Raw genomic sequence first — 825,519 nt, forward strand, 5'->3', positions numbered from 1 at the left:
AAAAAAAAAAAAAAAAAAAAAACTACAACGCAAGCCGTTCGCTCTGGCTTGTTTGACCACTTTGGCTAACCCGGAACTAGGTTGGTGCTCGGATCGAAGCTCTACTGTGTTACAAATTATATCCAATATACTGACACAAATATTGTCTAGAACCGAGAGAAAATGCATACAGTAAAATTGAGTATTTTACAGTTGATATTGTAATATATTATTATTTCCCAGACCCATTGAGGAAAATACTGGGACATTAAATAAGCATCTAAATGTATACAAAACAAATTGATGCTGTCTGTTACAGTATTACAGAAAAGAAACGTCAGTATTCATTTTATTAGAAATCTAGGTTGCCACATATTTTCAAGAAGTAGCGGAACAGAGGCAAATGAAGATTGGAATGCTCTTTTTCGTTTTCATCTCTCTTGGTTTAAGGTGATGTTTAGCATCGGCAGTGGAAATCTTTTCGAAAAACATAAGCAATTTTCTTTTAAAGGCAGGACCGGGCAGATTGAAGCCTTACGGTTGCACAAGAGGGCTTGTTCTCTATACAGGTCTCTCATTTTTCCCTGGCCTGGATTCGCACAAATAGCAGCCGTCGAATACACGACGTGCTCGTGTACCCGAAATGTTGACACTTAAAACAACGAAGAGGATTAGGAATGTAGGGTCGAGCTTTCTGACAGTAATTTTCAAGATGCTGGAGCGTAGGCAAATTGAAAGTAAAAATTAAGGACTAAGCATTTCACTTGATTTTTTTACTTCTCATCTTATCCGCTTTTATCACAAGTTGGTCCGGTAGATTCAAATGTAATCTCCTCATCCATGGCGTTCAGGAGATCCAACTCGAATTAGCCCATAGCTAACATTCAGTAGACAATGGGATTCTGCTGTAACGGAAAATGATCCAATTCTGTTTAACTTCAATAGCTTCTCTGCTTTTTACTCCCGTTTCCACTAACAATGTACCATTTTTAGTCTCCTAATGCCTTTAACCTGTCCGACACTGTATGTATTTACTTGGTTAATTTCCAAAAGGGGATAAGCTCTGAGACTTGCTATTGGATTCTCAGATTCGGATTCTTAGACTTGCTATTGGTACTTTCACCCGTATCTTTATCTTAAACCCTTTCGAGATAGGTGTGTCATACAAATACATAAATCCGTAATGTGTCACTTAAGCCGTTTCTAAAGGGTTAATTACTAGGTAACGAACCATTGGAACCGTAATAATTATATTTTTCATTATAACTTTATAAAAGGGAGACCTGTTGCTCTTATGTTTGGACTTTTTTTTTTTTTTTTATCCGCCCTCTAGGTATTTAATGAAGATTTACCCATAAATCGAGTTTTAGAATATTTAATAAATTGAAAAAAATGTGTAATCGTCTCAACAGCACATCGAGATGTTCACAGGGAGAACTAATGCTGCTCCCGTAGCAATCCCTAGGATTAGTGTGAAGCCTAGTAGTCAATAAGAATGAGAGATGCTTCAAACCACCATTCTCGTCAACAGAAGCACATGGCTTCGAAGCAAGAAGCGAAAACGACAATGATAAACTCCAGAATTAACAAAACACACTTTTCACCAACACTAAGCACTAAGAACAAACGAAACTGGGCAGATTGTTTAACATTTTATATTTTATTCATTTTTCTCTTTTGAAGTTTATATATATAATCGCGAGTCCTGCAGCGCCATTCACAACTGAGAGGGTAGGCAAAAAGCATGGGAATGACCGAGTAATAAATGAGAGAGAATGAAACAGCCCTTCTAGTCCCGTCCCCTTCTAGTGACCGCTGTATGAAAGTGGTCCCACGATTTTGCTCGTAGGCTAACGGAGAAGGTGATGATAATGAACGAAATGGTAGAATCTAACAAAGGAAGTGAAAGGAAAACGGGAAAACCCACCCATACATGATGTATAAGAGAGTCCACTTGGCAAGGGCTGGGACCGAACATCCTACTTCCATGGGGAGAAAATTAACCACGTCTTCCACATATGCAAAATTAAAACGTGAAAATTATGTCTATACTTGCGAAGAGACTAAATAAATCGTATTTTTTGCCGTTAATATGGATAAATATATAACGACTTGTTTATACACGGTAGTATTAATGTCTTTTGTAATTCAGCAATACAAGCCTGAATATTCCTTGTGCGTATGCGTAAAATTAATTAAAAAGGGATGTTTAATTTAGATTCTAAGATATGATTATTTGCGTTACATGCAAATAATCAAGTATACATGCATGCGAGCAAATTACATGCAAGTTATCAAGAACAGCCTACCAGTACTTGTGGCGCAGAAAACTTCAGTGTTCACCCAGACTTGTGAAGGTTTCGAGTAAGCAGCTTCTTGAATGTAGAAATAACGAATTCCGGTTTCAGAGTCAGAAATAATGGCTTTGAGAGTCAATGCGCAGACAGTGTATCACCCGGTTAAATATTTATTGTTGGTCATAGCCTATCGTGGCCGGCCGCATTATTAATAAATAACGGTAACTCTGTAAAGACAATAAAGAGAATATCGCCAAACTTAAATTCATGAATACGCTGGTGGTTGAAGTGATCCATATTTCTGTTTCATGTGTGCAATGTATTCGTATAGCCACCGTTACCCGTAATTGACTCCATTAACAAACTTGACCAAGATAATTGCTCAAGCTATCTATTGCAAAACAGAGAATTATAAAATTCGCTTTCGTTCTAAAATTATTGTGTGGAGTAACGGAGGGAATGACGTGCTAATGTTACAATCTCTAAGGCGCATTTACATGATTCTAATAACCAGAGACTCATACATCATATTCTTGAAGAAAGTGAAATAAACAATTCGATAATTACTTCATTATATAGTGAGCCAAAATGTATAATTTTATTTTTCCTGTTGACCATCAGAGTATTTAGTTTTGACTGAATATATGCAGCTTGGATATCTGTAATAACTTGCACTAAGGTGATACGAATTACTGGTTACGAATGCATTACTGATTCTGCTTATATTTACAGATGACAAATTTCAAGTGAAATTTCTTATTTTGTACTGATATTTTCTTATAGGTGTTAGACAACATTCAATATGGCAACCAGGTTGAGGAGTGTAATAGCGGGAGGTTTTGCAGTTGGGGCTGGAGCTTATTTCACAGCTTGGTTGTTGGATAGTGAAGATGGAAAGGTAAGATTTTGGATGAGTTATGAATAAATCAGTTCTGCAAGTAAATTAAGTAGAAATTCAAATTACTGTTTATGTTCAGTATTTATATTGAGTCTAATTCAATGTGCAACTGTACGGCGCCTGCGCAATCCATCGCCGAGAGATTGCCACTAGGCAAGCAACATTATCTCATTAGTCACGCAGTAGAGCAGTATGGTCAAACGTAGACTGATGCCACCGAAACTGAGCAGTTTCTGGGAGGGGTTCATTGTGGCCCTTATTCATATGGCTGAGCGAAAAAGAACTACAGGAAGCTGTCTGAACGTCATCTCATAGGTGATCGGTGGAAGTTGATGAGGCGTAGATGTACCGTACAGACTGTAGTAAAGTTTGTGCCATTACAGACAAGGCTTGTTGACCCCAAGAGCTAAAGCACGCTTTCGGCAGTGCACAGAGTGTTTCCCGAAAGGGTTCGTGATTGTGTTCGTTTCTCGTAGATAGGCAAAAGGTGGAGCGAAACGTCAAAATCAATGCTGCGTGCTACCAGGTTCATGTCCTGACTGAAATGTACCAGAGTGAAAACCCACCATTGTGGAGACAAGACGCGAACCAGATTGAACGACACCAAGATGAGGCATCCAGCCACACGGCGAAAAATCGCTGGAATTCCATCGCCGTCTGAAACGGGAAACTGGAATTTCGGCAATTCCATTCTCTGACATCCTTGTCAAGAGTCCAGATACCGCCCAATGGACTATTGTGCTTTTGGACTCCTCAAACGACGACTGTCCCATCTTCGAGTCCGCACCGTCTTCGATCTGTGAAAAACCTGTCAAAAGGAGTGGAATGCAATATCCATGTTCCAGCTGCAACATAATCTCCTCCAATGGAAACTCCAATGCCAAGCACAGTGGTAGAGCGTTCACCTCTGGTGCTTGGGGTCCCGGGTTCGATCCCAGCCCCCACCAAGTGAACTTTGTGGTGGACAAACACCGTGCTCGTGGGTTTTCTCGGGGTTCTCCCGTTTCCTCCTACTTTCTTCATTCCACCATTTCACTCATCTCTCATAATCACCGTCTCCTTTAGCCTAACCGGCATAAACGTGGGACGTAAAACTTAAAGATTTCATTTCATTTCATTTTTCCAATGCCAAGCAAATAGTCAGTAGAGGTGGCCTACAGATCGAATACAACACCTGGTGGAAACACGGCATATCTTAGGTAAGTGGCACATTCAAATTTGGCTCAATATAAATAAATTAACCTCTGTATATGTATAAAAATCTCAAAAATAATATTTCCGAAATTCGTGTAAGTGCATGACATGTTTGTAACCTGCGCGTCGAAAAGTTTTATATATCAATTGCCGTGTATATATATTTAGACTTCTTAAAAAAAAATTGTCCCCACTTCTTTTTGATAATTCTGTGTTCTTATACTTGGAATTACATCAAATTTGAATCTTTTTTTGGCTAATTGAATTTTTTTTAAGGCCAAAATATTTTTTTAAAAATGGTGCCATTGCGAGAATATGGGCTTTAGAAGAGAAATGGGTGCTCATTATTTTGAAAACAAGACTACATTTAGTGATTCATAAATATCTCTCTTCTATCCCCTATTAAACCAGATTAAGATTATACCAATACTACGCAATCTTGATTTCACGTAGTATAGTGCACATTGAATGATGTGAAATGCAACAAAATCTAATAACCATAATTGAATTCTCCTTTTCCACGTATCAGTTTTTAGCCAAAGTTGTTTCTCAACTAAACCTTAAATATATATATATATATATATAGGGAGAATTCTTGCTGGATGATTTTCTCAAACATCGATTTTGTTCATACCTCATAATTGAATGCTTTATTAATATCCTGAGAATATAGCGTAACTCATTTATACTGAAAAATACACAAGGGTAGTTTATTCGCGGGGTGAGTTGTTTTTTGGACAATTTCTCGAAAATGACTGTGGCGATAATGTTCATATTTCATCAGCGTGGGTTGATTTAAATCACAATTACAATCAAGATTTAAGTCACTTGATCTTTTAAATAAAAATCGTTCATTTACATCAAATTCCGAAATGAATTAATTTAAAGTGGAAAAAAGTAAATCCCGTTTCTGTTCTGTTATTGCGATTATGGAAAGTAATAATCATAATACAATAAGACTCAAATATATGTACAGCACAGTATGAAAACGAGTGTCATGCAGAGAATGATTAGGGAAAATCCCGTTTCGAACGGGTGACGGGGGAATCATGCTTTCTTCTCTTCGTAACACAGGGTTAAATCGTTAACTATTCCAACGGGAAATCACCATGAACATTTAAAACGAAAATTCTTTTGTGTGCGCATCTGTTTGTTTGTTCCCAGATAATAAATGCGTATTTAGAGGGGTCTGATTCCCTCTGCGAACTTAAACATTTTTTTAGATTGTATAATTTTAGGCGAAATTTATGTATTTTGTATGTATTTCGTGTCGGAAGCTAGTTCCGATTTTTTTTTTAAAAATATGCCCCTGCCAAATATCGGTAACTTTTCTGAAAAAAGTTTCATGTTGATAAACGTTGCTGTACTTGTTTTCTTAATGCTTAAGAAACATTGATTGGCATTGAAATAGGTTAATGATTGGAGATTAATTCAAAATTCAACCCTAATACTTTTACTTAAACGGCATAATTACATTTAATACCAATTCCTAGTGGTTTTTCTTTAGTTCGCGACTTGTATTGTAGGAGGAGAAAGATTTGATTTAAATAAAAAAAAATCGATTTAAATAAAAAAAATCAACCAAAATTATTATTTTTAAAAATCATTATTTTTTCGCCCTGTATTTCATTAATAATCCTATAATACTGGGTAAGTCATTTCTCATGAAATAGTCCACAAGGAATAGCTTATTGTTGAAGAATTGCTTTTTAAACAATTTCCTATCAGCATAACTATTACAGAAAATATGCTAATTTAAAACAATATGGTTTTGTGAATAATTGAAGCGAAAAATAATACAGTTTCGTGCATAATTAAAGCGAATAGTAGAAGTAGTGAAGCTTCTAGTATTCGATTCGATTGACATTTGTATGTCTGTCCGTCCGTCTGTTTCACGATAACTCTCATAAAAATCCGATTGTGATGAAACTTGGAATGTGCCTTCAACCACCTACAGAAATAAACTTATTATGTAGGGTTGCAATTCATCAAGTATAAGGGAAGTAAAATCAACCCCATACTGCAAGTTTATACATGGAAGACAGTTTTCCAATATACACAAAGCATGAAAATATTTCTCGATTATAACAAAACTTAGCGTATATTTTCTGTGTGGCATTGTGAATATCCTGAGCTTAGGATTAAAATCTACCAAGAATGAAAGTTTGAATTATCCCGCTTATTTATTTTTTTCTTTTCTTTTTTTTCTTTTTTTTTTCTTTCTTTAAGTTCTCTGATAATTTCCATGTAAAAACATTTTCGATTTTGGTGTAATATGTCGTAGAGTTTCATGAGGCTTTTTAATCAGTAAGTGGAGAATGTAAAAATAAGTAAATAATAAAGTAGTGATTTACCTTCCTAGCCCCTCCTTCCACTTGATTCCTTTTAGTTCCAGGGTAAATTTTCTAAAATTCATTCAGTTCTGATACAATGTAATGAACATTTTCTTTAACACTTTTCTTGGGGTTGAACTCGATCAAGAATTAGTGGTGAATTCTTTCCCCTCGTGTGGTATGGATTACTCATCCCCTGCTTCCCAATTTATAAAATATATATTCCAAGATAATTTCCGTACAACTGTTCGATTGTAGTGTAATATGTCGTGCATTTTCTTTAAGGGTTTGCAATCATACACTCCACGTAGATCACGAATCAGTAGAGGATAACATAGTGTAAAGAATAACCTTTCCCTTCTTTTTTGTTTTGTTTTGTTTGAATTTCACGATAACTCCTATAAGTGCCATTCAATTTTGATACAATATTGTTTATATTTTGTTAGATTCTTTTCCGTAACTCCCATACTTGAAACTAAAATCAGTCAAGAATGAGCGGTGAATTTAGCCCCATAATGTGGTATGAATTTAGTCCTCTCGCTCCCCTTAGATTAAAAAATATGCCTTAAGATGTCTTTCGTGAAAATATTAGATTTTCAGGAAATATGGGGTATACATTTTGATGCTTCACAATCTTTCCCACTACTTAAATTTATAAAGGTAACCAAGAAAGTTCTGTCGATTTTTCTCCTACCACCTTCGAACATCGATATGTCACCTAAGACGTATCTGGAAGATCACAAATAGTCCCCATCAACATCGACGACCTTCTACAAACGTTCTTTCAGGACATAGATTCCATCGTGATAGAATTTGGTGAGCCGTAAGTCGAAGAAGGTATCAAGTGCATTTTGCACCTCTTCTATGAATTTGAACTGGTGTCCTCTAAGATGATTGTCCAAGGAATCTAACAGATGATAATCGGACGTTGCAATGTCCAGGGAATATGGGGGATGCAATAGCGTTTCCCATCCAAGGCGTAGAATAGTGTCCCGGGTCATCCTAGCCACGTGGGGGTTAGCGTTGTCTTGTAACAGGAAAACCCTTTGCGATTCAGAAGTGCTGGTTCCAGAGTTTTCAGTTTTTCTTGATCACGGCTCAACTGTTGACAGTACACAGTTACGTTGATGCTCTGACCAACTAGTAGCAGTTCCCGATACATAGTGCCTGAGCAGTCCACCAAATACACAAGAGGACCTTCTTCTGGTACAGTGCTAGTTTCTGCTGTTTTAGAACCGATTCATTGGATGCTAACCAATGATGACGGCGCCGTAGAACGTCGTACAGGACCCACTTCTCATCACATGTCAACACCCTGTCTAAAAATGGCTCCTTCCTCAGACGAGACAGCAAAGAAACATAGGTATCTACTCACGTTCTGGCATGGAGTCAAATCACGTGGGATCCATCGACCCAACTTATAGTGCTTCCCAAGTTTATTCAGGTGCTGCCGAATGTTTTTTTCACTCACACTGAATTGTAATCCCAGTGTCTCACAAGTCTGGGCACTGTTCGCCTCAATTGCTGCCTGAAGATCTTCATTTTGTACATGTGTTGGTCTTTCGGCACGTGGTGCGTCTTCGAGTGTTTCGTCACCGTCCACCGCTGCACTGTCCACGTAGTCACGACACTCTCACCAAAGGCCTGGCATATCTTTCGCGCCGCTGCAGCGGCGTGTGGCCTCGTGGAGAACCCATGTTCACTCTGACCTTACGAAAGTTCTTGGTGTAATTGAACTGTTACAACTAGGTAGTATGTTGGATATACCCACACCAACAACCGACCTTCGCCTTCATTCGCATTCAACTCACGGTGTGAGGGCCAATGGAACACAGAATTCTACAAAAAGCGACAGAACTTTCTTGTTTACCTTTATAGTAAGATCACAAAAAGAAATGTACGTATTTGTGCCCAGTGCACCTTAGAAGATAAACGTAAATCAAAAACAGCGACAGATATAATCCTAAACAAAAGTATATGGTCAAAATAGAATAATTTAATTGTGCATTGAAAGTTTTGTTTTAAAATCTCACAAACCTTTCCCTTAGGTTCTAGCGAGTTAAATATTAACTATTTCAGTTCAGAGGCGATTTCTCTGTTATTAGTTTACCGCCAGTTTACAACCAGAACTTTGTTGGTTACCTTTATAAAATCAGTCAAGAACTAGAGTAAACTTCATCCTCACAGTATGACGTATGTGTATTGAGGTTTTAACACAAATCCCATTTTTGCTTTTGAAATCAATCAAATATCAGGACTTAATTAATCCCTCCTCTTAAACATTTAAATAAAAATTATGTGATAATTTGCGTAAAATATACAATTCTGTTTGAATATGTCTTTATTTATACTTTTTCTGAGAATTTTTCGATCTTTTCAATTGGTTGCAGTTGAAATGAGGGAGTACGTTCTCCTCAGTTTTATATAACATATTTCCAGAGCATTTCTTAAGCACACAAATTTTTATAGAACATTGTGTTTGTGTCGGAAATTAGACTTACTCCAATAGTTTGGAGTTGTAATTAGTGAGAGGGGGGGATCGCTAGCTTCAAAAGCGGCATCACTAGTTTATAGACATTCTTTCTGACTCTTTACGCAATAATGTTGTTACATATTAAAAGTTATCGCCAATCTACTAACACCTTCTCGTGTTATTATTTTAAAATCAGTTCTAACTCTTACACTTACCATTAAGGAATGGTACAACGTAATAACGCTTTCCTAGATCCAGCAGGTAAAAATATGATTATTTCGTTATTAACCATAACTCTTCATTGCTAGAACAGTTGAAAGTGGTACTATCACACTAGGATTGAAAACGCTGAATTCCAAAAGCCAGGCCCCCGAACACAGAAATTGTGATTTGCTGATCCCTGTCCTAGTAATACTGAGGGAATACGTGCAGTCCCCATTTAGGATCACTACCTCTGGTTTCAAACTCAGAACTTCCTCATTTTGAAACTAAAAAATCTGACCACTCACCTACTTTTTACGGTATTGGTCAGTACCATGTTGTCAGAGCGGTAGATTTTTTTTTTTTTTTAATAGAGATTATTTCAAGTAAGCACCTAAACTTCATATCTTCCGAAATCTTTTGTGTATGACCGGCCAGAGTAGCGTAACTAGAGCTCTCTCTGAGCTCCAGGGCAGACTCGGTCGTGATTAAAATTTTAGCATCTCGCCTTTGATATGGAAGATCAGATTTCGATTGTCGGCGGGAGTTCAAATGTTTCGGATTTCATAGTAAGCTGTACGTTCATATATAAAGTTCGTTCGGAAAGTAAGTTCCGTTTAGTAATAAAAAAGAAATCGAGTACAGATAAAGAAAGCAATGTATTACACAAAAATCAGTAATACTTACACTACTTTTCCACACAGCTCCCGTAATTTTCCAGGCATTTTTTATGGCGTGGTATAAGTTTATGTATTCTGCGTCATAGAATGTTGCCGCTTGTGTTGTCAACCATATAGTAAGATGTTCTTTTAACTCTTCATCGTTGTTGAAGCGCTTACCACCAAGGAAAACTTCAGATGCAAAAAGAGATGGAAGTCGCTAGCAGCGAGCTCGGGACTGAACGGAGGATGGCCAAAAAAGTCCTAGGCAAAGCTTTTAAGGAGTTGTTTGGTCACATTCGCAATGTGTGGTCGGGAGTTGTCATGAATGAAAACCACACCTTTTGAGAGCATTCCTCTGCGCTTGTTCTGTATTGCCTTCTCGCGACCTTAACCTTCTCGCGATAAACATCTTTATTGATTGTTGCACCTCGTGGTAAAAATTCAATCAGTAAAGTGCCTTGTCTGTCCCAAAACACTGTGCACATGACTTTTCGTGGTGTCAGGAATTGCTTTGGTTTAACCTTTGTTGGGGACAAAGTGTGCCTCCATTGCATGGATTGCCGTTTCTTTTCAGAGGTGTCATAAGCAATCCGTTTCACTTCCCGTGACTATCTGCGGTAAAAAGTTCTCGCCATCATCATGATAACGTGTCAGAAAATCAAGTGCGCTGCCCATTTGTTGTTTTTTGTGTTCTTCAGTAAGAAATTTAGGTGCCCAACGTGGCTAAAGTTTACGAAAACCCAGTTTTTCACTAACAATTTCGTCAAGTATTGTTTGTAAAATTTGTAGAAATTCAAGACTAAGAGCATTAATCGTAAACGTACGGTTGTTCTTAATCCTTTCTTCGACTGCACTGACCAGTTCATCAGAAACCACAGATGGACGCCTACATCGTTCTTCGTCATGCACTTGATCACGCCTTTCCTTAAATTGTCGGACTCATCTTCTCACCATTGAATCACTCATTGCATTTTTCTCCGTAAACCTCGCAGATTTTTCGATGAATGTCATTTGGTTTTACGTTCTTCGCATTCAGAAAACGAATCACAGATCTAATTTGACAAACGGTGGTATTTTTGATCAACACAGTCAATATTAAACAATCACTACGAACGACACACAGCTATCTCAAAATAGCGTCATTTCTTTTTCCTTCGATCAGAATAACTGCGCATGAACGGAACTGTGATCGGAGCGTTGCCACGGAGAAAAATCAAAACGGAGCTTATTTTACGAACTTCCTATCGTAAAACAAACTCTTACTTGGCATCACGAATACCGTTCCTGTTTAAGATTATGTTTACACTATATTTCCGTCATCTCTGTCCCATATATGTACGATGTGAGCTAAGACTACCATTATAATTTTATTCAAATAATAGCGATATCTTGTCCTTTAAAGAGAAAATAGTCGCTGAGTATTCCAGAAACCACTCTCATTGTAAGTTAAATTCAGCACTTGTAATTCTTAATCCAATCAGTTCCTTGAACTAAGCTCTTATCCATGAATGTTACAGTAAAGTATTTCGATATTACTTACAGACAAGTCCCCTGTGAACTAATTACGTATTTTTTTATGGGGGTTAATTCCTGGCGTGATATCAGTATTTCCGAGAGCCTATATACAATGTGGGTGGAAAATTAAACTGTTACAAATATTGTGAGATTGATTCTTATTTATTAGAAAAAAACATGTATATGTCCTTCGTTAGATAAGAAAACAACAGAATATGTTAAATCCCACCATAGGCACATGCGTTTTTAACTAGCTTCCTCAAAGACTAGGGATACAATTGATATTTCTCTGGAAGATATTGGCAGTGACCTCTTTAAATCCGTGCCTCGAGTTCCTCCATTGTGCAAGGTTTGGACTTGTATACTTCCTGTACACTTCCTCCTTAATGTAGCCCCACAAGAAAGAAAGAAAAAAAAAAAAGAAAAGAAAGAAACACGGACTGAGATTTGGACTTGCTGGCCATTCGCGAAGTCCAGCTCAGCAATCTGCGCTCGCTCATAAACAGGTAAGCAATCCGCCATGTTAATTTACATTACGCGTGCTGCTTCCAGCAGTCAACCCTTGAACTAAGTGAACCAATCACTATGGAATCTTAATAAATAGTTTATATTATGGCACTGTTTGTAACATGAAATCAGTAATATTATAATTTTTATAGAGTATAAAAAAATTTAATTATTTTTCACCCATTCAGTTGACATGTATATGCCACAAAGAATTATGAATAATCACTAACACTACCACTATAGTAGTTTTTACTTCAGTTCAGTGTCATTATGTGTCCTTTAAGACTAATTGTATTGTTTTATGAACTTATCTTTACAGAGTACATCTTCGCAAACCGAGGACTAAAAAAAGACTGTTCATTAATTATTTCGATAATCGTAAATCTATATCTTGTATAGTCTCAGGGCTGAAAGGGACGCTAAATTACAAACTAGCTAATCAATGTACCTCGGTACGGGGAGGTTTTATATCTATATTGATAATAAATGCTCCTTAATGTAACATTCATAAGCTTTCTGATTCTGCAAGAGCGTAGGTGAACGGTTAGCTTTCTCCTTCTCAGTCTGGGGTCCTGGACTCGAATCGCGCTACTGTGGTCATTATGATTGAAGTTTTTCCTTAATCCCATCACGCTAATGTTGGAATAATACCATTAAAAGAGTACTTTACCAAATTTCTCGCAAGACGATTCGCTAATTTTATTCTTACTTCCAATGTACAATTGCTTCACGGCTGCGTCTGAAACCATTTTAATAAGTAGACAGTTTACCTTATATTCTATTTCGAACCCTTGTATACATAGTGTAGTAGCCAAGTTATAATTTCTCTCTTTTTTTAACAATTTTTGCAATAATTTGTAAATTCTAATTTTCTATACTTTTTCGGTAAATATCCTCTAAAGTACTGAAAGAGAAAGTGAAAAAAATAAATTAAGCAAATTAGAAAGACGGAGAAAGTGCCACTATTAATTTGTATGTGTTTGTGCGAAGTTGTTTTAAAAGATTGTCTTGAGATAATTTTGCTGACACACTACTAAAATGCTAATACAAATGAGAAAAAGAAGAATAAAACGTATGTGAAAGTTAAAACATACATATAATTATAGGAATTCGCTCGGGACAAAGGATATAAAGCATTTGTGCAGTTCATGTGCTCGTATTATCATGAATCAAACCCTAATCCGTCAAATTTTGAAAAATTCTTGAAATAATTTGCATGTTCTAAATTTTCTTTATTAAATTCAACGTTCCGAATGTAACTTCCGTATAAACACGCTCTTTCTATATCAGAACAATTAATTGTAACAATTTTGTGATTATTATTCGTAATTTTGTTTTTTGAATTGATCCACCGTGATGCTCTTTCCTTTAGATGACAGTGATAGTAATGAATATACTGGATAAGGTCCTTGATCAAGGTTGTGACAGTCTCTTCGTCAAAAGAAATCAAACTGTTTAAAATCGCTTTCATTTTTAATTGAGCAGTACTCATTTTGTGTACTAAAACTTTAACTTATGTTTAATTTTTCTTTTAATACAATATGATGTATTTTCATTCTGGTTTCCCACAATTCCAACTGTTTGGAGCTGGAATCGGTCCATGAATTTCGCAATATATATATATAATTGTTGCTAATTTTTTTGAACAAATAGAATAACATTTATTTTACATTTAAAATTTAACAATGAAATATTGTTATAACCTACGACCTCATTCAAATTTATATTTATCTTCTTCTTCATCATCATCATACTATTATTATTATTAATATTCATTGAAAATTATATCCGGAATAGATCATAAATTGCCTACAAGAGGAAGATCTCTGCTAAATCTTCTGTTTAAATTTATAATTATTCTTATTTTCGGGAAAGGAGATACTGTGATTTGTTCAGAAATTTATTTTGTAATTTTTAGAATTTGAGTAAATGTATATTGTCACACACTCAATATTTTATATACAATTAATTAGCTAGTGTGGTGTTTATTCCCCATTTAAGATACGTATGAAGTTCATCAAAGTTAAATGGCCAGGATTATGATCAATAATTTGTGAGTTCTTTTCATGAAGCTAGTACTTTATATTTTTGGATTATTTTCATTCGATAGATAATTTCAAGAGTGTCAGTATTTTTAGATTTCTATTTTATTAGAGTAATGGAAGAACTCTGAACATTAATTTTATTTTAAATTCGCTTATAAATGATCACGTGTTACTCACGAATACAGTGATACTTATATGAACTTTTATTGATATTTAATTGTTACAGTCTGTGAGGTACCTTTTACTAGAGAAAGTTAACTCCTTAAAAGAAGACATCTTACCTACCTTCAAAACAACTTTCCAAACCTCTTCTCCCAATTCAAATGTTTTGGTAAGTAAATATTATCCCTGTGAATGTTGGTAACGTAATCCTCAGAATGAATGGTTTTATTCCTAGCTTGACAAGTGATGCATGAACCAAGCTCAAATTCTATACTGTAACCAATAGATGCCTTAATTCAACTTGAGCATTAACTTCTTTCACCTACCCTTTCCTCTGTTTTTGCATCGTATTTTTTGATGAAACTTCGCACAGTCACCAGCAAAAGTTCATACTTCTTCCGAAGGAGCCGGTTGGCTCAGAGGTAGAGCGTTCACCTCTGGTGCATGGGGTTCTTAGTTCGATCTCTGCTCGCGCCAATTGAGCTTTATGGTGGATAAACACCGTGTGCGTGTTTTTTTCGGGGTTCTCCCGTTCTCTACCACTTTTTTGATTCCACCATTTTATTCATTTCTCATCATCTTCGTCTCCTTTAGCCTAGCCGGCACCAAAGATTTCATTTCATTTCACTTACTTCTTCCGAAGTCTCCTATCAATAACTAGGGAATGGAGGACAAATTTGATTAGTTTTCTTTGGCGTAAAGAGACTGTAACTTCCTTTGATTGAGCGAAGACCGTACTTAAATTAGTGCAGTCCTTCCGAAACTACTGCCAAGAGAACATTTAGGAGAGGTAATCAGGTGGGGCTGTTAAAATTATTTGAATATTCGTTATTCGAATATCCGAATATTTGTTTTCAATATTCGAACAATTATTCAAATTTGAATATTCGTTATTCGAATATCCGAATATTTTTGTTTATTATTCAAAAATTTTTTCAAATGAAGAATGAACGAAAATAATGCACCTATATTTTTCTAAATCATTTATATGTAGACAATTTTATCTAAGTAAGAATTATTGTCTATCGGAAGAAATTGTGTAATGAAAACTATTTTATCAGCCTTTTTTTCCTACACGTATGAGCTTCATATTTTGTTTTTATAGCTCTCAGCTTAGAAGTTGCTTGCAGCAGTTTGTACTTGCTATGCATTTTTATATTTAACGTGTGAGAAATCACAGTATGAAATTGTTTTTATCAAGTATAAGTACAGTATTTTTTATTAGTCATTGTTCTTCCATAGTAATCTTGTTAAATATTAATTTGATCCGCACTTCATCTATCTTGTTGTACTCTTTCATGTATTATCCCTCTCTTTGTGATGTATTTTATTTATTCACGACTGTCACGGCCTTGTTCATTCAAAGACTGTACTCATCTTTTCATGTAATAGAGCTTGACAACTGTTTTTTGGTGCAAATAAGTGTTGTGGCTGCTTAAAAAAATGGAACAATTTTTTGTTGGTTTTTGATTTTTTTTTTTTTTTGAAACGTAAATATTATTGAGAGAGATGAGCTAACATAAATTTACATGCTTCTTGAAATTAATGAAGCGTGGCGAATTTTGTAGTGTTGAAGTAGCCATGTCTTGAAAGCCACTTTCGAAGTAGACTTAATAACGTGTCGTTATAGATTCAGGTGAAACTGAAAACCCCCTTCTAGTTGGTCACTGAAGAATAAGTATTATAAAAGTTAAAATTGTACTTACTTAATGTAAGCATCCAGATTGTTACAATGGCAGTTCGACTACGTTTCAAAGACCAGTTGTCATCATCTTCATGTTTTTCTTCTTCTTCTTCTTCTTCTTCTTCTTCTTATTATTATTATTATTATTATTATTATTATTATTATTATTATTATTATTATTATTATTATTATTATTAATGAAATACGCTGCTTGTGGAATTACATATTATTGGTTTCTTTCATTGTAGAAATATGTTTCCTCCATAGTTCTACAAGAGAATACAGTAAAAATGAAATGAAATCTCGAAGTTTAATGTCCCACGATTATGCCTGTTAGATACAATGATTAAAGCAAGTGAATGATGATGGAAGAATTTGTGGAATGAGAAAGTGGGAGGAAACGGCAGTACCTCGAGAAAACCTACGGGCACAAAGTCCACCACAAACTTACCGGGCTGGGGATTGAACCAGGGACCCCACGCACCAGAAGTAAGTGCTCTACCATTGATCCACGGTGCTCCCAAGAGCATACAGTAATTTCGTAGTAAATAATAAGCATGAAGAAGATGACAAGTGCTCAACAAAACGTATCGTCGAATTGCCATTTTATCATTTGGATGTTTAGCTAAATACAATTTTAATTTTTGTTATTAATATTCATGCTATTATGTCATTAAGTAATAAATATTATAATTTATAAATGTTAAGTTTGTTTAATATTTTTAATTTTCGTTATTATGAAATATACTTATTTGCAAAACATTACACCTAAGTCCTATCAAGTGTCTAGAATAGGTTATTCCGATACATCTTTCAGCATATAAATTATTTTGTTATTTCTCATTTATATTAACTGGCAATTTTGCGTATAAAGCTGTTATGTGGTTTGAATAACGCATTTTTTAAAAGAAAGAACGATAACTTTTTCCCTGTAGATACGAATGCGGAGCTAATAATAATATTTAATATGCTTACTTTACCTACTTGTAATTATGATTTCTGAAAATACTTTGTACTTCCTAGCTTTCGACTCTTCCCTATAGCCTAGTTTACGGAGAATAAAAAAAAGAGGAAGGAAAGATAATACAAACATTGGGAAAAATAAAAAAAAAAAAAAAGAACGAACTCATCAGCAAGGGTGTATAAAGCATTTTCAGAACTCATAATTACAAGTAAGTTAAAATGATTATTAAAATTTCTGAGCGTGTTAACATATTGTTTTAGTGTACTTGTTTGTATAAGGTGGCTAAGAAGAAGAAGTGAGAGTGGATTCACTGCTTTTGAACTTAATAGCACCAATAATACGAGGGTCACTACGACAGTTTTGAGATACGCATTGTTGTGGCACGGTATTTGAATTCCAACAATTGCATTCGGTAGTGCTATCCAGAGCGAAGGAGCGAAGCAAGTTTCAACTCGCCTCGCTTATCGGCGTCGCCGTATCGCCTTCACTTGTTTGTTGATGTGAACAATATTCGGCTGTCTAGAATGGAGCTCGAAAGGGTACATTTTCGGACAATGATCCTTTACGATTTCAAAAGTGGTTTGAACGAGGCACAAAGCTTTAACCGTTTGCAGGGGGCATTTGGGGACCTTGCTTCTTCCTGTGCTACAATTTTTCGGTGGTTTGGTGAATTCAGAAGATCCCGGACATCGCTTAAAGATGAAGAAAGAGAGCTGGACGTCCGGCAACAGCTGTGTCAGATGAAAACATTGCCGCTGTGGAACAAATGATTCGAGAAAATACCCGAACAACTTTCAAGGACATTGAATCTACAGTGAACATTGGATTGCCAGCAGTAACAAAAATTCTTCGTGATCATCTTCGGCTCAAGAAGGTTTCAACTCGTTGGGTGCCTCACACTTTGACTGAACAGCAGAAGCGCATGCGCGTGGAATGGTGTGAAGAAATGCTTGCAAGATTTGATGGAGACAATTTTCGACGCGACTCTGACATTGTTACTAGTGATGAGACTTGAATCTATCAATTTGACCCTGAAAATAAACGCCAGTCTACAGTTTGGATCTTTCCAGACGAAAATCCACCCACGAAAGTGAAGCGACCGCGAAGTGTGGGGAAGAAGATGGTCGCAACTTTCTTCTCCAAATCTGGCCATGTTGCAACTATTCCAGTTGAAGAACAAAGGACTGTTACTGCTCAGTGGTACACCACTGTTTGTCTAACAAAAGTGTTCCAGAAGCTTCGGGAACGGCGTCCAAGAACTGGATTGCGTGGAATGCTGCTTCATCATGACAACGCGTCCGCACACACGGCCAACATCACAATTCAGTTTTTAGAACCTACGGAGGTCAAACTTATGACTCACCGCCGTATAGCCCTGACCAGGCCCGGTGTGATTTTTTTCTGTTCCCAGGATCAAAGATCGGAAGCGTGGGAAGAGATTTTGCAGCCCTGAAGAAGCTGTAGTGGCTTACGAGAATGAACTTTCAACACTTGAAGAAAATAACTGGCAACACTGCTTCCAAAGGTGGTTTTCGAGGATGCAAAAGTGTGTACAGTGTAATGGTGAATACTTTGAGAAAATGTAAGTGTTAAATTGATTTTAACTATGTAATTTATTTCACATCTCAAAACTTTCGTAGTCACCCTCGTATCATGTGAGCTTCGTAGCGTTTACTTGGATAAAACTAGAAAACAAAGTATCCAATGCGTTTGAAGTATGTTATCACGGCGCAGTTTGAGCGACTACCAATTACTTCGTCATGTAACAGTGGGGGTGTCAAATTTACACAATTTTATTGTTCTGACAAAAGAAAATTACCATACAAAGAAATCATAAGTAAGTACTCATCCAGAATTACGGATGTTGTGTATTTCATGACATCCACTTTATACAAATGCAAACTATGAATAACTATAATTGCCTTATTGCTTCTTTTTACAAAGTCTTTACCCAGTTGGGCATAAAATCAATCAGTTCTGCCGTACTGACTTACGGAAATTGGCCGCTTGGCATACGAACAAAATCTAACAGATTTCCGTGGAAAGTAGGTTTTCCGAAACATTATCTCAGTATATAATTAAACGTTATCAAGACGTGTTCTGTGTACTTTATCAGGCTACTCTCAGGCCTCTTTGGTACCTATTTTGCCAGTCAATGTTGAATCTTTTTAACAGTATTACTTCACAGAGAAGGAAATTGGTTTGTACAGCAGCTCACCTGAGAATGTTGGAAAGATACCTCTGCAAAGTGGCAGAGTGTATTTTTAACAACTGCTCACGCACGAAACCTTATCTTTCCGTACACTAAATGGTATCCCATACCATAGCTTGCGGAAGATCAACTATGCTCTACTGTTTTATTGATCCGTTCCTGCTGATTGTATTCTTTAATTTTTATATACATACAGGGTGTCTCAAAAGTCCTCTGACATAGGGTAACTCTGTCATTATCAGAGTTACCTATGTAACTATGTCAACAAAATGTAACAGGAAAAACCATCTCCAGATACGATGTTTTCAAATTGAAGTGAAGTTTTTTTTTCTTTTTTCTTTTAAATCGGACAAGCCGTTCGGGCTGTTCACTCTTTATGCGCCCAATGTTAAATGAAAATGCAACGTTGCCATTTACCTGAACCCACAATATAAGTGAATGAAGTTACTATTTGAAATGGAGGCTGGCCATCGACATGTTAGCGTAAAAGACTGTAACTTCATTCACTTATGTTGTGGTCCAGGTAAATTGCAACGTTGCATTTTCATAACATTGGGCGCGTAAAGAATCTACAGCCCAAACAGCTCGTCCGATTTAAAAAATTCATTCACTTTAGATTGAAAACATCATATTTGGAGATGGTTTTTTCTGTTACATTTTGTTGTAACTCTAATAATAACAGAGTTACCCTATGTCAGGTGACTTTCGAGACACCCTGTATATACCTGTGTACGACTACAATATGAATGATTTGAGAAGGCAATTCGATGACGATAGCTCAAAAGGATCGACTACCTTCATTATTTAGTTACTCCGTTTTGCAGTTGTACTGTGATGAAAAGTAATTTGTGCATAATAGCAAGTTAGCTGGTGAAGGCACGTGAAAATTCTGGCACAGATCATTTAGAAGTGTCCTGCCAAATCTGTATGCTTGCGCAACAATGTTTTCTTTGCATCGCCTGTTTTGCAGACTTTACTTGTTGTGTTGTTGGTCCAGGTTGACCTAAACCTGAACTCATTTTCAGTTTTCGCAGTTTTGAACTGTCCCATTATTTAATGAGCGACAATTGAACCTTCCGTTTGTGAAAGCAGTTTGCCTCTAGCTTACACTATTATTGGATATTCCAGCGATAGGCCCTCTTAGATGTTTACTCAATTTGGTGGCACCAAGGGTTCGAGGCAGACTGTTGAACTTGTGAAAATACTACTGCATATAAACCAGCAGTGAAATGTAAATTAGCATGAAACGCAATACGTAGATGTAAAATTGTTCAAATTGAAAGGTTTAATTGGTATTAGTGTTTTTACAGCAATATTATAATATCAGATGCACTGAAATATTGACTTCTTATAAATTAGCTTGCAGTTCAATTAGTATATAGCTTTCATAAGGGAACTGTTTATTGTTTTCATAGTGGGGCCATGTATCTGCAGCTGATGTGGCAAAAGTGAAAGGAAAATTACGTCCATCTAAACCATTACCAACGAGGGAAGAACAGCTAAAAGCCTTGCAGACGGAGCCATTTGACGTTTTAGTCATTGGCGGTGGAGCCACTGGTTCTGGTTGCGCTTTGGATGCAACAACTCGAGGTAACGGAACGGTTTCATTCATTGTTTTCTTGAATCCGGTGATACTGGTTGGCTTTACATTTGTCGTTTGATCTCAATGTTAAATTTTTAAATAGTATACTTTTGTTCTATTGTTCTTTCTGTTTAGTATTGTATTTTGCAGTTAATTACATTGGTGCAAGAAAGATGTTATATATAAACACATTGTGTCTATGACTGACTTGGTTTAAAATAATTTTCTAACTGTTATATGGAAAATATTTTTTCTGTTCATTTAATTTCCCAGGGTGCCCACCCAACCTTGAAAACCGTGAATGAGCCGTGGATTTTATATACTTTGAAAAAACTTGGAATAAGCCGCGAATTTTGAAAGCCGTTTTTTTTTTTTTTTTTTTTTTGTTTGTTTGTTCTTGTTGACCCGTTTTTATTGTTACAGTGTGGTCAAAAAAGGTTATTTTTATAAAATTTTTGACCGTGAAAAAGACGTGAATTTGATTATTTAGTTTTGATTAGGATTAGGAATTGGATTTCTGGGCTTTCGGCAGCTATGGCCACGTTAGTTCGTCATTCATGACGGATGACATTCTTCAGTGATCACACTACGGGGGGAATTGGGGAAGAAGCGGCCCGGGGCCATTATGTTAAATACCATCCTAGAATTTACCTGTGTGAATGAGGACAACCCAGGAAAACCTCACTCAGTATGGCTGGCTTTAAAAAGTTTGTAAACTTTTCCGACCGACTGTTCCTACCGGGAATCGAACCTAGGACCGCTTGCACCAAAGGTGAGAGCGTTAGTAACTGTGCTACGCGGGGCACGTTATCTAGTTTGAGTGGGAACCCTGTCTACGTTTGTATTCTTCTGTGTGTGTGTGTTAGTTGTTTATTTTGTATTTAATTCATATGTTTCTTCGAGTATGATTTTTAAACTTTACACTTACTGTTAGTTGTGCTACTTCGTGTATAATAGCATTTTCTAAACAGGCTATTTTTCCTGCAAAATATTTGTATAATTTTCAGTTGTATTCTTGTGTTTGTATCGTGGATATTTGAAGATTAATATTAAATTCGGTATTAGCATATATGGAAAGAGACATATAAAGGAAAATGGATTTTGTTTTCTAAATATCTAACTCTTTATAACGTAAAATTATAATAAAATATTTTAAGAATGAAATATGTGCGATTAGGAGTGCAATCAAGGTCTCTGTTTTAGTTGAAAATAATGCATAACAATGGAGAATATTAATTTCGTGAAACGCTTTCGTGCTGTTTGAAATTCGAAGCTTATTAGAATTAAATTGGCATAAGAAACCATCGTTATAAAAGCAATAACGAAGTCCCATCTCATTCTCCTTCTGCCTTTCAATATACATGAGCAACCAAATTTTCGAAACTGTATGTGCTTTATCTTCAGGGAAAATAGATTAAAATTATTGATTGAACGTATAGAATACATATCAATTATAACACAATACTAACCTGAATTTGTTCCTGTGAACAGTTTTTTTCTTCAAACACCATTGATATTTCAGCCATTCCGTTATTTTTAATTACTGGAGCACACAGATTCTTATAAACAACTAATTACCACTGAAATACGATAACTTAGTATGTAAATGGCTAAAAAATAAATAAAATAAAATAAAATACCTGAAATATCGGGGATGAGGAGTTGATGAAAAATTGATCATCATAAAAACCATTGTGTTAAAACAGAGAGATAAAAAAGGTTAGTAGCCAAAGGAATAATGTGCATGAGTTTGCTTGGTATTAGCTGAGTCACAAACAAAAACTGCAGTGCTAACAAAATTTAAAATAGAAGAATATCCAACTTATATTACTTCCAGAAAACAAAGTAATATAAGTATGAAGATCGTGATGCCACGTATGTTGATATTTTTCAATTTGTCACATCCTAAAATGGTAAAGCAGAAGAAACGTGTTTTGTCCAGTTTAATTGAAATTTGGTTTAAGTTTACATCATTACGAAAAAAGTGACTCGAATACTATTATAAATTTCTGATTACCTCTTTCCAGTGACTAATCATTTTAGTGTAATGTTCCAAGAGCACAAAATGTGTGAAAAAGTAAGTCCTTAAATTTTAGTTTTCAAATAACTCCTTCCAATAACATGTGGCAAGTTCTAATTTTTTTTCTATGTATGATTTTTGCACTTACAAATTGTTGCGTTAACACGTGATGAGTCTGTGATTTTCTTTTCTTAAGAACTCTATAATATGTAACTTATTTAAATACTCTCCTTTTATTAGTTACTCTTACAAATAAGGGGATATCAAACCATCAAGAATATAAATAAAACAAAGTAGTCAAGTTATTGTTACGTAACTTAGTTTGTAATGAAGAAAAGGAGAAATCTAGATGTGTAATCTTCATTCTTCTATTACTTGTATGTTAATGAAACAGTACAGATTCGCCGAGATGCGTTCATCTATTCTTTACCTCTTTTTTACCTATTCATATCTTAATGTATCCTCATATAACTTAATTGTTGAACATGGATTTTATTCCTCATTTCATGTAAGGTAAAATAGGTAAGTATTATTCAAAAAATTCTGATATTTATCTCTCTCTAAGAAACCCTTTTCTCGTATCCACAGTCGAATGTCAGTGCTTATCGGCTGTGTAGTCTCTCCTAAGTCAAAACATTATAGTGTTGCTTAGTTGTAAAAATGTGCAGAGTATGGTCTTTTAAAGAGAAGTGGGTTATGTATTTTTAATTTTATTACATACATGTATAAAACGGTAATTAAATGCCTGTTGTACTGTACGGTTGCGAAACATAGTCGCTTACATTAAGAGAAGAACGCAGACTGAAAGTACTTGAAAATAAAATAATAAGGCGAATATTCGGACCGTAGACGGATAGGAATGGGAAGTAGCGGAAACTTCATAACGAGGAACTGCATAATTTATACGGTTTACCTAACTTGTTCGGGTTATTAAGTCTAGGAGGCTCAAGTGGACAGGTCATGGAGCCAGAATGAAAGAAAGTAGAAACGCTTTCGAAATTTTAACTGGAAACCCAATCGAAAAAAGGCCATTATGAAGACCTAAGCGCAGATGGAGGGACAATATTAAGATGGATCTCGCAGAAATAGAAATACAAAGTAGAAACTGGTTCCATTTGGGTAAGAACAGAAGGCATTGGAGAGCTTTCGTAAATGCGGCACTGAAGCTTCCACCGCAGTTCATGGAGTCTAGTTTCAAACCAACTTTGATTGGTTTTCCAGAACTGTGGGTGGAGTTCGTGAAACCCACAAGCAGCAGTTAGGGATCGATTTTTTGACCCTGCGTTCCAAAGGCATTTTCTTCGCCTTATGTATTTCCAAAGTAAATTTAGAACCGAAAAATATCTGAACCGTCCCCAAAGATTACCAAGAGAAAGTGACCGCGCAAGCTAAAATGCACATCAGTTAGCAGTTTGTAGGAAAAAGGAAAATTATAAAGAAGAAAAAGCTTCCTCTCATGCACAGTCATGATGATATATTCATTTTATGTGATAATTATTTTCTTTGTAAGCTTTTTTTTTCTGTGTGTGTTTCTTGTACGCTTTATGTGTTCAGTCCTAGAAATGTTTCGTTTTCTCTAAATCGTTGTACATAATAGTTAAACATAGTTGTAACTTATCGGTAAAGCAGCCTATTAAGCCAGTAATCCAGCTTATGACTAATGTATTTACTTTTAACTACAATACCCTCCACATAATCGGAAGAGTCTACGGTTGATTTCTTTTCACTGCAGCTTTAAGCAGGCATAATATGTATAGGTAACTGCAGAAACAGTTTATCAAGGTGTATTCCTGTATTCTTTGTAATTTCCAATTCAGTGGTTAGTATAGAATTCGTTATTGAACAGTGCATTTAATCTCACAGCAGTCATGTAGTATTCGTCGCGGTATATGTTTTACCCCTCGCCAAAAATAAAATAAGCTAGCCCCTTCCACATACTAATTTCTTATTTAATCTATATATATATTCTCCAGAAAACTAAAGATGACCCACTGAGGTACGTGGGCAATTAGATGTCTAGCTACCTTCTTGTGATTCCTAAGAAATACTTAAAGAGGAGAAAACCTGTTTTTCAGCCTGTATACACATATTATCGAATCAGTTTCCCCGTGGTTAAGTTAGAAAACCGCTTATGTATGGTATTAAGATGGAATAGAACATCATCAGATAATCTCTACGTAGCATCTGAACCACGCTGAAGACATATGGGAATGATGTGAGCGGAAGTAATAGACTAAATATCCCTTAACTGCATTATAGCAATCTCATATTTATGGCGTAATCTTTTAGTTTGAATTAAAACTATTATACAGAAGTTGTAATCTGTTTAACTTTTATTTCCCTAATAATATCGATAATATTTTACTTCGTTTAGGAAAATATTTTACCTCATTTAGGAACAGTGCTAGTGACAACGGCAGAAGAGAATAAAATATTCATATAGAAGCAAAGTACAAAGTATTTCCAGCACTCTTATCTTCCAATCTCCTTTCTAGAATCCACCGTAAGCAAATTCTCAAGATATCTCAATGTAGCGGAACGAATTGCGAATCTCAGTGTACAATTCAAATAATTATATACAAATAGCAGCTAAATTAAGGTTATATTCCTTTGTTAACAAGGTGAACGATACTGAGTTATTGGCTATACTAATCAAAATTACTTTCCATAATAGTTGTAGATGAAGGAAAAAATCTACAATATTTCAATATTATCGAAGTTACTAAACATCTTTGGGTTGGCTTAATCTCAGTTTATGTATGCAGACCGGCATGAGCAATGAGGATCGAAAGAGTTTACAGATTCATTATATCAAATACTTCCTACCGTCACTAAAACGTGTGTATTAAACCATAGATTTGCAAAATAGGAACCACTTTTCCAAATTACTTCAGTCCAGGAAAACAAAGTGTCCTCGGATTACGTAAATTCTGAGTCTTATTAAGTTTTGTAATCATCTTTAAAACTGTAAAAACAGTTGATCTGTATTTTATTCTATAAGAAACTTTCCATCACAGGAGCGATATTAGAAATAAACAAAGTATAAGTTGTAAGGTCTATGTTGTCATGCTGTTGCTAGTAAATTTGAAGATCACAGATTATAAGAAAATACGTTAATACATTAATAAATTAAAAATAGGAATATTTACAGTAACAAGAAAAATATATATTTTCATCTGTTACGACACACAAAAATGTGCTTTACAATTTCTTCCATTTATCAGCAGTTACTACTTTTTATTGATTGTACTAAGTTAATACTAGAACGGAATTTTCATTGAGGGGACTACACTCCTCAAAGAAAGTTTTGCGTATTTTGATTATCGGTATGTATGAATGCAATATGCTTCATAAGGCGATCCGTTGTGATCGTGTATCCAAACCGGAAACAAACAACTCATACAACAGACAAAAGCGCAGGTACTCGCATCTCAACGGATTTGGATATAAGGCGCACATGCGCAACCTTCGAAGAGTTACACAGCAAGCAATGAATATCCTTATTACAGCAAGTAATGAAACAAGTGGACGTAGTGCAAGTTTACGCTGTAATCAGAAGATTTGTGTAGAGTGTGGAAGAGATTCCAGGAGAGACAATCAGCAGCATATAGGCCGAAAATAGAGCGTTCACGCAAAACTGCTGGTCCAAGGACCCGGTATATCCGTATTGCTGCATGGCGATGTCCTGCATCTACAGCAACCTAGCTGCATAGGGAGCTCCATGTGATCTCAGGAATTTAAGTGTTAACCCAAACGATTAGAAATCGACAGCAGCTCTAGAGGGCCTCTGACAGTGCCTCGACGAAATGCACGACATTGAGCTATAACATGCAAATTGCACACGGGACCCACACAATGTTTACAGTACAGTTGAAGTACGAATTGAGCTGCATTCCGATTATAGCACTATTCGCATTGATCTGGGAAACACCCGGTCGGCATTTCCGTACTGACAGCACCTGATCATGATTGAACGCGACTAGCAACAGGATGGAGCAGCATTGTTCTGGGCGGGAATTATGTTTCACCGGACACATTAGTTTACATAAAGAATACTATGCAACACAGGCATACATGAGTACTGTTCTTAGACCCGCCGTTCTTGAACTTGCTTACAAATGTTGTGTAAGATTCCTCTTTATGTATGATAATGCTCGTCGTGACGGTTTTGTGGACCATTTCTTCAACCGACATGGGATTTGTCGGATGAACTGGTTATAACAGCTTCTCGCGATATGAATTGTATCGAACATGCCTTGCGCCGGTTCAAAAGGGTAGTTTCGTGGAGGCTACACATTATTGGTTGGACAAAGAAATTACATTTTTTTTTTTTTTTTGGGGGGGGGGTGAATTTCATGGCTTATGTTTCCTTTATTTTGTTCAAATTCCGAACATTACGGACAAAGCGGTTTCTTTATGTTGTGTTCCATACTATCATCTTTGTCGTTTTACTGTATATATTTTCCTTAAACTCTTCGCAGATATTAGGACTCCTATTTTTGTTCGATCGAAAATATTAAATTTCACATTATGAAATACTAAATTTCCACATTGTTTCAAAACTATTCACTGTGTCTGTTAGAAGGAAAATCAGAAAATTAATAGATCAAACACTGTATTGTTTAGCTTACTTTGTTTTTCATTTTTTTAATTGGGGTAATGCATACTTCCACTGTAGTACACTTATTTTCCTTTTGAATCCTACAAATTTGTTCTCTAGTACAATACATGGTTTTGATCATGTCTCAGGTTTTATTTCAGATAGGGATAGATCAAAATTGTCATCATCTCTTTCAGTACAGTCTTTCAGCAGCCTTTGAGTCCTCTTGACGACATATCACGCTCTCGTAATAGGAACCACTGTTGTAGTAGAATAACAATATATATATATATATATATATATATGGTTTCACTTGGTTTATGTGTGAAGTATCAATGTTTAATTACATCTGTTTTTCATTACAATACTAAGCGATGAAAAGATTAGTAGAAACTTTCTTCTAAAGAATTGTTGAGCTCTGAATGAATTTTTGAAATTGCTTGAAGGTGAAGTAAATGGAAATGAGACTTTTCTCATTCTGCATTTTGTTCTTAGTGACAACACCTAATTCTGGTAATAAATTCCGGGCTTAGACATGTTCAAAAGAAGTAAAATTAGTTTGTAATAAATCCTAAGTTAAATATTCATTAAACAAATTTCTCTTTGTATATGTTTTCGCTGTATAGTCGTTTGCACTAGCTTTCCAAACATGTGCACTGTAAGAAACAACTTTGTTCTATAGGACTGAAAACAGCACTAGTAGAACTTGATGACTTTTCGTCAGGAACAAGCAGTAGAAGTACAAAGCTCATTCACGGAGGAGTTCGCTACCTTCAAAAAGCTATAATGAATTTTGATTATGAGCAATATAGAATGGTTAAGGAAGCGCTGAATGAACGAGCAAATCTTCTGTCCATTGCTCCTCATCTATCGCATCCACTTCCTATCATGCTGCCAGTTTACACGTGAGTTGCATAATTCTTTGTTGTACATATTTCCTTTAGTACTAACTTGCCCAAAGGATTCTTGTAAATATTTTCTAGTCATTTCTCATGTACGTCACTTTTAAAGTAACCTAAAGGATTGGGTAGAATGCATAATTGGATTGAATGGGAATGGCATGTCGTAAAGAAATGTGAGAATTGAAAAATTAAAAAGAGCACATAAACAAGTACTGTACGGGCATTAAATTTAATTTCTGATAATAATTTCGGTTAAGTGTTCAGTATTACGGGAAATGTCCCTTCAAGTTTACATCTAATGAAAGTATATATGAGACGTTTCGACTTATCCAAGGAGATCTATCCGATTCTTGGTCAGCCATTGATAGAAGTTCTGTGGTAAATATTGATTTGGTGCGATTGAAATATTTGATTTTCGTTTGATGGAAATCGCTCTCTGTAAGGCAGCCAATGGGTGAGCCCTGGTCCAGCGTACGTCACAAACTCCTTAAATGATTAGAATTCAGGTGGGGGCAGTTACATCTGGAGGAAGTATGTTGTTGAACAGTGTCATGTGAATATGTATCATGAAGAACACACAATTGCGAGTGATCTTCCTTTAGAATTTCAAATAGACATTCTACAGATCTAGCCATCAAAAACTTCAATGCACTTGGGCCGGGAGTGATGAAAGAAAGAACCATACGCCATGGTTTATGAAATTTCATGTTGGTGAGACATTGAAAACTGAGCCCCGCGGCAATCGACTGACGACATGTCTCAAGAACTGTGTCAATATTGTAGAAATTGACCCTTCAGAAAGTGTTTGTGGAATTGCAGACGACTTACACATGTCCAATACCATTGTTCTGCAACTCAGCGCAATCGATAAGGTGAAAAAGTTCGAATTGGAGTCATAGGTGCCACATAACTTGATTCGGTACCCCTTTTCCGCTAGTCTCGTGGCTAGCCCACGCACCTTGTTGCATGGGGTCCCGAGTTTGTTTCCTGGTGGGGAAGTATTGAAATTTGAACACATTATGGTGATTCGGATTCCTGCTTAAATTACAGATCTACGTCTCCACGGACATTAAATTCCAACCATCCAAATGAGATTACTCTGGCCAACAAGGATCGCCATCTGAAAGTGTGTCTTTCTCTGAATGCACGAATTAACCGTGAAGGTTTCCTGCATCGAATTGTCACTTTTGATGAGTCTGCTACGATAATCGTAACTTGTTAGAACATGATCAACGTCAGGAGTGGTTTCTGAAACCACCCCTCCATCGGCAGAAGGTGTTCTTGCTGATGACCTTTGGTTGGGTGATCCATCGTGTCTTTCTCCATGGAGACGAAACTATCACTGCGGATCGTTATAGTATTGAATTCCATGAAGTAAATCACAAACTTGTCTGCGAGTATCCAGCAGTGGTCAGTAGACATGGCTTCACGATACTGCCTAACAATCCACACCGAGGTGTCGCTTGATGAACGACATAGACTCTCTGAGAGTTCACAATATAAAACCATTCCTGACCCACAATATTCTCAGATGTCTCTCCCAACGACTTTCTTGGTTCCACCGTTTCATTCATTGTCATCATTAGCATTTCCTGTAGCTTCGTCTGCGGGATGTTAAACTCTCCCTCCCACACACAAAATACCCCGAGAAGATTAATTTTTCCTTCTGCTTTATGATGTGGCACTAATGCCTACTTATTTATTCTAAAGTCTTAACCCGAGGTGGTGACAAAATATCTTTTACTTAATAAAAAACCAACTCAAAATTTTTCGAAATAAGGCTCCATTTGCGTGGCTTCTTCCTAACGGGATGCCATGATTATTAAAGGCGCTCTTTTCCCACCTGTATTTTTGTCTCGCATGTGTACAGACAATGTTCGTGCATCAAATCTTAGTTATGCATTCTATCCAACCATACAATTATAAACATTAAAAGTTATAATATGCACATGTAATTTAAATATTGTGCACTAGAAATAGTTTAAATCAAGCATGTAATTCTAATAAAATTAAAACATTATAAAATAAATATAATAACTATCATAACTTTAATATCCATGGTTGTCTTTCCATTTAGAATGTAATATAATTTCATCGCATCTTTTTATATGTGAATGTTACTATTCGAGTAATCTGTTTTCAGGTAAACTCTTTCTTTTGTTACAATTTAGTTTCTTATATTAGTGTATTAGTGTATTGTTCTTTTGCAAAGTTTCTTTTCAAACAATTTGAATCACAATATAGATTTTTGTGTTTGTTGAAATTAACAGCTTTTGAAATATGTGAGATGACTCTTTGTCTAACGTTTAACCCTTTAGAGATCATGGCTTTTTGGGCTATTTTTTAGACTTTCAGTCAAGCAGCTACTGCATCGTCACTATTTATCCTAGGATCATGGTTCATACCTCATTCTTTTCAGAATAGAGCTGGCTTTCAAATTGTACCACTTGCATGCTCATACCATATACCAGAAGCGGGAAAAAATGTCAAAGTGAAAATTTCGGAGGGAAAAATTTTTTCCTCGAACTTTGGCCCCCCTGAACCCCCCCCCTGTGTGAACGTAGCCATCTAAAAAAAAAAAAAAAAAAATCTGATAAATAGTACTTGGTATACTGAATGTGTGTGCCAAATTTCAAGTTTCTATCTTGAATAGTAAGGGCGGGAGAAATTTTATCAAAAATTCCCACATTCAGTATACCAGAAGTAAACTCGATATTATTTTTTTTTTTCGGAGGCCAGCAAATATTACGTGTATGTATTACATGTTGTATATGTTCTAATTTAATATATTAATAATCTGTTTTCATGTTAACATGTTTGTTTCTAAATAATACTTCGAGTTAATTTTATAATGTAATTAAACCTTGCAAACAGAATGTAATAACGCATTGGTTAGTCTCAGAAAGAGTTGTATGTTTGAGTCTAGAGAGGTGAAAAATGCTTTTGCTAAATAAACTTAACAACCAATTAGTCATACGAAACAACATAAAAAAATATACTGGAGCATTACATACTATGTTGGTAATCTTTAATTGCTGGTATCGGTTATTTTGTTTGCTTTCTAATGGTGAGATTGTTTTTCAGAAAAGCTGTTTGGTACTTTGTATGTTAGAGATTTCAGTTATAAGTTTCAGGTACACTGTTCGCTATTGAAAATGCAGTACCAAAAACGAGACAGGATAACAGCGCTAAAGGTGCTGGAAGAAATCTCATAGTTCAAGTAGTAAATGATAAAAATTATATTACAATGAAGGATTTTAGTTTAACGTCCCACAATTATGCCCGTTAGGCTAAAGGAGTCCATGGTTAAGGCAAGCGAATGATGATGGAAGAATTGGTGGAATGAGAAAGTGGGGAAAAAAGGAGAGTACCCCGAGAAATCCACGGACACGATGTTGTCCTCCAGAAACTTACTTGACCAGGGATCGAACCAGGGACCCCCAAACACCAGAGGTAAGCGCTCTACCACTGAGCCATCGTGCCACGGTCAGTATCCTATGAGTGGTCAGGATGGCTGCAAGACGGCGAGGCATCAACAGGATAGGCTCTTGGATGTCTTCCTTGGATATGGTAAGCCATGCATATTCGACTCGGTGCCACGGCTCATCAGCTATAGCTGGTCCTAGGTGTGAGAGGCGTTGTTCAACCATCGACCTAGAGGTCAGGGGAACACTTGGGCCAAGGAAGGATAGAAAAATTGTGTCCAGCTAGGAGTGTAGGACAGTATGTGCAATATGAGGGCGTGCTTTATCGTACTGGAATGTAGTCCCCGGTAGGTCCTGTACTAATTACCACAATCGGGCCTAACACCTCGCCAATGCATAGGAGACACGAACAGGCACAGAATCCAATAGCGTCTCACATCATAACACCTGGTGCTGGACCTGTGTGGCGGTGTGAAAAGCATACGTCGCCAAGCCTAATGTCACGAGCGCGATAGATACGGATGCGGCCATCATGGAGGCAGAAGAGGGATTCGTCTGAAAAGAGGATGTTCTGCCATTATTTGTCATACGCGGCGTTTGCGAAACCGTTGTAATCTTCCGTACGTACTGTACAATCAACAGAAATCACAGCAATAGACGGCGTGGAAATATGCCCCGCTCTGTCAAACGATGTAGAACTGTTAGTGGGGATACTGGACACTGTGCAACAGCCTCCAGTGCTTGCACCAATATGCGGGACATCGCTGTCCGATCCGACAGAGCCCTACGCACAAGCCATCTGTACTTGTAGCCCGTGGTATGAAGCGGTCATGGGATCCAGCATGTTCCTGTGTAGTGCCTTCGTGGACCTCTGGAGTTCTATGCGCTGCACTATGACCGCATTCTGTCCAAGAAGCAGCAAAGGGACCAATATCACGGAAAGATAAACCACCTTCGAGATACGCCACTATTCGCCTGCAATCAAAGGCCGAAATCTGCTGGAAGGACTGGCACATTCAAAATAGAGGCATCTTTTGACAATGTGCACATACATCACACCTACTTTCGTCTACTACTGGAATGTGGTTCTCTGGCCAATCTCCGTTTGCTATCACCAGATGGCATAACTGGCGCCTTTGCTGATTCGCTACATTGTCGTGCTAATGAATTGTTTAGACTTCCATGATCTGCAAATTTTGACTTTCTACGATTTCTCCTTGGTGTCGCATTTTAATACCAGCAGTGTACATACCTGTACATTAAAAAAAAATGTGAAAAGAAATAAATCTTTAATATAACCTCTCATGTGTATACTCTAAGCCAGTGATTCCTAATCTTCTTAGAATGACGACACTACTGAACGCCCAAGGCATCGCGACACGCTTGTTTGATTTTTTATTAATGATGATATAATAGTGTAAGACTGTAAGTTTCTATGAAGAAGTAGTAGTGACTATATAAGTGCTGAGCATCGTTGCTGCCCGTGGGAGCTCGAATTGGTAGTCTGTTTCAAATTGTGATTAATTATTAACTGCTTCATAATTTTTAAATCCTTATATTTCGCGATACACTGATTAGGTATCACTTTCCTAAGCTAAAGGAGAAAACTAAGAAATTAAAGTGAATGGTTAAAAGGTATGGTGAAATGAAGATAATGGGAGAAGCCCCCGAAAGTCTGCGAATAAAATACCATCAATAAATTAATAAAATAAAACTGACTAAAGCACTAAATATTGTAATGTCTTTTGGTAGAGTCAATAATAGTCCAGGATTTAAATCCTTCATCAAATTTATTTATAAAAATATTGCATAACTTCTTTGTAAGTACAAAGATAATAAATTAGAGTCTATCCTTATCTATTCCTATTGAAGGAAGGAAATACTTTTGCACGGGAACCCTTTAACTCATGGCAGCCTCTAGAGGGTTAGGTTGTAGTTAGGAATCTCCTTAGTTCATGGCAGCCTCCAGGGATTTGGATATCGTCCAGGGCGACCTCAGAAGCAGATGTAGATTATGCGATCAGTGGTCAACTGATAATTTGGTCCTCTTCTGGCCTTCTTTTATAGGTGATTTCTGGGTGGCTCGTTCCTCCTCAGTTTTGCCGTGCTGGCTTCGTATCTTCCTGTTTATTCTGTGTATCGTCTGCTTGAATTAATGATTATAAACAGTAGCATTTGTTTTATGGATGTAACATGTGCCTGATGAAATAATATGCACAGCAAGGTGGGATTCTTACAATATATTAACGCTTGTGTACAGGCAATGTAATACAGTCGCTGTACGAAGCCACATATATTATTACATAACTAATTGATTGACGAATAGTTTCGAAAGTCCTAAGTATTGCATAGAGTTGTACAGTTATGTTTTGCAAAACCTTCAACTTCGTCTTTTCTAAGGCATAGCTTGTTTATGTCTTAATGGTTCGTATTTGATAAAAGAAAGAAAAAAAGTGTATCCCTCAACATATGTTAAAAATTGGTTGTAGTTATTCTAATTTTCAATTCACCTCGAACACAATGTTAGAGCTTGAATATGCATTCTAATTGCAGAAAAACGTTAAAATTTCCTAGTATAGTCGAGTAGTTTTGTGTTTATAACTCAACTTCCAGAATTGATTTCCTTTTTCCAGTTTTGTCTCTGCTGCATGTGGTTTCGGTATCTGTTCCGGAAACGTTATTTAATACGGAAACAAGTGTATGTAGATCAAATAACATCCCGAATTCCAGTTTTGGAATGTCGTGATAACTAAAATAGGAGCGTGTGCTGGATACGTAATTTAAAAGAAATTTGAAAGTACATTGTAAGTTTATTGTTGTTAACGGTATGAGTGTTTTCACTGGATAGTTTAGTCGTTTTTGTTGCTTTATTGTTTCGCAATGTGTTCCCTTTTTTCAGATGGTGGCAAATTCCATATTACTGGGTAGGAATTAAAGTGTACGACTTAGTAGCAGGATCAAAATGTGTCAAGAGTTCATATTTTCTTTCTAAAAATAGTGCTTTGGAATTATTTCCAATGTTAAGAAAAGATAAACTTTGTGGTGCACTAGTGTATTATGACGGTAAGTTTTATTATTATTATTATTAATATTGTCATTTGATGCTTAGAATTATCTGAACGTACAAGTGGTATGAGATCGGAAAAATAACCTAGTTCATTTTAGTTTCAGCATTGCGAATTTGATGACATAGTTTTCGCTAACATTTAAGCACCAATTATATGTTTAAAAAAATATATTTATCAAAGAATGCGTCTTTCTGTATTAAGATTCCGAAATGATTTCGGTAGAAACTTCCTCAATTTCGTGTATCAACATGATCATTTCGGTTGTTGATCAAGGTCACTCATTTCTGTAAGTCCATTTTCTTTATTCAAGAGCATGAATCAGTTTAACATATTATTGACTATATACATAGTTAGCTGGATAGAGATTACGTAAATGTTGTAACTATTTTTAGCGAGTTAACATTATTTTCGTACGAATAGCAACTTAAAACTTTAATAAAATTTGAACTAATATTTTCCAGTGGTCATTGTAAGTTTCTTTCAGATTATTAGAATAAATGATAATAATAATATATATCTTCAGTGATCATTGGTATAATACAAATTTAGGATTCTCATATATTGTGTTTGTAGTATCTTACTTCAATTGTAGTTTCTTCTTTGTCTTCTTCATTAAAAGAAAAAAATGGCGAAGCTCCGAAAAGCTTAAGCCGACCAAAGTGTTGCTCTGTACCCCAGTATTGTTTATTTATTTATTTATTTATTTATTTATTTATTTATTTATTTATTTATTTATTTATTTATTTATTTGTAATAACGTAGGTCATAAGAGAATTGACAGCTGCCAGGATCAATTCTCAAAATGATTTTACAAATGCTATAATCTTCAGTTGAAATCTAAATTTTCCTTTCGTACATCCCTTCACGTCATTTTTAAGTAGAAGTTTCTTATTAGACATAATATGTAAAATTCAAAAATACTACAGTTTCTTGTAGATAGATATTAGATGTATTAAATAATTGTAAAAAGTTCATAATTTTGAACAATAATACAATCGAATTTGGTCTCTGAATATGAAATAGCAATCTTAGTTGGTTAATCTTGAATCTCCACCAGAATCTTATTTGCAGATGTCTGTAAAATCTTCAGGGGAGTGAATAGTACAGAAGACTCCGACCTACTTCAAAACAACACAGATAATTTTTCCTCTTGGTGTAAAACGTGGCTCTTAAAAGTAAATCCTGATAAGAGTAGATCCATAACATTTTTCCTAAAGAAAAATATTGTACACACTTCACATAACATAAATGGTTCATCCATCACGAGGGTGAATAGTCATAAAAATGTTAGAGTTACTTTTGACACAAAACTAACTTTTACAGAATATATAAACGCTATCACTAAACAATCGATGCATCTTCTAGAACTTTTGTACAGATTAACAGAGATACGGAACCTCTCTTTCTTAGCAACGTTCTACAAGGCAATAATTTCTCCTAAATTGAAATATTGTTCACCTATCTGGACAATGACAACTCCTACAAGCCCATCCTGGCTAAATTCAGTTCTAAATTTCTTCCTGGCAATAGTATATTTCAGAGTACGGCGCAGACGTGCTATGACAAAGCACGAACTGTTACGAACACTAAATATTCAGCTACCTGACACTCATCATAAAATCAGTGATTTCAAATATCTCGACAAACTCACACATGGCCACTTCAGATCCGAAACATTACTCTCAGAATTGTATTTCCGAATTCCATTCAGACAAACTCGTAACACACATTTTCTTCATTTAGTACGACCTAGACTGTCAGTAGTTCAACGCTCTCTGTTCTACAGGCTTCCTAAGTTATACAATGAAATATCACATACACTCATAGATTTATTTAATTCTGAAATTCTATATAACTCTGCACTAAGACGTCATTTTAGTGGATAAATTCTAGTCAGCTATTGTCAACCTTTCTTGTTATTGTTATTATTATTATTATTATTATTATTATTATTATTATTATTATTATTATTATTATTATTATTATTATTATTATTTGATTCTTATTTTGATTTGATATTTTCTTCAGTAATGAGTACAGAATAAAAATTATTATTGAAAAAAATTGTAATTTAAATCAGTATATCAAAGTATTACACACATTTTTCTTCTCTTTGGACAATTTTTTGCAAGTACAGTATATTATTGTTAAAATTTATATAAATTTTGTTTCGTGTAGAATATTTTATGTTGTCTTTTACATGTTTTAAATCTTTTTGTGAAATGCTTATGACTTGTTTATTTATCTAGTTTTTTTTTCTTTTATGTGACAATGAAAGGATTTGGTTGTGGTGTCACTTTGATCAATCAATCAATCAATAAATATTATTAAGAAAGGAAGGAAATAATCAGTCTTCCTTTCGGAAAGTGCTTGGGTATCTGCACATATATAAACGAATAATTTTAGAATTACTTATTTTGTGTTCCAGGTGAATATTTCATTCGATAATAGTATTGTTTCTGATTGTTATAGGTCAACATAATGATGCCAGGATGAATTTAGCAATAGCCTTAACAGCAACAAGACATGGGGCAGCAATTGCAAACCACGTGAAGGCATTGAGTTTGTTGAAAGAAAGAGATGAAACGGGCAAGGTAGTTGTGAAAGGCGCTCGTGTTAGAGATGAGTTGACGGGAAAGGAATGGAACATTAGAGCAAAGTGTGTAATCAATGCTACAGGCCCTTTCACTGACTCTATTCGTCAAATGGATGATCCTGATACTAAGGCAATATGCTGTCCGAGTTCAGGAGTTCACGTAGTTTTACCTGGTTATTACAGGTAAGATGTTAACTTAATAGAACATAATTTTATGTTGGTTTACTAAATAGGAGCTCAGAGTAATATTTGACTGCTTTCATAAAATGAGGATGGCTTTTCATTCATGCAGAATGCGAAAGAAAATTACATTGTACTAAAGTGTTGATTAGTACAGTGATACCTTCTTCAACGAATACTTCCATTATACGAACAAACTCTCTTTGTTCCGACAATATTATTGTGGGTGAGAACCCTACGTTTTGCAAACACACTGAGATACGGATAGTCTTTTACCTCCAACATATGAGGAACCTCTTCAGAATGAACATGAAACCTGCAATTTGAAGGTAAATCTTGGTTTGATTCCTTTAACTGATTCAGCAGTTATAAGCAGATTTCAATCGGAAACAGTCTGTAGGATTGCACACGGCAGACAACAGTTGCGGACTTTTCCCCAAGAAATTAACAAACCGTCTTGATTGGTTGCCTCAATGGTGCACATTCTTGTTGGGTTACTTCTACTTTTGATAGATAGTAGGTGAATTAAGGTACTTTTATGAAAGTATGACTTGTAGTTGAGAAGAAAATTACCGGACATACTATATTTTATTTTACAGTACACACCCATATAAACACGCAATACTTTTCTGTCATTAATACGACTCCCTCTCATTCCCTTAGTTCTGCGTGTTACACGAAAATATTTGTACTGAGAAAGGTTAACTGCAGTTAACAGTGATGAATGTATTCGGTCTTTCAGATGAAGATATTGCTTAAATGACATAAAGACTACAGATACACGTTTGAAGAAAATTGTGTACTTCTGTAATTGTGCTTTAGAACAATATCAATAACAACAGAGCTTTACAGATGACAAAATTCTTATATAAAATAAATTTTAATACTCCCAGAAATCTTGTATTCACTAATACTTCAAGAACACTCTCTTTATTTACAGCTTTAACTAGCATAAAGCAATATTAAATGAATAGTTAAACATATGGTATACGTGATTACTAGGGCAACCCAAAAGCATAAAAAGCATAACAGCAATTTACACATATGGTTGGTATCTTGAACATGGTTGTGGTTGTCTAAGGGTCCAGAAGAAACTAAGTTTAAGAGCATAATAAAGCATCATAGAAAATAAAACATAATTTAAAATATATGGCACAATTCTTGGAAAATTCTATTAGAACAATTCTTGGAAAATTCTGTTAACTGCAAGTTTAACATACTGTATTAATATATATTTTTTTAGACCAATATTTACAATGCAAAATTTTTGAGAACATAACAATGCAACAATGTAAAGCTTATTTTTATTTCTATTGTTATGTGTACCTCTTGCACTGAGCACTTTCTGTAATTTTAGGTGGCATCTTTTACTTTCCCTTTCTGTAAATATGCACCTCTAAGGCGTACAGAAGTGATAGAAAAAACTGACTCGAGTAAAGCATATATACTATATATATACATCTCTTTGCAGTGCGTTGAGCAGAAAGCTCATTAAATATGAAAGAAACTGGTTGCATAAAATATTAATAAATAGATCAAGATTTTTAGAATATTTAATGTGTAGTAAATATTATACATTATACACGATTAATGTGAAACAATGATTAACAATAAAGCATAATTTGGAAAAAAATAAAGAATAATTGAACAAAAAATAAAGCATAATGTGGGTTGCTCTAGTGATTACTTAACGACAAATAGGTGCGTATTTTAATTACGAAGAAACATTTTCCTACCTAAAGCGTCCAGTGAAATGTATTCCTGGATACCATTTCGGAGCAGAGCACCAACTCAGTCCTTCGCACCTTAAGAAGACTCACTGCTACATGAAGAGTAAGTTGTTTAGAATTCCTTCCATATCCAATGAACCATGTGGCAATAATTATTTGTTATTACTTCTTGTGAAAACAAAAAGCACTTAAGTGTGCTCGAGCTCATTTGACAGTTGTTGGTTAAGGAGGAAATAGGAAATATCTGTCAGAACATGGGAAAGTAACATAAAGATGACAAAATGAAAAGATAAATCATTCAAAAAAGACACCTTGGCTAGAGTCGGGCACATGCGGCACGCATCACCTCCGGAAGGAGAGAGAGTTAAATGTCGCCCAGAGCCTATCGATTGGCGTAGTCTTGGTGTTACAAATAATGTGGTCGGTTATTAGCTGAACCACGCCCCACACATAATAATCTATACTTTTATAATCAGGCGATTTATGGGGGCTAAATCTTGCTTGCATACGTGGGATCCTCCGACAGTCACACTCTCTTCACTCAAGGTTTGATCACAGTGTTCAGAACTCCACATAGCTGTTCGAATTGAGTTTTAGTCCCTGTTAGGAGACCTGTGGTGCCATCACATCACATCACATTCACTGAAGACACATCCAGACACCATCACATTTTGGGAAATTTAGTGTGCATGACACGAGAGACGTAACATGGCTGATGTAGGCAAGCCATCTGTTGTTCTGAGAGTTGTATACCTGGTCCTTTTTTAATTCAGCGGGACATTCCACTTTGTTAAAGAGTTCCGTTGGTTGATCAGTCCGTGTGTTGTAACAGGAGTTAACTTCTACACCTCATGTATGAGAGATAACGGGGGTCCTTGGTCACAGCCAGTTGCATGGTATACGTTGCAACGCCCATTTGCTGTGCTAGTATTCGAGTCCCCTTGCCGAGTATTTCCATTACTTTCTTCTGCATTTGTTGGATGAATTCTGTTGTTCTGTGGTAATCAGATCTGTGTGTTTTCCTACCAGTGACGGCATCGTACTCCCGTTCCACGACTGCATTTCATGCAGCATTGAGGATCGTACTTGATTTCATAATTTGAATGCTCAACACGAATCATCATTGCTTCCACTGTCCATTGCAGTTCCTTTCAACATCACAGATGTATCTGAAATGCTAAAGTAAAAATGCATTTAGAATTGGGTAAATACATCGCTAAACCATATACAGTATTTATGTGCATCAATCAAAATGCCAAAGTTAGCTCGAACACCCTATACCTACTACTAAAGTATATATTTACTATTAAATTTCTCTCGAAAAGCAGCAATCACTAAACTTTGAGTTTTCTACAATACACAGCTGTTTATACTTTACCTCTGCGTAGAGAGGAGCTTTGGTGAAAGAGTTTTTAACTTAAATGTTTGTATATATGTAGTAAAAATCTTCCGTAACGACCCTTTAGGTATGAAAAAAGTTTAATCATAAATACTGTATAATTTTTTAAGAACGAGAAAGAGAAGAAGAAGATGATAAAGCTACATATACATAACATTCCATCATTGATATTATAATAACTTACACACGATTTAAGTCTCAATGATAATTTTCATATGCCTGTTGTACTTAGATCGTACTGCCATAAGTTTTTGTCACGATTGTAGTACTTTGCCCGACAGAGATGTTGGATATTAAAGTTTGCTTGTTTTCAGTTTCACGCCATGCTCTAATGCCTTCTCGATTTTTTAACTCCATGGAAATTGCAGTTTCTTACTGCACATGCGATTTGGGCTTAAATTACAATAACTAGAAATGTTTTTATGGATTTACAGGGTTCCTACTGGTCAGGAAAGTCAGGGGAAACTCAGGAAAAATGGTACAGGTCAGTGAAACTCAGGAAAAATGGTACAGGTCAGTGAAACTCAGGGAAAAAGACTGGAAATCAGGGAAAGTCAGGGAAATTTTATAAAATATATTTTTTTTTAACATTATTTGTACACCAATTTCAGCTTGGCCAACCATTAATGATCACAGTATGGAACGTTGCTCAGATTTTTATAAATGGTGGTAAATGGAATATACACTCATGTCCAAAATTATTGTCGCATGTCTATAAATATGTTGTTGTAGAAATATAATTTGATAATGAATTCGACCGGTATTTCTTATAATGTTAGTTTGTATATAATCGGCAGACATGTATGTGGCAAATTTCAGGTCTAAAGAACAGTACATAAGAACAATAAAACGAAAATAAAACTTTCTTGCCCATTTAGCAACATTTTATTCTACTCATTCTAATTTTCTTATTTATAATTCTGTTTCTATGAAATTTACCACAAATATACATTTCACGATTATACACACATAGTATCGGTATTAAAAGTACCCTGCAAAATCATTATCAAATTATATTCTTACAAGAAGACAGTTATAGATATGCTACAATCATTTTGGACATGAGTGTACGTTTGTCTCTATGGAATAAATGTTCTTATATATAAATATTCACCGTTATTTATTCCTATTTATATGTCAACGTCATCCGACACCTGTCATGAAAGTCAGGGAATTTCCTGCCAAAGGTCATGGAAGGTCAGAGAGAAGTTAAGGAAATAGAATTCTCCAAATCAATAGGAGCCCTGATTTATCAATTGCAATGAGATGCGGAATTCAATCAGAGCAGTGTAGTCACTTACATGAGAAGGGTTAAATACTTCGCTCAATTTAGTTTCAAAACTTTCCGTTTTTCGTTGTTGATTGATTGATTATTTATAGAAGTAAATAACTTCACTGTCTATTATCTAGGGAAATTTATGAAATAAGTGTGGTTGTTAAACCAACAACAGTTTAACATAGTAACGAATGGAAGTATATTATTTTTTGTGTGAATTCAGACAAAATATTAAAGAGAGCACTATAAAAGTTAATTGCTTCTTGTGTTACACATTAACGACATTTATTAACGAATATTCATTTGAACTGTTAGCCCAGATCAGATGGGTCTTCTTGATCCGGCAACATCAGATGGGCGAGTGATCTTTTTCTTACCATGGGAGAAGCAGACGATCGCTGGCACAACAGATTCTCCCTGTGAAGTAACACATCATCCTTCACCAACTGAAGATGAAATTCAGTTCATTTTGGAAGAAGTTAAGAACTACTTAAGTAAAGATGTTGAAGGTAAATCTTTTGTTTAACTTTGTCTTTAAATAATGCATTAAGAAGACATACATTTTATTTTAATAGTATATCTCAGCATTTCTCGAACTGTAATCCTCCTAGATTGAACATTAGTCCAAAAGAGACAGTAAAAATAAAATTAAAGTGAATTGTGTATCACACAGTATAGGGTGAAGTATACACTCTTAGACAGGTGTAAATTATATAAGGTGCGTTGCAAAATGAACACTGCAATATTTCGTAATAGTTACAAATGGAAAGTAATCGGGAATTGAAAGTTATACTAATTGATATACGAGGGGAAGTCAAAAAGTTCCCGGAATTTCGTCCTAACTTTTATTACCATAATATAGGCACACATTCACTTTAATCATCTTCAAAATAAGCTCCTTGAAAATACACACTTGTTCTACCGCCTCTGCCATTGCTAGAAACAACGCTGAAACTCTTGTTTTGGTATGTTCCGAAGTTCAGCCGTTGCGTTGGTTTGGATGTCTTCTACGGTGACAAAACGGTTACCTTTGAGGATCTTTTGATCTTGGAGAACAGCCAGAAATCCACTGCTGCTAAATCCGGTAAGTAGGGAGGCTGGTAGAGGAAGATTTCTGGCTCCACGGGAACATCAAAACAGGACTTTGAGCGTTGTTTCCAGCAATGGAGGTATGAAGCTTCTTTTTAACTCTCTCTTAATTTAAGGTTAGTGTAAAGGGACAGGTTTTGCCGATAGATGTCACTACAGTCTTCGTATCTCTCCCATGTATTTTTTACCTTTCACGAAAATTTACAATTTCTTTTACAATTCAGCCTAGAGACTTCAACAATCCGTGCCGATTTTTTATTTAGAATTTTCTTCATTGTTGAAACAGTTCCATTGTTAAAGGTTTGGATATCCATTTCAACAACCAAGTCTTTTCAACAATGAAGAAAATTCTAAATAAAAAATCGGCACGGATTATTGCCTTCGATAGATTATGAAGTTACTTTTCTAAAAATTTGAAGTCTGTAGGTTGAAATTTGTAACAGAAATCGTGAATTTTTGTGAAAGGTAAAAAGTACATGGAGGAGATACGAAGATTGTACTGCCATCTATCGACAAAACTTGTCCCTTTAAACCAACCTTAAGTGTATTAAATTGAGGCAGGAGCGGTGGAACAAACGTGTGTGTTTTTGAGAAGCCTATTAGGAAGGCGATTAAGTGAATATGGATCTATATCGTGGAAATAAATACTGTAGTTACAATGAAATTCCTTGAACTTTTTGACTGTTCCCCGTAGACATATGGCCATTGAATGTTACTAGATATCTTGGAGATATAATTGTGTAGACTAATAGCACACGAAAATGAGAAAACACATCAAAATAGTTAACAAAATTATAACAGTGTGTCTACTAACTTGGAAAACCTCAAAAAAGCCTGAAATTTACCCAGAAACCTGGACTTTTCTTAAAGTTACCATTATATGTAACTACTTTCGGTAAATTTCAAAGAAATTGTACTAAGAAAATTAATTTTACGTTAATAAGAAACATAAAAAATGTTGTCTTTAAAAGCTACAATCTTAAATACATTATGTTTGTTACTTACACTATTATTGTATAAGTGCAAAGTAAAAAAGTAACCTGGGTAGCTAGGATTGCTTCCTTGCAGTTCAAGAACTTCTGAATATTACCTTTAGACCAGACTAGCCAGGTTGTACTAAAACATTTGATTGTGAATTCAAAATATTTGTGTTCTGTAATTCGTAACCTCTGTATTTCTGTTTTGCTAGTCACTCCTTCTTTGTATCATATAATGAAAGGACAAATATATAGTAATAATCCTGCTTGTAAAAGCTTATCATTGCCAGGTTTTTTTATGAGTTAGAAATTACCCTTTTTCCCAGTAACTTTCCAATGTTGCTGAATCAGTGTGAAAATTATCAACATATTCTGTTAATTGAAGAGTATGATTTTTAACAGCTGTCTATAGAATCACTTATTTGAAGTAATTCTATTTTCAGTGCGTAGAGGTGATGTGCTATCAGCGTGGAGTGGAATTCGACCATTGGTGTCAGATCCGAACAAAAGTGATACCCAGTCCTTAGCTAGAAATCACATCATCCATGTAAGTGATAGTAACCTTGTAACAATTGCTGGTGGCAAGTGGACAACATACAGAGCTATGGCTGCAGAAACCATTGATGCTGCTATTAAAGGTAAACGAAAGATTGTAATGAAATGTAGTTGTTTTTTTTTTTTCTTTCTCCATATAATTGTATTTCGTTGTAATGTTTAATATGAAGAAACGCATTATGTGCGCACCTAACACTTTGTAGTTTCATTGCATTATTAAGATCTAAATATGGGGCAAGTTATTGGAGAGACTTAATTTGTACCTTATTTTTCTACCGGACCAGGGAGGGAAAGGGAATTGTGGTGTTTAGTTTTACTTTTGTCAACATTTGTTATGATTGTCTGAATCCATTTTGATCAGCCAGTCAGCGTTCAGATCCATTTTCCGGGATCCTGTTATATTCAGATGTAACTTTCTCTTGTTTTTACAGTGTCTGATGAAGCCAATATGTTCAGGTAGTTGGCGAAACTGTCACAGTTATTATTTTAGAATAAACGTTTGCTTTATTCAGTGATTTGATTTTTTAGTTCAACTTGTTTAAGATAGCAAAGCTGATATGTATCAGTTAGATCTAAATGATTAAAATTTTGCACCTAAAGATTCAATTTGTGCTTGTTTGTAAACTAGGACTTCTTATACGTATATAGAGAACTTCTTCGTGGGTAAGCGCCTTTGGGGTGGGAGACCCGGGTTCGACTTCCGGCGGGAGCTCATGTTCTGATTCCACGTTAATCAGTTGGTTCCGTCTCATATAACCTCGCTGCTGAAAGGGACGTTAAAAACAACCCAACATTCATATTGTGGAAGAACTCGATTTTCGAGAATAATAATTTGTATATTTTAGATTTATTGTTATGTTTATGTCTCGAAATCGTTAAGTAAGGTTATGGGAATTTAATGTTGAATATGTAAAGTTAATGCAAGCTGCACAATCTCGCTAATAGTTGTGTCAGCAATTCATTGTAAACAGTTGTGTATAAGAATGTCATCGTAACGTGTCTGGCAATGTAGGAAGGAAATGTTGACAATGTGTCTTTCCTCACATTAGCCAGATTCTAGAAATTGTACAAAACGTGAATTTGTGGGATTTTATGAATTTCATGAGATTACGGATGTACGGAGAATTGCTTAGAATCGGGAAGTCAGAACGTGTCGAGGATTGCAGTTTTGAGTTTTGACACATGGAAGGAATTTGTCTCTCCATGTGAAAACGGTGTCGCACGTGCCACAGCAGACGGAAAAGCAGACGATGGTAGTTGGACCCCTCCAAACAAAACCACAGGACGAGAAGGTTTTGGGAGAGTCCTAGAGAGTCCTGGAGAGTTCGAGAGGAGAGTTCGAGAGGATCAGTTCCTAAGTCTTGATGATTAGTTCTGAGAGTTCCGAGATTGTTATTCGACTTTGAAGATACTTGGGTTCGAGTCTGGAGAACCAAGTTCCATTTAATTATCAACCAGATGATAGGAGAAAACAGTACGTTGTACTTCAACATATTCTAACGACGCAGAACGTCGAGGGAGATTTACATTGAGAGGCCCATTCCTCAATGCCCACTTTCATCGTCCAACAACAAGGAGTGTTAGCTTAAGGAGCAGAGTTCAACACCAGAACGACGTGGGACAGCAACAGATTTATCCAGGTATGTGTGACTCCGAGTCAGAATTCAAAGCTCAATACTTGATCGTACTATACCTTACTGGCAAATGACTCCGAATATCCGTTGTAGCAAACATTCAGAAATCTCACAGTTCATTCATCAGATTTCAGAAATACATTGTTTTTATGTTAAATGAAGTGGACGTATATTTATTTGTTTAATCCCCATATGAAAACCTCTTGCAAGTTAAGTTATAATTTACCCACTCATTCTAGATGGTGAGTGGAAGGCGCCTAGTAGCACTCATCTTTGCATCCCCAAATAGACACTGAGTGGCTAGGTTGTCATAGTGGAGATGCTGTGAGGCTTAGGCCATTTTGTAGCGTTCCCAGTAGACATACTAAGTCCCTAACTTCATTCATCAGATTCCAAAATTACAGTATTGTATATTAAATGAAGTGTACCGTTTATTTATTTAAATTATCTCCATGGTCGAGAAGCTTCGGGTTCGGTTTCCAGTGCAATATATAGGTTGTCACATGGACAAAAGTAATAAGGTTAACATGGTGCAGATGCGTTGGGTTAGTTTCCCAGTTAAAAGTTTAAGTATTTGTAAATTTAAAAAATAGTAAATTTAAATCCCTCCCTTCCCACCCATGGTGAATTATGTGCGTTTAGTAAATTTAAACAGTAGTAAATTTAAAAACCCTCCCGACCCGCCCATTTATGGGGAATAATGTTAAAATTAGTAACTAATATAATTGTTAATGAAACCCACCCATCCCACCCTCGCTTTGATTCAGCTTAACTGTAAAACAAGTGCGTCGACTGAGTTCGATTCTTGACCGAATAACAGAAATGTGTATCAGTTATATTAAACAACGAATTACGTTTACTAAACATAGTAATTAAATGCTAGTTTGGGCTATAATATTAAGGTTAATAAAAGTAACAAATACAGTAATAATATTGCGAGTTTACAACAATAATATTAAGAGAAAAGAAAGTGAAATAATTTCGTTGTATTTATGTTCTGGACACACAGAACAGATGCATGTATCAGGCAGGTTGTGTTGAACGGAGGACGAGAGTCGCTCAAGCGATTAGGCACGAGTGTAGCCGAGTTGACACGAAGGTACAAGGTTACGTTGAGAGCCGCACGGAAAATTTGCTCCGTGTTGAAGCAGGCAGAATAACAGAGACGAAACAGTTGTTGTACAATACATTAAATATAACTTTCATTAATCCTAGGATTAGACTATTGATTATTCAATTAGTAGTAAATAGTAATAAGCTATTACAATGTTGTCCCTAAAGAACAATCACAGGGTGCACTATCCTGTTCTTAAAGACAATGGAAAACCTGCGACGATGTTTAGTAAATCTAGGTACTATTCATTAGATTTAGGAGTTTTAAGACACTTTGCGGAATATTTTCCGACATATAACGTAACGAAAGAACAGACGTTTAGAGAGAACGTTCTGGGTCGCAGATACAAAAACTATTATATGATTGAATTCTCTGAGAAGAATTTCAGCGTTGATGATTTAGTAGAATTGGGATTCAGGAGACATTTCTTGTCCGTAATTACTGGTATTTCAGAGACAAACACATTAATACGCAACGCTATATTTTTCGCAATTAAAGAAGAGCAACTAAAATACAAAGTATGTGCGTTATTTACGAGCGGTGCTAGTCAAGAGCTAGTGAATACATGGCTTGATCGTTTTAGAAATAGATTTGACTGCACTCAGGCAGTAAAAATTTCAGAGTTTGTTAGTACTATAGCGTTATACGAGGAAAAAGCAAAGATCATAGTGGCAAGCGATAAATCGTTGCTTGATTTAGTAGCTTTTGCGTTGTTCTTCACACAACGAACACCTTGGTTATTAGCCTAGAGATGGTCATGAAAGTAGAAGAATTTTTTCATAGATATTAGTATTATTATTGGTTAGTATAGGTATTATTATTGGTTAGATATATGTACAGGATAAGGATATTATTAGTAAATTATTATGATTTAGTATTTAGTAACGATAGTAATTTGATTATAAGATATTTTGTGTTAGTAATATAGGACGTAAATATATGGGTAGTTATAGTATTATTATTATTATTGGAAGAAAATCTGACTATCAATTGGTTTTATTGTAGTATGTCTTTATGGCATATAGTTTTAATATAATTTAAATAGTGACGTAGAATAAAAATAAGAAAAGGCTATGGAGAAGAAAAGCAAAACAAAGGAAAATGAAACATGAATGATTTTATGTGATTAGTTTTGCATTAGGATTTTAGATGTAAGAGAAGGCGAGAATGAAAAAAAAAAAAAACAAAAATGAATGATGCAATTGATGTAGAGTTAGTCTAGACGTAAGTTAAAATTAAGAAACCCTGTTAATTAGGCAAAACCTTTCATTAGGGGAAACTCTAATCAGGAAGGAAATCCCATTCTCTTCGAGTTAAAGTGGGTGCTTACCACACTTCGATGAGAATATTTATTTATAATGCAACATAAGTCTTCCGTGATTGTTGAAAAGAGACACAGGAGTTGACTCGTACATCACGTGAAAGCCGTGCAAATTTTTTTTTGGTGGAGATATCCTTCATTTTTAGCTAATCCCTTAGCGTAAGTTTAAAATTAAGGTAGAAATAATTAGTTAATAAATCATTTGATATTCTAGGGAATTCTAGGATAGTCAGAAGAGAGAGAGAGAGATGTTAGTAGAGCATCTAATAGTAGAAATAGAATATAATTATATTCTTTTAGTATAAAAGTAAAAATAGTCTAGATTAATCGATTCAGTTGTATTAGTCAGGAAGAAAGAGGAAAAGAGAGTTGGATTTAGGAATGCGAGTATTGAGAAGAAGGAAATTTTAGTGAAGATAGATTTAGAATGTAAGTAATTATAGACGTAAGACGTAAAAGAAATAACCATCAGTAGATCTATAACATAGACTATAAGTAATAATAAAATGTGGAGAGAGAGAAGAAGATAGAAATAATAATTAATAGTAAATAATGTTAATTAAATAAATAAGAGTAATAAGAGAAAAGTAAATATTGAAGTTTATAGATTTAAGCATGCATCGACGAGTAGATATATAGATAATTATGTATGCATATATGAGCGCTGGGAGTACTCCATGAGAATTTAAGAAATAGTTATATAGATATAGTATATGAATAAAGCGCAAGAAAAGAAAAAATGGAGAAATATTATCGGGGACATGCAGAGGATTTTTCCTGCAGACGAGAAGCCCTGAACAGATATAGAACTTTTGGAGTTGGAAATAAGAAGTAGTTTTAGACTTTCTTCGATAGTAGTCCTTCTCACACGCTATAGGCCCTGTCGGCAAGTGTTAAAATAATGTAATAATTTAATAATTTAATATAGAGATAAGTATAGTATAATAAGTTAAGAAGATTAATAATAATAATAATAAAATAAGATGAAGTTAACCTAGTGTAATTGTTGCGGAATGGCCATCCTAGACAATGAAAGTAGGTAAATAAATAAAGAAAGAAATAATAATTAAATAAATAGTCTATGGTTATAATCTAAGAATAATAGTCATGTCTTTGATAATGAAAAAAAAAAGAGAGAGAATCACGTCACGTTAATTTTATTAAATTTAGGTATGGAGAAGAATTAAATGTTTAAATTTTTGAAAACACGTCAGATTTTGCAAAACCATGTATAGATAGTTGTAAATATGCTAACTGTAGCCAATTGTTGATTGAGATGATACGGCAAGTCAGGCTGCCGTATTTAACGACCAAAGCCTTCAGGATTTTTAGGAAATGGAAAATCCATCATTTTTCTTAATCGCAATCAATTTTTGTATGCAGTTAACAAGTGTTAGGTTAATAATAATTATAGGTTAAGGACAAGTAAATAGTTATAGTATTTAAATAAATATATATATTCGCGTGTAAATTTTGTACTTACCCATATAGATAATCCAGTAAATAGTCCATTGTAATGTCCATAAAGTTTGTATATCCATTAGAGTAAAGATCACATATTAATCAATAAATTTTTCACTTGTAAATATTTAATCACTTTATAATATTTTAATTTTTAATATATCACATTTTGAATATTTTAATCATGAACGGATATGCCAGATTGGTAGAGTAATGGTCGAGTACTAGCATGAATTTTGAATGTCGGTAACACTACTGTAGTGCAAGAGATCCCGCACGCAATCCCACGATTAGAGGTCACGAATTGGAACATTTTAGTGAATTCCAATAAACATTCGACGTAGATAAAACATTCACGTACATCGTGTGACATAGTGGTTTTGTAAAATAAAGTGTTTTAAAACTAATAGTGTAATAATTGCGACGCAATATTGGAACTTGATGTTATCCAGTCAACGGTGACGCGTGAATAGAAGGCAGGAAGTTGAATTAACCTTGACAAAGCTTGATTGAAAAACTGTTGAGCTTGCAGTTACTAGGCTGAATGTAGAGTCAGGATTTCCAATGCCCTGCTACAGGATTTTCTTTCTGTTCAGATTAAATATCAGTGAATAAAATTTTTCATGAAAATAAAACATTAATATTTTCAAGTTTTATAGTGCAAATGTGAATATGTTAATTACATATGTTTTAAAAACTATGTTACAAGTTTTGATTTTTACAGTTCCATCCACAGAGAGGTGGAAAGAGACGAAGTTAAAACATTACTGATACGGCCAATAACTTCATTGGTTGGCAAGTATGGACATTCAGAGTAATGGAAGTTTTTGGTTATTTGATACTGTAAAAGCGTTGTCGCTAAGAGGAGATAACTCAAGAGTACTTGCAAATGTATGTATGATCACTCTTGACAAAATGTGATGTGCAAGTGTTTCAGTAAAAACTCGCTAGATGTCGCGAGGATATACTTTGCGACATTACATTTTGAAATGTCGTATTTTATAATGTTAGAAAGTAATACAAAGATTAAAATTCGAATATATATTTTTAAATAAATGTTATTTGAAGGAAGATTAATTAATATTTATATAATTATGTTGAATAATAATACATATCTTATTTCGTTTCAAGTTGATATTTATCTTTAATATGGTGTCAGTATATATTATGTACAGGGTGTTTATAGAAAATCGCCCTCTTACGATGTCGAATTTGGTTTGCGGAGCAACCAAGTTTTTAAGGGGGGACATGTGGAAGAACTCGATTTTCGAGAATAATAATTTGTATATTTTAGATTTATTGTTATGTTTATGTCTCGAAATCGTTAAGTAAGGTTATGGGAATTTAATGTTGAATATGTAAAGTTAATGCAAGCTGCACAATCTCGCTAATAGTTGTGTCAGCAATTCATTGTAAACAGTTGTGTATAAGAATGTCATCGTAACGTGTCTGGCAATGTAGGAAGGAAATGTTGACAATGTGTCTTTCCTCACATTAGCCAGATTCTAGAAATTGTACAAAACGTGAATTTGTGGGATTTTATGAATTTCATGAGATTACGGATGTACGGAGAATTGCTTAGAATCGGGAAGTCAGAACGTGTCGAGGATTGCAGTTTTGAGTTTTGACACATGGAAGGAATTTGTCTCTCCATGTGAAAACGGTGTCGCACGTGCCACAGCAGACGGAAAAGCAGACGATGGTAGTTGGACCCCGCCAAACAAAACCACAGGACGAGAAGGTTTTGGGAGAGTCCTAGAGAGTCCTGGAGAGTTCGAGAGGAGAGTTCGAGAGGATCAGTTCCTAAGTCTTGATGATTAGTTCTGAGAGTTCCGAGATTGTTATTCGACTTTGAAGATACTTGGGTTCGAGTCTGGAGAACCAAGTTCCATTTAATTATCAACCAGATGATAGGAGAAAACAGTACGTTGTACTTCAACATATTCTAACGACGCAGAACGTCGAGGGAGATTTACATTGAGAGGCCCATTCCTCAATGCCCACTTTCATCGTCCAACAACAAGGAGTGTTAGCTTAAGGAGCAGAGTTCAACACCAGAACGACGTGGGACAGCAACAGATTTATCCAGGTATGTGTGACTCCGAGTCAGAATTCAAAGCTCAATACTTGATCGTACTATACCTTACTGGCAAATGACTCCGAATATCCGTTGTAGCAAACATTCAGAAATCTCACAGTTCATTCATCAGATTTCAGAAATACATTGTTTTTATGTTAAATGAAGTGGACGTATATTTATTTGTTTAATCCCCATATGAAAACCTCTTGCAAGTTAAGTTATAATTTACCCACTCATTCTAGATGGTGAGTGGAAGGCGCCTAGTAGCACTCATCTTTGCATCCCCAAATAGACACTGAGTGGCTAGGTTGTCAATATATATATATATATATATATATATATATATATATAATATGTATACGAGGGTATTAATGAATTATACCAACGAACTGAACGAGGCCATTTCTCACTTCAAAATAAGAAACAAGGAAAAAAAGTTCATATTGACCTGTGGGGGGAAAAATGCATAGTTTCAGAGTTACGTCCGTCCAAAATGGTGGAAAAGCTTAATTCCAACACGCGTTATTCAGCTCGAGAAACCATGGAGTAGCAGTTCATATCAGGGTAAATGAAGTCACACATACCACATACAAAAATGCATTTTTGAGCAATGTGTGCTCAAAGAATTCCTTACAGGGCATAATTCCCAGACATACTCCCAACAGAATTCTCAGATATGTTCTAATTTCAAGATGGGGCCAAAAGTAAGCCTTGACAACAGTGGACACGGAATGCTTCGGCGGGAAGTTGGAAGTGTTAGGGACCGCCAGCTCCACGGTTCCTTATGTTCGGAATAACGCGTGCTGAAATGTATTTTGGCACGGTATATTTCAAGATTTATTTATTTATTTTTATCTTTTTTAACGTATATACGTGAAACAAAACATCAGCACACGTCATTCTGAACATGAAGGACCGTGGTGTTGGCAGTCTTTAATACTTTCGACTTTCCGTCGAAGCCTTTCGTATCCACTGCTGTCAAGGCTTACCTTTTGACTACTTTAGATCCACCTTAAAATCAGAACATATCTGAGAATTCTGTTGATAGCATGTCTAGGAATTACACCCCGTACAAAGTCCCTTTAGCACCTATTGCACATTACTGAAATATGCGTTTTTGGATGGTGTATGTGGATTTCCTTACGGTGACATGGACCGCCACTCCACGGTTTCTCGAATTCGAAATAGCACGAGTTGAAATTGAGCTTTTCGACAATTTTGGACAGCCCTAGCTCTGAAACGATGCACTTTTCCCCACGGATCCATACGAACTTTTATTTTGATGGAGGAATTATCTCATAGTTTTTGGCATAGTTCATTAACACCCTGTATGCATGCTTTTTTTTTTTTTTATTACGGTGGCACTAATCAAGTGTATTTTTTTCAAATTCAACAGAAATAGATGAGATTTCCGAAAACTATGTGGTTAACAATTGTGTGCTGTCTTAAGTATGTTGTTTCTGTATTTTTATGGGAAGTGAAATTGCGCTTTTATTTTAAAATATTCACGAAAAGAGCAAGTATATTGAAATTGGGAGCGTGCATTTTAAATAGTAATATAATATGGTGGTCTGATTATTTGTTTCGGAGAAATTGTTAAATTCCTTGTCGGTGATGATAAGTCCTGATAGAGAGATACTTTTTTATACAAACTATGCAAGAAATTGCAATTATCATAGTTTTCAAAATTACCATATTTATACTCTTTGAGCTGCAATAATGGATTTTTCTTCAATAGCTTGTGACCTGAAGCCAGTGTTTCCTGAATCTCAAACGAACGGCCTTTTACTGGAAGGAGCTCATGAATGGAGTCCAACAATGTATATTCGCCTTGTACAAGACTTCGGCTTGGAATGTGAAGTAGCTCAGCATTTAGCTAATACATATGGGGATAGAGCATTCAAAGTAGCCAAATTGGCGTCCATGACGGGAAAAAGATGGCCCATTATAGGAAAGAAGCTTCATCAGGAATTTCCATACATCGATGCAGAGGTGACTAAAATTCAGTGAGTCTTGTTTGTTGCAGAAACTAGAAGGAATAATTTTGAGCAGAAACTTCGTAGATGGCTGTTTTTTTCTGAATACTAGTGTGACAACAGTATGAGGATCTAAAACATCAAATTAAATGAGGTAGTTATTAAAAAAGCCGAATTCAATAATTTAAAATACAGGTATTCATATCATTTCTTACTGAATATGAAAGTAAAAAAAAAAAATTAAACCAGGATTCGGACCTATTAGACAAAACATTTTTTATTTTTCACATCTTCAATACTTGGACGGAAGAAAGTAGGTGTATCTAGTGTTACAGATTTTATTCCACAGTATATGGTACAGTTTAGGATGAAGAGAAACATTCTCACCCTCGTCCATAGTTTTTGTTTCATTCTATATTCTCATGCTTGCATAACGTAATATCTTCAAGTCTTCTTTCGAAAATACAGTCCATTCGCCTTGGCACTATTTTTACTGTCGTGCCGATGAGGTCTCTAAACCCCAGCAAGAAGAGAAATAGTTCATTGGATATATTTAGTAAATTTTCGAAAGAATTTCTTCAATGAACATAATAATTCTACAGAAATTCTTTCAAACAAAACCCTTGAATTCATTTTTTTTAATTGCACAAATATTCTCATATTATACAGGGTGTCTCAAAAGTCCCTGACATAGGATAACTCTGTTATTATCAGAGTTACAACAAAATGTAAGAGGGGAAACCGTCTCCATATATGATATTTTAAATTTAAAGTGAAGGAATCCTTTAAATCGAACAAGTCATATGGGCTATACACTCTTTATGCGCCCAATGTTAAATTAAAATGCAACGTTGCCATTTACGTGGACCCACAACATAAAGTAAATGAAGGCATATTTGAAACAGGGGCAGGACATTGTCACGTTAGAGTAAAAGGCAGCAGTAACTTCATTCACTTATGTTATGGGTCAAGGTAAATGGCAACGTTGCATTTTTATTTAACATTAGGCGCATAAAGAGTGTACAGCCCAAACAGCTCTTCTGATTTAAAATATTCCTTCACTTTCGGTTGAAAATATCATATTTGGAGCCTGTTTCCCCTCTTACATTTTGTTGTAACTCGGATAATAACAGTGTTACCCAATGTCAGGGGACCTTTGAAAAACTCTATATAATGATTCTCCTGTTATGTACTTACTTAAAAGTGCTTAATATTCTACTAGAATAAATTTACGTATTTTAAAGTTTGTATATGTAAAAAAAAAAAATAAATATATATATATATATATATATATATATATATATATATATATATATATATATATATATATATATATATATATTACATAAAGCAGGGAATGCTGGGATAATAGCTGATCTGTGACCTTTTCTAAATCCATACATTAGAAAAATAACACATTAGATTAATTCGTTCCAAAAAGTAATTCAGATTTATTTTCAATCATAAATTGTAGCATGCTAAGTAGGAGTACAATAATTCACTGCCTAAAAGTTGTGTTTAGGGTACCAGGAAAATTAGTGCAAGGAAAATGAAATGAAATGACAAGTAAACAGAAACGATAAAGCATAAAAATTAAGAAACAAGAGCAAAGCAAGATCAATGGAAAACCACACATTGATTCAAAAAATTCTTATGCTCATTTCAAAACAGCGCTCCCTCAATACGTATATATAACGCTAGAGAAAAGAAATTAAAATAAATTTATAAAGTTAGATTTTCAACTTCATCTCACTTTTTTGTCACACTTTACACGTGAGCTTTGTATCTATATTGCTTTAATATTCTGTGGTGATCATTACTTTCTCCTTATAGGTGCGGTATGCTGTGAGAGAGTACGCATGCACCGCTGTTGATGTTTTAGCACGGAGACTGCGACTTGCCTTTCTTAATGTACAGGCAGCACAAGAAGCTCTTCCTATGGTGATAGACATTTTGGCAGAGGAACTGTCGTGGAGCAAAAGTGAAAAAAAGGTTAGCCGTAGAACATTTTTTTAATTATTATTATTTAGTATTAATGTTAATGAAGACAGTGGACTGGCAAGAAGTTCTATAGTATTGAATACTTTCAAAAAGTAATCACTAAGGCGAACTTTTTTTCTATCTCCTCACGAAATAATACACCAATAAAATTAATTTTATACCAATAGGGTTTAAGGAATGCATTTTGAAGTAAGTACATTTTTCTTGCTGAAGGTTAAATGCTTTTATAACAAAATACTGTTGTTTACAATATGCACAACTTGAATTATGTATACTTCTGTGCACAGAGGAATAACCCATGGTTTGACCAGGAATGCATGAAACTAGCAGAGAAGAGAAAACAAGCAAAACTGCGTTGACTACAAAATCCGAACGATATAACTACGTAAAATTTCGTTGACATCAGGTGGGAAATTTCTAAAACTTTTGGAACAAAAAAACGCGATTTTCTTAAAGTTAAAATTAATGTACTTGAAAATAACACTAAAAACAAAAACAAAAACAAAAAAAAAAAAAAAAAAATCGTTACATGTATAAGGACATTAACGAATTTAAGAAAGGCTATATATATTATTCAACTTCGTTCTTATACAGTATATTAAAGATAGCCGACGGAACAATTCCCACTAAATACAGATAGCGTTTTGAATAGATGGAAAAAATTCTTTGACGATTTGCTTAACACACAGCCGAAAACTAATGTTCGTGGAGAAAGGGAAATGCACACAACAGAACCGTATATTTCAGAGCCTAACCGAATAGAAATAGAATTTTTTGTAAAGAAATGAAAGAAATGCAAACCTCCGAGTGTAGATGAAATTCCGGTTCAGTCAATTTTAGCTGGAGGAGAAAAATTCTGGAACAGAATACACGTACTCATTCCCCTTATCTGGAATAACCACAAGAATGGAAAAAATTAGTAATTGTTTCAGTTCAAAAGAAAGGCGACAAAACTGATTGTAATAATTATCGAGGCTCTTTCCGTCAATATCCTATAAAATCCTCTCAAACATTTTGTTAGCAAGATTGACTTCATACGCAGGTGAAATTGTTGGAGATTATCAATGTAGATTTAGGCGAAATCGAACAACTATCGACAAGATATTTACCGTTCGACAAATACTCGAAAAGAAATGGAAATACAGTATCCCGATATATCAATTATTTATTGATTTTTAGATTAGGTTAAGAAGGGAACTTTGTCCAATATTCTTACAGAATTCGGAATATCAAAATAGCTAGTTAAATTAATTAAAATGTGTTTAAATGAATCCCAAAGTAGTCTAATAAGAAAATACTTGTCTACGAGCTTTCATGTCGAGAAGGCATGAAACAAGGAAAGGTCACCATTATTATTCAGCTTTGTTCTGGAGTACGCTATAAGGAAAATCAAATATAGCAACCAGGACCTAGAGCTAAATGTTATTCACCAGGTTATGATGTGTGTTGATGAGGTAAATCTGATAGATGATAGGAGAACAATAGGAAGAAATGCCGAGGTTATACTAAACGCGTGCGGGAATATGGGTTTAGAAGTAAATGCAGAGAAAACTAAATACATGGAAATTCGTCGGGATTGTAATACTGCAAGTTATTGATACGTCAAAATATGAAATAATACTTTCCACAAAGTGGATACTTTCAAATGACCAAGATCAGTATTAACAGACCAAAACTATATTCACGAAGAAATTAAATTCGACTGAGAGCAAGGAATTCGTGTTATTATTCAGTTCAATCTTTTGTCTTCGCGAATTCTGTTGAGGAATTCGAAGCTTAAAATATACGGTATAAAACTATAATCATGGCTGTTGTTTGTATTGTTGCGAAGCAGGTCGTTTAATCTGAAGGAAAACTATAGACTGAAAGTATTTGAGAGTACCATGCTGAGACGAATATTTGGACCCAAGAAGAACATGAATAAGGAATAGCGGAAATTTCGTAAGCAAGAACTGCATTTTTTATACCGTTTACCAAATATTGTTACAAACATTAAGTCTTAGGAGGCTCAGATGGGCAAGTCAGTAGCCAGAATGGAAGAAAGTGACAACGAAAAGATCATTAGTAAATGTTTAGTTTCGCTCGTCGTGTCGTTGATATTCCTGGAGACTTCGGAACACTTCCCTAACACAGACAGTGCTGTCATCGGTACAAGCTGCTCTTGAACTCAGATCGGGGAGGTCGGTGGTTGTCCCGTATTGAACAATGCGATTTGATAAAGCATAAGAGGTTTTCTTATCACGTACGAGTTGACCACAATATTTTATCCGATATTTCCATTGCATTCGGAGGTAGTAGTACACTCCTTAAGAAAATTCCTTTTCGATTACGTTATATTATTCATCCAGTCATTTTGTAAGCGTCTATGCAATGATTAACCCTTATCCGGGCAACCGGGGCCTCCTAGGCCCAGTAGCTTCATATTTTTCTTCGAATTTCTTAATAACCATAAATATTTCGATGACATAAATTTCTGAAATATTCTATCTTTAGTCGAAGGTAAAGTCATGAACATATCGAGTTGGTAAGGCTCCAGTTGCAGTCTACGTTACAAAAATAGCTTGCCCGGATAAGGGTTAAATTAAGACTTGCGATGTAGATATTGGCATGTCGATATAATTATTGGTTCCATTTCAGGCTCAGTATGAAAAGGCTGTAGAATTTCTCCAGCAGGAGATGGGACAGAATGTGAACAGAGCAAGTCGTGAACGAATTCCTATTAACCTTACTAAACAAGAAATTCAGACTTACATCAAACGTTTCCAGGCCATCGATAAGGATAGGAAAGGCTATGTTTCTATCAATGACATCAGACAAGGTCTTAAGGTATGTATAAAAGAGACTGTTGAAACTCTTAATGTAATTTGTGTGGTGCACAGAATTTATGCTTAGAATCAAAAGGACTTCTGTTTATAGATTCTGTCGATTTGATTTCGTTGAAATGTTCAACTTAGTCTACCGCCAAGGACCTATTTATTATTATTATTATTATTATTATTATTATTATTATTATTATTATTATTATTATTATTATTATTATTATTATTATTATTATTATTATTTAATAACTAGGAAAGAATAAAAAGGATTTGAGGTATAAATAATTTTTAGTGCTGTTTAAATATACAATTTTCATGCTTGCAAAACATCCACAGATGAAAGATATTACCTTTCTACTTCTAATTCTTTTTATTTTTCATATGAAATCCAAACACTCTCCAGTGATGGGCTGATTGCAATTTCAACGAAGTCTGTATACAATTACAAGGCTGCGTGTGCAATTAGATGTACTTTTGATATTAGAATTCTTTTCCTATATAATACTTTTTTTGCGAGTAAGTTCAGTTCTATAATTTCATAACGAGCAAGAAATATTAACTTATGTGAATATCTTTGTAACTTGTAGTTATATGTATTTTAAGACTTATAGTGAAGCCGTGTCTTTATGTGTGTGTGGGTTTGGATGTAATTATTGATATTACTTCGTTTTTATGAAGATATAACTTTATTGATTATATTGTATGTGAGCTATTTAGGAACACAGCTGAAGTAGAGTGAAATTTATTTTGTAACACGTGATCATGGGCGGAGAAGGAATTGTCTCCAGGGAGGCAGACCTTTTATCTGCTGGAGGGGCACGGTAAATACAAATGGGAATTGAAGGATCTTATAGGTGGCATTTTTATTCTTTGTCAAAAAGTTGGGAGGAGGCAGTGCCCCCTATGCTCTATGCTCCCCCATAGCTCCGCCTATGCACGTGATTATTGTTGTAAGCTAAAACAGAGATTGGATTCCATACAGGAATTAACTCGGAACCATACACACTAAAGATGAGCGTGCTATTATTTGGTTATTCGAAAGCCTTAGGATAATTGTTAGACGTAAACCTTTTTCAGTGTTTCAGTTCATTACTACAATTAACGTTGATCGTTCAAAAGTCTAATAGTCATATTTTTAACTGGTGCTTAACTGTTGTATCTTTAACCTGGGCTGTTTTTCGACCATTTGACTGTTCACAGCGGAAAGAAAAAAAAAATAACTAAGTGAATGGTGAGTTGACATTTATTTGTTGTCACATACAATGTTAATTGTGTAACAATTATAAAATGTTCGCAATTTATTAAGTGAAGCATATAGCCTCGTGAACAATTTTGATTTAATTATGTCTTTATTTCAGAAGATTCTTTCTGAGGGAATAATAATCGAAATCAAATAGAAATGTACTAAATCTTTTAGTTTCGGTAAATATTGTGAAATGAGTGTTTTGCAAAGACATATTATGATGTGTTAGCTCAAATTACGTTCTGCATGAGTTAGCTTTCAGCCGTTGCTATAACATATTTTGGATTCAAATCTAGCTTTACAGGTAATTACTGTTTTTCTTTGAGGTTTCAAATGAGATTTTAATTGTAGATTATTTTAGTATTTGTAAAATTAGGTCATACTGTATAGATAGTGCAAATATTAAAAAAAAAAAAAAAATAGTGTTGAGTAGACCCATACGATCAGAATATGTGTATTAGTTTCGTTAGATTCGTAATAGTGTTTGTAAATTCTGAAATTGTAAAAGTAAAGGCGTATAGTATTTGTAGTACCGTATTTGAATTAACAATTAGTCTGTAACCGTTTGTTTGCTGTCTGATATTAAGTTGGGAAACATAATGTTCTGTTCGTTTTTATTGTATTTACTAGCTACAATATTTAAGCTCTGTCGTAAATTGTTTCGTGTTTTTAACATGGCTTCTTTCTTTGAGATGGAATTTGATTTAAATTTTCTCTTGTGCTTTACTTCAATTAATTCTTCTTTTAAGGTTTATATTTCCTTTGGTGAGGGATACAGAAGAAAAGCGGATTGGAAAATAGTTTTTGCATACAGGGTGTCCCAGGAGGAAGGGGCAATATTTTGGGAAATGGTAGTAGTATGGGTGATTCTAAGCAAAAAGGTTCCTAATCTTAACAGTTTGAGAGCTACAGGTTGTGAACCATTTTTAACATTATGTTGCATATTGCTCAACCTCTATTTATTCTATAGAGGTGAAACATAGCCGATTTGAAAGGTGATGGAATTGCCTTTCCAACAATGTGCAATATGTGGCAGTGTTGTCTTTGGAAGAGAAGCTATTGAGGGAAATTTGGGAAGGTTAAGGTTTTAAAGAAATTGGATGCAACACTGATTCCCAAATATTCCTCAATAACTTATCTTCCAAAGACATCACTGCTAAATATTGTATACTGTTGGAAAGGCCATTCCATCACCTTTCAAATCCACTAGGTCTGACCTCTGTAAAAAAACAGGGTGAGCAATATGCAATATAAAGTCAAAAGTGGTTCACAACTTGTAGTTCTCGAACCGTTGAGATTAGGACCCATGTTCATATGAACTTTTTTGCGTAGAATCATCCATACTACCATTTTCCAAAGTACGAGTATTCCCCTTCCTCCTGGAACATCCTGTATATAATATGGGAAGACTTTTTTTTTTTTTTTTTGTCAATTTTTACTTAGGTAGTGGTAGTTTGTATTGTAGACGGTAGAAATGGTTATATTTTTTATTCTTTTTAACAGAAAGATCAAGTTTTTGTGTCAGAGCTTGAGCTCCATTCCATTCTGAGTGAAGTGGATTTGGCATCTCATGGTCAAATTGAATTGTCAGATTACCTGCAGGTAATGTATTGACTTCTGCATATAATCTCATTTATCTCAAAATAATTAGTTCTCAATGACGTTTGTTTTCTTGCAGCGTTTTGGTGAGGAAGTTCCAGGGGAGGAATTGCATGAAATTCTCAGAGAATTGGACACAAATATGAATGGTCAGGTTGAGTTGGATGAGTACTTGCAGGTAGAAACATCAAAATTAAAAGTTTGAAATTGGTGTGGCATGCTTGGTAGACTCAGTGCACTTTGTTTTGGAAAATTTTGTGTTCATTTTTTTCTAGACATTTTCAAGTTGTACATTATACATGCGATTATTTTCTAGTTATTTAACAAGAGGCATGGGTGAATTGGACGAAAGTTTCTGTGTAAATATTATCACACAATCTCTATGTTCCATGAAAGCAGATATGAATAATTAACTGGTCAATTAAGCTTAGGAATGCGTCTAAATATTTAGTAACGCCGAAATCAGATTATTAAATATTTAGATAAATTCCTTCAGTATTTATTAGGAATAAACTTGCAATATAGTAAGCTCTCACTAATGTCAGACTAGGGTAGGGTCGGATTGTCGAAATCGTTGGATTAGGCGAAGGTTGTCGAAGAAAATATGTTTAAACAACATAAATTACTGCATTATATTTTTATTACATAATTGCATATAAAGCACGCAGTAGTTTCAAATATGAACATAAAAGAATGAAAAACGAAAATTACAATTTTTGAGCTAGTTTTAAAGTTACATATTTTTGTTTACACTTTGAGATCTTCTATCTGCAGAAATGAGGTTTCATCGAATGTTGTCATTATAGAAAACACCATTTCAAGTCATTTGCCAGTTACAGTTGCACTATGGGTAAAAAATCCATTTCAAGTACTAAGGGCCACTATGGAACAGTGCTTGCGCTTTATACGTAGCTTTGTATATAAACAAAACTTCAAGAGGCAATTCTTATACATATATGTACATATAACATTTAGTATTTTATAATACTAACTTCCAAATTGCAAATCCGTGTTACGTGCTATGTGTGTGTTTCTGTAAATTGTGAAAATTTCTACATGAAAAACTAACAGTAAATAGATTTTATAGATATGTTCATGTATCAGTTGTTGTGCATGTATTACTTTCGTTATAACAGTAGGTTCTAGACATAATATAAATATTCAGTGTGTGTTCTTAGTTCTTTTGTTTTATTTTAATAACCATATTTGAATGACTAGCGCAACTAATATTTGCGAAAAAAGAAGCATGAAAACTAAAGTAAAGTAAAATTAATGTAAGTATTTCTACTAGTAAAGATTGTATGTATAATGTATCGTGCATGCATGTTTGCTTAGTTTAACTTTCGGGCGAAAATAGTCAAGGAAGGATCGGTGTTGGTGAAGGTGTTAGATTCATTGAAGGAAACTGTAGGATAGAAAAGCTCATATTTTGTCATTAAGTCAGGGATCTGAAATAAGGGTGTTTGATCACATTCCGAGGGAGAAAAATAAATTGTACTGAATAATTCATACTGTGATATTTATGATTTGGCATGAATCTTCATATCTGGAGTTCTGAATACTCAAGTACTGACTTATTGGAAAAAATACTACGTAAAACATTACTTCATATCTAAAAGGGTTTGTTTGTGTGTCTGTTTGTCTGTCTGTGTGCGGCCTGGGGACCAGATGAGAAGACCGATCGTTACCAAATTTTGGTCACGGGTACCTTGGTCCAGGCCCCAGACCAAGACGAAGCACTTTTTTTCAAAATTCGAACCAGGGTGCCTCAGGGATGGGGGGCGTTTACTGGAACATGTAAAAGTAGTAGAAAATGGCCGATGTTAGTGTTAAATTCATAGTTTTCGCGATAGCTGAGATGAATGGTGATTCTCCCACGTGCGTTGACTTCCAAATACAGCCCCATTGGCTGGGGGCGAGAGGCATTTTCAAAATTCGAACCAGGGGAATATAATTTGATAATGATTTTGCAGAGTACTTTTAATACTGAGATTATGTGTATAATCGGGAAATGTATAGACCCTGTTTGTGGTAAATTTCATAGGAAAAGAATTATAAATACGAAAATTAGAGTGAGTAAAACGAAATGTTGCTAAATGAACAAGAAAGTTTTATTGTTCTTATTTACTGCTCTTTTGGCAAAATTTGCCACTTACATGTCTTTGCCGATTATATACATACTAACATTATAAGAAATACCGGGCGAATTCGTTATCAAATTATATTCCTACAACAACATATTTATAGACATGCGACAATAATTTTGGACATGAGTGTACAAACTCAATAATGTCTTGTAAAAGATTTTACAATATCTGCGTTCCTTTGTCTGTTGAATCAAATGTTAACAGAACTTTCTTTTCCCATAAATTTTTGTTTTTATTATTCCTTCAACTACTGTCTGTTCCAAATGACAGGTGGAATGAAGAAAGTGGGAGGAAACGGGAGAACCCCGAGAAAACCCACGCACACGGTGTTTGTCCACCACAAAGTTCACTTGGCGGGGTCCCGGGTTCGATCCCAGCCCCCGCCAAGTGAACTTTGTGGTGGACAAACACCGTGTGCGTGGGTTTTCTCGGGGTTCTCCCGTTTCCTCCCACTTTCTTCATTCCACAATTTCATTCATTTCTCATCATCACCGTCTCCTTTAGCCTAACCGGCATAACCGTGGGACGTAAAACTTGAAGATTTCATTTCATTTCATTTTTTTTCCAAATGACAGGTTAAAGGAGTAGTAGAAAATTGTTTTTGAAATAACGTGTTTGATACTGCAAGATTGCGATGACGAAAAATTATAATCAAAAATCTCCACGCTGTTACACAACCGGCATTATGCTTTCAGAAGCTTGAAATCTCCCTGACAATAGCAGAAATTCTAAGAATTGCGTAACTTCCGGAAATTTCAAATTCCCTGGCTCTTCCCGGATATCCCACTCACCTCACTACCATGTATTGGAAGTAATACAAATCTCCTCATAAGAAAGAGTAACCAAAAGCTTTCTGTAGTTTTTTTTTTTTTTTAAATTTTTAACGCCGATTATTCTTTTTCTCATTTCGTTTTATCCTTCCTTAATTTTTTTTCATTTCTGGTCTCGAAGGGGGGGGGGGGTCCGGACCCCCCTTAGCAACGTGCCTGGTGTATGGACTATTCTCTGGAAGGTGAAATTCCCAGACATGCCTTTAAGCGAATTTTGAGATATGCTCTGACTTTAAGAGTGATCCAAAGTAGGCAAAAATAATAAGTCTTGATAGCAGTGAACACGGAATTCTTTGGCACGATGTCGGAAGTGTTAATGATCGTCAGCAGCACAATCTCTCGTACTCAGGAAAACGCATGCTGTAATGTTTTCTTTCAATGTCTGCTTCACAATTTAAATCATGAAATTGTACGTCAATGATAATTTCTTACGTCTTTTTCCTGGCAATATACACTTCAATGAATGTAATACCATGGCTATGAGAGAAGTTTTAGGGTCAAAGCAGGACAGTAAATTATGTAAATAAATAAAAATAACTCAGAAAAATTTACAACTGTTTTACTGTGTATAAATACCAATTTTCTGCATCTTTTACGTACGTCCCACATGTAGCTTGCATCTGGAAAACTATGAAATATAATCCTTATCAATATTTATAGGAATTCCAGCATGGGCAAAGGGAAATCAGAATATGAGATGGTTTCTCTCTTGACTAATCTGTTATAGTTTTCATATTTAGTGTGGGGGGACCTGGTTCGATGTTCGATAGAAGTAAATGGTTTGAATATTGTTAAGCTGCAGGTCCATGTCTCATGTAACCTCCATGGTGTAAAGGGGCACTAAACTCAAAGCAGAAACATTATGTATATGGATATTTTGATCATATAATGAGGGGTCTTTACCATATGGCCCGCGGGCCACAGACCTCTTTATCGTAGACTGCCCATTTCAAAAATTAAGTAATGAAAATCCAGTTAAAAGCAGTTCTAAATACCGTAGTGGCCCGAGAAGTCACTTAAATTATCAATGTGACCCGCACTGTTTGGCAGGTTGAAGATCCCGTGATATAGCCTTTTAAAACGCCACTTATGTATCATCATCGTAGCGTAGGAAAATTAAAAGAGCAAAGTTAGGAAATGTTAGACATACCAGACTGGCATATGAGGCAGAATAAATAAACTCAACATCGTGATGCTGCGACTGATGAAATGCTATAGCTAGACAAATTACGTACGTTCAACTAAGTACTTCGTTGTCAGCACGTCGGCCACTAACCCCATTATTTCTGTTTTTTTGGACTGAATTCTTTATTCAACTAGTTCCCAAATCGACTAACGATGCTGGGTCAACACCGAAAAGGACTTCACACTTTTCCTTATGAAAAACAACTTTTTCCTGGGAAATTCAATTCTTCACATCTTACTGAATGAAAGCCATAATGGGTACAACCTCCGGAAAAATCTTCTAAGCCCTCTAATCGAGCCCTCAATTAGATCGCAAGTGAGACTTACAAAATTGTGTTAGTAGTACATTACCCAACACGATAACTCGTGAGCAAAACCGAATTTTTGAACTCGGCAATAAATAGCTGGAGCAATTATCTCTGGTGAATTCGTTAATATACTCAAGCCCGTGCAGATTAAGAATATCGGGGCCCACTTTTTACATCCATTACTTCACGTCATAATCCCTGAACGACAGCGAATTTTTTCATTCTCTTAATACATAGCTAGACCAATTGTCTCGACCGTATTTGAAAATGGAGTCGAACCTGTTCAGATTAAGAATATAGAGGACGCTTCTTTACGTGTTAGTCCGCACGATAACTCTTGAAGGAAACCGAATTTTTCAATTCTGCTTTCTTGCAGTAGATAGTTCAGTTGCTGAGTTCGTTAGTGGAGTTTAAAAATAAAGACCACGTCTTTATTTCTGTTACTTCACACGATAACGTGAAAGCGAATTTTTGAATTTGCGTTTTGCAGTAGATATCCAGATCAATTATATCAATCGAATTCGTTAAAGAACTCAAATAAGTAGCTCTCATATTCTTAATCTGCACATGGTTAAGTTTCGCGTAATTGTTCTTACTGTCTTTATAATAGTTTAGTTTTTTTCCTGTTATTTTGTTAATATGAAGTGAAAAGAAGTTATAATCGCCCCGCGTAGTGTAGTGTTAATGCTCTCGAGTTCGGTGCGAGCGGTCCTGGGTTCGCTTCCCGTTAGGGACACTCGGTCGGAAGGATGTAAAATCCTTTTCATGTCATTCTGGATTTCCCTCATTCATACCACACAAATGCCAGGATAACCATGTAAAGGCTAACACAAAGGTCTCCGCCTTTTTCCCCCCACTTCCCCGGCTAGTGTGAATGCCGAGGGTCATAATATTTCATACGTGACGAAGTAAAATGCAGAAAGCCCAGAAATACAACTTCTAATCTTAATCCCCTTAAAGAGGTTATAAAAGCACATTTAAGCTTTTTTTTTTCTACTTTCTTATTTTTAGAAGAAAGAGAAAGTGTCTTTTCGTAAAGAACCATAATAAATTGAGGGATAGCTTGAATTAATTGATTTAACAAATAGGTGATTGAATTATGTATAACAGGATGATGGAATAGTGGATTGTTGGAAAATCGGATAACGAATAATGCGTTAATCAGACGGTGGATACCGAGATAATCGGGTGGTAGACCATTGCATGGCAAATGATGAGTGATCGGGTGTCTATGAGTGGATTCGCATTGATGAGTCGTAGATGATTGGATGCTAATTGGATGATAGATGCTAAATGGATGGTAAATGATTTTGTGGTCGAAAAGTGGATGTTTCATTCAGTCGTTTATTTGTTAAATCAATTAATCCGAGTTAACCTTTAATTTATTGTGGCTCTTTACGACGTACACTTTTCTCTTCTGAAAAGAATATGAAAAAACAAAAAATATTCAATTCTTTAACATTATTTCATAATAGCAAAAAACAACAAGCTTATATATTCCTGTAACTGCCTTTCACTTTATGTTAAAATAGTAGGTAACTTTGATAAAGACAGTACACAGAATCACGCTAAACGAAAACAAGTAGCCCTCCATATTTTTAATCTGCACAGAATTGACTCCATTAACGAAATCGATCGAAATAATCGCTCTAGCTAGCTACTGAAAAAAACAACATTCAGAAATTCGTTTTCGATGAAGAGTTATCATACAGAGTATTCGTAATCTGCACGGGACTGACTCTATTACCGAACTTGGCAGAGATAATTGCCTTTGTTATCTATTGCAAAAATCAAAATTCAAAAAGTCGGTTTCCGTTCAAGAGTTATCGTGGAGAATAGTATACTAATAGCACAATCTTAAATTGTGTGATACTAATAATTGAGGCTTGATTACAGGGCTTAGAAGGCCTTTCCGGCGGTTGTGCCCATTATGACTTAGGTTTAGTAAGATGTGAAGAACTGAAATGATAGTCACAAATTTAAGAAAATAACCGAAGCTTTCTTTTTTCATCATAAAAAAAGTAATAGGTTGTTTGTGCACTACCGGGAACAGACTGACTGAACAATCGATATTCCTTATTTTCTATTGATGACCTGAGAACAGTTTATGTACGGTAATTTAAAGTAACTTTGTATTATATATTTATTTATATGGGTCTGGATTAGAAGTAGAAATAGGAAACGAGAAAAGAGTAAGGGTACACAAACAGTGTTTAAAGGGAAGTACTAATACAGCATCGCTTTTTTCCTTTTTATTTCTTTCTTTGTGAGGAAAAAAAAATACTATCACTTTCCTCAATGTGTCGGTGTTGCATGTCGATAGATTTTAGTTCAGCTTGTATAGATAGAAATTATCATGTTATATATATTTCGTATTGTTTGTACCAGTGTCAAATGAAAATGTGTTTTATCCTCCTCCACCAGATGATGTCTGCCATTAAATCCGGAGCCGTTGTGAATTCTCGCTTTGCCCGAATGGCTGAGATGGAAGAAGAACACCAGGAGCGTGAACGCTTGAGGAAGCAGAAACTTTCGGTAGAAAGAAGTGGAGGTGGCCTTTGAAGTGCATTCGCCATACATTTTTTTTTCATTCTGTAGGCATTTTTAGTTGTAAAATGGTCTTGTCCTCATCATAACAACCCAAATCCGAGTACAATGTTACAAGTTACGATGAACAAGGTCATGATGTACCAGTTCGTGCCCATTTTAAAGAATGTTGTTCACGTAGATTAACATCCTCTTTAGATAGAGGGTGAAAGAAAAGTTGACTGAACTCGACCTCACAATTTTGACATACTATCAATATGTACCTTTTTTTGCTGAAGGTTTGACCTGATCTTAGCTACAGGTAAACAGGTTCAGATCTTTATAGCGCAATATAGAATCCGTTGCCGTAACAATGTGTGTACGAAGAAAATGCGTTTAGCTTATCACAATTGTGTATGCATAAATTTTTAATGTGTCCCAACAATGTGTACAATACTGCTTAATGTAAACATTGTTACTGCATCCGGATCGTATTGATTGAGACAGTATAACTAAATATTGATATATTAGTCAACTATGAAATTTGTCAACAATGAAAATGCTAGTCACTGATCGAGATCTTTGTGAGGAACAATGGCGGCAAGTGTCAGAAAACAGTTGAACAAATCCTCAAAGAAGAGAAACATTTTTCACTTATCATTTGGGTGGTACTCCTTACACGATTTTCAGTAAATAACAAATGCATCGACAGTGACATAATTTTGTACTCAGGGTAATTGATGATCGTTTCTTTTATTGGTTGCAATACATAAATGTAAAACATTATCCAAAAATGAGTATAAAATGTATGAATTCCCAGTGTAATAATCATGTATTGATATTATGTAATGAAATGTCGATTTATTTTATGGATAAAACGCCTAACTATATAGTATTTTAAGTTATATCCAAATATATTTTTATCTGGCGCGATTTACTTAGTATTTTCTGTTACGCTTTTTTCCCTTTGCGTTGCAAAATCAAAGAGCTTTACAACTTTGTTTATATTGATGACTTATATTCTCATGTGTTCTTTATATTACTGTTATTTCGACGTTATATATGTAACATGTAAAATTTTTGTTACTATTTATATTGTATATAGAAAGAAGATTGGTCGAATTCTGTGATTTTGTAAAGCTTTTATTGGAGCAGTTTATTCTGGATAGTTGACTATTTTCTTGATGTATTTTTTTCAAGTATTAGCCATGATCTATGAGATCGTGGAGTGATATACTAGTCTTGTGATTAGTGAAAATAAATGTTATTTTTGTTGTTTTGCTATAAGCGTTTTGTTTTGCTATAGCGTATCACTTGCATCTCAATAAAACGGTAAGTTTTATGTATACAGTAAACTTCCGATTATCCTTGGAATTGGGCTGATGCGGCAACCGCGGATAATAAGCAGAATGACCAAAGAATGACAAAGAATGACAAGAATGAAAGAATGACGAATGACACGAAAATGCTTCTGCTGATGTTGTTGAACTTCTACTTTTATATACAAACACGATTTAATAAATAGTGGTTTTCTATACTTACAAGATTGTTGGTTTACTTTCTCACCAAAATTTCTATGAACAGTTTTTGTTTCTTCGTGTGAAAACAACTCTTCTTTATCTGATTTTGACGTTTTTATACCATATTGTAATTTATCGTTACAAAAAAGGAGAGAAAAAGGAAAAGAAAATTGCAAATAATCGAAAGTTTACTGTATATTTTAATATCGTACTGCTTTCCAAGTTGATTTGAAGGTCGTATATTGTGTATTTTTACAAAGTACAATGGGCAGTAAAAGTACATAGTATTCGGCCAATACAGGTCCTTTATGGGTTTAACGTCCTACAATTATCCTCCGAGGCTAAGGGAGACATTGATGAATAAAATGATGGAATTAAGAAAGTGGGAGAACTCCGAGAAACTCCTTTTCGTTCGTTTTGTATTTTTCTTTTTCATCATTAAAGGCTATGTGAGATACGGAGATACAATTTAACAAGATATTTGGATCATATATACTGTCATCTGGAAATTGAACCTGGATTTTCTTTACGAACATGTTCGTATGTAGACTTCGGAACATGAGTGGTTCTCGGTAAGTAGAAAAGTATGTTCTCTTACACTTAATGTCAGAGAAAACTGTGATGTAGTTGGACAAACGAACATATACGTATTTTGGCTGGTGACTGTCAAAACTCCTTTACAAATACTTAACATGTACAACATGGAAATAATTTTACAACTGTAAGCAGAGTTGTTTGATAAGCATAAGGCAAAGAAATTATATGCGTTAGGAAGTTTTGCGTATAACAGATTTGTGAGCATTGTCTGAAGTTTAGTCCTGTTCGATTAATAATAGTTCCTATTGAATTTAATCGTTCTAGAGTGACATCTGCGTTTATGCCGTACGTAGGCATAGCTCATATATATAATACATCAGCTACAGTTAATTAGATGTCGGATATTAGTATTAATAGCTAGAATAATCTAATATCCAGAGCTAGAAAACGGAAAGAATTATTGTCTATTTTACTAAGCGGTGCCGTACAAGAATCAAAAAGTCGGAAAACGCATATCTTAAATATCATTTGATGTCCAATAGCCCTTATAGGCTGGTTGATAAATTTCACTAAGTATAGAAGTCGAAAAGGAGGGAGGATATTAAAGCTTAAAATAAAATGAATACCTGGTAGGTGAGATTGGCTTCTAGTAGATTTTGATCGTTAATAATCTCACTACAGAAGATGTTTTATCTTGAAGTCCTAACTGGTTTCATGTAACCATTTCTAAAGAAGATATTTACTTATGTTTGGGACTTAAGCCCAATGCACTTACCCGCCATTTTAGAAATTTGTTAGTAATGGAAATTCAACATAAAATTGGTCGAGAACTAGCAAAAGCTTCTCACAATGAATACGAATCGTAGTACGACTGCAAATAAGAGAAATATTCTACTTTTAAAAACGGTATTTCAAAAAGGTATAAGCATATGCGTAATCTGAATAGCGTCAATGTAGACTTTTTAGTTCTAAGAAATGTGGAATTTGAATTTTCAGTCAGGTTGGATTTATATTAGTGCGTCTAAATAAAGGGAGTAACTGAATTATACCTCCTATAATAGCTAATACAGCTCCTATTAACAATACATAATGAAAATGTGCTGTACATAGTATCATCAAGTACGATATATAAGAATGAATTGAATAGTAATCTTTAGTTAACCAACGTACTGTAAAAAGCAAGTTAGCCCTAAAGCCCATAAAATCAAAAGTGAATAATAGTTTAACATCCATTGAGAGTTGCAGTTCATCTAAATACCTTAGTTCCCGTAGGAACAGTAGTCAAGTATGCGCAGATATCGACGTTTGTGCCAGTTGTAATATATGAACTCAATACGGGCAAGTAACAGCACAAGAAGCGACATCTATTAGCGTGATTGTTTATTATTAGGATTGTATATCAAAATAAAGTACTGGGCAGCTAACTGAAATGATATTTTTTATGTGAAAATCTGCTGGTGCCGTCTTCTGCTGATAATCATCAGCCACTAGATATACTGTCGACCCGCGATTCCTATTGTAAAACTTCAGCCAGAAAAATAATGGACGCTGGTTACATCTCCCGAGATTTATCCGTCGGTGCAACTCCATGTTCTAAAGGATTAAGGTCAGAAGACTAAGTGCCGGTAAACTCTAGTGTTCAAGATTGTTTCCTACACATCATCGTATAGAAGAAGCGGCGACACGGCACCTAACGTTGTTATCTTGGAAGTAACAGAGGTAAATTCTGTACAAATATTACAATATTGGGAGCATTTGACTAACTATAGAACTTTTCAGTACGACTGTGACTATTATAAACACACCTGCCTTACGATTATATTTCCTGGTAGATACAATGCCACACTTTTACACATCCATCGGATCGAAATCATGTGAACCTAGACTCATAACTTACACAACCGATTTCCACTCTTCAGTATTCATTTTGATAGTCCAAACACTACTTAACCTTCCAAGCTTTATTAGTAAGGCTCGGATTTCTATGTCATATTATTGTTCTGACATCTTTTTACATGTCTACTTAACCCTTTAGCACACAGTGTCTCTTAAAAGGTACACTTACGTTTTTGTTTGTGGGATGCTTCATAGATGCCTTTATATATTATAATCTTGCACACACGAGTCTTATAATTCGGGCATTAAGTTGAGCTATTGAAGATTCTTTTCCCTTGTATAACTTCAAAATAATGCTGTATTGATATCTGCCAAGTTTAGCTCATCTTTTCAACCTATTTTACACAATTCCTCTAACACGCTTTATTGAGAGTTTTCCTGATACAATATATAACATACATTGTAAATGAAGCATTGGTGAAATTGGATGTATTTCCAAATTACTTACATGTGTTTAGCTTGATTGTGGTTTTGAAGAATATTGATTCATCTCAGAAGAAACACTGGTCGCTAACGAGAGCAGATTTTGCTATTCACACTTTTTTTTTAGAATGTTTTATAAACACAACAGACAAGTACGACACAAAAGAGGCGACGCTAGAGGAGTAATGGGGGCGGGCCTCCACAGTGTCATTGTCCCCCGACTGTCTCTCCAGATCCGTTGTAGTATGTGTTGAAATAATATAACTGATTCATTTAATTTTAGCGTTCCTTTCAGCAGCGAGGCTATATGAGACGTGGGCCTACAGCTTAACGTAGGATCCGAACCCATGAGCTCCCACTGGAAATCGAATCCGTGTCTTCCACGCCACAGGCGCGTACAAAATAGATAAAATAAAAAATAAATAGCTTCTGCCCAAAAACGTCAAGAAATTCAAACGTCACTTGGGGCACACAAAGTTTGCAATAACTAGCACTAGTAAACCCTTGGACAGTGATTGCAATGAAATTGTCATTGGTTTATTCCATCTTCTCGAGATGCACTTGCAAACGAACTTTGTGATCTTTATCCAAGTTGCCCAGAGATAGTTCGTGGCAGGTGAAATTCTTGATGCAGATAATGAAGCCTAATATTGTTAGGGTTCCTCAGAACCAGGCCCGTATTCATGGGGGCCGCCCCCCTAAATTTTTGCTGCCCGCCCTAAAATTTTCACGGTAGGCTTGCAAATGAACTATAATGTGGTTGGATCGCCCCCTCCTCCTACATTTTTGGGGTGGCTACCGGCCTGCCCAGAACAGGATAGTTTTGAAAAGGAGTAACGTGAATCTATCAAAATGGAAGCAAGTAGATCGTGGTGATTATTCGTGTGGTTTGGAGGTGAATACGCAAAGGAAGCTGACGAAACAAAGGTTCAAAAGAAGAAGAAAAAAAACGATATTCACATTCTTTCACTGTACAATTTATTTTGTTCCATAATATCCGAAGATATGATTAAACATATTCCAGAATAGGAACATATTTACGCTTGGACGAGAACAATTCGTGAATTTAGTATTTCCCTTGGACTTAGAAGTGATTTCAGTCTTGTCGGGATACTATAGATTCAAACGAGAGAAAATCAGTATTAGTGTCCCTGCATGCAGACTGTTTCCCAAGAGCTAGACAGGGAATAAGGAAGATCGTAGTGTTCACGTTTCGATCGTTTTATATATATATATATATATATATATATATATATATATATATATATATATATATATATATAATATACTACAGAGACATTTTCTCATATTTGGCGTGTTTGATTGTCATGAATAGACGGTGAAGTATTTCAGTCATCCGTGAAGAGTGATTTATCCATTGCAAACCGATTCGCTTTAGTTTCAAAGTTTGAGCACTTTGCAGCTCATTAGGGCATTGTTACAACTTCGAACAATATACAAGTGAGAAGTGTCTGGAAATGTAAAAAATGTGACGTATATATCCGCTAGAAAGTAACTGTTTTGTACATTTTTATACATCGTAAAATAACCCTTATGTATATAGGTAATCAAGAAAGTTCTGTCGCTTTTTCACCCACCACCTTCGAACATTGATATGTCACATAAGACGTACTGGTAGATCAAAAATAGTCCCCATCAGCATCGAGGACCTTCTGCCAACGTTCTGGAAGGCCATGATTCCATCACGATAGAATTTGGTGGGCCGTAAAGCGAAGAAGATGTCAAGTGCATTTTGCACATCAACTAGGGATCTGAACTGGCATCATCTAAGGTGATTGTCCAAGGAATAAAACAGGTGACGAACGGTGCAATGTCCGGGGAGTATGGCGGATACAATAGCGTTTCCCATCAAGGCGTAGAATGGTGTCCCGGGTCATCCTAGCCACGTGGGGCTTAGCGTTGTCATGTAACAGGAGGACCCCTTTGCGATTCAGAAGTACTGGCTCTGGAGTATTTCTTAAATACGCTCAACTGCTGACTACACAGTTGCATTGATACTCTGACCAGCTGGTAGCAGTTCCCGATTCACGATGCCGCGAGCATCCACCCAAACACAAAGGCGAGCTTTTTCTGGTGCAGTGCTGGTTTCGGCTGTTTTGGAACCGGTTCATAGGACTCTAACCAATGATAACTGCGCCGTGGAGCTTCGTACAGGGCACACTTATCATATGTCAACATCCTATCCAGAAATGGCTCCTTTCCTCAAACGAGACAGCAAAGAAACACAGGTGTCTGCTCGCGTTGCCTTCTGGCTTGGAGTCAAATCATGTGGGACCCATTGACCCAACCTGTAGTGCTTCCTAAGTTGATGGAGGTGCTGCCGAATGGTTTCTCCACTCACACTGCATTGTAGTCCCAGTTCCTCACATGTCTGGCCAATGTTCGCATCAATTGCCGCCTGAAGATCTTCATTCTGTACATATGTTGGTCGAGGTGCGTCTTCGAGTGTATCGTCACCGTCCTAAAACTTGTTAAACCACCTCAGCACTGTCCGCGTGGTCACGACATCCTCACCAAAGGCCTCGCATATCTTCCGCCCCGCTGCAGTGGCGTTTGACCCCCGTTTGAACTCGTATAACATACATGCCCATATGATGCTTCGTGGAGATCCCATGTTCACTCTGCCCTTACGCAAGTTCACGGTGTTATTGAACTGCCACAACCAAGTAATATGTTGGATATACCACACCAATAACTGATCTTCGTCTTATCTCCTCCATTCGCATTCATTTCACGGTGTGAGGACCAATGGAACACAGAACTCCACAAAAGCGACAGAACTTTCTTGTTTACCTTTATAGTAAGATCACAAAAAGAAATGTATTATCTGTCAGAAAAGTAAATGTACACCTATTTTTCGAGTCTGGCATTCCTGCGCTCCATCCGTGGAGAGTATGAGAATTAAATCAATCAAATATTTACTGAGGGGCAAAAAGAAAAGTTTAATCTGAATAAGATATGGCAAGGGCCACAAGCAAGGAATACGAATAGTGCATAGTGTAAATAAAGGACGACACCGAAAGAGAAAGCCAGAAACAGCTCTTTAAACTTAGAAAAAAGAGTAAAAATTGTAGAAGTGGGAACATAAAACACAAATACAACAAATACGCCGACAACTAAACGTTCACCATGCCATGATCTTGGTGTAGTGGTTAAGGTGCTGGCTTACAAATGCAAAGGTCGTCAATTCGGATCCCCGTCAAGGACATTTTTAAAAATTTTTGTTGATAATACATACAGCTCATGAGAGGGTAAAAGAGGTCGTATTTAGTTTTTCGTAGCAATTATTATTGGTAATGTTTAGTACTGATAATACTTTTTGTCTTTGCGTATTGCTTTTATTCTTTTCTTCATTTCGAAAGAGAAGAATATCCGAACAAATGCCACCAAAATTTCTCTTATTTTGAATGTAAACGCCGTTTGCAATTAGTGAAGAATAAAAATTGAACGTTAAGAAGTAGCTGCAAAAAGTAAAATGAAAAACATGGAAGTGGACCATACTCATGGTTACAAAAAATACAATTTCTACATGCTTACACCTCCCGACCACGTTTCTACGTTAGCAAGTAAGAGGCTTGTGTTTAGGTTAGGCTGGTCAATACGTTTTGCAAAGGGGCCCGGTTTAGCTCTGAAGCACCACAGGTGCGAGAAGGGAGCAAAACACGTTTTCTCTCTCCCTCTGTGTGTCTATTTATCTATCTATCTGTATATATATAACGCTAATTGTGAATGCCATAACCACCCTAATTTTCATTGGATTGAGACGAAACTTGGCACAAACATTAATTGTTGAAATATCTTGATGAGTTCGTTAACCAGAATAATAAGATGAAAATGTTCAAAATGGCGGCCCTTCAAACTCTTAAAAAGTTCCAAGGGAACCAAATTTCGCCCGCAAATAGGTATTCAGAAAGTTTGAATAACTTTTCCTCTTTTAGTGAAATATTTGTGTGCAGGGACTTATCCTCTTTTATTGAAATATTGGACCCGATTAATCGCCTAAAGAAGGTTCACGCCCTTTCGCTACGGTCAGGAATTTTTTTTTTTCAGGAGGGGGTTATTTTCGTACCGGAACAAGATGATTGTTAGTGATGATATGAAAGTAAACATTGAAAGTGAAGTAACTTGTGAAACGTGGTATTTGAAAGAATAATATACTAAATGGGCTTTTCTCTAACACAGAGAACTGTAAATCATGTATTTCGAATTGAGTTGAGTTGATTTTGAGTTTAACGTCCCGTTCAGCAGCGAGGCTATATGAGACGTGGACCTACTGATTAATGTGGAATCCGAACCACATGAGCTCCCGCCGGGAATCGAAGCCGGGCCTCATATATTTCGAGTTCAGGAGCGTGAATGGCGAGGAGTGGTATTTGATTTGCTTTTTAGTAACACATTGCAAAGCAAATAAAGTTAGGCAACATTAGTGGTAAGTAAAACAATAATAATAATAATAATAATAGTAATAATAATAATAATAATAATAATAATAATAATAATAATAATAAGTGTTGTTTGTGGCAAGGCAATATCTTCCTCAATTCTTCTTCAAACGTAATGATTGTAACGCCATATCTCCATTACAAACAAAATATTAGCAATTTATATCGAGAGAACGGGAAATTGTAGTAGGAGCAACGTTGGACAGTATGCACTCATAGTACTCAGAAAAATAAGCGATTTCAATGCAAAATGAACGAAGAGTCATTGTCATGGGTAGTCATGGGGCCACGGCAGAGCTCTCTTTAGGCAAAATGTCGATAACTTATATCGAGAGAACAGGAGGTGATAGTGGGATGGGACCAACGTTGGACACCGTGGACCCATAAGGCGCATCGAAAAAATTAGGGGGGCGGACGCCAGCCAGCCTTACTTATTTCCACATAATAATATAAAATTATATTGTCGAAATGCACACACGAGTTAGCTAGTAATATTTCATATTATTATTATTATTATTATCGACAGCGTCTTTTCATTACGTGAGCATGTTTGACATGAAGCCAAAGAGAAGATCCATCATTCGTAGAAAGAATAAGAATAGTCAGTTACTTTAACTGTGAGCGACAGCGGAAAATACGAAAAGAGTGATTACCTGTAGCGAAAAGGAACAATACTTTCTCTCAAATGGATAAAAAAATCATGCCGAGATAGATTCGAACTCGCATAGACGGCGCGAAAAGCCAGTGCTTTGCCCACTTTTTTTTCTGACTCACCGAACGTGTTTCGGTAACTTACTTATTGCTAATTTTACTTGGTTCACTCTTTTAACTTGCTTTTTCTAATAACTTATAACGAAAGGGACACGAACACAGAAACATCGAGAACAGTTAAAAATCATAGATACTCTCCCGCCGGGAATCGAACCCGGTACACCATACACCAAAGGCGCACGTGCTAGCCACTTTTTTTTTTAAGTCAACTGACTCACCGAACGTGTTCCAGTAACTTACTTAAACTACTTAATATCTAATTTTACTTGCTTTACTCATTTTTAACTTGCTTTCTCCAATTACCTAGAACGACAGGGACACGAACACAGAAATATCGAGGACAGTTAAAATCACAAAGGCTCTCCCATCGGGAATCGAACCCGGAACCCCGTACACCAAAGGCGCACGTGCTAGCCACTAGACCAGCAGGGAGGGCTTCCACTAGACCAGCGGTGAGGGCATAGCGCACTCTCTGTGTCGTTAGGGATTACTACCACTGTATTGCCAGCTATCACTTCTGTGGGTTGTATACTATGATCACATGTTTCTTCTTTGCTGGAAAAGTTAAACCTACATTCTATGTAAGACATGAGGTATTTAGACCTACATGCTCTTCATATAATGTAATAAAAGGGTCATGCTGGGAATAAGAAAAAGAACATTCCTTGGACAAAACGGAAACTATTGGCATCAGAAATATTTATCTAGGAGGCATGTGCAGTAGTATATTTCAGAATAGTTACTGTTTAGTTCAGTAAACAAAGAAAGGGGTATAAAAAAGTAAATATGTCGCGTCAACGAGATCGACTAGAGTTGACAGAGGCGGAAGCAGATGTGTAGTAATACAACAACTTGGTTAAATTGATAATTGGTTCTTTATTCTGTAGTAGATCGTATCACAACTTTACTGGAGAGCAGAGAGAGACTTACTGACGCTATCATATAGTAAGCTTTAGTGACACGATCATATAGACACAAATGGATGTAACTGTGAGTACTACAACTTGGATTTAACGAAAGCCGTTTAGATATTCAGTGGTTTGCAGGGTTGTATAAGACACAATACAATTCTTCATAGCTCAGCTTACAGTAGCTAGAGACATGCAATTTCCGGTTAGATACTGAAACTGCTGTCGGATTTTAATACATGACGTATTGCAGGATACAAAATGCTTTGCATTACTTGTTTGTTTGTAGACAGCTACTAGCTTAGTGTTCTGAAAGGTTGTGTATAAACTAAGAATAGCCAATTCCGGAATTATTACTTTTCGGACTCCCGAAAGTAAAACCGGACAAATTCCGGAATTCGGAAAATTCCGATTTTGGAATAATTCCAGAATTCGGAAAAATCCGGAATTTAGAAATTTCTGCTTTGGTTAACATTCCGGAATTCGAAAAAATCCGGATTTTTTCGAAATCCGGAGTTTTTTCAAATCCGGAATTTTAGTTGTTTCTAAAATAAATAAAATAACATGAGAATTAACATTTTACATTCGAGACAGGTCAAGGCTAACTCAAAATTTTCGTCTCTCCTTGGAGATGAGAATCGAGACGAGACGAAAAGCGTCGTAAACATTTCCCGTCTTGTCTCGATTCTCGAAATAGTGTATGTCCATTCTTTAACTAACAATTGCTCTGTATACTGAACGTCATAGGCTATTTCGTTACATTGTATTTCAGAGCTCATTGAATTATGCTCTGTGTAGATGTTTTGTAGCAAAGCTTTTATATTTACCTCTGCATATCCTAAAAATTAGTTTATCATATGCCTTACTGTTGCGTGATATTCAGTTATATTTATTACAGTTATTTTCCTTAAAACATACAGTAGAATACTTCCTACATGAAACTTCAATTGAACGTTCTAGTTTAAAATGTTAGGAGTTGCAGAGGTGTGTCTTGAAGGTACAGAATCCTTTCGCCGAAATCTCTACTTTTAAGTAAGTTTTGCCAAATTTCAGGGCGTTTAAAACTTTTATTATTATTATTATTATTATTATTATTATTATTATTATTATTATTATTATTATTATTATTATTATTATTATTATTATTATATCAACATCGTGTATAATCTTTGAAATAATGGCCTGATTAGACTGGAAAGCGAAAACCATGAGAAATGTAAGCAGTAATGTGGAATACTTTTAGTGCGTCTCCTCTCGTAATTTTAGTGCATCTCGTGGAGCAATTTTAGTGTATCTCGTCTCGTCTAGATAACGAGAAGACAAGAGTTTTTTTTTTTTATCATTACGAGATAGCCTCAAATGTCGTAATCACCAATATAAGTATATACTATAGTTCTTAAAATCAAGGCTGAGACCTGCACGGTCGAATTCTTGAGCCCAAGCAGAAGACCAACCCTGGTTGTAATATCAACCGGCTCGTCTCGTATCAACTGAGCGAACAGCTCGAGTCGGTTCGGTTGGGATAAGCCGATGACCCGAGCCGGCTCAGTTGGAACGAGCCATCGACTCAGCTCAATTGAGCCGATGGGTCGAGCTTTCTCGGTTGGGATGGGTCACCTACTCGGCTCATGTGAACCGGTTCGAGCCAGCTAAGTTGAAACTAGTCCATCGGCACGTTTCGACTCAGCTCAACTAAGCCGATGGCTCAAATAGGCTCGCTTGGGTGAGCTGTTGGCTTGGCTCACTTCTCGGTTCGGTTCGATAGTGAATGAGCTCTAAGCCGAGCCGCTCGAGCCGTTGAAAAGCCTAAACCCGGTCCCAGCTGTTTTGAACATGTTTGGCTGAAGCCTATAACTTTTAACAATTTTTGGCTCAAGCCCGAATACTTGCCCCTTCGGAACTCAAACCCAGAACGTGACCGATGTCCTTGCCTCCTGAAGACTTCTCGACGACCGAGATCGACAGTCCATTAGCTTTTACTATTCAGATACAAACCGTATCTTTTAAAGATTATACACGGTGTTGATATAATAATAATAATAATAATAATAATAATAATAATAATAATAATAATAATAATAATAATAAAAGTTTTAAACTTGCCCTGAAATTTGGCAAAACTTACTTAAAAGTAGAGATTTCGGCGAAAGGATTCCGTACTTTCAAGACACACCTCTGCAACTCCTAACATTTTAAACTAGAACGTTCAATTGAAGTTTCATGTAGGAAGTATTCTACTGTATGTTTTAAGGAAAATAACTGTAATAAATATAACTGAATATCACGCAACAGTAAGGCATATGATAAACTAATTTTTAGGATATGCAGAGGTAAATATAAAAGCTTTGCTACAAAATACCTACACAGAGCATAAGGGTGAAAGCAACGTGACGTACGTAACATGTTGACTTCCTTTTCTGACTTTCTTTGAGTGTAGCGGCCTTCATATTGAAGATATCGCTTTACTTCTTTTTTTATTGGACAGATAGGAAATGCAGCTTTAAGGTGGTATAAAATACACATCAATCAATTACCAAAAACAAATTGCATAAATGTGTAAAACGTCGTGACGTACGCACAATGAAATGGACATTGAAGTCAGACATCGAGAAGAAAACGATAAATTCTGCTCTGCTGTTGCATGTGTATGCTCGAAGAAAATTGCGTGTATAGGTGACTACTGCTATGCTATTTCTGCATTGTAACCGAAGTTTTCGATGCATCGGTATCTTAGCAAAAAAATAATAACTAGCGTGACGTACGCACATATTTCGTGACGTACGTAACAGCGTGCACTTTGACTAGAAGAAACAATTGTGGAGTGGAGACTCAAAATTAAAAGTCTCGAAGAGAGATCGATTGGAAAGCCACAGAACAAATATAAGTTACTGATATTTGGTGATGATAACGCACAGTCGTTTGGAAGTAGCAGACATCGCAAAATTCAACATAGTATGAAAAATATAAAAATGTGCATACAAATGTACAGTGTGCATTTTAATTAGTAATGTTCAAGTCCTTCAGATACTCGTGGGCAAAAGTGTAGCGATCTCGTTTCTCACGGGGTTTTGGAAGAACTTTCTGGATGCGATTTCGTTCCACAGAATCAGTCATCTACACGTGGATGACAAAAGAATGTGTCTTTTCCCTGATCACTTTCACGCATGTATTTCACTCGGTGCATTCCATCACTTTCGACAACTGTTACGAGTGTTCCACATGCTTTAAGTCTCGGTCCGATTTTGATGTCAACATTTTGTGAGGGAAGCAATTTGTTTCTGACATTTTGCGAAATATTTTTCTCAGGTTCATCTCGATCTGAAAATGTATCACTTCCACTGGTGCTGTAAATTGCAATGTGCAGTTGGTACGAGTTTTTCAAGATCGGCACTTGTGTTTCATATATCACAGCAACAAACCTTTTAGCAGGAACAACGTATCTTGCGGACTTGATTGCTTTTAGTTGCTGTAAGTTCACGTCCATGAAGTGTATAACAAAGGGAAAGTCGTAGTTGGCTGTGTCTTGATGCAATTTGCTTGGTATTTTTGAGAGCGACGGAATGGAAATCACTAGCGGTTTTCATTACTATTTTACCTTAAAGAACACGGAACCAAACTTCTCTTTTCATCTTTGCTCCAACTCCATCATGTGCCCATCTTCCTTGATAGCTTTCGTGAAAGTTCCACTCCGTTGGTACAATTTCATTTAGTAGCTTTAGATAGACAATGGATTTCCGGTTTTTAAAATGTTGGCTCGCTCTGTCTGTCAACTGGTGTATTTTTAATGGGCAATTCCAGCAAAATCTTAAATCATTGAAGACGGCTACTTGGAAAGCACCATGGGTTTTCGTGTCAGATATTACTCCATAACTTCGCTCTCCATTGGTGAAGTATGCTACTGTGATGTAAATAGTGACAGTAGGATCGGCTGCGTTTGACCAGTGGGCGGCCATAACTTCGTATTGATGCTTAATTGCGCAATTTTCTGCGAAGTCTGTCTTCGAAACCATTTCATCTATATTTTCATTTCTTCTTTGAAGGTACTCAGCTCCTGGTTTTGTCTTCTTATGTTGTATATGTGACACCGATACACTAGTAACTGTTTCTCCAGTGAAAATGAACAATTTCTAGGGTTCCTCTCTTCCACTGATAAACTTCAACCAATTCCTCACGATCTTCTGGTTCACACAACAGACCTTCGATGTATGTTTTACGTTCGTACATGTCATGCACTTATTCTTCATACATATCTCACTCTCTGTATCGCATACACTTCCATCAACAAGCACGTTCTTTGTCATTGGTAGCTGGTTCTATTTCACTTTGGCGCCAATCATTTTTTGAATGTTCTCACAGTATGGACAAGCAAGACAAGTGATCCACTTAGATACAGTAATGCATTCTTTGGGGCGAGATTTAGGAAACTAGTTTAACTAATAGGTATATTTTTGCAAATTCGGTAATGAAGAGCTGATGTGTCTCGCTGATGTAAAACATCATGAGTCTCTTTTGCATCTTTCCTTTTCCCCATCATTGCTGTACATGAAAACGGTATCCTTTTCCCAGGGAGCATTCGGAATATATTGTCACTCTTGTAGAAATTAATTACGGTTGCTTTTACCTTGCTTCTTAGTAAGATGCTTTTACATTGTTGTCTTTTCTTTTGTGCCACGCCAAACTGCTCCACTATTTTTTAACCACTCTGAGTTTTCTTCTAGGGCTATGCTAACGCTGCAGCATTCTGATAGCTCAAATTCGATCCAGATAGGACAGATTCTTCTCGGTTCCTTTCGCTGCGGACTTCTGCATGCGTACTTTTGTCTGTCGACGCAGTTTTTGCCTTCGATGCTGACATTGCCTTTGGGTACTGCTGCATTATATGCTTCTCTTTCTCACGATTTGCTGCTTTTTCTTCTGCACTTAACTTCTCTAGCGTTCCGTTGTGGACTTCTGGGGCTAACTGGTGCCATATTTATATATGGAAGCTGCAGAAAAGAAATGACAATGGTGCACTTTAACACACACCATAACTGAAATCAACGCTAAGACAATCCTGTCTCTAATGAACACGCAGCAGTTGATGCATTGCTGCCATTTGTACTAACAATACTACTCGATTCAGGAACAATTAATATATATTGTTTCCACTGCAAAAGATGGCTAGTATCAGGCATGACTAGACATTATTTGCCGTGACGTACGTAACAAATACCGTTATGTTACGTACGTCACGCATTCAGTTCGTTGGTCACGTACTTTATTGGCTAACCAGATGTCACAAACGTTTGCGGTAAATTCCTGCTGTCAGAAGGTATGACCTATTTGAATAATTTAACGAATGAAAGTTGACCATGCGCTTTTCATTGTACAGGATAAACTTAACCCCCTTTTCCGTGACGTACGTAACATAACACCACGGGTCTTCTCGATTTCACTGCTACTAGCGATGCCTACCCACATAGAGCTGAAAATTTCTGTTTTGGCCTGGAAGGTAACGTTCCATAGACGACATTTCTATGAAGAATGGTGAAAGTATTGCACAGATGCTCAGTGGAACAATAACTAAACTATGCACTTCCCTTTCATTTCAATACAGCATATTAGTACACTTTCTGTTACAAAGAAGCTGATTACTTTACAATAAACAACAATTTCATAACAAATTCTGCAAACCATGTAACTACATTTCATTCTCTTTCGATTGATGTATAGCATGTTACCGTGGAAGCATTATGGTTTTTGCCCTTCAATGTCCTGAATTGTTTGCTTTTACCCATAATTCAATGAGCTCTGAAATACAATGTAACGAAATAGCCTATGAGATTCAGTATCCAGAGCAATTGTTAGTTAAAGAATGGACATACACTATTTCGAGAATCGAGACAAGACGGGAAATGTTTACGATACTTTTCGTCTCGTCTCGATTCTCATTTCCAAAGAGAGACGAAAATTTTGAGTTAGCCTTGACCCGTCTCGAATGTAAAATGTTAATTCTCATGTTATTTTATTTATTTTAGAAACAAGATGAGAAATTCCTCTTCTCGTGAGCAACATTAAACCAAACCGAAATATTCTTTCCAAATGTCACGTTTCTGCTTGTAATGTATGGCCTGAGCGATAATTAGCTCCTAGCTTTTAATCTTCTTTGAGATAATAATAACTATTATTAGTTTATTATTATTACTATTATTATTCCTGAAGATTTGACAGTTCAAGTATTGAAACATCCGAGTACTCAAATATCTGAATATAATAAAACGTATGTTGTCGCGGATCAATCGCCATTAAAAAAAAATTACAACGTGCATTCGCACGAGCACCTCAAACACTGAACCGCGATCGCTACGCGGTAAACGATTCGTTTTTAGTCTGGTTACGTTAGGTTTCTTTGTCTCCGCTTGCAAACTTGTATGTTATATTTCTTAGATTCATAATGTCTTTCGTATTTCTTTTATGAAGTCGGCAAAGTTTGCATTAATAACTTGAGTTGTTCCTAAACCGTTGGTTCACAAGTTTGTTTCTTCTCCACACGAAACTACAAATATGACAGATTGAATTCTCATACTCTCCTTTTCTTTCAAAGCAGTCGCCATTACCTGGTCAAAGATTTATTTCCGCCACGATTCATATTAACCAAAATAAATTTATTTTTCGGAAGCGGAACTTTCACTTTCCGGATTTCGGAAAATTATGGAATTCAGTTAAACTCCGGAATTCAGAATAATTTTGGAACTCGGAAAGAATCCGGAATTTAGAAAATTCCGGAATTGAAAAAACTCCGGATTTCGAAAAAATCCGGATTTTTTCGAATTTCGGAATGTTAACGAAATCAGAAATTTTTAAATTCCGGATTTTTCCGAATTCCGGAATTATTCCAAAATCGGAATTTTCCGAATTCCGGAATTTGTCCGGTTTTACTTTCGGGAGTCCGAAAAGTAATAATTCCGGAATTGGCTATTCCTAGTTTATACACAACCTTTCAGAACACTAAGCTAGTAGCTGACTATAAACAAACAAGTAATGCAAAGCATTTTGTATCCTGCAATACGTCATGTATTAAAATCCGACAGCAGTTTCAGTATCTAACCGGAAATTGCATGTCTCTAGCTACTGTAAGCTGAGCTATGAAGAATTGTATTGTGTCTTATACAACCCTGCAAACCACTGAATATCTAAACGGCTTTCGTTAAATCCAAGTTGTCGTACTCACAGTTACATCCATTTGTGTCTATATGATCGTGTTACTAAAGCTTATTATATGATAGAGGCAGTAAGTCTCTCTCTGCTCTCCCGTAAAGTTGTGATACGATCTACTACAGAATAAAGAACCAATTATCAATTTAAAAGTTGTTGTATTACTACACATCTGCTTCCGCTTCTGTCAACACTGGTCGATCTCGTTGACGCGACATATTTACTTTTTTATACCCCTTTCTTTGTTTACTGAACTAAACAGTAACTATTCTGAAATATACTACTGCGCATGCCTCGTAGATAAATATTTCTGATGCCAATAGTTTCCGTTTTGTCCAAGGAATGTTCTTTTTCTTATTTCCAGCATGACCCTTTTATTACATTATATGAAGAGCATGTAGGTCTAAATACCTCATGTCTTACATAGAATGTAGGTTTAACTTTTCCAGCAAAGAAGAAACATGTGATCATAGTATACAACCCACAGAAGTGATAGCTGGCAATACAGTGATCGTAATCCCTAACGACACAGAGAGTGCGCTATGCCCTCACCGCTGGTCTAGTGGCTAGCACGTGAGCCTTTGGTGTATGGTGTACCGGGTTCGATTCCCGGCGGGAGAGTATCTATGATTTTTAACTGTTCTCGATGTTTCTGTGTTCTTGTCCCTTTCGTTATAAGTTATTAGAAAAAGCAAGTTAAAAGAGTGAACCAAGTAAAATTAGCAATAAGTAAGTTACCGAAACACGTTCGGTGAGTCAGAAAAAAAAGTGGGCAAAGCACTGGCTTTTCGCGCCGTCCATGCGAGTTCGAATCTATCTCGGCTTGATTTTTTATCCATTTGAGAGAAAGTATTGTTCCTTTTCGCTACAGGTAATCACTCTTTTCGTATTTTTCGCTGTCGCTCACAGTTAAAGTAACTGACTATTCTTATTCTTTCTACGAATGATGGATCTTCTCTTTGGCTTCATGTCAAACATGCTCACGTAATGAAAAGACGCTGTCGATAATAATAATAATAATAATATGAAATATTACTAGCTAACTCGTGTGTGCATTTCGACAATATAATTTTATATTATTATGTGGAAATAAGTAAGGCTGGCTGGCGTCCGCCCCCCTAATTTTTTCGATGCGCCTTATGGGTCCACGGTGTCCAACGTTGGTCCCATCCCACTATCACCTCCTGTTCTCTCGATATAAGTTATCGACATTTTGCCTAAAGAGAGCTCTGCCGTGGCCCCATGACTACCCATGACAATGACTCTTCGTTCATTTTGCATTGAAATCGCTTATTTTTCTGAGTACTATGAGTGCATACTGTCCAACGTTGCTCCCACTACTACAATTTCCCGTTCTCTCGATATAAATTGCTAATATTTTGTTTGTAATGGAGATATGGCGTTACAATCATTACGTTTGAAGAAGAATTGAGGAAGATATTGCCTTGCCACAAACAACACTTATTATTATTATTATTATTATTATTATTATTATTATTATTATTATTATTATTATTATTATTATTATTGTTGTTGTTGTTTTACTTACCACTAATGTTGCCTAACTTTATTTGCTTTGCAATGTGTTACTAAAAAGCAAATCAAATACCACTCCTCGCCATTCACGCTCCCGAACTCGAAATATATGAGGCCCGGGTTCGATTCCCGGCGGGAGCTCATGTGGTTCGGATTCCACGTTAATCAGTAGGTCCACGTCTCATATAGCCTCGCTGCTGAACGGGACGTTAAACTCAAAATCAACTCAACTCAATTCGAAATACATGATTTACGGTTCTCTGTGTTAGAGGAAAGCCCATTTAGTATATTATTCTTTCAAATACCACGTTTCACAAGTTACTTCACTTTCAATGTTTACTTTCATATCATCACTAACAATCATCTTGTTCCGGTACGAAAATAACCCCCTCCTGAAAAAAAAAATTCCTGACCGTAGCGAAAGGGCGTGAACCTTCTTTAGGCGATTAATCGGGTCCAATATTTCAATAAAAGAGGATAAGTCCCTGCACACAAATATTTCACTAAAAGAGGAAAAGTTATTCAAACTTTCTGAATACCTATTTGCGGGCGAAATTTGGTTCCCTTGGAACTTTTTAAGAGTTTGAAGGGCCGCCATTTTGAACATTTTCATCTTATTATTCTGGTTAACGAACTCATCAAGATATTTCAACAATTAATGTTTGTGCCAAGTTTCGTCTCAATCCAATGAAAATTAGGGTGGTTATGGCATTCACAATTAGTGTTATATATATACAGATAGATAGATAAATAGACACACAGAGGGAGAGAGAAAACGTGTTTTGCTCCCTTCTCGCACCTGTGGTGCTTCAGAGCTAAACCGGGCCCCTTTGCAAAACGTATTGACCAGCCTAACCTAAACACAAGCCTCTTACTTGCTAACGTAAAAACGTGGTCGGGAGGTGTAAGCATGTAGAAATTGTATTTTTTGTAACCATGAGTATGGTCCACTTCCATGTTTTTCATTTTACTTTTTGCAGCTACTTCTTAACGTTCAATTTTTATTCTTCACTAATTGCAAACGGCGTTTACATTCAAAATAAGAGAAATTTTGGTGGCATTTGTTCGGATATTCTTCTCTTTCGAAATGAAGAAAAGAATAAAAGCAATACGCAAAGACAAAAAGTATTATCAGTACTAAACATTACCAATAATAATTGCTACGAAAAATAAATAGACCTCTTTTACCCTCTCATGAGCTGTATGTATTATCAACAAAAATTTTTAAAAATGTCCTTGACGGGGATCCGAACTGACGACCTTCGCATTAGTAAGCCAGTACTTTAACCACTACACCAAGATCATGACATGGTGAACGTTTAGTTGTCGGCGTATTTGTTGTATTTGTGTTTTATGTTCCCACTTCTATAATTTTTACTCTTTTTTCTAAGTTTAAAGAGCTGTTTCTGGCTTTCTCTTTCGGTGTCGTCCTTTATTTACACTATGCACTATTCGTATTCCTTGCTTGTGGCCCTTGCAATGTCTTATTCAGATTAAACTTTTCTTTTTGCCCCTCAGTAAATATTTGATTGATTTAATTCTCATACTCTCCACGGATGGAGCGCAGGAATGCCAGACTCGAAAAATAGGTGTACATTTACTTTCCTGACAGATAATACATATATGTGCCCAGTGCACCTTACAAGATACACGTATATATATATATATATATATATATATATATATATATATATATATATATATATATATATATATATATATATATATATATATATATATATAATGGCGACAGATATAATCCTAAACAAAAGTATATGGTCAAAATAGAATATTTTAATTGTGTATTGAAGGTTTTGTTTTAAAATCTCACAAACTTTTCCCTTGGGTTTTAGCGAGTTAAATATTAACTATTTCAGATCAAAGGCAATTTCTCTGTTATCATGTTTACCGCCAGTAAACAAACAAAGCATAGTTTATTGTGAAAATTCCTCAAATACTCCTCGTACTTTTACGATGTCCTCTTGCTTCAAAGACAAAAAGCACTAGCATCTAGCGGATAAAAATGAAATCCAAGTATATCGCTACAGCACGGCGAACAACCATCCTGTTGATACGAGTCATGGAAGAACGTTGAGAAGATGCAACATGTACCAAATAGCAGGCAAGTTGACAGTTAAGTATCTGCGACAACCTCCAACATTTCTACTCAATCATGTAGAGGGGGAAGCGGTTTTGGTGGTCAACTGGAAAACATCTGAAACTGTAAGGAGACGACCTCATCAATCTATTGTTTCTGTCAACACAAAAGTAACTGTACTTAGTATATTTTCTGTTATTCAGTAGTTACATTTTCCCAATACGTTTTCAATATGTTGTCAATATTATTGTTATATAATAATAATAATAATAATAATAATAATAATAATAATAATAATAATAATAATAATAATAATAGACACATCTATTCGGAATTTATTTTCTGAGTTTGATAGTTTCAGATGCTTAATTTACAATTTGTAGTAGACAGAATCAGGGCCAAATCTTGAATCCTGAGAACTACGCGTTTGCAGGAGGCGCTACATGAAGAGAGCGCGAAATTGGGAGATGAATTTTGTTTTAAATATGAATATTTATGAGAAAATATTATGATGAAAAATTTTCCAAATAGCTTCAAATAAATATTGTAGAGACTGAGATACAGATAAAATACATCAAGAGGACAATAAAGACGAATCTTTGAGTGGTTAGTTGTAAAACACCTCTTTACAATTGAAATGGACTCGTACATCAGTTGGCGCCAATGCCATACTCACAAATGATGCTAGTTTGTGGAAAATTTCCCGTGGCGCAAGGCTATTAGGAAAGATTTTCTTAAAGAGGGGGAAAAGGGCGTTCTTACGAATATGAGATAAAATGTAGGGAAATTTAGCTCTTCAATAGATGTTATTTAAGGACTACGGCAGTTCGACTAAAGACTGAGGCATTCTTTTCACAATCCCACCATATGCACAAAATAAAAATAAAAGGCCCGCTATACACTATGAGATAAATCCTAGGAAATATCACGATTTTTCCTAGAGTCAAAATCTCAACGTGTATAGCATCAGATCGCATGTCATTTCCTATGTTCTGAACGATCATATGAGATTTCTCTTGTTTAGAGCACGCTCTATTTTTTGATTTAAGCGACGCACGTAAGATTTTGATTTAAGCGACATCAGTTAAGAGAAAGTGAAAACATATTTTTCTCCCCACCAGCAAAGATGCTATTTGGACACTTATAAGTGCATACGAGGAGCATATACTTTTATACAAAATCAACGCTCTATCACAACAGACATGCAAGGCAGAAGGCACTGAAAAACATTGCTGGCCGAGTACGCGTTGGGAGACCTAGCATCTCGTCGGGGGGGGGGGGGGGGGATGAAACCGGAAAAATCTTCACGTGTATGGCACAAAAGGATAGAATTTCCTAGGATTTATATCATAGTGTATAGCCGGCTAAACAGAATCTCCATTTCTCACCCAACAACCTTTCCGCGACCTTGCTAGAGAATACCATTGCCAAATATCTCTTTGAAATGAGAATTGATCAACGAACAAAAGGAAGTCAACTGCACGTGTTGTTTATGAATTGGGTGTCAGTATCACAGTAGAAAGAAATGTCTTCAGAAGTGCTCCGCCTTGTCATAAACAGTATCCCCGCATAGTGCTTCGATTCACTGACCACAGTCAAGGGTTCAGAAAGGTCAGCGTACAGTGTGTCTACTGATACTGGAAATACTGGAATTTAATTTTGATACTGGAAATATACTGGAACTTTGGTCCACATACTGGAAAAATCATGAAATGTAATTTGTCAACAATACTTTTTTGTAATAGTTTTAATAGTTTAATAGAATTTTAATAGTTTTAATAGTTTTAGAAACAATTTTATATCCATTGAGATTGTAACTTTTTCCAAAGCAAGAGTTGTATACATTTTGTAATTAGACATTTAAAGCAATGGGTGGAGTGGAGGGCTGTGAGGGGAGTTGGGAAGCCTTTAAAAAATGTTTAAAAATAATTGTATTTTAAAAAATCAAGGTTTATTAACTAAATTTATTAAAAATAAAATATTCTTTTGGTGGTAAAACCATTACAAACCTGAAATGAACAAGAGTGTGATTATTCCTCAAAAACTTTTTTAAAAAATCATTGTATTAGGTACAGGAATTTTGCTGAGAGTTACACTGAATATACTGGAATTTTGAAAATGAAACTCAGTAGACACCCTAGCGTAAATGAAATACACACTATCGAAGTTCAAGCGACTAGGCTTTTTCATCCATTGGTCCAGGGAAGGAAGGGGACGAATACTAAGAAAAGATGAACGATGCAAATGGAGTTTTTGATCAAGTGGCTCACAATCGCTGCCCACTCCTTAATGTTCACTTTGTTAATCTCTATTAATCCATTTGTCATCATTCGTGAACATTTTCATTTCTATCCGGAGTCATTTCGTTTTATTTATTTATTTATTTATAATGATGTGTTTTTTCAGTTTTCAATAGTACTTTGTTTTTCGTGTAATAATAATGGCCGACAAAAGAAGAAAAAAAAACGAAGCATTTTATCGGAAAAGAAAGCTACGAAACTTGAAAGAAGATGAGAGCTAGAAAAGCTGTAAAAAGTCTCTTTTTTTATTTCTGGACAAAATTTCGAAAGTGATAATCATACAAAGGTTGAAGTGGCGGAGTTGTTCATATCAGTTACTGTTAACGAAACATTTGCAAGTCGACAAACTGTTGAAACTGAAAGTTTATTTTACTTAACCCTAGAAAGGCCGTGCTCGCATCTGCTACGTGAAGGACCAAGGGGGATGGGGGGGGGTCAAATTTGCCCGCGTTGGTTTTAAGTAGCTTTCAGAGTATATTTGTTCAGTTTTAGTTGTGTTGAACTAAATTTCAAAAAAGAGCTTTTTAAGGAATTGTACTTTTTATTTGTAAAAAACGGGCTAAATACAGTGCATAAAACTGCTTACATATTATACCGAATTTCTTATAATACTATGCAGAAGACCAGTATTATACCTAACACTCGACAAGTTGTATGAAAACCTAAGTGTTTATGTAAAGGAGAAAACTAACATTTTTAACAAGTAATACAAATTTTAGATATCAAAAAACAATTGAAAGGAATTTTGTTGATAACAAAGATGGGTAGCACCTATGACCAAGAGGGGTCAAATCCGTCCGCACAACATAAATTATCTTTTTTACAAAAACAAAAAAATGCAGTATATTTCAGTTGAAAATAAAAGCAAAAATGAACGTTTCATCAAAAGAAACAGTAACAAAAAAAAAAACCAGAATCCTGAGTACATATTAATCCATATAAACTAAACAAAAAAGAACTCGCGGGCAAAACTGATTCCTCCTTGGTCTTTCTAGGGTTAATTGCAGTAATTTAATTCTTAAATTAAAATGGAATAGATGCGGGGTCTTCGGTTACGGGTCTGAGTTAAATTTCAAAATGTTTGACTACAATTAGTTGTCATGCAGTATATGCGCATGCGTACATAATTCGGCTAACTATAATCGAAATCGAAACTGATCGAAAGGTCAATAGGATCATAAATAACACTCACTGTCAATCACAGCAGCGTATACATATGCTCGTTGTAGTAATTTAGATGGAGCGATATTTTGAAACATTTGGTAATAGTCCAAATGCAAAGTAGATTTTTCATTGTGTTCAGGGATGCACTAACGGAGATAATCCGAGAGTCCGGATCCCCCAGAACTTTTGATTTTTAAGAAAATTGGCACAATTTCAGTGGGCAAATACACAAAATTATTTGCATTTTGTAGGCTACTCCGCAAAATCATCGGACCCAGAAGAGATATCTTGGGTGCGCCACTGCTTCAATTTACATTGTGTTACTCATTGCCTGATTTTGAATGTCTATGTTGGAAAGATACATGAAAGGATTGAATTGTTTTTATAGGCCTAAGGGGTCCTGAAAATAACTTTTGCGGAGGACCTGATTTTGAAGTTCCGCCACTGGATCAAAGAAATTAAATATAGTTTAAGGCACACACTATTGTCATTTGTTGTGTATTAAACAGGTTCAGCTAAAATCAATAGAATAATATTTGAGATCAACTATATCTCAATAACGATTAAATGGTCTAGCTTCGATGGCCATCAAAAATGACATACTCAATGAAATGGATACGGATGCAATATTAGGAAATTTTGCCAAAGTGAAAGCCATAAAAGTGTCTATAACATGTCAGTAACAAAGAAAGCGAGAAACTAAGCTAATTACCATAATCATATTAGCTGAAAATATGTAAATATGCTTTTAATGAAGCATAAGATCATATCTCTTTGTCAAAATCGAACCTGTGTTAATTTTAGACTTCAAGCTCATGAGTTGTTTCAATTGTACTTGTCAAAATACAATAGGAAGCGAGGGAAAAAATCAAAGAGCAACCACCGTTTATAAAATTTCGTGGTTCGTAAACATTCACGTTGTTACCCCTGGCGCCTCCTAATTGTCACAGAGGTATGATCGACACCTTGTTGGAAAAGTAATAGAACAGGGAATCCAACGAATATATGTTTGGTAACCCTGGCTCCCGTTCGTAGAAGAAAAGAAAGAGTCAAAAAAGTTGTAAAATATGTGAATTTTTTTGAATTCCCGGCCACGCTGGCAACACTGTTAGTAATCCTACGCTGGTAAAAAAAAAAAAAAAAAAAAGTACTTACCCAGCATGAACTTAATTTGGTTTGTGACCTTAATTTACCTAAAGACGCAGCAGAATTGTTAGGATCGCGACTTCATGAAAACAATTTATTGGGTCCCAATACGAGATTCTCCTGGTACAGACACCGAGAGACAGGTATATTTCCGCTTTTTGCAGAGGAAAATGGTTTGGTATATTGTCGAGACATTCCGGCAGTCATGAAATTCTACATCAATTGCAATTCAAGAGAATGGAGGCTGTTCATAGGTTCCAGCAAATCCAGCTTAAAAGGAGTTTTATTACACAACACTAACGTCCATCCGTCCATTCCAATAGCACATTCCGTGACTATGAAAGAGGCATACGAAATCCTTCAATTTCTGCTGGAAAAGGTACATTACAAATGTTATGAGTGGTGTGTGTGTGGGGGGATTTCAAACTGATTGGAATGTTGCTAGGCCAACAAGCAGGCTACACAAAATATCCTTGCTTTTTGTGTGAGTGGGACTCCAGAGGAAGAACTAAACATTGGGTTCGAAAGCAGTGGCAATTCAGAAGTACTTTCATACCTGGCAGAAACAACATTGTTTCACTTCCATTGGTTGATCCCTCTAAAATACTGTTGCCACCGTTACATATAAAACTAGGTTTAATAAAACAATTCGTGACAGCTTTAAGCATAGTAAAAGCCTTCTGTACCTTGCCAGTAAATTTCCATCTATCACGTCAGAAAAAATCAAAGCTGGAATTTTCACAGGCCCACAAATCCGAAAATTGATGGCGGACAAAACATATGAGGAAAGTATGAGTGAGATAGAATTACAAGCAGGAGCTGCGTTCAGAAATGTGGTACAAAACTTTTTGGGGAACAAGAAGGCTGCAAATTACAGCGTTTTAATCGACGAGATATTGGAATCTTTTAAATTGCTTGGCTGCAACATGAGCGTCAAAGTTCACTTTCTTCATGGTCATCTCAATTACTTTCCTGACGATCTTGGTGATTTTACGGAAGAACATGGCAAGCGTTTCCATCAGGACATTAAAGTGATGGAAAAGAGATACCAAGGAAGCTGGACTGTCCATATGATGCCGACTATTATTGGATGTTAAAAAGAGAGAGTACGGAAGAACAACGAAAATCCAAAAAGAGGAAGTTTCAAGGGAAGCCCGGTGACGAATGTTAAGTATGTATGTTTTAAACTATGCATTTACGTTTATCTTCTTTTTTCTCTTTCTTCTTACCGTGCTTCTATGACTATTAGACTAGGGGTGCGAAGCATACCTCGTTGCATTCCCCGTTTCATGAGCTTTCCAACCAAGATGGCATTCATATCTCTGTGACAATTAGAAGTGGGGGAGACGCCAGGGTTGCCAATGTGAATGCATACAAACCAAATTATAAATTTTATACATGTGATTGCACTTCGTTTTGTTTCTTCCTTTTGTAGCTACGGCTTTCATTTTCTATATGGTTGGTATTACTATGTAAGGCACTTGTACTAATATTTTGATCAGCGTGGGATTACTAACAGTGTAGTCAGCGGACCGTTTTTTTTTTTTTTTTTTTTTTCAATTATTTCTTCTTCTACAAATGGGAGCTCAGGGGCACCAAACACCTCGTTAGATTTCCTGCTCTATTACCTTTCCAACAAGGTTTCGATCATATGTCTGTGACAATTAGGAGGCGCCAGGGGTAACAACGTGAAGTTTACGAACCACAAAATTACGGTGGTTTCACTTCGATTTTTTTTTCCTCGCTTCCTATTGTAGCTACGGCTTTCAGTTTTCTACATGATGTGACTATGGAAGGAACTCTCATTAATTTTTTTTACCAACGTAAAAAAGCGTTGCCAGCGTGGCCGGAAATTCACAAAAAACTATTTTTTTTTTTTAATACAAATATTTCGAATTTTTTCTTCTTCTACGAATGGGAACTCAGATGCACCAAACATAGCTTGTTGCATTACTTGTTCTATTAGCTTTACAAGGTGCTGTTCATGTCTCTGCAGCGACTAGGAGGCACCAGGGATGACAACGTCAAGATATGAATTCCCTGGCAGGCGTCTACAGGTTATTTTTTATTTTTTTTTTCAAATTTTGACATTTTCGTGATTTGTGAAAAAACCTAACGTGATACACAATTTTGAAGGTCATTTTCGTAATCTGCAGAAAAAACCGATTCCGATACACCTCTCCACTTGAAAACAAAACCTTGCATATCAATGTAATACACCGTGAGCATAAAGTCCTGCCCTAATTATAAAAATTTATTACGGAATAACCGTTGGACAGAATAATGTAAATTCTGGTCCGTTACATAGGTCAGTATTACAATTTTTTTTTTTTTTTTTTTTTTTTTTTAAAGACCAATAGATGACACTAGTGCTACTCAAGTGACGCAGTACGTTACTTGGCGCGCACGGGTTAGTTGGCGAAATGGCATCGAAGCAGGAGAAAGCGCAATGCATGGTGTAGTATCACGAAAGCAAATCGCCCATCAGTGTTCAGCGTAAGTTTGTGACTTCGTATGGCCGCAGCCCTCCGGATGTGAAGTCAATAAAGCGATGGTATGAAAGATTTAAAGCAACAGGCAGCGTTGAAGATCTTTCGAGAAGTGGCAGGCCTAGTGTGAGTGAGGCAACTGTTGATTGTGTTCGACAAGCGTTTCTGCTACCAAGGGGGCACACCTTGAAGTAGTCTAACGTAAGTGGTCTTAAAAAAAACTAGTAATACTAACCTATTTAACTGACCAGTATTTACATTATTATGTCAAACGGTTCTTCTGTAATAAATTTTTGTAATCAAGGCAAGACTATGCTCATCCTGTATATTCAGGTTATATCATCATGTGCTTCTTTATGGCTATTTTCTTCCCCTCACACCCAGAGTTTTCCAAGTTATGTTCATATCGGGTTGTGATTATTCATTATATCTTACCTATAATACTTGTACATGTTAAAGTACTTTGCAAATTACGTTATCAACTCATTACCTCAGTTTATCATCAAAGTAAGTGTTGGAATTTAATTATAACAACGATTACAACTTTTGAATATAATCCACTAATTTGGCAGTTACAAGGGCTAAATAAAAAGTAAAGCCAACATTGGTATCAGGCTTTATGCACAGAATAATACCGGTTGCGTTCCTTCAATATAATCGCCTCCCATCTCGATCGCCTTCTACCACACGTGTGCAATGCGTCGTACACCGTCAGCGCCTCAATCTTTGTCGATGTCCTTCAGGAACCGTCCGAACCGCCATACGGCAAGGACGATGATTTTTCTTTTGCCGTACTGCTTTCTGCGAAGTGGTTCCTTCATTTTGGCGAAACGGTCGCCACGAAGCCGGAACTCTATTTATTCACGAAGCCATCCTGTTTTCTCCAATACTTCACAGCACTACTGGTTTTAACTGAATAACACAGTCGTTACCACTCGCCACGCTTCATCGACTCGCATTTCTTTAACATTTACGGAACTATTGTAGTACTGAGACAGCCCTCTGACAGAGCATGTTCAACGTTTTAGCCAACCCATGTACAGTCAGAAACAATATTAAGTATAGATTGGAGCTATCATTTCTTATACCTCCAACCTATACATAATATTGTTTCTAATCGTACATATAACTATTTTGGTATGCTTCCATCAATCTGCCGGGCAAAATTACTAGGAATTATTAGAATACTTCAAAAGTTTAAAACAACATTTTTTTTAATTATTTTTTTTCAAGTAATATTTTTACATCGAACAAAACTATTGTACAGTAATTACATGTCTTCAGTTGTTGCAGGAAACATTTTTAATGAAAAATTCAAATAATCTTTCTATAAATACGTTGAATCTAGTAAATGTCAGTTCTGCACAATCACATAACCTCATAATACTTTAACCTACAACAAGACTTCCTTCTTCTGGAAATTCATACGGCGGGACTTCCAAATTAAGAGGTGCAGGACCCTTTCTAATTCTTCCTGAAGCATCATAATGAGAACCATGACATGGACAATAATAACCTCCGAAGTCCCCTGTAAAATAATTGAACGCTATACAAATTTATTGCACACACATATACACAGTATAGACAATACGCACGAATTCACACATTTTCATACTTAAAAAGCTTCTATACAAGTACTTCTCACATAAAAATCGCTAATTTCATAAGCCGTACCTTCAAATATTAGGTTGTAATATTTATAATTTGCAACCAATTATTTCGATCAACTATAGGAAACCTGCTGTCAATTCTTTGTGTTTACGGTAGTTGACAGCAACTGATTTTTCTACCTGAAGAGAATTACTTGCTGTAAAATCATTTCAAACAATTAATGCAGTATTCTGTGCTTTGAATACACACTTCACTTCCATCTACCCTGACGAAAACATACATTTTAACCTTGTCCGAATAGAAGAAAGGGGAGCAGTACATACATATTTAATTGAACATGTATATGGTGGACCTTTATCTTCATATGCCCTTCTAATTTTTAAACTAAGGACAAAAATTGCTGAAATTTAGTTCCATGCAAATATCAGCAGGGAAACAATGTTTGATATACCATATGATATCACCAAATTAACAGTGTTTCCAGCCAAATTTACACTAACATTTTTAGTGTTGCAAACTAAGGACGCAACAGTATCGTAAACATCCAAATTTTGGTCTCTTCTATAGCAGTAATAACGCAAGTAAGGCAGACACGGCAATTTACATCCAAAGTACCTTAATGCTAATACTATGGTCATATCACCCATTTCGAATGAATAGGAATAAAGATACAAGTGACTGATTTTTTTTTTTATATATCAGCAAAATATCAAATTGCCATAAACTGCTTCATGATCTTTATGTCTATTGAAAACCCATCTACGTAACTGGATGATACTTATCCAAACACGTTTTCGAAACAAAGTACTTAAAATATATATCAAATTTTCAATGTCTTCTATTTTCCTACTTATTCGAAATAAGCCATATGATGACCGGAGTATTCGACACTACAGTACATTGGATGTGTGCAGTACCCCGTCCGTATCACTTTCATTACTGTTGTAGAACCTTTCAAAATTTGATTGTTTTTCAATGTTTGTGATACTATAGTATCTTTAGTTTGCAACACTTCATAACAAGTAAGGAGACAAGGAATTTATCCCACACATATATCAGATAGTCTCAAAAGTACTAAGCCTTTTGTGTACGAGATGGCGTTAGTGTCATAAATTAGTGGCAGCGGGTCAGGCTTATGTTATTTGATAGCTGAAGCTAATAGATGTTGTCAAAAAAATGGTGGAATTCTTATGATCAGATCATAAGGTATTGTGCCTGAAGATGAATGACCTTTCCGCAAAACCTCTACATTTTACAGTTTTATTTCAATAAAGGCACAATCCCATGAAATTTGTGTTGTTTACGAGCAAGATGCATGATCAAAAGCAACAGATAAAAGAAAGTTCAGTTGCTTTTGTTCTGGAAATTTCGATGTTCAAGATGCTCCTTGCAGTCGGTGGCCAATCACAGCCGAAGTAGATGAAATTCTGACAAAAGCTGAGTAATTAGTCATGACAATCAACAAACATCCATCACCAAACAGCGTTAAACCATTTAGAAAAGTTGGATACAGAAAGAAGCTCGACATTTAGGTGCCACACATCTGACTCAAAAACATTTACTCGATCGAATTTCTCACACATCTGACTCAAAAGCATTTACTCGATCGAATTTCTATCTCCAAATCTCTACCGAAACGTAACGAACTCGAGCTATTTTTGAAACGGATGATCACAGATGATAGTAACTGGATAACCTACAACAACAATATGCGAAAAAGATCGTGGTCGAAGCGAGAAGACGCTCCACAGTCTGTGGCAAAGATTACTGACGCCCATTAAGGTTATGTTGTGTGTTTTGTGGGATTTAAAAGGCATCGTGCATCACAAGCTAGTGCCGCTGGACAGAACAAGACTCACTAGTAGCGCCACTTCGTGCGAAGTGAATGATATTAGTTACCCTATAGATAAATTGGATCTCGTGGCAGGTATGATGAACGTTCGTGTTGAAATATGCCATCGAAGATTGACTCCTAATGGAAATACTACATAACGGCTCTTTCCTATCCCAAATACAGCTACAGTATCGTAAATGTGCGGGGAACGTGATTCACCACCGTGTTAAAGAATTACATCACGTGAGTTAAAAGAGGCACGAAAGCCGAGATGTGGGCTGATTTCTGTAGGTCAGAAGCAAGTCAAACTTCATCCTGCTGCGAACATTACCTCAGTATCTCAGCTGCTATTCAGAAAGTGCAGGTTCTCATCACAACGAAGAACCCAGATACACTGAGATGTTGTAAACCGTCCTAGAACATCTCTCAAGACATTTCACACCGGAACTTAACTAAGGTTGTATAATATCGTACCAGTTGTAAACGGCTCGAACAGTACCATCTATTGGGAGACAGGTGGAAATACATTATCACACTGGACGAAAGAAAGAAAAAAAAAAAAAAAAAAAAGACCGCGTGCAACTTTTGACAGAAAACGTGGTATTAAGAAGTAGGGAATGTAAAGTACCTCCTAAGATGTGGGGAATGTACCGTAAATATAGGGGAGTTTTATGATCACTGTTGATTTCTATTGCAATAGGTACTTAAAACATACCCCGTGTTGCCAAAAGTGCCAAGGTGAATTTCCATCATTATCAGACTAACACACTGACAATTTTATCGCCACAACATTCCTTCTTTGTACGCAAAAGAGAGAAATCCGGTATGGCTGCAACAAGACAAGGCGTCTACCCATAACTGGTTCTTTCAAGTCTCATCCTGAACTGGATATCCATGCTATTTTCTTCACAAACATATCCAGTGAAATCAACCCGAATACTTCCCGATGAACCTTCAGTTTCCTCAAACAGGCTTCCACTGCCATTTGTATGAGGTATCAACTATCTTTACAACAATTACAGCATATTCTATAAATATTTAGTAAATGATGTCGAGTTTTAAATGAGCAAGAGTTAACTACAATAGATCTGATTTTAGAGTTGAGCATCCCTTTCAGCAGCGAGGTTGTATGAGACGTGGACCTACAGCTTAACGTATGATATAAATCACAAGCTCCCTCCGGGAATAGAATCCCAAGAGTCAACTACATCTTACGCGAAATTCAAATAGAGAATAATTCTTAAACAAAAATACAGAAATTGATGCACAAATTAACAAAAACAATGAATAAATAATCATAAAATGAAAAGCGATGCAGAATTAAAAAAAAAAAAAAAAAATTAAATTAAAAAATGGCAAAGTTAAAGTAGAAATGTATTGGAAACTGAGAAAGTGGAGAATAGTAGTATATTATTTATTTTCACTGAACCATACTCCTCTATATTCTTACGTGTTATTAAGGTATTACGCTTTATCAATTCTCTTTAAGAAGCACAGCACCTACCACGCGGGTGATTTTGCGATATTTCTCCTGCTCTAGTTTAAGGTGACCAGACGTACTGATTTTCGCAGTATAGTACTCTTCTTAAGGAGCTGTCCTGCTTGTTGCGAAGACGCTTAGTAAAATGAGAAATGTCCTTTTTTTAAATGTCCTGAGTTAACTTATTTGTAATATTTTAACGTTTCATTCTTTATTCACAACATTTTGAACAACAGGGACTCCTTTTCTGAATGATGAACCTTTGTGTTTTTCAATATTCCTCAAAAGATTATTTTAGAAAAGGAGAACAGTAAACGAACCATAGTTTTGGAATACCTATACTGTTTTTACTGAGAATATCTTGTTGAGATATCAATAAGGCAAGTACGAGACTTAACTCAGTAATTGAATGGGATAATGTCCACATCAGCTTGAAGTACATTAATAGTCAGGAAAGAGGCAAAGGATTCCCATTTGTTTGATTAAATCGCAAATGTAAAGAAGTACGCTACTTCTGAAAGAAATTAAAGAATAGAACATTGCTCAAATGAGGGTAGATTTAAGCTGGAGTGAATTATTCAAGCATTTTGAAGAAAATTCTATTCAATATTCCCAAGTATATGGCAATGTGGAGTTCAGTATGTGTTTCCCTGCCACAAATGCTCCAACTGAGAGGGTATTTTCTATAATGAATAAATCGTGACTTATGAGAAATCTCTGTTAAAAACTTAAACTCTTAAACAGCTAATGATATCCTATTGTTACAATAATTTTACCTGTAATGAATTCCTTGACATGATTTTGCGAAACAGCAAGTTACTCGCGTTTTACATTCAAACGAAAAGTATGTCACCAAGCACTGTACTGATGTTTAGTTGGTAAGCAGATGTCACATGTTAATGGAAAGAATTTGTTAAAGTTTGCAAGGCAATTGATACATTACCGTTAAGACGAACCACATTTTTATGTTTTATCAAAATATGCTTGTACGTATTAAATTTTCTTTTTCATTAAGTGACTCCTTCATGTTACTATATCAAATTGTTTCATCAATCTTGTATTTGCCATTCATGAAAGTATTTGGAGTTGTGTCGGATTCCTTCAATACTTTTGTTGAGTATTTTAAAGAAATAAACAATTAACTTAAGGTTAACGATAGATGAAATAAGAATATGTGTATTGCCGACGCAATAAGCTACCATATACTACTATAATATCTGTGTCCTACTTTTCGCTTGGCACAATCTGGTCACCCTACTTTAGTAGCTTTTTCCCCTTTGCTGCTGAAGCCTTAGTTTAGAAAGGTACAAAATGCGTCCTCCTACATTTTCAAACGCTTTCTGTACTCTCTTAATAGACATTTAAGATAAATTATGTAACATAAATGCATCATAAGCAGTAATTTGTCAAACTACAGTTCATATATACTTGGTACATACAAACATATTGTATCTTCTACTAACACTAGCAACTATTACGAGGCACTACTACAAATCTTCCATCTATCTTACTCTGTACAACAATTACTCCAAATTACAAATACTGTTGTTTTAAGTAACATCTTTGTAAGTGTGCATTTGACATGATTGCTACCTCTTGTCTTACGCAGAATCAACAGGAAGTTCAAGTAAAGCACTCCTCCAGGTGCAAAAAATACTGAATTCTCTGTCCCTTTAGCAGCCGTGATTCGAACATTTAACAGACATATTCAGATTCTTGAGATATCCTTTTGTGTTAACACATATCCGTATGTGTTAAGATTCTTGAGATATCCTTTTGATGAAAATCAAATCATCCAAAATTTGATTATTTAGTCAACTGTCATATTTAAGAACTAGAAGGAAACTTAATTGCCCGTTGCAATAACAGAAAAAATAACTATCTTCGAATTCGCACATTATAACTGAAATATTCCAGATATCCAGATGGATAGAAATATATTTCTCTAATTTCCTTTTTGGATCCTACTTTTTTCTCTGCTAGTAACCCTACTCAATGGTATTTTCCATTCAACTTTCCAGTACAAAAATCTAACTACTCCAAAAATCAGCATACTACATCTGACATTATAATGTTATTACGTTTTAACCAACGAGAACTGTATCATCATCTGGAAAAATGTAAGGAGGAATTGCCAAATTAGTAGGCGCAGGGCCCTTTCGTACTCTTCCCGATCCATCAAAATGGGATCCATGACAAGGGCAATAATAGCCAAAAAAATCTCCTGTAAAAAAAGAACTACAACTTTACAAATCATTAAAAAAGAAATCATTTCTAATATATTGGCTACACTGCGATGCTCTTGCAAGAAGAGCATCATACAGGCAATTACGTTATAAAATACAGATTTAATATTTAATTCATTTGTACTAAACCAAAATTAAACTTCCTGGTCCGAAAGCCCAAGAAGGGCCATATTCACGCCACTTCAATCAGGTTATGCGTGGTCAGCGTATAGATTCCCAATGCAATTATTTGTCACTCTCTAGATTATAGTACATTACCTCGAATTTAACTACTCTGTCCATCGCCTCTCGATGCTAGATTGACAATTTTCTGCCTCGAGAAATTTCTCACAGCGCCATATTTCTACGAAATACAGTAAACTAATCCATGTCTGTGTAGATAAATTCGGTGATGTACTCTTCGCATTCATTGGATTTTTTGCCACGATTATATCCTGACAACAATGAACTGTAGAGGTACGCTTTAATGTAACGTATTCTATAATCGAATCTGAGAATTCATAAGGAATTCTGCTAAAAAGCAGCAAATTACATTTTCTTATTCCGTTATCCAATATTTCATTGAGTATGCATTCACTTTTTCTGAGAACGTCATTAGATTTAGTATTTATCAAAAAAGGGGTTGAATGTATACTTTAGAATATATTGGATTACGTAATAAGGTAGTACAATTTGCTGTTTTTAGTATTCTACATCATCATCTTAATATTACTAAGAAAATCTGAAAATTGTTTATCACGAGGTCCTGCCTATATAAGACTCAAACTGATTTTCAATTACCAGACTTTGAGGCTACCACACCCTAAAAACACGTGCCTGTGTTGGTTATGTTCTTAAAAATCACGATCACACCATGAGTACTTTAGTGACTTAAAATTCTTTCATAAAATCCCTACCAATAAAAGTTTTGTGGAAACAGAGACGATGCTTTATTCCCACTTATCCCGGACATTCTGTTAAGAAAATCAGTGAGCATAATCATGCAAATAATAGGAACTGACGCAACACACCTGCATCAGGAATGGGAACGCAACCAAGATGCGTGCATACACCAATCAACACCAACCACTCTGGTCTCTGTACTCTGTCGTTATCATGCTGTGGATCACGTAAACTAGCAACGTCGACGCCTCTTTCCCTCTCAATTTCTTGCGCTGATCTGTACAAAAACAAAATTACATAAAAACTTAGTACTAGAACTTATTTTGTAATAAAAATCACTTATACATGGTTCTCACTTGAATTTCCCGACTTTTGCCGGGTCTATGTACAATGTAAAAAATTAAATATTTTTTTTTTTCTATCAAGGGGGTTCCTCATCTACTTTGCATGTACAATCAGCGACAAAAGTTCTTTCTGATTGGTAAATTCATTTTAAGAATAATGGTGGTATGGCTAGAATGTACAGAAAATTACATTCCATTTAATTTACTGAAAAATATACTCAAATTGTCCTTCCATTCTGAAGTTATTTACGAAACTAATTTTACCAAACGGAGAGAACTTTTGTCGCTGACTACATGTATATAGTGTAGTGTGTATGTAGGTACAGAAATTTTGCAAAACGAACTACCTTGTTTTATAAAATATCCTCTATCAAGCAGCCGGGGAGCTATTGCTGTAGCAAAATAGAGATTTAAAACAATGCATTCGGAGACATAAATATCCATACTTAACATTTCCTGATTTTTCCAGAACTTTTTATGAGTAAGTTGATTTTCCTGGTTCTTCTCTGTCGTTGAAAATCTTGTTATATTAGTTTCAAGAACACATACCACGTTTACTGCGTAATAGTCGCAATTTTTGCATCAATTTTTTAATGCGAAAATCCAACTGCGACTACTACGCGACGAAAGCTGCCGTTCAATTGTCACTATGATCAAAATAAATTCGATTTTTATACATACAGTATCGTGTCAACATAAAATGGAGGGTGGAAATAGGTTAACTGATCTCTATTGACAGATGAGTCATGATATTACGTACCTGTAAACACGAAAAGTTCTTTTGCTCGGATCCGCGCAAAATAAACAATTTCGAATGAAGTCTCGTTCACAAACACAAAATCCCGTACACTACGACTTTTATGCGTGGAAATTTTTGAAGAATATTTTTACTTCAAACTTAAGATGCGACTATTACGCCAGTAAACACGGTATATTATTTCTAAGTGTGAGTGCTTCATTATTATTATTATTATTATTATTATTATTATTATTATTATTATTATTATTATTATTATTATTATTATTATACCAGGGATATTAAATTTCTTAATACCAATTCTTCTCACACAATAATTTCAAGTGCCAAGAACAGCGAATTGAATAACAAATATATAATCTGATTACGTTAATAAATCCTAAAATAGCAAATAGAAGAACTACTGACAAGACTGAAAAATACAAATGCAAATAAAATCTTTTATACCTTTTGTGAATTCCAAACTTGTTTACAATTTGGGCAGGAAAAAACCATAATCCTTATTTTTTTCTAAAAAAAAAAATAAAATAAAAATAAAAAATAAAAAAATAAATACGTACACGTTTTATTTTCACTGTCTCTTTTCTTTAGAAGGCATCATGTAACAACGTGTAATTTCAAGTTCAATTTTGTACAAACACATGGAAAGTTAAGTTTTCACGGTATTAATCTAAGAAAAAAGTCTAGCGCAATTTCCTTACAACAGACACAAGGAACATTGAATATTGAGGATAGTGACTAACCTGTGTTTCACAAAAAGAGGCTTTCCACGCCACTTGAAGGTAACATTCTTTCCTTCCGGAATATCTCCAAGTTTGATTTCGATCTTTGCCAAAGCCAATACATCGGCAGCAGCGCTCATACTACTGACAAAGTGGATAACAAGCGATTTGGCTCCATATGCAGCACCAACCGATCCAGCTACAACAAAAATCATACAAGTGGAAGACTGACCAAATAACACAATATTTCTGTGACATTTGACACTCTACGAGGTGCATTCAAGTCATAAAACCTTCATCCCCCTCCCCCTCAGGGCTGGTAACAAACAGATAGAAACATGCTGTTTGTTTTAAAATACGAGAGCACTCGTGAATGCATAACAGAAATGGCAACACCATATGGCACACAGAACTATAGCGGCAGTACTGAAAGTGATTACTATCTCTGATAATTACGATACTTGTTTTCTCTATTTACGTGCTGTGACACCATTTGAAATTCATCGTCAGTTGAGTGAGACATGTGACGATGGTGTCATGGATATGTCTATTGTGCGTTCGTGGATGGGACAGTTCAAAGAAAGCAGAACGTCGTGTAACAGCAAACCACAACAATCTCTGTCTTCCACAAGCCGGTCTGATGACATGATCGAACGAGTGGAGAAATTTGTTTTGGAAGATCGTCAAATGTTTGGAACACATCGCCTCTAAAGTTGGCATTTCCGTGGGATCTGTGTATACTGTCGTCAGACCAGCTTGTTCGAGGCCGATATTGTCTTAGGTTGGTGTCACACAACGTTCTGCCTTCTCTGAACTGTTGCACCCACGAACGCACATTAGACACGTCCATGACACCATCATCACATGTCTCACTCAAGTGAAGATGCATTTCAAGCGATGTTACAGCACGAAAATGAAGAAAACTAATATTGCACGTTATTCTTGTGCAATTTTACGAGTTTCGTAAGTATTAAAAACAGTCATCACTCTTACCGCTGCCGCTCCTTATGTAACACGGAGATGATGATCAACAGGACCTGTTATTAATATAGATCCGAGAATCCGACGCAGTTTGTGGGTGCGCAGACCATAATATATGATCAATCCTTATAGTATAGGCTATTCTCCACCATACAATATATCCTCCAGGAGAGCCAGATTACATGATCATTCCATCTTTCCCGGGTATTAATGTTAAAAAAAAAAAAAAAAAAAAAAAAAAAAAAAAAAAAAGTAAGATTATTCATGGCATTTTTACACTATCATCAAATGATAAACAAATTGACTGTAACAATTATCAGCAGTTGAAATTATTTCGTTGGTAGTGTTATTCAGCAGCGAAATAACACGTGGGTCGAAATGAAGGTTTCTAACTTTAACTCCCTTCGCACTGTAACATGAAAATATGATAAGCCGTAGGCTTATCTTTACGGTAGCAGCAGTAGCAGGAATTTCGTAAATTTTGTGAATGGCAGTTTATTTGCAACTACGTAAGCTACAAGCTTTAAAAAATATCCAACATAATGCTGTTATTTAAAAACTGAGAAGTTTTATTGAATTAATAAATAAATGCAGTCTGATTTCAGGATCATGATGTCAGTGAAGAGTATGATAATCAAGGAAGTTGTATTGAACATTCAATCCATGAGTGAAACAGACCATTACTGTCCCATCACCTTGAGAACTCTAGAGTCTTTCGTGGTACTTCTTTAATTCAGAATTGTTTTAGTATGAGTTTCTTCATTGCTATATGGTTAGGGTATGCGCCTTTGACACAGAAGGCTCGAGTTCCAATTCCTGGTGGGAGCACATATGGTTCGAATTCCATGATGATCCATGTCTCATACAGCCTTGGTGCAGAAAGGGACGCTAAACCTTAATCTACGCAATCACTAATGATTTGAAAACAAAAGTTCTACATTAGTATCCTTAACTACTGTTTGTTCATTACTACGGATACTTTCTTTTATTATTATTAATGATTATAAACGTTCATTGGTAGACCAAATTATTAAACCAATATACGCTAGTGCTGCAATTTATAACAAGTGTACAATAACTCACCACCTGCAAGGAGATATGTAAAAGCTTTGCGTTCATCCTCACTATCTCTGGATCTCACATTACTATTTTGAACACCTTTTCTTCTGTAATCGGAGAAGTCGGGAACTTGAATGTCAGTATGAGCGAAGCGAGTTTGTGTAGATACTGAAACAAACAAGTAAAAAATACGAATTACTTTCAAATAGCACATTCACAACTGAAAATTAAAATAAACATGTACATAGAAATTGAAATGAAATGAAATCTGAGTTTTACGTCCCACGGATATGCCGGTTAGGCTAAAGGAGACGGTGATGATTAGTAATGAATGAAATGGTGGAATGAAGAAAGTGGGAGGAAACGGGAAAACCCCGAGAAAACACACGCACACGGTGTTTGTCCACCACAAAGTTCACTTGGCGGGAGCTGGGATTCAACCCGGGACCCCAAGCACGAGGTGAACGCTCTATACCACAGAGCCACCGCGTACATAGAAATTGAAGGGGTCAGTAGAAGAAGGGCCTATTCCACAATTTTGATTTGGAAAGAAATGCGGTTAAGTAGTTTTGATGTAGAAAAAATCTAAGTAACGTGGGTACTTTGGTTTGTAGAAGTAGATACAGAACACTACTGTATATCCCACAATAAATCTGGTTCAATGATTAACACTAGATGACACTAGCTTTCACTTCAGCTACAAAACTCATTTTTCATGGAGGTGGAATTGGCCCTTCTTGCACCAAGCCCTTCAATTTAAGCAGCATACATATGCCAATATTCATCTATTAGTATTCCTCAGACAATATTTCTTCCAATATTTCAATTTAGAATTTAGGAATTAGATTTCTGGGCTTTCGGCGTCTATGGCCATGTTAACCCGTCACGTATGAGGGATAACGTCTCTTGGCGATCACACTATCCGAGGAAAGGGAAGAAAGCGGCCTGGGACCTGTATGTTAAGTACCATCCCTGCATTTGCTTGATGAATGAGGAAAATCTCTCAGGATGGTTGGCATGAAAAATCTTTTACACTTTTTCGGCCGAGTGTCCCCACCGGGATCCAATATTTCGAGCAGTACCCTTGGGCACGCCTCCTCAGCGACAAACAGGCCCAAATCCTTTTTCACAGTAAAATCTACATATTTTGTATCAACAGTGACTTTTTACTCCCAAGAATTATCTCCAAAATATAATCAATATTTGTGGCCATTTGTCAGTCAGTAAAACGGACCTATCACTGCATACAGCAATTTGAATATACAACGTTAGTGCTCTACTCTACCAATATTCTTTTTATATATTCCAGGATTAACAGTAAATGGATTCTTCTATATTTCAACCGTAGTTCTAATCACTCTATATCTGAATCGAGTGCGCTCAATGTAGTCAAATCACGCTATTATTTTTTTGCATAAATACCTACACCACTTATATATATATATATATATATATATAAAAGTTAATGGCTATATATTACTAAGAATGACTTATAATTATCAAAACATATACTATGAATAAACCTTTTAAAGTTAATATTTGCTCTGTTTTTAGTGATGAATTAGTTTTCAGGCCTTCCCAATCTCCACTCATATTTTCTTTATTGGTATTTAATTTTGGAAAGTTTGTCCTAATGTAATTTGTCTCAAAAATTTCTTTCAATATTAGAGGAAGAGTGGTGAAGAATGTACCGCCTGGTTGGTCGCTTGATAATTAATCCTGAAATTTCTTCTGAGATAGCCTCTTTTATCCTTTCCCAACTTCCTTGTGTTAATTTATCCTACTGCTAATATCTCGTTGTGTCTCTTCCATACACTCGACAAATATCGATGATCTTAACATGAAGAATACAACATTTTCTGCAAAATGAAACAATTCAACTAAAATATATTCCGTGACGGAAACTAAGAGCCTCTGTTAATGTCCCCATTAAACCCCAACCAATTAACTGATCTCTTCTTAAGAGAGAGTGATCAACATTTGGAAATTATCCTTTAAAATACAACAAAATTACAAAACATAATACTCTACATAAACTTGAGTTTTCTTGGCTGCATTTTTAAAACCTACCCTATATACAGGTTGCGGAATAATAACCCCACTACACTTCAGTAGGTGATTTTATTTTATATTAAACAAAAGAAATAAGCTCTAATGAGTGGTAAAATGTCTCCCTTCCGAGTTAAAGCTATCAACATCGCAGTTGATCACTTTTGAAGTGCTCTAGATATATATCTCAATTGTTTTCAGAAATTATACGCAAAGTAGCAGGTGCGGTTACGTGTTCAGTTGCGCAACAGCTTATTTTCACATCCCGGAAATGCTTTTGGAATAAAACTAGTGTTTGAGGAAAATAGTAGCTTTGCTAAAGATCTTATTTTGTATAAAACACATGTACCAATAAAGATAAATAATGGACGTGATATTATCCCTAAGTATTGTATAAAATACGCTGAAAGAAGCACTCTCTACACGTAAATCGGCACGATGTTTGTCCACCACAAAGTTCACTTGGCGGAGGCTGGGATCGAACCCGGGACCCCAAGCACCAGAGGTGAACGCTCTACCACTGAGCCACCGCGCCCCCTTATAAAAATGAAAAAGAAAGGCAAACCGTTCCGGTGGCAACCAACCTAACTTAACGTTTAAGAAGTATTCTGGTTTATGTATTATAATGACTTTATTAAACATGCAAGCGAGATTAATGGCAAGTTTCGGTGGAAACAAGGAAGAGAACGTGAGAGGTGAGCCAAATATTTGGTGCTAATCGTTTTAAGGAACGTACACTGTAATGTACACAAACTTCAAAAAAGCATATCCACCCTTATTTTGTGTATCCCTTAAGATTAGACAACCAGCCAAACTTAGACTATTAAAAGTTTGAGCATTACAAAAATGTACAAGCCAACTTTGTAATCTGAAATCTTCGAACCATCCATGTATAGGTGGTTGCCTAATGTTAAGAGATCTGCAGGATGAAGGTGCATATGCTCTTTTGGAGTCGTAAGATTAGTGTCCGTGGTAAGATTAGTTATTGGTTTAATGTCGCACGGTTACGATTCGAGGCTAAAAGTGACGGTTACACTAACACAGAAGTGGCTTTAGTTCAGTCGATAGAGCCTTGATTTTTGGTGCGAAAGTACTTTTGTTCGATTCCAAAACAGACCAAGTATGTCTCGCGGTAGACATGTAGCTACCGCGTGCGTTTGTTTTCAACGAGATAACCCAGTTTCCTCCCGCTTTCTCATACCACCCAAATAATTTATTCCATCAACATTTATCATTTCTGTTGTCGCGTTTAGCCTGAAAACTACCGTGAGACAAATCCATTGTTAGGTCGTGTCTCATGCACGTTTGTTCGTACCATTTAAATACAATATTGCCTAAATGCCATATTTTTAATCAGTGCAAAGAACTCTGATTCACTTTAAGAAGATTTATTTATGCAACGAAGTCCGTTTTTTAACTTACAGTAACCTTGGACTCTTAAAGTGCATGGTTATCCGTACATGGTTAATAAATAGCCTCCTATACTCAAACTAACATAGCTGCACCTCAATAGGTTAGATAATATTAAGGTTTAAATCAGTTGTGTTTAATTACGAATCGGGTTTAACAAATATTTAAGTTTATAAGCAAAAAAATAAATATTTTTTCGTACTATTAAGTAATTATTTGATGTTGGTCAATTACTGGTACTCATATGGTCAATAAATGGAAACCATTGGTCAACTACTGGTGATAATTTACTTTTTACTATATAATGACCTCTTACATGTGTTTAGTAAATATGCAACTAATTTTTTTAGTTTTCAAGCATTGTGGAGAACCTCCTGAATCATTAGGTAAAAAAGATTCGTATAAGAATGTGATGAGACATGCTCAAAAATGTCTCATTAGTGGTCAACTGCACTAATTGGTCCATTATTGGTACAGTAACCCTACTCAGCTAGTGGAAATTAGTACCGTACGTTACACTCATTCATTCTAACCTTACAATAGCTCTTGTAATGATTTCACACTTGTAATCATGAAATACTGGTTTTGTATACTGTGCAAAATTTATCTAACCAGTGAAATTTAGTATCCTACACAATCCGTTTCCATTTTAATCGTAAAATTACAATATCTATGACGGACTGTTCCTATTCAGTACCGCTATTAATATAATAACACAGCCAAAATAATTATAAACTCTCTCGTAATACAAAACTTCGAGCAATTAATATGAACTGTTCATGTTCCTTTATTGTGTATATAGTATTGTCACTACGCCAAAATTCTCCTTAAAAATCAAAATACGACAAAACAATCATGATTATCATCTCAAGTATAGTATTTTAATTTAAATTATTCGTGCAATATCATAATACAAACCTCCAGGTCCCGAAGTCACCCACATACCTCTTCGAGGTAATGAGTGGCTCATCGTATAGTTGGTTAATTTTTCATGGACAGGTTCCACTACTACTTTTGCCGATGTTGCTACTGGAGGACACAAAGGTCTTAGTGAAGAACCTACAACTTGACTAGTAGCCTTAAAGCAGGCAGGTAATGTCCCCGGCCTACAAACATTTATCATTGTCCCCAAATGTATAACAACTTCTTACTCAAGCTTGCCTGATTTTCGCTAACTGAGGTGAAGGAGTTCGCACAGCTTGTGACGTAATATTAATGCACTACTTTGGCCACCAGAGGGACGGTATGAAAATTTTATACTCCAACATAAGCAATTACGATCTTACTGATTACGTAATGTTTTTATAATACTACAATGTTATGCTTTCCTCAAGCCCTATGTTTTGGATAAAATTTATTCTCACACATTTTTACATAATCAGAAGTGAAAAGACCAAAGGAGATTTGAAGTTTGCCAATGATTTTGACTGCAATATTGTCATAGCCTATCAAATTGTGCTTCCGGCTGTACACCAACATTTTCTTTTTATGCACGGGTTAGAGATTTTAAGTTATTTATAATTATCATTTGGACATATCTCAGGTGATATTTTGCATTTTGAATTTGTGTTGTTGCACTAGCAATGCTTGCAGGTATTTGGATTTTATTTGATTGAGCACAAGAATATTGCAAAGTGTGATTTTTCAGAAATTTCGCAAGCTACCTTTTTTCGTATTATGGTGGTGAATTCGCGGTTGGTGACTCGTGTCAAGATGGTTGCATGAACGTTTGATGCAGTTTAAGAATATGGGTAATTTGATATGAGGTGGTGTTATTTATAATCTTCGTTGAAGTTATTTGTGCATTTAGTTACGTTTTCGCATAAAATTGCGCAGAAAGAATTATTGTGAATATGTCGCGCATTAAAAGTAACTGATTGATGTTTTTTTTCTGTGTGAGAAACATTTCATGGAAGACATGAAGGAGCTTTATGTGGAAAACTCTCTCCCGTGTGTCCTTGTAGAATTTATGAAATAATTTGTTCGGAATGCCAATAATTTCCATTTCTGCAATTATTTTGCGATCTTGTTTGTAAGATTTACTTAAAATATTTGCATTTAATGGCCATTGGATGACTATATATGATTTTTTTGGGTGGGCTATTCTTGTTTATATTACTACAATGAGCAGATGCACTTTTTTATTAGGCTGCATTTGCTAATTAGGACAAATTGTATATATATGGAATTGCAATTCGTGTCTTCTCGTAATTGGAATTCAGTTTATATATCCATATGGCGTACACTATATAGATCATTTTGAAAATTTTATCCATAAATGCCATTTGCAATTATAATCGGTCGAATAATAATAGGCCTATACACCAGAATACAAAGGAAGCCTAATATTTTTTCCTTACGGTTTTTGTATTTTTTTCAGCCTTACTAACCCAATGGAAAGCAATAGATTCGTAAAGAGCTTAAGTTTCTATGAGTCGTGCATTATTTACAGCAAGTGATCGATCATAAATGTGAAATATATAAATAGGCTAGGCGATTTAATTCAGAAGCATGTTAGTGTATGTTTTCCATTTGTTTATAAACATGAGTTTGAATTTAAATTCCCGTTTTAGCCTTTACAATTAATAACTTCGTACCAAAAATGTTAATGTAGACTTCCTTTAGTATTCAGTCTTGCTTGGAAATTATTTATCATAATTCATGTGCAGCACTTGACAGATCTATTTATTTTTTTTCACTTTGTTTTCTTTTTGTAATGGAAAAATAAGTCTTGGTATACGAACCAATTTAAATAACGGGACCAGTGATGTAATTCTGCACTCCAGAATGCGAGATTTGATATTGGGAACGGCATTTCCTATGAGATTTAGGGGAGGGCATAGTGGCTTAGTCGTAGAGCGTTTACCTATGGAGCGTGGGATCCCTGGTTCGATCACCGCCAAGAAAGTTTGTGGTGGACAACATTGTGTCCGTGGGATTTCCTGGCATACTCTCGTTTCCTCCAACATTCTCATTTCACTAATTCTTTCATCATTTATTTGCCTTAATCGTCCGTCTCCTTTAGCCAAAAGGGTATATTCGTGGGACGTTAAACTGAAAGATTTCAAACCTAAAAATCACTCATTTGATACGAAGAACGCACAAATTATAACCGGAATTTCTTCAATTAATGTTCTCTTTCAAGGTATTCCCCATATACATGTACACACTTGTCTTATCGGTGTGGAAGTGCCCGTATCCCTACGGCATAGCATTCTTTGGAACGATCTTCCAGCATTTTCAGCACACACGTTTTGACTTCGCCGTTGGTATGGAATTTTTGTCCTCCCAAGTACAGTACTCCTTGAGGGGACCGGAAAAGATGGAAGTCCCAAGGCGACAGATCAGGGCTATGGGGAATGGTCTGGATATTCCAACTAAGTTTGGTGATAGCTGTGGCCGTACGAGGACGCGCGTTGTCATGCATGGTGATGACGCCACCCTTCACCGTCTGTGGCTGTTTTATTCTCAGAGCTTGTTTGACTTTGGTCCGGAAGAGATTGCTGTAGTTTGCCGCATTGATTGTGGCCCCATGTGCCAGGAAATCAGTGCATCACGCCTTGTTTGTCTCAGAATACCGTCAGCATCATTTTGCCAGCGACGCTTATGCCTGGAATTTTTTCAGCGGCGGCGAGTCTGGATGCCTCCATTTTGTACCGAAGCATCCAGCTCCGTGTGACCATGATGCACCCAGCTCTCATCGCAGGTGATTATCTTTGCAAGGAAATCCTCGCCTTCTCTCTGAAATCACTGTTAATGCTGAAACAAGACGTTTCTCCTACACTGCTTCTGGTCGAACGTTAGCATCTTTGGGACCCATCTGTCTGTGATTTTTCAGAAGTGCATATGTTCGTGGATGATCGTTTCCACACTTCCCGAGCTGATATTAGTATTCGCACGCAAATCTCTTACACTGATGTGTCGATGCTGGTGCGAATGAGCCGCTCCACCCGGCGGTAGCTCGGTAGGTGTAGTACGATCCACGTTGAAAACAGATTCTCTTCCTGCCTGGAATTTTGGACACCACTCGCACACTTCCGACTGAGATTCTTAGCCTTGTACACTTCAGCAGGTTTCACGCTTTCCTCCAGGAGGAACTTAATGATGCAGCCCTGGTAGTGATGGGCACTTTCGAATTATTCGATAGTTTTGTACTATCGGATGTATTTGATAGGCCCAGCAGACTGTCGAATGTTTTTTTCTTTGTAGAGACAAACACGCTAACACTTAAGCGTAACTATCTGACAGACTGCTTTCGTTCTCCAGGCCAGACTATCGATAGTTCACCGTTTCAGCGGTCCTGCCACCTTGCTGAATGTTAAAAGGGAGAAACCAGCAGTGTTATTACGCCCTCTTCCGGGCCTAGTAGAACGAGTGAATTCAAACCTGTTGAAATGTTTGGTACTATCGGTAATTATATTAAGGAGCCATAGTGTCTTTGTATGAGACCCTAAAGAAGGCTTAATATAACTACAAGTTTTTCGCTACCGAATGAATTTCAACCAATGGTGAACTGTTAAAAGTTATCGAATGAATTTCAGCCAATGGTAGGCAATGGAGAATTGAGGAAAGAAGTGACTGCATACGTATGCTCATGTCGCAACGTTATCGTGTTACCAGAAGAGAGAGGGGAGGATATAATTCCCCTTCAAGTTCCATTTCGAGGTATATTGTATCCCGAAAAGAGATGCCCCAGTCTAAGGTGGGACTTTATTTACCCTACATGGATAACTGTCAGCAATTTCAAGCACGCACCAGTTATGATAAAATATATGTAGTATATGCTGCGAAAAGGAAGATCTTGTGATTTTACGTAGAGACCAATTCCATTTCAAATCGTCCAGGCAAACCACAATTGGTCCCCATCATAGTCTCAGATTTCATTTATTTTTTTTTATATGGGATCTACATGCAATATTATTAGACCCATATTTTTTCTTTTTGCTGAAAAAAAAATTTCCTTCGATATACAGCCTTCCAAAATGGCCGCCCTCCTCTCGGATTGCTCGAAAAACTGAAAAACATGTCAAATTAAAAGTTTTGTTGTAGAGAAACGAGTGTACTTAGTAACGTAATCGCAATAGCAGGAAGAGTATAAAGTTGTATGTTTCATTGGAGGGCCAAAATTCGTCTATTGGTCCAATAGGAATCGCGCAATTCACTCGCAATGTTGCCAACTTTGATGAAATTTTTGCTAACTTCAAACCTTTTTTTTTCTATCCTCACGAGCAATATCAACCATCTGCTTCTAGCATCGAAATCTACTTCATAAGGTCTCTTGAAAATGTAAAGGACTTACGTTTCTGATTATTACATCCCACGTTATAGCATGATGAAAAGCTGAAAATTGCATTAAGACGCCATGTTTGGACGCCATTTTCTCAAAAACCCCACCTTTTAAAAATCTGAATTTTTTACATGTATTGGAGAAGTACCTAAGTATTTAAAATCCGTTAACCGTTCATGCGGCTGCAGCCCCTAACATTCGCAATTAATTATTGAAATTTCGATTTTTGTACTTGCAATGTAAATATTTCCTGTGGGTATTTAGGTCCTATACACAAGGCGATTTGAAAGGGAGTATGAAAATTTTGAGAGTAGAATCCTGACATCAAATCCAGTAGAAAAGTTCCTATAAACATGAGTCGAATTCCGCTTCGTTTTCGAGTTACAGGGTTTCCAACTCGGGATCCAAAATCGGTTCGGGACAATAGAAAATGAAATATATATTTCGCGTTAAATCAGAAACTGTGTGTTAAAGCTTTGATAAAGTTGACTTGTATCAATATGATGATTTTTACGTGCGTTGCAATTCAGTTGACAGTGCTGCCAACTTGCTAGAACTTTTATTTGTTTCCAAAAGACACTACGTGGATTTTATTTGATATTTGGTATTCATTAGTGATTGCCAGCATCACATGAAGCATAATTTTCCCCACATTACCACAGTTTTCGAAAACTTACATGTATTTCATTAAAAGGTTTATCTCATGCGTTATTGATAGTTTGCAACATTACGTGTGAATTTCAATTGATGTATGCCATTATTAGTAAAACCAAAATGTCGAATAAAAACTACGTCTGTGTAAGTTGTAATAATAATAATAATAATAATAATAATAAAGATGAAGAAAAAAATATTTTTTATTATCGCTAAACCTCTCGTAACTCCACGCATCAAGTTCGAACTTAATCAAGAAGTTCTGCTGCAACCACGAAACAGTTTATTACGAGATTCGGTGTCGTAAACATCGTCCTAGTGTTCTCTGGAACCATGAAAATTGTTTTCACTGGTAACATGACATTGTAGTGCACTAGTTACAGTGTTTGTGTGAATAACAATGGGGAAGTCCTACACAGAGAAAAATCCGTTCTCCGTACAGCGGTATATTGTACAAATATACGGTATCCTCTTGCTTACTATAGAAATCAGTACGGAGTATACGTTATCCGTATGCTACATAGGCACTGCCCTTAGATGTTACATCATGCTGTTGCAGGATGTCTGACATCTAACAGCTTTCCGTATATCACATGTATATACTTATGTTACCTTCGCCAGCTATATGTTATATACGTCCATTTGTAACTGAGATCCTAACCGCCTACATTGTTTCATACAGAAAGTACGTATAGATGGAACACTTATACAGAAAGTATTATAAAACATGCATTTTCAGTTATACGTCTGCTGTGCGTTGTCCAAAAAATACAGGAATTACGCATGTAACCTATCTTTTTAAGTTACCACCTACAATTTTTTTTCTCAGTGTATTACAGTAAGGACCGTATTAAATGTGTTGATGATTCTAAAAGGCATAAGATAATTGTGAACAGAAAGAATTCTTGACAAACATTTTATCTTGCGGTAAAATATATGTATTGCGTACAGCGCGTCTGCCAAAACGTAATATTAGGAGAGGATGATTATTCGTGTAAAGGGTGCTTTGACTATTTACCGTGAACAACGTGAATGTGTGTGATATATTGGTGATCACGAAAGAAGATGTAAATATGAAATTATGCACCAGCAAGATAAAGAATTTGTTCCTCTGAATGTAGATTTGGAAACTATTAACCAGATAGTTAACATGCTAAACATGAATGTGTCCCCAATAAAACGGCCGTTATCGGTGAAACCTAGACTACGGTGAAGGATTCACATCTCAAAATTTTTCATACTGCCTTTCAAATCGCTTTGTGTACAAGACACAAATAATCATCCTCCCCTAATAGTACGTTTGGGCTGACACGCTGTACGCAATCCATATATTTTACCGCAAGATAATTTTTTTTTGTCTAGAATTCTCTCTGTGCACAATCACCTTACGGCCTTTAGCATAAGCAACACATTTAATACGGTCCTTACTGTAATAGGACTTCCCCATTGTTATTCACACAAACACTTAACTAGTGCACTACAATGTCATGCTACCAGTGTAAACAATTTTTCATGGTTTCAGAGAACACTAGGACGATGTTCACGATACCGAATCACACAAACTATCAATAACGCACGAGATAAAACCTTTTAACCCGGCACCGGGCGCGTGGTTACTAGTAACGCAAGTGGGCGCGTGGTGAGATTTTCTCTCACCTATGAAAGTAATGGGAAAATCCCTCTTATTAACACAGTTTAAGATTTAATTGTGAATTTTATTGTAAATTTACAACTTTAGAATATTTTAGTCATATATGCAGGGTATTTTACATTGTTTATTGATATCACTACACAATAAAAAAATCAATAATTTTCCAACACTAAATAATACAGTAAAGCTACAGAATCACAAGAAACAAACAAATGAACAAAATGATAAACAGTTTATTCAAACCGAGGAAAATCCTTTCGGAATGTGGCAGTTATCACTCACTGTCTTCATGTTGTTCACGCCCTCGGCACCTGCAACAGAGAACAGCTAGTGCGTGCTCCTTGCACACTGGGACAAGACAGTCTGCACAACATGTTTTGGTGTATCGATTTTTCTTCCTGGGACAGAAGCCACATTTCCTTTTATCACTATTTCCTGCTGGTGCCTCGGAGTGCACAGGTGCTGGAGAGTCACCCAGGATCCTTCTTATCTGTGATCGCAAAAGTGTAGGCAAGCATGGTATTGTTGCTCTTCTAGTGAGGTATGGCTTGCAGAGTTCCATTGCTAACTTTTTCTGATAGAGTCTCCTTGCGTCAGCATTTTCACAGTTAAATCTATATATGATGTAGTTGTTTAGAGCACCAATATCAAGGAGTGTGTAGAAGATACGTAACGGCCACCTGTTGGTTTTCCTTGCAACTGTGTAGAGACTCTTCAGCCCATCCACACAGTCTACACCACTCTTCGTCATATTATAAAATGTAATGATTTCCGGTTTAGCCTGCTCCTTTGTTGCTTCATCAATGTGTTCTCCTTCATGCATTGTGGAGAGTAATAGCACATTTTTTCTTCTGTTTGACACATATGAACAAAGTAACATATCTTCTCCATGAGCGAACATGCTTGAAAATGGCGGTCTTCCCTTTGTACTCAGGAACTCAACCGGAATCTGAGGTTTGTTACTTCTTAGAGTTCCAACCAGTGTTAATCCGTGATTCTTTAGAAGATCTAGCGCTAAAGGAACTGATGTGAAGAAATTGTCTGTTGTCACATTTCTGCCAGATTTAGTAATGGGTTCGATGAGACGTTTGACAACTGCTTGCGCACTGTTGTCCTGAACATATGGTCCTCGCGGCTGTTGTGTTCCCGGATAAATCTCCATTTTCATTGTGTAGTAGACATGTGCGTCCACTAAGGAATATATTTTAATGCCATATTTTGCCGGTTTATTTGGCATGTAACATCGAAAAGAGCATCTTCCCCTGAAAGATTCAAGCATTTCATCAATAGTTACATGTTCATGTGGTGTCCAGTAGGCCGCACATTTCAATACGAATTCTTCAAATAATGCCCGTATTGGAGCTAAATTGTCTTCTTTTCTCTGCTGTCTGGTGTTGATGTCATCAAAACGCAGGGCGCGTAGAAGCATACGAAACCGTTTCTGAGACATGACTAAACGAAACAATTCTGGAGCTGTTCCGTCAGTTGCCCATAAGTCCTCTAGATTTAAACGAGAACTCTTCATCATACCCGATAAATACAGCAAACCTAATAGAGCTAACATTTCTTCATAATCAGTATTACGAATATCTCTTTCACGTGTTATTCCTATACGAATTTCTGCTAATTTTAGATTCGTATATTCCACAATTTGTTTTATAGTGTCTTCAGGGAAAAATAAATGCCATGATTCCATTGGCGATTTTACATTTCGTGCTTGCCCTCTGACACCTGGTAAATGTCTCACGAGATTTCTATGCCTTGTTTTATGTGTCGTGTTTCTGGAGTGAACATTCCACGTTGTAACTCCATCTTTAGCTGTATATATAGGTCTATCTCTCACAACTTGGTCAGAATTTACAACATCGAGTTCTGTTTCTATTCCCGAAAACTCACTTTCACTACTTTGTTCAACTTGCTCAACGTTATCCCCTTCATTGTCACTGCAACTGTCCATTATTTCACTTCCACTTTCATCTGCGTCTTCCCTTATGTTCATCTCCCTTTCCACCTCATCCATCCATTGTAACACTTTTTGTGCAGTTTTGTCATCCATAGTTTAATATATTTACCTACAGTCAATGTATTTGTAGTATTCAACACTGCCAGAAATAATAACGTAACAGGGCGCAAGGTGAGATAAAATCTCACTGAATTGCAAAGCTTCTAACAATGCACTGCTAACAAAAACAACGATTCTTCATCAACAAGCTGTAGTTGCAGATTGAAGCTAAAAATAGTGAACTTGGAATACATAGAAGGATATACACGTGCGCATAACCATTGCGCAGTAGTACATGGGGAAAGCAAGGAGTGAGGGATTGCCTCACCACGCGCCCTGTGCCGGGTTAATGAAATACATGTAAGTTTTCGAAAACTGTGGTGATGTGAGGGAAAATTGTGCTTCGTGTGATGTTGGCAATCACTAATGAATACCAAATATCAAATAAAATCCACGTAGTGTCTTTTGGAAACAAATAAAAGTTCTAGCAAGTTGGCAGCACTGTCAACTGAATTGCAACGCACGTAAAAATCATCATATTGATACAAGTCAACTTTATCAAAGCTTTAACACACAGTTTCTGATTTAACGCGAAATATATATTTCATTTTCTATTGTCCCGAACCGATTTTGGATCCCGAGTTGGAAACCCTGTAACTCGAAAACGAAGCGGAATTCGACTCATGTTTATAGGAACTTTTCTACTGGATTTGATGTCAGGATTCTACTCTCAAAATTTTCATACTCCCTTTCAAATCGCCTTGTGTATAGGACCTAAATACCCACAGGAAATATTTACATTGCAAGTACAAAAATCGAAATTTCAATAATTAATTGCGAATGTTAGGGGCTGCAGCCGCATGAACGGTTAACGGATTTTAAATACTTAGGTACTTCTCCAATACATGTAAAAAATTCAGATTTTTAAAAGGTGGGGTTTTTGAGAAAATGGCGTCCAAACATGGCGTCTTAATGCAATTTTCAGCTTTTCATCATGCTATAACGTGGGATGTAATAATCAGAAACGTAAGTCCTTTACATTTTCAAGAGACCTTATGGAGTAGATTTCGATGCTAGAAGCAGATGGTTGATATTGCTCGTGAGGACAGAAAAAAAAAAAAGGTTGAAGTTAGCAAAAATTTCATCAAAGTTGGCAATATTGCGAGTGAATTGCGCGATTCTTATTGGACCAATAGACAAATTTTGGCCCTCCAACGAAACATACAACTTTATACTCTTCCTGCTATTGCGATTACGTTACTAAGTACACTCGTTTCTCTACAATAAAATTTTTAATTTGACATGTTTTTCAGTTTTTCGAGCAATCTGAGAGGAGAGCGGCCATTTTGGAAGTCTGTATGTCGAAGAAAAAATTTTTTTCAGCAAAAAGAAAAAATATGGGTCTAATAATTTTGTATGTAGTTTCTTATTTTAAAAAATGAACTAAATCTGAGACAGTCGTGTGGACCACCCTGGACGATTTGAAATGGAATCACTCTAGAGTAACTGAGATATTTAAAAAAAAAAAAATTCTTCTGGCAATATTATAATTTCATACTTGGACTGAAATCATTTAAGGGTTCTTAATGATGTTTAAAACAGGTTTCTTAGGAAATTTAAAGTAGAAATTAAATCTAATTTAATGCTCAACAGTTATGCTTTTAAGTGGAAATTCGGATTTGTTTTTCATGCTATTATGAGATAAGGGAATGGTGGTTAGCGCAGGAACATTATGATACCAGTGGCTTGAGGACACTTTCTGACTACATGCACACTCATCATATTAGTAATTTTAGGCACTGCTGCAAATCCTCGGGGTTGAGGGGGACATGCCCCCGAATAATCCGATTTGAATTTTTTTTCTCTGGAGAGAAATATGATGATTTGTGCCTGACTTCCTTCCAATGTTGAAGACAACTCTGCTCGAGTGATTCTTAAAACTATCATTATAGTACAATTATTGAAGCTCTGAGATGTCTTTCAAAAAACTACAAAATGGAAAACATTATTATTATTGCTACTTTTACAATATTCTTGAACACTAAGTAAAGACACACTTTAGAGAAAAAAAAATCGCCAAGCAACCTTTGCATTCTCGAAATGTATTTTTTGTCTCACTTTTACTGTTATCAATAATGTGATATAACATGAGCATCATAAAATAAATGAATAAAATAACCAAGAAATTGGGATGAATAGTAGCTGAGAAAAAAAAATCTGTCATAAACATTGCAAAGGAAAATCGAATTTCTTTTGCCGCCGACCTTTCATTTGAGCGACGCGGTAGCGCGCTTCTGCTTCTACTTGTAAACAACGTTCTTCCCCCCCCGCCCCCCATCCGCCTTGTTAACCTGTGGACCTCTCCCTTGAGACTCCAGGGAGCCTAATCCAGTGTAGACTTGTCAGTCACACTATCGAATGAACGTTTAGGTAACAGACAAGCACGTAGGAAAACAATATTTGAATGAATAAAAGAACTGTTGGACTACCGTATCGGTAGTTCAAAACAACTATCGAATGATCATTCGATAAGAAAAAGTATTCGATAGTGCTCATCACTAAGCGCTGCTCCACTGCGACCGCCAACCCCACATCGCCCTCCGAGACAATATCTATTGAACTGCCTGTTGTAGAGAAGTGTCAGGACTGCCATATCACAGCATGGGACACGGACGCTAAGCTGCGCACAGAACCTTTTGGTAGAAAAGAAATTCCGGTTACAAATTGAACGTTACTCTTATTTTAGTGATCTGAGTGTAGAGAAGGGGTAAGTGATTCTTATTCTGCAACTTTGCAAATCATTAAAAGGGTTTAATCAACTAACAAGAATTGGGCATACAGAAGTTGCCAAGGAAGTGAAGACAATAAATTTATTTGCATTACAACTCAGAAATGACGAAGAAAATTGAGAGGAATGTACCGTTTAATACCCGGTGCCGATTTTTTCTAATTAGATATTTTGAGAGACACACTAATGTAATCAAAAATAATATAATTTATCTGTCTGCAGGGTTGACTGGTTTAAACCAAAAAACGAAAGATGTTCGTAAAAGTGTAAGTGTCTGTAAAATCTTGATGAAAACACATTTGTGGGTTATCACGTTCAACTCCCGTATATTATTCATATTAGATTCATACCTAAATTCCCCGTTTATTACTCAAAGAGATTATACTACAAAAGCAACTTTTTTCTTTTCAGTTTATAAATGTTTATTTTGTGATTTTTTTATAGTTTGTTATTATTGTTATGCAATTGCAATCAAGGAAAAATTCTAAATATTGTTTCGTTTTAATAATGTTTACTGTTAATAAAATACATCGAAATGGCGTACTTTTTTGTGGGGGGGGGTCATACAAACCCCACGAGAGGCATTTATTGAAACCAGAAGTATCTTTGGTATCTCTGTATGTATAAATGGGTCAGAGCCAAAGTAGACTCAAATTAATTCTTATCTTTATTCACTTTTCTTACTGATATGCAAATTAAGTCGTGCATTTCTTTAACTTAGTTTTTTTGTACTCTGCACTACTTTGAAATTGTCCATATGCAATTCTGTATAATGGTTTCACTTGTGCAACTGTTTATTTTTTGTCCTTCTGAAATGACTCTTGACAAGTATGTAAAGATAAGTACAACTTTATATATATATATGGATTCAAACGGAGGACAATTTCTCTCTGATGTAAGCCGAGAAGCGGTTTTGATTCCGCGTTAAGCTTATGTAACCCCTTCCATAATAACACCAATTCGAAACAAGCTTATTTCTGTCCATATGTGATGTAAATACACAGAGCAAATTATTTAAACCCCCAAAAAAAATTTTTTCAATAAAAACCCTGTTTTTTGCCAACCCTGTCTGTCTGGAATAGGAATTCGGATATTTGGGGATGAATTTTTAGATTTCTTATAATTGAAAATTAAAAAGAATCCTCTGCTATTGGCCGAGAAGACCTACTAATTAATACGGAAGGCAAAGCACGTAACGCGTAGAAGTTTTATGATCGCACATTACCAGTTCCTAATTAAAATATGTGTACGATTTGCCTTTGCTGTTCTTTCGAATGCATTCACGGTGTAATTTCCAATCTAACGTCTATGCGACCGTTCTACAGTGTGTGTGTCATTGTTAGTCAAGGGTTGAGTTGAGTTCGAGTTTAACGCCACTTTCAGCAGCGAGGGTATATGAGACATGGACCTACTATTTAACGCAAAATTTGAACCACATGAGCTCCCGCCGGGTATGGAACCTGGGTCTCCTATGTAAAAGGCGCGTACGCTAACCGCTTACCCACGAAGGAGCTCTGTTAGTCAAGGTTATGCATTTGATTATTGTAATGTTGAAATCCTACCTTAAATGGACGGTTTCTCGATTACAGCAGGAATGATTTTCTTTCTTTTTTTAATTGTGATAGGAAGTAACTTCGTGTTTCATTTGCAAGGAGAGATTTGTTACGTCGCTTTAAGTTAACGTTGTTCGGTACCGACTTTAGTGGGTTTACAGTTTTGCTCAATTCTACAGCACTTGCCGATACGTATTACGTCACGCTTTCGTCCATTCACGATAAAGAAAATAGTTAATTCTTGAATAACTGCTTTTCAAGTTATATTTTCATGAATACAATAATCGGGTCAGTTGTGATCAAAGTGGGAGAAATTTATGTTTGCTGACAGCTTTACGAGAGAAATGTGTGCTATCATAAGTAAAAATTTATCCGAATTTATAAGGGCCGTGGTGGCTCAGCGGTAGAGCGTTTACCTCCGGTGCGTGGGTTTTCTCGGGATTCTCCTGTTTCCTCCCATTCCATTCATTTCTCATCACTGTTTTCATCAGCCTAACCAATATAATAGTGGGACGTAAAACTGAAATATTTCATTTTCTTCTGAATTTATAGCCCCTTACCGCCTGTCTAGTAGCTAGCGCGTGCACCTTTAGTGCACGTAGTACCGGTTTCCTCCCGGTGGGAGAGCACAAAAATTTTAATTTTATAATTTTTCACTTTGATCAATTATTCGTCTCCTTTAGCCTAAAAGGCATAAATATAGTAGCTATTTGACTGACTTTATTGAAACATAGTAGCTATGCTATAAAAAGATAGGCCATTTTCAATTTTGAAAACCTAATATTACATTATCAAATCTGTTAACAACACTTAAGACCTTCATTTAAAATACCATGCCACTTCAACCAATAAAAAAGTATCTGATAAACAATTTTCACCAAAAAAGAACTCTTTTCGTGCTGGAAAGGTTCACAAACACAACACGAAAAAGGGATAATTCTTTCTGTCACAAAAGTCTCTACACGAACAAGAACAAGAAAGTAAATTTCTTCTAGCAAGCACAGATACACACTTCACAATGAATAGTTCCTTATCAGTGTAGTAAAATCTTTTCTCACTAATCAAAGTCAACATAAGCCTAGGAAGGGATAAAGGGGGAGGAGAAAAGAGCGATAACATGTTCATGGTTTCTATGTTTTTGGACCCATGTAATCATAGAATTCCGCCACTGCCTTTTACATCCACTGTTTTCAAAGCCACTTATATAACCTGTCGCTCTGAAACATGCACACTATGCAGTCAATTTAAGTCAGTGGGTTTTAAGTATAACGCGAACTTTTTTTTAACAACATTCCTTTAGGCAGTAGAGTAGAGAGAAACAAGTTTGAGTAAAGTAGATAGCTGATGTGGGCTGTCACTTGAAAGTGTTACAAAAGGGTTAATGTAATGCGTGGTTGGAAGAAAAATAATAAGAAACAGATTTAGTAGAAGCAAATGTATAAGAAGTTTCATTACTCTTCCAACCGATACCAGTAAAAGATGAAACCATAATAATCTATAGTCTGTTTTCATTCTAATAATCTATAGTCTGTTTCCGTTCTGATATTCCGTTCCTCTTTAATTGTTGTCATTTTTAGTGTCATTTCACTAACCCTTAGACACATACGTGCGCCATTATGTAAGATCTCGCATGTTTGTGCCTCTGATGTGGGAAGCTGTGCTGTGGAAAGTGTCCTTTACCGGTATGTTTTTGTCAAACTAAGGTCAAAATATAAATCTGAATGGTAGTTTAATATCCCTTAAAAGATGAGAGGAAGAACGGTAAAGTAAAGCATACTTTTTTGTTGTTGTTGTTATTGTAATGGTAAGTTATAAGTGTGCGTTCTGCTGTTATGTTTTGAACAAGGCACGGCTTGTTTCAATACAGCAGTTTAAAAGCTATGCATATTCACATAAAAGAGAAGACAACATTTTGTATTTTATTCTCATTTAAGTTCCTACATGGTTGAAGTTAATATTCTTCCGTTGGCTGCGTCAAGAAAGATGTACTTCTGGTATTGTTTCCGGTAGAGTTCAAATAAATGTACGACTGGAAGTTAAATATAGAATCAAGCCGTATACAAAGGCGAGAGATGTCCTTAAATGAAATATCGGTTTTAAGAAGTGGTTAGGAGTGCTCAGACATACGGAATGAAGTTCGATTGAAAGGACATGTACAAATGCTAGAGCAACATACAAAATTCATTGCTAGTACTTTCAAATCATTGCAATCAAGTAATCAGTTTATTATTATTTATGTTAATTTGTAGTTTAATCTTAACCTTTGAAGTGTTGTAGAATACTGAATTTTGAATGTACTGTTTCCTTGTGTAAAGAAAGCTATGTTTCTGCTGAAACTTGGTTAGAACATTACTGTAAGAATTTCAGTGAAGTGTATACTACTACAAATATTAGTTATTTCTTTACTAAACTGTTACTTCTGAGCGTATTTTCACTGCCACGTGGTAATTTATTTTACTTTGTAACTTTAAAACTAGGAAAATGAAATAGAGAAGCGTGAGTCGTTGGGTAATTTTTTGCGTTCTTTTCCACATGGCTTCACCGCGTCATAATGTTAATAATGTTTTTTTTTAAGCTATACTTAAATGATGTCCCTTTGGTATCATTGAAAGTATTCCATAGTAATTATAAATTGATATTCATTCTGGTTTTAAAATTCTGGATACGAAATCATAAGTAAAAAAAGGCGAAGTTCCTAATTCTGTGTATAATTACTTCACTTTAGGCCTACAAATTTCAGTACCGGTAGCGTGTGTAAATTAGATATTTAATTTCCTATAACATGGCAGACATATAGCTTTTAGGTAACTTATCCTTATAATAAAAACAGAAATAAACCTTTTAAACTTTGGTTGCGTTACTGCTTTAATTGAACTTTGTTTCGTCCATCTGTTTTTCCTGTGGACTTCTTCGGAGGCGTCAGCTTGGTTTTGCAGGTAAGTGCGTTTCCTACGTCTGTGTTATTTATGTCATCTTTCCAATTTAAGCCCAGAATTTATAATGTTAAATTTGTTGTTAAAACCCTGAAAAGTCTTGATTACCAACACTACGATTTCAAGAAACTTGTATTATTTCATGTCCCTTATGACTGTTGTTGCCAGATACTATATGGACAGACTCAGGGTAAAAGGTAACAAGTCACTTTTTTACAATTTTCGGTTTTTAACACAGAGTTGTAGTATTTTAAATGACGCTTTTTTGTATGAAAAGCCCTATGAAAAAAACGTGACCAAAAACAAGTACAAGGGACGTGCAAAAGGGAATAATTAAGCTACAATGCAATCCACACTGGGTAAAAGGGAATAAGATGACTCTCCTGAAAAATGAATAAAAATCACTTGTACCTTTTACCCTGAGTCCGTCCATATATGCTATGTTTGCATTTCTTAACAATACGTACGTAGTGTATAGATTTCTTAGAAACACTCCATAAACTTGTTAATGAGTCAAATCTGACGTGAACAAGTTGGCATGTGTGTAATCGGGAGTGCTAGTGACATGTGAATGAATTTTGAATATCTACACATTCTTGGCATTTGTTACCAAAGTTCTAATTTAATCACAGAAGGATAATTAATCTGTAACTAATGAGCGACCTATTCAAACATAAATCTAGAACAATTCTACATTTCAATAAACAAATGAAAGTACAAGGTGACAAAAAAAAAAAAAATCTTGTTGTAGGGCAGTGATAAACGAAGAGCAGTACAGTGGACGGTACGTACCTTTAGATTTCCAAGTAACCTCGTTAGCATGCAACATCTTTTGCCAACATTCCTGGAGCTGCACAATACCTGGGCATAAAATTCGGCTGTCGTGGTTGCAGAGAAATTCGTGAGTGCGTTCCGCAAGTCTCCCTCATTTGCGAGGGATCACCCACGAAGGTGGTTGTCGAGGAATGAAACATCTGCAAGGTCCGGTGAATATGATACATAGCATTGTCTCCCAGCCAAGTTACTGAAGGGTCTCCCGGGTCGTCTTTGCTACATGTATCGTAGCATTATCGTGCAAGATCAGCACAACCTTGCGTTTCACCAATGCCTACTCCTTCTACCGCAATGCACGGTGCACCTTTTGCAGCTGCTGAGAGTAGAGGTCAGCAATGATGGTGTGACCGGGTGAAAGGAGCTCGTAATGTATTACTTGCCGGCAGTTCCACCATACAGAAAGCATAACATGTTGTGGGTACAGATGTGGTCTTGAGGTAGGAGGATCAGGGTCACGTGGCAACGACCAATGTCTGGTATTTCTTGGGAGTGTCAGAGGACCCACTTTTTGTCACTAGTGAGCAACCGATCAAAGTTGAGTGTCTTCAGGTGCCGAGTAAACAAGGACAAACTGTCACTCGTTGTTTCTTGCTGTCTACCCACAGTGTATGGGGAATCCAGTTGCCTAATTTGTATGACTTCCCATCCTGTATACAGGTGCAGTCTGACTGTTTCAGCGGGAATATGGAACCTTTTAGACCACTGTCCTCGATGGCTGCTTTCAGGGCTTCGTCATCCAACACTGTGATCAGCCACTGCGAGATTCATTCGAAAGGCTCACATCTTCCAAACGGAATTTCTGGAATCAGTGCCTGGCGGTGCGTTCGTTCACAGCATTCTCAAATGCCTGGCATGTGCGGCAACTTGATATAGCATCTGGCACACCCACTTTAAAGTAATACAATAAAGACATGTGAACAAGCTGCTTCGATACCTCTTTCTCTTGCACACTGACGAGCTATGACTCGTATCTGCGCAATGTGCCTGTATTACTGAAGGTCAGTGTGCAGACTAACTCCCGATCGCTTAAATGCACGTTCGTCATTTCGTTTGTCCTCTGTAAGTGCGTGATTAATTGGATGGCAAAAACGGCAAGAACTTTTTGTTACCTTGTAAATTGACTCTTAATATGTATTAATTTAATTTTAATGTTCGATTAATTCTTCTGTACAGGAAAATTTTGGCTTTGAGCACGTGCCATTATTATATAAACAACTTGTCACTTAGTATTTTACTATCTTGTGATCAAAACCTCTAATACAGGTAATGAAGAACCCACTCATACAAAATGTACTAGGAAAGTTTTGCAATACGTCGCAACCATGTGTCGCAGGAATCTGCTTCGTGGTGCATGCTGAAACATGTTCATATTTGCCCAGTAACCGCTGCGCCAAGTCGATGGGCTAAGTTATTCATTAGCATTAATTGCCTAAAGTACTTGCTTTGGCATCTTGGTCACGAAATGAGATACGAGCAGTTTTGCGGTGTAATTTCGCGCGTGGTTTAAACGTAGACCAGTGCTCAGAAGAATTGACTCTTGACTAGGTTATATCTGTCCACATCGTATATGACTATATTTAGGTGATACAGATAATTCCAAAGGGGAAATTTCCCTCTCGGGAATGCTGAGCGGGCGGGAAGGCCACGAACGACAGGTACGAGGGAAAACATTACTGCTGTTAGAAAAATGCTTGACGAAGACAGGCGAGTCACTTACCTGCAGATTGAGGATACCTTAGGCCTAAATGCATCAGCAGTTCAATTCTGCATGATCATTTGCACGTGAAGAAATTTATTGTCTCTGAGTGCCCCTTAGTCTGAAGAGCAAATGATACAACGTGTGACATGGTGCCGGGAAATGCTGCAAATGTTTGATAAGGAACAATCTCGATATGTGAACAATATCGTGACAGGTGACGAGACTTGGTTGTATATTATGATGCGCCGACCAAGACTCAGAACAAAGTCTGGGTCTTTGATGATGACTATACACCTGAGAACAAAGTCTGGGTCTTTGATGATGACTATACACCTGTAGCTATCAGTAAAGAAGAAAATGATAGCTGATTTTTCAAATCTAGTGGAATTATGTAGCGTGTCGTTTTGGTCACAAAAGACAGTCACAGCTAAATAGTACACTGAACAGTGCCTCCGTAAAGCCATGGAATCTATGAAGAACCTATGACCAAATTCAAGAATGAACACAGTAGGGCGCAAAATTTCCGGTCGCCATTGGCGAGTAGAAATTTAGACCTAGCGACCAGTGTTTAGTAGGAATGGTTTCTGTCAAACTTACAGGGCTGCACAGTTTCTGTTTCGCACGAAAGTAACTGTCACTGAGTTTGAGAAAACACGGAATATAAAGTCTTCACAACGGACATGGAGAGTGAAGTCTTCACAATGTAGTAATTCGCTCCTCGTTACTGGATGATTTGCTGACAATTTCCATCAATGGCCCTTCACTTAAGGACTGTGATCCGAAAACTGCAATCGACAACTGGTACTTCAGTGCAGAGAGAGAGCGTTACACAAATGTAAGATATTTTTAACGTGTATATGAATTGTCCACTTCAAAATTGATATCCTGAATCTAATTGTCTGGTTTTGAAATTTTATGCCCTGATGTAATCTCTTCTTTGTCAAACTAAAAGTCATGGGGAGGAGGGCTCTCATAATTTGTACGTGAGAGATACTGGCGACCATCATTTTTGATTGGCGAGTTAGTCTGACTTGGAAATCTTGTGCCCTGAACAAATGGTTCCTCCATCATGACAATGCTCCAGCTGACCGCGCGAAAGCGTGCCCGAATATTTATCCGCCACAGATCTAAAACCTGTTGAGCATCCTCCTTACAGTCCAGGTCGTGCTTCCTGTGCCTTTGCACCGTTCCCGCATGTGAAAATCAAGCTGAAAGGAATGCAGTTTTCCATTGATGAGGATCTTCTGAGGGTTTCGGACAACAAGTGTGCCTTACTTACTAGTGAAACTGGCAGATCTGGTTTAACGATTGGTTTTGGAGGATGGAGAGGTGTATTAAGTGTGGTGGGACTTATTTTGAAAACATTAAATAAGTAAAACTGTATTGCAAAGTTTTCGTAGTATCCTTAGTGTTACACTAACATTCATTCATTATTATATTGTACAAAACGTTTAAACCAATTATATTAATTCACTGTGGCTGTGAATAAGATAACGTGCTCTAATAAAAATTAAAAAAAAAAAAAACATTCAAAATAATAACATACGGTAAATAAGAAACATATATAGATATGTATGTATGTATAACAAACTCTTTGATCTAGTCGAGTAAGCTTATAATGCAGCGAAATAATACCTCGTTTATGAGGTGAGAAGAAAAGTCAAACCTGGTGGACATTGAGTTAACTTTCATTCAACTTCGAGGCTTCTTTCAAATACATAGCAAACATAGCTTTAACCGGTACTAGGCACACTGGAAATATGTATTTTCCCAACAAATTTACAGTATAAAGTATGGGTTTACATTGGAAAGACGATGTAGAAAACGCACTTAACCTGCAACGACAAGCTAAAACCTTCAAAGATTTTTACAGAAATACAAGGTTTAATTAAAGCAGTAATACAATAAATGATATTAAAAAAAAAAAAAAAAAAAAACTTCAGTTTTAATTAATTTTCTGTTTGAATGGCAGTGAAATCTTGTTGGAACAAACCGAAGAAATTAAGAAAAAATATTATCAGTAAACAATTGTATCTTAAATAAAGAGAGACAAGAAGTAATTAACATGATAGTTTTGAACACGCACTAAAGATATTAAATGTAGATATTTAGTTTTTAAACTGTGGACGATATTAAGAGAGAGATTCGATCGAGTAACAGTTGTATTCATGAACGATAAAAGAAATTCAATTCCTACAACACAGATAAGATTAATAGTATATTTATTGTTGGTACCGTATAAGAAATACATATATATCGAAAGCCTTTATTTCCTAGGTATTCTGTAATACATTCCATTCAACACCAGAATGGAATCACAGCAGCAGTTCTGTCTAAAGTGGAACAGTTTTGGTAGTAATTTGGCAACGGCGTTTGGAAATTTATTCAAGTCAGAAAGTTTAACAGATGTCACGTTATTTTGTGAAGGTAAGAAAAAAATTTATAACTTTCTTCTTTGTACATAGTAATAATATTGCAATATAGTGCTGGTAAAATTCGAATAATTTTAACACAACTACTGCAAATAATCATATGCTTATATCATACCTATTCTGTCATTATTGGCAGGTCATTTGCCGCAGCTGAGAAGCTTCCATGGTCTTCTGCTAATCTCTTCGTTTTCATTTACGATTTTTCTATTTTGATATCGTCCATTAATTGTAGTTTCCACCCCTATCTCTCTTTCCTGCCACCATACCCTCTAGCGTCTTCCTCATGATACGGTTTCTTCTTATCCAATATTCCAACCAGTTTCTTTTCCTAATATCTAAAATTGTTCTTTTCTTCTCCACACCCACATTTCTAAGCTTCCAGTCGTTTTCTGTTATTTTTACGTAATATCCATGTTTCTGACCCACACAGTTGAATACTCGCACGAAACATTTTATGAGTCTTTTTCTCAACTCTTCTTCAAGGTCCCACAAAAAAGACTTTTCTTCCTCCTAAATGCTTCTTGCGCCATTCTTACCTATCCTTGCTTTTTTCACCTTCACACTTCAAATCATCACCAATAATACTACCCAGGTATCGAAAACCAGACACTTGTAGTTTCTCCCCTCCTGCTTCCATATTTGACAACGACCGATTCGTTCCAGTCACCATAGCTTTTGTCTTTTTTACATTTCTTTTCATCCCATATTCTTCATAGCCCTTCTCAAATTTTCTAATATATTATTGATTTTCTCTTCAGATTCCGCAACAAGCACCATATTATCTGCAAACCGTACACATCTACTTATTCTGCCTCCTACTGAAACACCGTCTTCATTATGTAGGCTCTTTATCACTCTTCTACATAGATATTAAATATTGTTGGCAAGAGACAGCATCCTTGTGAACTCCCCTTCCAATTGCACTCTTCTGTCATTTCCTCCCGTATTCTAACACTTGGGGGGCGCGGTGGCTCAGTGGTAGAGCGTTCACCTCCGGTGCGTTCGGTCTCAGCTCGCGCCGTGTGGACTTTGCAGTGGACAAATACCGTGCTCGTGGGTTTTCTCGGGGTTCTCCCGTTTCCTCCCACTTCATTCCACCATTTCACTCATCATTACCGTCTCCTTTAGCCTAACCGGCATAACGTGGAACGTAAAACTTGAAGATTTCACTTCATTTATTTTCCCTATTCTAACACTTAACTTGTTGGTTCATATATAAGTTTCTTATAAGACTTCGATCTTTCCATTCTAACCCAACCTTGAGAACTTCCAACAACAAGTCCCAAATCACGCGGTCAAAAGCCTTTTCTAAATCAATAAATAGCACATACACCTCTTTCCCTTTTCCATAAACCTTTCTCCGATCTCCCTTAGTAATTCAGTTGCATCTTTTGTGCCATTACCTCTCCTGAACTCGAATTGTTCCTTCTCAACTTTTTCATTTCTTCCATACAACCTTCTGTTAAGAATTCAAAGCAAAATTTTTGCTATGTGAGGTATGAAATTAATAGTTCTATAATCCTCACGTCTCTCTAGATTCGATTTCTTAGCCATTGGTATGATGATCGTCTGTGGGAAGTCTTTGGCCCCTCTCTTGTTTCATATATTTCATTACAAAATCAGAACAATTTTTTTTTTCTCTCTCTCTTCCTAATTCCGGATATAGCCTTTTCAAACTCATCCTGATGAATACTAAAACCTTTATCATCCTCTCCTACTTAATGTTCTACTTCAACATTATAACGCTATAGTTTTTCTTTCTTTTTTTTAATGGATGAATAAAGGAATGAAATTTGCTTACGCAACACATTTTAGAATACTATTACTAATATACCAATAATAATAATAATGAATATAATTATACGGTCGCCAAAAAAATCTTTTTTTAATATGACGTAAAACCTAAATAAATGAAATGAGATGAACATATGATCATAACAACAGGGACTGTAGTTTCAAAATATTGTTGATTAAATTTTAACTACTACAAGTCCATAAAGGTAAGGACAAGACAAAAACAAACACAGAAAAAAAAATCGTAGAAGTATTAATTTATAATTTCGAATTCAATCCCTATCGCTATGACAACATGTCCATAAATGTTTAGAAATTTCACAGGTTCTTCTGTTTCATCGGCGTCCGAGCCATTCCGAAGAGCGAAAATGGAAGAAATCTTTTATACTAAAATTTCATTAACAATTACATCTATCTACATAGATACCTTACCTCTAAGATTCAAACATGAATTAATTATAGGATATTTTGGAACATGATTTTTAAAATACAACTACAAGGGAAACATAGGGTTAACATTTTATTCCTCTAGAGAATAACAAAAAACAAAACTCAACAACTAAAATAAATAATTGGATAAGTAAATATTTAAACATGCCATGAATAAATTTGGAAATAGTTTAGGTTACAAAGAAAGAAAAAAAAGCATATAGACATGATATGTTCGCGAATAATCAATACAAGTTACTAATTAGTATTCAATTGCCAATATGTCACCGTTGAACTGATACAATCTTTCTTTATGAGCATTACAATTACTGATGACAAATAAACGAATGACAGAAGAATTATTAAAGAACAGATGATGAATACAAATGGCTGATTATTGGACTGAATCGACAAAGATTATATTAATTATCAAATGAAAGAGAAAGTCCGCAGCCCAATAAACATTAAGTACATATATTAGATGTTTCCATTACATTAGAGGCGCAAGCTAACCATTTGGCACAACTGCATGGAAATCAATCACAAACCTACTACTTTATATTAGACTAGCAGCGTTCACCCCGCTTCGCTGCGGTCACCCCGGAACGCAATAAACTTTGTTACTTAGATAATTTTTACTTTTTCGCTTTCAAGTGATATGATAAAAACCATAGAAGATTGCAGTAAATGTTAACATTATATCGCCTGTCATTTATGTTAACCCGCCCCGCTTCGCTGCGGTCACCCCGGAAGTTTTCGCTTTCAAGTGATATGATAAAAACCATAGTAGATTGCAGTAAATGTTAACATTATATCGCCTGTCATTTATGTTAACCCGCCGAGTGACACGGTCATGCGGGTTGCATATAAATACGTTTATTTTTACCTATGATGAACTAACAAAGGATTTGTACGTTATGGACACTTGAATGGTCAATTATCTCAAGACACTGGTAATTAAAAATTAAAGTGATATGATAAAAACCATCTAGGGTCCAAATCCTAATAACCCCCCAAAAATAAAAGAAATTGGTTCAGCCGTATTAGCGTGATGAGGTAACAAAGGATTTGTGCGTTCTCTTTTATATATAAGATGAAAGTCCACAATAGTTTTTAATTTAGATAATTGTTAGTTTAGGTTTCGAATTCGGAGAAAGGTGGGTATGATTTCCCAATTAGTTATTCAATATTTATAGTCCCAAACAAATAAACAAATTTCAGTTTATTAATTGAGGTTAGAAAGTTCGAAACCAATTGTGACTGGCAACGCTGACTCACTATAAATTTTAAGCGGCTGACTTAGATCTTTATTATCCAACTGATAATGAATTTTATGTAGGCGTTCGAAAGATAGGAATTTCCTCTTTCGCATCACGTAATAACGTCAAAGTTATTAATCAAACATATTCTTCAGATACTATAACCAAACAAAATATAGGTAAAGTCCAAACTCCGGGTTAAAATTTTCAATAGGTCCAATGAGAGAAAGGAACGGTGTATAATTTCAGGTTCAAATTCAAAATATACAAGTGTTAATAATCCATAATTTCTGTCAATCCAAACGAAGAAAAGGTCCACTCCAATTAAGAAAATATTCAAACAATAATAAAATTCAAATTCCATAAGTTCTTAACTAGGCTTAATCAATTAGCTTGAGAATTTCCACTGTTCCCGAAAAATCATCGTTTGTAGATCGAAACTATGCATTGTATTCCATCTGATAATGACATTATAGGTATTGTGCATAAAGGGTCTCACAACTTCAAACAATTTCGATTTGACTAAATTAATTTCTCGGGTATTATTATTTACGTTAATAGAAACACTCGCACAATGGGTAGTAGCGGGAAGTAAGCTCTTAAGCTGGGAAACTTTTTCGGCTCCGTTACAATTTAAAAATATATATATAAGGCCACTCGCTGCCACCATTGATTATCTACTGGATGCCCAGTACTGTGGACTACCGTCTGACATTGGAGCAACTCGGTCTTATTCCTAACTGCAAGCCTTCCAGAAATCAGTCAAGACATCTTCTCAGCAGACTAAAGCCGCAGAAACCTATTGGACACTGGCATTAAGGCTCTTCGTAGGAATGTATTGAAACGGAATGAGACAAATTTATAATTTTCGTTCCATTGGAATCTCCATTTTCTTCTAAAAACTCAAGAGATGTTCTGGTGGTATGATTTGAAGTTTTGTTTATATGGATCGTCATTTGGTTGATTTCTGCATCATACAATTGTAGGATGTCGATCCGAAAGATAAGTATCATCATGGATTTCTGGAAGTATCTTGCATTCACTTCTATGTTTTTATCAACCTACACTTCCCCACATAACTGAAAATCGTGACAATAATAAACCCACGCGGAAAACTTTCCCGACAGTGGCCAACAAAGTTACAGCGGTCTTTGGCATCGTTCTCAAAATATGTCAACGCCCGCACGTAAAGATAGGTGAGCAATTTCCATAGTAATACTGTCCAGTGCGAATTTACTTCTATTTCGTTTTATGTATTAACCCATTAACGCCGGAAATATTTTTTGATTTCAGTTTTGGTGAAATTGGTGATTTTGGCTTATTTAGGTGTGAAGACCACGTGTGACAAATTGAGAGTTCGCGACGTAAGCGGTTTCGTTGGGGTACCCCGTGATCATATGAACACGCTAGGCGTTTAAGTAAATACTTTCGGGTAGCAAACACTCTGTTAAATTATTCACACATATGTAAAAGAAAAGAAAAAAACATTTATTGTCCTAGAAACTGTTACAATCTAAAAGACAAAATAATCACAGTATTTGGATTATGGAGTTGTATGTTATGAAGCCCATTATCAATTGAACTTTATCAGGGCGCCCGAAAAAAAATTAGGGGGTTTTCCATGGTTGTTATATTACGTCTGATATTTAATATAAGTGTGTTGCTGTATTATGTATATATTTTTGTGAGCCACGAGGGGTCCGGCCCCCACTCTGCCCCACCTTCGGGCACCCATGGACTTCATGGAAATTTAAAAAATGTCTGTGTGCGTGCAAGCTCTCATTGCATTTGAAACATTTCGTAAGAACTGTGCTTAAACGTAGGGTACCTGCACAACGTTTACGATTAGGGTGAACCTCTTAAATGGTCTCTCCCATCAAAATGAACGTAACCACTTACATGGTATTATTCACTGCTCAACTTAGAAATAGCCGGACATCCTGCACCTAATGGAATGACTTTATATTTTTAAAAATAATTTCGAAATTATAAGTGTAAGATGTGTATCCTATTTTTGATCAGCAGTAGCCATGTATTTCGCACCGGTACATCAATCATCCAAGAGAAAAGTGCCCACCACCACTATTTGAGCCTGATCCCAATGCGATGAAATATTCTGGTCTATTTGATTAGTATCTTTCATGTACTTGTGTTCTGGTAATATAGACGAGTTATTCGTGTTTTCTTCTTTTAACTCGGAGAATATCGCTGAACAATACAAATAGGCTGAGCCCCGTGACATATAGACGCAGTTGTGAGTACATTCTTGTCACATCATCTTCACTAAGTCGAGTATTATTTGTAAAAACAACTTCAGCGTGATTGGTAAATTGGCGCCCTGTAGGGTTGCCCATTCTCGTGAATATTCCTTCTGAATTACTGCAATCCTCTTCTGAATCTTCATCCGAAAAGATGTTAGATTTCGGGGTTCAAGATATATGACTTGTATGTCTTGCACGTCATTCGATTCCGATATGTCAAGGATTTGTTGAAGTGAAAGACCTCTCTAATGAAAGCAAAAAAATAAATAAATAAAATAAAATTAAAATAAAAATTAACAGTAGTAGCAAAAGTCATATAATAATAATAATAAAATATTATAAACGATAATAATGAAGTGATAAGAATAAAACAAGTGAAATGAAATCATGTACAAACTGTTCTAAATTAGTTTATCAGCAAAAGTTTACTGTACTATTGACATCTTTTCGTACGTACGTAAGAGAGAAAAAACTACTTAAACGCCTTGCGTGTTCATATGATCACACTGATGAAAAACTTGAATAAGCCTGCCCCAAATGTTTTCAAATGAGTGAAATGTAATCTGATACAACCTTTGACATCTCTAAAATATAACCAAGCACAAAATAATTTGAAAGGATAAAGTATAAGAATATTTTTAATAGCTACTGTGAGGACAGTGCCGTTTTTATTCTAGTTTTCATGCATTTTCGGTAACTGTGCCTCCAGATTGCATTGAAACCTCAATATGGAACTTGTTTTGTTTGACTAGTGTTACCAAAACCTTCTACTAGTGAACGCATATAATATAAAGAAACTACTGACAGAAAGTTACATAAACCATGTTTTGATAAATAATAACCGCTGTGATCATATGATCACGCACGGCGGGGTTTGTGGACTGTAGTGTGACTAAACAACCTTTAGTGCAAGGGATTTTCCGTAATGTCTTTCTGTATTTCCTTTTATATATTATGATCAGGAGTTAAGTTAAGTTTAGGGTTTAGCGTCCCGTTCAAGAGCAAGACTGTATGAGACTTGGACTTACAGCTTAATGTGGGATACGAACCACATAAGCTCCCGCCGAAAATTGAAGACACATACGCTAAACATATAGCCATGAGGGAGCTCGTATTATGTGTACTTAACCACTTTTGCAAAGGGTTTTTAAATAAAAAAAAATGTCTATTTCGGCTTTCAGGTCATCATTGACAATATAAGTTCGATTGCTTTTCAAGAATTTTCCCTGCTCTTCTGAGGAAAAAAGAAAATCACCCAAATGTTGGCTTTTACCTGGAAGAAGTATATTGAAGTAACATGTGTCGTGGGAAACAAATATATAAGCCTTAAAATTGAAAAATGATTAGAAATGAGTTGATATAGTAACATTCAACTCGTGTGTGCGTAAAATAGAGTTCCTTTGATGCATAAAGATCTAAATATAGCATCAGCTATGCGTGTTTCGTGTAATACTGTGGCTGTTAATTTACATGTTCTGTTATTGTTTTTCAGGTGTGTCATTTAAAGTGCACAAAGTTATCCTTGCGGCGTGCAGTAAGCATTTTCAGGATCTCTTTGAAAAAGCTCCATTGCCACCCAGTGCGCTGGTTATCCTTGATGGAACATCAGCAGCCAATCTAGGTGCTCTTCTGGAATTTATGTACAAAGGCGAAGTCCATGTGTCTCAGGAAAGTTTATCAAGTTTTTTGAAAGCAGCGGAAGGCTTACAGGTAAGCGGGCTGTTAGTAGTAGCAACATATTTTTTTTTCTTCCAACGAACTTACTGTTTAAATGATTATTTCCAATTTAATTATGCTTTATTCTGTGATACAGCTGGAGTTTATATTTTTATTTATTTATTTATTTATTTTTGATAAAAATGAATTCATAATTTTGAATGGATACCAGCGGTGTTTTATACATAAGTATGTTGTCAAGGAAAGAAAATGATCTTTTTAACGACTAGTCTTCTAAGTTTTAAATTTTTACGAATAGACAGAATGATTTATGAAAGACCCAAATAACTGAAAACTGTTAGTTCAGAGTGAGTTTAATTAAAATATTAAGGAGATACATTCAGTAGTCATAGATCAACAACTGTTAGAAAAAAATGAATGGTTGGTGAATTGACTGGCACTTTAGACAAAATGCCGAAAAATGTGGACTAAATCAAGAGTTCAATAATAATTGAACCATAATTAGGTATTTGGTTTAATTTTTTTTATTTTTAGCGAGTGTATAAAATTTAATAACTAATGGTTTTAGAGATAAAAGTGGACGATTGTATAATTTCAGATTTAATAGATTACGAAACACATAATTGCTCTTCTTGATTCATGTCACATCTAGCGGATTCTAATTATTAATTCCGTGTTAATTATATGTTAGGGGATTCATTCTTATGTCGGATTTGGGGTTCGTTTTTTATCCTGTTAAGAATTTCTTGTATTCGCTTTATTTTATAAACAAATTACTTGCTTTGGACAAAACACTTCCTTTAGTAGTATGGAATAAAGTTTTCAGATTTCCACTAATTGCATTTTACGTAAATTGTGCAAGGAATTGTTCATTTTTGCAAGAGAGCTATCAAAGGGAAGTGTGTTTCTTTCTAGTCTGATCATTTCCTGCGAAGACCAAATTTATATTTGTTCCCTATTACTTTTTATTTGTTAATATATATATATATATATATTCATAAGACCAAAGTGAATATTTCATGTGGAGTTATTTAATGTAACAATTCCTCATTTTCCACAGGTCAAAGGTTTGTCAATAGAACACGAGGCTCTGACAACTCAGGAACACTTCAGTCGCGAAAACCAGTTGGAATCTCCATGTAACAGTAAACGGCCCAAGCTCATCACTCAAAGTACAAAGGACTCAGTGGATCCTTCAGATTCTCACCTCATGCATGGAACCTCCCATGCAGCATCTACCTCATATTCTCCCAGTTTGTCCGTGATATCTCCTTATATACCTCACTATCGAACCTTTGACAGGGCAGCCTTTCCCATACCTCCTGCCTCAGGATATGATCGGCATGAGGTCTCACGGAAAAGATACGGAGTACGAGTAACTCAAGCAAGTCCTTCACAAGAAGAGGAAACAAATATACAAAATGTACAAGATAATGTAAGAGCGTCGGTTTTGCGGGAAACGTCTGTTCTGCGCGATGGCAAAACTGAGTCGGAGATGTTGCCACCTGCTCACCCACTGCCTTACCGTCCATCCCTCTCTATAGAGCCTAGCATGGAAAGTGAGCAAAAGGAAGAGGCTTTTACTCATTCTGATCAAAGATTCGAAGACCAGAGGTCGGACAGAAGGGAAACTGTCACTTTCGACAGAACTGCTGCTGTTGATGACAACAATGAAGGGCATCGTTCAAGTGGAGATGCAGGAAGCATTTCCCCTGAAGGTAAATTATTTTCTGTATTTATAATTAGGGTCAGAACTTTGTTTTTCGTCTGTCCACGAGAGACTTTTAAAGTATCAGCTACTAATAATTCACTAGGATTCAGTTAGACATTTCTGTTAGTTGGATAAGTGTTCCTATAGTCAATTCTGTTTTTGCTGACTACGTATAGTAAAAACCTTGGGAAAGAAAACTGTAATCCATTTTCACCCTGTATTCTAATACGTGTGCAAGATTGCATGACTAAATATTTTGACCTTCACTCCAAGACCATATTCAAACTACCTTACTTTGAATAAGATTCGTGAAATAAAATTTGATGGTTACTTTAAAATTATTTTATAGTGGGATTATAATTGGTATATAGATATGTATCCTATAGCGTCCATTAATATGTATGTCGTTTGGTTTGCGTTAGGCGTTAACGATTGGACGGTTGTAGTCTACTACAGTGGTTTCCAACCGGTGTGGCGCACAATCCCATAGAGTGTTACAAGATTTAAAAAACAAAAAAAAAAAAAAAAAAAAAAAAAACGAAGTCTTGAATAATTAGTTAAAATCAAGTTTGACGCAGGCTGTATGAGTCAGCCTTCAAGCTGTAGCTACAATGTTCAGTACTACTTAGTCATCACTTTATAGAAACAGCCTTACACTATTATTACAGGGCTTCTAGCGGGTCACATCTTTAACTAAAAGTTACTTTTTCTTAAGTTGGTCACTAAAAGCTACTTTTTTCAAGTTTGTCACTAGAAGTTACTTTTTAGGGGGTAAAGTGATATTTTCGTGTGATTTATATTTGTATTGGCAGTTTTCTAAGAAAAATATAAAAATAAATGGAAAAAGGCAGAAACTTGTTTTTTTTTTTTTTTTCCCATTTCACATTAACATGCTCTTTTCCATTTCACATAGACTGTGTGAAAATATGAATATGTGTTAGTATACGTTCTTGTTATTGCTTTTTATTTCATTTTTTTATGCAACTGAATTTTTAATTAACATTTGTAATTTATTTTAAAAGGTCATAATAAGGGTGTGAAGATAATGCACATTATTTGCTTTGACAGGATGTCTGTCGGTCACGAATGTCACGAAATCAGAAAACGGTTATGAAAGTCACGAAATTTAGCTTTTGGGTCACAATTGTTTTAAACTGTGCAAATGTAAGTACAGATTGGAAAATTTTGTTCTATAAAACATCAAAATTCAACACCAAAAATGTCTATGGTCGGCTTTAGACGCTACCAAATCGCAAGCAAAGTACGTTTGTATCGCATGGATGAAAATTCGGCCTAATTGGCACCCAAATTCGCTCATGAAAATGTTAGGAAATTTTATGATTTGGTGAAGAAAAGGTCACGAAATTTGTGGAATTTTAGTAGACACCCTATTTGATCTTATTGTGCTAAAGGAGAATGGCATATATTACCTGTTTACAGTTTACTTTTCATTGTATGTGGAATGTTGGTAGAAGCCATACTTATGTTTACCGATCGTGTGGTATCAAGACAAAATTTGGGACAAACCAATTGTGCAAGACAATTTTATTACCAATTAATGGTAATGAAAATATAGAAATTTGGCCAAACCCTATCCAAATCAAAGAATTAATCTCATTGAAAATCTTTAAAAATATTGCACAATTACCATACTGATAATTCTTTACGTGAATAAGGTGATATTTTCACTATCTGGTCTTCTTAATTTACAGATTTACGGGTGAAAATGGAACCGTCTGTGAGAGTTGAGGAACATACAAACACTTTGTACAATGAGAAAAGTAGCTCAAATATTGAGAAAGGTGCAGAAGTGCCCTCACAAATGTGGAATTCAGATGCTAAACAGTTTGCCCAGAAGAGTGGAGGCACCACGCCAGGTGACGGTAAGCAACAATTTTATATCTAATCTTTCATGGAGGTAAATACTGAGTATATATAAATAGAACTGAAGTAATAAATAGTCTGTTTCCATGGTAATATTTCACTGATGGTGGTGTTAATTTGTGGTAATACAATATGTAAACTTAAAATTTAAAAATTCTTGAAACGCCATGATTGTGCAGTTGATGGAATCAAAGAGAAGAGATTAAATTTGTTGAACCGGCATTGATCGAATATTGTACGCGATCACAATATCTGCCATCAAGAATAGAATCGTAGTCTCCCATGCCGAGTGCCGACCGTATAACTGGTGGAGATCTCTTATCCATTGTGTCAGAGAAGCATTAATGATAATTCTAAAAATTCACTCAGTTTTTTCTCTGCCTTGTAGATTACATAAACCTTCTAGGTAAGGAATAATGTGTAAGATAGAGGAAGAGTGCTTTGTCAATTTCATTTTTTCTCGTTTTGATAGTACACAACACACTCTACAGGGCGTCTACCGGTCACGAAAGTCAAGAATGTCACGAAAAAGTCAGGAAATCATAAAACGGTCATGAAAGTCACGAAAAAGTCACGAAATTTAACTTTTGGATCACGATTTTTAAAACTGTACAAATGTAAATACAGATTGGACGTCAAAATTCACCACCAAAAATGTCTATGGTCGGCTTTAGACGCTACCAAATCGCAAGCAAAGTATGTTTCTATCGCGTGGATGAAAATTCGGCCTAATTCGCTCTTGAAAATGTTAGTAAATTTTATGATTTGGTAAAGAAAAAGTCACGAAATTTCATTTTGGAATTTTAGTAGACACCCTGCTCTAGGTATATTTATTTATTTATATTAAAAAAAAAAATGCTGTCACTTTGTAAAATAATCATCATATTGAATTGTCCTGTTAAACAATATTTAACTAATATTTAAAGTATATACATGTACTAACCTGTGTTTTGTACTCCTGTAACAAAAGTTGCATTTCTTAATCCAATTTTATATTTCAGTTAATCGAAGGTAATGTATGATCTGTAGTAAAAATGTGTTCATTGCGTTCGATATTTAGTGTTTTAACTGTTTACATAAACTCTCCTATCATTCGTCAGGAAAAGCTTCTTCGGATGTAATCCTTTCGTCATTCTACAAAATTAGAATGGCCTTTTGGGTGAAGAGACTCTTTCATGGAAAGTGTAAGATTTGAAGAGCAGCGCAGTCTCAGAAAATTTTCTGTGTAATTGAGTTTGAGAACAAGTCATATTAACTTGTAAAATTTCGACAGCTCTCTTTGGGTAATAGCTATACAAGTCCATTACTTACAAGAAAAGAGGCGAGATTTGAAATTAGCCACGAAATAAATTTTATGTATTTACGAATACGATAAAATAGGGGTTTGTACTTCTGGTATTTGAATTTGATAAATTTTCTCCAGCAGAAGAATAGTTTCTTGATTAACTTTGCCTTCTTCAAATTTTCCATACAGCTGATTAGGTTCCATAAACACACGCAAGTATACGGCCCTTGCACAACTTCAGCCAATATTCTCTATATACGTCGTGTTAGCAGTTATACAATCTCCATGATTACAACCTAAATTGCACGCGAAGCAACCGCAGTAATTTATTAAAAGCTCTCCGTCACTGTTCTTAGATGCAGTTGTTTCCTTAATTTTTAGTATCGTCATAAGTGTAGCTACATTTAAAGGTACATCATATGATTCCCGTTTTATCGTCAACACCTATGTATTGATCTGAACATTCTTTAGTGTGCTTGAACAGTCCATAAAGAGTCTACTATTATCTGATCTGAGTCTCAACTCATTTTTACTTTCAAGCGACGATAGGCAAGAAGAAAGGATGGTGATAGTGGAAAAAAAAAAATGAATTCGATATTCCAAGCGATTTACACGTTTCATGGTCCATACATGCCGAAAAACGGATTTTGTGATATATGTCCGTCAGACCGTTCGGGTTCCTTGTATGTATACGCTCTATGTATGTATGTATATGTATGTACTTTTATACAGACTGCAAATGATAATCAATGTTATTGCTCAAATCCACTATCTTGGGCATTAGGGCGTGTCGATTTTTTCAATTTTCAAATTCCTAAAATGAGGGGTTCTAAAAAGTTGAGACCTAGTATTGTATTTCGAAGCATATATTTACGAATTCGATAAAATGTTGTTTTGCTAATCGCTTTTTCACGAAGCTTTGCAGCCCTTGTAAACAATGTAGACGACAGTGTGTAAATGTTGCCAACTAACAGACTAAAAAGTTTATAGAAAACCTCGAGCTAACAAGTTAAGAAACAAACCGAAGAGCGGGAGATTGAAAATGAAATGGCATGGACTTCTGATATATTACCAAGATGCATTTTCTTTCTCCTGAATCTTTGAAGTAGCATATAAATATAGACACAGAACACTAGGAAGCATGGCTGCACGCAGCGGGGAAGGGGTAAAGGGGATGTTGCCTCCCTGGGTTTTAAAAGGTGTTTGGAAGTTAATGTCAGGACATACTAATTTGCTTACTTAAATGTTGTAACACTTAATATATTCATATAAAATACTATAATATCTGGTATTATATATTATTTACTGTAGTTAAAAAGCATACGCGCGTAAATAACTGTTGTTTTACTTGATGTATTATGTGCCTTCGTGTGTCAAAATATTGTGTATTCGCGACTGAGTTTGTGTGTCGGTCTTTTGTCCTCCCCTGGAATCGGTATTTTACCCCCTTGAAAAAGTCCTGCGGATGTCCATGCCTGGAAGCCGGGCTGAACAATCTCTTAAATTTTCCCTGTAACTGCAAATCATGGCTAATCGTGGTTGACCATAAATCCTCGTCTTTTGATATCAGGCAGTTCGCATTAATGGTTCAAAATATTCAATCTATCACCACTAAATTTTATTTAGCCTGCCCATAGCGTCAAGGGATAACATGGAAAATTAGAATCAGAGCTATTGGATCTTACTATGTTCTCTAGTCTCTGTTGTCTTACTATGTTTATTAGCTTGACTAGCAGATCTACTAAAACATATGCTCTTTACTCCTGTCCATTTCAAGACTGTTTTGGATCACTACGTGACTCTCAAGTAGAGGCAAGAGAACATGTGGATCAAATAATTGTTCATTAAAAAAAAAAAAAAAAAAAAAAAAAACACGAAAGAGTTTATTTATTGAATATATTACAATTTTAGTATTCCTTGAAGATTTTTTCAGTTATTTTGTTACTCCTGAGGACGGACAATCATTCTTGCGACTCTTAAATGTTCATTTAACCCTTAACGTACCAAGCCTAACTCGTCAACGTTGTTTACCAAGCTGGGGTCTTCTGGCGATCCCAAGTATTATTTTAATTTCTCAACATAGTATTGCAACTCAAATTATTATTATTATTATTATTATTATTATTATTTTATTTTTTTATGTCTAAAAGCTTACCTAAGTTAAATGAGCATTGTTGACATCAAATATTATGTTTACTTTAACAATATTCAGTTTTTCGTACAATTTTATACTTTTGTGTTCGTAAATCTGAAATACAAGTTTAACAATGGAGCTTTTACATTTTCAAGTATGTTTTTATTTTTTGTATTTTTTTTTTTTTTAACGAACGCATCGTTGATCTAATTATGTAATAGATAGTATATCCCAAACGGATGCAGGACACACACAAAAATCGAGAATAAATTGATTCTTATAGTTGCAGCAGTATCACCAAATATCACTCTGTGGGGTCCCTAGAGGGTATGTTAAGGGTTAAACCCGATCGTTTCTTTTAATCGATATGCGAATTATAACCAGGGGTAAAAGTGTGGGGGAACGCGGAAGAACGCCATCCCCGACCTCTAAAAAATATGTACGGCGTCCCCCAGTTCCTAAAAAATTAAAATGGGCAAGGATAGGCGGGGGGACGGCGTGACGTCATGCCGCTTGCTACCGTCCCCCTACCTTTTCAGATCCACTTTTACCCCTGATTATAACATACAGAATTAACATCAGACGTTACGCTACTTCAAATCGGTGAAATAGCTTTTATCTTTCTTCCTTACTTATCTTTAAAATAATAGGCCTACAACCTTTTATATCCAATTATCCGAAGTATAATGCATTTAATATATTAAATAGAAATTTAGTACAAGGGCTTAGTTTTTCTTTTGGGTAACATAATGGACATTTACAACAGTAGCGTAGCTAGAGTTTTTTTCAGGGGGGGCCAATGAAGGGCCCAAGAGGATTTTGAGGGAGCCATCTCCAATATATATATATATATATATATTCAAGGTGAATGTTTCCATCTTTGTTAGGGGCCGCGGTGGCTCAGTGGTAGAGCGTTCACCTCTGGTGCTAGGGGTCTCGGGTTCAAACCCTGCTCCCGCCAAGTGAACTTTGTGGTGGACAAACACCGTGTGCGTGGGTTTTCTCGGGGTTCTCCCGTTTCCTCCCACTTTCTTCATTCCACCATTTCATTCATTACTCATCATCACCGTCTCCTTTAGCCTAATCGTGTACAGATCACACTAATTTTCCGGATGGAATGATGGAGGTAAATAAATATCAGAAGTTCCAGATTTGTTTTAATACCGCATAATAATATAATGTGTTGAAAGCAGATTTTATGAAGAAAAAAAAAGTAATAAATGGATATGATAATTTGTAAAAAAAAAAGTGATACTGCTTAAGTGAATTATAAGAAAAAGTCTTCAAAAGTAATCAAGAGGAACCATTAATATGTTTTTCCTTTGTTATAATAACTTGTCCTAAGGGACAACGGTGATAGAAACCAATGAGACTTTATAATTGAAAAAAATCATAAAGCACTTGATTTGAAATTAAAGATTGATGACATTTGGTAATATAATGGGGATTCAGGCTGGCAGAGGGGGAGAGTGAAAACGGAGGCAACAGAGTTTTATATATATATATATATATATAGCCATGTGCAAAGAGATTAACCTTGGACTTCGGGTGAGAGGTTACCATATACTCATGTGAGTTTCAATTGCTACCACTTGTAAAAGCTAGCTAAGGAAGACAGTCTGAGTATGGTTTTAGTTTCCTAGCGTAATTAGTTTTTGTGACAAGTAACTCGTAGTATATGCAAATAGCATCGTTAATATCATCTTGTATGTTAGAATTGTCTTTGTGTAAATAGTAATTAAGCATTTCGAGGTAAAACAGGTTCTTTTACTTAACTTCTACAAAGAAAAGATTAGAACTTACCTCTTATGCACAGATACGACAGCGTGGGATACTGTCGGTCAGTAAATAATATAATCTGAAGTCATCTACCATACGCAACTAAATATAATTGATTAATCATTTTTATTAATCAATAAATAGTTGTTTGGTAGATAATTTCATAATAATAATAATAATAATACCAAATTATTTAATGGATGCTATGCATTTGTTCTATGTCGCCATAATCAATGGAAATCAATTACTTAGTGTACGAAGACTTTTTTCGTCCAACACAAGTGTAATGTTTTACTGCAGTGCATGTTATTTGTAAGTATGCATATCATATTTTAGTATGACTTTCAACATTGAAGCGAATGAGAATGCCGACTGATATTCTATTTTTCTGGTTGTTTGTCAAAAACAAAGGAGATAACTAGATAATGGACGGAGGTTAAAATGAATGTCCAGGTGGCGAGGTCAATGCAAGCATCCCACAGATTTCCGTGAATTAGATCTTCCCGTACTACAAACTAAAACGAGTGGAGCTATTTTATTTGGAACGCAACGGTATTCTGCAGTTCGTAACTTTGTTGTCGAGAGATGTTTTGGAAGTAGTTTCACTTGTAGCCACTGGCAACTCACCGTTTGTCGACCTATAATAGCATCATCTGTTTGGGGGGGGGGGGCACTAAGGGGGCCAAGAATTTGAGCAAGGGGGCCTGCCCCCCCTTGGCTCCGCCACTGATTTGCAGCCCAGTTCTCTGAAACTGTCTAAACAGTCTGACTACGATTAAAAAAAAAAAAAAAAAACGAAATATAACTGGAAGTGAGCAACACTGACAATGAGTCAAATGACTATTATTCTTCCATAAGAAAATAGTCCCCAAGAAATTCCACTTGTTCAACCTAGGTAGCAATTATTGTATTTTTAAATCACACTAAGAACATTTTAGTTTCAATGAAAAGCACATCTCCACATGTGGATTGATATCTTACACAAAAGTATTAAATTTAACAAGAAAACAGCCATAACCACTGGCAAATACGCAGAGTGCGCGCTATAGTTGATGATGGTCATGCAGGCAGGAAGGTTACCAGTGAAGGAGTACATGCACGTGCAGAAGCAGAAATATTGCGGGAAACAGACGAAGCATTTTCTCTTGCACCAATCTTTGAATCTCGTGCGCGGAGTGATACAAATTGAGTTACGCGGTTTGTTTTTGAAGAGTGCAAAGGTACGTGAAAAAGCGAGTAGGTAAATATCAATCCAAACTTTTTTTCATTTTAGTGCTTTTCTTTTCAAATTTGCTTTTATTGTTCATAGGGAGCCAGCGTTGTATTTCCATTATTGAGCAGAAATACATGCTTGTTAAGATTAGTTTTATCTATTTACACCTTTCTAAATTACAGCTTTAATATTATGTCAAATTTATATTCTAGCATTATTAGATTAGATATGTTTTCAATTTTCTCAAACGGGTGCGGAAGTTCTCACAGCTATTATATAGTAGTTCCTAGGGTATAAAGTCGAGAGCTTCAAAAGTAGAAGTTTTTAGACAGTGTTTCAGATCTATTTTGTGTTAGTGATTGTGGATTGAGTATCTTTTTCAACTAGTCTTAATGTTAACATCGTTGCTTCTTGATGTTTCTTTACGATGATTTATAACACGAAAACAAAACTAATACATTTACGCATATGAGTAATTTTATTGAAACCAGCAGAGAATTGTTACCCTCTGAACTTCCAACATTAGGCGATGTGCTCAGGTGTGTTTTACTGTTAAGAGAGCAAAGTGTTAAAGACAACCGAAACAAATGGGCATAGTCACAATAAAAGTTGAAACACATAATCAACTGAATATCAGCAAAGATGTAATTACTTGTTTTGACCTTCGAAAGTTGCCTGAAACTGACGTAAAGGATGAATTCCTTGAGCAGCATGTTGTGGGATTGAAGCGAATCCACATACGCAAGAGTAGTGTGCTACAACTGACAGATTCATACATCATTACGTTGACATACCTGTCAATTTTAGCATAGCATATTATTACTCAGGGATGAGACTATGCATTCTTGCCTAATGCTGTAAATACCTGCATTTCAGCCATTCATTAGTCATACAGTGCCTCTACCAATTGGTTTGATGCAGCACATAGTCCACCACATTGCACAGCCCCGCCTAAATGTAAAGCAGCACATCCAGCTTAGTGTCGAGGATGCCCGATACTCAAAAACAAAAACTAATGTGTGAATTCTTGATTACTGAAAAGATTTCCGATGCGTCAAACCAGCGCATACTTTTGCCTCTATCTTTTCATCTACCGTAAAATTGAACAAAACGCAGACCGTTGATGTACGTACTCAGACATATGACTCTGTTGCACCGGCAGTGAACACTGCATAGGAGCCAACAACACCTATTGCTGCCCAAACTACTACTACTTCTGGCGAAAATCATGAGAATCATAGTTAACAATCTTTGAATGTACAATCCTTAAAAAAGTATACCACCTTCTACGTCGAAACTATCTAAGAAAGTCTAGTATTAGAAGAATCAAATTCCCGATCAAACCATTCAGTGGAGCAGTTGGTTAAATTTCAAACTGTTGGTCCAACCACATCTACTGTGAAACAGAAACCTGCACGTCAGCAGTTTTTGAGTCTTCTGGATAAGAAAAAAGCAGAAACACTCACCAGTCCCGCACAGAGTGATACCTCTATGCTAGAAGCTATGGTGGAGGACGATCTTGATAATTTTCTTTTTGAAGGTAAGAATTAAAAGGACAAACATAGCTCAACTTAACCTATATTGGTTCTTCTACAATGAAATGCAAATGGTTGTTCTACCGCTTCGAAAAATGTAAATACCTTGTGTTATTCAGGTTGTAATTTTCTATCTACAAGAAACTTACCTTACTGCACTCAGTCTTTTGTTGTTTCAAACTACACCGTATCGCCATGACAAGGTCGTGCATCTGGCGGAGTAGCAGTTGGAGTAAAAGACAAATATAATTTACTTCTTGCAGATGAGCAACAATTTCAGGTTCTAGCTCTTAGTTTTTTTTTCTTTTTTCTTTCCTTGAACATCTAATCAATTTGTGCAATATCTACATCACGTAGCGTTACATCGGCAGATCTAAATGACATATATCGTGAACTCCCACATCAAATTATTCTGGTGGGGGCTCTGAGGTTCTCGTACCGAGCCTAACTTTTCTCGACACTTCCCACCTTACCTTATTCACATCTGAATCTGTTTGCAGCCCACGACTTGTAGTTAATCTTCGGTGGCGTATCTACCGTGATATATTGGAGTGATCACTTTCTGATCATTCTCACTGGGTTCCTTGGTTTCCACTTTAATCATTTGCCTCGTTACAGTCTCTACCGTGCAGAAAGGGGGCAGGTTTCTGGTAACTTTGACTTTGTATCAGACCCCTAATTTTCTGTTGATTACCTTGAGGCCTTTCACGCAAATTTGCTAGCCGCTGCTATTGCCTTGATTCCATTGTTAAATGGGACTCCTCGAAAATGTACTGTTTCTTGGTCGTCGGAAGAATTACGTCAAGGTATTCTTGCACAATGCCGAGCGTTTCTTCGCTTTAATCGTACTTCTACTGCTGACAGTTTGATACAGTTTCGTCCCTTCGTGCGGGAGCACACTACTTGATTAGACAAGGGAAACAACATAGTTGCTCCTACTGTTTCCAGTTTGAGTGCAGATAGATCAATGAGTGCTCTTTGGTCCAAAGTTCGTAGTCTTCAGGGCTATTCAATATCCGTCGACGTTTCTACACTCCTTGTGTAAAACGAACTAATCTCTAACCAGAAGCGGATTGCCAATGAATTGGGCCAGCATTTTACTGCAGTTACTAATTCGCCTCATTATTCGCCTGACTTCCTATAAGTTAAAGCACAAGCAGAATGTAGACCCTTACATTTTACATTATCAAATCCAAATAATGAAGATTACAACTTGCCTTTTATTGCTGCTCTTACTAGCATTAAAAATACCGCACCTTGACCGGTCTCCATACATTGTTCTATGCTTCGCAATCTTCCTGCTACTAGCAAACATCGTCTAAACCTTTATAATCGTATCTGGGTTGAAGTTTATATTATTATTATTATTATCTACTGCGTGGCTTATATTCTTATCCTGAAACCTGGGAAATTGGCTGCATCCAGTTCCAGTTATAAGCCAATTGTCTTTAACTGGTTACTTGTGCAAGTTGTAGGAGAAAATGATCACAGCACGCTTAGCGTGGTATTTGAAATTTACTCCTTGCTTTTAAATATCCAATGTGGTTTCGCGAACTTCCGTTTCACTACTACTAATCTTGTTTATCTTGAGAGTGCAATCCAGGATTCTTTTCGCCATCGCCTGTGAAATTCTGAACGCATATGTCATCACGTGACGTTATGGAATTTTACGTCAGCTGCTGCTTTGGTGAGTACGAGGGCGTATGGGCTTCTATTCGCATCAGTTTCTTGGAGATCAGTACTTTCGAGTCCTATTAAAATCCACCCACTTCGACTGCTTATTGCAAGAAAATGTCGTTCCACAAGGTAGTGTCTTAAATATATCTCTTTGCTGTGACGGTGAATGGTGCTGACACAGATAGTAGCTCCCGTTCATAGAATGTTGTATGTGAACGATCTTGCAATTACCAGTCTCGTGTGATCGTGTTGCTGCTAGATAGTTACAGCTTACTCTGAACATTGGCTTTCACGTTGGTCCACGACCTTTGAGTTTACTTTCTTCATCGGCAGTATTAACTGTGTGTGTCCACTTTTGTCGCTTACACAACTGGGCATGTCACCCAGATCTTTATCTGGGTCATACACGTTGTCTTTTGTTGACTACATCCGATTCCTGGGCCTTCAGTTTGATCATCGGCTATCTGGGCAATTCCTCTACGAGAGCTAAAATACCTCTGAGAGCACTCAATCTTCTGAAAATGTTGTCCCAGTGGTGATCGCATTGTTCTTCTACGACTATATCGTACCTTTATCTGCCTCAAGTTGGACTATGGATGCATGGTTTATGCATCCGCCAGACTTACCAATGTTAGGCTAACTGACCACTGTTCATTATCTTGGCATACGTTTGGCGACTGGTGCATTCCGTACCAGTCCTAGTCCCAGCTTGTATGTTGAAACACACGAGCCATCTTTAACTCAGCACCATCATCGGCTGATGTTCCACTATTTTGCTAATCTAAAATGAATGCCTCACCATCCTTCTTCTTTTGCACTGGAATCTGGAGAGCACTACGAACATCATCGGTACTCATGCCTTTTTGCGGGTGGGAGAGGATGGGTGTTTCCATATTTTGCTCATTTCCTTTGTTTCTGGATCATAAATATAAACCAACTTTAATCCATTGCCACTAATCTGCCGAAAAAGTCCGCTTCATCCACCTCACAGCGTCCTCACGATTTCTCTTCTGAAAAAGCGTGAGCAGTAGTGGCATCCACCGTGTTGACACTTTCTGAAGATGTAGCTGGTTGTGACTGATATTCCAGGCAAATCCATAAATCATATCTATTGCTTACATGATACTTTCAGTGATTATTCTCCTGTCTTCCATTATGATCTTGAGATTCTCCGTCAAGTCGGCATCATCAGTGAAAGATGGTCTTCCGAATCTACTTTATAGAGGGGTCCGCGATGGTCATCTGTCCAGTTTGGAATTGCTATTTTCACTTGGATCCATCTCATAGGATGGGCTTTCATTCCCATAGTCTTCTTTCATCTCTTCATGGATCTGCTTTGCTAATCTCCCCTGAAGATAAAGAAACTTATGACGCTCCATGCCTCAAGCTTGTCAATCATCGCACCTTTAGTAATTTACCTTTAAAAGAAGAAGAAGAAGAGTTGTTTTAACGAGTCCAGAATTTACATGGTTAACATGCAAGGACCTAGCTATAAAATACCCGAGGGAGTTCGTAATTTGTCACCTTCTAGATGATTGAACAAACTTTTTCATACCTCCTCGCACATGTCCAGTCTGCACTTCATGTCTGAACCACGAGCGCAAGCTTCTCAACAGTAGGAACAAATTCTAACTTGATTTCGCATTGGACATTCACACTTACCACACAGGGATTTTTACTTCGTGGTGAAGACCCACCATTGTGTGTTGCCTGAGAGCCATATAAAGTATTCAATATCTGCTTGTGGATTGTCTTCATCATGCTCAGATTCAATATGGCTTTGCCCTAGCAGCAGACTTACCAACACTGCTCGGAAATGACCACCGAACGATCTCTCAAATTTTTGTTTTTTCGTCACCTCTATGTCCTACTCACTTCGTAATCATCTAGTGTTTATATTTCTCATTTCGTGCTTTCTCCTATGTGTTCGTCCCCTATCTATTGTCACTAAACACATTTTTCGTTTTCAGTTGAATTGACAGTCCAAACAAATATTTGACTTCTTTTATCTTTCATATTAATTTGAGCCTTTCTCAGCCTTTGCCGCGCAGCCACACTACAAAATAATAATAATAGTAATAATATGGCACCGTGTTACTAATTTTGCTTTATTTTTGTATCACTGTTTGCATGTTCTCTGTTTTCTTTCATGACAGACTTCTTATTGACTTTAAACATTAACGGGTACTAAAAGACTTTTGTAGTATAACGTACCCACTCTCAATCTCTTATTCGGGCTCTTGAGGGGGCGCGGGGGCTCAGTTGTAGAGCGTTCATCTCCGGTGCTTGGGGGTCCCTGGTTCGATCCCAGCTCGCACCGTGTGGACTTTGTGGTGGATAAACACAGTGCTCGTGGGTTTTCTCGGGGTTCTCCCGTTTCCTCCCACTTTCTTCATTCCACCATTTCATTCATTTCTCATAATCACCGTCTCCGTTAGCCTAACCGGCATAACCGTGGGATATAAAACTCAAAGATTTCATTTTTTTCTTGGACTCTTAGGTAACCAAAATCATGTTCAGGATAGCAACCATATGTCTGAAGGTTTTTTGTTTTGTTTGTGAGCTGGGTTACTCATTAGTGATCTGCCGTTAATTTGCAGAAATAGTTAAACGATAGCTGATATTTCTGTTGAGAGAGCACTGATGTACTTCAGTATGTACAGTTATTTAAATTATTTTTCTATGCAGTAAGTACCCGTACCACAAAACAATGATAGAATAACAGAAGAATATGGCCGCTGGACTGGCGGGAAGTGATTCGGATCCCACTTACACCTAGGTCCGCATCTCATATAGCCTCGGTACTCACAGGATCGCTAAACTCCAATCCAGTCAATGAACCTCCAGTCCAGAGGACAGAGTTCCAGCCATTCTACCACCAGGTTCGTCCATACTATTCGATCGTTGTTCTGTGGCTACTGGTATTCAAAGTAAGTCCTCCCAAACTGTATGAAGATTTCGAAAGTCTTGAGGAAAATCCTATTTAATAGATACATTGAACGTATGATCTTTTCGGAAGTAGTAGCTGCTAAAGCTAATGCCTATGAAAAACAAGTTACAGCATAATCAAAATTTGAGAATTGTGAATTCATACGTTATTTTATATACCTATGTATAAGTTATAGTACGCAGTCAAAGAGAAGTTATCGAATATGCTGTATTATTATACAGGATATCCACAAGGGTTTTTGCTGCTATGATGTCTAGTTCAGTATGATCAACTTAGTAGAAACCTAGGTTTTCAAACGGCTGTGCGTTAAGATAGTACGTCGTCGAAATGCCTACGTAACGGAAATAAAATGTACTTATACATTAAGCAGCATTGCAACTTCGAGAACAACATGAGATATCCTGTACGGGTAGGTACAAAGCAGAAAATATAGAAAATATTAGTGTCTTCCACTTTTATTTTCCCTTTCGGGCCTGATAGTGCGATAATTACTTCTTGATTTTCTCTAGTTCACTGCCTTAGGGGCTCAGCGGTAGAGCGCTCACATCTGGTGCGAAGAGTACGTGGTTCGATCCCGGGCATGTTTGTTTGTGGTGTTTGCTCAGGATTCTCCCGTTTCCTCAAATATTCTCTTTCCAGTATTTATTTCGTAATTATTCACGTTCATTAATCATCCGTCTTCTTAACCTAAATGGCATAACAGTGGACTGAGTTTACTTACAAAGTTAATGGAAATTTTACAGGGTGGGTGAAAAATAACGATCTTTAAAAGACTGTAATAAATTTTGTATTATTGATTCTTATTTATTAAAGAAACAAGTACATGTCCATCGTTAAATAAGAAAACAAAAAAAAAAAATGTTAAATCTCAACTTATTCACCTTTGTCAAACGCTCAGGTATGCACTTGCTACTTTTCTGAAAGAAGTCAATTACAATGTTGGCAATAATCTCTTGAACCCGTGCCTCCATGAATTTCCATGAGCGATTTTTTTTTTAATTAAAAAAAAAATGTAAAACCACACTATTGTATGCCTTTATAATCCACGTTCACGAGCTGCCTTTTTTTCCGGACTGCGATCTGAGCGCATAAACAGATAAGTGGTCCACCGTGTTAGTTTACATTGCGCTCGTGCTGCTTCCAGGATCAACGAGTGAAATCGTAATAAATATATTATCGTACTGTTTTCAACATGAAATCAATAATATAATTTTTATTTTTAAAATATCTAGTTATTTTTCACCCACCCTCTTATGTATTTAGTCAGTGATGTTAATGTAATTCTCTCCGAAACTACTTTCATTAAGATAATTAGCTTTTCTCATATATATTTCAATCATGGTCCGGCTTGAACGATTGTTCTTTTCCCTTTTCTTCCAAAGTTCATTAACATTGCTTCATGAAAGAGATGTACATTTGGTTCACTATTACGTACGCATTCTGAATTGGCAATAACTTGACATCAGTCAAGAGAGTAGCAACAATGTCAATAGTATTTATGATGTGCTGATAATACATTTTCCAACTTAAAATCCATGATTGATCTGCTTAAATCCTTCAAGGTTTCGTGTAAGGAAATTCTTTGTTGTATTTTTAATACCGTTAGGAAATACTACCGCGTTGGCAACACTGCATTGCATTGATCATAACTAGAGACTGGATCCTAAGGCACTATAAACGTGGAAAATAGACAGTAAGATGTAATTTGAAATTATTAAGATAAAATTCAACGACATACCGTAGTACTCAATCATTAACAGCTTACTGACGTAGAAGTCGTATGTTGAAGGACTCTGCTAAATTCGCTCCTGAGATACCTATAATGTCATTAATGAGCGGACATCTCAAGAATTTGTTCCTTGCGCTCATAAGAAGTTTGTATACCGTATGTCCACTATTCCCCATGGTAACAACCCTCCCAAGGAAGAATTTCTATTAAGTTTCGGTAGACGTTGGCAGGTATTGTCCTTCATTCGTCATGCAAAATGGCAAACAGTGGGGTTGTGCTTTTGAGGAATTGTGGCCGGGCCTTCAATCAGTGCTGGAACTAATCCCAAAGCTGTTAAGTAGGGTTGAGATCGGCATCCTTTTAGAAGGTAATCTACCATCCCTACCCCGCTCCCCCCGCAAAATTCTAAAAAGATAAAGAAAATAATAGCTATCACATTTGACGCTGAGGGTACTGATTTACTCCTCATAATTCCCACCTCGAAAGAAGGCTGTTTTCACCGCTTGGAACTTTGTTTTGACTGTGATTCTTTTAGTTGCGGACCCACGTCTTATCTGCTGTCATGAATCTAGTCACAAATGTGGATTGTCCAGGGAAACTGTAAATTATTACTTGAAATATTGGGTCTGCCTAGTCATCTTGTGGGCAGAGGTTAAAAGTTTAGATACCCATTTCGCTAAGCTCATTTCCAGATACGTGGTGACAATTCTGTGAAGTTGACAAGCCCAGTGTCTCAGCAGTCTGCTTGATGGGTTAATTAGCGATCATTAATTACACTTTCATGGACTTCGTAATGTTTTCCTGGGTTAATGCTTCAACGGGCTTTTCAGGCTGAGGATCATTTTCAATTGTTCTTTCTCTTCTAATTCAGCTCCCCATTTCTTCATTGGCTTAAGAAGAAGAACTATTGCCTAATGTGGCAACCATTTTGGTGTGGATATCCTGCGACGTTAACCTATCTACGCCCGTCAGGTATTTGAACGAAATAGTAGACTCTCACGTTGGGAGCCCTGGTGACCTCTCTAATTATCACAAAGTCGTGGTTGAGACATCGCTGAAAGCTTACGGGACGCAGATTCTAACGAGATAACATTTGTCCAATTCCCACCCTATTCGTAGAGGAAGAAACAAAAATCCTTAAAAGAAAAATAGAATTAGGGGGGATGGCAACCCTCACAGTGTTGACAAATTTATGCTAATGTGTAGGCAACACACTTGTGACAATAATATTAAAAAATGATAGCCACTGCGGCAATACAAAGCGAGATAAAAATTCAGGACAGAATTCCTATGAGAAGTGCCCTGTATATCATTTTCGAAGTGCTATTGCAGAGCTTCGCGCTGGCAGACCTGTTGACCCTCCTAATTATCACAGTGTCATTGAAAAGCTTATATCGTTAGAAAGCTTATGGAACGCAGATTCCAGCGATGTAACATTTGTGCAATTCCCGCCCTATTCGTAGAAGAAGAAGAAGAAGAAGAAACAAAACGTCCTAAAAATATGAAAAATTAGAATACTGTGACTCAAAAAATTGCCCAACTTTGCCCCCTCCTCCCCGTATAAGCAACAAGTACACATACAAGGTATTACCATGTAGTGGACTGCTTCATTTCTTCACATACAAATTTTTATGAGTGTACCCCCAAGTGGTAATGTCACCAAATCTAGATGTAATCGAATGGGTTTTACGAAGCGAAGTAGCGAGTATATACTCAATGTGATCTCGTTTCTATACACATTCACAAAGTGGATGCATAAGAAGCATTATGTATTTTTTCCACATCGTTATGCAATCTTAACGGTACATTTAACATATTGCGCGTTTACTTACATGTAACACTGACAGCCATATTTCAAGTTAATCATCAATGCGTACTACCACTGGAGATTTTGATGTCTGTTTTTGCTTCGGCTTAAGCATACGGAAGCTTATAGTTTCACTGCAATATATATATATATATATATATATATATATGAGATACTTATTTCTCTAATTACTGGGCGGATCTGAACCAAATTTGGTGTGCAAATAGCCCATGGTCTAAGAAATAAAAAACTGCTATATTTGTTGGTCGGGCTCGATCAGGAGCAAACTAGGCCCGGTTCGCCTTGTATTTGGTATTTTATTTTGCAACAACTGCTGCCTCTGGATCTGAAAGAAATTTGGTGGGCAAGTAGCTCATTGTCTAGAGAATAAAGCTCGCTGTATTTGGTGCCCGAGCTCGAAAAGAGACAGGCTCGACTCGACAGCAGCTCCACAGCTTTGCACACCAGAAGCTTCCGCATTGTCGAATTGCAAATGGTAAACGATGTTCAGTGTGAACTCTTTAATAAAATCACTTAGTAAAAATAAAAAGAGGAAAGTATAATATGTACTATGTATCTGATGAGTTGCTTCATTTTGTAGTATCGCTGCTACTGTTTCTCTTTAATATAGGAAGAAGGAATGTTGGAAAGGAAGATACGAGTGGTCTTTTGTATTACTTTACAGGAATGCCAGAATATAATAACAGTGAAAAGCAGTAGATATGGTCAATTTCTTGTTTTGTTTTATTGTGTACGATTGTTGAAGTTATTGTTGTGATTTGAAGGAAAAATGGAAACGTCAAAAAGAAAAGAAAAAAAAGTCCACGTAGAGTAATTCAGTCATACTGAAAAATCTATTTACATATTCTTTGCACTGCAATGAAGTTAAGCTTGTGTTATAGACGTATTAGTATTGATGCATTTTCAAGATTCTTTAAAATAGCAGTTACATATAAAGTAACTAAATTGACATCATTTAGATGGTTTAATGTTTGGTCTTATGTTGGCTTTAGATATTCTGCGCAAAACTACTTAAAATATTTACATGCTGCTGTCGACAAATTTAATTAGATGACTTTTATCTTTTATTTTTTCGTAAAAAAAACATGCAAGAAATATCATGTAAAAGTAGTTCGTCAGAAACATTGCCATACGTGTCACTTTGTAATCAAAAGAAATTAGCTGGTGATCTTGGCGTCTAAAGAAATATATCATGCAAAAAATAATACAGTAATATTATAAATGTTAATACATACAGCGCAAGATAAATAAAAGGTGCAGGAAATATTGATGATACAAGGGTTAAACTCATAAATGTAAATAAGTTTAAAACAATTGAAGTCCCATAACATTTAAAGCCAAGGACAGAAGGAATTTCAAACTAGGTCGTTCTGCTCTTAACCGAAAATCATTTTTATTTTAATTTTCAAAGTACGGTAACAGTTTTCGAAAAACTATTCTGGAATTTTTATCTGAAGGTATCAAGAAGGCAGGGCCGACCTTAAGTCGATTGGACCGATTGCTCCCAATCGGGTCCCGCGCTAGTGCCGTCTACTATACTCTCCAGTGCCGTTTTAACAGTATATTAGGCCCCAAAGCAAACAAGTATGTTGTGATCCCTATAACTAAATTTTGCTCCTAATACATGTAATTAATACATGCCATTCTGCTCGCAGGGTCTCTGGCCAAGTGGCTATGGTTTCGTTACGATGGCTCTGCTACTCTCGGTTGTCAAGTACACACAACAACAAATTGCAATACAAGTACATCCATGGACTCCACAAAGGGGGATATGGCCTCTCCCTAACAAATAAATCAATAGTTCGTGATAAATTTCCGGACATAAGCAAATATTTTCTGAATTTAATGCTGCAGTAGTTTTTTTTAAAACGTGTACAGCTTCTGTCGTAGAACTAGATATTATATCCAGGAAGTATTCTGCATACCCCTAACACTCACCCAAATTTCCTTATACACACCCTTGTGCGTAAAATATTGTTTTCTTTGAGTTTGTGTAAAAATGTATATCATTATTCTGGGTGCACACCCTCTTTTATTTTGAACACTCCACTAAGTAAAAGTCCCTGGCGTTCTTACTGATTATGTCATGTGATACTATCTTGAATACCGAGATGATATCAAATAAATCAGCCTCAGTGCGACTTCTTTGCATATTCTTTCTCTATTAAAAATACAAAAACCAGAGGACAAATTTTGCCCTCTCCTGCAAACTTTTTTTTTTTAATCAAGTCAGGAAAATCGAATGTATACTAGCGCGTACTGAATAGGTGGCTGCTTATGACAGTTTGGCCTCTAACTCGAATAATTCAATGGAAAATATGTCATCTTCCATCAGTTCCTTGAGGTCTGTGATCGTCTCATCACCATTTCATTTTGTCTGCAGTCGATAACGATTTCAGACTGACTATACTTTTCATAAGTAGCTATTATAGGGAGCTAGCTTGTTTACCAGCGGGGGCTGAGGTAAAAGGGGAAAATTTTCAACAATCTTTCTGCCTGACTCTTGCAATACTCCCTTACCCTCCTTCTATATGTCAGCGTTGCCAGGGTTAAAAATTTGTCACATGAATGTCATTCTGAAGAGAGTGTGAGTTGGTTATTTGTTGTGTGCTGTTGTGGTTGCGGTTTTGTTGCTTATTATTCACTTGACAATGGCTTCACGGCGTAAGAGAGGGCAAACTATACACAGCGAAGCTAAAGAAGTAAGAAGTAAGATCATAGTGCAGTGCGACGAAGAAGCGAGGGAGAAAAAACTGAAGCATTTGTTATCACAGCCTAATTTGCGTGTGTCCACGTATACAGAGATCTTCCATAGGGATTGCATAATTGCATAAACTCTTTGAATTAAGTGAGTATTAGCTGATTTTTTTTACAACACACTGGCAGCCTTGCCCAGGACCGTCGAGTGACCGTTTCTTGGCGACGGGGTGGGGAACTTGCCAATCAACTCTGAATTCCTCAGCCTCGCATTAAAGCTAGCTCCCTATAATACCTATAATGTCTCACTAGTGTACATTAGGTTTTCCTGATTTGAATTCTTTTCAGAAAGTTACAGCTGTTAAGAAATCTTTGAACCAACGAATTCATATCAGTGTGCATTCCATTATGTCTTAAAAGTATAAACTTATGGAAAGAGACCTCACCATTGTATTTCTCGAAAATTCTAGCCCAATTTGATATATGACCCCTTTTCTATTTAAAAAAGTCGAGCGAGGTACAAGATGGCGGCCATGATAAGCATATTTTCAAATAGATGTCTACTTCCTCCCGGTGTCAGTTCATGCGTTCTTGTTTTTCATCTCTTTACGCGTTTTACAAATAAAATGAAATTTTCAAACTTGAAATATATTCTATGGCCTATTCTGATTAATCACATTTTTGGCCACTGCGGCCGTCTTTATGGACGGAAGAACTTTAAATTTTGCGTACGTTCGTTTCTTTATATTCCACACTTCTCTGCCAAATTTAGTCAAGAAACTAGATTTCGACATCGATAGGTTTACTTGTAAGAGAAGAAAATTATGAAATACTGATACAGAACCTTCTTGAAAAATTGCGTGGCACAAGGATGAAATATCTACATTAAAATTAATTCACTGTCTGCATTTCCATTTGAGTTATTTCTCTGAAAAATTAGCTGCTATAAGCAATGAACAGGATGAGCGTTTTCACCAAAACATTTTGCAGATGGAAAAACATTATAAAGGGAAATGGAACCCGTCCATGAGGAGAGATTACTGTTAATTCCTCCTGAAAGAGGACTCCACAACATAGAAACGGGAAATGTTTTCAAACTGTCTTTACCGTTGATCATTTTTCTTAATCAAGCTTATAAGTAAACATGTAGGGTGTTCCGGGATAAACTGACAAACTTACCATACGTGTTCAGCATCTCAATACAAGAAAAAATGTTTTTCTGCAACTTTGTCGGGAACGCTTAATTACGGAGAGAGAGCTAATTAAAAGCAATTATTGGAATTAGTCATTCCTTTTATCCTTTTATTATACCTATCTCCGTAACTAAGCGTTTTCGATCAAAGTTGCAGATTTTTTCGTATATTGAAGTTTTGAACTCACATGCGAAGTTTGTCGGCTTTTCCCGGAACATCCTGTATAGAAATACGTAAACGATATACACATAAGTTTGTAAATGATGTGCTTGCAATGTTTGGTATCACATACATGTGTTTCTTTCATTAAAACAGAATTAACTTTCTTAAACACCTTTTGTTTTATATCTCAAATTACATACTCGTATCAGCAATTAATCATCGTCATTATCACAGCAGAAAATCTGAGGGTGATACGAAAAAAGTGACTGCATTTTCGTTTTCCGGACGTTTGATTTAGTAAGGATTGCATTGTTTTATCTCTGCATATTTTCGACAGTTGAAATCTGTAGATATGTGCTATCAGTGCTACAAAGTTTATTACTAAAACTATATGTAAAAAAAAAAAAAAAAAAAAAAAAAAAAAAAAAATGTAAATAAACATATAAATAAATTTAAGCTGTGCTTGCTATTTGTTATGTTATCAATAGTTTTAAATTAAGGTGCAGTAGATTTCTTGCCTTTTCACTAACCTTACTAACCAACAAAAATAATCGAAAGAAGGTGCTACTGTAACCTATGTGCGGGAGAATACTGAAGTGCATCCGTCGCGTCACCAGATTTACGTTTGTTTCACAGAATAAATGAGTGTCTCGTGTGTGTTTTCGTGCTGTGAACACAGTTGATTGGGATTTACAATTATTATATCATTGAACTATAATTGAATCAGGTTTTAGGGATCAATATATGAACAATGTATCTCAATTATGAAGTCACTGATTTTTGAAAGAATAGCATAAAGAGCAGTGGGAAATGTCAAGAAAACGTCAGACAATAGATTATCATATATCATTGAGTGTGACAAACAATGAAGATGAATTCATTTTCTCATTCAATCATTCTCAAGTATGCCTTTAGTAACGGGCTCGAGACTATGTACACCACAGGCGCACCACTAGACCAGCAGAGAGAGCGCAATATATATATATAAGTTCCACAGACCTTGGTGCAAGTTAGTTGTAAAAACCTGGGGCCCAGCAAAATGTTTCCAATCGGGCCCCGCACCACCTAAGGCCGGCCCTGCAAGAAGGAAATCAGTGTTTTTTTTTTCTTTCTTTATAACAAGATTAAATCCGTTAGATCATTCTGTAAGTCTACTTTTTATGTTCAAAATTTGTTACTGAGTTAGAATATTTTAGACAAGCAGTATAACAATAAAATTATCTCTCCACTCTTTAAAAATCCTCAGGTTTTTCCTTATAAAATATGGTTGAACAGTGTAAAACCCAAATTGTAAATTATTTATGCATCATATCTCTAATTTTCCTCTCATTTCTCCCGTAGGAAAGAAACTGCAATGTCCATTTTGTGAGAGACTTTACGGGTATGAAACAAACCTGCGTGCTCACATAAGACAACGCCACCAAGGAATACGTGTGCCCTGCCCCTTCTGCAGCCGGACCTTCACACGAAATAATACTGTCCGTCGCCATATTGCTCGCGAGCACAAGACAGAAATCAGCCTCAAAATGATACAATCTCAGGTGTCAAATCATAACCAGTAATTATTCTCATGTCTTTTAGCCTTGTGCTGGGAGACCAAAAATCTACTGTTACACAAATTCATCAGGATAACAGAAATACCTCAGTTGATCTTATTTGCATTATATATAAACGTACATAATATATATATAAATAAATATATATAAATATATATATATATAAATATATAAATATAAATATATTACATTGTTAGAGGGCAAATAAGAGTATGTGTAAGGTTAATGTCGTTCTTTCTTCCAGCACGTTTTCTGAATGTCCGTATAAGAACAAAAGTGTTGTAGCTCTCTCGTGTTTGAAGATTAGTGCTGACTCTGTATGTGGGAAGTGGGTTATACTGTACATATGAATTTTAATGAAAAAAGATAGTTTTAAGATTTTAAACTATTTACATAGAAATCAGGTTATGTATTTTGAAGAACACAGAGCACTTTCATCTAAATTAAAAATACACTTCATCAGGTGCCCTTGGGGTACTGGTGCATGGTGCCTCACAGAATTGTGTTAGGCTGCATTACTGATGACAGAGATTCACTCTTGAAAAGGTGAATTGGGAGGGTTATAGAACGATAGAACGTATGTGTGTCTACCTCTTTGTGTGTTTAAAAAAAAATGATTATGAAGTGTGCTAAGTTTTAATGTTTGTTATGGAAAGGACTTGTCATCAGGCATGCAGATGTGTAGTTACTTGTGAATCCTTTGTGTAATTTCCTTTCTCAGGTTGTTCCGACTAAATTAAAGAGAGGACTTTAAATAAATATATAGAAGTCTTATTTAATAAGGCTTTACTTGAAGGAATTTACACAAAGAATAGAAGAAAATATACACTATTTTGTTATATGTCCTCATTTGAAGGCAAATATCAGCATTCATTCATCATTCTCCTGTTAGAAAACTAGTCATGAAAGTGCAACAGATTACATCTCTAAATCTCAGGAAGACACTTGCAAATGATCATCTATTTGTTTAACTTCTCTCCTGTGGGGAGAATCAGGGACAGTTATTAAATAAAGACTCTAGTGCCAAATAGCAGTTAGATCCAAGCATACGATGTTCTTTTGTTTTTTGAAAGAACCATTTATGCCCAGTGAATTCATCGCTTTGTAAATTTATTTTTTCTTTTGTGTAAGTGAACTTCAGTTTTAAGGCAGAATTCTGGTACTAATGCATTACTTACATATTAAATTTATCTTCCTTTTGAATATCTTCGTTCGTTTGTTTGTTTGTTTGTTTGTATGCTGAACACGGTTTTTATGTCTATAGTTGGAAGTGACCAATATCAACAATTGGTATCTGCTCCTAGTCAGTTATTCTCCTGGTTTTGATTTTGCCAGTAAATAATTACATTACCATTATTTACACATAAGTTACAGTATTTTCTGTACATTGGTTTGTACATACATATATATATATATTATTATTATTATTTTCATGCCTATAGTTTTCAGATCTGAGATAGTAAATTAATGACAGCTCTCGTTGACAATTCTCTATATAATATTTTAAAAAAATATATATTGTTTTGTACAGCCATTTTAAAACTGTTTTCTATGAGGACTTTGTACAGGTTTTCATAATGTTGGAAATAACCACATTGATACAGTCAGGACACTGGTGTATATTTCTCTCCAGCCAGTCTCAGGTAATTATATATAGATATATATATATATATGTATATGTATATGTATATTCAAAATATGTGACATTATCACTATTTAAGTACAGTGTGTTTGAGATATATTATTGAATGTTACTTTTAATTTTTAAATTGTTCAACAAATTTTGTTTTCTGGTTTGTCTAAACAAAAAATTACAATGTTGTACAAACGATATTTCAGCATTCATCTACTTTATTAATGTTAATTGTGGACACCAAAATTAAACAAGAAAACGTAATGTTCATTTTTAAAATGTCGAAGAAATAGAAATACCGTTTTCAGGTTATAATTATGTGTCCATTTTTCCATGTTATTATTTGTAACTGTGTTGTTCACTTCATGTATTTTGTATGTTTGTGCGCGCGCGTGTGTGTGTGTGTATGTATGCGAGAAAGATGATTTATATTATTAACCTTTTGATTTTATATTGTTGAGCGGGGCTCTAATTTGATGCATGCATTGTTAGATGGACTAAAGCCCCATTGTGAGTGAGAAAAAGCCGTTATGGGTTTGAAAGGTGATTATGTCATCATGTGCTATGCATGCTCAGAATGTGATTTTTTTTTCTTTGATATGGTGGGAGGTTATTAACTTTTTATTTGTGTTGAACCTGTTGTTATAAAAGCGTGCACAATGTACAGGTAAGTTATTTTTCCCTTCTATATCCGTTTTGATCGTCTTCATTGCTTATTGTACCAGATTTGTTTCCTTTATGGAGTATCCATGATTTGTCGTTGCCCGTGTTTTACTGAATGCTGATTCAAGAACAACACAATTTTTCATCTTCTATATATAAATATATGTTTTGTTGCTTATGTTGTTTGTGTAGTTAGGTATTATTAGAATAATTGTAGCCTCATACAGTATTAGGCATGATTTATTCTTTCTATTTATTCAAAAAAAGAAATTTGTTTGCTATCACAAAGACAAATGTCTCTAAATGTATTAATATTTACTATGATGATTTTTTTTTTTACTTGATATTGTTGCAGGTTGTTCAAAGATGCAAATTATTGGAACATTTCAGATAACTTTGTTCATTATTCTTGTCGTGATTGTACTCTGTTAGTCTTCACTGCTTTGTTGTTGTTACAGTTGAGATGCTCAAGAGAGTGAGAGAAAAAAAAATATACAGATATATATATATATATCAGCGAAAAAGGTGAGTAACTGTTCTCTTGGGGTTCCATTAGTGCACATGTTGCCATAATTCACCAGCGTTACAGGAGTAATTATATTGGTACCTATCACAGTCCATTTGCTCTTTTCCCCATTCACTTTGTACCTTTTTTTAAAAAAAAGGATCATTTCCGGGTCCCTACTGGTTGAATTGTGGTGAAATACAGAAAACCAGTTCCTTGTTTGACCGCAAGAAATAATGAAACAAAATCGTATTTAGCGCCTGTTCGTTTATTTGCATTCATATACATCTTTTTTCAAATGAAAAGTATGTTTTTCAAGCAACTTCTTACATGTCAACAAAATAGTAATAGGTGATGAATGTATTTTAGTTGACAGTCTGAAAATGTGTTGGAGCAAAAGATTTCGTTTGGTGTAAATTTTATTCATAGTGCTGGTATAGAGTTAGTAGATATTTTTTTAAACGAGAAAAAGTGGAGATAACAGAGTAAATAAAATGTGTTCTTGGTTAAAATGAACAGAAGAATTTTCTGATAATAAAATTATTTGCATAATAAAATTACAGTTACAGATAATAATTGGTAATTAACGACAGAGATAAGACTGAGTGGTTTTATATCAATTGATTTACTAAAAGAAATATGAACATTTAAAGCATTAAGAAAGTGTTCAGTAAACTTTTACATTAGTACATGGTAGCACTTTTGTGTTATTATGTAATTAAAACGTCCCCCTTTCTACAATCAAGTTTTGTAACCATTTCAGTATAGCATTGCATAATGTCAGAAAATAAAAGAAATCCTTTTCGGTCTTGTCTCTGTCAGTGTCCAGCATTGTTTTTGTTGAATATTTTTGAGCTGCATCTTCAGTTGAACAAACATTAAAAAAAAAAATTGTAAATTATATTTATTAGTTTTTAAGTATGCATATTCAAATGTAAAAGGGAAAGGGCTTTTGATTATTTTTATTTTTTACTTTTAGTTAATTGCTTATAATTCCTATTCATAGTGAGTGGGAAACTGCACGAACATTCTTTTTAGTTCATCTCAAAAAGTGAGATAAAAGACAAGTTTTTACATATTGGTATTCGTATATAAAAACGCGTATGTATGTATGTAAGCACACTTAGATGTTTGAATACAAATAGAAACTTAAAAAGGAAAGTTTGAATTCTGTTTCGATAAGCATAGATTTTAGCAAAAGGAAATGTTTTGGATTTGATTGCTATTTAAGCCACGAGAGAAAACGAACACTACAGTATTCTAGACATGTCTTATATTGTGTATAGGGTACAGTTAATGCGTGTGTTTTTATTTTTACAGATGGTCTCCTATTTCGTGAACAGTAAGGCTATATAAACATTTCTTCAATCATTTCTTTTTTTCATAGTTACTCAGGAATGTTAATCACATGGAGGTTAACTTTATTATTTCCATTTATCTCCATTCAAATACAATCTACTCAGGAATATTCAGGGAAAGTTATTACTGCATTTTTTTTAAATTTGCTTTACATAAATACTATTAGTTTATTCAAAAACAACAACTGGTTGACTATCTTCATGCGTATTTAACTTATAAAAACAAATATACAAAGATTTAATTCATGGAAATAATGTCATGACAGTTGCATTATAAGTACAAATTTCTCTCCTTTTTGTGCAGTTTTCCTCTACAAGTTGTTATTGTACTAATCTAGATTTAAAAAAAAAAAAAAAAAAATACTTTCACAGTTAACATTGAGACTAAGAGTGCATGCGAGAGTCAGAGTGTATGTGAGCGTGAGCGTGTATTGACTTACGTTAAAGAAAAACGTTGAATTCTACTTTTCAGGGGGAAAGTAATAATTTAAAAAATCCATTTCTTTGTCATAAAAATCTAAGAAAGATGTACATGATACGTTAAATAGCAAATGTATACCAGTGACACAACAACAGTGTGTGTGTGTGTATGAATGTGCGTGATGTGTGTTTGTGTATATATACATAGATATGAAATCCTTCAAGTGTGTATCAGATTTCCAGATAAGAAAACACACTTAATGAATTGAAGTTAATTATTTTCGTCGTTTTCGTTGCTTACCAGAATGAGAGAACAGATGTGAATGAATGATTTTTTTCTTGTCAAAGTGTGCTAATAAGTGTGTATTTTTTTTTTTTTTTCGATTTTAACTGCCATGTCTCAGGTATAATGAAACCTTGTTCTAAAGGTATCTTAAACGGGTTTTAAAAAGAAATTGCAAGCGTTTATATATATATAAATAAATATAGATAGATATAAATTACGTGGAATACAAAACAAGTAAAATATAGTAGAAAATGCGAAAAAAAAATAAAACCATACGTACGTTTTTTTAGATGTATTTTTTCTTTTGTGTAGTTGCAGCTGTTTCTTTTGTTCATCGTTTTCTACAAATTTACTGTAAACTGTATACCTCATATACACTATAAATTCTATAGAGTATGCGTAATTCACGCATACTGACTTTACTACCTCATAGTAAATATTTGTTAGTATTAAGTAGTATTTAATATTATTTGCTCAAGATGAGGATACATTAACTTGCTGGTCAGGAATATATTTGTTTATTGATTTTTAAAAAAGAAATTGCTTGGAATGATTTAAGATCAGGGACAGCAATGTGAGGTGTTAAATTGTGAGCATACTTCCAAAAATTATAGCTGGGTAACGAGCGTTCCGTGGAAAAGAGGTTTTTCTTTCAATCCCTTTAGGGAAAAGAGTGATTCAGCTTGCCGGCGTTGAGTTATCTTTGTTGATAATTCTTTGGATATCGGAAGACTCTCCCAACTTGTTTTCTGCGCTATATATATATTCTAATTTGCTTTATTGCTGGATCAGAATCGTTGGTAGCCTTTCCCCAGAGTGAAGTGTCACATAGTGGCTGAGATTCTATTGATAACATATTTTTCAGATAGTTGCTCGGAAGAGAACGTATTGGTGTCGAAGTGTCTTCAACATTGAGAAGAATGTATTGAAAGGAAAGTGGTAACTCAGATAATATTTTTCTGCCTCATCTGTGCTACTGATTCGTGTACGTAATGGCTGCAAAAATAGTTGCGTTTTTTTCATGAACGAAAAGAAAGGGGAGGGGGGAGAACATGGCATTTAGGATAAAATCGATTTACATTGAACATCATTGGCACGAAACTTTCAAATGTGGTTACTGTCACAACAGTTTGAAAGTTACGACGAACTGTCTTGACTATTACGTGTAAATTTTTTATTAGACCAATTTTTTTGTAATGTGTTTTCGAGAGAGAGATTTAAAATTCAATGTTGTATATAATTTTATGTAACGGTAAATGCAACCGGTCTACCATGTAGGTGTTGGAATATGTTTCTAGTTATTTGTTGCATCTTTTGAACACTACTCGTAGATTTCGATACAGTCTTTGTTAATGTCAAGATCATTATATTGTTAACTAAAAAGATGGTGAGGTACATTCGTTGCGAATCTTGAAAATATAGCTGCAAAGGTACAGTACGCGTGATACTGCCATTACTTGCTTTTTCCTTTAGGTAATGCAAAAGTATTTGCACTTAAGATATTCTAGTAAATGATATAGGCTGAGTTTAAACTGAGTTCATCTGTCATCGTTTCACTTAAACCTGTGCATCTTGGTTACTTCTCATCGTATCTCATTCTTGGCTAATTAACTTTTTATTTGGTGTTAGTTCGATGCTTGTAGCTTCTTCATAATGTTTTTTGGTCGTTATTCTTAATGTGAGAAAAGCGAATAGATTTGATTGAATGTGTCTTTAAACTGCAATAATTAACGTTCCATATATTTGGTCTTAAAATCGGAAAAGAAATTTAAGATACTAATCACCTAAGAAGTAATTTGGTACGGATCTAGAAGAATGTTGTTCTCACGAAATGATATTGAAACTGATTTATGATCTTTTTGGTATATTGCATATGCACTTGGAAAATGGCTTTAATATTTTCAGAAAAGCATTCCGATTTCGCAATGACATTTTCCACTTGTTCTTCCGCGAACTACTAAATCTCAATGCGAATCAAACTTCGACATATAATTGAAATTCACATACTAAATATTTCGAGTTGTCTCAAGACTTGTTTAGTTCCTGATTGTGTCTGATTGGTAATTCTGAACTATTTTGCACTCGTTTGGTAATTTTCATGTTCTTGGTATAGTATGTTTGGATTTCCGTTCTTCTTCTTCTTTTTCTCAGTTATCTGTTTGGCTTTTTGATTAAATCTTATGTTAGATGCATAATAATACTTCTTAGTACTTCATGATGACGTTTACGCATGTGCAACTGAAAGGCTATAATGGCTTGTTTTATTATTAAAATCATATTCAATATGTCAAGTGCGACTGCTTTTGCATTTTGCTTTTATTGTCCATTGTAATTTCAGTGAATATATTTTTTAAAGCATATTCGTTTAGTTCGTATCGTTTATATCGATCATCATGTAAATATGAAATTAATTAAAGTAATAATTACTCTTGAAGTACTTCATAATTTGGTTATTTGACAAGCATTTCATAGTGTTTTTGGTTTTTGCGTTAAATAATGATTTGTTTTGTGTGATTAGCATAATAAAATAGAAAATAACATTATTTAATTCACTGATGTAGTGTAATTAATAATAAGTATGTGTATGTCAGCATATTTTTTCTTGACATTATAGTGTTATTGTTTCGTCGAACGTTTTTGTCAACATAATCCTCATAATTTATGTCATTGTTCCGCATCTTGAAAAAATCGAGTTTTGTTTGAAGAAATTTGTGTATATGTATAATGCTATTTAGCTTTTCGTTTTATTTTGCTTGCGTAGAAGTAAACCAAAATTTGGAGTGGAGTAAGATCACAACTGAAATTAATTACAATGTACGATGAATTCTATGTGCCGTGTAAATCCCCCGAGCTCTTTTTTTTTCTGTTTTGTATGTAATTTATCATTTGTGAAACTAATTGTTTGATTGAAATAAAAGTTTTTTGAAAGCTTGTAGGTCGAGGTAAGTAAAGACAAAGAACACACACTGAGTCACCACAATTTGGCTAAGTAGGTCCAGTTGCTTGTGACATACTTTGTATCTGGGGAAAAGGGTTTGTCCTCTGCGCGTAGTTTTGATTTTATTTATTCATCATTTTAAATGAAATGAACGTAAAGAAATTGGGTATAGAAAGGAGAAGGTGTAGATTCTTTCTTTTAAAATTCGAATTTTTTGTTGGTTTGTTTTGTAAAGTTAATGCATTTTTGTGATTATAGAGGTGGTTAGAAATCGAAATGTATTTACTCTGCCTGTTTTATAACGGCAGACAGAAGTTGCACCCTGATATTCATGCTGGCTTTATTATGGATTGGCTTGAAGGGAGTACTTTGATTGTGCATTAAATGTAAATAAACTGCAAAAAGAGATATGCACTTTTTTATGCTTAGCTTTGGTTAATATAGTGTATGTAATATATTTAAAGATTCAGTTCTCCTGTGTTATGATGTGATGCTATATAATTCATATTAAATGATTATGAATGAAATTTTTGGATTAGTGTGAATATCTTGTGTAATTTCTAAATAATAATATTACTTGGTGTGTTGACTTTTCGTACATCGTATCTCCTGATTAAATGTATCTCCTGATTTTTTCGTTTTATTTCTGGTAGCCAGTATTGTATTTTTTATTTTATTTTTTTTTTATTAAAGAAAAATGTGATTATCGAAATTCAATATAAACATCTTTTAAGTATGTTAATGTAAAATTAGAAATTTCTATTTTGAGTAGTTAATAGATATGATAGTATATATACACACAAGGGCTTGAAAAGGCATTTTTTTCTTCCAAAAAATATAAGTTGTTTGGTGCATTTCTCTGTTTTGCAGGTAATCAGAAAAAAACATGTTTTGTTGTCTTTAAGCGCAGAATGTATCTTGTGATTTTTATACCGATATAGTTCAGTTGTACAGTTCTGTATATGTGCATGTACCGTTTGCGTGGTGCGTGTGTGTGTGTGAGTGTGTAATGGATGGATGTGCTTATGTATGTGAATGCCGCATGCATATGTCTATATAAATGAAATAATTAATGTACGTGTGTACATATAAATCTAAAACACAAGTCATTTGGTGAGTAGATGCATTAAAATCCATGTAGTAAGATGAGTGCTTGGGTTTCTTTTTTCTGTTCTATGAGTTGTACTGTACAGTGACAGAATAGTTACTTTGTATAATTTTAGGATATAACAAATATGGATGTATGTATAATCTTGTTAATTTTTATTCTGTTAGTGAAACATGAATCACACGTAAGAAAAAAGACAGCCTTCATACGACCAATGTCTAAGTGTACTAATTAAACTTTTATTTTAGAGATGTCTATTAGAGATTTCGTTATAATTATTAGTAGAATTATTGTTTATTTTTAAGATCTAATATTATGTAATTCGGTTTCATTATATCTATCGGACCTAATCACTTTAATATATTATTATATTCATGAGATAAATACTAATTATTTTTGCTATCTTTTAATAACAATTGATGCTCCTGTTAAAATGTCAAAATTTGACCCAATGTCAATATGTACATATATGTTGAAAGGAGTAAGACTAACATTGACAAAGATCATCAATGTTTTTAAACCTAGTGATGATGAATTCCGTAGCTGCGACTATAATATTGCGTATGGAAGAATTACGTGGCTACGACTAGAATTTAAGCAGCTTTTGTTATGTGATTTTATTTCCAATTGTCGTTCTACAAGAAAGCTTGCATGGATTCAGGATTATATAATGATAATTGTTTTATTTTCAGTAATCCAGTGTCATGTCAAAATTTGGTTTTAGTTTAAATTACGTCGCGTATAAAAGAATTACATCATTAAAAGACTCGCATAATAACATTCATACTTATTGGAAAAGCACTGAAAGAAACTAGTGGTAATTATATATTTAGTATGTTGATCCATAATGTGAGGTTAAAAGTTTTTTAAACATCGTGTTGAAGATACTAAGGAAAGGAAAGTTAGGGTACCAATCGTGTAGCAGATGAGTTTGTAAAGATTATAGGATCGTGTAGAATCGTAGGTGCTTCCGTGCAATTCATATTGCCAGTTTCCATGCATGTGTGCGCAGATTAGGGTCTGTAGAGAGATTTTTATAGTCAGTAGGATCGCTAAAAGCGAATGCGACAAAACAAAATTTCCATGTTTATATTTTTATCATTAATGTTCTGCAATACCTCTTTATTATTCTATTTTATGTAGAAGTTTATTAATTACTTCTTTATTCAAATGAAATTTAAATGCGCAAATTAACTTGACATTAACAACACAAGAAAATGCCATGGTAATGTATACTGTTATTTAAGCAATTACTGTTACGTGGGCTTTGAAAATAATAACAATAGGAATTTTGTCTGACCATTAATAATATATTTCCAAGTTACAGCTCCGTCAGAGCTGTTTTCAGCTTTCTAAGCCAGATTACACTGTTTCGTGATGCAGTACCACCCTCCAAAACTTCTTGTGTCTACAGACTATAGAATGCAGAATCATGCATACTAAAGTCCTTCTAATACTTTAGACTGCGTAAATCATTTATTGGAATGAAATCACCATTATTTGAGAAAAAATATTCGTAATAGTAACTGATGATGTTCACAACGGTAATTTGTTACTTATTACAATTATTAATCAGAAACTGATACATGGCGTCACTTGTCTGTTTAGCTATACATGGAATCGTCATTGAAGATTCGCAATAAATCTTTGAAAGAGGGAGTTATAAGACGGGATACGGTGTGCTGAATGTTCTGTAGGAAATTATAAAATTCTCTTTTTGCATGTTATGATGTTTTGTTGACTCCTTACACGTTAAGCATTAACCCATTGCGTTCCAGGTGTCATTTTCCTATATGCGTGCTATAATACCGGTTTCATTTACTGTTAAAAGACTGTCTAGAACGTTATATAGGGTATAGTTCTTGTGCGCATGTGAGAAGAGCATTCACATTACTGGTAAAAACAATTATTTGCGTTGTGGAACATTTGGACTAAAAAAGGGAAATTCTTATGTCCTGGAGGGATTTTATGCTGCTTTCGGTTGGCAACACTTCCTGGAGATCAGAGACAAAGGTTTTCCTTCTCCGATCTCGAAGTTGCTCATTGTTTATCGTCAAAACAAACACATGTGTATTGTAATTAAATGCTCTCTTAGGCCTGTCAGTAAGGTGCTGTCACCTAAGGAGAAATAGTAGAACTAAATCTTGTCTTGCATTCACTAATAAATTTCTCATCATCTCCAGGATTAATACGACCCTTAATAAGGGGCACGTTTTCATTACATCCACATGGATGTCATTGGTACGCAAAGGGTTAATTGGGGAATTGTAATTCACAGATTCAGAAAACGAATTAATCGTCTTTGACGTGACGTTGCACTTCCCTTGTAGTGACAAGTGACACTGGAGTGTCTATGCTATATTTAATATTCCTATTTCGCGTTATTTATGACAGTGCTTACAACTAGAAAAAAACACTTCGCCTGCAAGTTAACTATGGGGATAAAGATACGTTTTCTAGTTTCCAGCGTGAATTGTTAACATTTTCAATATGTAAAATTATTTTTTTTTAAATGTGTATTGCGTAATAAAGTGACATATTCGATTTCTTTGTGAATTTGAATTTAAAACTTTTTTTTTTTATACAGGATGCGATTATAATAAATATCTGCATTCTTTAGAATTCATAGCTTTAATTTACATTCATGTTTAATTAACATGAATTATTTTGTCTCCTGATTCATCTCCTGATCCATATACCAGTTGATATTTTTCTTTTTAACTAATAATTTATTCTGTATGGCTGTCTTGTGTGGTGCATGTTTCATTGTCAAATATAAATATATATATCTATCTATATATAGAAAATATAAAAAAATATGTGTAAACACACACAAATGCATACTCTTATGTACTTATGCCTATCTGTCACAGCAGTGTGTTGTTTGATTTGTATTCTGCTGTTTCTGCTGCTGCAGCTTTAAATTTGTATGTTTACAAAGCAAAAAATTAAACATTTCAGTTAAAAGATGTTTTTATGCTGTTTAATCACGAAAAGCGCATATAGTACAGATATTCATGCTAAAAAAGAATGGTTAATTCAAAACTTCGACTAGTTGCCTAATTTTAAGTCTAGATATTTTCGTTTTTTAACTATTTCTTTTTCTAAAAAAAAGAGAATTCTCCACATTAAATTTCTTGCTAAACTCAGCAGCAGTAGTTTGTGAGTAAAATGAGTAATGAATTGAGAATTGTATTTCAGCTTCAGTTTCTAGAAATAAAAAAATCTTTACTATCACTATTGCTGTTCAACATCTTTTAAATTGCTTTTTAATGATAAGTATTTAGTATACAAAATGATGTATTACGTACAACGAAGTGAAGTTCGTAGTGTTTTTTTTTTTTTTTTAAGCATATTATTGAATCATTTCCGCAGAGTATACACAGCAAAAAATGAGGTGTTGAAGTAACACAAAATGACTACCACTTTAATGTGTTACTTCTGTGTTAATTCTACACCAAGGACATCGCTTTCCGAGCATATCAGACATATCTAGTTACTGACTGAGTATTTGCATTGGCCTTTATTGTTTGGTATGATAAAAGCTATACGCAGTATATTTGACATTTATACCAAACACCAAATAACGTTCTATGTTTTCTGCAGTCGGTTACAATTATAGTTTTGTAAACTTGTGAATTATCTGACAGCATTTACATGAGGAGGAGTTCTGCCATCTTCTGTTCTTATGTGCTAAGACACAAGGAAAGCAGATGGCAGCACGACTATTCATGTGGCTGTTTTCAGACAGTTCACAGATTTACAAAACTATTATTGTGACTGCGAAAAGCTTTGCTCATACCAAACAATAAAAACCAACGCAAATACTCACAGACAGTAACTTGTTATTTCTGATGTGCTTGAAAGGCGATATCCTTGGTGTTATATTAACACAGATGTAACACGCTAAAGTTGTAGTCATTTTGTGTTGTTTCTACATCTCATTTTTTGTTGTATAGGGTGCCACCATTTAAGAATTCTTTATTAGGCTTTCTTGTAATACCGTTGTAGCTTGTGGTGGTCGGGATCACAGGTTAATTTTCTATTGAGTATACAGTTATTTAGATACGCACCTGACCAATGGTTCGAAACCCCCCCCCCCTTTAATAGTAGTCACTTTGTTCGCAATCTCATTGTTGCGTAAGACCATAGACATAAACCACAATCGCTTTTATTATTATTATTTCGCCAGTGTCTTAAATATTTTGAATTTAGTAAATAATTCGCAAGGTATATTTGATAAATTTCGAAAACCTTTAATAATTTTCACGAATTATTTGTGATTATTTTCTTGCCAACTTAAATACGGGTAAAATGTAATACTGTGTTTGCTTAATTCTTGTGACGAGAATAAATTAAGACTAATTCGGCAACATGAATATCGAATCCTCGAATATTTATGACTCCATCCTTAGCATGAACATCTGTACTTGATGGACTGAAAAAGTTTAAATTTACTTGTAACGTAAATGTGCTTTGTATCACAAGTTTTTAATTTTCGTTGAGAATCATCCAGTCTTAAATGAGTTGTTAGTATAATATATTCTTTATTGTATGTGAACTCATTTAAGCAGGGTTGGAGTATGTTGTTAAATGTAGATATCGCATGTTGCAGTACATGTGTATCTTGTTTTTATGTATTTTTTTTTTCTTCTTACTCCTGCAAAAAAGAAAAAGTTTTTTCAACACTTCCCTTTAGCTGGTATTATACACTTTTTTTCGTTTTATAATATTGTGATGATGTGGATTATGGAAAAGGGTGAGTATTACTTGATACAAAGTAGCACATTAAAAATGGTTGTTCTCGCTCTTCACTTCATATTTGATGTGTGCACCAGACAATTGTGTTCAGTTAATACCAAAATGTTGATTCATAATGGGCCTCATAATGATTATGCCTTATATTTTGTGTAAGTTTATTTTGTAACAGCTGTACCCAAGATATGAAATTCAGTTTGAACACATACATACTATATTAAATTTGTTGCTACTAGATTTATGGTTTTATTTTTATTGTCCTGTCAAAAAATAAAAGTGCGAACCTCCAAATAAACTCGAAATGAGTTCAACCAAAATTTTTAACGAAAATGAACATAATTTATTTCGTATGAGTGATAACAGAGGTAAATATGCTAATTCAGCTGAGCAAAACACATCAGTAGGTCGGAGCAAAGAACCAATTTGGCCTGTTCATCGGATTCTTTTTTTAATGCTTCCAAATATGCGATTGGCTTTGACTTTTAACCCCAAGGTTCAAAGAATGTTTTATCCACTGAGTCAATTGTTACTTGTTGAAGGACAGTTTTTGTTGAAAGCGTTCCTTAATGTTCTTCAGGTTTTCGAGGAATGGTTTCCCTCCAATCTCAATTTCCGGTCTTGGTTTTTGTCGTTTTTTTTCAAGAGTTCGACCAAGTGAAGTACTAACTATTCCCACTTCGGAAGTAATAACCACGTTAGTTTCCCCTCGTTCACGGACAAAGACATTTTTCCGTATTTCTGAACCTGCTTTCTTATTTGTACGTCTCCATTTGGGTTGTCTACAATTTCAATTTCCACTAAACATGTACGACACACCCCATCACCACTTTTCGCTTTAATTCAAGTTCTAGTTGTGACATTTTTATACAGTTTACATGGACAGACTAAATTCCTTCCGCGCTCACAGTACACATGATCTACTCAAGGTCATTAACATCAAAAAGGAACTAACATAACACTAGCCAACAATGAAAGTGTAACTGGAATGAAATAAATGTTTGTTTACTGTATCGACCACTCTAATAACTAAAACCACAATGAACAACTAATTAGCTCTCGTTTCCAAGTTAAAGGGGGGGGGGGATGCATTTAATTATGATTATTATATTTAATTAGCATTCATTGTCAATCCCTTTCCATATAGGTTTCGAAATCCCGCGGATGGTAAACAAGAGTGATTAAGTTTTCTGCAAGCAACAGTAACTGTGTATTTTGTCGTCGTCTTTTTTTTTAAGCCCTGGCTCGTAGTAACAAAGGGAGAGAAGAGGAGAAAGGGAGAAGTGGAGCATGTTTTATTTAAGCATAGTTTCAGTCTATTACAAACTGTTCTGTTCGTGTGCTGGAAGAACGTGTTACTGAAATGTAGTTAGTGCGTGTGGTCCTCGCAAATGCGTAATGCAGACAAGACTACATTAAAATCGCAAAGGCCAATAACGCCATTTAGGAAGGCGCACAGACTACTTTGGCTGTGAAGTCGGGGACCAGGACAAGCCTGGGCTCATGTATGTTTCGTATCTTGTGCCTCGAGTCTTCATTCGTGGTTGAATCGTTAAAAAAAAACTGCTATACTTATGATCTGGCAAGATCCATCAAACCATGTGAATGATTTTTACTTTTGTATGACAATTCCATTAACACATGGTATTTCCAAGAACAAAAAGTCTTTCTCGACGTATCCTAACATACGACCAGTTCCTCACGGAGACGGACTGCCTGTTCCTGTTCCATTCTTACCTGATTATGATAGTGACGGAGGACAGTGAAACTAGTGCTGCACCATCACCTTCAAAACCAGTTCTTCGAAAGATCATGTTTTTATGTGTATTGATGATTGTACAGAGAATCACAAAGTAACACAGTGAACTTAATGACCTACTGAGAGATCTGGAATTGTCTTGATAAGACGGTAAATGTGACTGCGTTCCGTAACCGCCATATGCCATTCCTTCCACTTTTCGAAAGTGAAAAGAATTTGGTAATTTGTAGTGATGCACTAATGGGAGCTATGGGCATTGACTATAAAAGTAATGAGTGGAGGTTTTCATCGACTCCTTCGAAATAAGTCTCAAGTGTGTCCTACTGCATAGTGGCAACGGGTTACTATCGATTCCGATTGGGTATGACCTTAGATGAAAGAAAAATAACATGAAACAATTGTTGTTTTGATTGAACTATGACAAGTTTAAATGGCATATTTCCGAGGATCTGAAAATCATAGACATATTGCTTGGGCTACAACAGGATTATACCAAAGGACCTCGCATTTTTCTTATGGAAAGTGGCTTTCGGCTAATGTTGTTGAAACTTCGCTGGTTGATAGTTCTTAACATGTGGATCAAAAGTCTCAATGGGCACAAAGACCGAAATCCACTCCTTCCCCCCAAAATACCGCCTCCAAGTAGCTGGGGGGGGGGGATTGAACTGATTTCAGCATGTAAAACAATTTGTTGTTTTAATCAACTCAACAAGGACCCCAAACAACCACATGTTAGACTATCAAACTATCCCACTTGACACCGCTCTTTGCCCCCCACATATCCCCCCCGCGAATTACCTTACGGATGTTCCATATTACTGTAGTTTATAGTTGCGCGTATGTGTTGAAATACCTACAGTTTTGGTCTCTCCGACGATATAATGGATTTCAAGTATCGCTGATTACGAATCTGAGGTGAGAGTTCTAGAATTCAAGATGGAGGATCAATATGGCGGATCAAAAACATGAAACTCCTGAATGTAGCCACAAATAGCTGTTTACTAGGGTATTTTGGGTCGTTGGTTACGAATCTGAGGTCAAAATTCTTAAATTCAAGATTGCAGATCCAATATGGTGGATAAAAACGTCGAAGCCACAAATCGTAGTAGACTAGAGTGTTTTTAGATCGCTGTTTAAGTACGCAACATTCCTTGATACTTCAGCCACCTTGTAGAATTATTCTGCACCCTTGCCCTTTACCAAAACCCACTACGGATATCTTAATGCTGAACGGTGTAAAAATAATTCATCAATTATCTGTTCATTATTTTCATCATTTCGGTTTTCAGCATCTAATGTGGTACTTAGCAATGAGTTATCGGGATATCTAATATTCTGTAAATGTCGTGCATGGCCCAAATACTACAAGACACTTGCAACGTGCGCACATGTACCTAATGTACGAGCACCGCTTTAACATGTACAGTAGTGACCTTGAATAACATTTTGATCATAATCCTGGTCATCTTCATCATTGGCTACATATGCTATGAAAACTTGATGCTTAGTTGCATTGCGGAACCTTGAGTAGAGACGTATGCGCAGGAATCCCGGTTCAGTTACGTTTTCGTCAAGCTGGAATTGCTCATCGTTATCTCGTATTAGTTTATCTTGGACGTAAGAGGATGAGAGATCTACTTGATACGTACCAATAGTCAAATCTCGTAAGTAGTTTAAGTTAAGTACAGGGAAATCAATTAGGCCTTGATCATTCAGCGGTACCCATTGACCGTTCCTTCTAATAAGATTACCTACCTCCACTCTTGCTTTAACAACGTTCGGCATGATTGACCTATTTCTCATTTCTCTAGCTAATTCAATGGTTGCATCTTGCATGAAAATAACGGGATGGCATCTGTTCAAAATAGCTCCAGCTATGCGATAGAAACTATTCAGTTTCTTTGCATATTGCAGATTGAACGTTTGTGCTAGAAACTTAAAAACAGATCTTAGATGCCCGTTTTTTGCCTCGACTATCCATCGACTTTTAGTAACTAGAGAAGTATTCGCATCTTCTGTTGATAGTTGTGTTTCACGTGGTGGTAGGAGTGCGGGCATTCTATGATCAGTTCCTAAATATTCCAGTAAAGGAATTGCATCGCGGTACCCTCTGTCTACTAACACAATGACCAGGATTATGATCAAAATGTTATTCAAGGTTACTGCTGTACATGTTAAAGCGGTGCTCGTACATTAGGTACATGTGCGCACGTTGCAAGTGTATTGTGGTATTTGGGCCATGCATGACATTTACAGAATATTAGATATCCCGATGACTCATTGCTAAGTACCACATTAGATGCTGAAAACCGAAATGATGAAAATAATGAACAGATAATTGATGAATTATTTTTACACCGTTCAGCATTAAGATATCCGTAGTGGGTTTTGGTAAAGGGCAAGGGTGCAGAATAATTCTACAAGGTGGCTGAAGTATCAAGGAATGTTGCGTACTTAAACAGCGATCTAAAAACACTCTAGTCTACTACGATTTGTGGCTTCGACGTTTTTATCCACCATATTGGATCTGCAATCTTGAATTCAAGAAATTTGACCTCAGATTCGTAACCAACGACCCAAAATACCCTAGTAAACAGCTATTTGTGGCTACATTCAGGAGTTTCGTGTTTTTGATCCGCCATATTGATCCTCCATCTTGAATTCTAGAACTCTCACCTCAGATTCGTAATCAGCGATACTTGAAACCCATTATATCGTCGGTGAGACCAAAACTGTAGGTATTTCAACACATACACGCAACTATAAACTACAGTAATATGGAACATCCGTAAGGTAATTCGCGGGGGGGATATGTGGGGGGCAAAGAGCGGTGTCAAGTGGGATAGTTTGATAGTCTAACATGTGGTTGTTTGGGGTCCTTGTTGAGTTGATTAAAACAACAAATTGTTTTACATGCTGAAATCAGTTCAATCCCCCCCCCCCAGCTACTTGGAGGCGGTATTTTGGGGGGAAGGAGTGGATTTCGGTCTTTGTGCCCATTGAGACTTTTGATCCACATGTTAAGAACTATCAACCAGCGAAGTTTCAACAACATTAGCCGAAAGCCACTTTCCATAAGAAAAGTGCAAGGTCCTTTTGTTGCTACCTGTGCCTCTGGGATAGCCGCGCCAAAGCACTTTATTATAAAAAGAAAGATTGGCCTAAGCGTCAATCACTTGAACCAGGACCTTCCAGTGTTATGCACGAATCCAAGAACATTATAATTATCCCTATTCTTCATGTAGAATTGAGCCTAATGAAAAACTTCGTTAAGGCCATGGACAAAACTGGAGAAGCATTTCTCTATTTGCGCGAGGAATTTCCACGTTTTAGGCGAAAATAAAAGGGGATCTTGGTGGGTACCCAGATACGCAAACTACATAAGATAAACATTTCAACATCTTCCTGGCAGATGATGGAAAGTTAGCTTAGGATGCTTTTGTTAAATTTTGTAGGAAATAAGAGGGTAGAAAACTGTAAGGATCTTGTGACAATGATAGAATGGAGTGGAACATGTCCTTAAAGTTACATTTCTTAGATTCCCACTTTGATTTCTTTTCTGATAACTGTGGTACTGTAAGCGACGAGCACGGGGAACGCTTCCACCAGCAAATTTCGGACAGAGAAAGTGGAGTGCATCAATGTTAGCCGATTACTGCTAAACACAAAGCAGAAAATCACCAACAGAAAACAATACACCAGGCAAAGCGGTTGTGCCCTCAGTAACCCTCCGAGGATAACAAGGTAAACACGAATAAGCTTATATAGGCAATAACGTAAATTTATCATAACTTCAAAACTAGAGCTAATCTTGCATTTTCATTAACAATTTGGTTATCGCCACACCCGAAAACAAAGATTAGCTGTTTTCATGCCAGTTACAGAAAAAATAAAATTTTGTTGGCTATTATCATAGGAATTCACCCTTGTCACACACATTCAGAAAAATAAGGGAAAGAAGAAAAGACAGTTCAGTCATCAACCCTCATTTGTTTTCCGTACGGTCAAAAGTTTCGTGCCAGAGATGTACACCCCACAATGAAAAACAGCTTTGGTGCATGGGGTCCCTGGTTCGACCCCAACTCGCGCCAAGTGAACTGTGGTGCGAGGACAAACACCGTGGGATCGCGAGGACGAACGCCGTGTGCTTTTTCCTCTGGGTTCTCCCGTTTCCTCCCACTCTTCATTCCATTCATTTCTCAACATCTCCGTCTCCTTTAGCCTAGCCAGCATAACCGTGTTTAGCAAACAATTCATGAATGCGTAAGAGTCATCCTTAGAGCCTAGTATGATTCATAAATGTGTCTGAAACGATATCGTTTCCTAGCAATTGTTCCGAACTTCTTCCACTATTACTCCTGCTGCTAGAAATAATAATGCCCATATATCCGTTCAACCAAAATTTGTAAATAGGAACTATTTCTTTTTATAAGAAAACGCTTAACCTTTTTGAAACAAGGTGAACCATTAAATTCACAAAACTTCAGTAGTAATAATAATGGTATTAAAATTTTTTAAGTTGCCCTAAAATTAGGCAAACTTTACAGATAAGTCGGGACTTCGGGAGGGTGTCCGGACCTCCAGGATACACCTCTGCAACTACCAAAATTTTAAACGAAAGCGTTCTATTAAAGTTTCATGTAGAAAGTATTCTACTGTACGTTTTAAGAAAAATAACTGTAATAAAAATAACTAAATATCACTGAACAGTAAGACATACATAGACCATAATAAATTTAATGAGCTCCGAAATACAAGGTAACAAAAATAGCATATAAGATTCAGTCTACAAAGCAATTATTACTTAAAGAATGGACGTACACTATTTCGAGAATCGAGATAAGACGAGAAATGTTTACGATACTTTTCGTCTCGTCTCGACTTGACTTTGTTTTAGAAACGAGATGAGAAATTCCTCTTCTCGTGGGCAACACTAACAAAAACGGAAATATTCTTGCCAAATGTTACGTTTCTGCTTGTAATGGTATGACCTGAGCGATAATAAGCTCCTAACTTTTAAGTCTACGAGATAGTAATTATTATTATTAGTTTAGTATTATTAGGCCTACTATTATTATTCCTGAAGATGTGATAGTTCAAGTATTGTAACATCCGAGTATTCAGATATCTTAAGGTAATAAAACGTGTTATCGCCGATCAATCACCACCAAAAATTCTAAAGTAAAAAAAAATGCCCTTCGTGGATCTGATTCGAGTAACTTCAGATTACTGGTCGAGTGCCTTGACAACTGAACTACGATGACAACGTGGTAATTGATTCGTCTTTAGTTTGTTTACGAGTATATTCAAAATAAAGGAGGTTTGTATTTTGTTTTTAAAAAATCTGTAATGTTGATAATTTAGTGAATACAATGAAATAATGCCATCCAAGTCCTCAATTACAAATTCCTGAGTTTTGGCAATCAATTTGACTTCACAAGCTAGTGTTTCGAGCGAACAGAAAAGGCTCTTTCTCTAGGCGAGCCTGAATAAATAACGCTTTAGATGAGGAGTTAGCGTTGTGGTTTCCTAATTCCGCGGTCGATTCCCTCCCTCGCCCTTTACGCTTTTTAAAATGTTTCATTTACAAGGTTGAGCTCCAGTTGGATGCTGCTAAATGAAAGATAATCTCCAGTGGAGAAATTCAGTGATGATATAATCCTGAAAATAAAGGAAGAAAAATGAATGGAGAAAACGAGTTACAGAGTTACTTCTGTTAATGGTTCTATATTTGATATTAACCGTTAATTTCGTGCATTTTTAAACCATTGTTTATTGACACTATATTCTTCCCTTTTCTCCTTGTTTCTCAATGTGTAAATTTTTACAAATATTATACAAATCAGGAACCCTGAGTTATATTTGCAACCCAAGGGAAAATACGTTTAGTACGGATAAGTTCTCCAACTCGTTTGTGTGTTATCGAATTTTGCATTTTTTTAATATTTACAAATAAATTACTGCATACCAATATTTAGCATTTTTAAAAGTCACTTAACGAATAATGAAATCGAACAAGTTCTTTCGAAGTAGTATTACGTATCAATCAGTGGCGCCGGAACCTAGGAGCTTAGGCCCTGCTAGACCCCCAAAATTTTCATTGGGAGCTGGGTTCTTCACCCGAATGATCCATCCATACTTTTTATTGGTTTGCAGGTAGGATTCCTGTTAATAATTTCAAAACTTAGCGCAAAGCATTGAGTTTGTTAAAAAATAATCTACTACATATGCTGCATAATCTATCCGTATATTATTTGATACACATATATGTATAGTCATTTGAAGTAAATTAACTTGTTTACATAATCCCTCATTTGAGTTAATTATAAGATTATTTAAGTCCCGCGATTGTTATCTTCTCATCTGCGCCCTGGTGTCCGTATATTTTTTCTGGTACTGTCAGCACAAGTATCCAATTTTGTCATTTCGTCAGCTAGTGTTTTGCCTCACTCCTAGGGATGGGCACGAGCGAGTTTTCATTGAAACTCGACTCGACTCGAAACAGACATCTTTGAGCTCGACTCGAGACCTCGGCTCGAAAAATTTCCTCCAGTTCGACTTGAGTTTCGAGTCGAGTCGAGCTAAAACGAGCCAAATGCTGTGTGTAGTTCCAAGTCCAATGCTATGTGTGTTATTCAAGTATCCTACAGGGACAATACAATTATTATCAATGATATTGTTACTACTACAGTGAAACCTCTCAATAGCGAACACCAATGGGACATGAAGTTTTGTCCGTTACTGAGAGGTGTCCGTTATAGAGAGGTTACAGAAATTTAATTTCTCATAAGGGTAATTGTATGCAGTAATATACAGTAAATACATTATGTATGGGCGTAATACGTAAAATTCAATATGAAAATTGTCTTATTTAGTACAATTTGAATTACTGGGAGGGATGAAGGAGAAATTCATTTCTATTAAATCATAGCCTATTATTGCTGGGCAATGTTTAACGAAAAAGGCATGCTTTTTCCTCTACAACGGTAATAAAACTCATTAGCAAGTGTTCTCTAAAAATCCTCAGTACGATTGCAGAAGAAACATGTGTGTGTGTGTTTGTGTACTGGCGCGGCATCTTCGTTGACAGGATGGATGAAAAGGCAAGTTATTGGGCGGGGGGGGGTGCATATTTATTGACCCAGGCCCAATCACAAAGAATATCCTTTTAGAGAAATAAAAAAGGAAGCCGGGAAAACTCCATCCTAGACTTGTTCCAGTATCATGAGTAAAAGAAAAATGTTTCTTTTCCAAAAAAGTAAGAGAGGTAGCATTGCTCGTTGAAAATATTATTGTAAAACAAACAATGTTTGTTTTGTTATCTATGAAATTGTCGGTAAAGATGCAAGGTCCAGACGAAAAGGATTAAATTTGTTAGGGAAGAGAAGATCTTTCGTATAGAATTCCTGGCCTTACGACTAACCCTGCAAGAGTGTTATTGCTTATTGGAAATTTTCTAGGATTTCCGCCAGAAAGCAGTTTATTATGGAAAAAATTTCAAGTTCAGCTGTTCTGTTTGATGGTTCACCAGGTCTGGACTCACGAAAGATACACTTATGGGGAAAAGACTTTTCTGTATACTGTAATATATCGCAAAACCGAGAACAATTCCTGTCCGTTATGAAGAGGTTATTCAAACGTTTGGGGGGAAAAGGACTGTCCGCGTCCGTATCTGAGAGTGTCCGTAAAGGGAGGGTTTTGTTCGTAAGAGAACATATATTTTTGCCGGGTCAAAAAAATCTGTCCGTATTATAGAGGTGTCCGTTATTGAGAGGTGTCCGTTAAGGGAGGTTTCACTGTATTACTACAACCTCTTCATCATATTATTATTATTAACACCGTGTATAAATATGAAAGGTGGTTTGTATCAGAATACTAAAAACTAGTTGACTGCTGACCTCGGTAGTCCTGAAGTATAGGAGGCAAGGACATGTTCACGAGGTTCTGGGTTTAAGTTCCGGAGGAGCAAGTATTCGGGATCGAGCTAAAATTTTTAAAAGTTGTAGGACGCCGACCAAACATGTTCAAAACTGTTCGGCCCGGGTTTAGGGTTGTCAACGACTCGAGCGGTTTAGATCACAGCTCATTCACTATCGAGCCGAGCCAACAGCTCACCCCAGCGAGCTAGCGCGAGCCGATGGCTAACCTAAACCGAGCCAGTGGCTCATCCTAAGCGAGCCAACTCGAGCTGTTCGCTCAGCTGAACCGAACTGAGCCGGTTGACATTACCCGAGTTGGGCTTCTGCTTCGGCTCAAAACTTCGACCGTGCAGGTCTCAGCCTTGATGATAACTATATACTTACATTGTTGCTGACGACATTTGAGGTTGCCTCATAAAAATCCATTGTCGTCTCGTTAATCGAGACGAGATTAGATGCAAGCAACACTAAAAATATAATCTCGTAAGCAACACTAAAAGTATTCCACATTACTGCTTACATTTCTCATGGTTTTCGCTTTCCAGTCTAATCAGGTAATAATTTCAAAATGAGCTGAACGAGCGAATCATTAATCAAACTCAACTCGACCTCAAAGCAGTGACTCGACTCGAGAAGGTTACCTTTGACTCGACTCGAATTCACTTCGGGTTTCGGGTCGAGTCGAGTTTTAGCTCGACTCGTGTCCATCTCTACTGACTCCTGTACAAAGGCACTCTTCACGATTTGTTCTTTTAACAGGTGGGGCAACTTCATGCTGCTGTTCTAGCTACTCTACCAAGCGTAATTAATCTTGGAATGGGCGTTAGTTGGGTTCCCTAACTCACGGATTTTGTATCTCGAGAATTTATGTGGCCCACTGTACAGTCTTTATGCGCCCAATGTTAAATGAAAATGCAACTTTGCCATTTACCTAGACTCACAACATAAGTGAATAAAGTGACTGTCTTACACAAACCTAAAACCCTCCATTTCAAACCTACCCCCACTAACTTACGTTATGGATCCAGGTAAATGGCAACGTTGCAATTTAATTTAACATTGGGCGCATTAAGAGTGTACAGCCCAAACGGCTCATCCGATTTTAAAAATTCTTTCACTTTAGATTGAAAACATATTTGGAGAAGGTTTCCCCTCTTACATTTTGTTGTAACTCTGGTATAACAACAGAGTTACCCTGCCAGGGAGCTTTTGAGCCCCCCTTGACGCTCAGGTATACACTGGATAAAATGGGCTTCAATCCTGCTTTACACTGGGTAAAGCTGCAAACTATGGTTTAGCCTCTCCCTTGATCATATCCTGGATCCGCGACTATATATACATATATATATATATATATATATATATATATATATATATATATATATATATATATATATATATATATATATATATATATATATATATTAGGGTGTATCGAAAAAAACTTTTTTTCGAAATCCGGCTACGGCTAGTGCGGATTTTTGGCCAAATGGCATCAATAAAACGTATAAAAAATTTCAACTCGATCAGACAACTCCTTCTGCTGCCGAGTAGAGTCCAAATATTAGAAAAATCAACGAAAGATTCACTTTTCAACTGATTTTCCAAAAAATATTTTTTAAAATATTTCCTATTCTTTTCGGTCTTTTAAATTTTTGAAATAGCATTGGAAAGGAGAAATAAATACATAAAACAAATTTATTACGGTTATTTCTGTACGTCACAAGCATAAGAACCTAGTTAATTATTTGTAAAAATGCACTGATTTTCTGGCCTTTCGTACAATTAAATTTTAATATAAAATTATTGAAGTCTCTTGAATAACGAAGAAAACACTTTAGTGCTAAATTCTAAGAGCAGTAATAGTATAAATAATTTGCTCTCAATGCCGTGTGCATCTGCTTATCACACTAGATCACCTGCCGCCCACCTCTCCCCGAACGCCTCTTCTCTTGTACTTGCCCAGCTGAAAGGATCTGTCTTATCAGTCGCCAGTAATCAACCAGCTGTGTCGAACGTGATTGTCGCTGCTTGAGTTATTTATTAGTGCTGTAGGAAATTTTAACTACATAATTTGTTTTCGTGTGGCGTGCAGTATGTAGAAGTGAGAACAGTGTTTCAGTTATGTTAAGTACTTTTTATTAGGAAGAGAGTGACAGATACGCTGACGTTACGGCATCGACAAGTTTGTTACGGTCTGACGTTAGGAATAGCATTATTGGGACACCCAAGGAATTGGGTAGAACACAGCTACCAACCGTTGAAATGTATTGAGACAATACCTATGGGAAAGAGCCCCCAACAAAGGATTTATCTTCTATCGTCGCCAGGAAGATTGTAGAAAATGAAATTACGCCACAGTCAGCGGCGAAGCAATATTCAGTGTCAGAAGGATTGTTGCAATGATATTGAAGTACCATAATATTGTCCGTGACTTGCAAAACTCAGCAAAGTCCGGTTTGCAAACTTCTGCGAAACGAATTGCTGATTTTCAACAGTCTGCCAAAAATATTTCATTTGATATAGCCTTTTGTAAATGTTCCGGTCCTCTTGCCTGCAACTGCGAAAAAGGAAGAAAAGTGCCAGTGCTAGAGGTGCCTTTTCTTCTAGATCAAAGAACCACAAGATTGAGGCGTAATCTCAATTTTCTACAATCTTCCTGGCGACGATAGAAGATAAATCCTTTGTTGAAGGCTCTTTCCGGGATCCCGAAATTCTCATGTTTTCTTCTCGCCCCCATAGGTATTGTCTCAATACATTTCAACGGTTGGTAGCTGTGTTCTACCCAATTCCTTGGGTGTCCCAATAATGCTATTCCTAACGTCAGACCGTAACAAACTTGTCGATGCCGTAACGTCAGCGTATTTGTCACTCTCTTCCTAATAAAAAGTACTTAACATAACTGAAACACTGTTCTCACTTCTACATACTGCACGCCACACGAAAACAAATTATGTAGTTAAAATTTCCTACAGCACTAATAAATAACTCAAGCAGCGACAATCACGTTCGACACAGCTGGTTGGTTACTGGCGACTGATAAGACAGATCCTTTCAGCTGGGCAAGTACAAGAGAAGAGGCGTTCGGGGAGAGGTGGGCGGCAGGTGATCTAGTGTGATAAGCAGATGCACACGGCATTGAGAGCAAATTATTTATACTATTACTGCTCTTAGAATTTAGCACTAAAGTGTTTTTTTCGTTATTCAAGAGACTTCAATAATTTTATATTAAAATTTAATTGTACGATAGGCCAGAAAATCAGTGCATTTTTACAAATAATTAACTAGGTTTTTATGCTTGTGATGTACAGAAGTAACCGTAATAAATTTGTTTTATGTATTTATTTCTCCTTTCCAATGCTATTTCAATAATTTAAAAGACCGAAAAATACAGGAAATATTTAAAAAATATTTTTTGGAAAATCAGTTGAAAAGTGAATCTTTTGTTGATTTTCTAATATTTGGGCCCTACTCGGCAGCAGAAGGAGTTGTCTGATCGAGTTGAGATTTTTTATACGTTTTATTGATGCCATTTGGCCAAAAATCTGCACTAGCCGTAACCGGATTTCGAAAAAAAGTTTTTTTCGATACACCCTATATATATATATATATATATATATATATATATATATATATATATATATATATATATATATATATATATATATATATATATATATATATATATATTCAAAAAACAAGGAAGACATATTAAGAAGGAGAAAAGAAAGAGAAAAATTAGATAGAAATGAAAACTTGGATTCTTTTTAATAGGAAGGGAACATGTGAGATAGTTTTGGGGTATCTTTTATATATATATATATATATATATATATATATATATATATATATATATATATATATATATATATATATATATATATATATATATATATATATAGATAGATAGATAGATAGATAGATAGATAGATAGATAGATAGATAGATATAGATATAGATATAGATATAACAAATACATCTGACATTATTTCCAATCTTTCTCCAAGCACTTAATAGTCCTTATCTACACAATATTTGTAATTTTACAGTTTTCTTTCCAATCTTACAAAGTACCTTTATCTCACTGTTTACTGTTTGCTGTAAATGCATTCAAATTTGTGGTTGCTTTGAGGGCACCATTTGTTATTATTAAATTGAGCTAATTGGAGTTGAAAGATTCACGTGTTGTTTATTGTCTAGAAGGGACAGTAAACGAAAGAACGTGTAAATCTTCCAACAATGCATGGTTATGTCTTGAGAAATACTAACTAAAAATTACTTTTATCATATTAGTACCAGCCATTACCATACAGTTTGTGTTCATGTCGACTTATTATTATTATTATTATTATTATTATTATTATTATTATTATTATTATTATTATTATTATTATTATTATTATTATTATTATTATTATTTTATTGCAATGTGTGTCAAAACACGAACGGACCCCCTTAATATTTTTAGTGGTCTTCTCACTGTCCTCTTTGAAAGATTTTGGCTATACTACTGATTTATACATATCCTATATGCTTTAAGTATCGCATGTCTCATTTTTTTAAACATTTCTGGGATGTACCACTGCAACGCATTTCTCGGAATTTGAGATAAGACTATAGACTCTAGTAATAAAATTTCCTCTTACTTAACCTACCTTTCCAAGTAAGAGTCAACTCGTCAGTACCATTCACGGAGAGAGAGAAATTGGGTGAGATGGAGGCGTCGTCACTGGAATTTCCAGACTCGTTGAGAAAGCAAGGAAGGAGATAGAGAGACGATAATCCTAAAAGCGGGATTCCAGTTTTGATGTAACGTGTATACGTCAACCCCATAAATTGGTGACAATGAACGTGAAACTCATGTAGAATGCGAAATAGATTTTCTTTCCTCCACTCTCTGTTCGCGTAACACTCGTCAAGCAATATTTGGAAGATGCATTGGAAAATCAATAATCCAGCTTGTTTGTCCAGTACAAAAGGAAACAGATTTTCAATGCTTCAAACAATCGTTCCATGTTTTGTAAGGAAATAAATTCCATAACATCCTTAGCATGTAATGAGGGAAGAAAGAGGGGAAATGTCAGAGGATGAGAGATAGATCCCATTGACCTAAAGAGAGTATCCAAATTCTTATGCATAATTTTCGATAAAATGGAGAAGTAGAAAATCATACAATTTCATTACTATTGATTTCAATAGAGGGATAAAGGTGTAGATATAACTTATTCCTAGGACTCCAAAAAAAAATCATTTTTGTGTTCTATGCACATGAATACTAAAACAGGATATGATTGACTTCACCCACGTACAGTTTGAATACAAGATTAACGGAAGAGATTATATATATTCTTTGGAAATTGAACCGATTCTAGAAATCATTTCACGTTCTCTCTTACTGTCTTTGTTCTATGAAGATCGATATTGAAACCAGAAGTACCACTTGCGGCTGTAGTAGAGTGTTACGAGTATAAAAGATACCTACCTTTTCGTCAGGATTTGAAGTTCTATTGCAAGAAACGTTGAAACTGGAAGTACTAGCAAATTTTTACCACTACTGGTTTTAGTAGAGTAATATAGGTAGAGTATATGTCTTCTCTTATGAAGCTGGATAGATTGAAAAAAAAAAAAAAAAAGTTGTTGCTATCTCTTGCCGTTTTGTTCAAGTCGATCAACATTGAAACAAGGAACGGTTAATTTCAACCACTTCCGGTTTGAATAGAGGGTTCTCGGAGAACCGCTTCTTGATACCTTTTACCGATTTTCTTGTATGAATATCAATATTGAAATTGGGAGTATTACAGACGTCCTGGTTTTCCGGGACAGTGCCGGTTTTCAATGAAAGAATTAACTGTTCCGAAAAAGGCTTTCGAGACGCCTGTCTGTCTCGGTTTTCGTTCTTCGGATTGAAAACAAAAAATCAACCCGCAAGAACCAGTATGTCTCACCTAAAAACGGAAGGTAGTATTTCTGACTCAGATGATGACGCAGCAAAAAAAAAAAAAAGTATGTCTTCAATCATAAATTGAAGAATGTGTCATAATTGACACAACATTTAGGACCTGTTAAACACAAAATATCGGGATTCGGAATAAGATCCAGGCAGCTCTTCTTACATTACCTTTTCACATTCTGTATACATCCCTTGTGGGGCTTCATTTATGTTAACTGTGTATACAATGAACTAGAAAAGTGTGAGTAGTCACCGGGAAAAAGACAGGTAATTAATTGATTTTGATCAAATAAATACGAACCCCTACCTTATATATAGCCTGAGATTGGTGTTCCGGCTTTTCGCTTACAAAATCTGGTAATCCTAAGTACTACAGTACTAAATTTCTACCTAACCAAACCAACCACTGATATAACAACCGTTCAGGGCCTGAGGCGCTCCAACGCCATCTGTTAGCGACCGGTTGAACTACGTCTAGCCTAGAAGGAACACGTGGTCAGCGCACTGCGTCCTCCTGTCTCTTACAGGTGTATCAGGAACTTTGCAGATCCGGCCGTCACGTCTTTTATTCAAGTGTCTCACGAAAATTGGGAAACACCGTCCAGAAATCGAACACTGGACCACACCGACACGAGTCCAACGCTCTAACCACTAAACTACGGTGTTCTCTAACTAAATTTCTACCACTTCCGTTTTTAGTAGAATGTTATGGGTGTAGATGGTAACAATTCTTAAGACAATCGATTCAAATAAGAAGCGCTTGAACTCTTTGTTAACGTTTTTTTTTTTCTATGGCAATCACGTCAAAGCCAGAAAATGTAGATTTCTACTACTTCTGGTCGGGGCGGAACCAGGACCGACTTCTGGGGGGGGGGCGGTGGGTTGTCATACTGCTACTTTTAAAGGCTTCAAACTTTGGGATAGGTTTTATTTATATATTTGGTCTAGGAATTAATTCGTGCGGTTGGTACGCACACATTGAAGCTGTAGTACAAACACAAAATACATAAATACCTTAAGAAAAATATTGTCCATCGCTAGCCACCACTTTCGCCCATCTGTCAGGCAATGTACGGATTCCGTGGCGAAAGAAGTCCTCATCCTTGGAAGTGATCCAGTCAGAGACCCATGTTTCGATATCTTCTGAAGAAGTAAACCGCTGTCCAATCAAATCGTTGTTCATGCAATCGAACAAGTAGTAGTCCGAAGGAGCAACGTCTGGTGAATACGGCGGGTGGGGTAAAACTTCCCATCCGACATTTTCTAAATAGGTTTTGACCGGTTTTGCGACATGTGGGCGAGCGTTATCATGTTGAACAATAAGTTTATCATGTCTGTTCTCCCATTCTGGTCGTGTTCTGGCCAGAGCTTGCTTCAAACGCATTAATTGTCGTCGATAACGTTCTCCATTCATAGTTTCACCCAGTTGCAGCAGCTCATAGTACACCACACCTTTCATATCCCACCATATGCACAGCATAACCTTTGCACAGTGAATATCTCGTTTTGGTTGTGATGGACCTGGTTCACCTGGTTTCACCCAGACCTTTTTTCGTTTAGGGTTCTCGTAATGGATCCACTTCTCATCACCCGTAATAATTCGATGCAGAAACCCCTTTCTGCTCTGTCGTTGAAGCAGCAATTCGCAAATGGTTTTTCGTCTTTCAACGTCTCTGTCTTTCAATTCATGTGGAACCCAATGTGACATCTTTTGAATCATTCCCATGGCTTTCAAGCGTTTGGAGACTGTTGTTTGATCAACGCCTAATGCTGCTGCAAGTTGTTCCTGCGTTTGACACGAATCCTGCTCGAGCAATGCTGTCAATTCTTCGTCTTGAAATTTTTTTGGCTGTCCAGCTCGCTCTTGGTCTGCCAAGCCGAAATCACCACTTCTAAACCGTGCAAACCACTTCTGACACGTTCGCTCAGCTAGAGCATGGTCACCATACACTTCCACCAAAATACGATGACTTTCAGTCGCACTTTTCTGCATGTTAAAGTAATGCAGCAGGACACCCCGCAAAAACACTTTATCAGGCACAAATTGCGCCATGTTCACTTAACTACAAACTGGTGTTGTTGACGCTTTAATCCACTGCCCTATACTACGAACGATACGCGATGACAGGGGTTTGCAACACATGTGCGGATACACGGAACTGTGGGACGCTCCGTTCGTTGCGCCATCTCTTCTCCACCCGCACGAATTAATTCCTAGACCAAATATAAAAAAAATAAAATTTCCTCTGGGGAGGGGCGATCGCCCCCCTGGATCCACCCCTGCTTCTGGTTTGAATAGAGTTAACGGAGGAGATGAAATCTATTTTTGGGGCGTTGAATCGCTTCTCGATATCTCTTCCCGTTTCTGCACTGATAACTGTTGATAGACGGACGGACATTGTCATACCATAAGACTACCAATACTTATGCATAGGATGTGCATGAAATTGTGGAAGCGAATTACAAGAAAAGACCAAGATTTGCAAACGAACTGAAATGGGACACGGAAGTTCAGTGGTAGAGCGGTTAACTCTAGTGCATGGGGTCCCTGATTCGTTCCTCGGCCAAGTCAGTCTGTGGTGGACAAAATCGTGTCCGTGGGTTTTCTCTGGATTACTCCCGTTTCCTACCACATTCTCATTCCATCAATTTTTCCATCATCGTTCACTTGCCTTAATTATCCGTCTAGTTTAGCGTTAAGGGCCTAATCGTGGGACGTTAAACTGAAAGATTTCAGTCGATTTCATGCAAACTAACTGAACATCAGTAACTGTCGGCTGCGAGTAAATATCCAAACGCCTAATACGTCAACAACCCGCACAGCTAATGATCGTGAGGGATTGCATAACCTCAAGGCATATCATCCCCTAGAACTAGAGATGCAAGGGCTCGGAAAAAACCCGGCTTTTTTGAAAAAAAAACTCGGTTTTTTCTGCTTCGCTTTTTTGCTTGGGAAATTTTGGGCTTTTTTCAAATCGCTTCTCTATAACACAAAAAGTCATTTAATTAGTGGTTGATGCCGATAATAATATAAAACCTCGAAAATAAACCATGAATTTCGAAAAGATGTTTCAAACAATTTTACTTCTCAACATATTTACATTATGAATTCCAAAGGATTAACCAATGTATATAAGATTTTTTTAACTTCCTATATACAAAAGTAAGCAGGGTTGGGAAGAACCATGGTTTTTTGTTGAAAATGCCAAAAACCCGCTTTTTTGGGGGGGAGTTTAAACTAGGCTTTTTTGGCTTTAACCAGGTTTTTTTGGTTTAGATATTTTGCTTTATGTATTTATATTACATATTGACAGAAATAAGTTTGTTTCGCCTTGGTGTTATTATGCAACAACGGGGTTATGCTGGAAGAGGTCACATAAGCTTAAATAAATCCGGTCAGTAAATTTCTTAAATTGGGAAACTCCCGCCCTAGCCATCGGGAAAATCCCGTTATTACTCTTAATGTAAAACAATAACGGAAAAATCCTGTTATTGCTTTGCATGCAAAATTTAAAGGTCAACATATCATAATCAGTACGCTAAAACTGAGGTATTAAATTACAAATTTAGTAAGTATATATCATTGAAAGTCCAATCCAAGCTAATATTGGAAGTTACGTAGGCAATCGATAAATTATGCCAATTTCTATCAATATATTTAAGCAACCTTGGCTTCTTTATAAAACAACAGGCATTCAGGCATGCAGAAATATACAATTTGGTTTCGTTTCGTAGTTTAGGCTTAACATCCTTACGTAATACTGAGGTTATCAAGGAGAAGACTTTCGCTTAAAGTTACATCCGAACCGCTACTTTGTTTACGCATGAAAGAAGGGTTGTGGTTCGACCGAGAATTGAACATGGGACACCTTGATTAAAAGGTGAAAAGGAAATAAAACTAATGCAGATTGTTTGATGTGTGGAAACGTCACCATGAAGTTCACACGATTCGCATTTTTTCGTTTTTTTTTTTTTTTTTTTTTTTTTACTTTTGGTTTAAACCGTTTGTTTATTTAAAAAAAAGAAAAAGCAGCTGGTGTAAACCAGCCAACACTAAAAGTAAATACTTCTTTTAAAAAATACACAAATAACTAGCAAAATTCTATGTAGTATGTTTACTTCAAAATATTCCATGCCCTCTTAATTAAAATAAAACATAAGAGAAATACTTAGATTTATATGATACACTTATTAAAGGCTGCACATCTAGAGCTTTTGGTTCTGTATATTCTTGAAATTCTATAGTTTTATATAACCATCATCACAGTTTACTCAGTCCTCAAGTTTTCTGAATTTTTAACAAGAGGGATTCAACATATGAAGGGCGTGAGGCAAGAACATGGTAACCCACACTTTTACTATTTTAAGAAATTAGAGATTTTCTGCTGCACAATTCATTTTGAAAGTCGGAAAGCTGATTTATCACATAAGACTATACATGAAGGATTAAACGAAGCGGTATGCGTTGCTGTCTATCTGGTGCTGCATAACTCAGCAATTGAAAATTTGTTGGTTACCATGTTCTTGGCTCACACACTTTATATCATTACGGAACCTTCCCCACCCCACCACCACCAAAAAAAGAAAAAGAACTACGGAATATATTTAAGTTAAGATAAATACAACTGCACAACAAACATAACTGAGAGGAGCTTTTGCGCTTCTATCGGGAAGTTCGGATTCAACCCAGCATTCGACCATTCTGACAAAGCTTTTCTTCATTCCATCTGTGAAGTAGAAATACTGCGTGTACTGTGAGTTGGCCGACTTCCTTTCTTATTGTTTTTAAATCGTTATTATTACTAATCACCAGCAGTGACAGCTTGGCGAAGGTTAGAGGGGCGGTCTTTCGGGCTGAAGCAACACCACCTGTGTTGGCTGAAGCCTGTTCCCCAAAATTACGGAATGTCTAAAGCAAAGGAAATATCTATTAGTTACGCCTTTACTCATAAACTTTAAGCTCCCGTCAAATAAAAATTACGAATGTTTAGAAAAACTAAACATTAGTAAGAAAAACCCCTCCCAAAATACTCTTTTAAATCCGCCACTGATTCTCAGAATAAAATGATCTTGAAGGTTGTATTCGGAAGATTATCGCTAAATATATAAACGAAACGAAATATTATGCCTGTACTCATAAGCATCAAGCTCCTCCCAAATAAAATTAGGCCATTTTAGAAAATGAAACAATCAGAGAAACCCGTCCCAAAGTACTTTTCTCAATCCGCTACTGATTATTTGTATAAATTAGTATTCAAGATTGTACCCGGAAAATTATTGCTAAATTGTTGCACAGCTACAGCATAACAGAAATGTGGAAGTACGGATTGACGCAATATTAAAAAACGTACGCTTTGACGGAATATTAAAAAACGTACGCTTTGACGGATATATAGAAAAACATAAGTTTAACTTTTGCGCTAGAAGCTAGAGTACTAAGCTCTTAGAAATGAAACACGGATGACAAACTATAATGATCTAGAGAAGAAAAAAATGGTGATAACTCAAAAGTTAAATGGCCTCTAAAATTGCCCTCAAATACTACATTCTTCATGTTAGCTTTAATTCGTAAAACATGTGCTCCATCCATCTTAATGGTGAATTTCAGAGAAAAATATGGCATTTAGGTCTTGGAATTCTTATCTAACTATAGAATATACTATAAGAAAGCTATTTAGATAGAAAAATCATGAAAATGAAAAAAGCCAAAATTTCCAAAATTCTCGTTTTTTTATGGCCGGCTTTTTATGTGAAAAAAACATGAAAAAAATAAAACTGGTAAACCTACTTATAATTTGGAATTGACAAGCGAAACGGCTTGTGGTTTCTGACATCTCGTTGTCGAAAGGATTCCCACAAACATAGAAACGGAATTGCTCGCAAATATAGAAACGTAGTATTTTAATATAGATGAAGCAAGTTGGAAATTATTAAAAAAAAAAAAAAAAAAGATACAAATTCTTGAATGTCATGCCTTCCGAATTGCTTATCTTATGCAAACCTTTGCCAAAAGCGCAACACTTGCGGTATCGACATTTGCGGTACTTCGAATATCGACATTTGTGGTACTGGAACATTTGCGGTACTATTCAAAATACTGTAACTTCTTATTCCCCAAGCTAATAGAGGATATTTTCGGGTGTTCAGTTAGAGGATAAGCACACAGTATCAACTGCTACACAAAGACCAAATTTTATAACATTAGTGTAGTAAGCAAGTTGTTCTAGGGGAGAATGATGACATTTTCAGAGGCCTCGGGCTTTTTGCATATTAAAAGCAGACGAAAAAGCATCTTCGAGAATAGAAACTATTATTAACTCACCATACATACATATATACAAACCTTCCTCAGAACACTAAGAACATGTCAACCCAAATATAAGGATCAATTATAGACACATCCGAAAGATGTAAACAAATGCTTGCTTGTGATTGGCCAAAATTGAAAAATGTAAACAAGTCCTTATCTCTGATTGGTTAAACGTCTGTCCATAATACTTAAAGGGAACGTCTAGAAATATATATATATATATATATATATATATTATATAGCTTTCATTAACAATTTTCCAATAACGATTTGCCAGTGTGTACTCAAAGTTGAAATATAATATTTTTTATTCGTTTCTAAAATATTGAGCTATTTGTTATTATGAGAAAGTATTGCGGAATTATCCAAAGAGCAACTTGCCAGCAGAGTGATTTACCACAAGTCACTCATTTTGCACATTATTGTCCATTGTGATGAGCATATTTAGGGATTTTTGGCCAGATCTAGCTCGGAATAAGTATAAGAAAAACAAAGTCAAAATTAATGTTCAATGAATTTGTAATTTAGTTTCATGATTTATAATAGAGTTCAATTAGTACATTAGCGATAAACCCATAACCGCGTAAGTTTTGGAACAAATGTAATGTATAAAATTTAGATACAGTACTACATATAGTTACTAATGAATACAATATAATAATAATAATAATAATAATAATAATAATAATAATAATAATAATAATAATAATAATAATAATAATAATAATAATAATAATAATAATAATAATAATAATAATAAACACAACAGATAAATACAACGGACAGATAAAGACAATTTAATTTTACAATAATCAAAATAACAAATAACACAGTTTGAACACAGTACAATAATCATTATAAATAATAATAATACAGAAGGTTCTTTACAAAAAATATTCCAATGATACAAATGGTAAGAGGCCTAAGATCAAAAAGGAAATATTTCTTTAGTCCAAGTTATGTTCCCGTTCTTGAAATTTCGATACTAAAAACTCTAATAAAAAGTACATGATTTCTTCTTAGAGGTTTCGATTACTGTGATAGTTTCCATTAGATGACCTACGTGAACTCCTGTTAAATATCCAATCTACCAAAATCAGTAAATCAGAATGAATCACATAATATTATGCTATTCCATCTCCATTCTTACCCCTTTATTATTATATTCATTCTAATTTAGATTAACAGCGGGTGGTGGAAATTGGTGCTTTTGGTGCACGTTCCACGGTATGTACCGCAAATGTACCACTGTCTCAGAGAAAGTTTTTGAACAGTACCGCAAATGTCCCAGAGAAATTGGTGTTCTGGTTATACCGCAAATGTCCAATACCGCAAGTGTCCTGATACCCGTTGCCCTGCCGATCTCCTTTGTATTACTTCTCCCACTCTTCTTGCTTACATAAAATCTCTCTGCTTGAAATATATCACTCACGGGCTGACTACAAATCATCCACTACTCATATACACCGTCCAAACTACAGCCGACTTCGTCACTCTCCCACCTTTATGCCTTCCCCCTCTTTCTTTGCTCTTTACTCTTTATTGTTTCACAATACCCCCCCTGATCATCCCGATATAAAGTATCCTCTTCTCGATACCTTTTAACCCCATTTCTATTCACATTTCATCTTCCCATCATAGTATGCACAATAATCCTAGTGTACTAACAGACCTCCCTCTGTCTCACATCAATGCCCCGGGCGTTACTCCGGGGCGAGAAGGTAACATCACTCGTCTCTTTAACAATGCCTATGTATTTACATCACTTATTCATACTTTCATATCTTACATTCATTACACCCAACCTTATTTTTATGATCTAAAGATCATAAAATCTTCAAATAAATTATGAAAAGAGTCAGCAATTAATAAATTAATAAAGAGCACCTATCCCAACCACAGTAAGCCTTCCCTATTTTTACATAATACCTCTTTCCAAGTCGAGGACATAATCATTGGGTTGGGCTAGCTTGCACTGGCAAATAATTAATATATATATATATATATATATATATATTAGTTCTTTCAAGCATGGTAGTAAGAAGCATAGCTCACTAAATATTCAACAGGGGCCCACATAAGTAAGGTTCTTAATCTTAAATAAGTGTTTGATTGAAATTTTAGGCCGAGAACTGACAAGAAATAGTTCGAATCCTTTAAAACTAGTTAGCAAACTGAAAGTTATCTTTAAAATGTAGAAAAATAACACATATTAATCAATGCCGTTTCCTATGTCTATGGGTATAGAGAAAAAGCGTTGTTGCTTTCTGGAAGGAGTGGACATGTCAGGATAATTTAGTGGTGAACGTGTCATTGAGCTATGAGGTGGTAGGTTTAGTGCATTTTAATTCAGACTACACTTACCTCTTCCTGGGAAAAATGCTGAACTCTCACCAGGCGCCTCCTCGGTTGACGAATAGAGGATATAACAAGTACTGCGGGAACCCAGTTCGGGCCAAATCAGTATTACTGCCTTGTCAGGGATGCAATCGGTACCCAGGGATGCACGAAGGCTAAAGGAAGAAAACCCCTATGGAAAAATTACCTGGTCCTCCAAGATAGGACTTATATGTGAAGTCCATGACCTCACTTGGATACTAATAATTGTTCGAAAATTCTAACGAATGCCTGGAAGAAGATAGAGAACAAGGAAGATGAGCCGGCAAAATATAAGAAGGCATTATTATGGCCATATGGAATGAAAAAGATATCCTGGTCTTGTCCAAATAATAAAGAGGAGCAGAATGCCGAGAAGAGTAATACATGAGAAGATATACTGCACAAGGACATCTTTGAAATGAAGACTAAATGAGGCGGATATTTAAGACAAGTGAATGATGATGGAAGAATTGATGGAATGAGAATGTGGAAGGAAACAGGAGTACCCAGACAAGATCCAAGAACACGATGTTGTCCACCACAAACTTTGGCCGAGAATGGAACCACGGACTCTATGCACTAGAAGTAAGTGCTCAACCACTGAGCCATCGTGCCGTGATATACTGCACAAGGGAAGAGCAATAACTGGATAAAGGATTGGATAGATGATGTAACTAACGAGATGCGGAAACTAAAAGTGAGATGCTGATGGGATGATGGGAGATCGCTGAAGACAGGAAACCAGGGAGATAAATTGCTTGGGAGGCTAAAACCCACAAGTTGTAATACCACATAGTACATGGTACGCTTACCATTTTTCTTGAAAGAGTTAAGAGGGCGTCACGATTAAAGACATAAGAATTTACGTATAAAATAAGTAACTAGATACAATTTTATTATACGCATTGAGAAACAAAAGTACTTTCGACATAGGTCAAGCTGTCTACTGACCGCCAGGAGCATCGCTCAAAACTTTCAAAAATATATTTCACAACTCTCATCAGTTGATCAGTACAGTCTAATATACTTGGAGTTAGAAGTATGAACTTTGATTCATTATACTCTCAGCTTGAAGGAAATCGTCCATTAAAGCTATCATATAATTAAATTGTTATATTTATCTGATCAAAGCTACATTTCACACTTTTATCTCTGATTCATACCTAGAATTTAATATTAACTTTTAATATATGAGTTATTGCCTTGTCAACTAACGAATTCTTTTCTTTCAGTGAATGACCAACTCTCTTTTTTGAGTACTGCAATTTTGCAACTTTATTACATAATGAATGCTCCCTTGAGGAGAAAAAAAATCGTTCTCTGTTTCCGTAGATTACAAATGAAATTATTGTCGTCGTGATTAGAGTATGCACAATAAACATGGGCAGCGATTAAGGGGGACAAAGGGGGTCAATTGCCCCTCACTTTTTTGAAGTAACCCATCAATGTATATAGTTTCATTTGGAAATGTAAAATTATTGTATGTAGTACTGATTCATAGAAAAATGATGCCATGTAATACATATATTATTTGCCATTACGTGAGTACGTATTGGTTGTCTTCCCGTGGAGTTAAGAAAGTAGCAGGAATATCCTTTTAATTGCCACGGAAAATAGCCCAAAAATTAACCTATTGGAGCGCAATAATTCTAGCGTGCTTTCATTTCTTACAAGGGCTCGATATGTTAGTCAGCCGCTTTGAAACTAATTGAGATAATATTTCTGGGGTGGGTGGGTGGGGGTGGAAATGATTTTTCACAAGTTATTCTTTAATTTGCACAAAAATCAACAGTTCTTAAAGTGTCTATTCTTCTTTCTAATTGTAAGGAATATTGATTGAAAAGAGAGTAATAAGAAAACTTCTACCTTTTCCACTGTTTTGCAGTGTAACATATGAGTGAAGTGGTGTGTTTAGGGGTGAATGAGTGTAAGTAAATTCAACATAATTCTAGATTTTAGGATTATTTTGTATAAGTGCAGTGTGGAATGATTCTAACAAGGAAGGTTCCCCCTGTGTAACACACCAATTAGCGACATGTATTTTATATATATATATCGGCCAACAAGCGCATTGAAAGGGTCAAATAGGAGCATAAAAATGGGATCAAAATGAGATTATGTGGAATATACCGAGAACGAGGAGAGATATCGGAAAAGGTTAAATGTACGAAATACTACCCATAGTCGATGCAAGGCAATGAGGTAGAACAGACCCATGCGAAGAAAGGAGAACATCCGGAAATGGACTAATCACGTGTACAACATTGTCACAATGTCTTACGGAAATGAGTGAAGAGGTTGGCAATGAGAAGGAAGAAAGAAGAAACTAAAACAGACAGTACATGTTTTTGCTTTGGGTGCATACGTCGCCCTTATGGGAAAGAAATGCAGATTCATCTCAATGTACGAAGATGGGAGAACACGCAGGAATAATGCAAACGCCGTTCGTGTAGAGAGCGAGCGAGACAGTACTGCGCAGTGGGTTGCATATATCGCGTAATGGAACAAAAATGCATAGGACAGTAGAAAATTAAATGAAATCTTTGAGTTTTACGTCCCACGCTTATGCCGGTTAGGCTAAAGGAGACGGTGATAATGAGTGATGAATGAAATGGTGGAATGAAGAAAGTGGGAGGAAACGGGAGAACCCCGAGAAAACCCACGCACACGGTGTTTGTCCACCACAAAGTTCACTTGGCGGGAGCTGGGATCGAACCCGGGACCCCAAGCATCAGAGGTGAACGCTCTACCACTGAGCCACCGCGGCCCCTGCGTAGGACAGTAGAATGTAATAGCAGGTAGTCCACATACGTAAGAAAAACATCAACAGTAGTACCAGTACCACGCATGAGTATCAACATTATATCACTACGAAAATACGCGTACAACATAACAGTAACAGTAAAGCGTAACATTTTTGTTTTTGTGTTACCACTGCCTACACGCATTTTCGTTTTCAACATCCATCTCATCGTTGTTCCCATTAGCAATATATTCAACCCACTGCGCAGTACTGTATCGCTGGCTGTCTATATGAACGGCGTTTGCATCCTTCCTTCTTTACCGCACACAAACACGGCCAATGGTTTGAAATAAGATGAACAATGACCCATCTGAGCATATCCCACAATCCAGTCATCAGCGGTCTATCTTGCATTGTCGCGGCACCATTGGCGTTGTGCTAAAGCGTTATGGTCCTGTATCAGCGATTTCACGCGTACGATCCAACCCCGCATGTCCATATAATGTAACTTTCGGTAGATTGAGTTTGTCGCCACGAGGTGTTACTTGAGTTTCATTGTTTCCACAGCAGTCGTATGATGGTTCCGAGTGTCAATCCGCTTTAATGCTCGGTGAGACCTGGTACTGAAGGCTTTTATTTTTATTTTTTTTCGACCGCTGTTTCTTTTCGCCGATATTGTTTTGGCGTGAGTTTTGTAGACAGTCATCACTTTTGACACTGTCCCTCGCAACGCACCGAAACATTTGCAACACTAACACGCTCGCACCAAGTAACTAAGCATTAACTATTTTTTTCTCTTTGGAAATGAGAGATGTCGCCCATTTTACATTATCACCATATTCTCAGTTCACTATCCACTGTCATTCTACTAGGGTAGTACGAGGTGCCCTAGCAAATCACTACCAACAGCCCGGTGTTGCAGTCGCCGCCTAGCAGTTGCTAATCTAGACATCTGAAATGTTTTCAACTTCAAGTATTCCTATTAAACTGATAACGATTGATAAGAAATTATTGTTAAAAATTTCTTAATATGATATAGAAATTTTTAGAATGTGCAGATCCTTCAAACGGATAAGTAATTTATACCTCTAGATAGTTTTCCTATTGTTCAAGTAATAGTGTAATTGAAGATCACCTCTCCCAATAAATACTCGAGGTACCGGAAGACAGTAGTTGGTGGCAGAGACGACAAGAGAATTTGGTTGGCGGGAAAAAGTTTCATACTGCAACTATACGCGCCTTTGGCGTGGGAGACCCGGGTTCGATTCCCGGCGGGAGCTCATGTGGTTCGGATTCCACGTTAATCAGTAGGTCCACGTCTCATATAGCCTCGCTGCTGAACGGGACGTTAAACTCAAATTCAATTCAATTCAATTCATACTGCAACTAGTGGTTTGCAACGTCCTTTGAGCGACATTTGGGGCATTCAGAGCATAAGGGATATACTCCCGATTACCAAAGTTGCGAGAACAGGAGACATAAAGTTTGGACTTTCCGATTAAATGCACGGGAAAATGAACGCTGTTTACATATATACAGCGTTTTATTGTAAAAATAAAGGTGCTGGTACGCTGGACGTCAAGTTCATAACATTGCCCAACATGATTTTTACCTCCGGGAAAATAATAGGTGATCCTGAATGATTTTGGTGCGTAGAAAACGAAAATGATAACAATTTTTGCACATCGCGTCACAGTTATGAGATATTGCATGATACATATTTCGCTCATACATTCAATTTATTATTGAAATAAAGAACATAAAGGAAGCCCAGATAGCCATCAAGAATCGAAGAATGGAAGTTTAAAATACTTTGCCATAGGGACATTGTGCTCCCCAAAGCCCTATTCTTTTTCAAATATATAATTATCAGCAGTGTTGCCAACGACATTAACAATAATGTCACTAAACGTACTGCGAAAAGTCGTTAGAAACCTTAATTGTAATGAAAATAATGCTAATTAATTCGCTGTACGACATTTCAAAAGTACAACAATGGTAAACAATGGTAAACGAAACAAATCTTGTCTCTAAAATATATTATCGAATCGTATATTATCGAATCGCTAGATTTAGAGACAAAATACATAGTTAGCAACACTTATTGTAAGCCCTTTGGGTTATAAACATTTGATTTATTCGGTCACTCGCGCCGCATATCATTGTTTTTTTTTTTTTTTTCGTTTCTATATCCGATCGATGATTTAAAGTGAGAAAACCTATGTACCATCGTCTTCAGCTTACCTTGCAAAAAAAAAAAAAAAAAAATCCTGTGGGAGGTGTCAGAATTCAGAGTTGTTGACAAGATCTCTTCGCGCGTGTATGGTTCCTCATCATAAAATTCTTCTTCCACCCGTGTATATAAAACTTAGGTAGATGAAGAACCTTGTGAAGGAACTCAACAATGATGGTGACGTTTTTACGTGCCTGAAAAATGTTTCCTGAGATCATGTATGTCAAATTGAAGGAAGGAATTTTTATTGGGATCCAAATTAGAAAAGTCATTTTGGACGAAATGTTTGAAAATCTTCTACAAGGAGCTGAGTTAGCAGCTTGGGAGTCCTTTAAAAGCGTCGTACGCGGGTTTCTTGGAAACAGAAAAGAAGAAAATTACGAAACATTGGTCAGTAATTTTTAGAATGCTACAAAAACATGGGTTGCAGTATGTCCTTGAAAATTCACTTCCTTCATTCACATCCTTCATTCATATATATATATAACGCAGCGTTTCCCAACCTTTTTCAACTTGCGGCACACTACGGGTCTAACTTGAATTCTCGCGGCACACTCATATGTATTATTATTATTATTATTATTATTATTATTATTATTATTATTATTATTATTATTATTATTATTATTATTATTATTATTATTATTATTATTATTATTATTTGTAAATTGAAAATACCGTCGTATTTGTTTTCTTTTATTACTGGCCTCCTTCTCACAAAGAAGAAAGCTCGATCACTGCTTTTCCTCCATCGTAAATCATTATACTTACTTTTCATTCAAATTAAAAAATAGAAAACAATTCCAATGAAATATAGAACTCAGTCTTTTAAAAAAATACACTTTCTTTTTCGAAGAATGTATCCAACCTTTCACAAGGAAGATAACTAAATTACGAACGAACAAACAAATCTCTTGTACTTTTAAAACATAATTGCAGTAATTTGTATGAGTGTTAGTTTTGTCGAAAGGATAGAATGAGATTTTAAAATTTCAAATTACGAAATAATCTGTAACAATAAAGAAACAATAATGGTCATAACAATGATAATACTTTTTTCAACATTAAAAATGAACAGATAAGTAACACAGTGTGAAACTTATAATTTATTAACATGGTTAATATAAGTCACAATTTTAAATATTAATAAAATTCTGTTTTCTAAATACAATCTATGTAGTAGTAATGTATGTACAATAATATATTACAATTACAGTATTTTTTCATTGTAGAGGTTCATAGTAATGTGAAACTTAGATACACATATTTCCTGTTTTGCAGTTAGGTTCCTATAAGTTAAAGCGCCTGAATTCGACAGGTACCCGAATTCGACATACCTGTGCTTAAATGTTGTGAAACAAGCGTAAGATGTCATCCCTGCGATCGTGAATAGAAGTGGCAACATTATGGGAGTGTCTTTTCTCGTGTCAAAAGTACGGTTACAGTAGATGAGTCATACGCATGGAGAAAAGAAGTATATTGTTGTGTGTGTGATACACTCTTCGAGAAAGAACACATAATCTTAAGAAAATCATAAGACGGCAGGTTATTTTCGTAAGACTTTTATTAAAGTTAGGTTTGCTTCAAGCAAATAGTGGTATTTTAATGTTGTAAAGGAGTTTCAATCAGTGCGTTTTGTGTTCTTCTGTGAGAACAAAGGTTGTGATGTAACATGAACAGGGGGTTGTCGAAAACACGAGCCTTTATTTGTAACGTGAACCGGATTTCGACAAGGTTGTCGAATTCATGCTCAGTAGTGCAAATATAATTTTAACTGAATATCTAAACGTACAAGTATGTTCAAATCTTTCATAAAGCTATTTGTTGCATAATTCTCCGATAGTTGTAACCTCAGTTCGACACGGAATGTCGAAATCAGGTTCCTGCATGTCGAATTGAGGATCATCGAAGTAACTACTCAATTCAGAAAATTTAAGTTGTGTTCTTTTGCCTTTCTGATAATTTCTGCATAATAATAAAACAATATTTGAAGCTGAGAAGAGATTACTACTAATAATAATGCCGACTTAATGTTTTACATGGATATAATTAAAGGTGTCGAATTCAGATACCGCAACTGTCGAAACCAGGTGAAGTGTGTCGAATTCGGGTTCCAGTGGCGAGTTCCAGTTTCATCAAAAATTTTAACATTAGCATTTGAGACTTGAAGTGACTTTTAGTATTATTAGAGACTGTACATTTCAAGGGAAAAAATGAGCCAACAGCGACCAATATTACGGCCACAATAGGCAATTGATTTTGAAAATGGTCCTTAACCTGTCGAAATCCGGTGCGTTTACCTTATAATTAAGAATTTTGTTTTCATTTCCTCGCGGCACACCAGCGGTCCATTCGCGGCACACCAGTGTGCCGCGGCACACCAGTTGGGAAACGCTGATATAACGTAACAGTTTATAGTTACAAGACTGCAGTGATATGCTACTGGACATTATTATTATTATTATTATTATTATTATTATTATTATTATTATTATTATTATTATTATTATTATTATGTTAATAATAATAACAATAATAACCTAACAGGTACGCAAATTTTTAAACCATATATATATATATATATATATATATATATATATATATATATATATATATATATATATATATATATATATATATATACAGTGGCGGATCCAGGATATGATCAAGGGAGGGGCTAAACCATAGTGTGCCGTTTTATCCAGTGTAAAGCAGGATTGAAGCCCATTTTATTCAGTGTATATCTGAACGTCAAGGGTCCTTGGATCCGCTCTTGTATATATATATATATATATATATATATATATATATATATATATATATATATATATATATATATATATATATATATATATATATATATATATATAAGTAGTAATTGCGTGACCCTATCGAACTCTTCATTATCCAATTTGGGGCCCCATGGACCATAGCGTTAATGCGAATGAATCAGGGATGCTTTGGCCCATGATTGCGTCACCTATTGAAATTTTGCTTATGCTTATTCAGGGGCCATGCACGCTGGTGCGAATGAGTCAGAGGTATACCTTGGTCCGGCTAATGCTTTTGTTTGAATTGGGATTTTTGGATTAGAGGTTATGATGGTTCTTTTATGGATATAAAATTATTAAAAACATATTCTTAATGGTTTATTACGTTATGAATTAGTACAGGTTTATGAATGCTTTTTATTTTCGTTCCCTTTTATGCAGGGCCGGCGCTAGCAGTTTTGCCGCCCTGGGCGGTACTTTCACATGCCGCCCCTTTAAGCCGCAACCTTATTTTGACAAAAAACGTTCAAGTGTCACGAAAAAGTAGGATGCCCCGTTTAAAAACATGTATGAAATGGAAAAGTAACCAAAAAATTGAACTACCTCTCTCGAATGATTACGTAATATTTAAATGACTCCATATATAACACAATATTCAGTATACTTGAATCGCTGTATACCTGTAATATACAGCAGCGCATACAGACAATATTTTTTTAAAAGTGATTTAGTCACAACTAAGAATTTTAATTTTTAAACTTATTTTATATCAAAAGGTGTTTCCAATAGAGTTGATTGATTAAGTTGGATTTTTAGTTTAGCGTCCCTTTCGCCAGTGAGGCTATATGAGACCTGGACCTACTGATTAACGTGGAATCCGAACCACATGAACTCCCGCCGGGAATCGAACCCGGGTCTCCCACGCCAAAGATGTTACCAATAGAGTATGAAGCATAAAAATAATAGTGAATCAGCTATTACGGCAAAACTAAGTGATTGGCCTAAGCCTTATGATGTACTAGAACACAATAGTGATACATGAATTTAACATACTTTAATTGAAAGAAACTTTTCTTGCTTTGATATGAGCAAATTTCTGTATAACATTCGCGTAGTCCAATGTTTCAGCCAATTCGTGTTTTATTGATATCATCGCTAGGCCACTCAAGCGTGTTTCAGACATGGAAGACGTAGATAGTTTTTAATAAGCTTAAGTTTCGAAAACTTTCTTTCTCCACTTGCCACGGTTACCGGTAAGGTTAGCAAAATCCTAAGTGCAGCACTAACATTGGGAGTAAAGTCATGTTCCTTAATTAATTTTAAAGTTTCTTTTGTTAAACTTTTAAGCTTAACTATAGCGGATAACACTTTTAGTTCGTCTTTCAAATCACTGGGGTTAATATCTTTCGATTCTTCGTGTGTTAAAATGCCGGCAATTTCAATACTTTTAAGACAAAAGTCCAAGTGACATATCTTTAAAATTACTTATATCGTAATGAAAATCGAAATACTCGATGTGATGTTTAAGTTGCTAAAACTTTTCTCTTAAAGCTAACACAGTCACGTATAGAACTTTGTAATAAAAATCGCTCTTGTATCTTGTTTGTGGATCTTCAATACCTTCATCCTCTGCCTCGTACTGAATTTTCTCATCCTCTTTCGACTTCGAGCTTGCACTGTATTACCTATCCGTGGGTCATGCATGTCTAATGCTGATGACAACTCCATCATATCAACTAAGTAAGATTGAAACTTTGCATCATTTCTGCTCCTCTCAAAGTATTCAGATATATTGTCAAGAAACCCCAACTGCATCCAACACACGAGATTCAATGCTTTGGAGACTTTTAAATACTATGTTTATGTGGAGTAAAAAAACATACCTAATAACTAGTGAGTAAAGGAAAGGAAAGTTATGTAGCTGGTTTGCTATACGCAAAGCATCGATGGCGACCATTCTATCTGTTCTATTGCCATTACTTATTTGAAGTAAGGCATCATAAACTTTCCCTGTTTGATACGAGGGACTCGTATCTGAATGGAGTCAGAGCATCAATTTGGCTCTCGCATCTTGTGGTACTCAATGGTTTTAAAGTGAGACTGCTAATATGTTCCTTTAGTATGGCCCAATGTTGAACCGATGCAGAAAAAATTCCAACTTTTTTAGCTATACAAAAATGGAACGGCGTACTGAAATGTTGTGGCTGCATCATTAACGACAAGGTTTAGTGAATGACTATTGCAAAGAACATAGAAGACTCGAGAATTTATTTCTAAAATTCTCTTCTGAATACCTGAATGTTTGCTTTTCATATTGGAAACATTGTCATATCCTTGACCCCTTATGTCTTCGATAGGAATGTTAATTTCCTTTATATGTTTAATTATTACTTCTGTCAGTCCTAGACTAGTGGTGTCTGTTACCGCTACGAAACCAAGAAAGTGTTCTCAAATTTTTACAGGGCATTCTCCATTACTGTATGTAATTTGTACATGAACGGTTATTGTCATTTGCTCGGTACCAGAAATATCTGGCGTACAGTCTAGTATTACCTTATAATATGTTGCAACTCTCAACAAAGGCAGCATTTTGCTTTCTATTTGTTCACTAAGAATCTGAATGATTCCAGTTTGGACTTTCCTAAGTAATGGTGGTATTTATTTGGTCTTCCCATGGGTCTCAAGTGGGAGTGTACCTTTTGCATACTTGGAGTGGAGCGTTAGAACATTGTTGAATAGAAAAACATATAAAATATACCTTGATAATCTTATCCACCCTAGCTGAAAATCTTATCTACGTCACTGCAAGGGAAATATTGAACGATATCTGTTGGATAATTGAAAATGAGGAAAAATGCTCCCAATTTCCTGAGTGAGTATTTTCTTAAATGTGAGTGAAGTAAGTTCAATTATATTCTCAGATAACACAATTTTATTTTTCCATGTGGACCCATTACGAAGCATTATATTTTGATAGTATTCTTTTCCTTTTCAATTTTTGACGCCCATTAGTCTTGCCGCCCTGGGCGGTGGCACGGCTCGACCCCCCCTCGCGCCGGCTCTGCTTTTATGGCATAAAATTTGGAGATTGTTATCCCTTTGATGAGATGGTATATACTTAGACTAAGTGCGTTTGCACACGGCAACGATAATATCGGTGGAAGCCCCGATAATATCGGTGTCGGAGTCGGCGTACTTTGCACATAGTGATGTGAGGTGGAATTTTCCGGTATATTTTTCCGGAAAATTTTCCGTTCTAAAAAATATCAGAAATCAAGTAAGATTTTCTCAGCAATCATGAAATTGATTGAATTCATGTATAGAAATGTTGAAAAGTGAAAGATCGTTTAAAGAATTTGAAAATTTTCGTGGCTCAGACAATTTTCAGTACTATGTAGGAACAAGTTAAACCATTTTTCATGAATCGACATATTTTCTGCCTTATATGGAAAAATTAAAAAACTTTTTATGAGTCGGAAAGTTTTCATCATTTTGAAGCAAAAAGTAAAACAACTTTTTTGTGAATCGGAAAGTTTTATTGCTCTGTAGAAACAAATGAAAGGAATTTTCATAGATCGGAAAGTTTTCATCACGATGTAGAAACAAGTGGAAAACACTTTTCATAGGCCGGACAATTTTGGATATTATGTATAGTGATGTTAGGTGGAAAATTTTCCACTATATTTAACTGCACATTCAGCTACGAAATTGAATTTCAGTAGAGGAAAGTTAGTCAGCAACAAATTATAATTTTCCAATTAGCTTTCGGGAACCGGAAAATTTTCTAATATTTCAAGTTGAGAAATAAAAATTTTACACAGTGTTTCTCTCTCTCTCTTATTCTGCGAGTTCCTTCGTTGCTAAGCGGTTAGCATACGCGCCTTTGGCATGGAAAACCTGGCTTCGATTCCCAGCGGGAGCTCATGTAGTTCGGATACCATGTTAATCAGTTGGTCCCGTTTTATATAGTCTCACTGCTGAAAAGGACGTTAAACTCAAAATCAACTCAATTCAACTCCTCTCTTTCTCTTTCTCTGTGTATGTGTGTGTGTGTGTGTATGTGTGTGTATGCAAAGTGCAGAGAACACACATCCAGTTCGTAGAGTACAAATATCCCATCCTATTATTTAAAATTTCAATTTATTAAAAGTCATGAATATTCTCCGATTCAGAAAAACATACTCCACTTATTCATTCGATTCCATGAAAAATTATTCCACTTGTTCCTACATAGTACTGAAAATTGTCTAAGCTATGAAAATTTTCACATTCTTTAAACCACGGGCGGCGATTAGGGGGGCAAAGGGGGGCAGTTGCCCCTCCACTTTTTGAAATGACCCATTAATGTATATAGTTTCATTTGGAAATATAAAGTTTTGTATGTATTATTGGTTCATAGAATACAAATGGTGCCATAAAATATTTGCCGTTCCATGAGTACGTATTGGTTATCTTTCCGTGAAGTTAAGAAAGCTACAGAAATTGCGTTTTAAAAATGCCACTAAAAATGGCCCAAAAATTAAGCTGTTGGAGCGAGACATTTCGAGCGTACTTTCATTTCATCTTACAAGGGCTCGATATGTTAGTAAGCCGCTTTGGATCTAATTGAGATATCATTTCGCAAGAAAAGAAGTCCTTCACAAGTTATTCTTTAATTGCACAAAAATTGACAGTTCCTAAAACAGTTCTTTTCTTGAAAAATTGACAGTTCTTTTCTTCTTTCTTATAGTAAGGAATATTTTGATTTGATTTTTTTCAGTTTAACATCCTGTTCAGCAGCGAAGCTATATAAGACATGAACTTAATGATTAACGTAGAGTCCGAACCACGTGAGCTCCCTCCGGGAATTGAACCCAGGTCTCCCACGTCAAAGGTGCGTACGTTAACCGCTTAGCCACGAAGGAGCTTAGTAAGGAATATATAATTTTGCAGTGTAATATACGAGTTTAGGGGTGTACATATACAGTTTTGTTATACAATTAAATTTAGTAAATTCAACATAATTCTAGGTTTTAGGATTATTTTGTATAACTGGAATGTGGAGTGACTAAGTATTTGTTGAGTTTTGATGTATTCCAAGAAAATGAAAACTGTATCTAATGACAACGAACATGTTTCGGGAAGCTGCAAAAGTATTTCTTTGAATGTCGTAGCATATGCTTGTAGTATTCACTGTCTTTCTAAGAGTAATAACACATATAATAACATGCGTGGAATTAAAAATATAAGTTGTTCATTAATTTCCAGTTTCAATATAACTTTTGCAGAACAAGCCTTATTTTCCATTACTATGATTATTTGATTAATATTATCCTTTGTATTTATTTGGTTTGCAAATTTGTTATTAAATAGGTCCCTAATCTGATCACACAATTTTCCAGACAGAATTTTAAGATGCATGATTTTATGATTTTTTGATTTCATGAGCAAGGAATCAGATCTCTTCTTACACCTTCGTTGTATAAGAGTACAAAGAGTTAGTATCTTGTGTTGCTCTTGTCAATTTACGTAACAAAATATGAAACAAGATATACGGTATTTTAACTGAAAAAGATAGTTATACAGCCTTTAGTCTATATAACAGCCTCCTAATAGTTACACAGCCTTTAGTCTAACAAAGTGTTACAAGCAACCAGGAAAAGTAACATTGACATACAAATAATATATTCAGCTCATGTCTTGCCTCCCCACTTTTAACGTCCAACCGCCGCCACTGCTTTAAACGATATTTCACTTTTTAACATATCTATATATGATTTCAATCAATTTTATGATTACTGAGGAATTGTTACTTGATTACTGATATTATTTAGAACGGAAAATTTTCAGGAAAAATGTAGAATAAAATTTTCCACCTCACATCACGGCTAAACAAAGATGTAGGAATAAGTGGAGTGTTTTTACAAATCGGAAAATTTTCCGTTTCAAAGTTTCCCGGAAAATTTTCATCACTGTACATGAGAGAGAATTTTTCGATTCATGAAAAATTGTTCCACTTGTTCCTACATAGTACTGAAAATTGTCTAAGCTATGAAAATTTTTACATTCTTTAAACGATATTTCACTTTTTAACATATCTATATATGATTTCAATCAATTTTATGAATACTGACGAATTGTTACTTGATCACTGATATTTGTTAAGAACGGAAAACTTTCCGGAAAAATATAGAGGAAAATTTTCCACCTCACATCACGGCTAAACAACGATGTAGGAATAAGTGGAGCATGTTTTTATGAATCGGAAAATTTTCCAGAAAAATATAGAAGAAAATTTTCCACCTCACATCTCGACTAAACAACGATGTAGGAATAAGTGGAGTATGTTTTTATGAATCGGAAAATTTTCCGGAAAAGTTTCATCACTGTTTGCACACGTCGCCGACAATATCGGTGGAAGCCCCGACAATATCGTTGCCGGTGATGAGCGAAGTAAGCGACACACACACACAAAAAAAATCTTCTCCATATATGAAAATAAATAAAAAAAATAATAATTGGGAAAATTATTTTTTAAAACAAGGACTACAAAAACTGTTCTGAAGAGGTGTGGAGGACGGTACAAAACTTAAAAAAATAGCCCTATGCCTAAACATGTTTAGATTTAACAGTGCCGTTTTAAACATACTATTTTCGTTTCGATGAGAATTGATGCTGATGTATATTTCAAATATTTTAGTTTTAATTTTTGTTGGAACACTGTTGCATATTGTATGTATGTTATTTTGTTTTCCACGCAATTAACATTAATGTCATAGATTAAATGATAAGATTCGAATTAGTAATTCTGTTTTACATTGCTCCATACATACACTGGCGCAAATCCCGGGGAGATGAAGGGGACATGTCCCCTCCAATCTTGGAACTGGGGAGATTGTCCCCCCCAATAATCCGATTTGAAATGTGTTTTTTGGGAAAGAAATTTGATTGTGTCCGATCGCCAGAAAGGAAACTGAGATGAAATTAATGTCCACTCAGAATAAGCCTCAAATCTGCCCGCCTCCCAATGCTGAAGACAACTCTGTTCCCCTGATCCTCCACAGCATTGTTTCTCGACTACAGAAATAGTTTGAACATCGCTATATATATAATATGGGAACGATCTTTACACGCCCCCCCCCCCCCAATGTTGAAGACAGATTTGCGCTGTTGCATACATACCTGTCGTTTCTCGTTTCTTTCTGTCCAATCCTGGGCAAGGCTTGCATAAACTTTTCGCCATGCTTTTTGCTTTTCAATTCTGTCCTTGAAAGAGTCTGTTATCTTATCCCATATGCAAGGTCTATATTCCACAAGTTCAATAAGGGTTAAAATATCGAATGGAAAAATTCCTGCCATCTCTAAAAATCTAAGCAAAACTAGAAATATACGAATGCAATAATACACAACCTTATCATTCAGTCACTGTAGCTAAACTGCAGAACTCTATCAGGGGGTCGATCCCGGTACAAAGGGGAGAGGGAATACTTGGATACATAGCTTTGGTCTCTGTTTTCAATTGCCATTACACAATTTATTTTTAAAAAGGGGGGATTTGGGATAGTTTTGGAAATGAGAGAAAAAATCTGCAACAAGTGAAGCATGATGTCACATCCCTATTGTTGAGATCACAATCAAGAAAATGCCAAATGAGTAACTTGTACTTGGAGCTTTGGAAAGAGTGTTTGATTGTGCTGGTTTCGTTTCAAAATAATAATAATTCTACTTTGACTTATCAACAAATATTCTTTTCAATCATTGCTTATTGAGTGGAACCGGGAAAAGTGATCTGCACACAATTCTCATTAAAATAAAAGAAAGTAATAATAATCAGGATTTTTTCCATATGCTTATGTTCACAGTGTATCAAACTTTGAAAATTACGCTTAAATTAATTTCCAGAATGTATTAAAATTTAAAAGCATTAATAAATTAAAAAATATACCATCAAAGAGTGTGTGTGTGAGAGAGAGAGAAAAAGAACAAAAATTTAAAAAAAAGAGTGGAAAATAATAAAGAAATTGGTTATCTAAATTTCCTATATTCTATTTGGTAATAGCTATTTAGAGGGAAACCAGTACTCTTCAGACTTCCCACATTTTATATTTATTTAATAAAGGGAATTAGCTACTCCAAAACAGAGACTGTAAAATAATAATCTGTTCCGAAGTTGTTTATAAGACAAGATAATAATAATAATATTATACAATTGTAATAGAAAAAATGGAAACAACGAAATTCCAAAGACAAAAAACGAAACAAAAATACACAGCGCCTTGTTACTCACTCTCTTCATCTAACCCGCTAGCCGGTCGACATTATCGGTGGCGTGTGCATCCAATCATTAGAAAACATTGCCCCCAACAAAATCCGTGTCGGCGATACCGCCGACAGTATCGGGGGCTTGGCCGACAGCATCTGCGTGTCGGAGGATCGGCCGATAATATCGGTGGCGTGTGCAAGCTACGATTTGGATACATTGAAGTCGATTTCACCGCCGACATTATCGGTGCTTCCACCGATATTATCGTTGCCGTGTGCAAACGCAGTAACACTGGTGCAAATGAAATCTTTAGTTTTACGTCCCACGATTATGCCGGTTAGGCTAAAGAAGAGAGTGACGATGAGAAATGAATGAATTGGTGGAATGAAAGTGTGGGAGAACGTTGGAGTAACCTGAGCATAATGTTGCCCACCACAAAACTACTTTGGCGGGGTTTGAACCAGGGACCCCATACAGCAGAGGTGAACGCTCTACCACTGAGCCACCGCGCCCCCTACTGGTGCGAATGAAGTAGAGGTATTTGGTTCGAGCTAATGTGTTTGACGTCACTGAACTGGGGGTTTTAGCTTGGAGGTTATGATGGTTTGTTTCGTTTTCTTTTATGGGTATAAAATTACTAAAACAAGGTCTTTGATCTCTTTCTTGATGATCTATTGCATTATGAATTAGTAGACCCCAGTAATAGTATGAATTAGTATTAGTATTAATATGAAAATTCGAAAACTTTGGAGCTCCTCCGTGGCTAAGCGGTTAGCGTATGCGCCTTTAGGAGCTCATGTGGTTCGGATTCCACGTTAATTAGTAGGTTCTATTCTTGCTGCTGAACGGGACGTTAAACTCAAAATCAACTCAACTCGAAAACTTTGGAAGGAATACTTAACTTTTGGTTAAGGTTTAGTTTTTATTCATGGAACTTATGGGACTCGAACCACGATATTCAATTGTCAAAAAGTGTGTCTGGGAAAGCATACATTTATTTGAGACGCATAAAAGAGGAGGAGGGGCGATCCCGAACCTTGGTAGTACCTCTTAAATAACAACAATAATTTATATTGTATTCGTTTGTGGATTAAATAAAACTGCTGGAAAGATTTAAAAAGCTTCTTTGTCCATTGACTTATAATCATATGTTGAAAAGGAAACATCAACTATATCGTGTTACATATGCTTACGTATTCGTTGTCACAGTATTGTTGGCATTGTTTGTTCAAACAAGTACGGTGTTTAATTGTCAAATAGTGTGTAATGGTTTACTTTGAAAAGATATATTCATTCTTTGAGAAGGAGAATTCATTCACTACACTATAACCTTTTATCACTGTTATATATACAAATGGTGATCAGAAAAATGGAAACACCTGTAGTTGGCAACACGTCAGATGTATGGGTTGGCAGTGGTGTCGTGGCGTCCGCAGCGCCGGACCGCTGGTGGTGGTGTGTTAGGTTGGTCTCCATACTACGTCAAGCGCAGTGGAACAGCAGTGTTCAGTGGCTGCAGCAGACGAAGGTAGTGTAAAATGGGAGACCTCTCAGATTTTCAAAGAGGGCAAATTGTTGGTGCGCGGTTATGTGTAGTGAGTGTGACGGCAGTGGCTACTGTGTTAGGTGTGTCACGTGGGACAGTGTCGAAGGTGATGACGGCCTACACAACACACGGGAAAACCACATCGGGGAAGCAGAACACTGGGCGGAATAAAATCATAAGTGACAGGTCACGCCGGGTATTAAAGCGCATTGTCACGCAGAACCGTCGTGCCACTGCGGAGCAAGTGGCGAAGGAACTCAATCAGCACCTCCCCCACCCTGTTTCGACAATCACAGACCGCCGCGAATTACATGACATGAACTTACGGAGTCGTATTGCACGTGCCAAACCGTTCATCAGGGACCATAACGCTTTCGCACACCGCAAATGGTGCCGCGACCATGAAACTTGGACCGTTGAGGACTGGAAACGTGTGATATGGTCGGATGAGTCATCCTTCACCCTATTCCCAACAACGGGCCATGTTTATGTGTGGAGAACGCCCAAAGAAGCTTATGATCTGCAGTGTCTCCGCCCAACTGTGAAACATGGCGGCGGCTCGGTGATGCTGTGGGCCGCCATATCATTGTTTTCATTGGGTCCTGTGGTCACACTTAGAGGACGAATCACTGCCAACGATTATGTCGCAATTTTAGGAGACCACTTCCATCCTATGGTCCGGATGTTGTTCCCGGACAATGACGCCATCTTCCAGGATGATAATGCACCCATTCACACACAGCTGGCGTTGTTGCAGCGAGGTTTGAGGAACATCGGGATGAAGTTCAACACCTCCCCTGGCCCGCCCAATCCCCAGATGTCAACATAATTGAACACCTGTGGTCCGTCTTGGAAACACGACTCCGGCGACAATTTCCACCTCCATCCTCTCTCACAGAACTGGCCGACGCCCTGCACGAGGAATGGTGTAAAATTCCACTTGCTAGCATTCACGACCTCTATGCCTCCATCCCACGTCGCATCAAGGTTGTTCTGAAGGCGAAAGGTGGCCCGACACCATATTAATCTGGTACATTGCACTTTCGTTCAGGTGTTTCCATCTTTGTGATCACTATCTGTATATGGAAGCTTATAAATGGGGTTTCACTACAGATACTTTTCACACACCATTAATGCACTTGGGGAATTAGAACTGTGGTATTAATATCGGAGTGATTCTACAAAGTAATATGGTTGCTGCTGCAAAAAGTCCTTGGAGGTCGACGTTAGTCTTCAGCATAAGTATATAGACAGTCACCAAAAATGGAATGGAAATATTGGAGGGCGCGTTTACAACTAAGACGCACTAGGTATGTGAACCTGGGATTTCACTGATAGGGGCTAGCCATAACTAGGTCAGTAGTAGAAAATGGATCGATTTGGAACAGTATTGGCCAGCATTGGCCAACTCAGGAGCCCCTGGGAAATTGAACACCTTACACCGTGAACCCACGGTCTTTTACTACCTTCATTTTAGGGGTGAATTTTTTCCCTTTTATGAGCACTTTTTAGGGGGTGTACTCGTTCTCTTTTATGAGCATATTTTAAGGGGTGAACTCGTTCCCTTTTATGAGCATATTTTCCAACCCCTATTTTAATTACGAACACATAGCAGAGCAGATAATATATAAGATTACGAACACACAGCAGAGCAGATAACACATAAGAGTACGTAACATAACAAGGGTGTACTCGTTCTCTTTTATGAGCATATTTTCCAACCCCTATTTTAATTACGAACACATAGCAGAGCAGATAATATATAAGACTACGTAACACACAGCAGAGCAGATAACACATAAGAGTACGTAACATAACAAGGGTGTATTCGTTCTCTTTTATGAGCATATTTTTCAACCCCTATTTTAACATAGCAGAAAACACATAAGACTACGTAACACACAGCAGAGCAGATAACACATAAGAGTACGTAACATAACAAGGGTGTACTCGTTTCCTTTTACGACCTCCATTTTAAGGGTATACTCGTTTCCTTTTATAAGCATATTTTCCATCCCCTATTTTAACATAGCAGAAACTACGAACACATAGAAGAGTAGATAACACAAGGGTGTATTCGTTCTCTTTTATGATCACTTTTTCAACCCCTATTTAAACATAGCAGAGCTAATACAAGAGTATGGCTTATTTTCCAACCCCTATTTTAACATAGCAGAGCTAATACAAGAGTATGGCTTATTTTCCAACCCCTATTTTAACATAGCAGAGAATACATAATATTCATTCCCCTACGAACACATATAAGAGCATAAGACTATGTAACATAGCAAGGGTGTATTCATTCCCTTTTATGATCTCTTTTTCAACCCCTATTTGAACATAGCAGATAGTACATAAGACTATTTAACATAGCAGGGCTGTACTCAGTTCAACCCCTATTTTAACATAGCAGAAATTACGAACACATAGCAGAGCAGATAATACATAAGATTCATTCCCTTTTATGAGCATTTTTAGGGGTGTATTTGTTCTCTTTTATAACCATTTTTTCCACCCCTTATTTTACCATAGCAGAAATTACACTGAGACTACGAGCACACAGCAGAGCAGAGAATACATGATTCATTCCCTTTTAAGGGGTGTACTCGTTCTCTTTTATGATCACTTTTTCAACCCTTATTTTACCATAGCAGATAAAACATAGCAGGGATGTATTCATTCCCTTTTATGAGCATATTTTTAGGGGTGGACTCGTTCCCTTTTATGAGCATATTTTCCAACCCCTATTCTAACACAGCAACAAACTAGAGAATAATGGGGATGTACTTGTTCCCTTTTTTAACCCCTATTTCCCACAGAGGCTACGGACATAGGAGATTACATAGCAAAGAATTCTTTTTACCTGGGTCTTATAGTTTATGTGGGATACGCCCTTTCTATGATAATTTTAACCGATTTGGATGAAACTCGGCATATGGGGGTTTTCGGACATGCTAATTACGAATAACATATTTATTTTTACCTGGGTCTTATAGTTTATGTGGGATACGCCCTTTCTATGACAATTTTAACTGATTTGGATGAAACTCGCCATATGGGGGTTTTCGACCATGCTGATTACGAATATCATATTTATTTTTACCTAGATTTTATAGTTTATGTAGGATACGCCCTTTGTATGACACTTAAAACCCAATAACTCGAAAACGGAGCCACATATTGAGGTGCTGTTTCCAAATCTAGTAATTGGTCATCAACCAGTGCAAGTTCCAAAATAATGATCATCGAGGTCAAAGGTCAACATACTTAAAACCTAATAACTCGAAAATGGATCCACATACTGAGGTGGTGTTTCCACATTTAGTAATTGGTCATCAACTACTACAAGTTTCAAAAATAATGACCATCGAGGTCAAAGGTCAAAATACTTAAAACCTAATAACTCGAAAACGAAGCTAAATATTGAGATGCTGTTTCCACATTTAGTAATTGGTCATCAACTACTACAAGTTCCAAAAATAATTACCATCGAGGTCAAAGATCAAAATACTTAAAACCCAATAACTCGAAAACGGAGTCACATACTGAGGTGCTGTTTCCAAATCTAGTAATACGTCATTAACTACTACATGTTCCAAAAGTACTGACGGTCGAGGTCAAAGGTTAAATATTTAAGCCTTAATAACGTTAAACAAAGCCTTGGATAAATTTGTGTAACCTATTCAGTTTTGTACCAAGCAGAGAGAAGTGAAGAATGAATAAATATGACTGGCTTACTTCGAGAAAGAAAGCAAAGATATGCCATTTTAACTATTTAAATTCAATTTGTACCAACGAGAAATGCCATTTTAACTAGCTCAGAATTTACATAACTTTTGAACTACTGAAATGTTCTATTTTTGTATCAATCAGAAAAAAACAAAGAAGGATCATTTTAACAAGTTCATAATTTCTGTAACGAAAGAATAATTTCGATGTTCTCCTTTTTTATACCAACGAGAAAAAATGAACTAGCTGAATATACGAAAGAATAAATTTAAGTGACCTATTCAATTTTATACCAATGATAAATGCCATTTTAACTAGCTCAGAATTTTACTACTCAAATAAACAATGGAGTATTTAGTTTTATACCACCGAGAAAAAACAAAGAATATTGTACCATTTTGGAGTATTCAAATTAACAAAGGACTTATAATTTGTGTCAACTCTAAAAAGAACCATTTTAACTAGCTGAGTATTTTATACCATTTTGTATTATTTCAACAAACAAAAGGAAAAAGCAAAAAAGGATCATTTTAACTAGTCTAATAAACGAAGGCATAAATATGAGTGTACTACTCAAATAAACAAAAGAACAAAATTGTACTAACCAGAAAAAAAGCGAAGAAGGCCCATTTTAACTAACTGAGAATTTCTGTACCTTTTTGTACTATTTAAACAAACGATGGAATAAATTTGAGTGGCCTGTTTTTTGTACTAAACAGAAAAATCGAAGAAGGTACCTTTGCACTAGTCCAATGAACGAAAGAACAAATTTGAGTGTTCTACTTTTTATACCAAACATAGAACCATTTTAGCTAACTGAGTATTTTATACCATTTTGTACTACTCAAATAAACGAAAGAATAAAATTGTAATAACCATTTTAACTAGCTCAAACACAATTTTAACTAGCGCAGAATTTCTGTACCTTTTTGGGTTATTCAAATAAATGCAAAAATTAATTTGAATGGACTAACAAGAAAGAAAGCAAAGATATGCCATATTAACTATTTAAATAAACAAAGAGATAATTTAAGTGATCTATTCCATTTTGTACCCATGCTCATAAAAGGGAACGAGTCCACCCCTAAAAATATGCTCATAAAAGGGAATGAATACATCCCTGCTATGTTTTATCTGCTATGGTAAAATAAGGGTTGAAAAAGTGATCATAAAAGAGAACGAGTACACCCTTGTTATGTTACGTACTCTTATGTGTTATCTGCTCTGCTGTGTGTTCGTAATCTTATATATTATCTGCTCTGCTATGTGTTCGTAATTAAAATAGGGGTTGGAAAATATGCTCATAAAAGGGAACGAGTTCACCCCTTAAAATATGCTCATAAAAGAGAACGAGTACACCCCCTAAAAAGTGCTCATAAAAGGGAAAAAATTCACCCCTAAAATGAAGGTCGTAAAAGACCGTGGGTTCACGGTGTAAGGTGTTCAATTTTCCAGGGGCTCCTGAGTTGGCCAATGCTGGCCAATACTGTTCCAGATCGATCCATTTTCTACTACTTAGGTCCTTGACTGGCTAACAACGTATGCCCCTTAGCACAACATTTTACTTGATGCCCGATGCAACGTACGTGGTTGGTGCTCACAGTTACGGAGTAAGACTCCTCGAACTTAGAGGTTCGAGATACGAGCTGCATTGATCGCCTGATCAATGTTGGCAGTTCATTCTCAAAAGCACTCAGATTAAATCACCTGTATGTACATGTAAATCGAATAAAAAAATAATTAACGTTAGTTTTACTCCACTGGCCACGACACACTAGACATTGCGATAACTTGATTGTGGGAACATTCAGATAACGAACTGGTAAAGAGATGTGGCTGGCGTCGTTCTGGCGCTCAAACACCTGGTGTGCTCTGGATCGCAGTATTTCCATAAATGATAGGAAGATATACTTAATTCAGTTCCAAATAACTATAGAACAGGGGGAAATACTGAGAACTTTCGTCGCTCACTAAAATGTTCTCATCACAAAGCAACTTTATATATATATATATATATATATATATATATATATATATATATATATATATATATATATGAATAAACGATAAAGACTTCTTTGTTCTGTTGCGTTGGAAGAAAAACAGTTCCTATCGAAGAAAGAACTTATTGCGTCGCAGAGTAAAGTATAAATCGAAAAATAATTACTGTCTTTACGAAATATACATAGCGTCCACAAAAAATACTTCTATAACCTTGTCACGGCTATACTGGTAGCCAGTTTGATAGCCAGTTTGACAGTCACACACACACACACACACACACACACACACATATATATATATATATATATATATATATATATATATATATATATATATATATATATATATATATATATATATCGCTTTATTTTGACTTGTAGAATATGCCCTATGGTTCGTGGGCGCCATTTTTAGAACATCCTATATATAATAAGATTTATTTACAATATCTGGACATAAATCTTTTAAGCACTGAGTGCGTAGAGATTTTAAATACGAAATATGTCGAAAATGACCAAAAATGGAGTTAAATCCCCTGTATACTAAGCGCCCCATTTGTGCATCCAGTGTCGTCTAACATGAAGACATATCTTCTCTAGATGCCTACAGGCAAAGATGTGGTGCATTTTATGTAATTCACCACTGTAACCACCCCCAGTGATGGTTTCGCCTCGATCAAGAAAGGCATGATGGATGAACCCCACCTTAGGTTACCCTACCAGCGACAGCTTCCAGAGATTTCAGAACCCGCACTCGACTTTGATCAAGATCCGACCACTGTCTTGACCATTTGTAATTATTGCAGTGGATCCATTTCTCATGGAATCCGATGCAGGAAACTGTCCCGGGTATTCCTTACTTTACTGAATAGAGAAGGACATACCTCCAGACGGCGATTCTTGTAGTGCGATGTAAACTCATGTAGCACCCATGAATCCAACTTTTTCACTTTACTGATTGCATAGAGCCGCCAAACAGTAGTACGTTGTATGTCTAACTCGTCTGCAATAGCACTAATACATTTCCATGAATCCGCTTCCACAGTGTTCTTAAGGAGCTCACCTAAACATGATGTTGAGCGAGCTCCTTCGTGGCAAAGTGGTTAGCGTACGCGTCTTTAGCGTGGGAGACTTGGGTTCGATTCCCGGCGGAAGCTCATGTTGTACGGATTACACTTTAATCAAGTAGGTCCACCTCTCATATAGCCTTGGTGCTGAACAGGACGTTAAACTCAAAATCAACTCAACAAATGATGTTGATCGGTGCCCATAGGGCTCGTTTTGCAATGCTGTCACCGGGACGGAATAAGGCAAACCATCAGCGGATAATTCGTTCAAAAATTCGCCATTCCTGACTCAAATGTACAAACTGTTAACGCTTTTTGCAACTTACTGTGCAGAGTGTTCCAGTTTGAAATCGTAGAGAAAACTCACTCGCAATTGTATGTTAGTCATAGTCCACTTTCACGCGACCCCGTTCAACAATGCATTATCGCCAGGTTATCTAGGTACCCAAGCCTCTTTACTGGGCATATAGAGTTTGTAATGTTAGGCGTGTGAACTTAGTTCATCCCTGCGTTGTGTTGCTAAGGTGTGTTTCCCATCAGACGTCAGTTGGGCATTTCATTCGCACCAAATTAATATATTTTATTTTTTTAATTTTTTATGTACATTCATCCCTCGTTTTAATGACTAAAAGGGGGCACTAGCGATCCGATGTTGCCGATTTTCCGTTAAGTTCTTGCACTAAGTCTGCAGTGGTTAATATCCAGAATTACATTACGAAAGAAAGAGGAATGATACAATACTGTACTTTTAATCAGACACACGATCTCATTTGACAGTTTTAAATACATATAGTAGTAGGCTAGACTGTAAATGACGGGGCCACGGTGGCTAAGTGGTAGAGCGCTTACCTCTGGTGCATGGGGTCCCTAGTTCGATTCCTGACCAAGTAAGTTTGTGGTGGACAACATCGTGTCTGTGGGTTTTCTCGAGATACTCCTTCCACTTTCTGATTCTACCAATTACATCCATCATCTATCATTTGCCTTAATCATTGTCTCCCTTAGCCTAAAAGGCATAATGGTGGAATGTTAAGCTGAAAGATTTAGGCTATAAAGATACATTAATACAATGAATTCAACATTTTTAGTTTTAAAAAATCAAGACCCAAACTGAATCGGTTGCTTCAGATTTTGTCGGTTGCTTCTGAAATCCATTAAATCGAGGTTAGTAAAACCAGGGGATGAGTGTAATAAAACACTCGTGTGTGTATCTATATCTATCTATCTACATATCTGTATCTATCTATCAATATCTATATCTATATCTATCTATCTATCTATCTATCTATCTATCTATCTATCTATCTAGATATAGATATAGATTTATAGATATAGATATAGATATAGATATAGATATAGATATAGATATAGATATAGATACAACTACCAAGCCCTCTTTTATATTTTTAGAGTAACACATTTGAAAACTGGCGTAATAACTCATCTACACTCTGCACCTCTTTTATTAATGCTTTTCAAGAGAGAAATAATTTGTACACTACAGCATGGATACCGTTTCTTCCCCTCGCCGTATTTCAAGTTTTACCGACTTTACGAAAGCAACGACCTTAACCTATATGAACTGGAAAAATAATGCAGAAAAAATAGCGCTTGAAGAAAATTGTCGCTTGTTGCATTGCTGTAATGAATTTTCCATCAAGTCAACTAACTAGATGTAAAGAAGGGTGCGCATAAAAGGGAAACGCTGTTACCTAATTTGATACATTTTTTTAAAAAACAAAAATAAAAGTCTAGTTTTTCTGTTTTCTCCTGAAAGCGAAATGAAATGAAAACCAAAATGGTATAAACTTGATCATAAGCAAATGGTATGCAAATGAGATCATTGGTGAAAGGAAACCGGCCTAGTCTTGAGAGATAATGAACTGCAGTAAATTGGAGGGAATAAATAGCCTCCAGTGTTCAACATGGAAAAGGTGTTATATATATTACATAACTATATACATTGCGTCTTTTTTTATATGCTCTTTTATTTACTTTATTGTTTTTCGTCAGGATGAGGTAATTTGTGTTCATAAAAATGGAGAAAGATATATTTTCAGTCAGATAAATCTAAAAGCAAAACCATAAGCGATATAAGTGGCGCTGCGATTCTTTTTTTTAGGTCGGCGTACAGCAAAACCAGAATATTTACGTCAAATGCCGCTAGTACTAATATCACATTTCCCCACCCACTAAGTTATTTTTTCCTTACGTTCTAATTGAGCTACTTTCTGAATACGATAACCAATGGATTTTGTTGATTGTTCTTGAACTAGTGTTTCGTGCAGCCGTCGAGGTTTCTTGTTCATGAGCTACATTCGTGGTGGTATCTCTGATCGATTGTCATTAAGAAGTGTATAGAGTGTGGATATTGTCTTAATTTAAAAAAAAAATGTCATTTCGGAAGAAGCTAAAGGCTAGTTTTAAGAGGTAAGTTATGTTGCATTATATGTTTTCTTTTCTGTGTAACTCATGCCGTTTCTCCTATATTTGGATCACTAATAAGAGAGACTCAAGCTTTATACATTTTTAGTTTGTCGGTTTTTGCTTACCCTGCAAAACGTTATCTAGTACTAAACGGATATACATATATTTCATGTATATAGTATTGATTAAATTGGTTTGATTTGATTTTAACATTATTTTTCACCACCAAGGCTATATGTGATGGGATCCGAACCATATGTGAGTGTGTATTCGAAATAGTGTCCACTAAAAATCGTACCAGGGACAATGGGCACAGAATGGACACGTGTTAGCCATTCAGCCACGAACAGGTGCTATAAAGCTTTCAGTATTGGCTACACGTTTATACTTATTAAGGTGGATCACTAGGTGTTCTCGGTGCTATGCTAAATGCTGCTTGATTAGTGCGGCGTTGCCAGATAGTGTCGAGTGTTTACAGATGCCAGATAATAAAGGGAATAATCATGGAATTCTGCTTGGATACTTACTGGAGAAATTATTTTTCGACCCTACCGCGATTCCTCTTCTCTAACTGCAACGCTAGAATCAAGGAATTTTCTTATTGTACTACTACAGTAAACGTATAAATTTGGTGACAATGCATTATGGCATTCTGCGCAAGTTTCGTCTCAAAATCTATTTCCTTAAATGTAAATTCATATTTAAATAAAATATGAAACATAACACGAGAAACGGTCCAACAATACATCTATTTCGTGATAAGATTGTTACTTTAAAATGCTTTACACACGCAAATAAACATTTCATGAAACGGAGCACTTGTAGTAAGATCTAACAGCAAGTGCCATCTTGTGTGCTGATTGTAAAATGAACCAAATATTTTCTTTTATTTGTTATATTTTTCGATATCAGGAGATATAACCAAATGAATCAGTGTCTTGTGCTGTAGCTGGAACAATACTCTATCTTATAGTACAATATGTCTCGTATGTAAAGTTTCATTGCGCAGTAGTTAAGGGAATGAGCTCAAATATGTACTGATTTCCGGGTGGTGATCCACCTTAAGATGACGCCGTGGGAGTTACAGACTGTCAGGACCGGATTAAGGTGGGGGCTTAGTTGGGTTGTAGCCTCGGGCCTCCACGTATACAGGGGCCTCTACTCAGTGGCGGATCTAGCCCGGGGCCGGGGCGGCTTAGGCTCCCCAGTTTTCTGAGTGACAAAAATAATTTATTTTTTGAAGTTTATAGTAAACTCATGATATACCTATCACAGACTGGATTCTGACAGCCCCCCCCCCCCAGTTTTTACCTTCTAGATCCGCCTCTGCCTCTACTGTGATCAAAATCTCAACTGGCTATCTAAAAGGAATTATAAAATACAATCATATTCCGTTAACTTTCCTACTGTACTTTCACAGGAAAGTATTAGGTGAAGTTAGTAGGGAGCACATATTTTTTTCTAGCTCCGGGTCTCCAGATGGGTTAATCCAATCCTGCAGACTGTACTCTGCTGGTACGTCCGTCCGTCACTCCAAGATGTCACACTTGAACGACAGCGATTTTTTTAAAATTCTGTTTTTAGCAATAGACAACCAAAGGGATTATCTCAGCCGAGTTCGTTAATGGAATCAATCCATTAACATCTTTAAGAGTAAAAGTGACGTTAAAAAATTATGTATATCCATATCCCGTTTAAAATCTATAATATTCCCTGGCCTTTATGTAACCTGCAGAGTAGCAAAAAATGTGTTGGTTGCCTATAACAAAAGGAGGTGGAATCACCTGATTCTCTTTACTGTTCTCAGCAGCGTTTATATTCACTCAAATGAAGATTTGCTGGTAGTTACAGAGTTATTCATATTTATTGTTCCTTTACCGTACCAAAGCGGCAACTATAACGAAATAATAATAATAATAATAATAATAATAATAATAATAATAATAATAATAATTATTATTATTATTATTATTATTATTATTATTATTATTATTATTATTATTATTATTATTATTATTAATTGAAGTTTAGAACTTCCTTAAGTATCATTTGCAAGCTAGATATTTTCCCATTAGGTCGTCAATGTCGGGGTAGATTTTAAGAGAGTATTGTCGTTTCCTGAGATTTTAGACTCTACAACATGCAATTTTATAATTAGAAAACTAGATCAGTTTAATTGTAAAAAGTAAAGAAGAAAATAAAAATACCGTACCAGTAACAAACAAAAACTTTCTGAATTACTTTCTTGTCTTAAAAAAAAAAAAACTTGTCACATCTTAATCAGCCGTTTAAATTATACGTGACCATTTTTTTGCTATGCCACGATAGTGAAAATCAGTTTTGCTCTTTGTCACGTTTCCGGGTAGTTCTTTGTAAAGTTGTTACACAAGGGTAATTCAAGCCGTGAAGCAAAGAATCGGTGTTTCTAGTTATGTATCATCATATTTAACTATTACACTGGTGGATGAAGATCTCTTCAACTTATAACCAGGTTACTAGCTTATAACTATCTTTCTTTTGGGATTTCCCATTTTCTCCGTAGCGCTTTTTAATTTCGCCAACCAATTTGTTTTATGGTGCTTCCTAGGTCGTTCTTACTCCTTTGTATCCAATCAGGTTAGGTTGTTTTTTTCTCGCCGATCATAATTTGTTTTGGCAAGTCCGGCTTATTGTAATTTCAGTACCTCTATTTTCTAGATAGTCTTCATATCTGTCTCTTCGTACATATTATTGATGGATGTACTTTTTTTCTGTCGTGTGAGTTCGTGCTTAAGACGGTGAATGTCTTATTTATTTAGTTCTTCCATTACTTTTGCTTCAGCTAAATGTCATTTTGCTTTTTAATGAGACAATTCCTTCCGAATACACTCGATTGCCGTTCATAAAATGTTTTTGTTCCATGTATACATAAAGATATTCATCAACTTTTTTTTCCTTCACCTTCTTGCGAATTTGTTGAGTACCAACTTCCACTTCCACAAGTATGCCTTATGTTTCAAATTTAACTCTTCTACAGGGTGATCGAAAAGTCACGCACGTCAAAGCACAAACTACAAGATATACGTACAGTCAGGACCAGGGACGTACGCAGGGGATGAGTCCCGGAGGTCTTGATCCCCTGACGCTCCTAAACCCCGACTTTTCTGTAATTTTAGTCACTTTTCGGGGGCAATTTTACAAATTTGAATATAGTTTACCCTCATATTGAATTTGGATACCCCGAAAAACTTTGGATTCCCGAAAAGAGAATTCTGCGTATATCCAGGGTCAGGACAATATTTAACATTCTTATTGCCCCTCAATAAATACCGGTATGGAAAATAAAAGACAGTGAATGAATAATCAATATTTATGCACAAAGTGGATAACTTTCAGTTAACAAAATAATTAGTTGATTTCATTACTTGCCAATATGGTGTCACTGCTGAAGAAAAGTATAAAGAAAACTGTCCCGAGAGATTTTGACGCCTCGGATTATGGCTCATGTTGGTCCATACGTAAATACGACGTACGCACAATACTGTTTCGGATGAGTTACTGCATTTGTTTTGCAAAGTCTCTGGTGTTATGTCTACATGGTATTAAATGGCAAATGGGATGTTCGGAGCAGAGACATGAGTGGTTTTTTGGTCACTTTACAAAGTTGACAGAATAGTAGGCCTATAAATCAGTAGATGTAGTTCATTTGCCGTTTTGTTTTGTTACTGTATACAATTTTTGTGAGGAAATTGAAACTTCAGAAAAATGCCATACAAAGTGCAGTAATTTGGTCCGACTCAATCATGACCACACTCTCAACGTCAGAGAGAAATGCAAATTTTCAGATGATTCAAGCAGCCACGACATCGACTACTCCATCGATTGCTTCATCAGATTTCACCCTGCAAACGATCTCTCGTCAAACTGGAATTTTTCCCTACCAGAATTCGGAGGAAGACGACCACCAGTCCAATGCTGACGATGATTCATCACTCTAGTTAACCAAGAGAACCAAACGGAAGGCTTAAAAAAAGTTAATTCCTACGTATGTCAAGTTTGGACGACAAACAAGACCAAATAGAAACTCATTCAACTCCAAAGATACCAGAACAGCAGATTGCTTCTACTTGGATCTATATTTACGACTGTCTACATTTAGTTGAGGATATGCACTTACTCAATTAAATTGCACTAAATGTAAAGAGACTTTCATTTATTTCTTCTATTTATGAAGGGGTACCTTAAAATATAATATAAACTAACAGAGGACTTTGCAGCAATTCAAGACATCTGCAGTACGAACAAACTGCAATTTGCTACAGAAGTGAATAAATATGCTGAAATATTAAAGGTAGTAATCATGAACTTGCCTGTAAGTACCTCTGTTAAGAATATTTTTTCCAAGTTTCAAACTCTAGATTGTCTAGTACAGAAAGTAGTGCAAATCACAAGAATGGTAAGGAAGCAGAGAAAGATCGGAATCATCTCTCACTATGCTAGGTTACATTAGACAAATCCTTACAAACTGCCTTAATTCACTTGCACTGTAAAACTCATATTGAGCCTTATCAGAAAAAACAATATCTAGGTATAGTGTTACAAGTGTCAGCGCCAGGGTCAGTCCCAGGCAACATGCCAGGCTAGCACTCGATGCATTAAATGAAGACCCACTGGTTGTATGAATACGGAAAGGTGATAAGGAAAATCCATCTCACTATGTCAATTGCAAGTGGAACTACCCGGGAAACTATACTGAGTACCCGCGCATACAACAGATGATTACTATCAAAGAACAGAGGAAAAAAACAAACTTCCAGCTTAGTGGAAGATCAACGTAACACCTCATTTTAATCAACGCAAAAAGTTGTCTCTACATCATCATATACAAAGGAGGCCATAGCTTCACACCAGAAGCAGTCTCCACTTTTGCTAAATCATAATGCCGAACCCATCCTCAATCTCTTCAAGGAATTTATTTAGATGCTAAAAACCTTTTCCATGGGCGTGCCAGCCGGGGGGGATGAGGGGGACGCGTCCCCCCCAGAAATTTTCTAGGAGGGGATCGTTCCCCCCAGAAAATTGTATAGCAGGAATGGGAACGTCGATTGTCAATGAATAATTCCTGGAATTGAAAGGAATTACAGTTTCATTGAAGAAAACTCTGTAACAATTACCAGGGAATATAAATGAAGTGTAGAAAGTAGCGACACTGTAGGTATTAGCTACGTCGAAAACTACCACAAAGCGTGCACACATTCATTTGCAGCAAAAAGAAAATTTTGAAATATCTATATATTAAAATGCTACGTTTATATGTTTGTAGTCAAGAAACGTTTATATGTTTGTGGCAAATTCTTTTAACAATCATATCTCGGAAACTACAAGCTCTGGAAAGATGCCGTTTTCATTGGTCGATTGCAAATTTTGTGAAGATTGTTGAGTTATAATTGAATACTTTTTTAAATGGACGTTATTTCTTTATTACATTTTTTAGGAGTACGCGGAAGTATTGAAAATTTAAAAAGTAAAGCATAATATCTCAACAAGTTATACATCCCAACACCGCACATTTGTATACGAGGTTAGTATATCTCTCCGACATTTGTTTCATGGTCAAATGATAATGAAAAATGAAGCATAACTATTTCTCCAGTATAAGATGAATCTTTATTGTTTGGAGTGTTTGGCCCAATGAACACCATATAGCCTAACACTGATATAATAATTAATTGTGTGTGTGAGGTAGTATCTTTATGAAAATAGATTCTAATTGAAAGTACGCAATTCTTAGTGTGTGTTTTCATTTTGAACAGCTACAGCTTTGTGAAAGATTTACAACTTGGTTCCAAGGCAAAAATATTTCGAATTTGACTTAGTACTTATCAAAAGTTTCACGCTCAGTTTCAAATATTTCTGCCTTGAGATTTTATCTTTAGTCTTCCAAGAAAGCGGTAGCGGCAAGAAAAAAAAAGTCGCTTTCTAAGGATCTAAAAAGATTCCTTTCCCTCTAGACTTATAGCATTACAAAGAGAAAAGAGAAAATGTGGAATGATTTTTTTTTTTTTTAATTTAATATACCGACGACTCTTGCTGTATTGGCTTCGTGGAAAAATACCACCATTATTGTGCCAACCTCGACAATCGATGGAAGACTTACAACACTGTTTAGCTTCGGAAATATAACTCAAAACCTGCTTAAAAAGATCTTTTTCTTCGTGTGCGGGTAGCGTAGCTCTCTTTGCGTGTTCTTTCTAATGTATTGTTGAACTTGGTCAACTGGGCTATGCGCAAGTGCGCCACTGTTTTTGAACGGACATGTTTTGCAGCGTGTTTCCTCCAACAGTAACGTTATTTAGACAGCTGTTTGTGTGTGTTACTGTGAATATAATGTTGATATGAAGTTTTTCATTTCTTGTTTCTGTTTAGTGTTGTTTTATTGTTTGAAATGGATCAATTTGTCATAAGAAAAAGGAAAGAAGACAGCACGTGGGCCAAAGCAGTACCATTGTTGAAGAAAAGAAGAGAAAAATTAATTCAAATAATAGTTCAGCTGATGGACAACATCCTGAAACTGACAATGGAAATTCAAATCTTGTATTGGTCACCATCACCATTAGTGTCTATAGAAAAAAACCTCTCAATCTCCACGTCTAGCAAGTGGTTCAGATTTTCCCCACCCTTCGAACCTTTCAAAGCCCAATTAGACTTTAGTGTTACCTACAAATTTTGCACAACAGTCCCTTAAAAGTTCGAACATTGAAATTTGTGCCAACTTGGTTACTTCCGTGGCTGCACGTCGATCCAAACAAAATTAACGTCATTTTCTGTTTTTACTGTGCGGTCATCTTGATTTTTTTTTTTTTAACTTCTTACTAAAACCATGGAAGACGATTTCTCTACTGTAGGATTTTGCAACTGGAAGAAGGCTAAAGAGAAATTAAGTATACACGAAACTTCAGAATGCCATAAACTGGCTGTACTGAGCTACACGCAGAGAAAAAAATCCAATAGAAAACCAATTAAACAAATTTTAGATGAACAACTGAAAGCCAGGAAATTCCTGGGGGAAAATGTAATCTCAAGTATACGTTATCTTGCAAGACAAGGACTCGCATTTAGAGAACATGACTCCCGGTTCAGGAATTTATTTCAGTTGATGAGCCTTTGCTCTGAAGATTTTCCACAATTGAAGAGCCGGATAAAGGGAAACATGAAGAGATGTAATTTCATGGATGTTAAAATCCAGAACGAAATCTCGAAACCATGGGCCAAGAAATTTTTTTCATATATGTAACAAAATCAAATTTCAAAACCCTCCTCTGTTCTCTATCGTGTCTGATGGTTCCCGTGATGTGAATGGCGAAGAACAATTAAGTATTTGTGCCAGGTGAGTTGATGAAGATCTCTGTTCTCATGAAAGTTTTCTTGTGTTCTACAGTATATCAAAAAACTACTGGTGAGTTTATAGCTTCAATTATTCTGGATGAGATGGTGAGACTCCAGCTTTCAATTGTTCAACTCAGTGGATAAGTTTATGATGGCTCTGGAAATACGAGTGATGGCTCTGGAATTATTGGCCCACCTATTATATGTAAACAGCAACTTCTTGCTTTGTATGTACATTGTGGAGCTCACAGTGCTAATCTTGTGATTAAGGGTGTCTGTAGTGCATCAGAAGTAGTGAGAAACTCTTTGCAGTGGGTGCACGAACTATGAGTACTGTTTTTGCAGTAACTGAAGTCAAGATTTTCTGCTCTAATCGAGGCTCATGCTTGTGGTCTCGTCTTAAACATTGTAAACATTAAATCCTTGTGTCCCACTAGGTGAATTTGTAGACTTAGTCTAATAACGGGAGTTGTTTAACATTATGAAGAAATTCTCTCTACGTTGCAAAAGATGAAGACTGATGGAATTGTCAACACATCTTCAGGATCAGCAGCTGGGGTTTTGTGGCTTTTTGAAGAAGGATCTACGTTTCTTGGGCTCATATGGCTAGAAATATTATTAGAGGTTGGAGCTTTTTAACAGGACACTTAAAGACCCAATTTCAGTGTCAAAATAGGAAACAATACAAATCATAAATGAAAATATGAACTTGAATAATATGCTTAGTCACTGATCATAAGTTCATTGTACTGTCATGAAACCTACAAATTAATATAATCACCCTGGAAATCCCATTAATTATAATATTGTCAACAGTACCATAAATAGGATTGTTTGTGTCGCTGGAATAGAACCTGATAGGATTTATCTATCCTAAATTGCAGCACTTTAATTCATGTTATGTGACATTTTGAAAATTAAGGGGGTGGGGTGCAATGACATCCGCCTTTCTTTAAATTTGGTCCACAATGTTGAGTGAAAGGTACTGTTCCCTCCAGAAAATTTTAGGTGGGCACGCCTATGCCTTTTCTATACCTTATACGCTTCAAAAAATAACAATACGCGTTCCACGGATCAAGGAGAAAAATACATTCATGAAATTTTCCATTTTCAGGAACTTCTTGTCGACATAATGAGCAATTCTAAAAGACCAAATCAAGCTTTTTAAAAAGTTAAACGTTGTCTTGACAGAACCAATCCAGTATAAGTGATATCAAGACAATTCCACACGACGCAACATCATTGGCTACCGTATCCAGTTATTCAGCAATCTAGAGTTACTCATATATGCGACAAGCAGCAGTTTGCTATTCTCTCATCTCATCCATCGTTGGGAAGCTGCTGTGATCAGAAGTTGTTTAACGCAGTCTAAGAAAAATGGGTAATAACAAGCAATCCTCCATAAATAAAATTTAAAAAAACTCAAAAGATAGACCTATTATCGACTTTCAACACTAGAAGATGCGATGAACGCAGAATTGAAACGAAATAAGAAGACTAAAATAGGTTCCTGACAAACGACAGCTTCGCCTATAGCTAATACTGGGAAGAGTAAACAAAAGATTTGCAAAATCCTTTCTTTTAGTAACTTCTCACTGATACGGATAGCATATTAAATAGATGGAAAAATTTCTTTGACGATTTGCTGAACACGTAGCCACAAACTAAAGTGCGTGAAGAAAAGGAGGTACACACCGCAGAACCGTATGTACCAAAACCCAACCGAATAGAAGTAGAAGCCGCTATAAAGAAATTAAAGAAACACAAATCTCCGGGTGTAGACGAAATTTCAGCTGAGTTAATTTTAGCTGGAGGCGAAAAATTGTGGAACAAGATACACAAACTCATTCTCCTTATCTGGAAAAAGGAAGAATTCACAAGAATAGAAAAAAATCAATCATTGTTCCAATTCACAAGAAAGGCTACAAAATTGACTGTAATAATTATCGCGGCATTTCTCTTCTGTCAACATCCTATAAAATCCTTTAAAACATTCTATTATCAAGATTGACCCCATACGCAGATGAAATTATTGGAGATGATTAGTGCGGCGATTTAGACGAAATCGATCAACTATCGACCAAATAATTACCATTCGCCAAATACTCGAAAAGAAGTGGAAATACAATACCTCGGTACATCAACTATTTATTGATTTTAGAAAAGCTTACGACTCGGTTAGGAGATAAACATTATACAACGTTGTTACAGAACTTGAAATACCGAGAAAGCTAATTGGATTAATTAAGATATGTTTAAATGAATCCCAAAGTAAAGTCCGGGTAGGAAAATTTTTGTCCACGAGCTTTCACGTCGAAAATGGCCTGAAACAAAGAGATGCGTTGCCGCCATTATTGTTCAACTTCGTTCTGGAATACGCTATAAGGAAAATCAAAGATAGCAACCAGGGCCTAGAGTTGAACGGTATTCACCAGGTTATGGCATATGCGGATGATGTAAATTTAATAGGGGATGACAGGAGAACAATAGAAAGTCTCTGGTGTTATGTCTACATGGTATTAAATGGCAAATGGGATGTTCGGAGCAGAGACATGAGTGGTTTTTTGGTCACTTTACAAAGTTGACAGAATAGTAGGCCTATAAATCAGTAGATGTAGTTCATTTGCCGTTTTGTTTTGTTACTGTATACAATTTTTGTGAGGAAATTGAAACTTCAGAAAAATGCCATACAAAGTACAGTAATTTGGTCCGACTCAATCATGACCACACTCTCGACGTCAGAGAGAAATGCAAATTTTCAGATGATTCAAGCAGCCACGACATCGACTACTCCATCGATTGCTTCATCAGATTTCACCCTGCAAACGATCTCTCGTCAAACTGGAATTTTTCCCTACCAGAATTCGGAGGAAGACGACCACCAGTCCAATGCTGACGATGATTCATCACTCTAGTTAACCAAGAGAACCAAACGGAAGGCTTAAAAAAAGTTAATTCCTACGTATGTCAAGTTTGGACGACAAACAAGACCAAATAGAAACTCATTCAACTCCAAAGATACCAGAACAGCAGATTGCTTCTACTTGGATCTATATTTACGACTGTCTACATTTAGTTGAGGATATGCACTTACTCAATTAAATTGCACTAAATGTAAAGAGACTTTCATTTATTTCTTCTATTTATGAAGGGGTACCTTAAAATATAATATAAACTAACAGAGGACTTTGCAGCAATTCAAGACATCTGCAGTACGAACAAACTGCAATTTGCTACAGAAGTGAATAAATATGCTGAAATATTAAAGGTAGTAATCATGAACTTGCCTGTAAGTACCTCTGTTAAGAATATTTTTTCCAAGTTTCAAACTCTAGATTGTCTAGTACAGAAAGTAGTGCAAATCACAAGAATGGTAAGGAAGCAGAGAAAGATCGGAATCATCTCTCACTATGCTAGGTTACATTAGACAAATCCTTACAAACTGCCTTAATTCACTTGCACTGTAAAACTCATATTGAGCCTTATCAGAAAAAACAATATCTAGGTATAGTGTTACAAGTGTCAGCGCCAGGGTCAGTCCCAGGCAACATGCCAGGCTAGCACTCGATGCATTAAATGAAGACCCACTGGTTGTATGAATACGGAAAGGTGATAAGGAAAATCCATCTCACTATGTCAATTGCAAGTGGAACTACCCGGGAAACTATACTGAGTACCCGCGCATACAACAGATGATTACTATCAAAGAACAGAGGAAAAAAACAAACTTCCAGCTTAGTGGAAGATCAACGTAACACCTCATTTTAATCAACGCAAAAAGTTGTCTCTACATCATCATATACAAAGGAGGCCATAGCTTCACACCAGAAGCAGTCTCCACTTTTGCTAAATCATAATGCCGAACCCATCCTCAATCTCTTCAAGGAATTTATTTAGATGCTAAAAACCTTTTCCATGGGCGTGCCAGCCGGGGGGGATGAGGGGGACGCGTCCCCCCAGAAATTTTCTAGGAGGGGATTGTCCCCCCCCCAGAAAATTGTATAGCAGGAATGGGAACGTCGATTGTCAATGAATAATTCCTGGAATTGAAAGGAATTACAGTTTCATTGAAGAAAACTCTGTAACAATTACCAGGGAATATAAATGAAGTGTAGAAAGTAGCGACACTGTAGGTATTAGCTACGTCGAAAACTACCACAAAGCGTGCACACATTCATTTGCAGCAAAAAGAAAATTTTGAAATATCTATATATTAAAATGCTACGTTTATATGTTTGTAGTCAAGAAACGTTTATATGTTTGTGGCAAATTCTTTTAACAATCATATCTCGGAAACTACAAGCTCTGGAAAGATGCCGTTTTCATTGGTCGATTGCAAATTTTGTGAAGATTGTTGAGTTATAATTGAATACTTTTTTAAATGGACGTTATTTCTTTATTACATTTTTTAGGAGTACGCGGAAGTATTGAAAATTTAAAAAGTAAAGCATAATATCTCAACAAGTTATACATCCCAACACCGCACATTTGTATACGAGGTTAGTATATCTCTCCGACATTTGTTTCATGGTCAAATGATAATGAAAAATGAAGCATAACTATTTCTCCAGTATAAGATGAATCTTTATTGTTTGGAGTGTTTGGCCCAATGAACACCATATAGCCTAACACTGATATTATAATTAATTGTGTGTGTGAGGTAGTATCTTTATGAAAATAGATTCTAATTGAAAGTACGCAATTCTTAGTGTGTGTTTTCATTTTGAACAGCTACAACTTTGTGAAAGATTTACAACTTGGTTCCAAGGCAAAAATATTTCGAATTTGACTTAGTACTTATCAAAAGTTTCACGCTCAGTTTCAAATATTTCTGCCTTGAGATTTTATCTTTAGTCTTCCAAGAAAGCGGTAGCGGCAAGAAAAAAAAAAGTCGCTTTCTAAGGATCTAAAAAGATTCCTTTCCCTCTAGACTTATAGCATTACAAAGAGAAAAGAGAAAATGTGGAATGATTTTTTTTTTTTTTTTTTTTAATTTAATATACCGACGACTCTTGCTGTATTGGCTTCGTGGAAAAATACCACCATTATTGTGCCAACCTCGACAATCGATGGAAGACTTACAACACTGTTTAGCTTCGGAAATATAACTCAAAACCTGCTTAAAAAGATCTTTTTCTTCGTGTGCGGGTAGCGTAGCTCTCTTTGCGTGTTCTTTCTAATGTATTGTTGAACTTGGTCAACTGGGCTATGCGCAAGTGCGCCACTGTTTTTGAACGGACATGTTTTGCAGCGTGTTTCCTCCAACAGTAACGTTATTTAGACAGCTGTTTGTGTGTGTTACTGTGAATATAATGTTGATATGAAGTTTTTCATTTCTTGTTTCTGTTTAGTGTTGTTTTATTGTTTGAAATGGATCAATTTGTCATAAGAAAAAGGAAAGAAGACAGCACGTGGGCCAAAGCAGTACCATTGTTGAAGAAAAGAAGAGAAAAATTAATTCAAATAATAGTTCAGCTGATGGACAACATCCTGAAACTGACAATGGAAATTCAAATCTTGTATTGGTCACCATCACCATTAGTGTCTATAGAAAAAAACCTCTCAATCTCCACGTCTAGCAAGTGGTTCAGATTTTCCCCACCCTTCGAACCTTTCAAAGCCCAATTAGACTTTAGTGTTACCTACAAATTTTGCACAACAGTCCCTTAAAAGTTCGAACATTGAAATTTGTGCCAACTTGGTTACTTCCGTGGCTGCACGTCGATCCAAACAAAATTAACGTCATTTTCTGTTTTTACTGTGCGGTCATCTTGATTTTTTTTTTTTTTTTTTTTAACTTCTTACTAAAACCATGGAAGACGATTTCTCTACTGTAGGATTTTGCAACTGGAAGAAGGCTAAAGAGAAATTAAGTATACACGAAACTTCAGAATGCCATAAACTGGCTGTACTGAGCTACACGCAGAGAAAAAAATCCAATAGAAAACCAATTAAACAAATTTTAGATGAACAACTGAAAGCCAGGAAATTCCTGGGGGAAAATGTAATCTCAAGTATACGTTATCTTGCAAGACAAGGACTCGCATTTAGAGAACATGACTCCCGGTTCAGGAATTTATTTCAGTTGATGAGCCTTTGCTCTGAAGATTTTCCACAATTGAAGAGCCGGATAAAGGGAAACATGAAGAGATGTAATTTCATGGATGTTAAAATCCAGAACGAAATCTCGAAACCATGGGCCAAGAAATTTTTTTCATATATGTAACAAAATCAAATTTCAAAACCCTCCTCTGTTCTCTATCGTGTCTGATGGTTCCCGTGATGTGAATGGCGAAGAACAATTAAGTATTTGTGCCAGGTGAGTTGATGAAGATCTCTGTTCTCATGAAAGTTTTCTTGTGTTCTACAGTATATCAAAAAACTACTGGTGAGTTTATAGCTTCAATTATTCTGGATGAGATGGTGAGACTCCAGCTTTCAATTGTTCAACTCAGTGGATAAGTTTATGATGGCTCTGGAAATACGAGTGATGGCTCTGGAATTATTGGCCCACCTATTATATGTAAACAGCAACTTCTTGCTTTGTATGTACATTGTGGAGCTCACAGTGCTAATCTTGTGATTAAGGGTGTCTGTAGTGCATCAGAAGTAGTGAGAAACTCTTTGCAGTGGGTGCACGAACTATGAGTACTGTTTTTGCAGTAACTGAAGTCAAGATTTTCTGCTCTAATCGAGGCTCATGCTTGTGGTCTCGTCTTAAACATTGTAAACATTAAATCCTTGTGTCCCACTAGGTGAATTTGTAGACTTAGTCTAATAACGGGAGTTGTTTAACATTATGAAGAAATTCTCTCTACGTTGCAAAAGATGAAGACTGATGGAATTGTCAACACATCTTCAGGATCAGCAGCTGGGGTTTTGTGGCTTTTTGAAGAAGGATCTACGTTTCTTGGGCTCATATGGCTAGAAATATTATTAGAGGTTGGAGCTTTTTAACAGGACACTTAAAGACCCAATTTCAGTGTCAAAATAGGAAACAATACAAATCATAAATGAAAATATGAACTTGAATAATATGCTTAGTCACTGATCATAAGTTCATTGTACTGTCATGAAACCTACAAATTAATATAATCGCCCTGGAAATCCCATTAATTATATTGTCAACAGTACCATAAATAGGATTGTTTGTGTCGCTGGAATAGAACCTGATAGGATTTATCTATCCTAAATTGCAGCACTTTAATTCATGTTATGTGACATTTTGAAAATTAAGGGGGTGGGGTGCAATGACATCCGCCTTTCTTTAAATTTGGTCCACAATGTTGAGTGAAAGGTACTGTTCCCTCCAGAAAATTTTAGGTGGGCACGCCTATGCCTTTTCTATACCTTATACGCTTCAAAAAATAACAATACGCGTTCCACGGATCAAGGAGAAGAATACATTCATGAAATTTTCCATTTTCAGGAACTTCTTGTCGACATAATGAGCAATTCTAAAAGACCAAATCAAGCTTTTTAAAAAGTTAAACGTTGTCTTGACAGAACCAATCCAGTATAAGTGATATCAAGACAATTCCACACGACGCAACATCATTGGCTACCGTATCCAGTTATTCAGCAATCTAGAGTTACTCATATATGCGACAAGCAGCAGTTTGCTATTCTCTCATCTCATCCATCGTTGGGAAGCTGCTGTGATCAGAAGTTGTTTAACGCAGTCTAAGAAAAATGGGTAATAACAAGCTATCCTCCATAAATAAAATTTAAAAAAACTCAAAAGATAGACCTATTATCGACTTTCAACACTAGAAGATGCGACGAACGCAGAATTGAAACGAAATAAGAAGACTAAAATAGGTTCCTGACAAACGACAGCTTCGCCTATAGCTAATACTGGGAAGAGTAAACAAAAGATTTGCAAAATCCTTTCTTTTAGTAACTTCTCACTGATACGGATAGCATATTAAATAGATGGAAAAATTTCTTTGACGATTTGCTGAACACGTAGCCACAAACTAAAGTGCGTGAAGAAAAGGAGGTACACACCGCAGAACCGTATGTACCAAAACCCAACCGAATAGAAGTAGAAGCCGCTATAAAGAAATTAAAGAAACACAAATCTCCGGGTGTAGACGAAATTTCAGCTGAGTTAATTTTAGCTGGAGGCGAAAAATTGTGGAACAAGATACACAAACTCATTCTCCTTATCTGGAAAAAGGAAGAATTCACAAGAATAGAAAAAAATCAATCATTGTTCCAATTCACAAGAAAGGCTACAAAATTGACTGTAATAATTATCGCGGCATTTCTCTTCTGTCAACATCCTATAAAATCCTTTAAAACATTCTATTATCAAGATTGACCCCATACGCAGATGAAATTATTGGAGATGATTAGTGCGGCGATTTAGACGAAATCGATCAACTATCGACCAAATAATTACCATTCGCCAAATACTCGAAAAGAAGTGGAAATACAATACCTCGGTACATCAACTATTTATTGATTTTAGAAAAGCTTACGACTCGGTTAGGAGATAAACATTATACAACGTTGTTACAGAACTTGAAATACCGAGAAAGCTAATTGGATTAATTAAGATATGTTTAAATGAATCCCAAAGTAAAGTCCGGGTAGGAAAATTTTTGTCCACGAGCTTTCACGTCGAAAATGGCCTGAAACAAAGAGATGCGTTGCCGCCATTATTGTTCAACTTCGTTCTGGAATACGCTATAAGGAAAATCAAAGATAGCAACCAGGGCCTAGAGTTGAACGGTATTCACCAGGTTATGGCATATGCGGATGATGTAAATTTAATAGGGGATGACAGGAGAACAATAGAAAAAAATGCAGAGATCTTATTAAACGCTTGCAGAGACATGGGTTTAGAAGTAAATGTAGAGAAAACTAAATACATGGAAGTGCGTCGGGACCGGAATACAGCAAATAATAGATGCGTTAAAATAAGAAATAGTACTTTTGATATGGATACTTTCAAATATCTAGGATCAATATTAATAGATGAAAATCATATTCACGAAAAAATTAAATGTCGACTAAAAGCAGGAAATTCGTGCTATTATTCCGTTCAAAATCTCTTGTCGTCGCGAATTCTGTCGAGGAATTTAAAACTTAAAATATACAAAACGATAGTCATTCCTGTAGTTCTGTATGGTTGCGAAACATGGTCGCTTACTCTGAGGGAAGAACATAGACTGAAAATATTTGGGAACAAGATCCTGAGACGAATATTCGGACCCAAGAGAAACGGAATTACGGAATGGCGGAAACTTCATAACGAAGAACTATATAATTTCTACGGTTTACCAAACATTGTTAGGATCATCAAGTCTAGGAGGCTTAGGTGGGCAGGTCATGTTGCTAAGATGGAAGAAAGTAGAAGCGCTTTCAAGGTCTTGACTGGAAAGCCAATCGGAAAATGACCATTAGGAAGACCTAGGCACAGATGGGAGAACAATATTAAAATGAATCTCGCAGATATAGGAATACAAAGTAGAAACTGGATCCAGTTGGCTAAGGATAGAAGTGAGTGGGGAGCTTTTGTGAACGCGGCATTGAACCTCCGGGTTCCATAGGCCTTAGAGTTAGTTATACACAACGCAAAAACCAAACTCTAATTCAGAAGAATTGGTACAACAGAGGTCAAACACCACAGGAGGCTTAACGACAAATCAAGAGAAGCTCTACACCAATAATAAAAAACAACAACTTAAGTTTGAGTATCGGAAGAAAAGTAGAAACCTACACTTGCGTCATACGAGGAGTACAACCGTGGAATAATTCATTAGTTCGTGCCGTTTGAAAGCAATGGATATATATTTCTTGCTTGAGGGTTGAACTAACCATACAACGGATCATTGATGTATTCTCTCTTATCCTCACAATTTGTTTCTAACGTTCGGGTAGTTGCTGGATGCCTTTATGAAAAATTCTGTTGCTTGGATGCATATAAGTCATCAATGAAATTTTGCAGCTATTCATCGTTCACAAAGGATGTGCGGAATGCATTCGACAGCGCCTGGAAAAGACGGTACCTTCTAGGAGCCACATTTTGAAATTTCACCGGATGAGGAACAACTTCCCATTAGAGGTGCTGAAAGCCAACGGTTACTACTTGTGCCACATGTGATCTAGCGTTGCCCATGTAGACGATGGTGCCATGTCGTTTATTTGGCACTTTTCTTGAAAAGCTGCATGAACACATTGGAGTTGATCACAGTATACACCAGTAGTGATGATACAATTACAGGGCAGAAGTTATCAAGATAATCCTTTTCATGTCAAAACATACACTAACATTGTCTTCTTAGGATGCTGTTTGAGATGTTTTGTTTGGGCTGACCCATTTCATACCATTTCTTGGGACATCACTCAAGTCAAAATTCCCACTTCGAAACCTGTTAAACCATTGCCCTTTCACCAATGCGTTCCCTCCATAGATTTGTCTGGATGTCTTTATAGCCTAGAACCTTTGATAAACTCGCACAGGAGAACATGCCGAAAATGATCCTTCTTTTCAACTTGATATTCCATACTTCAGACTCTGAAAAACAAAAATTGATTAGCCCCAGCAAACTCACAAATAATGCTATACATTACTGATAATATCACTATCATTTAAGGTATATTTCACAGTTGCTATAATCATTGATGTCTAGCAAAAACTCCCTGAGTATGAACGGCATGAATTAATGGATCAACCCAATAGTAGTAGTGGTTGAAGCCAGTTGATTCCCGCAAAGCCAGGGAAAGGGCGTCTAGCCATGGATAATTTGCCCAGTATCTCTAAAAATGATAATTTTGTCATGGTGAGAAGTTTGTAGTATATTTCTTCATTTGTTTCTTTATATATATCCCACTCTCTCGTTCGAAAAATTCTTTGAAAATCCGATTTGGTTTGAAGTTCACCAATGTTCTGGTGTTCAGTTTACTTCTGTGTAGGATCAATGTGTGTAGTCTTCTCCTCTCTTCGTGCTGAACGTGTCCAAGTCTTCAAACCCGGAGGTGTGCAAAAAATGTTATAGATAACTTCTTTTAAGTGTTGTTCAATGATGTGAAGATGCTTCTACTGGCAGCTATAAGAATATTGAGCTTCTTTTGAAAGATCTTGTGCGTAGGTTAACGAAGAGCTTTTTGAGTTTCGGGAAGTTGTTCTAGGAGTGTAAAGACTGAAGTCATCCATGTGATGATTTGATATCGGGAGATCTTCCATGGCTGTCTTGATGAGATGATAAATATTTGTGGCGGCATTTTCATTGATGATGTGGATGATATCTTTGAATTTTTCTTTGTTTAGACCTCACTGTGTATTGTTCTTGCCACTGATGGAAATATGAGTCGAATCTGTTTTTCTGCTTGCAGATTGTCGTTTGGTGTCTTTATGGTATCCTCGAGATGGGTCTCAAAAGGACCGATTTTATTTTGCTGATTTTAATTCCTCTAAGTTGAGTTTCCTGGCTTTTTGATGTGATATATGGGACGCTCGTTGAGGGCATGTACTCATCCCAGTGTGAATGGCCCATAATTTTGCAAGTAGTGCAATTTTCTTTTTACTGACTGAATAACGATACTTCTTTTTGTATGATTCTCGGAATCTGTAGTAGACTGCTGTTCTTGTGCACTGGTGACAAAAATTTCCGTATTGGCAACAGTTCCAACATAGATTTGGCCTTGGACCGCTCCTTGATTCCACTACTTTATGTGTTCCTTCCTTGGAAAGTTGTGCCTTGGCTAAGTAACTTCGAAATTTCTGCTGTACGATATGAGAATAAACGGGTATATTGATCCTTGAGATGTTCCGAAGCTGGTAGCGTTTTGAATATTTCTATGTTACTTTTGGAGTTCTTTTGATCCATTCTTCTCTCAGGTTACTTGCCACACTAGTAATAACGCATGGAATTGTGTTCTTCTTTGGTGGTGTATTTTGTTATGATTGATTACTTTGTTCTGTGAGTGATTGGTTGTAAGTGTTCTTCTCTGTTGCGATGATATTTTTCTTTGTCTGATTCATCATTGATGCGGTAATGGTTGTGTTCTTTGTGATTTTGTACTTTGATTTTTGCTATGATGTTTCTGATATACGGAGACTTCTTCGTTTGTGTTGCTCCTAATCTCTTTGAGTATTTCATTGATTTTTTTTTTTTTTTTTTTTTGTATTTTTGGTGAATGTGTTGACGGAAAGCTTCCATAAATACAAATAGCTCTTTTGATTATGGTCATTCCTTCTTGTTATGATTTTCCTTTCCCATAGTCGCTTTCTTATTTCTTCTGCAATATGTTAATTGTGTAACAATCAAATCCTCTATAAGAGTCCATATGAATTAGACTTCTCTCTTATGTTGATTCCTTTAGGCTTTTACTTCCGACACACGTATTCAAGTGTGTTCGTAAAACGATTTGGGGAAAAATACGATCATTCTGTTGTTGAATATTTACACTGGCTTGTTTTTAGATGTTGTCTTTAGCTTCGGTGCAATCTTAGATTTAGATCTTAACATAATCATTTTTTAAGAGAATTCATAACAGCTCACCTAAATGCTTTTTTGTAGTTAATAAACATAGTATAAAAGTGTAATTCGCACTCTTTGAACTTTCCATGACTTTTCTTGCTGCCTAATTCCCAGTGGAGGCATTCGGTCGAAAAAGTTTCAAACACTTTTTTCAGGCCAGCCACCCTGAATGAGGTTTTCCTGGGTTTTCCTCATTCACATCAGGCAAATGCCGGGGTGGTACCTAACTTATAGGTCCCAGGCCGCTTCCTTCCTTCCCTTTCCCCGGATAGTGTCCTCGCCGAGGGACATCATCCCTCAAAAATGTGACGGGCTAAATGGCCTTAGATGCCGAAAGTCCAGAAATCTAAATCCTAAATTTCTTTCGCTGCCTAAACATGATTATTTTTGCTGTGTATACTTGTAGTTCAATATGCAGTCCATTATCTTGATTGGTCAAGACTTAGGCTACTCAATGAGCCAGTACTTTGGTAAACACTTGATACACAGCAGAGATAACATCTGGAGCATTCAGACACACGGGATTACAAAGGTTGAGAGAAAACCAGACATGATGTGTACGTTATTCACGGAAAAGTGAAAACTGATTTTTCAATGTATGAACATGAATCTTTTAAGTACTCTATATGTCCAAATTGACCAAAAGTGAACTTGAATCCCCTGAGCACTAAACTCCCATTTATAGGTCAGTAATTGTGTGGATGTTTTCTGCATCCTTCTCTCGTGCTGAAGTATTATGTTGACATGTCTCAGGAAATTAAGTATAAAGCTCTACCACACCAGCGTCTTTTCCACTTCTTTGCCAGTTTTCTTTAATTCTTGTATGTGTAATATATAAGTAACTCTATTGCTTCCTGTTGCTTTCCCTTATTTCATTTACTTAAACAGTAGGTAATCTCTTCTTGTAACACACAGTGTACGTACCTCTGTATTTTTTTTTCATCATCTTTACTTTATTTTACTTCTAGTCTGTCGCTTGAATGTAACTTGCTATAAAATCTCTGTGAATTCCCAGTGGTGTATATTTGAACTCTTTAGTGCTTGTTATATTTTCACCTCACATTTTATCTCCTCGCTCTGTTTTCCTTCCACTACTTAGGTTCTGTCGTCTTCAATTGTACTTATCTTAAGATCACTGTTGAATTTCCTTACATCTTCTGTTATGAATTTTTACTATCTGACCAAGTTCTAGATACTTCTTCTTTCAGACATTGAATTGCCAATATTAATCTTAATTTCTCTTCTCTTCTTCAAACAGATAATATATTTCTTCTCATTCTACTTACTTTGTATGTGGAGCACATGATCGATCATAGCAGCAACTCGTATCTCCTCTGTTTAAATCAATTCATATTTCTGTATCCTTGTTATGTTCTGAAATGTTCATATCCTCCGTTGGTGCGGCGAGATGGTTCTTCTGTACTAGTCGAAGTATATTATGCTTCTCTTGCAGACTATTTCATAGCCGTTGCTGTCGTTCTACATACTTTCTACTCCCCTGTCTGGTTCTCAGTTGCAGTTTACACCTTGTCGTTTTATGGTTATATTTTTGTGTTGAACTTGCTTACGAGATTTTAGTCTTCAACCACATATGTTCTACTTAACATAATGAAATCAAGTGACAAATCGAAAATGTGAAGCTGAGGAGGAAATAGATACGTTGTGTGCTGCAAGAAGAACTATTACATACGCTTAAAGAGAAAGAATGAGGATAACAATGGAGTTACTCATATATTACACATATTAGAGGAAATTGGTTAAGATATGGAAAAGATGCTGATGTGGTGTAGCTTTATACTCAATCTTTACGTAAAGATTGAGTTCTCGAAGTGGGGGTAAGTGCCATCAGCTATAAGGGGGCAATGTCTGGAGGCCTGTGAAAAATATATTGTTTTTAAAATGTTCTTATTCAACTGTATGTTTTTCAAGTTCGAAAGTCCCGCCGAGCTGCCTATATGCATGGTCATATGTACAGCTCACAGATGACGAGAAGAACCCTAGCAGAAGTAGTATGACGTAGATATGGGCTCGCCCACTTTTCGCACGGGGGTTTCAAATGGCACCACGGAATAGCACACGGATACTATACCCGGAGTAGCATATGACATTTAAGTATAGACCACACCTCAAAAACCGAAAATGGACTTGACCGTGTCGTTGACCTTTCCCCACTACCCTTGTTTTAGGGTTCTTCTCGTCATCTGTGACCTGTACCGGCAATTTTGCCCAAGATACTTTTCTACACGAGTGATTTAACCTTTTATGAAAAATAAACCGAAGAAACAAAGAGACTGGAATCTTATAAATTTATAACTCTCAACATAAACATGTAGATTTATATGTGTAATATATATATATATATATATATATATATATATATATATATATATATATATATATATATATATATATATATATATATACTTATGTTGGTTGACTGTGATGACGGACCACCACTATCACTAAGTTCAACGATAAATCGGCATATCTAGCGTTACTGACAGATTGCCACATTTGTCAGCGACAGAACAATTTGTCCAGAGCTCCTGAATATATGGACAGCTCTGGTGCTATGACGATACTTCTGCACGGAAAAGAATACAGAAAACATCTGCACTTAGAGACCTGTAATCTTCTTTCTGCCATTTATCAAGTGTTTTTACGGACTCATAGAGTAGCGTACGTCTCGCCCAAATAATAGAACACACTATATATAGAAGTGAATACAGCAAAATTGACCACGTTTAGGTAAGGTAGTGAGAGAACTCATAAAAAGTTCAACGAGTATTGTGTGCTGCATCCATTACCTACCAAAAATCATTCATTTCGGGTGAATACTTTGGCACTTGTTTACGCATTTAAATCTGTCGATGCCGGAGAAGATTGCGACAAAGTTACTGATAACATCTGCAAACAAACTAGCTGTGAATGTCCAACTATCTATATTTGGGTGCATAACAACAGTAAGAATCAAGAAAGAAGTACAGGATGATAATATTTCTCCCAAAATTTTTGCAAAAGTGATATGGGATATTTACTACACAAGGGAATCAAGTCTACTTTTGGTCATTTTGAAAATGTTTCGTCTTTAAGAGCTCAATCTGAAGATTCTTTTAGAACCTGAAAATTACATATCCAAATACTGTAAATAACTCGCAAGATGAAGCAGTGTAAACTTTTTCCCTATAATTATTTCATACAAACTGTTATGTGTATTTTTCTCACAAGTTTGTTAATGTGACTGAATTCCGTCTGAACGCCCCATATATGGTTCTGTTTCTGAATGAAGAGACGAAATAGATCAATACAAACAGAGAACATCTCATACAGCCGTAATTCCTTGATGACATTCTTCTTTTTGCAAACCATTATCACCAAAGTATAAAATACGATAAGATGCGATAAAATTGTTTAATTTGAAGCGCAAGGAATTCTGTTTTAAATAAATATGGAAGAGGTGAAAAGAAACGTGGAAAAAGAAAATAAACATGGATATTGGAAGTGATGTGCAACAAATCTGTAGTAATTGAAAATATGGCGTTGGAAGTTGAATATTTGTATTTACATTTGACAGAATCTTTCTATGGTAGTATAAAAGAATAAATAAATAGATCTATTAAACTAGAATGGAATGTTATGAAAGAATAGTCTCTCATTAAAAAGTAAAATGGTGAAATATAAGAAAGCATTGCTCTCTTACAAGCTCATTAAATACAAGAGCACATCGCAGTGTAATTAATACATTGTTTGGATGCTGCTTCATTTCGTCGCGCTTCATTTCATCTACAGGATGTCGGTTTTTACGACACCTTTAAAGTAAACATAGGTATATTGTTACAATTTTATTTTACATTCTGTGATAACTAGATTTCGACCATTGTTTTCATTATCATGCAACTAAAGAAGTACTCCCACATTTCAAGACTAAAAAACGGGATGGGGCCGCGGTGGCTCAGTGGTAGAGCGTTCATCTCTGGTGCTTGCGGTCCCGGGTTCGATCCCAGCGCCCGCCAAGTGAACTTTGTGGTGGACAAACACCGTGTGCGTGGGTTTCCTCGGGGTTCTCCCGTTTCCTCCCACTTTCTTCATTCCACCATTTCATTCATTACTCATCATCACCGTCTCCTTTAGCCTAACCGGCATAATCGTGGGACGTAAAACTGAAAGATTTCATTTCATTTTAAAAACCGGGATACAAAGTTATGCACTTGCTTCTTGCTGAAATATCAGAATTAATTAAATAATAAGTCTCACAGTGGCGGATCTTGAAGGTAAAAACGGAAGGGAGCAGCAAGAACCCAGACTATTATGAGCTTCTTATAAACTTTCAAAAATGTATAAATAATAGTTTAAATTATTTTAGTAACTCAAAAAACAAGAGAGCCTAGGCTCTCCCGACCCCGGGCTAAGTCCGCCACTGAAGTTTCACCAAACATATGTGACAGAGAGTCAATTATGCCTAACCTTTAAGTATCGATGACTGGTAAAAGCGGGTATGTTTTGGAGGGAAGCCGGTATATTTTTAGTTTCAAACAATTCCAGAGGGGCAGACAATTAAATGTGGATCCGAAACCCAGAACTGTTCCGGCTAATTAACAGAGACATCTGGAAGCACTAGAGTAACTAAATGAAATGAACTGTATTATCATAGCAGTAATTACAGGCAAGAAATGTATCTTGGCGCAATTCACTCACAACATGCCATATTTTGACAACCTGACACTCTCAGTTCTGCTTGTATTTAAAGCTTGATTTGTTTCTCGTCTTGTCTCGAATTTGAAAATGTACTTCTTGTCTCGTGGGTAACGCTATTCGAAACTATAACAAAGGGCGCATTTCGGGTTCAACCAGGGGCACACCCACGGGGGTCCACCGAGACCGGACCCCTTCTCAAAAAATTACACTTTCTTAATAAAACTATAATTGTTAAATAGGGAAATGATGGATGTAGTATGAATATTTGATTTTACACTTCGTCTGTACTCTTTCTATTATAAAAACAATCAACTTATATAATTTGTTTTCTGAAAATATAGGTGGAAGTATTTTACAATTACTTATCGGGCACACCATAATACCCGTTCAATACTACATAAACGTAGTGGCTGGTAGTATTGTATCCTCCCCCAACAAAAATTTCTGGGTGCGTGCCTAGGTTCGACCTTTTACAAAAACTATGCCACCTACGTGTAGCAACATAGAGAACGAAGAAAGCAGAAAAACAATACACGGAGTACGACAAGCACAGTGTTATGTTGAATAACTCGGCCATCCTTGTTTTGCCATCTTTGTTTATTTATATATGGAAGTATTGTTCTATTTTCTTTGAAACGAAACAATATTTTATCGGTTTGATTTTACGGATATCTTGTTCAGATCCATTTAAATGTTCTTTTACTTTGTGGAAATTAAATCCTTGGTTAAACATTTTTAATATTTACTAGCTGAACTTGTGCTATTTACACAGCGCACAGTTCTAATATGAGGGTGAATCTCCTTCCCACTTCTCACTATATCTGTGCAAGTCCCTTTACGAACATAAGTAAAGGACAGGAAAACTCTCAAAGGGAGTAAATTGCTATAGACAAACATATCAATGCAGTATTTTAATATATGAAATGTTGGGGGGAGTTTGTGGCAAACTTGGATAAGTAATAGATGATACCAAATGCAAATTTTTTTTTTTCGTATAATTCCATATCCGAGTACGCCTCATTGTGAGTCCAGAAGCCTTCGAAGTTGCCAGCTTGCAATAGGTTTTCTCATTCAGATTAAAGCAAAGCGCCTGAAATGTCCATCAACCCGCTATACATAGCTCCTCTACTGGTTGCCTTTCACAAGGGTATTAACCTTATCGTCCTAGTGGCAATATTAAACATAATAGGGCCAAAACGGCGCCTAAAATGTGGAATTAAATAAAAGATAAGTTATCTGAAAATTTCAATGAGAACTGACAAATCTACACAAAATTTGGAATCGTCCAGCTAAAAAGGCACATTTCTAGCACTTGTGGTTTTCGAGATCTCATTGTCGAATAGATTAGCCATAAACATACAAAGTTTTCTAACATTTTAATATATAGATAAGTGGAAGTATTTTACAATTAGTTATCGGGTACACAATAATATCCGAGCAACACTACATAGACGCACAGTAGTAGCTTGTAGTACACTACCCCCCAATAAAAGTTATGTGCGCGCCTAGGTTCGACTTTTCATTAAAACTGTGCCACCTTCGTGTAGCAATATAGAGAACGAAGAAAGAAGACCCGGTTTGATTTTACTGATATTTTTAAGATCCTTTTAAATGTTATTTTACTTTGTGGAGATTAAATCCTTGGTTAAATAATTTTTAATTTATAAATAAAACCTAATTTAAGAAGTACTGTATCTAATATATAAAAACGAAAACTATGTTGTTGCTGGTCGAATCACGGGTAAACGGCTGAACCGTTTGAAATGAATTTTTAAATATAATTATCAATTATTTCGAACTAGTTTTTGTTTTCTTTTTTCTTTACGTTGATTAAAGTGGTAATCCTAAGGGGGAGAAAGCGGGTCATAATTTATAAGAAAAATTGAGTTTCTAACGAGTTTGTTACAGTGATCGCGAGGAGTCGTGAAGCTTGACCTATATCTACCAATTTCATCACCACTCAATAGAACACGAGGGTGTGTTCCAGTCGTCAACCCCACCAGTGAAATTTTGGCAGTGTCGTCTCGCGCGCTATATGGAGAGCATGTCCTGAGGATGCATTGTTGTCAGTTCGCCGCTAAGTTTCGTTTCGTTGTTATTCTTGTTGTAGTTATTTTATATTTCTGCTATTATTATTATTGTTATCCTTTAATTCGAACAATTGTTTCCTAAGTTTGGCAACGTTGTTGGTACACTTCTGCTGTTTCGTATGCGTTCGGAACACAGCTCCACGAATCGTACCGAATTCTTCCGATGCATCACACGTGAGGGAACATTCTTTTTATCATTCGTGTATCGCCCAGAGTTCACGAATCGTCGCGGTCACTCTAATTTAGGAAGATGCTCACAAGTAAAGGGTTCAAATGGATGAATCGAGTTGCGGGATGAGACATAGTGCGCTTGACAGAGGATGTGAAAATATGCGTATGTGCAAAGTTATAGCGGCCGAGCACCATAAGAAACGGAGGGGTCAAAGTTGATGGGAGGAGGGCCATGCTATGTTATTGAAATATATCAAATAAACTTTTGAATCTTGAAAATAGTGAAAGGTAGACCATGAAAACGGTGGTAGTTTACACATATTGGCAAACTAAGAATGGGTAGAATAGATCACGAACCTCCGCCGCCATCTTGAAATCCGCCATTTTGAAGTATGTGATATTTTTTGAAACGGAAAGGTAGTCATGTGATATATCAATTAGGGTCAGAATGTTCTCAAAAAGTCAATTATGAACTTTAGTGATCATTATCTGCACTTATTTGGAAGATTGAATATCATCTTTATAGTTATTTATGAAAATCTAAGAGACTGATACTCGTATGTTGAAAGTTTGGTTCGCGATTGATTTGATACACATATTTTCACATCCTCTATCGGGCGCACAATGTCTCATCCTGCAACTCGATTCATCCATTTGGACCCTTTACTTGATCCTTTACTTGTCAGTGTGTAGGCCTAAACTCTTCATTAACACTAAACGGTTCAGTGTCCCAGTGATTTTGAATTTCTTTCTTCACGTTGAAAGCGATGTTGGCTGTTGCTTATGATCGCATAACGCGTAAATGACAGAACAGTTTGCAATGAATTTTGGAATATAGTTACTACCTACCCCAATTGGATTTTTGTCATGTCATTTTGATTAAAGGGCGGAAGGTTTAAAAAATGTATGTGAAAAGTAGATTATCTTTTTTTTTTAATCCTTAGTTGCTCTTTCACTGAAATATATATCCTAAAGGAGGAAGGAGTTGAAATACTCTTCACAAACCTATTCTCCCCGTACGAAGAGCGGTCATTTCAGCTACAAACAGAGGTAAAAGTAAGAGTGAACGCGGCTGGACGTCGTTTCCAAAAAATATGTATGGCGTCCATCCACTTCCTAAAAAATTACAATTTGCAAAGATAGGCACGTGGGACGGCGTGACAATATGTGTCCCTCTACCTTCTCAGTTCCACTTTTACCTCTGGTTACAAGTATAGTGAATAAAATCACATTATTAAAATACCCATTGATTTCAAAGAAAATAGAATGTCCTAAAACAGAAGATGACGTGAGTGTTAAAGCACTGTCAAACATTGTAGCTAAACAAATTATGCAACAAAATCACTTTTGGAATATTTTTCATCTTCGCATATACAGGGTGTTTCAAAACAACACCAACAACGTTTGGGAGGTGATTCCTGACATCAAAATAAAACAAAAAGTATAGACCATCCTGGGTGCACAAATGCTTCTTTTCGGAGTTATAGGCTACCGAAAACTTGAAAAAATGAACTTTAAAGGTCTATAGCTCCAAAGTTATGGGACCTAGCGTAGTCGAGTCAAGACTTCACTTAGGAATTAATATGTGCACTATCCAAAAATACATGTTTCAGAATCCTAAGGCACTCACGAAGCAATTTATATAGAGGGAGTTTAGCTACAGGCATATAATTTGAAGTACTCTCCAACTACCTCTATAAAAATTGTTTCGGAAGTATCACAGGATTCTAAAACTTGGATATTTGGATAGGGCACATATTAGTTCCTAAATGAAGTCTTGACCCGACTACGGTAGGTCCCATAGTTTTGGAACTATGGACCTTTAAAATTCATTTCTTGATGTTTACGGCAGTCTATAATTCCGAAAGGAGTGCACCAAGGGTGATATATACTTTTTGTCTTATTTTGGTGTCAGGAATCACCTCCCAAACGTTGTCGGTGTTGTTTAGAAACGCCCTGTATAGTTCTTTGAAATATCTTTCAGCAGGGATGTACACAGGGAGTGTGTCCTGACGATCAGGGCTTTTCCTCCTGTCCACAAAAATCCTGACTTTTCTGTCAATTTAGTATGATTTTAGTGGTGACTTCACAAGTTTTAATATAATTTACGCTCATATTGAATTTGAACTCCCCCTCAAATTCTTTGGAACTGAAATGAAAAGTAATGAAATCTTTCAGTACCTTATTATGTCCCATGTTTATGCACGTTAGGCTAAGGGAGACGATAACTAAGGCAAATGAATGATTGTAGAAGAATTACTGAAATGGGAATGTGGGAGAAAATGGGAGTACTCCGAGAAAACCCATGGACACGATGTTGTCCACCAAAAAACTTTACTTGGCAGGGAATCGAACCAGGAACCCTAGCACTATAGATAAGCGCTCTACCACTGAGCCACCGTGCCCTCTTAACAAAATCAATCCCTATGTGGGTGTCTGTTTCTCAGTATCATCTATAGATATATAGATGATATGACATAAACAAACTTTCAAGTTACGGCAAAGAGTGCGTCTTGTATCCGCCCACACCTAAGCTCAGTGGACTGGTGTCTAGGACAACATGCAGCTAAGTGGTGGCATCAGGCTCGTATTCAGGGGTCTAGGGGGACCGCCCCCAAAATTTTTGCTGCCGCCCCAAAATTTTCACGGTAATGGGGCGTTTACACTTAGTCGATTTAGTCGCACGACTAAATCGACTTGCTGCATTTGCAACTAAATCGAAGCAACTAGGCCGAATCAGATTGATGGATGTGTTCAATTATTTCAACCACAGAAAATAGAACGTCTTTTAATTCAGTTGCCAGTCGATTAGTCGCCTTCGATCAACAAGCGATTAAGTTGAAGTCCCGTTTACACGGTCGATTAAGTTGAAAGTGACGTCAATTCAACTGAATCGAACGCAAATCGACTAAGTGTAAACGCCCCATAAGCTTGCAAATGAACTATAATATGGTGATGATCTATAATATGGTTGAATCGGACCCCCCTAACTTCAGCCGGTCCCCCCTACATTTTTGTGCTGGCTACCGGCCTGGGCGGCATTTTTGGCTCCCTTTTTTCTTCCTTGTAGATTATAGAATAAATTAATTTACTATTCTGGAAATTTCCTATGCGAGTGTTTTTGTATTATGTTCTATATTTCTTCTCCTTTCTTCCTTTTTGAGTGATCCTATATTGCATGTATCGTGCATTCAACAATGAGTTATTGTATAAACATGACTGTTGGATTGAGATGACAATTTGGTCATTGCAATTTACATCACAAGAACTACATTTGAAGATAGGAGCAGTTTTGAATATGTAGTCTACGGCGCCAGAGTATGTTAATTCAACCCTGTGTTCACCCCTTCTCAAGAGTTGCAGTATCATATCGAAGACAGGAGTTTCATGGGACTAGATCTCTTCAATGACAATTTTAGATATTTTAGAACTAATACTAATTAAAATTTAAAATATATATATTAAAATCAATATTTATCTGTGAGCATGAACTCAACAACTCACAATATTGGAAAAAATCGAATATAGTAAGCATAGGCCTACATTTGTTCGATTTTAACTTTTCTTCTAGCAGCTTTGGTGTATGTACGTGCATTTAGTTCCATCAGACTCCGTTAGATGTCAGTACACTCAAATTGGTGTTCGTAAGTGTACGCTCCGGCTCCGCGTAAAATGCAGCAAAACTGAAAGTAGAACGCATCTGGGCTATTCAGTGAGTTCACCCATTGCGAATTTTGGATAAATATTGTTTTTCTACGTATTTGCTCGAAATAACGCTATTTATTGTAGTTTAATTAAGATTCGAAGCCGCAGCGAAGGATGTGCATTGTATTCAATCTTTCATGTGTATCTATAAAACTCAACCATTATCAATACACTACTGGATGAAGGTCTCTCCCGCTCTTCTCCAACATTACCTATTTTGTTTAATTCTCTTCCAAGTTGATCTGTAGTAGCGATGATTTTTAGGAGTGGCTCAGGAAGAATTACCCCTGGAGCAAAGAATTCGCTCCTCGGGGCATTTCCCCGATTGTCTTCTACATGGGTTACCAGTATTTTACAGTACCACTATTACCTCTATTTATTCTTAGTCCCTCGGGGGATCTTCTGAAATCGTCACTATTCTGCAGTGCTTCTTGGTTGAATCATTCAACACTGCATGATATCATTCCGTGGCTCCTTTCTTGCCTTATTTTGTGCAGTCCTCGAGCACATATTACGTTGTAAACTGATGACAGCGAAGATGCGTAGATGACAGGAACCCACGTTACATGGACTGTTATACTGGGACTAATGAGGATTTTTTATTTTTATTTTTTCAATTTTGAGATTTGGGCCTGGAAATGTTTCTTCCACTTGTCTCGATCTTCAGCTTCTTCTTTTAACTCCCAATATTTTCTAATATATATATATATATATATATATATATATATATATAGTGGCGGATCCAGGATATGATCAAGGGAGGGGCTAAACCATAGTTTGCCGTTTTATCCAGTGTAAACCTGAGCGTCAAGGGGCTATAGCCCCTTAGCCCCCTTGGATCCGCCCTTGTATATATATATATATATATATATATATATATATATATATATATATATATATATATATATATATATATATATATATATATATAGAGGAGTCTCTTTAATTCGAAGTCCCAGGAAACAAGAAAAATTTCGAATTATCCAAAATTCGAATTAACCAAAAATCTCATTTTAAAGTAAAATGAAGGGAACAAAATAACTGTACTGTATATGAAAAACTAATTAACATGCAATACACCTTACGTATAAATCACCACATTTCCGTAAGGAATTAGAATAGGCGCCGTGATTCGACATTGTGCATAATGCACGCCAATAGATCACAAACGAATCTGCTTACCTTTTTGTCACTGTTTTAGTTCAGTTAAAAAGAATTGCACAAATATCTCGTTCTTGCAAGTCATTTGGTAGTGGAGGACAGGGTTCAAGGTCATTGACATTTCTACAAAAGGAATGGACACTTCTAGGTTATTGAGGAGGTGGAGAGATGCGTACCAACCATCTTCTACCGGATCCTCTATAACGAGAGGAAGTCCAAATGAGGTGGTATAAACAAAATTTCTTTCCCATGGTCGCTTCTGGATAAGATAACAGATAAATAAAAACCAATTGAAATTACATTGTTTTATTTGCAATTTGTCGAACAGTGCAAGTTTTTCCACTGTAAATACTTCGAATTATCCAAATAGGACTTTCAAATGTTCGAATTACCCATGATTTTTTACCATTGTTTTTAATACAGTTTTCAAGGGGAATAAGCTTTTGTTCGAATTATCCAAGTTCGAATTAAAAAGAGTCCGCTGTATATGCTTCAGAAGAGAACAAAATCTAGTGGCAAGGAGAAAAGAAGCAGGGATTAGAATTATTGTAATATGATTGCCATATCTCGGAATCCCTTAAAGTTAGAGACGTGAAATTTAGGATTATTGGATTTTCATTAAAGTCATTTCCTGTTCAATGTAACTACGAACAGGGATAAAAGTGGATCTGAAAAGATTGGGGGACAGTCCGCCATCCCCCTGCCTATCTTTATCCATTGTCATTTTTTTAGGAACTGGGGGAACGCAGTACATATTTTTTGGAGGTGAGAGGACGGTGTCCCCCGCATTCCCCCCTCACGTTTACCTCTGACTACGATGCGGTGCCTCAAGCTCTCCAAGTGTGATTTCAGATTTTGCGAGGGACAAGGCGAGATTTTCCATTGACATATAAGATTTACGTTTCTTGTTAGTATATTAGTATACAATATAGTGTATATATATATATATATATATATATATATATATATATATATATATATATATATATATATATATATACACAGGAGAGGATCCAGGATATGATCAAGGGAGGGGCTAAACCATATTTTGACGTTTTATCTAGTGTAAAGCAGGATTGAAGCCCATTTTATCCAGTGTGTACCTCAGCGTCAAGGGGGCTATAGCCCCCCTTGGATCCGCCACTATATATGTGTTTCTCAAATATATATAAACATGTATTTCTCAAACTCGGAGGGGGGAGTATTGCCCCCTTCTTGTCCTCCCCAAATGATGTCCTACTTCAAGCACTCGTTTATATATTTTCTTCCAACTTTGGTCAGCTTTGCACGATTAGATGAACACTCAAATCGTAGAAAAAATGTCATTCAACTATCTTTAATTTCATTTTTTTTAAAAATCCTTTGTCTCCTTGTCCTTATTTACCCTGGCTAAGCATGTACTCTAGTTAATCACATCTTATATACATTCGAAAGTGATGTAATGTGATACGTATATATTAACCCTCCTCCACACACATATAGGCCTATTGTTGCAGTTCCAAGATTGAGGAATATTGAAATCTTTTCCATTTCAGTAGTATATGAAAGACTCAATGGTAGGGGTTGCAATCTGCCACCAATCCCCTTTCAATATACCACTGGCTAGCAATCTCTTCGTGGTCAAGTGGCTAATACGCTTGCTGTCTGTGCGTGTAGTTCCCGGTTCAGTACTCGCTGCGGGTGCTTACCTCAGATATAAATCCGAGTAGTGGTTCGGATCCCACTTTAAGAAGCAGTAGGAACAGGAGAGCTTTTGTGAGAAGCACTGAACCTCCGAGTTCCATAGGCCATAGAGTTAGTTAGTTAGATGCCACCTCGTACAGCTTCGAAAAAAGCAGCTAGGACATATTAATTTATCAAACAATCAATTAATTCAATGAATGGTACGGCTGCTGTAATACGTGTTCAATATTGAGCGCTACTATAACTCTGAGCCACTGTACTAACATATTTTTATATTTAAAAAAAAATGAAAAAGAAACTCGGTTTGCTACGGTAATCTTTTCGAAAGTGTCCTACGTCCTTTGAAAGTACGCTGGAGTTCTAAGAAAAGGTTAGTTCATAGCAATTTTATGTGAACATCAAATGAGAAAGTGCAAACACGACTCACATTCAAATGGCAACACAGTAAATTTCTGTGAACAGCAATTTGCAAAAAAAGTCACGCTTAGGAAAAGAAATGAAGAGTTGAGTTTATGAATAATTTCTGGAGAACAAAAGATTTCGTGAAGTTCTCCAGTTCTGCTAGCTGGAATTATTTCGTCGAAAGAAATATGCTGCTGGCTGTGCTGGCCTGGCCTGGAAGGGATATTCCTGAGCCGACTTTCTAGAGGGTTGGATACACACACAAGGAATACGAAGCGGTGGATGGCAACGCGAAATCTTGTGCGGGGGCTGTTGAACGCGTCATATGTGTTCCCCGCTGAAGCGGCGATTGGCTCTCGTGGTTGACCTAGCGCTGCGTTCGAGGCTTCGCGGGAACGTGTATGTAGCTTAGCTTTGGGCAACCACGTGGTGCAGCCAGCTGACAGCTCCGAGCGGGTGCGGAGGGAGTCGGTTCGTCGGTCGGTGGTGAATCAGTCATCATCTGGTTTCTGTACGGCGGCGTCTGCTTCTTTGTTCTCTCTCTTTTTCCTCTCTCGTGTCAATCTCGGAGCTGAAATGGTGATGCACATTGTTGTGTTGTGAAGATTTGTGTGCATGTGTGTGTTTGTTCTTAATGAAAACCTTATAATATTTTTTACCCTCAATAATACTCCCTTTGAGCTTGCTTAATTTTTGTTTTTGAACAAAACAATAATATTCGAACCATCTCTCATCGCTATTAAATCACGCGTGGTGCTTCACAGATGGCTCCGACAGTCGGACTTACAAACAGCTGTGCGGCCAAATCTAGGTACGTACATTTTTTTTAAACTTTCCTTTTTTGTTTGCAACTTTTATTTGGAATTTGTCTCCATGGATAATATAATCAAGCTCTTCTAAATTTTTAAAATGGAAATTATCAACGGTAGAAGCAGAAAAAACGAGTAATAATAATAAATAAGCCTAACTTAAAAAAAAAATCCCTAAGGGAGGAAGACTTTGGATTCGGCATTCTTGGCATTTCCGTTTTGTACTTATAAGACTTATGGTAGGTTTTCTGCTGGTGATTTTAGAATAGAATTTCTATTAAGTGAAGGGGCCACCGTGGCTCAGTGGTAGAGCGTTTATCTTTGGTAAGTGGGGTCCTGGGTTCAGGGGCGGATCCAGGACCGACTTCTGGGGGGGCGGTGGGTTGTCATACTGCTACTTTTAAGGGCTCCAAACTTTGGGATGGGTTTTATTTATATATATAAAATAAGAAAGTTTCCTCTTCTGGGGGGGGGCGATCGCCCCCCTGGATCCGCCCCTGCCTGGGTTCGATTCCCGGTCATTTCAGTTTGTGGAGCACAATATTGTGTCCGTTGGATTTCTCGAAGATTCTCCGTGTCCTTCCACAATTTCATTCCACCAATTCTTCCATCCTGATCTCCTTGCCTTAATCATCCGAGCTTCAAGTGTATAATCGTAGGACGTTAAAGATTTCATTTTTAAAAAAAAAAAAATAAGTGAAGTCTCTATAAAATAGCCACTAGTTGAATTAAACGTACGTTTATTTATTTATTTTACTACAATAGAAGTTGGAAACATGTTAAATTACGAACTGATAAAAGGAAGAACTATTTATATTCACCAATTTTTTATTCTAGAAAGGAAACAAACTTTAGATTTCCTTCTTTGTTCTCGCTTCCTTCCGAGTTAACGCTAATCATTAGTGTTAATAGAATTTCCTGTGTTCAGCATATTAGCATATTTACGTTTCCAAGTACAAGTATGCAAAATACAAGTGTAAATATTCAAAATAGACGAATTCATTTGCTTTTATTTATAGATCAAAGATCCGAGATTCCTAATGTAGCATTTTTTTTTAAAATTTATTTACTTGCTTTACCGTGCGAGCAGTATAGGTGAAAAAGATCATGTTCTCATACTATTTCGGAAGATACCATATTCAAATCCCACGTTCCGTCTTCCAATACGTTATAGGATTTTATTACTTTTTCGCCTTGTTATCTTTGGTTAGTGTATTGTGTTTTAATTACCATTTGCAATTTAAAATTATGTTCGAAAAAAAAACTGCAATAAATAGATAAATGGAGAATGATTACTTTACTTTTAGAAGATGTATACAGAATGAAATGAGATTCTGTTTGTACGTCCCACGTATATGCCCTGTAAACTAGAGAAGATAGATAGTTGTGAAAAAATGGTGGAATGAGAATGTGGTCGAAAACAGGAGAACTCTTATAGTCTGCGGGATCGAACCAGGGACCCATCATACCAGAGTTAAGCGATATAAAACTGAGCCACCGTTCCTCCTGACGTCCTATAGCCAGAGTATATATATATATATATATATATATATATATATATATATATATATATATATATATATATATATATATATATATATATATATATATATATACAGGCGCGGATCCAAGGGGAGGGCTATAGAGGCTATAGCCCCTTGACTCTCAGGTATACACTGGATAAAATGGACTTCAATCATGGGCACCCGAAGAAAATTTTCTACTGGCGGGGGGGAGGCTCAAATCCCTGGATGCTTCATTACGTTTGGTATTTTCTATTTGTATTAAGAAAATCTTAAGAAATTTAATACATTTTCGTGAGCCAGGGGTTGGGGGCTCGGGCACCACCCTGCTCTCCCCTTCGGGTGCTTATGGCTTCAATCCTACTTTCACATTGGATAAAGCGGAAAACTGTGGTTTAACTCTTCCCTTGATCATACCCTGGATCCATGGTTGTATATATATATATATATATATATATGAGTAAAAGTGAACCAGAGAAGGTAGGGCAAGGTGGCGGCGTAATTTTTTAGAAACTGGGGAAGATGCCGTACGTATTTTTTCGAGATGGGAGAACATCATCCTCAGCGTTTCCCCTCACTTTTACCCCTGTATATATATATATATATATATATATATATATATATATATATATAGGCCTATGATTTTCGTTTTTTTTATCCTCCTTTACAAATTTATAGTTCAAATTAAGCTATCTCTGACGATGGTTATAGAAAACTTTCAAAAAGTATCATGTTCAGGTTCCTTTGAACATATTGTAAAATGACCTTGTCTATCTTTAGCTGTATCCGGAACTTTGCTAATTAATAAATGATTAATAAGATGCTATATATATATATTTATATAGTTAAATAAATATACATGTATGTAATTTCAGTTACGTATTAACACAGTTTTGGCACGAGGCAATCAGATCTTATCGCTCAGTGACTCATGTCAAGTTTGTAGCTCTGCTGATTATTTTGTCTTCACTGAGAGTTGGACATTGTGTATCTAACGATGTTACGCTATCAGGAGCTGAGCATTTCACTCGCCGGTCCCTAATAGTAGAGGATCTGAGTTTGAATTCCGGTTACAAATCTGTAACAAGAAGTTCAGTTAATAGTTCAGCACTAGGCAGCACAAAAATCGTAATTGGAATTAAATATACTGAGAGAAAAGCAATAAGGGAAAAAGAAGAAAGTTTGTACTTTTCAGAAAGTGGAAGCTTAAAATTGCAATAAACTAACTTCTTGTTAAAAGTTGTGCTTATATCTTGTACTAATGATTTCACTTGCCCTTAAAATAATACGTAGAACGAATTTTAATTGCAAGTGTCTTAAAATATTCAATTAATATTTTGAGTTGATTATCGTAAAATTTCGGCGAAGGCAAACTGTAGTCCGTTAACCTAAAAAATCTCTGTTGAACGTCTCATCCAGTGATGTACCTAATTTCATAGTTTACGGTTGCTTAGGAGAGACAGGGTAGTGTTCTACATGGAATCGAACTGCGGATAAGAAGATAAGAGTGCTAACCCGCGGGCTACTTATTCGCGTTTCTTTGAGTTTATATTGTAGGGAAATTAGACCCCATTTTAGAAATTTCAACTTAGTACAGTATACATATTTTTATAGACATTCTACTCAAAGTACCCCTGAAATGTATCTAAAATAACGCTTGAGATATCTTGTTATAAGTACGAATCATTATAGGAATTTCTCTACAAATGAAGCTTCTTCTCTTCGTTGGTAAAGTGTTAATTAGCAATGCCATAGGGAAACACGAGTAGAATATAGCGACCTATATTTCAGAGTGTGACCAAGGTATTATGTAAAAGTTAATACAGTATACTCATGTTTCCCAATACAATACAAACACCTGAAATTATACGAACCTTAGTGTTTGAACACCCTTAACAAACTTCTGTATATGTCACTATAGCTGCCCTCCTCACTAGTCTAGTGGCTAGCGCTTGCGCCTTTGGTGGATGTTGTCCCAGGTTGGATTCCGGTGGAAAATACAGGAAATTTAATTTCACAATAATTTACTTTCATTACGCTTCCGTTTCCTTTAGCCTAACGGGCATATTCGTGGAATATTAAACTTTTTTTTTATTTGTTTTTACTGTAGCTAGTATCCTTGTATCGCTTTTTTCAAGCAATAATTATTTTATCACTGTATACCTAGGTATAAATTGTAATGATCATTCCTCATCAATCTTGAAAAAGTACCGAAATGTTTCGTGCCAAAATTTCCTTTCGATACCAGTATATTATTGTCACAGCTCCGCAGATCATATTATACTTGACCTCGTTTAAGACTATTGTATATCTTTCAGAGTAAAATATTTAGTATGATATATTTTTTGTTTATTTATTTATTAACGAAGCTTCTTATAGAGTCAAATGACAATTCACATTACAAAAATCATATAATATATACATTTTATATACATTATGTATATTAAAAAATTCTACTCCCGTTTGTTTCGTAAAGTTGAGTTGATGTTTTCGTGGGAAAAGTTCGTTAGGATGGTTGCATGTTGGATTCGTACCCAAGACTTTACAATTAGTAGGTGATCATTCGTTTGAACTCGCCCAATAAAAATAATTTTCGTCTAACAAGATTCACCTATGTGGATAGCAAGCATTCCACCACTGAAATATTTTTTGATTGATTGGCATTTTCAGGGCTGAGATAGTTGATTGGTTGGTACTTAACAATCATTTTCAGTGCTGAAATAGTTGATTGATTGGTACTTGACAATCATTTTCAGCGCTGTGATAGTTGATTGATTGGTAGTTAACAATCATTTTCAGCGCTGAGATAGTTGATTGATTGGTACTTAACAATCATTTTCATCGCTAAGATAGTATGAAACTGTAAATAGGATCTACTGCTTCACAGCTTCAATCGGGATTGGAAGAAACTCAGGATGTCATTCTCAACCAATCCACCAGAAAAAAGAATGAAAACAGAACGATTACTGTGTATCGTCCTCCTTCGGGTAACTTCGCGTTATAACGAGAAGCCTCCGATGATAGTAGTCTGGCGCGAACTTGAAGTAGTTACTCATGTTGCCAAATCTAATATTTTTGAAGAAACTAGAAACAACCCTGGAACCCAACATAGAGAGTCAGTTATATCATAGCTCTGGGACCTATTTCCAATGGAGCACGTGCAAACAACTTAAAAAGAATTTGAAATACAGTATATGAGTAATTTTCTTTTGTTTGTCTATACCACGTGGATACAAAGTGACGCTCACATTATGCTATAATATGCACTAAAATAAGGAAAGAATTATCCTAACCAAGATGAGTTTTTTTATGCTTAGGAGCGTATCTTTTCTATTCCGGCGAGTGCCTTAGGACAGAGTGTCTCAAACTGTGGTTCTCAGGATTTCGCTCTTACATTGAACATTAGTCCAAAAGAGACCAAAACAAAAAAAAAATAACAAAATTCAAGTGAATTGCATATCACCCATTGTAGCTGAAGATCTTAAACAAGATTTGGAAATTATATATGTAAACGTCTTTCATTTTCCATTTCAACCTTTAACTATAATTAAGAAAAATACTAATTACTTTCTTCTATTAGGGTCTACCAATATAAAATTAATGGAATTTTGGTAGTACTGTTATTAAAATATAGTATCACTAGTGTTAACATACGCATAGAGCAGAGCTCCCTGGTGGTTATGTAGTTAGGATAAACGCCTTCGGTGAGGAAGAAGCGGGCTCGGTTCCCGGTAGGAATCTTTCTTTATATTTGAAATTTTATTCACCTGTATAACTGAATTAGATTAGTTTTTCTCCTTGCAAGTCATATCAGAAATCAAATATTTCTTATTACGGTTTTAATAATTTGAAGATACTATTAGTTTGTTCGAGGTCAATATCCGAAGCTTCGGAGTCACTAACTTCATTTACTATTGTCGAAGAAATTGAATGGTTTTCTTCATTATTTTCTACAGTTGAAATCTTTTCTTGAAGTACCAGTTGATTACAGACTGATATATATATATATATATATATATATATATATATATATATATATATATATATATATATATATTTCTTCTACCTTTTCTTCTTGATACTCTCTCCACGATTACAAATTTTCTTTGCTTCCTGTATTTGACTATTCAAGGTCACTGCCTAATATAACTTTTTTTGGACCTCCACCATCTATATTAATTGAATTACTATTAACATTGCAGGTTTCTACTCATTCAGTCTCTACATCTGGGACCACTGAAGCCAAACCATGATGTAAAACATTTGTCGAGACTATACAAGCACTCAAGTTTATCTCAGGATCATCTTCTAGAGAATCGTGAATAGTTCGGTTTAAATTCATCTTATCTTCTCATGCAGGATGTTCAGGATGTTGAGAATATAAAACTGAAGTATTAACTTCCATCCCATGTACGAGATCCCACCATTCTCTTAATTGAATATCACTTTGAGCGTTGGTCTATAATAAATTATTTTCAAAGTCACACTGTACTAATACATTTCAAAAGTGGTTGAAATGATTTTCAGGTCATAGAAATAAAGATACCATTGAATTATCTGAATCAGGAAAACTATACCGATTCAGAGAAATGTTACTTGTTATTAATCATCATAAGGCCATCACAATCACCCGACGTAAATCACCCAACACTGCTACTAACATTCCCAGATTTCATCACCAATGAAATTGTTCATCTATTCGATGGTCGATGTGATTCGAAAACCGTTGTATGTCCACGTCTCATAGCCCCACTGCTCAGAGGGACGCTAAACTCCAATACAACCACTAACGATATGTTCAAATCATTATGTACGTTCGTATGTTCTGGTTAATAGGAGTCCCCACTTGAAAAAAAATGAGAAACACCGCTTTAAGCCACCATAGCATCGCACACTTGAGCAGTTGTCCGTTTTCGTCGAAACAGGAATTCCTTAATTGTTGGTTGAATTGAAGTTCAGCGTCTCTTCCAGCACCGAGACCATATGAGACATGGAGAATCCGAACCACTGGAATACGCTCAAATTACAATGCTCTCGCACCATGAGTCGAATACAAGTAGGGATGCCCCCGAGATGAGTCGAGACAGGATTTTCCTGACAAAATTCGAGTCGAGACACGGCTCTTCCAATAGAGAAATATACATTTTTCGAGTCGAGACATCACTTTTACAGCACATTTTCGAGACAAGACAGCCACAAATCTTGTCTCGTGTGCATCAGTAAATACAAGACGTCGTGTGCCAAAGGCGTGTGCTAGTCACTAGATCTACAGAAAAAGTAGGAATTCCTTTTCCACCGAAAACAGATAGATTGATCTGTTCAGGGTTGCCAGTTTTCACCGACCGCTATGCTGCGTCGCCGCTGTACAGACAGTTTTGTTCTTCCTTCAACCAAAGTCGTTTGAAAAGGTTAGAATGGTTACTAAACATGTTCTCAAAATATATTGTCTGATGAAAATTGTACGTAGACGACAAACTTAAGAGAAATTGATTCTAATATAGCCTTCATGAGAATCACACACGATGTGCTAATCAGGGTGATAACTGCAAGGGCTGTGAGATTGGGTAAATTCTTTCCTTGGGATATATTACGGTTATAAACTAAGATATAGGCCTATATATATATTTTTTTTTTTTGCGTCTATCAAAATACTGTAATTACTTAAGAAGCATGTAATTCTTCTTGTAGCTTGAAATGTAATAAGTGCTACACTGATTAATGCATACTGTATTCTCGAAAACATCATCCTACTATGGCCTAAAGTTGCAAAATTCTGTGGAAAGAAATTTTGTGGTCAACTACTACTTTTCTATATACTTATATAAGACTGTTTTTTTTTTTTCTATTGGAGAAAATGGCGGCGTAGGTATTTAATTATAAGTGACGCTCAACACAAGGGAAAGTAAATTAAGAACAGGACATAAATCCAAACAATAACGTAAGGTTATGACTCATCTTGGCTCATTATATAAGAAATATGATAATTAATTTGTTCTCGTTCATACCATAGATTTTATTGATTTTTACCAGGAAATATTAAAACTTTTCACTTGAATGACAATAAAATTACTTTGTTGAAGTAAAAGCGAATACTAGGTATAATTTCACATTCTATATTAAAATCTTTGTTTTACGGAAGCCAACAGTACGCAGCTTATTTCTGTTGATGACAGGTTTCCAGCATTATCTTCGGAACAGAAAAGCTGATAACCAGTAGAGTGATATTGGTCACAATAAACATTAAAAATTTACAGCAGTAATTTATTAGCACTGAATAGAAGTCTGACATGCATTTTGGAAAGTGTAATTTTAAAGCAGGATACCAATAAAATATTAGAGAAAATCACTGCACAACAAAAATAAAAATTTTTGTAGATGAAAAAAGGAAAGAAAGCAGAAAACTTAATCATAAAGAACCCTGAAAGTTATGTTAAGGGTTGTTAATACGAATTATTAAATCAAAAAGTCTCAGAGGTGCGAGGTATACTGCTTTTACAGAAAATTCGTGGGAGTTTATGTTAGTTTTTTTTATTATTATTATTGAAGAGACCTCTGGGTATGCCTAAAAGATGATTAAAAGTAATATATCATAAAATAGAATCTTTGGAAGTGGGATGTATCCCAATTGGAAAGCCTTTGGATAAACGATCTTTGAAATAATCTTACATTATTATTTCTTCTCTGAGAATGCCTAGATGAAGATTAAAAACTTACATAAAACAGGATTTTAGGAAAATAGGAAGTAAGAGTTTCTACTAGCCAGAAGAATGAATTCATTGGCGTTCTTTGATTTGCGGGGATATACTCATGAAATCCTTAAATCATAAAGTTAGATATTGGGTTACGACTTGAAATGTCCAACTGACGTGTTCGATTTCAAAAGTGACAAAAATGAAAGTTGCAGTTCCTGGTTAATCAAGGTAGTGTCCAACTAAAGCTGCAGGCATGTACTATTGCTGTGGCTCATCCAAGATTAGATTCTATGAAAAGGAAATCTCGAGCCTAGAATACAAAGTCCTTCAACTCACTCGGTCCTTCTGGTCATAGGGAATGTTTCCTCTGTCAAGAAGTGATCAAGATGCCAGAAACAGAGTAGTCGATTGGAGAGACAGCAGTAGAATGCAATGGATAAAGCAGGGTGTTAGGATATTTCAATCGCACCAAACCAATAGTTAGTTACGGTGTGTTAAATTAGTTTTTTAAAAAGCTGACTTCAGAGTCAGAGAATGGAGCTATGTATGAAAACCACTGAAGCTGATTTAGTATTGGCATCTTGTGTTGAAAATATGGACTACTTTAGTAAAAAAAAAAAAAAAAAAAGTACTTAACTAATGAACGAAACATTGTCTTGAAATAGGAGATAAATACATATGTATATTTAAAACAAATCGCATTCTGTGAAAATTTGTCCAAAACACTCAAAAACACATGGAAAAGGCAAGTTGAATAAAACCATCTAAAGATAAACTAGTCTATTCATAGAAATGAAGTACATCATTTAAATTTTACATTGACGTATATATACCATGTGTTGTTTGTTTCTGTAAGTAGAACACAACTTTACGTTCACGTCAAAAGTAGAATTATAATTTTAAAAATTGAGAACATGAACTGTGCGCAAACAAACAAATGTGAATGTATATGTTATTATCCAACTGATTATTCACATGTTTACTTCGAAATTTGATGGTTTCGTCATAAAATTCTTTTAGTAAACATAGTCCATGTATTTTGCTTGTATCTTTCCTGTCAGTTCTGCAGAAGTCTAACCAAGACCTCACACTACAAATTAGTGTGTTGACAATTCGGCTATTAAGATACTTTATTGTAATTAGTGCATATCATGAAGTTCTTCTTTATGAGTTCTTCTTCTTCTTCTATTATTATTATTATTATTATTATTATTATTATTATTATTATTATTAGTAGTAGTAGTAGTAGTAGTAGTAGTAGTAGTAGTAGTAGTAGTAGGGGTCCCCGTATGCGCGAATGACTCATCCTCACTCTTGTGACGTCATAGGTCAAAGGTCAATGACCTTGGCCCGGGGTCAATGACCTAGGGGTACCTAGGACCACCCCCTCTAAATTTTGGCAGGGGTACCTTGGCCCACCCCCTAAATTTTGGCAGGGGTACATAGGACCACCCCCCTTAAATTTTGGAAATTGCCAAATCTAAAAATTTGGTATGGTAGCCTAGGACCATAGTATGTACCTCTATCAGTATTGGGTGTCTATGTCGTTCCCTTTCATGGGTAAAAAATTGCCAAAAATTCAAATTTCGGAGGTTTTTGACCTAATTTATCCTCTTGGATGAGGTATTATTACCTTATATAGTTATATGGGCGTATACAGGGGTCCATTACCTTTCATAAGACATGGGTACATTAATGTACCCCTTGAAATTTTTGGGAGGGGTACCTTGGCCCACCCCTTAAATTTTGGAAATTGCCCAATTTAAACATTGGGTATTATAGTACAGGACCCTAATATGTATTATGATAAATTTGGGTGGTCCACCTCGTTTCCTTCTAGGGGTACACAATTGCCAAAATATAAACGTAAGCAATACGTTATACCACGTGTTTGGTTTTTGGTCGATTTTATCCCCTTTGATGAGGTGTTATTACCCTATATGGTTATATGGGCGTATACAGGAGTCCATTACCTTTCATAAGACATGGGAATATTAATGCACCCCTTTAAAAATTTGGGAGGGGTACCTTGGCCCACCCCTTCAATTTTGGAAATTGCCCAATTTAAACATTTGGTATTATAGTATAGGACGCTAATATGGATCACTATAAATTTGGGTGGTCCACCTCGTTCCCTTTTAGGGGTACAAAATTGCCAAAATATAAACGTAAGCAATACGTTATACCACGTGTTTTGTTTCGACCTAAGTTATCCTTTTGATGAGGTGTTATTACCCTATATGGTTATATGGGAGTATACAGGGGTCCATTACCTTTCATAAGACATGGGTATATTAATGCACCCCGGGAGGGGTACCTTGGCCCACCCCTTCATTTTTAGAAATTGCCCAATTTAAACATTTGGTATTATAGTATAGGACGCTAATATGGATCACTATAAATTTGGGTGGTCCACCTCGTTCCCTTTCATGGGTACGAAATTGCCAAATTTAGGTACAACCACGTGTTTGGTTTTTGATTTAATTTATTCCCTTGGATGAGGTCCTATTACCTTATATGGTTATATGGTCATGTATAGGGGATCCATTATCTATTATAAGACATGGGTACATTGGTGCACCCCGGGAGGGGGTACCTTGGCCCACCCCTTAAATTTTGGAAATTGCCCAATTTCAACATTTGGTATTATAGTACAGGACCTGATAAATTTGGATGGTCCACATCGTTCCCTTTTAGGGGTACAAAAATTGCCAAAATATAAACGTTGTACCACGTGTTTGTTTTTTTGGTCCATTTTATCCCCTTTGATGAGATTCTATGATTACAGGGGTTCATTTCTTATCATAAGACATGGGCACCCTTCTTAAAATTTGGCAATGGGGGTCCACTGAAATTGTCCAATTGAAGCATAGTACAGGACCTCAATATGTTTCGGTGGTCCTATTACCAAATTTGTTTAGTACAACCACGTGTTCGGTTACTGACTCAATTAAGGTTATAAGGTATGGATGGGTATCCCCTTTCAATTTGGTAGGACCCTTCGGGTGTAGTACAGTCACGTGATCGATGATTTGGTTTTAATGCGCGACGAGGTCCCTGGTCAATGTTCTCTAGGAAAGATTCTTGGCATTTAAAACTTTTTTTTTCAACTTTTCAAACTAAAAAAAATGAAAACAAAAATTGAAACGAAAAAATTTCGAAACAAAAATGTTCAAACAAAATATTTTAAACAAAAAATTCGAACATTTTTTAAACTTAAATTTCAAACAAAAAGTTTTTTAGTTTGAAACAAAAAAATTTTAAACAAAAAAAAAATTGGAAACGAAAAATTTCAAAACAAAAATTTCGAACAAAAAAATTTAAACAAAAAATTTTGCAACAAAAAAAATTAAAAATTTTCAAACGAAAAAATTTCAAACAAATTTTTGAAAACAAAAATTTCAAAACAAAAATTTTCAACAAAAAAAATTTCAAACGAAAAAATTTTTAAACAAAATTTGAAACAAAAATTTTGAAACAAAAAAAATTTAAACAAAATTTTTGAAACAAAAATTACAAAACAAATTTCAAACGAAAAATTTTCAAATAGAATTTAAATCAAACAGTGATCAGCTTTCACGGTTAACCGTTAAACTTTATCCGGTTTTTAACTATTCGATTAACAAATAAACGGTTTTCAACTATTCGATTAACAAATAAACGGTTTTCAACTACTCGATAAACAGATGAACGGTTTTAACCTTTTCACACCAGTGAGTGCAAGAATTGTTGTACTCGCTTTAAATACGCATCATTTTTGAAACAAGGTGTTAGTGTTCATCATGGATACACAGTGGAAACATCCATTTACCTGTATTCTCGCAGGGCCTAGTGGGTGTGGAAAAACGTATTTTGTGAAGCGATTACTGTCACATCTCCCAACCATGATCAATGCAAAATTTCGTAAGATATACTGGTATTATGCAGAATGGCAAGACGTGTATGCAACAATGCCAGTTCCAGTAGAATTTCACGAAGGACTTCCACGAATGAAAGATTTTCAGCCTCAAGATGGACCACATTTGATTATTATTGATGACCATATGCGAGAAGTGAATAGTGATATTGTTGATATGTTCACAAAAGGATCACATCATCGAAATATTAGTGTGATTTTTATAACACAAAATGTATTTCATCAAAGTAAAGCAAATAGAAATATGAGTTTAAATTGTTCGTATTTGGTGTTGTTTAAAAATCCACGTGACAAGTCACAAATCAAGCATATGAGTTATCAAATCATGCCTGAGCATCCACTGTTTCTACAAGAAAGTTATGCAGACGCAACAAGAAATCCACATGGTTATTTACTGATGGATCTTAAACAAGATACACCCGAAGAAATGCGATTTCGTACAAATATTTTTCCCGACGATTTGCATCATTATGTTTACGTACCAACAAAACATGTTTAAATTATTGTGCATGTGAAAAGAATGACTTAGTCTGTCACGATGTCTCCTACAGTGAAACACGCTGATCTGCTACGTGCTCTGCACAAAGCTAAACCAAGATTGCGTAAAGCTATTATTGCCAATGCAGACGCTTCATTAATTCATAGTATTTGTGAATGTTGTTATAATGTCTTAAAAGGCAATGTTCCACTGACAAGTGCGCAGAAGTCAAGATTAAAGCGTTACAAGAACACGCTCCGGTATCTTGTAGACAATACAAAATCATTGGATAAAAAGAAGAAACATTTAGCCGTACAACAAGGAGGATTCTTACCTGCATTACTTGCACCTATTGTAGGAAGTGTGTTATCCAGTATTTTGTTTAAACAATAAACATCATGGAACATAGCAAGAAGATGGTTTTAGTGCCACCAGAAATGCTTCAACGAATGCATGCATCATCATCCCGTGTGAGTGAAAATCGAGAATCTAATTTCGATCGTGAAATGCAATCTATATTGAATACATCGTATCCAAGTGATGAAGAAAAATGGAATCAGTACAATAGAATATTACAGAAATATCTTTATGTGATACGTAAACAAGAAGAACCAATACCACTTACAATTACATCAATGAAACCTGATGGTGACGTCCCGAATGTTGACGATAGCACGAAACAAGAAATTTTAGCCGCAATACCACAAATGTATCGTAAGAAAGCCGAACTACTATTCCGTCGTTTAAAACAAGATGACGCAATTACGTGGGATCATAAAGGAACAGTGTACATCAACGATAATAAACTACAAGGATCCAATATTGTAGATTTAATGTGCGATGTGACTCGACCGAGGAAACATTCTAATCCTCAAGGCTGGGAATTGTTTTGCAACTACCTTGCATCGTCAAACACACCTCAAGAATTGATTGGTAATCCACGGAGATTAAACTATATTGTCAAGCATAATAGTACAACAGCATCTGAAGGATCTGCACCACCAAAACCGGCACCTGAATTATTTTCTTCCGGAGAAGAAGAAGAAGAAGATGATGATGATGATGTTTTAGAAGTCCGACCAAAAAGAAAACGTATCATTCCACAATGGTCAACGTACAAACCATGAACAAAAAGTTGAAATCCATTTATTACAATCCAGCACATCCTGCATCATTTTCTACTGCAAAGAAATTATGGCAAGCCACAGGAAAATCTATACCTCTAGCCAAAATAAAACTTTGGTTAAACAAACAACCTACCTACACGTTACATCGTCCTGTACGTCGTCGTTTCCGTAGAGATTTTTATCTTGTCAACAATATTGATGATCAATGGGAATGTGATTTAAATGATTTACAATCACTTCAAAACTATAATGACAATTACCGCTATATTCTTACAGTGATTGATGTGTTTAGTCGGTACGGATGGGCTGTACCACTAAAATCAAAAAGTGCCGAGGATATAGTGAATGCATTTGAAATGATTTTCCAGGACAGGAAACCAATTGTGCTACGTAGTGATCAAGGAACTGAATTTACCAACAAGACAGTACAAAAGTTTTTCAGGAAACACAACGTGCAACATGTTACAACAAAGGATCCAGATATTAAAGCCAGCATCGCAGAAAGATTTAATCAGACATTGAAACATCGTATGTGGAAATACTTTACCAAATATCAAACATACAATTACATCAAAGTGTTGCCTTTACTTGTAAAAGCATACAATGAAAGTCGGCATTCCAGTATTAAAATGGCACCTGCAAACGTTTCTCAGGACAATTTACTGGAGGTGTGGCACAACTTATACGACAAAAAGCTACAACGTTCAAAACAAGATACGGATTTATCTGTTGGTGATACTGTTCGTATAAGTAAAACAAAACGTATCTTTGACAAGGGTTACCTCGAGAACTGGACTTGGGAAATATTCAGAGTAAAAGCCATTGTACCAAGAAACCCACCAGTGTATCGACTAGAGGATTTAAATCATCAACTTATCGATGGTGTTTTCTACAGAGAAGAATTACAACCAGTACCGCTCCCTTCGACGTTCCTCATCGATAAAATATTACGTACAAGAACAAAAGGTCGCAGAAAGGAGTATCTCGTCCAGTGGAAAGGATATCCTTCCTCATTCAATTCGTGGATCCCTGCAACTTCGTTGAAGAAGAAGAAGAAGAATGGAACCTGATCAAGATTTTTACGTTACACTTCCCAGTAATAGTTCCATGGATTATTTTCCAGAAAATACATTGACTTCATATATTACGAAATTACAACGACGTGTAGAGTTTCGCCAGAAATGGGATGTGGCAATTGTAGAGATTCATTATCCACATTCTTTGCTGAACATTAACAGTAAAAACAATAAAATATATTACAAATCATCAAGTAGTAATGATCAGGAACCGTGGAAGGTTGTAACGATCCCTGTACGCTATTATAACAATATACGGGATCTTATTCATGCAATTAATATACATCATAAAGAAACCAATTTATTTATATCTCATGACGCAACTAATAATATATGCCTCATAAGACATCCCAAAAAGGAAATCCATACTTCTGTACAATTGTCACCAAGTGTTAGTTTAATGCTTGGATTTGACCCGAAAAGTGATTTAAAAGATATGGAAAAGGGACAATATACACCGGATGTACGATTAGGCTTACCATCACAAATGTACGTCTATTGTGACATTATTGAATCTGTCATTGTTGGAGATACAATGGTACCCTTGCTACGAATTGTCAACATGGATCCTGTGAATCATACTTTTGGAAGTCATGCAGTACAAATCTTTAATCCTGCACATTATGTTCCGGTGGAAAAAATGAATTTTGAGCAAATACAAATCGATATAAGGGATAGCACAGGTCATCCTATGCCATTCACCTTTGGAACGGTGTGTACAAAACTACATTTCCGTCGTCGTCGTCATGACTGATCCGTATTTGCAATACTACCAAAAACAAGCGTTGTCTGGTATCGGTAACGTCTATGTGGGAAGTCCCTATCAAGCAGGACATGGCATTGGAAGTTTCCTTGGTGGCTTATTTCGTTCAGTGTTACCACTTGTGAAGCAAGGCGCTAAAACTGTGGGAAAAGAATTATTAAAATCAGGTGCCAATATGATTAATGATGTTGTGATCTCGAATCAACCGCTGGAAGAATCGTTTCATCAACGTATGCAAGAGGCAAAATCAAATTTACAAGAAAAAGCTAAAAACAAGTTGAAAACTATGCTGGGAAGTGGATATCATAAACGAAAATGGGATGACTGCTCTCAGTTTGAGGTTGACCTTCCAACGATCAACAACACCATCAATCCTACAAAGAGACGTAAATTATCACATAAGAAGAAGAAGAAATCATTGGCATCGTCACCAGATATTTTTGATTAATTCAACGATGGCTTTCTTACATCATCAATCCTGTGAATGTGTAAAAAGTGAATTGGACATTTTTTCAACGTTGCCCACGCAAACCAGTGTTCTGGACAATCGTATTATAGGCTACAAACCAATTAGTTCAATAGCTGAAAATTCACCAATAGAATTTGTAGTGAGTGGTAGCAGTGATGAATATATTGATTTGCCACAAACCTTATTATACATCCAAGCACAAATTGTGAAACCAGATGGTTCCTCCTTCATCAATACGGATAAAGCAATTGCACCTGTCAATGATTTTCTAAATGCTATGTTTAGTGAAGTACAAATCTACTTGAACAATAAACTAATTTCATTTCCGTCACATAATCATCCATATCGTTCGTACCTGGAAAAACTACTCAATTATAGTGATGGAGCTAAAAATACACATTTACAAACAGCAATGTGGTTTCAAGATACGGCTGGTCATATGAACGCAACCACAAGTGAGAACAAAGGATTTCAACAACGCTATGAACTGACAAAACAAAGTATGAAATTCGATATGATTGGACATCTTCATTGTGACATTTTTAATCAAGATAAATTTTTAATTCATGGAGTGGAATTACGTGTGAAACTTATTCCTGCAAAGCCAAACTTTTGTCTCATGGCCGGTGAAAGTGGTGTCAATGCAAAAATCAATATTCTAGATGCATCGTTGCAGGTGAAAAAAGTCAGCATCAGCCCTAGTGTCAAATTGGCACACAATAAAATTTTACAATCTACACCGGCAAAGTATCCTCTGACAAGGGTTCAAATGAAATCATTTACCATCCCGAAGGATATACAATCCAAAACTATTGATAACCTGTTTATGGGAACATTGCCAAATCGTATTATTGTAGGATTTACATCGAATGAAGCATCCAGTGGAACTATTACCACCAATCCATTTGAATTTCAACATCTAAACATTAATTTCTTTACACTGTACGTTGATGGAAAAGCTGTACCTTCAAAACCGTTGCAACCCAACTTTGAAGAAAATCTCTACATTTCATCGTACCACACATTGTTCTCAGGCTCTGGCATACATTTTACCAATACTGGAAATACAATTTCAAGAGCCGACTACAAGAATGGATATACACTGTTTGTATTTGACCTAACTCCCGATTCTTCTGCTGGAGATTGTCACTATTGGAATTTACAACGACATGGAGCCATCCGATTGGAAGTTCATTTCCAAGAGAAATTAGCAGCACCTGCAAACTGTATTGTGTATGGAGAGTTTTCCTCACTCCTAGAGATAGACCACCAGCGCAACATTATCCTGGACTTTTAAATTACAAGGTACGTATACGTTATGTATCATTTCCATTCACGATGTTGAATACATTACAATTAGCTAGTGCTTTAAACGGTAGTCCATTATTCAGAAATCATTTTACCGGGGTATTTGCAAGCGATGAGTTGCCCTCACGGATTTCTCTTCCTCTGGCAATGATTGTAAATACAGATCCATCCACAAAACTAGGAAGTCATTGGATTGCAATTTATATTGATCATCGCGGTGTTGGAGAATATTTTGACAGCTATGGCCTTCCTCCTTATGTACCACAACATGTTGCATTCTTAAAACTTCATTGTATATACTATAAATATAATAATAGCCAAATGCAAAGTCTTGGTTCATCCGTATGTGGCTATTATGCTTATTTTTATTTGTGCTGTAAAGCCCAAGGAAAATCTCTGCGTGAAATTCAATATTTGTTCACAACAGTACCCACGGTTAATGATCGTAGACTGTTGCAATATACCTTCCAGGTAATTTTATCATATTTATCATTGTAAGTGTATTTGTTTTATCATCATCTATTTCTATACTAAGCATCTTTTTCCTCGTTCTTTTTTACAGAATTCACAATACGAAGCTTTGCAAACGGGTGCTATGCTGCAAAACATGGAAACAAATCATTACAATCAAGAAGAGGAGGCAGTCTAATGAAGAAACCCAGCTCAATATACAAACATTGTCAATAAGAAAGAAAAAGAAGAAACCAGAAAAAATGAATAAAATACAATTTATACTTATTTATGTGTTTTTATTGTCCATTCCACATACAACGTTATCAGATTCTCCTAAAGAACTGTGCGATATAAGACGAGAACCCTGTGCAAAGTTTACACCTAATTCCTAGAGAACATTGACCAGGGACCTCGTCGCGCATTAAAACCAAATCATCGATCACGTGACTGTACTACACCCGAAGGGTCCTACCAAATTGAAAGGGGATACCCATCCATACCTTATAACCTTAATTGAGTCAGTAACCGAACACGTGGTTGTACTAAACAAATTTGGTAATAGGACCACCGAAACATATTGAGGTCCTGTACTATGCTTCAATTGGACAATTTCAGTGGACCCCCCCCCCATTGCCAAAATTTAAGAAGGGTGCCCATGTCTTATGATAAGAAATGAACCCCTGTAATCATAGAATCTCATCAAAGGGGATAAAATGGACCAAAAAAACAAACACGTGGTACAACGTTTATATTTTGGCAATTTTTGTACCCCTAAAAGGGAACGATGTGGACCATCCAAATTTATCAGGTCCTGTACTATAATACCAAATGTTGAAATTGGGCAATTTCCAAAATTTAAGGGGTGGGCCAAGGTACCCCCTCCCGGGGTGCACCAATGTACCCATGTCTTATAATAGATAATGGATCCCCTATACATGACCATATAACCATATAAGGTAATAGGACCTCATCCAAGGGAATAAATTAAATCAAAAACCAAACACGTGGTTGTACCTAAATTTGGCAATTTCGTACCCATGAAAGGGAACGAGGTGGACCACCCAAATTTATAGTGATCCATATTAGCGTCCTATACTATAATACCAAATGTTTAAATTGGGCAATTTTTAAAAATGAAGGGGTGGGCCAAGGTACCCCTCCCGGGGTGCATTAATATACCCATGTCTTATGAAAGGTAATGGACCCCTGTATACTCCCATATAACCATATAGGGTAATAACACCTCATCAAAAGGATAACTTAGGTCGAAACAAAACACGTGGTATAACGTATTGCTTACGTTTATATTTTGGCAATTTTGTACCCCTAAAAGGGAACGAGGTGGACCACCCAAATTTATAGTGATCCATATTAGCGTCCTATACTATAATACCAAATGTTTAAATTGGGCAATTTCCAAAATTGAAGGGGTGGGCCAAGGTACCCCTCCCAAATTTTTAAAGGGGTGCATTAATATTCCCATGTCTTATGAAAGGTAATGGACTCCTGTATACGCCCATATAACCATATAGGGTAATAACACCTCATCAAAGGGGATAAAATCGACCAAAAACCAAACACGTGGTATAACGTATTGCTTACGTTTATATTTTGGCAATTGTGTACCCCTAGAAGGAAACGAGGTGGACCACCCAAATTTATCATAATACATATTAGGGTCCTGTACTATAATACCCAATGTTTAAATTGGGCAATTTCCAAAATTTAAGGGGTGGGCCAAGGTACCCCTCCCAAAAATTTCAAGGGGTACATTAATGTACCCATGTCTTATGAAAGGTAATGGACCCCTGTATACGCCCATATAACTATATAAGGTAATAATACCTCATCCAAGAGGATAAATTAGGTCAAAAACCTCCGAAATTTGAATTTTTGGCAATTTTTTACCCATGAAAGGGAACGACATAGACACCCAATACTGATAGAGGTACATACTATGGTCCTAGGCTACCATACCAAATTTTTAGATTTGGCAATTTCCAAAATTTAAGGGGGGTGGTCCTATGTACCCCTGCCAAAATTTAGGGGGTGGGCCAAGGTACCCCTGCCAAAATTTAGAGGGGGTGGTCCTAGGTACCCCTAGGTCATTGACCCCGGGCCAAGGTCATTGACCTTTGACCTATGACGTCACAAGAGTGAGGATGAGTCATTCGCGCATACGGGGACCCCTACTACTGTAGTAGTAGTAATAGTAGTAGTAGTAGTAGTAGTAGTAGGGCCTAGTTGTTGTTGTTGTTATAGCAGTACGACAAAAGCACTCGGATTATTCTCCAATTATTGATTCAATGTCTCTGAACAAACTTTGAATATCCATTTCTTGAATTTGGTAGAATTATTTTGTATATTGTCGCTCCATACAAAATACACGGAAAAAATAGAGTAAATGTGCTGACAACTATTGATGAGTAGCAGTGGCGGCGATTGGACGTTAAAAGTGAGGGGACAAGATATGATCTGAATATTTGTATATTAGTATTAGTGTTCCTGGTTGCTTCTAACACTTTGTTTGACAAAGGGTTGCATAACTAATAGGATACTATCTTTTTCAGTTACAGTACCATATATCGTATTTCATATTTAATTAAGTAAGTTGACAAGAGTAACGCAAGTAGGTACTTCCCCTTTGTACTCTATAACAACGAAAGTGTAAGAAGAAATTTGATTCCTTGCTCATGAACATCTTGAATTCTGTCTGGAAAATTGAGTGATCAGATTATTTAATAACAAACTTGCAAAACAAATAAATAGAAAGGATAAAATCAATCATAGTAATGAATAATGAGGCTTATTTTGGAAAAGTTATCTTGAAACTGGGGCTTAATGAACAACTTATATTTTTAATTCCTCTCATACTATTAAATGTATGTTATTACTCTTAGAAAATGAAAGACAGTAAATACTACAAGCATATGCTACGACATTTAAAGAAATATACAATTGCAATATTAATTACTTTGAATTGCAATTAAAACGCAATTCCTGTAGCTGTTTTAACTCCTGTGGAAGATAAATAACCAATACGTACTCACGCAACGGCAAATATTATATGAATCAGTAATACATACAAAACGTTTACATTTCGAAATGAAACTATATATTAAGGAGTTTCTTTAAAAAAGTGGGGGGAACTGTCCCCCTAATCACCGCCCCTGGTGAGTAGAACTTCTTTAAATACACCTTAATATGGAATGTTTTATTATATATATATATATATATATATATATATATATATATCCTATATATAATGTTTTATTTTTCCATATCTTTTCCTGTAAATATTGTTTCAACAGTTGACGTCAGAAAGCCCTCATCACCTCAACTGATATTAGTAAAATGATATTATTAAACATAAAAAATGTTTAATGGACCACTTCTTTCTTCTATCATTGCGAGAAAGAATTTCAACTTCTAAATTATGATGTTTGATTTTGGCAATATTTTCACGGTCATTGAGGATTCTTACAACCCAATAGTTATTGTAAAACACAAAAGTTGTTATAGTCATCCAAGGAACATGAAAAGAAAAAAAAAGAAAAAGAAAAAACTCAAATGTCTCATGACATTAGTGAAAATACGTATGCTAATCGCTGTTAAAAGCTTATAAATAAGATGTGATTTTTAATATGCACTTTAGAAAGAATAAGATGGTCACGGCTTTTATACGAAAGCCGTTGAAGTCAACATGGTACTTTTGCAATTATAAAAGTAAAGGACAAATTTCCAAGGAGTTAGAAACTAATTAGTACAGTTATTTTTTTGATATGCTCTCCTTGCTATAATATACTTACACATTTATCCCATCGTATATCTAATCCCAAGAGAAAGATTTTATAGTACGCCTTGAATCATTTTAGAACAGCATACTTTACTTCGTGACCAGGATATATAATGATATGATTTTTTTAAAAATCCTGGCTTTCCCGAGGCGAACTCCTCGAACTGAATGGATAGAATAGAATAGAATAGAATAGAATATTTTATTGTTCCGTCTCCTTTAGCCTAACCGGCATAACCGTGGGACGTAAAACTTACAGATTTCATTTCATTTCATTTCAATATTTTATTGTCATTGAGCTTTGCAAGCAATAGATAACGTCCGAATGAGATATAGATACAGATATAAGGTATAAGAACAACTTAATAATATTTGAAATAAAGTGCCACTGCAAATTACGACACAGTTTCTTGACATTCACTAAAATCTTGAATCGAGTAAAATGGATTCGCTATTAACCAATCGTATAACTTTTTCTTATAAACCTTTAACTGCAGCTCCTGTATGGAGGATGTTAGTTTATTAAACAGCTTCGGTTCTATAATTAAATAACTATTATTTCTCTTCGATAATCTAGTAAAAGGTATATCAATTTTCTTATACCATCTAGTATTATATGTATGTACTTCGTCCCTAAGTGTCGTATTTGCAAAATTTTGCTTAGTGTAGCACTTGATAAATATATACATTAACTATTGTCATTATCTCAAGCCTAATAAATAGTGGTTTACAGTGTTCTTGATCATGTGTTCCAATAATAATCCTGATGGCTTTCTTTTGCAAAACTACATCATTTGCTTGGTTTCGGTTACCCCAATGCAAAATCCCATATCCAATCATGCTCTGAAAAAAAAATGCAAAATATGAATTCCTCATATACTCATAGGGAACTGTATATTTCAGTTTTCTTAATAAAAAGAGTACTCGGAAGACCATATTTCAACTCTTCTGTCAGTCAAAAACGGAAGGATGTTTTGATAGTCAGCGTGCACTAACTTCGGAAAATGCAATTGATCATGAATATGTTAATTGTTTCCAGAGAAAGATTCGTTCATGTTCCGTTACTTCTTAATTGAAACACTTTCCCAGTTGTTTCACGACGCAGGGGCAACATTGATAGTTTTGCATTCTACCGAAAATGGAACCTGGGTCAACGAGTGATAGCTATTTCACAGTTGTATCAGCATCAAACTAAATATTCTCTCTTTTAGAATTTCATTTTATTTCATTTCACAATATTAATCCCGAGAAATTTTATAGAATCTTTGCAAGAAGAACAACCAATTATGTTGGATATATGAATATCATCCAGTAATTGTTTTTGTCATTTACTGACAGTAAAAGCTTGTTAAGAGTCTTCATCCCGGCGAAATTAAAATACCGCTAATTTTACAGTAATTATGTGATATGTTCAAATAGATAAAAGATAATTGAAATATGGAACAAGAGCGCCCTAGACAATATTATTTTGCGTGAGGTACCGTTATCACAAGTCACCTAGTGGCTTTCCGTTTTCAGCTGTTTAGAAACGCGAAAATAAATGTCGAATTTCAAACTGGCTCGAAATCGAAAGCAGATAAGAGAGTCGTGATAACGGTTTCTCATGTAAAATAATATTGTCTAGGGAGCTCTTGTTCCACATTTCGATTATCTTTTATCCGTTTGAAGATATCACATAATTACTGTAAAATTAGCGGTATTTTAATTTCGACGGGATGAAGACTCTTAATTCTGACTGAGTAGTTTGGGAATGAATTAACTTATACAAAGACGCACTATATGTAAAGTAATTCTGGCAGCACAATTGGTTAGTAAAAGATGAAACGAAATCTTCAATTTGACATACCATGGTTATGTCCTATATTCTGAAGGATTGGTTCTGAAGGAAGGTGATTTATAAATGAATGATTGTCAGATATGGTGAAATGATAATTTGAGAGAAAACGGTAAAAACCTCGAGAAAGCTCACGGACACGGGATTGAACCAGGGACCCTCGCACCAGAGGTGAACGCTCTAGCACTGAACCAATCGTGACCCATAAGTGATTAGTGAAGTAAAGAATACTGCAAATGAAGTATCGCGCCCATTCAGTGTATAGGTTGCTATGAGTGCAGGATGGGTTATATATCGCTGCTCGCTTCACAGAGTTACAGCCTCGTCTACTGAAGAGTACCGGATGAATCCAGCAGCCTTTTGAAAGTACGTTGAGTAAATGTAAACTGACAGCGTGGTTTTTCGAGATACAGTTAGGCAACAAATGTGCCACTCTTTATTGCAATATCCTGTTTGGTTACGCAAACTAGCAACACGTTATTAAGAAAAGGAAGAAAAACTTATACTGTGTAGTATTTCCTAGGGTCAGCGTTATAGTTTTGAAAATTCATTAAGGTCATTGACATTCATTTAATGACATAGATATATCATACAGGTGGATGCAACTACTGGGGACAGATTTTGGTAAAGATACTTCCAAAGTTATCGTTTGCCAATAGTAGGCTGTTTATTTTAGTAGTACAACTTACCTTAGGATTATGTACTATTTATTTAACTTTGTGTCATCATTTTCACTGAAATTTGTTTCGGATTCCCCTTGGGTCACTGACAAATACTGAAACGGCACATTTAATCACGATCAGAGTTAACCTTGATTGTTACACAATAGTCACAATATTGTTGCAAAAATCACATCATATTTGTAATGCTTTTACAACCATTAGCATACATATTTTCACACAAATGTCGTGAGAATTACGAGGGTTTTTTTTTTTTTGTATAAAATACCTAACAATTTTAGTATTTTACGTTAGTTATTGGATTGTACGAAACCTTAATGACCGTGGAAATATTGCCAAAACCAAATGTCATGGTTTAGAAGTCGCAATTCTAAGTGTGTTAGGATAAATCTAAGATACCACATACATCCACAAACTAAAATAATAATAATAAAACAAAGGATGGAAGAGTGTTTTCGTGTCTCAAAATGCTTCTTTTGTCATTGTTCATCATCCCTGAATGTTGTACTCAAGGTCATGGTGCCTTCAAGATATGCCTTCTTTTCCAGTTCGACATTTTTTATCAATTCTAGCCCACGATGTTGCACATGTTTCCACTTGAAACAAGTACAGTGATTGCAGAGTTTGCTTTCTCGCCGTAATTTTCTGTAAGACTGGCAAAATAACATACTTTTCTTTCGGACTATCCTTGTGCCGCCCCTCAGTCATTTTTGCATTAATCATTAATGGATTAATGGAATCTATTGTGTACAGGTCTAACAACGAAATATTATCTTTGACCATTGCTTGATCCGGCAATTATTCTGCAGTTATGTCATTTTTGTATCATTCCGAAAAGTTTTTGGCTCGCTATAGCTCAGAACTGCTGCATTTCCGGACAGTGATTTAATATATCAAATTGCTTCGTTTGTTATTTTTCATGACCCCTTCAAGTTTTATCCAAGATCACGGAAACACCCTGTATATATTTAAAGTTAATATATATATATATATATATATATATATATATATATATATATATATATATATATATATATATATATATATATATATATATATATATATATATATATATATATATATATATATATCTTGATGGTTCCAGCGCACCGGCCACCGTACCCGACAGGCTGATCTTACCGGTTGTAGAAAACATTCTGTTAGTAAATTGATGGTTTCTGAACACAGAGCGTATAATTACGTGTGCGAAATCATGGTCTGCAATATCACAATGACGCCGGTGAACACCTATTGTACAGTCCGAAGCAAAAAACCTGCAACATGAGCATGTAGGTTTATTGTGAAACTACGCCTAACAGCGCAAGGAATCAACATAACGCTAAGTGACACGAATCACGCCAGGAGAAACCTCAGCGTCCACAACTGCACACTTATTTTGGAACAAAAGACTTTGTCGTTTCACAATAAACTTACATGTTCATGTTGCAGGTTTTTTGCTGTGGATTGTACAATTGAATTCGAGCGTAGCCCTACAGTGGGTCTGCGAGAAGCCGGATAGTCATTCATAAATTGCCATTCGTAGTACGTACATGTAAGTTGTGACATGTCAGTGGTCTATGGTTGGTGTATATGATGAAGCAGAGTTCGCACAGAGACGCTGTCCCTCCTGACGCATAGAAAGAAGAGGGGGCGACTACTAGTGCAATATAAGAGTCACCGTGGCCCTCACATGTATGAAAAAAGTTAAGTGCACGAAAAAGCAGGGCCACGTTTCTGTGTTCCTGTAACTCAATCACTTCTGAGGTCTGCCTGTGAGAAGTGTCAATCATTTCCGAAAGTGATACGATATTTGTGTGATGCAATTGACACGATAATTTAATTATGTTTAATCATGATTTCATTCAAAACGCATATTATTTGATGCACATTGGTGCGTGAAACTCTTGATTTGATGCACTTCGTGCTCTGTATATATACGAAACATTAAACATAATTTATGTTTATCATTTCGGCTTACGTAGGCACGTGTCCGTTATTTTTTCTTTCTCTGTATGTTTCCTAACTATGCTACATGTTGGTTTTGTGTTTAAGGAGACATTGATAGACATTGGCGTGTGTACATACATGTAGACGTTCACACTGAACACCCACGCACTTGCTTAACAGTATTTCCTTATGTTGTGAGTGAAAACCCAATGATTCGCCCACCTATCGGAAATAACCTAACTAGCCACGTGAGAGTAAGATGACATTAGATAGATTTTTTCTTTTTATATATACAGAAAGAGAACAAGCGTATAAGTAGAATACTCGGCCATGGTAATTAAGAACGTCTCTCGTCATCGTTTTCATTATATGACAGCCTACATAGGTTTTTAGTTCAATGTATGAGACACCTGTTTCAGGCTTTGCACATCTGATGAAATACTGTATGCATTATGACGTTTCCTGTGAAAAGCCATTGAAATATCCATTTTATTTTATTTATTTTTCAGTTTATTTTTAATGTGAGTCAAGTGAATTTCCAGAACATTGTTTGTTGTTTCTTATTGTGTATATTTTTTCGACATGAGCTCTAAGTGCATTGAAAGGAAATTTGCAGTACTGATATATCATGTAAATAGGTATATCTACAATATACTTTTCTGTATAGAATAGTGCGTTTATTCTCCTTTTAGTTTTAATCATTGAATTGTTAAAGCACTTGCTTTCTATGATTCCCTTTCCGAGCTCGATTCCTGGGGAGGTACGGAATTTTTGGTCAGCCCACCATATTTTGAGATAATTGCAGAATTGCTCTGACTAAGAGACAGCAGATTCCACTGTAGAAAACCAGAAATATTGGTGTGGTGAGAGTCCACAAGCTGAACAGTTATCACTAAGGGTTCGGATTTCTATGAATGTCAATTTTTGTTTTATCCCGACATCCTTTTACACTTCTAATTAAAATATATATAAATACATTTTTGACTCTTGGGAAAATGAAATTATGTTTTTATTGGCTACATGAGTGCATATATGAATCATATTTTAGCTTTAGGTAAAAATCTGTTCTCCATGGGTGCTCCCCTGTTCTGTGCTGTCGTCTTTTCTAAATATCACCATGAAAAACCTAATGAGAGTGTACTTCAGTTCCACTCTCATCTTAAGAGTCTTCATCCCGGCGAAATTAAAATACCGCTAATTTTACAGTAATTTTGTGATATCTTCAAATAGATAAAAGATAATTGAAATATGGAACAAGACCACCCTAGACAATATTATTTTGCGTGAGATATACAAGTCACCTAGTGGCTTTCCGTTTTCAGCTGTTTAGAAACGCGAAAATAAATGCCGATTTTCAAAATGGCTCGAAATCGAAAGCAGATAAGTGAGTCGTGATAACGGTTTCACATGTAAAATAATATTGTCTAGGGCGCTCTTGTTCCACATTTCGATTATCTTTTATCTATTTGAAGATATCACATAATTACTGTAAAATTAGCGGTATTTTAATTTCGCCGGGATGAAGACTCTTAATAGATGGCGTAGTTTCGAAAGTTTTTAGTTTACAAAAAAATCTCGATTTTTTTCTCGAATATTAACCATGAAGATTTATACTCACTATATCATTTTGTTTACCCCAATAACATTTAACGATTGGTATATATGACTCATCTTCCAACATTTTTTTCTGCTACTACTGCAGAATATGACATTTGTTTAAGAATTTAAGCCTAACCAGTACTGCTGTACTCTTCTTCCCAATATTTCAAATTACAGTGCCTATATGTACAACAATATAGTATTTTGATTTAATGTTTCTATGGTTAATACATGGAATACAATCTGATTTATAAAAGTAAACTGTGAGAATGTAAGATAATTTTGTAGTTTGTGATTTTAATAATGATTAAAAGATGTTTTCCGACTAGTTATGATTACTTCCAATTATATGGCTTGGTTATAAAGACCATTATTATTAAAATCATCAGCACTTATTGGTTTGTTTTTCACTTCTCACGATCTCTTAACAAACGTTGACAAATCAAAACATTTCACCTCGTTTTGCTTGTCTCATCCAAACACCTGAATTAATTGACCTTAAGTGGTTCAACTCAGCGTCTACTTATTAATTCTATCCATACTGCGAAACATGATATACTGTGAACATCTTACCTGAAATTGCTTAACAAGATTTTTTCTTGTTTTTTCAAGTTTCAAGCTTCGTATTTGGCCAAAACAGCATGTTTCATTACGTTCCCCACCACATGTGAGGATGAAAATGAGGATTTCATCCGTTTCTTGTACGTAGAAAGCAAGATAATATTTTTCAGGTGAAATTATTTTCAAAATAAAGAGTTGATTCAAAATATAAATACAGGGTGCCCCAAAGTAGCTATATACCCCTGCATTGATCAAGTATGACATTCTAGTTTATGAGTTTATTTGCTTCGGCTCTTCCAAGCTTAAGATGTAAGTGTAAACACATTAAGAGCAAATAATAAAGAAACTAAGTCTACCTGATGGATAACAATAAGAAATAATATAAAATGCAGTACGGTACTGTATATATACACTTTTGGGCGACCCTGTATATTTGCGGAAATTTAAGAACTTCAGGGAGATTGTAACTCCACAATAACCTCTTCCGATACGATCATATCTATCGATGTAAAGCTGGTTTTACACATTCGAAGTTTCATTTCCTACTTTTAATTGTCTCTATATATTGTTCTCTTTTTTCCCTAGATTTCTGCATTTCTTTTTACTTTCAGATTTCAGAGCCCACTAATTCGTCCCCGCCCCGCCCTTTTGCTTTCCTTTGTACTATTCTAACTGTTTTCCATTGCTGTTTTGTACAAATTTTCATCACTTATACGAGGGTTGTTCAAGTCAATCCCGGATATTTTTAAAAAAATAGAAGAACAAATTTCAAAGTATGGAAAGTGGATTTATGTTTTCACATTACTTCACGCACTTTCACGACAGGTTATGCGACGATTGTCCAGGATCAGCTGCTCCACGCGCTGAATGTTCTCTGGAATGACTACCGTGAGCTGTGATCCACTACGACCGGGATCGTCAGTAATAGTGATACGGCCATCTTTGAAGCGCTTACACCATTTAAATGTCTTACTGCGACTGAGTGTCTCATCACCGTACTGAGCCTGAAGTCTTCTGTAAATTTCAGCAGGTTTTATGCCCTCGTTCAATAAAGACTTCATCACAACACGCTGTTCCACGTGGACGTTCACACTGTTGTCCGCCATCTTGAAGAACGGTCTATCCAGAAGCGCGGGAAATGAGCGCCGTCTACCAGTAACAAGACACACATGCTAGTTTCTACTGCATACAAAAACTCCAGCCTAGGCATCCATTTAAACTTGAAAAGAAAAAAGTCCCAGATTGAGTTAAACGACCCATGTGCATAGGATGCTGTATATATTCAGTATCATATCCAACGATATAAGAACACTTTAATTTCTCATGGTGTGAAGAAAGCTAGATAGTTGACAAAGGAAGCAGATGTAGTAGAAGGGAAAAGCTGAAAATGGAAAAGAGGATTAAAGACGACCCGAAAACATTAGTAGGAGACGTACAACACGGTGCACCTCTACATGGTATTCCAAGAATATTATCGTTGAGCTGTAATCAAATAGGCGCGGCTGCTGCGTTAGGTTGCATGGCTCCACGACCGCCTATTTTTTTATCCTTAAAAGTATGTTTTTGAAGGTTAGAATAATGCTTGAATAAAAATAAAACTTTGTTCTTCAGCGCAAAGTAATACTGATACATCTCTCAAAGTATTTGTGTTAAAAGTTGAAAATAAGAGGACAGTTTATGTTTGTAGTTGCATAACATCAAGTATATGGCAAGAAGTTTATATTTTTTGTCGATAAGTGGTTCCCCTAATTGTCTATAAGTGGTTGCAGTCACTTCACAACTGCCAATAGTGAATTAATAGTTACAAATTTCTTCTCTTAGCAGCACTTGACTATTACTTTTTTTAATCCCTTGTAGGCAAGCGATGGAGGAATAGGAGAAAAGAGGAGAATGAGTTGGTTGACAAAAAACAAACAAATATGAGCGTGGTAGTGGTGCCTACAATTCAATTTGAGCTATTTTCACTATGGCAGAGAGCGTGTTATTTCAACTGTTGTGAGTCTGTTTTTAATCCTCCTGCAAAAAATTAACAAGTTCAGGTCCCTAAGGAGAGAATTATTTTTGGTGCTATTTAGGCTAAAGCTGACAAATAGATTCCAAATATCACCATCGCATTGATTCCAAATAGCGATTACCTAGTCGTGGTCTGGGACAGATATGTTCCTATGGTCAAGAATGGATTTAAAATAAAACAAAATAAGCATAAGCAGTTTTATTTCTATACATTTTTAAAAGTTTTTTTTTCTTATTCCTCTGAACAGCGTTATCAATTATAATGTTTCTGTATGCCAACATAGTATATACTTCATAAATTTATAAGGAGTTAATAAAAGTTATACAAAAACAGAGCCTGATTTAAAAGAATTATAATACAATTCACATTTATATTCAAGCTGTAAAGGTAATTCCTGTACCTTTAACATCCAACACACGAAAATTGAAGCATTTTAAATGATCTAGTACAGTTTTAGGACAGTTTAAAGCAGTGGCGTATCTAGAAGGTAAAAACTGAGGGGCGCAGCTAGAACCAATATATATCATGAGTTTACTATAAACTTTCAAAAATACGTAAATAATAGCTTAATTTTTCTTTGTCACTCAAAAACTGGAGGGTCTAGGCCCCTGACCCCGGGCTAAATCCGCCACTGTTTATAAAGAGATGGGACGCATACATCCCTTTGATGCGAAGAGGTTGTTGTCTTATTTTATTAGAAGTGTCACTGGAGAGTATACTAATTGTTTTTAATTCTGTAAATGAAATGAAACAGAGGTTATAGGCCTACATGGAAAATGGGACATAATTATTAAAGTACACTTTATGCCTTACATTACATGCTGTATTTCATACAGTATAACTAGCGTTTAATAGGACCGATGTGGACGTTTCGTACAGAGACAATTGCTGTATTAAACTTACGCGAAACAATTATTGAAAGTACTTACGATGTGTTTGAGAGTGAATAGGAACTGAATAATATATATATGTACGTAGTAATAGGTGCGAATGTAAGTTTGTATGAATAAATGTGAAAATATGAAAATAAAGAAGATATTTTCCGTATTTTTAAAGTATTTCCAATATAAGTTCCACTGTGTTCATTAGACCTTTCTGTACACATACTACAATGTCGTTGCGCAATGCAAAAAGTGTCCTTGAGTCATCGTAGCCAACGATTTTTTTTTCTTGTCATTTTATAACCTTTTCCGAAATCACTAAGTGACGTATATCCTTCCTGCTTCCTGTTCGCAGATGGGGAAAAAAAAAGTGCCCTCGTTCTCGGCTAAATCCTTAGACATATGTCGGTGTGCGTCACAGGAATTGTGTCACACTGCTCCGATTTTACTGAAGATGGAGAGTAACATGCGAAATTTATAGTGCTATTTGTGGACAGTTGATTTCAGTGGCGGAAATAGGTTAAGAAAACTGGAAGACGGACTAAAAAAAGAAAAAAAAAACAGCTTGATGCTTCGAGCAAAATAATTTAGGATGCCTCGCGTTCATAAGGGTAAAAAGAGACAATTGCCTCTCTTTTCTTCAAAAATCTTAGTAATATTCTTAAAAGAAATTAATAAACAAGAACTTCCTTGCCACAGGCAGATCCAGTAAATAACGTTGCAAATTGATTGAAGAATTAGACAAATTTGTACAAATAATAAGATATTTTGATGGAGGATAAATCAAACGGGCTGAAGAAACAAACAAATATGTATATTTTAAAAAATCAATTACTCGAAATCGGATTGTCTTTGTTTAGAGAAAAAAAAAACTTCGCTACTGAGTTAGAATGAATTGATCTGAATTGCTCTAATATATTCTGATTGATAACACATGAAATATTGCATATCGGATGTTTTAAAAATGGCGTGCAAGGATCACAAAGCACTATTCTACAAATCAAAACAAAGCAAGAAATATATATTTTTTATACCTTCCGGGTCCTCGTCTGGAGACATAAATTTGCACTATATTTGCACTATATGGCAACGCCGCAGATAAAGAACCATAGAGTATATCTACCAATTCATCCAATGGTAACATCGATTCTTTCCAGATGACAGCTATAGTTCATATAAATTGAAACTAGCATAACTTGTTAGTGTAGAAATCGATGTAACTGATTAATGGATTCGTAGAGTAATGCTAATGGTTCTAAATTAATCTGCGACATTTCCACTTAGTGAAATTTTGAATTTCCGTAGCAGCTGAAGGAGACCCTGGAGAATATACCATTATATAACATTTTCGCTATATTTTGACGTGTGGTCCGTTGGCGCCATTTGTACAACACCCGATATATGTAATAATTTACATACAGTAATATAATATTGATTTTGTCTGCTTGAGCTTTTCGAGGCTTTTCGTCACAGAATTATTATTATCATTATGACATTATTATTAGTTCATCTTTAAATAAGTTTCTACAAACATCCCTAAATTATTCACAAAAACTGCATCAAATTGCCGTTGGAGCATAGAAAGTCTTAATTTTATGCCTTTTACATTTTTTATAATGCATCCTTACGCAACATCAATGTTATGAGAACGGAACTACTATAACTTGGGCTATGATCCATGAACGGAGTTTGAATCCGGTACAGATCACCATTTAAGATCACAGTCTTTCCTCTTCACGATATCTCGCTTCCAAAAGAGCTGAAATATAGGACCACTGCTCTTAAGCGTTTGTATTCCGTGTATAAACCTTGTGTTCACATTTGAATTGTTTTTCACTTCATACAACCGATCGATCTATTCCGTAAGTTGTAATTTGTAGTAAAATCTGGTTTGTCCTCTCAATGATGGAAAACTAAATCTATATTTGAATGCAGTGGTGCCTTAGTTGGTCAGAAGGAAGCTTAAATCCAGACAAGACATACATACATATATATATATATATATATATATATATATATATATATATATATATATATATATACACAATCAGAAGTTGTAATTACGCCATATTAAAGTCTGTATCAAACTCTGATAAGGCCTCGATGAGTAAAAATGTTATTGAATTGGCCTACATATTTACATCCAAGCCAGAAACTTATTAAACTTCCTCGTATAATGAACGCTCAGGCGTCAATTATAAATATTGACTGAAACAAATAAGGTGTATCAGGATATGGGATATATATATATATATATATATATATATATATATATATATATATATATATATATATATATATATATATATATATAGTGCGTTCCACGACGGCCCGTCTCCTGAAGAAATTAAGGCAGAAAAAACATGAAATCTTTTGTAACCTTCAAGGGACATAAAAGACAACATTTTGCTGATATGGAGAACCCCCCATTAGGTGCGCTCAAGGGGGGTTACGGGGAAAACTACAAAATTTTAAATAGCAACCCCCACCGTGTGGTATCTCGTTTGAAGGGTAATCACGTGTAGAGACCAATTTTGGAAACTACATGTCGCTACCCAGATAGCACGTAAGCTTAAATCAAGGGTTGCTTTCCCTTGATTTTGGCTTAGCAATGTACAGTTGATGCGACAAGCGACAATCAACGTTTATTTTAGCTTGTTTTTAACTTGAAAAGAAGCTTGAATTTATCAACTTTCTACTAAGCCTATTTCAAGCTTGGTTCAAAGCGCTTGACGTTTGTCGATTGTTTAGAAATTGGAGCCATCTGTAGGATTGGTGAATAGTCTCAGAGATTTGGCGCTTCATTTCTCGCGAAAGGCACGTTTCAGGACCAGGCCGATACAGATTTTATCTGGGCCTCTTTGACTATTACTTCATGTTTCACAGGCAAATTCAAATCATAAGATTTGGGTCATAGTGTCTATTACAATTTAATTCTTTTGCCTTACAGTGTCTATTACAATTTATCATTTCAAGCTTTCCATTTCAAGTGTAGCACATGCCTGATATGTCTTGTTTATTACAAGCTTCTCAGTAAAGCTTGACACAAATTTATTTCTGCACGTGAGAAAATGATTCAACTGGTTGGCGTCATATATAATGTTTGATATGAAGGTTAGTATAATGTTCAATGTGTAAGTTACATAAATGATTGTGTGTATTCTTTTGCCATCTGAGGGTGTTTGGATATTGTCACCACTTTATTGGGATTCTTTTAAATATATATTGGGGAAACCATACCATACTTACTATTAATAGTAAACATAGTAGTAAGCTATGGTTAGGGGAAACCATACCATACTTACTATTAATAGTAAACATAGGTAGTAAGCTATGGTTTCTGCAATATTTTTAAAAGAATGCCAATAAAGTGGTGGCAATATCCAAACACCCTCAGATGGCAAAAGAATACACACAATCATTTATGTAACTTACACATTGAACATTATACTAACCTTCATATCAAACATTATATATGACGCCAACCAGTTGAATCATTTTCTCACGTGCAGAAATAAATTTGTGTCAAGCTTTACTGAGAAGCTTGCAATAAACAAGACATATCAGGCATGTGCTACACTTGAAATGGAAAGCTTGAAATAAGCTCGAGGTGACAAGCCTGTAGCAAGCATTATGTACCAAGTTTGAAATAGACTTGAGATCACAAGCCTGTAACATGCTTTATGTAACAAGTTTGAAATAAGCTTGAGGTGACAAGCTTGAAACAATCTTACAGTATAAGCCTACAATATGCTTGTCGCCTGTCAACTTCGTCGCTTGAATCAGCTTTGATATACGCTTACAGACTTGTCATAACAAGCTTGGAACAAACTTACATCCTTGTCACGACAACCTTATATCATGCTTGTGACAAGCTGTTTCTGCTATCTGGGTAGCGTGTCCCTATCCAACATGGCGACCATCCGTATGTACGATCGAAGTACATTCCATGCATAATACTAAGGCTCATCTCCTGAAAAAACCAAGGCAGATACAAACATGAAATATTTTGTATCCTTCAAGGCACATAAAAGACAACATTATGCTGATAAGTAGAATCCCCCAAGAGGAGGACCTAAGAGAGTTACGGGGGGTAGCTATAAAATTTTAAATAGCAACTCCCCACTGTGTTGTATCTCATTTGAAAGCTAATGACGTGTAGAGACCAATTTTGGAAACTGCTTGTCGCTATAATGTCTCTATCCATCATGGCTGCCATCCGTAAGTATGGTCGAAGTACTCGTAGTTACCCCTTGTAATTCCCTCAGGTCTCCCTCATGCGGGTTTTTCCTTATCAGCATAATGTTGTCTTTTATGTCCCATCAAGGTTACAAAAGGTTTCATGCTTCTATTTGCCTTGGTTTCTTCAGGAGACTGGCCTTAGGCCTCTTTCACATTATCCGGCGATTTGCCGGATCCGGTTCCGGCTGTTTGTCGGATCCGGTTTCGGCCCCTTTCATATTATCCGGCGTTTTGCCGTGGATGAAAAATATGCGATCGGGGCTGCTGTGCAACTGAAGAAACAAAACTCAGTGACTCTTGTCGTGTTGTGGTGGTTGTAATGGACAGACACAAAATGTGTTTTCTACTCGCCTTGTTAAGACACAGGCAGAAAAAAAAAAACGTCAGAGACACATATAGGTTCACTCTTTTTTAGAGAAGCGGTATCTTAGGGGGGCAACCAAAGTTTAGGGGGCCTGGCCCCCCTAGTCCCCCGTGGATACGGGCCTGTTTGTTACCGAATGAAAGAACCTGCCACATACAGAAAAGATGTGAACTTTTTATTAGAGAGTGGTATTTTGGAAGACATTTTTCTATACTGTTTCCACAATTGATAAACTTGGGCAAAATAGCGGCCCGGTTCTGGATATTTAAAATACCGTTCCGGTATTCAACTGTTGTGACTGAGAAAACCAGGCTAAAGTCCTCTCGGGATAGTCAACCGTTGAGGTCTATCCGAGAATCTCAAGCCAACATTCAGCCACTGACCCCAAGACTGGTCTGTAGGCATTATTATTGTTATTACTAGCTGTTATGCCCGTTCTTCGCACGGGTCAGGTAAAATATCAATGTAAACAAACTGAACAATGAGAGAAGAATTAAGAAACATTTCTAAAATTAGATACATTTTGTGTGAATATATATCCAAAAACGTACGTGTTTTCATTGGGAACACCGATGGGGGCTGAATTTGAACGTAAACACCATCGGGAGTATCAATATACATCTGAGCGACCTCGATAAATATGAATTCGACACAAATATTGGTCATTTTCTACTACTTTTACATGTCCCGGTAAACGTCCCCTGAGACCCCTCCCTGGTTCGAATTGTGAAAAAATCGCCTCTGGTCTTCAGCCGATACCGCAAAAACTATGAATGTGACACTAACATCTGTCATTTTCTACTAATTTTACATAGAAAGTAAACGCCTCTGTGATCCTCTGGTTCCAATTTTGGAAAAACAACGCCTCTGGCTCCCAGTCGACGGGGGCTGTATTTGGAAGTCAACGCCTTGGAAGAATCACCATTCATCTCAGCGACAGCGAAAACTATTGATTTGACACTAATATTGGTCATTTTCGATTATTTTTATATGTCTCGCAATTCTCCAGCCCGGTGACTCCCGGCCCGCATACAATGGTGGCTAAATTTGAAAATCATCGCTAATGAAAGTATCACCATTTATCTCAGCTGATGGGGACTAAATGTGAAAGTAAACGCTATCTTGAGTTTCACCATTGAGCTCAGTGACCCCGAAAGCTATGGATTTGACATTAATATCGGTCATTTTCGATTATTTTTACATGTCTCGAAATTCCTCCCCCCCCTCTGGTGATCCCCGGCCCGCATACAAATGGTGGCTGAAGTCATCGCTAATGGTAGGGTTACCATTGATCTCAGCGACCGCGAAAACTATGGATTTGACACTAATATCGGTCATTTTCTACTACTTTTACATGTCCTGGTAAACGCCCCCCTGAGACCTCCTGGTTCGAATTTTGAAAAAAAAAAAAAAAAACGCATCGGTTTGGTCTGGAGCCTGGACCAAGGTACCCGTGACCAAATTTTGGTAACTTTCGGTCCACTCGTATGGTCCCTTGGCCGCACAAAGACAGATAGACACAAACTCTTTATTTTTTATATTAGATTATTATTATTATTATTATTATTATTATTATTATTATTATTAGTAGTAGTAGTATTAGTATTAGTATTGTACTGTTTCGGGTTTATTCTTTTGTTTTAAGCGTTCCGACTCTTGACTCAAGTCTCTTTAAAGCACTGCTCTAGTCTCAGAGGACTATTCAAGAAATTACAGCCAGATAATTATAAAATATATAAACTACGTTATATTTATCAAATATCACATCAAGAATTCTCTCTTGCTTTGCGTAACAAAATAGTACATAAATATGTAGCAAAAGACTGTATTGCTGAAATATTTGATAGTGTATATTTCAATTTTGGGTCACCACAAATTTATAGAAGATCATTTGTCCAGTGCTACACGGACATCTCCCAATCTTCTATTACATAGAAAAATAATAATTTATATTGATTTCGACACTTCGGTAGTATTGGTCGTTTTCAATTAATTTTACGTCATCTTTCCCCATATATTGTATATACAGGTTTGGTTAATTACTCCAGATATACTGGGCTAGAACATAACCACATACACAAACATACTCCACATAACACACAAAACCACACGCTCCCATACTATAGCAGCCACTTTCTGCTCTTTCCTGGCAACACTTGCTTCCTCCCCCAACACCCATCCGGTAGTTTGCCGCGTATATGTGAAGAGCGTCATTGCTTGTAATGTCCCGCTTGACTATACACGGCGATTTGCCGCGCCGGATTCTAGCAGGGAGATCCGGCTGTTTTTGCTCGCCGGATGAATGTCCGGCGACCGCCGCACATATGTGAAGAGCTTCATTGCTTGCAATGTCTTTCTACCTCGTCCGGCAATTCGCCGGAACCGGATCCGGCAAATCGCCGGATAATGTGAAAGGGACATTAGTGTTATACGTGGAACGTACTTCGACCGTACTTTACGGATGGCCGCCATGTTGGATAGAGATACGCAAGCGACAAGTAGTTTTCAAAACTGGTCTCTACACGTGATTACCTTTCAAACGAGGTACCAGATGGTGGGGATTGTTATTTAAAATTTCGTAGTTAACCCCCGTAACTCTCTTAGGCTCCCCTCTTGGGGCATTCTCCTTATCAGCATAATGTTGTCTTTTGTATCCCTTGAAGGTTACAAAAGGTTTCATGTTTGTATCTGCCTTGGTTTCTTCAGGAGACGGGACTTAGTGTTATTCGTAGAACACACTATGATTATTTCTCTTAATTTAAAGTAGTTGTACTAGTAAACTACTGATACATTTTTCGATAATCCACACTTAATTTACTCAACATATTAACCGGAACTGTAAAGTGGTGATTACATTAATAGAATGCTAGTTTAGAGAGTTTTATAAAGAACTTTAGAACCATAATTAGTTTGTCGCCAGTAACAATTTGCTGAAGAATCATCTTTCATAATTGTACAGCAAGCTGTATCGATGTAAAGACAATCGATATACAAGCCTGGTAACAGATTTCGCCAACTCACGCCTTTCTCATCTATTATGAATAGTTTTTGCTTTTTATTTAAAGTACATTCGGACAAAGTACAGTAACATACTCATAAAGATAATGGCGACGTTTATTTAGTTCTTTACAGAAATAAGGTTTTATATAGTGGATATGTTCGAAAAAAAAAATTGCACGACGGAAATCTCTTCTTGAAGGTGGATATGGACCATTAAGGAGTTCAGTTTCATTGCACGTAGTGTGAAAAGCTTGTTTAGTATTTTTTTTTTAAATGTACATTTTGTGATTGATGAGTTCAAAATCATGGATTGCTATGCAGGAATAATTTCTTGAATTTTGTGAAAACAAAGAAATCAGTTACTGAAATACATCTTCCCTTTGAAAGCGTTTATATTCCGTTTGAAATTACATACCTAAATAAATTTGTGACTGCATGAAATGTTCCTTCAGCTATTAGGCTTGTGGAGGTGATAGCCTTGTCAGAACATAATGACGAAATTGTGTTATCCCTATCAGAAGTGTACACAGAATTTCGACAAAGGGAAGATTTCAAAGTCCAAAATTCATATCATTTCATGCATTTTATACATATCTTAATGTTGTAAATGTTTACTTTTGTATATCTTTCTCAAGGAGGGTTAAAATACGGAACCCCCCCTTGTGTACACCTCTGATTCTAATGTTAATTGCACGTGGTGACCTACTCTGCCTCTCAGCGGAGGCTAGAGATGCGCACGAGACAAGATTTGTGGCTGTCTCGTCTCGAAAATGTGCTGTAAAAGTTATGTCTCGACTCGAAATATACATATATATTTCTATTGGAAGAGTCGTGTCTCGACTCGAATTTTGTCTGGAAAATCCTGTCTCGACTCGTCTCGTGCGCATCCCTAGCGGAGGCACGATGACTCATTGATGCTGGTGTAATGTAGTGTGGTCGAGCCGTCAGAGGCGTTACACGACTATTGGACGTTAAATTTTACATCTCTCTCTCGATATATATATATATATATATATATATATAGTATATATAAAGGCGCGGATCCAAAGGGAGGGCTATAGGGGCTATAGCTTCCCCCTTGATGCTCAAGTATACACTGGATAATATGGGCTTGAATCCTACTTTCTTCACCTAGATAAAGCGGCAACCTATGGTTTAGCCCCTCCCTTGACCATATCCTGGATTCGCGGAGAGAGAGAATAGGTATATATATATATATATATATATATATATATATATATATATATATATATATATATATATAGAGAGAGAGAGAGAGAGAGAGAGGTATATATCTATAACTTTTTTTCTGGTTGGCAGCCTTGAATACAGTTATGTGGAATTTCATCTTATTTTATATTGAGAGAATCAGTTCGTTCTTCCAAAACAAATTCCAATATCAAAACTTGGACTGCGTTGCTGTCCAACGCTTACAGAGTAACAAAGTGTCAATGCCTTTGAGATGTTGTTTTTCACCGATGGTTTGACCACATCTTGTATGACGTAATGATTTGATGAGTGATTAAGTTCTTCAGCTTCAAACAAAATCTTCATCTTGTTTCATGGTACTATCCGTGCTACAAGAGCTGGCCTCTAACATATCAATATTCCAAGTACTATTATCGTTGTTATTTGGAAACCATACTCTCCTGTTATATTTTACTATCATAAAATTATGACTTGGTAAATGTTCTAATTTGTCGCCAGAGCTGCTGTGTCTGTTGCAGAGCCTTTGGCAACAGCGTCACAACTACTTCGCGTTCTCTACCCAACTGTCAGAAGCGAGCTCTTATTGCACGGATTATATATCTGTGCAAGTTCCTTTATGGACATAAATAAAGGACAGCAAGACTCTAAAGTGAGTGAATTGCTAGAATGTTGGGATGAGTTTGTGGCAAACTTGGGTAAATGATGGATGATACTAGATGCAAATATTTCTTTTCTTATAGTTCCATATGCGAGTACGCCTTATTGTGGGTCCACAAACGTTCGAAGTTTCCAGCTTGCAATAGGTTTTGTCATTCAGATTAGAGCAAAGCGCCTGAAATGTCCATCAACCCGCTATACGTAGCTCCTCTACTGGTTGCCTTTCACAAGGGTATCAACGTTAACGTCCTAGCGGCAATATTAAACTATAATAGGGTCAAAACGACACCTAAAATGTGGAATAGAAAAATATACTTTTTTTTTTTTTGAAAATTTGAATAAGAACTGACAAATCTACACAAAATTTGGAATCGATCTGCGAAAACGGCACGTTTGTAGCACTTTGAATTTCGAGATCTCATTGTCAAAAGGATTGGCCACAAACGTATAAACTTTTCTTGACCACAAACATATAAACCCAGCATTTTAATATATATAGATTGTAAGTTTACAGTACAGAAGGGGGTTGTGACCACAGTTCTCCTAATCTTCTCTGTCGCTATAAAGCTTGGTTTACATTGGTAGAGTAAATGAACAAGTAATGCTCGCCAATCTCCCCGGCTAATGTACACAGTCGGGGGAGTACGTTGACAGCCGAGTACGATTTTCGATCGAGTGTCAGGTCGCGTTGAATGATTTAGGCTGAGATCCAGTGACTCGGTCACTCGCCTTCCCTTTTCACTGATTTTGTGCATCGCAATCAACTTGGTAACATACTAAGGCCTGTGTAAATAGTCAGTCGAGTGCACCAGTCAAAGAAGAAAGACAATCAAGGCAGGAAATACCATTGAATTTTGTAAAAGATCATAAAAATTCTCTGAAGTCATTCTCAAAACGGTCATATATTCCTTAACGTCTTCAGTAGCTAACTCTCTCAACAAGAATGCTGATGCATCACAAGTGTTGCTCCTACTTATTCAATCCTGTATTCACACATACTTTTCCCTATTCAACTCTGTCTCAATGTATTCTTTAACTTAATTTAATAACACATCATACACTCTTTTTAAGAACATCTTAAGAATACTTTGACATCTGTGCTCAGCCATGACGGAGATACAACTAAAAACCACTGCTGTTCTTCCTGATTACTCATTCGCTTTACTGTGCAAGTGTGCATGTGTAAACGCTCCCTTCCATATTGGGCCGAATAATATTCTGGAACCAATACTAGGCCGAGTATACTCGTTCATTTACTCCAATGTAAAACCAGGCTTAAAGCAATGCTGTCCAATGATCTGTGCTGGTGGGGCACACCTGACTGATTCCTATGAATGTCCGGGCGTGATCTGACGATTTCTCCACCATCACCATAAAACAATAACTACAATTAATATTAATATTAACAATACAGTGAACTTATTTGCTTCAACTTCTGACGTTATAATTAATTACCAGAGGCGCCCATAGGAGGGCTTTATCTGTGCCCATGAGAATATTCGGGAGGATATAATCTTTCATTGAAAATGGTACAATCAAATTGGAGGATGATAAATTCCAGGAGAAGAATAGTTAATTTTTTAGACGTAAGAGATAATTTGCATTTGAATCAAATACGCAAAATTCAATATTTGATTTACAAACAGTTTACGTTTCGAGATTATTTTTGTTTTACCTTTTTAAAAAGACCGAATGAAAATTTCGGTAAAGTTACTTGATTTCGGTAAAATGAGGAATGACTGAGAAAGTACTTAACTTAGCTACATATTTAAAAATGTATGTGAATAATATCAGCAAAACTAAATTTGATTTCAGAGGACTTGAGAAAAGCATGCCATAGCCGCCGCGTTAAACAGGGCTGCTGTGAAGTATAATGAATTATGGTTTTAAAAACAAGTAGCAGTGTTACCGTGTATACCACGTAAAGAAGTTTGGTTTGGTTTTGAAACTAAATTTTACTAAGCCTAGGCTTAAATATAACATTATGTATTTGAAAGTAGAAAATACCAAACCTACCAAGTAGATTTGTGAAGTAGTAAATGATTCGGTTTCTTTTTTAGCGTTCTATTTCACGAAGATATTAGTATTTTGCATCCTGAGCATTATAATATTCCTCTAATCTCATCAATACTGCGGGTAGTATATCAAGCAAGGATAATATATACGAGGTGCAATCATAAAGTTCCCGGTATGTTGTTCTAGTTTTGACATTTATGATACAATCACAATGCATCTTGTACAGTATAGTCCTTAGGTTGCTTAATTATGAAATTGACAAGTGTAAACAGGTCATAACAGGCAGTGTACGAGTAGTGTAGCTGGACGGAGAAGTGTGTAGTGAGTGATCAGTCGGTGCAATTTCACAGATCGAGCAACGCGCAAACAGCAAGTTCATGTGCAAATTGGGAAAAATCTGCTTCAGAGACTTTGATAGCTTTAAAAACAGTTTAGCACCATCGGATGTTTGTCTCTTTCCAAAACAGGAAAAGTGGGCCTTTTCCATTTCGCAAATGCAGAAGAAATCAAAACTAATACGACTCCTGAAGTTCGGAAAATATCAAAACAGGACTTTCATCGGTGTTTCCACCAATCACAGGAGCGGTGGAGCAATGTGTGTATGTGTGTGTGTGTGTGTTCCGAACAAGGATGTTATAAATAGAGGATCTGACCATATGTATCGTCATCCTATTAAATCGATGAAGCCAAAAAAACAACCGAGCGTCGGCACGTCTGATTGGCTACTCTCGTTTCCGCCATGATTGTTGGCTCAAAACATTGCGATCCTATTGGGTGGAGTGGGCAGAGTAGGTGTGGCGAAACTGTGACGTATGGCTTCAAGATTTTGTTGTAAAGGCAGATCCTCTATTTTATAAGATCCTTGGTTCCGAAGGTGCCAACTTCGAAGGCTATTAAGTAAATGTGTACTTATGTTGTGGTAATAAAGAGCTACAACAGAATTCCGGGAAGTTTTTGACTGAATATTCCCATAGGAACATATGGGCTTTCTGATTACCTATATCTTGGGATCACTGAATGCATCATGTCCGTCAACAAACTTGATCCTAACCTTTGACAATCTGCATCCTGTCCAAAATTGATGAAAATTGCTTAAGAGTCTTCATCCCGGCGAAATTAAAATACCGCTAATTTTACAGTAATTATGTGATATCTTCAAATAGATAAACGATAATTGAAATATGGAACAAGAGCGCCCTAGACAATATTATTTTGCATGAGATACCGTTATCACAAGTCACCTAGTGGCTTTCCGTTTTCAGCTGTTTAGAAACGCGAAAATAAATGCCGATTTTCAAAATGGCTCGAAATCGAAAGCAGATAAGTGAGTCGTGATAACGGTTTCTCATGTAAAATAATATTGTCTAGGGCGCTCTTGTTCCACATTTCGATTATCTTTTATCTTTTTGAAGATATCACATAATTACTGTAAAATTAGAGGTATTTTAATTTCGCCGGGATGAGGATTCTAAAAAGAGGTTTCTACAGCTTAATTTAATGTAGAAAAGTACTATTCAAGTACCTACAAAATTTTAACATTTAATTAACTAATGGTAACGTATTTATCTATACAAGTTTTGTGTGCAAATGCAATATTTTTAGACTTGAAAGTAGAACAAATAGATTTCAAGATTGTCTTTCTTTCTTTTTTCTTTTTCTTTTTAATGTTATGGTTTGTTGAAGTTTAGCGTTTCTTTTGAACAATGACGGTATAACGAGACGTGGAGAAACCGAATCACTGTAATGCATTCAATGCTCCCCACCAGGAAATTGAACCCGACTTCTTGCGCACCAAAGTCGTGCGTGCTAGCCACTAGACCAGCAGAGAGGGCATTTTTCAAATGCTTTGATGGTGTTACCTACTAAACAAAATTTTAGTATTACCATTATCTGATGCGAGAACTTTAACGATGATGTAAGCCAAAAGCTTGTTATCAATAATTTTTCCTCATATGACCCAATGACTATAGATGAAAAATGAAGCAATCCTTCTGTTTTATGTTTTTCTGTGTGTGAGCAAGCAGACACCTGATTCAGTAGCCACTTCTTGCACTCACTCCCAAAGGAGCTGTCTTGCTGTTGTAATGTGTTGAAGAGGAGGTAACGGTGCAGTTGAGTAGGCGGAGACGAGAACCGAAAGCAAGTCGGTCGATCTTCCGCCTGAAGTGCCAGGATTTACCTGTTGCTAAGAATACAAGACAGTTGATCACTCACTACAAGAAAAAGTAGTCAGTCACGCATGGATGGATTTCTTTCTTTTTCTTTTTCCTTTCCTTTACCTTCTTTTTTTATTTTTTTTTCATTTCTTGTAACGTGCTGTCTACATTGATTATACTTGGCTACTGGAAGCAAGTGGAATATTCCTTCCTCCGCTCTGGAAATTCACTTAACAATGCATTAGAGAATTGTGGACTAGGCAGTTATAGGTAAAAAAAAAAAGAAAGAAAAAAAAGAAATTTATCTATCAGTTACATTTACGATACAGTAGCGTCATTTCAGATTTGGCTTGGGGAGGCAAGACCCCTTGATATATGTAAAATTTCGCGTTTTTCACTGACTTATTACTATTCTATTGATAAAATCTATATAAATCTCAAATTCAGGGGGGCAAATGCCCCTCCCTGCCCCCTAAATGACGCCCCTGTTACGATAGCAATGCATAAAGAATATTTATAATTCCACGAACTCAATAATAATTAAAATCAAGTAATCATAATCATCAACACCAGATGTGTTGTATTCTGCTATCATTAACGTACGAAACTTTAAAGCAAGAATTTACCATTATCATAAATATTGTACACTGCCATTATTAGCACAAGATAGTTAAATTCAAGAAATAGTAATAATCCTAAGTTATCTTTTATAATTAGCATAAAAAATTTAATAAAGAAATTGTCATCATAAGTATTGTATTCTGCCATCATCAGCATAAATAGTTAAAATCAGCAAATCATCATCATCATCATCATCAAGTTTTGTATTCTTCCCCTTTTAGCACAAGATACCTAAAATCAAAAAATAATAATAAGTATTGTATTCTTGCATAATTAGGATAAGAAAATTTAAATCAAGAAACCATGATCATCATAATAAGTATTGTATTTTATCATAGTGAAGATAAAAAAAAAATAAAATCATGAAATCATCAACATCATAAAGTATTGTATTGTGTCACCATTAGCACAATATAATTAAAATAAAGAAATTATGATCATCATTATTGTCATAGATATTATATTCTGTCATCATTAGCATAATAAAACTAGAAATCAAGAAATTAGCATTCCTCATCATAAGTTTTGTATTCTGCCTTAATTAGCATAAGATAATTCAAATTAAGAATATTTATGATAAATCATAACTTAAACATTGTATTTTGCCATTATTAGGGTAAGATTATTAAAAACAAAAAATCATTATGACAAGCATTTTATTATGCCATCATTACCGTAAGTTGGATGAAGAAATCGTTATCGTCATCATAAATATTTTATTCTGCAACCATTAATAGAAGATAATTAAAATTTAGAAATTTTCATAAATATTGTATTTTGCAGTAATTGAGATAAGAAAATTTAAATCAAGAGATAATTATCGTAAGTATTGTATTCTGCCACCATTAGCATAAGATAATTAAAATCAAGAAATTATTATAATCATAAATCGTAATCGTAGTAGTACCATCATTAGCATAACAGTTAAATCAAGAAATCATCATTGTGTTCTGTCACAATTAGAATAAGGATATTTAGCCTAAATCAAGAAATTGTTCTCATAAGTATTGTATTCTGCCATCGTTAGTGTAATATAATTAAAATCAAGAAATTATCATAATCATAAGCATTGTATTTACCATCATAAAATAATTAAAATAAACAAATTATCATCATCATAAGATGTCATAATTATCATAAGAAACTTAAATCAAGAAATCATCATTCTATATATTGTATTTTTCCATCATTAGTGGGTAACTTGCCAGAAGTTATACATGTCTTCGCAGCGCCTAGGCTATGTGAGAAAGATGGGGGATTGTCAATTTGCCAATTTCACTCCAGCCCGCATTAAACTTATGGCCTATGGACTCCGGTAGAGACCTGCACGGGCCGAATTTTTCGGCCCGAGCCCAATCCAGCCCGAACGCACCTAGGCCCGGCCCGGCCCGGGCCCGAAACGTTTTGGAGATTTTCGGCCCGAGCCCGGCCCGGCCCGATAAGTTTTTCAAAATTCTTGGCCCAAGCCCGGCCCGGGCCCGATAAATTTTAAAAGTTTTTGGCCCGACCCCGGCCTGATAATTTTTTTAAAAAATTAGCTCGAGCCCCAATCTTTCTCAATATTTAGCACTAAATTTGACCTAACCCTCAGAAACATTTTCCAAACTTTGGTTCACAACCTGACGCTTGCCTTCCTAATGGTACCATTGCCTCCTAGAACTTTGCCTGTCATCGAGAGAACGAAAACTCCATTCCCTGTAACAAAAATCTAACCTTATTGATTTTTAGCATAAAGTGAAGACGGCAATATTGTTTAGCGACAGGCAAAACATTCCCACCCCTTCTTTTTATATTTTGAGTTCAGTGAAGATCAAGGCCATAGCTCAATTTACCGCATAATGCCTGCAATCCTCGATAGTGAAAGTGGAACCGCTGAGCAAGCATTAAGTGTAAATAGCTATTGCATTCTTTGTAACATTTTTCACGGACACACTTCTTCAACGTTTGGCTTTATTCCAATTATCGTTTAACGAAAGTCAATAATTATTAAAGAGTTGCAATTGATCGGCCCCAGCCCGGCCCGACCTCAAGAGAAATCAGCGTCGGCCAGCCCAAGCCCGGCCCGGCCCAAAGAAATAACAGTATCGGCCCGCCCAAGCCCGGCCCGGTCTAAAGAAATAACAGAGTCGGCCCGCCCAAGCCCGGCCCGCGGGCCGGGCCGGGCTTCGGGTCTCGGGCCAGGCCCGGCCCATGCAGGTCTCTAGACTCCGGAATGCCGCGTTTACAAATGCTCTCCACCGAACTCTAATCCTTAGCCAACTGGATCCAGTTTCGTGAGGGAAATCACACTTGTAAAAATTAAAGTTTTAACAGTTGAAACTAGAAGAAGACTTTCTTTAGTGTACTAATAGTTCTGTACAACAATTAATACATTATAGGTAGCCTTTATTCACTTAGTTTCAAGGAAAATAATTTTAATTTCTACCGTTGTGACTTCTTCGCCTCTGCTGTTGCCACATTTTTGTTCAGTAACGTTCAGAGCTCAACTTAGCATGCGATACCTACGAAACTATTCAAAATTATATATATTTACAATTTTATTCCTTTCTATCTCTCTTTCTATGTCTCCGTGTATATGATTAAACGAACTTGGCGTAAATAATCTAATTTCTTTCTTTTGGTGACTACGTAATGTACTACACGTGGACATTCAACACGTAAAATTAATCTATGTATAGACATACATAAGCAAGAATTGTACGTTTCCTTCCTCATGGAACGCAGAAGTTTTTTTCTTTCCCTTCTGTAGAAAAAGAATCCATGTCAATTACCGCTTTGTAGCTGGGAGTAAGAAGAGCTTTATCCAAAGCGTCCTTCATCTGGTATTTTTACGATCTGGAGATTGGTTGTTGTTTCGCAGGGGGCGCGAGGTTTTTCATTCAAATGGGAAAAGAAACCTTGAGGGGTTGATGTTTCTCATGGATTGTAATCAGGGTAACAATAGCGAAAAGCAGGCTAGTAGCAATGGGAGAAAAATACCAAAAGCAGGTATTGAGGAACAAGAGGTAACAAGGTACGTAGGTAGAGTGGTAGGTAAGTCACCTCGAGGTCCCTTTCCTTTTCTGTTTGTGTTTTTTGATGGTTCAGTCTGCGTCCCAGAATTGTAGTTGCTAGGCCAATCGAGACCTTGAAACTTACAGAAAAAAATCCTATTCCTTTATCATCTCTTGAAATAAATAAAGTGTATATAAAAATCCAGTATGAACATAGTTGCCAGAACTTCAGTTCCCTGTATGGCACAAAAGAATCACTGCATTACACCCTTTCTCCATTTCTTCTTTGATTTTTTATTATTCCCTAACAATAAATAAAGCATCACATTCTATATTTTATTTTATTTTGTCGTTATGCTCAAATTCTAAACATTTATGGGTATTTTTGAAAGTCGTGATTTGCTTTCAAGAAAACATATATTTCACTTTTTTAAATAAAAAAGACAACTCAAAAATAACCCTTATTTGACATATGATGTTAAAGATGGTCCTAAAGGCTAACAGAGTTTTATGTAGAACCATCGCAGGTGAAGGTACCTTCCTCCAGAGTGGTAATTATATCATTTGTCCGTTCATGTTAACCTGCAGAAGTGTCAACTTTCAAATCATTCTCCTGAACCCTTGTATCACTGGTTAGTGCTGTTAAAATTCGAATAAATTATTGTTCGAATTTGGATAATGAATTCTTCGAATATTGGAACAAAATTATTCGAATGTTGAAACAAAATTTATTATCCGAATATTTGAACAAAATTCATTATTCAAATATTCGAACAAAATTAATTATTCAAATATTCGAACAATATTCGCTATTCGAATATTCAAACAAAATTCGTTATTTGAAACTTCGAACAGAATTCGTTAATCGAATATTGGAACAAAATTCGCTACTTGGATAATCATTCGACAATTTGTTCGAATAACGAATAACTATTCGAATATTGAAAACCAATATTTGGATATTCGAATGAGAGAAGAAAACCTATTGGAGAAGTTATTCGATTGACGGATTTTCGAATAATTTTAGCATCACTAGTGTCACTTTTCTATTAAAGATACAAATCTTTAACTATAGACTGCCTGTATTTATGAAGTTATATGGAAATATAACCTCAGCAAGAATATTTTACGCAAAAAACATATACAAAGAAAAGTTTGAAGGACAGGAGGGTTAATTTCCACCGACTTTTTCCTGAAGGTTCCATTCCAACAAGTAAACCAAACGTGAAGTTAACTTTCTTCTTAGCGATAAGTAGCATTGCACTTATGCAGACAAGAAATCGAACTGATGAGAATCTAAAATTAAGCAAAGTTAAATACCTCAGGAAGTTCAGAAATTTTCAAACAATGTAATATTTCTTTGGAAATAATGATAATAATAATAATTTTCTGGCTAAATAGTGAACAGTCATATCGTGTTAGCTTACACAAAGTGCTTTTTATTTTATTGATTAAATCACATTATATTGCTACAGCTATATTATACTAAAAGAACTATTCTTCCTTCTGAAATTTCACAGTAAGAAATTATGTTCTCTCACACACACACACACATTTCTTGTTATCTTATTTGGAAGTTAAACACAATTTCCTTCAGAGCGAAACAATCGTCATCTGCAAAATGTATCGAGTTGTGGCCTTGAGTGCAAATTATTTTGCAATTTTTCGTCTGAAATTTGCTAAAATTACTTTTTTTTTATTTTTTTTGCGTGGCCTAATGATAGCGTCCTTTCCGGTGGACGGCGCGCCTAACGTCCGTTGCAAAGCAGGACATTGACGTCAGAACAAGAAGTCTTGGAGGGGTGAATAGCGTGTGTTAAACGTTAGGGGCAGGTGGTGGAGATAGGCCATTGCTCCATCAAGGTCACACCTGTTCTCCAATGAATTGCATAATAAACTAAGGTAACAGGGTACATATGACTGACTGACTGACTTTTGAGTTTCTTGAAAAGTTTTATTTTAATTTTACAACGAGACAGTTTTCAATTGTACCTTCAAGACTATTTAATTAATCACATAACTGATTTATTCTCGGTCACTAGGTGTTGATGCCTATTAAATCATTTCTGGTTTTGAATTGCAGTTACCAACTATATAAAAATTAGCTTCCAGCGAGGTTGGATTTTAGATCATTAAGAGAGGAATTCAGTGGCGTTTCGAAGGGGTGGTGTAATCCCTACCATTGAGTCTTCCATATACTATTGAAATGGAAATGATTTCAGTCTTTTTGAAATCTTGGAACTGAACAATCTGTGTGTGTGTAAGAGCTTCTTCTTCTTCTTCTTCTTTAAGTATGACATTACTTCCGAAAGTTTAGATGTGAATAAAATAGAGTACATACTTATCGAGGGAAGGGAAGGAGAAAAAAGGATTTTTTTTTGTTTTGTTTAAATTAAAGGTGGTCGAATGCCATTTTTTAGCGATTTGAGCATTCATCTAATCGTGCAATGCCAACGGACACTGGAAGAAAATGTGTAAACGATTGCTTGAAGTATCTCGCCATATAATTGCACTGGATGGGAGACCCGGATAAGATTCCCAATTCTAATACAAACTACGCTTCAATATTTTTTAAGAATATGGGAGGAGGTTAACAGTCCAGATACTTTATTATTTTTACGTAAAGAAGGAAAACTACAGTCAAACTGGCACATTACAAAGAAATAAACAAGTAATGCGGAGGGGGAAATATAGGGATCTTATATTGGTTTGCAACATGCAATTTGCGTTGTGCAAAATCCTGTTTTCGATCCTAACTACTATCATATGATTATTGTGGTCATGACCATCCAAAGACCATAACCGTAGCTTAACTTTTCAAGTTTTCCTTTGCTTTTGTGCTTTTAATTGAAAAGTTTCTTGAACTTAATTGTAATTGACAGTTCTCAATCTTTTTGAGTCTAGCGCCCCCTTGAATGAGTGCGATTGTCTTGAGTACTCCCTGTCATATTATTCCAATTCACCCATGTACGTACAAAGGTGCACATAAGACTTGGACGAAGTAGTCGAACACCCAGAAAAAGGCTTCAATTCTTACAATCAGCCTTGAAGAATATATTCTACCCTATATATAAACTAAAGGGAAATGTTTCCGGAATTTGTCTTACATTAGCCATCCGTCTAAACTTTTGATCATTTATAAAATACATAATGGCTTCCGAACAATTATAAGGAACAAGTCTAACAGGTCATAAAATCTCAAACTTCTCCTAAATAGTATGTTGCTCCCCAATCGCCCCTTTCTGTTCCAGCGCCTCTTTCGGATACGAAAACGCCCCCTGAGATGCATTGACGCCCACGTCGAGAACCATCGCAATAGATGATGAAGATAATTTATTCTCGCATAATTAACTTGAAAATATTACCTATTTAAATCACTGAAAACTCTGATTGGATATATATATATATATATATATATATATATATATATATATATATATATATATATATATGAGGGTGGTTCAATAATTATTGTCCCTGACCTATAAGCAGTATTATTTTTCCAAAAAGTCTTCTTTCATAGAAATGCATTTCTTCCACCTATGCCGTAAAGCCACTATGCCAGCTTCAAAGAAAGTCTCTGGCTGAGGCGTGAGCCATTCCTCCACAGCTTCAATAACAGTTGCATTTGAGTGAAACTTCTTCTTCCCCTTGAGGTGCTCCTTCAACTTTGGGTACAAATGAAAGTCACTAGGGGCGAGGTCGGGTGAGTAGGGAGGATGTTCCAACACATCAAAACCAGCAGCATGGATTTCGACACCAGTAAGATGGCTTTTGTGGGCCGAAGCATTATCTTGGTGGAACAGCACTGTGCGCTGCAACATCCCGCGCCGTTTTTCCTTGATTGTTTCACGTAACTTAGGGATTAGGGGTGCATAATAGGCTCCCTTTATAGTGTGTCCAACCTCCAGGCAGTCAATAACGAGCACACCCTTCGCATCCCAAAAAATTGTGGCCATAACCTTGCGTGCTGATCCTTGCACCTTGAACTTGCGTGGGGGAGGCGAACTGCTGTGCCGCCACTCCATGCTTCGTCGTTTGGACTCGAGATCATAGTGGTGGAGCCATGTCTCATCCACTGTCACAAATCTATCACAGAACTGTCTCAGGTCTGCCCCCATAACCTCTAAATCAGCCCTTGAACATCGAACTCTTGTCTTTCTGATTTTCACGAGATAACATTTTGGGTACCCATCGCGCTGACACCTTTCTGAATCCCAAGTGTTCATGCACAATGTTTTCCACTGAGCCTACAGAGATGTGAATGACGTCTGCTAACTGTTGTACCGTGATTCGTCTGTCTGGTATAATCGTATCATGCACAGCATCAATGTTTTCTGGGGTGCATGCTGTTGTTGGAGGACCATCACCAGGGGCCTGTTGACAGCTTTCCAGCAGTTCTTTACCGCATTTTAGGAAGGAGCCCCATTAACCAACACACTGATCTTGTCCTCATGAATCTCCTTTGGGCTTAACCCCTTTTTCTGGAGGTACTTGATGACAATTCGTTGTGCGGTTTTCTCCATTTTTCAAGCTAGGTGCCAACTCTCACACCTGAAACGACAAAAAGGAATATTAATATAGCAGCTATGGTTCTGAAATTTAGCATACGCGTATATGCATGTAAGACATTGGGCTACAATATCTCCCATCAGCCATCCCAGCTCAAGTATTTTAAATATGCCGGGGATAATAATATTGAATCTTCCTCGTATATATATATATATATAAGGTGGCCCAAAAGTAGGTACACAGTACCGTACTGCATTTTATATCATTTTTATATTGTTATCCATCAGGTAGACATAGTTTCTTTATTATTTGTTCTTAATGTGTTTTTACTTACATCTTAAGCTCGGAAGAGCCGAAGCAAATAAACTCATAAACTAGAATGTTATACTTGATCAATGCATGGGTGTATACCTACTTTTGGGTCACGATCGATCTCGATCAAATTTTCAACATAGATGGAGTTCGGGCCTGGGATGGTTTTTATTATCTCACTTTGACGGTACAACGTAGGGGAGGAGGAGGGGAGATATTTGAAAATGATCGAAAATTACCAATATTAGTGTCGAACCATAGTTTTTGGGGTAGCTGAGATGAATAGTGACACTTTCTACACCGTTTAAATCTAAATTAAGACCCGCAACTTGGGGCAGGTGGATATATATATATATATATATATATATATATATATATATATATATATATATATATATATATATTGAAAATGACCGATATTAGTGCCGAATCCATATTTTTTGGGTTCGCTGAGATGAAGTGTTTGATGCCGTTTAAATCCAAATTCAGCCCCGCAACTTGGAGGAGGGGAGAGGGATATAAAAATGACCGATATTAGTGTCGAATCCATAGTTTTCAGGATCACTGAGACGAACAGTGACACTTCCGATGCCGTTTAAATCCAAATTCAGCCCTTTATGTCCAAAATGGAACGTATTCTCCCCGTGCGAATAACGGACATTCTGTTAGCAAATAATATGATATAAATCACTACTTCATTCAGTAGAGACCTCCATGAGGTTTCCAGTCTTAGCTTATCTTAAATGGGCCTCGCATGTCCTATGTGGTTTTGTCCAAAATGAAATAACTATTTCAAAAGAGGATTGTATTGAACGATGCAAATGTGCAGCATGAATGAATGAATGAAACGACGAGCATGTTTTTCAAGGTCAGTAGTAAATATCTGCAATGGTCGGTGACGTATTTCAACGTATTCACTAGACTAGAACACTGTATTTGTTTATGTGCTTTTTTTTTTTTTTTCATCAATAATAGTTTGTATTGCGTGGCATGTGACATCAACTGACTCCTCAGAATACAAAGCTTATAGAAGATTACTTTCATTAGGCTGCCGTGATCTGGAGTTTGAATGCATTGCATTTTTTTCCTTGTAAGTATTTGGGTCAAACTGGTGGCATTTAATTGGCAGTAGCTTTGATTCCTTTTGAGGAGAAAAGAGCATTGTGTACTCAAATACAACTACTAAATTGTATACTAAATGAAGCATTCAATCCAGTGCAGCATTAATCAAGAGAAGCCAGAGTTGGTAATAATGCATCACAAATAACAGTACAGCCATAATGGGGATTGGAGTCTTTGTGCAGGTATATCTATGCATAGAACATAGACATGTATTTTTTCATCATAATTATGAATATCACAAACTACAAAAAGATAGATCGAACGCATTAATTCATATTTGATTATCCATAGATGAAACAGCTGAGAAAAAGCGTAATTCATGTTTTGTGGTAGAAAGTTCTTCGGAACTTCATGGTTCTGATGTTATAATTGACACATGGTATGTTTCAGCTTCTTTGTTGGCCAATTCAATTCTTCGCAAGGAATAATGGGGCTGTCGCTACTTGAAACACGTCAAATTGTGTATTTTAGCATATTTGAAGAGGATGGCCCGAAGTTTGGTAAAATTGGACATACTAACGTCAATGTCTATTTTATGTTTATACTGCTCGTCAAAATTTAAGGATCACATTGACTCAAGGCAGAAATGAAAATCAAATGCTGGTACACAAATGTGACGTGTGACTACAAATTTCATGTACGCCATACTGTATATTAATGGAACGAAAAATCAAGACATTTGAGAGTTTTTTTTTTTTTTTAATGCCTGTGACACTACATGATCCATCTTAAAGAGACACAAAAATCTACCGTCAGGCACAACGTAGGAATGTAGTCACCGAGGAAAACACAATATATCACTCAATGCCTGCGTAAGTTGTTAATAATAAGGGTGTGAATTAACTCCATTAGTATTTGAATCTATTGTTAGCGGAGACCCTTTGAGGATTTTTAGCCTTCGTGAAGAAGAAACAAGCTAATCATGTGTCTACGCAGGGCACATAGGTTTGATACTATTACGGACTGGCCTGCCACTCCACTCTTCGGATATGGCATTCTCTGGGTATTGATCGGCTAGATAAAACTCTCAAAACTGGCAATGTCTTCCTACAAAATTAGTTCCTCTCTTTCATGTGTATGGCGATACAAAATGTAATTCCTATAATGTATCACTTAGCTGTCGTAGTCCTACGCTGGAGCATATAAAGTTGTGTGTATGTTTTTCAACAGATATGCCACCGTTTAAGATTCTCTCTCCATCCATGACGGTAGATGGGTGGCAATAGATCTCGATTTCTCACCAAACTAGTATGCGTTGAATATCATCCTTCCCCTTCACAGAAAATTGGAGCTCATCAGCAAGAGTATTGATTGCCATTGTACGTGAATTTAATTCACATGTATATGTGCTTCTGGTCCCGTAGCATACAGTCTATCTTCATGTTGTCGTTTGCGAAACGTATTTCTTGATCCGAAGGCAGCAACAATATCTGCAGACAGATGGATTGACGTTGCGAATTTATGTCTTGTATCAGACTAGTGGATATACCGTCATCAATGAGCAGTGAGCAATGTTATATTCGGGGTTTCCTCTACTGTAACCCCGCTAATATTTTCTTCCACCATTAGCTTGTAGATATATTGAATACATCGTAGCAGTCTAGTCTCTGTAATATATTGTAGAAGAATAAAGTTTGATGCCAACACGAAAAGAATAAAACTTATTGCTTATGAAAACAGAAATTTAAATAGGCTATTGTTAGAAGTTTCCCCTTTAGATTCGGAATGTATGAAAACATTGAAACAAATTTTCCCTTATTTCTAATTAAAAGTTCGTCCACAGAATTTAACACCTATAACTTAAACTAATCTTTACTTTGGGCTATCTCTGAATAAAGAGTCAGAAATGTGGATGTTACAGAAATTGATCCTTTTTCTCTCTCTCTCTCTCTCTAAGAGTGGAATTTTCGACAACATTGCAATGTGTGCAGTCGAATTAATTTTAATGAGAAGTTTATACGAGGAGCATTCAAAAAGTTCCCGGAATTTTGTTGTAGTTCTATATTACCACAATATACTGTAAGTACACAATTACTTCATTGCCTTCAAAGTAGGTACCTTCGGAACACGCACACCGTTTCCGTCGCTCCTGCCATCGCTAGAAACACCAACGAAAGTCTTCTTTTGGTATCTTGCGAAGTTCGCCGTCGCGTTGGTTTTGATCTCTTCTATGGTGGTACTACTGGTGTTAACTTAAAAGCACCGTAAACTGTTTTTTAAAGCTATCGAAGTAGGTCTATGAAGAAGATTTTCCCCATTTTGTATATGAATTTGATGTTTGCGCATTGCTCGAACTGTGAGATGACTCCAACTGATCACCACCACACACTCCTCTGTTCAACTACGCTACTCAAATGCTGTCTCTCATGATCTGCTCACATTTGTCAAATTCATAATTAGGCAACCTAAGGACTACACTGTACAAGATTCATTAAGATTGTATCACTAATACCGAGATTAACAACACTCCACTTCTCGTATATGCTGATTTTCATGTCCCTAACATCAGGGATTTGTGAGATAGTCTGTTCTTGGCAGAAAACGAAAAAGTTAACCCCCCACTCCTAAGGGTATCGTTTCAAGAAATCCTTCATAACCCCTTGATTTCTTGACAAAAATAATTGTCTAAAAATTTCACGTTTCTAACTACAGTACTATGTCCTGGGCGTTCATGAGTGAGCCGTCTTTACTCTTTTATATAATAGTACAGATAAAATATTTTGACACCTGCACAACTGCATATATATATATATATATATATATATATATATATATATATATATATATATATATATATATATATATATATATATATATATATATATATATATATATATATATATATATATATATATATATATATATCTGTTACTCCATTCACTATTTATTTATTTATTTATTTATTTGTACGATATTTAAGGATATGTAAGTTTTAGGTTTCACTTTTGTACAAGATTTGCTAATTCACAGAAAGGAAGCTTTTTCAACTGGGAGCAGGGTTAAATGAATATGGTTTACATCGATTATAACTGTAATTATTAGTTCCTGTTGCTTGTCCTTTGCAATTTTCCCATTCGCCTACATGATCCGTTTCAACATTGAAGTGGTCCGGAAAGCCTTTGTTCAAGGGCAATTGGAAGGCATTTTCCGTGTCCTCCAAGTACGCAATTCGTGTTTTGAGGCTTTCCAGTAGTCATTTGGGGTCATAAAGCATTGTTAGCAATAGTTGTGCAATTGCAATTTGACAAGTAATTAGTTGGTGTATTAAATTTCCGGAATCTAGTTTCCCAACTAAAACTATACAATACTATTTCTTAAACTGTGATTCGTCTAATGATCATACAGGAAACGCAGAAAAGACTTTGTTGTCCGTTACGTGAAAAAAAAAGAAAAGAAAAGAAAAGGAAAGGAAAAAGAAATGTCAATTTTACAACCATACCAGTTTTCTAACTAAAGTTCTAAGATGTTAGGTTATAGAAAAATAAATAGATGTTTCTTTCATTTATTTCTAAGACGATATTTCTTGTTTTTATTTGTAATATTGATTAATTTCATGTAATCCATACTTACAGAAATACATACAATATTGTTTTTGTTTGTTGGTTGGATTGGGATTTAGTGTCCCTTTCAACACCGAGGCTATGTGAAATGTGAACCTACAGTGTAATGTGGGATCTGAACCACACGAGCTTCCACCGGGAAATCGAACCTGGGTCTCCCGCGCCGCACACGCATACGCTAACCATATAGCTACGAGGGAGTTGTGTAATCTTGTCTGTGATTGCAATACATACGAACGGGTGAACAGATTTGGAATGAATATTTTTTTTACTTAGTTGATACCTCGAATTGAGTTTTTATCATGTCACTTTGATTCATATGCATACAGTAAAGAGGGAGGGGCAAGGATTCAAAATTTTTATGGCGCGACAATGGATTTATAACTAACTATAATACATTTAAATATTATCCGTTCTACAACATTACATGTCATAAAATTTCTCCCTCTTTTTTTTAAACCTATAAACCACACAATACCTGCGAGGAAACGAATAAACTTAAGTCTCTTTGCTAACCTAACTTCCGGTTATTTGAATTGTAATGGATAATTGAAAGACAATGATCATGATCATCATCATAGTTATTCTGCCATTATTGGCATGCCACTTGCTGCAACTGAGAAGCTTCCATGCTTCACGGTCTTCCACTAACCTCTTTGTCTTCACGCACGACTATCTGTTGTGATATACATTCATTGTAGTCTTCTTCGTCCTCTCCTCCTCTTTCTTGCCATCATATCTTCTATCACGTCCCTCACGATACAGTTTCTTCTTAGCCAATGTCCCAATCAGATTTTCTTTCTCTTCTTAATAATATCTAAAATTCCTTCACCCTCCCTTGCCTCCCTCACCATTTCTAACATTCATTCGTTTCCCGCTCGACCCAACTAATTCTTTCCATTCTCCTCCACACCCACATTTCGAAAGTCTAATCGGTCCTTCATCATTTTTTGCGTAGTGTCCATGTTTTTGATCCATACATCACAATAGTCCCCTAGAAGCGTTTATTGAGTCTTTTTCTCAACTCTTTATTCATAATTTTTGAGTTTTTTTTGGAATTGATTTGGGTTCCATATAATTACATTTTTAATGAGCATAATTTAATATTTTTGGACAAGAAAGTATTGTTAAGGGGAATTTATACAACGAAACTTTACTTTGCGTCAAAATATACTTTCTTTTTCATTAAAAAACGAAAAGAACTGGCCATTCACATGTTTTTGAAAAATCCTTACTCTTACTCACAATAAGAGTTAAATCCTGTATTAATTAAATACCACTCTACACATTCTGTATATCCTATTTGTATATATGAATCTTTTATAACAACTACAGGCTTGATAAATTGGTTAGAATATAAAATAATAGTCGTAATGTCAATTTCATGCAGATATTTGATTTGTCCAGTACACGGTTACTAAATTATAAAAGATTTTTTTGGTATGTATAGATAAAAATGTTGAAAAATATATTTTATTGTTTTCACGTTATGAATACAATTGTTCGTTGTATATGAATTGACTGTGTTCGTACGAGTTCTGCGACAAAACTACGTTGCACACGGTTCTCTATTTTTAACATCTTATTGCTTAAAATAACAGAATATTTATTGCTATTTATTGAGTGAACTCCTTCGTGATTAAGCGGTTAGCGTACACACCTTTGGCGTAGGAGACCCGGGTTCGATTCCTGACAGGAGATCATGTGGTCTGGATTCCACGTTAATCAGTAGGTCCACGTCTCAAATAACCTCACTGCTGAACGGAACGTTAAACTAAACTCGACTATTTATTGAGTAAAGTTGTAGGAGTACTTGTAGTGAGAGAGAGAGAGAGAAAAGAATAAATGTCAAGAAGCACTAAAATGTTGTCACAATAGACTATTCGAACATTACATGATTTCACATCACCTTTTGCAACTTCTTTGTAAAACAATGAATTGAAAGTTTGATTTATTTTTTTACATGTAATAGAAAAAGTCAGTACAATAAAATGATATCTAGCTAATGCCAAATAGTGTGTACACCTACCTACAATAACTAGTTTTTTTTTTCCTTTTCTACACATGTGTGTAAAGTAAGAAACAGAAACGACTACCATGTAACGTTATTGCTATTTCATAACAAGCTTCCTGTGTTATAAAAGAAAAGACAATGAAAAGATAATTAAAACGAGTTAATTAGATATATAATTTAGGATTTTTTTTCTTTTCTAATTGAAAATATTGTCTTCTAATTGTGTGTTAGTATGGTAGTTGGCCAAATACATTTCACACACAAATCTAGATTTTTGTTCTGGAGAAACAGTGGTATAATTTCCGCACCACAATTCAAGTGAAAATCATATTTTTTTAATTCTAATGACAGACAGAGTCTTCTTCTTGTAATTAAAACTATTTAATACGACTACTTCATTTGGGCCAAGGTTAATGAGAAAGTAAAATTGAATTAGTTTCGGAAACAGAATTTATTTGATATTGAAAACTCCATAATAAGTGCAGTTTCCCGTTGTTTATAATAATGTTGCAAAATTCACACACTTTAACATTGTAAACTTTGCTAATTGAACTTGACTTTTTCTCCTTGATGAAAATTACTCTTTATTTCTCTTCCTTTTATGTGTGTTTTAGAAACTCGATGAAAGAGAGGATAAATAATCAGTTTCACAAAAGGTACTATAGTAACATAAAACTATATATATATAGGCGCAGACCCAAGGGGGCTTATAGGGCTGTAGTCACCCCCATTGACGCTCAGGTATACACTGGATAAAATGAGCTTCAAAATTGCTTTACACTGGACAAAGCTGCAAACTATGGTTTAGCCCCTCCCTTGATCATATTCTGGATCCGCCACTGTATATACATAGTGACGTATTTAAGGGAGGTTTCCGGACCTAAACTCCCCCCGAAATTTTATTTACTGTTGTAAAGTAAATTAAATATATTGCAGAATTTTCACATTTCCAGGAATAAAGTTACCAAAGCCCCCCGAAACAAAATCGTAAATACGCTACGGCACTATATATATATATATATATATATACAGTGGCGGATCCAAGGGGAGGGCTATAGGGGCTATAGCCCCCCCCTTGACGCTCAGGTATACACTGCATAAAATGGGCTTCAATCCTGCTTTACACTGGATAAAACGGCAAAATACGGTTTAGCCCCTCCCTTGAACATATCCTGGATCCGCCACTGTATATATATATATATATATATATATATATATATATATATATATATATATATATGGTAACCATGTGTATCGTTTTGAATAGGAGGACAGTTCAATTTTCATCTCATTTGCCGTCAGTTCCGTCGTTTTAACACAAATGTCAGTTTCCTCTCTTTTTAATATTTGTCAATAGTAAATTATTCAAAAGTCATGAATGATATTTATTCGTGCATCAATAACAACAAATACAAGTAATTTGTATAACCATGTAGTCTCATTGTACGATACTACTAAGTATCGATATCTACAGTCATTTATTCAGAGAATTTAGGTTTAATTTCGTTTCCTAATAATTGACAACTTGTAATAGTAATAACAACAATGAAAACACTTGTGAACTTGTAAGTTTTGTCCCATTCATACTAAATTCTGGTGTTTTGCTAAAATACCAAAACATATTGCAAAAATAACAAAACTGTCAGTTATTTGGGAATATGATATGGTATTTTTGCAATATCATAGGATATAGCTTGAACAATAAAATGATTTCATCCAACGTCTGTAAAATGAGTACTTGGAGGTACAGCTGTGCGATATCCGGAATTGAATATCGAAAATCGATATCGATCGTTTGATCTATATTTCGAAAAAATATCTAATATTAAAGCATCAAAATATTGAAAAATATTTAAAAAATGGAATAATATAAAAAAAAATTCGAAATATCAAAAGAATTGAGTAATATCGAAAAATATAAAAATATCGATCGTTATATCAAAATATCGCATAACTGTACCTGGGAGTAAAAGCTGTAGAAGCGCTAAGGTAGTTGTTGACAGCACCATACTTTCTTGGTTTCGGCATGTAATAGAAGTGACAGCAATTCTATTACGTTCCGAAGTCAATAAAATATGGAACAATCATTTCCAACTCGCGATTGCATGACGAAAAAGCGCGGTTTCAGATTCTGACAAAAGCAGAGAGAAATACAATGAGAAATAAAAATGGGAATGACGTAGGAGAGTCAGTTTGGCAGTGTACCTATAGTCATAGTCCGCAAGTAGTATATATACAGGGTGTTTCAAAACAACACTGACACTAAGATAAGACAAAAAGTATAGACCAACCTGGATGCACAAATGCTTCCTTTCGAAGTTGTAGACTGCCGAAAACATGAAAAAAATGAACTTCAAAGGTCCATAGCTCCAAAACTAATAGGACTTACCGTAGTCGCGTCAATACTTCACTTAGGAACTAATATGTGCCTTATCCAAATATCCAAGTTTCAGAATCCTGCGGCACTTACGCAACAAACCATCTAGTACGTTGTCGATGTTCTTATTTGTCTGTCGCTAATATCTCTTAATAAACGTTAGGCTATCCGCCAGCTCCTCCCGCTCAAACAGAGAAGAACAGAGCATTCAGTTGGAAATGAGCTCTTTTTCCACATCGCTCGCGGACTACTTTAGTCTACCTGAATGGAAGACACCCTGTACTTTTATCGTAAGAATATGCATTATGCATTATAAAATACTGTTAAAACAGGGAATGTTTTACATTCATTTTCAAACCTGAATATGAATCTACGGTTGAGGGCACGGTGGCTCAGTGGTATAGTGCTTACCTCTGGTATGTGGGGTCCCTGGTTCAATCCCCAGACAAATAAGTTTGTAGCGGACAACGTTGTATCCGTGGGTTTTCTGGGATACTCCCGTTTACTCCCACTTTCCCATTCCACCAATTCTTTCATCATCATTCATTTCCTTTAAATTTGTCTCCCTTAGCCTAAAGGTGATAACGTGGGACGTTAAACTGAAAGATTTCATTCTTGAATCTACGGCTTTTGGATTTTTATTGACAATTTGAGTAATGGGTTAAATAATGTTAATAGTGCAAATCAACGTATTGTTAGAACTACAAATGCTATAAGAATTGTACTAGGAAACTGTGAATTTAGAACATAACACTCATTGAACGTTCGCATGCTCAAAATATTACAATAATAATATTAGTCAAATGAAACTATTCTTAAAGGGATCTAGTTATGGTGAAAGTATAGGCCTATTTCTTTGCTGGCAACTAGATGAAATCAGATCCTTTTATTGTAAAGGCGTAAAACGTTTTCTATAATATATTTTTCCTGACAACCATTGCTCACTAAACTCAATATGGTAATTTTCAACAAACGAAAACTTTGAAGAAAAATTCTTGCACTCCATGAAATTCCTGAAAACATATCAGACATTGTTTCCGTTCACATGTCAGGTGCTTCCATCCAGACAGCTAAATCCATCGTCTTTCGGACAGTTTGCCCAGCTTATCATGACAGGTACCTTCTATTCGAGGAAAAGAAAGAAAGAAAAATAAGAAAAAAAAGGCGTCTAGAGTTTCAGGGGCAGCTGGAGGGAACGTCCTTGGTATAAAAAAGATTTTGTGCACGTGAAAAAAAAAAAACTACAGAAAACTAACTGGAAAGGAAAAGAAATATTCCATTCAAAGACTGGATTTGAATATAGCTTTAGGAATTAAAACGCTGTAAGTCTGCTTCTTTCTGTATCTTTTCTCTTTCTAAATACCTTATCCTACAACGTTTCTGATGGATAGTGGAACTGCCAGCTTTCAAATTTATTACTATCACCTAGTAGATTTTGCAGTGGACAAACACCGTGTGCATAGGTTTTCTCGGTGTTCTCGTCTCCCTTAGCCTCGGAGTATGATCGTCAGACTGCAAACTAAAAATTATTATTACAATTATTGTTATTATTAAATATTTCCTTCATATTGTAGTAATAGTTCAGTTTGTCTGAAGTAATTTACTGTTATCATGTGTCTTGTTTTGCTTTAGAGATAAAATTGTCTTATACGAATTGTTCTTCGTTGTCTAAATTACTCAGTATTTTTTTAAAGTGCGAGTGAGCTTAAAAAATATGCTTGATCTTTCTTCAAACTGACACATATAAATGAATATTTTTATTACCAATCCTATTTATAATACACAAAAATGTCAGTCTGCGAGCTTGCAACCTTCAAAACTTCGAAGAGTTACGGATTGCATAAACATCAGGCGAAAATATTCAAATGCTTTTAATCCTTATAATAAATACAAGACCTTTCAGTAACGCTAGTTTTATCGGTTCACATACAGGCTAGTTGTCACTATCTGCGCTGACTCTTTCCTGAGATGCCAAGAGATGTCGTTAATGTAGAGGAAATTTGCAGATGAATATCTTTCTTTCAGTTTGACGTCCCACGATTATGCCCTTTAAGCTAAAGGAGACGATGATTAAAACAAATGAATGATGATGGGAGAACTGGTGGAATGAAAAAGTGGGAGGAAACAGAAGTACCCCGAGAAAACCCATGGATACGATGTTGCTTACCACAGACTTACTTGTCCGGGGATCGAACCATGGGCCCCACGCACTAGAGGTAAGTACCCTCTCACTGAACCATCGTGCTCCCGAATTTCTAGACTAGTCGAAGGTTTGATTCGGAAAACTAAAAAGATTAACGCAAGAAAGCCACTGCACAGTTAAAAAAAAAAAAGTCACCCCATTTAGCACAAAGAAAGAATACATTTTTTCGGTTTGACATTTATTCTCATCGTATACTGGAAACGTTTCACGAAGAAAAAAAATGAAAATACTCTTGACAGTGAATAGTGAGTCAAATAATTTTAACGCATTTTCGTTAGTGCATACTAGTTTATATACTAATAGCGCCTTTGAGACAAATCATGTTTCCTGTAGATAAGTTTAATTTCACTTTATGAAGCTTGTTTCTTATCCTTAAATTCTTTTTTTTTTTTCCTTGATATCTCTTCATGTAACTGTGCCAGCTGAGGAAAATGTACCAGGTTTTAACCAGCGATTAATACTATATGATGCATTTCGATATTTGAAATTTATGTTTCATCTATTGTGTTTAGTCACCTTCTTTCTTAATTTATCACAGATATTATTGTTATTTCGCATGGTGGACATGGTTATTTCGCATGGTGTATACTTAATACAACTGTTAAATGTCATGTAGACTACTTACTCAACCTGTTGAAAAGTTACTGTGCTGTACATACTTCTGTGTAAGTACGGTAATGTCTGTATGTATGTGTGTGTGTTTCTTGAATTCCCTCCCCTTGCTTCCAACGCGTGTGTAATATGTTCTGCAAGCACGCAACGTGGTTTGGTTTGAGTGAGTCAAACGTGTGGTTTGTTAGAAGTGAATGACCTCGAAAGGGGGTGAGTATATGAGGAAAATACCCTCTTTTGCAAAAGAAATCGAATGACTGATAGCTAAGCTGGCGGAATGATATTTGCCAACACATATTTATCATTTGTATATATATTTTATGTGGAGAATATATAGCCTAAATCTGCTAAAACTTATGTTTAGTTTAGTTTTATGTTACTTGTAAGATGTTATGTCTATAGATTTTCATTTTCATCATATAAATGTCTTCTGTCACTTCCATTGACTTTCTGTACGCATATATGTACAAGATGAATCAATATCTTTTTACTAGTAGGTAAAATGGAGCGAAGAGGGATTGGCGAAAACTGAAGTTTACAAGAACTTTGGTACTTATACCGTAAAACGGGGCTACTTTGACATTTAGGGTTACTTTGACATAGAGCGGGGCTACTTTGACAGATGAGCAATTCGTGCTTCCTGTAAGAATTGTTGCATATACTTTCATAGATAAAGGCTGATATGGTGTCCACGGTGCAAATTGCCGGAGGGGATGAGAGATTTCTCCCATTGTATTTCTACCCCCTCTCAATATCCTTCCTGTCCCCCAATATATAATATAAGGACTTCTAGATCCGCCACTGTTTATTCCCCCCAAAATGAATAATCTAATTCGCACTCTGACGATATATATCAACGTGTCGTGGAAGGGTGGAAGAAAGTGGATTCCATGTGACCTGTGCAAAAAATGGGTGTGTGGGTTTTGTAATGGTGGATCAAAAAATCCTCAGTATGCTTGTTACGACTGTAATGTTGACGACTAAGATTTTTCTTTCTATTGTTACATGTAAAGATAACATACCAGTACATATATAATTATGTTATAAGTAAAGTAAAAAATAAAGTAACAATGTAAGGTAAAGCACCGTGTATGTTCAAAGTAAAAGATGTTAAAAGTAAAGCTTTAGAAAAACTTGTATAGTGGTGTATAATGATGTACCACAACAAAATAAAGATTTCGTTCTTATCAAGTATACAGAATACCGTACCTTACACATGACCAAAACAGTATTTTATACACTTTACATAAATTCCATGTCAAAATAACTCCATACGTTGAGTAACTTTGACCTTATGCAGCAAATACATAAGATGTCAAAGTAGCCCCACCCCCGGGGCTACTTTGACCGGTATTTCTTAATTTCTTCCCGCCAAAACTTGCTTGTAGAGACTTAGGTTCAGTAGTGGATGTGATAGCCTAGATACCTATTGTTATGATGAGAATAGTATCATTCATTGGTTGCAGAAAGTGTCCCGTGTACACATCTAAACTAGTCCAAAACGTGTCAAAGTAGCCCCGTTTTACGGTATCTCTTTCAAATAGGTGTAGGAAGGTATTACTTTTCACGTATTGTACACTCTTCAGTAAAAATGAAGGTTCATTTAGAAAAAAAAAACAAGATTATTTTTTAATCTTTATTAATATAAGGCGTGTATCCTACAGACGGTTATTCTTCTTTGGCTAAAAGGTAATGCATAGTTGTCTGATGGATTTTTATCTTCATGTAAAACTCAGTAGCAATGGACGAAAATTTTAATTTCTTGAAAAACTTCCAATTTCACTAGTATTACTGCTTGTCATGTCAAAAACGAAGCGCCGCAAGATTCCTAGTACCTGGACAGTGGAGATTAGAAGTATATGTAATTTTGATTACATGTAATTTTGGTTACAAGTATAATGGAATACATCTCGCGGCCATGATAATTTGAACTTGGAGCAGAATAATTGACATTTTGGTATCAAATCATAAACCACATTGATCGATTTTACATCATATTCATTTTATTCCACCTTTTGATTGAGGTTATTCTTAAAGAATTTTTAGGTTAAAAGACATAATATAGTAAGAATATTTCTCATAGAAAATACATAAAAGATAACTCATGAAACAAGATGCTGCCAACTGACAGGTATGATTAACATATTTTCGTGTATGGATGCGTTTCATTGCATCTGTTAGTTCTACAAATTTACATATCAGTTGAGTGGCCTTTCCCTCCTCCTCTCCTTATGTATGTGTGTTGTGTATAAAGACTTGTATCATTCATGAAGGATCACGCACTTACTGCACGTTTTTTTTCTTTTCGAGAAAAAAGCAAAGAAAAAAATATGATTACTTTGCAATGGCCTCTAATTTGAAGCTTCCAATGACAGCTAGGTAATAAAGATTTGTCATGATTTGTGTGTAATAGGAAATGCAAAGATAGTGCATATTCAATGTTTTTAATCGGTTATTATAGATAGGTTCCAGAGAGAAGGATGAGAACAAATCATTCAATCAACGCTGATTACTTAATCTTTCAGATATCGACATTATTCATATGAGGTTGCTTTCCTTTAAACATAAAGGGATTTCCATTAAGGATCCAGTTTCACCTTTTTTTCGCGTTTCTTTTTCAATCACATAGGGACATAATCTGGCTACTCTACTTCAGTTGTACTAGCTTATTGACATTTCGTTTAGTTTTGCCAGGTAAATGGACTAGAATCTGTTTTCGAAGAAACCACTTCAGCTCCCTCATGGCTCTCCTTGAGTAAAATCAGCGTGGTTCCGATTCCACTTTGAGTACAGGTCCCATTTTTTATAGTGTTGGAGCTGAAAAGGGGAGTTAAACTTCAATCAGTCAATAGAAGTACGGTAGCCAGTTTTTTTTTTTTTTCCCTGGTATATGTGGTTACATGGAAACCGGATATTAGAAAGATGTACTAAAGGAATAAGTTGAAAGTTTTGAAGGTAGGATTTCCATGTATATAAGAAGTATGTAATTGTATCAGCGGCGGTTCTTGAGGGAAGTCATATCTGGGGAAAAAAATTCTCGCTACAAACTACGGGAAGAAAACTTAACCTGCATTAGACAAGCTTCAAGTTAAAAAGAAAAAAAAATCTCTTAAGAGCCGCCAATGAATTGTAGCTTCATTATATGGATATGCGCGCATACACATACATTAATAATCCTCCTATATTGAAATATCCATAAGAATCACTCTTTCTTTTTGGTATCGAGAAGGCAAATGATACACTATATATAGAGTAACATAACAATGCTAGGAAACTGCCTATTGCAATGCTTTGTTCCTCTTGGAATGTGAGAAACTTTTCTTTTTTAAAGAAATCAATTAATTTGTCTTCAGCTATTCGGAAGAGTATTCTTTTTAATTGATACTTTAGTTTTTCCTTTCTTTTTTCTCGAACTCGCAAAGTCATTATTAGCTAATATGAACGTAACTTCCAAAGATAAAGAATGGACGAAAGTGCAAGTTATATAATTTATCATCTGCTAATGTTTTTAACGTATGGCTACGGTTGTAAAGAAAGTAATACCTTTTTCTTTTGTCGTTTTTTCCCCTTCTGTCTGAGATTGATTAATTACGGTATTAATTGGATTAATACGACCCTGAAAAATTAGATAAATTCTTCATTAATCGATCGTTTTTTCGTTTCTTCTTCTTTCTGTTACACGTAACGATAAACAGGCGGATTAGGTTTATGAATGCAAAACAATATACGACGTCTTTTAATACATCATTTTTCCGTGGCAGTGAACCAGTTAAGCAGCTTGTGATTTGTTTGACCTTAGTTTTACACATTTGATTCTTTATACAATATCATATAAAGGTAGGTACTGTACCATATACTGTACCATATTGTTTCAACTTTTAATTAATGCTCTTATTTACATACACATAAAAGCTTTATGTCTGGAATTTATGTGTGATACATTTTATAATTTCAATATTTAACATCATACATCATAGGGTAATTATTCAAATCACTAATGCCCTGTAGCTTATTTATAATTAGTCCATTTAACAAGAGTTTCGTGTTTAGGGGACAAATATTGACTAGAAATTGTATATTTAGCACATGTCGCGTCGGTGTCAGGCACGTACGCAGGAATTTACTTCGGGAAGGATCTAAAGTTTTGAAAATGGGTCTAAATTCAATATGAGAATAAATTATGTTGAAATTTATATAATTATCCCTAAAATTATACTAAATTTACAGAAAAGTCCATATTTTTGGGGGTCCAGACCTCCAGAACCCACCCCTGCCACATTCCTGACAAGTGTAATAATAATGTTAATATGTATTTATCTATGTATGTGTATTTTAATATTTATATAGCATAGTGAGTTTTAATACTTTCATATTCTAAAGAAGAAGAATTTTTGTTTGCTTTAGTATATAGAAGTCCAGCCTCCATGGAAAAGTCAATACCCCCTCCCCTTCTCTTACAAAAACTTTCTGTTACACCGCTGCGCTTATTTACTACTCGCTTCTTCCTTATTTTGAGAGAGCACACATTACTCCCGTGAAGCAAAAGCAACTGTTCTCACCATTCAGTTAAATGAAAGGGAATGACAAGTTGAGACCTATATAATGATACAGAAACTCGTTCCATTCCATTGTACCTTGATGCAATCCGCGAAATTTCAGACTGGACTCCAGCTGAGACTCGATAGAGCTGAACAACAGATGTTATTGCGAGATTTAGCAGAATGATCGGCTTGCTGCTAACGGTACTACCAAAACAGCTGACTGAAGAAAACGAAAGAAAGAAAACACAAAGAGAAATTATTATTTTTTATTTGTATAAGCAATAAAAAGTACGTATTTGCCCTTACTTGTTTTTCTCAATAACTGCTGCATTAAAAAAAAAAAAAACTTGTTAAACGTTGTTTCTGCCACTTTTCTGTAATGCAATATTATCCACCTACACGAAACCGTTATGTTAAAAAAAAAAAATGTGATCAATAAAAGTGAACATATTTAAATACGTAAATGTAGTTGTAACATAAATAACAGTAAGTTAAAACAATCTCAAATTCAGCATCTATAAGACCACAGTATTGCCTGTGATACTGTGTGGAAATGAAAGTTGATCATTAACATGACTGGATAAACACAGTTTTGGGGAAATTTTGGGACTGAAAGATATGAGAAAACATGTGAATGGTCCATATTACGAGGATATTTCCAAAAGTTTCAGGCCTGACGGTGAAATATCACGCCGTCCATGCTATATAGTGCCATCTTTATGGAATAAATCATGTATCAGGTTCAACTGTCTGCGATAACGCAGGGCACTAAAGAGCAGGACCGTGCCTTGGAAAATCAGCGCCCGGGGCGAGAGTATATGACGGCGCCCCTATACATATATTCCAAGCAATTTTCCTATCTTTCTTCCTTTTTTCTCCCGAATTTTTCGCCCCCTTACTTTGGCGCCCGGGGCCGTCGCCCCACTCGCCTCACGGTATGGCCCTGCTAAAGAGAAAAGTAAGAATTCTACAATACCAATCGATATATCGTTTTTGAGTTGAATAAAATGATACGCTATCCTCGTGTGTAAAAAGTCATGCGTAGATTTCGAGAAAATGAAGAAAAAAACTAATTCATTTGTAAGCCTAAAAATTAATGCTATACGAGAACTATGTTACTTTTTGAAACGAAACGAGTACTGAAATTTAGTTTCATAAGGCTCCTCATTATGACATTATAAGATGACAGTACATAATATAGTTAATGGGATATAGCTTACATTGTTCTCATTAGCTCTTAAATTTTAATTTCCATTCAATTGTCCAAGTATAAAACCTTGTATATCAGCCGATAGATCCCATCGGCCATAACAAAATATCTGGGTAAATTCTCATGTATATATATAAGAATTTTTGTGGCGCTATAAGGTATGTCGTTAGTTGCCAATAATAATTGACAGTTTTTATGTTGGACGAAAGTAAACCGGGCGGGTGAAAAATAACTAGATATTTAAGAAATACTGATTTCACGTTGAAAATAGTACCGTAATATATTTATTACAATTACATATTGCCTGCTTTACTTAGTCCAATCATTGAACGTTGGAAGCAGCACGCGCAAGGTAAAGAAACATAACGGGCCGCTTATCTGTTTGTGAGCGAGCTCAGATCGCTGCACTGAACCTCACGAATGGCCAGCAAGTAATATAGATCTCACTCCAGGTGATTTTAAAGAAATTTGGTTTATCAAAACTCTTTTTTTTTTTTTTTTTTTTTTTTTTTTTGTATTTACTACATCCGTCCATCCGGGAGACAAATAATCTCGAGAACTACGTGATCAATCAGAATGTAGAGAGTCAAATATCAGGAATCGATTTCGTTTTTGGAGTCGCTACTCAAACCGAAAATCGTATAAATTAACCATTTCCAGTTTTAACGTCGATCGCTGTAGAGTAAAAACGGTAATAGAGAGATGCGGTTGTCTGTAATCGATCAACCCATACCAAAAATTCATTACGTCTTCACCCGTAACTTTCTACTAAAACCGGAAGTGGTTGAAATCTACTACAACTTTCGATTTCAATATTGTTCTACATAAAGCGAAAACGATAACAGATAGCAAGAAGCGGTTTTCTGGAATCGATTTAATGTTCGAAGGATAGGTACCATCCTCTCTCTTAACGCTCTCTTCAAACACAAAGTGGCACAAATCAGACTCTTCCGGTTTTAACATTGGTCGCCATTGAATAAAACTCGTAACAGCTAGTAAGAAGCGGTTTTCTGTAACCAATTATTACTCCCACTAATATTCTCCATTTCCACTCTTAAGAGTCTTCATCCCGGCGAAATTAAAATACCGCTAATTTTACAGTAATTATGTGATATCTTCAAATAAATAAAAGATAATCGAAATGTGGAACAAGAGCACCCTAGACAATATTATTTTACATGAGAAACTGTTATCATGACTCACTTATCTGCTTCCGACTTCGAGCCATTTTGAAAATCGGCATTTATTTTCGCGTTTCTAAACAGCTGAAAACGGAAAGCCACTAGGTGACTTGTGATAACGGTACCTCACTTCAAATCACTTCACTTCCGGTTCAATAATTGACCATTATAGACTCTAAATAGTAACAGATAGCGAGAAGCGGTTTAGTGCAACCAATTAAGCGTACCAAGAATATATTACATATCTTCTCTAATCTCTCTAATAAATATACTATCACTTTCAGTTTCAATAATAATTGAGAAAATTTCACACTATAAACAACAAACTCCTTCACGCGGTGTACACGTCATATCCTTATTTATTTTCTTGTGGAACTATACAAAGAAGGAAGTGTACAAGTCCAAGCTGTGCACAGTGTAGAGGTCTACGCGGGTTAGGCTCGGGCCTGGAGAGCATATATCACTTTGGGCCTGGGCCGGGCTCGGGCCGTAAATGTTTAGGTATACAGCTATATTTCTAGGCCCTATTCGGACCTAACCTGGTAAATATACTGTACAACGATATATATTGCACCGTTCTTTCTGGAGAACTTTTAAAGCAGAACCTGCAAAATTAAACCTCTAATTGCTGTAAATAAAAATACAATTTTGCGTTAATTATTAAGTTTCTGTAATTCGGGGTCATTTCGGGCTCATTTGATTATCACAAGATCTCGGGCCGGGCTCGGGCCTAAATACTAAAAATATTTTGGACTCGTATCGCGCTTCACATTGTAAATTCACGGGCCGGGCCGGGCCCGGGCTCAAAATTTCGGAATGTGCTGGCCTTTAGCACAGTGGTGGAATTGGAGACACTAGTTCAAGAAGTGGTAAGATCCCGATTGACTTCCTTCAGAAAAGTTATCAATTATATCCCTTGCCGTTTGAGGAAGCTGGTTAAGAACATAGGTGCCTATGCTAAAATTTAACATGTTCTTTGTTTTCTTACCTAACGAAGGACATGTACGTATTTTTCTAATAAATAGTTATCAATTTATAACAGTTTTTATTTAATAACAATTTATAACAATTTATACTTTTGATAAAGTGGATACTTTCAAATATTTAGGATCAATATTAACAGACGAAAATCATATTCACGAAGAAATTAAATGTCGACTAAAAGCAGGGAATTCGTGTTACTATTCGGTTCAAAATCTCTTGTCGTCGCGAATTCTGTCGAGGAATTTGAAGCTTAAAATATATAAAACGATAATCATGCCTGTTGTTCTGTATGGTTGCGAAACATGGTCGCTTACTCTGAGGGAAGAACATAGACTGAAAGTATTTGAGAACAGGATCCTGAGAAGAATATTCGGACCCAAGAGGAACGAGAATGGGGAATGGCGGAAGCTTCATAACGAGGAACTACATAGTTTATACGGTTTACCCAACATTGTTAGGATCGTCAAGTCTAGGAGGCTTAGGTGGGCAGGTCATGTAGCTAGAATGGAAGAAAGTAAAAACGCTTTCAAAGTCTTGACTGGTAGACCCATAGGAAAACGACCATTAGGAAGACCTAGGTGCAGATGGGAGGATAATATTAAGATGGATCTCGCAGAGATAGGAATACAAAGTAGAAACTGGATCCAATTGGCTAAGGATAGAAGTCAGTGGAGAGCTTTTGTGAACGCGGCACTGAGCCTCCGGGTTCCATAGGCCATAGAGTTAGTTAGTTATAACAATTTATAACAGTGGGACCTTGAATAAAGAGTTGAGAAAAATATTCATAAAATGCTTCGTGTGGAGTGTTGTACTGTATGGGGCGGAAACGTGGACATTACGTAAATGTGACGAAAATCGACTGGAAGCCTTCGAAATGTGGGTGTGAAGAAGAATAGAAAGAATTAGTTGGTTCGAGCGGAAAACGAATGAGAGAGTGTTAGAAATGGTGGGTGAGAAAAGAACACTTTTAGATATTATTAGGAAGAGGAAGAGAAACTGGTTGAGACATTGCCTAAGAAGAGATTGTATCATGAGGGACGTCCTAGAAGGTATGGTGACGGGAAAGAGAGGGAGGGGGCGAAGGAGACTACAATTAATGGATGATATTAAAATAGAAAGATCATACGCGAAGACGAAAAGGTTAGCGGAGGACCGTGGAGCTTGGAAGCTTCACAGCTGCGGCAAGTGACCTGCCAATAAAAACAGAATACCTATGATGATGATGATTATTTAAATGCATAGTTATTTTTTACCCACCTGCATATAGCAAAATACACTGCTAACCAGCAGATTGTTGATTGTCTTTTACTGATAATGATACACCTATTATTTACACACATACTACTCGTAATGCAGAACGACTTTGTTGGTACAAGATTCAAAAGTTTTGTTTCGACGGCGATTAACTTTCACATTCCATGGAATTGCTTAGCTAATACATAGTTCTCTACGCATGTATGTTTTTGAGTTTATTAAGAACAGTGAAAAAATGAAAATAAGGTCGTATAAAATTTATCAACGGATGTGGAATTTAATACAGTCACTACCGGTTTTACTAACGTCTGTTATCGCTTATCTAATAAGATTAACGAGCCTGTGAATTTTATAAATCTGTTAGCTAAGCTTTGTAACAGATGTTAGTCAAACTGGGATAATTTCCTTATATATTATTATTTATTTTAAGCTATGGTTTTCATCCGATGTGTCGCACAGTCTCAGTCGACGTACCACAAGGAAGTGTATTTGGACCACTCGTATTAAAATGATGACCGTAAGAAACAACTTTTAAAAACAATTCTTTTATAAAATTCACTAAAAATGAGGAGACACTTTCTTTGGTGAGGCAAAATAAAGAAACTGCACTAAAACTAAAAGAATTGGTCACGATTTAATGTTCAAGTGACCTGTCTAGTATGCATGAAAACTAGTCCTTCGTGCCCAATACTTTTAATCTTTCTGCCATTTCTTCATATAAACCCAGTAAAGAAATAATCTTTTTTCTTTAGTTCATATTATAAAAGCATTATTTTCTTAAATTATTAAAATTCAGAATATACGAAATACACTATGACTTAATGTAGATTATGAACAATTATAAAATATTAAATTACGCTCAGATGGGAGACGACTGTGAGAATTCTGCGGCGCCAGCGCTAATCTCTAAGAGATTAAACTTGCATGGACATTTCAATATTGCAGGAGCGTAATTTCCTTTTACCGAAATGGACGAATGGTTAATGGCAATGACTCCTAGCAGCTAGTGCCAAAGAAAAGGAAATATTCCGACGTCATTTCGTCCTCATTTCGCACTACTGCTAGTTTGAAGGGCAACAACCTGCTGGGCATTGACGAATATTGTAATGCAGATTACCACCAAGAAAACAACTTACAAAAGCTACAAGCTGAAGTATATTAGAGTCCTTTTTTATTTCTTTCTTTTTTATTCATTTTTCTCTTTTCGCTGTGCTGCAAAAATTTCCTCCTTTGCTCGTTAGATGGCAGGAGAGTATTCGCGTGGCTGATGGTTTTGCTTTCTATAGAAAGTTTTGAAAGAAACGGCTTTTTGCTACATGGCTATAGTGCTCGTGCCATTCTATTTATCCGTAAAGACGGATGTTCTAAAACTGCATCATTGATTATTTGAGCGAAAGAGGAGGAAGGGAGGCGGAAAAATGATTAACTCAAACTAGTTAATAATATAAAATTTAAATAAAAAATGTAGTACAACATCCCATGATTATGCCCTAAACCAGGAAGAAAGTGTGAATCATTGTTGATCAGAAACACTAAGAATGTTTAACAAATATATTGTTTTTGTGGCGTGACAGGCAGTACATATTATTCACCCGGTTCGCACCGGTTCACTAGAACCGGTTGTTAAATTACACGTACCGGTATTTCCAGTTCGCAGACCCGTTTGTTAACCCAGATATAACAGTAAATTTTACACTGATATACTCATGAACAGTAAATTCTAGTTTGTCTTTGTTTTTAGAAATTCGTACAGCTATAGGGTTAAACATATAATCTCTCAGAACAAGATATAAGTGTTTATTTCTTAATTTCAAATGCTCAAGTGCGTAGTTTTTTTTTCGGGGCTCTCCCGTTTCCTTCCACTTTCTTTATTCCACCATTTCATTCATTTCTCATCATCACCGTCCCCTTTAGCCTTGCCGGCATAACCGTAGGACGTAAAACTCAAAGATTTCATTTCATTTCAAATGCTCAGATATCAAGGTTTCAAGAATTAGAACTGGGATTACATGAGTGTAGTGCTGAGGGTTATTTATACTTAGTTATATTTGAAACGCATACATACCATACAGTGGTGTAATGCTCGAATTTTTGGTAGATATACGTTCGATCGTTTTCAAAAGTATAGCGTAGGCCTATACGCAAGACTACTTGGCGTATACGCACCCCAATATACGCTCATTCTTTCATAAATTTAAGGTGAGTATACGCTGGACTATAAAAATTTCAGGTGGATATACGCCGTATATGCCCCATTACATCCCTGATACCATATCAACAATTGTCGACCCATTACTGGATGAAGGTCTTTCTAGTAGTTTTTGACAACCATTTATTTTGGATAATTCGTTTCCAAGGTAATCGCAATGCTACTTAATTTCGTCACACCACCTTGTATTAGGATGCTGTGTAGGTCTCTAGTTGTCACTTGCATTCAATAAGAAAAAATTGATTTTCTGGCCTCGTCTCGAAAATTTTCTCATTTCATTTTGTAAATTGATGTACAAAATTTATAACTTGATTTTTTTAAAATCTCATCTAGAAGTTATCAGAATCTTTTTAAGTCACGAGAGGTCCACAAAGACCGCTAAAACAACATTTAAACCATATTTATTACTGTAGTATATTGTGTAATGAGTTGCGTATCTTCAAAAATTGATAAATGCTCTTTTTTTTATGTACTGTTCAATCATTTTATTAATTTAAGTCGAGAAATTTCTTGTCTCGTGACAACATTACTCACAATCAGTGGCGTATGTAGGGGGGTGGCTTCCGGGCTTAAGCCCCCCCCCCCGAAATTTTACTTAGTATAGTAAAGTAAATGAAATATCTTGCAGAATTTTCACATTTCCAGGCAAAGCCCTCCCCGAAAGTTAGCAAAGCCCCTCCCGAAACAAAATCGTAAATACGCCACTGCTCACAATACTGATCGCCTGGCTTTCACTTACTTACTTACTTACTGGTCGGCGCTACAGCCCTTGAAGGGCATTGGCCTCCCTAACCACTCTCCTCCGTTCTTCTCGATTCTCTGCCTTTCTTCTCCAGCCTCTAATTCCTAATTTCTTTACATCCTCTTCTATGTCGTCTATCCATCTTTTTTCTGGGCCTGCCTCTTCTCTTTCGACCGTCTGGTTTCCCTACAAACACTTTCTTAGCAGTTCTACTTTCCTGCATGCGCTGTACATGTCCTGCCCATCTTAGTCTTCCTTGTTTGATTCGCGCAATTATATTAGGTTGGTCGTTATATAATAAAGTCAGTTGATCTTTACTATAATGTTACTATTTCTAATTTTAAATTTACCGGAAACAGAAAATTGTGTACAGTCAAACCTATCTAAATATTTTTACTAGTACAAGTAATAATAATAATAATAATAATAATAATAATAATAATAATAATAATAATAATAATAATAATAATAATAATAATAATAATAATAATAATGAAATCTTTCAATTTTATGTTCAACGATCAAGTGGTTAATGGAATTGATCATTATGAAATGAATTTATGAAATGATAGTGTTTGAGGAAATAGGAAGAATGGGGAATATGGTAGATATTTATCAATATAAACATAATTTTCAATGGAAACTATAGATTACTGGGGCGCGATGGCTCAGTGGTTGAGCTTTTATCTCGAGCGCGTGGGGTCCCTGGTTCGATCCCAGCTCGCGCCAAGTAGACTTTGTGGTGGATAAACACCGTGTGCGTGCGTTTTCTCGGGGTTCTTCCGTTTCCTCCCACTTTCTTCATTCCACCATTGCCATCATTTCTCATCATCACCGCCTGTCTCCTTTAGCCTAGCCGGCATAATCGTGGGACGTAAAACTGAAAGATTTCATTTTATTTCATTTTATAGATTACTGGTTGGAGAGTTTGTGTTATTATTATTATTATTATTATTATTATTATTATTATTATTATTATTATTATTATTATTATTATTACTATTATTATTATACGTTTAGACATATTTCATTCTCACATTATAAGGCAATAGATAATTTGTAATTTATTATATAAAGTACTTTATTATTCTCGAAGAATATGAAACTTCTCTAATTAGTATCGGCGAATTTTTTTTCTCTCTCTCTCTCTCTAACAAAGTTTTTACTTGACTTCAATTATGATTATTATTTTTTTTAATAAGTAGCTCTATCTTATGTATAATAAAAAGTTCCTTTTTTGAGAGGAAAAGTCTTATTAACAGAAGAAAAGCAAATGACAGTTGTTAAGTAAATTTGACTTCTATTTTTTTTTAAGTATCCTAATGAACAAACAAATATTTTAATTATGTGAGAGGAAAATAAAGGTTATTGCTTTGTATGATGTCATCTCTGCATTAATTAACTGTTTCTATATTTATTTCGTTTCCACGTTAGAAACCGATTCTTTGCGTATTTTAGCCGTCTACAAGGGAGAATAGAATGTTAAAGGCGATTGTTTGGTAATTATTAAATGAAAGTATTCAGCATAAGAATGTTCTTTATATCTTTTATTTTTCAGTTTTATGTTGTATGGTTACGCCTTTTAAATCTAAAGGAAATGAATGATTAATGGAAGTCAGTGAATAGAATCTAAAAATTGGCGTAATGAGAATGTGGGAGGAAAAATGAGAAGTTTAAGAAAACCCACGGACACGATGTCATCCATCACAAACTCACATAGTCAGGGATCGAACCAGGGCCTTCTCGCACCGGAGATAGCATGCTACTACTGAGTCGCTGTGCTTTTTTGTATGAGTATGGAAACTTAAGTGTTCCTTTTGGTTAGTAAGATCCAATACGGGGGGCAGAGGGACGACAGTTTCCCCAAAAAGCTACCTTTTGCTTCTAATTTAAGCTATTTAGTATTATATTACAAGCATATATAGTTATTTTCTTCTGTTTTGATGTAAAACTCATTGTTTCAAACCTACGTTCGTTGTCCAACAGGCAGTTCTCCCTCTTTTAAACGACCCTTCTGGAACCGATACTGCTTCTGATCACCATCGATTTTACCTGAAGATGACCACTTAAGAGTACGAAATGTTTAAAGCGAGGATCAAACTGTAAGTCAAACGAGACGGAATATATATATAGTGAACGAATTAGTGTAATGACAACTGGAAGGAAACGGAAAACACCGAGAAAACTCACCAACACGATGTTGTATACCATACACATACACACACACACACACACACACACATATATATATATATATATATATATATATATATATATATATATATATATATATATATATATATATATATATATATATATATATATATATATATATATATATCCTTATATACCTGTTCACTCTGACCTCTGGCTCTGATTATGAGCCTGTTCTTACGTCATACATCGACCAGTTGGAAATAATTAATTTCAATGTGTTGTTTGCGAGACGAGAATTTTCACCTGTTTCGCGGACAACACCACTTCACCCAAATCTTAAATCTCAAGAACTGTTTTAGTCTTACATGATTCATAGTATAAAATTATGAATTAGTAAATTGTTTGTACGAACATAATGAAAAGCATTTATCGTCGTTTAAAGATACTTGAGTAATTATGAACATATTCTAGTAATGCATTTCGTTTAAATGTTGTTATATCATACCTTTCATGAACCTCTCGTGGGGCGGAAAGGATTTTGGTGAAATTAACAAAGAGAACAAAAAAGGTATAAAATTTGTACATAAATTTACAAAGCAAGAAGAGAAAAGAAAAACTTTTCGACCATCGAGACGAGATAAAACTTCTACAAATTGAAGGAGACGAGACTAGAGAACCTTATTTGTCATCTCTTCTCGTAGGCTACAGTACCGAGAAACATTCATCTCTAATCTTTCGGACAATTTCCCTTTGTGTCTGGATGTTCGTGTTTATATTCTGTAGTGTGTGTGTGTGTGCTTCACAGACTTCCTAATCCGAAACAATAAATAAGATTGAAGTGTACGAGTATTAGTTTGTGTTTTTGTACTGTACTAAAATCCTCAATCATAAAATATTTCGTAGGTTCTTCGTGTAAACATAGTTAAGTCTTCATCCCGGCGAAATTAAAATACCGGTAATGTTACAGTAATTATGCGATATCTTCAAATAGATAAAAGATAACTGAAATATGGAACAAGAGCGCCCTAGACAATATTGTTTTGCGTGAGGTACCGTTATCACAAGTCACCTAGTGGCTTTATGTTTTCAGCTGTTTAGAAACGCGAAAATAAATGCCGATTTTCAAAATGGCTCGAAATCGAAAGCAGATAAGTGAGTCGTGATAACGGTTTCTCATGTAAAATGATATTGTCTAGGACGCTCTTGTTCCACATTTCGATTATCTTTTATCTATTTGAAGATATCACATAATTAATGTAAAATTAGCGGTATTTTAATTTCGCCGAGATGAAGACTCTTAAAAGAGACGCTTATTATGTTAGTGCAACTAAGAGCATGGATACAAATAGTATATACAATATGTGTGTGGGATGGGAACAGCCGCTCCATGTGCTTGACAATAAACACGAGAGCCTGTGTGACTCTTCCAAGGCTATGCAACGATGGAAGATGTTTATTCAACGGTCAACGGCGCATGAATTGTCTTTACAACACCATGCAAGATTACATTTTGACTTTTCAAGACTTGTTACTTTACACATGCAAATCACTCTGCCGCTAAGAGCTTATATAAGTTATTTTCTTCCTCGTCGAAAATAGAAAAAAAAGGAAATAAATCAAATTTCCCTGTACTGTACTGTACTGAGAAATTTTAACTACCGTTAAATTTTTAACTGGATATTCGTTCTAGAAGAAACCAAAAAAAAAAAAAGAAGAAGAAGAAGAAGAAGAAGAAGAAGAAAAACACTATAATTTTTGAATACTTTTAAATCGGTTACTAAATAAACTAATTGCTCACTTATCAAAATCTTTTATAAGGTGTAGGAATTTGAGTGTTCGACAAATATGGCGTTTTAAACCTACCTCTCCGGATTTCTGAGCTATGAGTACAATATATATTTCATAGAATTTCTTGTAAATAGACTATTTACACCCTTAAAAATGTACTCTCTTTAAGTAGTGGTGTGCAAGCAAGCATCTTTCAAGTTCTCAGTCATATCAATGATGTATTTGATGATAATAAATAAATAAGTAAATACCGGTAAACAATTGGTACTCTTGCCATTGTGCTTTCGAAAGTTGAAACACAAATTGTTCTTGACCAGAACATGCGCGTTTGTCCATAATATCTTCTAGGGAGTGGTTAAAAGGCAGTAAAACGCCCTTTAAATGAAATGAAATGAAAATTTTCAGCTTACCATCCCACGATCATGTCCTTCAGGCTAAGATAATTAAGACAAGTGAATATAATGTTGACAGAATTGATGGAATGATAATGTGGGAGGAAACGGAAGTACCCAGAGAAAACCCTAGGATACGATGTTGTCCACTACAAACTTACTTGACCCGGGGATCGAACCAGGATCCCCACGCAACAGAGGTAAGCGTTTCTACCAATGATCCACCGTGCCTAGTAAGATTCCTTTACATACGCTAATGTTCTTAAAAAAAAAAAAAGTTTTCCTTTAGCTGCCTCGCCACTTTTATTAACTTAAATGGATTCTACAATGTTATTAGCGTTTAACGAACAAAAACATATCCAAAGATAACACCAGTATACCAATTGATAAATCTCATTCAGCTGATCAAAATGATATATCGTGAGAGTAAATCCTCATGAGTAGGTTTCGAGAAAATAATGCAAAACTATTTTTTTGTAAACCTAAAAATTGATGCTGTACGATATTAAGATGTTACTGATACTGAAGTATACTTTATTCAAGCTTTTCGTTCTGACACTCAAAAGAATGGCAACATACGGTGTGGTTGAGTTATAGCCTAAAATTATTCTTAAATTTTAGTTTTTGTTTTACGTACTATAATATTATCCAAATATGATACATACCAACAGAAATGCTTGAGAATGAATTCTTATGCGTAGTTTTTGGGAAAAAAGAAGAAAACCTAATTTTAATGGTCGTTCGTTATCAAAATAATAGATAATTTTTATTACATACAGATGATTGTTTGTTTATTTAATCTTTTGTACTGTGTATATATACAGGGTGTTTCAGATAAAACGTCCAGTGCTTATAAATCCGAAACGGCTGAGAATAAAAAGATGAAACAAAAACTGACATAGGAAAATGTCATAGGGCGCATCACATGGTGTTGTTGTGGTGACTCCCAGGGCCCTCCTTCAAGGGGGCCCAGGGGCCAACTTCAAATTTTCAAATGGGAACACGTACCGAATCATACTTCATTCAATAGTACTTGAAAAACGAAACAACTTTTGTAGGAAACAATTTTCGATTTGGGCCACCGTTTTTAAATGGCCGCAAAAAGTGGGTCCTATATCAGATAAAACGTCCAGTGCTTATAAATCCGAAATGGCTGAGAATAAAAAGATGAAACAAAAACTGACATAGGAAAATGTCATAGGGCACATCACATGGTGTTGTTGTGGAGACCCCCAGGGCCCTCCTTCAAGGGGGCCCAGGGGCCAACTTCAAATTTTCAAATGGGAACACGTACCGAATCATACTTCATTCAATAGTACTTGAAAAACGAAACAACTTTTGTAGGAAACCATTTTCGATTTGGGCCACCGTTTTCAAAATGGCCGCAAAAAGTGGGTTCTGTATCAGATAAAACGTCCAGTGCTTATAGGCCTAAATGAGAAACGGCTGATAATAGAGAGATGAAACAAAAACTGAGATAGAAAGGATGATAAAGCATATCAAGTGGTGTTGTTGTGGTGAACCTCAGGAAACTCAGTGAAGGGGGCCTAGGTGCCAACTTCAAACGGATACAGGACTTTTTGCGGCCATTTTGAAAACGGTGGCCCAAATCGAAAATTGTTTCCTACAAAAGTTGTTTCGTATTTCAAGGACTATTGAATGAGGTATGATTCAATACATGTTCCCATTTGAAAATTTGAAGTTGGCCCCTGGACCCCCTTGAAGGAGGGCCCTGTGGATCACCACGACAACACCATGTCATGCGCCCTATGACACTTTCCTATCTCAGTTTTTGTTTTATCTTTTTATTCTCAGCCATTTCGGATTTATAAACACTGGACGTTTTATCTGATATAGGACCCACTTTTTGCGGCCATTTAAAAACGGTGGCCCAAATCGAAAATTGTTTCCTACAAAAGTTGTTTCGTTTTTCAAGTACTATTGAATGGGGTATGAATCAGTTCATGTTCCTATTTGAAAATTTGAAGTTGGGCCCTGGGCCCCCTTGAAGGAGGGCCCTGGGAGTCACCACAACAACACCATGTGATGCGCCTTATGACATTTTCCTATCTCAGTTTTGTTTCATCTTTTTATTCTCAGCCGTTTCGGATTTATAAGCACTGGACGTTTTATCTGAAACACCCTATATATATAAAGGGCAATCAAAATGATGGACTCCATTTCAAAAATTTATTCTGTGAAATCTAATAAACATATGCTATTTATTGCTATTTGTGAGACATGGCTTTGAAAGGTTGACTTTCAAATTTTAGTTTCCACTTTCTACCGCTAAGAGTCAGCAACTGGCATGAAATGAATTGCTGAATATTTACCGCTGCAACATGCTACAAATGGTTTTTGGCAGGATACAGACTATCGGTTTGATGTGTGCCGTGTTGTGTGGTGTGTTCACATAGAATGTTTTGAAGAAAACTTCGGCAGTTTACCTTTTTTTTTTTTTTTTTTTTTTTTTTAGGTACATGTCTCACAATAATATATGTTTATTTGATTTCACGGAATAAATATCTGAAATCAAGTCCATCATTTTGACTTATTCTGTACAGTGTTATGTAGCGGATTGTATCTACTGCCGTTTGTGTCCTCTCAACTGTGACACGCATAGTAGTTGTAACATAAAGTTAATTAAAAAAAAAAAAAACATCAATCGAGTAAGTAAGCTACAAAATTAATATCATATTAAGTGAACCACGTTTACTCATATTTTATACTATATATTTTTTCTCTCATATTTGAGGGAGATTTTTCAATATTAAAACTTCAAATAATAATATATTTTACAACGAGAAAAATCTCATAAATATTTGGTGAATGCTGTTTTGTCTGAACTAACAGAGATAACCAGTGGCGTATTTAGGAGGGTGGCTATCGGGCCCAAGCTCCCTCCTCCCCGAAATAAATTTGTTATATGCACGACTTCATTAAAATTTGCCGGCACCCAAAGGGAAAAATATAAATGGTTATTTATGTGCTGTGCACAGTCCACCCGGAACGAAATTCTAAATACGCCACTGGGGATAACATTGCTCTTTGGATGCATATGTGTATGTGTAGGTATTCTCGAAGATAAGCTCTAACCCTTGAAGATCTACCTAGAAGAGCTAGACGAGGCCAGTAAGAGAGTAGATTGGTTAAGGTTGAATTGGAGTCTAGCTTCCCTTTCAGTACCAGTGCTACAGGTGTGAAACATGAGCCTACAGCGTAAAGTGGGATCCTAACTACGTGAGCTTCTACTGGGAATCGAACTTGGATCTCCCGCGCTAAAGGTTAAGACAACCAATTCTCTTCCTGAAAAACTTATAGAACTGAAGCGAAGAGACATTGAAAATTGGGATTAAGGGTATCACACAGACAAGAGCTGAGAAATTATGTGTTGCCATTTACTCAGATATGCAGCTGTACATGTTTATTAATATTCCTTCGGTGTAAGGGTTTCTGATATCCGATAGTAAAGGTGCAAGATGCTAGAGATGTTGAGCACGATTTTCGAAGAAATAGCTTACGAAAGAAAAAAAAATCTTTTGACAGTACAATTTTGTCATAATTCATCAGATGATACAATAAAAACCTTAAGATCAGAATAGAAAGACAGTGTTACCTGGTCAGTAGGATTTGAATTCATGTATTGTCTTTGTCGCCATTCTTACAGGCATTATTCTTGTCACTAAGATGTTCGTGCTTCATTGGCACTTTTTGCATTTTACTTCTTGTTCGAGTGGGTTTGGATTAGGGATGGGCAAAACCGGTTTTTATAAAAACCGAAAACCAGTTTCTATAAAAACCGAAACCCGAAAAACCGACATTTCGGTTTTCTCCAAAACCGGTTCGGTTTTCTCCAGAACCGGTTCGGTTTTTCACCGAAACCGGTTTCGGTTTTCTCCAAAACCGGTTCGGTTTTCACCGAAACTGGTTTCGATGAAAACTTTTCGAAAACACATAAGATCAGGTGAAAAACCGAACCGGTTTTGGAGAAAACCGATAACCGGTTTTGAAGAAAACCGAAACCGGTTTCGGTGAAAAACCAAAACCGGTTTTTTGGAAATTTTCAAAAACCGGTTTCGGTTTTTCTAAAAACCAAAACCGAAAAACCGGTTTTTGTGCCCACCACTAGTTTGGATTCCGTAAGTTACTGCTATAGGTGATCTACTGATAGTAAATTTGAAAATTTATTAAACGAAGGAGGTAGCAAATATAAAAAAGTATTAGCAAGGACGACTCGTTGCTAAACTCGATACCTTCTAAACACACATATACATAAACATTCATGGTCGGTCAGTGTCTTGTTAATGAACTAGTTTTGTCTCCAAGCTATAACGACTCCTTTCTCCTTAAGAGCAAGGCATTATATATTTTCTATTCCCGGTTTGAATGGTGTAATGGGGGGGAAAATGTGAAGCGGATGCGAAGAATCTTCCAATCGTGTCGTCCAACAAACCCAGAAACACATGAAATTTTGCGTACTTTCAATACATTCCACATCTTTCGCAACTGTGATTTCTGATATTCGGAATTCCAATGCTTGAAAACAAAATCAGACTTCTGAACATTCTTTATTATAATTGTGCTTGTTTATTTAATATTCTATTTCAACACGGAAGACTATTGGACTATATGACAATAGTTTATTTGAAATTGAAAAGCGAATTACATGAGCTTCTACTGAGAATCTGCTATAGTGAAAGCTTGAGCGTAAACTACTTTTCACGAGAGACACAATACGTTCTAATGGATAAAAATGGAAATGCCTGTTTATTGAGGACAAGAAATTTGGAGACCACTTAATTCATTATAAGTAAGGTTGTTATACGTCCAGTAATCTCCAGGATCGTACTGGAATTGACTCTGCGTCCCAAAAATAAATTTCTGGACGCATAAATGTCCCGATTTTTGGCGCACAAGAGAAAAGTTTTTCCCCATCTTTTTTTTTTTAACTTTCTTCAGTTTATAGATATAGCAGCTCAAAGCGTTAAACATAAATTGACAAATTCATAACAACACTTAGTGTAATATTGTCTATATTTCTCTTTATATTCGTCTTGAAATCAGAAGCAGCCGCAGTGAGTCAGTGGTAGAGCATTCACTTTTGGTGCATAGGGTCCTTGGTTCGATCCCAGCTCGCGCCAAGTGAACTTTGAGGTGGACAAACACCGTGTCCGTGGGTTTTCTCGGCCGTTTCCTCCCACTTTCTTCGTTGCACCATTTCATTCATCTCCTTTAGCCTAGCCGGCATAATCGCGGGACGTAAAACTTATTCATTTTTGGGATGAAAAGTTGATATTTAAATTTTTGTTTTATGTTATAATATTGCCTTCCACTAATTTCCTTTGTACTTCTGGAGCCTCTGTGCCCAACACTGCAATGCTAAGAGAAAGTTTTTGCTAGAAGATTCAAATAACAAACCTTGATTAGTAGATTTTCAATAAATATCGGAATGATGTAAATTATATCAATGTATTTATTTTTTTCTTTTACTAAATACTTTGAGGTTTCTATATTTACTGTGACAATGCAAGAAAGTTAATGGAATTTTTCTCGTTTTGTTTCTCGCATTTTAAGGATGAGAGCATAGTGTATTCCGGATTTTCACTTTTGAAACATAAGCATGCTTAATTATAACACTTTCGTTCAATTCATTGGTTGCGTGGTATTCCAGAAAGCTATACCAAAGAGAACTTATTTTTCTTTCATGATACATACTTTTCTTTTACTTTTCTTTTGAACATATGATAGTGTATCTGCAGAATGTTTCCTGAATCGAATTTTTTCCCCCTAAGTGTCATTCTCTCGACAGAATATTGTCTTCGGACAGGAAAGGATTTTTAATATTTCTAATAGTGTCCATCGCATAGAAATAAAATGCTTCGTGTGGAATATTGTACTGTATGGGTCAGAAACATGGGCATTGTGCAAAAATAATTAGAAACGACTGCAAGCTTTCGACATGTGGGCGTGGAGGAGAATGAAGAGAATTAGCTGGGTCGACCGGAAAACGAATCAGATTATCTTAGAAATGGCCCGGGAGGAAAGAAACATTTTAGATATTATTGTTAAGAAGAAGAGAAACTGATTGGGACTTTGGCTAAGAAGGAATTGTATCATGAGGGTCGTGCCAGAGGGTATGGTGGCAGGAAAGGGAGGGAGAGGGCGAAGGAGACAATAAATAATGGACACTATCAGAACAGAGAAATAGTACGTGAAGACGAAGAGAGTGCGAAACTGTGAAGCATGGAAGCTTCTCAGTTGTGTCAAGTGACCTGCCAATAATGGCAGAATACATATGATGATGATGAACTTGAACTCGTGCTGTAAATATTGTTAGCAAGGACGTACGCAGGGGGTGGGTCCTGGGGGTCCGGACCCCCCGAAATCCCGACTCTTTTGTAAATGTAGTCTACTTTTAGGGGCAATTTTAGAAATGTTCATATAATTTAGCCTCAAATTGTATTTGGACCCCCCGAAACGCTTTAGACCCCTCCCAAAATAAATACCTGCGTACGTCCCTGATTGTTAGCAGTTCTTAACTGTAGAAACCAAGTTAAGAAATGAGAATTACTGTCTCAAGGCAGTGGAGAAGCATTCGATCTGTAGAGACTTATTCGTACCTTGAAATTCTTTCTATTAATCAAGTGAATCGTTGAATTCGAAAACCGGTCATCTCCATCGAAGCTAATTTGAGAGGAGGGACAAACAAAACTAAATTTCGCAATACGCATATGACATATAGGACTGTTTTCATTTCTGGACCATAGAAAAATGTTAGTTCTACGGTCTGAAAATGAAAACAGCTATATAAGTCAGATGCGTATTGAGTAATTTTGTTTTGTTTGTCCAATTTCTCAAATTAGCCTCGATGGAGATGACCGGTTTTCGAACTCAACGATTCAATTGTACGGAATGATATTAATACTACACTCTTCACCTCATTTATCTTCTAACATTCCTATTGATTCTCAGCCATCAAAGAACAAGCCTTTTTGGTACTTTATTGTGGTTATTCGTATTCAAATAAGAGACAGAATGTCGGAAAGTTCTGAAGTCGAAGAAGTAAATATATAGTTTGAGAGACAGGCGTCGCGTTGCCAATGATTCATAATGCTGTCTATGGGATTTAACCTCTGTTAAGATGTCACGTATAAAGGGTTGGTGTTTACTTCTGCAGCTGTCGAGGCCAGCAAAAGTTCATCAGTCGCGAGTGGAAAGCAGCCTCGTTTATTTTGTTTTCATTCCATTACATGCCAATGCTTCTTTATGATCAGATGTGCCATCTTCTTGTTATATACTCGTAAAAAAAGAAGAAGAAAAAATTATGAGACTTCCATTCACTCGCTTCCCATGTTCACAACAGAAACTGTTGTTCTGGTTGGCTTTTAAAAAAATCATGATTCTTCTGCTTTAAATGACACATTATGACACCTGCAAGTTTAATCACGTATTAACCATGTGTTAATCACGTGAATTTCTTCCTGCAGAGTACAGATAAGCAAAGTAATCGCTTAGATACTGCAACACACGAAACGCGTTTTTTTAATTTTTATTTTTAACAGTATACGTGTATCAAACGTCATCAGATAGAATTTGTAACTATTTGTCAAATGTAGATTCTACCCTTCTAATTTAATATATATATATATATATATACAGGGTCGGATCCAGAATTTTCTGCCGGGGTGCACCAATAACTACCAGTACATTTGAATTAAATTTGATTCTTTTTTTAAAAAAATCCCTTTAGGCATCTGTGGTTGAATGAGGAATTGCCCTGGAAATGCTTTGTGTCTGGTCTCGGGAATCGAACCCACGAGTTTCCGAATGCAAAATCAACGCTTTACCAACTGAGCCACGGCTGCTTTGTATCGGTATAATTTTCAGTATATAATAATTAGCTTGCTACTTTAGATCAGGGATTTCTTCAATCATGAACACTTGGAATATGATAGATATTTGAATCGTACAGAATCCTTATGAACGTGTTGCTATTTTCACTGCTAGCTTCTCATTTTAGGTAGTGTATATTTAAAACGAAGGGGGGGGGTGCACGTGCACCCCCTAAATCCGATCATATATCTATACCTATATCTATATATCTGTATATAAACAACACCGACAACATTTGGGAGGTGATTCCTTACAGCAAAATAAGACAAAAAGTATGGACCTACCTGGATGCACAAATGCTTCCTTTCGGAGTTATAGGCTGCCAAAAACATAAAAAATTAACTTGAAAGGTTCATAGCTCCAATAGTGTGGGACCTACCGTATTTGGGTCAAGGCTTCACTTAGGAACTAGTATGTGCCCTATCGAAAAATGTTTCAAAATCCTAAGGTGCTTCCGCAACAATTTTTATAGAGATAGTTGGTGATTACTTCAAATTATATGTTCGTAGCCAAACTCCCTCTATAAAACTTGTTGCGTGAGTACCTTAGGGTTTTAAAACATGTATTTTTGGATAGGGTACATATGAACGCCTAAAGTTCATTTTTTTCGTGTTTTCAGCAGCCTATAATTCCGAAAGGAAGCATTTGTGCACCCAGGTTGCTCTATACTTTTTGTCTTATTTTGCTGTAAGGAATCACCTCCCAAATGTTGTCGGTGTTGTTTATATATACAGACAGATATAGATATAGATAGAAGTTTTCAAACACCCCGTATAGGCCTATATATAATCTTTATTTAATTTATCGTCTCGCGTTTAACAGTGCTACGCAACCAGAGCGGGGCCAGAGATGACCAGACTTCCTACATCACTGTTCCTCCCTAGAATATCGTTGGACAACAGGCTGAAACTGAAAGGTCCTTTAAATTCTCAGAAATAAGGGCAGTAGTTCCTCTTAGCAAAGTATCCTAGTTACACCAACGTATCTACATTTTTTCTTTGGCCTCATACATAATTTATTTTGGCCTATTGATTTAAATGGGAAACTATTTTTCGTGTTTTCTTTAAAACGAAATGATGTGATTTTACTAACTTCTTGAAGCCTAGTGAAGTATACGTTGGTTTTTCAAAATAAATTTGCATTATGTACTCATTTAATGATGCTTAAACTAAGTGTTAAAATCATATGTAACAAAATTTTATTTTCACGAAGTAAGGAACACTTAAAATAGATTTGAAGGGAAAAAATCAGTTAAACAAAACCATTTTAAATTACCGTTCATTTCAAAGAAAACAAGAATAATAATTTCTCATAAATCAACGGGCGAAAACAAAAATGGCGTAGATACTCTATATCGTTCAGTTCTCTAGACTAAAGAAGACGAAGAGTTATTGAAAATGAATGATTATAAAAAGAACTGGCGGAGATAATTTGTGGGAAAACCTGACGACCCTGAGAAAATCCACGATCGACATACATAAGTGTCTGTTTTGTTCATTTTATTCAGATTAGCGTTTCACTAAGAAACTAAACTCAATAAGTAAATATTACATAATAATAATAATAATAATAATAATAATAATAATAATAATAATAATAATAATAATAATAATAATAATAATAATAATAATAATAATAATAATAATAATAACGTTTTACAGAACCCAAGGTTTCTTGAGAATCTGCTGAACATAAGTGTTACTACTTAGCACATTAATAAAACTAAAAGTACAGTTGCATCCAAGAGCCGTGCAAAGATCTTTTTGGTATTTTGCACTTTTTCAAGCTGGAAGAATCTGCATGGAGAATGATCCTGTCCGTGAGTAGCAATGGGAGAAAATTTCATCAGGTCGTTGTACTCATGAGATCCGATCGTCGACTGATTGTCCGGTGTCCGAGAAATTCTGGCGGAATTAAACATTTCGATCGGATCATGTCATGAATTCCATCTACGACATAGGCGACACGAAGATCTAGGGATATGTTGTCTATCGAGAAAATCCGTGCCAAGGATTCTCACACAGGACCTGAATGACACACATGTCGTCATCACCAGGACATTGGAGGAAACAGTTCCCAACGATCTGATACTCCTGACCAGTATCATCACAGAGGATGAATCGTGAGTGTACGTGTACGACCCTGAAACTACTTGTCCCAATGGAAGTCGCCTGGGTTTCCGAGACCCAAAATGGCCAGACAAGGTCGATCTCTTGATCTATTGGTTCTTTTTTTAAGCATGTTCAGGGTTGTGCATCACTGATTTGTTCCACGTGACCAAACTGTTAATAAGGACGTTTATACTGCTGTGCCACAATGATTACACGATTCCGTTCGTCGTAAACAACCAGACAAATGGGTATCCGAACAGCAGCGTTTGTATCGTGATAATGTTCTTGTTACTTTTCAGGAATAGTGTCCAACTTCTCGGCCAAAACATTTCCGTCGTACACTATCCCCCGTTCTCGCCGGAGTTAACTCCAAAGAGGATAATACTCATAAATGTATATTTCCAAAGAAGTACTGATTGTAATTATAACTACAAAAAGATATTATCGATCCTATACACTTATGATTATCTTTGAATTATTGAAAACATGTGCGAATTATTGAAAACATGTGCGAATTATTGAAAACATGTACAGTTAATTACTTTGCTACCATGGAAAAGTATGAACAGTATCTGGTAGCATTGAATGATGTCACAACGAGTCACGTGCTGCAGACGCAGTAACAACGCAGTGTGAGCTGTGATTGCGAAAACTGTGTTGTCGTATGTTTTATTGTGTCTAGCCGTGCCGTTTGATGTTTCGTTAAAATGGAACGTAGATGCCGGAACAATCCTGACATTTTCTACTATATCGGTGATAGTTATTTAGTGTCGAAACAGAGACGCAAAATAACATCGTTTATGAAACATAAAATCGCATCTATTTCGGAATGAAGTTATAGGATCAAGACAAATCATTTGCGCCATACAGTGTGTAAAGTATGTGTCCAAGATTTACAAAACTGCACCTAAGTGTTCTGTTAGATTAGACGGTAGAGAAGAAGAAACTGAACCCAAGTTATTTACACAATCGGAGTTAAACGATTTAGTGAGACACTTGAATCTGTCTAACCAGGCTTCGAAGCTTTTAAGCTTTTGACTTAATGAAAATAATGTATTAGCTTTAGGATCATTATCTTCATTTTTTAAGACACCATGAACAAGAATTTGTGTAATACTTTTCTGCTGACTTTATAGTAAGAATGTCAGAATATCATGATAAAACTAAAAGGGAATAACATGGAATTGAGGCTATTCATTGATTCCAACAAAAGAAGTTTGAAAAGTATAGCTACTTCTTCAAACCAGCGACAAACGACCCCTGTATCTATTGCACATTCTGTACATGTAACCCTTTTAAATTCTTGCCTTTTACGGCGTTTTTCTTGAGTCTCAGATAAGCAGCGGCAGTGTCATCCCGATTTACCCTAGGATCATGGTTCATACCTCGTTTTTCTCAGAATGGAACAGCTTTTCAAACGTTGCCACTTACATGTCCCCATGATGTACCAGAAGGGAATTACTTGAGGGAAAATCGGGATATTTTTGCCAAAAAAAAAAACTTCAAAGTTTGGGGCCGCCTGATTCTCTACCGGATCTGCGCACAAACCTCCAAAAATTTGGAAAAATACTACATAGTGTACTAATTACTTGTGACAAATTCGAATTTCCTGTCTTGAATAGTAAGGGCGGGAAAATTTTTTACCCATGTTGAGAGAGCATAAAAAAACGCCCAAAAATTCCCTAAAATGCACCCTACAAATTAAAAAAAAAAAAAATTCTGACATGTCCCTAATGATCTAAAATTATGGTTCATACGTCATTTTGTTCAGAATGGAGTAGCCTTTCAGATGATATCACCCGCATGTCCCTCGAACATCCCGAAGGAGGGAAAAATTGAGGAAAATAGGGATTTTTGCTGAAAATCCCTTTTTCCCGGTTTGGAGCCCTCTGGAGCAGCCCTGGGTAAACATAGAGATCTAGAAATCACTTTCAAAAATACTACGTAGTGTACTAATTGCTTGTGCCAAATACCAATCTCCTATCTTCAACATTAAGGACGGGAAAAATATTTTCCTCTTCTGCGAATATTCCCAGAATGTCCCAGAATACCCTATATAAATCTCAAAAATTTCTTGACACATCTCTAATTATCGTAGGATCACGATTCATACACCATTCTCTTCAGAATAGAGCAGGCTTCCAGATTGTATTACCCTCAAGTCCCTCGGACGTTCCTAAGGAGGAAAAATTGAGTAACATAGGGATTTTTGCTGAAAAATCCCTTTTTTCCCGTTTTGGGGCCCTCTGGTGCGGCCCTGGGTAAACATAGAGATCTGGAAATCACTTTCAAAAATACTACGTAGAGTATTAATTACTTGTGACAAATACCAATTTCCTATCTTCAATACTAAGGACGGGAAAAATATTTTCCTCTTCTGAGAATATTTCCGGAATTTCCCAAGGATACTATACAAACTTCAAAAATTTCCTGACACGTCCCTAATTATCGTAGGATGATGATACATACGTCGTTGTCTTTAGAATAGAGTAGGCTTTTAGATGGTATCACCCGCATGTCCCTAGGACGTTACTAAGGAGGTTACAAGTGAGGAAAAAAGGTATTTTTGCAGAAAAAATACCTTTCCCCCCGTTTTGGGGCCCTCTGGCTCGGCCCTGGGTTAACATAGATATCTGGAAATCAGTTTAAAAATATTACTTATGGTACTAATTACTTGTGCCAAATACCAATCTCCTATCTTCAATACTAAGGGCGAGAAAAATATTTTCCTCTTCTGCGAATATTTCCGAAATTTCCCAAGGATATTATACAAACTTCAAAAATTTCCTGACACGTCCCTAATTATCGTAGGATGATGATTCATATGTCGTTCTCTTCATTATCGAGTAGGCTTTCAGAAAGTACTACTCAAATGTATCACGTAGCCGAGCGAAGCAAGAATCGCGAAAGTTGGATTTTTGGTCAAATATCCCTTTTTTACCATTGTGTCCCTCTGAACCTCCCTTCTATGTTGACGAAGAGATCCGAAAAAAAATCTCATAAAAACTAATGGCTACACTAATTGTTTTTGGAAAATGTTAGGATTCTAGGATTAAAGAGAAGCTTACCAAAAAATGTTGAAGTTAGACCTCAGTTAAAAAAAAAAAAAAAAAAAAAAAAAAATTGTAAATTGATGACGTAATACCCCCCTATGTTCTGACGCTCGGAAGCGTATAGACCCTTTCAAGGCTTTCTTGAATGCCTCCTCTCTTGGAAAATTAAAAAAAAGAAAAGGACTAAATAGCATTCTTAGTTCTCTTTTAATCGAATCTTTAAGACACTACAATATCGGTCGAAAACGACCGAAAAAACTTAAAAGGGTTAAATGAAACTTACAGGAAAATGGAGATGCTTTTTAAAAAATTAAATTAGAGGTTTACCCGTTGTTATTATGCGGTAATATAACAATAACATCTGTGCTTCCTGGACAACAGCAAGAATAGACAAAATATCCTTGCTCCATTTGCGAGTAAGACAGTACGCGACAGAACGCGATAAATACTAGACTCAAATAGATTGGCTTATCAAGAGCAGCCGCAATGTAGGAGGTAAAAGTATAAAATATATTAGCCTCGTAGAACCATCAAAAATCATATTAACACTTTTGCATATTAAACTGGTCAAAATGAAACAACTTGTCAAAACTTTAGATAAAAATGAATAAGCTTTCAGTATCTAGTGACAAAATTCCCGAACCTTCAAGCGTTAAATTAAAAGAAGGAATATTCAATAGTCATCAGATCAGAAAGATGTTTAAGGACTCCGACTTTGAACATCGTATTAGAAGTGTTAAAAAGGAAGTATGGAGTGAATTCAGAGAGGAATGTCATAATTTCCTCGGAACAACAAACATGAAAATTGCAAGTACATTGCGTTTAGCATACTGCTGAAATTTAAAACTTTAGGGTGCAAAATGAGCCTTAAGATTCATTTCGTGTATTCACATTTAAACATTTTTCCTCCTGACTTGGGTGATTTAAGTGAATGATATCATGAAAGATTTCACCAGGACATATAGGAAGAATACCGATATCAGGAACGTTGGAGTACAGCAGTGCTGGAGGATTACTGCTGGATGTTGGTACGGAAAAATTCACGAACAACACACGAAAGGAAGTTTAATTTCAGGAATTCACAAGTGAAAAGAAAGGTGGTGAGTTGTATAGCAACGCCGTTTCTAGTTTAGAATTTCAATGTTAAGGTTGCTTATCCTCCGTTGTGCACTATCGGATGATAACATGGGATTACTGATAACCTCAACACTGTTTTTTTTTTTTTTTTTTTTTTTTTTTAATACATGAACCTTCTTTTAATGCAAAGCATATGTCCAATAATGCGAATAGATGTTCTTGTCTTTCTTGGTGAACTAATGTAAGTATATCAGTCTTTAGCTTTCAACGATATTGTCTGAATGATCACTTCAACCTCTGAATCCGATATCTTTATATCCATACTGACTCAAACGTTATCCTGGGGGCGCGGTGGCTCAGTGGTAGAGCGTTCACCTCTGGTGCTTGGGGTCCCTGGTTCGATCCCAGCTCGCGCCGTGTGGACTTTGTGGTGAACAAACACCGTGCTCGTGTGTTTTCTCGAGGTTCTCCCGTTTCCTCCTACTTTCTTCATTCCACCATTTCACTCATCTCTCACCGTCTCCTTTAGCCTAACCGGCATAACCGTGGGAAGTAAAACTTAAAGATTTCATTTCATTTTTTTCGAACGTTATTCTATTCGTTACCACCAGTACTGCGCTCAGAATCTTCTTCCAATTCAGAAGAAATATATTCCTGAAAACTAAGATCAAATACGCTTATATGTGCAATTATACATAAAAGTGTTCAAGGATTATATTAAAGAAATAAACGAACGTGAATTGTAAAAAGGGGTAGCCAATCATCCCAATACTCCCATAATTCACTAAAGAAAGGTGATATGAACAAAGAACTCATAGACGCTAACAAACACGGTCGTTCCCGAAATTCATATGAACACGCGAAAATCTGAGAATAGTATTTCTAGTATTAAATAATAAAAAAATAACCCTAGACAGAGTTACGCGTGACCCCTGTTGCCAGCAGAGAGTTAAGCAATGTAATGTTCTTTTGTAAGCAAACTATACTCATAATCTTATTATAGTTAGGAGCGTTGCTACGTAAATAGCAACATTTACAAAATCTTGTTTCCGAAAATGTTTTAAAAAAATGACGTGATAGAGGAAAACATAATTACCATCCTCAAATTATATAAAATCATGTGTCAAATCAAAAACAATTTTCAGCAAAGTGTAATTAGCGATTTTTTTTCTCATTAGTCAGTAAAGTTCAAGGATCCATCTCTTGAATTTGAACTGTTACCAAAAAAAAGTAATTTGCAGCATTCTGAGAATTCTTAATTACGTAGATTAAACCTAAATAACTTCATACACTCTGCTATAAAAATAACTTCTCTTCACACTCAAAAAAAGAAATTGTGTTAAACGTCTTTGATGTTAAATAATACTCCTACTCGCCTATCCAGATTAGTTGTTTAGTCTTTTGATTTCTGCGAACCGTTTATTAAAACAAAAAAAAAAAAAAAAAAAAAGTACGGTCAAGTTTGTTCTTTTACGGCAGTAACAAAAATAATATCGCCTGTAGCATATTCCTTGATATTCAGTTTTTTTTTTTTAATTTTAAAACGAAAATTAAAAGAATTAAAATTAATACATAAATTATTATACAAAAAAACCGCGCATGCATATTTTTTTTCTCTAAAATAGATTGTCTATTAAAAAGCAATCACTTTACAAATATACTTTTACTTTATAGTTAAAAACTTCACACTTGTAAAGATCAAGTTGAAAACCCACATTGAATGAAAATCATTTCAGATTCTTGTTAACAAGGCCGTGATTTAACGAGAAAAAGAGATACTTTTTATACATTTTTTCCTTACAGAGTTAATTGCACTTGTTCCAGGAATTGGCACAGCAGTCTTTTAGGTTGCTCATGCAACAGATGGTACAATTACCGTCAAGGCCAATAAGCAGGGAGAGTAGAATGCTCTTTTTGCAAGGGAAGGGTAGAAGAAATTGCATGTTCCACGCTACTTGTTGTTTGCCAATATGTATATGTGTGTGTGTGTTCTTCAACCACTAGTTCGTGGATTTGTCTATTCTTGAAATTATATTTATAACATTTAATCTGGCTACATGCTGATTGAAGACGTAAATGTAATAAAGATCTGATTCAAAAATTCTAAATCTATATTATTATACAGTATATGTAAATGAAAGTGACTATCTTTGTGACTTAATAACTCTTGAACCAGCCGAGCGATCTCGATCAAATTTTCAACATAGATGAGGTTTGAGCCTGGGATGTTTTTTTTATCATTTCACTTTGACAGTACAAATTAGGGGAGGAGGAGGAAAATATATATTTTTTTAAAAAATGATCGAAAATGACCGATATTAGTGTCGAATCCATAGTTTTCGTGGTCGCTGAGATGAACAGTGACACTTCCGATGTCATGTAAATCCAAATTCAGACCCGCAATTTGGGGGAGAAGGAGGGGGGATATACATGGAAGTGCGTCGGGACCGTAATATGGCAAATTGTGTGTGCGTTAAAATATTAAATAATACTTTTGATAAAGTGGATACTTTCAAATATCTAGGATCGATATTAACAGACGAAAATCATATTCACGAAGAAATTAAATGTCGACTAAAAGCAGGGAATTCGTGTTACTATTCGGTTCAAAATCTCTTGTCGTCGCGAATTCTGTCGAGAAATTTGAAGCTTAAAATATGCAAAACGATACTCATGCCTGTTGTTCTGTATGGTTGCGAAACATGGTCGCTTTCTCTGAGGGAAGAATATAGACTGAAAGTGTTTGAGACCAAGATCCTTAGACGAATATTCGGACCAAAGAGGAACGGGAATGGGGAATGGCGGAATCTTCATAACGAGGAACTACATAGTTTATATGGTTTACCCAATATTGTTAGGGTCGTCAAGTCTAGGAGGCTTAGGTGGGCAGGTCATGTAGCTAGAATGGAAGAAAGTAGAAACGCTTTTAAAGTCTTGACTGGAAGATCAATCGGAAAACGACCATTAGAAAGACCTAGGCGCAGATGGGAGGACAATATTAAGATGGATCTCGCAGAGATAGGAATACAAAGTAGAAACTGGATCCAATTGGCTAAAGATAGAAGTCAATGGAGAGCTTTTGTGAACGCGGCATTGAACCTCCGGGTTCCATAGGCCATAGAATTAGTTAGTTAGTTAGTTAGGAGGGGGGTATATAAAAATGATTGAATATGACCGATATTAGTATTGAATCCATGGTTTTCGGGGTCGCTGAGATGAACAATGACATTTCCTGTGCCTTTTAAATCCAAATTTAGCCCCTATTAGTACTCCTGAGGGGGATGATAACATGTAAAAATAATTAAAAAGACCGATATTAGTGTCGAATTCATAGTTTTTGGGGTCCCTAAGTTATTTAGTGACAGTTTTGGTGCCCTTTATATCCAAAATGAAACATATTCTTCCCTGCGAACAACGGGAATTCTGCTAGTGTTTAATAATTTGTACTTTAAGAAAGATTAATACTGCAAACTTGATAACCTTTTATTGATTTCACATTTCGCAAAATTTTTCCTGTCTTCTACTGGTCCTCAATTTAAGTGTACCACAATTTATTTCAGTGTAAGGAAGTGAAATTATTTAAAACGAAAAACAGAAAGAATGTATTTTTCTGCTGTGACCTAATAGTGTGCATAACTGTGATTATAAAAGGAAAGATAGGGTAAGATAAAGCATTTAACTAACTTTTGTATCCATTTGTTGCGTTTGAGTTTTTATATTTTGCTTCCTTATATAATACTTGTAAGATTACAAAGGACGGGATCTTCTGTTAACGTAGATTCCGAATCACGACCAGGGGCCTATTTCTTTAAAACTACTAGTCTTGTAATACCAGTGTAATTTTTTTTCAAAATCAAATATTTTACAATTGTATATATCATAAATCATGACAAATTAGAAATATCAGCATTAAAAAAAAGTCTTTCAGTTTTACGTCCCACGATTTTGCTGTCTAGACTAAAAGAGATGGTGATAATGAGAACTGAATGCAATGGTGCAATGAATAAAATGGGAGGAAATGGGAAAATCACGAGAAACACCCATGAACACGATGTTTGTTCACCATAAAGTTCATTTGGCGCTGGCTTGAATCGAACCAAGGACCCCACGCACCAGAGGTGAACCCTCTACCACTGAGCCACCATGCCTTCATGTATCAGCCAGCATTAATATTTAGAAATGACTTGTATTATTATTCTACAGTAGTATTTCTACTACGGAATATTTTGAAATGAAATAAAATTAAATATTAGAGCTTAACATTCCACGATTGTGCCCGTTAGGACAAGGAAAACGACGATTAAAGCAGGTGAATACTTATGGAAGAATTGGTGGAATGAGAAAGTGGGAAGAAACGGGAAAACCAAAGAAAACTCATGGACACGAAGTTGTCCACCCAAACTTACTTCGCCGGGGATCAAACCAAGAACTTCACGCACCAGATGTGAGCGCTCTGCTACTGAGTCGCCGTGCCCTCCTACAGAATATTTTAGGACTTATAAAAATATATTAAAAGACTAATAGTTCTGAAAAATAGGCCCCTGAGCTAGATACCAGTGCAGTTCGCTAATACTTATAACATTATGTAAGATTAAATCTCACAATATAGGTCATTTCTCACTGCAATAATTATCTCGTCTTCAAGAGTGATGAATAGAGACCGGATGTTAGGCAAAATGCCTATTCTTTAATATTAAAGATATGATCAAAAATAAAGTTTTAAAGTTTATATGGGGGATTATAATTTCGATTTAAGCCAATTTTATTTTGCCTATTTTGACCTTTACTGCCTAAATAATTGTTTTAGTGCCTAATGTTGCCTATTCTATGCATTTTCTTCAAAATAATCCTTCATTGCGAAAATATATAATTTATATTAATTTATATAAAATAAATAATACACAAATACATACGTGTATTATGTGTTTATAAACACAGGCACGTGGTACGTTACAATATATATATATATAAGGTGAACTTCAAAGATATATGCATACTTCGGATTAATTATATCAAAAGAAGACAAAAGTCCTTTTGTATTTTGTCGAATTCCGTGTTGTGTACGAGTGGCAGTAGTGCCAACTTGGAATTGAAAATCGAATCTTGACAATTGGGACGGAACAGATAGATGTGCACATACTTTGGGAGGTGATTCGTAACATGGAAAGAAGACAAAACGTCCTCTTGAATGTCAAGAATCACCTCCCGAAGTATATGCACAATTTTATGTCTCGTTCCAATTGTCAGGATTCGATTTTCGATTCCAAATTGGTCCACCTGTCACTCGTTCACGACGCGGAATTCCACAACATGCAAAAGGACTTTTTGTCTTCTTTTCATGTCACGAATTACCTCCTGAAGTATGTGCACATCTTTCAGGTTCACCCAGTATATATGGAATTCATAACAAGCTTCGTTTTTATATATACAATAAAAGAAATTAATAACAAACAAGTATATTTCTATATTCTTTAAACATTATATATGACTTGAATCTATTTTTTAATGGTATTGAGTATTTATCTTCATTATTTCGAGTTACATTTTAGTGCCTATTTTACTGCCTATTTTTTAAATTTTTAGTGCCTATTTGCCTGCCTATTTTCCAGGTTTTTAATGCCTAAACATCCGGTCTCTAGTGATGAATTATAGGACAACTGCCACCAACCCTGGCTTATCTGTTCGTTGCATGTGATTATGCTTTCAAATACGAACCTTCACTTATCAGAAATCTACAATTGTACTAGGAAATATAATCAATGTTAATTTCGAAAAGGAACCAGATTAATTAGGGAGCATAGTGTCGTGGTTGGTACGGCGTTTATTTTCGAAGTGGGCAGCCCGGGTTTGATCTGTCGAGGTGGGAATTATTTTATTGTTGTATCCTATCGTTCCAGTCAGGACCGTACTGGCCAGGTGGGAAACTGGGAAATTTCCCGGTGGGTTTTGAACAATGAATTTATTAGTAGGCCCTCCGTCTCGTGTAGCAAGTACGAAAAGGCACACGTCACGTAATCCTTGCATATGGGAGTAACGGAACGGAGGACGATTGCCGGCAGTACAATCCGTTAATCCCATACCAGAGTTGCCAGCCCATGATGTTGCGAAATAATCTTTCACATATTTTGTAATTCAACCCTTGAAAGGTTTCTGATTTCCCACTCTGTTTTATAATTTTACTAATACTGAAATATTCAGCTAAATTGAAATCTCAGATGATGCCATAACTTGAAACTAAATAATAATTTACATTTTTCTGCACCTTGTTTTTCGGATAGAAAATATGCAGGGCCGGAGTATGACCATTGGGGGCCCTGGAGGGGGAGGCGAAACTACAAGGGGCCCCCACCGAAAACGTGTATGGCCCTCTCTCAATATGTCCAAAAGAGTGACAATGTTTCAGTAACTTTTAAAATTTTGAGGGGCCCCCTTGGTTATGGAGTCCTGGCTAAAAAAATGAAAACTCGGTCGGAGTGACACTCCCGGACTCCCTTTTATTCTTAGATGAGGGGGCAGTACGTACGTGCACTGAGAAAAAAATGTAGGTGGCGTACTTAAAAAGGTAGGTTACATGCGTATTTCCTGTAGTTTTTGGACTTAACGTACAGTAAACGTATAACTGAAAATGCATGTTTTATAATACTTTCCGTATAAGTGTTCCATCTATACGTACTTTCCGTATGAAACAATATAGGCGGTCAGGATCTCACATACAAATGGACGTATATAACATATAGCTGACGAAGGTTAACATAAGTATATGCATGTGATATACGGAAAACTGTTAGATTCAGACATCCTGCAACGGCATGATGTAACATCTAAGGGCAATGTGTATGTAACATATGGATAACGTATGCTCCATACTGATTTCTGTAGTAAGCAAGAGGATTCCGTATATTTGTAGAATTAACCGCTGTCCGGAGAACGAATTTTTCTGTGTTTGAGTGGGGCCCCTAGAAAGTACCTTCCTGGATTGCAGTACAGCCCTAGTTCCAGTGTAGCCCACAGTTCACCCAAGCTCTATAAAGTGAGAACCTGGGAGAAAGGCGGGCGTAGCGTGGCGCTGGCTGACGACGTCACTCCCTGTATGCGCAATGGTCTAAGAAGTGAGGGACCACCGTCACAAGTTTTGTTTCTGTGTAACTGTGTAAAATATTGTGAGGACTATTATAATTAAGTGTATAAGAATTATTCAAACTACTATGACTATCTTCGTGGATTAGGATAGCACATGAAGGATTATAGCCGGTCAGATGGAGCACATTGACTAGTTAATTTTCCAAAATAATAATAATAATAATAATAATAATAATAATAATAATAATAATAATAATAATAATAATAATAATAATAATAATAATAATAATACATCAAAATATTAATATTTTTGTCAGTTGTATTTGACACCGAATGTCAATAAGATATTTTACCTACTGGAAGACCTTATTCCATCTCTTACGTATTAAAATGTAGCCATGAAAATTGTCTGTAACTAATTTTAACATTGTACATGACATGAATGCAAAAGCTATAGTGTTATTTCAAGCATTTCAGTTCAATGACGACACGTATATTCTGCACCGGTAAACTGAACAAATTGATTTACTCCTCGTTGCACATAATGCACAAGCTATCACGTTTAATGAATTTTTGAACTGTGTAGTTAGTTGTGGACAAGCTAAATCAATGACTCGTTGTGTGACACAATAGACTGTATATTTTTACACGTGATTTCTTACTATCATAAAAACACTTCCACGGTACATACATAAATTTTGTGTTAATTGGACTGTTTTACAACATGAATATGGAACCTAAAATTATTTTAATTATCCATATGAGAACTATCTAATTTCATTTTTTTTTACTTTCGTTATATATTAATCAGCTTTTTTACAGTTTTAAGTTTTAATAATGAGATCATTTTAGATGGAAAGAGAGAAAAATTAATGATTGCTGAACTAAATCTTCAGTCTTTGCGCATCTGTTCCATGAAGACGTATTTCTCGTTATATACACAGTATGTTCAAAAATGGAGTGCCCAAATTCTGGGAGGTGGTTCCTCATATTATCAAATGAAAGAAAAAAGTTCTAATAAACATGTGTCGAAAAACGTTTCCTTCTAGAGTTTATAAGCTGCCGAAAATGACTCTAAATAAATATTAAAGCTCCATAGCTCGAAAACTATAGGACTTATTTTAATCGGACCAAAACATTACATAGGAACAAGTACTCCCTCTATCTAATTATCCATGTTTAACAATCCTAGGGTACTGGAGCAACATTTTCCCGTTCCTTCAAAGCTTTAAACCTTTGAAGATAAAAATAATACTGTGTGTGGTTGCATAACTTTTAAAAATAATATTGGCTGTTACATGAAAGAGAGAAGTGATATTAATCATTTTCGATTACTAACGGAGAAATGATAAATTGAATTTATTTGATTATTATCATTTATCCTTAATCAGTACTTAAAAGCGTTTCCCGGTACCCCAACATCCTCTATACAATTCGTTGCGCCGGTACCCGAGGATTGTGGAACATAAACATTTAAATAGAGAGTATACTAGTTCCTATGTAACATGTATAAGGTTAAGAGTACATAGACATACATACATTAATGGATAGAAGAATGTTCAAAGTTATAAACCCTCACCTATTAGTTCCACTCAGTGCCTACAGGGCGCTGTGGTTTGTTTACGAGAAAATAGCCACACCCAAGGAAAGTAATTTTTTTGTGCTGCAGTGTGCATTAACTGAATCCATTGTTGCAGTGCAGCGTGCATTTCGTTGTAAGTTCAGCAAAGATTCGTTCTGTCGTAAACATATTTATAATTGCTGCAAGAAATTCGTAGAAGATGGTTGCATATGCAAACGAAATAACTACTTGTCGTTATCGCACGTCAGATGAAAATGTTCAGCATATCCGAATTGCTTTCGAACGCTTTGAAGAATTTCGAACTATGATGCTCATGTTGAACTCATAAAATAAAATTCCGAACTTTCTTCTTTTCGGTGATATATCGTATGTCTTTCTACATGTGTTTCTATTGTCCTTCATTAGAAATGAATATTTTAAATCTGCCCCTAGTTTTTGAATAACGCTATATGTGTGTGTGAGTGTGTGTAATAGCGTACGCAGAAATTCATTAACATCATAAGTTCATATAATTTCAGGTATTTGTATGCATATTTTAATATGCTAAATATTTATTAATACATAATACCTTGTTCAAGGGGACAATTAAACCCTGAAATCCCCGAAACCTCCTTACGTACGCCATTGGACGCGTTAAAGTTACAGTGATACATATCCTTTATAAAAAAGAAAGCCTTAAGGTTAGTTTAAAGAGACAAGTTTCGCCGATGGGTGTCACTACAGTCTTTGTATTTCTTTCATGTATTTTTCACCTTTCACGAAACCTCATAATTTCTCTTACAAATTTCAACCTACATACTTTAAATTTCTAGAGAAGGAACTGTATAATCTATCGAAGTCAACAATCAGTGCTGATTTTTATTTAGAATTTTCTTCATTGTTGAAATAGCTTGATTGTTGAAATTGATATCCAAACTTTTAACAATGGAACTGTTTCAAAATTAAGAAAGTTCTAAATAAAAAATCGGCACGGATTGTTGCCTTCGATAGGTTATGCAGTTCCTTCTCTAAAAATTGAAGTCTCTGGGTTGAAATTTGTAAGAAAAATTGTATATTTTCATGAAAGGTAAAAAATACATGTGTGTGTGTGTGAGAGAGAGAGGCCAAGACTGTAGCAAACATACAGTCGGCAAAACTTGTCCGTTTACAAACCAACGTTAAATACAGAAATCAGATCTAGATAAGTCAATCTGTTAACAGAAAACTTTACGTGAGAGTTTTATTCAACTGATAACAGGTGGCAGCGGAAGTTCTAGTGATAAAGTAAAGAGCTGTTTTGTGTCGGAATTTATTGAGGTACATTTTGCATTAATTTATGGAATAAAAAGAAAATATGACTTACACCACTACATCTTTAACCCGCCCATATATTGAAGACCTTTGACCCAATAATATCAATTTTACTTCATCAACAAGTTAAACTTCCAAACTCGCTGTTCGTAGCTAAATAATCGGTGATTTATTGTTGATATTCGAATAGAGCGCTACAACGATTCCCAGAAAATTGTTCTAATCGTCATTCGAAAAGTGAAAGAGAGAGAGGAAGATGTTTCACGCGTTTACCTACACTATTATTGTTCAGTACATACATTAGAATCCAGTCTACAATATTGTCCGGGTTTTCTAGAGTTCTTGTCTCGATATGGTAACACCAGAATTCATGACTTATCTAATTTTCCCTCAGAATTCACAGTAGATGGGGACCCATAAGTTAAAAATGATCTCCCTTTTTTACTTTACTACCCAATAAGCAATTTGATTATTTCCTAGATGATAGGCAACTTAACAAAGATTAATATATCGTTGGTTGCATAATCCTTAGGCGTTTCATTATTACTTAACTGATTAAGTACAGGGTGTTTCAAAACAACACCGACAACGTTTGGGAGGTGATTCCTGACACGAAGATAAGACAAAAAGTATAGGCCAACCTGGGTGCATAAATACTTCCTTTCGGAGTTATAGGCTGCCGAAAACATGAAAAATGAACTTTAAAGGTTCATAGTTCCAAAACTATGGGACCTACCGTAGCCGGGTCAAGACCTCACTTAGGAACTAATATATGCCCTATCCAAAAATTCATGTTTCAGAATCCTAAGGTACTCACGCGTCAATTTTTGTAGAGGGAGTTTGGCTATAGGCATATAATTTGAAGTACTCGCCAACTACTTACATAAAAATTGTTGCGGAAGTAGCGTAGAATTCTGAAACATGGAGTTTTGGATAGAGCACATATTAGTTTCTAAGAGAAGTTTTGACTCGACTAAGATAGATCTCATAGTTTTGGAGCTATGAACCTTTAACTTTTTTTAATGTTTTCGGCAGCCTATAACTCCGAAAGGAAGCATTTGTGCACCCGGGTTGGCTTATACTTTTTGTCTTATCTTGGTGTCAGGAATCGCCTCCCAAAGGTTGTCGGTGTTGAAATACCCTGTATATGCTATTGATATTACTCCAATAGTTACTTCTTGTTAAAAGTAGAAAGCAATGTGATTGGGCCAGAAAAAGATTGGTACCTTGGGTTCAAACTTAATCTATTTCATAACGTTGTTAATGAACCGAAATGTTCGCGAACCGAAACCATTGAAATCAATGGAAATTCAATGTATTATTGGAACAGTTAATCGATTGTAGGAAAGCACCTCTCGCTGTTTATTGACATTTTGCTCTATGTTAATCGACGTTAAAACCGGAATTGATTCATTTCTACCACTTCCGGTGGATGAATCATCTCCGTCAACGAACTCGATTTCTAACGTTTGGTCCACTACATCCTGGCCAAAATTGATGTTCATCCATTAATGTAGTTCTTGAGATTTTTCTCTCTCTCGGATGAACGTTCACACGGACAGACAGAGAGTAAATATATAAAAGTTTTTTTTTTTTTTTTTTTACGGAACTCTCTGTTATGTTTATTTATTTAAATATGTAATGCTAATATTGACAAACTATTATATCTGGACATATTTTTATATTTTCTTGTAGACATAATATGAATTGTATGGCGACGTAGGTATTCTATTTAAGGTAAATGGACACACTTTGTAGATTCTTTGCAAGATAATTTAAGACGCGAAAGAATTTTTATACTATAAAGTATTTAGTAAGAATGCCAAGGTGGAAATTGAATGATTACAACAGATCTTAATTACATAAAAATACATGGTGTTTCAAAACAACACCGACAACGTTTAGGAGGTGATTGCTGACACCAAGTCAAGAGAAAAAGTATAGACCAACCTGTATGCTCAAATACTTCATTTCGGAGTTACAGGCTGCCGAAATCATGAAGAAATGAACTTTAAAGGTCCATAGCTCCAATACTATGGAACCTAGCGTAGTTGGGTCAAGACTTCACTTAGGAACTAGTATGTACCCTCTCCAAATATCCATGTTTCAGAATCCTGCGGCACTTCTACAACAATTTTTAAAAAAGTAGTTGTTGAGTACTTCAAATTATATACCCGTAGCCAAACTCTCTATATAAAAATTGTTGTGCGAGTACCTTAGAATTTTGAAACGGGTTTTTGTATAGGGCACCTAGTAGTTGCTAAGTGAAATCTTGACCCGGCTACGGTAGGTCCCATGGAACTTTATGGACCTTTTGGAGCTATTGACCTTTAAAGTTCATTTTTTCATGTTTTCGGATGCCTATAACTCCAAAAGGAAGCATTTGTGCACCCAGATTGGTGTCTTGTTTTGGTATCAGGGATCATCTTTCAAACGTTGTCGGTGTTGTTTTGAAGCACCCTGTTATTGTGCATATATTATTAAACTGTTTTAAACATTTTTGATTCGGAGTATGTTTTGTACGTATTCTATTTAATTTCTATAACACTTTGAATATTTTAATTGAAATAAAATCATCCTAGTGGCTTTTATAAAATGCAATTAGGAAGGAATACTTTTCTTAACAACTCTAATTGCGATGCATTTATTAACTTAAAACAGATATAACGGTTTTTCTACTAAGACAGTTAAGTCACGAAAACATTTCCAAGAACAAAGTACTTCCTTTGAAGCTAATTGTCTAACGAAATTACCCATTTTTTTTTTCATAACAGTATATCGTAGGTATATAGTACATTAACTCGAACCATCTCTGTTAATTCTTAATTACAAGATACACTTGTCTTTATATATCTAGCCAGCAGCAACGAGATTTAAAATGTTTAATTAGGGCATGCTACTTAGGTCGACTAATTTATTTGGTCTGACATGATGGATAAATCTATTGTGTACTAGGTAAATAAATTAGAATCAGACCCATTGAGTCATTATTTGGCCAATTCACAAGGAAGGTAGTTGCAAAGGTGAGTCTTCGAGTTTCTGTCCCCTGCCCCTTGCATGTGGCTGTTGACTTGGAATGAATATGATTTTGCGCAAAAGATTTAAACTAAACATTTAGACTAACAATAAACGAAGTTCACATATAAGTCTTTTTATGTAAAAGCCTTTGGATATCATGCCGTTGGACAGACCGAAAGCAAATTTTAAATTTGTGGTTTTTTTATATTTCTCAAGAGGATTTTCTATTTTGTTACTGATATTTCGTACGTTGTATTTAGTTTGTTAAGGAAGGAAAATCATGCAATAACTTTTGAAATCTCTTTATTTTGAAAATCAGTATTTTAAATATCCTAATAAATGCCGTTATTAACTTGTGTGTTAAAAAAAAAAAAAAAATCTGGCAGACGTAGTAGTTTTCTGATGCGAGAAGGTTGGAAGAAACTTAATGCGAGGTCCCGAATTCGTCGTTCTATTCTAACCCTATTTTCAGATGACTTCAGAACCATATAACACTCTAAACATATTCTTTGGATTATTTTTGTAGTATACATTTGAAGATAATGTTATTATTTTAATCAAAGCAATAAATGATAATAATTCATTCTTTATTTTTATTGTAACGTCATTCTGATCGAGTAATTTTTTGCATTTTGTGGGATCAAAGTCACCAGATGTGTTAATATAATATGGTAATAATATTTCCTTTTATTTTGAGATAAAAAGTATAAATATTTAATTCAATGATTTATTGTATTTATTTCTTTATTTTCAGGTGAGTTAATATGCTTGTGGCTGATTTTTGCCTGGCCCAATCTTAGTTAATAGCAATGTAAGTATTAATTATTCCTAAAATGTTTTGGTAAGTTGGTTTGATTTTCACAATATTTTTTTTAAAAGAAAAAACTAAATTCCTACTTCAAATCTGTTTTTGGTATGTTTGAAACTTTTACAAAATAATGCTTTATGATTTATTGATTAACCTCGTTTCGAATGAAAATAACAAAAACAACACTAATTTTGTATACCTCTCTGTTTATGCTGTACAGTGTACACTGAAATACGAGACGTACAGTAGGAATAGAAAACCCGAACTAATTTGGACCACGAGTAGTTCGGATTTTCAAATCGTTCGGATTTTCGAAAATGACCAAGAAAATGCCATTTAGGCTAAAATATACTGTACGGTATGCTCTTTTATCGATACAGTGGCTATACAATACATACAGTAATTACAATACCGTACGTAAGGCTACTTAGACCTTACATTTAATGTTTCTGAAGAACCTGCTCGTACATTAAATTACACTGTCCTTGTAACTCACACAACTTGTATAGGCCTAATGGAAAATAAGGACACACCAAGGTCATTGCCTCGGACAGGGACAACCCTATAGTTTGTTTACCGTAAGACAACCCTAAGACAAAATGTAAAAAGCTTCTAGGGACCGCGTTCGGATTTTTGACGTTTGGATTATCGATGTCCTACTTTATTTCTGATATTAGGCGGAATGCACCGTTCTGTATTCCTACAGAAGTTTATTACGGTTATCACGCACAATACGAGGTATGTGATTATGCCTATGTTTTTTAACATTACTGTCATACTTCTTTTGTGTCCCACGCAACAACGTAAAAATTTATTATTATTATTATTATTATTATTATTATTATTATTATTATTATTATTATTATTATTATTATTTTAGTTTAACGTTTAACGGTTATTCTCTTTACGCTAAAGAAGGGTTAAGCAAGAACATATAAATGGAAGGAGGCATACGAGGGTTGCTGGAAAAGTTTTAGCAGACTATTACTTACAGTAACGTTAGTGGTCTGAGCAATTTAAAGAAGTACCTCAGAAATCTCTGTTGGGAATGCATGAACAGTTGCTTCAGCCGACGCAAATTGCTCACTTTGTATCTTGTTTTATGTGTGGGAACAAAAAGAAGTCACTAGGTCTTAAAGCAAGCGAGTGCGGACAATGTATCGTTAATTCGACATTTTTACTTTTAAAAAATCAACAATTTGGTATGTGGAGTGGAAACGCGTTATGGTGGTGAAGAATGATGCAGCGATTTGTGTTAGTTTCACACAAATCACTGATGACCTCTAGCAAACAAGTTATCTATCAATCATCATTCGATCTTGATTCTAAAGCTATGATTGCCACATGTCCGGTGTAACCGAAGAAAAAAGCAATCCTCGGCATTTACTTGATGGTAGCACTCCTAGAACAACGCCGTAACTTAGATTTTTATGGGGAGTCTGTAGGACCTCCCGCACGCCCCTGGGCCCGTTCCATACATGACAAATTAATTAAGGGGACAATATCGACATATCTCAAAGTCATACCAATACATATTATTTCTAGGGCACCTAATAGTAGACATTTTTTTTACTGAAATGGGCTCACGACTCATTTTTGTTTTATTTATCTTTTGTGTGCTGTTTTGTTTATGTAATGTAGTGAACCGGTTTGATGCTTCATTTATAATTTCATGTTCGTATCGTATATGAAGTAAGAAAATTTTGTCTTGAAGTGGGCCCCCTCGAACGGCGAGGAGCTTCCCTGGGGGGCAGTTTCCCCCTGCCCCCCCCCCACACACACACAATTTACGGTCCTGTCCTAGAATGAACAACTTTTGACGGTTTCAGCTCATTTTGAAACGTGGAAAACTGGATTTTCTTTTTAATTTCGTATTCGTGTGGGTAGATCCCAGTTTTGTGCTACAACAATTTTGAGTTGCCTTGAATTTCTTGAGCATTTCTTTACACTAATTAACACGAGTTTGTTTTCGGGTTTTGTTCAAGTTGTATAAGATCTAATGGCTTGAAAGTTTCCGTACATTCAGGCGACCATGGAAAATGGAATGTGTTGCTGTCTCAATTATTTGACGCATAACATCAATATTACTATCTACAACAGATGTGGATAGACGACCTTCACGAAATTCATTATTGAGAATATGCAACCACGCTGGAATTTGGAAAACCAAGTGGATGGTGTTTCGTCCCAAAAGCGGAATAAAGTAGCCCAATGCAGTGTTTCGGTGTAATCTGAAATCATTAAAAAAAAAAAATCACTTACTTTAAAGTGTCTATGAGAAATTTTTATTTCTGACACAAAACAACTTCCTCAAATTGCTGTGAAAATAAATGAAACGACTTTAGCAAACAATCAAGGATAAGTCTATTTTTCAAATTTTATAATAGTGGAACACTAGCGCCATTGTAAGTAGTAGTTTCCAAAAACTTTTCTAACAGCCCTCGTACATAGGATTCTAGTATTGTTTTATTTTTCTTAAATCTGTCCATCAAAATCCTAATTTTTTTCAATACTTTTAAAATATTGCAAAGAATAAGAGAGTAATAAAGTGGCTCGGTGGAAGACAATAGTAAGTCACATTTTCTAACATTCGAGCAAAGTAGAAAAGAAAGTTCAACATTCCCATTCAATGCAATGTAGTGACACATGCCGAACAAGGTCCTCCTGCCATCTACAGGTACATTTCCGAAATTAAACTACTTACATACACTTCTGTGGTCCGATCTCAACCCACTCCACCTAATGGCTCAATGACGGAAGTAGTGCTTACCATTGTCTTCTCCCGAGCCGCTCAAATGTTCTTGAGGAACGAAAGAAGTCGCAGAAAGTAGAGTGTTAAAGAACTGGCAACCCTGAAACTGTCTTGGAAAATCACTCTTTGGAAATATACCGTATCTGGTTCCACAAGAAATAAATAAAATAAAATTGAAATGAAATCTTTCAGTTTAGTGTCCCACGTTTATGCCTTGTAGGCTAAGGGAGAGGTTAAAGTAAGTTAATGACAGTGGAATAATTGGTAGAATGAGAATGTGGAAGGAAACGGGAGTAGTTTGATAAAATCCACAGACACGATCACAAGGTTGAAAGAATAAAAGTGTTTGTCATTATGATTTATTGGAGGGTAGATTTTGGCTGGGTATTTCGTATCCCACGATAATTCTTGAGCCCATAAATTCTGGGCAGCAGATTTGATTTCGTTAGCTTTTAATTTCGCTAACTCCCTAATTGTCCCCCTAACCCAGGCTCACACCCAGAAATTTTTGTTGGGAGGGTTCCAAGATTTGAGGAGAGGGTTCCAATACTACTAGCTACTATTGTATGGGTATTATTCTGCATCCGAAAAGACTGTAAGTAATTGTAAAATACTTCCATCTTTATTTTCAGAAAAAGCGATAGAGTTAGATTGTTTTTATAAGAGAAAGACTACAGATCAGGGGCGGATCCAGGACGGACTTCTGGGGGGGGGCGGTGGGTTGTAATACTGCTACTTAGAGCTACTTTTAAGAGCTCCAAGCTCTGGGATGGGTTTTATTTATATATAAAATAAAAAAAGTTTTCTCTTCTGGGGGGGGCAATTGCCCCGATCACCCCCTGGATCCGCCACTGCTACAGATGACGTGTAAGATCAAATTTTCATGCTACATCAATCATTTCCCTGTTAAACAAGGATAGTTTTATTGAGAAAGTGCACAAATTTATATTGAGTTAGGAAGTTTGGGGTGTCCGGCCCCGATGGACTGCCGTGGGTGCACCCTTGTTCCAACTCATTGCCAATAACCCTGGTTTCATTTTCATCGCGTAATCGAAACCAGGACCTCGGGCACAGTATAGCAATCTGTTTATCATCATTACGTTAGCATATTATTATTATTCCTCCGCCTTTCAAAAGAGAATTTTCGGGAACAGTAAGAAGTACAGAATAATTCTATTCGATGGAAATATACTGTTCCCTATATCCGATTGAAATTACACATTTAAAAAAATCAATAAACCTCTACATGTAAATAGACCTTTCGTTCGAGAGATAAATGACGTGAGTAAATTGATGGGTGACGCATACATATTTATACGATAGAAAATCAGGCTTTCCCGAAAGCATTTGCTTTCCGTATCCTGTTCGTTTGTGTTCACATTTTAAGACAGAAATCGAGGTCACAGTAACTGACCTTTCTCAAACGACCTTGAGCTGAAGTATCAGCAACGTTTTTTACTTTTAAATTTTCTTATGACATTTTTAATGGATTTTTTTTTTACATACAATATGGTATTTCTTAGTTATTAATTTTTTTGACACGAGAAGGGGTGGAGAAGATGATGCAGCGTGGCACCATTTCCCCTCCCTCTCTCTCTCTCCTCCTCATTTCCAATAACTTGAGGTAATTGCTTGGAAACACTGACTGTGTGTTTGAACCTTTGCCGCAGTGACTTTGGCGCCGCCTACTTTGCGAATGTTGCCCGCCAACTAAAAAAGAAAAGCCCCAGTTTTGTGATAGTGGATTCTGTGAGGCATGTCGGGAGGGCGCGTGGTGGAGCACGCCGGTCAGTCCACTCTTAGCAGTTTCACCTGACGTACACGTGAAGATATGTTTGGGATTGGATGCGAAGCAAGGACGTCATTCTCGGCGGTTATCCCCCTTATGTGTATTTGTGTATGAGAGTGCGTGAGTTCGCTTTTTTCCCGTGAGTGTGTATGTGTGTGTTAATAAGTGTATGTTATGTGAAAGTGTGTAATTGAACAGTCGTGCGAAATAAAATATAGTCTCTAACCTACCACTATATAAGTTTCCTTATTCATTACTAGTTTTAAAATATTTTCTTTTTGAAAAAATTGTGCCGTGTGATGAATCCAGTTGTGTTCTCTGAGGCGTGAATTTGATTAAATGACGTTTGTTTGTGTTTCCAAGAACCCGAATGAAAGACATGGAGAGACGGGTACGATTCCAAGACCTGGACAATATTCTTAGAAGCACATTTTTGTAAGTAATTGTCGTTATTTTTCAAACGGAGTTTGGAAGTAAGAAGGTGCAATTAAAAAAAAAAATCTTCAGCTGTAAAATTGAATTTCCCTATAAATACAAATCGAATTTTCTCAGAATAATGTCACAGGATATTGTCTACAGAAGAATATTCATTTAAAAAAATCAAAGATGAGAATCTTTTACCGAAAATATTAAGTAATAGTGTAAAATAAATCACTGCTGGCGTACAGCACCAGTTAGTGTTTCATATGTTAACTGTAGGAAATGTGCCACTACAAACTGCACCTTCTTATAAATAAATGCTTTTGTTATCGCTTTTTAAAAGATTTTTTTTTTCTTTTGAAGTGTTGCCAATTTAATCTCTTGAGTATGTCCTTGTTTGCTAGTAGACAAACTTACTAGCTTTCTTTACTTATCACTTTTGTAAATACTCGTTTCCACTTAATATTTGAGTGTTTTTTTTAACTCTCAATTAAAGATTATTCTTTTAATGTAGCACAAGTTAAAATTTTAACATGCTCAATATAAATGTATAGTATATTCTTAAATATATATTATATAATATTACAGATATTAGTTCTAAAGTACTTACTCCGCTACTTCAGAAAAGAAATATTCACAGTAAAAATTGTGTCCAGTAAATTTACAACGAATAATTAACAAACAGCCTGTCGTGAACCCTTCTACAATTACAGTGAATCTTGGCAGAGATGTTGACACTGAGATACGGATTACCACACTAAACTTTCTCGCTCGCATTTCTTAAATTAAATAATGTTATACTGCTTTTAAAAATCAGATCATTGTCCCCAGGATCGATTCCCAGTGGGGTCACTTAATCGAAAAAAGTTTTAAAGCTTTTTCAGGCGAGTCATCCTGATTGAGGTTTTCCTGGGTTTTCTTCATTCACACCAGGCAAATGCCCGAATGGTACTTAACATACAGGTTTCAGGCCACGTCCTTCTATCCCCAATCCTTTCTTCCTTCCCTTTTTCCGGACAGTGCGATCACCGAGGGACATCATCCCTCAAACGTGACGGGCTAATACGACCATACAAGTTCTAATCCTAATCTTAAATTAGCTCATGTCATACTGCAGTTATTACTTAAAAATATACCTATTAAATATTAATATAATCACCAGATTCGTTTTTAAGGAAACTTTCCGAAAAAGGATACTCCCTCTCTCCAAGAGTAAACTATCTCTGTTAATTTTTTTCCGGGAGAAATTACTTGTACCATGTTTTAGGTTGTTAATGAAATATGAAAAAGAAAAATTACATGACTCGTTTGTAAGAAAATTACCCGGAAAAACAACGTACCCACAAGGGTAAACTGCTCCCCTTCTGATTTTTGTTTTCAGAAAAATTACTTACGATTGTTAATTAAATGTTTGTTTTTGAAATATAAACAAAATCGCTAGAGAGTTATTGAGAAATTAGCTTCTTTAAAATTTTTCACCCTCCAGTAAACTAACAATTTGGAGAGTAGGAAAACAAATCGAAAAATAGGGATGCTCACGAGACAAGATTTGTGGCTGTCTCGTCTCGAAATGGTGCTGTAAAAGTGATGTCTCGACTCGAAGAATGTATATTTTTCTATTGGAAGAGCCGTGTCTCTACTCGAATTTTTTCAGGAAAATCCTGTCTCGACTCGTCTCGTGCGCATCCCTAATCGAAAAACTCTACTAATCCTGGAGGATCTTCTGAAAGCCTTAGTAGCTCAAGTGGTAGAGCGTTGGCGTTGCATTCGAGAGGTTGTGGGTTTGATTCCCGCTGCCGACCGTCCTGACTGGGGTTTCCAGGGTCTTCCTCAGTCCTACCAGGCAGATGCCACGATGGTACCTACTAAACAGGCCATGTTCGATACCTTCCTAAATCCTTTCCATTATTATTGTTGTTGTTAGATATCTAGTATAAAATTGGCCTCTGAGCTGTATCTAGTGATTGTTAAACAAATAAATAAAAAAAATTAAAATTTGGTTCGAATACGTTGAACACTGTGACTTTAGGCGAGTGTACATTGGGAAAGGCGAACAGAAATAGAAAGAAAATTACTTGATACAGGAGCTATGAAACACGTGAATTCGTTGAAATATCGAATTCATTTTCTTTCCCCTCGGAAACTATACTTCCTTTACTCATGACGTCGATCGAAAGTAATAAAAACGAAAAATTATTGAAATGAAGTATTGATTGAGTCCATCATCCTATAATTAAATTCTCTAGTTTATGTAAGTTTATGACAGTGGATAATAATGGTTGGAATTATGATGAAATACGAGAAAACAAGAAGACTCCGAAAAACCAATAAACATTAATGCTGGTCAAAATCTCACATGACCGAGGATCGAACCATTCTGGAAACAACCGTGCTCCCGAAAGAGCATATTTTGTTAAGCATTGGGATATTGATTCACATGCAATGCAAGGTAACCTTGCTATTATTAACCTGATTCTATTGTAGTTATCGTGAAGTTTCGCAAGGTTTCATAGAAGATGACCTGGTTTCATTCCCTCAATAAGCACACTAATAAAAAAGAATTAGATAAAACGATAATTTATTGTATATACATTAATATTGAAGTCGTTATTTGTTCATTGATCGGAATGATATTGGTTTATCGGTGTTTTCGTATTTTTAATTATTATTTTAATTTCAACCGTATTCCTTTTTCACACATTTCAATATAACGTAGTGTGAGGTGATGCCAGCATATTTTTACAGTGAATTACAGTAATTTAACTATAAAGTTTTACAATAGAGTATAAAATTAAATGAAATCTTTAAGTTTTATGTCTCACAGCTAGGCTAAAGGAGGATAAGAAATGAGCGAAATGGTGGAATGAAGAAAGTAGGAGGAAACGTGAGAAGGCCCAAGAAAACCCACGCACATGGTATTTGTGCACCACAAAACTAGCTTGGCGCGAGCTGGGATCGAACCAAGAACCTCATGCACCAGAGGTGAACTCTCTACCACTGATCCATCGCGGCCCTACAATAGACTATAGTCATTGAATATTAGATCTGACATAATTTTAAGTTGCGAACAATTGTAACGGACCATTTTGGCACATGGTCCTTGCAGTATATGCATGTTTTAATGTAAATTCGATTTTGTCAATTCCTGAATTAGCTACTTATCTGAAAGTTTTAAATAGTTTGTTTATTTAATCGATTTTATCATTGAGCCAAAGATTATTTATTTCTAGATGTGCAGATTTGGAATAATGAATTATATAGTAAAATTAAATTTTCTATTTAAATATTTAACGAAATTATGTAACAAAATAACATGATACATTTTTCGGTAATAGTATACATGAGAACGCCATGATCTGCGTTTCTTCTGTGTTCTATTACCACTTCTACATGAAATACCATAAATTTTCTACGTAGTGCAATAGTAAGAAGTATCCATGTGCACAAGACATGCGATATGCGTTAACCCCCCCCACACACACACATAGTCATAGATAAAGTACAAGGGCACTACACATGCATATATAAAGCACAGGTACGTTCTTTTTTATTTTCGTATAGTCGATAAGTAAATCAAAGTCGCTTTGTTACCCCCTTGGTAAGTTCGTAGATACTCAATGAATAATCCCTAAAAGTATGAGCGTCCAGCTCCTTCGGGAACTGACGCGGCTTTACGTATACTATATCCCATTTTTCTTTCTAATCTATTGTAAATTTAATCTAGAACTCTTTCTCATACATGAAATCTTAAATTTGTTTATAAAAATATGTTAAAACAAATATGTAAGAAGAAGAAGAAAAGTAGTAGATACAGAATGTACTAAAATAATAGATTATTGATGTATTAAGTTCCTGTCATGAAAATTGTTATTGATGCTTTATAATTGAAACAAGGTGAAAAGAATACATAATATTATTACAGTAATAGTGTTAAATCATTTGGAGCACTGTACTGTGAAATTTTATATAATAATATTTATATTTTACTGCAGGTGATATAAATATGAACATGTATGAGTAAATAGTTAGGATCCCTGACAATATTTCATCACCTGAATACGTCGTACTTCTCTGTCGTAGGTGAAAATAGGTATCGTAGTTGTTCTTGGCAGATGATCTATAGTTATGAAGCGTACTGATGGTGGATATGGCCGGGTACCATAGTAACACAACATTAGTCGCTAATGCATATTCGTCAGGAAACTGTAATGAGTAATGATCACGGTGAAGCTAAATACTTGAGGCAATGCTGCAATAGTTAGCCACATGGTGCCAATAGAGCCCTATCTAGTTTGCATGTAGCGTATTGCCCTCTTTGAAGACTTCACGTCTGTGGCAAATAATTAATTGTAAGACCTGATTGAGACATGTATTATGAGGCGCTATAGTCATACGCACTTCATTCCCATCCATCATCCTAATGTTCTTTTCTGTGATATTGATCAACTGTTAACTGCCATTTCAGCTATATCTAATAGTCATCAGTATTTCAGAAGACCATCCGAATAGTACCAATCACTTCCATATTGCTGAGCACCACGACCGGGGGACTTGGCAGCGTACCTTTCGATATCCAGGCCAACATAAAATTTTAATCTATTTGGAACCGTCTCGTGTTGCCTTGGTGATGCTAATAGTCGTGACCCGGCAATGTGAAGGGGCGGCTACAGTAGAGAATGGCGACCCAGCCAGGATGTCGCTAGAGGGCGTTAGTGTCTCTGTTTGACATCCTAGTTGTGATTGCGAGAGCCTGTGGAGGTGTTTTGTGGAGAGAAGTTATCCAACATCAATCGACGAAGGTGTAGAAATTGTTGGGGAACCGTTGTGTGAAAATATGACGAAATCAAAGAACAAAAGAAATGTTACGGGAAATACAGACTCCCAAGTGAAATATGGATGTGGTTGTGAGCCAAAGGAGGGTGAAAGTGAACCCACAGTGAAATGCGAAGAGCGTGAGACCGTGTTCCACGTTGAGTGTTTGAACCTTGAACCGGAACAATATGAAGCGATTTGTAGTCCTGAAAATAAGTGGACATGCAAGAAATGTTTAGAAAAAGAGACGGAAGTAGAAATGAATGGTTTTGGAACATCATCGACTCTGGACTGTGCCGGAAGTGTCGACAGTCGAACTGAAGTGCCTCAAATGTCTCCGGAAATGCAATTTATGCTGAGAGAGTTTCGAGACCTGTTGCAGCGGGACAAAGAGGATAGGAAGAAGGAAATGACAGATCTCAAGACAACCATGGTTCTGTTGAATAGGGACTTGAGGAAAGAGGTGCCTAGCAATATTATTCATATTACGGAAATCCAGGCGACGGAGACCCAACAGAAAGATGAAGAGCAATATAAAATTTCCGAACGAAACATCACTGAGGAGAAATTTAAAGAAGACAGACAGATCGCTGATTTGAAAGAGTCCACGTTAACCATGAAAACGGAATGGAAGAAGCCAGTGCATTTAGGGAAGATTTTGCCGTGTGAAGAAACGTTGGAAGCAGAAAATGTGAAGAAGGAAGGTGATTGCCGTTTAATCTGTGAACAGAAAGAAAGTAATTGTTGTCCAATATGTGAAAAGAAGGAAGATTATTACTGCCAGACGTATAGCCAGAAAGAATGTGGGTGTTTAAATTCAAATACAAGAAAAAGACTAAATAAACTGTATGATGTGTTACCCTGCCCTAAATTTGTGAGGAAAAGAACATTGGATAAGAAAATCAGAGTGAGATTACGGAAAAGAAGGAGAAAGGAATGTGTTGAGACGTACCTTAAGAGTCCGGATAGGAAGAAGATGAGGAGACATGTCAGAAAGTTGAAAATGAGAAGTGAGACGTTAACAGCTAACATATGTAATCGGGGAATTAGAAAATCGGAAAGAAGATACGAAAAGTGGAAAGGAAAAAGTTTGAAAGAAGAACGCGTAACCAAGAGGACTACTGAGCATACGTCAGAAAAGAGTGCAAGTACGTCTAATAAAAAAGTGAAAAGAATAAGTGATGAGTATCGAAAAAGAAAATATAAATTTGAAAAATTTAAACAATTAGTTATATGAAAAAAGGAACAAGGAATAAAAGACTGTTATGAAAATCGAAAGAAGAAAAATGACAATGATCGTATAAACTATCACAGGAAGAAAAGAAACAAACTGCGGAACAGCATGCAATGCGCAGGGGTATGGCGAAAAAGAAAGAAACATTCGTTCTTAACCGAATGTAACTGTTCGGTGGATGCAGTGCAGAAACATTTGTTCATAATCGAATGTGAATATTCGCTTGATGTTGCACACGTGAACATTAGTGGAAAAAAATGTTAATGTTTTCTTCACATGAGAAAAGTGTGTTTTTTCTTAATATGTGTTAAAATTTTATTTTAGACTCAGTATATAAATATATATAAATAATACTAAACCTTTTAATCAAAGGTAAACCCATTAAGTTTACTGACGATTCACTATCAAGAAGAGTGTTATTTATTGTTTTAATTGGTTAATTTTAATGTTAACCCTTTGTTGCAATATTAACCCTTTGTTGTCCAATGTTAGTAAAGTATACATTTTGTGAAAAATTTTAAAACTACCATTTAAATTTTTTTTTGATGGGCCGGCAAAACTGTAACGGACCATTTTGGCACATGGTCCTTACAGTATATGCATGCTTTAATGTAAATTCGATTTTGTCAATTCCTGAATTAGCTACTTATCTGAAAGTTTTAAATAGTTTGTTTATTTAATCGATTTTATCATTGAGCCAAAGATTATTTATTTCTAGATGTGCAGATTTGGAATAATGAATTATATAGTAAAATTAAATTTTCTATTTAAAATTTAACGAAATTATGTAACAAAATAACATGATACATTTTTCTTTCTAATCTATTGTAAATTTAATCTAGAACTCTTTCTCATACATGAAATCTTAAATTTGTTTATAAAAATATGTTAAAACAAATATGTAAGAAGAAGAAGAAAAGTAGTAGATACAGAATGTACTAAAATAATAGATTATTGATGTATTAAGTTCCTGTCATGAAAATTGTTATTGATGCTTTATAATTGAAACAAGGTGAAAAGAATACATAATATTATTACAGTAATAGTGTTAAATCATTTGGAGCACTGTACTGTGAAATTTTATATAATAATATTTATATTTTACTGCAGGTGATATAAATATGAACATGTATGAGTAAATAGTTAGGATCCCTGACAATATTTCATCACCTGAATACGTCGTACTTCTCTGTCGTAGGTGAAAATAAGTATCGTAGTTGTTCTTGGCAGATGATCTATAGTTATGAAGCGTACTGATGGTGGATATGGCCGGGTACCATAGTAACACAACATTAGTCGCTAATGCATATTCGTCAGGAAACTGTAATGAGTAATGATCACGGTGAAGCTAAATACTTGAGGCAATGCTGCAATATATAAATGCATGGTGCCAATAGAGCCCTGTTTAGTTTGCATGTAGTGTATTGCCCTCTTTGAAGACTTCACGTCTGTGTTATTTAAATAAGTTTACAGCCTGATTGAGACATGTAACATTAAGCGGCGTTATAGTGAAATGTACGTACTTCCTTCCCATACCATCATCTGGTGTTTCCTTCCTACAAGTTACACTGATAAATCTGCTAACTGCCAATCCAGCTATATTTAATAATTATCATTATGCCACGAAGACCATCTGGAGATTCCCAAACCCGACCACATTGCTACGCACCACGACCAGGGGACTTGGCAGCGTACCTTTCGATATCCAGGCCAACATAAATTCTAAATCTATTTGGAACCGTCTCGTGTTGCCTTGGTGATGCTAATAGTCGTGACCCGGCAATGTGAAGGGGCGGCTACACAATGTTGTTGTAGTTGGTGTCCTACGAATATTTGCTGACCTATCAGTTGATGGCTATCAATTATCTAAATTAATCTAACATTTAAATTACTAAAAATCTTGGTAATGTTGGAGGAAAACGGCAGAACCCAGAGAAAACCCACGATAACCCTGAAATAAATCCAGGAAGCCTTATATTAAAGGTGAGCGCTCTACCACTGAGCCGAGAGGATTAATTTAGAGCAGTGATATGGGACATAATACTCCAAATTAGTGATGGGGAAACTTTTTTGGGAGGAAGGTGCCAAAGAAAAATCAACAGTGGTACATTTTACAAAATTCTTGTAATACTATTAAAGCCCTATTAATAATTGGAAGCTTATGAAAGTAAATGTTGCGAATGTTTTTCTAAAAGTTTCTCATAGTCTGGTTCGAACTGATGTGTAGTCATTCTCAGGAGTGAAGTTAAATTCGGCAAATTTGGAATCATGTCGCAAGCCGGACAGAACCTTTCAGGGAGCCCCGTCAGGCCCGTGGGACGTAGTTTTCCCATCGCTGCTCTAAATTAATCATCTGGGCTCGGTGGCTTAGTGGTAGAGCGTTCACCTTTAATATAAAGCTAAATGCAATAATCCTTTGGTTCGATTTCAGGCCATCTGAATTTACGGTGTTGTGGGTTTTCTTTGGGTTCTGCCGTATTTCTCCCGCATTCTCATTCCATCAGTTACTTGAGTCTACAGGGCATACCATGGGACGTAAAACTAGAAATTTAGTTTATTTCAGTTTAACATGCCACGATTATGCACTGAGGCTAAGGGAGACTGTGATGATTATATGGATGATAATCATGGAAACGGGAGAATCCCAAGAAAACCCACATATACAGTCTTTGTTCACTACAAAGCCCACTTAGCAGGAGCTGGAATCGATCTAAAGACCCTACGTGCCAGAGGTGAAAATTTCCTTTCATTTCTAAATCTATATAGGCCCTCGCGTACAAATGAAAGTCATTATGTTTGTGACTTTATAATTCTTCAACCATCCGACCGATCTCGATCAAATTTTCAAAATAGTTGAGGTTCAGGCCTGAAATAGTTTTTATCATTTCACTTTGATTGTGCAACTTAGGAGAGGAGGAGGGGGACATATTTAAAATGATCGAAAATGACCAATATTAGTGTCGAATCCATAGTTTTCAGTGTCACTGAGATGAACAGTGACACTTCCGATGCCGTTTAAATCCAAATTCAGACACAAAACTTGGGGCGGGGAGGGGGAAGATTTATAAAAGTGATCGAAAATGACCGATACCAGAGAGCGCTTCAGTAATAAGTGACTGACTAACGAAACATATTAGTAATGTTTCTTATTTTAACGCAGCAAAGCGGGTAATTGATGCTAATTAATGTATAATTGCGATTACGGAGTCTCAAAGGGTACAGAACTAGAAAAAATGTAGACATATTTCCAACTAACGGATTACTTTGCGAAATTCCAGAATGTGGGGCATTGGGAAGGCTAAAAATCATCTTAAATGAAGTAATAAAATAGATCTATTATGTTTGTTATATATGTTCAATGTTCATTTTAGTTAGCAATTATTATTATTATTATTATTATTATTTACAAATTCGCAATCATAATTTTACTGCAAAATTTCTTTTTGTTGAAAGACTTAATTCAGCATGCATGATTATTCGTTCATAGTGATGACTTTATTAACAGCTCTTATTTGCAATTTAAGAACTTAATTATATTACTTCCGTATGACACACTTTTCCCTTATATGTGTGGCTCTTTATGTATATTGGTATTACTGGAAGACATAACAAACGTATCTGTTAAATAATAATAATAATAATATACTTCTCTTTCGTAATTAGTTTATTATTAAAATATTTGAGTATTTGGAGTGCTTGTATTGAAAAATTTTACATTACTTCACCTTAAATTACTTACGGTACTTCTTGAATTATATTACTTCCCAGACCTAATTGGACCATCAGTTTATACTGAATTAAGATACATACTCTCATAATAAGAGATACTTATGTAAATTGTCCAAAGTAATGCTTCAAAAATGTAACAGACAGATAACTTCTTATTTTGATTGAAGGTTCTCCGCAGGTTCAGTTAGTTCTCTTGCTAGATTTTTTTTTTTTTTTTTTTTTTTTTGTACTTCAGCAATATTTCGGACAAGATTTTTCTTCCTAAACTGTTAATTTACTGTCGTACTTAAATGTTTCTTCCGTTGTGTGGCATTTGTATAAAAAAGAATCATAATCAGTAGAAAATCTTTGAGTTTTACGCCCCACGTTATGCCGTCTAGACTAAAGGAGACGGTGATGGTGAAATGAATGGAATGGTTGAATGAATAAAATGGGAGGAAACGGGAGAACTTCAAGAAAACCCACGAGCACGGTGTTTGTCCACCACAAAGTTCACTTGACGGGGGCTGGGATCGAACCCGGGACCCCAGGCACCAGAGGTGAACGTTCTACCACTGAGTCACCACGGCTTCATAATCAGCAAAACAGTAGCTAGAAGCAGTTGGAAATTTTAACTTCAGTTTCCAATGTTTCATGTGTTAAAATTTAACGAGTTAAATGTCAGAATAAAATTACTAGTATTATTTAATCTTAATGTATTAAAAACGACAAATAATAATCTTAATTGCGAAGTTAGATTTGATGTAAGCTTCACTTACCGCAGATCGAATATGGAACCTTCCTTAGAACAGTTGTAACTTACTTAATGACGTATTACTTACCCTGAGTAAAGAATCGATAATAGATAGCAATGAAAATTTTATTTAATACACTTTGTAAAGGCAATTTCCGCCATTCCGATAGTATATAATACACGTGCCCTTCTTGTATTCCTATTTCGCTTTCCCGTAGAGGCACTACTAATTTTACAGTGTTGATCAGGGATCTTGAGACAATTGGGCCGTTGCCTCAATTAAGAGGTTGTGAACTCTTCTCTAGAAAACAAGAAAAAAAATATGCTGAGAATTGATGCGTTGACCATGCGTAATTCAGGTAAATGCGTTTTATGTGGCTGGCCATAGTCTTTGTATACTGTAGGTCCAGGGAGTTTTAGGCAATGTTACCTCCAGGTATAGTTCCAAGAGGCGAAGCTACCGGAGATAATCAACTTCTTCTCCCTCCCAACGCTAACACTAAGACAAATTATTACGATTACACAGTGCAGGGCATGTTCTTTAGCAAATAATGTCTTAGTGCATCCCCATCACATTTTGATTTTGCCCTCCTTCCCGGACAAATTTTCCTGGAACAAAACCTGGTTGTAGCAGTGGTTCGGCCGTAGCTTTCCCTTCCACTTATAGGTTTAGATACAATATTTTATCGTGACCTCTTAACACAAAATGGTAAAGAACTTTTTTTTCTTGTTTCTATGTCTATTTCTGGCCTTATGCAATATTAGAAGTAAAAAAAAATTAAAAAAATTAACGTTTCCTGTTAGCTGGAGATGAACACGGCACCAGATATTTAAAATGTTTGTTGAGCACTGTCTTATCTAATCCAGAGATATATCTTTCATTTTCCTTCCTCAACGTCAGTCTGACTCCAGCCAATATAGAATACCACTCTATGCTTGCTTTCTCAATGTAACTTTTCATTTTTGTTATGACGACCATTTTTTTCATTTTCTTTCTTTTTTTTCGTATGTGCCCCGGGGCATGTCTCATTCTATTTCTTGTTATCTCTTTTGCTTTCCTTCTTATAGATTCTACGCGACATGTCAACCTACAACGTCATTCGCTTCTGATTTTGTGAAGACGGTTGCTGTAAGATTTTCCATTTTGAAAGGAAATACGTATATACATGCAAGTCTCTGCAAATACGGAAGAGGCTTTTTTTTTTTTTTTTTCATGTATATAAAGTTGTACTTGCAGATGAATATTAATAATGTATTTCTCTTGATCTCCATTCAAGCTAGAATTCTTCCCATTGTTACAGTGAAATTCGAGCTCGAATGTAGCCTAATCAATTATTAAAAAGTAAAATGCGTCTGTTTTTGAATTTCTCTGCTGTTGTACAGAACTCAATATCTGAACAAATTCTTCGTGAGTTAATAATGAAAGATGACACACTGATTCAGTGGTAAAAGCTCTCAGTTGTTATCTGATGTGACAGAACCACAGGCTCTTCCATCCCAGATAATTTGAACTTTGTAATACACGAATACCGAACCCTTGGCCTTCTGGGATATTTTCGTTCCCCCCAGTTCTCATATTATTTCATCAAATTTCTTAAATAACAGGACATTACATTTTGTTTAATAACTATTATAAAACTAACTAGCAAATGATATAGCTTATAAAGGGAAGGTGGCTCAGTGGTAGAGCGCTATCCCTGGCCAAGTAAGTTTGTAATGGACAACATCGTGCTTATTAGTTTTCTCGGGGTACTTTCTTTTCCTCGCACTTTCTCATTCCACCAATTCTTTTATTATCATTCATTTATCTTAATGATTGTCTCCCTTAGCCTAGAAGTGCATAATCGTAGGACGTTAAACTGAAAGATTTTATTTCATTTTTCTTAGATCTCAAACACTATTTTAGTGGTACATGATTCGTAATACAAGACTATAAATTGATAACATGATTGTACGAACACAATGAAGAGGATTTATCAATGTTTAAAGATACGGAAGCCATCAAACAATATATTCCACTAATAAATATGGTTTAAATTTTGTATCGCTACCCTCGTAAACCTTTCGTGAGATGGAGGGATCCTGATAACTTCTAAATGAAATTAAGAAAAAAAAAACAGGACGTTAATTTTTGTACATAAATTTACAAAACGAGACAAGGAAAATTTCGAGACGAGACAAGACAATAAAGAATTCTTCGAGAATCGAGAGGAGACGAGAAAGTCTCGTCTCGTTAGCAACATTACTAACAGACTCAGATTTCTGTTTTCTTGGGGGGGGGCGGTCGTTCAGTTATGACTGATTCTTTGTCTGATAGTCTATAAAGCAAAGATATCCAGATCCTGAGGACTCCAAGGATATTTTAAGAGTGGCGAGTGGATGTTACAATTACCCTCGTGCCAGCTAGGATCGGAATGAAATCTTTCAATTTTACGTCCCACGTTTATGCCGGCTAGGCTAAAGGAGACGGTGATGATGAGAAATGAATGAAAATGGTGGAATAAAGAAAGTGGGAGGAAACGGGAGAACCCTGAGAGAACCCACGCGCACCGTGTTTCTCCACCACAAAGTTCACTTGACGCAAGCTAGGATTGAACCAGGGATCTACCACTGAGCCATTCCAACCCCCAGCCAGGATCGCGTCCGTGTACACCAATACTATTGCAGAATTTGACGTCAGTTACGTCAACTTACGTCATTGACTGTATTCAACTGTGTAATAGTAGTCTAAAGTGAAACTGGATAGAAAGGCATCGGTCGTGCATCAAGCTTCTTTAGTCTTTCTATATTAATTAGCCTATGTTGAAAAAGTCACGGCCAACTTATTACTCTTTAGTTGCTGTGACATTCGAATATTGTTTTTCTAGAAGAAAAAAGAAAGAAAGAAGTCATCTTGTATATCTTGGAATGTATTATTTGTATGGCCAACGCTGTCCGTGTTGACCATGTTCCTGGTATAGATGGAAGGTATGAATGACCTTGGTTCTGCAGACTGCACGAGGTAAACGAACTTTTCTTCTCCATTCATTCAGCAAGCCTAGAAGATTCGTTTGGAGGCCTTCGTTTCGTTTGCGACAGACGGAAGGGAATAACCTCTTAATAGCCGCCAGTGGGCTGCTACCACGACAATTAGGAGATACTACGTACTAAAAGAACCTACATGTACACAAATTTACCTGAAGTATGTTAAAATTTATTCACACTTACAATTTTTAAATAATTTTCTTGTTCTTATACCCTTATTTGCGTAACAAGTTTTCTGGTAACTTAACTACGGCGTCTAACCGTGTCTTCGACCATCACTATACCAATAATAATTTGATTTATCGATTAACTAGAGTTAATCCTTTTTCGACACTGATGTTATGTGTGAAGCAGGCGTAAAGTGAATCGTGGCACTACTCCAAATTTTGTCTGCAGGCTTGTGATCCACCAGAGATCGAACTCAGGGCAACGCGTATAAAAACCAGACCCTTTAACTACTTGGGTATAAAGGGGCCTGTATCAATATGAAACTTGTTTGACTAAAGCAAATCGGAAGAAGTCTCAGAGCTGAAAATTGAAAGCTTTTACGATACTAGTATCACATTGCTTAGTTATGTCATTTGTCTAAGTGCGTTTGCACACGGCAACGATAATATCGGAGGAACCACCGATAATGTCGGCGGTGAAATCGACTTCAATGTATTCAAATCGTAGCTTGCACACGCCACCGATATTATCGGCCGATCCTCCGACACGCAGATGCTGTCGGCCAAGCCCCCGATACTGTCGGCGGTACCGCCGACACCGATTTTGTCGGGGGCAATGTTTTCTTATGATTGGATGCACACGCCACCGATAATGTCGGCCGATCAGCGGGTTAGATGAAGAGAGTGAGGGACAAGGCGCTGTGTATTTTTGTTTCGTTTCTTGTCTTTGGAATTTTGTTGTTTCCATTTTTTCTATTACAATTGTATATTATTATTTTGTCCTATAAACAACTTCGGAACAGCTTATTATTTTTTTTACAGTCTCTGTTTTGGAATAGCTAATTCCCTTTATTAAATAAATATAAAATGTGGAAAGTCTGAAGAGTACTGGTTTCCCTCTAAATAGCTATTAAGCGTAATTTTCAAAGTTTGATACACTGTGAACATAAACATATGGAAAAAATCCTGATTATTATTACTTTCTTTTATTTTCATCAGAATTGTGTGCAAATCGCTTTCCCGGTTCCACTCAATAAGCAATGATTGAATAGAATATTTGTTGACAAGTCAAAGTAGAATTATTATTATTTTGAAACGAAACCAGCACAATCACTCTTTCCAAAGTTCCAAGGACAAGTTACTCATTTGACATTTTCTTAGCAATAGGGATGTGACTTCATGCTTCACTTGTTGCAGATTTTTTTTCTCTCATTTCCAAAACTATCCCAAATCCCCCTTTTTAAAAATAATTTGTGAAATGGCAATTGAAAACAAAGACCAAAGCCATGTATCCAAGTTTTCCCTCTCCCCTTTGTACCCTCGACCCCCTGATAGAGTTCTGCAGTTTAGCTACAGTGACTGAATGAAAAGATTGCGTATTATTGCATTCGTATCATTCTAGTTTTGCTTAGATTTTTAGAGATGGCAGGAATTTTTCCATTCGATATTTTTACCCTTATTGAATTTGTGGAATGTAGACCTTGCATATGGGATAAGATAACAGACTCTTTCAAGGACAGAATTGAAAAGCAAAAAGCATGGCGAAAAGTTTATGCAAGCCTTGCCCAAGATTTTGAGTTCATGGACAAAAAGAAACGAGAAACGACAGGTATGTATGCAAAGCGCAAATCTGTCTTCAACATTGAAGGAGGGGGGGGGGGGTAAGATCGTTTCCATATTATATATATAGCGATGTTCAAACTATTTCTGTAGTCGAGAAACAATGCTGTGGAGGATCAGGGGAGCAGAGTTGTCTTCAATATTGGGAGGCGGACAGATTTGAGGCTTATTCTGAGTGGACATTATTTTATCTCACTTTCCTTTCTGGCGATCGGACACTATCAAATTTCTCTTCCAAAAAACACATTTCAAATCGGATTATTGGGAGGGGAACAATCTCCCCAGTTCCAAGATTGGAGGGGACATGTCCCCTTCATCGCCCGGGATTTGCGCCAGTGTATGTATGGAGCAATGTAAAACAGAATTACTAATTCGAATCTTATCATTTAATCTACTATGACATTAATGTTAATTGCATGGAAAACAAAATAATATACATACAATATGTAACAGTGTTCCAACAAAAATAAAAAACTAATATAGTTTGCAATGTACATCAGCATCAATTCTCATCGAAACGAAAATAATATGTTTACAGCATCTATTTAAAACGGCGCTGTTAAATCTAAACATGTTAAGGCATAGGGCTGTTTTTTCTAAGTTTTGTACCGTCCTCCACACCTCTTCAAAACAATTTTTGTAGTCCTCGTTTTAAAAAATAATTTTCCCAATTATTATTTTTTTTATTTGTTTTCATATATGGAGAAGATTTTTTTGTGTGTGTCGCTTACTTCGCTCACCACCGGCAACGATATTGTCGGGGCTTCCACCGATATTGTCGGCGACGTGTGCAAAGTACGCCGACACCGACACCGATATTATCGTTGCCGTGTGCAAACGCACTAAAGCAGGAATGCAAATAAGCAACAAAATATTACTAGCCCAAGAAAAAATCTACCCACATCCCACAATAGAAATCATTTACTACCTTCGATATTATATTAAATACTCGCCCGAACCGATGAACCACTTGCCCGGGCGAGTGGTTATTTGTTTTGCATCCGTGGTCTAAAAATATATTCCGCCTTATGCAGAGTCGTTTTGAAGTATTATTAGCGTCATACTAAAGACCTGACTACTACAGGAAACATATGTTAGTCGAACTCTTTAGGAAGGCACTAGTCACGCGTTAGAACGACTATGCATAAGGCCCATTGTGTTCAGCAATGAAAGAAGAATTACAAAACATTCTCTTTTTCTAATGTTCATAGAACAAAAAATTAGTTTAATTATACGTAGGCGAGCTTCTATCCTTTAACATGACGTAACGATTGGCGCGTCTGTATCTGTTCCCCGATAATTCACATAAAATTTTTGTAATTTTTATGAAACTTGATGTGAGGCTTGTTTAAGACTTCGGAAACACTTTTTTTTTTTTACTTGGGGTTGAAGTTGGCCAAGAATAAAGGGATAAATTCACCCCAAATTTGAAGTTTGAGTATATACATAATGTAACGAAACAATTTACCATTAGAGTTGTCTTATACGGGGTGTTCCAAAACAACACCGACAACGTTTGGAAGGTGATTCCTGACACCATGATAAGACAAAAAGTACAGACGAACCTGGGTGCACAAATGCTTCCCTTTGGAGTTATAGGCTGCCGAAAACATGACAAAATGAATCTTAAAGGTCGATGGATCCTAAACTATTGGCCCTACCGTAGTCGGGTCAAGACTTCACTCAGGAACTAGTATCTGCTCTATCCAAATATACATGTTTCAGAATCCTGCAATACTTCCGCAACAACTTTTATGGAGGTAGTTGATGAGTACTTCAAACTATATGCCCATAGTCAATCTTCCTCTATAAAAGTTATTACGTGAGTACCTTAGGATTCTGAAACATGGATATTTGGATAGAGCACATACTAGTTCCTAAGTGAAGTCTTGGCCCGACTACGGTAGGTCCCATAGTTTTGGATCCATGGACCGTTAAAGTTCATTTTTTCGTGTTTTCGGCAGGCTGTAACTCCGGAAGGAAGCATTTGTGCACCGAGGTTGGTCTATACTTTTTGTCTTATCTTGGTGTCGGGAATCACCTCCCAAACGTTGTTGGTGTTGTTTTTTTGAAACACTCTGTACATACATATGTATAAGGAGAGATCAAATAAAACCCGTTTGGCACCCCTAGTAAGAACAGTTGATGACATAGGATTGTGTTGTTGTAGTAGAATGTAGTGGCACATATACTTATGTCATTAGTGTAATAATAATTGTGAAAAGTTTCATGACTTTACAAGAATAAGGTTTGATCATGACATTCATCACTCTAAATCCGTCCAAATCAGATCACTGAGTAGTCATCTAGATTTTGAGTGCTGAATGATGTCAACTAGCTGAGAAATTCCGTCGGATGAAGGACTTCTATGCAGATGTGCAGTATATGCATGGAGAATGACCATAGTGGATTAAGCAAGAATGTTTCTCACAGGTCGAATAACAAACAATCTTTCCCTTCCCGGCCGGGCGCATGTTGTTGTCACAGCGTGAATATTCGAGCGTTAGCGACGAAACTGAATATGAGCTATGAAACATCACATACAATAGTTAAGGAACTGGAGTACCTCAAAGTGTGTGTGCCACAGGTCTTCACAGGGACACAAAAGCAAGATTTGGTGCGTTACTACACATAAGAAGATGACTTTCTTTTGCGGATTGTGGTAGCAGATAAATCACGATGAACTACTTCGAACTGAATTCCAAATCCGCCACATGTAGTAGAACCACCCATTGTCACCATACCCCAAGAAGTTCAAGTTCCAGATGTCAGCTGCCAAAGTCATGATGTCCGTCATTTTTGACTGCAGGTGACCATTATTGCCCGATTTCAAGCCACTAGGGGAGTTCATCAATGCAACACATTACTGTGCTACGTTGATTCGCCTTTAGGATGCCATTTAACAAAAACACCTGATTGCCTAACTTAAGGTGTTATCGTGTTACACGATAACGAATGTCCTCATGTTGCCGGACAGAGGTATAACTTGTTCCGACGGTTCAATTAAAAGATACCGCGTCATCCACCGTATAACCCGGACCTGTCACCATACGATTTTAACGTGTTCGGAACTCTGAAGAAGCCACTAAAGGGTGGTCGATTCCACAGTTATGCTGCGGTTCAGAATGCAGTCAGTGACTTGTTCGCCCAACAACGAACCGATTTCTACCTGAACAAAATTCGTCAGCTAGTGATACAATAGGCAAGTGTATGAACACCTACAGGGACTTCTGAACCGCAAATACCATGAATGACCATGTATGCATATTTCTCCTATACACGTTTTGTAACATTAAATCTACTGACAATGGATGTATGAGCTTCGAACGGGTTTCATTTGAGCCCCCTTATACAGTTTTATATAATTGGAAATATATGCGTATATATGATGATGGGGATGAAATCCACTATGAATGAGGGGTGAATTTACTGCCTCCCCAGAAAAGAAATCTATTGTACATAAATTTCGTAAATATTCTCTAATTTTCATGAAACATAACTTGAGTTTCTTCGAGACATACTGAATTTTCTCTATGGTTCTCTCTCGTTCCACGTACAAGAAAATATCTTACATGAATTAAATATTATGGTAACACAGGAAAGATCAGGAAATTTCGAGCAGAAATGATATTGAGATTATTAAGCAGTAAGACTTAAGGTATTCTAGAAGGTAATACTTAAAGTCAACATTTAATGCTGGAAAAGATAATAAGGCGTATATAACCTTTGTACATCAAAATAAAGTTGATGTAGACCCTATATCAGATGATTAGGGCTATTAACATAAGTAGTAACTTATTTCATTAGACTTAAAATTCTTGTATACCAGATAGTAAATTAAGATTAGAAAAAGGAATGAAGAATATATAGTTCTCACTTCCAAATTTTTTCTCTATAAACGTATAATGGTTGTAACTATGAAAAATGATCATCAAACATTTACTTCATATTTTTTTTTAAAAAAAAGAGAAGTCGTAGTCATTTGCAAACTACTCGAAGCTACAATTATTATTATATTGTAATGTATTTATAATAAGCATAATGCGTACTTTCCGTGATAAAGTAACCAGTTTTCAAATGTTTACAAGACATTTCTCTTTTGTCATTTGCACATAATAACATAGTTTTAGCTGGCAATTCACCAAAACCTGTTTTTTATTTTCTGCACCAGACACAATTAACCTACATTGCCTCTCCATCTTGGAAAAAGAGTCCAGAAACACCAGAACACTATGTTGTGAGAAGGAGTGCCTTTATATCCTACGTTTTCGTTTGTTAATAAGTTGCGAATGAATTTAACCAAGAATTTCAATGTGGTTTTCGGTTACATATACCATGTGCAATTATATTATTTCTGCATGAAGAACAACGCATTTATATTATATTAATTGGACAGTTTCTAAAAAGATATTAAGAAACAAACATTTAGAGGAGTGGATTTGCACAATTGACGCCATCCGAGAAAAACCTAAACCATATTCACTCTCTCTCTAAATGTCAGTGATAATAAACATTTATTCAGCCATTGAGCTAAATTATTTTTTATCCTTTTTTGGATCAAAATATTCAACATATTTCAATCAAAAATTTTCTTGTAGGCCTTATATCTGGAGAATTACATATAGTGTAGACAAACCCAAACTATCACTTAACTCAATATGATGTGCTTATATTCCGTAGAAAATACCAAAACTCGATTTAGGGGCCGTTCAAAAATTTTGTGGCCCTTGATTCAAAAGCTAATTATTGGCCAAGATCTCAATCTTTACATCCATCTTTTGGTTAATTAAAATTCTTTATTTCTAAATTTTTCATTTATCTTTTATTTTTACTAACACTTTAACAGGTTGTTAGAAAAACTTGATAATAGTTGTAAAGAATGTGGTATAAAAAATAATAATGATCGGAATGAAGGGGGAAAAAACCTATATCAACTAGAGAAATTGAAAGTGAGCAAGTAAAGCAATGATGAAGACCTTAGGTTATGAAGACCTGACAGATGAACGAGAAATAATCGAAAACGTGAATGGGAAAGCTAGTCATTAAAGTGCAAAGGAATTCTGATTTCCGGCGAAATCTCCGAAGTAGGTCTTATTCTTAGTAGGTAGTTAAGTTTGTTTCGCGTATATATTTTGATTTTTTTTTTAACCATTGTATTCTAATTGGCCAAATACTTTTCACAAGCTATACTGACTAAAGCAGCGTTTCTCAAACTATGACCACAGTCTGCCCTTGTAGTCTTCTAGTTTAAACATTATTATTATTATTATTATTATTATTATTATTTTTAAATACAATTCAAGTGATCATACTCAATAATTGAGAATCTCAGAATTTGGAAGTGTCATTAGCGAACCTATTTCTCCTTCTGTCACAGGACTGACATTTTACGAAGTTTATTATCCTATCTATTCTATAAAATATTCTTGATAGATATAAATTATTTTATTATTATTTATTTATTTTAAAAAATGTGCCTGTTTATTTCAAGTGATATAACTCAAAATTTCTAATTTTTCAGGAAAAATGTTTGAAAGTTTCGAAACGCGGTGGAAACAACTTGGCTTAAGAACGACACAAAGTGCTCTCTAGCGCCAAGTTTTGGAAGCACACCTGTGAATTTTTTACCAGAGATAGACATCAAGATTAGCTTTCAATTTCTGCCCATAAGTCAATAAGGGCGATTTTTTGGTTATGTCACTCTTGAAATAAACAGACGATGTATTTTCTTCTAACACCATTAATATATCTTCTTAAACATAAGTGCAGGGTGGCCCAAAAGTAGGTATACACCCTTGCATTGATCTAGTATGACATTCTAGGGTATGGGGTTATTTGTTTCGTCTGTTCCGAGTTTAAGGTATAAGTAAAAAGACATTAAGAACAAATAACAAAGAAACGAAGTCTATCTGATGGATAACAATAAGAAATGATATAAAATGCAATAAGCTGATCGGTACGGTAGTGTATACCTACTTTTGGGCCACCGTGTGTATTGGTATTAATATATGCTCAAAAGATAAGAAGAAAACTATAAATTTGTTTTCGAAGGGGACACGAATAGTGTGGCCCGTAAAACATTCTAATTAACTATATTGATCCTCGATGCAAAAAGATTGCAAAAAACTGGACTTTCAAGAAAAAAAAAAAAAACATAAGGGAAAATTAACTTTTAATTCAGTTTTCTTTTCTGTGTTTCAACAATAAAGTTTTGTTATCTGTTACGTAGCAGCTAGCATTCTTTGTAGCATTCAAAGAATTTGATGAAGCATGTTTTTCTTAAAAAGTAATAGACAACGGTAAACACTGCATCGAAACAGCTAGATTTGTAATTCTTTCTTTTGCTGCTTGCAACGAGGAATGCAAACGTCGTCCTTTTATGCTTTCTTTCCTTTTCTACGTCACAAGATCTGTTGGAGAAGTCAATGACTAGAGCTGCTCCCTCGGTGCAGCCCATTGTCGAGGCCTGTCCATCCACCGATGTGATCTCAACATCTTCTGTCATGATGTGTATGGCGTAAGAAGGAATTTATTTTTTTGCTGAAGGTGATGAGAGCGATGGCATTTTCGAAAAGGTGGTTGTTCTTCGTTCTCCGATCTGCTGTCGACGCAAGAGAACGTGGGAATCATTACTAACTTTTGCCAGCAGAACTAATAATCGCTCTCAACTTGTAAAGTTGCTGAGACACTTTTTTCTTTGAGATGGCCAAAATACCTGGAAGGTGATTATCAAATATCATGTTACAAATAATATCCTGGTAATTGATAATACGTACAATAAATTAGTCGCCCTTAGTTCCACAGACAAATGTACGAGGAGTGATCAGATTGTAAGTGGAACGTGTATATTATTTAATACAATCAATATAGCCAATAGAACGTACATATAAAACAGGATTATTTTTCGGTATAATTTCCATATCAGTCGAGGCATTTGTCGCATCGTGGGATGTTTGAAGATTCCCTCTTGGTTAAAAAAAAAAAAAAAAAAAAAAAAAAAAAACTCTGCTTGTGTGTTCAGGCATGTTGTCACGAAATGTTTCACCTCCTCGTCTGAAGCGAAGTGACGACGGCCTCTTAGGTGATCCTTCAAGTGCGAAGACAGGTGAAAGTCGCTTGGAGCGAGGTCCAGGCTGTAGGGAGAGTGATTGATGATGTCTCAGCTGTGTCCAAATCTGTTGATGCCGTGCCGAGTCGGCCACTGCACTCCTCGTCGGTGACGTTTTCTCTACCAGCCGCAAACTTTCGACACCATTCTGCGACATGCTGACGAGAAATTACAGTCTCTCTGTAAACATCTACCAGCTGCCAATGAATTTCAGCCGCGGTTATATATTTCGCCCACAGAAATCGAATGAGTGAACGGACTTCTTCCCGAGAGCAGTTTTCCAAACGAGTCACCATTCGTGTTTACGTACAACTAGCGCTGTAGGTGGTGGGTGGCTTAAACTCTAGACAGTTGCTAACTACATGTATTAAAATTACTGCACATTCTTCATTCCTCTTTAACAGACGAAACTCCAGAAATGTCCGCCTTGTAAGCTTAGTTTCTGATCCTTCCTCGTAGAACTGATACAAGTGGGTAAATGCAAATTAATAAATAAAATAATTGATGAAGGTGGGAAGAAATAGAAATCCTTAGCACTACTCAGTGGCGGCTTCAGAGTTCTACAAGAGGGAAGTCACATCGGCAGTGACGGCGAAACGAGGTCTTCATCCTGTCCCCGGCTTTGGAATTTCCAGCAGTTTTTCGCTTTGATGACATTCATTAAATTCAGATGTGAGGTACAAATATTATGGAAGAAGTAACAACAAATTTGCCTCGGCATATTCATATACCCAGATTATATCTTACATATAGGATTATTAAACTTAATTTTAAATACCTTTAATCAGCATCAAGAATTCAAGTTGTTCGAGAAGTAAAACTGCCGGATTTAGTGGGAAACAACCGATGCCAATACAACTCTCGTCAATTTGAATTTCTCAATCGATTCTGTAAAAATCATGTTTACGTACTCACTAACATACAATATATTCAGAGTCAGATCCAGGATTTTCTGAGGGGGGTGCACCATAACTACCAGAATAACCAGTCTTATTGAAACTCTTCAAAATGACATATGACGGAGGGGGGGGGGGATTTTAAAGAGGGTCGCAATCCCAAGTGACGTGCAGGAAAAATTGATCTTCTCTTCCCGGCTTCTGTTTTTTTTTTCTTTCTTTCTTTCCTACTTGACAAATGTTACTTTGCTTTGCTTGTTCAATCCTTTTCCTTCAACCTTCAGAAAATTGACTTAAACTATTGGTTTTGTAAAACTCCTCTTTCTTTTAAGCCCCAAATGGAAGCATGACGGCAGAAAATTTCGGAAAATGTTGCTATTTTCACTGCTAGCTTCTAATTTTAGTGTATATTTACAACGAAGGGGGGCGGGGTTGCACGTGCACCGGTGCACCCCCTAAATCCGGCCCTGAATATATATATATATATATATATATATATATATATATATATATATATATATATATATATATATATATATATATATATATATATATATATATAGGTGCGGATTCAAGGGGAGCTATAGGGGCTATAGCCCCCCTTGACGCTCAGATATACACTGGATAAAATGGGCTTTAATCTTGCTGTACACTGGATAAAGCTGCAAACTATGGATTAGCCCTTCCCTTGATCATATCCTGGATCCACCACTGTATATTTAAACTTGGGCAAGGCCGTCCCATAGAAAGTTTGTTCTTCCTTCAACACAAAACTGTAGTCATTTCAGGTTTGTGAATAAACTAGGGCTCCCGGAGTGCCCCGGTTTATGCAGTACAGTCCCGAATTTACAGCATCTGTTCCCCCTCCTCCCAAGAGAAAAGTTTAAAACTCCAAATGTCTCTTCATTTTTTTTTTTTTTTTTTTTTTTTTTTAAGAAATCCAAAACATAAGTTAATATCATTGGTATGATACTGTATTTATTAAATCTCGCTTTTATTAGTCATTGATGTTCAACTGACAGGGATAATATGATCTTTATTATTCCTTTTTGGTAAGTGTTTATTAATTTTGATGTTTTAACAGTAAACAATTTTTAATAACTTTGAATAGAGTCTATTAGGCCGGTAGCCAGCCCCAAAATGTAGGGAGGGCGGTAGAATTTAGGAGTGCCCGATCCAACCATCTTATAGTTCATTTGCAAGCTACTTACCGTGAAAAATTTAGGGTGGGACTAGGCCACCCCTGGATACGGACCTGGAGTCTATACTATGTATTTTCATGTGGTGTCCCGGATAAATTTTCGTATGTTGTCTCGGTTTATTATCCTCAAAATCTGAGAGCCGTAGACCAAACACACTCTCAAAAGGTATTGGTTGGTGAGACTACGAAGCAATTAATGGTACGAGACAACTAGATTCTGATATAATAGAACAATAAAGTACTTTGACGGGAAATGATTTAGGATAAACTTCAGAACATCTCTATTTGTATGTATATCGATAGAAAGATTAAGCGAAACAAAGATTCGTTTGTAGTGTAAGGTTTATAGTATAAATATCTTCTCTACAAAGACGTTGGTTTGTTTTTGCACGTAATATCGGGTAATCTTTGTCAGTCGCTACGTGCACGTAAGCAACTCAACACCACGAAACGTCAAAACCAGAGAGTATTTATAGATGGAGATGTGTATAATCGACTTTCAGTGTAATTTCACAAAAAGTAACCTTCTTTGTGTGATAAAGAAAGGAAACTCTTCTTCGCGTTCAAGGACAGCTCATTTGTTGTCATGGTAACGACATGTTACATTATTTGCCGGCTGTTAAATACTGCATGAAAAGAGCAGCAAGCATTGTTGTATAGAAAAAAAAAAGAATATTCTGTATGCGTCACATAATAGCAGGGCAGGTACTAGACCAATGGCGTTGCCATTGCTTTGGGAGAGGCTGCGAATAGAGGTGTGTCTAAATCTAGGTGCTGGTTATCTTTCAGGGTTTTTGTGTAATGTAATTAATAACTAGATTTTTAACTTGTTATTTGTGTCTGTCTAGACAGTACTATAAACTGACGCGTTGACAATGAATCACTCAGTTGAACATTCAAATGCACCAATGGGTCAACCTTTCTCAGGCGCGCACCCAAGGGGCCCAAACTTTGGGAGGGCAATAATACAAGACACAACGCTTGTATAGTATCGAACGAGTGTTATTCTATAGCCGAGAAAGAAGATAAGCAATTTTTAGTACTGCTACCTATATTCACACGAAAAAAGATAAAATTTAATTCTTTTTTATGAGAAAAGAAATAGTACACATGCAGAGACGTACGCAGGAATTTATTTCGGGAGGTGTCTAAAGCGTTTCGGGGGGTCCAAATACAATTTGAGGCTAAATTATATGAAAATTTCTAAAATTGCCCCTAAAAGTAGACTACATTTACAAAAAAGTCGGGATTTCGGGGAGGGTCCGGACCCCCAGGACTCACCCCCTGCGTACGCCCCTGTACACATGATAAGTAAGGTCAAATCTTTAATGTACATCAGTCATTCCTTTAATAAACAAGTATAGTTTTACTAAGAAAATGTACAAATGTATGTCGAATTACGAAAATTTTGGGGGCAGAGTCCGGACCCAGTCGACCCCCACGTGGGTGCACCCCCTGATCTCTCTTCTGTCTACTGTAATTGTAAGGTGTTATTAAGAGCTACAGTAATCTGATCGGTAGTGCGTCTAGATCTCAATTGGGCGGCTTCGGTTCAATCCAGGTGGAGGAAGGAGGGAATATTTTCTTGTTCTATTCTCGTCCCAATAAAGCTCTGAGCTTTATTGGGACAGCCACACAGCCCCTTTAGAATGGGTATCTAGGGCAACCTGATACTTGAAACATCATAAAATCCCATCTCGAGAGACTGGAAGTTCCATTTTGCTGTTGAGTTTCCCACGTTACACTAATTACCGGTACAATAAATTATAAAGTAAAAAAATGAAACTATTACCCGTTAATCATTTTTTAAATGCCCGAATGAGTAAATATGGTATCAGTAAATTTTGACTTCCATATTTATAAAATATTTTACTCGTAATGTGTTCCTCACTCGAAAACGATATATTTTATTATCAGAAATGCATCACCGTAGCTGAGCATAACGATACGTTAAAAAAAAAAAAAAAAAGTTATTTTCCAGAAATTTTGTGTGAAAATTTTTGGAAGTTGATTATTCCTTGTTTGGTGTTCTACTTTCTATCCTTCATTCGTTTGTTTTACATTATTTTTTTCTTTTCTTAAATATGAGAATTCAATTTGTGCTCTTTAGCGCTTGATTTTCGAGAATTATATATGATTAACTCACTCTATAAACCACTTGCGCACTAGCATGCAATTTCTCGGTAACAAGGAAAGGACTTCAAGCCAAAATTTGACAGTCAACACTGATTTCACTGTTATTAATGACTCATTATGTCTAGTTCCCGTTCCCAAAGCATTTTCTTAGTGTGTATTATTGGATCAGAAATCCAGATTTATATTGCCAAAAAAATCCCTTTATTCCTTTTCGAAATATTTATGTAAAACACACACACACAAAATAGAATTTTTTCTGCAGGTTGGCAACATTATCTGGAGAAGCACACCTTCAGTTGAAATCGGACAAACAACGAGACAAGCGCCAAATTGAGCAAAGCAGGGATTGTCTGTGGAACATCGAGATCTTGGTGAAGAAAAACGATTCTCTGCAATTACTAGTAACCTTTCTGTTTGTTCGAAGTTGAATTGAACAACAGGGCATATGTATAGACCATCCTATGTGGCTGCAAAATGATCTGAATATCTTTAAATTGCCTCTACTGCTGTCTTAGGTGGATGCAAAATGAGTTGAACCCTTTTAAATTGCCTCTCCTGGCGTTCTATATAGGTGCAAAACTAACTGGAGCCTTTTAAATTGCATCTCTTGTCGTTCCAGATGTGTGCAAAATGAGCTGAAGCCTTTTAAATTGCATCTCTTGTCGTTCCAGATGGGTGCAAAATGAGCTGAAGCCTTTTAAATTGCATCTCTTGTCGTTCCAGATGGGTGCAAAATGAGCTGAAGCCTTTTAAATTGCATCTCTTATCATTCCAGATGGGTGCAAAATGAGCTGAAGCCTTTTAAATTGCATTTCTTGTCATTCCAGATGAGTGCAAAATGGGCTGAACCTTTTAAATTGCATCTCTTACAAAATTTGCTCAATGGCATTTGTTTCGTTGGTCGTTTATAGGCATCAATTTTTCCGCTGTCCGCTAAATAAAATAGATATATTCAAAACCAAACTTCTCATTTCTGTTGTTTCTTTCAAATGTAAAATAAATAAGCGAAAGCAAGTTAAATGGACGGAATTTCTAGTTATGCCCTTTTGTAATCTTGATTTGACCTTATTATTTTTATTATGATATGCATAAGAAATACAATCACTTAGTAGAATGTGTTTACATATTTTGTATATTTTCTAATTATAATATATAATAATGAAGTATACATATATCACTATTTATATACATAATGAATCGGTCTTTCTCTCCCTCACACACACACAAAACTAACTCGAACGTTATTGTTAACCAACATTTACAATTTCAGTTTACTGAAATTTCAAAAATAGTAGAAACTGACATAAGGTAGAATCGAACCAGAGATCCCACGCACCGAAGCTGAGGGCTCTACTGTGGCCCATGTTTTCTGTTTTGAGATATTATTTGCATATCATTATCAAATAAGACAAAATGATATTATCTGTCCTTTGGATGAAATGTAAGTTCACCATTTATAATATTGCGTATACAATAAATAGTACACATTTTGATAAATTGAGGAAAGGAAATAAAAATCGACAAGAAATTATATATTTGTTCCATCCAGGGAATTATTTATTTCTCTTTTTAAACTTTACTTACATGGAAAACAGTCTTCGAGTATTTTCAATATTATTTATCCATGTATGTCGATACATTTCTTTTAACTATGAGAAAAGGAACTGGCCACCCTACCCTGTTTTTCTAGCTTAGTGGTTTCACCTAACTATCTTAGAGTAAATAGGCTAAAACCTATCAACAGGAATATAATTAAAAAAAAAAAAGGCAAGACAATGTAAGAAATTAGCAAAGTCAATTGTCGCATGTCTGGTACAGCTTATAGTAGGAATACGTAAATAGAATATGTACATTCGTCGTTATAAACTTTACACTTTCGAAATTAGCAATAATTGGCCGTGGCGCTGATCGCACAGATGGCAACATCAATCATGACAATGCAAAGGGAAGGAAGGTGGGGTGTAGTGGAGGAAGCCTGAATCGTGGCAAATTGAGAACAGTCTTAGTGTTGATTGGTAGACAATATTTGCATCTGTTCAAGTAACATGTGTGTGGTTAAGTGTGTTTATGTGTATGAGCTGAACATAGGCAATGAGTGAAAACTGTGGAAATTAAGGGAGTAACATTACTTGCTGGTTTATCATGGACGGCACCGAAACAACGTTGCTTTGGGTTCGAAGAAGAAGGCGATCATCTTTGCCGTAAGTTCTCTTAATTTTACAATGCTATGCTGTCAGTTTATGGTGTTATTTGTATAGTTTATGTATTCTGCAATCTGTGGCGTGGCATCGAGGATTAGGGTACTAAAGTTGTTCCCTTTCCAATCTTCTATACTGGTATCTATATACTAAAATGCTAGGTTTATATGTTTGTGGACGTTTATATCTTCGTGGCTAAATCTTTTGATAATAATATCTTGGAAACCACAAGCTTTAGAAAGATGCCGTTTTCACGATCGAGTGCAAATTCTGTGTAGATTGTTCAGTTCTAATTGAATATTTAAAAAATGACCGTTATTTTTTGTTACATTTTTAGGGGTACCCTGGAAGTATTGAAATTTTCAAAGTATAGCATTTTCTCCTACGAGCTATGCATTCCAAGAGCATATATTTGTATACAGAGTTAGTATGTCTCTCCGGCGCTTGTTTCATGATAAGAAAAATAAGGATAACCATTTATTCAGTCTAAGATAAATATTTGTTTGAGTGTTTTGCGCAATGAACACCATATATCTCTGATATTATAATTAATTGTGTTTGTATCAATGAAATGCTAAATTAATTTTTTTTCCGAGTTTTTGGATGACAAATGGGCCGGGGAGAAATTTTTGAAATATGTGAATTTTACTTCAATTTCACTTTTTTGGCACTCAGCATCATGGATCTAAATTACCATAACTTCCTTATTTTTGAAGTTATTGGGCTCATCCAGGTGTCAAATGAAAGCTTAATTTCCGCTCTTTCAGTAGATCTTAAGTAACCTTACAAAAGGTTACACTGTCAAACATTAAGGGGCATACAAACAAATTTTAGGGTTTTTTCCAAATTGTGCCGTTGCTCGAAAGTTACAACTATGAAACTTTTGAAACTTTTTTGTACATTCATCTTAACACGTACTTGGTATGGTTAAAAAATAAAGAGGGTGTATTTTGTATTTTTGTAATTATTATATTTTATGTACGGAAATATAAAGTTTTAAGTTTTGTTTCAAATTGTGTCATTGCTCGCAAATTACAACTGTGAAACTCTTGAAACCTTTTTTATAGGATCATCTTAGCACATACATGATATGGTTAAAAACAATACAGAAAACAATTCTGTAAAAAGGGTGTTTTTGGTATTTTTGTAATTATTATTTTTGTACGTCAGAGTGCAATTCATGAATCGCTGTGGGCCTTCTATTTTCTACTGGCCGGAAACTGAAGAGTTTTGTTGCATAGCTTTTAAAAATATCATCTGGGAAGTTCCTGTTCCATCTCTTACAAGCCAATCAGCCCGGACTTACGGAACTGAAAGCAAAATTAAAAGAAGACATCACATCATCAATGAAAAGAATGAGCTGTGAAATATGGGACACAATATTTTGTACGTAAATCTATGTAATTCTAAGTATTACTAGTATGTATGTTTATTGTTTTCATCTATGTACATTAGTCTATTATTTCTTATTTCTGTTGATAGGGTTTGTAATATTCACTCAACCCCTTACATTGCTAGGTCTATATTTTCCATTCACAAAACCGCAAAATCATTACAAAAAAGGTATCCCTTTTTGTCATTTAATCGTACCTAGTAAATGCAAACTAATCCTATAAAAAGTTACAAAAGTTTGATAGTTGTAAGCGATGGTACAATTGGGAAAAAAGTTGAAAGTCATAGATAAAGTACAAAAATATAACATTATGGTAATACCAAAACTACACATTACACCAATTCTATTGTTAAGCATATTTTACACCTAATATTTACTAAGATGATTGTGTGACAGTTGTCACTTCACAGTAGGGATGACCAAAATTTTCCGGAATCGGAAATTACACTTTCCGGAATTTTTCCGAACTCCAGATTTTTCCGAAATCGGAATTTTTCCGAATTCTGACATTTTTCCGATTTTACTTTCCGGATTCCGGAAAGTAAAAATTCCGGAATTGGCCATCACTACTTCAGAGGAAAGGCATAATCTGTTGACAACAGTAAAACTATATATTTCTGTACATTTAAAACACAAATAATAATAATAATAATAATAATAATAATAATAATAATAATAATAATAATAATAATAATAATAATAATAATAATAATAATAATAGTTACAAAAATACCAAAAGCACCTTTTTTCAATTTTTTAACCATATCATGTATGTGATAAAATGATTCTATAACAAGGAACTTCAAAAGTGTCATAGTTGTAACTTACGAGCAATGACACAATTTGTAACAAAACTTAAAACTATATATTTTCGTACATAAAAAATAATAATTACAAAAATACAAAAAAACACCCTCTTTATTTTTTAACCATACCATGTACGTGTTAACATGAATGTACAAAAAAGTTTCAAAAGTTTCATAGTTGTAATTTTTGAGCAACGGCACAATTTTTAAAAACCCTAAAATTTGTTTGTATGCCCTTTAATGTTTGACAGTGTAACCTTTTGCAATGCTACTTAAGATCTACTGAAAGAGCGAAAATTAAGCTTTCATTTGACACCTGGATGAGCCCAATAACTTCAAAAATAAGGAAGTTATGGTAATTTAGATCCATGATGCTGAGTGCCAAAAAGTGAAATTGAAGCAAACTTCACATATTTCAAAAATTTCTCCCCGGCTCATTTGTCATCCGAAAAATCGGGAAAATTAATTTAGCATAATTTCATTGGTATTTATGTATGAAAAATTTTTGAAGAGAATCCGAGACATTGAAGCACAGTGCTCTAGGTGATTTTACATGGAATGACCCATAGGAATTACTATGGATATCATCTTTGCTTAATAGACTACCCGTAGTGCTGTTGAGATTAACGGGTTTGCATAATAAGGTTCAGCTAGTAAATTATAATTGTTCCAAATGTTCATTTTTTGCAGCCCTATGTATCTTGCAACCCTCGTCAGTTTGCCTTGTTTGCTTAGTCCGAAGCTGAAGCCCCAGATTTTCTCAAAAAATGAAGTCACCTAGAGTCACTAAATTTTGTACACAGTTAGATCTTCACTGGATCAATCATGTACAAATCCATCTCTTTTTTTCTATTTTCGACTCCATTTAATTTGATTTTGAGTTCAGCGTCCCCGTCAGCAGGAGACTATATGATACGTGGACCTACAGCTTAATGTAGTAGGATCCGAGTCCAGGAATCGAACCCGAGTCTCCCACACAAAATACACGTACACTAACCACTTAGCCACAAGGGAGCTCGATTTTCTACTCGAGAGGGGATTGGGAGGGTTTCAAAATTCTTACAAAAAATCACGTACAGTGAGAAAAACCGATGTAAGTTAATACAAAGATCATATTCCATATTTACAGTGGGCCCGCGTAGCGTAGTTGCTATAATAACACCCTCACCTTCAGTGCGAGCCGGTCCCCTCAGTCGAAAAAGTGTGAAACGCTTTTGCAGGCCAGCCACCCTGAATGAGGTTTTCCTCATTCCCACCTGGCAAATGACGAGGTGGTATCTAACTTAAAGGTCCCAGGGCGTTTCCGTCCTTCTCCACCCGTTTCTTCTTTTCCTTTCCCCGGATTGTGTGCTCGCCGGGGGACGTCATCCCTAAAACGTGACGGGCTAAATGTCATTAGATGCCGGAAACCCAGAAATCTAAATTCTAAATCCTCATATTCCATATTTACCTTGCGTGAATATCTAAAGCAGCGTTTCCCAACCGGTATGCCGTGAATGGGCCGTTGGTGTGCCGCGAGTAAATCGAAACAAAATTATTAATTCTATAGCAATTAAATTGCAGGACATAGGGGAAAATGTATATTTGTATTTCACATTACTATGAACCTCTAATATGAATCTACAATATTAAGTTTCATACCGCGTTACTTTCCTGTACATTTTTAATATTGAAAAAGGTATTTATCATTGTTATGATGTTATGACCATTATTGCTTCTTTACTGTTGCAGATTATTTCGTAACTTCAAATTTTAAAATATACAATCCTTTCGACCAAAAAAAAAAAAAAAAAAAAAAATGCATACGAATTACTTACATTTGTGTTTTAAAAGTAAAAGACATTTGTTTGTTCGTTCGTTATTTAGTGATCTTCCTTGTTAGTGAAAGTTTGGATGCAGTTTTCGAAAAAGAAAGCGTAATTTTAAAAACTTAAGTCCAATATTTCATTGAATTGTTTTCTATTTTTAAATTAGAATGAAAAATAAGCATAATGATTTACCATGGCGGAAAATCAGTGATCGAGCTTTCTTCTCTGTGAGGAGATCGGTAATCTTAGAAAAAGATACCATGGTATTTTATATTTAAATATAATAAAATCTATGAGTGTGCTGCGAGAATTCAAGTTACACCCATAGTGTGCCGCAAGTTGAAAAAGGTTGGGAAACGCTGATCTAAAGTGAACGAGAAAGAGATTTTCTGTAATGAAAACCAAAGGGGTAAATAAATTCCATTTGTACTTCCCATTTCTATTCAATGAAAACACACTAAAGTTACTTTAAAGACCCTGTAACCTTCTTGGATGTAGTGTACTATATATGTAGATATTGGTTTGTTTGCCAGGAATGTATGTTTGCCGAGGGATTAGCAAGACGTTGCAGGAAGTATATAGAACGAATGCATGGAACTTTCTTCTGCACAACTTGTTCCTACAAAAATAACTTATTTGATGTACTAATCTGCACGTTCCATTCACCATAATACGTTGGTTGAGTGTCACGTACGTTTATTATTCTGTACTGTAAAACTCCTACGCACTACTTATTAGTGCAAAGGAAGACAATAGATCTTCGTATAACTGTGAATGCTCTGTGTAATATAAGTAATAGTTGTACTACAGACCACTTGATAACAACTACTTGGACTAACGTGTGACTTCATGTATTTTGTAGAATTGTCCTATAGATTATATTAGTATTGCACATCACTGGCGTCTCTGGCATGTAAAATTTGGGGGGACATCGAAGAAAGTGATTAAAATGGTGCTACCTAGCCCAACCTATTGATTATCTTCGATTCCATTTGTTACCTTTCTGCTTACCTTCACGGATCCCCTAAGGTATATCAAGAACTCTGATATAATCGTTCCACAGCCTGAATAATACATTCCAAATAAATATGATTATTATTATCATTTATTTGTTTGTTATTCTGTCGTTAGTAAATAAATTCAATTAGAATGAAATATTTAATATTTTGTACTTCAAAATATTGGGGGGGACGCGACCCCCTCGTCCCCCCGCCAGAGACGCCTATGTTGCACATGAGGCGAGACGAGACGAGAAATGAGGGTTTTTAGTCTCCTATCTTACATTTTGTAGAAGTCTTATGTCGTATCGATTCTCCAAAAATTCCTTTATACAAAATATTTCTATTATACAAAAAAAGAAGAAAAAAAGTGACATGCATCCGCCCACATCGAAGATAAAGGTACTGGGAATACTTCGATCGATATTTTTAAAATAAGTCTCGAGAAATTTACTTGCAGATCTTCCTGGATATGTATGTAATGAAAAAATAAACAAATAAATAATAAAATGCTCAGTCGCGCAAATATTCCTAGAAGAAATTTATTCTACTGGAAAATTGCTCGTAAAAGCTAAAAGACTTTCGAAAGTTACAAGAAAGCTCCTAGCCAGGGATTTCACTGAAGGAACAATCAAGAAAAACATAGAATCAATATGTCAGATACAGACTTGCTTTTATTTCTGACAGAAATGGGTATCTTGTGCACCCACTTCCGTAACTTGTGTCTTTCATCTTTAATTGAATTTCACTTTCAGTAATGTCGGACTTAATTTAGAAATTGGGGGAAAGATTTTCACAATATTAGTTCTAGAATTTCGAAGCCGTATTTTTATTTTTGTATTTATTATTTATGTATATACAAATACTTCTGTACATTACTCAAGACTATGCTAATAGAGTGCAAAACAAACAACTTCAGTAGTGTAAAACTACATACAGGAAAAGAAACGTATTTGATGTACGTAAAAACGTAGGTTACATGCGTAAATCCTGTAGATTTTGAACTTAATATATAGATATACCTAACATCCTGCAGCAAACGTATATTTTATAATATTTTCCGTATAAGTGTTCCGTCTTTACGTACTTTCTATGTAAGACGAAGAAATACATATAGACGGTCACAGTGGCGGCGATTGGACGTTAAAAGTGAGGGGGCAAGACATGATTTGAATATTTGTATATCAATGTTAGTTTCCCTGGTTGCTTCTAACACTTTGTTTAACGAAAGGTTGTATAACTAATAGGATACTATCTTTTTCAGTTAAAATACCGTATATCGTATTTCATATTTTATTAAGTAAATTGACAAGAACATCGCAAGTAGGTACTAGTCCTTTATAATCTTAAACAACGAAACTGTAAGAAGGGTAAGGGGAAAAACAAGGAATGTCACAAAACTGCATTTTCAAGAAAACGACCTTTTAATATTGAAAACCGCGTAAAAAGAATAGGGTTTTCAAATCTTTTGCCTCTTTTTACATGGACATTTCTACATCTACGCATGCATGGCATATACAGTCAAATAGTACCAAGAGTCACCAATAGATAGGACAAAGCACACGATAAAGCACATATATGGACATTCCTTGTTTTTTCCCCTTACCCTTCATTTGATTTCTTACTCATGAACATCTTAAAATTCTGTCTGGAAAATTTTGTGATCAGATTATTTAATGACAAATTTTGCAAAACAAATAAATAGAAAGGATTATATTAAATCATAGTAATTAATAATGAGGCCTGTTTTGTAGAAGTTATATTGGAACTGGGGATTAATGAACACTTATATTTGTAATTCCACACATACCATTAAATGTGTATTATTACCCTTAGAAAATGAAAGACAGCAAATACTACAAGCATATGCTACGACACTTAAAGAAATATTTACTTTTGCAACTTCCCGAAACGTGCTCGTAGTCATTAGGTACAGTTTTCACTTTCTTGGAACGCATCAAAACACAACAATACTTAGGATCACTCCACACTTCTGTTATACAAAATACAGAGGTTGTTCAGCCTACGTTTGGCCGATTTCGTTCTTTCCTCCTCCCGGGCAGAATGGACTCACCCGACCTGGTTCGTAGCGTCCTGCAGTGTTATGCAGTGGCTTCCTGGGAACGGAGCTATTTTTCCGCGCGGACGACAATAACGCACAAAACAGAACCATTGTTGTGAGTGTTGTGTTAAATTTGTTTCCAAGTGTGTGGGTTTCCGCTCTGTGACCAAAATGCCGCCCAAACTAAGCCGGTTTTGGGACGGCTGTATTGCAGCTCTTTATGACGCCCACTTTAGTGTTTCTGTCATTAGAAAACAGTGCAAGAAGAATAGTTGCAACATCAGTTTAACTGGAATAAAAAATGTTATTAAAAAGTACAAGGGCAACGAAGATCCACCATTTGGATCACGAACGAAGTTGCCTAGGAAGCGGAAATGCACCAAGGCCACCTCCACCATGCAGAGGAAACTTCGCAAACTAGCAATGCAAGAAAATCCGCCAAGACAAAGGTGTATGGCTAATCTACTTGACGTGTCTTTGAAGACTGTGGATGTACGTCGTAACGCTCGATGAAGCATGGATTTACCTTTCCAACTGTGACAAACCGAGAGCCATCATGTACTGAGAGAAAGGCGCCAAGAACTTCAGAAGGTGGGTCCGTGTCTGTAAAGAATCCTTCCCAAAAGGGTTCATGGTTGGTACTGGCTATTGTTACCGAGGTAAACTGAAGATTCGTAGGGTGGCGAAGAACTGCAAAATAAATTCGCAGTATTTTCAGGAGCAGATCACGCGACCGATCTACGAGCATGAGATTCCAACAATGTACGGAAATGACGCAAATCTGCTGCGCATTCACATGGACAAGGCCTCATCATATACCTCACGATCGTACGTCGCATTCTACAGGGAGATGGAAAAGGCAAGTAGTATACAGGTGATACCTTTCAATGAGGTACCTGTTAAATCTGCAGATGCAAGTCCTATGGACTATTGTGGATTTGGATTGCTGAAGTTGGCTTTGGGAAAACGGTGTGTGACAACTGTGGAAGGAATTTGGAAAGCTGTGCAAAGGGAATGGGACAAGATTTCCCTCCCACATCTTCAGAGAAGCCTATTACAGTGGAAATTACGCTGTCGGGCTATTGTTAGGAACCAAGGGAAATACATAGAGCACTTACAGACCTAGCGCCATGGATTCTTCTAAATTTTTAGATAAGTCGAAATTGGCCAAATGTAGACTGAACAACCTCTGTAATCCCAAAACCTAAAATTATATTGAAGTCACTAGATTTAATTGTATATACATTGGCACACTCCTAAACACACCACTTCACTCGCATATTACACAGCATAACAATGGAAAAGGTAGAGGTTCTTATTACTGTCCTTTTAATTAATATTCCTTACTGAGATCTTTCGTGGCTAAGCGGTTAGTGTACGCGCCTTTGGCGTGGTAGACCCGGGTTCTATTCCGGCGGGAGCTCATGTGGTTTGGACTCTGCGTTGATCAGTAGACTAACGTCTCATATAGCTTCGCTGCTGAACGGGATGTTAAACTCAAAGAAATCAAATCAGATCAAAATATTCCTTAGTATTAGAAAGAAGAAAAGACATTTTAGGAACTCAATTATTGGGCAATTAAAAACTTGTGAAAGATTTTTTTTTTTTTTTTTTTTTTTTTGCGAAATGTTATATTAATAAGTTTCAAATTGGCTAATTAACATATCGAGCCCTTGTATGAAGAAATGAAAGTACGCTGGAATAGTTGCGCTCCAATAGGTTAATTTTTGGGTCATTTTTCGTGGCAATTAAAATGCAATTCCTGTAGCTCGCTTAACTCCACGGGAAGACAACCAATACGTACTCACGCAAAATCAAATATTATATGGTACATTTTTTCTATGAACCACTAATAAATACAAAAGCTTTATATTTGCAAATGAAACTATATACATTAATGAATCGTTTCAAAAAAGTGGGGGGGCAACTGCCCCCCTTTGCCCCCCCTAATCGCCGCCCATGGACGGTCAGGATCTCACATACGTACGTAACATAGCGGACGTATGTAATATACGTACATGTATACGATATGCGGAAGACTATTATATGTCAAATATCCTGCAGCTGCATGATGTAACATCTGAGCAGGAAAAGGCAGTAAGCATGTAGCATATGGATAACGAATGCTCCGTACAAATTTCCGTTGTAAAGCTATGGATTCCTTATATTTGCACAATATACCGCTGTCTGGGTAACGAATTTTTCTGAGTGTAAACTGGCAACGTTGCTTTTTCATTTAACGTTGCCTAGGCAGTCCAGTTTTTTGAGTGACAAAAGTAATTGAAGCTATTATTTATACAGAGTGGCCCAAAAGTAAGTATAACATTGATCAAGTATAACATTCTAGCTTATGGTTTTAATTTATTTCGGCTGTTCCGAGCTTAAAGTATAAGTAAAAGGGCTTGAAGAACAAATAATAAAGAAACTGATGGATAACAATAAGAAATGTATAAAATACAGTGAGTTGATCCATACGGGACAGTATACCTACTTTTGGGCCACCCTGTATATTTTTTAAAGTTTATAGTAAACTCATGATATACGAATCACAGTCTGGTTCTGGCTTCTCCTCCCCCAGTTTATACCTTCTAGATCCGCCACTGGTCTCAAATCAACGTTTAACACATTTGTTCCCACATTCTTGTTCTAAATAATAATAAGAGAAATATATCTATAGAAAATTTGACTACTGGTATCACTGTTGCTCATGAGATGAGAAATAAAAGTTTTCTTGTTTTGTCTTCTCGTAAATTTTGGAGAAGTGTCGTCTCGATTTCTCATTAAGAATTTCACGTCTCATCTCGTTCTGCAAATTAATGTAAAAAATTAATAAATCCTGATTTTTTCTTTTAATGTTATCTAGAAGATTATCCTTATTTCTCCTCTCGTCTCGTCTCGTCTCATAAGCAACACTAGAAAGAAGGAATTGTACAAGGAAGATTGCCTTCTTAATTTGCGACAAGTAATCTGCTATTTATGACGATTCTCTTGACTCTGTTGATTACTTAGAAAGCAGTGTTTAGTTTAATGTCTGAAACTGAACTATTTTGAGTTACATTGGAATCCGCGCATCCTTTCGAAAGTTACGAAAACGAAATTTATTAGGTGGAGAGAATGTGTGTGCTGTACATAATGGTCATGGGCTTCTTAAGAAACCGTTCAATTTTGAAAGAAGTGCAGGTCAGCTTTCGTGAGGTTGAATATATCTGGCCTTGAATATTCCATGATTACCACCGGAAACAGAATTAAGTTAAGAGCTCCTTTTTAATATTATTATTCTTTCGTGGTTATGAACTTTGCCGCGTGTTTCGAAGCAATGCGTGTAAAATATTTCGCGCAGTATATATATATATATATATATATATATATATATATATATATATATATATATATATATATATATATATATATATATATAAAGGTTTTAAAAAAATGGGAAACAGAGAATGTCCGCAGCAGCCGCGATCGTCCTTCAGAAAAAAGTGCAATGCGAACTACGGAGAGCTACCCCCCAATCTCCCACCACGTTTTGCAGGGGAAGAAATAAAGAAGATGAAGGCTAGATTGCGAAACGAGTTTCGACGTCACCTGCAGCAGCACTGGCTTTCGTTGACGACCCTGGCACTCTGCCACATGGAACTATCATCACGTGTTCACTTGGGATGCAGTGTGATAACATGCTTTTGAAGATACTCTATCGTGTAATTTCCTATAGGTTGATTTCGTTAAGAAAAAATAAATACTGTTTAATATTGGCTGCAAAAGTTGTGTGTGTGTATATATAAGGCATGATTTATTAGTACCCAGTCTGTCTCCATTTCCAATTGCAAGTGTCCTCAATTCGTGCATTGCGTACAATGCATCCACTAAGGTCACTTTCATGCTTACAACTACAGTATCAAAGGTGTAGAGGATGCAGAAGGACTTTCCGACTAACTTTTTTAGAACAATAAAATTCAATTTTTTTTTTTTTTTTTTTTTTTTTTTTTTGTAAATACGACTTTATTTTTAAGTACAATTGGCATTTATCATTTGAGAATACATTCGTGATAACCATGGTGATATTTCCAGAAAAATAATGAAAGGAGAAAGTGTAAAGTAAAATTTTAAAATGTTATTTAATTATTTACTTCTCACGAATTCAATAAACGAAAGTGGTACAAGAGTACTTAATGGGATAAAGGCACCTGCCTCCATTTTTCATGAAACTGTAAGCAAATGCATTATGTTTCGAATACAGCACTATAGAGAATAAGATGTGCACGTCCATAGCATTAACAACTATGGCAATATCTTCCATAATATTAAAAGTCCTATTTCATTTTATCCGATAGGTATTTACTTTATTTATCACGTATTACTTCAGGCTGTTGTTATATTGATCCTTCTACCCGCAAAATATGAATCGTATAGATTTGAGTTCCTTTTCAATTCTAAGGCTATACGTTATAGGATTCTAATCATTGCTCGGATTTGCATCCTACGCAAGTGCCTCCATCGGAAATCAAACCTGGGACCATGCACACGGAAATCATGCACGCTAGCTGCTCGATCACAAGGAGGCAACCAGTAATGGAAGAGTTGGTTAATTGTAGATTAACATACCTTGTCAGATTATATGAAACGTGGCCCTACAACTTCACATGGAATTCGATCCGAACCTCAAGAGTTCCTACTGCAAATCAAACCCAAGTCTCCCACACCAATGACACCAATACTAGCCGTACAGCCATAAGGAGTAATGGTATAGTATTTACGTGCAACATATGCATTAATATTTTCCGTAACTGACACATTTCAGAGTAACTTATTGTATAATAAGTTCTCTTACCTTGATTATATATAATGAACTGATTACAAAATACACTAAACATTTTGGTAAAGGTGAAATTTTTACCTTAAATTTTCAAAATATTTCCAGCAAAAATTATTATTTAAAAAATGTCTTCTATGACTTTTGTGGTTGCGATACCTCAGGTTCCCACTAGATGCAGTTTGAGCTCAGTATCCTGAGGGTTACACTCACAAAAGGTTCAGGCTTAATATCTTCAATGGGCACGCACTCGCTTTTATACTTAACGGCCACTAACCTCATTGGGGGGGGGGGGACGCTCTCTCTCAGGCTCTGGCACTCAATTAAAGATTGAGACTCTCGCGTTCGATTGACCCTCTCGAGTTCGATTGAGCCTCTCGAGAACGACTGAGCCTCTTGAGTTCGATTGACCCTCTCGAGAACGATTGAGCCTCTCGAGTTCGATTGACCCTCTCGAGAACGATTGAGCCTCTCGAGTTCGATTGACCCTCTCGAGAACGATTGAGCCTCTCGAGTTCGATTGACCCTCTCGAGAACGATTGGGCCTCTCGAGTTCGATTGACCCTCTCGAGAACGATTGGGCCTCTCGAGTTCGATTGAGCCTCTCGCGTTCGATTGACTCTCTCGAGAACGACTGAGTCTCTCGCGTCCAATTGACCCTCTCGACTGATTGAGACGGGATCGCTAGTTTAAATATCTGTAGAATCTTGTAGAAGTGAAATCTTCAAGACTTTGTGTATGTGCGTAATATTTCTTTAAAGACGTTACCGCAAATTTGTGAGAATTATATAATGATTTTATAAAAAGAAATATATCTAAACCATTTTAACTGACCACTAATGTTGCCAATGAGACGAGAAATTTCTCGAATGTCGTGGACAACAGTAGTTCATCTAAGTCTTAGCTTTCAAATACTGTTTTAGTACAACATAATTGCATATTACATTAAAACTACAAATTGATAAAATGATGGTACGAATATAATGAGCATTTATCAATATTTAAAGATACGCAAGTGATTACACGATATATTCCAATAATAAATATGGTTTAAATTATGTTATATTACACCCTTCATGGACCTGTCCTGACGGATCGATTCTAATAACTTCTAGATGAAATTAAGAAAAAAGATTAGAGTATACATTTTTGTACATTTTTTAAAAAAATAAGAAGAATAGAAAATATTTCTGAGAATCGAAACGAAACGGAATTTCTATTAAATTTAGGAGACGAGACAAGAAAACCTCATTTTGTCGTCTCATCTCTTGGTCAACAATAGTGAAGACCTGTCGTTTCCTGCCACTAGTGGCATGCACAAGTTTCCGGGGGGTTACCCCTCCCCTCTCCCTTATGAAAAATGTATACAAATATCACGCATGTCTAGGGATGCGCACGAGACAAGATTTGTGGCAGTCTCGTCTCGAAAATGTGGTGTAAAAATGATGTCTCGACTCGAAAATGTATATTTTTCTATTGGAAGAGCCGTGTCTCGACTCGAATTTTGTCAGGAAAATCCTGTCTCGACTTGTCTCGTGCGCATCCCTACGCATGTCCTAAAACCGTATGAGCTTGTGTGTTTGAACCGTTAATGAATTTATCTGTACGTTACTGCATACCACTCTCTTCACTACATCAATTCTTTCATCACCATTTGCTTAAATTTACATATCCGTATCCTTTGACCTACAAGATATAACCGAGGGACGTCAACCTACAGATTTCAGTTTTATGTGATCCTCAATGCCTGAATGCTTACTTAAATTAAATGTTCTTTTGCGCACTTTAATCACTAGCCTGCCATTTGGATTGTTATTTCTATTCTTGGCTTTTTATCGCAGTATTTTAAGTCAATAATTAACCATCACTAGACCATTTTGTTACATATATATATATATATATATATATATATATATATATATATATATATATATATATATATATATATATATATATATATATATATATATATAAAAGTCGTCGGATTTCTTTACAAATTGCTATGGACGTAATCGTTAAGAATGTTTACAAAAATTCAGATACAAACTTGGAGATAAATTGTAATTAGTAATGCAGATTTTAGTGGCAGATGTCAGAGGTTTTTCATGCTTATAGATCGTGGAATTATTTTTAGTTTCTATAGAGGTTAACTATATAAAAGAAGCACGCAAATATAATTAAGAATGAAATCAAATTGTCTTAATGTAGAATTCTCAAAATAACTTCTAGATCAAAGAGCTTTTTCTTTAATTCAAAGTTCACGTCACGTGACTGTAATATAAAATTAAGTGAATAAGCGTAAATGAAGAAAATAAAGTAATGCATGTATCTGTTCCAAATAGAGGATGAAACTCTTTAATGACTGGGCCAGGACTGGATAATGCTCAATAAACAAAAATCTTATTAAATAGCGAATAAATAAGAATATGAAAATAGTAATCAGTCTCAGTGAGTTCTTCACTGTGTCTCCTTATCTCCATACAAAGTTAAAATTGAACAGAGCTAAGATTTTTTCCTTTTAAAAAAATCGGATATTTACTATATTATTTAGACATGTTTACTTGATTATTTCCCATAAAACAGATAAAGTAGTCACCGTTGCTTTTTCAAAAATGATCTTATTTCTACCATTATTAAATTTAAAAAGAAACGAATGTTGAAGCTATTGAAATTCTTAAGAGTAATCTAAATTGTTTTTTGGAGAGGTGGGGTGGGGATGATATGTGATCATGACACACACGAACTTTTATTTATATAACTGTAAACTAGGACTTCCAAGTTCGAATGATTACAGTAAAAATTGAAAATTTAATCTATATATTAAAATGCTACGTTGATATATTTGTGGCCAATTTCTTTTGACAATACGATCTCGGAAACTACAAGCTTTAGTTACGTGCCGTTTGCGCTGGCCAGTTCCAAAGAACATTTAATCATGGTACTAGTGAAGAGTGCCCATGCTTATTTACATTTCTAATTGTGGCTGTTATACTGATTTGATGACGCGGAATCTAACGTTATCCGTTTATGTCGTCACGAGAAAAATAACTTCAAAGTTGGGATATACATCTTTTCCTTATTGATCATAAAGAAATTCATTTGAGTATATCACACTATAAATTATACACATACTAAAAATACATATCGTATCATTACTTAATCATATATAATACACTTTTCCTTAATAGAAAGTATTTTTAAAAAATAATATAAAAGTCGCAATTAGAAATGTATCCAAGGGTGAGCACTTTTACTATTGACATAAGCAGGGGTGCCCACAGAGGGGGGCTATGACGCAAACTGCGTCATTGAAATATTTGGGGGGGTTAAAAATCTATATAAATATGTTTGAGGGATGTAAAAATTAATCGAAAAGAAGATTTTTTCATGGAAGAACACCTACGGATAGACAATTGGGGGGGGGGGTGCGTCATGGACATGAGGGGGGGTGGGCACCACTGACATAAGTGGTATTTCAAAGACTCAAACTTTGAGGTCAATTTTCTCGTGACCCCATGGACGGATACATTTAAAAGTAATTCGATTAGATTCACCGTTGTCAAATTAGTATAAAAAGCACAATTAGTAATTTATTATTAGCCGTATGAGCCTTTTTTTTTTTTTTTTTTTTTTTTTTTTTTACTAGTGCCGTAATCGGATTCCTTTTGTGCAGATTTGCCAGTTCTCATTAGAAACAATTTTTTAAAAACATTTCATAGGTACTTTTGAGCCCGAAAGTTTAGCACTGTCATTAAAAATTCTTGCAACCCGATCTTTCTAATTACTGTTTACATGTTACAACTTTCTGAAAGCAAGAAAGATATCTGCACCCATGCAGCACTACACTCTAGTGGACAAATAGTGAACCTCGTCATTAAAAACGTGTATTTTGGCGCGCTTCCACTCCCCTTCCAAAAAGAATCTGTCGTTTCGGAAGCGGCGAAATTGTTTTTTTCTTTATGTCAGTGGGAAGTCGATAGCAGGTAGCAATCAAGACGAGCCAGAAAGTTGCACATGGTTTGACTCCTTGCAAGATGAAAAAAACAAAATGTTGTATGTCCCTTTCAAGACTATGTCTACATGGAGAAATATAGCAAGGTTGCAAGATTCTTTTTTAATAACAGCTACAAGATTCTTGTAAAATAACAACCTGGCTTGAGAAACAGAGATACAGTGTAGACATTATGACCCCGCAAATGCGGTCAAAAGGACAGAGGAAGGAAGGAATACTGTTGTAAAAATCCAGCAGAGGAAGTTAAACAACTTGCCGAACTGCACATCTATTGAAGAAATGAACTATACAGTAATATAAAGATGGAGAATTACATCAAAATCCGTTTTGCTCTGGCAATTGTTTGTCCCAGAAAGGTAACCAGACTTTAATGCAAGACATTCATAATTACTAGTGTATAGAAGAATGATGCCGAAAATTCTTGACTTTCGACGAACATCCACAAAGAGAATTTAAAATTTAAAAAAAAAAAAAAAAAAAAAAAAACGCTAAAAGCTATATTAATGCATATATCCGCATCCGTACAGACTTCTACCAGTAACCTTGGGCTTGCTGTTCAGAAATCCCTACTGCAAGCTAAATAACATTAACAAGAAGGAAATTGAGATGAGTTGGCCACGCGCGAAGAAAAGAGATAGAGCCATAGGAAAACAGGTTTCCTATTGAAATCCCCCGAAGAAAAGCCGACGATAAGGAAAACAGAGACTAATACAGTGGAGAAAGGAGACCCATGAAAGAGGAATGCAGAAGAAGTAATGAAACGTTTGTGGTCAAGAAAGCCAACCAGAGGTGCTTTGAAGATGCCTTGTCTTCCAGTGAGAACAACAGGATCTAAAATAAAGTAAGTCGAGATAGCCAAGATGGCTTAGACATAGAATGCGAATCTTTTTTCGCTTAATTTTGAGATTTTCTGTGGCGAAAGCGAGAAAGTGGTTAGTAATAAATGTAATAATAAATCAAACAGTATGTTCTTACTTAATAGTTTCGTCGTGAACTCATCGTCCCAATAAGAATTATTGTATTATAATCCAAATCCTTAAGTAGAAGGTTTTTCACTAGTCTCAAGTACGTCATTGAAAAAAAAAAAAAAAAAAATCTTGGACAAGACTGTCTTTCATGTACTTGTCAAGTATTTTAAAGTGTTCTTGATAACTTTTTTCTTCTCTTTACCTCCCGCTAGCACACAGTTCTAGATAAACTTCTTATTGCACAAGCACTTATAAAGTGTTCTTCGATAAAGAAGTGTAACGATTGACAATAAGAAGGAAAATGCATATTTTGTAGACAAAAGTGAAACTGAACGAACTCATATTGTTCAGAACATGTGTTTGCCGCGAGAAGTTCCTTATTACATAACACAATAAATCTCCGTCACGTCGACTTGGTTAGCTGTATGGCCTTTGTTGCGTTAGATCCGAGTTCTTTTCTCAATGAGAAAATTTGTGATTCGAATCTTACGTTCAAACCTGTTTAGGTTCTTATCTCATTAGGACTGCTGTTAAAAAAGGGTCGTGACATTACAAATATATGGAAACGAAAACGAATCATTTTGTTTTACGGTCTTAGGTGGTACTACGATAGAATCTCATTAATACCTTTTCCTTAAACGCTATAACCTTAAAAGAATAAACGAAAAGGTGATCCTACGTTAGGAGGTTATGAATGTGTTATTGAAAATTAGGGAAGGGGCGAGAGTGTTAATTACAAGTAATGAGAAACTTTAACATTAACAGGTATCGTAAATATTAATGAAATTTCAACCAACAAAAGGTGCTCTCAATGTATGGACACTGGATTGTCCAAGCACAGCAGCTAGGTTGTGGTATGATCTATGTGGCTTGAGTGAAGAGCACCGACTTCAGGAGTGAGAAAGTGTGTGGTTGTTCTAGGAAATAGACTGGGTAGCGGAGTGGATAAAGCATCGCCACGGTTATGCCGAAGATCCAGATTCGAGTCTTGGTTCAGTTATTCACTTTTTCACTCTGTGTTATTAACAGGCAGTGGCGTATTTAGGGGGGCTCAACCGCTCGAGCCCCCATTGAGTGCAAAGGTTATGTACTTGCAGCGATAAGAGAAAAAACTCACGAAATTGTCGCCTAACGTCTCTTGTCGAAATGCAAAACAAAAGGGCAACATATCTGCAACAGAATGACTCACCCCTCTTCACCTCCCCCATCACCACACACACATACCTAGAAACACTTTTAACAAGGGAACATGTTATTGCAGCGGAACGCTTTAAAGCCTCACTCCAATGCGGTTCTCTCTGTTCTTGGCACTTTCTCCTGCACATGTTTGTTAATGTATAAATACAGTATATATATATTGTCGATGTGTGTAATAGCCATACCTGCATATCTGGATTCATGTTCAACACAAAATAAACCTACGTTGTATTCAGTTTTACCCCAAAATTTTCAGCTCCCCCATTGAAAATTTCTGGATACGCGCCTGTTAACAGGTATCATTTATACAAGAGTTTTTGGCAACACTGGAGTTTTAATAGACAGGATCTGCTATTAAAATAGACTCCGACCCACAACCGGGACTTGAAACGGGATCCGTTGGTGAGTGTATAGACCATCATGCAAGATCAGCTCTCAGATTGTATAGGTCGTTCCCCGACCACTGTCTCGTCTCCAGGACCTTTTAGATTGCACCGGCAGTTTATAAAAGAATAACACGCTTTAGTCAAGGCCATATTCAGGGTTGATGATGAAGAGATTTGAGGTAAGAACCAGTGAGTACGTCTATAAGCAGGTAATATTTTTTGTAAGGAACTTGTGAGATGAAATCTTAGGCGAGGTGCGTCATTACACTGAGGGATGGGCACAATTGATTAAGGAGGCGCCGAACAGATAAAATGAAAGTGATCCTGATGTATTGACAGTCACACAGTGTATGTACAGTAACACAGTTCTAAGTGCTGTTAACGTTTAAGTAATATCTGATAACAGCATGCAAAATCAAATTAGGTCTCTGTCGTTTTGAGCAAAACAGTTCGGTGGGAAATAGTTTGTTGACATACATACCCAAATCTCTTCAAGTTATCTATATATACAGCGTAAGCTTTTTAAATTAAAATTACAACAGTTCACTAAAACGTAGAATATAGATTATATTTAAATGATATTGGTTTGTATATTGAAATAACGACCATAGCTGATTATTTTAACAACAGCTGTACTTGTTATGATAACATTCCTGTAATTTAAGAATTACGGACGTGACAGGACATTTGCCAGTATTTTGCTGTAATTTGATTGAGAAATTTACAAGTTTAATAAGAGACTTCTAAGTGCTGTTAGTGCTTAGATAATGTCTGGTAAGAGCATGCAAAATCAAATTAGACTTCTGTCGTTTTGTGAAGAACCGTTCTATTGGATGCCCACATCCCTTCAAGTGATGAGTGCCTACAGCGTAAGCTTTTTTGATTAAAATTACAACAGTTCATTAAAACGTGGAATATAGTTTCTATTTAAATAATAATAGGTTGTATTAAAATAACGACCATAGCTCGTTATTTTAACATTAACAGTACTTGTTATTATGAATGTTCTTGTAATTTAACAATGACGCAAGTAGCAGAACATTTGCCAGTATTTCGCTGCAATTTCATTGAGAACTTTAAAATATAGGTAGTGTTGTTCTGTAGATTATCAGAATTCTTGTAATTTATAACTGCACACCAAAATGTAGTAACAGCGTATGCAGAATAGGATAACTATGGCTGACACATTGCAAATTAAATCAGACGAACTTTCAGCACTTAATTTGATTGGTATTTTCATAATTAACACTTAGTGGTACGCTTATCATGTTTTCTGAAGTAGGCGTGATTAATAAATCGCAAAATAGTTACGGCTTTACTATAATTCGGAAACGAAGGTTTTTCGTACCCCGTATTTATTAAGATTTATTATTATTATTATTTATCCGACTTACCGCTTCCTGTGTATACATATAATTGAATAAGTGATTGCTTTTGAAGAAGGATATCTTATTTCATTGCATCCATTGCATCATCTGTGATGACGAGTATAGGTCAGGGGTAAGCACGTTATCTATACTGCAGCTTCTGATAAAAGAAACAAATCGACTTTGTAATTGAAAAAAGGAAAAAAGGAAAAAGGAAAAATCATTTTCAGTCTGTAACACTGACCTTGAAAAACTGATGTAGGAAAACAGATGATAAGAGAGAAATTTATGGAAATAGTAGCCTACTATGTGTGAATAGAACTTCCGCTCTGTGACAATGTTTAAGAGTAGTAGAAATAGTGTGTTTTTTCTTTAAAATTATGAATGTCATCATGTGAATGTCTAGAATCTTATCTTCGTGCTACGGATACAAATATTAATGAATGGTTCCTCTATATGCCATTGTATGACCGACATTCGTGGTGAACGTACCTTATAACACTTTACATGCATGAACGATTCATTTCCAAAGAAGAGGGAGTGCTCTTGGAAATAAAACTCTTAATGTCACCTTAATGTTCAACATCATGAATCATTATTGGAAGAATCTCATTGTTACTCTGGGATAAGAGTTGCCAATTTATGATGTTAATTTATGCGAGGATCAGCACTGCAAAGAATATTTTCTCTGCCTACTATGTGAGCGTAGTGATACTAATGATCAAGATTTGTTACCCATCAAAATGCAGATATTTAGTAAAATTCTTCTAAAGTTTGTGAATTTGTATTATTTTAGTATTGTCTTATTCTAAATATTTCCAGGCGGCCGCGGTAGCTCAGTGGCCAAGCGTTCACTTCTGGTGTTGGGGACCCTGGTTCAATCCCATCTCGCGGCAAGTGAACTTTGTGGTGGACAAACACTGTGTACGTGTGTTTCCTCGGGGTTCTTCCGTTTCCTCCCACTTTCTTCATTCCAACATTTCATTTATTTCTCATCCTCACCGTTTCCTTTAGCCTAGCCGGCATAAGCGCGGTACGTAAAAGTCAAAGATTTCATTTCATTTTTCTAAATATTTCCAAATTATTTACTCAGAAACTTCGATGATTATTAAAAATAATAGAATCATATTCATAATCTTGTATATGTTTACATTCCCATATGTTTTAATGTAACGATGCCATGCAAATAGGCTTGCAAACCCCTGATTTGCTGAACGTGTGGGGTTGAGACTAGGAGTTGATGGTGATTGTAAATGGAAGCCAGTTGTAGATAATTTCTGCTTCTGCACATACTTTGTTATTTTTATGCTATTAACAGATGTAAGGTATGTTATACAACTGCAGAGTAATTACTTAAGTTCAAAAGTAAGAATTGAACTGAAATTGTGGAAGCAGATCTACTAAATAAAACAACAGAAAAAAAAATCAGCGACATAATTTTGCTTCCTGACTAGTAAATTTTGGGCAGGACAGTACACTAAGCTGAAACTTTTTTTTTTTTTTTTGGTTAAAAGATTCATGAAAATTTGGAGGTTTTGGAGGTTTTAATACTGCAGTTCAAATTACTTTACTAGGCAGAAATTAATTTTGAAAGCATGGGAAAGGCAACGAACATGATTCTGGGCTAATTTATTTTAGTCCTCCTCTTTCACAGAGTAAAATGGCTGTGTTTCCGATCATTGTAAAATATTTTACTACATATCTAGAGTATTAATATTTTGGCAGAATGGTCTTGGTGAATAAAAAATGTATTTTTTTTTTCAATTCAAAGGCCTAAATATATAGTAATGATAAAATTCTTCACACCAGTTTGATTCCGTATAGAATAATACTTATTATTGCACATATACAGTATTCACAATAGATAAATATCAATGGAACAAGTATAGTTTTATAGATACTTTTATTTTATTTGGAACTGTTCTTTGCCGGTTTTCACAAACCCACTTCCCACAAATATTTAGATTTGATTACCTCACTGTTTTGGTTCTATTACAGATGCATGCTTACTGGTCCAGGAATGATGGTTAGATTGTGGTTTGATAATATCTGCGTTTAATTATAAATAGTCAAAGGTGAATTATAGAATATGAACCGTACACGAGATTTTTATTTATGTATGGGTCAATATTAGAGCAGTGACGGCTTTAGCGGGTAGGCCGGTAGGCACGGGCCTACCCAAACATTTTGAAAAAATATGTAAAGGCTAAAAGATACAATAATGAGTAAATATATTTCCCACTATTTATATTAATGGTAGATAATTATTTAACAAATAGCATCAACCATTACTGTAAAAGTATTTCCTACTGTCATTAATCAATCAAATGTGTATTTGTATCCATAGGCGAGGGAGCGGGCCTACCCAAAATTAAAATTCTAAAGCCGCCCCTGTATTAAAGTTGTGATATATATATGATATTATAATATGTGTAGAAAGCATCCAAGATGGTTACTATATTTTTGATTTGATACGTATTTTGACATTGCAAGTACAGGAAATAACTTAATATTTCAGAACCTTGTAAACACCTAAGCACAATGTTGTATGCAAGTGTAAAATTTATTTTGTTTAAAATTTGAGAATTACATGACTTTTGAAAACCAATCATAGTTGTGCTAATAATCGTTTTCAATAGTCACGTAATTTTCAAATTTTAAACAAAATAAATTTTACAATTACATATTGTAAGTTTGTGCTTAGGTATTTACACGCATATTTTATGAAATATTAAAGTGTTCTAACAACTCCTAAAAAATTATAAATTAATTAGGCCTATATCAGTTGTCGCTTAAAGTTTATTGCAAACTTTCTTTTTCTTTCAAAATTCTCATATGTAATTTGCTGTGAATAAAAGTTAAGCTAATCTCTGCACAATGTTTATTTCCGTATTTAGCTAGAACATTTCTTTGCCATTTTGGTAGATATTTCATAAGAATTCTTCAATGTATTTTCAATTATAATGTCTTCCTGAAGAATGCTTGATCGTATTCTGCATCGTCAGTTTGTAAAACTAATTCCCGGAAACGAAGCCCAGAATAACTTAACTCATTTTTAAATATTTGGAAAACTGAATATGGGTGTACGACAGAAGAAAAGTACAAAATAAGTGCACATGTAGTATTGTATTGTGATTATTTCAGAAGGAAGAAATATATTGTCAACTTTATAGTCTTAATGTCAACATGAAGCATACCAAATAACAATTCTGTGTATGTCCCATTTAGAAGAAAACACGATTTTTCGTGACATTGTAGGCTCAGGTCTTGAAGCGGATGTGGCAGCGGTATCTTGAAGATGTGCTGAACGTGAGATCGCCCCACACGAAACATACAAATACAATAAAATAATAGTAATGAAATATATCAAATGAAACTTTTTTAAAAATGCATCTTCTCATAAACTGTAATGTTTCAACTATATTGTGCAAATACACTGAGAAAAAAATCCGTTAACTAGACAGCGGTATATTAAATATACGGAATTCCATATGTTTATTACGGAAATCTGTACAGAGGATACGTTATCCATATGCTACATACGTACTGCATTTTCTCTCTTAGATATTAGGGTAGTTTCGGTGGAATAGGGCCACCGGATGAATAGGGCCACTCGTATTACAAGTTTATTGTGCAGTTAGATTGAGTGAATGCTGGACGCTGATTGTATTACAGAGCAACTTTCATAATCAATTGAAGGCAAGTGTTAAGAAAAATAACGTATTTTTAATACTTCTGTCATGTATTCTTTCTTGTTACGCTATGTAGTTTTGTTGGAAGTGCAGAAATTTCATTTTCTTATCTTCAACAAGGTTGACTCAAGTTGTTATGACTAGCATGATAATCGTGAAGAAACTTAAACAGGGTTGCCAACTTATTTTTCTATATATTACCAATTAGGGTGAATAGGACCATATCCAGTTAGGGTGAACAGGGCCATACTTTTTGATTAGGGAGCTGCGATGGCTTAATGGCAGAACGTTCACCTCCGGTGTGTGGGGTCCCTGCATGGATCCTAGCTCGCGCCAAGGGGTGGACAAACACCGTGTAGAAGGTTTTCTCGGGATTTTCTCGTTTACTCCCACTTTTTTCATTCCACCATTTCATTCATTCTCATCATCACCGTCTCCTTTAGCCTACCTAACATAACCTTGGGAAGTAAAAGATTTTTCCCCACTTTACTTTTGTACGAATGCATGCATCAACCACACCCCACTCATTCATCGTATCTATCGTCTTATACATAATGGTGATATAAGAATTCGATATTTTTTGTCTCTCTTTCTTATTTCAGATGGGAAAATATAAGCGTTAAACACAGATGACGTACAAGAAGCAGTACAAGTTTTTGTCCTGTTGCACAATTGAAATATCTAATAAGGAAGCAGAAATTAACGCTAATAACTCAAGGTCAGCATCAGCAGAGTAAGAAACATCATAAACTACATCTGTGATTAAAAAAAAAAAAAAAAAGAGTTGAGTGTATGCCTATGTCCAAGAAGGCAAGCATTTCTTTCCATGATTTAATACCAACTCCCAAAAAGATTGTTAAAAATATATCCAGTAAATCTAGAGCTAAGCAGCGTGATGAGCTACTAACATCTGCAGAATCTGTTCGAAAAGCATTATTTAAAAGGGATCGGCAACATAGAACGTCAGTAGTATGTTAAGAAGGCCTGACAGAAGAAAAAGAATATGATGAAGATGAAGTAACAAAAAATACAAATAAAAATGAAATGATCGTGTGTTGGTTTCGCAGCATTTCCTATTACTACCCTTTGTTTTCTTCCTTTGGGTACTGGATATGTTGCTACAAATGCAAAGCGTGGTATCATACGCGATGTATCGAAGGAGAACAAAAGAAAATGTTTACTTGTGGACGTTGTCTCAACAATCCAGCAACAGAACGAAATAAAAGTTAAAAATGAAAAGTTGACTGTTTTTGCAAGCAAACTGAAGTTTTATTTTTGTGTACTCTTTTCTATATGATAGACTAGGCCTATAGATACGAGTTAATTAACGATTTTTTGCTGATTAGAAAAAAGAGATCGTTCGTCTTATTATTAACACACTGTACAAGAATTTTTAGTTGTAATGTGATTATTGTGATACAAAAAGAAGGTATTAGAGACCACTTATTTGTGTTGTGTTTTCTTAAAATACATTGGAGAGAAACTTGTTCCCACTCAAATATAAATATATGACTTTATGAGCACGTAAATCTACCGCTTACATCTTCTATTATTCTAAAATATTATGTATACGAATTCTACTCTATGTTTTAGTACGACTTTACAATTGTGTGTGGTTTCAATCCACTTAATACATGTGGCCCTATTCACCTTACGAATGGCCCTATTCACCCAGATATGTTAGGATGAATAGGGCCATTCGAGGCGAGTATATATATACATTTTTATAGTATTATACAATTTTTGAAGAACATTATTTTTTGTGAATTTTGTAGTAGAGATATGGCATATTATAATTCTGTAAAAAGTTCTTTAATAAAGCACTAATTATAGCAGTACAAGTAATTTTCGTGAAAGTGGCCCTATTCACCCCAATCTGCTAAACATCGTGCCGGTGCAGGATGTCTGACATCTAACAGTCTTCCATATATTACATACGTTAGCTACATGTCACATACGTCCATCTGTATGTGAGATCCATACCGCCTGTATACAGTTCTTTGTTTTACACGGGAAGTACTCATAGATCAAACACTTATACGAAAAGTATTATAATACATACATTTTCAGTTATACGTTTGCTGCACGTTAAGTCCCTAAACTACAGGATTTACACCTGTAATGTACGTTTTTACATACGCCAGATACGGTTCTTTTTCCTCTGGGTACGCGGTTTTTGTGATTATCTAATATTCTTTTTTGCAATATATTAGTGTTCTTCGACAGTCTATCGTGATCATAACGGGGATCTATAAGTGGATTGTAACATAACGTTTAGGAACCGTAAAATCCCAAGTACATTTCCTAAATGGTACAATGTACGATAATCTCTTTTGGCCACAGTAGACAAGAACGTATCACTTCAAGAAAAATGGGAAGATTATAGAAATGGCGTATCTGGGCAATGTAAATAAGAGATGATTGTATGTATACTTGGTGAGAAAAAAACTACCACTTAAAAGAACAGAGAATTGAATTCTTCCATGTTATCCACGAACCTTCGGAAAAGGAGAAAATAAAAACAATTTCGTATTAGTTTTATTTGAAGCATTTCAGATTCATCGTTTAGTCATAACCGGCGTATCATTACATCATCTTCTTTGTCGTATATTTAATGGTTCAGCTAACCAAAATGGCTAACACACAGATGGAGCCACATTGTCCATAAGGAAGTTCCGTTTAACATGATTTTCTTTTTTATAGTATGGTTCACGAGTCGTAATTTCCTCTTCGACAAAATCAAGACAGTTTATTTCGAAACATGATGCAATCTCTTTTCGATGAAACTGAGATTGAGGAAGCATTGCTGAACACACGATGGTTGTATCTTAAGATCCAAACAATTAAGACAACGTACCTAATGCACTTTATTAGTGGAACACATTCACGTAAATAGTTCGGATTTCTGGCATGGGACTCCATCCAACTCTCTTGCAACTAAAATAGTGGGAAGTTCCTGTTGTGTGCAAGGTGATATTGATGGTGGTTTATACTAGTTCGAAGCCCCTTTTTCGTAACTCATGTTTTGTATAAGGACATAAACCAAAACTCAAACTACTGATCACTCGTTCATATTCATGCTTTAAAAAAAATGGTTTTGAACATTCATAGGGTAAATCCCATCCCATCTATCTATTAAAATGCTACAATAGCAACAAAAGCGCCTGAGCTCCAACCTATAACTTTGGATTTCAAAGCTTTGATTTACGGTTATTTGTGATTTCACGTTTAACAAAGACAAATATTTTGAAGTGTGTGTAGTTAAATATATTATTTAAATAGAGCTTTTCTTAAAATTAATTTTAAAAAATATTGTTCAAAGCCTTTGTATTTTAATAAGCCTATTCCAAAATCAATGCAAATGAATTGTGCTGCCATCTTTGGAGTTTTTTAAAACTATACGTTTGTGGACGTTTATATGTTTGTGGCCAATCCTTTCGACAATGAGATCTTGGAAACTACAGGCTCTAGAAAGATGACGTTTTCACTGATCGATTACAAATTTTATGCAGATTGTTCAGTTCTAATTGAATATATTTTAAAAAAACATGGCCATTATTTCTTTATTACATTTTACGGGATACATTAGAGGTATTGAAATTTAAAAAAAATAAAGCATCATATCCTACGCATTACACATTCCAATACACATGATTGTATATGGGGGTTGCATACCTCTCAGGCGTTTGTCTCATGGCCAAATGATAAACGAAGGATAACCATTTCTCCACTCCTAGCTGAATCTTTATTGTTTGGAGTGTTTTGCCCAAAGAACACCATATATCACTGACATTATAATTAATTGTGTGTGTAATGTATTTGGTTATTACATACTGCATGCAAGAAGAAAGAAAACACTGATCATACATGAATTAAAAACTCCAACCGGAAGTAGGCTCAAATCTTGCAAGCAGTGCAAGATATTGAAAAAAATAATCGAAAAAATCTCCCGTTTATGGTATATCTTGCCAATTTTTATCAATACGTCTTTCACTTTTGTCTGTAAAGGGACATGACAAGATGTGAGAAATAACAAGGAGATTCCTGCTCATATGTGAATGATGTGCTGTGTAGAAAGCACATTGTGTTGAAATTTTTAAAAAGCAAAGCATCATATCCTATGAGTTATACATTCCAACACCACATAGTTGTATGGAGGGGTTTTATATCTCTCATGCGTTTGTTTTATGGCCAAATTATAATGAAAAACGAATGATAACCATTTCTCCAGTCTAAGATGAATCTTTATTGTTTGGAGTGTTTTACCCAATGAATACCATATGTCACTGATATTATAATTAATTGTGTATGTAATATATTTGCTTATTACATACTGCATGCAAAAAGGAAGAAAACATTGAGCACACATGAATTAGAAACTCCAACTGGAAATTGGCTCAATCTTGCAAACGGTGAGAGATATTGAAAAAATAATCGAAAAAAAAATCTCCCCTTTATGGTACCCCTTGCCAATTTTTATCAAGACGTCTTTCACTTGTGTCTGTAAAGGGATATGTACAGACAAGGCCGGATCCAGGGTTTTCTGACGGAGGGTGCACCAATTACTACCAGCACATTTGAATTAAATTTAAATTGTTTTAAATGCCTTTAGGTATCTGTAGTGTGAATAAAGAATTTCCATGAAAATGCTAAGTGTCTGTTCTCTGTAAATCCTTTTCCTTCAAGCTTCAGAAAATTGACTTAAACTATAGTTTTTCAAAACTCCGCTTTCTTTTAAGTCCGAAACGGAAACATGACATGACATTTTCGGAAAGTATTGCTATTTTCACTGTTAGCTTCTCACCTTAGATAGTTTGTATTCACAACAGAGAGGGGATGCACGTGCTCCGGTGCACCCCCCGTAAATCCAGCCCTGTGTACAGATATTGTGAGGAATGACAAGTAGATTATTTAAAAAAATATTGAGAACAGAATATTAAAAAAGTTCCACCGATGAGACAGTATAACTGCTCTGAAAACAAACAAAGTCCAGATTTAAGAAGAAAATGAGGATAATATGCTTTCTGTTGTGAACATCATGATAAGATGGTGGTTTGAATCGTAATACTGGGCACAACACCCTTATTTACTGTGGAAACAGTAAGCACCTCTCACACTTACTGACGTACCTCGCCACAGAAAATAAGGTTGTTTCACCCAGTATTACGATTGACACCACCGTCTTGTCATGGTGTTCACAACAGCAAGCGTATTATCCTCGTTTCTTCCTTAATCCTAGAATTCATTTTTTTTCAGTGTGTCAGCGGCAAACAAGAAAAAAGCTGATCTACATAACTGAAAAGTCATAACCAATATGATGATAGGCATAATTTATAGGAAGATAATACATATTTGGTGATTATTTAATATCGTATATACGTCGAATGGAAGTCTATAATAATGTTATTGATTTTGGGTAGTGATGAGCAAATGAAAGACCAAGACCAAGACCGGGGTGGTCTTGGTCTTGCACATCCAATCTTGGTCTTGGTCTTGCACACCCAGTCTTGGCCTTGGTCTTGGTCTTGCATGCAAGAGTCTTGCAAGTCTTGCATTTAAGAAATCTCAAGCTTTTCATAGGTAAATTTTACTATGGATATAAGGGATAATAAACACTACAATGCGCCAATAGTAACGGAAATACAACGCATGTTTCTAAATGTAATATAGTTTAACTTTGTGTACAACATAGGTGATGACCTTTCCATTTTTTTTATTGGGTGCCCACGCTTCACTACTTGTAAGATATGACTAAATCACAACGTTTCGTAACCTGTTTATATTTTTTAACAGATCCAACACTCCACTGGTTCGCAAAATTATTTTTACACTCTAAAGGCGTCAGATTTTTCTTTTCAACCACGATTAGCTAATTCATGTACTGGTATTAATCAAACTTCCAATTAAATATTGAGAGTTTGTTTTACAGTTTCCAATATGTACGATATGGGGCAGAAACATTGACATTACGGAAAAGTGATAAAAAATTGCAGGCTTTCGATACATGGACATGGAGAAAAAAGCAGAGAATTAGCTGTGTTGAACGGACAGCGAATGAGATGGTATTAAAAATTAGCAGTAGGAAAAAAATTAGATATTGTTAAGAGGAGGAAGAGGAACTGGTTAGGATATTGACTGAGGAGGAACTGTATTATAAGCGACGTGCTGGAGGGCATTGTGGAAGGAAAGAGAGGGAGAAAGCGAAGGAAACTAGTTGAAGTAAGGTATTAAAACAGAAAATTGCTACGTCAAGACGAGGAGACTAGCTGAGGACCACCGAACGTCGAAGCTTCTCAGTTGCAAGTAACCTGCCAATAGTGGCAGAGTAGCTATTATTAAGATGATAATATATTTAGCAATATTGACTGAAAAAAAGAGAGAGAAAATTATAATAATTATTATTACAATCAAATCTCTTAATATTTTAGAATAATTTGAGTAAAAACTGAAAAAGTTTCAACTGTTTGTGTAAATTCAATCTATATAAATACTTCTGACCTGTATTGGAAATACAAAATTACGGCATAGAACTCCAACTTATTTGAAGTCTCACTTGTGAATATGGATTACTATCATCAATTACCTACTTCGTTGGGTTAAACTTAAAAAAATAAAAATAAAATATTTCGTTAGTCCGCCATTTTTTACTATTAGTAAAGCGCTCTCTGATATTAGTCATTTTCGATTATTTTTATATTTTTCTTCTCCTCCTCCCCAAGCTGCGGGGCTGAATTTGAATTTAGACGGCATCAGAAGTGTCACTGTTCGTCTCAGAGACCCCAAAAACTAAAGATTCGGCATTAATATCGGTCATTTTCAATAAACTTATATATCTCCTCCCTCATGTTGCGAGGTACGGCATCGGAAGTGTCATTGTTCATCTCAATGACCTCGGAAACCATGAGTTCGACATTGATAATGGTATTTTTTGATAATTTTATATATCTTGTTCCTTCCCTAAGTTGCGGTGCTGAATTTGCATTTAAACGGGATCGGAAGTATCACTGTTCACCTTAGCGACGCCGAAAACTATGGATTCGACACTAATATTTGGTCATTTTTGATCATTATTATGTATCTCCCTCTCCCCAAGTTACGAGGCTGAATTTGGTCTTAAACAGTATCGAAAGTGTTAGTATTCAACTTAGCGAACTGGAAAACTATGGATTCGACAATAATATTTGTCATTTTCAATCGTTTTTATGTCTTCTCCTCCCTCCGCCAAGATACGGGGCTGAACTTGGATTTAAATAGCAACGGAAGTGTCACTGTGCATCTCAGCGACCCCTAAAACTATAGAATCCATTTTAATATCGGTCATTTTCGATCATTTTTAAATATCTTTCATTCCCCATCCTCTAAACTGCACCGTCAAAATAATATGACAGAAACCATCTCAGGTCCGAACCTCATATCCTCCTCCCCTAGGTTCTACCATCAAAGTGAAACAAACTCTAAAAAAAAACTTTCCGGGACCGAACCTCATAATGTTAAAAATTTGATTGAGATCAGTTCAAGAGTTATTAAATCACAGACTTAATGGAATGAAATGAAGTATCTAGTTTAACGTCCAACGTTTATGCACCAAGGCTAAGAGAAACAGTGATGATGAGAAATGACTGAAATGGTGGAATGAAGAAAGTAGGAGGAAACGAAAAAATACCAAGAAAACCCGCGCACACGGTGTTTGTCCACCAAAAAACTCACATGGTACGAGATGACACCTGTGTGGCTGAAAACGAGTAATATCTATAGAAAACGCAAATAACCAATTCAGAAAACGACATACTGTTGCTATAAGCTACAGGGGCAGATCGACTCACATGGATTGCATAAGCTACTGGGAACACATTCACTAAAGCAGCATTTTTACTGAAGTCAAGAACTTCATCTCCTTCTTTTTTACATTATATAAAAAAATTCAAGTAGTGTCAGTATTTGTGCAAGACTCTTGCGCAAGAGTCTTGGTCTTGGTCTTGGTCTTGCAGGTATGGTCTTGGTCTTGGTCTTGGTCTTGCACCCCTTGGTCTTGGTCTTGGTCTTGCATCGAGATTCCTGGTCTTGGTCTTGCATGCAAGACTCTTGCAAAAACTGCAAGACCAAGACTCTTGCGCTCATCACTAATTTTGGGAAGCGTTATTTAAATTCAGTATGCCAACAGAATGTTACAGAAGATAGATTTTTCTAGACGTAAATAAAGACACTAATCATAAGACATGCCAGAAACTTGATCAACAAGTGTTAAAGAAGGCGGACCCACTGTCGTCTTTCTTCGAATCGTTTTCGTGAAACCAAGATCAGAGATAAAGTCTGTGAAAACACAATGGTCATATGGTCTGTCTATTCCGTTCGAAGTTTTCCATCTTTCGCTCTGCACATCTGTTTGTGTGGGTAGGTATCTTTACAGATGTTATGCAATGCCTAAAATATTCTCAAGCGCGAATCCAAAGGGGGGCTATAGGGGCTATAGTCCCCCCCTTGACGTTCAGGTATACACTGGATAAAATGGGCTTCAATCCTGCTTTACTCTGGATAAAGCTGCAAACTATGATTTAGCCCCTCTGTTGATCATATTCTGGATCCGCCACTGGTCAAGGGTAAATTCTTATGTGTAGTTTTCGAGAAAATGGAGAAAAATGAATTTCCCAATAGGTGATATTATCAAGATGCCAGTACATAATACAGTTAATAAGATAGAGTTTAAAGTTATTACTAACTCTTAAATTAGAGCTTAAAATTATCATTAACTCTTAAATTAGGCTTAAAATTATCATTGATTCTTAAATTAGAGCTTAAAATTATCATTAGCTCTTAAATTAGAGCTTATAATTATTATTAACACTTAAATTAGAGCTTAAAATTATCACTAACTCTTAAATTAGAGCTTAAATTACCATTAACTCTTAAATTTTAACGTATGTTTGAATAAATTATTGTCCAAATATAACACATATATATCATTAGATAGATCACATCTGTCTGAACAAAATAACATACTTGAAAGTGAATTCTTATGCGTAGTTTTAGAGAAAATTTTCAAAATCTAACTTTCGGGGTGCTTAAAAGTATGTTGTTCATTGTTAATAACAACTGACAGATTTTACTTTGCTGGAAGATTTATGTGGTGCATATGTAGCAAAGTACGCTATTAACTGTTGTATTTTCCTAACAGAGACACACACACTACTTGTACACTTCAAGAAACTGAAGTATTACCTTATAGGCACGAATTTTTTTAACCTTCTCTTATTCGGAATCGGAAATGTTTCACTGAACATATTTTGTTACTTGGAATTAAAAGAAAAAATCATGGAAAGCACTTGTTCGTTTATTTCTAACAAGCAGAATACCCATTCTTCGCACAGAGAGAATGCGTTTCATTTTGAACACAAAACAGTGAATTTGGATTTAAACGGCATCGGAAGTTTCACTGTTCATCTCAACTACCCAGAGAACTATGGACTCGGCACTAATGTCGGTTATTTTCGATCATTTTTAAATATCTCTCCTTCCCCAAATTGCGGGGCTGAATTTGGATTTAAACGGCATCAGAAGTGTCGCTATTCATCTCAGCGACGTAGAAAACTATGGATTCAACACTAATATCGGTCATTTTCGATCATTTTAAAATATCTTCCCCCTCTTCCTGCCCTAAGTTGCACCATCAAAGTGAAATGATATATATATATATATATATATATATATATATATATATATATATATATATATATATATATATATATATATATATATATATATAAAAACATCCCAGGCCCGAACCTCATATGTGACAAATGTGATCGAGATCAGTCTCGTGGTTCAAGAATTATTTTTATGTATCTCTCCCTCCGCCACATTGTACCGTCAAAGTGAAATGATGAAAACACTCCCAGGCCCGAGCCTCATCAATGGTGAAAATTTGATCGAGATCGTCGAGTGGTTCAAGAGTTATTAAGAGACAAACATAGTGACTTTCATTTTTATATGTATCGATAAACATAGATTATTCCGAGGGCAGGGTCCGTTAAGTACAAGTTTTACTGTATTATTTAAAAATTCATATAAATGTTTATTGTTGATGATTTTGAATGGCGATACATGCGTTCGTTGACTTTACTCTCTTTTCAATTCTTGATTTGTTTCCCTCGATAATATATATACGAAGCAATTACCTCTACTACGGGGTATTATTATTACATTTTCAAAGATTTGAATCTGGAAGCAAGTAAAACGCTATCACGCGAAGCAATTTGCGTGCAGAGTTAAATAAACATATGCCCATGAGCGGCTGTTTGGAAAGTGTCCCCATACTTGATTCTCGTCTCCCGAATAATGTGATGGATTTTGATTGCCATGATTGGGCTGAGGGGAGGATTATGAATATGAACAGAGATCTTGAATATATTCTTTTGCTCTCTACATTTCATAGGGTGAAGTGGAAGCAGTCCTAAATTTTTCTTCCTCTTTTGTGATAAAGTTCAAAAGAAAATTGTATCTGCTGTGATTTTTATTTGCGTTTTTGCAGAAATGCGAAAAGTTTCATTCTGCTTATTTGCAACGAAAAATTGTGAATATGAATTTGTCTAATAATAATAATAATGTGTCCTCTCGTTATCTCGTGGATAGCGCGCGCACTTTTAGGGCACAGGGTTCTATGGTTCGATTCCTGGTGAGCATTAAAATTTGAAGGCATTGCGATTTTACCGTCAACTGCAGATCCATGTCTCACATAGGTTCGGTACTGAAGATACACCCTAAACTTCAACAAATAATAATAGTTTAATTTTGAAAATGATATTTTAGGCCCTAATTATTATTTTCGCTGAATAGCTAAATATTTTATAACACCAACTTTAGTTCTGTTTTAGGGTAATGGAAATAAAGCAGCCCTTGCCTGAATATATTGGGTGGGTGCATAAGTTCGTGCCGTTTAGTACCAGTTTGCTTCCAACAAACATACATAATTTTTGAGTGTATGTAGCATCCTTCGCACGGGGTGTTACTTTTATCAATCGGCTCAGCCATTCTTTCCTCTTCTTGAAGTTCAGATACAGACACCATTTCTCGTCACCTATAACAATGTTCCCAAGGAATGGTTTGTACTTATCACAAGCCAAACAGTATCGGGCCAGCAAAGACGAACATATGGTTATTCGCTGATTTTTGTTGCTGTCATTTAACACATGTGGTACCAATTGTGGGCGTTACACAATGTACACAATTGCTGCACCTTATCCACTGAGTGCAAATGGCGCACAATGATTGTATGATCACATTCCATAATTTTGTCCCAATTCCCGCGTTGTGTGGCAAGGGTTATCGTGAATCAACTGATTGAGGTGGTTTTCATAGAAATGAATAAGTCTTTCAGAACGTAGTTCATCACACAAGTCAAATTTACCTTCACGGAAACGAGTAAATTATTTCCCTAGCATCCTCTCAGCAAGTGCTTCATTCCCGTATACACCACAAATTCTTCTCGTATCTTCTGCAGAAAGCACTTGTTTTTCTCTACTTGACACTCCATTCTGATTAGGCTTGAAAAGGTCAAATCGAGCTGTTAACAACATACAATCTCTTGTTCGCAACAGTGAAACTCCAAACTGAAGAAAAAACAATTGAATAACGAGAAAGGAAGATGTCACAATGCAGTGTTGCCAAACCAATGAAGAATAGCATGAACTTTTGCACCGACCCAATATCAAGGCAAAATACTGACTCGAAGTATTGAAGTCCGTGACATAAGAAACGGTTATTAGTTTACTTCATAGAATCTTGTAGATACTACGTGGCCCACTTTCTACATTAAAAAAAAAAAAAAAAAAAAAAAAAAAAAAAAAAAAAACTTCATTGTCTTTAAGTTAATCCTCAAATAAAATTTAAAAAAAGTAGAAGTGACATTAACGAAGAGCCTTAAGCGTGAAGTTCTCTGCTAAGTTTTGTCTTCTTCAATGGGCTAACAGTGTACCAGTTGTAATCTTCTTCTTCCTATATCTCTTTTTCCTTCAACACTTCTAAATAGGCCTATAGTGTGCCACGAGTTGGGAAAGATGAAAAATCACCAATAAGAATGCAGTTTGTTTAAGTTTAGCGTCCGTTTTCAGTATGGATGCTATATAAGATGTGGACTTCTATTTTAAGAGTGGAATCTGAATCATTGTAATAATTCTAATTTCGTAATACTCTTTCACCGGGAATCGAATCTGGGTCCACTTGCGCTAACCACAGTGATACGGTTACAAACGGTGATGATCTCAGATTTCCTCCGGGGGAGATTTTCAATACACTGGGGGGGGGTGAAAAGTAATACGAGGAAAATACTGGAAACCCTCATTCAGCATAGGAGATATGGCCCTAAAGGAAATTGTAGCTCGGGTGGAAGGAATTTCCTCCTGGTGCATCCCCTGAAATTACTTCTGGTTACAAGTACCGGTGCCATGGTGGCTTAGTGGTAAAGCGCTCACCTCTGGTGCATGGATCTCTTGGTCGATCCTAGCTCCCAGCAGTTGAATTTTGTGATGGACGATGACCGAGTACCACGGTTTCCTCAGGGTTCTCCAGTTTCGTCCTACTTTCTTTATTCCACCATTTTGTACGTTTTCATCACCTTTTCCCGTAGCCTCGGAGTACAACCGCAGGACGTTCAACTTACACACACACACACACAAAAAAAAAAAAAATATCGCTAGAGAGACTGCATTAAAATCCTTTATTTTCAGGTACAATAAAAATATCCAGGGGTGCCCACAAGGGGGGGCTATGACGCAAAGTGCGTCATTGAAATATTTGGGGGGTTAAAAAATCTGTATAAATATCTTTGAGGGAGTGTAAAAATTAATCGAAAAGAAGATGTTTTCATGGAAGAACACCTACGGGTAGACAATTGGGGGGATGCGTCATGGACATAAGGGGGGTGGGCACCACTGAAAATATCTACTAGTTCCAGACCTATGATGGTCAAAACAAGGGAGGTAACCTATATTTAGAACACCACGCAAAATGATATTAGGTTGAAAACAATAAATGTGGTTATGTACGTACATTCATTGAAAGGATGACATTCAACATGCGCAAATGTAAATCACAGTATACGCAAAACATTCATCTGTTTCCATATTACTCAAGTGTATTTTTTTTTAAATATATGGATCCACGTCAGTTGTGACGTATATCGCTGAATCCTCTGGCGCTGCAGTAGCCCTCTAGCGGTTAGCTGCGGAAGTACGTAAGATAACATGAAGCTCAACATGTTTTATGAATGAATGACACTGCTACTAGCAAACAATAACAGGTAAAAATCACTTGAGGGAGATGTATTATTGATTCTAAATTAAAAAAAGAAAAAGAAGAAGAAGAAGAAGAAGAAGAAACTACGAACGGAAGTAGCATTATACATTGTATTAGGGATTAGTGTGAAATACTCATTCATCGAACAAGTTCAGTGTTCGTTTACTGGCATTTATAAAGTAAAATAAAAACCGGATCGTAAGTTCATTACCCAACCAAATGCATATGGATGGCAGTGCAGGGGATCTTGAGTAGAATTCGAAGAAAGAAGTAGACCCATCTGGGGTCCACAGACTTTACATTGAAAGGCACAAGGTAACCGTGTGAAATCCGCAATCGCGATTCAACTTTTTATTTTCACGCATTTGTAACCGACCTCTAAACATGCATTAACAGACATAATGTTGTGGTGTTACTGTTAACCTCTTCGGGCAATACGATGATAACTTGTTCATTCATTTGTAGTAAATTGTGGTAACGAAACAAGTGAGGAAAGTACTTCACAGTGATGACCATCCTTGTCTCCTTTCATATTAGATTTGTAAGGTATATTTGGAGGCTTAATCATTATATTTGGAGGGTTAATGGTATACTAATACCATTCTTTACCCAAGGAAATATTAGTTTATCGAGAAACATGGAAATACAGTGCTGGGAGTGCGGAGATTTCTTGTTGAACTGTTAAAACTTATGAGAAAACAAAATTTTAGGTCTAATTTCCTCGAAAGTATGAACGTGACACATAGGCTACCTGGCACGCAGCCCTCCATTTTATGTACAGGATGTTTGAAACCAACACCGACAAAGTTTGGGAAGCGACTTCTTACACAATATATACTGTGATGTTCAAAATTTAAGTATAATGCGAAAAACAACATTAACAGTCGCAAAGAGTGTCGGCGCACGGCTCGTATTGCGCATTATACTGGCGTGACAAGCGCCAGCCTGGTCTTTTATACGAAAAAATTGAACACGCGTACATTCTGTGTAAGTCTATTCCTGTTGTAATGGTCGGAGGGTACTTCCGAGTTGAATGTGGTAATAGAATGAAGGAATATGGCACAAAGACGTCATTTCGACGCATTTATGAAGGGTCGCATCATTGGGTGCTTGGAACGAGATGACACAAAAAGCAGCAGCACGATCCATGAATATGCCACAAAGTGTAGTGTCAACGTTGTGGAAATAGTTTATCGACACACGAGACGTCAGCCATAGACCCAATGGAGGTCGTTCACGTTTGACAACCCCTCAACAGGACCGATATTGGACCATAACTGCGCGTCTCAACTGGACCATGTCTGAAAATATACTTGTAACCGCTTCAGAGTGATATTGTAGTGCCAAACAGGGCACCGAAGACCAGGTGCCAATGATTTGTCTGCCGATGGCGAATAACATGTGTCCGACTGACTCCAGAGTCCAAAACGCCCATTTACAGTGACGTCGGAAACATAATCCTAATACAATTACCAGAGCAACTCACACCGCGCGCTGATCTGGCGTGAACAGCGAACATCTTCCGTCCTATGAATACTGTGAAAGTGAACGGTATGGTGGTAAGTGGCGCATTGGTCTGAGCAGGCATTATGATAAATAGTCGTATTTACCTACACGCCTTCGATGCTGGATACATCACTATCCAGAGGTACAGGAACAAGTTTCTACATGCCTGTGTGCTGCTTTTTAGGGTCGCAGTCGGCCCACAGTTTCTCCTCATCATTACAATGCCCATCCTCGTCGAGACAACTCGGTGGACACCTACCTTACGATGGAAGATATCCAGTCCAAGGGGGGCTAATTCTGGGTTGCGTGAGGAAGCAATTCGTACTTTTAATCATTGATTTTGGCCATCACGGTAAGCGATGTATGAACTGGTGCAATCTTCGCAACACAACACTTTCTTTTCATCAAATGCGGCCGTTTCTTCTTTATTTCATCACTCAGGCCTCCAATAAGTTTGTATAATACTCGCCGTTGATTATTTTTCCTTTTGAAGATAATCAATGAAACTTGTCCAACGCGCTTCCCCCCCCCCCCAAAAAAAAAAAAAACTGATACCATAACCTTGCCAGCATATACAATTGTCTTTGCCTTTCTTGGAGCTGATATTCCCTTTCAGTCCATTGTTTTGGTTTTCTTAGTCGTCTTAGTTGTGAAATGATGGACCATGTTTATAAATCGACGCAAAAAACTGGGCTGTATTGCTATGAAACATCGCCAAACACTCGATTGAAACAGCCTCACTATGCTATTTTTGTTCTATTGTGAGTAAACTCATCTCGCACATAACTTGCTCATGTCAAAATTTTCAGTCAATATACGATGTACAGTATTTCTTGAAATGCCTGCTACGTCTGCTAGCTCACGCACTTTCAGTCGACCGTCATCCAATACCATTTTGTGGATTTTCTTCGCCATATTTGCTGAGATCATCTCATTTGTAGACCACTGCGATGTTCGTCTTTGCAGCTCGTATAACCTCGTTTAAACTCTGCCTCCCAATATTTTACTGTTGTAAGTGAAAGAGCATTTTTCTCAGAAGAGAATCTAGCTTAGCTTTGATATTGGTTGGAGTGAGACCTTTCAAATGAAAGTATTTATTACATAAGGATAACCTACCTAACCTACCTGACAACTGTCTTCGACTTGTTTCGTCACCGTCCTTGAACTTGTTAAACCACCGCTGCACTGTCCACGTAGTCACGACACCCTCTCCAAAATTTGGCATATTTTCCTCTCGCTGCAGCGTCGTTTTACCTCAGTTTGAACTCGTACAGCATACACGCCCTTATGACGCTCTATGGAGGTCCCATGTTCACTCTGTCCTTACGCAAGTCCACGGTGTAACTGAACTGCCACAACCAGCTGATATGTTGGATATACCCACACCAACAACTGACCTTCGCCTTATCTCCATTCTCATTCAACTCACGGTATGAAGGCCAATTGAACAGAGAGCTTCACAAAAAGGGACAGAACTTTCTTGGTTACCTTTATAGAAGTGTGGTACCAACTCAACTTTGAACATTTATTACTTTTGGCATCATATGTATTCTAAAAAATAAAAATGTCCTTCATATAATCATTTGATAAAACTTCAATATTCTGTGAAAGCATTCGTAGAGTATTTGATTACGCAGATAGTTTCAGTGCTATTTAAAACATGTAATTTATAGAATGACTTGCTTATCTTAATAGCAGATACTAACAGAACTGTGCCAAATTGAAAGTTTCCTTAATGACCTAATGAATTCAACAAAGTTTAAGGTCGTGTTACAGAGATAATTGTAAATACATTGATAGTAATTCAACTCATTTCCAGTTGGAGAGATACTAAGTACATACTACGTCAATTTCAAGTTATAAATACGTCAATTTCAAGTTTATGTCTCTTGTTGTAATTGTTTCTGATTACAGCCACAACCACCGTTAAAAATTGTTTAGGGTTTTAGAAACCTGAATATAAATTATACAATATTGTTAGTGTTTAACGGGAAAATAACTTGACATGAGACATACACATGGGTGATTCAGAAAGTAATGCTTCCAAGCTCACTGCTTGGCCAATAGTACTGCAAATACTCTGAATTGTTTATCATTAATGAACTGATGTTTAAGCTATAGAATGTCACTTGTTTCACTTTTGTATATCTTCTCGTTCCAAAGTAATAGAACAATCCATGGTATCTAGTGGTGACGTTTATGTTGAAACAGCGGACTGTCATTGAATTTCTGACTGCGGAAGATTTTGCGCCCAGGAACATTCATTGCCAGCGACGAGTCATGGATACACCATTATGACCCGGAAACGAAGCGTCAGTCGATAGAATACTGCCATACATCCTCTCTCCTCCACCCCCCAAAAAAAAATCAAAGTTGTTCCATTTGCTGGTAAAATGTTGTTGCCATTCTGCGTCATCCTGTCTATAATCCGGATCTTGCGCCCTGCGACTTTTGGCTCTTCCCTAAACTTAAAAATCATCTTAAGAGTCTTCATCCCGGCGAAATTAAAATACCGCTAACTTTACAGTAATTATGTGATATATTCAAATAGATAAAAAGATAATTGAAATGTGGAACAAGAGCGCCCTAGACAATATTATTTTACATGAGAAACCGTTATCACGACTCACTTATCTGCTTTCGATGTCGAGCCATTTTGAAAATCGGCATTTATTTTCGCGTTTCTAAACAGCTAAAAACGGAAAGCCACTAGGTGACTTGTGATAACGGTACCTCACGCAAAATAATATTGTCTAGGGCGCTCTTGTTCCATATTTCAATTATATTTTATCTATTTGAAGATATCACATAATTGCTGTAAAATTAGCGGTATTTTAATTTCGCCGGGATGAAGACTCTTAAGAGCCAACACTACAGTTCTGACGCGGAGGTGAAAGCATCAGTTCGGCAATAATGTCGCCAACAGCCACCACAATTCTTCGCCAATGGCATGAAAAACCTTGTTTCGCGTTGGCGCAAGTGTGTTGCCCGTAATGGGAACTATTTCGAAAAATAATACCACCATTTGTAGCTGACATTGCAATCTTTCCATTGATACTTATGACGGTACTATCTGTCAAACACAAATAAAGGTATCACTTCGAGGCATTACTTTCTAAATCACCCTCGTACAAATCAATTGGCCTCATTAAGGTGAATAAAATAATATTTGTGAGTGCAAAGATCATGCATAAGTTTAGAGAAAATTTTTAGAATAGGGCGAACAGATTCTGACAAGCGAAAAGTAGGACACAAATATAATAGTATCTGATATATAGTATCTATATAGTATATAGTGATGTATAGTATCTGATATATAAATATAATAGTATCTAATAGTTTACTGCGTCGGCTATTCACTTGACGTTCTTATTTCACTTGACGTTAACCTTAAATTAGTCATTCATTTTTGTTAATAAGAAAAGAACTGAACAAAAATATTGAAGGAATTCAACACAAATCCAAATACTGGTACTTTGATGAATGACAAAGTGGTTTATTTTTATGAACGTACAGCGAAACTTCGTGTTGGGCTAAAGATTTTTTTATAAATCGATTTTCGGAGCGTAGTATTATTTTAATCAATGAGAGAAAATTTAGACCGGCACGAAAGAACTTCCACTAAACTTGGTTAGTATCATTGGCATAACTTCAAGTAAAAATCTTTTCTAGCTTACCGATATCTCAACAAACCCTTCTCAGTAAAAAGAATGTATTGTAAAACAACAGTTTGTTGATTTTTCTCCCTTCCTAATCTTTTGAGGTTTGTTATAAAATACACTGGTTCATCATTCAGAAAAAGCGTCATAATGTTGTGTGCAACATTAAAATATTGCAAATAAGTTAACTCAGGACATTTCGCAGGACATTTTAAAAAAGAAGGACATTTCTCGATTTTTTAAGGCGTCTTCGTAACACGTAGGACAGCAGTTTAAAAAAAACAGTACTGTACTGCGAAAATCAGTACGTCTGGTCACCCTAATTTAGAAAGATATGTATTTGTTTGAGAAACCTAAACATTTGTGCTCTACGGGAACCAGGCTACTGATTATAACATTAAACTGACACTAAATTTACTGAAAACTACTGAAATTGTCCTTCCATTCTAAAGTTATTTACGAAATCAATTTCAGCAAACATAAAAAACTTTTGTCGCTGACTGTACATGAGATGACTAACATCTTGTGTTAATAATGATATGTATTTCGTAATATGGTAAAGCGAAAAAAAAACTGCTTTAAAACAAGAAAAGCAGGTGTATCATTCGACATTTCCTAAGAAGATGTTAGGAGAAAAAAAAAAAAAAAAGCTGCAAATACGGAAAGGAAGATGCGATGATGAGTTGTTTAGTTCCTGGAAGTCCACGACTTTTATTTTCTTAAAATGGCACCTGAACTGTTATTTAGTAACTAAAAAACTACAATTTTCTTCGATTATGTAACCACATACACAAGGTTAGAGGCCCAACAAAGGGCAGATGATACTACATGTATTACTTTTTCAGTTAAATCATTTTATAGTCTAACAGTTCCTATACGTGACTGTATCAAAATAACAGTCACTTGTTCCTGTGTTACTAATGGATTTTGACTCTCAAATTCTCGGAACTATGACTGAAGGAAGTGGTCTGATTCTTTAGGGTATATTGAATTTCTACCAAATGGGTAAATTGCAGTGCAAATTGTGATGAACTGATTAGTACAGTAAATGTTTGTATAAAATTTAGCCATATAATATCTGTCATTCTGATTTAGCTTCTCCCTGGCTTTTCCTCGAGTTTCACCGGACGAACACTGAGATGGTAATGTTTCTAAATTTCCTTTACGTTTCCATCGTTTCGCCTCATCCCGGCGAAATTAAAATACCGCTAATTTTACAGTAATTATGTGATATACTCAAATAGATAAAAGATAATTGAAATGCGGAACAAGAGCGCCCTAGACAATATTATTTTGTGTGAGGTGCCGTTATCACAAGTCGCCTAGTGGCTTTCCGTTTCCAGCCGTTTAGAAACGCGAAAATAAATGCCGATTTTCAAAATGGCCAGAAATCGAAAGCAGATAAGTGGGTCGTAAAACGACATCTCATGTACAAAATATTGTCTAGGGCGCTCTTGTTCCACATTTCGATTATCTTTTATCTATTTAAAGATATCACATAATTACTGTAAAATTAGCGGTATTTTAATTTCGCTGGGATGAAGCCTCTTAATTTTTGTAAAATGACCTCATAAATTGCTGTATCTGGGACTTTTTAAAATATTTATACATGCTATGCGAAACGACACAGACAAACATTTAGAAATAATTATTCACGTGAAAACGAGACACATACGAGATTCTTTGATGTTGCAAAGTTTTTTGGTTGCATATACGAGGTGCAAACGAGACATATACGACGTACCATTTTGTTGTAAAGTGCACATTTTTGGTCGTTTCAGGAAAGCAACTATGGCGCCAGAGACCTCCATTCGTCAGCTCTGAGCAGTGTAGGTTTTGTTTATTAAGTGGCAATAATTGAGTTGCAGTACCTGAACGAGTTTCTGATACTGCCCGGGGACATGGAATTTTCGGTTGGAGAGCAACGGTTAATTGTGAAATTCGTCGCCGCAGCTGGACGTTGTGAAGCCGATATTCATCGCCAATTGTAGAATGTGTGTAGTGATAATGCTCTTGTAGAGAATACTATTAGAGAGTGGCCACGTGAGTTTAAAGCAGGGCGAACAAGTGTCAAAGATGACCAGAGGTCTGGACGTCCAAAAACAACATCAAGTGTTTCAACAAACATTCTCCGTGTTGAAAGTTTCATCATGAAAGATAGGCGTGTCACCATGCAGGAGATTTGTGATACACTGGGGCTAACAATGGGAATAATGGGAACATAGTAGTAGAACAAATAATTACAAACGAACTTGGCCTAAGGAAAGTTTCTTCTCGCTGGGTTCCACGAATGCTTAAGGATGATCAAAAAGAGGCAACGATTCGATCAAGTGTTGCAAATTTGACACGCTCCAGAAGAGAGGGACGCAATTTCTCGGAAACGGTCGTGACAATGGATGAATTACAAATTCCATTATTCAACCCAGAAACAAAAAGACAGCCGATGCAGTGAAAACACACAAATTCACCATCCCAAAAAGAAATTCGTCAGATGGGGTCAATGAGAAGGTTCTGTACGCTATCTTCTGGGATTTCCATGGAGTAGTATTGTCCAATGGAGGAATAAGATCAACAGTTACGGACGAGTATTCTTCGCACGCTTTTGGATACAGAATTTTTGACAAAATTGATTTAGGAACGACCACAAATGGCAATTTCATCCTGTACATGGACAATGCACTGCTACACCGTGCTAATGTTGTGACCTCATTCTTGACTGATCACGGTATTGAACTTCTACCACACCCATCCTACTCGCCACATTTTGCCCCGAGTGACTTTTGATTTTTCCCAGACCTCAAGGATTCTCTTTGTGGACGCCATTTTGCCAGCAGATCATCCCTGGGAAATGCTATTTTCCAGTATCTGAAATATACCTCCAAAGATGAATATGCCACATGCTACACAAAATGGACAGAGCTGTGGCAACTACATATCAATAAACAAGGAGAGTTGGTTGAGAAATAGACACAGGTTAGTTCCCTGTATTTCCTTGTTCTAAATTAGAACGAAACAGCACGTACTTTTGGTGTGCACCTTGTATATAGACCACCAAGAGTCATTTCGGAGCTATAGCCGACAGACCATTTCGGATAAAAAGATATAATGATTATTTTGGGTCGTATATTCCAATACTTTTACTATTGAATTTGAAATGTGTACCAGGTTTACAGTTCCTGATTTTATCATGGTTTGTTCATATAGAACATAATGAATTTTCTATTATACTTCTAAGCTACTTATCGCCAGCTCATGTTTCCATCCACTCGTACGTACATTAATAGCATTTACAACTTAAGAAAACACTTTTTTTTTTAACCAATGTTGATCCAACATTCTTCTCGTATAGCTCTTTATTTTACCGTTACGACAAATATTCGGCAGGGTGGTTTTTCCAACTTTGTCGCTCAAACATTATTTAATTGTTATTCATTTAATGTATTTATACTAGCCCTTATAGTGTTTGTTAGAAATTTTTGTGTATTATAAATCGTGTTTTGATATAGTGCTATAATTTTAATGTTAATTTGTGTATTTCTTTGCAGGTAAGTGTTTCCAACTTTATTGCCTTTGATAATGCAATTGCTCGCTACTAGAAAAATATTACGTATAGCACATAACGTAAGTAGAAGCCAAACTAAATATTTTATTCCATTAATTGCTTTCAGTTTATTGTTTTTCCGTTCTTGTGTTGTACAAGAAATCTGTACAACTCTGAAACATCAATTGAAATATGAGTTGATGATAGTTTTTGGTTGCTGTATCTCATTAACTATGTATATACTGTCATCTTGATAATGTTATTGTGCGAGGTTTAATGGGGGTATGTTTAGTATCTTGTTCAATCATTTAATGTTATGTTATGGTATGACATTGAAATGCGTGATGAAAAACTTATGATAGTTTATGTGTTCAAAGTGTTGGCCATTAGCATTAATAAGCTGGCGATGCTTCCGAAATGCAACACGAAGCACTTACTGCATTTTGCCAAGTTTTTTTTATCTGCACAAGAACGTTCGATAACAGCTCGTAGGTCATGCAATGTACGAGGTTTTGCCCATAAACAGCGTTCTTGACAGTCCTCCATAATGAAAATCTACAGGAGTGAGATCTTCGGAACGTGGGGGATACTTGACAAACCGTCTTGGACTTATCCATCGTTCGGGTAAATTTCCATTGAGAAACTGCCCGAAAAGATTACGGTAGTGAGGTGAGGCACCATCTTTTTCGAGATAAAACCTTCCGTTTCCATGGAGACTTGCGCCGGGCACACTGTCTCACAGACTTCTGTAGGGGAGCGAGTGAATTGTTCCAACACAGTACTAGAGTTAGCAATACTTGTTGCTATGAGGTCATCCAGAACGGTTTTTGTGCACGGCTATAACTAGAGACCGGATGTTTAGGCACTAAAAACCTAGAAAATAGGCAGGCAAATAGGCACTAAAAATTTTAAAAATAGGCAGTAAAATAGGCACTAAAATGTAGCTCGAAATAATGAAGATAAATACTCATTACCATTAAAACATAGATTCAACTCATAAATAATGCTCAAAAAATATAGAAACATACTTCTTTGTCAATATATTCTTTTATTGCATATATAAAAACGAAGCTTGCTATGCATTCCATTTATACTGGGTGAACCTGGAAGATGTGCACATACTTCGGGAAATGATTCGTGACATCAAAAGCATACAAAACGTCCTGTTGCATGTTGTGGAATTCCGCGTCGTATACGAGTGACAGGGGGGCCAACTTGGAATCGAAAATCGAATTCTGACAATTGGAGCGAGACATAAAAGTGCGTACACACTTTGGGAGGTGATTCGTGACATTCAAGAGGACTTTCTGTGTTCTTTTCATGTCACGAATTACCTCCCAACGCATGTGCACATCTATCTGTTCCGTTCCGATTGTTAGGATTCGATTTTCGATTCCAAGTTGGCACCCCTGTCAATCGTACACGACGCGGAATTCCACATGCAACAGGATTTTTTGCCTTCTTTTCATGTCACGAATCACCTCGCAACGTATGTGCACATCTATCTGTTCCAGTCCAATTGTCAATATTCGATTTTCGATTCCAAGTTGGCATCATTATCACTCACACACGACACGGAATTCGACAAACTACAACATAACTTTTTGTCTTCTTTTGATATCATTAATCACCTCGGAAGTATGTGCACATCTTTGAAGTTCACCCTGTGTATATATTGTAACGTACCACGTGCTTGTGTTTACAAACACCTAATATACGTATATATGTATGTATTATTTATGTTATATAAATTATATATTTTCCCAATGAAGGCTTATTTTGAAGAAAATGCATAGAATAGGCAACATTAGGCACTAAAGCAATTATTTAGGCAGTAAAGGTCGAAATAGGCAAAATAGGCAAAATAAAATTGGCTTAAATCGAAACTATAACCCCCTATATAAACTTTAAAACGTTATTTTTGATCATATCTTTAATATTAAAGAATAGGCATTTTGCCTAACATCCGGTCTCTAGCTATAACACAACCGTCGGGTTCAAATTTATCACGAATTTTGGCAATTGTTAAACGTGTCTGTGGTTGTGTTCCAAATTCATTCGGCCATTATCGTTGTACCTCATTGTTAGTTTCGTTCTTCGCGTACCACTTTCCTTTCTTCAAATGTCAGCCTTGCAGCCATGTTGCTACACTCATGGCATCTGTACAAGAGAAGAAAACGAAAACGTTATTGGGATGCAAATTAATAACAAAGTATTAAACTATCATACTACCAAAAATAAGACGTTTCCATCAATCCATTTGAGAGTTATTCACAATAAAATAGTGTATACATTCTTTGGGATTTGTGGGCCAATGGTAGTAAACGCCTTGTCTCATGGTACTGTGACTTCTCGTCCGTCGTTCACATTAAATTTGTGGTTATTAATGAATACACTATGATTATGAAAGTAAGACGAGAAATGGTGGTTCATATTATTTTCATAAAACAAGGTTCTCCATATATCAACATTGTTCTCAACACTCTGAAGCACTCCATCATTTATTTTTGCGTTCTATTCAACCTGTGTGGATCCAGAGCACCTAGTATGCTTGGTTATCATCCGCATGTCCATATCATTCTTGACACATCGAAGTGTTCCACCATGTTCCTTTCTTTGCGTTCCATTCAACCTGTGCGGATCCGAACAACCTATTGCATTGTGCTACCCTCTCCAAGAGATAGTCCAGAGGTCACACATACGTACTTCAAAACTCCTCATATAGCAAAATTTGTTAGGTTGAAGTCAGATAACTGTAATATTCATTCTATAGTCTCTCTTCTCCCAATACAGGATCTAAAAGGAGTCATTCAACCACTAACAGTGTAATATGAAATTGTCATTTAGTTCTCGTAAGCTTATAGTATTCAATTGTATATGGAAGTATACAGTGAGATTCTTAAAAAATCCAAGCAAACCAAAGAATTTACGATTCGTTTCATCGTCAGTCTGGGTTACCAGTCACCCGCACATCTACAGACATGTTATGCGTGTCAGGAAACTCATTTAACCTACACTGAAATCACTTCACATTATGGATGCTCAACAGTGCTGCTTCCTTTTTTTCATTATTATTATTATTATTATTATTATTATTATTATTATTATTATTATTATTATTATTATTATTATTATTATTATTATTATTATTTTAATGTTAGACCAAAGCCCACCCAGAGCTGTAGCGCCAAGTGGTAAGAGAAGTAAGGTAAGGTAATTCATGAATACCAGAAGTTTTTCTACAATGAATATGCAATACTTAGCAAAAGTTACTCAATTAAATGCTTTGTGTTGTTGATACATCGCAAAGTATATATTGCAAGTTACTCGTAATTATATATTAAGGGAAAGTTGATTATGCCGACGAACTCGGCAAGAATATATTGATTCGGCGACCAAACAATATATTGATTAGAACTGTCTACCTTTTGGAAGATTATGTAACCTAGCGTTAACATTATTCTTTATGATTTACAGTATTTTGAAAAAAAGACAAATGTTCTAACGGCACTGCTGAATATTATGAAACTGTAACGAGTAACAGTATTGCAAGAATTAAAGGGAGAGAAGCGTGCGACATTTTGCAATTATGTATTGATTGCAATCATAGATGAACGTTTGGATTCCTGCACTACGTCATATTAAATGAAGCATGATTTTACCTCTACGAATATGTAAATGCCCAGAAAATTTGCATTTGCGCACCAACAGCCTTTTCATGGTCCCCAAAAATGGGGTTGGTTGTGTGATTCTGGGTACGTAGATTGTGGCTGTATATTATTTTTCTTTGAAGTCAACGGGGATACTGATATGTACATTGGAATTTTGAAACAAATTTCTTTAACAGCTAACTGGCCATGATCGCAAATATTGTTTCTTTTAGTGTGATGGACACATTCATAATTTATTCACTGTGGGACGTACAATAAACAAAATTATGGCCTCTGCGGTCACCGGATTTACTGAGGTGTGTCTGTTAACCTGAGTTTACCCTATGGTAAGTGTAAGTGAGTGATTTGCATTTACGTCCTTTGTCAGCAGAGAGGTAATTAACAGGAAGAGGCCTAGAGAAAAATTGGGATTTGAATCAATGCAGTGAGTTCTATGGTCCTCCGCCGCACCTGAACTTCGTGCAGCCAAGGCACGCGTGGTAGCGAATGGATCAGCGAAGAGGGCAAAGTTTACGGTGCGAATTCAAAGAGCAAGCTGAAACTCGTGTCTGGAGTGTAAGATATGCTTTTAAGAAAGTACGTCCGTACTTGACATGTGCTCAACGTTGCATTGACACTGGCCAACAATTTCCAGCCGTAATGTAATGAATAATTTCGTGGTAAAGCTATTCTTTCTGGCAATAAAAAACTTTCTGGAAGGAATATTAGGAGTTGGTTCGGATGGGTTCGATTGTTCATGGGTGGTCCTCGACTATTTATAGAATAACCATCTGGAATTTTCGAATAATACTGGAATTCTGAATAATAATAATAATAATAATAATAATAATAATAATAATAATAATAATAATAATAATAATAATAAAATGTGGAATCTGCGGCTTTTTAGTTGTTCGTGAACTTTTTACGCTGGAGAAAATAGACTTGGTTCTTGAGAGCTAAAGTTGATTGCACGCGTTGTGTAGTAGCTGAGAAAGAGAGATTTTGTGTGTGTGTGTGTGTGTGTGTGTGTGGTGTAAAAGTGCGGCGACCCAAAATATCCGACAATTCCAAAATTAGTTCGGCGCGGGCGGGAAGAAGGGTGTCGTAGCATTCGTTGTGTATGTAGTAGCAAAAGCAAAGCAAAGGAAAATGTATTCTTTACATATAGAGAGAACCCACAGCGTATTACTAACTATAACGGGACTCTGTCTGGTAAGTGTCGACAGCATGCGGATTTTCCTGACACTCTTTCCTCAGCCCAGAAGCCCGAAACCAAAATCGTTCGTTTGAATGATGTCAAAATCATGGAATGGAATTTAGTTTGTGTTGCAACCGAGATGATAATAGCCAAGATGCTTGTTAATAATAATAATCCGTATTATGTAGATATTGGAGTGATTCTTGCCACATTCTCTGTATATTTAATGTTGCAGCACGGCAAAATATCTGCGTTCAAGCATCAAAATGTGTGTTCATATAAATATCCACGTGACCGCGTGTCAAGGTCCACGAACCCGGGCCTCTCGGTCACAATGATAATCACGACCGGATGGTGAACCCAGCTGGAGTAGTGACGTCATAGCTTCCTTTCGTGAGTTTTCTCGGAGACGGCAAAGAGAGGGGGGGAAAGAGGGAAAGAAAAAAAGTCGTCCGTCACCGGTGGAAAAAAAGATTTTTTTTAAAAAAAAAAGAAAGAAAGAAAGAAAAATAGTGGTTCGCTGTTGTGAAATAAGCAGTGATGTTGTGAATCTTACAGTTTGAGATATTTAACGCTCAGTACAGTGAATCTCATAGTGCGTATTTAGTGTCGTTGTCGTGTGTGCTAAAATATGTATTATGTGTGAAAGAAAAAAGTGCTTTCTTTTTGCTACTTGTGGAACGAAATTATGGAAATTTTGGTTTATAAATGTTCTTTTTCCATTAGCATAATGAAAATCAGCTGATTTGACTTAACCGTAAGACCAAATTAGGCTTCCGTTACGTTGGTCTTTCTTTTTTTATTATTATAATTTTTATTTTATGTAGCTGTCCCTTAGGGTGGAGAGAAACAGGATTCCATCACCGGAAATGAATACAGATTTCAGGTGAGTGAATTCGCTATAACATTATATTGTTTAATTACTCATTTCGGTTGCGTTTTCTTTATTTTATTAAAAAAAAAAAAAACTCATTCATTCACATGCTTACATTATGCATACGGAAAAAAAGAAGTCATGTATATATTCATGTTCTTCCTTGAAATATTCGGATCTGTTCCTAACTCTAATATTCACCCCTTTCCCCTCGTCAACATGTATAACACACATAGTAACAAATTTCCTCACATGTCATTACTTTAGTTCTGTTTTCAGAAACTTGAGCATTAAATAATAATAATAATAATAATAATAATAATAATAATAATAATAATAATAATAATAATAATAATAATAATAATAATAATAATAATGGTACATGTAAGCAAATACGGGACTTGCAATCAATCCTTATATCCGTATAGCAGAAATGGGCATACGTACCCAACCTCTTTCTTTCTTTTTTCCTAAAAAGAACTGGATTGATTCGAGCTACTCCGTGGACAGAACATTTTTTTTTTTAAAGAAAAATAATGGCAAAGAACCTGTAGGTGTATACAGGGTGTTACAAAAAAAAGTGTCACAATATTTTGGGAATAGTTTCCTCAAACCAAAATAAAAAAAAAAGTTCATATGGACCTATGGACGAAATATTGTGATGTATTTTTGTAACACCCAGTATACAGGGTTACCACAGCTTTTTTTTTTTTTTAATTATGCACTGAGACTAAGGAAGACGGTGAGAATATGATTAGTAATAACGGTAGAATGAATTAATGCAAACAATTAGTGAGAGACAAACACATCAGCTACTTAAATCATAAAGTATTGGACCACTTCGTACGTTATTACTGTCTACTGAATCTTAATTGCAGAGTAATTTCATGTTGGGGTCGTAATGACATCGAAGATTAACCCTTTAATGCACCATTTTTTTCGATCAAACTGATTTTTTTTTTTTTTTTAATTTGGAGTGGTTTTTGTGTAGGAAACAAGTTTAAAAAACAATCAATGCAAACAATATGTGGTCTATGGGATATTTTATGGTGTTTGCATATAGGGTTTATGCAGAGTTGCGCGTTGACATCTGCAAAGTCCACTAAAACCAGATACAACCTATAAAACACGACGAAAGTCAGCGTACTTGCACTTTTGCATTCATTACACTTCTGTCTAACATAGAAAAAAATCAACAGTTCTGTCCACCTAAACGAGCAAAGAAAGCTCAAAAAATGGCAAGATAACTCCGCGTGCAGTAAGTAATAAAAACAGACCAACGCTGGCATACTATGACATCTAGCGGGAAATTCAGAACTTAATTAGTGAAAGGGCATCTTAGGTGATACGAAAAGCTGATTTTCTATGTCCGAACTAGAAACTACATGGTGTAATACAATTTGAAAGTAAACTTTGCATATATGCAAAGCTGCGCGCTAAAGGGTTAAGGACTTTATTCTGTACCAGTCTTCGCAAAGTGAGAGGAAACGGGACCCCTCCCCCCCCAAAAAAAAACAACACACACGGTGTTGTCCACTACAAAGTCCACTTGACGGGAACTTGAGTTGAACCAGAGATCCTACGCACCAGCGCCAAGCGCTCTATCATTGAGCAGGCGAGTTTTAGGGCACAGGTTGCATCCATAAGTTTCCTTTATTGGGGGGGGGGGGAGGAGAGGACATAACTTTACATTGAAAATGGCACAATCAAACTTTAATTTTACCATAGTAATGCTTTCATAAGTAACTAGCGTTGACTACCCGTTTCTCTGGGTTAAAACAAAAATTTTAAATGCACAACTTATGTGTTTGGTGCTCGTGGAATATACTATTTTTATTTTTAGCGGCATGGATTTAAACGGTATCGAAAGTCTCAGCAACCACGAAAACCATGGATTCAAGACTAATATCGGTCATTTTCGATGATTTTGTATTCCCCTCCCCATGTTGCGAGGCATGGCATCGGAAGTGTCACTATTCATCTCAGCGACCACGAATTCGGTACTGATATTGGTCATTTTCGATCATTTTTATATATCTTCTCCCTCCCCTCCCCCAAGTTGCGGGGCTGAAGTTAGATTTGAACGGATCGGAAGTGTCACTGTTCATCTCAGTGACTCCGAAAAGTATGATTCGACACTAATATTGGTCATTTTGGATCATTTTTATATCTCCCCCTCCGCCCAGTTGCGGGTATGAATTTGGATGTAAATAGGATTTGAAGTGTCATTGTTCAATTCTGCGACCGAAGATGAAAAGTATAGACCAATCTGGGTGCACAAGTGCTTCCTTTAGGAGTTATAGGCTGCCGAAAACATGAAAGAAATGAACTTTATAAAGATCTATCGCTCCAGAACTGTGGGACCTACCGTAGTCGGGTCAAGACTTCACTTAGTAACTAGTATGTGCCCTATTCAAACATACATGTTTCAGAACCCTAAGAACGATTTTTATAGAGATAGTTGGTGAGTACTTCAAATTACATGCCCGTTGCATAACTGCCTCTATAAAAATTGTTGCGTGAGTATCTTAGGGTTCTGAAACATGTATTTTTGTAGAGCGTACATATTACTTTCTAAGTGAAGTCTTGACCCAACTACGGTAGGACCCAACTGCTTTTGTCCTTTGGAGCGATGGACCTTTAAACTTCATTTTTTTTTCACGTTTTCGGCAGCCTATAACGCCAAAAGGAAGCATTTGTGCACCCAGATTGGTCTATACTTCGTCTTATCTTTGTCAGGAATCACCTCCCAAACGTTGTCGGTGTTGTTTTGAAACACCCTATATATATATATTATCCCCTTCCCCTTTCCGTAAGTGTACCGAAATGATAGCGATCAGGTTAATAGAATTATGAATCACTGAACCTGTCAAAGAATAACATCATTAGCAGTGATTTACTGCTGCTAACACGAGATATGTTAGCTATGGAACCATATCGATAACTCGACAGTCATATAGGTCAAAATTTACAAATTTCACTAAGAATTTCTGTCGCATTAGTAAGGGTTTTGGGTACCTGTAATTCAACGCCCTCCCCCATAATGCGTCCTTTTCAACCACGTGTTCTGTCCAACTATTAAGCGCCAGCTTTCTTTAATTACACATTAGTTTCCTTAGCAATACATGACAATATTCTAACAGTACCACTGAAATATCACACCTGTAGGTATGGAAGATTGGTGTATAGTGATTAATAACGTGCAGTTGTGAAAGAGCGGTGATTAGCTTACATATATAAGTATTACACAAAAAGAAGTTCGGGGATTCAAATCTGGTGATCTTGGAGACCATAAAATTCAAGAATTATCTACTCACCTGATCAACGGTACGTGACACCACCCTGTTAAAAGTAGACCATTGGCATGGCTCTCTATTATCTAGCTGTTGAACATAGTATTCACTCAGATACTTTTCATAATCTTATTTCTTATGTATCTCTGGAATCTAAACAAGACAGACTGTTTTAAACAGCAAAGCGTATCATATGATGGAATTCTAAGTGTATGAAGTCTTAGTTTCAATTCGCCTTTGGTTTATGTGTGTTTAGTGCTTATTTCATATGTTTTCAATGTTATGACTGCCGCATGATTTCAATAATGTCTACATCACGTTCAAAGTAAAGCATACACAACTATCAAAAATGTTATTTTAGTGGGGAAATTATTAGTTCAGAAAGTATTTTAATTTTTTTTTCAGTTGTAAAGTTGAAGAAAGTTTTCCTAATCAGACGTGTCTTAGAGCATGGGCCCAATGGGCATTTACCTCATTAGCATACTAGGATAGGGACACCATGCCAATTTATGTATGTCAAGTAACTTGCTATAAATAAATACTACTACACAGTCTACAATATCTTTGTGTTGCGATCTATCCCTGGTTTAGTATCCCTGGATGAGAATTCTAGTCACCTCTACCATAGTGGCATGCTGGCATCACACATACATTTATGCCCATTTACATTTTATTCCTGTGAATCATTGTCGTAAGGGTTTCAAGACATTAGTTTGCCTAGGAACCCATAATGTTCTTAAGACGACACTGTTTCTAATTACGTTGGTATCGTTGTCACTGAGAGGCTAGTACATGCCAATGAGAATATGAGATAGTGATGAGTTTTGTAAAACTAGTGTCGTTGGTTCTAACGATTTTATTATTAATAATATGCTGTTTTCGGCTCCGAATAACCCATTCAGCTTGCTTTGTTGAAATTAATTTAGACGTGACTTCGATAGTTGGTGTAAATGGGCATGAATTTTATATCTAAAACGGGACTATCAAATTTTACCTGTTTTCTGCTCCGAGAGAGCAATTTAGCTAGATCTAAGTTTCAGAAAAATTATTTAAAAATGGCCTTGGAAGTTTACATAGCATGAAGTTGACGAGTGTTGATACATCTTTCAGCTCGATTTCACATCTCAAATAAAATACCTAGTCAAGCGAATTCTTCTTTGCATGAATCTATTATTAATGAATGCCTTCTTAGCATCACTCTGAATTAAAGATAAGCGACCATGATTATAATTATCCATGTGATATTCTTCTATGCGTTCAACCATTTTAGATAATAAATAATACAGTATAGATCACGCATTAAAGGCATTGAATTACGCATATAAAGATTTTTTAATATACGAATCGCCTTCCTCTTCATCTGCTTTGCATCGGGTATGTAGCATAATTCGATATGTTTGAGTATTCTAGATCATGAAGCTTTAGATCACACGAAGTATTAAATTAAAAACTCACGTGGTTTGATTCACATTCATATTCTTCCTCTCTTTTTAATCAAGGTCAGGGACAAAAGAGAGAGATTAAAAATAAGGAGATAAAGTTATGTGGACGAGATTAACTCGTTTCCATGGAGACATGAGATTATAGTTCTGGAAATCGTTAGCAAGTAAGATAATTATAACATTTCAAAATACAGTATATACAATAAATATGCGTGTAGGCAGAGTCGAACTTAAGCTGATTAGACAGATTGCTTCCAATCTGGCCCGACGCCTAAGGTGGTCCACGCTATTCGCTGCTTGTCAAATACACACAAGGATACATAATAATTTTTTTTTTTTTTTTTTTACAATTCCAATGACTGCAGGATCTGGAAAAAGAAGTTTTTCCAACCTGAAACTGATCAAAATTTAGTTGAGATCATCAATTCATCAAGAACGTTTGAACAATTTGGCAAATTTTGACCATTGAATCTGAAATTAGCAGGCTTTTGAACTTAGACAAAATTCTAAAAGATTTTGCAGAGAAAAAGGCACGAAAAATAATTTTCTCATAATTAAAAGGAATAACAAAATGACTCATTGTAAGTGTTAAGTGATTTTTAGAAGTTCAAAATATATACAGTAATTTATTTCTAACAATGCAGTTTATTTTTCATTTTTTCTGAACAAAAATATTTTTTAAAAAAAGTCCACAGTCATTAAGACAAACGGCACAAAACTATGTATTTTTCAGAAACGATATTCAAATATTCCTTATAAGTTGGAATTTTCACAACTGTCACAACCAGTTGGATGATAGCGCTATTATTAATCAATACCACTCATTCGTATTGTCAACGTCCGGACATGGAGTTTCTATTGTATTTGATGGATATGATTCTCCAAGTACGAAGAATTATGAACACGAAAAACGTAATTGCTATAGTTATGCACCAGATGTGTTTTTCTTTGACTCGTCCACAGACATCTGCATCAGCCAGGAAATATTTTTTATCCTATACCACAAACAAACGCAAATTTCTCTCTCTTTCTCAGACACTTACGGTCATGATATTGCCCAATCCACTGAAGATGCTGCTGACTGCCTAATTGTCCAAACGACTTGCAACATACTGCCTCGGATAATTTTGATATTGCCATTGGTTGCCGATGACACAAATATTTTGATTCTGCTAGTATACCACTTCAGACCTGAAACGTGTGATATATTTGTTCAAAAAAAAAAAAAAAAAGTAAAACCAAGAGCAATGAACGCACACATGCGAGTATTCGTGAAATATTTGGTAATAACACTGGCTCTTACATCACATCTACTGACGATTCATGTCATCAATGGATGTGATATCGTGTCTGCGCCTTTTGATATTGGAAAATTTTGTACATTTAACAAATTCCAAAAAGAGAGTTTAAATAGCTCATTCCTGACTTGAACAGAAAACCTTGCAGGTGTAACTGGAATCGTCATACCATTTTATCTATTCTCTATAGTGGAGATCCTGACACATCTTAAAGCAAAATTTGGTAGGTACTTGCGAGCTATCGCTGTATCAAAGAACCTAATTATTCCGAAAATACTGCCTTCTACGGAGAATGTTGCGCATTTCCATATTTTACCAACATATCTGCAAATAGTAAGTCTGAAAGCACTTACCTGCAACGCCCCCCGATCCAACTAAGTGGAGCTGAATGTTTGACAATAACACTTACATCCCAATTCAAACCGATCTAGCATCAACGAAAGAGGCTCTCCTAAAGGTGATCCGCTGGAAATACAAATGTTCATCCAGGAATCTGTGCAGCAGAAAGATCTGCTCATGTGGGAAGCGCGGACTGAAGTATGTGTCATTATGTGCTCTATGTCACAGTGGATCATGTTGCAATGTTGATATTCTCGATTTGTGTGACAGCGATGATGATCTTTGACAACCAAATGTAAATGTATACATTACGTTCAGTATGTAATAAGGTTTATTTGAAATGAACGTTGTGCCCAATTTAAATTTCAATTCAGACATCCTACTTATTTATAAAGGATCAGATATTAGTTCCTTGTTACTATTTACGTTTTACCTTATTTAATTCGTTTGGTAGTAGCTCTCACGTATAATTATACATTGAGAAGCGTGCATTTGTTTTATACTGCAAAATATTTTAAACATGATACTTCATTTTCCGAAAATATAATGTTTAGTATCGTTTTATATCTTCAGCAGAATGTGTTTTGTTACACCTTTGCTTGAATTACATAAAGGGATGATAACACTCTGTACCACCCTGTAAATGCGCGTAGACTTGTGACTTCAAGAAGATATATGTATGTAAAATTGTGCAGTCTTCAACTTTGAAGGGATTAAAGCCTTCATGTGAGTCATTTTTTTTACTACATAAGATTGTTCTATACAATATTATTTTATGCACTTTGTATGCTAATTTCAGTAACTTTGGACCACCCTGTATATATTATTCCAACTTGGATAGCGACGGGCTTTTAATGTGTCAATCTTGAATGGATCTTGCATCAAATGAGACCAAAGTCAGCTTTATTCCAATTACTTCTAGGTTGACCCTAATTTTCAGGTGGAGCGCCCACACTATCTGGTGCATGAGGTCCCTACTTTGATCCCCAGCCAAGTCATTTTGTAAGTAGTGGACAGCATCGTGTCCATGGATTTACTTGTGCATTCTCATTCCACTGAGTCTTCCATCATCATTCACTTACCTTAATCATTCATCTCCCTTAGCCTAAGGGAATAATTGTGGGGATATAAGATATGATATGATATGATATGATATGATATGATATGATATGATATGATATGATATGAAAGATAGAAAAATAGAAAGATCGATAGATAGAAGATAGATAGAAAGATATGAAAGATCTAGTCCTAGGTATACGCTTATAGTAAAATAGGTCTGCTTTGTGATGTATTGAGTCTTAACACTGTATTTGCGCGAAAAGACTCGCTTCTTCAATTGATGAAAAATTCTCAATTAAATGCATTATAGAAGTACCGAATAGTGGATGTGCCTGGATTTGTTTTCGCCGAGCTTCTCTCACGTGTCGCGACGCTCTTTCGTGACGTAACCGCTCCCACTAAGTCACGGGTATCAAGCAGTGGCTGTCGCATTCGCAGCATCCTTGTTTCCTGGTAGGTGTAGCAGCTGTTGAAATTATCCAGCGACAGTTCCATCCAAGGGTGACATCGAGCGCAACAGGTGCGTTTGCTATTGTAGTACATGTAATAAGATCTACCTTCACTAACCTAACAACAAAACTCATTGACACTTTATAATATTTTTAATAGATTTTTTCAGAACTCTATTGTTTTAGTGCAAAATTATTATTAAAAAATGGGGCTTATTAAAAGTAAACACATTTTTGTATTATTATTATTGTTATTAGTCTACTCTGTCCTAACCGTCTTCTCTGCCAAAAAAAAAAAAAAAAAAAAAGTTATTTTCGTTTTCAGTAATGTCGGTGCTTTACAACAGTATACAACTTTACATATCACATACTTTTTAAAGGTGGATTTTTATATTTTTAAGCCCAAATGTATTTTCCCTCGTTTAGTAAATGTGTTTATAAAATACAATACTGTAGTTCTTTCAGTATCGTAGGCTCAATTATACTTTTTTTTCCACTTTTGTGTTTTTTCTCTCTTCAATACACATACACGTGTGTTGTTTGTGTGATGGTCTACTGTTCTTTATTCAGCAGTATTTCTTTCAGCTATGTATCACTGAAGTAGCTTGTGGTCGAAACATCTGGATTTGAACTATAACTATATTGCTATAATACTGTAAACTTGTTTAAGCATTATGGTGATCCTATACAATTTAAAAGCTATGAAATAGCAATCTTCGTTTTAACCGACTTTTTAGTTATTCGACCAGGGTCCGGTTCTGTGGTTGTCAGTTATCAGGGAGTCTACTGTGTTTATGATTATTATTATTGGCTAAGTTATTGGGGAATCTAAACCAAACTCTCTTTAAAAAATGAAATGATTCAAATGGTTTTAGCATTAAATACTATATCAAACATTGTTTAGAAACTATACATATAAAAAGTACTAAATTATGAGGTAAGAAATCAATCAGCATTGGTCTCAAATGTGAAATAATTCAAACTAAGCATAGCTATATTAAAAAAAAAAAAAAAAAAAAAAAAAAAAAAAAAAAAGACAGAACGATAGTCACATATAGTAATGAATGTATTATGCATATTGACTTTATGACAAGGAATTATCTGTCAATCTTTGGTATTATTTTTATATTTATCTCCTGTATATTTTAACCTGTGTAGCAACAAATATATTGGGACCACATACGTATATTAGTTTGGTGGGCGTGAAACTAGGAAGTTCTACACATTTCTTTTAAATGAATGGTATTTTAGAACATTTACTATTATCAGCCATGTAACTTGAGCATTTATTATTATTATTATTATTATTATTATTATTATTATTATTATTATTATTATTATTATTATTATTATTATTATTATTATTATTATTATCGAAAGTTTTCTATCTCAAATCTTCTCGAATATGATTGTATTCTATAAAAATAACATTTTTGTTTTTTTATTTTTGCGGTGGAACTGGAATATATCATCACCCTAATGATGATCTCACAACATAAAAAATCGGAAGCCGAACTACTATTCTACATTACAAATATTATACATCAATAGACATTAAAATGCTTTGTTTTTACAAGTATTACGAGCTACAAGTCTCTTGGTAATTTACCACTATGTGGCCGGTAATGCCAACTGAAAGTTTAGTCTGCTAACACATTTGAGGCATGATTGAAGTTCATTTGGGAGGCCTCGCCTGTTCTCTGTCTATATAATTTACCTCTGATTCATTGAGTAAGAAGTGGAACAAGGTAGCTCAATGGTAAAGTGCTTAGCTCTGATACAAGGAATCATTGGTTCGATTCTGCTAACGAAAGTTTATATGCTAGACAATATCCTCACTGTAGTTTCCTCGGTGTTCTCTCATTCCATCAACAGACTAAAATGGTGATGTCATTTCACCTTCGTTATATATATATATATATATATATATATATATATATATATATATATATATATATATATATACTGACAGTATAAAAAATTAATTATAAAAAGTTCACAGAGATTTTAAACAGTAATTCTGTTCACGTTTATAATTTTAAATGTGATACCGATATTCGATATTACTTTTTTTAAAAAAAAATCTGGGATTATTTAAATTTAATATCCGCCAATGAACAAGAAGAGTAGGTTTTAAAATCTAAGTGCAATGTGAATCTGCTCATTTTACTTAAAATGTTTGTCACATATGTAATCATATTTAACTTATTATTTGTAGAATTGCTTTTTCTATCCTTTTTCAGCTTCATACATAGGAAATCTTTTTTAAAAATACAAATTCTCTTTTTTTTTTTTTTCCTAATGTTTCCAGGTCGGAAATTAATGCATCATTATTTTCGTTTTGTATTTAGATTCTTAGAAAATTGGCGTGAGAAATATGTGACGTTATATTGTTCTAGTCCATTATCTCTTGATCATTCACTCCCATTAATTACCCGTCTCCTTTAGCCTTAAAGAGTATAAACGTGGGACGTAAAAGTGGAAATTTCATTAACTTCATTGATTAAGAGATAATGAATTTTGTACTAGAAAGCAAGGAGGTAGAGATGGCGGGAACCACACATTGTTTACCTAAATGTCTTGTAGTTGGTTGTAGATATTTGGTGAACTTTAATGTTAGGAACTACGTTTAGCTATTTTTTTTTTTTTTTTTTTTAAGAAGTTGTGTAAGTGCAAAATTGAATTATCTGGCTCCGACAGTCCTGTTCAGTATTTAGAAGTCAATCAATACGCAGTTGTAGTAGGCGTTTCAATATTGCATTATTTTCTACGTAACTAAGTATAGAACTGTAAGAAACGTATTCGCAATTCTCAAATGCATTTTCAGTTTTCAGTGAGCGTAGGTTGACAATTGAATTCACTTTCCCCAAGAGAAATGTCTTTTTCTTGTTTTACAACGATTTCATTCTACACGCTTATATATATATATTCAAATGTTAATATACATGTAGTTAACGTGTTCAAAATTAGAACAAAATGTAATTTTAGTTACTTTTAAGGAAAATCTATTTACAAAACCAATGTTATTTATTTGCGTGATTGTTCGTTTTTTTATTGTGTAATTGAATTTTGTGGGATTGAATTAATTTTGTAGTCCCTTAGGACAAAATACTAAATTAGTTTTCCGTTATCTAAATAAAACAATTATTTGTACGAGTATAGGAGTACGTGTATATCTCATGTTTATTTTGATGTTCGTAAACGTGTAGGATTTAAAACAGGCTACTACTGAGAAAGGTCAAATATGTTGGAGAGAAACGAGAGACGGTTAAAAAAAAAATCAATTATACAATTAGTTTGGCAGTCTTGTGGAAATTATATTTGATCTAGAATGAAAACATTAGTCGCATAAAGCAAACATTTGACATGTCAATATGTGTCAAATGATACTATTCTTTAAAAGAAACAAAATTGATTGGAGTGACACTGTGTAAAATTAAAAGAAAACGCACTGAAGTATTTGTAATTAAAGTAAAAATTAATGAATTAAATTAAACAGTTATATTAACGGAGGAAAAAAAATTAAAAAGATTATGTTTCATGTATTAACTTTTTTTTTTTTTTTTTTTTTTTTTTTTTTTTGTCCTGTGAAACGAATAAATTATTCCAGTGTAACTAACTAACTCTATGGCCTATAGGTTCAATGCCGCGTTCACAAAAGCTCTCCATTGATTTCTGCCCTTACCCAACTAGATCCAGTTTCTTGTTTGTATTCTTATTTCTGCGAGATCTATCGTAATGTTGTCCTCCCGTCTGCTCCTAAGTGTTCTTAAAGGTCGTTTTCCGCTTTAACTTCCAGTTAAAACTTTGAAAACGTTCCTACTTTCTTCCATTCTGGGGGTACAAGACCTGTCCACCCAGTGGCGTAACAGCTGCCCCCGCAACCCCCGCAGTGCGGGGGGGGGGCCGAGGTATAGGGGGCCCCGAAGTCTTACGATGAATAAAGATTTAAAGAAGTAGAACTTCAATCTTACTTCTATCGGCTTTACAACTAGGGCCCCTTCTCTATACTTTGCGGGGGGGCCCGCAAAAGTGTGCTACGCCACTGTGTCCACCTGAGCCTCCTAGACTTGATGATCCTAACAGTGTTCAGGGGGCACGGTGGCTCAGTGGTAGAGCGTTCACCTCTGGTGCTTAGGGTCCAGGGTTCGATCCCAGCCCCCGCCAAGTGAACTTTGTGGTGGACAAACACCGTACTCGTGGGTTTTCTCGGCGTTCTCCCGTTTCCTCCCACTTTCCTCATTCCACCATTTTCACTCATCTATCATCATCACCGTCTCCTTTAGCCTAACCGGCATAACCGTGGGACGTAAAACTCAAAGATTTCATTTCATTTTTTTTTAACAGTGTTCAGTACACCGTTTAATTTATGTAGTTCCTCGTTATGAAGTTTTTGCCATTTCCCATTCCCGTCCCTCTTGGGTTCGAATATTCGTCTCAGGATCTTGTTTTCAAATACTTTCAGCCTATGTTCTTTCCTCAGAGTAAGCGGCCATGTTTCGCAACCATACAGGACAACAGGCATGATTATCGTTTTATATATTTTAAGCTTCAAATTCCTCGACAGAATTCACGACGACAAAAAGATCTTGAACTGAATAATAACACGAATTCCAGTGTATGCGAATTAATTAATTTAGTCGACCTTAAAACAAAGGAGGATGTGTTAGAAATAATAGGAGAAAAAGGAGCCAAATGAGAGGAAATTAAGAATAGGGAAAGCAACTGGTTTGAACATAGCTTGAGCAGAAAGTGTAAAATCTGAGAGGCGTGATAGATGGCACGTTGGAAAGAAAAGGAATGAGAAAAACCAAGATTATAATTTATCAATATTAAAGGAATAACTGCTACGTGAAGGGAGAGATGGCTGATGACCATAGTGTATGCAGGTTTCTCAATTTGCAACTAGTGATGGTTAAATGCTAGTAATAATGAATGATGTGAACGATTGAAATTAGAAATATATCTCGTGTAAGGTTACCAGTCCCGAGAGAATTTTCTTGATGGTATAGAGCTCTTCCGATAGAAACATATAGGGCCTACATTTTCTGAGATGAAACACCCTCAAAACTTGTCTGATAAATATAGATTGTCGTGACATTTGCTTTGGATTATAAAAGAGAGATCTTTCTTCAATCACATTTCGTACGGTTCTAAACTGATCTCCAAGAAAAATTGTCTTAGTATAGATTACAAATGGCATGTTGAACACATTACTTGGTGTCACCAATCCTCTCAGTGTTACCAAATATTGACGACCATAACGGATAACAAAATACAGGAAAATTGCCACTGTCTGATGTATTGCACTTCGTTCAACTTACAAAAGTTTAGGAATCGTTCCAAATTTATTTCCACCGTTTTCCATTCTTTCTGAAAAGCGTCTAAGTATTCCATAAGTCGTCTGACCTCTCGTCGTCAATTGGTACATCTTTAAATTATCGTCTTTTATTATATAGATGTAATTTGCGATATCTATTATACTAATTTTTGGTTGGGAATTCTTCTTCAAACATCTTGACTATTAACATCAACATTTCGCTGGTATATATTCCAAATCATTCATTTACCTTATTGTATATTTCGATATATTTTTATAATTAAATTGCATGTCACTATTTATACTCTTTTCCATTTCTTAGGTGTTATCAATTGTTCATATCATTATTGTAATGTTAATTTCTTTCGTCAGCTGCGTTACATATTCTCTGATTCTAAATGTTTATACAGTTCACAAGATTATCTAGAATAAATCAACACAGTTATGCACTTCAAATATGTATTATTACCTTTCAACTTATATCTCGTTCGCCGCATTAAAATATTATACATTCAGAGTACACAAGATGGTTCTTCGTTACATCTATATTTATTCAGTCCCTATAGCAACGACATTAAACGGATAAACAAATCGTCATAGCAACCAACTTAAGAAAATCTCTCGATAGGATAAATATTTAAATTATTTCGTTCTATTTTCTTCTTCTTCTTCTTAAGTGCTTGTGCCTTCAAAATAGCACTTTTGCCCGTAACTATAAACAATACTCAGAAAGTATTTACAAAGATAGACAATATAGTTGTATAGTCATCTGTTAGTTTTTCATCTTCATAACTCAGGACCTAACCATTCATATATCTTATGAGTCCAGTGTGTCTGTGCCATCCCTCACGGCTGCATAATATAATGCGACACCATGTTCTATGAGGAATTTTTTTCCAAGATAACAGGGATTATTGTTTGAAATGTTTCACACCTATCCTCAACTCATCATTGGAATTATAACGTTGTTTTGTCAGTACCCTTTATGTATTCCCAAAGAGAGTTATCATATGTTGTCAAGTCCGGAACCATTTCATGAATGTCTGGATGTTCCAGAGCCATAATCTGTCCATGTGTTAGAAGTGTCATTGAAATAATTGCGCACACAGATGATGCAATGAGCCGAAGCTCCATCTTGGCATAATTGACTAACATATTTATGAGAAAACGTGTATGTTGAACAAATGGCGTCACATAATGTATTTATGGATGAGAACACACAACAGCACAGAGATATACACAATACATAAGATATATGAATGGGTATCTTAAGAGCCATTCTGTGTATGCCAAATCTAACTAACTACTTCGTATATCTGTGAATATCCCAGTAATTACTTAATAGTGTTATCTGCGCAGTAGTGTTATCTGCGTAATCTCAGCAGCAATATTTATCTCGTGTTTTCATACCATGTAAATATAGCAAAAATTAAAAGGCAAAAGCAGACCTATTATTTTGGTCACTTCTACATTACGTAGATAACACTATGTATTATTATCACTTCAAAATTGGCCACTTACTTGCGTATCCTAAGGAGAGGGTTTATTTATTTATTACTTTCCGTTTCAGCACCGCCATATATAAAAATGTTGCTCTATGTTTTACAGTTGAATCTGAACTACATGTATTGTCGTCGTCGGATGTCGAATCTAGTTCTTCCACAACAAATATTATTTACACTGCAAAAAATACAGAAACTACTTTTAGACACTGTACAGATTGCCTACACTCTTTGAACACCTCCAGATGACACATATTTCACCTCATGTAGATACTGTGTTGTCCAAGTGTCCCACACCTATGTACAAAATATGCAAAATGTATCACTTTGTTTTCTACCTATTTGCCGAGAAGAAGTGTTTTAAATATCAGGACCTAGGAAAAGAAAGGGCGAACCCGAAAAATCGATTTTTTTCTCGCATCGGACAGGTCTGGACAAAACATAGATACCGCGTTTTGCCCTGCTTCGCCCTTAGTTTTCTCACAGTTTCAAGATAACACAAAGAGTCGCCCATGCTGTTTTAATGTACTTGCAAAACTTTGAGCTTGATTTCCCAACACCTCGTTTTGGACACAGGAAGCACACTGTAAAAACACACACTTGATACATTTCCCCCTCAATATCTGTACTGAAAGTGTTTAAATGCAGTTTTATTTTTTACAGTGTACTCTTAACTATTTAATACTGAGGGAGTTCTATGCATGCAGATTGGTAGAATAAATTTATAGGGATATTCGAAAGAAATGCTACGCAACAACTTCAATAAACAACTTTATTAAATAGAACAGCTGCAATTTCCGCTATTTTCTCTAGTTCTGTCATTTCCTGTGGTGATTGCATTTTGTTGGGAATGTTTATGAGGAAGTTACAAACATTATTGTTGATTCTCCTTGTTCTTGTGACTTATTTTTTCTTTAACTACGAATAAGTTATTTAACAAGACATTTGTAGAGGTGTTCATGTTGAAAGGAGATTACTAAAAAAATAAATAAATAAATAAATAAATAAATAAATAAAAATTTTTTTTTATTAACAGTGTTTAAATATTAATGCTGTTAAAATTATTCGAATATTTTTTCTACAGTTACTCAAGTACTAGTGCTGTTATAATTGTGTAATTTTACTTATTTCTTAGAAAAATCTAATTAAATGTCCCCTTACTTTACAAAATGAATTTACATTAAATATAATTTCACTGTATCTTAAATGAAATTTCATTATTAAAGGTTGAAATTTGTGGGCGCCAGCTCATTTAATTAAAAAGGATTATAAACTGACATCCTAAATTAAATGATCCGGGCACGAAAGAAACACCCACAACAAGTGAAAATTTCACCCTGTTGTCGTCCAAGGTATATAGCAACATCAGGAATGCGCTTGCTTCCTCGTGACCTGCTCAGAAACACAGATAAACCACGTGCAAGGAAATTAACAGCCAGAGGCATGCGATAGTCAACTAAGTGAAAAAACAGAAAACTACTGAAAGTTTAAAACACAATATTTATTTGGCTGAGGCCCAATAACTAGTAAATATTTGAGGTGCCTAGAATCAAAATCCTCCACATCCATTTCGCTTATAGTACTCGCGCCGAGTCGTGAAGCTTGGGCTCTAAACCAATCATAGAAATATTTTGATTGAGCTCCAACACATCGGAAAACTTCGGTACAATTCGTGGAGCCGCTTCCCGAGCGCACACTTGGGGAAACGTCGAACAGCTGAAATTCACCAACAATGTTGCCAAACTTTGAAGACATAGTAAACGAGTATATATAAAAAAAAAGGCATTTAAATATTACCAATAATAACACTGCACAACATTAATTACAGTAACAACTATTCTAAAATGATAACAATAGCACAAATAGTAATAACGAAAATATAACGCAATTAAAAGGAAATAACAAAACAGAACTTGACGCCAATCCGACAACACTGTACTCTCGGGAGATGTTTTCCGTGTAGCGCGAGAGAAGACACTGACAAAATTTGATGGGTGACGACTGGAACACACCCTCACGTTCTATTGGCTGGTGAAATCGATAGATCTAGGTCAAGCTTCACGACTCGGCGCGAGTACTATAGTTTCAAATAATCTCACAAAACGTGCAGTGAAGCTCCTATACACGGGTACAAAGTCTCATATTTGAATTAGTTTTTTAGTATGAAATATTAGTCTTTTAAGCAAAATCCTGTTTTCATGGAATTCCTTTAGATCAAACATATATAACAAGCGATATATAACTCAATTTCGGTAAAGAATGGATTTGGCGGCTTTTGATACTAGGCGCCTCATTTACAATAACAAGTATATTACTGTATAAAGATCGATTAAATATTCGTCCACAATTCTTTCAAAATAAAGATACTTATATCAAGCAACTAAGCACGTGTATTTCCTTTCTTCACGTTGGAAGCCCATTACGTGCTCCGTCCAGCCGTAAGTTCCATTCCAAGTGGACGAGTCGCTCCCGCCCGCTCCTCGTAGATTATAGCTTCTTGGCAGGCTCGTCGACTGGATAACAACGTTGCCAGTCTGTTGTGTGACGTCATTCGGGGGACTGAGTGTACGTCACCCGGAGAGTTCTCTGGAGATGACTTTTACAAATTATAGATAACACAATTTATTTTTGTTTACGAAGTAAGAGGCATTTAAATAGATTTGGGGCAGTAACCAGTAATATGAAACCATTAAATTTCCATTTCATTTCCAAGAAACCAGAAAATGTAATATTTTGAAACGAAAGTGTGAATTTCGTCAGTAATGACATTCCATTGTATAAAAGCGGTCGTATAAGTATAACCCACTTTTTCTTGTAATCTTCTACTAAATCTATTCAATATTTCACCGATGGACATCGTGCCATGCATGTACTGACATAGTAATCTCTATATGTAAACACAAAAAGAAGTCCTGAGTGTCACATCAACACCCAGACCAAACTGTTAACCTGAAAACTTGAAATTTTGACAGTGCATAGGATTTGTGACGTAAGGTACTACTAACGAAAGATTTTTCAAAATTCGACGGGGAAAGAAGATGGCAGTTATTATAGTAAAATGCCCGTATCTCTAAATTTTTGGAAGACAGAGATACGAAATTTGGTATATGAACTTCTAATTTAACATTACACAAGTATATGAACGATTTTTAACATTTTCCTTAGAAGGGAAGAAAAAAGGCAGATTTTTTTTTTTTTTAATGGGGTTACAATTGTCATAACAAGGTGACCATATTTCGAAATTCTTTAAGATTGGAGGCATGAAATTTGGTATCTAAATACCTTTTTTTTTTATTATTATTTTAAATAATTAAAGGCGTATTTCAACGTTTATTTTTGGTATTTTCTCCAGAAGGAAAGAAAAAAAGGAGAGCAAATAAAAGAGCAAGGTTGAAATTGGCCATGTTTCGTTTCGAATAAAGCCTGACAAGAGTGACTTGATCGCGCAGTAATAGCTAAATATGCCGTCCCGTAAAACCATCACATTGCTACATGAGGAGGGCAAAAGCAAGAATATTCATTCTCTATCATTCATTGTAACTAGTTACCATCAAGGGCGCCCATGTAGTGGTTTCCAAGGGGGGCAAGAAAAAGCGACATTTCAAATATAGTTTCAAATTTTGCTATAACTATTTTAAAAATTCTATTGGGTTTTTGATATTCTGAAGTACAATTTCCTCTAGGGGGCGAGCGCCCCACTTGCCCCCCCTAATGGGCGCCCTTGGTTACCATTACCAATACAGTGTTGTGTTTGTAATTTCAGAATCTCAGACATCAAGTAATTTTTGTCGAACTACATACGTATATCATAATTTGCGGAAATGAAGAATGTCTCAGATTATGTCAACTTGTAAAGTTTGTGCTCATAGTTAAAGAATTTACGATGTCTTTTAGCGTACTGTTGAGTAAAAATTTTGAAATCACGAGACAGCTGGTCGTTTAGCAATATTATTTCAGTGTTAATTGTAGTGGTGGATTGCGAACACTTTGCAGTTGTGTTTGAAACAATACGTACCGAAACATCAACGTGTAGTAAAGAAGTGCTAAGAACTTGATAAACGGAACCGCGTTGTAACCTTTACATTTAATCTGGTGTAAATAATTCCAACATTATAGACGATATTTAATTGTGTGACAGTGGCTTTCTTTAGGTATATGTGTTAAAAGTGTTTGATAAGGAAGGTAAGGTTTAAAACAATCGTTAAATAGTGTTAGAAAGTTCTGTTTTATATTTCATCAATAGTGATGTAGTTTATGAATTTCCTATTTTCTTCGAAATTTACAAACTAGTTCACATTACAGTTGCTTCTTACTCATTACATTTTTTTCAAGCACTAATTTAGCATTTTGTTCCAGGAATAAAGTTTAAACTGTTACTGATGCATATCAAGGGATTATAAAATGATGATTTGGTATTCCCATCGTTAATGTTTGTAAAATACCTTAATTCTAATTTCAAAGAAAAATGTAGCACCAATGCATTTTATATATTATCTAGCAGCAATTGCGTGAGTGGTGAGAGGAGGGTGATTATAGAAGGAAGATTTCGTGCAATGCTTTTCCCGGGGGAAGCGTTCCTAGCATCGCTGCTACGTTCCCTCTTTGCACAGCTATACTTATTCTTTGTATAAGAAAGGCTGAAGCTCGAGTGTCACTTGTGTTGAGAGTTATTTTAACCTATTTTGTCAATTATATTTTTAACCGAGATTATTAAATTAATTCTTTTCTTTATTTCTAAGAGAATGAGACGACTTTACTCCGGGTAATACAATTCACTGGAATATTATTTATTGATCGGAAGCATAATTCATTGCTCATTTTTTTTTGGGGGGGGGGGGAATGAGCATAGTTTAAAGCGATATTATTTATTTACTGGTTAAGGAATATCTGACGTAATTGGTGTTGTGATGAAATTTTGAATATACATTTTTTATTACGTATTAAGATTCACTTACGTAAGTAACCGTATTTGAGAAATTTATCGGAATCAAACGTTCAGTAAGTATCAGGCTGTTACTGTCTTGTTATAATATTGTTTAATTAAGAGTGAAACAGTGTAAAACGTTGCCCATGTACTCTATTTTATATGACATCATAAATTCATTAGTCAATGCTATGTTTTTATGTTTGTAATTAAATGGGAAAGGGTTATGACAGGAATTATTCAATGGGAGTTAGGTATGAAAGTTGAGAACATTTCTTTGGAGATGATTTTGCATTTCTTATTAGTCTTGATGTAAAATATATTCTTCTTAATAGAGTTAGTCATTGGCAGCCTTCTTTTTTTCCCTTCATTTTGCTTCCACTCTCACATCATAGTTTTTTTTTTTTTTTTTTGTCCTCAACGGTTGTGGCTAAATAGATAGCTCTCTTACCTTGCATTTGGGAGACTAGAGTTCAACCCTTGATTTATATACAACATTCGGACCTGGCATTAAATTGTGGATCTATTTTCACATCTTACAAAACCAAAATGCATAAGAAAATGAACATGTAAACTCTCGATCAACCAACCATCTACTCAAAACCTTTCTATCGGTAGTCTGTTCCATCTAGCGAATTTTGCCTGTTCTTCTCCGTACTTACAATTAAAAGTTTTTTTTTTTTTTTAAATAATAATAAACATTTGAGACATATCTTTTCCAAAAGTCTCTGGAATGTAGTACATGTGTACAACCCTATAGTTTTATTCAGATAAAGGCAAAATTTTCAAAGTAATAGCACGATCTTAAATTAGTTCAACATACGAGGTGCATACGTTGAATGTTACACAACATTATTGAGGTATAATAATAGATTTAGGTGGGTCGGTAGAAAATGGTTAAATATGAATAATGTTAATATGGTAGTATGTTTCTGGTGAATTGGCGATAAAGCATGTTTAATATTGCATTGTCCTAAATGTCAAAAGAAACTCACCTTTATATTTTGTGCTCGAATTGCTTAGTGATAAATTATACCTGAAACGAATAAAATAATTGTAGATTTATAAAAACTATTGACATAATATCGGTTTATTTAATAGTGGCGCAGTTCTAAAACGTGTCTACGCTTAAATAGATCTCTTTTTAAGGATGAAGAACCAGTGGCGGCTTTTGAGGAAAGTCACGTCGGTAAAATTATAACTTTTATTAACCCTTTCACTGTGGAAGGCGACGGAAAAAAAATTCCCTAACCTGCGAATGTCGATTATAGTCGACGTGTTAAAATTTGTCTCTATCTTGGGTTTGTCGATTGTAGTCGCCAAAGGTTTTCTGTGTGATTTCTATTGTTTATCGAAAACAATAGAACACAAACAAAAATGAACGGTACAACTTTGACGACTACTCTCGACAAAGCCAAGGTACGGACAAACAAATTTTAACACGTCGACTATAGTCGACATTCGCATGTTAAGGAAATTTGGTTCTGTCGACAAAAGTCGACTTCCTCTGTGAAAGGGTTAATACTACCTAATACCCAAATTCTTATTTACAGCAATTAGGGCATAAGTAAGTTTTCTTTCGTTAGCTTGTAGCAATAGAAGTTTATATGACTTCCGCCAATAAGGCATGTCCTGTCCTCGAGTAATATTTTGTTTAATGACTCATTTTGTATTGATGTTCAATTTCCTTTTGTCTTTATTTTAGCTACTGTTAGTTTTCTTTTAAGTAATTATAGTACAGGGGTATTTTTCTATTTCCTAGAAACGATTCCATTACCCTTCCTTCTTTGCATGTTCAAAACATTTAATACAAGTATGTTATCGAGTACAATTTCCCAATTGTAAATTACAAAAATACCATTAAAATAATAACTTCTTGACTTAACCTTGCAACACTGAAGGAAGGTCTCTCCCCCCCCCCCTCTCTCTCTCTCTCTCTCTCTCTGAAACTTTTAACTGAATGTGTATTCTCTGTTCAACTATTAACTGGGCAGAGATCCAAGGTCGTCAACATGTCCATATGTTTATATGTCTAGGGTTCACATACAAGATAATATTGTTATTATTATATTACTTCGTCCACCTAGTAATTCACTCTTAAGACACACATTAGATGTAGGTCAGCGGAAAAATGAAATAGTAAAGTGCACAGTAAGTACATCCATGATATGCCATATTAGCAGATCCTGGAATCAAGTTTCTAAACTATACGAGTTTACATACATGATAATTTTTTTTTTTCGAAATGGTCCTTTCAGATCTGCATAAAGCAAATAAAATAAAAATTAAAAATAAAATATTTCCGTTTTATGTCCCTTAAGCTAAAGGAGACGGATGATTTATGAAAGAGAATAGTTACAAAATAATTGGTAGAATGAGAATTAGGAGAAGACGGGAGAATCTCGAAAAAGTCCGCGGATACAATGATGTCCACCACAAATTCTCTTGGCGTGGGATCGAAACCAGAGACTCCTCCTACTAAAGAAGAGCGCTCTACCACTGAGCCACTTTGCTCCTGAGAATATACTTGTTAAAATGGTTACGAAAATACAGTGTTAATAATAAAACATATTAAGAAATTCGACATACTATGTAAGACACGAGGATCTTAATAACATACCTATGCCTTCAAAGGAAAGTGTAATTACCGAAATTTGGGGGGAAAAGGATTTTATATATATAAGCTATTTCTATCAAATATTTAAATAATTTCGAAATTCTTCGAATATTTAAACAAAATATTAATATGAATAGTTGTTTAAACAATTCACTTTCCATAAACTAATACAAGTTTTATAATTGTTCAAAAATTGAACAACCGTTCAGTTATTCTAATAACAAACAGCTGTTTGAGTAAACTATTATGAAAACGAATATTCAAACAATGTAAGTGCCTCTCAGTGATCAGCTGGTTAATGTGTGTGGTCTCGGGATCGGTTCTCGACGATGGAGATACTAAATCTGAGATAAGAAGCTAAGTAGTAGTTTGGATCTTATATTAAGAAGTAGATTCCGTCTAAATAGCCTCTTGTTGAAAAAACGATGTTAAACTCAAAACAATCAACGGAATTATGAAAAAATAGAGCAATTGTCTCAATAATTATAACAGACTAGCAGTAGTGCCAGTTCATAGCATGAACTGAATAGTATGCAAAGTAAAACACAGTACAAAATGTGGGTTATCTAACTTGAAGGATTACTGAGACATTGATACTTGTTGAGCGTGCAGAATGTGTTTTCACCCAATTTTCCCTCTCCTCGAGGTGAAGATCGAAAAACGGCTTCGTACACGATTAGATATGGTGAAGATCTATCTGTGTACAAAAAAGTTGGGTGTAGGTGGCTCTTTTTATGCGAAAGTTTAATCAAACATACAGAGACCACACCAGAAATCTACTGTGAGTAAGTTTTAACATCTAATTTATAGATTTAAGCCAATTTCTGAAAGTAATTCAATAAAGACCAAAATTTTATACACCTCGTATGTGCTTTTTTTTCCGAATCCCTTATACTACCCAATTATCACACTCATAGACAGTTGGCGAAATAGGAATTCCTATTTCACCAAAAACTGGTGAAGAGAAATGTGTGTTCATAAAGAGATTTTACGCATCTAAGTTGCTTTTTCTTTCTATTTATTTATTTATTTGTTTATTTGTTTTTGAAGTTTGATTTGTGTAGTTTTCCCAATATGCATTTAGTACTTTGCTCATTATCGAACAACATACTCTACTTAGAGTGTGTTAAGTACTTGATGTATATTAAAAATCATTACCTTTTCATTGATTATCACTGTTTATTAACTTTTGAACAGTTAATTAGATGTTTAATGTCTATTTTTGTTTCCCCTACTTTTGCATTCCAAAATAATATGTGTGATATAATTACACTTCACACCACAAAAGATAGAGGCGAAATTCACGTACACTAGAATTCATTTAGTTCCTACAGTTAGACAGCGATACGTAGAAAGGAAGTGACAACGACCCCATTACTAGGTACTATCACAGTAGTCCCTTTTCTTTTGTTATTATTTATCATATTTTAGTACTGGTTCGTACTAAATACAGTAGAACTTGCCCCAGTCGACGGCGTTTACTTTCAAGGCCTCCCAGCTTGTCTAGTGGCTAGCATGCGACTCTTTGGTGCACGGAATGCTAGGTCTGATTCCCATTTGTACACCTTATAATCAATCAATCAATTTTAAACTGTTTCATGCAGTGGCGGATCTAGCCCGGGGCCGTGGGGCTGCCATCCAGTTTTTTGAGTCACAAAAATAATTTAAGCTATTATTTATATACTTTTGAAAGTTCATTTAAATTCATGATATACCTATCATAGTATTTTTTTGGCTGCCCCCCCCCCCAATTTTTACCTTCTAGATTCCCCACTGGCTCCATTTACTGCTTTAGAAAATGGCCAAATGTTAAACTAACAATAATATATGCTACTATATTTAGCAGGCTTAACAGACTCATGGTTAAATTAAGCAGTTGACCCAGTTATAAGGGGGTAAGTAATCATTTTAATATTTTATTGTGTTTTAATTGGTAACCGCGTGGTAAAGAGACGTTAATAAAGAAAGAAAGGATAAAAATAAAAGTCTTATTTAATTTTCCAAATTCTAAACACACACATACACAGAAGTACCGTTTACGAAAGTGCTATAAATAAGAAGAAATTGAAAACGTAAAGTCTAACAGTAGTCAGGTGCAAGATATTGTCTGTGTCCTCAGTAAAGAAGCTCTAATTTCTGAGTACGCAAAAAAACAGTTAATAATAGTCGTATATCATAGAACCAGTTAGAGCTGCCTTCCTTGACAACGTAATCCAGCATAATCCCACGTACAGGCAAACAAACATTGCCGTCTGCGTTTGCGACAATATTCTATTCAGCTCGCGAAGACAGAAAAAGGAAACGTTAACTATGATATATGTCCTACTACACATACACGATCTTCCATGGTACTTCGAACAGAGTAATGCGTACTACTTGACATACGTATTTCGCTTTGGTTTGTTTCTCGAAAATTATTTTAAAGACTAAGATATTAATATTAATATTCTGTCATCAGTGACAGAGCTTCCATAGATGTTTCTGCTCACTGTGATCTTCCATTGATCTTCTTGTCTCGAAAGAACTATCCACATTAACATTTCCCAAATTAGTATGCATTTCTAATAAACGCCGAGGTTTTACTTTCTACGGTTATATTCTGTAGGCAGTGTTTGCTTACAAGATTGGATTTGAAGCTGTCTTTTTTGAAAAGTAAATCCGCTTCCATTGTCTCGTCTCTACGTCGTCATGAAAGTTTTGTCTCGTCCCGTCCCGTCTCGTTAGCATCATTACTACCTGTAGGCTTAAAAAAAACACGGAGGATTAGTAAATGTAAATAATTATTAAATATTTAGTGGAATGATAATGTGGGAGGAAACGGGAGAACTCTTAGAAAACTCACGGATATGATGTTGTCCATCACAAACTTACAGGGACTACGATCGAACCAGAGGTGAGCACTTTATCACTGAGCCATCGTTCTCCCTTCTCTTGGAGGAGGCACGGTGGCTTAGTGATATAGCGTTCACCTGTGGTACATGGGGTGCCTGGTTCGATCCCAGCTCGCACCAAATGAGCTTTGTGGTGGACAAATACCATGTGCGTGAGTTTCTTGGACATTCTCCCGTTTCCTCCTACTTTCTTCATTCCACCATTTCATTCAGTTCTCATCATCACCGTCTCCTTTAGCCTAGCCGGCATAACCGTGGAGCGTAAAACTCAAAGATTTCATTTCATCTTTCCCCTTCTCTTGGAGGCGAGATATTGGGTAATACCCATACTATAAGGATTGATCTTTGAAGTGGGCTTCCATGATAAGTATCGGCCCACGTTCATTATAGTTTCCCCTCTTCATAACCTCGGTATTACATAAACACGTAAACCGCTAACATCAAACTCATTTCAACTAAACATTTTTGCGTTTAACCTTGTATTTATTTGGAAGTTTAAAACCTAACCATGAATTGACGTACTTGAAATACCTTCATATTGAGAGACTTCAGTTCATTCTATAATGCTATCACCGATTGCTCAATCATTGAGTTTATAAATTAATAAGCCAATAGTATTCTTAGTTCTTATTATCTTTCCTAAACCCAAACTGTTTATCCTCCACTTTATTTGCTTTGCCATATAAATGATGTGTTCAATATTCGGAGCCTGATTTCAGTTGTATTCGATATGAGATGAATGCTTCTGTAGTTCTCATCTCTGTCTGTAGTTCTCATATATATATATATATAGTTTCATATATTTAATTACGATGTCAGAACAGCTAATTCTTTCCTTTTTCCCGTACGTTCTGAGTACCTAAGGTATATAAGTTGAGTTGATATATTATGTACTGTTGTCTTCCTGTATATATTATTTATATTTCTAAAAGTTTTCTTACACTCGACCAGATATCTCAAATAAATTTTATGATTGAAAACCTGCATCTATATATTAGTAGGAGGGAAAGATCAAGCTCCTTTCTTCATCCTCTACGTGTGATGGATGTCCAAAAAAAATTTATTCTCCGAACTGCATCGTCCCTATATGAAATATAGCGGTGACTCTGTGACGCTATGGTTTGCAGTTTCCTGGTATTTCGTATACCGTAATTATGCTCACAGAACTCATTACTATCAGTGATTATGAGGACAGTTTAACCCTTTTCGAATTTCCACTTTTTGAGGTAAATTTTAGACTTTCACTGAAACAGCTATGCTTTTCCTTACTATTTATCGTAGGATCATCGTTCATACCTTTTTTTTTTTTTTCGGGATAGAGCATACTTTCCAAAGGTACCACTCGCTTGTCCGTATTATACACTAGAAATGGGAAAATCTGGTAAAAACCGGGATTTTTCGAAAGAGAAATTTTTTCGAAGTTTTTGCGCCCCTCTAGCCCGGGCCTAGGTTCACATAGGGATCTGATTTTTTTTTTAATAATACGTTGCTATGTACATAATACGTGTGCAAAATTTTAATCTATCTTGAAAACTAAGGTCGGAAGAAATTTTTAAAAGTCTCAAGGTGACCCATTTTTTCATATAAATGTATACATAAATAAAAATACTTCAAATGTTTTGCGTCATTACTATTTGACCTAGAGTCATGGTTCAGACGCCATTTTGTTCAGTGTAACGAGCCCTTTCCAACGGTACCACTCACATGTTCGTATCATACACCTAAACCGAAACAATCGACAAAAATCGGAAATTTTTCTAAAAAATATAACCCCCTCGGAACACTTGTGCCCCTCGGGCCTGGCCCTGGTTTCGCGTAGGAATCTAAAAAAAAAAAAAAAAAAAAAAAATGAGAAATACCCAAAAGTGCACACAATCCGTATGCAAAGTTTCAATCTGATGTCTTGAAAACAAAAGCCGTGAAAAATTTTTGAAAATTTTTAAGAGAAAAATAAAAGTCATGCCCCTCGGTCCCCACTTGGAGCCGCCAAGTTGACCATCCAGTTCCAAAACGCATCTGGAGTGTTCTTTGCTCCACCCTTGACTTGACCAAGAAAGAAAGAAATCTTCCGTACCTGTTATACGGAAAGTAGAACCTAAATAAGCGGTAAAAGACGATACTACGCCATAGTGATAAAAGTTACCAAAAATCCTGAAAGGGTTAAGTCACTATGTGCATTTTATGGTCCAAATATTATTTCCGGTCAGTGACAAAATTTTCTAAGATGACAGTGCGCCAATTCGCACTGATGGAGCTGTTGAGTCACGAGCTGCAACATCTCCAATTGCCGGCCTAATCTCCCAATCTCAATATTATTGTGAACGCCTGTAGTCAGCTCTGGAAAAGGTTGTAAAACGATACAGAATTTCTACAAGACAAGGTCTTTCACGCCGCCTTTTCGAGACGAGACAGCCTCAATTCTTGTCTCGTACGCACAGCACGTTCTGGAGCTCAAGTTACGGGAACAAATATCCTTCTCTTTCATCCTTGCTGACAGTACTGAGTGCTACATTCAATGGGGAATAGTACACAATTTTGGAAACCATTTATAACTTCTGGGAAGCTCCATTTTACTACGAAGCTCCATTTTACTACAGTTGTTCTGGAGCCTAAGGCCGGCTGTATATTGACCAACGCAATAATGCCCCGCAATGCATCCTCAGTTGAGTACACGCTAGACAAACGCTTCTCATGGTCAGTGCACCCAGGTCTCTCTCTCCGCCACTTCTTGCACCTAGTTGGCCTTTCTGCGTGCGAAGTTGGCCTTTCTCTGGACTATATGTAGCCGGCCCTATAGTGGTCTCACGCCGTATTAAGGAAATAAGTTGCAGATATTTTCGTTATTTTGTAACTATCTGTATGTTATTTACTAATGGGACCCCTTTGTAAACAGTGCTTTCTATTTTAATATTACTAGTATGAAAAAAAAAACTAGTTTATTCCTGTGTTAAAAATTGATCCTTGACTGTTCCAATTAGGTCAAAGATGTTGTTGACTCTTAATTTTGGTTAGAATCATATTTAGTCCATAATATTTCTTTATAACGATCTTGGCCTACACGGAAGGAACTATAATAAAACAATGAAATAAATAAAGATTCGCAAGGAATGCAGAAAGTAGCACAGTCGCATAGGGAGGGAAAGGATTGGGTTGGTGTAGGTAAGTGCGGAAGCCATATATGTGTGTGGCGTGCGTGTGTGGGTGGAAATTTGTTATTTTATCCCAGCACGCATTTTCAGTGCGTCGTTGCCACATTTAGTAACAGGAAAGGGAGTTGCTGGACTCTCCAGAAATAGATCTTGATGAATTTCCTGAATGGAGAACACGAAGCAATCAGCCATAGTTAAGTTAGTCTCGATTTTTCCTCATTTTTTTTTAAATATGTCGTCTTCTCAGCATGTTTGTTTTCTGTGAACAGTATTAACAAACAAAATATTTTGTTTTACTATCTGATTGGAATTAAATGTCTCTCCTGATATGTTATACAAAATAGGCTGGAAGTGCTCGATGTTCTCTTGAGATCAATCATTTGCAATTTTATCTTTTAGGAGTTTTAGTTTCTCTCACTTAGTCTTGCTGTTAATTACGCATTTTCTGTCTGTAACATATTGACATGTAACAATTTGTTCCTTCTTTTCGACATGCAACGTCCCATGATTATTTTCCGAGTTGTAACGACGATAATGAATAAAATGGGAGACGAGGGAAAGCTGAGAAAACAGACAAATACAGTGTTTGTGCACCACAGAACCCACTTGGTGCTTTAAACATACGACATTTACTTGACACCCAGTCTTCCGTTTCAGGCGCTGCTATCGGCTGAAGGAATTCCATTCTCTTTCGCTAAGGCTCTCTCGCTTAGCAGCTGCTTAACCCTTATCGGCTCAACGCGTGGGTGTGTCGGGGTTTGTGAGCTTTAGTTCGCATTTTTGCCACGGCTCAAGACATTTTGGCAGCACAATAGCTGTGATCGGAACAGAGTCGATAAGGGTGGAGCCTGTGGTCGCTGTGTGTTACAACGCTTCACGTACATATATATTTCTTACCTTTTTGCCCCTCTGGACCCCCTATATTAACGCAGAGATCTGACAAAATCTTAAAAATATTAAGAGGTGCACAGAATGTGTGCGCAAAATTTTAAAAGTAAGCCCGCAAAAAATAATAAAAATAGTCCTAACAGAAAATTATATTTTAAGGTTGGTTTAAAGGGACAAGTTTTGTCGATAGATGACAGTACAATCTTCGTATCTCTTCCATATATTTTTTACCTTTCACGAAAATCTGCACTTTCTTTTACAAATTTCAACGTAGAGACTTCAAATTTTTAGAGAAGGAACTTCATAACCTATTAAAGGGAACAATCCGTGCCGATTTTTTTATTTAGAATTTTGTTCATTGTTGAAATGGCTTGATTGTTGAAATGGATATCCAAACCTTTAACAATGGAACTGTGTTGCTGATAGATGTCACGAAGACTGTAGTGACATCTATCGGCAAAACGTGTCCCTTTACACTAACCTTAAAAGTTATGAACGTCGACGTAGAGAAGCGTGAAACTAGGGTGACCAGATTTTTTAAAATCCAAAAGAGTATATCGAAAAAAATTGACAGTAAGCATGAAGACAAGATGAATTACAGTATTTTATCCAATGCGCATGAAAATGAGTTAAATACTTAAAACAGTTTTACTTACCATCATTCATACTTATGCAATGATCTTACTTTCTGGAAGCTAATGTCATACTTTATTGCCAGTCTGAACTCTTCACAGGTCATGCTTACATTGAACTTCACTTTCATCACTTGTAGTGTCGCTCGACACTGTGAGTTGACTTTTTTCCTCCCTCCAGTAAGTGTTAATAGCATTGAAGAGCCTGTCACAATCAACATTAGTACCCGGTAAAGTAAACAAGAGTTGCATGAGTGGCACAATCACTCTTAAATTTGACCCAACCCGCGCTAAATCTTTGTACACTATTTTCCATTTGCCCATCATTGTCTCTCTTTTCTCTCTCCATTGTTCAAGGTGTTCTTTAACACATCTGGATATTGCACAGCAAGTGTCAAAAATATCATTATCACTGAATTCCAACGAACTGTCTACATGTTTTACCTGCTCATAGAAATATGCAAACGACTCCTGAAATTCTTCATAGGTGACTGCTGTGTCAAGTAGTAAATGTTTCATCTTGTTTACTTCTCCGAAAAAACGTTGTTACCACATCTATGTCATCACTTCAAAGTAAAACCTTCTTGACACTGAGTAGGCATATTCCTCTTTTATATTCCCTTCTTTTACAAGTTTCGTAAGTAAATTTCTAGCCGAAAACGGAAAAAGTTTTGTTCAATTCTATCTTTGTATTTCCTCAGAAGTTCAAAATATTCAACAGAAACTTCAGTCGTTGTTATATCCGCCAGGGACGGCACTAAGGGTGGGCGGGGGTGGGCGACCGCCCACCCAATGAATGGCCTTGCCCACCCATCCGCCCACCCCAACAGAAGTAGAATAATGAAGGTGACATCCTGTACTTCAAAAACAATCGGTATTACTATTGATTGTAATGTAGTAGGTTCTAGGACCCTGTTTAACTCTGCAATGAACAATGATTTTATTTACAAACATAATTCCAGATACAGCTGAACGCCAATTTACACTGGAATAAGCAGTCTTCACCCTAAAAGTGAACATTTCCTCTCATTTGAGAAAATTCAACCACTTGCATGTCATTATGGATGTGATGTCGACAGTGTAGAGTAGTGATGAGCTCAAGAGTCTTGGTCTTATAGTTTTTGCAAGAGTCTTGCATGCAAGACCAAGACCAAGACCAAAACCAGGAATCCCGATGCAAGACCAAGACCAAGACCAAGGGATACAAGAGCAAGACCAAAACCAAGACTACACCTGCAAGACCAAGACCAAAATCAGGACTCTTGCGCAAGAGTCTTACACAAGTACTGGTACTACTTTATTTTTTTTATAGAATTTAAAAAAGAAGGGGGAAAATCATTACATCTTCTATTTGAATTTATTGGCTTCAGTAAAAAATGCCGCTGGAGTGAATGTGGTCCCAGTAGTTTATGCAAGCCGTGTGAGTCGATCTGCCCCTGTAGCATATAGCTACAGTATGTCGTTTTCTGCATTGGTTTTTCGCATTTTCTGTATACATTACTTGTTTTCAAGCCACACATGTGTCATATTGAGCCATGTGAGCTGTTTTGGTAGACAACACCGTGTGCATGGGTTTTCTCGGGGTTTTCCGTTTCCTCCTACTTTTTTCATTCCACCATTTCAGTTATTTCTCATCATCAGCTACTCTACCATTATTGGCAGGTTGCTTTCTGCAGCTGAGAAGCTTCGATGTACTCGTCTTGACGTAGCAATTTTCTGTTTTAGTACCTTCCTTCAACTACAATCTCCTTCGCTCTCTCCCTCTCTTTCCTTCCACCATACCCTCTAGCACGTTCCTCAAATATAGTTCCTCCTCATCCAATATCCCAACCAGTTCTTCTTCCTCCTCTTAACAATATCTAAAATTCTTCTTTTCTTCCCCTACTGCTAATATTTCTAACACCTCATTCGCTTTCCATTCAACCCAGCTAATTCTTCCCCCTTTTTTCTACATGCCCATGTTTCGAAAAGCTGCAATTTTTTAATCGCTCTTGCGTAATGCCAATGCTTCTGCCCCATAGAGTACATATTGGAATCAGTAAAACAAAATCTCGATATTTAAATGGAAGTTTGTTTAATACAAAGATTAGCTAATCGTGGTTGAAAAGAAAAAAAATCTGACGCCTTTAGAGTGTAAAAATAATTTTGCAATTCATGGTATTTAAATAATCTGTGCAGTCTTGATCTTCTTTCATGCGTTTCAGGGCTAGACTCTCCAGTTTGGGAACCAGTGGAGTATTAGATCTGTTTTTTTAAAAAAATTAAAAATTACGAAACGTTGTAATTTATCTTATAAGTAGTGAGGCGTGGGGACCCATTGAAAAAAAAAATAAAGGTTATCGCCTATGTTGTACACTATCATCATACACGAATGTAAACTATATTACATTTAGAAACATACATTGTATTTTTGTTACTATTGGCGTATTGTAGAGTTTATCCAGAATAAAATTTACCTTCGAAAAGCATAAGATTTCTTAAAAGCAAGACTTGCAAGACTCTTGCAGCAAGACCAAGACCAAGGCCAAGACTGGGTGTGCAAGTCCAAGACCAAGACCAAGACCAAGGGTTCCAGCGCAAGACCAAGACCAAGACTGGATGTGCAAGACCAAGACCAAGACCAAGACCACCCCGGTCTTGGTCTTGGTCTTGCCTTTGCTCATCACTAGTCTAGAGGTGGAAATGAAACTTCTTCCGATTGTTGTTTCTGTGGATCGTGATGAAGTTGCTATTTACTTCTTTATCCAATTTATAATTTTTATTTTTTTCAACTTGAGTTTCAATTTCAAAGATTTCTGTCTAAGGTATTATCAAACAATTATGCTGTCGAATTTCCCTATTCTTTTAGTAACATAGATCTTTGCTGTTGCATATAGAGATCAAATCAAAAAATTAATGTGCACAAGTTAAGGATATACGAGAGAAAATATAAATTATTTATATTTTTTTCTCTTGCTTTTTGTAATCAATGCTTCAAAGATAAAAATGTTTGCAATAGCCTATTTTATTATTGTTTTACTTTACTTACTTATTGTGTATTTTATGATATTAACGAAAGGTAGAGTATTATCTGTTAGTCTGTGTTGTTTGAACCTTCTTTTATTTCTATACATTTATGTGCATTCTTGGAGGGAATGAAATGAAATGAAATTTTGAGTTTTACGTTCCACGGTTATGCCGGTTAGGCTAAAGGAGACGGTGATAATGAGTAATGAATGAAATGGTGGAAGGAAGAAAGTGGGAGGAAACGGGAGAACCCCGAGAAAACCCACGCACACGGTGTTTGTCCACCACAAAGTTCACTTGGCGGGAGCAGGGTTTGAACCCGAGACCCCTAGCACCAGAGGTGAACGCTCTACCACTGAGCCACCGCGGCCCTGCATTCTTGGAGGGAGAGAAAGTAAAGTTGTTTTGAACTTCATCGAACACACAGTAAACACCGTTATTATTGTTTTAAAAAACTGGAAGTAGAGGTATTGTGTCTGCCACGCTGAATTCGGTAAGTCGACAGTATAGCCACGAACTCCCGCAGCTCATCCTAAGTCCTGCATTTCTTCAGACCCACCAGGCGAATGTCGAAATTGTACCTTTTATAAGGCCAAGACTACTTCCACATACTCCACATCCTTGTCTCTCCTCTATTTCGGTCTAAGCCTTAGCTAACTGAAGAGTTTAAAGATTGAAAATTATTGTCCAAAAATGTCTACATTGCCCAGTTCTTATTTTCATTGACCGCCCACCCAGCAACTAGGTCCGCCTCTATCCGCCCACCCCATCAAACGTTTCTGGCGCCGTTCCTGATATCCGCCCTTTCAATTTTTGTAATTGTTTCAGTGAACAAGATTAGCAGAGCATGCAGGAAATACAGCCACAACTCACTTGTTTCGTCTCGAAAGAAATTGACTATAGCTATTGGAGCATTTTCATCACTCAAAAAGTACCCCTTAAGTGGTTCATACTGACGTATATTTTTTTCTACACACGGAAGCAGAGACAAGAATCTCGTCTTTGAGTGATACAAAAGACCCTCATAATGACAGCCAATGAACTCACAAAAGTTTTTTTCAAATTTTCTGTCCTTACAGTAAAAAATACTGAAATGGTTGTATATTTTAAAAACCAAATTCTCAACATCGATCGGTATTACTCTCGAACACGCCACAGAAATTCCATTGTGAAGGATATGAGCCCCACACCCGATAGGAAAAACATTTTTCTTCAACCTGCACTCTAGTTCGTTATGCACGTTTCCTGTTGTTTTATTTTTTATGCTTCCAAAATTTACTGGTGCATTATCAGCTACAAAACCGATTACCTTATTTTCCAAACAAAACTGACATAAAGTACCCATTAATACGTTCGACACAGTTTCCGAGGTTTCATTTGATATACTAGGAATTTTTAGAAGACATGTTTTTACATTAATATCAGTACCTACTTCACAGTGTCGCACTAAAACAGGCATGAGTTTGGTTGCTTTACGATTGGAAGCATCACAAGCAACAACAACGAAAGGAGCCTTTTTAACACTATTACTTAAAATATTTTCTGACCACACTCTCACCGCATTTGTTAACAAAGCCTTCGTTTTCGTTCTCGCACATTCAAATTTTTTATTCACTTTTGATTTCAAAAGTTTGCTAGTGCAGTCCATGCTTCTAAAAGAGTGGTTATGTTTAACATTATGGTAGGACCACACAAGTTCTAGTCGAATTAAATTTAGCTCTTCTGAAGATTGTGTGGTGAAAAAACTATCCAACTTATCTGCTTCGGAAGTAGATGAGCATTGAGTGTGCGACTTAGATTTTATATGTTGTTCTATATCATATTTCCCTTTATTTTTATAGAGAACTCCTTTTTACATACCGTGCACCATCCTTTGTAAACATAGTTACTGCGGGCCCTCTTAATGCAAGGATAGTTTATTTCAAACGCTTGATTATACTGACATTTTCCTCGCGACATTGTTAATAAAATAAATCCTTCAAATCCTCGAATAATTCATTGAATGTACGTACGCACGTTAATTAGAATAATAATCCCTGCGCGATTCCCACTACCAAGAACTGACTCACTTTGAAGGGAAAACAAAACCCCGTGCCACGAACTCAGGCCCGCAACTAGGGTTTCTGTCACCCGGGGCAAACACACAATTCGGCGCCCTCCCCAGGTTTAGTCGAAAAGTATCACTTACTTATGGATTGCAACTGTAAATAACATTCTTAATGAAACCAGTTATATCGATTTTTAAGTACTTTAATCAAACTTACTTTAACCACAAGAATATATTACATTCGTTATGTGCTCACAAGTTTTAAGAATAATTTTGTACATACATTTTGTTTTAATGTTGTATGAAGAAATCAAAACAAAATGAACTAGAAAATATCTGCCACATTATACAGTTATTAATTGAAATAACACATTTAGTTTTAATAACCCGAAGAATAATTATGAACATACGCTTTCATATTAAAATAAGAAACTAATACAAAATAAACTAGAAAATTTCTAGTACATCATAAAGTTATAATTGAAATAACATTTAGTTCTAATAAACCCAAAAATAATTTTGTACATAAGCTTTCATTTAAAAATATAAAAACAATACAAAATAAACTTGAAAATATCTGGTATATTATAAATAGAGCAACCCAAAAGCATAAAAAGCATAATAGCAATTTAGACATATGGTTGGTACCTTGAACATGGGTGTGGTTGTCTAAGGGTCCAGAAGAAACTAATTTTAAAGAATAATAAAGCATAATTTTAGAAAATAAAGCATAATTTAAAATATATAGCATAATTCTTGGAAATTCTATTTAACTGCAAGTTTAACATATACTATATTAATATTTTTTAAAAAAATATTTATAATGCAAAATCATTGAGAACATAACAACAACGCAACAATAAAAAGCTTATTTTTATTTCTGTAAATTTTTCGGTTTAATCCTTTGATGTGGAGAAAAGAAGAAAACTTTCCATCAACAATGAAGCACAAAAGAACTCCACACTATATTGTTATGTGTGCCTCTCGAACTTGAGCACTTTCTGTACTTTTTGTGCACCTTTCTGTATACTTTCTCTTTCTGTATATATGCACCTCTAAGGTGCACACAAGTGATAGAAAAAACTGATTCGAGCAAAGCATATCTCTTTACAGTGCATTAACTAGAAAGTTCATTAAATATGAAAAAAATTGCTTTATAAAATATTAATAAATAGATCAAGATATTTAGATTATTTAATGTATAGTAAATATTATACATTATACACGATTAATGTAAAACAATGATTGAAATTAACAATAAAGCATAAGTTGGACTGATAGATAACAATTCAAAATGCCTCGAAAAGCTCTCAAGCAAAACTAATAGATAAAACTTCATACAGCCTTCACTCGCAAAATCCCTTGGTAAGCGTACAAGAAACAATTAAATACACCGAGGCGTGTAACTTATCTTTTCCGCCACAAAACTGCCCTCTAACTTAAAAACATTACAGCAATTGCGTAACATTACAGGGGCGCGTCTGAGCTAAACTCTTCAACCACCAGCAAGCAACAAAAATCGGTAACTTTTCGCCCCCGCCCCTATTGATAACAGCGTTTTAAACTTAGAGCTTCTTCGTGGCTAAGCGGTTAGCGTACGCGCCTTTGGCGTGGGAGACCCGGGTTCGATTCCTGGCGGGAGCTCATGTGGTTCGAATTCCACGTTAATCAGTAGGTCCATGTCTCATATAGCCTTGCTGCTGAAAGGGACGTTAAACTTAAAATCAACTCAACTCAATGGAATTATACAGACAAACAGCTCCTTGTGGTAGGAAAAGGAAAGGGGGGCGGATTCTCTGTGGTCGCCCAAGGGAACAAATGCATGCAATATTAGGTTTTTAATGTATGACATTACACCTATTTAGATGAGACTCTCTCTCTCTCTCTCTAAAAGAGGTCCCATGGAAAAGGCCAAGTAAACTTTTGATTTCTTTTATCCTCTAGAATAAGTTTCTCAAGGGAAAGGGTGCGGTTTTTAAAACAATTGATATACTATCTTCTTTCTGGCGCCCCCTCCAACCACGCGCCCGGGGCACGTGCCCCCTCTGCCCCCCCTTAGTTGCGGCCCTGCACGAACTGGAGGAATACCAGATATAAATTCCGAAAATATATATCATTCCTTCCAGGTACTCAATCAATTTAATTAACAATTTAATGATTAAAACATTGAAAGTTTGGATAAATCTATCACTTTAATTTTGCCGTCTCTACTATAGTTTTAGTACTAACTAATAAAAACAGTGTAGGTATATATATATATATATATATATATATATATATATATATATATATATATATATATATATATATATATTGCAAAATGAAAATCTGGCAACCCTACAATGCAACGAGGATGAGAAACGCAGTACAACGCAGCGGGTCTGCTACTACGAAGTACTAAACAGTGTTGTCTACGTCCAAGTTTCTACAGGAAAACATGCGATTTTCAATGGGAAAATGCATTAAACGTTAAATGAAATTGAAAATACCACAAAAGAGTATAATTCGATATTTTTGGGAAGAAAAAAGAGTATAGAGTATATGAACCTCGAAAAGAGTATAATACTCTTAAAAAGAGTATGTCTGGTCACCCTAGTGAAACCATAGGTAACGTGTTCTACAATCCCTCGATACTTTAAATAAATAAATAAAAATAAAAAAAATAAAAATGATTAGTACTTTTTAATCGAATAATGAAGATACTACCCTACCGTATAAACATATACGATGTAATCTAGAAGGGCTAATATATCAAAAAACAACAATGTTACATTTTTAAAAAGCCTTGAAACATTAATCCCTATTTAATAATTGTATTTTCGTGGAATCTCTTGAATTAGGATGCACTTATTCCCAGAAATGAAGTAAAATGCTCATCTGTCTATCGTTTTGTAATGCAGCTTATTCAAATCAACTCTAACCTCTTCTTTTCATTCATCAGATTAGGAATCATGTCGCGGGCCGGATAGAACCTTTCATGGAACTGCATTTGGCCCACGGTCCGGAGTTTGCTCATCACTGGATTAAACAAATTTTTGATTTGCAGGAAGATGGTTAAGATCCCTCCTCTCTTCTGGAAAATTGATATACAGAAAGATATTCATTAATTATACGATTATTAATTAATTAATGATTAATTGTCGTACTCTTTTTAATAATTTTAGTGTTCAAATTATTTTTACATAAAGAGCATATATTAGCACTGATATTTATGGGAAACGTTAAAACAGTCCAACTAAATTGACAGCGTCATATAATAACTTGTCACCTACCGCGTCGAATTACTTTGTTTTACACACACACACACATACATATATTACTATTACTACTATTGTAATTATTATCCCGTCAATGTGACTTTTGGATAGACAACAACTTATCCACGGCTTTTCTGTTTTTCCCACATTCTCATACTATCAATTCTCTATTATCTATCCGTCTTCCTTAGCCTAAATGACATACTACTACTACTACTACTACTACTACTACTACTACTACTACTACTACTACTACTACTACTACTAATAATAATAATAATAATAATAATAATAATAATAATAATAATAATAATAATAATAATAATAATTGAAGTGTTGTAGTGAGCACATATACCTTAGATTCGGTCCTCGGTTAAAATTCACAATTTTTACAGTTAGCTCAGCTACTTGAAGCAACGAATTTCGATCTAGAAAGCCAATATTAATGGCTAGGAGTGGACCAATGTGCTGACAACACATCATTGAACAAATAATAATTAATTGTAGCTCTGACTGATTCATGTTCATAGCTCTTCGTGTGTTGCAATGCCAGGGAGTTTGATTTTCAACGAACTTAATAAATTTGTTACTGAATTCTCTCTGTGTGTGTGTCTGTCTGTTGTTTGCGATTTTTATATTAGAAAAAAAAAGTATGATTTCCGAAGGTTTAAGGAGTCATATCTCGGGAACCATAAGTTATAGAGAGATGATATTGGTGCTGATCAACACCTAAGAGAATGGTGAACATTTTGGTACCAAATAGTAATCGGTGACCACTGGCCAATTGGCCACCGTTCCCCAGAGATTGGCCAAAAAATGTTCGAATTTCGCGAGATTTAAGGAGCCATATCTCGGGAACCGTAAATCATAAAGAGATGGTATTTTGCGAGAAACAGAAGAAAGTGCGGAAAAAATATTTATATGTAGGAACAATCCAGGGGCGGATCCAGGACGGACTTCTGGGGGGGCGGTGGGTTGTAATAGTGCTACTTAGAGCTACTTTTAAGAGCTAAAAAACCTAGGATGAGTTATATTTATATATAAAATAAGAAAGTTTGCTCTTCTGGGGAAGGAGACAATCGCCCCGATCGCCCCCTTGGATCCGCCTCTGGAACAATCACAGTTATCATTCCGCTTCATCTCTCCATTCTTTTTAAGTTCGGGGGCCGCGGTGGCTCAGAGGTAGAGCGTTCACCTTTGGTGCATGGAGTCCCGGGTTCGAACACTGCTCCCGCCAAGTGAATATTGTGGTGGACAAACACCGTGTGCTTGGGTTTCCTCGGGTTCTCCCATTTCCTCCCACTTTCTTCATTCCCCATTTCATTCATTTCTTATCATCACCGTCTCCTTTAAGCATAATCGGTATAAACGTGGGACGTAAAACTAAAAAAAAATTCATTTCATTTTCTTTTTAAGTTCGTTCTGGCAATGCTCTTGGAGCATTCTCAACTGGTTAGTTCTTAAGTTTAAATCGTGTCAATAAATATTTTGCGAATTTACTTCATGTTCTATCCATAAAATTCCATTCTGATTGCTCATATGTCTACAATCTGACACGTACGTGGGTGGGAAATCTTTGTAGTCACGAAAAGAAAAAAAGTCGACGTGAGTCAAATGCGTTTGGACCGTTCGACGTGTTCTGTTAATGACGTAAAGCTGTACACTGTGCAGAATACTGGAACGACGATTTTATGTTACTTTTCTCAGTGTTGCTAGCTATCTCTATTCCAAGTTTCTGACAGGTGTTTTAGATATATCGGTTAATATTTAAGATTGTAAGCACACACTTATTATGAAGCAAATTCGTGGTTTATTTTCAAAATGATTCAAAACCTTGACGTGCTCTACTTTAGTGTTACAATCTGGAGATGTTCTGTCTGTTGAAGTAGGAACCGAGGGCACAGGCTACTAAAGCATTGTATTGTGTATTTTAAAGGAGAGAGGGATAAGTAAGTAAACTAGTCCATTCGCATTTAAAATTGAACTTGGGATCAGATTCATGAAAGACCACAATATTAACGAGCAATAGTCATTTCTGGGGGCCAGAGAAGCAACCATTCCTCCCCCTCATTTAAGCTCCCCATCGTTCGAGGGGATCTACTTCAAGATAAACCTTTGTTACTTCATATGATACGATACGAACATGAATGCATAAATGAAGCGTGGAATAGATTCACCACATCCACATCCCCGAAAAAAAATCTCTTAAGTGAAAAAAAATGTGATTTTTTTACCCATTTTAGTAAAATGTCTACTATTAAGGTCCCCAGAAATAATATATATATATATATATATATATATATATATATATATATATATATATATATATATATATATATATATATATATATATATATATATATATATATATATTAAAGCTTTAAGTTGTGTCAAATATCGTCCCCTCAATTTAACTTGTGAAGTAAGGAGTGGTACCGCTGTATCATTTCCAAAAGGACTGAAAATAATTTAAGGCGCTGGTGCTGCCCATCATTTGAACAAACTATATTTCCCTAAGTTGAAGCATGCATATAATCTCAGCTCTACATCAGTAAAGTGCCAACTAATTAGAGCCCTTACGAGTAATAAAAGCAGTATTAAGATTTTTAAATTCTAGATAAGGGGGGAGAACTTCATATTTAATATTTTTCTCGGAGCCCACATATTAATGTTTCGTCCCAGGAAAAGTTCCAAGTTACAGCATTGCCAGTGACGGCGCTTCGAATTTGTGGAAAGGAAGAAAAAATGAAATCTTTCAGGTTAATGTCCCACGATTATGCCCTTTAGGCTGAGGGAGAAGATTAAAGCAAGTGAATGATGATGGAAGAAATGGTGAAATGAGAAAGTGGGAGGAAAACGATGTTGTCTACCACAAACTTGGCCGGAGATCGAACCAGCGACCCCACGCACCAGAAGCAAGCGCTGTACCACTGACCCACCATACCCCCAAGTAGAAAGGGGGCATTAGGTTAAAAAAAATAAAGAAGTTTGGGTAATTATATTCATCCGCGAATGGATTGCAGTAAATATAGACGTTATTTCTACGTACTTTCCCAAATATAACTTAGGTGTGAAGACCTACTACAGTAAATTATTGAATTCCATAGTTTTCTTAAGAAAATAAAGTTTTCAAATTCTTTAATACGACTAATCCATCAAAATGCACTAGAATACAAGTTACATTTGAACATATGCCAGAAAGATAGTTATTTCCTGCATTTTTAAACTACACTAAACCCTATTAAATTCACCACTTCTTGAAATTTACCAACTGCTTGGTGACACCGATTATCTGACGAATCATATATACAATGTGTATACGATCTAAAAGCAATCCGCTATACCATGATGTAGAAATCATGCCATACTAGTTGGATTACATGCTTCCCAAACGGTACATTTCTAAAACGGATGTTTGTACATTGGACAGCACGGTCGCTTGACTTCAATTCCAGTATTTTTACCATATAACGAGAAGCTTTGAAATTCGAGTCGTCTGGCCTGCCATAGGCTTTCATATCCAATCAAGCAATAAAATTTACTTTAGAAATGTATGATATGAAAAAACCTGGTTCTCGATCATCTCCAGGCAACGATATCCAGTACAACGGCTGCTCTAGGACCTCACAGAAGCCTAGTAAAACGTTTGATGAATTGTGTTCAGAATCTTGGCAAACATGTGGCGGAATACGTTGCACATTAAAGTAGTATTCTTCTGTTGATTCCAGATTTTACGGCTACCCTATAGAGTAGTAAGCTTTATTATTAGTGGCTCCGCGCTCCGTGCAAGGTAGAGGCGTAAAGAATGTCATTTCTTAATATACAATGGAGGATTCATCCTATTAGTTTTGACCAATTTTAAACCCAACTTATAGGGACAATTCTTAAACCTCAAAGAAAACATGGTATACTTCACGAATATCTAAAAATATTTTCCGGAAGTTGCACTGAAATATGTTCTTCCTCCATGGTGGTTTCAACAAGAAAAAAATAACATACTATCACATTTATTGAAAATTGATCGTTTTTCTTTATTTTTTTTAAAAAAGGAAATTTATCTCAAAACATATTTTCAGCAAAGAAAGGTGAATTTATGAAATCTTTGAGTTTTACGTCCCACGTTTATGCCGGTTAGGCTAAAGGAGACGGTGATGATGAGTAATGAATGAAATTGTGGAATGAAGAAAGTGGGAGGAAACGGAAGAACCCAAGGAAACCCACGCACACGGTGTTTGTCCACCACAAAGTTCATTTGGCGGGGGCAGGGATCGAACCCGAGACCCCAAGCACCAGAGGTGAACGCTCTACCACTGAGCCACCGCAGCCCCAAAGGTGAATTTATCACGTTAATCTTTACCAATTTCAACTTCAAGCAATGGGAATGAATGAGCAGTCTCGGAGAAAAAAAATATATGGAGATTTAATTATAGTTCGATAAATTTTACGAAAGCTATCATGGGAGAGTGATTTATTATCACAATACTTGAACTCCACGCATTAGATGTATTTGGGAAACATTAAAGAAAACGTGCATGAAGTTCCATAAAATCCAATTACTTATACGAAAATTATCTTGTTACCACAAATGCATGTCATGCGAAGTAGTGAAACTTACGATTGTTTCAGTTATTCTCCGAGTCAATGGTCAAAAACTAAAAAGCCTAGTGTGAAGTGCCTTTCGCGGGCTTGAGCCTGCTCCAACGCCATCTGTTGACGACCAGCAGAACTACGTCCTGCCTACCGACGAACACATGATCAACGCGTCTCGTCGTTCTGCCTCTAGCGGACGTATCAAGAGGTTTCTGAACTTAGTGGCCGTTACTTCTTTTGTTGACGTAACTCCTTAGTTTGCCCCACGATGCTGGGTGGACGTAGAACATTTTGGTGCACCGGTCGGAAATCGAACCCGGGACCACATTGGTGTGAATTCAAATACTCTAACTACGAAGACCTCCCTATCTCGACACAAAGCTGGATATTTTTTGCAGACGCAACTCTGACCAACTATGAGAAGTTTCGTTATACATAAGCTACTATTATATGTTTAAAAAAATATACAGGGTGGCCCAGAAGTAGGTATACAGACCAGGTAAATTAATTATGATATTTTAATTTATTAAGATAATGCATTTATTTGCTTCGGTCTGTTCCGAGCTTCAGGTATAAGTGAAAATAAATTAAGAACAAATAATGAAGAAACAAAGTTAACCTGTATGGATAATAATAAGTAAATGACATAAAAAGTCATGAGCCGATCAGTACCGTACGCTGCGCCACCCTATGTTGGTCATTGATAGTTCTATTCTGGCAAACCATGGTAACGGAATCAAAACTGAAAGGTTTTTTTTTTTTTTTTTTTTTTTAAGTAAAATGCATCAATTGATGCACATCAGTGTTTGTCTGATACATTTTATGTTCTGTATATTTCCGCTTGTGAGATTATTTTGAGGTCAATTCTCTTGAATGTAAACATAACAATGCAAAATAAATTAATGAGGTTTGAAATAAGTTTAGAAAGCTAAAAGAAAAACCTTCGCATGCCGTAAAACAATAGTTGTAAACCTTCACATAGTTCGGTCGTTCAAAGGAAAGAGAAATACACACTCAAGGCACTTCATTGCAACTGTATTATAATAGCTAAAAACATCTACTTTACTTATAGATACGTTTTAGGTATGATAGTAGTTGGTACAGCGTGTTTTTAAATGATTGCATTCATCAGGAAGAAAATGTGCAAGTTTACTTTGTTTTAGTATTTTACGGATTATACGAACGAGTAAGTAAATATATATTCATTTTTATATAAGATATACTGTATATATTTTTTTCTTAAATTGTAAAAGAAATATGGCTGGTAATTTAAAGAGTTATTCAACGTAAAGTGCTCACTCTCTTGTATTTAACAGAACAACTGTAAAACAAAAGAAATATTAAAACTTTTACAATTTAGCTTAAATTATTTTAGCGTATTCTTGCGAGTCTTCCGTTTATAATTCTGGATTACAGTTTAAAAGTCCGAAACTGGATATCAGTGATCAAATGAGAAATAAACTACTAGCGATCTGCTCGTATGCATACGTAGACCTGTTTTAGATATATAGTTGTAGTATTGTCCACGAGAGAAGTGCAGTTTTAAATTCGATACAAAACGGGAAATATCACGAGTCCAGAGGGCAGTACTAGTCATGGGCGGCGACTACGTGGGTGCTCAGGGGCTCCAGCACCCACACAAATAATCTTGTGGGTGAGGCGCACCCACAAGATTTTTAGTTTGATAGAAACGAAATAAAATAAATACTTCTCACTTGTTTAAACATTGAGATGGAAGTTAAAATTTCTAACCTCTATAACACAATTGTTTGTTTCAAATGTGTTTGCGCAAAGGCAAGCAAGTAACACACTGCCCCTTTCTTTGCCTGTATCTGGCCTAGTCAAAGGTAGTTCCCACAATAATAATAACTTTGAAAAATGGAACTAATATTGCGAATGGAATCGAGCACAGTCCTATATGATACTGTTCATAAAAGGTTTCAACTCAAAGAAATCAATCAAAAAATATCGACACTCCCCTGAATACATATAACACGTCCCATCATTGATATTGCACCCACACAAATTTTGGAAAGTTGGCGCCGTTGGTACTTGTTCACTCAGGTCTTAGATCTCAAGCACTGATCTAGTATTACATGAGTCATAGTATAAGAACTATGAATTCATGAAGTAATTGCACGAACATAATACAGAACATTGATCAATGTTTAAAGATGCGCAAGTCATTAGACAATATACTGTAATGTAGGGTCTAAATATGATTTAAATGTTCTTATATTACACTCATCGTGCACCTTTTTTGACATGGAAGAATTATGATAACTTTTAGCTGAAATTAAGAAAAAAAATCAAAGCATAAATTATGTTCACAAATTTACAAAAGGAGACGAGAAATTTTCGAGACGAGGTGAGTAAACCTTATTTATCGTCTCATATCGTCTCGTGAGTAACACCAGCTGTTTGAGAAGTTGTTAAACAGGTTAATCGCCTTAGTTTTTATCAAAATTAATCAACTCTCCTTTTTTGTTTATTTTCCATGTGCACAAACTGTAAAAAATTGAATGTGGCATCGTTACGTCACGGTACAAGTCTAAAAAACGGTGCATAACATTATTGACGTGTCGAGAATTACATTTTCTTTAATATTAAAAGGCAGACGAACTGGTGTATTTGAAACGAACAAAAAAGAAAGAAAAATGAAAGAGAGACGAGGAATAACAAAATGAGTGAGTGTGCAGTTAGTACGGTAGGGGTCTGCACGGGCTCGGCCGGACTCGTGCCTGTAAAGCATATAATATATTACTTAATGCCCGAACCGGGCTCTGGCCGTAAATTTTCATATATACAACCATATTTTTCGTGCCTTTTCGGGCTTAACTTTGTACCTGTTACTGTACAACAATGTTTATTGGACTGTTCTTTCTGGAGAACTTTTAAAGCACAACTGCAAAATTAAACCTCTAATTGCTGTCAATAAAAATACAATTTTGCGTTATTAAGTTTCTGTATTTCGGGCTTATTTTGGGCTCATTTAATTATCATTTGAGCTTGGCCCGGGGTTCGGCCTAGATGCTAAAACATATTTTTCGGACTCGGGTTGGGACTCGTTAAAACTTCACATTATAACTTCACGGGCCGGACTCGGGCTAAAAATTCCGGCCCGTGTAGACTTCTAGCAATTAGTCATAACTTCAATGAAGTAGAGCTTATTTTAATTTTTTGCACCTGGTATGGTTTTTAGCATCTTATTTTACTCCCAATATGTAATATGTTCTCACCGGCCTAATTCCTCCACTGCCGGACTTGCAATTAGATGAACATAATAATAAACTATCTTATACAATATATATGAAAATAGGGCCTAACGTTCCTTTTCTTCTTGTTGAAGTGATCGATAAATCTATACATATCCTTTTTTATAAGAATGCTTGTTTATACGACACGTGGTATCCCTAATTCCAATTCTCAATCTTAATTTCCAGCTTGCCATATCCCTTTTTGAACCACAGGGAAAACGAGCTGTCCACCCCACCACTGCTCTACCGGTTTGATGGCCCCATCCCATTGTGCATAAGATGAGATAGAATATACATACAGTTTCAAGATGAATCAGAGCTTTTTCAGTGGAAACATATGTGCTTTTCATGATGAGATATCACTTTGAAGAACACATTTTCGAAACGAGAATTTTTGTCTTGTGCGCATCCCTACGTCTAGCTATGTTAAGGTAACTGGGCTAGAACCTTCCTTCAAGTGGAACACTTATATATAAAGATAGACTTTCATTTCTGCTTGTGAAATGAACCTTTGGATCTAAGATGACAACCTTGATGACATTCATATAAGCTTTATAATAGAATAAAATTTGCAGATGACTTATATTACATCATTAGGATATATCGACCAACGTATTTGCTTGCAAAAGTTTTAAAAAAAATAATAATAAAGAAATAAAAAGGAGTTGAAAATTGAAAGTGAATCGCAATCTAAAATACGAGGTTCCGATAAGATAATAATATGACAGATGGATCATCTCAATTAATTACGGGAAACCCCACGTCACTTATATATATTGATGAATCTATAAATATCATCAGTCAATTTCACAGCTTGAAGTAGGTGTTAAAAACCATACACTTAAAGTAAGAGGTAAAAACCAGGATATGTATGGTATTATTCATGGAAATTTCAATCAATATTTCTTACCAAGATGATGAAGCAATTTTGCTTTAAATCATTAATTCAATTCGACACCTGTTATAAGCGTAATCTTAATAGGGTACAGCGGGGTAATTTGAATAATTTCAGACATTTTCTCATATATCTTGGAAACTGTAATTGGTATTCAAATATAAAATTGTGAACAAAACCTTTGAACCTTACTATTACTTAACAATTTTTCTTAAGATAGTATCTGAGATACATCATTGTGAAATTTGGGTATTCAATTTCCCCGCCGAAATTTGGAAAAACGTAAAAGTGACGGGCAATTTGAATAACGAGTGGGGTAATATGAATAACCAACAAAATAAACAAGTCTTATAGAAATAATGTGTAAACTATTTAATAGTTAGATTGCAATTTCTACGGTAGTTGAAATATGCTAGTTTTGAATGAAAAAAGTAGGCCTACATAAATTGTAAATATGCGTCACCTATAGCTATCTTTTTGAAGTAGTCCTACACTAAAAAGAAATGTTCAGAACACTGTCTAAGGCAAAGAACCGTAATTGGTTAATTCATCTTCCATCGTTCGTATTTAACGACAACGACAACAGATAAACTGTTTTCGACCTTCTGCACCGACACAGATTTCGTAGAACTATGTCTTCCAACGCTGGCAACGAATCCAGTCTCCCTTTCTAGCAGAACGTTCTGAATAGTAATTAAGAAGGCAAAAACAGCAATTCCTTGTTTGACTTTCATTGCCTGCAGCCATCTTTAGACTTAGGCCTACATTTTCGTCACTGGAAGGGGTAGAGGATATCAGTTTCTTTCGAGCATTCATTTGTTTTTTTCTTGGCAGGTTCTGTATTAGCACTCTTCTTTCTTGTAGTGTCATTGGATTTTTTTTGCACCCGATGCTTGCGTCTTTCCTCGGAGGTGTTTTATTCTCATTGCCCGAATATTTTCAGAAGTTGAGTGGCATGATTTTCCTGCGACACGACGTCTCTTCTGCACACAAACTTTTTTCTGGGCTGGGGAGCACTTGTTGTATGGGTTGGTCTAATTTCACTGCTATTCAAATTGCCCCGTTTTGAATTATCCAAATTGCCCCGCAGTCGACGAATACTCCATTCAGAACGTGGTATGAAAACTGCTGATTAGTTGACGCCAGTGTACAGTATATCAATGCCCCACATGCTACTGATACTATTATAACCCAGAGCGGTTTCATTTTATCCAGTTAATAAGAAGGAAAGCTTAAGGAAACAAGGTTGAAAACTATAACGACCTAAAAATACACACATTTGTACTTACCTTGCAGCAAACAAAAAATCGTATAAGCCTTCAGAACCGAAGGAATAGTTTGTATTTCTGAGAGCGACTTCTGCAAACCACCACCTACAAATCCACCGCAGGTTCACTAACATGGTGAGCCGCGTTTCTACTCCAGCTGGCAAAATGCTTAACATTATTCAAATTCCCCGCCTATTCGAATTACCCCGCTGTACCCTATACTAAGGAATGCAATAGTTTGTAAAATCATCGTTTAGGGCACAAAATGAATAATTAGTTAAAAAAAAAAACTTTTGGTATTCACGATAAATAGCTTTGTCCCTGCTTTTCCGCCTTCTTTTTCTCAAGAAGCTAAAGAAATCAAAGAACAATAAAAAATTCCTCAATATTAGGGAAAAAAGTCAAAGATGACACAATATCATTTAGTTTAATAAAATAATATTGGTGAGTGTCATCCTCATGTATAATTTTCGAAAAATCGAGGGAAATTATTATTATTATTATTATTATTATTATTATTATTATTATTATTATTATTATTATTATTATTATTATTATTTTGTAAAATCTAAAAATTGATTCTGCACGAGAACCGTACCTCCCATTACGAGGAAGCTGATACTAACCATGCCACCTATTACGAGGAAACTGATATTAACCATGTCACCTATTATGAGGAAACTGGTAGGCCTACTAACCATGCCACCTATTACGAGGAAACTAATTCTAACCATGCCTCCCATTACGAGGAAACTGATACTAACCGTGTCACCTATTACGAGGAAACTGATACTAACCATGACATTTGTTACGAGGAAACTGATATTAACCATATCACCTATTACGAGGAAACTGATACTAACCATGTCACCTATTAAGAGGAAATTGATACTAACCATGCCTCCCATTACGAGGAAACTGATATTACCCATGACACCTATTAGGAAGAAAATGATACTAACCATGTCACCTATTAAGAGGAAACTGATACTAACCATTCCTCCCATTACGAGGAAACTGATACTAACCATGTCACCTATTACCAGGAAACTGATACTACCCATGACACCTATTACGAGGAAACTGATACTAAACTATGCACTAATCATTATTATATTAACAATAAGCAGTACACGGTACGATTAATGAGATATAATCCAGAATTATGATTAACTTTTAAACATTAATCTTTGTTTTAGCTTGGTCGAAGATGAGTGGGCAGAGTGTATCTCTACTAAGTCAACTTAAGTATCTTTGTATCCTAAGAGAATGAAACATTAATTAACACTAATAATTTATTTAATGCATAAAACATACCTAAAATTATTACTAGCAAATTGCCCGTTCTTCACACAGGGAGAATACGTTTCATTTTGGACATAAAGAACAAATGGGGGCTGGAATTGGATTTAAACGGCATCGGAAGCGTATCGGTTCGGGGTCATCTCAGCGACCCCGAAAATTATAGATTCGACACTAATATCGGTCATTTTCGATCATTTTTAAATATGTCCCCTTCCTCCTCCTCTCCTAAGTTGCACCATCAAAGTGAAATGATAAAAACTACCTCAAGCCCGAACCTCATCTATGTTGAAAATTTGATCGAGATTGGTCGGGTGGTTCAAGAGATATGAAATCACAAATGTAGTTATTTTCAATTTTATATATCAGGTTATCGAAAGTTGCAGGGAATTTTACAAAAGATGATTTTAGAAGAGAAGCAATGGTTTTCGTAGGATAGAAATATGGTATTGAATGTAAAGCCAAGGAATGAAGAGTTTAAAAGTATGAAAAGTTGTTTTTTTTTTTTTTTTTTTTTTTTTTTTTTTTTTTTTTTTTTTTTTTTTTTACTTCTATAGAGATTAAATTCAGTGGAAGCACGAGGTGTAATTACCCACCGTAGCGATATTATACGAGGAAAATTGGCCTACCAACAAATCGTCGTTGATTTCAAGTATTTATGTATAAAAATTAGTATTTTGTAGTAATATTTTAAACAGCATTCTACACCTATGAGATGTGAGTCATTTTTATGTGTTATTTCCTGACTTCTCTCTGTCTCACTTATTAATGTTCCATCTTTTACAATATTCATTTAATATGTAATTCATTAAGGTCCATTACTGGGATTAGATTAGTGTTTCCCATGAAGTCAGAAATAAAGTTTTCTAGTCTCATCTCGATTGTATAAAAGTGTTTGTAGTGTCGTTTTGTAAATTTGTGTATACAATTTATGCCCGATGTTTTTATTTTTCCTTAATTTCACCTAGAAGATACCAAAATATCTAAGCATCATGAAAAGTCCACGAAGGATACGATATAACAACATTTAAACCATATTTATTATTAGAGTATATTGTGTAATGGCTTGCATATCTTTAAACGTTGACAAATGCTCTTCATAGTGTTTGTACAATCACTTTATCAATTTATAGTTTCTGTACTATGAATCAAGTAACACTAAAACAGTGTTTGAGATCGAACACTTAGCTAAACTAGTGCTACCCACGACATTAGTGTAATTGCTCGACTTGTCTGGAATTTAAAAAGGTACTTCTCGTTTAGTCTCTTGTCTTGTTTTTGGAGTGCGGGGAGGGGGGGGGTGGAGACAAGAAATTCTTCGGCTTGTGGGTAATACTGTTTGAGATACATGATTCAAGCTACCCTCTCGCGTCAAGATAACTTCAGTCTTGTGGTACCCATTGATCATACTAGAAATGCTTGCTTCCTCTAACAGTTAAATTTCTGGTCTTCATCGGGAATTGAATCTCAGACTATACTTAGCAAAGGAATGCATGGTACCATTCTGCTAAATGGAAGCTCATGGTATTCTTTAAAATATGAATCCTTGTATGACTGTCGAATTGAGACTTGGGTTTCAAAAGTATCGTACCTATCATTTCTTTGAGACATCATATATTTGCGTATGTTAAACAAGCTATGAAAGCACCTATAAGAAGATGTCTACATGTTACCAAGGGATATACGCGTAGGTATGTACGAGATTAGGTTTCATGTGAAAGGAAATTAAATGAAGTGAAAAGAGTATCCACTTGTGTTGATATTACTCTCATTTACCGGTTTAGAACAATCAGGTTGCAGCAACATGCACACTGTTTTGTATGTCTTTGGAACTTTGCCTTCACGTGTCCAGAGGATGGATGGAAACTGGAGAAAGGAGTAGTTAGTCATGGACTGGGTGGCGCCTTGTGTTGTCAATTATTATCAATTCCAAATGCATAATAACGTTGGAATTTGTGTCATTTCTTGTAAGATGAAGGGTGTCTTGATCAACATTACTGATCTTTTTAAGACCTGATACAACGCGAGAGCGATAAGACTGTAAAATACGTGTCTTATAATCGTGAAATTCATGTGATCATGGCGAACCTCTGTTTTAAACTACAGCTCTATGTTTGACTTAGACATAGAACAATATCTAATCCAGTCCCTGATTATCCAACTTTTCTATAGTTTCCCTATATTGCTAGAGTACTCCCTCTATTATATAAAATGAAAAGGATCTTATTTGTGATCGCATCACAGGAAAGCGGCTAAACTGTTTGTAGTGAATTTTTGGATATAGCGTATTATTAAGTCACCAGGTTTCGAAACATAATAAAAAAGGGATAATATCGAGACTGACATATGTAAATCGAGACGAGACCGAAACTCAACATGCCAAGGTTTACTCGCGACGAGACTGAGGTCAAGACGGATACTTATAACCCGAGACGAGACTAAGCCCACTCTCGAAAATCAGGGTCTCATTTCGAATATTGACAAGAAATTACTCGAATTATCTTTACTAAAAAATTGTGCACTGTTACATTACTTATAAGATGGTGGATCCATTATCTTTGAATAACCGTTAATTATAGCATATACACAGAAGAAAGGGAGGGGGAGCAAATGCCACCCCTGATCACAAGATACATCGAAAATGTTTTAAACTGTACACAATTTTGAGTTTGGATTCAATATATATAATTTTTTTTTCAGTCATTTCAAGTACTCAAAGAGCATGTTGCTAACATATTTCAAAACCAAATTTTGTAAAGCAAACAAATTAGATTTTAACCGCCTAACATTATTTTTTCCATACAGTTCAGGAAGTCTCTAGGGAAAGATATGTTAAAAATCTTTTGTTTTTGTAATGAAATTATAAATTAAAAATATTATTTTTATTTATAAAAATTATAATGTCAATTTGGTAGATGAAAATAAAACAAAGTTTTATGTAATATTTTAATTGTTAAATATGTGTATAACATTAGTTTTAAAAATTACAAAAATAATATTTGTAATTAAAAATTATTAAAAGCAAAAGCAAAAGTCAAAAATCATCTGTAGTTAAATAACAATGCTTAAATAAAATCACAAAAAAAACTTAAAATAAATTAAAATTCAAAAATATATTACTTATTTTAATCTTTCTTTCTTTCTTTCTTTCTTTATTATTATTATTATTATTATTATTATTATTATTATTATTATTATTATTATTATTATTATTATTATTATTATTATTATTATTATTATTATTATTTTTAACTTTCGGTACATTTTAGTGCATCTGGTAATATAAGTAACGATACCGACTTTCCTTTCAAACTGAGGGTAAAAGCTTCAAGCTTCACAGCTAAACATAGCATTTCAATGTCTGTATATGTTAAGGTGAGTTAGTGAGAAACTTGGAGAAGTGTAGATGATGCCAAATGAATTTATTTTTCTTATACAAATTCATATCCGAGTACCTCATTTAGGTTCTACAGGCCTTTTGAAGTTGCCAGCACGGAGTAGGTTTTGCCATTCAGATTAAAGCAAAGCGCCTGCCATGTGCATCAACCTGCTGTATGAAGCTCTGCTACTGGTTGCCTAATACAAGGACATCAACCTTAGAAACGCCTTAGCGACAATGTTAATTAATCTTATGGGCTCAAAGTGACCCCGAGAACGTTGAATAGAAAAATAACTGTACTTTCTTTTTAAATAAATGAGACTCAAATCTACACAGAATTTGGACTCGACTAGAAAAAATGACACTTTTCTAGACTTTGTGGTTTTCGAGATTTCATTGTCGAGAGAAATTTTCGAGATTTCATTGTCGAGATAAATTGGCCACATTTATAAACATATCATTTTAATGTATAGATCATTCGATTTTGAACAGATTTTCGGGCACTTTTTGATTTTGAACACCTTTTAGGGCAGTGGTGGCCAATGTAGTTGATTTGATTGATTTGATTTTTAGTTTAGAATCCCTTTGAGAGCGAGGCTGTATGAGACGTGGACCTATACCTTAACGTTGAATCCGAACCACACGTTGAGCTCTCGCTGGGAGTTGAACACGGGTCTCCAATGCCTGAGGCGCGTACGCTAACCGCTTAGCCACAAGAGAGCACTTTCCAATTTATAATACACTGGGAACCAACACAATTCATTCACTAAGTATATTTATTGTGGAGAATCCCAATATTGGTTTACCAATTCTGTTACCTCCACAAAATAGCTTATCGACGTGAGCGTGGTATTTGTTAGTCTTTTGATCTTAAAAGCAGTTTTAAAGTTAATGGAAAAAACTGGAAACAGTATTGATGCAAACTTTTTTCAGGAGTGTATCTGACAACATGGCAAAACAGGTAATATTGCGTCACCAGGGAATGGGGGCACTTCCAGCACAGTTTGTAACTGTAAATTATTTCCCCAGCGATATTCTCTTATTTATACTTGGGTATGTTAAAAACATGAAATTAAATATTTGAGTTTAACGTCCACGATTATACTTGTTAGGCTAAGGGAGACGTTGATTAAAGCAAGTGAATGAAGATGGAAGAATTTGTTGAGTGAGAAAGTGGGAGGAAACGGAAGTACCGCGAGAAGACCCGAGCACGATGTTGTCCATCAGAAGTTTACTTGTTCAGGGATCGAACCAGGAACCCCACGCACCAGAGGTAAACACTGTACCACTGAGCGACCGTGACCACCCCATGGTATGTTAATACCTTGTTATTCGTTTCAATAATACACTTATTAAATAGTACATTCCATGAAAACACCCTGTATTACTACTACTACTACTACTAATAATAATAATAATATGTATCATCTGGTTCTTAATTTATTGCTGAATCACATTTTCTTTGCTATAACAAAAATTTCTTGCTTATATAATATAATATTCAATGATCAACTAAATTCAATTTTTCTCTCTGTGACGAAATATAAATAATAGAAAAGTATGTCATTAAAGGCAATTGCAAGACTATTGAATGATTTATGATTTAGCTCTTCTGCAGTTAAGGTATTATATAATTCATTTTTCCTTCCGCATCCCATCACAATCATAACTTCTGTGCCTGTGTCACTTATTGAAGAAAGGAGGCATGAATACAGACTGTGTCTTTTCAGGGATGAAGGCATCCCATTAGTGGTAAATGGCATTGAAAGGTGTGCAGTTCAAGGAATCACACAACGTTATCATTAAATACTTCATTCGTATAGGGGAAATCATAATGTCTCCTGCTTTCTTCCCTTAACTTCTGGACGATAAAGTGCTATTCATTTTTTGCCTTTAAGGTTTCCACGTATTTTACAGAACAATCGTACAGATGGTACTGCGTAAAACTGATGGTTATTCTGAGAAAGTGTTATACGCTGTAACTGTCGTTTTTTGTAAACACTTTATTGAAATATTGGCATAATTAAGATTTCCAAAATAAATAAATTTAAAAGTCAGTCCATAACCACAATTAGTATAGCTTACAGATGACGAGAAGAACCCTAAAACAGGGTAAGCGGGGAACGGTCAACGACACGGTCAAGTCCATTTTCGGTTTTTGAGGTGTGGTCTATACTTAGATGTCGTCTGCTACTCTGGGTAGTTATCTGTGTGCTATTCCATGGTGTCATTTGAAAACCCCGTGCGAAAAGTGGGCGAGCCCATACCTACGTCACACTACTTCTGCTAGGGTTCTTCTCGTCATCTGTGATCTGTAGTCATTATTGCTTTACTTCTACGCTAACGCCATCTATGTGACAGTTCTGTAAACTATTTGACGCTTGTATCAGCCTGCCCAAACAGCCGTTATTCACTTGAATTATCAGTGGTAATAAAAACCTGTTACAAGACTTTGAGAATCACGGTGGCTCAGTGGTAGACTGTTCACCTCTGCTGAGAAGGGTCCTTGGTTCGATCTCAAGACAGTGTGATTTCATGGTGCACAACATCGTGACCATTGGTTTTCTTGGAGTTTTTTTTTTTTTTTTTCATTTCCGCCCACATTGTTAATTTAACAGTCATTCGCTTTCATTAACCACCCGTCTTTAGCATATAAGAGATATATGTGGAACGTTAAACTAAAAAAAAAAAAAAAAAAAAATGCATTCTGTGTGTGATAGGACTTAATTCATTCAACCAGAACTACTATAATATTTTACTGCATCTCGCCTCGCCCCATTTTACTCTACTCTTGTTAGCATAATCTACTCTTTGCAAACACGCATTCTTTTCTTTTTGAGAGAAAGATACTTCACTTATTGCCATTATGTGTATGCAGCCTTGTTCTACATCTGCAGGAATGATGATACAAAATTATTTAGGAAAGCGGTCTTTGTTATATTCTATTTACAGTTTCTTAACAGTGAAAAATCTCGATAATATTTTGGAGTGTAGTTCTAATAAGTCTTTTGACCCAGTAGTGGCGATAAAAACCCTGCATTATGGCACGGTGTGGGCATTCCCCAAACTTTAGGCACCAAGTTTAAATTATAAGACTCGACCCGCACAAAGTTTGTATTTTAGTTCTGCAAGGGCGGTTTTGCCGCCATTGTTTTGACTTTTGAAATAGTTTAAAAAATGAAATGGTGACTATTCTTACATCATAAAAAAAATCCCCGGCGCTGCTTCTGATTTATTGATGGCTATGAGTGGATGAATCTATCACCTCACCAGCGACGTTCGCAAGGAGGAGTCTTGGGGGTTCGGACCTTCCCCGAAACACCGATTTTTCTGTAAATTTAGTGTAATTTTAAGGGTAATTTTACAAATTTTAATATAATTTATCTTCGTATTGATTTCGGATCTCCTGAAATAAATTCTTGCGTACATGGTTGACACTCACTGTCAGCACGTGTTCATCTTTGAATTAATTTACAGATACTACATATAGGGCCTATTAATTTCGGGGCCTATATTTTAAAAAGGAAATTTTAACATTGAAACTGTGTCTAAACAAGTAAGAAAACAATAGTCTTTGTTAGTTATTTTGGTTTGCGATGTGTTTATAAAAATCTTTGTAGCCTGTAACAAAGAATTTCAGAGATCATGAGCTATAAAAACCGTCAATTCGACACGAATGAAAACATCTTTTAGAATTAAAATGCAATATTTTTTAATGCTTTTGGCAACGAGGTATGCAAGATGTGGATAATCTTGTAATTGCAGCTGTGGTTTGGCTACTCTGTTTTGTTCTGAAGCTTCCATCGCGCACGCGTATGTGTGAGATCCTGTGTGTGGCGGGCGGCCAGTTGTAGCCTGGCAGCTCTCAATAGCAGGCAATGCAAACTGCATTTTGTTGCAATTTTTGAAAAATGATGGAAATCCCAACGGACGATGATGAGCCCATGGAAATGCCAATCATCAGGGGCCGTGGAGGGCCCCGCAGAATGCCAGAGCATGTCTCCTTCTTCATCGGGTGAGCCTCTATGTGTGACAAAGCTAAAAACACACGCTCTTGAATATTTTGTGTTGTGGTGTGTGCCCTTTTCTTCCATTTTGTCCTTGTACTGTTCTGCGCTTCGCCGTGCTTATTGTGTTTTATGGCATTAACACATCAATGCATGCCAAGTTGTTAAACACTAGTTGTACTGACTAACAAAGTGAGTCACTACCAGTGATGGATATCGGCAGTCCGTTTCTTTCTTTTTTTTAATTTCTTTCTTCTCATAAAGAAATTTCAAATCAAGTTTCGGCGCATTCAGATTTTTTTTTTAAAGAAGGCGATTTAATTGTTGTTAATATCGTTTTCTTCTGTGACTGTTTTGTATCAGTACTATTTTTTTTTTCCTGTTGAATATTTAATCAGTTTTGAAGACATCCTCTAGTTTCGTAGATAGGAGTTCGCTCTGCAGCCCCATTTGTTGTCATGAAAACTAATCCGTAATTCTGTATTAGAACAGGTTGAGTATTGTTAAAATGTATTTGTCGGTCCTTCTATACTTTTCCAGTGTAGCCCTATAACATTCATTGTAGTTCTGCGTCAGTCAGTACATAATGCGAGTGAAAGAATAAGTGAAATTATCATGAATACAAGCGTAAACTCTTTATGTCTTTCCAACATGTTTTAATCGGCAGCAAACGGTCGGCATCAAGAGTAAGTATAGAGTAATCTTGGAGGTCGGGATGACCTCAGTGCGCCTCACCAAAAGGACAACGTCGGTGCGCAGTTTGAGATCCCGTATGAAAAAAAAAAAAAAAAAAAAAAAAAAGTTCATTTGAACTACTCTTTCCCGGAGAAAGACACTTCGGGAATTGCGAAAAATGTGTATTTTCAAATTCCATATATGTAGTTGAAGAAAGTACTGGGCAATGTTTGATATCTACTCAAACCAAGACTCGAGCTGGCTTGTTCCTTCCTTCTATTTCGAGTATTACACACGTCAGTCAGGCACAACAAGCATCGAAATATTATATATAATCGAATTACTGGTAGTAGGAGGGCGAAATCATCATCCTCTGTGAAGAAATGGTACTGTATGTGTGAGAATTTTACTGTCAAGTACGTGCCATTAATCTGTAAAAAGCCGTTAATGCACATATTTTGACTGTGAACTTAAGGCAAAAAAAAAAAAAAAAATGCAACACTATTATCAAATACTGAAAATGTAGATAGAACTTACCAATCATGATGAACTATGAATTTTTTGAAAAATATCGGCCGTATACATTCTGCGGACACTAGTGTTTTTTTTTTTTTTTTTTGTTTTTCTGAAAGGTTTACTTGTAACTCATGGATTAATTAAAGGGCTTCATTGTCACAGTAATTCCTCCTCCCATCCCGAAAGGAAACTGTCCATATTATGGTGTCCGATAAGGGAGGTTTTACTGTATTTATCTTTAACTACGGTAGAAATTACGAAATGTTCTTATGCAAGTATTATAGGTAAATGTTACCGTGTTGAAATTTTGCATTATTCTCAATATGTTAATATTGTTAATCGTGACAAGACCTTGATGACGTTCATGAATTATATACCTGATTGACAAATGTCAAATAATGTCTTCCATACTCTTTCGCCATTGACACAATCATTGCTTATATTACAGCATAGTAAGCAAAGTGAAGTCAAGAATGAAACTTGAACGTTAAGTTGAGGTTTGGTTAGCATTCATTCCATATGTATGAAAATATGACAATAGATGTCACCGCAAGCAAGTTCCTAATGTGAGTAATATACCTAGATATTTATAAATTTATGAGTGTCGACGACAATAGCTTCTAGAATCAAAAGAATAAATTTTATTATTATTATTATTTTAAGTTCGATCATTATGAAGGTGTTTGAAAGAATTTTTGAATTCAAGTTTGATTTTTCCTGGACTGTAAGATTATTATTATTATTATTATTATTATTATTATTATTATTATTATTATTATTATTATTATTATTATTATTATTATTATTATTATTATTATTGAGACCAGAGTGTTGTTAGCTTCTGTGAGTACATAACATATGGCTTACCGATAATCTAATGAGAATGAAAGTATTTCATTTTTCTGGCGTATTTACTTTATACTTTTCTTACTAAGAGATAACTGACTCAATACTTTTCTATCAAGGTTATTATTTTACAGTGGCGGCTTTGAGGAAAGTCACATCGGTAAAAGGTTAGAATTTTACTGCAACACAACTAATGCTTTAATTGTTGTGCGCAGTGACGTATTTAAGGGAGTCTCTGAGCTTAAGACCCCGAAATTTTATTTACTATTTTAAAATAAGTGAAATATCTTGTAGAATATCACATTTCCAGGAATAAAGTAACAAATCCCCTGAAACAAAATCGTAAATGCGCCACTGGTTGTATGGAAGAACTAGGGCACCAGTTGCTATTTTTTTCCCTTGCAATGATAAAATTTTATTATTATTATTATTATTATTATTATTATTATTATTATTATTATTATTATTATTATTATTATACAAATTTAATTTTCCTCAAAAGTTGCAATGTTGATTTGATAATTTACCGTAAATGAAGTTCCAAATTTTAATGCACACACAAGAGCAGTGTAGTACAGTGTGTCCATAAAGTTGCGCAACCCAAACTTAGATTGCGTATATCTTTTGATCTAAGAATGATAAAAACCTGAGACTTGAAACAAATGTAAATATATTCTATGTAGATATTTGTGATATAATGACCAGGAACTTGTAACGTTTTTGTGTAGTAACGAAAGAAATTACCATAAAAAAATGTGCAAAATGAAGAAACTCAATATTCAGTTGCGGAAAATTGATTTCCTGTGGTGAATTCCTGTGTATATGAACAGTATGCATCAACATTTATCCATTAGTGCGAAAATGTGACAAGGTTGATGCCGTGTTGCCACATAAAAAGTCTGTTTAATGCAAGACTGTAAAATGGATTTTTTTTTTTGACAGAAACGCGGCCCCTGGCAACCTTGTTGTAAAATTACTGCAACAGCTATGTTTTAGGTTAATGATAAGCAGGGCCCGGATCTTGTTGACCTAAAATTTTGTAGAAAGTGACCTGTAAAATGACACTAAAATTCCTGTAAAATACCCCTAAAATTCACAAAAATTGACCTTAAAACTTGCGTTTTCTTAAATGTTTATTTCATAAAACATTGACATTTTTTAAATATCCATTGGATTTTAATTAACGTTTGTAACTCATATTCAAAAAGTTTTGTTTCAGTTAATTGCAGTCCATTGATCATTTATGTCCGTTTATCAGTCCATTGTACGGCATTGTACGTACTGAAAGCGTCAATTCACTCCCGAGTTGAAACTAGGAAGCACTCTTAAACAATAAAAGTTCGCAAGTGTAGACTATATGAGAATAATAGATAAAAATCCTGTTTAAAATCCTTGTACGCCTTCTAATGCATTTTTAGTTATTCATATGATCACATCTTTTGTGGTCAACAACCCAAAACTATCCGTTCGACCACCTATCAACCTCCACCTTTCGTCAACCAGCTACAGCTTAGTTTTCATTAGCTTGTTAAGAATGCAGTTTTTCCACCCCAATGGTCAGGAACCATGAAAAGAGATTTATTTATCTTCTTCTTTTTCACATCCGTAAACAGTGTTCATTTTAAGATTTCCTTATGTAGAAGAAAAAGAATAAAAAGAGCATAAGTGACCTAAAAGTTACCTTAAAATATTAAAAAATGACATGATACTTCAAAACGGCAAAAAGTGACCAAAAGTTGACCCTAAAAATATATATTTTTAGAACCTAGAGTTGATGGATAACGTTTTTATTAGAATTTGCCTTGTCTTATGCGTAACAGAAAAAAGTTGACTTGTCAACAAAATCCGGGCCCTGATGATAAGCAATGAGAATTTGCACATAATTGATAAAATGAATTTTTTATACAAAAATTTATGATGTTCGAAACTTTGTCCCAAAACAAATTAAATCAAATATCAGAGATTAATCCATGCATTTTTTCTTTCTTTCTTCTTTATTTATTTTGCTTTTTTCATTGTTGAGAGAGTTTCATTATTAGGAGCTTATTTCTGAAAATAAAATTTAAGTGCGTTCAACAATGGGTAAGACAAAATGTCAAAATTAATTGCACGGATTATTCTTTGATCATTGATTCAATTTGTTTTGGGGCAAAATTTCGAACACAATCTCTTCGATTTGACTGAATTATTATGAATATTCTCGCTCACTACAAAATATTTTGGAAAGATGGAAAACCGTGCTACCATTTATTGGTGATTATAGTGATTGCAAGGACTCGTGAAGCTTGACCTAGATCTCTTAATTTGAATACTGAATAGAACGTGAGGGTGTGTTCCTGTTGCCAACCTCCATCCATGAAATTTTGCGAGTGTCATCTCTCGCATTATAAGAAGTGCATCTCCCGAGGGCACAGTGTTGTCAGATTTCTGACAAGTTTCGTTTTATTATTATTGTTGTTCTCATTTTATATTTTTGCTATCATTATTGTTAACATTTAATTCGAATAATTGTTAGTATTCGTGTTATTGTTCTTTAAGTGCTGTTTTTTTGTCCGCATTCTCGGTGCACTTCTACTGTTTCACGTTTTTTTCCCCTTGGTATGCATTCGGAAGGCAGCTCCACGAATCGTGCCGAATTCTTCCGATGCATCACACATGATGCAAAGCAGTTCTATGATAGGTGTAGAGCCTAGGCTTCAAGAGTCTTCGCAGTCACTATAGTATTCCTTTAAACGCATTTTAATGCATTTTGTTTCGTTCAGTTTTTGAAGTTTTATGTAAAAAAGTTATAAAATATTGCTAATTTGGTGTGTTTGACATAGAATCAAAAAGATCGTTGACTGTGTGCTTTTTTTTTCTTAGTTGTACTTAATTTAGTGAAAAAAAAAATCATCATTTACGTTTAGTCAATCCTACAATATCGTTCACAAATCGAGTTTGAAAATGAAAATGAAATCTTTGAGTTTAAGAACCCACGATTACGTCCTCGAGGCTAAGGAAGACGATGATTAATGCAAGTGAATGATGATGGAAGAATTGGTGAAATGAGAAAAAGGGAGGAAACGGGAATACCCCGAGAAAACCTACAAACACGATGTTGTCCATCACAAACTACTTGGCTGGGATTCGAACCAAGAACCCCAGGCACCAGAGGTAAGTGCTCTACCACTGATTCACTCTGCACCCCCCCCCCAAATCGAGTTTGAGTTTTGTGTTTAGCATTCTTACGATGCAACATTGAAGATATAAAGTACGAGTCTGCTTTAACGTAGACTGCAACTGCAATCGGGATTTCAAGCCGGTGGAGTTGCCGGGTGCGCAGACCATCATGCAAAAGCAATCATGACACTATGAGCCGTTCCCCACCACACTTATCTCGCTTCCAGTAGAGCTGTATTACAGCACTGGCCTCGGCAATTTAGTAATGGAATTACTGTCATAATAACAACATGACATTCAAATCACTACTTTGCCTTCGGTGCAAGCGGTCCCGGGTTCGATTCCCGATGGGGACACTCAGTTGAAAAGTGTGAAAAAAAGCTTTTTCAGGCCAGCCATTCTGAATGAGGTTTTCCTGTGTTTTCCTCATTAACGCCAGGTAAATGCCAGGGCGGTACCTAACTTATAGGTTCCAGGCCACCTCCTTCCTTCCCCCAATCCTTTCTTCTTTCCCTTTCCCCGGATAGTGTGAACGCCAAGAAACGTCATCCCTCGCACGTGATGGGCTAAATGGGCATAGATGCCGAAAGCCCAGAAATTTTAAATCGTAAATCCTAAAATCCTAATCAAATCACTAACATTGCTAACACTCGAATCAACTATTTTTGTTGCGTGTATTATTTCTTTTTTTGTTGTTGTCGTCGTTGTGTTTCGTGGTTGTGAAAGAACAATGACGGATGGAAAGCAATGAAGGTGAATAGTTCAACTTTATCTGCATTGTTAAAAGTCTCTGAACTCTTCTTTACTACATTCTTTTTTTGGAGCAAACGCGTGTGTTGCCAACTTTCCGTGTAATTACTGCAATGCAGTGATCGCTTGATATGCAATTGCCCCCCTGAAATCCAGTGTTCACTCGTGTGTATTTTTCTTAGTCGTTGAGGTTATGCAATGGCATTATTAATGATCTTTTCCCCTGAGAAGGAAAAGTTTTACATATATATATATATATATATATATATATATATATATATATATATATATATATATATATATATATATATATATATATATATATATCCTTTCAGAACGTGTTATACATGTTAGAAAGTGCATCAAATACTTTCGGTAATTCGAATTACCTCCTGCATTTCTCTTAGTGAGGCTTATATGTAGTAGAAATGCTCATCCGATTAATTTAACTATCAACGTGTTTCAGTCTTATTTCTTGGTTTTATCAGCTGGGTTGATTGAAACTAAAACAATGAACCTTGTTTTACCTATTATGTTTTTATTAATTTTGCCCCAAAATTTTCGATTGGCGTAATTGACCAGTAGTATGCGTTTCTTGTCATTAATCTAAGCATTATGTACCTCCATGTGTTTCATTAAGACTGTTATTACTTATTACGACTACTTCAACGTATTTTTGTTTACATTCTTTGCATTATCATTACAGATTACTGTATTTCCGATACTTTTTTGATTTTAGTTTGGACGTTTGGACGTCTGGTTTTAGTCAGATTCCCCTTCATCTTACCTACATTATTTCAATCCCAATTTGTAACAATGTGAATTGCAGTTACAATGGGATACATTTATTTTGTCTCTCATTTGAAAGTGTATTAATACTTTTTTTTTGCGTATTTCTATTTTTTCTTTCGTACATTACACTCTGATAAAAAAAAAAACTGGTAACAATTATCATCATAGGTATTCTGAAGTCATTAGAATGTAATCTGCTGCTGCATGATAAACTTAATGAATTCTGGTCTTCAGCTAACCCTTTCGTCTTGACCCATCTCATCGTCTCCTTTCGTCTTGATTCGCTACGCGTAACTCAGGATGATTTGTAACGTATGATTTCAAAATAACAAAAATGATAGTACTTTGTAAGATTCGACAGAATATTCAACATTCAAGTACCAGCAATAGTACGGCTAATGACCTTTATTGCCAAGAAACAGCGTACTGGAGTGATTGAGCAACAAATTTTCCATTCGTTTTATTTACAGCATGTACAGCTGTCAGACGCCAGCATTCTTTAACCGCACAATACAATAAAGATACTACAACGTGGCCTTATAAGTTTATTCAATAGCGTTTTGTAGATATTCTGCAGCTCACTTTCTAATTTTTTTTTAATGTTCTTCCATTGTTTTTAAGTTATTGATTAAAAATTTTAATAAAAGTTAGAGAAAAGTAGTGAAAATCCTTAAAACCGTAGTCTGTTTTTCATTTTCTCTCTCTTTCTTTTTTTTCTTTCTTTCCATGTCGTTGAAGATGCAGTTCCTTTCAGATAATGTCCCAGTCAGCGTCTATTCCCAACATTTTTATACTGATTTTCCGTTCGAACCAAATATTTTTCTTCATTCTTCCCCACAAATACATTTTGAAAACTTTTAATCGTTTGTCATTGATGTTGCGTAGTGTACATGTTTATATTCTGTAAATACAATACTCCATGTGGTACATTTAACTCTCTATTCACGGACCCATAAAGCATATAATTTTGTTCTTTCTAAACATCTTTTTCGACATTTCTGTCCTTGCTTTCGATAGACAGCACCTCGACGAAGTCAGATGTTTTGAGTTGGAAGAGAGTAAACGGAATACATATTATGATCAGTTTTAGAGCCGTGTGGCCAGTAATTCACTACCAGAAAGAACATCTCTGTTTCATTACTCTAAATTCACTTATCAGTCGAAGAATGTCTTGGGAGAAAACAACAGTTCTTCTAGTTGACAGGTTGGCGGAAATCATAGTGTAACAATGGCCTTGAAAATATTCAATACATAGTGGTGTTAATAAATGTTCTAACTGATGTTTTCTGTATTCAGCCAGAGTAAGTCGTTTTAACTAAGTAATACCTTCTTCTACATGTAAAACTTTTCAGTGAAATTACTAAGAATGACTGAGAAATATGTTGATAACACGAAGAATACGGTTTACGTTTTCAGTATATAATAATAGATTGTATTAAAATAGCGCAATTCATTTTAATGCCAACAATATTCCTAATGGATTGATCTATACTTTGATTTCGGTCGCCTCCTAGACGAGAATTAAGTTTCTCTTGTCCTTCTTCTTCTTCTTCTTCTTTTTTATATAATTTAACGTCCAACGATTATGCGCCGAGGCTAACAGAGAGTGATGATAATGAACGAAATCGTCTAATGAAGAAAGTGGGAAGAAACGGGAGAATTTCGAGAAAAACTATACGCATGGTGTTAAGTACATTTTGTGAGGACTGGGATTGAACCAGGGACCCCATAGATCACTAAAATCAGAGCTTTCTGTCGTCTCGTCTCGTTAAAGCAATATCTGGACAGTGAAAGTGTATAGACCATATGCGTTTAGCGGGAGAATTGTGTCGTGTCGTATTCTGTCCCGAAAATTCTGCGTCTCGTCTGGACTCGTGGACAATAGTAAACTTGAAGCACACTTGTCAGTATTTTGTGTAATTTTACTTGATTACATTGCTACCGTGTTTAATTCATACGTATTGATCAAAAACACAAGGCGTATGACTTAAAATAGTTTCTTAACATTAAAAGAAGAAAGAAAAGAAGCAATAAGCAATGCGTTACGTTCAACAACACTAAGATCTATATTGTGTTATTGTGTTTGATTATGCTGTACACATTTAAATTATATTTCTATTTATGACTGAAAAGTGACCAATGTGGGCGATTAGCAGGTTCAAACCCACGTCTGCCGCTCAGAATTTTTCGATTGTGATAGCATTATCTTCATCTAAGCCACTTGTTCCTAATCTTTGGTACCCAAACCGTTCATGGATACACGGACGTATCCGCTCTCCGCACGGGAGGAATAGGTTTTCTTGAAAGATGTACATGAACACCTTTCTTCCCCTCTTAAGATGCGTATTTTAAGTAGAAATGAAATGATAAGAACCCGGCTCATCTCAAGTGATAATTATGTTCAAAAATCCGTTTCATGCACTGCACTCGTTATTCTTTGTGAAAAATTTAAACATCCTTTCTTCCCGTATTTCAAAGTATAATTTCGTCATTTTATGATTACGAAATGGAAAATTTATATATTAAAGGAATTGTTCTCTTTCCCTCTTTTAGAAGCGGAGTTTTCAGAAATACGTGGACATGTTTCAACCTATTGTTAATAACAAAATTATATTCCATGTTTCATCTTCCTAACTTGAAGGTCTTCTGAGATACTCTATTTTTGTATTTTTTTAAAAAAAGCCCTTTTCTCCTCTTAGAATACACATTTTTACGAAAGTAACATTATAAAATCTAGGATCGAGCCAGGTGTCATGCTTCTTCTAGAATTCATTTCAAACTGAGACATTTTATACAAACACACATTCAGCTTTATATTTAAAATGAGGATAAGGCATCCTAATTTTTTCTTATGCTGTAAACAACGTGTGATTACTCTATTCTGATATAACGTTCCTTTTCAGCGTCGAGGTTATGTGAGACAATACAAAGCAATCAGAACTGAAACATTTACAGCAACTTCCATTGTGGCTTCATCTCAACCAACCTTCGTACTCAATTCCATATGCCAAAAATTAATATATATATATATACAGTTAAAACGGATAGGAGAGAAGAGGACGCTTTTATACAGAGTCCTTCTTGGTAAGACCAATTAGATTGCAAACATCTTGCGAAGAAATTGTCTTTTTCATACCGCCACAGGAGGAAAGATGAAAGGAAAGCGATTAATAGGAAGAAAAAGAACACAACTCATTGTTCTATATATTATTTGAAGAATAGAAGTGAATATTGGTTTTTAAATGAGGAAACTGAAGATCCAGAACCATGGAAGAAACATTTCCATTCCCAAAATTAAATAATAATAATAATAATAATAATAATAATAATAATAATAATAATAATAATAATAATAATAATAATAATAATAAGTCCCAGGATCTGCCAAAAGGCAGAATTTTATATATATACTTCCAGACATCACTGCTGATGTCTCATCGGTAGATGATGTCACATAACTCTTACGTTGGAGTTTATGAGTCATAACTATTGAGATTCCATTCCCATTGTTTCTGATGGTTTTTAAAGAATTGAAATCTTTAATTCTCATTTGAAAGTGCCTCGTGATGATAGATTTACGCGTGTTTTTATTTATGATTGTTTGGAATTTTATCTGAAATCACCTTGTACACGTTTTACTAGATAGAGAAGTATTTTTTTTTTTTTTTGCATAACATACATATTTTTTTTTTTTTTAAAAAAGTTTGGTTTACTAAAAACTCTTTTCTATATTTACTTTTGTCTGTTCAAGAGACTCAAAATTTGAAGTATTCGACGGATCACCATCAACTTTGGCCATAACATAGAGGATAAAATGTAACCAATCCAGTTCGTTGATGCAAGTGATCCATTCAGTTGATCTCAAGATATGGACAATCAAAAATTAGTTCCCCATGTATTACTTATAGGGGTCATTCCATGTCAAATCAGCTAATTTTAAAACATGACCGTGCTTCAATGTCTCAGATTCTCTTCAAAATATTTTCATACCAATGAAATTATGCTAAATTAATTTTTTCCGATTTTTGGATGAGAAATGGGCCGGAGAGAAATTTTTGAAAAATGTGAGGTTTGCTTCAATTTCAATATTTGGCACGCAGCATCATGGATCTAAATTACCATAACTTCCTTATTTTTGAAGTTGTTGGGCTTATCCAGGTGTCAAATGAAAGCTTAATTTTCACTCTTTCAATTGATCTTAAGTAACATTGCAAAAGGCTACACTGTCAAATATTAATGGGCATATAAACAAATTTTAGGGATTTTTGCAAATTGTGCCATTGCTCAAAAGTTACAACTATGAATGCCAAAAACACCCTTTTTATTTTTTAACCATATCATGTATGTGCTAACGTAAGATGATTCTATTTAAAAAGTTTCATAGTTATAACTTACGAGCAATGACACAATTTGTAACAAAACTTAAAACTATATTTCCGTACATAAAAAATAATAATTACAAAATTACAAAAACGCCTTCTTTATTTTTTAACCATATCATGTACGTGTTAAGATGAATGTACAAAAAAAGTTTCAAAATTTTCTTAGTTGTAACTTTTGAGCAACGGCACAATTTGTAAAAACCGTAAAATTTGTTTGTATGACCATTTATGTTTGACAGTGTAACCTTTTGCAAGGTTACTTAAGATCTACTGAAAGAGCAAGAATAAAGCTTTCATTTGACACCTGGATGAGCCCAATAACTTTAAAAATAAGGAAGTTATGGTAATTTAGATCCATGATGCTGAGTGCCGGAAAGTGAAATTGAAGCAAAATTCACATATTTCAAAAATGTCTCCCCGGCCCATTTCTCATTCAAAAAATCGGAGAAAATTAATTTAGCATAATTTCATTGGTATTTATGTATGAAAAAATTTTGAAGAGAATTCGAGACATTGAAGCACAGTGCTCTAGGTGATTTCACATGGAATGACCCATAGGAATTACTATGGATATCATCTTTGCTTAATAGACTACCCGTAGTGCTGTTGAGAGTAACGGGTTTGCATAATACTCAGGATATAAAATACTAATCCTGTCGTTGAATACAACTCTTAAATGAAACTAAATGACTTTCTATTTTCTACTTTCAAATACCTATTTTATCTTAAGAGGACCCATCACAGCGAAATTCTAATACCGCTAATTTTACAGTAATTCTATGATATCTTCAAATAGATAAAAGATAATCAAAAAGTGGTACAAGACCTCCCTAGACAGTATTATTTTACATGAGATACCGTTATCACCACTCACTTATCTACTTTCGTTTTCCAACCATTTAGAAATCCGGTATTTATTTTCGCGTTTCTAAATGACTGCAAACGGAAAGCTACTAGGTGACTCGTAATAACGATACCTCACGCAAAAAATATTGTCTAGGGCGCTCTTGTTCCACATTTCGATTATATTTTATCTATTTGAAGATATCACGGAATTACTGTAAAATTAGCGGTATTTTAATTTCGCAATGATAAGACCTTTTAAAGTGTAGGTTAGTTAATTTGATGTAAAAATCCTTTAAGTGGGCAATGAAAGATGAGCGGAAATTTAAAAATGAAAACTTTTGTGATGTAGCTGCGATGCTCTTACTTGTTACATTATTGTGCTATACATACATGCAGTATATCTCCATAATAAAGTGAAATGCATTTTTTAAAAAAACAGATGGAAAAGTTCTTGTCCACAATTAGCATTAAAATGCCATTTTATCCAGTGTAAGCGTGAGGATTTCTGAGGAGAAAGGAGCTTTTAATCCTTCTCTCAGTAGCTTTATTTGTTACAGGCTTTGCTTCGGAAACCAGTAGTCTCTACTTGGTCTAGAAAAACTCCTTACGAATACCCACGACTAGATTTACCCTTGAAATTGGCAGACCTCATTTACTTATTTTATATATAAAACAAACTATTGTTTTAATAAAATTATTCGTGACCCGAAGACTCTCTGAGAGCAGGTCTATTAGATCAGGATAACTCAGTCAAAATGCGAGATAATGCTACACTTTGAGCTTGTTCGGTTCGCCAATATGTAAATTCCACACATCTCAACACGATTTTCATAAAGCTATGCTTCTGAAAAGTATCGGAGTTTTTATGCATCATAAATTTTCGTCGTTCATTTTATTTTTCTTATTTAGGAGTTTAATGTACCAAAATTCTTTTATGTAGTTATATATCTTCCTGTCTGTCTGTGTACCCGTTCGTCCGGGAGACAAAATCTCAGTAAGTAATGGATTATCACCAATTTTGGCCACGATGTTAAAAGTTAGGAATCAAGTTCGCTGGTATTGTGCTGCGAAAATGACTTGAGCCGTGGCAAAAATGCGAACTAAACTCACACCCCGACACACCCACGCTTTGAGCCAATAAGGGTTCAGCAGCTGCCAAGCGAGAGAGCCTTAGCGAAAGAGAGTGGAATTCCTTCAGCCGATAGCAGCGCCTGAAACTGAAGACTGGGTGTCAAGTCAATGTGGCATATTTATAGAAGTGATTTGAAACTGCAAGTGGTAGAAATAAGCAATTTCCGGTTTTAACTTTGATTACTAAGGTGCAAAAACGGTAACAGATAACGAGAAGCAATTGTCTACAATCGATTAAGCTTCCCAAAAATGCATTTCATCTCCATCCTTTAACTACCTACTGAAACTGGAAATGATAAAAAAAAAAAAATCACTACAACTTCCGGTTTCAAAATTGAACTACATAGAGCAACAATGATAAGTAATTTTCTCATATAGAACAATTAACTTACTAATCATCTGAATGGTTTAATGTTCCATCTCATGTTAAATAGTTTTACATATTCAACACGAAACGATTTCAAATATGTCACCACAAAACGTCTGCTCTCACACAAATTTAATTAGGTTTATGTGTCCTTTTCTTCGTTAAAAAAAAAAAAACGCACAAGGAAGAAATTTCACATAAAACTACTGCATCTGACATCACTGCCATATATCTGACGTCATTTATATACAACGGAGTATCAAGCTAGTTTGCAAACTTACCATTTGCACAAATATAGCAAACACATAATAATTATCTCCTACATATTATTATTTATGTAGATACAGATAGTTCTGTCGATTTGCTTTGGGTTTGTCTTTCTGTACATTCACTTTAGAAACCAATTTTCTTACATCATTTGAATCTTGCTATTTGTAAGAAATTTACTAATTAGTAAAACGATAAATTTAAATCAGTAACTGTGTTCCAGATTTTATTTAAAGCGTGAACACACTACTACTGTATTGTCTCCATGTTGTTCTGAATAATCTCAACCTTCTGTTTGATGCTCCGAAACTAATTGTAAGCGAAGATGTCTTTTGATTGTAATCCATCCAGCAATGCTACCACGTCACCTTGTATCATTTTAACAGCGCCTCTGATGCAATGTGAATTATTTATGTTCATTTGTTTGTTACAACAACATGAAGCGTGTACGCTTACACGTGTATAGGTGCATAGATTTCTGCTTAAGACTTTCTATAGGTGGTAACTTGGATTGATAATCAGCATGTATGGATTTACAACATAATACATCTTGTCACAAAGGTATGTGAAGCCGTTACGTTATTTCAGTTTGAAGCATTCTTCTTCATTCATTTTTTTATTCAGTAACTCTTTTGTATAATTTATAAAAGAGCTATCGTGAAAGTGAGAAGTGTTGATTTGTGCTGAAGAAGTTTGTCAACATATTTCCCGCACGAGGCGAAGAGAGACCTGTACTATACGGTATATATAACAATATGTGGAAACGTTAATTCAACCTTACTTATGATTTAGTTTTTAGAATTTCTAAATAAATTAAATGGGGCGCGGAAAAATATTTCACTTCTTATTCGAGAAATTTCGGACTCGATTCCCGTTGTTGGAATAATCTGGAGAAGAGCTGTCAGTGGTTCCCAACCTGGGGGGCGTGAAGAGCGAGCAAGGTGGTCGGGCAGAAGCTACTGATAGAAATACATTGTAAAACGAATGTTCTAACAAAGAGGCGTTAATTTAAATACCACACAAACACAAAATAACTATTGGGTATGAACTGTGATTTCATTAAGAACAAAGATGGCAAAAAAATAATACTGCATTACAATGCAAAAGTATTGCTCGAAATAATTATGCGTAGGGTGCCAATTTCGGTCCTAGCCTGCACTAAGTGAACGTTTTTCGAACAAACACCGTGTGTAGGGATTTCCTCGTGGTGTTGCCTGCTCTGTCCCAAATTCATGATTTTCGTGAATATCTTGCCTTCATGTGGAGGCTATTTACCATGAATTTAAAAGTATTCTTTCATTATGGCCCTCGTGTCCTACTTTCTCCGAATAGTTGATTTTGAGTTTAACGTCCCGTTCAGCAGCGAGGTTATATGAGACGGGGACCTACTCATTAACGTGGAATCCGAACCACATGAGCTCCCGCCAGGAATCGAACCCGGGTCTCCCACGCCAAAGGCGCGTACGCTAACCGCTTAGCCACGAGGGAGCTCTACTTTCTCCGAAGAATTGCTCTCTTTAATAAAATTATTATTTAATAATTACAATTTTCTTCCTCTTTCATCTTTTACCATACCTTATATCATACTTATATATACAGTCGCGTTGCATTTTTAGGGACAAACATTTCCCCACACTCCGCATGCATGGGTAAGCAATCGGAGTTTTTACGAGAGAATTATTGTTATCGGTTTATCTGTCATGTTACAACGTAATGCTTAAAACGGATAACTATTAAGGTATTTTATTGTCAAATAATAAAACCAAACCACATGGCGTAATAGCCCGATATGTGGGCCTGAGCCGCTCGACGCCATCTCTTAGTGATTGGTGGAAATACGTCCATCCTAGCGACGAATGTGTGAGTGGTCACCGCACTGCTATCGCTACCAGCGTGTCGGGAGCTTTTTAGACCTAATAGCCATCATGTATTTCATTAACTTGAGACTTCCCAGTTTGCCTCACAACGCTGGGTGGACGCCGAAAATTGAGGAAGCACCGGCCGGGAATCGAACATGGGACCACGCGGATATAAATCCAATGCTTGAACCATTAGGCTACGGCGTCTCCATTCTTAAATAATGGCTTAATCATTTCTTTTACTCTTTTTTAAAACAATCTTTCTTTATTGTCACGATCTGTATAAACTTTAACATTAATCTTTTCATTACGATAAATTTTAATTTTTAACGGAATATTTGTCGATCAAAATGATTCTTTGAAACTTGTCGTGCGTCAACGGAAATATGCAATATTTGAACTTTACGAGATTATGTTCGCAGAAATATATTTTAAATTATTACTTGTACTGATAGCAATATTGATGAAGCAAAGACTTTGTAATTAATAGGAAACCTTGAATTATATAAGATTGTCAATCAAACTGACTCTGATAAAAATTTAGGTATATTAAAAAGGGATTACGAATGATAAAATATCAAGTAGTGATAATAAAAAAAGGAAATCTCATAAATATGTGATCAGAATCTGGTCCACGCAATTCATTTACCGCTTTAGCTCTCTGACTTTTAAAATTGGTGATTCGAGGTGACAATTTTTAATTCTCCTAACACGTAGTTTGTCTCTTGTAGTTGTTCCTACTTGGTTCATTCACTGCATATAGCTAGACGAACATGTTGCCTGCCAAATCCTAAGATATATTATGGCACTGTTTAATGTCTCTAAATATACAGTTAATTAGTGTAAGAAGGTGTTTATATGCACAAATTCTAATGTCCTAAGTATCATCTCATTTCGCATAATATCAGTCACTTTGCATAAATTCTTCAAGAATAACAGCAATAAAACTAACTATAATTTTTAGACTTCTAAATCATGCTTTGCATTATTACAGGAAGTTCTTTAGAACATCTATGTCCGTCCGTTCGTCTCCGTTGTTCAGACAGCAATATATTGTACAAATATACGGAATCCATAAATTTACTACGGAAATTTGTACGGAGCGTACGTTATCCATGTGCTACATACGTATTGCACTTTTCCCGCTTAGATATTACATCATGCCGCTGAAGGATGTCTGACATCTAACAGTCTTCCATATATTACATACGTATACGTATGTTGCATACGTCAGCTATATGTTATACGTCCATCTTGTATCTGAGATACTGACTGCCTATATACGTTTCTTTTTTCATACGGAAAGTACGTATAATGGAACACTTATACAGAAAGTATTAAAAAACATACATTTTCAGTTATACGTTTACTGCAACACGTTACCTATAGTCGTACGTTAAGAGTCTTCATCCCGGCGAAATTAAAATACCGCTAATTTTACAGTAATTATGTGATATCTTCAAATAGATAAAAGATAATTGAAATGTGGAACAAGAGCGCCCTAGACAATATTATTTTGCGTGAGGTACCGTTATCACAAGTCACCTAGTGGCTTTCCGTTTTCAGCCGTTTAGAAACGCGAAAATAAATGTCGATTTTCAAAATGGCACTAAATCGAAATCAGATAAGTGAGTCGTGATAACGGTTTCACATGTAAAATAATATTGTCTAGCGCGCTCTTGTTCCACATTTCAATTATCTTTTATCTATTTGAAGATATCGCGTAATTACTGTAAAATTAGCGGTATTTTAATTTCGCCGGGATGAAGAGACTAAGTCCAAAAACTACAGCATTTACACGTGTAGCCTACGTTTTTATCTACATACCACACATACGTTTTTCTTCCTCTGTGTAGTACTGAATGTACATGATTTAAGATTTCATATTTAAAAATCTATTAGCTTTCACAGCACTTCATCTGTGGGTGTTCCAATTGAGTAGCAGCTTGGGGATAACAGAAATAAACACCTTTCATTTTAAACAGGGGGAGAACGTAAAATAGCCTTTGCTTGAAGATAACTTTTTTTTCTGCTGTTACCATGATACTAAAGCTAAAGGCTGTGGAATTTAAACCCACAAAAGACTATACCGGTCGGACGTGTCTTAAGTTCAGTGATGTGTGGTCGCTTACATTTCTGGCTTTCTAAGGGGCCGCGGTGGCTCAGTGGTAGAGCGTTTACGTCTGGTGTACGGGGTCCTTGGTTCGATCCCAGCTCCTTCCAAGTGAACTTTGTAGTGAGCACACACCGTGGGTTTTTCTCGGGGTCCTCTCGTTTCCTCCCATTTTGTTCATTCTACCATTTAATTCATATCTCATCATCACCGTCTCCTGTAGCCTCACTAGCATAACCATGGGGCGTAAATCTTAAAAATTTCATTTCAATTCTGGCTTTCTACACCAGAGTTTTCTTTCTCGTAATTCAAGTGGTTATCCATGATGTAGACTCAACCAAAACTTACTTGTAATCGCAGTCAGGGTCATGCACGCCGGGATACATAATAGCCCTGTAATAATAATAATAATAATAATAATAATAATAATAATAATAATAATAATAATAATAATAATAATAATAATAATAATAATAATAATAATAATAATAATAATAATAATAATAATCTTTATTATAATACTGCAAATAACTTTGAGCAAAAATACAACACTTTGTGTAGTACCGTAATATAAACATGTACAGTACCATTATAAAGGGTAAAAAAAGAAAAAAGAGAAAACCACAAACATTTAATGGAAAATGAAAGTCAACTAAAGCAGAATAAGTTCCTGGTCACATTGTTACAACACTCAAACTTTCTTAGATTCAATAGGCTTAAGAATGAACAGACAAGTAAAGAATAAACTAAAAGAAGCCGTTTTAAAATTACATCTAATGGACTGTTGCTAGTCAACACAATAAAACAATCAGTCAGATCACTTAAAATAATGAGTCAGCCTTCTTAAAATTTCACATTTCCAGTATACCAGGACTAAAGTCGTACTACTTCTTATACTGCGGCTTGGAATTTTGAAGCCAATGTTATGTAAACAATATTTACTGTAAAATATATTTTCAAGTACTTTTTCTCTGAAAAACCTTTATCATAAACTTTTCGTCTGTTTGTAAGTTTCTTGTTTAGTTTAGACCCAATAGTTATTCCAGTGCTCATAAGTATTGGCATAGTAGTTCATTTCACATAAAACATAACATAATAATAATAAACAATAATGAAACTCCTTGCTTATTAAACACTTGTAGGGATATGGGTTTACAAGTAAATGCAAAGAAAACTAAATACATGGAAGTTCGGCAGGATCGTAATACGACAAATTATGGATGCGTTAAAATCTCGAATAATACCTTTGATAAAGTGGATACTTTTAAATATCTAGGATCAATATTAACAGACGAAAACCATATTTACGAAGAAATTAAATGTTGACTAAACGCATGGAATTCTTTTTATTATTCAGTTCCAAATCTCTTGTCGCGAATTCTGTCGAGGAACTTGAAACTTAAAATATATAAAACGATAATCATGCCTGTTGTTCTGTATGGTTGCGAAAAATAGTCACTTACTCTCAGGAAAGAAAGTAGACTGAAAGTATTTGAGAACAAGATCCTGAGACGAATATTCGAACCCAAGAGGAACGGAAATGGGGAATGGCAGAAACTTCATAACGAGGAAATGCATAATTTGTACCATGCACCAAACATTGTTAGGGTCATCAAATCTAGGAGGCTTAGGTGGTCAGATCATGTAGCCAGAATGGAAGAAAGTAGGAACGCTTTCAAAGAATTAACTGGAAGACCAATCGGAAAACGACCATTAGGAAGACCTAGGCGCAGATGGGAGGACAATATTAAGATGGATCTCGCAGAGATAGGAATACAAAGTAGAAACTGTTCCCAGTTGGCTAAGGATACAAGTCAGTGGAGAGCTTTTGTGAACTCGTCATTGAACCTTCGGGTTCCATAGCCCATAGAGTTAGTTAGTTAAGACTCCTTGGCGAACATTCAGTTAGGTGCTGATCAGTACATCTGTTCAAAACACCGTAATTTCTATACGCATTTGTAAACCGAAATTTGTTTAATAATATTTTCCCAGTTTCTGAGAATGCAAGATCTACATCATTTTTTAAAACTTTATTTTTTCTTTTCTACACTAAAAATCAAATGTACGATCACGTAAACCAAAGACAAGCAATCTAGACATGTGAGTACATTGAATAGTAATAGTTTAAATTTAGTTTCGATTTTCAAGTAAATTACAAAATTGTATATGCAAAGGCCGACATATTTTAGCTAAACGATATAAAATTCAAATATACTTCGAAAAGCAAATAATGAAAATAAGTCATTTAGTTCTTTTTGCTGAAACGAAGGTTCCGACTGTCATTAGTTAAAGTACCTAGGTATAATAAAACTGTGTGATACAGTAAATTCTTCTAGAGATACTTTATTTTATAATTATCATAATGCCAGACAACATGATAATAGCAGAACAACTTATCTTGTTGTTATTTTTGATTCTATTGTCGGGCTTAGTCGATGTTTCCATATTACTTTAACCAAGTATCTGCTTTATTTGTGAGTGAGAATCTCACGAGTTCCTAGTGGTAGTTTATATATATATCAGTGATGTGATGAGCTGATGAAAGTGATTTTTCGTGCTCTACGTAAATATCAAGTTGTGCAACGTTTGCTAGTACCATTTTTTCGTTAAATATAGTTATTAAAATTTATAGTTTTAAAAATAATTTTAACATTCTAATAACCAAGGGAGAAAGGAAGGGAAAAAACATTAGGGTGTGTTACGTAAGTGGCATGGTTTATATTTTCGTCATAGAATAAGTATAAATTCAATGCTCTATCCTTTATTAATGTTATCTAAGAAGAAAGATTTAGTATTTTCTTTTTTATTGGAAATTGTTTTTGAGTAATAAAATTTTACAGATGCGTACGGGTACATTTGTACATCTTAACATAAATAAATAAATAAATAAATAAATAGAAATGCAACTATAAGAAGTACTGTAGATTGAAATGTCGTCTACACTTAAATTAGAACAAAATGGTTGACTCAACGGAACACAAATTGTTAAATGCAGAAACTTAGTGCCAGAGCGGTAAGTTACATTACAACGTTCAGCCTTTAGTTTAACAATATTTATCGTTAAGGGAAACATTAGACAATTTTAGAGATTTTTTTCAGTTAAAGTTGACCATATCGGATATCACTCAATCAAGCAGTGGCGGCTTGTAAGGGAGTTCACAGAAATCAATGCAATTTTATCGTTACAGTCTACGGAAATTCTCACCTAATAACCTAATTCTTTTTACCGATTTGATTTCCCTCAGGAGCCCAAGCTATACAATAAAATTAGCTGTTCAATCTGACTTACACCCCCATGGCTATGCGGTTAGCATAGAGGCATATGACACTGAAGACCCGAGTTCATTCTCGTTGGGAGTTCGACTTAAACATCGCCCAGTAGATGTACGTCTCGTAGGGCCATGTTGCTAAAAATTATAAAATTTCCAACTCTAATAGTCAATGGACGTCAGTCAAACTATAAAACAACCAATTAACCATTGTCTTAACGCTGGAACTACAGTGCGCAACTGGGTGTTATCGTGACAGGGGCAAATAATCTCGCAGCTGACGCTCCCCACTAAACTATAATTATTGATTCATTCTTATATTTCGCAGCTATGCCTAATATTCAGTGTACATTTTCCTTTGGTAAATATTGGACCAATCAACTAGACACAATCAGTAAATGTTCAGACAGTACTATTGTGAAAATTTGCCTAATGCTTTTGCATTTTAATTAGTGATTTCGGATAATTGGTATATACAATAATACTGTGTGAATATTTGCTGACTTTACTTACTTTACTGACTATTTGATCAGGCCCCTCTTTTTTTTTTTTTTTTTTTCAGTTTAAGAATGTATTCTCCTTTGCAATCAGTAAGAGGTAAAAATAAAAAGTGAGTCAGGAAATGAGTTAAAAAAATACATTTTACTTTCCTGGCGAGATAGAAGAGAAATTTAAATAATATTTGTAGATAAAGGGAAAGTCTCCATTAGAACTTTGTAAACTGTAGTAAAGTTTACTCAGAAATGTTAGACTAGATAGACAGTTCTGAATAATTTTCCTGCGTAATAAAGTTCCTGAACAAAATGATTTTGGAAGGAACTAGCTGCAGAAGTTATACATAGTTGCAGTTGAAGGAGAGAAGACTGGAGCCAGAAATAACGAAAGATGAAGGAAGACCTGGCATCTGCGTCAAAAGGTATAGACTTCCTTTTTTTCTTTTTTAATTACCGAGATAAGAGTAGAGCAGAGCCCTCTTGACGCACGCGAAATATGTATTTCATTCGTGTAACTGGCGTTACACTAGCCACCCACACTCAGTAGTTCCATTTTTCGACACCTGGAGTCGACAGTGTCGTTGTCATATCATTGTTGCCAGATACTTCACGCATATATTGCAAAATCTTGATGAAAGGCCAACACGGAAGGAGAAAAATACAGATAAGAGGTACAGGTTGCATACCATCCAGTCGAGAATATTTAGATATTCATAATTATTCTTACTAAAAAAAAAAAAAAACATCTCAGTCTGTTAGTCACAATAATTCGTAATAGTTCACAATTAGGCGAATAGTTGTCGCACCCTACACTGCCTCCTATGCCAAGAAATGTCGCTAACGTGCTAGCAATTTGCAGATGAGCCGAAGATTCGAAGGGGAGGGGGGAGCAATTACTTTTTGCAAACTTTCCCACTCCTGTAGTCTACAGAGCATAACAGAACGAACTAAAAGTTTAATTTCATAATATGCAGTAGTACCTAGGATTGAGCACAAAACGAGACAAGATAGAGCTCTTTCAATACAAACATATACGTTTTTGGAGACGAAATAGCCATTACTTTTGACTCTTGTGTATCCCTAATGTGAAGTAAAGAAGTACGCATGCTATGAAAATAGTTTAGTGTACGTATATTAGTTCGTTAATTTAGTTTGTTTAAATGTCAAGTTGAAGAATTTGGAGGATTTAGGGACTTAAAACCTCTAGAACATAGATTTCCTTTCTTTTAGTTATTATTATTATTATTATTATTATTATTATTATTATTATTATTTAACTTGGCTTTTTTTTTTTTTTTTTTTTTTGTAAACTTGCAAACTTCATGACACGTAAGAAACATGATTATTGCGCGCTCACCTTCTAGTCACAAGTAGAGTCACTGCTAAGGCACAGAAACTTGGATAAAACTCAAGAGTAGTGTTTCAGGTATCAACTAATAAAGAATAAGATCTGTCTTGTATATTTCTGAGTTAAAAAGAAATGTTAAATTTCAATTGTCCAAAAAAGACCCCTAATGCTAATCTAATAGGGCCCCAGGTTGAACTTCAGGTGGGGAAGTATTTAAGAAAATACTTCTTATATCATCAAAGATATACATTATCTTATATCTTGTTATGACATCAAAAAGACATATTGTCCTTGAAATAACCAATGGGACGTGTCTTACAAAATTTGCGTTTTGAAGTTAACACCGATACCTTATATGATTTTACGAAATCTATCTGTAAGAATTATAAGTGACGGAGGCTTCATTCTGAAATATCGGATTATTAGAAGATAGCGGTACAGCTCGTGAATTCATGTAAAGTACCTGTGTTAACTCAAAATAGTATATTTTGAGATACGTTGGTTATTCCAACGAAAATATGCCTTTTGATGCCCTATATAAGCACATTGTTTCAGCAGCACAATGCACTCTGCTTGGTGACTTCTTAGACTTTCCGGTTCCCTAGGACAGTGATACCCAATTTATAATGTAATGCGAACCAGAAGAAAATAAGAACTTTAGGAGCCATTTTCCATTTTCTTTGCTCTCCCTGAAGTGCTGGTTCGTTAAATGTGCGTTACTCATATCTTCTTTGGATCTTTATGTTATTTTGCGTATTCTGCATCTTTTTTCACGTGTCTAGAGCCTAAGCCACGAACATAGGAAACTAACGGGTATGAAATACGATTCTGTTCTTAAATTCATCCCACTTTGAATGATCTTAGCTTGGAAATGGACTGGTAATCAAAATGTTAAAGAAATTACTTTCACAGCTAACAGTCAAATCTTGACTCAGATTATGCTACACTCTTCCTATCGTGTGTACTTGTTTTTAATCAAACACTTTTCCCTTTATTCCGTGGAACGCCATTTCATCATTACCTTAGAACAATCTCTTTACTATTTTTTTAATGTTAAAAAAAGTCACTGAAGGACTCAAAATTAATAACGTACTCTATCTAGCTTTCTAGTCTGATCTACAATACAAAAATAACCAAACAATTACAGTGCAGTACTTCGTACTCCTTTCCCATTGTAATTCGCAGTTTTTCAATTTAAAAAATGAATGGAATCTTTGAGTTTTACGTCCCACGCATATGCCGGTTGGGCTAAAGGAGACGGTGATGGTGAGAAATGAATGAAATGATGGAATGAAGAAAGTGGGAGGTAATGGAATAACCCCTAGAAAACCCACGCACACAGTGTATCTCCACCACAAAGTTCACTTGGCACTAGTTGGGATCAAACCAAGCACCCCATGCACCAGAGGTGAACGCTCTACCACTGAGCCACCACGGCCCTTTTTCTATTAAGCATATGCAGTTAAAGTTACATATACTTTTTCATTTACCTTGGTATAATAAGCTAAGAACTTGTCTTTTCTCTCTATTTTTTTTAACATTTTAACTTTATGTTCCTTTAACCGTTAATTTCGAAATTGTGATGAATATCCATAAATTAGTGCAATTATTCTTGTTTTGTTGAAGATGCCGCAATCTCAGTGATGGAACGCGTACCTCTGGTGCGAAAGGTCTCTGGTTCAATTGCAGGTTGTGACCATGAGCTTTTTCGGGAGTTCTTTATTTCTTCCCAGCGCCACAATCCATAATTGTTTGATTACATTTGTCCTCTGTCTCCTTGAGCCTAAATGGCATAACGTTGTTGCATTAAAGTAAAGATTTCATACATACACTTCTGGTTTCATTCTTGATATACTGTCTTATGTTTTTTTTTTTTTTTTTTTATTTTTTCGAGAATATTGTGACAAATTCATCTGTTGCGTTGCATGATCACCAAGAAAGAAAGAAAAGGAAAGAAAATATCACATTTCTTTCTACTTCCTAGTAGAAAATAAAAAGAACAAAGAATAAGTGTTACGCTTAGTTATATTGGAGAATTTCAATTCATTCATATTTAGCAGCTTTTATGGAGATTCATCTGGCAATCTTGATTCTCCGCGCAGCATGATCAGTTTTGCTAACTAGGTAGTTTATGTCTCAAAGTTAGACAAATTAACTTTACCATTATAATAGTGAAAACATATATATCTTTCATATAACAAACTTTATGCTTTTAAGAAACTTATGGTCCATCACAGTAGAAACTAAAGTTCAACATTAGATTGCACCCTGTGCCGTCCAATCGAGATTTTGTAATCCATCCCCTCTAAGAGCCTGCTTTTCATATTGTTCTATCACCTTCTTGTTTATCTCGACTAGATAACAATACACCTTCTCCGATAATACTGGCTTCCTAAACTGGAATTCGCCAGTTCTTTCTTTCAAGTATATCCCCATTTTCCCTCACAGCTGGGTGGACGCCACAATACCAACACCATCTGATGAGTACGAACGGCTACCCAGTTTTCCTTAGACCAAACCCGGCACTGCTTGATTTCGCTTATTTCACGGGAAGCGGTACTCCAGTACGGGAAAGGTCATTGGCAATAAAATAGTTAAAGAATGGGATTAATTGTGCTAAATGAAAATTTGATTTGAGAATATTAGCGTCCCGTTCAGCAGCGAAGCTATATGAGACGTGGATCTACAGTTTGACATGGAATCCGAACCACATGAGCTCCCTCTGGGAATCGAACCTGACTCTCCCACGCCAAAGGCGTGTACGCTTACTGCTTGGCTACGTGGGAGCTCTAAATGAAGATTTAATCAGGATTCTTGTAGTATAGTTGATAAAGCGTCTGCCTACTGACTGGGCGGTTCCAGTTTGATCACAAGTGGACAGTGAGAATTTTTCTAGTAGTACCCAATTCGTCTCTGGGATTCATCCAGCCTCTGCAAAATAGTATACGGGGAAAACCGCGGGGTTATGGGTCGAAGCGTGGTGCTATGTTCCGAAATCATTATTATGTTCGAGAATCTTACCTATACGGTTGCACAAGAGATAAAACGAGGCAGAGTTTTTCCAATAGAAAGAAATACATTTGTCGAGAGGAGACATCACCTTTCCGGCACATTTTCGAGACGACATAGCCTCAAAGCTCATCTCATGCGCATCACTGCTTACGTCACCCAGTCTTTGAGCCTCTTGTTTACTGGGAGAAAGTTTCTTTAAGTTATCTCATCAGTTCTTAAACTTCATATATTTAAGGATCCCTTTGCTATGATGTGCATTTTGCCGCACCCCTAACCATTTCTTTAATAGAAGATAGATACATATTTTTTTTATATATACGATCCATCAATTTTTCAGTATACAAATTGTTACACATTCAAGTTTAGTGCTTAACTTACATTACAAAGATATCCAAAAACCAGCTTCACTAATTTAAAAAAAAAAAAATGTAACATAATTATATTCCACAACATGATGATTATAGTCATCTTTTTAGTAAAAATAATAATAGAATTTGACTTGTTTACCCATATCTATGCACTCAAGGACCCCAAAATGTGCGCGGATCACAGTTTAAGAATCTTAAATAAAGTTTTAAAACTCTTAAATAATATATATATATATAGAGAGAGAGAAAGAAAGAGAGAACTGATTAGTACTCCTGGTCTCCCGTTCGATTCTCAGAAAGAACATGAACTTTTTGATGTGTGGACCGAATGTAGGAGATAATTGAGAACTTACTTGCTTTAAGAGGTGGGAGACTTAGGTCTAGTAAGCTAGAAGTAGCGGCGATAGAAAAGTAACGTGCGACCCACATGTTACCTAACTAAGAAACTTCTGGCTGTCCATAACCCATTTGTGCCATCCATTAAAAAGAAGTTTTCTGACTTTCGAAGAAAATATGATTGAACTTTGTATAGCCAATATTTTATTCCTAAAGTCACAAATAGTCTGTGCCTACAGAGTAGAATGCGTGTATCTCCTTTAGGAAAATACAAACAATAATACATATAATATGCTAACTATACCATATTTTATTATACATAGTGTACAGTACGAGTTCATAAATAAATAAATAACAACTTCTTCTAGCAAATTAAAAACTGTTAAATTATTATTTGACAACGAATGGCGTACTTTATTGTGCCACAAAAGTTCGTTTTTCTCAAAAACCACTAACTAGCTAACTCTATGGTCTATGAAACCCGGAAGTTCAATGCCGCGTTCAAAAGAGCTCTCCATTTATTTCTATCCTTAGCCAACTAAGTCCAGTCTCCACTTTGTATTCCTTATTCCTCCGACATCCATCTTAATATTGTCCTCCCATCTGCGCCTACGTCTTCCTAATGGACGTTTTCCGCTTGGATTTCTAGTCAAAACTTTGAAAGAGTTCCTACTTTCTTCCATTCTGGCTACATGACCTGTCCACCTAAACCTCCTAGATTTGATGGCTCTAACAATATTTGGTAAACGGTATAAATTATGCAGTTCTTCGTTATGAAGTTTCTGCCATTCGCCATTCCCGTTTCTCTGGGTCCGAATATTCGTCTCGGGGTCTTGTTCTCAAATACTGTCAGTCTACAGTCTACAACCTTCCCTCAGAGTGAGTGACCACATTTCACAACCATACAGCAGCTATTCCTTGTCGTCTGTCTGCGACTGCTTATTCAGTATATTTGCCTCTTAACCTCTATATCTACTATCTAGAAGCCTTCTCCTCAATGTGCAACCTGAGGACGTTCCATGTTGTGCTTTCAGAAACTCACATTACACATGTTCCTCGAAAACTACACATGAGAATTTATCCTTAAGCATGTTATTTTAATCAGCTCAGGGGCGGATCCAGGATGGACTTCTGAGGGGGGAAGCAGTGGGTGGTAATACTGCTACTTTTAAGAGCTCCGAACTCTGAGATGGGTTTCATTTATATATAAAATAAGAGTTTCCTCTTCGGGGGAGCGATCGGGGCGATTGCCCCCTGGATCAGCTCAACGTGATCTACCGGCTGATATATCACATAATTGATCATATTTTGGCAATATTTTAGTTAAACAGAAATCAAAATTTTTGTCATCTTGCTATTCATAAAGAAGAGCTTAATATGAGATTTTGTTTCAAAATCCTCAGTTCACCTCAATAGGTAGCATGGTTTTTGTACAGTGTCAATTTTTAGGTTTACAAAGTAATTTATATTTCTTCATTTTCTCGAAATCTACCCATTAGAAAGTTTACACTCAATTATTCATTTTGATCAGCTTAATAAAAATCTATCAATAGATATGTCTCAGCTTTCGACACTTTTCTCCCCCGTTAAACACTAATAATATTTCACAATATGTTTTTGTCGTTTTCAGTTAATACAAATGTCAAATAAACTTCATTCATTCTACAAGTTACAAAAAAAAAAAAAAAACTATCACCTAGAAGGATATTCGATACTAATTATTTTAAATGTGTGAAGTGGATACCTGTAAAACCTGTTCCTAATGTTCTACTGACCGAGTTTAAAAAAAAGAACTTGTCTGGTACTATTTCCGGCAGGCGACAGGGCGATGTAATACGCGTGTAAAATGTCACACAAACATCGGTGTGAAGCCAAATTATTCACTTCCGGGCTAACGCTATCGGGTAAATGTAGAAGTATTCGAACTTAGTCCAATGGAATAAGTGAAGCGAATACGTATTGAATTTTTTAAATTTTGTTTTATGTAAAAGTGCTATGAGAAGGAAGGAACAAGCGAATTTGATGATTTGCTATACCAAACGAAACCTTTCTTATAGTACAGAGCAAATCCGTACCCAATGGATATATTGGGGTCCCACCTTCCCCGAAATTGTAAGCTTACACTACAGAGAATGGCACTTTATGATTTGCAACTTTCTCTTCAGCAAGAAATTACGGTGGTTCAGTGGCGTAGCACTTACCTCAGATGCGAAGGGTTTCTAACTCGATTCCAGGCTATTGAGTTTGTAGTGGACAACACTGGATTCGTGGGTTTTCTCGGAGCTCTCCCACATCACCATTCCACCAATTTGTTCGTAATAATTCACTCGTTTCGTTAATCATTCGTCTCATTTAGTCTACAGGGGGGGGGGCACGGTGGCTCAGTGGTAGAGCGCTTACCTCTGGTAAGTGGGGGACCTGGTTCAATCCTCCTCCAAGCAAGTTTGTGGTGGACAACATCGTGTCCGTGGGTTTTCTCGGAGTGCTTCAGTTTCCTTCAACTTTCTCATCCCACCAATTCTTCCATTATCATTCACTTGCATTAATTATCGTCTCCATTACCCTAAAGGGCATAATCGTGGGACGTTAAACTGAAATGTTTCTTCTTTTTTTCATTAAGCTATATGACATAATTGTGCAACTTAAACACTTTAAGTTTTTTTTAACGTACTGATCTTGAGTGACTCGACTGAGAGTCTCGACCCGACTGAGCCCCCTCCCCCTCCGAAGTTACCTTGGTCACCCCAGGAACTGGATATATTTACTTGGATATGTAACAACGAAATATACATACCTGAGCGCCCTCCCCTTAAAAAAAAAGTATACAGACATCGGTGCTGCTGAGCATATATTAAGATGATTTCCGAAGAGAATACTTTATAATACCTTCAATTATGGGGAAACCACAGAAAATCTATTAATTCCAATTTAATCTAAATATTGGTCCACCGTCAAGCCTGAATTATCTTAGATGGAACAGCAATTTAAATGATCTAATTGATTTGTTTTTATTTTGAAGTAGTAATATTGTGAAATTAAACAACAAAAAGCTCTAAATTTACGCCGGATTTACACATAAGAAACAGAAAGATTAATAAAGGGAGGCACCAATATGAACCAGATGATACACTTAATGAGCAAAATGGCTATGTTGGTTTCTCATTTTGTGTGCCATGGTTTATCTGGTCTGTATGAAACAAACTCATATATCCATTAAAGGGCGTCCGTCTTTCGATTCATTTTCACATTATTTTACTTTTATGATAAAATATTCTGTGTCCGTTTCACCTCAAGATAGGTTTCCTGGGTGGGATTCTAGTCCACGTACTGATACCACGCTAATTTTGGTTCCATTACATGCATTTATTCACTTCCACCCATAAATAAATATTTCTCCAATATGAAGACTGTATGATACTTTATATTCATAAAAGTCAAGTCAAACACAAATATGACACCCTGGTTCGAATCCCGGTGGGAGAGCATCGAATTGGTTCAGATTACATTTTAAAAACTGTACATCCATGACAGATATAGTCATGGAAACTCCAGGAACACTAAACTCCAGTTGTTTTGTTTAGTTGTAAGATACATTGGATTTAGATATAATGTATTCAATAATAATAATGGATTATAGGTACCATCCATTACGTGGAAAGGAATAAGTATACCCTGATCTATCTAATGTTGCATCTGATGGCGTTATGGAAAAATATTTTGATAACAAACGTCCGACCCGATTAAGATATTGGTCTGTGGTCATATGTTAAATTTAGATTAATGTAAACATTATCCCATTTGTGGTGGCGTCTAGGAATGTGTAAAAACTTCCTTTATCTTTCTTTCTTTCTTTCTTCCGTTCACGTCTCGGCTCTGAAGAGATCTATATTGGCGAAGTGAAGGCTTTCGAATGTGATTCATGGCCTCGTTCCAGGTCTCGGTTTTCCACTAAATGTCTTCAGACATTGTAACTAGTGTTGCCAGATATTACCCCAGCTCTCATTCTCTAGTTTATTTCTAGAAATTATTTGTATTAAGAAGAATACTAAACTATAAGTCACATTTCTTATTTTTGAAGACCACAATGGCTCAGAGGTAGAGTGCTTACCTTTCGTGCGAGGAATCCCTGGTTCGATTCCTGGCCATATGGGCGTTTGATGGACAATATCGTGTCCATGGGTTTGTTTTAGTTGTCCAGTTTTCTCACCCATTTTCATTCCACGAAATTATTTTATAATCTATCACTTTCATTAATCATCTATCTTCTTCAGCCGAAAGAGTGTAATCGTGAAAAGTAAAGCTAGAAATTTCGTTTCCTTGTTTTTGAAACTAGTACTTATTATTATTATTATTATTATTATTATTATTATTATTATTATTATTATTATTATTATTATTATTATTATTATTATTATTATTATTATTATTATTATTATTGGCGATGTAAAATAAATGTATAGCAAAGTGTAAAACGAACTTGTAAATAGACAAGTATTGTCAATAAACAAATTAATAAATAAACATAATAATAATAATAAATAAATAAGTTCTATCAAACGCGCACTTAAAATCAGATAAAATGTTATGGGCCACAATGGTGCTTCTCCGAGGTAGCATCAGGGATTAAATTGACGCGTGCCGAAGCTGTTGAACCCTCACATCAATTTTACAGGGGAAAGCGCGGCCTTCCATCAAATCTTTCAATTAAAACCAATCGTCATCGGTCTCAAATATTTATACATAAAAGCATTTTTTTTTTAATGTGGAACTTCATTCTCATCCGAAGATGAGCGGACCGTAGAAGGTAACGCTTTTTCTGCGGCCATGAGCATTCATTTATTGGTAGTATCTTTGAAAGATGAGTATCAGGATTTATTTATTTGATTGATCTATTTATCTAGTTAGGCATACAGAAGAAGGTGACCTGAGCATGATATGTAATTTACATGATGAAATGAATTGCAGTAACAGAACACAAGGATATAGATTAAACGAATTGCTGTAACAGAACACAAGGATATAGATGAAACTAATTGCTGTAACAGAACACATGGATATAGATGAAACGAATTGCTGTAACAGAACACAAGGATATAGATGAAACGAATTGCTGTAACAGAACACAAGGATATAGATGAAACGAATTGCTGTAACAGAACACAAGGATATAGATGAAACGAATTGCTGTAACAGAACACAAGGATATATTATATTAGTTCTGACGATAGTGTTAATCTTCTGCTCTGGGACTACTCAGAGCGGGTTCAAACACTTGGAGCCCTGTTAATTAGAAAACAAAGGAATTCATTGAAGAAATTATGTGTAATGGATGAATGGATGGTGACTATATACCTAGGTATACGATGATGGGGAGTATAGTGTATGAGTGTATATATGTATTTTATACCAATGTTTAAGAACATTAATATGTATTTTATAGCAATGTTTTTAACCAGTATCATATTTCTATGAAATGTGAGTTATTTTGTTAGTTTTGGTTTCTCACTTCTGTTTGCCTTCTTCCGTATGTTTTATATATATAATGTATTAATTTAATATGTAATACATTGAAGTCAATTACTAGGATATACATTTATATGATTTAAGTTCCCTCTCACTTCAAGACATCAAAATAAGTTAGCCAAGCTGGCCTCCCCTCAATACCGATAATATTAGAATTTAATCCAGGTATGTGTAAGTTGGAACAGGGGATAGGCCAAGCACAGAGGACCTACTGATGTCGAGGGCCTATGAAATAATGTAGAACATTTTCATGACCTTCGAATTGCCATATTTAATGGAAAGACTTATTCATCATACACTGACATCACAGGAACACAAAAACTATTATAACGGTAACCAAAATATGAGTATTTATTTACTAAACAAACTATTTACCATTTTAGTGGGGAATTTGATTTTTCATTTTCTGAACTAGGCTCTCAATGTTTCGTGGTACACTGGATGTTCCAACGTGGATGGTATTTTCCGAAGGTGGACATCAGTTATCCAGGAAGTATTTTCAATTCAGTTTAAGATTATGTAAGAAGTATATTTTAAATAAGGGGTCAGGCGGGCTGGATGAAAGAGTTCAGTGGGCCGGAACTGGCCCGAGGGCGGCTGTTGCACGCGGCTGATTTAATCCATGGGTAGCATAACACAGTAACGTATGAAAAAGTAAATTGTGCATTATTTACTTACAGCCTTCAGATTAAATTCGTGTGGATGATGATGGTGGAAAATTGGTGGAATAAAGTGAAATGAAATGAAATTTTTGAGTTTTACGTCCCACGGTTATGCCGGTTAGGCTAAAGGAGAAGGTGATGATGAGTAATGAATGAAATGGTGGAATGAAGAAAGTGGGAGGAAACGGGAGAACGCCGAGGAAACCGCACGCACACGGTGTTTGTCCACCACAAAGTTCACTTGGCTTGGTGGAATAAAGAAAGTGATAGAAAATGGGAAAATCTCGAGAATAGCTACAAATGTTTTATTTTTTGTCTATAGTGCAACACCAAGGTTATGAGAAACAGGACCTAATATTAACATAGGCGTCGAGTCGTCACTGGGCCTAAAATCTGAAGCAACTGGCGGATACAAGATCAAGGGTCATGTCCCTCCCTACTACCGTAATATCAAATCTTCAAGAAAGCTAACAAGATCACGTCACCAGTCACTACTCAGACTTAACTCGAACACAAACCACGGACCCTTTTACAACAAAGCGATGTATAACAATAGAATTATGAAAGAACTAGAGAAAATTTATTTGTAAAGAATTTTGTATGCCTGATCATTATTTTTTTAAAGTTATTATTACTAGGCACATTCAGTTCCATTGACAAATCTCAAACAGAAAGCAAGTAACAATTTCACTTATATTGTTCTACTACTGTAAAAGAAATAATCCAAGGAAATTTAATGTTCGAGTGTGCTGTTTACAAATGTAAATACATATAACTACTTGTGTGGTAATTGAATCCTGATATTGAAGCAGTTCTTTCATTTGTCTGTTAATTAAACTCAATTAATTAAAAACAATGCGTAGGTTGTTTAATTAAGTAGCAGTAGTAGAGAAATTACCATTATTTAATTACAAAATGAAATTTGAGGAATCTTTTGTTTGTTCGTGTTTCATATATTAATAATGTTCGGAATATAGAATGGTTGATTTTTATGTTATCCAATTTTGTCGCTGAAACGTGATTTACCTTAATTGTGATTGATTTAATATATTTCTACCCACTCGTATTCTTATCGTGTTTGTTAGAATTTTTAATGTTATGAAATGTATTTGATTTAATATTCTAATTTTAAAATTAATTTATTTTCTTTTGTAGGTAAGTGCTGCCAACTTTACTGTTTTTCATAAATCGACTGGTCACAGAAAAAAACCCTGCGTGTTGCACGTACTGTAAGTAGGAACCACAGTAAAATATTTGATTCTGTTAGTTGTTTTTATTAGTTCCTTAATTTTCCATCTGAACTGAAAAAAAGAATTCTGAAATTCTGAGAGATGAGATCTTTGAGTTTTACGTTCCACGATTATGCCGGTTAGGCTAAAGGAGACGGTGATGATGAGTAATGAAAGGATTGGTGGAATGAAGAAAGTGGGAGGAAACGGGAGAACCCCGAGAGAACCCACGCACACGGTGTTTGTCCACCACAAAGTTCACTTGGCGGGGGCTGGAATCGAACCCGGGATCCCAAGCGCCAGAGGTGAACGCTCTACCACTAAAAATTCTGCAAGATATTTCATATACTTTACTATAGTAAGTAAGATTTCGAGGGGGGCTTAAGCCCAGAAGCTCCCCTAAATACGCCACTGATTATTATTATTATTATTATTATTATTATTATTATTATTATTATTATTATTATTATTATTATTATTATTATTATTATTATTATTATTATTATTATTATTATTATACGCTTATGCTTTTGTATAATTTAGTAATACTTCTATACTGAAATTACATATTCTATCTTTGAATTGAAAGCTAAATATTATGCTATTGCTCTACTTGTGTAAATGAGAAAATTGCCATTCAGTTCCTATTAACTCTTATCATTACTTGTAATTGGGAATACCTTAAAGTTAACTTATCATTGCTTTTGAATTATTGTTAGTTCCGTGAAGACTAATTCTTGAGAGCGTGATGAAGCTTCCGTAGGCTATATTAAAAAAAAAAAAAAAAGCTATCTCGTAAAGAAAAAAGTGCGCTAGTCTTACTTTGAATCCAATTAACGGTTAATAGATTATTACTTTCCTTGGTATGACCTTTTTTACGCTAGTCTGTGTGAAGCGTATACTATATTATTTTATGTATTGTCTGGCAACCATGATTTTAGTTGCAAGTTAACTAAAGTGTGCCGATAGATGACGGGAAAACGCGACCGACTTATCGATTCACCAACTTCAGATTTCTTTTCTTTTCGTTCTTTTTTTTCCCCGAAGGAATATCTACCACCGTATTTAAAGTATTTTTGAGTGTGTTGCAGGGGCGTAGCTGGAGGGTGGCCAAGGGGCTCAGCCAACGGCGCCGATTTCTCTGTAACTTTGGGAGGGCCCTTCATAAAAAAATACATACAACAATACCTATAACAATAAAAATACATATAAAAATACATATTCATAAAAATGCATGGGGGCCCAGGCCCCCGGCACCCCAGATCGCGTCCTTGGGCTCAGCCCAAGAGCCCATCTGCGATCACCTTCAACCCACCTGAAAAAAATGAAATATTTCAGTTTAAAGCCCCACGGTTATTCCGGCAAGGCTAAAGAAGACGGTGATGTTAAGAAATGAATTCAGTGGTGGAATGAAGAAAGTGAGAGGAAATGGGAGAACTCTGAGAAAACCCATGCACGTCCACTTGCTGTGAGCTGGGGTCGAAGCAGGGACTCGACGCACCAGAGATGAACGCTCTACCACTGAGCCATCGGAGATCAACTCACCTGAAATTTACAGTTGTTTATTGGTATGTGCGCATCTTAATTAAAAAAAGCAAAACGGCCACGGTAGCTCAGTGGCAGAGCGTTCACCGTGTGGGATCCCTGGTTTAATCCCAGCTTGCGCTAAGTGGTCTTCTTGGTGGACAAACATTGTGTGGGTGGTTTTTTTCAGGGTTCTCCCGCTTCTTCCCACAACGCATCCTTTTGCCTACACGGCATAACCGTGAGACTTAAAACTGAAATGTTTCATTTTTATAAAAGGAAACATGCCAATTTGTTGCACTATCCTGGAATGTTATGCAACCTTGCCTAATAGATTTGTAATGTTGGTTGTGAAAATACAAGGGGCATAATAAATTTCTTATAGTAAACGAAAACGTCTCGGGTATCGCATTAATTCCTAATAGTAAACGATCATGGTAATAGATGTCGCTACATGTGCTATCACTTTCCTGTCTAACGCTAATAGATATCGCTGCCTGTTAGCTTGTTGTATGTAACGAAGTCCTTGGATAATTGGATAAAAATATGGTATGTAGCATGGAGTGGTTGGTGGGCAAACAAAAATAAATAAATAAATGTAAACAATTAACGCTTTCAAGTAAGCACGATTTTAATCTATAATCTACAGCGGGGCAAAGGCTTTGGTGTAAATGTAAACTAAAATTAATCCCCCCCCCAAAAAAAATAACTTCGGCTCCCTTGTCTTAGTGTTCTGACTAGTGCCTGGGGTATTGAACACCCTTTAAATTCCTGAGTGTGGTATTTATCTAAAACCATGAGTGTAGTTATTTTTATGAAATATACGAAAGAAAGGGTGTAACGCTATCATTATTTTGTGTACAGTCTTTTTAAAAAGATGGCCACCCATCTCTCTTTGAAAAGTCTTGTATTCTTACCTACAGTTGGAATTTAATCAAACAAATGCTTATTTTCTTTGACCAATTAAGATTTTTATTTAGAGCCAAAATATTAGAATTTCCCTCGTACAGTTGCCAGAATTTCACTTTCTAAAGCAAAATGGTTGGCTAAGGTTTTTATGAACGAGATTATATTATTTCGTAATATATTTGTAGCAATTTTGTAGGATAACAATGTTAGCATAGCCTTATTTGCATTTACTGAATTTTTGTTTCTCCTTGAGGAAGAGAAAATTTTCTCAGGCGGAAGTTAAGCAATTATGTCTAAAGTCGTGACTAGTTAAATAAACATATTATTACATCGTTAGCATGTCCTTTGGTTAAATTCCGACTACAACGGAATGTGGAGGTGGAATATTTTCTATATGGGACACGCTTCACTGATATTTGTGCGTTTTTGCACGTGGTACTGAAAAGCTAGACTTTTACATACATACATACATACGTACGTAACCTATGCTATAATAACAACAATACAGACTGTATGTCGAATGTGAATTCGTATGATGAAACAAGTCTACTATTTGTGATTTCTGGATAGTCAAGTTTGACATCAACAGTCCCCTGGTCACACTGTAAACAAACGCCCTCTCCCACCACGATCTTGCAGGTCTTACAATGACAGCAGCAAACAACAATGCAATGCCACCTTTTGGTTCGGGATTTTCCCCTAAACCCTTCTGCGGAGAATCTGTCTATTATTTAAGACAAGCTGTCCACACTCTGACTATGTACAGGACCAAGACCCATCACACCCACATTGCAGGGGCGTCATTTAGGGGGGCAGGGAGGGGCAATTGCCCCCCCTGAGTTTGAGATTTATATAGATTTTATCAATAGAGTAGCAGTAAATGAGTGAAAAACGCGAAATTTTACTTATACCAAGAGATTTTTGCCCCCCCCCCCTAAGCAAAATATGAAATTACGCTCCTGCCACATTGTGAAAACCTCTGCTCGCTTTTGATGTGTTTTACGTACAGTGGGACATCGATAACTTGAATCTGAGAAGAATAGATAAAAATTCGAGTTCTCAAGGTGACCACAACAAAAATTCGATATACCGAGATTCCGTGTTTCTCATGAAAAGTGACTATATATAACCTGTTTACCTCGAAATTTTATTTATTCAGTCTCTTTAACTCGAAGTTGTGAAAGTTCCTTAAATTAAATGAATAGTAAATATAAAATACTAGACATTAATAAAATACAATTACAGTAGCCTACACATTAGCAACAATGACAAATTACGTAAAAGCATAGAGCTATAGTTCTGAGTTATCGAGGTCGCACCAAGAGGAATTCGACATACGAGGTAAACTTGAACTCGTAGTGGTTCGCAGATACGAAAGTTCGAGTTATCGAGGTTTTTAAATAAGATTATTGAAACCCTTAAAATTCGACTTATCGAGATTGTAATTTTTAAACATCCGACTTACAGAAGTTATTTTAACGTTGAGTGTTGTGGAGTGTTCATGGAAATGTGAAAAAAAAAATTGGAGTTATCAAGGAATTCGAATTACCGGATCCAACTGTATTATCCACGTTTCTGTATCGTAGAGTACAATACTCAATACAAAACATGGTGATTTGATGTGCTTTGTCGTGGTCAAGTCACTAACACTCCTTGGATAAAATCCAAGTAAGGATTCTGATCCCTCTTACGGCTATATTAGATAAGACTTTCTTTAAAGGAGACAAGTTGACTCATTCAAGACTATGATTTTGTATCGAATGACTTATTTGGCAATTTGAACACAAATGAAGCTTATAAACCACACAGTTCTCTTCGTCTACTGTGTTTATATGCCACGCCCATCGCTAAAGGGTTAATTCATTGGTCCTGTCTCATATAGCCTCGATGTTGAAAAAGAGAAGTAAATTCCAATGATGAGTTTATATCTTAACTGTATTCGTCACCCACTTCTTCGTAAAGGGTTTCGTGAGAACCAGTAATCTGAACAGGTCTCGAATTCGTTCGAAGGGGCTCAGTGGTAGACCTCACCTCTAGTGCTTGGGGTTCCTGGGTCGATCCCAGCTTTCGTCAAGTGGACTTTGTAGTGGACCAACACCATGTGCCGTGAGTTTTATCGGAGTTCTCCCGTTTCCTCCCACTTTATTCATTCCACTATTGCATTCATTTCTCATCATTACTATCTCCTTTACTCTAGCCGCCATAATCGTGGGACGTAAAACTGATAGATTCTTTTCAGTTGGAATTCGTGTGACCTTGATATTTCCTATCTTCATCGCATCCTCAATGTTGTGAATAAACGTTGATAGAAAATTCACAAAAATGAAGCAATGGACGAACTAATTTCGAATTCAGCTCTTATCAACAAATTTAGCATGACTTTTGTTTTTTCTCTCTCTCTCTCTCTCCCTCTACCATCAGATAAACATTTGGAGCTGTACAATGACTTAAATAGAGACAGTGTATAATCAATTCCTCCTGTTTCTTTTCGCAGAATATTTTCACAATGAGGACATTCTTATGAGTTAGCGTACTTCCTTCCTAACCGGGAGTTCCAGGTTCAAATCTTGAGACCAGTCACCTTGCCTAAAATTCTCCAGTTTTATTTTCTTAGTTACACCAAGCGAATGATGAGATGGTGCCTTCCTTCCACTACTAAGAGATCAGTTCATCCCTATTAAGGAATATTTTTCCGCATCCTCTAATTTCCTCAGTACGGAACCTGTGGCGTGATATGTAATGGCAGCTCCTCGGAGGGAAAATAAATTAGCAGGGAAGAGGCGGTTCTAAGCGATTTCATCTTCCAATTTTGCATTGTGCATTCGGCAATAGCGCCAGATTCAAACTCTTAATTCTACGGAAATAAGTAGGTCTCGATTTTAAAAATCTGTATTGTAAAACAATATAACACAAAAATATTAATCTAACGAGTAAGATCCCTTAATTTATCAGTTTGGTTCAGCTAGCTTTATACCATGCTGCTAAGTTGAATTAGGAACCTAAAATGCATCCTAACTCATCACAAATAATTTACAATACATCTATTTGTTAACAAGCAATTATACTGTATTTTTTTTTACCAGTCTCTGTATTATTTCACTTGGAATTCCTAAAACAATTTCACAGGAGATAAAAATGTGCTTTTATAGGTTATACTGTTATTTTAAAAGGCGAAAGTGTATCATGTGTGATGTTGTTATGTAGGAATCTGAGCAATTCACCCCTTTGGTGTTGTGATATTTTTGGTCGTAAAAGGCCGTATAGCATTCGTTGGGTGACTTGAGTCGGAGAGTTTTGCTGCGCGTTGGTTGGCGACAGTGAACAATGGGTGGCAATCGATAGTGGCTGGGCTCTCGCACCGGCCGGGGTCGTCTTCTCCAGTGAAGCTTTGGCCTCCGTCGAGAGAACAGAGTGTCTCCACTCAGCTGCCTGCTACTTCATCCAGTTCTTCTTATCTCAAGAAGTTACTGGTTCGTGGACTGACTTTGGGACTCAGCAGAACATCTCCCCACAGATTGGATGGCAACGCAGGTAGTCGAGGACCAATCTTCACTGACGGCCGATTCGGAAAACGCGGCCACTAATATTGCTCGCTGAGTCATCTGGTTTCACGGTCAGTTTCAGCCGGGTCACTACTTGACAGGTCAGTAAGTGTACGTTAAAATAGAGTGTGTATGTGCTAGTGAATGATGAATGAGAATATTAATTAAGAAATATGCGTGTGTGATTGTAGTTTTAGTGATGTGTCGTGTGTTAAAACAGTTAACTCATACAGAATGATGGGAGAACCGCCATATTGATCCCAATTTAAAAAAAAAATTCCGAAGTCTTTTTCTTAAGAAATGTGTCTTCTTTTGTTTTTGTTTTTTACCTCAAAACAAATAGCTTCCCTCCTTGTGTCAGCTTTGTTATAGGTTCTTGTGTGTGTGAGAGAGAGAGTGTGTGCGATACAATAACATGTCCTGCTCCCAGTTTTATGTAAGAGGCAACGTGGGACAGACCTATAAATATACATTTCTCTACAGCCGGCTTTCTCCGCACGCTGGCTTCATACGGATGTCGTATTGCGGGTGCCAAAATTCCATCACGTTTTTTTTTGCTACGTATACCCGTCACGAACAGCTGATAACGATACTGTGTGTAGTCCGTTGTGGTTCTTTAAATTTACTTCAATTTTTCAGATATATACATGTTTCGCGAAACCTAATTAAACAAATATACATGTATAGCATTGCTCCATTGACGCCAGAATGGGGTTAAAAGATCTCAAACGTGATCGAAATAAATAAATAAATAAATAAATACAAATTTTAAAAAAATAAAAATGTGTGTGGATTAGTGTAAATGTGTTGACAGTGCGGAGTGAATTTTTATTTATTTATTTTAATGTGAACTATCTTGTGATAATGCAAATTCAAATTGGCTTGTTAGAATCAATATACATTCTTTCTTCTATGAAAATGCATTTGTTTAAATGCAGATTTTTCTTTTTACCTAACAGAATCATGAGTAAGTATCAAAGTAAAGTATTATTAGATTTTATTAATTCCTAGTTTATAAAAAAAATGTTAATAAGAGTAAAAAAAAGTAAGTTTTAATTCTAAGTTTAACTGAAGGTGAGTGAAAGGAAAGGTTGCATAAGTTCCCTGGTTCGATCCCAGCTCTCACCCAATAGGCTTTGTGGTGGACAAACACCGTATGTATTGGTTTTCTCTGAGTTCTGTCGTTTTCTGTTACTTTTTCAATTCCACTATTTTGTTCATTATCATAATTATCGCAGTCCTTAGACTCGAAGTATAATCGTGACACCTGAAACTCAAAAATAATAAATAAAGAAGGAAAGAAAGAAATTTTCCACAGAGAATTGGAAATTAACTAATCTATTTTTAAATTTACTGTAGCTAAGTAATTCCATAGCTTAACAAACTAAAAAGTTCGTTACCGCAGAATCCAGTCAGTGCGTTATGAAACAAACCATACTAGATAGAGATTTTTTTTTTTTTTTTTTTTTTTTTTTACTGGATACCACAAGTGACAAATAGGGACTTACACAGCATTCTAATACAAGGTAGAGTGACGAAATTAGGTAGCACTACGAATATCTTGGGAACTAATTATCCAAGATAGATGTTTATTAAAAAGTATTGGAAAGATCTTAATCCAACAATGGATTGACAATTGTTGATAACAGTATTATGCGTTTCAAATATACCCTCACCAGTACACCCATGTGAACCCAGTTCTCATTCTTGATATCTGAGCATTTGAGAATACGAAATAAACGCTTATACCTTGTTCTGAGAAATCATATGTTTAACCCTGTAGCTATAAGAATTTCTAGAAACAAAGATAGTTAAACTTTAATTTACTATTATGTCTGGGTATAACAAGCGGTTCTGCAAACTCGAAATAATTTAACAACCGGTTCTGGCGAACCAGCTGAATAGCACCACTAATCCTATCCTATGCCAATTTAATAAATCAGCCGTGGCCTGTATGATTTTTTTAAAAGTACGATTTCAACAAATTATTGGGAAATGTGCTATCTGAACGCTATCCTGATGATTGACATTAAAACAACCAAGATTGCTTTCAAAAAATTTTAATGAACCGAATTTATTATCTTTCCATTTGATTGTAATTTTAATACTGATATATTGACAGAATATTTGCCAATATCTCGTTATAGTACTGAAAACTTAATGTGTTAATTAGGTTATTAATATGGAGAAAGATATAAAATTAAGCCCAACAAGGCACAGAGGTCGTAAGTTCGATCATTTGAAAATGAGAAATGGTGCCCTCCTTTCCCCCAGCATACTCACAAATATAATTTTCTGACAATAGTAGTAGTTAAACAAGAAATATATTAAATCTATAAGCTTAGCTACAATAACTAAATTAATTATATATTGCCTGACTTGCCTGCTTCTAACCTTTCCGAACATAGGTTTTCAGTAGGGTTGAAAGTACCGTATCTTACGTAGCTTTCATCCAAATTCACATCTGACGACGAATTGAAAGGTATCAGGGTTACGATTGAAAGGAACAACTATAGGCAAACTGATTGACGGAGAAAATAGAGGATTTGATTTGTTTTGTTTTGATTTTGAGTTTAGTATCCCTTTTAACAGCGAGTCTATATGAGATAGGGGAAAATGATAACTTATATATTGTGGTAGCTGAGTATAGAATTAGAAGCCAAAAGTGAACAGTTTACTTCTTTTATTTTGAAATACAGCTACCAGATTAAAGGACAAAAAACATTCACAATTATAGCCTGCTCAAACATTTTATCACTAAACATAGTTTTGAAAACAAACATCCCTGGTAGGAACGCACTAATTGGTTTCTTTGGTGAAGATCAAAATGTGATTGAGGGCAAAATCCTTCTTCCCCGGTAGTACGCACCTTGCTTACAATGTAGCAAAAAGTATAATGTAATTTTTCTCTCTCAGGCTTCGAAAAAACTAACTCACTCATATGTCACGCTAAAATTGTTCAGTAAAATTACAATAATTAGCTGTTAAATATATTGCAAAATAACATTGTTAATTTACAGTCAGGATTAGTATGATGAATGGAATAGATATTTATATACGTTTATAAACATCTTTAATTTAATGTAATTAAGTTATTTAATTAATTAAGTAATTAATCAATTAAAGTAATTAATTAATTTAAGTAATTTAATAATAGTTATATGTTATCATATTTATTAGTTTCTAACAAAGAAATTTGACAGCACAGTATTAGCTCAGCAGATGCATAGAATATGCCCATTTCCATTTGTGAATACATGATTCCTGAAGTTTTAGTTTTGAAAAGAAAAATGAAATAATAATTCCATAAGATAATTTATAAATTTAAATTATACATTTGAATTTTACTGCTAACATTTCAAAATTGATTTTAATTAACATTTTTCTTAACTCTCTCTCTCTCTCTCTCTCTTTTTTTTTTTTTTTTTTTTTTTTTTATCGAAAACGATCACTACCATTTTCTTCAAACGTACGTGAGCTTTGTAACCATGAACAGATTGATTTCAATTAATGAAAACTAACTAATAGCTAACGAAAAGTATCTTTGACGAAACTTCATGTAGGTAATTTTTATAGTACGGAGTTTGTATAGAAGTAGCGTATTTACTCTATATTGAAAAGTTAATCGAAAACACTACTACAATTGTATAAAGTTCTGGAAAATATCTTTAAAATGGGGTTGTTACATTCCTATAGGTTTTGGGCAGTAGCGTACCCAGGAATTTATTTCGGGGGGGTCCAAACTAAATATGAAGCTATTTTATATTAAAATTGCTAAAATTGCCCCTAAAATTAGGCTAAATTTTTAAAAAGTCGAAATTTCGGAGGGGGGTCCGGACCCCCGTGTCCCCCCCCTCCGTACGTCCCTGGTTTTGGGGTATGATATTCGCGCACTTCTCTATAATATTATCTTGAACCTAACGTTCTGAACACCATAACACCCTTTCCCGTGCATTTTCTTAGGAGCCATTTTAAAAACATGCACCACGTTTCAAAGTATAATCATATACAGAGAACACAAAATGTGAAATTTAATGGTTGACGCATTGACAGGCGTCCGTTAATACACTTTTATGTGTAAAATAGACCTTTAAGTTTTTATAACTTGAATGCAACAGTTAATGTGTGTAACTGAAAAATGCACTAGTAAATCAAATATATTTCTCGTACATAAATTTTAGTTTCTAAGAAAAAATACAAAATCTTCGTATATTTTCAACTATCTCGAACATTTAATGCGTTTCCATTTGTCTCAAAAACATTTTTAGTCTATAAATTCGTGATAGGCCCATAAAAAAAAATAATAAACAGATTGAGGGCTACTTTACAATTTGCAACAAAACGTGTCAAGCTGAAAAGTACGTTGCAAAAAACAGAAAACTCAGATAATAATTAATGAAATTGCAACAAGTGAAAATTGCAACTACATTGAAATGAAGTATTTCTGCTTAATAAAATGTATTTTCTAAGAAAAAAACTTTTCTTGTATCTTTAACCATCTTGAAAATTTAATACGTTGGTATATTCGATACCCACTGTCACAAGCCGAATTCTGATTACAGAAACGGTGCTGTGTAAGAAAACATAAAATTTGCAGTGTCTACAGTACCAATCAAATATGAGTTATACTCAAACGGTAAAGTTAGAGTTAGAATTTCAGGTTTTTGCAACCATTATACCACTACACGTGTCTTATCAACGCAGAACAGGTTTTTTTTTTTTTTTTTTTTTTTTTTCCTTTATAAGAGATACGTTATTGTCCTTGACTCCAGTGTTGAGTGTTCAATGTTACCCATAAGGTTGTCGTTCTTCCACTTATTTGAATGAAGTTATATATTCCTATGGACGATTCGCCGAATATGAATAAAAGAAATGAGTATGTATTTTGTAGCATTGTAGCAAAGGAATGCTATGTATCACAAAATTGGGAGATTATATATATAGGGTATATTTATTCATTAAGATTTCATTCTGATGCTCATTTCTGTACTTAGCTATAGCATCCTCGGAGATATGGTTGGCTGATTTGGAATTTAGCTTCCCGATCAGCACCAAGAGTATATGAGACACGAATGCACAGCTTAACGTGGGATCTGAACCACAAAAGCTATAACCGGGAATCGAACCCGAGTCTATCGCGCCTAAGGTGCGTACGCCCTCAGAGATGTGATAGCCATGTCACACTCTCACGAGTTATCATAATTGAGAGCGTGATGTGTTAACATACCCTGTTACGGGGCATAGAGGAACGCTAAATACAAGAGTATATTCTATAATTACACATTTGTATTGGACTCCTCCATACTGTTTATTCTGTTATTTTCACAAATTACTTATTCTGCATTATAAAGAACAACTAAGTCTTAGCATAAACACTAAATATTCGTAGTTTTAAGGCTGATACCACGTAAGCAGTGTGCGAATTTGGTTACTGATGTGGGAGGGGGGTTGGCAAAGTTTCGTTCGTCCCCCAACTGGACAGGCACCAGTGCTGCAGAAGCCTGATGAGAGGGAAAATTGAGAATCTTTCACCGTCCCTAGGAATACGTCGTCTATCCTCTGTTGGCTGTGATAAATACACGCAATATTCTTCAAGGTAATTGTTCCAATAGCTTGATTAATTCAATTGAGTATTTTAGCTTTAACACGTTCTAATATGTTACGTATTTCTACGTTTGGATAGAATCAACTACATAATTGAAGCCGATTGAAAAAGTACCAACGTGCTCGTACTTCAGTACTTAGTTCGCTGCAATACATAGTAGTATTTCACGACTCACAAAAGCAAGATAAAATAATCAGAAAATTATGTGTTACTGCTCAACAGAAAAAAAGGCCGCTTCCAAACAATAAACACGTTAGTTATGTCATCACAGAAATTAAAACAATTTTGACTACGTATCAGCAGGCACGTGCAGAAAATGTCACTAGCAAATGCGGACGTTCTGCGGGAATTAGTGTGGAAATTCTTTTGTTAATTACGTCTTTTTTCTTTTTAAAAAATCATATTTTTTAACTTAATATAGAATACTTCCTCTCTTGTGAGAAGTTGAAAACAATTACCTTAATTTAAAAAGTGTATAGTATACTAGTGAAAGCTACTCACATGTTAAATTTCATATTGTGAGAAAAAAAAAATATATGATATAATAATGAATTTCATTTTTACGCAATATTTGCAGAAAACGTAGTTTCATTAATTACTCTTCTTTGTGACTTTCACTTACCTAAGAATACATTATATGCTACATTTTCTTTACTTCATTGTATTAAGTCGAAAGTTTCACAATGCAAACTACATGTTGACATCAACATTAGGTTCATAGTGAAGGAAAGTGTATTGTTGATTATGTACTATTGTACACTGAAAATGTAATTCTATGTTAGCAACGAAATTTATTTTGATATTTACTCCTAATGGACGCTCCTACTAAGGAATTAACTTGACGATATTGAATACCTGTGCTTTTTGTGTTTTTAACCCATTTATTTGTATAAGAAATTATTTATTCAATGAACTGGCATTTTAATTGTGTAATTTTACTGATTCCTTCTTCAAGTCTAGCTGAATAATATTCCCACATTTCTACAAAGTGATTTTTGTGCTAAACAAATACAGTAAAACCTCAATAATTCAGACTAATCGGGGAGATACATTGACTAGATTAACGAAAGGTCCTGACTAATTTATTTAACCCAAAAGAACAGTAAAAATGCATTTGAACTCTGTTTGTAGCTACGAAACACGTTTATTACGGTTTATGACACATAACACTATATATAATACAGGTTTACATATTTCTGGATGGCTAAATGTACTATGTATGATGGGCTAAGACGATGATGAAACTTTGGTTTTACAAAACTCTTTTTTTTGACAAATGATTTATTTTACCGAAACACGTGAATAATAAACCATTAGCTGAAGATCCAGTGTTCGAACCACGTGTTGAATCATTCTCACTAAAGTGACTCAAGATTTTCCTCACCCTTACTAATATCTTTAAATAAAGACTGTTGTCGGCAAATAGTTTCTATAATTATGTTCACAATTTCTTCATAACTGTATCTCGAATTACATTAATATTGTTTTTCTTCTGTTACAAGCAAATGATCTGTTGTGGCCACTCGCAGCTGGGGGACAAACCAATCTTGTAACACGCTTAGGTACGTTACGTGGCTAAGAGCAACGTCAAAAATAAATAAATAAATAAATACAATAAATCGAACAGGGATATTGCAGACATCCCAGTGCAAATAATCACATGGAAAGAGTTTCGTTCCATATCTTCAAAGAAGTGAACATTTTTCTTTGCGCCACAAGTAAACATTTGCACTGCTGTAGATCACATATAGAGAAACTTTTCCAGGCGATGGGAAAAAGTAGAGGAGATCGGAGTTACCTGGGACAAAACCAAGATAACTTGCTTTGTAGAGTAAACTTCATTCAATTTCTGTAAATTTTGCTATTCTTAAAAGCATCAATATGGCATTTTTAAAGTCCTAGTGTACCATCTGTGAAAAATTGTCCCTTCCTCCTAAATTTTCTCATGGGCACACCCTGGAACCTAAAATCTGCCTGATTCAAGACCTAAGCATCTTTGTTTAATGCTGTACATTTAACATTGCCTCCATATTAGTTGCCGGTCGCTGAAACGCGTGTTGACGTGCGTGATGTGATGCTGATTGCCGTAAGCGGAGAGTATGAGGTGTGCAAGCCATGTGATAGGTATAGACAAATAGTTCGCAGGCCTGTAGGAAAGCATTTTGGGTAGATCAAGAAGATAGATGGACATGGATTAGTAATAGAATAGGGGCCAGTAGCGGACTTTGGTTTCTGCGACAATGAATTAATTAGAAAATCATCATGGCAGGGAATCGAACTAGGAACCCTTTCAGCAGTGAAGTTGGTGCTGCACGATAGACATTTATCCGAAAAAAAAAAAAACTGCATTCATCTAAATGGATTAATCAGACGAAGATTGTGCTACTTATACTACCGCAAGTTGATCATCCTAGGTTAAACGTAACTTATATATCTCACCGGCAATTCCAACAGAGATAGGCTATAGCCTTCTTGGAACTGGAAGGAAATGGACGTTAGCCCTTTCTTCTTTTCTTATTTCCTTCTGATTCTTTTGTTTTAGGGCATATTGCATGTATACTCTTTCTTTTGTTTAAACGTCGTTTACTAATGAATGGAAAATGAAAAGCATATCCTTTTCGTAAATTTTACCAATCCTTATTATAAAAGCAAACCGCTTCTGTCTATCAGACTCCAGTGGCGTATCTAGCCCGGGGCCGAGAAGGACCTAGCCTCCCCAGTTTTTTGAGTTACAAAAATAATTTAAGCTATTATCTATCTATCTATCTATCTATCTATCTATCTATCTATCTATCTATCTATCTATCTATATATATATATATATCTATCTATCTATCTATCTATCTATATATATATATATATATATATATATATATATATATATATATATATATATATATATATATATATTAAGTTTATAGTAAGCTCATGGTATATTATCATAGTCTGAGTTCTGGCAGCCCCTCCCTCGGCTTTTATCTCCTAGAACCGCCACTGTCACACTCGCTCTTAGTATCAAGTTGTTCACAGCAAAGTTGTTGCTACCTGCACTCCTTTCTACCTGACGTCAAGAGATGTCGCTAGTTTCCAAGCAATTTGCAGACATGCCAAAGACTTGCGGGAAATAAGAATAATAATTTATTATTATTATTTAAAAAATATTGTTTCACAAGTATATCAAACTGAACGAAATCAGTCTTGTGACAATATCAGTGTGCAATATAATGCTCTTTGTTCCTCAGTTGCACTGCTTTACTCCAGTAACTCTGATAATGAAGATAAAACACTTAAAGAAAGACCATAACTAATTATAATTCTGATGTTAGTTTATTATTAAGGTACGTGTAAGTTTACGTGCAGTTATTTTAATATGTATACTTTGAACTACATGTGATTAATATCACATTTCTGTAGGTTAGTTTCTTGTGAATGGTACTATTCTTAGAACACGAATGCGACTGAACGAATGATTGTCTTCTGTCACGTGATCGGAGATAAAGGTGGTTGATAGCTCCGTGACAATATGCATTCAGTGTGTAAATTTATTGCTTATAGATGTTGATTGGCATAAAGGTCGTTATATTGGCACCTTCTGTAGGATAAATGTTGCTTCATGAATAGTAAAATAATAAAACTCTGCCAACTTAAGATTGCAGAGAATCTGCACCATCTTGTTTTCTCGGATTATTATTATTATTATTATTGTGTGTTTCAAAGCGTATACTTCTCTGGTCGTTCCACATATATTTCTTTAAGATGTAATGACAGTCTTCGGAGCTGCTACTTGAAACATCTCAGCAGATCCAGTGTGAAAATTACTAACGGACTTCACTCAGTATTGGCAGGTTTTCTTAAGAAAATTTCCCTCGACTGACACAAAATTTTCCCTTTTCTTTTCAAATTTTCCCTAGTTTCTTGAGTGTCCAATTCCTATATGACAGAAGATAAGATTAATTTAGCTATATTAAACTAAGTGCCGACTACATTTGTTTTCTTCATTTTCTTTGTGCTTCTATTATTTTTACGTTTTTCTTCACTTAAAAAAAATAATAAAATTAGACAAATACATCCAGTCAACAATGAGTGAAAATTATGCTACTTTGGAAAGACACACACATAGACACGCATACTATTTGTAATGGTCAATCAGCCAGTGCCTGAATTTCCCTGGATTTTCAGATTTTATGGAAAAAATTCCTTTTTTGTTAAATTTTCCTACAAAATTTCCCTAGATAAGAAATTTCCCTCAGACTACGTATACTGACTTGCATATGTGTACCTTCACACATAACATAGATGTACTGATTTTAATCGTTATGCTTTTGTTTGAAAGAACATGCTCTCTCAGTGGTTCTATGCAAGAATATAATGAAAATCTAACGCATATGAAACTCTTCAACGGCTAACAATGTTAAACCGTAATTGTGTGCGTAAGGTTAGAGATATGAAATTCAGTATTTAGACTTTCCATTTACAGTAATTAAACACATGTTGCAGCGTTTTTATTCTTTCTCTTTGTCTGACCTAAATGGGAAGAAAATGGATTAAGGTGCTTCACTAAGACAGTGGTTCTCGAACTGGTATGTCACGACACACTGATGTCTCACACAATCCCATAAGGTTTGTCGCGAAATTTTAGATTTTAAAAATCATGAAGGATTTAACCATCATTAACATTATAGGTTAAGGATTTAATAGCTAGTTAAAATTAATGTGTGATCAGACTGTACCAGTCACTACCTGCCCCTCATACTATACTTTATAGTAACTTATAGACCTACACTATTGTCATTTATATTATGATTAATAAAAGTCAGTCAAGTGGGTCGCTATGTGATGGTGTTCAGTAAAATATGTTGTCAGCCGCAAAAAGGTTGGGAAACTGCACTAAGATGCCATTACGAGTTCAAGTACAGACGAATTCTACATGAAGGACACATAGAAGGAAGAACGCAAAATATTGAAATCTTTAAGTTTTACGTCCCACAGTTATGCCGGTTAGGCTAAAGGAGACGGTCATTATGAGAAACGAATGAAATGATGGAATGAAGAAAGTGGGAGGAAACGGGAGAACCCTGAGAAAACCCACGAGCACAGTGTTTGTCCAACCACAAAGTCCACATGGCGCGAACTGGGATCGAACCAGGGACCTCAAGTACCAGAGGCGAACGCTCTACCACTGAGCCACCACGTCCCCCTACGCAAAATATTGTCCGCAGTAACATGCGAATGAATTTGCTAGTCTATTTATCATTCATATACGTATCGTTTACTCGGTGAAAATTAAATTCTTGATATTCTCTGTATTTTTAATACTTTTCGGTTTGTCTTGGTTCATCGTATTGCATACAATATGTCCGAGTTCTGTATTGTTTCGATGCTATTTTACATGCATTTTAGCACATCTAACAATTTAAATAGTGATTAGTAACTTAAATAGTGATTAGACAACATGAGCACACTTGGTACAAGCTTGGATTAATTCAGAGATCCCATAAACCAAAGATGAGAGCTCTACCACTGAGCCTCCATGATTCTCAGTACTAGCGGTGTTTGATTGATAATTTCTAATAAGTTTGAGATGAAAACGATTTAATCTTATCCCCTCTGAACATCAAACATCGAAAATATTAGGCGCCAACTTTGCACTTTATCTTTGGTTTACAACACGCTAAGACAAGTGTATATTCTGAGAATTCTTGTTCAGTATAAGGAAATTTAATTTGCCTTTGTTCTTTTTCTTAAAACTTCGCGCGAAACTAAAATTAGTAATAGACTATCATCACTTGTCGTGATAGTATATCAATATTACAAAAAAAGAAAAAAAAAGAAAGAAAGAAAGAAAGAAAAAAATTTTCTATGAAGATACTTGGCTCTTCTGATTTCTCGTGAAGTTGCGATTTCGAGGTATTCAGTCTACATTTCATACTTACACTAAAGTTACTAGTTACTACACACATTGTTTGCCGTTTAGACTGCAGCATTTGCAGTATCTTTAGTGTTTGTCTGCAGACGCTGAAAGCTGGCGTCAGAGGGAGATAACGTGAGTCACGGGATGTTATCTTTGAGGTAGAAGTGGAAACACCTAACATGCCATGCTGTTCTTATTCACAACACAAATTTTCTCATTCACATACATTGCTCTATAAACACTGAAGTTCTGTATTTCATTTTCACAATATCATTTTCCAAATTAAAAAGGAAAAACAAAATAAAAATAAAGAAAAATCTTGGCACAGTAAGTTTGATTAACCATGATGTACGCAGAATAATGAGTAAGAAAAAAAAATCCGTCAGAAGAAGAAAGAAAAAGAAATCGTTTAATTGTTAGTATAAGACTGGGGTTTCTAATTAGAGAAATGACAGGGAACGTATTTTTTTTTAATTAGTTTACACAAGTATGTCATACTCATACGTTAAAACTGAGCATGCACAAGGACGATCGAGTATTTAACGACAAATATACCTACGGTGCCCACATGAGGATGCTATTGTGGGTGGTTCGAAGTATGTCAGTGAAATTTGTAGACAGTCAGGAACCGAAAAATGTACCTTAAAAGTATTTAATTTACAAAGGAACAGCATGTTCTTGTCATAAGGAAGGTGGGGGGTGGGACATTAGAGAGGTCAGAACTATAGTATAGGTTTAAAAGCAGATGATGTTTTGTTGAAGGAAGGGAAGACGTGTTAGCAAATTTGAGAAGGGCATGTCTTCGACCAGAGGAGAAATTACCCTGTATATGCACTTAATGAATTTAGGTAAATGGTTGATTTTGTCGTAAACATTTAAAGTAAATATTATCAATGTTAGAAATTCTGTTCAAGAAGGGATATAACTTTTTTTTTTTTTTTTTTTTAAGTAAGAGTTTTGCTATTCGTTGCTTTTATATATATATGAGGGCAATTCGAAAAATCCTCCGTTTGCACTTTTACGAGAAATGGCCGGGAAAAGCGACGTCAGTCCTGTAGCGCTCTGTGCAGTACTTTACTAGACAGTGAGTAGTGAAAGGAGAAGGTTGTGTTACAGTTTACTGGTCTGCTATAACAAGTGAAAATAAACGCTCCAATAGAAAAACCTCCTAAATGTGAAGTGCTTGCGGTAATACGAGTTCTAAATGCGAAAAAAACTTTCGGCAGCTGCGATTCATCATGAACCGTGTAATGTTTACGGACAAAACGTGAGGAGTGAAGATGTCGTACGTGAATGGTGTCGCATGCTTAGAGATGCAGAAACTGAGGTGCATGATGCGGCAAGGATCAGTTCTACTGAGATGTTTATGATCATCTTTCCTAATAGTCCAGATTTGGCGCCGAGGGACTTCTACTTCTTCAGGCACTTGAAACAGTGGCTTGCGTCGCACCACTTCGACAATGACAATGTGCTCCATGTTAGCTGATGGCTTCAATCCCAGGCGTGAGATTTTTTTTTTTCTTTCAAAAAGAATATTAAATCTTGTAAAACATTATGACAAGTGCTTCAATTTGAATGGTGAATGTGTTGAAAAGTAATCTAAGTTTGTACTTTTCTAATGTGTATAATAAAAGTTCTGTATCTGCGAGTGAATATCATTGATAACCAAACTGCAGTTTGTTTTCGAATTACCCTCGTATATTTGCTTCTGACACAAGTTAACCTGGAAAGTATTTTATCTCATTGAGTCCTAAATGAAAAAATAAACTCATTTTAACCAAGAAATATGGTTTAAAATTTCTAGAATTGTAATTATCTGAAAATAACTCTTGAACGAGGTAAGGAAGTTACTGAATTTGTGTTATAACAAGCCTCAACATTTACATACATAGGCAGGAAAGTGCCCCTCATCCCCGTTATTTCAAATGGTGAATCAAATTATGCATAGGGAGAGTATGATTTTTATAGAGCTACTTCGCTTGATATGTTGATACACTTACATTAGTCTAGCAGAATCTAAAGTGTACCTTGCGTGGAGGCATGTCCAAAGTTTGTTAACGGAATTTGAAAGATCTTAATCTATAAAGTAAAAATCCGAAGGGTGCCAGCTCGGCATTGTTGGACATTTTGATATACGAGCCCTTTTCAATATGGCTCCCTGCGCATTAATGGCTTCTTTTCTGAAGATACAATTTGCTTCTTAAATCAGCAAGACCTTCAGTAATTACTTTGAAATTTTGCAGAACAAATAACCTTTGTCAAGGGAAATTTTGTACTATAGAACAAACTTCATGTTCACGTTGTTTAACAGTGTTGCCAACTCAAATTTATTGCTAGTGTAGACATTTTTTGTTCATATGAACGGACAACTTTCATGAAGATGTAATAAATATTTTTGAACGTTTCTTGTAGTCCTTTAGAACAAAATTAGATTTATGCCATAGATTATTGTAGAAACCCTACAAATAACGCTAGTCAGGTTTTTGTTGTTTTCACCGTAGATCAACAGTTGAATAAGGAGCTGTTCAGTTGCCATGGGCTCATAAATCTATATATGACAGTTTTGTTGTACGCTTGGGGGCCTGTATACTTTAATGATTTTTGTTGGTTGTATAGGGACTCTTATGGCTAATAGCGTATTGGTTTAGAAGAGATTATGGCATCTGCCTTCGGTGGAGTATCACACATGTTATCTGGGGAAAAGTTCCCTCAAAACGGTAGAGTCCTGAGAATTGTTGCAAAAGAAGTGTTGAAAAGTACGCTACAAGACCCGAACGTTGGTCTTGAGGTCGATTTGATGAAAATTTTGGAAGCATCTGTTGTTAAAAGTAAAACTTGTAAATTGTGGCTGGATTGTTTAATAAAACACGTTTTCATAATGATGATTTATATCAGAGCAGAGCGTGAAGAGGATATCCCACTGCATTTGTGGGCTATCCAACAAAAATAATGTTCGATTTATTTATTTATTTTATTTTATTATTTATTTATTTATTTTTTTGGTGCAAATCAATTTAACTACGCAAAATATTGTCTGTTAAGATCCATGGAAAAACTTTCCGATCACATTATGGAGAAATTTCTGAAAAGAGAAAGTATGCCTCAATTTGATGGCACAACTCCCACCATAACATGTTGTTTTGCAAGTGTACGGAAGTAACATTCAACTCATAATATGTAAATATGTAGTACAGTAATCATTCTCTGAGAAGAATTTGCAAACACTTACCATAATTGGTCAACATGCAATGCCTCTTCAAATTAAGAACAGCGTTGTGATGGAGCGAATTGACCTCCGAACAGAACATGAAGAAGCTGATGTACTAATTGTTCAGAGTGTTATGAAGAAAGTACTAAATTGCAACTATGAATACTTCACTTTTATAATCTTTATAGTTTGAAAGCAAATGTTGTTATGGAATTGAGAAGACCAAACAGGATGGTAAACAGACACAGCAGCAACAGTTATGAAACATAAGGACATAGTTGACCAATGTTAGCAGCTCACGCTCTATCAGGATGTGATAGTATAGAAAATATTTACGGAATTGGTAAAGGTATAATAGTCAAGAAGCTTCAAGAAGGCAAAAAGTTACTCCTTTTAGGATTTTTGGATGTTAATATGGATTCTATTATCAGTGAGGCAGCACGGTTTATAGGATCATGCTATGTAAAAAAATCTTTTGACACAATGACAGACTAAGGTTTCACTTTTGGAGTGCTGTTACCGGAAAGCATAAAGCAGTACTTGCTCCACCTACCGAAGTCTTTGCAGAACATGTGAAACGAGCACACCTTCAATGTGCAATATGCAGATCTGTAATGGAACCAACTGGTCCTAATCTTGATCCTTTACAATATGGATGGTGTTATGATAGCCCAACAAATACTTTCGTAGCAGCAAAGGTGCCTACAGGAACTGAAGTTTATCCGTCACAAGTTTTACAAATGATTAAGTGCGGGTGTGGAAAAGCCCTGTGTCTCATACAAGTGTAACTGCGCATCTTCTAAGTTGTACTGGTTTTTTTTTTTTTTTTTTTTTTTTTTTTTGTGACTGCCTTGCTGAAGCAAACTGTCAAAATCCTGCAACGCTACTCAAGAACTTTAAAACTGAAGAACCAGACGAAGATTTCAACGGTGAAGATAATCCCGACGACGAAGACCTTGACGGTGAATGACTGAATTACCCAATACGAAAGCAATCAGTTTATCAGTTTGCGAAATTTTAACACGGCTGGAGCGAGTTGACTGAAAAATAACCCGTTTTATAAACATCATTTTATAAAGATTAATTTTCTTATCTTTGCTTTCCTCAGAATCTAATATAGTGGTGTATTACTGTATGCAGAAGTTTCTGTATTTCTTCAAAAACAAGTTAACAGTGAAAGTCCTGTTTTTCACTATGATGTAAGGTAAATATTTAGAAAATTGCACTAAATCCCAGTAATTCTGCAAATAGTTTTCATATTGATATTAATGTTGAATGTAACTTAAGAACTATATCTATGAGAATGCACTGCCTTTTTATAAATTATGTTAACTTTTCTTCAGCTTCCTTCTTATTTAAGATAAGATTATGAAGTAGCAGTATTGCTAACTGTTACTCACTCTAACTAACGAAAGCTGCTCTATAGACTAAATAATACTTAACTGACGAAAAATCAACCTATTTTATGAAAAGGATAGAGCTTTCTTATTGGTAAAATAGCTCTTAATTTATACTCAAACTTAATATTGTCAAAAATAAACAAAATGTACTAGACAATTTTGACAATATCCTATTTAGCATGTACCTTGGATTATGCTTCAACTTTACAAAACTCAATTTTTTTACAAGATTTTAGGTTGGAAACACTGTTTACTTATATCAAGATGATAATAATGTGGTATAAAACTTTATTTAGTCAATCCTAACTTACATCCTATCCTTTAGTCAACTCTAACAAGAAATCATTGCAATTGCCTGAGTAGTAAGTGAATTACGATAGCAAATATGAATTGTTCATAAGAAAAATGATGCGCAATTGCCATATTGAAAAAGGTGGCGTAAATCAAAATGCCCAACAATGCCGAGCCGGCACCTTCCGAATTTCGATTCTATGGACTTTGAACTATCAGAAACAGCCAAAATAATAATAATAATAATAACATTGACATACTTCCACGCAAGGTATGGCCCAAATTTGGCCAATTTCTGCTAGACTACATATTTGAATTGTGTTTCCTCATTTCATACACAGATGTCACTGAAATCAAATGAGCAAATATATACAGTAAAATCCCTGTAGATGGACTCTTCTTTATATCCGAAGTGTAGGAACCGTGGAACGGCTCCTAGATTTTCACACTAAAAAACCGGAAGACCCTATGAAAATGCACACTAAAAACCTGGACACCGAATGAAAATTTAACTATACTCATAGTTATGCACTTGTTTTTTGCTGAAATATCAGAATTAATTAAATAATGTATCACTAAGTAAATAACCCTATGGCCTATGGAACCCGGAGGTTTAATGCCACATTCACAAAAGCTTTCCATTAACTTCTGCCCTTACCCAACTGAATACAGTTTCTACTTTGAATTCCTATTTCTACGAGATCTATCTTAATATTGTCTCTTGTCTGCGCCTAGGTCTTCCTAATGGCGTTTTTTTTTCAATTGGGTTTCCAGTTAAAATTTTGGAAGCGTTCCAACATTCTGCCTATATGACCTGCCCAACTTAGGCTCCTAGACCCTAACGATGTTAGGTAAATTGTATAAATTTTGAAGTTTCCGCCATTCCCTATTCCCGCCGTCCCTCTTGGGTCCGAATATTTGCCTCAGTATTTTATATTCAAATACTTTTGGTCTGTAATTTTTCCCTCAAAGTAAGCGACCACGTTTCGCAACCACATAGCATAATAGACATAATCATTGTTTTGTATATTTTAAGCTTCAAATTCTTCGACAGAATTCGCAAAAGCAAAAGAGTTTGGACTGAATGATAACACAAATTCCTTTGTTTTTGTCAACTCTTAATTTCTTTGTAAATATGGTTTTGGCGTGTCTGATGTAGGAAGATATTTGTCCACGAGCTTTCACGTCGAGAACGACCTCAAACAAGGAGATACGTTGTCGCTATTATTATTCACTTTCACGAGTCAGCTCATATTCTGAAATACGTTATAAAGAAAATAGGGATGCGCACGAGACAGGATTTTCCTGACAAAATTCGAGTCGGGACACGGCTCTTCCAATAGTGAAATATACATTTTTCGAGTCGAGACATCACTTTTACAGCACATTTTCTAGACGAAACAGCCTCAAATCTTGTCTCGTGCGCATCCCTGAAAGAAAATCAAAGATAATAACCAGGGTTTAGAGCTGAATGGCACTCACCAGGCTATGGCTACGCTGATTATGTAAATCTGATTAGAGGATTATGTGAAGACAATAGAAAGAAATGCAAAACTTTTATTAAACGGCTGCATTGACATGGGTTTAGAAGTAAATGCAGAGCAAACTAAATATATACGACGGAAATTCTCCGTGACCATAAATATTGCAAATTATGGATGCGTTAAAATATAAGATAATAAAACAACATTTACAAAAAGTGAGTGACAAAGTGTGAATTATTTCTTTTAGTTACTTACCGATGACTGTGACATATATTATTTAAATATCACATGAAGGATATTCATTTATGTTTCGAAAATAGTACGTTTGAACAATTTTAGAGGAACATATGTAAATCCGGGGCTGTCCCGACTAAACCTCGACATCTAGAAGCCATATTTTTGAATCTTCTCTATTTGACCAAAGGTTGATAGGTATCGTGGATTTGTTTTCGCCTATTTAATATTAACTTTGATATGGTCATCCTTTCTTGTATCATTGACATTTTCCTAACCTGAAAAAGCTTTAAATGTCCAATATAGACGAGTTTTTATTGTACTTGCACAATCTAAAGCAAAAGCCTATTACCACACCTTGATTTCTTTGCCACTAACTTTAGAATAAATCGATAAGTCTCAACAAAGTTTCCGTATGCTTAAAAAACTATGCAGTCCTGCCTACATTACTGAAAACCGTATTCAAATTGATTAACTTTTCCCGGAGGCATGGGCAAAAGAAAATTCTAGCGGTGGGAGAACATTTTTGCATACCACTATACGTAATTTACGTAGATGCATAGGTCATAACTTGATACTGTTGCTTACCGCATCTTGTATTGATACGACTTTGTTTTCAGAATTTATTTAAACTGAAAAGTAACGCATTAAAACCTGTATTCCATTTCAGTCCACCTTTTGTTGAAATGACCCAGATTTGTCGTTTGCTCTTAGCGAGGAAAATCATACCTTTCCCTTCCATGTTTGTTTTCTTCAAAGATAAATAGAAAGAAAAAAAGGGAGGGGGAGAAGTAAAGATAATCTGGGAATTAGATTCATGCCACTTCGAATGAAGGTATCTCAATAACTCTTGATATCCTGCTGTATAAAATGGTGGTTTCAGGAAATCAAGGCGCAGCAATTTATGTCGTACCAGCGCAGGATGTCTCTTGATCTCGCTGGTGGTAGGTGGAGAAAGAGAGAAGACAAATCTGTCTTTGGGGAAAGGATTATAGGCTACAGAGAGATGTTGCTCACCCTTTTGCCTTTTTCTTGGAGCAGCCGTAGAAACATTTCCATCACGTAAGCTTCAGGGAGGGAAAGATCGATTGCTTAGTTGTCGTCAGCACAACTGCGGTGCGGAAGTCGCTTTTGGTTGGTCTGCAAAACGAAAGAGATTCGGTTACTATTACATTATCACATACTAAGAGGCAACGCATCATGTGTGTTGCAGGAGTATACAGGGAAATTATTGCAGGTTGTTAGTGAGCAGCGGTAACTGAGAACTCCCTAGTTCGAATCTATGACGATCTTCTTATAATAAATAATGGAATGATTTAACAGTAGGAAGGCGTAGTAGTTACACTCAAGTACCATTTCTGTAGGTAGCAGCAAAGTTAAATGGGTCAAATAGAGTTTAGGGGGAAAATCAAGTGTATCTTTAAGTAAGAATTTCAGGGGTTTTTATGAACATTTTGAACCAAGTTTCGGCACAATTTATAGACAGGAAAAACTTAGAAGAAGCATTATCTCCAATTGTACCTACTAGTTGCGAGCTTCTCAGGCTCTCCTGTAATCGAATGGTTAAACACGCTAAACTTTCGTATAAGTAGTTTCTTATGTAATTCGTGCTAGGACATAGAATTGTCATTGATGAATCAAAACTTTGAGAACCAGACATACTCCGATACTTTGAGAAAACAGACTTCCGATACCAACTTTCGAGCTTAATAATTCGATGTGAGCCCTGCTCTCGTCACTGGATAGCAAGCCAGAGATTAGTGTTGTCCACGATACGAGGAGTACCTTTTAAGGTTGGTGTAAAGGGACAAGTTTTGCCGATAGATGTCACTAAAGTCTTCGTATCTCTCTCATATATTTTTTACCTTTCACGAAAATTCACAATTTCTCTTACAAATTTCAACCTAGAAACTTCAAGTTTTTAGAGAAGGAACTTCACAATATATCGAAGGCAAGAATCCGTGCCGATTTTTTATTTAGAATTTTCTTCATTGTTGAAATGGATATCCAAACCTTTAACAATATAACTGTTTCAAGAATGAAGAAAATTCTAAATAAAAAATCGGCACGAATTGTTGCTTTCGATAAGTTATGAAGTTCCTTCTCTACAAATTTGGGGTCCTCTAGGTTGAAATCTGTAAGAGAAATCGTGAATTTTCGTGAAAGGTAAAAAATACATGAGAAAGATACGAAGGCTGTAGTGACATCTATCGGCAAAACTTGTCCCTTTAAATCATCCTTAAATTCCAGTCAAGACGAGAAGTTTCGTGAATCTCGTGGACAAAACAAGTTCACTTAAATCTTAGATCTCAAGCACTGTTCTACTGTTACATGATTCATAGTACCGGTATATAAAACTATAAATTGATCAAGTGTTTTTACGAGCACATCAATGGTTAAAGATTATCAAGTCATTACACAATATATACGAACAATAAGTGTGGTTTAAATGTCGTTATATTACACTTTTCATGGATCTGTCGTGTCACGGAAAAGTTCTGTTAACTTCTGGATGAAGTTAAGAGGGGAATACGAGCCATTAATTTTGTACATACAAACAGAGACGAGACGAGAAAAGCTTCTTCGAGAATCGAGACGAGATGAGAAAGAATTTTTCAAATTTCGAGACAAGACGACACTTAGAACGAAACGAAAAAGCCTTATTTCCCCTCGTCTAATCTCGTGCGCAACACTACCAGAGACCGAGTCCAAACAAGTATGACCCTCAGTGTGTTTAGGAGCGCGAACAGAAGCGAGTTCGAGACCCATTGAGAATAGTGATCCAGAGGTCGATGAGTTTCATTGAGGATAGTGAGCCTAAGCTTACGCAAATGTGAGCCTGAGATAGCGTAATCCTCATTAAGGATAGTGAGCCTAAGCCTGAGCAAGTGTGAGCCTGAGATAGAGTGAACCTCGTTGAGGATAGTGAGCCTAAGCTTAAGCAAATGTGAGCCCGAGATAGAGTGAACCTCGTTAAGGATAGTGAGCCTAAGCTTGAGCAAGTGTGAGCCTGAGATAGAGTGAACCTCGTTGAGGATAGTGAGCCTAAGCTTAAGCAAATGTGAGCCTGAGTTAGCGTAATCCTCATTAAGGATAGTGAGCCTAAGCCTGAGCAAGTGTGAGCCCGAGATAGAGTGAACCTTGTTGAGGATAGTGAGCCAAAGCTTGAGCAAGTGTGAGCCCGAGATAGAGTGAACCTTGTTGAGGATAGTGAGCCTAAGCTTGAGCAAGTGTGAGCCTGAGATAGAGTGAACCTCGTTAAGGATAGTGAGCCTAAGCTTGAGCAAGTGTGAGCCTGAGATAGCGTAATCCTCATTGAGGATACTGAGGCTAAGCTTGAGCAAATGTGAGCCTAATGAAGGATAGTGAGGCTCAGACTTAGCCCAAGTGAGTCCCGATTGCAAAATGGTCGTGACTGGTGAGAACTGCTGAAATTTAGAGTAAATAAATGCCGATTTTAAAACCAAAAATAACATCAATGGAGGCGCGTGTCCTGCCCAGGTAATCAAGCTACAAAAATCGTCTCGGAGCCCATTGTCCATGCTCCTGCAGTTTACTAGGCTATAGTAGCATAGAGCGAAAAACTACCGAAAAACAAAACACAATTCTATTTTTAAAAAATTATTAATTGCCTTAGTATTGAAATTATTTGTGAATTGTCAAAACCGCGAAAAAACATGGCTCGTAGATATATCGGAAATGTGATTAACTCTTACTCTTACTGGAAGTGACTTAGTATTTTAAGAGATTGGGTAGTGGTTAGGCGAATAAAAGTTGACAATTAATCGTATATCAAGTATCCAGTTAAATTCTTTACTAAAGAATCTGTAAGTCTGTATTAATGCTTCTTACACTTTTTTTCGACTCACGAGATGTTAGAGTTTCACGAATGTTTGACGGCACTCCAAATCAGAATCCATAAAGATATGCGTATATTCACGAACAATTTATGAGAAAGGGGAGCGGTGGGTCAGTGGTAGAGTGTTCATTTCTGGTATAAGGAATCCCTATTGTAATCCCACACCATGCACTGAGAAAAATGATTGGGTTGAAATTGACCCTATTGGTGCATATTTTAACCCAACCACGTGGCTAAAACTGCTCCGACCCAAATAGGGTCAAAGCGTTTAGTTAAATTGGGTTGAAATAAATTCAACCCAACGTGTAGTTAAATATAGGAGTCCAACCCAACGACTCAATTGGTTTAAAATCGCTTAAGCGGTTAATACATTTAACCCAACTTGGTGTACAATATGACCCAACAAAGTGTAAATTCCATTAACCCGATAATGCGTTTGACCAAACGTGTAGTTAAAAGTAAATAAACATGGGGTAAGAAATGACCACAGTGTGGGGTCGCTTGGAGAAGGGGAGTGTAAATAACCCACCAATGAGTTAAAATTGACCATGGTTGAGTTAAAACATGACGAAATAATGGGTTAAAAGAGTAAATATCACATTAACCGTTACGGTATTTAACAAACCATGCGTTGGTTACATAGATGACCCAACACTACATAATATAAAATGATTACCACTTTATCGTGTTACTTGGAATTTTATTCAACACCAACGATATTGCCTTCCGAGTGTATCAGAAATAATTACTTACTGGCTGTAAATATTTTCATTTCTCATAGCCAGTAAGTAGTTATTTCAAAGCTTTTCGCAGTATATTTGACATTTGTGCAAAGCTACAAATAACGTTCTAAGTTTCCTGTAATTGGCCAAAATAATCGTTGTTTAAACTTGTGAACAGTCTGACAATAGTTGCACAGTAACGGTGGCGCCATCTGTTAATTTTATATGCTAGGACATAAGAATAACATTAGGAAAAAAGATTACAGCACTGCTATTCATGCATTGTGGTTTCGATGCAATGATTTTTTTTTTTTTTTTTTTTTTGGCGCTACTTTCTTCAACGCAGCCTTCCGCTTGGACCGGAGCTAACGTTGCTATTGTATCGTGCTCTGTCAAGATATAACTCTGTATAATTTCGACTGAATAGACAGTAAATAACAAACATGTGTTGTAATTTTTGTAGTACTTAATAGTCCACTTCAATCAGCTTCGATTAGACTATATGTTTCACGTATCATGACACTTTCCGTTAACCAGGCATGACTCAAGTGTTGGTTTAAAATACTCTACGGTGACATATAGTCATTTTGTTGACCCAACGGTTAATGCAGTTGGGTTGCAAGTGACCACCCATCGTTTCTAAAAAACCCAATTTGGTTTAAATATTTTTAACCACACCGCATGGTCACGTTTCAACCCAATCATTTTTCTCAGTGTGTGAGTTGATGGCGGACAACATCGTACCCATGGGTTTTCGTGGGGTTCTCGTTCCACATTTCGATTTCACCATTTCTTTCACAATCATTCACGTTCATTAGGCTAAGCATCCATCTCCATTAGGCTAAATGACATAACCACCAGACATTAAATTCATTTTCACTTTTTAATTTATGAGAAAAAAAAAACGTGAACAACGTGTTTCGAGAAGACGAACATAAGATCAATAAAAATAGGTCGAAACAACGTAGCATAAAATCATTAAAGTAAAGCTCTCCAAACACTGTATTTTATGGTGCTCGTGTAATTTAACCAAGAAGCATCAGGTCATTGCGGCGCACAGTTTGGGAAACTCAAGCTTGAAAGCTAGTTGTAACTAAACAAAGAAGATTTGAAAGGTTACAAAATAGAAAAGCGAATCAATACATACTATTCAGTTTTTCCTTTAAAATGTGTTTTGTGTATACAGCCGGAGAAGGTTTGGAATGTGTGTATTTTGTAGCCTTGACTAGTTGACGTAACATAATAATCGTGATAATATTCTGTATAAGCGACTTGTCTTGCAATTAATGATCTATGCTACTTTCCTATTAACCTTGACTAGTTTCACTTCGTTCACGCGATAAGGCAACGCTTTACAGCATATTAAGACGAAAATAAACTCAATGCCTTCTATGTCAAGAACGAGTAAGTAACATACTGATTAACCATATGTGTGTCTTTACAACATTAAAATAAAATTTTGCATTATCATTTAGCATCCATATCGCTTTGCTGTTCAATTTTAATGTTTTATAATTCATGTACGTGTGTAAGATCTGTTTATTTCGAAGGAGTCAATTAAAATTTTCATATATCTATAGCCTCTTTTACAAATGACTCATCAGCGATGGGATTGATAGAAACATTTTTTCCAAAGTATTAACAACTGCGTTTCCCTAGTTGTCTGATAAATTTTACAAGACATGATAATTTCAACTCCGCATCAAATGACAAGTATAAGAACATCCGATCGTGGCACTAGTTAAACAAAAAAAAAAAAAAAAAAAAAGCCGCGCTTTAATAAATTTCTAATTGTGCTTTCTTATACTAATTTGAGGTCGCTGAATCCAAAGATATTATTTTTCAACTTATTCATCTATGTCGTCACGAGAGAAATGGCCATAAAACTGATGTTTAAGAATACTACTTATCTATATATTAAAGTGCTAGTAGGTTTATATGCTTGTGGTCAAGGAAAGTTTATATATTTGTGGCCAATCATATTGACAATGAGATCGCGAAAACCACAAATGCTGGAAACGTGGGTTTTCGCATGATTCCAATTTTTTTAAATGTAGATTTGCTAGTTCTCGTTCAGTTTTTTTTAAAGTATTTATTTTTCTGTTCCACATTTTAGGCGTCGTTTTGACCCTATTTAATATTGCCACTAGGACGTTCAGGTTGATACCCTTATGAAAGGCAACCAGTAGAGGAGCTAAGTATAGAGGGTTGACGAACATTTCAGGCGTGGGCCCACAATGAGGCATACTCCGATATGGAATTATAAGAAACAAATATTTGCATTTCCTATCATCTATCACTTATCCAAGTTTACCACAAACACCCCACCATTCATACTACATTTACGTGTTTGTCTATAGCAATTCATTCCTTTGAAGTGTCTTTCTGTCCTTTACTTGGGTCCGTAAAGGGACTTGCACAGATACAGTAAGAAGTGGGAAGGAGATTCACTATCATATTAGAACTATGTGCTCTGTAAATAGCACAGGTTCAGCTAGTGCCAATATAAAAGTCTCCATGCTTCGATATAATTCTAATTTTAAGTTCTTATACCAATTTTAAACATATTTTTATTAAGAAAAGTATATCTATATAATTAAGTATGTGTATATAAAAAGTATCTGTACATATTGGTATGTATACGATTTGTAGTAGGACATATTCAAGGAATTTCTTCTTTATGATCAATAAAGCAAAGATGTACAGAGTGGCCCAAAAGTAGGTATACAGTCCAGTCCCGTATTTTATATCATTTCTTATTGTTATCGAACAGGTAGACCTAGTTTCTTTATTATTTGTTCTTAACGTCTTTTAACTTATATCTTAAGCCCAGAACAGTCGAAGCAAATACATCCATAAACTAGAATGGTATACTTGATCAATGCAGGGATGTATACCTAATTTTGGGCCACCCTGTATATTCCAACTTGGAAGTTATTTTTCTCGTGATAACATAAACGTATAAGTTTGGATTCAGCGTCCTCAAATTAGTATAAAAACCACAATTAGAAATTTATCCAAGCGTGGGCATTTTTTACTAATGCCATGATGGTTGTTCTCTCTACAGGAATATTATCGTATAGTAAAAACTAATGTACAAAGGTAAAGACAATTCATAGATTTCATTGAGCTGAACAAAATGCATACTTGATGGAAAATTCTCATGTGCAGTTTTCGAGAAAATCGGCAAAACGAATTTTTATGGCGTTAAAAAAATGTGGTACGTGGTCATCAACAACAGTCTCAAAAATACGCCACCTACTAATTTGCAATTGATACTAAAATATATCTTGATCAAAGCTTTTCATTATAGCACTAGCAAGATTGCAGTATAGGCTATGGTTAATAATATATTACAACCTAAAACCAGGTCCCCAGGAGTAACAGTGAGGGGGAACGCGGGGAGACGTCATCCCCCACTTGCAGAAAATATCTGTGGCGTCCCCCGATTTCTAAAAAAAAAAATACAATGGGCAAAGATAGGCACGGGGGACGGCTTGACGTCATGCGTCCCCCTACCTATTTATATCCACTTTTACCCCTGCCTAAAACTATCATCAAGTCAAAATTTAATTTCATTAAAAAATAAATAAATAAATAAAGAATCATTGCCAGAGTTGTAAGTATGTCTTGTAATTTGGTCCGCTGTCCTCTGTATTACATAGGTTCTTTTTAGTGCGATTCATTTTATTTTGTTCGTTATTTTTATTAAAGAAAACATGTTTCTAATTTAATATATATATATATATATATTTAATTGATTAATTGATTGGTGTTTTACGTAGCTTTTCAGGACCGAAGCTATATCAGACGACTTACTGTGTAAAGTGGGATAATTACAATTCGGATGATGTATTTCTGAGGCAAGCACCCACCGGTAATCGAATCGGGAACAACAGGGAAGGAAAGCACACATTAGCCACTTGGGTGCAAAGAGGCAGATATGCTCATCGTGCATAACAATGAACTTATAAATTTTACCAGAACACCTTTCTGACGCATTATCATGCCTCTAAATTCAAATTTTCCACTGTACCCGTTAACTCATGTACAATTTTCATTGGCCTTGAAGTCGAGAGAGTCTGAGAATGCTTTGCACATCTTGGCAAAGTTACTTGCAATTACGTATAACATTAATTTTTTAATACTAACTTTCCTTGATATATGGCCAAACGCTGCAACGTACAACCATTAAGTTATGCAATTCTTGTTATAGACCGTAAAATCTATGTATGTTGTAGTTTTCAGAATTTATTGTAAGCTAGTACAATAAGTCTTTACAAAAGTAAACTCTGTCATCATTAGTTGTTACAAGTTCAGTATTTTTTAAAGAAGCATTGTTTGGCAACTCTGTAAAGGATGTAAGTAACCTTGCCAGCTCTATACAAATTTGTAGTTGGCGTCTCTCGGAGCGGAGTATATTTTGGTTCAAGTGCAAACGCTTCTTTTCGGAGGGGGCGGAGGAGGCAAAAGTCCAGAAAGGTCTCAACACCAAATAACCACAGCAGCGCAAAAGCATTGTGACGTCTAGAGTTTTACATTGTTGGCAAGTCTAGTCTGTTGGAGAAGAAAAGCTTCTTGCTACTTCCCATCACCTCCTTCGTGAAGCTGTTTGTTTTTAATTCTCTGGTTGTAGACTGTGGTTGTTCGCTCTTCTACTTCCGGCATTCCTAAGATGTTGGCACCTGGTCTTTCCATGTTGCTTAGCGAGTATCTCGCTCATTCACATGGTTAAGGAATTACTCGAGACGGCTTCATCTACGTATTGGGAGCTCCAAAAGCAAGTCAGTCTTGTAAATAGATTCCTTTCTTTCTCCCCCGCCCTACACGTCACCTGCGTTGTCTGGTGAAATGGCAACTGGAGATGCCTGTTTGTCTGTCTGGTCTGATCTCTTCTTATTACAGGGCGTGACAGTGACAATGCCGAGGTTAATTACTTCCAAAAGAATTCGTCCAAAGGAATGGTCAATGGCTACCAGTTTACATGTGCTAATTACATCAAGCCGCGTTTCAAAACAATCCATCATTTTGTTGATTAGATAAATTAATTAAGTTGGCACTTGAAACAATTAGAAGAAAATAGGGAAATGTGGGATAAAATGCCTTCTAGGATAAGTATTTATCGTTTCAGAATGTCACTTCTTATCTTCACGAATGTGTGCATTAAAATATTTCCGAAACTTAAACTTTTTTGAGCTTAAAACAATCTGTATATACTAGGCATGGCCAATTCCGGAATTTTTACTTTCCGAAATCCGGAAAGTAAAATCGGAAAAATTCCAGATTTCTAAAAGAAATCCGGATTTCGGAAAAATGCAGAATTTGAAAAAAAAATTAGAAAATCGCGGCTTTCGGAAAATTTCGGCTATCCCTAGTATATACCTATACTCAGTGGCAGATCCAGGATATGATCAAGGGAGGGGCTAAACCATAATTTGCCACTTTATCCAGTGTAAAACAGAATTGAAGCCCATTTTATCCAGTGTAAACCTGAGCGTCAAGGGGGGACTATAGCCCCTTAGCCCCCCCTTGGATCCGCCCTTGCCTATACTGTTTTCAAAACCTTTCATAAGTGTATAAATTTGGATGCGAAATTGTTCTGACGTCAAACTACGCACTATATTCTTCATTGTTTTCAAGTTACGCACTATTTTTTTTTTTTTTTTTTTTTTTAAGTAAGAAACGTGCTTAAGTCTTTTCATCGACGTTTTACCGTAAACTCAAAGTTTTCACTGTTTACGTGTATCAATTATAGTGACACTTATTAGTCGAACCTTTATAGAACTTAAGGTAAATACTGAAAATGAAGTGCAATTGCTGTAAATTTTATTTTTACTGATTTGATTTGATTTTTAATTTACTGTCCCGTTCAGCAGCGAGGCTATACGAGACGTGGACCTACAGCTTAATATGGGATCCGAACAACATGAGCTCCCACCGGGAATCGAATCCAGGTCTCCCATGCCAAAGGCTCATATGTTAACCGCTTAGCCACGATGGAGCTCTTTATTTTTATTTATTTGCTTTTAAGTGTACAGTAACAGAAGTCTACTGTTAATATCAAAACTACAATCGTGAAATCTTGAGATGGTCTAGGAACTTTTTAATCACGAGAATATAGACAAGTAATTTTTCGAATTTCGTGAAGAAGGATAATTAACGGTAAATTCGCATAAATAATAGTAAATTTAATCCTAAGGTAAAAACTAAAAGAGTCAATGTAATCAGATTAAGAAAATAAGAGTTTTTTTTTTTTTTTATTATTATTTCACAGAGATCAAACTATTGCTTGGATATCCGTACGTACACCGATCATGGCATCTAGAGAACACCTCGAGGAACTTGAATCACGAAAATGTAGACAAGTGATTCTCCGAATTCCTTACACCATGCTCCGGATTCCGTAAAGAAAGGTGATTAATGGTAAATTCGTTCCGTAAAACTGAAGTAGTCAAGTAATCAGCATCCCCGTAGCCAGAGAGGGATTAGAGAAGCTCTAAATTATTTTAGCGCCCCCTCTCCCCCAAAAAAACAGAATGTTGTAGAGGTTTTAAATTGAAACGAAACTAGAGGTAAAATTCTTCTAACCTTAATTATTAAGTTAAATTCAATTTAGTGCATTTTATTCTTTTATGCTTTGCTTTTTGTTTGATGCAGCAAACATCCCTATTGGCTTTTTCTCATTCTGAAAACTTCAAATTCAAGTACCGGTACCATAGTATTGCTCCATGAGAAGTATCAAAAGAATGGTACCAGTTGTACTTCCAAAGACTAGTTGCATCAAGTTAATACGTAATATTCACTGCAAACGCTGAAGTAAGCCCGTAGCTAAGGAGTGGCCAGCGGTTTCTTGGCACACTCTGCAGCCACCTTTAGTTACTCCTGAAACTATCAGTTGTTTGTTTAGCTGGGTAAGTAGAGTTTAGCGTCCTTTCAGCAACGAGGCTATTTGAGACTGGACCTAGGATCCAAACCAGAAAACCTGCTTGTTTAGATAAATATATATTGAAAAATAAGCAGTCAAGAATGAAACTGTTGCATATTCCATAAATAAGAAATTTCGTGGTCTTCTGCCATTTCTCCCTCTAAAAAATCGAGCTAGCAAAACGCTTGATAATCAGATTGAGAGAACTAAATTTTTTCAAGTTTTTATGATTTCACAAACATAAACTATTCCTTACACATCCGTATGTTCAGTACACTACTAATTGATGACCATATATGATATATATCTACTTACGTTTGTTTTGTATTTTGTTGAAATATGCTTAACAGATATGATGACTTTATTGAACCGCAAATACGTCAACAGGACGCATATAAAGAAGGATTCTACAGAAGTAAAAACCACTATTGTACAGAAAAGCAGTGAAATTCTGGGAAAAGCGATATATCCAACAGACTTCCTGCATACGATACATTTAATGATCCTAATAATGTTGTTTCATTGCCCTGATGTCCCATATAAATGTTACGGATGCGCCTTTAGGGATGTGTTATGTATGTCCAAAACTTCACGAGGAGGCCTTACAATGAAAAGTGGGAACAATAGACGAGGAGGATGCTGTATTCGCAACAAGTTGCCCATCTGACTGTTGGCAACAAATGATCTCCCACGCCCAGGCACTGGCTAGACATTTATAACAGTGTGTATGATCTCTATAGTAGAAATGACATCATGCGGAAGTAAAATAAGAGGAAGTGACAACGTCAACTCTTTTTACAAAAACAACAGAGAAAAAATAACATAGTACTGGATCATGTGGAGACTTGTCCTCTAAGAAATGTGTCATTAGGTATCCTCCTTTTAGCGTAATAAAGTAGTGTAATTAGATGGAAATTATTGTTCTCTCCGCTAGGTAGCGTGCGCGCGCCTTCGGTGCATAGGATCCCGGGGAGGGATAGATCAGTTTGTAAATTGGAGATTTTTTCCTGAAATTTGTTTGAAAATAGAAGAAAAAATTGTATTCTGTTTATTCTACATATTTCAACAACGCTAACTGTGAAGTCCTGTATTAATTTGTGAAGAAGAAATTATCTGTATATATATATATATATATATATATATATATATATATATATATATATATATATATATATATATATATATATATATATATATATATATATATATATATATATATATATATATATATATATATACATATACTGGCGTCTCTGGCACGTAAAATTTGGGGGGGAAATAACAAAGAAAGTGATTTAAATGGTATTACCTAACCCAGCCTACACTACATGAAATATAGTATGAAGTGTAGGTTCATTCCTTTCTTTCGTCGCCGTTTTCTTTCTTCGATTCCGTTTGTTACCTTTCTGATTACCTCCACGGACCCACTGAGAACTCTGAACTCTGTTATAATCGTTTTACAGCCTGAATATTGTATTCCAAATAAGTACAATTATTATCATTTATACGTTATTCTGTCGTTAGTAAATAAATTAAGTTAGAATAAAATATTGAATATTTTGTACTTCAAAATATTGGGGGGACGCGTCCCCCTCGTCCCCCCGCCAGAGATGCCCGTGTATATATATATAATCTGCACTCAACAACAACAAAATGCTGAAGATGTGTTTATGTACGCCTTATACACTTAAAAGTTTTTTTTTTAAAAGAGTTATTATAGTATGATGTACAGTCAGCGACAAAAGTTCTTTCCGTTTGATGAAATTAGTTTTGTAAATAATTTCAGAATGGAAGGACAATTCGAGTACAAGACTTGACGTAATTTTTTTATACGTTCCAGCCATACCATCTTTGTACGTTTCACCAATACCACCGTTATTTCCAAAAATAAATTTTACCAAACGGAAAGAACTCTTGTCGCTGACTGTACATGGAAGTTCAGGTACCACCATCCGATATGAATATCCTGACACTGACAAATAATCATCCCGAGATAAGGCAATGAGCTGTCTGTCTAGCAGAAAACAATAATTATGACATGTAATGTCGAGTTTAACTTACAGTAAGAATCCTAAAAGTAACTACTTCGCTTGTACAGTCTCGCCAACAAAAGTGGTGTCCTTTCGAATTACAAAACGTAATCTCACCACCATATCCAACCCAGGGAAAGTATAGGTTTTCAGAACACCACGAAATTCTTAATTTCACACAAAATAGGACAACATTTTTAAGCCTCCATAATAAATAATACTTTTAGACAATCTCCAATCTACCTTGATTTTTGTATGACCTTCCTTAAATTAAATTTATAACATAAATAATAACGCATGAGTTTGCTATAAAAAAAATAGATAAAGGTTCCGTTGGTTTGAACTTGACATCATATACACACACCAAAAACGAATGTTTAAAAGAATTCTACACTAACTGAACTTAACGACACTCAAATTTTAGACGCAGTGTTTGATAACGCTGATGTCCTGTGTGGACATTGAAACTGCGAACCATTTGATTATTTCTTCTTTCCCAACGTAGACGCTTTCCTTTGAGGGAATTAGCAGTTCTGTCCTTTTAAGGTTTCTCGCTCCTATTTCTTTTACAATAGAAACGTATTTCTGATCTTTAAAGATATTTTGTCCTTTTCGGTATTCCTTCTTTTGATTTTACTGATTCTTCTGTCATGTGTTTAAGGATACGATGTTCATCATCTTTATACCGTAGCTCTCGAATATATAAAGTTTCGGAAAAAATACAAGTTTGTTCTTTTTCGGTGATGTCATTTCTTGTTTTTTATTAATATTTTTTAATTGAAATTATGAGTGTATTTCTGCTCGTGTTTCTGTGCGTGTTTCACTTCTTTTTTTATTTCTTAAGAACATGCAGTGGGACTTATAACATTGTACTTTTAGTACGTCCGTCCGTTATTCTACACAGTAACTCGTGAAGAATGGAAGTTTTTGAATTCTGATTTTTTGCAATAAACAGCTAGAACGATTATCTTGACCGAGTTTGCTAATGGAATCAAGCTTTTAACAATTTAATTTACAACGGTAAGTTTAAAGGTGGCTATCCATATCCTGTTTAAAATCTATAATATTTCCCTAACTTTTATGCAACCTGCACAGTTCCAAAGACATGTTGGTTGCCTATAGTAAAAATATAACAAGATAAATGGTTATCCATATCCAAGATCAGTTTACATAGAATCATGTCATCCTCATTACTGCTTTAGCAGTTTATTTGTTTATTGAGCAGTTTATTTGTTTATGTTTTTCCTAAGACCATGGTGGCCTAGTCAGTAAGGAGTACTTATCAAAAGATAGCCTGGATTCAATTCTCAATAGGGACAGAATTAATTCTCCCGTTCCACTATCATCCAACTGCTGCTCATGATTCAGCCAACTTTTGTGAAATAAGCACCTGGGGAAAACGTGGACGTGAAAGTAGTTGAAACTTAGTGCTGTTGCAATGGAAGTGTGGAAGATTGTTGTAGTAATCGCACATCTACATCTACAACACATAATATGTTATTATAAAATGTATTATATATTACAACATCTCTTTTTATATTATTTTTAAAATTTACTTATTTATTTATTTTTGGATCTCGATTCTTGTTCAAATTCTGTTGGAGAATATTAATTCAATTGTTGTGATAGTGCATATTTTGCGATTTTCGTTTATTTTTTATTTTTTTTTTTTTTTAAATAATGTTTTCCTTATTTATCTCGATTTATGTTTATGTCGTTTTCGGAGAACTTGCTTTCAATCCTTTTTGACAATTGTACTTCTATTCTTTTAGCACGGGTTCATGTTGCATTCTTCTCTTTAGATTTTTGTTTCAATCCTGTTGATAATTTAGATATTCTTCTGTAGCATGATTGATATTTTGCCTTATTCTGAGATTTTTGTTTAAATATTCTTCTGTAGCATGATTGATGTTTTCGTTCTCTGAGATATTTGTTTACCTCCTTTCGAGAATTAAAATCTTCTTCCTTTTCTTTTTTCTTTTTTTTTTAGCACTTTTTGTGTTTGTCTTTTCTGAATATTTTATAAAGATTTCAGCGAATTTACATTTGTGACCTTTGAGAATTTTTTTGTTTCATTTTTTTTTTTTTTTAATTTCAATCTTATTCTTAAACTTGATTGATATTTTGTCCTACTCTGAGATTTTGTTTTTCATTTCTTTTGAGAATTTAAATGTTCTTCTTTAACATGATTGGTGTTTTGTTCTTTTCTAAGATTTTGTTTCATTCCTTTCGAGAATTTCTATTCTATTCTTTAATACAATTCACACTTGCATCATTTTTGGAGATTTTTTTTTTAATTATTCGATAATGTCAGTCTTATTATTTAGTACGATTCACTGTGTCCTCTAAAATTTTTCTTTCACTCTTTTTGAGAATTTCAATTATCTTTTAACCACAATTCGTATTTTGTGTTATTTTTGGATTTTTTCACTTCTTTTAAGGTTGTTTTGTTCTTCTTTGAGACTTTTATTCCATTCCCTTTCTTTAGCACTTTCCGTGTTTGTGAAGCTTCTGGGCATTTTTTTAAAAGACCTTTTGAGTACAATCCTCTTCTTTGATCATGTGATAAATTTTTGTATTTCTTCTCTTGAGATTTCTATTTCATTTGTTTTGAGCAGTTGAACCTTCTTCTTAAGTTTAATATTGCTGTTTTGTCCTTCTCTGAGATTTTTGTTTCAACCTTTTGAGGTTTCAATCCTCTTCATTAACATAACCCATGTGTATGTCTCCTTTTTAGTTTTTTTTTTTTTTAATCTTGTTTCGTTGCACGATTCATGCATCCTTTTCTAAAGATTTTAAAATTAAATCTTTCGCTTAATATATATATATATATATATATATATATATATATATATATATATATATATATATATATTTGTTTTTCTGATCAAAATTCATATGTAGGAGTTGATTTTTTTTTAATTTTTTTATTTTGGCAAGTGTATCTACTGGAAATTCTCCAAACTGACCTATGGTTCTAAGTTAGTATTGTGTCTCTACTTTTTAATACTGTTTGAGGAAGGAAAAAGAACGAAAAATAGAAGTAGGCCTAAGTCTTGTAAGAACCTTGTAACACAAACAACGTAATCAATGTTGACATACTGTAAAAGGAGTTTTCATTGATTTCTATAATGTAATGAAGAGTTGCTTTGTTCTCGCAGTGTTTGTTCCTAGTTTTGCTGAAAGACTTCTCACAGATGGAAGCGTAACGACGACGAGTAGAGAAATGGGGCGACCTAGTTTTTGGTTGGAACACCTACCTCTGTTTTTGAGCAACTCCTATTCTTTGGGGGTAATCGATTTTTGCTTCAACGGAGTGCTTGCGGGAATCTACGAGAGATAACAAATTCAAACATACACATAAAAAAAAAAAAAAGATGACGTCAGCATATTATTGTTTTTCGAAATCGAAGTGGCTATCACGAAACGGAAATAAAACCAGCCTGTTGCTGGTCCATCTACCGTATAATAGAAGTCGATTAAGAAGGAAAAATGTGACAGTCGCAGGTTCTCTTGTTATGTATTTGTGTGCTAAATATACATAGAAGGGGAAAAAGGAAAAGGAAGATTATAATCTTTGTAACATATTCTTTACATGTCTGCTTTGTCAGAGTGTTGACAGCAGTTAAAGTGCTTAGGACACGCAAGGGTACTTATGCTCCAAATTTCTAATTATTGCTTGACTTTCGTCATTTTTTCCTGCTGCCATTTCGTTACGCTCTGCTGACCTATATATAATAAGAGATGCAGAGAAATAGCCAGATGAAAAGACGAGCCGTTAATGTTGTCTAAATTTATTGTCGACGGCAGATTGGAGTATATGAACAATGATTCTATATTTTACTGCATATCTGAATACTGTAGTGTTTCTTTGCTTTAGTCACTGCAGCCATTTTTGGACAATATTACCAGTCAGTTATAGCAAATATACCTAGAACAAAGTGTCATATTTGGTTGCTGCTTCCGCATCCTTTTTCTGCTTCGTTCCGATTGTTCGGTCTTGTTTCTCTTTTTCTTACATCATGTGTCTACCTTCCACCTTCCTTTGCAAGTTAGTCATCGGAAAGCAATTTCTACTATCTAATATTATTAAAAAAAAAAAAAAAATCACTTCCTCAAAAAGTTTTTTTTTTTTTAAAAAAAACGTAATATGTAGTATATTTTAGTTGCTAAGGTCAGGGATACGCAGGAATTTATATTTCGAAAGGGGGGTCCTAAGCTTTTCGCAGGTGAGTCCAAATTCAATATGAGGATAATTTATATTAAAAATTGTTAAATTGCTCCTAAATTTAGACTAAATTTATGGAGATGTCGGGGTTTCGGGAAGGGGGGATCCGGACCCCCAGAACCCACCCCTTGCGTGCGTCCCTGGCCAAGGTGTTTAGCATTGAGAAAGATGAGTTCAGCTTGAACAGTGGGACCTTATCAAAGGAACTTGATCCGATCATTAAGTAATATACTATATAGGTTTAATTATAATTGTAAGTAATAGTATATTTAATAGTTACTATAAAGATGAAAATGTCGCTGACACATTGAATAGTACAATATTTGAAATGCATAACAGTATTAATATGTTAAACATGGAAGTGTATTAGTAACAGAGAGTAAATTACTCCTATTAATTGAGTATCGATGGCTAATAAAAGCGATATATATACTAAATATCGCACTAATGACATCAACTTATATTTTGGAGAAAAAGCGGAACAGTTGGAGTTATGAAAGCTTTTTGGAGGGGGGTTAGAAATTATGTAAATTCGAAACTGTCTCGGCTTAACCGGGACATTTGAGAGTACTTTTCATATGATCAGTGACAATATGCTGTCTTGTAGAAAATACATCCCTGCGTATCACGAAAAATGCGACTGATAATGTATTAATATTAAATTGTTTATTGTAATATGACTGTCAGTAACATAATGTACCAGCGATATGGCGACAAGGTATTTTCCAGAGATTCTTTGCCGTTCCACTGAAGAAGTCTTAAAATTCAGGTACACTGGCGGATGACGTAAATTGTGAATGTGGACGATGGTACTGATCCCTTCATATGTTACAAATTATGCGTAAAGCTCTTCCCTCTAAAAAGACGCCTCGCCTGTTCTTTCTAGTAATTTCCACCTTCGAGAACTTCATATGCAAATTACGTGGGCTCGTAGTTAGTTCTTCGTGTCACTTTCGTACACGCTAGCACCGAAAAGATAAATAAATAAATAAATAAATAAAACAGTGAATGCTACTGTGGGTGGAGAGGAGAATCATACTTAATTAGATAGTCACACATAAATGATTCAGACTTCCCAGATGAATGGTGTATCCGAGAAGAAAAGAAAAAAAAAAACACTTAACAAGAATGAGAGAATACATATATACTTTACAAATAGACCTACCTTGCATAGTGCAATGTTTGCAGAAGTTGAAAGACTTGGTTACACTTCAAATAATCCAAATATAAAATAAATCACTAAGAAATGGTCTGTAAAGTTATCACTAGATTTTGATGTATGTACTTAAAATATTTGCAAGGCAATATTTCTTAGAAGTGCTTTGCGGCAAAATGTTTTTATGGTAAATGGCTGACAGATCTAAATAACGGTATAGCTTTAGTACATACATGTACATGTGTATACAATATTTTGAAGCACAAATTAGCGTGATTAGACCCTACTGAAAATGCCGTGTATTGTTATGAATGAATAAAAGCTCTTTATACCTACTTTTAATGTCTCTTGATTAATTAATTAATAAATGACGCTTGTATGTCGTTCCGTATTAATTTAAGTAATTGAAATTTGAAAAAAAAAAAAAAAAAAGCTTTCCTTGTACACTGTACGAGCACAGTAAGCATTCTTAATTAATGCGTTAGCTTTGAGCATTAATTGTACGTGTACGATTCTCTTTGATGTTTAAACGAACAACAAAATGGTTTTCATTGCATTATTTTAAACATAGTAGGCCAGTAATATACCTCCTTTTATTATTATTGTTATTATTTCATATATATTCTTTACATCGATTAATTAGCTGCATTCGTCTCATTAAGATTTTTTGTATTATACATGGGTTATTATTCAAAATTAGTTAGAGCAAAAAGCAACATTAAATGACCGACTATATTACTTGATAAATTAATTTGTGTTTACATAGCTAGTAATTTGTGTTTACATAGCTAGGCTTTGTCAGTAGCTAGATATATGTGACGCAATCTACATTGAAAGTGAAATCAGAATCATTGGAGTGGCCTCAATGATCTCCCGCCGGGAGCCGAACTTGGAATCTTGTGCACTAAAGGCACATGCTCTAGCCACTAGACCAGCGAAGATAGCTAACCAGGGTCGTCTGGTGGATTTGCAAGGCCTGGAGCGAAATATGGGGCCAGTTATGTAGGTGAGAATTTTATGTCCATCATTAATAAACTATTTTGTCACAATTTTGAAATCTTTTAATTTTTATCAATGATAGTGTAGTGATATCGCACTAGATGATTTTCGTCTTCCTGAAGTTAATCATGCCTATACAATCGTAAACATGATTTATAAAATTATAATTCATAATATCTAAATGTCTTGAATTCGAAGGACGTCAGAAATAATGTTCTGAAGGATCTTTTTCCTACTATGAAGCGGGGCTCCTGGAGCGTCCCGGGGTGACCTTTTTGCCAACACATTACACATAACAAAACTTACGTAATTCACTTCTAGAGCTTCTTCGTGTCTAAGAGGTTAGCGTACGCGCCTTTGGCGTGTGAGACCCGGTTTCGATTGTCGGCGGGAGTTCATGTGGTTCAGATTCCACGTTAATCAGTACGTCCCGTCTCATATAGCCTCGCTGCTGAATGGGACGTTAAATTCAAAATCAACTCAATTCATTTCTAGCACAGAAACTGACAAACTATTATTATTTTTTACTTCCTTTTGTTAATGGGCAGATATATCCCTCTTATACAGCATTGCGTCCTCACAAAATTGTAACGTGTTAGGCGAGTTTTGGCCAATAAAATATATGTTATTGTCGTCTAATAACCATTGGTTCCACTGGGCTATTTTCTGTTCCTGAAGTTAAAACTTACCCACAAGGGCAACATGTTTGAGGACATGAAGACCATCATAACGAGAGAATGCAAAGACATTCAAGAATATAACACTTTTCAACAATTTCTAGTCGCAGAAAAAAACGACTAAAGTTGTGCATCTAGGAAGGAGATGACTACATAAAAAGCTGAAGGCACATCTCGCATCTGGAGGTAATATTTTTCACTTCATGATGTTAAGCTAGGCCTTTATTGCTGTACTGTGCGCGTTATGGATTTAATTTTGTTTTACTCCATACTCACCGAATTCAGTCTGACAGACATGTTATGTATTACGTCACATTGTTTAATTTCCTAGGTGGAGGTAATAAAGATTATTTTAGTTTTCTAATGACACGAAAGATGACAGGTAGGTGTAGGTGACAGGTAGGTGACAATAATGTGAATTTGAAAGGTAACGCAGTGAAAACAAAGGATTACGTGATATGAAGCGTGCACAATGGTGTCTGTGGTATCACAAAATTTTAACTCAACTAATGTCAGTTTCATATTCATCAACAAGATACTACGCCACCGCACTATCACATCGTGGTCATTGCTTAAATACTTATCTATTTCACTTCGTTTCTGGTTGCGGTGGGACCATAGCTTGGCTCCCGTGATCTCCTTTCATAATAGAGTTTTTTTTTTTTTTTTTTGGGGGGGGGGGGCTCTGTTGAAGGCTTGATCTACACTACATCACTTCCTGCAGCTCTTGGTAAGCCTCGTCAACGAATTACTTGTGTGCTGACCCAAGTATATTTAAAACAGATGTATTTAAATTAAATATCAAATTTACATAAATTTTACACATGTACATATTATCAGCACATGTATACGGTACAGTAAGTTACACATGTTGTATTAGCAGTGCGGTACTGAGACACATTTATCAACATCTCACTCACCAATCAATTCTACGGAGAAATAAACAATTTACAAACATTATATGTACGGTATACCTATATCTATGCAATGTAAAATGAATAGCCTTCTTTTCAGTATTGCCGCAATCAAGTCAAAAGAAAAGAAAGATACGCCCTAATTTGTAGTATATTCACTAATCTTGCTAGAAATAACTACATATTCATGTTTAGAAACGTTAGCAACAGTCTACTTTATGTAATATGTGGTGGAATTTTCCTTAACTCATTTTTTTTTTTTTTTTTTCGTGTAAATTAGCGCTTCTAGGAAAACGTTGTGCACTAAATGTTATTAAAATGAACTCCTCTTATAATATATCTCACAAAAGAACATCTGTCCTCGTTCTACTTTCAACTATATTGTAAGTCTTCAGCACGAATTTAATTTTGAGCAACTCAAGTCTCTTTCCTGTCGCTCATAATTCAACAAAGAAGTACGACACCATCCAGGTTTTCTTTTGTTATTGCTTTCTTTTCACATACACACCGCTCATAATTCAACAAAGAAGCACGACGCTATCCAGGTTTCCTTTTGTTATTGCCTTCTTTTCACATACACACATATTTATTATACAAACTCTATTTGACTCCCAAAGTTTTGATGACGTCATTGAGGAAAAGGCTAAACCTTTTATATGTTGCTACAATGCTACCAATAAGAAAATAATGTCCAAGGTTCTATGATGCTTGTAATAGCTCTGAAACTGTTCACAAATTTGATCCACACAGGTACAAAAATCAAACAGAAATAACAGTATACCGACGTTTACGAAAAATTTGCTTTATGAACAAGTGTTGTGAACAATTCGGCTTACGGGCAATATTTCGGGATATAAGTACACACAGACATTGTCCCGACAGTTCCTCGCGTTTGTAATGCTTTTGCGCGCTTGCTATAGACATTATGGTTTGATCTCAGGTCGCGCCGTTTGGACTTCGTGGTGGACAAACACCGTGCTCGTGGGTTTTCCCGGTGTTCTCCCGCTTCCTCCCACTTTCTCTTCATTCCACCATTTCATTCATCTCTCATTATCACCGTCTCCTTTAGCCTAACCGGCATAACCGTGGGACGTAAAACTCAAAGATTTTAATTCATTTCATTTCTATCACAGTTCTGAGTTCAGAAACTACTTTTTGTTTTGTGTTCTTTTTCTTCCACTTTTTGTTTATTTTAACCAATGTAGTGTTACTTATTTATCTTTATGGATAATGTAATGTTACTTTTATTTTATATTCTTCATCACATACACACAAAAAAGCACTTAAACGTATATAAAAGTACATACAGCACCAGTAGCGTATGCAGGAATTTATTTCGGGAGGGGTCCAAACTCAATATGAGGGTATTTTGTATTAAAATTCCCAAAATGCCCCTAAAATTAGGCTAAATTGACACAAAAGTCGAAATTTCGGGAGGGGTCCGAACCCCCAGGACCCACCCCCTGCGTACGTCCCTGTACAGCACCATGTTTCTGTAGCTAGAATGGATTAATTTAGGAGTTAAGACTTCTGAGCTTTCGGCATCTATGGCCATGTTAGCCTGTCACGTTTGGGGGATGACATCCCTCGGGCGAGCACACTATCTGGGGAAAGGGCAGGAAGGAAGCGACCTGGGACCTATAAGTTCGATACCAGGTGTGAATAGCCTGAGAAAGCTTTTCACATCTTTTCGACCGAGTGTCCCCACCGGGAATCGAACCCAGAACCGCTCGCACCGAAGGCAAGAGCGTTAGCGACTATGCTACGTGGGGCCACTAGAACGGATTAATTGTATTTACGTTAATTTCAATGGGAAAAATAATTTCGATTTACGAATATTTTGATTTACGAAAAGTGTTACGAAAAGGAATAAGTTTCTGACCTTTGAGTCCACTTTATAACTTTTTTTCAACCTTATTCTGAAACTGAAATGCGGTTTTCGATAACTCTTTTCGTTATTCTGGAAGCTCCCATTCTCTCCATTCGAATGTTCCTTGCGATGCCATGAGAAAGAATGACAAGACAGACCATGAAATTGAAAACTTCCGGGTAAAATCTAAAGATTTTGTCAATCATCTGTTTTTCGTTTTCGAGATAAAAAAAGCGTTACAAATGTAACGAATGCAAATGCTATCTTTTCCGTACGCAGGTGCTAAGAAATTAACACTCTGCTAAAAAGGAACTACAACTTTAGTTGCCTTGAAGCATAGCAAGATCTGGACTTTAAGCTCTGTGTGTGTTAGACATTATAATGCTAAGGACAATACTCATAAATCTACTGCAAACTACATGCTAACTTTGAACACTCTTAAACATAATCGTTAGTAAAACAAGCTAGTAAACATTACTCTTGCACTTTCTACACCGGCGCGAAATGTTTCTGGTACTGCTGCTAGATAGTGATCTAACGCATTCGGGAAGAACGCAAATACAAAAGTCAATATGGGAACGGAAATTATATCGCTATATGTACGGAACAAATTTTAACTACGAATAGTGACATAAAGAATAAAAGCATATTATTGTTAATCATTTAAAATTTGAGGCAAAAATAATACAGTAGAGCTTCACTTCTCCGGCGCATCTATCCGCACTTCACATCTATTCGCGTCAACGTAACTCAAAATTTACGATAATCGGCATAATTTATTATGGATTCTTTTGCGTTAATTTACGACACGGAAATATTTGCTAAGACCGAAACGTAATGAGTACCCCAGGCTGGACCAGATTACCGAAATCACGTATTACTGGAAGACAATCTAAATAAATCGCATTTAAATAAGATAAACTACTGTAGGTCCTATAGTTCTACGTTCTGTAATTTTATTACAAAATAATGACAAAAAAAGAACTAGAAATATAATGAACTCAAATATGATAATGGGATATTGCATTATACATTTCAAAACTTCACTATAGAAGATTATCTAAGGTGTTTGTTGATCGAAGTAACCCACCAAGTAACGCCGAGGTTCCCTCATTCATAGTTATTTCTAATTGGTACGCACTTAAGAGCTATCATCATTACGCTTGACTAATCATTATAAATAAATTCAAAATAAATATACAGGGTGTTTCAAAACAATACCGACAACGTTTGGGAGGTGATTCCTTATACCTAGATAAGACAAAAAGTATAGACTAACCAGGTTGCATCCAGGGTGCATCCAGGTTGGTCTATACTTTTTGTCTTATTTTGGTGTCAGGCATCACCTCCCAAACGCTGTCGGTGTTGTTTTGAAACACTCTGTATATCTTCTTGATTTTGTGAAAGCATCATTTTAAAAGTTTTAACTTCTTTAATAATAATACGTTTCTTTGATCTGTAGGAATTTTGTAACCTGACTTTTGTAATCTGAATTTTCCACATAGTTCCACATAGAAAGTTTTGGGCATACGACTAGCCTTTCACGAGTGCTTGCTAGGATTTTTCACAGAAAGCAAATTATTGTGGACAGAGAAAAGCAAATTTTTAATTTCAACTTCCAACTGTTCTGTATAGTTGTTCACCATGATTATTCCGTACCAATCTTTTTCGCAATATTCTGTGTACGGCAGCACACCCCCCGCAAAAAAAGAAAACAAAACAAAAAAATCATTATAACTGTTATGTCGATTATCGCAAACTAAATGACAAATTTTGCGTTGCGTTAACGCAAACTGTTACGGAAAGTGCCCACTTGGCATTTTGTGTCTAGTGTACTGTACCCCAGATTTATTTTTAAATTGGAGAAATGTCTGTGCTTAACGTGTATGAACAGAATAATTCATTTCCGATTGCTAAAAGGTTGGGGAAAAAGAAAACTTTCCGTATTCGTAAAAGGAAGGATTCTGTCCCATAATAATATTATATTTTCGATAGAATTGTCCGTATTATGGAGGTTTAAATCTGTCAACACTCTTCTTTCATGCGGCAATTTTGATTTCAATCGTTGTTTCGAGGAGTGAACCATAAAATAGTATATCCGCTTCATCCAAAGATAAGTAAATTTTATTTGAAATAAACGTAAAAAGAAACCAGTTCAGTTGTGAGCTGGAATTGTTCGTACGCGTCCTTTGTCTGCGTAGAAATGTAACCTATTTGATTTGAAGGCTATCGGTGATAGACATTGAGCATTAAATAGCATTAATCGTTAATCACGATTTAATGTCCAGTCGAGTGTCATGGCATCGTGATCGCATAATATCTGCCACTTCCAGAGAAAACAAGGGAGGATTTGTGTCAGAGAACTAAATCGATACCCGACCCTTCTCTCCCTCTCTCTCTCTCGGTATTTCAGCTGAGCTATCGATCACGCGTGTTGCACGGACGCATTTCGTTTGGCGCTTGTTGGCAGCAGTGGCGCCCTACTTCTGTCCTCGGCAGCAGACAAACTTCAGCCACCGCCGCACATTCATTCTTTTCTGGGGGGCGGAACATTACACACGACGGTCCTGGCTGAATTACTCCAGTTCTGAACTGAAGGCCGGCCGGACGACCGCAGGAACACAAAATCAGACTTCAAATGCAGATGTAATTCCCAGAAATCGCATCAGAAGGACAAAAAACAATAGCGAAATAATAATAATAAAGTACATGCTATAACTATTAGAGAAGGACAAAGCAAACATGCGATAGTTACATTGTTAGATTTTATAATGTTACGGAAATCCAGATCAAATCATGCAGACCCATGTGGCATTCGAGAATTGTAAAGTTCTCATTCTGCAGGTTGTATGAAGCTCAGAATAGTCGTGTCTCAATTTGGATCAAAGAGTCATTATATTCTAATAAAATGTACTTCTTTATTTAACCAGTTTCAGTTGTTTTTTGTTTTTTGTTTTTTTAATGGTAGTTTTTAGTTGAAAAATTGTTTTAATTTTAGCACATACTTAGTCGTCGACTCATAGCGGCTTTGGTTACGATTGGCATGTCGTTAAGTCGATGTTTTCGCAAGTAAGCTAGGTGGTAATCTAATGTTCAGGAACGTATAAAAACAATTTTTTGATCAAGTGCGTGTCTTTGACATGGGAGAGCTGGGTACGATTCCCGGTCAGTGTTCATGTGGTTCGGGTTCGAAGAACCTGAAGGAAAATCTCAATAACTGCTTGATGGGATCATCAATTTTGAACAGGATGTAGACGGTCAGAAGTCTGAAATCAGGTTCGTTGATGGAGATGATTGGAAGTGGTAGAAGTCAACCATTTCCGGTTTCTACTTTGATCACTACAGAGCATAAACCACCTGGAACCCTCAAGGTAGTTCAGGCCTGTATCCAGGGGTTCTAGGGGGGCGGGCCTCCCTAAATTTTTGCTGGCCCCCTAAAAGTTTTACAGTAGGCTTGGAATAGAACTATAATATGGTTATGAACTATATCATATGGTAGCATCGCGCCCCCCTAACTTCAGCCGCCCCCCCTAAGTTTTTGGGCTAGCTACGGGCCTGAGGTTGTTGTTAAAAATGTCAATAAAATGTTATCAACCAATTGTTCTTTCGTTATTATTTATTAATTACGGTTACTTAGACAATTTACCATAAAAACAATTCATAAAGTAGTTTAGAAAATATACATAATTTTATGGTAGTGGACAAGGAGGTCCACAGGGGGTGGGTCCTGAGAGTCCGGACTTCCCGAAATCCCGGATTTTAGGAGTAATTTTACAAATTTTAGTATAACATCCTCATTTTGAACTTATCCTCATCTCTCTGAATTTTTTTAGACCCTACTCGAAATAAATTCCTGCGTACCTTCTTGGTAGTGAGTTCGAGGAGTGCCCCCCCCCCTTCATTTAAAATTACCTTGAATCATTTCATTTGAAGATCATGAGATTTAACTTAAGTATCAGACTTTGACCAGAATATAAAAAATAATTTTATCTCGCACGTCTCCGAACTAAATAAAACATATATCTGGCAACGTTAATTCACATGTTAGTCTGCCATAAAGCGTTTTCAGAATATATGTTTATGAAACATAGTCAACAAATTATAGTGTAGTTTCCTTAGAGAAAACGAAATAACTTTTATGTGTTCAGTATACAAGGGCACATGTACACTTATGGGCTAAGAAAATTAAAATAATTTCGTTACCTTCATTATATAAAAATATTAGTAAATAGGTTCGAGGAGCCCCCGTTTGGGTGACTTTATAACTAAAATAACTTGAGACACCTAGGGTTAACTCTACTAAAACCGGAACTGATTGAAATCCACTAAATCTTCTGGTTTCAATATTGATAGAGCAAAAAGATAAAATATAGCAAGAAGCAGTTTTATTTGAATTGATGTAGCATTCTAAAAATAGGTAGCATTATCTCTCTTAACCTTCTGTTCAAACCGGAAGTAGCAGAAATCAATCACTTTGATTTTAGTCATTAATCGCTGTAAAAGTGGAAACAGTAATAGATAGCGAAAAACGCTTTTCTGCAATCAATTAACCGTTCCAAGAATATATTCAATCTCAATTATCATCTCTCTACTAAAACCAGAAGTTGTAGAAGTCTAATCCGACTTCCAGTTTAAATATTAATTGGGAAGGTATCATGTCATACAAACCAAACTTCTTCTCGTGGTGTACACATAATATTGCTACTTGTTTGATAGACATAATGGGATTTTCTCAGAATCTTTCTTACTTGTGACTAGCATCGGGCTAAGGGTTTGACTACAGCATGTTCAATCGTTAGTCAAGCTGTTAGTATGACGCTAATCACACGTAATAACGATTTTGAATAAGGCACAATGCCTTTAGCTGCAGTTGGTAACACTCGGTAGAGCCACGAAATAACGGGGACGGATTGAAAGAGGAAAAACTAATACGTTTTCCAAATACACTTTCTGACAGAAAGAGAGGGAACATTGTACAACAGAGCAGCACCTACGATGTTTATATTATCTCTAAGGCCCATGGAGTTGAATGGATATATTGGCAACGTCCAAAGAGAAGAGAACACGGAAGTAGAGTATGGGTTTGAAGAACGCTGCGCGATTATACAAAACATGGTTTCTGCGTCGGAGCTTGTATTTCTGCGTTCATTTTGAGCAATTGAAGACAAACATCTGTCATTGAAATTGAAATTTTATTTTTCTATCGTGTGATTTACTTATTTCCCACAGAACAAGGAGAAAAATAATTGAAAATACATAATTGTGAAGTGATTGGTCGATTGAGAAAGTGAAAAAGAAATTATTAAGGGAAGCCATGATAAAAGAAAATATTTTCTCGTCTTGTTTCGTAAATTTTGTAAAAGTCTCGTCCCGATTCGTTTTGTAAATTTATCTAGAAAATTTATTCCCTGAATTTTTCTTAATTTCATCTAGAAGTTATCCGTCACGAGAGGTCCACGAAGGATGCAATATAGCCACATTGAAACCATATTTATTATTGAAATGCATTCTGTAATGTCTTTCGTATCTTTAAACGTTAATAAATATTGTTAATTGTGTTTGTACAATTACTTTATCGGTTCGATTCCAGCTCGCACCAAGTGAACTTTGTGGTGGACAAACACCATATGTGGGGGTTATCTCGGGTTCTCCCGTTTCCTCCCGCTTTCTTCATTCCACCATTTCATTCATTTATCATCATCACCGTCTTCTTTAGCCTGACCGGCATAACCCTGGGACGTAAAACTCAAAGATTTCGTTTCATTTCATTTACAATTACTTGATCAATTTATAGTTTTTGTACCGTGAATCATGTAACAATAAAACAGTGTTTGAGATGCAATATTTGGATGAACTACAGTCCGCGTCACCCGAATTGGCGTGTGGCATCAGCCAATAAGCTCGCAGTGCGCTGTTACTAAACCTTCAGGGAGAAATCTAATCATTCATAATTGGCCACAAATACGAACAAAATCAATTATGAATGATTAGATTCCTCCATGTAGGTTTAGTAACAGCTCACTGTGAGCTTATTATCTCATGCCACACGTCAATTCTGGTGACGCGGACTATAGTGTTGCCTACAAACTTTTGTCTCGTCTCGTTTGTCATGTTTCTCGTCTCACAGACTATCGTGCAAGATCAACTCTAATAGTATAGACCGCTCTATCTCACCTTCAGGAGAACTTGATTACATGACCAGTTCTTCTTAGTCGTCACAACATACGTTCGTGGAGTTTTGGTATACAGATAACTTTTCTTGTATTTTCCCCAATCTTTTCCAAAAGTCTTATATACATGAGAGACCAGACTTTACGTTAGTGTGTGTGTGTGTGTTCAAGAGTGAAAGAGACAGTAAATGATTTCAACAGTCTCTTTAATTTGATTTTCCTTTTTTTATTTTTATTTCGGCGTAGAGTACTAAAAATAACTCGCATAGGCTGTAAACTCTGACTTTTACGAGGCAATATTTTACGTAAAATGTAGAGCACATGTATGATTGATATATTTTTTGATGGAATTATTGCCTTTAAATTATGTGAGGAATTACCAACAATCATAGAGAAGCAGCTATTATCCGTCTTCTCATATTATTTGTTTTTAAAATCATAGTTATGGTGTTAAATAAATATTTGCGTGCAGGCATAGTTTGTAGAGTACACGACAGACAAGCACTTCCTTCTTTCTTTAAGAGTTTTCCAAGAAATTTGTCCATACCAATGACAACACCAGCTTTTAAATATTTTGATTGCAAGTCGGGGACGGAGGGGTAGAGAAATTTTTGGGAAGTGGGTACTTTTTGTGTATCGAAAAAGATAGTTCTGTATTACTTGACCTTTTTTAGTCTACGGCTACTCGATGCGTTCGCAAAGTGTTTTTGTGGCTCATGCTTACGCTTGAAATACGCTGACCATGTATTTAAATGTGGATTGCCAATCACAATGCAATGCACACGCGAAAGTAATAAAATCGCCCAGAATACGTCGGCTCGAGCGTATTTGGTGCGTTTCGGAACAATACACCGCTTGCTGTTTAAAAGATGTCTAAAGGAAGGAAAAAAAGGAAAGGCATGTTGCTAGGCAAGGGGATTTTAGCAAGAAACAGCTGCTTTGTGCAGAGTATTGGAACTCTGCTATTATAAAATATGTGCGTGTATAACAAAAGAAAATTCACAATAATACAAGAAAATTCCGAAAAATTAGCTAATCACAGAAAAATCTATGTAACACAATAGGGTTACATAGAAAAAGTCCTGGAAAGTCTGACTGGCTCACAGTATGATTTATAACTGTGGTGAAAGCAAAATTACCGAGTAGTCACCTAGGTTGTGATCACTGCGAGGAGTAACACATCGGAAACGCATCCTCTTTTAGCCATAGCCTTACAATACATGTCTGGGAAATAGGCGTAACCACCAGGAGGTTCCACCCCCACCCCCGTTGACCCATCAGTCATCATTACTCCGTATTCACTGGTGGTCCTTACTGTATCGTTTTGCTATCTCTGTTGATCACTTGTCGTTTTATTTGTCCATAGCAATCGTGACCAAAATGGGCCATAGCTATGACAAATCGATTTTTTTTTTTTTTTGTCATTTTATTTTATATAATAAGAGCGATAGTTCTCGTGATTGTTATGTATTACATTTGGCTATATGGTTCAGTCAAATTCGACATGATATCGCCACTAATGACATAGACTAGACCGAACATTGAACAACCTCTGATCGATTTTGTCAATACGTAATGGACTCCGAAGTGCTGAAAATAGGTTACCATTGTTTATTTACAATTGAACAAGGTCATAGCGAAACTAGATAGAGGAAAATACGGAACTTCGTTACGCTATCAATGGGGAAAATGACCATAAGTAAACAACCTAGAAACACTTTTATTTTCTTCTTTCATAACGAATTGTCAATCAGCTACTGCTACTTTAGTCAATTGACTACTGAATAACTGCTAGTTTAGTCAATTGAAAACTGAATAACTACTAGTCTAGTCAATTGAGACTTGAATAACTGCTAGACTAATCAATTGAATACTGAATAACTGCTAGTCTATTCAATTGAGTACTGAATAACTGCTAGTCTGCTTAATTGAGAACTGAATAACTGCTACTGTAGTCAATTCAGAATTGAATAACTGCAAGTTTACGTAATTGAGAACTGAATAACTGCTAGTCTAGTCAATTGAGAACTGAATAACTGCTACTTTAATCAATTAAATACTAAATAACTGCTAGTGTAATAAATTAAATACTAAATAACTGCTAGTCTAGACAATTGAGAACTGAGTTGATTTTTAGTTTAACATCCCGTTCAGCAGCGAGGCTATATGAGACGTGGCCCTACTGATTAACGTGGAACCCGAACCACATGAGCTCCCGCCGGGAATCGAACCCGGAATTGAGAACTGAATAAGTGCTAGACTAGTCAATTTTAACTGAATAACTGCTAGTTTAATCAATTGAATGCTGAATAACTGCTAGTCTAGTAAATTGAGAACTGAATAACTGCAAGTCTACGTAATTGAGAACTGAATAACTACTACTGTTAAGCAACTTATGGCTCCCATGCTGTATAATCAAAACTTGTTTAAGAAATGTTGAAGCGCGTATAGTTATGATGAAAAAAGAGGAAAAAGGAAAAGACAAAAAAAAAATCAATATACCCTTGCCTTTGAGAAGTTTTCTTCTTCTGTTAAACGTTACAAACACGACACAATTCCAGACGTGAAAATCCTCTTATCCTTCTCTTGATAGGTGTGTATACAGTAGCAAATTGACCTTTTGTTGCGCGAAGTAAAGACTAATTTGTTACAGGGCGGCTATTTGAAGCGTTCCTAACGCGTTTTTATTGCTCATGCGTACGCTTGGAATACGCTGACCATGTATTTAAATGTGGATGGCTAATCAGAAACGCGAAAGCAATAAAAACGCGGAGAAAACGTCAGCTCGAGCGTATTCGGTGCGTTTCGGAACAATAGACCGCCTTCTGTTTAAAAGATGTCAAAAGGAAGGAAAAAAGGAAAGACGTGTTGCCAGGCAAGGGGATTTTAGCAAGAAACAGCTGCTTTGAAGATGCTTTGTGTAGAGTACTGGAACTCTGCTATTATAGACCTAGACTTGGCAAAAAAGACCTGGAAACCCTGACTGGCTCAGAGTATGATTTATAGCTCTGGCAAAAGTAAAGTTACCAAATAGCCACCTTGGTCGCGTTCGGTCTAGGGGGTAACGTTTCGAAAACTCATTCTCAAATAACCACAGACTTACTCTTCGTACTGGCTATTAGTATTGTCCACAAGACGATCGTCTCGACCCGACTCTATAGTGCTGCTAAAATGTCTTGAGCCGTGGAAAATATGCGAACTACAGCTCACACCCTCGAGACACCCTCGTGTTGAGCCAATAAGAGTTCAGCTGTTGCTAAGCGAGAGAGCTTTGAAGCCGTCTACGCCAAAGGGAGTAGAATTCCTTCAGCCGATAGCAGCGCTTGGAGCGGAAGACTAGGTATCAAGTCAATGTGGTATATCTATAGTCTCGAAAACGAGACGAAAGTGGAGACGAGAAACGTATTTTCAAATTCGAGACGAGAGGAGACATTTCTTTAGTCTCGTGGGCAACTTAGTTCACTCAACTCTTAGATCTCATACATTGTTTTGGTTTTAAATGATTTATAGTAACAACTACAAACTGATAAAAATCATTGTACGAACATAGTGAAGAGCATCTATCAACGTTTAAAAGTATACAAGTCATTACATAATATACTTCAATAATAAATAGTGTTTTAATTTTTTATATTACATCCTTCATGAACCTCTCTAACGTTGAAGAATTCTGATAACTTTTAGATTAAACTAAAAAGAAAATCAGGTCATAAATTTTGTACATAACTTTACGAAAGAGGACGAGAAAGTTTTCGAGATGAAATTTGGAAAAACTTTCTCAAAAACCAAGACGACACGAAGAATTTGACAAAAATTTACGAAGGAGACGAAAAAAAAAAAAACTTATCTTTTGTCTCTTGGGGAGCACTACCGGCTAACAAACTATGTTAAATGTTTCGATTCCAAATATTGACCAGAAAATCCTGGACTGCTATTTTATGAAGCTGAAATTAGAAAGTTTAAACGAAAATTCCGTTTAAATAGAAAAGAGTCAGTTTGTGATTTCCCTATGTATCTTCAAGAAAATAAAGTTCCGGACAAGCTATATCCTCTAAATAACACTTTGGGCTTCCAGCAAATGTGGAAAGACACTATCTCTGATTAATCTTACGGTAACTTAATTTAAGTTAGCTCTGCTTGTATAGTTAGAAATTAAGTATAGGTTGGAAGTATAAGAAATGATAGCTCCAACCAGGAACGGATCCAGGATTGTCTGAGGGAGTGCACCAATAACTACCAAAATAACCAATCACACTGAAACTCTTCAATGTGACATGTGACAATATTCTTTACACGTGACAACGCTGATACATAGAACGGGAGTATTTTAAAGGGGGTCGCAAGTGTAATGCAGGAAAAAAAAAAAATACTCCTCCTGGTTTCTGTTTTCTTCCCTACTTGACAAATGCTATATTATTTTGCTTCGTTAATCCTTTTCCTTCAACCTTTTGAAAATCGACTTAAACTATTGCTTTTGCAAAGTTCTGCTTTCTTTTAAGCCCCAGATGAAACTAGCCTCTCATTTCAGATAGTGTATATTTACAACGAAGGAGGGGGTGCATGTGCACCTTTGCACTTCCTTAAATCCGGCTCTGGCTCCAACCTATACTTAATATTGTTTCTGACTGTACATGCAGCCTCTGTACTGATATTCATTAAGTGGATAGTATAATTGCTTCTCATACATTCTGCAGTTGATACCAAAAGAAAGAAGCGATCTAGAGAAGACGAGGATATTCGGAGGATACGTCAAAAATGTGAGAATTGATTTAATAACAAGTTCGAGCTGAGTATCGGCACTTTTTGCCCAGAAAAATAAAAGCACTGGATTCACCCCAAGAAATGAAACGAAATGAAATCTTACCATGGTTATACCGGCTAGGCGAAAGGAGACGGTGATGATGAAAAATGAATCAAATGGTGGAATGAATAAAGTGGGAGGAAATGGAAGAAACCCACGAACACGTTGTTTGTCCACCACAAAGTTCACTAGGCGCGAGCTGGGATCGAACCGAGGATGCCATGTATCAGAGCTGAACGGTCTACCACTGAGCACCGCGGCACCGGATTCACCCCAAGAGAGTTGCATTCTGGCTTTCAACTCTTCACTCTTAGCAATGAAAACGGATGTTCAAAATCCTAAAGCAACCAGCAGCTGAATGATATATTTTTAAAAGTAACCTTTGATTAAGTGGTCAGGTACTACAGACCAATGATTGTTGTATATATGACTGAACTACGATTTTGTTTTCTTTACATGTCATCAATAAAGCTATTGTGTGAGTGCTGCAGGAAGCTTCAGGAGATACGCACCTGTCGCTTGCTTTTTGTACAGACTCACATTATATACAGTAGCTATATGTGGGACTATACTAATAACAGTAATTTGGCCCATGCTTGGAGAAGCGAAACATTGACGGCGAAAAAAAAGCTTGTCTGAATCACCCTTACAGAAATGGTTTAGCATCCACATTTCAGAGAGTAGACACTATTTTTAGCCTTCATTAAAAAAATAAACGAAGAAAAGCAAACTTTAAAAAAAGTGTTGGATGTACTTTTTTTTCCTTTCTTCGATAATGTTGGTAGATTGGCTGAACGAGTGAAATTTTCCGCCTTTCTTTTTTTCTTTCTTTATTTTTTTAAACTTCAGCTGATAGTTCGAAGTTTCGTGCCAAGATACGTAGAAAGAAGACCAAGCGATCGGCATGATGCCAACAATTGTCGGCGTTCGCCACTCCTCAATTACGTTCAATTGATATTGCTTTGCGCACCAACAGCAAATGGTTAAGATTGGCACTTGGAGGGAGGAGGAGGAGTGGGAGAAATTGTTTCAACCTGAAAAACTAATTTGCGGGGTAAAAATTTAAGTTTTTTTTTCTTTCTTGGCGTTTGCAAGCATCGGTATGAAGTAGAGGGAACGGGGGAAAGGTTTGCTTAGTGGGAAGTCCAAAGCACGTGGCTCCATGTTTAATGTAGGCCTAGTTGTGGGAAAAAAAAAATGTTAATTAGTCAGGAAACAGGATGTTACAATTTCAGGTGTAGTTTTTATCTTTAAGGAGATGAATGGGTGTGTGATATTTGTTCATTTGGCGAGACGACTAGCATTTGAAAGTTGGTAAAAATGCAGGTGAAGTTAACTTATCCTTACTTCGTGCAGAATGTTGTCTGCAGCGTTTGGGAAATTGGCAGCTGTCCCTGTGATCTTCATAGTAACACAGGGTGTCATAGCATGAACAAAGTTGAATTCGTCAAGTGACAGGAAATCTTTACTTTAACGTCCTATGAAATATGAATACGCCCTGTAGAATAGACACGGATAATTAGTGAACGTTTATGGAAGATTTGACGGAATACTAAACAACAAACAAACAAACACGGACACGATAATGTCGACTACATTCTCAGATGATCTGGGATTTGTATCTCTAGAGGTGATTGTCCTATCACTGAGCCACATTGTCTCTTTCATTCGTAAGATTTAAGATTTTTATTTACAAAAATCAACAATTTTCAGTATTTTTCTTACCCTAAAATAATTATTTTGAATTGAATGGTGAATTTTGTAAACAAGTAGATAACGTGTGCAACATTATTGTTCAAGTTTACCAATACTGGGCTCTTATACACCGTTTACTCTATTTTGTTTCAACAGATAAATTATATGCAATAGTGGATCTCATTTGAAGGAATTCAGAAAAGGGCAAAGTTGCTAAGTGCTCAATTCTTAATTGTCCAAGACCTTACTCTAAATTGCTTTTCTGATAGATTCAGAATAAGCTAAATGGAATGGTACAGCATGTACGAAATATATTGCACATTTCTGTAGTCAAAATCTCCTTCTTGCAGTTCTATAAGCTCCCTAATATTGGTTTGCTTTGAGCTACTTAGGAACATACGAAGAGTTTAAGTGATACCAGTTTCTTCAAGTTGTTCTAAATAAATAAGCTCCTTGTCACCAAGCCCTTCAGAGATTCGTCCTAACACCGTCAGGTACAGAATCCCACTGTTTGACTCCAACCCACTTCGAAAACTTCTTATATCTAGAAAGGGACTCGAACCGTGGCTCTAACTACTTCGTTTTTTTTTTCTTTAAGTTTTACGTCCCACGTTATGCCGGTTAGGCTCATGGATACGGTGATGATGAGAAATGAATGAAATGGTGGAGTGAAGAAAGTGGGAGGAAGCGGGAGAACCCCGAGAAAACCCACGGGCACGATGTTTGTCCACCACAAAGTCTACACCGCGCGAGCTGGGATCGAACCAGGGACACCAAGCACCGGAAGTGAACGCTCTACCACTGAGCCATCGCGCCCTCCTCTCTAACTACGTGTTTCGGCAAATGTACCACATAGTAAGGCTGTACTTTACCGGGCTCAATGACACAGACAATTCGCCCATTTGGGAGTGGAACGAATCTTTACTCCCTGGTAGGGGCTAGTTGGAGGATATGTGGTCTGTACATTGCGATTCCTATCGCTGTTTTTTTTTTCTTTCTTTCTTTCTTTCTTGACCGGACACTTCTGCGTCTTTCACTCAGATAATCCCCAGTTGTCCTCAATGACAACGAGTGAACGCATCACATCACTACTTATACGATTTTTTTTTTTTTTTTTTTTGTCACACATTTAAAGGATTGGTCAGAACCAGCGCTGCTTGACTTAGATGAAAATCTCACAGGAACTATCAGATCAAGAAGTTAAAAAAAAAAAAAAAAAAAAAAGCGTGTTAGAACGTTGACTGTACGGAATCCTCAGCAACATTTTTAGTAAATTAAATACATTAAACTGACGAAATCAATTCCTTTATAGGTGCTTTGGATTTTATTATTTACCTTTTAGTACTTTATTGAATAAGTCCATATCATTTCAAAACAATTTAATAATTTATGTTGTACTTTCTAGTCGTCATTTGCAAATTAGTTCAACCGCTATTCTTTCAGAATTAATTAAATAAGCTTTTTTCAGCCGCACGAGAGCAGACATAAGCATGCTACATTTTTTTTTTCTTTGTACTGAGGAGAGAGGTTCTTAATTCGACGCTTTTATGTATATGTTGCTTGTATGTTCATGCATACCTTCAACGTAGTTCCACTGATTTTCATGATTCTTTTTTTGTTTCAAAGAGTATACTTTCTCAGTGGTTCCGTATAATTTTTATTAGGATCTAATAATAATCTTTAGAGCTAGACTATGAAATTTTTCAACAGCTGACAGTATTAACATCGTAATTAATTGACTTCATTTTGTACATGTTCACGCATAAGTTCAACATATAAACATACCGATTTTATTAATTAATTTTTAGTTCCAAAGCGCATGCTTTCTTTTAGGTTCCACGTAAATTTTTATCATGATCTAGTGAAAGTCTTTCGATGAAACTCCTCAATAGATGATAGTATTAATACCGTGTGTATGTTCACGCTTAATTCCGTAACGCGACCGATATACATACATGCAGCCGCGAATCCAATGGCTATAGACCCCCTCCCCTTGACGTGCAGATATACACTGGATAAAGTGGGCTTCAGTCCTACTTTCTTTACGCAGGATAAAGCTGCAAACTATGGTTTAGTCCCTCCCTGGATCCGCGGCTGCATCACGGAAAACTGAAAAAAAGTATATTAAAAAAAACTTAAAAGAGATATAAACGACTTCACATGGAAAGTCAGGGAAAAATGGTGCATTTGAGGGAAGCTCAGGGAAAAAGACTGGAAATCAGGGAAAGTCAGTTGAATTTTAATTTCACCGTACCCAACCTATAATGATCACAATATGGGACGTTACCTAGATTTTTATGGGAGGTAAGTGGAATGTACGTATGAACAATTAATTACTATTTGTCTCTATAGAAGAAATGTTCTAATATTCACCGTTATTTATTCCTTATTTATATGTAAACATCATCCGACACCTGACATGAAAGTCAGGGAATTTCCTGTCAAAGGTCAGTGAAAGTCAGGGAAATAGATTTATCCATATCAGCAGGAATCCTGCTTCAACAAAAGCTTTTAAAAAAGTAGAGAATAATAAAAGCGCTATAAAAGGAAGTAGAAAATAATAATAATAATGTTTAAAAGCTGGAAATAATTTATTACATTTATCTATGATTTTTTTTTAAGTTTGTGCGACGCCAAATAAACTAATGCCTTGTAAAAGTACTACTCAAACTAATTGTGACACATAGCTCAAAATTTATAGACAATGGTAACAAAGTATTTTCAGTTTTTAAGAGCTTTTTATTATGCCATTTATGCCATTTAGTGCTTTTATTATTTTCTAATTTTTATAGCTTTTGTTATTTTCTACTTTTATTACTTTTATTATATTCCACATTTTACAACCTTTATTATTTTCTAATTTTAGAGCTTTTATTTTCTACTTTTAGAGATTTCATTATTTTCTACTTTTTAGAGATTTTATTATTTCCTATTTTGCACTTTTGTTGGAGTCTCTTAATATTGTTTTTTCAAAAAGGTTTTTTATTTTATTTTAAGAGATTTTATGTCAAGAGAAATCGCTGAAAATTAGTGATTTTTTTTTTTAAGAGTGACATCACTAGAAATGAGTGACAAATTGAAAAATTATAGTAAATTTCATCGGTAGAAATAGGTGGAACTTGGCATCAAAATTAAAAGAAAATTTCGTTGGTAGAAGACGATGCAAATTGCAAACTAACAGGTAGTTGCTGCTGTAGAACTGGGTGAAAATTGATAGCAAAATTGAAAAAAATCGCGTTGGTAGAAGTGTCTGAAAAATAGATTATAAAATTAAAAGAAAATCGCGCCTTTAAAATGGGATGAATTGATACCTCTTTATTACAAACTTTGTCTCCAAAGAAGAAGGTGATTGAAGCAAAATGGTGCAAAATGCAGCAAGATTGTGTGTGTGTTTTGTGAGATATTGGTCTAGACTCTAGACAACATGGCGGACAACGTAAATAAAGTTATCGTTATATTTGAGACATAGACTCAATCTATTTTGTAAGTTATATCCGTTACTTTTCTACTCAGAAACACAAGAATGTATAAATTTTACAGTGCCACAAAACATGAATTGGTAGTTTACTACATGAATGCCCTTGTTTTGTTGTTCTATAGTCGGAAGCATGCAGAAGTTGTTGAGAGGAATTTGTATTTTATTGCACTATTAAATCAATCTTTTATTTGTCATGTTTTCGTGACAAAACTTCTTTCAAATGAATATACGACTTTGAATCTCATCTAAAACATTGGAATTTCAAATAAATATGGCAATGAGATTCTTCATTCTGTAATATAGTCGATCATTTCCGCGTTCACATTCCAAGAAAAAAAAATCGTTTATTGTTTCATATGTCAAGCGAATGATTTTCAAATTTATATTACGAATTTCAATAATCTGATATTGTATTAAATTGTTTACTGCACCAGAGGCTTCAGTAGGGAAAAAGATATACTCGTATGTGGATATGTTCAGTTGATGATCGAAGAATATTCAGAATTCATGAAAGCCATATTGTTTGCCTATATGAAAAGTATTCTTAGCGTTTTAACTAACTGACTCTATGGCTGAAGGCAGGGACGTACACAAAAGGTGGATCCCGAGGGTCCGTACCCTCCTGAAATCCCGATGATTTTGCCAATTTTAACTCTGGAATACTAGAGTAGTTGAAAATTCACCTAAGAGTTTATTTTCGTAACGTGCAACTAGGTATTAATAATTACTACCTCGTGCGCCGTAGGTTCAGGCATTCTCCTTTCTTTGTGTGCAGTACAGAATGGCGTTCAAGGTCAAACAGCAGGAGTTTGAATGATTTTTCACGGAGTGATCGCAAGCAGTCGTGAAGCTTGACCCATACCAATTTCAGCATCCAGTAGAACGCAAGTGTGTGTTCTGGTTGTTAACCCCTATCCATGAATTTTTTCAATGTCGTCTCTCGCGCTATACGGAGAACATCTTCAGAGGGTACAATGTTATCGGATAGCTGCTAATTTTATTTCGTTTATTTTTGCTGTTATTGTTGTTGTCGTTGTTTGCATCACAATTGAGGCAAAACTGTTCTCTGATTGGTGCAAAGCCTAGGCTTCACGAGTCGTCGTGACCATGGGCGAAGTTAGGAATTGTCTCCTGAGGAAGCAGGACTTTTGTCTGCTCGAGGGCACGGTAAATACAAATCAAAATTGAAGGATATTATAGGTGGCATTTTTATTTTTTGTCAAAAAGTTGGGGGTTGGGCAATTCCCCCCTATGTCCCCCATTGCTCCGCCTATGGTCGTGACCACTATAGTGTTAGTATTACTCTTGGATAGATAATACTCAGTGACAGGTTCATTATTCACTATTCATTTCATTGTCTTTATCTGTGATAGCAAATATTGACGAACTAACGGAAAATGTTGTTATTTCCTTTTTCGAAGAAATTCATTTGGAATTATACAATAAATCACATATAAAATAGGCATTTTGAAAAATAGTGAAATTGCCAGTGCCCTTTTAGAAGAACTTAATACAAATAATTTTTACTTGAGTGAGGAATAACAGTCGGAATTAATGCACAACGAGCCTGATCAAATAGAAATAGATGGTGTTTTATGATTATGTTATTGACTATGACGATAGTTGTTTAGATTCTGATTTGAAACCTCACGAGTGTGTTTCTTCAATTGACTCCGAGGAAGAAAGCTTTTCAATATGATGTTCGAAAAAGAAGAAAAGTCGGTTCATCTCCAGTACAACATCCTTCAAAAGAAAGATGTAGCTATGGAAAAAAATATCCAAGAATTAAGAAATTTTTGCTGGAATTCACACCATCTTCCTTTGAAGGAACCAGTTGTCAAAGGAAGAAAAACTGTTGTGTGATCAACTAGTGAACCTCGCAACAAATCGAAAGTTTCTGCAAGAAATACAACATTCTAGGGTTGCTTCTGGAATGCCAGAAAATTAACTTCTGAAATGGACTACTAATCTTTGTTCATCGATGAAGAAATGCTTAATAAAAATATATTTTATACAAGCCTGAAGATAACACATGGAACAGCATATACTCGAAACCCAGGTTGGATAAATGACATAAATGTGTATATTGGCATATATTTGAATTCGAGGCATATATTGGAATTCTGTTTATTACAGGAGCTAGACAAGATAACCAGCTAAGGAGTCAGCTATTGGTTTACGGGGAGAGCTAGGTTGCCAAGTTTACCCAAGTATATATAGAGTGTTACAAAAACGTGTCGCAATATTTCGGAAATGGATTCCTCTCATTAAAATTAGAAAAAAATAGCTTCATATGGACATGTGGTCGGAAGTACATGTCCGTACTTATAAGGTTTCGTACTTATAGGGTGCCGAAAACGTCAAAATTAACTTTAAAGATCCATAGTTCCACTACTGTAGAACCTATCGTAGTCGGGTCAAGACACCACTGAGCAACTTTTATGTGAACTATCCAAATCTCCATCTTTCAGAACCTCTGGTACTTGCACAATCATTTTTAGATAGGATGTTTGGGAGTACTTGATCACTCTCCACCTACCTCTCTAAAAACGGGTGTGCAAGTACTGGAGCATTCTTAAACATGGATATTTGAGTAATTCACATACCAGTCCTTCAGTGATGTCTTGACCCGACTAGAAATATGATAGGTTCCGTAGCAGTGGTGCTATGAACTTTTAAAAGTTCACTTATTTCACGTTTTCGGCACCCTATAACTCCGAAACTATCCGCTTTTGAGCACAGCTCCATATGAACTTTTTGTTTTATTATTCCCAAAATATCGTGACATTTTTGTAGTATATATAGTATTATATTAATGAAAAAAGTGAAACTACTATGGCAGAGAATCTTTACTCCTCCCCAGCAAAATCTGAGATGTTGATGCTGTTTCTTGTTATGTCATTAACAAATTTGTCGAGTAATGTATATCTTCTAGTAAAATCTAAACATGTCCTCCTCACTAAAGTCTTTCACGGTCAAGTTGGTGGTAACCCTAATAAAATCAGTATTATTTAAAGAGTTATTACTAAAGAATACAAGAGCAGCAAGTTGCATTGGATTTAAACAAAAAATGTACTCGAAATGACCAGAGCAGATGTAGTACATTGTTGCTTCCTATAATACAAGTATAATACTAGCTTACGATACTAGCAATGGCGTAAGATGGGTCGTCATTCCAGTAACGTGTCAGTTCCTCTCTGCGGAATCCTTTAAGAGCGGATTTTCGTCAAAGATTATGTTCTTTGTGGTGCGGAGAGTGCTAAGACTTCTCCGTATTCTCTCCCCAGTTGGGCTGCTACTTCTCATGCATATTTTAGAAGCTTTGCAGTGCGAGGTTTCCAATAATGGCTGCTTGATGCCACTTCCGCTTCTGAGATATTCTCTCTCAATTGCCGACGTAGCAACTGCCGAGGGAATGTTCTCTGGCTTTCAGATGCATTACTACAACAATAGGATGTAACAATAGCAGAAACAATCAGCTGTATAATACAATGGAGGTGACAGTAGCTTATTCTCTTTATTATTATTATTATTTCTACCAGTTTAACAGATAAAATTATAAGCTGCAGGTTTTTATTTGTTTAGTTGTTTCAACAATTGTAATTTTTGAACAACTGTTACACTTAACGACACGAAAATGATCAAACTAAAACCTTACAAACTTCAAATGAAATCTTGAAGTTTTACGTCCCACGATTATGCTGGCTAGGCTAAAAGAGACGGTGATGATGAGAAATGAAGGAAATGGTGGAACGAAGAATGTGGGAGGAAACGGGAGAACCGCGAGAAAACCCACGCACACGATGTTCGTCCACCACAGAGCTCACTTGGCATGAGCTGGGACCGAACCATGGACCCCATACACAGAGGTGAACGCTTTATCACTGAACAACCTCGCCCCAATCTTACAAATTGAATAAAACTGTATGAAAAAGTAAATGAAAAAGTACTGCTACTTAGAACTCCTTTTAAGAGCTCCAAACTCTGGGATTGGTTTTATATATATATATATAAAATAAGAAAGTTTCCTCTCCTGGGGAGGGCGATCGCCCCTTCCCCCCTTCTGGGTCCGCCCCTGATTTCGGTGTCTATAGCCATTTTAGCCCGTCACGGATGAGCAATGGCGTTCCTCGGCAATAACATTATCCGGGAAAGTGAAGAAGGAAGAAAGGAATGGGGAAAGAATGGAGCGGCCTGGGACCTTTTTTTGTGTTAGCCCCGCCATGGCCGGTCCCAAGCCCGTGCTGAGAAAGGGGAAGGGACCCCCACCGGTTGAGTCTTGTGGCATGCATTGTGGCCACAGTGTTAAGGTGGGGGAGATTGGTTCGGGTGAGAGTTTGGAGACAGACTTTCCATTCGAGTGTCCTGTTTGAACTTCAGCTTCTCCTTGTGAGGTTGAATGTAATGCAGGACAACAACCTACCGGCGGTGGGCGTATCCCACTCCCTCAGAGAATGGGGTGACACACTAAGGTGTCAAGGTTAAGGGACAAATCTTGACGGTGCACTTCGTGCACGAGCAATAATAGCGTATATTGTGCAACTACGGGCGGGGTGCATTACTTCTTGCGGAACCCGTCCATTAAATAGACCGAACGGTCGCGGGCATGCTCTCCATGCATGCAATTAAGCGTGGCATAGTAGACCACTAGCTCACAATGTTAGGTACCATCCCGGTATTTGCTGGTGTGAATGAAGAAAACACAATAAATCCTTACTCAGGATAACTGGCCTAAAGAAGCTGTTACACCTTTTCGATTGAGTTTCCTCACCAGGAATGGAACCCAGAACCGCTCGTACCAAATAGGGTACGAAAGGATCTATGTACTACATAAATGAAAAATCTCACACAGTCAAGAATTCCGTCACAGCGTTATTTACATTTTCGTAGTTTTGATAATACGTGGACTGAAAAACATTTCAATTCATGGCCGCATCAATAGAACAATCTGTTCAACAATACTATAATTTCTGTGTACATTACCAGGTGTTCGATTCCCGATGGAGACACTTGCGTCGGGTGAAAATGTTCGCCAATATAGAAACTGCAAAATAATCTGAGCTCATTTTGTTATTGGGGTAAATTCCATTTTAAGCAGTAGGCAGTGGAGGCCGTAACAGTTCCACTGACCTCGTGGTGGGGGCGAGAACTTCGTGGGCCTGCTCAAGGTATCAATCTCGATTCCGTTATATCTCGATGTTAAAAACAAGAACATCAAAATTCAGTAAATTTTGTTCAAATCAATATTTTGCTTGTTTCTTTTTGAAACGCAAGCATCTATAAAACGACCAGCAAGCCCACGCATTTTTTATAGTTCTATTCTGATTAAATATCATAGTCAGTTATGGTCAGTTATACTTGTAGCTCTTAATAGTCTTATCTTTAGCACAGTCAAGAGTGTGTCCTTTCGCTTTAAGAAGATTTAATTAACAATATGCTATTTTGTCTCTTTGCAGGCCGTGGGTGATGGATCCAAACCCCGGAGACGATGAGGCGCCGAAGGATCCAGGCGCCCATCAAACTCACCAAAGCTACACTGAGAAGGACTTCGAAGGTAAGAAAGGACGATGCATTATTCATTCGTCTTTTGTTAGTTTCTTGTCTCCCAGACGGATTGATTGGCAGACAACGGAAGTTATTTTGCACGAAACATTGGTGGTATTGCGTAATGATATCATCAACTCTTCGTTTCTTGTTCAAAGTAAAACCAAGTCAAATCCAAGGGCGTCACCAGAGGGAAAGAGCAGAAGCAGTGAGAAGAGAGTAATTTTAAATGACAAAAAGGGAATCAAAAATTTTATGATTTGAAAGGCCTTTGCAAAACAAACAAACATTTTGATGCAACTACAGCGTATCTGCACGAAATGGAGGGCAAAGAAATTTCAGAAATTGACTTACAACCAGTGACGGCTTTTGAGGGACGTCACATCGATAAAAATTAACATCTTATCGCTACGAGCTAAAGGAACAGATGTTACCTGATATATTAAATTCTTGTATATAACAATTAGGACTTAAAACATGTTTTCTTTCCTTAGCTTGTAGCAACTCATATAATGTTATTATTTATTTATTTTATTTTTACTGATACGACTTCCTTCAAATCGATGTCTCTGTATGGTCTTCATCCAAAATGGCAAACAAACTTCCATGTAATACGGTTTTCCGGTACTATCTTCGTGATGTAGGAGATATCCGCTTTAATACTATCCATCAAATATAGTACTTTTTCTCTCCCTCTTCCTTCCATAATATGTTCTACCATGCTGTCACTAGCATTATATAGTTCTTCTGAAAGAATGTGCTAATCAGTTGTTTTTTTTTTTAAATTTTTAGTTTTATAATCTCCAATATTGACTTTCTTCTACGTTATGGATCACTAGCGGATCCAGAAGGATCGTTTGGGAGGGGCGGTTCGCTTTGTCGAAGATGAGCGTAGCTTCAAGGTGACCAGTATTTAATTTGCAAGAATGGGACTCATATGAATCCGGGGCTGGAAGGGGTAGGAAAAAAAAAGATGTCCAGATTCCATTTTGGGACACGATTTTTTTTTTTTTTTTTTTAGTAATGGGAATATTTTTTCTGTAGATTTAAATTAAATACGTACTTCCGTTTCGGAGACGTGACGGTGTCATGATTCACTTCACACACAGTCACCGCAACATATGAGATGCACTGTCTGGCACAGTACTTGCAAAAAAAAAAAAAAAAAAAAAAAAAAAAAAAAAAAGCTGTATTGACGATATCATTTATTTTAACGAAGGAGTGTACAATTTGCTCTAATCATTTATATTTTGAGTAACTTGCGGGACAGCAGTTAGAAAAATTAATACAAAATTAATCTATCTCTATATTTGTATGGGGTCCACGAAACATAGTATAATTATAGTTATGCTTACAACAACAATAAAATTACCTAGGGATATTATACTAGCCTTCGTCTAGGTGGGGCTCGCCCCAGATCCCCAATCTGCTCGACATACGGCCGTAGCAAATGATCCTACGTGGTACTGTGGCACAAGCGTTCTTCCTTCTGCCTTTCATATAGAATTGGATTGAGCAAAGACTGTGTCACGAAATTCAAACACCTCCTAAGGCATTTTAATGAATCAGCCCCACCTTTTTTCCTTCTCTTCTACGTTAAATGAAAAAAAAAAAAAACGTTCAATTAAATGTTGAATTATTTTAAATGAAAAATCAAACTACCAACTTTCATGTTTCTAACCGCAAGGGATCCCGAGATATGGCATCTTATAATAATAATAATAATAATAATAATAATAATAATAATAATAATAATAATAATAATAATAATAATAATAATAATAATAATAATAATAATAATGATAATCCCACCCCTTTTCTTCCCTTCTAGGTAAAATATTAAAAAATGCTGCTATACGTATTGGATTATTTTAAGCGAAAAGCCCATATACGAAGTTTCATGTTTCTAACCTTCAAAGATTCTTAGATATTGATATCTTATTATAATATTTGCAATCGCCGCCACTTTTTCTTTCCATCTATTTTTTCTCCGTTTTACTATAATATCAAAAAAAAAGTTGAAGCGCGTGTCAAATTATTTTAAATGAGAAATCCAAATGCCAAATTTCAAGTCTCTAGTCTTAGCGGATTCGAAGAGATGGCCACCTTATTAAAGTAATTTCCACCCCATTATCCCTTCCTTTCTTCGAATTAAAAAAAATCCTTCCTTAGTAATACCCTACGTAACAAATCTTATCTACTGTCCTAATTTCAAGTTTCTAGCTTAAGTAGTTTGGCCTGTACGAAGTTACTCACTTAGGATCTCGTCTTTCATGTATGAATTACAATAACAAGCTTGTGTTATTTCTCAAGAAAAGATGAAATGCCATTTGAACTCATAATAAATCCCTGGTCCCTTCCTAATGTTTCCGTGTTGAACCCCAAAAGTCACGGCTCTCTTTGTTGATCTAGTAGCTAGCGAACGTACCTTTGATCTTTGATGCAAGGGGTTCTGTGGTTTGATTCCCGGCGAGTGAGCATCGAACGGGATTCCTGAGCACTACAGTAGTTCAGATCCAACTTTAAACTCTAGTCCTCGTTCTGTAAAGCATCGCTTTTGGCAAACGACGTAAATACATATTAATCAATCAACCAACTGAAAAGTCTCAGTTTCAGCGAGCTTTGCGGTAAGGAGCGCTGAAGATTCTATATTTCTCTTTATTCAAGGTAAAGGTACTTGAAGTTTCAGGACCCGAATTCCATTCCCATATCCTATTTCTAGGACACAATTTTAAAATATATCTTTTTAGTTCAAAGAGTGAGCCCTCTTACCATCCTTCTTACAGCTGTTCGTCCAACGAATGAATCATATTCTCGCTCCTTTGGGACTTATGGTGACCGCTCCAAGGAACTAGGGAGAAAAGTATTCACAATTCAAATATGTCTGTATTAAGTACTATTAAGTACCACACATTTTGATTAGACTCTGCTTGTCACACATATTAGATCGGTCGGGAAAAAGACCATGTTAGTATTTACCAATCATAAATGCTGAAAGTTCAAAAAACCTTTGGAGGGGGCGGTCGCCCCCTCCGCCCTCCCCGTGGATCCGCTAGTGTTATGGATTGGGTCTATCTACTAATTTCAGACGAGGAAAACTTGGATTGCATCCAAAAAGTGTTTACTATGTCATAACTAACCTTAAAGAATAAGAAGCAAAGCATTTGCAACAACTTTGTTCGATAGTGAGATGAAAGGGTACACATTTACATAACTTCTGCATGTCTTGAAAACACATGCCAACTAAGTGTTTTTCACTCTCATAGTTGCACTGTTGGAGACGTCGAAGAAGGCTTCCATGGCGCGTAGCACCATGTTCTGCATATATATATATCACAGTGGGTTGTGTCGTCAAGCCTTTGATCGTATGCAAATAATAAGAAAAGAAAGATTCTACGAAATGTCTTTATGTAGGAAGCGGAACTTCAGCACTTCAACGATGGACACTGTTTGGTTCTAACAAGACGGCGCAACGACACACACATAACATGCACATATTTGTCCTCTATATTCCGAGAATTGTTGCCCAGTTCTTTGGTCTTCCCCTTTGGTAGTTTGACTTGTTCAACCGCTATCCAGATTCAACAGATCGTAACTGTTTTCTTTCGGAGCACTTGAAGGAAAGAATCCTTGTCCATCATTTGTATACAGTCAAGAAATACAGGACGTCAAACAGTCATAAAAGAATACTCGCAGTTCTGCGGTATGTGATGTTACGCGCTGTCGTCATACCTAACAGTGCGGGCGGCGGCCATTATTTTCAAGCCACACTGAAGTTTCTGTACGTTGTAAACATAATTGTCTGTACGTTGTAAACATAAACATTATTAGTATTATCATCTAAAATTCAAATATGTAATATTTTATTTCATGGTCAACAACATTATTACAAACAAGCTTTTAATTCTCTTAAAATTGGTAAATATAGTAAGTAACACTGTATTTACGTATTCACGACACGATACTGTATCTTAAAAAAAAAAATGGATCAAAAGATCCAATATATTTTAGGCAAAAAAAATTTTTAGGCGGCCTTATATCTGAAGAACTACATATAGTGTAGTCAAACTCAAACTATCAGTTAAGTCAGTATGATGTGCTCATTCCGTAAAAAAATACGAAAACTCGATTTAGGGGCCGTTCAAAAATTTTGTGGCCCCCTGATCCAAAAACTAATTATTGGCCAAGATCGCAAACTTTTGATCCATTTTGTGGATCACTCATAAAATTCTTGTTTTATTTGGTTAATTCTTACTTTCCGTAAATGTATGAGAAGTTTCGTGGGTAATTGTCATTACCATTTAATATAATAAAAAGTCATAATATAGAGTTATCCCCTACTCGCTAACATAGGTATCCTTATTACGGGTATTCTTTTGTTATTGGGAGCATTTCCTCATTATTTTGTGCGACACCCGACTATTTTCTTCGTTCTTCTCCATGGCAATCATTTGTTGTCTGTTTTGCGTAATGCCCATATTTTTGTTCGATAGAGCATACACACAAAATGTTTGACTAGCCTTAATATATATATATATATATATATATATATATATATATATATATATATATATATATAGAAGACAATCAAAATGAAATCGATGGGAGAAAGATTTATCAAGAGAATTGGGCATTTCTGAAATATAGCACGTTATTCTTGTGTATTGGACACCCATCACAAACTAAAATGATTTTTTTTAATATTATTACTTATAAGGAGACAACTGAAGATTTGAAGTTGGAACCCCCTGATAAAAATCGCTTGCTTGTTACTCCAAATCGTTTGCTGAACAGGAAAAGATGACAAGTGCTTGAAAGCTGTGTCAAGGTCGTGACGACATTGAAAGGAAAGAAAAGAACATTTCGTTTCGACGTTTTGGAGATGCTAACAAGCGTCCTTTTCTGTCGATAGTGTTTGTCGACGTCAATCTTCGTATGTGACATGAAACAGACATGCAAAATGGCTAACGAAAGGGAACAAAGTTATTGTAAAAGACAAAAGGTATTCATTACTTATACCGTAGAGTGGATGTTCTAGAATATTCAAATGAATCACGTGGAGCAAAAATATCTCTTGTCTTTATATATATATATATATATATATATATATGCGAGATTATGTTGAAGAAGAAAAAGGGAAATCAAGTGTTGCCAAGTCTGTCCAGCTCGTTCCACACCCAATTAAAAACAATGTTTGCATGAACATGTTAAAAGCTGTGTGTACTCTTGGCTCCTCCCCCTCCCTAAGTCCACGAATTTTATTATAAAAAGTTTTTCTTTTCTAACAGTCTCATTATTAGTATTATTATTTACCAATGATTGATCGCTTAGCAACTGCAACATTGGTTGTTGTACTTAATATAGCTACTGTTGGTTCGTACCTAAAAAGATTAAACGAAGAAAATCAATATGCGGCAAAGTATACTATCCAGTATACATTCAACAGTAAGTGCGTGTACTTTCGAAGCTTCTTAACCCTTTTAAATTCTGGCTTTTTTAAAAGGTAAATTATCTATCTATAATATCTATAGACTTTCAGTGAAGCAGCTAGAGCATCATTCCTATTTATCCAACGGATCATGGTTCGGACCTCATTCTCTTTAGAATAGAACAACCTTTCAAACAGTACCATTCACATTCCCCTATCTGTCTCTGAGGCGGGAAATTTTGAGATAAATCGGGTTGTTTTCTGATTTTTTTAAAAAATTGAGCCCTCTGGACCCCATTGTGTTAACGCATAGATCTCAAAATCAACTGCAAAATACTAAGGGGTGTATTAAATGTATGTACAAAATTTCAAGTTTCTATCTTGAATAGTAAGAGGGGCAAAAATATTTACCAATGAACTAAGAACATCCTATTTATCCTAGGATCATGTTTTGTACCTCATTCTCTTCAGAATAGAATAGCCTTTCAATGGTATCACTCACATGATGCTATCATGTTCCCAAGGAGGGAAATAGGGATTTTTGGTGATTTTTTTTTCTTATCTTTGGTATCTCGTACTCAGTTCATGTTCCTCCTTTTATCTGTCTGTATATTTCTTTTCCCAACTTTTAGCAACACTTCCTTAAGCACTTTTCGTTCCATTTAGCTTATTTTTTATTCTTTTCCATACCCAAATTATGTTTCCAGTTGTTGTTTTTTTTTTCAAAATGTCCAACTGTCTATAACAGTTCAAAACTACACATGAACCATCGTGCTTAGGGTTATCAGATGTCTTTTTTTTTCTTCCTGTTCTCTTTTTCGAGCCCTTAAAATTGGTCCGTTTTTTTTTTTTTTTTTTTTTTGACGGGGGTACAAGCAACTGTTATATAATTGTCAGTATATAATTGTTAATGTTAATATTGCTTCAATGTTCAATTTCCAAGGAAATACAACACATCCAGCTGTTAGCGCGAAGGAAATTTAGTAATGTCCATAATCGGTAATTTAAACGCTTATTTGTAGAAATTACATTTTCTCGCTATGCTATTAAGAGATTTGTATTTTTGTAAAATCTGAAAAAAGTCCTCTTTTAGAAGTCTATCGTATGGTAACACTAATTCCATTAAGTCTTTTTAATATTTAATCATTGACCTACAAAATGTGTGTTTCAGTTACTGAGTTGTTTTATTCATTTGTACTACAAATATAAATTCTAACTATCGTTAAATGAAACCACTCAATTAACACGGGGAAGCGCTAGATAGATATTTAAAGCGTTTATGGTAGAATAAAGGAAGGAAAAGGTTGCTTATTAGCCTATTTTTAACGTGCTATTTAATGTTTGTTCTATCATATAAATATACATATTAACAGTTATTTTTGTTCTGTTATGTATGTAGGAGTAGTTTAATCGATTTTTTTTTTTTAACTGATATTCTGTAACTTTACGGAACCGTGAGTTTAGCTTTGTAGTACTTGCACTTCGTACTAATAATAGTTCTTTATTCTGCACGGTTGAGAGAGGAAGCCGATGTTGCATCGGACCTGAAAACTCATTAACTCAGAATATCTAATAGTTGTTGGAATTCCGCAGCGTAGTTGGCAATTCCACCCACAATAACTGCTCTAATCAATTGTGACTTATATACCCTTGGTAATGTCAGAAGTGTGTGCTGCTCTCCTTTTAATGGCTATTATCAGCGTCCTGCTTGGCGGCAGCTGGTTCCGGAAATGCAATTACACCGGAAAATTGTCCTTCAGGACAGCCATTAGCTTCTACTGTAGTAGTTTATATTCACAACAGTAATGTGAGCAATACATGGGCATCGTCAGGTAACTATGCAACATTGATTTTGAGTTAACTCAAATTTACATAAACAAATATCTGAATTAAAAAAAAAAAAAAATCTCCCGTAGGTGATGCAGTATTCACACCAAATTGTAGAGCTCTCTTATCACTGCTGTAAAAATGCTTTTTGTGAAGTATAATTTTTTCTTTTCACCTTGGTCGGAGATCGATTAAATTGGAGTCCATGAGCTCCCTTGCAGCTAAATGATCAGCTTTCCAACCCAGGAAAATCCAGGTTTGATTCCCGGTTGAAGTTAGGCTTACCGCCTTTTGGTCAACCTAAAGCAGCACACACTTATTACCATGTACAGACCGCTAATTTCTCACATACCCAAATTCGTACATGAAACAATTCATTAAGGATAATAGAAAGAAACTCATATATTCATGGATGGAAATTGAACTGAAAAATAATAATAAATAAACCATAAACACACGAAGTGAAAGCTTATAGCTTCAGCTTGTTGGGGTTAGCTCAACAGAATTTCTAAGACATTTGAACAAGTCAAAGAAGGATCACTGACGATTATTTCACTCCTTCTAACATGAAACATTTTAACAATAGAACCGTATCAATATCTTGATAGTTATAGGTATACATCATGGGTCAAAATTTTCAAAGAACTTTAAGTCACTAAAAATTTATGCCTCATATTTTGTGTTTTGGATTATTTGGCGTCTCGCCATGTAATTCGAAAAATTTACTTAAAATTTTGGATGTCCTGCTTAATTCGGAACAGGTGATAACCCTAGTTGGAGTTCATGTGTCACGTTACTTGTAATTACATCCGCATTTCATACAGCCTTGATGTTGCTTATGATGCTCAAAAAAGATCTTGAACCTTAAGACAAATATGCAAATCTTGATTCAGGCTTGTACAGTAGAAGGGTGGGTGGAGAAGTAATCTCCCTGCTTCTTTCTTGAATTTCAGAGCTTTGCCTCTCCAGTGGATAGTAATCGCTTTCCAAAAATTTCCGAAGGCACGTGTCTTGTTAACTGGGTACACAAGTTTTTGCTCAACTTCAATGTGCCTTATTTGTCCCATAGGTCACAATTGTGCCTATATTTGGCTTGGTTTTTACTTTATACTAAAGCACTGGGATAGAAAATGTTTATAGTGTTCATCAAATTAGAATTAGGGTAAACATAATTTGATTGATCTCCTTGAGCTACATCCAAGATTAACCGTTTTCTGGCTGGTAATAATAAAAATGCGTAAATAAAAGTTAAAAATAAAAATAGATCCGAGTAAATCCAATAGGCTGATAATAATTAGTGTAGAAATTCCCATAGAGAAAAAATCCTATAGTGATAACTGATAACTCTAGTAGATGTGGTCAGAAAAGCACTAGCTGCACATCTCCCGGTGTACACAAGTACAGGACGAGTTGATTTATGAAGTTCGATGCTCCCTGTGCCTATGCGTGCAGCTCTGCGCTGCCATCTGTTGATGTATTTCAGAACTAGTCTCGAAACTTTTTGATACCACCTTGTACATGATAATGAAAAAAATGAAATGAAATCTTTAAGTTTAACGTCCCACAGATATGCCGGTTAGGCTAAAGGAGACGGTGATAATGACAAATGAGTGAAATGGTGGAATGAAGAAAGTGGGAGGAAACGGGAGAACCCCGAGAAAACCCACGAGCACGGTGTTTGTCAACCACAAAGTCCACACGGCGCGAGCTGGGATCGAACCAGGGACCCCAAGCACCGGATGTGAACCCTCTACCACTGAGCCACCGCGCCCCCTACATGATAATTGCATCAGCAATGTGATATAACAAAACTTGACCCGGCTTCCCTCGTATTTCACCTTCACTCCCACGCTTGCAGGGTAAAGGGCCAATTTACGCATGCAGGAACAGGCAATGTTTTGTAAAACAATAACTGTCTTCTCCTGTTTTAGTTACTCTTTGGTTCACGCCTTACTTCCAAAAACTACCAGCTCCCTTATCACGTATTGGCTCAGAAATTATCAGAAAAGTAATGTACCGGTATTATACTGCCAAGTTAGCACAAGATCCTTGGTTTCACTCGGGATTTTTTTCGGCTGTACTTCATAAGATCTAGGATGTCATTTTCTGCAAAAAGTTAATTATTTTTCGTATGAGAGATTTGCGCTCTCTTATCACTTTCAAAGGAAACTATTTACTGCATCATACTTCTGAGCCCACAATAATTACAGCTTAATTACGTAAGTTTCTACAGTGTTTACCTCATAACAATAAAAATGTAACTGAAATTATTTACAATTCTGTTGAGAAATTGAGAAGAAACACTGTAGAAACTTTCGTACTCACTTACTCAACTGATGCAATTTACGCATTGGAAAAATGTAGTTTTTCGTGCATTGTCACAATATATCACCGTGTGATATTTTACAAATTTTGCTCCTAGACAGCTGCTGGCGGAGATGTGTTTGTTAGAAGAATACCTATGTAAGCACAGTGGACGTAATATGGCGCTCGTAAAACTCAAAGTTCATGCAACGATCGTAAAAGTTTACGCAATGTAAAAGTGCTAGTGTTTGTTGCTTGTATCACGTTGTTAGTCAGGTACTGAAATGAAAAAAAGAAAAGACAAAGAGAGTATAAAAGCTAATCTCCGGAGAACAAATCCGTGATTAAATCAAGGAGTTTTCAAACTGAGTGAATGAAATAACGCCACGCTCTTCGTGCTACTATTTCTGTCCAAATATAGCCACACTAAACTTTCTTTAGAATATGGATCAACCGGATGGGATAGTTACAATAAAACGAAAAATGAAGCTAAAATTTCTATCCCGTTTTACCATGTTACTTGGACTTTTGTAGTAGTTTTGGAAACTATTCTTGACTATTAGATTTCCGTGATTCAAAATCGAATGAAATATCAATATAGGCTAATTGGACCATAACTTATGAAAATAACTTACATAAAATCTAAATGTATTGTTTACGTTATATAGTACCGCATCAATATCTTGGTCAGTGTCTTTTCTTATTTCATACCAGTGGTGCTAACAGAAATATTATAAAATCCTATCTTGAGGGGCAAAAATTCCTATTTTGCTCTTGAATTTTCCACGCTATACTAAATAACCAAATTTTCTGAACTTGGAAAGCATGAACATGAAATTAGTATATATCAGTCATTTTTTCGATATATGAGTGAATGATCCAAAAATTGTGATCGTCTTCGTTTATCGAACAGCTTATGAACACATATTTTCCTTAATTGAAAGAGACAATTGAAAATAAGAACATTATACTTGAGTTTAGTATTTCCAACATGCTTTTGTGCCATGATCTTCCACTAAACGTAACAAAACTAGAGAGACTTCATTCTTCAGTCATTTCGTATGAAACTTTTTGGAAGTTGACGTTTCTTGTTTTACCTTCTTTCGTTAATTTTGTTTTTTCTTACATTTTTATTTTTTTATTATTATTATTTTAGAATACCAGAGTACAATTAACGTTCCTTGGCGCTTGATTTTTGAGATTCACAAGTCTCTGCATATACTACTTTAACTACTAATGAAATTTGACAATTAGCATTATTTTCATGTTTATTGTAGACTCATTTGTCTACTCACCCATAGACAATTTTGTTGGCATCATTGGTATAGGTATATGAAATATCCCGTTAATCTTACCAATTTTTACGAAAATTCCCTTTATCTCATTTCGAAATATCATCGTCAAGAAACCCCACAATATGTTTTCCCCATGGCTTGGCATCACTGTTTCATACCTCTCTCTTAAGCTCTGGAGTTTTTATTCCCTCGGCAGGGACATACGCAGGGGGGTGGGTCCTGGAGGTCCGGACCCCCGAAATTTCGACTTTTGTGTAAATTTAGCCTAATTTTAGGGGCATTTTTAGGAATTTTACTATAAAAATACCCTCATATGGAATTTGGACCCTCCCAAAATAAATTCCTGCGTACACTACTCTTCCTCGGATAGTTATATTAACGGCGTTGAGTATTTGTGCCATCAATGTTTTTCAACTCATACATTTATATGAAATATTGTTGGCATCTGTTTTCTTTGAAATGAATGGTATTTTAATGATTTTGATTTTACTGATTTCTTCTTTGAATGTATTTATATGTCTGTCACTTTGTGAAAATTAAATTTTGTTGTCAATAATTTTAAAATATTTAATAATCAAAATCAATTTAAATAATTTTTAATTTATACTTAATGCAAATTCATTTTGTAAAAGCAAGAGACATTTATCAAGACGTGAGGAAGAAGAAATCAATGGAATTATATCATGAAAAGTTCACTTTGTTTCTAAGAATAATTCTTCATATAAATCAATGAACTAGCTATTCAATACCATTAAACAATATCTTATAGTAATAATAATCTATGGCAGTAGCGTACGCAGGAATTTATTTCGGGAGGGGTCCAAACTCAATATGAGGGTATTTTATATTAAAATTCCTAAAATTGTCCCTATAATTAGGCTAAATTTACACAAAAGTCGAAATTTCGGGGGGAGGGGTCAGGACCCCCAGGATCCACCCCCTGCGTACGTCCCTGATCTACGGTACATGGTCAAGGAGGCTTAAGTCACATTTTAGTCGTTCCTACTTTGTGGTACAATATTAACAAGGAAAACATAGTCTTTCGTTTGATATTATGGACTTACATTTAGGTGCAATTACCACTGTGCTTTTAAGACATATTTTGGAACATTTACTCGGTATTAAGGGTTTATGTCCACAGATTTTGAAGTCTGTTTGGCTCTGCTGAAAAACTTTTTTTTTCTTTTTACTTAACCCGTTATTATTATTATTATTATTATTATTATTATTATTATTATTATTATTATTATTATTATTATTATTATTATTATTATTATTAATAATAATTATTATTATTATTATTATTATTATTTTTATTATTATTATTATTATTATTACCGAAATTCACTCGTTAATTAAACCACTGTTACTAATAACTAATATTCTCATTACTTCTAACCAAACGTAATCTGTACCAAAATAAATTAACCCAAAACATTAGTGATTATAGGCTCATACCTTATTATTAATCATTTTGTACCTTCTTGTTGCGTGAAGAGAAGTCCTCGTATTTTGCAGAACTATTTTGTAGAAATCGTATCGTGACACGTCATTTTCAAGTTCATCTGAACCCAAGTTTCGGCCATCACAATTTCCATTAACATTCTGTTTCTATCATCTGACTATTATAGAGCCTTCACTACATTAAACACTACTTTTACATGTACGTATTACTGACTGGTATAGTGAGAATGTGTATTGCATTTTTTAAACGTGTTTGGTATATTTGCTTCCTTGAATAAACGTATTCCATAATTAACCACCATTATTATTATTATCCTACCTGCCCATCAAGTGTGGATATCATATATTTCACAGAAAACTCATTGTATGGTTTATTTCCATTGAAATTATCTTTAAGTTTCTTCTCCACCCTCCCTCTGTTAAATCATTAAACGAAAGCTGTGTTGGTGCTGCGCGACAGACCCAACAATGAAAATAATTTAAATCCAACATTTTGTTACAATTTAAGTTCAGCGCTTGTAAATAACTAATTAGTGCTCGTAGATTTAGTTTGTTGGCTCTTAGACAGTGGCGGCGATTGGACGTTAAAAGTGGAACGAAGGGGGGGGGGACAAGACATGATCTGAATATTTCTATATCAATGTTACTTTTTCTGGTTGTTTCTAACACTTTGTTTGACGAAAGGTTGCATAACTAATAGAATATTATCTTTTTTCAGGTAAACTACCGTATATCGTATTTCATATTGCATTAAGTAAATTGACAAGAGCAACGCAAATAGATACTAGCCCTTTGTACTCTTAAACAACAAAAGTGTACAAAGAGATTTGATTCCTTGCTTATGAACATCTTAAAATTCTGTCTGGGAAATTGTGTGATCAGATTATTCAATAACAAATTTGCAAAATAAATACATAGAAATCATAATACTAATCGTAGTAATGGATAATGAGGCTTGTTTTGTAGAAGTTATATTGAAACAGGGGATTAATGAACAACTTATATTTTTAATTCCCTATATGCCACTAAATGTATGTTATTACTCTTAGAAAATGAAAAATAGTAAATAATACAAGCATATGCTACGACATTTAAAGAAACAGGCAATTGCAATATTAATTGCTTTGAATGGCAATTAAAACGCAATTTCCGTAGCTTTAACTCCACGTGAAGACAAATAATCAATACGAACTCACGCAACGGCAAATATTATATGGCACCATTTTTTTCTATGAAGTAGTAATACATACAAAAACTTTACATTTCCAAATGAAACTATATATATTAAGGGGTCACTTGAAAAAAGTGGGGGAAACTGCCCCCTCTTGCCCCCCTGAGCTCCTCTGTGGCTAAGCGGTTAGCGTACGCGCCTTTGGCGTGGGAGACCCGGGTTCGATTCCCGGCGGGAGCTCATGTGGTTCGGATTCCACGTTAATCAGTAGGTCCACGTCTCATATAGCCTCGCTGCTGAAAGGGACGCTAAACTAAAATCAACTCAACTCAACTGCCCCCCCCCCCTAATCGCCGCCATTGCTCTTAGACATGTAGAATGTGTGTTTCAAACTCGGACACTCTGGGTAGTGCCCGGCGATATGGCAATCCTCACATCAAACAATACGAGAATTTTGAAAGTAGAGGTCGTTTAATACTTACAATGTGCTATTAAATAAACCTTTTTTCTTGCTTTCGAGATCTTTCCTATAGATAAAGCAGAAATTCGAATCATTAATTGCTCACTCATATTTCCAGCCTATAGGAAATTACCTTGAAACACTTATTAGGTCATTTAGCGGCGTTTTTCAGATACTATCTGCTTAGTTTCTAGATTTTTGATATTCTTTTCAACGAACTTAAAACTTTTTTTTTTTTTACTGAATTGTCTATATCTCTGTGTGTGTGTCTATTATTTGTGACTTTTTTTTAATTTGGAGCCCTCCATTTGACAGAACATCAAAAACTACCTGAGAAAGTGATGGAATTTTTCGTGTCACTACCGTTCTCGAGATATTGGTCAAAACATTTTCGATTTCGAGAGATTTAAGGAGCCATATCTCGGGAACCGCAAGTCACAGAGAGATCACATTAATGTTGATCAATACCTAAGAGAATGGTGAACATTTTGGTACCAAATACTAACCGTAGCCACTTGCCAACTAAGGGGTCACCGTTTCCCAGATATTGGCCAAAAAAGTTTGGATTTCGGGAGATTTAAGGAGCCATATTTCGGGAACCGTAAGTCATAAAGAGATTATATTTTGAAAATTTTTCAATTTTGAGTCCTCCATTTTGAGCATGTGCCTTCGCAGAACGTTTTAATAGAACTGTTAAAGAAAACATATGAAAAAAATTTAGTACTCAAGGAAATTATAAATGGATAGAAGAATTTTTTAATGAGTATAATAAAGTACATAGGACAATTGGCATGAAGCCTATAGAAGTTAATAAGAAAAAAATAATTCTTCATAAGTTCGTTCTGGCAATGCTCTTGGAGCATGCTCAACTGGTTTGTATCTGAGTTATTCACTGAAATCCAAGAAAGTAGAGGGAAGCGTAGTGAAGTTGAAAATTGTGCAAGTTTTACCTTCAACTCTGAAACATTTTGGGTTTCTTTTGTTTTCCACCCTCACTCCGTAGAAAACAGAGTGAACTGAAACAAAAACTTAATTAATTGTAAACACAATAGATTGAAGATTGTGCGTGGATGTATGAAACAGCCTACTTAACTCTGTATTTCGTAGCAAAACATTTCGCAACTAACTTCAGCTGGAAGACAAAACAATCTACTTTTAAGACCTTGATGGACTAGGAAATTTCAGCAATGATGGAAACTTTTAAGTAAATGGAATTGTTTGTGGGCTTGGCGTCTTTCAAGATGGCTGAAAGATATCTCCTGCAACTAGATCACTCATTGCCTAGCAACCAAGTCTGTAGAAGACATAGAAGCAAATAAGGAACCAATTCCATTTCGTTGTTGCTTAGTGACATAACTGCATCATACCATTCTTTGTTAGTATTTGTGCATGAAGGACGCAGGTTGAATTACAGACCTTTGTAACGTCGTGTGTATTGTTATTAAATGACTATATAAGACTTATTCTCATACAGATAGAATTAAGTCTATCATATCAAAGTATAAAATGATTAGTTAGCTATCGTAATGGAGAAACCAAGTATCGAAAATAGGTAAAATAAATAAATAAATAAATTCATAAGCAGATGCACACCTAAATAAAATACAAATAGAAAGTTATCCTATAGCTTAATGGATGGGTTTATCATGACGTAGAGCAGGGCGGCTCTACCATATGTGCAACACATGCATTTTCGTGGGGCGACAAAAACTACCATAAAGTATACAAAATTAATATAATTTACAATGAATATTTATAGTTCACATTTAATTTCTGGCAAACATACTGCAACTTTGTATGTTCTCACCGTCGCTACAACCCGTCTTATTTATTCATTGATTTTTATTAGTAGTAGTATTAGGGGAATTCTGTACTTTCTTTAGCGCTACTAAAATTTTATGTGTTTTGTCTAAGGGATGAAGGCGGATGATGCTATTGCATGGGACTTCGGGCGGCCCTGCATACGAGTTTGCCACTACTTCCGGTATTATTTGGTTCCGGTGGATTCCAAAGAAATGTATTACATATAAGACTTAGAATGGTTATGGTTTTCGTAGACTCATAAATATTAGAATTAAAGAGAAAATTGTAATTTTCGTCTAAATTTCCGATAAAAAACTTTAGAGAACAAATAGATCAAAGGTAATGAACGTAAGGAAATGTATTGCATAAAAAATAAAACTAAATTTAAATTGTATGCTATTCTGCTTTCTTTTCCTAACAGCCACACTATTTGGAATCTACAATTTCTTCATCCCGCGTTGTCTGAGTTCAGTTCCCGGTTGGATTCGTTTTAACATCTACATTAAGTGTTTCTTCCAGGTATACTTCCGGGGTTAACTACTGAAGATGACCAAACTCCTCCCCTCTTCCCCATCGGAGCTAATAATATTAGATTACGATTACATTTCACTCTTGGTTCAGGGCACGTCCTTTTAGTAAATAATATCCCAGTGTAACATCCTCATGTTCTGATTTTGCTCCCGGACAACATTTTCTGGAAGAAAGTTTATCTACACTAAAGATCAACATTTTCTCTTTCCTTATTCTCACTTGATCTATCATTCCCTTGACTTCTGTATTCCTTCTTTATTTTATGTATTGTGTTTTATTACTTTCTTGTCCTTCTCTTATGTCTTCTCCTAGAAGTTCAAAGGTATTCTTTCTAGAGACGTCACTGGCCTTAACTTTCAACTCCATCTTGTGTATTTACAGGAAACCTTTCATGTTTGGAATTCTGTCTTTGTCGTCCAGTAATTTCTTAAAACTTTGTCTCTTTCCACTTTCTATTATCTTCTCTATTACTTCTGCTTTCATATTCTTGTATCCTACTATCTTATAGGTCTCATCACACAAGTCCTCTAATTTCTCTTTATACCATTTCTCTTCCATCACTACCATTGCCCTTTCTCCAAAAGAATGTGTCTGATGAAGGCAGTGATATGGTGCTGAAACTATAACACAGATTGTTAATAAATAAGTAATTGATTTGGTCAGATTTTATTTTTAAGTTAAAATAGGTCCCTTATGCTCTGAGAATCAATTAAGGGGACAGACTACTAAATATTTTTCAAAAGTTAACAATTTTTCTTTTCCCAGTCTTTCGTAAACAAAAAGAGATAATGGAACGTAATTTACCTCAATAATAGATAATGTTATTCTACACCCGAAAATACAAATCGGAAGAATTTTCAGTCTTGCCATCCTTAGAAATTACAGTGTGACCAGAATTTGAATTACCCAAAAATCTAGGTTAAGGCAGCGACTAGAAAAATGAATTCAACGATAATTGATGACTTATTATGTTATCTGTGTTCCTTGTTAACTACTTTTTAAAATAATATTTGTATTTATTTTGTAATAACTTATTTATTTTGTAATAACGTATATAAGTTATTACAAAATAAATACTGATATTTTTAAAAAAAGTAGTTAACAAGGAACACAGATAACATGATAAGTCATCAATTATCGTTGAATTCATTTTTCTAGTCGCTGCCTTACCCTAGATTTTTGGGTAATTCAAATTCTGGTCACACTGTAATTTCTATGGATGGCAAGACTGAAAATTCTTCCGATTTGTATTTTCGGGTGTAGAATAACATTATCTATTATTGAGATAAGTTATATTTCATTACCGGTATCTCTTTTCATTTACGAAAAACTGGCAAAAGAAAAATTGTTAACTTTTGAAAAGTATTTAGTAGTCTGCCCCCTTAACTAAGTGCGAAGGCCTAGGATTTGTTCTGACCCCGGTAATTCAATTGCCTGACAAGCACAACCACATTTCCTGTCTCACAATGTGCACACATGTTGCAAAACTACTAGCGTTTCCATATCAACACAAGTGCATATATTTGGAACTTTAAGACAGCTATGTATTTTTATGAATGTTTCTCCAGTACGAGCAAAATATATGCCTAACATACTCGAAACTCGACCCGAAACGTGCTCATTTACGAAAGAAAATGTAGCTATTTTATAATGAATTACGGTACTCACCTACTTGCGTTCGTATATCAATTATTATAGGAAAGCATCATTTGGAATGCTTTATTCGGATCCTTCTCTTCAGGAACAAACACAAACTTAAGTCATTTATTACAGTAAGCTCCCCCAGTTCAGTCATATCAACACAGTGGAAATTGTGGTAAATCACAGTTCCCAGGAAAATTGAAGGCAACTACTATTTTTTAAAAAAAATGAATCTACGTATACGTTTAGTGCACTGAACACTCCACTAATAGCCTGTTTGAATTTTTCTTTTTTATTCAACGTTTTATCAACAAATGAATTCTTCTATAAAAATATTCGAAACGTTGTCCTTATCGCTCACTGAAAAAGAGATTTGAATCGATGTATCCTATAACACTTCATTTTATGTGGTTTAAGGTGGTATGGCTACAGTGAATAAGAACAACGATTCGAACTTTTATAAGAAGAGTTTCATTTGTTAATAAAACCTGAAATAAATAAGGAACAATCAAACAAGGTATTAGTAGGGTTTTCAGTGCACTAAATGTATACGTAGATTCATATTTGTTGTATATACAAAGAAAATAGTAACTACCTCCTAAATTTTCGACTAAACTGTGGCATAATTACAGCTGAATTCAATCAGTGATATGCTGATTCTTCTTCTCCAACAAAAAGAATTATTGTTATTGGTTTTGTTGACTTAGACGTAAGACTTCACAAAACCTCAGGGAAAGAAGTCGTGCAGTGTTAAATCGTGTGATCTCGATGGTCAATCAGCTGGCAGCCACGCAATGTGGGTGTTCATGGCTGCTATAAATTTTTTCAGTACCATCTAGTCAACAGAACGAAAATGGCGTGCAAATAAAAGCTTGCATTCCCATTGGGAAATTATTTATTAATGTATAGAACGCAGCTAATGTATTCCATATGGAATTACATTATTTATATCTGGATTATTATCGTAACACTGGTTCTCAGCACCAACTTATGCTTAATTATGAGTATCATATTGCAATTAAAGTATGCTTCCTACCTTTAAATTTTTTGTCTATTGTGCATAAATTGACAATGAAAATATGAAACTGTGTGTCATGTATAGAATTGCTACTTTGTGTTGTACATGCAAAAATTTATTTTTGTCGGCGATTTCATATTTTATAAGCTTCGATTAAGGACATTTAACTTTTTTTTCTTTTAATGTCGTTGCGGATGCTGATGACAGAATCTATTACCCAAATTCTTTACTTTGATCTTGAGAATCTTGTATTTATATTACTTTAATATTATTTTTTTCCTCTTTAGGTCACCGTGCTCACACGGTGTATGTTGGTGTTCATCTCCCTGGACACAAAAGAAGGTCACACCACCGAAGGCACCATCGTCACCATCACAAGTCCTCACAAAAGGATTCTGACAGCGATGACAGACCCGGTAAGTGATTCACAGGCGCAGAGCACAAGGAAAGACAATGTGTTCTTTTGATAGGCACCATACCATCGGATCTTCAACAGGTATTATGCACAAATTTAGAAGTTACTCTGATGAAATAGTTTCAGTTTTGGAGAGTGAATTTTAGACAGAAAACCAAATACTGATCATAGGATTGTAATATGTTGCTATTTTAGGTTTTAAATGGAGAACTATCTTGAGATTTTTATCAATTGGTTTATATTACGAAATATTTTCGTTTTTTAATTTGAAGCACCGAGTAAATACATTTTGCTTGGTATAAACGAAAATTTCATTGTAAAGATATTTTTAAAATATTGAACTGACCTTCAATACGAAGCTAAAAAGGAACATCATAATATATTGCTTAAGGCCTAATGTACAACTTAAGCCTCTTTACCTTTTCTCTTTTAATCTACCTGAAAGAAACTTAATTAGATTAACCGAAATATTGTGGTTCTTTTTAACATCTAGTGTAGGCGGGTCATTTTCATATTTTTAAAACTGATATAGTATTATGTGGAGTTAGCAAGAAATTTTGATATGTACAAAGCATAGATACATCGCATTCTAAACTTATTTTTCAAATGAGGATACTACTTCTGCTAATTGTTTTCATTCACGGAATTAGAAATAAAGTAATTAAAAAGCTGACATGTTGCTACATTGAGATCAGCATCTAGTACAGCTGACGTAGATTATATTAATGCTACATTGGTAAGTATGTTAAATATTTGTGAATAGATATTATATTACCTTATGTTTGTAAATGAATGTTTATACATGTGTGTATGTGTACATTCGTTATGTCTTGCCGAATGTGGAGATAGGTAAGTATTAGTCTCCTACAGATTTGACTTAGGTAAACTCCTCGTTACAAATATTCAAAAGTAAACATGAGTGTGTAAGGAATACGTTAGTTTAGGGAATTGGTACGGAATATATATTATTTCTGCTGAATGTGTAGCAAATGTACGCTAATGTAGTGTTTATGGTTCATTGTACAATATTTAAGATTTGTATTATTGTTTTATCATTTGTTGCTTTTCATGTGCTGAAAAAATGGTGTATGTTTGTTATATAAAGCAGAGGCCCTCCAGTGAAATTTATTTCACACAGTTAACATGATGAAAAATGTTGTTCTTTCTAAAATAAGGCACTTCATAATAGGTATGCATTTCATAGTAAGTTAACTTTGTTGAATTCTATATATACGTAGTTCAAAAAATATTGGTTAATTTTATAAGACAAAACAATAACCCCAGTCGTTAGTAAAATTAAAGTTGACCTTCCTATAGTTTGAGTTGCTAGATTATTATTATTATTATTATTATTATTATTATTATTATTATTATTATTATTATTATTATTATTATTATTATTATTATTAAACACCTAAAAACATAAGGGAAAATAGAGGCAGTCATCCTTTCAGGTGAATACTTCTATCTTAAAATTCGAAAATAAACTGAACAAGAAGAAAAGTTATAAATTCTCTGAAGAGATAGGAGGAATTTTTCATAGTGTAAAATATTCAAACTATACATCTTTTTTCTTTTTCTTTCTTTTTTTTTAGAAAAAAAAAACTAATTTTCTGTTTGCAGTACTCTGTTAGGGATTTTTTCTTAAATAATTTTTACAGACACACACACACAAAATTAAATCAGAAAACATAATTTTCTATTGGTTTGAGTATTTGTAGTAATATCGTAGCTTTTTCACATCCGGTCTTTCTGAAAATATAGACTCGTTGAGGAAAGTCAAGCAGTATTTTCTTGTACTTTGTCTAATAACAATAAATCTCTGTATACGTAATAAGAGGATTAACATTGAAATACTTTTCTTGCCATCAGTATGCAAACTGATTTTAAAACTACAGTGAAACCTGCTAACTTGGCCACCTGCGTAAATTGGCCCGATTCTTATGGAACCTGTACTTAGCCGTAAGACGTATTACTTACTACTCTGTAAGTGGCCATATGTCTAACTTGGAACTTAGCCGTATGGATACAACATTATTCCCATGCCATTAATGTTAAATTCACTTCTATGTGTTGTACACCAAAGATTATATATATATATATATATATATATATATATATATATATATATATATATATATATATATATATATATATATATATATATAAACGATTTCAAAACCTTTTTACTGTGCTTCGGGAGGTCAATATACCAACGATCGAAATAGTAAAAAATTTGTTAAGAGTCTTCATCCCGGCGAAATTAAAATACCGTTAATTTTACAGTAATTATGTGATATCTTCAAATAGATAAAAGATAATTGAAATATGGAACAAGAGCGCCCTAAACAATATTATTTTGCGTGAGGTACCGTTATCACAAGTCACCTAGTGAATTTCCGTTTTCAGCTGTTTAGAAACGCGAAAATAAATGCAGATTTTCAAAATGGCTCGAAATCGAAAGCAGATAAGTGAGTCGTGATAACGGTTTCTCATGTAAAATAATATTGTCTATGGCGCTCTTGTTCCACATTTCGATTATCTTTTATCTATTTGAAGATATCACATAACTACTGTAAAATTAGCGGCATTTTAATTTCGCCGGGATGAAGACTCTTAATTGAAAGTAGGTTTTCCAAAAATACAGCAGATGGTGCTACTGTTTTATTAGTTTTGCCTGTTGTCGGGAAGCATATGAAGAGATTGATGCCACTAAGGCTTCCCTTCCATATTCTACATTGTAACAATATTTGATATCCAGATGAATTTATTGAACTATAAGCGTCTTTTGTTTTGGTCACATGTTCATATCCTTTTCCATGTGGGGTGTTTGCAAGAATTTGAGAACAAATGACGATCAAATTCATATTGAAAAGTATTAAAAAGAAAGAAAAATAAAACTGAACAAGTCCTTTTCTTTCATTCTGCTTCTTACTGGCCAACACACATTATCAACTGTTTCTAAATGGGTAATGGGTTCATTTTTGGTGTTTCCCTACTAAAGGGGCAAGATAGTACGGAAATGTTGAGTGTTTCCTGGAACTGACAATCTTATCTAGATTACCTCATAAGTGGAAGGAAGAAAGAATGTACTGTAGCATGTTGAACTACCGAAATTACGTTTAGAATATATTGTGCAAATGACAAATAATTATTAATATTATTAGATCCGGTGTTTTTATATTTTATATATAAAAAATAATTATTATATATTATTTTTAAAATACAAACCAATGCGTGAATAAAACTTCGTTACTGCATTAGAAGCGCAGACACTACAATTTATAGTAGATTTTGAAGCGAAATAATATATTTTCTGTAAGTTGGCCACTTTTCAATGGAACCAATGATGGTGGCAAACATAGACAGGTTTCACCATATATATATATGAAATATGGAAATTTTCCTGAGAGAAGACGATACGTGGATAGTTTCTTCTGTGAACATCTGTGAAATGAAAAGATAAAATAAAGCTCAAGGATCCCCGTGAACACAAAACAAAAATCTTGACAGTTCTTGTGTGAGGCGAGACAGTTCACACGTTGATCCTGTTTTCTCAACCTTAACATATAAAATGAGGTTAAGAGATGTGATGAAATTATAAAAATAGCTCTTAGAATGACACTGTACATTCTAAGAGCTGTTTTGAAAGTAAATCGTTACTTTATTTTGAAAGTAAATCTAAATTATCTTGTAAAATTCTGTTTATTTAAAGTATTTGAAAGTGTTTTGGTTATTTTTTAATAGCAAAAATTAACTAAGTTTATAATGTTTCTGTCAGAACGAAAGGTTTTCTAAATTTGTTTCATTATGTCCATTGGCTTTTCAGTTAGAATCGACAATTTGATAAAGTTGCATTTTTTCCACACGCAAAAGGTTACGTTAAATTATATTATTCGCATGCATGAAGTTAGTTCAAATTATGTTCATTTCTATTTAGACAAATACCAAAAGATACTATATTTTTACATTGACATTCACTTAATAATAAATTCTCTTTGATTAGAAAAAGAAAAAAAAAATGGCAAGTAAGGCAAGAAAAATGTTAGAGAGTTGCGTATTGAACTGCCGAAATTACGTTTAGAACATATTGTGCAAATGACAAACAATTATTATATATTATTTATAAAATACAAACCAATGCGTGGATTAATATTAATTACTGTATTAGAAGCGCGTAAACTACAATTTATAGTAGATTTTGAAACGAAGTACATTTATTTTCTAGAAGTTGGACACTTTTCAATGCAAACGATGGTGGCAAACATATCTTTTTCTCGAAAACTTTAAACTCGATTTCACTCTTTAAGATTTTTCGTTGGTTAATTAATTTCCAGTTTCAGAGTTGAGGGTAGAAAATAGTCAGTGGTAAACATTTATCTGGAAGTTGATAAATATAATTACCTAAACTGATCTTTTTCTTTTTTTGTTTTTATTTATTTTATTTGTTTAATTTTTATTTTCTAAAGTAACATACTAACTTAGAAAAGTAGGAAATTTTCACACCAATTGCGTATTTATCAACTAATGAACTAAATTACAATAAATTTATTAAAACTAGCTCATTACAATTAATTTTATTCAAACTTTAGTGCAGAATTCCGAGTCTGTAATTAATTTTTGAAAAAAAAAAATATTATGTATATATGTATATGTATAAAGAGCTTATAACTATCCATTTAAATCAAATTAAAATCGTACAAAATTGTGATCAAGCTATCGTAATTAGTACTTACCTGGTACGCCTTCCAATTGTCACAAGAGAAAAAAGAATATCTGATTTCCAAATTTTCCCTGAGAAATTCCTATCATTATCAACAAGGAACAAGGACAGTATAAATATAAAGGTAAAATAGGATTTCATATATGAGATAGAGATCGTGTCAATACGTAACTAAAAACAATTAAAAATGTATCATACAATATCCTCATCAATGTATACAGATGTTACAAAAATGTGACAAAATATTTTGGGAACATTGTTGAAATATTAATAGCATACATTGTTATCATTTTACAATTAAATTTCAAATTATTTTGTCTGTGATATTATATGCAGATGATACAAATATAATATACAAAACAGTGTCGACATACAGTTATTAAAATTAAATAATAATATAAATTTATACATTTGCATCAAACAGTAATTTACAGCAATATATGATTGTAAAAATATGTAAATAAGTTTCGGAGATATAGCGTATAGTATGTAGTATTTAGAAACAATGGATAACAATATAATATATATGTAAAATTTCTCTGAACAGTTGATATATTATTTTTATTATTCCATTGTTCGCTTGTTTCTGTTCCACTAGAGAAGAAACACCTCCTCCAGTTCCTTTCCAGGTGGCAACGTACCAAGAACTGACGAAACGTTGCCACGTTGGACCGCAATGGATATACGTTGGAATAAGAAGGATGCTGAACGAACATCTCCAGAAACGATAGATAGGAACAGATTCTCAATAAAATAAGAAAGAAAAAAAATCATATGGGCCTGTGCTCAAAAATGGATAGTTTCAGAGTTACAGAGTGCCGAAAACTTGCAACAAGTGAACTTTAAAGGTCAATAGTTTCACTACTATAGGACCGATCGTAGTCGGGTCAAGCCATCACTGAGGAACTTGTGTGTCAAATCAACATCTTTTAGAACCTCCAATACTTGCACACCCATTTTTAGAGAGGTAGTTGTAGAGTGATCAAATATTCCCAAACAACCTCTCTAAAAATGATTGTGCAAGTATTGGAGGTTCTAAAAGATGGGAGATTTGGAAAGTTCACATACTAGTTCCTCAGATGATGTCTTGACCCAACTACGATCGGTCCTATAGTAGTGGAACTATTGACCTTTAAAGTTCATTTTTTCACGTTTTTGACACCCAATAATTACAAAACTATGCACTTCCGACCACAGGACCATATGAACTTTTTTCTTATTTTGATGTGAGGAATATTTCCAAAATATTGTGACAAATTTCTGTAACATCTGTTTAAGTGTGTTTGCTTATAATGATTGACATAATCGACGTGGTTTTCTTTCCTCTTCAGGTGTATCGGTTGTTTCAATGACAAAGTACGAACTTATGTCCAGTCCACCCATCTCAGAGTTCAATTTTATTTTCCTGGTTGTAATAAAGAAAGATTTGAAAAATTTCAAGAGAGAAAAGAATTTATTTTTAACATACGTTTATTTTCAATAGTTCTGTTTCCTTAGAAGATATATGGTCCTTGATTACGGTAGAAATATTTCTTTTAGTCTTTCTAATGTATTATTCCAAGCATGAACATATAGACTGATGACCTCTGATGAGAAAAAAACCCTTATATCGTATGGGGTTTAAAAACCGCCTTAAATCATGTGAGCAACTTTTTTCGATCTGTTAGTAGTGGGCAAACAGATGGGAGAGTAGAATATTCTTATTTCCTACGTGGGAATATTATTTTGCAGGACCTTTTCTGAATAACCATTCCTTTTTTCTTACATGGAACAAGAATTCTATCTCCAATTTCAGATCTTTCCTTTATGAGGATAAATTTAGAGCTTTTCTGAAGTACCTTTATTTGATATACATGTGCTGGCTGCGTGTATGTATTATTGTACCGCTGAAGCTTTCCTATATACTTTCGTGTGGAATCTGTTGCGCTCAGTATAGAAGCAAGCTCAATTCAGATTACAATATAATATTCCTCACTTCTTTTGTGTGATTTTAATTTCCTAGAATCGATATAATTTAACAGGTTGGATAAGAATTCTAGTTGTGAATTTTGTTGAAACGGAAATAGCACATCAGTTACACAAAGGAAGAGGGAGTAAATTTTAATGTGAAGCTCATTTAAATACATTGTCCAAAACAGCTACTGTTCATTAAAATCAGAGGAACAAAATTAAATTATAAATTAAGCTGATTGGACTCTACTGAGAGCCCATCTTTGAAATCTTGACCACCACTGCTGAAAAGAAAAAGAAAATCACATGATTAGGTCATTCATTACAATCAACCATACATCCACATGGAGAAGGACATTAGATGATAGATTTTTAATTGTTTTTTTTAGTATGGGTGATTCTTGATAATGCCTGGCGTTTCTAAGGGAAAATTTGAAAACCAGACATTGTTCCATCTCATGAATGTCGGAGAAAATACCTATAAGAACTAATTACGTCCTGTATTTAAATACTTCTAATGGTACAGCACATTACAAGAAGTATAAGATGCATAATATAAATACATTTCACCAACAAAAGAAAGCTTTCACATCTGGTAATTGTACAAATTGAACACTGTATATTGGTAAATTTTCCATTTTAAAGTAATACAAAGTAAGACATTTGAGATGCGATATTGAGCTGAACAACTGGAATTGGATCTCCAACTTCCACAATGGTTACTTTTCCAATTGAGCGTTAACAATATAACTGTGTTTTTTTTTCCTTTATTCCTCAAAACCCGTACAGATCAACTATTAATTTTCAGTTATAATTCAAACGGAATGGATAATACAATTGACAAAACATCAGCATTATATATATATATATATATATATATATATATATATATATATATATATATATAGTTCCTGTTTTTCGTATGATTTTCAAATATACTTAACTATCAAAACGACGCGCAAAACTACAATGGAATACCACCAGAACATTTGACCTCTGGACTGACAGCCATCCGAACTCAATCTTCGCTTATTACCTCTTGGTTTCATTTGTAGAATGTGTAATATTTTCAATGTGTAGAATGTGCAATTTAAATTAAAACCAACATCCAGCAGCGCTGATCTACTTGCTTCTGTGAGGTTACTGAGGTCAAGCAGTACTTTGATAGTTAACCAATGGGTAAAAAAAGCAGATGATGTTAGCAGTGTACCGTTCACCTAACGTCATGAGGACATTTGAGTAGTTACTTGAAGAAAGAAGTAATGGACTTCGGTCAAGAAAATTGCAGAAACGGTGATGAGATTTGTGATGTGCTGACCCAACTTAAATATCATCGGCTGCTCGGCTTAAGCAATTTAGGACTTCTTACCAGAACTTTTTTTTTTAAGATTATAAGAATTAAAATATCGAACATGTTTAACTATATCAAAATTTCAAAACCTTTATTCGGTTAAACGATGCATTTGTCTGTACATAAGTTTGCATTGTAAATTTTAATGTTAAACATGTGAAGAAAATTTGGGAGCACTATTCCTCAAGGACGTAAATATTTCTAATCATAAACTTTAATGTTCATTCTCAGTTTACGAAATTTGGCCTTTGGATTGTATCAGTGTTTCGGTTGCATGTTATATTAATACGGTGAAATTGAATCGCAAAGTGAATTGTGTTTCGGCTCACCCAGCTCAATTATATCGCATTTCCAATTATTGGCTACTTGCATCCATAATGTTTATGGTTTATTGTCTTAAACATGTAACATTTTTATATGTTTTTGTATAATAAACATATAATATTAATATATTAGTTTTTATAATATTTATAATATTGCTTTCTTTTCCTTTTTTTAAAATATATTATTAATATTTTAATAAAGCTAACTCTGCGTATTGTATATATTAGTGTTATTAAGAAATTAAAACTTTAAAATATAAGGTATAAATCCATTTTCTATTAACAAACCAAGGTGGAGGTATACAAACTTCATATGGTGATGGATTTGTTTTGTAAGGGACAGAAAAACAAAATAAAATATTTTAAAGAGGGTTAGTTATATATTTACAATTTTTTTTCACTGGAGAAGGCATCTCTGGCTGCTATATTAAAAATGCTTTTACTGTGACTGTTATCGCAATCCCTTGGTCGCATTCCAGGAAGGTTCCTAGCTTGTCGCCGAGCTCGCCTTGCAAGCATAACCGACGATGGGGAACTATGTAAGCATCAACCGAGCAGCGCATTAGTCTCTTCCTACGGTAGTGAAAGATATCCCTAATAATATCCTTGGTGTGACGTGTCTTCCGTCTCTTTGTCTCTCTCTCTTTCTCTGTCTCAGCTGTACTTCAGATTTATTGTAATTCTCTCGTTTTTATTTTATGTATTTTCTCTGTGGCTATACAAAATGCTTCTATTTATATGTGCATGGCTTCGAGCAAAAGCATGCTTCACAGCCTTTTAGACAACAACTCTATCTATGTAGTAGAAGTAAAGCGAAAAATATCTATTACACTTGATTGTTAGTGTACCTCATTGCTTTTGTACGTATATTGTAAAATTTCACTTTATACAAAAAGAAACAAGTTCGGTTATTTGCAGCGTAAAAACTTAATGATTTTTTTAAGTCCCCGTTGCAATAAATAGGAAAAGAAACGAAAAAATATGAGCTACTGCTCAGTAACTAGTTCCTTCCACTGGAACATCTTCCAGAATATACTGTATAAGCTCTTATTTCGTAACTTAAGCTAAAAATATGAAAATAATAATAATAATAATAATAATAATAATAATAATAATAATAATAATAATAATAATAATAATAATAATAATCTGTATGAAGAAAGCTCTGATTCAACGTACATGCGACAGAAAAATACTTCCTCTATACTGTTGTGAATTCGTAGGAGCGATTATACTTTATATCTATATGTTCAGTTGATATTTTTGTTCAGCAATACAATATTCTATATACTGTAGTATAAATAAAATCTTGAGAGCTCCTCCGTGGCTAAGCGGTTAGCGTACGTGACTTTGGCATGGGAGACCCGGGTTCGATTCCCGGCGAGAGCTCATGTGGTTCGGATTCCACGTTAATCAGTAGGTTCCGTCTCATATAGCCTCGCTGCTGATAGGGACGTTAAATTCAAACTCAACTCAACTCAAATACAATCTCGATTCATATATATTATTTTTATGTTAAAAATTCAAGAATTTTGGTATTATGAGGTTAGCGTACCGGATATTTCTTCACCTTTCCGTCTCGAAAACAAAAATCAAATACAACATAATAAATATACAATTAAAGTACAATACTAAAAGTTCCCAACAATAATTTTCGTTAGATACATTGCCTAGTTTACTTTAACTTTTCCGCTTTGCTATTATAGGGCTATCATAAAAATAAAATTAAAATTTAAAGTCACTTAAAAGCTGTGGTATTTTGTAGAATCGAACAACCCATGAGTAAATTGCGGGAACATTTATAGAAAACTTGGGGACATTACACAGAGAAGATTTCATTGAAGCAACTCCCTTCCCCCCAAAAAATAAATAAAAAAACTAGTCCCGTGTCTCGTAATCTTTTACATAAAGTTAGTTATTATATTTTAAAACAATATAACATATTTCAAAATGTACAAGTACCGCAAATTTAGGCGAACGTTGACAATAATAACCGAAGTTCAGGTACAAAACTAAAATTATATTTCTTTGTATTGGGTAGCACGTCTCATGATTAGTAAGATTAATATTGCTAACGAAAATAAATAAAAGGATAGTTATGTACCTGATCAGAAGTAGTGGAACATTTTACCTTCGAAGACAGATTCTAGGCAGTTCGTTTTAATGTGACTAGAAGAAGCCACTAAAATAATCGAGCCGACTGATACTAAGATGGCCGATTTTTCTTTTTTTTTTTTCCTATGGTTCAAAACAAGATATACACGGTGTTTCAAAACACCAGCAACGTTCAGGAGATGATTTCTGACACCAAGGTAAGACAAAAAGTGTAGAACCTGGGTGCAGAAGTCCGTCATTTCGGAGTTATAGGCTGCCGAAAGCATGAAAAAATGAATTCTAAATATCCATAGCTCCAACACTATGGGACTTACCGTAGTCGGGTCAAGACTTCACTTAGGAACTAATATGTGCGCTATCCAATAATGTATGTTTCAGAATCCTGCAATACTTCCGCAACAATTTTTATAGAGGTAGTTGGTGAGTACTTCAAATTATATGCCCGTAGCCAAACTCCGTCTATGAAAATTGTTACGTGAATACCACAGTATTCTGAAACATGTATTTTTGGATAGCGCACATATTAGTTTCTAAGTGAAGTCTTGACCCGTCTACAGTAGGTCCCATAGTATTGGAGCTATGGACATTTAAAGTTCATTGTTTCATGTTTTCGGCAGCCTATAACTCCGAAATGACGGATTTCTGCACCGAGGTTGGTTTATACTTTTTGTCTTATCTTGGTGTCAGGAATCACCTCCCAAACGTTGTCGATGTTGTTTTGAAACACCCTATATATATATATATATATATATATATATATATATATATATATATATATATATATATATATGTATATGTGTGTGTGTGTGTGTGTGTGTGAATAAACGAAACATTAGGGAGCTGAAATCCCTCAGAATTAAGGGGTACCGCGAATAAAAGAACTATAGCTTGATTACTCAGATATTTACTTGAACATGCAAATTAATTATATCAGGTATTTGGACTTATAGTGTCAGGAAGGCAGATCCAAATTGCGAAATAATCCCTGACATTTGCTAATAGAATTGTTAAGAAAAGTAAACAGATCTAAGGAAAAGAAAGAAGAAAAAAGGCGGTTTCCGTATTTATGAATGAATCCATTCATTTGCTGTAAAATGTTGCCAATTTTTATTTGCTAATAAACCTACATCAACATCAAATAATGACAGTACATAAATACACTAGTATTTATTTGTTGCAAAGTAGAAACATCCGTTTCGCAACGCACTAATCTAAACCGTATTACTCATAGCATTGTGTTTGTGAGTTGTGTCTTCATTTGTCAAACAACATGCACATTTCTGAATCAATAAGTTTTCTAGGGTTGTAACGCTGCTTTTCGTAAAACCAAACATTAATGAGTTTTAGGTGCGTAAAGCTGCTTGCTTGAACAGAATTTAAAATTATTTGTAGCATTCAGTAGCTAGTGACACATGTTACAGTTAGGAATGTGTACAATACTTCAAGATGATCGTGGAATCATATGTGAAATATTCAACGTCCGTAAGTACAAGTACTTTTATCTTTAATGTAGATAGTAATAAGGTATTTGTTCATGATTGTAATACGAGAATTGTAGTTTTTAACCTACTTAAATCCCATAGCGAGCAACTAAAAAAAGTTTCAAATTTCTATCTTTGGAATCAATATAGGCTTTTTTAGTTTACTTTCATATTTTTGTTGGAAATCAGTTATAGTAGTACAGTGTTAAGATTGCGAGTGCTTTTGTTGCACAGCGAAGAAGAAATACCACGTGACAGTCAAGTTTTTGCTTAGCTCCAAGCTAACTACACGAACGACTGCATACACTGAAATGGTCATTTTCAAGACATCTGCTGAGTAACTAATAGTGCCAGCAACGTCAAATTACAAACAATTACTAACTAGTACAGACGTGTTGTACGAAAGTACCAAATTTTACATGTGAGAGACCATCGGAGGATGAGATATGACCCCCCTCAAACTGTGTTTTTCGTGGTTTCTGACTGACTCACTCACTGACATATGTTTGATATGTTCCCGACAAGCTAGAAATACTGGGGGAGGGGCAAACAGCGCCATGTACCTCCCAGTCATTTTCAAGACGTCACTGTTGAGTAACTGATAAAGTTAGCAATTTCAAATTACACACGATTACTAGCAATGACATGTTGTACAACAAAAGTATCAAATCTTACGTGTGAGGAACCACAAGGTTGAGATACAAACCCGTTCTCGTGGCTGACTCATTCAATTACTGACTGACATAAATGTTTACTATGTTTCCAACCAGCTAGAAATACAAAATTTCGCACATTGATATGGGATAACACATACATGGTAAAAAGATTCCAACATTTTGGAAACCACTGCTAGGGAGAGTCAAACAGAACTATTAACATCACAGATACACCGAAATGTTCATTTTCAAGACATAACTGATTAGTAGCTAATAATGTCAGCAACTCCAAATTACACACTGCTACTAATAATGACATGTACAAAAATTCAAAAATACAAATATGTGTTGTATACCAAATTTTACGGTGAGGGACCACAGGGATTGAGATGTAAACCCCATCAAACTGCATTTTCGTGACTGACTCATTCAATCACTGACTGACATAAATGTTTGGTATGTTTCTGACCAGCTAGAAATTCGAAATTTAGTACATTGATATGGGGTAACATGTATATCCCCAGAAAATTCCCACATTTCGGATATCATAGCTAAAGGAGCAAAACAGCGCCATCAAACCTCCAGACTATCCCTTGTATAGACGAAATGATCATTTTCAATAAGACATGACTGTTGACTATAATAATAATACTGTCAGCAACACTAAATTATATACAGTTACTAGCAGACCCAAGTTAAGGGTGGAGTCATCACTCCAGGGCCCCACAACTAAGTGGAGCCCTAAGATTTGTAAAAACTACTGAAAACATATTTTCAAGCACACGATGTTTGTCCCTACAAAGCCCACATGGCACGACCCAGAATTGAACGAGAGACTCTACGCACGAGTAGTGAGTGCTGTATCAGTCCTCCCCCATTGCACCTCTGCTTACTAGTAACGATATGTCTTACAAAACCACTAAACCTTAAGTGCAGGGATTCAGGGGAGTTTGAGATATGAACCCGTCGGAACTGCATCTTTTGTGTAAATTGTGGACGAGATCGAAAATAATTATGTTCACGACTAATAGAAGTACGAAAGTTTGTATATTTATGTGGGTAGCATTGGGTAGCATTTACGTACTTGTCAGAGAATTCCAACATTTCGGGTATCAATGCAAGCATGAAAAAAAAAAGGGGGGGGCTGTCAACCTCCCAGAGTATTCATTTAGTAGAGTCAAAATGATTTCTGCCTTAAAGTGAAGCCAATTCTCTTCCAATCAACATATTTAAAATATACGAGTACATAAATATAGTCATATGAAATATATTTTCTGGCTGCCATCTTGAAGAAATGGCGCTTAATTATAATAATAATTAAAAAAATCATGCTGGGTATCAAATTACAAGGAATTTATCTTTTCTTAAACCATTTACTGCAAAGTATACTGAAATACTAGTCTATATGGGGTGTAGAAATCAGTGAAATTAATTCTATAAAAAATTTTGATATCCCAATCCAAAACACTCCGTGTCAAAAAGAAGCTAAGTTCCGAACAAGTACAATAAAAAGTAAGGTTATCAATACAGCCAAATTCTTCAGCCAAGGTAAGTTGTGATATCAATTCTGCTAAGTTCTTGCATAAATTCCCTTATTCTGAAAGTATTTGAAAAACTTGGCCAACTGATTATAACAGATCATAACTTACCGTGGCTGAAAAATTTGGCTGTATTGATAACTTAACTAGCTGGGCAAGTTCTATACAGTAAAATACAACGAACGAATATGTTGTATTTTATATTATCCATCAATCACAATATACAAAAGATGTATCTTCATACGTCTCCCAATATCAATTATCGTAGAAATTTTATTATTCAACTTATGAAGACAAATTATGTTGAAATTTCTCTCAGATTCCATTTTCTTTCCAGCATACTGCAAGAATGAAAATAATCAAGATTGCGAATTACATTTATTTCAAAAGTTTTTTTTTTTTTTTTTAATTTATGTGCATAGTTACTTCGAAGGTCTGCTCATATTATCTACTTTATTATTATCATGGAATGATGTATGTAAGTTAATGTACATTCTGTACTTCTTTCTCGGATCGTTCTTTTCAGTTTAAAGGCTGTGAACTACTTTGTCGTGTGGCTTTAAATAGCATGCTTCATTTTTATTTTTCAACATTATTTATTAGTTGTATGTACACTCGTGTTCAAAAAGCTTGACCATCCATCTTCCTTTTTAAGGCAATTTTCTTGAAACTACGCATAGAAAAAAAATTAGCGCTTTGACCTGAAACGACCTCAATTGGGCAGCAAGGATAGGTGGGTGATCAACTTATTTTGAACATGGCTGTACAAACATCAGTAAAGGTCGGAAACAATCTCTCGTTAAGGGGTGTTAGCAAGCAGTAGATAATGTAATGGTAAAATAAAAGAAAGAAAAGATATTGATTATCATTGTTTTCTATAAAGAAAGAAAATTATTCTTTGAGAAACATACACTAAGTAACTAGGGAGTCCAATTTTGTCTTAGTAATTTATTTCATGTTTGTGTCATACGAAACGAGGATTATTTAGTAAGAAAAAAAAACAAACAAACATGGCGTTAAATTGTGGCTACAACTTGTACTTTTTAGAAGAACTTCAGTACGTTGTATACTCACAAGTTTGCTGTTTGATAAAATGAATTAAGAATACATTTTAATCGTATGTTGCACTTCTCCTACAAACTGGTGTAAAATGTTCATAATGGATGGTTCAACATACATAGTGAATACGTTACAAGGCGTACTATGTATGGCTAAAATCAACCGATTTAAGCGAACAAATGATGATCTAGAGCTTAAAACCTATATTATTGTAGCTTACAGGGTACTACTCTTATGTATTAGGGCCATTGGAAACAAAAGTCCCGCAATAACACTATTCCAAACACAATTAATGTAAATATTGGAGATAGTTTCGCATGGAGACGTAAGTATGAAGAGGAAGGGAGATGAGCCATGTTCTGTGCTGGTGATCTGTACGATGTTGCAGCTGATAGTTATAAGGATGACTCGAAATTTATGTATTATTCATTATTTTATTTGCTTTTTTTTTCAGTTTCTGCAGTTTTTCAGTAATTAAATGCAAGAATTTGGCTCAGCGAATGAGATACTAATAATTCTAACTAGTAGCGTTTGTGCAGAATTATTACTCGATTACTCTGATTTAAACTTGCTTTAAAAGCACCATATTTGGAGTAAAGTGAAATAAAAGTATAGAACCTAAGACCATACTTTTCGATCTAAATGATGAAAATCACATTAAAGAAATAAAATATGAAGTTAAAGAAATTCAAATTTAAGAAAAGAAAAGTGCGTAACGTTATTGGAACGTAACGAACTATCTCTCTTTCGTTACATCAAAATGGTGTGAGTATAGCCTTTCGTAAAATATCAATGGAAAATCGGGAATCAAATTTAGCTTACTTATTCTTATGAAGAAAAGACACTGTAAAAAATACAAATGTTTTTTACTATAAAGTAAAATCTCTTATTAATCCAATAGACACTTGTATAGAAATATTTGTAACCTCTACAGAAAGAAACGTATATTAAAATACGATAACAATGAAAAGAAAAAATTAAGACGCCAAATATATTTTACTGGAATTCCAAGAATTTACATTTGAGATACTAAATTATAAACTCTTAGTATAGATTGAAACATTGAATTGTTTTTATAATATTTTATTTCTATTTACATGCCAGCCAGAATCATTTGTCAATCTATAAAGCAATATATTGAGTGTACAAACAAGACGTTTTCTTATAGTGAAGAATGTGAGCAAATATGCCAATGCAAGCATTCTAATTCAGTTATAAGATTAAGTAACAATTGAATACCTTGAAAGATAGAATTGAAATTTAAAATTCAGGTTATAAAACCAAAACTAGTTATACCTCAAATTACAATGTGTTCCATACGCTGGATAAGTAATTACAGTACTACTTATTTTAATGTATTTTAATTTAAAATAATAATAATAAACCTATTATCTGCAATATCATATGCATGCACCACCTTGTACTTTGTTCTCTAAAATGAAATAAAGTCTTTCTCCGCAGAGAATTTTATACACTTGCCTGATTAGTGATTTGATTTTAAAAATATTATCTCTGATCTTATAAAAATTCAGCATTGAAGAAAGGAAAAAAAAAGCCAAAACATAATAACGTTGATACTTCAACTGCTTTCAAATTGAATTATTTAATATATATAATATATATATATATATATATATATACATGTATAAATGCTCACCTCTGGTGCGTGGGGTCTCTGGTTCGATCTCAGATCTTCCCTGCCAAGTGAGCTTTGTTGCGGACAAACACCGTGTGCGTGGGGTTTCCTCGGGGCTCTGTTTCCCGCCACTTTCGTCATTTCATCATAATCATTCATCTTATCGTCACCGTCTCCTTTAGCATCGATGCATAGCCGTGGGACATTAAACAAAAAGAATATAGGAGTGATGATGATGAGCAAACATTTTTAGTATGTAAAATATTACCTGGAAAAAGGAATTCATTGTGATTATAGGATTATCAACAGGAATTGAAGATACAGTTGTAGAATACAAACATCATTTGAATACGTACGAGTGTTTGTATTTCTGACTTTTATTGTGACTATCAAAAATATTATGTGAAAAAATGCCAAAATAAAAAGAATTGAAACGTCCACGAGAATTCTGTAGAAATTATATAATAAATTTAGCCTTATATTTTTAGTTTGATACTAAAAGTGCAACCTGATCTGATATTAACTTAGAAATGTTGAGCATATACTTAGCATTAATAATATTCGTAGTATATTAAGGTTACATTTCATTTTCAGAGTAGTAGTATGCTGATTTGAAATTAAGAAAGTTGTGCGCCTATTTTTACTTAGTTTCTTAGGTTAGTTCAGACAGTAGTGGTTTGTCAGTTTTACCTAGATAAATAAAACACTCTCAAGTATTATAATGATCTAACTAAGCCTAGAAATAATCTAATTTCGTTAATAAGTTATAATATACTGTAGTTTAATTTATAATCATTTTAGCTTTCCTTTGGTGTAATTGTACGAGAATAAGTTAACAAATAAGAGAATTTCCAAAATTATACAGGGTGTCACAATATTTTGGGATTAAATTCCTCACATCAAAATAAGAAAAGAAAAATCTGTAGTCGGAAGTGCATAGCTTCGTGGTTATAGGATGTCGAAAACACCCCAAAAATAACTTTAAAGGTCCATAGTTCCACCACTATAGGACCGATCGTAGTCGGGTCAAGACACCACTGAGGAACTAGTATGTGAACTATCCAAATATCTATCTTTCAGGACCTCCGGTACTTGCAAAGTCATTTTTAGAGAGACTGTTTGGAAGTACTTGATCACTCTCCACCTACCTGTCTAAAAATTGGTGTGCAAGTACTGGAGCATTCTTAAACATGGATATTTAGATAGTACACATGCCAGTTCTTCAGTGATATCTTGACCCGACTAAGATAGGTCCCATAGTAGTGGAGCTATAAACTTTTTCAAGTTCACTTATTTCACCCCACTTGTGACCATATGAACATTTTTTTCTTATTTTGATGTGAGGAGTCTGTTCCCAAAATATTGTGACATTTTTGTAACACCCTGTATATGTTAAAGTCATTAATATGTGTATTGTGTATGTTCTCAGCGCATAACTGCGGTTCTTAGAACTAAGCAAATGAAACCAGCAACATCAAAATTTAAATGAAATGAGGTGGAAATTTGTAACGATAATTTCTTAAATATTATCGTTACTTTTACCAGTTTGCTAATATACTGACTATATGATATTACGTACTATGAAATCACACATCATCATCAATCACTTCCATCTTGAAATAATACACAGTGATTTTAGACAACATTAACTTTCATTATTTATATTCTCTCTTAGTATCACAATCAATCAACAACTACTGGTTGTCATAGCAACCTCGAAAAACGACGAATCTGGTATTACAATAACAGCGGATAACAACGGTTAAATATCATATATTATATCTCTCTTCTTCTTCTTCATCACAGTCTGTGCACTTTTAAGCAACACCTATTGTCCGCAATAATTGAGATTACAAGATAAATGGAAGTGTTACAAATTTACAATATCGTTGTATATATGGTTCCCGACGAAGACTTCTTAAATTGTCCACAATTAAAGAAAGAATCCTGGACCGGTATTTCACATATACAATAGTTACATTACTTTTGAATAACTCTCATATATATATATATATATATATATATATATATATATATAATAAATTTCATTTCATCTCAATACTATTTTTATATTCATTGCATCTCATTTTATTTTAATTCTATCAAATTATCGATAGAGAGGACATATTCAAAACATGACCAGTTTGTTAATTATTCAGGTCTTAAATATCTTCTTTAATTCAATGCCATTTATACTCTCGTTAACAATAAAGTTGGTATAAGCTGAAGTACAACATAACATATTCCATTTATTCGGACAGTGTTAGTTTAACTTTGATAGATAATATTTGTATCGATGCATAGATGTAATTGCATAGAATTCGGAAGAAGTACGAATTACAAAGAAATTATAACAATATTCAAAGTGAAACAAAATAATAACTAATCAATATCATATTAAAGAATGATATAATAATAAAGAAAGTATTAGATTAAGAATCAATCTGAAAAATCGATACCATCTATGTTAATCTTGGACAAAACTTTAGCAGGAACTAACTTTTCAACTAGTTGCATCCATTTACCTTTGGTGTATTTTGACGGACGCCATAACTTCAATTCATCAATATTTTTTAAACCCAAAAGTTTACCTGTCTTTATATTTTTTAATTCGAAAACCTTAGGGTTAATTTGTCGAGTACATACATAAGGTCTAGCTTATAAATCACAGAACTTACAAATTCTTTTCAATGGTGCATCACTTTGTGGATATAATCTCACACAAAACAGATCATTGATCTGAATTTTGGATCTACCTGTCTGTTAATGTTCAATCTTTTGGTTTCTCAGAAGAAAATTTCGTGTTCTACGAAGATGTATCATACTGACAAGGTGTGAATAATCCGTTTCATCATTCTCATCAAGTTCGACATTAAAATGCTGTTCTATGGTTTTTATTGAATCAGTTCCATTATGAATATTCGCCGGAGCAACTCCCAAGGTGTCGGAAACGGAATGGACTTTCGTTAGTTAGCCATTAGCATAGTTTATTTGATTTGGATGTGTTTTACATCACTTCATGATAATAAGTTACATGATTTTCTTATGTTTGCAAAAATATGAAATATCATTAAAACATTCACATTCTAATGAACTATTTTAAGTTCAAGGTCGTTTTCTCTTAGGTTTTTTAAAGTTAAAAACATACAAGTTAGTATCTATGCAAACACACAGGTAGATATAGTGCATTTATATAATGGAAGGCTAGAAAACAAATTTACTCAAAACCAAAATAGAATATTCAGTCGGTGTCGGTCCTTAGATTCATTACGTTGTGTTTTCTTTTTCACATGCTGGTGTCTTCTTTTTTACTACATATAGATATAAAATTCACGACACTTCATAACTGTAATTTTTTTTTTTGTAGGCGAAACAAAGGCTTGAGGCATTGCAACACATTTCAAAGTGAAAATTTATTTATTGAACAAATTCCAAGATACAGCATAATTTTGCCATTTACACAGGAAAATGTTAACAAACAGGGGAAAAAAATAAATAAAACAAAGCGAAACAAAGAAAGTGCTAACAAATATTGCAAAACATATGATTTCGCCAAAACTCGTTTAGTTACTCTTTAAAACACCGAGTAGCTCGAAAAAATGTCCTCGTCAGTTGATAAATGATTATGACAGTTCGGTATTCTGTGAAAAAGAAATCTCTGTATAATTTCCAATCTAGGGCGGGCAAAATGGAATAGGTCGGTATTTCGAATTATGCGGGAAAGGACACGTAAAGATAGTTTTTGAAGTAATGTTTCCGATCTTAAGTTTTCATTAACTATTTTATGAAGACATTTTAGGTCAGAGTTATTTCTGCGTACTCCCGGAGTCTGGATATTAAGATATTACAAGAGTTCCTCCTTAGGTAATATTCGAAGTGCGGGGACACGAAAATAGTTCTAAAGTGTGTTTTGAAAATGCGTTGATACAACTACAGCTTAATACATGCAACCTAATTGCTTATGACCAAAAATCCTTCTAATGTCTTTGTTTGTCATTGAAGTCTACACATTGTATAAAGATTTGAAAGTTACACCAGTTTCTATAAGAATATATTTGATATATCTTCCTCGTTGACTTTATCACGTACTTTATTTTTGAGGACATACACATACATATATAGCAGTTATAAGGTACAAACTTAGTTCCGTTCCTGTATTAGAATATAAAAGATATAGTAGTTAAATATTCATACACTATTTTCACTTTATTACTCACTACAGTATATTAATATTTAGTTATAGTAATGCTTAAATTGCACGGCACTTTGTTTTTCTACTAGTATGAATAAGATGGTGAATATAAATATTGATCGTTTATTTTCGATTTTTTTTAGTCACACCACCTTCTCAACGTGTGCAGTTCATTCTTGGTGAGGATGAAGATGATGGAACACATGAATCCCATCCTCTGTTCTCAGAAATGGAGGAATTGGTTCAAGATGGCGGTGAAATGGAATGGAAGGAAACTGCTAGGTAATTTAACTTTAAAATGATTAACGTTTATCGTATAATTATAATACAGTTTTATACATTAATTATGAAATTCAACATTCATATATGTCACCCAACTGAACGCTTTATAGTTACTTTTCTGTTCTTTATTTTTTTTCTTCTGCATCTTCTACTCGTCTTTATCTGATGAATGTTTAAGCGAAGGGACTTATAGTGTATTTTCTTTAGTGTTGTGTGATATTTCCACTATTTTTTGAAAAGTAATTTGTATAAGACGGACAGACAGACTGACAGACAGAGAGAGAGAGAGAGAGAGAGAGAGAGAGATCGAATATATCAGTGTATTTTAAAGCGGTATCGCATTGCAGTTTGCGATGCACCTATGGTCATAATGTATTATCCAAGTGAGATATGTTTATAAGAAAACAGCGTAATCTAGCTTGTCCTTCTTGGTAGAAGTGTTATTTTGATCTCAGATAGTTATGATAATAAATCTCCCCCTGAAAATAACTACATTTCCTTTTAGTTGTCTCTTTGGTTTTCGATAATACATACCATCCACTATAGATTATACATCATACCTACTGGAGATTAGCCGTAGAATTGACGATAAAGAGACTATGTGCATTTCTGCATATTCCGACATATGAAAATAAAGCACCTCAATGAACTTTCGAAATGCAAGACTTCAGCTTACATCTGAAATTATCCGATCGAAAACACGGTACGTTAGGAGGAGTCCCCATAAATACATCTGCATAGTCATTTCATAGCATTAGCCCAGAAATATTATTTTGCTGCGTCTTCTAGTTTTTCATTGAAGTGGAGAAAGGAAAGTAGTCTTCGCTTTACAAGAAGGATTTTGTTTTAAGAAGAAGAAAACAAACTTGATGCGGGCATAAATAGGTTAAAATATGAGTTAGAAAATTAACACTTGTGTGAAATTAAGTCATTGTGTTAATGCCATAAATTTGTATATTCACTTCGTGAGCTGCGTAATGCTAATTCCTCGTAATGCGTTTTATTATTTCATATCTGCGTAAAACATTATAATAAATAAATAATCCCGAATGCCATTGCTGCAAAAAATGCGATACAAAAGAAAATTACTATGCATTACTATGCAAAATTAAATAGGTTTCGCAAATTGCTACCCAAAAAGCAAAATAAAAAGGAAAGAAAAAGCGCTGATATAATTTACTTTGAACAACTCTTATTATAAATATGATAGCTAACTAGATTGCATCGGGTATCGACGCTTTTACCCCCCCCCCCGCGCAAAAAAAATCCATCAGTAGTAGAATATAATTTTAAGGGGAAATAGCGAATTTAATGAGTCCAGAAATATGAGAAAAAATTCCAGCCTTACTCAACAAATTCTTCGGAAATTTGTTGTATAGATATAGTACGGTTTATAAATATAGTCAGACAGACTTTGAATTAGTTCTCTATAACATCTGAAAACTGTTTGAGCTAGGTATAATAGTTAGCGCTTCAAAAACTAATTGTTTACACTTTCAGCAACGTATGATGGTTAAGACTTATACAACTATATATGGTTATAATTTTTATATATATAAAATGTTATTTATTATTATTATTATTATTATTATTATTATTATTATTATTATTATTATTATTATCATCATTATTATTATTATTATTATTATTATTATTATTAGTAGTAGTAGTAGTAGTAGTAGTAGTAGTAGTAGTAGTAGTAGTAGTAGTAGTAGTATTTGTTTCATGTAATATAGCGAATCATATTCCGAAGTTTAGTGGTGTTATTTTCTAGTTTGTATAGGTGAAAACAAGAAATCCTATAGAAATCATTGAAAATATATATACAACATAAATTAACTTATGGAATTATTTATAATTAAAACTTTAACAGCTCTTATTTAACATATATATCTATATCTATATCTATATCTATATATCTATATATCTATCTATCTATCTATCTATCTATCTATCTATATATATATATATATATATATATATATATATATATATATATATATATATATATATATATATATTACATTTAAATGGGAGTCTCGAACTACATGTAATATTAAACGCTATAAATTCATATCTGAAAATCGCATATTTCTTTCTGATGTGTAGAAAATTATAAATTTGTTTTATATAATTGCAGTATTGTTACTGTAGACATTTAGGCACCAGCCAATTTTTCAATCAAGAAAACAGTATCTCAGTTTCATTATATTATTATTTATTCAATTATTTAAAAGGTGAGCGAAAATTGGTTATAATTAATTATTATTTAATTTCAGCATAGAAGTTAAAATGACGTGTGTAAGTTGAATGACCTAAAAATAGAAGCAGAGCTTGAGGGAGACTCTCATATTATTAGTGTCTGCAGGACTCTCACATTGATAGTATATACAAATGAATTGTTATATCGTCACTTCTTTCATAAAGAAATCGCCATTAAAATTTTTTACACAATCAACTAGTTTAACAAGAGATCTTATTCTTATTTTGAACCCTTGCACTAAAAAGTGCAAAATGTGTTTATTAAGTGATTCGATCTTGATGTGAGTAACTTAATCTGATGAACAAAGTCAGAACGTAAGTAGCCGAAACCATCCAGGAAAACTCTTAAAAACACAAACAACGGAGATAGTGTTTTCATGTATATTTTGAATAATCTGATTAAATATGCGTAAATTTCTGTCTTTCTTGCTGTATTACTTGATCCTCTGAATAATATATATTATTTTTATTGATTGTTTCTGCCAACACTGATTTCTTTTCAAATGAATGAAATGTTCATCTGTTAGGTGGATCAAATTTGAGGAAGATGTAGAAGAAGGAGGGAACCGATGGTCGAAGCCTCACGTTGCAACGTTATCTCTTCATTCGTTGTTTGAACTTCGCAGCCTCTTGCTCAATGGAACGGTGATGCTAGACATGGAGGCCAATTCCCTAGAACAAATCGCTGATCTTGTTCTCGACAATTTGATAAATGCTGGACATTTACCCATTGACTCCAGGGAAAAGGTAAGATTTTTTAAAATGATTGTTCATGTTGCATATTTTACGTGAATTTGGAGGAAGAAAGCCGATGAAGTTTGGACATATGTTCTTAACATCAAAACGAGAAGGCTTATCTTGGACTTTTTTGATAAATGGATGGATATGAAGTTCAGGATGCCTGAAAGTTGTTTTGATGAAGTATACATTATCTCAAAAATGTAAACCGTAAGAATCCGACAAACTAAACGCAAGGTTTCCTTGCAGCAAAGAAGGAAGACAATGTTTACGTACTTTTTATCAATTTCTTCCGTTTTCTTTTGAAATAGCGTTTTGGCCAACACAAATTTCGTGTTCTCATATCAAGCCAAGTACGAGATAAAGTTTCCTCTTATTTAGATATGAAGAACATATGTGTACAGTTGTATCAGTTTCTTCTTGAAATACCTTTACTGTACAGTTCTTAGTTACGGACGGCTTTGAAATAAATGTTTATGAAACAATAGTGGATCGATGTTTAAGTTTTACTGTTGAAATTTTTAAAGTAAACTTTGATGTACTATTTCATGAGAAAATAGTCAAGAGCTAATTTGGCTGAGCTGGTATACTTTCAGGAAATTCAAGTGTATATAAATACATAACGTTCATAAAGAAAGATTTTTTCAGAATATAATCCACGATTAAGTCATCTGGATTGAAATGAGGTGTTTTTAGATTATACCTTTTGTATATTTTGACAAAAATGACTGAAAATCGTTACGAGTTAGCTGCTTGAAATTGTGTTATAAAGTCTGTTTTTTATTGTTACAATATCTTGTTATTTAAAATTTGATTGTTGATTTAAAATTTAAATGTAACATTAGTGAGAAACTTTTCTTATCTCTGTTTCTCTGTATTAACAGGTGCAGCTATAAGCCTCTTAAATTAGGACCTTTCTCTACTTTTGTTTCTATAGCTTCCCTAAAAATTGTCTCTTCAAATCTATTCCGTTCAATAATGTTTATTTTCTTAAGAAGAGAATAGTGTCCTGTATTTATTATATGTTTTGTTATGGTTGAGATCTTGATATAGCCACATTCTAGTGCCCTAATATGTTCCTTTAATTACTTATATATGCTTATATACAGAGTTAGCGCTAAATGATTAATTGGGTTTCAAAGCACTGCTTAATGACAAGTATACAATGTACAAAGAGGGGTGATACATAAAAAGATAGATACACTTACCAAGTTTAAAAAGCCCGCCTCGTGGCTTACATGTACACTAGATGGCAGGCCTGTGACGACAAGAAGATGGCGACAATACAGAAGAAGAATTTTTTTGTTTGTTAAAATATGCGAAGTATTCGTCAGTTACGAGCGTTCAGCGTGCATTGGTACGTAAATATGGAAATGCTGCATCTGGTCACAGAGCATTTTGCATTGGTTTCTCCAGTTTCGTGATACTGGTTGTCTGTGTAAAGAGAAAAGCACGGGGCGACCACGTGTCTCAGAGGAAATCGTGAAGCGCGTGAGACAGAGCTTTGTACGCAGCCCACCAAAATGTAGTCACAAAGGTGTTGTAACAGTTGTAAACGGTAGGGTTTGAAATGCAAACATTCCACACTGTTTTCTGCGAAATGCCCAGATCACGGCTTCCACGAACGACTGAACGCTCGTAACCGACAAACACTTCGCATATTGTAACACACAAAAGCTCTTCTCCTAAGTTGCGGCCGTCTTGAAAGTGTCGTCACAGGCCTGCCGTGCACGCGAGCCACGAATTGGGCTTTTTAAACTTGGTAAGTGTATCTGTCTTTTCATGTATCACCCGTTTTTGTACGCCGTATACTTGTCATTAAACAGTGCTTTGAAATCCAATGAATCATTTAGACTAAGCCTGTATGTTGTGAACTTATATGTGAACCACACAGTAATTAATTTGATTTCATTTATAAAAATTCTGTACACATGTAGGTTGATACAAAATGATATAAAACTCGTCGTGAATGCTTGAAACAGATAGAGCAAATACAGTGCTTAGAACAACAATGCTTAGAGCAAATACAACATTTTTGTTCTAAGAATTCATAACGTGACGTATTTTTTTACAGTCTACGTGGTTAGAATCAGAAAAGGAAAAATAATGATAAGGAGAATGTGATTGAAGGGAGAGTTCGAGAGAGATATTGTCTTATCAACTTACCTAGAATATGTATAGGAAATATGATATAATAATAATAAAGAATATGTATAGAAAATACGATATTTCGGTAGAAGGTATAAGGATTGTATGTGCATGATTTGTAGATTTTATGACTGGTCAATGAATCTGAACAGAAAATTAACACGGTGTTAGGAAGGATGAGAAAAAGCTGTGAGAACTATGAGGTGAGAATCAGTGTTAACAAAATAGAAGAAATGTTGCTTGAACCTTCAGTAGAACGAGGAGGAAAGAAAATAGAACATGTGATCAGTTTTCGGTGCCAAAAGATATTACTAGTGACATGAAGTGCGAACGAAAAATGAAAGCAAGAATATGAAAGCCTTGAAAAAAAAAAAATGCATGGGTCTTTGTATAGAAATAAGAAAGAAAAGAAAATGAAATGTTGGTGTAGGTTATTGTACTCTACGAGTTCCGTAAAAGCAGCAGGCTGTCAAAAGATGGTTATGAAGAAGAATGGAGGTTAACTGGTTTTGAAAAAAAATAGTGATGTATTAGAAAAAGAGGGAAAATAAATAATATTTGAGATAATTAAAAGTAGGAAGGGGAACTGTTTAGAGCATAATTTGCGAAGAAATCGTATCCTAAAGGACGTGCTAGAAGGTATGGTAGAAGAAGAAAGGATGAAGGAGACAAAGTATGAAGTAATTGATGATTGCTATTAAAGGAAACTATTTTTACTTTGAAATGAAGAGATTGGTGCAGAACCATTGGATATGGGTGCTTTCCAGCAGGGGCGGACCAAGGCAAAATTTTCACCCGGGCAAAGTGACTTTTTGATGCCCCTCCCCTTTAGTCGTAGCCTATATTTTGCATTTTGTTACAGTGATTTTGATATTTTAAACCCATTTTTCAAAAAGAAAATTTAACACTTAAATACATGCAACTCTATCCATCACGACTCTGGAACTCACTAAAGAAATAATAAACACTTCTGACCAGAGTATATACACTTGTTTATTAAAAACTAAATTCCAGTGTAACAGTTTCAACAACATAACGTTGTTGAAACTGTTACACTGGAATTTAGTTTTTAATAAACAAGTGTATATACTCTGGTCAGAAGTGTTTATTATTTCAAATACATGATATAGGTATATTTAGTACTTAAAAATATACATGTGGCATCAGTTACATTGGGTTTTTATTATTATTATTTATGTACCGATATGTACTGGGTACAAACAAAAAAGTATCGAACGGTATTTATTGAATACTACTAATGGTGACATGATTACTAGTATATTGTAAATTGTTTCATATTAATAACATCAGAAGTCATTCTACCATATACCATATCATGTGTAATAATCTATTCTAATAACGTGATATACCAATAAATAAATTTCACATATGTTGAACATGTTCTACGCACAGCAATATGAACATCCCTTTTTATGTAGGTCCTAGTAGTTGAAGTCCATAGCATTCATAAAACGTACCTCATGAATATGTACACAAACTGAACACTCTTACAAGACCTAAGCTTAATAATCCCCTCCTATGGTGTTGCAGAGTGGTATATTCGATTTCACAAATACTGTCGAAATGAATGATTTGGCAAGAACTATACATAGCGAAACAATAACTTCTCCTAGACACTATTTTCAAAAAAGGCTGACAGTTTGACGCGGCAGTGTCGTTTCTAAGAAATCAAAAGTAAGTGCTGTATATATTGTTCCCTCTCCACTACCACTTTAAAAGGGTAACATATATAAAATCCAATAACATACGTTGCCTGGGAAAAGTTCACAAAGAATATGGCCCGCTATAAACAATACCAACTCTCCCTCCACTCTTTCTTTTACATGCCATGTCTCCATTTGTAGTACTATGAAACTCTTCTTCCATGGTGCCATGGAAAAAGATGGTGTAATTGATGCTACTTTACAAGAAGATAAACCAAAAAGTCAGTAGAAAACACGTTATAAAATTTACTTTTTGAGGCTTGTTTTGGCGCCCCGGGTAGTTGCCCGGTCTTTGGTCCGCCCCTGCTTTGCAGTTCAAATAATCTGCAAGCAATGACAGAGTACATGATGATTATGGTGACAATATATGCGGGAATAAAGGTATATAACCTCTGAGAGAGAAGTAACTATTCTTATTTAAACATAACTGTGCATAACTATTGCTCAAGACAAAGGAATAATATCGATATGGCCAGTCAAATTACATATTAACTTAACTGAAAATTTATTTACTCAATTTATTAGTGCCTAAAATACTGAGTGCTTTTTTAATTATAATGATAGTTGCTGATATAGTGTCCTTGTGTAAAAGTCATGTTATGAATAAAAAGATTAAATAAATATCGATGCTTACTTACTTCTATACTAAGTAACTTCGTCTTACTTTCTCTGGTGATAGAAAAGTTGTAATCCGTGTATCGAATAGATATAGATAAGATAAGGGAAAGGTTTCTAGAATACTTCCTAATTTACTTACTTTTTCATCAACAGGAAAGGTGAGTTTAAATAAGTTCATTTTGTCTAAAAAATTTTCTAGTGCTTTCTTTATTTCTTTGTTCTTTTCAAAATACTTCGCATTCTTTTAACCGAAATTCTCTCTCTTTCCTCTCAATCAAAATAAACTCGAAAAATTTTTAATTATAGATCATTTAGATTTGATCTCAGCAAAAACAGCTGATATCATTTTGCTGATGAATTTTGTACATTAGCATTTTTATAAAAGTTTTCCTTAATCTTAATACTGTAATAATTAGTTATGCGCTGGAGTCTTGGGTTGCCATAGAAAATAAATTTAAGAAATATATATATTCTATGAAAACTTTAAAAAAAATGTGTAAACGAATAGTCCATGTATCAAACTGCTGGTGCTATAGAACACATAGCTTTTCTTTTTTAGTATTGTTAGGATATTCCCTTGTCTCTATAATGACTAGAGACAGGATAGGCATTAAAACCTGAAAAATAGGCACTTAAAATTTAAAAAAAAATAGACACTAAAATGTAACTCAAAAAACGAAGATAAATACTCAATACAATTAAAAAATAAATTCAAGTCGTAGATAATGTTCAAAGAATATAGAAACATACATGTTTGTTAATATCTTCTTTTACTGTATATATAAAAGCAAAGCTTGACATGTTTTCCATGCATATTTCTTAAATACATTCTCTACAGCACTTTATCATTACACATAACAATCTAAATTTTCTACACTAATCAGTACACACAGCAGTCCAAAGTTTTACAGCACTTTATCAGTACACGTAGCAGTCAAAAGTTTTACGACATCACTACAAACAACACTTACATTTCTCGGAAGAGACAGAATCCTTTCTTGAAATACTAAATTATATATATTTCCCCAATAAAGTCTTATTTTGAAGAAAATGCATAGAATAGGCAACATTAGGTACTAAAGCAATTATTTAGGCAGGAATAGGCGAAATAGACAAAATAAAATTGGCTTCAATTGAAACTATAACTTCCTATAAAAACTTTAAAATGTTATTTTTGATAATATCTCTAACATTAAAGAATAGGCATTTTGCCTAACATATGGTCTCTAGTAACGACTAAAAGAAGTATTTAGTATTATGTGTATTTCAGACTGTTTTAGTTTTCTCTGTAGCAATCTGTTACAATTTATAACAAAGAGCACTGGTAGAAAACGACTTATTATGGCAGGTAAACTAAATAAGGTATTTGAGAAATATTTTAAAGTTATTTATTTATTTATTTATTTAAATCAACTTGTATGATAATTTCTCCAAGTTAAGAAAAAAAAATTGTGTGTGTTCTTTCAAATAATGGCTCCCCTGTTAAAATACTCACATGTCATTGGAAAACCAAACTTGGTTATCTGCATGCACTACTTGCTGCGACGATCCACTTTCATATTTGTCACCAGAGAATGAGTAGGAGATACTGGAATCGATCGAGGGTATAAAGCTAGGGCAGTAGCTAGTTTATTATTTTCATAGACAAAATATTTTTTAAACTTTCCTCTTTATTATTTAAAAATTAATATATTATTACTTACAAGACAAAAAGTATAGACCAACCTGGGTGCACAAATGCTTCCTTTTGGAGTTATAGGCTGCCGAAAACTTGAAAAAATGAACTTTAAAGGCCCATAGCTCCAATACTATGGGACTTACCGTAGTCGGGTGAAGACTTCATTTAGGAACTAGTATATGCCCTATCAAATATCCATGTTTCGGAATCCTGCGCTACTTCCGCAACAATTTTTATACAGGTAGTTTGTAAGGACTTCAATTTATATGCCCGTAGCCGAACTCCCTGTATAAAAAATGTTGCAGTAGTACCTTGGGATTCTGAAACATACATTTTTGCATAGCGCACATACTAGTTCCTAAGTGAAGTCTTGAGCCGACTAAGATAGGTCCCATAGTTTTAGAGCTATGGACCTTCAAAGTTCATTTTTTCATGTTTTTGACAGCCTATAATTCCGAAAGGAAGCATTTGTGCACCCAGGTTGGTCTACGCTTTTTGTCTTATCTTTGTGTCAAGAATCACGTCCTAAACGTTGTCGGTGTTGTTTTGAAACACCCTGTATATACCTTAGAACTAAACCAATGCATCAATTTGTGGACGTTGTCACATTTAATACAGTGTATGGTTAATAATTAGATTATTTATTGGTTATAATTTTTTCTAGGTGAAGGAAGCGTTATTGCGAAGGCATCGTCATTTACACGATAGGCGTAAGGAGCATAGCAGTTCCAATATGTCTCGCCTTCCAATAATACGATCTTTGGCAGAAATTGGACGAAATCATTCCTCTTCTAGAAGTAAGTTGAATATTCTTTTTTTTTTCTTTCTTTTAAATTATTTACTTATATTCTTTTTTATGTATATTTATTTGTTTGTGTGATTAAAAATTACTTAATTGCCACACGGGTAGTTCGTTATCATTGTGTTGTGTGTAGAATGAAAATTTTGTCATTTTTGTCATTGTATTTTCTGTCATTTTCTGTAAGAGTTTATGTTATCTCTTGTTGTTGTTGTTGTTGTTGTTGTTGTTGTTGTTGTTCTTGTTCTTGTTCTTGTCATTGTTTCATTGCACAGAGACAATTACGTGCTGATGGATACAATTAGGAAACCATCTGACGAAAGAAGAATCTGATTTCTGTGACGACTGGTATAGTTTCTTGATGTGACATGTGTGATATATCTTTGTCACAAGTACCGAATATGACACATAATATGACACATAGCATCAATAAGTAACCTCTTTGTTTCTGTATGTGACCACTATGATCTACCATGGGCGCCCGAATGGGGTCAGGGTGGGTCCATCTGGCTTACGAAAACAACTTTAATTTCTTAAGATTTCTTATAAAAAAAAAAAAAAATACCAAATGTAATATAGCAATCAGGGTGATGTCCCCCCCCCTAGAAAATTTTCTTCGGGCGCCCATGTGATCTACAACTGTAATTATGTTCCCGAAGCATAATCCTATATTATGTGTTAAAACAACTACTATCAAGCATGATAAAGTACTCCTTTATCAATTTTAGGATATTTCAATATTTCAATATAATATTACTAAAAGTTGTTTTATTTATTTTTTTTTTAAAAAAAGTAAGTGAATAAAAAGTTAGTTTTGACTTATCTGTATAACATAGATGATAATTTGTATCAGAAAACCTTTTCTGCTAAGAAAAAATTAAATTATACTGCAACAAGTACTATTGATAGTAGATCATACGTATTTATTAGCTTTACATACGAAGAGTAAAGAAACCTAAATATCTTTCAACTAGGCTTTTGACTAAATTCACAGATACAAAGTTATTTTCGTATTATAATCATTTCATATTACATTGTATCATCTTGGTTTGACATTGTGTTTTTTGTTGTGGTTCCGTCTGATAGAATTATAAAGACTTCTGTTTAAACTAACAATTATGATTAATAAAAATTATAGTAAAGCGTGTCACCCATGTGAACTGTGGTTGTTCTACAATTGTGATCTCTTCATAATATAATAAGAAAAATTTCATTTAACAACATAAAGAAACGCACGACCCGAATAATTAATTACGTCATCTTTAAAACAACAATTTCATTATATTAAGAAAAAAAAAACTATTACCTTAAACAAGTGCAGTTGTACTCCAAATTTTATAAATGCTATATTTCAACTGGTAGGATTACTTTACGTAATTTGAAATCCCGGTATTCTGTAAAGTTTTGGGAATGTTTTTTTGTATTTAATTGATGTATATGTAACACTGCAATTTATTCATGAGAAATTTAAAGTTTAACTTGTGACAAGGGATCAAATATAATATGGAAACAAAGCAACTTTTGTAATGCACTTTCAAATGAAAGCAGCATAAAAGAATTTTTGATATCTGAATCAATATTTTGTAAACAGCATTACAATGTGTTTAATACCATTTAGCATTGTTAACATAATCTTAGTTTTAAACGTTGATTCTTAAATATTATCAAGCTAATGTAGTTACTCATGAATGTATTTTGTACTCGTGATGTGAAGAAGACAGCAATAATAATAATTCGTTTATATTACAGCCATACTTTCGGAATATGTAATTTTATGATCAATTTTTATCTAAAATAATGTTTTCAGCACAGCAAAATATAATACAGTATTTTAACTATGGAATGCTGATTGTTCATAATGTTATATGGTAGATTTGCAGGAACCGAACAACGATCTGCGTTCAGTAAGCTGTCCAACTTCACAGACATCTCTTTTAGGAATGCAAGATCACAAGGGTCCATATCTCACTGTTCCAGGTATTAGCGGAAGTAGTATGCAGCGTATACTAACAGTAAAAGCCTATATTTGTATTTTATTATTTTTTTTTTTTTTTCCTATATACAGCTAGAGAGTTTAAGCCGCTGAAATAAACCTTATGTAGTATTCAAATTAGGCACAAAAGCTCTTAATGTTTCCAGTGTAGGTAGCAGCTTGTTTTATTGTGCTTTATATTTCTTCAGGGAACTTAAGGTGGTGTAACTTTCCTTAAGTAAGACTTCATATGCTAAACATATTTCATTTATTTTAACTTTATGAAATATCTTTGGTAATCACAAATTATTTTCTGTCTTGAATCAGATTATAAAGTTTGTTCATATTTTTATAACTACGAGTGTTACACATCAAAAATTAAACAACCAATAACATAGTTTTTCGTAAGATTCACATAGTTTCATATAAAAATATTTCATTTCCAAATTCCAATAGGATTATTGTAATCTGTAAGTAAGTATCTAATCTGAAACGAATACAAAGAAAAATATCACTTGTTGTGTATGTGTAATTTTTGTGCATTTAAGCACGTTGTTCAAGAATTAATGATACTGTTGATTTCCATCTTTTAGCAGAGATCACAAACTGCTGTGCATGCTTAATCTGATAAACACAGTCCAATTTATTTACATCTACTTCAGCCGTATGCTGAACAAGGATTAGACGTGATACTATGAAGCAACGAGTATGAATGATATTTCAAAATGAAGACAATAAATAGCTTTCTGTGAACTAGTAAAAATGGACTATGATATATTTAAAGCTTCCTATCCAAAAATATACTGAAATTTCTTGTAATACACTTAAACATATGAAGTCATACATGAGAATAGTTGCTCTGAATAGACAAACGTGTCATGTACATATAAAGTGCTTAAATGGTTTTAATCCTTAATAAGAAAAGAAAGAAAACCCTCCCTGCTAGCTCACGCGACTCGGTGCGCGGAATCCTGGGTTTGATTCTCGGCGGAGTGAACAAGTTATACAAGTGATTTATCGAAATTCTATCAACGCCACTGCCTTGACTCAAAGAAAGAAAAGTCTGTAGATAAATATTTACAAAATATAATGTAATATCAGCATCAGTCCTCTTTGCAGAAGGAAATTGTTAGGAATAGACACAACATTTTTAGTCTATTACCCACATACATGTAAATATAATTAATATTTTAAATACTAATAACTGTGAAAATCTTTGCTCTTAAAATCGTGACATTAGAGCGTTTTTCTGCTATATTTGTTGTTGGCAATTGATGTGTAAATTCGCAACAATCCTCATTATATGTATAATTTTCTTGCCTTATAGAAAAACGCTGTAATCTATCAATAGTTATTTAATCTGTTAATTACAAGATCTTTCTTATTAATGTATTATGGAGCTAGATTTATATATACACAAAAGCGTATAGATGCCTTTTTAGTCCTTTTTATTTGCTTTTTATGCATTTTTAAGGTAAAATACTTTACATAAGATGGCTGTTATGATTCAAAACGTTGGTTCTTAGGTCATATACAGCATATATTGAAACTTGTTTCAATCTGGCTTTATAAATACGTAATCAAATATTGCATTTCTGTGAGGCAAAAATTAATATGTTAGAACTTCCTGAATATTCCTTACTAAAGAAGCTTGAAATTAAGTAACTTGATAGTAAGCAATACGTTTTACCACCATTTTGCTTTTATAAAGTTTTAAAGGTAGTTTGAAGAAAGCTCAACTTCTCACACACATGTTGTAAATGTCATTAATATTTATCAAATTACATACATATGGTTTTTTTTAAATCTTCATAGTAACGCAGGTTTTCTGCTATATTTTTGTTGTTGCCAATTAATATGTAATTTTGCAACAATTCTCATATAATTGTTTAATTTTCTTCCCTTAGAAAATGATGTAGTCTATTGTTAGTTATTAAATTTATTAATTATAAGGTGTTTTCTAGTGTATTTATCTTTTCTCTTATCTCGTAATTTTGCATTTATCAAACAGCAAAAAAATCCATTCATGTACAGATTAACTATTTAAATTAATCATAAAGAAGTTTTCCAAAGTTATTAAATTAGGCGTCCATTTCGAAAGGGATCCTTGTCCAAAAAAATCGAAAATTGAGTTATTGGTACTACTGAATCCCTCCCATAAATATACACAGAAATATAATGTATTTGACTGAGATTCAATGATTCTAATGTCACTAAAAATAAATATAAAGTGTTTGTCTTGTTATAAAAATCCTCTTGTCCAAACATTTTCATCGCAATATCAAAATATTTTACGCCTATTATGTACATGAACTGCATTCATAAGACATTTACATATTAATTCAACAAAATACATTAATATATTGTTAGTTTGTCCTCAAAACACAAAACAAAACAAAAAAAATCTTTTTTCTTCTTTTTAATATTGGGCGACTCAAACATAACATTAGATTAAATTTTATGATTGAGAAATCTATGTATAAAAACTGAATAAGAACTATGGAATAAACACGAAAAATTATTTTGCATTCAATACATAATTGAGAGAATTACAAAATTAAGTAAATTTCAAAGTAAATAGTTTCATTTTTAATAATTCTCAGAAAAATTAAAAAGAAAACCAATAATTTGTCCACTAGTAAAATTCGAAAGAAATTTCTTGGTCCAATCCTGTGGTAAAATCAACACATATAATTCATTAGAATTTCTTTTTATCTATTGTTGAACTTATCCGATCAATTAGAACAGTAAACTGACTTGTTATACTTGTGTATATTCTAAACCTTCAGTCCCATTTTCATAATTGCTTACTAACTGCATAATTATAAGATGAAAAAAAAAAGTTTATTTGAATAAATATCATACCTCATTTGTATATATATATATAATTTCTTTGTACCTGCGATATTCATTTTTTTCATTAATTCTTTAGAAAGATAATCTCAGATTTAGAAGAAACTGAGTATCAATCAGATTTGATTTAAATTGATAGAATAAAATAGAGATGAAATATCTAGATACTTTTCCTGATATCGTAGTTTTACTTTAGATTTTTGCTAATTTGTTTTAAAGAACTATTCATATTTATTTGGTCATTGTTACAGCAGCTCCCCAATAATAGCATTTAGATTATTTTATAGGAAAATTATCATGAAAAAATGTGCTTTACAGCTATCCTGTTGCTTCCTGTAGAATTGCAGTGTGGTTTTCTGTGCATAATAACTTCATCATATACCAAATATAGCAAATATTCTCTTAGTGGAATATAGCAAATATTCATAAAAGAGACATTCTCATATTACGTAGGTAAAATATACAAACTGTCACTTTTAACAGCTATTCATTTCTTTTTTATTTAAAAGGTGCAAGATTTTCGTTTGATATTTTCATCGTTATACGGTTGTTTAAAGCACATCATTTGAAGGACTGTATGATCTTATTAATCCAATTGCAAATGAAGTTAACTGAAAATATGTTTATATTATGTTTGGAAAGTAGCAGGAATTAAATACAATTTCTAATTATTTGCAGACGACAAGGAAATAATTGTTTCATACCGAATATTGATTCAAATTGAATTTTAAATTAATATCAGCACTAAGGGAATGTAGATCTCAGTTAGCATTCTCGTTTCGTCTTCGGGATGTCATGATTTCTGACATCTTGAATGAGATCTCTCTAACAGTTTTTCTTATTTCCAACAAGTAAATACTACCTTTAGATATAGTCCTGGCCAATTTCCTTTAATGTTTCCTGTTAATTGGCTGTTACACAGGTGCATCTGAAACTCTTTAAATAAATAGAAAAATAAACTCTCTCATCTTTTATTAATTCAGTAGGAATGGTTTCTGCCTAAACACAGAGGGCTGCGCAGTTTTTGTTTCGCATGAAAATAATTGTCATTGATTGAGAGAAAACACGGAATATGGAGTCTTTCCAACGGAATGGAAGGTGAAGTCTTCACAACGTTGTAATTCGCTCCTCCTGGTCAGGTTTTGAAATGTTATGCCCAGATGTAATATCTTTCTTTGTCACACCAAAGGCCAGGAGGGGGGGGGGGGGAAGGAACCTCTCATAATTTGTACGTGAGAGATACTGGCAACCATCATTTTTGAATTGGCGAGTGCGACTGACTTTGAAATTTTGCACCCTGCCTAGAAAAGAATATATTGTTGAGAACGATGAAGGAGATGATAAATGTACGTGCTATTGCCAATTTTATCTCATAATCAAATAAAGTTGCGCAGCTCGAAGAGAGGTCGGGAAAAGGAATAAATAAATCAATATATTGGACAAATATTGGTTTGTTACAATAGCAATTGAATCAAATGGTTCATGGGACCAAGAAGGATTTCATTTTATCAAGAAAGTTGGCCAACGCATATCGCTAAAATCGGGAGATACCCGAACTAGAGCATTTTTCATACAAAGCATTAGTATAGCCATTTAACTACGCACTGTGATAGTCATTTTGGGAACTTCGCCAACCGGAAAGGAATTAGAGGAATTTATGTATTCGGGAGGAAATTTTCGTCAACTAACATTAATAACAATAATACGACGATGATGAAGAAGAAAACTTAATAAATACAATTAATTAACTTATTGAAAAATCAAATAAATAAAAAATTGTAATTTTGGTCAACTAATATTGAGCCTTTCATTTTAGATTCGTGAAGATATATTGTATTAAAAAAAAAACTACATGTAATGCAGTTATGTTATTTAAAATAATTCAATAATTTAAAACATTTCACTAATTGTTGGAATTATTATATATCCAGTGACTACTTTGAATTATAAATATGAACTTGCTATAGTTTACAAAGTTTCAAACTTCATCTCTAGGACGTCTCGGAGAGAAATATTTTATCGGAAATAAGTAAGTCGAACAATTACTTTCCAAAAATAAATAAATAAATAAAAGTAAGATGGTGCTGCTATTTCATTCTATAAAGCAATAATACCTCTAGTTAAATATAAATATGAAATAATTTGTTGCATCATTGCCTATACATGACGTATCAACTAGTATGTTGTATGGATAGTATCATTGATGTCCTGTGTCTTATTGTATATTAGTATATATTTGCTATTACTTGGTGGTGCATTTTAGTTATTACTGAATGTTTTACTGTTTCATTTTTGCAGAGTAAGGTATCTACAGGGTTCTCGTAAAATATTTGTGAATGTGTTTGTCATGTATTGTGTTACTATTCTACATGTTTTAATAATTTTTCAGTAATTATTTTTTCTTCTATTAAGGCAACGAAAAATATTTTCTTTCCTAATCACATTTATTTCCTATTTGTTTTGCTTCCTTGTAACTCTCTGTTTGTATATATATGTAATCTATTGTGTGTGTGTGTGTGTGTGTGTATTTTTTATGTGTCGTTAAAATCCTTGTTGAACGAACTTACTATTTTGGATATGTAAAGCGTTTGCCAATCATACATCATTCTTCCTCCACTTGACAGATATTTCAGGGACATGTTGAAAAGATGAACTTGCAACTGCACTTTTTGTTTGTTTTTTTGGAAAATAAACAAATGTGAAGTTGTTTTTAAAAAAAAATCACATCTGTTACAGTTCTTGTATTTTTTTTTTTTAATTAAGTATCTGGCATAATATAATTAAGGTTGACTATTCGGCAACTAAAGTTGATTTTCCACATTATTTTATATATTATCTTGAGGACCCCGAATTCATAATTTTCCAGCAATGCAAGACACTAATTTGTGCAAACATGCTTTTAAGATTTGAAAATATATATTTAAAAAAAATAATAAACTTCATCCACATACATACATATTCAATATGTATTATTTTCAATTAAAATTTATATATACTATAGATACTACCAATGTTTAAAATTTATTCTACTAATTATTCTTTTTAAAATATATATGAATTACTATGGTTATCCACTTCGTTGAAAACAAATGTTTCTGATAGTAACTCCGTCGTGATGTAAAAATAAAGAAAGTTACTAATGTTGGTGCAGACTTAATCTCTAGACTAAAACGGACTGAGATTTTTTTTTCGTCCATTTCTGTTCAAATTATTCTATTTCCGCTCCTAAGGGGGTAAAAGAAAAATCTCCCGTCTATAACTAATATATCTTGTATGATTGGGTTTTCGAAATTACAATCTTCATAATATCTGAAATAATTAAACATTCAATTTCCTCTTGTACACAATCATATTCTTCATTGTTTGAATGGCAGTAAAATACTATTACACTATTTTATTGTTTTCTAGTTAATATATATTAATCTTTCTTAACCATTAAAGTCTCCTTCCATTTGTTCGCCAGTAGTTTGTTAATCACTTCAAAACTGATCAATTCTATCTACTTTCTGTTTTCCATAATTTTGTTATAAGTTCTTATATCATGTGTTAAAAGAGTTTCCAGGTAAGATCGACAATATTCAAAATATTCTGTTTAAACAAAAATGAGGAAAATTTTCTATGAAATTTTGTGTTTACCTTATGGTGTCAACCTTTTCCTTTGTAATCTATATTACATGTTGAAGTAAGTGTTAGGTGTTGTATATACGTATATCTTGTAATTTTATTTTATAATGTTATCATAATTTGTTATATTGTTGTGAAGCAGCACAACATTATTTGATTCTACTTTTATAATTATAAATGTGGGGAAAAATAATAGTTGTACACTATGTACTCTATAAAAGTGCACAAACAGGAATATATATATTTTTTTGAATTTTATGTATAATTGGATCTGGTTATAGTACATAATTTCCTTCAACTGAAAAGAGATATCCATAAATATTATTCTTGCCATAGCATATTACACCAAATCAAGAGTGCTTATTAGTTTTATTAATTGAATGAAGTGACAGATCAGTGTAAAATATATATCTTTACCGAAAACTCATGATGATTTCTTTTGTAAAAGTCTAGATAGTGTTCGGTTAAAAGAAACATGATAGTAGCTGAGCTCTCCATTTCACGCTGTCTCGAATAATTCAAATTTTCGAAACATTTCGTATTTAAAGAAAAATAAAATGAGACCAAAACTGAAATATAAAAGCGCAGAAAACGAGGCGGACACATTAGGATATTAGAGATTTGTTAAAACATGTATCTATGTAAAACTTGTTTGATGCCATGTTGTCCTTTGTTATTATTTGATTGAAGCAAGGGCCGTGGTGGTTCAGTGGTAGAGCGTTCACCTCTGATGCATAGGGTCCATGGTTCGATCCCAGCTCGCACCAAGTAAACTTTGTGGTGGACAAACACCATGTGCGTAGGTTTTCTCGGGATTCTTCCGTTTCTTCCCACTCTCTTCATTATACCATTTCATTAATTTCTTATCATTACCGTCTCCTTTAGCCTAGCCGGCATAACCGTGGGATGTGAAACTTAAAGAGCTCATTTCATTTCATTTCGATGGAAGCAGACTAATCAACGTTTATAGCCTTTGTCCACATTTTATTATAAAGTCACTATCGAAAATAGATATCTATGCCATACAAGGCTCTTTTGTTTACGCAAGTTCTTCAGAAAAAAATTCACCAAATGAAATATAGTTTTCAAAAACAGATAGAGAATTAGGTTATATGGTTATGTGTCAAAGAAAACTGAATTTAAATCAATCAACTTGATTCTAAGTTATTGACAAAAGAAAAAAATCTATGTATATCGATTTCTTTTCTGGCGATCGTACATAGTTTTATGTTGTAACAAATCTTTATTATCCTCCATTATATGCTTCCTTTATTTGGCTTAGTTAAAAATATGATAGATGTAATTTTAATAATTCCTTTCTTGAAGATGAAAACACGAAATCTTTGAAAAGTTAGAATCGTTTAGCACAGTAAGAAGTGGAGAGAATGTAAAATATAGAATTTAATACTAGTTTGTGTGTATACTTTTAAAGTTGTTTACAAACGAATATGCATTATTTGCGGACACCGTAGTCCAGTAGTTAAAGCATTGGATTCACGTCCGCGTGGTTCCGGGTTCCATTCCCGGCCGGTGCTTCCCAATTTTCGGCGTCCACCCAATGTCATGAGGCAAATCGGGGAGTCACGTGAAAACAAGACGTGACGGCCACTAGGTCTAGAAAGCTCCTGATGCACCTGTTAAGAACTGGATGTAGTTCAGCCGGTCGCTAGCAGATGGTGCTGGAGCAGGCTCAGGCCCATAAAGTGGGCTGTTACGCCAAGTGGTATTATTTGGTAAGCATCATTTACTCACAAATACATAATTGCTAAATTTATTTAGCTCAGTTTATTTCCAATTATTCTTCGTCAATCCCAATTATGTAAATTAAGGCGGCAGACTACTAAATATTTTTGAAAAACTAATAATTTTTCTTTGCCCGTTTTTCGTAAGTGGAAAGAGATAATAAAATGTAATTTACTACAATAATAGATAATGTTATTCTACAACCGAAAATACGAATCGGAAGAATTTTCAGTGTTGCCATCCATAGAAATTAACCAGAATGACCAGAATTTGAATTACTCAAAAATGTAGGTAAAGGCAGCGACTAGAAAAATGAATTCAACGGTAATTGATGACTTATCATGCTGTCTACCTTTCTTGTTTACTACTTTTTAAATAACATTTCTATTTATTTTATAAAACTTACATAAATTATTACAAAATAAATAAGTTATTACAAAATAAGTAGAAACATTTTTTAAAAAGTAGTAAACAAGAAAGGTAGACAGTATAATAAGTCATCAATTACCGTTGAGTTCATTTTTCTAGTCGCTGCCTTTACCTAGATTTTTGAGTAATTCAAATTCTGGTCACACTGTAATTTCTATAGATGGCAACACTGAAAATTCTTCCGATTCGTATTTTCAGGTGTAGAATAACATTATCTATTATTGTAGTAAGTTACATTTTATTACCCCTTTCCACTTACGAAAAACGTGCAAAAGAAAAATTATTAGTTTTTCAAAAATATTTAGTAGTCTGCTACCTTAAAGAAAAAAGTTTTCTAAACTATCTCTTTTTATCACTCGAGCAAGTGAACAGTTAACTCGAGAAGTAAGCAGAAGAACTTATTACCCACCATTAAGTAAATTATTATCATGTTTCTTAGTTTTATAAGTTTAGTATATTCTGAAGTATAATAGAGTTCTCCCTTATTATAGTGTAACGTCTGAAAATTCAAAACTTGTAGAAATATTTTTCTAAGTAGTCATCACAATTGAATCTACCTACGTACAATTGTACTGAAAAATCGAAAGTTTCTACTTAGATCTAGTTGCGGAAGAGAATATTTCTTTATTTTTTATGTATAAAAATGATATAAAACAAGTTCAAATTGAATTCATATTAAAAAATGCATTATTTTCGAAAATTCGTAAATAGATTTTCCAGTTACTTTTTATATCCAATTAAGTAGAATTCGTTATTTATTTACTTATTTTTATTATTTTTAAAATTACAAAATGAGCAAAAAGACGTATCATAATTTTGATTATATAGCTGTCTAGCATTATTGAAGTATTGTTGTTTATTATCTATGTATTCACAAGTCAAATAAGTTTCTTCTTGTAAAAACCTACCGTAATTCTAAGGTAAATGTCGATTATTTCATACAGTGTAGTTGAGAGTTATAAATTCGAAGGGGCAATATTCTTTCTTTTATCTATATCATGTTTTTAAAAATAGGTTAAATAATTGTGAGAAAACTGCAGTAGTAACTCCATTTAAATTATGTGTTTGTTTTATTATTTTTTAAAAATATCAAAAACTTCAATTAATGAAAGTGAAAACGTAGTTTACATACAATATACTATTAACCAGTTCCAAATATGCATTATTCATATATACATACACACATGCTGGCCTAAAAGACCAGTGTAACTGTTAATGCGTGGTGTTTCTCTGCAGTGGACGACTCTCAGACAACACCTCCGCCTCCAACCACACCGGGAACCTTGAACGAGCCTCCCAAGTTTGGCCGATATCTTTCTATCCCCGGTCCCGGAGCTGGTAACCTTTAGCGGCTTGTTGGTGTGTCTTTTCCTAGGCATTGCTTCCTTTGTACTAATCTCTTGGGGCAGCTTTATGATTATGATTTTATATAAAAAGAAAACATTTAATTTTTTGTTTTTCATAGGGTAATGGATGCTGGTGATGTATTCAGTTCCCTTGGATTGTGCTAAAAAAAAAATCACAATTAAAGAAGTTTTCTTAATATTTTTTTGAAAATATTTGTTTCTGTGAGCTTTCAGTTTGTTACATTATTATTCATTAAAATATTTGTTTGTGAAAGTTTTTACCCCATCTCTAATTTTGATTTTGACTGAGAATGTAATGGAGATGAGGCTTACTGGCTCACTGCAAATGTGTGGACTTTCTCTAACCGTTGCATCTAGTTTGCTTGATTGTAGTGATTTTTAACATATGTATACTGTATATATGTCTCTAAAACATAGAGTTACTTAGTAACTATTCTACAGAGATAGTGGCACTTTACCTCTACCATAAGGTATTATTATCATTAAACCCTGCATCTCATGGAGATGTTTTAAGAGATTTTGGTAACATAATTTTTAAGTTATGTTTGTCAATGATTTAGAAAAGCATACATTTGAAAAGCATGTTGTTTCAATAATTAGATGTAGTTTTCTTACTTGCCTGCAGATCATGAAGTGTATAAAAAGCAGAGCATAGCTTCTTAGTACCTCTGTGTTGACTGCAGAAGCGTTGATGGTAAAGCAACTTTGGAGGAGGTAGCGCTAAACGGCTGTATGTAAATGTTGGATGATAGCTCGGAATGATAATGCTGCCAGTGTTGCCCTAGCTGACCAATAGAGAAGCTTTCCTCAACTTGTGAACATAATTCACATAATTAAAAAAAGTCATAGCACAATATTTTAGTTGCTCAGTTTTACCATTTGTATTATTATTTGTTCTTTTAGTGTATTTCTTATTTCTCTGCTAAAGAACGTTAAAAGAAAGCGCTAATTAGAATGGGCGAGTTTGTCCCTAGTGATTGAAAGTGGAGGGAGATTGAAGCAATTAGATAGCCTTTTCGTTTGGTCGTTCAGTTGTTTTGAACTTTCATGGCTTGCTTCACAAATATCTGTATCTTTGACAGGTGCTGCGAATGTTCCTCAGGAAGGACTGGAGCACAGTCCAAGTTCCACCTCGATTAGTCGGAATCACAGCGCCGGCGCCTTAGGGGACCACAATACAAATGGCGACTCAAATCATCCGAAGGTATCTTTTTCTACCACCAATACTACCATCACCATCAACTCCAATTGTCCAACAACTCCAACCAACTCGAATCACATGTCTCCGTTGGCAGCAGCAGTACGTTTTTGAAAGAGATCTAAGCATGTGGTGTGCAGTGTTCTCAACCCAAGCACACTAACAGGAATAACAGCTGCTTTCTTACCGGTTTTTTGGATTTTTTTTTAAAAAGCAAAATGACACACCAAAATTTGTTTGTGTTATTAAATTAAAGTTGTTTTAACATTTTTATTTTGTTTATTATTATCTTTTGTGTGTGTTATGCGGTGTTTTAGTATGAAATAACAATTAAAAAGTAATTTCAAGAACAGCTCTAGCTACCTTTCCTTTAATTACTGGAACACGAGTGGAAGTAAATCTGAAAGAACTGTACGGTGTATGTTATCAACAATGTCAGGGTACGAATGTACCAGAACACCTATTTTAATTCTAGAGGGATGCCCAAATGTTAGCTGTTTCGTAAATTCCTGAGAGGAGTCAAACAATTAGCATGAAAGTAATAATAATAATAATTTCACCCAAACTAATGGATAGTAGATCAGAAACGAAGCTTGAGCTCCACTTTGCCTCTCTATGTAGTGATGGATGCAAGTATAGTAGATGCAGGCTTCTCGTCCTAACTTTAACTGTAGTTTTTTTTTTCCTTAATTCAGACATTTTCTATAGTAAAGCCGGTATGGCAACAATAACCTATTTTGATTTCACACATAAAGACAAAAAGGGATAGAGAAAATTTCCTTATCATGTACACAAAACATTCTTAATATTGTCATAGTTAAACCCTCTTAATAAAAAAAAATGTTTATGAAGTAAATAAGAACATATACTTCTACAGAAATTTATGAAAATAATGAAAATGCTCTTACAAAAGGTAACTTACTTGCCTAATACAAATCATTTCCAGAGAAACAGTGTATCATCCTTCATGTAATGCAGCACTCAGTTGTATCAACGAGAAATCTGCGCCAGGCTTGCTGCTCTAACACTGACCCATAAACATTCAATAATATTCAAGTCGGGGGATTAATCGAACCAAGGAAGGTCTTGAAATTAATCCTAATTTTCCTCAAGTAGTTATGTCTGAACAGTTCTGACTGTGTGTATTGGTGCATTTTCATCCTGGAAGAATACATCGTAATTAGAGAACATTTGTATCATAGGATGCACCTAATCACCTAAAATGTCACCATAATCGTTGTTAGTAATTCCTTCTTTGAAAGTAATGATAAAATTAATTGTAGCGCACGTCATTAAATAGCCAGGCCATCCGGTAGGAAATAGGCAATTGGGATAATAAGCCTTTTCCGTCTTCGTCATACATTAACCTGGTCTACTGTTGGAAACAAGGAAAAAGATGACTTAACGGCCCATATGAATCTCTTCCAGTCATTGGCTGAAATTTTATGTTATCGGTACCAGTGACGTGTATAGAATGTATCTTAATACAGTGAATGTTTATTTTTCCATAATGTCTTCCTCAAGGAGAGGAAGTCAACTCCGACTCCCCTTGTGTACGACACTGCTCGGTACAGCCTTTTTCGCTTCATTCTACCGCGGCATAAGAGATTCGAAATTGTAACGTACCTGCGGGTCATGAGGATATGTAGCTCTCGTCTGACTGCGATTGTAGAAATAGATCTCTTTGAAAATTGGAGAGGCTTTTCTTCTTCTTTTTTTTTTTTTTTTTTTTAAAAAACCTTTAAGTTTTACGTTTCACGGTTATGTTGGTTAGGTTAAAGGAGACGGTGATGATGAGAAATGAATGAAATGGTGGAATAAAGAAAGTGGGAGGAAACGGGAGAACCCCGAGAAAACCCACGAGCATGGTGTTTGTCCACCACAAAGTCCACACGGCGCGAGGTGGAATCGAACCCGGGACCCCAAGCACCGGAGGTGAACGCTCTACCATTGAGCCCCGTCCCTCCCCTCATTTCTTCTTACACTACCAATGTCTGACCTCTTGCACACTGATCCGTACTACTTACTATCATTCAGCATAAATATTAAAACAAAGTCTCACTGCACGAATATTGTTTCTAACTCACAAATATCATGTGTGGGTTATATATAGAACACGAAAACTGTAGAAGAAAGAAATGCAATAATATGTGCAACATGGTTTAGTTTCAGTGTAGAATGTTTAAACTAGCTGCTGTAAAACATACATCAATGATAATTTTACTTACCAACAGAACAGTCAACCTCCAGAAAAAATAGATCGTCTAAACCAAATTTAGAATATCTTTCCTATATTTATTAGCGGTAGCTAATCTAATCTTTTTGGTAGACGTTGAAATTTAGTTACTTCTCGCAACTAAAATAGAAAGATTGCAGTAATCAATTGTCCCTCATAGAAAAAAATGTAAACTTTAAATCAATGTGAGCACAACAGAAAGAGCCGAAAATTAGATTTTCAAGACCATTGATTTCGAAGATTGATTTTTAGATATCTCATACAAATTTTTCTCTTGAGTGGGTCACTACTTCATATAAGCCTACTATAGTTACCTCATATGTAAGTTTGGTGTCTTCCTGTTTCAACTATATTTTCTTTTTAAGTTCGTCCTTTAATATACGAGTTGTCCTTGAACAGTCTTTGTAGTTCAAGGTAAAATCAGCAGAAATGTTGCCCACTTCCTGATTTCATAGTTTGGAAATCAAGCTTTTGTATCATAACTAATTTTCTTTTTTTAATATTTGTTTTATAATAGTGGCTAGTACGTGTTTATGAGTCCTATTATCTGTATACATCAGTTTGTTTAAATTTTTTTCTCATTCTTTAATTATGACTTCGGAAGTCAGGTAGAGTTTACCCATCCATCTGTTTTCTTTCTTCAAATATTGTTTGAATATTTAGTTGTACAGCTGAATAAGTCCTGTTTTGTTTTGTACAGTGAAAAACCTATGTCCTCTTCAGTTAATCAGTTAATACATATTTTATTGATGGAACAACAAAATAAATTATATTTCAAAGTTAGTTTTGTTATTATGTCTTTAACTGGATCTATTTATTATTATTATTATTATTATTATTATTATTATTATTATTATTATTATTATTATTATTATTATTATTATTATTATTATTATTATTATTATTATTAAATTCTTTCTCAAGGTTGTAATCAATTATAGTGCGTTAACTAAGGATGCCATTACCCCCCTTGGTCCATATCATTTTCTCCTCCATTTCATCTGGCATTAAAAAAATAAAATAAAATAAAAAAATAAAAAAAAAAACACTGCTCGCTTTTACATTTACTTAATAGTTTGTTCTCTGAATACCTTGGGTGCAGCCTTGATTAAAAGCATTTTCCCTTTGTATATTATATAATTTTTATGGAACTTTTAGTTTCTGATTAGCCTCAACCTATTTTCTCTCATCTTTCCCTAAAACTTCAGTGACACACATCGCATCATGGTCTAGCTTTTATGGGCATTCCTGCGTTAACAAGTCATTAAACCTTCCGCGACCAATTCATAGTTTACAATATGCCGTGGATAATTTGTATATATACAGTATGCTTGGAAGTGCGATGTCCAAACTGCAGGAGGTAATTTGTTATATCAAGTGAAACAAACAAACAAAAAAATGTTCTAATAAACAGGGGTCGCAAAATGCGTTTGTTATAAATAATTCTGAACAGAGGCGTTTTCCGATCCATGTTTATTACAACTTTTTTTTCTTTTATTTGATATAAGAAATCACCTTCCGGAGTTTGGTTATCAAATTTCTAAACATATTGTGTTTTATATTACTATAAAAGCTGAAAATTCGATGATTGCCAGAAAGTAGTTCGATTAATGACATTCAATTTTATGTTGTTGAATATTAAGGAATTGTTTCGGCAGCAACTCACTTTGCAATGGCTCCGTGGATCTACAGTTTACTATTAAATCTAAATCATATATATATATATATATATATATATATATATATATATATATATATATATATATATATATATATATATATAGTGGAAATCGAATCCAAATTTTGTTATTTATTGGCGGGAATATTAATTCGACCTCTGTTGGTGAATGTTAAAAATATTGTTCTATCATTTTGCTAGATTAGATTACTACACATTAGGAAATGCAATTTTTAGTGTGACTTAGCAACAAATACAGATAATAGCTGTTATTTTTTCACAATTATCGCATTTCTAACATTTGTGACAACATCTGTTACAGTAAAAATGATATCGAGGCTTTTAAAGTACACTGACAAATTGTAAATGCATTGAGTGGAAACTCATTATATTACATTAAAGGTCTTTCTCAATAGATTAATAAGAAACTTCCAAACTAGCCACGAGATTGTAAATGCGTTTAGACATGATATTCTAATACTTTTAGAAAGCAATAGACTGAATACAGAATCTAAAAACTCCCATTTTCTATGATCACCATTCGTGTTCCGTAATTAACGAGAAAATGCTAGAGAAAACACGAAATTGATATCAGCTCTGTTTACACTTTTTTTAAATTTTTTTTTTAGGAGCGATTTCCAATTTTCCATATCACAATTGTTAGTTTTGAGTACTAACGAATTTATTTAAAATAAACAATCAATCTTTGCGATATATATATATATATATATATATATATTTTTTTTTTTTTTTTAGCTGAGAAATCTTGGATTTCGCTAGTTTTGACACTGCGAAGATGAAATTGTTAGGTTTCTCAGTTAAGAACTTAACTGCTAGTATTATTAACAGAGATATGCACCTTTGGTTGGTTTTTGATCAAAAAGTGAAGTGAAAAAATTATCACTAACGAGTGTTTGTGAGATTAAAAATATGGTAAACATGATGATTAATCTTAGCGATAAAAGAAGACTAAATTGTACACATAATACGGGTTTGAGAAGAAATATTAAGTAATCTGTTTCTTTTTTATAAGTACTAACCACATAATACTGATGACCCGACTAATTAAGCTACGTAACTCTTGTTTTAAACTAACCACTTGTAACAATCGCAATTTAATTAAATGTTTGATTGACAACGTTTTGATTTATTTACAAAAGGAGAGCTTATTTTAAGCGGTGTGATTAATGTTGTGATTAGGTAAAACTTAAAATAATAATGAGTTATTGATGTATTTATTACAATGAGTTATGCTTTGTAATAAAATAATAACATATCTTATTAAAAAAAAGGATTCAAAAACATAATATTATTGACATATCAGTAAGTGAGTGAGCAGAGGAATTATAAGTTAATTGCATAACGAAAAATTTTGATTCGGATATTTGCAAGAAATTATGTAACAGTACAGACAATATTTCGAGAAGCTGTTCTTACTTGTCGTAAGTTCAACTAATGCATACGAGAGTAGGCATTTTGCGAGGTCAAGTGAATCTTATATTCATATCGTTTTCTAGATATTAAAATAACTCATATGAATAGCAGTAAAATTAATATTCGCGTAATTAACCCTTTGTGTATCAGTGACATCTATGTGGATGTCATGAAAACGTATCCCTTATTAATCATGGTGATGCTGAAATTTGTTGGTGAATGCAAGGGTAGACTTAGTTCTACTATTTCTCCTTAGGTGGTAGCACCTTAGTGACAGAAAAGACAAAAAAAAAAAAAAAAAAAAAAATGCAGACGATCAGATGACAGGCCTAAGGAAGTATTCAATTACAACACACATGTCTTAGTTTTGATGATAAACAGTGAGATACTTCTATTTTTAGATCGAAAAAAGAAAACCTTTGTCTTTCCTGCAGAAGATGGCAGGCCTAAGGGAGCATTCTATTACAACACACATACAGTATGTTTTACTCTCTAGATACTCTTTTAACAGTAAATGAAACCGGTATTACAGAAGCACATAGGAAAATGACATAGACACCTGAAACGCAAGGGGTTAATTAAAATGCTTCTTTTAGTTAACTGAAGAAATATTGCTAAAGTAGGACCTAAATATGACTGTAAAAAGTTAAACTTTCTTTTGAATCTTCAGATTAGTTATGTTAATATAAAAATAATTGGATAATATATAGTATTAATATTTAAAACAAGAATGAGAACTATCTTGTAAATGAAGTATAACGGATGATAACTTAAACATCATAAACCACACTATAAATTAAATCATCAGACTTATCACAACTGTTATTGTAAAAGAAAATATGTCCATTCGTAAAATAAATATAATGGGACATTTGTCTTAGCGTGAATATTAGCAGATTAAACTCAAAATTATAACGTAAGACGAACACTTAGGATTGGTATTATTCCTCTTGTATATTTTCTATAACGTGTTACCCTTTACTTCACAGCTTAAAAGGGAATATATATATATATATATATATATATATATATATATATTTATATATATGAACTTAAACTATACAAGAGGAAAGTTTGCTAGTTTTATAGCTACACTAGTTTAGTCTAATAATAATAATGTGTGAGTCTTACCTGCATTCAGTTATCACTTGTTTGCATTAGCATATAGCATATGATCCATAACCAGAGTTTTTAATATTTATAAAAGTAATTATAATGTTCTTCATTCAGGTCATGATAATAGCGTGTATGTTTTCGTTTCAGGGCAATCTTCACTTTATGCGTAAGATACCGCCTGGTGCTGAAGCTTCAAACATTCTTGTTGGTGAAGTCGACTTTCTAGATAAGACTTTATCTGCATTTGTTCGTTTGAGCCAGGCCACTTTCCTGGGAGACCTTACTGAAGTTCCTGTTCCCACGCGATTTCTTTTTGTGTTGCTAGGACCTCTGGTATGTGTTACCCAAGTGGATGTATGGTAAACAATTATGAAATACGACCCTTCAAATACGTTAGAAATTTTCTTTTAAGAGTCAGTGTCTCAATAGCTTGTCATTGTAAGTCAAATATCGGTCTTGGTGTAATAGAAACGTTTATTACTTTTAAAAATCTCCATACAATTTTCCAGGTTTTAGACATCTTTATCCTATGCTCGCTACGCCTTTATGATTTTACGGAATTTAGTGAGAAGTGTGTTATGCTTGCCCCAAAACTATTCCTGCTCACAACAAATAAATTCAAATTTTGTGGTGATATAGTACTTTTTTTTTTTTTTTTTTTTTTTTTTTGTAAGCGACATTTCTTGTGGTAATCCATTAAATTATAATTTAGGTAACTTCTATAAATGTGTATATCATCTAATTTGACGTGTAACAGACAATGAAAACTTCCTTATTCAGCATAATGTATTATACAATCATCCATTGTAACAGGTAAAACGTCGTATGCCAGTTAGATGTTTTATGAAATTAGATTTTCTTCATGCTAGTGAGTTCTCCCATATCCTCATTCTACCAATTTTATTAATCATCTACCTCCTTTAACCTAAAGGGCAAACCTTCGATTTGTTCATTTAAGAAACAATAGACACTTACTAAGAAAAACCATGATTTTGCATCTTGAGAAAGGGCCTATAAATTTGTTAAACTTAACACTAGAAGTTCATCTCCTATAAATAATTTCCACTTTGAGCCACAATCTGTAAGACTTAAAACTAAAATATTTCATTTCCATTTCATTTAGGTCATTTTTTTTTTATCTCCATTCTACACTCTATACAAATATACGCAAGTACAGTCGCATTGAACTTCTCATAAAGTCACATTACAACAAAAACCAAAATTCAAAACCACCATAATACAATACTAAAGACTGAATAATATAATACTTATAATGTTTTCATTTAGGTCTTCACATAGTAACATCTTTATCACAATTTCTAGTTATGCATTATATAAAGTGGAAATAGTACATATGAAAAATTAAGAGGCTTATAATTATTATAATATTGATTGATAATTTCAAAGATATTTCATTTACGGCATATAAGCTGCATCATTAATTAAAGTTCTTTGCCAAGGTTATTAATTTATTAGTTTTCTTTGATTAATTCAATTTCCTTCATATTCCCTGTAACTTATTATTAAGTTTAATACTTACATTAATATGTTGTGGTCTTTTAAATACGAGGGGTGTCCAATATATTACCTATCTAGAGAGGAAGGAGTGCAGATAGACTCCCTATTCATCACTGTTTTTCAATGTAGTACCCCATGGAGGTCTATGCACCGTCGCCACTTTATAGGCAGTGAAGAAATTCCAGAGAAAAAATAGTCTTCCTCATGATCTGCAAACCACTAAAGTGTATTCAACGTAAGAACCACATCTTAGATAAACAAAACAGTTGGAATCCCTCATGGAGAGATTTCTGCTTCGGTCAGCTGTTCTTTTTCCGTCGCCATGTTTCCAAATTGTAAGGTGACTGTTGAGGGCGGGACTTAAAATGACTGTTGCAATCTCTGCGTTTCTTAAGGACAGCCATTACACTTTTTAAAAAACAGTTTTTCTTTATTATGGTTGTTAAGAGCAATTCAAAATATATTAAATTTGTACCGAAACATAGGCTATATAAATGTTTATTCTCTACTACATTTACTATCTACCTCTCTGTCTCAAGTGTTTAATATTTGTTGTTATAGATACTTATCGGTTTGCATGTTAGCAACACTGTGACGATTGTTTTTTCTCGATAACAGAAGGTAAAAATCACAGAATATGGCATATATTTTGTCAGTAATTTGTAGTAGTAAATTTTGCTCCGTGAATTAATATTTTTTTTCGTCTCGTCTAACAAATGGGTGAAGTTAATTATACGAAACAATGTGAAGAAATAGTTCATCTCTTTGACCAATTACAAATAAGCAATTACGTCAATCACGGAACTATATTTATAACTCCAGCCAATTACATTTCATTGTAGTACGTCATTTGTTTATCCCAGGTATGTTTCTTATATTGAATACACTTTAGGAAACAGCTCGTTGGACCTCATTCGACATCCTTCCTGTCCGACAGGTTTATCCCCTGTTACCAGTTAAGCCAGGAATTTGTCCTGGTACTTCTCAAAGAAGTCCAACAAGTCTTGGGGCAGCTGCATCCGAGCGTTGCTCCAACTTTTGCAAATTCATTGTTCGCGACGTAATACAACACTCTGCTTACGACCCCTGCGTTGTTCCGACTGATCTCAAATTGCGCAGCGGGGTTCCCCAAAGTGGCCTTAGCGTGCATGTAAGGCGTCATTATGCTCCACCCCCCCTTTCCTTCCTAGGTAGATAACTTATTGGACGCCCCTCGTAGAAAGCAATTATATATAAATTAGTTTTTACATTTTTCTGAAGCACATAGTATTATAAATGTTGATGTTCTTGACTACAATAAATCATTTCGTAAGATATGAAAAGGTATCCAAGGTAAATAAACGAAAATTGCTGCTAAAGGCAGAGAAAGCACACACACACACACACACACACACACACACACACACACACACACACACACACACACACACACACACACACACACACACACACACACACACACACACACACACACACACACACACACACACACACACACACACACACACACACACACACACACACACACACACACACACACACACACACACACACACACACACACACACACACACACACACACACACACACACACACACACAAAAGATAATTGAAGAAAGTGAAACGTAACAAATTAAACTAAGAGGCCCCATCACGGCGAAATTAAAATACTGGTAATTTTACAGTAATTATGCGATATTTTCAAATAGATAAAAGATAATCGAAAAGTGGAACAAGAGCTCGCTAGACAATATTATTTTACATGGGATACCGTTATCACAACTCACTTATCTGCTTTCGATTTCCAGCCATTTAGAAAATCAGCATTTATTTTCTCGTTCTTAAATGGTTACAAACGGAAAGCTACTAGGTGACTCGTGCCTCATGCAAAATAATATTGTCTAGCGCGCTCTTGTTCCATATTTCGATTATATTTTATATATTTGAAGATATCACATAATTACTGTAAAATTAGCGGTATTTTAATTTCGCAGTGATTAGGCCTCTTAAATATTACAGGATCAAAAGACAAGATTTAAAAATGTTTAAAGTTGAACGATTGATTTTAAGTTAACACTAATATTTATTATACCGTATATATTTGCTAATCAATAAGCCTGCAGACTCAGCGCTATCAGAAGTAATTCTATTGTTCAAATTTTAAAACTATTTAATTTGTGTAACCTTAAACATGTTTTATTACATTTTTTTAGGGAGGTATAGGTCGATTCCATGAAGTTGGTCGTGCAATGGCAACGCTTATGTCAGACGAAGTTTTCCACGATGTTGCGTACAAAGCTAAAAATCGAAACCATCTTCTAGCAGCTGTTGACGAGTTTCTGGATGCTGTGACTGTGCTTCCACCGGGTGAATGGGACCCAACAATACGGATAGAACCTCCTGCTGCAATTCCTTCTCAGGTATATCTTTCAAATTTTATTCAAGAAAATAAAAAGTCATAAAAAGTGAAACTTATATTATTTCCTCCTTTAAAAGATAATAACTAAATAAATAAAATAACAAAAGACAGAGTTAAAATAAGTAGGAAATAGTTTAGAAGTAAATGCAGAGAACAGTAAATACATGGAAGTCCGTCGAGATCGTAGTGCTGCAAATTATGGATGCATTAAAATATCAAGCAATACTTTCGATAAAGTATCCAATATCAGGATGCTTTCAAATATCTAGGGTCAGTATTAACAGACCAAAACCATATTCACGAAGAAATTAAATGTCGACTAAAAGCAGGGAATTCGTGTTATTATTCAGTTCAAAACCTTTTGTCATCGCGAATTCTGTCGAGGAATTTGAAGCTTAAAATATATAAAACGATAATAATGCCTGTTGTGCTGTATGGTATCGAAACATGGTCTAAGGGAAGAACGCAGACCGAAAGTGTTTGAGAACAAGATCCTAAAGCGAATATTTGGACCCAAGAGAAACGGGAATAGTGAATGGCGGAAACTTCATAATTTATACCGTTCACCAAACATTATTAGGATCATCAAATCTAAAAGGCTTAGGGGAGCAGGTTATGTAGCCAGAAAGGAAGAAAGTAGAAACGCTTTCAAAGTTTTAACTGGAAGTCCAATTGGGAAACGACCATTAGGAGGGCCTAGGTGTAGATGAGAGGACAATATTAAGATGGATCTCGCAGAAATAGGAATACAAAGTAGAAACTGGATCCAGTTGGCTAAGGATAGAAGTCAATGGGAAGCTTTTGTAAACGCAGCATTGAACCTCCAGGTTCCATAGGCTATAGAGTTAGTTAGAAAATAGTTTTCTCCGTAAACTAGATACTGTAGTAAAATTATATATATATATATATATATATATATATATATATATATATATATATATATATATATATATATATATATATATAAAGTTTGAATAAGTTATTTTCAGTTGAAAAATACGTTAATGATTGAAAAATAACAATCAACTCTTCTGACGACCGACGGGCTATATTCGTCATGAAGCTGATCTCCTCCAGTAGAACAAACGACGGACATTCCCCACCTTTGCATTACATCGTTATTGCAAATGTACTATTCACAATATTTATGGCGTGTTTCCTGTGAACAATTGTTGGCACCACTTTGTTCAAATTTGAACCTCTAGATAGCACGGGCAAGCTTACTTGAACACGTGTTATGTTCACGTTTATTCTGTTAAGAATGGAGTCGAGCAATTTCGATTCTGATCAGATTTTGGAACTTCTTCACGAGAAGTCTAGTACTAGTAATTTTCTAATAAAATAAAAAATGTACTACAGTAATTTTAAAGACATTTTGTACCAATTATTTCTTATTATTTATTGTCAATACCTATACAATAAGTTCAATAGAATACTGTATTTTTTCTTTCCCAAAATGTGTTAAGGAAAAGGTTTCCAAATGTAAGAATAGTAATTATTAGTATGACAGGTTACATAGATTTTGAAAGAGGAACCTTTGTAGGTTTCAAAAATGCCTTTAAACTGAAATTAACTTGAGCAAGTTGTTTCCTAAGGGTTTTTGAAAAATACCAAAAAATAAATAAAAAGGAAGCATTTTAAAGTCCATCCTCAAAGACTTAATGTTATGATCATGCTATGACTTCAGAAGTTTATCATGCGATATTTCTCTTGTCTGTCCAAAGCTGTTTCTATTCTTAGTTCATAATACTTCTTAAGTGGTCTTGTTCTCCAAAAGTTATTTCTTTCTTCTTCAAAAGAATCTCATTTTCCCCCAAAAGTGGCAAATTTGCACCTTTTGTCTAGCCATTAGTGTGCAAGTATCTAGAAATATCAGTGGTTTACGCACAGGGGATGTTTCAGGATTTAAATTTCCAAGAGAAAAATATAGAAAAATTAACATTTACTACATATACAGTATTTTCCCGAAAAGGTCAAAGATATCCAGATTCCTAATGTTTGTGTTGTGTTTTACAGTCATTTAGAAAATGTAATTGATGCAAATTTTCTCTGAAATGGTTCTCAATATATGGTTATACTGTAGAGATTGATTTTTACATAGCATTATTTACTTCGCTGATTATATGATTAATCTTCGATGTACTGTGTGCTCACTGATATTGAATATTTATGAGCACTAATTCTTGAAGTTAGCAAATAAGAGAATGGCCTCTGTTTAATAGTTTTTTGGACCATGCGAAACAGAAACAATGTTATTCGTTTCTTATTCGGAAGTTAAGGTAAAATTAAAGCCTTGTCATTCATTGAGTTACTGAAATATTGCATAACGTGTATTATTATTATTATTATTATTATTATTATTATTATTATTATTATTATTATTATTATTATTATTATTATTATTATTATTATTATTATTATTATTATTATTTCTAAATAATTATACTCTCATAATTATACTTATTATCCTAATCAATGTCATACTGTATTGCATTCGTTTCCTTAGGACCCTCGAAAACGTAAGGAACAAGCCAAAGAGGAACCAGTGGACGAAGAAGAAGAAGAACAGAAAATAAGGGAAGAATCAGGGTTATCTAGAACAGGCCGGTTATTTGGTGGCCTAATCAATGATATCAAACGGAAAGCCCCATGGTAAGCAACAATTTAGCGTTCATGGTTGACTGAGAGCTATTTTTGTTGTGCAAATCATTTTTTCTTTAATTAATTGGACTTCGTAGATGCTGTTCATCAGCATAGTAAAAAATATCTCATAAATTTTTAGGTTTCAAAAATGATTCGAAATAAGATGGCCGAAAGTGACAGAAACATACTCGTGGCGAATTCATTATTTTGTTGAAGTTTTAAACCAATTTTGAATATATTGTGTTGCAATTTAATTGAAAAGCACAATTATATTTTATAATAAAATTTATAGTAAAACAAAACATATAGTAATGCTAAAGTGAAGTGAAACACAAATTATTATCATTCGTTTCGTTGTTATGCATTGTAGGTATTTTTCGGATTTTAAGGATGCTTTGGCTCTGCAGTGTGTTGCGTCGTGGATTTTCTTGTACTTTGCCTGTCTTACACCAATCATTACGTTTGGAGGACTTCTTAGTGAAGCAACGGGGAAAAATATGGCGGCCATGGAATCTCTAGTTTCTGGATTTGTTTGTGGAATGGGTTATGGTTTCTTCTCGGGTCAGCCGCTTACCATTTTGGGTTCAACAGGCCCAGTGTTGGTTTTCGAAACTATATTATTTGACTTTTGCAAGTAAGTATGCGTCATACGCAATAGTAATAATAATTTAATTTAATGGAGTATTTAGGGTTAACAACATCCAGTAAGCAACTATAGTACAACATTGCAACCATTCCTTTCATGCATTACTTTTTAAACTTTACCACTTGCATCGTACAAAATAATTTGAATAAAAGATGCAAGTGACAAAGTTAAAAAAAATATATCGTGAAAGGAAGCTATATTGTTCGTGAATAATAAACGCAATATTCTAAAATACATAGCTACGTAAATAGCACTACTATAAAGATATTTTCCAATGATGCATATGTGGCACATATAGGTAATTTTGTCTGTTAAGATGTATAATTATCCCCCCCCCCAAAAAAAAGGATATAATTTTATTTAGTAACAATTTTGTATCTTGTGTCTACAGTTCGAATTTTTAGGTGATCGCATTGTATATACTAATCTAGTGTAAGTACTTTTAAAATTTCCTTTACTCAGAATAGGTGTCTTGCTGCTTGTTTTGTGAATTTAAATTCGAAATAACACTATGTTTTTTTTTTTTTTTTAATAGTTAACTGTTTATTTTATTACCTAGTAATTTTTCAATGAACATTGCATTATTACATTACTCTTGTTGCAAAAGATTCTAGTTCAAAATGCTCAAAGAATGTGTTATGATCATAGTATAAGTGAAATAGTTATAAGATGATACAAATAGCTAATAATAATAATAATAATAATAATAATAATAATAATAATAATAATAATAATAATAATAATAATAATAATAATAATAATAATAATAATAATGTAGTGTTTATTAATATTAATGCATTTAGATCAATATTGGATATTATAAAAAAAATGACAGAAAATTACGTACTTAGAGTAAACTACTTAAACACGTACAAATGTAAGGAAATTCTAATGAATCTTTTAAAGGTTTCTTTAAGAGCTACTGCTTCAGAAAATTTTGTTTCCTAAATAATTTGTTTGTTTTATTTTTCATGATATTATATCTATTTCTCTCTCTCTCTCTCTCTCTCTATATATATATATATATATATATATCGGGTGTTTCAAAACAACACCGACAACGTTTGGGAGGTGATTCCTGTCATCAAGATAAGACAAAAAGTATCGACCAACCTGGGTGCACAAATGCTTCCTTTCGGAGTTATAGGCTGCCGAAAACTTGAAAACATGAACTTTAAAGGTCCATAGCTCCAAAACTATGGGATCTAGAGTGGTCGGGTCTAGACTTCACTTCGGAACTAGTATGTGTCCTATCCAAATATCCAAGTTTCAGAATCCTGCGGTACTTCCGCAACATTTTTTATAGAGGTAGTTGGTGAGTGCTTCAAATTACATGCCCGTAGTCAAACTCCCTCTACAAAAATTGTTGCGGAAGTACCGTAGGATTCTGAAGTATGGATTTTTGGATAGGGCATATATTAGTTCCTAAGTGAAGTCTTGACCCGACTACAGTAAGTCCCATAGGTGGATCTTTAAATTCCATTTTTTCATGTTTTCGGCAACATCTATAACTTCGAAAGAAAGCATTTGTGCACCCAGGTTGGTCTAAACTTTTTATCTTTATCTTGTTGTCAGGAATCACCTCCCAAAGGTTGTCGGTGTTGTTTTGAAACACCCTGTATATATACGAATATATAATGAGTATGTCACTGAAAATATTCCATGTGTTTGTCAATTTTGAGGTACAAGTAGGAACGCACAACTATAAAATTCATTGAAGCAGAAATAATTAAGTAGTGATTTTTAAGTAAAATAATTTCTACTAAAAAATAGAAAATCTAATATAAGTACACAGAAATATGTAAAATAAATCAATACTGTGCATAAGGAAGAAGTACGGGGGAAAAGTCCAGAATTACTAATGTAGTAAATTGATTTCACAACTTCTGTTCAATAATAAATGTCTAGTACTGACGCCACGTCACATTCACATAACTATAAATTTCAGTGTCTATCCACATAGATTGAACGTTCAGAAACCTTATTATATTTACAATCTGTACTGATCATATACTATTACACACCTGCAACTTACATACATATCATACTAAGTATCATACTACAACACTGCGTTAGCGTCAATAACCTATTAGAAAAAACAAAAAGGCTTCTCATAATATGCTCACAGGTCCATTGTTGTCCGCAATGAAAGTCAATAATAGCCTCACAACTTTCTTCTTTTCCCTAGTATGTGCGCTCGTTGTGCCATTTTTAATTCATGCTGCTTTTATAAATCCATCTCCCTCAAATAGCTAACTAACTCTATAGCCTATGGAACCCGGAGGTTCAATGCCACGTTTACAAAAGCTCTCCACTGACTTCTATCCAAGCCAACTGGATCCAGTTTCTACTTTGTATTCCTATTTTTGTGAGATCCTCCTTAATATTGTCCTCCCATCTGCGCCTAGGTCTTCCTAATGGTCGCTTCCCAATTGGAATTCCAGTTAAAACTTTGAAAACGTTCCTATTTTCTTCCATTCTGGCTACATGATCTGCTCACCTGAGCCTCCTAGATTTGATGACCCTAACAATGTTCGGTAAACCGTATAAATTATGTAGTTCCTCGTTATGAAGTTTCCCTCATTCCCGTTCCTCTTGGATCCGAATATCCGTTTCAGGAGCTTGTTCTGAAATACTTTGAGTCTACGTTCTTCCCTCAGAGTAAGTGACAATATTTCGCAACCATACAGAACAACAGGCATGATTATAGTTTTATATATTGTAAGCATCAAATTCATCAACAAAATTCGCGACGACAAGAGATTTTGAACTGAACAATAACACGAATTCCCTGTTTTTAGTCGACATTTAATTTCTTCGTAAATATGGTTTTCGTTTATTAATATTGATCGTAGATATTTGAAAGTATCCACTTCATCAAAAGCATTATTTGATATTTTAACGCATCCATAATTTGCCGTATTACGATCACACCAAACTTCCATGTATTTAGCTTTCTTTGCATTTACTTCTAAACCCATGTTCCTGCAAGCGTTTAATAAGACCTCTGCATTTCTTTCTATTGTTTTTCTATCATCCCCTACTAAATTCACATCATCAACATACGCCATAACCGTGTGAATACCATTCAGCTCTAAGCCCTGATTTCTATCTTTGATTTTCCCTATAGCGTACTCCAGGACAGAGTTTAATAATGGCGACAACGCATCTCCTTGTTTTAGGCCTTTCTCGACGTGAAAGCTCGTGGACAAGACGTTTCCTACCCGGACTTTACTTTGTGATTCATTTAAACGTACTTTAATTAATCTAACTAGCTTTTTCGGTATTCCAAATAGCTTGAAGAAAAACTGCCGCTATTCAATCGCCTTGTACAAAACTCACCCAAATATAACTTTTGTATTAGCGAATTTAATGACTGTGATTTCCTTATTTTAGCGAGAGCGACAGTGCAATATTAGTTTTAGAGTTTATTATTATTATTATTATTATTATTATTATTATTATTATTATTATTATTATTATTATTATTATTATTATTATTATTATTATTATTATTATTATTATTATGTCTGGAGAAACATTTCATTTGAGATCTTAGGCCTTAAATGAAAATCTCAATGGATGTATCTTGTTATTGATTGGGACTTTATCCACTTATTTTTGTGTTTGTATATAAATATATTATGTTTGTATTGCTAAATAGATTTTGTTGAAACTAACTTCACTCGATGTAGAAATTCTGTCATACCCAACAACGATATCAGAAATAAATCTTCAAATACTATGCATACAACAGTATATCGACCTAAGTTGTATTCTATTTTCAATATCTATAGCTTCAGAGTACTTACTAAGGACGGACTGAATTGAAGTATTTTATTATATATCAGAAAAGCAAGCCAAATAGAATGTTTAAGGGAAAGTTAAGTATTAACTATTAGAAATTAAGGATTAACTATTAGTACGTTATTTAATAGGAAAGTATATTCAGTTAAACACTTAAAAAAATAAAGTATTGGTGAATAATAATAATAATAATAATAATTTGAATTTATTGATAGGAGCGACCACAGCCATAAATGGTCACAAATATACAAAAAAAAAAAAAAAAAAAGGAAATGACATCTTTGAGTTTTACGTCGTACAGGTATGCCAGCAAGGCTAAAGGAGACGGTGATGATGAGAAATGAATGAAATGGTGGAATGAAGAAAGTGGGAGGAACACGGTGTTTGCCCACCACGAAGTTCACTTCGCGCAAGCTAAGATCGAACCAGGGACCCCAAGCACCAGAGTTGAACGCTCTATCACTGAGTCACCGTGGCCTCCATAAATATACAAATAATATACAATGGAGAATTACATCATAGTAAATACAAGATAAAACAAAATAAACAAGTTAAAAGAAATAATACATCAAAATATTTCAATCGAATACAAAATTATATGTCATACATGAACTTAATGAAAACTTGATTACAAAGTAAAATTTTGAACATTACCTGCATTCACATATCTATGAAATCGAAAACTGTGATGTAATGTATAACAAAGTAAAAAGTAATGAACACCGATAAAATTAAACAAAATTACATCAGAATATACATAACAAAGAACATGTTTAGATAAAAAATAAGCGTATATCAAACGAAAGACAATTAAAATTTCGTAGACAATATACCAGACAGAACAACGGCAAATTGATATATTTACTTAATACCTTCTAAATATTGTTTTTTTAAGTAAAACAATATTTGCATTGAATAGATCAATTCTTAAAGATTTTTTTTGTTTATGTTCTCCAATTAATTTGTTATTACATAAAATAGATCGATAGTCCCTGGGGTTATGCGAAGGAACTCTGATATATAGTTGTTCAATTAGATTCACCCTAGAATGTATTATATCGTGAATAAGCCTGATTTGCCTCAGGTTTCTCCTATCATCAAGAGAGAGCAAATCAAGCCTAGCGAGAATCTCTTAAATAATCATCTCATTCAATTTAAATTTGAATCTAAGCCAGGCCAAGAAAGAGATTTGAATTGACTCAGTAACTTGAGCAATACTAACATGATTTCGATTCCATATTAAAATTGCACATAATAATAATAATAATAATAATAATAATAATAATAATAATAATAATAATAATAATAATAATAATAATAATAATAAGAAGAAGAAGAAGAAGGAGGAGGAGGAGGAGGAGGAGGAGGAGGAGGAGGGAGCTACAGTTACATTCATTTTATGATATCTTAAAATATATTGGTTGTGGAAAGGTATAAAGTTTTGGAATGTATCATTAAAATGTATTAATATATGAAAGAAAGACTGGTGACATATTGAAAATTAGACCTCAAAATAAATGTAAACTAATGAATCTCATGTACAACAGGAACATTATTTCTGTCTTATATAGATGAATGAGTAATAAATACGATGTAATGAACAATGTTACTATGTAATAAAAATTATGTACGTAATTTTACAATAGCTTTTATGTTTTGGTTAGTTTATTATACCATATTATTTTTATTATTATTTGTTTGTTTCTGGTGCGTGGTTGTAGTAGTGTAAATAAAACACATATATTTTATTTATAATTATCGTATATGAGATGAAGTTACTTAAAGATTCTCTGGTTTATTTCTGAAAAAAAAAAAAAAAAAAAACATGTAGTTTATATGTACTGGTTGTAACATCAGTGTCATTGGTTTCCTATTTCGTTACTTCACCACTTTATTATATTTATTTTTATTTATTTATTTCAAATGCTAGAAGTAATTTCTATTCAGTATCAGTTTAAGAAAGAATTGCTGTGAGTATTTTGTTTGTTGTAGTTGAACGGCATCAATCCAATTGAAATTTTATATATATTTATAGAATATGGTTGTATACATTAACCATTTCCATAATACTCACGAAAGTTTCGCCCATCACATAATATTAGTTATAAAATGTGATATTTTAAAGTTCCATAGCTCCATAGAAAGCTCCATAGAAAGTTAGTAATTAAGAGTTAGTCGTAAGAGTTAGCAAATAATATTTAAAATTCAAAAAGATTGACAAATGCTTAAGAATCTACGAGAATTGTTAAGAAATCTTAAACAATCTTGATTATTTTTTATTAAACTTGTATAATAGATTGTCAAAATTGTACAACCAGACGCAATATGATAACTCCTGCTCATATGTTTTAAATAAAATACAATAAAACTACAAAATTTTTCTTTTCTCATAGGAAAGTTTCGTGGCACTACATGTCATTCAGGTTCTGGATAGGTATTTGGGTTGGAGTGATTCTTATTATTCTCGTTGCCCTTGATGCGAGTGCATTTGTATGTTACATCACCAGGTTTACCGAAGAAAATTTTGCAACATTAATCGCTTTTATTTTTATTTATAAGGTAAGTACAGATAGTATTGTGTTATATTACAGCATTATAAGAAAAGTAATTAAGCTAAAGTTGCTGTCATTCCTTCTTTCTAAAGTTTCAGTGCTTTTGAGTGTCTCATATATAGTCTTTTGTTTTTTTAGTTGAAAAGTGTCGTAATCCATCATTATATTACGTATGTGTTCAATTTTCATGATGGCGCTAGGATATCTCTTCTGTATGTAAATTATTTATATTTGCTGCACCGAATATAATGAAGTTTCACTTTGGTAAAACTCTTCAAAAAGTATAATTTAATTCTTGGTAAAGCTCTGTAAAAAGTATAATTTAATTCTTTTTTAATGTAATTTATTTGTAAAAATGTCTTTCATTTTATTTCGTTTCAGGCTGTTGAAAAAGTTTTATTGATTGGTAAAAAAAACCCTATAAATACACATGCGGACTTAGTGCTCAATTACGATTGTTTTTGTGTCCCGTCCAACGATACAGATTATGCAGAGAATGTTAATTGGACCACTCTTGATAAAGAGACTTGCCTGGTATGTTTAATAATCAATTGTAAATTAAATTACCAAATGAACTTGTTTTTCATGTGTGGTAAAAATCCGATTTAATCGTGCATTTAGTAAAAATCAGTTTTAATCATGCATTTAGTAAAAATTCCGTTTTAATCGTGCATTTAGTAAAAATCCGTTTTAATCGTGTATTTTAAAGTCATATTCAAATATTTTTCGAGTACGTTCAGAGGAATATTATCTAAAGCCGCAGCAAATAGAATGGGTAGTTTTGATGGTTGGAAGAGTTATTAATAAGACAACTTTTATCAATAGAAGGAAACATTTGTGTACTAACCAGTGGAATAGCTGGTAATACCTACCAACTGGATTGCCCATGTTTGGTTCTGGTGCGGACATGATTTATTCTCGCGTTATATTCTTGTCCAGATGCGGCCGAGGGGTTCATCTAGCCTCTGTCGAATAAGTATCTGAGAAAACCTGAGGGCTGAAGATGACCTGAGCGAGGTGCTAGTCATATCACCTTCTCAGAGTACTAAGCTCATGGAAATATGAAATGTTATATTTTCATCTCATTTGAGGGAAACAGTGTTCTGTCCCGAATGGGGAGACATGCCTATACCAAGACCATAGGCTACAATAATATATTTCAGAACAAAATCTTAGAATAGCTTTGCAGTCTAATTGTAAAGCATTCCAAAATTAACGATACGCCTATTAATAGTTAATACTTAAAAAGTACTACAATTAACACATGTATGCGTAATATAATATAAACAGGAAACGTGAAAATATTTGATATATATACTCACTGTCAAAAGTTTGAGCACACTATTGAATTATCAGAATTTTCCAAACAAAAAACACAATATCCATACAAATCGCTGTTTGTTAGGCTTGTTTTGCCCAACATCATTGATCACATAAGGAACGAAAATACACTGCCCTGTTTTCATTAAGATAAATTTGTTGAGGAAGTTTGCGTTCATCAAAGTGTCGATCCTTAAGCATTGATAAGAGATTTACAAATCTCAAGCATTTGTTTGATCAATTTTATCCACCTTTTGTGAAGCTATGCGACTCAACATCATTGAAGAGCCTTCCAGAGATCTTCAGTATTCGTTGGCATGTGTTCACTGATTGTCATGTGAAGTTCATCCCACAAGAGCTCACTGGGTCATAAATTCCGAGACTGGCGGCTATTCCATTTTTGAGACGATGTGACCCTCTTCTTTGCTTTGCAGATAATTACTGTATAACTTGGAAGAATGTTTGGGGTCGTTATCCTGTTGCAGTACAAAGTTACGACCCACAATCCGCGTTCCTAGTGGAATTCGTCTCTCTTTTAAATGTTGTGATACACGTTTTTCTCCATTTTGTTGATTTGAACTAAATCACCTGCAAAATATCCCCGCACAGTGACACTACCTTTCCTGTACTATACTGTACATTTTTTTAAGGGTAACGGACAAACATGTGGTGTTGGGGACCGAAAAATTGAAATTTAGATTTGTCACTGTAAAGTACCCTCTTCTCTTGTTCATTAGTCCAGTTTTATGTTATGGCAAAATAGTACATTTTTGCAATATTTCCTGCTGGAAGGAGTAGTTTCTTTGCTGCAAATGCACCCTCAAGACCATAAATCTGCAGGCTTCGGACCAGCGTCCTATCTGATTCTGATTGGAAAGTACTCTTTTGCAGTTATGTTGCTATTTCCGAAGCGGTCTATGCCGTTTGCATGTAGTTCTAATGAACTTGTCCTTATGAGAAGTTGTTATTTCTGGACGACCAGTTTGTTTCCATGCAATATCTACACCAGTTTGTAAATGTCTTTCAAGAGTCCGACGTATTCAAGAGTCCGACGATTTTGTGCACAAAATTCCTCTCGTCTCTCAAAAGAAACACTTGAGCACATGATTCAACATTAGTTCACAGCTTACTTCCCTCATTTTATAGTACTTACACGTTATTTACACTAATTTACTAATTCGCACGAGTGAAAACAGCACGATCGCATGCAACACTTCGCACCCAACTTTACTCATATATGACACGATTGAATAGCCCTCACATAACTGTTCGTTGTAATGAACTGACAATTAGCGACAACGGTTCGTACAAAGACCACTAAATGTCGTTAAAACGATGTATCACCAGACAAATTGTGACATTAGTTGTTTGTTTGTCATCTATATATTTACTTCAAAGCAGATTGCCTCAATAAATGTATCACAATGTAAGCAGGATCATGCACCTGGTATCCTTATATGAACAGCATTCTATTATTATTATTATTATTATTATTATTATTATTATTATTATTATTATTATTATTATTATTATTATTATTATTATTATTATTATTATACAAAATAAGACCAATAAACTCGGTTTTGTATAGACACAATGTATTTTATTTGGAATGTTCTGAAAAATCAATAGTGTGCTCAAACTTGTAACAATGACCGTATATACAAACTTCTTATATTTTTTAAGATAATCGTTCAAACAAGTTTATTTTTACTGGAGTTATATAAACCTGCGCACAATCATCTCTAAATAAGTTTTCAGAACGGGGAGACCGAATCAGATCGTTTGCTCACATTCCAAACCAATGGATTTATGCGATTCATGCAAATTGGTAGGCAAAATCTGTAGCTGATCTTCATTACTCTGTAAATATTTTTTTCGTTTCTGTCAAAGTTGAGCCCAAGGTAAATTGTTTTCTTGCACTTCAAAGCAGAAGATTCATTTGATTTCGTGGAAATTATTTACTCAAAATTCTTATCCATTTTTTTTTTGTTTGTTTTGTTTGTTTGTTTTGTTTTGTTTTGTTTTGTTTCGAAACTTAGCCAAACCGACTTCTCAGGTGAAATACTCATATCATGTACATGAAAGTATAAAGTACATTAACTTTGTAGCTGTATTCTTAATATTTGAAAAGAAATAGTATTAATATTAATAATAAAAGACTTCGTATCCGAAATAGAATTACCTACCCTCCGAAATAGAATTTCTTACTAATTTACAAGAGTCTGATTTTACATTCTTTTTTTTAAAAAAAAGTTTAATGTCCTTATTAAACACGGTTGTGAAGAACCCAATTTTTTAAAAGAAAACAATCCAGTGAGTTTTATTGACTAAAATTAGGTTTTATTGGGCAAAATTGGGTTTTACTAAATTAAATTGTGTACCTAAAATACTATTTTAGGTACTTTATTCTTGGTAAATAATGTAAACTTCCTTTTACCCGCCCTCCCTTTAGGATACATTTTTTTTAAAAGAAAACATCTTTCTTATTCCTTGCTTTTGTGACAAAGTAGTATTCCGTCGAAATTTCACATTTCTAGCTGTAGCAGTTTGATCTGAACTTTGATGAGTAAATGAATAAGTTACTCTTAACCTTTTACATAATACTATAGATTAGGTAAGTCGTTATATACAAATATAATATATAATTGTTTGTAATATATCATTTTGAATAAGTTATCTTGTTTTATTTGAAATTCAATTCTTTTTAAGCTATTAAGTTAAAACGTAATGCATACTTAGTATTCACATGTTATCTTCTGATAGATATTATTCTTGTTAGATGAAAATCTTAAATGTATTCATAAATATTTGAGAGGAGTATGGAAGCTTTTTGGAAATTGTAGATACTTTTGATTCCATTTCTGCTAGTAACATAATTTCTGATTGGCTTTCCTATCCCTAACATTTTGATATAAACTTACCCCTATAGAAGTTAAATTATTATTATTATTATTACCATTATTACCATTATTATTATTATTATTATTATTATTATTATTATTATTATTATTATTATTATTATTATTATTATTATTATTATTATTATTATTATTATTATTTATCTTGAGTTTTAACATGTTTTCTTCAATTCTTTTTCAGATGTATAATGGCACTTTGACTGGGGGTGGTTGCGATACTCCGCATTATGTGCCCGATGTATTTTTAATGTCCATTATTCTTTTCCTCGGAACATTCATTTTGTCAGTTCAAATTAAGGATTTCAAAAATTCATCATTTTTTCCAACAAGTGTAAGTATGTAATTTTAAAATTTGATTATAGAATTGGCATGTAAGACAAATATTTCATATATGTATTTCAATGTATCAATATTTCTTATTTTCAGTAATTTATAAGATTTGATTTGGTGTCTCTAGTTATAAGAAAAATGCGAATATGAATGAGTGTAATTGTGTAATTCATGTATTATATTTATATATTACATTGGCTCTCTCTTTCTCCCTTTTTTTTTTAAAGTTTGACGGCTTACGATAGTGCACTGAGGCTAAAAAAGTGATGATGATGAAACGGATGTTAATTGTAGAATGACGAAAGCGGGAAGAAACGGAAGAAGCCTCGCACACCGTGTTTGTCCACCATAAAGCCCACCTGGCGCGGGCTGGGATCGAACCAGGAACCCACGCAGCAGAAGTAAGCGTTCTGCCAGTGAGCCACTATACATATGTTCAAATGTGAAACTTGTTAAAACTTGAATCTGCTTGTGAAAACTCATTTTATATATCAGCCATTTAACATTACTCTGATTCGAAGTTTCTCCATTTGCGGGTCGCGACCCCTTGTTAAGTTAACTAGAGCTTATTACAAACTCTTATGTAATCAAAAACCGAAAATTGCTTATAGGGGTCACTAGCAAGAGAATGTGACAAAAGGGAGCTGTGATATGAAATAGTTTTAGAAAGCTTGCTCTAACCTAATCTTAATTAGTTAGGGCAACTAAATGGTTATCCTCCATATGTTGAAAGCATAGTGTTCGGTGTTGATCCATCGCAAGGCAACTAGATACTAGAGATGCATGAATTAGAATATAGCGAACTCTGGTATAGAAAGCCAGGATTAAGGCATTGGGCAACAACATACTGACTATACAAAAACCCGTCTAAGTACCCATATTCGTTTGTAGGCTATGACTCCATGGAGTTTAATTTAGTTTACTTTAATTTCTTTCTTCACTCCATAACTTTACTCAGCCTACTTTAAGGTATGGTATCTAACCATTGAATGATCTTGCTTTTAACGTAAGATACCTCACTCGAATGAGAATCAGGCTAAGTTTGTAGAATTTTAGAAAGAAGCTTCTTTGGTAAGAAACTTCGGAACAGCCCAAGAAGAAAGTGGGAAGTTACATATGAAGCAAGATTTTAGGGAAGTGATTAGTAATTGTGTATTAGTATATGAATGTAGTAAATGGAAGATAAACTTTTTTTTTTTTTTTTTGTCTTGTAAAATCCTTTTTAAAAAATCATAATCGTTTCAAGGTCAAGTCATATTTTGGCTAATTCAGTTTCAGTTCTCAATAAGCTATGAACTAATATACATATTACATTTACAGATACTAGTGTGTAAATTACATTTAAAGTGCACAATCATTAATACCAAATACAATGTATTGACCTGAAAGTATCACTTTCCAAATACGCAATAAGAGTATAAGAACAGACAAATGATAAAATTAAATTCTCTTATGTAGAAAATGTTCATGAAAAAATATTATTTATTTATTTTTCAGGTACGAACAGTACTGAGTGATTTCGCTGTGATTATTGCTATTTTGAGTATGTCGTTGTTGGACTTTTGTGTGGGAATCAAAACCCCGAAGTTGGAGGTAGGTGCATCTTCTTCCATTATACAAATTTGTGGAATATTTAGAAATTATTGTTCTATACAACACAAGAAAAAGTTCTTACTGAAGTTTTCGTGTCCAATATTCAGAACTAAAACTGGTTCACTAGTCTTATCTAACCCATTGTGCAAGTTGTTACCGGGCCGATTTTTCATAAGTTACTTTCCAATATTGGTAGCACAGGCGTGTGTTCGATGTAGAGACCTGCACGGGCCGGATTTTTCGGCCGAATGTGCCTAGGCCCGATTAGTTTTTTAAAATTCTTGGCCCAAGCCCGGCCCGGACCCGATAAATTTTAAAAGTTTCATTTTGTAACATTTTTCACGGGCACACTTCTTCAACGTTTGTCTTTATTCTAATTATTGTTTAACGAAAGTCAATAATTATTGCAATTAATCGGCCCCAGCCCGGCCCAACCTGAAGAGAAATAAGTGTCGGCCCGCCCAAGCCCGGCCCGGCCCAAAAAATAACAGAGTCGGCCCGACCCGTGCAGGTCTCTAGTTTGATGTCACAACTTCGTAGCCCTGACGGTTAATAATCCAGTACAGAAATGTCCTCAATAGCATATAAATTCCTTTATCACAATTTTAGGCAAAATGGGAATTCCCATCCTACCTAAAATGACGGAAATTCTTATCGTAGAGGAATCATGATTGATAAGTCGTTAGGTGAGATGAGATCGAACTGAATAACAGCACATAATCACATTAATTATGACATCTTAGCAATCAAGAAATTCTTGAGAACGCTATTTTAAAATATATCAATTCGTAAGTACACCTACTAAAAAGAAACATGTTTAAAGATTTTAATATTAACTAATGATTTTTATAGTAGTTTTTAAAAACAAAATGTGGAAGTACACTAAAAAACACAACGGAATATTCTTTTTCGTAAATATTTGGGTTAAATAAGATGTCTTGTGATTCTTCGGTACTGGTAATTTACAGTACTGTACGGTGTGACAAGGATCAAACTTACAATTATGAAGAATATATGTTGTTTTTTACAACATGTTAATAATCCTTAATACTATTTGTGATATTAATTTAAACAATTGTAGATAGTTGCTTTGTTGTATTACAGTTCAGCGTCCCGTTCACATGAGACATAGACCTATAATTCACTGTATAAACCGAGCCACCAATTGTAGATAATTTGTCTTGTGATAGAAATTTCTGGCGAAAACCGCATTTGGCAGTGATTTAATATGCAGTAATTTGTTAAAAATTTTAAATGAAATCTTATTAATTTTTCAGGTTCCGTTTGAGTTCAAGCCGACACTTGAGGGACGAGGCTGGATTATACACCCTTTCAATCATAACCCCATCTGGACAATGTTCGTTGCGGTAGTACCTGCTCTTCTGGCTACAATCTTGATATTTATGGATCAACAAATTACAGCAGTAATCGTCAATCGAAAAGAAAATAAACTTAAGGTAGGTAGTTTCGAATGTTATGTAAGGCAGCATGATTCAGGCAGGAGGGGAATATCTTGGGGAGTTACACGAACTATTTATTCGTTATTCACTTAAGCTAATAGGTTTTCATAATTATTTACAACTCTATTTATTTTATTCTTCTCTTAACAACTGTCAAGCTGTTTATAAAACTACACTATACTCGAATCGATTCCTAATAAAGCGGAAAAGTTGTATATTCGCATATTATAAACGGGAAAAATATTGATAAAATTCCCATATTTTGTCTTCAGCTTGCGCAAAGACCCTAAAGTTTAAAAAATATTACTAAAAACATCAGTTATTGCTTTAAGGCTCAAATTTTAAAGATTAAATTTTCCGATTTCTTATAGCATGAAATGACTTTATTTTAGTTGTTTAATAATCGTAGAAGTATTTTTAAGCTTACAAGAGGTCATTTAAGAGTTCGCGCATATGGCCAATAGTTAGTGAATAGTTAGTGATTTTTTTTTTTTTTTTAACAGACGCACTTTTGTAGTAAAATATAAGACCATTTTTTAACTCATTTTTTCTCTAAAGAGTCATCTTATATATTCAAATTTCAAACGAAAACAGTAGCTTGAAGATCTTCGCCGATTTCGCAAAATTGTTCTTGCTAAAATACCATAACCCAGATCTCACTACATGGAGATGGCTGCAATTCGACCTCAATCCAGACCCTACTCAACCATTCAAGAAATGTTAAAATATGTTGTTTCATTATTATCAGTCAAGGGTACCATCTTGAAATCAAATTTCCGATCTAATTTAGGCATCAAAGATTGCAATATTGCTCTAATATAGCTATTTCTGTTATCTTGTCCGCATATTTTTCTGACGAACTCTGTCACAAGTTTAACCCATCTTTGCACTTTGTTTAAGTGTGTCAGTGTAAGTTTATAAATTCAAACTCAGATTTTCAGTTTTCATAAAGGATAACATATTTCCTGTTGTCAATCTTCTTATCATTTCATTCAATCAATCAGATTAGTGTAGTCCTTGATATCAATATATATTCAGAGAAACATAAAAATTGTAAGAGATTTCCCCTTCGTCTATTGGTTCCTAGCTTTCAGTATTTTCCTGGAACCCAGTTTTCGTATATGTTGTCTCTCAGACTCTATAATCGCCGTGTTCTGAGGATGACAGAAAAACGAGTTTCTCTTACTGGACTGATGGTATCAGTCATTCCCGATGTATCAGTCAGTTCACATGTGTATCAGGTCTTACAAATGTTTATTTATCAAACTAATCCTACGAATGAACTGCAAATACTAGTCACTTATATTGTGAAGATGTGTGCTGCCTATTTCAATATGAGTCGTTCCAGTCGGGAGCTCGAGTGCACAGTCGCCACTAAATGCGTACCAACCACGCACTCGCTAAATGCAAAGTATTAAAAAAAAATCACCATTGCTTTGCCAACTATGGAGTTTTACTGCCACTAGTGCATGAAAGGAGATATTTATATGCCAGCTTGAGGGGTTAAAGGATACCACTCAATGAAATACGGTAGAAAGCTCGTCTTTAAGATGTTGCAAACAAAGAGGCACATTCCAAAGAACATTAAAGAAATATCGAGCCAGAGATTAAGAGAAACGCGCTCTTCTGCCATCCTCAAAATATGTCGTGGGTGATAAGTGGCTGAGAGACATTACATACGAGAGTTGGATTACAGTAGAATATTGAAAGCTAGGAATCAACAGGCGAAGGGAAAAGTTGTTAGAACTTTATGCCTCCCTCAATACATTTGATGCCAAGAACTGCATTTAACTGGTTGCTTGGGTGAAATGTAAGCTGCTATTCCCTCCAATAATAGAAAATTTGACAGAAAGTATTTTATCACTTATTGCAAATAAAAGTCTGAGTTTGAGTTTTCTAATTTCCTCTGCCACACCCAAACAGTGGAAAGATGCATAAAAATTAGTTACAAAGCCCACTGGAAAAGTGTGCGGACAAGATAATGGGAATGGCTGTATTAGAGCAATATTGTATTCTTTGATGCATAAATTCAACCAGGAATCCAATTTTGTGATGACACCCGACTAATAATGGTGAAACAACAAAATTTAAGGGCTCCCTCATGGCTATATGGTAAACATACGCACTTTCAGTGTGGGAGACCCGGTTTGCTTCCTAGTGAGAGCTCATGTGATTCGTATGCCACATTAAGCTGTAGGTTCACGTCTTATGTAGGCTCAGTGTTGAAAACGTTGTGGTAAACTCCAACCATTTAATATAATTTAACAAGCTCTGAATGGTTGGATGATTGAGTAGGGCGTGGATGAAGCTCGACCTGCAGCCTTAACCACGTGGTGTGATCTGAGTCATTTAAGCAAAAATAACTTTGCAAAATGAGCGAAAAGCTGCAAGCTAATGTTTTCAAGTCTTATTTGAATATATAAAATCACTCTCTAGAAAAAATGGTCTTGCATATATGTTTTAAATACAAGAGTGTGTCTGTGAAACAGTTAAAAAAAGAAACATTTTTTCGAAGAAATTCACTAACTTTATATAATATACGTGAACTCTAAATGTACCGCTGCAATTTAAGAATACTTTTACCATTATTAAACAAGTGTTATTAAGTAAGTATTACAAGTATTTCATGCTATTATAAGTAGGAAAACTTAATCTTTAAAGTTTGAACTTTAAGACAGTAATTGGTGTATTTGGTCATTTGTTTCAAACTTTACCCCTTTTGCGTGGACTGAAGATAAAATATAGGTATTTGTCAATATTTTCCCCTTTATTAGCATGGAAATACGCAACTTTTCCACATTATTAGAATTCAATATTTGTCAATTCACTTTTTTCGATCAACCTAATAGTCATGCACACATAGGAACTGTGAAGAATCGTTAATATGTTCATTACTATATCGACCCTAATTGCTTACTTTATTTTGTCCAGCGTACAATGGACGACCTTAGTGATTTATTTTGCCCTGCGTACCATGGATGACTTTAATCATTTATTTTTGTCCTATATATCATGGATAACTTTAATCATCTAATTTTGTCTTGGGTACTGGGTGCTATAGACAACTTTAGTAATATATTTTGTCCTATGTATCATGGATGATCTTTATTATTTCTTTCCGTCTTGCTTGCCATGAACGACCTTAGTCATTTAGACTTTTTGTCCTTATGTAAGTTGAAATTTTTCTATGTCCAAGAATGACCAACTTAGATCGGTTTCATTGTATTAGTGTAAATCTGATGTAATTGAAAAAATCCATAAATTAATAACAACAACAAAAGAAAACTTATTAAGAACTTTGGTTAGACTCTAGGATTCGAACTACATATATTCCCATCGGCAATCAGTGTCTTGCGCCGAAAGTGAGAACACTAACGATTTGTAATGAATCTCAACTTACGATAAATGAAACAATAAATATTTTTTTATTTATCACCATCGCCTACGTGCTTGATACAATTCTTCCATGTTGATTCATAAAATTATAGTAATAATTTTAAAAAATCACATTCTTTTTACATTAAGAGTTAGTAATGTTACGAAACAAAGAGAATCGCAGCAAAACAAAGATCATTTTCAGTAAAATATTACAATAGATACATTTATATTCAAATGAAAACAATGATTCTGTTACATTATATTATGCTTTTCAAGTTTTGCAGGGGGACACGATGGCTTAATGGTTGAGCGCTCACGTTTGATGCTAGGGAATTCTTAGTTCCATTCCAGGCCAAGTGAAATGTGTGGAGGACAGCATCATGTCCGTGGGTTTTTTCGAGGTTCTCCCGTTTCCTCCCATCTTCTCATTCACCAATTCTATCATAATCGTTTACTTTCATGAATCATTTGTTTCCTTTAGATCATCATCAGGTCTAACCGTAGAACATCACATAATTCCTTTTCTGTCTTTTCTTTTTTAAATTTTGCGAGAAATTTTGTTAAAACCCAGTAAGAATTTACGCAAAATATTTTCAAAATTTGAATTGAATAATGTGCATCTGTAAATTATTTAGCCATCAATAATGGGTTGAATATGACCTATGTTGTAACATTTCACTGTTAATACTCTCTGTTTTATTGTTAACAATTAAAAAGTAGTTCAGCTCTATCTTAAAATTAACTCTTTCCTGCTGGAGCTTTCCCTCTAAATATTATTTAACTTTGTACATTAATACAATTTCTTTTTCTTTTTTTTTTTTTTTTTCATTTATTGTTGAGCAGAAAGGCTGTGGTTATCATCTAGATTTGTTTGTTCTTGCCATTCTCATCATGATCTGCTCCATTATGGGGTTGCCTTGGTTCGTAGCTGCCACTGTTTTGTCCATCAATCACGTAAATTCTCTCAAAATGGAATCTGAATGTGCAGCTCCAGGAGAGAAACCTCAGTTCCTTGGTGTCAGGTTAGTGTGAAAATATTTGTAGTAAGTAATTTATAGGTTAAGATTTTATCGAGACAACTCTTTATTATACAGGGTGTTTCAAACAGAATGACTAGATTTGACACCTTAATAACTTTAATGAAAACTAAAGAAAAAAGAAGAACGAGTTCAGAATATATAAAGTATGAACATTTCGTACTAGAGTTCTATAGAGTTGCCACGAGTTGGCTTACGGCCTATGGAAGACGGAGAATTCGAGCACGAACGCAGTCAGTTGAGAAAATGCCTTCTAGTCAACAGAAGGCGTTTTACGTCCTGCAGTTCAGCAAGACTTAGTCAGTGATCACAGTGCAGCGTGCTTCTTTTCGGCGTTTTGGGATTACTTCGCCATCGCCAAAGAGCATTCGGCGTTGATCTAAACAGTTTTAAAGAACGAGATGTTTCTGCAAGGAAAAGAGTCTGGATGTTATCCGTGCTGGTGGTGGTGAACATATAGAACACTTATAATCACCATGCTGAATCTTTGTAACTTTCAAAGTATTTTGCACTTTGTTCCATTTTCTACCGTGGTTCTCATTAAATGTTATTAAGGTATCAAATCGGGTCATTCGTATTGAAATACTTTGTATGACTATTAAAGAAGGAGATGGAATTATTATATTAATGTTAAATCGTCAAGAAATAAAGAATTACTGCTAGAGCAGTTTATGAAATTTTCAAGAAAATATATTCAAGCAAATAATATAAATATCGTGTGTTTTGAGATCTCGAAAGCTGAATTTCTGTCAGATTTTTTTTTTAATAAAAATTAGGCGCTGTACGTAGTGGTTTTCCATTTTGTACTATATCGATTTAAAAGAAAAGTAACAGAATAAGAATGTGCATCATTATGATTGTGAATTTCCATAAGTACTCACAAATATAAAATAAAATCCATTTTTATTAAACAATTTCTTGATATAATCAGGATAGATATAACATTTACTAATTTACTTTTTCTTTTTTCTCCTTAGAATTTTTTTTCCAATATGCATCACAAAAGTGAAATTGTTGTATGAAAATATAAAGCATTTTCATAATAATGATGAAAATAGAAAATCTTTTTAGACGAAATACGTTAAATTTTAAGACATGCCCAAAGTGTGATTTTCAGTTTTTGTCATATTAATTATTTCCTTTCTGTGATTACAGAAAAATCCCTATGACTGTGCTCTATTTCTTGTTGTCGTGTGCATACAGAAAAATATGTATGTATTATCTCAGTATCCAGAAATTCCTCTTACCTTCCTCTCAGCCCCTTCACTTTGTAACATCCTTTCTCTGCCAAAATACATATCTTTCATTTCAAACAAATTGCTGACCCTATTTTCCAAATATCCTATAAGCACATGACAAGTTCATCTCTGCGTTCTGATCCTGCCATCATTATCCGGGCTCCAAATAAGAGATCTATCACAGAGGTCATGAATTACTCAGATTATCGGTCCAAAGCCCTACAGCATCTTTCCGACCGCACTTGTTATATACTTTTGCACTTGTAGACTTCCGGTGGAAGAACCAAACCAAACTATTTCTTTACTAAATTCAAATTTTACCGAGCCAACCATTAAACCATGGTCCGCTCGAGGGCCCAACCTACATCATTATCTTTTTCTTTATTTCAAAAACACCCCAAATTCGTAAATCATACTTTCTCTCCAGAATAGACAAACTCTACAACGCATGCATCTTTTCTTTCTTCACTTTTACCTTTAATTTTACGTCTAGACTCTCTCATCATAGCTCAGACACCAATCATTTCCTATTCATTGTTCGCTGTGTCACCGAACCTTCTAATACCATCCTAGCATCCATAGATGAAACGTCATTATAAATCGATATCGCATTTACCCATGGATTCCAGTGCTTTTGAAGAAACTCACACCCGAACCTCAAAAATCAGCACGCAATTCTTAATCTAACTTTCTCAGTTGTCCTAACTATGAATCATTTAATATTTGAAAATAACCATTACCTTAAAACTAGGGCACTCCATGGCACCCTTATACGCCTACATATTAATGGGGCATCTGAAACAACAAATACTCTTATCATCACTTCAGCCTCTCCTCTGGCTTCAACTCATAGATGCATTTTACTAATAGACTGATGATCGTCAACTACTGAAACTATTCCTACAATATGTAAACAAGTTCCTAGTTGAATTCACATGATCCTTCTCGAACCATATAGCCACCTTCCTTAATGTGGACGGCAGACTTGAGAATAACGTCTCAAGCCTTACGTACACATCAAACTTGTGAACAGTATGTAATATCTCCACTTGCCAACAGTATATAATACCAGTTTAAAAACTCCAACACAACAGATCTCCAAAACAACAAACGTTTCTTATTCTGCCTTAATCATTCGGGGAACCTATGTTCCACCACCTTAAGATTCTTTCGTCAGCATTCTCCAACTCAGAATAGCCTCCAGACTAAAATCCCAGCCTCCATTTCCTGCAGAAACTAGTGAATCTTGCTTATCCCATATTAACCATCTCAAAAAAAAAAAAAAAAAAAAAAAAAAAAAAAAAAAAAAAAAAATCGACCTGATCTACAATCGTTTACCGAAGGTTCCCGAACTTCCTCGCCCTCATATGAAAATTAGTCCTTTGAAAGATCTCTCACCTTCACCGATGAACAGAAATCCAGATGTAAAAGTTGCCCTATATCCGATACCAGTTTGACCTTCCAATACTCTATCACGAAGAAAACACATACTTTCCACCATGTCGACAGTTCAGTTCCTATTCTTCCAACCCAATTTATATCTTTTAAAATGCCACTTTTCAGCCTTGTGCATTAGCGAAACTCCTGGTCATTTACGTCAACAATCATCGACACTCCTGCAGTGCTGTAATCTATCTGTCCCAGAACACACAGAGCTTCAAAACAATACGTTTAATCGCTTCTTCGGTATAAGTATCTTCAAAATTCTTCCCCAAGGCTTTTCCATGTTCCTCAGAAAGAGAGGAAAAGAAATTTATAAATATGTATTGAATTATGATTATTGAGTTGGATTTCCTCATATTTCTATTTTACATCTCATAATCGTCACAAATGCGGAATAAGATGGGAAAATGTGTTTTTCGTTACCTGCCTGTGAACATTAATCAATACAGCTATCAGATATTTGAATTACTATAATAGAAAGAATTCGACAAAGTAATTGAAACTAAAAACAGTTTCGGTTTCCTTCTGTATATTATAGCGTAAGAAAAGTTTCTGATACCTTGGATGAATGCAGTGTAATAGTGGTTAAAGTATTTTGATTTCATTAGGTGATTGTAGTTGTTCCGAAAATAGTTTATAAATATAAATCGCTTCGTCTTTAATGAAATTTATAATGTCTAAAAATTTCCATATAAGTGTAAAGTATTGTGCGGATAATAAATTTAAATATCGAATTAAGATATTCCTACTAAATTATTTTTTTTATGAAGTCATAATTTCTCCAGGTTAACGTTAATATGAAAATATTATGTAATGTACGATATATTGATACTATAAACTTTTCAACCTCGTTCTAGTAAGTAGTTCAACCTCTGTGTGGAAGATACTATAAACTTTAACTTCCAATGGAACAATTTGTAAGCGTTTCATAAAAACATTTTGTATCTTAATGAATCCACTTACGACGTAATTTGTAATGAAAATATACGAAGAGAGCATATTAATTCAGTATAGTAACTAGAAAGTTCTGTATTTCGAATTTTCTGTTTCTTGTTCTTCTAGAGAGCAACGTGTGACACACATCATGATCTTCCTCATGATCGGACTGTCTGTGGCTCTGACCCCTATGCTTCGCCACATCCCAATGCCTGTGCTGTTCGGAGTTTTCCTGTACATGGGCGTGGCTTCTCTCAAGGGTCTACAGTTCTTCGATCGCATTCTCATCATGTTCATGCCAGTTAAATATCAACCAGACTACATGTTTTTGAGGCAGGCAAGTATTTGGAAAAGAAATGAAGAGATGAAAAATCAGATAGCTTAAAGTTATACTATCGTTAGAATTGCAGCTTTAGCATTTATTAAAAAGCATATGCTACAGTTAATATACTGTTATTAGTGAGTTTTACTGTCCAATACATTGATCAAATTGTTTTTAACAAAATACGCTTTGATTTTCTACTTGTATAAATATTCCATAATCAGTGGTTAAAATATACTATAGAATTATGAGCTTTTGATATCATAAGCTATAAGAGTTATTTGTTTACGAATATGGAGATAAACATTAAAGTAAAGGCAAATGTAGAGTTGATTACTTGCTTAAGGTTTGCCTTAAGAATTAAGATATCCGTAAAATGCTATTATTTTGTAAGTTGTCCATTTATATAGACTGTAGAGTTTTGTGTGGTTTCAACAGAAACCAAGTTAAAGTAGACCTTTTTGAACAATGGCTGCTTCTTTGTCTGTTTACTTAATTTTTAGTTCGATTTCATTATTCAAGAACCAAGGTATCCACACAGTTCTCTGTAGAATTCTGTAAAATCAATTTACACAAGTTACTCATAGTAATCAATGATTCTTTGTAGAGTGTTTATTGAGCATTGTATTGTTTCGCATTTGTTTTAAATTAAATTTCAAGTTATGATTTCTAATTCTTCTTATTTACTTTCAGGTTCCCCTAAAACGTGTACATGTATTTACTCTTGTTCAACTGACTTGTTTAATTGTTTTGTGGGTAATAAAATCTTTTCCGGAAACTTCAATTCTCTTCCCTCTAATGGTAAGTGATCATGAAATTCATACGTTAAAAAAAAAAAAAAAAAAAAAAAAAAAAAAAAAAAAAAAAAAAAAACGTATAATCGCCAGTAAAGTCGATTTCCCTGTATAATTTCTTTGTTTAATACGTTTAGTATAGTTAACGCTTCATATATTTCTTCGTATAATTTAAAGGAAACGTAAACTTTTGCACGTTACATGCAACTGCACTCATCCTTCCATTTTATCTAAAGTTTTCGAAAAAATAAATTGTTAAGTTAATTGGAATTTTATTGGCGACTGTACTAAGCTATTGATTTTGTAATTAATGATTAAAAAATAAATAGATAAATAAAAATAAAATAAAATGCATCATATATAAAGTATATTGCTTGACTAAGTACGATATAATATATATGTTATGAAGCATGTTAGAACTACAATGATGAGTCGGGAACTCTATAAATAATAATATAATACTTACAAACATATTCATCAATTACAAACGAAAACTTTCACTGAATGTCTTGCAATTACATATAACGTTGTTGATCATTGAGCATGCACTTTCTCGCATACTTCTAAACCTAAATAATAATAATAATAATAAAACATTAATAGACAAAGATACATGTAGTCTCAGAACATATTGGAAATACTAATAACACGTAGCATCTTGTTATTTTAGTTTTACTAGAGTAAGGCCGCGCTAAGAAGAGCTCTGACAACTCTCACGTGCAATCAAGCGCGGTTGCCACGTTTATCTTCTGTAACAATACAACAAGGGGCACATTTTGTGGGAAAAGAATCACCTATGTATTACAACAAAAAATATCATTTAACATTATGCCTGACGAAAGTATTAGTCAAAAGAAACAAACAAATTAGTTTGCGTTAAGATAGTTTACAAAATCGTAAAGAAAACAACCGTTACTTCTAAACACAGGCCTTATGCAGAATCGTTTTGACGTATGATTAGCGTCATACTAAAGGTCTGACTACTGCATGGAAACATATGTTAGTCGAACTCTTTAGTATGATATCGAGCTTATTCGTGTCTAAGCGGTTAGCGTACGCCTTTGGCATGGGAGCCCTGGTTCGATTCCCGGAGGGAGCTCATGTGGTACGGATTCCACGTTAATCAGTAGGTCCACGTCTCATATAACCTCGCTGCTGAAAGAGACGTTAAACTCAAAATCAACTCAACTCTTTAGTATGACACTAAACACGCGTCAGAACGACTCTGCGTAAGACACATGTTATATATATATTTTTTTTAAAATTAATGAAAACTACTTACGTTAGAGAATGGCTTTTAATTGTAGACAATTTAATTCCATTTACTGTAGAAATCTTACGCTTTTTTCCTAGGGTGGATAAAATTCCCGTCAGTTCAGTGAGGTCTTTCGGGCACTTCACTTTTGTGATTCTTTTCACAGTTGTAGAGCTAATGTATAAAGCTGAATCTACTCTTTCAATCACTTTATTCACTGGCAATAAAGGACCGTCGTTACGTTCTTTTTCCAAATATTCCCTAAGATTAAACACAAATTCCTGTGCCTGACTTGTCAAGGGCACCCTCTTTCCTCACTTCTTACGCACTTCAGGCATTGTGTTCATAAATACAAACACACACACATACACATTCTAAATTTATATTTTCGGTGTATGTGAATAATACGAATGCAAACTATTTTCCACTGATGAATGAAAATAACAACGAGTACACCACAATATTCACACCAATGCACTGAGATGATAGCACAAAAAATCAAAACAACCTGACAACACAAAAACTTTCACAGTAATGAGTAGTTATAAATGCGACAACACTGTTCTGTTACCATGGAAACAACCTAGTGTTTCCAAATGTATTTTTGTGGGTCTAAACCTATCATCCCCTTCACATATTGGTGAAAAAATGTCTTCTACGAAAAGGCAAACATAGCTGGATCATGTTCGTTACTTTCCAACTACTCAATTTCTAAATCAATCCTTATGAAAAGCTCATTATAACGGTCTCTGTAATATAGACTATGTACATTTTTTCGATGACAACAAATTTCCTACAAAGACCATTAGAAATTCTACTAATTTCAGCCTGAATTTCCAAATCGCGGTTCATTGGCCTTTAACTTCAGAAGAGCCGTACAGACTTCGCTACCCTCTTCACTTTCAATACCACGAAAACCTACTCCCTGCGGCGACAGAGAGGTGGACCGGTTGTTTGTTCCATCTAATCCCACTTCTATTTACGTAGCAAACTTGTCGAAGGACAGAATTGTGTCAATAAGTGGAAAAAGAAAAAAATTCATTATTGTGTCAATAACGTTAGGCCTAGTGGAACTACGTTGTGCTGGAATGTTGAGGAGTAAAGTGAAGTACGATTATTTTTTAAATATCTAGTTTGTAAATATTTCAACTTATAATCTGATTCAATCAGTGATAAAGTAATTCGATTCCTTCATCGTTCTGTCAAGTGGTCGCTTTGATTCTTCTTGCTATGACAGTTCGCAACACTGTCGTCAACTTGCATGATGTTAGATCTGTCAGAGCTCAGGTTACAATGGCCTTAGAATAATAACCTGGTAACTATTTTTCTTGGGACATCAAAATTTCTATTACACTATTTTTCTCAATTTTATGACTTTTTATATGAATTACTGTATTTTATTAATTATGAATTTTGTTTTAAAAACAGTAATTTTTCATAATGGATTCATCTTCGTATGTCGTTAATTTTTTATTCCTTAAATTCTACATTCACTTTTTTTTTAACTCAAGACAATTCTCATTGCATAATAATGAAAATTGTCATATTCAGTGATCGCCCCCCACCCCCCACCCAGAAGAGGAAACTTTTCTTTTATTTTATATATAAATAAAACCCATCCCAGAGTTTGGAGCCGTTAAAAGTAGCTCTAAGTAGCAGTATTACAACCCACCGCCCCTCCCCCCAGAAGTCCGTCCTGGATCCGCCCCTGGTCATATTTAACTTTAATTTTAATCTATTAACTTTAAAATTAATATATGAGATATTGAAGGTACCTTTGTAAATATATCAGCTTTATTTTGCATACCAATGTTAAATTTTTCCAGGAACTGTATCCAAAACTGCTGTATGATGCTTCCAGTAGCTATATTCACTTAATATTTAACACATTAAGGTTCAATCCTGGGGTAGGGATGACTCTTGCGAGTTAAAGTAATATTTGGACGAAGGTTTCTCCATTTATCACATTAGAATTTAATTCTATCCATCACGACTCTGGAACTCACTAAAGGAATAAATTAACTCTTTTGACCAGAGTATATACACTTGCATATACAAGTGTATATACTCTGGTCAGAAGTGTTTATTACTCCTAGAATTTAATCCTTAGCCACAAAGAAGCTTGGGAGGCACAATGGATCAGTGTTAGAGTGCTTATCTTTGGTGCATGCGGTCCCTGGTTCGATCCCGGCGAAGTAAGCTTTTGTTAAACATAATGTCCAAGGATTTTCTCCCATTTCCTCTCACATTCTCATTCCACCAATCATTCCATTATCATTAACTTGCCTTGATCATCCGTCTCCCTTAGCCTAAAGGACATAATCATAGGACATTAAACAAATAGATTTTGTTTCGTTTTCATTTTCAGAAGGAAGCTTCAAGTAGGTAGTGTACTTCTAGCGAACTAACATATGTTTGTTTTATATCTTAAAATGTATGTGTGTATTTTTTTTCAGTTGGTTGTAATGATAGGCGTTCGTAAAGCACTAGAATTTATGTTTACGCAAAGAGAGCTGAGAATCTTAGATGATGTTCTGCCCGAAATTACCAGGAGAACGAAAGAAGAGGAGCGAATGAAGAAAGAAGCTGCAGAACTGGGCGAGGTGTGTATTTGTGCTCCTTAAGGAGACTCTCAACTATTTGAATTCTTTTTTTCCATCTGTTCTCTTAAAGCACCTAAGGGCAAAATTAAAAAAAAAAAAAAAAAAAAAAAACTCGTTAACACTGCAAGTAGTATAAGCGTCATAGTTAGAGGAGATCAAGTAACAATAGATCTTAACAGTGTACGTTTGTCATATACAGGACATAAATAAATAAATAATCTATTCCAACAGAATAAAAACTATCAACTATATCAAATTAACAATGACTGCTATACTTTTTAACGTCTTAAAAATTATTTTTTCTCGAAAACTGCGCATTAGAATTTACCTTAAAGCATGTCATTTTGTTCACTTCGCTTGATTGATATAGGTCTTATCTTTGGGCAACACTATAATTAAACAAAATTAAAGTTCCAGAGTTAATCGTAATATTCATCTATAACTTTTTTTAGTGTGTACTTCAGTATGAGTTTGATCTCAATAGGTTACATGGTTATCACTCATTAATTCTTAGGTTTACAAAAAATATTTGATTTTCTCAAAAACTACGCATAAGGATTTTCATTCACCTATATCAATTTGAGCTCAGTGAGATCTATCGATTGGTCAATATCTTATCTTTCAAAAAAAAAAAAAACTGTTAAATACTGTTGTAGCATGTATTAAGTATTGTCAACCTGAATTGGGAGGTACAGTGTCTAGTGGTAGAGTGCTTACCTCTGGTATGTGGGGTCCCAGCCAAGTAAGTTTATGCTGGACAATATCGTATCCGTGAGTTTTCTCGGAGTACTCCCGTTTCCTCCCACTTTCTCATTCAACATTCATTTGCTTCTGTCTCCATGCCTGAAGGACATAGTCATGGGACGTCAAACTGAAAGATTTCATTTTATTTTTCAGCATGAATTCATTGTTGTCTATTTAGTGCTCTGTTCTTGAAGAAATTAGTTAAACTTTACATTCTAAGTGATAATCGTGCACATGAAACATGTAGTATACCAAATGAAAGCGAACTAACTAATTGTGTGTGTGTGTTCTAAGATTAAACTTTTGCCAATAATCTCATTATTATACATAAATCGATAAAGCACACATTAACGACCTGTTAAAAATTTAAAAATGATAATGGTCTATAAATGAAGAACAAAATCTCTTACTCAACTATGATTATACTTTCCAAATTAATCGTCTTCATCTACAAAATCTAGACAAACGCCAACAGTAGCAAATTTATTGTTCAATAACAGCACTGGCAAAATTACGCAGTTTCCATGCCCATTGAAACTATATATAACTTCCATAAAAATAAAATCTAACCCAAGCAAACTCTTATTGTTACTAATCTCTGTTACAGTTTCATCGTAGTTTCCATGCCTGTTGGAACTATGTATAACTTAAATAAAAATAAAATCTAACCCAAGCAAACTCTTATTATTACTAATCTGTGTTACAGTTTCCGCATTTTCCATGCCTGTTGGAAATATGTATAACTTAAATAAAAATAAAATCTGACCCAAGCAAACTCTTATTATTACTAATCTGTGTTGCAATTTCCGCAGTTTCCATGCCTGTTGGAAATATGTATAACTTAAATAAAAATAAAATCTGACCAAAACAAACTCTTATTATTATTACTCTACGTTATAGTCTCGCCGCAGTTTCCATGCCTGTTGAAACTATGTATAACTTTCATAAAAATAAAATCTGACCCAAGCAAACTCTTATTATTACTAATCTGTGTTAGTTTCATCGTAGTTTCCATGCCTGTTGGAACTATGTATAACTTAAATAAATATAAAATCTGATCTAAACAAACTCTTATTATTACTAACCTGTGTTACAGTTTCGTCAATATATAATGCCTTCATTAGACACGTTATCTAAGGAAGACAGTGATATATTTCCGCAACTGTAACACAGATTAGTAATAATAAGAGTTTGATTGGGTCAGATTTTATTTTTATGTAATATACGTTTTCTTAATAATTGTGCATGATGTTGTCTCATGCCTTAAAGAAGTTGCATTTGTGTGGTTTACGATACCTAGAAAATATTATAATGTATCCAGTACTATAAAAGTAATTAGTGTTAAAGTAATACTAAAGGTTATCATTACTAAACAATACAGAACCAAAATCTATGCCATCGCAATTGACTTACCCTCGATGTAAAATGACTTACAGCTCTATCAAAAAGTTTAACAAGAAATTACATTTAAAAAAAAAATGTGTTACAAATATCTGTATCTGTACTAAAAGAACTTTCTGCTACTTGTTACTTTCTGCTACAATCTAATCTGTTTTATTTCTAATCTCTATCTGTACTAATTAACAATTTTATTGTACTCCAAGTAAAAGGATAGTAATATGTTTAAAAGTAGAGGCGGTTTGTTTATCTTCCACAGGAGGATGAAAATCTTGCAATTGGTCCCTCCGGAAACCTTCAAATTCCATTGGCCAACGGCAATATAATGAAGATTCCTCTAGCTTCTATCAACATATCAGAAGAAGTAAACAAAACGGGAATTTGGAAACAGGTGAATGATAACAACTCTAGTGCCAAAGAAAAAGAAGAGAAAAAGAAAAGCCCTGGGAAAAACTCGTAAGTATCTGGTTGGCTGTTTAACTTCTTTTTATTACTATTATTAATATAGATAATAAATCCTGTTTAGATTAAAGGAAAGATAATAAACAAGATTTGCATGCATTTTTAAAAATTACTTTCCCTTGCTGATTTGTAGTGTATAGCAGCCATTTTCAAGCGATGTGCCTTGACGGAACCAGTGGTGTACCGGGAAAAAGTTAGGACATAAAAACTTATTATTGATGTAGATCCCTACTACAATTTTTTTTTTTCAATTTCGGAAACAATATTTTCTGTTAATGAGGTATTATTAACCTTGAATCCGAAAAAAAAAAAAAAAAAATTCTAAATTACATCAGTAGACTCTTCTGTTTTCTTCAGTAACTTCTTGAACTGCTAAGCTAGAATTGTCGTGGATCTTCGTATCTTAGAACTACTTCAGAAAAGAACCTTACAAAACAAGATCTCTACATATTGGAAAACAAATTATTACAAAATCTTTACAGATGAAAACAAATTACGAGGAAAGGATACACATTCATTCTAATGTAGCAGTTCAAGAAGTTACTGAAGAAAGTAGCAGAGACTACTGAAATAATTTTAAAAAGATCAAATTTTTCATGGATATAAGGTTGGTAGTATTTCATTTACAAATATGTATTTTATAACATCCATATTTTCTGTTATTCAATTGCATTTCTTCCGTATACTGTAATGTTTCTTTATGATCAAAAATGTGCAAGTGACTTAGCATAGATGAAGAAAAAGTAAATAAATAAATAAAATTTGTATAGATACGCCGTAATGAAAAACGCTGATTTTCAAACTGATTAAGTTTCTTTCAAAGTTTTTCCCCTCATATTCATCAATAAAATATCTTGACGAATAAAATTGCTGTAAAGACTCGTAGGATTTAGAAAAAACAAGAAATTTATTTTAAAAAATATTAAAATATATACTCGTTTTCAAAGAATATTTTACCTGCAAAATCGTGCTTACCTCTTTCTCTGTAGGTAAATTGTTTAAATCACATATTCCATAAAAAATCGATATATTCATTATAAGTATAATCGATTAACCCTTTCGTGGGCCATTTTAGTAATGAGAAAACGATGCCTTTTCGATTTTACTTTTGGATTAAGGTTAGTTTACCGATCCCATAAACTTTTTCCATGGATCCATGGTGTAGGAAGCATTATTTCTACTGGACTACTTCAATAGTATCAACAAATCTATGGTGCTGAAACTAATCATGTATGTATGTATGTATATGTGTATGTTCCAAAATAGCTCTGGGACGCCTGGAGCAATTTCAAAAATGTGGAAACAAACTATGGCGACAAGACATCCCTAGGAATGGGAGTGGGAGAAGCAACATGAAAAAAGAATCGAAACGTGCGATATTACTATCGAATCCGTGGTTTTTGTGGTTACTGAGATGAATAGTGACACTTTCTTCCGACTGTACACATTTACTATGTTTTCTGGGTAATAATTTCACTGTTTTATAATATGAGATAATCTGTCTCAATTTATTTTTGAATAGCGTTCGATATACTTGAAATATAAAGTATTAGAATGTACGATGGACCACAAGTATGTATATGAAATATAAAACGCAAAGTTAGTAAGCACGTTACAACACAATTGTTAACAATTCACTAGCTTTCGATAAGTTACAAATTATGTTGTTAAGACACCGAAAACTATTAATTCGACACTAATATCGGTCATTTTCTGTTATTTTTACATTTCGCTCCCTTTCTACCCTTACCATTCTTCACCCCCCATCCGATTGGACTGAACTTAGATTTGAACTTCGTCGGAAGTGTCACTTTTCATCTCAGCGTCCCGAAAACTATGGATTTGACACTAATATCGGGCATTTTCTAATATTTTAACGTGATTCCTCCCACCTCTACCTCTAGGAATGTCTTATTCCCCATAGCATTCGTTTCCAGATTGTAACTAATATGTGTATCAAGTTTGTTGAAGTTGCTCCAGGCATGCATGAGTTACACTGGAACATACACCATAGATTTGTAAATATCTTTTCCAAAGTTGCATAATAGATGGCAGCACTAGCGTAAATAAAATAACTTTACTTTTGTGAGTGTTGTTAAATTTGTTTCGTGGGAAGCATACTTCCCACTGCCCACGAAAGGGTTAAGAAATACGAATAATTTGGGAAAAAGAAGACGAGTTGTCATTAGAAAGTACCTAGCAGGTATTTCTTATGAATTGTATTAGACTGTATTTGAGAAAATTAGCTCTTGTACATTATATGGAAAAATAAGAAGAATCAACTTGTTTTCTTTACACCCTATCCACAGGTACAAATTCAATAAAAATTCAAAGAATGAAAAGTGCTGAGTTCCATTCCTGGTTCAGACTCGCACTTTTTACCATTTAAATTTTTATCTATTTATTTTATAATACAAGTTTTATACTTCTCGTATAATTTCCTTAATCTGTATTTAGTTTTGAATTTTTGCTCTGATGAATTGCGCTTCTAAAATATTTAATCCTATTCCTGACTTTGTGAATTATGGCAACTTGCTAGTATACGGTAACGCCAGCTCTGTACCCACCCCTCCTTCCTCCCCGTTTCCCAAAATATCAAAACTTTATCAGGAATTTTAATTTTTATTCCTCTGTATAGAAACCATAAAGATTTCAATAAGTGAGTAAAATATTCTTAATAGAATTTGGCCCAAAATCACAGTAGAGCTTTTATTCTACAGTATACATTTTATTTTATCACAGTAATATGCAGTGGCGGCGGTTGGACGTCAAAAGTGGGGGGGCAAGACAGGATCTCAATATTTGTATATCTATGTTAGTTTTTTGGTTGCTTCTAACATTTTGTTTGACAAAAAGTTGTATAACTATTAGGATACTGTATTTTCCAGTTAAAATACCGTTGACAAGAGCAACGCAAGTAGATACTAGCCCTTTCTACTCTTAAACAACGAAGGTGTAAGAAGAGATTTGATTCCTTGCTCAAGAACATCTTAAAATTCTGTCTGGAAAATTGTGTGGTCAGATTAGAGGCTTGTTTGATAACAAATTCGCAAAACAAACAGAAAGGATAATATTAATCGAACAGTAATGAAAAATGAGGCTTGTTTCGCAAAAGTTATATTGAAACTGGGAATTAATGAACAACTTATATTTTTAATTCCATGCATGATATTACATGTTATTACTCTTAGAAATACAGTAAATAGTACAAGCATATGCTGCGACATTTAAACAAATAATTTTGCAGCTTCCCGAAAAATATTCGTTGCCATTAGGTACAGATTTCACTTTCTTGGAATACATCAAAACTCAACAATACTTAGAATCACTCCACACTCCAGTTATGCAAAATAATTCTAAAATCTAGAATTATGTTGAATTCACTAAATTTAATTGTATATACAAAATTGTATACAGTATGTATACCCCCTAAATTCATATATTACACTGCAAAACAATGCCGCGCCTTTGACGTGGAAGACCCGGGTTCGATTCCTGACAAGCGGTCATGTGGTTTGTATTCCACGTTAATCAGTAGATCCACGTCTCATATAGCATCACTGCTGAACGGGATGTTAAACTCAAAAAAATCAACTCAAAATATTCCTTACCATTAGAAAGAAAAGACATTTTAGGAACTGTCGATTTTTGTGCAATTAAACAATACTAATTTGGGAGCAGTGTTTCTTCCAGACATGCTTTTGGGAGGCGCTGCCCCCCGAAGCTCTGAGAGTATTCCACCCCCCAAAGGAGACCAAAATAATACGTCTATAATATAATAATAAATAGAATAGCACCAGCAGTGCTCTCCCCGGAACATTGTTTCTGAAAGAAACTTTTTTTTTTTTTTTTTTTTTTTTTTTTTTTTTTTTTGCGAAATGTTATCTCAATTAGTTCTAAAGCGACTGACTAACATATCGAGCCCTTGTAAGAAGAAATGAAAGTACACTCGAATCGTGGCGCTCCAATAGGTTAATTTTTGGGCCACTTTTCGTGGCAATTAAAACGCAATTCATGTAGCTTTCTTCACTGTACGGGAATACAACCAATACGTACTCACGAAACGGCAAATATTTTATGGCACCATTTTTATTCGGTGTCTTCCCACGTGCGACAGTCCTATTAGCGACAGGAACTGTTAACAGTCTTATGAGCGACCGATTCGATCTATTAAGTGCTCTATGAGTCACCGATTCGTTCATACTAAGATAATGGAAGAAGATAAGGTTCTCTCTTCTTCAACTTGTTTTATGCTAATGTGATTTAGAACCTAACAAAATGTACTATGAACAATTTCGCTCTACCTGAATTTAATACGTGAGAATGTTCTCATTACATTCACAATCTTTTATACGTTTTTCCTAATATTATATTTTTCAATTAATTTCTATGAATACATTGACTCTATCAAGGGGAAAACTAACTAAATATTTAGAGTAGCTCCACCTTTGTCTATGATTCTAATATAATTAAAAATTTCAGGTTAAAATAATACGGAGCAGAAGTTTAGATTGAATATGTTTATGGCATAAGAAAGAAATCAGAAAGAGGTATCGGCGCCCGAAGAAAATTTTCTAGGGAGGGGCATATCCATGGTTGCTGTATCACGTCTGGTATATCTGGTATTTAATATACGTGATTTGCTATATTACGTATACATTTTTGTGAGCCAGGGGGACGAACCCTGCCTTCCCATCGGGTGCCCATGGAAAAAAGGTGTTCACCATTTGAGAATATCAAAGAAATCTAAAAACACGGTGTATTCGAAGAAATTATTACACAAGTTACAAATCTCTCGCAGGACTTTACATTTCGTCAAGTTATAAGGGATTATTTCAGATTGCTTCACAACAAGCTTTTATGGATAAGTCAAAACAAGGGAGGAAGGCAAATTAAGCAATTAGTTTACGTTTTAGTAGCTTACAATAGGGAGGAAGGTAGTTTAAAGAGTTTGTTTACCTTTAGGAATATACTTTTCATGGAAATATCCCTGTTGTCTCGTTAAGTTATTTGATATGTTTTATGTCAAATCTAACTCAAAATTAAAATAAGTTTTATTTGCACTCACAGTAGAGGAAAAATATATTTGAAGTACGGTATCACTGGCACGTACATATTTCATACCAAGGTTGTTCGGGCGCTAATAACGCCAGAGACAAACATATTTTACGAGATGGAATCGTATCATCTTCCATCATCTCAATGTAAATGAATCGGTCACTCATAGGACAGATAACAGTTCCTGTCGCTAATAGGACTGTCGCTTCTGGGACTAATTCTTTTTATTCTATGAACCATTAATACATACAAAAACTTCATATTTCCAAATGAAATTATATACATTAAAGGATCGTTTCAAAAAAGTGGGGGGGCAACTGCCCCCCTTTGCCCCCCCTAATCGCCGCCCATGGTAATATGGTGTGAATATAATTTACAAGAACAACAACTAAAGGCAGTAGTAAAAAAGTAGTTATTGTGTTTTTCAGATGTAAAGCATCACGGGCAGTAGCCAATGCTGTGCGATATTCCGCGCGGTGTTGCCGGATTTCGGACTCCTTTCCCTTCTCGCTCTTCCTCTAGTTGAGGTTATTACACATACATTGGCAACATTATTCACAATGTAAATATACTATTTCAGCAAACTCAAAGATTTTGGCTGTGTATCCTAGAAGTATATATAGCAACTGAATAACCTACCTATTAACTTATTCCAGTGGAACTGCTAAACGTTCGTCTTCAACACTACTTTCACTATCGTCTATGTCAATTAATATTTCGCCATTGTCTGAATCTGACTCTTGTAAATTTTTTTATTATGAGTTCGAAAAATTGTAAACAAAAAATAATTCTTCGAGCTTCACTTCGTAGCACTTTTTTTTTTAAAAAAAAGAAAATTCCGCACTTGTACTGGGTTTCCTTAAAGACATTGTCAACTATAATTTTGGAGAACAAATGAACTACCACGAAAGAAAGCAACCCAGACACTGATGAATTTTGTTTATGCTAGAAGAGAAGCTGCATTCCTACACACACAATCAGCTCCTTTGCTTCCATGTCTGTTCCTATAATAACATACTCTTATACTTGATGTAGGTCTCACAACAACAATCCATCTGATTCGTAAGCAACACGATATGGTCGAGTTTGTTTTGGGTTACAATAATTTATGACACCACTCAGACGCCTGGTGCTTTTGCATCCCTGCTAGAGGAATAAAGAAGGAGTACGTAATTGGCCACACATACGTAAGGTATTGAAACGAAGAAAAAAATCATACTGCGTTTCTTCTGTCGAATAAGGAAGAATCTTGTATGAAGGCAATTTCAAAACAATATTACGAATGTCCCATACCTTCTGTTCTTCCACATGAGCTCCCGCCGGGAATCGAATATATATGTAAAAAATACATATATATGAATCAAATTGCAGAGGCTTATTATTTAATTCGATCGCTTACTATTCTCAAGGGTGTAGAAACGGGGGAAAAGAGAGCCTTGACTTTCCAAACTATTTCCAGCCCCGAAATGAGATTCATCTGGTATATGTTTAGCAAACTTATTTAATAGTTAATGCAAATTAGGAACGTTTATAATAAAATACGATTTAAAAAAAAGAAAAAAGAAAACATCATCAATACAGTTTCTGTACCTAATTACAAGAACGCTGATTTCTCTGTAAATTGGGGGGGAGTGCATTCAGATGCAGAAAGCATATATGATGATTTTAAGACAAATTGCATTCAAATTATGCCTAATATTTCACATTTACAAATAAAATGAGGGGCCCTGGCTCCCTCAGTCCCCCCAGGATCGGCGCCCTTGCCTAATTAAAACAACTAATTAATTATATGCTTTATATTCTCATTTTCCTAACTGGACGCTCACCGTGTGATCTCACTACTATATTATTGCATAATAATATCTGAGTTGATATTTTTTCGAGTTTTTTTTCCCTTTAGTATTTTAACCTACATAAACACAAAGTCGGATAAACAGACTGCTAGAAACAGCATTTGTTTTATTATGAATAGCTTATTGATTTATCTCTTACAATCCAGTTTTCAATTTCAGTACTGTCAGGATCCGTCTTTTGTTAAGGTAGCATCGAGAAAACATAATATGTATGTAGTATACATGGTGAGTTAAAATGCTTTTATATTCTGAAAGAGGTCATTTGTTCTGTTCTTAATGTGTGAAAAGCTTTCCTCCCCTGAAAGTAATGTTCCCCTAGAACAACCTGCTGGTTACACCCATGATTATTCTGTAATAAAAGTTGAGTTCTATTTCTGAATTGAAGAAAAATCCACTGGAAATTAGACGCGGGACTCATCACTCGTTTTACTAATTGTTTTATATGGAAACCTTTAAAAGCGTGTATCATAAGAACCAGTTGACAAAAAGATGTAGTTTTCACGTATGTGTTCGTAATTCTTTTCTCTACTTCGTAAAGTGAACAGTTGATGTGCTAATACAATATTTCTAATAAGCGCCTCTGGTATTGTCAAGATTCGCAGTAGCGCGAGAAGTCAGCGTGCGGACTGCTTGTCGCGAATTGTCAACACCGCTCAAAGCCAATTGGACGCCGCGTGAAGCCAACTCAAGGCCATGCCGCTTATCATCTGAAATCTGCTTTAAAAACCTATCTAAAATATTCTTCCAACAATTCTCAATATAAGACATTGTTTTATAAATACAAATATATTTTTATTTTATGATATGATTTTAGTGTAACTTCTTTTTTTCTTAAAAAAAAAAAATAGAAACAGTTCGAACTATCTGCAATATTGTAATACTACTAATATCACGATCATTCCCAACTTTCTGCTGAAAGAAAAATGACGTTTCTTAGTTTATCAATTCTATCAAATGTGTAGTTTCAAGTATAACGAACAAGACTTATTGATCTTAAAATAATGTGTTAAATTTATAATATTTAAAATATTTGTACATTTCTATAAGTGCTTCACGGCCGAAGATGTGTGCATTTTCTCCAACTTGTTTTGAGAAGAAGAAAATAAATAAATAAACTTGCATTGTCTTTAGCAGATGAAACAAATATTAGTATTTCATTGCAGGTCTAAATCTAGAAAACGAGGTAGCAAAAAAGACGCAATAAGTGACGATGAGAAGAAGAGACTGTCAACAATGGCTGAGGAAGATGAAGATGAAGGAATTACAATCAAGGTGGGAATAGGTACTTTCACTTCCTCTACTTAGTCTAGAAGAGTATATTTGTGTGTGTGGTTTCAGATTAGTTATGGAAGGTACGGTAGGTGGGCGTACATTTCGTCATATTATATACATCTATTTATTACCTACATTTTTATTTGTTTTTTTTATGTTCTAGACCAATCGCCAAGGGCGCCGATTTCTCTGTAACTTTGGGGGGACCCAATCAGATGTGGATTTGTATATTCATAGAAAACTATATATCACAATACATATATAAATACAAATTTTTAAAAATACATTGGGGCCCAGATGAGCTTTGTGGGGGGGGGGTCCGGGCCCCCCTCCCTCCTCCAGGATCGGCGCCCTTGCCAATCGCCATCTCCGTTTGTCTCCTTGTATTCTTGTTCGATTTGCATGTATCCCTTTTATTGTTGGACATAGCATTGAGTAGCAGAATTTGAGTCAAAAGTTTGTCATGCATGTCCTCAGATCGAAAAGTGATTGTGTGATATTTTTCTTTCGAACAGTTGGCATCATTTTCATTTCTAGCAATGTGTAACAAAACTTTTCGTTTCTCTGCTTCAAATGTATCAAACAAAAATAAAAGAAATTAAAAAAGCATGTGCTCTCATCGATAAGATATTTATATTAGTGTTATTAATTAACACAGTGATATGTAAACTATCCCGACAATTAGCACGTTTGGCCTTAGCTTAAGGAAAAAAAAGTTAGTAGTATCTGTCCTGCAAATGAATGAGTGGCGTTAACTATTGATTTTGTTTATAATGAAGTAATTTCAATAAGAATGATAGCATTTTGATAAGATTTTGGAATTATTCAAAAATTTAAGACAAGTAAATTTCGTTGTTCTAATAAGCAATTTGGCAACATGCCCTGTCCCCATCAGTCTGTTTGTTTATAGGACAAGAAATAAAAAATGTATTTTGGAAAAGTTCTACGTATATTCGCTGTGCTAGTTATAAGTTTTAAACTGCGAATTTTTTATATCATTACATAATTATAGCAACATTGAAACCGGTTGTAAAAAAAAAAAAAAAAAAAAAAAAAGTTAGTATCTGTATATATTCAACAGTGTGTCAATATTGGGAGCATATTACAATCGCAAATATGTTTAGTTTCTATACTATATATATTCTAAGTTAGTTAGGTTTGTTTGAAAGTGTAAGATTTGGTAATATTTTTTTAAGAGTAAAAGTAATTCCTAAACTCCAACTGTTCATTAGGGGGGCAAGAAAATCTGTCTCCTTTAGCGTAAAAAGTATAATTGTGAGACGTTAAATTACAGATTCCCTCTGCCCCTAACTATTCAGCAGTTTAAAAGTTTTATCGTACTCTAGGATAAAATCTCTATCTTAGAATCCATGTTAAATAGTACTAAATTATCTTACCTTTTTAATTTGGTGTACCAAACTTAGACAATACAATACTTCTTGTAAAGGTTTATATACAGTTGATTGGCACAGTTGTAAAGCTTTATATTTAACTTACCAGCGAAAAGTATTGTTCTGTTAACATTTTTGTTGGCAGTTTTGAGTTAATAGATATGAACAAAAAAAAAAAAAAAAAAAAAAATCATTTACTGATAGCTGAAACCAGTTTCTACCATTTTATATAATGGGCCTGTATGGAATTATTCTGCGATAAGTTTAATAAAAGATTTCGGAAATGTAAAACTTCTATGTCATCCAAGCTCTCTCAATTTCTGACAGGTCGTTAAAGATGTATGCAGTCTGACGTTGTCAGCGTGGTATACAGCCCCCTTTCTGTTGACCAGTTCCGGTGATAATTGTGGATAATACAGGTCCGAGTCTGTCGTTCTGCGACAGCAGCTTGTGATGCACGATGCCCTTCCAATTCCACAAAATACACAGCATAACCTTCCTGGGCGCCACTATGGGCTTTGCCACACACTGTGGAGCTTCTCTTCGCTTCGACCACCATCTTTTTCGTACATTGTTGCCGTAGGTTGTCCAGTTTTCATCCCTCGTCCTCCTGATCAATCGCTTTAGAAATGATTCGAATTCATTACGATTCAATAGAGATTCGTAGATAGAAATTCGATCGAGTGAAAATTTTTGAGTTAGATTTTGTTGCACCCAAACATCGAGGTTCTTTTTATAGCTAGCTTTCTTCAAATGGTTTAACACTGATTATGGATGTCATTGACGCTGTCATGACTGCCGGTCTTGCTTGACTTTGACAGAATATCCCTCCATTTGTTCTGTTCTTAGTCACCCACTACACAGAGCGTCTTGAACAACGAAATTTTCAAGAACAAAAATGACGGAACCATTTTTGACCGTTGTTTTGATAACGTATTTTGTCCATAAACAGCACAAACGTTATCACGAGCCTGCGAAGCATTTCCATTTTATCGAAATAAAATTGAAAATGTAGCGCAATATTTACGTCTTATCATAAGAATTTCAACACTTTCTATAGATACTAGCTTCTACTATCAAACGCCAAATGATGTTAAACTTGACCTGCTGCTACTCACATACCCTGAGATTTGGAATACTAATCCTATCTTGGACACAAAAGGCTCAATAATTTTTAGACCACAGAGTATATCTTGAAGCGCCCTTGTAATTTTAAACTAATAGACAGAAAATGCTGAAATTTTGTACGAGATAAATATCTGGACATTGTTTGATATATTCTGCAGTACTACCAGATTAACAATGTTAGCAACTCAATATAAAGTTATAATCTTCAAATGGCACCGTCAGGGTCGTCCAAATTTCAAAACTAAATATTGAATACGACACTTATTTTCAATACAACATTTATTTTTCGGTGTTATAAACTAAGAACGCTAGTTAACCCAAAAAAAAAAAAAAAAGCAGGAAGAGTACGCTTCTACAATCGTAATAACCTAAGTGAGACGGACGGGGCAATGCACGTCCAAAATGACTTTTTCAAAAAGATTTTATCTCGAGAAACTGCATAAGTTTCATATTGAATCACGTATATAGATTTCGATAAATGTAAAAGATCGTATACCGTTTACAACAGTTCGATATGTCAAATCGTTCCACCAACATTTCATTGTATATTTAACTTGATTTTCGAATAACAATAAGTACAACTGCACCAAAACATATTTTATATTACATTAATGAAACACAAGCGACGTAAAACCGGCGCGTGAATATGAAAACCTCAGACGGTTCAGATTGAGCAGTCATAAGTGAAATAGAAAAAAAAAATAAGCAAGGTGAAAGACTTGAGTTGAATTCAAAGTAATCATTCAAGTTGAGTTCACTGTGTGAAGTAAGTGGCCTCATACCCTTTAAGCGCACGGAGATATAAGAGTATATATCACTCTTCAGATATAAAACAGGCTGTAGTCTCAGTAAAATTTAGAGATTATGAGAGTAAATAGGAGAGAGTAAATGAATAGCTAATTTATTACCTTTACCTTTAGTTAAGTATTCTAGTCCCTGTCACTTCTGTAATTATACTAGAAAAAAACTAGACAGGGAAGTCAGTTGCAATTTAAATAAATAAGTTCAAATGAAATGAAATAAGTACAAAACTGCATTTATTTATATATTCATATTTATTGTGATAAACGTTAGTTAGTTCGTTAAAAATATGTTTATGTATAAGGTGTTTTGAATGAAGGGTGATTGTACTGACGAAAATGAGCCAAAAAGTGTGTAAAGAGTTGTCGAAATTCATTTTATAGAAGGTCATACTTGAAGTAAACAACAGTACGCAATTTAGAATTACAGTAAACTTCGGAAGGAGTCGCCCATAGCAGTAGAGAAATCCCAAACAAAGATAAGTCATTATGAAAAATTCCTTGTACAGCAATCACTTCTGAAATATCGTATTGAAATTCAGAGAGAAAATGCGACTGAGCACAGAATCGAACCCAAGTCTCTGCTTTACTGTGCCAGTGCACTCACCACTACGCCACCCACTTTTTGTTTTTAATTGTTCGTTCAAACCACATCTGTACCAATATTTATAACCGTTCTGTTTGGAAAATGCAGTGAATAATTTGAGAATACGTTGTTTTCATTCTTCCTTTAACATTTTAACAATTTTATCGTGTAAAACTTCTTCTGATATTTCACTGTTACTGTTCACTCGTAAATTTAAAATATTCTTTATCAAGAACTTAAAGTAGTATCTGAATTACTGTTAAAATTATGTGAGTCGCTATTAGGAGTATTACGTTATTACTTGGACTAAATGTGTCACTGCTAGCAGTATATGTGTTAACGTGCTTAACAGGGTATTTCTTTTACATCATAGTACATAAATATAATTAAAAAAATGTTTTAGGAGAGTAAAAACTATCAATTACATATTGTTGGAAACTAACTTACTTACTTACTCCTCTACGCCACAGTCCATATAGGGCTCAGGCCGACTGAACTACACGTCTCTATTCTTCTTTCTCCATGGCCTTGGTTCTCCAACGTCGTATTTCCATTTCTTTCAAGTCTTGTTCTACGTCTTGTAACCATCTCAGCCTAAATCTTCCAGTCAATCTTATTCCCCCTGGTCTTCCATATAGCATCCTTTCCGGTAGTCAGTTCTCGTCTATACGTTGAATATGGCCTACCAACTTAATTCTTCGTTGTTTAATGTGTTCTACTATATCTAAACCTTTATATATTTCGTACAGTTCTTAATTTGTCCTTATCCTCCACGATTCCTCTATTATTTTTGGTCCGTATATTTTTCTCAAAAATTTTCTCTCCCATCGCAGTAATAATGTTTTGTTTCCTTTGGTTAGTCCATGCCTCACTAGTATATGCCACTATTGGTCTTAGGATTGTTTTATATACGGTTTCCATTGTTGGAAGCAAATTAACTATTTTTTATATTATATTTAGCACCACAAAAAAATCATATTTGTCAATTTTTCTCGAAAACTACACATGAGAATTTACACTCAAGGATGTCATTTCGTTCAGCTCAATGTGATCTATATATCGACATATATATGTCATTTTTGGACAATATTATAGTTTAAACGAAAATTAAACTTTAAAAGTTAATCATAATTGTGGTCTATATTCAGGGGTAAAAGTGGATCTGAAAAGGTAGGGGAACGGTAGTAGCGGCATGACGTCACGCCGTCCCCCTGCCTATCTTTGCCCATTGTACTTTTTTAGGAACTGGGGGGACGCCGTACACATTTTCTGGACGTGAAGGGACGGCGTCCATCCACATTTCCCCTCACTTTTACCCCTAAGCTTGATAAGGGTATACTTCAGTATCAAGTTGAACTCAATAGATGGGGTAGTTATCGTACAGCACCATTAAAAAAAAAAAAAGGTTTACAAACATTTTGTTTTCTTTTCTCAAAGACTACACATGGAGATTTATACTTCACTCATATATAAGATCTATCAATTGATATATGTTTGTTTCATCTTTGATTTTTTTTTCTTTTAAATCAGTAATGATATAGTAGAATTTCGTTTCCTTCATTGCTCATAAATGCCTTTTTCTTTAATTATTTAAGTTTTCATTAGTAACCTAATCGAGCAGATAATTTACTTTCTTTGCAAAGTATTTTAAAGATATTTTAGCAATCACACAAAGAGAAAAAAGAAAAGTATTGTGTGAATAAATCTTTATATATATATATATTATTTGTTTTTCATCCTTTTATCTTCGCTTAGTTGAATATACATTTTATACCCGACAACTTTCTGTTCCCTTATGGAAGATGCAACTATCGAAACGATTGTTATTACCTCTTGGCATTTCAATATCAGTATTCTTTGTCGTTATATATATATATATATATATATATATCATTGCATGTCCTCGTATATCTACTTATTCTGAATACACATTTACGGATTTTTCTAATTATACATTTACAATCTAAAGTATATTATTTCAAATAAACAGATATGTGGAGAACTTCGTTTTACGATACTTCACATATTATATATTTATGATGAAATACTGCTGAAATCAAAATATCTTTATTTTTATATTCTGACAACTTCACGTAAAATATTTTTTTATTATTTTATTCTGTTATTTTGAGAATGCACAGATTAAATATTTTTGATAAGATAATATTGCAGCTTGATGTGTCTACCTATTTATATAGATATGTATTTTTTTTAACTAGTACTCATAGTACCTTTGGAGACTGGTGCGTGCTACGTGCTACAATTGTTTTAAGTTTGATTTTTGTAGATGTATATCATCTGTAGAAAATATATAATTTAAATATAAAACTAATATGAATGTGCATGTATTTTATTACTGTGTTTGCGCTGTCTGTGTGCAGATTTAGGATTTTGTGTGATATAATTTCTACTATATTTATGTACACTCTTGTTAAGAAAAACAAATTTTACCACCTACCTGCCTTTCGGCAGCTGTACACTCTTAGTCATATATAGGATCGAATTAGAAAGAGAAAGACTAAAATGTACTGGCTTAGACGCAGCCTTAATATAATTGCTGCAAGCTTACATGTCGAAACATTTTACATGAGTAAAAGTTTTTCTCTTTTGATGAACAAAAAGGGTGGCCATTTTTCAAAGAACAAGATTGTACTTAATATGAGTACTAAGAAATGCAAACAGCTTTTGGGGCAGTATTTTGTTTAGTTTTAGATTTAAAAATTAAGGATTGGATCACGTATCTGATATTTCTGAAAACTAATACATTTTAGGAACATACTGTATTTACTTAATATCATGTAGTGAATAATATCATAATAAAATGATTCATGGTTTGAAAGTTTCAATCAATGACATTGACATTATTGCTATGAACCTGAAATAAATTTTGCAAACCTTATATATACACTTTAAAACCTTGGATTAAAATAGGTGTCTTTGTCTTCTTAATTTTCTTATGGTTAGGATTGCTAAAAGACCTAACCTATATCATTTCAACATAATGTTGAGGATATTGATTGCATGCATGTATTAATGCATAATTATTAGGAGTAAATAAAATATCAGTTATACAGGGTGTTTCAAAACAACACTGGCAACGTTTGGGAGGTGCTTCCTGACACCAAGATAAGACAAAAAAGTATAGACCAACCTCGGTGCAGAAATCCGTCATTTCGGAGTTATAGGCTGCCGAAAACATGAAAAAATAAATTTTAAAGGTCCATAACTCCAATACTATGGGATCTACCGTAGTTGGGTCAAGACTTCACGTAGGAACTAAAATGTGCGCTATCCAAAAATACGTGCTTCAGAATTCTGCGGTATTGACGCAACAATTTTTTACAGAGGAAGTTTGCACAAGGGTATATAATTTGAAGTATTCACCAACTACCTCTATAAAATTTTTTGCAGGAAGTACCGTAGGAATTCTGAAACACGGATATTAGGATAGAGCACATACTAGTTCCTATGTAAAGTCTTGACCCGACTACGGTAGATCCTATAGTATTGGATTTATGGACCTTTAAATTTCATTTTTTTTTTTTTTTTTTTTTTCATGTTTTCGGCAACCTATAACTCCGAAATGACGAATTTCTGCACCCAGGTTGGTCTATACTTTTTGTCTTATCTTGATGTCAGGAATCACCTCCCAAACGTTGTCGGTGTTGTTTTGAAACACCCTGTATACGAGTGATTACATAATACTGATATCTTACAATGTATTTCTAGTTTCTTTGACGCTCTAAGACAGTTTTGAATTGTAAATAGGTTTATTTGTTTGTGATTTCTGTATAGGTTATTGCCTCTGTTATCTTCTTTAAATTACCCAATTAGCTCATGTTTAATTAGGTTGCAAGAGAATGTTCCAACAAAGAATAAGAATAAGATATAGTTTCAAGAAACAATAGGCTTTGTCATTTTCACTCTCCAAGTTCCGTAACGATATTTTTACACCAAAAATATTTTCGAATCTATCATTAGTGTGTTTTTAGAATATGTTCAGTTAAGAATTCGTTTAAAGTTTGGATAATATTAAAAAAAAATCCTTAAAATATAAAATTGCTTCTTTAGATATCGGAGAGATGTATGACAGTATTCCTTCTTCTTTAGTATCAGAAAGACTCAACTAGAAAGTAACACCTGTTCACATAACTACATCAATAATTCAGCTTCTTTAGACAACTTGTTTCCAATTTAAATAAATAAATAAACAGGTCTCTGGATTAGTAATGGAAAATCCTCTCTCACAATTTTTAGCAAATCTCACCATCGACCACTTCGAAAACAAAATTCTAACAAATTCATGTCTAAGCACCATAATATGTGCACGCTACGATGATAATACTATCATCCTCTACAAAGACTCAGAAACTAAATGAACTCTTCAGAACTAAATAATATTCACCCTAAGAGAAACTTCATGAATAAAATTCGAAAATGCGTTTCTTGAACATTTATATTTAAAAAGATTAATTCTTGGTTTCGATAATATCTGAATATCAAAAAACAAATTCATGTGACAGTTACATTTTTGCTGCTTCCTAGTGCCCACACTCACAAAACATGAACCTATGGACAAATTTTTATAAAAGAATCTACAGACTTATTTGAGCCGTGTTTAAATGAGGAACTCTTAAAACAGAAACGTTACACATCACCAGAAAATTAAAAAAAAAAAAAAAAAAAACGGATATAAGGGGGATCAAATATAAAGACAGAAAAATACTTCTAGAATTCAATACCTGACTCAAATTCACAACGCACAAAGAAGAAAATGTACAAAGGAAAATAAAATCAGCATTGAATACCAGGGCTATGAGAATAGAGATGAAAGATGGGTTTGCAGTGTCATATGTAAAGAGCTTATCACCCAAACTAAAAAGTGCTTTCTGATATTTCATCATAAAATTAGCTTCATCTTCCCCTTTAAACATACAAAAATCAGTTTTATTTCACAAAGAATATTTCGTAAAGAGCTTGAAAACTCTTCTGTATATAGTGTATGTAGTGACATATTCATGTGGAGAAAATGGATTGGTTATGGTCGAATGAGATTATAATTTAAGTATAAAGGAACATGTGGACACATTACACACTTAGAACAAAGACCGGTTTCAACACTAACTAAACATTTAAGTGGGTGTGTAGCTATTCATTAGTAGAATTGAAACGAAAACATAAATTCAAAAGGGTAACAAGCCATTTAGTTGCTTAGGTTGTATCCATTATGAAAGATGAATCCAGACCAGACTACACTGGATGATAGCTCATCTCTAAGGACTTTGTTCCGATCATTTAAAAGTACGTAACTAATTCTACTAATTGCGTCAGTACGTAATTAAATGGCCTTTAGAGTTATAAAGAACAACTTTGAAAATGTGGCTGATTGCAATTTAATAGAAGGATATTACACATTATTATTCCAAATTTGGGTAGAATATGATACTATATTTAAAAAAATAAAAAAGTTCAGTTATTAGGTTAACATATACTTTCGTTTGTTATTTGTCACTACTGCCATCTGTGAATAATCTAGGTAAATATAATATTCTGTATACTATCATGTGTTAGTTATTGCGAGTTTGTTGTTGTTGATGATCGGTTGAACAAAACCTCCAGCGATAAGCTCGGAACATTCCGTAATATTAAATAATTGTTGAGGACAAAAATTGGTGCATATATATACGTACATATATACCGGTATATATACTGTCTCAATGTTTGTCCTCTTACGCCTGTTCAATATACAGTAAATAAATAACAAGTCTAATGAAACACCATTTAAAGGAAGAACTAATATTTGAAAATCGTTTTTGTAGACATGGTAGCCTACTTTACAAAATCAAGTTAAATATCGTTGTCTTTTATTATCTTCAACAAGCTCGATTAGCAGTTTCTTCATATCTCTTCTGTGGTTCATATTTTCTCGGTTTCTTTCTGTACGAAGTTTATCAGGGGTAAACTTTTACCGAAATCTTTGGTTATAGACGATACATAATATTGATGCGTGCAAATTAGGTGGTTAATAGCGTAGACAAGCTACAAATGCTGAATCAAAAAGAAGTATTTCACCATTAGCTATAAAGATTTCATTCAAATATGATCATACTTCATAGAATTAAGCAGTACTTTTATTTAGGAAAAGAGAAATCCTGTAATTCATGATAAAAAAATATATCAGATACGTGAACATTCCTTGTAGAAACACACGCAAAAAAAAATGTATATTTCATTTATAATTTTTGTCAAAACTGTTGCTTTGCAGATTGATCACCCTCGAAGCAATGACCTGGAGGATGCAAAGAAGGCTAATAGCATGAACGGGGCAGAGACTTCCGTATAGGACTCAGTGAAGATAGTGAAAAAAATAAAAAGCTTCAACGAACCTAATTTTTTGAAGTCATAGGTGAAAGGCGGGTTTGTGTTGATGTTATTACAATTATTCCCCAAATTGTACAAATAATGATGCATTTTTTAAAAAAAAGAGAAAACATCAGATTGTGTCTCAAATTCGTTTTATTTTTATTTATTTATTTTTTTTTTAGTTTCTTGTGGAAAAGTTGGTTTGAAAAAAAAAATCTGAATCATTATTTTTTCTAAATCATTATTTAAAAAATCTCTTTTACATGTCGAGAGAGGAAAGGGTACTACGGTAAAGTAAACGAAAGAAAGAAAGAAAGAAAAAATATTAAGTTACATGAAACTAAGATACTTGATGTCCCTTTTAACATCTTATTTCGGAGAAAAATAAAGTATTTATGAATATGGTTCCGCAGGCGGGTTGGATTAAATATTGTTGATACTCAAAGTCAAACAATAAGCTTGTTACTTCATCTTATGTTTTTAAAGAAGTAGTTAATATTTGTCCTGAAACTTCCATTAATAATATTTTTTTAAGAACTAGCTAAGTGTGAAAGTATCATTTATTAGGAAAAGGTAAATATTTATTATTTATAATGCTCACTTTTTATTTTATGTTGTACTTCATAATATTATCTTACAATTCAATATATCTATTTATCATGCCAAAGTAATATTTATTGAGAAATTATTTTTTAGGCTGTATATATATATATTAGAAGGGAATTGTATTTGTGCTGAACAAGAATATTAAATATAAAGAAACCTGAATCCATTGTGAAGTGTCGCCATTTCTGTATGTGATTAAAAAAAAAAAATAATTACTCAACTTCCATAGATTTTTTTTTTGTTGGTAAGAAAAAGTAATCTAGTTTTTAGTAATTACCGTACATTACATAAAATAGAATTTAACGACAAATTTAAAGCAATACAAGAAAATTAACTGTGCTGTGTACATAATATTTTTTTTTTAAGATAATGAAGTTATGTTTGGTATGTTTTTCTTTCTGTAAAAAAACAAGTAAAGAAAAGAATGCTGATTATTTCTAATTGCAATTTGACGTAAATTGCATTAATCATATTAATAATAGAATGCGCAAGAAGATCGAGTGAAATGAAGTGCAGAACACAACATGGTTTAAAATTAAAAAAAAAAAAAAGAACGTGCAAAATAATTTTAAAAAAAGTGCGATCTAAGCTTATAATAACGTATATTTTTTTGTGTGTGAGTGAGTGTAAATATTGGGTATTGCCTTCTCCTTAACTTGAACTATATGGTGTAAATATATATATATAGATATATATTTATGCATTAATTTTATATATATGTATACATATTAAAGAGTCAAGGAGATTTGGAAACCTTCCCACATAGGTATAAAAATTTTAAAAAATGTGTACAAAAATAGATAAATAAATAAATAAATAAATAAATAAAATGAAATCAATGAAGTAAAGTGAAACCAGTTACAAAGGTCTCATGTTGTGTGCTGCGCATTTTTGCTCCTACAAGAACTGCCTCAAATAGGTAGCAGCTTCTTTTTTCATTAGCATAAATTCAGGGAAAAAAAAAATAAGAAAATTGTTTCCATAGATAAAATAAAGTTACTTTGATAAGTGTGTGTGTGTGTGCGTGTGTGTGTGTGTGTCCTTTTGTGACTAGATGACTCCTACACGTTATTCACTTTACACTGTACATGTGTATAGTGTTTAGAGAAACAATTGTTGAAAGTAGCTGCTTTGTGTACATAACATTGACCTGTGAAAAAAGTGACTGAGGAATTATGAAAAAGTCTTTTGTCTTCGGCATTTTCATAGTCTATCCATTTTTTTCTTTCTTTCTTTTAACTTGTGTTATGTCATGGACAGGGCCGGATTTAGGGGGGTGTATTGGTGCACGTGAACCCCCCTCCCCCTTCGTTGTAAATATACACTATCTAAAATGAGAAGCTAGCAGTGAAAATAGCAACACTTTCTGGCGTTATTTTTTTCCCATTTAGGACTTAAGAGAAAGCAGAGCTTTGTAGAAGCAGTAGCTTGTCGATTTTGTGAAGGTTGAAGGAAATGGATTCACCAAACAAAACAATATAACATGTCAAGTAGGGAAGAAAATAGAAGCCATGAGGAGAGATGAACAGTTTTTCCTGCAATCACGTGCGACCCTACCTACCCCACTCCCCCCGTTCTATATATCACCGTTGTCAGGGGTAAAGAATATTGTCGCATACCATTTTGAAGAGTTTCCGTGTGATTGGTTATTTTGGTAGTGGTTAGTGCACCTCCTTTAGAAAATCGTGGATCCGGCCCTGGTCGTGGGTTTGAAAGAATTACGTTATTTTCACTTGGAAAGGAAGAAATGGGGTTATCTGAGCAAGATTACCTCGGGTGCTAAAAACCCCTAATTTGATTTCAGGCAATTTGAATTTATGGTGGACAACTCTGCATTCATGAGTTTCTGTCTGAGTTCTCCGTTTTTCTCTCACTTTGTTTGTTCCATTTAACAGCAGCGACTTGTGCTTCCATGTTGCAAAGTTTCAGCGTTTTCTGTTTGCTCTAATAAGAATTTAGTTTCAAACACCTTAAAGCACAGAAATCACCTTATGAAATCAAAAATAAATAAATAAAATACATTCTTACTTGAAATTCCAGAGTGCTGCAACATAGAAGCGCGAGCCGCCAATTCCACCATTTACATCATCGTCATCCACTTGCATTTATCATGGTTTCCATTAACCTATAACACTATACAATTTTACATGTATTAAATGTGGAAATTGTAAAAACAAATAAGAATAAGAACAAGACACCGTACTAAGTTATTTATTTATTTTTTTTATGACGGATATTAATTAAAATCAAATACATTGTATATATTCAATGATTTTACTTTTTTCTTGTGATAATGTAATTAACAATCTATATTTTTTTTTTAATTTAATTTAATTCTAGTTCACGTTGAGTTTCATCTACACGAATGAAAATACTGTTGCAGACAAACTTAGAGATCTCTTGCCCCAACCACTACTCATTTTCCTCTACACAACCCTCGTCTGATCTTAGGCGCACGTGCGCTGTCATTCTCTTCAATGTTGCCGTCCTTCCGTAACACTTGTATAGACCGTATCGAAAGAAATATCCTTTCAGCTGAAACTGAATAAAATTCAGCACTTTAAAAAAAAAAAAAAAAAAAAAAAAAATGGAAAATAAAAGAAAGGGACCACAAAGGCAATGTTGATTTTTAGGTATAAATCTTTAACAAATGTCGCCAAGAATAGCAGGGAGAGTTTTGAGGACTTTCCAGTTTCCACGAAAAAAGTATCTCTATCCATGTCTGCTAGTTTATGTTACTAATCTAGGCAGGGAATGGCTAGCGTAGTAAGTAGTGCACCAGCACGATAAGCTAGAGATCCATGTGCGTTCTCTGACCCAGTTGCATATATACACTCTTTAAATTTCAAATCTTACCTACCGTACAATCCGTAAATTACAACTTATAATTTCTTAAATGTAAAATTTAAATTTAAATTCCATTTTTTTTAAATCCATGTCATCATCATCAGGTACACTCACAAATAATTTAACATATACCATTTCTCCTTATTAAAAATCTTATAATTGACATAACACAAGTTTCTGCTTATTGGTATAATATTTAATTTTAAAAATATACATAATTAAAAATCATGTTATATTGTACATTTAACTATTTTGTATAAAATGATTACATTAACCAATTCATTAGTTCTTTTTTGTGATATACATTTATGCAAAATATATTCATTTTGTGATTGTTTTTATTATATATGTGTGTAAGCAAAATGAAATGGTGATTTTTTTCTTTTAAATCATTATCATGAACGTGTACTATGTTCCGAAAAGAATAATATATATATTTATTTTGAAAGAAAGAAGGAAAAAAAGTTCGTCGAGTTTATTATCGATTTAAGGTAACTGTTGGCGAAAATGTTAAGGTCGATGAATTTTACAATCTGTAAGACAAGACTGGACTAAACACAAGGTCAAAAACTTTGGTAGTTTTTAATTAGACTGTGATGCAGTGTACAAAACCTTGTGTGATATAATTTATTGTACACCATGTTAGAACACCTGAAACATGCATAAAGGGAAATAATATATAAATATATATGAAGTTGCCTAGTTGAAGCATTTAACTTAAATGTCTGTGTGAATTAATTAATTGGACGTTTTCATTGCTATGAAAGTGTGTATGGGTGTTTCAAGATCTGCTGTAAGAAGAAAACAGAAAGAATTCAAGAATGCCAGTATTGAATGTATATTCGGCTTCAAACAAACAAAAAATTTAAAAAAAAATGTACTTTTAAGATTTGCATTTTTACGTGATTGTTCTAAAAATGTGGCACTAAAGAATATAGGTATATTTTTTTCTTTCAGTGTCACACACAAAAAAGAGAAAAAAAGTTTGCTTGTATGAGTTATGACAAGAAAATGGGGTAGTTGTAAAGTTATATATATATTCATGTACATGCCTTGACGGTTGGTTTTTAGATTACATTCATGCCCATTTGTATCATTCCTCATTTGCTTGTTATCATCAGTGAAAAGAAAGGAAAGGAACTCATAGCCACTATTTTTTTCTTGGCATCATCATCTTCATCATTATCATCTCAATTTTAACTAGGTCATACATAATATATATATGGTTATTCAAAGTGACGAAAAATTGCAAAGAAGAAAGAAGAAAACCGGCACCTGTTAAAAAAAAGTTTAGTTCACTCTATGCCATGGTCATCATTCTTAGAGTGAATTGCTAAGACAGGTTTCAATATACAATATATTTCATGCTCATACACTGTTAGACATTTAAAACTGAGAAAAATAAAGAACTAAAAAAAGTAAACGCTCTTTGTTTTTTATTTATTAAAATTCAATTTCTTATTTTTTTTCCTATTATACCTTTAAAACACAATGATATATTTTAATATTATATGTTGTATATCATTTTCCTTGTATCAACGTTTAAAATGCTTATATAATAAAAATTGAATGAACTTCTATATGCATGGTTTCTCAACTAGCAGTACATGAGCCTCTGTTGGGATACATGCGACGTCTGCAAAGTAGCGTAAAAGTATTGTAAGGTTCCATGTGTTTTTACACCATGCTAGGTGCAACCATATGTTTGTACATCACGTACTAGAAATAAACACTCCAGAGGCGACATTCACAAAAGAGGGCACCGTCCGCCATCGCCAACAGTCGACAAATGACGGAGATCAACGAAGGTAGCCTATATTTTAGGATAAAAGAGGAGAGCACACCACAGAAGATATCAATCTCGCTCGATTGATCAAACCACCAACTCTTTAAGACGTCTGAGAGTTACTCTTCCCATACGCTCTAAGACGCGTGGTCATTATGCTCCTTTCTATCTCTCTAAGACGCTCGGTCATTGAGAGGCGCCAAATCCACCGAATTCTCTTAAGACGCATGGCCATTGAGAATTCCAACACTCCTCTCTAACACGCATGGTCATTGGACTCCTTTAAAACTTCACCAACAAACCTCCAAATGATGGGAGGGACTTTTACTTGTTTGTAATATTTTGTATTCAAGAGGAAAACTTTTATAATAAAAGATGATGGGAAAGTGCAAACTTCCGTGTACCACGTTTTAGCTCTACCCTATAGGCAGAAAACTTTTACAATTTTCTCTTGTTCGAGACAAAAGATGTAAAGTATTGTTGCTGAGTCGAAAACTCAGTCTAGTCTAGTAATTATCCCAATATCCTCTGTTATTTGATAAAGCTGTAAAATTTTTATTGGTGATTGCTACTAATTACCTTTTTGAGTGTGGATTTTTTTCTATCATGTATGCCAAAAACAAGTACAGGAATAAGTTGAATGAAAATCTTTCAGTTTAACGTCCCATGCATGGGCGCCCGAAGGGGTGGGCAGGGTGGGGCCCGGGCCCCCCTCTGGCTCATGGAAATGTATACGTAATATAGCAAACCACGTATATTAAATACCAGACGTAATATAGCAACCATGGAGATGGACCCCTCCCTAGAAAATTTTCTTTGGGCGCCCCTGGTCCCATGTGTATGCCTGTTAGACTAAGGAAGACAGATGATTTAAGCAAATGAAGATGATGGAACAATTGGTAGAATAAGAATGGGACTATCCCGAGAAAACCCACAAACATGATGTTGTGCACCACAAACTTATTTGATCGGGGATCGAAGCAGGGACCCCACACTCTAGAGGTAAGCGCTCTACTACTGAGCCACTGTGCTCCTGACAAGTTGAATGTTGAACGCAATTCAAGATTAAAATTAAAATCAATTGATGCGAGATGTTGAAAAACTGTGTTTAACTGAACAATCATAACTTTCCCAATGAAGAAACAATGTGAATGCTGTAACATCTTCTCTTTACATTTATTATCTTACCCAGAATGTAAGGTTATTTCAGAACTGAATGAAGTACCATAATCGAAAGAAATATGTGTTCATTTCAACGTTGTTTTTCAATTTTTAAGAATTGGAATATTTTAATAAGCAATCCATTGAATAGATTCAAAAAAAATATTTGGTTTTTCAATCTACATTTTTAAAAAAAATATAATTACTTAATTACAAAATAAGTCAATAATAGATGTGTAATAATAATATTTTTTTTTCATAATAACTTTGACCACTTATACATGAATATTATCTATATATTAATATACTAGATTTACTGTATATGTTTGTGGTCAAAAAGTTTATATGTTTGCGGTCAATTCTTTTGGCAATGATATCTCGGAAACCACAAGCTCTAGAAAAATGCCGTTTTCACTAATCTATTGCAAATTTTGTGTAGATTGTTCAGTTCTAATTGAATATTTTTTTTAAAAAAAAGCAGTTATTTCTTTATTACATTTTTTTAGAGGTAGACTGGAAGTGTTGAAATTTTAAGAAGCATCATACCCTACGAGTTATACATTCCAACACCACACATTTGTATATGGGGTAGTATATCTTATTGGATTTTGTTTCATGGCCAAAGGATAACGAAAAATGCAGAATAACCATTTCGTCAGTCTAAGATTAATCTTTATTGTTTGGAGTGTCTTGCCCAATGAACACCATATGTCACTAACATTATAATTATGTGTTTAATGTATTTCCTTATTACATACTGCATGCAAGAAGAAAGAAAACGCTGAAGAAACTCCAACCGGAAGTAGGCTCAAATCTTGCAAATTGTGAGAGATATTGAAAAAAAAATTAAAAAATTCCCTTTATGATACACCTTGTCGATTTTTATCAAGACGTCCTTCACTTGTGTTTGTAAAGGGACATGTACAGATGTTGTAAGGAATGACAAGAAGATTCATGATCATATGTGATTGATACGCTGTGTAGAGAGCGCAGGTTCAGCTGGTCAATATTAAAAATGGTGGCACGTACATAGTGAAAGTTGAGAACCCCCTGTTCTATAGGGTTGATACGCGATTAAATATTAAAGAATAATTTTCGTTACCCATTTTTATTAATGTTTCTGTATTCGGTTGTTTGTTCAGATGGATAATTTCGTACAGTTTGTACTAGGGATGGCCAGAACCGGTTCCTAGTGGAACCGGTTTTCGGGTCTGAACGGATCCGGTTCTAGAAGATCCGGTTTTTCGGATCCAGGTCTGGAACCGGTTTTTCGGATCCAGGTCTGGAACCGGTTCTTCGGATCCAGGTCTGGAACCGGTTTTTCGGATCCAGGTCTAGAACCGGTTCTTTGGATCCAGGTCTGGAACCGGTTCTGAAACAGAACCGGTTCCTCGCAGAACCGGTTCCGCTGGAACCGAAACTTTGTGACCATCCCTACGCTAAACCCGAGCTGCTGGCAAGCTGTGAACAGTATGCTAGATGAAATGGTGGAAGCGACAGGCAGGCGCCCAGGCGGCGGCAGCTTGTCTCATTTGGCTAAATAAACTGGGTAACTGGCAAACTCATTGGTTAAACAGGCAAACTGGCCAACTCATTTGGCTAAACACCCACTGGTGGACCAAAAAATTTTTTTCTGGGGGCACAAGCGGGTCTGGGCGAGGAAGGCACAAGCGCATGGTCCTCTTTGCATTATTTTTGAAGGTGAACTTTATGCCTCCTTTACGGGTCTTTGGGGGCTTTCGGATCCAGGTCTGGAACCGGTTCCTAAGATCCGGTTCTGGAACCGGGTTTTCAGATCCACATCTGGAACCGGGTTTTCAGATCCAGATCTGGAACCGGTTCCTAAGATCCGGTTCTGGAACCGGGTTTTCGGATCCAGGTCTGGAACCGGTTCCTAAGATCCGGTTCTGGAACCGGGTTTTCGGATCCAGGTCCGGAACCGGTTCCAGAACCGGTTCTAAAAACCGGATCTCCAAGAACCGGTTCCGCCGGAACCGGAACTTTGTGGCCATCCCTAGTTTGTACATAAACGAACTGTCTTTCTCTGTAATAGAACAAAGTAAATCTATGAAACTTGCTGTATAGCTATTAGGTGTACCTAAGTGTGCATTCCACAATCTTAGTCTCTTGAAATTCATTTAACCTTTGAGTTGAAACATTGAAAATATTTTTCGTCTAGTGATCATGCTTATACTTCTTCATGAGCTTCATTATTGTTATGTGACAGCCAACAATTGGGTAATTCTATATCGATGAGGATCAGTAGCAATTCTTGAAGGAAGTCACAATATTAAGAAATATCGGTATTTTATTTCTACAAGCCAAGGGAAGAAATGTCATCTAATATACTAATTTTTGTACACAGCACTCTGAACTATACGAAGTTTTCTTCCCTTAACTATCAGCGATGACAGTAAATTTTTTACAGATGTAATATCCCTTAAGATAAGGCACTACAAAAAATCAACGTGATATTTGAAATTTAATCGATACGAGCTACTACCCAAAATATCCGAGGATGTCATTGTAAAAATCAGAAAACTATTCTTACATCCTTATATCCTCTGTCGCCTTCAAAGTAGTCCCCTGCCTCCGGCATGTATACAACGATCCCAGCTTGTTCACACTTTTGGAAACACTCCTGGAAGTCCGCAGGGTAAAGGGTGTTTAGGACCCGTTGCATTTCTACTTGGATTGTCTTCAATGGAGTCAAAATGTCGTCCTTTCAACGTGAGTTTCATCTTCTGGAATAGGTAGAAGTCGCACGGGACTAGGTCAGGGGAGTAGTGAGCTGGGGGACCGTTGCTATGTTGTTTTTGGCCAGAAATTCCCTCACAACGAGCGAGGTGTGCGCAGGAACGTTGTCATGGTGCAGCAAATAATCTTTCGTTTGCCATAGCTTTGAAGGTTTGCGCCGAACATCTTTCCTCAGTCTCTTCAAAACCTCGCAGTAAAACATCCCGTTGACATTTTGACAGGTGGAATAAACTCCTTATGCACAATTCCTCGAATGTGAAAAAAAAAAATGATTAGCATCGACTTGATGTTGCTGCGAATTTGTCGAGCTTTTTCCGGCCTTGGAGAGGATGGCGTCTTTCATTGTGATGGTTGCTGCTACATTTCCGGGTCATAACCATAGACCCAAGATTTGTCACCTGTAATGATTCTGGATAAGAAGTTTGGACATTCTCGAACTGTTTGTTGCAGCTCAGTGCACGTCTTAATTCTGAGGGTTTCTTGGTCGATGCTGAGAGGGTGAGGGACAAACTTCGTTGCCATTCATTTCATGTTCAGTTCATCGGATAGAATTCGTTGACATACATTGTACGACAGTCGAAGTCTGTTACAAGCATCGAGAGTTGTCTGCCTTCTGTCTTTGCGAATTACATCAAGCACCTTCATGATCATTTCTGGTGTTGTGCATGTTGACGGTCAAACATAATGTTTGCTATTTTCACAGCCTTCTTTGAAACGCTTGAACCAGGGGCGTAAATAAGAGCACCGCATACCCCGCATTGCCGGGGGCCCGAAGCCACCACGGGGCCCCAAATCGTGATGTAGGACGTAGAGAAGGGGCCCCATTCCACGTTGTCTGCGGGGTGGCATCAAGCCCTTAGTTACGCCACTGGCTTGAACCACTCAAATGTTCTTAGTTAACTCAGTGCACTCTCACCAAACGCCTCTTTCAGCATGCGGTGGGTTTCGGCTTCAGTTTTCTTCAACTTGTAAGTTCTTCAACTTCAACTTGACGAAATGATATTGATGATTACCTGTATTCTTTGAAGCTATGTTGAATGGAGATGCAGTGTTGTATCAAATACATCAAGTTCAAAAAATGTATATAAATCGACGTCATACGCATTACGCATCTGCTGATATATAAAGGTAACAAAAAAGTTCTGTCGCTTTTTCACCCACCACCTTCGTACCTGGAAGATAAAAATAGTCCTCATCAGCTTCGACGACCTTCTGCCAACTTCTGGAAGGCCATGCATTCCATCGCGGTAGAACTTGGTGGGCCGTTAAACGAAGAAGGTATCAAGTGCATTTTGCATCTCTACTAGGGATTCGAATTGACATCCTCTAAGGTGATTGTCCAAGGAATGGAACAAGTGATAATCGGACGATGCAATGTCCGGGAAGTATGGGAAACACTATACAATAGTGTTTCCCATCCAAGGCGCAAAATAGTGTCCCGGGTCATCCTAGCCACGTGGAGCTTAACGTTGTCCTGTAACAGGAGGACCCCTTTGCGATTCAGAAGTACTGGTTCTAGATTTTTGAGTTTTTCTTGAACATGGCTCAACTGCTGACAGTACATAGTTGCATTGATGTTCTGACCAGCTAGTAGCAGTTCCCGATGCTCGATGCCCCGAGCAGTCCACCAGACACACAGGAGGACCTTCTTCTAGTGCAGTGCTGGTTTCGGCTGTTTTGGAATTAGTTCATGGGATGCTAACCAATGATAACGATGTCGTGGAGCTTCGTATAGGGCCCACTTCTCATCACATGTCAATGCCCTGTCCACGAATGGCTCCTTCCTCAGACGAGAGAGCAAATAACACAGGTGTCTGCTCGCGTTGCCTTCTGGCCCGGAGTCAAATCATGTGGGACCCATCGACTCAACTTGTAGTGTTTCCCAAGTTGATGGAGGTGCTAGTGAATAGTTTCTCCATTTACACTGAATTGTAGTTCCAGTTCCATGTCTGGCCACTGTTCGCCTTAATTGCTGCCTGAAGATCTTCATCTCGTGAATATGTTGGTCTTCCGGCACGTGGTGCGTCTTCGAGTGTTTCGTCACCGCCCTTAAACAGAGTCCTTAAATTTGTTAAACCACCGCTGCACTGTCCGCATAGTCACGACACCCTCACCAAAGTCCAGGCATATCTTCTTCCCCGCTGCAGGGGCGTTTGACCCCAGTTTGAACTCGAACAGCATACACGCCCTTATGACGCTCTGTGGAGGTCCCATGTTCACTCTGTTCTTACGCAAGTTCACGGTGTAACTGAACTGCCACAACCAGGCAGTATGTTGGATATCAACAACTGATTTTCGCCTTATCTCCATTTGCATTCAACTCACGGTGTGAGAGTCAATGATACACAGATCTTCACAAAAGCGATAGAACTTCCTTGGTTAGCTTAATATATTGATATATCAGTTAAGAGAACAATCAGATATTTGAACCAATCCTTGCATTTTTAGGTTTTAGCTTCGTGTATGTTGGTTAACTTCTATCCTAACTAGGGGTGTTCGATAAGACTGAAGACCTATCGAACTTCGGGAGTAAAAATTTATCGAGTTGTCATCGGTTACTCGAAACCGTTCGAGTATCTGAAATTAGCGAAGTTTCGTGTATTATCGAAATTTCGAGTATTATCGAAGTTTCGGGTATTATCAACATTTCGAGTATTATCGAAGTTTCGGGTATTATCGATATTTCGAGTATTATCGAAGTTTCGGGTATTATCGATATTTCGAGTATTATCGAAGTTTCGGGTATTATCAAAAGTAGTGATGAATAGTTCGGTTCCTTCACCTCTCCAATGATTTCTTCTTGCAGCCAAACTAGTCAAACAACTTTTTTTTTCATCTGATAAGTTATTGCAAAGTTGTATTTGTCGAAATCATATGTAAAATTATTTTTCTGCCTGCCCCGTTATTGGCGCAATCGGCAAAGTGACTATTAGTAGACTAACGTTGTCTTGGATTCCAATTCCATTCCGTTGATGCATGTTTTCTCTTCCTCTTTCTTTCTTCTGACAGACTGCTTAAACCTTGTACAGATCTGTGGGGGAAAAACTTTTCCTTCACTACATTGCTAAGGAGAGAAGTTATAAAATGAATACTCTGCATATATATAATACATATTATATACAACTATGATAACCTCGAATACATCGTTTCTTCCTAACCCTCCGATAATCCCGAACTTTTCAAAATATTCAAGCAACTCGACAAATGCGATCATATTGATATATTTCTGTATTTGCTGCTTTCAAACAATTCAAGATTCTCGAACAGTTCGAGTGTCTCGAAGTTGTCTAATATTTCTTACATTTCGAGTGCCTCGAACACTTCGAGAGTCCCGAACATTTCGGGAGTCTCGATCATTTCGAGAGTCTCGAAAGTTCGATAATTCGATAAAATTAAAATTCTTTATCGATGAAACGGTTTTGAAATGTTATCGAATTGTTATCGATTACTCGATTATCGGAACATCCCTAATCCTAACTGTCGTTTGTCAGTATCACTACGGGAGCATGTAACATAGACTCTCAGTATGTAGTTTATTGCTTTTAGTAAACAGTATGTGTTACGTTCGACAAAAATCTCAAAAGTGCAGTGACCTATTGGTAGGTTGACCATATATTTTTTTAGTGAAAACAAGGATTGGAATACAGGGTACCAAAATGATCAACCAGCGAACAAGGCCGTGTTAAATAGATGTCGGTATGAAGCGCGCACTATCGCAAACATGTAGTTTTCATTGTATCTCAATATTGGTCTATTACTAACATGCAGTTTTCATTATATCTGAATAAATAACTCCAGATATCGATATGTAGTCATCAACACTCGCTATGCCTTCATACATGAGATCGCTTCCAGAAAATCCATTGTACACTGTAATTTTATTGTTACTTAAATGATGCATTTTTTTTTTTTAATCAGGAATTACTTCACCATTTGTTAAGTCTACCTTTGTTGCTTTACATAGATTTACTATCTCTTCGTCTACTACACATTTACTTGGATTTTGATATTTTTTATGCATTTCTTCATTTTTATCATTATGCTCTCCTCTTCCTTTCGCAACTACAATAGTTCGTGCTAAACACATCATATCGAGTTTTTAATTTGAACAATTCCCTTTTTTAATTTGATAAATTCATTAATATCCAATATTCCTTGTTTTAGCAGGCCATATCCTCTCGGCATCCTTACATGAAGAATGTTTACTAAACAATCTCAACCCTTTTAGAATTTTTGGTAACTTTTGTTACCATGGCTTTGTATCATCTTTGACCGCAATAACTGTCATTTGAGCCTTTTTTTTATTATTGGTCAGTCAAGGATGGACCAAAGAACACCTCAGATGCGTTTTCTAAACGGATGGTCATCTTAGCGGCGCCATATTGGGGCGGAGGGGCAACACTTATTATTATTATTATTATTATTATTATTATTATTATTATTATTATTATTATTATTATTATTATTATTACTTTTTCTTAAGACAAATTTCAAAAAAATTTCACGCCTTTAGTTTTCCAAGATATCAAATAAAAATTTGGCGTACAGATTGTGTGTACCTTTGAATATATATATATATATATATATATATATATATATATATATATATATATATATATATATATATATATATATATATATATATATATATATATATATATATATATATATATATATATATATATATATATATATATATTTGAGATCCTACGTGAAACCAGAGCCGGTTCCAAGGGCCGCAAGTGATTTTTTTCAAAAAAAAAATCCGGTTTTCCCGATTTTTCCGGTTCAGGTATAGGATACAGACATGTGAGTAATACCATCGGAAACGGTTCATTATACTGAAGAAAATGACATGTGAACCATGACTCTAGGCCATTTAGTAATAACGCACTATTTCTTTGAAGTATATATATATATATATATATATATATATATTAGGCGTGCCCACCAACATTTTTCTGGGGGGACAGTACCCTTCACTCAACATTGTGGGCCAAATTTAAAGAAAGGCTTATGTCATTGCACCCCCCCCCCCTTAATTTTCAAATGTCCCATAACATGAATTAAAGTGTCGCAATTTAGGATAGATAAATCCCATCAATGGTGATAACAGGTTCTATTCCAGCGACACAAAAATCCCATTTATGGTAATGTTGGCAATATTTATTATAATTAATGGGATTTCCAGGGCGATGATATTAATTTGTAGGTTACGATCAGTGACTAAGCATATTATTCAAGTTCATGTTTTCATTTATGAATTGTATTGTTTCCCATTTTGACATTGAAATTGAGTCTTTAAGTGCCCTGTTAAGCTCCAACCTCTGATAAAATCTATAGCCATATGAAACCAAGAAATGTACATCCTTCTTCAAAAAGCCGTAAAAGCCCAGCTGCTGATCCTGAAGATGTGTTACCCTTCCGTCAGTCTTAATATTTTCCAACACAGAGAGAATTTCTTCATAATGTTAAACAACTCCCGTTATTAGACTGTCTACAATTCACCTAGTGGGACACAAGGATTTAATGTTTACAATGCTTAAGACGAGACCACAAGCATTAGCCTCGATTAGAGCAGAAAATCGTGACCTCAGTGAAAGTGACTGTGAAAACAGTACTCATAGTTCGTGCACCCACTGCAAAGATTCTCACTACTTCTGACGCACTACAGGTACCCTTAATCACAAGATTAGTACTGTGAGCTCCACAATGTACGTACAAGGCAAGAAGTTGCTGTTTACATATAATAGATGGAACACTAATTCCAGAGCCATCACTCGTATTTCCAGAGCCATCATAAACTTGTCCACTAAGTTGAAGTTGAGCAATGGAAAGATGGAGTCTCACCATCTCATCCAGAATAACTGAGGCTATAAACTCACCAGTAATTTTTTGATATACTGTAGAACACAAGAAAACTTTCATGAGAACAGAGATATTCATCAACTCATCTGACACAAATACTTAATTGTTCTTCGCCATTCATATCACGGGAACCATCAGACACTATAGAGAACAGAGGAGGATTTTGAGATTTGATTTTGTTACATATATGAAAAGCAATTTCTTGGCCCATGGTTTCGAGATTTCGTTCTGGATTTTAACATCCATGAAATTACATCTCTTCACGTTTCCCTTTTATCTGGCTCTTCAATTGTGGAAAATCTTCAGAGCAAAGGCTCATCAATTGAAATAAATTTCTGAACCGGGAGTCATATCCTCTAAATGCGAGTCCTTGCCTTGCAAGATAACATATACTTAAGATTACATTTTTTTCAGGAATTTCTTGGCTTTCAGTTGTTCATCTAAAACTTGTCTGTTTAGTTGGTTTTCTATTGGATTTTTTCTCTGCGTGTAGCACAGTAGATGAGACCGAGGCTTGTTATGACAAAAATCAGTTTTTATTTTTTCTAGGATCTCATTTTTATTAAATGTCGGAAAATTTTGTCTTAAAATAAAGTTTGGACATTAGACCACTTCCATAATTTTTTCTGCATCTGTATTTTTTATTACAAGAACAATATAATAGAAAAAACAAACACAAATGTTTTGTCATAACGTGCCCCTTGCTGGGGTAAGTTGTGACAGAAAGAAATGTGCCCGATTTCGCTAATGAAATTTTAATATAAATTGTGCTAAACATAACGTAAAGGTAATGTTTCCTAACAAAAATATTTTGCATACATGAAACTACTTTCAATTTTTTATTTGAATACTCTTTCTAAATTATCATGATCGTACACAGTTAAATGCGCCAACAATACTTCCTTCCTAATACTCAGTTTTATAATAGAATCACAATTCCTTTCAGAAATGACTTATGATGCAAACCTAGACTACATAGACCCCCTATCATCGTCCGAGCTGCAGTTATGACATACATAAATAAGATTACCTTCTGTGTACGCTTCGTGTGACCACTGGTTACAGTCAACACATTGAACCCACGATTCTCTGGGTTTGGAATTAGAAAATGGTTCTAAACACACAAGACAAAAACAATTATCTTCACTATCATTTACGTTTTGAAATTTTCACTGCCTTTTTTCATAGAGCTGTGCAGAATATTACGGCTTATACTCTTCTTCAGAGACTTTTCATGTCTTGCTCCTGCTTCTGCTTCTAATGCTTCTTTAACTGGAGTATCACTGAGTACAGCGGACACTCGCTTCTTCCTTCCTCCTTTAGTTTTTCTGAGTCTAACTTTTGGCAACGGACGAAGGGCGCTAGGACTAACATGATGAGGAGTACTGTTATTTCTAGACGTTTCGTCTTGAGGCATATTTGGCATAGACGACATTTGTGGTTTTTCTTTACCTGTAGAAGGCCTATTGTCAACAGTCGATAAGGTTTCAGATTCTTTACGGTTTGTTGCTGGATAAGGCCAGTTTGTTTCCTTCACAGGTAAATCTGGGAGTTTTGAATTCACTTCTTATGTAATGTTAGTTGGTCCTTGTTCTTCATTATAACCTGAAAAGTTTGTTGAGGATGAGGATGCTGTTGAAGTTGAGTGATGTGTTAGCGAAGTACGTCCTAGTGCTAACTTTATAATGTGGTCATCATAAATTTATCATCTGTAAAAACGTCTCTATTAAAGGGCATATATACCAGTTATTCTGAATGCATTAGCAATATAAGATGCATTTACACTAAGAGGAAATGCCGTTTTCACAATAGTCGGAATGTCATAGATACTAAATACACACCCAGGATGTTTTCCATCCATGCATCCATTCCACTTGCAACTAACTTTTTAAATGAAGAATATACTCCTCTGTCCAGGGGTAGCAGCTTATGGCACGTGTGAGATGGGAATGACAGGAGAATAATACCGTTTTTCTTGGGATAATTGAGTACCTGTGCGGAGATATGAGATTCATGGTTATCAAGCAACAAAAGGACACAATATTGAAGAGAACTACCTGTATGTTTGACAAAATGCTCCATGAATTGCACAAACAGGTCTCCTGTCATCCAACCTGATGGATTACTTCCTGCAATACTTCCAGTAGGACCTTTACCATGAAATCGAAGTCGGTCGAATCTCTTCTCCATGCAAATTAAGCTGAGTCCTAGGTTCTAATTGCCTGCAACAAACTGTTTCTTGTAGAATCTGTACACTGACTGTCTATTAACCTCATATTGTGGTGCAACTTGTCTTAAGGATATCTTGTTTTCGTGGTATGCTCGTGCTGCATCTATGTGCACTTCAATTGATACCTGGCCTTTCTCTTTCTTTTATATGTTCGTACCATCTGCAACGAGAAAGATTGAACCTAACATTAAAATGCAAATTTAAATAGCTGCAAACTACATGCAAAAGGATGTTGTTATTGTTGTTAATGATGATGTGGTGTTCTGTCCAAAGACCAGCCTTTGATTCAAAGTCTCTGGGCAAGATGAACCCATGGCGGTTTGTCTTTGTTTGCCATGGGATGGTGATGACGTCCTAAAGAGGGACCTACAACTAAGGCGGGATCTGAACCATTTGTGTCTCCACCGGGAATCGAATCCGGGATCCCTTGAGTACACTCATCCACAAGACACATATGCAAAAGAAACCAGTCTAAATCTGCAAACATTGATGCATATACAATCAACAGCGTGCTAATGATTTTATCCGTTAGAAATCGGAAATTTCTTCCCAATACTAATAACGTGTCCACTTCCTAACAGAACATTAATAATATCCCTTATGTAAAATTAATAAAATTAATTAGACAATAAACTTCCATAATGATTGTCTGGTTTCCTGCGGGGTCAGTTGTGACATTTGTCACAATCTACCCCTATCGGTTTGCCACAACTAGCCCTAATGGGTATTTTTTGCTTTTATTGGCAATTCAGTATTTCAGTTTTAGTTTACCAACAAACAAAACCGTTTACATGCGTATTATAGTTGCTTTAGTTTTTAGAAAATATCATTAAAATTTCCAACTATTTTATTTTGAAGAAAACAGATATCAAACTTACCTTGAAAAATAGATCAAGACCTCCACAAAACGAACTTTCTTCTTTTCTCTGGCTTGTAGTCCAGTAAAGATAGGATTGAGAAAGGAACAAATTAGTAACAAGCTGAAAATTGGTATGGAAGTAGGGGGATGTGTCAGGAATAACATACTAAAAGTCCCCTAAAATCCCACTGTAGCTTTTCCCTCAATTTTGAAAAATGTCCGCCATCTTTAGATGACGACAAGGAATTTATGGAAATCGTCACCCTTTATGTTTATTCTTCTAGTCACCGTTCTAATTATCACAAAGCCATGAATCATATATGGTCGGAAAGCTTGAAAGACAGACAATCTAAGTAAATAACATATATGCCCATCGTGCTAAATTTCTAGAAGAAGAGGAAGAAGAAAACAACTTTTTTATTTAAAAAAAGATATTTTCAGAAATCATGAGAAGTTTGCAACACTGACAGTTACTGCACACCAATGAAACATCATCAACAGATACTCTTGATATTTATCTCAATCATAGCCAACAATGACGCAAATCGGTGCAATAGAAGCCGAGAAAAAAATATAACTTATGTTACTTTCTGACCTCTTTGTACAAAAGTGCATAAGGTGACATACACTTTCACGGTTCTAGTCAGCTTCTTTTATCACATAGGACCAAGAGTTATATATCATTGGAAATCTTAAGAAACGTAAATTCGAACGAGGTAACACTTATACTAACCAAGCTCAATTTGTGGCAGAAGCGCAAAACCCAAAATTTCGGGACAAAACGTGATTTTCGCATAAATTCTTCAAACCTTGCAACACTGACAATTATCGTATGTTAACAAAACTTAGCCACGTTTTCACTACCACCATTATTAATTTACTTTTAAAATGGCCAACGTTTTCCCCAATGGAGTAAGCTTTTATGATATATAGTTTTACATCACTTAAATATAGCACAAAAATCATTTATTGACAGCATTAGAAACTAGCAGAAATTGGTAGTCTCCTATTCATAGGAAGATCGAAATTCACACACTTAAAATCACTCTCAACTACAATAATCATTTGAATATAATTTTTTAAAAATGTCTTGTTTAAACTAGAATGCAATTTCCCTCCTAGTATTCTTCAAATCAACTTAGTATTTACATTAGACGTTAGTATGCACTTGAAGAACATTTTTGTAACTAGTCCATTCGGACCTATTTTATTAGAAATCAATGAGGTTATCATTATCTCGTTCATCTCTATGGTCTTCATCATTTGGTTCTGCATTCATACATCAAATTCCTCGACAATGACATAAATTAGAGCACACAAATCCTGCTTTCCGACAACCGTACATACTTTCACAGCCCTTTGTACAGTTACAGGATACTACACGGAGCGGGTTCCTTGGTCATTCTTGCTGGTACGAGAATACCTCCTAATATTTTCCATCCATATTCAGTCGCTCGCAAATCATTTCCACGGTACAATTGAACCTGATGATATGGTGTTTCGCAGCATTACTGATGGGTGGCAGTTTTGCCAATTGTATTTCGTTCTGAATTGGGAGCGACTTACTGCAAGGATGTGTGAATGATACTGGAATTCATCCAGTAAGGTTACTATTGCTGGAGAATCGTAGTGTGTTAGTAGAAATGATGTGCCTGCTTCATAGATTAGCATTATCATGGTTCAAAACTTCAAGTGATCGGCATAAATCTTCCCGTTTTTGAAGTAATTGCAATGGCTTTTTCTTTCCCTGTCGATACAAACCACATGATGTGTCGCATCCAGTTAAAGCATGGTAACTGAGCAAAACAGTTAGTATATTTGTCCGTGTATCTTACAACTTCTTAGTACTAAATTCTTTACTCACGTCTTGTACACGTCCAATGTCGTACTGATTATTACCTTGTTCAAGCAAAATGATTAAAATGTCAACATCCTCGCCATTACTACGACGTGCCTACAAGGATTTAAAGACTTGGCTACAGCAGTTTTAGCTATAAGTGTGTCAGCATCACTCCTTGCTTGCTGGGTTTGAATTCCAGCTAGTGTCAAATGAACCATCAACTCACGGGCGAAACAATCCTTATTTTTTAAATTACCTAAGAATTTATCTTTTTTTGTTAATAATATGGTTTCATTTGTGATATATAGTTTTACATCACTTAAATATAGCACAAAAAACATTTATTGACAGCATTAGAAACTAGCAGAAATTGGTAGTCTCCTATTCATAGGAAAATCGTAATTCACACACTTAAAATCACTCTCAACTACAATAGTCATTTGAATGTAATTTTTTAAAAATGTCTTGTTTAAACTAGAATGCAATTTCCCTTCTAGTATTCTTAAAATCAACTTAGTATTTACATTAGACGTTAGTATGCACTTGAAGAACATTTTTTTAACTAGTCCATTCGGACTTATTTTATTAGAAATCAATGAGGTTATCATTATCTCGTTCATCTCTATGATCTTCATCATTTGGTTTTGCATTCATACATCAAATTCCTCGATTTAACATAAATTAGAGCACACAATTCCTGCTTTCCGACAACCGTACATACTTTCACAACCCTTTGTACAGTTACAGGATACTACACGGAGCGGGTTCCCTGGTCATTCTTCAGGGGTGTAGCCAGCCGGTTTGTGTAGGGGGGGCCCGTCGTTTTTGAGGGGGGGCCAGCTACAATGTACAAATCCAAAAAAAATGTGTTGCTGCTAGACTGCAAAACTAAAAACACTATTTTAGCTTCTTCTTCTTCTTCTTCTTCTTCTCATTATTATTATTATTATTATTATTATTATTATTATTATTATTATTATTATTATTATTATTATTATTATTATTATTATCCGTAAATTATACTCAATATAGTTTTTATTATGCTTAATCAAGAACTACTGCCCGAGACCAAACGCTATACTTTTGTGCATGACTATAAAGATAACCAAGAAAGTTCTGTCCCTTTTCGTGGAGGTCTGTGTTCAATTGGACCTCTCATCGTGAGTTGAATGCGAGTGGAGATAAGGCGAAAGTCAGTTGTTGTTGTCGGTATATCCAACATACTACCTGGTTGTGGCAATTCAGACACACCGTGAACTTGCGTAAAGACAGAGGGAACATGGGACTTCCACAGAGCGTCATATAAGCATGTATGCTGAACGAGTTCAAATGGAGGTCAAACGCCGCTGTAGCGGGACAGAACATATGCCAGGCCTTTGGTGAGGGTGTCGTGATGACGCGGACATTGCAGCGATGGTTTAACAAGTTTAAGGACGATGACGAAACACCCGAAAACACCACGTGCCAGAAGACCAACACATGTACAAAGAGGAACTGGGACTACAATTCAGTGTGTGGAGAAACCATTCGGCAGCACATCCATCAACTTGTGAAGCACTACAAGTTGAGTCGATGGGTCTCTCATTTTTGACTCCGGGCCAGAAGGCAACGCGGCAGTCGCCTGTGTTTATTTACTGTTTCGGAGTCATTTCTGGACAGGGCGTTAACATGTGATAAAAAGTGTGTCCTATACGAAGCTCCACGGCGTCGTTATCATTGGTTAGTATCCCATGAACCGATTTCAAAACAACCGAAACCAGCACTGTACCAGAAGAAGGTCCTTCTGTGTGTTTGGTGCATCGTGCATCGGGAACTGCTACCAGCTGGTCAGAGTATCAATGCAACTGTGTAATGTCAGCAGTTGAGCTGTGCTCAACAAAAACTCAAAACTCGGGAGCCATCACTTCTGAATTGCAAATGTGTCCTCGTTTACGGGACAACGCTAAGTCCCACGTGGCTAGGATGACTCAGGACACCATTTTTCGCCTTGGGTGGGAAACAATGTTGCAACCACTATATTCCCCGCGTATTGCACCGTCTGATTATCATCTGTTCCATTCTTTGGACAATCACATTAGAGGACGCCATTTCAAATCCCTAGAAAATGTCCAAAATGCACCTGATACTATCTTCGTTTCACGGCCCACCACGTTCTACTGCGATGGATTCCATGGCCTACCAGAACGTTTTCAGAAGGTCGTCGATGCTGATGGGGACTATTTTTCATCTTCCAGGTTAGGTGACATATCGATGTTCGAAGGTGGTGGGTGAAAAAGCAACAAAACGTTTCTTGGTTACCTTTATATTTAAATTTAAGACCTTGTATACAGAACCTATCTACACAAGATTGATTTTCTTTGAGATTTCACTTAATTTCTTTACGGTTTCCTGACAAATTACTTATTTATTATTCGTGACTAAAAAAAAAAAATAATTATTATTTTATTACACTGGGTAGAAATGAAAGAGAGAGCGAATGAAATCCAAATTGAATAAAAGCATTGTTTCTCACCAAATTTTCCATCCTCTATGTCTTTTAAAACACTTGTTAAAGCATATAAAAATATACTGTAGTTACAAATCAGTTTAGTACTTTGTTTTATGGCTGTATTTGTAGTACCTAGTTAAAACGTTTGTCTTCAAACTGTCAAATATAAATCGCAGTAAATTGTGTAATCTGCTGTTACAAAAAGTATCCTATTTTTCGATCGGTATAAGGAAGAGATAGTATACTATTTTTCGATCGGTATGGAAAAACAATATTTCTCCATACTATTTTACCATAAATTATTAATTGTCAATAAAGTTTATTACTTTTAAATGAATGAAGCGAGATAATTTTACTATGATGTTTTAAAAGTTGGTCATTTGGGGGGGCCAGGAAACCATTTAGGGGGGCCCGGCCCCCATGGCCCCCCCCTTGGCTACACCCCTGTCATTCTTGCTGGTACGAAGATACCTCCTAATGTTGTCCATTCATATTCAGTCGCTCGCATATCATTGAGCAATACCTGGGTTCAAAAAACGTACACTGTCAAAGAATGAATGGAATATACCACTTTTAATGTACACACGCAAAGGTAATGGCCTTTCGGATTTAATCATTGAAGATATAAGATACCTTCGTGTTGTGAATATCCAAACTGAAATTCACCTCTGTACGATGTAACATGGATGATTCTCAAATGGTTGAAGACACTAACTTGCCCGAAAAAATGAAATGAAATGAAATCTTTAGTTTTACGTCCCACGGTTATGCCGGTTAGGCTAAAGGAGACGGTGATGATGAGAGATGAGTGAAATGGTGGAATGAAGAGAGTGGGAGGAAACGGGAGAACCCCGAGAAAACCCACGAGCACGGTGTTTGTCCACCACAAAGTTCACATGGCACGAACTGGGATCGAACCAGAGACCCCAAGCACACTAACTTGCCCGAATTGGAATGGATTTATGCAGCTGGTGACAAGCAACAACCATAAGTATCAAACATATTAAGTAGTAATTCAACCTCTCATCAATCTTCAACCAATAAGTATGGATGCTGTATACTCGGCGGTTATTTTTGCCAGCAAAGAATGTGCAGGAAATAAGCAAAAAAAGCGTGCTTAGTCACGTTGGATCAACCTTTGTACTCTAAAGCATGTGACATTGTAGCAGCATGTAGAAATTCTGGTGAATTACCGTCAGTGGTTGTTAGACTTCGGGGTTATTCACTCTATAATGTCATTTATGGAAACAGTTACATATATAATGAAAAGTAGTGGCATTGAAGAACTTTGGTCTTGTGTGTATGCTAGTAACTCCATGCCACAGATAAAGCCAGGCCATTCTTATTGCTCGTGCTTTGCGAGCTCATTTTTTTTTTTTTTTTTTTTTTTAACACAACACGGCCCTTAGCAATTGCAATATATTCATTCATTCATTCATTCATTTATTTCGTCTTTTTTTGTCATACATATTGCACGATTACGTGCGTATGAATAAGACTCGTCAAGGGTACAAATATATAAAACACGTAGTAATGACAAATACATACCTATTGAAATAAACTACTATGCTACATCTACGATATAAAAGCATTACATAACAATATATTTCCAAAACTATCAATAGACAATTGAATTAACTATGCTACCCAAAACTATCAATAGACAAATTCACTTACATATCTAAAAATTCGTTTACAGAATAAAAACAGTGCTGCAACAGATAGGTTTTCAGTAACCTCTTGAACTCTCCTTTTTGTTCTGTCCTTCGAATATTCTGAGGTAGTTTATTGTACAATATAGAACCCATAAACATTGGATTCCTTTCATATAACTTAGTGAAGTGCTGTTTGCTGGGGATTTTATCCTTGCGCCTGGTATCATATTTATGTGTTGATGGTGTGTTAAATAAGTCAATGTTGTTTTTGACGAAGAGCAGCAGTCGAAACATGTAAAGAGAGGGTAACGGCAAAATTTTAAATTCCTTAAATATTGGCCTACATGGGTCGTTTATTTTGGCCCCTGCTATAGTTCTTAAAAGCCTTTTTTGTATTACAAACAACATATTACTTTTTCGAGAATTTCCCCAGAAGATTATGCCATATGTAAGTAAAGACTGAAAGAGACCGAAATATAAGTTACGAATCGTGTCAAATTGTAAAACATGTTTAATTGATTTTAATGCATAGAGCATTTTATTGAGTTTTTGGGCCAGTGAAAATATGTGAGTTTCCCAGGAGAGGTTGTGATTTAGCCAGAGTCCCAAAAATTTGGTTGACTTTGAGTACATGATTTTATGATTATTTAGCATTATATCAATTTCTACGCACTGCTTATTTTGAATGTGATGGAAATTTAGAGCTGTAGATTTGTCCGTGTTTAATTTTAGTTTGTTTCGGGCAAACCAGTTTTCTAAACTACGAGTTGTCTCGTCAATTTTATCGCAGACAATATCATAGTTTGTACCTGTTATTGTTAGGCTTGTGTCATCTGCGTACATAGTTGTATTTGCTAATGATACGTCATGTGGCAAATCATTTACGTATAACAAAAATAATATGGGTCCTAGTATCGAACCCTGAGGGACGCCGGTAGAGATGCTTCTAAATTGAGATTTATAAGTTGCTGATTCAGCTGTGTCTGACGAAAAAGATATTTCAACAGCTTGAGTGCGATTTTGCAAATATGATTTAATCCATGAGTTAACGACTCCTCTTAGACCGTAACTGTTAAGTTTTTGGATAAGAATGTTATGAGGGACAGAATCAAAAGCTTTGGATAAATCTAGAAACAATCCTACGCATTTTTTGCCTTTGTCCAGGGCCTCCGTAACCTCATTGATATAATTATAGATAGCAATTTCAGTTGATTTGCATTTTTGAAACCCGAACTGTGAAGGTGAAATTACATTATGCTTAGATAGGAATGGTATAATTTGGTTGAGAAATGCTTTCTCTATAATTTTTGAAAAAGAAGACAACAAGGAAATTGGTCTGTAATTTTCGATTTTTGTATTGTCCCCCTTCTTATATAGCGGTTTAACTTTGGCATATTTTAATTTGTCAGGAAAGGTACCTGTCTGAAAGGACATATTTATGAGGTAGGACAATGGTTCCGATATGTGAATGCTGCATTTTTTGATGATGGCAATTGGTATTTCATCCAGACCAGAAGACCACTTTGACTTCAGTGACATTATTATGTTATGTACCTCTCTTGCTGAGGTGGGGCGTAAAAACATGGTACCGATAGTTGTGTTTATCTTGCGAATGTTTGGGTGCGATTTATCATTAGGACCGTGCTGGTTATGTAAACCTGTGTAATAATTATTGAAGGCGTTTACAATATGGTCTGGGTATGTAACTTTGCTCCCGTTAACATCCAACTCAGTAATTTCATTTTTCGTTTTGATGCTATGTTTTAACTCTATATTTACTACCTTCCACATAGCTGCCTGTTTGTTTTTACAATTGTCTATATAATTTGAGTAATGTGATTTCTTGGCAAATTTAAGCAACTTTTTATAAACGGTTTTGTAGCGTTGATAATATTCCTGCATTTCTGGAGATAAATTCCCTTTTTTATACGCCATATTAAGAGACCTTAGTGTTTTGCTTGACGTTTTAATACCGGTGGTTACCCATGTTTTTTTATTACATGTCGATGTAGGAACAGAGTATATTTTTTTGGGACACGCTTCGTTGAAGTAATTTGCAAAGATATTGTGAAAGCTATCCCACGCTTGATTCATGTTATTAGCCCCATATACCTGCTCCCAAGTTTCGTTGAATAAACGACAGTTTAGATGTTGTATGCTCGAGTCATTAAAGTTTCTTTTCGTTAATAATCTAGTACCGCGTTTATGAACTGTACTGTTAGTAATCTCGTTACCTTTTAGCATTACTGTAAAAATCTGCGCCTCATGGTCTGAGAACCCACTGTTTAGTACTTGAACATTACAGGCAAGACGATCGGTATTGTGTAAAATTTGATCTATTGCACTGTTTTTGTTTTTAGATAACCTGGTTGGCACTCTGACTGCTGCAGTTAAGTTATATGCTTGCAACAGAATCTCGAGCTGGCCATTTATTTTGTGTTCTAAAAAGTCAATATTAATGTCACCTACTATGACAACTTGCTTACCCGTTTTAATATAAGATTCAAGGATAATTTCTAATTTTTTCAAGAAAATATTAATGTCGCTGTCTGGGGTTCTATATACACACAAAATAATTAACTTCATATACGGTATTTCTACTACACATGATTCAAAATCCTTTTCTATATTTAGATAATTAAATTTAGTTATGACCTTATTTTCTAAACCTGTTTTGACATAAATACAAGACCCCCCTCTATTCCTAACAGATCTACTGTAACTAGCGATTAGATTAAAACCGGGAAGGTTAGTTACACTCAGCTCATCTGAATTCAACCAGTGCTCAGTTAAACATATTAACTTTACATTTTCCTTAAACATATTAACTATTTAATTAATGAATCAGACGGCACTGAGGAGTTTGTGCGTCAATTGCGAGATGTTTGTATTCCTCTGATGACTGAAGAAGATATCGATACTGATGTAGTTGCTCAACATTCATAGTCAATCAAGATTGCAAATGACCTGAAGTTATTCATTGACGCTGCTGCAGAAACAAGCCGTATCTGCAGAAACAAGCAGAAGTTATTCGTTCTGCACTTTCAGCTTGTAGAAATTATGCGTCTTTTAATTCGAAAGAACTGGAGACTTGAATCTTCATCTTCACTGCATGTAAGAAATGTTACCATACTTCTATGCAGCTGAGCATCTTTTGTATGCCAAATACACACATCTGTTTTTACAAGAAATGTTGCGGTTGGAGGATAAAATGGATCTTCATCAGTTCCAGCTATTTGCAGGAGACAGTTACTTCACTATTCGTAGAAAAGATATATTTTATGGTGGTACATGGTCTGATATGACGATTGAGCAGGTTTTAGCGAGATCAATGAAGAGCAGTGGTGGACTGACCCATGGGAGAGGCATGACTGAAACGATAATATCTAGGTGTGTGTCAAGTGTGCCAGCAGCGTGCCACTTACGAGAATGTCTTGAAAAATTATTAAACAAAGATAGGCATGAACTTCACACTGGTCGTCATGTGGACCTGTACTAAAGCAGTCAATCGCGTGATATATTACATCTAAAGAAGTTCTTGCGTTGGTTTTGCCAGCATTCTCCATTCCCTTCATATCCGGAGCTCGCGTGGCTAAGCACTGGCATGGTAGGTAATGAAATGGTCAACTAATAAATCTAAGGAAATCGGATTGGCTGCTATGGAAGGAATGTTTGGATAGACTTTGGGAAATGTAAAACTTAAACAAAAAGATGAAGTCATCCCACTATCCGTAATGCACAATGTAGTGCGTATCCGTGGTGAGCTACTGGCTGTAAACACCATACTTCAACTGAGTAGAAGTCCGAAAAAGAACTCCAGCAGTGTTTTGCTTACGAGCTTGCACCCTATTACTTTCTCCCTTCACAGAAATGTCTATGAGGAAAACGAAAAAGTCCGCTTTGTACGACATGTTTGAATATCGGACAAATTTTAAAACTCAAATTGAAAACACTGTGTACGTTATAGATGGAGGCTTGCTTCTACATCATATTGTTTGGTCACAACATGGAACATACCTTGACGTGCACAACTCGTATGTGTCCTATGTACTCACAAACTCAGGAACGAAAGCAACAATTATTTTTATGGGTATTGCACTGAAAACTACAAAAGCCGCTGAACGGGAGCAACGTGAGTCAAAGGTTCAATCACCTTTTTTGTTATTCACAAATGAAACCATATTATTAACAAAAAAAGATAAATTCTTAGGTAATTTAAAAAATAAGGATTGTTTCGCCCGTGAGTTGATGGTTCATTTGACACTAGCTGGAATTCAAACCCAGCAAGCAAGGAGTGATGCTGACACACTTATAGCTAAAACTGCTGTAGCCAAGTCTTTAAATCCTTGTAGGCACGTCGTAGTAATGGCGAGGATGTTGACATTTTAATCATTTTGCTTGAACAAGGTAATAATCAGTACGACATTGGACGTGTACAAGACGTGAGTAAAGAATTTAGTACTAAGAAGTTGTAAGATACACGGACAAATATACTAACTGTTTTGCTCAGTTACCATGCTTTAACTGGATGCGACACATCATGTGGTTTGTATCGACAGGGAAAGAAAAAGCCATTGCAATTACTTCAAAAACGGGAAGATTTATGCCGATCACTTGAAGTTTTGAACCATGATAATGCTAATCTATGAAGCAGGCACATCATTTCTACTAACACACTACGATTCTCCAGCAATAGTAACCTTACTGGATGAATTCCAGTATCATTCACACATCCTTGCAGTAAGTCGCTCCCAATTCAGAACGAAATACAATTGGCAAAACTGCCACCCATCAGTAATGCTGCGAAACACCATATCATCAGGTTCAATTGTACCGTGGAAATGATTTGCGAGCGACTGAATATGGATGGAAAATATTAGGAGGTATTCTCGTACCAGCAAGAATGACCAAGGAACCCGCTCCGTGTAGTATCCTGTAACTGTACAAAGGGCTGTGAAAGTATGTACGGTTGTCGGAAAGCAGGATTTGTGTGCTCTAATTTATGTCATTGTCGAGGAATTTGATGTATGAATGCAGAACCAAATGATGAAGACCATAGAGATGAACGAGATAATGATAACCTCATTGATTTCTAATAAAATAGGTCCGAATGGACTAGTTACAAAAATGTTCTTCAAGTGCATACTAACGTCTAATGTAAATACTAAGTTGATTTGAAGAATACTAGGAGGGAAATTGCATTCTAGTTTAAACAAGACATTTTTAAAAAATTACATTCAAATGACTATTGTAGTTGAGAGTGATTTTAAGTGTGTGAATTACGATTTTCCTATGAATAGGAGACTACCAATTTCTGCTAGTTTCTAATGCTGTCAATAAATGATTTTTGTGCTATATTTAAGTGATGTAAAACTATATATCATAAAAGCTTACTCCATTGGGAAAAACGTTGGCCATTTTAAAAGTAAATTAATAATGATGATAGTGAAAACGGTGGCTGAGTTTCGTTAACATACGATAATTGTCAGTGTTGCAAGGTTTGAAGAATTTATGCGAAAATCACGTTTTGTCCCGAAATTTTGGGTTTTGCGCTTCTGCCACAAATTGAGCTTGATTAGTATAAGTGTTACCTCGTTCGAATTTACGTTTCTTAAGATTTCCAATGATATATAACTCTTGGTCCTATGTGATAAAAGAAGCTGACTAGAACCGTGAAAGTGTATGTCACCTTATGCACTTTTGTACAAAGAGGTCAGAAAGTAACATAAGTTATATTTTTTTCTCGGCTTCTATTGCACCGATTTGTGTCATTGTTGGCTATGATTGAGATAAATATCAAGAGTATCTGTTGATGGTGTTTCATTGGTGTGCAGTAACTGTCAGTGTTGCAAACTTCTCATGATTTCTGAAAATATCTTTTTTTAAATAAAAAAGCTGTTTTCTTCTTCCTCTTCTTCTAGAAATTTAGCACGATGGGCATATATGTTATTTACTTAGATTGTCTGTCTTTCAAGCTTTCCGACCATATATGATTCATGGCTTTGTGATAATTAGAACGGTGACTAGAAGAATAAACATAAAGGGTGACGATTTCCATAAATTCCTTGTCGTCATCTAAAGATGGCGGATGAAAGGAAATTTGAAGCGAAGTTTTCGGCCCAGGTTCTGGGGACACTTTTCGATATTACACTCACATTAGCAAAAAAACACATTAGCATTTAGATGCAGTAAAGAGCATGATGGAAGCTTCGATGGAAATTATTTGTCTCTTGTACAGTTGTTGGCTAAATATGATCCTACAATGGCACAGGTAATTAGTCTACCCAAAGGCCAGATTAAGTATCTCAGCCATGATATTCAAAATCAAATCATCCATTGCATGTCTTTAAACTTAGAAGTTAATTGTTTGAGTGAAATTAACAGAGTGCCATTTTTCTCATTAATCATTGATACGACTCAAGATTCATCAAAGAAAGATAAAATGAATTTAATTATTCGCTATGTAAATTTTCCAGAAGTAAGCGATAGCTTAGAAACGAAGTTTCTAGACTGGTCGAAATTGAAGAATTTTTTAGGATTTTTACATTGTCCGAAAACTTTCACAGACAAGTAAGAAGGTTAACGAGATATCAGAAGCAGAGCGATTGGCGAAAGTCATAGATTCCTTCAATTTTATCTTACTGATTGTGGTACTGTCAAAAATATTTCCACAACTGTACATCGCATCGCAAGTTCTCTAAACTAAACAAATTGACCTTGAGAAAACTTTCGCACTCTTGAAGAAAGCCAAGAAGAATTGAAGAAAACGAAAGAAGAATACCATCAAATAAAACAAGAGGTCACAGCTGTTGCTGCGAAGTGGAAAGTCAATCCTGTATTCATAGAAAAAAGGCAATCCAAAGTGAAATGACATTTTGATGAACTGGTAGAAATTCATCGGTTTTCGGGCACGGAGGCTTGCTTCAGGGTTAATGTTTACAATATATTTCTAGATATCACGTATAATAAAACAAAGAACCATTTTACATCGTTACAGACAATTCTTGATGATTTTCCAATTATATTCCCGAAAGTACTTATGAACTTTTCAGACAAAGAAATTTTAGTTAAGGCTGAAAAACTACAAAAGAAGTACCAGCAAGACATTGGTCCATCGCTACTATTGTCATTAATTTCCCTTCGCACTGGACTTAAGAATCATATTTCAAAAATCAACATTGTTCTTGAATTGGCGGTATTACTATGCGTCGAGTTAATACTATTGCCCCCAGTTATCCTAAAGTTTTGACTACCCTTGCTTTATTTCTGACTTTACCCGTGACTGTGGCTTCTGCTGAAAGGGCATTCTCAGTCTTTAAAGAGGATCAAGAACTTTGACACAGGAGAGACTAGGGTATGTCAGCAATCATCCATGAGAGAGCATCGACCATCTTATAGGGAGTTTGCTGACGGAAGGAGAAAGGATTTCTTGTAAAACGTAAGCATTTGAACCTCTATTCCATAGCAAATACAACACTAGGAATATTTCATTAAAATGTACTATTGAAAAAAAAGTATTGAATATAGAGGGGCCCTTTCAAATTTTCTTGCGGGCGGGGGAGCGAAATTTCTAGATCCGGCAATGCTCTCCTCTCTCTTCCACATCAACTCAGTTGTAATGCTACTGAAATGAACTTTGATTTTAATTCTTTCCTCCTCTTCTCTCCTTCATACAACATGATACAACAATTCTACCTACATTTATTTAAAACTTTCCAATACTCTTTACTTGTTACAGCAAACTACTTGCGCGTGTGTGTCTCTGTGTGTTTCTACAAGTGAACCTACGCTTTAAGTATGATCCAAACCACATGACCTCCCACACGGAATCTACTCCTGCGCTTAACATAAGTAGAGTCCAAACCACATCAGCTCCCACCGAGAATTAAAGCACCGTCTACCAACTCAACGAAATCAAACCCTCTAATGACATGTTTTCCACTTTATACTAATTATAACGTTTACTTTATATATACCTCAACACTACGTATTAACTAATAGAAGACTGAGTAATCAACCAACGGATCACTTCTTAAACTATGCCGACGTCACACCCTCAACCAAACAAAAGCCATTTTCCACAATTTAATCAAGAAAGTTAATGATCCTACCCAAACAATACTCTTAAAAGCCCGTAATTTCACTCCTCGGACACTGTCCTCATACATTTCAGCCACCCTGGGCCAAAAATCACGTCATCACAAGAAAGGAGGAAAAATTTCCATATAACAAGCCACAAAAGAACGTAATTTCTGCTTCCCCTCCTCCCCCCTCTCCTTCACCCAAGAACACCAGCCCTATGCTAGGTCTGAGGACGCGAACTGCTGACTAAGGGTGTCAAATTCAAGTAGGCCTATATACCCCCTACTAACTAAGTCTATGGGCAATGGAACCCAGAGGTTCAATGCCGCGTTCACAAAAGCTCTCCACTGACTTCTATCCTTAGTTAACTGGATCCAGTTTCTACTTTGTATTCCAATATCTGCGAGATCCATCTTAATATCGTCCTCCCTCTGCGCCTAGGTCTTCCTAATGGTCGTTTTCCGATGGGTCTTCTAGTCAAGATTTTGAAAGCGTTTCTACTTTCTTCCATTCTAGCTACATGACCTGCCCACCTAAGCCTCCTAGACTTGACGACCCTAACAATGTTTGGTAAACTGTATAAATTATGTAGTTCCTCGTTACCAAGTTTCCGCCATTCCCCATTCCCGTTCCTTTTGGGTCCGAATATTCGTCTCAGGATCTTGTTCTCAAATACTTTCAGTCTATGTTCTTCCCTGAGAGTAAGCGATCATGTTTCGCAACCATACAGAACAGGCATGGTTATCGTTTTATATATTTTAAGCTACAGATTCCCCAATAGAATTCGCGACGACAAGAGATTTTGAACCGAATAGTAACACAAATTCCCTGCTTTTAGTCGACATTTAATTTCTTCGTTGATATGATTTTTCTCTGTTAATACTCATCCTAGATATTTAAAACTATCCACTTTATCAAAAGTATTATTTAATATTTTAACGCATCCATAATTTGCCGTATTACGGTCCCGACGCACTCCCATGTATTTAGTTTTCTCTGCATTTACTTCTAAACCCATGTACCTGCAAGCGTTTAATAAGATCTCTGCATTTATTTCTACTGTTCTCCTATCATCTCCTATTAAATTTACATCATCAGCATATGCCATAACCTGGTGAATACCGTTCAACTCTAGGCCCTGGTTGCTATCTTTGATTTTCCTTAAAGCGTATTCCAACAAAGTTAAATAATAATGGCGACAACGCATCTCCTTGTTTAGGGCCATTTTCGACGTGAAAGCTCGTGGACAAAAATTTTTCCTACCCGGACTTTACTTTGGGATTCATTTAAACATATCTTATTTAATCTAATTAGCTTTCTCGGTATTCCAAGTTCTGTAAGAACGTTGTATAATGTTTCTCTCCTAACCGAGTCGTACGCCTTTCTAAAATCAATAAATAGTTGATGTACCGGGGTATTGTAGTCCCACTTTTTTTCGAGTATTTGGCGAATGGTAAATATTTGGTCGATAGTTGATATACTCTCTACTACGGATTATAATGGTGGAATGACAAAAGTGGGAGGAAAGGAAGAACCCCAAGAAAACCTACACACACGGTGTTGGTCTACCTCAAAGTCCAGTTAGCGGGGATTGGGATCATTGGCGTCAGCAGCACATAGACTTTGGAGGGGACAGACTATCGGAGAAACTGGGATGTATAGAATACCCCAAGAAAGCGGGGACTTATCCCGAGGAAAATTAAAAAAAAGAAATCTTCGTACATTGCATTTTAAAGCATTTTTGACATAAAAACCAAACAAAAACTTATAAAAAATTGTGTTTTAATTTTTACTTTTGATAGGTTCTTTTTTAAAGAAAATTTGTTATTAGGAAAACACCCACACAGGGTTACCAACTTTCCTTAAGAAAAAATCGGGACGGGACAATCGGTGTTGGAGGAGCCCCCTTCAGTGGAGACAACTACAATGTAAACAATAAGCTGAATAACACGAACCTGAATGAATGCAGCATCTTGTTTATTATTATTATTATTATTATTATTATTATTATTATTATTATTATTATTATTATTATTATTATTATTATTATTATTATCTCTCGCACCGCTCATCACTATTTATAAGCAACATATGCAACAAATTCAATTCAAAACAATTGTTAGACAGAAAACTATATAGATTTTTTTTTTATTACAAATGAGTGCATAATATTGTTAAGGAATTACTGACAAAAAGTATTACTAAAATCAAGTCTTATTCTTTGGCTATAATCATACAACAAATTCAAACCAAAACAGGGGACGCGATGGCTCAGTGGTAGAGCGTTCGCCTCCGGTGCTTGGGGTCCCTAGTTCGATCCCAGCTCGCGCCGTGTGGACTTTGTGGTGAACAAACACCATGCTCGTGGGGTTTCTCGGGGTTTTCCCGTTTGCTCCTACTTTCTTCATTCCACCATTTCATTCATTTCTCATCATCACCGTCTTCTTTAGCCTAACTGACATAAACGTGGGACGTAAAACCAGTGCTTAAAGTGACATCAGATGAGGTGACGGTATGAAACAAATATGTCTACTTAAAGCAGTAATTTCTGACAGAACCCTAAAGAGCAACTCTACTCCTGACATTTTTGCACCATTTTTGACGTGAAAATCTATAGAACAAGAGGGAGAGAGTGAAGACTAATGTGTAAATGTTTTACTCGCCATTATCATCAGCCTAGTATTCAATGAATGTTGTTTTCCGTTGTATTATATTCTATTGTGTTGTAACCCACTAGTATTTAATGATTCTTTACAATCTCATTTCCATTTTCAAAAGCTTCTTCTGGTCTCGTCTCGTCTCCTGGTCAACAGTATTTTTCTTATACCAGACTGTCCCGGAAGTCCTGCACCACCAGCACACTAACCTGCATAAGGTAAAACTTTGGAAGGATAGATGGCGCCACCAGTGAAAACTGTTAGCAGGCATAGAGGACTGGTTCGTGGGATCAAGTGAAGGTAAGTACTGCTTGTGTAGCGAGTGTTCCTATAGAATCAAAAAGGGCAACATGAGGACCAAATTTCAATTCGAGCTGTGCTACGACTTTTATGGAAAAAAGGACCAACTGCGAAAGCTGCAGCGAAGGAAAGGACACCGTACAAAAAGCATTGCATTTCCTCGTCTGTCCGATTTGGGTGTTTTTTGGATATGCTGTAGCTGAGGACCTCCCGGGAAATTGTTTATATAGGGTCAACTCCCTATGATCAACCCTGTGTCCTCCAGAGGTCACCAAAGGTCACACAACGGGTGTTGGTAGAACTGGTTCAAACTTGGCATACGAAAAATAGCTATGTGTTATACTGGGCTACGGTAAATGAGGATAGTCCATGTAATGTGTGACTTTTGGTAACCTCTGGAGGTCACAAGGTTGATCATAGGAAGTTGGCCCTATATAAGGAATTGACTGGGGGGTTCTCAGCTACAACATATCCAAAAATCACCAAAATCGGACAAACGAGGAAATGCAATGCTTTTTGTACGGTGTTACTTTTGGTGACCTCTGGAGGTCACAGAATTGGTCATAGGGAGTTGGCCCCATATAAACATTGGCCGGGGGGTTGTCAGCTACAACATATCCAAAAATCACCAAAATCGGAAAATTGGGAAAAAGCTCATGTTGTGTGTTTGATGGTGTATTGACGGGATAATTCATTTTCGGTTTGTTCAAGAGAGTCGTGCTGTAACAGGTGAACTGTATTCTGAACAATTACGCCGAGTGTATGCCATTCTGAACGAGAAATATCTGGCATTAACGAGGAGGAAGAGCTTATTGGTGCAAATTGACAATGTTCCGAGTTATCGGTCTCAAAATGTGACCAACACCCTGACTGAAATTGACGTATTTGAGTTGTTACTTCATCCTGTCTATAGTCCAGATGTTGCATCCTAAGATTGTTTCTTTCGCTCTCTCACATTTCTTGTGTGGTCGGCAATTATATTCATATGATGAGATGCATGCTGCCTGTCGCGAATTTTTCAATTCTAAGCCTGCCACCTCGTATCACCATGAGATTGAACTGTTGTCTCAAAGATGGGTGAAGGTCATCGAACATAATGGCCTGTACTTCTCTGAATAAAGGTTTATCTTTGCTTCTGATATTCGTGTTTCATTTTCTTTCATGTATGGTGCAGAGCTTTTGGGACAGCCTGGTAATTGTAAACACAGAAGTCCAGACAATGTGAAAATAATCATTTTGAATTTAAAAAAGAGTCCTGTCAATGGCAGAGCGAATCCAAGTTAAACATTTTAGGCGGGTGGTACGGTAGTTAGAATTTTTTTGGTGGGTGGGGGGTGGAATTGGTCGCCGAAATGTTGAAAAAATCAAGAGCACAAATTCCGCTATTGAATAGGGTGATAGGGGATTGATACAGTATTTACTTTCCAAGGAGCAGCAACGAAATCTTTGATAGTACAAACGTATTTGTTGACTCAATGCTAACGTCATATCGTAAAACTTTGACATTTAGGGTTACTTTGACATAGAGTGGGGCTACTTTGACAGATGAGCAATTCGTGCTTCCTGTGAGAATTGTTGCATATACTTTCATAGATAAAGGCTGATATGGTGTCCACGGTGCGAATTGCCGGAGGGGATGAAGGATTTCTCCCATTGTATTTCTACCCCCTCTCAATATCCATCCTGTCCCCCAATATATAATATAAGAACTTCTAGATCCGCCACTGTTTATCCCCCCCCCCCCCCCAAATGAATAATCTAATTCGCACTCTGGCGATGTATAGCAACGTGAAGTGGAAGGGTGGAAGAGAGTGGATTCAATGTGTCCTGTACAAAAAAATGGGTGTATGGGTTTTGTAATTGTGGATCAAAAATCCTCAGTATGCTTGTTACGATTGTGATGTTGACGACTAAGGTTTTTCTTTCCATTGTTACATGTAAAGATAACATACCGGTACATATGTAATTATGTTAAAAGTAAAGTAGAGTAAAAAATAAAGTAAGAATGTAAGGTAAAGCACCGTGATGTTCAAAGTAAAAGATGTTAAAAGTAAAGCTTTAGAAAAACTTGTATAGTTGTGTATAATGATGTACCACAACAAAATAAAGATTTCGTGCTTATCAAGTATACAACATACCGTACCTTACATATGACCAAAACCGTGTTTTATACACTTTCCATAAATTCCATGTCAAAATAACTCCATACGTTGAGTAACTTTGACCTTATGCAGCAAATACATAAGATGTCAAAGTAGCCCCACCCCCGAGGATACTTTGACCGGTATTTCTTAATTTATTCCCGCCTAAACTTACTTGTAGAGACTTAGGTTTAGTAGTGGATGTGATAGCCTAGATACCTATTGTTATGATGAGAATAGTAGACCCGCCTATCATTCATTGGTTGCAGAAAGTGTCCCGTGTACACATCTAAACTAGTCCAAAACCTGTAAAAGTAGCCCCGTTTTACGGTGCTTATTTCTATGTGTAACATCTTTTCTTTTCTGTACGCAAATTACAATTTAAATCTTTTTTTTTTTTTTTTTTTTTTTACCGGTATGCCATACCGGCCGATTTTCGAACTTTCGGATGCATAACCGGCTCACTTTAAGCACTGCGTAAAACTAAAGATTTCATTTCAAACCAAAACAATTATAATTTATTTAACACAAACAACGTTTAAAAAGAAAAGTATGTAGAATGTTTGGTTTTTATCACAAACAAATGTGTTATAGTTAGCGTGCCGGCCACCCGTTGAATTGAGCACTAGTGTACTGCCACTGCGGTAGAAGTCGCTTTTCTGTAGAGGTTGCAAAAACAATAATTTTAACGCTGCGTGGAATATACTATCATAATTGGTAGGATTATCAACTCAAAACAAATAGGGAATTACTATAAGTAAAAGACGAGCTGCTATTTTTTTTATGAGTCAAATTAAAACGCAATAAATTTATTCTATACATAAAACTGTGTATGTAAAATAATAAGTTGTTCGTTTGTAAAAATGGTCCAGTAAAATATTAACTTTGAAAATTGGTAAGTCGGGACAAACGTCAGAAATCGGTACAGTCCCGTTAAGAATCGGGATGGTTGGCAACCCTGCACCCACACCTTACACTTTGTTTATTTATTCAAGCAGTAAAATTCAGCCTTGTTATAACACCAGGTTACGTCAAATATAAAATAATGATAAAATTTAGTGTGAAGTGAATACTCAGAAACAATAAAGTTTTGAAAACAGGTTTTAGGCCTATAAGCCTACAACTAATGTAAATGAGGCTCAACAATGTATACTTGAAAAATTAGTTTTTTTTTTTTTTTTTTTTTTTAACTAAACTAAATTCGCTTTGCTGGTCTCTATGTAAGCAGAAACAGTTTGTTATTTTAAAGTTTACTCCACCTTCACCTTCAAGGGTGCAGAAACAGACTGGCATTCTTTTCACAATTGGAAACAAACTTCTGAGCTACTTTTTTTTTTTTTTCATATCCACTTTGTCTAACATTATTTTGTGAACTTGGCACACTACTGTTATACATGGCTATGCCTGTTTTAAGTCCTAGTTAACCTAAGATACTTGAAATATTGGAGGAGACGAAAACCGTTTTACAAATATTGGAGGAGACACATCCTCTGTGTCCCCGGTGCCCATGATTGGATTAGAACTAGGAACCTCAAGTGCCAGACATAAACGCTCTACCGCTGAGCCACTGCGACCTAAAACGAAGTGCTGAAAGCAGAATTAAACTTACAGTAGATCGCGAATTTAAAGTACTGTATGCAATTGCTACCTACCAATCATACATTTTGAATAGCATTGAAATCTATCAAAATATTATATTAGAATTACGTAAAAGATCGGGAAAATGCTTTTGAAATGAGGTTGCTTATGCTGAAATAGGACATCTGAATCTGACCCACTCTACCCTAATTGTAAACTCAATAATCGAAGTATATAGAACGTAATTCTCAGAGCCTCCACCAGAGGACAGCAGATCCTGCTCGGAAATATTCTTTTACTGTCTTATATGCCTCCAGGTGACAGAAAAAGTAACTAACTACTAATTCATTATTTACAAAAGATTATGCGAATAGTAGTAATAGGTTAGAAACACCATGTACTGTATCTATACAATCACGTTTGATAGCATTACAAAATCATATGTATGCGACACAAACGAAAAATTGCATAGCAAAATGCGATTCATGTATGGTTATTTGAACCTAAGTAAGCTATTTATTTTCGTTCCTCAAAAATCAGATACTCGTTTCTCGTATTTTAATTGATCCTATGTAAGTATACTCTTTTATTTGCCATTTGATAAATGAAGCATCTAGCACTGTCAAGGGTATTGAAATAAATAAATATCATTGACTTTCCTTTATGACATAACGGTTGTCTTTCGATCCCAGTTAAAGTTCAGTTAAAGTTAAAGCTCAGAACCGATGCGTTCTTTTCGGAAAATGGATTACTAACAAAATTACATAACTTTGATATTTCCCCCTTTCAACTCCGGTTGCGGATCTAGCCCAGGGTTGGGAGCCTAGGTCCCTCCAGTTTTTTGAGGAGACAGAAACAATTGAAGCTACTATTATATATTTTTAAGCCCTGGTAAAGGGTTCATAAAATATACATCTTCTGAGGAGTACGGGGGAGTTCAAAATGTTAGAAATAGAACTTAGGGAACAAATACTTTGTTTTCACTATTATTATTATTATTATTATTATTATTATTATTATTATTATTATTATTATTATTATTATTATTATTATTATTATTATTATTATTACGGAATTACAGTAGGAACAACTTCGTGAACCTTTTCGAAAAGCGTATGCCGAAATCTATGATTTGTTATCTCTATTCGTTGTGTCCGCGATATCCGAATTTAAGTCATGCATATTTCATTTACTTACTGTATTAAGATCAAAGTTTCCATATCAATAAATAGCAGTTTACCACTGTGAGTACATTTTGCAATATTAATTGTATACAGTCGTAAAATTGACAATTCTTCATTTCTATGTATTTTGAGTAACAAGAATGAATCAGAAATAATTCATGTGTTGTTTATCGTTGAAATGGCGAAAGAAAAGCAATATTCGTTTTAAAGCGTCTAAAAATAGGAAAACGAATCGGATCCTCTTAGAATTTGAATACAACATTGAGCCTGGAAATGAACATTTGTGTGAAATTAAGTTATTGTGCTATTGGCAAAATAATAATAATAATAATAATAATAATAATAATAATAATAATAATAATAATAATAATTATTATTATTATTATTATTATTATTATTATTATTATTATTATTATTATTATTATTATTATTATTATTATTATTATTATTATTATTATTATTATTATAATGCCACTGCACGCTATTTCAATTCTGTGTTTCTTGATGGTAATATAGATTTAGCACTTAATTAGAAGCTGCATTTAGACATATTTACACACCAGCTTACAAGTTCAGACAGTTTGTAAAATAAGTTGGTGCTGTTTTGTTTTCAGCATATAATGGTAATTTCTGGAAATAAATATAATAAATAAGGGAGAGAAATGCTTATAATAACTATTTCTCTAATTCATTATACATTATCATATCATACTTGATCAACAAACGTAAAAAATGCATGTTTTTATTGTTTCTTATCCACGTAGGATATAATATCCTTAGTTTACTTAAATGTTATACAAAACTTATATAGACCCCCTATTGTTACGCAAATTTAAACTTGTTTGGCATTTCGCTCCGTAAAACGCCAAATAATAATAATAATAATAATAATAATAATAATAATAATAATAATAATAATAATAATAATAATAATAATAATAATAATAAAGCTTATTTAGCATTCTATATACATAGGTGCAAAATGAAATCTTTTAGTTTTACGTCCCACGTTTATCCCGGCTAGGGTAAAGGAGACGGTGATGATGATGATGAGAAATGAATTAAATAAAGAAAGTGGAAGGAAACGGGAGAACCCCGAGAAAATCCACGCACACGGCATTTGTCCACCACAAAGTTCACTTGGCACGAACTTGAATCGAACCAGGGGCCCCAAGCACAAGAAGTGAGCGCTCTAGCATTAAGCCACCGCGGTCCATACGCAGAGGTGGATCCGGGGGGCGAAAGGGCTTTCGTTCTCCCAGTGAGACAATACCAGTGGTTCAAAAGCCCGGTGAGGAAGAAACCTGAGAATCTTTTACCACTCCCTTTAATGCTGCACCCCCATGATTCCGTCTTAGATCCTCCCCTGAATATACGCACGATTAAGAAAACAAAACACTTATTGTCGCTAAGTGAAAAATATATCGGCAGTGTATGCTTTTAAAATAGAAGACCCTCATGTTTATAGGAATGAACTAAAATTATACAGTATTCTTCTACAATTTATTTATTTATTTATTTATTTGCCTGTTTTGCATACAAATGAGAGTATTCTCGAGCACGCTTACAGTTGTCAAAATTACAAAATAATTACATATATGGTATAGAAAAAACTTAGATAAAATAATACATACATAACTATGACTTTTATAAGCTTATACAATCATAATATAATTTACAAAGGAAAAAAAAAACATTTATACATTATCTTCAAAAAACTCATTTACCGAGTAGTAATATTTATCTACTAAGAACTCGTGAAGATCCGATTTAAACATAGAATATGATTTGTTAAGTTTTAGAAAGTCAGGTAACTTATTGAAAACAATAAACATATTACAGATTATGGAGTAGATACGATTACTCAACGGTAGAGCTGTCACTTCTGGTGTAAAGGTTTCCTGATTCGATCCACAATATGTTAGTTTAATCTGGACAACATCGTTACCATAGATTTTCTCGGGGTTTTCCCCATTTCCTCCAACTTTTCAATCCGCCAACGTTAACAAAATCATTAAGTTGCATTTGTCACGCATAGCCTTTTCCTTAAAGAGCTTATCCATCCTCTTGACTTTCTATTTTTCGTTTGGTCCCTGCTCGGATAACGCCGTGATTCAAGGTTCTTTTAAAACTGGAGAGCTCATTGGTGGCTAAGCGGTTAGCATATGCGCCTTTGGCGTGGAAGACCCGGGTTCGATTCCGGCGGGAGCTCAAGTGGTTCGGATTCCATGTTAATCAGTAGGTCCATGTCTCAAATAGCCTCGCTGCTCATGGGATGTTAAAATCAACTCAACTCTTGTAAAACTGTAGTTGTGGTGCTCAAAAGAAATTTTAAAACTGCAATAAAATAAATTCTAACCTAAGGTATCGTACAATTTCCCTTCAGGTACTATAATTGACGTGAGTAAACGGTTAGTGATTGTTACTTCGCAAACCAATAAGTCCCGGGTTCGAATCTTTCCGTTGGACATTCTACCTGAGCTTTATTGAGACTGTTTCCTCAATTTAACAGACAAATTTTGGATAATACATTTAATCTCTAAACTCTGACTGAACTCCTGCCATTTCCCCCCCCCCCCTACTAAGTAAATTATTTCTAGTGTAAAATGTTAATTGCTGTATCTGGAACAAAATAAGCATAAGAAGGATTTTATTGAAGTTTTAGAAGTTTTAAATACTGCGAAAATAGAGTCAGAATGCTCTGCTGCTGGACTCGAACTTCGTACTTTTCGTGTGCGAAGTGAAAACACAACTCGTTCGCCTATCTCTTATCGCTAAGTAGCATACTCCTGGCAAAACTCCCCACCCTTCTTTTATAAAATGAATTTCGTATTACAATTATAACATATCAATCTGAGTGCTAATTACAAAGCCGTGAATACTTCTTGTATCAGTACATAAATTTTCTCTGGAATTCTGTGCACTACTTTGTCGAGGTCAACGTCCGTCTGTTACCAAACAATTGTTTTTCTCACTTCTCACAATTCTGTTTACATGAAAGAAAAAAAAAAAAGCTTGTAGTGGGTCATCATAATAACTACTACTGCCATCTGTTGTCTGAACATGTGAACACTTCGTAGAGGAGAATCTTTCTATGTTGCTTTTGCGTATTCATCCGCGTTCTTTGTTCCATATTTTGTTTACAAATGGAATACAGAAATTATCAATAAATTCTGGTTTTGCTAAATGTTGAGAGACCTTATATGCTATTCAATTATTGAATAAATTATTTATTGTAGTAATATTTGTTATTCATACTGCAGACCTGAAGCATTGTTTACATGGACTATTTACTTAAGTGGATTGTAGCACGTCAGCAGTAGTGATGCAACAAAAACAATAACATTGCAGCAGACATCGAGTGAGTAACTGTAGTAAGGAGGAGAATATTCGAGTGGCGTGTAGTGTTGATTCTGCTCTGAAAATTTTTTCTCCAATTTTAAATCAATAGGCTAACCATAATGCCTAGCAAAGAAGAAATGTGTGTGCTTGGCAATAGGAAGAATACAACTCAGGACTTTCTAGCCCGAGATATGGAAGAACTAGTGTCAGAAATTAAAGAGAACTTAAGGTTATCTGGTCTTAAGTCACGACCGAGTTTTTTAACTCAGAAGACCAGGGTGTCGCCTTACAAAATTCCAAGCAGGAGTTGGGACTCGTGTGAATCTTGTTTGTCGCCAAAGTGTAGACAGTCTTGTGTAAAGAAAGCCCCTGTGGATACAACAGATCCATACGAAATGTTACAAGAACTGCTTCGTGATGGAAGCCTCATTAAAGAAGCGGTGCGTCGTTTACAAAAGGGACTATCTCCAAAACAGGGATATTTCTACGATTCTGATGAGGAAGTGCGAAGCCCTTTGCATTTGTGTGATTTGGAACTTAGGAAACATTAGTATGATGAAGTGTGTGTGTGTATATGTGAACATGTGTGATTGTGTTTAAATAGCATAGAACAGCACAAAAGTGTACGAAACACAATGTGTGTTCTTTCTCGGCGAAGTACAAATGGACTTGTAGCAGCTGTTTTCACACTTTACCTCCCTTGTGATAGAAGAAAGGTTTGATGGAGTGAAAGAACGTTACGTGTGCCATTGTGTTATTGTATGTGCATGTTAAGTTTGTCATGTCCACCGTCGTGTTCCACCATTTGGCAGCGTGCAGTGCGGGTATACGCCTGGAAACCCATGTATAAGGAGCCTAGAGATGCTTTCTACATTCCATATAAAGTAAGCATCGACTTCTGTGACTGTTAATTATGTGAGTAAGCAGTAGACATTACATATTATGTACGAGACCCGTGTAATATTTCATATTAATGGTGATCTCAACTTTTCATGCCTGATTGTATGCTATATGTTCTGTACGAAGTGCAAAGCAATAATGCTTGTAGCATATGAGATTTAGAACCAATTTCATAGACATGTGTTCATTCATATTATGATGTTGCATTGGATTGTACGATGTAGCAGTAGCGTTTTCGCATTCATTCATTTAATTCACGAAATTCGTTCGCTTATGTTCATCGGTCGAATGCATAGTGTAATAATAATCTCATGACTCAGAATGGAAAGTAAGGACAAAGAAAGAAAAGGGAAGGAACAGATGCATTTAACTATTACGAACTACTTTGACCTGTTTTTGTATCATTGATCTGCTAGGAGTAATGTCTCAAAAATCGCTGCCAATTTGAAGCAATTTTTGTTAAGTAAAATTCAGTAATTTCAGCTCGCAGTTTTTTTTTTTTTTTTTTTTTAACATATTGCACGTGCTGTTAAGTAAAAGTTATTCGTATCAAATATACAGAGCGGGAAATAATGTATATAGGCTATATCCTATAATTTAAAATGCAGTATATATTTTTAAAGTGATTTTGCAGACATATTGCGTAAGCTGACTTCAGAATATTCTGCCTTGTCATTTGCTTCCTATTATTATTATTACGGTAAAATAAAATTTAAAAAAGTCGGCTTAGTTTAATTTATGATTTAGGAGGAAAGGCGTATCAGACTTACGCTACAACAGTAATATATTTATTTGTTTTCGCTGCAATTTTAAGAACCGCTGTTCGTATTAAAATGTTGGGATATCATATTTTTTGTTAGACGAACTTCTTTCTATTTACTTCTGGCTATTTTGTATTTATTTTAGTTGCCTGTGCATTGACTTCGTATGGAAATACAAAAAAAGTAGGGCTAGTGCGAGTGTTCCTCAGTGCTATTAATTGTGAATCTAATAAGTATTATTATTGTTATTATTATTCATTTTTATAAGTATAAAATGTGTAGATGCTTGTGTTAATTACATTTCAAAATATGTCACGTTTTTGTGGAAATATCGTGACATGGTGTAAATGTTAGATGTGTTGCATTCAAAATAGTGCATAGATGTGTGTGTATCTCGTATTGCCATTTATCTACAAACTAACGTATGCATGTTCTAATGCATCGAAATGTTTTGAAAGACGAATTAAAGTTACACGACCAAAACAGTATTAATGTTTTTTTTTTTCCCTTTCAAATGCAGTAATAGGTGTAAAAATATTTTTCATACACTTGATTTAATTGTCATAAGTTGCATCATTCAGAAGATGTACATACATGTTTATGTATGCGTAGGGTGAACATGCGTCTCATTTGATCTGGACAGCTTTCAATTAAGAGGTACTTTGTATGTTTTATACTGTATATGGTACGTAAATTCAAAAGGAAGATTTTAGGAGCCTGCATCGTATGTTCTGTTAGTATTTTTATGCTGCTAATATCGAAAACTCAAGCTTCGAACGTATAGGCAATATATCTCGTCTGGTTTGTGAAAGTTGTATAGTCAAACTATCTGCTTGTGTGATTCTTCATATATTGTTAAGTTCAGTGAGTACAAAATATCTTGTTCGCTGAACGGTGTAGATTCAGCGTTCGGATTTTTTTTTTTTTTTTTTTTTAGGTAAGCCTTTGGGGAGTGGGCTAAATTACCCCCCCCCCTCCCGACACACACACACACACTTGTTAAACATAGGCACTATTTCTCCTGTAAAATGAAATATAGGAACCGTCTAGCACATTTTGCTTGGCTAAATGATATGACTAACGGTGCAGTGTCATTGTATGCAGTTTGATAGTGGATAAATTACAAGTTTTGTTTTGGTTAGGCCTATTTATTTTTTGTCACATTTTTACAGTATGTTGGCCAACGTATCATAATTTAATTATTTATTCTTAGTTGTGAACCCGTAATGTGAGTTTAGTGTATTATCGTTTTGCGTACTGATAGCGATTCAGAATGAAAATAGCAGAGGCTGTCCAAACTTTTCTCGCTGGAATAAATACATATTGGCACTGTAGGGTTAGTTATATCATAGCCTGTCGATTTCGGAATATAGTGCTGAAAATGCTTCATCAACTCTGTTCCTATTTTCTGTAGACCGTAAATTTGCAGCTAGAACATGGTATTTCATACGTCCTTTATTGAGTAACTATGGAGGTACTTCTTTCAATTGAAGCGATAAGTAATTTTATTCTGCGTTTAAAAGCCATTTATATATTCCTTTAATGACTTGAAATGACATCAGGAATTCCCACATGTGGCGAAATTTCTACTCCGATCTCTATTTCAGGATACGTAAGTATAGGAATGAAAGTTTATTAAGACGGTAACTTGTAGGGATATTTATTTATTTACCAGCCGTTAATTCGATTCTTGGGAAGGCCCTACTGTAATTCTTTCTAAATGACCCTCCATTCATTTCCTACGTCAGGAAGGAATGTACTGAAAGCTTTTATTTACTTGTAGTTTATAAAATTTAACAGTCATTATTTCCGTGCTTTTTCCCGCTACTAATTACTTTTTATTTATTTATTTATTTTAAAGTAAACTTTCATTCATCCCCTTGCTTTTTGGCATGAAGAAGAAATCAGAATAAGATTCCAAAGTGTGGCTGGAGGGAGAAGTAAACCTGCTGGATTTGGAAGTGGGTTTGATTAATATTCTACAAACTGATAAATGGATGCAACCCGAGTTCTCTGTTCGAATCAATCATGGTCAACTTATTTGAACAGTCCATCCTATTCGTATGGTACACGCATGTCCAAAATTATTGTCGCGTGTCTATAAATATGTTTTTGTAGAAATATAATTCGATAATGAATTCGCTCAGTATTTCTTATGATGTTAGTATGTGTATAATCGGCAAAGACATGTATCTGGAAAATTTAATGTCAGAAGAGCAGTAAATAAGAACAGTAAAACGAAAATAAAAACTTTCTTATCCATTTAGCAACATTTTATTTTACTCATTATAATTTTCGTATTTATAATTCTTTTCCAATCAAATTTTACCACAAATATACATTTCCAGATTATATACATAGTATCAGTATTAAACGTACCTTGCAAAATCATTATCACATTATATTCTTATTAGAAGACCGTTATAGTCATGCGAAAATAATTTTAGACATGAGTGTACTTGCTTGTGTACTTGTAGTGTCTTCAGTATCAGCAAAACTTCGGATAAGGCTGCAGCGAAAAAGGGACAAATTTCTACCTTTAAAACAAAATGTTTTAGTTTTATTTTCATAAAATTTTCGAGCTCCATGGTGAGAACTATCATAACTTTTTTTTTAAGAAGTCTGGGCCTCGATGGTATTATTGGTACAGAAACCTTCAGAATTACACTGACAACCGAAATTTGACCAACAATAACTATACTGCAACAGTGGCACATATGCGGGTTACAGTGACTTCTCGTTACGCCTGTTCTTTAATTAAGGGTGTCGAGTGTTTGTTTCATGTCCTAGATTTTTTTCTTTAAAATAATGAACAGGTATTTTAATGGTTTGATTTTTATTGATTTATCTTTAAAGTTTTGGTTAAATGTCCCATGTTTTGTCAAAATTTGATGTTACTTAAAGAAATTTATAAATATTAAAGTTGCACATGACATGTTTTAATTTTCACAAATTAAGAATAATCTTAAAGACAAAATCAGTAAAATCAAACCATTGCAATCTCAGTTCATTTCATTAAAAGAAAAAAAAATGCATATAGGTCAAATAAACTAGATGGTACAGACACTCAGCGAACGCCCTTAACCTAGATTTGATAGTTTGAATCATGGGACATTGACAGTCACATCGGTATAAATCAAATTTTTATTACTTCAAACTAAACAAAAAGACCCACTAATTCTTAATACCAATCATTCAAGCTTTTGGAACTTACTGTATACAATGACAGACAAATGCTGACCAAAACATATACTATCTTATAAATAATAGTAGTGTACAGTTTCGTCAGAGTAGGCCTATCTTTGCCTTCATCACATGCACATAATGTGTCGAATGAAGGCAAAGATTCTTTGCTGAAACTGGAACGCTATCGTTTATTAGATAGTATATACTTTGGTCAGAATTTGTCTTTTATTTATACTAATTCTTGTAAAATCCTTTAGGAAAATATTCTTCCCTTAGTTTGCAGCGATAAACTTCTCTCACCGATGTGACTTCCCTCAAAATCTGCCTTCGCGTCCCAATCAGCATCGAAGGCTAAATGAGACGTACCTACAGCTTAACGTGGGCTCCGAACTACATGAACTTCCACCGCCCTTAATATGGAATTCCTGATATCTACGTATAACTGCTTTTAAAAGATCTTATGGCAATTTCTTCGTTCATATCTTTAGTTGCATTTTTGTATTCAGAATGATTACAATTTTATCGGACAACACTAGCGATCATGGGTTAAACCAGTGACAAATGGAAGTCAGATTTTTTTTTTTTTCCTCCTCAATGTATGCTAATTATAAGAGGTCTACAACAAGGCTGGGTGTGACAATAAGAATTAAGAAATGGGATGAAGTGAAGCTACTACTACAATTATTGCTAAGTAATGTGAGGAAGTTGGAAAAGGGCTAGTGAATGAAGATGATTTGAACCTGGGATAGAAGTAGAGGCCCTAAGAAGCAAGCTTACAGTATCAGGGACCACTAACAAATGGTAAACGTTCTGTCACTCTTCCCCTGTATACCCATACACATTGTACTGTTCGGAAATGTTTTAATCTTGTGCAAGATTCCAGTTTTAAAGGGGTGATATTCAAGACTGATGAACTGTACCAAAATCTGAATAAATGTGTTATCATAAGGAGTTATTTTTCACACACATTTTATACGTTAAAAACCTACGAGAACAAAGTGAATGTTATATGTTTTATTGTTACCAATGAATAATGATTATATGAGATGTCAACTCCATACATAAGCAGCCACACAGCAGCTTCTATGGGCGCAGTTTACTACAAGGAGAACGGTTTTAATAATAGTAATGCAATAAACATAGACGATGATGCCCCAACACTGCAATAATTTGGCGTCTACTTATCTTCCATACTTTTAAGTAGGCCCTATTCTCCTGCAGGTTTGCCCAAAGTATTTCTTTTCTATTTTTTAAATCTGTTAAGGCACCGATCTGGAGTTCCATACATTGTCTTTCTAGGTCAGTGGCGTACACGGAATTCCATGTCTTGTTTAAGTAGAGAGGAGGGGAGGGGGACAGAAACATACCCTTTTGTGTATGTCACTGTTTTGGGTAAATTATAACGAAATTTTGGCTATCGATACACTATACAGAAGTATTTTATGCATTGGGAAAATCGGTACATTAGAAGATGTAGCAGAGTCTTTATTCCGTTATTTATTATGTGCTGTTGATGTTCCTCTGATGAATGAAGCATGAAGTAACGGTACAGACAAATAGAAAGTTTGGTTTCTGATGGATATGTTCTTATGCTTAAATATTGATTGTGCTATTTTCATCGTCACATGAGTGATGGATAAGTAGGCAAACGCACTTGCTGCTGTCATTTACATACATAATAATTTGAGTGCGTTAATTACAACTTAATTCATTATTAGTATGTGACTTCTTCCTTTTACTGCCATAGTACAATTAATTGTTTATGATCAGTTGACGGACTTTTTTTTTTTTTTTTACTGCGAATCTGAAATTGCTTTTATGTTACGTATAAGTGGTGACTTGTAATGGTTTATAAAAATATTCTTATAGGGCCTATATTATACTTGATGAATTAACAAAATAATCGATCTTATATCAATAACCAATTCCACTGTAAGTACGAAGACCTGGGTTCGATTCTTGATCCAGTCGTGCGTTTTTTTCACACTTCAAACGTTCAGGTAGTCCAGACAAATACGTTAAATAATCTTAATGACACGAAAATTTTATTTAAAAACTTTGAATTACATTCGGATACTTGCGAATATGCTTTCCGAGGGCATTATTATGTGCGGGTTTCAGCTTGCAATAATCAGAATAGCTTTTTTAGTGTTGCGTCTAGCAAATTTTGTTGAAACTGATATGTAACGAGACCCTGAATCTAAGGTTTCGTTCTCTCAGTTCCAAATGTGACAACTCAGAAGCCGAGTAACATGAGATGAATTGTAAAAGAAGTCGGTGTGGGAGAATGAAGTTATTATATGAATTTGTCTTGAAAATATCTGGATATGTGGCGGATCTATGCAGTTCCCCTATTAATTATATTTTTGTGTGAACCACAAATACGAATAACCCCATTAAAAATAAAATGGCGTTCTTCCCCATCAAGAAGGGGAGAACTAACCATTTAACCACACATATGAGGTACTGGAGTTCTGACAAGATAAGAGATCCGACCAGCATCTTAGTGATATTCCCCAAGTTATAAATAAGAATCAAAACTATGTAGTTATACAATTCGTACAGTCATCAGTCGTGTTATATATACCGATTTTATATGATATATGATGTTTCGTAGTAATGTGGAGTACAGCCACATTAAAAGATATTGCGATACTTCCTTATCTTTTGAAGCCCGTGACTGTCATTTATTTACTATCTAAAATCTTCATTACAGGGTAAGTTAGTTAAATGAAGTTATATCCACTGTCTTTGAAAATTCCTTTTTCGACATGTGAGAATTGTAGAAAATATTTATACAACTTGTGTCAAAGAAAATAGTACGTTTTGTTAATACAGTCTGTATACAAAATGTGGTATTTCCTTTTGCTTATGAGGGGGGCGCGGTGGCTTAGTGGTAGAGCGTTCACCTCCGGTGCTTGGGGTCCCTGGTTCGATCCCAGCTTGCTCCGTGTGGACTTTGTGGTGGACAAACACTGTGCTCGTGGGGTTTTCTCGGGGTTCTCCGGTTCCTCCCACTTTCTTTATTCCACCATTTCACACATTTCTCATTATCACCGTCTCCTTTAGCCTAACCGGCATAACCATGGGACGTTAAACTTTAAAAGATTTCATTTCCTTTTGCTTATGACTGTATAATCATATTCCGTAGATTTCCGTGGATATTTTAAAATTAGTTTTTGTCGTTTTTTACAAGTAGTATGTACGAAATTCTTAGAAGTAAGCTATCTATGTGACTAATACCAACATGTGTGTCACCACTTGGAGAAAAAGAAGAACAAACAACAAACTCAAATATCATTGGCACAGAACGACATACTTTTTAGTGCCACAAAATTCTTTTCAAGTTTTAAGAGTTCATTGTAACTATGGGCCACATCTGGTTAACCTTTTAACCATGACGCGTATGTCATCATCTTGAGCTTGATTGAGCTGAGCGAAGCGAAGCTCTTATACTCGCGTTAGCCGTTTGGTTGTGCGCGAACTCCTCCTAGACCGTTTGGCCGATCTCAACCAAACTTAGCACGCTGATAGAGTATGTCGTGCTGAGTGACAACATAGGTCGAAATCAAAAATCCGATGTACCATCGAGGAATAATGACCGAAAAACGCTTCCTCCTAGACCGTTTGGCCGATCTCAAGAAAACTTAGCACGCTGATAGAGTATGTCGTGCTGAGTGACAACATAGGTCGAAATCAAAAATCCGATGTACCATCGAGGAATAATCACCGAAAAACGCTTGCATAGACTTAACATGGGGAAAAAGTTTTCACGCGATTTTTTTGTCAACAATTAAAAATGCCATTTATTATTGCATAATGGCCAGGAATGATTACGTAGTTTAAGCTCGCTCAGCTCATTTCATTGCAATCGGGTACATCCATTGCATTCCTAGTAATAGTATTCTCAGGATCAATTTCATCTTACAATTTACATTCCCCTCGGGATTTGTATAATATTGATTCAAATGCAAAGTTTTCCGCGGCTCAATGTGTATTGTACTAATTTTAGTGGCCCATACCGATAATTTGCATATTTATGGGCCTTCAGATATCCGGAATTCAATCATACAAAATTGCTTTTAGTTCCTTTAGATCTAACTGGACATGAATGTGGGCATATACAAAACAAATTGGATCAGGTATTGCTTCTCTAACACATGTTAACCATCCAGGCCGCCATATTGGATTTAACTTTGGGTTTTTTCAAATGGGAATAGGTGCAAGTGATATATCAAATATATGTATAATTTTCTCAGAAATTCACTGGTGTAGTGAACTTTGCCGTAGCTTGTACCGTTTGGAAGGTATTGCATGTTAAATCTTCCAGGCATTTCGTGTATAGACATTGCACAGTAATAGGCCTATCAGTTACACTTACGTTTTTGACGTTGACAAATCAAAACAATTTCTAATTGGAAAAAAATACTGTAAGTATAAAAAAAATCTTTACAATATTGATGTCATAACCGTATTACATTTCTGTGAGTGACTGTTATTACTTCCATACGGTCAAAATGCCTCATGTAAAGCCAGATACGACCAGATTTGGGTGGAAAGCCCTACCATTCCCGTATTGACGTCTGTGTGTCTGTATGTATGTACGTTCAGAAAATATTTCGTCAACGATAAATCACGTAAAAGATCACATACACACACAGGACCGTGCACGACTTTCTATTTGGTTCAATATCCGTGAAGTGTCTGACATTTAACATGCAAAACCTTGCAAACGGTACAAGCTACATAAAATTCACTACACCAATGAATTTCCGAGAAAATTGTATATTAATTTGATATATCACTTGCACTTATTCCCATTTGAAAAATCCTAAGTTGAATCCAAGCAATTCTATCCATCATGACTCTGGAACTCACTAAAGAATAATAAACATTTCTGACCAGAGTATACAAACTTATTTATTAAAAACTAAATTACAGTGTAACGGTTTCAACAACTTAACGTTGTCTTCATCAGACACTAACTCTGTATGATGAAGAAAACGTTGAGTTGTTGAAACCGTTACACTGTAATTTAGTTTTTAATAAATAAGTGTAGTGTTCATTATTCCTTGAATCCAAGATGGCAGCCGGGGAGGGTAACATGTGTTAGAGAAGCAGTACTTGATCGAATTTATTTTGCATATGCCCACATTCATGTCTAGTTACATCTAAAGAAACTAAAAGCAATTTTGTGTCCGAGCGTTATAGTAGTTTATGATTGAATTCCGGATATATGAAGGCCCATAAATATGCAAATTACCTGTATGGTCGGCAAAAAATAGCACAGTACACATTGGGCCGCTGGGATATTGCATTTGAATCAATTTTATACGAATCGTGAGGGGACACTTCGTGAATGTACCTTGTTAATAGATGGCATGGTTGTCATACAACATCGATTTTTAGGATTTCGAAAATGTTTTTCTCAAAGATTACGCATGAACATTTTCCCTACACTCATATGATTTCGTTCAGCTCGATGAAATAAATCTATTGACGTACCGTATGTCTCATCGTTGAGGTTTTTTTCCTGTTAACGCTCATAATGTACAATTGAAGACCAAAATTGATTCGCCTATTCCAAGGTAACAAAGAAACATATCTAAAGGTAGTGGTGGTAGAATTTATTGACTAGTGCATTAGAGTTGCATCATAAGCTCTCCTACGCATCTGGATTAGCACTAGTCTGAGTAGGCTGGAGCCAAGCGCGGCGTACAACATAGGACCGAATATATTTGGTTTTCTCTCCTACGCTTCTAGGTATATATTAATAAAATAAATTGATTTTTTGTACTGGAAATTTTCGATGTGAGCGTTTCTACATTACTTATTATAATATGCTTTTCGAGACCAAAATATAAAATTTTCTTGATGTATTGGAACAAAACATGGTTCACTGACCTTGAAAGTCAGGGAAAAGCTTCAAAATATATCGAAAGTCTCCTATATTTCCCAGAAGAGACTTTTATTTTATTTTATTTATAGCTGTTCACAGAAGATATGAAGAACAATTTAAAGGATCAAGACAAATTCAAAATGAAGAAAAGCAAAATTACTTTTTTTTAAAATATAGAATTAAATAAGATCGAGGAGCGCCGAGAGCTGTTTAAATTTTAAGCTCTAAAAGAACAACAATCTAAGTCTTCCAGATGAAAAGGAAAAATAAGTAGGCTCATTGGTTTTAGATAAACAAAGATACGCTAAATTATGATATAAGTTTACTTCTGTATGAGTGTAATTTTTATTAGTGACGAGATTTTTTAGATTTTGTTAGTTTGCCACAATTATTGTTAATGCAAATTATTATTATTATTTGCATTAATTATGAAAATTACGTGGCGAATTATTGTTCGCCACAAGTGTTTTATTGGATGCCAGATATAGAATGTTGGACGCATAATAAGTATTTGTAGTATGAAAGTAAGCATATATTGTGTTTTAAAAATAAGAAGTAGAGCATTGGGAATGATGGAGGCCGATTTAAAAAAATATATATATATTAAACCTATACGTAAATGATAAGTGTTCGCAATGCCGCGGATCAGAAAAAATGTATGTTCTCATTCAGCAAAATTAATGTCAAAGGTTCAGTGCGAATCTTGCTGATTGGACGACAGAGTTTTCAAACTCGATGAGCAGAAATATTTTTGGAATTAAGTTGCATTAATTTTTTATTTATTTATTTATTTTATTTATTTATTGTTTTGGCAATTTTGGAGGTATAGCTTAAGGCGCTAGTGTGTGTTAATCCACTCGTAAGCTCCCAGTTACTACAAATTCCTTTAAAAAAAAAAAAAAAAAAAAAAAAAACAGTGCGTCATTGAATTAATCTCCCACTTGGTTCTAATTATATACAGGATGCATAAATGGTCTCGGTCACAGATAAAGTAAAAATAAGATTCCACATTTCTTTCATTTCAGTACTACTGGAAGTGATATTATGGCCGACTTGGTCCCCAGATTCCAATTTTACAGACACTGGATGACCGCTAAGCTGCTTTGGAACGAAAGTAAAAGAAAAGATAAATTCCTTCCATCAGGGATCGTACCTGTACCATCTGGTTCACAGGTAGAAGCCCTTTTCCCTAGCCATGGACGGTGGAGGGACTAAATTGGGCGCAGCTCGCACTAAATTGATTTCATCAGAACATTTTATGAAATTTTTAAAGTGAATGGGGAAAAAACTAGATATGAAATTCTTGCAATTTTATTTACCAAATTAAATTCAGTTTAGCGTATTTGACTCGTTTCTGCGTAAAATTACATACTTCTTGCTAGATGCACCAAGCATCTCCCATCGTCTGACAAGCATCAAATTCATGGGACTGGTGCACTTCCAAAGAATAGTTGCATCGAGGTACACTATGTTAGCTGCAGACATAAAGTATATAGTAGATCTGTAGCTACGGGTGCCCAGGGCGGCTTAATGTCACGGTTATCTTTGAACTCCCTGAAACTGGTAATTGTTTGTTTACATAAACCTTCTTCATCTTTTCCCATTATGTGGGGTCGACGTTTCTGAGAGTCTTCTTCATAAAGCTCTTTACCGGAATCTTCCCCTGTTAGACGTTTCTCTCTGAAGTCATTCGTAATCCATGTCCAGCCATTTCATTCTTGGTCTCCCTCTACCGCTCTTCTCTTCCACTTCGGTTGCCACCTTTCTTCTGACCACACAGTCGTTTGTCCTTTTTTCATTACATAGTTGGTTGCTTTCTTTCTTATTTGTTTAGATAAATATGCGTCCAGACAATAAATAGTGAAATATAGATGGTGAAAAGAATCTACAGCTCTGTTACAGATTAATAATAAATAAATTAACAGTTTTGTGATGCCTGTTATTGCCCCCTTAGTACTGCTTTCTGCCCCCTTTTAAGAAATCGAACTGGCTGTGGCTATATCTAGACGCCTTACTGATCATTAGAGAATAAAGTAAGACTTCAATGAGAAGTGTGATGAAAACTGTAATCAAGATAAAAAATAGGATGCAGATTTTGTTGTAGTATCGGGATCATCCACTTTAGAGCAACAATTGCTGAAGAAGGTAAAAACATAAACGCAGTGTGGCATACGTATTTGTATCATGCGATTCGTTTGGAAACAACAGTCAGATTGTTTCACAACTTTCTTTGCGAAACGAGGTAGTGTGTAGGCTAATCATGTTGTGTTTGTATGTACAGCATTACACGCAAAGTGGAGTTTCGCTGGTATCAACTTAAGTGAAAACGTAAGATCTTCTTCTTGAGAAGCCGTAATGTAATTACTCTCACAATAAACCATAAATGGAATTCTTCCTAATGACACGTTTCCTTGTAGATTTTCTCAAAGACAACTACCATGATTGTACTAATTAGCAGTTGCTCGACAAAAGGTGAATATTACTGTTGCAAAGTAATACTAACTATAAGAAAACATTGTAGATTACTTTTGTGAACTTTCTTCATCATATTCATACATACAGCTTATTGGAGAAATAGTTCAATGGTCTACATTTGATGTCACTTAAGTGCCGTGTGTTACATCACGAAAGTGCAATATTTCTAACAAGAACCACTATAATGAAGGAGAAATAATTTATATGTTCAATAAAATATTTTACAGTTTGTAAAATTAATTTTAGCCAACTTCTTCCTGTAACTCATTTTCTAATCGCTGTCATTTGTAGACAGTTTGCACTAGTATCATGGCACTGCCCAAGCTGGTAGCTAGGCCCTCTAAACTTTTTGTCCTGAAGTTTAACAGATTGAAACGTTGAGTTGGAAAAAAAAAAAAAAAAAAGACTACTGGAGTATTATCTTTTACCTACGGGATCAATGTTCGATCTAAAGATAACAAGTAAGTTGCATGTAAGAAAAGAAAGTATGATACCGAATCTCACAGAATATTGTGAAACATTAATCTCATGAATATGGACCAATATATATGCTTTTTACGATACATTACATACTCTTAATCAGGATCTTTTTAGTGCAGATTTTTACTTTAGACAATCCTTTTCTTTTCTTTCCTGAATAGTACTGCAGCTTACCTTTCTTTTCCCTGGTCACGCTTTAGAATGTTGTGTTCCTATGTACTCCTCGTCTGATATCTAAATTCTTCACTGTCCTGTTGGCTTTATAGATCCTGTTCCGTTTAATGTTTAATGTAAGTCGCTTTTTATTCTAGCGAAATATGAATAAATTGTAAAATGCACTTTCGTACAAAGATTATTTTTTTTTTTTGAGCAAAGAAAATTAGCTTTTTTTTCTTCTTCTTTTTTAACACATACACGATATGTTTTAGTTTCCATCTTGCTAACGCCATTTTTATTGTGAATATACATTCTCAGATTAAAATTTAGTAATGGTAGCATAAAGTAAAGAATTAAAACAAGTTGATTAACTGTATCAAAAAGAAGGGAAAAACTGGACTGCATAAAATTCATGAATAATATTTCTTTAAATGTATAATGAGTAGTAATATTTTATTATTTTTTTTAAAAGTGAAATTGATTTGCCAAGTTGTTGATTTATTGCTTTTGTTGTTCGTACATCATAAATCCTTTCTTACAGATCTCACATCGCAAACATAATTTTTGCGTTCTTTGAATTGAATTTTAAAGTAACTCCATCCTATTTAGGTTCTTAGATTTAACATAATTTCTGAACAGCATTCCCGAACATTTTGTTTTATTGTAGAATGGGATGGGATAGGGAGTTCGAGACGTAGAAAAAGGCAAACTTTGAATTCCAAAGATGTTTTTATTCATTCTCTTAATTTAATTTTTTTTTTTTTTTTTTTTTTTTTACAATTTCCTTAATTAGTTTCTGATTGAAAATTTATTTTTCTTATGAAAATATTTGTTCGATGAATATCTTTACCTCTCTTGATTTTTTTTAATTATAAAATTCCACAATTTCCTGAATACATGTTTGATTAATCCCTGACTGTCCGGGCTAATCCCAGACGTATGATAAGTCTAGGGCAACCAGATTATGACAATCGATAAGTAGGACACAAATATAATAGTACACGATAGTTTACTGCGTCGGCAATAAGCATGTCCTTATTTCATTTAACGTTAGCCTTAAGTTAATCATTCATTTTTGTTAAAAAGAAAGGACTGAACAAAAGTAGCCTATGGAAGGAATTCAACACAACTCCAAATGCTTTGATGAATGACACAGTGGTTTATTTTCTATGAACGTACAGTGAAACCTCGTGTAGGGCTAAGGACTTATTTTAAATCGATTTTTCGTAGTGTGGGACAATGTTAAGGAACGAGGTAAAATTTAGATTGGCGAGAGGGAACTACTTAACTTGGTTAGCATCACTATCGTAACTCTAAGAAGAAACCTTTCCTGCTTAACCGGCATCTAACAAGGCCTTCTCAGTAAAAATAATGTATTGCAAACCAATACTTTGTTGATTGTTTTGTTTTCCTAATCTTTTTGGGGAGTGTTATACTGTAAAACAGAACGATTCATCATTCAGCAAAAGAGTGCCTGTGATTCAATATATTGTGAATAAAAAATGAAACGTTAAAATATTGCAAATAAATTAACTCAGGACATTTTTGAAAAAGAAGGACATTTCTCGATTTTCTAGGCGCCTTGGCAACACGTACGACAGCTCTTAAAAAAAATGTACTGTAGTACGAAAATCAGTACGTCTGACCACCCTAGGTAAGTCTGATCTTATTTAAAGTCAAGTCACTTCTGAGATTTGATATATCTTCATTGTGAAGTTCTATAAAGTGATTGGGTTTTACATGAGTAGCTATATAGAAGCATACAAACTTACATGCATACATATCAAAAATACTATTCTCGTCCTAGCTTGGTCACAAGAAGATATTATATATTTGCCCTGTCTGTCCTTCCGGAGAAAAAAAAAATTACTAAATGGATCACCATCAGTTTTGGACAGGATGTGCCATGTCAAAAGTGAGGAATTGAGTTCTTTCAAGGAGGCGATCCACCCACCGGAAGTGGTAGAAATAAGCAATTTCCTGTCTTCACTGGGATCGCCATAGAGCAAACGGTTTCTTGCAATCGATTGGGAGCGTTCCAAGAATACATTTCAATTCCATCCTTGACTCTTTACTAAAACCGGAAGTGATAGAAATTCATTACAACTTCCGTTTTCAATATAGAACAGAAACGTTGAGAGAGAGCGAGATGCGAATTTTGGGGGGGATCGGTTTAGCGTTCTAAAAATTGGTACCGTCACTCTTTACTCTCTTTTCTAACCGGAAGTGTCAGAAATCTACCATTTCCGGTTTTAATGTTGGTCGCTGTAGAGTAAAATCTGTACTGGGTAGCGAGAAATTGTTTTCTGCAATCAATTAAACATCCCAAGAATATATTCTATCTGCATACTAATCTCTGTACTATAACCGGAAGTGGTATTGGTCTACTGATATTTCCTGTTTCAATATTTATTGAGAAAATATGACGTCATACAAACCAAATTCCTTCACGTGATGTACATGCGATACTGCTACTTTTTTCTTCTATAATGAATTTTATAGTTTATTCCAAATATTAATTTCATGATCTATACCATATATTCCCAATGGTATTTATGTGTTGTTGGCATTGTCTTTTTCAAAACGTGAAAACTTTAGCAATATTACGATGGGGTATTTTTCCACCTAGAATTTTATTTTACCACAGCACTGTTTCTCAATTTCTTAGATATTTTGCGCAAATTAATTTTTATTCTAGGTTTTAATCTGGATTTTTGTGCGTTACCTTTCTGTCGACACCTAAACGTTATTACCTGATAGCACCATGGATGAAAAAAGACGTCGTTTTGGAGTTCCTACGTCTGATAAACAGACGAGGTGTGATAATATGTGTTTGTTTTTGAATTTACATCCTGTGATTTTTGTCCTTTAGATTAAGGAGGCGGTAAGTAATGAATGTTGTAGGGTCAATTCATACCATTCTGAGTGAGATTCAAACCCATGACCACCAGCCTAATGCCTTAGATCAGCAACTCTTCTGAAAAAAAAAAATAGTCAATTCAGTTTTTGGAAATACAAATTAATTAGAAATGCAGTAGCTGAGATTAAAAGCAAGAGAAAATACAAACAGAATATTTCTTGATACTATAAAACCCTTTGACCTAGTTAATCACGAAATTCTACTTTAAAAAAAAACGTTACATAATCATAGAATTAGATGTCATGCTAAGTTTAACTAGCTACATGCAATATGTTGAAATAGGAACAACCGCATCACAGATAAGGCACATTTAGACACGGAATCTCACAAAGGTCAATTTTAGATCACATGCTATTTCTTATATATGCTAATGATCTTCCTGTTTATGTAGTATTATATTTTCAAACTAAAACGTCCTTTCCGCTTATGACACAAGCATTCTGATTGAAATTCCAAACAACTTTTGCCCTGAAGGACATATGTTTGATAACACGACAGCTAAACTTCGGAATGGATAAAAGTGAACCAACTCGACGTAAATACCATGAAAGTAACAGTGATAAACTTCATTGAAGAAAGACGAAATAATGCAAATATACATCAAATATATGTAAAAGAGAAACTCGTATAGGCGTCTGATATTGAGAAAGTTGAGCACGAGACTGCACCTTATACTAGGGCTCACAAAATTTCAAACTAGGAAATCTGGACACTATGAAAGTTTACACTAAAATCATCGAGACATCCTATGGAAATTGACGGTATAGTCATTTGTTTTTTTGCTCAGAATTAATAGGTCAACATTCATCAAAAGTGAAGATAGAGATTTGATTATTCCTGTTAATTGAGATAGCAATGAATAATGAAAGCTTTTTTCTTAATATATAATCTATTTTGGAGAGAAACCTTTACATTTGGAGTTTGAACAGTTTTGGGGTTCAGATGATGTAAATCTGGGATGTCTGGAAGTCCTACTCTATACTCTAGTAAAATCTCAACTTTCTAAGTATTAGACCCATATACTTTGGCTTGATGCAATCGCTAGAGCCTATCTATTTCGGGTTTAGTGATGGGTAAATTCCCGGGAAGATATTTTTAGGGAAGATTCCCAAAATGGGAATTTTTCCGGGAATTTATGTACAATCACAAAGAAAATTGCATTATATTAATATATTATGATTTCAAAGTTAAATTTGTTTTTATCACAGTATATTATTACAATTGTCTGCAGAGGATTCTTTAAAATGTATATTCTGAACGGTACTATGTTACTTTATTAATATTTTATTATATTTAGAGAGTACGCATAAATCTATATTTACTTACAATATGTTTTATGAAAGTAAATATATGGAAAAAATAGTATAGTAAGTCCACATATTTTTACACCGCCAAACAGTTTAAATTTATAAGTAAGTGTATTTTCTAAACTTCACTCTACTACTGATATTATAAACATATTAAATTTTTAAATGTTATAAACAAATTAGATTGGGTAACTGCCAGTCTCACCAATTTATCAACATTTGCGCATACATATTTATGTTCACAATATTTCCAAGACACTGACTCATCTTCATAATTTAGCACGTAACATTGCCACACACGATCTTTCTTCCTACCTATTTCTTGAAATTTCATGCGTTAATTCACATATAAGAGGAGTTCGAGTACCTCTTCAGAAATTCGAGTCGGAGACAGGAGATAGACCGACGTCCATTACTAACGATGGTTCGGAGTGTATTAATTGTAGGATCTCTATTTCTACATAATTTCTACATTACTTTACAAACTGGTTCCTTTTCATCATTTGTAAATTAGTACTTTGCTACGTTTTAGTGCAAATGGAAATGGAACTAATAAATCATATGATTAGTTATACTGTATAAAGTACAGTCAACGAATTTTATTTTTTTAATCTCCAAATTATTTAAAGCCTAGAAGTAAATCATAATAAATGAAAATAAAGTAATTAGTCATACGGTTATTATAATTTGGAAGATAAAATAAAGAAATGGAAATAAATTCCTTCCCGGGAATTTATATGCCAGGGAAAAAACCCGGGAATATTCCCATTCTTTATTTTCCTTCCCACCGGGAATATTCCCACTGCCCATCAATATTCAGGTGTGCCCTCGGAAAATGTGCGAATTACGCTTCGGCCCCAGCCCCGCCACCCTCTGGCGGATGAAACCCTCCCTTTGCTTAGGGATTAGAAGTGAATGACCTCTCCTGTGTTGCCAATTTGTCATTCAGTCGCTTTGTCTTGACGAGTGAAGATCGTAGGCTATTTAGAGTGGCTAACAAGACAGAGCACAGCAAAGGCACGTGTAATAAATCAATGTGGCAACGCTTTCGCATTCAACAATTGAAAGAACTCGGCCGCAGCAACTTGTTCATCCTCTTTCGAAGGAAGTACAGTCAATCACAATCGACAGCAGCGCCAGCAAGGGCACAGTTGAAATAGAGAGGCTCTAAATATTGTACGGAATTATTTTCTGGGGTAATACTTGCGGCAAAAGTATTTAAAATACGAAAGGAGATACTAAGAATAATGTTATTAGTTCCCTTTAGTACACCTTGCAGAGTACAATAATATGTTATCATTCTGCTGTGTATATTTTTCAAAACATCATTCACTAATCAATAAACGAAAATTTCCACTGAATTTGGACGTAACACACTAGAACTAATCGTATTTATACGCAGAGCCAGCAAGAAAAGATCTCTTTGACAGCTCGCAGCGGCATTTCCACTACTCAGGTGGCAAGGCTTTTTCGATGCATCTATAATGGCAGTTTTCTTAATAGTGTAAAGCAGAGTGACCGTGGTTGGTAACACTCGCACCAAAGTTAGTAGGGGCTGCATTTTCACTCCACACGAGTTAAGGAAGTTCAGGGACCATCTCATGATGCCTCCTCTATAAACACCCCTATGTAAGTGTCGAGTTTAACTAATTTTATTGTAGATCAATTCATTATACCATGTACGAATAAAGCTGTGTAATACTTTTCCTAATTCTATCAAGCAAATGTGAAGTTTGCTATATAAAAAAAAGAAAGAAAGTAAAAGGTTAAATTAATGTTGCAAATTATCACACAGAAGAAAACATTTGATCCTATTTATATGTGAAAATTACTTTGTGTGTCTGGTAAGTGTATTGTAAATAAAAATATTCTTTTAAAAAAATTACGTATTATTGTTTTAGTATGATTGTTTAGGTTGTACCATCATTTGAATGTATAGTGTTTATGAAGCGTTTTTTTTTTTTTTTTTTTTTAATATTTTGTATTCCAGACAAAGCCATGAGCTCACAATGCATAAGCCCCCCAAAAAATCCTTAATGTAGCATTTGTCCGAAAGAGGTCCGGAAAGGAGACATTTAATGATTATTAAATGCTTGGCCCTAAATATACGAAAGCATGGAACACACGAAAGCATTTTATTTTAAAGAATACGAATGTCATTCACTCGATATTGGCCTCATGGAGAGAAGGAGATAAAGAAGGAACTAGATTTCTGGGCTTTCTGCATCTATGGCTATGTTAGCCCGTTATGTATGAAGGATGTAGTGTAGCGATCACACTAGCCGGGGAATTGGAGTGGACTAAAGGAATGTGGAAAGACTGGGACTATTATGTTAGGTATCATCCCGGCATTTGCCTGGTATACATGAGGAAAACTAAGGAAAACCTCACTCAGAGTGGGTGACTTGAAAAAGCTAAAGTGTCCCTAGGAATCGAACCCTGGACTTCTCAGGGGACATTTACTAGTATGAGGTGGAAGCTTATTTAGAAGATCCAGGAAAGACAGGAGCGGGTAGCATTGTTCAGAGAAGTTGATGATATTCTCAACACAGAACAGTTTATTATAATTCTGTTAAAATTATTCGAATATTTTTATTCTGTTATTGGAATATCTGTATATTCGTTTTCAATATTGGAACAATTTTTCGTAATTCAAACAATAACAGCACTAGTTTATAATAGTCCGCAAATATACAGTAAGCAAGTGTTAAGAGAGAGGCTCATCACCTATTGCATCTATCATCTGTGGAATGGCAGATTTTCTATGAAATATACTGAAAATCAGGGTAATTTTTTCAGTAGTTGGTCAGACAACTAATAACAGGGACTGGAGGGAAATGCTATATCATTTACCATGTTTAACTGAATGCGTATGTCATAATACCGTTTCAAATAGTGTTGTTTTCTTTCTCTTTAATTATTAGTAGCTTTTATCATCTCTTATATATGTATAGATACTTGGCTTGGCGTACTCTTTATCTGGTAGTTGGATGTAGACGAACATATTATTATTATTATTATTAGACGATACCATGCATTGACCAAAAACATATCAGAATACCTGGCTGGGATAAGTACTACCTGAAGTTGACATTAAGAAAAACCTTATTAACTTATGTATCAAACAAATCAGCCTCGTTAACTTCGGAATGAACCTACGTCAGTCGGTATATCTTTCGGTAACTGTCCCTCATGCAGAATGGAGAATGGAATGGACGGATCTTGTGAAAACTCTGACATTAAGTCCAGGAAATAGAGTAGTTTCTCTTAGTGCAAGGATTTTGCTTCCTATTCCGCAGTTTTTTTTTATTTTTTATTTTTATTTATTTATTTATTTTTTTTAATTTCCTTCTTACATTGTAGCTTGCGTATTCAAGGGAAGAATAGAATAAGATGATGAGCTACTGATTTAAAAGTGAAGGGCAACCGGAAGTAGCATTTAAAAAAAAACTAGACTTATTATAAACCGTAGTTCCAAAAATGAGGCAAAATTATATACATATAATGTTTTAAGAATTGACTTTATTTTTGAGGCATATTTTACTGTTTTAATGGTAAACTATTTTGATATTTGCCATGGTTTATGCACTAAGTGCTTTGCTTCCACCCATTTCTTTGGAAAGCGACTGACGTTATCATATTGTATGCTGAGAAGTAAAAGAAACACTTCCGGAATTTAGGTTTCGTCCCAGTGGGAAGTCTGTTATGCTTTGTGTAAGCATGTAATGTTTTTGATCCTAAACAAATCATTTAAGCTACTCTTTATTATAAGAAGTGACAGCAGCCACACGAACCAAACATTGACTTTTTTTTTCCTCTCTTGCTTGCTTTGCTTATCCTCCTCACCTTGTTATTCGGCCTCCGTGTCCAGAAGACTGACGTAACGGTATTTTGAGAAAGTTGCAATTTGTTGTAGCTACACGTCATACCTACTGAATGTATTTAGGCTTCACCTATCTGGATAGCAGAGCAAAGAGCGGCTTACTTCCTACAACAGAAGTCATGACTCATTTTCCAAAGCGTGGAGTAAACACAGCCATATTCAGGAGAGAAACTTGTTGATGTAATTGATAAAGATATGAATGTATGCATGTATGTGTATGAGAAGCAGAAATTTAAAAAAAAAACAACAACAACAGCCGAGTCATGACATGATAAAGCAGAGCTATTATCTTGTTTTTATTGTACTCGTACTGTGTAATGGATGTGAACTCTTTTACTCTGAAGTGATTTCTTTTATTTTTCTTCACAGGATGTCACAGTATATTCACCATTTTCTCGCAATTTTTCAAAATAACGGAGTAACGGAAATCATAACAAAATTAGAAAGAAAATGGTGGGTTCGTAATCATTGTAAGTGTTTTGCCATTAGGGCTGCCCATGCATTTCACAGGCTCCTAGACAAATTTCGTGTGTCCCTACTGTTGTTAACTCTTATAGTACTATAGAACAAGAATACTATAAATAACATTTTGCCATAATAGAGTATAAAAATAATGTAAGTTCATTAACAGAGAAATAATAATAATAATAATAATAATAATAATAATAATAATAATAATAATAATAATAATAATAATAATAATAATTATTATTATTATTATTATTATTATTATTATTATTATTATTATTATTATTATTATTATTATTATTATTATTATACCATGAGTCCTAAAGGTCTTATCGTTGCTACTCTTTGTTTACTATCTAGTTATTGTCTTCATTTTCACTCCCGTTTTCATTTAACTATTTCTGTCTTGTCTCTCAGAATCAATTTTCTTTCTCCGCCCTTATTAATTTTTCCGTTACTAATATGCCCGATATTTCATCAGTAGATTTTTTTTTGTTTTAAAGTTGCTCGCAGCTTGTTTTGTTCACTCTGCTCCAGACACATATTTTGAGGACCTCTTAGTCATTTTTCTTGCCCCTTTTATATGTCCACGGCGTTTATGGTCCATACAACACTAATAAAGTATATCACACGAAATATACAACACTAATAAAGTCCTTGTTGTAAGACTACTCAGGAATCCACTAAATAGCATAATTTTGTTCTGCTTAAAAGCCGTCCCTAATATTTAATTTTTATTTCCCTTATCCCGTTTGCATTTCAAATCTACTATACACTAGTTACAAAACACAACGATATGTATTGATCTACCGTTTATTGTTGAGTGATGATGACATCATGTAATATACTTACATACACGTTTATCTATATTGATGCATCTTTAGAAGATCTCCTGCTAATTTCCTATCATTTGATTATACAACTCAATAAACAGTGAATTGCGTATAAGACAATATTTGGGAGTGTTTTGACTCATAAAGTTGTCATGAATGCGCTGTCTCATCTCGAAAAGATGTCGTGAATGCACTGTCTCATCGCCAAAAGATATGAAGCGCTGTCTCATCTTGAAAAAAAAATGTGAATGCACTGTCTCATCTCAAAAAGTACATCTGTCTCTGTACTGTACCTGAGAGAAAGTATCTGTTCTGAGGGTACTTTTTGTTGTTGTTGTTGTTGTTAAGTATATCGTACCTTTCAACACCGAGACACGAACCTATTGCAAGAGGTTTGTCTCGTCTGTAGCGTATACTAAATGAAACATGTCTAGTTTCCATGGTATGGCACAAAAATATTAAACTTATCTAACTTGTAAGTAACTAACAGAGTAAGTTAGGCTATATACTGTATTTATATGTTAAGTTTAAGAAAGTAAGTTTCTTACGAATAATTTGTTTATTGATGTTTAGCGTCCCTTTTCAACACCGAGACTACGTGAGACGTGAAGCTACGGTTTTATGGTAGAATCTGAACCATGGTATTACAGTCAAATTTTAAAGGTCTCCCGCCGGAAATCGAACCCAGGACCACGTGCTAGTCAGCTAAACCAGCACTGAAACGCATCCCGATAGTATTACATATAAAAGTACAAACCGATTTTTAAAAAATCACACTTACTGATTAGTAAAACAAGGTTCATAGATTTAACAAGATTTCTTATAACGCATTATTACATTTTTTTTTTTTCAAAATAAAGTAGCAGTACTACCTTGATTGCTCGAATTTCTAATCCAGAATTAAATTTAACATCATGCTTTTCTTCTTTGTTTATAGTATCTTCTGAAGCTCTTGCCCATCCAGATCTGAAGTTGATTCCTCCACTCTTGCTGCGATATCGGTTTCAATGGAAAATCGGTGTCCTGTTTCCAGGAACTGCAATATTATAGATAGCCAGTTTTCTTAATGCTATCTTATCATGCTTTTGTTACATGAAGAAATACGTAAACAAGGCTTGTAATAAAGCAGCTTCCTGTATTGTACGGAAATACGAAATCCTGTGTTGTTAGGAAATTCTGTTTGTTTTTACAAAGTTTAGTTTCAAGCTATGATGCGCATTATGTAACTTTGCGTAATTGAAATGACTGGAAAGAGTATGAAATTAATTCAATCTACTCAATATTGTGTATGATTAAAAGTATTTCTAGCATACCGAATAATTAGTGAGGGTACTTTTTGTTGTTGTTGTTGTTGTTGTTGAAGTATATCCAGGGCCGGCGCGAGGGGGGGTCGAGCCGTGCCACCGCCCAGGGCGGCAAGTCTAATGGGCGGCAAAAATTGAAAAGGAAAAGAATACTATCAAAATATAATGCTTCGTAATGGGCCCACTTGGAAAAATAAAATTGTGTTATCTGAGAATATAATTGAACTTACTTCACTCACATTTAGGAAATTACTCACTCAGGAAATTCAGAGAATTTTCCCTCATTTTCAATTATCAAACAGGTATCGTTCAATATTTCCCTTGCAGCGACGTATATAAGATTTTCAGCTAGGGTGGATAAGATTATCAAGGTATATTTTATATGTTTTTCTATTCAACAATGTTCTAACGCTCCACTCCAAGTATGCAAAAGGTACACTCCCACTTGAGACCCATGGGAGGACCAAATAAATACCACCATTACTTAGGAAAAGATGTCCAAACTGGAATCATTCAGATTCTTAGTGAACAAATAAAAAGTAAAATGCTGTCTTCGTTGAGAGTTGCAAAATATTATAGTATAATACTAGACTGTACGCCAGATATTTCTGGTACCGAGCAAGTGACAATAATCGTTCCTGCACAAATTGCATACAGTAATGGAGAATGCCCTGTAAAAATTTGAGAACACTTTCTTGGTTTCGTAGCGGTAACAGACACCACTAGTCTAGGACTGACAGAAGTAATGATTAAACATATAAAGGAAATTAACATTCCTATCGAAGACACAAGGGGCCAAGGATATGACAATGTTTCCAATATGAAAAGCAGACATTCAGGTATTCAGTAGAGAATTTTAGAAATAAATTCTCGAGTCTTCTATGTTCTTTGCAATAGTCATTCACTAAACCTTGTCGTTAATGATGCAGCCACAACATTTCAGTACGCCGTTCCATATTTTGCATAGCTAAAAAGAGTTAGAATTTTTTTCTGCATCGGTTCAACATTGGGCCATACTAAAGGAACATATTAGCAGTCTCATTTTAAAACCATTGAGCACCACAAGATGCGAGAGGCGAATTGATGCTCTGACTCTATTCAGATACGAGTCCCTCGTATCAAACAGGGAAAGTTTATGATGCCTTACTTCAAATAAGTAACGGCAATAGAATAGATGAATAGTTATTTGTTATGATTTTTTACTCCACATAAACATAGTAAGTAAAAGTCTCCAAAGCATTGATTCTCGTGTGTTGGATGCAGTTGGGGTTTCTTGACAGTATATCTGAATACTTTGAGAGGAGCAGAAATGATGCAAAGTTTCAATCTTACTTAGTTGATATGATGGAGTTGTCATCAGCATTAGACATGGATGACCCACGGATAGGTAATACAGTGCAAGCTCTAAATAAGAGGAAGAGACAATTTCCGTACGAGGCAGAGGATGAAGCTATTGAAGATCCACAAACAAGATACAAGAGCGATTTTTATTACAAAGTTTTAGACGTGATTGTGTTAGCTTTACGAGAAAAGTTTGAGCAACTTAAACATCACATTGAGTATGTCGATTTTCATTACGATATGTCACCTGAACTTTTGTCTGAAAAGGTACTGAACTTGTCGGCATTTTAACACACGAAGAATCAAAAGATATTAACCCCAGTAATTTGAAAGACAAACTAAAAGTGTTATCCGCTATAGTTAAGCGTAAAAGTTCAACAAAAGAAACTAAAATTAATTAAGGAACATGACTTTACTCCCAATGTTAGTGTTGCACTTAGGATTTTGTAACCTTACCGGTAACCGTGGCAAGTGGAGAAAGAAGGTTTTCGAAACTTAAGCTTATTAAAAACTATCTACGTCTTCCATGTCTGAAACACGCTTGAGTGGCCTAGCGATGATATCAATACAACACGAATTGGCTCAAACATTGGACTACGCGAATGTTATACAGAAATTTGCTCATATCTAAGCAAGAAAAGTTTCTTTCAATTAAGGTATGTTAAATTCATGTATTACTATTGTGTTCTAGAACATCATAAGGCTTAGGCCAAACCCCTTAATTTTGCCGTAATAGCTGATTCACTATTATTTTCATGCTCCATACTCTATTGGAAAGACCTTTGGCGTGGGAGACCCGGGTTCGATTCCCGGCGGGAGCTCATGTGGTTCGGATTCCACGTTAATCAGTAGGTCACGTCTCATATAGCCTCGCTAACGAAGGGACGCTAAACTAAAAATCAACTCAATCAATCAACTCTATTGGAAACACCTTTTGATATAAAATAAGTTTAAAAATTAAAATTCTTAGTCGTGACTAAAGCACCTTTTTTTCTTAAAAAAAAAGAAAAAAGAAAAGAAAAAAATGTTTTCTGTATGCTCTGCTGTACATCACAGATATACAGCGAAATCGAGCATACTGAATATTGTGATATGTATGATGACATTTAAATACCTGTATTACGTATGCATTCGAGAGAAGTAGTTCAATTTTTTGTTTCATACTTTGTCTCATACTTTCAACTTTTCTATTTCATACATGTTTTCAAATGGGGTACCTTACTTTTTCGTGACACTTGAACGTTTTCTGTCAAAATAAGGTTGCAGATTAAAGGGGCAGCATGTGAAAGTGCCGCCCAGGGCGGCAAAACTGCTAGCGCCGGTCCTGAGTATATCGTACCTTTCAGCACCGAGACACGAACCTAGAGTTTAAGGTGGAATCTGAACCACCGTAATGAATTCACTACCCTAATTTTAGAGCTTTTCCATCAGAAATCGAACCCAGAACCACGTTCACGAAAGGAGCACGTACTAACCACTAGACAAGCGAAAAAAAATTACTACCATGTGTATGCCTATATTTTATATCTCCATATTTTTTAACTGTGTAGTAAGTTTGATGGGAAGTCTATTTAACAGGTAGGCAGCGTTTATTTGTATGTAACCTACTAGCTGCTAGAAAACCAGTAGTGTAGTAATCATTTACTTTGATGAAGACGTAAAAATGTTGTCCCTTCTAACTGAGTGAATATTTCCCCCCTCTCATTTCACGTAACATGAACAGCTCCAGGAACAGTGGAATGGTTAATATCTTTGACTCTGGTACGTGGGGGACGCGGTGGCTCAGTAGTATCTGTGGTGCATGGTGTCCTTGGTTCGATCCCAACTCGCACCTAGTGAACTTTGTGGTGGACAAACATCGTGCGCGTGGGTTTGCTCGGGGTTCTCCCGTTTCCTCCCATTTTCTTCATTCCACCATTTCATTCATTTCTCATCATCACCGTCTCCTTTAGCCTAGCTGGCATAACCGTGGAGCGTAAAACTAAAAAAAACATTTCTTTGGTTCTTGTAGTTTCATATTTGAGTCCCAATGGAAGCTAAAACTATTAAGTTAGCTCCAGATAATACATCCAAGCATAGGCGTAACTAGAGAGTGGTCAGGGTGGCAACCTCTCCGTCCGTAGAACAATGTTGGCCCCCAGACCGCAGGTAAGATTCTTTCACTTCTCAGAAATAAGGGGCCATGGCCTCCTCTAGCATAAAATCTTAGTCACAATAATGCATTCAGCAATCCAGGAATGATTAAAAGAAAAACAAACAACAAAAGTATGTCTTGATAGCTTTCTCTGCTTGAGTCATCGTACTTGCATTTCTTTCTTTTTTCTTTTCCCTTTTTTTTATTTTTTAATTTTGTTATAAAATCTTAACTTGATCTCCAGCTATGCTCTATAGGCCAAGAAAAGCCGATGTTAAGTACAAAAAGTAATGATAGTGAAATTTTACAAGATAACAGATATTGCACTCAGTAATTAATTTCAGTGTCGTAATATTAAATATGCATACAGTACACAATGTTTATAGGCACATTAAGAGCTCTTTGATGGCTAAGCGTTTATGCGTACACAGCTTTGGTTTGGGGGACTCAGGTACGATTCCTGGCGAGAGCTCATGTGGTTCGAATTTACGTTAATCAGTGGGTCAACGTCTCATATAACCTCGTTGCTGAAAGGGACGTTACACTCAAAATCAACTAAACTCATACTATAGGCACATTAAGGATACATATGTGATAAAATGAGAGTGGAGCAGGGGCGGATCCAGACCAGAGGGGGCGATCGGGGCGATCGCCCCCCCCAGAAGACGAAACTTTCTTATTTTATGTATATAAATAAAACCCATCTCAAAGTTTTTTGCCCTTAAAAGTAGCAGTATGACAACCCCCCCCCCAGAAGTCGGTCCTGGATCCGCCCCTGGAGTGGAGTAATATCAGAAAACTCAGGTGTTTGCCATTTGTAGAGTTAAACTGATGAATATATGTCAGTGGTAAGTGTTTTGCCATTTTTTAAAAATAATTTCTTGTCCATCATGCAATGTAGACCCTATAACCAATGGTTACTCATTTAATCGGTTCTAACAAGTAGTATGTTCCTGATTTCAATAAAAAATATAATTTAACTTTAAATGTTCTCGAGGTTAATTAACACTTCTCTTTTGTTTTTTGAAGTGTAGCATCCCTTTTCAATACCGATTATATATATGCAGTTTAAAGTGGAATCCGTCCGAACCAACGTAATAAGTTCACTGCTCTTCAGTAGTGATAGACGAACTTCTACACCCGAAAGCTGGAATGTTAGCGGTACTTTACGTAATAATGATGTTCTAACATGTTTCTTTAATGGATGTTGTCAAACGGTTTGGTAGGTCATTATGGGTTGATGACATGGATTTGGAAAGTTGTTATATTTCTGTTTTTAGTTGTGCTGACATGTAAAAGGTCGTGTCCTCTTTTTAGAGACTTTATACTGGGTATTTTTAAAAATAATAATAATAATAATGGAAATTTGAATTAAATCTGTTGATACGTCATTTTGAGAGAATATTTTATTCGTTCACATGTATAACATGTTGAACAATATGTGATAGAATAAAAAAGAAAATGAAATATTTGAGTCCCACCTGTTAGGCTAAAGGAGATGATGATTGTTAAAAAATAAGAAGGTGAGAACACTTATAATGTGTGATACGCACTGGAATCGAACCCGGGACCCTTACCACTATTGGTGAACAATGTATTGTACTGAAAATGAGCCTGGTACCCTTAGCACAAGAGATGAATGTTGTATTGTACAGGGATTGAACATGGGACTTTTAGCAACAGAGATGAACGTTGCATTGTACGGGGATTAAATATGGGACTTTTAGCAACAGAGATGAACGTTGCATTGCACGGGGATTGAATATGGAACTTTTAGCAACAGAGATGAATGTTGTATTGTACTGAAAATGAGCGTGGTACCATTAGCACAAGAGATGAACGTTGTATTGTATGGGAATTGAATATGGGAGTCTTAGCATCAAAGATAAATGCTGTATTGTACTGAAAATGAGCGTGGTACCATTAGCACCAGGGGTGAACGTTGTATTTTATGGGAATTGAATATGGGACTTTTAGCACAAAAGATGAATGTTGTATTGTACTGTGAATAAACCCGGAACCCTTAACACCAGAGATGAAAGATGCATTGTACGGGGATTGAATATGGGAACCTTAACACCAGAAATGAACGTTATATTGTACGGGGACCCTAAGCACCAGCGGTGAACGCTGTATTGTACGGGAGACTGAACCCGGGACCCCCAAACACTAATGGTGTATATTGTATTGTACTGAGAATTATTGCAATTCTCACATGTAAATTGGCGAGAAAAAAAAAACATATAGGAAATACGAAGTCTGTGTATGTATGATTGAATGCTTTATTTATTTTGTTAATATTCATCGTTTTTATTCCTTATAGTTAACTCCGTGTTTACAGCCAAGTTTGAAATACGGAGCGAGTGAATTGTTCTTCCGTCTCTGAGAGAAGGCTGTTTTAGAATGAATAGAGTTTTATTTTTGTAAAATGCCAGGGTCGTTGGCTTACACGATTTCTCCTGGCATCCGTTAGAACATTGAGTGGTGACATACATAAAGTGTCAATGTACTTTCTAATTTTATTTCCGCATGTACTGGAATAACCTTACACACTTTCTCCTTGACCATGAGAAACTGTCTGGCAACATACTGAAATATTTTTCCATTAACGATGGTTGTTACAGCGATAGTTATCGGCAGTGATGAAGAAGACAGATAGAAATTTCATGTTTCTTCTCCCTTTAGAAGATGTATTTTTGTGACAATATTTGATTTTTGGCAGAATATCTGATGAACATGTAAGCATTTTTTCCTTAATTAGATGAAAACCGTACATAGCTACAAGTCCCAAATATCGATACCCTGTCTGAATGAGATTTCTCCAGCGGCTGACGAACTTGAAAATAAGAAATTCAGATGTCTTACCGTAACACTGAATAAACGATGTTAGCGGATATGATGACATTATTTATTTATTTATAATTAATGAAATCGGGTTGAAAACCCGCTGAAAAAACATGATGCTTGGGGGGAGGGACATAATGAAATCCTTATATATATATATATATACAGTAATGAAATAAAGTTTGTTATTATTGTTTTTACACCGTTTATAGTGTGTGTGTGTTGATCTTTTGGGTGTTGAACTTTTTTGGGAGTGATTTAACAGATCGAACTCTGATTTTTTAAGATGAGAACTTTTTAAATGTCATGTATTATTCAATTCATTATAATTAAGTAAATAATACACGATTTGTTTCTGAGAAACATTATCCGGGAAATAAACCTACGACCATTTTTGTAATCATGACAAGAGGATAAGCTTTGCGATATACTGAAAACGCTTGAAATGTAATTGCGATTTCGATTACTAAAGTTATTATTATTATTATTATTATTATTATTATTATTATTATTATTATTATTATTATTATTTTTACGGATTGCTTCTTATTTGCATTTTTTCATGCTTGGTACACAGGCTAATAGCAGCTACGGTGCGAACTATTAAAATATTTTATTGGTTCATTTGCTTTTTTTTTTTTTGTTCAATCACTTCATTAGAAGTTCCGTGTTAATTTATTTTATTGGTTCGATTTCTATGAAATCTCAGAACACCTGTAGTGTGAACCTACAAATAAAAGACGGACCATTTACTTGTAGAGTTTTATTTGCTTAATTATAGGATGCTTAATTACAATATGTTTGATTCATTTGTTACGATTTTTTAACTGTTATACCGATCACTTTAAATCAGTTATACCTAATATATATATATGTACGTTGTACAGATGGGACTTGAACTGTTTAAGTAAGCTCATTTACCAATAGATGGTATACTACTACGCTTTGGTAATACAACTGATAATCTTTTTAGGAACGCAAATGTTTGAACTAAGACTAGTATTTGCAGAAAGAAATGTTTTAGTCTTGGGGGGAGCGCTTTTTTCCAACATTATTGTGTTTTAATAGTAAATATTACTGAATGTTAGTTATTTGCGTGGAAGCTAGCCACATAACGCGTACATTGGCTTTAATGTCAAGACAGAGAAAGGACGGACCCGCTAAATACATTGGTTATTGAACACTGTTTTTTGACTTTAGCAGTATTGTATTACAATGAAGCAAAAGGAAATGATGTCCCTCCAACTAAGTGGGTTTTGCCTCCTAGATAGAGCCCATGTCCCTCAATGAGGGGGTTTTGCCTGCCAGATAGATTGCTTAGATTTAACAGTATTATATTATAGCAAAAGGAAAATCACGTAGCTATAACTGTCGGGGCCCATTAGTTATAGGCGATCCTAGATTTTAGCAGTAATGTATTATAATGAAACGAATTGAAATTATGTATGGGTATTTGTAGTATATTTTTACAAGTAACGGGGGCCCTTCCCCGTGGTTATGGGTTTCTCCAGATTTAGCATTAATGTATTATAATGAAACGAATTGAAATTATGTATGGGTATTCCTATTTGTACCATGCTCCTATAACTGACGGGGGCTTTTGCGTGTTATATAGATTGCCTAGATTTACCAGTATTATAGCAAAAGAGAATTACGTATGACTATTATAGCAAAAGAGAATTACGTACGAGTATTGTAACACATAGCTATAACTGGCGGAGGCCCTTCCCCTTACTTATGGGTTCCTCCAGATTTAAACAGTATTGTATTACAAGGAAATTATGTAGTCCTATTTGCAGTATAACTGGCGGGTCCCAGTTACAAGATTACTTAGAAATTTTTGAGTCCCCACGGTTATGCCGTTTTTTTTTTCTTATTGGTTCGATTTCTATGAAATCTCTGAACACTTACAGTGTGATTATTTATTTTCTCGTTTGTTTCTACAAACTTGAACTAAATATGGGAGCTAAAATAAACTCTTAAAAGTATATAGGAAACGGGTAGAACCCCCGAGAAATTTTCATATGTACGATGTTTGTCCACCACAATTTATAAAAAAAATAAATCCAAACAATGTTTGTCATGAAAATGTTGAAATATTGGTGCGATCCCGGGACCCCAAACACCAGAGGTGAACGCTCTACCACCGAGCTACCGCGGCACCCAGGCTTACTTAGATTTTAACAGTATTATATTATAGCAAAAGGAAAATTACGTAGCTATAACTGGGCGGGGACCCATTAGTTATAGGCGACCCGAGATTTTAGCAGTATTATATTATAGCAAAAAGAGAATTATGTGTTTTTACCATATACATTGACATGTGTTAAAGTTCCCCATTAGTTAGTTCTTACAATTGCGGGTTTTTCTGAATAGGTAATAACATAATGATGATGATAATTATGTTCAACTGAAGGGTCCCCCTTAGGGATTTGTAATATAATGAACGTTTGGTGGTTTACTGATAGAAGAAGAATCAACTATGCCCTCACAAATTATGTTTTATTAACAGAACACAACTGCAAGAAGGGTACTTATTTAATGCTATCAGTAGTATTTAATGGCTAAAAAAAAAAGAAAAAAAAAAATATATATATATATATATATATATATATATATATCATACTGTACCTTTAAAATATAAATATATATATTCAGGACTAATAACAAATACATCAACACGACACACGGCTTAAACTAAACTAAAGTTAATTTAAAAATTCTCCGACAGATGGCATGGAACCACAATTTTCTATTATAGTTGATTTTGTATTAAAGTAATGAAAACAAATGATTGAAGAGAATTATATAATAATTAGTACGGGGTTATTTAATGAAAGAAAGAAAAAAAATAAGTATAGAAGAAGAAGAAGAAGAAATGTGATTTTACTGTTTTAATATGGTTATTGAAAACACATACACAATCTTATTTTTGTTTCTTGTTGAAAGAATATTTATAAGTTTAAAATTGATATAGAGATGCATAAGAAAACTGATATACATTTCGTTTGTTCATTTATGACCGATTCAAGGTTTGAACTAGAGACAATGCTTATATGAAGCGAACGTATTTTATTTTTAATAATCACTTTGTTTGAGTTTGTTTGGGTGGAAATTTGATTTATATACAGTGAAAAAAAAATAACTTAATTTGTTTACTCCGTCAGATTTTGAGGGAAATGGCGTGAAAGATATATTTAAATATTGCAGAATTCATTTGAATGTAGGAGAATATTTTATAGCTAATTGGATTGGAGTAACATTGAATAAAACCCGAGATTAAATATAATACTTATTATTAAAATTAATTTCCGACCCTTTGCAGCGTTGTTGTTGTAGGGCATTTAAGGCTAATTGCTTATACGCGTAAGCGCACCTGGGATTTGAACCCGTATGCCGCTGTTAAGGTGACTTTGCTTATATGCGTAGGCCCGTTCGAAATTTGAACCCATGCACCATTGTTAGGTTTACGTGGAAATTAAACCCGCACGCCGCTGTTAAGATGACTTTGTTTATGCGCGTAGGCTTGCCCAGGATTTGAACTCGTACGTTAGTGTTAGGTTTACGCTGGAATTAAATCAGCATTTTAATGGTAAGGTGACTTTGTTTATGCGGGTAGACCTGCACGGGAATTAAAATTGTACGTCTTAGCACGAAAGGCAATAACATTAAAAAATTATGACATGCGAAATTTGTACTTGAGAACGGAAATATGTTTGCAGTAAAGATAATGATGATAACTTTAGTGAATACGGTACAATGGTTTTGTTTGCACCAAAGGCAAAAGCATTAAAGGGTTAGAACATGTCGAACCATTACAAATTAAATTGTGATTCATTTTAACAAAATGCGTCAGCCTTAACGTGAAACTTTTAGGATACAACCGGAAATTGAATTCGTGTTTGTTAGCAGCGTTTATTAAAATATAAGAACATACTGTAAGATTTAATAATAGTAGCTTAATTTCAGTTAACCAAGGCGTTCAGCAGCATTGACATATGAGACATGAACCTATTAAATAACTAATAATTATTGGAAAATAAACTTGAAAACTTCGAGACGTGTACCTACATAAAGTAAATTGATTTTGAGTTTGTTGTTGTTTCGTTTAGTAACATGGTTTTATGAGACGTATACCTACATAAAGTGAATTGATTTTAAGTTTGCTATCCCGTTCAGTAGCATGACTATATGAGACGTGTACCTACATAAAATGAATTGATTTTAAGTTTATTGTTTTGTTTAGTAGCATAGCTATATGAAACTAGTATTTTACCACCACCACCGGAAATTAAATCCGGGACAGTTTGTACCAATAGCGTGATTATTAGCGTTAATCACTATGTTAGGCTACACAGGAACACTAGACTTGATTTAAGATTGATATTTTTCTTATAGGTTTTTTCAGAACAAAAAAAACTGAAAATTAAATATATATCTCACACAGATTTTAAAACTTTGCTTCTGGAAAAAATTTTTTTAGCACTAATTGGAACCATAAAATCCACACCGGGAACCAAACATAACTTCTTACATGTCGGTCAAATCTTTGTGAAGTTAACCCCCTTTAAAATTATACATAAGTTGTCCAAGTTAAACAATGTAATTGAGCTTGTGATTAGAATAATAGAATTTTATTAGTGTTGATTATAATTGATTTCATTTTGGTGAAAATAAGTTGTACTAATAATACTTTTCTTTATTTTATTTTAGAAAGATGGAACCGCAGCCAAGCACCTCCGCCGCTGAGTCCTCCTCCTTTTCCTCCTCCTC

The 825,519-nt window shown here is 35.3% G+C and overlaps 5 protein-coding genes and 1 long non-coding RNA gene across 31 annotated transcripts in view; 4 read left to right on the plus strand and 2 right to left on the minus strand.

Moving 5' to 3' along the window:
• The window catches only part of Gpo1 (glycerophosphate oxidase 1), an 87,042-nt gene extending 16,986 nt beyond the window's left edge, over nt 1-70,056 (plus strand). For 3 of the 8 annotated variants that reach the window (XM_081758408.1, XM_081758417.1, XM_081758425.1), the window contains exons 2-14: nt 3,060-3,174; nt 14,331-14,435; nt 20,542-20,716; nt 28,011-28,233; nt 34,555-34,718; nt 37,196-37,502; nt 42,220-42,413; nt 44,414-44,608; nt 53,874-54,127; nt 55,945-56,103; nt 58,750-58,938; nt 61,853-61,951; nt 68,668-70,056. In XM_081758408.1, the coding sequence (XP_081614534.1) occupies nt 3,079-3,174; nt 14,331-14,435; nt 20,542-20,716; nt 28,011-28,233; nt 34,555-34,718; nt 37,196-37,502; nt 42,220-42,413; nt 44,414-44,608; nt 53,874-54,127; nt 55,945-56,103; nt 58,750-58,938; nt 61,853-61,951; nt 68,668-68,805 (2,298 nt within the window). In that variant the 5' untranslated portion in view covers nt 3,060-3,078 and the 3' untranslated portion in view covers nt 68,806-70,056. Of the gene's footprint in view, nt 1-3,059; nt 3,175-14,330; nt 14,436-20,541; nt 20,717-28,010; nt 28,234-34,554; nt 34,719-37,195; nt 37,503-42,219; nt 42,414-44,413; nt 44,609-53,873; nt 54,128-55,944; nt 56,104-58,749; nt 58,939-60,289; nt 60,479-61,677; nt 61,777-61,852; nt 61,952-68,667 lie in introns of those variants that run through there. The other 5 variants (XM_081758444.1, XM_081758453.1, XM_081758463.1 and 2 more) reach the window with 3 other exon arrangements.
• A 28,354-nt stretch (nt 70,057-98,410) lies between these two features.
• RFeSP (Rieske iron-sulfur protein) lies at nt 98,411-113,795 on the minus strand. The gene is made up of 5 exons (XM_081758532.1): nt 113,508-113,795; nt 109,155-109,298; nt 107,112-107,289; nt 105,396-105,544; nt 98,411-98,742 (listed from the first exon to the last, which is right to left on the minus strand). The coding sequence occupies exons 1-5, from the start codon at nt 113,710-113,712 to the stop codon at nt 98,603-98,605; spliced, it is 816 nt and encodes a 271-aa protein (XP_081614658.1). The 5' UTR covers nt 113,713-113,795; the 3' UTR covers nt 98,411-98,602.
• An 83-nt stretch (nt 113,796-113,878) lies between these two features.
• chinmo (Chronologically inappropriate morphogenesis) lies at nt 113,879-181,081 on the plus strand. Of its 6 annotated transcripts, none has more exons than XM_081758488.1 (6): nt 113,879-114,132; nt 134,268-134,417; nt 141,658-141,875; nt 142,903-143,560; nt 145,266-145,436; nt 166,961-181,081. In XM_081758488.1, the coding sequence occupies exons 2-6, from the start codon at nt 134,300-134,302 to the stop codon at nt 167,179-167,181; spliced, it is 1,386 nt and encodes a 461-aa protein (XP_081614614.1). In that variant the 5' UTR covers nt 113,879-114,132; nt 134,268-134,299; the 3' UTR covers nt 167,182-181,081. The 6 variants fall into 6 exon arrangements, with proteins under 6 accessions (XP_081614614.1, XP_081614606.1, XP_081614631.1 ...); XM_081758480.1 differs by having other exon boundaries at nt 113,880-114,085; XM_081758505.1 differs by having other exon boundaries at nt 114,073-114,182.
• Nucleotides 181,082-231,869: 50,788 nt separating this feature from the next.
• On the plus strand, nt 231,870-750,004 carry Ndae1 (Na[+]-driven anion exchanger 1). 14 transcript variants are annotated; one of them, XM_081758609.1, is made up of 25 exons: nt 231,870-231,922; nt 620,837-620,934; nt 640,154-640,282; nt 649,108-649,206; nt 661,449-661,587; nt 664,377-664,596; nt 671,420-671,552; nt 683,412-683,513; nt 684,625-684,842; nt 691,352-691,537; nt 694,936-695,142; nt 697,648-697,793; nt 698,155-698,418; nt 704,631-704,796; nt 705,171-705,323; nt 709,212-709,361; nt 710,858-710,953; nt 712,231-712,410; nt 716,635-716,813; nt 720,572-720,782; nt 721,461-721,568; nt 725,273-725,419; nt 727,797-728,017; nt 736,098-736,206; nt 746,377-750,004. In XM_081758609.1, the coding sequence occupies exons 1-25, from the start codon at nt 231,885-231,887 to the stop codon at nt 746,452-746,454; spliced, it is 3,777 nt and encodes a 1,258-aa protein (XP_081614735.1). In that variant the 5' UTR covers nt 231,870-231,884; the 3' UTR covers nt 746,455-750,004. The 14 variants fall into 14 exon arrangements, with proteins under 14 accessions (XP_081614735.1, XP_081614716.1, XP_081614705.1 ...); XM_081758590.1 differs by lacking the exon at nt 231,870-231,922 and adding an exon at nt 266,117-266,496; XM_081758579.1 differs by lacking the exon at nt 231,870-231,922 and adding an exon at nt 380,857-380,927.
• A 39,970-nt stretch (nt 750,005-789,974) lies between these two features.
• On the plus strand, nt 789,975-790,406 carry LOC145685803 (uncharacterized). Its single transcript, XM_081758399.1, has one exon. The coding sequence runs from the start codon at nt 789,975-789,977 to the stop codon at nt 790,404-790,406; it is 432 nt and encodes a 143-aa protein (XP_081614525.1).
• Nucleotides 790,407-804,547: 14,141 nt separating this feature from the next.
• Nucleotides 804,548-825,519, minus strand: part of LOC145685915 (uncharacterized) — a 101,232-nt gene continuing 80,260 nt past the window's right edge. Inside the window, exon 3 of the long non-coding RNA XR_014131499.1 lies at nt 804,548-806,689. This is a non-coding gene — a long non-coding RNA (uncharacterized LOC145685915). The remainder of the gene's footprint in view (nt 806,690-825,519) is intronic.

The sequence above is a fragment of the Thermobia domestica genome, chromosome 1 (assembly GCF_964235325.1).
Source record: "Thermobia domestica chromosome 1, izTheDome1.hap1.1, whole genome shotgun sequence".
NCBI classification, from domain to species: Eukaryota; Metazoa; Arthropoda; class Insecta; order Zygentoma; family Lepismatidae; genus Thermobia; species Thermobia domestica.

Coding starts and splice junctions, on each gene's coding strand:
- Ndae1 (XM_081758546.1), top strand. CDS start 517,709: ATGATGGAAATCCCAACGGACGATGATGAGCCCATGGAAATGCCAATC. Junction 517,813..620,836: donor CATGTCTCCTTCTTCATCGG/GTGAGCCTCTAT, acceptor GTCTCTTTGCAG/GCCGTGGGTGATGGATCCAA. Junction 640,283..649,107: donor TGACAGCGATGACAGACCCG/GTAAGTGATTCA, acceptor GTCGCATTCCAG/GAAGGTTCCTAGCTTGTCGC.
- RFeSP (XM_081758532.1), bottom strand. CDS start 113,712: ATGATAAATGTTTGTAGGCCGGGGACATTACCTGCCTGCTTTAAGGCT. Junction 109,299..113,507: donor GGTGACTTCGGGACCTGGAG/GTTTGTATTATG, acceptor TGTTTGTTTCAG/TATCTACACAAACTCGCTTC. Junction 107,290..109,154: donor TACATATCTCCTTGCAGGTG/GTGAGTTATTGT, acceptor TTTTTGTTGTAG/CTGGATCGGTTGGTGCTGCA.
- chinmo (XM_081758488.1), top strand. CDS start 134,300: ATGGAATCACAGCAGCAGTTCTGTCTAAAGTGGAACAGTTTTGGTAGT. Junction 134,418..141,657: donor TGTCACGTTATTTTGTGAAG/GTAAGAAAAAAA, acceptor ATTGTTTTTCAG/GTGTGTCATTTAAAGTGCAC. Junction 141,876..142,902: donor AAGCAGCGGAAGGCTTACAG/GTAAGCGGGCTG, acceptor CATTTTCCACAG/GTCAAAGGTTTGTCAATAGA.
- LOC145685803 (XM_081758399.1), top strand. CDS start 789,975: ATGCCTAGCAAAGAAGAAATGTGTGTGCTTGGCAATAGGAAGAATACA.